The 990,045-nt window shown below is 38.0% G+C and overlaps 2 protein-coding genes and 1 non-coding gene across 6 annotated transcripts; all 3 read left to right on the top strand.

The window, feature by feature from the left end:
• The first annotated feature begins 79,081 nt into the window (after positions 1 to 79,081).
• On the top strand, positions 79,082 to 169,397 carry LOC150103679 (calcium channel flower-like). Its single transcript, XM_090396818.1, has 5 exons — positions 79,082 to 79,333; positions 107,641 to 107,713; positions 120,630 to 120,755; positions 160,726 to 160,833; positions 168,520 to 169,397. Exons 1-5 carry the CDS (start codon positions 79,228 to 79,230, stop codon positions 168,629 to 168,631), a joined length of 525 nt encoding a protein of 174 aa, XP_090252944.1. The 5' UTR covers positions 79,082 to 79,227; the 3' UTR covers positions 168,632 to 169,397.
• An 11,264-nt stretch (positions 169,398 to 180,661) lies between these two features.
• LOC150103677 (ras GTPase-activating protein raskol-like) lies at positions 180,662 to 950,974 on the top strand. Of its 4 annotated transcripts, none has more exons than XM_090396487.1 (26): positions 180,662 to 180,763; positions 200,764 to 200,835; positions 261,677 to 261,783; positions 271,644 to 271,741; positions 287,986 to 288,198; positions 311,411 to 311,503; positions 316,243 to 316,341; positions 351,016 to 351,101; positions 351,223 to 351,277; positions 393,239 to 393,353; positions 457,437 to 457,502; positions 510,050 to 510,146; positions 531,206 to 531,285; positions 571,043 to 571,105; positions 613,154 to 613,269; positions 639,174 to 639,322; positions 668,400 to 668,475; positions 692,379 to 692,469; positions 731,916 to 732,035; positions 791,656 to 791,888; positions 816,647 to 816,953; positions 836,477 to 836,702; positions 888,884 to 889,130; positions 930,714 to 930,816; positions 930,969 to 931,171; positions 949,781 to 950,974. In XM_090396487.1, the coding sequence occupies exons 1-26, from the start codon at positions 180,691 to 180,693 to the stop codon at positions 950,028 to 950,030; spliced, it is 3,438 nt and encodes a 1,145-aa protein (XP_090252613.1). In that variant the 5' UTR covers positions 180,662 to 180,690; the 3' UTR covers positions 950,031 to 950,974. The 4 variants fall into 4 exon arrangements, with proteins under 4 accessions (XP_090252613.1, XP_090252612.1, XP_090252615.1 ...); XM_090396486.1 differs by having other exon boundaries at positions 930,711 to 930,816; XM_090396489.1 differs by lacking the exons at positions 180,662 to 180,763; positions 200,764 to 200,835 and adding an exon at positions 213,389 to 213,485 and having other exon boundaries at positions 930,711 to 930,816.
• On the top strand, positions 627,607 to 627,712 carry LOC150103678 (U6 spliceosomal RNA). The gene has a single exon (XR_016548763.1). It is a non-coding gene; the product is annotated as a U6 spliceosomal RNA (small nuclear RNA).
• Positions 950,975 to 990,045: the final 39,071 nt, after the last annotated feature.

Genomic DNA, 990,045 nt, shown 5'->3' with positions numbered 1-990,045 from the left:
GTTAAACAAGCCTCCCCCCCCCCCGTTGTTTTCGCATTGGAACTAGGGCAAACAGCGAAAAGTCAGCTACTGGAACAAATCTGAAAACACACCCCAACTCAAAATCACCAGAGTTAAAGATCTCTACTATCAACATTAGAAGCCGGAATGGCAAAGAAATGGAGCTAGCTGAGGAAATGGATAAGTACCAGATCGACATAATAGGGGTGACTGAAACAAAAAAGACAAAAACTGGTGAGATCTTTCTGAGCAATAAATACAAAATGTTATATTCAGGAAATGACCATCAAGGAAAAGAAGAAGTAGCCATAGTATTCAACACTAAATACGAGGCTAATCTTCTTGAAAGGCAGTCGGATTCAATGAATGGGGAACAGGACAATGAAGATTTTTTGTGTCTATGGTCCCACAAAAGGTTTTTAGGTAGAAGTGGAGGAATATTTTGAAGCTTTAGAGAAAACAGCTGACACAAATGAAAAAGGAAAAGTTGGTCCTTGTTGGGGATGTAAATAGCAGAGTAGGAAATGATTGCATGACATACAAAAATATTTTGGGAAAATTGGGAGAAAAGCGCAAAGCTAATAATAATGGCAAATACCTGTTAGATGTCTGCCCAGGACATGGACTGGTTATTACTAACACCATGTTCCAACATAAAAATGTGCACAAATTCACATGGAGAGAAGAGGCTAGGAATAAGAAAAGTCTCATTGACTATGTTATTGTTGATAGTGATGTTTTCTCCCTGGTGCAGGACACCAGAGTGTACAGAGGATTTGAAATTGGAAGTGATCACTATTTAGTCTTGAGCAGGATAAAATTGAATTTCATATTGAAAAGAATAACATGTAAGAAAGTTTTAAAGCAAATAAAAGTTGAGCAGCTCTCAGATGTGAACTGTAGACTAAAATACAGAAATATTATTGAAAAGAAAATGAAAGAGTTTGAGAACAGGAATCAAACCTTGGAGATTCAGTGGCGATGTAGTGAGTTGTCTGCAAGGATAGAAAAAAAATCAGAACTATATGCTGGACACAGGGAAGTAATGAGGCAGTGAAGGAAAAGAAGAAAGCATATCAAAAATTCCTGTCAAATAAGTCAGCTTGTGCTCTTAGAGAATACAGAGACAAATGTAAGAAAGCTAAACACTGTGTAAAACAAAAGACTTTGGTAAGAACATAGAAAATAAATAGGTCGCAAGATATTCTGGAGGTTGTTGAAGAAGCTTAGGAATGGAGGAAAGAGTATTGTAAAAGGAGTTAGAGATGATAAAGGTGACATGAAAAAAGGAGAAAAGATATCCTTGAGGTATGGAGTAATTACTTCGAAAAATTACTAAATGAAACAAGTAATGATAGCACAGTGGTAAAAAACACTCAACAGGCATACCGTCAGGAATAGGTTAGTTTAGATGTCAGAATTGGAGATGTTAATGTCAGCTCTTTCCTTTATGCGGACGATGTTATATCCATACTCGAAGTAGAAAAATATGTTATATCCATACTTATAGCCATACTTGAAGTAGAAAAAGCCATCAAAAGCATGAAATGTGGAAAAGCAGCAGGAGCAGATGATATTCGACCAGAAATGGAAATGCTAAAGTATGGTGGTATAAAAGTCTTACAGTGGCTGCATTTCATAGTTCAGAAGGCCTGGACAGAGGGACCAATTCCACCAGATGATTGGAGTAGAGCTCTCATAGTATCCATATATATAAAAGGAAATAAAACTGAATGTGAGAATTACAGTGGTATTTCCCTACTAGTGGTATTTCCCTGCTGTGTAAGATTTACGCAAGTATACTTGAAAAATGGTTCAGAAAGAGTGTGAAAGGGAAGCTTTGTGAATAACAAGCTCTATTCAGGATAAATAGAGGCTGTCAGGATCAGATTTTCACTTTATGACAAATAGTTGAGAAATTATGGGAATATAACAAAGATTTAAGTTTTGAAGATTTGAAAAAGGCATATGACAAGATGCCAAGAGAGAATCTGTTCAAAACACTACGGTTGGATTGTGTTAATGGGGCATTAGAATTCATTCAGTTTCAATGGTTAAGTTTTCGTCGTGTCAACCACCACTCTTTGACCTGAATTCAGCCGCTTTTTTTTAGTAGATAGTGGAAACTATAGTTTGAGAGGAAAGAGTCACCCCACTCGCCTTCGAATATCTCTAATAGCACTGGGGGGGGGAGAAGGGGGATAAGAAGTAAGAGAGAGTAGAGGGAAAGAAGAGAAAAAGACCAGTCTCCAGATATGATACACCAGGTGTATATTGTACGAAGTAAGATTAGGTCTGGTTTAGGTATCTCGGGTTTGCCATGCACGTACTCACCAATGTCAGCCGCCGAGAATAATCCAAAGGACGGACCAGAATTAGATGGACAGACAAAATAAAAGAGGACCTGAAAACCAAATCGCAACAAGCGACAACAAACTGGACAGAATTCTTCGGACTCTAACGAGACAGACAGAAGTGGAAAGAGTTCATTCGGCCTCATCATCATCCACATAGGTGATGGAAGAAAGAAGAAGAAGAAGAAGAAGAATGGGACATTATATCAAGCAATACTTAGTCTTTATTTGAGTTGTAATCAACAGTTAGATTTGAAGGAGGTACAGAAAGATGGTCTGATGTTAAGTCAAGTGTGCGACAAGGATGTACATTATCCCCTCTGTTATTCATTATCTATATGGATCACATTATGAAGGAAAGTGGTATTAAACATGATATCAGAATTGGAGATGTTAATGTCAGCTCTTTCCTTTATGCGGATGATGTTATAATTCTAAATAAATCCGCTACAAGTCTGCAAGATTCTCTGACTAAATTGAATAGCTGTTGTAATAGATATGGTAGACAATGAAAATAGGTAGAATCATTGAAAATGTCAACTGCGTTGTGAACGGAGAACCTGTGGAACAAGTAAAACATTTCAGCTACTTAGGCACGATTTTTAGTGAAGATGGTAAATTAAATATGGAAATAGACAACAGAATGAACAAAGCTGGTATGGTAGGAGGTCAACTGAATAAATTCATATGGAATAAGAGAGAAATTAGTCGGAACACTAAATTAGCTGTATACAAGACAGTGTTCAAACCAGTTTTAACTCATGGATCTGAGAGCTGGGTCAGAAGTAGAACACTTGACCAAAGACTTGAGACTGCAGATATGAGAGTCCTGAGAAAGATTAGAGGCGTGAACAGATGGCATCAATGGCAATATCATATTAAAAATGAGGATATTAGGAAAGAACTTGACATTGTCAGCATCCAGGAATGCGTTAGCAGAGCTAATCTCAGGTGGTATGGTCACTTAAATAGAATGGGCGAGGAAAGATTAGCAAAACAAGTGTTCTTTGCCAGGTTGGCAGGAAAACAACCCAGAGGAAGACCAAGATATAGGTGGATTGATATGGTACAAAGTGCCTTAGACGATAGAAATATAAGATCTGATAATGTTGGAGTCTTGACAAGTAACAGACTGATTTGGAGGAAAATTGTAGATAGGAAGTTAGTAACGATGTAAGTTTTTCGTGTAGTACTATCATATCCTGTACACCCCTTGAGGGTACATGGCAGGCATTTGACGATGATATAAAATTTTTCCATTTCCATTATTGTTGAAATTTAAAAGATCTCTCCTCGCACATTAAATGAATCACTGGAAATGTGAAAAAATGTAAAATGTAAACGTTATTATTAATATTTGTGCATCTAACAAGTTTTATTCCACATTCTGTACTGAATATTAATAGTGAACAGAAGACGTGATAGCAATGCTTCAATTGTATATTTTGAAATATTCTGTGCATATGATGAGGATAATCAGCTTTGTCAAAAATTATTATTATTATTATTGGGCGTTCTTCATTTATAATTGCTCTTTTGGGTAAGAACATTATTTGGTAAAAGCAGCCTTTTTCCTCGATAATATTATTGTTGAGTAAAAGGTACGTACAACAAAGTACAGAAAGAGCGTTTTGTCTTCTTTTAGCTGAGTTCAGCTGGATGTCCATTTTCCACGGTGCAGGCAGACTGTGGTTAGAATACGCTCATGGCGAGAATGTTTGAGAAAGTCTTCGAGTAATAGACGATGTTCATTATCAGATGTAACTGTACTGCCACTGCTTATTAGAAAACTTTGATTTTCAAAGACGTTTAATGTCCGATTCTAGTGAGGTTTCGACATTACCTAACGTTTAGCCCACCTGCCCACACCACCGATGTACGAATGGTTGATACCCGTTCTTGGGTGACGTGATCGCCATGAAAGAAAACAAAAAGTGTGAAATCCTTATCCTCAACGTACAAAGATTCTTCCCTAGCACGTGATTCACGTTTCGTTACTTTCTTTGGAATAACTCGTGTAAGAAAATCCCTAAGGACGGACGAGGTTTATTTCAGGGTTTGGAAGCGTTCATTCGCTTACGCCGAATTCTCCTCCATTTTTGTGAGATCTCTGGAACAGCGCAGACTGCATTGGATGTCCTTCACGGACTGAACTAGAGTGTGATTTTTTCTGTCCCGCAACACAAGCGATCAGTTTACTAACCAAACAAGAAAGATAATGAACACTGATTAGGGTATCAATGCCGAATGTTTGTCCTTGGACTTTGAATCCCCTGCGTTCACGGAATTCTTATCACGTTCTGTTCGGTGTAAATTCCATCAGCAACACGTTATCGGCAACTATCTTCAAGTTTTATTAAAGTGCTTGCGTTGAAAAGGAGTAGGTGAGAAAAGTGTCCATCTTTGATAAAAATAAAAAAATACTTAATTACACTACGAGTGGATGATGGGCAGCTGTTGTTGTAGATTTAGTAGAAATGGAGATACGACATCCTGTGCTGAACAAATTTCTAAGCGTCCTTAAAAATATCTATAGAAAGCAAACAATGTGGAAACTGACCATCTTATGAGATAACGGTTGTAATGTGTGAGAGAGAGAGAGAGAAAGAGAGAGAGCAAGATCTTCCATGCACCACGTACATTAGGCGGATTTGAAATGTGTGCAGAGTAAGTGGATGGACAGATGCAATGTCTTGAGGGAAAGAGATGCCAAATTTTCTAAAAGCTGAGTGTGCTGTAGGTGATGTGATGATGAAACGAAAGACTAGAAGTAAGAATCAGTCCGAGAAGGGAGAGATCCAATGTCCACTGTTATCTTCTTTGCGGGAAAACTAAACTCTCAAGGCGACTACATTAATATTGCCCATTGCAGGACGGCGTGGAAGTCAATGTTTGGAGTCCCCATCGCGGATCATCTTGAAGCTTGGGGTGTTTAAGCACTGCGATGTGGGTCGGGATGAGCGAAGAGCACTTACCATAAACCCTGTTTTCTCACGAGGAAACAGGGTTTATGGTAAGTGAAGGACGAGCGTTTATTTTATAGATGTAATGAAGAAGACCAGTGAAACAACAGCGCCCTCGGGAACCTGCGTTGAGAGGAAAATTCGAAGAGAGATCGCCTTCCATCATCACATTCGGTGAACGCTCGCTTAGGTAGAAACGTTTTCGTGCGCTGGGGGAGTGGGGGGGCATTTTATTTCATTTGATTTTCGTTTCCATCAGAAAACCATAAATAAAATCACCCAACCGAGTTGATCCCCATTTTGCCGAAATGTATTAGCGCGATCCCCTCTTCACACACACGAGAGTTTCCTAATTCGATAACGATTTAAATTTCCCGAAATAATCCTGTACAAAGTAGAAATGCGGATCGAAGGTCCTCTCGCACGCGATCGAGTTGGCCAGCAGAGCGATCAGCGCACACGTCTCCATCCGGCAGGCTGCCGGTTCGAATCCCGCCGTAGGCACGGATGTTGGTGATTGTGTTTAGGTGGGAGATGAACTTCATCGCCCGCTGCGAGACCACCACCCCACTTATTGGAGACCTGAAGGGGCTCGAAAAAGTCTCTAGTTCCGGACTACGTAAAAAATAAATTAAAAAAAATAGAAGAAAAATCCTCCCGCGGTACCAACACGTGTAAGTTAACTGTTCTTAGCAGAAGGTTACGCTGAATTAAAAGAGGATCGCGGCGAAGAAACCTTCCCAACAGAGAGACCGAAAACAAGGGCAGAAGCCAAATATCCGCCGCGGGAGGAAGGTTTCGCATTGCCGCGAATGTCTGAAATCACTTCATCGGCATTTAAATCGAACGAATATTCACTTACTTCGTTTAAAAGTTCTCCGGTTTGACGCCAACGAATTTCGAGGTTGCTGCCAGCTGAACTGAAGAATTTCCACGGTGTCGGGAACTGGCAGCGTTTTCCTGCGAACACCTTCTCCTGATAAGCAGTCGGGAGAAGTGCAAAGGTCACTGTCGTAGGTGCGATAAGACGCTGCGCGCAAACTTGTACGAAAAACGCAACAGCCACTGCCGAAGACTGCTCTCACGAGCACTCACACCTTCTTTCCTTCCTATCTGCGGTGGTCGAATGTAGGGTGGGGAGGGGGGAGGGGGGGGGGAGTCAGCGCACTTTTAGAAATCTAACCGAGCATCGTGACTTTCAGTTTTTGGTGATGGTGGACGTTAAATCTGCAGGAGGAGAATATTCCCCCTCTTCCAATCCCCCCCCCCCACGGGCACATGCAGAGATCGCAACATTCAGGATCAATGTGAAAATCTCGATTGCAACTGGAAAAATGCGCGTGCAGGTTTACCCTGATTGCCCCTTTTCCGAATTCATTCTTTGCGATTGGAACCCGAATCGCAAAAAAAAACCCTTCGCAGTGGGTTTATCAAGCTGAAAGTTCGTCTCGTGTTGTGCATCCTCGCGCCGTTTAAAAATAGTTCTTACTCGTCCGTAAACGCTTTCGAGTATTTTTGGATCACTCTCCGGGCACAGTCAGTGATCGCAGAAACGTGTGTGTGTGTGTGTAGTATTCAAAAGTAGTTTTTGAAGATCTTTCCGATCTTCAAAAATTATCTGGAGCATCACGTGATTAGCGGCCACAGAAAGAAAGATCTGAAAATATCCCCTTGTGCCCGGATGGGTAAGTGAGTAAATGCTTCATCACACTTTTCGTCGTTGTTCCCTTAGGCTGTAAATAAATGCACGTCTCTGTTCTTCTTCGTATCATGATTTTAGACCAACTGGTCTGTTCCGGTCTCACGCCATCCCTTATTGTTGTTGCACATAAAATGTCTTCCCGATCAGGCTGCATTCTGAATCTCATAAAAATTACGAAAATTTTTCGTACGTGAAAAAAGCGAGCCACGCACTGATGCTGCATTTCAGCGTTGCTTGAACTTATGCCGAAGCAACTAACTCCACCTACCGGCCACTGAATTGGAAACTTTCCGGTTCTTTGCAAAATCAGTGCTTTCCGTAGTCACGCAACTGCCACTACCGATCCTCTTCGATTCCCTGAGCATAGTTCGGTGAGATTTGGATCGGGAACAGCCTTCATTAAATTCTTCAGTCAACTGCTGCACGCAGGAAGTTCTGTTTGTCTGTACAAGCCTTCTCAGACGAGAGCGATCTCGTTCCACAGTTACGTCTCTTAGATAAGCAGCGTAGGATTATTTTTCCACTGATTAAACACTCGGGATATCTCACTTTTGAGAAACCAGCAGCTTTGCTGTTTTCAAACCGTGGTTCTGTCCAGACGGGCACCCGCAAGAAGCCCTCTAGTACTTGCGACCACGTGACCTTATTCAGTGGTTGGCATGTGTAGATGAGGTTAATACTTCTTAACTGACCCTTCTTGGTTGCTTGCTTAGCTTGTCTTGCCAAATGAAACACTTTTTCACCTCGTACGAGACCGCCCAACTCAAATTAAAAAAAAAAAAACTTCATAAAATCTCTTTCTGGATTAAAACCCGTTCTTTGAACGTCAGTGCTGAGGAAGCAGCAGGCGGATTGCAATTCAGAAGCGGCTATTTCAATGGCATTGCTTAGCAATTACAGTGGTATTGCGGCATTTCCGATGGAATTTACATTTGACCTTTAAACCAACAATGTTAGCCAAGCAGCCTCTTCCGAATTAGTGATGCTGAGTATTTTTAAAGAAAACAATTAAGCAGAAATTTCTTCATAAGATGTCACTTATTTATCAAGATGCAACAGTCTTCGTGCTTTAGAAAATCACGTGCTTCGGAAACAATCTTTCGAGGCTTTTTTTTTTTTTTTTTTAGCTCAAAGTGACATTTTGATTTAAAGCGGACGATGAAATTCCGCCGATTTAATTTGAACGTAATTACCCTGCGCAGATTTCACTGTGAATTAAGCGGTCGTCGTAGTCTCTTTTAGAAAAATCACCGGAGGTTCAAAAATCATTATCATCATCATCATCTTCTTCTTGATGACGAGATGATTTTTGCATCTCAATGTGACTTGCATGTTTGTAGAACGCTTTCCAACACACATCACTTTTCTTGAACGAATTTGCCAAAAAACAACGTTAAATGACTCTGAACGAATGGCTGTGACTTGAGTATTCCATCTTGAAGCACAAAATACTCTTTCGTGCTTCAAGATGGAATACTCAAGTCACAGACATTCATTCGGAGTCATTTAACGTTGTTTTTTGGCAAATTCGTCCAAGAAAAGTGATAACGTACGTTGGTGGTACGGCACCCTATCTTCAGTCTACTTGCTGAATTTATGAATATTTCATTCAAGACATGAAAATTTCAAACATTCAGCGCTGAGGTGACACGCCGAGATCTTGTTTCTTGTCTTCCCCTTTGGCAGCAGAATGAAAAAGTTGAGCCCCCTCCCCCGGACTGTCCTGTGATGCATCAATCTTTCTTCAGACTTGTCGTCTGCGATTGCCTCTGTTTTCGTCATTTCCCGACATGCATGTTTAAGGGATGCATGGGATACGGTGATAGTGAAACGTGATTAAGTTTACATTATGAGTAACTTCTTATTGAGAATTTTCTTCCAAATTAGTCTGTTAACTGTCGAATATTGTTCTATATTTCGGTCTTCTAAGAAACTTCTAGCTGCATCAGTCCACTTGGATCTTCTTCTGTTTCCTGTCATCATGGAAAAGAACACTCGTTTTGCTAATCTTTCCCGGATGCTAACAATGCCAAGTTCTTTCCTAAAAGCCTCGTTTTTATATGATGCTGGCATATCTGTGGTCTCCAGTCTTGATTCAAGTGACTTTTATCTACCCAGCTTTCATATCCATGAGTTAAAATTGGTTTGAACACCATCTTGTATACTTTGACTAATTTCTCTCTTCTTCCATATAAATTTATTCAACTGATTTCGAACCATACCAGCTTTTCCAATCCTGTTGACGGTTTCCGTACTTAATTTATCAACTTCACTAAAATTGTGCCTAAATAGACGAAATGTGGCCTTTCTACGAGTAGTTCACCACTGAGATTGCGCTTCCGATGTAAGAAAGAAGTCGAATTCACTCTAGGAAAAGTTTTCAAGGGCTTTTCAGCTGAATGTGAGTTAGGTGATCTCATTTTGAGGTGAAAGATTCTCTCTCTCTCTTTCTGATCCCCTCTGGAAACTCGAATTTTTCATCCGACAAAACAAGCAAATCGGCCAGACGAAAGAACGAACTGAAAGACTGTCTTCATTTAGTTGATGTGGCTGCAGTTCCAAAGAGCCCAAAATCTTTCATGTTTCTGTTGTCTTCAGTGACTCGTCTGGATCCATTTGAGGCGTGTGAAATTCTAACCCAATCCAAGGTTTTTTGATGTGCACTGTTTTAACAATATTCGTTACAACAGGTATATTTTGGTCTATAATCTGCAGTTTAATTAAAACATTTTGAAGAGCTTTCCACTTGGCACCTTGTCGTATGCCTTTCCCAGATCTACAAAACTCAACTGCAGATCTTTGTTATACTTCCGTGATTTCTCAACTGTTTGTCTGAAAGTGAAAATCGGATCCTGATAACCTCTGTTTGGCCTGGCTCCAGCTTCATCTTCTTCAGTCTCCCTTTCATAATCCTCCTTAGCCTTTTCTCAAGTATGCTTGCAGAAATCTAACTGGGAACATTCAGTACGAAAATTCTTCTGTCATTCTCGTATTCATCGGTGTAGAAGTAACTGCGAACCCTTTAAAAAACGAGAAAAAAATGCACACGTGATCACAGCGGCGAGATATTGAATTAACTTCACTAAATTGTATATAAATATTTCGGTTTAACAGTCTTAAACCATCGTCACCGTAAATGTAATCAAACTAGAATTCGGAAATTCAAACAATGCAAATAAATGCTGAGATCCTTCTCCGGCATCAATGATGGATTACGCATGACCAAATTTTTGGAGATTGTTACCAGTAATTGAATTTGTCAGTTTTTTTTTCCCCGCAGTACACCCACCGACACCTGGCTTTCTCGCGAGGCATTTAAAGATCCACTTCTTCATGTTTATTTACTACATTTAATTAAATATTTTGCTGCTGTGTTCAGGTGTGTATTTTTTAAGATTCAATTCCCCCCCTTTTTTTATAGATGGATCCTTTGAGAGCGTCAGTAAAATCATCCGCAATCCAATCTTCTGAGTTAAGTAAAACTTCTGTATTCCCACACGCGAGCCTTTCCGTTTATCTGCTCCAGGCTGCAGCTACCTATTTCGGGTTTCTGAACGACCATCCTGTGCATCAATTCCATCGCGAATTGAATCCTCCCGATTGTATTCCACTTGACATTCTGTCGTTCATTTAACAATCCTTCAACCTGATGACTCATTAGAATTTCTTCATCTCCGGTCTTTAGACCGGAGATGAAGAAACCGGCACCTTTATCATCTCCGATTCATTTCGCGGAATTTCCTCTTAAAATAGAGCCGTTAACCTCAGTCGGGCTTCCAGAATATTTTGCAGCCCTCTTCATATTCACCTTCTACATTCTTTCTTCCTCTGACTTCTGTGTTTCTACTGCACGCAGTTTATTTTTCTTTTATTTTTCCTTTACGGAACACCGTAACTAACTGGTTATGAATTTTCAACGACCGTCCCTTCTCGCCAGCATTGCGTCTTCAAATTCTGTAGTCCTTCAAAGAATTCGGATTTTCTATCCTTCCAGCAGCTTCTCCACCTGCCCCCCACCCCCACCCCCTGGCGGAATCAACGTTTCCTTCTCGTTTTGCCACTGGTTCCCCGTTTATTTATTATTTTTTTTCCTTCATAAAGAATTGTAGATTTGTTTTCTTTCCAATGTTTATATTTGACGTATAATCGTGAAGGCAGATGTCGAAGAGTGCGTTTTCTCTTTCTCTCTCTCTGAAATAAATGAAACTGAAAGGGAAAATTCCATTTAAAAAAAAAGGGTAAAAACGCCTGCTGTTCCATTCCTTCATTATTCGGGGAACGTATTCGTGGCGTGGGGTGCGTTTCGCAGTTGTTAACACTGCATGAAAGTAAAGAAATGTCGAACGAAAGACAAAACATCAAGTCGTGTTTTCTCACTTTACGCGAGATGTGACCCAAGGAAAGTGTTGAACCTCAGAACACGCAGTTTGAACTTCCAGTCGGGAATTGCACTTTTCGGACTGCTGATCAAGGAAAGGAAGACGAAGAAGAACATCTTGGGTTTTTTTCAACCCACAGAGGTTGTGCATCAGACTTCCCCCTCCCCGAGCGTCTTCTGATGCTCGAGGAGGGGGAAGTCTGATGGGGAAGTCTGAATTCTGAGGGGAATTACCAGGAGGAAGTGTCAGCTTCCCTCTCTTTGTAATAAGCGGACAGAAAGCGAGATGAATTCCTGGTCTGCAGCAGATTATCAAGTGGGGTGAGGGCAGAACAAGTGGCCGTCAGCGGTGCCGAGGAGAGAAAACTTTTATTAGAGAGAGAACCGATGGATGCCCGTGAGCCGGAAATGCAAACTAGAGGGCTCCGATGCACGAGACACGCAATGAACCAAAAGCAGCATTGAGACCGAATTAAGAAACTCACTTACCCCTTTGTCGTCGGCGTTTATTTCTCGACGAACTTCGCTGCCTTTCGCCAGCTACTGTCTGACTTGCCGTACGGTTCCGTGTATTTCGTTATTACTGGCTTGGACATGCGCACTTGTTGCCACGTGATTAAAATGTCACAGTGTCGCGCTCTCCTTTTGTTGGCGACACTTCGAGGAAAGCGATCGTAGCGCATGAGGAGGGGAATGAATTGCACACATTTCAGGGTTCCGTCAATCGTCATGGCAACAGAAGAAGAAGTTAGTGCGTTTTCGAATGTTCGGTTCGTCTTTCGTCTTCTGTTGCCTCAGAAACCAGAAAACGTTTCTCAAGTTCCTCATCAGGGAGAAGTAGCGAGAGGAGGGAGAGTTTGGGGGGGGGGGGGAATCGTGGCTCTAAGGTCGCCTCAAGAAGCAACAGTGAGCTCCGTAATGGGGCTAATTTCCGTAAAGAATTCTTCGCGTTTCCATGGTGATGTCCGCACCGCTGGAGTTAAGACCTCATTGATCGGAAGCAGGAAGCGAGGCAGCAGCAGCAGCGATAAGAGCGAAGCCGGGTTATCTGCTCCGAGGATAAAGACGTCATTACGGCGATAAAAGGCGTTCCAGATTGAGTGATGCAACGAGTTACGCCGACCTTCGTCAAAGAATGAAAAATGGCTTCGAGATATCGGAATGGTAGCGAACATTCGCCTCACCCCACCCCCGCTGTTTCTCGGATGTGAAGGACGCTCGATCAGACCCGCGGTGTTCGAAGTGTGGTCACCGCAAACGCCTTTGGGAGGGGATGGGAACATTTGACGGCTTCGTTTTTTCATCAGCCCAGAACGCTTCTCGACTGTCCGCTAAACGTCGTCCGTTGCAATCTGTCATTCATTCCTGTCGGGTTTTAACCCTTTGACCTTGGTGCTTATTTCCACATTTTCCGACTGGACGTCGCAGGTGAGTCAACCCCTGGCGATCTTTTGACCTTCTCCGTATTAACTTCGGAAAGGAAGAAAAGCTCAACGAGGGATGTCAAGAAAATGAAGCTCTTTAAGCAGTCTCAACTAAAGCGAGCAGTGATTGTCTCGAGTAGATCCTTCTTAGTAGAGGCGGGTGGGGCGGACTAAGTGTCGTAAAAAATTCAGCTTTTGTTTGGTGGATCTTCGCTTTTCGTGATTCTGGAAAGCTTAGCAAAATCGCGTTTTTTATGTGCTTGCGAAACATTTGACGAAGACCCCACTGCGTGCGCAAAAAAGGCCTCGTTAATAACGAAAATCGATAATTACAACGGAGAACGTGGGAAGAAAGGGAGCCGTGTGAATATTGCGCGGAGCACAGGGAGGGGTGCTCACTTGTGTGCAAATTCGTGAAGTGAATGACGAGAAGAGCCTTTCTTTTTTCTTTTTTTTCCCTGTTTCTTAAAATCAAGAGGAGCAACCGTTGAGAAGTTGACAACCTTCGATCAAAAAAGATTCTTCAAATTGTCCAGTAGAGGGTGCGCGGTGAGTCATTAACGTAAATCAAACCCGGTCATAAACGATGCCTTCGTTTTTGCGATGACTGACGAATTTCGGGTTTCCTCCTAAAATAAAATTTATTTTCCGCATTTACTTCCTACAAAAAAAAATGAAGAACGTAATGAGGATATTGAAGACCATTTTGTAGCCTTTTTATGTTCTCGTAAACTGATTTTCGAAGCGATTCAAGTGTCCTTTTATTCGCCATAAAAGAGTTCTTCGATTCCTCATCGCGTTTTCCTTTCTCATCTCGTCGACGATTTTTAATTGGTTTTCGTTCCGAAACAAATGTGGGACGCACAGTTCAGCGCTGCTTTACGGCGTCCATGAAATATCAAGGTCGTTAATAGATTTAAAACACTTTAATGCCATGCCCCCCCCCTCCCTCAAAGAGACAAAAACCTTCGGAAATCCCCTCTATCCGAATGGGGATCTTCAGATTGGCCTCCGATGCAACCCCTCAGAACTGCTGTCAGGTCAGAAGTAGTCGGCAAAGCAAAGGCTCCGAAGAGAGGACGTTCTTACTGCAATACCGAGGCTACTCGTGCCGAAGTTGAGATGTCTACGCAGCAGTTTATAGCGTCGATGTTTCTAACTTCATTCAGCTTTTCGGCCAAATTAATTTCGAGTGTAACTCGCATATAACGTTTCTGTCCGTCCATTCCACGTTAGCTACTTCCATACTTGAACAGTTTTTCCCACTCGACTCGGTCAAATACCGAGTCGAAATCCACAGCTGTCCTTCCCTACCTCCATTCCCCTTTTTACGATTTCTCTTACATCAAGAATGGATCTCCTATCTTGAATTTCAGATGGTTTTGGCTCGGTTCTCTTCTCTTTCATTCCTTGTTCTATTTTCTATTATTTTGAGAAGAAAACGATAGCAGATTAGTTGCGCAATAATATTTATTTTCAAGCAGCTAAAAAGCATTAGATTTCTTTCCTATTGAAATTTCAATACGAAAAAAAAAATTTATCATGTCACGTGCTTCCTTTATGCGGTTCTTCCGACCAAATACTCTCTCAGATAGACGGGAGAAATTTCACAGGTGGCAGGAGTGGAAAGGAAAGGAAGCGGGTTCAAACTCGGAAGTCGAGAAATGTTATCTGAGGTGCGCTGATGGAGAACGACTTGAATGAAAAATGTGAACCATTCACTCGGTGCACCTCACGAGCGTATGCTGAATACTTAGAGAATCAAAACCATTTCAACCTACCGATCAACATTCTACGCCAATCGTATCGCATCTCTTATTTGATTACATCTTACATGTCTATCTCCCAATACAGCTCCCAATTATGACACTTCCCATAAATATTGGCTACTTTTTTTGTATAAAAATATTTTGTGCTCATCCTTCAGCTTTCATTTTATGCCACTACCCGTGACTTTAACCCTTTTTACAAATTTCTGAATGCTAACAATGTCAAATTCCCGCCTTTCTATCTTCATTCCTTTTATCTATTTCCCCTCGTGATTCTGCCAATGATGAAAAAAAAAAAAAAAACACTAGAAAAAGAAGCCGTGGTAAGAACGTGCTCTTGCATGGCTTTGTGGACATTATCTGTGCCCCCCCCCCTCAGGGTGAATGTCAAATTCCTGACATGCACCCTGAGGGGGAGTGTACAAGATATTATGATAGTACTACGTACTTGAAAAAGTTACTAACTTCCAATCAAACATTTTCCTCCAAATTAAGCTGCCATCTCTCAAGACTCCGACATTATCAGATCTTATATTTCTGTCTTTTAAGGCACTTTTTTCTGAATCAGTCCATTTAGATCTTGGTCTTCCTCTGGGTCTCTTTCCTGACATCCTGACAAAGATCGTGTTTTGCTGACTTTTCCTCTCCCATTCTGCTCAACCCGAGTTTAGTTCTGCTCAATAACACATTCCTGAATGCTACCAACGGCAACTTCTTTCCTAATATCTTCATTTTTAATATGATTCTACCATTAATGTCATCTCTTCAGGCTACTCATTTTTCCCCGGAACTCGCATATCTATCTACGGTCACTAATCTTTGATCACGTGCTTTATTTCTAATCCAACTTTCAGATCCATAACTTGAAACTGGTTTGAACACTCTTGTATACTGCTTGTTTCATGTTTTGACTAATTTCTCTCCCATTCCATATAAATTTATTCGGTTCACTTCCTCCCACACCGGCTTTGCTAATCCGGTTGTCTCTTTCCATCCTCATTTGTCATCTTCGCTAAAAATTGTGTCTAAGCAACTGACGTATGCTATTTATTCCATTCTGTAAAGGGAGGAAATGAGTATCTCTGTTCAGCTGATCATTCAGCGTATGCAGACCAGTATTATGGTAAATGATATTAAACTCCACGAAGGAATTAGAGATGCCAAGAAATTATATTCTTAGTTTAATTCTTTATCCAAGTGTAAGCAAACAATGTTTACGCTTGAAGTAACTTCACGACTGGGCTACGTGTGTGTATATAAATACACACACCTCCAAAACGGTGTATGTGCTTTGAGTTATGGAATACTAAGGCAATTGATGTGAAGTTAATAGCCTCTATACACAAGTAGCTCAGTCGTGAAGTTACTTCAAGCGTAACATTGTTTTGTAATGGGAAGGGCCACCGCCCACACCTGTTTTGATCTTTGTATAAATAGGATTTCTATAAAAAGTAGACAATCTTTTAGATCTCTCTCTCTTCGCTCAAATGAGTAATCAAAAGGATCTCATAACACGTGACACTCCGTTAATTTACTGTGATTCCGCGAGAGAGAACCTGCAGAAACCTCAGCTCCGTCGAATGACAAAAAAAAAAAAAAAAAAACCGCTAAGCCAAGCATCAACCTCGAGAAGCCGCCAGCCAGAACCACTCTTCTCCAAGGGCAAAGCATACTCTGGAATCTAATGGAATGCAGTGATCGAGACCATTTCAGCGGACCTCACATCCGTGGAAACCGCAACAGAGGGAGCCAGCCCTAGAAGAGGCAAGTTAAGAAGGAAATGCTAAGAGACTGTTAGATTACTTACAATCGAATAGTTTCGGTGAGATTGCTTTTGCCTTTTAATGGGTGGAACTGCAAGTTTATCTGGGGATAAGATTAATGAAATGTTATAAGAAATTACTTCACCCTGATGGAGTTGTGTATTATCCTCACCAAACCATCTTCTGCTTTGGCTTAGGAATTTCGCTCACTTTTTATATGGTGTCCCATCTTTAAGCCAAAATGGAGATAAAATGGTAGAAGTATTCGGTGTTCTGCATTTGTTACTCTTGGGCTTTTTTTTTTTTTTCACTCACTCAGTTTGGAAAATTCGGTTGCTATTATTGCTGAAGCAAGGAATGCGAGGCAAGCATACGAGGTCTATTAATTGCTGTTGTTCTTCTGGCGGTCTGAACTGTCTCGTGAATCAAAACACCCGAGTTTCTACGAGGAAACATTCTGCCGTTTCATAAGGGCCTCCGTAGATCAATTGGTATTGACGAGTCGCTCTTGTTGGAACGGCCTGGGTTCAAATTCATGTAAAAAAAGTGAGGCGTCATTTAACGGCGTAAGCAAGAGAGAAGACCAACACGAAGCCTGAGAGGAATGCGAAGTAGATTTTGAATTAATGTCCGATATTTACCTTCTCGTGGTTCACCCGTCACGTTATTAGGAATCCACATAGATTAGAAAATGAATTCGGATGGGATAGGAATTCACGTTTTAACCAACCTAATGGTGGTGTTCTTTGTTGGCTTAAGCCCAGACCAAACTCTACACCATAATGAAATCTCGTGTAGGCTGGGGCCGTCGTCCGGATATACGAGGCTATTTCTGTATTTACTAGCGAACCAGGAACATTGTAAAGTTAGAACATTAAAAAGCACCATGTCTACGTAATCTGTATTGAAGTTTTGAAGATCTGGAAAAGGCATGCGAAGAGAAAATCGGATCAAAACGCTACAATTATATGATGTGAATGGAGCAAAATATCGAGCAACGCTTTGTCTGAGTCAGCAATTAGAATTGAAGGAAATATATGAAGATAATTTGATGTAAAATCCGATGAAAATAGGACACCCTACATCCATATTAATATTAACTATTATTAATAAACTATATGGATCAGATTATGTAATAAAGTAGCTTTGATTTTGATATTTAAATTGAAAGATCAAGCACAGCTTGGTTCAACACCGTCTTGTACAAAGCCAGTTTAGTCTCTTAACTAATTTCTCTGTAATTCCATATACATTTATTCCTCTGACTTTCTGCTATACCAACTTTATAAATTCTGCTATTTCCATATTCATTTTGCCATCTTCACTAAAAATTCTGCCTAAATAGCCGAAATGTTCTGTAGGTTCACCATTCAGAATACAGTTTTCAATATTTCTTTTATATTGAAATATTGAATTTTATATTGATGTTTTCAACATTTCTGCCTATTTTCATTGTCTTTGTCTTTTTATTGCTGATTTTCATGCAGAATTTATGACACCAGTTATTCAAGTTAGTCAAGGAACCTTTAGACTTGTACTGGATTTATTCAGAAGTATAACATCATCCGCATAAAGCAAAGCGCTGAGATTAACATTGCCAATTTTGATACCAGGCTTTAAACCACTTTCCTTTATAATGTTATCTGACCTGAAACTGTAGAGATGAAGTAGACCCGATTTATCATCAAACCATCTACCTATATCTCCTTCAATTCTAACTGCCGACTTACAGCTTAAATGGAGACTAAGTACTGCTTGAGATAATGCCCCATCGACACCATAGAACTGTACTGCTTTGAACAACTTTCCCCTTGTCACCTTGTCATATGCCTTTTCCGATCAACAAAACTAAAATGGAAATCCTTGTTACATTCACAAGATTTCTCAACTATTTGTCTTAAAGTGAAAATCTGATCCTGACAACCCCTATTTGGCCTTAATTCAGCTCGTTTTTCATCAAGATTCCTTCCAAAATTTTTCTTAGATGTTTCTGAAGTATACTTGCAGAAATCTTGCAGAGAGAGAGAGAGAGAGAGAGAGAGAGAGAGAGAGAGCTCTACTCCAATCATCCGGAATTCGTCCCTCTGTCCAGGCCTTCTGAACTATGCAGTGCTGCCACCGTAAAACCTCCATATTTGAGCATTTCTCGTCGAAGCTGGCCTCGTTGACCGGGTGGTTAGCGTATCCGCTCTCCAGCCAAAAGGCTGCGGGTTCGAATCCCGCCGTGGCCATGGATGTTGGTGATTATCTGTGAAAATACTAGTGGTGGTGGGCGTAGATGTAGATGGCATTGCATTGGTATAGTTGCGGTTCGTTGTAGTTGGTGGATTAAGTGGTCGAGACAGAGAGTTGAAGAGTGGGTACCCTCCCTCGATGAATCTTTGGACCTCCTTGAGATGTCAAGTAATAACATTAACAAGCATATTGCTGTTTCAGATGCTTTTAGGCGCTTAAAAGTAGACGTATGCTTAAGTGTAAAAAGTAATCGCATTATCATAACTACCTTTAAAATGTACTCAAGTGAAATCTCGTGGTAATCTAAAAAAGTAGACGTATTATTAATCAAACTCGAGTGGAGAATTAGTCTTAAAATTCCTATCGCCCTGCTGATCCAGCTGCATCAGAAAAACAAAGACAGTAGCCACTGACGCCATATAATCATTTGACTCCTCGTGCTGCGACGACCGCCAACTTCATCTAAACAGTACCTGAATAACCAGCCAAGTCATGTCGGCCGTAAACTGTAAAAGTACGATAGACCAAAGCGACTTAGTGCAATGTTCTTTGGAATGGCGTGAATCTTATCATCCTGAATGTATATAAGTATTGCAGAGCTTAATTTTCGAAAAATATCTAAGAGTAATTAAAATCGAAATGCCATAGTTGTATCAATGCTTCTCCTCCCAAAAATGACATTCAAGCTACAAGTAGACTAAATAGAAGCAGCGATGGTTCAACTAAAGATTTAAATAAAGATGACTGGGGAAGCGGATTCAGACTGAAGGTTTACCTAAGGAACTTCAGGAATCAGATATTAGACGATTTAAATGCTATTAAAGTAGAAATTAAAGGCGATAACTCAGCGATAAGAAGGGAATTGAAAAAATTATCTAAAGCTGAAATAAACGATTTGAGTCATCGCTGGAGTGCAGCTTTGCACGCATCCAGGACTTAAAGAACCAAGCCGAATGCAATGAAAATCTAATCGAGGATTTGTGCACTAAAAACGCAGAACTAAAAATGCAAACAGAATACTGGAAGCTCAAATGAACGAACTGAAATGGGAAGTGAATGACCGGTGAATCTACTCCAAGTAGATTCACCGGTTTCTCCAGGTTGAAATAAACGGTTTACCAGAAGCTCGTAAATATGCATACCATAACTGAAAAACCGGTGAATCTACATGGAGTCAAAAGGAAAGCCATGGTGCACGCAGACAGAATACCCACCAGCAGAAAAACAGACAATCGCTATTCAATTAGTGAGCGAGAATATTAAAAGTAAATGGATGGCGGAGGCAAGAAAACTCAACACGGTTACAGCCCAATAGTTTGATGAACGGTTAAAGTCGGTGCCCGTCTATAGAAACGACCACGTGACCAAACCTAATAAGCAACTTTTGTATGAAGTAAAACGAAAGAAAGCAAGTGGTGCAGTTAAGCATGTATGGGAAAGAGACGGTAAATTGTTCATGAGAACACAAAAGCGACACGACTAAAAACGCCCGACGACCTCAACGCACACAGCCGAAGAAGGCAGTAAATCTAAATGCCACCTGTGAATCACTGAAACGATGCTGATCTTGGTGCGACTGTCAACTGTCTAATCTAACCTCTGAAAGAAAAGCCTTTGATATTACTTCAAATTCATCTAAGAATACCAACTTATACCATGTGAGGTCGTTAAGATAAAACTTTGGTAATTTTATGTGACTTTTCTCAGAAATCGAACCACATACTGTATAGATGTATAGTCAGTCTTAAGTGAAATGCGGATCAAACAACTTGAAATTAATCGTTATTCTTCTTTAATTACGACACGGATTATGACTGTCGTGATTAAAATCGTTCAGGCAGATTAATTCTATACGCTAGGAAAAATGTGTTTAATTTTCATAAATTTATGACACAGTAATGAATGTACTTATATTTGCTACATAGGTTGCGCAGGATAGCCCAGTTGATATATTTCTATCAGTGCTAAATAATGCCCTAAAATAACAGGTGTAATAACTCCATATTTAAGCCAAACCTAGTACATAAACAAACAAGACTAAAAGTACACAATGCATTAGTCCTACCAGTCCTATTGTACGGAAGTGAAATCTGGACAATAAAACAAAAAGACAAACTAAGTTTAATAACAGTTGAAATGAAGTTTATGAGAAAAACTGCAAAGCATACTCTATTTGATCACGAAAGAAACGAAGAAATTATGAAAGAATTAAACCAGGAATCAGTAATAGAAAATTTAAAAAATATGAACATAAATGGATGGAACACGTTCAAAGAATGAAAACAGAAAGATTACCAAAACAAGCCTTAAAGTACAAGCCATTATGGGGGGAAAAAAACAGGACGTCCTCTTAAACGATTCAACGATGACTTCTAAGGCCGAAATCCTTGATAGGCATGATGATGATGATGATGATGATAATGATAAGAATAATAGTAAAATTGCCATGAATACAAAACTGTATTCGTGGCAATTCTCGTACTGATAGCAGTTCGAGAGAAGCGAACAACTCAGTAAGTTGTATTAATCATATATTCTTAAGAAACAAAATGGCCTATGAGGTATCCTCTGCAATCTATTTTAGCAAACTTACAGATCATCATTCTATACTGTTGAATCTATCATCTAACAGTGTTGATATGAGATGTGCAGGTAGTAATGAAAAATTCGAAATTGGCACCAATTATAATAAATTTGAGAACTGCATAAAAATGATCAACTGCTTCTGATCTGGTAGATTATTTTGAGGAATTTTCAAAATGATTAAATATGCAGACAGCAAATCGCAATTATTATTATTGTTGTTGTAGCCTGAAAAGAGCTCTAAGGACATACTATGAACAAGAAACACGCACCCAAAATACCATACAAACTTAATGAAACACAATATATTCGCTCAGGCTTCCAGTTCAGCGACGCATCAAAACATTCAAGGTGTCATGTGTGTGTGTGTGTGTGTGTGTGTGTGTGTGTGTGTGTGTGTGTGTGTGTGTGTGTGTGTGTGTGTGTGTGTGTGTGTGTGTGTGTGTGTGTGTGCGTGCGTGCGTGCGTGCGTGCGTGCGTGTCTACTTGCGCCTGAGAATTTCTCAATCAACGGCTGCAGTGGAAATCAAGCCAATTAAACATAGATTTGATTTCATAGCTTCCCAGCACAGCAAATACACAAATAAATAATAACTAGTGTCATCCTCAGATAAGCTCACAAATAAGCTTCGAGGATGAAAGCCTGAAAAAAATACATCTCATCTCATCCAAGATAAAAAAAATAATAATAAATAAAAAATATAATAAAAAAATAATAATAAATGTATCACATGTAAACAAATGTATGTAATGTTGTAACATATGTAATGATAAGTATGCAATGTATGTATCATATGTTATAAATTATAATTATTATTGTTGAAAAAATTTATTATTATTATTATTAGAATATATGAATGTATCATATGTAAACAAATGTATGTAATGTTGTATCATACGTAATCAAACTATGTAATGTATGTATCATATGTAATAAATTATTATTATTATCATATTAATAATTTTTTTTAATTATTATTATTATCTGAGACCTCCAGGGACTCAAGGACCCATTGAAGGAGGTTATAAATCACCCATACCAGCTGTCATACCTTCCCTTAAATTCATTTACACTAGATGCACCACTCACTACCCCTAAGGGCAAATTATTCCACTCCCTCACTGCTCTGTGGGAGAAAAACCTTGCTCTTACCCCTTTCTTGACTTCAAATAAATTTAACTTCCATGGATGCCCCCGTGTTCTCTCCCCGCCTTCCATATAACGAAAAATCCATCAATAGGTACCCTATAACATCCGTTCGAAAGTTTATAGACCTCTAGCATATCACCCCTCTTTCTCCTGTTAACCAGTCTGCAGTCCACATACTCGCAATCTGTCCTCATAATCTAAATCCCATAATCCGGATATAATCTTTGTAACTCTTCTTTGCACCCTTTCCACAGCTTCTTTATCCTCTTGGAACCCGGAACACTAAATCTGCGCACAATAATCCAGGTGTGGTCTTATTAAAGCCTTATAAAGAGGCAAAATTACTTCCTTATTCTTACATGTCAAGGTTCGCTTCAACATCGTAATTATTATCTAAGTTGTATTTGAGACTTTTTCTTTCTGACCTTTGAACTTTAAATTCCTATTCCAGCAATGCGCCAAGATCGCTTGCCTCTTCAGTTTCTTGTCCCCTGAATAACCCCGCTAATATAATATGCCGATGGAGCTCTAATAAAGTCAAAGTGCATAACTAAATTTACACTCATTAACATTAAATTGATAGCCATTTTCGTTTACCCAAATTTCCAGTTTATTCAAATATCATTTTTTAATTGCTGAATATCAGTAGCATCCCTGATTGCCCTGCCTATCTTCGCGTCATCGGAAAACAATTGCACATCTGATGTCAGATCCTTCCTGATGTCATTAATGTATAGATTGAACAATAATGGCTCAAGGGCTGCACCCTGAGGTACACCACTGGTGACCTTAAATCTGGCAGATTCGCACCCACTGTATACCACTTTTTGATATCTGTCTGTCAACCATCCCCTGATCCAAGTCATAGATTATATTCCAATCCCATATTCTCCAGTTTATGCAACAGCCTTTCGTGTGGTATCCTATCAAATGCCTTAGAAAAATCCAACATTATCATAGTGTATCCATTCCTTTTATCCAACTCGGCCTTAACATTGTTTTAAAATATGAGCAAATTGCTAAAACATGGCCTTCCTTCAGTAAACCCATGCTGTTCCTTGTAGAGTATAGGATGTTTGTCTATCCATTTCTGTACGCGAGTTCTTACCAACAACAACAACGACTACGACACATCGGTTTTTGTACCAGCCTTGGACAATGGAACTATCATACATTCCTTCCATTCCTGTGGTATCATTCCTGAGCTGAGAGTCAAGTTATACAAACCTGAAAGGCGTAGCCAATTTGGCTGAATTCCTTTAGCAAACGGGCTGATATTCCATCTATTCTTATAGACAAATTATTATCCAGGTTATGCAACAGCTTTTCAACCTCATTTTCACAAACGTCTAACTCTTCATCCAATGTAGTAGTAACGCTGTGCACCATGTTACATACACCTGGTTGATCTTAGCAAAGTGACCACTCATTAACTGAACAATCTCATTAGCTTCCGACACTCGAGTACCATCTGCATTCAATAAAGTTATTCTTCAACATTCATTCTTTCTAAGTTTAAGGGAGATGGTAAACCCCGTATTATTGTACAGCCGGATACGAAACTCGGATCGAAATCCATCGAATCCTAGAGTTTCATGCCGAAAAAACTATCGGCGAGCCCAAGTGTAAGTAATCACTTGGGAAGTACAACACCAGGGCAACTCGGAGCAAAAGGTGGAGCAAGCTCCGTCACTGTCCTTAATATTCTCTCATAATGTAAAACGCAGCTCCTAGGAGATGTGGTTACAGGCAAATTCATCGAAAAACATGTTGAAAGTTTATTTTTCACTTGGTTAGAGTATAATAAAATTAGTTTAATCCTTTATCCAAGTGCGAGCAAACAAAGTTTGCGCCTGAAGTATCTTCAGGACTAGGGTAAGGTGATACAACACCAGGGCAACTCGTTGCAAAGGTGGAGAAAGCTACCAACACTCCTATCTCAGTATCTCCTATAATGCAAAACACATCTCCATGCGGATATGTCTAATGTTATGCATATGGGTAGTGGCCCTTCCCTTAATGCAATGGGTATTGGCCCTTCCCTTAATGCATAACATTAGACATATCCGCATGGAGATGTGTTTTGCATTATAGGAGATACTGAGATAGGATTGTTGGTAGCTTTCTCCACCTTTGCAACGAGTTGCCCTGGTGTTGTATCACCTTACCCTAGTCCTGAAGATACTTCAGGCGCAAACTTTGTTTGCTCGCACTTGGATAAAGGATTAAACTAATTTTATTATCATCGAAAAACAGTTAATCGAAAGACAATTCACCGAATGCAATTCATCGAACAGCAATTCATCGAAAAAGCAATTCGCCGAATAAACAATTCGCCGAACGACAATTTAACGAATGGCAATTCGTCGAAAAGGAAATTCATCGAATGACCAATTCCTCGAATGACAATTCATCGAACGACAATTCGTCGAAAATGCAATTCATCGAAAAAACAATTCACCGAAAATTTTTCGATGAATTCTTTCATAATTCATCGAAAAGTCATTTTTCTTGCAAACTATTGTTTAGAAAATGTTCAGTAACAATGCGGAACGTTACTCATGATACAGACAACATATGGAAGCGGTCATTGAAACGTAATAATTATTTTCTTGCATTTTAGAGCATTTAATGTAAGTGTACATCCTGCTTCATTGTACAGTTAGCGATTTATCTGTAGGGAAGACAGGAGTACCACATGCACTTATCTCCCGAATAACCTCGAAAACATGTAATTGCAGTTAATAAGGGGAGGAATAGGCTAAGAAATTCGTTCTACCAAATTTTGTCACAATAAGTCTAGTCGATTGAAATTAAAAATTTCATTAATTTCATCCAGCCAGAGCGAAATTGCTAATATCATTTAGGAACTTCTTTACAGAAATGTCATGATAAAAGTGATCCATTACGAACTAAAACTGAACCGTGCATTCAGCTTCTTGTACTGAAAACTTCTGCTAAGTCAGCGAGTTATTGTAATACATAATTTCGACATTTTTCTTTGTCGCCCCGAATATAGCTGAACTGAAAACTGGAATGGTTCGACATTTTTTTGTAAAAGTTTCAAATACGGAATCCAAATAAAATTTTTTCATTAATAAATGTAATAAATCAATAAATTTACTGAACGTAAGTTAGTAGGCCTAATACTGAGATGACTAGGCTTTTCCTCCTGGAAATAGGCAAATCGGACAAGAAAGACAATAAGAATCCATATTGTTCTGTAATTATTCCTTAGTAAAGCAGCATTGCTATACCAACAATCATTATATTGAGGAGGATGAGGGAAAATAGTATTAATCATTAATATTACTACTACTACTACTAATAATAATAAATTGATTCTTTGATGTAAATATTTTTCACAATATAATAATAAAATATACAGGAATTCAGAGTAAAAATATTGGAAAACTTGAAAAAATTCATTCCTGAAGATTTTTCAATCATGTTTCACTTATTTACTCCTGTTTCTGTTATTCCTCAACGACAGGAGTGCCACATGCACTTATCTCCCGAATAACCTCGAAAGCAAGTAATTGCAGTTAATAAGGGAAGGAATAGGCTAAGAATACTAATGAGTATATGTGTGGGTATATTTCTGGGTTTTGAGGAGGTGATCGGTGCAGTTTGTTAAAAAATAAAAATAAAAGGTTAAAATATTCTCTAGGAAAGGAAAATAATAAAATAAGGAATGATGAATAAAGAGTCTTAAAAAACAAACCTGTAAACCTTTTAGAAGCATACTCATCTAGTGTTATATTTAGATGAGCAGCGGTTGGAAGTCTTATTCGACTTTTGAAGGATGCCAGTGGTCGGCAGATCACAGTTAGAAAACACAGTGCTAAAGGAAATTGGAATTGGGTTGAGCTGTTTTGAATTAAGGAAGAAGCAACTGGCCTTAAATCACTGCGTGTTTTTCCTATTCGGTTCGCTTGTTTTTCGGCAAGAAAAAAACAAAGAAAAAATTTCAGAGAGGAAAAACCTTCCATCCTCGTATGAGACAGGCTAACTCACCTTCAGGTTAAACGCCCTGATAAAGGCGCTTGATATCCTTGATAAACGTAGGATGCTGACGTCCTTTTCAGCAGTTTCATTAAATGAGCTGTAGAATTTTTCTCTTCTCGGTTTCTGCAGTTTTGTAGAAAATAAGTTTAGGATGGAGGACTTTTTTTTATACATTCACGCCAAGTTTTTTTGTAGTCTTCCATTTTCCAGAGATGAGATGTTTCTTAAAGTTGATTTTTCTGTTTTGGAATTTTCGAGTTGGTTCGAAAAAATGGCTCAACAATGCGATCGTGCATGATCGCATTGTTGAGCCATTTTTTCCATGAGGAGACGACTACGAGAGTGGCATACCTAAATATGCTAGAGAAATTTGTGTTTCCCAGATTGAGAATGTGTAGGGCCTCATTTTCCAGCATGATGGAGCAACTCCACATTATGGCGACTGCGCGTATCCCACTGCTTGTGGCCACCGCGCAGTCCCGATTTGATTCCGATGGATTTCTTCTTTTGCGTATATTTATATTCGTGTATAAATAATTAAGTAAAAGAGTTATTTTCCCAAATGATTACTTTTTCCGATTTTTACATATGGCTATGTTCGTGACCGAACAATTCATCGCGAGGAAAAATCAGAAAAATTCATCTCGCGAACTATTGATTGCAGAAAAAATTCGCTGAAAATGTTATTCGCTAGAAAATTGAAATGATATTGCATTGATACCGATATGAAAAGTAAATGCAGTGAAGATAAATTTCGTAAAGGCGTAAACTTTTACTAACGCATAAACTGAACAAACTTATTTGCCATCGCAATACATAAATGTCTTTTTACTGTATTCAGTGTTAAACAAAGCCACCTGTTTTCTGGCTTCTGCATTATAGCATCTGTTGAAGTGAAAGTTTCTTTAATGGTACATGGACATTTTCATTGTAGTCTTCGGACAAAACAGAAGTAGTAAAAATTTATCAATTCCTGAGTAAAAATGAATACTTCTGTGTGTTATAAGAAGTTGATTTACAACAAAATATTAGCATTTTTGAGATATCTTCTATTATTGATAAGACATAAGAGCTGCTGACAGTAAAAAATAAATAAATAAAATAAAAAAAAACCTAATGTATTGAGATTAACAAATTGTTCAATGCTAGCAATGTTGAGTTCTTTCCTCATATCGTTGTTTTTAATATGATATTGCCATTGATGCCCTCTATTCACGCTCCTAATCTTTCTCTCTAATATCTGCGGTCTCTAGACTTTGATAGTGTTTTTTTTTCTTTCTAAACCAGCTTTCAGATCCATAATTTTTTAAAACTGGTTCGAACACTGTCTTGTATACAGCTAGTTTTAGTGTTTTGAATAATTTCTCTAATTCCATGAAACTTTGTTCTTTTTCCTTCCTACCATACCAGCTTTGCTAATTCTGTTGTCTATTTCCATATTTAAAATTTTAAATTTGCCAACTTTACTAAAAATTGTGCCTAAATAGCTGAAATATTATGCTTCTTCTGTAAGTTCTCCATTCAGGATGCAGTTCACATTTCGTCTTTTTATTGTTGATTTTCATACCAAATTTAATACAGCATTTATTCAGTTTATTTAGGGAAGCAGACTTATACTGGATTTATATGAGAGTATATATATATATATATATATATATTTTTTTTTTTTTTTTCTTGTAGGATGTACATTACGATAATATCCAGTGCGTAACCACCGTAGATATGTTGAAAATATAATATGAAGGATATCATATACAGAATGATTCAAAATTTATGCTTATTTAGAAGAATTTCTAATGCTTACGCCCCCCCCTCCTTATTTTCTCCTGCAATTCAATTACATAACCACTCTTAATTTCTACAGGTTTGAAAAAGTTTCCAGATAGTATTCAAAATCTATTACTCCATTTTACCATTTTGACAAAAGAAATAAGAGAATAATATTGTTGTACCGTGAAGATTCTAATTCTGTAATCTTTCTTTGCCATCTTAAATCAGCTGTTCTACTGTCTGCTGAAATTATTTGAAATTTTAGAAACACTATGCTATATTTTCAACGTGTAAAACTGCTTATATGCATACCACACAAAAGAAAGTTCAGTAGAAATTTCAGATTTTTGTTTCTTTTTCTTAAAATAATCTAAATATTTTTACTTCTACTTCTGATGCTGGTTGCTATTTCTGAAGTAATCTACGTCTTAGAAATACTACGTCTTAGAAATATTTGATAGTAATCCTCTTAGCTGGAGGAAAAGGGTAAAGGCTTAGATTACTCTGGGTGCTATTGAGAAAGAAAAGAGAGGACACTTAGCCAGAAGGGACACTAAAGTGCCTCAAGCTGTAGTGCGAATTAGATCAAGAATGTCGTGTTTTGTTTTCAATTGTTGATTAGTAGACATCCTAACATAGAAATAAATATAGACATTTCTTTCACAGGCTGATACAGTATTTATGCTAAAATAAGTTCTTAATTTGTAATGATCAGTTTCATTTTTATTATCGAAAAATTATAAATTATTTCTTTCAATTATCTTGAAAAAGAAGATTTGAATTGTTTTTGAAAGAAAAGGAACATATGCATAATCTTATTTTTGTGGGGCGGGGGGGGGTTATAGACTTATTCAATCTGCAGATATTTCAGAGAATTTATTTTATAAATCGTTCGCAAGACAACTGTTACAAACGTAAATCACTTGGGGAAACATGTCCATTCATTTTAGTGTAAATAGTAGCAAATGTTTAGCTACTTCAACAATGCCATGTATCTAAACTGGAAGAAAAAAATATTTATACAAGAGTAATAACATTTATACAAGAGTAATAACATCTGCTGATGTTCTAACATCAGCAGATATAAATCTGCTGATGTTAGAACTCTTACATAAATAATTTTTTTCTGACATATCTCTATTAGTTATAATGTAATCAATCTACAGATTTTTGTCCCTCTTTTATTCTACCATCTTATGGGCAGCGATTTCTTCTTTGTACTACAAGAAAAAAAAATCAGATAACACAAGAAAAATATGTAGTATTTTCTTTTTCATTGGGTGAATTTACAATGTCCTTTCTTTGTGTTTTGGAAGGAAAGTGTAAATGATTATTTTCTTACTATTTTTGCCATTATAACATCTGATACAATTAGTATATCTGAACTAGCAGAAAATATATACATATCAATTTAAATCATAACCGTTAATTTCATTTTGTAATGACCAATTATACAGGAAAACCAAGAAGATTACAATATAAAGAAAATAAAGAAAAAAAATTAGTGATATGATTAAAGAATTTCATTTTATTCTCTATAAAACAGAGTCGCTCAAGCAGGTCCTTCAGGAAATCTGTGAAGTATTCTTCGAAACATGATTTTGAACAAAAATATAACATAATCTTGAACCTCCGCAGCCTGTTTTTTTTTCAAAAATAATTCAAATATTTCAAATAATTATCGTGAATTAATTTTTTTCGAGAACAAAGAAAATGTTTTGTGGAGTAAGCGATTAGAAAAAATTAGCAAAAAAATAAAAATAAATAAAAATGAAATTAGTGTTCCAAGGTAAGGCGATATTTAAATGAAGAAACTATGCAAGAACCTTTATTTTGTCCAGGCATTAAAATTGCTTTGTACAATAAAAAGAGAAAATAAAAATAATTTCTATATTTTTAGTTTATCCAATATAACTAGGATTCAGTTACCCAGCATAGAACGAGGAACTGCATTCCTTGTTATAGACAACTGAGATGCAGCTATGAGCGTGAGATAATCCGATTAACTGTTCTCTTCAGCGGGAGGGTTTATCACACCTTCTAATGGACATGCTGGCCGAATTGCACTTCTTATAACTTCAACAGATAGCATTCATCGTATCCAGATTTATCTGGACGTCTATAGACGTCCTGCCCGGTTGAGGGGGGGGGGGGTAAACGAGGAGGAACTGGTACAATTAATAGATGACGTCGAACCAAATGGCGGGGAAAGTTCTGCCAAAGATTATGATTGTGATGAGTCCGTTAAAGAATTCAGTTTAAAGAAATTAGCAATAGGATTAGACTTGGCAAGAAAGTTATTTTATGGATAATGATCTCTCAATGGAGCTTTCCAGAAAATTTACGAGACAATTGGATATTTGTTTAGTTCCGTATTATGAACTTAATAAAAAATTGTAGCATAGTGGTAAGCAAGGTCTTATTACTGACTTCTTGAATTCATAACTAAACCAACCGAAGTATGCAATAAGAACTATTGCATATATAAATAAAGAACATCTATGAAGTATACATACAATTTATAATTTTTATAATTTTTTACTATGTATTTGTTGCATAGTTTATGTTTTCTTAACTTACATGAATTACCTGAATATGTCATTGTTTATATAATCTTAAAAAAAAGAAAAAAACGATTTGGGAACCTAAACCTACTTTTTCTATGTGATTTGAGTCTCGCATAACGCGATTTATATAACGCGGTATTTTTGTGGAACCTAACATCCGCGTTATACGAGAGTTACCTGTACTTCAATTTGTATCTTACCTTCCAAGTCAGCAGACTTCATTCCTGCCCAATGCGGAAGTGTTTAAACTATTTAAGAATATGCAAAAAAAAAAAAAAAAATGACCTCTACTGTAAGCCGAAATTGTTCTATTTTTTTTTTTTCATTTTTATGCAATTTACATAACTGTTTACTATTAATTTACAAGTATACATACACATATCATTTGTAGAGAATTAGCCAAGAACTAAAATTAGACAAGATTTTTGCATGTGCATCTTAAATATTTTTTATGTTATTTAAATATTTTAGTTATCATCTTTATGCTAAGACCAATATTGTAGATAAAAATTCCTATTACCAACAAATTTATCATTTTTGTCAACAAATTTATTTACCAAGTATTGAAACTAATTGATTTTCAGTAATAATAATAATCGTATGATGATACACGGTCGTGAGTCCCCTTTATGGGGAGGTACGGTACCATCTCATTTCCCCAAAAATTTTATCCGGGCTCCGGAACAGCTGACGAATCAGACCTATGGCTGGGTCAGTATTCCTGACTGTAATCCGTGTATGTTCACTGGACCGGTTTGCCTGCTTGCGGGATGAAAAACTCCAGATAAACTGGTGGAAAAAACCCTGCTGTTTGTTCACGCCCAAGACCGGCTAACTTGGCTATGGCAGATCCTTAAGCTCCTCACGTCATTGACGGGAATCGAACCTAGGACACTCCTTCCCCAGGAGTACGGTTGCGAAGCGCATAGCCACGAGGCTAACCGCGCGGACTGATTTTCAGTGATATTACACTGTAAATGGATCATATAGTTTATATGTATGTTATCTGATTTTGCTGAACTTTTTTTTTCCAAATAACTTTTCCATTTTCATTCAGTTTACCTGACTTATTTACACTTAGGCTGGTAGTGATGCATTTTCTCTTGCTTTTATAATATGTATAATGTAATAAACTTGCCCTACTTTTATATTCCCGTTATTTTCCATATGTAATTGCAATTACCAGCAACTTTCGTATACTGATAATAAATTAATCATATGAGAATTAGTAAGGAAATACAATTATTCAGTGACATATATTATATATATATTATATATATTATTATACGTATTATATTATACATTATGTTACATTTCAATTTTTGCAATAATGTGCATTTATTTTAGAATACTATTCAAAACATAACACTGCAAGTTTCTTAAGCATTATTACTCTACATTGTAAACTGAAGACAGTCGTTTTTGTTGTTTTCTATACTTCTTTTTATTACCTATTTTTCTGAAATCTAGTCTTCTAGTTTCCGATAATCTTTGTTAGTGCATCCTTATTTATTTATTCATTTTAATTTACTCATTTTAAACACTGCATTTGTATACCAATTCTCTTTCCTGTTTTGGATTATTGCATGTGGTCAGTAGAGGATTATTATCATTAGGGGAGATACTAAGGGAAAGTGATCAGAGCTTACTTCACCTTTACGACGAGTTGCCTCATACCTGAAAATACCTCAGGCGCAAACTTCACTTATCTGTCTGTATGCTTACTTGCGAAAAAGGATTAAAACCGAGTTTAGAAAATTGCTTGGTATCTTTAACATAGTATATACCCAAGTTAAAAAACTTTTCACATATATATTATTATATTATATTACATATAATTATACTATATTATATATATTATATTATAAGCTGTTGATTATCCGCCATGACAACTGGAAAGTGTAGTTCACAAGTTGAAAGTGTAGTTTTAATAATTTTACAAATTATTAAAAATCAAATCAAGCTATAAGATACAAACGGGCGTGAAATCCGTCGCATTAAATAAAACATTCAAGATTTCTGTTTGTGTTAATTATTTTGAGTTTTTGTCTGCAGCTTCGTGATGTGACTTTTTTTGGTTTCTTGTTTTGTTTGTGGTTGATCGCTCTCAAACTGCTATCTTAGGGTATATTCCTAAACAACTAAATGTTTTCGAGGATGCCATATGTGTAGTTTCTTCATTTGAATTTTATGGGTTTCACACTAATGACTTTCCATATGCAAATATCTGCGGCATAAATATGCTTCGGCCGAATGGACTAAGGCTTCGATGACTGTGTAATGTCTAAGTGAATATTAAATATGTTCTTCTGGCCTGCTTGCTTTTGATAGAATAAATAAATAAATAAATAAATAAATATATGGGCCACACTATGGAATCTGTGATGCTTGTAGCTTTCTAGTGAAAGCTCTAAGTGTATTCTACAAAAATTCTGAATTCTGAAGGAACTTCGACAATGGAAATAACTTCAACCCTAATACCCCATTAGGAGATGGAAATGAAATTAAATGTTAAATATATTAAATATTAAATATCTTTGTGATAACTTCAGCGTTCTCCTTACGATTTCTTTTAACTGCAGAGAATAGGATATGTAGTTGTATCTCATTAAAATCTCAATCTGAGCTAATTTCATAATTTTTGATTACATTTCTTTCTTAATTGTGGAAAGGCAGCATGCTCTAGGTTTCCCATTACTATTGACACTATGGAAAACTGTGATGCTTGTAGCTATCTAGTAAAAGTTCTAAGTGCGTTCTACAAAAATTCTTTAAATTCTTCGTTTACGATGCAACTTTATATTCAATGATGAAACTGTTGATTTCAGCCATTGATTTCAAAAATGTGATAATATAAGAACTTTTAAAAGATAAACCAGAAAGAAACACAAATAACAGTTTATGAATAATATATTATCTATTATCTACCTTTTCCGCAACATGAATAATTATTCACTTTTAAGTGAATAATTATTCATATATAAACAATTATTCATAAATAAACAATTAAGCTGACCGTCAATTATAATTGACGGTCAGCTTAACAGCACAATACAACTTATATCTGAGACTTCTCAACAAAACTAACGGCTCCCAAGGGGGCCGCGCCCACAGTTTGGGAAGCGCTGGACTAAAATACTCCACATCTGTCTCAAATAATCAAAACAACCCATAACGGTCTTTCCAAAGGTCGAAGTTCTCGAGGTAGCCAGTCAGCTAAAATACCTAGGAGTAACAAGAGATGGAAAATTGAGATTGAGGGATTAGGCCGATGAGCGCTGAAAACAATATATACAGGAGCTATACTACCATTGATAATTGACGGTCAGCTTAACAGCACCATGCGACTTATATCTGGAACCATTAAAACAACTCCTATTTATTGGCTTACAATGCTAAGCAACATAATACCACCAAATCTAAGAAGTGATGCTCTGTCACGAGAATATGACAAAGTACTCAGAAATACTGTATTGCCTATACATAATGACATATCAGAACTATAGCTTAACAGATTGAAATCAAGAAAGCCCCCCCCCTCTTCGTGAAGATAAACATCTGAGAATGATTAATTAAAATACTAAAAATTAATGGAAACGAGTGTGGAGCATAAATACTAATGCCCAACTCAAAATTTAGTTTGATAGTTGCTGCCTCAACATCCCGGCAGGGGCGCGCCAGTAGTGTCTGGCGCCTGTGTGCAAAACTTTAGTTGGCGCCCCTATCCTCCCCTCCAATAAAAAAATCACTTTAAAAAAACGTTTTTTTTAAAAAAATATTTCCTCCTCTTTGGCGCCTTTACTATCCTGGCGCCTGTGTGCGTCGCACACATTGCACATATGGCCGGCGTGCCCCTGTATCCCGGGTGTGGAATTGGAAAGACATGGATAACACTGAACAGGATTCGTACGCAATAGAAGATGTGCAAGCTTTCTGTACAAGTGGAGGAAAATTCCCTCACCGGAGTGTGACTGTGGACACCCGAACCAATCAATCCATCATATTTGCATTGAGTGCAGTCTTCGCGCATATACGGGTCAAAGGAGCGACTTCCTAGAGGCGACACCGCCTTCTATAGACTGGATCAGAGAACATGATCTTAACTTATAAGTGCTTTGTCCGTCAAACGTGTAACTGCCTGTTTTACTGTAATTATTTATCATTTACACTTTTTTTTTATTTTACTTTTTACATATCTGTACCCATTTTTGTAAATGTACTTTTATAACTTTATGTAGATTGCCATACGATAAACAATAAATAACCTCCTGGTAGGGTTACTGTTGGGAAGAAAACGAAAACACCACACACACACACTTAGTAATCTACAGTTTATTCGACATCTGAAACAACTATCGTTCAAAGATTTGAACCGTAGGTCAGATGTCCACAGAAACTGCACTTTCTCGCGATAGTTTAGGGCTCCTGTGCAGTCAGTCGAAATTATCAATTTATTGTTTTTTCCCTTAACATTAGATATCACTCTTTCTAGACATGTAGAATGATGCTAAGCTGCAAACATAACTTTAACTAGGCAAAATAGCTGAAAATATCACAACATTTTCTGCAAAAATGGTATGGCGCCGTAAATGAATTCATTTTTTATATTTAGAAAGACATCCCAACTAATGTAATTCTGATTTTTATGTGTGGTCTCTTTGAGTTTACTTAGGTAGGGCGATATCGATGTTTATTCTTCTTTCCGTCAATTTACTATTTCATAGCGAACCCTCTCTCTCGTTTCGTTTTGGTTGCCTAAGAAATATCGATGTTTATTTTAATTTTTTAAATTTAGTAAAAAAAAAAAAAAAGATTACAAGCATTTATACTTCCAGTCTATTTTTGACATCCGTGCATCATGGTACGTGAAGAAATTTCATAGTGAATGCTTTGCTTTCTCTATGTAAAAAAATGTGGCTAATATTCCTTTCTTAATTAAGTTCATGTATTTCAGTAATGTAAACTTGCGTACTACAGAACTATATATATATATATAACGTTTTTTAACTTGGGTATATTATGTATTCAAGATACCAAATAATTTTATATAAACTTGGTTTTAATCCTATTTCCCAAGTAAGCAAACGGACAAGAAAGTCAAGTTTGCGCCTGCAAGTAGTGCAAGTCCAAGACAACTCTTGGTAGTGCCAGTCGAGGCAACTCTTGGTAAAGGTGGATAAAGTTCTGATCACTTTTCTTAGTGTGTATAATACTAATAACTACTATATAATAACTAACTAACTATATATATATATATATATATATATATATATAATATATATATATATAATAATATATAACTAAATAATAACTAATAAAAAGTAATATACTAATAAAGTATACTAAGAAAAGTGATCAGAGCTTTATCCACCTTTACCACGAGTTGCCTCGACTGGCACTACCAAGAGTTGCCTTGGACTTGCACTACTTACAGGCGCAAACTTGACTTTCTTGTCTGTTTGCTTACTTGGGAAATAGGATTAAAACCAAGTTAATATAAAATTACTTGGTATCTTGAATATATATATATATATATATATATATATATATCTTCTTTCTTAGCATAAACTTTCATTTCCTGATAACATGATCAGGAAATGAAACTGTCTACCGGCAATTTATTCTTACAATTCATTTGTAAATATATAGGCTGTGTATTTTTTAATGCCTGGAAAAGAAACTTTTTTTTTCCTGGAATCATTCATTCATTATTTGGTGCCACAAGTAAACATGTGGAGAGCAATTAACTTTTCTTAACAATTAACTAGAATCTACACAACTCTTAGTGACTGATCTTCAGGGCCGTTCCGTGGGTTTGCGCCGCCTGAGTGCAAAATTTTTGTGCCCCCCCCTTTAAAAATTAAAAGATCCCGAAGTACAATAACACGTTTCGAATCATTTTATTATACTGCACATTAAGAGGAAATCTCTCTCTCTCTGTAAAAAATATAGTTTATGATCCTTTTTCATTAACGTATGAATTTTTATTAGCTAATGCTGCTATTTAGAATTTATGATCAGAGATGTTGAAGCCTAGATTAATATCATGGCTTTTAAGACGTCATTAAAAGAGTTTTTTTTTTAAGGGGAAGGGGCGGAAAAATATGCTACTGCACGTGGCGACAAAATTTCTAGGGTTGGCCCTGGGGCCAGTCCTGGTGAATATGGTGTTTGAGGTAGATATTGAAATCCCAAGTCGTATATTGTCTGTTGGATTTCATAAGCAGGTGCATTGTCCTGCAAAAGCAACACGCCTCTGCTTAGTTTCTCGAACCGATTTTCCTTCAGTACCTCCTTCAATTCCTTCAGAGCTGCTGTAACAGTTTCACCTTTCTTGAGGTAAGGTAAGGATTACACCATCCATATCCTAAAAGACAATGGCAAGAACTTTCCCTGCTGACTGTTTGGTTCGAAACTTCTTTGGCCATGGAGAACCTTTGATGAAATCCCTTTATGAAATGTTCTTTTAACATCTCAACTATACCCGCCTCAGTGGATATCATTCACTGCAACCAGTATGCCCCGCCAAAAAATCGCTTTCCGAACGAAGTAGGATAAATAGTAGTTATAAATAGTAGGATAATAAAAAGATATATACCTCTCAAAATAATCCAAAACAAACAAAAAAAAAAAAATTGCACACACATCTTCGCCCCCACACGCCTTATAATTCATTTTTCGGTGAACTGTATTTTCGATGAATTGTGATTTTTCGATCAATTGCGTTTCGATGAATTGTCTTTTCGATTAACTGCTCATCGGTGAATTGCTTTTTCGGGGAATTGTCTTTCGATGAATTGCTTTTTCGATTAATTGTTGTTCGATAAACTGATTTTCGATGAATTGTTTATTCGGTGAATTGCTTTTTCGATGAATTGTTGTTCGATGAATTGCCTTCGATGAATTGTCTTTCGGTAAACTGTTTTTCGATGAACTCTCCTGATACCAGGAGATGTATTACTGTTTTATATTATGAGAAGAGGTCACTACTCAGACCGGTTTCAACCCTTTTTGAGGTCTCATCAGTGAGTAGGTAGACCTGGAATATCAAGGTTTTAAGTGAACCAAACTTACAAACCTCTACTAACGAATTTCTAAAATGGTGTACTTATATATTGTTATTACTACCATAACAAGCCAAAAGGCTATTTTACAAGCCCAAGTGTAAGTAATTACTTACACTTGGGCTCGCCGATAGTTTTTTCGACATGAAACTCTAGGATTCGATGGATTTCGATCCGAGTTTCGTACCCGGCTGTACAATAATATAGGAATTTACCATCTCCCTTAAACTTAACTTATGTCGACGGTAAAATAGCCTTTTGACTTGTTATTCATTCTTTGTTTTGCTTGCGGCATAACGATAAAATTCTTTTCAATTGCTTTTAGCGTGTATGGCCAATTTCCTTTCATACTCTGATTTAGCTTTCCTCACATTACTCGTAATTTTTCAGGTCTGCGCTTTATATATTTCATACCACCTCTCACTCATATTCTCAAGATATTCTTGCCACATCATCTTTTCCTTTTGGATTTCTTGCTTAATAAGGATGCACATCCATTTCACTCCCAACCTATTTATTCTTCGGGCACTAGAGATACATTGAGATACCGCCTCATTCAAGCACTTTTTCAAAGATTCCCATCCATTGCTGACATTTTTTCCATTCAGTAACTGATACCATGGGACCAAAGATAGCATTCTTGTAGGTTGATCATAATTTCCAGCTTGTAGTTCAGCATGTAGCCTGTTTTAATCGGAGCAATACAATTGGATACTTCCCAAGAAACAATAGCATGATCACTGTAACGAATTGGTGGTAAAATAGCCATATTCTTGACAGAGATCCCTTTTGCCGCTATGAGCAAATCCAACACTCTTTCACCTCTAGTTCCTTCTTTCACATGCTGCTTGAGAAAGTTGTCTCGCAACAATTCAATAAAGTCCTCTTCTTTCTTATCATGAGATTTCTCTTCTACCCAATCAATGTTTGGAAAATTAAAGTTACCCATAATGATCATTCGTTTGGTACTCATAAATTAGCGATGCATTTCTTCCTCCCCTGCAACTGAGCCGCAGGTCTATAGCACACCCCACTATATATTTCATCCTGTTAACCTCCACTTCTCACCCAATAGACTCAAATTCACCACTACATGGGACATTGTTACCATCATTGTTTTCTTGTGTTTCTACCCTAACTGGATTTAAGTCATCTGATATCATTTGTACTACTCCCCTCCTCTCCTATCTCTTCTGTCATTCCTAAAAATAGTATACCCATTACACTTGACCCCACTTACCATATCTGATTCTGATAGCCAGGCGTCACTAATGAGAACAATCTTTGGCCACATCGTATTCAATAAAGCAACGAACTCAATCCCTTTGTTTCTAATGCTCCTGGAATTTGTATATAGACATAATAAATGACGACCTAGCCTATTCTTATAATTAGATATACAATCTATTTGGTCTTGTTCTAGAATTTTCTCTTCTCCCTCCCCAGACATACTTAAAAGGTCCGAACTGAAAGCATATTTTCCCCATACATAACCATGTCGAAGACATTCATATCTTTATCACGTCTGCATACCATATCTGAACTGTCACTCACATTTTCCCAATGCCCTCTTAATGATCTAGTTTCCCGGACCCCCTGCATTAGGTCTCATACCAAGAAGTAATTTCTACAGGCTTCTATCATCGCCCTCCTTCTTAACTCGGTACTATCATATCTAGGTAGTAATCCCACAATTTTCACTCTCTCACATTTCTTTCTCGCTTCTTCCAACAGACCTTTCATATCTTCTCTCAGACTATGTTTGTCACCACTTCAATTATTAGTACCTACCAGAACTACCATCTCGTTTACTTTTCTTTTTTGGTTTTCAATTACGTTTGTCATATTTTTAATTTTCGCTCCGGGAAACTAGAGGTGGTGATTCCCTTGGCAAGCGCAAATTTTAACACTGAGACACAATACCACATGACCTCTTTTTTCTTAGACTTTAATTGACATTACCTTGTTTTTATTAATATTTTGACAACCAAGTTCAATTCTTTCCTGCCTGTGCTTGCTTTTATCCTGTCTAAGTTTAGTCAAACGTTTTTCCACCTTTTACAATTCCCTGGCAGATTTTCTAATAATTTCTTTTAATAGAGATATTTCTAATATCAACTTATCCTCAGATAAATTATCATCATCACTGCAGCAGTACTTTTGTTCATCAGGAAAAACGCTCTCCTTATTAGCAAAAACAACTCGAGCTTTAGGCACTGCCCTCTTATGACGAGTTTTCAGCGCCATTCTTAAGAGTACTATAAACTAATAATCGTTCTGCAATTTATTATCGAATGCTACTGTAGAATAATTACACTAAAAACTGCAATAATATACTAAAAATACGCAATTAAATATAAGAAAACAAATCAACAAAAATCACAAATCTTTCAGGAACTCTCTGACAGCACACGCCTTTTCACCTGATAATCCAACAGTCGCAATATAAGAGTTACTGTAAAAAAGAATGTTTGCATGCACTGTATAACGGATGAACTGAAAATATGATAAGGACGAAAGAAAAACTGTATCATAAGCATAGGAAGAATCCCTACAATTTAATGTTTGAAAATGACTATAAAAGTTTTGTAAACACTTAAAGGAAGAAATAAAACTCGAAAAGAACATTATCCCTCAACGAAATTTCTTTTTTGTATGAATGATAAAAATAAAGAATGGGGTTGGTTAACAGGATAATTGGTAATACGAAGCGGAAAACGCGAATTGCCAGAGGACAATGACGTCACCGTTGTACATAACGAAATGAACAACTACTTTACAAACTGTGGTAGTTGTGACTTTCATTCCACAGAGAGGATAAAGTATATGCGAGTCATCTTCCGTGAATTAAGAATTCCATGTATATACAACAGACTAAAAGAAACACTTACTGATCGAAATCTTGACATCCCTGCGAAGACAAAACTATTTAATAGTGACATTCTTCCATCACTCGCATATGGATCAGAAACATGGAACATGACAAGAAATAACTTAGAATAACTCAGCGTTGAATAGAACGCAGGATTTGTAACATCAGCAAAATGGAACATGTTAGGAACATGGAACTAAGAAAGGGATCAGGCATAAAAGATGTGGTAACTGCAGTATATGAAAGCAAGATGAGATGGGAAGGTCACATAGCCAGACTCAGGGATAACAGATGGATATACAGAATACTCAACTTGCAACCAAGAATAAAGAGAAAACCGGGAAGAAGACCTACAAGATGGGAAGATCCACTAGTGAAATCTATGGGGATAACATGGAAGAGAGAGGCTCAAGATCGTCGGAGGCATCTTCGTGACCTGCACTCATGGAGAAATCCTGAGTGAAACACGGGTCCATCAAGGTAATGCATAGACAAGCAATAAATGAAGATGAGGTAAAGAGTTTAGTAATTGGATTAAAAAAGGGAAAAAATGGCATATGATCATATAAATTTCGAAAAACTAAATATTATCATTAAACATAAGTTAAAGTTCTTTACATATATTATTCATAAATATTTTGAAGACGGGAAATTTACAGAACACTTAAAGATTGCTTCAGTTATTCTGCTATTTAAAGGAGGGAACAGAAATGAAATCACAAATTACAGACCAGTATCTGTACTATCTCCACACTCAAATATTATTAAAATCCTAATTTAAAAAAAAAACGATTAAATAGCTACCTAAATTCCAAATCCTTTTACTCATCTAATCAATACTGGTTTAGATCCGGATACAATACAAAAAGCGCTAATAACTAAAGCACTTTTTTTGAATGTTAGTCAAGTGGGTTTTAATTTATTGTCCTACATGTTTCGACGATTTTTGCTATCGGCATCTTCAGGGATGCAATTGGTAAGCGACATGAAGGTAACAGACGAGGCTTTAACTGACAGTTCTAATTCATACAAAGTTAGTATTGTGCGAAACAATGCGCGTGTCTCGGGAACATGATTTATTTGTTACGAGACATGATGTAATTGGAGTGAAAGTTCATTTCTTTGGTGTTTGGTGATCTGATTAAAGTTTTCCAAATCTCCGGTAGGATTAGACCTTGATTCTTATTTAGGTTTCCTGTTGAACGGGCGACTATAGCAGCTTCTTGAAGGTTATGGAATGGTAGTTCTCTTCTATATAGGGCATATGACTCTTGTCCCGCTCAATAAGATGGTTGGCAGTGGCGACGTGGCAAGAAAGGCCTGAAATATCTTGTCTCTTGTTTCTGACATATCCTATGTGTTCTTTCTGTCTCGTTTCGAAGCTTCTAGACGTATGATCAACGTAACTAACACCACAGGAGCAAGGTATATTATATACTCCAGAGTACTTGTAGAATGGTTGAGGGTCTTTCAGTGATCTTAAAAATTTCCGAATAGTCCTTTCTTTTCGGGTTACACGGTGATCAGCACTCATATTTGTAGATTTAGGGACTCAAAAACACACGTGTTGAACAGATTATTTTATTAATTACAAATAAAATAAAACTTGCCGTTTCGACCTCTATATCGAGGTCATCATCGGAAGAATACAACTGTATACAGAACCAAGCTACATGCTCATGCTTTCTATGCCAGTAAACTAAATCTACGTAGTTAATAAATCTTTTTTCTAGCCTGACCTCACGTGATAGAAAAAAAATATATATATATATAGATAGATAGATAGATATATCTATCTATCTATCTATCTATCTATATATATATATATATATATAAAAATTATATATATATATATATATATATTATAAAATTAATACTGAGGTATTAATTTTTTTGTCGTTTCTTCGGGCCATGTGTGGACGGATTTGATTAATTCAGTTGTTTTCTTTTTGTTACGTTTTGTGGGGTTGTAGTTAACCTTTTGGTAGGAGTTATGGTCCGATATTAACTGGTTCATTTTTTCAATGTATGTCGTACAGTCAAACAGGACAGTGGAATTGCCTTTATCGGCTTTCGTTATTATAACATCCTGGTTACGTAACAAAAAGAAAACAACTGAATTAATCAAATCCGTCCACACATGGCCCGAAGAAACGACAAAAAAATTAATACCTCAGTATGCCCGTGCGTCCAGAATTTATGGCCTGCCAAAAATACACAAATCTGGCACACCACTTCGCCCGATCGTTGAAGGAATTGACAGCACAAATTATCACTTAGCAAAAAAATTAGCTGCCACACTCAAGGAATTGGTAGGTCAGTCCCCTTCCTACATAAAAAATACACAACATTTCATCAGTAAAATCAAAAACATTACACTCACCGACCAAGATTTATTAGTCAGCTCTGACATAACTTCCCTTTTCACCAATGTCCCAATCAATGACACGATCTTGCTCCTACAGAACATATTTCACGGCCCTTTTTGCCCACGTACTCCGCTCCGGATATTTCGTATAGCAAAACAATTTTTACCTTCAAAAAGAAGGTACAGCCATGGGCTCACCACTTTCTTCCCCAATAGCTAACTTTTATATGGAAGACTTTGAACAACGTGCTCTAGAGACAGCATGTCTAAAGCCCAAAATTTGGCTCAGATACGTCGACGATATTTTCGCCATTTGGCCCCACGGCCGCGAAGCTCTAAATACATTCCTTAGCCACCTAAACAAACAGCACAAACGTATCCAATTCACCATTGAAATGGAAAAAAACGACTCTCTTCCTTTCCTAGACACACTTTTCACACGTCTTCCCTCTGGCTGTCTCTCCTTCTCAGTTTACCGCAAACCTACACACACACAGGCCAATACATACACAAAAATTCTTACCACCACCCAACACAAAAATTAGGTGTCATAAGCACCCTTAAACACAGAGCCTTAACTATTTGTTCGAATGAACAGGCTCTAAACCAAGAATACAAAATCATAAACGAAACATTTATCAAAAATGGATACAATAAAAAAACTATTCACAAGATCCTCCATAAAGACACCAGTAAGAACAAAAAAGATTTCAAGAATGCCATTGCCATTCCTTATGTTAGAGGCATTTCTGAAAAAAAATAGACAGAACACTTCGCAAATACAACATTAAAACCACCTTTAAACCCCCAAATAAGCTAAGACACCTACTCAGTTCCTCTAAAGATCCTCTTCCCCACCTAGCCCACCCAGGGGTATACAAAATACACTGTACATGTAACATACCATACATAGGGGAAACAGGGTGAACTATCCCAATCAGACAAGACGAACACAAACGACAAATAAAATACCTCCACTTCGGTAAAACAGGCCTTTCTGACCATGCACTCCAAACATACCATAGAATTGACTGGGAAAATACCAAGTCCCTACACCGCACCAAAACCTGGTTTGAGAGAAAATTTAAAGAGTCTTGTGAAATGCTCAAACACAACCCAAATCTCAACAAAAATGATGGCCTCACCATTTCAAGAATGTGGAGGACCCATCTACAACCTGTATAACATCCTAAACTAGCATTAGAAAAATTTCCACTACAAGAAGACAACCTGGTGACCTGGTGAAGTGTTTAGAACATTCAATAGCAACTGAAAGAAATCATTTTGTAACTATCCAGAATATTAATACATGAGGACTCTAACAGTTTATTGTAGTTGCATTCATCTATTTATAATATATATATATATATTTTTTTTTCTTTTTTTCTTTTTTTTTTTTTCTTTTATTTATTCATTTGTTTTTCTTTTCTATCACTAGAGGTCAGGCTAGAAAAAAGATTTATTAACTACGTAGATTTAGTTTACTGGTATAGAAAGCATGAGCATGTAGCTTGGTTCTGTATACGGTTGTATTCTTCCGATGATGACCTCGATATAGAGGTCGAAACGTCAAGTTTTATTTTATTTTATTTGTAATTAATAAAATAGTCTGTTCAACACGTGTGTTTTTGAGTCCCTAAATCTAAAAATATGATTTCCGAATAGCGTTGATTGGCTTGAATGCTACTCTAATATTGTGTGGTTTTAGAATGATTGCTAATTTTTTGGAAATACTGCTGACAAATGGAATAGTTATAGTACTGATGTATTGGGTGTCATCACGTTGTCTTTATGGTATATCCGAAAAGAGGATATTATTGCAGAGTCTTTTAGGATAACCATTTAAGAATAGCTCTCTGGATATTGTAGTTAATTCTTTTTGTAAGTCATCTTGGTATGTGATGTACTGTATAGCTCTTTTCTTAAGCATATGGGTAATGCTAAGTTTCTGGGATATACGATGAGACCAGTTGAAATGGAGGTAACGTCCAGTATTCGTAGGTTCTCTATACATAGACAGGTTGATATACTGTTATTGGTTGCTTTTTTTTATTAGGAAGTCTAGAAATGGAAGTTTTTCATCTTTTTCAATTTCTAATGTGAATTTGATGGTATGGTGGAAACTATTGATTTGGTTGAGACAATCCATTAGTTCTTCTTTTGTATGATTCCAAATGATAAAGATGTCATCAACGTATCTGTACCAAGGTTTCGGTTTTGGAGTAATTTGGGATAAGATTTTATCCTCTAGGTCTTCCACGAATAAGTAAACTTGGTACAGAAATGTTGATGTATATGGCAGGCAGGCAGACCTGCCTGCCTGCCATATACAAACATATGCTTTAGGAATATCAATAGGACCTGTTAATTATTTTTCTAGGACCTGTTAATTAAATTAACAGGTCCTAGATTGATAGGACCTGTTAATTTTTAGAGAGCTGTAATAAGGGATTGATCGATTTCATCGTTTTCTTTTCTTTTTTTTTCTTTTCTTTTCTTTTTTTGGAATTAACTAAATATGAGTTGGTGTATATTTGTTGGATTTGAGTGGTGGAAACAGAGAGTTGTAGAGTAGATGCCCTCCCTTGATGAGTTTTTGGACTTCTTGGAGGTGTCACGTAACAACAACAACAACAACACAATAATAATAATAATAATAATAATAATAATAATAATAATAATAATAATAATAATAATAATACATATGAATTATTTGTATGTTTCTGAAATGAGCAGTGAATACGTCGGCTTTGGAGCAGATCAGTGAATGCAAAGTTTAGAATTTCAAGGGTTCAAATGGACTACAAACGTAAGAAGACGGTTTCTCGTTATATGATGTGATTGTAGTTCCTGTTCGATGTATGGAAAGGAGAAACATAGAAAGATATAAACCTCATTGCCCTTGGGAAAAGAACCAGAAGAGGATTCCCGTTGGCTTAGGAGGGAGAGAGGCAGGGAGTGTGTGTGTGTGTGTGTGAGAGAGAGAGGGAGGGAGGAAGAGACTATGTGAGATTTAAATTTGCTGATGATTTTTATGCTGTTAATAACTAGACCACAGATAGGAAAGCTATAATGTTTGTCCCGAACTACTTCAAATATGATGAATTTCTAAAAAAAAAAAATAATAATAATCAGCTAATGGCTTTTATTCTCTCTTTAGGGATTTGGCGAGGATGTATTAGCCCGATCTAACTATTGAAGACTGAGGGGGAAATTCAATTTTCACCAGTAGCCAGTCAGAGACAACTGGCCGAAGATTATCACTAATTACACGCGGCACCGGTGTAGAGATGCGGGTGAAGAGTGCCGCCATCTAGTGGTCCATAACCTTAACACTGTTTTACTGTCTGAAAACAGTTATCTAAGGTCGATTTTCTTAAGTTCAACGGGAAAGGGGGGGGGGAATGCCCTTGCCAGAGATCGACTATCTCGGAAACTGGTTGAATAAAGGCTTAGCAAAAGTTCCTCTAGATCACAACTAGAACACAACTTGCGACGCTCTTCCTTCAGGAGATCTAGGGCCATAGAAGAAACATGCCACTTCCACTGATCTATACAGTGCATTCTTGTGAATATTGAATTCGCTACCCGCACAATTATTGGCAAGAGGTCTTGAACAGGAGGGATTTTGAATAAAATGGAGAATAAAGGGATTCATTTCAGCAACATTTCCGAAGCTCAGCCGGATGAGGAGAGCGAAAACTAATTTTTCAATATAAAGAGAATATACTTTACCAAATTCATCCAGCCTGGCATAGTCGTAGAGCCAAAGAAGATGAGGCTGAGAATATTTAAGTGAAAAGCGTCCTATAAGAAAGATAAACTTGTTTCAGAAAATTAGGATACGTATAAAAGGGAAACTGTTCAAGAAAATATCAACAGTTAACGTTAAAAACAGTGGTGAGCGTTATCTACTCAGGTGGGTACTTGTGTTTAATCATTACTGTCATCATATATAATCTCTCTCTCTCTCTCTCTCTCTCTCCCTCTCTCTCTCTCTCTCTCTCTCTCTCTCTCTCTCTCTCTCTCTCTCTCTCTCTCTCTCTCTCTCTCTCTCTGCATAGTTCACTGCAGTGAAATAAAAAGAAACTTCAGGGAAAAGAAAAATAGACAAAGTTGTTTTGTTTCAATTTAGAGAATGACAGAAATAGCAAGCAAGTGAAAAGAAGCATAATGTTGAGGGAAGGACATTTCGGATAAAAGATCTAAAGAGGGAGTGCATTGAATTAATGAATGATTATTTTCTGAAGGTTTGTCATTAGGATGAAGGTAAATCAATGCCTGATGTGAAAAGCACTGATGTACGCTTTGAGGCAGACGAACAGGACGTACTTGAATATTGCAAAATTTTAATGTAAAGTCTGTTATGAGGGATTAGATGGGATGAGCGAATATGCACATTCATGCATATTCGTGCATCGACATCCCATATGAACTTGCAGGAATGTGCAAGGCAATTGGACTTTCCTTTGAACAGGATGTTCGAATAAGGTCTCAGCTCTGGTTGAGTTCCAAAAGAGTGCAAGGTGGGTAAGATAATGGCGATACATAAAGGTAAATCTAAAGAGAAGATCGAAAATCACAGGAGTAGCAGTTAAGGTTTCCGAAAAATTGATTGACGTCAGAATTCAAGAAAATGATATTTTATAGCGCACAGCATGGCTTTGATAAAGGCTTTGTTTCTTAGCAATTTCCTCTGTTTCTATAATTGATTGACGTTAGAGTGGGATAAAGGCAATGCCTAAGCTATGATGCTGGCTTTTGCGAAACACTTGACTGGATACCACATGGTAATCTCTTAAGTAAACTGGAGAGAATGGCGATAAATAGGAGGATGGCTGTCAAACAGATGTCAGAGTGGTGTATAAGATTAGGCAGGTTACTAGTGACGTTCCCCTGAGTAGTGTTCTTGGATTATTGCTACACGTATTAATGATATTGAATATAATTTAACAAATGGTATTCGGTTGCATGCAGATGCAGCCAAGTTCGGGAGGACAAAAGTTAATAAAAGAAATATGAATATGCCCTCCCCTTCATGAAATTAAGGGGATATTAAATCCCACATTATTTCAAAGCCGAATAAGAAACTCAAAGATCGAAATCAAAGAGTTTCATGCCGAATATAGTAAACTATAAAAGTATCGGCGATCACTAGCGTATGCTAAAGCATGTAGTACAAACTAGGGCAACTCGTGAAAAAGGTGGATAAAGGTCTGATCACTATTCTTAGGATTTCCCATAATATAAAACACATCTCCTAGGAGATGTATGATGTTATACATTATGGTGGAAGGTCACTACCCAGACCGGTTTCAACCCTCATTAGGGTCTCATCAGTGAGTAGGCAAACCAGATTAATACTGAGGGTATAGCGAAAAGAACATATACTTTGCTATACGACTTGTCAAAAAAAGGTGCACCCATTAAATTACTTAAATAAAGAGCCAACAGGCTTCACTTCGGCGATGTAACGTTATTTAAATGAAGGGGATATTAAATCCCAGATTTGGTTCCCTCTGACTTCTCTCTTTTCCCAAAACTAAAGCTCTTTCTCGCTGGTCAGCGTTTTTCTTCGAATCAAGAGGTGATTGCAGCTGTAGAGGGGTATTTTGCAGATCTTAAAAACCTTGCAGAGGGGTATTTTGGAGATCTTGAGAACCACTACAGGGACGGGATGCAGACATCAAGGAATGAATATAAGTTACCATTAACTTCTACGATTACGCAAGGTGCTCAAAGTGGTTGCCATTAGCGTCCAGACACTTATCATTAAGGGCCACCAGTGTAGCGTTTTCTACGATACACCACATCCTTTATAGCAGTGCTTCCCAAACTTATAGATGCCAAGGCCCCCTTTAGAAAAATTAAAATATTTTACGACCCCCCCATCGAAAAAAAGAATCATAATACAGACATATATTATTATAATATTTATTGTATTTATATTCAATACAATTTCTATTCAAGATTTTGGCTTGTAATCTTTTTTGTGTTGCTTATCAATACCTTTGAAATGAAAGTTATATCAATAAGCATATATTTTGAAAGTTTATTTTTCACTTGGTTAGAATATAATAAATTTAGTTTAATCCTTTATCCAAGTGTGAGCAAACAAAGTTTGCCCCTGAAAATTTCTTCAGGACTGAGGTAAGGTAGTGCAACACCGGGAGACTCCTTACAAAGGTGGACCAAGCTAACATCACTGCTATCTCAGTATCTCCTATAATGCAAAGCACATCTCCTTGCGGACATGTATACTGCTATGCATTAAGGGAAGAGCCACTACCCAGACCGGTTTCGCAACTCTTTTGGCAACTCCTATCGATAAAGATGACATTGCTTCTGCCTTGGTGTCTCCACTACTGGGCCTGGCTCCCACTGACGAGACCTCAATAAAGGTCGAAACCGGTCTGGCCCTTCCTTTAATGCATAACATTATACATATCCGCAAGGAGATGTGCTTTGCATTATGGGAGATACTGAGATAGGAGTGATGTTAGCTTGCTCCACCTTTGCTACGAGTTTCCCGGTGTTGTACTACCTTACCTCAGTCCTGAAGATATTTTCAGGTGCAAACTTTGTTTGCTCACACTTGGATAAAGGATTAAACTAAATTTATTAAAGCATATATTTACTAATATTCATTAATCGCCGAAATACGCAAGAAACAAAATTTGTTAACCAACACCAGTGTGCGAATTTTTCCACTAAAATATAAAAAAAAGAACCAAAAAATAATAATAAATAATAATTAAATACGTTTTTTTTAAGATTAAAAAAATCTACTGTGTCTTAAAACATTTTAAATTTGTTTGCATTATTTCACGGCCCCCAAGGGGACCGCGGCCCACAGTTTGGGAAGTGCTGCTTTAGAGTCCCCGATATGCAGAAGTTTAAGGGTGTTAAATCAGGAAAAGGTGGGGCACTCAAAATGGTCTTGCATTCCTCGAACGACATTCGTGCCTCTGCCATTTTGTTTGACTGTCCTACCGGTCACGTGTTGATGTTAGCATTCATGTGAGTAACGACATCTTTTGAAAGGACATCATACTACACATTGGTACCATAAATCGATCCATCTTTGAATAAAGTCCATAAATGATATCTGTTAAATTGTGTGTGCATTTTTGATGGTTCTGTATATATGTATACCTCAAAGGCACACTCTAGTAAATACGGACATGGTAAACAGTAGGAACCTGAAGCTGGACCATGCCTTACTTCATGTCATATACACCTGTTAATTATCTGTAGACTAGTCCTTACTCTTCTTTCCCTCAGTATTTCTTTTCATCTTGCTCCTCCCCTCCCCCCAATGCTATTAGAGTATTCGAGGGCTAGGCGTGATTCTTACCTATTTTCATATTTTTCCTACTTCATGGAGGAGTCTACCGCCTCCTTCAGGTACCTGCCTACCCCCAGTTAAAAATGGTGAAGCAAATCTGAACTGCATACCGCAGTTCACGCGGGTAACCAAGGGTGACACTGGATATTAGGCTCCCTGGACATCCAGTGACAAGTGGGCTACAGGAGTAAGATCCACAGAGCTCTAAAGTAATTACTAGGAAAAAGTGGCTCGTAGCTGAAAATTCACAAGCATGCATTGCTTCTACAGTTCAAACCCCTCAGTTAAGGGATTTCAGAAACGAATGTTCCAACTTTGGCTTGAACGACACCCAAATTCGGAAATTTCATTCGAAAAGCTGATGCAGCAACGCAGTTTCATTATCAAACGCAAGATATTTAGTGAACTTGAGCTGGAAGCACTGAAAGCTCAAGCTGTAAAAGGAGACTGTACTGACCCTGAAGTGACCAAGAATATGAATGGAGCAGAACCAGATTCCAACTTGCAAAATGATGAAAATGTTGAAAATATAGAAATAATTGAAGGGAATCTATCAGAGAAGGAACGAGAACTCATCACAGAAATTATCGAGCAAATGAACAGCAAACCTGGAACGAGTCAGGCTTCCAGTATTGAGACAAGTACCTCAACAGAAACTGAAGGAATCCTACAAGAGGCCAATAAAGCTTCAAGAGATATTCCTACTGGAACTATTGGATAAACGAATCAACTTATGTATTCAATTGCTTATGTAGTAACATTTGAATTAGGATATAAGATTAGTGAACCCAAAAGCAGTAAGGCTCAGTAACCAAAATGGAAGCATCGACTGGAGAAAAAATTCTTAAACTTAGAGCAGACGTGAGCAATTTGAGAAACCTTAAGGAAAAGAAGCTGAAAGAAACGAAAAATCCGAAATAACCTCATAAAGAGATATAATACTAGAACATAACCTATTGATGAAGTATTAGAGGAAGTGATGCAAAAAATAGTTGCAGTTGCAGCTAAAATAAGAAGATCCAGTGCACGTATTGAAAGTACAAGCAAAATTCGATGTTTCGCGCAAATCAGCACAGCAATCAGTACAAGAAAATTGATAGCTGCAGAAATGATAATTTTAAAGAAAATATAAATACTACTTAAATTTTGGCAAAAAGCATAATAATAAGGCAAAGTGGATTGAACAAATTACGAATGAATCTCAAGAATGAAAAAATGACCAACTAAAAATAACAACTGAAATGGTCTTCCAAAGCAAACGCTAAAAGGATTTGGTCAATCAACACCTGGGAAGGAAGAATTACATGGCTACTGGTTGAAATATCTGACATTCTTACAACTTGATAACCGATTTAACGATGTTTTCGAAGGACAAACAAAGAAGAATAGTTTACAGAAAGCAAAACGTTTTTAATCGTAAAGGATAAAGAAAAAGGTCCAAAGCCAGAAAACGTCCGACCAATAACTTGCCTGACATCAACTTTTAAACTACTCAAAAGCATACTAGCTGACAAAATATACAGCTATCTTAAAGCAAATTCTTTTTTTCCAATTAAGCAAAAAGGCAGCAAAAATTTGAGAGGCACAAAAGACCAATTGCTGATTGACGAAACGATTTTTGAAAAATTGCAAACATAGATAAACCAGCCTTCAAATGGCATAGATAGATTATAAAAAAAGCGTTTGATTCAGTGCCTCAGTTGGATTTTAAAATGCACTGAACTATTCGGTATTTAGCGAAAACGTACAAAATTCCTGCAAACCAGCATGAAAAATTGGAATAAACAATGTTGGTTATGAATAGAGAAGAAACTGGGGAGGTAAACATAAGCAGAGGTATTTTTCAAGGAGACTCATATCTCTTTTATTGTTTATCTTGTCACTGATCCCCTTAACTAGAATTTTAAATAAAACTGCTCAAAAAAGTGCAAAGTATCCCAACATACATGGAAGATCTGAAACTGTACGCAAAATCAGAGAATGAACTCGGATCGTTGCTTAATACTGTGCGCATATTCAGTCAAGATATATCAATGGATTTTGGCTCAGAGAAATGTGCAATTGCTGGAATAACAAGAGGAAAATTTGAAGATATATCACGAAATCGAGCTGCTCAATGGTGAAATAATCAAGGCAATAAAATTCGAAGTCAGCTACAAATATTTGGGAATTTTAGAAGTATCAGAAATTCTGCACAAAAGATCAAAGAAAAACTTTGAACAGAATACATAAGTCAGCTAAGAAAACTCCATAAATTAATGCTTAATGCTGCAAATTTGATAAAACTAATTAACAGCAAGGCATACCTGTTATTTTCTAAGATATTCAGCAGGCATTGTTGAATGGACCCAGTTGGAGATGGAGAATTTAGACCGAAAAATTCGATAATTAATGACAATGCACCATGCCTTCAATCCTCGCAGTGATATCGATAGGCTATATCTATCACGCAAAAAAGGAGGAGGCAGAGGATTATTACAAGTAAAGCAAGTTGTTGAAGAAGAAAAACGAAATCTGAATGATTATCTGCAGCAAACAACGGAAAAATTTCTAATTGAGGTAAGGAAAGAGGGTTTATTTAAACCCATGGAGACAAAATTGGAATACAAAACCAACCAAGTAAAAGTGAGAACTGAAAGATGGAAAAATAAGGCATTGCATGGAAAATACCTTCACAGTATGGAGGACAGCGCTGACAGCAACTTGACCTGGCAATGGTTGAGAAATGAAGCACTAAAGAAAGAAACAGAATCGGTAATTTTTGCAGCACAAGAGCAGGCCATTAAAACCAACGTTATGATGGCAAAAATACAAAAAATTCAAGAAGACAGTAAATGTAGATTGTGCAAAGAAAAGGAAGAAACGGTAGACCACATTATAAGTGGATGCAGCAAAATCGCACAAATTGAGTACCGTAAAAGACATGATAACGTAGCTGAGATAATCCACTGGCATTTATATAAAAAGTATGGGTTTGAAGTATCTAAAAACTATTGGAAGCATAAAGTTCACCAGAAAGTGATTGAGAATGAAAAAAAAAAAAAAAATATATATATATATATATACCGGGTGCCATAAAAGAACTTTCCCTCTTTGGAGGCATCTGTAGTTAAAACCAATAAACGGAATGAGACCAAATTTTAAATTGAGACTTTTGAAGGCATGGGGAGATGATTTCCGCGAAAAAAAGATTTAGTACCAAAAATCAAAAATCGCCGATAGAGGAAATTTTGGTGCTGCCGGAGCCGAAAACAAGCATTTAATTACATTAAAGGCAGATAATATGGAATAAGGCAAGGTAGGACACATATTGCAATACGTCAGTCATTCTAATAACTGCCTGAATGTTCCCAATCCCTTTCTAAATGGAATTAGTGGCGCTGCTGTCACGTATGCACAGTAAAATTTGCATAATCCTTTTTTACCTGCGTTTACTGCAAATATTTCACTGCTTTCGGCTCTGCCTGCCCAAAATTTACCCTATCGGCGACTTTTTGGTACTATTTTTTTCGAGGAATTCATCTCCCCATGCCTTCGAAAGACTCAATATAAAATGTGGTCTCATTCCGTGTATTAGTTTTAGCTACAGATAGCTCCAAAGAGAGAAAGTTAATTTATAGCCACCCTGTATATATATATACAGAAAGTTTTTTTCCTTAGATTTATTATACGTTAAAGATATCAAGAAATTATATGCCTGGTTTTAATCCTTTTTCCCAATGAAGCAAAACAATATTTTGCATACATAATATATTCACGTCTGAGCTACTTATATGTAGAGGCTAATGACTTCATATCACTTACTTTGGTATGTATCCCATAATGCAAAGCACACCCCTTTCTGGGGTGTATGATGCTATTCATAATGGGAGAGACCCCAACCGAGGCCGGTTACGACCTTTATTGAGATCTCATCAGTAGTCTCATGTCCGAAAGGGGTATATATATATATATATACACGAGCTGGGTTTTACTCCCAGAAACTCGGGGATTTCGTCCCATAAACTCAAAAGAAAATCGATCGTACAACCCACACTATTTCATACATTAAAAATTATTGTGTTAAGGTCAGGGACCACGAGATGGCAGTATTTGTTGAGCCATCACTTTTCTGCAGGCTGCTTAAATTAGTGATAGCCTTGAGCCAGCTATCTGTGATTGGCTACCAGTAGAGATTGAATTGCCCACTCGGTCTCCGAAAGTTGGAGAGGGATAAAACGACCTCGCCTATTCCCTATACGGGAATAAAATACGTTAGCTGATTTTTTTAGATTTTCGTTTCCCAGCTTCAAATGTGAGGTGGTTCATCGACTAATTATGATTGGATGGGGTTTATGAAGTGAAAGGGCAGGAGAGAAATACTTGAATGAAGATACTTATTTCGAAGAATTAGGAAGGTACTGCTGTGATTATGTTTTCTTCTAGAAAAAAACTCATCTCATAAAAGAGATCATCACTAGAAATCTGAGTATTATCTATATGAAGTGTCATATTTCTTAAGGGAAAGTTATTAATTTATTGGAGCAAGCGGGTGGATGAAAGCCTCGGAATTGTTGCAGTGATAGAGAAATTGGAATTGAGGAAGCGACTTCCCATTATATGAAATGGAAACCTTGAAAGAAAAATGGAAACTCATTTTTAAAGGTTAAATGATAAATCGTAAGGCACACCTTGATAAGAAGGCATAAGATAAGAAAAGTGACCACATCGTTTCCTACGCTAGATACGTTTAGCTAGGAAATCTGCCGTGAAGCGAGATATTTGTTGAGATTATACAGTTTGCATTGGTTAATTGTTTATGAAAGTGTTGCCTAGTGAAGACTAACTTTTTCCAGTTCTTTCAGTGTTACTTTTTTGTGAGTATTTTTCCTTTTTGTAGACTTTGTTACCATAGTAATCTACTTCGTTTTTCATGTTATAAAGGTGGTGAAGAATAGTGACGCATATTGTGAAGTGATAGATATTTTAACAGAAAAACTGTTCTTAAATACCGAATAGATAAAGATGGTTATGGATCACTTAAGCAGAAATTCCCGAAATACTCCAAACAATTTTCAAGAAGAGAGTGAGTCTGTCCTTACAACAGATCGTTCCACTTTATGCAGTTTATTGTTCCTAGTGAAATATCCTGGCTAACTACAAATTTGAATAGCTGTATGGTGTTGGCTAAGAGCATATATCCGGTAACAGTTTTGGTGCACATTTTCACTGTTAGAATCATATAAATCTTATTAAAAACCTTCTTCATTTTAGAATTAAATTGATCCACCAAAACAATGGCCAGCAGTATCATTTCGGGATTTTCTTCTCCAATGCGAAACTTTTGTCGGTTCATCTTATATCCGTTTGCTGCGAGTTCACTTTCTCTAAGTGCTTGTGCATTCGTCCTATGCACATTATCCATTCTAAAATAAAAAGTGATCCTATTTCTCGTAACAAGAATTCACAACTTCTCCAATTGTCAACTATTAAGCAGACAGTTTCTACATTTCGAAAATAGTTTAAAAATTATTAATAATTTCTTTCAGAGAAATGTGAAATCAAGGTTCAATCCAAAGAATCCAAATTCGATTTGTGAGCGGTACCTCTGAACGCGCTATGGGATTCTCCTTGAGACTTTCAATCCATTCAATGATATCCTTCAGCTATTGTCCTCTCTTGAAGCTTGCTGCTTTTCATTCATCAAATCTCAAGCTCCTGAAATACTTCGACCTTGCAGCTGGAATGCAAATCTCTGAACATCACGTGCTGATTAAACCTCATAAATTCGGATCGATCCAGCATGAAGTAGAAACTAGCCATACAATTCTTTGAAATAATACCAATTTGCTTAGTCAAATCATCGTTTCAATACAAATATGTCTTCAAAGAAAGCATGGCTTATGGAACCATTTGAATCTTAATCACAGTCTGGACTTCCTTTTCCAAAAGTTTAAGAAAGTGTAATTTAAAATTGCATAATATTCCTCATCATCATCATCATCAGAGCCTATAGGTTTAATGCCCGTTGATGTCAGTTTCAATAATGAAATACCATTTGTTGGAATAATCAAAAGAATTCCAAAAAACGAAGGAAAACTCACATTAAAAAACTTTATTGCGGTAGAATTTTCGACTAAGTGTCATAGGCATCGTCAGTACTGGATCACAGCACGGCAATTAAACAATAACAAACAATTATAAAAAAAGTCTCACTTGAGTAGCTAATGTTTTGCTAAGTAATCTAACGATTCTGTATTATTTTCGATCATCTAATGAATGCAAGAATTAACATAAAGTGGTTTGTATTGGCCGAAGGATTTTAATGATTGAAACTAAGTAAAAACACTAACAAGTTTCGCCAACTTAGCTGTCAGGCTTCGTCAGAATGTGTAAAAGAGATACAAAACAACTTTAGCTGTTCGTGAAGGAATCAACCGAATACAAATGTATTTTCCAACAAATACAGAAGAACGCGTACATCAAACGTATGGAGCGTGTATGATATCAACTGTTGTTATGCAGGAACGTTCTGTAATTAGCAGCGAAATTTAACTCTGGCATGCTTAGTGATCTTATGAAGGCCGGTCAGAGAGTATCTGATGTCCCTAGTCGGCCCGGCGCAAGGCAGGGACGAAATGGACGAATGCCGCAGGCGGAAAAGTAAAAGAGAGGAAAACTTAGTTTATGTTACAATTATACCGGAGGCACATAAAATTAAAAAAAAAAAAAAAATTAAATTGGATATATCATATATTTGAAAAATATTAAATTTATATATATATACATATTTATAAAGATAATTATATTTTATTCTAAATTACTGGTATATTAGCTCCAAATAATTATTTTTATTTTGATAATCCCTGGGACCAGTACCGTCGACAGGGTGTAGCATAGAGGCAGCCTGCCTCACAGTGCTGCTTAATAAGGGCACTCGTTCAGCCGTATTACAAAAATATAGAGTTTAGTTTACCAAATAAAAAAGGTGCCATTTCCCATTGACAGTTAAATATGTGCTGATTATATTTTATTAATAAAAAAATTATAGTCATACATACTAAATTTTTTTTAATTATTAGATACTTAAGGAAACAACCCATAAAGTATCATACGATGTGAATTTCATAAACTTTTATAGTTTATATATATATATTAAATTATATTATTGTATGAATTCTCCTACTCAAATTGCGAGTCACTATCGCCCCGACTTTCATGTTGGAGCGATAATCCGTTCCCTGCAGTAAACAATACGCCCTCCACAACAGCAACTATACTGCAGAAACACGAAAACCAATTAGTTTTATCAGGTCACTGAATAAGGTTCGCAGACATTTGCAGATTATGTAATACAGTCCTCAACAAATAGTGCAGTTAGAGACAACTGGGAATATAAACACTAACTAATGTATCACATCTCCCCTCCAACAGAAACTGCTATATAGCCTCAAGCAAAACCATATGTTGCACCAGCAACATATGGTTTTGCTTGACACTACTCCGTCATGAACGTGTTACAACTAAGAACTATATAGTGAATGTATTTCAGATATTATGGAAATCGGTTTAAGAGAATTAGCATTTCCATTCAATTGTCAGCTTGCCGTTTGTTAGGGTCGCGCGATCTTTTGTTAATATCGCACCAATCATATGCACCTCTTAATAGCTGCCCTTCCTCTACTCGCCTACAATCGCGCACATCTTTCACTTCTCATTAGTAATTTGTCAAGGATTGTTCATTACGTATCTCAAGTCTTACATTACTGGTAATTTTTGCTTGATATAATGGGAAAGAAGATGTCTCTATTTGGGTAGAAAACTTTGACATTGCACACAAGGAAATTGCTCTCGAGGAAGAGAAGAAGTGATGGAGAATAGAAGCTTCCTGGTATGTCATACTCAGTTTCAAATTTTTTTTCTGAAAACTTTAATTTCTGAAAATCCCCGCATATATCTCACATCACGATTTTTTAGCTTTAATTTTGGGAAAAAAAGTGCGAGTTATATTCGAGTAAATACGGTATTTTTTTTAGCTTTCAAATTCTTAAGTATGGATCATTGGTTAAAGACTGGATTTATAAAACGCACAAAAGAGAGCAGATATAGAAATAAGCAATTTCACTCCTCTCATTGATAAATTATTTATATTAAGTAAAAATGTATAGTATCTTTATAAATTTTGTTCTATTAAAAATAAATCATATTTTTTTGTTTAAATGTACATCTTCTTCTTATTATTATTGTGCTATCTTCTATCGAAGGTCAGCGACCATCTTGGCGAACAAACTGCGCTCTTGTGCTAATCTGAGCAGTTGTGCACTGCTCTTTCCTGTCCACGTCTTGATGTTGTCAAACCATGATATTCTTTTTCTTCCTCTAGTTCCTTTGCCACCCATTCTTCCTATCAAAATAGTTTGTAGAAGTTGGTATTTGCTGTTTCTCATGATGTGTCCAAGATATGATGTTTTTCGTTTCTTGATTATTTGTACAAGATGTTTAGCTTTGCCAATGGATTTTAAGACATCATCATTGGTAATTTTTTCTGTCCATGATATCTTTAGCATTCTTCTGTATAGCCACATCTCAAAGGCATCGATTTTCTTGATGGTTATCGCCTTCAATGTCCATGTTTCAACTCCATAGAGCAGAATAGACCACACGTAGCATTTCAGCATTCGGCATCTGACTTCCATGTTTAGGTCTTTATTGCAGAATAGTGTTCTCATTTTCATGAAGGACTGCCGTGCAACTTCAATCCTTGTCTTTATATCTATTTCTGGATCCCACCGTTCATTAAGCCAGCAACCAAGATATTTATATCTTGACACTTGATCAATATTTTTCCCATTGAGTGTCAGTTTCATTGATGAGGATGGATGTTTGCTGATGATCATGTATTTTGTCTTGTTGATGTTTATATTTATTCCCATTCTTTGGCTTTCTATGTATACTCTGTCAATGAGGTTTTGGAGATCCATAATATTATCTGCAATTAGCACGGTGTCATCTGCATATCGTAGGTCGTTAACAATCTTTCCATTTATTGTGATTCCGTCTGGCCATTCTTCCAATGCTTTTTTAAAGATTACCTCTGCATATATGTTGAACAGGAGTGGTGAGAGCACACATCCTTGTCTCACTCCTCTTTTGATGTTAATATCACTGGTGGTAATGTTGTCTAATTGAACGGTAGCTGACTGATTCCAATACAGATTTGTTATTAGTCTTATGTCTTGTTCGTCTAGCCTTATTTGTTGAAGGACTTCTATTAAGTTAGTGTGTCTGACTTTGTCGAATGCTTTTTCAAAATCTATGAAACACATAAAGACAGATTTCTGTTTTTTTATGCATTTTTGTATCAATATTTGGGTACAGAAAAGGGCCTCTCTAGTACCAAAACCATTCCGAAAGCCGAATTGTGTTTCACTTAGTGTTTCTTCACTTTTTCTATAAATGCGATTCTGAATTACTTTCAAAAATATTTTTAACGTATGGCTCATTAGACTAATAAGTCGGAAGTCACCACAGGAATTTGCATTGGGTTTCTTTGGGATAGTGATAAATGTAGATTTGAGCCAATCTGATGGAAATTCATCACTTTCATATATTTTATTAAATAGTTTTTCAAGAAGTTTGATGTTATCTGGTTCGATTAATTTTAAAAATTCTGTTTGCACACCATCTGGTCCACTGGCTTTTCCTGTTTTACTTGTTCGTATAGCATTCTCTATTTCGCATTTCATGATTGCTGGTCCTTGAATGTTATCTTTTATATTTATAGGCTTCTGTCTAGTATCATTGAAAAGTTCTGTTACGTATTTTATCCAGATCTGTGCTTTATTCTCTTCTTCTAAAACTATTTTTCCATTTTCGTCTCTTAGAGACACTATTTGCTTTTTCCTCAGTTTTCCAGAAATTTCGTTGATTTTCTTATACAGATTGAAATTATCATATTTCTTCTGAAGCAGTTCAATTTCAGTACATAAATTTTTCATCCAATTTTCCTTGGCTTCTTTTATTTTTTTCTTGATGATGTTATGCATTTCCGTATACCTGGCTAGGTCTTTGTTTTTGTACATTCTTCTTGTATCAATAAGAGAAAGAATCTCATCTGTCATCCAATCCTGTTGTTTTATATTATTCACATAACCTACTTCTTCAATACCTTTTGTTACGATGGCATTCTTTAAGCTATTCCAAAGTGATTCCACACTTTTATTTTCTTCTATGTTAATCTGTTGTTAATCGCAGGTTAAGCTGTGTCTTGGCACTTTTATTTATGTTCGGGTCTTTCAGTTTTTCTACATCAATTTTCTTTTTCTTCTTTTGTGATTTTTTAGTTGATTTTAATCTAAGATGTACTTCTGCAACTATGGGATTGTGGTCTGATGAGATATCTGCTCCAGGATAAGTCTTTGCACTCTTTATACTACTGTGGAATCTTTTATTTATCAGTATATAATCAATTTGATTTCTAACAATGTTATGTTGGTTATCTTGAGGCGATTTCCAAGTGTACAGTCTTCTGGATGGAAGTTTAAACCAGGTATTTGCTATTGTTAGATCTTCTTCCTGACAGAACTGGACTAGGCGATCTCCTCTGTCATTTCTGGTGCTTAAGCCATGTTTGCCAACAATTTCTCCATCACCCCCTCTTCCCACTTTTGCATTGAAGTCACCCATCACTATGTTTATATCGTGTTTCTTTGTTAGGTTTTTAATCTCTTTTATGTGTTCATAAAACTCTTCAACATCTTCTTCACTTTTGTCAGCTGGGGGTGCATAAGCTTGGATGATATTTATGTTAACGGGGTTTCCCTTAAGTTGTAACAGCATTATCCTTTCAGAAAATGGAATCCAATTTATTACTGATTTATTGATTTCTTCATCTACTATTACAGCTACACCATGTCGATGTTTGTTCTCATCATTCCCAGAGTAATACATTGTCGTATTATCTTGTTGACACTTTCCAGATCCTGTCCATCTTGTCTCGCAAATTCCCAAAATCCGGATGCCCAGCCTCTTCATTTCTCTTGTGGCATTTCTTAATTTGCCAGCTTCATACAGAGTTCTGACATTCCAAGTTGCAATTTTAAAAGTGGACACCATTTTGAGCCCGGAGATTCTTCGCACCCCTGTCCCATTTAAGGGACGCCGGGAACTTGGGGCCAATTGTAAGGGTTTGCTCGCCATGGTGGTTGTTCTGGAGATAAGGAAGAGCAGTAGTTTCTCCGTTTGCTTTCTGCTCCGCAGTATTACAGACGTACACAATATAATCATATTGCCATCTGCAAATCTCTGATCACAAGCTTTTCCGTCATCATTTGGCATCAACCTTGTGTCAGTACTGACAATGCTGCTTCCCAATGTCAGGGGAAGTGACCCCAGCAGGTGCTTATTTAATGGCGGCACTACTCGCCATGTCACCGAGTTGTCATTGGGCTTTGTGAGGTTTTAACTTGAAACAGAGTTGCCACTTCTGCTCCCCCACGCCCTGATAGCTCAGTCGCTGTTGGTCCACGTCTGCTTATTCGCCAGATTGCTCTGCTTATATCGCAGCTAGCCTCCATATCTGAAGGCTGTTCCCCGATCCGCCACCTGGGGACGCACCCTGTAGTAGTCAGCTCTGCTACGGGAAATGTACATCTAAATTCAAATAAAAAAGACATTTACAATGAAATATATATATATATGGTTCAAGAACTACCTCTGAAACAGAACATAGGTAACAAAAATAGGTACATGTCACAGTCGGAGTATACAAGTAAAACACGGTGTACCTCAAGGTGCCATATTATCACCCACTCTATTCAACATATACATTAACGATGTTCATAATATATCCATAAGAAGTCGAATATTTCAATACGCAGATGACACTGCACTACTAGCAATCCACACAGACATTAACACAGCTCTCTGCAAAGCACAACAAGACCTAAATGAAATCACAACATACTTCCACCAAAAAGCAATTCTAATCAACGGCACCAAAACACGGATGTTGATAATACATAACCCAAGAATCATACCCCCGCATCACTATCGATACATTGTCACACATACCGCTGCATTAACAACAAAAATACCTGCCAATATTCTGTAATCAAACCTGTAATACGCGCAAAATACCTCGGTCTCTATATAGATTCCCACCTTAAGTGGACAAAACATATAGAATACCTACACACCAAACTCCGGATCATCGCAGCAAAACTCATCCAAGTTAAAGACATTATTCCACCCAAAACCAAAAAAACTCCTATATCACGGTATCTGCGAATCCCTACTCAGATACAGAATAACAGTCTATACAAATACATCAAACAGCCACCTAACAAAAATAGAAACAGTACACAGGAAAATCGTGTCAACAGTGATCTGGACACCTTACACGCAACAACCAATATCCGACAAGCACATGGCGATACACAGAATTCTGAGCATTAAAAACCTGAAACACTACATGACATTAACAAGGAATTACTTCAACATCACCTATCGAAACGACAGAGACACATATCGTGTATAACACGACCCACAACAACTCTCTACATCCCCACACCCTTCAACAACTCATACGGTTCTTTTGTGAGATCATATCAGATACCTACGCAACTCAACAACCTACAAAGAAATTTAAAACACATAGACAACTACAAAACATTAAAAAACGAACTCTGGAAAATATACCAACAAAGTTAAGATACCATTAACACTAATATACACATCACAAATCACTAGCATCCAATGCCTACATCCCATACATTAACAGTAGCAACAACACAAATAGTGAAGGCTAAATCCCACTCTCTTCATAAAAGCTAACACAACCTCTGAAGTAGGTGAGATTAACTTGCCTCACTCATCTACAAGTAATCCATATAAACAAATGCAGAAATCTGTTTGTATAATCACTCTTTCTCAAACTTTGAAAAAAAATTATACAAAAAATTCTGTATAATATTCATTGTTAACATTAGAAGAACATGTGTTGCAAATAGATAATATAAAGGCAAAATAGTAATTGAAATTCAATGTAGAAAACGCAGCACGTAGTGCTGAATTCTGTAAAATTAAAAGGTGCAATGTCACACAAGATGTTTATTGTATGTACAAATATTTTAGTAATTAAAAAAATTATAAATTATATTCTAAAAAAAATTTAAACCTGGATTATAGTTTTACTACCTATTGTCAGTTTTCCTTCAAATGTTTGTCTGAAAGTAATTTCTGTTTAGTTTTAAAGAATGTTAATCTGTAAAATTTAATATATATAAAAGATTCTTCCAGAAATAATAAAGCAATGGTTTCATTATTAAAAAAAAATAAAAATAAAAAAATAAAATCGAAAAAATTGATAAGGTACTTGGTAATAATGAAAATTTAAGAAGGGTACACGGATATCTGAAGTTGCAGAAACAGTGATCTATCCAAATATTTAGTCTGAAACATAGGTGTATGTTACGCTATTCGTTTTCTTAATTCCGCTTCGAATTTGGATATACAAAACAGCGTTATATGCACTTACATTTTTTTTTCAGCGTCATTTCAATTGTGAATGTGAAACATATTGAGCGTATTGTGTATTCTGTGTTTAAGTGACTTTGGACAATTTTTGATTTCGTTTTTAATTGTGTACTTATTTTTGGATTTTTGATAGACAAATAAAATTTTAAAGATAATGGTTTATAAATTATAAACGTATTAATTAGAGGCGCATTTCGCTAAAATGCCAAAAATCGCTCTTTGGGCAGTATACTTTACGTCTTACATTGCCCTCAATAATTATCGTTTACCTTTAATTATCAAATTTTCAAATTATTGTACAAATTAATTATTTATAGTGAAAATCCATAGAAGGCAACTGTTTTAAATCGATTTTTTTTTAAATAAGATTTAATTGTTTTAAAACTCTTAAAAATAATAAATAAATTAACTCAAAATTAATAATTAATAGAAAAAGAATAATTTCTCAATACAAAATTTGTCATTTAGATCAGTAATTTAAAAGAGAAAAAGTTATCGGAGCTGCTTTTCTCAAAAGGAAAAGAGAAAAGGAAGAGCAAGTAAAGAAAGCAACAAGCGATATAAGGAGATTTGGGATTTGTGTGAGCAAGGGAGTGAGGAGCAGATTTTTTGCATGGAGAGTGGTGAGTGATTGGAATGCATTGCCCAAGAGTGTGGTAGTGCAGAGACAGTAAATATATTTAACGCGCGGTATGATAACCTATGTGTATAATAGTGGACCTCCCACGATGAGTCTTTGACTCCATGGAGGTTTTTATAATAATAATAATTATTATTATAAATCATTCACATATCCGCAAAATTTTCTTACGTGTTTTCTTAGCTAATAATATAATACACATTAATATAATACATTAATGTGTATTATATTATTAGCTTGCTGAATGAATTTTGTTACCTCGTATTTATGAAGGTAAGTTTGTAGTTAAATATGTGATTTATCTTGGTAATGATTTTTTAAATAAATCATTTCATTTTCTTTGTAGCCCTAGTTGTGTTGTTTTTAACTTCTTTTTTTTTTTTTTTTTAATTTTAGGAACTCTGCAATATATTTGAAATGGTGCCCGTTGACTACTATACGGAGTTTTACGTCAATATTAAACAAGGCAATTTTTCATTTTATTTTGCTAATTAATTTGTTTTATTAATGCAACCAAATCAGATAAAAATGATTGTATAAAGGGCCGAGACTTGGCAAATGACGATTCAATTCTAAATTTTTTACTTTATTTTGGGCCCATACTTTATGAAAAAAAAAAATAATTTTTTTTATGATTTCAGAAACAGACAAAAATGGCAGACCAGAGAAACAAAATGAAAACCTTTCTGGTCATCAATACAGAAAAAGACGAGCAGAACGAGAAGTTATTCGAGCTCAGCAAGAAAATCAATTGCGGAAATTTTTGAAATTATCAGAAACAAGAGTCAGTGATAGCGACGTTCCTGTGGAGGCCCCCACTGACAATGAGTCTGAAAATTCGAATTTGTGTTTAGATGATAATCAAGCTCTTGAGAAACATCCAATACTTCGATTTCAAATACAAATACCTTAACACTAAATTACGAGCTTTTTGACGATCCAGCTTTATGGCCAAACTTGTGCAATTCAATAATTGATATATTAGTAAAACGAGGTCCTCCTGCTGAATCAAAAGAGACTTTTTTTTTCCACGCGATGAACATAATAGAAGTTTTCATGTATCGCATTATAATAGGATTTTGAGTAACGCAGAAATCATTAAATGATCTTGGTTAATTTACTCAAGTTCAAAAAATGTAGTATTTTGTTTCTGCTGCAAATTATTTTCTAATATTCGAACTATGAACTTACTTTCGGAAGGAAATAACGATTGGAAACATAAGTCCCAAGTTCTTCAGCGCCACGAAAAATCTCAAGAACATTTTAATAATTTTGAAAAATGGATTGATTTGGAAAAGCGTTTAAAAAATGAAACTACAGTTGATCAACATCAACTAAAATTACTCAAAAAAGAACAAGAACACTGGATGAATGTTTTAAAACGCATAATATCGGTTACTAAATTTCTTGCAGAAGAAAGCATAGCGTTCAGAGGAAATTCAGATACAAATAAAAGTGGAAAATTTTTGAAACTGATTGAATTATTCGCCGAATTTGACAGCGTTTTAAAAAACATGTAGAAAACGCATAAAAACAATGAAATTCACGTTCATTGTTTAGGGAAATGTATACAAAACGAAATCATTAATATATTAAGCAATGAAATTTTTAAAAAAATTGTATCTAAAATAATGAATGCTAAGTATTTTTCATAATTGTTGATTGCACCACTGATATTTCGCGGCAGGAGCAAACGTCCTTAATTGTAAGATATGTTTCTATAAAAGAAAAAATTGAAGAAACCCAAGATATTATATAAATAGAGGAAAGATTTCTAGATTTTATTAAAATTAATAATGCAGCAGGAAGTGGTACGGCTGAAGTAATTTTAAAATTATTAGAAGAAAAAAACTTAAATATTCAAAATATCCGTGGCCAGGGATATGACAACGGGTCAAATATGAAGGGGAAGAATGCAGGGGCACAAGCACTTTAATTTTAAGTTACCAGTGTTTCTTTTTAACACTGGTAACTTAAAATTTGATAATGATACACTAAAAAAGCTTGTTTCGACTTAGAAATTGTTCTCTCTGATGGTGATCAAAAAGATATTTCAGCAATGGATTTATTAGAAGAATTAAAGATATTGTCTCGGAGGATATCAAATAATTATTCTCCCAAAGAAGTATTAAATTATATTTGTGCAAATAACTGCATAAGTCTTTTTCCTAATGTGAACACGTCACTACGAATTCTTTTAACAATCCCAACTAATTACAGTTGCAAGTACAGAGTGCAGTTTTTCTAAATTAAGACTCATTAAAAATTATTTGAGGTCCACAATGTCCCAAGAGAGATTATATGGCTTAACCACTTTATCTATTGAAAGTGGCATAGCCAAGACATTAGATCTAGAAGAAGTAAAGTCTTTTGCCGAAATTAAGTTTAGAAAGTTTTTTTTAAATAATTAAAATTGTTAATTTTTAATTTAGATTTTTTTATATTTGTTTCGTCATATTTAATGTGATTTATGTAATATTTATAAATTGTGCACTCATTATATTAATAAACACAAAAATAAAAAAAAAAATAAAAAATCAACTAACGCTTTTTATTCCCTAATAGGGAGTAGGCGAGGCCTTTATACCCTATCTAGCTTTTGGAGACTGAGTGGGCAGTTCAATCTCCACCGGCAGCCAATCAGAGAGAGCTGGCCCATGTCTATCACTAATTATAGCAGCCACCGATGAAGAGGGCTACCAAACAAGTGCTGCCATCTCTTGGACCTAACCCTAACAAGATATGTCACTGTCTGAAATAATGTGGGTACTACGGTCGATTTTCTTGTGTTTACGGGACGAAAAACACGAGTTTCTAGGAGGAAAAACCCGCTGGCCCGTGCCAGAGATCGACTAACTCGGGAACCGGTCGAAGATAAGCTTAGAAAAAGTTTCTCCAGTCGGAGACTAGACTAGAACCTAGGTCTAAATTCGAGCGGAAGTAAAAGTGCACAGTGGAAGTGGCGCTTGCGCAGAGGACGCAAGCGCCACTTCCACTGAGCTACACAGGTCAACACAAAAAAAATCTTAATATATTTTAATAAATATATTATAATAAAAATAATATTATTTATTCGTATTATTAATTTATTCACTATATATATATATATATATATATATATATATATATAGTGAATAAATATATATATATATATATATATATATATATATATATATATATATATATATATATATATATATATATATATATATATATATATATATATATATATATATATATATATATATATATTTTTTTTTTTTTTTTTACAATTTTCATATACACCTATACAATTTCGACCGAAGGGCGGAAAAAAAAATTTGTCCACACTCAAAAATTTGCTCGGGCCGTCGCTGTCCCTCGGCAAAGAAAATTTAGGCGCTCCTATGCATTGTCTCTCTCTATATATTTTGTCATACTCACAGAAGCACACGTACATCTACACATGTGGATATTTTTAAAAATAATATGATAATGAACATTAAAAAAATTTATTAATCAAAACTAATACATTTGTGTCCATATATGATTACTCCTAATATCTGGATAGGAAGAAAATTATTACATCTTAAATTTTTCCTCGAACTATATAGAAAAATCTGGCGCCCCGAAATGATAAAATCGGCCCAGGGGTATTTCAAATATCAGCTATAATTAAACCTTGATTTCTATTGAGGTTGCGTTTAGAACGGATGACTGTTATAGCTTATTTTATGTTTCGGAAGCGGAAATCTTCTTCTGAATAGACCATGGAGCTTTTGTAACGTGTTTACTCAGATTGTTGTTGAGAGGGATCGCAGAAATGTATCTTATGGATCAGTTTTTTTTTTTTTTTTTTGGAAAACCATTGTCTATCAGGATTTTTGATATATGGGATAATTCATCTTTGAGATATTATTTTTTTCTGTTGTGATGCGAGAAACTAGGCTAAAGACTCAATAAGATAGTTTTTTCTTTTAGGGTTACACGGTGATCAGAACTGATATTTGTAGATTTAGGGACTCAAAAACACACGTGTTGAACAGATTATTTTATTAATTACAAATAAAATAAAACTTGACGTTTCGACCCCTATATCGAGGTCATCATCGGAAGAATACAAATGTATACAGAACCAAGCTACATGCTCATGCTTTCTATACCAGTAAACTAAATCTACGTAGTTAATAAATCTTTTTTCTAGCCTGACCTCTAGTGATAGAAAAGAAAAACAAATGAATAAATAAAATAAAATAAAAAATAAAAAAAGAAAAATATATATATATATATATATATATTATAAATAGATAAATGCAACTACAATAAACTGTTAGAGTCCTCATGTATTAATATTTTGGATGGTTACAAAATGATTTCTTTCAGTTGCTATTGAATGTTCTAAACACTTCACCAGGTCACCAGGTTGTCTTCTTTTAGTGGGAATTTTTCTAATGCTAGTTTAGGATGTTATACAGGTTGTAGATGGGTCTTCCACACTCTTGAAATGGTGAGGCCATCATTTTTATTGAGATTTGGGTTGTGTTTGAGCATTTCACAAGACTTTTTAAATTTTCTCTCAAACCAGGTTTTGGTTAGGTGTAGAGACTTGGTATTTTCCCAGTCAATTCTATGGTATGTTTGGAGTGCATGGTCAGAAAGGCCTGTTTTACCGAAGTGGAGGTATTTAATGTGTCGTTTGTGTTCGTCTTGTCTGATTGGGATAGTTCGCCCTGTTTCCCCTATGTATGGTATGTTACATGTGCAGTGTATTTTGTATACCCCTGGGTGGGCTAGGTGTGGAAGAGGATCTTTAGAGGAACTGAGTAGGTGTCTTAGCTTATTTGGTGGTTTCAAGGTGGTTTTAATGTTGTATTTGCGAGGTGTTCTGTCTATTTTTTCAGAAATGCACTAACATAAGGAATGGCAATAGCATTCTTGAAATCTTTTTTGTTCTTACTGGTGTCTTTATGGAGGATCTTGTGAATAGTTTTTTATTGTATCAATTTTTGATAAATGTTTGGTTGATGATTTTGTATTCTTGGTTTAGAGCCTGTTCATTCGAACAGATAGTTAGGGCTCTGTGTTTATGGGTGCTTATGACACCTAATTTTTGTGTTGGGTGGTGGTAAGAATTTTTTTGTATGTATTGGCCTGTGTGTGTGTAGGTTTGCGGTAAACTGAGAAGGAGAGACAGCCAGAGGGAAGACATGTGACAAGTGTGTCTAGAAAAGGAAGAGAGTCGTTTTTTTTTCAATTTCAATGGTGAATTGGATACGTTTGTGTTGTTTGTTTAGGTGGCTAAGGAATGTATTTAGAGCTTCGCGGCCGTGGGACCAAATGGCGAAAATATCATCGACATATCTGAGCCAGATTTAGGGCTTTAGACATGCTGTCTCTAGAGCACGTTGCTCAAAGTCTTCCATATAAAAGTTAGCTATTGGGGGAGAAAGTGATGAGCCCATGTCTGTACCTTCTTTTTGAAGGTAAAAATTGTTTTGCCATACGAAATATCCGGAGCGGAGTACGTGGGCAAAAAGGGCAGTGATGTCATGTGGACATATGTTCTGTAGGAGAGAGATCGTGTCATTGATTGGGACATTGGTGAAAAGGGAAGTTATGTCAAAGCTGACTAATAAATCTTGGTCGGTGAGTGTAATGTTTTTGATTTTACTGATGAAATGTTGTGTATTTTTTATGCAGGAAGGGGACTGACCTACCAATTCCTTGAGTGTGGAGCATATCGAGAGAGGTTTACGATCCCTCCCCACCATTCTGGCTGATAAAATACGAATGGAAACATCATGTATACTAAATTCTAACAAAAAACTAAACACCAACATAAACAAAACCGAAAATCTATCCCTTAAATCCTTAAAAAATAACCAGGATATTATAATAACGAAAGCCAATAAAGGCAATTCCACCGTCCTGTTAAACCGTACGACATACATTGAAAAAATGAACCAGTTAATATCGGACCATAACTCCTACCAAAAGGTTAACTACAACCCCACAAAACGTAACAAAAAGAAAACAACTGAATTAATCAAATCCGTCCACACATGGCCCGAAGAAACGACAAAAAAATTAATACCTCAGTATGCCCGTGCGCCCAGAATTTATGGCCTGCCAAAAATACACAAATCTGGCACACCACTTCGCCCGATCGTTGAAGGAATTGACAGCACAAATTATCACTTAACAAAAAAATTAGCTGCCACACTCAAGGAATTCTTAGGTCAGTGAAGTAAAGTTTCACATGTTTCTTTATTATAATTAATATTATAATTATAACAATAATTATAATAAATTAGTCATTCTATGAGGAACCTACTTTTATTAAGGACTCTTGTCTTGTTCCAATGAACTTTATGTTTAGACTTGATAGCATGCTCTGCAAATTAAGAGTGTTCACGCTCAAGGTATTGAATATAAGACTGGTGTTCTTCTAGCCAAATAGAAGCAGATCTTCCTGTTTGTCGGAAATAAAATAACCCACAAGAGCAAGGAATCTGGTGGGCACCTGGATAATAGAAGCTAATTCTTAGGAGAAACGAGAAAGGCGAAGTTATAGATGAAATGTAGGAAAATACGTTGTTCATAGTGCTCCATCCCAGGCAAAAGGCTGAAACTATTAAAACATTGGTTCATCGAAGCACACTGCTTATGTTCTTAGATGATTTATTACAGAAAGAATTACAACATATTATTTCCACTTTTTTATCTAATGGTTATAAGAATTCTTTCATCAAAAGAGCTTTCAACAGTTTTGGTATCTCCACCTCTTCAAATACAGAACAATAACTCATATCTTAGTTTTGTTGCCTTTCACCCATTAGAAAAATCACTGCTTTTCTCATTTCTCCAAAGGATAAGCTACCACCTCTCAATTATCCAGGTGACTATGAGATTCTTGCTCTTGGAAGTTATCTTATTTCGGACAAACAGGAAATTCTGCATTCATTCTGCTAGAACAGTGATTCTTTACCTGGGAGGTAGCGCTCCCTAGGGACGCTGTCAAGGCTGAGGGGGGGGGAAGCGTTAGGCGGAGCTGAGAGGGACGAAAAGCTATACTACAAGTAATATAATAAAAGCAAAAAATTCCGTATTTCATCTGGAATCAGTATTTATATTGTAAGTTTGGCAACACTATTCAGAACATTGTATGTCTGGCAATACTGTTCAAATTTATCCGCTACTTATTTTTTAGAATTTTTACATTGACAGTTAATTAATTAGGCTACTTTTTGGTCGGAATTTTCTACATTGAGAATAATTCTTTTTAGTTATTTTTAGCAGAATCTACTACTTTTATAAGTTTTATCTGCTACTTTTCTTAACGCTATCTGACAACCCTAGTCTGCAGATGGAGTTATTCCGTCTATAAATATTGAGCAGTTACCAATGTGCTTCATATGTGAAAAACTTTCTCAAACGAAGGAACGAAGCCTTCAAGAATGATTGAGTATTTAAGAACAAAGTATCCAAATAAAGCAAAAATGGATGTTGAGTACTTTCCGAATTAAAGACTAATTTAAAAATCTTCCTGGACTTAAAGGGTTCGTTGCAGAGCAAAGTAACCAAGAAGAGATGGGACGTGCAAACTTTCAAAATTAATTGCCAAATGTGGAAAGCTACATACTATTAGCGAAACTCTCATCCTACCAGCAATAAATGAAGTTTTAGATACGATGATTGGCCCAGGTAAAAGTAATATGACGTTGTCAGTTCCTCTCAGCAATAGTTCAGTATCAAAAAGAATCGACCAAATGGCAAACGACGTTGAAAAAAATCTTTGTGATGATTTAAAAACCATAGAATTTTCTTTGCAACTTGATGAAACAACTTTACGTTACAACGCAACTTTGTTAATGGTGCGTTGTAACGTAAAGTTGGTTCCTATTTGCTAAACAACTGAATATTGACACAAAACGTTCTATAATTTTTAAGGTTGTTAAAGACTTTTTTAATGCTAAAAATATTCCTCTCACAAATATGATTGCGTGTGCAATTGATGGAACACCAGCTATGATTGGTCGTCACCGTGGATTTATAGCAATTTAAAGGAAACAGATCCAAATTTCTTTACTATTCACTGCATTCTTCATAGACAGCGCTCAGCTTCAAAACATCTTAGCGGTAGACAACCTAATACTTTGGATGATGTGAATAAAATAAAAGCCCAGTCATTGAATACCCGTATTTTTCGGGAAATTTGCCATGAAAATGAAGAGGAATCTGAGCGTCTTTTGCTTCACACTGAAGTTAGATGGCTCGCAAATGGAAACTGTTTGCGACGCGTTAATGATCTCTACGATATACTGTTTTGGAATTTCTTAATTCGCGTGATGAGAAAATTTGTAATGTTCTAAAAAAGGAAAAGGGTGATATCGCATATCTTTCCGACGTTTTCCCCAAATTAAATGAGGTTAACATCAAATTGCAGGGAAGCAACATGAATTTTATTAAAGCAAAGGGAATTATAAATGCTTTTATCCGTAAATTAACATTCTACAAGCAGATCATTGCAAGACGAAATTTTCACCAGTTCCCAAGTCTACAAATAATATGTGATGATTTAATATTAGATATAGATTTGGATTGTTATTATACCCATCTTCTTATACTGAAAGAAGACTTGATGATCACTTTCAAAGACTTTGGTGAGCATAAAATACCCGATTGGGTCATAAATCCATTTCTTTCTGATGCCACTTCTGTTCATCGAAATTTCTGTGAAGAATTTATTGACTTAAAAAATGATTTTGAAACTCGAGTACAGTGGTTCCCAACCTTTTTGTTTCCTAGAGCACATTTTAAAATACCGGTAGGGTGACGGGTACCATCTATTTTTTCAATTTTACTTGAAATTTTACTTTTATTTGATTCACTCATTTTAGGATTAAAAATCAAAATATTTTAAAAATTTAAGTACAAGACGCCGTTAAAGTTATGCGCATATAACTAGCAACAGATAATGTGAACAACTTCGAATGCGCGTCTACTTTACATTATATGGGTTTAATACTCGTCATGCGAGCCTGTGTAGCTCAGTGGATGTGGCGTTTGCACACCATCGCGCTAGGCCGCACGAAGGAAGTCTTGGTTTCGAGTCTAGTCGGCGACTAGAGGAAATTTTTCTAAGCCTTTTTTCGACCGGTTCCCGAGTTAGTCGATCTCTGGCATGGGCAAGCAGGTTTTTCCTCCCGGAAACTCGGGTTTTTCGTCTTGTAAGCTCAAGAAAATCGACCGTAGAACCCGCATTATTTCAGACATTAAATATATATTGTGTTAGGGACCACGAGATGGCGGCACATTTGAGCCGTCTCTCTTCACTGCGTACCGCTTAATTAGTGATAGCCTTGGGCCATCTGTCTCTGATTGGGTACCAGTGAAGATTGAACTGCCCATCTCCAAAAGTTAGATAGGGCTAAATGGCCTCGCCTACTCCCCGTATACGGGAATAAAATAGAACAACAGACTACAACAAACAACCAGGGACAGCCTAACTTAGCTCAGCTTACTCAGCTATACTCGCAAGTAGTTAAAAACAACGCTAAAAACAAAGACAGATCCGAAAACAATCCTTGCTATAAATTAATAGTCAAACCAATAGCTCAGCTAAACAGCGAAGAAACCAAAAATCTTATAAAAGAAAAAAATAGACCCAAGAAAAAAAAAGAATCGAAATCACAAAAATTAAAAGTATTAATAACGGAGGAGTGTTAATTGAATCAAAAGAAAAGACCGATATAGACTTGCTACATAACGAAATATCTAAGGAATGAAAAGACACATTAGTAGCAAATCCCAGTAAGAAACATCTTCCAAGGCTGATAATATATGATATTCCCAGTGAAATAGATACGGACGGCGCAATAGACTCAATCCGCATGCAGAACGAAGAACTCTTCATCAGCGACACAAAGATGACACAGAAATTTATCATGACAAATAAAAAAACGAACAAAAGAAACTTGATTATAGAAGTCGATCCAACGGTGAGAACCAAACTACTGAAAACCGGTTTCAAAATCCTATGGAGAATTTGCCATTGCGCAGACTACGTAAGCGTTCTGCGATGCTTTAACTGCAATAAATTTCAGCATCATACATGAGACTGCAGGTGGGAAAACCACCTGTCCATTCTGCTCTAAAGAACATAAGTTCAGCGAGTGCCCACGAAATAAGTCAGAGATGAATTGCATAAACTGCCAAAATCACAACAAGCATACCAAAAACAAAAATGACAGCAAACACATGGCATTAAGCAAAGACTGCCCGACATACACTACTGCAAACAGCTGAAAATTCAAAACATAGATTATGGAAAGCAATAATAAAGCTTGTAGAAACAGCACTACTTCCCTGGCATGTCTTCAAATAAATCTACACCGCTCTATCAAGGCTGTCAATAACTTCGCACAACTCGTAAATAGGAAAAATATAGGACTGGCATTAATACAAGAACCCTACAACATCAACAACAAAATGTACGGCTTTCCAAGTAACTTTAATTCGGTTTTATGGATTAACGAGAGCACAAACAATAGAGATAAAAAACTGGAAGAGTTCATAGTATCAAACTCCCTCCACATACTAAACGACGACAGTAACACTCCATCATTTGAAAATACCAGAGGAAGCAGCTTCATCGATCTCACACTGGCAAACAACGCTATTTTACTCCGGGTTTCTGAATGGGAGTGCGAAGAAGAGGAAAGCTGTTCTGATCATCGCATATTAAGTTTTAATACAAAAATATAAATGGAATAAACAGCACAAACCATCACATTAACATCAAGTATTTCACCAATAAAACCAATCTATAGATATTTGCAAAAGTATTAAAAACCAAATTTTCATGCCTGATCTCAGAACATTACTTTAATGCGAACAGTGAAAAACAGATCAGCTTAGACAAGAACCTAACCATCTGGGCATCAGCAAACCGATATAGACTTCCTTGCTTCTGCACTTTCATCAGGACTGAAAAAATCTAGTGATCAATCACTCAGAACAACCAAGAAGCTAAACATAGACGGAAAAAAATCAGTACCGTGGTGGAACGACGAACTAACAGTCCTAAGAAAACGTGTTAACGCACTCAGACGACTATACCAAAGAACATACAATAACCAAGATTTTAGAGAGAGCAGACGACAGAACTACTGTAAAGCCAAATACAGCTATCAGTCCAAAATTACAAATGCGAAAACAGAATCACGGAAAAAATTTGTACAGTTTCAACCGTATCGAATCCTTGGAATTGCATATATAAATTAGTAGCAAGCAAGAACAAGACAACACCTATACTATGACCTATCAAGAAAACAGACGGCACTTACACTAAAAACTTAGCAGAAAATGCAACTATTATGATGGAGAAGTTTATTCCCGATGACGATGAATCAACAGATGAAGAAATCCACAAAACGTACAGACAAAGAATGGAAACAGATATAGACTTTCCTGACGACTATTCATTTGCAACTAATGAAATTGAGTCAATCTTAAGATCGATGGACCCAAGAAAAACTCCTGGAGAAGACGGAATAAGCAGCGACATACTCCTAACAACGTTTCTCGAATTACCCGAATTCATAACAACAGTTTACAACAAATGCCTAAAAAAGAGGATGATTTCCTTCAATATGGAAACACTCAAAAATCATACCCATAATCAAAACGGGAAAAGAAACATCCGACGAAATTAACAAATACAGACCAATCAGCCTCATAAACGTTGCCAGTAAGGTACTAGAAAAACTTCTAATAAACCGAATAATGCACCACGTCTACTCAAGAAACTTATTAAGCAGCAATCAATACGCATTCAGACCTCAGTCTAGCAGTAGACGCAATTATGGAAGTGAAAGAGTTCGCAGAACACAGTTTACAGCAAAAAAAAAAAAAAAAGACGTACTACTAATCTCACTTGATGTACAAGGAGCCTTCGATGCTGCTTGGTGGCCAGCAATAATCAATCAATTAATAGATTTAAAATGCCCTAAAAACTTGCTCTACCTAACAAAAACTTATTTCTCAGACAGAAGAGCAGCTATGACACTAAAAACCACAACTGTAACGAAAAAAGTCAAACTAGGCTGTCTGCAAGGTTCTTGCTGTGGGTCAGGTTTCTGGAACATCCAGTACGACTCGCTTTTAAGACTTCCTGTCACTACTGAAACAAAAGTCTTCGCCTTCAAAAAAGTCTTCGAAGTCATAGCCTTCGCCGATGATAATGATTCGGGGACGCGACGGCTTACAGTTAGAAGTAACGGCCAACGAAGAACTCTTTAAAATTGCAGAGTGGGAACGCGAGAAGAACGTGACCTTCAATATCACCAAGTCTAAAGTGCTCCATATCTCACGAAAAAAATCAAAACAACCTGTAGCCGTCTTCCTAAACGGAGAAGTTCTTGAGGTAGCCAATGAGCTAAAATACCTGGGAGTAACGATAGAGAAAAATTCACCTTCAATAAGCACATTTCATAGGTTGCCGAAAAAAGCTTACAAATAGTAAACCTCCTAGCTAAGTCGGCAAGGATAAAGTGAGGATTAGGCCAACGAGCGCTGAAAACGATATATACCGATGCTATACTACCACTGATATCCTATGCTGCACCTACCTTGAAACATACACTAAAATCAAAGATAAACTGACAAAAACTAAAGAGAGTTCAACGCCTTATAGCCATACGCATAATTAAAGGATACAATATCTTTCGGGGCAGCTTGCGTTATTGCAGCGCTCTAACACCGATCTGCCTGAAAATACAAGAATTATCTCTTATATATGAAGTCACTTCCGGAAGATATATCGAAAGTTGCAAGATCGGTCCAAATTGCTGCGAACGTCCGCTTCACTACAGTAAGTGGCCTTACCCAGCAAAGAAAACAAATATTAAAGAGAAGGAAAGCTCTGAAAGTGACGAATTCCAAATATACACTGACGGAAGCAAAACCGAATGGAACGTCGGTTGTTCGTTCACTGCATACAACAGACGGTCCATTATACAAGAACACTGTTCTAGACTGCATTCTCTCTGTTCCAACAACCAAGCAGAACAACTAGCATAGTTCAGTCACTCACATATCTGCAAGAATTAGAACTCAACACCTCTCAGCAAAAGACAGCAACAATCTACAGCGATAGTAGAAGCACTATAGACGGCATAAAAAACCAGAACAACCATATTGCATTGATAGAACAGACAAGAAATCTGGTTCGAAATCTCACTCTAGAGGGATGGGAAATCAATTTCTGCTGGGTGAAAGCGCATACTGGAATAGCAGGAAACGAGACAGCGAATCAGTTGGCTAAAAAAGCAGCTAGAAACAAGTTACCAGAAATTCTCGAAAACTGCAATAAAAACACTTGCAGAAGACAAAAATCTAGACATGTGGGAAAGAATGGAAAACATAAAATAAAAAAAAAAAACGGATCAAGAACAAAAGAATTCTTTCCTAGCATCAGAAACAGACTACGGCTGAAAAAACACGCCATTTCTTCAGGTTTAACTACGCTACTAACGGGACACGGAAAACTAAGACACTACTTACGCAGATTCCATATCCTGGAATCACCATCGTGCATTTGCAGTCCACACCTTCAGCAGACTGTTGACCACATACTTTACGACTGTCAGCTATTGGACTCCATCCGGATGCCCCTAATGCAACACGTCATCACTTCCGGAGACAAGTGGCAAGTGTCAAGACATTGAAAAGTATTACATAGAATTTACTAAATTTGCTAATAAAATCAGTTTCTAGTCCCTGTGATCTAACATAAAAAAAAACAACACAAATATTGTTATTATGCGAATTATACTGTGTAGTGTTAATATATGTATATATAAAAATCTAAATGTAAATATGAAAATTGATACAAAAATATAAATAGAAATGTTAATCAGTATTATAAGCTACATGTAATATAAGCATTGTAATGCAATGGAGCATGTAGGAGTAAATTACCTTCTGGTAGGGTTACTATTGGGAGGAAAACGCAAACAAACACACACACACACACACACACACTTATATTTAAAGGTTCTTTCTGTTGAGCTATGTGATAGCTACACAGGCCTCTTATTATATTATATTATATTATATTATATTATATTATATTATATTATATTATATTATATTATATTATATTCACTTCTTTAATTCCTAAAGAGTGTTATAGTTTTAACCTTAAACACTATTAGAATTATAACGCTATTTACACACGCGAATGCATTAAAAAATATGAACAGTGTTACACCCATATATAATCATTTGCATTTGAATTTACTTGTTTTCTGAGCTTTATGTACTGGTGATGTTTTGTGATACAGAACACGAAATATCTGTTAACTAGTTTAGTTAACAGATATTTCGTTAACAGCATTTTATCCGAAAATTTCGTTGTTAATAATACTCAAGCTTTCCATAAATAAGAAGCTTGTTAACATTAGCAAGAATTCTTGAACTCTAACGAAAGACCAAAAAAAAAAAAAAAAACTAGAAGATTTCATACAAAAATTTCGAGTCACTCATGAACCATGAGATATGTCAAATTGGTATATATAATGATATAAAAAAAGTAACCTTAGAGGGCGCTTACATGATGATTGAAACCAGCTGTTAAAGGTAACGGGTTAAGATGATTTTGAATTGATAGTGTTGTTTTGTATAAATGAGTTATTTGTTTCGCCCGGAAAGTTAATATCTGATTACGCTTTTTTGAAGTGCCGGGAAAAACCTTAAAACAATATATACGTGATGAATCCAGCTCCCGCGGCGGGACAAACTTCACCGAGCCGGCCGGATGATTCGCCATGGTGGTTGAAGCAAGTAGTTCGTTTAGTTGCTACTGTCAGTTCATTAGGTAGGCTTTTGTCTTTGTGAGTATTGCTGTTTGTTACTGCACTTTGCACCTACTTACTGAGCGTTTCTTTATGTGTGTTTTCACTGTAGTGTAGCAGTTGTGTGAAAGAAAAAGGTTACTTTCGAGATTTTGACTTTGTAGGTTATTGATAACGGATGAAGAAAGGAAAATAGTTATTTCATTTTAATTTATGCGCATATTAAACATTGCGCTAGTAGTGTAGTAGTAGGAATGCCATTGTTTTTGGCTTATGTTGATACTAGAAGAATTCAAACCATTGTAGCGTATACGATGTTGAACTGTTGGCGTAAGGAGAATAGTTTAATTAAGAATTTCTCCACGCACGAAGCGTGATATGTTCCATGGAGTGGCCTTTTAAAACTATAAAGTTTTTATTGATCCATTGTGAATAACATTCTTTTTGTTTTCTAGTTATTTATATGTAGACCAAATAAATGGAGTCTGTGATTAGCATATTTACTCTCTAACCAACAAGGCTGCAGGTTCAAATCCAGCTCTGGGCAAAGATGTATTTGATTGTCCTTAGATGGGAGACGAATTTCATCACTCATTGTGAGACCACTATGCAGCTTATTGGAAGCCTGAAATGTCTTAAAAACTGAAACTTTTTTCGGTCTCTGGAGCAGTGTTTCTGAACAATGTAATAAAAAGAAAATGTTACATATGAGCTCAAGCTAACTTGATGTCAAGTTTAATTTTTTATTGGTAATGCTGAAATGAGTGATTTATGCTTTTGGTTTCATATCTGCCATATGAAACAAAGTTGTATATATGCCATAAGTTTATATGGCTGTTACTCTGACTTCTGAAATATTGAGTGGTTTGAGAAGATCACATATGGTGTGTGTGTAATTCCTTGGGCTAAATTTAACTACCATTTATTATTATTATTATTATTATACGGGCACCTCCATGGAGTCCGAAGATCCATTGCAGGAGACCCAATCTAACCACACAATCTATCATGCCTCTCCTTGAACCCATTAGCAGACAAAGAACTCACACTGACTCTGGCAACTCATTCACCATTCTCCAAGCAAAAAATTTAGTCTTCACATCTTTACTGACCAAACATTTATTCAACTTCCATGGGTGACCCCTTGTTCTGGTCCCTCTAGCAAAATGCTGAAACATTTCCCCTGTATGTATCCTGTAAAATCCTTAAATGTTTTTATCATATCCCCTCTTTTTCTCTTATGAACCAACTTCTGCTTTCAATCTATCCTCATAGGGAACATTTCACTCTCCTCTAAATCATCTCCACTGCTTCCTCATCCCCAAGGAAACCCAGGAGATCAGACTTGAGTACAGTAATCCAGATCTGGCCATATCAAGTCCTTATAAAGAGGAATTACATCTTCCTTATCTCTACTTGTTAATGTATTCTTCACTAGCCAAGTAATCTTATGGTCTAATTTAGTAACCTTAGCAATATGTCCTGTAAACTTTAACTCTGTCTACCACCCCCCTAAATCTCTAGCTTCATCTGTTTCCTGGAGTACAGTGCCATCGATGTGATACATGGCTTGTAATCTATTTTTCCCAAAATGCATAAGTTTACATTGCTCCACGTTAAATTGGCACCCATTAACTTTTGTTCATACTGACAGCCTGTTTAAATCTTCCTGCAACCTCTCCACATTGCCTTGATTAACTGTTACTTTGCCTAATTTTGCATCATCAGCAAACAACTGAATATTTCCTTTCAGGTTATTTCCTATATCATTTATGTACAAATTAAACAGCAGATTTGCAGACAAAAGTGTATGCATCCAAATCTGGAGAGAGAGAGAGAAAGAAATGATCATTCATGATCTTTATGGAGTCACTGAGCTCCTTGAAAGGTTTGCTTTAGACAACAGTCTAGCATATTACTCCTTATTTACTGTCTGCACCCTCACAGGCAATGCATTCCATGCTACTGCTGCTACTCTCTATGCAGTGTAGTTACTTTTCAGTTTTATTTATTACCCCCTTGTGTGACTTCTAGGGAATAATAAACATGTCCTCTTTTTTTTCTCTTCTCCATATATAACCATATGAAAAATCTCCCTGATGTCTGTCTGGTAAATATCTCTCAAGCTAAAATGTCTATTATATCACCTCATTGTCTTATATCCACCAGCTCTACAGATTGCATGCCCTCAAAAAATAAAATTAAAATAAATCATATTTTTTTGTTTACATGTACATCTAAATTCAAATAAAATAGACATTTTCAATGAAATATATTTTATTTATTTATTTATTTATTATTATTATTTTGAGAAGGGGTACGCAGATGTCTGAAGTTTGAGAAACACTGCTCTACTGAATGGGGTGCAGATTGAGCTTTGTTGCTTCATCTTTATCGTGTATTATATGTTCAACACTGGATTATGGGTCTCAATCAATGGTTTTTCAAGGCAGAATAACTTGTGATGGTTGGATCCCATCCATCATCAGGGTATACAGATAGCTACTGGTACCTTTTGCACATTGTCCACTGAGTCTTTATATTGAAGCAAATGAAACAGCTTTATCACTTAGACAGAAACAGTTTTCTCTTAATTATGTCCTAAAGATAGTCTCTTCCAGATCATCCTACATGGACTAGTTTCTTTTCTCTGTGTTGGGAAGTTCAGTATCACTCACATTGGAGTGTCATATGTCTTTTTTGTATGCATGTTGAAGAGACTATGCAAGGTGTTGGCATAAATGTTGACATTACCTATACCAAACATAACAGCATCTCTCCATGGCAAGTTTAGACTCCATCCTGCAACCTCTAATACTCCATCACCTTTTGGTTTGCAATTGTTTAATGCACACAGAGTAGACTAATCTGATCTCTTGCCCATGTATACTGATGATTCAAGATCAGAGATCTCTGTTGGCTGTGCTGCTGTTTCCTGACATTACTATCTCCAACTAGATCCTGCCTGATTGTTGTAATTATAGAGCACAGTTGCATGCCATTCAGCTTTCACTTGTGTATATAAAAGCAAACTACTGCCAAAAGTGTGTAACTTATAGACTAATTTAACTCTTTACAGGCTATTTCCTTTCTTATGTTTAATCCACATATCAACAAAAAAGTAGGTATAAACAACCTTGAAAAATTGCTTTAAAGGTTTTGATTATACCGAATTTTAATGATACTAAAAAATTATATCAAATGAAAACAAGAACTTCAAATCCTTCATCAGTTCTTCCAAAATGGATACTAAAAGGTACTAAAACTTCTATTTTCTGACGAACCATCCTGTGATAACACAAAGAAAGTACAAAGGTTACAAGGCTCCCAAAGCTTTCTATGCTCCCCTAAAGACAAAGTTCTATTTTATAAAAATCTGAGTGTACATGAGATTCTGTTCTCTTGAGGGAAAATATGTGTATGTTGGTCTGGGAGAAGTTTTGAAATCCGTGACAAAGAACATATGGGTGATGTTCAAAACAAATGAGAAGAAAAAAGCAGATTCGTAGCACATGTTCTCAAAGAACATCAGAGAGTAAATGGGCAACCCTTCTTTCTGTTGTAGTTAGAAGATTGGTTGCAGTAGCTGTTTCATCATTTTGCTTATTTGCAAAATGCTGAATTTTGTAAGGAGTTGAAAATGAAGTTAAAGGAACATGGTAGCAACTTTGATGGAAAAGAGAATATAAGAAATGATGATATAGAGGCTAGATGGAAAAAAGTAAAGTCTTTGAATGATATGATACAGTTGAACATCTTTTAGGCTATGCTAAAAGAAGAATGGTTATTGGTGGAAACCAGTTGATGAAGTGGGGGGGGGGGGAGGGAATTATATGCAAGAAATTTCCTTCAAGAAGAGAAGAGCTTATGGCAGTTCCTGACTTACATAAATCCAGACTCTCACAAATTATTGTGAAAGGACTAGAAAATGAATTATAAAAATTAATCCACCTATGTTGTTCAAATACCAGGTGGAATAATCGAATTAAACATTAAAAATTTTTTTCTTCTATTTTCTTATACTATTTATATTGTATTATATTACTTTACTTTAATAATTACCTATTGAAATACATTTTGCATTTCAATATTTACTGTAAGCACTTAAGCAATAAGATGTGATTTAACAGGCGAAGGATTTAAATTCAACTTATATAAAATTTGAGTTATGTAAAAGTTTGTGGAACGTAACTCTTAAGTTGGAGACTGTGTGTATAATATTTTAAATAAAAAGGAAAAAAGTGCTGGATAAGAAATGGCAGTGGTGTTTGAAGAACTGGCATAAGAGATTTTATGAATAAGCTGTACATATGTACATAAGAATGTCCATAAATGTAAAAATTCTGGTATCAACAGAATAACAACTGGAAAGGTGGAAGCAACACTTTTATTATATTAAATAATAGATGATAGAATGCAAACAGAAGATATAAAAAAAAATAGATAAATTGATACTAAACCACCATCTAATTGGAGATTTAAAAAAAAGACTATTAAAGAAATGAAAAATGGAAATGCTGGAGGACAAGAGTTCTAAAAATGGACATCACAACTACACTCGTATCCAAAACTTAAGGATTAACACTATTTCTGAAGATCACAAATTCAGATGAATAAGCTTGTGGCAATTTTAACTGAACAGTTTCGAGTAGAAAGCAGGTACGCATTCAAATTTCGAATTGTGCACAAAAGGTTCACATGGTGGCCTCAACTGAATAAAAGGCAAAGGGCTGCGCTAAGCAAATTGTGTTTGAAGGAAGCTCTTTTTGTGAATGAATAAAGTTGCAAACTTGGATATCTTGTAATGTCTCAAAGATATCTAAATGATTTCACTTGGAGAAGAATTATTGAAAAGCTTGAAGAAGAAGGCTGCAGAATTACTGATATTGCCAGAGTTTGGAATCTCTTATAGCATTGTATCCAGGCTCTGGGCAGTGTGTGAGACCAATGGAATGGAATAAGGTACGCTTTACAGATGTTTGTTAAGAGGTTGCCTTCACTCTACAACAGAGCATGAAGAGAGATTTTTGGCTCTAACAGCAAGAAGTAATTGATGTACCACTTGAGGTAAGCTTGCAAATCTGCTCTATTCAAGCACAATATGTGGATACCTCAACAAACTGTGGTAAGACATCTGCGACAAGTAGGCCTATACGCCAAAGGCCTGTAGTCTGCATTTCTCTATCCATTGCTTATTGTAGAGCACATTTTCAGTGGTGTTGTATTCATAATAATTGGATAAGACACCAATGGGTTAAGGTACTCTTTACAGATGAATTGTTTCAGCCTTTCCTCTGATTCTAGATGACACTTGATCTGGTGTGAAAGTGATACTACTTACCATCTCGAGAATGTTTGTGAAAGGGATAGATACAGTGGTGCTGGGGTCATGGTGTGGGAAGGTATTATACTTAATGGATGCACCGAGCTACAAGTGCTGGAAAAAGGGACTGACTGGTGAATGATATTGCAGGGAAGTTCACTGTAATGTTCAATTGTTCTGTGGTGCTGTAGGTGAAGAATTCATTTTTATGGATGACAATGCCACACCACATCATACACAAGCAGTGGAGATCTTCTGGAGACCAAGGATGTTAATCGAGTCGAGTAGCCAGCACACTTCCAAGATCTCAGCCCCATAAAACACATTTAGGACACAATAGGAAGATGCATTGCTGCTCGAAATTCCCTTCTAGAAAACAAACAAGGTCTTGTCCTTGCTTTGAAGGAGGAGTGTGCCAGTTTGCCTGAAGAATTCCTGAATCACTTAGTGCTAAGCATGGTACAACATTGTGAGAGCTGTATCATAGTTCAGGGTGGATATATTCCATAGTAAAATGTCTCTCTGTATAGTTTTCTATAAGCACTGTACATTGATTCCTTAACTATGTCCTTAAGAAATTTGTAACTTTTGCCAAAAAAGTATTGCAATTTAATTTGTACAAAATTTATAATGCGTTTTTTGTGTAATATAATTTATTAGTATGCATAATAAATTTAGTTTAATCCTTTATACAAGTGTAAGCAAACAAAGTTTGCACCTGAAGTATCTTCAGGACTGAGGCAACTCGTGGTAAAGGTGGACCAAGCTCTCCTCACTCCGTCTTAGTATCTCCCATAATGCAAAGCACATCTCCTTGCAGACATGTATAATACTATGCATTAAGGGAACGGCCACTACTTGACTGGTTTCGACCTTTATTGAGGTCTCGTTAGTGGGAAGCAGACCCAGGTGCAAACTTTGTTTGCTTACACTTGGATAAAGGATTAAACTAAATTTATTATAGTCTAACCAAATGGGAAAAAACTTCCAACATCCTTCTCTAAATCCAGAGTAATTTAATAATAAGGTGGTACACCTTTTGGCAACTCGTATAGGTAAATATGACTTCTAAATTACTTCTGTCTTAGTATCACCATCTCTGGGTTTGACTCCCACTGACGAGACCTCAATAAAGGTTGAAACTGGTCTGGGTAGTGGCCCTTCCCTTAATGCATAGCATTATACATGTCTGCAAGGAGATGTGCTTTGCATTATGGGAGATACTAAGACAAGGAGTGATGAGATGAGAGCTTGGTCCACCTTTACCACAAGTTGCCTTAGTCCTGAAGATACTTCAGTCACAATCTTTGTTTGCTTACACTCGGATAAAGGATTAAACTAAATTTATTATAGTCTAACCAAGTGGGTAAAAACTTCCAACATTATTAGTATGCAGGCAATAAATTTATGTCCATATTGACTATAGTCAATATGGACATAAACATTTTTTTTCATTGTCATCGTCTGAGCAATTTAGGTATAGGATTTTTTATGTCCTGTTCCTGCTCTGCAGATGAAGTTGATCTTTCCATCTTAATCTTGGATTGTTGCTTTATTTTTATTTGTTTCAGCAATACATTCCTGAAAAGTTCTTCTGTCTTTTCCTCTTTTCCATCTACTGCTGCATAAATTCTGAAAATATTGAATGTTTGATTCATAATTTTCATTCTGTGATTATTCTGTCTGATACCCAAGGATAATCTGAAATTTTGTTTTTCCATTTTTTATTAATCTAAATTGCAATCTCAGATGAAGCCATTTTGTCTTTTGGAACTCCGGAGAAGATCATTACATAATCTTCCAGAATTTGAGATATCCTTTTTTCTTTTTTGTCTCCATTATTGCTGCTATATCAATGTTTCTATTTTTTTTTTAGTTCTCTGTTTAGCTCATCAGTTTTGTGTGTGATTCCATGGACATTCCAAGTAGCTATTTTTAATTTTTCAAAGAGCAGTCCCTGTCCATTAGCCGGTTCAATTTCGATTAAATCCATCCTAAATTTCTTCTTCAGAGCTTTGTGAGTAAATGTAAATTTCTCCTGGATAGGGGAAATTTACAATTACGAAAGATAATTATAAATTACCTTTTGTAGGATAAGTTTGGTGGTGAGGCTACCACCTTAAGGCTTCTGAACCTGCCTTTTGGAAGGAGAAAGCAGACTCCCACTGCACGAGATGAAAAAAACATAGCATAATAGAAAAGATTCACTCCTAGCCTTCGACTACTCTAATAGCATTGGGGGGAAGAAGCAAGAGGAAACAACAAGAAAGAAAGAAGAGTAGGGACTGGTCTACAGATAATATATAGATGTATATTACATGAAGTAAGGCACTGTCCAGCATCAGGTACTGCGGGTTTTCCGCTCCCATACTCATTAAGGTGAGTCCTCGAGAAAATTTTTTTTCATATACAGGTAAAATGTAGTTTGTCCTTAGCTTTTGGACACCAGTGTATGACAGATATGCTCTTTTCCCTGTTCCATGATATTTGGAAAAAGAATTTTCTTAGTGATTGGAATACAGGGATAATAGTAAAAATACCAATGAAAAGGGATTTAGGAAATTGTAATAATTGATGGGTCATAAAACTATTAACTGTTTAGCAAAATTTGTTGCAAAATTATCCTTTCAAGAATATTTGATATTTTAGATGAGGGCATGAGAAGAGAACAGTCTGGTTTTAAACCAAATAGATCATGAATAGACCACATCAGCACCTTAATTATAATAATTTAACTGATGAATTTAACTCCTTTATATTTGCTGTTTGTCAACTATGAAAAGTCTTAATTCCATTGCTTCAGTTCCACTTCAAAATAAATAAATAAATATCATAGAAGATAACAGATCTCATAAGGAAGGTATAATAAATTCCAGTGCCAAGTGCTACATAATGGATATTTGTTGCAACCTTTTCATACTACATCTGGAGTATGACAAGAATGTTTGTTATCTCCCTTATCATTTATACTCTACTAGAACATGTTCTAGAACGGACAGAAATGGCACATTCTTCTTTTCTTCTTCAGCTATCTGAACCTCTAAGGTTCTTTGCTGCATGTATCAACTTCTTCCATTCCAGTCTTGAATTCCCATATCAGCAATGTCTCTTTTTGGATATTATTCTCCCAACATTGTGATTTACCTCTGGGTCACTTTCAATCAGGCTTCATCTTGAATGCTTGTTTAGCCATTCTCTCCTTGCCCATTTTTTCCACATGTCCAAACCATCTCGATCTTCATTCTCTAATCTCATCATTTAGAAGTGGAGATCTATAGAGTTCTTATTGGTCTTGGCCGTCTTTTCCATTCACCTGTTGTGTTTTCTCTTACAGGTCAATAGACTTTTCTAAGGATTTTATTTTCAAAGATCTGCAATGCTTTTGCATCTTAGTCTGTTATGCTCCAAGTTTCTGCTACACATAAAACAATAGGTCTAATGATTGTTTTGTATATTTCTGTTTTAACTCTGCTTGAGAGAATTTTGGAAGATAATGATATGTATTCTATTATATGGGAACGTGTATTCTAGCTTGTATTTGTGTAATAATTTTAGTATCTCCAGTAATCAATGTTCCAAGATAATTGAAGGAGGTGGCACCTCTCAAATTTCAGGTTATCATTGGTAAACGGATCATTTCTCCCTTTATTGTGATTTTTGCATATATTTAAATCAGTTTTATACTGATTGATTTTATAATCCCAGTTTCTCAGTAGCATTTTTCAGTTTTCTAAATGCTGTTCTTGAGTTATTTTTTGTGGAGAAAATGCTGAAGACATTTTCTCCAACAAGGCACATATCATTTGCATGTCCTAATATTAGAGAGTGTTATTATGAGAATGGTAGAAGAGGAGAGAATAGGAACAGTGGAAGAGAGGAAATAAGAGAGAGTTATGGGAATGATAGAACAGGATAGAATGGAAATAGTAGGAGAGAGGGAATGAGAAGAATGCAAGGGAGCACTGGAACCAGGGATAGAGTGATGTCAGGAAGGCAGGTAAGTAGGGGAACACAGAGAGAAACTGTTAGAGAAGAGAGAGTGAGGGATGCATGTGAGCAATCGAGGAACAGGGTGGTAAGAGGTGTAATGTATGGAGATTCAATGATCCGTGGTGTGCAAGATAGGATGCGTGAGGAGTCGGTGTTCTCCCCAGAAATTTTTACCAGCCAGGTGAAATTAAGCATTAGCCGGACGTACAAAAATTTTGAATGAGTTAAGAAAGACCCTTTTTCATAACAAATTAAAATAATAATTGTATTAGAAATTACTTCAAACAAGGATAATATTTTATATAGTAATTATAACAAATAAGACTAAGATTTTTCTCATTAAGTAATGAAAAACCTTGTAATGCTCACAGCTCAAAATTCTATACATTAATTCTTCTCTTCTTCTTAGAAACCCAGTTGTCAGCAGCTTTTTTGTAATTAAAATCTGTTGGATCTGGTCCCTCCAGTGAAATCAGCATTAGATTACTTAGTGTTCTGATTGATGTGATTCCTCATACAGGTTTTTATCCTTGTTTAATGCAGAGAAACCCTTTTCACATTCAGCTGTGCTCACAGGTATGGCCAGTCCAATAGCAGCTAGTTTTGCTAAATTTGGAAAAGACTCTTTGAGCTCAGATATTGTTGCTAATTTCAGCAGTATTTGTCTTGGATCTAGATTTTTGTATGACTGTCCATTAATCATTTTTGATGCAACTGCCCATTCTACATTATTATTATTATTATTATTATTTAGTTTAGTACTTTCATAGTTTAAAACTGCAGGACTTCCATTTCTAGAATAAAAATCAAAAAGAATCTCAGAAACCTCATGTCATGACTTTCTGCATTGAAAAGTCTTGAAAAGCAGGAAATGATTGGCATATCTGGAAATCTTGCTTCTAGGTGTTTAATAACTGTGCCTATGGATTTATCATATATTGTAGTCTTAAACATAATAACATTAGAATCTGAATAATCAATGTGAAGGTCTGACCATTCACCTGAAAAATGCTGATGAAGATTTTGAAAAGGACTCCCAGGAATGTCTTTCAATTCCATGATGGATAGTTTTCTAGCTTGCTTCTAAGACTGGCTCTATTTCAGTTAAGTCAACATCTTGCCTTTGCCATGATCTAGACAAGTTAGATAAATGCAGTAACACATCTGAAAGCATCATTAGTGAAGCTACAAAATTGTATGTTCTGATATATTTACTTAAACCTTCAGCTGTGATATCATTTCGTTCGGTGTCCTCTCTTTCCAATGCAGCTATAACACTCACCATGCATTCTCTTAGAGACTGTATTGCAGAATCATGAGATAGCCATCTAGTGTCACTAGCCATTTTAAGTTTAATCTGAGGAATGTTCAGTCTATTTTGGATTTGGGTTAAACCAGCCATCCTGATTGAGGAATTTTGGAAGAAGAAAAACAATTGCCTTAAGATATCATTAAACATGACTAAATAAGGCACTTCAGCTGCTTGGGCACTAGCAATAGCTTGAGTACTCTGGATGTCAGTAAAGCTGTGGGACTGGATGGTATTTCACCACGAGTTTTGAGAGAATGTGCTAAAGAACTAACAGCTCCTTTGACTTGGCTTTTCAATGAAAGTCTGGCTACAGGAAAGGTGCCCAGAGAAAAGAAGGAAGGTAAGATAGTGCCATTGCATAAGAGTGGTAGCAGACTGGAAGTGACAAACTATAGACCAGCTTGTGTTTCATCAGTAGTTGTTAAGATCTTGGAGAAATTAGTTAGGGACCATATACAGCAGATCAGGATATTGTTATCTTTGAGAGTCAACATGGATTTGTGAAGGGGTGCTCTTGTTTTAGTAATATGCTAGCCCTTTATAATAAAGTTACAAGAGCAGTAGATGAGGGAAAGGCATATACTGCCATTTTCTTGGTTTTAGTGAAGGCATTTGACAGGGTGCTACATAAGCTGATATTTAAGTTGCAGCACATGAGTTTGAATGTCAGTTTGGTCAACTGGATTCAGGATTGGCTGTCTGATAGGTATCAGAGAGTTGTATATGTTGGGGCAGTTTCAAGGAAGCAGAGGGTTACAAATGGGGTCCCACAGGGCTCAGCACTGGGACCTATATTGTTTAACCTTTATATCAATGACATTGTCAGTGGATTGCAGGTGTTTTGCAGATGATGTGAGGCTGGGAAGAGTTATTAGTAATAGTGCAGATGTGGTAGCCCTGCAAGAGGATTTGAATAAGCTAGACAGATGGTCAAATGAATGGGGGGGGGGTATCGGTTTAATGCAGCAAAATGTAAGGTCTTGAGGTTTAGGACACATCGATGGGATGCTGCATACTATTGGAGGAGCTATACTGGAGGAAGTATGGGAGACGAGATCTGGGGTTGATGATTTATAGAAACCTACAATTCAGGGGACATGTTGCAAAGATGGTGAAGGTAACACAGAGAATTGCTACAATAATGAGAAGGATGCTAACCTGCATAGATAAGAGTTATCATTCTGTTGTAATAAGACCCTAATCAGACTGCACTTAGATTATTGTTCTCAGATTTGGTTCCCAGGATTTGTAGGGGATAAATGAACTGTGGAAAGGGTACAAAGGTGGATAGCAAAGATTGTTTCAGGACTGTACAGTGTTAGTTATGAGCATTGGCTGAGGGAATGTGGATTGCAGAGTTTGGTGGATAGAAGGAGGAGGAGAGGTGATATGGTTGAGACTTTTAAACTGTTGAGAGGTGGTTACAGAGTTGACACTGGGGAGTTCTTTCACTTGGTTGAACAACAGGAAGGGGTGATGACAAGGGACCATCCCTGGAAGTTACGAAAGGAAACTGTGAGCCAGAGGGTGATGAATGGTTTCTTTGCATGGAGGTGGTTGAGCCGTGGAACATTGCCTGATGAGTGGTGAGAGCAAGAACAGTCAATGAGTTTAAGGAGTGGTATGATAGACTTTTTGTTTCCTAGGAGGGACTTCCCACGATAAGTCTTGATAGACTTTGTGTTTCGTAGGAAGAGCCTACGAAACCTTGATGCCATCTGTCATGCCCCTAATTATTCTCAGGACTCTCATATCTATGATCTCTAGTCTTTGGTCAAGTGTTTTATTTCTAACCCAGCTCTCAAATCCATAAGTTAAAATGAGTTTGAACACTGTCTTGTATTCAGCTAATTTAGTGTTTCGACTAATTTGTCTCTTATTCCATATGAATTTATTCATTTGACTTCGTACTGTAACATCTCTGTATTTTCGTTTCCTTATTAGAGTATGTATTTAAGTATGATCCCAATTGATCCAGTCTTCTCTATATCCTTCTACCTAAATTTTATATCTTTCTCCTTAATATATAACATGAGTTGACCCCCTAGGGATATTTCCTCTTCAGAAACTGGCAAATTTATATTTTAACTGTGCCAACCAGCTTCCTATAACAAGAATATAATTCGGGCTCAGGGAAATATTCCTAGGATTTTAGGCATGTACGTTAATCTAAATTCACACGCGAGTATATAGATCTCGGTTCTTTGCAATCGTGACCTAAGATCTAATCTCTATTATATAATTTTCTAAACTCTTTCCCACTATTTGGTTTGAATTTTTTATACGTGGTAGATTGACATCTCGAATTCAGACAAGACTCACTTTCAAGTAACAAAACATGTTTATTAATGACAGGTACATTAAATGTTGTATCAAGTTATCAAAACTTCTGAATTTCTAGCTAAGTTAATGTCTTATCCTTATCTATACAAACTGTTCAATAATAATCTGACTTTCTCACATAAACTGACATGCAAAATCATGTAATACAATGGATAATTTAAACAATGTTACACTCAAGTCAAGTTCCTTCATTCGCATTTATTTTAAATAAATATTTCTCAAATCATTTCTCTCTTAGTTAAGTTTACTCAATTATCAAAGGGTTTTCACTATTTCAATCATATACACGTTAGAGATTTATGATATACAATTCTTTGTCTAATAGAATTGGCTGTATTAATTACTCTATCCTATCAAAGTTCTCTAAAATGTCCTCAGTCTTGCTTTATCAAGACACAAATTCTATCTTCAGACAATCTCAAGATATAAAACAAAAGAATCTTTTACTTTACCAAGTCCCTCCGAAGGTCTATTAGCTGCCACGTGTTGCTCGGGTCATCCTTCGTCCTGTGACTGAGTTGTTCCGTTCTCTGCTACCAGACACAAATCAAGAAATAGCTGTTGCTACGAGCTTTCTCCGCTTGGTCGGGTGGGTCGTTCAGCATTTCGCACCATTCTGCATGAGCTGTTGATTCTCGTGCGGATCTCCACAGAATACCTCTCAGCGCAGGTCATGAATACGGCCGGCTGTCTTCGACATTGCACCGTCGGCTTGTCCTATCTCCAATCATTTGTCGAGAGTCCTCGACCTGCAAAATCCCCGAAGAAAACAGGGAAAAAGCCTTGAGCTTAGCACGTATTGCCTTAAATACTTTTTCTCAGCGCCCTCTTTTCTGTATTGTTTTTTGCACGATCCATAGCTTACATCGCCCTTAGGTTGATCCCCTTGCTTTCCCACCTTGCTATTAGGTGTTGTTTTCGAGGAAAAGCGCTTATGTCAGCCTTCCCCGTAAGCTACAGCTTTTGGCGTTATGACAGGTACTTGCGGCTTAGACGTGACTGTTGATCCTATTAGTCATTTCTTACCTAGCGACTTACAATTTTATGATAGTTTGATAATACATAAATTAAACCATTATTCCTTTACATGAAATGCTAATCTGACATTCTTGATTTTTAGCTTTCTGTTTTACAAAATTTAAATTCCAATATATTACACATTCTGATATAAACTTTCACATACAATAATTTAGGTGTTTCTCATCTTCTACTAGTAAGCAGGTATTATGCAAATTTCTTTGTTATTTTGTAAAGCTTACATGTTAGATCTTGAATGAATAACTTGTCAATAAGTTCTCCATTCAATTAACAGTACCATACCAGCTTTGATGATTCTGTTATCTATTTCCATATTTAATTTAGCATCTTCATTAGAAATCGTGCCTAAGTAGCTGAAATGTTTTACTTGTTCTATAGGTTCTCCATTCACAATGCACTTGATATCTTCAATGCTTCTGTCTATTTTCATTGTCTTTGTCTTGTTATTGCTGACCTTCATACCATATCTATTACAACAATTATTCAATTTAGTAAGAGAATCTTGCAGACTTGTAGTGGATTAATTTAGAAGTATAACATCATTCGTATAAAGCAAAGAGCTGAGATTAACATCTCCAATTTTGATATCAGGTGTAATGCCACTTTCTCTCATAATGTGATCTGTATAGATAATAACAGAGGGGATAATGTACATCCTTGCCTGACACCAGATTTCCATCTTCCTGTACTTCAATTTTAACTGCTGACTTACAACTCAAATAAAGACTAAGTATTGCTTGATATAATGCCCCATTGTCACCATACAACTTTAGTGTTTTCTCTCTTGGCACCTTGTCATATGCCTTTTTCAAATATACAAAACTTCAAAACTTAAATACAGATCTTTGTTATATTCCCATGATTTCTCAGCTATTTGTTGTAAAGTTAAAATCTGATCCTGACAGCCTCTATTTGGCCTGAATCCAGCTTGTTCTTCACTGAGCTTTATTTCCCTTTTTTATATATGAGTACTATGAGAGCTCTACTCCAATCTTCTGGAACTATCCAGTCCTTTTGAACTATGCAGTGCAACCACTGTAAGACTTCTCCATACTTGAGCATTTCTGGTCAAATATCATCTACTCCTGCTGCCTTTCCACATTTCAAGCATTTGATGGCTTTTTCTGCTTCAAGTATGGGCGTGTATTCCTGATTGCAAGCCTGTTGAGTATTTTTAACTACTGTGCTGTCACTGATTGTTTTGTTTAGCAAATTTTGAAGTAATTACTCCATACATCAAGGATATCTTTTTCTTCAGTTTTCATGCCACCTTTATCATCTCTAATTCCTTTTACAGCACTCTTTCCTTCATTTCTGAACTTTTTCAACAGCCTCCAGAATATTTTGCCACCTTCTTGATATTTATTATTATTAGACACCTCCAGGGAGTCCAAAGACTCATCGAGGGAGGGCACCTGTTCTACAGCTTTCTCTCTCTCCACCACCTGACTGTAACTACACGAACGCCATCTACCGCTGACTACTACCACTAGTGTTTCCACAGACAATCATAAACATCCATGCCACTCCGTGGGATTTGAACCCGCAGCCTTTTGACTGGAGAGCGGATACGCTAACCTATCGGCCAGCCAGGCTGGCAATTCACTACCCCACTGTATTTAATGAGTTTGGCATTTATTTTCTGTGTTCTTACCAAAGTCTTCCCATGACTTTCGTTTAGCTAGTTTTACATAGTGTTTAGCTTTCTTACTTTTGTCTGTTCTCTGAGAGTACAAGCTGACTTATTTGCCTGGAACGTTTGATATGCTTTCTTCTTTAACTTCCTGTGTCCACCATGGAGCTCTGATTTTTCTATCCTTGCAGACAACCTCACCACACTTGCTGAATCAATCAGTTTTCTTCAGGATTTGCCACTGAACCTTCAAGGTTTGGTTCCTGCTACCAAACTCTTTAATTTTTTCTGGAATAATGTTTGTTTGGTAAGATTCTTTTTAGTATAATATTAGATAAAATTTTGTTGACCTGACAGTAGTGATGTCCCTCTCCCTTTAATTTTCATATTCATTTTTGTTTCTCTTTTTATATATTGGAATGATTAGTGATTCTTTTCATTCTGTAAGTATCTCTTCTTTTTCCCATATTAAATTTACTAGCTTATGTATATGAGTGGTTAATTCACTACCTCTGTATTTGATGAGTTTGGCCATCATTCCATCAGTACCTGGTGTTTTGTTGTCCTTGAGCTGCTTTATACTTTTCCCTACATCAGCTGGTGAAGGTTTAAATATTTCTGGGTGACAAGTATGATAAATATTCTTTTTTAAAGACTCAGCAAGTTCATTACAATTTCCGAGAGTTTAAAATACTCTTTCCATTTGTTTGCTGTTTCATCTCTAGTGGGGATAGTATTTGTTCGTTGCTATTGGAGGTGACTGTTTGTTTTCATATGTGGGCTGTATTTTACTATGTGATATATTTTACTTTGAATTCCAATTGAATTTTCTGTTGCTACTTTCATGCTATCCTTAATGATTCCAAATGTTTTCAATATTTTCATTCTCTTCCAGTTGCATATTTTTCAATTTTTATTTGTATTCACACTCATGTTTTCTTCTTTCTTCTATTTTATCTTCTTTATTAATATTGTATCTCAGGTGATTTGCATATGCTGAAAAATATTTACTGTTTATTTTTACATTAAGAATAGCATCAGTTAGAAAATGGTCGCTATCACACTCAGTTCTTGTGAAGCTCTGGATATTCTGAATGCAATTCTTATGTCTTTTACTGATTTATGATAGTCTATTTGATTGAATGTGTGACCATCAGAAGATTTACATGTTTGTGTATATTCTTCTTCATAAACATAGTCCTTATTATTAAATTTCTTGATGTGTCGAAATGAATTAATATTTGTTTCGTCATAAAGGCTTTTTGGCTTCCAATATTTTTTTTTTTTTTTTTTTATATTCTTTTCCGACTTTTACATTAAAATCTCCTAATAAAATGATTATATCCTGCTGGGGAATTTTTCTATTATTATTGTTATTATTCCAGTTTTTCTTATAATTCATCTTTAATTTCTTCTTCTGCAGCTTCTATAGGTGTGGGTGCATTAATGAAAGTTATCTTGAGCCATTTTGCTTGAACTCTTAGATTACTTATTCTTTCATTAAAAGTTTTAAATTTGATCATTGAAACAGCACATACTGGAGGGATATCATGGAAAGTAAATAAAACTTTGGGTGATCTGGACTATGCTGAGATATATAATTACTTAGACATGCAGATATCTAAAATAAACTAACCACATTATAAGAATTGGTAAAGCTGGTTTGAAAATAAACAAAATGAAAGAAATGAGAATCGGTGTGTCCAGTGAAATGAATACTGAAATGAAAACTATGGTCAGCATTCATTATTAAAATTATGGAAACTACTACCATGTTATAGTAAAATTTCAGTTTAATACATAAACCAAAATAATCACTTGATGTTTCAACCCTCACATTAAGATCATCTGAAGTATATATATATATATATATATATATATATATATATATATATATATATATTCAAAGAAACAAGCTCCATTAAAAGTACTGGCCTGACCTCTGGTGGGAATAAATCTTACTACATCAAAGCTAGAGTTCTGTTATTATCTATTTTGTTAAAAATCATTAAGAGATATTAAGCTAGAGAGCACCATGCTCTCATATAATTACTTATAAGTACAAATAAATTAGAACGAAACAGTATGGATAATGGCCAATTGCTTAGTCCTAAAGCAAAGGTTTGCTGGAAAACTTAAAGGACTTGAGTGGGCTTAAATGTGTGCCATCCAAATTCTAGGGATTTTTGTGCAGCTATTGTTTAGATAATGATGGTTGATCAAAATTAGATGGGCTTCTTTAAATTTGTGTTCGTACCAAGTTTTTGTATGATGTAAAGAACAGCTTTTCCAATCAATTTGGTGTGGGGTGTTAAGAGATAAAAATTTGTTTAGAAACCAGCAATGTTTTAAATCAGACAAAAGCTATAAGCAGTCAACAGAACTAGCAAGTCAAGTCATTAAAAGCTAATCAGGATATAATTGTAACAAAATCGGACAAAGGTAATGCCATGGTTGTCTTAAACTGATCAACATACATTAAAATCAAATGAATCAGTTAGTCGCTGATAACAGCACTTATCAAATTGTGAAGTATAATTCACCTAACAAGATTAAGAAAGAAACTGAAATTCTTGGCCACCAGACACTGTCAATAACCTGTTACTCCATTATGCCCGCTCTTCCAGAATATGTAGTGTTCCTAAGGTACACAAACATAATGTTTCACTTTGGCTGATAGTAGAAGGGTATAGACAGCCCTAATTATCACTTAGCCAAGAATTAGAATCAACACTCGAGGAGTTGGTAAGCCGTTTTCCCCCTCCTATATAAAGCACACACAACACTTCATAAACAAAATTGAAAACATAATACTTGTCAAAGATGATTTATTAGTCAGTTTTGATGTTTCTGCCCTTTTCACAAATGTCCCAATCAGTAACAAGTCTTCTCCTACGGAACAAATTTATGCTTGATATTACAGCTCTTGCCCATGGAGCATGTTCCAGTTACTTCGTGTGGCAAAATTATTTTTACTTACAAAAAAGAAGATATGGCCACAGGCTCACCATTATCCCTTCCAATTGCTAACTTTTATATGGAAACTTTTGAGCAGTGCGCTCTAGATTCCTTTACTTTAAAACGTATAGTTTGGCTTAGATATGTTGACAATGTTTTTGTTTTCTGGCCACACTGCCGCCAAACTTTAAATACCTTCCTCAGCTACCTGAACAAACATGAGTGCACATATTTTACTAGTGAAATTGAAAATCAGAACTCGCTTCCTTTCCTGTATACATTGGTCACATGTCTGCTCTCAGGCAGTTTGTCCTTCACTATCTACTGCAATCATACACACTGTCCAATATATACATGCTAACTCTTATCACCACCTTCACAAAAAATTGGAGTCATTAACACCCTCAAAAACAGAGCTATAACAATTTGCTCTAATGAACAAGCTCTTAAACAAGACTTACATTATTTATGAATGTATTAGCAATATATTCATAAATAATGGCTATAGCAAAAAATACTATGAAAGTTCTTCATAAAACTTCATCAAAAAATGCATATAATATAATTACAGTAAAACCATAACTATCCCATACGTTAAAGAGTTATCAGATAAAATTCATAGACTTCTACACCATTGTAATCTTAATGCTACTTTTAAACCACCTATAAAATTAAAAACATATTCATCTCCTCTAAGGAGCCTCTCCCCCCATTGGCCTGCCTTGTAATATACAGCATTCATTGCACCCATAACTTACATTGTATTGGTCAAACTGGGCATACAATTCCTATCCATAAAAAAAACGACATTAAATTTAACAATTTTCATGAAGCAGGCGTGAAGCTTTAATTTTACAGGAGCATGAACTCTCAGATCATGCTTCTGTAAAATTAAAGTTTATATTTTATGTCTTCGCATCGTCTGCGGCATTTGTAAAATTTGTCTTTATTTTTACCTTAATTATTGTATAATTATATATACATATATACTACATAGAGTTGATGCTTTCTCCTTTACATTTCTTCTTCACTTATGCTGAATTTTTGTCCCCCCCCCTTTTCTGCCTTGCTTACTCCACACTTACTCCATACCTTCACACAGTTGTACATATCTGTAACACAAGAATATCAATATATATTACAGCTACTCATGGATCTTCCTTTACAAATAGTTCATTATTTTAACCGAAGGTTCCATTAGGACATCTCATACCGTTGTCTTGATTAGGATCCTTCTTGTTCTCACTTGTACGTCGCTGCAAATCATTTGTCTTTAATGGCATCTTGATACACGTAATGAGCGATATCTTTCCTTTTCTTTTCCTCTGTAGTCAACGACTGCTTGCTTTTCTTACGAATAAATTACTAGGGAGACTTGGACTTCACTTTCGAGACCTTTCCATTGTTTCCCAGCCACAGATGCTGGTGGTCATGAAGAAACACAGCAACTTCAGAACTTCTCGGGAATTCTGGGGGAATCCAGTGGTGATGAACCCCTGGAGAGCGAGTGAACTTAGTCTCCTACTCACCAGGTCTCTTAAACATCCTTTCTTCCTTGTCTTCTCCTCTAAATTTCACACCTATCTCCAGGCATGCTGACATCACTTTCACAACCTTTTTTTTGAGGTGTTTGTTCTCGATGTTTTTTTTCAACTTCTGCAAGTCTTTGTGACTTTTTCCCTGAGGGCAATTCTTTTGTTCTCTATTGGTCTGGGCAACTTGTCTGCTGACTCATTTCAAAGAATAATCCTTCTCCTTTGTTTTGAACAATGTAACAGATAACATTAAATCATGCATATTATATGTATGATTTAATTATTTTTCATTTATATCTTGCATCACTTTGCATTATAATTTATGTAATATTCTGATTTGAGACTCTTGTGAAATTGAGCTCGGTAAGTTATGGAATAAATTATCATGTGAGATTTTACAATCTTAACAACTACACTAAATTCTTTGGACAAGTGCATGTTCTTTACATCATACAAAAACCTGGTATGAATGCAAATATAAAGAAGCCTGTGAAATTTTGATCAGCTATCCTAATCTTAACAATAATGGTGGCATAAAATTCACAAGAATTTGGATAGCACACATTCAGCCCACTTAGGTTCAAGTTTTCCAGCAAACCCTTACTTTAGGATTATGTAATAATTTCAGCTCTTATTGGCAACCGTCCATTGTGCGGTTAGCCTAGTGGCTTTGCACTTCGCAACCATATGCCTGGAGAAGGAGTGTCCCAGGTTCGATTCCCGTTGAACACTTGAGGAACTTGAGGATCTTCCTCAGCCATAGCCAAGTTAGCCGGTCTTGGGTGCGGGCAGCAGGGTTTTTTCCACCAGGTTATCTGGCGTTTTTCATCCCGCAAGCAGGCAAACTGGCCCCGTGAACATACGCTGTTACAGTCAAAAATATATCCCCCCCCAGTGGCAGACTAGGCGACAGGTCAGTTGGGAGTGGTACTAACAAAAAATCGCATCTAAGTAACACGTGGACCCTGCATAGGAAGCAGGAATAACACATAGTGAAAGAAGATTGGCAACCATTTATATTCATACTTATGTGTGATTATGTGAGAGCATGTTGCTCTCTAGCTTAATATGTCTTAATGATTTTTAACCAAATAGATTCATCAAAGCTAGAGTTTTGTTATTATTAAGGTTTTTTTTTTCGCCAGATGTCAGGCCAGTACTTTTAACGGTTGGCCAAATCAATATAACTTTGGCATACCACGTAGATTATAATGTATGTTTCTTTGAATATATGTGTATACTTCAGATGATTACCTTAATTTGAAGGTCGAAATATCAAGTGATTATTTTGTTTATGTATTAAACTGAAATTTTGCTATAACATGGTAGTTGTTTCCATACTTTAATAATGAATGCTTAAAATTTTGCGTACCTCAGTAGTATTTTATCTGCAGACGGGAGCAGCTAGAAATGTTGATGTAAACATTCAAAAGGAAAGAAATGCATATATTAAATCAGTTCTTTTTATATGCATGTGAAACATGGTTGGTTTGAAAGGAAATATAAAGAAAGCTACAAAAGCTACAAACACTCAAATTGATTGTCTATGGAATATACCTTGAATTTGGTGGATGCATACTATTTCTAATGAAGATGTCTGTAAAAAGGACAAATCATCAAAAAGTCAGCTTGAAAATCAGAAAAAAAAAATGAGATGAACCTACATTTAAGAAAGATCACCAAGATATCTGTCATGCAGTCTTTGAGTGGAACCCACAGTGGAAGAAAAAACCTGGCCATCATAAACATACACGAAAATCTAATTTAATAGAAGTCTTGCTGAACTAAGACTAGTAGTGAGGATAAAGAACTGATGGAAATCATTTACAGACTCCCAATAGAATTAAAGAAAGTTATGGGTGGTTGTGCATATGACACCATTGGAATGCCAAATGACATGAGACTGAGAATGGTTGGGTAAAGAAAGAAAGGGAAAAAAAAATTCTTCATGCAAAGAGGTGAAGGGGTTATGAGGGAAGTGGTATTTAGATAAAATACCATTCTCCCTGCTCTTCCCTTATAACATAAGATAACAATAAAACTATTTTCATTCCATATATATGAAGTGCATCTAATTTTGAATACTAAAGTGATCAAGAATAATTTCCATGCCTCATTGAAATCTTGCATCCAACTACTGACCTTATTCTTCTAAAGATGGTCTCAACCTACTAACACATCCTGGAGTGTGCAAAATTCCCTGTGCCTCTCACTTGTCATACTATGAATAGACAAGCTCTTCTAACATCTGCTATAAAGACCATAAAAACTACATTCACTGTCATTATGGCCAGTAAGGAGGACCAACAGACCATGCTAGTTCTGATATCCCATCACATAGGATTAAACAGAAGACAACAGTACTACATACAAATGTCGTTAGCATCAGCTATGAAGCATTCCCTAACCCCTCAGTGAGTGTAGCTGCACAAATATGGGGAAAGTCATGTTAAGACTGCCTCCAACATCATGACTTCATTTTTTTTTTTTTTATATTCTAGCCTAGAGAGCAACATTGATAGAGCATTAGTTCTTTCCATAACTATCTGAGTTATTGTCCTATGTATACAGTGACAAGTATTTCTGTTCAACAAAGATACTGCTTTGAAACCCATCAACATAGTAGCAGCTTAAATTTTTGATTTTTTTTTGTTCTTTTGGGGTTCATATCATGATGAATATTATTATTCAGGCCTCCATGGAGTCAAAAGAATCATCGTGGGAGGTCCTTCCTAAGAACATAAAGTCTGTCAAGATTCATCGAGGGGAGGTCCTCCTTAAGAAACACAAAGTCTATCATACCACTCCTTAAACTCATTGACCGTTCTCGCTCTCACCACTCCATCAGGCAATGCATTCCACGGTTCAGCCACCCTCCATGCAAAGAAACCACTCCTAACCCTCTTGCTCACAGTAACCCTGGAAGTTTCCTTTCGTAACTTCCAGGGATGGCCTCTTGTCATCACTCCTTCCTGCTGTTCAACCAAGCATTTTCCCCCTATATAAATAGGGGGAAAATGTTACAGAAAAGCTGCAAGTGAAAGAGGACTTGCAAACATCTGCATTTAATACTTATTATGATGTTAAAGGTTGCATGATATGTAGTATGTGGTGTTTACATTTCTTAGTTTAGTTTAGTTTTACATTTACAATTACATTTTTTCTATCAACTGACATATGACAAGTTGCAAATTTATATAGTACATTAGTACTGTGGATATATTAAAGTTACTTAACCTGGAAAGTCTTCTCTTGAAATCAATGCAAAACTTGTTACTTTTCAAGTCACTTTACACCACTCTCTTCTTTGCAATGAGTAGGATGATGGCCTGAAGCTGAGTGATGAAAATCATGTTAACTATAGTCTGATATACAAATATTATTGAAAAAAAGGTAGCCTTAGAGATCCAGTACCATAAGCTGAAGAAAACATGAATTAACTTGATTATTCAACTTGATTTGCTGAATGCATACTCTCCATACAACAGACTGCAGATTCAAATCCTACCCTGAGCATGAATATTAGTGAATATCTTAGGTGGTGAACTTCATTGTGTCCAGGGCTTGTTGAAGAAGCAGAGTTATGTATTATCTATCCATTGTAAACCTCTAGTACTCGTGTTTTAGAGGTTTACAGGAAATCATGTGATGAAATTATCTGGAAAGATGGCAAACCAAGAACTCTGGACTCGAGATGTTAAAGAAGCAGTTTCAGAAAAAAATTGCACTAAGTTTCTGACAAGTAAATCAGCATGTATCCTAAGAGAGAATATAGGGAAAATGAAACAAAGCTCAGCTTATGCATCAAAGTAGTTAAGTCTGGGAAGAATATAGAAATATATCAGAAGGTAGTAAAATAATTTGTTGGCTACCAAGAAAGCTCACAAATGTGATTAAAAAAAAAGTCTTTACCTTTCAGTTTATGGTCAATAATTAAAGTTGCCTTAGAACTGAAGAATATAGGAAAGTGATGTAAATTCAGGTGTAAAACAAGAGTGGATGTTATCATCAGTTATTAATCTAAATAAACCACATTATGAAGGAAAGTGACATTAAACCTGATATCAGAATCTTAATAATAATGTAGGTGATGGTAGTAGAGGCTCTGTGTAGTAGTTGGTGTCCTCTCGCGATGAGTCTTCGGATTCCTTGGAGGTGTCATGAATAATAATAATAAACCCAGTCACACTTGCATTCTTATTTTAATTCTTTATCCAGGCATGAGCAAACAAAAGTTTACACATTGACTATGCTGCTTGTATATGGAGGCTGTTGACTTTGCATCAGATGGTCTTCTTCTTCATGTAGCTTCCTCAGTGAGAGGGTGCAGCACCATGTCCTTCCAGTTTTCTCTCTGTTGGTGACTTTCCTTTTTGTTTCTGCATAGCCATGTGATCCTGTCCATGATCTTATATCTTCAAGCCATGTCTTTCATTTTTTTCCTCTTGATCCTTTTCCCCATAATTTTTCCTTCTAAAACTGTTAGTATCCTCTGTCCTGCCAACCCCATCTTTCTCTGGATCATTTCCTGTAATAAAGATCTCTGTGTTCTCATTCTCTGTGGGACATCTGTATTTGTCACATGTTCTGTCCATGGGATTTTCAGAGCTCTCCTGTAGCAGCACATTTCAAAGGCCATTATCTGTTGCCTTACTCTCTTCTTGAATATCCAGGTGTCACTTCCATATGTGAAAATTGGCCACACTAATGTTCTTAATATTCTTTTCTTTGTCTCGATACTCACAGAACTTCTGAGCAGATGTTTATTTTTCCAGAATGCATCTTTAGCTATGGCTGTTCTTATTTTTATTTCTTTATCTTGCTTTCCATCTGCAGTAAAGTAGGTGCCTAAATATTTGTATTTTGTTGTATGTTCAATTTTCATGTTGTTTATGAATATTTCTGGCTCGGATTTGCTTTCTTTTGAGATTTTTTTTTTTTTTTTGCATTAATATCTAATCCAAATTTTTTACCTTCTTCAATTAGTAGCTGCAGTAATTTGATTAATTTGTTTCTGTTTTCTGCTATTAGAATGGTATCATCAGCATATCTAAGATTGTTGTATTTTATACCATTGATATTAATTCCTGGTTTTTGTTTTTCATTCTTTTTCATCACCATCTCACTATAGATATTAAATAGATTTGGTGAAAGGATACAACCTTGTCTAACTCCTCTTTTTATTTTCACTTCAGAAGTCTCAGAGTTAAACAGCTGCATTTTCTGTTTGGTGTAAATCATTTTTATAATCTTAGTACATGATCTTCTATGTCTAATTTATCTAATATATTGAACATTTTTTTATGTTTTACCCGGTCAAAAGCCTTCTGAAAGTCTATAAAGCATATGTAAATGTTCCTATTTCTTTTAAGTGATCTTTCTATTAGTATTTTTAGTTCCAGGATAGTATTAATGGTTCCCATTCCTCTTCTGAAGCCTTTCTGTTGTTCACTCAATTCACCGCTTATGGCTCTTTCAATTTGTTTGTTAACGATGGTTAAAATAATTTTAGATGCATGGGATATTAGGCTCACAGTTCTGTAATCCTCACAATTTTGTGCATTATGTTTCTTTGGAATTGATATACAGATAGATGTTTTGAAAACTTTAGGTAATTGTATTTTTTTATAGATGTCCCGAATCGAGTCCACTAAATAGTTGTTATTATTGCCAGTCAAAGCTTTCAGCAACACAGCCAGAATATTTTCACACCCAGGGGATTTATTATTAGGAAAATTCTTAATTACATGTTCTACCTCCTTTCTTGTAGGTAGAGTGGTATCTGTTGTTAAGTTTAACTTAAGTTGTCATGAATCATCTAACATGTTACCATTATTATCATCATCATCATAGAGATCTGATAAGTACTCCACCCATCTTCCATTTATCTTTTCATTATCAATGAGTATATTTTTATCTTTGTCCTTAATGTTATTAGACCGTGTACGTTTTTGTTTTTCCATTAAGTTCTTTCACTTTCAGGAATGCTTCTCTGGTTTTGTTCCTTAGTATCTTATAATGCACTACACAATCCCTATTTGGATGTTTATTACCATGCATTATGGGAGGAGTCACTACCCTGCATGGTTTGACATTTACATGCAAATACTCAGAACTAAATCAACGAGAGTAAAAGTTAATGGTCTGGATTGTGATTCTTATCATAATATTCACATACGGAAAAAAAAGGGGGAGGGGGATTTTGAGGTCATCAGCCTCTGCATGCAAGGAACATAATCATAAAGTATTTTGTTTGTATACACATTTTGAATAAAGGATTAAAACAGTAATATAATTTCTTGCAGGGTATTCCATATATAAGCAACCTTGTATATGGGAAAATGACATACAGTCATTCAGCTCTCAGTATCTCCACAGGCCAAACTCTCACTGAAGACCTCAAGATCAAAGCTGGTCCATCATTTGTAGAGTTCTGCATGGCTGAAGGGTTGTGCAGTGTGCATTATGGAATACTGAAGCAACTGATATAAAGTCAGTGGTCACCATAAAAATAGTGGCCTAGCCATGAAGATATTTATTGTGCAAATGGTTAACAGGAATATAATTTGTCAAGAATGATTTGCTTTGTGACCAAGTGTGAAAAAAAAAAATGTTTCAATATTAAACTCTGTTATTTTATTTAGATCTTATACCTTCAAAGGGTTATGTAATCTGCTTTAGAGACCAATGCCAAACTTGAAATTAACCTGCTTCAGATATCCCTCCCTCCTTCCCTCTTTATGAGCAGAGTGGTATGACAATGACTTCCAGGCAGTATCTGATTTTTCACTATCCATTGAAACATCAACTTATTCATTTCGAAGCCTGAAGTCATCTGATAGTTGCCATCTTTGGATTCTGGAGAATGGACTCCAGTGCCTGTTACCTCCCCCCCCCCCTTTTCTCACTTAATTGGTGATACCCATGGTTCTATTTAGCAGTCAGCCTGTGAAATTGTTTGAAATAGCACCTGGGCATAAACTTGATAGGAATGAATCAGGAAGCTTCATGACCAACTTGCAAATAATCATTCTGCCAGGTCTTCTCTAAGTGGGAGTCAGAGTGTGGTGGTGTGTAGGGGAAGCTGTTTAGGCCACACATGGAAAGGGAAGTCCCTCTGTGCAGGTGGCATGCTCAAAAGTCTCACCTCACATTGCATGCCTCACTCTTAACTGTTATTTCCTACCAACAAATAACTATTTTGGTTCTAATTACCTGTCACTAAACTTATTTTCTGCAGTTCAAATACTCAAACAGTGAGATCATCTACAGCTCACTAACTTCCCTTCTCTGATTCCATAATTCAAGATGGTAGGGATGCTGAAGTGTTTGTTAGCAGTGACCTCCATCTACCATTGGAATACCAGATAATCCTCCCATCGTACTAACACTCTTGACCTTTCCTTAACCAACTCTCCTTACAAATTACAATGTAGATTTCAGTTTTCTTGGTAACTTTTCCAGCCAATTCAGCTCCACCTTCCTTTGGTATGGGGTCTGTTTCCACAAATTGGACTCTGATGAGGCATTATCACCTTAAAAGCATATCTTTCCTAGTTGGAAGAAATGCCAAGTAGACCACCCCCTAGGTGATAGATGTCTTTCATTGGCTGGTGTAATACTACTGCACTGCTTCTTGAAGGTGTGAAGTTGCTATCATCCTGTTTCATCTCCAGAATAGGGTTTCTGTCGTTCCCTTTCTTCTCACATGCAGTGTAGGTGATGACCTTGTTAAGCATGCTCAATTATTGAACTGGAGAGCTGGTATCTGCTCCATTTGAGGATATATCAGTAAAACAGCATTCCACAAGCTAACTATTAGATAGGACATAGAAATGAATCTGTTGGAGGCTTCCTAGTCAGGAGAAGGGTATCATCTATGGGTGCTCCCCTTATGGGACTAATTTCTCATTTTTTTTGTGTGTATGTATTATTAAGTTTTAATATTTTATTCTTGAAGATATCTCTGTGATAGATGAAATATCAGAATGATTAAACCTGCTGTTTAATTATTTCTCTTTGTGCTGTATTCATTCCATTAAAGTTTTGTATGAGTGTAAACCAGCACCAGTGCTAACAGACCTGTATATTTGCAAAATTTTGATTTTGTTGTGTGCATGCTTTATATTATATATATACATATATTATTTCCATAAGTAACTGATGTATTTTCCTATTGATATATGCTTTTTTTCCAGTTGCTATCTGTTTGGGAGTATGGGCTTGTGTTACGCTTACTCCTGCCTGTTTGCTTGGTGGAATCATGCAAATGTAAGTAAGTTTTTTATTTTGTTTCTCCATCCCCTCCCCTGCCCCAACAGTTTTTTTCTTTTCTTTACACTGTTGAAATAAGCAATAGGACAGCACTTCATTTCAGAGAAACCTAAATCACAGTATACCACAATAGTGTGCGAGCTCTCCTGTGGTCTCCTGATCACATACAGAGTAGTTCGAAATTCCACGTACAAACTTTGAGGGGAGAACGGGAACATCAAAATCAACTATATTCATATAGGAAAGCATGACTGGAAATGCCACTGGAAGGTACTAACAGGGATACAAAGATACAGAAATAACACAAGGCAGTAAGTAGTGTAAAAAACTATTAGGCGTAACTGAACAGTTCCATAGTAGTCGGATACATAATATAGTTTCACATCAGATGCTCAAAGTTAAGACTATTAGCAGTGATGCATGCCTGACACCGATGACGCATTGATTGTTGTACATTTTCGAAAATACATGGAGTTCCTGGATATTAGCAGCACAGATGCCAATTCTTGCTACGAGATCCATGTCAGAGGCAACAGCCATTTCGTACACCATGGCTTTAAGGGTCTCCCCACAGAAAGAAATCAGTGCTCGATAAATCAGGGGAGGGGCCATGTCCACCATGCCCAATCCATCAACCCCAAAGGACCTGTCCAAATACTGGTGCACAGAAATGCCACAATGGGCTGGAGCCCCGTCGTGTTGGAACCACATCTGTCAACGCACAGTCATTGGAACACTGTTCAGTAAATCCGGCAGAACTCTTTCCAGAAAGGTCTGATACTTCTGGGATTCCATTTGGGGTGGTAACAGGTATGGGCTGACTAAACAGTCAGCGACGATACCTGCCCATACATTAGTCACGAAGTGTTGTTGTGCAGCATGTGATCGCACAGCGTGTGGGTTCTCATGGGCCCACACATGAGCATTGTGGTGATTTAAGACCTCGCAAGTAAATGAAGCTTCATCCGTGAACAAAACACAAGTTGGAAAATCCAGGTCTATGGCACTTTTCTGCAGAAACCACTGTGCGAATTCCACACGTCGAGAATAATCTTTGGCCATCAGTAACTGGACCCGTTGCAGATGAAATGGATGTAAGGACTCAGAGTGCAAAACCTGCAATACACTGGGTCGAGATACTCCTATAGCGGAGGCAATGGCACGTGTGCTTGTCTCTGGATTATCGTCCATTGCATGCAATACCTCCTCTTCCATGGCGGAATTTCGCATCGATCGTGGCCACCCACTATCATACCTGCGATCCCTGAATGATCCATAGTCACAAATTCTGATGCAAATGTGCAAACATTTGGTGATGCGGTAGACATATGTTTGGGTACCTTTCGTGATACATTCATGCAGCAGCTCATCCGTTACCCTCAGCTAACCCATAAACGAGGTGCATATCTGTCTTCTCAGTGTTCGTAAAATGACACATTCTTCGTACGACATCAAAAGCTTGAATAAGGAAGCCCCAGTTGCTCATCTGGAGTGCTGGCAAATAGCGCCACCTATCACTTTTGGGTGGTATTTCCGGTCATGCTTTCCTATGTGAATGTGGTTGATTTTGATGTTCTCTACCTCCCTTCAAAGTTTGTACGTGGAATTTTGAACCAACCTGTATATTCTACTTTCCAAGTATGTTTGACATCAGTTTGTAAGTATTTACTTTACTTCACTTCATGGAGTATTTACTTTACTTCATGGAAGTAAAGCAATCTTTACTTCCATGATGTTAATCTTCTAGGTCTTTCTGCCATTTCTTGCCTGATATAGCAGTTAGTATTTCCACTTGCTGAAAACAGTAATTTTTTGAATGATGCAGTCTTTATCCAGTATCGGTGATATGTCATTCTCTCATGACACCTCTTTCAAAGTATGCACGTTCTTCCTTTATTTTGTTATATACAGATGTGCATTTGCCTTAAGGATATATTTGCCTTTTATAGTAGCATAAGCACATGGAAACAGGAATTTTATTATTATTATTAGATCTCCAGGAAGTCTAGGACTCTCTGGAGATTTGGCTATCATACTTCTCTTAAGCTCATTCACACTAGATGTACTCACCACTTCAACAGGCAAACCGTTACAATCATTCAGAGTTCTGAGAATTGAGAGAAAAGTCCAGCTCGCCCCTTTCTTAATTGCATACAGAATTCCACAGATATCTCTTGTCTTCTCCACATCTTCCATATAACAAAAAAAATGTTATCAACTGATAACTATAATGCCCTCTCAAAAGTTCATAGACTTATACCATATCTTCTCCCTTCTTTCATCCATCAGTGTCTGCAGTCCACATACTCTGTTTATCATCATAACAGACATTCGAAAATCCCAGTATCATCTTTGTAACTCTTTGCAATCTTTCCACAGCTTCTTTATCTCATTTGTAACCCAGGAGACCAAACTGGCACAGTCCTTTAGGTGTGGTTGTATCAAGGCCTTGCAAGTAGGCAAAATGACTTCCATGTCCTTACAGGTCAATGTTTGTTTCAAGATTGCAATTATTCTCTAAGTTGTATTTGAAATTTTAGTTATGACTTGAACTTCAACTTTCTATCAACCATAACTCCAAGATTTCTAGCCTCGTCAGTTAGTCCAAGCATAATCCGACCAATATAATATGCTGTTGGATATCGTGTCACACCAAAGTGCATAACTTTATATTTAATAACATTGGATCAATAAGCATTATCCTTTGTCCACACTTACAGCCTATTCAAACCACCTGGTAAATGCTGTATATCAGTAACATCTTTGATTCCTCTGCCTGTCTTTGCATTATCTGCAAACAACCGAAGATCTCTTGTCAACCTCTTTCCAATATCAATAATGTATAGATTAAACAACAATTGTCCTAGCACTACTGAACTCTTGGGCACACCACTGGTCACCTTAAATCTGGCAGATATTCATCATCATCAAATTCCTGCCATGTACCCTGAAGGATATGATAGTACTACATGAAAAATTTACATCATTACCAACTTCCTATCTACAATTTTCCTCCAAATTAGTCTGTTACAGGGTGCTTAAGGGTCAAAGCTGTATAACTGGGAGGAGACCTCCACATAGCCTTTAAAGGAATGCGGAGAACCGACCAGGGCTTCTGACCTAATGTCCAATCCTCACCTTCTCGTGGTGCACCCTGTTGGGTATCTACTTTGATACTGAACGAACGAGGATGGGCTGGCAATTTGGGATTTAGCCGACCAAATTGTATTCTTATTGGTTAAATCAAAATAAAAAATGATGGTACAACATGACAAAATTTCATGCCGGCTGGGGCGTCGCCCGGTTAAACAAGGCCCCCGTTGTTTTCGCCAGGGAACCAGGGCGAACAGCGAAAAGTCAGCTACTGGAACAAATCTGAAAACAAACCCCAACTCAACATCACCAGAGTTAAAGATCGGTACTATCAACGTAAGAAGACTGAATGGCAAAGAAATGGAGCTAGCTGAGGAATTAGATAAGTACCAGATCGACATAATAGGGGTGACTGAAACAAAAAAGACCAAAACTGGTGAGATCTTTCTGAGCAATAAATACAAAATGTTATATTCAGGCAATGACAATCAAGGAAAAGAAGGAGTAGCCATAGTATTCAACACAAAATACGAGGCTAATCTTCTTGAATGGCAGTCAGTCTCAAGTAGAGTAATGTGGGCAAATATGAGAATGGGGAACTGGACAATGAGACTTATTTGTGCCTATGGTCCCACAGAAGGTTCTACTAAGGTAGAAGTGGAGGAATTTTTTGAGGCTTTAGAAAAAGCAACTGACACAATGAAAAAGGAAAAGTTGGTCCTTGTTGGGGATCTAAATAGTAGAGTAGGAAATGATTGTGAGACATACAAAAATATTTTGGGAAAATTTGGAGAAAAGAGCAAAGCTAATAATAATGGCAAATATCTGTTGGATTTCTGCTCAGGACATGGACTGGTTATTACTAACACCATGTTCCAACATAAAAATGTGCACAAATTCACATGGAGAGAAGAGGCTAGGAATAAGAAAAGTCTCATTGACTATGTTCTTGTTGATAGTGATGTTTTCTCCCTGGTGCAGGACACCAGAGTGTACAGAGGATTTGAAATTGGAAGTGATCACTATTTAGTCTTGAGCAGGATAAAACTGAATTTCATATTGAAAAGAATAACATGTAAGAAAGTCTTAAAGCGAATAAAAGTTGAGCAGCTCTCAGATGTGAACTGTAGACTAAAATACAGAAATATTATTGAAAAGAAAATGAAAGAGTTTGAGAACAGGAATCAAACCTTGGAGATTCAGTGGCAAACTCTGAAGGAAACATTGATTGATTCTGCCAGAGAGGCATGTGGTGAGTTTGTGTGCAAGGATAAAAAAATCAGAACTCCCTGGTGGACACAGGAAGTTAAAGAGGCAGTGAAGGAAAAGAAGAAAGCATATCAAAAGTTCCTGGCAAATAAGTCAGCTTTTACTCTTACAGAATACAGAGACAAGTGTAAGAAAGCTAAACAGTGTATAAAACTAGCAAAACAAAAGTCATGGGAGGACTTTGGCAAGAATATAGAAAATAAATATCAAGAAGGTGGCAAAATATTCTGGAGGTTGTTGAAGAAGCTTAGGAATGGAGGAAAGAGTGCTGTAAAAGGAATTAGAGATGATAAAGGTGAAATGAAAACAGGAGAAAAAGATATCCTTGAAGTATGGAGTAATTACTTTGAAAAACTGCTAAATGAAACAAGCAGTGATGACAGCAAAGTGATAAAAAACACTGACCAGGCATGCAGTCAGGAATACATATCCATACTTGAAGTAGAAAAAGCCATCAAAGGCTTGAAATGTGGAAAGGCAGCAGGAGTAGATGATATTTGACCAGAAATGCTGAAGTATGGTGGTATAAGAGTCTTACAGTGGCTACACTGCATAGTTCAGAAAGCCTGGACAGAGGGACGAATTCCCGATGATTGGAGTAGAGCTCTCATAGTACCCATATATAAAAAGGGAAATAAAACTGATTGTGAGAATTACAGAGGTATTTCCCTACTGAGTGTTCCTGGCAAGATCTATGCAAGTATACTTGAGAAACGGTTGAGAAGAATTGTGGAAGAAAAGCTTGGTGAAGAACAAGCTGGATTCAGGACAAATAGAGGCTGTCAGGATCAGATCTTCACTTTACGACAAATAGTCGAGAAAGCATGGGAATATAACAAAGATCTGTATTTAAGTTTTGTCGATTTGGAAAAGGCATATGACAAGGTGCCAAGAGTGAAGCTATTCAATACGCTGCAGTTATATGGTGTCAATGGGGCATTATATCAAGCAATACTTAGTCTTTATTTGAGTTGTGAGTCAGCAGTTAGAATTGAAGGAAGTACAGGAAGATGGTTTAATGTTAAATCTGGTGTGAGACAAGGATGTACATTATCCCCTCTGTTATTCATTATCTATATGGATCACATTATGAAGGAATGTGGTATTAAACCTGATATCAAAATTGGAGATGTTAATGTCAGCTCTTTGCTTTATGCGGATGATGTTATAATTCTAAATAAATCCGCTACAAGTCGCAAGATTCTCTGACTAAATTGAATAGCTGTTGTAATAGATATGGTATGAAGGTCAGCAATAAAAAGACAAAGACAATGAAAATAGGCAGAATCATTGAAAATGTCAACTGTGTTGTGAATGGAGAACCTGTGGAACAAGTAAAACATTTCAGCTACTTAGGCACAATTTTTACTGAAGATGGTAAACTAAATACAGAAATAGACAACAGAATCAGCAAAGCTGGTATCGTGGGAAGTCAATTGAATAAATTCATATGGAATAAGAAAGAAATTAGTCAGAACACTAAATTAGCTGTATACAAGACTGTGTTCAAACCAATTTTAACTTATGGATCTGAGAGCTGGGTCAGAAGTAAAACACTTGACCAAAGACTAGAGACTGCAGATATGAGAGTCCTGAGAAAGATTAGAGGCGTGAACAGATGGCATCAATGGCAATATCATATTAAAAATGAAGATATTAGGAAAGAACTTGACATTGTCAGCATCCAGGAATGCGTTAGCAGAGCTAATCTCAGATGGTATGGCCACTTAAATAGAATGGGAGAGGAAAGATTAGCAAAACAAGTGTTCTCTGCCAGGTTGGCAGGAAAACGACCCAGAGGAAGACCAAGATATAGGTGGATTGATACGGTACAAAGTGCCTTAGATGATAGAAATATAAGATCTGATAATGTTGGAGTCTTGACAAGTAACAGACTGATTTGGAGGAAAATTGTAGATAGGAAGTTAGTAATGATGTAATTTTTTCATGTAGTACTGTCATATCCTGTACACCCCTTGAGGGTACATGGCAGGAATTTGATGATAATGATGATGATTAGTCTGTTACTTGTCAAGACTCCAACATTATCAGATCTTATATTTCTATCGTCTAATGCACTTCGTACCGTATCAATCCACCTATATCTTGGTCTTCCTCTGGGTTGTTTTCCTGGCAGAGAATACTTGCTTTGCTAATCTTTCCTCGCCCATTCTGTTTAAGTGACCATATCACCTGAGATTAACTCTGATAACGCATTGCTAGATGCTGACAATGTCAAGTTCTTTCCTAATATCCTCATTTTTAATATGATATTGCCATTGATGCCATCTGTTCACACCTCTAATCTTTCTCAGGACTCTCATATCTGCAGTCTCTAGTCTTTGGTCAAGTGTTTTACTTCTGACCCAGCTCTCAGATCCATAAGTTAAAATTGGTTTGAACACCGTCTTGTATACAGCTAATTTAGTATTCTGACTAATTTCTCTCTTATTCCATATGAATTTATTCAGTTGACTTCCTACCATACCAGCTTTGTTGATTCTTTTGTCTATTTCCATATTTAATTTACCATCTTCACTAAAAATCGTAGCTAAGTAGCTGAAATGTTTTACTTGTTCCACAGGTTCTCCGTTCACAATGCGGTTGACATTTTCATTGATTCTGCTTATTTTCATTGTCTTTGTCTTGTTATTGCTGACCTTCATACCTTGTCTATTACAACAGTTATTCAATTTAGTCAGGGAATCTTGCAGACTTGTAGCGGATTTATTTAAAAGTATTATATCGTCTGCATAAAGCAAAGAACTGACATTAACACCGCCAATTTTGATATCATGTTTCATACTTTCAAAAGTGTAAAGTCATGCATTTTGGGATTAAAAGATTACTAGCTGTGTACTACATCGATGGAAAGGTACTCCAAGAGATTGATGAGACTAGAGACTTAGAGGTATTGGTAGATAGGGAGATGAAGTTCAGAGGACACATTGCTAAGGCGTCCAAGATTGCACATAGGATTACTTGGTTGTTGAGGAACACACTGGCATCCAGAGATAAAGAGGTTTTTATTCCCTTTTATAAAGCATTGATACTTTCACATTTGGATTACTGTGCTCAGGTCTGGTCACCTGGATTCCTTGGAGATGAGGAGGCTGTGGAGAGGGTTCAGAGAAGCGTGACCAAGTTGGTGAGTGATATAAAAAATGCTCCCTACATTGATAGATTGAGAGCTCGTGAATTGCAGAGATTGGTTGATAGGCGAAGAAAAGGGGATATGATAGAAACATTCAAATTACTGCAAGGTTTTTATAGGATTGATGCAGGGGAAATGTTTCAGCTGTGTGATAGTGATGGAAGAACAAGAGGTCATCTCTGGAAATTAAAGAAGAGTGTGGTTACCGGTGTCAGAACCCAGTTTTTTGCCTGGAGGGTGGTGAATGAGTGGAATTCATTGCCTGAATTAGTTGTGAGCTCTTCGTCTGTAAATAAATTCAAGAAGAGATATGACAGATATTGTTTTGCTAGTTTGGGTCTCCCGCGATGAGTCTACTGACTCCATGGAGATACCCGTAATAATAATAATACCACTTTCCTTCATAATGTGATCCATATAAATAATGAATAACAGAGGGGATAATGTACATCCTTGTCTGACATCAGATTTAACATTAAACCATCTTCCTGTACTTCCTTCAATTCTAACTACTGACTTACAACTCAAATAAAGACTAAGTATTCCTTGATATAATGTTCCATTGACACTATATAACTGTAGCATATTGAATAGTAGCTTCTCTCTTGGCACCTTGTCATATGCCTTTTCCAGATCAACAACACTTAAATATGGATCTTTGTTATGTTCCCATGCTTTCTCAACTATTTGTCGTAAAGTGAAGATCTGATCCTGACAGCCTAAAGCTTTTCTTCCACAATTCTTCTTAACCATTTCTCAAGTATACTTGCATAAATCTTGCCAGGAATACTCAGTATGGAAATACCTCTGTAATTCTCACATTCAGTTTTATTTTCCTTTTTATATATGGGTACTATGAGAGCTCTACTCCAATCATCAGGAATTCGTCCCTCTGTCCAGGCTTTCTGAACTATGCAGTGCAGCCACTGTAAGACTTTTATACCACAATACTTCAGCATTTCTGGTCGAATATCATCTACTCCTGCTGCCTTTCCACATTTCAAGCCTTTGATAGCTTTTTCTACTTCATGTATGGATATATATTCCTGACTGCATGCCTAGTCAGTGTTTTTTACCACTGTGCTGTTATCACTGCTTGTTTCATTTAGCAGGTTTTCAAAGTAATTACTCCATACTTCAAGGATATCTTTTTCTCCTGTTTTCTTGTCACCTTTATCATCTCTAACTCCTTTTACAGCACTCTTTACTCCATTTCTATGCTTCAACAACCTCCAGAATATCTTACCACCTTCTTGATATTTATTTTCTATGTTCTTGCCTATGTCCTTCCATGACTTTTGTTTAGCTAGTTTTACACAGTGTTTAGCTTTCTTACTTTTGTCTCTGTATTATCTCAGAGCACAATCTGACTTATTTGCCAGGAACTTTTGATATGCTTTCTTCTTTTCCTTCACTGCCTCTTAACTTCCAGTGTCCACCATGGGATTCTGATTTTTCTATCCTTGCAGACAACCTCGCCACATCCCTCTCTGGCTGAATCAATCAGTGTTTTCTTCAAGGCTTGCTACTGAATCTCCAAGGTTTGGTTGCTGTTCTCAAACTCTTTAATTTTTTCTTCAATAATCTTTGTGTATTTTAGTCTACAGTTCACATCTGAGAGCTGCTCAACTTTTATTCTCTTTAAAACTTTCTTACATGTTATTCTTTTCAATATGAAATTCAATTTTATCTTGCTCAAGACTAAATAGTGATCACTTCCAATTTCAAATCCTCTGTACACTCTAGTGTCCTGCACCAGGGAGAAAACATCACTATCAACAATAACATGGTCAATGATACTTTTCTTATTCCTAGCCTCTTTTCTCCATGTGAATTTGTGCACATTTTTATGTTGGAACATGGTGCTATTAATAACCAGTCCATGTCCTGAGCAGAAATCCAACAGATATTTGTCATTATTATGAGCTTTGCTCTTTTCTCCAAATTTTCACAAAATATTTTTATATGTCTGACAATCATTTCCTACTCTGCTATTTAGATCCCCAACAAGGACCAAACTTTCCTTTTTCATTGTGTCAGTTGCTTTCTCTAAAGCATCAAGAAATTCCTCCACTTCTACCTTAGTAGAACCTTCTGTAGGACCATAGGCACAAATAAGTCTCATTGTCCAGTTCCCCATTCTGATATTTCCCCACATCACTCTACTTGAGACTGCCTGCCATTCAAGAAGATTAGCCTCATATTTAGTGTTGAATACTATGGCTGCTATTTCTTTTCCTTGATAGTCATTGCCTGAATATAACATTTTATATTTATTGCACAGAAAGATCTCTCCAGTTTTTGTCTTTTTTGTTTCACTCACCCCTGTTATGTCAATCTGGTACTTATCTAATTCCTCAGCTAACTCAATTTCTTTGCTATTCAGGCTTCTTATGTTGATAGTACCAATCTTTAACTCTGATGACGTTGAGTTGGGGTGTGTTTTCAGATTTGTTCCAGTAGCTGACTTTTCGCTGTTTGCCCTGGTTCCCTGGTGAAAACAACTGTTGCCTTGTTTAACTGGGCAACGCCCATTTAAATTAAGAACATTTAAATAAAGACATTGTAAATAATGTCATGTTGTACCATCATTTTGTATTTTGGTTTAAGCCAATAAGGATATAGTTTGGTCTACTAAATCCCAAATTGCCAGCCCATCCTCGTTCGTTCAGTATCCACGTAGATGCCCAACAGGGTGCACCACAAGAAGGTGAGGATTGGACATTAAGTCAGAAGACCTGGTCGGTTCTCCACATTCCTTTAAAGGCTGTATGGAGGTCTCCTCTGAGTTATATAGCTTTGACCCTTTGCAGATATTCATCTCTCATATATAGTATGCCCACAGATTCGAGACCCTTCATCACTTCTGCGCATGTCAACAGAAGGAGAATCCATTCCCATAATAGGGTAATCAATCCCCGTATTGTGGGATGAGTTGTTTATTATTACATGTCGGAAAATTAACTTCTCTTTGTGATTGTAGTTTTTAAAGTGTTAACTATGTTGCTTGTATAACAGGGAAAATTTTACCTATAAAGCATGTGATTTCTTGTGTTGGCAACCAATTCGTATGTCCTTCATTTCTTTCTTCCCTTCACATGGATCGACTGTTCTTGGGAAGGCTCCAAGCGAGGCTCTCTGTAGTATGGGCATACTATAGCACTTTCTGGTACCTGTCCATCATCTGCCTACTTATCCAAGCAGACAGTTTATTCCAGTCCCATATTCTCTAGTTTATGCAACAACCTTTTATATGGTATCCTATCAAATGCCTTAGCAAAGTCCAACAGTATCATATTGTATCCATTCCCTTTATCCAAATCTGCCATAACATTATTATAAAATATGAGCAAATTGCTCCAAACATGGCTTCCCTTCAGTAAACCCATGCTATTCCTTGCTAAGTATATCTTGTTTGTCCACCCATTTCTGTATGCAATTTCTTACCAACTTCTTTAAAATCTTTACAATTACTCCAGATACTGATGGTTTGAGAGTTAGATGCATCACCTCCACCACCCTTGTGCAATGGGATTATCACATTCTTTCCATTCCTGTGGGATCTTTCCTGAGCTAGAACTCAAATTATATACATATGTGAAGGGCCTAATTAGTTTGGCTGAACATTTCTTTAGTAGACATGCTGATATCCTATTTTTCCAAATTTCTGAATTCATATTCAGGTTATGCAACAGCTCTAGAATCTCCTTCTCATGCATCTCTATCTCTTCATCCAATGTAGTACTGTGTACTATGTTACATACACCAGATTGGTAGATCTATAGTGAACACGCATTATTTGAACTACCTCATCTGGTTCTGATACTAGCATACCATCTACAGTCAGTAAAATAATTCTTCTTCTGCATTTTTTATTTCTTTCATTTGCAACATAATGATAAAATTCTTTTGGGTTGCCTTTAGCCTGTGCATTGTAACTTTTCTGGCCTAAGCTTTATATATTTCATAACTTCTTTCACTCTTATTCTCATAATATTCCTTCCACATTGTCTTCTTCATATGGATATCTTTTTTAATGAGATGCATATCCATTTCACTCCCATTCTGTTTGTTCTTCAAACTCTAGGGATACATTCAGATACAACATCATTTAAGGATGCTTTCGAAGCTTCCTATTCAGCAACTGATACTATGGAACCAAATAATTTCCATATTTGTGGTTCAACATATAACCTGGTTATATGTTGAACATTTATTGGAACATTTATATAGTTGATTACTTGCCAGGTCAGTATGGCATGATCACTGTCACCAGCTGGTGGCAAAATATTCACGTTTTTAATTGAGACACCTGACTTGATGATCAAATCTAACATTCTTTGTCCTTGAGTTGCTTCTTTCACATACTGCTTGAGAAAGTTGTTAGCAACTAAAATTCTTCTTTGTTCAAGTTACCCATAATGATTACTCATTAGTACTCATCAGGGTAATTTGGCAGTGCATTTCTTCATTGCCGTCAATTGAACTTCCAGGTCTGTAGCAACATCTCACCCTGGTATCCTTCACTTCACACCATATAGCATCATATACTCCATGCTACATGGGATGTTATTGCCATTATTGCTTTCATGTGTTTGTCTGAATTGGACTCAAGTCATCTGATATATCATTAGTAGTACCCTCTCCCCTCTCATATTTCTTCTGTCATTCCTGAAAAACTATCCTTTGCACTTCAATTAAGACATCCAACTCTGAAAGCCTAGTTTCACTAATGCCAACAATTTGAGGCCTCAATGTATTCAAAGCAACAAGTTCAACCACTTTTTCATTTGCTCATGGCATTTGTAGCAAATAACAAGTTATTTGCTATACACAAGTCACCTCCTTGCGTTTTCTTATATCTACAGTTTGCTTTGGCTCAGTTCAGCAATTTTCTCTTCCCCTCCTCACACACACTCAAAATGCTTAAACTCAAAGTGTTGTCCATCCACTCAGCAGATTCATAGCTATGCTGATTGACATTTGTATCACTTATGTCTACAAATCCCAGCTGCACTTATATACATAACCTCAACATTCCTCCCCAAATGATCTAGTTTCCCTGACTCTCTGCATTAGGTTTCGTTCCAATAAATAGATTCTCAATAAATAGGCACCTGATGCCATTATGAATAAATATGATTTACATATTTTCTTATAAAATGAGGTGTCCCAGTACTTATCTTGACTACTTCTCAGATCTCTTTTCCTTCCCATTTCAAAGCTATAAGTGCACCATACTTAATCTTCATTTCTGTTTACTCAGTTTAGTCTTAATTTCTCTGCATTGTATATTTAAAAATATCTTGTTGGATTATTACTGTTAATTAAGAATGGAAATAGTTATGCTTTTGAAAATAAATCTTTTTTTATTTTATTTTTTATAAAATTATATAGGCTAGTTGGTTTCTTGGTAGCCTTAGTTGAAGCCCCATGTTTTTGTGCATTTTTGGACTTTGCTCAAAAACCAAGTCTCTATTTTGATCGCAAACCCTATTGGCATAGAGCAATTTTATATGTAATGTAAGTAACTTCCTTTTTTGAAATTTTTGTTTTAACATATAGTATACTCTTGTTGCAGTCTGTGATCAGAGATTAAAATTTGTTGTAAGATTGAAAAAAAATTATTAAACCAAACTGCGCATTTCTTGTTTATCTTTTGCATTGATTGAAGATTACTATTTCATACCAAAATAGCTCATGGTAACAAATTACTGAATTGGTTAACATATTTTGCTGTTATCAGGTGTACTGTAACTGAACTTTATAGAATGTTCTGAACCTGCATCTTTCAGCAGTTTACAAATTATTATTATTATTATTATCTGAGACCTTTAGTGAGTAGAGTTTATATTCCAATCCCATATTCTCTAGTTTATGCAACAGTCTTTTGTGTGGTATCCTATAAAATCATTTAGCAAAATCTGATGTTATCATAGCGTATCCATTCCCTTTATCCAACTCAGCCGTAACATTGTTACAAAACATGAGGAAATTGCTGAAACATAGCCTTTCTTTAGTAAACCCATGCTGCTACTTGTAGAGTATAGCTTGTTTGTCTACCCATTTCTGTATGCAAGTTCTTGCCAACTGAAATCTTCACTACCACATCAGAGATACTGATAGGTCTTTAGTTAGACACATCAGTTTTTGCACTGCCCTTGTACAATGGAACTATAATACATTCCTTCCATTCCTGTGGTATAATTCCTGAGCTTTGATTCAAGTTACGCAAATGTATGAAAGACTTAGCCAATTGGTTGAGCATTATTTTAGCAAACATGTTGATATTCCATCTGTCCTTATTGACAAATTCTTATCCATGTTAGGCACGAACTCTTCAATCTCATTTTCATGCACCTCTAACCCTTCATCTAATGTAGCAGTAGCACTGATCACCATATTACATACACGTGGTTGATATGTCTTAACAAAATGAGCACTCATTAATTGAACAATCTCTTTAACTTCTGGCACTAGACTACTATCTGCATTTAGTAAAATTATTCTTCCACATTAATTCTTTCTTTTGCTTATGGCATAACGATAAAATTCTTTTGGATTGCCTTTTAGCCTGCATAGCTAATTTCTTTTCATACTCTGATTTAGCTTTTCTTACAATACTTATTACTTTTCTGGCCTGAGCTTCATATATTTCATACCCTCTCTCTCTTATTCTCAAGATATTCTTTCCACATCTGCTTCTTCTTGTGGATCTCTAGCTGAATAAGGCTGCACATCCATTTCGCTCCCAACCTACTTATTCTTCGAACGCTAAGGATACATTTAGATACTGCCTCAGTCAAGCACTTTTTCAAAGATTTCCATGCGTTGCTGACATTTTTTCCATTCAGTAACTGATACCATTTGACCAAAGATAGTATTCTTCTAAGTTGATGCTAATTTCCAGCTTTGTAATTCAGCATGTAGCTTGATTTAATCGGAGCAGAACATTATGAGCAACTGAGGAGTATAGTATACTGTGTTCAGTGCAATTGTATCATTTCATTTCAGACAATAATAAATTTAGTTTAATCCTTTATCCAAGTGTGAGCAAACAAAGTTTGCGCCTGAAAGTATCTTCAGGACTGGGTTAAGGTGGTACAACACCAGGGAAACTCGTTGCAAAGGTGGAGCAAGATACCAACACTCCTATCTCAGTATCTCCTATAATGCAAAACACATCTCCTTGCGGATATATCTAATGTTATGCATTAAGGGAAGGGCCACTACCCAGACTAGTTTCGACCTTTATTGAGGTCTCTTCAGTGGGAGCCAGGCCCAAGTGGAGATATCAGGCAGAAGCATTAGCAGGTCATCTCTACCTATAGGAATTGCCAATTGGTGTGCCACCCTTTTTTAATAATTTACTCTGGATTTAGAGAAAGATGTTGAAAGTTTATTTTTTACTTGGTTAGAGTATAATAAATTTAGTTTAATCCTTTATCCAAGTGTGTCCATACAAAGTTTGCACCTGAAAGTATCTTCAGGACTGTGGTATCCGCAAGGAGATGTGTTTTGCATTATAGGAGATACTGAGACAGGAGGTAGCTTGCTCCACCTTTGCAACGAGTTGCCCTGGTGTTGTACCACCTTACCCCAGTCCTGAAGATACTTTCAGGCGCAAACTTTGTTTGCTCACACTTGGATAAAGGATTAAACTAAATTTATTATACTCTAACCAAGTGAAAAATAAACTTTCAACATCTTTCTCTAAATCCAGAGTAAATTATTAAAAAAGGGTGGCACACCAATTGGCAATTCCTATAGGTAGAGATGACCTGCTAATGCTTCTGCCTGATATCTCCACTTGGGCCTGGCTCCCACTGAAGAGACCTCAATAAAGGTCGAAACTAGTCTGGGTAGTGGCCCTTCCCTTAATGCATAACATTAGACATATCCGCAAGGAGATGTGTTTTGCATTATAGGAGATACTGAGATAGGAGTGTTGGTAGCTTGCTCCACCTTTGCAACGAGTTGCCCTGGTGTTGTACCACCTTAACCCCGTCCTGAAGATACTTTCAGGCGCAAACTTTGTTTGCTCACACTTGGATAAAGGATTAAACTAAATTTATTATACTCTAACCAAGTAAAAAATAAACTTTCATCATTTCAGACAAATTATGGATACTACAACCGTGTTAGAAATAATTACTTTAATTTTCCAACGTTTCGACTTTCATATTAAGGTCATCATCTGGAGTATACACATACAGAGACAATGATTTGATCTACAGTTATTCTACTGGCCTGGCCTCTAGTGAAAAAAAATAAAAATAAAATAACTACATCAAAGCTGTATTCTATTTATATCATCATCAGAGGACAATTTCATATAGATACTTTATTACAGCAAAAATGGTGTCTTTATTTAACACGAGGGTTGTTATATTAGAGATAAGATCCTGGATTCTCTTAGATGGAAAAGTTATGTATAATATGTGCCTTCCATATTCTTGGGATTTTTAGACCATCATTATTGTTAAGATTAGGGTGGTTGATAAGAATTTCACAGGACTCCTTAAATTTATGTTTCATACTGCGTTTTGGTAATGTAGACAATGAGAGGATTACTGACAACTCTGCTAATCATATCTTTGAAACAAAGAAAGTAAAACTTATATCCAAATTTCATAGATTTAAAGATTGACAGTATTCAGATAGCCAATGGACATATTTGAATTTCTCTGCAGTGAATGAAAACGACCAACCAGAAGGAATTGATAATAGGAGCCACCAACTCCCTTCAGGGAACACTCATGTTATCAACCTTTCTTACCATGCCCTGGACAATGGTGCACTTTCACTATTTAGTAAAGGCTTAAACTTTGCTGTGGCACCCAGGATTATTAACAAATTAGATTTTATATACCATATTGAAAGAAGCTTGAGATTTCTCCCAACCACCATAGTGGATAAAATATGTTTGGAAACCTCGAACATTTTAAATTTAAATAATATATATAAGTAGTAACTAGCAATCTAATCAAATCTCAATGGCAGCTGTGAAATCATTAAAATCAAATCAGGATATCACAATCACTGGAACTGATAAAGGCAGTGTCACTGTTACTTTAAACTGAACAACATAATTGGAAAAAATGAATCAATTAGTCTCAGACAACAGCACCTATCAACTTGTTAACTATAAACCAACCAATCGGATAAAAAAGAAAATGGAGAAATTATTAAGTCAGTCACTTCTTGACCTGAGGATACAGTTAAAAACTACTTCTGTACTACTCTCATTTCCCGAGAATTTATGGTTTACCCAAGATTCACAAGTAGAACATGCCGTCCTGGCCAAATAGTTGAAGGTATAGACAGTCTCAGTTATCATCTAGCTGAGATGCATCTAGCATCAACACCTAATGAGTTGATAGGTCATTCTCCCCTCCATATTGAAAACGCATAATACTTTGTAAGCAAAATTAAAAAGTATTATATAGTGAAATCTATGGAGTATTCATAACTAAAAATTCACACATACTCCAGTTATTAAAATTTAATTACTGTGGCATACATGTGAATTTTTAGTTAAAATTAAAGACATCGCACTGAAAAAAAAAGTGATTTATTAGTCGATTTTGATGTCTCTGCCCTCTTCACAAATGTCCCAATCAATGACACAGTTATTCTTTCTTCTTTTACAGGACAACTTCCCACCCAATATCACAGCGCTCTTTGCACATGTACTACGTTCTGGCTATTTTTGTGGCAAAACACTTTCTATCTACAAAAAGAAGGCACAGCCATAAGCTTGCCATTATCCCCCCCACAATTGTTAACTTTTATATGGAAGCTTTTGAGCAACATGCTCTAGATTGGCTTAGATACATTGACGATGTTTTCTCTATCTGGTTTCATGGCCAACAGACATTAGACACTTTCCTCAGCCACCTAAACAGACAACACCAAACTCATACAATTCACAATTGAGATTGAAAGTCTGAACACACTTCCTTTTCTAGATACACTTGTCACACGTTTTACTTCTGGCAGTCTTTCCTTCACTGTTTACTGGAAGCCTACACATACTTCAATATATGCACACATAAACTCCTACCACCACCATCACCACCACCACCCAACACAAAAACCAGGTGTCATTAACATACTAAAAACAGGTATTTGAAGATTTGCTCCAGTGAACAAGCATTTAAAGATGAATTAAAAGTTATCAGCAATACCTTTGTGAAAAATTGCTACAGCCAAAATACTATCAACAAAATTCTTCACTAGACCTCACTTAAAAATAAACTAGATTACAATCAAACTGTAACCATTCCATATATTAAAGGGATATCAGACAAAATAAACAGAATACTACAGAATTACAACCTTAATGCCACCTTTAAATCTCCTGTAAAATTAAAGAAACTCAACTCATCCAAGGATCCATTTCCTCCCCTGGTCCACTGTGAAGTATACCATATTCATTGTACCTGCAATTTGCTCTATATAGGTAAAAGAGGACACATAACTCCTATCAGAAAAAAAGGAACATATATGGCACATTAAATTCAATAACTATGGTAAATCCGGCCTTTCTGATCATGCCCTGAATACTCTACATAGAATTCACTGGGAAGGTGCCTGTTGTTTACATCACACCAAAACGTGGTATGAACGTAAATTTAAGGAGGCCTGTGAAATTTTAAGGAGGTCTTATCAACCACCCTAATCTTAACAATAATAGTGGTCTAAAAATCCCAAGAATATGGAAGGCACATATTTTACTCACATAACCTTTCCATCTAAGATTTAATTATAAATTAACCATAAGTTAATTATAAATTATAAAATAAATTATATTTATTTAAATATAAATATAATTAGCCGGCCTGGTTGGCCAAGTGGTCTGCATATCTGCTCTCCAGCAAAAAAGGCTGCAGGTTCGAATCCTGCCATGGGCATGGATGTTTGCGATTGTGTAAATACTAGTGGTGGTGGTCGGCAGTAGCTGGCGTTGGTATAGATGATGAAGTTAGTTGCAGTTGGTGAATTGAGTGGTGGAGATAGAGTTGTAGAGTAGGTACCCTCCCTCAATGAGTCTTTGGACTCCCTGGACGTGTCATGTAATAATAATAAATAGGACTGTACATAATCCAGAATCTTAACTCTAATATAACAATTCTTGTGTTAAAATTGAGAAACCGCTTTTGCAATAATAAAACTATATGAAATTGTCCTCTGGGGATGTTATAAATAGAACATAGCTTTGATGTAGTAATTTTATTTTATTTATTTATTTTTTTAATTGGACGTTAGGCCAGTAGAATAACTGTTGATCAAATCATTGTCTCTTTGGCATACTGTTTGGGATGTAATATAGCTTGTGTGTGTGTGTGTGTGTGTGTGTGTTAATGATACCAAGCAATTTTATAAGCTAGGTTTTAATTCAGGTTTTAATGCAAGAAATGCTAAACACTGTGTAAAACTAGCTAAACAAAAGTCATGGGAGGACTTTGGCAAGAATATAGAAAATAAATATCAAGAAGGTGGCAAAATATTCTGGAAGTTGTTGAAGAAGCTTAGGAATGGAGGAAAGAGTGCTGGAAAAGGAGTTAGAGATGATAAAGGTGACATCAAAACGGAAGAAAAGGATATCCTTGAAGTATGGAGTAATTACTTTGAAAAACTGCTAAATGAAACAAGCAGTGATGACAGCACAGTGGTAAAAAACACTGAACAGACATGCAGTCAGGAATACATATCCATTCTTGAAGTAGAAAAAGCCATCAAAGGCTTAAAACGTGGAAAGGCAGCAGGAGTGGATGATATTCAACCAGAAATGCTCAAGTATGGTGGTATAAAAGTCTTACAGTGGCTGTGCTGCATAATTCAGAAAGCCTGGACAGAGGGACGAATTCCTGATGATTGGAGTAGAGCTCTCATAGTACCCATATATAAAAAGGGAAATAAAACTAAATGTGAGAATTACAGAGGTATTTCCCCACTAAGTGTTCCTGGCGAGATCTATGCAAGTATACTTGAGAAACGATTGAGAAGAATTGTGGAAGAAAAGTTTGGTGAAGAACAAGCTGGATTCAAGCCAAATAGAGGCTGTCAGGATCAGATCTTCACTTTACGACAAATAGTCGAGAAAGCATGGGAATATAACAAAGATCTGTATTTAAGTTTTGTCGATTTGGAAAAGGCATATGACAAGGTGCCAAGAGAGAAGCTATTCAGTACGCTAAAGTTATATGGTGTCAATGGGGCATTATATCAAGCAATACTTAGTCTTTATTTGAGTTGTAAGTCAGCAGTTAGAATTGAAGGAAGTACAGGAAGATGGTTTAATGTTAAATCTGGTGTCAGACAAGGATGTACATTATCTATATGGATCACATTATGAAGGAAAGTGGTATTGAACATGATATCAAAATTGGAGATGTTAATGTCAGCTCTTTGCTTTATGCGGATGATGTTATACTTTTAAATAAATCTGCTACAAGTCTGCAAGATTCTTTGACTAAATTGAATAACTGTTGTAATAGATATGGTATGATGGTCAGCAATAAAAAGACAAAGACGATGAAAATAGGCAGAATCATTGAAAATGTCAACTGTGTTGTGAATGGAGAACCTGTGGAACAAGTAAAACATTCAGCTACTTAGGCACGATTTTTAGTGAAGATGGTAAATTGAATATAGAAATAGACAACAGAATCAACAAAGCTGATATGGTGGGAAGTCAATTGAATAAATTCATATGGAATAAGAGAGAAATTAGTCGGAACACTAAATTAGTTGTATACAAGACAGTGTTCAAACCAGTTTTAACTTATGGATCTGAGAGTTGGGTCAGAAGTACGACACTTGACCAAAGACTAGAGACTGCAGATATGAGTGTCCTGAGAAAGATTAGAGGCGTGAACAGATGGCATCAATGGCAATATCATATTAAAAACGAGGATATTAGGAAAGAACTTGACATTGTCAGCATCCAGGAATGCATTAGCAGAGCGAATCTCAGGTGGTATGGTCACTTAAATAGAATGGGAGAGAAAAGATTAGCAAAAGAAGTGTTCTCTGCCAGGTTGGCAGGAAAACGACCCAGAGGTAGACCAAGATATAGGTGGATTGATACGGTACGAAGTGCCTTAGACGATAGAAATATAAGATCTGATAATGTTGGAGTCTTGACAAGTAACAGACTGATTTGGAGGAAAATTGTAGATAGGAAGTTAGTAATGATGTAATTTTTTCATGTAGTACTATCATATTCTGTACACCCCTTTAGGGTACATGGCATGAAATTGATGATGATGAGGTTTTAATCCTTTTTCCTAAGTAAGCAAATAGACTAGTCAAATTTGCACCTGAACATAGTTCAGGTCCGAGGCCACTCGTAGTAAAGGTGGATTAAGCTCTGATCACTTTCCTTAGTATTTCCCCTAATGCAAAGCACATCCCCTTGCAGAGATGTATAATACTATGCATGAAAGGCAAGGGCCACTACCCAGACTAATTTAGATCTTTATTGAGGTCTTGTCAGTGGGAGCCAGACCCAAAAATGCCAAGGTTGAAGTAATGTAGAGCTTATAAATTTTACTAAACAAGTTGCCACAAGGTTTTCTGACCTTATTAAATAAACCTGAACTATGTTCAGGCAAAAACTTGACTGACTTGTCTGTTTGCTTACTTGGGAAAAGGGATTAAAGCCTAGCTTATAAAATTGCTTGTTATCTTTAACATAGTATATACCCAAGGTAAAAAAACTTTCTACATCTTACTCTCATCCTGAGATTTTTATTTAATAAGGTCAAAGCACCTTGTGACAACTTGTTTAGGTAAAATTGATAAGCTCTGCATTATTTCAACCTTTGCATTTTTGGGTCTGACTCTCACTGATGAGACCTCAATAAAGGTCGAAACCGGTCTGGATAGTGGTGCTTTGCATTAGGGAAATACTAAGGAAAGTGATCAGAGCTTACTACACCTTTACTACGAGTTACCTCAGACCTGGACTGTGTTCAGGCGCAAACTTGACTGACTTGTCTGTTTGCTTAGTTGGGAAAAAGGATTAAAACCTAGCTTATAAAAAAAATTGCTTGGTATCTTTAACATAGTATATACCCAAGGTAAAACACTTTCTACACACATATATACATACACACCATACCAGCTTTGTTGATTCTTTTGTCTATTTCCATGTTTAACTTACCATCTTCACTAAAAATCATGCCTAAGTAGCTGAAATGTTTTACTTGTCCTATAAGTTCTCCATTCATAATGCAGTTGATATTGCCAATGTTTTTGCCAATTTTCATTGTGTTTGTCTTTTTAATGCTGACCTTCATACCATATCTATTGCAACAGTTATTCAATTTAGTCAGGGAATCTTGCAGATTTATAGAGGATTTATTAAGAAATATAACATCATCTGCATAAAGCAAAGAGCTGACATTAACATCTCCAATCCTGATATCATGTTTAAAACCACTTTCCTTCATAATGTGATCCATATAGATAATGAATAACAGAGGGGATCAAGTACATCACTGTCTCACACCAGATTTAACATTAAACCATCTTCCTGTACTTCCTTCAATTCTAACTGCTGACTTACAACTCAAATAAAGACTAAGCTTGATACAATGCCCCATTAACACCATATAACTGTAGCATTTTGAATAGCTTTTCTCTTGGCACCTTGTCATATGCTTTTTCCATATCTACGAAAATTAAATACAGACCTTTGTTATATTCCCATGATTTCTCAACTATTTGTCGTAAAGTGAAAAAATGATCCTGACAGCTTTTATTTGGCCTGAATCCAGCTTGTTCTTCACCAAGCGTCTCTTCCACAATCATTCTCAACTGTTTCTCAAGTATACTTGCATATATCTTACCAAGATATATGCAAGTAATGAAATATATCTATATGAAATATATCTGTATGAAATATATCATTAATGAAATATCTCTGTAATTCTCACATTCAGTTTTATTTCTCTTTTTATATATGGGTACTATGAGAGCTCTACTCCAATCATCTGGAATTCGTCCAGCTGTCCAAGCCTTCTGAACTATGCAGTGCAGCCACTGTAAGACTTTTCTACCTCCATACTCTACCTCCATACGCTAGGCTGCGCGCAGTGATACAAGATGCGCAGCGGCAATTAGAGCACCTGCAAAACTCTTTCCAGAGTGATTCGGCTAACGGAAATAAACAGCGTGGGCGAGTTTCCGAAATGAAGGAGAGAGTATTGTTTGGTGACTCGTTATTAAGAGGAGTAATAGATGGGAGTGTAACTAAATCGTACTTGCCGGGTGCGAAATTTAAGGATGTAAGTGAGAGCATTAGAGTGCAAAAACAGAGGGTGAAAGAAATAACAATTGTGGCTGGTACGAATGAATTGAAAGGTGATAAATTTTTTATGAGAGAGGACTTGAAAGTATTGTTAAAGGTAGCGAAAGAAAAGAGTGACAGAGTTAGAATGGTGAGTCTGTTACTGCGGTATGACAGAGAGGAGTTTAGAAGGAGGGCCATAATCGCAAATGATATTATGCGCAGGTTATGCGGACGGTGTGGTGTGGAATTTGTGGACGTATGGAATGAGTTTGATGGGCGAAAGGACTTATACAAGATGGATGGACTGCATTTGAATGGACTTGGTGTGCGGAGACTGGAAAAAGTGTTGCTGAATGAAGTGAAAATGGATGTGCAGAACCAGGGAAACTAGAACTACCAAGGAGGGGGGGAAGTGGATATCCAGACATCAGTGAGACAGTTGAGTGTAAAAATGTATATAATGTACCTGAGCCAGCAATAAGGACAAAAAATGGGAATGGGATATTTAGAATAACGCATCAAGATAGGGGTGGGACAAAGGGAACACTGCAATTCATGTATACTAATGCCAGGAGTATTAGGAACAAGAAGGAAGAATTTTTGGCCTTGATTGGCTCTTCCTGGCCACAGGTTATTGGCATTAGTGAAACATGGCTAACGGAAGATGATATAGTTAGTGGGATAGAATGTGTAGGTTATAGTATGTTTAGGAGGGACAGAGAGAATAAAATTGGGGGAGGGGTGTTATTGATGATAGCTGATGAACTGCAGCCAAGGAGAATTGAAGTATTGCAGGATAGTGAAAGGAGCTCATTTGAGGCTATTTGGTGTGAGATTGATACTGGCAGAATAAAATATACAGTTGGGTGCTGCTATAGACCAGGTGATGGAATAGATGGTGGAGATGCTATGCATAAACAAATTGATGAAATGAGTGGAAGGAGGGTAATTATTATGGGGGATTTCAACTATGGTAACATTGATTGGAAGGAGGAGAGGACACATGTGAGGAAGGAAATGGATTTTATTCAATTATTAAGGGATAACTATCTGAAACAGCATGTAATTGAAAATACTAGGGGTGTGAGAGTGCTTGACCTGGTAATAGTATCTGAGAATTTGACTGTAATGAATATGACCATGTTGCCACCTATTGGTGAGAGTGATCATAAGGTCTTGACCTGGGAGGTAGCTAAAGGTGTGAAATTTGTGATTAAGACAGGGTATATGTGGAATTACCGTGCTGGCAAGTATGACAAGCTTAGGAGATTGCTTGGATCAGTGCCATGGCATGTACAACTGCAAGGGCTGGACGTCGATAGAGCATGGGAAGTGATCAAAGAGCATTTACAAGAGGTTATGGCTGATTGTATACCTAAGGTCCGAATAGTGAAACAAAGAGGGGTTAAATGGATGAATAACACCATTAAGCTTGAGCTGCAAAAAAAGAAACAACTATGGAGGGAATTTAAAGAAAGGGGTGACCTGCAGGCACACGAACGGTATAAAGTACAGGCTAGAAGGGTAACGAGTGTGGTAAAAACAGCAAAAGCCGATTATGAAAGGAAACTAGCTATGCAAGCAAAAGAGAATCCCAAACAGTTCTTTCAATATGCTGCAAGCAAGAAAAAAACTGTACATGGCAAAATGATTTTAAGGAATGACGATGGTAAAGAGTTCACTGAACCAGTCGATATAGTGGAGTTACTGAGCGCGCACTTTGCAAAAGTATATCATCCAGGTGGTGACGTTGAAAAAATGAAGGAACCATTAGTTTATATGGGAATTGTGATGAATGAAGTGGAGGTGAATAGTCTATTACAGAACCTTAATGTGAATACATCTGTGGGATTGGATGGTATACCGGCACGGGTCTTGCATGAAGCGGCTAATGAATTATCAGTGCCCTTGACCATGTTGTTTAATCTGAGTCTCAGGTCTGGCTTAGTCCCGAAGGCGTGGAAAGAGGGGAAAATAGTTCCACTGCATAAAGGAGGATCCAAGACTATGGTTGCAAATTACCGACCGATCAGCATATCAGGAGTCGTTGTCAAGGTCTTGGAGAAAGTAGTCAAGGGAAAAATACAGAAATGGATTGATGAAAATGAGATACTGTACAGAGGACAGCATGGCTTTGTTAAGGGTAGATCATGCCTCAGTAACTTGCTCAAGTTTTATAACAGGGTAACGGCTGAACTGGATAAGGGAAATGGGTTTACAGTGATACTGCTGGACCTGGCAAAAGCATTTGACAGGATACCACATGGAATTCTAATCCGTAAACTACAACATATGGGAATGGATATAGGGTTGGTGAGATGGATAGCTGGGTGGTTGATGGAGAGATATCAAAGAGTAGTTTATTCAGGAGTAGAGTCCAAAAAACGGCCTGTGACTAGTGGTGTGCCACAGGGTTCTGTTCTTGGACCACTGCTGTTTAATCTGTTCATTAACGATATAGGGAATGGTCTAAGTGGGACAGTTCATTTGTTCGCTGATGATGCAAAGTTGGGTAGGGCGATAGTGAATGCAGAAGATGTCAAAGTCTTGCAAGATGACTTAGATAGATTGGAGTTATGGACTAAGGAGAATGGATGTCAATTTAATGTGACAAAATGTAAGGTTATGCATTTCGGAGTGAAAAGATTAGCAGCAGTATACCACATTGGTGGAACTGTACTCCAAGAGATTGATGAGGCCAGGGACTTGGGAGTGTTGGTGGATAGGGAGATGAAGTTTAGGGGGCACATTGCAAAAGTAGCTAAATCAGCTCATCAACTCACTTGGTTGTTGAAAAATACCTTGACGAGCAGAGAAAAACAAGTTATTGTACCTCTGTACCGAGCCCTGATAAGACCTCATCTCGACTACTGTGCCCAGATTTGGTCACCTCGGTTCCTTCTTGATGGGGAGGAGGTTGAGAGGATCCAGAGGCGAGTGACTAAGATGATAGCAGGTCTATGGAATGCACCATATGAGAACAGGTTGAAGATTTGTGGGTTGCAGAAACTAGTTGATAGGCGAAAAAGGGGAGATATGATTGAGACATTCAAATTGCTAAAAGGATTCTATAGGATTAATTCAGATGATATTTTTGAGATCAGGACTGGTGGTGGGAGAACTAGGGGACACCCATGGAAGCTGGGCAAGAGCGTGGTTAGCAGGGGTGTTAGAGCTGGGTTCTTTACTTTTAGAGTGGTAAATGAGTGGAATAAGCTGCCAGAGTCTGTTGTGGGTGCTATGACAGTGAGCGAGTTCAAGGCAAGGTATGATGGATACTGTGAGAATGTTGAACAGCTGTGTGAACATGATGTTTAGGGCCTCCCTCGATGAGTCTAAGGACTCCTGGAGTAGCCCGTGGTAATAATAATAATAATAATACTTCAGCATTTCTGGTCGAGTATGATCTACTCCCACTGGCTTTTCACATTTCAGGCTTTTGATGGTTTTTCTACTTCAAGTATGGATATGTATTCCTGACTGCATGCCTAGTCAGTGTTTTTTACCACTGTGCTGTTATCACTGCTTGTTTCATTTAGCAGGTTTTCAAAGTAATTACTCCATACTTCAAGGATATCTTTTTCTCCTGTTTTCATGTCACCTTTATCATCTCTAATTCCTTTTACAGCACTCTTTCCACCATTTCTGAGCTTCTTCAACAACCTCCAGAATATTTTGCCACCTTCTTGATATTTGTTTTCTATGTTCTTGACAAAGTCTTCATATGACTTTTGTTTAGCCAGTTTTACACAGTGTTTAGCTTTCTTACATTTGTCTCTGTATTCTCTAAAAGCTCAAGCTGACTTATTTGCCAGGAGCTTTTGATATGCTTTCTTCTTTTTCTTCACTGTCTCTTTAACTTCCTGTATCCACCATGGAGTTCTGGTTTTTCTATCCTTGCAGACTATCTCATCATATGCCTCTCTGGCTGAATCAATCAATATTTTCTTCAGGGCTTGCCATTGAATCTTCAAGGTTTGGTTCCTGTTCTGAAACTCTTTCATTTTTCCTTGAATAATATTTGTGTATTTTAGTCTACAGTTCACATCTGAGATCTGCTCACTTTTATTTTAAAACTTTCTTACACGTTCTTCTTTTCAATATGAAATTCAATTTTATCCTGCTCAAAAGTAAATGGTGATCACTTCCAAATGTTCTGTATACTCTGGTGTCCTGCACCAGTGAGAAAACATCACTGTCAACAATAACATAGTCAGTGAGACTTTTCTTACTCCTTGCCTCTTCTCTCCATGTGAATTTGTGCACATTTTTATGTTGGAACATAGTGTTAGTAATAACCAATCCATGTCCTGAGCAGAAATCCAACAGGTATTTGCCATTATCATTAGCTTTGCTCTTTTCTCCAAATTTTCCCAAAATATTTTTGTATGTCTCACAATCATTTCCTACTCTGCTATTTAGATCCCCAACAAGGACCAACTTTTTCTTTTTCATTGTGTCAGTTGCTTTCTCTAAAGCCTCAAAAAATTCCTCCACTTCTATCTTAGTAGAACCTTCTTACTCCTTTGCTATTAGCACAAATAAGTCTCATTGTTCAGTTCCCCATTGAACTTAAATATTTAACAACATAACTCTACTTGAGACTGCCTGCCATTCAAGAAGATTAGCCTTGTATTTAGTGTTGAATACTACGGCTACTCCTTCTTTTCCTTGATTGTCATTGCCTGAATATAACATTTTGTATTTATTGTTCAGAAAGATCTCACCAGTTTTTGCCTTTTTTTGTTTCAGTCACCCCTATTATGTCGATCTGGTACATCCAATTCCTCAGCTAGCTTCATTTCTTTGCCATTCGGGCTTCTTATGTTGAGTTGGAGTGGGTTTCAGGATTTGTCCCAGTAGCTGACTTTTCGCTGTTTGCCCTGGTTCCCTGGCTAAAACAATGGTGGGGCCTTGTGTAACCAGGCGCCGGCATGAAATTCTGTCATGTTGTACCATCATTTGAAATTTTGGTTTATGCCAATAAGAATACAATTTGGTCTGCTAAATCCCAAATTGCCAGTCCATCCTCGTCCATTCAGTATCTAGGTAGATACTTAACAGGGTGGACCACGAGAAGGTGAGGATTGAACATTAGGTCAGAAGACCTAATTGGTTCTCTGCATTCCTTTAAATCATATGTGAAGTCTCCTCTCAGTTATATTGCTTTGACCCTTAAGCATCCCCTAAAATAAGAATTGTGCTGTTAAAAATAGGACATCTGTGTTGAGTTGAAATGTTACTGAAAGAAGACTATCTATAAGAAAGAATGTTTTTCTCGTGTTACCATAAATAGAATTTAGTTTTGATGTAGTTTCTAAATAATTGATTAATTTGTATTTTTTTTTTTTCACTAGAGGTTATGCCAGTAGAATAACCAGTGATCAAATCACTGTTTCTCTAGCTTACTGTGTGTAATGTAACTCAGCTTGTTCTTGTATATTTGTATATACTCCAGATAATGATCTTAATATGAAGATTGAAATGTCAGGAAATGAAAAGAATTATTTATAACACGATTGTAAAGTCCATAATTTCTAAAATGAATGACTGGATGGATGATCTCCTTCATAGTCGACACATTTATTTATAGGGCATGATTTATTATCATGTACTTTATTACTATGTTGGCCACAAATGGCACAGCCATGACAGGCAGTGTGGGCATGCCCATATTTCTGAGATTTAAAGCATCTTAGTAGATGAGGGATGTAGAGACTAACAGGAGACAGTTGAGATATCAAGCCTAATGCTACTTCCGTCATAATGTGATCCATATAGAATAAAACTAGACATAAAATAACCAGTCTCACAGCTGATTTCACATCAAACCACTCTTTCATATACTTCTTTCAATTCTAACAGCTAACTAACAAGTCAAATACAGCCTACCTATTGCTTGTTACAATATTCTGTTTACACCAAATAATTGTGGCATTCTAAACAGCTTTTCTATTGGCATCCTGTTATATTTTCTACAAGATGTAAATAGACTCCTGTTTTATATTCCCATGATTTCTCAACTATTTGTCTTAAATGGCAAATCTGATTATCCTACATGGCATAAACTCAGTTTTGTTCTTTTCGAAGTTTCACTTCCACCATTTTTCTTAACCTTTTTAATCAAATATACTTGCATAAATTTTACCTTGAGAAGTCAGTAAGGAAATTCCTCTAATTCTTACATTTTCTTTTCATAGATAGGTAGTATGAGAACTCTACTACAACCATATGGAATTTGAACTTTTGACCAAGGCCTTCAGAACTATGCCTTCATATTTGATATTCAAGCAGCCTTTTTGCATTTCAGATTTTTGATGAATTTTTTCTACCACTGTTCTGTCTCTGCTTATTTCATTTAACAGTTTTTCACAGTAATTGCTTCAGATATCTAGAATATTTACCTTCAATTTTCATGTCATCTTTATCATCTGATTCCTTTTATACTACTCTTTCCTCCATTTCTAAGTTTTTGAATAGCCTCCAGAACATTTTGTCAGCCTCTTCTAAGACTATAGTACAAGTTGTAATTTAAATACAATACAATAGTGAATGCTCCAACAAGCTCCAACTCAACATCTAGAAGAAGAATAAACCCATCGGAAGAATTGAAGATAAGAACCATCAATATAAGGAAGGAGTATTAATGGAAAGGAAATCGAACTTGCAGAAGCTTATTCAAATCATTCTGAAAGTACTGCATATCAGCTGCATTCCTGATTACCTTACAGCAGTGTTTCTCAAAGTGCGAGTGTGGTGTGCATACCCCTCCCACGGGTACGTGAAAGGTCTTCAGGGGGTACGTGACAATTTTCGGCTATGCATCATTAACACATGGAATCATTATAAAGAAAAAAAGAATTATTTTCAACGTATATATTTCTCAATAAATTATATATTATGTATGCATTCTCCTACTCAATTTGCGAGTTACTATCACCACGATGTTCACATCCTGGCGATAGTAACTCGCTCCCTGCGTAAATAATATGCTCTCCCCAACAGCGTCACTATACTGAAGATGCAAGAAAAACAAATACAGTAGTTTTATTATATCACTGAATAAGGTACAAAGATTTTTGCAGTCTGTGTAATATATTTCCTCAACAGATAGTGCAATTAGAAACAACTGGGATAAAAACAGCACTAACTAATTGCAACACCCTTCCAACAGAAACTGCTGTATAGACTCGAGCAAAACCATATGTTGCCTGTGCAACATATGGTTTTGCTTGACAGCACCCTGTCGTGAATGTGTTAAAACTAAGAAATATATAGTGAATGTGTTTCAGATATTATGGAATTCAGTTGAAGAGACTTAGCATTACAATTCAACTGTTAGCTTGCCTTTGTGTTTGGTTCTCACGATCTTTTGTTAATACTGCACCAATCATATGCACTTCTTCATAGCTGCTCTATCTCTACTGGGTACCATTCCTGTCTGTTTTGTGCTCTGCTTTTACTTCTCATTAGTCATTTGTGAAGGATTGTTCATTACATATCTCAAGTCTTGTAAATTACTGGTAATTTTTGCTTGAAAGAAGATGAAGCTATTTGGGTAGATGACTTTGACGATGCACATAAGGAAACTGCTCTTGATGCTAAAAGTAGCGAATAGGAGCTTTGTGGCAAGTCACACCATTTTCAGTTTTTCTGAAAACTTTAGTGTCCGAAAATCCCTGCATATATCTTGCACGACGATTTTCTAGCTTTAATTTTTGGAAAAAAGTACAAGTTATATTCGAGTAAATACGGTAATTTTTTTAGCTTTCAAATTCTTGAGTATGGATCATTGGTTAAAGATTGGATTTATAAAATGCACAAAAGAGAGCAATACAGCAAATACAAGTAGTTGTATGCAACAAGAAAACATTGAGAGTGTATCTGGATCAAATGAAATTGATAAGGGTGTTTCGTCTGACATCTTAGAGAACCAACTAGGAAGAAGATGAAAAATCTTTGTAAGTGTGATACGAATTACTTGAAATGTGGATTTTGATGGACGGGAAATGAAGAGGAACCTATTCCAAATTTTGTTCTATTAAAAATAAATCATATTTTTTGTTTACATGAACATATAAATTCAAATACAGTGGAACTGTGGTTGTCAAACGCCTTTGTTCTCGAACAATTCGGTTCCTGAACAGGCAAACGGCAACCACATGCTCTGCGTGCTGAGCTGTAAGGTGGGAAAGTGTCAGTTACGCGACAGCTTTGTTCAGTGCAGACACCTGCTCGAATTTGCAGCGAGTTTTCTTGGTTTTTTTTCATAAATTATTATTAATTAACCCCACCATGGGGCTGCAGAAGAATATTGATAGCAGCAAAGTGAAAAGAAAAGTTGTTAGAACCATGATAGAGATAAAAAAAAAAGAAATCATATCCAAACATGAAAATGGCATTTGTGTCTTGAATCTTGCTATGCAGTTCAGTATGGCGAAATCAAAGATATGTACAATACTCAAAAATAAAGAGGTGATCAAGAGAGCTGATGTTGCAAGAGGAGTGAAAGTTTTTAATAAACAAAGATCGTAGAAGATTGAAGAAGTGGAAAAATTGTTGCTGATTTGGATAAATGAGAAACAGTTAGCTGGTGATAGTGTTTCTGAGGCTATAATTTGTGAAAAAGTGAGGCAATTACATGATGACCTGTTAAAGAAAAACCTGGTATGAGTGCTGATACTGATGTGTTCAAAGCTAGTAGAAGGTGGTTTGAGAAATTTAAGAGGAGAAGTGGCATAAATAGTGTGGTTAGGCATGAGGAGGCTGTGAGTTTTAACCGAGAAGCTGCCTGCTGAAAAATATGTGCAAGAATTTAGTGACTATGTAAAGGCTGAGGGTTTCTTATCCAACAAGTGTTCAACTGTGATGAAACCAGCCTATTTTGGAAAAAAATTGCCAAAGAGGACCTACATCACTCAGGAGGGAAAAAAAAAGCATTGCCAGGACACAAGCCAATGAAGGATAGGCTGACTCTTTTGCTATGTGGAAACGCAAGTGGGGACTTCAAAGTCAAGTCATTGCTTGTGTACCACTCTGAGAATCTGAGGGTTTTAAGAAAAATAACGTGAAGAAAATTAATTGCCTGTTATGTGGAGGGCTTGGGTAACTAGGCAATTGTTTATTGAGTGTATCCATGAAGTCTTTTTCCCCAAGTGTGAGAAAATACCTTCAAGAAAAAAAATTTGCCAATTAGATGCCTTCTTGTGATGGACAATGCTCCTGCTCACCCTCCAGGCTTGGAGAACAAGTTAGTGGAGTAGTCTGATTTTATCACAGTGAAGTTCCTCTCCCCTAACACAACTTCTCTAATTCAGCTGATGGACCAGCAGGTCATTTCGAACTTTAAGAAACTCTACACCAAAGCAATGTTTCAAAGGTGTTTTGAAGTGACCTCTGACATAGAATTAACACTCAGAGATTCTGGAAAAATCACTTCAACATCCTCCATTGCTTAAGTATCCTTGACAAAGCCTGGGTGCAAGTGACTTATAGGATGATGATCTTGGCCTGGAAGAAATTGTGGCCAGCCTGTGTAGCAGACAGAGACATTGAGGCTGAGCATGTTGCTCTTGTCGATGATATTGTATCTCTGGGCAAAAGTATGGGCTTGGAAGTTGACAATGCTGATGTGGAGGATCACAGGAATGAGCTCACTACGGAAGAACTGGAACACCTTCGAAGGAGCAGCGAAAGACAGAGGTGGAGGAAATGTCTTCAGACACAGAGGAAGGGATTGAGGATGTTCCTAGTTCTTTGATCAAAGAAATGTGTGCGAAATAGGGTGAGGTGCAAAGTTTTGTGGCTGGATATCACCCTCGCAAAGCTGTAGCAAACCGCATCATAAACCATTTGAATGACATGTCTCACTTCAAAAACATTTTAAAACGCAGGCAAAAACAAATGTCATTGGACAGGTGTTTAGTGAGATAGAGGCCCACTGTGTCTTGAGCAGAGTCGAGTGGTGCCAAGAGACAGAAAGGAGAAAGAGGAAAAAACCCCCCAGAAGGACAGTAACCTGATGTTTTTATGGAAGGGGACTTCCCTTACCTCCTTCCACTTATGCCATCAACTCTCCTCTGTATGCATAGTTAAAGTGAAGTTAAATTTTCATTTTATCTATTTATTGTGTTTATTCTTTTTATGCAAGATTTTATGCATTTTCATTATGTTTGTATACGGTCTTATGCATGAAGTACTGTTGTAAATGTTTAAATAAACAATCATCTGGGGTTTGGGAATGGATTAATCCATTTTACATTAATTCTTATGGAAAAATGGTTCCAGTGTTCGAACAGCCTTCGGGAACGAATTAAGTTCGACAACTGAGGTTCCACTGTAAAATAGACATTTACAATGATATATACTTTATTTATTATGATTATTTTGATAAGGGAGTACTTGGTAATAATGAAAATCTAAGAAAGGGTGCATGGATATCTGAAGTTTAGAGAAATACTGCCTTATAGAATGATTTGAATAAGCTTCTGCAAGTTCGATTCCTTTCCATTTCAAACAATTGTATGTCACCTGTCAAATCCTTTCCAATATCATTAATGTACAGATTGAATAACTCTAAATTTATTATCAATCGGGGTGGTTGATGAGAATCTCACTTAAATTTGCGTTCATACCATGTTTTGCTATGATGTAAACAACTGGTGCTTTTCCAGTCAATTCTCTGTAAAGTGTTCATGGCATGATCCAAAAGGCCAGCTTCACCATAGTTATTATATTTAATGTGTTGTTTATGTTCCTTTTGTCTGATAGGAATTGTGCTTCCTGTTTCCCCCTATATATGCTATATTACAGGTGCAATAAATACGGTGTACTCTAGGGTGGGCCAATAGATGGAGTTTGCCTTTGGATGAGTTGAGTAACCTTTTTAATTTTGCAGGAGGTTTAAAGGTGGCTTTGAGGTTGTATTTTTGTAGTATTCTGTTTATTTTATCTGATGTCCATTTAATGTAAGGAATGCTTATAGTTTTATTGTAGTCTGATTTATCTTTGTTTTTTATTGAGGTCTTGTAGAGAATTTTGTTAATAGTGTTTTGGCTGTAACCATTTTTTAAGAAAAGTATTACTAAAAAAAATGGTTACAGTCAAAACACTATTAACAAAATTCTATACAAGACTTTAATAAAAAAACAAAGATATACCAGACTGCAATTAAACTATAAGCATTCCTTACATTAAAGGGACATCAGATAAAATAAACAGAATACAGGTATCCCTTGCTTAGCATGGATTTGATTATCACGGCGAAATTAATTGTGGCAATCCCTTGATATACGCGGCAAGAGTTTTGATTAATGCGCCTTTAATCCTGAGGAGCTCGCTGCTGATCTGACAGATACAAGCAAAATATTTAATATAAATATTCTTGCACAATTTATTGTATAGCTTGGAGGTCATGAGTAGTTGTGCATTCACATGTTACTAGTGATATTTCACACCGTTTTTTGCTGTCAGTTTGGTTTAACACGTTATGTAAAGGTTTGTGATATTTGACAGTAAACTGTATCTGAGAGATACCGCGACCTCCAATGTCAGTACAGTATGGTTTAGTTTTTTTTTTTTTTTTTTATTCTTTGTTCAATAATTTTTAGATTGTAACTGAAAATAAATAAACCATCATGTATTACAATAGAGAGCCAAAGACTTATTTATCATACATCTCCTCTAGGAGATGTGCTTTACATTTATGGAAAATACTAAGGATAATGATCTGGAGCTTACTCCACCTTTACTATGAGTTGCCCATAAGGTTATTTATGCTTGCATCCGCCGAAACTTTTAGTTTCTATATATTCGGCACGAAATTTTAGTAGTTTCTCTATTCGACTTTGAAATAATGTTGGATTCAATATCCACTTAACTTGCACCATCATGTATTGTATTTGCAGTGTTTTTTTCTTTGTTTTATTGCTTGTTTGCCGAAGTATGGAGAGTCATTTTGCTTGTTATCGTAGAATTTATGCTGATAAGAAAAAAAAACTAAAACTGCTCAAACGACTCTTGATAACTTCTTTTGATAAAAAAATTGCAGTGAATAATGTAAGTACAAGCATTTATTAAACATTTACTTTGCATTCATTTTTTATCTTTCCTAAAAGAGTACCACATAAAATGAATTATTAATACAGTAATCGATCATGGACGAATTGTAATTTTTACCATTGATTATTAGATTTGATTAACGCGAGTTTGATATACACGGTATCACTGAGGGATTAATTAACCGCATTAATTGAGGGATACCTATACTACAAAAATACAACCTCAAAGCCACCTTTAAACCTCCTGCAAAATTAAAAAGCTTACTCAACTCATCCAAAGATCCACTCCCTCCGCTGGCTCACCCTGGAGTAAACCGTATTTATTTCACCTGTAATATACCATATATAGGGGAAACAGGATGCACGATTCCTATCAGACAAAAAGAACATAAATGACGCATTAAATATAATAACTATGGTGAAGCTGGTCTTTTGGATCATTCCCTGAACATTTTACATAGAATTGACTTGAAAAGCACCAGTTGTTTACATGACACCAAAACATGGTATGAATGCAAATTTAAGGAAGCCTGTGAGATTCTTATCAACCACCTCAATCTGAACAATAATGATTGTCTAAAAATCCCAAGCATATGGAAGGCACATGTTCAACCTTTCTCTCTAAGAGTTGACTATAAACAGGACTATAGGTAATCCAGAATCCTAAATCTAAAATAACAATTGTAATGTTAAAAATAGGACATCAGTGTTACTGAAAGAAGACTATCTATAAGAAAGAATGTTTTGCTTATGTTACCTTAAATAGAATTTAGTTTTGATGTAGTTTCTAAATAATTAATTTGTATTTTTTTTTTTTTTTCACTAGAGGTCATGCTAGTAGAATAACCGGTGATCAAATCATTGTTTCTCTAGCTTACTGTGTGTGTAATGTAACTCAGCTTGTCCTTGTATATTTGTATATATTCTAGACGATTGATCTTAATATGAAGATCAAAACATCGGGAAATTAAGAGTTACTTATAACATGGTTGTAAAGTCCATAATTTCTGAAATGAATGCTGATCACCATGCAGTACTAAAAGAAAAGAATCATCCATCAAGCGTATGCTGAGGGTGAAAGGAAGAAATACAGATGCTAAATTTCAGATGAAGATGCAAAGAGGAAGCTAGATACAACACCTGTTCTGAAATCCTCTTATATATATATATAGAAAATGGCAGTTAAGAAAAATCAAAAATAACAAATGTCTATTCAACCATCCAGTGATTTTAGCATACCTCAACTTTTATGGTCATGAGTGCTTCTCTGTGCAGTGCATTAGTCACCTGACCTATTATAGTCTCACTCCTAAAATCATCCCACTCAAGTGAGAAGCGACTGATGAAGAAAATTATGGCAAAGTTAGTAGTGGAGGAAAACCACCAGACACCCTCAAAGAAAAAATGTATACCTCTGCTGTATCAACTGAATATAAGCTGTACACAACTGATTCTGATGCATCAGATGAGGTATTAAACATTTTTTCAGGGAAAGAGATGGACATTGACTGTCCATACTTCCCAAAATCAGTTGACAAATACAAGCTAGATTAAGGTAAGTCTGCAACCTCTAAAAATTGAAGTCTATAAGACTAAAAGAATAAGTCAATTCTTGCAGTGGAATTTTTGTGTATTCTGCAATAATTATTGATGTTATCAAGGTTCTTATGCAGAAACAAACATGCATTTCTAGCCTCGACACATAATTAAAACCCACCGAGGATCCCAACTTAAGGTATTTCACTATTTGTTCATAAGTACAAAACTGAAGACAGACCTACTCGTGGAGAAATTGCTTTCCTAATTGGCTATTGAAAAATGTATTATCTTCAACAATTCAGTGTATCTGATTTGAGGTTATATTGTTGAACATATGCTTGACACTAATAATCCTGCTCTTTCTTTAATAATGGACCACAGATGTGAATGTTCTTTCACATGCTTGTCCACTCATATTCTGTAAATAGATCTTGCAGTTGCCATTCTTCCACTGCACATGTGGATGTCAAACGTATATGGAACCAATCAGTTGCCTTTAATTTGCACTATATCCTCACAGGAACCATGCTCTCCTACATAATGTCCATGTGGAAAATTAACCATGCCTAATTAGTATACTTTCCCCATCTTGCAAATTTAACTGATATAGTCAGCCAAACACTTATCAATGAGTGATGTCCACTCTGTCCAAAGTCATGATGCAACCCTGAGTGACAAGTAGCCATAATAATAATGGGGTACATTTCGAAGACACCCTGCCACATCAAATCTGCAAGTGTTTTAAAATGCATGGGCTAAAGCATGTTCTGTTAGTCAAAAATGATCATGAATTGAGTTTACATCTATGAATTTTGCAATCAGTGCAAAAGTTGTATGGGATAAAATCCAGAAAATTAAAGGATAAATGGGATATGGCATTTGCCTGCCTTGAACATAATCGATGTGCTGTTGTTCTACCCAAAACACTTCAGGAGAAAGCTTTGCTAGAATCTCAGGTACAGCTTCATATTCTCTTTAATTTTTGTTAATGAAAGAACAACAAGGGAGCAATTAAAACATTTCTATTTAGACTAATTTTAGTGAAGAAGACAAAGAGAGAAATAGACAACAAATAATCAAAGCTGGTATTGTGTAAGTCATCTGAATAAATTTGTGTGGAATGTGAGAGAAATAGGGCAGAAGACTAAATTAGTTGTATACAAGACTGTATTCAACTTAGTTTTAATGTACAGATCTGAGAGCTGGAGACCACAGATGTTGAAAGTTATGAGAAAAATTAGGAGAGTGAACAGATGATATTTATTGTGACACCTCCAGGGAGTCCAAAGACTCATCGAAAGAAGGCACCTACTCTACAACTGTCTCCACCACTCAATTCACCAATGCCATCTACCACCACCACCACTAGTATTTTCAAAGATGATTACAAACATCCATGCCCACGGCAGGATCCAAACCTGCAGCCTTTTGGCTGGAGAGTGGATATGCTAACCACTTGGCCAACCAGGCCAGCATGACATCAATGGTAAAATCATATTAAAAATTAAGATATTAGAAAGGAACTTGATATTCTTAGCATTCAGGAATATGTGAGCAGAGTTAATCTCAGGTAGTATAGTCTCTTAAATAGAATAAGAAAGGAAAGATTGGTGAAGCAGGTTATGATGTGGCTAAAAGTGCCTAAGAAGAGCAATGTATCAGATCTGGCAATATTAGCATCCTGACATACATTATAGGACTAATTTGGAGGAAAATTGTGCACCCTTGAGGGTACATATCAAGAATTTGATGATTCGCAAAGTTGATTTATTAGTCGGTTTTTGACGTAGAAAGCACTTCATCACAAATATCCAAATCAGTGGTGCTATTGTTCTTGTGAACACTTTGCACCTGATATTATTATCAAGGCATCTCCATGGAGTTTAGAGACTCATTATGGGAGACCCAAATCAACTGTCATACACACAAATCCTATCATACCTCTCCTTGAATCCATTCACCATCAAGGAATTCGCAACCAATTCTGGCAATCCATTGCACTCTCCACGAAAAAAATTCTGGTCTGCACATCCGTACTAACCACAACTTTCACGAATGGATCCCAGTTCTCTGACTATTTGTCATATATTGAAAATTTTCACTTGCGTCAATTTTATAAAACCCCTTTAATATCTTAAAAGTTTTTATCATGTTCCCTCTTTTCTGCCTGTCAACTAAACTTTGTAACACACATACCTTCAACCTATCATTGTAGGGAGTATTCTACAGACCTGTCACCATCTTGGTCACTTGTCTCTGAATCTTTTAGACCACCTCCTGGTCCCCCAAGTGACCAAATCTGTGCACAGTAGTCAAGATGTGATCGAATCGAATCATAGCCTTATAAAGAGGGATAATAACTTCCTTATCTTTTACTTGTTGGCATGTTTTTCAAGATCCCAGATATTCATTGAGCTATTTTACCAACTTTTAAATCTCTCCTCTGAACTTTAACTCTGTTCCACCATTATCCCCTAAGTCCCTGCCTCATCAATTTCCTGCAAACCAATACCAATCCCATCAATATGATACACCATATGTAACCTTTTCAACCCAAAGTGCATAACTTGACATTTTGCAACATTAAATTGGCAATCATTATCGTTTGCCCACAATATCAATTTAATTAAATCATCTTGCAGGATATCTACATCACCTTTTATCTATTGCTCTTCCCTATGTCATTGATATACAAATTAAAGAGTAGTGGCCTTAGTACCGAACCCTGAGGTATTCCACTAGTCACCATCATTCTCCTACACTCCACTCCACCATATACTACTCTCTGGTATCTGTCAGCCATTTCCCTATGCTACTAGCATCATATCCATTTCCATCATCTCCTTTTTTTGTAATAGTTCTCCATGTAGTATCCTGTCAAATGCCTCGGCAAAGTCAAGCAGTATCATGATGTAGCCATTACTTTGTCCAATTCTGCTGTCACATTATTGTAAAATGTGAATAAGTTACTAAGACAGGACTTACCTTTTACAAATGTCATGCAGCCCACTATAGAATATTGCATCTCTATCCACCCACTGTCGTATTTAACCCTTCACCAACTTTTGATGTGTGTGTGTGCGTGTGTGTCATTATCATCATCAAATTCCTGCCATGTACCCTCAAGGGGTGTACATGATATGACAGTACTACATGAAAAAATTACATCATTACTAACTTCCTATCTACAATTTTCCGCCAAATCAGTCTGTTACTTGTCAAGACTCCAACATTATCAGATCTTATATTTCTATCGTCTAAGGCACTTTGTACCGTATCAGTCCACCTATATCTTGGTCTTCCTCTGGGTCGTTTTCCTGCCAACCTGGCAGAGAACACTTGTTTTGCTAATCTTTCCTCTCCCATTCTATTTAAGTGACCATACCACCTGAGATTAGCTCTGCTAACGCATTCCTGGATGCTGACAATGTCAAGTTCTTTCCTAATATCTTCATTTTTAATATGATATTGCCATTGATGCCATCTGTTCACGCCTCTAATCTTTCTCAGGACTCTCATATCTGCAGTCTCTAGTCTTTGGTCAAGTGTCGTACTTCTGACCCAACTCTCAGATCCATAAGTTAAAACTGGTTTGAACACTGTCTTGTATACAGCTAATTTAGTGTTCCGACTAATTTCTTTCTTATTCCATGTGAATTTATTCAATTGACTTCCCACCATACCAGCTTTGCTAATTCTGTTGTCTATTTCTATATTTAATTTACCATCTTCAGTAAAAATCGTGCCTAAGTAGCTGAAATGTTTTACTTGTTCCACAGGTTCTCCATTCACAACACAGTTGACATTTTCAATGATTCTGCCTATTTTCATTGTCTTTGTCTTTTTATTGCTGACCTTCATACCATATCTATTACAACAGCTATTCAATTTAGTCAGAGAATCTTGCAGACTTGTAGCGGATTTATTTAGAAGTATAACATCATCCGCATAAAGCAAAGAGCTGACATTAACATCTCCAATTTTGATATCAGGTTTAATACCACATTCTTTCATAATGTGATCCATATAGATAATGAATAACAGAGGGGATAATGTACATACTTGTCTCACACCAGATTTAACATTAAACCATCTTCCTGTACTTCCTTCAATTCTAACTGCTGACTCACAACTCAAATAAAGACTAAGTATTGCTTGATATAATGCCCCATTGACACCATATAACTGCAGTGTATTGAATAGCTTCTCTCTTGGCACCTTGTCATATGCCTTTTTCAAATCGACAAAACTTAAATACAGATCTTTGTTATATTCCCATGCTTTCTCGACTATTTGTCGTAAAGTGAATATCTGATCCTGACAGCCTCTATTTGGCCTGAATCCAGCTTGTTCTTCACCAAGCTTTTCTTCCACAGTTCTTCTCAACTGTTTCTCAAGTATACTTGCATAGATCTTGCCAGGAACACTCAGTAGGGAAATACCTCTGTAATTCTCACATTCAGTTTTATTTCCCTTTTTATATATGGGTACTATGAGAGCTCTACTCCAATCATCGGGAATTCGTCCCTCTGTCCAGGCTTTCTGAACTATGCAGTGCAGCCACTGTAAGACTTTTATACCACCATACTTCAGCATTTCTGATCGAATATCATCAACTCCTGCTGCCTTTCCACATTTCAAGCCTTTGATGGCTTTTTCTACTTCAAGTATGGATATGTATTCCTGACTACATGCCTGGTAAGTGTTTTTTATCACTGTGCTGTCATCACTGCTTGTTTCATTTAGCAGTTTTTCAAAGTAATTACTCCATACTTCAAGGGTATCTTTTTCTCCTGTTTTCATGTCACCTTTATCATCTCTAACTCCTTTTACAGCACTCTTTCCTCCATTCCTAAGCTTCTTCAACTACCTCCAGAATATTTTGCCACCTTCTTGATTTTTATTTTCTATATTCTTGCCAAAGTCCTCCCATGACTTTTGTTTAGCTAGTTTTACACACTGTTTAGCTTTCTTACATTTGTCTCTGTATTCTGTAAGAGTAAAAGCTGACTTATTTGCCAGGAACTTTTGATATGCTTTCTTCTTTTCCTTCACTGCCTCTTTAACTTCCTGTGTCCACCAGGGAGTTCTGATTTTTTTATCCTTGCACACAACCTCACCACATGCCTCTCTGTCAGAATCAATCAATGTTTTCTTCAGAGTTAGCCACTGAATCTCCAAGGTTTGATTCCTGTTCTCAAACTCTTTCATTTTCTTTTCAATAATCTTTCTGTATTTTAGTCTACAGTTCACATCTGAGAGCTGTTCATCTTTTATTCGCTTTAAAACTTTCTTACATGTTATTCTTTTCAATATGAAATTCAATTTTATCCTGCTCAAGACTAAATAGTGATCACTTCCAATTTCATATCCTCTGTGCACTCTGGTGTCCTGCACCATGGAGAAAACATCACTATCAGCAATAACATAGTCAATGAGACTTTTCTTATTCCTAGTCTCTTCTCTCCATGTGAATTTGTGCACATTTTTATGTTGGAACATGGTGTTAGTAATAACCAGTCCATGTCTTGAGCAGAAATCCAACAGATATTTGCCATTATTATTAGCTTTGCTCTTTTCTCCAAATTTTCCCAAAATATTTTTGTATGTATCACAATCATTTCCTACTCTGCTATTTAGATCCCCAACAAGGACCAACTTTTCCTTTTTCATTGTGTCAGTTGCTTTTTCTAAAGCCTCAAAAAATTCCTCCACTTCTACCTTAGTAGAACCTTCTGTGGGACCATAGGCACAAATAAGTCTCATTGTCCAGTTCCCCATTCTCATTTGCCCACATTACTCTACTTGAGACTGACTGCCATTCAAGAAGATTAGCCTCGTATTTTGTGTTGAATACTATGGCTACTCCTTCTTTTCCTTGATTGTCATTGCCTGATTATAACATTTTGTATTTATTGCTCAGAAAGATCTCACCAGTTTTGGTCTTTTTTGTTTCAGTCACCCCTATTATGTCGATCTGGTACTTATCTAATTCCTTAGCTAGCTCCATTTCTTTGCCATTCAGGCTTCTTACGTTGATAGTGCTGATCTTTAACTCTGGTGATGTTGAGTTGGGGTTTGTTTTCAGATTTGTTCCAGTAGCTGACTTTTCGCTGTTTGCCTTGGTTCCCTGGCGAAAACAACGGGGGCCTTGTTTAACCGGGCGACACCCCAGCCGGCATGAAATTTTGTCATGTTGTACCATCATTTTTTATTTTGGTTTAACCAATAAGAATACAATTTGGTCGGCTAAATCCCAAATTGCCAGCCCATCCTTGTTCGTTCAGTATCAAAGTAGATACCCAACAGGGTGCACCACGAGAAGGTGAGTATTGGACATTAGGTCAGAAGCCCTGGTCGGTTCTCAGCATTCTTTTAAAGGCTATGTGGAGGTCTCCTCTCAGTTATACAGCTTTGACCCTTATGCACCCCTGTGTGTGTGTGCGTGCGTGTGTGTGCGCGCGCGTGTGTGTGTGTGTGTGTGTGTGTGTGTGTGTGTGTTTGTGAAATGAAACCGTATCTTACCATTTGTCATATTCTGGTGGAATACTAGGACTTCACATGAGAAAGAGAGAGGAATGAAATTTTTACTTACTTAGTTGAGTCATACGTTCAGACAGATGTTTATCAGACTTGGACAATTTGTATGTCTTTTAAATTTTTATAATTTTTTTTTTTTTTTTTTCCAAACACATTTGATTATAAATTTAATTCATATGCAGATAGTACATTGCTTAACTTAATTTTTGTACATTCATCTTATTTACTAATTTAATTTATTAATACCTTGTGTACTGTTATAACTGTTGCTATGGTGCAATATGACCTTTGCCGTCATTGTGCCAATGAACCATAATTTTTTTTTTAATATATATATATATTTTTTATGCAAATTGTCACGTTGTGGATAAACTGAAAGATCCTTCATAATTATGGTCAGTTGGGTGTAAGTGATCATACCTTGAATATATTGCACAAATGGGAAAAAAACAAAAGCTTCACTGCATCAAATACAAACATGAAATAATTTTTTTGGAATCAGCAGCAATAGACTTATAAAAGCAATGAAATCTTAAAGATAGCTCTGTGAAGTGCTTTCCAAGATTTGGAAACAATTCTTATGCCTTCTCTCAACAACCAAGGTTGCCTATCACCTCATAGAAGGGTGTCCCCTAGGACTTTAGTCTTTCGGTCTAACTGATATTTTCACTTATTGTTTGTGTGTTTTGTGTTTATTACAATTCTTATATTTATCCTGGATGTCTCTGTGACAGACAAAATATTGGGACTATTAAATCTATTTAATCCTTTGTGCTGTTTCCATTCCTTTAAATCTGAACGTGAGCTTAAATGAGTATTTAAGCACACATTTAATCACTTTTCCTTCCGTGCATCAAAAAAGCTTATTATTATTATTATTATTGTTCCGGACAACTCCAAGGAGTCGACAGACTCATCGAGGGAGACCCTAACATCATGTCAAGAACAACTATTCGATATATCTTGCTACACTTTCATAAGCAAAACTATACATGCATAATTTTTCTGATGAGAGTGTATATCCTCTATTTTCAGGACATTCAAACATTTAAAGACCTTTCAGAACACTAATCTCCTTGCCAGTTTTCAGTACAGTTTAGCAGCATTGTTTTATTCCAATTGCTTTTGTCTTTGGAACAGTCTTCTTCATACAGTTTATTCCATCATACAGAAGCCAAACTGGCCAGAACACATGCAATTTGCAGACATGTGCTGGTTTCATAGCTCTACTTACTTTTGTAAATCCAAATAACAACCAACTGTTTTAGATGTAACATGACTATTTTTCTATAGTTTTCATTTTTTGTATGTGAGATTGACACGAGGAAAAATAAGTTTATAAAAGCACTTATTGCTCCAACTGATGTGCATACATGTCTTCAACCTTTTTATAGTTATACTATATGAATTTCATACCTTATAACCTTCATTTGTGATATGTGTAATGTTTATGCAGAATAAAGGAAGGTAGGTTTTATTTCCTTCATTGATGAAGGTGAGTTACTTCCTAGAACCAGAATAGCTCACTGACTACCTCCTTTTGTTCTGACAGATATCAGAAGAATCTTGAATCCATTCAGATTAACAAATAACAAAATATTTAATTATTACTTCCTATATTTTGCCAAAGTTAAATGGCATCTTCAAGGATTAATACACTGGTATTAAACATGTGCACAGAGGTACATTTCAGTAACAAAGATGGAACAGGAGAGATGCAGGAGCCTAAAGTCCTATAGTTATGTCGCCTATTAGCTTTGGTTGGGTGTTCTTTGGCTGTTGGGCTTGCTGACTGCCAACAGATGGGCAGTTCAATATGACCATGTTCATTTAGGTTGGGATTGATAAGAGCTGCAGTAGATTCAAGGAAAAACCTCTCAAATTTAAATTTGTTTTGGTGGTGTAAGGTGGCTTTTTCCGATGGATTCTCTGTGCTCTGGGTAAATCCAAAGGTTGTAGCCGGTCTTTTTTTGGGGGGGACTGCTAAAATGTCCTAACCAAGATTCCATAGATAGACTGCTATCGTAAACTTCATTAGTTCAAACTACTCGTAATAAACTATTCCTCTACTTCCTATAAGTATACTATGAGAGTTGTATAGTTTGAACTTCACATTTAACTTATTCACTCTCATAGAAGGATTTATCTGTGCTACAAATAATTTGTAGCTTGTGTTGGCCACGTCACTTGCATCCCCACTTTAAAAGTATTGCATAACAAAAATAACATAATTATGAAAGCACAGATATTTCATGCTGCAAATTGGAAGGAACTTCACATGTGTATAGTTCTTCCAAAAATCCACAAAAACAATTGTTCTTTAAGACCCAAAGTGAATTGTATTTATTCTTATATATAGAATGGCAAAGATTTACTTTCATATCTATTAACTGCCCATACTGGACAATCCAGATCATTCATCAAGAATTCCACACATTTCTTTAAAAAAATTTTTCAATACAAGAGTCATTTATTTCAGAATTTAGTTGAACAGCAAAAATGTCATTGACAGTGAAACCAAATAAAGGTTTTTTTTGTTGCTCCCACCCATTAAAGGTTATTTGTAAACCTATAGTTAATTTTGTACCATTGGCAAGCTAAGACTCGTTTTTTTCTATTTTTTTGTAATTTTATATATGTTTTTGTATTTTTTTAAATTTATTTTTTATGTAGTACAGAAACTCTTCTGTAGAGAACAAACATGGAAATTTTTCAAGACACTTCAGGCCCTTATAAGCATGATGGTGGTGTCACACCAAGCAATGAAATTCATCTCCCATCCAAAATTATTTTATAAACCATCTGGAAGATGGTTTATAAAATGGTTTGGAAAAGGTGAAGATAAAATATACGACTGTTGTATTGCATTTTTTTTTTTTTTAATGTGTGGAATTCTTGATGAATGATATGGATTGCCTAGTATGGGCAGTCAATAGCTATGAAAGAAACTTTGCAGTTTAAATTAAAGATACCAAGAAATGATATACTTGGTTTAATCCTTTATCCAAGTGTAAGCAAACAAAGTTTGCATCTGAACTATTTTCAGGATGGGACAACTCGTATATAGAAGCTAATGATTTCACATCACTTGCCTTAGTATGCCATAATGCAAAGCATTATGGCAGTGATTCTTAACTGGCTTTCTGCAAAACAGTTATGGGATACAAGTGTTCTGCCTGTGAAAGATGTCACATGACGCTTTACTATGAAGCACGCAAATCTTGCTTCAAAAATTAAAGATAATTTCAAATTCTGTAAAATTAAATGCACTATAGCAGAGTCTTATTTTACCAGCATGCTGTGAAATAGTAAACATTATGTTTGGCGATGAAGCAAAAAAGGAAATTATGAAAATTCCTCATTCGGCGATACAATAGAAAATAAAAGTAAAGATATGTCAGATGATACTGAGAAAACAGTTACCAATAAACTTTCCAAACAACATTTTGCTTTACAAATTGATGAGCCCACTAACATTAGACGTAAAGCTCATATACTAGGATTCGTTTGTCTCTGGACTTTAATGAAACCCAAATAGTGAATCAATTTCTATGCTGCAGAGAACTTACCGAACATACAACAGGACAAGATATTTTTGACTCTATTACATCATATTTAGAAAATTTTAAAATTTCATGGGAGCTGTGTGTAGGAATTTGTACGGATGGTGCTCCATCAATGGTGGGCTCTATAAAAGAATTTGTTACCCTTTGAAAGAAAATAAAGCCAAATATTATATATATATATATATATACACACACACACACACACGCACACTGTTTTTTGTACAGAGAATCCCTAGTTTCAAAAACATTATTGGCAATATTAAAACCTGTATTAGACCAAGTTGTAAATATGGTAAATTACATCAAGTCAAGACCATTAAAAGCATGCCTTTTTAAAAAACGTTGCATATCTATGGAAGCCAAATACGAATCTTTGCTTTTGCACAATGAAATAAGATGGTTATCCAGGGGCAAAGTACTATTCCAAATTTTAGAACTTAAGAACGAATTATTGGCCTTTTTCAAAATGAAGGTTTAGATACTTTGTAAAATGTCTTCAAAATGATATTTGGTGTGCTAAAATGGCATATTTAGCTGATATTTTTAATTACTTAAATAGCGTTAATACAAGTAAGTATCCAAGGGAAAAATGAAAATATTTTGACATCCATTGACAAATTGTCAGCTTTTCAAAAAAATGTCTTTTTGGAAAAACTGCATATCAGAAAAAAAATACAGTAGATACGTTTCCTTCGATCCATAATAAAATGTAGAGGGAATTATTTTCATTATAATAGAACATTTAACAATATTGGAAGAAAAGATTTCAAGTTACTTTCCTTACTTAAATACACATAATTATGACTAGATATGAAATCTATTTGACACAGTTAATACATCGAGTTGTGAATTTTCGTTAGAAGAAGAACAACGATTAGTTACCTTGTCAACGGATCGTACTCTAAAAATGAAATTCTTTGAAATAACTCTTGAGGAATTTTGGATTTTTGTCCAAGCCGAATACCCAGCTCTCTCCACAAGAGCACTGAAAATTTTGTTATAGTTTTCAACATCATGTTTATGTGAGCTCAATTTCTTAATATTAACCAACATAAAAACTAAAAAGCATGAAAGACTTACTAATATAGACAAAAAGATGAGGGTAGCTATATCACATATTAGACCTTATATTGATGAAACCTGCAAAAGCCAACAAGCTCAAGTATCGTATTAAATTAAGTTCCATTTTTATAAAAGGCAAGTTCATGCATATTTTTGTTAGTTTTATGACCCTAATGCTTTTGGTGTTCCCCAAATTTTTCTTAGAATCAAAAGTGTTCCGTGACTTCGAAAAGGTTAAGAACCACTGCAATATGGGATACTAGCATATCCTTACAGGCATGTATAATGTTACGCATTATGGGAAGGATTACTACTCAGACCGGTTTTGACCTTTATTGAGGTCTCATCAGTCGGAGCCAGACCCAGAGGTGATACTAAGGTTGAAGTAATGCAGAATTAGTAGTGACCCTTCCCATAATGCATAGCATTATACATACCTGTAAGGATATGTGCTTTGCATTATGCGAGATACTAAGGCAAGTGATGAGAAGTCATTAGCTTCTATATACGAGTTGCCCCATTCTGAAAATACTTCAGGTGCAAACAAAGCTTACACTTGGATAAAGGATTAAACCAAGTATATAATTTTTTGCTATCTTTAATTTATAGTATAGCCAATTGAAAAAACTTCCAACAACTTTCTCTAACCCAGAATAATTTACTAATAAGGTGTGGCACCTTTTGGCAATTTGTATATGAAAATATGACTTCTGCATTACTTCAACCTTAGTATTCTCTAGATCCGGCTCTCACTGAAGAAACTCAATAAACTGGTCTGGGTAGTGGCCTTTCGCATAATGCACAGCATTATGAGATACTAAGGCAAGTGATGTGAAGTCATTAGCTTCTATATACGAGTTACCCCATCCTGAAAATACTTCAGGTGCAAACTTTGTATGCTTACACTTGGATAAAGGATTAAACCAAGTACATAATTTCTTGGTATCTTTAATTTATAGTATAACCAAGTGAAAAAACTTCCAATAAAAACTTTGCAGTTCTATATATGGTAGATTAAATAGTAAATACAATTCACATCGGGTCTTTCTTACTCTGTGGATTTTTGAACCATATAAACAAGGAGGCGTTCAATTTTTTGAACTATTTTTCTAGCATGTGGCAACCATTTTTAATTTGTATAACGGACTTTGTATTCCTGTTCTTTGAATTGCTTGCTGTTTCCACACGCTGACAATGACAGTGCAAAATAGCTACTTTTTCATTGTAGTTTATTACTGTGGTTATTGTGTTATTTTTGTTGCATCTCCACTTTGTAATTAATCAGTAGACAGTAAGCACAGGTCCAACTACTCAGATGATTTTTATCACGTAATGCAAGAATATCACTATCCTATTTATTGTAGAACTTAATTAGCTCAAAGTACCACGTTTCATGTCTGGAGCAGGAATCCCAGATTATCTAACTCTTACTATATCCATGTGTTATTGTAGTATAGGTGTTTGCCCTTTGTTTGTAGGATTGTTATGAAAAGAATATGTGGATATCTAACTTCTTAAGTGGTTGTCAAGATGGTTTTTAAGGTAGTAGACCATTTTATTGAAATACAGTTGGGTCTCCTTATTTGCAGTGCCATGTTTTCTCATTGGCAGTTGCTAAATTACATTTTCAGTTTCACAGTGAGTCATCCAAGTAGGATGGCTTGTGACCTTTATATGTTGTATGTCAGACTACTTCTGCTTAAAATATAATATTATTGTGCTCATGATTACCCCATGGGTTCTAAATGAAGTGCATCTAGTGACAGACAAAAGCCTAAAAGGGCTAAGAAAGTTAAGACTTTGAATGAAGAAGTGCAGATTCTAGATAAATGCCAAGAAGGGTTCACATACACAGCTGTAGGCTGCATGTTTGGTATCAGTGAAAGTACTGAAGAGTTCAATTCATAAGACAAAAAAACTGAAATCAGGGAGGCAGTGCATACTGGTGAAATTCTTACTGTTAAATATGTACACAATAAAGGAATATTGAAAATGGAGAACACACTGTTCATTTGAATCAAATACCAGCACAAAAAATTTGCCTGTGAACATTGGTATGATTTCAGCTAAGGTCTTCATTCTTCGAACAAATTTAAGCAACAAATCTCCTGTACCAGTAGCACCATGAAATGATTTTTATTGCCAGCTAAGGCTGGTTCCAGAAATTCAGGGGTGTTATTCACTCTGTAATGTAAAGATTATGGATCCATCTGCTTCAGCTAATCACAAATCTACTGTCTATTCTCTGCAACCTAAAGAAGCTCATAGAGGAGAAGGGATATAAACCTGAACAGACTTTCAGTGCTAATGAGATGGATTATACTGGAAGAAGGATGCCTCAGTGTACCTATATAGCTATCAAATGGCAGCACCCAGGATTCAAGGTGGCACAAGATTGGGCAACGCTGAGAGTTTGCAGCAGGCCATATGACAAAGCCAAGATTAATTTTCCATTCGCAGAACCCAATCCTGGACAGTGAAGAGCCTCTTTCTGAACTGGTTCAACCAGTGTTCATCCTCAAAGTCAAGCAATAACTGGAGGAAAAGGGCTCATTTAAAGTCCTCCATGTCCTAGATAGTATCCCAGGACACCAAGGCATGCACAGACTGCAAATTAAAATGTAGAGGTGGGCTTTCATCCCCCTAACACCATTTCCCTTATCCAGCTGCTCAACTGGGGAGATTAAAGCCTTTAAAGGCTAACTATACAGAGAGAGGTGTATGGGACCAAATTGTTGAGGTGATTGAATAACATTGAGATTGATGTCACTGCCAGTTTTGGAAGTCTTCGCCATAGCTAACAAAAGACATCGGGGACTAATCTGTAAAACTTCTTGGAAGAATTTATGGCTCGAGTTGTGCCTGATTTCAGATAAACTGTGAACCATTTCAGATGAAAATCGCAAAAAAAAAACATTGCATAAATAAAAGAGTTAGCCAGGGAATTAGGGACATAGGTTTCGAGGACGTAGAGAAGTTGGGTGTCAACAATTTGATGGACAGGCAACAATGCTAATAGATTATGAATTTGAGTTTGTTTGGTTCAACTCTCAGGATGATTATAAGATTTGGAAAACCTAGCACAGGCAATGCATGATGCTAAATGCTTTCGTCATCATATTCCCTCATCCATCCAACCTCAAATGGGTTCCCCCCCCCCCCCCCACCCTACTGAGGGAGCTTACAGCTAATTAATGCAACTGGGTCACCACTCCATGCTGCATCCCCTAAGGACAGTATTTCTGACTATAATCCATGTGTGTTCTGGGGGACAAAAACCTGAGTTTCCAAGAGAGAGAAATCCCCCCCCCCCACCTCCGTACGAGACTGACTAACTCATCTTTAGTCAAAAGAGACCAGATAAAGGTTAGACGCGAATCGAACCCGGGTCCTTCTGACCAAAGTGCTTTGTCTATACTGACTGAGCTAAGGAGAGCCTCAACAATCTTTTAACACCATGCACAACCATGTTCATCGGATTCAAACAAAAGCAGCAACTTCCCATCACAATATTCCTGAAAATGAAAACTTCTCCATCAAAACCTAAAACTCCTCATACTTCCAAACTTGAAGTCTCGACATTGGCTAACCCTGCTTCTTCTCTAGCCTTTTAGATTTCTACTACTGAGGAGTGCTGAATCCTGTGATGAATACTCTGGCACATGCTTTGTTTTTAATTATGTAATAAAATTTTGATACAGTATTTTGAAACCTAAGTCTAAAATGTTACTTATGTTAAAGATACCAAGCAATTTTAAACCTGGTTTTACTCCATTTCCCAAGTAAGCAAACAGACTAAAAGTCAAGTTTGCGCCTGCAATTGATGCAAGTCTAACTGATCCCACAGGTAGTGCAGGACCAGGGCAACTCGTGGCAAAGGTGGAACAAGCTCCGATCACTAATCTTAATATTTATCCTTAATGCCAAAACACATCTCCAAGAAGGGGATGTATGATGTTTTGTATTAAAGGCAAGGAGCCACTACCCAGACCGGTTTCGACCTTTATTGAGGTCTCGTCAGTGGGAGCTAGGCTTTGAAATACCAAGATTTAGTAATGCAGAGCTTGTAAGTATTACTTACAAGTATTACTTACAAGCTCTGCATTACTAAATCTTGGTATTTCAAAGCCTAGCTCCCACTGACGAGACCTCAATAAAGGTCGAAACCGGTCTGGGTAGTGGCTCCTTGCCTTTAATACAAAACATCATACATCCCCTTCTTGGAGATGTGTTTTGGCATTAAGGATAAATATTAAGATTAGTGATCGGAGCTTGTTCCACCTTTGCCACGAGTTGCCCTGGTCCTGCACTACCTGTGGGATCAGTTAGACTTGCATCAATTGCAGGCGCAAACTTGACTTTTAGTCTGTTTGCTTACTTGGGAAATGGAGTAAAACCAGGTTTAAAATTGCTTGGTATCTTTAACATATTTATACCCAAGGTAAAAATACTTTCTACATAAAATGTTACTTATTATTGTAAAACAATTTAAAAAAAACTTTTAAATAGATTTAAACATTTCCTGTTAATTGTAAATGGTTGCATAAGTGTTTTGGTATATGTAGAAAACATCTGGGACTCTTTGTGCATGAGTATGGATTTGCACAGAATTTCACATTTTTGTGGGAAGCACTGATGTAACCTCTGTAAATATTGAAATATAAAAAAATAAAAATAAATAAAAATATTTAATGTTTCAAATACCCTTTTCAATATTACAGATCTTTGATATTGCATTAGAGACATCAACTGTGTCAAGCAGCTGCATATCTGCCTTTTATTAGTACTTTTTTGATTGTCTTTTTACCCAACAGCTTTTCTTTCACTGATGTTTCTTTTTGGAGACCAGAACAGAAACTAGAATATATCAGTAGCTGTGCTTGAAACATTTTTGTATTTTACTTGTGAGCATTTGGTCATTATATAAAGTAATTAATGAAGAAACAATAGTAAATTCATTATTTTATACCTAGGAGACAGTCTTTTAATGAAATACCAAGGTGGCTCACATGTTAGATGGTTATTATGCAAGTTCTTCATCACCTTGAAATCTTTTTAAACTTTGAGACAGTTTTTGTTTGCTTGGTATAAAAGGATGGATATTTATTATTCTTTCTTTTAATAATTAAGTTAGTGTTTTTAGGCCAATTTCTTTAGTTATTGAAGTTATTAGTATATTTGTATTTTACATAATGATTAAGATTATGCAACTAGTTTGAGCTGAATTTATGTTTCAAATAATTGCAACGTCGATTACACTAAACTAAAAGTTACTTGCATTCAACACAATTCATGCTGTGATGTATTGTGTGTTTTGCATGCTAGTTATCACAAGACAATCATCGAACATGTTCATATCTAAAGAGTATACCTTAATTTAGCCATTCACTTCTAAAAGAATCTCATTTTGTTTTCCTGTGTAGCATATCAATCCTGCCAATTGCAGCCTGTCCTGAGCTCTCTACCTACCTGGGTTCTGGTCTTGTTTTTGTGTCTGGAGGTCTATATGGAGTTATGTCATTAGGAAAAAAGTAAGTATTCTGGTGACTATTATTGATCTTTGTCATTTTTAAATGTTAAAAAAATAAATTTCCTTTTTTTTTTGTTTTAATGAAATCCACAAAAATCGCTTAAAAAAATTATTCATCAAAAATATTTTATGAATAATATAAGCACGTAAACACAAGAAAGATTATCAAATTAAGGGGATGTTAAATCCCACATTGTTTTAAAACCGAATAAGAAACTCAAAGATTGGAATTAGAAAGTTTCATGCCAAATATAGTAAACTATAAAAGTATCAGCAGTTACTAGCATGAGCTAATGCAAGTAGTCCTATACGTAGTACAATCTCAGGCAACTCGTTGCAAAGGTGGGGAAAGTTCTTATCACTAATCTTGGTATTTTCCATAATGTAAAAACACATTTCCTAGGAAATGTATGCTGTTATTACATTATGGTGGGAGGTCACTACCCAGACCGATTTCAGCCTTTTTTGAGGCTTCATTAGTGAGTAGCTAGACCAAATAGATTCCCAAGGTGAAAAGAACTTATATACTCTGCTATACGAGTTGTCAAACAGGCAACCATTAAGTTACTTAAATATAAAGAGCCAATAGGCTTCATTTCGGCGATATAAACATTATTCAAATTAAGGGGATATTAAATCCCACATTGTTTTAAAACCGAATAAGTTTATATTGCCGAAATGAAGCCTATTGGCTCTTTATATTTAAGTAACTTAATGGTTGCCTGTTTGACAACTCATATAACAGAGTATATAAGTTCTTTTCACTATACCCTTTGGAATCTATTTGGTCTAGCTACTCACTAATGAAGCCTCAAAAAAGGCTGAAACCGGTCTGGGTAGTGACCTCCCACCATAATGTAATAACAGCATACATTTCCTAGGAAATGTGTTTTTACATTATGGAAAATACCAAGATTAACAATCAAAACTTTCCCCACCTTTGCAATGAGTTGCCTGAGATTGTACTATGTACTAAGACTACTTGCATTAGCTCACGCTAGTAACCGCCGATACTTTTATAGTTTACTATATTCGGCATGAAACTCTCTGATTCCAATCTTTGAGTTTCTTATTCGGTTTTTAAACAATGTGGGATTTAATATCCCCTTAATTTGAATAATGTTTATATTGCCGAAATGAAGCCTATTGGCTCTTTATGTTTAAGTAACAAGAAAGATATTTAATTAGCCAAATGTTTCAGTCTGAAAATTGCAGACCATCTTCAGTGGCACTACAAGAACAGTTTTAAAAAACACAAGGTGGAATACTAACAATAGATCATATAAAAATAGAACAAGCCACATGATGTTATATCACTAAGTATTAAAGGGAATATTATTAAGCAGAGACATGATTGAAATAAAGATATTAATTAATAATAATAAATAATATAAAATTAATATGAATTAATGAATTATCATGATTAGACTTTCCCAGATTTTTGATACAGATATACAGTCATTCCGATTCAGGTTAGCATGATGGAGTAATGCCTCTATGCTTTCTTTGAATAAACGTTCAAATTTATAGCGGGATCTATGTAAGAGGAGAGTTTTTGACCAAAGGATGTTGTGGTTAGTTACAATCCCGTGCTGAGCCAATCCAGATTTTTTCAGGTTTGTTGTGATGAATGGAGGATTGATGTTCTTGGATTCTTTTTTCAAGAAAGCGTCCAGTTTGTCCAGAATAGGAGAGATCACAGTTGCAGGGAATTTGATAAACTCCAGGAAGAGACATAGTTGAGTGTTTGTCTTTAGGAAAAGGAAAATGGGAAGATAATTTGTTAATAGGTGAATATGTAGCTGTTAACTCATATTTCTTCAGAATTCTTGAGACAGGTTCTGAAATCCCAGAGATGTTTGGAATTGAAACTCGACGTATTGAATCTTTGTTGTTTAGTGATGGATTATAAGAATCGAAGATGTTGTGTACTCTTTTCGGAAAAGCCATTGAGTTATATGTATGAATAGTAGAAAGTTCTTTTTGTAGAAAATTAGAAGTAGAACAATTAGTTTTAACTATTCTGATTAGACATTTTATGATTCCTGTTTTTTGACAAGGATGATGGGCTGATTCTTTAAGAATATAGCAAACTGTGAACGTTAGTTTCCTGTAAACTGTAGTTGTAAGAGTATTTGAAGGTGACCGGATGAGGAGAATGTCTAAAAATGATAACTGGTTGTTTTTTCCCATTTCCATAGTAAACTTTATACGGTGATGTAAGGAATTGATATTGTTTAAAAAAAAAGGTAAGGAGTCGTTGTTGTGAGGCCATATAGTAAAGATGTCATCTTACCCAATATATCTTACCTAAAAGGATGGTTGAAGGAAAATAGACGAGAAGAGGACTTTTATAGATGTTCTAAATAAAAGTTGGCTAAAGCAGGAGAGAGAGGACTTCCCATGGCCATTCCTTCTACTTGGCTGTAAAATTTGTTTTGACATAAGAAATATCCAGAGTGTATAATGAAATCGAATAGTTTTATGTCTTCTGGAAAGATGTCAGCCAGTAATTTTAAAGTGTCCTTGATAGGTACATTTGTATATAAAGATTCTATATCAAAGCTCACCATAAGATCTGTAGGTTGCAATGAGATATTTTTCAATTTTTCTAAGAAATCTGAGGAGTTTTTAAGAAAGGAACTAGAGTTGCCTATGTGAGATTTCAATAATTTAGCTAAATATTTGGCTATACGGTAAGTAGGAGAATCAATACAATCTGCTATTGGACGAAGAGGAAAGTCAATCTTATGTATTTTAGGAAGACCATAAAATCTAGGAGGGCTTGCAAAATGAGTTAAGTCTTTCAATTATGTCTCTATCTAAACTGATGACTTCATCTAGGAGAGAATTTAATTTCTTTAGTTGTCTATTGGTTGGATCATAATCAGTTTCTTGATATGTGAAGCTATCTAGAAGTAAAAGAGAAAGTTTTCTTCTGTAATTTGCAGAGTCCATAACTACTGTTGCTTTCCCCTTGTCAGCTTTTGTGATAATGAGGTGATTGTTTTTCTCAAGGACTGTAAAGATTTCATTTTGGACAAACTGGATGCTCTCTTGAAAAAAGAATCCAAAAACATCAATCCTCCAATCATGATGAATGGAGGTTTGTTGTTATAACAAACCTGAATAATCTGGATTGGCTCAACACAGGATTGAAACTAACCACAACATCCTTTGGTCAAAAACTCGCCTCTTACATAGATCCCACTATGAATTTGAATGTTTCTTCAAAGAAAGCGTAGAGGCATTACTCCATCGTCCTAACCTGAATCAGAATGACTGTATATCTGTATCAAAAATCTGAGGAAAGTCTAATCAGGATAACTCATTAATTCATATTAATTTTGTTATTTAATATTAATTAATATCTTTATTTCAATCATGCTCTGCTTAATAATATTCCCTTTAATACTTAGTGATATAACATCATGCTGCTTGTTCTATTTTAAAATGATCTATTGTTAGTATTCCACCTTGTATTTTTTAAAACTGTTCTTGTAGTGCCACTGAAGATGGTCTGCAATTTTCAGACCGAAATATTTGGCTAATTAAATATCTTTCTTGTGTTTACATGTTTATACAGGGTGTCCCAAAATTCACGCAAGAAGTAATTTTGATAGAAAACACAGGTTTTTAATTAAAAATTGTAATTTCTTATTGATTCATAAAGTATACAGTATAGGGTTATGCATGGAATAGCATATCGGGTATATGGCCTCCACAGCTTTGCTGGCACATACGCACTCTTTTGGCGAAATTTTCCATGACCGTTTTGTATAAATGTGGTTGAATTTCATTGATACAGTGCTCAATTTCCTCCTTCAAGGCGTGGGTGGTCGTGGGCTTGTTGGCATAAACCTTAGACTTCGAAAAACCCCAAAGAAAAAAGTCCAACGCCGTTAAGTCACGTGATCTGAGAGGCAAATTCGGATCACCAAAACGGGAAATTACACGACCAGGAAATGACTCATGCAGTAATTGAATTGTTTCTCGGGCTGTATGGCATGTGGCACCGTCTTGTTGAAACCACATGTCATCCACATTCATATCTTGCAATTTAGGCACAAAAAAGTGGATTATCGTGTCGCGATAGCCAGCACCATTAACTGTTATTGCCTTACAAGCCGCATTTTCGAAGAAGAATGGACCGATGATGCCTCCAGCCCAAAATCCGCACCAAACAGTCGCACGTTGTGGATGCATTTGTTTCTCAACAATCACTCGTGGATTTTCTGAACCCCAAATGCGACAATTTTGTCAATTAACGAAGCCATCAAGATGAAAATGAGCCTCATTGCTGAAGATGATTTTGTTCGAAAAATAAGCATCCACTTATTGTTCCATAATCCATTCAACGAGAACTCTCTTCGCTGTGTGGTCACTAGGCTTCAGTTCTTGAGTCAATTGAACTTTGTAAGCATAAAGATGCAAATCTTTCATGAGAATACGCTGTAGAGAGCTTCTTGAAATGTCCAATTCAAGACCACGGTGCCGAATTGATGTTCCTGGACTCTCAGCAACACTCTCACGAACTGATTCGATGTTTTCTGTTGAAGGACAGCCAGAGTGTATAAGATCACTAATTGATCCAGTTTCCTTGAATTTTTTAATTAATCTTTTCACAGTTGCTGAAGTTAAATCACTATTCTGACCATATTTTGTACGAAAATTGCAAACTGTAGCTGCCAAACCTTCATTATTTTTAAAATATTGCTCAACAATGAAAATGCATTGTTCTTTCGTGTAGCGCTCCATTTTTAATAACCCTGAACTGTCAGCTGTCACGCTGTCTTTTTTTTCTCATTGGCAACACTTTACCGCACAAATGGCGCTAAATTTAAATCTTGCGTGAATTTTGGGACACCCTTTATTATTCAATCTTTATGTCACAAGTATCCTTAAAATATCAAAAATATTTTGTTATTATTATTATTCAAGCCTCCATGGAATCAAGAGACTCATCACAGGAGGTCCTTCCTCGGAAATAGGAAACAAAGTCTATAATACCACTCATTGACCATTCTCACTCTCACCAGTAGTGCTAGTTACTTATACCCACAATTGGAAATAATTATTTTTATAGTACAAAAGAAGTTTTTTGATTTTCATTACAAGGATGTGAATGTCTCATAATTGTCAGCTGCTTATAATACTAAGTATTTAGTGTATGCATCTGTATATGATGTAGCTAATACTGATAAGCTGAGTTCAACAGTGAGCTAAAATTTCTGCTCCTTGTTGCAAGAAATTTCTCACAAGGAGCAGAAATTCATGCAAATTAAGATTCTCTCTCTCTCTGTTCATCATATCGAAAAATTTGTTAATCTTATAGAACCCCTTTATTAACTTAAATGTTTCTATCATGTCTCCCCCCATCCCATCATTTCTTTTCTGCCTGTGCTGCCTACATGCCTTCAGTCTACCCTTGGTAACCAGTATAACTCTGACCTTGTGTTACACACGTGGCATACTTCTTTCATTAGTTTTTTTTTTTTTTAATCTTAGTCTTTATCCTATCATTTATATTGTTCTGTATTATATTTGTAGTATTACTTGTGCTATATTTCTATTATTACTTGTATTGTGTTCATTACTGTATTATACTAATGCAGGTATTTTCATTTGTATTACTTCAGTGTAATAAATTTTCACCGATATCTGAAACTCAACATATTAGTAAATGGATATGACAGTATATCTATAGCCATGCTTATAATATGTTGTACTGCTACCTGCCTGACATCTCCATGTGTCTCTGTGGCATAGTTGTGATGATAATGTAACATTTGCACTTTAGGTAGAATAACAGTTTTCAAAACCAATCTAGGGTGTTAGGATTTATGCACTATTAAGAGTTGTGTAAGTGAGAAATAATGCGTGTACCTAGTTTTTTTTTTTTGGATGTAGAGGAGGCTCTGGATGTGATGTGCTTATACCAGAGAAGTCTAGAGGTGTCAGTCAGTTCAAGAAGAGACATCTCATATGTGAAGTTCTGGTATTATCAAATATGATGAAAAGTTGAGTGTGATCTTTCTTGCATGAAATAAGTCAATATTGTATTTTCGTGGCATTGGAGTTGACAAGTGTTCTCACTCCATTGAACTGATGATAAGGAGGTTCTGATTGTGAACATCGTGTAGCTGGCTTGAATACATTAGTACTGCAAAGTTTGTCAAATGAAAGAGGAATGGTGCATACTGTCATCTGCGTAACTATGAATTGAGGTTAATGATAAGTCTTTTATGAATAGGAGAGAGTATGGACAAAAGTACACAGTCCTGGGGTATTCTGGCATTGATGGAAAAATCTTAGCAAGAACTTGTCCCAGTAGTTAGAAGTTAGTAAGTCTGAGATGTTAGCAACCACTTGTCATTGGCTAGGATTTTGCAGATGGAATTTTGTTTTGAATATAGGGGATCATATTTCTGATTAAGAATGCTTTACCTGAAGTTTGGGAGGTTTTAATATATTAATATATATAAAGTAATTGATATTGTATATACAGTAAAACCCCATTTTTATGTTCCCGCAATTTACGTTTTCCTGACATTTACATCATTTTCCGTTGGTCCCGTCTTAAGGCCTATTCTTATGATATATTGTTTTCCTGCCATTAACAACTTGATATGGACGTTATTTCCCGTGATTTGCATTTTTTTCTTGGGTAGCAATACTGATTTTCGAATCTATTTCTGCGGAAATCTGCGCATTTTTGTTCTCAGATGGCATTGCTTTCGGCTGTAGTTTTGTTTCCGCCATCACGGTGACGTGCACGCTTGCAGTAGCGATACCATGATTTTTCACTCGCAGTACGAATTCATATTGCAGAATTTCTGCTACGTAATTTAGCATGTAAAAGTTGCTTTCAAGTTGCGGTGGTGGATTATCTATGTTAATAACATGTAGAAAAAAGACAGAAAATGTATTTCGGTAGGAGAAAAGATGGCAATTCTGCAACGTGTAGATTGGCATGCTGGAACACGTGTGCATTTAGCAAAAGATCTTGGACTCTCTGTGTCCACTTTGAACACGATAGTAAAAAACAGGTCAAACATTGAACTCAATGCAAAGTAATGTGGCACTATGTCAAAAAAAAAAAAAAAAAACAGAAAGCAAAAACAATCAACAATTAAAGATTTTTTTAAAATAGATAAATGTAAGTAATTGTAAATTCATTTATTTTCAGTTATTAAATTTTGTAATCGAGTATGTAGACTCACATACTAGCAGCAAGTCATCTTTTAGCCTTTTTTTAATGTTTTTTTACATTTCCTGCTATTTACGCTTTTTTCCATCAGTCCCCTGACAAGTGTAAAAAATGGGTTTTACTGTACCTACTAGTGTGGATATTAGTGTGTGTGTGTGTGTGTGTGGCAACCCCAAGCAACCTTGAATCATAATTTTATTGCAGCGTGGTTTTTCAATGTACGATGACTATACTTGTCACTTTTAGATATCAAGTATGGTGGACGGCATCTTTTTTTGTAGTATGGCAATTTTTCAATGTCTTCTTTTAAAAAAAAAAAAATATATATATATATATATTAAAACATCATAATTCTGTTCATGATTTTTAAAGATTTTGTATAATTATTGCATAGTAATGCAATAATTGTACAAAATATTTTTAGTACGATTTAATACATCTTTTTAATACGATTAACTTTTACAAATTTATTTTTAGAGCTCCAGCAGATGAAATGAAACTTAAAGCGAGAAGTACATCGAACTTACTACCTTCCCAAGAAGATCCTGTTGCACGTGTTCATCAGCAGCAACCTTCAGCCATGGTGTGAAGTGTAATTTGATTGAAACGCGTCTGTTTGGCAGCAGTGATTAGTAAAACTCTTGATGACAAGATAGTTTGGAAATGCTATTTACAGGAATGGAACTGGCTGAGAAATTTGTTTTTGATGTGAACTAAATATTAATTTATATTGAGATTCATAAGAATAGGCAGCTGCAGTTGAAAATATAATACACACTAAGGAATTAGTATTACTGATTCCTTTTCAACATGATTTTATCATTTATATCATTAGCTTAGCTCTTCCTGTAATTGTTGAACACCCCTATTAGCATTCATGTTTTTTGGGGTATATTGAAAATAATCCACATCTAATAGAAAACCCCTGTGTTATTTCTGTAAAGTTAGATATATATGTAAAGTTTAGAAGATATGGGATGAGCTGGCCACACTTTTATCCTTTAGAGATGTTCATAATTTACAGGAACTAAAGCAGTAAAAGAAATCCATGTAATAATATCTTTTTCTTTTCTTACCTGAGTGTTTTTTCATATAAAAATCAGCGCAAGTACTTGATGAATTAAGTGTGAAATTTATTTTTTTGTGTGTGTAAATAATCTAGCTGGCCTATGTCAGAGCTACTTCACAAACAACAATTTGATTTCATTCAGTGTTTGTTTACTTGGAATAAGAAAAGATTAATTTCATTGAATTTATCTACAAAAGATTTTTTTACTTAAGTAATCAAGTTTTAGTCTTTGTAACTTTTGGAAAGATTTATTTTCATATAAAATAAAATTATGATGTGTGTTGTCTGCTTCCTTGTATTCTTCAGTGTTATGTTAAGAGTTAAGGATTTTGCTTCAGAGATTTCAGATGAATGAGGAACATGTTGAAAGTGTCCATACATGTTCCTCATGGAGACTTGAACATTTATTTTTAAGTTTTAATCTATACTAGTTTTGTGTGCATTATAGCACACATTTTCAGGGGATTGAAATTAAAGAAGAAAAAAACTAATATTCATTGCAGAGTTAAAAACAAGCAAGTTAATGGCCACAGTAATGCAGAATATTTGAAATAGACTAACAATATTGTGTACATGCAATTTACATTGTACTGTGATGACTAGTGATGTGATACATAGTGTCCAAGATATCACTTATTTGCGAGAAGAATGACATAATCAAATTCCTAGTATCCTTAACGGGTGTACAGGATATGATAGTACTACATGAAAAATTTACATCATTATTAACTTCCTATCAACAATTTTCCTCCAAATCAGTCTGTTACCTGTCAAGAACCCCAATATTATCAGATCTTATATTTCTGTCTTCTAAGGCACATTTTACTGTATCAATCCACCTATATCTTGGTCTTCCTCTGGTTATTTTTCTCTGCCAACCTGGCAGAGAACACTTGTTTTGCTAATCTTTCCTCTGCCATTCTGTTTAAGTGTCCATACTACCTGAGATCAGCTCTGCTAATGCATTCTTGGATGCTGACAATATCAAGTTCTTTCTTAATATTCCCATTTCTCATATGATATTGCCATTGATGCCATCTGTTCAGGCCCCTAATATTTCTCAGGACTTATATCTTCAGTCTCTAGTCTTTGGTCAAGTGTTTTATTTCTATTCCAGCTCTCAGATCTATAAGTTAAAATTGGTTTAAACACTGTCTTGTACAGCTAATTTAGTGTTTTGGCTAATTTCTCTCTTATTCCATATAAATTTATTCAGTTGACTTCCTACCATACCAGCTTTGTTGATTCTGTTGTCTATTTCCATATTTAATTTACCATCTTCACTAAAAATCGTGCCTAAGTAGATGAAATGTTTTACTTGTTCTATAGGTTCTCCATTCACGATGCAGCTGATATTTTCAATGTTTCTGCATATTTTCATTGTCTTTTTAATGTTCCTTCATACAATATCTATTACAACAGTTATTAAATTTAGTCAGGGAATCTTGCAGACTTGTAGTGGATTTATTTAGAAGTATAACATCATCCGCATAAAGTAAAGAGCTGAGATTTACATCTCCAATTTTGATATCTTTAATACCACTTTTCTTCATAATGTGCAGAATGACATAACTCAAAAATGAAATGTTTTTAGTTATCTGCAGAAATTGAAAGGGAACCTTGATTTCTATTTATTGGAAGATCAGAGTTTCTGACAATTATTTTCCCATAGTAAATAGTAATTTTTAAGAGTATTGAGCAGTTATTTGAGCATCAGTCATTATTATATAGCCAAAAGAATTCAAGAACCATGTTTCAAATTTTACCAGAGAATTTACAATGCCTCATAAGTTCTCTGGTAAACCTTCGACATGCCAATTGCAATGCACACGTGATCTCCTTGGTACTGATGGTTCTTGATATGAGGGTTCTTGTCTTAAACTTCTGACAGCTGTCAGGCCAGTGAAACCGAATCCCTGCACTATTTAAAAGGAGACTGTATGGGCTGCCGGGCAGAGTCCATGTCTTAAATAGTGCAAACCAAGGCTTTCCAATGCTGAAGGTTTATTCTCATCTCGTGGTCCCTAATACGATGTATTATTATCTGAAATAGTGGGTGCTGCGGTTGATTTTCTTCAGTTTGTGTGGGGGCGAGTTTCCAGAAATAATGGGGATAAAATCAAAATGAAAGTGATAGCATGATGATACCAGAATAGGCCACTTGGCCTTAAATCCATGATATCATGATTTTTTACCAATTCCACTTACAAAAAGTTAACCTATTGTACAATTAGTTAGTGGGTAGTCTAAGAGTTTAGCTCAGCACCATACTCAAGAGGCTAAGCATAGCCTCATATTAGGCAACAAATTATTTACCTTTTGCAGATTTTCAGAAACATTTCTACTGCAGTGGGATTTGATCCCACAATCTGTTCGTTAGATAGCAAAAACTACCCACTTAGCCATTATGCAAGATAAATTGTAATAATTTTATGTAATCCTGATATAACATCCACATTTCACTTAATCTGCAAGATTAAGTGAAACATATCTAGTCCTAAAATAAGTAATCTACAATTCAACAGAACATTAGCTGTACTCATACAGAGATAGCAGCGAGTTTTCCTCCTGAGAAACAGATCAGCCAAAGAACATATACAGTTAACAAACCTAAACACTGTGGGATAGACTAGTGTGAAACAGCTCTTGTGATGAGTCTTGGAGCTCTTGTGCAGTGATGCTTTATAATAATAATCTGCATTCTCTTACTGGTAGTATATGGATGATGCTATCTGCTTGTTTTCCCAAACCCATTCTTCGAGTATACCTAGACAAAATATACACAACACATTGAAGTTACCATGACAGAAGTTATTTGAAAGCTTCCATTTCTTCTCACCACCTCATTGAACTTCTCTGTGTACAGGAAACACATCTTAAGTATGTTAACAAAACCACATTTTAAATTCCAGAGGCTTAGCATTAAAACTTTAGATCTTTTGCTCCTTTGGCATTCAACTGAAAAAGGAATGTATTATTTCATGTTTAATGGTCTACTGGATTTTTTTCTGTCAGGACATTCTAATGTGATTGAGGATTTTGCTGAAAATCAACTCGGCTGCAAAACATATTTGTAAAACTTAAGAATCGTATCTTGGTTTGTATACGTAATGCCTGTGGTCATGTTGAAAATTAACAATCCCAAGAATAAATGTATGTAAAACTAATAAATTCCTTCACTTACCCTTATTTCAGATTGATTTTATTATGCATAGAACAGAAGTTATGAAATTTTAAAGCTGCACAAGGAGTTTATAATGACACTGTATTCTTTCATACAGTTTGCTGGGATGTAACAGTAAACAAAATATGAACAGCATTAAATATGTTTAATTTATTTGCACCATGTGGGCTTGTGTTGATGCTTCAATAATGCTAGAGCACTAGAAGACATCTGTTTTCACAGCTGGCTTCTGAGTTATCTAATCTTTGATCCAAGCAAGCATGTTTTTTTGGGGAAACTGATTTTTAACCCTGGAATGAACTCCTACTCCTTCAGACAATGCTAGTTAGGGTGTAAGAACATAACATTATCTCTCAGATGTGAGAAATAATCAGCTGGGTGAAAGGAGAGAGAGTTTGAAAGATAGAAATCGAAGGTATGAAAGTAACTGATGGGGAAGGTTTGGTGACTAAGATAAGGGATGGGAGGTTCTTCAAAAGGGTCAGGAGAATAAGAAAATTATGTAAGGAACAATAGGGGGGTAATATTATATGGGGGATTCTATGATAAAAGGTGTAACATGTTAATGGGACAATCTTTTTTTTTCCATGGAAACAAAATTAGGGACATCAGTGTTGCTCTTAGTAAACAAGTTGATTGTGTTTGCAGATAAAAATGATCTGAAAGCAACAAAAATTTCAAGTGCGATAGGATATGAAAGTGTTATTTAAAGAAGCAGTAAAGTGAAAATTATCAGTGCAGTGCTGCATTTTGATTATTTGAATAGAAGAGCCATTATTGCAAATGAATCAATTCATAAACTGAGTAGGAGGAATGGTGCTCAATTTTGGTAGTGAAGATTTTAGAAAAGTTGGTTAGGGCTCACATTCAGAAATGGGTTGACAGAGAATTCCTACTTTGCAATGAACAGCATTGGTTTATTAAGGGAAAGTCATGTTTTAGCAACTTGCTCACATTGTATAATAATTTACCATTGAACTAGACGAGGAGAATGGATACACCATGATACTTTTGGATTTTGCTAAGACTTTTGACAGAACAGCATGGAATACTGTTATGAATTGGAGAATGTAGGATTGGATTGTGCACTGTTGGCATGGATAAGAGGATGGCTGACTGACAACAAAAAGTGGTATGTTGAGTGTGAATCTGCAAGAGATTTAAGATAACCAGTGTTGTGCTTCTAGGATGTCCTTGGTCCATTGTTATTCAATCTGTACATTAATGACATTGGGAAGGATTTGACAAGCAACATACAGTTATTTGCTGATGATGTGAAGATAGGTAGGGTAATCAGGGGTGCTGCTGATATACTGTATTTGCAAAATGATTTGAATAGGGCTGAAATTGTGGACATGGGAAAATGGATGTCAGTTCAATGTTAATAAATGTATAGTCATGCACTTTGGTGTGATTATATATCCAATGTCATATTATATTGGGATTATGCTTGAAGAAACTGATGAGGCTATGGATCTTGAAGCCTTATCAGTTTCTTCAAGCATAATCCCAATATAATACAACATTGGATATACAGGGTGTTCGGGATAAATTTGACAGTTTCGTAAGGAAAAAGAAAATCTTCTTTGTATCTATTAAATTTAATGAATTGACAAAAAAACATTACAGGCAGAGTTAATTACAATACTATCAACAAGATTTACTCAAAATAACCACCATTAGCATCGATCACAGCTTCAATTCTGCTTCGGAACCTCGAACAAGCTGATGCTACAGTCTCCCTGGGAAGGGCCGCAAAAACTGTTTTAATTTTATCCATTAACTGGGCTTTTGTATTACTGGAAGTGCGATTGGTGTCTTTTTCAACTGCGCCCCATACAAAATAATCCATGGGGTTAAGGTCTGGGGAGTTTGGAGGCCAAACATTTGGACTGGTGAAGTCGTAGAAATTTTCAGACAACCATTTTTGACTTTTCCCAGAGGTGTGGCAAGGGGCCGAATCCTGCTGCCATACATACGGCCTACCATTGGCTACCCTTGTTATCCAGGGCTTGACTACAGTTAGCAACTCCACGAACAAAGCCCGAATTCCAATGCCGGGGTTCTTCAACACCTGTTCCTGCAGATTTGCGAGGAATTCTGCTGTACGAACGCAATCAGATCGTCTGCTAGGGATCTTTCTTCTTGCTACATCCTCGTAGTCACCATTGCAAGTCTCTAGTTCATGCCTGATTGTTTTTACTGTATTCAGGGAGCATTGGGCAGCAGTCGTAATATCCTTATTTTGATGGCGGGCACGAATCATCATGATACAAGTTATTCTCTTCCATGATTCAGGTGGGTTCCAGCTATCCATCCTTTCTGACATCTTGTATATGAATGAAGAAGGGTCCAAACTTTTAAATGAAGAGAAGTGTGTGTTAATACATGTAACTTACGGAAAAATATAATTAATTATAAATATGTCAAATTTATCCCGAACACCCTGTATAATCACACCAAAGTGCATGACTATACATTTATTAACATTGGACTGACATCCATTTTCCCATGCTCACAATTTCAGCCCTATTCAAATCATTTTGCAAATACAGTATACCAGCAGTACCCCTAATTACCCTACTTATCTTTGCATCATCAGCAAATAACTGTATGTTGCTTGTCAAATGTTTCCTAATGTCATTAATGTACAGATTGAATAACAATGGACCAAGGACATCCTAGAAGCACAACACTGGTTACCTTAAATCTCTTGCAGATTCACACTCAACATACCACTTTTTGTTGTCAGTCAGCCATATGGCAATGCTGAAATGAACCTTGACATGCAAAGATAAGGAAGTCGTTTTGTCTCTTTACAAGTCCTTGATAAAACCACTTGGACTATTATGTGCAGGTCTGTCTGGTTTCTGCAGTGGAGAGTGCAAAGGAGTATCAAAAATGATATCAGGCTTTGGGAGTAGTGATTTATGAAGACAGAATTTGTCTGCAGTCACTAGAGAACAGGAGAAAGGGATGATGTGATTGAGACTTACAAACTTCTGAAAGGATTATATAGAACTTAAGTAGATGGAATTTTTCATTTTATTTTGTGAGGTTGGGGAAAAGATGTGAGGGCATCTATGGGAGTTGCCAAGAAGGGGGTTAAGGGTAGATTTTTTCCCTCAGTAGTGCGTGATTGGAATGGGTTGGCGTTGGATGTTTGGCCAAGTAGTGTGAATGAATTCAAGAACAGGTGTGATGTGATAGCTGGTGTGGATAGTATGACCTCCATCGATGAGTTCTTGACTCTGGAAGTGTAAATAATTTATTGATTTATGGAGTTAATTTGAGAAATGAAATTAATTATATTTCAGGGATGGCGTTCATCTAAAATTAGGAATGCAATGTTTGTAGGAATTGAGTCAAATGTGGCCTGATTTAATATAAAGAAATAGGAAAACATTTTGGGTTGGGAACAGGTGGCTGTGTGCAGAGCAGTGGCGACCTGTACATAAGCACTGTGACACTGCAGCACACCCAAGGAAAAAATGAAAAAATTAAATTTTGTTTGTGTTTATGTATAAATTTTTATGCCTCTGTAGCGCAATTGGAAGAACAACGGTACGTTGCGCCCTTCGATTGGAATAGGCCTAGGTTCGATTCTCGTCGCGATGGGAGTAATCTTTATCTGGGCGATTTCAATCGAAGGTGAGTTAGCCGATCTCATACGGAGGTAGCAGGGTTTTTTCTCCCAGAAACTGGAGTTTTTCATCCCACATACAAATCGGCCCTTCGGAACACACGCAATTTACAGACAAGATATACTAGTTGCGGTAGTGGTGGAGGTGGGCGGTTGATGGAGATGATTCGTAGTATAGGTTCGGTGTAGTGGTTGAGACATTTGTAGGTGTCCTTCCGCGATGAGTCTTCGTACTCCTTGGAGGTGTCAGGAATAATAATGCAGTATAACATGTTCAAGGTTACAGCTTATGTTTTGACATTGATGGAATAGTTAATAATTGAAATTGTTCGATTAACGCTTTAGATTAGAAACAAATGCACTGCGATCTTACACTGCTATTCGCTTGCTCTTGTCATTGCATGTTATGTCATTCCCAACTGAACGGCAGTGTATTTTTAGTATGCTTACGCGCCTTATTTCTGTGAAATATAACGGTGTGTGATGAACTATATTTTGTAAATCTTATTTTATTTTGTTAAAATAACATGTAATTATTTATTTATTATAGATACAAGGCTGAATTATGATGAGCGTCACTGTTGAAAATATGAAAAGAATTATATTTTTTCAATTACCGTTACAAGAACCAAATGCACTCTGATCTAACTCCAATATTCGTTTGCGCTTGTCATTGCTATTGATACGAAACTTTTATTATTGGTGTTTGTTCGTGGTGAGGATGAAATATTTTTAACAAAGCAATTTAAAAAAAAAAAAAAATCAGCTAATGCCTTTTTATTCCCATATACGGGGAGTAAGATAGGGAAAAGCAATTTTTAATATGTAAATTTATTTGTTAATAAATTCACTACTGATTAGGGAAAAAAAGTTTTTTTTTTTCCCCCTATATATATATATTTTTTTTTTTTTTTTTTTTTCCCCACTTAAAATATTCACCGGCCGCCACTGGTGCAGGGATCGCTGGGGAAGGTGGTTCTGATAGGAGCCGTCAGGTGTATGTATGTATACAAATACTAGAAGCATCCGAAATACGCATGCATTATATTTTATCTTTGATTACTACATTTTGGCCAGATGTTGGTATCAGTGAAACTTGGTTGATAAAGATTGTATAATTTCAGGGATAGTGCAAGGGCTGTTCTACTTTTAGAGATGGGAAAAAGAAAGAAAGAGGGGGTGTTGCAGAGGTGTAATCCTAAAAGAAATAGCGCCAGGGCCTCTACCTTAGAAACAAAAATCCAGAGCACGAAGTGCGGCATTATTATTATTATTATTATTATTATTGCGACGACCATATGCAGAGAGGTTGCCTTGTTTTCTGAAACGAAAATGACAAGAGCGGCAAGCTGCTGTTTTTTGACCGAAAGCTGGAAATGCATTATAAGTCTCATTATTATAATTTATTATGATGATTTTAAAAATTTTGATAGTTTTAAAAAAGTACCAGAGCGTCGCCCTGGTACTTTTTTAAAACTATCAAACTCAACACCCCTGAGGTGTTGTCAATGATACCTCAGGAGTTGCTGAGTTTGGGGTTTGACGGAAAGGCAGTGTATTTGAATCTAAAGAGGGCTATTTGTTGTAGGTTGGTGCTATAGGCCTGAGGGGGAGGTGCAAGATAGATTAGATGACATGCATGAGCAGATCAGTTCAATAATGAGTAAGGGCAAGGTAAAGACGTGGAACACCCTTTCGTTGGAATTGCAATAGTTTATGGTAATCGTGTGTTAGGCTTCTTATTAGCACTTATTGAGCTTTCTTATTTCTAATTTTATTGTGTCAATCGCTGAAGGCCTTTTGCTTTTAGCGATAGAAACAAAAGGTAACATAACTGGGGACTCACGATAATGCTAAAAGTAATAATTTCGTTTATTATTTAAAAGTGAATATAAAATAAAAACTGCATATAAAAAAATGCCTTTTTTTGCGAGATTTAAAAGCAGTGATGGTAAATATCCATATATCCATATAAATGTCGTGGTAACCCCGTAGATCGGCAAATAGTCACAGTCGTTCTTCGTACTGGCAAGTAGGTTTTTTGACACTGGAGAGGCTGCTTTGTAATCAAGTTTTCGGATTTTATAAGCTGTAACCCAGAGAAATCTACTATACAACTACACTCTCTTAAAACTGAGTGGAATGATAAACGCGAGTGACATCAGTGACTGCAGGAGATGATGAGAGTCTTACATAATTAGCTTCACCTATTCTGATAAACAATTTTCTTTCAAATTAATCTCTGTTTGAAATGTCTCCAACCCTTTCAAAGTCAACATTTCACCTTCTAAGGACTTCTAAATGCATTCGCCCACCTCGATTTTGTCTTCAAGTCTTTTTCGGGCCACCTTCAAACATCAGATTCGCCTTCATTTCTGACTGAGTGTTCTTAATTCAGCTCTCAGAACTACATTAAAAGCTTTCAGCACTATCTTGCATACTGCTCGTTTAATTTTAAGGGTAATGTCATCTCTCTCTCTCTGTTATTTCATCGGCGGCGATGCCGTTTGGTCGGATACCGCCGACGGAATAAGAGAAGAGCCTTTATAAAGGTATTTTCAGCTGAGTGAGAAATTTTTTTTTCCTGTCCAGGAGAGTTTTCTTCTCCCGCAAAACTCGACGGGAAGGACGCAGTGAGCAGCCATGAGACGTTCCTCTCATAGCCTTAGTTGCTTCGGTCATCATTCTGCACAGCTCAAAAGTCGTCCAACTTGTGACTCAGCAGCACTTAAAAGCGTTCCCTAAAAAGGTTTTCGGTAAAAATGATTCTCGATGGGATTAGGAATGCGTTGTGCCCGTAAAGGCATAACTTTCTGCCTGATCACTCTCGGTAATCAGGCGGAGAGTTTTTGACATTTCGCCTGCGAAAGAGAATTACATCAGGGGAGACGTACGGTTCTGAGATGTCGGTTAAATGTAAAATAGTCGATAAAACACCGAAGATCACAAACATCAGGAGAATTCTAAGAGAAATCAGGGGGATAGACAGATGGCGTCAAATATGCAGAATCGTGTGAAAAGGAAAATATTGGGAAAAAACCTCAGCAGAAAACTTAGAAATGAAGACTGGTAAATCAGGTGGTCTGGAAAAAACTCAGGAGAGGACAAGATCGAAGCGGATTGAGAAGAAGGTCCAAATGTTGATTTCGAAAGGGTTGGAGATATCTCACACAGATTAATTTGAAAGAAAATTGCTTCTCAGAAAGCTAAGAATATGCGAACCTAATTATGTAGGACTGTCATAATATCCTGCAGTCAGGGTCTCCTTATTCATTGGGCGAATTGGGCTATAGCCAGGGTCACCATTGATCCAAGGGCGCTTAAGAACCGAGTAGCTTTTTTCTGTTGTGTGTATTTTTATTAATACAAATTAACTACCTTTATTATATTATAAATGTTGTTGAATCCAATAAAAATGTGCAATGTCGATATATTTTAAAATACTTTTTTGCAATGAAAGTTATTTAATTAATTATACGTATTATTTAATTATTGTCCAATATAATGTGATTAAGGTGCCAAATTTTTTTAGCCCAGGGCGCTCAAACTTGTTAAGAAGGCCTTGCCTGTAGTCACTGAGGTCACGTATCGAGAACTGAGAACACTACAACTGGTCTTACTTTGGGGGAATAAAATGGCTTTCGAGAATGTGTTCGTGAAAGAAAAGAAAAATAAAACTGGCGCGCTTTCTTCGTCATATGTCAAGGGAAAGCTTCGCTGCTATTTTATCTCTTTTCCTGTTTTATATTCTTTCTCGCGTTATGTAAATTGATTTGTTTTTGAACTTATTTGAGGGCCATTCTTGTTTCAAAATCAAACTTCGTTTAACTGCTCGAACTGAGAAATTCCTTGGTTTCAATCGTCTAATCTCATGAGCAGTCCTCCCCGGGATTGTTTCCAGTGGAGCGCGAGTTGTCGGCCTTCTGAGGCTCAGCATCGGTCTTTTCGGGAAACTCGGAGTTTCCTGTTCCCCTATACACATTGACAAACATTTGATGAGTGGGTGGCCTTCCGTGATGATCTCTGGAGATGCTAAGTGATAATCACATTTGCAGCAGATGTCCGATATTACCGTAGTCGTATGGCGATCATCGAAAAAGCTTAAAAGTTTTTGAAGTCACATTTCGAATCCCAGCAAGAATCGTTTTTACCAAAAACGTTTTGGAGGAACGCTTGAATACGTTGAACTGAAAGCCTGAATTGAGGAACTCCACTCGAGAAGGTCCGCCAGCATTTGTTTCTGTTTTTCACGAGATGGCGCTACAAGCAGTTTCAATTTTAAGCTGAACTCGAAGAATAAAAAAGTCCCAAAATAGCTCGCGGATAAATCATGGGAGCACAAAAACATTCAGGCTGGCAGAAAGCGAATAACAGGAGAAAAGAAGATAATAAACACGAAAATAAAATAATTTCTTCACGTGGCGACCCCCTCATTAACGATGTGCTTATTTCGACGTGTTCCTGTGGAGATTTTTCCCATCATTCGGCTCGTGAGGATTGACTTCAAACAGCTTTGCTTATTAACAGCGGCCTCCTCATCCAAATACGAGGGGGGGGGAGGTAACTGAAGAATACGCGACGCGTGCCAGCAGAGCTGAAATATATCCGCCAGCGAACGCAAATAGTTCGCCGACCTCCATCCTTTCGCTGCTGAAATGACGACTGCCGCCGGAAGTGCAGTACGAACCTTCCTGTGTTACTTGGAATCGGGAGGAAGAAGCTCGCGAGCTGCTAAGTTTAAATGCTGCAGGAATGTGTCTGTGGTTGGAAATGGCTTGTCGGGACGTGTGGGCCTCCCTCGCTCGCAGAAGGACGTACGATGTCTGTAAGTCAACGTTTTCTTACTCATTTCTGTCCCCTTTGTCGATTCCTACTTACACAACCGAAAGCGAACCACAAGAAGGGCTTTCACTCCCCCACCCCAAGCACACCCACACCCAGCATTCTCATCTAATAGCAAAAGCCGATCGTAACTCGCTTCTCTATTTCGGGTCTTATAGTAGCGGACGTGTGTTATCAGAGTCGGCGTGGTTCTTTCACCTAGTATCCAGAAATTTTACGGAACTCTCCCCAACACGGAGTTATTCCTCGCTAGACTTCTCTTCAGATTCATTAACTTTCTCGGGAAATCTCAATCTTTCTCCAAAAGTCACGTTATTAAGGGTTAGGAAAGCTGAGCTTGATTCCTATGCCCTCTAACTATGCAGAGAAATGAGAAAGCGATTCATTTCTTTAAAAGCAGCTTAAAACTGTGAAGAAAATATTTAAAATTTAGTTTTTATATTCTTACTAGGGGGCTTCTTCCCCCCCGTGGCGCCTACAGCCCCCCCCCCCCCGAGTTCCGGACTGGTAGGCCAGTTCTCCTTGAATTCTGATGACTCGAATTTTCAAGACTCGACATTCAGGGTAGCCCTGAGTTTCAAAACGTTTCAAATAACTTGACAAAAAACGTGACACAAAAACGTTACAAAAAAGCTTATAATTTTATATTATAGAGTAGATTATGATTAATCAGACAGGCCACAGATCATCCACTCCAGATGTCAAACCTTCTCTTAAACTCATTCCCGCTAGATACACTCAGCTTCAGTGGATAAACCATCCCGCTTATCATCTGCCTGCGTTCCGTATAAGAATAATTAAAAAATGCATCAGTCGATATCCTATAACATCCTATCAGAATTTGAAGATCACATCACCTCTACTCTCTCTCTCTCTCTCTCCACTGTCGACCAGTATCAGCAGTCCACATACTCTCGATGTGGCCTCGCAATCTACATTCCAAAATCCCGATATCATCTGTGTAACTCTTCTATCCACAGCTTCTTTATCTTTTGAAACCCAGGAGATCAAATCTTACCACAGTAGTCCAGGTCTTATCAAAGCCTTAAGAGACAAAATGACCTCCTTACTCACACACGTCAATGTTCGTTTCAGCATCGCAATGCTGAAACGTACACTGACAGCATCCTCTGAGTTGCATTTGAAATTTTTGTATGAAGTCTTCATCTGAAGCTTCTCACCCACCATAATTCGAGTTATCGGATTCTCAAGCATATAATCCCACCCATATGATATGCCCTTAGAAATCTTATCACGCAAAAATGCTAACTTTCTATTTACATACGTTGACTGATAGCCATTATCATTTGCCCACACATGCAGTTTATTCAACTAATTCTGTAAATGTTGGATATCAGTAGCATCCCAGATTTCCTTGCATATCAGCAACATCTTCAGTAAATAACTGAAGATCTCCTGTAACTTCCTTCCGATCCTTGCAGCATACCACTGATTACCACAAATATCGCAGATTCACATTCCCATATACCAATTTCTAATCCTGTCCGTTACCCAAATCGAAACTTTCTATTCCGGTTGCATCTCCAGTTAATGCTTTCATGTTGCATCCTATCAAATGCCTTAGAAAAGTCCAACAGCGTATCCACTCCCTTGATCCAACTCGTCCGTAACGTTATCATGAAAAATAAGAAAATTGCTGAGACATGACTTCCCTTTAGTAAGCCCTTATAAAGTAGAGCCTGTACGTCAACCCGATTTCTGTATGCGAGCTCTTACCAAGTTCTCTAAAATCCTCACGACCACTAGTGAATGGTTACACCCATCAGTCTATCACGCATTCTCAGTTTATGGTGCTTCCTGAGTTGCGACTCATATTCATGTCCACAGGCTAGTTTGGCTGAACATTCCTTTAGAATGCGTGCTGATGTCCCATTTGCCCTTATTGCCGAATTCTTATCCACGTTATGCAGCCCTCCTTCTCATGTATCTCTTCATCCAGTGTAGTTTTTGTTCTTCGAACTCTACGGACACGTTTAGATGCTGCCTTATTTAGATACTTTTTCACAGTTTCGCACGCGCTGCTGATATCTCATTCCCGTTCATAACTGAAAGCACGCGACCGAACGTAATACTACCTTCGATTTTTAGAGTTTGTCATAATTTTCACCTCTCTGTAATTCAGTCCTTTCCCGAACTGGACATCGACACACTTGCAGTCAGTGTAGACTGATCACCTACTGGTGGAAAAAGAGTCCAATCCTCAACAACCCCTTTTTGACACGATGATGAAATCTAACACTCATTCACTTACAGTTACTTTGACGAAGTTGCTTGAGAAAACTGTCTCGCAACAGCCGGATTTCTTCTTCATCCTTATCGCGACTTTTCTCTGCTACCCAATCAATGTTCTAAAATTCAAGATCACTCCTCACTGGGGAAATCTGGCGATGCACTTCATCATCTCCAGCAACTGAATCGTCAGGTCTGTTGCAACATCCCATCACATATTTCATTCTGCAAACTAACTGCTACACGGGACATCATTGCTTTCACGAGGTTCTCTTCTAAATGGACGCAAATCATCCGATGCCATTAATAGCACCTTCCTTTCATATCTGTTCTGTCCTTCCTAAAAATACTGCACCCTTTACACTCGATCCTGGTCAGGACGCAACAGATTCAGAAAGTAATAAACTTTGTGTTTCCGATGCTCCAGGCATTTATGGACATAGCAAGTTACTCTTTGGGGGTGGGTTGTGTACTTCTGAAAAACGGAAAAGGGCCACCCTTTGACCAGATTTAAAACCATGGCCATTGACACTCATATCATTATTACATTTACATACCTCAGATGAACTTGGTTATAAATCTGGTCAAAGGGTGGCCCTTTTCTGCTTTTCAAAAGTACCCCCCCGCAAAGAGTAACTTGCTATGTCCAGTTTCGCTTACTTTCTGCATCAAATCTCGCACAATAAACAACTTCTCTAGCTTCCTGATGCCAAATCTATTCCATCGTCATCTTTTCTACCATCAGAGTCACTTCACACTAATTTCTTCTACACAGATTATTTGCTGTCGTGTGGGGGGAAGGACCACACGGAGCAAACTGTTTGCACTTTTCTTTCTCGCTTCATCCAGCTATCCTTTTACATCCACTCTCATACTGTGTTTATCTCCATTCAAATCATTTTCACACTTTAAGGGCAAAAACTGATTTTCACGAACATTTCTTCAACCGCCGTGCAAGTTGAAGCACTTCACATTGCAAAGAACACAAAACTGCCTAAACAGTGTTTCTGAGAAAGAAAGAAAGAATGAATGCCGTCTGGCGAGCGAATCAAATCTAATCAAAGGGGCTAATCAAAAAGAAAATGTAATCTTCTTTGATGTTTTGTTTTAAGTAGTGCAATTGCCAAAACACCCCACTTTGGTCTTACACTGCCGGTAAACGATTACGAAATATTTCTACCAAAGTCGATTTCTCGGCACGAATGTCAGTCGTTCCTTCTTGGCCCGCAACAATAATTTTTATTTTTTTAAATTTGAAATGAACTTTTACTTGCAGTTCAACTCCGTGCTGAAGTTCTACAAGCCTCGGTTTTCAAATATTTAAAACACTTTTAAAAGCACAACACGCACAATTAAAGCTACAAATAAGGACACTCAAAAATCAGTTTTCTTCTTTTATTATTTGTGGGAGGGAGGAGATCCAGGATCATAACAAAAAGATTCTGATGATTTTGTTGTAATGAGAAAAGGGAATATATGTCAGTGAATATTACTTTTCGACTTTTGTATTTTGCATGTTCAAAGGGAGGGTGATGGTGGTGGTGGGGGGGTGAATTTCCTTCATAATTAGTAATACACTTCTCTCGTTTCCTGCAGCGTGAGAGTGGACTATTTCCTCCTCGGAAAGATCAATGAAATGGAATGCGAATCACCACTAAACCCCGACAGACGGGAAGCATTATTGGAAAAATCTGCCATTTTGGTAAATAAGTTGCCACTGGAAGAACAACAGGACGTTGCAGCCTTTGATTGGAAAGGATTCGAGTTCGATTCCGGCGTAACGTGAGAAATCTTTACGTTTTTTTTTTAGTTGACGGTGAGTTAGCCGATGGCATACGAAGGCAGCAAAAATTTTTTTATTTTATTTTTTTTTTTTTTTATCTCGGAAGAAACTCGAGAATTTCATCTCGCATACAGGTAAATCGGTCAAGAGAGCATACGCAATTTACAGACGAAAAATACTATTTGTGGTGGGCAGTAGATGGCGTTGTGTGTTGTTGGTAGTAGTGTATAATTGGAGGATTAAGTACAGCATAAGGGGAGATGCCCTCTCACGACGAGTCCTTGGGTGTGTCACATAATAGCAGTAAGCGTTCCTTTTACAGTTTTACCATTTAAAGTGTTGGGTGTTGGGGGGGGGAATATGTTTCGAATCGTTAAAACAGTAATGTCAGTCAAGGCGCTATTTCGGCGGTTGAAGATTCCTGTTTCCTTGGTTCGGTTTTTCTTTTCTTACCATCTTAAAGTACGTAATGCTGCCAAAAAACAACTTCCGAATCTGTTGAACGACTCAAGCTGTAGAAGTGTCGACGGCATTTCTGCGCGCGCAGAATTTCAATATTTTCAAAATTGGTTCACCAATCGAATGTTTCGGCCTTCTCTGTCTTGGTGAATCCCACGTGTTGAACAGCAAAATGAAGGAGCGATTATTCAGCTTAGAACCGCGGGCGCAGCAGGTCGAGTTCAGACCCTGGTCTTTCTTGTAGCGAGGGACTCGCACCCACTCTTCAGAGGGGCCCTCAAGGAAGCAGCCTAAAATTACATTTCGTAATTTTCGAGAATTTAAAATTTTTAAACTAAAAGTGTTCGCTTCTGACTCCTGCACGAGACGTTTCATCTTTCGAAACATACGCACGAGCCAATGAAGCATCCACAAACGCCTTACAAAAGCAGACCGCACACTGGATTTCGTTGCCAGATGTGTTCAGATATGGTTTCACCATCTTACTTGTAATCTTAATGCGATTTAACGGGTCGTGGGTTGTTCTTCGAATCCCCAAATTTTAGGTGTTTCGACTGTTTTGTCGTAAATGACGTCATTCGTGTTGTACAACAGCGAATGTAAACAAAGCCACCGGGAATGACGTCATTGCCGGAGTCAATTAAGTTTCCAAGTTCTTTTGTTTGCGTCAACGGCCGGGACGGCAGCCCACAAGTAACAAAGAACGTGTTTTCACATCGTTACTGAATTTTCCTTACATCCCCGTTGCCAAGAGACTACGACAGTCCCCCGCTTTACGACTTCTCCCTTTACGCGACTGTGGTATGTTTTATGTCTTGACTGTGCAACGAAGCGATGAGAAAAGCATTCCTTCGGTCCGGTGGAGTTTTTGAATCTCCCTTGGAAAATACGATTGGAGTTGGTGTGGCGGAACGACTGAAGGTCGTTGAAGATCTAATTTCTTCCCAGAGCAAACAACTATTGAACAAAAATAAACGGAAGAACCTCCCGTCGTACATTTTCAAAGTGAACTTTCAGAGTAATTATAAGTTTAGTTTAATCCTTTATCCAAGTGTGAGCAAACAAAGTTTGCGCTGAAAGTATCTTCAGGATTGGGGTAAGGTGGTTCAACACCAGGGCACTCCTTGCAAAGGTGGAGCAAGCTGCCAACAATCCTATCTGAGTATCTCCTATGTAGTGGCCCTTCCCTTAGTGGCAACTCGTTGCAAAGGTGGAGCAAGCTACCAACACTCCTATCTCAGTATCTCCCATAATGCAAAACACATCTCCTTGCAGATATGTCTAATGTTATGCATTAAGGGAAGGGCCACTACCCAGACTAGTTTCGACCTTTATTGAGGTCTCGTGAGTGGGAGCCAGGCCTAGTAGTGGAGACACCACGGCAGAAGCAATGAGAGGTCATCCCAACCTATAGGAGTTGCCAAAGGGTGTACAACCTTATTATTAAATTACTCCGGATTCAGAGAAAGATGTTGAAAGTTTATTTTTCACTTGGTTAGAGTATAATAAATTTAGTTTAATCCTTTATCCAAGTGTGAGTAAACAAACTTGTTTGCTCACACTCGGATAAAGGATTAAACTAAACTTATAATAGTCTAACCAAGTGAAAAATACACTCTGAACTTTCAGAGTAAATTTTCAAATAAACTTTCACATCCAATTTCAGCGTCGCGCTCCCTCCGTCTGTCGTTATTGCTATAACAGGAGCTTTTTTTTTACAAAAAAAAAAACAAAAAAAAACCACAAAATTATTCCAAATTTTTAGCCCGCAATATTTGGTAAATCAATTGACGAACACTTTTTCAGGACATGCGAAGTAATCTAAGTTTAAAATTTTGGTTATCTAAATGAAACAGAACACTAAAATATTTTTTATTTTAGTGTCCTGTTTATTTTTATTAATAAACAGGACACTAATAATAATCCTTTAATTATTATTATTATTATCACACGGGTATCTTCGTGGGGTCAGAAGACTCGTCGGGGGAAATCCATTCACCCGCTGGCCTTAATCACACAACGCGTGTGAAATCTCGCCTTAAACTCGTTCATCGACGAACCCCTCACCACCACCTCTGGCAGCCCATTCAGCCCTCCAAGCAAAAAAAAAAAAAAACGTGTCCTTCCACCCTCGATAATCATATTCTTATACAATTTCCTGGGCGACCATCGTTGTCATGCACTGCAAAAATTCTTCGGTGTCAGTCTTCTAAAGCCGCTTTCATAACTTAAAAGCCTCCTCTTTTCGCTTATCAGCTAGCTTTTGAAACCTATTTTCATAGGGAGCATCCCATAGACCTACCAGAATCTCTGTCACTCGCCCCTGAATCCTCTCCACCACCCCACACAGATTACAGAAAAATCTCTAATCCACGTGGGGCATTTCTATTTGCCGCTGCAACACTCGATGTTTAGTTTCAGATGCAAGTGCGCCACTCCGTTTGTTTCTATCGTTCTCTACGATGTGTTCAGATTGGTGTGTCTCTCAGGAGGACCTGCCCTGTCTGGTCTATGCACCACAGGTACAGTTGAACTTGTACCTGTGGTGCATAGGGGTCCTCCTGAGAGAGACACCGTTTTTATTTTATTTTATTTATTTTTTAAGGTGGTGGGATGTTTTGGAATCTTGTTAAGGTGGTGGAAAACAACTTTTATATTTTTTGTCATCGCAGCATCCTTGATATCTTCTGTCCCCGACAGTATAAAGGAGAGAATTGCTGTTCCTCCGAAGTCTTCTTTTTCATGTTCATTCGACTGTCTTGGGGTGGACGCACAATTTTGTTGACAAGATCCTTCCATAAGATGGCGTTGAGGTAGTTAAGTGATTCATCTTCATTAGTGGAGATTTTGTAAGCTCTATCACGTGGGAACGCATAACGCGCATTTTTTGCGCCGGTGGTCACATCGGATGTGGCGTGAAAGCATCGTCCAGCGTTTGTTGTCTTCCTGCACCGAAAAATTTTCACGGAAAGTGTCGAGTGGTCAATCAGTTATTTCGGCATTCCACTTGATTTTCGTGTAGAAATACTGGCGAACGTATGCGGAGTGTCCACGAAACTGCTCTTAAAGGTGAATAAATTCAAAAAATTACCGACCAAACAAAAAATTTATCGTAACAACAGAAGTGTTAATTCTGTAATTTGTCGGCTGTGTCATTGTTATATCCTTACTTTCATATGATGTTATTTCGTAAGTCGTAGGTTCAATCTTATTATACATTAACTTACTGTCTCTAGAATCGATCCTTTTGCTATCTCAAAACTGTGTACAATCAAAGTCCTCTACTCTATTGTTATGTCGCTTCTTCTCCATATGATATCTTATTCTACCTCTATGATAACTCTCCTTCCAATCTATTGTCGTGCTCCTCAAATACTAATTCAGATTTATTTCCTCTTCGGATATTGGCAAAATTTATATTTCGCTGCGCCAGCCAATATCCTACAACAGAAGAGACTCTTCTTCAGGGAAATAATTCAAAATTTAAAAGGATACACACAGTTATTTTATCTCACGCTAGCGGCGTGCAGATTCAGTTAGCAGTCGTGCTCTGAATCTCGCTTAAGCAATAATATCTAATTCCTTCCCACCAAAAAGGTTCTATTTCATAAGTGGTTGTTTGAATTCGTAATCAGGCATAACTCAGGTATAAGGTACAAAACATGTTTATTGGAAAAACACAAAACATTTACAGTTATGTAAGCTTAAATACTCAATGGATCAAAATTCACTCTAAGTTAAGGGTTGGTTATACTAAATCACAATGAATCAGAGCAAGTTAAATCCTTCAATTCTGAAAGGACAAGATCAGGCTTAAGCAAAATACTACTACTATATAATTCCCTTCACAAGTTACTCACAGAATACTTATTGAACACTTTCATTAATACTCTATCAATGATTACCTTAATTCTAAATTTCATTTAAGCAAGTTTAGCCATTCACAAATCACTGCCTATTTAACAACTCTTCTTTGTTCCACAAGAGCTTAATTAATTCAGTCAAATTCTCACTAAAAGTTCTCTACTAGTATCCTTTAGTTACAACACACACAAATTTCTTGTTCTTCTAAACGAATTTTTAACATAGAACGAAAACTCTTACATTAGCAGATCCTTTCAGATTTCATGCCGCCATCTCGTGTAGGTCTAGATTACCTTACTGCCTATTCTTCGGCTGTCTTTGCGCCTGGCGATGTACTACGCTTTTTCTTCTAATCGTTTCCGACTGTTGCGTGCTGTCTACATCTCCACAGGAAACTTTCTCCAATGGGACATTTTGCTAAGGCTCGATTCCACATGGGCCGTCATATCGCGATCAGCTCCGCTTGAAAATCTTCAAGTATTCTCAAGAAAAGAACCTGCCGTCCGTCATTACCGTAGTCGGCCCACCGCTCTCTCACGAATCCTTCGGCCAACTCCCCCTAAAACTCAAATCCGACACTCCAAGATCAAACGGTCAAAAAGCACCGTAAAACGGCGTGCATTGTCATTTATTCGCTCTATTCGGGCACCCTCTATTCGTGTGGTTTTCACCCACGAACCCCATCGTTCATGTCCCTTGGGAGATCCTACACCTCGCTAACTTGTCGGTTACATTATTCTAGGTAGCGCTCTGACGTCTACGTAGCCTCCATCGCTACGCTCGACTCGTACCGATTATACGCGATTATTCCGGATTACTATTATAAACTTTTCTCAGAATTTCGCAAAGTACTAGACAGCTCACTTGGGAATTACAAATAACCTAGCAATAACTCTCACTATATCGCACACATGGACTATACATTATTACAAAACATAAAACAACACTTTATAATTATTAGCCGATGTGCAGATATCTCCTTAATAAGTAGCAGTTTGTCATGTTAAATCCTGAATGAAGAATTTGCTTGTAAAGCTCTGCATTCAGGATCTAACAGAAGTCAAAAGGAAGGCAGCTCTGTCATATCCCTGATTTTGGGGAAAGCCACAGCCGACAAATATACCCACCACAGACGTTATCGTTTCGAAGTGAGTCAAAAGGTTTAGTGGACGCAGTGATGAGCACTGACGCTCGCCACCGCCCGTCCTGGCTCAGGAGGAGTTGGTCATAGGTTAGCAAAATGCTAAGAACAATGGAAAGGAAGGTGGCTACAACCCACCTACAGCAACGGACAAATGCTACTAGCGTCCTCCGCTATAACAAATGTAGCTACAAATGACTCCACCAGGAGTTCTTCCGCCAGGGCTGATACTGCACTCGCTCTCTTGCGGTGGAGAAAAACATAAATCTCATTTTTAACGACAAAGGAATCCTCATTTCTGCAATGCAAAATACACCACTGGAGCGAAGTCCACAATTTGTATCGGAATACATTCCGTATTCCAATACGTATCAAAAGTAAAATTCTGAAACGACCCGCACGAAGATGCTACAAAATGAGACGCAGCTTTATGCAGCACAGGCAAAATCAGATTGCACACGTAAGTTTTCGGTGTTGAAATTTAATAATAAGATAAATTATATATTTAAGTATATATTTATATATTTAAGTATAAATATAAATAATATTAATTTTATAATATAAATAAGGAGTTTAATAAAAGTAAGTAATTAAAACCGACCAAGTTTCGTACGTCGTAAGACTTACATTATGAGGGGTGCCTAAACGTTTTACACAAGAAAAGCCGATTAACAATTAATTACAGAAATCGGATGTTTTTTGCTATCTTCGCAACTGTTAAATATAATTGACAAACATTTGCACGAGAATTTCGGGTTCCACGAGACCCTGTGCACGATTTGGATGATCAGCCAACGAACTTGGAGATTAAAGCATCGGTATTGCGAGATTAATCCAAACTCGTTCACCAAGTCCTGAAAACTCGCTAGATGGAGTTAAATATTGTTGGGGGAGGGAAGAAGAGGAAGATACAAAGTTTAAGAAACGAGCGAAAACGAAGTAAACAAACATTTAAAGTTTTATTTAAATGGCCAATGAGATCGCGCGATTTTGAAAAAAAAAAAAAAAGAGTAAGTTTTTGGCGCTTCCTTTTCACTGAACATCGCGCTGAACTGTTTGAAGTCGAAGGGAATGCCGAACAGGACTTTAAAAGATTTAGAAGAGAGCGAAGAAACTGGGCATGCAAATTCTGATGAACAGTGAGGATGGAATGTTTGTAGAAAATGGGCAGCTGTGTGATAAAGAGAAGAATAAATTGGAACAGATTGGTGAGACAGAGAGAGAGAGAGAGAGAATGATTAATCAGTACATGATAGCTCTCTCCTGCACCGATTCAACTATGTTTCTGACACCACCCCCGAAAGTGAGAACAACATTCAAAGGTCAAATGGATCTGCGCACAAGAAACAGTTCGGCAGAGAGAAAGAACTGCGTGGAGAAAACCAAACGATGTGATATTTGTAACATTCGTTCTTTAACGATACTTGAGTCATAATGATTAGAAATATATGCACGTTTACACACAAATATTATTTAATTTGCCAAATATTTCGGTCTGAATATTACAGACCATCTTCAGTGGCTACGTAGGAATAGTTTTAAAAAACAAAGTGGAATACGAACGATTGATCATTCGCACATAAGTTCACCATGGAGATTGAAAAAGACAACAAGTCATCCTTTTTAGACGTCCTCATCATCCGTTCACCTTCAGGTATTCTTACAACAACAGTTTACAGAAAACCCACTTTCACAGGTCGTTACATTCTCAAAGAATCTGCTCATCACCCTCCTCAAAAAAAAAAAAAAAAACAGGAGTCGCAAAATGTTTAATCCGACGAGCCAAAACTGACTGTTCAACTTCTCATTTATTACAGAAGGAACTTTCGACTATCAAACATCACACGAAACTAAATGGCTTCTCCGAAAAGAGTACGCAACATCTTTCCGATTCTTACAATCCAACACAGAACAGCAAAGATTCAATACGTCGAGTTCCAATTCCTTACATTTCCGGGATTTCAGAACCAATTTCAAGAATTCTGAAGAAATGTGATTTAACAGCCACTTATACACCTATTAACAAATTATCCACCCATTTCCCCTTCATCTAAAGATAAACACTCAACCTTGTCTCTAGCTGGTGTGTATCAAGTTCCTTGCAATTTTAATCTCTCCTACTTTGGACAAACTGGACGTTCCATAGAAAAAAGAATTCAAGAGCGTCAATCATCAATTCCACACAACAAACCCGAGAAATCCGGATTAGCTCAGCACGGAATAGAAACAAGCCACAATCCTTTGGTGCAAGGCTCTCCTCCTACACAGATGTCGCTATAAATTTGAACGTTTATTTAAAGAAAGTGTGGAGGCCTTACTTCAACTCCCTAACCTGAATCGTAATGACCGTATATCTATATCAAAAATTTGGGAAAGTTTAATTAGGATAACACGTTAATTTTTTTAAAATTTCCTATATTACTCTAATGTTATTTAAGATTATTACACGCATTTCTGAATTAATATCTTTAATGTAATCATGACTCTGATAAAAAATGTTTACTCTTTTAATACTTAGCGATCTGACATCACGCGGCTCGTTCTATGTGTGAATGATCAATTGTTCGTATTCCACTTTGATTTTAAAACTATTCCTACGTAGCCACCGAAGATAATCTGTAATATTCAGACCGAAATATTTGACAAATTAAATAATATTTTTGTGTAAACGTGCATATATTTCTAATGCTTGTTCATGTCTAGTGAGAGATTCTGGGTTAGAGAGTAACTCCAAGTAGAGAAATCTAATCACGTGCAGCGGGGTTCCTGAGTGTCCGCTACTTTTATGTTCCAGGGACTCGAGACATCGTTTTTCTGATGTTGAAAGTTTTTTCACTTGGTTTTACTATAAATTGAAGATGCCAAGAAATTATATTCTTGGTTTCATCCTTTATTCAAGTGAAAACAAACTAAGTTTGCTCGTGAGGTATTTTCACACGTCACTCATATATGCAAGCTGATGATTTCACATCACTTGTCTTAGTATCCCATAATGCAAAGCACATCTCCTTGTGGACATGTATAATGCTATGCATTATGGGAAGGGTTACTACCCAGTCCGGTTTCGACCTTTATTACTTCAATTTTGTACCACTTCAGGGTCTAGCTCCCACTGATGAGACCTCAACATAGATCGAAAGTGTTCTGGGTACTGTGGCTCTTCCCATAATGCAGAGCATTATATTTGTCCGTGAGAGTATTCGCATTGCATTTTGGGATGCTAAGGCAAGCGATGCGAAGTCTTCAACTAGCTCAGTTTGCTTACACTTGGAAAAACGACGAGACCAAGAATGGAATTTCTTTTGACGTCTTGAATTTTTTGTTTTTCTGAGTCTCGTGAAAATTATTTTTAAAATATATTTATTATTTACTGTGGACCGTGCAGTCCACGCAGTAGCCTTCGGTGCATTGTCTTGCTGAAAGAGGCAGTTCCGCAAAGGAGGAAGCATCGCATTACCCAGGCTGTTCAGCTACCTCTCGGGTTTAACGCTACCACAAGCAGAGGTCAACCGCGGAAAGCAGGGCCATACCGTACACCGCCACGTCCGAATTCATAGTTCAGGTTGCGCACTCTGGTAAGAGACGTTCGCCTGGCACCCGTTACAGCCACTCCCGTTCATCTGCTCGGTAGAGGGTGCAGCGCGATTCGTCGCTCCATAATACAGCTTACCAAGCTTCCACGTCCCCCGTTCTTTGCTTCGCTGAAGACGACGATGCGTGCGGGTAATGTGCGGCTTGCATGTTGGAAACCCGCGTTGTGAGCTTGGTTTGAATGTTTTTTTATGCGGATTCGTGTTTCAGTCGATGCTCGGAACTCCGCATTCAATGTGTCGAATGACACTTTCTACATATTATACTTCGTAGCACCTTACGGTCACGTTCAGTGAGTGACCACTGCGGGCAGCACTTGCAGTTAAATCCCTGCGCTTCCATCTCAGCATGGTTGCCCAATTTGGCAAAATTTGCCTGCCAAATGACATCCTACCACGACGCCTCTTTTAAACTCTGCCAGAGTTCCCTTCTCGCAGCTATTTCACCAGGACCCAGTGGCATTGACTTGGGAGCATCACATTCCTCCAGTTGATACCGACTACAAACATGTTACACGGCACGATCCACCTTGCCTATGGGAGTGTCCGTTGACTTCTTTCCAAGCAGTGTATGTTGGGCACTATTTTCATCTCTGTTGTTGCCCCTTTCCATCTCTCTCTCTCTCTCTGTCACACACACATAATGTTTCGAAATTCTTGTATTTTGTAAGTCCGCAATATTCTGAATGCAAATCAACGAACATTTTGCGGGTGTGCGAACTCATCCTAAATTAAAGCGTTCGAACGAAAAAGCGATTCTGAATATCTTTTATTTCCATTCTGGCCCACTCATCCAAAGGAAGAATAAAACGATAATCGATTTCGTTAATTCTTTAAATTTTGATTGCTCTTTCTTTCACATAAAAATTAGCGTTAAGACATCTGAATGATTCCTTGGTCACGCGCAACTCTGCTTTGCCGCTGATTCGCGTATAAAATTGTCAGCTCTTCAAACTGAGGTTCCAACTTCGGCGCCCAATCTAGATGCAATCTGACTGGATTTTTTTTTTTTTTTATTTTGTTTTCCTACCAGAAAAAAGTTTAAAATTGGCTGACCAACTTTTTTTTTTTTTTTGATACTTGGAGATTCGACATTTCCCCCACTCCTTGTTTCGAAATTGGATTCGAGCACTTCGCACGTGCTAAAAATGCGTCATCATTCCAATGGGGTTTTTTCTTACTCGCAGTCGGCTTGGTAGCATAATTGCAGCGAGCTGCTGCTTCCGCATTTTGAAATTTCTTCAAGTATTTCTAGAGTTCGGACCGATTCATTATAAAATTAATTTATTTAATTTTTTAATAATTAATTAACAGAAAATTATAAAATTAAATAAAGATTATGTAATCACCTATATATTTAACTTATCAACAAGTTCTCAAACGTGATCCAAATTTAAAAATAATAATTTTCCCATAGCACGGGAGCGATTTTTTCTTTTTTCGTTGAATTAACGAACCATCTGATAGCAGGGGTCATTCTGGAAACGATCCGATTCGAAGCGACTAAGTGTAACAAAAAAGGGAAAAAAAGTTTAAATTAAGGGGATATTAAATCCCACATTATTTCAAAGCCGAATAAGAAACTCAAAGATCTTATTCGGCTTTGAAACAACGTGGGATTTAATATCCCCTTAATTTAAATAATGTTACATCGCCGAAGTGAGGCCTTTGGCTCTTTAAGAAAAAAAAATGTTTTATGTGTGGCTTTCGTTGCGCGTGATTTATAGTCATATAATCGTATTGTATTATATTTAAGAAAAACATAAATCGATGTATAAAATACGAATAATATTACCTTTATTCCAGTCATTGAATGGTTTTATTAATTCGTAATAAAATTATAATCGTCGTCTGTGATCACTCGTTTTGCCAAAATTAAAAATTATAATAAAGGAGACGCTTTTTTCTATTTCGGATTTGGAAATTTAAATGTCTCGAGCTGTTTTTCCAGGGACTGAAACAAGAAAGATTCAAAAATTTCTTCCCAGTAATTCCCGAGACGGAAATCGTGGTCATCAGGGGATGCGAGGATCGCACGTGATCATCGCATTAGAAGAAAGACGTCAATGAAAATGTATCGAATACATCTCCAGGCGACGAGAGCGACCGTGAAGCGATCGCCTGCGTGGTGGACAACTACTCGAGGACTTTGTGAGGAAAGGAGATGTGTGGAAGGCTGGTGACTATGAAAGCTCGTGAGACAGCTTGGAACAGTGGCGGAAGGAGAAGTTGGGTGGAAAGCAGAGAGATGCTACTTGGGCACTACTCGAGACTTACGTAGCAGAAGAAAGCAAAGGTTTACGAACTAAAGAAGGGTGGAGTAAAATGAACGAACGAAGATATTGAGGGAGTAATCTCAAGGAGGTGAATTTCATCGTCCAATGCGAGAACGCCACCCAGCTTCTATTGACAAAAGTAAAAAGAAAATCCTTAGCCCCCGGTACTAAGGCATTGCAGGTTCGCCACTTCTCGTGGGTGGGAGAGACACAAAACAAATCTTGTAAACTTAGGCGGCACAAGATGGAAGGTCATAATCATTTGCACGAGAAGACCAAAAGCATTCTCAGCAAAGATGCAGAAGGAGCAAACATTAGCCAAGCACGCACATTTCTGCTCAAAGTGCATTTCCTGTAGAAAAATCCCGCGGAGGTCTTAAAGGATGTGGCCAGCAGAAGAAAGGATGGTCGTGGGAGGAGGATGACATCGATAGGTCAAAATGGTACAACGCCAACCACGCGGAAGGTAGACTGGAATATTAAATGAGGAATTAGTGTGGGCGTTTCATCGTTGTGACATTATATGGAGGGCGATGCGAAAGGAGGAGGGGCTAAAGGTGAGCAAGCAGGAAAAATTCAATAAACTTGAATGCCGGTAGAACGCAACTGTATTTGTTTGGGCGTTCTTTAAGGGGAAGTCCCGTAGAGTGAACCTTGGGATATCAGTTTAACAAGAGTTTCGCAACTTCTAATGGTGGTGTTCCACAAGCCTTTCTTTCACGCACCGTCTCTTCCTTGTGTTGACCTTTTCCAGTGGATTTCAAATTCGCAAGCAGTTTTGCTGACACACTTTTTGTCATTTAAGAAACTTAACTCTGCGTAGCTCACTCAAACTTCCAGAATATCTCGCAGCCTAAATTCTGATCTCCAAAGCAGTCTTTAGTTGCGTTCTGATAACCTTGTTAACGTAAATGCACTAGAAAAACTCAATCCTGATGTAGACTAGGTTTCTGTGGTTAAGCAGTTAAAATTTTCCAATTACTTATTTTTAACAAACTCCTTGTATTACAATATGCGGTCTTAATACCTAAAACTACCTACAAAACTGAATCCCGTTTTTCTTTCTCCCACCCAAATCCCTGAAGGAGAGGACATTTCTCTTCTCGGGACTATTCGAGCCTCAAAAATCTGGAGGCATTAAAAGATTGAACAAAAGATGCACGCTGAGCTCCTACATTCGCTTTTCAATGTTGTGCTCGTGCTGTGCACAAGAGAAACATTGTCTTCACTCCCCCCCCCGAGTAGCTATTAATTGTATGCAATTTGAAAATCCGTCCTCGTTTTACAAGTTGCTTCCAAAATATTCTTGTACAGAAGACAGTAATTGGATCACTTAATTCTCTCTCTCTCCAGTTCTCTCCACTGCAGAGACATTTATTGGCGCAGCATCACCTTAATTGCCCTCGCACCCCAAACCAAACACCTCAAATTTCTTGTTCAGATTAAAAGAAGTTTTTTTTTATTGCTTTTTAATTCGAAAAACAGACCTTTTCGTTGCTTGTTCCAATTTTTTTTATAAGGCGGCTGCGTCCCGAATTAAAACGATCACTGAAGGAGTGATTAAAATTAAATTAAGAATCCAATTAAATTGAATAATATTTAAACACGGTTAAAAAGAAGGGAGGCTGTAAATTCTTAAACATATCCAATGATCTCATAATTTATGCTATAGGGACGCCAAGTTCTTTCTTTCTTTCTTTCTTTCCTATGAAAACTAACCTCGTCCAAGTGACGCGAATGTTCAAGGTTTTTGTGTCCCCTCGAGCTCAGAAACGGCCTTGCAAAAATGTCACGTCTTGAGATGACCGTCTAAGCTAAATGGAGACAGAAATGCTCTTTTCTTTCCCTGCCCAAAGACAGTCCGAGTGACGAACCCTCTTCCGAGCTATCACCCCCCCCCCCTCATTTTTCCCTGCGTTGTTATTCGCTTCGTCGAGGACTTCGCTGAGATGCATTCGCTGTACAGTTTTTCGTAAGGCAAAAATTATTTTCCGGAGTCCGCTTCGGTCACTCCCTGAATGTCCCTTGACTTTCCTTCCTTGGTGGACGAGATCCCTGCGTGAGAAGGGTCGGGAAGACTGAATGCGTGTGTGCGTGCCTGAAAGAGCTGCGTGCAAAACCCGACCAGTAGCCATTGCGTGGAAGCGTTGGCAAAGAAACGTTCTCAAGAAAAACGCTCTCCGTTTTTCTTGAGAACATTTCTTCTCTTCCGAAACGGCAGATTTTCTTCGGCGAAACACAAACCGACGCCCGCGATTCTCTCCTGCTCTTTCATCTCCAAGGGGTGGCAGATCGTCTTTCAGAGATGAAGTATGAGGAGGCATACTTACTGCAGAAGTCATGGAAGAGAAAAAAGGAAAGAGAGAAAGCAAAAGATTTCTTTCGATCCCGGGGATGTGAAGGGAAGGCGGAGACTTCGACCTGGAAAGTCAGCGAAGGCAGCAAAGTGATCTCGCGCATTTCAATTAGAACACGATTTTCGACGTTCATGGCCAGAAGAGCAACGAATCGAGGGAGGGTCGAAATTTCGAAGTATCTTCAGTTACGGCTTCGACCAGAGGACTTCCTGGAATTAAATTGGCGTTCATCGTTTTCAAAGATGACCTGACCTGTTTTGAAAGGCAGTTCTCGGAACTTCGGTTTGGGAAGTCCGAAGAACCCTTTCTTCTTGTTCATGCGCTCGCAAACAAGCAAAGTAGCGCATGAACGCAACCGTGAAATTCGTATGCAGACGCAGGCTTGTTTCCGATCTTGGGAAGACGAAGACTGCTTCGTTTAGAGAGGGAGCACAAAGCAGTACGTTTCTCTTTGGAAGAGGAAGGAAAAATCATCGAGACTTTTGATGATATTTTTTCCAAAATATTCGCCATTCGATATAAATCTCGTTAAAAACGGCGCCATCGTCGTGATAATTTCTGTGTCTTCGAAAATATCGACGAAAGTTTTCATTGGGTGGCACGTTCTGCAAATCCGAGTTCCCGTGATTCCTACAATAAAAGAGACCTAAACAGAGGCGAATCCGTGCCAATCAATCGGGGTCCTCTGCGCATTTCGAATAATGTTTTCATCGGCTAAATGAATATTATAAGAGGACGATGAGAAAATCGAATTCGTTTTGTTTTTCTAATGCTTTGCACCGGCGCTGAATGAATTTGACCTAACGACCGGACAAAAGCTAACCTGACTTCGCAATTATGCCCAATTCTAAACACGACTTCTGGAGAACAGTATTGATGGGATTACCGCGCTAGCCGATCGAGGTTTGCGCAGCTGCAGTGCAAGAAGGTCAACAGGTTATGAGTTAGGGAAGGTCTCTCTCTCGCGGCTTCCATCGGGAAATTCGTTTCCTGCGTTCCACTGGATGTTCGTTTATTAAATTCCAAACATCTTTTGACAGACAAGGTGGGCGATGAGAGTAATGGAAACAGCGTTCACGAGACATTCACGCGTTCGATTAGTTTTTGAAACTTATGAACTTTCCACGTCAACGCAACGACCCCATTTTAAAGCAAAAGCGGAGAATTCTGCCGAAGTCTGCACGCTAAAGAAGCTTCCCGAATGACCCCGTCCCTGCTAGTACGTGCGAGTGACCCACTGAAACATCCCATCAACGCATGCTCGTGGAGTTCCTTTTTCTCAAATATTGCTAAAACAATCCGATCGGATGTGCTCATCTCGTCTCTGTAAGGGAGTTGCGAGCGGGGGAACCTCCGAATCTCTTTGCGGTGGAGATGTTTCCTGTTTGAGGATTCGCTGGAAATTACAAGAAAGAGCGAGTGATAAGAAGAAATTGAACCTTCTCGAGTTTCTCGTAAGCTTCGCGAAAATAATCTCCGTGCGAATGGGAATTCGTTGAAGTGTGACGTTTCGGGTTCAGAAGATGCGAGTTCCGGAGAAAAGCGAACACCGAAGAGGGTTGAAATGTCCAAAAATGACGCAGGTTGGAATTTCGCGAATCGACCCTGATTAGTCGAATTAAACGAGTGAGCGAACTCGTGGTTAAAAAAAAAAAGTCGTGGGAGGGAATAGCAGTTCGATTCTCCTACGAAATAGGGAACTTTTCTTAAGTCACTTCAGGCTTAAGAAAAGTTCCCTCTGGGGATCCTCTCCCGTCGAGGACAATGAAATTCGTTCACTTACAAACTCGGTGTCGCTCTCGGTACTTTACTTCGAACGCACAGCCTATTTGGTTGGAAATCGCAATCCCTCTCCAAGGTGCAGCAGGTGAGGGGTGTCTAAAGCACGAAAATTGTAAGCGATCCCCTATTTGTAGGTGGTTGAATGATTTCAAGTATTTGTTGAGAAAAGCGAAAAACAAACTGCAGCAATAAGAGTTACAAGATTTGCTCCTGGAGTGTCGGGAATTCCTCCACAGCTGCGGAGGAGTTCCTGACACCTGCTTCGCCGAGTGGGGAACTGGCCAGGGGGTCAATCCCATCTTGGGTGCAGCTGTTTGAACGTGTCAACGGATGCGGAGTGTTCTTTCCGTTGAGACGTGTTGATGCGAGAGGGCGCTGTCGAATTTCTTCGGGAAAGTTGGGTTTCATTTTAGCACGTGAGCGACAATGAGGACGGGAAGGTCGAGCGCACTAAACGTTTTCTTTTTATCTTTTCCTGCAGGGATCCAAGACAGCTCCGTGCGGAGACACACCATAGGAATGATGGAGGTTCCTGGAATTGGCGAGCAGATGGGTGAGTCATCTTAGATGTCTATTTGCATTTCGGTCTCGCGAATACCCTTAAAAGCATTCGCACGGCATTCCATAAATCAGAGCGCATGCCGGAATTCATGATTTGTTTAACACGATTATCTTATCCGTAACCATGTTAAATAAATTCGTATTTTATTCTACATTCGTGTTTCGTGCTGATCGTTTCGGTATTTGAAGTTTTCTTGCTGTCACCACCTTCAGCATATGCTAACCTAATTCTATTCGAAGCCTTCTGTAAGAGGCAGTGAAACACGCGAATATTGGATTTGTTATATTCTGCTGCTTTGCAAGACGATCTCCTCCTCCTGAACGAATCCCCGGATTTCATAATTATGAATCAGTCTAGCTAGAAGCGAGAAAGAAGGATGGAAACTGCCAGTCCGTTCCGAGATGTAAGAGCGCTGAGTTAAGATGGAAGACTTCGATAGAAAGGATTCAATGCTCTGTAGGAGAATTGGGCGCTTGAGTTTTGGATGCGCGAAGCGAATACGATGGCAGAAAGGACCCGCATAAGGGCTTGCGCACGAATGAACTTCGCATCAGGAGCCTGAAGAAATTTTGAACTGGGGCGAGACCTAAACGGGAGATTCAGGGAAACGGTTGGAATGTGCGGAAGTGCAAATCGTTGATGCAAATGCAATGAAAGGCTTATAAATCTGGTGATGGGGGAGGGCTCTCTGGCTGGGCCGAGAGATGCGAAAAAGAGAAGAAATAACTTTGTCTATGCACAAAAATCAGGAAGAAGAATCAGAAAGAAACAAATGGAACTCGAGTTTGATGCTTTGGTGAATTCCTTGTGGCCAAGTTGTCGCCGTTAGCAAATGACGTCTTTTAGTGTCCCGCACCCGATTCTAGTTTGACTCCAATGACGAGCAAACTAGAATTGAACGCGGTGGTACTACGAACGATCATTTGAGTCCGGTTAGGATAGAAACTCGTGAAAGCAAAGCAATGATGTCTCGCGTGGCAGTGAATTTAGAACTGTCTGGTGACGGATGAGAGGCTGGGGGGTGGTTAGACTTCGCGGTTCAGTTGCCGGGGATGAAGAAATTGCAAAACGATACTGCAAGAGAAATTACGAAGAGTCGCTCGAATTATCCAAACATGGATTGGACAGCGGAGAAAACTGGTGATGAGATTGAAGGAGAATTCATTGAGTTGTTGCAAGACAACTTTCTCAAGTGAAAGAAGGAAAAGAAGAAAGTCGGAGACAAAGAGATTTGATCTCAGCATCCGAAGGTGTTAACAATTTTGCCACCAGTTGGTGACAAGCAGTAATCGTACCGTGCAGACCTAGAAACCACCCTTAGCGTATGGATTAATGACCTTGGGAATGACCCCTAACAGAAGTTCAATTAAACTTCGATGCTACTGATGGGCGGCGCTTACAAAATAATTTGAATTCCACTGCGGGCGGGCGAATGAAAATGGTTGCCGATGAGGAAGGACGAGAGCTCATCCGTTTCGCTACGCACAATTCCGCTGATATAAAATGCTAAGTTTTCTATATTAACAAAATTATGCGAGCGAAACTGTAGTTAGGATGGATAAGAAGTTCAAAGGTCAAGATTGCAAAAGCGACTCGCAGGATAAATGCGATGCTTAAACGAGCATTGCCATGCAAGGATAAAGAAATCGTTTCGCATCTTTACAATCGCAGCTGGGCATGTGGATTTCGTGTTCTGGGTTACGAGGGGATGAAGAAGCCGTGCAGAGGGTGCGAATAAGAGTTGCAAGGAATGCGGATTTCGAGGATAGATCGAGAGAGTGAGTCAGCAGCATTCGCAATTCATTCACTATGACCACCCGAACTATTTCCCGACAATCAGACTGCGCGGTTGGCCTCGAATGAACTAATACTGGCGGCATTCTGGCACGGGGATTGTTCTCGTAGGGTCCTCTCATCTCGACTGAAAACACCTTCACCATAATTGATCTGAATCGCATCGAACATTTGCAGTAATAAAAGTGAAAGCAATATCCATCAGTTGAAGCCAATCCTTACTCGCTCGCGATCTCCTGAACGTTATTCTATCTAGCTAGTCCAGAACGCCTCACGACATACTTCGTCGTCCAGAGGAGCCAACGCCAAGACTGGTGAAAGGGAAATATTGGAGGCCGAACACGCTGCTGGATATGCGGCCATAATGTTTGGCTGACGAGTGTGCACGTGGACCGCATACGGCGATAAGAATGGGAAAGGAAAATTAATATCACAGACTCGTAAACTCCTCAGAGGAAGGTGGGCCGAGGAAAAGGAGGGCATCTGTGGAAGATTAAGATAGTAAGAGCTTTCTTTTATAGAGAGCAGTGAGTGCAACTGTCCAAGTGGCGAGTGCATCTGTTGTGCTGGGAATTACTTTAGGAGACATTGCAGCGGGTGACGTATGTATGGCCCCTCCTCGACGAGTTCTTTATTCCCATGAAGTCTCCGATAATAATAATAATAATAATAATAATAATAATAATTAAAAATAATAAGTTTTGAGCAGAAAGTGAATTAGTAAAGTTTATTTTTGAAAACATACATTCTATTTAAATAATTTCAGTTTGACATTTAATTCTGCAGATCAAAATGCTTGCCTTGATTTCGAATTTTGGTTTCATGCGGTGAAGAGCGAAATGAAGTTGTTGACTCCTTTCTTAATCCCGTCCATGATTCCACCTTTGATCGACCGGCAGTCGTCTTTACTCTTGGACCCGTCGTGAAGAGTTGTCTCATCTTTCGGGCAAGGAATGCACGAGTGCTTTCCGTATTCGTTTTGGAACTGTCCGATCGGACAGACGTGGCACTTCGTGCTGCCTGGACCGCTGAACGTGCCTGGCGAACAGGGGAAGCAGCGCTTCGTGTGCTCCTTTATCAGATGGAAGCCTTCGTTGCAGATGATGAAGTGTCGCGTGCTCAAAGAATCCATTTCGGGTCGGAAGGAGGGATCGCTCTGCTTCAAATCCATCATGTCTTGCCGTAGCTTATTTTCGGCTGTCTTGAGGTTGTTCAACATGTCTTCTTTCATGCATTCTTCGTCGCAAGTCTCGTCGTTGGCGTACTTCATGACCGCGTGGAACGATATTAAAAAATTGCATTTTCTGGCTTGGTTTTCTTCACGCACGCGGCCTCTCCAAACTCCCTTTCTTCTCCGTCGCCAGCGTCTTTTCCTTGCCACCACTTCTTCTTCTTCTTCTTCTTCTTCTGGTTTGAAGGAGCAGCGCTCCAGCTTTGGCTCTGCAGGTTCGCAGAAGTGTTCGCTACAGACGTTTTTAAGAATATGAGTGACCTTGCGAACGATCGCATTGGGGTAGGTGTTCGCAGCGTCGAAGGAAACGTGATTCACGAATTTGTGGCCAGCCAAATCGTACACGATTAACCTGTGTTCGAATACTTTTTCTGTGACTGCGTTGCTCTCGTCCTCGGCGAGCACTTCTGCCACGCATTTGTACAATCCGGAATCGGCAACGTGTACGTCGTTTATCTCGAGCTCTCCACTTTCCAGTTGATTGACGCGATTGTCTTCCAGCCGATTCTCTTCGGAAGAGCTCCACTTATGCCCGATGAAAACATCGAGCTGCTGTTCGCTAGCGGGGCCAGGAACGCATGGTATGATAACCGAAGATCCCATCAGCACTGCAAAATCGCCATCTTTACTGAATCCTAGCCCGGTAGCGCTCCTGAAGAGTATTCCGCATAGTAGAAGGCTTGCAATCCTACGAATATAGCGACTCATCGCACAAAATAAGAAAGAAGTTTTTACTGTCTCTTTTGTAGAAGGTGAGTTCCTTTTCCTAGTCCTTCGTTTTCATTTTCACGTATTTTAAACAACGCAGACAGCCAAGAGGCCTTGCAACAATGAAATCATGTGGAATGTAACGAATTCATTTCCGGTCATGGAATTATCAATCAAACAATCGAATGACAATAATAGCGAGTGACAATGACAATAATGATTTTTTTTTTCAAATGTCAAATAATAATAACAATAATAATAATTGGCGTTTGTTGCACGATTTTCATAGTAGTGGCGCACAATTAGTATATTTCTTGCATTAGTTTTTCTTACGATGTATTTATTTAAATTGTCGTGTTTTCACTCATTTCTTCATCGGCAGTAATTCAGCATTTTCTTATAATTTCCATCCAACTGGAAATTATAAAAAGGAGCAGCTGATTTCCTACTTTTCAAGTTAGAGACAACTCATTCTATTAAGTTATTATTTATCCCATCTGTTCTTTCTGGTTGTGGTATTTCTGACATTTTTCTTTCTTAGTTTTTCTTGTTTTTATTTCTTAGCCTAATCTGGTCAAAGAGCTTTCCCATCGTTCTTTCCACATGACTTGTGCATTCGCATTTTTCTCTTATTTGATTTTGGATCCACGTTCTTTTTTTTTCTTTAAATTTATGATCCGTTTATTCAGCGCCACCTTTTGTTTCGTTTGTTTTTTATTCCAACCCCGATTCTTTTACGATCTTCGCGATTGCTCTTTTTTGGTTTGCTTTTATTTCTTCCACTGAAATGCTCTCATTCTCCTGCCACTATCATTCATTCCCTTCATTTTATTTTTCTTTATTTTTTCTGCAGCGTCTACAAAAATCTTCATTTTCCGTTTACCTTCTGCAGTCTATGAGAAAAAAAAAATCCAATTTTCCTCAGCTTCTTAAATTTAAACCGGGAAATTTGGGGCGAACATTTCGCGCTGTTTCTTAAAGTGAAATGTTTTTTTGAAAATCTCGCAGTTCTCAAAATTGAATGTTTAAACAAAAACGTTGGCCAAAAGTTAATTGGGGGTGGGAGGTAAGTGGTCACAATTTTTGCGCTGAGACTTTTTCGAGCTACTAATTGAAGTCTCGTGCTCACAGCGAGAATTCTACGGGCCTTTCTTCAAGGCCCCCCCCCCCTTTTTTTTTTCTTCGGTTTATCTCATGGGCTGTGCTTTCTTGTCAGGGTATTTGTCGGAGTGACCGAAGTAAAATGAATTATAACACGCGGTTTACTATTATCTTATCCAAATCTTGTAACTTATATAAAAATCTAAGGCGTTTATTGCAAGAAAAAAGTGTTTTGCAAGCATCGCATGTGATTGGTTTTTCAGCCGTCAACAGATGTCCTTGAACCTGCTGATATTCGAGCACTTTGTCGTGGGAGTGGAATCAGCAGCAGAACCGTGAAAAGAATTAATAATTCGTCATCTTTCCCGAAATAGCGTTTTCTTCCTTAGTATATTCTAACTTAAACTCGATTACGAAGCTTAAAATTAATTCAGGCCGACTGTTCCAACCCCTTCGTAAATATATTTCAGTTTCTTAAGTATAAAGAGCTAATAAGCTTTTGATTTTCATACTCTTTTTTTAGTTTCATCGAATGCCGTTCTACGGACTTCTGTTTTGACTGCTGGTAACCTTTTTTTTTACTAAAACGCATTCACGTGTACTTGCTTAAAAGGCCACTTTCATCAATAAATATTTTTTTAATCGCACCATGAACTGGATTTGCTAAGTTTGCTTTTTTGTTTTTGTTTTTTTTGTTAATTTTCCATGCGATTATCAGTCAATTTAAACCCATTCACTGGTATTGGTGAACTGGGAGGATTTTCTTCCAAATAACCGCACTTGAAGCTATCAAAAGGATGCCGAGCCTCTTATTCGATCAAAGTTCACATCCATTTCATAAGCAATTCTGTGATTTGCTGAATATTCTGCGTTTTTCCCCCTCCACTAAAATTAATTGAAATGTCTGTTTTCGGTTAAAGCTTCTCTCACTTGCCGAAACATCGAAAAGTATTTCATTAATATTGAGTATTATTCAAGAACAAGTTTGACAGCTGTAGTACGTGGCCTCCCTCGATGAGTCCCTGACTCCATGGAGGTTTCTCTTAATAATAATAATAATAATAATAATAATAATAATAATAATAATAATAATAATAATAATAATAATAATAAGTGCAGGCGATCATAATCCAGATGACTTGCCAATCTACGTTCTGTACTATATTCTGTTGTTTATATTAATTCATCCATTGAGAAATCTCCGTGATATTTCTAGCTTGTTTTAGAAGTTCTAAGACACATACCGCTTTTTATTGTAACATCCCTGAATTTATATTCACGAAAGGGACCAAAATATTCAACAGAAATGTGGTCGGGATCGTTGTAGTGCAATCCTGTAAGTCCCACTTCCAACAGACGAATCTTAACTAATATTTTCTTAAGTTTACTAGCAAGACCATCTTCTGCACCTTTTTCCTAATGAAATTAAAAAGGAAAAAGAATGGTAATATTCCCCATTTTAATTAAGTTTATTCATTTTTATCCTTTATTCACTATTTAACCGATTGGTTTGAGTTGTAGGGAAATGCATTTCGAGGGTTTAAATCCATCGATATTCAGTGCTGTTCTTGATTTTATAATCCTGATTGTAATTTGGCTTTCTCTCAGATGAACATTCGCCTTAATATTTCCCCAATAACTCGAGAATTCAAAATGAACCTGAATAATATTATTTGAAAATGAACTGGAGCGAAACCGTCCCTCAATTTCGTAGCAGATTTTTGTGCATTTCTTGGGGGTGCGTGCAACCATCAGGAACAAACGGGTTGAGTTTGGTGAATACACTAAAATTGTTGGCATTAGTGAAATCTGTCTATCAGCAGTCAGCTGTAGAAGGGTACAGTAATCTTGGGAAAGATAAGAAAGGAGTTGGTGTATGATTGATGATGTCAAATGATCTGAGGCCAGTTAGCGTATAAATGCAAGAAAACAACGAGAGTAACAAAGTCTCGTGTAGCAGCGAGTTCGAGGCTATCTGGTGTGAAGTGGAGGGTGAAGCATGGGGTGGTGCCGCTGATCTAGCGGTTCAGCTTCTGCGGACAATGAATGCGTCTCCAAATTACGCCGGTGGTAAGTGAGTGATCATCACGGGCGACTTCGAACATTGACTGGGTAGCAGAGAAATCTCGTGTTAAAAATGGAAAAATTATTAAGCTGTTGCAAGACAACTTTCTCAAGCAGCGTGTAACAAAAGGACCGCAATTCAAAGAGTGCTAATCAGAAGGTATCTCAGTTCAGGATGGGACTGTTCTGCCCCCAGCTGGTGACAGCGATCATGCCATGCTCGCCTGGAAAGAAGCCAGTCACGTGGATATTCCAATCAGGACAGCTTACACGCTGAACCTGGAAATGGCGACCAACCCAGGAAGACGTGTCCGTTCTCAGAGTGTCAGTTACTAAATGGGAAAGATATCAGCAGCGCATGAGAAACTTTGAAAAGATGCTTAAATGAGTATCTAAAATAGTATCTAAAACGAGTCCACAGAGATGGAAGAATAGGATTGTAACGAAATGGATGTGCAACTTTAATAAACAACAAATCCAATAAAGCTCAGGCCAGAAAAGCAGCGAGTATTGTGTGGAAAGCTAAATCGGAATGTGAAAAAGCAATCCAAAATAAATTTGTCTTTATGCCGCGAGCAAAATAAACAATGAATGTGAAAGAATAACTTTAGTGAATGCAGACAGTACCCTCGTGGCATAAGCAAATGTTCTGATTGAAAGAATGCTTACTCCCTTTCTGTAAGATCAGTCAGCTTGAAATATGCGTTAATGCCCGCAATGCTATGGACATTGGATAAATAGATAGAAGAGGAGAATAATAAAGATGTTCTAGAACTGTTGCATAACCCGCATAAGAATTTGAAGATAGGCATAGAGAGGACATCAGCCTATATGCTAAAGGAATGCTCAGCCGAATTACCCTCGACTTGGGTGTGTAATTTGAGCTCAGGAATGATGCCACAGGAATGGAAAGAATGTGGGATAGTTCCGTTCTGTAATGGTGGAACAAAAACCGATGTGTCTAAATACTGACCTATCAGTATCTCTGATGTGGTATTGTTGTTGTTGGTAAGAACTCGCGTACAGAAATGGGAACACAATCATTCTATACTCTGCAGGGAACAGCATGGGTTTACTAAAGGAAGGTCATGTTTCAGCAATTTGCTCATATTTTATAACAATGTTAAGGCCGAGTTGGATAAAGGAAATGGATGCCTATGATATCCATAGTGTATCCATTGGACTTTTCTAAGGCATTTGATAGGATACCACAAGAAAGGCTGTTGCATAAACTGGAGAATATGGGATTGGAACATAATCTATTGACTTGGATCAGGGGATGGTTTACAGGCAGATTCAAAAAGTGGTATACAGTGGGTGCGAATCTGCCAGATTTAAGGTGACCAGCGGTTTATCCCAGGGATCAGTCTTAGGACCATTGCTGTTTAATCTGTACATTAATGATGTAGGAAAGCACTTCAACGGGAGAATGTTTGCTAAAGATAAAGAGATAGGCAGGGCAATCTGGGTTGCGACTGTTATGCATCATTTGCAGAATGACTCGAATAGGCTGCGAATGTGAATAAATAGCAGCCAGTTGGTCAATGCGTTAGTGTAAAGTGAAGCAATGCTGAGATTTCCAGTGGCGGGATTATGCTACGAAAAACATGGGGCCAGAGATCTCGGAGAGGATAGGAAATTGAATTTCAAAAGCCACGTAGCAAAGGTTGCAAGAAGAACTCGGAGGATTCTTGTGATGCTAAAATGAACATTGGACTGCAAGGCCTTGGGGGACAGCACGTAGACTACTATTTGGTCTCCTTAGTTCTGAGGGGATGAAAAAGCTGTGGACAGAGCGAAAAAAGAAAAAAGAGTTAGTGTGTTTGTGGAAGGTAGATCATGAGGACAGGTGGAAAGCACGTGGAATGCAGACACTGATATGATTCTATAAACTGCTGAATGGGTGTTATGGGACATCGGTTGATGAAAATTTTCTTTTTATGGAGAGTGCAAGACGGCATCCATGGAAGTTAATTTGCATGCGGTTAAGAAAGGAGGTCAGAGATTAATTTTTCTCCCGCAGAGCAATAAGTGAATCGAACAGTTTACTCGTTGAAGTTCACTTACGCATTCCCATGGTGAGTGCATCCACGGGAATGAGTTTAACAGAAGGTAAGAGGATGGGTGAAGTATGATGAGCCCTCCGCCGAAGAGCCCTTCACTCCCTGGAGGTTTCCGATAATAATAATAATAAGGTGTGCAAGGTCTGCTGCAAGTGAGACAGACTGTGGAAATTGGTTTAAGAAATTACATCGACAATAGCTCTGAACCAATGCTTCAAGCAATTACACAAGAGGGCCTTCTAAAAGCAACAGGAAACAAATCCAATTACAAAAAGGAACAACAAAATATTCGATATGTGCGATGGAAAAATAAACTCTTGAATGGCCAATTTCTTCGAGATACTGAGGACAAAACTGACGTGAACAAGACATGGCAATGGCTGCAATACGGATACATTAAAAAAGAAACAGACGGATTTATTCTAGCAGCTCAAGAACAGACATTACAAACTAATGCAGTCAAAGCAAAAATTTTCAACATCAATAATAACAGCAAATGCAGATTATGCGATCAGAAAGATGAGACTGTAGAACATCTATTCGGTGCCTGCATCAGAATAGCTCAAACTGACTCTAAATACCGGCATGATCAAGTGGCCAAAATAGTTCATTGGCATGTATGCAAAAAATATGGCTTTCCTACTTCTGATAACTGGTGGCAGCATAAGATGGAGACAGTACTGGGAAACGAAACAGCAAAAATTCTCTTGGACTTTAGAATACAAACTGATCGGTATTAGGAACACAATAGACCTGACATCACAATTATCGAACATCGACAGGTTTGGATTATTGATATCGCATTACCCAGTGACAACAACATCAACAACAAAGAACTGCAAAAAATTACTAAATATCGATATCTGGCAATCGAAGGTGGCCGACTGTGGCTTAAACACACCAAAGTCATTCCAGTAGTTATCGGTGCACTTGGTGCAACTTCAAAGAAGCTGTCCAACTATTTACAGCAATTAAAAATCAATGAAGTGACCCCACATGACCTACAAAAAACAGCATTACTTGGAACAGTCCATATTTTAGGACGTTACCTGACGGACTATTCTTACATTCTTGGGTAGAATCTGAATTGTTCTGAATCACCATTGAAGTTGTTTAAATAATGTTTGTTGTTCATATCTTGTTTTGACTATGTATAAATTATGTGAATAAAGTAATAAGAAGAATAGACTAACTAAGAGAATTGCAGAATTAGAAAGAATGTAATATTTCTGAATTTAAAATTACAAAAAAAAATAATAAATAAAAAATACGGGATGAAGTTATTGCAAGCTGAGGAGATTTTAAGGTATATTTAGTAATAAAATAAATATTTTAACAGAACGAAATATGAAAACCTTAACCAAACTTTAAGATAGACGGTTAACTGCTCACTTCTTTATTCATGCATAAAGGAAATCAAAGAAAGTATAAATAGTATGATAGAAAAGTCCACTTATAAATTTATTATTATTATTATTATTATTATTATTATTATAACGGTGCCTGCATGGAGTCAAAGACTCATCGCGGGAGACCCCGCACATTGACACACGAAGCATTGTTCACACAATACCTGTCATACTTCTCCTTAAATTCATTCACAGTTGAAGCATTCAGAACCACCTCTAGCAACGCATTCCACCCATCCACAACCCTCCAAGCCAAAAATCTAGTCCTAACACCCTTGTTAACCATACTCTTACACAATCTCCAGAAATGACCCCTCGTTCTCTCCCTTCCTGCACTGTACAGAAGAAAAGTCATCAGTATCAATCCTATAAAACCCTTTTAATAACGTAAATGCTTCTATCATGTCTCCTCTCTTAAGCCTATCAGCTTGTTTTTGAAGCCCACCGTCCTTCAATCTCTCTCTCCTCGTAGGGAACATCCCACACCTACAACAATCTTTCTTCTGGATCCTCTCCACCATTTCTTCATCACGAAGAAATCCAGGTGACCAGATCTGTGCCTAATAGTCCAGATGCGGTCTTATTAATGTCTTATAAAGTGGAACAATAACTTCCTTATCCCTGCTGGTTAGTGTGTTCTTCAACAACCGTGTAATTTGATGTGATGTTTGGAAATCTTCGCAATATGCCTTAAGATCTGAACTTAAGTTCTTCGTCCACAATAACTCCCAAGTCCCTTGCCTCGTCATCTTCTTGCAGTTCAGTTCCAATAACATAGTGCACGGCACGTGCACTATGTTATTGGAACTGAACTGAACTGAACCTTACACTTAGCCACGTTAAACTGGCAGCCAATTAGTTCAGCCCAAACCGTCAGCCAGCACATTCATCGAGTATCGCTCTTCCCAGTTTAGCATCACCTGCAAACATCAGGGCTCTTTACAACAGAGGGCCAAGTAAAGAGCCCCGATGTATACTACTAGTAATCTGCCGTCTCCTGGACTCAGCTCCTCCATAAACCACTCCTTGATATCTGTCCCCCTCTTATCCAAATCACCAGCTTTGGATCCATTCCCATTGGCTCCAATTTATGCAACAGCGTTTCACGTGGAATCCTGTGAAGTGTTAATCCTTTATTATAGAAAGGAAGTTACTGAGGCAAGACTTCACAAAACCAAATTAAAAATTAATTTTTAATTTTATTTATTTGGTTAATTACCTTACGATAATAATCTGACCGAAAAAGGATCGTCATGTTTATTAATAATTAATAATTAATTTACAAACGAACATCTCATTAATAAAACAATGGCTGACTATACTGAAATAACAGCAGAATCTTCTACCGAATGAACGTTTTTTATGTGCATTTTTTATCCGCCTCATAACATCATTCGATCCTTTTTATCGGTTGAAGTTTTTATTTGATGTTTTCGGTTTTTGAAAATTTCAAATTTGAATTTGTTCGACTGCACCGCAACCGATATTGTGAGTACTCGAGTACACAACTTCCCGATGCCACACCCATCGGTGAAAAGCGTTCGCTTATTTCGAGACCATCAGGCTCTCGCAATGGATGCGACGGAGAATTGCGAAAGCCTTCAGTGGGTTGGAAAACACGGTTCCAAGCGATGAAGATTTATATGGGAAGCACGTGGTTCACACACACACACACACACACACACACACAGAACGAGCGAGTGGTTCGTTGAGGCGCATTCAGCGGAGAAGGCAGACGTAGTTTTTCCCTTCGTTGCCGAACCAGCACAGGATGCAGGTGGGATTTCCTTCCGCGCCATTTTGCCGCGCAGACCGAAAGTGTCGCACCGACTGGAGCGTGTACGTGCGAACAGAGAGAGGGATTTCATCCGAAATAGGAAGCGCTGCACTCGTAGGAAAATACGCAATCTGCGCTCGTCCGTTGTTGTTTATTTGTGACGCGGCATGCTAGTAAACAGCTCGCGCGCTAACCAGGAAGCAGAAGTTTGTTCGATCGCAGTTTCTCGGAATGCGTCGAGTCACGTGGCTTGGCCTTCCCCCACCCCGCTGTCTCGGACATCCGTCTCGAACTTCAGCGGATGTTTCCCGAACTGATTTCCGCCCGCAGACTCGTGCCTCGCATCAGACGAGCGTTTTTCTCTACGATGGGAGAGTCGCCTTGGAAATGTCGAAATCTGAGTGACCTCCGAGCGGTCCGGTCCGTCCGGTGAAGAATGCCCTACTGTTGCTACAAGTGCGCTCGCCCCTCGAGCAGAGGACCGTCGCCAGACAGTAAGTAGCCAACCCGTTTTGCTCGTGTTCTTGAAAGTGCCGCCGCAGCATTGACGTCATCGCGTTCTCGTTTTAGTTCGAGAACGTGTTGCGGTCGCACCCTCCCTCCTAAACCTCAAAAGATTTTTGCCTCTCTCTCTCTCTCTGGCCTTAAACTCTTCGAATCGACGCAAAACATTCCCACCATCTGTCCATTTAAGTCGTTGTTGGCAGCGCGTGCAAAACAACCGAAAAAAAAAAAAAAAAAAAAGTTGCTCGTGAGAAGCGAGGCAAAGAATGCCGCGTAAGTGAACATCGGAAAGTGGGCCAGAGACCAACCTCTTAACGTCATTCTTCGTGCTTTGTCCCCCTCCCCCGACGGAGAAGGGGTTTAAAAGCCCACACGTGTCGGGTGGGTTTGCTTGCACGGTTAACAATCGGATCGATGGCAGCCTCTCGTGGTTCTCCGCCAACGCGCATTTCGGCATCGCTGACAGCGAGTGAGGCACATCGCATGGCGGGTGGGGAGGAAGCGCATCAGCGTTTGTCTCGCGTTAAGCGACATTTCAATGCTTTCATTCTGTCAGACTGCTAAAGACTTTTAGCCTGTGTGTGGAAGGGGGGGCTGCTCATCCCCCAAACACTACTTCGAGACAACTCGTTAATAGCGCTGAACCCATTAGGCGCATCTGTGCCGCGCTCGTTCCGTTTTCCGCTTGGGATTCGTTCCGTGACGCAGTCGATACGTAGCATGGTTTCAGTGTCATTGCGAACTTTGGACCGAGCCACTCCGATGCCAGGTTGGGGGGTCGATTGTCGGAGTCTTACAAGCGGCTAATCGCATGCTTCGCTCCCTCTTAGAACCGCACACGTGACTGCTTTTGAATCGCTTCCGAGTCACGAGAGAGAGTATTTTGCCTCCCAAAGGAAGGGAGCCTCACCTGAAGCGTCACCTGGTGCCGATAATGTGCAAGCGCGTGAATTGTAAGTGTGAGCAGCGGTTGGTTTGAGATATGTTGTGGAGATCACGGATTGTACGATCGCAGAAGACGCCTGTTTGCTTGAACGCCAGCGTTCGGTGCCGGCAAATCACTTTTTATTTTTATTTTATTTTTTGAATGATGGATTTTGGTTCGTGTTAAAGCCGGCTTGCAAGATGAGTGCGTGCCTCAACACGATGGGCGAGAGGAATCCAGCGGAAGATGCACGTCAACAAATGATGACTCCTCCAATCACTGGATGACCTCGCAAAGAAACGTCAGGTTATTTTCGTAAGTGTGCGGAACTTCTCCCCGATGCGGGCATCGAATGATGACCAAAGCAGATCGGCATCAGCGCGTGAAGTTGAAGTTCGGCAGAAACGGTGCAGACCGAGTCGATGTTCGACGGGCGAAAGTTTCTCGAAGCTGCCACGACAGCGCGCAACCCAATTCGCGTTGGCCAAGCCACCGGTCGGCAACAAAGAGAGATTCTTCGCCACTGCACGTGCGGTTTCTTCGCTTAAGAAGCGTCGCGTTTTTCTTTCGCTTGAAGGTCACGCAAATCCGGCGCTTCGCTTCAAACGCAGGAAGGTCCGACTCGTTTTGTTTTCTCCCTTTAGCGCGTCCTCAATGACAACCGAGGTTGAAAATTTTCGACAAAGATTTCAACTGAGTTGGTAGCCATCCGAAGGGAAGCATCCAAGCAATCCCTGACTCGAAATATTCACGGCGATGTTCATCGATCAGCTCCACGTTAGCGTCTTACAAACCGATAAATTCCTCGCAAGTCTTCACGCGATCTTCGTGTTTTTGAGTTTCCTCCTAAAATCTTTTCCTGATGACGTAGTTGGAGCGGGATTGAACAAACTAATAAACAAACAAAACGCCTTCTGGATTCGTTCTCTTACCTCGTGGACTTTGCGAAAGGCACGCACAAAAAGGGCCCTCCCTCACTCCTTCTGTCTCTCCCGATGCGTTCTTTGTTGTTAGAATGGAAATAATTTGAAGCCTTAAAAAACAGAGTTCCCCACTACCCTCGCGAATACCTCTCTCTGGTATGTGTGTGCGTGAGTGCGCGCGTGCGTGCGTTTGCGCTCAAAATAATAACAGTAATGCTGCTACGTCGTGTAATGAGGATCCAGGAGGCTTCAGCATAAATTCGTGTTTAGTAAATATCAACGGCACCGGTAGAGAACGCTGCAATCGTTGTCCTCCCAGCTTCGTAGAATAACTGAACATCGGAGACAGTGGTACGAAGTTACGGAAGTGCAAACTTTATAAGCAACAAGAACGAAAAATCAACAACAGACGACAATTGACTGAAGGATTGAAATTTGAGTCATCCAGATGCGCACAAACAAGCAGTGGAAACGAGGATAAGAGCAAGACTCGACGTTGGGGAGAGAGAGAGAGAGAGAGAGAGAGAGAAGCGAACTTACGGATATCCCATTGAAACATGCAGTAAGGCGAGTCCTGCCGACTCTGAAAGCCGCGAAGAATCCCGAGGATGAAAATCCAATCAACTGGAACTCTGCTTCCACGTTGCTTGCTATCAACAGGACGTCACACCCGAAGCTTTAAATGCAGATCATTCCTTTGAACCTTTTCTGTTATTGCTCACAAGTCAGTCAGATGGTAAACAAAATTCAGCGGTGAATATCTCACAAATTTTCTTCCATTTGAGATTGTTCTCGTGCAAAGCGCGATTGATGTTTAGGTCTTTCGGGTTGCGTGGCAGATTGGTGAACTCGCTGCGGCCCTGTACGAGTGAGTGCTTTGAGCCCCCTCTTGTGAAAAGGGGTCTGGCGATTCGCGTTATGCTTCTCAAGTGTTTTGATAAGCGGCAAAATAAAAATCATTTTAAAATAATAGTAGGTAGTACCCCGTGGAAACCATTCGTGCTATTTTTTTTTTTTTTTCTAATTCAGATAAGCGATTGCTGTTTGCATAAACTGGTGTACCTTTACTGGAGTATCCCTTCACAAATTCCTTGATAAGCGAGGCTTGTTTTTTTTTCTTTTCTTTCCAACCTTAGTGGCTTTTGATTGGAAGAATTTTACAGCAAAAGTGCGGACTTGGGTATGTTTGGTGTTCTGTTTATTTATTTTATTTCAGACGGCAGTCTATGCGAAGTATTCAGCACGAGATATGAGTGGCGGTTTGGGAACAACAATAAATGTTGTCAAAGCACCGATGCGACTGTGTTGCAGCATTTGCGATCTTTGTAGTATCCTGGCTGCTTTACAACTTCTAATTCCAAAATTAAATAAGCAAAACGCCCAGTTGGGAAAGTGGACAGCATCCCCGCTCTCCACCGCACAGACTGCTGGTTCGAATGCTCTGTTGAATATCTGTTTTTAGGTGGGGCGATGAATTTCACAAGTGGACCGTTGTCTCCCTTACTGGATGCCTGAAGGAGCGTGTAAAAGTTCCACGTGGGCTCATCACACTCCCAACTATGGAATAAAACGTATTTTTAAAATGATAACCTTAACCCATTCGCAGTAACCCTCCACGAGTGGCAGTCCCATAAAACATTGACGTGCGGTGCTATAATTGTGTGGGGTGTGATTCTGAGCTCTTTGTAAGTAGCACGACATTTTCATGAGGCTCGCGGAGTGTTTACACATCCATGTTTGCATTCTCTAATTGGTACAAAGATTTATTATAAACGATTCATTTCTTTATAGATATGCAAAATGAAGAACAGTGTTAACAATAGAATTAATGATGGTTTACTCCAATCTTTCGCAGGCAACATTGGCTTCGAATGCGGCTTTAGGTGCCATGAACGTAATAAATTAGATCGGAAATAACTTTTGTTAATTTTCATATAATTATTCATATATAATTTTCAGCGGACTTAGCAAACCACCTCTTAATTTTATAATAATAAAGTCACATTATACATAAAAAGTATATATAATACATATTACATATTACATATAATTAGTATTATGTATAAACTTTTATATATAATACTGGTATGTGTAGTAGTACTACTCGTGCAGGGCATACGATTCTTGGGCACTCGTGTTGTCGATGCAATGATGCGTGGGACTTGTTGCAGGTGGCAAAGGTTCTATAATAATATAAGCTCAGCAACTTGTGAAGGGCAACTAAGTCAAGGAACACGACTGAAAGAAAAAGCGAAGCAAACAAACAAAATATGTCAACGTTGTCCCAGAACAAGACGACTGTGCAAACCTATCACGAATCGATTGCAGCATCGAACGGGATACCCAAAGCACGTATGAATGGAACTCCCTGACAGTCCGGTCGTTGAGCAACGGCTGATAAACACCAACGATGATTTATTGTAATGAAGGCGATTATGGTATTCGGGGATGTTGAATTTATTTCTCGAATTGGGAAGACAGACGGCTCCTTAACACTACGAAGAATTTGAAGCTATCGAACATCCAATCGTAACGGTCGATGTAAATCTCCTGACAACCATCTTCACCATCAGAAATTTCCTCGCATCTACTCTTAACAGGTGCACAGGATCCAATGAGAATACGGATGATTAAGTTCGCATTATTACTTTCAAATCAGTCTGTTACTTTCGAGCACCCCAATATTGTCATATCGAACATTTTGTGCTCCTGAGCCACTTCTGAATGAATCGATGCACCCTCGGTCTTCCTCTGGGTCTCTTTCCTGCAAACCTGGCAGAGAACACTCGTTTTGCTAATCTTCCATCTCCCATTCTGTCTAAGCGACCAAACCACCTTAGAGAATCGCATTCTGTTGACACATTCTTTCTATTGAACGTAACCTTCCTTTTTAATATGCTTTTGTCATCTGTTCAGGTCTCTAATTTGGTATGGCGGCTGGCTCTCCACCATCCCAGTTTTGCTTATTCCGTTGTCTGTTTCAGATTTCTTCACCTTCACTAAAAACTGTGCCTAAATAACTGAAATATTTTAATTGTTCTCCATCGAGAATACGACCGACGTTTTATGTGCTCTGGCCTGTTTTCATAGCACATCTGGTCTTTTCATTGATGCTTTTCATGCCAAATTTGTTACAGCTGTTATTCAGTTGGCTACAGAATCCTGCAGTAAATGTGTTTAAGAGTACATGGTGTCTACATAAAGCAAACACTAAGTTTGCTTTATTTATAATAAAGCAAATCACTTTCTTTCATAATGCGATCCTTATAGATTATGAATAAGATTGGAGATAATAACCAAATTCCATATCAGTTCAGCTTTCCGTACTTTTCAGTAATTACTGCTGATTTACAACTCAGATATAGATTATGCGTTGCTCTGTATATTGCTGAAGTTACCCCACAAAGGTGTGGGTGGCGTTTTGAAATGGTTTTCTTTTGATATACTTTTCAACTCTTTAGGCAAAATTCTCAGCGAAGATAGCAAATTTAATATTGAAACAGATAATAGAATAAGTAAAGCTGGTGTAGTGGGAAGCCAGCTTAATAAAAGTATGTGGAATAAGAGAGAAATTAACCAAAACACCAAACTAGTAGTATACAAGCCAGTATTCAAACCCGTTTAACTTATGGATCTGAGAACTGGATTAGAAATGAAGCGCATCATCAAAGACTGGAGACTTCTGATATCAGAGTTCTGAAAAATGAAAATTAGCGGAGTGGTCAGATCTCATCACTGGCAGAATCGCGGATTAAAAAGGAAGAAATGAGGAACTTGTCATGTTTTTTTTTTTTTTTTTTTATCTACGAAATATTGAGGAGAGATCCACTAGACCCATCTGATCACTCGAATTACGAGGAAGAAACAATAAAGTTTGGGAAGCAGCTGTGGAATCCTCCAAAAAAGAAATTGGATTAAAGAGGATGAAACTCAGTGGAACAAAAAAAAAAAAAATCTACGAAGGTTAAATATGATCCTTGTGAAATTCCCATGATTTCTCTACAACTGTCTTACAGAGAAAATCTGATCCTGCAACGTCAGTTTTGGCCAAACCCAAGTTGTTCTTCTCCAAGCTTCCCTTTCACAAGTTTTCTTCGCCTTTTCTCAAGTATACTGGTATACTTACCAGGAACACTCAGTAGGGAAATCCCTCTGCAATTCTCACATTCAGTTTTATTTCCCTTTTTATATATGGGTACTATGAGAGCCCTACTCCAATCATCTGGAATTCGTCTCTCTGATCAGGCCTTTTGAACTATGCAGTGCAGCCACTGCAACACTTTTATACCACCATACTTCAGCATTTCTGGTCGAATATCATCTACTCCTGCTGCCTTTCCGCATTTCAAGTTTTTCTTGTTAGCGTTTCTATCTCCCACGTATTTGATGTGTGCTCCTCTTTGCATTCCTCTAAATGTTTACTACCTGAGTTCTGCAATTGCTTGTTATATTTAGCAATATTTGAAAGTAATTTCTCCATTCATCTAGAATATCTTCAATTTTTAAGTGAGATCTCTGACTCCTTTCGCATTACTGTTTCATCCATTTCGCAGCTTTTCCAATAGTCTCCAGAATATTTTGCCATCTTCCTGATCTTCATGAAACTTCATGGCTGACCACTAAAGTGTTATGTTACGACAACTGAAAAATATCATCGCAGAAAAAGTGCACAACATCAGAGAAAGGCAGCGACGACCGACAATGAAAAGCCCAAGACAAGCTTCAGTCCAAATATTGGACGTAGCACTCATTTAGCAACGGAAACAATTCCATCGAAAGCTGCAGAGATACGAATCACAGTCGCAGTTACTAAAGAATTCGGCTACATGATAATGATAATAATAAAAAATGAATGAACCAAAAGAGAGGTGACCCCAAATTGGAACTTGCGTTTAGAATCAAATTAAATTCAAACCTTTGGTGCAGATGTTAAGAATTTATTGAGTCTAAAACAAGGAAAACTTGTTGTGAAGTATCCCAAGAATCAACAAAGAATTGTTATTTCAAAGAAGTAATAATTATTGGTTTTAATTCTTCTGAAAGAAAAAGCAAAATAAGTTCATACAGACCACAGAAATTCTACGTTTCAAGACAAAGCAGCCTCAGTTTTACCGAATTATTGAGGAGAGATCCACTCGACCCATCTGATCACTCGAATTACGAGGAAGAAACAATAAAGTTTGGGAAGCAGCTGTGGAATCCTCCAAAAAGAAATTGGATTAAAGAGGATGAACGTCAGTGGAACAAAAGCGCCTTCTCATAACAACAAGAACGGTCCAAGACAGACAGAGAGAAAGAAAGAACGAATTGCACCGTTTTAGGTGTTCAAATCTCTGACCGGCAATCACGGCGGATTGACTCGATCTGCTTGAAGCAGGCTCATCTGAAAAAGAACACCTCAGCTGCCGAAGGGCTATTTCTGGATCGGAAACGCGCAGAACGAAAGAAGTGTTCCAGGTGCCCAATAACTTGGCTTTCAGCTACAGCTGTTCGCAGGACTTCGCGCAAGCTCAGTTCGTTATCCTGTTGAACAAAAATTATTATTACGAAATAACCTTTTTTAGAGTTATTTTGTTGTAGAGGAAGAAAGCAGCAAATTGCTCATCGATAAATTGATTTTCTAAACCGTTGAAAAACAAACGTGCGCATCCGGATTGATTGCAAGAAAGAATTTTACTGGTTGGAGTGTCGTCCAAAATGAAAATGTGTAGCGATTTTAGGAGCAAGTGGAAACATCAGAAACAACACACGGAAAACCCAAGTAATAGCTGAAGGAAAGAATTTCGCTGCAGGGAATTTCGAGAGAGCAATTTGTCATTGGGACTCGTTACCATCTCTGTTGTTCGTCCCAACACAAGTCCCGTGAAAGTCAGTTTTGAAGTGATCAAAGGAAGCAAACTTGTTGTACGAGGACGAAATAAAAAATAAACATATCCGCTAACGCATTTTCCCCTGTAGGGAGTAGTTGAAGCCGTTTAAGCCCTGAATTTTAGAGAATGGGGGGGGGAGTTCAATCTCCACTGGCAACCAATCAGAGGCTGATAGCTGAAGACTATCATTAATTATAAGCGGTATCCAGTAAAGAGACGCGGCTGACAAGTGTCGCCATCTCGCAGTCCGTAATCCTAACTCTGTATTTATTGTCTGAAATAGCGTGCGTTCTACGGTCGATTTTCTTGTGTTCACAGAATGAAAAACCCGAGATTCCAGGTGAAAGAACTTGCTTGCCCATGTCAGAGATCGATAACGCGGGAACTGATCTAGAAAGGGTTAGAAAAAGTTCCTCTGGTCGCAGACTAGAATCGAACTTAGGTCTTTCTTCGGGCGACTCAGCGCTATGGGTGTTAACACCACTTCCACTGAGCGACACAGACTCTGTACGGGAATGACCTTGAACTATGTGCGACTATCGTGTAGAAACATTGAGTCGCTGCTCACCACAGTCCAAATGTTTAGAGGAAACATTTCTGTGGGATTTGGATCTGATAAATATAAAAAAGTCTGCAGTTCGAGGTAAATCCGCCTCGTTCCAAGACGCACCAGAAAGAAAGCCGCTGGCGAATATCTGGAAATCGTCCCAAAACTCGAGTTTTGAGGGCGGATGTCAATGTGGACAGAAGTCAGTAAAGCAGTCTCGAGCAATCCCTGTAATCAGATACGCTGCAGGACTAATTAATGGAACAAGAACTGGTTTCGATGCACTTGACTGGAAAATCAACGACGAACCATTTTTCCTGCATCTACGAAGGGGCGCAGATCGATTGTGAAATCCGCCTAGCAAGAGCCTTTTACAAGACAAGCGGAAGAGGAAGAAAGGAGAGCGTTGCTGATTGCATCAAGGAAAGCGGTGAAATGACGCGAACTGCAGCTCGCAAATGTAGCGGGTGGAGCAGAGCGAGCAAGCGTACTGGGGGGGGGGGGGAGAATTGAAAAAAAAAACAGAAAGTTTGAAAAACGAAGCACTCCAGGGCCAAAGGAAGGCCATTGAATAAGCAGTTGCTTGACTTGGTAATGACTTCAGCAGAGGATTGTCAAAAAAAAAAAAAAGGAAATCTGATACATTAGAAAACTTGCAGAATAACGAAGTCCTTCAGTTTCAGTATTTTGTTTATTTCTGTCTTTCAGATCTTCTTTCTGTCTTTCTTGTAATGCGGAGTGCAATTTGTACAACGATTTGTGTACGAACGGACGAATATCAGGAACAACGAAAAGAATAAACGAATATCACAAAGTACACTGCTTGGAAAGAAGTCAGCAGACACCCCCACGGTCAAGGTGCATCGCGCCAAGTAAGGAATCACGTGTTTGTAGCCGGTATAAATCGGAGGGAGGTGAGGCTCCCGAGTCAGTGTAAACCTCTCGAAACGAGAGGCTCCGAGAAGGGAACTGACGTAGTTTGCAAGAAAGCTTATCTGTCCGGCAAATTGTTGACAAATCGGGCCATCCTAGGTCGACAGTCAGTGATATCACACTCACCGAACGTCACCCTACGGTGCTTCGAAGAATAATATCTACAAATCGCCATTGGTCGGCCGAGACGTTCAATGCGGAGTTCCAGTCATCGAATGGAACACGAATCTGCACGAAAACATCGAGAACCGAGATCGACAACTTCATCTAGCTACGGCTCTCCACTGTAGGACCGCAATGCGCCAGCCCCCCCCATTACCCAAAACAACATCCAGAAGTCGTCTTCACTGGTTCAAAGAGAGCGTACAGTGGGACGCTTGGAAAGCTGATGTTATGGAGCGAGAAATCACGCTACACCTCTGCCGAGCAGATGGACGGGCGTGGCGGATGCCCAGTGAACGTCGCTTACTAGATTGCCTAACCCCAAATATGAAATTCGGAGTTGGCGATGTGATGGTATCATCCTGCTTTTCTTGGTTTGTCCTTGGATGTGACGGCACAAACATTGAACTCCGAGAGATGTCTGAGCATTATGGACGATGCGATGCTTCTTGTTTTGAGGCGTTTCTACGAAGTTGATCTCTTTCACCGAGAAATGGTGTCATAAGGCTGCTGCAACCGCGTGGTTTGTGGGCACGAAGGTCGCCACACTTGACTGGCCTCCACGGAGCCATGACCTCAATCGTATTGAACATCTGCGAGATGATTTGGAGCATCGGGTGAGCTCGAGGTACTTCCGCCCCACAAGAGTCCAGGACCTGATTACGTGCCTGCAGGAAGAGTCGTCCAAAATTCCCATTGGTCGCTATCGTACCTTTGTGGAAAGTACGCCTCGTAGGATTGCTGCAGTCATCGCAGCAAAAGGAGGTCCTCCATCTTATTTAAGATGGGGGCCACTGAGGTGGGAGATCTTATTAAGGTGGGCGTCATGACTGTTTGTTCCTCAGGCTATGGTGTTCGTTCACTTTTTTCCCGAGCACTGTGGGTTTGTTTAGTCGAATGGAGGAGCAGTGCCTTAGATGTTTCCGTGGATGAGGGGGGGGGGGGCATGGTGAAGATTTTTTAGTTTCCACGAATGCACTACGAGATGTGATAAGAAAAAGTGGAGAATGTCTTTCTTTCTTTCCCCTTTCTAATCGAAGGCATTCGCTTTCTTTCCTGCTCCTCTCATTTTCGAAGTACGTCCCTCGAGGGTTGATTCGCGTTTTCGTGCAGCGTTTGTCGGTGTTTTGTTTCGGACTATGCTTGAAATCAATTTAATATTCAGTTCACAAGCTGAAAAGAAAAAGATTAAAGGAAGGAAGGAAGAAGGAAAGAAAGAATCTCCGCTGAACTCGTTTCTTGAATTGAACTAGTCCCCCCCCCCCCTTCTCTCTCTCTATTTTGGGGGCCGTTGCTTTTCGGCTGCGTTTTGTACATCACCGACTTCTGTGACTTCATTTATGAAACGAAATGAAAACGAAGGGTGAAACGCAAAGCGTGCGGCAAATGCGGACCTGAAAGTAGTGACGAACTGCTCGACTCGAAGAAACTTCCTCATTTCAAAATAGTAGAATTCTTCTTCTAGCGAAACCAATATTTTCGTGCGTGGTATGTTCACGTGATTATTGTGATTGCAGAACTGATTCGAATTGTGAAAATAGTAAAAACAAAAGAATGAAATAAAAGTAAAAAGACTTTTGTTTTCAGAGAGAATTCTTAAGCGTAGCAAGGTTAAAGAGAGCGTGCATTTTGATCGTATACAGTTCTTTGCACTTTAAAGAATCTTAGGCTCGGGTCGAACCATTTCCAGCACACAAAAGAAACGACGGCGCACTCAATCCATAAAGCGCATTACGACGAGCAGTAATACGTTGCAATGCACTTCGGTGACTTAAACCACACTGAGAGGCGAAATGCGATCCCGACTTTCCCCAAAGAGCACATCACCACGCGCACGAAGGCTCCAGAAATGCTTTCTGATCTGCTCCTTAAAAATCGAATCCTCGATACTTACTTAAAAAAACTCATTAAAGTTGAACTTCATCAACTTTGATGAGAGGTTTTCCACTCGACTAGCGAAGGCTGATGTTTAATGCAAAGGCGAAGGAAGGCTCAGTTTAATACCAAAGATATTGTTCATCGCAATGTTCATGGAATAAATAAATTCTCCAACGCATTTTATTCCGCCAAGGGGATAGGCAAAGGCTCTTTCAGCGGAAAACTTTTTGAAGATCGGTTGAAAAGCAATCACTGACCTGAGACTGTCAATGATTTTAAATGGTTTTCAGGGAGGAGAGTGCGACAGACATCTCTTGGCAATAACATTATACGTTATTATCTAAAATATGCGAATTCTACGGTGGGTTGTCTTGAGTTGTTCTAAAAACCCCACACTCACCTGCGCCAAAGATCGAATTACTCAGGAACTGGCTGAAAGAAAACCTCAAAAGGTTCCTCCAGTTTGGCAATTAGAGAAACTTTCTTGCCAGCTGAACCTGAGTCGGTCTGTCATCTGGCGGTATGGAATTCAAAAGTCACAGGAATTCAAATGAAATCTTTTTGTTTAAAGAAATCACGTATGTCAACCGATTTCCTTAATTCGTTCTGCATTAGCAAATGTTATCACTAAAACAGTTGGTTTGAGGCTTTTTTATGTGTGGGTTTACCGCACTGTCCACATTTTTTTTTTAAGTTAAGCGATATTACATCCCGTATTGTTTCATAGCCGAATAAGAAACTCAAAGAGTTTCATGCCGAATATAGTAAGTATATAAAGTTCGGCGAGTCCAAGCGTAAGCAAATACCTGGATAGTGTTACAACTGACCCTTCAGGGAGTGCAACACTGAGGCAACTCATGGTAAGGGTGGAGCAAGCTCCGATCACTATTCTTGATATTTACCCATAATGTGAACTTAGCTCCTAGGAGCTGTATTACTGTTCTACATTATGAGTGAGAGAAGGTCACTACCCAGACCGGTTTCAACCTTTATTGAGGTCTCATCAGTGAGTAGGTAGACCTAGTTAATATCAAGTTTGTAGCGAACAGAACTTACATATTACGGCGACCTAAACTTAAATAAGTTTAGGTCGCCGAATTGAAGCCTTTGGCTCTTCATATAATTAATAATTTATTAGGACACCTTGGCAATTCTCATAGTAGGGTATGGAAGTTCTGTTTGCTACAAACTTGGTATTTCTAGATCTACCTACTCACAGATGAGACCTCAATAAAGGTTGAAACCGGTCTGGGTAGTGACCTCTCGTAATGTAGAACAGTAATACAGCTCCTAGGAGCTGGGTTTCACATTATGGGGAAATATCAAGAATAGTGATCGGAGCTTGCTCTACCCTTGCTATGAGTTGCCTCAGTGTTGCACTACCAAATGGGTCAGGTGCTGCACTATCCATGTATTTGCTTACGCTTGGACTCGCCGAACTTTATATAGTTTCTATATTCGGCACGAAACTCTTTGAGTTTCTTATTCGGCTAAGAAACGATATGGGATGTAATATCCCTTTACATAAATAATTTCACGTCGCCGATATGGGATGTAATATCCCAAAGAAACGATATGGGATGTAATATCCCTTTACATAAATAATTTCACGTTTCAAGTGTTAATTATATGAAGAGCCTTTGGCTCTTCATATAATTAACACTTTCCACAGTTTATAATCTCAACTCTTACTTGCTTTCTTGAAGCTTACTCGGTCTCGAATTCGAGAATAAGCTCATTTCGAAGCAATTTTTTTAGTCGTCTCGATGACATCATCAAACACCCTTTTTGTTTCAGTTCAGATAATCGACTTCAAGTGCGGAAATGCTTCGACGTCCGATGTTCACATTTCACGACCGTCCACCAATATTTGCATCTCCGAATCTTTCCAAAAGGTTCAGCGTCGCCACCCAGAGACGAAGACCCCTCATTTTAAACTTACAGAAAAGAACCGCGAGTTCGAATCGTGCTCTCACCACTCTTCTGATTAGAGCCTGCGTAGCTCAGTCGGTATAGACGACGCCCTTTGTCGAAAATACCTGGGTTCGATTCCCGCCCATGACGTGGGGAACCTTCATCTGGTCTCTTTCAACCAAAGGTGAGTTAGTCGGTCTCATACGGAGGTAGGAGGGGTTTTTCACCCGGAAACTTCGTCCCCCAGAGCAGACAAACACGCGGATTACAGTCAGGAGTACTTAAGGCCCAGGCACAGGCCTGATTCGTGAGCTATGCCGGTCCCGAGCCCGGATAAAATGAGGGTGGGGGATTAAGATGGTGCCGTACATCTCCGTAAAAAGGGGACTCACGGCGTTGTATCATCATACGCTGAATAAATAAAATCTCCGGAAGAAAGTCCTCGAAAGTTTCTGCGGCCTCGAGCAGAACTCGACGCCTCCGAGCTGATCCTCGAAATCCTGAAAAAGAAAACGCACGCTCGAGAAGGAGGGCGTCGCTTTTCAAGAGCGCGAGTTCGAACGGCAAATGGAGTGGTGGATTCTGCCGTGCGTACGTCTAGCAGACGAGTTTTGTGCTGACTGCAACAGCATCACCTGGCGAGCGCTTCGGAAAACTTTCATCATCCTTTCCAGTATTAAGGGGTCTCCGCTGCTTTTCTGTCCTTACGGGTTTCGGCGAGAGACTGCAAAACGCGCATGACGGTCGCGACTTTCATGAAGAATTCCACGCGCACAAACGCGCTGTTAGGAAGGACGGGCTGTGCAGACTTGCAGGTCTCGTTGATCGAGCGGTGAGCATATCCGCTCTGCAACCTGCATGTTCGAATCCCGTCGTTGTTATGGACGGGCGCGATGAATTTCATCTCCCGGTGTGAAGATCCCGCCCTGCTCAATGAAGTGGCTTCAGCAGTGTAAAAAAAATAAAGAAAAAAGAAAAGAAAAAAAGATACATCGTAATCGCAAGCGAGATGACAGGCAACGAGTGGCGCCATCATGTGGCAGTCGAAGGAACAAACGAAAGAGAAGTTGGCGCTGATCGTTTGCTGAGAACGAATTCGACTCCAGCATGAAGTGGCCGCGCAGTTCGGTGCCTCATCTGCGACTTGCTTCCACCGCGCAGATCGACTGACACCACAATGTTTGATGCGAGGCAATAAAAAAAACTCCTGTTCCAGGAAGACTAACTTACTCACCTTCGAGCGAAAAAGTCTTGATGTACGACGATCCCTCACACCCCCACATGAGGGACTGCAGCTCGAGTCTTTTCGTCCGACTCTCCCTTCAGCATCATTTGCGGAAGGAGAAGCGCTTTCCCCTTCCTGAAACTCTCCAGCTTAACCCCGAAGGGTGCACTGGTCTCGATGTCCTACGATTGACTTTCTCAAGCAGCTCGCGCACGAATGGAACAAACAAACGCGGGGCAGTCCTCTCACGCCATCCCCTGTGACTTTCACTTCCTGTCTCCATCGCAGAGGGGCATCCGACGTGTTCGTCTCTTTGCGGGCACTCAGAACAGACGGGGTTTCCAAATTGCACTTTCGCACACGCTTGGGAACTGCTTCAGGTGGGAGGCTGGCAGCGGCATTGAAGGGATGCCAGCTGATAGGGCGATGCTAAAACGAAAACAAACAAACAAACAATTTCTTTTCGTTTGTGTCGTTATTGAAACTGCGCTCAGCAGTCGCTTGTTCTCTCCGAGGCTGTCGCTATAAAAGGCGGAATGTCGTTTCACCGCAACAACGTGGAGCGCGTGTCCTTCTTTCTCCGTCCGTCATCCGCTCGGATTGCTAATCTTCGAAATTTCATTCCGAGGGTGAATTCTTCCGAATTCCCGTTTGGAACTTGCGCACGTTCGTTCTCGTACTGGACTCGAATGCAAATTTTTACTCTTCTATCTAATCCCCCCCCCCTCCCTAAAATGGTGACGTAACGGCGAACGGTCATTGGGAACGCGGCGCGAAACTGTCGCCAGATGTCAGTGTCGGACGTGCTTTTGGAAATGTGCGAACTGACACGAAAAGCAACGGGCTGGATTTCGGACAGGAACGGAACTTCCCTTGCTTCGGGGAGAGGGGGCCTCGAGGGCCCTGAGCCAGTCGGACTCAGGTAAGTGCGATCTGTGGAAAGAGATTCGGTCGCGAGGGTCGCGTTTGCAGCGAGAAATTGTGCGCGGCTTCGTGTTGCTGACCGGCATTGTGGAAAGGTCGGAGAAGTTGGCACGGAGCCAAACGGGTGAGGGAGAAGAGAATGCAGCGAGCGCGGAGTTTCGCCTGCTTCCGAGCACACAGTGGCGAGGTCATTGGCATCCCCGGAATGGTAACGAAAGTCGCGAGAGAACATTAACGGGGGCGAGCAAACACAAATAGAAACAGCGAAGGTATTGACGGCTTCAACGGACGCTGCCGGTTTGTGACAAATGACGGAAGCAGATCTGAACAGCGATATCGCCCACAATGCCAACCCCACCCCTTCACCACCCTCCTTTCCAAACACGCTGCTTTTTTTAATTAATTAATTAATTAATTAACTTTATTTGGGTTCCGCACTCACTCGAGAATCTTTGCAAGGTTCCCCTCGCGTAACAAGCAGACCCCCCTTCCCCCGGGGTACAAGAAGTGGCTTGTTTTCCTGTTTCAGTAACGAAAGAGATTCGGAGCTGCGTATCTAAACGCACGTGCACACACACACACACACACACACACACACACACACACACACACACACACACACTTGGACAAAGGCGTTGAAAAAGCAGAAGAGCTTTTACTGATCCTACTTCTGTATGCACGTATACTGACACAGTTGCAACAACAACAACAACAATAATAATAATAATAATAATAATAATAATAATAAAGGAGAACTCTCCTTCCTTGCAATTCCAGTTAACTAAGACAACTGGAGGAAACAGACCCAATCCATTCCGACCAGCACCGATCTTTCATTGAGAAGGTCAAGAAAATATTAATCGTCACTTTGGTGTGTCCAACGGAAAAAAAAAAAAAAAAAAAAAACACGAATTTCCTGGCATCGCACTTAACAGCGACTTTCCATCGCGCGCAGCGATGGAAGCCTTGTTCCTGTTCACGCCATCGAAGAACAATCAATGTTTTGACGAGATTCCCACTCTCACTATACAAGAACCCAATCTTACTAAGAAAAGGTTCACGCTCTTTATGAAGGGCGAATTAGATGTCGCCGATATTTGAATATCTCTTGAATACACGTAATAACCACAGTAATTAGTTTTAATACGTAAATATTTCATCCCAAGTATCTTGGGACATCGTCAGTACAGTTAATTCAAACAATACTAGGAATAACACACAGTTAGGGCGCATGATTACAATGGAATCCCAATACGCGTGCAGCAGCGCGTTATAGAATTAAATTAAAATATATCTGGAGGGAGAAAAAAAATTACATTAAAATAAGATAACATACATAAAAATTATTTTACACAATTTCGTATGACAATTTCCCATACTTTAGGAACAGCAACCCTACTGTGAAGTAGGGCTTCGGCACTTTCTTTATATAAGCGTTCATGCTTATATAAAGATCTGTGTAAAAGTTTCGACTTGTCCCAATGGATCCTATGGTTTGGATTTTCAACTCAGTGTTGTGCGAGGTCAGATTTCTGCGGTTTGATAAGACGGATATGGTCTTGATGCTCCACAATGCGTTTATGAACAGATGTGCCTGTCTGTCCATAGTAAGACAATTTACAGGAGCATGGAACCTCGTACACGCCAGGTGCATCAGAGGTGAGAGTGTCCTTAGGACAAGGTAACAAGTTATAGATCGGGTTGATTGGTTTGTAGGTGGCAGAAGCAAGATTGTATTTCTTCATGATTTTTAAAAGACGTTCGGAGATGCCTTTGGCATAACGTATGGAAATCCAACGGGCTTGTCTAAGTTGATGTATGGGAAGTGACTGATGACTTTTTGAGTTGTTTCAAGATTGCATCCATTTAGTATGGCTGTATTTTTGATTATTTCCGATTCTTGGGTTAGAGATTCTTCAGAGGAGCAGAATCTGTGTGCTCTGGTTACTAACGATTTAATGATGCCAAATTATTGAGATGGATGAGGAGCAGAGGAATTGTGAACGTAGCGACCTGAAAATGTTGGCTTGCGATAGACAGACGTGGCGATGGAACCGTCTTCTTTTCTTTGGATGTGTAAATCCAGATAGGAGATACCCTGTGGAGATTTTTTTTCTAGCGTAAATTTGATGAGAGGATGAAGAAGGTTTATTTTGACAGCAAAGACGTCATCGACATATCGTAGCCATTTTTGGTTTGGGTTTAAAAGTGAAACGTTTTTCTTAAAGGTATTCTAGAAGCAGGTTGGCTAAGTTTGGTGATAAGGGAGACCCCCCACCTTGCTGTTCCTTCCTCTTGCTTGTAAATTTTTTCTTTCCAAGTGAAATAACCGCACGTAATAACAAATTTGAATAACTCAACAATATCAGACGGAAATTTTTGAGTTAACAAGTCTACCGTTTCCTTATGGGGAATGTTAGTGAAGTGGGAGACAATGTCGAAGCTGATTAGTATCAGTTTCCAACAGTTGAATGTCTTTTATTTTTGCCTGAAACTCTGTGGAATTTTTAATTGACGAGGCTGAGTGACCTATGTGAGGACGGAGAAGGTTAGATCGATAACTTGTGAGTCGGGCTGCTAATAGAATCCACGACGGGTCTGAGTGGAACGTTATTCTTGTGAAGCTTAGGAAAACCGTATATTCTAGGAGGCCTAGCATGGTGTGTCCCGAGTTTTTTTTTTATTTTTTTTATTGTTTCTTCATCCAAGGAAGTGGTTTCATCAAGTAACTTGTTCAGTTTCTTGAGCTGTCTTTTTGTAGGATCATAATCAAGTTGGACGTACGTATTTCGATCTCGGAGTAGTAAATTCATTTTTCGGTCATATGAATTGGTATCTAGAACCACAGTGGTATTTCCCTTGTCAGCTCTGGTGACGATTATGTTCCTATTACGTTTTAAGGAGGTAAAAAGAGCTTTCAATTCTGATGGTGGATATTCAAGTCCGGGGGTTTGGCATCATAGATTATTTTGGCTATTTCGAAACGAAGTCCGTTGGCTTCAATACTGGAAAGATGGCCGATGTTTCTTTCAATGTTGTGTATAAAATCTGAATAGGGAAAACATTTAGGTGAAATAGCAAACTTATGACCTCTTGCTAGAACGTTTAATTCATCTTCTGTTAGTGGACGGCTAGATAAGTTCACAACCCATTTTTCTGTCGGTAACTTATTAGTATTTTTCATCCCCGAATTTTTTGAGACATAATAATCACTTGTAGCAATTCTTGATTTGGAAGCAGAATTGTCAGATACGTTAAATCAAGAATTGCTACAAGTGATTATTATCGTTATTCTTTATTGGCGGTAACGGGCATTCTACATTTAACAAGAAGTAAAAACGACATCCATGTCAATATATTGTTTTGCATCCTCAACAAATTGAAATGTTCGCACATATTTTGTTAATTCTTCGGAAACTGAGAGAAACGTATTTCCGAATTGTACTTTTTTTTCGATGACACTTATAATGCCGTTTCTTTCTTTGGGGGTGGGGGAAGGAGACGAGAGCAGGGAGTGTATAATTTGCACTGGATGGAGAAAAGGCAGTGGCCAAAAAGAGAATCTCCTTCCTGCGATGGGGGGAGGGGGTTGCGGAAAAATTTTGAAGCATTAAATGGCAAGGGCTTCAAGTGTGTTGACTAGAAATTGCCAAGTCTCCAGATGTCAATCTTTATGTGTAAGCAAACGAGAAAAAATCAACTGTAAAAGAAACGCTCGAAGTAGTAATGGCCACCCCCACCGACGGAGAAAAAGAAGGGTTCCCAAATATGGCGGCAAACTTTTGAAAAAAAAATTCTTCGTATTTCAGGAGAAAGTTAAAAGTTCGCTTGTGAACCTTCAAAACGAGGCGATACTTCGAGATTCTTTTTGAGAAGAATTTCTCCCAGGAAAAGGTCTTGCAGAGAGCGGAAGGCGAAAGATTTCATCGCGATATGAAAGATGGAAAGGAGGAAGAGACGATGGAAACATTCCGGATTACAGTGGTGGAGGGGGGGGGCTTAACTGTAGGTTCTTGCAAAAGAAGGTTTATTTATTTATTATTATTATTATTATTATCATTATTGTTATTACGAGAGACCTGCAAGGAGTCAGGAACTCATCAGGGGAGGCCACATACCACACACACCAGCTATCGTATTTAGTCTTGAATTCATTCACACTGCTTGCACTCACAACATCCAATGGCAATCCATTCCAATCACGGACCACCCTCTGAGAGAAAAATCTAGCCCTTACCCCCTTCTTAGCGGCCTTCGTTCTCAGCTTCCAAGGATGCGTTCTCGTCTTTTCCCCACCCTCCATGAATTGAAAAATTCCACCAAATGAAATCCTATATGACCCTTTCAGCAGCTTGTAAGTCTCAATCACATCACCCCCCTCTCTCTCGTGTTTGCTCTGTAGTCTACAAATTCTCATTCTGTCTTCTTAATCAGTATTCCACAATCCTGATATAATTTTTAACACTTTCCTTTGTACTCTCTCTCTCTCTCTCTCTCTCTCTCTCTCTCTCCCCAATATATAAGAATCACAACGAAAAGAGGGAGACCAGACCTGAGCACAATAGTCCAAGTGAGGTCTTATCAAGGCCTTGTAAAGAGGCAAAATAACATGCTTATCTTTACATGTGAATGTTCGTTCAGCATTGCAATTGTCTGTTGAGTTGTATTTGCAATCTTTGTCACATGGCCCCTGAACTTCAACTTCCATCTATTAACACTCCAACATCCCTAGCCTCATCAGTTTCTTCTCGCGTAATCCCATCTATATAATACGACATCATCATCATCAAATTTCTGACATGTACCCTCAAGGGGTGTACAGGATATGATAGTACTACATTAAAAAAAATTACATCATTACTAACTTCCTATCTACAATTTTCCTCCAAATCAGTCTGTTACTTGTCGAGACTCCAATATTATCATTATCAGATCTTATATTTCTATCGTCTAAGGCACTTTATACCGTATCAATCCACCTATATCTTGGTCTTCCTCTGGGTCGTTTTGCTGCCAACCTTGCAGAGAACACTTGTTTTGCTAATCTTTCCTCGTCCATTCTGTTTAAGTGACCATACCACCTGAGATTAGCTCTGCTAACGCATTCCTCGATGCTGACAATGTCAAGTTCTTTCCTAATATCCTCGATTTTTAACATGATATTGCCATTGATGCCATCTGTTCATGCCCATAATCTTTCTCAGGACGCTCATCTGCAGTCTCTAGTCTTTGGTCAAGTGTTCTACTTCTGACCCAGCTCTCAGATCCATAAGTTAAAACTAGTTTGAACACTGTCTTGTATACAGCTAATTTAGTATTCTGACTAATATCTCTCTTATTCCATATGAATTTATTCAGTCGACTTCCTACCATACCAGCTTTTCTGATTCTGTTGTCTATTTCTATATTTAATTTACCATCTTCAGTAAAAATCGTGCCTAAGTAGCTGAAATGTTTTACTTGTTCCGCAGGTTCTCCATTCACAACAGAGTTGACATTTTCAATGATTCTGCCTATTTACATTGTCTTTGTCTTTTTATTGCTGACCTTCATACCATATCTATTACAACAGTTATTCAATTTAGTCAGGAAATCTTGCAGACTTGTAGAAGATTTATTTAGAAGTATAACATCATCTGCATAAAGCAAAGAGCTGACATTAACATCTCCAATTTTGATATCATGTTTAATACCACTTTCCTTCATAACGTGATCCATATAGATAATGAATAACAGAGAGGATAATGTACATCCATGTTTCACACCAGATTTAACATTAAACCATCTTCCTGAACTTCCTTCGATTCTAACTGCTGACTTACAACTCAAATAAAGACAAGGTATTGATTGATATAATGCCCCATTGACACCATACAACTGTAGCGTATTGAATAGCTTCTCTCTTGGCACCTTGTCATATGCCTTTTTTCAGATCGACAAAACTTAAATGTAGATCTTTGTTATATTCCCATGATTTCCCACTATTTGTCGCAAAGTGAAGATCTGATCCTGGCAGCCTCTATTTGACCTGAATCCAGCTTGTTCTTCACCAAGCTTTCCTTCCACAATTCTTCTCAACCGTTTCTCAAGTATTCTTGCATATATCTTGCCAGGAACACTCAGTAGGGAAATACCTCTGCAATTCTCACATTCAGTTTTATTTCCCTTTATATATATGGGTACTATGAGAGCTCTACTCCAATTATCGGGAATTCATCCCATTGTCCAGACCTTCTGAACTATGCAGTTCAGCCACTGTAAGGCTTTTATACCACTATACTTCAGCATTTCGAATATCATCTACTCCTCTTGCCTTTCCACATTTCAAGCGTTTGATGGCTTTTTCTACTTCAAGTATGGATATGCATGCATGCCTGAATGCCTGGTCAGTGTTTTTGTATCACTGACCAGCCATTTGCTATATGAAATTTGCTAAAATTTGCTAAATGAAACAAGCAGTGCTGTCAGCATTGCTTGTTTCATTTAGCAGTTTTTCAAAGTAATTACTCCATACTTCAAGGATATCTTTTTTACCCGTTTTCATATCACCTTTATCATCTCTAACTCCTTTTACAGCACTCTTTCCTCCATTCCAAAGCTTCTTCAACAACCTCCAGAATATCTTACTACCTTCTTGATATTTATTTTCTATATTCTTGCCAAAGTCCTCCCATGACTTTTGTTTAGCTAGTTTTACACAGTGTTTCGCTTTCTTACATTTGTCTCTGTATTCTCTAAGAGCACAAGCTGACTTATTTGCAAGGAACTTTTGATATGCTTTCTTCTTTTCCTTCACTGTCTCTTTAAATTCCTGTGTCCACCATGGAGTGCTAATTTTTCTATCCTTGCTGACAACCTAACCACATGGCTTTCTGGCAGAATCAATCAGGGTTTTCTTTAAGGCTTGCCACTGAATCTCCAAGGTTTATTTCCTGTTCTCAAACTCTTTCATTTTTTCTTCAATAATCTTTGCGCATTTTTGTCTACAGTTCACATCTGAGAGCTGCTCAACTTTTATTCGCTTTAAAACTTTCTTACATGTTATTCTTTTCAATATGAAATTTAATTTTATCCTGGTGAATACTAAATAGTGATCACTTCCAATTTCAAATTCTCTGTACACTCTAGGGTCCTGCACCAGGGAGAAAACATCACTATCAACAATAACATAGTCAATGACACTTTTCCTATTCCTTGCCTCTTCTCTCCATGTGAATTTGTGCACATTTTTATGTTGGAACATGGTGTTAGTAATAACCAGTCCATGTCCTGAGAAGAAATCTGACAGATATTTGCCATTATTATTAGCTTTGCTCTTTTCTCCAAATTTTCCCAAAATATTTTTGTATGTCTCACAATCATTTCCTACTCTGCTATTTAGATCCCCAACAAGGACCAACTTTTCCTTTTTCATTGTGTCAGTAGCTTTCTCTAGAGCCTCAAAAAATTCCTCCACTTCTACCTTAGTAGAACCTTCTGTTGGACCATAGGTACATTGTCCAGTTCCCCATTCTCATATTTGCCCACATTACTCTACTTGAGACTGACTGCCATTCAGGAAGATTAGCCTCGTATTTTGTGTTGAATACTATGGCTACTCCTTCTTTTCCTTGATTGTCATTGCCTGAATATAACATTTTGTATTTATTGCTCAGAAAGATCACACCAGTTTTGGTCTTTTTTGTTTCAATCACCCGTATTATGTCGATCTGGTACTTATCTAATTCCTCAGCTAGCTCCATTTCTTTGCCATTCAGGCTTCTTACGTTGATAGTACCGATCTTTAACTCTGGTGATGTTGAGTTGGTGTGTGTTTTCAGATTTGTTCTAGCTGACTTTTTCGCTGTTCGCCCTGGTTCCCTGGTAGATACCCAACAGGGTGCACCACGAGAAGGTGAGGATTGGACATTAGGTCAGAAGCCCTGGTCGGTTCTCCCCATTCCTTTTAAAGGCTATGTGGAGGTCTCCTCTCAGTTATACAGTTTTGACCCTTAATCAATAATAAGACATTGGATATCTAATCACGCCGAAGTGAATGACTTTACATTTACTGACATTGAACTGACACCCATTTTCCCATGTCCACAATTCCAGCCTGTTCAAATCATTCCGCAAAGACTGCATATCAGCAGCATTCCCGATTACCCTTTCCTCTTTGCATCATCAGCAAACAGCTGTATGTCGCTTGTCAAATCCTTCTCGATATCATTAGTGTACAGATGGAATAACAGTGGACCAAGCACTGATCCTTGTGTTACACCACTTGTTACTTTAAACCTTGCAGACTCAGATCCCCTGTAGACCACTTTCTGATATCTGTCACTCAGCCATCCTTTTATTTTCTTCGAAACAAAACAGCAATCCCGAATAAAACATTTCTTCTAAATAAGAAGGTCATTTTCTGGATATGATCTATTTGGATGCAGCGGCTTGAACGTCTCTTTTAATCATTTTATCCCAATTTCAGAAAATAATGTTGGCCATTCTACTAAAATAACTGCAGAAGATGTAAAAAAGCCTCTTATTCATTTCCCCCACAACTCCACCCACCCTCACTTGAGAAAAAGAAAAAAACTTTTTTTCACATCGGAGTATTAAACTACTGCGTAATAATTTTAAACGCCGATCCCATCAGACGTGTTTGTCGCGAGTCTCTGTTCAGACGAGGTTTGTCTGCAGCTCTGAAACGAGCTACGCCGAAGTTAAAAAAAAAAAAATGCCAAAACTAATTCACGAAAGACGCGCCACTTTTCGGATTTGTTTGGGGTGGAAGGTCTCCTGTTGCAGATGCCAGCACAGTGCAGAATGTCTTTGAGTAGTGTAGTCGTTAGGACCTCCCCCCCACCTTAATATTGAAAGATGCTTCTGAAGTGAATTGATTCAATTAATCCTTCCGGCGGGGGGGGGGGGGTATTGGGGTTTTGTCTTTGTTTTCGAATCATTTGCTTTTGTGTACTAAGGAAAGTATCTTGTTTGTTATTTACGTATTCGTTGTCGTTTTTTATGAATAATAGTACCCTATAGACGCATAAATATCTAAGGGGTAGTATGGTGTCTTTATTACACATTGCTATATCCTTATATTTGTTTCTAGTTAAGATTTTAATTACTTTATTCTGAGTGGAGACTAAAGGTTTCAGAGTAGTGCGATGGATTCCTCCCCAACTCGATATACCATGTTGTAGTGTGCTTTGAATCCAGGCAAAAAATAACATTTTTAGCATATTTAAATTAAGAATCTGTTTAGGTAGTCAAGTCTGTGTATAAGATACAATGGATAAGAGAATCAGACAGTTATGCAGGCGATTGAAAGAAGGATGGATAAATAACCAATGCGCCGAGATAGAAGTGTTACAAAATAGGAACAAAACCAGAGAAGCATTCCTGAAAGTGAAAGAACTTAATGGAAAAACAAAACTCACGCAGTCTAATAACATCAAGGACAAAGATGGAAACATAATCGTTGATAACAAAAAGAAAAATGAGATATGGATGGAATATTTATGAAGCCTCTATGATGATGACGAGAACATGGGCGACGATTTACGACACCTTAGGTCATGTGCAGCAACAGACAACACTCTACTGAAAGAAATCAGATACAACACATAATCAAGAATTTTCCTAATAATAAATCCCCTGGGTTTACGTGATAGCACTCCTGCAGAACTGCTGAAAGCTTTGGCTGGTTACAATAACGCCTACTCAGCTAACACCATCCAGTACATCTATAAAACATACCTGAATCTTTTAGAGCATGGCTCTGCATACCAATTCCAAAGAAAATAATGCCCAAAATTGCGAGGATTACAGAACTGTGAGCCTAATATCCCATGCATCTAAAATTATTTTAACCTTCGTTAACAAACAAATTGAAAGAGCGGTGAATTGAGTGAACAACAGAAAGGTTTCAGAAGAGAAATGGGAACCAATAATGCTATCCTGGAACTAAAAATACTAATAGAAAGATCACCTGAAAGAAATATGAAACATTTACATATACTTCATAGACTTTCAGAAGGCCTTTGACTGGGTAAAGCATAATAAAATGTTCAATATATTAGATAAATTTAAGATTATAAAAATGATTTACACCAAACAGAAAATGCAGCTGTTTAAGACTTCTGTAGTGAAAATAAAAAGAGGAGTTGGACAGGGTTGTATCCTTTCACCAAATCTGTTTAATATCTATGGTGTCCGCGCGGTCAGCCTAATGGCTTTGCACTTCGCAACCATATGCCTGGGGAAGGAGTGTCCTGGGTTCGATTCTCGTCGTCGACGTGAAGAGCTTAAGGATCTGCCATAGCCAAGTTAGCCGGTCTTGGGCATAGACACTACGTTTTTTTTTTCCGGTTTATCTGGAGTTTTTCATCCCGCAAGCAGGCAAACCGGCCTCGTGAACACACAGGGATATAGTCATAAATACTTAACCCGCTATGAGGGGGCTCAACTCGCCCCAATAGGGACGGGGGAGAAAAGGGAGGAAACTCCATACGAATAAATAAATATCTATAGTGAGAGCAGTGACGAAAAAGATTGAAAAACAAAAACCAGGAATTAGTATCAATGGTATAAAATACAACAATCTTAGATATGCTGATGATACCATTCTAATAGCAGAAAACAGAAACAAATTAACAAATTACTGCAGCTACTAATTGAAGAAGGTAAAGAATTTGGATTAGATATAAATGCAAAACAGACCAAATTTATGAAAATCTCAAAAGTAAACAGATCTGAGCCAGATATATCCATAAATAATATGAAAATTGAACATACAACAGAATACAAATATTTAGGCACCTACGTCACTGCAGATGGAAAGCAAGATAAAGATAAAGATAAAGAAATAAAAATCAGAACCGCCATAGCTAAAGATGCCTTCTGGAAAAATAAAGATTTGCTCAGAAGTTCTGTGAGTATCGAGACAAAGAAAAGAATGATAAAAACGTTAGTGTGGCCAATTTTCACGTATGGAAGTGAGACCTGGATATTCAAGAAGAGAGTAAGGCAAGAGATAATGGCCTTTGAAATGTGCTGCTATAGTAGAACTCTGAAAATCCCATGGACAGCAAATGCAGAGATACTACATAGAATGAAAAGCCAGACATCTTTAGTGCAGAAATGATGCAGAGAAAGATGAGACAGGCAGGACATGCATTGAGGGGATCAGCAGGACAGATGACGCTAAAAGCTTCAGGAGGAAAGATTATCGGAAGAGGAACAAAAGGTAAAAAAAAAAAGAAGGACATGGTTGGATGATCTAAGATCATGGACAGGATCACGTGACTATGCTGAAACAAAAAGAAGAGCTGCCAACAGAGAAGACTGGAAGGACTTTTTTGGTGCTGCACCCTCGCACTGAGGAAGCTACAAGAAGAAGGAAGTCTGTGTAATGTAATACAATCCTCACTTTATTTACGACATCGGCGATGTGCGGTTCCAGCTGTAATAACAAAGTTATTACATTGCCTTTTTATATTTACTCACAGTTGCAATTGGAATTTGTCTTGCAATTCCAATCATGTTAATTTTGCTTGTTGTATTTCGCAAGTTAAAATTTACATATTTAGTTTTGAGACATTCAGACTGAGTTTGTTTGACTGGAACCAATTTGTTACTTTCAAAAGATCAGCATTCGCGATGGTTTACATTTCTTCGGCTGCGTCTGTAGAGAAAATTAGTACTGTGTCATCTGCGAAAGTATTTATTTTACTGTTTAGTTTAAGATTGCAGACGTTATTTATATAAATATTAAATAAAATTGGTCCTAAGACGGGTCCATGTGGTACACCGTAGTCTACTGTTTTGGAGCTGCTATAGCTGTTGTTTATTTTTACAATTTGTGATCTGGCATTTAAGTAATTTTGGAACCAGTTTAGGGCAGTACCTCGTATTCCTATGACTTCTAATTTTTTTTATTAAAATTTCATGTGATACAGAGTCAAAAGCTTTGTGTATATCTAGAAATACTGCTAATTTTAGTTTATGTTCGTCAAGGGAGGTATGAACTGTGTTTGTGAAGTTCTGTAAAGCATGTTCTGTGCTAAACTTTTGCCTGAACCCAAATTGATTATTTGAAAAGAAGATGTTTTTGTCCAAAAATTTCACGAGTCTAATTTTTACCAATTTCTCTAATATTTTCGAAAAGACCGGTAGAAGGGAGATCGGTCTGTAATTTTTCAAGTTATTTTTGCTTCCCGTTTTGTAGATCAGTGCAACTACGGCCTTCTTAAAAAGCAAAACATCAAACACTGCCAGGTGGTGGCCATTCCGTCAGTTTGTGGCAGACGTTAGAAGCTCTAGTTTGTGCTTTGGAATCGTTCTTCAGATGAAATGGAGAGCCCTGTTCATGGTACCTCTGAAGAGAGCTACTGCAGCGGATGACGGTGTCTTGCCACAATGTTATGATGTTGATGGTTTGACCGCGCGTTCCTTGTTTTTGCATTCTGGCCAATTCTACGATGCCCCAGCACAAGCAACGCTGCTCGCTGCTGTTCGGGCTGTGGCTGTTTCACGGAACCGACCTGGTTGAGTGAGAAGATGGCGATGCACGAATCATTGCTACAAGGGCTTTGGCAGTGGTGAAGCTAGAAGGGAAAGGGGTGATCGGTGCGATGGGATTTAAAAACAAAAAGGATGCCACATTTTTTGAATTGCAGTACAACTTAATGCTATGAAATAACGGTAAAAGGTAAAGTAAACTACATATTGGGGGAGGGGGGAGAAAGAAATGTTAGGAAACCCTGCGGTAGTTTTTGCAGAGCACCTTGGAGCGTTTGCACGTCAGTTGAGGGCAACCCCCATCCCATTGGAATTCACCTCGGATACTCTCTTAGAGCAGTGTTTCCCAAACTTCTTCTGGATGCCAGGGCCCCCTTTAGAAAAATTAAAATATTTCACGGCCCCCCCTCGAAAAAAATTAACATAGACATATATTATTATAATATTTATTGTATTTATATTCAATACAAAACATACGCAGCGAATATTGCAAAAATCAAATGCAAATATTACATTTCTAGCATCTCACAGACACATTTGACATGGCACATGATCTCAAATTTTTATATATTAATAGATAGATATATTGCTATTGTACATTTGCAGTACAAGCACATGAAACGTAAAACGATTAGTAATAAAGAAAGAATTAAAAACATAAAAGAAGTTTAATAACAGTTTAATGTGATGGATGTGTTTCAATACTGCTACACAAAAAGTCAATATCAGGTGAAATATTTGAAACTGCAATTCTCAGATTTCTGCTTTGAAATGAAACTCATATGAATAACCATACATTTACTAATATTCATTAAGCGCCAAAATACGCAGGAAGCAAAATTTGTGAACCAATACCAATGTGGGATTTTTTCCATTAAAATATAAAAAATAACAAAAAAGAAATAATAAATAATAAAAATTAAATACTTTTAAGATAAAAAAAAATCTACTTAGTCTTAAAACAGTTTAAATTTCTTTTCATTATTTCACGGCCCCCCCCTCAACAAAACCTACGGCCCACAATTTGGGAAGCGCTGTCTTAGAGGAATGAGTCAGAATGAATACTTGTGCCCATTTATCACCCTTTCCGTCACTTATTGAACTTTTCTTGAACTCAATGAGTTGTAAAATAATAATAATAATAATAAACTGGGATTTTCTAATTATAAATGAAGCATAGTATAATGCACGCTGTGTGAAAAACACACGTGCCCATTTCTCTCAAAAATGGTGGCGCCATCTATTGACACTATTCTTTATCTAATTTATGTTAACTTGCAAACTCATTGCAGGTTTGTGAAGTTAACGAAGGTTAAGCAAGATACGTTTTCATAAATTACAAATAATGAATTGGCGGTTACGAAACGTAAATTTATTACAGAAACTGCTCCGTCAATCATGCTCTGTTTTCTGGACGCAGAATCATTTAAAGCGATTTTTGTTTTATCATCATTAGCGATGCTCATACTGCACTTACTAGTTCAAGACGATTAGAAATCACGAGAAAATGCATTCGGACCGATCTGTCTTAATTCGTAATTGGGAAGACAGGCGGGATCGGGAGGTAGCGAGGTGGCGGAAGCAGAAGATGCAATTGAGTTAATGAACGACCAAACGTCCATCTTTCTGATAAAGCGACCGATGCCCCAGGGATCGAGCCGAGGTGAATTGGAGGTGCTTACGACATCTTAACGGGAATACTTCCCAGCGGAATTTGAGGGAATGTCGGTCCTCGTATTCCGAGAATGTGCAAGGGAATCTGCTCTGATCAAGCTGCTGAATTTCAGAGTCTGCTCTGCGAGGGAGTGGGAAAAAGAACGAAATAGTTTTCGTGCTCGAAAGAGGCTCCAAGACAGAAGTAAATAAATTACTGAACGTTCAGTTTCTCTTGGGGGGGGGGGGTTAAGGAATAGGAGAAGTTCGTAAAAGGCACAATTTCAGGAACTGGTGGGTGAGAATATGATGCTTAGGGAAAGCGGGGGGCGTCTGTAGGAATGGGATGTCAGCATTAAGCTACTCGCTCTTTCGCTCAGCAGAGCGTTTGAAAAAGTAACTGCTATACGGCGATTCTGTACCGCCGCCGGTTATTGAGGAGGAATCCGAAAGGTTTCCATGCAGAACTCGAAAAGGGAGATTTAAAGTTGTTGGAAATACATCCTAGAATAAAATGGGATGGGATGGGATAGAATTCAAGAAAAAGGCGAGCGACCACTGATATAGCGCAGACCTGTTGATATTTAATTCGTGTTCGAATATGATTTAGGAAATGATCTGAGGGGACACGAAGGTCGTGCGTAGAGATGGTGAAATTGGTAGGACAATAGTCGATGAAGATAATGTACGGATCCTGCAGGATGGTTTGAATAATTTGTCAGTGTAGGCAGAAGACAGTGATTACCAGTTCGGTGTGGGAAACTCGTTTGCATGGTTATACCATAACCAGCAAAGTACTTTGCAAAGATGTATCATCCTGGTGTATGCAACGTAGGGCACAGTGTTAACGCTGCATTGGATGAAGAGTAGAGGTGGACGAGAAAGAGCTGTTGCATAAGAATTCGGCAATTGGGACAGATGAAATATCAGAATGGATGCTAAAGGTTAAACTTTTTTAACCGAACCAGTAGGCCCTGTACATGCTTATATATAATTTGTCTTAGCTCGGGAAAGATCCCACAAAAATAGGAAAAAGTAAGATAGACCCATTGCACAAAGACGGGTACTGCTACCTATCGCTATCTCTGGAGTGGTGGTGAAGATTAATTGAGAGAAGCTTGTCTGTCTACTCATTTTGGTAATACCAAAATGAGTAGACAGACAAGTAGACAGACAAGAAATTTTGGTATTACCAAAATGAGTAGACAGACAAAGGTCCGCGCGGTTAGCCTAGTGGCTGTGCGCTTCGCAACCATATGGCTGGGGAAGGAGTGTCTCAGGTTCGATTCCCGTCGTAGACGTGAGGAATTTGAGGATCTTCCTCAGGCATAGCCAAGTTAGCCGGTCTTGGGCGCAGGCAGTAGGGTTTTTTCCGCCAGTTTATCTGGCGTTTTTCATCCCGCAAGCAGGCAAACCGGCCCTTGAACACACGCCTCTACAGTCAAAAAATATATTCCCCCCCCCTCCCCAGCGGCATACCAGGCGACAGGTCGGTTGGGAGTAGTACTAACAAAGAAGTCGCATTTAAGTAACACGCGGACCCTGCAGAGGAAGCGGGAATAACGCGTAGGGAAAGAAGAAGAAAGAAGTAGACAGACAAGCTATACTCTGTAAGGAACAGCGTGGGTTTACTAAAGGAAGCTCATGTTTTAGTAACTTGCTCATGTTTTACAACAATGTTACGACCGAGTTGGATAAAGGGAATGGATATACTATGATAATGTTGGATTTTGCTAAGACAATTCAGAGGATATCACAGGAAAGGTTGTTGCATAAAGTGGAAGATATGGAATTGGACATCTACTATCAGCTCCTTCCCAATATGTTAACGTACAGACAGTTATCAAAGAGTGATATGGTGGATGTGAACCTGCCAATTTGAAGGTGACCGATGGCACACCTCACGGTTCAGTCCTTGGAATATTGTTGTTCAGTCTGTACGTTAATACACTGGGGAGGAGCTGTTCAAATGTTTGATGATGATGCAAATATAGGCAATGTAATCAGGGATGCCACTGATGTACAGCACACTTGCAGAATGGTTTGAATAGGTTGGAAAAGTGGGCATATGATAAGGGCTATCAATTTTCTAATAAGTGTTATAGGTGTGCATTTTGGTGTAATGAGATTTCCAGCGGCATATTATTTGGCGGGATTATGCTCGGAGAAACGAGGCTAGAGATATTGAACTTATCACAGGAATTTGAAGCTCGAAGGTCACATGCCAAAAATTGTAAATGAAACAGACGATGTTGAGACCAACAGCCAGATGTAAGGGGGCGATTTTGCTTCTTTATAAAGCTTTGATAAGACCCATCTGGACTAGTGTGCACACATTTTGTTTCCTGAATTCGTGCTGGAAAGAAGATTTACGAAGACTATATCCGGATTATGCGATTTAGATTATGAGGACAGATTAAGAATATGCGGAATGCAGAATCTCGTTAGCAAGAGAAAGGGCAGTGGTATTATTGAGGTCTTCGGAATGGGTGTTATAGGATATCGTCCGATGACATTTTTCGATGGTGTGGAGAGAACGCGGGGACATCCATGGAAGTTAAGTTTGTTCCTGGTTAAGAAACAGGTAAGCGCTAGGGTTTTTTTCACTCACAGAGTGGTGAGTGAGTGGAATAGTTTGCCGTTAGGGATCGCCAGTGCATCTGATGTGAATGAATTTAAGGGAAGGTTTGGCAGCTGGATTGAGTGATTTATAGGCTCCTTCGATGAGTCCTTGACTGCCCGGAGGTCTCAGATAATAATGATAATACAGTAATTTCTTGTCAAGCGCAATTTAGAGCTGACTCCTGCTCGTCTTCTTATTTCTTTTCATTCTGCAGTTTGCAAATTCCACCGCATTCTATCTATTCTTAACGAGTGACAAAAGCATCAAACTGCTGTTCTCTTGCATTGGTTCTCTCTTAAACGCATACAGAAAAGCATTACTTCTGCTTCTACACACTGGCAGAGCGTGGAAGTAAAGTCATCGTTTGTACGTTCTGTCGGTTTCGCAACTACTCACTTACGTCAATCATATTTCGATAAGCCGCACGAAAAAAAAAGAAAGCGGGGAAGAAATCACGAGGTTGCTCTTCGAAGGCATTCGATCAAGTTTCGGAAAAAGGCCTCTCGATTAAGTTTCAGTCCTCCGATTTCTGGGAGACATGCAAATAAACAGGTTAAAGATGGTGTCAGTTGTGTTCCTCACTCGTCTCCTTTCCGAAGGTTTTGTTAGCGTCCTTATTTGGCGAGATTTTTAGCATCCCCCACTTGATATGTGCATTTATTTTTCCCGTTGATTTTGCTAACACTAAATTATCTGTATACAAGACAGTGTTCAAACCAATTTTAACTTATGGATCTGAGAGCTGGGTCAGAAGTAAAACACTTGACCAAAGACTAGAGACCACAGATATGAGAGTCCTGAGAAAGATTAGAGGCGTGAACAGATGGCATCAATGGCAATATCATATTAAAAACGAGGATATTAGGAAAGAACTTGACATTGTCAGCATCCAGGAATGCGTTAGCAGAGCTAATCTCAGGTGGTATGGTCACTTAAACAGAATGGGCGAGGAAAGATTGGCAAAACAAGTGTTCTCTGCCAGGTTGGCAGCAAAACGACCCCGAGGATGATCAAGATATAGGTGGATTGATACGGTTACAAAGTGCCTTAGACGATAGAAATATAAGATCTGATAATGTTAGAGTCTTGACAAGTAACAGACTGATTTGGAGGAAAATTGTAGATAGGAAGTTAGTAATGATGTAATTTTTTCATGTAGTACTATCATATCCTGTACACCCCTTGAGGGTAAATGGCAGGAATTTGATGATGATGGTTGATTTTGCTTATATGATATACGCGCACATGCGAAAATGAGTATAATAATACCTTTTGTGTGTGTGTGTGTGTGTACGTGAGACAGTCCCGCGGTATAAATTTCCTTACAGAAAGTTAGCGACGTATAAATTTTCTGGCCTGGTGAGCGAGTGTCTTCGCTCAGCAGACTGTCAGTCCAAATCTCACTACGACATGGATGCTTAGAAAAGTCTGTGACTGGCAGATGATTCGAATCGGCCAGTGTGAGGACTGAAATGGCTTGAAAAATTACACGTTCAGTCTATCGAAAAGAATTTTTTGGATTAGCTAACGGTTAGACAACGCAGCGATGAGCGAAGCGCTAAACTCGGACCCAAAGCTCACTGTTACAGCTTAAACCTTGTAGCCTTTCATGGTGGGGATCCATACGCAACACAGATTCAACAGATTTAATTATAAAAGGTTTGACGTTATGTTTCTGTGCTTCCAAAGTCGAGCGATACTTTTCTAAGGTAAAAAAGTGCAAAATCTGGCCAGAACCGAACACCAAAGAAATTAAATTAATAATCTGGAGTGGCGCTGAAGACTGAAAACGTTAGTAAGAGCATACAAGGAAATGGGCTGACAATGAATTCATACCATGCATCCATACCAGAACAGCATAGCTTACTAACTAACACTTAGAAAGCGTGTTTTTGAACATCTTGATCACGTTTTTTTAGTGATATGATGGTTGAGTTGGATAAGAGGAATGGATGTACCATGCTACGTTTGGATTTTGCTAAAAAAACTTTTGAGAAGATTTTAGCATAGAGGACTGTTGCCTAACCTAGAGAATATGTATTGAAATGTAAACTATTATTGGATAACAGGAGGGCAGGCTTGAGAACTCAGAAGTGGTGTATTGTAGGTGAGCGTCTGAAAATTTTCAGGAGAACAGTGGTGTAACCAGGGTTCAGTCCTTGGTCCGTTGTTATTCTGTCTAACTTCCCAATGACAAAAATACATTTATATCACTGAGAAAGATTTCACAGCACGAATATAGATTTTTACTCATAATGCAAAGTGTGATGCAGATGATATGGTAGGTAATCAGGAAAGTGAGTAGCAAGCAGCACTCGCAGATTGGCATTAATAAGCTGGAATTGCAGGTACGTGAAAATAGTTGTCAGTTCGATGTTAGTAAATGAAAAGCTATGCACTTTGGTACGATGAGATAATCAACAGCGCATTATATTGGCGGAATTATGCTAGAAGAAACTGATCGGGCTAGGGATCTTGGAGTTCTAGTAATATAATTGTGAATACAATTGGGTGAATAATTGCAATGCTGAAACGAACTTTCATATGCAAGAATACGGAAATCATTTTGCCTCTTTACAAGGAGCTTTGATACGACCTCAAATACACTATTATGCGCAGGTCTGGTCTCCTGGTTCCAAGGTGATGCAGATACAATGGAGAGGGGGCGAAGGAGAGCATTAAAGATGGTTTCCGAACTGTGGAAAGTTGATTATGAGGAGAGACTGAGAATTTTGTGGGCTAGAAAGAGGCTCGATTTGATACAGATGTACAAACTTCTGTAAAAGTCACACATTAGGATTTCGTACAGGATTTCAGTAGACAGAATTTCTCATTTTCTGGACGGAGATGAGAAGACATCCATGGACGTTTAGAACGAATGCACTGAAGAAGGGATGAAAACGAGATTTTTCTCGTTCTCATCCCTTTGTGCGTGATTGGAGTGGATTGCTTTTGGTGCGTAAATGAATTCGAGAGAAGGTGTGATGTGGTGTAAATGATATGTAGCTTCCCTCGATGAGTCCCTGACTCCTCGAAGGGCTTTTGTAATAATAATAATAATAATAATAATAATAATAATAATAATAATAATAATAATAATAATAATAATAATAATCGAAAATGGAGTCCCGGAACTCAAACGCATTTCGGCGAGACAATGCTATCTCATACGATACTTAATTTTAAAAACAAACAAACAAGCAAGTTTTTGTTATTTAAAAGAAGCATTCATCGAAAAATTACCTCTAATTAGCTACAAAACGCGCAATATTTGTTTCGTATAAATGCGTGTTTTGTGTTTAAAGCATTCGCTAGTGCTCTTTTTCAGGCAACTCATTGCATCTATTTACCATGATAAAAATCTGTTCCTCACCCCCTTCCCCCCCACTCAACTTGGCACAATGGAGTGGAACATATCGAGACATTGAGTGTTTCTTAAAAATCCATTCCAAAGTCATCATCCCTTATTACCACTCGTAAACCATTCGAGGACTGTGGATGGAGTGGACACAAGCACAGTTCAAAAGAGAAAATAAATTGGTTTGAAGAGGGGGGGGGGTGAGTGGCATTTAAGATTAGACATCTAATCCACTTAACTCAACTAACCCCCCCCCCCTCCTCGAAATCGCATGAGCTGCCTTCTTTTCTTAGCTCCAATGTGTGTGTGTGTAATCACAGTTTAAATATCCGATCACAATCGGCCATCTTTTTGCATTCGTCTGGACATTTCAGATTCATCCTTCTCTTTATTCTTACGGCCGAAACCCCCATAAATATTTTGTTCAGTTTGCCCCCACCCCCACTTACAAGGCGGTCTCGCATTTCTTCCCTTTGCGATAACATAATTCTTCCGTTGTCACGGCAAGTCGTTATGACGTCCTCTCCGCGCTTTGGGGAAACGGAATGCCCTCGAATCGGCGAAGGAAAATCCCATAAAAGCGCAAAGGTCAAATCGATCAGAGCAACGATCGTTGTCTAATAATTTGCGACAGTCAGGATTCCAGAAGCAGATGGGAATCAGAAAACGATTCCTTTCGGAGAATGATAACTTCGATGGTGTCGGCTAATCTCAGAGCTGCGGAACTTTTTCATGAATTGCTGAGAATGCAAACAGAACAGAATATCGCAATTCTAGCAGATGTGTAAATGCATGTTTTGTGTTTAAAGCATTCGCTAGTGCTCTTTTTCAGGCAACTCATTGCATCTATTTACCATGATTAAAATCTGTTCCTCCCCCACTCAACTTGGCACAATGGAGTGGAACATCTCGAGACATTGAGTGTTTCTTTAAAATCCATTCAAAACTGTTATCAATATATATATATATATATAATTTGAAAATTTGAAATCTGAGAATTTGAAATTTGTTCGGTTAAACCACACAGAAACGTAAATATTCCAACATGGCCAAATGTCATGCACGTCGAGCGTCGGGGATTAAACAAGGGCGAGCTGTTTTCGAGAGAAAAAATAAATAAAGAAACAGGGAGAACAGTGGAAAAGACAACAAAAAGCCTCAAACGGAAACATAACTTGTGAGTCGTTACAGAAGAGAAAGAAACGTGAAAAGATGTTAGAGACGTGAAAAGCAGAGCAGAAACGAATCTCAGATGTATGGAATTGAGAACATTTGAAGAATAGAGCGAAGCTAATAACGGCTGTGAAAAGCTGTGGGATTTTCTCGAGGACATAGACTAGTCATTACTAAGACCATGTTCCAGCATGAAGTTCAGTAAAGTGGAGAAATTACACGAGATGTGGGAGCTTCGTTGGTTTGTTATTGTTAACATCTTCAGGCTGGTTAACGATGTGAGCACAGAACGCGTCAAACTGGAAGTGATCGTCATTTAGTTCGTGCAGGATAAAATACGACACTGAAAAGAAAATGTTTTAAAAACAAAGTTGAGCACTTTTCGAAGGACAAAATAACCAAATATTATTCGGGAAGAAAAGTGAGAGAGTTCGAACATTGGAAATCCACGGGAAGAATCGGACGAAAGCGTCGATGGTTAATTGACTGACCCTGAGTGAACCGAATGATCGATAAATCGATTAATATCACACACAACAACGAATCAGAAATTCACGATGGACTCAAGAAGGTAAAATGGAAGTCCCGAAAAAAAAAAAAAAAAAGATTTTAATGGCGAGTGAATCAGTGTGTTCTGAAAATACAGAAAATAATTTTGAAAATCTAAGCTATGGCAGGTTTCTGGCTCCATAAGTAGAAGAAATGCAATTATACGATGCAGTCTAGTAGTTAACTAGAAGAATATTTTCCAGTCCCCTTTTTTTTCAGTTGGCTCCCGAGTTGGTCGATGTTCTCGGAAAGAACAGTTTAAATCCAGAAACTCTGAAGAAAAAAAAAAAAATCGATCTTAGAGCTCTCGTTATTTCAGATCATTAGCATTTAAGGTTTAGAATCACGAGATTAACGGCATTTGTCTGCCATATTCTCGCCCCAGTGCATCCAAATTCATTAGTAGCCATGGATATTGCTGACAGGTAACAGTGAAAGAAGGTCACTCACTTCCAACAATTTTTGATAAAAGAGGTTCCGCCTACTTTCTTTGTAGAATAAAAAGGCGTTACATGATCTCTTTCAGCTTTATTTATTAAGTTGTGTATAAAAGCACACAGGGCATGGCAAGAATATAGAAGATAAATATCTTAAAGGGGGCCAAATCTTCTGGGGGCTGTTGAAAGAGCTAAGAAATGAGTAGAAAAGTAATGTAAAAAGAAGCAGGGATGACCGATGGGGGAGAAAATTCGAAGGTAATCTGCATGTCAGAAGTCATTTTTTAAAATGGGTTGCGCTCAGAAAAGATTGTAAACCTCTGTAGCCCAGTAGTGCCCTTGCCGTAGCCACGGCACTACTATACTCTAATAGTGCCGTAGCTATTTTTTAAAGTTCATTATATTTGCTATAATAATTCAAATAATCCCGAAACCTTTCTATATATGTGGAGCTTTTTAAGCTACTTCAGCATCACCCCACATGTTAAACCTCGATGATTTTCACCATCCTATGCGAAACTACCACTCCTCTTAAGGGATGATGGTTTCAAGACTCTTGTCTGGTTGACCAGGAAGGCCAACAAAATTACTTTGAAAAGTTATTAAATTTGGTAAAACTGATAACACAGAACCAGAAAATATCCAGGAGGAATAAAATCAGGAGCATCAATGATGAAGAAAAATCCCCCAATACCAGAAATATGGAGAGGCAGATAGAGTGTACGACATCGGACCAAAATGACTCAAATATGGAGGTACAAAAGCAGATGACAGCACTGCACAAGAACTCAGAAGGGCGATCGAATTCCAGTTGATTGCAGAAGAACTCTTGAAGTGCCTATCTATATAAAAAAAAAGGAAATAAACAAAATAAAAACTAAATAACAGGGTATCGTTGCATAAATCAGCCAAATAGTGGTTGTCAGGATCAGCTTTTCTCTTTAAGACAGACAGCTGAGAAATCGCGAGGATATGCCAAGGAACTGCGTTTGAGGTTTGCACATCTGGAGAAGGCACGTCCTTGAGAATTCCCATATAATTCTGAGATAAAATTATTTATTTTTACTTTCTCTACTAATTTTGGATGATTTTTTTATGCTTTCCTCCCGAAAAAAAGCATCTTTTTTGGTGGGGGAGGGATTTTATATATATATCAATAAATGACAAGCAACGTTTGCTGTATCCAAGATGGAATGGGGTCGGGGTAGAAAACTGGATTAACAACGAATGCACGATAACATATGTAATAGCTGTAATTATTACATGAAAACAGACTTGTGCATCATATCCAAGTGAACGTGTGTGTGTGTGGGGGGGGTGCGGTTCTTCAAGAGTCTTTAACTAAATAGGTGACCAAAGCTGGTGTAAGACGATGCTTTGGTTTTTATTGGCGCTGAGTAGGTGTGCGTAGCATTTCCGGAGTTTCCTGGAATTTTCTGACAAAGCAAAGCGATTGTCCGCACGCAGCATTTCTGTTTTCAATTTAGTTAAAGGTAAGCGGGTCGATTCCGAAAGATCCGCATCCCAGAATATGCGGAAACACAATTAGCCTGTCACACAACGAATAACGGCCATCCTGCCCTTTGTCACAAAGAAGAAACGCGACCGAAACTGCTTTGTCAGAAAATTCAAGGAAACGCCAGAAATGCTACGCACACCTACTCAGTGCCAACAAAAACCAAAGCATCGTCTTACACCGAATTTGGTGATCGTTCATCAGGAATCGCGCGCGCTCCAGTGCAAGGAAATTTTAAATTTTAAATACATTTTACTTATACGAATCCGATCGGAAACAAAAATAATGACATCTAAATTTTCAATAATAATAGCGATGAAAGTTTAATGAGACGATAAGAATTTAGCTAAGACCACGTGATTCGAACTATTTGGATTTAAACTTTTAATGCAAAGCGTTCGAACAACGCCGTTGGAATGCCATCGGACCTTCAATCAGAAGCGGCCCTAACGGAGGTAAATTAATAAGACAATCTGATTAAAAATTTCCTTTTGATTTTTTGGGTTCTTGAAAAAGGAATTACACTGCAGACCTTCATTTATTTGCGATAATACGAAGAAAAGGAAATAATAACAATAATCAAAATTTAAAAAAGAACGTTTCTGGTGCCCCTAAAACTTTTCGCGAACCCGTGAGATTCACGAAAAGTCATTTAATGCCATTTAATCCCCAAAGGGAGCAGGCAGAGTTCACTTTCGATGAGTAGGTGGTTGGGGTTAATCCGCTAATACGAAAAAAAGGGTAATAACTCACCATAACAGAACATAATTGATTCAGATTAATAAAGCGAAAGCAAAATGATAGACATCATAAATGCAATTCATTTGTTCAACTGATTTAGCAACACGTGGAATATTTTGAACTTTATTTGTTTCGTAATTACGAGTTGTTGTGCTCTTTCATTTCTGCTTGTCGAAATCACTTCAAAGTTCTGGGCTTAGTTGGGCACAGAAATATGGCAGACCTCGAAACATTAAACATTTAGTATTGTTGTTTATAATTACTAAACATCGTTTGTATTGGCAGCAGTCTGTCTTGCCCTTCCCCTAAATGCTTATGGCTGGGGAAGGAGTGTCCCAGGTTCGATTCCCGTCGACGACGTGAGCAGCTTAAGGATCTGCCATAGCCAAGTTAACCGGTCTTGGGCATGGACAGCAGGGCTTTTCCGCCAGTTTATCTGGGGTTTTTCATCCCGCAAAGCAGGCAAACCGGCCTCGTGAACACACGCGTTGACAGACAGACATGGGATACCACCTAGAACAGTGGGTCTCAAACTTTTTTCGACTACGGAACACTTCACAAATCCTGAAATTTTCACGGAACAACTTGGTTATTTTGTAGCGTATAAATTAATACTTAATTGGTAATTTAGCTGATTTTTTATTATTAATCAATAATTGATAATTAATTATTAATTAATAATTAAATAAACATCAATTAAACTATCATTAAATTAATTTGTGCCGACAAATTAATTTAAAAATGAAAAATTCCAGAACTTCTCGCGGAACACCGGTTAAGAACCACTGACCTAGAATGAGGAGCAACCTATTCCGCGGGATTATCGGTCACGGAAGCTTACGCGGTCAAATGTGTAGGCCTTCGCGAAAGAGCGTAACATACAATGTATGTTACTTCTCTTCGTAAGTGCAAGCAATTTTATGGAAGACGTATAAAAAGAAAGCGCACGTAGTTTAGGAAATAAGTTACAGCTGTAGTAGATCATTCTTAAATGACGTCGCATTTTAAGCAAGAATGGAATGCAAGATATATTCGGCAGAGGGGAGATCAGATCTATCTGGAGTGACGTCACATTATCTTAAAAGTCAACGCATCGTCTGAACGAACAAAAAACATTTTAAAGCAAAAATGGCGATCCTTAACACGCTTTAATTATCTTTACATTTCAATGTAAATGAACTAATAATAGAGTCCTCATTGATTTACGTAGCGATTTCCAATATGGCAGTGCGCCTGTGTTATCGCTAATTATATAGAGGCAGCTGAAACGAAAAAATTCTGAAAAATTCCACGTCAATGATGATCTCATACGTCGTGTAATTCTCGTGTGTGTATAATCATAATTGCTGCAGAATATACGCGCTGATATATTTGAATCAAATAACGTGCTTCAAGAGCAAATAAGCAAAAAAAAAAAAAAAAAAAAAAAAAAAAAAAAAAAAAAAAGAACGAATAAACTGTTGGGTTTCCTCTAAGACTAATTTCGAGTATGACGACGTTCGCTTCTCAGACGAATTTGTGCGAATCGTCAGTTTGGCTTCGTGCCAAGGTTTGAATATTTCTCTCGGATGAGGCAAAAGTGAATGTAGGTGACGGCAGTTTTTTATTTGATCGGTAGCCAAGTTCGGCCGAAGCATCGCCTATTGTTCGTTGTTTGTTCCCGAAATGTCAATAAAAGTACGGAAGGTAACTGAATTTGGTGCTTTTGTGAACGTCGTCGCGGGGATGTTGGTGCGGTCAGTTCCTTCATTGCTAGTGCGTGACAAGATTGAAGTTTAATCGCATCCGTCGTTACCTGCGTGTGTGTTTGTTGTGTTTGGATGCACTGCACCAGTTTATATGCAGTGCGTCGCCGAAGCTTTACGATGGAGCCTTGAGGGCGCATCTCCAGGAGTACGAGCGCGGATGGCCACAAAAATTTCGACGGAAGAAATTTCCTCGCACAAAAGGTGACGTTAGCATGTAAACAATGTAACGCTCAACATCGTTTTACGGCCGGAGGCCCATCGGACAATTATGTAAGTCGCCTGGAAGGGAAATACGCCTGCGAGAAGCGGTCTTCCTGTTCTTATTCTCGGCATGAAGCGACCAGGGAAGAGGAGGCGATTTTTTCTGTGCAGATGCTTCCTGTGCATCAGCGCTTTTGGTTTGTTTACTGAAAATGATGTTTTAGATTTTTAGAAATAAATTTTAAAGGGAAAAACGAATTCATTTCTCAGGCCTTTTCGTAAAACATTTCGCGTTGATTTCGAAGTAACGTGATAAACGAGGCTAGAATTAGTATTATACGAATAATGTCGTGCTACGCAAATTCTTTCGATCGCTTTAAAATCACGGAGCCTGTAAATGACCGCTCTTCGTGAGCGGAAGTATTTTGTCGGGTAACAACTTGTGCATATGTCGTAGGAATTAGCGCCGCCTTCCGATGACTGACGAGTTCTGATTGAAAATCTGGCTTACGAAGGAACCGCTATGCAAATGTCGTGTGACTTCCCCGAACATTGCGAACGTCAAGGATGGAAATACGAAGATTGGAAGGAATCAGTTAAGCTGAAGGAATTCGAAATCGGAAGGTGGCGCTTCGTGTTACGTCCCTAACAGCAGCTACCAAATCGATTGAAACAGAAGAAAATTAAAATCGGTCGTCCGTATGCTAATAAAACGCACGCGAAACAGCACATTTCAGGAAGCTGTGTGTGTGTGTGTGTCAATAATAATTTGGCTAATAGAAACTCGAAGGGATCGGCTGTGCGTTTTTCTTTGAAAATGAGTTCACGCTAAATCGCAGTCGATACCAAAAATCGAGCTTCACGTGACTCATTCAGTAACTTAAAAAAAAAAAAAAAAAAAAAAATTCAAGAGTGCGCAGTTCTATTCGAAAATTACTTTCTGCGTCATTCCACTAAAAATAGGACCGAAACGAGACTGACGTTAAAATTGTAATACTTACAAATAAGATAATCCCGTAACTTCTTTTCGTTCGCAAAAAGGGACGCAATTTCCGCCGTAAATAAGTCGGTAAAGCAAGTACTCTCTTTCTTCGAGTCCGACTGCATTCCCACGGCATTTCGGGTACTCCTAATCCAAACCGTCTTTTATTTGCATACACGCTTGCGTCGATTTTGATGAGTTACTGGATTGAAAACCAGAGTTTCTTCGTGAAGGAGAGAAAAGAAAGAAAAAAAAACCTGTTTACGCGAGAGATGGTTAATCTAGAAACGGCTGAAAAGAAGCAAGACAAGTTCCTCCAGTCACGGACTAGAATCGAACCAATAAAAGATGTTTCTTCCTCAGATTTGGCCTTTCACCTAAAGTTGTGCAGGCGTATTATTATGTTGTTGTTGATATTTGTCCATGGGAACCCTAAGCCAAGGAAGGATCTTAGCAAAGAGGATTAATACTGTGGGAGAACTAAAGAGATGCAGTTCAGAAATCGTGCTGTGCGGGAGGCCGTCGGGCATCAATCGGCAGGACGGTGATGTCACACCGGGCGATAATATTCATTTCTCACCTAAAGGCATTCGCATGGTTGGAAAACAGATTAGCTGTCCACTCGACGAACCAACCAACCAACTGGCACATATTCTACAAATGTTTTTTTTCCCTCTCCTGGTTCACCAAGCTATTTATATTTCAGCTAAATTGTTCTCTTCTCCAAATCGTTTCGCCGTCTTAAAGTAGCGCATCAGAATTTCTCTGATTATTTGGGAAGATCTTTTTTATTTGTAGTTCCCCTTAAATATCGCGGGTTCGTATTATTTTGCGGTTAAATCCTCCCCCCCCTATAAATGCAGATTTCAATCGCACCTCACCTTAAGCTTCCTAATTCGGTGCGGACAATTTCAGTGAGTCGTGTGACCCCCTGGAACTATTTGCAAATCTTAATTAAGGCATACACGTAAGTTACCGCACATCTCGTTCGTGGAGAAGAAAGAAGCAGAGAAGGTGCGTAGTTGGAGGATTAAGTACTACTACTTAATCCTCGCATCTTCTCCGCTGTAGGGAAGATGGCGAGATGTGGGTAGTAGAGTAGAGCGATGAGTCCTTCGAGGAGCACGTAATGACATTTCTAGCAACTGAATACACACTTTTATGCTTTCCAGCAGCAGTTAAAGATGTACGCCAACGTTTGAGATTCGCATTCCTTTCGACAACCCTTTTAAATTCATTCTATTGGAGAGGTCGGCAAATGCACGCACAGAACATGGGCCAGTGCACGGCATTACCGATCGCGTCGACGGATATTTTTGCAGCCAAACACAAGTCCAACTGTAGGCATTTTTATTTATTATTTTATTTAATGTCTAAAAATGTCAGTCTCCTGGCGTGCCGATCACCGAGTGATATCTCTCTGGTGCGGGTTTATCCTACACATTTGATGTGCGCTCTGCTTCCGGGTGCATTTCAAACGGTAGTAGAGTAGACAATCCATTTCCACTGTGTCAGCTTGAGAAATTAAGTTTTGCGAATGAGTGTGCAGAATGCTTTCAAAATTTAACAATAAAAAGTTTTCACCATTTTGGATCTTCTGAACTTCAGGTTCGTGTTGCTCCTATTACGTTCTGTAGAAGTGCACTTAGCTAGCTAAGTGTTTTATGGAGCACCCCTTACAGTAACATTCCGTGGTTGTCAAATACCTAACGAACGCGATTAAGGCATAAAGTGCAGACTAAGAAGAGTAGCGTTGCTGTATCTTGCAAGATTAAGAGAAGCCGCGTCGGGAATTCCAGGTTGTTAGATGACCGAATTGCTTGTTCTGTTCTGGTGTATGAAAAGTGCACTGACCATGAATATTGACGCGTATAGAAATGGAAATCACAAAAACAGTGTGAAATAGGAAAGGCAGAAAAGTAAAAGTATGGTGTAGAGTAAAGTAAAAGATAACAAAACCAACCTGATAAATTTAATCATGTAAATTCACAAAGGTAGAATAAAAGTCCAGAATGATATTTGCGAAATGGCGAATACTCCTCTAATGGGACGAGTGATATTTGATTTCACAAATAATGAGGTGTAATTGGGAAAGAAATGAAAGAGAAGACGTAGAGCGTGAGGGCCGAGGTAGATTTCGTCAAAAAGCAGGGCAAGCGTTTTCTGACCAGTCTACGAAGGTTGAACGCGAGATGTTGGGCATTCGCTAAAGGCAGAAAGAAATGGCAAGTTAAGGTCTTATCTTCCGATCCAGCAGTGGATGGAAGGAGGTTAAGAAGAAGAATGATCAAGCGTAATCTCTCTTTTCACGTATTAAAAGCTATCAGATCCTTCGGAGTAATAAGTAGAGCAGCGATGTGATGATCGACGAATCTCTTGGCAGGAATAAAATGGCAGACATCATCAAGGACCAAAATACACATCAAAATTAGCCACCGATCCACCTGCAAACCTCCTCGAACAGATGGACAGAACATTGTAGAAATTAAAATACCAGTAAAAAAATGGATCAATTTGTGATGAAAAAAAATTCCCCTAACACGTCTTGTTAACGTTAATATTTGGTCGATTCAAAACTCATAAAGCGGGTTGCCCAAAATGCACTTTGTAATCTCACATAAAAACGCTTCCTCGATCTAAAAATGCGTCACGTGATATTCTAACATCCTTCAGTGCAGCCTTTCCATTGACGTTGACGTCCCCAAAAGCTCGATAGCGTCTCCGCTCGCGACTTTTAAATGACCAGCTTCTAACCCGAACACCAAATTAACCCCTGCGACATTCTGTCTTTGCTAAACGTTTAATCTTATATTTCCGCTAAGTTCTTTAAAGTTGACATCTGTACCGAATGGGTTCGCTCTCCCGATCGTCTGTCAGCTGAATTATTTTTCGCTCATTCCGAGTCGAGTATATTCCTGCTTTCTTTCCCGTCTAATTTTATGGCCAATATTTTGATGCGTTGTGCCTTAAAAGGGGGAAAAAAAAATCAACTTTGCTTAATAAGTTTAGCAGCAGATTGCATTCTCAAATAGAATGTGAAGAATGCAATTCTGTTCATTTTCTCAATCTTTCACTGGCCACATCAAGCGACCAGGTCAGTAGAAAAACTAGCAGAGCAAAGTAGCTACATCATGGTTCCCACCATCACTTTTTAAAATAAAGGTGGCGACATTAACACAATTACAAACAAAGAAGAAAATCAAAACATAGAAACAAAAATCTCGACGAAGAAATTGGAAATCTAAAAGAGATATTTATTAGTCAGTCGTGTCTTAACAATTAATTGATTACGCCAATAACTTAGCAAAAATGCGCTCATCACGAAACAAAGAAATCCATCTTCTAAATGCATTAAAGTTTCTTTCGGTGCACAATATCTACAAAGCCTTAAAAGATGTGTTGTGAGCACGCAAACTATAAAATCGTATTTACCTAATCAGAAATGATCAAATCTTTCCCAAACCCCCAAAAACAAACAGATAAAGAAAATGCAATCACCACAACCTAATAAGATGCTTTCCTTTCCGACTTCATTGTGATGATGTTACATGAGATCGGTAATTAAATTGTTATTTACCCATCTTTACGACCCAACACTCCCCTCCCCTCCCAGTCTCCAGAAGTTAGAACCTCGTATAATTTAGGGGAAAAAAGGCGCTACTGGATAACTCTCGTTACACAGTTTCTTAGCCAGTGTCGAGGAAGGTTCTGCGCGTGCACCTTGTCTCCTACTTCCGTTCTCAGTGTCCAATTTGTGCCCGCACTTTTCTTCGATGTAGCTCTTACCCACGAAAGATTTTTTTCTGTAAACCTATAGTGCATTCGTACCGTGGGCGAGCTAAGGTTTTTTTTTTTTTTTTTTTTTCCTTCTCTCTCTTTTATTGACGTATTGTATTTTATATGGTCCCGGCTCTAGAGATCAAAGATGGACTTTTCCAAGCCGCTTCAGGCCTCCAGTAAGCAGGACGGTGGTCTCACACTGGGCGATGAAATTTCGCTGTCACCGAAAGCATCTGTGCTGTATTGTATTTATCGGTAAATAAGAAAGCAACCGACATCTTTTGCTGGTTCGACAGTGCACTACAAGAGTCGCTTGTATTTTCCACAATCTCAACATGACTGGAAAAGCTGCAGATCACGTTGCCGCTGAAGAATTCCACGATCTCTTCGGAGAAAAGATAGCAGAAGGAGGTGACATAACAAATCAGGTGTTTAACCTAGATGAAGCTGGCCCGTGTTGGAATCGTAGGTCCAGTCGCACCTGCATGTCCATCGAAGAGAAGACTGTTTAAAGCCACCAAAGACTGCTTTTGGAAGCCAATGCTTCCAGGGACTAAAAAACCCCGTCTCTCATGGCGTATCACTCAGAAAACCGCGGTTGCTGAACAAAGACAAGATTCTCTGTTGTTTGGGGAGAGAGAATAAAAACGGATAATAACGGTTTTCAGCGAATATTTTTCAGAAGAGTTGAACGATGTATTCATCTTGAGAATGCAGAACCACTTTAACAGTTGTTTGTTTTATACGTATTGAATATTTTATTTACTTTTTTAAAACAGGCTCATTTTTATTTAATTAATCTAGAAATATCGGAATCTCGCTCGTTTGGTAATGCAACCTCTAATATCCCATTATAAACCTTGCGTTTTCGATGCACGCGGCGATTCTCCAGAACACAGTTCCAGCGTATAATGAGAGAGAGAGAGAGAGATTTCTGTTCAGACTTTTATTCTCCCCTCATCAAATTATATAATTAGTAATTGTCTGTTTATCGGCACGTTCTTTTGCTTTTCTATCGTTCCTGTTTGTTACTGTTTATCTGATTTCCATTAATATGAGTCAATGCATACTACAGAAGAAGGAATTAGGCTACCCAGCGATCGAGAATTCCCGAAGTAGCCCTTTCCCTCTCGCAAAGTTTCTATTCTTAGCGCTTTAAATTTAGGTTATGCCGTAACGTTGTTCATCAGCTATAATATTATACAGTGATCAATAATCGCTAATCTATACTTGTTTGCTTTGTTCTACTTTATATATTATTCTATTATATATATATATATATATATATATATATATATATATATATGTGTGTGTGTGTGTGTGTGTGTGTGTGTGTGTGTATATGTATATGTATATATGTATATGTATATGTATGTATATGTATATATGTATATGTATATATATATATATATATATATATATATATATATATATATATATATATATATATATATATATATATTTAGTTATTTATTGCTTCGCTACTGAAAGCCATACACTGTGCTTTGAGAATGACACATCTTAATAATCATTAAATAAAAATAACAATTTAATAATAATAAAAAAAACATTTAAAAATAATTCTTCAGACCCTTATTCCGTTGTTATTTTTAAGAATCTTCGTACGATAAAGTGAGTTCAGAGGAAAGAAGGGGTTCTTCTCAAACACCGGATATCCTTCAAGGCAATATGACCGAAATCCCCTCATCTTCACGATTAATGGTAAGTTTTATTTATTATTATAAGAAGAGAGTTAACATTTTGTGTATCTAACAGCAAATGCAGTTAGGTTTAATTTTTCCACGAGGAAAACGATTTAATGTTTTATAATCGTCTTTTTATTATTAATGCGAATCTCCAAGGGATTCGAAAACCGATCTGAGAGACCTACACGCCGTGCGTTATTCTTAACTTCCCTGATAACCCAATTCATTCACCACAGTAGAAGCGAAGAAACCTCTCGCTTCCATGATAACCGCACGCTTACACAATTTCCAGGGCTGACCCCGTGTGTTCTCTCATACTGAAAAAAAATTCTTTAGCATGTATTCTCTAAAACTCTTTTAGTAACTTATGTTTTGCACTCTGTATTCCGCATGTGAGCTAAACTTTGTAATCCTCCACATAAGGATAATTTTACCGACATCTGTTAACCGTCTTGAATATTCCTTGGTGCCCACTCCATCAGTTCCACGTTCCCAGACGACCAAATCTATGCATAGTAGGCCACATGCGGATTCAAAGCCTATAAAAAAGGGGATAATAACTTCATTTCATACTGGATATTGTTTATAAGTATTAATTTAAGTTTATTCTCGTATAACTCTCACGAAGCTTTGCATGTTAGCTCTACGAAAGAAAGGAGATTATAGGACCATTCTAGTCACCAACCAAAGAAGTTTACTTCAGGCTTTTTTTCTCTTTTTTTCGGACATTGTCGTTCTTTTTCATTGGTTGTTCCTCTCGCCTGTGGCTTGTCTGTTTTCAGGGATAAAATACTCTGCTACTTTCGTGTGAGACCAACTAACCATGGAACATACATACAGCTAAGCACCAGTTATTGGAATCATTGCCTGAATCTACCATGCCATGGGAATGCTCTCCACTTCTGTGATGATAGAGATGAAAACCAGTTGTCTACTGATTTCCAAAAACTTAGGCTAACAGAGAACCCCATTTCCATTCATTCCGGAATTAATGAAAAGTGAAATTCAGCTTCCTCTCCCTTTACTTCCAGATCCCCACCATTATCAATTTCTTCAACTGCAGTCCTTGTCTAAGGATGGTGAATGACTTTTCCCTCAATCTCCAAAAGTTAGAAAAGTTTTAAACACTCGCTATAGGAAATAAAGCGCCAGCAATCATAGCAACACTTGTGTTCTAAGCAAAGATGCAGTATTTGTGTCAAAACAGAGGGGAAAAGATAGATAGAAAATATATCAAATAGAAAAAAAACCTTAGCCACATAAAGTATACGTTTATTAAGAAACCTTTAGTGAATACCATTGTAAGTAAAGTGACATTTTCTAAAAAATATTTCGGAATTTTGTTTATGTGTGATCCCCTGCATGGTTGGTGGCGATGGAAAAGATTGCCAAGTATGTCTGCCGTGCTGCATTCCAATAATGAAAAGAATTCAGAAAATTCTGAAAAATTCTGCAACGAAAAAGTTGAATTTTCTCAGTTCACAAAACAGGCAAAAGATGAGAACACACCAATCACAAGCTGCTTTGGCTGTAAATGAAGCTAAGCTATGACTTTCCCCATCCAACTTTTTTTGTCACTTTATTATAAAATATAAATATAGTACTAAAGCAAAACCTATCCTTAGCAATGCTAAGCTTCCCCCCCTATATAGGATCACATCTCCAGCCCCTAATTTCTGAACCGCACAGATATCCATGTGGATGAAATATATCCCTCCTCGTGTACTTCGTATCCGTCCATGGCAACTTTGTCGTGAATTCACGTCATAAACAGTCGGATGGTTAATACAGGTTCTGATGCCACCTCTGGAATACCATAACCAGCATCCCAAAAAAATGTTAACTGGTATCTAAATATCTGCGCTTCAGTCCTAGAGCGCGTGTTGTTTTATAGAACTATCGTTCATTCATTCATTCATTCCTTCCACCCATTTTTGCCTCGATTCTTTTTTTTTTTTGTTTTTAGATCACATTCTCTTGCACATAGTTTCTTCACCCAGTCTGACATCCCTATGTAATCTTATTGTTTATTAGAGAAAATATATAGATACATTAAATAGAAAATATATAAAATATAAAAAACAATCTTAGCCACATAAAGTACTAATGTAGCATATCTTTATTAAGAAAACCTTTAGTGGGTGGGACACACACACACACACAATCTGGACTTTTTAACAAAGCAAAGAGATCGGAAGAATTCCTGAATATTATCAGCATTCTGATTCTGCAGATCGTTTCTATTCGCTAACTCGAGGAATTTTTTCAAAGTCTGCGTTCAGCTAGTTTCGCAGTTAGTTGATAAGAGATATTAGGGATTTCTCTCCTGGAAACATAATCTCACATATTTCAGATAAAAATACGAGTTACAATCACATTTAAAAAGAAAAATTTTGTCACTTTCCTATCATCATCATTTTTTTCACTGAAGTTATTCTTCCTTCAGACACTTCCATTTTGCATATTCAGCAAATTTCTTTGTATATTCTAACTTTTTTTTAATTTTTTATACTAGCTGGCACTCACCTACCATATATACACTTTACGCAGTACTTAACTTCCTCTTTCAGCCCCCCCCATACAAAATTTTCCTTTCATGAAGCTGACGCTTTGTGATTGTTCTCGTATATTTAACTCTCACACGATTTATCCTCCCAACTTGGGATGCAGATCGATTCAGCTTCCTTCATATATCTTGACTGTTTCTCATGTCCTGCTGAACCCACCTGTTTCTCTTGCCGCATCAAGCTTCTTTTTCAAATTTAACACATATCTTCAATCTAGCCTCGGAATCTACATTCTATAATCTCGACATCATATTTGTAATTCTTCTTTGCATCCTTTTCGCAGTTTCTCTATCCCCTCCGACTCCAGGAGACAAAATCTGCGCATTCGTTTTCCTTACATTTCAGTGCTCTTTTAAACATCGCAGTTATCCTCTGAATTGCATTTGCGGTTTTTGCAATGTGACCTTTGAACTTCAAATTCCTATCCACCATAATTCCACGACCCATTGCCTCATCAGTTTCTTGTAACAATGTTGCTGTTGTTGTCGAGTCCGTTGAAGAGCTTCTAGATATGATCTTTAGAACTACTTTGGCAATCTGTTGAACTTTCATGGAGTAGAGCTTTTCTAAAGGGTTATTGTTAATTTTCTGTAGAGCAGCGGCAATTCCTGGACAAGAATAGATACGGGCAGGTGTTAGTTCGACTACTGGAGAGTTCTTGGAGCTTCAAGTACCGTCCAGCTGAATTTTCACGCCTTTAAAATGTTCCGACCACAATCACTTAGATCAGCGTTTCTCAACCTTTCTAAGCCCAAGGACCAGTAAAATGCCTAAAACAATTCTGCGGACCACTAAGTTACAGAGGCGTAGCTGGGGGAGGGGAGGGGGAGGGAGATCCGCCCCTGGCGGCAACTTTTTTTTTGGCATTTATGAAATCTTGCCTTACTGTCTAAAACAGCAACTGAGGGATGAAATAGACTTCGACAATGTGATCGACGATTTTGCAAACAGAAAAGCAAGAAACATAACATTTTAGAATGTTGAAATTAAAGTTTTACTTCAAAAATAAACATAGCGTTTTTAATTTATTTCCCTATACGTAGTTTTGACTTTTTGTAATATTTTTTAAAAAAAACCTACGTAGAGATTATAGAGATTACCAACATTTCGGAAAAACTATGCCATTTATAACACAATAAATCTAAAAGCATGTTTTGAAAGATATGGCAACATAATTAATTAAATTGGAAGTAAACGATTAACAGTGTATCATCATTGAACAAAGTCTTAATTTTTATTAAACAAATAATTAAGATGATATAATTATGTTACTACTTACTTTTAATGAGATGGTTGACCTTCTCGGCCCTTGCAGAGTTGCTGAATATCTGGCTCAATATTGGTCAACTTCAGTCGAAGATCGGCACACACACTAAGACGATTTCTGTATTTTGTTTTTATTTGAAGGAGTGAGGAAAATCCTTTCTCACAAAGATAGGTTGTAGAAAACTGCAGGACGATTTTCCATGCTTCTTCAGATAATTCCGGAAATTCACTTCTCACTGAAGACGAGATACAAAATCGAGCAAAAACAGGATCACGGAATTGCATTTTAAGCCCACTGTCACTTGAAAGCTCAATTAACTGTTTCTTTTTCTAAAATATTTTATGAAATAATTCGATAACGAAAGGTCGTTCTCGTTACTACAAGCCTGAAATGGATCGCGAGCCCACAGAAATTTTTTCTTATAAAAGTTATTCGGAAAATATCTTTCAAAATTCCGTTTCAGATTTTTTAGGTGGTCACAAACCCTTTCCACAAACTCAGAATGAGCAAAAATATTCTTTTCCACTAAAAAGGATTCCATTGTTGGAAAAGGTGCAAATTATCTGTCTTTTACATTACTAATGCACAACCCCACTTTTTTTCTCCTCTCGAATGCCTTTATTTTGTCGTAGGCATCAAGAACAGTTAAAGAATTTCCCTGAATTGAGAGATTTAGTTTATTTCATTTCGAAAAAATGTCTGAAAGATAGGATAGTGTTGATAACCATGCTTCGTCAACAAGGAATGATGCAAAATTAGAATAACGTTCACTTACAAACAATAAAACTCCGTGCCTTAATTGAAATAACCTTGTTAGTACCTTACTCCTAGAAAACCAGCGAATTTCAGAATTAAGCAAAAGTTGTGTATTCACTGCCCATTTCATCGCAGAGTACTGAAAATAATCTGTTATTTAACGGCCGAGCTTTAATAAAATTAACTAGCTTGACAGCGTTGTATAGCACAGTTTTAAATTCTGGTGGCATTCCTTTGGAGGCTAACGCTTCCCTATGTATGAAACAATGCACCCCAATACATATCCAGAGCTACTTCTTTGACCTTAGAAACAACCCCACTATGCCTGTAAGAGCACGAGCTCCATCCGAACAGAAGCCTATACATTTTTCCCACTGGATCCTTCTGTGTATTATGTAATTATTGAGAGTGTGAAATATTTCTTCTCCAGTTGTTCAGGATGACAAAGTTCTACAAAACACAATATCATCACGAATGTTGTTATCATGCGCATATCTTATGTAGCATATTAACTGCGCATCATATGTAACATCAGTAGTGTTGTCTATTTGTAACGCATAATAAGCGCTCTTCTTAACTCTTTCGATTAACTGAAATTCTACGTCACCTGCCATATCATTAATTCTGCGACCGACAGTGTCATTTGAAAGAAGAATCAAATCAACATCTTTTAGTAACTTGTTGCCAAACATAGTTTTTACCACATCTTTTATAGCTGGAAGTAGCAAAATTTCCTCGATAGAATGAGGTTTCCCTGTTTTCGTTATGCGCAAACTTAAGAGATAGAATGGTTCCAGTGCTTTGCTATTAATGGAACCCATGGCTGAAATTATATCTTTCCCATGACTTAATGTCGCTAGGCGTTGCTGAAAAAATTCAACTGGCTTATTTTTCACATCACAATGTTTAGTTTCTAAATGTCGTCGCAGTTTCGCAGGTTTAATGTACTCGTTCGACAATACTTCATAACACAAAACACTTTGAGGTTTCTGTTAACTTTCATCTCCACACCAAGTAAACCCAAATTCTAAATATGAACTGTTATATTTCCTACGGTATTTTTTTCCCCTTTGAACTGCTTGTTTCTTCTACTTTAATAGTGTCAGATTTACTGACCATTACAACACGTGTATTACAATTTGGGTTAGCATCACCTGTTTCATTTGCTCTTCTTTTCAAAGTGCTAGTTCTAAGCCACTTTTCCATTATTAAAAAAACGTTTCCGAAAAATATGTAAATACTGGGGTTAACTCACGACACACTTTGTTCAAGAATCACTTAGCACTTCTGAAGATATATTGAGCCTTGGTTGAAGGAAACCTTCAATAATAAAAATCGATACACAACAAGCAATTGGTTGAAATGTGGATAACACATGTTCACTTCAAATCTGACACAACAGCAAGGGAAGGCGGAAGCAATAAAACTATATTGCTTTTCACTTCACCCCTCTTTTATTATTCATCATTCTACAGCTACAAATTTAGCTGCAGAATGACGAATAATAAAAGAGGGGTGAAGTGAACAACAATATAGTTTTATTGCTTCCGCCTTTGAACATTCTGATGTTATTTGTTTGGTTTTTTTAAGATTCCATTTGATTTCAATAATTTTTACTTACTTATTCAATTTTAATTTGTTTTGTTTGGATAATTAAAAAAATATATTTATTTAATTAATTTAAGTCTGTGTTCTTCAACCTGTGTTCTGCAGAACCACAGGACCACCTGTGGTTCTGCAGAACACAGGTTGAGAAACCCCCGACTTAGATGATTGTGGTTATTTCTCTATTTTCATTAATTTCGCTGATTTGATTCTTCTTCTTGATAGTTTGTTTTACCAATCTTATTTTGGCGACAGAGTTAGCATCAGTTAGTGATAGTGGGTGTAATATTTGAGGCAAGTACCTTGCTTCTTTGACTAGTCTGTTTGCTCTCTCATTGCTTTCAATCTTTACACGGGCTGGTATCCATTGCAGTGTACAGTTCTTATTTTTCAAATTTAAAGTTGTTAGTAGTTCATGAATTTCCTGTGTGAGTTTTGTTTTTCCATTTTTTAATGCCTCAAGTGCAGATTTTGAGTCACTGTAGATGGTTATTCCTTCTGCAATGTTTATTACTGGATTAGCTGTATGGCTATTAATTCACAAATGAAGTTTGAAGCTATTTTGCCAGCTGGTTTTGATTTGCATTTCCTCGCCTCCAGGTAGAGTTAGAAATACCCCTGAACCTCCTTGGTTGAGTGCTTCTCAGATGATCCATCACTGTAGGCAATGACATGGTTTGGATTATTTAAGTGATGTATAGTGTCAAGTCCGTTTCTTTTATTTTCATGCTGTGAATCTTTTTTTGAAAACAAGGTTCTAGGAGATTTAAGTTTATCATTGTGTTTTTTGGTAGAATAGTGGAAAAGAATAGCTCTTTGCTTATTTCAATGGACAGGTACTCTAAGTTGATTTGTTTTCTAATTTCATGATCGTATTGTAAAGTAGATGATCTCTTTAGTCTAGATTTTCTTGTCCAGGCATCGAAAGTCCTGAGTGAGATGTGATCCTGTTGTTGGCTCCTGATTCTGCTAGTGAATTTAACTGTGGAGAGTTTTCTTCTGTCTTCTAGTATGTGAAGCCCATACTCTTGTTGAGCTTTTAAATTATTTGTGGATGAGACTGCACCTATGATAATTTTTGCTGCTCTTCATTGTACTCTGTCAAGTTTCTGTTTTGAGCTAGTAGAAGCTGGAGCCCAGATTGATGAGGCATATTCCATAGTGGGTCATATGAGTGCCATATATGTAGTTTTGAGTTCTTCGGTTTTGCACTCCACTTTGTCCCACAAAGCCTTTTGAGGATATTAAGCTTTTTAAGAGTCGTCTGTTGTAACGTAATCCTGCCAACATAATAATATAACATACATAATATAATAATACATAATAATATTAATCATATGATAGTATAAACTCTGCTTATGACTATCTTTACACTTACTGAAATTGAATTGATAACTGTTGTCATTTGTTGACTGACTGTTCCAAGTTAGTCAAATTATTCTGTAAGCAATCTATATCAGCAGAATCCCTGCTTGCTGATATCTGCATACCTTCGTATCATCATTGAACAATTGAGCAGTGCTATCAGATCCTTCCTAATATCATTAATGTATGGATTGAACAGCAATAGTTCAAGGACTTATCCCTGAATTACATCACTGGTTACTTTAAATCCAATAGATGCATTCCCATACTCCATTTTCTGATACTTGTCATCAGCTACTGACTTATCTAGGTAAATAGTGGATATTCCGGTTCCATATTATCCAGTATATGTAACAGCTCTTCATGTGGCATGCTATCAAATGCCTAAGCAAAGTCCAACAGTATTAATTGAGAAAAGAAGGGAATTCAACTCAGAAGCACAGCATTCACAGATTTTAAGAAAGCTTTTTGTATGACAGACATATGTGAACTCTTTGATATATTAAAAAACCAAGTGACTACAAATTTATTAAAACCACTTTAAAGCTGATACGAGAAAAGAGTAATAGGAATAAAAATAGGCAAAAACAGAACTAAACATTTAAAGTTACAGGGAGGAGCCTTAGTCAATAATGTCCCCTGTCTCTAATATTTATATGTAAATGAAATAATCAGAGAATGGAGGATAACCAACAAAGAAGGAAGCCAAGTGGAAAATAATGTTATTTTAGACACCTTCTTCTTTGCAAATGATTAATTGAGATTTGGAGTAAGTGAGGAAAATCTAGAAAAATTTGTTTTTTTCTCTTCAATCCATACATCAGTATTATTATTAAATTTCCAACAGATGGACAAAGAGAACAACAGAATGGACCCTAAGAACTGCTTATCGGAAACTATGTAGATCAGCGGTAGTTTGGATGATTACATAACACGATTTTATAAACATTTATAGTAGAGATGCCCGAGATTGGCCCAAATGGAAGAAGGAGAGACTTTCATCTAGCAGTACATTAAAGAAAGATGTTCATTATTATTACTATTATGAAATATAATACTACTATGTTATTATACTTAACACACAATTGTGTGGCATTAATTTTTATAAAAAATGAAATTATCTGGTTCCTGCCCACTGTTGAGCATAAAATGCTCACTGATGCTCAAAATGCCCTTGGACCAGGAAAGATCCATCTCTGTCACTGATATAGTCGGCAGTTTGAAGAGAGATATTTAGTTGTTTGTTAACATGATGGAAAGGGTAGAATTATTATTATTTTTTTTTTCCTTCAAATGAAGTAGGCAGGCAAAACACTCGTTTAGAAGTTTAGAACCAACCCAACCGATTTCCAAAACATAAGTTAGGGAATTGATTAACCATCAGTCTCTGATTGAGTGAGATTGGATGACTTGTAAGACCTCTAAGCCAGATTACTGATGTTTCCTAACACTGATATTGCTGTTTGAAGCCACGTGGATTCAGTGGTTGATATTCTTCAGTTGCGGAATTAAAAATCAGAGTTTGTGCCAAAACTTAAACTCGGGAAATGGCTGAAGAAATGCCTAGAAAAAGTTTTCTAGCTGCTGACTAAAATCAATTTAGAGACAGTGTGGGGGTTGCACTGGTTTCACAAGTGTACAGAGGTATTCAATTTAAAAACATTATTTTACAAAAATCCGATGTGATGTTTTTTGCACAGAATTTAAATAGAATGGTGTTGAGGAGTAGAGATCTCTTTTGCATAGTATCCTTATACCAGAAATTCTAGAATTCCCATTCTAATCCCCACTCTAGCATTCTTATGAAAGAATTATATGATCTGGGAGGTATCTATGTAGGAGATGGAGGTCTGAAAAGGAAATTTTTTCACAAATTTCATAACGACTTTTTTAGTCACTTCGAATTTTCCAATCATTGGCCTGTTGCATGCCTTTATTAAATAAATGCAGTAGGTCCATAATCAAGTTAGAACTAGAGTTGCACTAAAATTTACATCAGTCAAGTTTGTCCCTGATGATTGTTATTAGTAAGTCTGTGACGTGATGTTTTTTATTCTGTGATGCTTTTGATTGTAATATTTTTAATATATGAACGTATCATGCGAAACTTTGTAAAACCTTTCTCTTGAAAGGCTTTATAATACTACTGAAATACTAGTGAACTAGGTTTTACAACCTAGCTCACTTGCATTGTGCTGACTAACCCGATTGTGAAGTTTGCTTTTATGTGAAAAAAAAAAATCTTTTAGATGTCTTTCTAACATTTATGATTTCTTCAAGATAATGATCTCTGTTGTAAATTTTTTTCTTGCATAGAACTTCTTTGCTAAGCGTTCCTTTAAATCTAATGCTCTCAAGCGTACAAAAAGTTCAACGAAGCTAGAAAGGAAGCAATTTGCAAATGATTGTGACAGGTAAGATTGCATTTGTGCTACAAATTATTTTATTCCTTAATACACCTCTGTAGCAATGTAAGACTCATCAAAGGTGTTCCATTTCAATTACAGCAGACTTTCTTACTCTCATATAATGACTAGTTAATTTCTTCACTCTCCTATAGAGTCAAAGGAATTGCTGGCCATTATATCAAAAGATGTGCTACAGTGAATTAACTGTACAATAGCATTGTTGTTCTGGCGATTTGGCCATGACTTTTTCTGCTGTTTCTCATAGTAAGTGATTAGTTAGCCTAGTGGCTTTGCGCTTCGCAACCATATGCCTGGGGAAGGAGTGTCCTAGGTTTGATTCCCATCACCGACGTGAGGAGCTTAAGGATCTTCCTCAGCCATAGCCAAGTTAGCTGGTCTTGGGCGTGGACAGCAGGGTTTTTTCCCCCCAGTTTATCTGGGGTTTTTCATCCTGCAATCAGGCAAACCGGCCCTATGAACACACACACACACATGGATCTACACCCATAAATAGTTAACTCCCATGAGGGGGCTCAACTCATCACTATAGGGCAGGGGAGTAAAGGGAAAGAACTCCATATGAATAAATAAATAGTAAGTGATTTTACATCAACATTGTTTGCAATAAAAAGTCATATGTGTTCTTTAAATTCATCAATATATCTCCTTAATTAAATTAAATTAAGTTAATTAAATTAAGGTGATAAAAATCCCTTTGCTTCAAGTTGCCTTGGTGTTGTGCTACCCCTTAATTTAATTAACTTTGCCAGAAAAAAATAACTGTTTGGCTTTTTATCTTAGTTATAATATATGGGCACACCTTTCTGGCATTCGTATAGTGAAGGTATGTAAGTTCTTTTCACTTAAACTTTGATATCATTCAGGTCTACCTACTCACTGATGAGACCTCAAAAAAGGTTAAAACCGGTCTGGGTAGTGACCTCTCCTCATAATGTAAGGCAGTATTACATCTCCTAGGAGCTGTGTTTTATATTATGAGAAAATATCAAGGATATCTCCTAGAAGCTGTGTTTTACATTATGAGAAAATATCAAGGATAGTGAGGGAGCTTGCTCCACCTTTGCTTTGAGTTGCCTTGGTGTTTTACTACTAGGTGTTCACTTACGCTTGGATTCGCCAATAGTTCTTCGGCATGAAACTCTTGGATCATAGTTTTCGATCTCTGGCTGTCAAATAATAAGGGATTTTTATCCCCTTAATTTAATTAGCTTCACCAGAAAAAATATAGCCATTTGGCTTTTTATCTTAAGGTGTGAGAACTGGATTTTTTGTTTGGAGAGTGGTGAATGAATGGAATGCATTGCCTGACTCAGTTGTGAGTGCTGCTTCGTCTGTAAATGATTTCAAGAAGAGGTATGATAGATATTGTTTTGATAGTTTGGGTCTCCCGTGATGAATCTTCTGACTCCATGGAGATACCCATATAATAATAATAATCCTCTGCACCCTATCCTCTACTGAATGGGATTAAAGTTCCTTACCATGCATTTATCATGCACTTGTGTGCTCAAAACTTGATTATGGATCCCAGGTTTATAGTTCTGAAGGAAGAGCACACTCCAGTGGTTGGGCCCTATCCATCATCATGGTATCTGAATAGCTACTGGTGTCTTTTGTACATGACCCATTCAAAGTCTTTATGTCAAACGAACCTCCTTTATCACTCAGATGAAAAGATTTGTTGCTCGACTGTAGCCTAAAAATAAAGTCCCTTCCTGATCACCCTACATGGACCAGTCTCTTTTCCCTACATCATGAGACTCAATATCACACGTGTCAGACTGCCACTCGTCCTTAGGTATGTGCATCAAAGAAGTTATGGAAGCTATAGACATTTACATTAAGAACACTACCTGTACAAAACAAAACAGCATCCTCCCATGGCAGGCTTACACCCCATCTTGCACTTTCTCACTCAGTCAACTACAGAATTCTTATACACCCCATCTGTTTACCTTCAACTGTTTAATGTCCACAGAGTAGTTCACTCTGATTTCTAATATCATGATTAAAAATCACTGTGTTTCCTAATATCATGATTCCCAACCAAATCTCATCCGATTGCAGTAATTATACAGAAGAGTTACAAGTCATTCAGCTTTCACTTGTACACATGAAAGAAAACTTCTACCAAAAGTGCATAATTTATACACACTCATGGAGTGCTTTACAGGCTATCTCTTCTCTGGTGAATAATCCACACCAAGTGCTTGGTGAGGTGTAAAAACTATTATACAAAATACAGATCCTTCATATTGATGCTCAGTTTTGCTGGATTCCAGCCACATCGGAAATAAGGGAAATGACATTTGCAGATGCGGCTGCTAGATCAGCATATTCCTTCTCAGCATCTTGTTTGACCGTTCCATACATTGACTACACGCAAATAATAAAATCAAAGTTAAAAGCCCAATGGCAGTACTCCTGGCAGGAAGCACTAACAAACAAACTGCATGAGATTAAACCCGAAATTAGACATTGGCAGTCTAGACAACGTAGGAACAAGAGAGAAGTAATTCTAGCTATGCTCCGCGTGGCCACAGTAATCTGACCCACTCATATTTACTGAGGACTGATAGCAAACCTACGTTCCAGGAATGCAACACTCATCTTACCATTAATCATATTCTGGTGGAATGTTAATGCTTCACATAAGAAAGGAATAGCATCTTTTCTCATTGGGTCAAGTCCTATACACTCAGAGAAATTATTATTATTATTCAGACCTCCACGGAGTCAAGAGACTCATCGTGGGAGGTCCTTCTTAGGAAACACAAAATCTGTCTTACCACTCCTTGAACTCATCGACAGTTCTTGCTCTCACCACTCTCTCAGGTAATGCATTCCATGGTTCAACCACCCTCTACACAAAGAAACCACTCCTCACCCTCTTTCTCACAGCTTCCTTTTGAAACTTTCAGGGATGTGCCCCTTGTCATCGCTCCTTGCCTTGCTGTTCCATCCTGTAACTGCCTCTCAACAGTTTAAAAGTCTCGATTATATCACCTCTTCTTCTTCTATTCACCAAACAATGCAGTCCACATTCCCTCAGCCGATCCTCATAACTGATATTGTACAGTCCTGAAACCATCTTTGTTATCCCCCTCTGTACCCTTTCGACAGTTAATTTATAACTTCAAATCCTGGGGATAAAATTTGAGAACAATAGTCTAAGTGTGGTCTGATCAGGGTCTTATACAATGGAATGATAACTCTTTTATCACTGCAGGTCAGCGTCCTTCTCAGTATTGCAGCAATCCTCTGGGTTACCTTCACCACCTTTGCAATATGCTTCCTGAATTTCAGTTTTCTATCAATCATCACTCCAAGATCTCTTGTCTCCCCTACTTCATCCAGTACAGTACAGCTCTTCCAATCGAGTATGCAGCCTCCGATTGATGAATTGTGAAGACAACACAAAGGTTTCTGGGAATGATGCAGAGCACACTGAAGTGTAGAAGTAGGGAGATCACCGGGTTTTCAGAAGGATGAAGAGATGTTGGAAAGGGTCCAAAGGAGACTGACTAAGGTAGTTTCTGACTTCTGGAATGTCAAGTACGAGGAAATATTGAGAAGATGTAATTTGCAGAGTCTGGTGGACAGGAGGAAGAGGGGAGATATGATAGAGACCTACAAGTTGGTAAGGGGTTGTTATAGGATCAATGCTGGAGAAGTTTTACAGAGAATAGTGGGAGATGAGGTGAGAACCAGAGGTCATACCTGGAAACTGTATAAAGATGTTGAAAGTTTATTTTTCTCTTGGTTAGACTATAATGAATTTAGTTTAATCCTTTATCCAAGTGAGAGTCCTGAAGATAATTTCAGGTGCAAACTTTGTTTGCTCTCACTTGGATAAAGGATTAAACTAAATTCATTACGGTATAAAGAGTTTGTGAGTAGGGGAGTGAGAAGCAGGGTTTTTTTCATGCAGAGTTGTGAATGATTGGAATACCTTGCCTGAGAGTGCGGTGTCTGCAGAGAATTTGCTTGTGTTTAAAGCATGGTATAATGAGCTGTGTGTATGATAAAAGGAGCTCCTAGATGAGTCTTTGACTCCATGAGGTCTTGGGGTGGTAATAATAATAATAATAATGTTGCAAATTCTAAAAATTGCAGAGTATGCCTTTCCCTCATCAACTGCACTTGTCACTTTATTATAAAAGGCAATCATATTACTAAAGCAAGAGCTCCCCTTAACAAATCCATGTTGATTCTCACAGATAATATTACCCTAATCTGCCCAATGCTGTATATAGTCCCTCACTAATTTCTCCAAGACCTTAACACAATTATAGGCCAGTTTGTGTGTCATCACACAAACTGGCCTATAATTAGACACTTCCAGTCTGCTACTGCCCTTATGCAACTGCACTATCTTCCCTTCCGTTCCTTGGGTACCTTTCCCACAGCCCGTCTTTTAATGAAGAGCCAGGTCAACGGAGCTGTCAGTTCTTTAGCACATTCTCTCAAAACCCATGGTGAAATACCATTCAGTCTCTCAGATTTACTGTTTTGGAACACAATCTCCTCTTGTATCTCTAAACCCTGAAACTCTCTAAACTCTAAAACCTTCTTCTCCAGGATGAAATACTCCAATAAAGTGCTCATTGAACAACTCCACTATGTCCTCTGCATCGGTCACTCTATTCCCATTTTTATCTCACAATGTCATTCTTCCACAATCATTTCTCCTCCTACTGGCCACATAGCTAAAAAACTGCTTAGGATTTTCTTTGGAGTCTTAGTGCCAATCTCTTCTCATATTCCAGTTTTGCCTTCCTCACCATTCTAGTCACTCTCCTAGCCTGATGTTTTTATTGCATGTTTTTAAATCTCTACAAAAATTCATCCTGTACAAGCTTATTTGACTGTAAATTTATCTATAAGTAGATCCAACATTGCTCAATTTTGTACATACACCTAATCTTATTACTTATCTTCGACTATTTATGTACTACTGCTGCAACTTTGTTGTAATTTTACTCATATGAAGATATCACATTGTTCAATTAAATTTTCATTTGTATTTATTATTTAATAAATCACCTTAATGTAACCTCTAACCATGTGTACTACTGTGTCCTTAGATATGTAGCTTTATTTATATGTGAATTCTACTCTGCTTAACTTGATCTTTGTACATAAAATTTACATATATACTATACTATATGTATATGTTACTGCTCAAGTGCAGAAATCAGTTATTCTACAGATTATCTAGGTATTCTGCAGATTAACTAGGGTGATCCGTTAACGTGCAGAAAATTGTTTCATTTCTGAAATTACCTAGGTAATCTGCAAATTACCTAGATAATCTGCACATTACCTACTAGGCACTCGTTAAAGTGAAAATAAGATCTTTGCTGGAACAACAGCAATTAAAAAACTATAATACAAAGAATCAAACGGTTTAAAATATTATTACAATTAAGGAAATGAATTTGCAAAACATATGATAAAATTATGTTTACTTATTAGTGCAATCTAAAGATTGGTGACACTTTGAATTACATAGCAATTGGTTTTTGCGACAAGCTCACCTATTTGTGGTACATTTAGATTTACAGTCACATTTTCTGAAACCCTGCCCAATACCAAGGGATTGTTTTATTACTGTTTGACGTAAAGATATTTCTAAAGCAGGGACATCTTCTTTCGGCGACAAGACACTGGCGAAACCAAACTACTAAACCAAAGTGGAGGGAGAGGGGGGAAGGAGTAGGGAAAGGAAATGAGAGATACAAACTTTTGAACTTGAACGATACGGAATCCGTTAATGTGCACATTACTTAGGTAAAATGTGGAAAACTCTTGATTCCGCACGTTAATGGAGTAAATCAGTTAATCTGCAGATTAGCTAGGTAATGTGCACATTAACGGCTTTCGAGCTTTAGCGGTAACATATATACCATATATAATTGTACATATATTCATATAACCTCAACTACTTGTGTGCTGCTGTAGCCTCTTTCATTTAATCTTGTGCATATTATCTACTAATTGACCTTGGCTGTTGTAACTGCTGTGGCCTTTGCTGTAGCTTTGTTTATGCAGAAGCCACATTGTTTAACTTGACTTTTGTACATACACATTGATTTTATCCTTGATTACCTGTGAATGACTGTAACTTTTTTTTAACCTCGTGTATTATTGTAATCCTTGCTGTAATTTTATTTATGTGCAAATAATGTATTGTTTGACCTTATATAGTTTTTATACATATTTTCATTTATATTTTTATGTACTAATATATTTTTGATTTGTGTGCTGCTGTGACCTCTGACCTAATGTGCAACTGTTACTTTTGCTGTAATTTTATTTATATGAAGACGTTGTATAACTTAACTTTGTACATTTTGGTATATACCTTTATTTATTTTTTATTTACTAATGTATCTTTGACTATCTGTGTACAGCTGTAGCCTTTGCTGTCATTTTTGTCTATGTGTAAATACTCTTTTGCTTATAGAAAGTTCTTTAGGCCTTGAAGTAAGGCCTAAAGTTTCACTCATCACAATTACAAATGCTCAATGTGCCCTCCACCTGCTACACAGACAACATTAAGCTGATAGCTGAATTTGTCCCAAATGCATCTGAGAGTGTCTTCTGTCACAGAATTTACTGCAGCCATGATTCTGGTTCTGAGCTCATCCAAGTCAGCGGGTAATGGAGGAACATTAACATAGTCTTTTACACATCCCCATAAAAAGAAGTCACAAGGTGTGATGTTTGGAGATCTTGGAGGCCAAGAGTGTAGTGCCAAGTCGTGGGGGTCCCATGCGTCCAATCCAAAGCTGGGGCAATGTTTCATTGAGAAACCGACGAACTTGGAGGTTTCAATGTGGCGGTGCTCCGTCTTGCTGAACAATGATCCGATTTGTCCCGAAGAATGGCCCAATTTGAACAATTTTCAAATCGGGACATTCTTTTTGAAACACCCTGTATAATGCAATGCATAATGGAAAGGGTCCTACCCAGACTGGTTTTGACCTTTATTGAGATCTCATCAGTGGGAGACCCCAATAAGTGGGCGACCTACATTTGGGTAGTGACCCTTTCCATTATGCATTGCATTATGGTAATTCAAAATAACAACTGAAGCAGACATTTTTAGAATTTAGAACCACAATACCATGGTACAATGATTATATCCGGTCTGGCTATCACACAAAAGCACTATTATGCAAATCTACATGATATAATTAAGGGAAAAAAAAAGTTTTTGTAACGCTATTCAAATAATACTGTACTTCTTGTTGCAACACTATTGTGGCCTCTTTATCTAAGGAAAGTTTGCCTTTCCTATCCTGTCAAAAAATGCTATAACCTGCTCCTTCTATTCCTGTTACTATATCACCTTCCATCAACCATGTCTCACTGATCCCAACAATCCTTGGACAAGCTGAGGCTATCAGTGCAACTATTCATCTCCTTTATTCCAGATGTCAAACAACAGTGCATTGAATGTTTCGATATCTATCATTATTCTCTCCAGTGACTATCAAGTGATCTCCCTTCTCTCAAGTGACTATTCCCACAAGAGACCATCCCTGCTAACATCCACTCTGAGAAGTCTAGTTTCCTTGCACTAAAACTCTCTCTTGTTCAGAGAACAGCATTCTCTCCAGATGCCTACATCCTTCATTCCTTCATCATTGAAATGTAAGTTTACTCTGGCATATCTCACATATAGTTCTTTTCTGTACTCAAATGTACTCCAGGATTCCACATAATCCAAGCCTCTTTCAACACCTTCTGGCTATCATTCCATTCATCACTGATGCTATTCTCCTCAGCTCTGAATTATCATAACAGATATCATACAATACACTCACTATCTTCCTCTCTCAGCCTTCTGATGTACAAACTCAAGCATTAACTTCATGTCTCTCACCACCCAATTCAAACTGCTTCTCAAGTGATTCGTATCCACCATCACAATAATTTCATCCACTCTTTGCCTTGCTTATTGCTATAGTTGCACTGTCTCATTCCTCCAGGCTGACACTCCTCTGGCATTCTATCTTGCACTACACAGATCATTGACTCTCCATACATCATACCTCTCAATATCCTTCTTTGCTCAGCTGCACCCTCTCTCTAACTCTCTCTCTCTCTCTCTCTCTCCCCCCCCCCCCCTTTGTTCTTCCTTTACCTGCCATCCTGTCATCTCTCTATCCCTAGTTCATCCAATGTCTCACCTTCTTCTCATTCCCTTCCTTCTCCTCTTTTTCCTATTCTCTCCCCTTCTATCAGTCCCAAAACTCTCTCTCTTACTCCTGTTCTCATTTGCTTTGGATCTGTTCTTTCTAATGCATTTCTTATATGTTCCACATCTTCTTATTTCAGTTAATTATTATTATTATTACCCAAGACCCCATGGAGTCAAAGACTCATCTAGGAGGTCCTTTTATCATACACACAACTCATTATACCATGCTTTAAACACACTCACAGGCAAGGTATTCCAATCATGCACAACTCTGCATGAAAAAAACCTGCTTCTCACTCCCCTATTCACAAACTCTTTATACAGTTTCCAGGGATGACCTCTGGTTCTCCCCTGATCTCCCACTATTTTCTGTAGAACCTCTCCAACATTGATCCTATAACAACTCCTTAATAACTTGTAGGTCTCTATCATATCTCCCCTCTTCCTCCTGTCCACCAGACTCTGCAAGTTGCATCTTCTCAGTCTTTCCTCATACTCGACATTCCAGAGGTCAGAAATTAACTTAGTCATTCGCCTCTGGGCCCTTTCCAACATCTCTTCATCCTTCTGAAAACCAGGTGACCAAATCTGGGCCAATAGGGCCGGCCTGGTTGGCTGAGTGGTTAGCGTATCCGCTCTCCAGCCAAAAGGCTGTGTGTTCGAATCCTGCCATAGGCATGGATGTTGTGATTGTCTGTGAAAATACTAGTGGCAGTGGTCGGCGGTAGATGATGTTGGTGTAGATGATGAAGGTAGTTGTGGTTGGCGGAGTGGTGGAGACGGAGAGTTGTAGAGTAGGTGCCCTCCCTCGATGAGTCTTTGGTCTCCCTGGAGGTATTATGTAATAATAATAATAATAATAGTCCATGTGTGGCCTAATCAAAGCCTCATACAATGGAACAGTTTCCATTCCAATGCACCAATCTAATATCCAACCCCATCCACTCTAGTTTGACTATCACCTTATCATGTGGTAATCTATCAAAAGCCTTTGCGAAATCAAAGTATATTACTGTGTATCCTTCTCCTCTGTCCTTGGAAGCAGTCACCTTATTGTAATAATTAAGTAGATTACTAAAACATGACCTCTCTTTAGTAAATCCATGCTGTCCATGAAAGATAATACCATTGTTGTCAACCCAATTCTGGATCCTAGTTCTCACAAGCTTCTCTAACAACTTAATTGTTTTTAGAGAAGCTTGTATGGTGTTGGCCATACAAGGTGTTGAAGTTAATTTCTTAACTTCAACCTGACACACAGATAGGCCTATAGTTTGATGCTTGAGTTCGATCACCTCCTTTATGAAGTGGCACAATCTTGCCCTCCTTCCACTCCTTAGGAACTTGACCCAGTGCAAGACTCATATTAAAAAAATATGTCAAGGCTGGTGTCCACCTGGCACCAACTAATATCTCTCTCATTCTCCCCATACAACCTACTCTTGCTTGATATTTTCCTCCCAATCAACATCAACAACATCATCTTCCATAACTATCAGATCTTCTACTACACTCCCTAATTTTATATTCTTATTCACAGGCTGCTTGTCTTTCTTGGTTGGCATTCACTCGTTTCCAATGTAACACTACCAAAATCCATTATGTTGATTTCTATATCAGCAAGTTCTTCCCATTTTCTATATTTTATCCAAGTTCACATCTAACTGCCAGATCTGAACATGCTGCAAACACCACAAAATCCCATAGTATCCTGAGGAAAATGTAGATTGAACTTTCCATAAATTTAAACAAATCTCAAAAAAATAATGAAAACCTTTTTTTCACTGCCACCTCATAACATGTCTGACTATCTCTGATTAATCAAAAACTTGCTACTGATTTTGAACTTAAGCTGCCAAACTTCCAGCACCACAATTCAACTGAGAAAAAAGAAATTAAATCATCAGCTAAATCAAATATAAATGCAGACAAACAAAGGTGTTCTTTGATATGTTTGAAATTATACTGTCAACATTACAGGTCATGAAAAGATCAAGATAGCAAGCACAGGTTATGAAAAGCAGCATATCACTGTGATATTATCTATAACAGCCAATTACCAAAAGTTATCCCTATGCTTAATTTTAAACTAGGAAATGATCTCTTCAAATGAGATCTTTCCTAGAGATGAATGACAACTAAACCAGTGAAGACTGGATAAGTTCATCCAAAATAGATGTCCAGAATCTGTATGGTAACCCACCTAGTATGTTAGTTCTTGATTCATTTCATGCACATTTATCTGGGAAGTTAAAGATAAGCTTGCTGAAAAGTGTTGTAACTTGTTTACAATCACGACACCAATAAGATAAAGATAGCACTGCTTCACAACTTGCAGAATAGTGTCAACTGCTTGGAAGAAAATGCCAGAGACATCAATGAAGCAATCCTTTTTAACAAATGTTGCATTAGGTGGAAGAGAGAACGGATTCAAAGAAAGACCATGTCTTCCTCTGGATCCATTTCCTGCCATCTCAGCATCAAATATGAGCAAACTCGCCTCGCCACATTCTATTTAACTTGCCATATCATGTTAGATTAGCTTTGCTTGCACTTTCTTGAATATTAAGAATGTCAAGTTCTTTTCTAATATCTTCATTTTTAATATGATTCTGCCATTAATGCCACTATTCACTCCTCTAATTTTTCTCAGAAGTGGTTTCGAACAAGTGCTTTATTTCTAACCCAACTCTCAGATCCATAATTTAAAACTGGTTTGAACACTGTCTTGTATACTATGTCTTATATTACTCTTTATTATTCACTGACTACCCACCAGACTAGCTTTGCTTATTCTGTTGTCTATAAAATTTAACTTTAAATTTCTTAAATCTCTTAAACTTCTGGTTAAAATTTAACCAGATTTAACTTTTGGTATGCTTTCTTCTTTTCCAAAACTGCACCCATCAGAAGGTTGTTATTTTTTTATCCTTGCAGACAACTTCAAAACATCTCCTTAGATGAATCAATCAATATCTTCTTCCGAGTTGCCACTGAGACTCTAAGTTTTGGTTCTTATTTTCAAACTGTTCAAATTTTCTTCAATAATGTTTGTATAGCCGAGGCTACAGTTAGCCTGCACAAGCTGCTCAACTTTAATTCTTTTTAAAACTTTCTTACATATTGAACAATAAATTACACGATAACCACAGTAATTAACTTTAATGAAATGAATTACTGTGGTTATCATGTAATTTGTTTAAAATCATGCCACAGGTACCATTAAAGATTAGATTTCTTACATATTGGTTTTTTTCAACACATAATAAATTTAGTTTAATCCTTTATCCAAGTGTGAGCAAACAAAGTTTGCACCTGAAAGTATCTTCAGGACTGGGGTAGGGTGGTACAACACCAGGACACTCCTTGCAAAGGTGGAGCAAGCTACCAACACTCCTATCTCAGTATCTCCCATAATACAAAACACATCTCCTTGCAGATGTGTTTTGCATTATGTTATGCATTAAGGGAAGGGCCACAACCCAGACTAGTTTTGACCTATATTGAGGTCTCTTCAGTGGGAGCCAGGCCCAAGTGGAGATACCAGGCAGAAGCATTAGCAGGTCATCTCTACCTATGCCACCCTTTTTTAATAAATTACTCTGGATTTAGAGAAAGATGTTGAAAGTTTATTTTTCACTTGGTTAGAGTATAATAAATTTAGTTTAATCCTTTATCCAAGTGTGAGCAAACAAAGTTTGCGCCTGAAAGTATCTTCAGGACTGGGGTAAGGTGGTACAACATTATTTATTAAAAAAAGGGGGGACACACCATTTGGCAACTCCTAAAGGTAGAGATGACCTGCTAATGCTTCTGTCTGGTATCTCCACTTGGGCCTGGCTCCTACTGAAGAGACCTCAATATAGGTCGAGACTAGTCTGGGTTGTGGCCCTTCCCTTAATGCATAACATTAGACATATCTGCAAGGGGTTGTGTTTTGCATTATGGGAGATACTGAGATAGGAGTGTTGGTAGCTTGCTCCACCTTTGCAAGGAGTGTCCTGGTGTTGTACCACCTTACCCCAGTCCTGAAGATACTTTCAGGCGCAAACTTTGTTTGCTCACACTTGGATGAAGGATTAAACTAAATTTATTATACTCTAACCAAGTGAAAAATAAACTTTCAACATCTTTTTCAACACATATTAAATATGTGTGTGTGTATAATATGTATATATGATATATATACATATATATGATATATATGATATATATATAGAGAGAGACTGTGAAAGGGTGCATGGTGGCCACGGATTGGGAATGATGAACGAGGAAGGAGAGAGGGTTGTGGACTTTGCAGTAGCGTTTGATCTGACAATTGTGAACTTGTTTTTCTTCAAGAGGGAAGAACATTTGATAACATTTAGAAGTGGTAACAACAGCTCACAAATTGACTGCATTTTGACTAGAAGAAAACATCTTAAGGTTGTGACAAATTGTAAAGTAATTCCAACAGATCAAGTAGCACAGCAACACCGACTGCTGTGCGCAGACTTTAAAATAAGATCGAAGATAAGAACTTTTGGTTGCCATGGGATGAAGACAATTAAGTGGTTTCGCTTAAAAGAGGAGAGTGTGAGGAATCGTTTTAGGGAGAGAGTATTAGAGAGGATTTCGGATGGACTGGAAAGTGTACAAGATTGGTGGAAACATAATTCAAAAGTAATCCTGAGCTGTGCAATTGAGGTGCTTGGTGAGACATCTGGAAAGATTAGAGAGCATAAGGAGGGTTGGTGGTGGAATAATGATGTACAAGTGGCAGTGACAGCTAAGAGGAAGGCAAAGCAGAAGTGGGATGAGTCAAGAGTGGAAGAGGACAGAGAGGTGTACAAAGAGAGAAAGCAAGAAGCCAAGAGAGTTGTGGCACAGGCGAAGGCCATGGCATATCAAGATCTGTATGATCAATTAGAAACAAAGGAAGGACAGAGAAAAATTTACCAACTAGCGAAATGTAGAAATAAAGCAGCTAAGGACATCTTACATGTGAGGCAGATCAAAGATGCTGAAGGAAGAGTATTATGGAGGGATGTGGACATAAGAAACAGATGGAAAATATACTTTGAGGGACTTTTGAATGAGGAAAATGCAAGGACTCACAGAGGAGATGGGCAGCCTTCTGAGGGGTGCAGAACATCAGTAGAATGGAAGTGACGGAGGCCATGAAGAGGATGAGGAATGGAAAAGCGGTGGGCCCCGACAGAATTCCAGTGGAGGCATGGAAGGCACTGGGGTAAGAGGGAATTGACCTGCTGTGGGACCTGTTCATGAAAGTTTGCCAACAGGAAAATATACCCGAGGAATGGAGGGAGAGTACTCTTGTTCCCATCTACAAGGGTAAAGGGGATGCACAAGACTGTAAAAATTACAGAGGAATAAAGTTGATGTCCCACACAATGAAGATCCTAGAAAGGGTTCTTGATGGTAGATTGAGGGAGGAGGTGGAGATTGCAAAGGAACAATTTGGCTTCATGCCTGGTAGATCAACAACAGATGCTATCTTTGGGTTACGACAGATGATGGAAAAATATCGAGAGAAACAAAGGGAGCTACATCTGGTATTTATTGATCTGGAGAAAGCATACGATAGAGTGCCAAGGCAAGAAGTCTGGAGGTGTCTGAGGGAGAAGAAGGTGCCGGAGAAATATGTCAGGTTGGTGCAGAAAATGTACAGAAATGTGAAGACAAGTGTTCGGACCTGTTTGGGACAGACAGAAAGTTTTCAAGTAACAGTTGGCCTGCATCAAGGGTCAGCATTAAGTCCGTTTCTGTTTAATATTGTGATGGAGGTGGTAACAGAGGAGGTGAGAGAAGATGCACCTTGGACAATGTTGTATGCAGATGACATCTTGCTGTGTGTGTAGATTCAAGAGAAGAAGCAGAAACTAAACTGGAAAGATGGAGAAAAGTACTGGAAGAGAGAGGTATGAGACTGAGCAGAAGTAAGACAGAGTATATGTGTTGCGCAGTGGGCGGTGACCAGGAGACAGATCTGGAGCTGGAAGGAAATGTCATCAGGAAGGTGAGAGACTTTAGATACTTAGGTTCAACAGTGGAAGAAGATGGAGGAGCTGAGAAGGAAGTGGGATGCAGGATACAAGCGGGTTGGAGGAACTGGAGGGAGATGGCTGGAGTGTTATGCAATAAGAGGGTGCCGATCAATCTGAAAGGCAAAATCTATAGGACAGTAGTGAGGCCAGCTATGATATATGCTATTGAAACTGTGCCCCTGAGGAAAAATAACATCAGCAGGATGGAAGTAGCAGAGATGAGAATGCTTAGGTGGATGTGCAGTGTGACCAGAAAGGATCATCTCAGAAATGACTATGTCAGTGGAACAGTGAAAGTTACGAACTTAGCAGCGAAAATACAGGAGGCAGGGTTGAGATGGTTTGGTCATGTGATGAGGAGGGAGGACGAATATGTGGGAAGACGGGTCATGCAGATGGATGTGCAAGGAAGGCGGAAGCGTGGGCGGCCAAAGAAGAGATGGAGGGAGCTGGTAGAAGAGGACTTGAAGATGAAGAACTTGGATGTGGTGACAGCCCAAGACAGGAAGGTGTGGAGGAGACTCATAACAAACAGTGACCCCACTTAAGTGGGAGAAGCTGTAGAAGAAGAAAGAAGAAAAGATATATATACATATATATATATATATATATATATAATATCTATCTATCTATTTATCTATCTATGTATATGTATACACACACACACACACACACACACACACACACACACACACACACACACACACACACACACACACACACACACACACACTTATAGGTAGGCATATTTACAACTGAAGTATTACATGTGAACCCATAGACATATATGGGGGGGGGGATATCCAGGAAAAGGAAAATCACTAGTGGAGTGCTTCCTATTGATGAAGATTTGGATGGAAATATTCAGTTGTTTGCAGATGATGCAAAGTTGGGATGAACCATGAAGAGTAGAGAAGATGTATGGCGTTACAAGAAGACTTGAATAAATTGAGTGATTGGGCACAGGAATGGGGATGTTAGTGCAGTGTTGTAAAATGTAAGGTTTAAAACTTGGAAAACAAAGATGGGATGCATAATTTATGCTTGGTGAGGAACATCAGTTTTTGTAACATATGTTGTTGGAGGCGGAGGAAATAAGAGATCTGTGGGTGATAGTGGATAAAGATCTGAAATTTAGGGGACACATATCCAAAATTGTGAAGACAACACAAAGGCTTCTGGGAATGATGCGAGGACACTGACATGTAGAAGTAGGGAGATTCTTGTTCCATTGTATAAGGCTTTCATTAGGCCACACATGGACTATTGTGCCCAGATTTGGTCACCTGGTTTTTAGAAGGATGAAGAGATGTTGGAAAGGGTCCAAAGGTGACTGACTAAGGTAGTTTCTAACCTCTGGAATGTCGAGTATGAGGAAAGATTGAGAAGATGTAATTTGCAGAGTCTGGTGGACAGAAGGAAGAGGGGGAGATATGATAGAGACCTTAAAGTTAGCAGGGAGTTGTTATAGGATCAATGCTAGAAAGGTTCTACAGAAAATAGTGGGAGATTAAGGGAGAACCAGAGGTCATCCTTGAAAACTGGAATGTCGAGTATGAGGAAAGATTGAGAAGATGTAATTTGCAGAGTCTGGTGGACAGAAGGAAGAGGGGGAGATATGATAGAGACCTATAAGTTAGCAAGGAGTTGTTATAGGATCAATGCTAGAAAGGTTCTACAGAAAATAGTGGGAGATTAGGGGAGAACCAGAGGTCATCCCTGAAAACTGTATAAAGAGGGTGTGAGTAGGGGCAGGTTTTTTTTGTGCAGAGTTGTAAATGATTGGAATGCCTTGCCTGAGAGTGTGGTGTCTGCAAGGAGTTTAAGTGTGTTTAAGACGTGCTACGATGAGCTGTGTGTGTGATAAAAGGAGCTCCGAGATGAGTCTTTGACTCCATGAGGTCTTGGGGTAATAATAATAATAATAATAATAATAATATATGTACATACATACATTTTTCATATTTCAGTACTCTTCCAACACAAATACGAGCATCTCGTTCTCATGAATCACTTCTGCAATCAAGCACAAGCATCCTTTCTGGAGACCTTACCGGAGATGATGTTACTGAAATCTATAATGGTTCTCATTCATCTAATCATGGATATCACTTTTGTTTGATGTCTGATAACAACATGGCTGATTCAGATGCTACTGATAAAAATGCTACCTGTAGCCAAAGGTAAATATGTGATTTCCTTTTTTGATTTTAATCATAAAAAAGGCAGAGGTCAAAAAATTGACCTTTTTGGCAATATAAATTGAAAATTAAAATGGAGGATTTTTTTATATTACATATATATGTTACATTATATGTGAATGGATAGATATAGTTTGTATTTCTGAAAATTAGTATCCTGTTTTCATATAGAAAAAAATTATGAGTTGCCTAATAAACGCATGTAAATATATACTAATGTGATTTTAAAATACCATAAGTAGAAACTATATATTGTTTTTGAACAAATACATTTTACATAAATGTGCATAAATTTGCCATAGTTCTCAGAAATAAATACCTGTAATAAAACATTAAAACAAAACCTAATAACAACCTCCACAATTATGCATTTAGCCTCAGCTATCACCAATAAATTTATTTGTTAGTAATAGGTGAGATTACCGGTAATTGAAAAGCATATATTTTTTTTGACAGTGTTACAGAAATTGAAACTTATTATTATTATTATTATTATTATTGTTCCGGGAAACTCCAAGGAGTCGACAGACTCATCGAGGGAGGCCCTAACATCATGTCAAGAACAACTATTCAACATTCACACAGTATCTATCATACCTTGCCTTGAACTCATTCACGGTCGTAGCACCCACAACAGACTCTGGAAGCTTATTCCACTCATTTACCACTCTCCAAGTAAAGAACCTAGCTCTAACACCCTTGTCAACCACGCTCTTGCCCAGCTTCCTTGCATGGCCCCTAGTCCTCCCACCACCAGTCATATTTTCAAAAATATCTTCTGGATCAATCTTATAAAAACCCTTCAGTAATTTGAATGTCTCAATCATATCACTCCTCCTTCGCCTATCGTCCAATTTCTGCAACCCAAAAATCTTCAACCTATTCTCATAAGGTTCATTCCACAGACCTGCTATCATCGTGTCCTCGGCAAATACACCTTGCAACTTTTTAGAATTTTAATTTCATAATTAAATTAAATTATTATTTAATTACTAGTTTCATTGACCATTTTCATGTACTTCCTTAGATTAAAAAACAAATAGAGAAAAAAGTTATTCACAGAGAGATTTCTGAATTAATAACTGTTATTATTCAAATTAAACTTTAACTAAATGTTGAAAATTGTAATGAGATTTCAGATGTGTGGCTAACTGAAGCAATGTGCTGTATAACTTCACTCATAGCAAAATTTATTAATATGTAGGTTTGATTTCAGTAAACTAATAAGATGAAACTTATCTTGATTGCAACAATTTTACCAGGGATCTTCCTGCAACAATGCCTAGTGCATTCTGTTCCGTTATTAAGTTTGTGGTGGATAAGAGAGTGCAATAGGTTTGTTTTTAGTAAGGTAAATGAACAGGGTGATTGATACTTCAGATATGAGAAGTAATTACATGAAACAGTTAATAGGAATGACTGATTTAGTTGAACATAAGATAAATGTAAGAATGGATATTACTATTATTATGATTCAGGACTACATGGAATCACAAGACTCATTGTGGGAGCCACATCCTAGAGAACGCAAAAGTTATCACGCATTTCTAAGTAGTTCATCCTAAGGAGTTCCTTCGATATGTAGCCAGCAAAAGAAAGAATAATTATGGAAGGATGACATTGATTGGAGAAAATGGTATAAAGACAGCTGATGCAGAATGTGTGGTGGAGATGCTTAATGAGCAGTTCATAAAGATCTTTCAATCTTGTGAATATGACTTCATGGAGGAATTGAGAGCAGTTGATGATGGGGAGGAGAGACTGACTGTAGGTGAGCAAGAGGTGTATATGGAGTTGAGTAAACTAGATGTAAATAAGACTGTGGGACTTGATAATATATCACCGCGTATTCTGAAGGAAAGTGCCAGAGAGTTGACACCTGCCTTGACATATTTTTTTAATACGAGTCTTGCACTTCGTCAAGTTCCTAAGGAGTGGAAGGAGGGCAAGATTGTACCACTTCATAAAGGAGGCGATCGAACTCAAGCATCAAACTATAGGCCTATTTGTGTGTCGGGTGGTGTTGTGGTTAAGTTGTTGGAGAAGCTTGTGAGAACTAGGATCCAGAATTGGGTTATTAACAATGGTATTATCTTTGATGGACAGCATGGATTTGCTAAAGGGAGGTCATGTTTTAGTAATCTACTTACTTATTACAATAAAGTGACCGCTTCCTTGGACAGAGGAAAAGGATATACAGTAATATACTTGGATTTCCCAATGGCATTTGATAGAATAACTCATGATAAGTTGACAGTCAAACTAGAGCAGATGGGGTTGGATATTAGATTGGTGCATGGGATTGGAGACTGGCTATCTGATAGGTATCAACAAGTTGTGTATGGGGGAGCAATATCCAGGAAAAGGAAAGTCACTAGTGGAGTGCCTCAGGGGTCTGTTTTAGGTCCATTGCTGTTTAACTTGTATATTATTGATATAGGTGAAGATTTGGATGGAGATATTCAGTTGTTTGCAGATGATGCAAAGTTGGGACGAACCATGAAGTGTAGTGAAGATGTTGTGGCCTTGCAAGAAGACTTGAATAAATTGAGTGATTGGGCAAGCAAATGGGGATGTGAGTTCAATGTTGCAAAATGTAAAGTTTTAAAATTTTGAAAACAAAGATGGGATGCAGAATTTATGCTTGGTGAGAATATATTGTTGGAGGTAGAGGAAATAAGAGATCTGGGGGTGATAGTGGATAAGGATCTAAAATTTAGGGGACACATCGCCAAAATTGTGAAGACAACACAAAGGCTTCTGGGAATGATGCAGAGGATACTGACGTGTAGAAGTAGGGAGATTCTTGTTCCATTGTATAAGGCTTTGATTAGGCCACACATGGACTATTGTGCCCAGATTTGGTCACCGGGTTTTCAGAAGGATGAAGAGATGTTGGAAAGGGTCCAAAGGAGACTGACTAAGGTAGTTTCTGACCTCTGGAATGTCGAGTATGAGGAAAGATTGAGAAGATGTAATTTGCAGAGTCTGTTGGACAGGAGGAAGAGAGGAGATACGATAGAGACCAACAAGTTGGTAAGGGGTTGTTATAGGATTAATGCTGGAGAAGTTTTACAGAGAATAGTGGGAGATCAGGGGAGAACCAGAGGTCATCCCTGGAAACTGTATAAAGAGGATGTGTGTAGGGGAGTGAAAGGCAGGTTTTTTTTGTGCAGAGTTGTGAATGATTGGAATGCCTTGCCTGAGAATGTGGTGTCTGCAAAGAGTTTGAATGTGTTTAAAACATGGTATGATGAGCTGTGTGTGTGATAAAAGGACCTTCCAGATGAGTCTTTGACTCCATGAGGTTTTGGGGTGGTAATAATAATAATAATAATTCCTTGAAGTAGGTGGCAAGATATTCTGGAGACTGTTGATGATGCTCAGAAATTGAGGAAACAATACTGTAAAAGGAATTAGAGACAATAAAGGTGACATGAAGACTGGAGAAAAAGATATCCTTGATGTTTGGAGTAATTACTTCAAAAAATTGTTAATGAAATGATGAGTGACATCACAGTGCTAAAAAATACTGACCAGACATGCAATCAAGAATGCATATCCATACTTGAAGTAGAAAAAGCCATCAAAAGCCTGAAATGTTGAAAGGCAGCTGGAGTAGATGATATTCAAACAGAAATGTTCAAGTATAGAGGTATAAAAGTCTTACATTGGCTGCAGTGCATAGTTCAGAAGGCCTGGACAGAGGGATGAATTCCAGATGATTGGAGTAGAGCTCTCATAGTACCCATATATATAAAAAGGAAACTAAAAAAACTGAATGCGAGAATTACAGAGGTATTTCTCTGCTGAGTGTTCCTGGTAAGATTTATGCAAGTATACTTGAGACGAGGTTGAGAAGGATTGTGGAAGGGAAGCTTCGTGAACAAGCTGGATTCAGGACAAATAGAGGCTGTCAGGATTGGATTTTCACTTTACAACAAATAATTGAAAAATCGCCAGAATATTACACAGATCTGAATTTACGTTTTGTAGATCTGGAAAATTCATATGACAAAGTTCCAAGAGAGAGAGAGAGAAGCTGTTCAAAACACTGCTGTTGTAAGGTGCTAATGGGGCATAATATCAAGTAATACTTAGTGTTTATTTGAGTTGTAAGTCAGCTGTCAGAATTGAAGTACAGGAAATGGTTTAATGTTAAATCTGGTGTCAGACAAGGATGTACATTATCCTCTCTGTTATTCATTATCTATACTGATCACGTTATGAGAGAAAGTGGTATTAAACCTGATATCAGAATTGGATATGTGAATCTCAGCTCTTTGCGTTATGCCGATGATGTTATTCTTCTAAATGATTCACTTGATTCAAGGTGATTCACATGTAAGAGGTGTAATAGATGAGAGTTCGATAAAATCATACATGCCGGGTGCGAAAATTAAGGATGTAAGTGAGGCTATTAGAGTGCAAAAGTAGAGGATGAAAGAAGTGGTGGGTATGAATGATTTGTAAGGAGATAAATTTGCTATGAGAGAAGACTTGAAGAAATTACTAGAGGTAGTAAAAGAAAAGAGTGAGAGAGTTGAGATAGTGAGTCTGTTTCCACGGTATGACAGAGACGAGTTGAGAAGAAGAGCCATAATTGCAAATGACTTTATGCGAGGTTATGTATGAGGAGTGGCGTGGAGTTTATGGACGTGTGGAGTGAATTTGATGGGCGAAAGGACTTATATAATATGGATGGATTGCATCTGAATGGATTTGGTGTGCGGAGACTGGAACAAGTGTTGCTGAATGAAGTGAAAGTGGATGTGCAGAATCAGGGAAACTAGAGCTGTTAGGGGGGGGGGGAGTGTATATGCAGACATCAGTGAGGCAGTTGAGTGGAAGAATGTGAATAATATGCCTGAGCTAGTGCGAAGGACAAGAAATCAGAATGGGATAATTAGTATAGGTCATCAAGATAGGAGTGGGACTAACAGGCTTCTGCACTTCCTTCTTGTTCCCAATACACTAATGTATTGGGAACAAGAAGGAAGAATTTTTGGCCTTGGCTGGCTCTTCCTGGCCACAGGTTATTGGCATTAGTTAGACATGGCTGACAGAAGATGATATAACTAGTGGGATAGAATGTGAAGGGTATAGTGTGTTCAGGAGGGACAGAGAGAAAAAAAATGAGGGAAGGAGTGTTATTGATGATAACAACTGGTATTCTATGTCTGTAAATTGCAGTTGTTCTGAAGGGCCAATTTGTCTGTATGCGGGATGAAAAAACTTGAATTTCTGGGAATAAAAAACCTGCTACCTCCGTATGAGATCGGCTAACTCACCTTCGATTGAAAATCGTCCAGATAAAGATTCCTCCCATCATGACGAGAATCGAAGTTAGGCCTATTCCAATCGAAGGGCGCAATGTACTGTCATTCTTCCAATTGCGCTATGGAGGTGCTAAAGGTTAAACAATATAGGTCCCAGTACTGAGCCCTGTGGGACCCCACTTGTAACCTCCTGCCTCCTTGAAACTGCGTTGACCAACTTGACATCCAAACCGATGTGTTGCAACTTAAATATCAGCATATCATGTGGCATCCTGTCAAATGCCTTTGCTAAATCCAAGAAAATGGCAGTATATGGCTTTCCATCATCTACTGCTCTTGTAACTTTATTATAAAAGGCTAGCATATTACTAAAACAAGAGCGCCCCTTCACAAATCCATGTTGACTCTCACAGATAACATTACCATCATCTTCCCAATGCTGTATACAGTCCCTAACTAATTTCTACAAGATCTTACTAACTACTGATGGCACAGAAACTGGTCTATAATTAAACATTTCCAGTCTGCTACTACCCTTATGCAATGGCACTATCTTACCTTCCTTCCATTCCCTGGGCACCTTTCCCATAGCCAGACTTTCAATGAAAAGTCCCAGTCAAAGGAGCTGTCACTTCTTTAGCACATTCTCTCAAAACTCGTGGTGAAATACCATCCAGTCCCACAGTTTTACTGACATCCAGAATACTCAGTATTTGGAACAAGCTCTCCTCCTGCACCTCGAACCTGCTGTCTAGTATTGAAACCTATTTCTCCAGGATGAAATACTCCAATAAAGTGCTCATTGAACAACTCCACTATATCCTCTGCATCCGTCACTTTTTTCCCATTTTTATCCCACAATGTCATTCTTCCACAATCATTTCTCCTCTTACTGGCCATATAGCTAATAAATTCCCTATGATTTTCTTTGGATCTTAGGACCAATCTCTTCTTATATTACAGTTTTCCCTTCCTTACCATACTAGTCACTCTCATGGCCTATGTCTTATATATATTCTTCACACATCTGCTCTTCACCTGTCTCCTTATATCTCTTCCACAGCTCTTTTTCACATGCAATTCCTGTTTAATATTGTTTATCATCCACTTTACTCCAAATTGTGTCCTCTTCTTCACTCATGGTATACAACTTACCATTGCTGCTAACAAATATTCTTTCATAATTTCCCATGCACTAATGATATCCCGGCCTTCCAGTTCCTCCCTCCATGAAACTTCCCGAAGTTGACGTCTAAGACTATTATAATCACCTGCATTATAATTCCACATAAGTTCCCGTCTCTTTGATACTCCTGCATGTCTATTCATTTTCCAAGTCAAAACCACATGGTCACTCTCTCCAACTGGTGGGACAGATGTCATCTCAGTTATTATCAACTCTTCTGATGCTATAACCAAATCCATAACCCTTGAAGCTCTATTACATGGTGCCTAAGACATTTGTCCCTCAAGAATTCTAGAAATTCCATTCCCTTATTGCTACATGCATCTTCCTCTCCCTAATTTATACTGCTGTAGTGAATATCTCCCATAACAATCATTCTTCTTGCACACTTGCCAAGCTCAACTGTCTAAACATCTACTGGACCCCACTCTCTCTGCTCCTTGGTTTGTAACAACATCCCACTAAATATCCTGTCTTGCCCACCTCTACCTCACATCATATTCTTTCAAAATCATTAGTGGCATGCCTTCCAAAGTCTCCACTCTTAGAGGACATAAGTTGTCACTTATCAAAATCAGTACTGCACCACCACCACATTCTTATCCTGTTGAATAATTTCTGTACCCCACTACACACTACATGTATTCCTATTAGTATACTTCCTGACATCACTCTATCCCTGGTTCCAGTGCTCCTTCACATTCCTGTCATTCCCTCTCTCCTCTTCTATCATTCCCATAAATCTATCTCATTCCCTCTCTTCCACTGTTCCTGTTCTCTCCTCTTCTATCATTCCCATAAATCTATCTCATTCCCTCTCTTCCACTGTTCCTGTTCTCTCCTCTTCTATCATTCCCATATAGAACTATTTTTTTTACATAATTTGAAGCCTCTAAATAAGCTGGGTAGTAGTCTCATACCAGATAATGAAATTCATCTCTCAATTAAAGTCACAAACGCCATGCCTAGAGTGGAATTCAAACCTGCAACTTTTGGTTTGAGAGTAGGTACATTAACTACTCACCCAACCAGGGCAAAAAGAAGCTATATGTGCTAACAATCTTTAAAATCAAAATACTCAACAAATGCCATTGAACTTAGCAACCTTATTTTTATCTGATATTCTTTGCTTTAGCATAAAAACATAATCCATGTGAACACCTATACTTCACTTTTGTCAATACTCCCTCTCTTGCCTCTCCAGTCTATAACAATCTTGTTAGCCTTTGCTCCTATCACTGTACTTCAATATCCTTCCTAGATGTGACTAATCCCACTTTGTTTGTTATAATGCTACTTACACTATTTTCATTCATTCTGGTTACTCCCTTTCTCTCCACACTCTGAACACTCCTATATCACTGCTCATTCTTGTATTCTTTCTATTCTATACAGTGCCATAATCTTTCTCATCCTTGCATTCATCTTCCTAAAATTTTCTCTCATGTTTCTCTCTCTCTCTCTCTCTCTATCTCACACACACACACACACACACACACACACACACACACACACACACACACACACACACACACACACACACACACACACACACACACACACACACACACACACACACACACACACACAATCAGTGATGAAGGGGATGAATGATCAGTGAGGCATATCTAGGAAGGGGTGGATATACAGGGATGGGAAGCAAAGGTTAACAAGATCATCACAGACTGGTCAGGCAACACGAGGATGTCATGACAAAGTATGGGCCTTTACATAGATTGTTATGTTTGTATGTTAAAGAGCAATAATATCAGATATAAATGAGAATGCTAAGTAAATGACATTTGTTGAGTCCTTTGCATGAAGACTTAGCATATAGATAGCCTATGTGTGGTCAACATACCCACTCTCCAACCAAAAGGCTGCAGGTTCAGATCCCACTTGGGAATGAATGTTTGTGATTGTCTTCAATTGGGATATGAATTTCATTGTTTCACACATGCAAAATGGACTGAAAAGATAGAAGATGGTATACATGAAAGAAACAGAAATATACATGAAAGAAACAGAAATGAAATGAAAGCTACTGAGGGAGTGAAAGAATGCAAGAAAATAAAAGTGAAAGTTAGTGATAGGGGAGTGAAAGAAACTGAATAAGGAAATAAAAGTAAGGTGCAGCAGTATGAGAGGAAGCAAGATTGTGGTAATGACAGAGAATGAAATTATTGGAATGCAAGATTTTATGAAACAGTTATTGAAAATGAAATAAGGAATATGTGAAGTGATGTTAGACATCTAGTGGAAACTAATGAAAGTGTGCAAGAGAACAGAATGAAAGAAAAAAAGAGTAAAAGAGGTGACAAGTGATTCCAGGATAGCAGTATATGCAAATTCCATAGTTAGATGACTAGTTACCGAGAGTCCATAAGGTCTGCTATCCAGGAGGGAGAATGAGTAGGATAATTAAGGTGTTAGACATGAGGAAGAAATGAGCAAGAGAGTTAGTCGTGAATGTAGGGGCGAATGATCTAAGTGGACATAAGGAGGATATGCAGACAAATATCAGGAGACTGTTGAGAAGAGTAAAAGATAACAGATAACTAACCCAGCCAATGTGGAGGAGTCAAGAAAGGACACCATCAAAACCTTGCTGGTCCCAAGCCCAGAGAAATGGGGAGGGTTAGTGAGGGGTCAACCACCCCTCCTGTAAAAAAAGCCTCTGGTTACAAAACAAGTACCACAGAAGTCTCGGATGTCTTTGCGACAATGATTATTAATCGTTTTGGGACCTGGAATATACTTAGTTTGATGAAAGAAGGTGCTCTTTTTAATGTGACGAATGTCTTACTACAATATAAAATTGGATTTTGTGCTGTACAAGAAGCACGTTGGCCAGGCCATGGCTCGACCCGTAATCTGGGTACACGCTATTCTACAGTGGTGACGACAGAGGACAAAAAGTCCTCGGAACTGTGTTTTTAGTTAGTGATAACTTTTTGTGTAATATTTTAGATTTTAAACCAGTGAATAATCGGCTGTGCACTATTAGAGTTAAGGGACACTTTCAAAATGTGTCTATTGTGAACTATTATGCGCCTACAGAAGAGCGCTCAGAGGAAGCCAAAGATTGTTTCTACGAAGTGCTTGAGTGCACTTGTGTTAACCTACTGTCTTATGACTTCAAGCTAGTGGTGGGAGATTTCAATGCAAAGCTGAGGAGAGAGTGTGTGTGTGTGGTGCCCTTTCGTGGGAAGTGAGAGTCTACACGAGGAGTGCAACGATAATGGGACCTCAGCCACGGGATGCTTTGTAAAGAGCACTATGTTTGCACACAAAGACGTCCACAAGCAGACCTGGAGATTGCCGGATGGTAGAACAGCTAACCAAATAGACCATGTACTAGTGTATTGGCGTCACCACAGCTCCATCTCGGATGTGAGGAGTTTTAGAGGAGCAGACGGAGATAGCAACCACTATCTGGTAGCCTACAATTTCAGGCACAGAATTGCGGTCCAGAAGCCTTTGCGTCCTACCACACGACTTGTATGGGATCTGGACAAGTTGAAAACAGTGGAAGGCAGGTGGGCTTTCCAGTTAGAAAGCCCACCTTTTGATGTGGGACACCATCAAAAATATGGTTGCATCTGCTGCCTCGAGAACTGTGGGAAAGAGAAAGAGAAGAAGAAAGGCATGGTTTAATAGACAGTGTGAAGAAGCAGTAGTGAAACGAAGGGAAGCACTATTGAACTATTTATTGGACAGTAGGGAGAAGGCCACATATGAGAGGGTGAGAAGAGTGGCGAATATATGTTTATGTAGGGAAAAGCGGAAATATCTTAATGAGAAGGTGGCCAACATAGAAAGTAATAGGGTGGCGAATAATGGGCAAGAAATGTATCGGATGATAAAGTCATGCGAGGTGCCCAGACACAATCGGCAACCATAAGAGATGAGAGTGGAAATCTTCTAACAAACTCAAAAGATGCTCTCGCTCAGTGGCGTAGATATTTTGAGAACTTGCTGAACGTCAATACTGGAGAATCATACTCCTTATCAAACTGCTGAACCATATATTGAAGAGCCGATGTTTAGTGAGATTACTTGTGCTGTCTGCATGCTGAAAAATAATAAGGCTCCAGGAGAGTGGACTGCATTCCGGCGGAGCTTCTGAAGAATGCTGGGGATGTCCTGCTGAGCAGCTGCACCAGCTCACCTTGCTGCTATGCAGGAAAAACGTCTGCCGGACAAGTGGAAGGAGGCGCTGATCACCCCTGTATATAAGAAAGGAGATAGGTCTCAATGCACAACTATAAGGGCATCTCACTGCTGACGAATGGCTACAAGGTGCTGTCTAACATCATGCTAATGCACCGGGTTTTAGGAGGAACCATTCTACAATAGACCAACTCTTCACGCTGCGACAAGTTTTTGAAAAGTGCTGGGAATATAACCGGGAAGTCCATAATATTTTCATAGACTTTTCTAAAGCCTATGACTCAATTATATGCCCAAAAATGTGGCAGGTGTTAGAAGAGCTGGGAATTCCCCGAAAACTCTGAAAAATAGTGCAGGTGTGTGTAGCTGGTTCGAGACCAAGAGTGCAAGCAGAAGGTGACTTGTCGGACCTGTTTCAAGTACAGACTGGTGTAAAGCAAGGTGATGGGCTTTCTCCAATTCTGTTCAATCTAGTGCTGGAAAAAGTAATTAGAAACATACAGCAAATGGCGGGTGGAGTCGATATGGGGGTGCAGGTTAGGACTCTTGGCTACGCAGACGACCTGAATGTCATGTCTCACCAACGGGACGATGAACTGGTTACTGTTATTGAGGAAGCTGCAGAAGACGTAGCCCTGAAGATAAACACCGAGTAGACAAAGTACCTTTTCATCAGTTGGCATGCTGCTCAAGATCTAGAGGGAGCTGCTCAGTTTGAGAGGGTGACGGAATTCAGGTACCTGGAGTCTATTGTGACTGAAGACAACAAAGTCGAAGCTGATGTCCAGAGTCTCTGACTCCATGGAGGTCAGATGTTAATAATAATAATAATAAAATAATAAAACTTCCATCTTTAGTCTTTGCTAGAAAAAGGTTTCTGGATTATGTAAAATAAATAAATAAAAGTAAATAAAAATTATAAAAATCCATAGCCTTCCCATGTTGGAAGATACAAAAAATATGTTTGATCATATGTCATTATAGGATAAAATAGAAATAATTAGCAATATGCAGCATCTGGGGTTGATGATTGATAGAAACCTGAAATTCAGGTGATGCAAAGGTGGTGAAGGTAACACAGAGGATTGCTGTGATGAGAAGGATGCTGACCTGCAGAGATAAAAGAGTTATCATTCCATTGTATAAGACCCTGATCAGACCACACTTATTACTAGACAAATTTGAGAACTATTGTTCTCAAATTTGGATTTGAGAACAATAATCTGAGTCCTCAATATCCCAGGATTTGAAGGGAATAAATTAACTGTGGAAAGGGTACAGAGGCAAATAACAAAGATGGTTTCAGGACTGTACAATGTTAGTTATGAGGATCAGCTGAGGGAATGTGGACTGCAGAGTTTGGTAGATAGAAGAAGGAGAGGTGATATAATCGAGACTTTTAAACTGTTGAGAGGTGGTTACAGGGTTGACACTGGGGAGTTCATTTGCTTGGTTGAACAGCAGGAAGGAGTGATGACAAGGGGGCCATCCCTGGAAGTTACAAAAGGAAGCTGTGAGCAAGAGGGTGAGGAGTGGTTTCTTTGCATGCAGGGTTGAACCTTGGAATGCATTGCCTGATAGAGTTGTGAGAGCAAGAATGGTCAATGAGTTCAAGTAGTGGTATTATATACTTTGTGTTTCCTAGGAGGGACCTCTTGCGATGAGTCTTTTGACTCCATGGAGGCCTGAATAATATTAATAATAATCATCATCATCAAATTCCTGCCATGTACCCTCAAGCGGGTGTACAGGATATGATAGTACTACATGAAAAATTTACATCATTACTAACTTCCTATCTAGAATTTTCCTCCAAATCAGTATGTTACTTGTCAAGACCCCAACATTATCAGATCTCGTATTTCTATCGTCTAAGGCACATTGTACCGTATCAATCCATCTATATCTTGTTCTTCCTCTGGGTCGTTTTCCTGCCAACCTTGCAGAGAACACTTGTTTTGCTAATTTTTCCTCACCCATTCTGTTTAAGTGACCATACCACCTGAGAATAGCTCTGCTGATGCATTCCTGGATGCTGAAAGTAAATTAGCTGTATACACTCTCTTGTATACAGCTAATTTAGTATTTTGACTAATTTCTCTCTTATTCCATATGAATTTATTCAGTTGACTTCCTACCATACCAGCTTTGTTGATTCTGTTGTCTATTTCCATATGTAATTTACCATTTCAGCTATTTAGGCACTAAAAATAGTGCCTAAATAGCTGAAATGTTTTACTTGTTCCATTCTTGGTTTTACTTGGTTCTCCATTCACAATGCAGTTGACATTTTCAACGATTCTGCCTATTTTCATTGTCTTTGTCTTTTTATTGCTGACCTTCATACCATATCTATTACAACAGTTATTCAATTTAGTCAGGGAATTTTGCAGACTTGTAGCAGATTTATTTAGAAGTATAACATCGTCTGCATAAAGCAAAGAGCTGACATTAACATCTCAAATTTTGATATCAGGTATAATCCCACTTTCCTTCATAATTATCAGATCTTATATTTCATCCTCAGACGTCCTCTAACTGAAAGTGAAACCCTCATCCTGTCAAAAGGACATGATTTTTCTATTGTTCCTAATAAGATACCATATCTAGATTTCCTAGTTAACATTGAACGGAATCTCAATCATCTAACCAGTGATAAAGCTAATGCTCTTCACCTAGAAGTCGCTTATTCTCTACTTAAGGCCAAACTTCCTCCTTTCAACATATCTCCTTCTGAAATGAAATCTTTACAGTCCTTGAGAAAAAATAATCACCTCATTATCACCAAAGCTGACAAGGGAAAAGCAACAGTAGTTATGGACTCAGCAAATTACAGAAGAAAACTTTCTCTTTTGCTTTGAGATCGCTCCACATATCAAGAAATTAATTATAATCCAACCAACAGACAACTAAAGAAATTAAATTCTCTCTTAGATGAAGTCATCAGTTTAGATAAAGACACAACTGAAAGACTTAAAACTCATTTTGCAAGACCTCTTAGATTTTACGGTCTTGAAGTCATCAGTTTAGATAAAGACACAACTGAAAGAGTTAAAACTCATTTTGCAAGACCTCCTAGATTTTACGGTCTTCCAAAAATACATAAGATTGACTATCCTCTTCGTCCAATAGTAGATTGTATTGTTTCTCCTACTTACCGTATAGCCAAATATCTAGCTAAATTATTGAAATCTTACATTGGCAACTCTAATTCTTTTTTAAAAAATTCCTCAGATTTCTTAGAAAAATTAAAAAATGTCTCATTACAACCTACAGATCTTATGGTTAGCTTTGATATAGAATCTTTATATACCAATACCTCTCAAGGAAATTTTAAAATTACTTGCTGATATCTTTCCTGAAGACATTATAAAACCATTTGATTTCATAATGCAGATGATGTGAAGCTAGGAAGGATTATTAGTAATAGTGCAGATGTGGTAGCCCTGCAAAAGGATTTGAATAACCTAGATAGATGAGCAAATGAATGGGGATATCAGTTTAATGCAGCAAAGTGTAAGGTCTTGAGGTTTGGGAAACATCGATGGGATGCAGCATACTCTATGGGAGGAGTTATGCTGGAGGAAGTAGAGGAGACAAGAAATCTGGGGTTGATGGTTGATAGAAACCTGAAGTTTAGGGGACATATTGCAAAGGTGGTGAAGGTAACACAGAGGATTGCTGCAATTATGAGAAGGACACTGACCTGCAGAGATAAGAGGGTTATCATTCCATTGTATAAGTCTCTGATCAGACCACACTTGGACTATTGTTCTCAGATTTGGTCTTGAGGATTTGAAAGGGATAAATTAACTGTGGAAAGGATACAAAGACGGATGACAAAGATGGTTTCAGGACTGTACAAGGATAGTTATGAAGATCGGCTGAGAGAATGTGGACTGCAGAGTTTGGTGGATAGTAGAAGGAGAGGTGATATGATTGAGACTTTTAAACTGTTGAGAGGTGGTTACAGGGTTGACACAGGGGAGTTCTTTCGCTTGGTTGAACAGTGGGAAGGAGTGATGACAAGAGGCCATCCCTGGAAGTTACGAAAGGAAACTGTGAGCAAGAGGGTGAGGAGTATTTTCTTTGTGTGGAAAGTGATTGAACCATGGAATGCATTGCCTGATGGAGTGGTGAGAGCGAGAACGGTCAATGAGTTTAAGGAGTGGTATGATAGACTTTGTGTTTCTTAGGGGGGGATCTCCCCTCGATGAGTCTTGACAGACTTTATGTTCTTAAGAAGGACTTCCCATGATGAGTCTTTCGACTCCATGGAGGCCTGAAAATAATAATAATAGTAATAATAATAATAATAATAATACATTCTGGATATTTCGTATGTCAAAATAAATTTTATAGCCAAGTAAAAGAAACGGTTATGGGAAGTCCTCTTTCTCCTGCTTTTGCCAACTTTTATTTAGAACATTCAGTAAAAGTCCTCTTCTCATCTATTTTCCCTCAACCATCCTTTTGGGTAAGATATATAGATGACATCTTTACTATTTGGCCACACAGCAAAAACTCTTTACCTTCTTTTTTAAACAGTATGAATTCATTGCATCATCGTATGAAGTTTACTATATAAATAGAAGAAAACAACTAGTTATTTTTTGTAGACGTTCTCCTCATCTGGTCACCTTCAAATACTCTTACAACTACAGTATACAGGAAACCAACATTCACAGGTCGTTATATTCTTAAAGAATCAGCCCAGCATCCATGTCAAAAAACAGGAATTATAAAGTGCCTCATCAGAAGAGCCGAAACTAATTGTTCTACTTTTGATTATCTACAGAAAGAACTTTCTACTATCCAACAACACATGAAACTCAATGGCTTTTCTGAAAAAAGTACTCAACATCTTCTCAATTCTTATAATCCTCCACAAAACAACAAAGTTTCAATACGTCGAGAGCCTATTCCTTATATCTCTGGTATTTCAGAACCTATCGCAAGAATTTTAAAGAAATATGATTTAACAGCTACGTATCCACCTATTAACAAATTGTCTACTCATTTTCCTTCTCCTAAAGAAAAACGCTCAACTTTATCTCTTTCTGGAGTTTATCAAATTCCGTGCAACTGTGATCTCTCTTATTTTGGACAGACTGGACGTTCTATTGAAAACCAAGAATATCAATCATCCATTCTAAACAAGAAACCTGAAAAGTCTGGATTGGCTCAACACAGGACTGAAACTGACCACAGCAACTTTTGGTCCAGGACTCGCCTCTTGCATAGATCCCGTTATAGATTTGAACGTTTGTTCAAGGAAAGCATGGAGGCCTTGCTCCATCGTCCCAACCTTAATTGTAATGACTGTATATCTATATCAAAAATCTGGGAAAGTCTAATCAAGATTACTCATTAATTTTTTTTTTTTTCGATCATGTCTTTACTTCAAAATATTCCGTTTCATACTTAGTGATATAACATCATGCAGCATGTTCTATTTATAATGATACATTGTTAGTATTCCAGCTTGTATTTTTTAAAACTGTTCTTGTAATACCACTGAGGATGGTCTGCTATTTTCAGACCAAAATATTTGGTTAATTAAATATCTTTCTTGTGTTTACGTGCATATATCATTCATATAGATAATGAATAACAGAGGGGATAATGTGCATCCTTGTCTCACACCAGATTTAACATTAAACCATCTTCCTGTACTTCCTTAAATCCTCACTGCTGATTTACAATTCAAATAAAGACTAAGTATTACTTGATATAATGCCACATTGATACCATTTAACTGTAGCATATTGAATAGCTTCTCTCTTGGCACCTTGTCATATGCCTTTTCCAGATCGACAAAACTTAAATACATATCTTTGTTATATTCCCATGATTTCTTGACTATTTGTCGTAAAGCGAAGATCTGATCCTGACAGCCTCTATTTGACCTGAATCCAGCTTGTTCTTCACCAAGCTTTTCTTCCACAATTCTTCTCAACTGTTTCTCAAGTATTCAAGCCTTTGATGGCTTCAAGTATTATTATTATTATTATTATTACCTCCCAGATGAATCTTTGACTCCTATTGAGTCAAAGACTCATCTGAGAGGTCCTTTTATCACACACACAGCTCATCATACCGTGTATTAAACACATTAAAACTCTTTGCAGACACCACATTCTCAGGCAAGGCATTCCAATCATTCACAACTCTGCACGAAAAAAACCTGCCTTTCACTCCCCTACACACATCCTCTTTATTCAGTTTCCAGGGATGACCTCTGGTTCTCCCCTGATCTCCCACTATTCTCTCTAAAACTTCTCCAGCATTAATCCTATAACAACCCCTTACCAACTTGTTGGTGTCTATCGTATCTCCTCTCTTCCTCCTGTCCAACAGACTCTGCAAATTACATCTTCTCAATCTTTCCTCATACTCGACATTCCAGAGGTCAGAAACTACCTTAGCCAGTCTCCTTTGGACCCTTTCCAACATCTCTTCATCCTTCTGAAAACCCAGTGACCAAATCTGGGTACAATAGTCCATGTGTGGCCTAATCAAAGCCTTATACAATGGAACAAGAATCTCCCTACTTCTAAACGTCAGTGTCCTCTGCATCATTCCCAGAAGCCTTTGTGTTGTCTTCACAATTTTGGCGATGTGTCCCCTAAATTTTAGATCCTTATCCACTATCACCCCCAGATCTCTTATTTCCTCCACCTCCAACAATATATTCTCACCAAGCATAAATTCTGCATCCCATCTTTGTTTTCCAAATTTTAAAACCTTACATTTTGCAAAATTGAACTCACATCCCCATTTCCGTGCCCAATTACTCAATCTATTCAAGTCTTCCTGTAAGGTCACAACATCTTCACTACACTTCATGATTCGTCCCATGAAGTGTAGTGAATCATCTGCAAACAACTGAATATCTCCATGCTATATCTTCACCTATATCATTAATATACAAGTTAAACAGCAATGGACCTAAAACAGACCCCTGAGGCACTCCACTAGTGACTTTCCTTTTCCTGGATATTGCTCCCCCATACACAACTTGTTGATACTTATCAGATAGCCAGTCTCCAATCCAATGCACCAATCTAATATCCAACCCCGTCTGCCCTAGGTTTGACTGTCAACCTATCATGAGTTATTCTATCAAAAGCCTTTGGGAAATCCAAGTATATTACTGTGTATCCTTTTCCTCTGTACAAGGAAGCAGTCACTTTATTGTAATAAGTAAGTAGATTACTAAAACATGACCTCCCTTTAGCAAATCCATGCTGTCCATCAAAGATTATGCCATTGTTATCAACCCAACTCTGGATCCTAGTTCTCACAAGCTTCTCCAACAACTTAACCACAACACGTGACACACAGATAGGCCTATAGTTTGATGCTTGAGTTCGATCACCTCCTTTATGAAGTGGCACAATCTTGCCCTCCTTCCACTCCTTAGGAACTTAACTGAGTGCAAGACTCATATTAAAAAAATATGTCAAGGCAGATGTCAACTCCCTGGCACATTCTTTCAGAATACGTGACAATATATTATCAAGTCCCACAGCCTTATTAACATCTAGTTTACTCTATTCCCCATACACCTCTTGCTGACCTATAGTCAGTCTCTCCTCCCCATCATCAACTGCTCTCAGTCCCTCCATGAAGTCACATTCACAAGATTGAAAGATCTTTATGAACTTCTGATTAAGTTTCTTTACCACACATTCTGCATCAGCTGCCTTTATACCATTTTCTCCAATCAATGTCATCCTTCCATAATTATTCTTTCTTTTGCTGGCTACATATCGAAAGAACTTCTTAGGATTCTTTTTGGTTTCATTAACCAACTGCAGTTCATACCGCTCTTTAGCTACCCTCACCAACCAAGTCACCCTCCTTTCTTGGTGTTTGTAGACATCATGGAATTGGTTATTTCCACTTCTCTTATGCTGCCTCCACAATGCCCTTTTTCTCTGTATCGCATGCTTAATCTCTTTATTCATCCATCTCACACCCACCTTATTTTACCTTCTCACCCTTGGAAGATATTTAGACATTGCAGCTACTAAACAGTTTTTGAAAATCTCCCAAGCTGCATTGATCTCTTTTCCAGCTAACTCCTCATTCCACGCTACACCCGCAAGCTGTCTCCTGAGCTCTTCATAATCCCCTCCCCCCTGTAGTTCCACATATACCCTTTTCTCATGGAGGTCCTCACACTGCTGGCAACCACTCAGGTAATCACCTCATGATCACTCCCACCATCCTCTTACATCCTCTGATGAGATGACCAAATCCAAGACCTTCTATCCTTGCGTGCCCTCTGTTACATAGTGTTTGAGGTAGTTATCCCTCAAAAACTCAAGAAACTCATTTTCTTTACTTCCAGTTGCTATGTTGAAAGTTTATTTTCACTTGGTTAGACTATAATAAATTTAGTTTAATCCTTTATCCAAGGGTGAGCAAACAAAGTGTGCGCCTGAAAGTATCTTCAGGACTGGGGTAAGGTGGTACAACGACGGGAAACTCATTGCAAAGGTGGAGCAAGCTACAATCATTCCTATCTCGGTATCTCCCATAATGCAAAACACAACTCCTTGTGGATATATATAATGTTATACATTAAGGGAAGGGCCACTAACCAGACTAGTTTCGACCTTTATTGAGGTCTCTTCAGTGGGAGCCAGGCCCAGATGTGGAGATACCAGGTAGAAGCAATCTTTACTGGCAACTTTACCTATAGGAGTTTCCAAAATGTGTGCCACCTTTTTTATTAAATTACTCTTGATTTAGAGGAAGATGTTGAAAGTTTATTTTTCACGTGGTTAGACTATAATAAATTTAGTGTAATCCTTTATCCAAGTGTGAGGAAACAAAGTTTACGCCTGAAAGTATCTTCTGGGCCTGGCTCCCACTGAAGAGACCTCAATAAACATCGAAACTAATCTGGGTAGTGGCCCTTCCCTTAATGCATAACATTATACATATCCACAAGGAGATGTGTTTTGCATTATGGAAGATACTGAGATATGAGTGATGTAAGCTTGCTCCACCTTTGCAACGAATTGCCCAGTGTTGTACCACCTTATCTCAGTCCTGAACATACTTTCATGCACAAACTTTGTTTGCTCACATTTGGATAAAGGATTAATTAAATTTATTCCAGTTGCTATCTTATCATTCCAGTCTATATTGCCATAATTGAAATCACCCATAATGATCACCCTTTTCTTATTTACTTGGCTAATTTGATTGTACATTTCATTATCACCACCATTCACATTACCTGGTCTATAACAACATCCCACCAAGTATTTGATTCTATTCACCTCTATCTCACACCATACTGCCTCAAACCAATGGCGCTATTTCCCTCTTGCATCTCTACTTTATATGGGCATAACTCTTTCTCTATCATCAATAGCACTCCCCTCCCTTTTTAACCTTTCTGTCCTCACGAAACACATCATACAATTCCATTTCTATTCCTGTCAGGATGTCATCCTCTTCCAACCATGTCTCACTTATTCTGACAACCTTTGGTTGAACAGATGCAATTAGTGCAAGCATTTCATCTGCCTTGTTTCTTATACTTCTAGCATTTGTATACAAACACAACAGCTCATCTGGATCTACAGCTAGTTCCACTGATACCACTCACTCGATGTGATCTCTCCATGCTAAACTGGGGCCATTTCCCTTTCTGCTTCTTCATTTTAAAACCCTTTTCAATTCCAACTGTTTCCTCTTGATCCCTGCTCATCCCATTCCTTTCCTGCCTACACATGCTCACCTCCTCTTGGAGCATCCACCTTTCACATGCTTTGTACCCCTGTTCACCCTGAGCCTCCCTGTTTCCCTGCTCCTCTTGCACACCCATTCTCTCATTTTCAATACTCTTGCCACTCACTTCCCCATTCATAACCACCTCTTCAATCTCTCCTGTCTTACTCTCCCGCTCTTCCACATCACTTCCCACTCGATGTGATTCATTCTCTCTATTCACTTCTCTACCTTCCAGCAGCAGTCTCTCCAACCAACTCACACCATAACCACTCAAATGCAGTCCATTGCTCCCATACAGCTCACTTCGTCCCACACATTAACAAACTGTACTCCCGTCTCCCCACACATTTCAGCCAGCATATCATTCATAATCCTTGCTCTCCACCTGATTTCACCACAGTCATACCTAGGTAACACGCTTACTACCCTTCTTGTCACGCTATTCTCTTTTATCTTTCTGAGAAGCCTCCTGATATCCATTCTGACACACTCTTTGTCCTCTCTCAAATCATTTGTACCTATTAATACTATTAACTCTTTTGCTCGCTCCTGTCTCATATCCAATGCCTCAATCACTCTACTCATTTTAGTGCCTGGTAACATTCCTTGTGCATTCTAACCTCCAGCGCACCTTTAATAATGGAGTCTCCATACAATGCCACTCGCTCATCTTTCGTTAACTCTTTCATGCCATCATTATTTATTTTAATAGTTTTTACCCGAATTTTCTTAATTTCATTCTTCATCCATTTCATTTCTTGCCTCATCCAATCCAGTTCAACTTCCGAATCTCGCGACACATTCTCTCTATCATTCTATCTTTCTAACTTTCTAACTCTCAACTCCTTCTTCTCACTTTCACTCTCATTCATCCTTCTTTGTTTCTGTACTTTCAGTCCAACATGCATTGAACTTTCGCTATCATTCATTCTTTTTTCACTATCATCCATTCTTTCAATTTCTGCGTCACTCCATTTCTACTTTCATTCATTCTCTCAATTTCATTTCCTTCCACCACTTTCACCTCACTTTCGTCCCTTTTAACATCCGTTACAGTTTTCAAATCGCTCTTTTTCTTTTTTTCTGATTTTTTAACATTTTTTCGCCGCTCTTTCTCACCATCCATCTCTTTCAAACGTGCACTCATTTTCCCCACGACAATCTTGCAACTAGCACTTTCTGTTATCAATTTCATATTTGCATTCATCAATTCCTCATTCAGGTCACACTTCGCACACACACACACACACACACACGCACACCCTCCTTCCATCCGCACCAAATATCCACAAATAATTTATGTAATCGAAAGAATTAATATAACAGACCTCACATTTAGCGAAACAACTGAAATCTAAATTAAAGTCATGGAATGACAATGCTGCCGGCATTTTTTTCAGGTTACTAAGTCTAATAATAATGATTTTGTAATTAAGTTTTGGCAAAAAAAATCCCCCACACTAATAAAACCGGTAGCGCACAACGTTTACAGCCTCTCTTACTCAAACAATTACACATATATGTTTAATTATTCCTGGAAAACTTATCCCAATCAGGAGCTCTTCTTATACATTTCACTGTGCTTGAGCCTGCTGAGTGTTTTATACCTCTGAGCTACCATTGCTTGTTTCATTTAGCAATTTTTCAAAGTAATTACTCCATACTTCAAGGATATCCTTTTCTCCTGTTTTCGTGTTACCTTTATCATCTCTAATTCCTTTTGCAGCACTCTTTCCTCCATTTCTGAGCTTCATCAACACCTTCAGAATATTTTGCCACCTTCTTGATATTTATTTTCTATGTTCTTGCCAAAGTCCACAAATGACTTTTGTTTAGCTAGTTTTACACAGTGTTTAGCTTTCTTACATTTTTTTTCTGTATTCTCTAAGAGCACAAGCTGACTTATTTGACAGGAACTTTTGGTATGCGTTCTTCTTTTCCTTCACTGCCTCTTTAACTTCCTGTGACCACCAGGGAGTTCTGATTTTTTTATCCTTACAGATAACCTCACCACATGCCTCTCTGGCAGAATCAATCAATGTTTTCTTCAGAGTTTGCCACTGAATCTCCAAGGTTTGATTCCTGTTCTCAAACTCTTTCATTTTTTCTTCAATAATCTTTCTGTATTTTAGCCTACAGTTCACATCTGAGAGCTGCTCAACTTTTATTCGCTTTAAAACTTTCTTACATGTTATTCTTTTCAATATGAAATTCAATTTTATCCTGCTCAAGACTAAATAGTGATCACTTCCAATTTCAAATCCTCTGTACACTCTGCTGTCCTGCACCAGGGAGAAAACATCACTATCAACAACAACATAGTCAATGAGACTTTTTCTATTCCTTGCCTCTTCTCTTCATGTGAACTTGTGCACATTTTTATGTTTGATCATGGTGTTAGTAATAACCAGTCCATGTCCTGAGCAGAAATCCAACAGGTATTTGCCATTATTATTAGCTTTGCTCTTTTCTCCAAATTTTCCCAAAATATTTTTGTATGTTTGACAATCATTTCCTACTCTGCTATTTAGATCCTCAACAAGGACCAACTTTTCCTTTTTCATTCTGGCAGTAGTTTTCTTTAGAGCCCCAAAAATACCAAAATACAAAAATGATGGCCTGAATAATAATAATAATAATAATAATAATAATAATAATAATAATATTTCAGTTATACAACAGCTTTCTGGGTGATATTTTTTCAAATGATTTAATAAATATATATATATATATATATATATACTGTATACATAAGCATTTCTTGTACAGATATCCATATAATGTTTATTTCCTTATATAGAGTATATAAATCAAGCCAGCTCAATTTGAAACACACTGAGAAATCTCTTCTCATCTGGATACTTGAAGCAAAAGGTGTGGCTATGAAAAAGAGGCAAGTGACATAGCTAAAGCATTTTTTAATATAAATTTATTAAAAAATAAACTTTTACGTTTTTTAATTGCTCAATTTTAATCCTCAACACTAGAATGATATTGAAATATTTTTAATGTGAAAATGCAGTATTTTATTGTAACTTATTCTTTCTTACATGGTATACATATGACATTTTTTCCTTTTTCTGAATGTTCCAGTAATTCAAAATATGTAGACATCTTATTTTTTTACTAACTTAAAAGAACAAGATGTGGAATTACTGGGAAGGAGGCTATGATAAATTATAGAAACAGACTGGTGATAGTTTAATCAATTGAAGGGAAGAGAAATCAGCAGTGCCTAGGACATGGTTCAGAATCAATTATTACTTATGGCAATGCCAGAGTGTATTCCTAAGATTTGGAAGATAAACTAGGAGTGAAATGGACGAATGATTGTGCAAGAGCTGAGAAAAATGATACTATGGAGATGATATAAAGAACAGGGTACTCCATCCCCTCTTCAACATAAAGAATATAAGGTGCAGACTAGGATGGTGACAAGTGCAGTGAAGAAAGAGAAACTGCTATATCAAAGATTGGCTGAAGAAGTAAAGCAATTTCCCAGAGAATTCTACAGTTAAGTCGCTAGGTAGAAGAATATGTGAATGTGGAAAACTTACTTTACTTACTTTACTGGAGATGGAGCACAAATCGCACCACTTGCTGGAGATATGCTCAATGAGTGCTCCAGGAGTGATGATTAATAGAAAACTGAAATTCAGGGAACATATTTGCAATATGCTCCCTGAATTATAGTTTTCTATCAATCACCACTCCCAGATCACTTATCTTCCCTACTTCCTTCAGTATAGCTTCTCCAATCGAGTATTCATCCTCCCATCAATGGATCCCAAACTTCAAGACTACATTTTGCTGCATTAAACTGACCCCCATTCATTTGCCCATCTATCTAGTTTATTCAAATCCTCTTACAGGGTTGCCACATCTGCACTATTACTGATAACCCTTCCCAGCTTCACATCATCTGCAAACAACTGAATATCCCCTTACAATCCATTGACAATGTCATTGATATAAAGGTTGAACAATACAGGTCCCAGTACTGAGTCCTGTGGAACCCCACTTGTAACCGTCTGCTTCCTTGATACCGCTCTACCATACACAACTCTCTGATACGTATCAGACAGACAATCCTGAATCTGAATCCATTTGACTAACTTGATATTTAAACCCATGTGCTACAACTTAAATATAAGCTTATCATGTGGCACCCTGTCAAACACCATTGCAAAATCCAAAAAAAATTGCAGTATATGCCTTTCTCCTTCATCAACTGTTCTTTTCACTTTATTATAAAAGGCAATCATATTACTAAAGCATGAGCGCCCCTTAAGAAATCCATGTTGATTCTCACAGATAACATTACCCTCATCTGCCCAGTGCTGTATGTAGTCTCATTAACGTCTCCAAGACCTTAACAACTACTGATGACACACAAACTGGCCTATAATTAAACACTTCCAGTCTGCTACCACTCTTGTGCAGCGGCACTATCTTACCTTCTTTCCATTCATTGGGTACCTCTCCTGCAGCTAGACTTTTATTGAAGAGCCAGGTCAACTATGCTGTCAGTTCTTTAGTACATTCTCTCAAAACCCATGGTGAAATACCATCCAGTCCGACAGCTTTACTGACATCCAGAGTACTCAGTATTTGGAACACACTCTCCTCTTGCACCTCTAAACCCTAAACCTGCCCTATCCCTCTGGTATTAAAGCCTTCTCCAGGATGAAATACTCCAATAAAGTGCTCATTGAACAACTCCAGTATCTCCACTGCATCAGTCACTCTTTTTTTTTCAATTTTTATCCCACAATGTCATTCTTCCACAATCATTTCTCCTTCTACTGGTCACAAAGCTAAAAAATTCCCCAGGATTTTCTTTGGATCTTATTGCCAGTTTCTTCTCATATTCTAGTTTTGCCTTCCTCACCATATTGGTCACTCTCCTGGCCTTCCTCTTATATTCTTCATGTATCTTCCCTCCACCCCTCTCCTTATATCTCTTCCATAATCTCTTTTTCAACTGCAGTTCCTGTTTGATATTGTTTGTCATTCATTTTACACCAAACTGTGTCCACTTCTTCAATTGTGGAATATAGCTTACTATTGCTGCTAACAAATATTCCTTCACAATTTCCCATGCCCTAATGATATACTGGCCTTCCAATTCTGCCTTCCATGGAACTTCTCCTAGTCAATACTAAGACTATCATAATACACCTGCATGTCTATTTATCTTCCAAGTCAAAATCACATGGTCACTCTCTCTAACTGATGGAAGAGATGTCATCTCAGTTATTATCAACTCTTCTGATGCTATAACCCAAATCCAAAACTCTTGAACCTCTTGTTCCTTCTATTACATGTTGCCTAAGACATTTGTTCCTCAAGAATTCTAGAAATTCCATTCCCTTATTGCTACATGCATCTTCTTCTCCCCAATTTATACTGCTGTAGTTAAAATCTCCCATAACAATCATTATTCTTGCACTTGCCAAGCTGAACTATCTAAACATCTCCTGATCCCCACCCTCTGTGCTCCCTAGTTTGTAGCAACACCCCACTAAATATCCTGTCTTGGCCACTTCTACCTCACACCATATACTTTCACAACCATTAGTGTCACTGCCTTCCAAACCCACCACTCTTAGAGGACATAAGTAATCACTTATCATAATCAGTACTCAACCATGTTTTCCTTTCCTATCCTGGTGAAAAATGCTGTACCCTGCTACTTCAATTCCTGTTATTATACCATCCTCTGTCAACCACGTCTCAGAGATCCCAATAATCTTTGGACTGGCTGATGCTATCAGGGCCACCAATTCATCTCCTTTATTTTGGATACTCCTGGTATAAAGCATAAAGATGTCACTGCTTCTATATCTGTCATTATCCCCTCTTGACCCCACTGCACTCAGTATTACCTGATGTCATCCCCAATCCCTCAAACACCCAGTCCCACAAGAAGTCACCCCTGCCACCTGAGAATTCTAGTTTCCATGCATTGACACACTGACTTGTTCAGAAAACAGCAATCTCTCCAGAAGCCTTCGTCCTTCCTCATTCAAATGCAAGTGGGCTCTCACATAGAGATCCTTTCTGTCTTCAAATGCCCTTAAAGCATCCACATATTCCAATCCTCTCTTCTGACACATTCTGGTTGTTATGCTATTCAGTATTACTGCTCTTCTGCTCAGCTCATCACCATCATACCTGGGCAACACACACACACAATCTTTCCTCTCTGCATTTTCTTTTTCATAACCTCAAGCAAGAATCTCAGATCTCTTGCTGTCCAATTTAAATTGCCTCTCAAGTCAATTGTGCTCACCATCACAATCATTTCATCCATCCTTTCACCCCTCTTATTTGCCATAGGCACATTTTCTATCATCTCTCCAAGAAAACACACCTCTGGCATCCTATCTTGCACATCACAGATCATTGAGTCTCCATACATCAAACCTCTTACCACTATGTTCCTTGATTGCTCATCTGCATCCCTCACTCACCTCTCCCCTAAGCCTTTCTTTCTGTGTTCCCCTACTTACCTGCTCTCCTGGCATTACTCTGTCCCTGGTTCCAACACTCTCTCGCATTCTTTTCATTTCCTCTCTTTGACTGTTTCCATTCCCCCTCCTCTATAATTCGGATAACTCTCTCTCACTCCCTCTCTCCTACTGTTTCTATTCTCTCCTCTTCTATCATTCCTAAAACTCTCTCTCACTCCTACTCTGATTTGCCTTGCATTCATCTCTTCCATTCTCCTAATCTCATCTTTCATACATCTCCCAATCAAGACCATCTCCGAAAACTTCACAGTCTTTCATTTTGCTCATCATTCTCTTCTATCACACTGTTTGTTTCCCGACATTCATTTCCCATCCCTGACAACTAGGTTGGTTATCAAAATATATGTAATTCAATGAATTCCTTCCATTGCCTACATTTTGTGCATATAATATGCACTCCCCTTCTCTCACCCTCCATATATCCAATGAAGCTGCAATCACAAACTTGCAATTTGTGATTGCAGCTGCAGCCACCATTATTGTAGCTGCGGCCACCACTACTAAACTAAATGCTAAATATATATAAACATTATATAAATACTGTATTATATATATATATATATATATATATATATATATATATATATATATATATATATATATATATATATATATATATATATATATATAAATATAAATGGTATATTCAACTATACTAAATAGCGAAAACTTATCTTCTCTTCCACCACAAATTCTGCCGACTGTGACCTTGCCTTCTCAGTAATCCAAAAATAACACAATATATAACAACGAAACTCCAAAAGGAGAACTACTAAAGAACATTTGTATTACTGAGAAAAAAATGTAGCACAATTCACAAAAGAATTACTGAAAAGAAAAATCTGCTTAGCAATAAACTGAATGGTTTAAAAATGAATGTTTATTTTTTGTATCACAGACCACTTAGTACATCTTTAGTTGAATGAAGGGTTCATAAAGTTTTTTATATAAATTTGTTAAAGCATAGTGTCAGATAATGCCATGCCTTTTAATCCCAGTTTTGAGAGTGAAAAAATATAGTAATCTGATTTATACTGTATTTTATATTACTTTTATGCATTCCTGAATTTAAACAACTAATTTGGGATATTTCCAGATATTTTTGTGAGCTATATCTTGACAATACACTGTATGCTCGAACTTCATCTACTTATAAGCACGATATGTGCTTCTGGGGTGAACGTTTTGAACTTAAGTAAGTAATAAGTTAATTCACTTTTGATTGTTTATATTTGAGATAGAGTTTATCATTTTGAAATTATGTTCATTTTATAGAAGTGAAGCCATTTAGTTGAACATGGTACATATTGATTGGAAATAATAATTTCCCTATGAAAAATTTGTCTTTTACTGCCTCTCAAGAAATTATATTCATATTTAGTACTTTATCCAAGAGTCAGCAAACTAAATTTTCTAATATTAGAGACTAATAACTTCACATCAGTTGCCTTAGTATCTCATAATGCAAAGCAAAGACAGTTTGCACATGAATTATCTTCACAACTGGGACACTTGTATATATTACGTGAAGATACTTTATGCGCAAACTTTGTTTGATTATTATTATTATTACATGACACCTCCAGGGAGTCCAAAGACTCATTGAGGGAGGACACCTACCCTACATCTCTCTTTCTCCACCAACTACACCAATGCCATCTACCGCTCACCACCACCACTGATATTTCTACAGACGATCACAAACATCCATGCTCATGGTGAGATTCGAACCAGCAGCCTTTTGGCTGGGGAGTGGATATGCTAACTGGTCGGCCAACCAGGCCAGCAATTATTATTATTATTATTATTATTATTATTAATACACAACCCAAGAAACATGCGCCTCGCACCACTATCGATACACTGTCACACATGCCGCTGCATTAACAACAAAAATACCTGCAAATGTCCCGAAATCAAACCTGTGACACATGCAAAGTACCTTGGTCTCTATATAGATTGCCACCTTAAATGGACAAAATATATAGAATACCTACATACCAAACTCCGGATCATCACAGCAAAACTCTTCCAAGTAAAAGACATTATTCCATCCAACATAAAAAAACTCCTATATCATGGTATCTGTGAATCCCTACTCAGATACTGTATAACAGCCTATGCAAACACACTAAATAGCCACCTAACAAAATTAGAAACATTACATAGGAAAATTGTGTTAACAGTGATTTGGACACCTTACATGCAACCACCAATATCAGACCAGCACATGGCGCCACATAGAATCCCGAGCATTAAAGACCTGAAACACTACATGACATTAACAAGGAATAATGCGACCTATTTCCCTACATCCTTCAACAACTCATACGGTTCTTCTGTGAGATCACATCAGATACCAATGCAACTCAACAAACTACTAAGAAATTTAAAACACATAGATAACTACAGAACATTAAAAAACGAACTCTGGAAAATATACCAACAAATTTAATACACCATTAACACTAATATGCACATCACAAATCACCAGCATCCAATGCCTACAGCCCATGCATAAACAGTAACAACAACGTCCTCTAAGAGTGGAGAATTTGGAAGGAAGTGAGACAAATGATTTTGAGAGCGTATGGTGTGAGGTAGAGGTAGGCAAGACAGGATATTTAGTGGGGTGTTGCTACAGACCCAGGAGCACAGAGGATGGGGACCAGGAGATGTTTAGACAGCTAAGTTTGGCAAGTGCAAGAAGAATGATTGTTATGGGAGATTTTAACTTCAGTAGTATAAATTGGAGAGAGGAAGATGCATGTAGCAATAGGGGAATGGAATTTCTAGAATTCTTGAGGGACAAATGTCTTAGGCAACATGTAACAGAGGGAACAAGAGGTTCAAAAATTTTGGATTTGGTTATAGCATCAGAAGAGTTGATAATAACTGAGTTGACGTCTCTCCCACCAGTTGGAGAGAGTGACCATATGGTGTTGACTTGGAAAATGAATAGACATGCAGGAGTATCAAAGAGACGGGAACTTATGTGGAATTATAAGGCAGGTGATTATAATAGTCTTAGACATCAACTTCGGGAAGTTTCATGGAGGGAGGAATTGGAAGGCCGGGATATCACCAGTGCGTGGGAAATTGTGAAAGAATATTTGTTATCAGCATTGGTAAGTTGTTTACCACGAGTGAAGAAGAGGACGCAATTTGGAGTAAAGTGGATGACAAACAATATTAAACAGGAATTGCATGCGAAAAAGAGGCTATGGAAGAGATATAAGGAGATAGGTGAAGAGATGCATGAGGAATATAAGACACAGGCCAGAAGAGTGACTAGTGTGGTAAGGAAAGCGAAACTGGAATATGAGAGGAGATTGGCCCTAAGATCGAAAGAAAATCCTAGGGAATTTTTTAGCTATGTGGCCAGTAGGAGGAGAAATGACTGTGGAAGAATGATATTGTGGGATAAAAATGGGAATAGAGTGACTGATGCAGAGGACATAGTGGAATTGTTCAATGAACACTTTATTGGAGTATTTCATCCTAGAGGAGTCAGTTTTAATGCTAGAGGGATAGGACTGGTACGAGGTCTGGAGGTACAGGAGGAGAGTGTGTTTCAGATACTGAGTACTCTGGATGTCAGTAAAGCTGTGGGACTGGATGGTATTTCGCCACGAGTTTTGAGAGAATGTGCTAGGGAATTGACAGTACCTTTAACGTGGCTTTTCAATGAAAGTCTGGCTTTGGCAAAGGTGCCCAGGGAATGGAAGGAAGGTAAGATAGTGCCATTACATAAGGGTGGTAACAGACTGGAAGTGTCTAATTATAGGCCAGTCTGTGTGTCATCAGTAGTTGTTAAGATCTTGGAGAAAGTAGTGAGGGACCGTGTACATCATTGGGCAGATGAGGGTAATGTTATCTGTGAGAATCAACATGGATTTGTGAAAGGACGCTCTTGTTTTAGCAATATGGTAGCCTTTTATAATAAAGTTACAAGAACATTAGATGAGGGAAAGGCATATACTGCAATTTTCTTAGACTTGGCGAAGGCATTTGACAGGGTGCCACATGATAAGCTGATATTTAAGTTGCAGCACATGGGTCTGGATGTCAGATTGGTCAACTGGATTCAGGATTGGCTGTCTGATAGGTATCAGAGAGTTGTGTATGGTGGAGCAGTTTCCAGGAGGTAGAGGGTTACAAGTGGGGTCCCACAGGGCTCAGTACTAGGACCTATATTGTTTAACCTTTATATCAATGACATAGCCAGTGGATTGCAGGGGGATATTCAGTTGTTTGCAGATGATGCGAAGCTGGGAAGGATTATTAGTAATAGTGCAGATGTGGTAGCCCTGCAAGAGGATTTAAATAAGCTAGATAGATGGGCAAATGAATGGGGGTCTCAGTTTAATACAGCAAAATGTAAGGTCTTGAGGTTTGGGAAACATCGATGGGATACTGCATACTCTATGGGAGGAGTTATACTGGAGGAAGTAGGGGAGACAAGAGATCTGGGGTTGATGATTGATAGAAACCTGAAGTTTAGGGGACATATTGCAAAGGTGGTGAAGGTAACACAGAGGATTGCTGCTATTATGAGAAGGACACTGACCTGCAGAGATAAGAGGGTTATCATTCCATTGTATAAGTCTCTGATCAGACCACACTTGGACTATTGTTCTCAGATTTGGTCCCCAGGATTTGAAGGGGATAAATTAACTGCGGAAAGGATACAAAGACGGATGACAAAGATGGTTTCAGGACTGTACAAGGATAGTTATGAGGATTGGCTGAGAGAATGTGGACTGCAGAGTTTGGTGGATAGAAGAAGGAGAGGTGATATGATTGAGACTTTTAAACTGTTGAGAGGTGGTTACAGGGTTGACACTGGGGAGTTCTTTCGCTTGGTTGATCAGCGGGAAGGAGTGATGACAAGAGGCCATCCCTGGAAGTTACAAAAGGAAACTGTGAGCAGGAGGGTAAGGAGTGGTTTCTTTGTGTGGAGGGTGGTTGAGCCGTGGAATGCATTGTCTGATGGAGTGGTGGGAGCGAGAGAACGGTCAGTGAGTTTAAAGAGTGGTATGATGGACTTTGTGTTTCTCAGTGGGGGACCTCCCCTCAGTGAGTCTTGACAGACTTTGTCTTAGGAAGGACCTCCCTCGATGAGTCTTTTGACTCCTTGGAGGCCTGAATAATAATAATAATAATAATAATAATAATAAATCCCACTCTCTTCATAAAAGCTAACCCAAGTTTCGAAGTAGGTGGGATTAACTTGCCTCACCCATCTACGTGTAATCCTTACAATCAAATGTAGAAATGTAACAAAACAGTCAGTAAATTACATAACAATAAAGAAGATACTGAAGATACTGATTATTATGTGATGATAATCAGTATCTTCAGTGATAATAATCAGTATCTCCCTCGATAATATTACTATGTAACATGAAAAAAATAATGTAATAAATTATTCTTATTATTAAAAAATATATGTAAATAACGAGTTTACATTGTATGCTTGTGAGAAATAGGCAATATAATCTTTTAGTTGCACATATGTAAATACTGTTGTATAATCACTCTTTCTCAAACTTTGAAAAAAAATAGTAAATTACATTTAATATTATATAACTTGTGTAATTCTGAACTACATAATTGTAAATTATTACTGTGATTGTTATTTTAAAAGATAGCAAAAAATTATGTTATCATCATTATTATTGAAATTTCATTATATGTAGCACTTAGTGCTGAACCTTGTAAAATAATATATTTGAGAGATCAATAAAAAAAAATATTTTAATTTAAATGATTATTATTATTATTATTTTTAAATTATGATTATTATTATTATTATTATTATTATATTATATATATAACCCAAACCTAAACATGATAAAATTCTTGCACAAACTCAATTGCTGGCTTTCACGCCAAGAAATATGCTCAACTGAATACCTAATGATAATTGGCGACATAAACATAAATATTGCAAATGAAAACCAGAACAACACCTTACGATACCTAGACACACTATCAATGTATAATCTAATACCAACAATAACATCATGTACTAAAGAAGAAATATTCAGAAATACTATCACTGCCTCCTATCTAGATCATATAAATGTCCGAGCACCACCAAACAGTTACACTGCATCAGTCATAAAGTGCAAAGTAGCAGACCATTACTTTACTGCTCTAAACCTGCACACCAAGACAGTATCCATGCAATGTCCCACAGAAGAAAAGCGACAGAAAACAATAATAGACGAAGAAATAGTCAACCACGAAATAAGAAAAACAGACTGGGAAAACCTGGCATCAGATTCAGCAGATATCTTATAAAACATTAAACTCACATTGGAGAAAATATATAAGAAAGCTACAAAGAAAGTCAGAATTTGTTCAAAAACAACACAAAATCCTTGGATAATACAAAACTTAATCCTACAAATACACAGAAAGGACACTTTATAGAAAGAATTAAAGCGATATCCAAATAACATAAATAAAGCTTTAAAAACTGAATATAAGATAACAAGGAATTGCCTTACAACACAAATCAGAAATGCAAAAAGAAGCTACTACAGAGACAAACTAACCTCTGCACAGAACAACATGAAATAAACCTGGCATCTGATCAATGAGATACTAGATTGTGTTCCCAACACCACCACCACCAAAACCATAAAATACAGCAGCATGAAAGACGTAAAACCTATCCAACAACTAGCAAATGACTTTAACGAAGATCCAAGAACTGCACAGAAATATTCCCCCAATCACAAAATGTGACCCTCCACTTGGACCACAATCGAAACAGACATTATGGTTCCCAACCATAAAAGAAGCAGAACTTCTCTCTGCAGTACATCAAATCAAACCAAACAAAGGCCCAAGAATTTATGGTATAAGACCTAAAGATATAAAGCAACATGCAACTAGTTTAAGTGCTATCCTACTAAAATTAATAAATAAAATATTTAAAACAGGACAGATACCAAGTATGCTAAAGACCGCCATAATCACACCCATTAAAACATGGAAAAAGAAATTTAATCAGCAATTACAGACCCATAGCAACATTACCAATTATCAATCAAATTATGGAGTAGATCATACTGAAGAAACTCACAGCACACACAGAGACCTTTCATATTATCCCCAAAATACAATATGGTTTTGGGGATAATATCTCCAAACCAACATCTCTCTTGGAAGACTTTACAGATGTAATTAATACTGCCTTAGATAAAAACAAAATTGCCATGGTAGTCTTTATTGATCTAACTAAAGCATTCGATACACTCACACATCAAACCCTGTTAGAAAAGCTGAGGCATGTTGGAATAGATGGGCCTCTTCACAGATGGTTTACAAACTACCTTCAAAATAGAAAGCATATCACATGTATCGGGTCAAACTGAAGCAGAGAGCTACCAGTAATCTGTGGAGTACCACAGGGAGCTGTACTCTCCCCAACTCTATTCAACATTTACATGCACGATATTAATCAGCTGTCACTCAAAGGTAAGATATTCCAGTACGCAGATGATACAGCAATAATATCCATCCATAATAACGCAAGCATAGTCCAAACAAATATGCAACATGACATAAATCTGATCATAGACTGGCTCACGGAAAACTCCATACACCTAAACTCAGAAAAGACAAAATTAATGATATTTAGAAATCCACTGACTCAATCAGTTGATAACAAATATATAACCATCCAATATCCACTTTCCAACATAAAAAACACACAGAACAGCAAAACCACTACAATCATTAAGGTTGAAACAATATGATGCCTTGGAATTTACTTCGATGCAGATATGAACTGGAATAGCCACATAAACCATCTACACAACAAACTCCGAACAATAAGTGGCAAACTCTACAGGTTAAACAACATAGTTCCCATACTCCTAAAAACACTAATATACAAAGCACTATGCCAAAATATACTAAGGTACACTATAACAATGTATGGTTTCTGTGCATTGTACAAATTAAATAGATTAATGTCGCTGCAGTACAAAATGATAAAACTGATCTTTTGGGAGCAAAGAGACAATAACAACTTTATATACTGCAATGTCAGAACACAAAATACTGACAACAAAACATTTATGTCACTATGAAGCTTTGCTAATACATTATTTCGATGCCAACTACAGGACAGTCAGAAATACATACCATATAACAAGACCTCAGACAACTAATTATATCACATATTAAGACAATAATCACTACGGAAAGGCCACACGAAATATCGACATCCCAGACATGATAAACAAATTACCTTTTGAATACAGAAATCTTACAAACTACAATAGCCTGAAAAGAGCTCTAAGGACATATCATGAACAAGAAACACGCACCCAAAATACCATACAAACTTAATGAAACACAATATATATTCGTTCAGGCTTCCAGTTCAGCGATGCATCGATACATTCCAAGTTATTGTGTGTGTGTGTGTGTGTGTGTGTGTGTGTGTGTGTGTGTGTGTGTGTGTGTGTGTGTGTGTGTGTGTGTGTGTGTGTGTGTGTGTGTGTGTGCGTGCGCGCGTGCGCGTGTGCGAATTTCTCAATCATAGATTTCGTAGCTTCCCAACACAGCAAAAAAAACCAATAAATAATAACCAACTGGTGTCATCCTCAGATAAGCTTACGTATAAGCTTCTAGGATGAAAGCAGAGAAATTAGTTCTCATCCAAGATGTGTCATATGTAACAAAATGCATGTAATGTACTTATCACATGTAAACCAATGTATGTAATGTATGTATTATATGTAAACAAATGTAAGTAATGTAAGTATCATATGTAAACAAATGTAAGTAATGTATCATATGTAATCAAATGTATCTAATGTATGCAATAACTGTAACAAAAGTATGCAATGCAGAGTGATTATATCCATTGATATTGTATATATAGAGTATAAAATTGCAAAGAAACATCTGTAATAATCATCATTACAAATATTATAATGATATACATTGTAAACAGTTATTGTTATTATTATTATTTAAAAAAACTTTATGTACGAGAAAGTATTTGTTGTCCATAATTGTGTTCATATAATGTATGTAATTTATCTGAGAAATAATAAAATGTTAAAAAAATGTTAAAAAAATTATTATTATTATTATTTAATTTAAATGATTATTATTATTATTATTATTAAATAATCCCAAGCTTCGAAGTAGGTGGGATTAACTCGCCACACTCAACCACACGTAATCCTTATAACCAAAGAAGCAGATTATGTAATAAAACAGTTAGTGAAGTATACAACAATAAAGAAGGTACTGAAAATACTGATTATTATGTGATAATATCATTGATATAATACTTTTATGTAACATGAAAAAATAATATAATAAATTATTCTTATAATTAAAAAATTATATAAACGAAAAAAAAAATTATTATGCAAAAAATTCTGAATAACCTTCATTGTTAACATTAGAAGAACATGTATTGTAAATATATAATATAGAGGCAAAAAATACTATTAAAAATTTTAGTTGAAATCAATGTAGAAAATGCAGCACTTAGAGCTGAATTCTGTAAAATTATAAGTTGCAATGTCACTTAAGATGTCTATTGTATGTGTAAATATTTTAGCAATCAATAAATTACTATTACTATTAAAAAAAAAAATAACATTTGACCTCCATGGATTCGGAAACTCATCATGGGAGGTACGCACTATTGCATGCAATGTTGATCCAACCATGCTTTAAATTGATTCAATATGTCTTGATATATTGATTCAATATATCAAGGCCTTACACCTATAACACACTCAGGCAATGAATTCCACTCACCAACCACTCTCCATACAAAAAAGCTACTTCTCACTCCTCTGCTCACACCCTCCTTATACAGAAGCCATTGCTGGAAACTAACAAGAGGCAATACAGTGTATTGTCTCTTGTTCTGTCCCCCCCTCACTCTATGAAAAATCTCTTCCACGATAACAACCCCTTACTAGTTTAAAAAGTTAAGCAATTTGAGTGGTTAGTAGTTAGAAGGGGATCAATCATTCGCTGCTGTTGGCACACTCTCCCTCGGTGAGTCTTTAGACTCCATGGAGGTGTCGCATAATAATAATAATAATAATAATAATATGTCTCATCTCAATCATATTCCCCCTCTTCCTCCTATTCACAAGGCTCTGCAGTTTACATTGTCTCAATTTGTCCTTGTACTTCACATTCCAAAGACCACTGACCACCTTTGTTAATCTTCTCTGGACCCTTTCCAACATATCCTCATCACCATGAAAACCTGGCAACCAAATCTGTGCACAATAATTCATATGAATCCTGATCAAGGCCTTATACAATTGCATCAGCCTCTCTAATTCTGCATGTCAGGGTCCCCCCGCATCATTGCCATTATCCAGTGTGACGTCTTCACAGCTTGCACAATGTAACCCCTGAATTTCAGGTCCTTGTCCACCATCATACTTTGATGTCTCATCTCCTCTTCCATCATCCATCAGTGGTTTTAACAGGCACATAAAAACCCATACCCTTCCAAATGTCCTTGGACTTCCCAACTGTATACAAGGATAAGGCAGTTACCCCTATGCCTCTAAGTATTCTTGTCTGTAAATTGCAGACAATTTTGTGTTCCACTGGCTGATTTGTCTGTTTTGAGGGATGAAAACGTATGTTCTTTCTACCTTCATATGAGACTGGTTAACTCACCTTTAGTCAAAAGAGATCAGATAAAGGTTCCTCACGTGACTAACAGGAATCAAATCCAGGTCTTTCTGACCAAAGGGCTTTGTCTATACTGACTGAGCTACAGAGGCTCTCTCATCTCCTCTACTTCCTTTAAAGCTTCCCCACCAAGTGTATACTTTACATCACATTGTTGCTTACCAATCTCAAAACCTTACACTTTACAACATTGAACTGACATTTCTACTTACCTGTCCATTCATGCAATCTATTCAAGTCCTCTAGTAAGGCAATAACATCTGCTTGACTCTGCATTGCCTCTCCTGAGTTTTGCATCATCTACAAACAGCTGCATATCACTAGTTAAACCCATCCCAATATCATTAATGTACAAATTGAACAACAATGGCTCCAAAACTGACCCCTGTGGCACGCCAATAGTGACCTTTCTCTTTTGGGATACCGCACCCCCATATACAACTTTCTGATACCTACCTACCTAGGTATCATAACTTTCTGATACCTAGGTTACAGGGTTCACACTGGGGAGTTCTTTCACTTGGGTGAACAGCAGGAAGGAGTGATGACAAGAGGCCATCCCTGGAAGTTACGAAAGGAAACTGTGAGCAAGAGGGTGAGAAGTGGTTTCTTTGCATGGAGGGTGATTGAACCATGGAATGCATTGCCTGATGGAGTGGTGAGAGCAGGAACGGTCAATGAGTTTAAGGAGTGGTATGATAGGCTTTGTGTTTCTTAGGGAGGGGACCTCCCCTCGATGAGTCTTGATAGACTTTGTGTTTCTTAGGGGGGGGACCTCCCCTTCATGAGTCTTGATAGACTGTGTTTCTTATGAAGGACCTCCTACGATGAGTCTTTTGACTCCATGGATGCCTGAATAATAATAATAATAATAATCTGACAGCTAGTCACTGATCCAACTCAGAAATCTGTTATTTAATCCATCTGTTTCAATTTATTTTAGAGCTTGTCATGTGGCAGCATATTAAAAGCCTTTGCAAAATTTAAGTACACCACTATATATGCATATCCCCTATCCAGTGTATTCATCACCTTGTTATAGTACATAAGTAAGTTAGTGAAACATGATCTCCCCTTAAAAAATCCATGCTGATAATCACAGAGAATACTGTTGCCATCAACCCATTTCTCTATCCTACTTCCCGCCAATCTCTCCAGTACCTTCACCACAACTCCAGATATACAGACCAGCCTATAATTTGAAGCTACAGTCTTATCACCACCTTTGTGCAGTGGATCAATTTTAACCTCTTTCCACTTCCTTGGAATTACCCTCCTTCCACTCCCTTACACTTGGATAAAGGATTAAACCAAGAATTTAATTTCTTGGCATCTTTAATTTATAGTATAACCCAGCAAAAACTTTCAACATCTAGCTCTGATCCAGAGTAGTTTATTAATAAGGTGATACACATTTTTACTACTTGTATATAGGAAACATATGATATCTGCATTGCTACAACCTTGGTATTTCTTCTGGGTCTGGCTTCCACTGATATTTAATAATTTTTGTCTTTGAGTTTGCATGCTTCCTACGGAGTGGAGATGATGTGATCAGTGTCAGGTTTTTGCCATATTTGCCTATGTGGGTATGTTTCCATAAATTTCTAATGTCAATCCTGTCACTGAGTGGAGAGCTGAGTTTGCTGTCTTGGATGACTCAGGTCAGGTGTGATGAGATTTGTAGTGATTCTTTAAGGTCGTTCAGTGAGATTTAGAGTGAATTTAGATTTGATTTGGATAGAAGCCCTTCTCATAATGCATTAAGTTATACATGTCCAAAAAGGAGGTATGCTTTGCATTATGGTATTTGCTCTAAGGCAATTGATGTGAAGTTATTATCCTTTATTACAAGTAGCTCAGTTGTGAAGACGCTTCAAAGAAAAGTTTGTTTGCTTACACTTGTGATAAAGGATTAAACCAAGAATATAATTTCTTGGAATTTTAACTTATAGTATAACCAAATGAAAAAGCATTCAACATATAAGGCATTGGTCTGATCTGATGCAGAAACGCTAGAGCAGGTCCAAAGATGAATGAAAAAATAATATTTGGACTCTCTTGGTTATACAGAGCAATTGAATGAATGTGGATTCCAAAGTTTGGTGGATAGGAGGAAAATAGACAATATGATGGGATTCTTCAAGACTAATACAGAAGGAATTATAAAAAGAGTGGATGTAAAGATGGGAAGAACAAAGTCCATGCCTAGCAATTGTATAAAGATGTGATGAAGAAAGAGGTGAAGAGTAGATTTTTTATGTGGAGTGGGGATTTGTTGGTGAGTAGAATGCATCGCTAGAGTTTGTTATGACAGGCATGTTGCTGGGCTATTTTTATTGATGCATTGCCAAGACATGGTAAACAGATTGTGCCTTAGTAATTAATTTCTGGGTTATTAGGGACAGCTCATCAAAAAAAAAAAGATTCTTTATAACTTTTTTTCAGTAGTCTTGAAGGAATGGACTAAACACGATCTGAAGTTCTTTTCTTTTAATTTCATCATTTTGGTATATTAAAGCCCTGGTTTTTAAGGTTTTGAAGATTATTATTATTATTATTATTATTCAGGCCTCCATGGAGTCAAAAGACTCATCGTGGGAGGTCCTTCCTAAGAATATAAAGTCTGTCAAGACTCATCGAGGGGAGGTCCCCCCTAAGAAACACAAAGTCTAATTGATTTGGATAATCAATTAGACTTTGTGTTTACCACTCCTTAAACTCATTGACTGTTCCCGCTCTCGCCACTCCATCAGGCAATGCATTCCATGGCTCAACCACCCTCCATGCAAAGAAACCACTCCTCACCCTCTTGCTCACAGTTTCCTTTCGTAACCACCAGGGATGGCCTCTTGTCATCACTCCTTCCCGCTGTTCAACCAAGCGAAAGAACTCCCCAGTGTCAACCCTGTAACCACCTCTCAACAGTTTAAAAGTCTCAATCATATCACCTCTCCTTCTTCTATCCACCAAACTCTGCAGTCCACATTCCCTCAGTCGATCCTCATAACCAAAATTGTAAAGTCCTGAAACCATCTTTGTCATCCGCCTCTGTACCCTTTCCATAGTTAATTTATCCCCTTCAAATCCTGGGGACCAAATCTGAGAACAATAGTCTAAGTGTGGTCTCATCAGAGACTTATAATTAAAAAATTATAAGGCTCTTGCTCACATTGTAATTATCATTACAACGGAATGATAACCCTTTATCTCTGCAGGTTAGTGTCCTTCTCATAATTGCAGCAATCCTCTATGTTACCTTCACCACCTTTGCAATATGTCCCCTAAATTTCAGGTTTCTATCAATTATCGACCCCAGATCTCTTGTCTCCCCAACTTCCTCCAGTATAACTCCTCCCATAGAGTATGCAGCATCCCATCGATGTTTCCCAAACCTCAAGACCTTACATTTTGCTGTATTAAACTGACATCCCCATTCATTTGTCCATCTATCTAGCTTATTCAAATTCTCTTGCAGGGCTACCACATGTGCACTATTACTAATAATCCTTCCCAGCTTCACATCATCCACAAACAACTGAATATCCCCTTGCAATCCACTGGCAATGTCATTGATATAAATAGCTAATTTTTGTTCAGGGTGATGGAAAGAGCTTGCATGTGGATATTTGCCTATGTGGGTATGTTTCCATAAATTTCTAATGTTAATTCTCCAGAGATGTTTTTGTTGGCATGGACATCTAGGAATGATAATTTACTGCCCTTTACTATTTCTGATATGAATTTGATTTTCAAATGGAGTTTATTCATGAAATGTACAAAATATTCAACTTGTTTCTGTGTCTGTTTCCATGTTATTATTATTATTATTAAGAGAAACCTCCAGGGAGTCCGGAACTCATCAAGGGAGGCCATACTATCCACACCAGCTGTCATATCTGTTCTTGAATTATTATTATTATTATTATTATCTGAGATCTCCAGGGAGTGAAGGACTCATTGTGGGAGACTATAAATTACTCAAACCAGCTATCATACCTTCCCTTAAATTCATTCATACTAGATGCGTTCACTACCCCTAAGGGCAAATTATTCCACTCACTCACTGCTCTCTGGGAGAAAAACCTACCTCTTACTCCTTTCTTGACTGTGAAGAAACATAAATTCTATGGATGCCCCTGTGTTCTCTCCCCATTATATTATATATTGATTATATTATAACCAGAGTCTGCTGTCCACATACTTGCAGTCTGTCCTCCTAATCTAAATCTCATAATCCTGATATAATCTTTGTAACTCTTCTTTTCTCCCTTTCCACAGCTTTTGTATCCCCTTGGAACCTGGGAGACCAAATCTGTGAACAATAATTCAGGTGTGGTCTTATCAAAGCCTTATAAAGAGGCAAAATGACTTCTTTATCCTTACATGTCATGGTTGGCTTCAACATCGCAGTTATCTTCTGAGTTATATTTGCAACTTTGACTATATTATTGTTATTATTTTATTATTATTAAGTAACACCTCCATGGAGTCCAAAGACTCATATATGTGACCTTTGATCTTCAAATACCTATTCACCAATACACCAATATTCCTTGCATCTTCAGTTTCTTGTGGCATAACCCCACTAATATAATATGCCACTGGAACTCTAATAATGCCAAAGTGCATTACTAACATTAAACTGATAGCCAATTTCGTTTACCTAAATTTCCAGTCTATTCAAATCATTTTTTAATTGCTGAATATGAGTAGCATCGCTGATTGCACTACCTAACTTTGCATTATCAGCAAACAATTGTACATCTGACTTTAGATTCTGCTCGATGTCATTAATGTATAGATTGAACAATAATGGCCCAAGGACTGTACCCTGAGGTACACCACTGGTCACCATAAATCTGACAGATTCACACCCACTGCATACCACTTTTTGATATCTGTCTGTCAACTATCCCCTTATCCAAGTCAAGATTTTATATTCCAATCCCATATTCTCCAGTTTATGAATAGCCTTTTGTGTGGTATCCTTTCAAATGCCTTAGAAAAATCCAACATTATCATAGTGTATCCATTCCCTTTATCCAACTCAGCCATAACATTGTTATAAAATATGAGCAAATTGCTAAAACCTGACCTTCCTTTAATAAACCCATGCTGCTCCTTGCTGAGTATAGCTTGTTTGTCAACCCATTTCTGTATGCGAGTTCTTACCAATGTCTCTAAAATCTTCACTACCACACCAGAGATACTGATAGGTCGGTAGTTAGATACATCAGTTTTTGCACCACCCTTGTACAATGGAACTATCATACCTTACTTCCATTCTTCTAGGGTCATTCCTGAGCTTAGACTCAAGTTATACAAACATATGAAAGGTGTAGCCAATTCGGCTGAATTCCTTTAACAAATGGGCTGATATTCCATCTGTCCCTATAGGCAAATTATTATCCAGGTTATGCAACAGCTTTTCAACCTCATTTTCACGAACGTCTAACTCTTCATCCAATGTAGCAGTAACGCTGTGCACCATGTTACATACACCTGGTTGATCTTAGCAAAGTGACCACTCATTAACTGAACAGTCTCATTAGCTTCAGACACTAAAGTACCCTCTGCATTCAATAAAGTTATTCTTCCACATTCATTCTTTCTTGCAGCATGATGATAAATTTCTTTTGGATTGCCTTTAGCTTGCATGGCCAATTTCTTTTCATACTCTGATTTAGCTTTCCTCACAATACGCATTACTTTTCTGGTCTGAACTTTATATATTTCATAACCTTCTCACTCTTATTCTCACGATATTCTTTCCACATCATTTTCTTCTTGCGAATCTTCTGCTTAATAAGGTTGCACATCCATTTCACTACCTATTTATTCTTCAAACACTAGGGATTCGTTCAGATACCATCTCATTTAAAGCACTTTTTCAAAGATTTCCATGCATTGCTGACATTTTTCACATTCAGTAACTGATACCATGGGACCAAAGATAGTATTCTCCTAAGTTGATCATAGTTTCTAGCTTTGTAGTTCAGCATGTAACCTGTTCAGAGCATCAATACAATTAGATACTTCCCAAAAAAGTACAGTATGATTACTGTCACCAATTGTTGGTAAAATAGCCATATTCTTGACAGAGATCCCTTCTGACACTATGAGCAAATCCAACACTCTTTGACATCAAGTTCCTTCTTTTACATGCTGCTTGAGAAAGTTGTTCCACAACTTCTTCTTCTTCTTCTTCTACGCGTTATTCCCGCTTCCTATGCAGGGTCTGCGTGTTACTTTTAGATGCGACTTCTTGTTAGTACTACTCCCAACCGACCCGTCGCCTGGTCTGCTGCTGGGGGGGTATATTTTTGAATGCAGAGGCGTATGTTCACGGGGCTGGTTTGCCTGATTGTGGGATGAAAAACGCCAGATAAACTGGCAGAAAAAACCCTACTGACCACTCCCAAGACCGGCTAACTTGGCTATGCCTGAGGAAGATCCTCAAATTCCTCACATCTACAACGGGAATCGAACCTGGGACACTCCTTCCCCAGGCATATGGTTGCGAAGCGCAAAGCCACTAGGCTAACCGTGCAGTACAAAGTTGTTCCACAACAATTCCATAAATTCCTCTTCTTTCTTAACAGGAGATTTCTCTTGTACCCAATCAATTTTTGGAAAATTAAAGTCACCCATAATGATCATTTCTTTGATACCCATGAGACTAAATTGGTGATGCATTTCTTTGTCCCCTGCAACTGAGCCATGAGGTCTGTGGCAACACCCTACCATATATTTCATTCTGTTAACCTCTACTTCTCACCCGATAGACTCAAATTCACCACTACATGGGACATTGTTACCATCATCATTATTTGTCTTTCTACCATAACTGGATAAGTCCAGTTATGGTAGAAAGACATCTGACATGATTAGTACACTACTCCTCCTCTCCTATCTCTTCTGTCATTCCTAAAAATAGTATACTCATTATACTCAATCCCATTTACCATATCTGATTCTGATAACCAGGTTTCACTAATGCCAACAATCTTTTTATTATTATTACTTGACACCTCCAGGGAGTCCAATGACTCATTGAGGGAGGGCACCTACTCTACAACTGTCTTCACCACTCAGTACACCAACCACAACGAAACACCACCAATGCCATCTACCACTCACCACGACTACTAGTATTTTCATAGACAATCACAAATATCCATACCCATGGTGGGATTCGAACCAGCAGCCATTTGGCTGGAGAGCAGATTTGCTAACCACTCGACCAACCAGGCCAGCACATCATATTCAATAAAGCAATGAACTCAACCCCTTTGTTTCTAATGCTCCTGGCATTTGTGTATAGACATAATAAATTACCACCTAGCTTATTCTTATAATTAGATATGTAGTCTATTTGGTCTTGTTATAGAATTTTCTCTTTTCTCTTGCCAGACATACTTAAATGGTCCAAACCCAAAGCAAAATTTTCCACCCCTTTGCTACATACATAACCATGTTTGAAGACATTTGTATCTTTATCATGTTTGCATACCATAGTTGAACCTTCACACACATTTTTCCTATTCCTCCCTTGATGATTTAGTTTACTTGACTCTCTGCATTAGTTTTTATACCAAGAAATAATTTCTCCAGGCTTCTGATGCCAAATGAAATCAAGTGCAGGCCATCCTTCTTATACAAGTATTTTTTGCCATCAAACACTCCACACACATCTAAAAACTTACATCCATATCTTCTACATAGCGTACACATGAAATTATTTGCTATCATCACCCTCCTTCTTAACTTGGTACTGTCATATCTGGGTAGTAATCCAACAATTTTTACTCTCTCACATTTATTTCCTGCTTCTTCCAACAGACCTTTCATACTATATTTGTCAGTACTTAAGTTATTAGTACCTACCAGAACTACCATCTCTTTTACTTTTCTGTTTTGTTTTTCAATTATGTTTGTCATATTTTTAATTTTCATTCCCAGGGAAACTAGACGTGTTGACTCCCTTGCAAGTGCAAATTTTAAAATTGAGTCACCATATCTGTTTTCTCTTAGATTTTAACTGACTTACCTTGTTGTTATTATGTTTTGATTACCAAATTCAGTACTTTATTGCCTGTTCTTGTTCTGATCCTTTTTCTTCTCCTGTCTAAGTTTAGTCAAAATTTTTCTACCTTTCCCAATTCTCTGGTCGATTTTTTAATAATTTCTTTTAATCAAGATATTTCTAATGTCAACTTATCCTCAGATAAATTATCATCATCACTGAAGCAGGACAAACGCTGTCCTCAGTAGCAACAACTTGAGCTTTAGACACTGCCTTGTTATGACAAGTTTTTGGTGCCATTCACACTATTTGCACACACCACAACCATTGGCAGAGTCCATTCCAATCAAGGCACTTGTCTATTAGAGAACATTCTAATCCCCCCCCCCCCTTCTTGACTGTATGCATTCTCAACTAGTATGAATGTTCTTGCATCTTTTCCCTGTCCCTCCATAAAATGAAAAATTCCATCCACTGAAATCCTGTATGACTCTTTCTTTGTAAGTCTCAGTCATATCACCCCTCTTTCTTCTGTTTGCTATAGTCTGTAGTCTACAAATTCTCAGTCTGCTTTTATAATCAGTATTCCATATATATTGTGGAATATAGTCTCCTTCCCAGGTGAGTGGGTGCCCAGCATCTACCACCTGGGTATCAATAACCCATAATTTTTTTTTAAAGAAAGAAAAAGAAGTATGGGTTATTGCTGCCCAGGTAGTGGGTACTGGGCACCCACTCACCTCTAGCCATTTTAACAAGGTGCAAAATCTTGCAGACTTACATCCCCCATATACCATTTTTTAATATCTGTCATTCAACCATCCTCTTATCATGCCAATACTTTATAAACCACTCCCACATTCTCCAGTTTATGCAACAGTCTTTCTTGCTATAAGTTAAAGATCAAGAAATTGTAATCTTGGTTTAATCCTTGCTTCAAGTGTAAATAAACAAAGTTTGCACCTGAAATATTTTCAGGACAGGGCAACTCGTATATAGAGGCTAATGACTTCATATCACTTGCCTTAGTATCTTGTAATGCACAGCACATAACCTTACGGACATGTTCACACCTTCTACAAATTGTTAATCACTAACTCTATGATTGACAGCTACTGGACTCCATCTGGATGCCCCTAATACAATGCATTGTCATCACTTCAGGAGACAAGTGGCCAGTGTTAAAACAGAGATTTATCCAAAAGCATTACTCAAAATTATTTCATTTTGTCAATAGGATAAACTTCCAGTCATTGTAATTTAATATAAAACTACTCATAATGTTTGGATTATATAGTGTAAAATATGTAAATATAAAATTATAAATGTAAATATATACAGTATGTAAATATGAATGTTAAAATGCAAATATATGAAGTGATATCAAAAGGTTTCGAGACTAGGTTTGTAACACTCCAACAGATGGCAGCACAAGGCTGCACGCACAGTCACAGGGAGCACCTACCTTCATAAGTCAGTGTACCAAAAGACATTGTCCTGTGTATACATCGGGAGCTGTGCAACTGATGCTATTCTGACCACCTGCGTTACCACATCTGCGATTTCATCATGGACAGCAAGTTAGAACAAAGAGAAAATGTGAAATTCACGTTTGAAAAAACGTGAAATTCAAATATCATTACCGGTGACGAAACTTGGGTGTATGGTACGACCCTGAGATGAAGCAACAGTCTTCACAGTGCCCATCATCTCCACAACCGAAAAAGGCGAGGCAATCCGCAGCTCGACCAAGTGCATGCTCATTTTATGAAAAAGACATTATGCAAATGTCTTTTTCGACATTTGCAGCAGCATTGTGCATCGAGAATTCATCCTCAGAGGCCAGACTGTCAATAGCGAGTTCTACTGCCAGGTTTTAAGGCATCTGAGGGAGGACATTCGGTGAAAGCGAAAAGATCTGTGGTGCGTAAAAAACTGGATGCTCCACCATGACAATGCACCCTGTCACCGAGCTCTCCTCACATGCGAGTTTCTCACCAGAAACAACATGATCTCACTTCCATACCCACCCTACTCACCAGATTTGGCTCCTGCAGACTTTGCCCTCTTCCCGAAGATGAAGATCCAGCTCAAAGGTCACCGTTTTGACATCATTGCAGAGATCTATCATGAATTGCAGAAGGTGCTTGACATGCTCCGAAAAGAAGACTTCCAGGACACATTCCAGAAGTGGCAAGAACTCTGGGAGCCTGTTTTGATATGCAAGGGGACTATTTTGAAGGTGATAGTGTGTAAACATAGATAAATAAAGTAATTTCTCATAAACAGAGCTAGTCTCGAAACTTTTTGATACCATCTTGTATAGATGTAAAACTATAAATGTAAATATGAATATTGATACAAAAATATAAATAAAAATGCTAATCAGTTATTGAGAGCCTCCATAGCTCAGTCAATATAGATGAAACCCATTGTGCTGGAAAGACCTGGGTTCGATTCCCATCAGTTACATGAGGAACCTTTATCTGGTCTTTTTCAATGAAAATGTGAGTTAGCCAGTCTCATAGGTTTTTTTTTTTTTCACCTGGAAACTCAGGTTTATCGTCACCCAGAACAAGCAAACAGGCCCCATAAACATGAATATTGCCCTTAAGAGATGCAGCAGAGGAGTGATGAAATAGCTGCATTAATTTGTTGTAGGCCCCTCATTAGAGGACTCAACCCATCCTAGGAGATGGTTGGGAAGGATAGGAATCAGTTATTTAGAAGCTACGTGTAATATGTGCATTGTATGCAGCTGAGCATGTAGGAAATAAATTACCTCCTGGTAGGGTTACTATGAGGAGGAGAAAACAAAACACAAACATATTTTACTTTCCCTTCACAATCAAATATATTTTTCACAACCTGCAGCGAACAAAATTATGCATATTCAAATTGTCCATGTTTCTACAACTCTTACAAACAACCAAACATACACTTAAAATAGATCAATAATTATAATCAGTCAGAGGACTCATTGCAGGAGATCAATTATTCACCTGTTAGCCATTATTAACATAATAGCTATCATATTTCTCCTTAAATTCATTCACTGACAAAGCACTCACAACTACCTCTGGAAACCACCCTCCAAGTAAAAAATCTAGTCATCCTAACACTTTTTGCCCATACTGTATCTATTTAAGTCATTTCTGCAGGATCTCTACATTACTTTCATATGCCATTGCTTTTCCCAGTTTGGTACCATAAGCAAAAAACTGAATATTTCCTGTCATTGATTTGATGCGAAAGAACAGAGGACCAAGTACTAAGCCCTGTGGTACACCACAAGTTACTATTACTATTACTATTATTACGGGCAACTCCAGGGAGTCATTGGACTCATCGAGGGAGGCCCCAAATCATATTCATCACAACTATTTGACATTCATACAGTATCTATCATACCTCGCCTTAAACTCATTCACTGTCACAGCATCCACCACAGACTCAGGGAGCGCATTCCACTCATTCACTACTCTAAAAGTAAAGAACCCAGCTCTAACACCTTTACTAACCACACTTTTGCCCAGTTTCCATGGATGTCCCCTAGTCCTCCCACAACCAGCCCTGTTCTCAAAAATATCTTCTGAATTAATTTTATAGAAACCCTTCAGTAATTTGAATGTCTCAATCATATCTCCTCTCCTCCGCCTATCAACCAATTTTTGCAACCCACAAATCCTCAACCTGTTCTCATACGGTTCATTCCACAGACCTGCTATCATCTTGGTCACTCGCCTCTGGATCCTCTCCACCTCCTCCCCATCAAGAAGAAACCTAGGTGACCAAATCTGAGCACAGTAGTCTAGATGGGGTCTTATCAAGGCTCGATGCAGAGGAACAATAACCTGCTTGTCTCTGCTTGTCATCGTATTCTTCAGCAACCAAGTGATTTGATGAGCTGTTTTGGTCACTTTTGCAATGTGTCCCCTAAATTTCAATTCCTTATCTACCAACACTCCTAAATCTCGTGGCTCATCAATTTCCTGGAGCACGGTTCCACCAATGCAGTAAACTGCCGCCAATCTTTTCACCCCAAAATGCATAACCTTACATTTTGCCACATTAAACTGACATCCATTCTCCTTAGCCCAGACCTCCAATCTATCCAAATCATCCTGCAAAATTTTGACGTCATCTGCATTCACTATTGCCCTACCCAACTTCGCATCATCTGCGAACAAATGAACTGTTCCTCTCAGATCATTTCCTATATCATTTATGAACAAATTAAACAGCAGTGGTCCAAGAACAGATCCTTGTGGCACACCACTAGTCACAGGCCATCTTGTGGACTCTACTCCCGAGTAAACCACTCTCTGATATCTCTCCGTCAACCACCCTCCTATCCATCTCACCAACCCTATGTCCATTCCCATATGCTGCAATTTACTGATTAGAATTCCATGTGGAATCCTGTCAAAGGCCTTGGCAAGGTCCAGTAGAATCACCGTAAACCCATTACCCTTATCCAGTTCAGCCGTCACCGTGTTATAATATGTGAGCAAGTTACTGAGGCATGACCTACCCTTCACAAAACCATGCTGTCCCCGATACAGTATCCCATTTTCTTCTATCCAATCTTGTATTTTCCTCTTGACTATTTTCTCTAAGACCTTGACAATGATTCCTGATATGCTAATCAGTCGGTAATTTACTACAGCAGTCTTGGAACCACCTTTATGCAGTGGAACTATTTTCCCCTCTTTCCACCCGCTCGGGACTAACCCAGACCCGAGACTCAAATTAAACAAAATGGTCAAGGGTACTGACAATTCTTTAGCTGCTTCTCGTACAACACGAGCTGGTATACCATCCAATCCCACAGATGTATTGACATTGAGGTTATGCAATAGACTACTCACCTCCACTTCATTAACCACAATACCCGTATAATCTACTGGTTTATTCGTTTCTGCAATGTCACCACCTGGATGATATACTTTTGCAAAGTGCTCACTCAGTAACTCAACTATCTCAACTGATTCAGTTACCTCCCTACCATCGGCATTCTTTAAAATCAATCTGCCATGTACATTTTTCCTTTTACTTGCTACATATCTAAAAAACTGTTTAGGATTCTCTTTAGCCTGCATGGCCAATGTTCTTTCGTAATCCTTTTTTGCTTTTCTTACCATACTCGTCACCCTTCTGGCCTGTGCTTTATACCGTTCATGTGCCTGCCGGTCACCCTTCTCCTTAAATTCCCTCCATAGTTGTTTCTTTTTTTGCAACTCAAGCTTAATGGTGTTATTCATCCATTTAACCCCTACTTGATTTATTATTCGGACTCTAGGTATACAGTCAGCCATTGCTTCATGCAAGCACTTCTTAACTACCTCCCATGCACTATCAACTTCTAGTCCTTGCAGTTGTACATGCCATGGCACTGAACCAATCAAACTCCTAAGCTTGTCATACTTTGCAGCCCGATAATTCCACATGTACCCTGTCTTAATTGAAAATTCTACACCTTTAGCCACCTCCCAAGTTAAGACCCTATGATCACTCTCACCGATTGGTGGCAATGTGGTCATATTTGTTACAGCCAAATCCTCAGATGTAATTACTAGGTCAAGCACTCTCTGACCCCTAGTATTTTCCATTACATGCTGTCGCAGATAGTTATCCCTTAATAACCGCATAAAATCCAGTTCCTTCCTCCCGTGTGTCCTCTCCTCACTCCAATCAATGCGACCATAGTTGAAATCTCCCATAATAATCACCCTCCTTCCACCCATTTCTTCTATTTGCTTGTGCATACTGTCACCACCATCTTTTCCATCACCTGGTCTATAGCAGCACCCAATTGTATATTTAGTTCTGCTAGCCACAATCTCACACCAAATGGCCTCAAATGTGCTCTTTTCTGTATCCTGCAATTCAACTTCTATTCTCCTTGGCTGGAGCTCATCAGCTATCATCAACAATACTCCTCCCCCCATTTTATTCTCTCTGTCATTCCTGAACACACTATACCCATCACATTCAATCCCACTAGTTATATCATCTACAGTCAGCCATGTTTCAGTAATACCTATAACCTGTGGTCTGGAAGTGCCAACCATGGCCAAAAACTCTTCCTTCTTGTTCCTAATACTCCTAGTATTAGTGTACATGAATTTAAGACCCCCATTAGCCCCAACCCTACCTTGATGCCTTATATTAACTATCCCACTCAGATTTGTTGTCCTTATTTGCTCTGGCATATTATATTCATTCTTACATTCAACTGCCTCCATAAGGACTGTATCTCTACTCCCCCCCTAACAAATCTAGTTTCCCTGAGTTTGCACATCCACTACATTCAGCAACACTTTCTCAAGTCTTCTTACACCGTAACCATTCAAATGCAAGCCATCCATCTTGTATAGATCCTTTCGCCCATCAAACTCACTCCACACATCCACAAATTCCACACCACTCGTCATACATAACCCACGCATAAAGTCATTTGCAATTATAGCCCTCCTTTTAAACATTTCACTGTCATACCGTGGCAAAAGACTAATCATTCTAACTCTCTCACTCTTTTCTTTTGCTACCTCAAACAATTCATTCAGGTCTTCTATCATTTCCATTTTATCTCCTTTCAAATCATTCGTACCTGCCACAACAATCATTTCTTTCACCCTTTCCTTTTGCTCTCTAATAGACGCAGTTACGTCCTTTATGGTCGCACCAGGTTGGTACGATTTTGTCAAATCCTCTACTAACACACCTCGTACTAACGAGTCTCCATACAGCACTCTATCCTTCATTTTGTTCATGTTCACATTCATACGTCTATTTTTCCTGTCATACCTTTTATTATTGGTTGGTTCAGTCAGTCTACTTTTGTTCATGCACTCTAGCTGCTGTTTTGCTTTTTCTATCGCACTATTCAACAACGCGATCTCACTCAATGCATCTATCTCATCTTTTTTGTTCTCTGAGAAACCATTTATACTATCATTCACACTTTCTACATTCACACTCTCACAATTTTCATGTACAACCTTGCCGTTTCCTGTCATATCCCTGTTTCCTTCATTCTGAAGGTTGACAAAAATATCACACTCACGATCCGAAATACACTTCAATTCCGCATTAACCCTACATTTTCTACACACATTCAATCCTTTATTATCATCTGACCGCACTCCGCAAAGCGTTCATTTCACAGCTAGTACACTGACTCATTTCTTTTATGCTACCGTTCTTTGATAACGATGGCGAACCTTCATTACTGGCCGCCATTTTCCTTCGCACAGGTGCCATTATTATCTGTGACGTGTTTTGTCAAATTATACCCTAATCTTTAATAATTATTCAATTAATAAATAAGATGAAAAAAAGTACAAACATCAGAACATTTAAGTACTAAATATAATTAAATAAAATGAAATATAACTAAATACAGTAACTTAGCTTCGTTTTGTCTTCCACCGTTACGCGTTCGATTCCGACGGTACCAAAATATATTATATCGCGACAGCAACTAACTTCCAAAAAACAACCACTGAAGTACACTCGTATTCAGAGAAACAATTTAGCACTCAAAAACGTAGAAAAACGGGGGAAAAAGCGGACTATTCACCGATTAAAAATCACTTTCTTCTGCACAGCTCAAATTCACCGCCACGTGCCCAAGTTATTTGCCTTCCCCTGGACTCAACTCCTCCATAAACTACTCTTTGATATCTGTCCATCAGCCAATCTCTAAACCAAATCACCAATTTCATATCCATCCCCATTTACTTCAATTTATGCAACAGAGTTCAATACAGAATCCTGTCAAATTCCTTTGCAAAGTTCAACATCACTTCACTGAGTAGCTGTTTCCTTTATCTACTTCCATTCTTGCTTTATTATAAAAAAAGTAAGTAAATTATTAAGGCAAGACCTACCATTCACAAAACCATGTTGTACCTTATAAAATATCATATTCCTATCCATCCAGTCCTGAATTGTGTCTTTAATCCCTGTTCTTCCATCAGTCAGTGTCACATATACAATTGCAATATCTCCACCAAGATGGTAAGCCCCTGCAAAATGTTCGCTCAGTAATTCAACTAATTGGTTTGCTTCTGTTACCTAACCACCATCAGCACTTTTTAAAGTGCTGATGGTGCATGCACTTTATATGATGTGCACATCCCTCCATAGTTATTGCTCCTTTTACTTGGCACATAGTGAAAGAATTTTTCAGAATGTCTTTTGGCCTCATAGTTAATTTTCATAATTAGCTTTGTCCTTCCTTACCATATAGGTCGCCCTTCTTGCCAGTGTCTTGTACTGCTCATCTTTTCCTTTATATTCCCTTCACAACTTTTTCTTTTTCTGTAACTTCTGCTTAATAATGTTAATCATCCATCTAACTCCCACCTGATTCAAGGTAATCATTATGATAATGCTTTCTTAACACACCACTTGACTACCTCCCATGCATTACCACCACTCTCTCTCCCTCCTTCCCTCCTCCAGATTCATATACTATGGCACTGCTGATAGCTAATTCCTCAGCTTGTTATAATCACCCACTTTGTTATTCCACATATCATCATTATCATCATCAAATTCCTGATGTTTATCTCTCAATGAGTCTTTGGACTCCCTGGAGGTGTCAAGTAATAATAATAATAATAATAGTAATAATATACCCTCAGAGAGTGTACAGGATAATTATGATAGTACTACATGAAAAAGTTAAATCATGACTAATTTCTGATCAGAATTTTTTCTCCAAATTAATCTGTTATCTGTCAAGATTCCAATATTTTCAGATTTTATATTATTTCTGTCTATTAAAGTGCATTTTAGATGCATATAGATCCATTGATACTGTATTAATGCATCTACATCTTGGCATACTGCATCTAATCTTTCCTCTCCCTCTCTGTTTAATTGACCATACCACCTGAATTTAGTTCTACTAACACATTCCTGAATGATAACAATGGCAAGTTCTTTCCTAATATCATCGTTTTTAACGTGATACTGCCATTGATGCCATCTGTTCACTCTACTAATCTTTCTCAGAACTCTCATATCAGAGGTCTCCAGTCTTTGATCAAATCTTTTATTTCTAGCCCAGCTCTCATATGCATAAGGTAAAATTAGTTTGAACACTGTCTTCAATGCTGCTAATGTAGTGTTTTTGAGTAATTTCTTTCTTATTCCATATAAATTTATTCAACTGACTTACTTCCTACCATACCAGCTTGTTAATTCTGTTGTCTATTTCCATATTTAAATTAAAGATACTAGGAAATTATATTCTTGGTTTAATCCTTTATTATTACTATTACTATTATGTGACACCTCCAGGGAGTCCGAAAACTCATCGAGGGAAAGCATGTACTCCACGACTCTCCGTCTCCATTACCAAAACCACCAATGCCATCTACCGCTGACCACCACTAATATTTTCACAAACAATCACAAACATCCATGCCCACTGAGGGATTCGAACCCGCAGCCTTTTGGCTGGAGAGCGGGTACACTAACCACTTGGCCAACTAGCCTGCCGAGTGTAAGCAAACAAAGTTTGCTCCTGAAGTATTTTCAGGACTGAGGCAACTTGTATATAGAAGCTAATGACTTCACATCACTTGCCTTAGTATTCCATAATGCAAAGCACATATCCTTGCAGACATTTATAATGCTGTGCATTGTGGGAAGGGTCACTACCCAGATCAGATTTGACCTTTATTGAGGTCTCATCAGTGGGAGCCAGACCCAGATCTGGCATGTGATGTGAAGTCATTAGCTTCTATATACGAGTTGCCCCAGTCCTTAAAATACTTCAGGTGCAAATTTTGTTTCCTTACACTTGGATAAATGATTAAACTAAGTATATAAATTTTTGGTATCTTTAATCTATAAAATAACCAAATGGAAAAACTTCCAACAACCATCTCTAATCTAGAGTATTTAATAATAAGGTGTGACACCTTCTGGCTACTCGTATATGAAAATATGACTTATGCATTACTTCAACCATAGTATTGCCTCTGAGTCTGGCTCCCACTGATGAAACCCCTAAGAGTCGAAACTGGTTGGAAGCTTGGGTGATGGATGCAATGCTGTAGCCAATAAAGTTCTGAGGCTCGGATGTTGCTATTACCCAGGTAGAGGGGTAGTGGATGGCAATGCTGTAGCCCGTGAAGTTAACTGAGGCATGGCTGTTGCTGTCACCCCTCAGATGAAATATGAGCAGTTCTGCTCAGTGGTGGGGTGAGCCTACCACTGGGTTGGGTTGAGCCAAATGCTGAGAGTTCTCAGTGACAGGGTGAGCCTGTTACTGAGGGGAACAATGGCAAGTTTTGATCCTTCGGGTCGCTCATTGTTGGATGATCCGGAGGATTCAATGAGTTTTTGGAGAGGTAACCCTGCACTTAATACAGGGAAACTGGTCTGGGCAGTGACCCTTCCCATAATGCATAGCATTATACATGTCTGCAACGTGATGTGCTTTGTTATGGAATACTAAGGCAAGTGATGTGAACTCTCATTAGTTTCTATATACGAGTTGCTGCAGTTCTGAAAATACTTCAGGTGCAAACTTTCTTTGCTTACAATTGGATAAAGGATTAAACCAAGTATATAATTCCTTGGTATCTTTAATTTATAATATAACCAAATGGAAAACTTCCAACAACTATTTCCATATTTAATTTACCATCTTCACTAAACATTGGGATTAATACTTGAAATTTCACTTGTTCTATAAATTCACCGTTCAGGATGATGCAGTTTATGTTTTCAATGTTTCTGCCTATTTTATTATTATTATTATTATTATTATGATTGAAGTGTCCATGAGTCACAAGACTCATCATTGGAGGCTCATCCTATAAAGCACAAATTCTATCACACCACTCCTTGAAATCACTAACTATCCGTGCTCTCACTACTCTATCAGACAATGCATTCCACCGTTCAACCACCCTTCATTCAAAGCAACCACTCCTCACCCTCTTGCTCACAGTTTCCTTTTGTAACTTTCAGGGATGGTCCCTTGTCCTTGTTCTTTCCTGCTGTTCTACCAAACAAAAGCTCTTCCCCAGTGTCAACACTGTAACTACCTCTCAACAGATTAAAAGTATCAATCATATCACTTCTCCTTATTCTATCTACCAAACTCTGCATTCCACATTCCCTCAGCCTGTCTTCATAAATAACATTTGTACATATCTGATACCATCTTCGTTATCCTCCTCTGCACCCTTTCCACAGCTAATTTTTCCCATTCAATTCAATAGACCAAATTTGAGAATAATAGTCCAGGTGTGGGCTGATCAGGGCTTTTTACAATGGAATTTCATTGTATTTGTCATTGTGTGGGCTGATCAGGGCTTTTTTACAATGGAATTTTCATTGTATTTGTCATTTTATTGCTGATTTTCATACCAAATTTATTACAACAGTTATTCAATTTAGTCAGGAAATCTTGCATGCTTGTTCTGGATTGATTTAGAGGTATAACATCATCTGCATAAATTAAAGAGCTAAGATTAACATCACCAATTTTAATATCAGATTTAATGCTACTTTGCTTCATAATGTGTTCCATAATGGAATAGATAATGAATAACAGTGGAGATATGTGCACCCTTGTGACACACCTGATCTTAACTCAAATATCTTCCTGTACAACCATCAATTCTAATTGCTGACTTATAGCTTAAATAGAGACTATGTATTGCTTGACATAATATGCCGTTTACACCATATAACTGTAGCGTTTGGAAGAGCTTTCCTCTTGACATCTTGTTATATGACTTTTTTTTTTTTGATCAACAAAACTTAAATACAATTCCTTGTTATATTCCCAAGATTTCTCAACTATTTGCCTTAAAGTGAAAATCTGATCCTGACAACCTCTACTTGTTCTTCACCAAACTTCCCTTCCACAATTTTCTTAGCCTTTTCTCAAGTATATTTGCATAAATCTTACCAGGCACACTTATTCGGGAAATACCTCTGTAATTCTCGCATTCAGTTTTATTTCCCTTTTTATAGATGGGTACTATGAGAGCTCTGCTCCAATCATCTGGAATTTGACCCTCTGAACAGTCCTTCCAAATTATGCAATGCTGCCACTCTAAAACTTTTATACTTCAATATTTGAGCATTGCTGGTCAAATTTCATCTACTCCAGCTGTCTTTCCACATTTGAGGTTTTTGATGACTTTTTCTCCTTCAAGCATGGATTAGTATTCCTGACTGCATTCCTGTTGGGAGTTTTCTATCATCATGCTGACACTGCTTGTTTCATTTAGCAATTTTTCAAAGTAATTACTCCAGACATCTAAACAATGGCATTTATATGCTTTATACTAATGCCAGGCGTATCTGGAAATAAGGGAGAGGAATCGGTGGTGCAGATAGCATCCGCTTGCCCAAAAATTATTGGGATCACTGAGACGTGGTTGACAGAAAAGGATATAATAACAGGAATAGAAGTTGCTTGGTACAGTATTTTTTGGAAAGATAGGAAAGGAAAGTATGGTGATGGAGTACTGCTTATGATAAGTGATGACCTATGTCCTCTAAGAGTGGAGGCTTTGGAAGGCTGGGACACTAATGATTTTGAGAGCATATAGTGTGAGGTAGAGGTGGGCAAGACAGGATATTTAGTGGGGTGTTGTTACAGACCCAGGAGCACAGAGGATGGGGACCAGGAGATGTTTAGACAGTTAAGTTTGGCAAGTGCAAGAAGAAGAATGATTGTTATGGGAGATTTTAACTACAGTAGTATAAATTGGGGAGAGGAAGATGCATGTAGCAATAGGGGAATGGAATTTCTAGAATGCTTGAGGGACAATTGTCTTAGGCAACATGTAACAGAGGGAACAAGAGGTTCAAGAGTTTTGGATTTGGTTATAGCATCAGAAGAGTTGATAATAACTGAGATGACATCAATCCCACCAGTTATAGAGAGTGACCATATGGTTTTGACTTGGAAAATGAATAGACATGCAGGAGTATCAAAGAGATGGGAAATTATGTGGAATTATAAAGCAGGTGATTATAATAGTCTTAGCCGTCAACTTCAGGAAGTTTCATGGAGGGAGGAATTGGAAGGCCGGGATATCATTAGTGCGTGGGAAATTGTGAAAGAATATTTGTTAGCAGCAATAGTAAGTTGTATACCATGAGTGAAGAAGAGGACACAATTTGGAGTAAAGGGAATGACAAACAATATTAAACAGGAATTGCATGCGAAAAAGAGGCTATGGAAGAGATATAAGGAGACAGGTGAAGAGAAGATTCATGAAGAATATAGGACACAGGCCAGAAGAGTGACTAGTGTGGTAAGGAAAGCGAAACTGCAATATGAGGAGATTGGCCCTGAGATCCAAAGAAAATCCTAGGGAATTTTTTAGCTATGTGACCTGTAAGAGGAGAAATGACTGTGGAAGAATGATATTGTGGGATAAAAATGGGAATAGAGTGACTGATGCAGAGGATATAGTGGAATTGTTCAATGAACACTTTATTGGAGTATTTCATCCTGGAGGAATCAGTTTTAATGCTAGAAGGATAGGGCAGGTTCGAGGTTTAGAGGTACAGGAGGAGAGTGTGTTTCACTAACGGTTTGGGACTGGATGGTATTTCACCATGAGTTTTGAGAGAATATGCTAGGGAACAGACGGTGGCTTTAACCTGGCTTTTCAATGAAAGTCTGGCTGCGGGAAAGGTGCACAGGGAATGGAAGGAAGGTAAGATAGTGCCATTGCATAAGGGTGGTAACAGACTGGAAGTGTCTAATTATAGGCCAGTTTGTGTGTCATCAGTAGTTGTTAAGAACTTGGAGAAAGTAGTGAGGGACCGGATACAGCATTGGTCAGCTGAGGGTGATGTTATCCGTGAGAGTCAACATGGATTTGTGAAAGGACGCTCTTGTTTTAGCAATATGCTAGCCTTTTATAATAAAGTTACAAGAACATTAGATGAGGGAAAGGCATATACTGCAATTTTCTCAGACTTAGCGAAGGCATTTGACAGGGTGCCACATGATAAGCTGATATTTAAGTTGCAGCACATGGGTCTGGATGTCAGATTGGTCAACTGGATTCAGGATTGGCTGTCTGATAGGTATCAGAGAGTTGTGTATGGTGGAACAGTTTCAAGGAGGCAGAAGGTTACAAGTGGGGTCCCACAGGGCTCAGTACTAGGACTTATATTGTTTAACCTTTATATCAATGACATTGCCAGTGGATTGCAAGGGGATATTCAGTTATTTGTGGATGATGCGAAGCTGGGAAGGATTATTAGTAGTAATAGTGCAGATGTGGTAGCCCAGCAAGAGGATTTGAATAAGCTAGATATATGGGCAAATGAATGGGGATGTCAGTTTAACACAGCAAAATGTAAGGTCTTGAGGTTTGGGAAACATCGATGGGATGCTGCATACTCTATGGGAGGAGTTATACTGGAGGAAGTTGGGGAGACAAGAGATCTGGGGTTGATGATTGATAGAAACCTGAAATTTAGGGGACATATTGCAAAGGTGGTGAAGGTAACACAGAGGATCACTGCAATAATGAGAAGGATGCTGACCTGCAGAGATAAAAGAGTTATCATTCCATTGTATAAGATCCTGATCAGACCACACTATAGCTCTTCTATAAAGCAACTTTCTTCCAGTACTCAGCAACAGAAAAGTCATTAAATGTAATGTAAGTTTGTAATTTCACTTTATTAAATTAATTGTATAATATGAATTCATAGATTTTATATCAATGTCCTATTAAATAAATAGCCTAATATGATATGTGTAAGTCACCATCTATGATTATGTAGTTAAATTTATATAAATAGCCTAATATGATATGTATAAGTCACCATCAATGATTATGTAGTTAAATTTATAATGCATGTATGCAAGTGGCACATCAACAACGTCAATATTTAAAAAAAAAGATGTTTGACACACCTGGGTAAAAAGGTTTACCATCACTGTTCTAGTCGAATAGAGGCCGATCTTCCTGTTTTTGTGAAATAAGATAATCCACAAGAGCAAGGAATCTGGTAAACACCTGGATAATTAAGATGTGGAAGCTTGTCCTTAGGAGAAGTGAGAAAGGTGGAGATTTTTCTGAATGGTCGAAAGGCAACAAAAATATTCAGTGGTTTTAAAACTTTAGCTATACATTCACTAATGCCTTGTACATAAGGGATAGGAATGCGCATTGTAAAAATATTTGATTTTGCAATACACTCTGGTTATTCTTCCTTTAAAAATAAGTTGTATCAACAAATTGAAGGAACAGCAATGGGCAATCCTCTTTCTCCTGCTATCTCCAATTTCTTTATGGAACATTTTGAACAACGTATCTTTGACAACATTTCTCCCAGACCTACTCATTGGTTCAGATATGTCGATGATATTTTTGCTATATGGAATGGCTCGTCTGGTGAACTTCAACAGTTTCTCACTAAGTTAAATGCACTTCATCTAAGGATCCAGTTTACCCTACAAGTAGAATCAAATAAGCAGTTAGCTTTTTTAAATCTTCTAATTCTTCACCGACCAGATGGTAACCTACATTTCTCAGTCTATAGAAAGAAGACTCATACAGGCCATTATATCCATGCTGAATCTCATCACCGTCCCACTCAAAAGGCAGGAACTATTAAAACATTGGTTCATCAGGCCCACCCCTTTTGTTCTTCAGACGATCTATTACAGAAAGAACTGCAATATATTACTTCTTCCTTTCTATCTAATGGATATAAGAATTCCTTCATCAAAAGAGCTTTGAGTAGTATGTCTTCCTCTTCAAACACAGAAGAAGTAATGCGCATTCCTATCCTTTATGTACAAGGCATTAGTGAACGTATAGCAAAAGTTTTAAACCACTGAATATTTTTGTTGCCTTTCGATCGTTCAGAAAAATCTCCCTTTCTCATTTCTCCTAAGGACAAGCTTCCACATCTTAATTATCCAGGTGTTTACCCAGATTCCTTGCTCTTGTGGATTATCTTATTTTGGACAAACAGGAAGATCTGCTATTCAGCCAGAAGAACACCAGTCTTATATTCAATACCTTGAACCTGACCAGTCTGAACTTGCAGAACATGCCATCTTAACTCCACATAAGCATGCTGTCTTTTCCATTATCATCTGGTCATTCTGTTCATTTTCCAATATTTCATTCTTGCAGTCACTCATTCCACTTGTATCATCAACCCCACCATTCATATTTTCACGCATTTTGTCTTTCAACTCGCTGCTATCATTCTTTTTACTCTCCTCATACTGTCATTCACTCTCCAAACATAACAGGCCTGCTCTCCAGTTTCTTTCTCTTTCCATTAATCTCTTATTCGCAGTGCATGCATACATACATACATTTCGCGCATGCCGTAGCAAAGAAAATCATGCATTGAAATCACCCTTCATTTATTTTACATATCGGTGCCATAATGTATAACACAGTATACAATAAAACCAAACTAAAAGCTCGGAAAACTACACAATTAAGCACACAATCCTTGTAGTTAAACAAACAAGCACTTATGAACATATACTAATGCATAAATGATGATCTAATTATTGCTATGTACTTTTAAAAAGAACTTATATTTCAGCACCAAATGTTAGTTATGTCTAATTCTTTTCTAAAACAACTTATCTTCCACCTCTTCTGCAGAGCTTGATAAATAGTATTAGGAAAAGTGATAGGACGTAAGTTGGTGATAGTAACCTATCAGTTAGATACAGTGGAATTATTGCACACGACCCTGAATGGCAAGGGAATCAGAGGCCTCCCTCGAAACTGTGTAAAAGGTCATGTGAGCAGGGAAGTGAAAAGGGGATTTTATTTTTAGCATGGGAAATTGTTAATGAATGGAATGTATTGCTGGAGTGCGTGGTGAATCTCTTCATGGCAAGGTATGATAGTTATTGGGCTCTGTGAGTGTTTGTCTCCCCACAATGAGTTTTGGAGTCCATGGAGACTTGGAAGTAATACCAATAATGGCAACTTATACATCTAGTATTATCATAATATCCTCCACATCCTTTAAGGATAAATATCAGGAATATGATGGCAATGTTTAAAATTAATACTTTTTTGCATTAAATTTACAAATTCAACAGATATTTAATTGACTTTCATAATCTTACAGTAATTTGCCATCTTTATCTAATATAACTGTAAGCCTGTACAGAGAGCCAGATAAGAAAAAGAAGAGAGATAAGACCAGTCTTGTGGGTGAGTATGAATTCAGTTAATATATATATATATGTACTCTGTTGATTTGTATTTTACTAATGCACATCAACATTTATTATTACAACAGTAGTAATAACAAAATGTTTTTAATAATTTTTAGGTTCTGTAAATATACCAGTGTCAGTTGTAAATAGTCGTCATTTGGTGGAGAAATGGTGAGTATTTGAAAATATTATTATTATTATTATTATTATTATTATTACGGGTATCTCCATGGAGTCAGTAGACTCATCTTGGAAGACCCAAACTATCAAAACAATATCTATCATATCTCTTCTTGAATTCATTTACAGACGAAGAACTCACAACTGAGTCAGACAATGCATTCCACTCATTCACCACCCTCCAGGAGAAAAACCTTGTTCTCACACCCTTGTTAACCACACTTTTCCTTAATTTCACGGATGACCTCTTGTTCTTCCATCACTATCACACAGCTGAAACATTTCCCCTGCATCAATCTTATAAAAACTTTTTAGTAACTTAAATGTTTCTATCATATTCTCTCTTCTCCACCTATCAACCAACCTCTGCAATTCACAAGCTCTCAATCTATCAATGCAGGGAGCATTTTTTACATCATTCACCAACTTAGTCACTCTCCTCTGAACCCTCTCCACAACTGAGGTTATCAGTTGGGACCCAAATTACGTAGATAAATTATGCACCTACTTTGGAAGAACTCCCCCATCTATATGGACTCCTGAAAACCCATAAGGGAGGCTATCCAGTGTGACCTATTGTGAACTGCATTGATTCTCCTACCTATCGAATTGCAAAAGTCTTGTCACATTCCTTAAGTGCTCTCACTAGACATTCCAGATCCTACATAAAAAATTCAACAGATTTTCTTGAAAAAAATCAAGGATATAAAAATCAAAGAGTCTGAGTTGTTAGTCAGTTTCGACATTGTTTCTCTGTTTACCAATATTCCATTATCCGACACAGTCAAATTATTATATGAAGATTACCCTCCAGATATCGCAAATATTTTTGAATTTGTTATCTATTCAGGTTATTTCAGCTGGAAAAACAAGATCTACAAACAAGTTGAAGGTACTGGGTAGCCCTCTGTCTCCACCTTTGGCAAACTACTTTTTGGAACAATTCGAAGACACTATGTTTTCATCCATTCATCCTCAATCATCTCTTTGGTATCATTATGTCGATGATGTTTTTGCTATTGGTCACATACTGAAGATGAGCTTTCCACATTTCTACAACAGATAAATAGCCTTCGCCCACAAATTCAATTCACCATGGAAAAAGAAAATTCTGGTACTTTACCATTCTTGGACATCCTCCTTACTCAAACTTTTTCTGGTACCTTATCTACAAGCATCTTTCGAAAGCCCACATTTACTGGCAGATACATTCATAAAAAGTCTGCTCACCACACATCTCAAAAATTTGGCATTCTTAAATCTCTAATTAATAGAGCACATAAAGTTTACTCTTCTCCAGTAATCTTACAACAAGAACTTTCCATCATTAAAAAGTTAATGGAATCAAATAATTACAACCTCAATCAAATCCAACAGATAATTGAATCTTATGTTCCAATACCTAAGGTTTTTTCAACGATCCGCAGAGTTCCAATCCCTTACATTCCAGGAATCTCAGAACCTATAGGTAGAATTTTGAAAAAGTACCAATAAAATTTCCTCTTTATTGCCTTCTACAAAGGATAAACTATTATCTCTATCTTTGGTTGGCGTTTACCAAATACCATGTGAATGCGATGTTTCTTATTTTGGACAAACTGGCCGTTCTGTGGAAAAAAGAATTAAGGAACATCAATATTATATTGAATACAAGAAACCTCAGAAGTCTGGTCTAGCACAACACAGTATTAACACTACTTATAATATCCAGTGGGATAAAGCTATTCTCCTCCATAGATGCAGGTTCAAATATGAATGCCTTTTTAAAGAAAGTTGTAAAGCTATTTTACACCGACTGAATTTAAATCAAAATGATTGTCTCTCTCTCTCTCTCTCTCTCTCTCTCTCTCTCTCGAAGATTTGGGAGACTTTCATTTTATGTAATCAATAAAAAAACACTTATCTTAAAGATTAATTATTTATTAATTTCTTTCATTTCCTAGCACTCGGCAACAATTACATTTTAATAGGTGATCCACCAAATCTTCGTTACTTGTATTCCATTCCTATAACTGTTTGTGTGACACTGAAAATGTACTATTAGTTTTAGTATGAAATATCTGTACCTTTATTAATTAAAAATTATTACTGTGGTCTCATGTTCTTTTAATAATAGTCATATTCTTAACAGAGACTACCCTGTCTGAATCTATGAACAAATCCAACACTCTTTGGCCTTGAGTTCCTTCTTTCGCATGCTGTTTGAGAAGATTGTCTCACAACAATTCAATAAATTCCTCTTCATTCTTATCATGAGATTTCTATTCTACACAATCAATGTTTCGGTAATTAAAGTCATCCATAATGATCACTCATTTAGTACCCATAAGGCTAAATTGGCAATGCATTTCTCCATCTCCACAGCTCACCTTCCAGGTCTGTTGCAACACCCCACCATATATTTCATTCTGTTAGCCTTCACTTCACACCAGATAGAAACTCACCACTACATGGGACACTATTACCATCATCATTTTCTTGCATTTTTACCCTAACTGGTCTTAAGTCATCTGATATCATTAGTTGTCTCTCCACCCTCTCCTATCCCTTCTGTCATTCCTAAAAATAGTATAGCCATCTGATTCTGATAGCCAGGTTTCATTAATGCCAGCAATCTTAGGCCACATTGTATTCAATAAAGTAACAAACTCAACCCCTTGAGGTCCCTGGCATTTGTGTATAGACATAACAAATTACTACCTAGCTTATTCATATAATTATTTTATCATTATTATTATTCAGGCCTCCATGGAGTCAAAAGACTCATTGTGGGAGGTCCTTCCTAGGAAGCACAAAGTCTATCATACCACTCCTTAAAAACTCATTGACCGTTCTCGTTCTCACCACTCTATCAGTCTCAATCATATCACCTCTCCTTCTTCTGTCTACCAAATTCTGCAGTCCACATTTCCTCAGCTGATCCTCATAACTAACATTGCACAGTCCTGAAACCATTTTTGTTATCTGCCTCTGTATCCTTTCCACAGTTAATTTATCCCCTCCAAATCCTGGGTACCATTGAGAACAATATAATTATGGTCTGATCAGGGTCTTATACAATGGAACGATAATGCTTTTAACTCTGCAGGTCAGCGTCCTTCTCAGTATTGCAGCAATCCTCTGGGTTACCTTCACCATCTTTGCAATATGTTCCCTGAATTTCAGTTTTCTATCAATCATCATTCCCAAATCTCTTGTCTTTACTACTTCCTCCAGTACAGCTCCTCCAATCGAGTATGCAGCTTCCCATCGATGTTTTCCAAACTTCAAGATTTTACAATTTGCTGTATTAAACTGAAACTCCCATTTATTTGCCCATCTGTCTAGTTTATTCAAATCCTCTTGCAGGGCTGCCGCATCTGCACTGTTACTAATAATCCTTCCCAGCTTAACATCACCTGCAAACTGAATCTCCCCCTGCAATCCATTGATTAGATTAATTAGATATGCAATCTATTTGGCCCTGTTTTACAACTTTCTCTTTTTCTTTTTGAGACATACTCAAAAGGTCTGAACCCAAAGCATATTTTTCCACCTCTTTGCCAGATATGTAACCACGATCAAACCCATTAATATCTTTATCACATCTGCATACCATAGCAGAACTTTCAGACATCTTTTCCCATTCTGCCATTGATGATCTAGGTAATTTTTCCAGGCTTTTGATGTTATGTATTATTATTATTATTATTATTATTATTATTATTAATAATAAGATTAGAACTCATTTAAAAACTATATAATGGAGATCTCAAACATAGGCGAACATATCCAGTCAGACAACATAAACTTCAAGGTCCTTTGACGCTTTGAAGAAATAGTCAGACAACATTTCCACCAACACCAACTTCACTATCATACACACAAACATAAGAAGTATAAAAAAACACTGGCTTACATTGATAACACAGCTCATAAACATGATAAACATAGATGCGCTAATACTGACCAAAGTTGCACTAAACAACACAGAAATTTACGCATACAACATAAATAATTATCAAACCTACAACTTATGTAGACCAAACAAAAGAGGAGGTGGCATTGTGGCATTTATCAAAGAAAAATACAATGTGACAGAAAAACCAACTCACTTTGAACATGTGGATACACTAATTTTGGAACTCACAAATAGCCACAATAGTATCAAATACACAATAAACACAATATACAGACCCCCAGATAATAATCCACTCAGTTTTCTTCACGAGTTAGAAACATGGCTAAGCGGCATCGAACCACGTACAACACACAGGCTCATCCTAATAGGAGACATTAACATAAATACTCTTGACCACGCTTCTTCAACCACTAACACATACCTTGATATACTAAGTCAGTACAACATAAACCCTACCATTAACTCCCCAACAAGAGAAGAAATACTCAATAACTCACTAACACAATCATGCATTGATCATATCAACATGTGGGCTCCCATCCATACATATACATCATCAGTAATTAACGTAAAAATTGCCGATCACTACTTTGTCTCAACTTCATTCTATTACGTTTCCTACCCCCCCTCCCACCACCACAAAAGTCGACAAAACTCGATCATACTAAAGAGCATTGTCGATAACCAAGTAAAAAATACAGACTGGAATTCCTTACTTAAAATAAATGATCCTGTAACATTATATGAGAATTTACAACTAAAGTTCACAGAAATATACAAAAAAGCAACAAAACCTACGCAAACGAGGCGACAAACAATTCAATTCATGTATAACTTCATGGATAAATGAATTTATTTATTCATGGATAAATGATGACATACTAAATACTATTACTGTAAAAGAAAATCTATGGAAAAAATTAAAAAGTCACCCAGTAACACACATTTACAAACCTTATACAAAAACACAAGAAATCAACTAACAACAAAAATTCGTAGAGCAAAAAGACACTACTACTTCCAAAAATTCATGGAATACAAAGACAACATTAAGCAAACATGGGCTACACTCAACGAACTAGTAACCCGAAAAAAGAAAACTTCAGCACAAAATTTTATTGCAAAAAGCTTCGGTCAGGACACAAACCAAGAGGAACTAGCAGACCCATTCAACCATGCTTTCACAAACAACATCACACAACTCAAAAAAGACAAACTACCAATGATCAACAAAAAACTACTGACACAAAGTCAACAACAAACGATGTATTTTCCACCCATAACAAAACAGGAACTGAAAGAAGCAATCCTACAACTAAAACCAAAGACCACTCCAGGAATAGACAAAATAAGACTCACAGACCTTATAACACACTTTGAACAAATAAATCCAATACTTTTGAAACTCGTGAACATAATATTCGACACAGGCATTATTCCACAACAACTAAAAACTACAGTAATTACGCCAATATACAAACGCGGCAAAAGAAACGATACTCAGAACTACAGACCAATAGCTACACTACCAGTCATCTCAAAAATTCTGGAAAAAATAACACACACCAGACTACAGAACTATTTACAGAAGTACAACATCATCTCAGAAAACCAATATGGCTTTCAGAAAACAAAAAGCACCATTACTTTATTAAAAGTCATCGCCGACACAATAAACAAAGCTCTCGATACAAACAAGTATGCCGTCCTTATACTGCTGGACCTAACCAAAGCATTTGACACACTTGAACATGATATACTACTCACCAAACTATACTCAATAGGTATAAGAGGAACACTGCATACATGGTTCATTAACTACCTCTCAAACAGAACACAAGTAACAAAAATAGGTACATGTCACAGTCGGAATATACAAGTAAAACACGGTGTACCTCAAGGTGCCATATTATCACCCACTCTATTCAATATATACATTAACGATGTTCATAACATATCCATAAGAAGTCAAATATTTCAATACGCAGATGACACAGCACTACTAGCAATCCACACAGACATTAACACAGCTCTCTGCAAAGCACAACAAGACCTAAACGAAATCACAAAATACTTCCACCAAAACACAATTCTAATCAACGGCACCAAAACACAGATGTTGATAATACACAATCCAAGAATCATATGCCCTGCATCACTATTGATACATTGTCACACATACCGCTGCATTAACAACAAAAATACCTACCAATGTTCCGCAATCAAACCTGTAACACATGCAAAATACCTTGGTCTCTATATAGATTCCCACCTTAAATGGATAAAACATATAGAATACCTACACACCAAACTCCGGATCATCGCAGCAAAACTCTTCCAAGTTAAAGACATTATTGCACCCAACATAAAAAAACTCCTATATCACGGTATCTGCGAATCCCTACTCAGATACGGAATAACAGTCTATGCAAATACATCAAACAGCAACCTAACAAAATTAGAAACATTACACAGGAAAATCATGTCAACAGTGATCTGGACAATTCGAATATCTGACAAGCAATATCTGACAAGCACATGGCGATACACAGAATTAACAAGGAATTACTTCAACATCTCCTATCGAAACAACAGAGACATATATCGTATAACACGACCTACAACAACTCTCTACATCCCCACACCCTTCAACAACTCATACGGTTCTTTTGCGAGATCACATCAGATACCCACACAACTCAACAACCTACCAAGAAAGTTAAAACACGTAGATAACTACAGAACATTAAAAAACAAACTCTGGAAAATATACCAACAAAGTTAAGAAACCATTAACACTAATATACACATCACAAATCGCTAGCATCCAAAGCCTACATCCCATACATAAACAGTAGCAACAACACAAATAGTGAAGGCTAAATCCCACTCTCTTCATAAAAGCAAGCCCAAGCTTCGAAGTAGGTGGGATTAACTTGCCTCACTCATCTAACAAGTAATCCTTATAAGCAAATGCAGAAATTTGTATGTATAATCACTCTTTCTCAAAATTTAAAAAAATAAAATAAATAAATAAAAAATTATACAAAAAATTCTGTTTAATCTTCATTGTTAATATTAGAAGAACATGTGTTGTAAATATGTAATATATTAGAAGAACATGTGTTGTAAATATGTAATATAAAGGCAAAAAAGTATTATTAAAAATTTTAATTGAAATCCAATGTAGGAATTGCAGCACTTAGTGCTGAACTCTGTAAAATTATAAGGTGCAATGTCAAACAAGATGTTCATTGTATGTATAAATATTTTAGTAATAAAAAAAAAGATTATTAAAAAAAAAATTATTATTATTAATAGTCTATCATAAAGTCAAAAGACTTATCGTAGAAAGTTCACGCTCTCATTCTAAAAGATTATCAAGCAGTGTTTTAACCCATTCACAGTTTCTGTACTCACCACACTTTCAGACAATGCATTTTTCAGTAACTAACCCTCTCCATGGCAAAGAACCTACTTCTCACTTATTTGCTCAAATTCTCATTATAAAACTTTTAGGGATGGATTTTGTCCTATTGTCCCCTGTCATGCAAAGAATGTCCTCCACATTAATCTGATAACAGGTGACAAATAGTTTTTGATAAACTTCCACACATCAAGCTATTAACTAAATTGAAATGGACAGGATTGGATAACAGGCTCCTGAGTTGTATCAGTGATTGGCTATCAGATAGGTATCAGAAAGTTGTATATGGGATTGCAGTATCCTGAAAGAGGAAGGTCATTAGTGGTGTGCCACAGGAATCAGTTTTGGGACTACTGTTGGTCAGTTTGTTTATTAATGATATTGGGATGTTCTTTTGTTCTTACTTCCCTTTCCAATTTTATTCTCTTCCATGTCAACTTGATAACAACCCCTGACTAGCTGATATGTCACAATCATATGCTCCCCTCAATCTGTCCTTGTACTCCACATTCCAGAGACCACTGGCAACTTTTGTGAATCTTCTCTAGACCCTTTCCAACATATCCACATCTCCATGAAAACCCAGTGACCAGATCTGTGCACAATAATCCATATGAGGCCTGGTCAAGGCTTTATACAATGCCATCATAACCTCTTTATTTCTGCATGTCAAGGTTCAGGTTCTCTGCATCATTGCCATTATCCAATGTGATGTCTTCACAACCTGTGCAATATGGCCTCTGAATTTCAGGTCCTTTTCAAATACCACTCCCAGATCTCTCATTTCTTCTACCTCCTTTAAAGTTTTCCTCACCCAAGTTAATACTTTGCATCCCATCGTTGCTTACCAAATTTCAAAATCTTTCACTTTGCAACAATGAACTGACAGTTCCATTTACCAGCAGATTCATGCAATCTATTCAAGTCCACCTGCAAAGCCATAACATTTGCTTGACTCTGCATTTCTCTCCCCAATTCTGTATAATCTACAAACAGCTTCATATCATGCAGAATTGGGAAGAGCAATGCAGAGTCAAGCAGATTTTATCGCCTTAGAGGAGAACTCGAATAGATTACATGAATGAGCAGGTAAATGGAACTGTCAGTTCAATGTTACGAAGTGTAAGGTTTTGAATTTTTAATCAACAATGTGATGCAAAGTATACACTTGGTGGAGAAACTTTAAAGGTGATAGAGGAGATGAGAGAGCTGGGACTGGTGGTCGACAATTACTTGAAATTTAAGGATCACATTGCACAAGTTGTGAAGACATCACATTGGATAATGACAATGATGCAGATAACCTTGACATACAGAAATAAAGAGGTCGTGATGCCATAGTCCTTCTAGGATCATTGTCCTTGATCAGGCCTCATATGGATTATTGTGCACAGATTGGAATAGATTGTTGGGATGAAAAACCAAACTTGGGTTTATCATCCCAACAAATCAGCCTTCAGAATGCACTTAATTTACAGACAAAAATATTAGTGGTGGTAGTGGTGGGCAGTAGATGGCATTGGTGTAGATGACGATGGTAGTGGTGATTTGGTGTAGTTGGGAGGATTAAGTAGTGGAGACCAGAGTTGTTGAGCAGGTGCTCTCCCTCGATGAATCTTTGAACTCCTTGAAGGTGTCACAAAATAATAATAATAATATAACTTGTAAAAAAAGAAAATAATAAATGAAATATTTATGTGAGATTTTTACAGTGTGCCATGGCTGTCATTAATTCTGTTGAGCATTCCTTCAATACATCTGGTAATATATTGTCAAGTCCTGATGCCTTATTAATGCATCGTGTTTACTTTTATTCCTTATTATCTTGCTCACTTACCATTCAGTCCTTCCTTTACCATATCTCCATATTCCTATTATCTCCATACTCCTTTTCATGATGTTATCATTCACAAGAATGAAAAAGTCTGATAAACTGCTGACTGAATACTTCATCTATAAGCTCTGCATCAGTTACCAATTTGCCATTGTCATCAAACACTAGCATCATCCTCCAATAGTCATCAAACACTAGCATCATTCTCCAATAGAAATCACTAGGATTTTTCTTGGCCTTGACTTGTATTCTTCATTCAACTGATTATTACCAGTATTCATCTTTCATCTTGTGTTGCCTCCACAGTGCCTTCTTATTTCAGATTTCATAATTAATATCTTCATTCATCCATTTGTTCCTACCTTATTTACACATTTCACCTCTGGAAGAATGCACTCAGACATGGCTGATATTAAATAGCTCTGATTAGTGTCCAAGCAGCATCTGTGTCCTTTCCACTCAACTCCTCTTTCCATGCTATAGCTCTCAGTTGTCTCCTAAACTTTTCATAATCAGTGGTCCTGTAGTACATACATTCCCTCTTCTTAGAAGTTCTCATATGACTGACTACAACCAAAGCAATCACTTCATTGTTGGGGAGAGGATGGGGAGATTAGACACTCCATTTATAATTTCACATCCTCTGAAAATATGATGAGATCTAAAACTCTCAACCTTTCTGTGCCCTCTCTTACATCTTGTCTAAGATAGTTATTGCTTAAGAACCTCAAAAATTTATTCACCTTATTCCCTGTTGCAATCTGTTCATTCCAGTCAATATTGTCTTAATTAGAATCTCCTGTAATGATCACCCTTCTCTTGCTCACTAAACCTAGTTACCTATACATTTCTCTCCACCTTCCCTTTTTCATGACCCGTCGTAGCACCCAACTAAATATTTCATTGATTAGTTTTAATGGAACATGTGTACTAGACATATTTAAAAACTTTCACAGCTTACACATGTAACAAAATACTTATATAGAATTTTATTTAAAATCTCCAAGATATTTCATCCAATGTTATGTGGACATCATCAGGAAGACAGACTAACAACTATATTCATTCTTATGATTTATGTTTTGAATGTAGTTACTTGGTCTCTCTCCCTAATGATGATGTCCATGTTATGTGGATGAAATATATTGGTTTTTGAATAAAATTTTATATATTTTAAAATAAATATCCCATTATATCAGGCTCTACATAATACCATACCATTTCATAACCACTACTGACGCTATTTTCCTCTTGTATCTCAATGTTGTGCAGATATAATTCCCCTACTGCCATCAGCAGCACCCCCTTCCTATCCTCATAAAAATATCACATCCTTCTATTTGTATTCCTAATATCATTCTCATCCAACGTTTCGCTTATTACAACTGTTTTTGCATGAATAAACTCAATTAGCCCAACAATTTCATCTCCCTTTTTCTGAAATTCTTGGCATTAATAAATAAGCATAGGAATTCATTTTTTATTCTATATCTACTCCTACAATTCTTTTTTACCTTTTGTCACACACACACACACACACACACACACACACACACACACACACACACACACACACACACACACACACACACACACACACACACACACACACACACACACACACACACACACACACACACACACACACACACACACACACACACACACACACACACACACACACACACACACACAGGGGGTGTTTGTTTCAAATTAAAGTACCCCTATTCAGAGCAATCTGTAGAAAAAAACAACAGATGATATACCTTCAAACTGCTCAGAACTCTAACCAGATCATGGGGAAAAGATTTTGACCATAAAAAAAATTAGTTCAAAAAAAGACTGATAGGAGAAATATGGCATTGTGAGGAATAAAATATGGTGAATTTTTCATACCATGGGAACCATAAAGTGATATAAATGCAGAAGAGAGACTGACTCTACAATCATTCAACTTGCATGATGGATCTCACTTTGCTAGAACATGCCTTGCTTGTGAAGTGTTTCTATACAAATTGGGAAGATGCTACAACAGTACTTTGCAAGTACAGATGCCTAAAGACTTTGTGAAAAGGCCCAGTGGCACTAAATGCAGTGTGGTGCTTGGTTTGTCAAACTGAAGAGACAGGCAGTTTGACAGTTTTGCCTGGAAGAGGACGTAAATCTGAAATTCTGCAAATGATGAAGATGTTGTAAAACCGCAGTTGTTGAGCAGTCAAATGAGAATGCTGTAAGTTCAATAAGGTCTTTAGACATCTGTGCTTGCAAGGTTCTGCAGCAGCATCTTCCTTATTTGTATAGAAACACTTCACAACCAAAGCATGTTCAGGTAAAGGGAGATCCATCAATTCATGCAAGTTGAATGATTGTAGAGCCAGTCTCGCTCCTTCATTTTTATCCTCCTTACAGCTAGCATGGTATGCAAAATCCCTGCCTTTTCTCTCTCACAATTTTTGAACTAATTTTTTTTTTATTGTCAAAATCATTTCCCCATAATCTGGTTAGTTACTCACCAAGTTTAAGGGTGTTTTGTCTACTGGTTCTCTCTGCAGATTGCTCTGAATAGAGGATTTAATTTGAAACATCCTGAATATATATATATATATATATATATATACCAAATCTAAAATACTTTTCATACATCCCATTCTTATGCTGATCATCCATACATGCATTCGTTACTGGTTCCAGAATCAGCTTTCCCTAACCTCCCTGGTTCCTTCACCATTTCACCTTTCCTTCACCTCGTTCCTTCCCTGTCCAAATTGCATTCCTGTTATGACATTCTTGTCTCCCATATTCTCATCTCCATTCATAATCACTTCAGTCTTACCTGGTAACCTCTTCCACTCATTTATCTTCCTTCTCATATGTATCTATTAGCCCCTAGTGGCCTGTTACGCTTGTATTAGGCATGACTTATTAAAATTCGTAAGCACGGTACCTCTAGGATAAGGTGGTTATCCCTATGCCTCTGAGTGTGTCCTATGTCTGTAAATGCATGTGTTCATGGGGGCCAGTTTGCCTGTCCTGAGGGGCGAAAAATCCGAGTTTCCAGGTGAAGAAACTCCCATCTCTGTATGAGACTGGCTAACTCAACTTTAGTTGAAGGAGACCAGGTTCGAACTTGTTAGAAGAGAACTGAACCCAGTTCTTTCCAACCAAAGGGTTTCATCTATACCAACTGAGCTACAGAGGCTCATAACTCATTATAGTCATTTAAATTGTCCAGTTAAACTCATTCACATTACGTGCATTCATAATTCAACAGCCTAACTATTCCACTCATTGATTCATGCTGTATAAACTCATACTAGCTCAACTTAAATTGATGTCCCTTTGTTCTCTCCTCACATTCCAGATAATGAAAACTTCCATCAACTGATAACCTATAACTGATAACCCAGCTCAGGTGGACAGGGAGACATGGCATGGAGAGAGTGAATGTTGAAAGTGGCAGTGAATGTGTGTATGAAGATGGAGTATATTTCAATGTTGGTGGAGAAGTGGAGACTGAGCAGGTATATATGGTAAGCAGTGATAAAGGATTTGCAGGTGTAGTGGGGAAATCACAATCAACATATGGCTTGGATAGGACTGGCTAAAGATAAAAATGAACTGTCGTGTTTGTTTACAAATGCCAGAAGTATCAGAAATAAAGGGGATGAAATGGTTTCAGTTATTGAGTTTATTTACCCCCAAATCATTGGAATAAGCGAAACAGGGTTGAATGAAGATGATATTGTAACTGGAATAGAAATGGAAGGGTACAGTATTTTTTGTTAGGATAGAAAGGGCAGGAAGGGAGTGGGAGTGCTGCTGATGATAGCAGGGGAATTAAGTCCACATAAGGTACACATGAAAGGTGGAACTAGTGGCAGTGGTTATGAGGCAGTGGGGTATAACGTGGAGGCTGAGAGGAAGACATATTTAGTTGGATGTTGCTTGAGGCCTGGGAATGTGGAAGGTGGTGATGAAGAAATGTATAAATGACTTGGATTAGTGAACAAAGGAAGGGTAATTATTATGGGTGATTTTAATTATGGCAGTATAGATTGAAATGAAGAGATAGCATTTGAGAATAAGGAAAATGAATTTCTTGAGTTCTTGAGAGATAACTAGAAACGTAAAAGAAGGCATGTGAGGATCAAGAGTTCTAGATCTGATCATTTCATCAAAGGATGTAATTGTTAGAGGGGTTTCACATTTTCCTTCAGTTGGTGAAAGTGATCATGAAGTAATCACCTGTGTTGTGGCTAGTCATATGCAGGATTTTGTGAGGAAAGGATATATGTGGAATTATAAGGCTGGTGAAATAAATGCTGCATGGGAACTTACAAAGAAAATACATAACAGCATCAATGTACGAATGTATCCCAAAGGCAAAAGACTGAATAAGGTAGGTGTAAAATGGATGAATGTGGAGCTTAAGCATGAAATCTGGGAAAAGAAAGTACTTTGCAGGAAGTAAAAGCTGAATAATGGTAATCAGTCACATGAAGAATATAAAGAGCAAGCCAGGAGAGTGACTCATGTTAGTAAGAAAAACAAAAGTAGGGTATGAGCAGAAATTGGCAAATCAGGCTAAAAAAGACCCTGGAGAGTTTTTTGATATGTGGCAAGTAGGAGGAAGAATGATCATGGAAAGATGAAGTTAAGGGATGAAGGTGGTAGAATGATAACTGCTGCAGAAGAGATTGTTGAGGTATTCAGTGATCAATTTATAAGTATGTTTCATTCTGATTAGGGTGGAATCATGAGAACCTTAAGTGTAGAGGACATAGGAGAGGATAGCTTAATTGTGAGTGAGCAGGAGGTATTTGAGGAAATAAATAACCTTGATGTTAATAAGGTGATAGCATTTGATGACATATCACCAATCATCTTAAGGGAATGTTAGCATATCCGCTCTCCAGCCAAAAGGCTGCGGGTTCGAATCCTGCCATGGGCATGGGTGTTTGTGATTGTCTGTGAAAATACTAGTGGTGGTGGTCAGTGGTAGATGGCAGTGGTGTGGTTGCGGTCAGTTGGTGTACTGAGTGGTGGAGAGAGCTGTAGAGCAGAGGTGCCCTCTCTCGATGAGTCTTTGGATTCCCTGGAGGTGTCAAAATAATAATAATAATAATAATAATAATAACTGAGAACCATTATCATTCGCCCTATTCAAATCATCTATAATTGTCGATTGCCCTGCCTATTTTTGAATCATCACAAACATTGAACAACTGCTGCTATGTCCTTCCCAATATCATTAATGTATGGATTGAACAACAATGGTCCAAGGACTGATCCCTGGAGTATAACAAAATGCAAATTTGGCAGATTCATACCTCTATACCTCCACTTTCTGATACTTGCTTTCAGCCACCTGCTTTTCCAACCAACAGTTTATATTACAATCTGATATCCTCCAATTTATATAAAAGACTTTCATCTGGTATCCTATCAAATTCCTTAGCAAAGCTAAACAGTCTCATAGTGTATCAATTCCCTTTATCCAACCCAATCATAATGTTATTATAAAATTATTATAGTATCAAAGGGAGAGTGGAGTGAAAGAGTGTTGGAAATGTTTTGTATATGACTGCAAGAAACACAAGTCAAGGAAAGCAGGAGAATGACGTATTTAATATTATCGATGTAGGGTAAAATGGTGAAAATGTTGTGGAGAATGTGGAAGCAATGAATGATAGTTTGTAAAATATGAATGAGAATATCAAAGAAGGCTGAAGGTAATGTGGGGAGTTAAATAGCATGCTGAAGCAACTGGAGAAATGATTATAGTGTGGTACATCAGGAGGGAGAATGAAAGAAAAAGTGACTGGGAAAAGTATGAAAGTGCAAGAAACTGAGCATAGCAAGAAGGTACTTTATGGAGATTTGGTGATAAGAGGTGTAATGAAAAATTGACAAAAGCATGTTTGCAGAGGGAAGAAGTGAGGGAGTTTATTGTTTTGACTGGCACAAATAATTTGAAAGGTGAGAAATATGCAAGGAAAGAGAGAGAGAGAGAGAGAGAGAGAGAATGAAAGAAAAGAAAAGAAAAGACTGGAGGGTAGAAAAGGGACATGGCAAGATGGAAGTGGAATTTATAGTTTCTAAGAGATAATTATCTGAAACATCATCTCATAGAGGGTACTGGAGGTTTGAGAGTGATGGATCTTGTAATAGCATAAGAAGATGTATCTATAAACTCTCCTTCCAGTTTCAAAGAGTGACAATGCAGTCTTTTTCTGGGAGGCTGCCAAATATAAATATATGTAATTCTCTGTCAAGTAAGGGTTTATGTTGAAGTATAAAGCTGGTGATTACGACATACTTAAGAAGCATCTTGTAGCAGTGTCATGGCATGAGAAGCTACAAGGAAGGAATGTCAGTTGTGCAAGTAAGTAGTCCGGATTGTTTAAGATTGTTAATTTACCCATAGTCAGGTAGATAAATTAAGCAGGTGTTGAAATGGATGAGATGAAATAGAAAAGAAAGCATTGTGGAGAGAGTATGAAGAAAAAGGTGATTAGCATACTCATAGCAGTACAAAGTGAAGGCAAGAAGGGTAATTAGTATGATAAGAAAGACCAAGTCAGATTATGAGTGCATGGTAAGATATTAAAGATGGGAAGACATTAATATTAAAAAATATCAATATGAATACAGCAGTGGGTCTGAATGGCATGCTAGATGGTATGGTACATGATTGTGCAAGAGAACTGGCAGTGTCTCTGATGAAGTTCTTCAATCTAAGTCTGATCTGGTAAGGGTTCCGAGAAGTGGAAAGATCCATACATAAAGGGAGCTCCAAGACAGAGGTAGCAAATTACAGACCAATTAATGAGGTGGCCAGGAATACTATAGGCAGTGGGCGTATAGGAATATGATACTATATGGTGGCCAGCATGTCTGTGTAAAAGGTATGTCCTGCCATAATAATTTACTCACATTTTCTGCTAAAGTGACAGCAGAATTAGATAAGGGAAATGACTACACCATGATACTGCTAGACTTTTCAAAGGCATTTGACAGAATACTGCATGGAAAATTATTACAAAAGGTGGAGCAAATGAGAATGGATATAAAGTTGACAGCATGTTTAGGGGAATGGCTGACAGATACCAGAGTGTAGTAGTGTACCTCAGGATTCTGTGTGTGGGATTTTTACCTTCTTTCTCATGATTATAATCCTGTCAATGCACTATTAGTAAATCACTTCCTCCACTCTGAGTAATTTAATTCTTAATTTCAAAATAAAAAGAAAATACATTAAATTAAACTTATACAAAAGATTCATATCCCAGGATATCACGTAAATATCTGTACTCCAGGAAGTTGATGAAGCCAGAGATGATTATTATTATTATTATTATTATTATTAGGGCACTGTGTAGGCATATGAACAGTTGCATCGTGGTATCGCTGCTCCAGCTTTTTATAGTTTTACAGTGGTTATAACTCCTGTTTTTAATGTAAAAGTGTCATAAAGTAATTCGGCTTGTCATGCTGAAGACACTGATATATAATTTATCGAAATCGGCCAAGTGGAATCCAAATTTTGAGTGTGCTAAAATTTACCAGAGTTCACTGTGATCACTAACGAGCACAGAACAAAGGACGTCGCCATCTTTACAGTTGCTCAAGGGAAGAAAGGTGAGTCATGAAATGCAACACGTGTCTGAAGGATTTATCATCCGACAGAAGTCATATAACCAGCAGGAAATGCCCTAGGAATCTTCACTTTACATGTTCCGGCGTTTTAGAAACAACATGGCAACGCAAATCCAATGCCAAATGAAAGGAATGGAAGTGCATATATTGCAGAGAGAAAAAAGAAATGCTGTCACCCACGGTGCAAGTGATTACACCGGAGGCAGAATTGGACAATGAACTGAACAGACAAAAAAAAATACCGGTGAGTCTTATAGTTTGAATTCCTTAAATTTATTACTAGTAAAAGGTTTAGAGAATATAAAAGCCAGCTTACTAGATCTTGTCCAAGAACTCTTTGATAAACAGAATAAACAAATAACAAAAAAAATGAGCGAATATAAAGAGTTAGTTAAATATAATGAACAGTTGAAGAAGTCTTACAAACGGTATAAGACATTAAAATCAGCATTAACGTACTAACTGACAGTCAACACAAATTGATGAAAGACACATCCGAACTCTGTCAAGAACTTAATTCCCTAAAACTACAATACGAACTTTTAAATCAACAACAACAACATAAAGAAGACCTTGTCATAAATGGCCTTCCAGAAACTGCATCCACAGAAAATATCAGAGACGTAGTTTTAAAGTTAGGCCATGCAGTTGACATCCCCCTACAGCATAATGATATTCAGACCATAAATCGGATTCCCAGGAAGAAGACCCGCACCAGTCATAGTTTGTCTGACAAGCAAGTCCACAAGAGACAATCTCATAAAAGCCAGCAGACTGAAAAAACCAGTTGTCAAGGACTTAAAGGCATCACAAAACAACACGCCAATCTTTCTATCCAAGTATTTAACACCATTCAATCAGAATCTGTTGTACCAAACAAGAAAAGCAAAAACAGAAAAAAATTATAAATTTTTGTGGATCAAAGATGACAAGATATTTGTGAGAAAGTCACAAACAGCAAAGTCTATACAAATAAAAAGCTCAGAAGACATAGATAGGCTGCAAAAGTGAAATAAAAGACTCCAAATTAGTTCAAAAGAAGACCTCAACACAACAATAATCAACGTGAACCATCAGATAGATGAAATTACACCAGAATACATCAGCAATTGTACTTTTGACTCGCTTGATGCACGGAAACAACACACAGTGCAAGCAACAGGACTCTCAATCTTGCATATTAACATCAGAAGCATCCGGAAACATTGGTTATTGTTACAGGCTTATCTGAGGAATTACGCCGGTGTTATTGATATATTGGTCCTAACAGAAGTATCCATAACTAATGACGAAGCAACTGCTTTCCAAATTCCAGGCTTCCAACAACATAGATCATGCCACCAAACAAAAAAGAGGGGGTGGAATATTAATATTTATCGAACATAAATTAATAGCAAAAGAAACTGTCTATCAGTTTGAGCATGCTGAAACCCTTTGCATCGAAATCACTAAAACCACTAATAGACAGCATTCCATAATACTAAATGATAATCGGCGACATAAACATAAATATTTCAAACGAAAACCAGAACAACACTGTACAATACCTAGACATGCTATAAATGTATAACCTAATACCAACAATAACATCATGTACTAGAGAAGAAATATTCGGGAATACTATCACTGCTTCCTGCCTAAATCATATAAACATCCGAGCACCACCAAACAGTTACACTGAATCAGTCATAAAGTGCAAAGTAGCAGATCATTACTTCACGGCTCTAAACCAGCACACTAAGACAATATCCATGCAATGCCCCACAGATGAAAAGCAACACAAAACAATAATAGACGAAGAAATAGTCAACCACGAAATAAGAAAAACTGACTGGGAACACATTGCATCAGATTCAGTAGATATCTTATACGACAACATTAAACACACACTGGAGGAGATATATAAGAACGCTACAAAGAAAGTCAGAATTCGTTCAAGAACAACCCACAATCCTTGGATAACACAAAACTTAATCCTAGAAATACACAGAAAGGACGCTCTGTGAAAAGAATTAAAGCGATATCCAAATAACGCAGCTTTAAAAACTGAATATAAGATAACAAGGATTCGCCTTACAACACAAATAAGAAATACGAAAAGAAACTACTACAGAGACAAATTAACCTCTGCACAAAACAACATGAAACAAACCTGGCATCTGATCAACGAGATACTAGATTGTGTTCCCAACACGACCGCATCTGAAACCATAAAACAGCTTCATGAAAGGCGCAAAACCTATCCAACAATTAGCAAATGACTTTAACCAATACTTTGCAGACTCCATCCCAGACCTACACAGAAATATACCCCTAATCACAAAACGTGACCCTCCACTTGGACCACAATCAAAACAGACATTATGGTTCCCAACCATAAAAAAAGCAGAACTTCTCTTTTTAATATATCAAATCAAACCAAACAAAGACCCAGGAATTAATGGTATAAGACCTAAGGATCTCAAGCAACATGCAACTAGCTTAGGCCCTATCCTATTAAAATTAATAAATTATTTAAAACAGGACAGATATCAAGTATGCTAAAGACCGCCATAATCACATACATATACAAACATGGAAAAAGAAATTTAATCAGCAATTACAGACCCATAGCAACATTACCAATTATCAATCAAATTATGGAGTGGATCATAGTAAAGAAACTCACAGCATATACAGAGAACTTCCATATTATCCCCAAAACACAATACGGTTTTCAGAAAAATAAGGGAACAACATCTCTCTTGGAAGACTTTACAGATGTAATTAATACTGCCTTAGACAAAAACAAAATTGCCATGGTAGACTTTATTGATCTAACTAAAGCATTCAATACCATCACACATCAAACCTTGTTAGAAAAGCTGAGGCATGTTGGAATACATGCAATTTTCTTAGACTTAGCGAAGGCATTTGACAGGGTGCCACATGACAAGCTGATATTTAAGTTGCAGCACATGGGTCTGGATGTCAGATTGGTCAACTGGATTCAGGATTGGCTGTCTGATAGGTATCAGAGAGTTGTGTATGGTGGAGCAGTTTCAAGGAGGCAGAGGGTTACAGGTGGGGTCCCACGGGGCTCAGTACTAGGACCTGTATCGTTTAACATTTATATCAATGACATTTTTAGTGGATTGCAAGGGGATATTCAGTTGTTTGTGGATGATGCGAAGCTGGGAAGGATTATTAGTAATAGTGCAGATATGGTAGCCCTGCAAGAGGATTTGAATAAGCTAGATAGATGGGCAAATGAATGGGGGTCTCAGTTTAATGCAGCAAAATGTAAGGTCTTGAGGTTTGGGAAACATCGATGGGATACTGCATACTCTATGGGAGGAGTTATACTGGAGGAAGTAGGGGAGACAAGAGATCTGGGGTTGATGATTGATAGAAACCTGAAGTTTAGGGGACATATTGCAAAGGTGGTGAAGGTAACACAGAGGATTGCTGCAATTATGAGAAGGACACTGACCTGCAGAGATAAGAGGGTTATCATTCCGTTGTATAAGTCGCTGATCAGACCACACTTGGACTATTGTTCTCAGATTTGGTCCCCAGGATTTGAAGGGGATAAATTAACTGTGGAAAGGATACAAAGAGGAATGACAAAGATGGTTTCAGGACTGTGCAAGCATAGTTATGAGGATCAGCTGAGGGAATGTGAACTGCAGAGTTTGATGGATAGAAGAAGGAGAGGTGATATGATTGAGACTTTTAAACTGTTGAGAGGTGGTTACAGGGTTGACACTGGGGAGTTGTTTCGCTTGGTTGAACACAGGAAAGAGTCATGACAAGAGGCCATCCCTGGAAGTTACGAAAGGAAACTGTGAGCAAGAGGGTAAGGAGTGGTTTCTTTGTGTGGAGGGTGGTTGAATCGTGGAATGCATTGCCTGATAGAATGGTGGGACCGAGAATGGTGAATGAGTTTAAGGAGTGGTATGATAGGCTTTGTGTTTCTCAGGGGGGGGACCTCCCCTCGATGAGTCTTGACAGACTTTATGTTCTTAGGAAGGACCTCCCACGATGAGTCTTTTGATTCCATGGAGGCATGAATAATAATAATAATAATAATATATCACACGTATCGTGTCAAACTGAAGTAGATAGCTACCAGTGACCTGTGGAGTGCCATAGGGAGCTACACTCTCTCCAACTCTATTCAACATTTACACGCATGATATTAATCAGCTACCTCTCAAAGGTAAGATCTTCCAATATGCAGACGATACAGCTGTAATCTTCTTCTCTTCTTCTTCTTCTCTTCCATCTAAGATGGGTTGAGTGTTCCCTTGAGCTGGATCTTCCAGTCTTCTCTATTCCTTGCTGTTTGAAAAAGTTCCTTATATGTTCTGCATCCTGAGATGTTCTTTATTAATTTCAGCCAGATAATTCTTGGTCTTCCGGGTCTTTTTTTTTCAGTTGGAAAAGTATTGATTAGGACGTTAGGAGGTCTGTCTGCGTCCATGCGTCCAGTGTGTCCAAATCATTTCAGTTGTTGTTTTCTAATTTTTTCTATTATTGTCTTTTTATACAATAGTTCTTGTCTGACTGTGATGTTTGTTTTCTTTTATATCCAACTTGTTCTATTTATTTTTGATCTTGACCTTGACCTTGACCATGTTGTTTAATCTGAGTCTCAGGTCTGGTTTAGTCCCGAAGGCGTGGAAAGAGATGAAAATAGTTTCACTGCATAAAGGAGGATCCAAGACTATGGTGGCAAATTACCGACCGATCAGCATATCAGGAGTCATTGTCAAGGTCTTGGAGAAAGTAGTCAAGGGAAAAATACAGGAATGGATTGATGAAAATGAGATATTGTACAGGGGACAGCATGGCTTTGTGAAGGGTAGATCATGCCTCACTAACTTGCTCAATTTTTATAACAAGGTGACGGCAGAACTGGATAAGGGAAATGGGTATACAGTCACACTGCTGGACCTGGCAAAAACGTTTGACAGGATACCACATGGAATTTTAATCCGTAAACTACAACATATGGGAATGGATATAGGGTTGGTGAGATGGATTAGGTGGGTGGTTGATGGAGAGATATCAAAGAGTAGTTTATTCAGGAGTAGAGCCCAAAAGACGGCCTGTGACTAGTGGTGTGCCGCAGGGTTCTGTTCTTGGACCACTGCTGTTTAATCTCTTCATTAACGATATAGGGAAGGATCTAAGAGTAACAGTTCATTTGTTCGCTGATGATGCAAAGTTGGGTAGGGCGATAGTGAATGCAGAAGATGTCAAAGTCTTGCAGGATGACTTAGATAGATTGGAGTTCTGGGCTAAGGAGAATGGATGTCAATTTAATGTGACAAAATGTAAGGTTATGCATTTTGGGGTGAAAAGATTGGCAGCAGTATACCACATTGGTGGAACTGTACTCCAAGAGATTGATGAGGCCAGGGACTTGGGAGTGTTGGTGGATAGGGAGATGAAGTTTAGGGGGCATATTGCAAAAGTAGCTAAATCAACTCACTTGGTTGTTGAAAAATACCTCTGTACTGAGCCCTGATAAGACCTCATCTCGACTACTGTGCCCAGATTTGGTCACCTCGGTTCCTTCTTGATGGGAAGGAGGTGGAGATTATCCAGAGGCGAGTGACTAAGATGATAGCAGGTCTATGGAATGAACCATATGAGAATAGGTTGAAGATTTGTGGGTTGCCGAAACTAGTTGATAGGCAGAAAAGGGGAGATGTGATTGAGACATTCAAATTGAATTCATCTATAGGATGAATTCAGAGGATATTTTTGAGATCAGTACTGGTGGTGGGAGAACTAGGGGACACCTATGGAAGCTGGGCAAGAGTGTGGTTAGCAGGGGTGTTAGAGCTGGGTTCTTTACTTTTAGAGTGGTAAATGAGTGGAATAAGCTGCCAGAGCCTGTTGTGGGTGCTATGACAGTGAGCGAGTTCAAGGCAAGGTATGATGGATACTGTGAGAATATTGAATAGTTGTGTGGACATGATGTTTAGGGCCTCCCTCGATGAGTCTAAGGACTCCCTGGAGTAGCCCGAAATAATAATAATAATAATAATAATAATAATAATTTTTCTTAAGCATTTCATTTCAAATGCCAGAAGTTTTTTCTCCTCTCTTTTTTTAACTGTCCACGCTTCTGCTCCATAGATGCTGTTGGTATAATTATTGCTTCATATAATTTGATTTTGGCTTGCTTAGATATATCTTGTTTGTTTTCCAGATTTTCTGTAATTTTCCCATGGTGATCCATCCTATCGCTATTCCGTGTTTGATTGTTTTGAGTTCATCTATTGTTCTATTTATTTTTCTTAAGCAGTTTTTTATTTCTTAAGCATTTTTCTGTTCGTTTTGATCCAAGGTATATGAAGTTGTCTACTTGTTCTATTTGTTCTCCGTTTAGGGTGGTTGAAATGGTAATTCTGTTCCTCCCTATTTTCATCACTTTTGTCTTTTTTATATTTATTGTCATGTCATATGTTTTACAGGTTTCGTTTAGCTTGTTGATCAACTTTTGTAGTTCATTTGGGGTTCTTGCAAGAGGATGAGATCATCTGCATATTTGATATTATTTATGTTTAAACCATTGAAATTGATTCCAGGCTCATTGTCTATTGCCTTCTTTACACCTTCATCTAGATATATGTTGAATAGGCATGGGGTAATGGGCATCCTTGCATTACTCCTTTTTGGATATCTATGGGTTCATTTGTGAGTGTGTCCTTTTTAATTATTGCATTTGTCTTAGAGTAATATTTTATCAGAAACTGTATTATATATTTGTCTATTGCTTTTTCTAGTATAATTTTAAGAAGGATTTCTCTGTTGATGTTATCGAAAGCTTGTTTAAAGTTCACAAAACAACAATATAGTTCTTATTGGTCTTCCCAGCTGAGCTCTGCTAGTTGGTGCAATGTGAAAATTTGGTCTATTGTTGAATAGTTTCCTCGGAAACCAGCTTGTTCTATGCCTATCATTTTTTCATAGGCATTTTTTAATCTATTTTGTATAATTCTTATGAATATTTTATAGGTGTGAGGGAGTAAATTGATTGGTCTGTAATTTCTGTAGTCTCTTTTGTCTCCTTTCTTGTATATTGGGATTCCAGTCATCTGGGATCTCTCCTGTTTGTAGTATTTTATTGAGGGTTGTTAAATATTCTATTGATATGTTAAATATTCTATTGATATGACCACAGTTCAGTAGGGATAGTATCAATGCCTGGTGCTTTATTGTTTTTCATCTGTTTTATTGCGTATCTAACTTCTTCTTGTAAAATTTTTGGGTGATCATTATTTTCTTCTATTGTTGGCATTGTAGTTTTGTTTCCTTGGTGGAAGATAGTCTTAAAATGGTTTGACCAGAATTTTCTTATATATTCAATATTCCCGGTTTCAGTCATCTTGTTGTTTATGATTGTTACTGCTTTTGCTGAGAATTCCTTTGTAATTTCTCTTACAGTATCATGGAAGACTTTTAGGTTGTTTTGTTGGTATGCTTCTTGGCATTTCTTAGCTTTTTCTTCTAACCATTTTTCTTTGGCTTTTTTGTATAGGTTGTCAACTTTATTTTTTAGTGCTCTGTATTTTTCTCTATTCTCTTGATTGTTTTGTTGGTTTACAAGTATCTTTACCTCTCTTTTCTCTTCTATGGTAGCTGTGATTTCTTGGGTTATCCATTGTTTGTTTGTTTTGGGTTTGGAACCTAGAGTGTCTTTTGCAATTGATAACACTGTTTCTTTTCCTTCTTCCCAGTATTTTCCGCTGTTCTATAAGATGGATGGTTTTAATTTCAACCACATCTGTTCTAAAAATCGACTTCTGCTTGAGCTATCTTTTAGTTTTGATAAGTTGATGTTTTCTTATTTTCTAATATTGTTTTTCCTGTTGAATTTTATCTTCACTTTGGCAGTTAACATTTCGTGGTCAGTGTCAAAATCAAAACTTCTTAATGTTCGTACATTATTTACTAATCTTTTCCATTGTTTGTTTATGATAATATAGTCTATGCAGTTCTTTATACCATCTGGGGATGTCCATGTATATTTATTATTAGAGCGTTGATAGAACAATGTGTTTGTAATCATTAGATCGTTTGCTTTACAGAAGTGGAGTAATTGTTCTCCTCTGTTGTTAAGTTCTCCGTATCCAAATTTCCCCATCACTTTTTTTTGTCTGCTGTGAACTGTCCTGTTTTAGAATTAAAATCTCCCATCACTGTCAGGAGTTCTCTATTTTTGGGATTATCTATTTCCTGTTGTAGTTCTTCATAGAAACTTTCTATTTCTTCCTCTGAATGGTTACTATCTGGTGCATATATTTGGATTATTTTAATTGTTTGACCTTTTTCTTTTGCTTGAAGTTTGGCTGTGATTATTCTAGGATATACTGGGTTTATTTCAATTACTGAGTGTGTAAGTTTCTTTTCAATTAATTATGCAACTCCTTCTCTGTGTATGTTATCTTTTCTTCCTGAGAAGTACATTCTGGTAAATCCATGAATCCATCTCCGCACCAATGTATCTCTGATAAACCTAAAATACTCCATTTCAGTCTTTTTAAATTTTCCTGGACTAATTGCAATTTTCCAGGTCGGTATAGTGATCTTATGTTCAAGGTGGCTACATGTTTCACATCCTTGACTGACCACATTGCTGATTTCTCATGTACTCTATGTGGTCTTCGAGTAGGCGCGTCGGTTGTCCCGTACGCAGTAGCACTATTTCGGTTATTAGACTTTCTCCTGCTCATGAAAGTTACTGGCATAATAATGTAGCCAGCTTGCCATGCCTCTGCTACATCCTTTGGTCCACGGCTCTTTATTCTTTATTCAGAGCAACCTATTTGAGTTTCCCCCATCTGCCACCCGGGGGGGGGATGCGCTGATAGGAGTATGGTCTCCCGCAAGACAGCTATAATATCCATCCATAATAATGCAAGCATAGCCCAAACAAATATGCAACATGACATAAATCTGCTCATAGACTGGCTCACCAGAAACTCCATGCTCCTAAACTCAGATAAGACAAAATTAATGATATTCAGTTATCCACTTACTCGATCAGTTGATAACAAATATCTAACCATCCGACATCCACTCTCCAAGATAAAAAACACACAGAACAGTAAAACCACTACAATCACTCAGGTTGAAACAATACGATACCTTGGAATTGACTTCGATGCAGATATGAACTGGAATAGCCATATTAACCATCTACACAAGAAACTCCGAAAAATAACTGGCAAACTCTACAGGTTAAAAGGCATAGTTCCCACACGCCTAAAAACACTAATATACAAAGCACTATGCCAAAATATACTAAGATATGCTATAACAACATATGCTTCCTGTGCAGCCTACAAACTAAATAGAATAATGTTGTTACAGTACAAAATGATAAAACTGATATTTTGGGAACAAAGAGATAATAACAACTTTATATACACTGCAATGTCAAAACTCAAAATACTGACAGCAAAACACTTATGTCACTATGCAGCTTTGCTAAAACATTATTTTGATGCCAACTACAGGACAGTCAGAAATACATACCATATAACAAGACCTCAGACAACTAATTATATCACATATAAATACAATAATCACTTTGGAAAGGCCACATGAAACTTCTACATCCCAGATATAATCAACAAATTACCTTTTGAATAGAAATTTTACAAACTACAATAGCCTGAAACAAGCTCTAAGGACATACTGTGAACAAAAAAACATGCACCCAAAATATCATACAAACTTAATGAAACACAATATATTCGTTCAAGCTTCCATTTCAGCGACGCATCAAGACATCGTATGTGTGTATGTGTTTGTGCATGGAGTGTGTGAATTTCTCAATCAATGGCTGCAGTGGAAATCAATAGTTTAATATAATTTAATAGGTTTGATTTCGTAACTTCCCAACACAGCAAACAAACCAATAAATAATAACTAACCGGTGCCATCCTCAGATAAGCTTACAAATAAGCTTTGAGGATGAAAGCTGAGAAATTACATCTCATTCAAGATTTAAAAAAAAAAAAATCCAAGCCCATATATCACATTTCAGTGCTATAGTTACAGCGCTTAAATTTACTTTAAAAAAAAATCAAAATTGTAAATATATATATATATATAACTCATTGTTAAATGAATAAATGCTGTAATAATAATAATAATATTATTATTAATACATTATATAGGGGAAAAAAAGAAAAAAATCGAAAAAAAAATCTGTATGAATTTCATTGTTACAAAAAAAAATAGAATTAAACCTAATAAATAACTTTTATTATTAAAAGACCAGAAGATAAATGATAAAATATACAAAGAGCCAACAAGTTTCACTAGCCACTGTCTAGCATTTTCAAGGCTGAACTGGTGTGAAAACAAATGCATTGAGTTACATTTCAAACATACACTTTAGTAACTGTTAGGCCGTTACATTTGATTATTCTGTTGGAAGGCGTGCATGTGTTCGAAAGCTTCAGTCAGATTCTGGTACATGACCACGTGTTTTGTAGTTGTTTGCATATTGTAATTCTGTCGAACTGAGAGAGATGATGAGATTTTTCCATATGTCTTTAAGAACAATGCCCTGATTTCTATTTAAATTATTGCCTGTGCGTAATACCACAGCTGCTTCTTTTAAAGTTCTGTATCTGTAATCATTCTCGATGTAAGGCATAGAACTGTTTTTCCAATCTATAACGTGATTTGATGTTGAGAAATGATGTGCTAAACCAGATGTGATGATTCTATTATGATTGACATCCCCCACATGTTCCTTCTGTCTTATTTCAAAACTTCTAGAAGTCTGACCAATGTAAGAAAGGCCACACGTGCATGGGATTTCATATACTCCAGGACATTTGAAGAAAGGTACCTCATATTTAGGTGATCCTAAGATTTGTCTGATCATGGTAGTCGGTTTAAAAACCACTCTGAAATTAAAAATCACATTTTTTTTTTTTTAGCACAGCTCAAATCTAGCGCTGCATTCACTCGCGACTCTTGTGCCATGGAACAGTGAAGAAAACACATCTTGTCTTCATTCAATTCACTTCAATAACTTCACTTTCTATATGCAAGCAACAACAATACTGAAAACCTTATCAACAGTTTTATAACTTCAAGATAAGTTTGTCTTCTATATGAGATATAAAAGGCAAACTTGTTCCACTTTACACCATACTGCTTCTATTTGAAGCATTATGGTGTGAAGTAGAAGTGAACAGGATAAAATATTTAATAGGGCATTGCTATAGCCCTGGTAATGTGGAAGGCAGTGAGAAGGAAATGTTCAGACAAATTGTTCTGGCTAATTAGAAAAGGATGATCATCATCAATTATGGTAATATAAATTGATTTTATATTACCATAATTGGTAATATAAAATCAGTTTTATATTACCAATTAATATAAAATTGGTAATTTTATATTAATTGAAGAGGTGGTATCAGGAACCAAAGAGAATGAATTTCTAGAATTTTTAAGGGATAACTTCCTTAAGCAGTTCATAACAGAGGCCACATATGGATCAAGGGTCCTGGATTTGATTATCTCATCACAAGATACTGTTGGAAATGAAGTGTCACATCATCCTTCAGTTGGTGAAAGTAACCATGAAGTGATCACAAAGGTTTTTCAGTGGATTACTACATGACAAACTAGTAGTTAAATTACCAATTATATATTTAGTTTAATCCTTTATCTAAGTGTCAGCAAACAGAGTTTGCACCTGAAGTATTTTCAGGACTGGGGCAACTTGTGGCAAAGATGGTATAACTTCTCATAACTTGCCTCAGTATCCCATAATGGAAAGCACATCTCCGTGCCGACATGTATAATTATTATTATTATTATTATTATTCAGGCCTCCATGGAGTCAAAAGACTCATCATGGGAGGTCCTTCCTAAGAACATAAAATCTGTCAAGACTCATCGAGGGGAGGTCCCCCCCCCCCTAAGAAACACAAAGTCTATCATACCACTCCTTAAACTCATTGACGTTCTCGCTCTCACCACTCCATCAGGCAATGCATTCCATGGTTCAATCACCCTCCATGCAAAGAAACCACTCCTCACCCTCTTGCTCACAGTTTCCTTTCGTAACTTCCTAATAATGCTATGCATTAAGGGAAGGGTCACTACCCAGACCCATTTCAACCTTTATTGAGATCTCATCAGTGGGAGCCAGACCCACAGGTGGTGATACTAAGGTGGAAGAAATATAGAAGTCATATTTCCCTATACCAGTTGCCAAAAGTGTCACACCTTATTATTAAAATTCTCTGGATTAGAGATAAGGTGATGGAAGTTTTTTCACTTTTCTATGCTACCAATTATATGTTTGGTTTAATCCTTTATCCAAGTGTAAGCAAAGAAAGTTTGCGCCTGAAGTATTTTCAGGATTAGCACAACTCGTGACAAAAGTGGTATAACTTCTCATCACTTGCTTTAATATCCTGGCAACTGGTATTGGGAAATATGACTTCTCTATTACTTCCACCATCGTATTACCACCTCTGGGTCTGGCTCCCAATGATGAGACCTCAATAAAGGTCGAAACAGGTCTGGGTAGTGACCCTTCCCTTAATGCATAGCATTATACATGTCTACAAGGGGATGTGCTTTGCATTATTGGATACTGAGGCAAGTGATTAGAAGTTATTGCACCTTTGCCATGAGTTGCCCCTGTCCTGAAAATACTTCAGGCACAGACTTTGTTTGCTTACACTTGGATAAAGGATTAAACCAAATATATAATTTGTAGCATAGCCAAGTGAAAAAACTTCCATCATCTAGTAGTTAAATTGAAACAGATGGGATAGGATAGTAGATTATTGCATTGGAGATTGGCTGTCTGATAGGTGTCAGCAGGTTGTGCATAGGGGAGTGATATTCCACAAGAGTAAAGTCACTAGTGATATACCTGTTTTGTTGTTTAATTTGTTCTAAATGGCTATTGTTGTTTATTTTGTATCCAAATGATATGGGAAAGGGCTTAAATGATTAAGTACAGTTGTTTGCAGATGATGCAAAGTTGGGGGAGAATTATGAGATGTAGAGCAGATGTTGTAGCTTTGCAAGAGGACCTAAGTAGATTGTATGAATGTACAAGTATGTAGGGATGTCAGTTTAATGTTGCAAAGTGTAAGGTTTTAAAATTTAAGAAGTAAAGATAGGGTGCAGGGAATAGAATTGGTGGGGATATTTTTGAGGAGGTGGAGGAAGTGAAAGATTTGGGGGTTATGGTGGATAGGGATTTGAAATTTTGTGGAAATCTTGCTAAAATTGAGAGGACAACACACTGGATTATGGGAATGATGCAGAGAACACTGATGTCTAGAAATATGGATGTTGTGATTCCATTATACAAGACTTTGATTTAGCCACATATTTATTACTGTGCACAGATTGGTCACCAGGTTTTCAGAAGGATGATGAGATGTTGGAGAGGGTCTAGAGACAATTGATTAAGTTGGTTTCTGGTCTCTGGAATGTGCAATATGAGAACAGATTGAGAAAATGCAAATTACAGAACCTAGTGTATAGAAGAGAAGGAAGAGGGGAGACATGATTGAGATGTATAAGTTGGTAGGAGGTAATTACCAGATTAGTATGGATGAAATTTTTCATAAAATATCTGGAGACAGAGGGAGAATGAGAGGCCATCCCTGGAAGCTGGTGGGTGTGAGCAAGTATTCTCTATGCTTGTCAGCACAGGTTTGTTAAAAGGAGATCATAATTTGCTAACTTATGTATTATAACAGGATTATAATACCTTTTTCAAGGGACACGCATATATACAAGGTAGGTTCGAAAAGTTTCCAGCCTGACATACAAAATTCATGCCAATTTTAAAATGCCATGTGTAACAGATAGCATCATCTATGCAGAGCTTAGTGTACAGGTTTCAACTCTCTACCTACGTTAGTCAGTTGTAGGCACTCGTTTGAGGAAAAATTGTTAAAAATTGAGTACTGTGCTGTGATAAAGTTTTTCACCAAAGAAGTGCTATCAAACAGCAATTGATAGTGTTATAGGGGAGCTTCTCCTTCATATTCCATCATGAAGGAATGGGCTAAACAGTTTCTCCTAGGAAGAGAGAGAGAGAGCATTGAAGATGATCCTCGTGATTGTCCACCTGTGAGAGTGATAATTGAGGAAAACGTCTCTCTTGTTGAGGAGGAACTGCACAATGACAGATGGCTGAAGCTCAAAGATATCTCAGCAAGGTTGGGGCTTTTCTATGACAACTGTCTTTTGCATCATTCACGAGATGCTTCATATGATGAAGGTCACTGGAAGGTGTGTGCCCCAACTTCTCTCTTCAATTCAGAAGGAGCATCATGTGACCTGTTCCCACAAGTTTTTAGAGCTTTGCAACGAGAATCAGAGAGAGAGAGAAGTGCTGGAATAAATTGTCACTGGGGATAAAACCATGATCCTTTATTATAATTCTCTTTCCAAAAGGGAATCCATAGAGCGGTGCAAACCAGACGAAGCCCCACTGAGAAAAGCAAAGTTCACTCAGTCCACCAAGACGATCATGGCAGCAATCTTTTGGGATTGCCAGGGAATTCTCTTGGTTGACTTCAAGAAAATGAATATCACCGTAAATGCAGAATATTATGCTTCACTCCTGCACAAACTGGTCAACACCATAAAGGAGAAGAGACGAGGAATGATGAGTCATGGTGTTCACCTGCTCCAAGACACTTCCCCAGTCCATATGGCTATTGCTGTGAAGGCTGCAGTGAAGGACTGTTGCTTCCAGGAGATTGAACACCTGTCCTACATTCCAGATCTAGCACCCAGGGACTACTACCTCTTCTTGAAACTGATGAAAGACTTTCAAGGAAGAAAATTTGCAGATGATGCAGTTTCAGCCCATTTTACAGACGAAAGTACAGACTATTTTTTCAAGGGCATAGAAATGTTAATTCAAAGATGTGAAAAGTATGTTGAAGTAAAGGGAGATTATGTTGAAAAGTGACACAATTGTTTTTTTCTATCACCTCTGAAAGTTAGTCAGGCTGGAAACTTATGGAACACCACCCTCATACAGTGATATACTTATATTTTGCAAAAGTTGTAGATAGACTGCCACATGATAAACTGTTAAATTAACTAAAATGAATAGGATTGGTGAGTTTGATCAGTGACCGGATCAGCTAGGTATCAGACAGTGGTATATTGGGATGCATCCCTAAAGAGAAAAATCACTAGTGGTGTGCTGCAGGGATCTATATTGAGGTTATTGTTGTTCAGTTTGTATATTAGTGATATTGGGATGGGTTTAACTGGTGATATGTAACTGTTTGCAGATTATAAATGATTGGGGAGAGCAATGTAGAGTCAAGCAGATATTATGGTCTTACAGGACAACATGAATAAATTGTATGAATAGGCAGGTAATTAGAACTATCAGTTCACTGTTTCAAAGTGTAAGGCTTTGAAAAGTGGTAGGCAACAATGAAATGCAAAGTATATACTTGCTGGGGAAACTTTAAATGAGGTAGAGGAGATGAGAGATCTGGGAGTGGTGGTGGACAAGAACCTGAATTTCAGGTGCCAAATTGCACAATTTGTGATGTCATCACATCAAATAAGGGCAATAATGTGGAGTACTTGACATGCAGAAATAGTTATGATTCCATTGTATAATCCTTGATCAGGTCTCATATGGATTATTGCACACAGATTTGGTCACTGGGTTGTCTTCTTTCTTGGATTTTGTCTATTATTGTTATTTCTTGTTTTAGTCATTTCCTTACGTCTTCGTTTCTTAGTCGATCCAGCAGAGATACTCCAAGTAATCTTCTTAGCCAACCATTTCAGTAACTAATAATTTTTTCTCTTCAGCCTTTTTGAGATTCCAGCATTCACTTCCATAGGGAGTATTGGGAGGACCATTGTTTCATAGATTCTTACTTTCGTTACTTGTTTGATGTCTCTTGACTTCCATATTTTATTAAGTCGTCCAAAAGTTTGGGATGCTTGACTGATTCGTCTGTTTATATCTTTTATAATTTCACCATTGTACTCAATAACTTCTCCAAGGTAGGTGAAGTTTTCTACCTGCTCTAGATTCTTAGTATCAATTTCAATTTTCAGATTGGCGCTTCTTTTTCCTATTTGCATAATTTTTGTTTTGTCTATATTTATATTTAATCCAGATTTTATACACTCCTCATTTATTTTATCAGACATTTGCTGCAGATTTTCTTCTGTGCTTGCAAGTAATGTTGTCGCCCTGGTCTGAAACCGGCTTGTTCTTCTCCTAGTGCCAGTTCTATATATAGCTTAATTTCTTTTTGGAGTACTTTTGTAAAAACCTTACTTGGAATACTGAGGTGGTTAATGCCTCTGTAATTATTGCATTCTGTTTTATCTCCTTTTTTGTATATAGGAGTTATAGCTGATTTGGTCCAATCAGTAGGCACTGCTTCATTTTTGTAGATCCTTTCAAAATTCATACATCTTCTACGAGATAATTACTTGAAACAGCACGTAACTGAAGGGACACGTGGTGTGAGAGTGTTGGACCTGGTTATTGGTTCAGAGGTTATATGCATAAGTAAGGTATCCTCGTTACCTCCAGTTGGTGAAAGCGATCATGTGGTATTGACTTGGGAGGTTGCAAAATCTGTGGATTTTTCTATTAAGAAGGGGGTATGTACGGAACTACAGGTTAGGCGATTATAACAAGCTTCGGAGTGAGCTTGCAGCCATCCCATGGCAGAACATATTGCAAGGGAAAGATGTTAGCAGTGCTTGGGATAAAATCAGCGGGTATCTGAGGAAAGCAATATCAGATTGTGTCCCCATGGTTAGGAGGTCAAACAAGGCAGGCATTAGATGGATGAGCAGTAGTATCAAGCTTGAACTGCAAAAAAAGAAAATGTTATGGAGAATTTACAAGGAGAAAGGCAATCAGGACACCCATGAGCAGTACAAGGCTCAAGCTAGGAAGGTTACCAGCATAGTAAGAAAAGCTAAATCAGATTATGAGAAGACCTTAGCCAAAGAGATCAAGGGTAATCCCAAAGAGTTCTTCCGCTATGTGGCAAGTAAGAGGAAGAATGACTTCGGAAGGATAGCCTTAGTGGGTGCTGATGGTATTGAGGTGACAAAATCAGATGTAATAGTCGAGTTACTGAGTGATCACTTTTCAAAAGTCTATCACCCAAGTGAGGATATCTCTATACCTACAGCAATACCAAATGTGAGAATTGAAGCTAAAGAATCAGAGGTATTAAATATATTGCAAAACTTAAATGCAAACACTGCGGTAGGCTTAGATGGAATATCAGCTCGGGTGTTGCATGAATGTGCAAATGAATTGTCAACCCCTCTCACCTGGATATTTAACTTAAGTTTGAACTCTGGTATGGTCCCTAGGGAGTGGAAGTTAGGCAAAGTGGTTCCTTTGCATAAGGGTGGCTCTAAAACTGCGGTATTGAATTACAGACCAATCACCATCTCAGGAGTAGTGGTAAAAGTATTGGAAAAGTTGGTTAAAGACAAAATTCAAGAATGGGTGGATCAGGATATGATACTCTATAGAGGCCAACATGGTTTTGTTAAAGGTAGATCCTGCCTTAGCAATCTATTAACTATTCATAATAGAATAACATCTGAGTTGGATAAAGGAACTGGCTACACAGTGGTACTTCTGGATTTTGCTAAGGCTTTTGACAGGATACCCCATAGAACACTGTTACGCAAATTGGAGCAGATGGGAATGGATATTAAATTGGTGATATGGATAGGAGAATGGCTCAGGGAGAGATACCATAAGGTGGTGTATGGAGGAGCCGAGTCCAGAATGAGGCAGGTGACTAGTGGTGTGCCTCAGGGCTCTGTGCTTGGGCCAATGTTGTTTAATTTGTATATAAATGATATAGGAAACGGCTTAAAGGGAGATATTCAGTTGTTTGCTGATGATGCAAAGTTGTGTAGTGCAATAAAAAATAAAGCTGATGTTGAAAGTTTGCAGGAGGATTTAAATAAGCTGGTAAAATGGGCAAAAGAAAATGGATGTCAGTTCAATGTGGAAAAGTGTAAAGTCATGCATTTTGGGATTAAAAGATTACCAGCTGTGTACTACATCGATGGAAAGGTACTCCAAGAGATTGATGAGGCTAGGGACTTAGGGGTATTGGTAGATAGGGAGATGAAGTTCAGAGGACACATTGCTAAGGTGTCCAAGATTGCACATAGGATTACTTGGTTGTTGAGGAACACACTGACATCCAGAGATAAAGAGGTTATTATTCTCCTTTATAAAGCATTGATACTTCCACATTTGGATTACTGTGCTCAGGTCTGGTCACCTGGATTCCTTGGAGATGAGGAGGCTGTGGAGAGGGTTCAGAGAAGAGTGACCAAGTTGGTGAGTGATATAAAAAATGCTCCCTACATTGATAGATTGAGAGCTTGTGGATTGCAGAGATTGGTTGATAGGCGAAGAAGAGGGGATATGATAGAAACATTCAAATTACTAAAAGGTTTTTATAGGATTGATGCAGGGGAAATGTTTCAGCTGTGTGATAGTGATGGAAGAACAAGAGGTCATCTCTGGAAATTAAAGAAGAGTGTGGTTAACAAAGGTGTCAGAACAAGGTTGTTTGCCTGGAGGGTGGTGAATGAGTGGAATTCATTGCCTGACTTAGTTGTGAGCTCTTCGTCTGTAAATGAATTCAAGAAGAGATATGACAGATATTGTTTTGCTAGTTTGGGTCTCCCGCGATGAGTCTACTGACTCCATGGAGATACCCGTAATAATAATAATAATTCTAATAATAATAATAATGCAATGTCATCTGCAAATTTTAAATTTGTCACATTTTTCCCATATATTTTGATTCCGGAGTCTTCGTTGTTTAAGGCCTTATTGGTTGCCAGTTGGTTAAGGTGTCCTCCATTTGTACTGCACTTTCAGATTTCTCATATAGATTCTTTATTATTCTTATGGTTTTGTTGAGAATTCCAAATTCTTCCATAGTTTTCCAGTGTCTTTTCTATTAGCTGTCTTAAGGTGAATAGTTGATCAATTGTGCTTCGCCCTGGTCTGAAACCGGCTTGTTCTTCTCCTAGTGCCAGTTCTATATATAGCTTAATTTCTTTTTGGAGTACTTTTGTAAAAACCTTACTTGGAATACTGAGGTGGTTAATGCCTCTGTAATTATTGCATTCTGTTTTATCTCCTTTTTTGTATATAGGAGTTATAGCTGATTTGGTCCAATCAGTAGGCACTGCTTCATTTTTGTAGATCCTTTCAAAAGTGGTAAGCATATATTATTATTATTATTATTATTATTATTATTATTATTACGTGACACCCCCAGGGAGTCCAAGGACTCATCGTGGGAGGGCACACTACTCTATTTCGCTGAATACATATCATCCTCTCCACTATCACTTAATTCTCTAACTATGACACTACTATCATCAACACCATATATCGCCCATCATCACCAACAACAGTATTTTTTGTCTATAAATTGCGTGTGTTCTGAAGGCTCATTTGTCTGTATGCAGGATGAAAAACCCAAGTTTCTGGGAGAGAAAACCCGGAAAATATTGAAAGAATGTCAATTGCAAAGTCTCATGAATAGGAGGATGGGGAGGAATATGATTCAGACATATCAGTTAGTCAGGGGTTATCAGGTTAACATGGAAGAAATTTTTCATAGAATGGTAAAAGGAGGGGGGGGGGGTAGAACAAGAGGCAATCTTTAGAAATTGTATAGGAGTGTGCAAACAGAGGAGTGATGACATGTTCTCTTCATGGAGAGTGGTTGGCAAGTGGAATGCATTGCCTGAATGTGTTGTGAATGTGGACATATTGAATCAGTTTAAGGTACTTTTGAATGAGTTTTATGTGTGATTGTGTTCCTCCCACAATGAGTTTCTGACTCCATGGAGGTCAGATGTTAATAACAATAAATAATAATTATTAACAAGACCAATTTGATATCAGGCTTAATATCACTTTCCTTCACAATGAATAACATTAGTGAATGTTATTCATTGTGAATAACATTCACTAATGAATAACAGTAGAGATAATGTGCAGCCTTTTCACATACCTTGTTTAACATCATAGCATCTGCCTGTACCTCCTTCATTTCTAACTGTTTGACTTACAGCTGAAATACAGACTATATAGTGCTGATAAATGTCACATTTACACCATATAACCAGAGACGGCGCTAGGGTCTTTGCCGCCAGCATGCAATTTCTATCTAAGTGCCCCTGTAACAATCCGAGTGTACGTGTGTGTGTGTGGTTCTTTTACGATAATAAAAATTTTAATTATTTGAAATTTCTTAAATAAATTTTGACAGAACAGCCACACGTTGGTTCACTAAATGTAACAAACCGGCGGTGTTGACTAGGCAGGATAATCGTTAAAAACCCGTATATATTCAAAAAATTCTCAAAAGTTAAAGCAAATTTTGATAAAGCCACTTCACTTTAATCGTTGAATATAATGATACAGGGATTATAGCCTTCTCACCGACCCGAATCGCTAACAAAATTAAAATGAATTTTAATTAAAGTTAAAATTTATTTGAACTAAAGTTTAAAAAATTCTTGCATTTTACAAGTTATTAAGAATTTAGTAACTTGAAAAAAATGTTTAATAATTTTTATAAGTAGAACTATCTTTTAGGAAAATAAAAGAAACTCAAGATAGATGAGAAAATAAGAAAAGAATTCAGAAATAATTAGAACATTTAATATAAGTATTCAAAAATAAACATCTTTACAAAATAACAGAAAATAAATTAAATTACATAAATATACTTGAATTTTTTAAATTAAAATTTTAGGGTTTTTGATTTCATATTCACAAAATTAGAAATAATGGTCTTAATGTTTAATTCCGCACATATATCATTTTCAATAGCTATTAACGCCAAACTAACAAGCCTTTTTTTTGTGACGTACTTGTTCTTAAGTAGGTTTTAATCAATTTCAACTTGGAAAAGGAACGTTCACTGCTCCTACACTAACAGGTATGGTTAATAGTATTCTTAAAGCAATTGAAAAGTTAGGGAAAGATAAATTATTGGACACAATAAAATTAAGAATATCGGAAAGATTTTGAATATTTAAATTATCCTTCCGAAAAATATCCCGGAAAGCACATAACTCGTCATATATAATAGTTCTATTGCATTTACGTCTTTATTGTCGCCATCCTTCAAGAGAATTTCTAAATTGTCACAATTTTTTCGTAAATCTTCGTTATTAATTTGTAGTATTCTATACAATAAATTGAAATTATCATAATATGTTTTTAGTTGTTCAAAACGTTCTATTAACGAACACATTGCAACTTCTAGAAGTGTATAAAACACATTCACTCTAAATTTATCTTCTGGTGATAGTGGCGTTTCGTCGTAATGCTCGTAGTCAAATTGTCGTGTCTTCTTTTGTCGTCGAACTTCAGTACCAGTTTTAAATTCTTGTTCTCCATCAACCTCTTCACTCAGTTCTTTTGCCGTTTTTAGAACTTCTTTAAAATTTGTATCTGATCGATACTCTTGTAAGAATATTTTTAAGTTTCAATAGATTCTAAAGCAAGTGTAATGTTCATATTTTTGTTTTGAAGCATTTAATCACAGGGTTTATTCTGTTAAGTAAATCATGCCAAGTTATAAGAGAGCAAATAAATTTGTAGTCCTTTATTTTAGCACATAATGTTTGTGCTTCATGCTGTTTCTTTATTGATTGCCCAACGTTTGTAAGAGAATGAAAAGAAATTGTATATTTCTTGAATAATTGCAAAGAAACTAATTGTATCTGCATTCGCTTTGGCTGCATCATTAATGATTAAATTTAGAGTATGAGCAGCACATGGCACATAAAAAAAAGCTCGAGGATTTTTGTTCAAAAGCAAATTTTGGAGCCCATATTTTTTCCCTTTCATATTTGCCCCTCATACCCTTGACCTCGCATGTCTTCAGTGGGAATGTTCCATTTTTCCAGTTGTTCCATTATAGTTGCACATAAACCACGTCCTGTGGAATCTGATATATCTGCAAAACCTAAAAAGTTTTCCCTGATCTTGACAATTCCATTGTCACAGGAAACAAAGCGAATAATAATGGTCATTTGTTCTTTTATTTTTTTTATTTTTTATTTTTATTTTTTTTATTTTTAATTTTTTTTCTCACCAGAGGTCAGGCCAACAATTGTTGTAGTGGTTGGTCAGTGTCTTTAACAAACCAGTTTGATTGTAGTATAGCTTGTTTCCTGTGTATAGTTGTAGTGGTTGGTCAGTGTCTTTAACAAACCAGTTTGATTGTAGTATAGCTTGTTTCCTGTGTATAGTTGTATGCTCCAGAAGATGACCTTGACATAAAGGTCAAAAAGTCGAATGTAGATTTTAGTTATATTAAACTAAAGTTTTTATTCAAACACGGTAGTTGTCTCCATAATTTTCAAAAATGCATTCGGATCACCATGTAAGCCTAAAAGAAGTCATTTGTTCTGTTTTACTTGCATCAGGTGTGCAGTCTAAAATTATGGAATAATATTTAGATTTTTGAATTGATAATAACATTGTATCTCTGATTGTGTTACTTAAAGTTTCCAATATTTCATTTTGACTGTCTTTACTCAAATAGTGTACACTGTTGTTTCGTTGTAGGGCCCTTTCAACATGATTTTCCATAACGGGATCATACTTCGCAAACAGTTCGACTAATTTTAAAAAATTGCCATTATTCCTTTCATATAATTTATCAGATGATCTGCAAAAAGCTAAATTTTGGCTACCAAGTAATTTTATCATTTCAATCAAGCATTCTAAAATACTCGTCCAATGTTTCTTTTCCATTTCATACATGCTTTGAGTCTGGCAATCAATAGTAGTTTTGTTTTTTAAATTTTTATCAAGTTACTTCCATTTTAAGAAATTTTTCATGTGAGTTAAACTAGTCTCATGTCTATGCAAAGTTGTACTTACATTTCTCCAATCGTTATAACCTTCTACAAGACTACTTGATTCAGTTGCAAACTTGCGAAAAGTTTGCAACAAAAGCAAAAAACAGAATTTAAAGTTTCGGAATAAATGAGCCATGTTCTTATCACAAGCTCACCGTTTTCCATTTTTCTATTATAATACATGTCGCCAAATTTACAACCATATGTATCTCTGAGATACATTATATTTTTCTTTTGAACAGGCCCCATTTCAATTAAACCAACTCGTAATTTTTCATCAATATTTTCCCATTCACCTGGATCTTCTAAATTTACAGACTAACAACGTGTTGATTTCATGGTCAACTACAACTAAATTTTCTCTTAACTGTTTTTCACTTAAATCATGCGTCTTGTTATCTTGTTCAATAGTTGCAATAGTACTTTCATGCAAACTGGATGATGTGCGTGGTTCGTCAACTCTGATTTCTGATGTATCGAGTTGGTTACAATCTGCAGCAGAATATTTTAATAAATTTATTAAGAGCCCCAGTTTTTTTCTTAATATCTGCTTCTTTCGCAGCATGATACTTATGATTTTGTGCACCAGATAACTTTTGTTAAATTTTTGATTTCATTTCTATTTTATACTCACAAAAAATTATTACACAACACGACACAGAGACAAAATAATAGTCCACACTGTGCTACTGTCAGTAGTCTACTGAGATGAGTAACATATTACACAACACGACACAGAGACGAAATAATAGTCTGCACTGTGCTACTGTCAGTAGCCTGAGATGCGTACCATATGACTGGTTAACTAGCAACAAATGTTTTGTACGAAAATTCGTTTCTGCGCATAAAAACCATTCACCGTTTCACTTTAGATAGACTGCAACAGACATAACATTCTGCAGACATTCTCGCTGCAAAATTGTAAACAGCCAGCTGATCAAAGAGGTGGCAATATACAATTTTTTAAAATTTTTATTCGGTGTATCCAGACTTATTTATTTTAATATTGATCATTCTAAGAATTTTTTGTTTTTATTATAAAAATTTTTTTTCTTAAAAATGAACCATGCCCCGGTGGCAGCGCCCCCTTCTTAGCGGCGCCCACATGCTCTGCATGCTCGCTTCCACCAGCCCTGCATATAATTGTATTGTTTTGAAAACTGTATTGCTTTTCCTTTTGGAAAGCACTGTTCAAAGCACCTTGTCATGTGCCTTTTCCAGATCTACAAAACTTAAATATAGATCCATGTTATTTTCCCATGACTTTTCAACTATTTGTCTCAAAGTGAAAATCTGATCCAGTTTGTTCTTCACCAAGCTTCCTTTCCACAATTTTTCTTAACCATGTCTCAAGTTATATCATTAATAACTTAATAATAATATAATATTATTATGATGATGATATAATAATAATAACTTATATCGAAAGTTTATTTTTCAATTGGTTAGAGTATAATAAATTTAGTTTAATCCTTTATCCAAGTGTGAGCAAACAAAGTTTGCACCTGAAAGTATCTTCAGGACTGGGTTAAGGTGGTACAACACCAGGGCAACTCGTTGCAAAGGTGGAGCAAGCTACCAACACTCCTATCTCAGTATCTCCTATAATGCAAAACACATCTCCTTGCGGATATGTCTAATGTTATGCATTAAGGGAAGGGCCACTACCCAGACTAATTTCGACCTTTATTGAGGTCTCTTCAGTGGGAGCCAGGCCCAAGTGGAGATATCAGGCGGAAGCATTAGCAGGTCATCTCTACCTGTAGGAATTCCCAATTGGTGTGCCACCCTTTTTTTATATAATTTACTCTGGATTTAGAGAAAGATGTTGAAAGTTTATTTTTCACTTGGACATAACATTAGACATATCCACAAGAAGATGTGTTTTGCATTATAGGAGATACTGAGATAGGAGTGTTGGTAGCTTGCTCCACCTTTGCAACGAGTTGCCCTGGTGTTGTACCACCTTAACCCAGTCCTGAAGACACTTTCAGGCGCAAACTTTGTTTGCTCACACTTGGATAAAGGATTAAACTAAATTTATTATAATAACTTATATCATATAAATCATGTATTATATTATTTATATTATCCAATAAATTTTAAAGGATTTTGATATTCTCAGTTTGAATAATGTTTTTTTTTATTTATTTTTATTTATTTATTATTTTTTTAAAGGTATCCAGCTGTTATGGGAAAATCTAGTCCCAAAGAATGTCCTTCTTTAAGGATTAAGGCTCGTTTTCTTCAAATAGATATTCTTCCAGAAGAGGAATATTATAATTTTTTGCAGGTTAAGTACCTTTCAGTAATTCACTATGATTTCCTAATTAGTAATGCTGTAACATTATTGTTTTTGAATTGATATTATTGTTATCATGATTGTAATGTTAATTCACTTCTCTATAATGAAATTTATTCTATTTTGAATATTGGAAGTTGGCATAAGTTTTTTTGAATGTTACATAAATATATAATATAGCTAAGTTTTATTATTAATTATTAAATATTTATTATAACTTTAGCAGAAATTTTAGCCTTAATTGGTAGTGATTGCACTCCAGTCATCCCTCTCTCCAGTTCCTCCATCCAGCTTGTATCCTGCATCTCACTTACTTCTCAGCCTCTTTTTTGAATCTAAGTATCTTTTACTGTTGAATCTAAAGTCTCTAACCATCCTGATGACATTTCCTTCCAGCTCCAGATCTGTCTCCTGGCTACCATCCACTTTACAACACATGTACTCTGTCTTACTTGTGCTCAGTCTCATACCTCTCTCTTCCAATACTTTCCTCCATGTAGTTAGCTGCCATGTCATCTCTTGATTCTGCACACACAGCACGATTCATCCATATACAACATTGTCCAAGACGCGTCTTCTCTCACCTTCTCCATCACCAGTTCTATACTTATTATTATTATTATCATTATTGTGAGACACCTCCAGGGAGTCCAAGGACTTATCATAGGAGGGAAATCTACTCTACTTCACTAAATGCTTCTCATCCTCTCCACTATTACTACTACTTAATTCTCCTACTATGACATTACTACCATCAATGCCATCTATTTCCCTTCATCACCAACAACACTATTTTTTGTCTGTAAATTGCATGTGTTTTGAAGGCTGATTTGTCTGTATGCAGGATTAAAAACCCGAGTTTCTAGCAGAAAAAACCCTGCTACCTCCCAGCCCATATAAGGATTTCCTTCATCATGATGAGAATCGAACCCAGGTCTTTTCCAATCCAATGTTCCGGTGTTCTTCCACTTGTTCTTGTGCTATAGAGGTGCCTATTATTCCCTCCAGACTTTGCATGATCCTCGTTCAAGACTCACTAACACAGTTGACACTTCTTCTTTTTTTTTTTCTCCAGCTTCTCCCACTTAAGTAGGGTCGCTGTTTTTAGTGTGTCTCTTCCATATCCTCCTGTCTTGGACTGTAACCACATTCAAGTTCTTCATCCTCAAGTCCTCTTCCACCAGCTCCCTCCATCTCTTCTTTGGCTGCCTGTGCTTCTTCCTCCCTTGCACATCCATCTGCATGACCTTTCTTTCCACATACTCATCCTCGCTCTTCATCACATGAGCAAACCATCTCAACCCTGCCTCCTGTATCTTCACTCCTAAGTTCATAACTTTCACTGTTCTCCTTACATAGTCATTTCTCAGATGATCCTTTCTGGTCACACCACACATCCACCTAAGCATTCTCATCTCTGCTACCTCTATCCTGCTAATGTTATTTTTCCTCAGGGCCACAGTTTCCATAGTATACGTCATAGCTGTTCTCACCTACTCTACTTCACTAAATGCATCTCACCCTCTCCTGTAGATTTTGCCTTTTAGATTGATCAGCACCCTCTTATCACATAGCACTCCAGTCATCCCTCTCTCCAGTTCCTCCATCCAGCTTGTATCCTCTATCCCACTTACTTCTCAGCCTCTTTCACTGTTGAATCTAAGTATCTTTTACTGTTGAATCTAAAGTCCCTAACCTTCCTGATGACATTTCCTTCCAGCTCCAGATCTGTCTCCTCGCTGCCATCCTCTTTGCAACACATGTACTCTGTCTTACTTGTGCTCAGTCTCATACCTCTCTCTTCCAATACTTTCCTCCATGTTTCCAGTTTAGCTGCCACGTCATCTCTTGATTCTGCACACACAGCACGATTCATCCACATACAACATTGTCCAAGATGCGTCTTCTCTCACCTTCTCCATCACCACCTCCATCACAATATTAAACAGGAATGGACTTAATGCTGATCCTTGATGCAAGCCAACTGTCACTTGAAAATTTTCTCTCTCTTCCAGGCTGGTCCGAACTCTTGTCTTCACATTTCTGTACATCTCTTGCACCAACCTGACATATTTCTCATGGTACTTTCTTCTCCCTCAGACACCTCCAGACTTCTTGGTTTGGCACTCTATCGTACGCTTCCTCCAGATCAATGAACACCAGCTGTAGCTCCCTTTGTTTCTCTCGAAACTTTTCCATCATCGGCCATAACCCTAAGATAGCATCTGTAATCGATCGACCAGGCATGAAGCCAAATTGCTACTTTGCAATCTCCCTTCCTCAATCTCCATCAAGAACTCTTTGTAGAATTTTGATGGTGTGGGACATCAACTTTATTCCTCTGTAATTCTTACAGTCTTGTGCATACCTTTACCCTTGTAGATGGGGACAAGAGTACTTTCCCTCCGCTCTTCAGGTATATTTTCCTGTTGGCAAGCTTTTATGAACAGGTCCCAGAGCAGGTCAATTCCCTCTTCCCCCAGTGCCTTCCATGCCTCCACTGGGTTCCTGTCAGGGCCCACCGATTTTCCATTCTTCATCCTTTTTATGGCCTCCTTCACTTCCACTCTACTAATGTTCTGCATCATCCCCTCATAAGGCTCCCAATCTTTTCTGTGAATCCTTGCATTTTCCTCATTCAAAAGTCCTTCGAAGTATATTCTCCATCTGTTTCTTATATCCACATCCTTCCTTAATACTCATTCTCCAGAGTCTTTGATTTGCCTCACATGTAAGATGTCCTTGGATGCCTTATTTCTAGATTTTGCCAAATGATAAATTTTTCTTTGTCCTTCCTTTGTTTCTAATTGATCATAAAGATCTTGATATGCCATGGCCTTCTCCTGCACAACAACTTTCTTGGCCTCTCGCTTTCACTCTCTCTCTCTCTTTCCTCTTCCACTCTTGACTTGTCCCACTTCTGCTTTGCCTTCTTCTTTGTTGTCACTGCTTCTTGGACACTACCCATCTTATCTTCCATATCTCCAACCACCTACACTGAAATCTATAGTTACTCCATGCTCACCTTTCCTCTCTTGATCACGCTACTTGTGACTCTTTTCCATAGTACTGCTATCACAGTCATTAAAACCTGAGATACTGATATCAAAGTCACCCAGCTCCTTCCACTGTCTACATTTTATGCAAACATGCACTCCCCCATCTCTTGCCTGCCACATTTCTAAATGATAATTTGCAAAATGTAATCTTTAAATGGTGGTCAAATGAGGGACAACGAATCACTAAAAATGTACAGTGGCTGCCATAAAAATATTCTTAATATTGATAAAAATTTCTGACAAATATTGATTAAAAAAAATTGCACAATATACAGTGCAATATATTAGGAAAGTACTTTAAACTTAGAAAATTCCAAATGCAAACAAAAAAAAAAAAAAGTAAATACCAACAAACCAAACCAAACAAATATCTTAAATTGTACATTTTTTTACTCACTTATGGTAGCCACTGTACCTCCATTTACTGACTGATTGTCACCCACCATTTAAAATTCACATTTTGCAAATTATAGTACAGGATTTTTTAACATGCTGTGCCTCTGGCATATCTGCTTCCTTACATTTAGAAATGTGGCAGGCAAGAGATCGGAGGGGTGCATGTTTGAATGAAATGTAGATAGTGGAAGGAAGAGACAGGTAATTCTGATATTAGTATCTCAGGTTTAATGGCTGCGATAGTGGTCCTATGGAACAGAGTTATGAGTATGATCAAGGGGAAGGAATGCAAGCATAAGTTAGCTATAGACGTGACATTAGGTAGTGTGGGAGATATGAAATATCTGAAGGGAAGTCTTGACTATGTCAGTGAGTCTTGAGTGAGTGGGTCGAGTGAAGTCTAGAAGGAATAACAAGTATAACAATGCATCGATGTTTCTCTATATGTATGCTAGAAGTATTAGGAATAAAGGAAGTGAAGTGATGGAATTGATAGCCTCATCCTGTCCAAAGACTATTAGAATCAGTGCAATGGTTGACAGGTGATATCCTGAAATACAAGTATGCTATGTTGCCAAAAGTGTCCAGATACCCCCAATAGGTCTATGTTGCCTTGCCTGTATGACACAGATGCATATCTGCAATGCTATATAAGCAAAGGCACATAGACATTAGCAGTGTAGACATTCTTTGCCATCAGAATAAGTGGATGAAAAGAGTTGAGCCCATTCGAATGTGGTATGATAGTCAGAGCCCACAAGTTCAATCATTTGACCCAAGTGATTTTTGCCACATTGCACATCCCCTAGATTACTATTAGTGAGGTTATCATGATGTGAAAATAAAGATAGAATCACCAAACTCCTCTCCAGAAAGAAACTGACAAATCGGAACCTGTGAACTCTCAAGTGTGTTGTCACAGTAAATTGTCAGTCAGCCTTAGTGGCCATCACAAACAACTTCCACATGAGCTCTGGAAATCCCATTGACAGAACTATTCACCAGAGGTGTTTGCTCTTGGGTTTCATGGTCATGCTGTGGCTCATAAGCCCATCATTATACCTGCCAATGTCATTGTCTGGAATGGTACAAACAACACTATCATTGGACTGTGGATTAATGGAAGAGAGTTATGTGGAGCAATGAACTGCAGTACACAATGTGGCATTCTGATGGATGTGTCTGGTGAATGGTTGACATCATTCATCAGATGCCTGATGAATGATGTCAGCGTCCTTCTCATTATTGCAGCAATCCTCTGTGTTAACTGAAGGTAACACAGAGGATATGTTTGCAATGTGTCCTGTGAATTTCAGGTTTCTATCAATTATCAACCCTAGATCTCTTGTCTTCCCTACTTCCTCCAGTGTAGCTCCTCCAATAGAGTATTCAGCGTCATATCGATGTGTCCTAAACCTCAAGACCTTACATTTTGCTGCATTAAATCGATACCCCATTCATTTACCCATCTGTCTAACTTATTCAAATCCTCTTGCAGGGCTACCACATGTGCACTATTACTAATAACCCTTCCTAGCTTCACATCAACCACAAACAACTGAATATCCCCCTGAAATCCACTGACAATGTCATTGATATAAAGGTTAAACAATATAGGTCTCAGTACTGAGCCCTGTGGGACCCCACTTGTAACCTTCTGCCTCCTTGAAACTTCCCCACCATACACAACTCTCTGATATCTATTGGACAGCTAATCCTGAATCCAGTTGACCAGCCTGACATCAAAACCCATGTGCTGCAACTGAAATATCAGCTTATCATGTGGCACCCTGTCAAATGCCTACGCTAAATCCAAAAAAATGCAGTATATGCCTTTCCCTTATCAACTGCTCTTGTAACTTTATTATAAAAGGCAATCTCTGCAGATGCCTACGTCCTTCCTCATTCAAATGCAAGCGGTGTCTCTGGCATACAATTGCTCTCTTTCCTCAAATGCCCTCCAAGCATCCACATATTACAATCCTCTCTTCTGACACATTCTAGCTGTTATGTTATTCAATATTACTGCTCTTCTGCTCAGCTCATCACTATCATACCTTGGCAACATGCACACTATCTCTCCTCTCTGCGTCTTTTTTCGTACTACCTCAAGCAAGAATCTCATATCTCTCACTGCCTGCCCAGATTGCATTGTGAATGGTTGTTGTTTGGCAATTCAATTATTAGAGGTGTAGTAAACAAGAAGAAGATTCACAAGATTTGGTTTTGTGGAGGTAAAATGAATAGTAATTGAGGCAGTGGATTACCTCTCAAGTCATTCGTTCCTACCATCACAATAATCTCATCCACCCTTTCACCCCTCTTAATTGCCATAGCCACACTTTCTATCTTTCCTCCAGGCAAACACTTGTCACGCATCCTATCTTGCACACCACGAATCATTGAGTCCCCATATATTACACCTCTAACCACCCTGTTCCTCAATTGCTCACATGCATCCTCACTCTCCCCCTCTCTCTCTCTCTCTCTCTCTCTCTCTCTCTCTTCTAACACTTTATCTCTGTGTTCCCCTACTTACCTGCCTTCCTGATATCACTCTTTGAAACCTGAGTTGGTGAAGATGAGGAAGACGTAGAATGAAATGAAGAAAATTGTTGACATGTATGGAAGAGTGAAAAAAGAAGAAAACAAATGATGTCTGAATGAAAAATGGTAACGAAAAACCTGAGAGTGGTGTTGTTTAGCAGTTCAATTATTTGAGGTGTGGTAAACAAGAAGATGCACAAGATTTGGTTTTGTGAAGGTAAAATGAATAGTTATTGAGGCATGATATGAAGACTATGAGGCAAAGTGATCACCTGAGTCATAACTAGCCATATGCAGATTTCTGTGTTGTTGTTGTTGTCGAGTCGATTAAAGTCCCTACAATCACAACTAACTCTCTCGCTCGTTTCTTCCTCATGTCCAATGCCTTAATTATCGTACTCATTCTCCCATCCGGGTAGCAGACCATATGGACTCTGTCAATAATTAGCCCTCTAATTATGGAGTCTCCATATACTGCTATCGTGGAATCACTCGTCACTTCTTTTACTCTTTGTTCTTTCATTCTGATTTCTTGCATACTTTCATTAATTTCCACTAGATGCCTAACATCACTCAACATATTCTTCATTTCATTTTTCATTTCCAATATCTGTTTCATTAAATCTTGCATTCTGATAACTTCACTCTCTATCTCGCTACCTCTCATTCGGCCGCACTTTACTTCCTTTTCCTCATCCATACTTTCTTTCACCCCCTTATCACTAACTTTCACTTGTACATCTTTGCATTCTTTCTCTCCTTCAGTTTCTCCAACTTTCGGTTCGCTTCTGTTTTTTGCAACTTCTTCCGTAACTTTCGCTTCTACATCTTTGCATTTTTTTACTCCCTCAGTTTCTCTTACTTTCATTTCATTTTGGTTTTTCATAACTTTCACTTCTACGTTCCTGCATTCGTTCACTCCATCAGTCTCTCTATCTTTCATTTAATTTCTGTTTCTTTCATGTGCATGAACAGTATAAAGCTCAGGCCAGGATGGTAACAAGGGTGGTAAGAAAAGCAAAAGCAGATTATGAAAGGAAATTGGCCATGCAGGCTAAAGAGAATCCCAAACAGTTTTTTCAATATGTTGCAAGTAAAAGGAAAAATGCTCATGGTAGAATGATCTTAAAAAATGCTGAGGGTAGGGAGGTAACTGAATCAGTCGATGTTGTGGAATTACTGAGCGAGCACTTTGCAAGAGTATATCATCCAGGTGGTGGCTTTGCGGAAATGGAGGAACCAACAGCTTATACTGGAATTGTGATGAATGAGGTAGAGGTAACTAGTCTATTACAGAACCTCAATGTCAATACATCTGTGGGATTGGATGGTATACCAGCTCGTGTCGTACGTGAAGCGGCCAAAGAATTGTCAGTGCCCTTGACCATTATGTTTAATTTGAGCCTCAGGACTGGGTCAGTCCCAAGGGGGTGGAAAGAGGGGAAAATAGTTCCACTGCACAAAGGTGGTTCCAAGGCTGCTGTTGAAAATTACCGGCCAATCAGCATAACAGGAATCATTATCAAGGTCTTAGAGAAAATAGTCAAGAGGAAAATACAAGATTGGATAGAAGAAAATGGGATACTGTATCGGGGACAGCATGGTTTTGTGAAGGGTAGGTCATGCCTCAGTAACTTGCTCACGTATTATAACACAGTGACGGCTGAACTGGATAAGGGTAATGGGTTTACAGTGATTCTGCTGGACCTTGCTAAGGCCTTTGACAGGATACCACATGGAATTCTAATCAGTAAATTGCAGCATATGGGAATGGACATAGGGTTGGTGAGATGGATAGGAGGGTGGTTGACGGAGAGATATCAGAGAGTGGTTTACTCAGGAGTAGAGTCCACTAGACGGCCTGTGACTAGTGGTGTACCACAAGGATCTGTTCTTGGACCACTGCTGTTTAATTTGTTCATAAATGATATAGGAAAGGATCTGAGAGGAACAGTTCATTTGTTTGCGGATGATGCGAAGTTGGGTAGGGCAATAGTGAATGCAGATGACGTCAAAATTTTGCAGGATGATTTGGATAGATTGGAGGTCTGGGCTAGGGAGAATGGATGTCAATTTAATGTGGCAAAATGTAAGGTTATGCATTTTGGGGTGAAAAGATGGGAGGCAGTTTACTGCATTGGTGGAACCGTGCTCCAGGAAATTGATGAGGCACGAGATTTAGGAGTGTTGGTGGATAAGGAATTGAAATTTAGGGGACACATTGCAAAAGTGGCCAAATCAGCTCATCAAATCACTTGGTTGCTGAAGAATACGTTGACAAGCAGAGACAAGCAGGTTATTGTTCCTCTGTATCGAGCCTTGATAAGACCTCATCTCGACTACTGTGCTCAGATTTGGTCACCTAGGTTTCTTCTTGATGGGGAGGAGGTGGAGAGGATCCAGAGGCGAGTGACCAAGATGATAGCAGGTCTGTGGAATGAACCGTATGAGAACAGGTTGAGGATTTGTGGGTTGCAAAAATTGGTTGATAGGCGGAGGAGGGGAGATATGATTGAGACATTCAAATTACTGAAGGGTTTCTATAAAATTAATTCAGAAGATATTTTTGAGAACAGGGCTGGTTGTGGGAGGACTAGGGGACATCCATGGAAACTGGGCAAAAGTGTGGTTAGTAAAGGTGTTAGAGCTGGGTTCTTTACTTTTAGAGTAGTGAATGAGTGGAATGCGCTCCCTGAGTCTGTGGTGGATGCTGTGACAGTGAATGAGTTTAAGGCGAGGTATGATAGATACTATATGAATGTCGGATAGTTGTGATGAAAATGATTTGGGGCCTCCCTCGATGAGTCTAATGACTCCCTGGAGTTGACCGTAATAATAGTAATAATAATAATAATAATAATAATAATAATGTTCATTATATATCTTTTCAGTCAGTTTTGCATTCTGTGTGTCATGGTCCAACAGTATATCGCACTGATGACAAATCCATAATTTCTCTCATCTTTCGCTCATTCTTTCCCTCTCCACAAGGATATCTCTTACGTTCCACCATGCATACATATCACACTCAGGACATCGAATCAGTTTTGAAAAGTCTATGTCGCCCATGGTACTTGGCAGCATTCGCCTAATAGCACTAGTCGATGCCCGTGTGTGTGACCTCCTGACTGGCATTGTGTGATATTTAAAATGGCAATTTAGACTAATAATTCTGATAAAATTCACACCAAAAATCACTCAGACACACTTTGTTCTCAAAAATAAATAATGAAACCCTAAAATTTATGAAACACAGCCAATTATTATTCAAAACAGCACTTAGTTTCCCAGATCTCTTTCTGACACTACACAACTTACGGCCCACTAGTGGCCAAATGAAGAGAATTGTTGACATGTATGGAAGAGTGAAAAAAGAAGAAAACAAATGATGTCGGAATGAAAATTGGTAACAAAAAACCTGTGAGTGGTGTTTGGCAATTCAATTATTAGAGGTGTGGTAAATGAGAAGATGTACATGGTTTGGTTTTGTGGATGTAAAATGAATACTGATTGAGGCATTGGATATGAAGACTATGAGGCAAAGTGATCATGAAGTGATCATCTGAGTTGTAGCTAGCCATATGTAGATTTCTGTGTTGTTGTTATCGAGTCAATTGAAGAGCTTCTAGATATGACTGTGGATCTGTAGACCTGTTTTGGCAATCTGTTGAACTTTGATGGAGTAGAGCTTTTCTCTAGGGTTATTGTTAATTTTCTGTAGAGCAGCAGCAATTACTGGGCAAGAATAAATATGGACAGGTGTTAGTTCAACAACTCCTCGACAGATTTTGCATGTTTCATAGCTCTTACTACTATCTGGATGAATTTTCGTGCCTTTAAAATGTTCCATCCTTAGTCTGGTGATGATTGTGGTAATTTCTCTATTTTCATTAATTTCACTGATTTCATTCTTCTTCTTGATAGTTTGTTTTACCAATCTTGTTTTGGGGACAGAGTTACCATCAGTTAGTGATAGTGGGTATAATTTTTGAGGTAAGTATCTTACTTCTTTGGCTAGTCTCTCTGCTCTTTCATTGCCTTCAATATTTACATGGGCTGGTATCCATTGAAGTGTGCAGTTCTTATTTTTCAAATTTAAGGTTATTAGTAGTTCATGAATTTCCTGTGTGAGATTTGTTTTTCCATTTTTTAATGCCTCAAGTGCAGATTTTGAGTCGCTATAGATAGTTATTCCTTCTATAATGTTTATTATTGGATTTGAGAGATAGAATTTGAGAGCTGTTTGCATGGCTGTTAATTCACAAGTGAAGTTTGAAGCTATTTTGCCAGCTGTGGTTTTGATTTTTTCCTCGCCTCCAGGTAGAGTTAGAAAAACCCCTGAACCTCCTTGGTTGAGTGCTTTATAAGATTATCTATCAGTGTAGGCAATGACGTGGTTTGGATTATTTATGTGATGTATAGTGTCAAGTCCTTTTCTTTTATTTTCATGCTGTGAATCTTTTTTTTGAAAACAAGGTTCTAGGAGATTTAAGTTAATCATTGTGTTCTTTGGTAGAAAAGTGGAAAAGAATGGTTCTTTGCTTATTTCAATGGATAGATGCTCTAAGGATTTGTTTACTAATTTCGTGATCATATTGTAAAAGTAGATAATCTCTTTAGTCTAGATTTTCTTGTCCAGGCATCGAAAGTCCTGGGTGAGATGTGATCCTGTTGTTGGCTCCTGATTCTGTTAGTGAATTTAACTGTGGAGAGTTTTCTTCTGTCTTCTAGTATGTGAAGCCCATTCTTGTTGAGCTTTTAAATTATTTGTGAATGAGACTGCACCTATAATAATGTTTGCAGCTCTTGATTGTACTCTGTCATGTTTTTCTTTTGAGCTAGTAGAAGCTGGAGCCCAGATTGATGAAACATATTCCATAGTGGGTCGTATGAGTGCCGTAGATGTAGTTTTGAGCGTCTTCGGTTTTGCAACCCACTTTGTTCCACGAAGCCTTTTGATGATATTAAGCTTTTTAAGAGCTTTATTTCATATATTTGTAATATGAGTTGTAAATCTCAGTTCAGTATCTAGGGTTAGGCTTAAGTATTTTGAAGACTGTTTTTTTCTATTTTGGTATTATATATTTTGATTTGAGGATTGTAATTGTGTCTATTTTTTCTATCAGTGGAGAAGTTGCTCAGTTTTGTTTTTTCTAGGTTTATCTGTAGTTTAAGTTCCTTTGCCCATTTTTCTAAGCGTTTTATTGAATTATTTAGGACTTTTTCAGATTGTTGAGGATTACTGCTTGTGCACCAGATTGCTATATTATCTTCATAGCATGCTATTTTTGTATTATTTATTATGTGAAGATAGATATTGTTCATATAGATGAGAAATAGGAGTGGACTTAAAACAGAACCTTGTAGGACTCCAGCCCAAATTCAATGCATGTTGGAATAAATTCCATTAACTTTTACTTTCATTTCTCTTCCTTTCATGAAATCTGAAATCCAGATTAATGCATTTCCCCTTATTCCAGTATCGTATGCAATTTTTATTAATTTTTGTTCTCCAGACATGATCGTAGGTAGCTGTGAGACCCAAGAATATTGCTGTCATCTTCTTTGGTGGTTTTCTTGAAATCCATCTCTGACTGATTGGCAAAGATAATATAATTGATCCTCTGTACTGTGTTGAAACCTGTATGCAGTTTGGTAAAAGTTGATCTTGTTGTTTTATAAGAGCGAATTCATAAATCTGGTATGTATTATTCTTTCGTTTAGTTTACAGAGAGTACTAGTCAAAGTTATTGGTCTGTATCTTTTACAGTCACTAGGGTTTTTGTTTGGTTTTAGTAAGGGTATAATGACTGATGTTTTCCAGATTTTTAGTAGTTTACCTGCATTCCAGGAAGTGTTAAATATCTTCAGAAGGCAGTTTTTGGCTATTTTTCCCATGTTTTTGATCATATGTCCAAAGATGAGATCAATTTTGGGTGATTTGTCACGGTCAATTTGATAATTGCTGTTTCTAATTCTGTCATTGTGAGGTAATGAGTAAAGATGTGTTCAGAAGGATAGGTTCTGGATTGTATCAGCAGATGTTTTGCAATTTTCCTGCACTTTTTATCTTCTTTGTTTTATTGCAGCTTGCTTGCATAGGAGTAATGTTTGGCTAGTAAATTTGCCATGTATTAGCTTGTTGCTGCTGTATTGATTCCTGAGGAGACTGTGTTTTAAGAGTGATCAGTATCTAGAAGCGTTGCATTGTTTAATATTTTGATGATGTTCCAGTGTTGTGAGTCTTTTCTTGGATCTAATCTATTGCAGAATTCTTCCCACTTTTTTGCTTGCAGTTAGAAATTTCATCTTCTATGTTTTGAGTTAATTCTATTAACTTCTTTCTGTTGTCTTCTGTATTATTTTGTTTTAACTTTTCACTGATAATATCTCTTTCGGCGATCATAGCATTGATATTATGATCTTTTCAAAATGGAACCAATTGTTTTTCCTGAGTCCTCTTGGAATTGAATTTTTTGCAGCTGTCTGTATGTTGTTAGTTAGTTCTAGTAGTTGCTGATCAAGTTCATTACTAGTGGGTGTGCTACTGCAATATGTTTCTAATAGTTGTGTGTATTTAGGCCAATTTACTTTTCTGAAGTTCCAAGATCTCTTTGTCTGTGGTTTTTGGTCTAACTGCAAATTAATGGTTGTGATAATAGGTCAATAATCGCTGATGACATTCTTTAGTATTTTCCACTGGGTAAGATTCGCAATTTCATAATCTATTGCTGTGATGTCTAATGCTGATTCTGTGCTTGTTATTTTTGACAGATATGTATTTTGCTTGTTGTTTATGATCTCAAGGTTTTGATCATCAATTATGTCTCCTATTTATTATTATTATTATTATTATTATCCAGGCCTCCATGCAGTCAAAAGACTCATCGTGGGAGGTCGTTTTTAGGAAATACAAAGGCTATCATACCACTCCTCGAACCCATTAACCATCTCCACTCCAACCACTCTCTCAGGCAATGCATTCCCAGGTTCAACCACCCTCCACACAAGGAATCCACTCCTCACCCTCTTGCGCACAGCCTCCTTTTGTAACTTCCAGGAATGGACTCCTTGTCATCACTCCTTCCTGCCGCACCAAGTGAAAGAACTCTCCAATGTCTACCGTGTAACTGCCTCTCAACAGTTTAAAAGTCTTGATCATATCACCTCTCCTTCTTCTATCCACCAAACTCTGCAGTCCACATTCTCTCAGTCGATCCTCATAACTCATATTGTACAGTCCTGAAACCATCTTTGTTATCCACCTCTGTACCCTTTCCACAGTCGATTTATCCCCTTCAAATCTGAGAACAATAGTCTAAGTGTGGTCTGCTCAGGGCCTTATACAACGGAATGATAACTCTTTTATCTCTGCAGCGTCCTTCTCAGTATTGCAGCAATCCTCTCAGTTACCCTCACTGCCTTTGCAATATGCTCCCTGAATTTCAGTTTTCTATCAATCATCACCCCCAGATCTCTTGTCTCCCCTACCTCCTCCAGTACATCTCCTCCAATCAAGTACGCATCCCGATGGATCCCAAATCTCAAGACTTTACATTTTGCTGCATCTTTCCGATCTAGTTGTGCTCCTTTCTGATCTAGTTGTGGGGAACCCCAAGTTGGGCTTTTGGCATTTAGATCTCCTAGAAGGATCTTTGTATCTGATATTCTTTGACTTAGTTGTTGAAGTAGTTCTATATTTATATTTGTGTTTTCCGGGTGATATTGTTGTGTCCTGAATAATCAAAATATAAGTGGGACAAAACATTAAATTATTCAGGAACAACTATCTTTGATTGTAGGTAGAGAATGTGGTGTTTTGACAATGAATGCCATGTATATATATATATATATATATAACACTAAGATAGAAGTGAAGAAATAATTAATATGAAAAATATGTGAGACTTAACCTGTTTTGTAGGAAGTCTAATAGAGAAATTTATTTAAGGTATTAATTTATTTAAAGTATCCCATTTCATGTATTATAAGAAAGCAAAGTGTATAAGCTAAGGTCCAAGGGTCACACTTTAGCTGTCCAGAATAACGTATGGCTGGAACGTAAGTGAAGTTATACGAAAAGGAAGCTAGAACACTTTCTAGGAAAACACGGCACGTGCATGTGGAGGAGTGCACGAAGCGCAATAAACAACATGGTGAAGTGCGCGAATCTCTGAGATTGAAGCAGGCAATATAAACGGCAATCCCCCCCCCACACACACGTGGCTTTTTTGTTCCTGTTTCCTGACCTTGTGGACGTTGGCTCTCAGTCTCCGCACACCGGAGAAGATTCTAGGCTGGCCGTGGAACGTATGCGTCGTCTGCCTTAGCATGTGAGTTAGTGCTAGCTATTTCCTCAGACCAGTACAGCTATGCTATATCATGCAATGGTAATCCAGATGTGTGTTTGCGATACTAGTGAAAGTCCTGAGCGGCACATACCCTTTCCAATTCGGAAAATCTGGCCGTGCAGCTATCGTGTGTGAACCGGAGAATTGTAGGCCTTAGAGGAGCCTTGATGTCCAGGCAAGGCTGAAGAAAGAACTGAAAGTCATTCGAGGAATGGTAATGTAGATTGTCATATTCTGTTTTCTAGTTGAAGATTTATGTGCGAATCTTTAGGACATTTTGTGTAATGGACTTATTGTAAAGAACTTTAGGAACTATCCCAAATTTAGCACTGACCTGTCCCTGTTTGAGATATGTTTCCCTAGAAGGGATTTGTATAAGAAACGATTGTGATATATTGTGAAATATAACAAGTGACCACATGAATGATAAAGGATAAGCTACAAAAGCTAGAAGTTTGTTAAATTATACATATAAGTGGTCCAAGTAATTTGTTCATGTATTATAATGTTAATATTGAAATTGAGGTCTTGCTAGCATATAGTTAACCATGCATTTATATTTTCTCATGTATAATTTCTTAATTTAATAAATATATTTCATAGCATTTGCCTGAGTCCAGCTTGTTATATGAATTCAAATAGCTACTCATAAAATTACCATCGAACCTAGCGGGAGGGAACCACAAGTATAATTTGATATTTAGAGCCATGACTGCATGAAAAGATAAAGAGAATAGGAATTAGTTTATTTATTGTTGGAAGTTTAGTACTGTGTATCACCCTGAGAGAGTCACCTTGGATAAGAGTCTCGTCTATCCTCAGTATTGGCTGGTGCAGTTAAAATATAAATTTGTCAGTATTACCAGGTGAACTGTCTCAGAGGATATGATTAATGGCAGTGTCCCATACTTAGATAAAGCCCTAATCATTAAATAAATTACACGTGACTAAACTTAAGAGCGGCCTAAATTTAGCTTGTTTAAAGAAAAGGAAAATTGGTATGAGTGAGTAGGGTATACATAACTAACAAGAGTAGATAAAGATATAACGGTAATATAGTTAAAGAATATACAACACATATACAGGATAGGTACATAACAATATGCATTGACTATTGTAATAAACCGGTTTGGTAGAAATATCTTGACTGCTCGAGCCTCTGTGTTACTATTTATACTGCTGTTTGTAGTTGATACCATTTCTTTATTATTATTATTATTATTATTATTATTATTATTATTATTATTATTATTATTATTATTCAGGCCTCCATGGAGTCAAAAGACTCATCGTGGGAGGTCCTTCCTAAGAACATAAAGTCTGTCAAGACTCATCGAGGGGAGGTCTCCCCTAAGAAACACAAAGTCTATCATACCACTCCTTAAACTCATTGACCAATCTCGCCTCTCCGCTCTATCAGGCAATGCATTCCACGGCTCAACCATCCTCCATGCAAAGAAACCACTCCTCACCCTCTTGCTCACAGTTTCCTTTCTTAACTTCCAGGGATGGCCTCTTGTCATCACTCCTTCCCGCTGTTCATCCAAGTGAAAGAACTCCCCAGTGTCAACCCTGTAACCACCTCTCAACAGTTTAAAAGTCTCAATCATATCACCTCTCCTTCTTCTATCCGCCAAACTCTGCAGTCCACATTCCCTCAGCTGATTCTCATAACTATCCTTGTACAGTCCTGAAACCATCTTTGTCATCCGTCTTTGTATCCTTTCCACAGTTAATTTATCCCCTTCAAATCCTGGGGACCTAATCTGAGAACAATAATCCAAGTGTGGTCTGATCAGAGACTTATACAACGGAATGATAACCCTCTTATCTCTGCAGGTCAGTGTCCTTCTCATAACTGCAGCAATTCTCTGTGTTACCTTCACCACCTTTGCAATATTTCCCCTAAACTTCAGGTTTCTATCAACCATCAACCCCAGATCTCTTGTCTCCCCAACTTCCTCCAGTATAACTCCTCCCATAGAGTATGCAGCATCCCATCGATGTTTCCCAAACCTCAAGACCTTACATTTTGCTGCATTAAACTGAGCCCCCATTCATTTGCCCATCTATCTAGCTTATTTAAATCCTCTTGCAGGGCTATCACATCTGCACTATTACTAATAATCCTTCCCAGCTTCGCATCATCCGCAAACAACTGAATATCCCATTGCAATCCACTGGCAATGTCATTAATATAAAGGTTAAACAATATAGGTCCTAGTACTGAGCCCTGTGGGACCCCACTTGTAACCCTCTGTCTCCTTGAAACTGCTCCACCATACACAACTCTCTGATACCTATCAGACAGCCGATCCTGAATCCAGTTGACCAATCTGACATCCAGACCTATGTGTTGCAACTTAAATATCAGCTTATCATGTGGCACCATGTCAAATGCATTTGCTAAGTCTAAGAAAATTGCAGTATATGCCTTTCCCTCATCCAATGTTCTTGTAACTTTATTATAAAAGGCTAGCATATTGCTAAAACAAGAGCGCCCTTTCACAAATCCATGTTGACTCTCACAGATAACATTACCCTCATCTGCCCAATGCTGTATATGGTCCCTCATCACTTTCTCCAAGATCTTAACAACTACTGATGACACACAGACTGGTCTTTAATTAGACACTTCCAGTCTGTTACCACCCTTATGCAATGGCACTATCTTAACTTCCTTCCATTCCCTGGGCACCTTTGCCGAAGCCAGACTTTCATTGAAAAGCCAGGTTAAAGCCACTGTCAGTTACCCAGCACATTCTCTCAAAACTTGTGGTGAAATACCATCCAGTCCCAAAGCTTTATTGACATCCAGAGTTCTCAGTATCTGAAACACTCTCTCCTCCTGTACCTCTAAACCTTGAACCTTCCCTATCCCTCTAGCATTAAAACTGACTCCTCCAGGATGAAATACTCCAATAAAGTGGTCATTGAACAATTCCACTATGTCCTCTGCATCAGTCACTCTATTCCCATTTTTATCCCACAATATTATTTTTCCACAGTCATTTCTCCTCCTACTGGCCACATAGCTAAAAAATTCCCTAGGATTTTCTTTGGATCTTAGGGCCAATCTCCTCTCATATTCCAGTTTCGCTTTCCTTACCGCACTAGTCACTCTTCTGGCCTGTGTCTTATATTCTTCACGCATCCTCTCTTCACCTGTCTCCTTATATCTCTTCCATAGCCTCTTTTTCACATGCAATTCCTGTTTAATATTGTTTGTCATCCACTTTACTCCAAATTGTGTCCTCTCCTTCACTCATGGTATACAACTTACCATTGCTGCTAACAAATATTCTTTCACAATTTCCCATGCACTAACGATATCCCGGCATTTATTTAATGTATTTGGTCCATTGGAGTATAGTTAGACCTCTTCCAGAACGATCTGCTCTGTCTTTCCTTAATGTTGAATAGCCTTTGATTTGAAGCTTCAGATTCTGATTTAGTTTCGTTTCTTGTAAGAATGCAATGTTTGTATGAAATGTTCTTAAGTTCTTCCATCTTTTTTTGAGAGTCTTGTTTGTCTCTGCAAACAAGACTCTCAACAAGACTCTTTAACAAATGTTAAAGTATTTTTCAGAAGCCAAGTGATTTGATGAGCTGATTTAGCCACTTTTGCAATGTGCCCCCTAAACTTCAATTCCCTATCCACCAACACTCCCAAATCCCTGGCCTCATCAATCTCCTGGAGTGCAGTTCAACCAATGTGATATACTGCTGCTATTCTTTTCACCCAAAATGCATAACCTTACACTTTGCCACATTAAATTGACATGCATTTTTCCTAGCACAGACCTCCAAACTATCCAAATCATCCTGTAAAATTTTGACATCCTGTGCACTCACAATTGCTCTACCCAACTTTGCATCATCAGCAAACAGGTGAACACCTCCTCTCAGATCCTTTCCTATATCATTAATGAACAAATTGAAAAGTAGTGGTCCAAGAACAGAGCACTGTGGCACACCACTAGTCACAAGCTGTCTTTTAGACTCAACTCCTGAATAAACCACTCTCTGGTATCTCTCCATCGACCGCCCTCCTATTCATCTCACCAACCCTATATTCATCCCCATCTGCTCTAGTTTACTGATTAGGGTTCCATGTGGTATCTTGTCAAAGGCCTTGGCAAGGTCCAGTAGAATCACTGTAAACCCATTACCCTTATCCAGTTCAGCCGTCACTGTGTTATAAAACATGAGCAAGTTACTGAGGCATGATCTACCCTTCACAAAACCATGTTGTCCCCCATACAATATCCCATTTTCATCTATCCAATCCTGTATTCTTTTCTTGACTAATTTCTCTAAGACCTTGAAACGATTCCTGATATGCTAATTGGTCGGTAATTTACAACAGCAGTCTTGGAACCACCTTTATGCAGTAGAACTATTTTCCTCTCTTTCCACCCCCTCGGGACTAACCCAGACCCGAGACTCAAATTAAACAAAATGGTCAAAGGTACTGACAATTTTTTAGCCGTTTCTCGTACGAAACGAGCTGGTATACCATCCAATCCCACAGATGTATTGACATTGAGGTTATGCAATAGACTACTCACCTCCACTTCATTCACCACAATTCCCGTATAATCTACTGGTTCATTCATTTCTGCGATGTCACCACCTGGATGATATATTCTTTGCAAAGTGCTCACTCAGTAACTCAACTATATCAACTGATTCAGTTACCTCCCTACCATCGACATTCTTTAAAATCATTCTGTCATATACATTTTTCCTTTTACTTGCAACATATCGAAAAAACTGTTTAGGATTCTCTTTAGCCTGTGTGGCCAATGTTCTTTCGTAATCCTTTTTTGCTTTTCTTACCACACTCGTTACCCTTCTGGCCTGCACTTTATACCATTCATGTGCCTGCCGGTCGGTCGCCTTTCTCCTTAAATTCCCTCCATAGTTGTTTCTTTTTTTACAGCTCAAGCTTAATGGTGTTATTCATCCATTTAACTCCTACTTGATTTATTATTTGGACTCTAGGTATACAGTCAGTCATTGCTTCATGCAAACACTTCTTAACTGCCTCCCATGCACTATCAACTTCAAGTCCTTGCAGTTGTACATGCCATGGCACTGAACCAATCAAACTCCTAAGCTTGTCATACTTTCCATCCTGATAATTCCACATGTACCCTGTCTTAATTGTAAATTCCACACCTCTAGCCACCTCCCAAGTCAAGACCCTATGATCACTCTCACCAATTGGTGGCAATGTGGTCATATTTGTTACAGCCAAATCCTCAGATGTAATTACTAGGTCAAGCACCCTCTGACCTCTAGTATTTTCTATTACATGCTGTGGCAGATAGTTATCCCTTAATAACCGCATAAAATCCAATTCCTTCCTCCCATGTGTCCTCTCCTCACTCCAATCAATGCGACCATAGTTGAAATATCCCATAATAATTACCCTCCTTCCACTCATTTCTTCTATTTGCTTGTGCATACTGTCTTCACCATCTTTTCCATCACCTGGCCTATAGCAGCACCCAATTGTATAATTATAAATTCGTTTTTTCATTGTTAGGCTGAGAACGTTTTAGACCACCCTCCTATGAGGATGCAGTATCCCAAGAGAGGAAAGTCACTAGTAATGTGCCATTGGGACCATTTTTGTTCAGTTTTTGTATTAATGATATTGGGATGGGTTTAACTAGTGACATGCAGCTGTTTGCAGATGATGCAAAATTGGGGAGAACAATACAGAGACATGCAGATTTTATGGCCTTACATGAGAACTGAAATAGATTATATGAATAGTCAAATAAGTGGAACTTTCAGTTCAATGTTGAAAAGTTTAAGGTTGTGTAAAACTACAATCCCACTCCTTTGTCCAAGTCAAAAATCTATTTGAATCCTCCTGAAGGGAATTAACATCAGCAATGCTACTTATAATTCTTCCCAACTTTGCATCATTAGCAAACAACTGAAGATTCCCAGACAGTCCACATGATATATCATTTACAAACGATTTAAACAGCAGGCGCCCAAGAACAGAACCCTGAGGCATGCCAATGGTTAGCCTTCTGTTTTTGAGATGCTGCTCCATCGTACACAGTCTGCTAGTATCATTCAGAGAGCCAATTTCCAATCGATCTAACCAATATACTATCTGTTCCTATTCTCTGCAGCTTGTACACCAACTTATCATATGGTAATCTATCAAACGCTTTTGCAAAGTTGAAGAATATCACTGTATATGATTCAAGTATGAATCTACCCATTATAAATCCATGCTGACCATAATAAAGAATGCTATGTCCATTAATCCTTTCCTGTATTCTATTCCTAACTAATCTCACCAACACCTTGACCACATTATTATTATTATTATTATTATTAAACAAGACCTCATGGAGTCAAAGACTCATCTAGGAGGTCCTTTTATCTCACACACATCTCATCATACCGGGTCTTAAACACATTCAAACTCCTTGCAGACACCACACTCTCAGGCAAGGCATTCCAATCATTCACAACTCTGCACGAAAAAAACCTGCCTCTCACTCCCCTACTCCCACCTTCTTTATACAGTTTCCAGGGATGACCTCTGGTTCTCCCCTGATCTCCCACTATTCGCTGTAGAACTTCTCCACCATTGATCCTATAACAACCCCTTACCAACTTGTAGGTCTCTATCATATCTCCCCTCTTCCTTCTCTCCACTAGACTCTGCAAATTACATCTTTTCAATCTTTCCTCATACTCGACATTCCAGAGGTTAGAAACTACCTTAGTCAGTCGCCTTTGGACCCTTTCCAACATCTCTTCATCCTTCTGAAAACCAGGTGACCAAATCTGGGCACAATAGTCCATGTGTGGCCTAATCAAAGCCTTATACAATGGAACAAGAATCTCCCTACTTCTACACGTCAGTGTCCTCCTCATCATTCCCAGAAGTCTTCGTGTTGTCTTCACAATTTTGGCGATGTGTCCCCTAAATTTTAGATCCTTATCCACTATCACTCCGAGATCTCTTATTTCCTCTACTACCAACAATATATTCTCACCAAGCATAAATTCTGCATCCCATCTTTGTTTTCCAAATTTTAAAACCTTACATTTTGCAACATTGAACTCACATCCCCATTTGCTTGCCCAATCACTCAATTTATTCAAGTCTTCTTGCAAGGCCACAACATCTTCACTACTCTTTATGGTTCGTCCCAACTTTGCATCATCTGCAAACAACTGAATATCTCCATCCAAATCTTCGCCAATATCATTAATATACAAGTTAAATAGTAATGGCCCTAAAACAGATCCCTGAGGCACTCCACTAGTAACTTTCCTTTTCCTGGATATTGCACCCCCATACACAACTTGTTGATACCTATCAGATAGCCAGTCTCCAATCCAATGCACTAATCTAATATCCAACCCCATCTGCTCTAGTTTGCCTATCAACTTATCATGAGGTACTCTATCAAAAGCTTTTGCAAAATCCAAGTATATTACTGTGTATCCTTCTCCTCTGTCCAAGGAAGCAGTCACTTTATTGTAATAAGTAAGTAGATTACTAAAACACGACCTCCCTTTAGCAAATCCATGCTGTCCATCAAAGATTATACCATTGTTGTCAACCCAACTCTGGATCCTAGTTCTCACAAGCTTCTCCAACAACTTAACCACAACACCTGACACACAGATAGGCCTATAGTTTGATGCTTGAGTTCGATCACCTCCTTTATGAAGTGGCACAATCTTGCCCTCCTTCCACTCTTTAGGGACTTGACCAAGTGCAAGACTCGTATTAAAAAAGTATGTCAAGGCAGGTGTCAACTCTCTGGCACATTCCTTCAAAATACGCGGTGATATATTATCAAGTCCCACAGTCTTATTTACATCTAGTTTACTCAACTCCCCAAACACCTCTTGCTCACTTACAGTCAGTCTCTCCTCCCCATCATCAACTGCTCTTAATCTCTCCATGAAGTCACATTCACAAGATTGAAAGATCTTTATGAACTGCTCATTAAGTATCTCCACCACACATTCTGCAACAGCTGTCTTTATACCATTTCCTCCAATCAATGTCATCCTTCCATAATCATTCTTTCTTTTGCTGGCTACATATCGAAAGAACTCCCTAGGATTCTTTTTAGCTTCATTAGCTAACTGCTGTTCATACCTCTCTTTAGCTACTCTCACCAACCAAGTCACTCTCCTTGCCTGGTCTTTGTAGAACTCATGAAATTGGTTACTTCCACTTCTCTTATGCTGCCTCCACAATGCTCTTTTTCTCTGTATCGCATGCTTAATCTCTTTATTCATCCATCTCACACCTAACTTATTTAACCTTCTCACCCGTGGTATACATTTAGACATTGCATACACTAAATATTTTTTGAAAATCCCCCAAGCTGCATTGATCTCTTTTCCAGCTAACTCCTCATTCCATGCTACACCTGCAAGCTGTCTCCTGAGCTCTTCATAATCACCCCCCTTGTAGTTCCACATATACCCTTTTTTCACAGGGGTCCTTGCACTGCTGGCAACCACCCAAGTAATCACCTCATGGTCACTTTCACCAATTGGTGGATGATTTGATACCTCATTGATAATTACATCCTCCGATGAGATGACCAAATCCAAGACCCTTAATCCTCTTGTGCCCTCTGTTACATACTGTCTGAGGTAGTTATCCCTCAAAAACTCAAGAAACTCATTTTCTTTACTTCCAGTTGCTATCTCTTCATTCCAGTCTATATTGCCATAATTAAAATCACCCATAATGATCACCCTTTTCTTATTTGCTTGGCTTATTTGACTATACATTTCACTATCACCACCATCCACATTACCAGGTCTATAACAACATCCCACCAAGTATTTGATTCTATTCACCTCTATCTCACACCATACTGCCTCAAAACCACTGGCCCCATTTCCCTCTTGCATCTCTACCTTGTATGGACATAACTCTTTCTCTATCATCAATAGCACTCCCCCTCCCTTTTTACCCCTTCTATCCTCACGAAACACATCATACCTTTCCATCTCTATTCCTGTCAGGATGTCATCCTCATCTAACCATGTCTCACTTATTCCGACAATCTCTGGGTGCACAGACACAATTAGTGCAACCATTTCATCCGCCTTGTTTCTTATACTTCTAGCATTGGTATACAAACACAACAACTCATTTCTGGATCTACAGCTAGTTCCACTGATACCACTCACTCGATGTGATCTCTCCATGCTGGACTGGGGCCATTTCCCTTTCTGCTTCTTCATTTTAGAACCCTTTGCAATTCCATCTATTTCCTTTTGATCCCTGATCATCCCATTACTTTCCTGCCTACACATTCTCTCACCTCCTCTTGGAGCATCCACCTTTCTCACGCTGTATATCCCTGTCCACCCTGAGCCTCCCCGTTTCCCTGCTCCTCTTGCACACCCATTCTCTCATTTTCTATACTCATACCACTCACTTCCACATTCATTTCCACTCCTTCAATCTCTCCTGTCTTACTCTCCTGCTCTTCCAAATCACTCCCCTCTCGATCTGATTCATTCTCTCTATTCACTTCTCTACCTTCCAGCAGTAGTCTCTCCAAGCGACTCACACCATAACCACTCAAATGCAGTCCATCGCTTCCATACAGCTCACTTCGTCCCTCAAACTCATTCCACACATTAACAAACCGTACTCCCATCTCCTCACACATTTCAGCCAGAATATCATTCATAATCCTTGCTCTCCGCCTCATTTCACCACAATCATACCTAGGCAACACACTGACCACCCTTCCTGTCACACTATTCTCCTTTATCTTTCCAAGCAGTCTCCTGACATTCATTTTGACATGCTCTTTGTTCTCTCTCAAATCATTCGTACCAATTAATACAATTAACTCTTTTGCTCGTTTCCGCCTCATATTCAATGCCTCAATCACTCTACTCATTTTACCGCCTGGAAAACATACCTTGTGCATTTTATCCTCTAGCACACCTTTAATAATGGGGCGCTCTGCAGTTATACAGACTGTTCTCTAATTGGAGACTTTTGTTCCAGAACCATGCTTGTGGAGTGGTCCCATTTTGTCTTCTTTTCACTCCTTAAGAATCCTACGCACTGCAGGACTTTCTTTAAACCTCCCTAAATGAGTCTTTGAACTCCTTGCAGGTGTCACATATGATAATAATAATAATTCATATTATTATTATCATATTATTAATATCTAACCCAACCAACACCTGATACACCTCTGATTCTTTCACTTCCAATTCTCCTAATACTTGCCTCCCTTCTATATATTGCACCACATCAATTATACCAGTATGATATATTCTGATAAAATGCTCGTTCAGTAATTCCACTATATCCTTTGTAACTGTTATTCTACTGCCATGACCCTCCACCAGTGTCAACCTGCCATAATTATTCTTTCTTTTGCTTGCATAGCAGAATAATTCTCTCGAGTTAACCTTGGCCTGAACAGCCATTCTCCTCTCATACTGCATCTTTTCTTTCTTTACCATAGTCATCACTCTATACTCTTCATGGATCCACTCACCACAATTGTCTTGTGCCTCCTCCATAGCATTTTTTCCCCACACAGTTTGCTTGATTTCACTGTTCATCCATTTCACTCCTACTCTATTTACTGACTTAGCACTTGATATGCAATTATACATTGCTTATGTCAGATACTGCCTTGTGAGTTTCCATGTATTATCAACATCTTTTCTGCTTAGCTCACTTACCCAATGTTTCTAGCTGATTCTAACTGACTACAGAGCATCCTATAATCATCCACTTTATACTGCCACATATATCCATTTTTGGCAGTAACCTATTCTTGTTTCATCACTTCCCAAACAAGCACCTCATGATCAATCTCACCAACTGCAGCAGAGTCGCCCTCATTAACAACTACATCTTCTGATGTTATCACCAAATCCAAAACATTAAAGCCTCCAGTTGCTTCAATCACATGCTGCTTAAGATATTTATCTCTCAGAATTTCAACAAATTAATCAAGATCATGTTTTGAGTCCAGACCAATGTTTTCTAAGATTCCTATAAATTTATCATGTGAGACATGTCAAATGCCTTTTGAAAATCTATGAAGTAAACACAGACTTGTTTACATCCATGTTTTTGCTTCATGTTTAGAAGCAAAAACATGCTTCTAAACATGAAGGGTTTAGCATGTTTTTGCTTGTTCTTTTTTTTCCACTTAATTTATTTATTTCGTATCTAAACACAAGTAGTACAGTAGTAAGTAAGTGGTACAACACAGTGGTGTGTTGGTAAATTTTTAACAACCGGCTCGCTTTATGAAAAATTTAATTCTTCACAAAGTTCTGTTGTATCTTCAGATGTCCTTGTTTCTGCTTATTCAAATTTTGTCATTTTAATGTTTAAGAAGTTTTGTTCTATTTCATTTTTTTAATCTAACGGCTATCCGCTTTTTCGACTGCAAAACTCTAACCCTGATTAAAATTATTTTAATTATTAAAAAAAAAAGAAAAAATCGAAATAAAAACATATATTTAAGAAAATTTTCCTATATTACCTACAACTTACCTATTATCAAATGAAATTCTGAACAAAAAATTTGTAACACTAATATTACCACTCATAGTTGATCAAATGACCAGAGACTGTAGCCGTCGCAACGAATTTTTGTATTTATCGATAGTGCAACAATGTTGCATTTCCAAGAACTTAATGTTGCAAGTTCTTGGAAATTCGCCGAAAAATAAGACATTATTGTTTATTCAAATACCCAGTTCAGGAGTTTTGATAATGTGTTTGTGTTTTAATGAATACAGACATTGTTTAGTAAATAAAATCGTTTCCAAATTCCAGTTCGTAAATTGAGTTTGTGTTTTGTGAATTCAACTTTATGCATTTATTTTTGATAATAATAATAATAATAATAATATATGTAAGTGTTTATTATACAATTTCAAAATATTTACGAGAAAAAGTATATACCACCATTCATCATCTATCCTTTCATAAAGAATTTTAATAACTGGCTCGCCCAACTTGTAGATCCAGAAATGAGTTGTTGTGTTTGTATACCAATGCTAGAAGTATAAGAAACAAGGCGGATGAAATGGTTGCACTAATTGCGTCTGTGCACCCAGAGATTGTCGGAATAAGTGAGACATGGTTAGATGAGGATGACATCCTGACAGGAATAGAGATGGAAAGGTATGATGTGTTTCGTGAGGATAGAAGGGGTAAAAAGGGAGGGGGAGTGCTATTGATGATAGAGAAAGAGTTATGTCCATACAAGGTAGAGATGCAAGGGGGAAATGGGGCCAGTGGTTTTGAGGCAGTATGGTGTGAGATAGAGGTGAATAGAATCAAATACTTGGTGGGATGTTGTTATAGACCTGGTAATGTGGATGGTGGTGATAGTGAAATGTATAGTCAAATAAGCCAAGCAAATAAGAAAAGGGTGATCATTATGGGTGATTTTAATTATGGCAATATAGACTGGAATGAAGAGATAGCAACTGGAAGTAAAGAAAATGAGTTTCTTGAGTTTTTGAGGGATAACTACCTCAGACAGTATGTAACAGAGGGCACAAGAGGATTAAGGGTCTTGGATTTGGTCATCTCATCGGAGGATGTAATTATCAATGAGGTATCAAATCATCCACCAATTGGTGAAAGTGACCATGAGGTGATTACTTGGGTGGTTGCCAGCAGTGCAAGGACCCCTGTGAAAAAAGGGTATATGTGGAACTACAAGGGGGGTGATTATGAAGAGCTCAGGAGACAGCTTGCAGGTGTAGCATGGAATGAGGAGTTAGCTGGAAAAGAGATCAATGCAGCTTGGGGGATTTTCAAAAAATATTTAGTGTATGCAATGTCTAAATGTATACCACGGGTGAGAAGGTTAAATAAGTTAGGTGTGAGATGGATGAATAAAGAGATTAAGCATGCAATACAGAGAAAAAGGGCATTGTGGAGGCAGCATAAGAGAAGTGGAAGTAACCAATTTCATGAGTTCTACAAAGACCAGGCAAGGAGAGTGACTTGGTTGGTGAGAGTAGCTAAAGAGAGGTATGAACAGCAGTTAGCTAGTGAAGCTAAAAAGAATCCTAGGGAGTTCTTTCGATATGTAGCCAGCAAAAGAAAGAATGATTATGGAAGGATGACATTGATTGGAGGAAATGGTATAAAGACAGCTGTTGCAGAATGTGTGGTGGAGATACTTAATGAGCAGTTCATAAAGATCTTTCAATCTTGTGAATGTGACTTCATGGAGAGATTAAGAGCAGTTGATGATGGGGAGGAGAGACTGACTGTAAGTGAGCAAGAGGTGTTTGGGGAGTTGAGTAAACTAGATGTAAATAAGGCTGTGGGACTTGATAATATATCACCACGTATTCTGAAGGAATGTGCCAGAGAGTTGACACCTGCCTTGACATATTTTTTTAATACGAGTCTTGCACTTGGTCAAGTCCCTAAAGAGTGGAAGGAGGGCAAGATTGTGCCACTTCATAAAGGAGGTGATCGAACTCAAGCATCAAACTATAGGCCTATCTGTGTGTCGGGTGTTGTGGTTAAGTTGTTGGAGAAGCTTGTGAGAGCTAGAATCCAGAGTTGGGTTGACAACAATGGTATAATCTTTGATGGACAGCATGGATTTGCTAAAGGGAGGTCGTGTTTTAGTAATCTACTTACTTATTACAATAAAGTGACTGCTTCCTTGGACAGAGGAGAAGGATACACAGTAATATACTTGGATTTCGCAAAAGCTTTTGATAGAGTGCCTCATGATAAGTTGACAGTCAAACTAGAGCAAATGGGGTTGGATATTAGATTAGTGCATTGGATTGGAGACTGGCTATCTGATAGGTATCAACAAGTTGTGTATGGGGGTGCAATATCCAGGAAAAGGAAAGTCACTAGTGGAGTGCCTCAGGGATCTGTTTTAGGGCCATTACTATTTAACTTGTATATTAATGATATTGGCGAAGATTTGGATGGGATTATTCAGTTGTTTGCAGATGATGCAAAGTTGGGAAGAACCATAAAGAGTAGTGAAGATGTTGTGGCCTTGCAAGAAGACTTGAATAAATTGAGTGATTGGGCAAGCAAATGGGGGTGTGAGTTCAATGTTGCAAAATGTAAGGTTTTAAAATTTGGAAAACAAAGATGGGATGCAGAATTTATGCTTGGTAAGAATATATTGTTGGAAGTAGAGGAAATAAGAGATCTGGGAGTGATAGTGGATAAGGATCTAAAATTTAGGGGTCACATCGCCAAAATTGTGAAGACAACACAAAGACTTCTGGGAATGATGAGGAGGACACTGACGTGTAGAAGTAGGGAGATTCTTGTTCCATTGTATAAGGCTTTGATTAGGCCACACATGGACTATTGTGCCCAGATTTGGTCACCTGGTTTTCAGAAGGATGAGGAGATGTTGGAAAGGGTCCAAAGGCGACTGACTAAGGTAGTTTCTGACCTCTGGAATGTCGAGTATGAGGAAAGATTGAAAAGATGTAATTTGCAGAGACTAGTGGAGAGAAGGAAGAGGGGAGATATGATAGAGACCTACAAGTTGGTAAGGGGTTGCTATAGGATCAATGGTGGAGAAGTTCTACAGCGAATAGTGGGAGATCAGGGGAGAACCAGAGGTCATCCCTGGAAACTGTATAAAGAGGGTGTGAGTAGGGGAGTGAGAGGCAGGTTTTTTTCGTGCAGAGTTGTGAATGATTGGAATGCCTTGCCTGAGAGTGTGGTGTCTGCAAGGAGTTTGAATGTGTTTAAGACCCGGTATGATGAGATGTGTGTGAGATAAAAGGACCTCCTAGATGAGTCTTTGACTCCATGAGGTCTTGTTTAATAATAATAATAATAATAACTTAAAAATATTAACAACCGGCTCGCTAAATTTGAAAAATTTTAACAACCAGCTCGTGCAAGCCAGTTGTTAAAACAAGCTGGTCCCAACACACCACTGGTACAACATTATTTACAATAAATTAGGATGCATTACAAATGAGGACAGCTTAAATTTGGTAGGCAAATTATACAGGGAATAATAAGTAAAATATGATGCAAAAGAAACTATACATGAGTTATATACAATAAATATAGTCAGATGTTCCTCCAGTATCTTGTGCAATCAACTGCTCTTTCTGTGCAAGATATAAGGTCCCCTTTTGTGCAAGGTGGTTGAAGAAGGGGACAAGATAGAAGATGTTCCATGGACTGGGTTGTCCCACATTCACAATTATCTGGTCCAGTGAGATAGCCCTGTTTGATGAGGTTTTGTTTGAAGTGTCCTTCATTCGAAGTCTGTTGAGGCTTTTCCAAATATTCTAGTCGAAGTGAGCACCATGGACTTCTTTGTCCACATGGTGCTCACTCCACGTGGACAAAGATGGAAGATGTTTGACTGTTGGAATACCAGTAGTATTCTCAAGGTACAGTGTAAGTCATTGTTGAAGTCTTGTCTCTGGAAGGTTTTTAGGTGACTCAACTGTTTCTAGGAAGCTATGTTAGGATCTTAGTCTTTTGGGGCACTGTGTTCTGGTCAAATAGTGGGCAGCATTCATCATTCATTTGTCTGCTTCTTTTGTCAGCTGAGAATGTGGATCTTCGAATGGAAGGGGCGCAATACCAGCCAAAGTATACAGGTCTCTTAGTGGTGTTGGTTTCAGGCATCCTGTAATTTAGGGGAAGCTTTCATTCAGTGCTGGATCAAGTTTTTCAGCATGGCAGGATATGGAATATACTGGACAGGCATATTCAGCAGAAGAATACAAAGGACGAAGGCAAAGGATCTCAGTGTGCTAGGGTCTGCACCCCATTTGGAGGAGGTAAGCTTTCTTAGTATATTGTTTCTTGCATTCACTTTTGCCTTTGTTTTTTCTATGTGTGTTTTATATGAAAGAGGGTGATCGAGAGTCACACAGAGGTAGATTGGGTTCCAGGAATGTTCTATATTAGAGCCTTCCCAAGAAATCTGTAGCTTCCTATTGGCTTCCTTATTGTTAAGGTAGAAAAGGCCAGTCTGGGTTTTCAAGGGGCTTGGTTTTAATTGATTACTGCTATAATATGTGGTTAGCCTATTTAAGGCAAGTGATAGAGTAGTTTCAATGGACTTGAAATTTTTTGATTGAGTAGCTATGGCAAGGTCATCAGCATAGATAAAATTTCTAGTTCCTGGAAAGATGGGGAGATCATTGACGTAAATGTTGAAAAGTAATGGTGATAACACACTTTCTGGGGGAAGCCATTTTTGGGGGATGCCAGTGGCTTTTCTACCTCCCAGGTCCACAAAAAAGCATCTGTTTTCCAAGAGATTGGATTAGAAGGACAAGACGAGAGTCTCTAGTTATTCTGTATGTTTTATTTCTGAGTGTGAGATGGTTTATGGTATCATATGCTGCAGTTAGGTCTACAAAGACTGCTCCTGTGGCTAGTTTTTGCTCATAACCATTTTTTATATATTGAGTGAGGTTGAGAATTTGGGATGTACAGGATTTGCCTGGTCTATAACCAGCCTGCTCAGCAATAAGATGGGGTTCGATTACAGATTGTAGCCTATTCAAAATTAATTTCTGTTTGTAATTTTTTGCTTCGTTGGAGTTTTACCTGGTTTCAGAAAGGCCACAACTTTAGCATGCCTCCAGATAGTTGGTATCCTTAGGGTTCTGAGGCAAGTGTTGTATAGGTTTAATAACCACTCTTTAGTCCTGGATCTGAAGTGTTTAATTTGTTCATTACAGATATCATCAAGGCCTGCAGATTTTCTAAGTTTTAATAGGTTTATGGCAGTGTTGAGTTAGGATGGTGAAATCTGAGTTAATCATGTTTTGTTTCCCACTTGGGGTTCTAAGTCTCTTATTGAAAGGAGAAAGTATTTTACTAAAGTATTTTGGGTATAATAAATGATAAAGATACCAAGCTATTTTAAACCTGGTTTTACTCCATATCCAAGGTAAAATACTTTCTACATTTATATCTCCTCCTGAGATTTTTATTTAATAAGGTTAAAACACCTTATGGTAACTTGTTCTGGTAAAATACTTATAAGCTCTATATTACTAAAATCTTGGTATTTCTAGCCTGGCTCCCACTGATGAGACCTCAATAAAAGTCGAAACCGGTCTGGGTAGTGGCCCCTTGCCTTTAATACAAAGCATCATACATCTCCTACTGGAGATGTGCTTTGCATTAAGGGTAAATATTAAGATTAGTGATTGGAGCTTATCCCACTTTAACCATGAGTTGCCTTGGTCTTGCACTACATGCAGGGTCAGCTAGACTTGCAACACTTGCAGGCGCAAACTTGACATGTTTGTCTGTTTGCTTACTTGGGATATGGAGTAAAACCAGGTTTAAAATAGCTTGGTATCTTTATCATATCTTATTGAAAGTTTATTTTTCACTTGGTCAGACTATAATAAATTTAGTTAAATCCTTTATCCAAGTGTGTGCAAATGAGGTTTGCGCCTGAAAGTATCTTCAGGACTGGGGTAAAGTGGTACAACACCAGGTGGTGTTGTACCACTTTACCCCAGTCCTGAAGATACTTTCAGGCGCAAACTTCGTTTGCACACACTTGGATAAAGGATTTAACTAAATTTATTATAGTCTGACCAAGTGAAAAATAAACTTTCAACATCTTTCTCTAAATCCAGAGTAATTTAATAAAAAGGAGGCACACCGTTTGGCAGCTCCTATAGGAGGAGATGACCTTGCTAATGCTTCTGCCTTGGCCCCAGTCTAGCATGGAGAGATCACATCGAGTGAGTGGTATCAGTGGAACTAGCTGTAGATCCAGAAATGAGCTTTTGTGTTTGTATACCAATGCTAGAAGTATAAAAAACAAGGCAGATGAAATGGTTGCACTAATTGCGTCTGTTCACCCAAAGATTGTCTAAATAAGTGAGACATGGTCGGAAGAGGATGACATCCTGACAGGAATAGAGATGGATTGATGATAGAAAAAGAGTTATGTCCATACAAAGTAGAGATGCAAGATGGATATAGTGCCAGTGGTTTTGAGGCAGTATGGTGTGAGATAGAGGTGAATGGAATCAAATACTTGGTGGGATGTTGTTTAGACCAGGTAATGTGGATGGTGGTGATAGTGAAATGTATAGTCAAATCAGCCAAGCAAATAAGAAAAGAGTGATCATTATGGGTGATTTTAATTATGGCAATATAGACTGGAATGATGAGATAGCAACTGGAAGTAAAGAAAATGAGTTTCTTGAAATTTTGAGGGATAACTACCTCAGACAGTATTTAACAGAGGGCACACGAGGATTAAGGGTCTTGGATTTGGTCATCTCATCAGAGGATGTAATTATAAATGAGGTGTCAAATCATCCACCAATTGGTGAGATTGACCACGAGGTGATTACCTGGTGGTTGCCAGCAGTGCTAGAACCCCTGTGAGAAAAGGGTATATATGTGGAACTACAAGGGGGGTGATTATGAAGAACTCAGGAGACAGCTTGCAGGTGTAGCATGGAATGAGGAGTTAGCTGGAAAAGAGATCACTGCAGCTTGGGGAATTTTCAAAAACTATCTAGTAGATGCAATGTCTGAATGTATTCCAAGAGTGAGAAGGTTAAATAAGGTAGGTGTGAGATGGATGAATAAAGAGATTAAGCATGCGATACAGAGAAAAAGGGCATTGTGGAGGCAGCATAAGAGAAGTGGAAATAACCAATTTCATGACCAGGCAAGGAGGGTGACTTGGTGGGTGAGAGTAGCTAAAGAGAGGTATGAACAGCAGTTAGCTATTGAAGCCAAAAATAATCCTAGGGAGTTCTTTTGATGTGTAGCCAGCAAAAGAAAGAATGATTATGGAAGGATGACATTGATTTGAGAAAATGGTATAAAGACAGCTCTAGCAGAATGTGTGGTGGAGATACTTCATGAGCAGTTCATAAAGATCTTTCAATCTTGTGAATGTGACTTCATGGAGAGATTGAGAGCAGTTGTTGATGGGGAGGAGAGACTGAGTGTAAGTGAGCAAGAGGTGTTTGGGGAGTTGAGTAAACTAGATGTAAATAAGACTGTGGGACTTGATAATATATCACCGCGTATTCTGAAGGAAAGTGCCAGAGAGTTGACACCTGCCTTGACATATTTTTTTAATACGAGTCTTGCACTTCGTCAAGTTCCTAAGGAGTGGAAGGAGAGCAAGATTGTGCCACTTCATAAAGGAGGTGATCAAACTCAAGCATCAAACTATAGGCCTATCTGTGTGTCAGGTGTTGTGGTTAAGTTGTTGGAGAAGCTTGTGAGAACTAGGATCCAGAGTTGGGACAACAATGGTATAATCTTTGATGGACAGCATGGATTTGCTAAAGGGAGGTCATGTTTTAGTAATCTACTTACTTATTACAATAAAGTGACTGCTTCCTTGGACAGAGGAGAAGGATACACAGTAATATACTTGGATTTCGAAAAAGCTTTTGATAGAGTACCTCATGATAAGTTGACAGTCAAACTAGAGCAGAAGGGGTTGGATATTAGATTAATGCATTGGATCGGAGACTGTCTATCTGATAGGTATTAACAAGTTGTGCATGGGGGTGCGATATCCAGGAAAAGGAAAGTCACTAGTGGAGTGCCTCAGGGAGTCTGTTTTAGGTCCATTACTGTTTAACTTGTATATTAATGATATTGGCGAAGATTTGGATGGAGATATTCAGTTGTTTGCAGATGATGCAAAGTTGGGATGAACGATAAAGAGTAGTGAAGATGTTGTGGCTTTGCAAGAAGACTTGAATAAATTGATTGATTGGGCAATGAAATGGGGATGTGAGTTCAATGTTGCAAAATGTAAAGTTTTAAAATTTGGAAAACAAAGATGGGATGCAGAATTTATGCTTGGTGAGAATATATTGTTGGAGGTAGAGGAAATAAGAGATCTGGGGGTGATAGTGATAAGGATCTAAAATTTAGGGGACACATTGCCAAAATTGTGAAGACAACACAATGGCTTCTGGGAATGATGCGGTGGACACTGACATGTAGAAGTAGGGAGATTCTTGTTTCGTTGTATAAGGCTTTGATTAGGCCACACATGGACTATTGTGCCCAGATTTGGTCACCGGATTTTCAGAAGCATGAAGAGATGTTGGAAAGGGTCGTCCAAAGGAGACTGACTAAGGTAGTTTCTGACCTCTGGAATGTTGAGTATGAGGAAGGATTGAGAAGATGTAATTTGCAGAGTCTGGTGGAGAGGAGGAAGAGAGGAGATATGATAGAGACCTACAAGTTGGTAAGGGGTTGTTATAAGATCAATGGTGGAGAAGTTCTGCAGAGAATAGTGGGAGATCAGGTGAGAACCAGAGGTCATCCCTGGAAACTGTATAAAGAGAAGAGGGTGTGAGCAGCGGAGTGAGAGGCAGGTTTTTTTCGTGCAGAGTTGTGAATGATTGGAATGCTTTGCCTGAGAGTGTGGTGTCTGTAATGAGTTTGAGTGTGTTTGAGGCACGGTATGATGAGATGTGTGTGTGTGATAAAAGGACCTCCCAGATGAGTCTTTGACTCCATGAGGTCTTTGGGTAATAATAATAATAATAATAATAATAATGTCCACCTCACACATCTAGATGATACCATTAACTCTCCTTAATTTTTTAGCATTTCATTTGTAGCTAAATCTGGACTGGGTGCTTTATTTTTCTTTAATTTTTTTTAAAGTGCCTTTCTTACATTTTCAGTTAGAATTGGAAGGCCATATATTTCATTCTCATGATTAGTTTTAAGAACTTCCTTATTATCTGATTATAAGTCTTTAATATATTTCTTATAATGTTCCAAGATATATCCCTAGGATATTCAGTTAATAAAGATAATATAATGATCCTGCAGGATGATATAATTATTCTGAGAGTATGGACCAAAAAATGTTTATGAGTTTCTTGTGGTAAAGTGTAAGATTATGCATTTGAAGATGATTCTACATTGATATGCTACTAAATCTGTATACTACATTGATAGATTTGTACTCCAAGAAACTGATGAATGTAGAGATTTGGGGATGTTGGGGACAGGGAATTGAAGTTCAGAGGGCATATTGCAAACATTCATAAAATAGCTCATAGATTTATCTAGTAATCAAAGAACACACTGAATTTAATCAAAGAATACTCGTCATTATAGATATAATGACGTTATTATTCTTCTTCATTAGGCTTTCAATCACATGTGGAATTTTGTGAGAAAATACGAGCAAATATTTACTTTGGTTTCTTGGGAAAGAAGAAAGGATGGAACTGGTCCAGAAGTGAGTGACTAAGATATGGCAGGTCTATGGAATTCTCCTTATGAGAATTGATTGAATATTTTGGAATTACAGAAATTGTTTGATGGATGAAAAAGTGGAGGGGATATGATAGAGATGGAAATAGTTACTTAGTGGATTTCACAGGTTAAAACAAAGAATATTTTTCAGTACATGATTTGTTGGCGGGGGGGGGGGACTAGGGATCATCCCTGGAAGTTGTATTAGAGCGTGGTCATCAAGGGCATGAGGACTAGGCCTTTTGCTTTGAGAGTGGTGAATGAGCAGAATGAATTGCCAGCATCATTTAAGAGTTCCGTGTTGGTGAATGAGTTCAACATGAAGTATGACAGGTGTGCTGTGCAAATGGTGGTTAATGTTTAGTGAAATATTTATTTGATCTCTCACGGAGTCTGCAGACTCCATGAAAGAATGAAAGTAGAGAGAGAGAGAGAGAGGGAGAATTTCTGTGGAAATATATATATATATATAGAGAGAGAGAGAGAGAGAGACAGAGAGAGAGAGAGAGAGAGAGAGAGAGAGAGTGCCATATGGTAGTGATTATGAAAGCTGCATATTTGACACACTTAGTGCATGCATCAAGAAACAAGTAAATAAATAGGAATGGAATGGAATAAAAGGAATGAATGAAGAGTGATATTATTTATTTAATTTATTTTTATATCTGATCCCCACACAAAAGGCCACAAGACTTATAGCACATTAGTGCCATGTGTGGGCAACAGGAATAGAAAAAAGAAGGAATCTGTTCACATCTTGAACAGCTGAGAGTTGTAATCTTTGAGGAAGGCAGAGTGGAAGAGACTGTTCCGAAAGATAGAAGTAGATGGAATGAAAGAGGGGGAAGTGAAGTTGGTTCGGTGAGTTTCAAGATGGACTTTAAAAGGATGTTGGTTAGCAGTGGCTCTTGTTTTAATGATTTTGGAGGAGAATGGAGGAATAATAGTGGCAAATTCAGCAGATCACTGTCCATGAAAGTATCTGTAGAAGAAGCACAAGGCAGAAACTGAACGTCTGTGAAAGAGGGATCATTAATTAGCCAGATTGCCCTCTTCTAGACAGAATCAAGTAATCTTACAGAGGATTTTGGTGCACACCCCAAATAAGAGAGCAATATTCCATGGCTGGGCAGATTTGGGCTTTGTATAGAGTTAGCAGATGTGAAGTAGTCTCTCATGCAAAAAAGTACACCTCATTTTTTGTGGCTGCAGAAACTACAGCTGAAATGTGATTGTGTCAGAGGTGGAGATCATCAAAGAAGAGAAATCTGATCGTGTTTGGATATCTCAATATTACTGAAGATAAGGGGGGGGGATATGAGCTCTTTCTTTTGAGAGATCAGACAGGACTGAGGTTTAGTGGCGTTGAAGTTTACAAGGTTGCCCTTGCCCCACAGGGATATAATTAGGAGATCAGAGTTCAGGTCACTGGTCATGGTAGATCTTGAGGATTCTAATATGTGAGCACTACAAGGTTTGTCGAATGAAAAGGAGAGATGGAGTGTACTATCACCAGCAAAGATATGGATAGGATCAGAAGTGTGCAATAGCAGTTCATTTATATACAAGAGGAAGAGGATAGGTGAAAGAATAGAATATTGGGTTACACCTGCATTGGTGGGGAAATCTGAGGAGAGGAAACTGTCCACCAAGACATATAGTGAATAATCAGTGAGAAAGTTGGTGATCCAGTTTCAGAGTGTGGAAGGCAGACCATAAGATAGCAGTTTGTTAAATAGGGCCTTGTGCTGAACCCAGTCAAATGCCTCTGAAATGTCGAGGACAACCACATGAGTTTCTCCAAATTTTTCCATCGCTTGAGTCCAGAGGTGGGTGGTGGAAGCAAGAAAATCAGCTGTAGACTGCAAGTGGTGGAATCCATGCTGCTTGTCACTGATTAGTTGCTATCACTCTAGGTGGTTCAAGAGTTGGTTGTTGATGACCTTCTCCATAATTTTAGAGAGAACAGAAGATGAGAACATGATGGTAGTTCACTGGCTGCTTTTAACACCTTAACACAGGTCCACATCCAGCCACTCCTAAAGAAAGATGAGATGGATATGGACCTGTTTCCATTGTAGGGTAGATGCTAGTTGAATAGGATAGATTGAAGAGGAAGCGATGCAGGATAGATGTTAGTTATGGGGCAGAATTTTTTAATTCAATAGGGAGAATACCATCAGGACCAGATGCCTTGTTTGTGTTCAGGTTATTAAGGATTCTTTGGATTTCTTTTTGTCAGAAGACTATGGGTAACATGAAGGGAGCTGTTGTTGGTGGAGTGGTGGGAACTTTGCCCAAAGAACCTTAGACCAGCAATGTGACAGAGAAGAAGTTGTGATTCTTATTATTAATTATTATTATTATTAACAACTGACCTCCATAGAGTCAGAGAATCATCGTGGGAGGTACACACTATTGCACACAATGCTCATTCAGCTATGCCTTAAACTAACTCAATTTGTCTACATTCACAGCACACTCAGGCAATGCATTCCACTCACCAAACACTCTCCATGAAAAGAACTTACTCACTCATCACTCCTCTGCTCCCACTTTGCTTATACAGTTTCCAGCAATGTCTTCTTGTTCTACCCCCCCTTCCTATGAAAAATCTCTTCCATGTCAACCTGATTACACCCCCCCCCCGACTAGCTTATATGTCTCAATTATATCCTCACTCTTCCTCCTATTCACGAGGCTCTGCAATTTACATTCTCTCAATCTGTCTCAATTTGGAATGTAGAGTACAATTGTACTCTACATTCCAAACACCATTGACCACCTCTGTGAATCTTCTCTGGACCCTTTCCAACATATCTTCTTCATCATGAAAATACAGTGACCAAATCTATGCATAGAGGCCTGATCAAGCCTCATATGGATTATTATGCATAGACCTTCCTGTTATGCAGTGACCTTCCTCTTTTGGGATACTGCACTCCCGTATACAACTTTCTGATACCTATCTGACATCCAGTCACTGATCCAACTCAAAAGTCGGTGATCCAATTCCATCTGTTTCAGTTTAATTAACAGCTTGTCGTGTGTCAGTCTATCAAAAACTTTCGCAAAATCCAAATTAACCACTGTATATGCATTTCTCCTGTCTAAGGTAGTCACCTTGTTATAGTACATAACTAAGCATGATCTCCTTTTAACAAACCTATATCGATAACCACAGAGGATACTGATGTTATCAGCCCATTTCTGTATTCTACTTCTCATAAGTGCCTCCGTAGCGCAATTGGAAGAACAACGGTACGTTGCACCCTTCGATTAGAAAAGGCCTAAGTTCGATTCTTGTCATGATGGGAGGAATCTTTATATGGACTTTTTCAATTGAAGGTGAGTTAGCTGATCTCATATGGAGGTAGCAGGGTTTTTTCTCCTGGAAACTTGGGTTTTTCATCCCGCATACAGACAAATCGGCCCTTCAGAATACACGCAATTTACAGACAAAAAATACTAGCTGTGGTGGTGGTGGTGGTTGTGGGCAGTAGATGGCGTTGATGTGGGTGATTGTGTAGTAGTGAAGAAGGAGAGTTGTACAGTAGGTGTCCTCCCACTATGAGTCTTCGGACTCCTTGGAGGTGTCACGAATAATAATAATAATAATAATAATAATAATCATCTCACTAGTATGAAAATGAAAATGAAAATGAAAAAGATATAAACATAAAAATTGCAAAATATTTAAAAATAACAGGTGTAATTAACTCTATATTTAAACCAAACCTAGTTCAAAAACAAACCAGGCTAAAAGTATAGAATACATTAGCCCTACCAGTCTTAATGTATGGAATCGAAATCTGGACAATAAAACAAAAAGACAAACAAAGATTAACAACAGCAGAAATGAAGTTTATGAGAAAAACTGCAAAGTATTTCTCATAAACCCTATTTGATCACAAAAAAAACGAAGATATTATGAAAGAATTAAACTAAGAACCAGTAATAGAAAAAATTAAAAAATATAAACATAAATGGATGGATCATGTTCAAAGAATGAAAACAGAAAGATTACCAAAACAAGCCTTAAAGTACAAGCCATTAGGAAAAAGAAAACCAGGATGTCTTCTTAAACGATTCAACAATGACTTCTAAGGCCGGAACAGGCCATGCTAGGCCTAAATCCTTGATACGCATGATGATGATGAATGATGATCTCACTAGTATCTTCACCACAACTCCAGATATACAGATTGGCCTGTAATTTGTAGCCACAGCCTTATTACCGCCTTTATGCAGTGGAACAATTTTATCTTCTTTCCACTCCCTTGTAACCTGTGCTATTTTAAGCCTCTTATTAAACAGGCATGCTAATGCTATTGCCAATTCCCTTAAAAATTCCCTTAAGATGCATGGTGCTATGTCATCAAATCATATCACCTTATTGACATCAAGGTTATTTATTTCCTCAAATACCTCCTACTCACTCATAATTAAGCCATCCTCTCCTATATCCTTTACACTTAAGTTCCTCATGATTCCACCCTGATCACGATGAAGCACACTTATAAGTTGGTCCTTGAATACCTCAACAATGTCTTCTGCAGTAGTTACCATTCTGCTATTTTCCTCCATTAACATCATCTTACCATGATTAAGATAGCAGGCAATTTCTAGATATGTGAGAAGCAAAAGATGCAGGCCAGTGAAAGAGACAAGCATGATTGGGAATGAAAAATCACAATATAAGAAATCAGGTCAAAGGACAGCTAAGGGAATTCTGCTGTGTGGTAAGAAGAATGATTATAGGAGGGTGACACTGTTGGATGGTTGCAAAGTAATCACTGGAAGAAATGCAGCAGAAATATTGTTAAGCACCTTGTCATTTTTTTTTTTTTTGTACTGGTATGAATATGCATTTGATTCAGTTAAAACATCTGCAACACTAAAAGCACTTGAAACTCAGGGAACTGAGAAACCATATATTGAAACACTAAAACATATTTACAATAATGCAACTTCTGCAATTAAATTATATAAAAACAGTGAAAAATTTCTAATACAAAAAGGCACCCAACAAGGTGACACTGTATATCCCAAATTATTTACAACTGCACTAGAGGAAGTCTTTAGAAGCCTTGATTGGGAAACAAAAGGAATAAACATAAATGAAGAAAGGCTGCATCATCTGAAATTTGCAAATGATATTGTCCTAATAGTAGATAATCTTGAAGATCTGGAAGAAAGGATAAATCAGCTAAATGAAGCCTCCAAAGTAATTAGATTAAAAATAAATAGAGAAAAAAACAAAAATAATGATGAATAAATACATAAACCATAGAACTGTCAAAGTTGAAAACAATGAAATAGAACAAGTTACTTCATATGTATATTTGGGCCAATTGTTATCCTTTGAGGATTGCCAAAGAAAAGAGATTGAACGAAGAATTTACCTTGGATGGATAGCTTATGGGAAAATGAGAGACATTCAGAAGTGACATCCTTATGAGTGTAAAAAGGAAAGCTTTCAACCAGTGCACACTTCCTGTCCTAACATACGGAGGAGAAACATGGACTTTAACAGAAGCCCTAAACAAAAAGCTGAGAACAACACAACATCGCATGGAGAGAAGTATGCTAAAAATAATACCTGGATAAGATCTCAAACAGTGTCATGGATATTGTAAAATACATTAAACAGGCTAAGGGGAGATGGGCTGGCCATATTGCCAGATGCAGTGATGGGAGATGGACTAGAAAAACAACAGAGTGAAGACCAGTGGATGGAGCAAGACAGAAATGAAGACCAAGAGGAAGGTGGAGGCATGAACTGGAACAAATTGCAGGAGTGAGATGGATGGGAGAGGCAGAAAACCGAGTGGTCTGGAATATCATGAGAGAGACCTTCATTCCAGCAGTGGACAGAACCAAAAGGTTGAAGAAGAAGAAAAAGAAGAATGAATATGTCATACTTGGAAGGTAGGCAAATGCTACAGTGATAAGAAATAAATGAACAAGAGAGATATACAAGGTATGAGTAGGTCTAATGTTAAGTCTGAGGCTGGATGATATAGCAGAGTGTATTTTTAGTAAATGGGAAAAAGTAGTTGACTGTATCTTCCGTATTTTTTTTTCCATGACAGTTTTGCACTAGAAGTAGTAGAAGAATGAGGGCAAAATGAATATCCTCCGTTATATTTTTTTCCTGGCATTCTTTCACTCAGTTATTTTGCGCACTTGTATATTTTAATATTATTATTATTATTATTATTATTATTATTATTATTATTATTATTATTATTCAGGCCTCCATGGAGTCAAGAGACTCATAATGGGAGGTTCTTCCTAGAAAACACAAAGTCTATCATACCACTCCTTGAACTCGTTGACTGTTCTTGCTCTCACCACTCTATCAAGCAATGCATTCCATGGTTCAACTACCCTCCATGCAAAGAAACTACTCAGCACCCTCTTGCTCACAGCTTCCTTTCGTAACTTCCAGGGAGGGGGGCCCCCTTGTCATCACTCCTTTCCGCTGTTCAACCAAGTGAAAGAACTTCCCAGTGTCCACCCTGTAACTGCCTCTCAACAGTTTAAAAGTCTCGATCATATCACCTCCCCTTCTTCTATGCACCAAAGTCTGCAGTCCACATCCCCTCAGCCAATTCTCATAACTAACATTGTACAGTCCTGAAACCATCTTTTATCTGCCTTTGCATCCTCTCCACAGCTAATTTATCCCCGTTGATTCCTGGGGACCAAATTTGAGAACAATAGTCTAAGTGTGGTCTGATCAGGGTCTTATACAAGGGAATGATAACTCTTCTATCTCTGCAGGTCAGCTTCCTTCTCAGTATTGCAGAAATCCTCTAGATTACCTCACCACCTTTGCAATATGACCCATGAATTTCAGTTTTCTATCCCATATTTAACAATGTTTAACAAATATTTAACAATGTATAACTGAACAATTTTCTCTCTTGGTTTGGCTGAGTGGATTGTTGTATACAAGCTGGAATCTCTAGCTTGCAAGATGGGATTGAATCCTATTATGGCATGGATATTTGTGAATGGTGTGTTTGTATGTTTGTGAATGTCTTTCTGGTTTGTAAGGGTTTGGCTTTCTGCTATGAGTCTTCTGATTCCATGAGAGGGCCTACAAATAATACTAATCTAGGTGTAGATGATTTTCATCACCCACTGTAAGAAAATTACTCTGGTTAGTGTAAGATGGTGGCTTGAGGATTGTTTAAGGGACAAAATTAAATAACTAGAAGAGCTCCATTCAGCGGGAAGGAGTGATGACAAGAGGCCATCCCTGGAAGTTACGAAAGGAAACTGTGAGCAAGAGGGTGAGGAGTGGTTTCTTTGTGTGGAGGGTGGTTGAACCGTGGAATGCATTGCCTGATGGAATGGTGAGTGCGAGAACGGTCAATGAGTTTAAGGAGTGGTATGATAGACTTTGTGTTTCTTAGGGGGGGACCTCCCCTCGATGAGTCTTGACAGACTTTATGTTCTTAGGAAGGACCTCCCACAATGAGTCTTTTGACTCCATGGAGGCCTGAATAATAATAATAATAATAATAATAATAATAATAATAGTCTGTAAGGAATGCAGTGAATTGACCACGACTTTCTAATCCTCACTTTGTTGTGATGCATCCTATTATCCATATGAGTACTGAACAAAGGAGAAGGCACTGGCAATGTGGAACTTATGTATTTTCTATTTGTTAAAACAACAAACAGAAATAATGATTCAGCTCGCTGATGATACAGTCGCCTTTCCTTGATTTCATTTTCTTATTTATGACCAGAACTATTACATGGTAATAGTTTGTTAGAATTTAGTTTTGTAGAAAAAATTTTAGAACATTGAACTGAAATCTTACAACTCATATAATGATCATGCAGTTTTCAGATAGGAAGTAACTAGATAGGTTCAAACTTCATTGAAAAAATAGATGTGTGGAATTAGAGCATTAGCCTATGACAGATCATGGTAACAGATTGGTGACTTGCTATTCAAAGATAGTTGAAGAGAGAAATTACTGATGTCTGGAACTTTGTTCAGCTACTGATGGCAATGTCAAATTGTATTGCTCGGATTAGGAGTAAGCAGGTTGCTCTATAAATAACAGATCAGATATAGTTAGGAGTAAATAAATAGATATGTGTTCTTTCTCTTCAGGAGCTGTGGAGAAAGACCAGAGTACCCCTCAGCAGCATGAGGAATGAAGACATGGGCTAGGAATGTGATGACAGAAGCAGGTAAAAAACTGCCATATGAAAGGCAAGTGGCTGAAGTAGTAAAACACAATCCTAGAGAATTCTACATTTCTTTAGTTAACAGAAGAAAGGATGAATGGAAGACTAACTTGAGTAATTGCAGATGGCACACAAATCACATCTGCTGATATCATTATGGAAATGTTCAATAAGTATTTTGTCAATATGTTTCAAGTTGAAGGATTGAGGCAATGTTAAATGATAGTGGAAAACAAGAGGAAATGCTATGATTCAGGAAAGTGAAGTGTTTAAATTTTAAGTAAGCTTGATGTCAATAAGGCTGTGAGACAATGTGGGATGTTGCCATGTAAATCAAGGAACTGTGCAAGGGAACAAACCAAGTCAATTTGTTCAATTGACTTGGTTTGTTTAACAACAGTGTGGCAACAGGAACTATCCTAGAGGAATGAATGTTAAATAGAATAGAATATAGAATGTGGTAGTAACACAAGAGCTCATTCCTGGAAACTGTATATGGAGGGTGTGAGCAGAGGGTTCTTTGCAAGGAGAGTGGGTAGGTGAGTGAAATACATTGCCTGAGTATGTTGTGAATAAACAAACACAAAGTTGGATGAACTTTGTGTGTGTGATAGTGCTACCTCCCATGATGAGTCTCTGATGCCATGGAGTTCAGATGTTAATAATAATAATAATAATAATAATAATAATAATAATAATAATAATAATAATAATAATTATTATTATTATTATTAACAGAGACCTCCAGGGAGTCAGGGACTCATGGAGGGAGGCCACATACTACATGCACAAGCTATCATAGTTATTCTTGAATTCGTTAACACTGCTTGCACACACAGTATTGAGGAGAGATTGAGAAGTTGTAATTTGCAGAGTCTGGTGGACAGGAGGAAGAGGGGGAGATATGATAGACACCTATCATATCTCCTTATAAGTTGGTAAGGGGTTGTTATAGGATCAATGCTGGAGAAGTTTTACAGAGAATAGTGGGAGATCAGGGGAGAACCAGAAGTCATCCCTGTAAACTGTATAAAGAGGGTGTGAGTAGGGGAGTGAGAGGCAGGTTTTTTTCGTGCAGAATTTTGTGAATGATTGGAATGCCTTGACTGAGAATGTGGTGTCTGCAAAGAGTTTGAATGTGTTTAAAACACGGTATGATGAGCTGTGTGTGTGATAAAATGACCTCCCAGATGAGTCTTTGACTCCATGAGGTCTTGGGGTGGTAATAATAATAATAATAATAATATCCAATGGCAATCCATTCCAATCACGCACAACCCTATGAGAGAAAAATCTAGACCCCCCCCTTCTTAGTGCCATTCATTCTCAGCTTCCAAAGATGTTCTCGCATCCTTTCCCCACCTTTCATAAAACGAAAAATTGCATGACTGAAATGCTGTATGAACCTTTCATAAGTTTATAAGGCTCAATCACATCACCTCTCTTTCTCCTGTTTGCTAGTGTCTGCAGTCTACAAATTCTCAATCTTTCTTCATAACGAGTATTCTCAATCCTGATATTTTTAACACTCTCCTTTGCACTCTCTCCACTGTATCAGAATCACAACAGAAAACAGACCTGTGCACAATAGTCCAGTGAGATCTTATCAAGGCCATGTAAAGAGGCAAAATGACAACTTTATCTTTATATTGAAAGTTCGTTTCACATTGCAATTATCTTTTGAGTTCTATTTGCAATCTTTGCTACATGGTTCCTGATCTCCAACTTACTATCTACTACTACCACGCCAAGATCACTAGCCTGATCAGTTTCTTCTAGCATAATCCCATCAATATAATATGACACTGGATATCTAATCACACCAAAGTGCATGACTTTGCATTTACTGGCATTGAAATGACATCCATTTTCCCATGCCCACAATTCCAGTCTATTGAAATCATTCTGCAAGTATTGCATATCAGTAGCATTCCTGATTACCCTACCTATCTTTGTATCATCATCAAATACTAACTGCATGTCACCTGTCAAATAATAATAATAATAATAAAATGGATTATCCCTTATGCTACTGCATAAGGGATAATCCAAATTTTGTGTCAAATTATTGGACAGCTTGTGTAGAAAATGTAGTGATAAAGGTGATAGCTGTTACAGATGCAATACATGGATAATGTGGATTTGTTTAAGGGGGGGGTCTTGTTTTATTAATCTGGTTATACTTTATAAGTATCTCCCATGTCCAGTACCCTAGTCAGTCTATTATATTTTGCTCAAGTTTGCAAAGGCATTTGCAATCAGTGATTCATTAGGGACCAAAAGATTGGGAGTGCAATGTTTTTAAAGGGAAAGGTGACAAGCAGGGTATCACAAGGTTCTGAAACTGCTGTTATTTAATCTATATATCAGATATAGTTCTCTTGATTGAAGATATTCATTTGTTTGCTGATGATGCTGCATTGCAAAGAGCACTTTTAGGAAGCATTGATGTGATGTTACATGAGATTTGAATAAGGCTGGTACACAGTGCTGGATAGTCAGTTAGCCAAACTGCTCTTCTGAAGAGCATCAACAAATTTTAGGCAGGTTTGAAGTGCACCATACCAATGTGAGTGTAGTATTTCAAAGATGGCCTGATCTAGAATGTGTACAGAGTTTGTAAGTGGACAGATGGAAGTTAATTAATGTCACGAGCAAAAAAAAAAAAAAAAGGATTTCAGAGTTTTTTTTGGAAACAGAGAATGACATAGATGTAATATGTTTGGGCCAGTTGAGGCTAACAGTCAGTTCAAGATGAGAGACCATCTGGACTGTATAAGCTGTGCATTATCAAAGGAATGAAGAGAAGAACTAAGGTCTTTTTTTTGTTAGAAAAATTATAAAATTGTGTTTTAGAAGCATTGAAAGTGACCACATTGTTATCACCCTACTGATGAATGGTATAAAGATCAGTGTTTAGGACACTGCTTATAGATAATGGTTAAGCTTGAAATGATTGAAGACTGCAAGCTTTGTTGCATGAACAGGAGGAAAGATGAGTACTATAATCAGAAAACTGTGGATAAGGTTGGAGGTTGTGAGAGAAGGTCATAATGTATATCAGGAAGTGGATGGGTGAAACAACAGAGCCCTGAGGAATACCTGCATTAGATGAAAAATGTGAAGAGAGAAAAAACTCTCCATCATTATGTACAGTAAAAAACCTGAGAGAAAACTTGCAATCCAATTACACAGATGGATGGCAATTTGCTGAGAAGCTTTTGATGCCAAAGCCTATGAAATGCTCTGGAAATGTCTAGAGCAGCAGTATTATTGCAGCATGAATGCTGTGGATATTGAATGATGTAATCTGTATTGGTGGGTATTGATTAGTTGACAGTTCTCTAGGTGTTAAAGAAGTCAATTATTTATGATCTCCATTACTTTAATAGTAGACAGTGATCTCTCTCTCTCTCTCTCTCTCTCTCTCTCTCTTTTTTTGAATTATCTTTCTCTGTGCTGTAGGGTAAAATGCTGGCTCAGTATAACATAGCATAAACATGATAAAGGGCAGGTGTTAGTTCAGGAACACATCATTTGAGCTCAGTTGGTGATATATCATCAGGACCAGAAGGTTGGTCAAGATTATTCTAATGTCTGTCTGCCAGAAGGAGATAGGAGGCTTACAATGAAATGTTCCAGGTAAAGTTTAAAGCAATTTGCCTTGGTCATCTATGTAGAGTTGGATGAGAAGAATGATGCCAGGTCAGCTTTATGTTGTAATACTATCATCTGTGTGTGTGTGTGTGTGTGTGTGTGTGTGTGTGTGTGTGTGTGTGTGTGTGTGTGTGTGTGTTTGAGAGAGAGAGAGACGGAAAGGGGCAGGAACAGAGATGAAAAAAAATAGTGCCCAACATACACTGCTTGGAAAGAGGTCAATGGACATCTCCCATGGGTGCATCGTGCCATATGTTTGTATCCAGTATACAATTGGAAAAGAATATGCTCACAAGTTAGTGCAACTGTGTCCAGGCAAAATGGCTGCAGGAAGGGAACAGAACTGACAGAGTTTGAAATAGGCATTGTCATAGGATGCCATCTTGCAGGCCTATGGTAGGACTGCAATATGGAAGGCCCATATTACCTAAACCAACATGCAGCATGGTTTTCAGTGGTGCAAAGAGCATGCACAGTGAGACACGGAAACTTAGAAAGCTGTGTTATGGAGCAATGAATCACACTACATCCTCTAAGGAGCAGATGGACAGGTGTGGGTGTGATGGATGCCTGGTGAGAATATCTCCTACCAGAGTGTGTAACCCCAAGTATGAAATTCAGAGGTGGCAGTGTATGGTATGGTATGGTTCTGTTTTTTCCTGGTTTGTGTTTGGAACTCTGTTTGTGGTGCCATGAATATTGTACTCCAAGAAGATATCTGAACTTTTTGGACAATGCAATGCTTCCTACTTTGTGGTGTTTCTATGGAACCGACCATTGTCTCTTTCAGCAAGTCAATGGCCCGTGTCATATGGCTGTTACTGTAACTGCATTGTTTGTGGACATGAATGTCACCACACTTTACTGGCCTCAAAAAAAAAAAAAAAAAAAACCCTGATCTCAACCTACTAAACATCTGTGAGATGAACTGAAGCATCAGGTGAAGTCGAGGGACATGTGCCCCACAACAGTCCAGGCCCTCATTATTCAGGAAGAATGGTCCAAAATTCTCATTGATCGCTATCATATGCTTGTGGAAAGTATGTCTCATAGGACTGCTACAGTCATTACAACGAAAGTAAGTCCTCCACCTTATCAAGGTGCGTGCCATGGCTGTTTGTTCCTCATCCTATGGTGTCGATTGACTTCTTTCTTCTTTCTTTCCAAGCAGTGTATTTTTCAAGGGACCGGTAGGCACAGTTGCCATTCACTAGGAAGGAGAATGGGTTAAAAAAAGGTGCAGATTGTTGGGTGAGTGGAGAGGACTGTCAGATCTAGGAAGCATGTTTTCTACAATTATCCCTTTTAAATTATACTTACCCCTGTTAATGAGCGTTTTGCAACTGTTACAGGCATAAGTTAAGTGTCTGAAGTCACAATATGCCCTTTTCTTTCCTTGGGGTTTTTTTCTGGCACATTTCTTGCAAAACCATAGCTTGCATTGCAGGTATTTTGAACAGACTGAAAAACGAAGGCCCTCATTCCAACATGGATAATTTCTGTCACATGATCACAACAGTTTTTGGATCCGAGAAAAGGAATAGTAGTGTGACCATGGAAAGAAGGACTTTTTGAGATCATGCCCACTTGGCACAGTCTTAGTTGCAAATTATACCAAATTACGAATGGTTGTGGGGGAGGATGCTCTGCAAGAAATCATCATGAAATTCCTGATGACCCAACGGGTACATGAAAGGGTGTACAGATTATTATGATGGTGAAAAAGAGATAACAGATTAATTTAGAGAAAACTGTCAATAGGTAGTTAGTTACATCGTTACTAACTACCTATTGACAGTTTTCTCTAAATTAATCTGTTATCTCTCAAGACTCCAATATTATCAGATCTTATAGTTCTCTCTTCTAAGGCACTTTTTACTGTATCAGTCTACCTAGATTTTAGTCTTTCTCTGGATCCTGTTCCTACCATCTTAGCAAAGAATTGTTTTGCTAACCTTGCCTCTTCCATTCTGTTTAAGTTACCATACAACATGAGATTGGTTCTGTTAACACATTTCTGACAATGGCAAGTTCTTTCCTAATATCCTCAGTTTTAATACGATACTTCCATTGATTTCATCTGTTCACTCCCATAATCTTTCTCAGAGCTATCATCTGTTGTCTACAGTCTTTGATCAAGTGTTTTATTTCTAACCCAGCTCTCAGATCCATAAGTTAAAATTGGTTTGAACACTGTATCTTTTCCCATCTAACTTTATTTATTTGACTTCATAACATGCCAGCTTTGCTAATTTGGTTGTCTATTTTCATATTTAATTTCTCATCTACACTAAAAGTTATGCTTAAATAAATAAATTGTTTTAATGTTCTGTATGTTAAGAATGCATTGACATTTTCAGTGTTTCTACCTATTTTCATGTATTTTTATTATTGATTTTCATACCAAATTTATAACAGTAATTATAAGTTTCATCAAAGTTGTACTGATTTGTACAGACTAGTAATGGATTTCTTTAAAACTATAAATATAGAACTATTTGGAACAGGGAAACGGGGGGGGGGGGGAACTCGGGTGGACAGGGAGACATGGTATATATAGAGAGAGTGAATGTTTAAAAGTGGCAGTGAATGTGTGTATGAAGATGGAGTATATTGCATTATGGGTGGAGAAGTGGAGACTGAGCAGGTATATGTGGTAAGCAGTGATAAAGGTGATTTGGGAGGTAGTGGGGAAATCACAACCAACATATGGCTTGGATAAGACTGGCTATAGACCTAAAAATGAACTGTTGTGTTTGTTTACAAATGCCAGAATTATCAGAAATAAAGGGAATGAAATGGTCTCAGTGATTGAGTTTATTTGACCCCAAATCATTGGAATGAGAGAAACAGGGTTGAATGAAGATGATATTATAACGGGAATAGAAATGGAAGGGTACAGTATTTTTTGTGAAGATAGAGAGGAGAAGAAGGGAGGGGGGAGTGTTGATGATAACAGGGGAATTAAGTCCACATAAGGTAGATATGAAAGGGGGAAATAGTGGCAATGATTATGAAGCAGTGTGGCATAACGTGGAGCTTGAGAGAAAGACATATTTAGTTGGATGTTGCTATAGGTCTGGGAATGTGGAAGGTGGCAATGAAGAAATGTATAAATTTCCAGGCGGTAAAATGAGTAGAGTGATTGAGGCATTGAACATGAGGCGGGAACGAGCAAAAGAGTTAATTGTATTAATTGGAACAAATGATTTGAGAGAGAACAAAGAGCATGTTAAAATGAATGTCAGGAGACTGCTTGGAAAGATAAAGGAGAATAGTGTGACAGGAAGGGTGGTCAGTGTGTTGCCTAGGTATGATTGTGGTGAAATGAGGCGGAGAGCAAGGATTATGAATGATATTCTGGCTGAAATGTGTGAGGAGATGGGAGTACAGTTTGTTAATGTGTGGAATGAGTTTGAGGGACGAAGTGAGCTGTATGGGAGCGATGGACTGCATTTGAGTGGTTATGGTGTGAGTCGCTTGGAGAGACTGCTGCTGGAAGGTAGAGAAGTGAATAGAGAGAATGAATCAGATCAAGAGGGGAGTGATGTGGAAGAGTAGGAGAGTAAGACAGGAGAGATTGAAGGAGTGGAAATGAATGTGGAAGTGAGTGGTATGAGTATAGATAATGAGAGAATGGGTGTGCAAGAGAAGCAGGGAAACGGGGAGGCTCAGGGTGGACAGGGATACACAGCGTGAGAAAGGTGGATGCTCCAAGAGGAGGTGAGAGAATGTGTAGGCAGGAAAGTAATGGGATGATCAGGGATCAAAAGGAAACAGATGGAATTGCAAAGGGTTCTAAAATGAAGAAGCAGAAAGGGAAATGGCCCCAGTCCAGCATGGAGAGATCACATCGAGTGAGTGGTATCAGTGGAACTAGCTGTAGATCCAGAAATGAGTTGTTGTGTTTGTATACCAATGCTAGAAGTATAAGAAACAAGGCGGATGAAATGGTTGCACTAATTGCGTCTGTGCACCCAGAGATTGTCGGAATAAGTGAGACATGGTTAGATGAGGATGACATCCTGACAGGAATAGAGATGGAAAGGTATGATGTGTTTCGTGAGGATAGAAGGGGTAAAAAGGGAGGGGGAGTGCTATTGATGATAGAGAAAGAGTTATGTCCATACAAGGTAGAGATGCAAGGGGGAAATGGGGCCAGTGGTTTTGAGGCAGTATGGTGTGAGATAGAGGTGAATAGAATCAAATACTTGGTGGGATGTTGTTATAGACCTGGTAATGTGGATGGTGGTGATAGTGAAATGTATAGTCAAATAAGCCAAGCAAATAAGAAAAGGGTGATCATTATGGGTGATTTTAATTATGGCAATATAGACTGGAATGAAGAGATAGCAACTGGAAGTAAAGAAAATGAGTTTCTTGAGTTTTTGAGGGATAACTACCTCAGACAGTATGTAACAGAGGGCACAAGAGGATTAAGGGTCTTGGATTTGGTCATCTCATCGGAGGATGTAATTATCAATGAGGTATCAAATCATCCACCAATTGGTGAAAGTGACCATGAGGTGATTACTTGGGTGGTTGCCAGCAGTGCAAGGACCCCTGTGAAAAAAGGGTATATGTGGAACTACAAGGGGGGTGATTATGAAGAGCTCAGGAGACAGCTTGCAGGTGTAGCATGGAATGAGGAGTTAGCTGGAAAAGAGATCAATGCAGCTTGGGGGATTTTCAAAAAATATTTAGTGTATGCAATGTCTAAATGTATACCACGGGTGAGAAGGTTAAATAAGTTAGGTGTGAGATGGATGAATAAAGAGATTAAGCATGCAATACAGAGAAAAAGGGCATTGTGGAGGCAGCATAAGAGAAGTGGAAGTAACCAATTTCATGAGTTCTACAAAGACCAGGCAAGGAGAGTGACTTGGTTGGTGAGAGTAGCTAAAGAGAGGTATGAACAGCAGTTAGCTAATGAAGCTAAAAAGAATCCTAGGGAGTTCTTTCGATATGTAGCCAGCAAAAGAAAGAATGATTATGGAAGGATGACATTGATTGGAGGAAATGGTATAAAGACAGCTGTTGCAGAATGTGTGGTGGAGATACTTAATGAGCAGTTCATAAAGATCTTTCAATCTTGTGAATGTGACTTCATGGAGAGATTAAGAGCAGTTGATGATGGGGAGGAGAGACTGACTGTAAGTGAGCAAGAGGTGTTTGGGGAGTTGAGTAAACTAGATGTAAATAAGGCTGTGGGACTTGATAATATATCACCACGTATTCTGAAGGAATGTGCCAGAGAGTTGACACCTGCCTTGACATATTTTTTTAATACGAGTCTTGCACTTGGTCAAGTCCCTAAAGAGTGGAAGGAGGGCAAGATTGTGCCACTTCATAAAGGAGGTGATCGAACTCAAGCATCAAACTATAGGCCTATCTGTGTGTCGGGTGTTGTGGTTAAGTTGTTGGAGAAGCTTGTGAGAGCTAGAATCCAGAGTTGGGTTGACAACAATGGTATAATCTTTGATGGACAGCATGGATTTGCTAAAGGGAGGTCGTGTTTTAGTAATCTACTTACTTATTACAATAAAGTGACTGCTTCCTTGGACAGAGGAGAAGGATACACAGTAATATACTTGGATTTCGCAAAAGCTTTTGATAGAGTGCCTCATGATAAGTTGACAGTCAAACTAGAGCAGATGGGGTTGGATATTAGATTAGTGCATTGGATTGGAGACTGGCTATCTGATAGGTATCAACAAGTTGTGTATGGGGGTGCAATATCCAGGAAAAGGAAAGTCACTAGTGGAGTGCCTCAGGGATCTGTTTTAGGGCCATTACTATTTAACTTGTATATTAATGATATTGGCGAAGATTTGGATGGAGATATTCAGTTGTTTGCAGATGATGCGAAGTTGGGAAGAACCATAAAGAGTAGTGAAGATGTTGTGGCCTTGCAAGAAGACTTGAATAAATTGAGTGATTGGGCAAGCAAATGGGGGTGTGAGTTCAATGTTGCAAAATGTAAGGTTTTAAAATTTGGAAAACAAAGATGGGATGCAGAATTTATGCTTGGTAAGAATATATTGTTGGAAGTAGAGGAAATAAGAGATCTGGGAGTGATAGTGGATAAAGATCTAAAATTTAGGGGTCACATCGCCAAAATTGTGAAGACAACACAAAGACTTCTGGGAATGATGAGGAGGACACTGACGTGTAGAAGTAGGGAGATTCTTGTTCCATTGTATAAGGCTTTGATTAGGCCACACATGGACTATTGTGCCCAGATTTGGTCACCTGGTTTTCAGAAGGATGAGGAGATGTTGGAAAGGGTCCAAAGGCGACTGACTAAGGTAGTTTCTGACCTCTGGAATGTCGAGTATGAGGAAAGATTGAAAAGATGTAATTTGCAGAGACTAGTGGAGAGAAGGAAGAGGGGAGATATGATAGAGACCTACAAGTTGGTAAGGGGTTGCTATAGGATCAATGGTGGAGAAGTTCTACAGCGAATAGTGGGAGATCAGGGGAGAACCAGAGGTCATCCCTGGAAACTGTATAAAGAGGGTGTGAGTAGGGGAGTGAGAGGCAGGTTTTTTTCGTGCAGAGTTGTGAATGATTGGAATGCCTTGCCTGAGAGTGTGGTGTCTGCAAGGAGTTTGAATGTGTTTAAGACCCGGTATGATGAGATGTGTGTGAGATAAAAGGACCTCCTAGATGAGTCTTTGACTCCATGAGGTCTTGTTTAATAATAATAATAATAATAATAATAATAATAATAAACAACTTGGATTAGTGAACAAAGGAAGGGTAATTATTTTGGGTGATTTTAAATATGGCAGTATAGATTGGAATGAAGAGATAGCATTTGGTAATAAGGAAAGTGAATTTCTTGAGTTCTTGAGAGATAACTATCTCAGGCAGCACGTAAAGGAAGGCACTCGAGGATCAAGAGTTCTATCAAAAGTAATACATGAAGTAATCACCTGTGTTGTAGCTAGTCATATGCAGGCTTTTGCGAGGAAAGGATATACATGGAATTATAAAGTTGGTGATTATGACAAGCTTAGGAGACAACTTCGAGCTATAACATGGAATGGGGAGTTGAGCAGTAAGGAAATAAATGCTGCATGGGAACTTACAAAGAAATACATAAGAGCATCAATGTAAAAATGTATCCCAAAGGCCAAAAGGCTGAATAAGGTAGATGTAAAATGGATGAATGTGGAGCTTAAGCATTAAATCTGGAAAAAGAAAGCACTTTGGAGGAACTACAAGATGAATAATGGTAATCAGTCACATGAAGAATATAAAGAACAAGCTAGGAGAGTGATTCAGCTAGTAAGGCAAACAAAAGTAGAGTATGAGCAAATATTGGCAAATCAGTTTAAGAAAAACCCTAGAGAGTTTTTTAGATATGTTGCAAGTAGAAGGAAGAATGATCATGGAAAGATGAAGTTAAGGGATGAAAGTGGTAATATGGTAACTGCTGCAGAAGACATTGTTGAGGTATTCAGTGATCAATTTATAATGGTGTTTCATCCTGATCAGGGTCGAATCATGAGGAACTTAAGTGTAGAGGACATAGGAGTGGATAGCTTAATTATGAGTGAGCGAGTGGTATTTGAGGAAATAAATAACCTTGATTTTAATTATTGAAATATATAATTATTGATTTTAATAAGGCGATAAGATTTGATGACATATCATGATGCATCTTAAGGGAACTGGTGGTAGCATTGGCATGCCTGTTTAATAAGAGTTTTGCAACAGCACAGATTCCAAGGGAGTGGAAGGAGGGTAAAATTGTTTCACTACATAAAGGCAGTAATAAGGCTGTAGCTTCAAATTGTAGGCCGGTCTGTATATCTGGAGTTGTGGTGAAGGTCCTGGAGAAATTGGTGAGAAGTAGGATACAGAAATGGGTTGATAGGGTTGATAACAGTAGTATTCTTTCTGGATATCAGCATGGGTTTGTTAAGAGGAGATCATGTTTCACTAACTTACTTATGTACTATAACAAGGTGACAAATACCTTGGATAAGGGCGATGCATTTACAGTGATGTACTTGGATTTTGCAAAGGATTTTGATTGAATGCCACATGACAAGTTCTTAAATAAATTGAAACAGATGGGATTGGATAACAGACTTCTGTGTTGGATCAGTGACTGGCTGTCGGATAGGTATCAGAAAGTTGTATATGGGGGTGCAGTATCTCGAAAGAGAAAGGTCACTAGTGGTGTGCCACAGGGGTAAGTTTGGGGGCCATTGTTGTTCAATTTGTATGTTGATGATATTGGGTTGGGTTTAACTAGTGATATCTAGCTGTTTGCAGATCATTTAAAACTGGGTAGAACAATTGCGCCCTTCAATTGGAATAGGCCTAAGTTCGATTCTCGTCGTGACGGGAGGAATCTTTATCTGGATGATTTCAATCGAAGGTGAGTTAGCCAATCTCATACGGAGGTAGCAGGGTTTTTTATCCCTGAAACTCGGGTTTTTCATCTCGCATACAGACAAATCGGCCCTTCAGAACACACGAAATTTACTGACAAAAATACTAGTTGTAGTGGTTGTGGAGGTGGGCGGTAGATGGCGTTGATGAAGATTATTCATAGTAGAGGTTCGGTGTAGTGGTTGAGACAGTTGTAGGTGTCCTCCCGCGATGAGTCTTCAGACTCCTTGGAGGTATCAGGAATAATAATAATAATAATAATAATGCACAGTCAAGCTGATGTTAATGCCTTACAAGAGGACTTGAATAGATTGCATGAATGGGCAGGTAAGTGGAACTGTCAGTTCAATGTTGCCAAATGTAAGGTTTTAAGATTTGGTAAATAATGATGGGATGCAAAGTATACACATGGTGGGGAAACTTTAATAGAAGTAAAAGAGGAGATGAGAAATCTAGGAGTGATGGTGGACAAAGACCTGAAATTCAAGGGCCACATTGCACAAGTTGTGAAGACATCACATTGAATAATGCCAATGATGCAGAGAACCCTGACATACAGAAATAGAGAGGTTATGATTCCATTGTATATGGCCTTGATCAGGCCTTATATAATTCCATTGTATAAGGAATTGTATTGCCTCAGGATTATTGTACACAGCTTTGGTCACACAGATCGGGTTTTCATGGTGATGAAGATATGTTGGAAAGGGTACAGAGAAGATTCACAAAGTTAATCAGTGGTCTTTTAAATGTGGAGTACGAGGACAGACTGAGGGAATGTAAGTTGCAGAGCCTCGTATATAGGAGGAAGAGGGGGGGGGGATATGATTGAGACATATAAACTGGTGAGGGGTTGTTATCAGGTAGACATGGAAGAGATTTTTCATAGAATGGGAGAGGGGAATAGAACAAGTGTCCATTGCTGGAAACTGTATAAGGAGGGTGTGAGCAAAGGAGTGAGAAGCAGGTTCTTTGCATGGAGAGTGGTTGGTGAGTGGAATTGAGTGTGTTGTGGATGTGGACACATTGAATCAGTTTAAGATGCAGTTGGATGAACATTGTATGCAATAGTTAGTGCTTCCCACGATGAGTCTCTGACTCATGGAAGTCAAATAATAATAATAGTAATAATAATAATAATAACATTATCTGCATAAATTAAAAAATTGAGATTAATACATCCAAATTTGATATCAGGGGTGCTTAAGGGTCAAAGCTGTATAACTGAGAGGAGACCTCCACATAGCCTTTAAAGGAATGCGGAGAACCGACCAGGGCTTCTGACCTAATGTCCAATCCTCACCTTCTCGTGGTGCACCCTGTTGGGTATCTACTTTGATACTGAACGAACGAGGATGGGCTGGCAATTTGGGATTTAGCCGACCAAATTGTATTCTTATTGGTTAAACCAAAATAAAAAATGATGGTACAACATGACAAAATTTCATGCCGGCTGGGGCGTCGCCCGGTTAAACAAGGCCCCCGTTGTTTTCGTCAGGGAACCAGGGCGAACAGCGAAAAGTCAGCTACTGGAACAAATCTGAAAACAAACCCCAACTCAACATCACCAGAGTTAAAGATCGGTACTATCAACGTAAGAAGCCTGAATGGCAAAGAAATGGAGCTAGCTGAGGAATTAGATAAGTACCAGATCGACATAATAGGGGTGACTGAAACAAAAAAGACCAAAACTGGTGAGATCTTTCTGAGCAATAAATACAAAATGTTATATTCAGGCAATGACAATCAAGGAAAAGAAGGAGTAGCCATAGTATTCAACACAAAATACGAGGCTAATCTTCTTGAATGGCAGTCAGTCTCAAGTAGAGTAATGTGGGCAAATATGAGAATGGGGAACTGGACAATGAGACTTATTTGTGCCTATGGTCCCACAGAAGGTTCTACTAAGGTAGAAGTGGAGGAATTTTTTGAGGCTTTAGAAAAAGCAACTGACACAATGAAAAAGGAAAAGTTGATCCTTGTTGGGGATCTAAATAGTAGAGTAGGAAATGATTGTGAGACATACAAAAATATTTTGGGAAAATTTGGAGAAAAGAGCAAAGCTAATAATAATGGCAAATATCTGTTGAATTTCTGCTCAGGACATGGACTGGTTATTACTAACACCATGTTCCAACATAAAAATGTGCACAAATTCACATGGAGAGAAGAGGCTAGGAATAAGAAAAGTCTCATTGACTATGTTATTGTTGATAGTGATGTTTTCTCCCTGGTGCAGGACACCAGAGTGTACAGAGGATTTGAAATTGGAAGTGATCACTATTTAGTCTTGAGCAGGATAAAATTGAATTTCATATTGAAAAGAATAACATGTAAGAAAGTTTTAAAGGGAATAAAAGTTGAGCAGCTCTCAGATGTGAACTGTAGACTAAAATACAGAAATATTATTGAAAAGAAAATGAAAGAGTTTGAGAACAGGAATCAAACCTTGGAGATTCAGTGGCAAACTCTGAAGGAAACATTGATTGATTCTGCCAGAGAGGCATGTGGTGAGGTTGTGTGCAAGGATAGAAAAATCAGAACTCCCTGGTGGACACAGGAAGTTAAAGAGGCAGTGAAGGAAAAGAAGAAAGCATATCAAAAGTTCCTGGCAAATAAGTCAGCTTTTACTCTTACAGAATACAGAGACAAATGTAAGAAAGCTAAACAGTGTGTAAAACTAGCTAAACAAAAGTCATGGGAGGACTTTGGCAAGAATATAGAAAATAAATATCAAGAAGGTGGCAAAATATTCTGGAGGTTGTTGAAGAAGCTTAGGAATGGAGGAAAGAGTGCCGTAAAAGGAATTAGAGATGATAAAGGTGTAATGAAAACAGGAGAAAAAGATATCCTTGAAGTATGGAGTAATTACTTTGAAAAACTGCTAAATGAAACAAGCAGTGATGACAGCACAGTGATAAAAAACACTGACCAGGCATGCAGTGAGGAATACATATCCATACTTGAAGTAGAAAAAGCCATCAAAGGCTTGAAATGTGGAAAGGCAGCAGGAGTAGATTATATTCGACCAGAAATGCTGAAGTATGGTGGTATAAGAGTCTTACAGTGGCTGCACTGCATAGTTCAGAAAGCCTGGACAGAGGGACAAATTCCCGATGATTGGAGTAGAGCTCTCATAGTACCCATATATAAAAAGGGAAATAAAACTGAATGTGAGAATTACAGAGGTATTTCCCTACTGAGTGTTCCTGGCAAGATCTATGCAAGTATACTTGAGAAACGGTTGAGAAGAATTGTGGAAGAAAAGCTTGGTGAAGAACAAGCTGGATTCAGGCCAAATAGAGGCTGTCAGGATCAGATCTTCACTTTACGACAAATAGTCGAGAAAGCATGGGAATATAACAAAGATCTGTATTTAAGTTTTGTTGATTTGGAAAAGGCATATGACAAGGTGCCAAGAGAGAAGCTATTCAATACGCTGCAGTTATATGGTGTCAATGGGGCATTATATCAAGCAATACTTAGTCTTTATTTGAGTTGTGAGTCAGCAGTTAGAATTGAAGGAAGTACAGGAAGATGGTTTAATGTTAAATCTGGTGTGAGACAAGGATGTACATTATCCCCTCTGTTATTCATTATCTATATGGATCACATTATGAAGGAATGTGGTATTAAACCTGATATCAAAATTGGAGATGTTAATGTCAGCTCTTTGCTTTATGCGGATGATGTTATACTTCTAAATAAATCCGCTACAAGTCTGCAAGATTCTCTGACTAAATTGAATAGCTGTTGTAATAGATATGGTATGAAGGTCAGCAATAAAAAGACAAAGATAATGAAAATAGGCAGAATCATTGAAAATGTCAACTGTGTTGTGAATAGAGAACCTGTGGAACAAGTAAAACATTTCAGCTACTTAGGCACAATTTTTACTGAAGATGGTAAACTAAATATAGAAATAGACAACAGAATCAGCAAAGCTGGTATCGTAGGAAGTCAATTGAATAAATTCATATGGAATAAGAAAGAAATTAGTCGGAACACTAAATTAGCTGTATACAAGACAGTGTTCAAACCAGTTTTAACTTATGGATCTTAGAGCTGGGTCAGAAGTAAAACACTTGACCAAAGACTAGAGACCGCAGATATGAGAGTCCTGAGAAGGATTGGAGGCGTGAACAGATGGCATCAATGGCAATATCATATTAAAAATGAGGATATTAGGAAAGAACTTGACATTGTCAGCATCCAGGAATGCGTTAGCAGAGCTAATCTCAGATGGTATGGTCACTTAAATAGAATGGGAGAGGAAAGATTAGCAAAACAAGTGTTCTCTGCCAGGTTGGCAGGAAAACGACCCAGAGGAAGACCAAGATATAGGTGGATTGATACGGTACAAAGTGCCTTAGACGATAGAAATATAAGATCTGATAATGTTGGAGTCTTGACAAGTAACAGACTGATTTGGAGGAAAATTGTAGATAGGAAGTTAGTAATGATGTAATTTTTTCATATAGTACTGTCATATCCTGTACACCCCTTGAGGGTACATGGCAGGAATTTGATGATGATGATGATGATGATGAAATTTGATATCAGGTTTTGTATCACTTTCCTTTATAATGTGATCCATACAGATAATGAATAACAGCACAGATAATGTATCCCCTTAGTTCACACCTGATTTATTATTATTATTATTATTATTTAGGCCTCCAAGGAGTCAAAAGACTCATTGCAGGAGGTCCTTCTTAGGAAACACAAAGTCTATCAAGACTCATCGTGAGAGGTCCCTCGTAGGAAACACAAAGTCTATCATACCAACCTCTTAAACTCATTGACCCTTCTCGCTCTCACCACTCTATTAGGCAATTCATTCCACAGTTCAACCACCCTTCATGCAAAGAAACCACTCCTCACCCTCTTGCTCACAGTTTCCTTTCGTAACGTCTCGAGATGACCCCATGTCATCACTCCTTCCCGCTGTTCCACCAATCGAAAGAACTCCCCAATGTCAACCCTGTAACCACCTCTCAACAGTTTAAACAGTTTAAAAGTCTCAATCATGTCACCTCTCCTTCTTCTATCCATCAAATTCTGCAGTCCACATTCCCCAATATTGGGGAATGTGGACTGCATAACTAACATTGTACAGTCCTGAAACCATCTTTGGTATCCAGCTTTGTACCCTTTCCACAGTTCATTTATCCCCTTCAAATCCTAGGGACCAAATCTGAGAACAATAGGCTAAGTGTGGTCTGATCAGGGTCTTATACAACAAAATGATAACTCTTTTATCTCTGCAGGTCAGCATCCTTCTAATGATTGCAGCAATCCTCTATGTTACCTTCACCACCTTTGCAATATGTCCCCTGAATTTCAGGTTTCTATCAATCATTAACTCCAGGTCTCTTGCTTCTCCTACTTCCTCCAGTATAGCTCCTCCAATAGAGTATGCAGCATCCCATCAATGTGTCCCAAACCTGAAGACCTTATATTTAGCTGTTTCCAATTGTTTATTATCCAAATATTTTTCTGTACTTCCTTCAATTCTAGCTTCAATTCAACTCAAATATAGACTAAGTATTGCTTGATAGAATATCCCATTTAGACAGTAAACTGTAATATTTGGCCTGAATCCAGCTTGTTCTCCAAGCATCTCTTCTACAATTTTTATTAGCAGTTTCTCAAGAATACTTGCATAAATCTTATCAGCAACATTCAGGAGGGAAATTCCTCTGTAATTCTCATGTTTAGTTTTATTTCCCTTTTTATAGATTAACATATCCAGAGGGTCAGATTTCAGATAACTGGAGTACAACTCTCATAATACGTTTGTACTCCAATTATCTGAAATTTGACCCTCTGACCAGGCTTTCTGAATTATGCCATGTAGCCATTGTATACCTTTTATATCTGTATTGTGAGAATTGAGCATTTCTGGTCAAATATCATCTACTCCTGTTGCTTTCCACATTTCAGGTTTTTTTATTTATTTTTTCTACTTGAAATATTGATATTCCTGACTGCATTCATGTTAATTGTTTCCTATTACTGTGCTGCCACTGCTTGTTTCATTTAGCAATCTTTCAAAGTAATCACTCCAGATATTTGGGAAACATCGATGGGACACTGCATACTCTATGGGAGGAATTATACTGGAGGAAGTAGGGGAGACAAGAGATCTGGGATTGATGATTGATAGAAACTTGAAATTTAGTGGACATATTGCAAAGGTGGTGAAGGTAACACAGAGGATTGCTGCAGTAATGAGAAGGACACAGACCTGCAGAGATAAAACAGTTATCATTCCATTGTATAAGACCCTGATCAGACCACACTTGGACTATTGTTCTCAGATTTGGTCCACAGGAATCAACAGGGATAAATTAGCTGTGGAGAGGGTGCAAAGGCAGATAAAAGATGGTTTCAGGACTGTACAATGATAGTTATGAGGATCGGCTGAGGGAATGTGGACTGTAGAGTTTGGTGGATAGAAGAAGGAGAGGTGATATGATTGAGACTTTTAAACTGTTGAGAGGTGGTTACAGAGTTGACATTGGGGAGTTCTTTTGCTTGGTTGAACAGCAGGAAGGAGTGATGACAGGAGGCCATCCCTGGAAGTTACGAAAGGAAACTGTGAACAAGAGGGTTAGGAGTGGTTTCTTTGCATGGAGGGTGGTTGAACCATGGAATGCATTGCCTGATGGAGTGATGAGAGCGACAATGAGTTCAAGGAGTGGTATGATATACTTTGTGTTTCTTAGGAATGACCTCCCACGATGGGTCTTTTGACTCCATGGAGGCCTGAATAATAATAATAATAATAATAATAATAATAATAATAATAATAATAATAATAATAATAATAATAATGTCACTTTTGTCATCTGTGATTCCTTTTAGAGATGATAAAGCATGAAATTATGGTCTGTGGTCTGCATGAGGTTATAGTCTGAATTATAAAGCATGAGATTATGGTCTGTGGTCTGCATGAGGTTATAGTCTGAATTATAAAGCATGAGATTATGGTCTGTGGTCTGCATGAGGTTATAATCTGAATTATGGAGACAAGGAGTCACCTCAGCAGCGCATTTGAAAGAAGTGGTTAAGAAAAGATCCAGAGTTGTTGGGTGAATGAAGAGGATTGTTGAGTTTTGTGGTTGGTAAATGAATAGTTTGGTTTAGGTCTCTGCTTGCAGCAAATACCTCAGTTTCTCTTCCAGCTTGCTCGGTAGAATGGGATAAAGGGAACCAGTTGATGGAAACTGCTTATTTGAAGCCTGAAGTTTGAAAAGTCATGTTTGGTCTCTAGAGTATGGATTCTGGTTTCTGTGTGCCCCTTCCCCTTTTCTGTATGTCAGTGATACCCGTCAAGGGCATGCCAAACATACTTAGAGACCAAAAAAGTTTATAAATGGATTGAAAACAGAACTGAGGAGGTCTGCATATGGAAAAGAAGGACTAAACATTTCATATGTTCAGTCCTTGGCTCAAAGTCAGGAACTCAAATGGCTCAAAGTCAGGAACTCAAATGGCTCAAATTCAGGAGAGCTTATTGCAAAACATGAATTCTTCTTCTTTTTCCTCTGTGATGGATATCAGTTAAGTTGAGCCTCTTATTTCTAAGCTATCATCAAGCAACCAAGCAATCAGGAAAACAAAAAAGGATTCGGATTCTGGTGATTCAGTACCAAAGTATTTCATTCACAAACTGAATTTCTTAAAGAAGGAATTCAGTTCTAAAATTGATAAAAAGTTTTTTGAATTAATTAGAAGAAAACTTATTTGCTAATAACTGTGGGAAATTGGGCCAAAGTTCTAGAGTTTGCCATGATAATAAATCTCAAAGGTAATTAACCTTGATGGTAGTAGTTGAGTAAGTCAGAATACCATTAAATCATCTCTTAAGGTTATTAAAGTTTGTGGTTTCACATCTCTTGACTATCCAAGTGCTATGTAGAAACTCTTGACTGCATCAAATTCATGTGAATCTGAAGCTTTGAATTTAGTAAATAGTTCAATAGTCCATGCAAAGTACTTTTCTAGACTGCTTAACAATGATCACTACTTCAGAATACTAGGATGCCTATTGGTTATTAATATATTTTTGAGGACTTGTTATTATGCTATTACCATGTATTAATATTCACTATTTATACAGATGTCTTTTCATTTCTAGTATTTGAAAGCTAATTACAAAGTTCTGTGTGATATGTTGGAACCTGTCATTACTGTCAGAACAAAGGTAAGATTATACAGGATTATTTTGTTTTAATAATTCACATATTAACAATTTATGAAGTTAAAATATATGCTTTCTAAGTGGCAGTATTCTTTTACTTTTCTCTGGTAATCTAGAAAACGAATAATCCAGGCAATGTTTGATAAATCGAAAAGAGAAGTTTGCAGTTACCCATCATATGCAGACCTGCACACGTTTCTAAAAAAACAGACTTCCTTACTTTCTTACATGTTAATTGGTCATCTTCTACCAAGTGAAGTAAACATTTTGCAGAGCTTGCTGAACAGTCCTATTTTATGTCATCCTCTTAGACTGTTCCCACCCCTGCCTTCCTCTTGTTTACACATTTTTCACATTGTCTTGCATTTTATTTGTGATTATACAGCTTGCTTCCCAAGCTTTACATAATATTCAATCCATGTTCATCCCATTGAAGTGCCCAAACAACCTGAGTTAAGTCTCATCAGTTTTTTCTTACAAAAGATTTACGCCATGATTCTATCTGGACTACATTCCTTATTTCTTTTGTACTGTACTTTTAGTAATCTTTCTTAAGTAATGCATTTTAATACTCTGAATTTGTCTACAATATTGACTAGTCATTATCCATGTTTCACTATTATATGTCAAAGTAGGGATGTAAGTGGAGCAGTAGACAACCAGCTAATTTTATTTTCTCACTTATTTCCAGTTTACTCCTGAATATCCATTTAATTGTTGTTGTTGTTGTTGTTATGATCCATCAAGTCGTTTCCGGCTCCTGACGACTCCACGAACATACACTCTCCATTCCGATCTGTCCCTGACCATGTCTTTCAGAACCTCCAAGCGCACTCCAGTTACTTCTTTAACTCCATCCACCCATCTAATTCTTGGTCCTCCTCTTCTCCTGCTTCCATTAACTTTAGCAAGCATCATCATCTTCTCCAAACTGTCATTTGCTCGCATAATATGTCCGAAGTATGACAATTTTAGCTTGATCATCATAGCTTCAAGGGAGCAATCTGGCTTTATTCTATCACTGATTTATTGGTTTGGTGTGCTTTGCAGTCCATGGTATTCTTAGTAAGCGTCTCCAAACCCATAATTCAAATGCATCTATCTTCCTTCTTTCACTCTTTCTCAGGGTCCAACTTTCACATCCATACAGCACCACAGGAAATACCATTGCTTTCACGATTCTGATTTTTGTTGTGAGGCTAATATCCTTATCTTTAAAGATCTTGCTTAAATTTGTCACTGCTTTTTTTCTGAGTAATAATCTTCTTCTAACTTCTTCGGTACAATAACCATCTTTATCAATTCAGGATCCTGGGAACACAAAATTGTTAACTGCTTCCATTTTCTCCCCATCTACTTCAAAATCATTAAGTTCACATGTTGCCATAACTTTTTTCTTTTTGAGGTTAAGTTTAAGACCATATTTAGCACTTTCTTCTTTAACTTTCATAATAAGTTCCTTCAAATCTTCTTTGAATTCTGCTAGCAAGGTGGTATCATCTGCATACTTCAAAACTATTAATATTTTTTCCACCAATTTTAATTCCAACTGAAGACTCCTCCAGCCCTGCCATTCTTAAAATGTATTCGCTGTTCAAGTTAAACAGGTATGGAGATAAAATACACCCTTGTCGCACTCCTTTACCTATTGTGAAATACTCAGTTTCTCCAAGATCTGTTCGGACAGTAACTTTTTGTTCATAATAAAGATTCCTCAGAAGGATAATGAAATGCTCTGGGACTCCCATTGTTCTTAATACATTCCACAGTTTCACATGATCTACAGAGTCAAAAGCCTTGCTATAGTCAAGAAAACAAATGTAGACATTCTTGTGATATTCCTGTGCCCTTTTTATCCATCTCACATTGGCGATTTGAACTCTTGTTCCTCTGCCTTTTCGAAATCCTGCCTGTTCATCTGGCATTTTTCTCTTCATGAATGGTTCCAGTCTTTTCTGAATGATCTTAAGTAAGACTTTACTTGCATGAGAAATCAGTGCTATACAGGGTGTTCGGGATAAATTTGACAGTTTCGTAAGGAAAAAGAAAATCTTCTTTGTATCTATTAAATTTAATGAATTGACAAAAAAACATTACAGGCAGAGTTAATTACAATACTATCAACAAGATTTACTCAAAATAACCACCATTAGCATCGATCACAGCTTCAATTCTGCTTCGGAACCTCGAACAAGCTGATGCTACAGTCTCCCTGGGAAGGGCCGCAAAAACTGTTTTAATTTTATCCATTAACTGGGCTTTTGTATTACTGGAAGTGCGATTGGTGTCTTTTTCAACTGCGCCCCATACAAAATAATCCATGGGGTTAAGGTCTGGGGAGTTTGGAGGCCAAATATTTGGACTGGTGAAGTCGTAGAAATTTTCAGACAACCATTTTTGACTTTTCCCAGAGGTGTGGCAAGGGGCCGAATCCTGCTGCCATACATACGGCCTACCATTGGCTACCCTTGTTATCCAGGGCTTGACTACAGTTAGCAACTCCACGAACAAAGCCCGAATTCCAATGCCAGGGTTCTTCAACACCTGTTCCTGCAGATTTGCGAGGAATTCTGCTGTACGAACGCAATCAGATCGTCTGCTAGGGATCTTTCTTCTTGCTACATCCTCGTAGTCACCATTGCAAGTCTCTAGTTCATGCCTGATTGTTTTTACTGTATTCAGGGAGCATTGGGCAGCAGTCGTAATATCCTTATTTTGATGGCGGGCACGAATCATCATGATACAAGTTATTCTCTTCCATGATTCAGGTGGGTTCCAGCTATCCATCCTTTCTGACATCTTGTATATGAATGAAGAAGGGTCCAAACTTTTAAATGAAGAGAAGTGTGTGTTAATACATGTAACTTACGGAAAAATATAATTAATTATAAATATGTCAAATTTATCCCGAACACTCTGTAGTTCTGTAATTTTCGCACTCTCTTGCATCGCCTTTCTTCAATAAAGGTATATAAACTGATTTTTTCCATTCCCTAGGCCATGTAGTTGTGATCCAAATTCGCTGACATAGAGCTGTTAAAATTTTAACTGCCTCTTCTCCCAGGGCTTTAAGCAGCTCAATGGATATTCCATCTCCTCCTGGTGCTTTCTTACTGGATAGCTGTTGCAGTGCCCACCTCACTTCACTCTCCAGTGGTACTGACTCCTGTGTATAATTCTGCTCTTCAAATTTCTCAGTAGTTTTAGAGTCCTTTTTGTAAAGGTCTTCTGTATACTCTTTCCATCTTTCTTTGATGTCCGCAGCTTCTGTAAGATATCCTTTGTGTTTACTTTTCAATATTGTCACCTTGGCACCAAACTTTCCTGTTAGTTCTGATCTTTTTGAAAAGATCTCTTGTTTTTCCTTTCTTGTTTTGGTCTTCTGTTTGTTGGCATTCCTGGTTAAAGTATTTTTCCTTGTCTCTTCTGGCTTGTCGTTGAAACTCTGCATTCAAATGCCATACTTCCTGCAAATTTCCTGTGGCCTTCATTTTCCTCCTTTCCTGAGCAGTTTGGACTTCTTCTTCTTACAAACTGTTGGAATATTCTTCTTTGCTTCTGTTTTAATTATATCTTTAATCTCTTCCCATAGTTCATCTGGTTCTCTTTTACACAAATTGAGTGTGTGTTGAATCTGTTCTGTATGCTAATATTGTATTCAGCTGGTATGTTTCCAAGATCATATCTGATAGACATTTGTGTTTTCAGTTTCCATAGTTTTACATGTACCGTAGCCACTAATAACTGATGGTCTGTTCCACAGTCTGCACCTGGAAAAGTCTTGACAGACTGAATTGCACTTCTCCATCTTCTTTGTGCAAGTATATAGTCGATTTGATTTCTGTGTTGTCCATCAGGTGATATCCATGTGTACAATCTTCTTTTGTGCTGTTTAAAGCAGGTTAGCAACAAAGAAAGAATTCTCTGCACAAAACTCAACTAGTCTCTTCCATGCAGTGTTACGAATACCTAAACCAAAATGACCTGTTATTCCTTGTTCCTCAGTCTCTCCCACTTTTGCATTCCAATCTCCAATAAGCAGCCATAAATCTCGCTTTTGTGCTGCATCTATCACTTCTTGTAACTTGCCATAAAATTCTTCAATGTCTTCTTCTGATACCTCTGTAGTAGGTGCATAAACCTGAATGATGGTCATATTTATTGGATGTCCACTCACTCTGAGAGAAATGATTCTGTCAATCACTGGATTATAACCCAATACATACCTAACCATCTTTTTCCTGAGTAAGAAAGATACTCCATTTTTTCGAATTGTCTCATGTCCTGAGTAATACACCATATAGTCCCCTGACTGAAAATGGCCCATTCCTGTCCATCTAAGTTCACTTATTCTCAATATATCCAGCTTCTTGCGCTGCATTTTAATCTTTATTATTTCCAGCTTACCTGGGTTCATACTTCTAACATTCCATGTTCCAATCCTGTGGTTTTTTGTGAAATATATGTGAATTTTGTGAATCCATTTGATTCATAATATTAATTGTTCAGCTGTTGCTATTATTCTATTCAATTTTTCTTTCAAGCTTCTTTTCTGAGTTATCACTGTCCTCAAGTATTTAAAGTCTTGCACCAACTCAACAACTGGTAAGTTATTATTATAACAAACCTCCATGGATTCAACAGATTAGATTTCATTCATTAAATTAACATATCTATCATATTGAACTTCAAACTCATTTACGCTCCTAGCATTCACAACACATTCTTGCATGGAATTCCACTCACACACCATAATTCATCTGAAAAATCTACTCCTTTCCCCTCTCTCACTAAACTTCATACAACTTCCAGGGATGGCCCCATGTTTTTCCTCTTTCATCTTCCACTGTCCAGAAAATTCACCTCACTATTGTTGTCATATAACCTCCTTTTATACCTATCCATTAAATTTTGTAATGCACATTCCCTCAATCTATCTCCATAACTAACATGCCAGAGTCCTGATATTGCAGTGCATTCCACTCACGCACGACTGTTCACAAGAAAAATGTACTTCTTATTTCTCTCTTCATTACACTTCTTGTAACATCCAGGGTTGGCTTATTGTTCTGCTTCTCTCATCTTCCAACGTGTGTATAATCCTTTTATATTAATCCAGTAAATCCACCTCACGAACTCTGTCATATAACCACTTTTCTGCCTTTCTGCTAAACTTTGTAATTTACATTTCTTCCTCCTCTCTCCATAACCAACATTCCAGAATCCTGACTCAGTTACTGATCAATTAACTCCTTCCATAGTCTCCACTTCACAATGGAAACTGTTGAATAAATTTGAGCACAGTAGTCCATATATGATCTGATCAATGCTTTACATAGCACTATAAAGCACTGATGTAATATGCTTTATATTACAACTACATCCTTATACCTACTTGTTATTGTGATTCTTATCATAGCAGCAATGCACTATGTAGTGTTTGAAACACTTGAGTGTGTCCTCAGCACTTGAGGTCATTGTTGACCATTGCTGTCAGATCTTGAATCTCATCCACCTCCTGAAGTCTATTTAAATTTAAATTTAGAAGTCTGTTTAAAAGTCTCTTAAAATATTTCTGAAGGGAGTTAATACCTCACCATTCCTTATAATGCACCGGGTTTTGAGAGTTTCACCAAATAACAGAATATCTCCTATGGAAACACAAGCAATTATTATCATTATAATAATTATTATTATTATAAACATTCGATCTCGGAGTCAGAGAAATCATTGTGGGATATAAACACTATTGCATACATACTCATCCAACCATGCCTTAAAATGACTCAGTGTATCTGCATTCACAATACACTCAGGAAATGTATTCCATTCATCAGGAATTCACTCTTCATTCAAAGAGCCTTTCCTCGCTCCTCTACTCACACCCACGTTACACAGTTTCCATTGATGGCCTCTTATTGTACCCCTCCTCCCATTTTATGAAAAATCTCTTCCATGTCAACCTGATAACAACCCCTGACTAGTTTATATGTCTCAATCATATCCCCCTCCCCTCTTCCTCCTATTCCCAAGGCTTTGCAGCTTACATTCTTTCAGTCAGTCTTTGTACCACATTCCAAAGACCACTGAAAACCTTTGATAATCTTCTCTGAACCCTGTCCAGATTTTCCTTATCACTATGAAAATCTGGCAACCAGATGTGTGCACAATAATCCATATGAGGCCTGATCAAGGCCTTATACCATGGCATCATAACCTCTTTATTTCTGCATATCAGGGTCCTCTGCATTACCGTTATTCAATGTGATGTCTTCCCAACTGTGCAATGTGGCAACTGAATTTCACATCCTTGTTCACCACCATTCCCAGATCTCACATCTCCTCTACATCTATTAAAGTTTCCCCACTAAGTGTAAACTTTACATCGATTCATTGCTTACCAAATTCCAAAACCTTACACTGCAACATTGAACTGACAGCTCTTCTTACTTGCTCATTCATGCAATCTATTCAAGTCCTCCTGCAAGGCCATAACATCTACTTGACCTTGCATTGCTCTCCCCACCTGCAAACAGCTGCATATCACTAGCTAAAAACATCCCAATATCGTTAATATACAAACTGGAAAACTAATGGTCACAAATCTGACCCCTGAAGTACACCACTAGTGAACTTCCCATTACAGGATACCTCACTGCCATATACAGCTTTCTGATACCTATCTGACAGCCAGTCACTAATCCAACTCAAAAGTCTGTTATCCAATCCCATCTATTTCAATTTATTTAATAGTTTGTTGTGTGGAAGTCTATCAAAAGATTTTGAAAAAGCAAGTACACCACAGTATATGCATCGCCCCAGCCTAAGGTATTTGAAAACTTGTTATTATTATTATTATTATTATTATTATTATGGCAGGAAACAAAAATTGGTGAGGAGCAGTTTGGATTTATGCCAGGAAGAGGGACAACGGATGCAATATTTGCGCTAAGGCAGTTGATGGAGAAATATAGAGAGATGCAAGTGGATCTGCACATGGTGTTTATAGACCTGGAAAAGGCATACGACAGAGTGGCCAGCCAAGAGGTATGGAGGTGTATGAGGAAGAAGGGGGGTGTCGGAGAAGTACGTGAGGTTGGTGAAGGAGATGTATGAGGGAACAGAAACTCAGGTCAGGTCTAGTGGCGGCATGACAGAAGGGTTCCCTATTGTCGTAGGGCTACACCAAGGGTCAGCTCTGAGCCCCTACCTCTTTGATCTGGTCATGGATGTACTAGTGGAGGATGTCAAGAAGGAGGCACCATGGAGCATGCTGTTGCCGATGACATTGTTCTATGTGAATCATCCAAAGAGAAGCTTAAAAATAAATACCCTGGAAGAGTGGAGAAAGGCATTGGAGGAGAGCGGCATGAGAATTAACTGGGTGAAGACTGAATATATGTCAATGGGGAGTGACGAGAATATCGTCATACGACTCCAGGGTGAAAGGCTAATTTCAGGGAAGAAAATCAAGTACCTTGGGTCAGTTGTCAAGAGGAATGGTGACCTGGATGAAGAAATACAGCACCGAATAACATGCAGTTGGATGAAATGGAGGAAGATGAGTGGGGTCCTGTGTAACATGAGAGTGAGTTGTAAGAGGAAAGGAAAGCTCTATAAGATGGTGGTGAGGCCGGCGATGCTGCATGGTGCGGAGACGTGGCCTATAACCAAGGCACAGGAGAGGAAGATGGAGGTAGCGGAGATGCGGATGTTGAGATGGATGAGTGGTGTGACAAAGAAGGACAGGATAAGGAATGACTACATCAGAGGGACGGTTAAGGTGGGACCAATTGGCAAGAAGATACAAGAAAGTAGGAAGAAGTGGTTTGGACATGTTGAGAGGAAGGGTGAGGAGTATGTTGGTAAACTAGTGAAGTATATGGAGTTGGAGGGAAGGAGGAAAAGAGGCAGGCCCAAGCTCAGGTGGAGGGATAAGATGACAGAGGATCTTAGGGAGAAAGGATGGAGTCCAAAGGATGCTCTGGACCAGAGAACTTGAAAGAGGAAGGTTAAAGATTGGTGAACCGACCCTGTTTAACATGGGATAAGGCAGAGTGAAAGAAGTAGAAGAAGAAGAATTATTATTATTCAGGCCTCCATGGAGTCAAAAGACTCATTGTGGGAGGTCCTTCCTAAGAACATAAAGTCTGTCAAGACTCATCGAGGGGAGGTCCCCCCCCCCTAAGAAACACAAAGTCTATCATACCACTCCTTAAACTCATTGACCGTTCTCTCCCTCACCATTCTATCAGGCAATGCATTCCACGGCTCAACCACCCTCCATGCAAAGAAACCACTCCTCACCCTCTTGCTCACAGTTTCCTTTCGTAACTTCCAGGGATGGCCTCTTGGCATCACTCCTTCCCGCTGTTCAACCAAGTGAAAGAACTCCCCAGTGTCAACCCTGTAACCACCTCTCAACAGTTTAAAAGTTTCAATCATATCACCTCTCCTCCTTCTATCCACCAAACTCTGCAGTCCACATTCCCGCAGCCGATTCTCATAACTATCCTTCTACAATCCTGAGACCATCTTTGTCATCCGTCTTTGTATCTTTTCCACAGTTAATTTATCCCCTTCAAATCCTGGGGACCAAATCTGAGAACAATAATCCAAGTCTGGTCTGATCAGAGACTTATACAACGGAATGATAACCCTCTTCTCTCTGCAGGTTAGTGTCCTTCTCATAATTGCAGCAATCCTCTGTGTTACCTTCACAACCTTTGCAATAGTTCCCCTAAACTTCAGGTTTCTATCAATCATCAATCCCAGATCTCTTGTCTCCCCAACTTCCTCCAGTATAACTCCTCCTATAGAGTATGCAGCATCCCATCGATTTTTTCCAAACCTCAAGACCTTACATTTTGCTGCATTAAACTGACATCCCCATTCATTTGCCCATCTATCTAGCTTATTCAAATCCTCTTGCAGGGCTACCACATCTGCACCATTACTAATAATCCTTCCCAGCTTCGCATCATCCACAAACAACTGAATATCCCCTTGCAATCCACTGGCAATGTCATTGATATATGAAAGGTTAAACAATATAGGTCCTAGTGCTGAGCCCTGTGGGACCCCACTTGTAACCCTCTACCTCCTTGAAACTGCTCCACCATGTACAATTCTGTGATACCTATCAGACAGCCAATCCTGAATCCAGTTGACCAATCTGACATCCAGACCCATGTGCTGCAACTTAAATATCAGTTTGTCATGTGGCACCCTGTCAAATGGCTTCGCTAAGTCTAAGAAAATTGCAGAATATGCCTTTCCCTCATCTAATGTTCTTGTAACTTTATTATAAAAGGCTAGCATATTGCTAAAAAAAGAGCACCCTTTCACAAATCCATGTTGACTCTCACAGATAACATTACCCTCATCTTCCCAATGCTTTATACGGTCCCTCACTACTTTCTCCAAGATCTTAACAATTACTGATGACACTCAAACTGATCTATAATTAGACACTTACAGTCTGCTACTGCCTTTATGCAATGGCACTATCTTATCTTCCTTCCATTCCCTAGGCACCAATTATTATTATTATTATTATTATGTGACACCTCCATGGAGCCCAAAGACTCATCAAGGGAGGGCATCTACTCTATATCTCTCCGTCTCCACTAATGACAACAAACCACAACTATACCAACTCCTTCTACTGCCCACTACCACAACTAGTATTTTCATAGACATCCATGCCCATCGCAAGATTCGAACCTGCTGTGTTTTGGTTGGAGAACGGATACACAATCCACTCAGCCAACCAGGCCAGCTTGGTGATGAATGGTGATATGTCATCAAATCATATTGTCTTATTGACATGAAGGTTATTTATTTTATCAACTATCTCCTGCTCACTCACAATTAAGCCATCATCTCCTATTTTCTCTACATTTAAGTTCCTAATGATTCCATCCTGATCAGGATGAAACGCACTTATAAATTGATCTTTGAATACCTCAACAATGTCTTCTGTAGCAGTTACCATTCTATCATTTTCATCCATTAACATCATCTTACCATGATCATTCTTTGTTCTACTTGTCACATATCTAAAAACTCTCCAGGGTTTTTCTTCACCTGATTTGCCAATTTTTGCTCATACTGCACTTTTGTTTCCTTACTAACTGAGTCACTCTCCTGGCTTACTCTTTATAATCTTCATGTAACTGATTATTACCATTATTCATCTTGTACTGCCTCTGAATTGCCTTCTTTTTCCATATTTCATGCTTAAGCTCTTCATTCATCCATTTTACACCTACCTTATTCAGCCTTTGACCTTTGGAATACATTCACACATAGATACTGTTATGTATTTCTTTGTGAGTTCTCAAGCAGCATTTATTTCCTTACTACTCAACTCCTCATTTCATGCTATAGCTCCAAACTGTCATCTTAGTTTGTCATAATTATCATATATCCTTTCCTCACAGAAGTCTGCATAAGGCTAGCCACAACCGAGGTGATTACTTCATGATCACTACCACCAACTGGAGGAAAGTGTGAAACTTACAATTGCATTCTCTGATGATATGATCAGATAATAATAAATTTAGTTTAATCCTTTATCCGAGTCTAAACAAACAAAGTTTGCACCTAAAGTATCTTCAGGACTGAGACAACTCGTAGTTAAAAGTGTACTAAGCTCTCATCACTTGTCTTAGTATCTCCCATAATGCAAAGCACATCTCTTTGCGGACATGTATAATACTATGTATTAAGGGAAGGGCCACTACCCAGACTGGTTTTGACCTTTATTGAGGTCTTGTCAGTGGGAGCCAGAACCAGAGGTGGTGATACTAAGGTAGAAGTAATGGAGAAGTCATATTTACCTATATGAGTTGCCAAAAGGTGTCTCACCTTATTATTAAATTACTCTGGATAAGAGAAAGATGTTGGAAGTTTTTCTTTTTTTTTTTTTTTCTTCTTTACACTTGGATAAAGGATTATACTAAATTTATTACAGTCTAATCATGTGAAAAAAAAAATTCCAACATCTTTCTCTTATCCAGAGTAATTTAATAATAAGGTGAGACACCTTTTTTCAACTCGTATAGGTCAATATGACTTCTCCATTACTTCCAACTTAGTATCACCACCTCTAGGTCTGGATCTTACTGATGTGCTTTTTTGCAGAAGTGGTCCCTTTCCTTGAGGTAGGTGTGAGAGGCTCTGCTTAGGGTAGGTTTTTGTCTGTCTTTGAATGGGGCCACCGCTGAGATTATGGCTCTGTCTGGCGGTGGGGTGAGTCTGCCACTGAGTAGAGCCAATACTGAGAAGTACTTCTCGGTGACAGGGTGAGCCTGTCAACGCTGATTTGGATGGTCTTTCGGTTACTTGTAGGGAGTGGTCTGGATGACTGCCTAATTTTTAGAGAAGTCTTTACTTAAACAGCACCTTGATAAAGGTCGAAACCAGTCTGGCTAGTGGCTCTTCCCTTAATGCATAGCATTATACATATCCACAAGGAGATGTGCTTTGCATTATGGGAGATACTGAGACAAGTGAAGAGAGCTTGGTCCACCTTTACCATGAGTTGCCTCAGTCCTGAAGATACTTCAGGTGCAAACTTTGTTTGCTTACACTTGGATAAAGGATTAAACTAAATTTATTATAGTTTAACCAAGTGGAAAAAAAAACTTCCAACAATATGATCAGATCTAAAACTCTTGATCTTCATGTGCTCTCCCTTCAGTGGTGAGCTATAAGGGGCTCACGCGAGCCCTTCGTTAAATTTTTCTCAAATTTGCGAGCTCCTTGTTCTTCTTGTTTAATAATCTTGTAGAACTAGAAAATACCACCGTGGCATGAATACGTGCTACTATAATTGCCACTTATAAATTCATATGGATTTTCTGATAACTATATAAAAAAATCATTTCATTGCATTTTGTTTTGATGGAGTTAGTGTAATGTTAGGAAACAAAAGCGAGCCCTTTGTTAAATTTTTCTCAAATTTGCGAGCTCCTTGTTCTTCTTGTTTAATAATCTTGTAGAACTAGAAAATACCACCATGGAAAGTATACGTGCTACTATAATTGCCACTTTTAAATTCATATGGATTTTCTGATAACTATATAAAAAAATCATTTCATTGCATTTTGTTTTGATGGAGTTAGTGTAATATTAGGAAACAAATCAGGTATTGCAATCAAACTTCTACAAAAATTTCCCAATGTTGTCATTTGTCATTGCGCTCATCGTTTACACTTAGCATTAGACAATTCGATAAAATAATTAATGAAATAAATCATTTTCAAATATTTATGGATAAATTATATGCTTTTTTTCATCAATCACCAAAAAAATCAATTAGAATTAAATACGATTACAAAAGACCTTGGTATCGAAATTTTAAAGATCGGCCGTGTGTTTGGACCGCGATGGGCAGCTTGCAGTTTATGAATGCTCTTGCTTTGTGGAGAAATTACTCAGCTTTATGCAAGCATTTTGCATCGAATGATAAATATAAGGGCTTTTTAAACCGACTTCTCAATTTGGAATTTTTAAAAGATCTAGCACAGTGGTTCCCAACCCATGGGTCGTGACCCCATTTGGAGTTTTCTGTGGAGTCGCCGGACAGTGATGAGCTATGAAAAGTTCAAAAGGGAAAACAAAAAATCATGTCATTGTGTCCTGCACAGAAATTTGTTTGCGTAAACGTGTAACGATCTTTCGTTCGTTGGGTTAGCTTGTCGTGAGGTCCAGGTTCATACGCAGTTCATGAAGCTTGGTTGAGAAGAATTGCTTACCAAGCAGACACATTAGAACAGCAAAATAGGCTTAACCTGAAACTCCATGTAAAGGAAACAACTATTATCGAATTTCAAGATAATCTCAGGACATTTATATCCAAACTCCAGAACTGGCGAAGAAAAATAAATCTAGGAAACATTGCCATGTTTGAGAAACTGTGCAGCGTGGGACGAATCTGAAGGCTAAATAAATGGCAGTTTGAAAAAAGAGATTACTGGGCATCTTGATTCTCTTGAAAATGAACTCCAGCATTATTTCCCTGAGCTGACAGAAGAAGCTTCTGCCTGGTATGAAATCCGTTCTCTGCTTCCTTTGATGTCGCCAGCATTCCCGATGAAGTACAAGATGAATTCTTGGATCTGCGGAATGATTCCTCCTCACGCATCTATTTGATGAAAAACTGCTGACTCAATTCTGGTGTGCTATGTATTGATCATATCCAAATGTCACCATGCTTGCGTTTCAAGTTTTACTCCCCTTTGTTTCTACATATCTCTGTGAGAGTGGATTTTCAACGCTTCTTCAATTGAAAACCAAAACAAGAACCAGAAAAAGGTTGAGAATGACATGATGTTGGCATTAACGAAAGCTCAACCATGAATTTTTAAGCTTGTTAATGAGTTACAATTTCAATCATCGCATTAAATATGTCGTAAGTTAACATTATTTTGAATTATATTATACTGAAAAATCTATTTTCGATGTGTTTTCATTTACCCTATTAAAAAGCCTATTTTTGATGCCTCTATAAAATGGGGTTGTGACTCGAAAAAGGTTGGGAACCACTGATCTAGCATTAATGATTCATATCCTAGAGGAATTATCATATCTGTCAGATGCTTTCTACAAAGTCACAATATAAATATTATAAGGGCTAAGTTAGGCTTTTTTTTTTCTTGCTCGACGATGCGAGCCCTTTGTTAAAATTTCCATAGCTCACCACCCCCTTACATGCTCTCTGAGATAGTTATCTCTCAAGAACTCGTTATTTAGTATTTTTTGTGAGGAGAGAAAGGGCAAGAAGGGAGGGGGGGTATGCTAATGACAGCAGGGGAATTAAGTCCACATAAGGTAGACATGAAAGGGAAAATAGTGGTAATGCTTATGAGGGGGTGGAATGTGGTTGGGAAAGGAGGGAGAGGAAAACAAAATGTTGTTGTAGGCCTGGGAACGTGGAGGGGTGGTGATGAAGAAATGAATAAACAATTTGGATATCACTGAAGAAAGAAAGAGTAATTATTATACGTGATTTTAATTACGGCAGTATAGATTGAAATGAAGAGATAGCATTTGTGAATAAGGAAAATGAATTTCTCGAGTTCTTGAGAGAGAGAGATAACTATCTCAGGCAGCATGTAAAGGAGGGCACGCAAGGATCAACAGTTCAAGATCTAATCATTTCATCAGAGGATGTGATTGTGAGAGCAGTAAGGAAATAAATGCTGCATTGGAAATGACAAAGAAATACGTAACAACATCAATGTGTCAATGTATTCCAAAGTCCAAAAGGCTGAATAAGGTAAGTATAAAATGGATGAATGTGGACCTTAAGTATGAAATCTGGAAAAAGAAAATACTTTGGAGGAAGTATAAGATAAATAATAGTAATAATCAGTCATAAGAAGAGTATAAAGAACAAGCCAGGAGAGTGAATCCGTTAGTTAGGAAAACAATAGTAGATTACAAGCAGAAATTGGCAAATCAGGCAACAAAAAACCCTAGAGAGTATTTTAGATATTTGGCAAGTAAAAGGAAGAATGATCATTGTCAGATGAAGTATGGATGAAAATAGTAGAATGGTAACTGCTGCAGAAGACATTATTGAGGTGTTCAATGATCAATTTATAAGCATTTTTCATCCTGATCAGGGTGGAATTATGAGGAACTTAAGTGGACATAGCAGGGGATGGCTTAATTGTGAATGAGCAAGAGGTATTTGAGAAAATAAACAAACTTGATGTCCATAAGGCGATAGGATTTTAATGACATGTCACCACACATCTTAAGGGAATGTTCGAAGGAATTATTATTATTTTATTATTATTATTATTCAGGCCTCCATGGAGTCAAAAGACTCATTGTGGGAGGTCCTTCCTAAGAAACACAAAGTCTATCAAGACTCATCGAGGGGAGGTCCCCCCCCCTTAAGAAACACAAAGTCTATCATTCCACTCATTGACCATTCACGCTCTCACCACTCTATCAGGCAATGCATTCCATGGTTCAACGACCCTCCATGCAAAGAAACCACTCCTCACCCTCTTGCTCACAGTTTCCTTTCATAACTTCCAGGGATGGCCTCATGTCATCACTCCTTCCTGCTGTTCAACCAAGCGAAAGAACTCCCCAGTGTCAACCCTGTAACCACCTCTCAACAGTTTAAAAGTCTCAATCATATCACCTCTCCTCCTTCTATCCACCAAACTCTGCAGTCCACATTCCCGCAGCCGATTATCATAACTAACATTGCACAGTCCTGAAACCATCTTGGTTATCTGCCTTTGTACCCTTTCCACAGTTAATTTATCCTCTTCAAATCCAGGGGACCAAATCTGAGAACAATAGTCCAAGTGTGGTCTGATCAGGGTCTTATACAATGGCATGATAACCCTCTTATCTCTGCAGGTCAGTGTCCTTCTCATAATTGCAGCAATCCTCTGTGTTACCTTCACCAGCTTTGCAATATGTCTCCTAAATTTCAGGGTTCTATCAATCATCAACCCCAGATCTCTTATCTACCATACTTCTTCCGGTATAACTGGAATGTCGAGTATGAGGTAAGATTGAAAAGATGTAATTTGCAGAGTCTAGTGGAGAGAAGGAAGAGGGGAGATATGATAGAGACCTACAAGTTGGTAAGGGGTTGTTATAGGATCAATGGTGGAGAAGTTCTACAGCGAATAGTGGGAGATCAGGGGAGAACCAGAGGTCATCCCTGGAAACTGTATAAAGAGGGTGCGAGTAGGGGAGTGAGAGGCAGATTTTTTTCGTGCAGAGTTGTGAATAGTTGGAATGCCTTGCCTGAGAGTGTGGTGTCTGCAAGGAGTTTGAATGTGTTTAAGACCCGGTATGATGAGATGTGTGTGAGATAAAAGGACCTCCTAGATGAGTCTTTGACTCCATGAGGTCTTGTTTAATAATAATAATAATAATAACTCCTCCCATAGAGTATGCAGTGTCCCATCGATCTTTCCCAAACCTCAAGACCTTACATTTTGCTGCATTAAACTGATATCCCCATTCATTTGCCCATCTAACTATCTTATTCAAATCCTCTTGCAGGGCTGCCGCATCTGCACTGTTACTAATAATCCTTCCCAGCTTCGCATCATCTGCAAACAACTGAATATCCCCTTGCAATCCACTGGCAATGTCATTGATATAAAGGTTAAAAAATATAGGTCCCAGTACTGAGCCCTGTGGGACCCCATTTGTAACCTCTGCTTCCTTCAAACTGCCCCACCATAGACAACTCTCTGATACCTATCAGACAGCCAATCCTGAATCCAGTTGACCAATCTGACATCCAGACATATGTGATGCAACTTAAATATCAGCTTATCATGTGGCACCATGTCAAATGCCTTTGCTAAGTCTAGGAAAATGGCAGTATATGCCTTTCCCTCATCTAATGCTCTTGTAACTTTATCATAAAAGGCTAGCATATTGCTAAAACAAGAGCACCCCTTCACAAATCCATGTTGACTTTCACATTATAACATTACCCTCATCTGCCCAATGCTGTATACGGTCCTTCACTACTTTCTCCAAGATCTTACTAACTACTGATGACGCAGAAACTGGCCTATGTTACCACCTTTATGCAATGGCACTATCTTATCTTCCTTCCATTCCATGGACACCTTTCCTGCAGCCACACTTTCATTGAAAAGACAGGTCAAAGGCACTGTCAGTTCCCTAGCACATTCTCTCAAAACTCGTGGTGAAATACCATCCAGTCCCACAGCTTTACTGACATCCAGAGTACTCAGTATCTGAAACACACTCTCCTCCTGTACCTGTAAATCTTGAACCAGCCCTATACCTCTACCATTAAAACTGACTCCTCCAGGATGAAATACTCCAATAAAGTGTTCATTGAACAATTCCACCATGTCCGCTGCATCAATCACTCTATTCTCATTTTTATCCCACAATATCATTTTTCCACAGTAATTTCTCCTCCTACTGGCCACATATCTAAAAAATTCCCTAGGATTTTCTTTGGATCTTAGGACTGATCTCCTCTCATATTCCAGTGTCGTCTTCCTTACCATACTAGTCACTCTTCTGGCCTGTGTCTTATACTCTTCATGCATCTTCTCTTCTCCTATCTCCTTATATCTCTTCCACAGCTCTTTTTCACATGCAATTCCTGTTTAATATTGTTTTCATCCACTTTACTCCAAATTGTGTCCTCTTGTTCACTCATGGTATACAACTTATCATTGCTGCTAACAAATATTCTTTCATAATTTCCCACACACTAATGATATCCTGGCCTTCCAAGTCCTCCCTCCATGAAACTTCCTGAAGTTGATGTCTAAGACTATTATAATCATCTGCCTTATAATTCCACATATGTTCCTGTCTCTTTGATATGCCTGCATGTCTATTCATCTTCCAAGTCAAAACCACATGGTCACTCTCTCCAACTGGTGTGACAGATGTCATCTCAGTTATTATAAACTCTTCTGATGCTATGACCAAATCCATAACCCTTGAAGCTCTATTACATGTTGCCTAAGACATTTGTCCCTCAAGAATTCTAGAAATTCCATTCCCCTATTGCTACATGCATCTTCCTCTCCCTAATTTATACTACTGTAGTTAAAATCTCCCATAACAATCATTCTTCTTCTTGCACTTGCCAAACTTAACTGTCTAAACATCTCCTGGTCCCCATCCTCTGTGCTCCTGGGTCTGTAACAACACCCCACTAAATATCCTGTCTTGCCCACCTCTACCTCACACTATTTGCTCTCAAAATCATTAGTGTCACAGCCTTCCAAAGCCTCCACTCTTAGAGGACATAGGTCATCACTTATCATGAGCAGTACTCCATCACCACACTTTCCTTTCCTATCCTTCCAAAAAATACTGTACCCAGGGACTTCTATTCCTGTTATTATATACTCTTCTGTCTACCACTTCTCAGTGATCACAATAATTTTTGGCCAGGCTGATGCTATCTGCACCACCAATTCCTCTCCCTTATTCCGGATACTTCTGGCATTAGTATATAGCATATAAATGCCATTGTTTCTATAACCAGCATTATCCCCTCTAGACTCCACTGGGCTCAGTGTTACCTGATGTCATCCCCCTTCTCCCAAGTACCCATTTCCACAAGAGGCTACCCCTTTGGCCAACCAGGCTGGCAATTAGCCTTCAAGGATAGGTCAGCACAGCTAATCTAAGGTGGTATGGCCACTTAAATAGAATGGGTGACAAAGATTAGCAATAAGATGCAATTGTAAGCAGCACTGCCATGCCTGTTGCAATAAAAGACTTGCAACAGCACTGGTTCCAAGGAAGTTTAAGGAGGATAAAATTTTTCCAATGATAAGGCTGTAGCTTCAAATTATAGGCTAATCTGTATATCTGGAGTTGTGGTGAAAATACTTGAGAGATTGGTGAGAAGTAGGATACAGAAATGGGTTGATAACAGCAGTATTCTCTGTGATTATCAGCATGGATTGGTTATAGGAATATCATGTTTCACTAACTTACTTATGTACTATAACTAGGTGAGAAATACCTTGGATGGGGGAGATGCATGTACAATGATGTACTTAAATTTTGCAAAGGCTTTTAATAAACTGCCACAAGACAAACTCTTAAATAAATGGAAACAGATGGGATTGGATAATAGACTTCTGAATTGTATCAGTGGCTGGCTGTCTGATAGGTACCAGAAAGTTGTATATGGTGTGCAGTATCCCAAAACAGAAAGATCACTAGTGGTGTGCCGTAGGGGTCAGTTTTGGGGCCATTGTTGTTCAGTTTATATGATAATGATATTGGGATGGGTTTGATTAGTGATATGCAGCTGTTTGCAGATGATTCAAAGATGAGGAGAGCAATCCAGAGTCAAGCAGATGTTATGGCCTCACAAGAGGACATGAATAGATTACACTTACCTGATAGCTACAGGTAAGTGTAACTATCAGTTCATTGTGGGAAAGTGTAAAATTTTGAGATTTGGCAAGCAACAATGGGATGCAAACTTACACACTTGGGGGGGGGAGAAACTTTAACAGAGGTAGAGGAGATGAGAGATCTAGGAGTAATGGTGGACAAAGACCTAAAATTCAGGGTCCACATTCAGGGTCCACATTGCACATATTGTGAAGACGTTACATCAGATAATTCCAATGATGCAGATGACCTTCACATGCAGAAATAGAGAGGTTATGATACCGTTGTATAAGGTCTTGATCAGGGCTCTTATGGATTATTGTACACAGATTTGATTTTTTTCATGATGATGAGGATATGTTGGAAAGGGTCCAGTGAAGATTTGCAAAGGTGGTTAGTGGTCTTTGGAGTATGAGGACACATTGAGAGAATGTAAGTTTCAATGCATTGTGAATGGGTGGAAGAGGAGAGAATATGATTGAGACAATATAACCTAGTCAGGTGTTGTTAGTACGTCAACATGGAGGTGATTTTTCATAGAATGGGAGATGGGGTGTATTACCAGAGGTCATTGTTGGAAACTGTATAAGGAGGGTGTGAGTAGAGGAGTGACGAGTAGGTTCTTTACATGCAGAGTGGTTGGTGAATGAAATGCATTTCTGAGTGTATTGTGTTGTGGGTGTAGACACATTGAATCAATTTAAGACATGGTTGGATGAGCATTGTGTGCAATACTGTGTACCTCCCACGACGAGTCTCTGACTCCATGGAAGTCAAATGTTAATAATAATAAGAATAATTTCTATTCCCATTATGATGTCATCTTCATTCAACCATGTTTCACTTATTCCAATCATTTTGGGGCAAATAAACTCAATCACTGAAACCATTTATTTCCCTCATTTCTGATACTTCTGGCATTTGTAAACAAACAGCTGTTCGTTTTTAGGTTGATAACCAGTAGTATCCAAGCCACTGGTTGATTGTGATTTCCGTACCACACCTGTCCTCAAATATCATTAAGGACTAAATTAAGCAATTGGCCCTATGTACATCACTATTTACATTTCTTTTTTGGAAGAATGCCATGCCTCACACACACAGCAATTTGATATTGTTCAAAGAGCTACTCTTCAAAGTATCTAACTAATGTTATCCATCTTCACCTTCCCCACCTTGTAAGGGTGTTTCATCCTCATTAGGGTGAAATCATGAGCAACATATGTGTAGGGGACATAGGAGAGGATGGCTTAACCTGTGACTTAGCAGGTATTTGAAGAAATAAATAACCTAGATGTCAATAAGGCAATAGAATTTGATCATATATCACCACACATTTTAAGGAAATGTTCCTGGCAGTTGCATCGGCATTCCTTTTTAATAAGAGTCTAACAACAGCACAGGTTCCAAGGGAGTGGAAAGAAGATAAAATTGTTCCAATGTATAAAGGTGATGATAAGGCTGTAGCTACAAATTATAGTCCAATCTGTATATCTGAAGTTGTGGTGAAGGTACTAGAGAGATCGTTGAGCAGTAGGATACAGAAATGAGTTGATAACAGCAGTATTCTCTGTGGTTATCAGCATGGGTTTGGTAAAGGGAAATCATATTTTACTAACATACTTATGTACTATAACAAGGTGACGAATACCTTGGACAGGGAAGATGCATAAAAAGTAGTATATTTCAATTTTGCAAAGGCTTTTGATGGACTGCTACACAACAAGCTGTTAAATAAATTGAATTGGACTGGACTGGATAACAGACTTGAGTTGGAGCAGTGACTGGCTGTGAGATAGGTAACAGAAAGTTGTACATGGTATTGCAGTATCTCGAAAGAGGAAGGTCACTAGTGGTGTACTGCAGTGGTCAGTTCTGGGACCATTGTTGATCAATTTGCATATTAATGATATTGGGATAGGTTTGACTAGTGATGTGCAGCTGTTTGCAGATAATGCAAAATTGGGAAAAGCAATTCCAAGTCAAGCAGATGTTCAGGCCTTACAGGAAGACGTGAGCAGATTGCATGAATGGACAGGTAAGTGGAACTGTCAGTTGAATGTCACAAAGTGTAAGGTTTTGAAATTTGGTTAGCAGTGATGCAATGCAAACTATACACTTCGTGAGGAAACTTTAATGGATGTAGAGTAGATGACAGATATGGTAGTGGTGCTGGAAAGGACCTGAAATTCGGGATCACATTGCACAAATTGTGAAGACATGACAACAGATAATGGCAATGATGCAGAGGACACTGACCTGCAGAAACATAGAGGATCAAAATCTGTGGAGAGCGTCCAGAGAAAATTCACAAAAGTCAGTGGTCTTTGGAATGTGGAGTAAAAGGACAGATTGAGAGAATGTAAATTGCAAAGTCTTGCAATTGGGGGGGGGGATATGATTGAGACATATAAGCTAGTCGGGGGTTGTTATCAGGTTGAAATGGAAGAGATTTTTCATAGAATGGGAGAGGGGAATGTAACAAGAGGCCATCTCTGGAAATTGTGTAAGGGGGGGTTGTGAGCAGAGGAGTGAGGAGAAGGTTCTTTGCATGGAGGGTGGTATGCATTGTCCGAGTGTGTTGTGAATGTAGATACATTGAATCAGTTTATGGAACAGTTGGATGAGCATTGTGTGTGTACCTCTCACGATGAGTCCCTGACTCCATGGAGGTGAGATGTTTATAATAATAATAATAATACACCAAATTGTCATGTGGCAACTTATTGAATGCCTTTGAAAATTCCAAGAATATCACTAAATATGAACTTTCTTATCCAGCACATTGCTATATTATCATACAATACAAGCACGTTGCTATAGCAAGCCCAAGCCACCACAAACTCATGGTAACAATCAGAGACTATCATATATACATGAATTCAATTCTGAATTTCTTCATAACTAGCCTCTTCAATACCAGCTGAAGATATTCAGTGTGGTCTATAATTGACATTATTTGAAACCCATAGAAAAAGGTGTTGATAGTACACTAGACAATATGACAGATTGTCTTGATTGATCAGCTGGTGCATAATCCTGCTGTCATTTATGCTGTCTGGTGGCCACGTTATGCATGGAGTCTGGATGTTTCCTGTATAGGCAGTATGTCTATCTCTGTTCACTTTATATGCCATTGCTCTTTATACATATTATTATTATTATTTCCCAAGACCTCATAGAGTCAAAGACTCATCTGGGAGGTCCTTTTATCACACACACACATCTTATCATACCATGTCTTAAACACATTCAAACTGCTTGCAGACACCACACTCTCAGGCAAGGCATTCCAATCACTCACAACTCTGCAGGAAAAAACCTGCCTCTCACTCCCCTACTCACACCTTCTTTATACAGTTTCCAGGGATGACCTCTGGTTCTCCCCTGATCTCCCACTATTCTCTGTAGAATATCTCCACCATTGATCCTATAACAACCCCTTACCAACTTGCAAGTCTCTATCATATCTCCCCTCTTCCTTCTCTCCACCAGACTCTGCAAATTACATCTTCTCAATCTTTCCTCATACTCAACATTCCAGAGGTCAGAAACTACCTTAGTCAGTCGCCTTTGGACCCTTTCCAACATCTCTTCATCCTTCTGAAAACTGGGTGACCAAATCTGGGCACAATAGTCCATGTGTGGCCTAATCAAAGCCTTATACAATGGAATAAGAATCTCCCTATTTCTACACGTCAGTGTCCTCCACATCATTCCCAGAAGTCTTTGTGTTGTCTTCACATTTTTGGCAATGTGTCCCCTAAATTTTAGATCCTTATCCACTATCATCCCCCAGATCTCTTATTTCCTCTACCTGCAACAATATATTCTCACCAAGCATAAATTCTGCATCCCATCTTTGTTTTCCAAATTTTAAAACCTTACATTTTGCAACATTGAACTCATATCCCCGTTTCCTTGCCCAATCACTCAATTTATTCAAGTCTTCTTGCAAGGCCACAACATCTTCACTACTCTTTATGGTTTGTCCCAACTTTGCATCATCTGCAAACAACTGAATATCTCCATCCAAATCTTTGCTGATATCATTAATACACAAGTTAAATAGTAATGGCCCTAAAACAGACTCTTGAGGCACTCCACTAGTGACTTTCCTTATCCTGGATATCGCACCCCCATACTACATTTACCATGTAATACTGGCATGAATGTAAACCTAAATAAATATAATGTTACTGCAGTTATATAAGAAACCACCGTCAAAAAATTCCCCTCGAAAATTAAAAATCTCAAAAAATCTTACCAAAAAATATTTCTCCTGCATTCATGCTATAAACACTAACCTAAATGATGTGCATCATCATCTGCAGAGGTCCAAATCTTCATATTTTTGGCAGAATTTGTAATCTCTTCCACAGTAACTACAGTCTATCTTAACTGTCCAAGTTACATCCTGTATGATTCCTCCTGCTACAAAGGTGATACTTGTGCTTTTGTGCAATCCAATCTTCCTTGCCAGAGGATGCTTATTCTTACATCTCGCCTTTTGGACCTTCCCTGCACCATTATATCTTCATTATTTCATTCATCTGCTGTTTCTGCCTTTCCCCCAAATCTGAAACTCATTCTGACATCTTTAACTTTATATTCACAAATCTTGATTTCATACAGTCCAAATTCCCTAGCAGTGATATCATTTACCTTGTGACTTTAATGCCACTGTTCTAACTAGCTCCCTTTTTAAAATTCCACTGACCAAGATGGAAGAGAAGCAGAGGTATTTTGCTGTAAATAACAATTAAAAACAGTCATTCATCTCATAATTAAGGGGATACAAATCCCTTGTTGTTCAACTGCCAGTAAGCAAAACTCTAAGATCGAGAACTACGAATCTATGAGTTTCATATATATATATTTATATATATATATATATATATATATATATATATATATATATATATATATATATATATATATATATATATATATATATATATATATATATATATATATATATATCGAAAAACTATCAGCGAATCCAAGTGTAAATGACCACTTGGTAGTACAACACCAAGGCAACTCGAAGCAAAGGTGGAGCAAGCTCCCTCACTATCCTTGATATTTTCTCATAATGTAAAAATACAGCCCCTAGGGGATGTAATACTGTAATTACATTATGAGGAGAGGGCTTCAAGTTGCCTTCGTGTTGTACTACCAAGTGGTCATTTACACTTGGATTCGCTGATAGTTTCTCGGTATATATATATACGAGGGCTGTTCAATAAGTAATAAGACTAATTTTACTGTCGCGAAACCACTCATCACAGTATTAATTTCTGTGGAATAAAGAAATGTTTCTGTCTGTATTAACAAAAGTGGTTGATAGATGGCTTATACGGGCTGATGTGCCAGAGTGTCACGTGACTAAACGCAAGCTTGTTTTGGCGCGCCTACGAGGCGCGACCAGTCTTCGAAATGGAAGCGTCCTTGGAACAGCATTATGCGATTAAATTTTGTGTGCATTTGCAAAAATTGACATCGGACACTTTTAACATGATATGCAAAGCTTTCCACGATGAAGCAATGTTGAGGGCAAGTGTTTTTCGCCGGTATAAAACTTTTAAGGAAGGAAGGCAAAATGTGGAAGATCTTGAACGTGAGGGAATACCTTCAACGTCCATCACAGAGACAATGATCAACACGGCAGCGATTATCATCAAGGAGGATTGCAGAATTACAGTACGCCAGCTGCATGTTGTCCTGAATATTTCTGTGGGAAGTGTTCACTCAATCATGGCTGAACATTTGGGACTGAAACGTGTTTGCGCCTGATGGATTCCCAAACTCTTGACACCGGAGCAAATGTAGCATCGAATGGATGTGTGCACAGAATGGAAAGAAAGACTGGAACAAGAAGGCGACAACTTCTTAAAACACATCATTACAGCAGATGAAGCTTAGTTGTATCACTATGACCCTACAATGAAACAACAAAGCAGTGAATGGAAGCATCCGTCTTTGCCTATCCCCATGAAAGCAAAAACTGTAAAATCGGCTGGTAAAGTTATGACCATAATGTTTTTTGATTATGAAGGCATTGTTTACCAACACGCTGTAGAACCCGGGAATACGGTTCTACAGCGTGTTGTAAACGGCTCATACTATGCGGATGTTTTACGGACAATGGTACACCACATCAAAAGGAAGCATCCATTGCTGAAGAATGGCTTCTTATTGCACCACGATAATGCAAGGCCACATATTGCTGGTTGTGTAGTGAACAGTTTGCAGAAAAACAACATAGATATCCTACCACACCCTCCATACAGTCCTGATCTCGCACTGTGCGATTTCTGGCTGTTTCCTCAGTTCAAGAAACCGCTAAGAGGCCGCCATTTCAAAAGCAACAAAGCATGTGTAAAAGCTGCGGAGGCGGTTTTGAAAGAGCTCTCAAAAAATGGACTTTCACGTGTGTTTAAGAAGTGGATGCAACATTGGGACAAATGCATCGCATCTCATGGTAGTTACTTCGAAAAAGACCATGTAAATGATGACGATTAAAGGTAATCTGTTTTCTGTATAAATATAGTCTTATTACTTATTGAACAGCCTACGTATATATGAAACTCATAGATTTGTAGTTCTTGATCTTAGAGTTTTGCTTGCTGGCAGTTCAACAACAAGGGATTTGTATCCCCTTAATTATTATTAAGGATGCCAGAAAAATAGTCGTTTGGCTTTCAATTTATGTTATAATATACAAACACACCTTTATAGCATTTGTATAGTAAAGGTATGTAAGTTCTTTTCACTTAAACCTTGTTATCTTCCAGGTCTACCTACTCACTGATGAGACCTCAAAAAAGGTTGAAACCGGTCTGGGTAGTGACCTCTCCTCATAATGTAATTACAGTATTACATCCCCTATGGGCTGTGTTTTTACATTATGAGAAAATATCAAGGATAGTGAGGGAGCATGCTCCACCTTTACTACCAAGTGGTCATTTACACTTGGATTTGCCGATAGTTTTTCGGTATATATATATATATATATATATATATATATATATGAAACTCATAGATTCGTAGTTCTCGATCTTAGAGTTTTGTTTACTGGCAGTTGAACAACAAGGGATTTGTATACCCTTAATTATTATTAAGGATGCCAGAAAAATAGCCATTTGGTTTTCAATTTAAGTCATTCATCTCCTTACCAGAATCACTGACACTCCTCTCCACTTAACCCACACTCTGAATCTTTTCTTAACCAGTTGTTCTTCAATATATACTACTGAGGTGACTGCTCTTGGTAATTCAGATCATGGTCTCATCAAAGTTTCATCTCTTGTGGAACATTTACTGCCTCATGTAGTTTGGCACTACAACACAACCAAATGGGAAGATCTCTGTGACTTTTACTCCTTTCCATAGACTACTGTTTCCATTCTTCAGATTCAAGTAGTAGTTGTGCAATCTGTTGCAGAAATTATCCATGTTGGAATGTAAATTTTCATTCCTTACTCTATTCATAATTCCTTATATCCAAGCTATGGTTTTTCCAAAAAGTGTGCAGGGACAATCAAAAAATGAAAACAGCTTTATTGAAAGTGGCTTGAGACAAATTTTCAGCCTACAGTGAAGCCTATCGTACTTGGAAAGCCATCATTAAAAGGACTAAGTCTAACTTTAATAAGACTAAATGGAGAAAACTCACCACTTATGCTAATTGCAGCTATGCCTTCTGGTCCCTTGCAAAGACAATTTTTGTCCATCTGTACTTCCACCTCTCTCTCTCTCTCTCTCTCTTTCTTACCAAGATGGCAGCATTGCAACATTACATAAAAAGATAAGGCCAACATCCTGCCATCATTCTTCTCATCCATCTCCTATACAGATGACAAAGGCAACAAATCACTTACTTCTTTACCCGGAACATTGCATCACATGCTTTCTGTAACCTTTCACCAGAAAGATAGAAGAAGAAGAAGAAGAAGAAGAATCTTAAACAATGTGGATAGCTAAAAAGGCTTCTGGTCCTGATGGTATCCCATCTGTTGTGCACAACAGATGTGGTTCTTAACTAATACCCATTCTTTGTCATCTATACATTATTTTATACTCAGCTGACATCCACTCTACAGTGGTATACTATCAATTCAAAACAAAACAAAGTAATAATTGTCTACTCTCCAAATGTTGACCTATTGTTATTAACTCAGTGCTGTCCAAAGTAACAGAGAATGTCAACAGTCAAATTCATTGACATATGGAAGATTATCAACTAATCACTGACCACCGATATGGATTTTCCCAATCCAGATCAACAGCAGATCTCTGGACATGTGCCATGAAAAAGTTTGGAGAAGTTTATGCTGTTGCTCAACAATTCCAAGCATTTCATAAGGTCAAGCTTTGAGGGATTCTTATCAAATTACCATGTTACGGTCTATCTTCCTCCTTTTGTAATTGGATTGCCAGTTTTCTCTTAGATTGTTCTCTATATGTAATGGATGAAGGTGCTCTCTTTCTTCAGATTTTCCTGTTAATGCACATATCTGAGGGCTCTGTTATTTCACTTTGCTCTCTTCCTTATATATATCACCTGCTCTCATTGATCTCAAACTCTATTCATAAGTTTTTATGGCGAGGACACTCTTACTCATCCCCTACTCATATGACAAATGTTGCAGAACTCAGATATTTCAAGCTTCAAGATCATCTATGACACATGCCTTAAATACTGACCTAGTCTCCTGCAATGCTCCCAAACATAAATTTGCATGTTTTCTTGCAAAAATAAAGACCTTAATTTTTCTCCACTTACTTTTGGTAATGCTCAACTTAACAGTCAAGATCAAATCGCTCTCTCTCTTCTTGGATTGATATGCCTAGCCTTTTCTGGCATAAAAACATCACTGTTATAGCAACTTTATCTTCCAAAAAATTTAGTATTCTTTTTTGCTGATATAATTACTTCTCTTCTGTCCAGTTGCTTACTTTGTACAAATCTCAAATTTGCCAAACCTTGGAATATTGCTGTCACATTTGTGGTGGTGCATATTCTTTATGTAGTTTCAGAAGAGAGCAGCTTAGTTGAACTGATGACCCCCCCCCCTCTCACAAACACATCAGCAACTGCCTCATAAATGGTCAGTTTCTGCATTGTGCATTTTCTACAGATATTTCCATGGATACTGTTTAGCAGAACTAGCATCTATTCCCTCCACCTTCTCATTTCCTTTTTAAATTTAAATTGTTAACTTAACAAACGTGCTACTCCCAGTTGTCTTTTATTCCATTTACCTGAGTTCTGTGACCTTCTCCTCTTTAAGAAGAATCTCAACAGATTATTTTTCTCTTGATCCCAGCCCATACATGGCATTTATTGCTATAGGACTTGTGCTTGTTGTGTGGAAGAGTGATTTATAAAAAAGTCTGCTCTTCCTAGATATCTTGATTATATGCCAACCAGATAAATTCCTGATATATTCTGTGTACAGAAAACTTAAACACACACATGCTAATATCTCCATCAGTAGTAGCTAAAGTTAAAGCAATGACTGATTTAATTAATTAAGATCTGAAAAGACAGGCACATCTCCAAAAAGATGAAAATTAAGCTTGTAGAAACCTTAGTTGTCGTTTTTTTTTTATCTTTCTCTATGCTTCTGAGTCTTGAGGCATTCGAGCTCTGGCACTGGAGAAGATTGTTAAGGGTGTCTTGGACAGAAAAGCAAACAAACAAAAGTACCCTAGAAGAACTGAATATGAAGAACTGAATACTGATAAACATAATAGAAAAGAGAATACTGCAATATTTTAGACATGTAGAAGGGAAGGCAACTGCCTGGAAAAAATAATCATCCAGGTTGTTGGAAAAGAAAAAGAGGAAAACTCCCCAACAGGTGGATTGACCAAATATCAAGAATCACTGGACTTAAACTAGAACAAGCAATAAGAGAAGCACAGGGAGAAAGAAATGGCGAAACATCATCAGGAAGGTCACAAGTCCTCAGACATGAGGAGATCCAAGAGAGAGCATTTGGAAAGGAGAGAGAGAGAGAGGAAGAATGTGTGTGTGTGTGTGTGTGTGTGTGTGTGTGTGTGTGTGTGTGTGTGTGTGTGTGTGTGTGTGTGTGTGCGTGTGTGCGTGCGTGTGCGTGTGCGCGTGTGTGTGTGCATGCGTACATTGATATGACAATATTTTCTCTTTTTGATGTAGTGAGGACTATAGCCTTTGGCTAAGAAGGTATTATGTATGTGGTTAAGTTGTTGAAGGCATTAACATCAGAGCACATCAGTTTTGCTCAGTTAACTAAAGTTTTTTTATGTCAAACTGTTGGGAAATGGTCACTTTATACAGTAGTATGACTACTGCTGGTGGATATATTAGCCTGTGTATGATTTTTGCTAACTTCTCATATGTCCTGAAGAAATGGTTACCACCTTAGTTACCACCTCTAAATTTTCTGCTACACAGAAAATTAGCAACACTTATCCATCTCCTAAAGACCTGTTATGATTATTCAGTTTTATCTGGCATCTATCAAGCACACTGAAGCTGTAAGGCTGTTTTCCTGTTGCCAAATGAACTCTTGTTTCTGGAAGAAAGAATCTTTCCACCTTTATACGAGACTGACTCACTCACCTTCAGTTGAAAAGCACTAAAGGTTTTCTAGTCCTGGACAGGATTTGAACCAGGTCTTTTTAACTAAAGGGGAAATTAATGTTATGGCATACAGGAAGATTTGAATAGCCATGTGAGTGGTGAGTAGAGCTGCAGGTTTAATGCTGCAAAATTCGAGGCTTTAAACTTTGGAAAGGAAAGATGGGATGCAGAGCAGATAGTTCATGGGGAATATGCAGGTGATAAGAGATCAAGGGATGATAGTGGGCTAGAGTATCCCTCAATGTGTAGAGCCTACACATTGAAGGAATAATGCTAAAATTTTGAGGACATAAAAGTGGATTATAGTAGTGCATTTACACAGAAGTAAGGAGGTTGTATTTTTCTTGTATATTGTATTGATCAAGTGGCATATGGATTACTCTGTGACGATTCAGTCACCTGGTGTTCAAAGGGATATGTTACGAGGGATCCAGAGATAACTGATTATGGTGGTTTATGGTCTCTGGAATGTTGGGTATGAAGAAAGATTGAGAAAATGCAATTTGTAAAGCCTCATTGATAGGGATTAGGATGGATACGATTGATTGAAACATATAAGTTGGTAAGGCTGTTATTAGATCAATGCAGAGGCAGAATGCGATCAACGAGTATGTCATGAAGAGCACTGTAAGACCAAGAATCTGATCATATCAGAGGATATTTGCCAGGAGGAACAATAGAAAGGGTGGCTATGGCAATTAAGAGAAGTGAAAGGGTGGATGAGATGATTGTGATGGTAGGAACAAATGACTTGAGTGGTAATGTAAGTCGGGCAGCGAGAGATATGAGATTTTTGCTTGAGACTGTACGGAAGAAGACAGAGAGAGGAAAAATAGTGCGCGTGTTGCCTAGGTATGATAATGATGAGCTGAGCAGAAGAGCGGTGATATTGAATGGCATAATAGCGAGAATGTGTGACAAGAGAGGACTGGTATATGTGGATGCTTGGAGTGCGTTTGAGGAAAGAGAGGCGTTGTATGCGAGAGACCGTTTACATTTGAATGAGGAAGGACGTAGGCATCTGGAGAGATTGCTGTTCTGAACGAGTCAGTGTGTCCCAGGGAGGATGATAGCAGGGGTGGCCTCTTGTGGGAATGGATACTTGGGAGAAGGGAGACAATGTCAGGTAAGACTGAGCCCAGTGGAGTCTAGAAGGGATAATGCTGGGTATAGAAACAATGGCATTTATATGCTGTATACTAATGCCAGGAGTATCCGGAATAAGGGAGAGGAATTGGTGGCGCAGATAGCATCAGCTTGGCCAAAAATTATTGCGATCACTGAGACGTGGTTGACAGAAGGGGATATAAAAACAGAAATAGAAGTCACTGGGTATAGCATTTTTCGCCAGGATAGGAGGGGAAAGCGTGGTGGTGTGGTGCTGCTTATGATAAGTGATGACCTATGTCCTCTAAGAGTGGAGAATTTGGAAGGAAGTGAGACAAATGATTTTGAGAGCGTATGGTGTGAGGTAGAGGTAGGCAAGACAGGATATTTAGTGGGGTGTTGCTACAGACCCAAGAGCACAGAGGATGGGGACCAGGAGATGTTTAGACAGCTAAGTTTGGCAAGTGCAAGAAGAATGATTGTTATGGGAGATTTTAACTTCAGTAGTATAAATTGGAGAGAGGAAGATGCATGTAACAATAGGGGAATGGAATTTCTAGAATTCTTGAGGGACAAATGTCTTAGGCAACATGTAACAGAGGGAACAAGAGGTTCAAAAATTTTGGATTTGGTTATAGCATCAGAAGAGCTGATAATAACTGAGTTGACGTCTCTCCCACCAGTTGGAGAGAGTGACCATATGGTGTTGACTTGGAAAATGAATAGACATGCAGGAGTATCAAAGAGACGGGAACTTATGTGGAATTATAAGGCAGGTGATTATAATAGTCTTAGACGTCAACTTCGGGAAGTTTCATGGAGGGAGGAATTGGAAGGCCGGGATATCACCAGTGCGTGGGAAATTGTGAAAGAATATTTGTTATCAGCAATGGTAAGTTGTATACCACTAGTGAAGAAGAGGACGCAATTTGGAGTAAAGTGGATGACAAACAATATTAAACAGGAATTGCATGCGAAAAAGAGGCTATGGAAGAGATATAAGGAGACAGGTGAAGAGATGCATGAGGAATATAAGACACAGGCCAGAAGAGTGACTTGTGTGGTAAGGAAAGCGAAACTGGAATATGAGAGGAGATTGGCCCTAAGATCCAAAGAAAATCCTAGAGAATTTTTTAGCTATGTGGCCAGTAGGAGGAGAAATGACTGTGGAAGAATGATATTGTGGGATAAAAATGGGAATAGAGTGACTGATGCAGAGGACATAGTGGAATTGTTCAATGAACACTTTATTGAAGTATTTCATCCTAGAGGAGTCAGTTTTAATGCTAGAGGGATATGACTGGTACAAGGTCTGGAGGTACAGGAGGAGAGTGTGTTTCAGATACTGAGTACTCTGGATGTCAGTAAAGTTGTGGGACTGGATGGTATTTTGCCACGAGTTTTGAGAGAATGTGCTAGGGAATTGACAATACCTTTAACGTGGCTTTTCAATGAAAGTCTGGCTTTGGCAAAGGTGCCCAGGGAATGGAAGGAAGGTAAGATAGTGCCATTGCATAAGGGTGGTAACAGACTGCAAGTGTCTAATTATAGGCCAGTCTGTGTGTCATCAGTAGTTGTTAAGATCTTGGAGAAAGTAGTGAGGGACCGTGTACAGCATTGGGCAGATGAGGGTGATGTTATCTGTGAGAATCAACATGGATTTGTGAAAGGACGCTCTTGTTTTAGCAATATGCTAGCCTTTTATAATAAAGTTACAAGAACATTAGATGAGGGAAAGGCATATACTGCAATTTTCTTAGACTTGGCGAAGGCATTTGACAGGGTGCCACATGATAAGCTGATATTTAAGTTGCAGCACATGGGTCTGGATGTCAGATTGGTCAACTGGATTCAGGATTGGCTGTCTGATAGGTATCACAGAGTTGTGTAATGTGGAGCAGTTTCCAGGAGGCAGAGGGTTACAAGTGGGGTCCCACAGGGCTCAGTACTAGGACCTACATCGTTTAACCTTTATATCAATGACATAGCGAGTGGATTGCAGGGGGATATTCAGTTGTTTGCGGATGATGCGAAGCTGGGAAGGATTATTATTAATAGTGCAGATGTGGTAGCCCTGCAAGAGGATTTAAATAAGCTAGATAGATGGGCAAATGAATGGGGGTCTCAGTTTAATGCAGCAAAATGTAAGGTCTTGAGGTTTGGGAAACAGCGATGGGATGCTGCATACTCTATGGGAGGAGTTATACTGGAGGAAGTAGGGGAGATAAGAGATCTGGGGTTGATGATTGATTGAAACCTGAAGTTTAGGGGACATATTGCAAAGGTGGTGAAGGTAACACAGAGGATTGCTGCTATTATGAGAAGGACACTGACCTGCAGAGATAAGAGGGTTATCATTCCGTTGTATAAGTCTCTGGACCACACTTGGACTATTGTTCTCAGATTTGGTCCCCAGGATTTGAAGGGGATAAATTAACTGTGGAAAGGATACAAAGACGGATGACAAAGATGGTTTCAGGACTGTACAAGGATAGTTATGAGGATCGGCTGTGAGAATGTGGACTGCAGAGTTTTGTGGATAGAAGAAGGAGAGGTGATATGATTGAGACTTTTAAACTGTTGAGAGGTGGTTACAGGGTTGACACTGGGGAGTTCTTTCGCTTGGTTGATCAGCGGGAAGGAGTGATGACAAGAGGCCATCCCTGGAAGTTACGAAAGGAAACTGTGAGCAAGAGGGTAAGGAGTGGTTTCTTTGGGTGGAGGGTGGTTGAGCCGTGGAATGCATTGCCTGATAGAGCGGAGAGGCGAGATTGGTCAATGAGTTTAAGGAGTGGTATGATAGACTTTGTGTTTCTTAGGGGAGACCTCCCCTCGATGAGTCTTGACAGACTTTATGTTCTTAGGAAGGACCTCCCTCGATGAGTCTTTTGACTCCTTGGAGGCCTGAATAATAATAATAATAATAATATGATTATGAATTGGATGATGCATCTCCATCTGGTAGGTAAGAGTGACCATGAGATGATCATCTGGTGGATAGCAATGTGAAGATTTCTGTGAGGAAAGAATATCTATGGAACTACAAGGTTAGTGATTATCAAAAGCTTAGGAGACAGTTTGGAGCTATAGCATGGAATGAAGAGTTAAGGGAAAATAAGATAAATTCTTCTTCGGTGCTGATTAAGTGCTGTTTAACAGCTGCAGTGTGTGAACATAAATAAAGATTAATATACTTGAATAAGGTAGATGTAAAATGGATGAAAAGAATTAGCATATAATCTGGAAGGAAAAGGCACTGTTTAGGCTGCACAAGTAAAATACTGGTAGTAATCAGTTGCATGAAGAATACAAAGATCAAGCCAGGAAGTTGATTCCATTGACCAGTATGAGCAAAATTTAATTAATCAGCCAAGCAAAATCCTAGCAAGTTTTTTCAGTATGTAAATAGAAGAAAGAATGATTATGGTGATGGTGAACAAGCAAGAGGTTAATAAGACATGGAAACAATTATGGAATGTCATAAAGATTTAATGGCAGTCTTGGCATGCCTGTTTAATAAGACTATTGCAACAAGGAAATTCTCAAACAAATGAAAAGAAATAAAATTATTCTATTTCACAAAGGAGATGATTAGACCAAGGCTACAAATTAGAGACTAATCTATGTGTCTAGAGTTGTGATTAAGGTGTTGAAGAGGTTAAGGTTGATAATAGTAGGTTTGTTCAAGGGAAGTCACATTCCATCAATTTACTAATGTACTACAATAATGTGGCAAACACTTTGAACAAAGGAGATGCTTTTTTTTAATCACTCCTGCACATGAGAGACTGCAAGATCTATAGCAAATAAATGCCGTATATGTGAGCTGGGGTCAAGAGAAAAATAATCCGATGTAATTTTTCAAGAGCTGAAAGTTTTTTTTAATTTTTTATATTGAGCCCATACACGAGAGGTTGGTTTATAAACCTCCAGTACATTAGTACCATATATGGGTAGTGGATTGGGAAAAGAGGAACTTGTTTTCATTGGATTTAAAAGACTATATATTGGGAAACACAACAGGGGAGGAGAAGACTGTTCCACAATACTGCAGTTGCAGGGATGAAGGAGGAGGAAAAGAAACTTGTTCTGTGGGTTTCAAGGTGCACTGTGAAGGGATGTTGAGCAGCAGATGCACATGTTCCAATGAGCTTAGTACTAAGTGGGGGAATTATTGGTGCTATTTCAGATGAAAATTCCCATGGAAATACTTGTAGAATACACATAATGAGGAAACCAAATGTCTTTGCAAAAGTGGGAGGAGTGCGTTGGTAAGAGACGGGTCATTAATCAGTCTAATTGCTCTCCTCTGTATTGAGTCAAGCATTTTGAGGAAGATTTTAGGGGCCCCATCCCATATGTGGGAGTAGTATTCAATAGCTCAGCAGATTTGTGATTTGTATAATGTTACCAGCTGTTCAGGGGTGAAGTAATGTCTTGAGCGAAAGAGAAATCCTAGTTTTTTAGAAGATGAGGATGCAATGGTTGTGATGTGTTTATGTCAGGAGAAGTTTGATGTCAGGGTAATTCCAAGAAGAGAAATCTCAAACTGTCTGGAAATTTGGGCGTTGTCAAAAATAATACTGGGAGAAGATAGTTCTTTTTTTTTATGAGAGATAAAACAGAACTGGGTTTTATTAGCATTGAAATTGATGAGGTTATCTGAACCCCATTAGAGGATGGCTTGGAGATCAGAATTGAGGAAGGTGGTGGTTGATGTTCTGTAAGTTGAGGTGAGTTGTGTAGAGTAAGGTTTATCAAATGAAAAGGAGTAGTGCTATGTGCTGTCATCTGCAAAATTGTTTAGGGAATAAAATACTTCACAGGGAAGTCTGTTCCGTAAAGCTGAGCTATGTAGACAGAATAAAAGATGACTGATATGTACAGTGATATACTTCAATTTTTAAAAGGCCTCTGATAGATCACATACCAAGTTGTTACATAAATTGGAAGTAACAGATGAAGTTACATACTGGATTAGTGAGTCTGATAGGTGATTGGCTGTCAGATATGTATCATCAAGTTGTGCATGAGAGAGCAGTATTCCAAATGGAGAAAGTCACTACTGGTGTGTTGCAGGTGAGTGTTTTGGGTTCAGTTACTTATATATTAATGATATTGGGATGGATTCATTATAAAAAATTTATTGTGACTTCTAGATGGATTCATTATAGAAAAATTCTGGAGACTTCTATATTAAGAGTAATAACTTTAACTTCCTGGTGTTTCAATCTTCATATTAAGGTCATCTGGAGTATAGGCATATAAATTCATGTTATTACTCTTTTAATATGGCAGTAATCTCCATACTTTTTTCTAAGATGAATGGTGATCACCATGTAACATTAAAAAAAAAAGGACATTCACATTATTAAATTGGATATATTTGCAGCTGTTTGCAGATGATACAGAGTTGGGGAGAAGAATGAGGAGTAAAGTGTATATTATTTTACAGTAGGATCTGAATAGACTGAATAAGTGTTATTGGAACTGCTATTATAAAAGGCAATCTTAATATTGAAACAAGAGCAACTCTTAAGTGGTGGTGACATTGAAAAAATGAAGGAACCATTAGTTTTTACAGGAATTGTGATGAATGAAGTGGAGGTGAATAGCCTATTACAGAACCTTAATGTGAATACATCTGTGGGATTGGATGGTATACCGGCACGGGTCTTGCGTGAAGCGGCTAAAGAATTATCAGTGCCCTTGACCATGTTGTTTAATCTGAGTCTCAGGTCTGGTTTAGTCCTGAAGGTGTGGAAAGAGGGGAAAATGTTCCACTGCATAAAGGAGGATCCAAGACTACGGTTGCAAATTACCAACCGATCAGCATATCAGGAGTCATTGTCAAGGTCTTGGAGAAAGTAGTCAAGGGAAAAATACAGGAATGGATTGATGAAAATGAGATACTGTACAGGGGGGCAGCATGGCTTTGTGAAGGGTAGATCATGTCTCAGTAACTTGCTCAAGTTTTATAACACAGTGACGGCTGAACTGGATAAGGGTAATGGGTTTACAGTGATACTGCTGGACCAGGCTAAGGCATTTAACAGGATACCACATGGAATTCTAATCCGTAAACTACAACATATGGGAATGGATATAGGGTTGGTGAGATGGATAGGTGGGTGGTTGATAGAGAGATATCAGAGAGTAGTTTATTCAGAAGTAGAGTCCAAAAGATGGCCTGTGACTAGTGGTGTGCCACAGGGTTTTGTTCTTGGACCACTGCTGTTTAATTTGTTCATTAACGATATAGGGAAGGATCTAAGAGTAACAGTTCATTTGTTTGCTGATGATGCAAAGTTGGGTAGGGCAATAGTGAATGCAGAAGATGTCAAAATCTTGCAGGACAACTTGGATAAATTGGAGTTCTGGGCTAAGGAGAATGGATGTCAATTTAATGTGACAAAATGTAAGGTTATGCATTTTGGGGTAAAAATATTAGCAGTATGCCCCGTTGGTGGACCTGTACTCCAGGAGATTGATGAGGCCAGGGACTTGGGAGTGTTGGTGGATAGGGAGATGAAGTTTAGGGGGCACATTGCAAAAGTAGCTAAATCAACTCATCAACTCACTTGGTTGTTGAAAAATACCATGACGAGCAGAGACAAGCAAGTTATTGTACCTCTGTACCGAGCCTTGATAAGACCTCATCTCGACTACTGTGCCCAGATTTGATCACCTAGGCTTCTTCTTGATGGGGTGGAGGTGGAGAGGATCCAGAGGCGAGTGACTAAGATGATAGCAGGTCTATGGAATGTACCATATGAGAACAGGTTGAAGATTTGTGGGTTGCAGAAATTAGTTGATAGGCGGAAAAGGGGAGATATGATTGAGACTTTCAAATTGCTAAAGGGTTTCTATAGGATTAATTCAGAGGATATTTTTGAGATCAGGACTGGTGGTGGGAGAACTAGGGGACACCTATGAAGCTGGGCAAGAGTGTGGTTAGCAAGGGAGTTAGAGCTGGGTTCTTTACTTTTGGAGTGGTAAATGAGTGGAATAAGCAGCCAGAGTCTGTTGTGGGTGCTGTGACGGTGAGTGAGTTCAAGGCAAGGTATGATAGATACTGTGAGAATGTCGTATAGTTGTGTGGACATGATGTTTAGGGCTTCCCTTGATGCGTCTAAGGACTCCCTGGAGTCACCCCTAATAATAGTAATAGTAATTAAGAAATCCATGTTGATGCTCACAAATAACATTACTAAAATATAAATATAAATATAAATATTTATGGATTAAATAGTCATTACTGTGGTTAGTACGTGTGTTTTTAGTGATGAATTCACCACAGATTTTATTATATATATATATATAAAACATTACCCTCATCTGCCCAATTCTGTATATGGTCACCCACTAATTTCTTCAAGATCTTAAACTACTGATGAATTACAAACTAGTCTAGAGTCTGACACTTCCTGTCTGCTACAACCCTTATGTAATGGCACTATGATAGTTGGTATTCAGAAAATTCACCATAAACAGTTCATCAAAAGACAATTTACCAAAAGGCAATTTATCAAAAAAACTATTAATTGAAAAACAGTTCATCAAACAAGTTAATCAAAAAAAAAAAAACAATTAAACAAAAGGTAGTTCCTCAAAAAAGCAATTCTTTAACAGCAATTAATTGAAAACACAATTTATCGAAAGTCAGTTCATCAAAAAGCAAGAATTCATTGAAAAATTACAATTCGGTGAAACTACTGTGTTCGAATAAACAGTTAATCAAAAAATTAATTATAAGATGTGTGAAGTGAAATGTATTTATCAAAAAGAACTGCAGTTTTATTTGGATTAACATGTTATGTAATATAAGCATAGCATGATATTCCCTTTATATGTGATATGTAGACAAGCGTGGGAATTTTTTTTTTTTTTTTTCGTTTCAGTCAATATATGATTTTTGTGTATTTTATGTGTGAAAAAATTCAATCTGGAAAGACACAGTCTGGAAAAGATTGTGTAAAAAATCCTTTAAGAGTGGAAGGCAGTGATACTAATGGTTTTGAAGGCATATGGTATGAGGCAGATGTGGGCAAGACAGGGTATTTAATGGGGTGTTGCTACAAGCCAAGGAGCACAGAGGGGTGGGGAGCAGGAGATATTTAGGCAGTTGAGCTTGGCAAGTGCAAGAAGAATGATAGTTATTAGAGATTTTAACTACAGCAGTATAAGTTGGGAAGAGGAAAATGCATGTAGTAATATGAGAATGGAATTTCTAGAATTCTTGAGGGACAAATGTCTTAGGCAACATATAATAGAGGAAACAAGAGGTTCAAGAGTTTTGGATTTTGTCATAGATGACATCTCTTTCCCCAGTTGGAAAGAGTGACCATGTGGTTTTGACTTGGAAGATGAATAGACATACAGGGGTATCAAAGAAAAGGGAACATATATGGAATTATAAGGGGGGGTGATGTTGATAATAATCTTAGATATCAACTTTGGGCAGTTCCATGAAGGGCAGAATTGGAAGGCCAGCATATCATTAGTGCTTGGGAAATTGTGAAGGAATATTTGTTAGCAACAACAGTAAGCTGTATTCCACGAGTGAAGAAGAGGACACAATTTGGGGTAAAGTGGATAACAAACAATATCAAACAGGAACTTCAGGTGAAAAAGAGGTTATGGAAGAGATATAAGGAGAGGGGTGGAGAGCAGCTGTGTGAGGAATACAAGACTCAGGATAGGAGAGTGAGTAGTATGGTGAGGAAAGCAAAACTGGAATATGAGAAGAGATTGGCACTAAGATCCAAAGAAAATCCTAGGGAATGTTTTAATTATATGGCCAGTAGGTTGAGAAATGCTTGTAGAATAATAACATTGTGGGATAAAATTGGGAATAGAGTGACTGATGTGATGCAGAGGACATAGTGGAGTTGTTCAATGAACACTTTCAATGAACACCAGGATGAAATATCCCTTTATAGGGATATTTCATCCTGGAGAAGTAGGTTTTAATACTAGAGGGATAGGGCAGGTTTGAGGTTTAGAGTTAAAAGAGGAGAGTGTGTTCCAAATACTGAGTACTCTGAATGTCAGTATACGCCTGTGGGACTGGATGATATTTCACCACGGGTTTTGAGTGAATGGGCTAAAGAATTGACAGTTTTGGACCTGACTTTTCAATGAAAGTCTGGCTAAGGGAAAGGTATCAAAGGAATGGAAGGAAGATAAGATAGTGCCATTGGATAAGGGTGATAGCGACTGAAGTGTCTGTGTATAGGCCAGTTTGTGTTTTATCAGTAGCTGTTAAGATCCTGGAGAAATTAGTGAGGGGACCATATACAGTGTTGGGAATATGAGGGTAATGTTATTTGTGAGATTCAACATGGGGTTGACTCTCACAAATCGCAATCATATTACTAAAGCAAACTCTTGCTTTAGTAATATGATTGCTTTTTATAATAAATTGACAAGAGCAGTTAATGAGGGAAAGGCATATCCTGCCATTTTTTTTGGATTTTGCAAGGGCATTTGACAGGGTGGCATATGATAAGCTGATATTTAAGTTGCAGAACATAGATTTAGATGTCGGGTTAGTCAACTGGTTTCAGGATTGGCTCTCATAGCTATCAGAGAGTGGTGTATGGTGGGGCAATATAAAGTAAGCAGAAGGTTACAAGTGGGGTTCCACAGGGCTCAGTACTGGCACCTGTATTGTTTAACCTTTATATCAGTGACATTTGTCAATGGATTGCAAGGGGATTTCAGTTGTTTGCAGATGATGTGATGCTGGGAAGGGTTATTAATAATAGTGCAGATGCAGCAGCCCTGCAAGAGGATTTGAATAAACTAGACAGATGGGCTAATGAACGGGGGTTTCGGTTTAATGCAGCAAAATGTAAAGTCTTTGAGTTTGAGATACATCGATGGGAGACTGCATGACTGGAGAGTGAATAAACTAACCCACTCCAGCTGTACTAGAGGAAGTAGAGGAGACAAGAGATCTAGGGGTTATGATTGATAGAAAAGTGAAACTCAGTATTGCAGCAATCCTCTGGGATTGCTGCAATACTGAGAAGGATGCTGACCTGCAGAGATAAGAGGGTTATCATTCCGTTGTATAAGTCTCTGATCAGACTACACTTGGACTATTGTTCTCAGATTTGGTCCCCCAGGATTTGAAGGGGATAAATTAACTATGGAAAGGGTACAGAGCAGATAACAAGAATGGTTTCAGGACTGTACAATATTAGTTATGAGGATCGGCTGAGGGAATATGGACTGCAGAGTTTGGTGTATAGAAGAAGGAGAGGTGATATGATTGAGACTTTTTAAACTGTTGAGAAGTAGTTAAAGGGTTGACACTGGGGAGTTCTTTTGCTTGGTGGAACAGCAGGAAGAAGTGACGACAATGGGCCATCATTGGAGGTTACGAAAGGAAGTTGTGAGCAAGAGGGTGAGGAGTGTTTCTTTGTGTGGAGGGTGGTTGAACAGTGGAATGCATTGCCTGATAGAGTGGTGAGAGCAAGAACGGTCAATGAATTCAAGGAGTGGTATGACAGACTTTGCGTTTCCTAGGAAGGACCTTCCACGATGAGTCTCTTGACTACATGGAGACCTGAATAATTATAATAAAAATAATAATAATTATTATTATTTTTTTTATTATTCTCCTCCTCTCTCCTCAACCGGATTTTTGGTGAGGTAGCAATACTATTTTACTATGGAATAATTAGATAACAAGATGGTTTCCCCTATCCAGTAAGTCTTTTAAGACCATAGCTATGTGTGTTTGTTGGGACCAGTTTGTGGGCTGAAGAACCAGACTTTCTGGGAGTAAAACCCTGCCATCTCCATGTGAGACTTGATAACTCACTTTCAGTTAAAGAAGACTGATAAAAATTCTTTGTATCATGCATATAATATATTTGGTTTAATCCTTTATCCACGTGTATGCAAACAAAGGTGAGCCAACTCGTAGTAAAGGTGAACCAAGCTCTCATCACTCCTTGTCTCAGTATCTGCCATAATGCAAAACACATATCCTTGCAAACATGTATAATGCTATGCATTAAGGGAAGGGCCACTACCCAGACTGGTTTTGACCTTTATTGAGGTCTCATCAGTGAGAGCCAGACCCAGAAGTGGGGATACTAAGGCAGAAGCAATGGAGAGGTCATATTTACTTATACAAGTTGTCAAAAGGTGTATCACTTTATTATGAGATTACTCTGGATTTAGAGAAATATGTTGGAAGTTTATTTTCCACTTGGTTAGTCTATAATAAATTTAGTTTAATCCTTTATCCAAGTGCATGCAAACAAAGGTTTGCGCCTGAAGTATCTTCAGGACTGAGGCAACTCGTAGTAAAGGTGGACCAAGCTCTCATCACTCCTTGTCTCAGTATCTCCCATAATGTAAAGCACATCTCCTTGTGGACATGTATAATGCTATGCATTACAGCTTCTGCCTTAGTATCACCACTTCTGGGTCTGGCTCCCATTGACGAGAGCTCAATAAAGGTCGAAACCGATCTGGGTAGAGGCCCTTTCCTTAATGTATAGCATTACCACAAGGAGATGTGCTTTCCATTATGGGAGATACTGAGACAAGAAGTGATGAGAGCTTGGTCCACCTTTACTACGAGTTGCCTCACTCCTGAAGATACTTCAGGCGCAAATCTTTGTTTGCATACACTTGAATAAAGGATTAAACTAAATTTAATATAGTCTAACCAAGTGGAAAATAAACTTCCAACAGTATCATTTCCCTTCCAACAGGAGGGGAAAGCGTGGTGGTGGGTTACTGCTTATGATAAGTGATGACCTATGTCCTCTAAGAGTGGAGAATTTGGAAGGAAGTGAGACAAATGATTTTGAGAGCGTATGGTGTGAGGTAGAGGTAGGCAAGACAGGATATTTAGTGGGGTGTTGCTACAGACCCAGGAGCACAGAGGATGGGGACCAGGAGATGTTTAGACAGCTAAGTTTGGCAAGTGCAAGAAGAATGATTGTTATGGGAGATTTTAACTTCAGTAGTATAAATTGGAGAGAGGAAGATGCATGTAGCAATAGGGGAATGGAATTTCTAGAATTCTTGAGGGACAAATGTCTTAGGCAACATATAACAGAGGGAACAAGAGGTTCAAAAATTTTGGACTTGGTTATAGCATCAGAAGAGTTGATAATAACTGAGTTGACGTCTCTCCCACCAGTTGGAGAGAGTGACCATATTGTTTTGACTTGGAAAATGAATAGACATGCAGGAGTATCAAAGAGACGGGAACTTATGTGGAATTATAAGGCAGGTGATTATAATAGTCTTAGACGTCAACTTCGGGAAGTTTCATGGAGGGAGGAATTGGAAGGCCGGGATATCACCAGTGCGTGGGAAATTGTGAAAGAATATTTGTTATCAGCAATGGTAAGTTGTATACCACAAGTGAAGAAGAGGACGCAATTTGGAGTAAAGTGGATGACAAGCAATATTAAACAGGAATTGCATGCGAAAAAGAGGCTATGGAAGAGATATAAGGAGATAGGTGAAGAGGTGCATGAGGAATATAAGACACAGGCCAGAAGAGTGACTAGTGTGGTAAGGAAAGCGAAACTGGAATATGAGAGGAGATTGGCCCTAAGATCCAAAGAAAATCCTAGAGAATTTTTTAGCTATGTGGCCAGTAGGAGGAGAAATGACTGTGGAAGAATGATATTGTGGGATAAAAATGGGAATAGAGTGACTGATGCAGAGGACATAGTGGAATTGTTCAATGAACACTTTATTGGAGTATTTCATCCTAGAGGAGTCAGTTTTAATGCTAGAGGGTAGGACTGGTACGAGGTCTGGAGGTATAGGAGGAGAGTGTGTTTCAGATACTGAGCACTCTGGATGTCAGTAAAGCCGTGGGACTGGATGGTATTTCGCCACGAGTTTTGAGAGAATGTGCTAGGGAATTGACAGTACCTTTTGACGTGGCTTTTCAATGAAAGTCTGGCTTTGGCAAAGGTGCCCAGGGAATGGAAGGAAGGTAAGATAGTGCCATTGCATAAGGGTGGTAACAGACTGGAAGTGTCTAATTATAGGCCAGTCTGTGTGTCATCAGTATTTGTTAAGATCTTGGAGAAAGTAGTGAGGGACCGTGTACAGCATTGGGCAGATGAGGGTAATGTTATCTGTGTGAGAATCAACATGGATTTGTGAAAGGACGCTCTTGTTTTAGCAATATGCTAGCCTTTTATAATAAAGTTACAAGAACATTAGATGAGGGAAAGGCATATACTGCAATTTTCTTAGACTTGGCGAAGGCATTTGACAGGGTGGCACATGATAAGCTGATATTTAAGTTGCAGCACAGGTCTGGATGTCAGATTGGTCAACTGGATTCAGGATTGGCTGTCTGATAGATATCAGAGAGTTGTGTATGGTGGAGCAGTTTCCAGGAGGCAGAGGGTTACAAGTGGGGTCCCACAGGGCTCAGTACTAGGACCTATATTGTTTAACCTTTATATCAATGACATAGCCAGTGGATTGCAGGGGGATATTCAGTTGTTTGCAGATGATGCGAAGCTGGGAAGGATTATTAGTAATAGTGCAGATGTGGTAGCCCTGCAAGAGGATTTGAATAAGCTAGATAGATGGGCAAATGAATGGGGGTCTCAGTTTAATGCAGCAAAATGTAAGGTCTTGAGGTTTGGGAAACAGCGATGGGATGCTGCATACTCTATGGGAGGAGTTATACTGGAGGAAGTTGGGGAGACAAGAGATCTGGGGTTGATGATTGATAGAAACCTGAAGTTTAGGGGACATATTGCAAAGGTGGTGAAGGTAACACAGAGGATTGCTGCTATTATGAGAAGGACACTGACCTGCAGAGATAAGAGGGTTATCATTCCGTTGTATAAGTCTCTGATCAGACTACACTTGGACTATTGTTCTCAGATTTGGTCCCCCAGGATTTGAAGGGGATAAATTAACTGTGGAAAGGATACAAAGACGGATGACAAAGATGGTTTCAGGACTGTACAAGGATAGTTATGAGGATCGGCTGAGAGAATGTGGACTGCAGAGTTTGGTGGATAGAAGAAGGAGAGGTGATATAATTGAGACTTTTAAACTGTTGAGAGGTGGTTACAGGGTTGACACTGGGAAGTTCTTTCGCTTGGTTGATCAGTGGGAAGGAGTGATGACAAGAGGCCATCCCTGGAAGTTACGAAAGGAAACTGTGAGCAAGAGGGTAAGGAGTGGTTTCTTTGTGTGGAGTGTGGTTGAGCCGTGGAATGCATTGCCTGATGGAGTGGTGGGAGCGAGAACGGTTAGTGAGTTTAAAGAGTGGTATGATAGACTTTGTGTTTCTCAGGGGGTACCTCCCCTCAGTGAGTCTTGACAGACTTTGTCTTAGGAAGGACCTCCCTCGATGAGTCTTTTGACTTCTTGGAGGCCTGAATAATAATATTAATAATAATAATCATGCATAGGATTCGAACTCAGGTCTTTCTAATTAAAGGTTGTCATTTATACTTACTGAACTATTGCAGGCTCCATTATTATTAGTAGTAATAGTAGTATTAGTATGTGACATCTGCACGCACTCACACACAGGTTATATGGGATGAATTTTACTCTGATTTGGTATTTGAACTTTTTACAAAAATTTAGCAAAGCATTCCAGTTTTCCGTTCAACTACTGTATATTCAGGACTACAAAGGGACAACATGTTGACATTTTATATTGCAATAACTATCTGACTTAGTGGTATATACGCAAACACTGAAATTTGTAAAATTCTCAAGAAGCCTGTGTGGTTCAGTTTTAGTTCCAACAGGATCACTTGTCTTAGAAAATTTTCATAAAGAAGTTTTGAAATGATATTAATAATTCTGCTCTAGCTGGATGAAATTTAATGAAATTTTATAGTTAACATCTATATTAAAATTTGCGAGTTTTTATCTCAATCTGATCGTAGTTGTTGTGAAAAAATTTGATAGAATGAACGTTTTTGTCTAGAGATAAATCACTATCTACACAATGAAGTAGCAGGTATGCTTTACAGAATAATATTGTGAAAAACAACAAAATAATCATAACATCTCAATATGTTGTCTATATATTGGGTGACATTAGGTATTCATTCTGAACACTTTAAAACAATAGTTTTCAAGAAAATTCATCATTCAATGAATTATGATAGAATTCATCAAAAAATTACAGTGAATTGTTTTTTTTCAATCAAATTCATTTGCAATGAACTGTTGTGCAATAAACTGTCATTCAACAAATTGTTTATTCAATGAATTGTAATTTGATAAATTGCCATTTGTAAACTGTTTTTTGATGAATGGTTTTCAATGAATTTTCATGGAACCGTTGAAATTTGGTAGGCAAGACTGAGATGCAGATTCATATAGCTAAAACTGTAAAAACATCACAATGGATTATGACAGTATTAACACCATCATAGCATATTATCTGACCTCCATGTCACTGAAGGACATATCATGGGAGATCTATTCTCTCTCATGCAAAAAGATCATTCAACCATGTATTGAACCTGTATTGTCAGCGGCCAGATCAGTTCGAAAGCACCAGTTCTTGTCTGATCACTGAAGTTAAGCAAACCTGAGCGTAGTTAGTATTTGGGAGGGTGAAACTGGGAAACCTGGGTGCTGATGGCATTAATTATTTGTTGGCCTGGTTGGCCAAGTGGTTAGCATATCCACTCTCCAACCAAAAGGCCATGGGTTTGAATCCTGCCATGGGCATGGACGTATGTGATTGTCTGTGGAAATACTAGTGGTGGTGTTGGTGGGCAGTAGATAGCATTGGTGTAGTTGCAGTTAGTAGTTGGAGGATTGGGTGGTAGAGACAGAGAGTTGTGGAGTGGGTGCCCTCCCTCAGTTAGTCTTTGGACTCCGTGGAGGTGTCATGTAATAATAATAATAATAATAATAATAATAATAATAATAATAATAATAATAACCCATTCACAGTTTCTGCACTCTCCATACTCTCAGGCAATGTATTCTACTCACCAATCACTTTCCATGCAAAAAACCTTCTTCTCACTCACCTCCTCACACTCTCTGTTAATTGTATTCTCTCACTCTCACCTTGTATCTGACATTCCATAGATGTCATGATAACTTAGTAAAACTTCTCTGGACCTTCTCCAATACATTCTCATCACCCTGAAAAACCAGGCAACCAAATCTGTGCACATTAGTCCATATGTAGCCTGATCAAAGCCTCATACAAGGCTTAACCTCTTTGCTTTTGCATGTCAATGTCCTCCTTATTATTACCATAATCCTTTGGGATATTCTTACAATTTTAGCAATGTGATCCCTAAACTTCAAGTCTCTGTCCACCATCACTTACAGATCTATCATCTCCTCTACCATTTTCAAAAATTATCAAATTGCAAGACCTTGCACTTTGCAGAATTAAACTGATAGCTCCACTCAATTGTGCAATCACATAGTCTATTCAGATCCTGCAAGGCCGCAGTGCCTGCTCTACTTTTCATAGCCCTTCCCAACTTTGCATCATTGGTGAACAGCTTCACATCTCCAGTTAAGCTTGTCCCAATGTCATTAATGTACAAGTTAAACAAAAATTATCCCAAACAGATCTCTCTGGAACTCCACTAGTGATCTTTCTCTTTTGGGATGTCTGACAGCCAGTCAGCTGTCCAACTTACTAGTTTCTTTTCTCATCCCATCTGTTTAAATTTAGCTACTAGCTTGTCATATGGCAGTCTATCAAAGCAGTTTGAAAAATTCAAGTACATCACTATATACAGGGTGTTCGGGATAAATTTGACAGTTTCGTAAGGAAAAAGAAAATCTTCTTTGTATCTATTAAATTTAATGAATTGACAAAAAAACATTACAGGCAGAGTTAATTACAATACTATCAACAAGATTTACTCAAAATAACCACCATTAGCATCGATCACAGCTTCAATTCTGCTTCGGAACCTCGAACAAGCTGATGCTACAGTCTCCCTGGGAAGGGCCGCAAAAACTGTTTTAATTTTATCCATTAACTGGGCTTTTGTATTACTGGAAGTGCGATTGGTGTCTTTTTCAACTGCGCCCCATACAAAATAATCCATGGGGTTAAGGTCTGGGGAGTTTGGAGGCCAAACATTTGGACTGGTGAAGTCGTAGAAATTTTCAGACAACCATTTTTGACTTTTCCCAGAGGTGTGGCAAGGGGCCGAATCCTGCTGCCATACATACGGCCTACCATTGGCTACCCTTGTTATCCAGGGCTTGACTACAGTTAGCAACTCCACGAACAAAGCCCGAATTCCAATGCCAGGGTTCTTCAACACCTGTTCCTGCAGATTTGCGAGGAATTCTGCTGTACGAACGCAATCAGATCGTCTGCTAGGGATCTTTCTTCTTGCTACATCCTCGTAGTCACCATTGCAAGTCTCTAGTTCATGCCTGATTGTTTTTACTGTATTCAGGGAGCATTGGGCAGCAGTCGTAATATCCTTATTTTGATGGCGGGCACGAATCATCATGATACAAGTTATTCTCTTCCATGATTCAGGTGGGTTCCAGCTATCCATCCTTTCTGACATCTTGTATATGAATGAAGAAGGGTCCAAACTTTTAAATGAAGAGAAGTGTGTGTTAATACATGTAACTTACGGAAAAATATAATTAATTATAAATATGTCAAATTTATCCCGAACACCCTGTATATGTATGCATCTCCCTTATCAAATGAATTTGTCACCCTGTTGAAATACGCAAGCAGATTACTGAAACATAACTTCCTCCTCCCAAACAATTCCATGATGCATACTGATGCATACCCATTCCATGATAGATTGAGTGGTGGAGACAGAGAGTTGTAGAGTGGGTGTCCTCCCTCGATGAGTGTCTTAGCACCTCTGTAGCACAATTGGAAGAACAACGGTACATTGCACCCTTCAATTGGAAAGGCCTAAGTTTGATTCTTGTCATAATGAGAGGAATCTTTATATGGTTTTTTTCAATTGAAGGTGAGTTAGCTGATCTCATACTGAGGTAGTAGGGTTTTTCACCCTGGAAACTCTGGTTTTTCATCCTGCATATAAACAGATCGGCCTTCAGGACAAATGCAATTTATAGGCAAAAAATACTAGTGGTTGTGGTGGTGGTCAGTTGATGATGATGATGATGGTAGTGGTGTTTGGTATAGTTGGTGGATTAAGTGGCAGAGATGGAGAGTTGTTGAGTAGGTGCCATCCCTCAGTGAGTCTTTGGATTCTTTTGAGGCGTCACGAAATAATTAAAATAATTAGCTTGATTGGCTAACTTCTTCTCATACTGCACTTTTGCTGCCTTTACCAACCCAAGGTACCTTCCTGGTCTGCTCTTCATCAAACTGATCATCTTGTGTTGCCTCCACAGTGCCTTCTTCTTCATCTTCTTCCAGATTTCATTCTTAATCTCCTTGTTTATCCATTTTACTCCTGGCTTGTTTAGTATTTTCACCTTTGGGATACATTCATTCATTGCTGCTGCTATTGCTGTTAAACAGCTCTTGCTCAATGCTCATAGAGCATCTATATTCTTCTCACTCAACTCCTCTTTCCATGCTATAGCTCCCAGTTCTCTTAATCTTTCCATAATCACCAGCCTTGTAGTTCCACATATATCCCTTCTCTATAGAAGTTAACATATGACTGACTGCAACCCAGTTGATGACTTCTTGGTCACTCTCACCAACCAGAGAAGATTAGACACTCCATATACAATCACATCCTCTGGTGATATTACCAGATCTAAGACTCATATTCCTCATTTATCCACCATTACATACTACCCAAGATTGCTGTCTCTTAAGAACTTGAAGAATTCTTTCTTCTTATTCCCTGATGCTACCTCTTCATTCTAATCAATATTGACATATTTGAAATCATCTATAATGATCACCCTTTGCTTGCTCACTAAACCAAGTTTGCCTATACATTTCTTTGTCTCGCCTTCCACATTCCTTGGCCTGTAGCAATCTCCCCTAAATATCTCATTCTATGAACCTCCACTTCATACCATACTGCTTCAAAACCACTGCACATTTTTCTTCTTGTATCCCAACCTTGCATGGACATCATTCCCCTGCTATCATCAGCACTTCCCCTCTCTTCTTGTCTTTCCTATCTTCACGAAAAATATCATATCCCATTTCTATTCCTGTCAAGATGTCATTCTTATCCCACTGAGTTTCACTTATCCAACTATTTTCTGGCACATAAATTCAGTCAATGCAATAATTTCGTCTCTGTTATTTGTGATACTCTTGGCATTCGTAAATAAATGTAGAAATTCATATCTTGGAGAAGTCACAGATTGAGATCTGCGACGTCTCTTCACCTTCTACTGTCTACTCATCTTCTGTCCCACATAACTCACAGACCTATATAATTCTTTTCATATTTTCAACAGTGACACTCGTCATAATTCAGCCTTGTATCTATAATAAATAAATAATTATATGTTATTTTAACAAAATAAAATAAGATTTATAAAAAAAACATTTCACCACGAACATTTCGCCAATAATAAATGTTTCATATCTCACAGAAATAATGAACGCAGGCATAAAATACACTGCCCAAGCGGCAGTGTATCTTAATGATGTAACGTGCAATGACAGTATTATATCAAATACATGAAACCTCATAAGTCTGGTCTAGCATAACATAGCATTGACACTAAACAATACCCAGTGGGAGATAAAGCTTGTCTCCTCCACAGATGCAAGTTTAAATATGAACTCCTTTTCAAAGAAAGTTACGAAGCCCTTTTACATCGGCCGAATTTGAATCAAAATGACTGTCTCTCTCTCCCAAAAGTGTGGGAGATTCTTATCTTATGCAACCATCAGTGAAATAGTTTTTAAGAATTATTTAATAATAATTTATTAATATTAATTTTCTGGCATGGGCAACAATTTTCATTGGTAATCCACCGACTGTTCTGTACTTCGTATTCCATTCCTTTAGCTGTTTGTTCTACACTGATGATGTAATGTTACTTTCAGTACGAAATATTTGTACCTTTAATTCATTAAAGTTATTACTGTTGGTTTTATACGTGTTAAGTTATTAATTTTAATTATGCCACAGGTACCTCTAAAGATTAAATTACTATCAGGCCGACAGAGAACCAATAAATGAAAGGCCAGCTGATTCTTTTTCTCCTCTTATATAATAAACTAAATTCTAGGATGACATGTATTTATTTTTGAAACAGAGTATCAAATAAGATGGTGAACCATTCCATATTCCAAATATGTCATCAAAATATCTGTACTGTGCTGTAGGTTTAGGTGAAATCAGTAAGGAGACGATCTTCAGAATGCTCCATAAAGTAGTTGGCAAGTACATAGGAGCAAGAGGACTTGCTGTGCTTTTTTGCTTTTTAAATTATTTCTGTTAGTTGTAATTTAATTGTATTCTAATGTCATTGTACTGAAGATACCTTTTATACAAAGGCAAAATTTCACTTAATTAAAATTAATTTTCACATGCTTTCTTTTCCATCTCAAATTTTAAACAAACAGATTATGGAAATGATGAGTAGGAAATGATGAGTCATGCAGAAGCAAATAGGTCATGCTTCTCTTATGTAAGGTCTTGATCAGGTGTATGAGGGAAATGGTGGAAAGTTCTGATAAACATAGAACAAAATTGTTTTTTTCTTGTAAAATGTTTTTCATAAAATATTTTTTTCATATAAAAAATGTTTTTTTAAAAATGTTTCTTCTTTTCTTGTAGGATATATAAAAAGACATAAAATTAATTAATTTTTGTTCTAGGTGTTTATCAGAACTTTCCAGATCTCCCTCGTATATGGGCTACTGTGTGCTGATTTGGTGGTCTGGTTTTCAAGGTGGGGTGAGAATATATTAGAGTGAGTCCATGTCAGTCTTATGGAATATAGGATATTAGGACAGATTGAGAGAATGCAACTTGCAGTTTTAGGAACAGAAGAAGGAGAAGGGATATGATCGAGATATAAATTATTGAGGGGGTGGGAGTTGTTACCAGATTGTGGAGGAGATTTTTCATAGAGTAGACGGAGACAAGAGTAGATGAAGAGGCCATTCCACAGAAGCTGTATAAGAAGCATGTAAGCAATGGAGTGAGGAGCAGGTTCCTTACATGGAGAGTGGATGGTGAGTGGAATATATTGTTGAAAGTGTGGTGAGTGCAGAAACTGTGAATGGATTTAAGCACTGTCCAATGATCTTTTTTGCTGGGTAGTGTATATCTCCTCTGATGAATCTTTTGAGGTCTGATAATAAAAATAATCAGAAGACCATCTAGATGTTCTTATTAGTAAGAAAACAAACACTATAGCAGAATAATTATTTATGATTTGAAGCCTTATTTTGAAATAAATAGCATAATATATTTCTTTTGAAATCCTGTGATCTGTGACTATCATAAGGAGATCTATTTAAAGTAAAGTTTGAAATTTTGTTGTTTTATAATAAACTGCCATAGAGGCAATAGTATCATCAGGATAGATATCTTAGCCCATTCAAAGAAGATCATAGGATCTGAAATGAAATGTAGAAGATGATTATCACAGTAATTCGAAATTTCATAAAATCATCCAGGATAAGAAATTTTGGTTGCAGGTAATTGCATTAGATATTAGACATTCTTGTACTATGTCTTCTGGTTATGTCTTTCTTATCCAGACCTCTAAAAGACCGTGATGTTCAGCTTGGACTCTGGTGCTTCCATCAGAATTAAGCAAGTCATGTTGGAGGTTCTATGGAATATTATTAACACTCAGAATTAAGTGAGAATGCATCTTTTTATGACTTTTTTAATAATTTATATACTTATTTTATATATATATGAAGAATAGACTTTCCAGTCAAAACATTTAATATAGTTTTTAGATAATTCAAAAATAATTTATTTACTAGGAAGATATTGCTACTTCTTTGATTCATGTAATGCAAAAAGAAAATATGGCCAGATCATTCTTAGTTGACTTAATCATGGCAGATATCGATAAGACTGGTAAGTATGCCAATTTTCTTTATTGGTGATCAAAATTTTTTTTCAGTAGAAAATGATTTACTGCATATTCTGTTATTTCCTTGTTAATGCAAAGGGCATTAACAAGGAAACTAGTTTGGGTAATGATCCTCAGATGCAAGGCACACATCCACAACAGTACGATGAACAGGGGAGTCAGGCTTAGATTCTTTACATTGACAATAGTAGATGAGTGGAAAATATTGCTAGAGTGTATATGTGAATGCTATGAGTGTGATTAAATTTAAAAATTATGTTGCTCATTCAACTGAGTCTTTCCATGATGAGTATGTTAACTACATGCGAAGGTTTGTTAATAACATCAGGATCACAAACCATAGTGATTAGATGGAATACTAGAGATGGATAAAAACTTACAAGTTAGTTACAGGATTCATGCTTTGTTTCTCAAAGTGTTTCTCAAAGTGTGGTACGCGGACCCCGGGGGTCCGCAAAAGGTCTTCAGGGGGTTCGTGGCAATTTTCGGCTATGCATCATTAATGCATGGAATAAAATTTAAGTTTGAGATTGTAAAACGTTCGTATTGTATCACTGAATAAGGTACAGAGATATCTGCAAGCTGTGTAATATGTTTTTCAACAAACAGTGCAATTAGAAATAACTGGGTAAAAATGGCACTAACTAATGAATCGCATGACCCCTCCCACATAAAATGCTATATAGTAGACAATCAAAACCATATGGTGCACCGGCAACATATAGTTTTGTTTGAGTGAACGTGTTAAAACTAAGAAATATATAGTGAATGTGTTTCAGATATTGTGTAAAGAATTCGGTTGAAGAGAATTAGCATTTCAACTGAACTGTTGGCTTGCCTTTGTCAATTAGTAGCGCGATCTTTTGTTAATACCGCACGAATCATATGAATGTCTTCATAGCTGCTTTATCTCTACTGGCCTACCATTGCTGTCTGTTTCGAGTTCTGCTTTCACTAGTCATTTGTTGAAGGACTGTTCGTTAAATACGGTAATTTTTTTTTAGCTTTCAAATTCTTAAGTATGGATTACTGGTTAAAGACTGGATTTTTAAAATGTGCAAAAGAGAGGAACATAGTAGATACAAGTAGCTGTCAGCAACAAGAAAATGTTGATATTGTATCTGGATCAAGTGAAATTGATAAGTGTGTGTCGTCTGACATCTCTAAAGAACCAACTAGGAAGAAGATGAGAAAACTTCGTAAGCACGATATAAATTACTTGAAATGTGGATTTTCATGGATGGGAAATGAAGAGGAACCTATTCCATTATGTGTAATTTGCGGTGAAACTTTAAAAAATGAAAGCATGAAACCATGTAATTTAAATCGCCATTTTGAATCAAAACATAATGAATGCAAGGACAAACTTGTCAAATTTTTTCAAAATAAACTAAAAAATTTAAAAAAATCTCAAAAAGTGATGTCGATCGTGTCCGGAGGTGAAAACATGAAGGCTTTAGAAGCTTCATATCGTGTGTCGCTATTAATAGCAAAAAGTGGTGCAGCAGAAACAATTGGTGAAACTTTGGTCAAGCCTGCAGCAAAAATAATAGCGGAAATTATAATCGGAGATAATGCAAAAAGATCTTTTGATCGGATTTGCCTTTCGAATAGTACCGTTCATCGAAGAATCACTGAAATGGCTGAAAATATAAAACAAACGTTGTTATCCGATATACGTAAGAGTCGTTATTATGCGTTGCAGGTAGATGAATCCACCGACATTACAAATTTTGCAAATCTTCTAGTGTTCGTTAGGTACGAAAAAAATCAAAAAATTCATGCAGAACTTTTATATTGCCAACTCTTGCCAAAACATACAACCTGAGAAGAAATATTCAACAGTATAAATATCTTTATGCATCAAAACAAGCTTGATTGGAAAAGTTGCGTTGGCATAAGCACGGATGGAGCGAAATGCATGGTTGGATCTAAAAAAGGGCTTGTTTCAAGGATTCAACTGTTGCACCAAATGCAAAATCGACACAGTACTGCATACGCAGGGAGGCTTTGGCTACATATATGATGTCTATAGACCTAAGAAAAGTTCTTGATGAAGCTATAAAAATCATAAATTATATTAAAGGCCGTCCTCTAAACGCCAGACTTTTCTGTCAACTTTGCAAAGAAATGGAAAGCAACTACACACAACTTCTTTTCCATACCAATGTTCGTTGGCTTTCTCGTGGAAAAGTCCTTGCTCGTTTATTTGGACTTCGGAATGAACTACAAGTTTTTCTTGATGAAAAGTTTGAATTGAAAAAGCATTTACATAATTGGAAATGGCTCAGTCAATTAGCATACCTGGCAGATATATTTACTGTATTAAATAATCTTAATTTATCTTTACAAGGCAAGGAAATTTCTATATTTCATGTCCAAGATAAAGTGAATGCCATGTTGGCAAAAATGAAGTTATGGCAAAAGCAGGTTGGTAATGGAGAATTTGGCGCGTTTCCATCGCTTCATGAATTGCTCGCAAGTTCAAATGAACAAATTGACGATGATGCGAAAATTACTATCATGCCGCATTTAAAAAGCTTACAAATGAATCTAGAAAAGTATTTCCCTGAATTGGACATTAATATTGAATGGATAAGTTACCCTTTCAATAAAAAGAAATTTATGCCAAAGGGTCTATCATCAATAGAAGAACAGCTTTTAGAACTAGTTTCTGATGGTTTCCTAAAAAAAAAAAATACAGCGAGAATACGTTATCATCATTTTGGTTACAAATACAGAATGAATTTCCTGAATTAACAGATAAAGCTCTAAAGTTCATTTTTCTATTTCTAAGTTCATATCTGTGCGAAATTGGATTTTCGGCCCTTGTAGATATTAAGACGAAGAAGAGGAATCACATTATAGATGTCGAACCGCATCTGAGATTGAAATTAACAACTATAGAGCCAAATTTTGGTGAAATTTTATCTCACCATAAGCAATTTCATTGATGATAAATTATTTCAAGTAAGTAAAACTTTATGATATCTTTATAAAGTTTGTTCTATTAAAAATAAATCATATTTTTTGTTTACATGAACATATAAATCCAAATAAAATAGATATTTAATTTTTTAATAATTTAAATTAATTTATTTTTAATTAATCAATTCATTTTAATTAATTAATTAGAGGTACTTGGTAATATTGAAAATTTAAAAAGGGGTCTGCAGATATCTGAAGTTTGAGAAACACTGCTTTATAGGATACTGAAACAATTGATGTGAAATAAACAGTGTGAGGACCTCTGTAAGAAAAGGGTATATGTGGAACTACAGGTGACTTGGTTGGTATGAACAGCAGTTAGCTAATGAAGCCAAAAAGAATCTTAAGGAGTTCTTTCGATATGTACCCAGCAAAAGAAAGAATGATTATGAAAGGATGACATTGATTGGAGAAAATGGTATAAAGACATCTGTTGCAGAATGTGTGGTGGAGATACTTAATGAGCATAAAGGTCTTTCATAAAGGTCTTTTAATCTTGTGAATGTGACTTCATGGAGAGATTGAGAGCAGTTGATGATGGGGAAGAGAGAGAGACTGACTGTAAGTGAGCAAGAGATGTATGGGGAGTTGAGCAAACTAGATGTAAATAAGGCTGTGGGACCTAGATAATATATCACCACATATTCTGAAGGAATGTGTAAAGGAGTTTATGCTGGCCTTGACATATTTTTTAATACGAGTCTTGCAGTTCCTAAGGAGTGGAAGGAGGGCAAGATTGTGCCACTTCATAAAGGAGGTGATAGAACTCAAGCATCAAACTATAGGCCTATCTGTGTATCAGGTGTTGTAGTTAAGTTGTTGGAGATGCTTGCGAGAACTGGAATCCAGAATTGGGTTGACAACAGCGGTATTATCTTTGATGGACAGCATGGATTTGCTGAAGGGAGGTCATGTTTTAGCAACCTACTTACTGATTACATTAATGTGACTGCTTCCATGGACAGAGGAGAAGGATACACAGTAATATACTTAGATTTTGCAAAGGCTTTTGATAGATTACCGCATGATAAGTTGATAGTCAAACTGGAGTGGATGGGTTGGATATTAGATTGGTGCATTGGATTGGAGACTGGCTATCTGATAGGTATCAACAAGTTGTGTATGGGGGAGAGATATCCAGGAAAAGGAAAGTCACTGGTGGAGTGCCTCAGGGGTCTGTTTTAGGTCCATTACTGTTTAACTTGTATATTAATGATAAAGTGAAGATTTGGATGGAGATATTCAATTGTTTGCATATGATGCAAAGTTGGGACGAACCATGAAGTGTAGTGAAGATGTTGTAGCCTTACAGGAAGACTTGAATAGATTGAGTGATTGGGCACGGAAATGGGGATGTGAGTTCAATGTTGCAAAATGTAAGGTTTTAAAATTTCGAAAAACAAAAATTGGATACAGAATTTATGCTTGGTGAGGATATATTATTGGAGGTGGAGGAAATAAGAGATCTGGGGGTGATAGTGGATAAGGATCTGAAATTTAGGGGACATGTAGCCAAAATTGTGATGACAACACAAAGGCTTCTGGAAATGATGCAGAAGACACTGACTTGTAGAAGTAGGGAGATTCTTGTTCCATTGTATAAGGCTTTGATTAGGCCACACATGGACTATTGCCCAGATTTGGTCACCTGGTTTTCAGAAGGATGAAGAGATGTTGCAGAGGGTCCAGAGGCGACTGACTAAGTTAGTTTCTAACCTCTGGAATGTCGAGTATGCGGAAAGATTGAGAAGATGCAACTAGCAGAGTCTGGTGGACAGGAGGAGGTGGAGGGGGGGAAATATGATAGAGACCTACAAGTTATTAAGGGTTGTTATAGAATCAATGCTGGAGAGGGTCTAAGAAAATAGTGGGAGATCAGGGAAGAACCAGAGGTCATCCCTTGAAGCTTTATAAGGAGGGTGTGAGTAGAGGAGTGAGAAACAGGTTTTTTTTCATTCTGAGTTGTGAATGATTGGAATGCTTTGCCTGAAAGTGTGGTGTCTACAGGGAATTTGAATGTGTTTAAAGCATGGTATGATGAGCTGTGTGTTTTATAAAAGGACCTCCTAGATGGGTCTTTGACTCCATGGGGTCTTGGGTAATAGTAATAATAATATACAAGCAGCCTAATTATGAAGATATTCCATTGTCAGACTTTGTGTGTTTTTACTTAGATATAGGATTAAACAAGATTTAATTTCTTTGCCAGTATAATTTACTTACTAGCCAAATGGGAAAAAACTTTCTGAAATTAGCTTTGTTGCAATAACGAGAGTTAAACTGGTCATTAATTAAAATTTGTGAAATGTAATACTGGGCATTAAAAAATGAAAAGCTATGAATAAATATATTGTAAGATTATGCTAGAAGCCACTGATCAAACTGGAGATCTTAGAGTTTTAGCATATAGGACGTTGAAGTACAAAAGCTATATAGCAAAGATTGTGAATACAACATAGAGGATAACTGCAATGCTAAAATAAATATTGACATGTAAGGATAAGGAAGTAATTTTGTCTCTTTATAAGGGCTTTATATGACCTCACCTGGACTAGTGTGTGTGTGTGTATAGATCTGGTCTCTTGGCTTCTGTGGAAATGTAGATACAGTTGAGGGGGGGGGTGCAAAGGAAAGTGATAATTATCATATTGGGACTGTGGAATGTAGATTATAAGGACAGATTGAGAATTTCTCAACTACAGACTAACAAACAGCAGAAAGAGGAAGATGATATGATAGAGGCCTTCAAACTTATGAAAGGGTCATATAAAAATATCAATTGATGGAATGTTTAATTTTATGAAGGGTAGAGCAGAAGATGAGAGTAAATTCATGGGAGTTGAGAATGAATGAATGCAGTCATTCATTCATTCCTGATGGATCGGTTGCTAGTGATGAAGAAATGTATCGCCGAATAGACAAGATGAGTATGAAAAGAGTAATCATAATGGAAGACTTTAATTATCCAAATATTGATTATTAACAGTAGAATCTCATGAGAAGAATGAAAATGCCTTTATCAAAGAGTGTTAGATTTCATTATAGTGTCAGAGGGTGTTTCAGTTAAAGTCGTAACTATTCAGTGTCCGGTTGGTGAAAGTGATCATCTGGTGCTCACTTGGGAAGTGACTAAGTATATGAATGTTCCATTCAAAAAATGTCACATACTGAACTACAAAGCAGGAAATTATGACCAACAGAGAAATATACTGAGTTGAGTGGAATGGGTTTGGTTCATGGATGGGAAGAATACCGAGAGTGCATGGGAAGCATTTAAGCAATACTTAAATGGTGCAATATCAGAGTATGTCCTGAGAGTTTGAAGAATAAATAGGGTAATTATTATTGTTATTATTCTTATTCTTATTATTTTTCAGGCCTCCATGGAGTCAAAAGACTCATTGTGGGAGGTCCTTCCTAAGAACATAAAGTCTGTCAAGACTAATCGAGGGGAGGTCCCCCCCCCCCTAAGAAACACAAAGTCTATCACACCACTCCTTAAACTCATTGACCGTTCTCGCTCTCACCCCTCCAACAGGCAATGCATTCCACATTTCAACCACCCTCCATGCAAAGAAACCACTCCTCACCCTCTTGCTCACAGTTTCCTTTTGTAACTTCCAGGGATGGCCTCTTGTCATCACTCCTTCCCACTGTTCAACCAAGCGAAAGAACTCCCCAGTGTCAACCCTGTAACCACCCCTCAACAGTTTAAAAGTCTCAATCATATCACCAATCTTTCTTCTATCCACCAAACTCTGCAGTCCACATTCCCTCAGCAGATCCTCATAATTAACATTGTACAGTCCTGAAACCATCTTTGTCATCCAGCTTTGTATCCTTTCCACAGTTAATTTATCCCCTTCAAATCCTGTTAACCAAATCTGAGAACAATAGTCCAAGTGTGGTCTGATCAGAGACTTATACAACGGAATGATTATATAGTGAATGCAGATGACGTGAAAATTTTGCAGGATGATTTGGATAGATTGGAGGTCTGGGCTAAGGAGAATGGATGTCAGTTTAATGTGGCAAAATGTAAGGTTATGCACTTTGGGGTGAAAAGATTGGCGGCAGTTTACTGCATTGGTGGAACCGTGCTCCAGGAAATTGATGAGGCACGAGATTTAGGAGTGTTGGTAGATAAGGAATTGAAATTTAGGGGACACATTGCAAAAGTGACCAAAACAGCTCATCAAATCACTTGGTTGCTGAAGAATACGATGACAAGCAGAGACAAGCAGGTTATTGTTCCTCTGTATCGAGCCTTGATAAGACCCCATCTAGACTACTGTGCTCAGATTTGGTCACCTAGGTTTCTTCTTGATGGGGAGGAGGTGGAGAGGATCCAGAGGCGAGTGACCAAGATGATAGCAGGTCTGTGGAATGAACCGTATGAGAACAGGTTGAGGATTTGTGGGTTGCAAAAATTGGTTGATAGGCGGAGGAGGGGAGATATGATTGAGACATTCAAATTACTGAAGGGTTTCTATAAAATTAATTCAGAAGATATTTTTGAGAACAGGGCTGGTTTTGGGAGGACTAGGGGACATCCATGGAAACTGGGCAAAAGTGTAGTTAGCAAGGGTGTTAGAGCTAGGTTCTTTACTTTTAGAGTAGTGAATGAGTGGAACGCGCTCCCTGAGTCTGTGGTGGATGCTGTGACAGTGAATGAGTTTAAGGCAAGGTATGATAGATACTGTATGAATGTCAAATAGTTGTGATGAATATGATTTGGGGCCTCCCTTGATGAGTCCAATGACTCCCTGGAGTTGCCCGTAGTAATAATAATAATAATGATAACCCTCTTATCTCTACAGGTCAATGTCCTTCTCATAATTGCAGCAATCCTCTGTGTTACCTTCACGACCTTTGCAATATGTCCCCTAAACTTCAGGTTTCTATCAATCATCAACCCCAGATCTCTTGTCTCCCCTACTTCCTCTAGTATAACTCCTCCCATAGAGTATGCAGCATCCCATCGATGTTTCCCAAACCACAAGACCTTACATTTTGCTGCACTAAACTGAGACCCCCATTCATTTGTCCATCTATCTAGCTTATTTAAATCCTCTTGCAGGGCTACCACATCTGCACTATTACTAATAATCCTTCCCAGCTTCGCCTCATCTGCAAACAACTGAATATCCCCTTGCAATCCACTGGCAATGTCATTGATATAAAGGTTAAACAATATAGGTCCTAGTACTGAGCCCTGTGGGACCCCACTTATAACCCTCTGCCTCCTTGAAACTGCTCCACCATACACAACTCTCTGATACCTATCAGACAACCAATCCTGAACCCAGTTGACCAATCTGACATCCAGACCCATGTGCTGCAACTTAAATATCAGCTTGTCATGTGGCACCCTGTCAAATGCCTTCGCTAAGTCAAAGAAAATGGCAGTATATGCCTTTCCCTCATCTAATGTTCTTGTAACTTTATTATAAAAGGGTAGCATATTGCTAAAACAAGAGCGCCCTTCCAAGAATCCATGTTGACTCTCACAGATAACATTACCCTCATCTGCCCAATGCTGTATACGGCCTCCCTACTTTCTCCAAGATCTTAACAACTACTGATGAAACACAAACTGGTCTATAATTAGACACTTCCAGTCTGCTACCACCCTTATGCAATGGCACTATCTTACCTTCCTTCCATTCCCAGGGCACCTTTGCTGAAGCCAGACTCATTGAAAAGCCAGGTTAAAGGCACTGTCAGTTCCCTAGCACACTCTCTCTCAAAACTCATAGTGAAATATCATCCAGTCCCAAAGCTTTACTGACATCCAGAGTACTCAGTATCTGAAACAAACTCTCCTCCTGTACCTCTAAACCTTGAAAGAGCCTTATCCCTCTAGCATTAAAACGGACATCTCTAGGATGAAATACTCCAATAAAGTGTTCATTGAACAATTCCACTATGTCCTCTGCATCAGTCACTCTATTTCCATTTTTATCCCACAATATCAGTAGGAGAAGAAATGACTTCCACAGTCATTTCTCCTCCTACTGGCCACATAGCTGAAAAATTCCCTAGGATTTCTTTGGATCTTAGGGCCAATCTCCTCCCATATTCCAGTTTCGCTTTCCTTACCACACCAGTCACTCTTCTGGCCTGTGTCTTATATTCTTCATGCATCTTCTCTTCACCTGTCTCCTTATATCTCTTCCATAGCCTCTTTTTCGCATGCAATTCTTGTTCAATGTTGTGTGTCATCCACTTTACTCCAAATTGTGTGCTCTTCTTCACTCGTGGTATACAACTTACCATTGCTGCTAACAAATATTCTTTCACAATTTCGCACACACTATCCTGGCCTTCTAATTCCTTCTTCCATGAAATTTCCCGAAGTTGACGTCTAAGACTATTATAATGACCTGCTTTATATAATTCCACATAAGTTCCCGTCTCTTTGATACTCCTGCATGTCTATTCATTTTCCAAGTCAAAACAATATGGTCACTCTCTCCAACTGGTGGGAGAGATGTCAACTCAGTTATTATCAACTCTTCTGATGTTATAACCAAATCCAAAACTCTTGAACCTCTTGTTCCCTCTATTACATGTTGCCTAAGACATTTGTCCCTCAAGAATTCTAGAAATTCCATTCCCCTATTGCTACATGCATCTTCCTCTCTCCAATTTATACTACTGTAGTTAAAATCTCCCATAACAATCATTCTTCTTGCACTTGCCAAACTTAGCAGTCTAAACATCTCCTGGTCCCCATCCTCTGTGGCAACACCCCACTAAATATCCTGTCTTGCCTACCTCTACCTCACACCATACGCTCTCAAAATCATTTGTCTCACTTCCTTCCAAAGCCTCCATTCTTAGAGGACTTAGGTCATCACTTATGATAAGCAGTATCCCACCACCACACTTCCCCCTCCTATCCTGACAAAAAATGCTATAACCAGCGACTTCTATTCCTGTTATTACATCCCCTTCCTGTTATTACAAAGCCTGTGACAATGACAAAGAATGTTATTTCCTCTGCTAGGTACTACTGTAAGGTCTAATAATAATGAATTCATAATTAAGTAACTAAGGCCCCATATTTTGGGGCCTTACATTTTGCCGCATTAAATTGACATCCATTCTCCTTAGCCCAAACCTACAGTCTATCCAAATCATCCTGCAAAATTTTGACATCTTCTGCATTCACTATTGCCTTACCCAACTTTGCATCATCAGCGAACAAATGAACCGTTCCTCTTAGATCCTTCCCTATATCTTTAATGAACAAATTAAACACCAGTGGTCCAAGAACAGAACCCTGTGTCACACCGCTAGTCACAGGCCGTCTTTTGGACTCTACTCCTGAGTAAACTACTCTTTGATATCTCTCCATTAACCATCCTCCTATCCATCTCACCAACCCTATATTCATTCCCATATGTTGCAGTTTATGGATTAGAATTCCATGTGGTATCCTTTCAAAGGCCTTAGGCAGGTCCAGCAGTATCACTGTAAACCCATTATTATGCAGTGGAACTATTTTTCCCTCTTTCCACTCCTTCGGGACTAAACCAGACCCGAGACTCAGATTGAACAATATGGTCAAGGGCACTGACAATTCTTTAGCTGCTTCATGTACGACCCGTGCTGGTATACCATCCAATCTCAAAATAGTGAATAAAGCAGAAACCCAGCAATTGCAATGAAATAAGCAAACGTTTATAACATTTGGAGATCTCGGGAACCAATCCCAGTACCTTTTGCATGCTAAGCGAGCGCTCTACCATCTCAGCTACACCCCCAACACGTAGGAGAATACTGCAGAATCTCAATGTAAATACAGCTGTCGGATTAGATGGGATATCAGCTAGAGTTTTGTGAGAGTGTGCAAGAGAACTGACAATGCCTTTGACTAAGCTGTTTAAGTCTCAGCTCTGGTAGAGTTCCAAGGGAGTGGAAAGAGGGCTAAATTATTCCTTTGCATAAAGGAAGTTCTAAGACTACAGTAGCAAATTATAAACCAGTCAGTATCTCAGGGGTGGTGGTAAAAGCATTAGAAAAATTTGTAAAATAAAAAGAGAATTCAAGAATGAGCATAATAAAATTAGTTTAATCCTTTTTCCAAGTGTGAGCAAACAAAGTTTGCGCCTGAAAGTATCTTCAGGACTGGGGTAAGGTGGTACATCACCAGGGCAACTCGTTGCAAAGGTGGAGTAAGATACCAACACTCCTATCTCAGTATCTCCTATAATGCAAAACACATCTCCTTGCGGATATGTCTCATGTTATGCATTAAGGGAAGGGCCACTACCCAGACTAGTTTCGACCTTTATTGAGGTCTCTTCAGTGGGAGCCAGGCCGAAGTGGAGATACCAGGCAGAAGCATTAGCAGGTCATCTCTACCTATAGGAGTTGCCAAATGGTGTGCCACCCTTTTTTAATAAATTACTCTGGATTTAGAGAAAGATGTTGAAAGTTTATTTTTCACTTGGTTAGAGTATAATAAAATTAGTTTAATCCTTTTCCAAGTGTGAGCAAACAAAGTTTGCGCCTGAAAGTATCTTCAGGACTGGGGTAAGGTGGTACATCACCTTACATATAGGTAGAGATGACCTGCTAATGCTTCTGCCTGGTATCTCCACTTGGGCCTGGCACCCACTGAAGAGACCTCAATAAAGGTCGAAACTAGTCTGGGTAGTGGCCCTTCCCTTAATGCATAACATGAGACATATCCGTAAGGAGATGTGTTTTGCATTATAGGAGATACTGAGATAGGAGTGTTGGTAGCTTACTCCACCTTTGCAACGAGTTGCCCTGGTGATGTACCACCTTATCCCAGTCCTGAAGATACTTTCAGGCGCAAACTTTGTTTGCTCACACTTGGAAAAAGGATTAAACTAATTTTATTATACTCTAACCGAGTGAAAAATAAACTTTCAACAAGAATGAGCAGTTAAAAATATGATACTGTATGAGGGCCAACAATGCTTTGTCAAGGGTCAGTCATGCCTTAGTAATTTACTAACTTTTTATAATAGTGTAACAGCTGAGTTGGATAAAGATAATGGCTACACGATGATTTTGCTGGATTTTGCAAAGGCATCTGACAGAATGCCACATGAAACACTGTTACGCAAATTAGAACAAATGGGAATGTATATGACACCTGTTAAGTGAATTAGAGGTCAAAAAATGGTAAAATGGAGTCTGCTGGACAGATATCAAAAAATGGTAATATGGAGTGGCAGAATCAAAGCAAAATCAGGTGATTAGTGGTGTGCTGCAAGGTTCAGTGCTGGGACCATTGCTGTTTAATTTATACATAAATGATATAGGAAATAACATGAAAGGAAATATTCATTTGTTTTGCTGATGATTCGAAATTAGGTAGAGTAATAGTTAATGAAGCCAATGTGGAGAGCTTGCAGGATGATTTAAGTAGGCTGTCAGCATGGGCAAAAGTTAATGGGTGTCAGTTTAATGTCGAGAAATGTAATGTTATGCACTTTGTGATAAATAGATTACAAGCCATTTATCACATCGATGGCACTGTACTCCAGGAAATAGATGAAGCTAGAGATTTAGGGGTGGTGACAGACAGAGAGTTAAAGTTTAGAGGACATATTGTTAAGGTTGCTAAGATAGCCCGTAAGATCACTTAGCTAGTGAAGAACACATTAACAAGTAGAAATAAGGAAGTTGTAATTCTTCTTTATAAGGCCTTGATATGTCTACATCTGGATTACTGTGCTCAAGTCCGGTAACCTGGGTTTCTTGGGGACGTGGAAGTGGTGGAGAGGATTCAGAGACGAGTGATCAAGATGGTGAATGGCCTGTGGAATGTGCCCTATGAGGATAGATTGAAGGTGTGTGGAATGTTCCTCAATAAGGATAGATTGAAGGTGTGTGGAATGCAAAAGTTGGTTGATAGGAGAAAAAAGAGGAGATATGATAGAAACATTTAAGATAGATGCAGGGAAAATGTTTCAGCATTTGGCTAGAGGGACCAGAACAAGGGATCTTCCCTGGAAGTTGAATAAAGGTGTGGTCAGTAGGGTTGTGAGGACTAGATTTTTTGTTTTGAGAGTGGTGAATGAATTGAATGAGTTGCCAGAGTCAATTGTGAGTGCTTTTTCTGTTGATGGGTTCTAGGAGAGGTATGATAGATTGTGTGGATAGATTGGATCTCCCACGATGAGTGGGAGATCCAATCTATCCACATAATCTATCATATTGGAATCTATCACAATCTTCTGATTGGAAGCAATCAGAAGGAACACAACTTCCTGTTTCCGGTTGCCTACCAACCTACGAAATAGGAAAGCAAGGTACCAACTTATGAGTAATCAAAACTGAAAATTCAATTCGCGAACACAGTACTATCTATGAGAATATTTATAATACATTTTGCTGTCAATAAATCGCAAATGTTTAAAAACTTAAGAAAAAAGGTGCTGGTACTGCATATCGTTGTGTACCACCAGAAAAAAGGCACTGATAATAATAATAATAATAATAATAATAATAATAATTATTATTATTATTATTATTATTATTATTATTATTCAGGCCTCCATGGAATCAAAAGACTCATCGTGGGAGGTCCTTCCTAAGAACATAAAGTCTGTCAAGACTCATTGAGGGGAGGTTCCCCCTAAGAAACACAGAGTCTATCATACCACTCCTTAAACTCATTGACCGTTCTCGCCCTCACCACTCTATCAGGCAATGCATTCCATGGCTCAACCACCCTCCATACAAAGAAACCACTCCTCACCCTCTTGCTCACAGTTTCCTTTCGTATTATAATAATAATAATCCTTGCTCTCTGCCTCATCTCACCATTGTCACATCTGGGCAACACTCTTTCTACCTTTCCTATCACACTATTCTCTTTTATCCATCTCAACAACCTCCTGATATCCAATCTTTATTTGCAGTCAAGTCAAGTCATTTGTACCTATTACAACTGCCAACTCTTTTGCTCGCTTGCATCTCATATCTAATGCCTCAATCACTCTACTCATTCTACCTCTAGTAAAACATACTTTATGCATCCTCTCATCCAGCACACCTTTAATAATTGAATCACCATACAACTCCACTGACAAGTCTTTTGTTATCTCATTTGTGCTAACATTATTTGTTTTCATCATTTTCACTCTTCCATATATATCTCAAATTCTCTTAAGTTCATTCTGCATCCATTTCATCTCTTGCCTCATCTTACCCAACTCAAATTTCGAATCTTGCATCACGCTTTTGCTGTCATTCATTCTTTCGAATTTTTGAACCTTGCATCATACACGCTTGTTCACAGTCAACGCTGCTCACCACCTTATCTCCCACTGCACCTTGTTTTTCAACTTCTGCCACATTCACATCACTTTCATCTTTCTTAAGATAGCAATTTCTCTTTTTCAAAACTTTTTAACACTTCTTCTCTGCTCTTTTACACCGTCCATTTCTATCAGATGAGGGCTCATCTTCTCGCAGCACTCTCGCTACTGACACCTTCAGTCATCAACATATTAGCATCCATCAAGTCCTCATTCAGCTCACACTTTGCACACACCCTCCTTCCATCTGTCTTAAATATCCACAGTTTATCTATATAATCAAACATGTACATATAGCACACCTCACATTTCATGAAACAACTGAAATGAAAATTGAATTCCTGCATGGACAAAGCTGCCGGCATCTTGCCTTTGCCAGTTAGTATACTAAGCTCTAATTTCAAAGAATTCATAAATAAACCTATACAAAAAATCGCACACACCAATAACACTGCAAGTGCACAACTTTTTGTAGCAACCTTACTCATGAACACACACTTATATGCTATTATTTCAAAAAATTTATCTCAAATGGGAACCCTCTTTATTATTATTATTATTATTATTATTACGTGCGACTCCAAGGAGTCCATAGACTCACTGAGGGAGGCCCCAACATCATATCAAGAACAACTATTCAACATCCACACAGTATCTATCATACTTTACTTTGCCTTGAACTCATTCACTGTCATAGCACCCACAACAGACTCTGGCATCTTATTCCACTCATTCACCACTCTCCAAGTAAAAAACCTAGCTCTAACACCCTTGCTAACCACACTCTTGCCGAGCTTCCATGTATGGCCCCTAGTCCTCCCACCACCACTCCTATTCTCAAAAATATCTTCTGAATTAATCTTATAGAAACCCTTCAGTAATTTGAATGCCTCAATCATATCACCCCTTTTCTGCCTATCAACCAATTTCTGCAACCAACAAATCTTCAACCTGTTCTCATAAGGTTCATTCCATACTGAAATAGATGGGTCTTATTAAAGCTCGATACAGAGGAACAATACTGAAAAATTTTTCAGCAACCAAGTAATTTGATAAGCTGATTTAACCACTTTTGCGATGTGACCTCTAAACTTCAATTCCCTATCCACCAACACTCCCAAATCCCTGGCCTTGTCAATCTCCTGGAGTAAAGTTCCACCAATGTGATATACTGCTGCTAATCTTTTCACCCCAAAATGCATAACCTTACATTTTGCCACACATTTAACTAACATCCATTCTCCTTAGCCCAGACCTCCAATCTATCCAAATCATCCTGCAAAATATTGACATCCTGTGCACTCACTATTGCTCTACCCAACTTTGCATCATCAGCAAACAAATGAACAGTTCCTCTCAGATCCTTTCCTATATCATTAATGAACAAATTGAACAGTAGTGGTCCAAGAACAGAACCCTGCGGCACACCACTAGTCACAGGCCATCTTTTGGACTCTACTCCTGAATAAACCACTCTCTGATATCTCTCCATCAACCACCCTCCTATCCATCTTACCAACCCTATATCCATCCCCGTATACTGCAGTTTGCTGATTAGAATTCCATATAGGTATTCTGTCAAAATCCTAACAAGATCCAGTAGAATCACTGTAAATCCATTACCCTTATCCAGTTCAGCCATCACTGTGTTATAAAATGTGAGCAAGTTATTGAGGCATGATCTACTCTTCACAAAACCATGCTGTCCCCCATACAGTATCCCATTTTCATCTATCCAATCCTGTATTTTCCTCTTGACTATTTTCTCCAAGACCTTGACAACCATTCCTGATATGCTGATCGGTCAGTAATTTACAACAGCAGTCTTGGAACCTCCTATGCAGTGGAACTATTTTCCCCTCTTTCCACACCTTTGGGACTGACTCAGACCCGAGACTCAAATTAAACAAAATGGGCAAGGGCACTGACAATTGTTTAGCCGCTTCACGTATGACATGAGCTAGTAAACCATCCAATCCCACAGATGTATTGACATTGAGGTTTTGTAATGGACTATTCACTATCACTTCATTCACCACAATTCCCATATATGCTGTTGGTTCTTTCATTCCTGCAATGTCACCACCTTTATGATATACTCTTGCAAAGTGCTCGCTCAGTAATTCCACTATATCAACTGATTCGGTTACCTCCCTACCATCAGCATTCTTTAAAATCATTCTGCCATATATATTTTTTCTTTTACTTGCAATATATCAAAAAAAAACTGTTTGGGATTCTCTTTAGCCTTCATGGCTAATATTCTTTCATAATCCGCTTTTGCTTTTCTTACCACACTCATTACCCTTCTAGCCTGTGCTTTATACCGTTCATGTGCCTGCCGGTCACCTTTCTCCTTAAATTCCCTCCACAGTTGTTTCTTTTTTTGCAGCTCAAGCTTAATGCTGTTATTCATCCATTTAACCCCTACTTGATCAACTATCCGGACTCTAGGTATACAGTCACCCATTACCTCCTTCAAACACTCCTTTACCCCTACCCATGCACTATCAGCCTCCAGCCCTTGCAGTTTTACATGCCATGGCACTGAACCAATCAAACTCCTAAGCTTGTCATACTTACCAGCCCGATAATTCCACATGCACCCTGTCTTAATTGTAAATTCCACACCTTTAGCCACCTCTCAAGTCAAGACCCTATGATCACTCTCACCAATTGGTGGCAACGTGGTCATATTCGTTACAGCCAAATTCTCAGATGCAATTATTAGGTCAAGCACTCTCTTACCCCTGGTATTTTCCATTACGTGCTGTCGCAGATAGTTATCCCTTAATAATCGCATAAAATCCAATTCCTTCCTCCCATGTGTCCTTTCCTCCTTCCAATCAATGTTACCATAGTTGAAATCTCCCATAATAATCACCCTCCTTCCACTCATTTCTTCTATTTGATTATGCATACTATTTCCACCATCTATTCCATCACGTGGTCTACAGCAGCACCCAATTGTATATTTTGTTCTGCTATCCTCAATCTCACACCAAATAGCCTCAAATGTGTTCTTTTCTCTATCCTGCAGTTCAACTTCTATTCTCCGTGGCTGCAGTTCATCAGCTATCATCAATAACACTCCTCCCCACATTTTATTCTCCCTGTCACTCCTGAACACACTATACCCATCACATTCAATCCCACTAGCTATATAATCTACAGTCAGCCATGTTTCACTAATGCCAATAACCTGTGGCCTGGAAGTGCCAACTAAGGCCAAAAATTCTTCCTTCTTGTTCTTAATACTTCTGGATCCTTTCTTTTAAGCTTACACAGTGATCTGAATGCATTTTTGAAAATTATGGAGACAACTACCGTGTTTGAATAAAAACTTTAGTTTAATATAACTAAAATCTACATTCGACGTTTCGACCTTTATGTCAAGGTCATCTTCTGGAGCATAAAACTATACACAGGAAACAAGCTACACTACAATCAAACTGGTTTGTTAAAGATACTGACCAACCACTACAACAATTGTTGGCATGATCTCTAGTGAAATTAAAATAAATAAATAAAATAAAAAATTATACATAAACGCTAGAGTCCTATTATTAGTGTTATCTGTTGGTTGTAGAAATACATTGGGCGCAACACCAAGTATCTATTTATATAACTATACTAACATCATGATTATACTTGTACATTCCAGCCAGTTGGTATGGAATGGTTTCTAATACTAGCTGAAGATTGGCTAGAGTCCTGACTTATGCTGGATCTTATATATTAGGTAGGCTGAATGTGTGCCATCCAAATCCTTGGAATTTTCATGCCATCTTTGTTGTTGATATTTGGATTTTATCAAGATTTCGCAGGCTTCCTTAAATTTCCTTTCATACCAGGTTTTTGTGTGGTGTAAAGAGCAGGTGTTTTTCCAGTTGATTTGGTGTAAGGTGTTGAGCGCGTGGTCTGAGAGGCCTGCTTCACCATAATGGTTATATTTGATGTGTCTAATGTGTTCTTTCTTGCATATAGGGATTGTCCGTCCTGTTTCACCAATGTACAGTAAGTTACAGGTGCAGTGGATGCAATAGACTCCAGGTTGTGCTAATGGGAGGAGAGGATCCTTAGAGGAATTGAATATGGTTTTAAGTTTAGTGGCTGGTTTAAAGGTGGCATTGAGGTTATAATGTTGTAGGATTCTGTTGATTTTTTCTGATAATCCTTTAATGTATGGGATGGCTATGGTTTTACTGTAATCTAGATTCGTTTTTGTTGTTGTTTTATGGAGTATTTTATTAATAGCATTTTTGTTATTGCCATTATTATGAATGTGTCACTGATGATTTTTAGTTCTTGTTTCAGGGCTTGCTGGTTAGAGCAGATTGTTGTAGCTCTGTTTTTAAGGGTGTTAATGACTCCATATTTTTGTGATGGGTGGTGGTATGAATTAGCATGTATGTATTGGCCAGTGTGTGTTGATTTTCGGTAGACCGTGAAGGATAGACTGCCTGAAGGAAGACACGTGACTAGTGTGTCTAGAAACGGGAGTGAATTTTGATTTTCGATTTCGATGGTAAATTGTGTGCGTTCGTGTTGTTTGTTCAGGTGGCTAAGGAATGTGTTGAGCGTTTGTCGCCCGTGAGGCTGCTAAACGCTAAACACAAACACCCGCTCTTTACACCACACAAAAACCTGGTATGAAAGGAAATTTAAGGAAGCCTGCGAAATCTTGATAAACCACCCAAATATCAACAACAAAGATGGCATGAAAATTCCAAGAATTTGGATGGCACACATTCAGCCTACCTAATATATAAGATCCAGCATAAGTCAGGACTCTAGCCAATCTTCAGCTAGTATTAGAAACCATTCCACACCAACTGGCTGGAATGTACAAGTATAATCATGATGCTAATATAGTTATATAGATAGATACTTGGTGTTGCGCCCAATGTATTTCTACAACCAACAGATAATACTAATAATAGGACTCTAGCGTTGATGTATAATTTTTTATTTTATTTATTTATTTTTTATTTCACCAGAGGTCAGGCCAACAATTGTTGTAGCGGTTGGTCAGTATCTTTAACAAACCAGTTTGATTGTAGTGTAGCTTGTTTCCTGTGTATAGTTTTATGCTCCAGAAGATGACCTTGACATAAAGGTCGAAATGTCGAATGTAGATTTTAGTTATATTAAACTAAAGTTTTTATTCAAACACGGTAGTTGTCTCCATAATTTTCAAAAATGTAATACTTCTGGCATTAGTATACATGAATTGCAGAAGCCCGTTAGTCCGATCCCTATTTTGATGCCTTATACTAACTATCCTATTCTGATTTGTTGTCCTTCATACTAGCTTTGGCATATTGCACACATTCATACACTCAACTGTCTCCCTAAAGTCTGCATATCTACTCCCCCCCCCCCCCTTAATAACTCTAGTTTTGCTGATTCTGTACATCCACTTCCACTTTATTCAACAACACCTTTTCAAGTCTGCATACACCAAATCCATTCAAATGCAAACCATCCATCTTATATAAATCCTTTCACCCATTGAACTCACTCCACACATCCACGAATTCCACACCACTCCTCCTGCATAATCCGCGCATAACATCATTAGCAATTATGGCCCTCCTTCTATACTCTTCACTGTCATACTGTGGCAACAGACTCACCATCCTAACTCTCTCACTCTTCTCTTTTACTACCTCAAGTAATTCCTTCAAATCTTCTCTCATAGCCATTTTGTCTCCTTTCAAATCATTCGTTTCTGCTACTACCATCAATTCTTTCACCCTCTGCTTTTGCGCTCTAATAGACTTGCTTACATCCTTAATGTTCGCATCAGGTTGATACGATTTTGTCAAACTCTCATCTCTCACACCTCTTACTAAAGAATCTCCGTACAACACCCACTCTTTCATTTTGTTTACACTCACAATCATACTCTTATTTTTCTTATCATACTTTTACCATTTATCAGTTGGTGGCCTGGCTGGCCAAGTGGTTAGCATATCCACTTCCCAGCCAACAGGCTGTGGGTTCAAATCCCACGTAGGCATGGATGTTTGTTATGTCCTCTCCCAATATGGACTGGGTCACCATGGGAGCAGTAGACCCAAAACCTCCCACAATAGAAAAAATAGGCTAAATTTTTTTTTTTTTTTTTTTTATACTTGGTAAACATTTTTGCCAGTGCTCCAGCTGCCGATTCGCTCTATGTATCACTCCATGCAACCGTGCGATCTCACTCATTGCATCTGTCTCATCATTTTTATTATCTGTTAATTCATTCATTCGTTCTGTATTTTTACCTTCATTCTCACTTTCAACGCCACTCTCAGAGCTATCTAGTACTACCTCGCAAATATCACTATTCATGCCTCTCGTATCACTATTTTCTACATTCTGATATTCAACAACAATATCACTATCATGACCTGAAACACACTTTAGATCCTCACATTCCTTACACTTTCTGCACACATTCACTCCACTATCATTGTCTAACCAGACTCCAACCGCTCTCCTCAAAGCATACATTTCACAAACGGTACACCACTACTTCTCACATCACTCTCACACCACTACTTTATACACCACTACTTCTCAAGACACTTAATAAAAGAAAAGAAAAGAAGGAAAGGTGGGTAGCATGACTAAGTTTGTTTTGATATAATGCATGCTCTTCTCCATGTATGATATTAGAAGAAAAGATTAAGTACAAATTATATTTATAAAATCAAATTTGTGCATTGTGTTATTGACATGATTTCTTACAGATGATTCTCATTTGACATTCCGAGGTAATTCTTTGGCCACAAAGGCTACTGAAGCCTACATGAAGTTACTAGGAGAAAGGGTAAGTACTTAGCGAAAGCAGATATTTGTAATTTTTTTTTATTTTTTTATGCTAAAAATGTGAAAGCATTATTTGTTTCATGGATCTGATATTTTTTCACTCATTAGCTCAATTAGCCCATTATATCCACTCATTAGTTCAATATTTTTTTAAGAAAACCTTAGTCATGAGACACTAGAAACATATTTTGCATACTATAGGTGTATTAATCCTACAACATGCTTTAGAGATGAACATGGAATTTTTTGCAAGCAACCAATAAGCAAAGCAGCAATCTCACACAAGGTGATTAATTTCATCACTTGGTTGGTGATTACTCCTTTCATTGCTGTTGCCACAAACTTTCATGATCTTATGTAGGGTCTTGGGGTTTGGGAAACATCGATGGGATGCTGCATACTCTATGGGAGGAGTTATACTGGAGGAAGTAGGGGAGACAAGAGATCTGGGGTTGATGATTGATAGAAACCTGAAGTTTAGGGGACATATTGCAAAGGTGGTGAAGGTAACACAGAGGATTGCTATTATGAGAAGGACACTGACCTGCAGAGATAAGACGGTTACATTCCGTTGTATAAGTCTCTGATCAGACCACACTTGGACTATTGTTCTCAGATTTGGTCCCCAGGATTTGAAGGGGATAAATTAACTGTGGAAAGGATACAAAGACGGATGACAAAGATGGTTTCAGGACTGTACAAGGATAGTTATGAGGATCGGCTGAGAGAATGTGGACTGCAGAGTTTGGTGGATAGAAGAAGGAGAGGTGATATGATTGAGACTTTTAAACTGTTGAGAGGTGGTTACAGGGTTGACACTGGGGAGTTCTTTCACTTGGTTGAACAGTGGGAAGGAGTGATGACAAGAGGCCATCCCTGGAAGTTACGAAAGGAAACTGTGAGCAAGAGGGTAAGGAGTGGTTTCTTTGTGTGGAGGGTGGTTGAGTCGTGGAATGCATTGCCTGATGGAGGGGTGGGAGCGAGAACGGTCAGTGAGTTTAAAGAGTGGTATGATAGGCTTTGTGTTTCTCAGGGGGGGGGGCCTCCCCTCGATGAGTCTTGACAGACTTTATGTCTTAGGAAGGACCTCCCTCGATGAGTCTTTTGACTCCTTGGAGGCCTGAATAATAATAATAATAATAATTATAACATCGAACAGGTAGCTTGTTGGTTAAACAGCAGAGACGCCATCAATTTGGGCATCCATTCTATGTTTCCTTCGATTATCACAAATACTTCAATACTTGGACTACAGGAGTCTTCTACAGTTACCCAAACTTATGTTAAAGTGTGGTTAGCATGGGCGCGAGGGCTTGAGTTTTTGTGCTTGATTGCAACAAATGAGTGAAGTAAATTGAAGTGAAGTGAGGAGACGTGATGTGACATGAGGTGAGGTGAGGTGAATTATCATAGTCACTCCTCAGCACTTTGCCAGTAAATGAGCTTAAGATGGCATTGAATGAATAATGTTTAGTGTAGGCCTCATGCAATGAGCCACTAGGACTCCAAGGTTCAAAGATGTGATGTGATTAAGGAAAATGAAAAATCTCCTTGATTTTACAGCAAGTTGGAATCAACTTGCGGTAAAATAAAGCTGTACATATTCTGTTTACATCAGTATCTCCTCACAGCAATTAATCAAAAAATAATATTCTAGCTTTATTATCTCTTAAATGTAATAAGAATGTAATTATTATTATTATGGGAATCCAAAGACTCATTGAGGAAAGGCACCTACTCTACAACTCTCCGTCTCCACCACTCAATCCACCAACTACATCATCTACACCATCTACTGCCCAGTGCCACCACTAGTATTTTCACAGACAATCATAAACATCCATGCCCACAGTGGGATTCGAACCCACAGCCTTTTGGCTGGAGAGCAGATATGCTAACCACTCAGCCAACCAGACCGAGTAGCAGACGAGGTGCAGTGAAGATACAAAGCTGACAAATGGTATGCATTTGTGGTTCATGATAAAAATAACTACTTTAGAAAGCTTCTCCTTCATGACATACCACTTATAGATGAATTTCCAGAGATCCTGCTCGTTCACAAATCAACAAACTTAATAATCTTCTAGATGAAGTTCATTCTTGGAATGAAGAAACCATCAGAAAGTTAACAGTTCATCATGCTAGACCTCCCTGATGTTATGGTCTGCCCAAGATACACAAAGAAAATTTTCTGTTAAGACCTATTATAAATTTTATAAGTTGTCTGACCTATGAATGCTCAAAATATCTGTCAAACCTTCTCTCTTTATTTACAGGAAATTCTTCCTCTTTCATTTAATTTCAGATTTTAAGAATAAAATATCAGAATTATCTTTACAGCCCACAGATCTTTTAATCATTTTTGTTGTGGTTTCACTCTTCACAAACATCCGTCATCCTGATCAGTCGAAACTATGCAATTATTTTTTTCTGGATAGTGTGAAATTATTTGAATTTGTCATAAATTCAGCTTACTTTTGTTGTCAAAGCAAACTATATAAGCATAAAAGGAACTGAAATGGGGTCTCCTATTTCCTCTACTCTATCAAATTATTTTATGGGATGTTTTGAACAATGTATTCTAAATGTTTTTTCTCCTAATCCTAAGCCATCTGTTTGGTACAGATATGTTGATAATGTTTTTGCTGTATGAACTATTCTATGTCTGAACTTCATAAATTTCTTGTGAAAATTAATTCAGTAAACTCAAGAATTAAATTTATACTTGAAGTAGAAGATATGAATTGTTTCCTCTTTCTGGACATTCTTATTCTGTGTAATCTTAATTGCAGTCTACAGTTCTCAGTATACAGGAAACCAACTCATAATAGTAAATACAGGGTGATTCAAAAAGATGGACTCAATTTTGTAAGCTAACATAGAACTAATAACAAATATGATGTAAAGTATATTTAATTATACTCACAATAAAGTTTATAGATGTTCATGTACCCCCCCCCCCTCCAGCCACATGGATAACATCAAGACAGTAGCTGAATTCATCCCATACCCGAAAAAAGAAGAATAGATAAAAAGCTTGCGGTATGCCTGAGCTTTTACCCTTACACAGACAACCTGTTTGCTCAAATTAATAATTCCAATGACAAATGCTCTTCCTCGTTGGAGGATTAATGTTGAAACAATGATGAAACACATGCTGCACCCGCAGTCACTGACTCGGTTTTAGTGAGCTCACGAATGCAAAAACATTTTGTGCTGCATAGTAGCCATTTTGCTCACAACTGACATTGCTGCACGGCTGTGCACTAGGCAGGTGCTCTAGCAGTAGTATTTCAAACTTTAGGACTTCCTCTTGCAATTGTTATGTAGATCATTCACATACAATGTATAGTTCAGGAAATATAACTGTACAAAATTGAGTTCATCTTTTTGAATCACCCTGTATATTAATCTGAAATATAGTATGAATAAAACTAGTTCACTATTCATAAGCTATATTCTATTGATTCTTCTTTAAATAATGAACTGTCATTTAACAGAACTATTTTTATCTCTTACAATAAACTTGCCCAGAAATCAAAGTGTAAGCAAACTTTGTTGCTTTCACATCGATAAAGTAAACAAACGTGTGTATAGGCTTATGTGTTCGTCACACATGTTTAATTGGATTTAAACAGTATTGATGCGAACACAGCTCTTAAGTTAATAAATAGTTATTTTCTTATCAATCTGTGTTCGTATCAATACTGTTTAAATCCAATTCAACAAAGTAAACAAAGTATCTTCATGACTAGGCTACTTCTATGTAGAGAGTAATGACTTCACATTAATTGCCATGTTATCCTGTAATGCTTTGCATTACAGGATACCATGTTACATATAATGCTAACTTATATTACAGTATTACAGTATAACTTATATTCCTATATTATACTATAATGCTAAGCATTACAGGAAGGGTCTGGGGTCTGCTGAGTCTGTCTTCCACTGATGAGACCTCAATGAAGGACAAAATAGTCTGGGTAGTGGCCATTCCCATAATGCTTAGCATTATGCACACCATTATGCACACTATTATGCACACCAAAAAGTATGTCTGCTTTACATTATGGGACACTAAGGCAATTAATGTAAAGTCATTAGCTTCTATATACATGCTGTGAAGTTCACATTCATACTTTGAATGTGAGCTTCAAACATATAATGTTTTTATTATTATTATTATTATTATTATTATTATTATTATTATTATTATTATTGAGGTCTCCATGGAGTCAAGAGACTCATTGTGGGAGGTCCTTCCTAAGAAACACAATCTATCATACCACATTTTGAGCTCATTAACCGTCCGTGCTTTCACCATTCTATCAGGCAGTGCATTCTACGGTTCAACTACCCTCCATGCGAAGAAATCACTCCTCACCCTCTTGCTCACAGCTTCTTTTCGTAATTTCCAGGGATGGCCCCTTGCCATCGCTACTTCCTGCCATTCCACCAAGTGAAAAAACTCTCCAATTAAACCCTGTAACTACCTCTCAACAGTTTAAAAGTCTCAATCACATCACCTCTTCTTCTTCTATTCACCAAACTCTGAAGTCCATATTCCCTCAGCCGATCCTCATAACTAACATTGTACAGTCCTCAAACCATCTTTGTTATCTGCCTCTGTATCCTTTCCACAGTGGAAAGGATACAGGGGCAGATAACAGGTATCTATCAATCATTATTATTATTATTATTTTTATTATTCAGGCCTCCATGGAGTGAAAAGACTCATCGTGGGAGGTCCTTCCTAAGAACATAAAGTCTGTCAAGACTCATCGAGGGGAGGTTCCTCCCCATAAGAAACACAAAGTCTATCATACCACTCCTTAAACTCATTGACCGTCCTCGCTCCCACCACTCCATCAGGCAATGCATTCCACGGTTCAACCACCCTCCACACAAAGAAACCACTCCTTACCCTCTTGCTCACAGTTTCCTTTCGTAACTTCCAGGGAAGGCCTCTTGTCATCACTCCTTCCCACTGTTCAACCAAGCAAAAGAACTCCCCAGTGTCAACCCTGTAACCACCCCACAACAGTTTAAAAGTCTTTCCCTCAGCCTATCCTTGTACAGTCCTGAAACCATCTTTGTCATCCGTCTTTGTATCCTTTCCACAGTTAATTTATCCCCTTCAAATCCTGGGGACCAAATCTGAGAACAATAGTCCAAGTGTGGTCTGATCAGAGACTTATACAATGGAATGATAACCCTCTTATCTCTGCAGGTCAGTGTCTTTCTCATAATTGCAGCAATCCTCTGTGTTACCTTCACCACCTTTGCAATATGTCCCCTAAACTTCAGGTTTCTATCAATCATCAACCCCAGATCTCTTGTCTCCCCTACTTCCTCCAGTATAACTCCTCCCATAGAGTATGCAGCATCCCATCGATGTTTTCCAAACTTCAAGACCCTACATTTTGCTGCATTAAACGGAGACCCCCATTCATTTGCCCATCTATCTACCTTATTTAAATTCTCTTGCAGGGCTACCACATCTGCATTTTACTAATAATCCTTCCCATCTTCGCATCATCCGAAAACAACTGAATATCCCGCTGCAATCCACTGGCAATGTCATTGATATAAAGGTTAAACAATATAGGTCCTAGTACTGAGCCCTGTGGGACCCCACTTGTAACCCTCTGCCTCCTTCAAACTGCTCCACCATACACAAGTCTCTGATACCTATCAGACATCCAATCCTGAATCCAGTTGACCAATCTGACATCCAGACCCATGTGCTGCAACTTAAATATCAGCTTGTCATGTGGAACCCTGTCAAATGCCTTCGCTAAGTCTAAGAAAATTGAAGTATATGCCTTTCCCTCATCTAATGTTCTTGTAACTTTATTATAAAAGGCTAGTATATTGCTAAAACTAGAGCGCCCTTTCACAAATCCATGTTGACTCTCACAGATAACATCACCCCCATCTGCCCAATGCTGTATACGGTCCCTCACTACTTTCTCCAAGATCTTAACAACTACTTATGACACACAGACTGGCCTATAATTAGACACATCCGGTCTGTTACCACCTTTATGCAATGGCACTATCTTACCTTCCTTCCATTCCCTGGGCACCTTTGCCAAAGCTAGACTTTCATTGAAAAGCCAGGTTAAAGGCACTGTCAGGTCCCTAGCACATTCTCTCATAACTCGTGGTGAAATGGCATCCAGTCCCACAGCTTTACTGATATCCAGAGTACTCAGTATCTGAAACACACTCTCCTCCTGTACCTCTAAACCTCGAACCAGCCCTATCCCTCTAGCATTAAAACTGACTCCTCTAGGATGAAATACTCCAATAAAATGTTCATTGAACAATTCCACTATGTCCTCTGCATCAGTCACTCTATTCCCATTTTTATCCCACAATATCATTCTTCAACAGTCATTTCTCCTCCTACTGGCCACATAGCTAAAAAATTCCCTAGGATTTTCTTTGGATCTTAGGGCCAATCTCCTCTCATATTCCAGTTTCGCTTTCTTTACCACACCAGTTACTCTTCTGGCCTGTGTCTTATATTCTTCATGCATCTTCTCTTCACCTGTCTCCTTATATCTCTTCCATAGCTTCTTTTTCGCATGCAATTCCTGTTTAATATTGTTTGTCATCCACTTTACTCCAAATTGTGTGCTCTTCTTCACTTGTGGTATACAACTTACCATTGCTGCTAACAAATATTCTTTCACAATTTCCCAAGCACTAATAATATCCCGGCCTTCCAATTCCTCCCTCCATGAAACTTCCTGAAGTTGATATCTAAGACTATTATAATGACCTGCTTTATATAATTCCACATAAGTTCCCGTTTCTTTGATACTCCTGCATGTCTATTCATTTTCCAAGTCAAAATGATATGGTCACTCTCTCCAACTGGTGGGAGAGATGTTATCTGAGTTATTATCAATTCTTCTGATGCTATAACCAAATCCAAAACTCTTGTACCTCTTGTTCCCTCTGTTACTTGTTGCCTAAGACATTTGTCCCTGAAGAATTCTGGAAATTCCATTCCCCTATTGCTACATGCATCTTCCTCTTGCCAATTTATACTGCTGTAGTTATAATCTCCCATAACAATCATTCTTCTTGCACTTGCCAAACTTAACTGTCTAAACATCTCCTGGTCCCCATCCTCTGTGCTCCTGGGGCTGTAGCTACACCCCACTAAATATCCTGTCTTGCCTCTATCTCACACCATACGCTCTCAAAATCATTTGTCTCACTTCCTTCCAAAGCCTCCACTCTTAGAGGACATAGGTTGTCACTTATCATAAGCAGTACCCTACCACCACGCTTTGCCCTCCTCTGACGAAAAATGCTATACCCAGCGACTTCTATTCCTGTTGTTATATCCTCTTCTGTCAACCACGTCTCAGTGATCGCAATAATTTTTGGCCAGGCTGATGTTATCTGCGCCACCAATTCCTCTTCCTTATTCCGGATAATCCTGGCATTAGTATATGAATGCCATTGTTTCTATACCCAGCATTATCTCTTCTAGACTCCACTGGGCTCAGTGTTACCTGATGTCGTCTCCCTTCTCCCAAGTATCCATTCCCACAAGAGGCCACCCCTGCTATCATCCTCCCTGGGACACACTGAACTCGTTCAGAGCAACAATCTCTCCAGATGCCTACGTCCTTCCTCATTCAAATGTAAACGGTCTCTCGCATACAATTCCTCTCTTTTCTCAAACGCACTCCAAGCATCCACATATACCAATCCTCTCTTGTCATACATTCTCGCTATTATGCCATTCAATATCACCCCTCTTCTGCTCAGCTCATCATTATCATACCTAGGCAACACACACTATTTTTCCTCTCTCTGTCTTCTTCTGTACAGCCTCAAGAAAAAATCTCATATCTCTTGCTGCCCGACTTACATTACCACTCAAGTCATTCGTTCCTACCATCACAATCATCTCATCCACCCTTTCACCTCTCTTAATTGCCATAGCCACCCTTTCTATTGTTCCTCCTGGCAAACACTCGTCACGCATCCTATCTTGAACACCACAGATCATTGAGTCGCCATACATTATACCTCTTACCATTCCCTCTCTCCTATTGTTACCATTCTCTCCTCTTCTTTCATTCCCATAGGTCCCTCTCCTCTACTGCTATTCTCTCTTCTAGCATTCCCATACCTCTCTCTCCTACTGTTTCCATTCTCTCCTCTTCTGGCGCTCCCCATACATCTCTCTAATTCCCCTCTCTCCTACTGTTTCCATTTTCTCCACTTCTAGCACTTCCATATCCCTCTCTCATTCTGTCTCTCCTACTGTTTCCATCCTCTCGTCTTCTAGTATTCCCATACCTTTCTCTCATTCCAGATCTCTTGTCTCATCACCCCCAGATCTCTTGTCTCCCCTACTTTCTCCAGTATAGCCACTGTAATCGTGTATGCAACCTCCCATTGATGTATCCCAAACTACAAGACTACATTTTCCTGCATTAAATAGACCTTCATTCAATTGCCCATCTGTCTAGTTTATTCAAATCCTCTTGCAGGGCTACCACATCTGCACTATTACTAATAATCTTTCCCAGCTTCACAGTATCTGCAAACAACTGAATACCGCCCCCCCCCACATTCCACTGACAATGTCATTGATATAAAAGTTAAACAATACAGGTCCCAGTACTGAGCCCTGTGGGACCACTTGTAAACTTCTGCCTTATCGATATTGTCCACCATACACGACCACCTATCAGACAGCCAATCTTGAATCCAGTTGAATAACCCAACTTCTAAACCCATGTGCTGTAACTTAAATATCAGCTTATCATATGGCACCGTGTCAAATGGCTTTGCAAAATCATTTAAAATTCAGTATATGCCTTTTCCTCATCAACTGCTCATCACTTTATTATAAAAGGCAATCATATTACTAAAGGAAGAGTGCCCCTTAACAAATCCATATTGACTCTCATAATTAACATTACCATCATCTGCCCAAAGCTGTATATGGTCTCTCATTAATTTCTCCAAGATCTTAACAACAGATGTCTTTCCAGTCAATTCTACGTAGAGTATTCAGAAAATGATCAGAAAAGCCATCTTTACCATAGTTACTAAATTACCATAATTATCACCGTTTAATTGCTATGGTAAATCTAGATCCGAGATTACTTGAATAACAGGTGACTGGAAATTCATCTGTTATTTACATCATACCAAAACGAGGTATGAACATAAATTTAAGCAGGCCTGTGGAATTCTTTACCAACCACCCTAATCTTAACAATAATGGTGGTCTAAAAATCTGAAGAATATGAATGGCACTTATTCTACAGATATAATCGTTTGGTCTAAGAGTTAATTATAATTATGACTGTAAGTAATCTAGGATCTTAATTCCAATATAACAACACACGTGATAAATTATTGTTTAGGCCACTACCTTTTGCTGTATTAAAGCTATCTATATGAATTTGTTCCCTGATGATGTTATAAATAGAATATAGCTTTGATGCAGTTTTTTTTTTCCACTAAAGGTCAGGGCAGCAGAATAATGGTTGATCAAATCATTATCACTTTGACATATTTTTTGAAATATAATATAGCTTGTCTTTGTATATGTGTGTGTGTGTGTGTGTGTGTGTGTGTGTGTGTGTGTGTGTGTGTGTGTGTGTGTGTGTGTGTGTGTGTGTGTGTGTGTGTGTGTGTGTGTGTGTGTGTGTACTTCAGATGATGACCTTAATATGAAGAGTGAAACATCAGAAAATTAAAGTAATTATTCCTAACATAGTTGTAGTCTCCATAATTTTACTGAAATGATTACTGATCACTGTGTAACACTAGAGGAAATGATCAGAAACCTGTATTTTACAATCATAAAATATCAGCATCTTGAATAGGAAGGTACTTGTGAAGTGAATATAAAACTCAGGACTGACTTTAGGATAACTCAGTATGACCAGTGCCCCTTCTCCATAGTGCTTCGGAAATGGGTGATTTTCAGTTCGTGGATGCCAGTTATGTTGGCTGATGGAGAGAATGTTAAACACCTACATGTAGATTTTACTTTGGATAGTTTAGCAGACAGAGATGGTTTGTCTGATGGCCACAACTGTGTGTGTGTGTGTGTGTGTGTGTGTGTGTGTGTGTGTGTGTGTGTGTGTGTGTGTGTGTGTGTGTGTGTGTGTGTGTGTGTGTGTGTGTGTGTGTGTGTGTGTGTGTGTGTGTGTGTGTGTGTGTGTGTGTGTGTGTGTGTGTGTGTGTGTGTGAATGGCAATGGAAAGCAGAAAATGTTGAGAGAGAAAGATGGTGGATGTCAACAGTTCTTCTTGTCTGTCCATACTGTTGACATCTGCCTTAGTGAACATAAAAAAATACATCTGGCACTATCATTATGGCAAGTCGGGTCTAGCAGACCATGCCTTGGATACCACGTCACACAGGATCAATTGGAAGAAAACAAACATGCTACACAGAAGTCATTATAAGTCAGAGATATTGTTTTTTAGAATCAACAGAAGCTTTAAAACATACTCCAAACCTCAAAAAGTATAAATTGTCTGTATAAATTTAACAGAAATCTGGGAAATAGTCATTTTAAGACCCAATTAATATTTGTTTTCTCTCTTTTTCAACATAGATGGCACCTAATTGACCGTTACAATTTTTTTTCAACTAGTCTCACTTTTATACCAAATTGTTGTTGTTTCACAAACTGTTTTTGTGCTCTGAAGATGCTAGATATAATACCAGCAAAATATCAGCACATAAGCTAATAAATATCATTTTCTTATCATTCTTTGTTGTCATCAATACTGTGAAAATGAATAACATGTTCAGTTGTTTGCAGATGATGTGTGGCTTGGGAGGTTTGGCTTTTCAAGAGGGTTGGAATAAGATGGAATAGTGGGTAAAGGCATGGGGATAACAGTTTAATGCAACTAAATGTAAAGTTTGGTTTTAAAATCTGGGATTCACAGATGAGATGCTTCATACTCACTTGGTGGAGCTAGATTAGAAGATGTGGAGGAAGCAAGGGATCTTGTGGTGATTGTTAATTGAGAATTATAGTTCTGAGGATATATTTCAAAGGTTGTGAAGACATCTCAGAGAATTGCAGCAATGTTGAGAAGAACATTGACCGTGAGAGATAAAAGTGTGCTGGTCCCATTTTAAAAAGCTTTGATCAGATTAAGTCTGGATTTCTGTGCTCAGATCTGGCATTGAGATTTGAAGGGAGGAGGATGAAGTAACCTTGGAGAAGGTGCAGAGACGGATAACAAAAATGATGTCAGGACTGTACAACATTAATTATGAGGATAGCCTCAGGGCATACAGACTGCAGAGTTTGGTTAATATAAGGCTAAGGGGGGGGGATATGATCGAGACATTTAAGCTGTTGAAGAGTTATTATCATATTAACACAGAGGAGATTTTTCATATGGTAGAACAAAGGAAAGGAACAAGAGGCCATCCCTGGAATTTGCAAAAGGAGGTGGTGAGTGAAAGGGTGAGAAGTAATTTTTTTTTGCATGGAGAGTGATAGGAGCATTGAAGGCATTGCCTGAGAGGGTGGTGAACTTGCAGACTGTGGATGACTTTAAGTAGTGGTATGATAGGTGTTATGTTCACTAGTGTTGACCCCCCACAATGAGTCTTGTGACTCCATGGAGGCTGGGAAAATAATAATAATAATAATAATAATAATAATTTAACGTGATCATTTTTCCAGCACATTGCACATATTCTCAAGCATTTGTTTTTGAGTATAGTCTGTCTGCTCAGATAGCTGCTTCTAATATTCCATTTTTCTTATTGTACTTGACTCTTTTTTAAATTTTTTGCTTTATACTTTTCCTACTATCATTCACCATGTCCTTCAAATTCTCTCTCTCTCTATACTGCTGCTTAATTCTGTTCTTCAAGTGTTTTACACAAGGACTCTGTAGCTCAGACAGTCCAAATCCTGTCAACTGAATGCAAGTGTGCTAGTCTCATACAGAAGTGGCAGGTCATCCCGCAAAACAGGCTAACAGACTAGAAGGGTGCTCATTACTGATAGTCATAATACACTGTACTCATAGGCTTAACCATCCTTTCAGAGCATTAATTAGGTTTCAAAAGAAAAACATGGAAGAGAAAATGGAAATGTGGGATCTATTTCACATCTACCTTATTCACCTCCTTTTTTTATTTGCATAATCTGCCATCGCCATCTATAAATATTTCTATAATTCCTTTATAAACCGTCTTCTGTGTGCAATAATCCTCTGCTTTGTAGTTCTGCATATACCCTATTTTCTTTCATACATTGTCTATTCACATTCACGTAATCATTATATTTCTTCTAAATTGGGACAAGTTGGTACTATTTTTACATCCTTGATTGCTATGGTCAGTGTTACATCCATAACCTGCTGCCACAGGAGTCATTCTAATCTAAAAAATTGAACTATCAGCAAGTTCTTACTTGTTGATACTTCCCTCCTCTCAATATGTACTTAACATTCCCTTAATGATTACTTTTTTGTGTATAAAAAAATGGGTAGCATGTCAACACGTGTTATGACAGTGTTCAGGAGAACTGGCAGTGTCTCTGACGAAAGTGTTAAGTCTCAGCTCTGGCAAGGTTCCAAGGAAGCAAGAAAGCAAGCAAGATAGTTCTGTTACATAAAGGTAACTCTAAGAAAGAATTAGCAAATTATTATTATTATTACAAACCCCAAGACCTCATGGATTCAAAGACTCATCTGGGAGGTCCTTTTATCACACACACACACAGCTCATCGTACCGTGTTTTAAACACATTCAAACTCTTTGCAGACACCACATTCTCAGGCAAGGTATTCCAATCATTCACAACTCTGCACGAAAAAAACCTGCCTCTCACTCCCCTACTCATACCCTCTTTATACAATTTCCAGGGATGACCTCTGGTTCTCCCCTGATCTCCCACTATTCTCTGTAAAACTTCTCCAGCATTGATCCTATAATAACCCCTTAATAACTTGTAGGTCTCTATCATATCTCCTCCTCCTCCTCTTCCTCCTGTCCACCAGACTCTGCTAGTTGCATCTTCTCAATCTTTCCTCATACTCGACATTCTAGAGGTTAGAAACTAACTTAGTCAGTGGCCTCTGGACCCTCTGCAACATCTCTTCATCCTTCTGAAAACCCGGTGACAAAATCTGGGCACAATAGTCAATGTGTGGCCTAATCAAAGCCTTATATTACAGAACAAGAATCAGATATGTGAAGAGCCAAAGGCTTCAATTCGGCGACATATAACTTGTTTAAGTTAAGGGATATTACATCCCATATAGTTTCTTAGCCGAATGAGAAACTCAAAGAGCTTCATGCCGAATATAGTAGAAACTATATAAAGTTCGGCGATTCCAAGCGTAAGCAAATACCTGGATACTGCAGCACTGATCCCAAAGGGTAGTGCAAGCTGGGGCAACTCGTGGTAGAAGTGGAGCAAGCTCCGATAACTATTCTTGATATTTGCCCATAATGTGAACTTAGCTCCTAGGAACTGTATTTTTGTTCACATTATGAGAGAAGGTCACTATCCAGACCGGTTTCGACCTTTATTGAGGTCTCATCAGTGAGTAGCCAGACCTAGTTAATATCAAGTTTGTAGCAAACAGAACTTGTACCCCTTCTACGAGTATTGCCGTGAGGTGCTCTAATAAATTATTAGATATGTGAAGAGCCAAAGGCTTCAATTCGGCGACATATAACTTGTTTAAGTTAAGGGATATTACATCCCATATAGTTTCTTAGCCGAATGAGAAACTCAAAGAGTTTCATGCCGAATATAGTAGAAACTATATAAAGTTCGGCGATTCCAAGCGTAAGCAAATACCTGGATACTGCAGCACTGATCCCAAAGGGTAGTGCAAGCTGGGGCAACTCGTGGTAGAAGTGGAGCAAGCTCCGATCTTGATATTTCTTGATATTTGCCCATAATGTGAACTTAGCTCCAAGGAACTGTATTTTGCTTACGCTTGGAATCGCCGAACTTTATATAGTTTCTACTATATTCGGCATGAAACTCTTTGAGTTTCTCATTCGGCCAAAAAACTATATGGGATGTAATATCCCTTAACTTAAGTTATATGTCGCCGAATTGAAGCCTTTGGCTCTTCACATATCTAATAATTTATTAGAGCACCTCACGGCAATACTCGTAGAAGGGGTACAAGTTCTGTTCGCTACAAACTTGATATTAACTAGGTCTGGCTACTCACTGATGAGACCTCAATAAAGGTCGAAACCGGTCTGGGTAGTGACCTTCTCTCATAATGTGAACAAAAATACAGTTCCTAGGAGCTAAGTTCACATTATGGGCAAATATCAAGAATAGTGATCGGAGCTTGCTCCACTTCTACCACGAGTTGCCCCAGCTTGCACTACCCTTTGGGATCAGTGCTGCAGTATCCAGGTATTTGCTTACGCTTGGAATCGCCAAACTTTATATAGTTTCTACTATATTCGGCATGAAACTCTTTGAGTTTCTCATTCGGCTAAGAAACTATATGAGAACAAGAATCTCCCTACTTCTACAAGTCAGTGTCTTCTGCATCATTCCCTGAAGCCTTTGTGTTGTCTTCACAATTTTGGCTATGTGTCCCCTAAATTTTAGATCCTTATCCACTATCACCCCCAGATCTCTTATTTCCTCTACCTCCAACAATATATTCTCACCAAGCATAAATTCTGCACCCCATCTTTGTTTTCCAATTTTAAAACCTTACATTTTGCAACATTGAACTCACATCCCCATTTCCGTGCCCAATCACTCAATCTATTCAAGTCTTCCTGTAAGGCTACAACATCTTCACTACACTTCATGGTTTGTCCCACCTTTGAATCATCTGCAAACAACTAAATGTCTCCATCCAAATCTTCACCTATATCATTAATATACAAGTTAAACAGCAATGCACCTAAAACAGACCCCTGAGGCACTCCACTAGTGACTTTCCTTTTCCTGGATATCGCTCCCCCATACACAACTTGTTGATACCTATCAGACAGCCAGTCTCCAATCCAATGCACCAATCTAATATCCAATCCCATCTGCTCTACCTATCATGAGGTACTCTCTATCATGTGGTTTGACTGTCAACCTATCATGAGGTGCTCTATCAAAAGCTTTTGCGAAATCCAAGTATGTTACTGTGTATCCTTTTTCTCTGTCCAAGGAAGCAGTCACTTTATTGTAATAAGTAAGTAGATTACTAAAATGACAGGACAATTACTATCTCAGAAATGTTGATTAAAGTATTAGAAAAGTTGGCTAAAGGTAAAATCCAGCATAGAATAAAATCTTATTCATCCTCAGCATAGGGTGAATAAGAATATACTTTATGGTGGGTAGCATGACTTTGTAATTGGTATGTCCTGCCTTAGTAATTTACTCACATTTTAAAATAGAATGATAGAAGAATTATATAAGCGAAAAATGGCTACACCACGATACTGATGAACTTTGCAAAGGCATTTGACAGAATATCACAGGACATCTATGGAAGCTGGGCAAGAATGTGGTTACCAAGGATGTTAGAGCTGGGTTCTTTACTTTTAGAGTGGTAAAGGAGTGGAATAAGCTGCCAGAGTCTGTTGTGGGTGCTATGACAGTAAATGAGTTCAAGGCAAGGTATGATCGATACTGTGAGAATGCCGAATAGTTGTGTGGACATGATGTTTAGGGCCTCCCTCAATGAGTCTAAGGACTCCCTGGGGTCATTTGTAATAATAATAATAATAATAATAATAATAATTAATAAAACTATTGCATAAGTTGGAGTAAATAGGAATGGATATGAAGCTGGAGCATGCTTTTGGGGTGGATGACAAAACAACAGTAGAGGGTAATATATGGTGAAGTGGAATCTACCTTTGCCTATCTCTATTCTATGAAATATCTTCTCACATTAATAAAGCCTTATACAAGGTAACCATAACCTCTTTGCTTTTGCATGTCAATGTCCTCCTTATTATTGCCATAATCCTTTGGGACGTTCTTACAGTTTTAGCAATGTGACCCCTAAACTTCAAGTCTCTGTCTGCCATCACTCTCAGATCTCCCATTTCCTCCACCTCCTTCAAAACTAGTCTTTGCTGAGTGGTTAGTATACCCACTCTCCAACCAACAGGTTGTGAGTTCGAATCCTGCTGCAGACATGGATGTTTGCGAATGTTTTATCTTGCATACTGCTATAACCTTTGATATTGTGTAGTATGACATTTGCCGTCCTTGCACCATTAAAACCATAAATTACCATCATCACAATGATCATCACCTCCTTCAAAATTTCTCTGTTAAATTGCAACATTAAATTGATAGCTCCACTCATTTTCCCAACCACATAGTCTATTCAGATTCTCCTGCAAGGTCACAACGTCTGCTCTACTTCTCGTAGTCCTTCTCAACTTTGCATCATTGGCAAACAGTTGCACATTTCCAGTTAAGCTGGTCCCAATGATATCAATGTACATGTTAAACAAAAATAATCCCAAAATAGGTCTGTCTAGCACTTCGATAATGACCTTCCTCTTTTGGGATACCACTACTCCATATACCAGTGTTTCTCAACCTATGGTCCGAGGACCACAGGTGGTCCACAGGCAGACTTAAATTAACCAAATAAATCTATATATTTTAATTATCCAAACAAAACAAATTAAAATTGAATAAGTAAGTAAAAATTATTGAAATAAACTGGATACTTAAAAAAAAATAGTGGCAGAATTTTTTTCTTAAGCCACTATTTTAATTTCTAGTGGCAGATTGACGAGTAATAAAAAAGGGGTGAAGTGAACAACAATATGGTTTTATTGCTTCCACCTTCCCTTGCTGTTTTGTCAGATTTGAAGTGAACATGTGTTATCCACATGACCACATTTCAACCAATTGCTTGTTGTTTATTGATTTTTATTGTTGAAGGTTTTCCTCCTTCAACCAAGGCTCAATATATCTTCAGAAGTGCTAAGTAATACTTGGACAAAGTGTGTTGTGGGTTAACCCCAGTATTTATATATTTTTCGGAAATCGCACGACAGAAAGATAAAAGCAAGCTGACAATTGAGTTGAAATGCTAACTCCCTTCAACTGAATTCCATATGTGAAACTGCCATAACAACAATGACTATATATATAAATATATATATATAGATAGATAGATATGTATTCCTGAGCTTCTACTCGGTTGTTATGGTACATTTTAAAAAATAAATATTTAATGACTTTAAACCGAGATAAAATATTAAGCTTTAATGAAAATTATACAACTAGTTTCAGCCTTTTACAGCCTTCATCAGGTATCCACTAAAGGTAGGACACAATAATAAAAATTGAAGTTACAAAAAAACTGAGAATTACAGGCAAAAAATGCAATACATAAATGACACAGAAAATGTTGTATTTTTCAAGTTGTTCTATCTAATGCGCTATTGTTTGTTGCATGCGTGCTTACAAGTTCTCGTGAATGCCAGTATTGAATAACTGCAGCATGGCTATCTGGGATGTTGTAACTCAAATTGCTGTTCAAATGTTCAGGATTAAGGAGGATTTCCCTGGACTACACGATTTTCCTTTCAAACTCATCACTGCAGCGAAAAATGTTTTTGGATTTATCCCAGCAAACTGAGCGACTCTGTAGATCATCATGAGGACTGTTTGAGAAAAGAACATGACTGGATAGAGCAGATGCATGTGATCTTTTATAGGAGATGTCTCTCTTATGCTCCTCTATACGTAGTTCAATAGATTTGTTAGTCTGTCCAAAATAAGGAATATTACAATCGCACCATAACTTGTATACACCTGGGTATTTCAGGTTGTGATGAACAATTTCTCTGGCTTTGGATGGCTTATAATAGATGGTATATATCTATCAATCTATCTATCTATCTATCTATCTATATATATTTCTTAGTTTTAACACATTTACGAATTTTAACATGTTCGGTTGAATTTTATTGCTGTGAAGCGAACTCACTCACATCTAATTAATAACAATAGTTTTTAGTTAGATATTGTGTTTGCCAGTGCAAGTACAACATATGGTTTTGCTTAAGTCTATACAGCATAGTTTCTGTATGAGGGGACATGTGATTCATTAATTAGTGTCGTTTTTATCATAGTTGTCTCTAATTGCACCATTTGTTGAGAAATATATTACACAGACTGGTGGTACTTATTCACTGACATAATAAAAAGTAATAAAATAATAAAGTAATAAAAAGTAAAAAGTAATAAAAAATTTTCCTTGCCTCTGCAATATAGTGGCTATTGGGGAGGGTGTATTGTTTACCGTGGGAGCAAGTTACTATCTCTCCACTCTGAACGTGTTTCAGCTTTTTTTCATTTGCAAAGTATATGCGAAACTTTTTAATTTCTTTTTCAAAAAGTAAAATCATGGATGTGAGTTATATTCAAGTAAGTACAGTGTTTAAATTACGGATAAGTACATTGGTAGCTTCTTTAAACAGAAAAATAGCTCGGATGACAGTGATAATACAAAATGAGTTTGTAATGACAGTTTGTGTGTGATTTCTGAAGAGAAAGCGGTCTGCAACCAATCTACAGAAACACAGAATTCCCATCAGTTTCAATGTGATAATATTAATACGCTGAACGAAAGGAAAGATTTGTTGACTTGCTGGAGACACTCGACCGGATCGCATTCAAAGGTAAATACAATTGGTTATTTTGTAGGAAAATTTTTCTGTTTTGTGACTTTTTCTGCCTTTACGGTAATTATGCCTACATTATTGTGTTATTATTTAACAATTGTTTACAGTTTTTGAATGATGTGAAGTCAATATCAACAGTAGTCTGATTATGAACGTGTGATGAAAGGGATGGGGAGGTTTGGAGCTTCCCCGGATAGTATTCAAAAGGAAAATACAATTGGTTATTTTGTATAGGTCCCCGAAACTTATTAGTTTAGAATTTAACCACTGGGAAAGGGTTTGTGTCCACCTCAAAACTCTGCAACAGAATTTGGAAACATATTATCTGAATAACTTTTATAAGAAATTTCTGTGGGTTCACAATCAATTTCAGGCTTGCATTCATGAAAACGACCTTTCGTTATCGAAAAAAGAACAGCAGCTAATTGAGCTTTCAAGTGACAGTGGGCTTAAAATGCAATTTTGTTATCATGGTTTGGCTCGATTCTGGATCTCACCTTCAGTGAGAAGTGAATTTCCCAAATTATCTGAAGATGCATCGAAAATCATCATACAGTTTTCTACAACCTATCTTTGTGAGAAAGGATTTTCATTGCTGTTTCAAATAAAAACAAAATATAGAATTTGTCTTAGTTTGTGTGCCGATCTTCAACTGAAGTTGAACCAATATTGAGCCAGATATCCAGCAACTTTGCAAGACCGAGAAGCTCATCCATCTCATTAAAAGTAAATAGTAACATAATTATATCATCTTATTTATTTGTTTAATAAAAATTAAAATTTTGTTCAATGATGATACACTTTTAATCGTTTACTTCCAAGTTAATTATGTTTCCATATATATTCAAAACATGCTTTTAGATTTGTTATGTTATAAATGGCACGGTTTTTCCCAAATGTTGGTAATTCCCACATATGTTTTTAAAAAAATTACATAACTTAATGGTCCATAGAATTGTTTTAGGCATTTTACTGGTCCTTGGGCTTAGAAAGGGTGAGAAACGCTGCCATATGCAAACTGCTGATAATTGTCTGACAGTCAATCAGCTATGCAACTTACTAGTCTGTTATCTAATCCCATTTGTTTCAGTTTAGCAATGAGCTTGTCATGTAACAGTCTATCAAAAGCATTTGAAAATTCTAATTATACCACAGTATATGCATCTCTGTTATCAAGTGAATTTTTCAACTTGTTGGTAAATATATAAGCAGATTGCTGAAACATGACCTCTCCCTAACAAACTCATGATGACAATCACGAAGAATATTGCTATTATCAATCCACTTCTCAATCGTAGTCCTCTTCAATTTCTCTAATAAATTAACAACAACCCAGACAAAGATTGGCCTATAATTTGTTGCCTTAGTCCTATCCTTCCCCCCCCCCACCTCCTTGTTTGTGAAGTGGAACAATTTTTTCTCCCATCTTTCATTCCTTTGGGACTTGTTCTGTTGCAAGACTCATGTTAAAAACTTCTGCTAATTCCATAGAGCATTTCAACAAGTGATGTGGTGATATACTGTCTAATCCCATTGCCTTATTATTATTATTATTATTATTATTATTATTATTATTATTATTATTATTAAACAAGACCTCATGGAGTCAAAGACTCATCCAGGAGGTCCTTTTATCTCACACACATCTCATCATACCGTGTCTTAAACACATTCAAACTCCTTGCAGACACCACACTCTCAGGCAAGGCATTCCAATCACTCACAACTCTGCACGAAAAAAAACCTGCCTCTCACTCCCCTACTCACACCCTCTTTATACAGTTTCCAGGGATGACCTCTGGTTCTCCCCTAATCTCCCACTGTTCTCTGTAGAACTTCTCCACCACTGATCCTATAACAACCCCTTACCAACTTGTAGGTCTCTATCATATCTCCCCTCTTCCTTCTCTCCACTAGATTCTGCAAATTACATCTTTTCAATCTTTCCTCATACTCGACATTCCAGAGGTCAGAAACTATTAGTCAGTCACCTTTGGACCCTTTCCAACATCTCTTCATCCTTCTGAAAACCCGGTGACCAAATCTGGGCACAATAGTCCATGTGTGGCCTAATCAAAGCCTTATACAATGGAACAAGAATCTCCCTACTTCTACTCGTCAGTGTCCTCCGCATCATTCCCAGAAGTCTTTGTGTTGTCTTCACAATTTTGGCGATGTGTCCCCTAAATTTTAGATCCTTATCCACTATCACCCCCAGATCTCTTATTTCCTCTACTTCCAACAATATATTCTCACCAAGCATAAATTCTGCATCCCATCTTTGTTTTCCAAATTTTAAAACCTTACATTTTGCAACATTGAACTCACATCCCCGTTTGCTTGCCCAATCACTCAAATTAATCAAGTCTTCTTGCAAGGCCACAACATCTTCACTACGCTTTATGGTTCGTCCCAACTTTGCATCATCTGCAAACAGCTGAATATCTCCATCCAAATCTTCACCAATATCATTAATATACAAGTTAAATAGTAATGGCCCTAAAACAGACCCCTGAGGCACTCCACTAGTGACTTTCCTTTTCCTGGATATTGCACCCCCATACACAACTTGTTGATACCAGTCTCCAATCCAAATTAATATCATGTTTACTTAATTCCTCGTATACTTCCTGCTCATCACACCATCACTCCCTCCTCTGCCATACCCTCTACACTCCATCTTCTCCTGATGTTAAAAATCCTTCATCCTTCAATATTTCATCCTTCTAATGGAAGGATGAAATACAATAATAAACTGATCATAGAATAATTCAACTATAAATTCCACATTGGTTACCAGTCTGACAATGTCATCAACTACTTTCCATACTGTACTTTTTCTGCCTTATTGGGTTGGTAAGGCAGAATAAAACTGATCAGAATAAAACTGATTTTGTGCCTCGATTTATTACTATGGATGAGACTTGGATTCATCATTACACACCAGAATCCAGACAGCAGTCAAAACAGTGGACAAAAGCCGGTTGTCGGTTCCATCAGCAGGAAAGGTCATGGCATCGGTGTTTTGGGATGCTAAAGGCATTTTGTTTATTAATTATCTTGAAAAGGGTAAAACAATAAACGGGGAATATTATTCTGATCTTTTAACCAGACTAGATGAAAAAATTCATGAGAAAAGACCAGGTTTGCAGAAGAAGAAAAATCATCTTTCATCAGGACACTGCACCTGCCCACAAAGGTGTTTTGGCAATGGGAAAATTAAGGGATCTGGACTATGAATTGTTGGAACATTCACCCTATTCCCCAGATTTGACTCCCTGTGACTTCTATCTCTTCTCAAAACTAAAACTCTTCCTCGCTGGTCAGCGTTTTTCTTTGAATCAAGAGTTGATTGCAACTATAGAAGGATATTTTGCAGATCTTACTGAGAACCACTACAGGAATGGGATAATGGTGCTGGAGCATCACTGGAATAAATGTATTAGTCTTAAAGGAGATTATGTTGAAAAATAAAAATAATTTTGAAATTATAAATTCATTTTTTCATTGTTAGGCCAAGAACTTTTCAGACCACCCTCGTATATCCCTTTTTTATAGAAGTTAACATGCGATAGTTGGCGAGAGTGATGCATGGTCACTCTCACCAACTGGGGGGAGAAGATTATACACCCCATTTACAATCACTACCAGATCTGAGACTCTCAGTCCTCATTTGCCCACCATTACATACTGCCTAAGATTGCTGTCCCTTAAGAACTCAAGAAATTCATTCTTGTCTCCAGTTCTCTTTAACCTATAACACATAAGAAATATTTAATAAAATTAGTAACCTCAAAGGAATCATTGTAGGGAGCAGAAATATTAATAACCTAAAATATGCAGATGACCTGGTTCTTTTAGCTGAAAAAAAAATATGACCTCAAGATTTTTTATAGATGAAATTCTCAAGTACAGCAAACAGTATAGCCTCAATTTCACTTTAAAAAGATAAAAATCGTGATAATTTCAAGAGAAAAAGAAATACCAAAAAAAAGAAATATGTTTTTATACATATTTTATACATATATAAAAGGAAGTAAACTAGACCTTGGACACTTGATGACAGAGAATGGCAGGACAGAATATGAAATCAGAAGAAGGATTGAAATCGCAAGATCAACTTTCAATAATATAAAAATTCTACTGACATCTATAGAATTAAATCTGAAAACAAGACTAAGAATCTCCAAATATTACATTGTTCCACATTACTATATGGAGTAGAGACAGACATTTCCCAATCGGATTGTGAAAAAACTGGAAACTTTCAAAATGCTGTGAAGAATTATGAGGATATCATGGAAAGACAAATGAAGCGGTACTATAGATGGTAGAGAAAACAGAATCCTGATAAAAGAAATAAAAAAGAGAAAAGTCAGCTATTTCAGACATTTTCTTAGACACAATTGCCAACAAAGAACACTTCTTGAAGGAACTGTTGAGGGAAGTAGAATGAGAGGAAAACAGACTGCAGTGGATGACAAATATAGAAGATTGGACCTATCTCTAATATGAGGAATGCAGCAGAGAGGTGCAGAATAGGACATGGTGGAGACACATGGTAGTTGATCTCTTGGAGGAAGAGGATACCTGACAAGACAAGGAATTTGGGGATGATGGATGACAGAGAGCTGAACTTAAGAGGGCATAGGGTTTCACTTGGGTTTCTGGGTGATGAGGTGGTGGAGAAGATCAAGAGACAAGTGACGAACATGGTGACTGGTCTGTGGAATGCTCTTAATGAGTATAGATTGAAGGTGTGTGAGTTGTAAAGTTTAGTTCACAGGTGAAAAGAGGAGACATTATAGAAATGTATAAGTTGTTGAAAAAATTCTCATAAGTTTGTATTGAAAAATTTCTTTTGCTTCAATCATAAAATGATACAAAAGAAATTTTTCATTACATGGATGAGTAATGAGAGAACTAGGGGTCCCAGGAAATTGTGTAAGAGGGTGGTTGGTAGTGGTATGTAGGCTAGATTTTTTGGTTGGAGACTGATGAATGACTAGAATGAATTACCAGAGATAGTCATGCCTTGACAATGAATTAGTTTAAGGAAATGGATGATAGGTATTCTGAAAATAAGTCTTCTGACTCCATGGATTTTCTTCTTCTTATTATTATTACTAAATAATTTGTCTGAAGGATTCACAGTCACTTCCATCTTCATTTCCAGTCCAACGTCTACTAAATATTTTCAAGAAACATGTGGCGATGGATTTCAGCTGTGGTAAAAAAAGTGTATAGTGTGACTTCTGTCGTGAATTATTAGTAACACAAGTGTTCTTTAATAGTGCTGCTTTTGGGGTTTTGTTTTATACTGTGTTATTTTTAGGTTCCCGAGAACCCAAAAATAACACATTATAACAAAAAATAACACAAACGAGACGAGGTCGGAGTTGGACACATCTGCGGTGGAAGAGAAGATAAGTTTTCGTTATTTAGTGTAGTTAAATATAGTTTATACTTGTAGTATCGCATAAGTAAATTAGCTTACAGTAGAGTGTATAACAGTATTTAGCATTTAGTAGTAGTATTTAGTATTTAGCGTTTAGAGTTCCTCGGCACTAAGTGGATGATGGCAACAGCTGAGGCTCCAATTGCAAATGGCATGTTAGTAAGTCCTCTCCCATTTAAGGAACTCTATTTTGCATAACATAATAAAGGATTTTGTGGCATGCGGTGCTTGCGGAATGTATGCGTCCCAGCAGTTGGATATGTGGCGGATGAGAGAAGGAAGAGAGTGTGTATGCGCAAAATGTAGGCAATGGGAGAAACTCGATGAGTTGGATATTATGATAACCGACCTCGTTGTGTCAGAGATGGGAGAATCTCGAGAGACGGGTAGTGTGATAGGTGAGAAAGACGAGTGAAATATGAATGAAAAAATAAGAGTGGGGAGTGTGGAAGGCTTCAATGATTGTGAAGTTTATGGAGAGGGTCTTGCTTGGGAGGATAAATGTCAAGTAAGAGTGACTAACTTGCAGAGAGAAAGATACATGAGCTGAAAGAGGAGGTGGAATGTCTCGGGAATGAGATGAGAAGTATGAAAGATGAGATTAGATGAATCAGAGTAGGAGTGAGAGAGAGAGTTATGGAAATGATAGAAGAGTAGAAAATAGGAGCAGTAGAAGAGAGGGGAATGAGACAGAGATGTATGGAAATGACAGAAAAGGGGAGAATGGAAACAGTCAGAGAGAGGAAACGAGAAGAATGTGAGGGAGTGCTAGAAGCAGGGAAAGAGTGATGCCAGGACATCAAGTAAGTAGAGGAACACAGAGAGAAAGGGTTAGAGGAGAAAAAGTGAGGGATGCAGATGAGCAATCAAGGAACAGAGTGGTAAGAGCTGTAATGTATGGAAGCGCGATGATCCGTGGTGAACAAGATAGAATGCCAGAGTAGTGTTTGCCTGGAGGAATGATAGAAAGTGTGGCTATGGCAATTAAGTGGGGTGAAAAGGTGAATGAAATGATGGTCGGCATGAATGACTTGAGAGGTGTAAATCAGGTGTTGGGAGATCTGAGATTCTTGCTTGAGGTTGTGCAAAAGAAAATGCAGAGAGGAAAGATTATGTGTGTGTTGCCCAGGTATGATATAGTGATGAGGTGAGCAGAAGAGCAGTAATAATGAATAGCATGATAGCCAGAATCTGTCAGAAGAGAGGATGGGAATATGTGGATACTTGGAGGACATTTGAGGACAGAAGGGAGCTGTATGCGACAGACCACTTGCATTTGAATGAGGAAGGACGTAGACATCTAGAGAGATTGCTGTTTTCTGAACGAGTTGGTTTTTCAATGCAGGCAAACTAGAATTCCAAGGGCAGATGGTATCAGGGGTAGGCTCTTGTGGGAATGGGTGCTTGGAGGAAGGGGGATGACATCAGGTAACACTGAGTCCAGTGAGGTCTGCAGGGGAAAATGATAGGTATAGAAGCAGTGACAATTTTATGCTTTATACTAATGCCAGGAGTATCCAAAATAAAGGAGATGAATTGGTGTCGCTGGTAACATCAGCCTGGCCAAAGATTATTGGGATCAATGAGATGTGGTTGATAGAAGATAATATAATAACAGGAATTGAAGAAGCAGGGTACAGCATTTTTCGACAGGATAGGAAGGGAAAACGCGGTAGTGGAGTACTGCTTATGATAAGTGATGACTTATCATAAGCACTGCCCTCCAAAGCCTCCAGTGACACTGATGGTTTTGAAGCATATGGTGTGAGGTAGATGTGGCCAAGACAGGATATTTAGTGGAGTGTTGCTACAAACCAAGGAGCACAGAGAGTGGGGAGTAGGAGATGTTTAGGCAGTTGAGCTTGGCAAGTGCAACAAGAATGATTGTTATGGAAGATTTTAACTACAGCAGTATATGCTCAGAAGAGGAAACTGCATGTAGTAATAAAGGAATGGAATTTCTAGAATTCTTGAGGGACAAATGTCTTAGGCAACATGTAATAGAGGGAACAAGAGGTTCAAGAGTTTTGGATTTGGTCGTAGCATCATCATCCTCTTCTGATAATAACTTGGATCACATCTCTTCCCCAGTTGAAGAGAGTGACCATGTGGTTTTGACTTGGAAGATGAATAGACATGCAGGAGTATCAAAGAAAAGGGAACGTATGTGGAATTATAAGGCAGGTGATTATAACATTCTTAGATATCAATTTGGGGCAGTTCCATGGAGAGCAGAGTTGAAAGGACAGGATATTATTAGTGCTTGGGAAATTGTGAAAGAATATTTGTTTACAGCAATAGTATGCTCTATTCCATAAGTGAAGAAGAGGACACAATTTGGTGTAAAGTGGATGCAAACAATATTAAACAGGAACTGCAGGTGAAAAAAGAGATTAATGAAGAGATATAAGGAGAGGGATGGAGAGCAGATGCATGAAGAATATAAGACTCAGGCCAAGAGAGTGACTAGTATGGTAAGGAAGGCAAAACTGGAATATGAGAATAGAATGGTCCTCAGATCAAAAATTTCTAGGGAATTTTTAGCTATGTGGCCAGTAGGAGGAGAAATGCTTGTGGAAGAATGACATTGCAGGATAAAAATTGGAATAGAGTGACTGATGCAGAGGACATAGTGGAATTGTTCAATGAACACTTCATTGGAGTATTTCATCCTGGAGAAGAAGGTTTTAATACTAGAGGGATTGGGCAGGTTCAAGGTTTAGAGGTGCAAGAGGAGAGCGTGTTCCAAATACTGAGTACTCTAGATGTCAGTAAAGATGTGGGACTGAATGGTATTTCACCACTAGTTTTGAGAGAATGTGTTGGCTGTTCAATAAAATTCTAGTTGCAGGAAAGGTACTCAAGGAATGGAAGGAAGGTAAGATAGTGCCATTGATAAGGGCAGTAGCAGACTGGATGTGTCTAATTATAGGCCAGTTTGTGTGCCGTCAGTGGTTGTTAAGGTCTTGTAGAAATTGGAGGATGATATACAGCATTGGGCAGATGAGGGCAATGTTATCTGTGAGAATCAACATGCATTTCTTAAGAGACACTCTTGCTCTAGTAATATGATTGTCTTTTATAATAACATGACAAGAGCAGTTGATGAGGGAAAGGCATATTCTGCCATTTTTTGGATTTTGCAAAGCCGTTTGACAGGATATCACATGATAAATAAGCTGATATTTAAGTTGCACCACATGGATTTAAGTGTCGGGTTAGTCAAATGGATTCATGATTAGCTGTCTGATAGGTATTGAGAGGTGTGTATGGTGGGGCAATATCAAGGAAGCAGAAGGTTGCAAGTGGAGTTCCACATGCTGACCTGCAGAGATAAAAAAAAAGTTATCGTTCCATTGTATAAGACCCTGATCAGACCACACTAAGACTACTGTTTTCAAATTTGGCCCCCAGGATTTGATGGAGATAAATTAACTGTGGAAAGGGTACAGAGACAGATAACAGAGATGGTTTCAAGACTACAATGTTAGTTATGAGGATCGGCTGAGGGAATGTGGACTGCAGACTTTGGTGGATAGAAGAAGTTCAGGTGATATGATCGAGACTTTTAAACTGTTGAGAGTTAGGCACAGGGTGAACACTGGGGCGTTCTTTTGCTAGGTGGAACAGCAGGAAGAAGTGATGACAAGGGGCCATCCTTGGAAGTTGCAAAAGGAAGCTGTGAGCAAGAGGGTGAGAAGTGGTTTTTTTGCATGGTGGGTGGTTGAACCATGGAATGCATTCCCTGATAGTGGTGAGAGCAAGAGTAGTGATATCAAGTTCAAGGAGTGGTATGATAGACTTTGTGTTTCCTAGGAAGGACCTCCCACTATGAGTCTTTTGACTCCTTGGAGACCTGAATAATAATAATAATAATAATAATAATAATAATAATAAAATAATAATTATATGAATAGGTGGTAATTTGTTATGTCTATAAGCGAATGCCATTAGCATTAAGGGGTTGAGTTTGTTGCTTTATTGAATACAATGTGGCCTAAGATTGTTGCCATTAATGAAACCTGGCTATCAGAATCAGATGGCTATACTGTTTTTAGGAATGACAGAAGAGATAGGAGAGGAGACAACTAATGATATCAGATGACTTAAGACCAGTTAAGGTAAACATGCAAGAAAATGATGATGGTAACAGTGTCCCATGTAGTGGTGAGTTTGAGACTATGTGGTGTGAAGTGGAGGCTAACAGAATGAAATATATGGTGGGGTGTTGCAACAGACCTGGCAGATCAATTGCAGGGATGTAGAAATGCATTGCCAATTTAGCTTATGGGTACTAATTGAGTGATTATTATAGATGACTTTAATTATCCAAACATTGATTGGGTAGAATAGAAATCTGAAGGAGCCATCTCTGGAAGTTATAGAAGGAAGCTGTGAGCAAGAGGGTGAGAAGTGGTTGAACTGTGGAATACATTTTCCGATATAGTGGTGAGAGCAAGAACGGTCAGTGAGTTCAACTAGTGGTGTGATAGACTTTGTGTTTCCTAAGAAGGACCTACCACGATGAGTTTCTTGATTCCATGGAGGCCTGAACAATAATAATAATATTTTGAGTTGCTTTTCTATACTTCACACCATTTAGTTTTCTCCACAGTGTCACCACCTGTATCACCTATTTCGTTATCTTCAGTCTTACTGGACATAACTGTCTTCTGCTGTAATTATCAGTATAGCTCTTGTCTTTTTATAATTCCAACCATAATTCTTACGATATTACAAATCTCAGCATGAATTCTGTCATGGGATTGCATTGTTTGGCCTGGTGTGTTACAAGCAGTTGCAGAATGTTTCATTATATAATTCAAGGCTTTCAGACAGAGGTAGAAAATTACATAATCTGTATATCAAATAGTAAGTATTCTGGATGTGAATAAGGCAGTGAGACTGGATGGGATTTCTTCACTTATTTTAAGAACATATGCCAAGGAACTGACAGCTCTTAATCTAGCTGTTTGATGAAAGACCAGCTAAAAGAAAGGCAGCCTCAAGGAATGAAAGGAGGGTAAGATAGTGCCATTACATAAGGATGGTGGTACAATACAGATATCAAACTATAGATCAGTTGATATTTCTTTTGTAGTTATGAAAAGTTTGGAGAAATTAGTGAAAGATTATATACAAAATTTATCAGATGAGTGGACAGATGATTGTAATATATATGCCTTTTATAGTAAAGTAATTATTATCATTATTATTTATGGAATCTCGATCAATCTCTCTGGTTCTTCCCCTCTCACTTTCTACCCTTTTTATAATCCCCTCTGGATTAATCTGATAAAATGTTCTCACTAACTTAAATGTTTCTATCATATCACCTCTCTTCCTCCTATCCACCAAACTCTGCAATCCACATCTCTTCCACCTCTCTCCATAGCCAGCATTCCAAAATCCCGATAATGGGAATGGTTGATGAGGGAAAGGCATGTAGCCATTTTTTTGGGGGGGGGGGGAGATGTTGCAAAATTAATATGGCGCTATATTATAAGTCCATATTTATGTTGCAACATGTGTGGTTAGATATCAGGTTAGTGAAGTTGAATGGAAATTGGATGCCTGATGAATATCAGAAAGTTATATATGCAGGGGGAGCAGAGATGGTATTATTATTAGTAGTAGTATTATTACACCATCCATGGATTTGACAGACTCATTGTGGGAGGTTCATTCAACTAACAACATATTTATCATATAGATAAATATGTTGTTAGTTAGTCCTTAACACTCCTTGCATTAACATCACATTCTGGTAATATATTCCATTCAATTCTTCATGTAAAAAATCTACTCCTCACAGCCTTTTTCACCACACTTTTATATAACTTCCAGGAATGACCTCTGGTTCTTCCTCTCTCACTTTCTACCCTTTTTATAATCTCCTCTGGATTAATCTGATAAAATGTTCTCACTAACTTAAATGTTTCTATCATATCACCTCTCTTCCTCCTATCCACCAAACTCTGCAATCCACATCTCTTCCACCTCTCTCCATAACCAGCATTCCAAAATCCCGATATTGTTTTAGTCACTTGCCTCTGGACCCTCTCCAGTGTCTCCACATCACATTGAAAACCAGGTGACCAGATCTGAGCACAATAATCCAAGTGTGGTCTGACCAGTGCCTTTTACAGTGGCACAACCATTTCCTTATCATTGCATGCTAGAGTACTTCTTATCATAGCAGCCATACTATGTGCAACCTTTGCAACCCTAGCAATATGCCCTCTAAACTTCAGTCTATCAACCAACACTCCCAAATCTCTAATCTTATCCACTTTCTGTAGTATGGCACCATCAATAAAGTACATAGCCTTATATTTCTGCACTCCAAAATGCAAGACCTTGCACTTATTGAGATTAAAATTACAACCCAGTCTTTTGTCCAAGTAAAAAGTCCATTCAAATCTTTCTGGAGGGATTCAGTATCAGCAGTGCTACTTATAATTCCTCCCAACTTTGCATCAGCAGCAAATAACTGAAGATCCCCAGTCAGTCCACATGATATATTGTTTACAAAACAAAATAAACAGCAGGGGCCCATGAACAGAACCCTGGGGTATGCCCTTGGTCATCATTCTTTTTTGAGACACTGCTCCATCATACGCAACCTGCTGATATCGTTCAGAGAGCCAATCTCTGATCTATCTAACCAATATACTGTCTATTCCCATCCACTGCAGCTTGTGCGCCAACTTATCATGTGGTAATCTATCAAATGCTTTTGCAAAGTCTAAGAGTATATGGTTCTCCCTTATCTAACAATATCATAAAATGCAAGGAAATTGCTGAAACAGGACCTGCCCTTTACAAATTCATGCTGAACTTCATAAAGAATGCCATGTCCATACCTAATTCTGTATTCTATTCCTTAGCAATCTTTCCAAAACCTTGACCACAACTGCAGTTATACAGACTGGCCTATAGTTGGAGATCTCTGTCTTAGAACCATTCTTGTGGAATGGTACTATTTTGCCCTCTTCCCCTCCTTAGGAACCTTAGCCACTGCAAGACTTTCAATAAATAACCAGATCAAGGACATACCTAATTGTGGTGCACATTCCTTAAGTATACCTGGTGATAAGTCATCTATTCCTTATTCAGCCTTATTCACATCTAACCCAACCAACATTTGATACACATACACCTCTGTTTCTTTCACTTCCAATTCTCCTAATACTTGCCTCTCTTCTACATATTCTACTGGATCATTTATGCCAGCATGATATACGCTGATAAAGTGCTCATTCAATAATTCCACTATATCCTTTGCAGCTGTTAGCCTGCTGCCATGACTATCCACCAATGTTAGTCTGTCATAATTATTCTTCCTCTTGCTTGCTATGTAGCGGAAAAATTCCCTTGAATTAACCTTGGCCAACCAGCCAATCTCCTCTCATACTGCACCTTTCTTTCCTTACCATGCTCATCACCTTTCTAGCCTGCACCTTATACCCTTCATGGATCTGATGACCACTGAGGATCTGATCATCATATGAACATGGATTTGATCATCATGTTGAGGAAAAGGAAAATAACAGATAGGATTCGACCAGACCCAGTACCGGAACCATTGCACTTTAATCTTTATGTCAATCATATTGTCACTGAGTTGTACGGAGATATTCAGTTATTTGCATATAATCTGAAATTTGTAAAGGTTATTAGCAACAGTGCCGATGTGATGGCACTTCAGAAGGATTTGAATAAGCTGAACTGGTGTGCAAATGAATGGAACTACTAGTTTAAACCAATGAAATGTATGATATTGAAATTTGATATCTATCAATAGAAAATTGCATAAGGGAGCTGAAAAGTTTTGATAAACACCTAGAACAAAAATGATATTAAAGCAACTGATATAACAACAAGAAATAGCATATGTTAAAACCCTTTAACCACCATATTTCATCAAATTGTAATAATTTGTTCATTTTCTTTTATGATATATAAGAAGACATGTCAGAGGGTTTGAAGAAATTCGAAGACACAGAGAAGCAAGCTATCATCAAGTTTTTCATGCTGCAAGAAAAGTCCGGAGCTGAAATTCACTGAACTCTGTGTGAGACTTTAGGGCAGTGTTTCTCAACCAGTGGTCTGCGGACCACCTGTGGTCCGCAATGATGCGACAGGTGGTCCGCAGGCAGACTTAAATTAATTAAATAAATATATTATTTTAAATTTCCAAACAAAACAAAACAAATTAAAATTGAATAAGTAAAAATTATTGAAATCAAATGGAGTCTTAAATAAACCAACAAATAGTGTCAGAATGTTCAAAGTCGCTTCACCCCCCCTCTTTTATTATTCATCATTCTGCCACTAAATTTGTAGCTGCAGAATGACGAATAATAAAGAGGGGCGAAGTGAAAAGCAATATAGTTTTATTGCTTCCGCCTTCCCTTGCTGTTGTGTCAGATTTGAAGTGAACATGTGTTATCCACATTTCAACCAATTGCTTGTTGTGTATTGATTTTTATTATTGAAGGTTTCCTTCAACCAAGGCTCAGTATATCTTCAGAAGTGCTAAGTGATACTTGAACAAAGTGTGTCATGAGTTAACCCCAGTATTTATATATTTATATATTTTTCGGAAACATTTTTTTAATGATGGAAAAGTGGCTTAGAACTAGCACTTTGAAAAGAAGAGCAAATGAAACAGGTAATGCTAACCCAAATTGTAATACACGTGTTGTAATGGCCAGTAAATCTGATACTATTAAAGTAGAAGAAACAAGCAGTTCAAAGAAAAAATACAGTAGGAAATATAACACTTCATATTTGGAATTCGTGTTTACTTGGTGTAGAGATGAAAGTGGACAGAAATCTGAATGTGTTTTGTGTTATGAAGTATTGTCGAAGCGTGCATGAAACCTGTGAAACTGCGATAACATTTAGAAACTAAACATTGTGATGTGAAAAATAAGTTAATTGAATTTTTTCAGCGACACTTAGGGATATTAAGTCATGGGAAAGATGTAGTTTTGGCCATGGGTTCCATTAATAGCAAAGCACTGGAAGCATTCTATCTCTTAAATTTGTGCATAACGAAAACAGGGAAACCTCATTCTATCGGGGAAAATTTGCTACTTCCAGCTATAAAAGATGTGGTAAAAACTATGTTTGGCAACAAGTTACTAAAAGATGTTGATTTGATTCTTCTTTCAAATGACACTGTCAGTCACAGAATTAATGATATGGCAGGTGACATAGAATTTCAGTTAATTGAAAGAGTTAAGAAGAGCCCTTATTATGCGTTACAAATAGACAACACTACTGATGTTACATATGATGCGCAGTTAATATGCTATATAAGATATGCACATAACAACATTCATGATGATATAATGTTTTGTAGAACTTTGTCATCCTGAACAACTGGAGAAGAAATATTTCACACTCTCAATAATTACATAATACACAGAAGGATCCAGTGGGAAAAATGTATAGGCTTCTATTCAGATGGAGCTCGTGCTCTTACAGGCATAGTGGGGTTCTTTTTAAGGTCAAAGAAGTAGCTCTGGATATGAATTGGGTGCATTGTTTCATACATAGGGAAGCGTCAGCCTCCAAAGGAATGCCACCAGAATTTAAAACTGTGCTATACAACGCTGTCAAGCTAGTTAATTTTATTAAAGCTCGAACGTTAAATAACAGATTATTTTCAGTACTCTGCGATGAAATGGGCAGTGAATATACACAACTTTTGCTTCATTCTGAAATTCGCTTACTTTCCAGGGGCAAAGTACTAACGAGGTTATTTCAGTTAAGGCACAAAGTTTTATTGTTTATAAATGAATGTAATTCTGATTTTGCATCACTCCTTGTTGACGAAGCATGGTTATCAACACTATCCTATCTTTCAGACATTTTTTCGAAATGAAATAAACTAAATCTCTCAATTCAGGGAAATTCTTTAACTGTTCTTGATGCCTACGACAAAATAAAGGCATTCGAGAGGAGAAAAAAAGTGGGGTTGTGCATTAGTAATGTAAAAGACAGATAATTTGCACCTTTTCCAACAATGGAATCCTTTTTAGTGGAAAAGTATATTTTTGCTCATTCTGAGTTTGTGGAAAGGGTTTGTGACCACCTAAAAAATCTGAAATGGAATTTTGAAAGATATTTTCCGAATAACTTTTATAAGAAAAAATTTCTGTGGGCTCGCGATCCATTTCAGGCTTGTAGTAACGAGAACGACCTTTCGTTATCGAATTATTTCATAAAATATTTTAGAAAAAGAAACAGTTAATTGAGCTTTCAAGTGACAGTGGGCTTAAAATGCAATTCCGTGATCCTGTTTTTGCTCGATTTTGTATCTCGTCTTCAGTGAGAAGTGAATTTCCGGAATTATCTGAAGAAGCATGGAAAATCGTCCTGCAGTTTTCTACAACCTATCTTTGTGAGAAAGGATTTTCCTCACTCCTTCAAATAAAAACAAAATACAGAAATCGTCTTAGTGTGTGTGCCGATCTTCGACTGAAGTTGACCAATATTGAGCCATATATCCAGCAACTCTGCAAGGGCCGAGAAGGTCAACCATCTCATTAAAAGTAAGTAGTAACATAATTATATCATCTTAATTATTTGTTTAATAAAAATTAAAACTTTGTTCAATGATGATACACTGTTAATCATTTACTTCCAATTTAATTAATTATGTTGCCATATCTTTCAAAACATGCTTTTAGATTTATTATGTTATAAATGGCACAGTTTTTCCGAAATGTTGGTAATCCCTACATAGGTTTTTTAAAAAAAAATTACAAAAAGTTAAAACTATGTATAGGGAAATAAATTAAAAATGCTATGTTTATTTTTGAAGTAAAACTTTAATTTCAACGTTCTAAAATGTTATGTTTCTTGCTTTTCTGTTCACAAAATCGTCGATTACATTGTCGAAGTCTATTTCATCCCTCAGTTGCTGTTTTATAGACAGTAAGGCAAGATTTCATAAACGCCAAAAAAAAAAGGTGCCGCCAGGTGCGGACCCCCCCCCCCCCCAGCTAAGCCTCTGTAACTTAGTGGTCCGCAGAATTGTTTTAGGCATTTTACTGGTCCTTGGGCTTAGAAAGGTTGAGAAACACTGCTTTAGGGGACTGTGTCCCAGCTTATCCAAGAGTTGCCAGATGGGTGGCCAAGTTTAAAACTGGACATCCTGAGACAATAGATGACCTCAGGGCAGGAAGACCTTCCACAGTGATCACACCTGAAAACATTTATTTATGAATACCAGCCAAAAACATTGTAAAGACACTGGGAATATCTAGGGAATGAGTTGGAGTCATTATCTACCAACATCTGGATATGCAGAAGTACTCAGCAAAGTGGGTCCCCAAATGTTTGAATGCCAACCAAAAGAGGGAACACGTGCTGTTATCTCAAGGGATTTTGGGTCATTTTGAGAAATCAGGTGCAAATCTTTTGGCTCATATTGTGACTGTTGGTGGAACATGGCTTAATCACTATGACCAAGAGACCAAACAACAGTCAGTGGAATGGAGACACAAAGGTTCTGATGACCAAAGATGTTTTGGCATATCGATATTGTAATCCTTACCAAGTACCTCACAAAAAAAAAAAGGAAAAAGGTGAAACTGGTACAGCTGCAGTTTATTTAACAGCTCTGAAGGAGGTACTGAAGAAAAAATGCCTTGAATGTTTGTCTCACCCACCCTATTTGCCAGACTTGGCCTCATCTGACTATTTCCTATTCCCAAATTTAAAGAAACACTTGAAAGGAACAAAATTTACTACAGATGATGAAGCAGCTGATCTACAGTTGAGGACTGATTTGTGTAACAAGGGAAAGATTTTTTTCTCAGAGGATTGCAAATGATGCTGCAGCATTGTAACAAGCATATAACACTTTGTTGGATTCCGAATGAAGAGAAATTAAAATTATTAATACTCCCTTCAGAATCCAACATAATCCACCATATCAAAGGCTACATTTGTAGATATTATTTAATGTAAATCTTTTGTTATGAACTATTATTCATATAATTACCTTTGAGTTTTTTTATTTGATTAATTAATCTAGGATATGTATTAATAATGGAAAGGACTCTGTATAAAAATAACGTTCAGATTATTTTATTTATTCCTATATTAATAGTAGAAGAATTTGTATTCATCATATTTAATTATATATTATTTGAATTGAAAAATATCCTTTTATTTAATTTCTGTATGTAAAAGTATAATGTTATGTAATGCTTATGCTTATGTACTGCTCTAATTGTTGTCATGGAGACGGAGTTAAAAATAGAAGGCGTGAGCATGTAGCACGTGAGTTATGAACGTGAGATGGAATTGATATGAGCTGGATGGTGAAAACAAGTTTTTACGGGAAAAACGGAGTGAAAATATAAAAACAGAAAGCGAGAGAAAACAAGAGCAGTGGGTCAGCAGTTGGTCGGCAAAGTCAGCACTAGAACTAGGGACGGAGTACAATTGGCGCACTCAGCACAGTAACGGTACTGAGAACAGTACAATAGAGATGAGGAAATAATTTATTAGCAGCACGGAGTTAAGTAAGAGGCTGTAGTACAAAGAATTAAGTGCTGTAATCAGTTTACGAAGGATCGAAATGTAAGTGACAACTCAGAATATTGATATGGAATTCTGAACTTAATGTTGTATTCCAGAGCTTTCAAGGAAGATTAGTAGAAAGCTGATTCTATTGTAAAGTAGTATATGGGGAATAAGTGAATTTTCTAGTGCAAGTGTGTCTGCATTTGTGATGTGCTGAAGTTAAAGATTAAGTTAATTTAAAGAAGATTACTTTTGAAATGTGTAGCTCCAGTGTGATAATTAACTAAAGTTTTAAGTGTGCCTCAGTGAATAATATATGCAAAGATTTATTCTGGTAAGAACAGTTGTACTTTATAGCATTTTAGAGTGAAGTTATAAGAGTTATCTCCTGTTAAAGCCTAACATTAACTGTGGTGTTTATTCTGAATTTTGGCAAAGTTAGAAGATTAATAGTCCCCCCCCCCCCCCTTAAAGTGATAGCTATCTCTTGACTGAACTATGTGATTTCTATGTGACTCTTGACTAAGGGATAGATAAAGAATACTATTGTAAAAATATTTGCTGTGAATTTCAGTGGTCAAGAACTTTACAACTATCTTTGCCTATTAGGGAGAAATTAGATTTTGAAGCTCAGTGTTTAAAAAAGTTGAGTGAATGTTATGTGTAGTTGAACTGAGTTAATTTTGCATTATCTTGTATCCAAAGTATGCTTAAGTATATATTATATAATCTTGCATTAAATGTTTTGTTTTATTGATTTCAATTTGTTGTTAGCCTGAGTTTTTTCTACTGCACTGTTCATAAAATTATCGGACCTAGCGGGAACCTCAAATGTTAATGTAAAATTCGGCCTATATATAAACATTAGACTGCTAAAGTTAATTAATATTTGATTACACTATTTTGCATAGACTAATCTGAATATAGGGTGGCGCAGTATTATAGAAATTTCCCTATATTTGGATTAGTAATCAACACACAATATATTCACCTTAATAAGAACAACGTTAAAGCAAGATGGCAGATCAAAAGACAGGAAGGACGATCCAAGAACTTCATGGGGAATATGTAGAATATTGTGTAAGTTACATGGTTCTACCTCAATTACTTTATGGTGATTATCACACTTTTCAGAACACCCTCGTATTGGTGGATCTATACTAGAGGAAGTTGAGGCAAGAGATCTTAGCATGATGATTGATAGAAGTTTAGGGATCATATCCAGAAGGTGGTGAAGAGAATTTAGAGAACTGCTGCACAATATCTTTCAGTTATTCAAATTAACTATGTATGCAGATGGCTTACTTGGCAAAGAAAAATCTACAAACAAATTAATAACACTATGAGCTCCCTTCCTCTTTCTCATTTTTATATAGAGCATTTTGAGAATAAAGCACTTAGCACAGCTACTTTAAAACTTTTAGTCTTGCTGTACTATGCAGATGATGTATTTGCCATTTGATCCCATGGGAAAGACATTTTAGATTTCTTGGTAGCTCACCTAAACAGCTTAAAATTTGTTTCACATTAAAAAAAGAATCAAATAACTATCTTTTTGACACAAAAGTCACTCATTGTTCAGATCTTTCACCATGTTTTTTTTTATTCATAGAAAGTCAACACATACTAGAAGATATGTACATAATTAATCACATTATCTGGTTTAACAGTATGGAATCCTCAAAACACTAACTCATTGAGCTAGGACTGTTTGTTCCACTGAAGTAGTCCTTGCCCACAAACTCAACTATCATTACCATAATTTTTTTTTATTTTTTGGTCCAATGGTTACTGTCCTGCAAAACAGATAAAATACTACATGCCCTTTACCTCCTTGTTTCCCGAAAAATACAAGAGAAAAGCACCACTGTTCTTTATTCATATATGCAGTTGACATCCGGAAAGATAGCTCAAGTACTAATGTAACCTTCACACTGCACTTGAACCATGCATCAAATTACCAATGTTGATCCACTCTCCTAACAAAAAATTCTATCCTCTATCATATGAAGTGCTGGCTTATGATTGTAACTTTGCCTACTATGGACAGACAGGAAGATTCATTAACATCTGCCTGAGAAAACACAAGAAATACATTCACTACCATTATTATGGTAAGTTAGAACTGGCAGACCATGCATCCCTTCACACAGGATTAGATGGAAGAAACCATTTGCTGTATAGAATTTATTACAAGTAAAAGAAAGAGGGAGAGACTATTTTGGGAGACCCCACCCTCCTAACCTCAATAAGCGTGGCTGCATTAATTTGCCAAACACTGGAGATATAATTATCTTAAGATCAACCTCAACACAACAGCTATAATAATTTCTACCCTACAACATTAGAGAGTACCAAATTCGGGCTTCATTTATTTATTTATTTTTTCTGATTAAATTTTTTCACTTGCTCATTGTCTCATGTAAACTCTAAGAAGTGGTTGTGCTCTGAAGATGCTAGTTTGAAATTCAATGAAATATAAGCTAGTTAATAAATATCTTTTTATGAGTTATTCTTTTATTATGTGTTGGAACATAACAAATAAGACATGAATAACCTCCAATGCCTAATCCTGTCTATGAGAATAACAAAGTATGTTCTTTTCACTAATTTCTGTTTTGCTGTATTTAATTTTTTAAAGCTTTATTGAGGAATGCATAGTATAGAATAGAGTAAATTTCATATTTTTTATCCTATACATCAGTGGTCAAGTCCCCCACTGACATACAGGATCCATGATGGATGATGAACATCCATCTCTAACCTATACCATTATGTTTTTTATAATTCCTTCTGTATTAATCTGGTAAAATTCCTTAACCAACTTGAAGATCTCTATCATCTCATTGCTTTTCCTTCTATCCATGAAGCTTTACAATCCTCATTCCCTCAAATGCTGTGCATAAACAACACTCCAGAGTCCAAGTATCACTTTGGCCATTCATCTTTGGATCCTCTCTAGGGTTTTAACATAATATAATATAATAAGATATAATATAAATGTATAAATGCAAAATTTAATAAAGCTGTGAATATTTTATTTAAAAATTTCTTATTTATATTTCAGTACTTGCAAGACACACTTGGTGATGTCATCAGGAGCATTCTAACATCCACAGAAAACTGTGAGGTAAAGTTATACTAATGTATATTAAATTGCTATTATTAATATTATTAACATCAGATTTTCATGGAGTCAAAAGACTCATAATGGGAGGCAAACACTGTTACACAAAAGTCCATCAACCCATACTTTAAACACATTCAATATATCTGCATTCACCACAGTGTCAGGCAATACATTCCACTGACCAATCACTCTCCATGCAAAGAACCTACTTCTTATGCTCCTGTTCATGCCCTCCTTATACAGCTTCCAGATATGGCTCCTTGTTCTATTTAATCTAAATTTGAGGTTTTTAATCTAAATTCTTTCTCCTCAAATTTCTTCCACATTAACCATGTAACAATCTTTTACCAACTAAAGCATATCCTTTCTCTTTCCCCTATTCAAAAGGCTTTGAAAATTGCATTCCCTCAATCTGCCCTTATATTTCATGTCCCAAAAACCAGTTACAACCTTAGTTGGTCTTTCTGGATCCTTTCCAATACATCCTCATCACTATGAAAACCAGGTAACCAAATGTGTGCACAATAATCCATATTACTGATTTGGATTAGCAAAACCTTATACAATCCTACAGTCTGATGAAAGCCTTATACAATGCAACCAGCACCTCTTTATTTCTTCACCCTCTGTCCAACCTTGTCGAAAATAGAGGAAATTAGTGGCGCCACCTATATCTTTTTGTTGTAGAAACCTTCATTAGTGTTGTTTCAACTGTTTATGACATTTGTTTCATTAGAAGCCGAGTTATAGTGCCAAGAGTGACAGTGTGTTTTGACCAACGGTCAGAAAATGAGTTTCAAACAGAGAGCTGCTGTTGACTTTTGTGTTAAACTTAGTAAAAGTTTTACCAAAATGCATCAAATGCTTCAAAAAGCATACAGTGATGAATGCTTATCCCGTACTCAAGTTTATGAGTGGTTTAAGCTATTTCAAAGTGGTCGTAAGACACTTGAGGATGACGAAAGCCATCCAAAAACTGGACTGAGCAAAGTTAACATTCAAAAAGTGCGTGATTTTATCAAAGAAACCTGAAATCATCTGTGAGATTGATTGAAGATGAATTGAAGATTCCAAAATCAACTGTGCACAACATTTTGACTGAGAGTTTGGGCCTTCGTAAATTGAATTTGCAATTGTTCCCCACAAGTTGACCGATGACCGAAAAATGTATTGAACACTGCAAGGACCTCATTAAAATCACTCGTAAGGACTCAAACTTCCTTGAAACGATCTTTACTGGCGATGAAACGAAACTGCTTTGAGTATGAGCCTGAAACAGAGTGCTGAGTGGAGACCACCAGAAGAGGGGCATCCAAAAAAAAGTCGCTTGGAGAAGTCAAAAGTAAGGACAATGCTGATTTGTTTCTACGATTCCAAGGGCATTATCCACAAAGAATTCATTCCCCCTGGCCAAACGGTCAATGGTGAGTTTTATCTCAAAGTTTTGAAGCGATCGATAGTGAGAATTCGTCACATACAGCATGAATATTGTGATGCAGGCAGCTGGTTACTTTTGCACTATAATGCACTATCTCATCGTTCAAACATTGTGAGACAGTTTTTGAGCAAAAACCAAGTTTTTGTGTTGGATCACTCCCCATATTCACCTGATTTAGCACCCTGTGACTTCTTTCTCTTCCCCCGACTTCATTTGCCAATGAAAGGAATGTGATATGCCACAATTGAAAACGTTCAAGATGCAGTAACCATGACCCTCAACAGTATCCCAAAAACTGATATAAAAAACTCTTTTAATGAATTAATTGATCATGCCAAATGCTGTATTGAAGCTGAGGGAGAGTATATTGATTGAAATAAATGACTTGAATAATTATAATTGGCCTGGGTTTTATTTTCTATCAAAAGTTCAGTTTCTTTTTGGACAGAGGGTGTATAAGTTAAGGCCCTCTGCATCATTCCCATAATCTGATCTGATGTCTTCACAAATTGTGCAATGTGACCTCTGAATTTCAGATCCTTGTTCAGTACCACTCCACAGTACTCTTATCTCTTCAACTTCTTCCAAAATTTCCCTGCCAAGTGAATACTTTGCATCCCATTGTTGCCTACCAAATTTCAAAACCTTACACTTGGCAACATTGAATTGACAGTTCCATACTGTTGCCCCACTGATACAATCTATTCAAGTCCTCCTGTAAGGCCACAACATCTGATCCTCATCATTCTCACCAGTTTGCATCATCTGCAAACAGTTGTATATCACCAGTTAAAGATATTCCAATATCATTAATATACAAATTAAATAACAAAACTGCCCCCTGTGGTTCACACCACTAGTGTCCTTTTTTAAGATAGTGTTCCTCCCCCCCCCCCCTCCATACACAACTTACTGATACCCATCTCATAGCCAGTAACCTATCTAACTCACTAGTCTATCATTCAATCCCATTATATTATTATTATATTTTGGAACTTCCATGTCACAAGTGTTATTGTAGGAGGCCAATCATAGAGAACATGAAGTCTATCATAGCATTCCTTAATCCCTTTGTCATTCCAGAGTGTAACTATCTGCCATGCAAAAATGCCACTTCTTTTCCTCTAACTCACTACTTCTTTACAACTTCCAGGGATGGCTCACTTGTTCCTGTCCCTTGTTCTGCTTTATGAAAAATCCATTCAGTGTGAAAATACTATGAATGCTTCTACACAGTTTAAATTTATCATTTTTTCTTGTCATTGTATATCCCTGAAAGGTGCATGGGCTAGTATGATAATCCAACACCTGCTAGAGGATGAAGAGTTTAGTGTTCTGCAACATATGATGAGAGAAAAAAAAGATACATTTTGATATTGATTATTAGCAATTTATTGTAACTTTAGCATAAATTTTAGTCTGAGTTGGTGTGTTTACATTTGGATGTTTTTGAGTTTGAAGTACTTTTCTAATATACCGCTTTGTGTATTATTATACATTTTCTCTCTGTCAATTATGGTGGCTGCCATGTCTTTGCTTACTGATTTGTTGTTGCCTAGCCCACCACCTTTTAAAATTACACTTTTCAAAGTGTAATGCAAGATTTTGTACTATGCTTTGCTCACAGCATGCTATGCTTCCTATCATTTAAAAATATCAGTGCAATACAGGGGAATTGCATGTTTGCATAGAATTTAGACAATTGGATGATTTCGACATCAGTATCTCGGGTATCAAATGATGGTGATGGTGCTATGGAAATGATTGCTTGCTGGGAGAGAGTTATGAGTTGCATGATTGAGGGGGGGATAAAGACTTGCATCAGGCAGTAAAGAACTTGATATTAGGTCAAGTGACTAGAGATATAGAAGATCTGAAGGATGGTATCAACTGTGCCACTGAATCTCATGTGAGGGTAGGATACTTGGAGAGGGAGAGGAATTGAGAGACGAAGTGGAAGGTATAAAAATGAGCTGAATAATATGAAGGGAGAGATTAGAAGACTTGAAAAGCTTATTGATGCGAGACAAACAAAAATTGCGAGAGAAAGATATGAGAAGGAGAGAGAATAGATAAACCAAGGGAATGAGAGAAACTTGAGAGTACAGGAGTAAGGGAACGAGAGGCGAGAGGAAGGTATATGATAAGTGGAATTTCAAGGAGATAGAACATTGGAAGAGAGAGAGAGAGAGAGAGATTGAGGGATGCAAGTGAGCAAGGAATTAATGGCTATGTGAGGGGGGGGGTGATGTATTGAGATTTAAGGATTTGTGATATGCAGAATAGAATGTTAGAGCAGTGCTTTCCTGGAGAAATAATTGAGAGTGTGTCTATGGCAGTAAAGGTGAGGTGAGAATATGGATGGTATGGTAATGATAGTTAGTACAAAAGATATGAGAAGTAGTGTGAATTGGGTGGTGAGAAATTTGAGGTTATTATTAGGAACTATGCAGCAGAAGTGTAAGAGGGAAGGTAGTGAGTGTTTTACCTGGATATGATTAAAAAATGCAGAATTAAGAAGAGCAATGATAATGAATAGCCTGATAGTGAGAATATATTGAAAGAGGAATCTGAAATGTGTGAATACTTGGAGTGTATTTGGCAATAGAAGAGAGCTTAATGAAAGACATGGACTGCATTTGAAGATGGAAGGGCATAGGTATCTGAAGGGATTGTTGTTCTCAGGACAAGTGAGAGCATTAGGGCAGGGAAACTGAAGTTGCCAATGTGGATGGTAGCAGGACAGAGGTATGTATGATATGTTTCAGAGTCAAATGGAGTCTTTGTACAAAAGTCAGGAACACAGGATAAAGAAAGTATATGGGTGATATCAGTAGCCTCAACCTGTCCTAAGATTATTGGAATTAGTGAAATGTGGGTGACAACAGTTAATGTTGTGACAGGAATAGAAGTGAAAGGATGTAGCCTGTTTCTGCAGAATAGGAAGGGAAACAGGATAAGTGATGAGTTGATTCCTCTCAGAATGGAGAATCTGGAAGGAAATGGCATTAATAGTTTTGAACGTTTAGAGTGTGATATACATGTACGAAGGACTAGATATTTAGTGGGATGTTGCTATAAGCCAGGGAACACAGACAGTAATGAGCAGGAAATGTTTAGGCAAATCATTTTAGACAAATTATGGACTGTACAACTGTGCTAAAAATAACTATTTTAATTTCTGACATTTTGACCTTCATATTAAGGTCATCATCTGGAGTATATACATATATACAAAGACAAGCTGAATTACATTTCACACAGACAGTATGCTAAAGAAACAATGATTTCATCAACGGTTCTTCTACTGGCATGAATTCTAGTGAAAATAAAATAAAATAAAGAAAAATAAAAATAAAAATAAAATAAAATAAATTAATTAAAAAAAAACTACATCAAAGCTATATTCTATTTAAGATAACATCAGAGAAACATTCTTTCATATAGATAGTTTTATTGTAATAACAATGATGTCCTAATTTAACATGACAATTGTTATATTAGATTTAAGATTCTGGATTACGTATGGTTCTATTTATAGTTAACTCTTAGGGAGAAAGGTTAAGTGGGAAGAATATGTGCCTTTCATATTCTTGGGATTTTTAGACCATCATTATAGTTAAGATTAGGGTGGTTGATAAGAATCTCACAGGCTTCCTTAAATTTACGTTCATACCATGTTTTGGTGTGATGTAAACAACATGTGCTTTACCAGTCATTCTATGTAAAGTGTTCAGGGCGTGATCAGAAAGGCCAGCTTGACCATAGTTATTATATTTAATGTATTGTTTATATTCCTTTTGTCTGATAGTGTGCATCCTGTTTCCTCTATATAGGGTAGATTACAGGTGCAATAAATATGGATTTATTGGGCCAGCAGAGGGAGTGGGTCTTTGGATGAGTTGAGTAAGCTGTTTAATTTTGCAGGAGGTTTAAAGGCGGCTTTAAGGTTGTATTTCTGTAGTATTCTGTTTATTTTATCTGATGTTCCTTTAATGTATGAAATGGTTACAGTTTTATTGTAGTCTAGTTTATCTTTGTTTTTAAGTGAGATCTTGTAGAGAATTTTATTGATATTTGGCTGTAACCATTTATAGGAAAGTATTGCTGATAACTTTAAATCCATCTTTAAGAACTTGTTCATTGGAGCAATTCTTCATCTTCAAAGCCCTTTTTTTTAGAGCAGTGCTTCTCAAATTTCTGGATGCCAGAGCCGCCTTTGGAAAAAATAAAACATTTCATGGCCCCCTTGAAAAAAATCGTTATATAGTATTATATTATTATAATATTTATTGTATTTATATTCAATACAAAACTTAAACAGTGAATATTGTAAAAATCAAATGCAAATTTTGCATTTTTAGCATCTTACATACACATTTGACTTGGCACATTATCTCATATTTTTATATAGATAGATATATTGTATGACGGATGTGTTTCAATACTGCTACACAAAAAGTCAATATCAGGTGAAATATTTAAAACTGCAATAAATTTAGTTTAATCCTTTATCCACGTGTAAGCAAACAAAGTTTGCGCCTGAAAATATCTTCAGGACTGAGGTAAGGTGGTACAACACTAGGCAACTCACAGCAAAGGTGGACCATGCTCTCATCACTCCTTGTCTCAGTATCTTCCATAATGCAAAGCACATCTCCTTGCAGACATGTATACTGCTATGCTTAAAGGAAGGGTCACTACCCAGACTGGTTTTGAACTTTATTGAGGTCTTGTCAGTGGGAGCCAGGCCCAGAGTGGAGATACTAAGGCAGAAGGCAGAAGCAATAGGAGAGGTCATCCTTATCTATAGGAGTTGCCAAAAGGTGTGCCACCTTATTATTAAATTACTCTGGATTTAGAGAAAGATGTTTGAAAGTTTATTTTTCACTTGGTTAGACTATAATAAATTTAGTTTAATCCTTTATCCAAGTGTGAGCAAACAAAGTTTGTGCCTGAAAGTATCTTCAGGACTGAGGTAATGTAGTACAACACTGGGCAACTCGCAGCAAAGGTGGATCAAGCTCCCAACTCCTTGTCTCAGTATCTCCCATAATGCACAACACATCTCCTAGCGGACATGTATACTGCTATGCATTAAGGGAAGGACCACTACCCAGACCGGTTTCGACCTTTATTGAGGTCTCATCAGAGGATAAAGGATTAAACTAAATTTATTATAGTCTAACCAAGTGCAAAATAAACTTCCATAATTTTTCTTTAAATCCAGAGTAATTCAATAATAATGTGTTACACCTGTTGGCAACTCGTATAGGTAAATATGACCTCTCCTATTGCTTCTGCCTTAGTATCTCCAAGTTTGAGTCTGCCTCTCACTGACGAGACCTCAATAAAGGTCGAAACTGGTGCATTGGATTGGAGACTGGCTATCTGATAGGTATCAAGAAGTTGTGTATGGGGGAGCAATATCCAGGAAAAGGAAAGTCACTAGTGGAGTGCCTCAGGGTCTGTTTTAGGTCCGTTACCATTTAACTTGTATATTAATGATATAGTTGAAGATTTGATGTTAAAAGGGACGAAAGTGAGGGGAGAGTGGTGGAAAGAAACGAAATTGAGAGAATGAATGAAAGTAGAAATGGTGTGACGCAGAAATCGCAAGTGAAAAAAATCGAAAGAATAAATGATAGCGAAAAAAGAATGAATGATGGTGAAAGTTGGATGCATGTTGGACTGAAAGTACTGAAACCAAGAAAGATGAATGAGAGTAAAAGTGAGAAGAATGATAGCAAAAGTTGGATGCATGTTAGTCTGAAAGAACAGAAACAAAGAAAGATAAATGAGAGTGAAAGTGAAAAGAATGATAGTGAAAGTTGGACGTATGTTGGACCGAAAGTACGGAAACAAAGAAGGATGAATGAGAGAGAAAGTAAGAAGAGGGGGTTCGAGAGTTAGAAAGTTAGAGAGATTTAATGATAGAGCGAATCTGTCGCAAGATTCGGAAAGTGAATTGGATTGGATGAGGCAAGAAATGGATGCGGAATGAAATTAAGAGAATTCAGGTCAAAACTATTAAAATAAATCATGATGGCATGAAAGAGTTAACGAGAGATGAGCGAGTGGCGTTGTATGGCGACTCCATTATTAAAGGTGTGCTAGAGGATAAAATGCACAAGGTATGTTTTCCAGGCGGTAAAATGAGTAGAGTGATTGAGGCATTGGATATGAGGTGGGAGCGAGCAAAAGAGTTAATTGTATTAATTGGCACAAATGATTTGAGAGAGAACAAAGAGCATGTGAGAATGAATGTCAGGAGGCTGCTTGGAAAGATAAAAGAGAATAGTGTGACAGGAAGGGTAGTCAGAGTGTTGCCTAGGTATGATTGGGGTGAAATGAGGTGGAGAGCAAGGATTATAAATGATATTCTGGCTGAAATGTGTGAGGAGATGGGAGTACAGTTTGTTAATGTGTGGAATGAGTTTGAGGGACGAAGTGAGCTGTATGGGGAGCGATGGACTGCATTTGAGTGGTTATGGAGTGAGTCGCTTGGCAAGACTGCTGCTGGAAGGTAGAGAAGTGAATAGAGAGAATGAATCAGATCGAGAGGAGAGTGATGTGGAAAAGCAGGAGAGTAAGAAAGGAGAGATTGAATAAGTAGAAATGAATGGGGAAGTGAGTGGTATGAGTATAGAAAATGAGAGAATGGGTGTGCAAGAGGAGCAGGGAAACAGGGAAGCTCAGGGTGGACAGGGGTAACAGCGTGAGAAAGGTGGATGCTAAAAGAGGAGGTGAGTGAGAGCATGTGTAGGCAGGAAAGAAAAGGGATGACCAGGGATCAAGAGAAAACAGATGAAATTGAAAAAGGTTCTAAAATGAAGAAGCAGAAAGGGAAATGGCCACAGTCCAGCATGGAGAGATCACATCGAGTGAGTGGTATCAGTGGAACTAGCTGTAGATCTAGAAATGAGCTGTCGTGTTTGTATACCAATGCTAGAAGTATAAGAAACAAGGAAGATGAAATGGTTGCACTAATTGTGTCTGTTCACCCAAAGATTGTCCGAATAAGTGAGACATGGTTAGATGAGGACGACATCCTGACAGGAATAGAGAGGGAAGGGTATGATATGTTTCGTGAGGATAGAAGGGATAAAAAGGGAGGGGGAGTGCTATTGATGATAGAGAAAAAGTTATGTCCATACAAGGTAGATGTGCAAGAGAGAAATAGGGCCAGTGGTTTGAGGCAGTGTGGTGTGAGATAGAGGTGAATAGAATCAAATAGTTGGTGGGATGTTGTTATAGACCTGATAATGTGGATGGTGGTAATAGTGAAATGTATAGTCAAATAAGCCAAGCAAATAAGAAAAGGGTGATCATTATGGGTGATTTTAATTATGACAATATACACTGGAATGAAGAGATAGCAACTGGAAGTAAAGAAAATGAGTTTCTTGAGTTTTTAAGGGATAACTACCTCAGACAGTATGTGACAGAGGACACACGAGGATTAAGGGTCTTGAATTTGGTCATCTCATCAGAGGATGTAATTATAAATGAGGTGTCAAATCATCCACCAATTGGTGAAAGTGACCAAGAAGTGATTATCTGGGTGGTTGCCAACAGTGCAAGGTGAAAAGAAGGGTATATGTGGAACTACGAGGGGGGGGGTGATTATGAAGAGCTCAGGAGACAGCTTGCAGGTGTAGCATGGAATGAGGAGGTTGCTGGAAAAGAGATCAATGCAGCTTGGGGAATTTTCAAAAACTATCTAGTTGATGCAATGTCTAAATGTATTCCAAGGGTGAGAAGGTTAAATAAGGTAGGTGTGAGATGGATGAATAAAGAGATTAAGCATGCGATACAGAAAAAAGGGCATTGTGGAGGCAGCATAAGAGAAGTGGAAGTAACCAATTTCATGAGGTCTACAAACACCAGGCAAGGAGGGTGTCTTGGTTGGTGAGAGTAGCTAAAGAGAGGTATCAACAGCAGTTAGCTAATGAAGCCAAAAGGAATCCTAGGGAGTTCTTTCGATATGTAGTCAGCAAAAGAAAGAATGATTATAGAAGGATGACATTGATTGGAGGAAATGGTATAAAGACAGCTGTGGCAGAATGTGGGGTGGAGATACTTAATGAGCAGTTCATAAATATCTTTCAATCTTGTGAATGTGACTTCATGGTGAGATTGAGAGCAGTTGATGATGGGGAGGAGAGACTGACTGTGAGTGAGCAAGAGGTGTTTGGGGAGTTGAGTAAACTAGATGTAAATAAAGCTGTGGGACTTGATAATATATCACCGCGTATTCTGAAGGAATGTGCCAAAGAGTTGACACCAGCATTGACATATTTTTTAATACGAGAATTGCACTTGGTCAAGTTCCTAAAGAGTGGAAGGAGGGCAAGATTGTCCCACTTCATAAAGAAGGTGATCGAACTCAAGCATCAAACTATAGGCCTATCTCTGTGTCAGGTGTTGTGGTTAAGTTGTTGGAGAAGCTTGTGAGAACTAGGATCCAGAGTTGGGTTGACAACAATGGTATAATCTTTGATGGACAGCATGGATTTGCTAAAGGTAGGTCATGTTTTAGTAATCTGCTTACTTATTACAATAAAGTGACTGCTTCCTTAAACAGAGGTGAAGGATACACAGTAATATACTTGGATTTCGCAAAAGCTTTTGATAGAGTACCTCATGATAAGTTGACAGTCAAACTAGAGCAGAAGGGGTTGGATATTAGATTAATGCATTGGATCGGAGACTGTCTATCTGATAGGTATCAACAAGTTGTGAATGGGGGTGCGATATCCAGGAAAGTCACTAGTGGAGTGCCCCAGGAGTCTGTTTTAGCGCCATTACTATTTAACTTGTATATTAATGAAATTGGCGAAGATTTGGATGGAGGTTTTCGGTTATTTGCAGATGATTCAAAGATGGGACGAACTATAAAGAGTAGTGAAGATGTTGTGGCCTTGCAAGAAGACTTGAATAAATTGAGTGATTAGGCAAGCAAATGGGGATGTGAGTTCAATGTTGCAAAATGTAAGGTTTTAAAATTTGGAAAACAAAGATGGGATGCAGAATTTATGCTTGGTGAGAATATATTGTTGGAGGTAGAGGAAATAAGAGATCTGGGAGTGATAGTGGATAAGGATCTAAAATTTAGGAGACACATCGCCAAAATTGTGAAGACAACAGAAAGACTTCTGGGAATGATGCGGAGGACACTGACGAGTAGAAGTAGGGAGATTCTTGTTCCATTGTATAAGGCTTTGATTAGGCCACACATGGACTATTGTGCCCAGATTTGGTCACCAGGTTTTCAGAAGAATGAAGAAATGTTCCAAAGGTGACTAGTTTCTGACCTCTGGAATGTTGAGTATGAGGAAAGATTGAGAATATGTAATTTGCAGAGTCTGGTGGAGACAAGGAAGAGGGGAGATATGATAGAGACCTACAAGTTGGTAAGGGGTTGTTATAAGATCAATGGTGGAGAAGTTCTACATTGAATAGTGGGAGATCAGGGGAGAACCAGAGGTCATCTCTGGAAATTGCATAAAGAGGGTGTGAGTAGGGGAGTGAGAGGCAGGTTTTGTTCTTGCAAGGTTGTGAATGATTCAAATGCCTTGCTGAGAGTGTGGTGTCTGCAAGGAGTTTGAGTGTGTTTGAGACACGGTATGATGAGATGTGTGTGTGTTTGATAAAAGGACCTCCCAGATGAGTCTTTGACTCCATGAGGTCTTGGGAAATAATAATAATAATAAATAATAAATTTGGATGGAGATATTCAGTTGTCTGCAGATGGTGCAAAGTTGGGACGAACCATCAAGTGTAGTGAAGATGTTGTGGCCTTACAGGAAGACTTGAATAGATTGAGTGATTAGGCACAGAAATCGTGATGTGAGTTCAATGTTGCAAAATGTAAGGTTTTAAAATTTGGTAAACAAAGATGGGATGCAGAATTTATGCTTGGTGAGAATATATTGTTGGAGGTAGAGGAAATAAAAGATCTGGGGGTAATAGTGGATAAGGATCTAAAATTTAGTTGAGACAGCGCTAAAATTGTGAAGAGAACACAAAGGCTTCTGGGAATGATGCGGAGGACACTGACGTGTAAAAGTATGGAGATTCTTGTTCCGTTGTATAAGGCTTTGATTAGGCCACACATGGACTATTGTGCCCAGATTTGGTCACCGGGTTTTCAGAAAAATGGAGAGATGTTGGAATGGGTCCAAAGAAGACTGACTAAGGTAGTTTCTGACCTATGGAATGTCGAGTATGAGGAAAGATTGAGAAGATGTAATTTGCAGAGTCTGGTGGACAGGAGGAAGAGGGGGAGATATCATAGAGACCTACAAGTTGGTAAGGGATTGTTATATGATCAATGCTGGAAAAATTTTACAGAGAATAGTGGGAGATCAGGGGGAGAACCAGAGGTCATCCCTGGAAACTGTATAAAGAGAGTGTGAGTAGGAGAGTGGGAGGCAGATTTTTTTCGTGTAGAGTTGTGAATGATTGGAATGCCTTGCCTGAGAATGTGATGTCTGCAAAGAGTTTGATTGTGTTTAAAACACGGTATGATGACCTGTGTGTGTGTGTGATAAAAGGACCTCCCAGATGAGTCTTTGACTACATGAGGTCTTGGTAGTAATAATAATAATAATAATAATTTGTAAAGTAGAGTCCATAATTTGTCTAAAATAAATGCTGATCACCATGCAACACTAAAGGAAAGGACGTCTCGTCAGTGGGAGGCAGACTGAGTTGCCAAGGGTTGTACCATGTTATCTCAGTCCTGAAGATATTTTCAGGTGCAAACTTTGTTTGCTTACACTTGGATAAAGGATTAAACTAAATTTATTGTAGTCTAACCAAGTGCAAAATAAACTTCCAACATCTTTCTCTAAATCCAGAGTAATTTAATAATAAGGTGGTACACCAGTTGGCAAATCGTATAGGTAAATATGACTTCTCCATTGCTTCTGCCTTAGTATCACCACTCTTTGTCTGCCTCCCACTGGCGAGACCTCAATAAAGTTCGAAACCAGTCTGGGTAGTGGCCCTTCCCTTAATGCATAGCAGTATACATGTCCGCAAGGAGATGTGTTTTGCATTATGGGAGTACTAAGACAAGGAGTGATGAGAGTTTGGTCCACCTTTACTCCGAGTTGCCAAGTGATGTACAACCTTACCTCAGTCCTGAAGATATTTTCAGGTGCAAACTTTGTTTGCTTAAACTTGGATAAAGGGTTAAACTTAATTTATTGTAGTGCAGAAAAAAGTTTGATTGACAATAAAGCAGGTGGTAATTTATATGATGTTAAAAAACATAGTGAAATTAACAATAAAGTGGGCATTATTATGTTGAAAAAGAGAATGCAGTGAACAGTAAGGTGTGAGCAGGATTGATGCCAAATAAATGTATATGATATGATAAAATAGAAAGAGTGAATGAGAGAGAAAAAGGATGCAAGATTTGAAAGCTGAGTTTCACTCCACATTCACCTCAACAAATGAGATGAATGTGGAGTGAAATGAAGAGAATTGTAGATATGTATGGAAGAGTGAAGAAGACGAAAACAAATTATGTAGGCGTATCTGCTCTCCTCCCAAAAGGTTGCGGGTTTGAATCCCGCTGTGGGCATGGATATTTGTGATTGTCTGTGGAAATACTGGTGGTGGATGGTAGATGGCATTATTATTATTATTATTATTATTATTATTATTATTATTATTATTATTATTATTATTCAGACCTCCATGGAGTCAAAAGACTCATCGTGGGAGGTCCTTCCTAAGAACATAAAGTCTGTCAAGACTCATCGAGGGGAGGTTCTCCCTAAGAAACACAAAGTCTATCATACCACTCTTTAAACTCATTGACCGTTCTCGCCCTCACCACTCTATCAGGCAATGCATTCCACGGCTCAACCACCCTCCACACAAAGAAACCACTCCTCACACTCTTGCTCACAGTTTCCTTTCGTAACTTCCAGGGATGGCCTCTTGTCATCACTCCTTCCCGCTGTTCAACCAAGTGACAGAATACCCCAGTGTCAACCATGTAACCACCTCTCAACAGTGATATGATTGAGACTTCTAAATGTCTCAATCATATCACCTCTCCTTCTTCTATCTGCCAAACTCTGCAGTCCACATTCCCTCAGCCGATTCTCATAACTGTCCTTGTACAGTCCTGAGACCATCTTTGTCATCTGTCTTTGTATCTTTTCCACAGATAATTTATCCCCTTCAAATCCTGGGAACCAAATCTGAGAACAACAGTCCAAATGTGGTCTGATCAGAGACTTATACAACGGAATGATAACCCTCTTATCTCTGCAGGTCAGTGTCCTTCTCATAATTGCAGCAATCCTCTGTGTTACCTTCACCACCTTTGCAATATGTCCCCTAAACTTCAGGTTTCTATCAATCATCAATCACAGATCTCTTGTCTCCCCAACTTCCTCCAGTATAACTCCTCCCATAGAGTATGCAGCATCTCATCAATATTTCCCAAACCTCAATACCTTACATTTTGCTGCATTAAACTGAGAACCCCATTCATTTGCCTGTCTATCTAGCTTATTTAAATCCTCTTGCAGGGCTACCACATCTGCACTATTACTAATAATCCTTCCCAGCTTCGCATCATCCGCAAACAACTGAATATCCCCTTGCAGTTCACTGGCAATGTCATTGATATAAAGGTTAAACAATATAGGTCCTAGTACTGAGCCCTGTGGGACCCCACCATACACAACTCTCTGATACCTATCAGACAGCCAATCCTGAATCCAGTTGATCTGACATCCAGACCCATGTGTTGCAACTTAAATATCAGCTTATCATGTGGCACCATGTCAAATGGCTTTGCTAAGTCTAAGAAAATTGCAGTATATGCCTTTCCTTCATCTAATGTTCTTGTAACTTTATTATAAAAGGCTAGCATATTGCTAAAACAAGAGTGCCCTTTCACAAATCCATGTTGACTCTGACAGATAACATTACCCTCATCTGCCCAGTGCTGTATACGGTCCCTCACTAATTTCTCCAAGATCTTAACAACTACTGTTGAAAGTTTATTTTTCACTTGGTTAGAGTATAATAAAATTAGTTTAATCCTTTATCCAAGTGTGAGCAAACAAAGTTTGCACCTGAAAGTATCTTCAGAACTGGGGTAAGGTGGTACACAACACCAGGGCAACTCGTTGCAAAGGTGGAGCAAGATACCAACACTCCTATCTCAGTATCTCCTATAATGCAAAACACATCTCCTTGCGGATATGTCTAATGTTATGCATTATGTTATGTTTGCATCTAATGTTATGTTTGCTCACACTTGGATAAAGGATTAAATTAATTTTATTATACTCTAACCAAGTGAAAAATAAACTTTCAACATCTTTCTCTAAATCCAGAGTAATTTATTAAAAAAGGGTGGTACACCATTTGGCAACTCCTATAGGTAGAGATGACCTGCTAATGCTTCTGCCTGGTATCTCCACTTGGGCCTGGCTCCCACTGAAGAGACCTCAATAAAGGTCGAAACTAGTCTGGGTAGTGGCCCTTCCCTTAATGCATAACATTAGACATATCCGCAAGGAGATGTGTTTTGCATTATAGGAGATACTGAGATAGGATTGTTGGTAGCTTGCTCCACCTTTGCAACATGGTGCCCTGGTGTTGTACCACCTCACCCCAGTCCTGAAGATACTTTCAGGCGCAAACTTTGTTTGCTCACACTTGGATAAAGGATTAAACTAATTTTATTATACTTAACAACTACTGATGACACACAGACTGGTCTATAATTAGACACTTCCAGTCTGTTACCACCCTTATGCAATGGCACTATCTTACCTTCCTTCCATTCCCTGGGCACCTTTGGCATTGGTGTAGTTGCGGTCGATTGGTGGATTAAGTGGTAGAGACAGAGTTTTAGAGCAGGTGACCTCCATCAGTGAGTCTTTAGACTCCCTGGAGGCATCAAATAATAATAATAATAATAATAATAATTAATAATAATAATAATAATAATAATAATAATAAAATTAAGTATACTACTGTATATATGCATCTCCCTTGTTCTTGGATACTGGAGTTGTTTTATGATATCTTTTGTTCTTATATTTTGTTTGTATTGTATTTGTATTGTTTACTAATAGTAGTAGTGCAAAAAAGGTTCAGCTTGATAATGAAGTTTTGTGTTGGACTTTTTCAACTGAAGTGTTTTATTTCACTGTAAAAATTGTTTTATTTAAAATGCATGTAGAAAATATCAGTTCATATTTATGGACTGTGAGGAGGAAACAGAATATTGATAATATCATGGGATGTGTGAAAAGTGCAGTAATAGAAAGAAGCATTTAAAAGAGAGAGAGAGAGAGAGAGAGAGAGAGAGAGAGAGAGAGAGAGAGAGAGAGAGAGAGAGAGAATAGTGTAAATTAAAGAAAATGGATGGAAGTGTTAGAAATAAAAGCAGTAATGGAAGCACCAAGTTGAATGTTGATGATATGTAATGTGAAATGCATGTTATTCATGACTTGTCATAATAATGGCATTTTATATATTTCTTATGTTCTTCTAGGCAGATGTTAAGAGTTTTTCCTATCCATCTAAAATAGTCTGAGATACAGTAGGTAATGAGCAGTGGTGCATGTGTCTGTATGTGTATGTGTGTTGGGAGTGGGGAGCACTGTCAAGGCCACATTATGACAAGCTGGTCTTTGCATAGACATATCCAATCACCTATCTCTTCTATAAGTTAAAGATAGCAAGAAATTATATACTTGGTTTAATACCTTATCCAAGTGTAAGCAAACAGATTTGCACCTGAACTATTTTCAGGACTCGGGCAACTCCTCATTACACGTCTCTAATCTCTAACCACTAATTTAACCTAAATCAGACAAGGAGAGAAAAAATATCATATAGTGCTATATAGCCTTGGTTACAAAACCTCCATTAGAAAATGAACGGCTGCCCTCCCAAAAAAAATTCTTATACAAAATCATTATATATCACTTTTTTTTTACATTGACCAAGTTTATTATCCTCATCACATATACATAAACATTTACAAATATACAATTGAAGTATTAATAACACATTTTGTGTTCACTGCAAATATTCAGTCCAGAATGTTAAGTAAATTATCTGGCCTGGTTGGCTGAGTGGTTAGTGTATCTGCTCTCCAGCCAAACAGCTGTGGGTTTGAATCCCACCATGGGCATGGATGTTTGTGATTGTCTCTGAAACTATTAGTGGTGGTGGTCGGCAGTAGATGGCGTTGGTGTAGATGATGGTGGTAGTTGTGGTTGGTGAAGTGGTGGAGACGGAGTGTTGTAGAGTAGGTGCCCTCCCTCGATGAGTCTTTGGACTCCATGGATCTGTTATGTAATAATAATAATAATAATAATAATAAAATATCTATACATTTTAATAATAATAATAATAATAATGCATTTTCACAGCCATTTTCACGGTAGCTCAGCCGGTATAGACAAAGCCCTTTGGTCGGAATGACCTGGGTTCAATTTCCATCCATGAGGTGAGGAAAGTTTATCTGGTCTCTTTCGACTAAAGGTGAGTTAGCCAGTCTCATGTGGAGGTAGAGGGTTTTTTGTCCTTCAAAACAGGCAAACCAGCCCCGTGAACACATACAGATCTACAATCTACAATCATAAATACTTGCTCTTAGGAGATGTAGCAGAGGAGTGATGAGACGGCTGCATTAATTTGTCATCATTTGGGTGACTCTACCCATCCAAAGGGAAATGAGAAGGGAAGAATGCATTTTACATTTTTTTACATACATATTTGCAATGATTAATTTAATGTGCTAAGAGAGTTTTCTTTTTCATTTGAATGATACTGATTATGGAATAAATTTATATAAATATACATTATTTTATTTTATTTATTTTTATTTTTTATATTTATTTCACAATTCATATTTACAGTTTCTTTTATTGTTAACAGCAGGGAATGCTGAATGGACACCTTTCACTTTTTCATGTTGCTGTTTTTTTTTTTAAATCAATAATAATAATAATAATAATAATAATAATAATAATAATAATAATAATAATAATAATAATATGTTCATGCAGACTAAATATATTTATACAATTCACCTATTATATTTTCTGTTTAGAACAAATATTCATTAGAAAATACATTTTTAGATGAATATACATACTATCAGCAACAGAAGTAATAGAAGTAATAATATTAGTATTAAGTAAAGAACATGTAGCGATAAAATTAGGTGTTAATAAAATATTAAAGATAAGTTTAGTTCTATAGAGTGCTTATAATTATGGACTAAGATAAAAACTGTGTTATCATATGCACAGAATGAAGTATAACGTAACCAATAATGAGACTCGTTCTCATTAGTATAAATAATATCATTAAGGGTCAGATACAGGGATGATGTTCTTAGATGATGTCAGTTAAAGTAATGTGTTCTGGATGTCAATTGTGGTAGTGGGGATTATAATGTGGCATTAAAATCCTACCATTTTCTAAGCTAGCTGAAGCTTTTGTGAAGACAGTGGGATTATTGTATGTGTTATGGTGTATTGTGTGTGTGTGTGTGTGTGTGTGTGTGTGTGTGTGTGTGTGTGTGTGTGTGTGTGTGTGTGTGTGTGTGTGTGTGTGTGTGTGTGTGTGTGTGTGTGTGTGTGTGTGTGTGTGTGTGTGTCTAGAAAACTGATCCTATGTGTCTTTCAGTTGTATAGGTGTGTTGTGCTAATTGTGCAGTGGTGGCCCATACATAAGCACTGCGACACTGCAGCATCCCCAAGGAAAAAATGAAAAATTTAAATTTTGTTTGTGCTTATAAATAATAACAATGCTTACAACATTTTATAAATGCAATATAACATGCTAAAGGTTACAGCTTATGTTTCGACGGTGATTGAATAGTTAATAATTAGAATTGTTCGATTGATGCTTTAGATTATGAAACAAATACACTGCGATTTAACACAGCGTCGCAATTATCACATTCGACCAATCGCAACCAGACTCGCGAATATTTGTTTGCTCTTGTGATTGTACATTACAAGTCATTCTGACACTGCTTCATTATTTCTGTGAGATACAAAGCTTTTATTATTGGTGTGTGTTCATGGTGAGGATGAACTATTTTTTGCAAATCTTATTTTATTCTGTTAAAATAACATATAATTAAATTAAGGGGATAAAAGTCCCTTATTATTTTACAGCCAGTATGGCTGTAATTTTTTACAGCTATATTATATGTATTATTATATGTAAAATAATAAGGGATTTTTATCCCCTTAATTTAATTAACTTCACCAGAAAAAAATAGCCGTTTGGCTTTTCATCTTATAACATATAATTATCTATTTGTTATAGATACAAGGCTGAATTATGATGAATGTCACTGTTGAAAATATGAAAAGAATTATATTTTTTCAATTATCGTTACATGAAACAAATACACTACAATCTAACGCAGTGTCAGAATTATTGCTTTTGGCAAAATGCAGCCAGACTCACCGATATTCATTTGCGCTTGTGATTGCACGTTACAAGATCATTCCGACACTGCTTGGTTGGGCAGTGTATCGTATGCTTGCATTCGTAATTTCTGTGAGATACGAAACTTTTATTATTGGTGTTTGTTCGTGGTGAGGGTGAAATATTTTTAATAAAGCATTTTTTAATATGTAAATTAATTTATTAATAAATTGGTTACTGATTAAGAAAAAAAGAATTTATTCTTTTTTTTTTATTTTGTATATGCAGCACCCCCACTTAAAATTTTCACTGCCCGTCACTGTAATTGTGCTTCACAGTTAAACACAAACATTATGTACATCATCACCATGACTTGAAAATTTTGCTGACTTTACCAGTTAGGAAAAATATCTCACTAGTCTGATGTTAGCCTAATGTATCGCAGTGATGTGTTTAGTTATGGATCTAGTCAGTTTATAAGCTTTTGTTTAATGCTATGGCTAATTTTGACCTCATATTTTACCAGTATTGAAACAAATATGTTAACTACTTATAGTGTTTATCAGCATAAAAAAATTCATGCATTTTATAAATGATTCAAGACCATTTATTGTTATTTTATTATTTATTAATATATTTTCCACATACATTTTTACTTCTAATGCTTTTATGTTGTTATTCACTTTTATGGAAAAAAGCAAACAGTTTCTTCTCTGCCATTATAAAAAACTTGAAAACATTCAGTATCATAAAAATTTTTAGGTATGCACATACAACTACATTGGTGTATTTCTGAATTCTGATTAGATCTGAAATATTGTCAGATACACAGAGCCAGTGATGGCAGCAACTCTGAAACAATTTAAAAACATTTAGGTGAAAATCAATATAAAGAAATGTTTAGTGGAAATAAATGCTTATTTCTCAACTTTCAAAGTTTTAACATCCACTATTAATTATCAGATTTTGCATATTCCATCATAGGCAAGAAATAAACTAATTACCACTATTTGCTGCATATCAGTTTTAGGTTGCTGTGCCATGTCACAATTAAATAGTTACTTCTTGGTATGACTAAGTGTTCCTTGAAGATAAAATGATACATGCATAATCCTATCCTTTCATTGGTAGTTATCAATTTTAGGCATTTGTAATGACCTGCACTTCCCTGATAGATGCAATAAGTACAATAAGATAAATATACAAAAAGAAATTATATTCAACATAAAACATGAAACAGAGTTGGCATTAGGAAATAAAGTTGATTAAATGAAACTCTTTTCACATCTTTTTTTTTTACTCATCAGCTAAATATTCTCAGTCATCATAGATGAGCAGACGAGTACATTTTTCAAGTCCTGATCATCACTTAAAGACCTTTAGATCCAACCTCCTGTTTTGACTGATCTTGAAATATCAACTACAGCAATAGTTGTATATCTTCATCATCATCATCATCATCATCATCATCATCAAATTCCTGCCATGTACCCTCAAGGGGTGTACAGGATATGACAGTACTACATGAAAAAATTACATCATTACTAACTTCCCATCTACAATTTTCCTCCAAATCAGTCTGTTACTTGTCAAGACTCCAACATTTTCAGATCTTATATTTCTATCGTCTAAGACACTTTGTACCGTATCAATCCACCTATATCTTGGTCTTCCTCTGGGTCGTTTTCCTGCCAACCTGGCAGAGAACACTTGTTTTGCTAATCTTTCCTCTCCCATTCTATTTAAGTGACCATACCACCTGAGATTAGCTCTGCTAATGCATTCCTGGATGCTGACAATGTCAAGTTCTTTCCTAATATCCTCATTTTTAATATGATATTGCCATTGATGCCATCTGTTCACACCTCTAATCTTTCTCAGGACTCTCATATCTGCGGTCTCTAGTCTTTGGTCAAGTGTTTTACTTCTGACCCAGCTCTCAGATCCATAAGTTAAAACTGGTTTGAACACTGTCTTGTATACAGCTAATTTAGTGTTGCGACTAATTTCTCTCTTATTCCATATGAATTTATTCAATTCACTTCCAACCATACCAGCTTTGCTGATTCTGTTGTCTATTTCTATATTTAATTTACCATCTTCAGTAAAAATTGTGCCTAAGTAGCTGAAATGTTTTACTTGTTCCACAGGTTCTCCATTCACAACACAGTTGACATTTTCAACGATTCTACCTATTTTCATTGTCTTTGTCTTTTTATTGCTGACCTTCACACCATATCTATTACAACAGCTATTCAATTTAGTCAGAGAATCTTGCAGACTTGTAGCGGATTTATTTAGAAGTATAACATCATCCGCATAAAGCAAAGAGCTGACATTAACATCTCCAATTTTGATATCAGGTTTAATACCACTTTCCTTCATAATGTGATACATATAGATAATGAATAACAGAGGGGATAATGTACATCCTTGTCTCACACTAGATTTAACATTAAACCATCTTCCTGTACTTCCTTCAATTCTAACTGCTGACTTACAACTCAAATAAAGACTAAGTATTGCTTGATATAATGCCCCATTGACACCATATAACTGCAGCTTATTGAATAGCTTCTCTCTTGGCACCTTGTCATATGCCTTTTCCAAATCGACAAAACTTAAATACAGATCTTTGTTATATTCCCATGCTTTCTCGACTATTTGTCGTAAAGTGAAGATCTGATCCTGAGAGCCTCTATTTGGCCTGAATCCAGCTTGTTCTTCACCAAGCTTTTCTTCCACAATTCTTCTCAACCGTTTCTCAAGTATACTTGCATAGATCTTGCCAGGAACACTCAGTAGGGAAATACCTCTGTAATTCTCACATTCAGTTTTATTTCCCTTTTTATATATGAGTACTATGAGAGCTCTACTCCAATCATCGGGAATTCGTCCCTCTGTCCAGGCTTTCTGAACTATGTAGTGCAGCCACTGTAAGACTTTTATACCACCATACTTCAGCATTTCTGGTCGAATATCATCTACTCCTGCTGCCTTTCCACATTTCAAGCCTTTGATGGCTTTTTCTACTTCAAGTATGGATATGTATTCCTGACTGCATGCCTGGTCAGTGTTTTTTACCACTGTGCTGTCATCACTGCTTGTTTCATTTAGCAGTTTTTCAAAGTAATTACTCCATACTTCAAGGATATCTTTTTCTCCTGTTTTCATGTCACCTTTATCATCTCTAACTCCTTTTACAGCACTCTTTCCTCCATTCCTAAGTTTCTTCAACAACCTCCAGAATATTTGCCACCTTCTTGATATTTATTTTCTATATTCTTGCCAAAGTCCTCCCATGACTTTTGTTTAGCTAGTTTTACACACTGTTTAGCTTTCTTACATTTTTCTCTGTATTCTGTAAGAGTAAAAGCTGACTTATTTGCCAGGAACTTTTGATATGCTTTCTTCTTTTCCTTCACTGCCTCTTTAACTTCCTGTGTCCACCAGGGAGTTCTGATTTTTTCATCCTTGCACTCAACCTCACCACATGCCTCTCTGGCAGAATCAATCAATGTTTTCTTCAGAGTTTGCCACTGAATCTCCAAGGTTTGATTCCTGTTCTCAAACTCTTTCATTTTCTTTTCAATAATCTTTCTGTATTTTAGTCTACAGTTCACATCTGAGAGCTGCTCAACTTTTATTCACTTTAAAACTTTCTTACATGTTATTCTTTTCAATATGAAATTCAATTTTATCCTGCTCAAGACTAAATAGTGATCACTTCCAATTTCAAATCCTCTGTACACTCTGGTGTCCTGCACCAGGGAGAAATCATCACTATCAACAATAACATAGTCAATGAGACTTTTCTTATTCCTAGCCTCTTCTCTCCATGTGAATTTGTGCACATTTTTATGTTGGAACATGGTGTTAGTAATAACCAGTCCATGCCCTGAGCAGAAATCCAACAGATATTTGCCATTATTATTAGCTTTGCTCTTTTCTCCAAATTTTCCCAAAATATTTTTGTATGTCTCACAATCATTTCCTACTCTGCTATTTAGATCCCCAACAAGGACCAACATTTCCTTTTTCATTGTGTCAGTTGCTTTTTCTAAAGCGTCAAAAAATTCCTCTGCTTCTACCTTAGTAGAACCTTCTGTGGGACCATAGGCACAAATAAGTCTCATTGTCCAGTTCCTCATTCTCATATTTGCCCACATTACTTTACTTGAGAATGACTGCCATTCAAGAAGATTAGCCTCATATTTTGTGTTGCGTATTATGGCTACTCCTTCTTTTCCTGATTGTCATTGCCTGAATATAACATTTTGTATTTATTGCTCAGAAAGATCTCACCAGTTTTGGTCTTTTTTGTTTCAGTCACCCCTATTATGTCGATCTGGTACTTATCTAATTCCTCAGCTAGCTCCATTTCTTTGCCATTCAGGCTTCTTACGTTGATAGTACCGATCTTTAACTCTGGTGATGTTGAGTTGGGGTTTGTTTTCAGATTTGTTCCAGTAGCTGACTTTTTGCTGTTCGCCCTGGTTCCCTGGCGAAAACAATGGGAGCCTTGTTTAACCGGGCAACGCCCCAGCCGGCCTGAAATTTTGTCATGTTGTACCATCATTTTTTTATTTTGGTTTAACCAATAAGAATACAATTTGATCGGCTAAATCCCAAATTGCCAGCCCATCCTCGTTCATTCAGTATCAAAGTAGATACCCATCAGGGTGCACCACGAGAAGGTGAGGATTGGACATTAGGTCAGAAGCCCTGGTCGGTTCTCCGCATTCCTTTAAAGGCTATGTGGAGGTCTCCTCTCAGTTATACAGCTTTGACCCTTAAGCACCCCTATATCTTGACTATCCAAACTACAGTCTTTATAATTCCTTCTACCACAAGGATAGCACTTATGTTTTTATGCAAAGTAATTCCATGCTAGAGATTACTGAATCCAAAAAGGATCTTCTCCTAATGGCCTTCTGTAGCTTAAGGTTTTCTTATTCCAGATCACTTGACCTCTGAGTGGTTTGAAAAAAAAGTTCAAAGTTATGACTTTTTTTTTGGATATTATTATTAACATCTGACTTCTATGGAGCCAGAGACTCATCGAGAGAGGTACACACTATTGCACACAATGCTCATCCAACCGTACTTTAAACTGATTGTCAGTTTAAAGACGATCCTTCATGCAGAGGACCCTCTCCTCATTCCTTTGCTCACACCCTCATTATACAGTTTCCAGGGATGGCTTCTTGTTCTATCCCACTCTCCCATCCTATGAAAAATTTTTTCCATATCAACTTGATAACAACCCCTGACTAGCACATATATATATATATATCAATCACCCTCCCCCCTCTTCCTCCCATTCACAAAGCTCTGCAATTTACATTCTCTCAATCTGTCCTCGTACTCCACATTCCAAAGACACTGACCACTTTTGTGAATCTTCTCTTGAGTCTTTCAAACATATCCTCGTCACAATGAAAACTTGCCGACCAAATCTTTTCACAATAATCCATATGAGGCCTAATCAAGGCCTTATAAAATGCCATCATAACCTCTTTATTTCTGCACAAGGTCCTCTGCATTACTGCCGTTATTCAATGTGAAGTCTTCACGACTTGGCAACGTGGTCCCTGAATTTCAGGTCCTTGTCCACCACCACTCCATATATCTCATCTTCCCCTACTTCCTTTAGTTTCCCCACCAAGTGTATACTTGCATCCCATCATTGCTTACCAAATCTCAAAATCTCACACTTTGCAACATCGAACGGACATTCCACTCACCTGCCCATTCATGCAATCTATTCAAGTTCTCCTGTTCTGAATTCTGCATCATCTGGAAACAGCTGCATATCACTAGTTAAACCCATTCCAATATTATTAATATACAAGCTGAACAACAATGGTCCCAAAAGTGACCCCTGCAGTACACCACTAGTGACCATTCACTTTTGGGATACTGCATCCCCACATATACACTTTCTGATACCTATCTGAGAGCCAGTTACTGATCCCACTGAGAACTCTGTTATCCATTCCATTTATTTTGATTTATTTAACCATTTGTCATGTGACAATCTATCAAAAGCCTTTACAAAATCCACGTACACCATTGTATTGCATCTATCCTGTCCAAGGTATTTGTCTCTTTGTTATATTACATAAGTAAGTTAGTAAAACGTGATCTATGCTAATGACCATAGAGAACACTGCTATTATCAACCCATTTCTGTGTCCTATTTGTCAACAATCTCACTCTCTCTCGTGCCTTCACCACAGCTCCATATATACAGATTGGCCTATAATTTGAAGCCACAGTCTTATCACCATCTTTATGCAGTGGAACAGTTTTACCTTCTTTCTACTTCCTTGGAACCAGTACTGTTGTAAGACTCTTATTAAACAGGCATGCCAATTCCCTGGAACATTCCTTAAGATGTGTGGTGATATGTAATCAAATCCTATCGCCTTATTGACATCAAGGTTATTTGTTTCCTCTATTTGTTTCCTCACTACACTTAAGTTGCTCATGATTTCACCTGGTTGAGGATGACACAACCTTATAAATTGATCACTGAATAAACTGATCACTTTTGCAATGTCTTTTGCAACAGTTACCATTCTACCATTTTCATCCATTAACATCACCTTACCATGATCATTCTTCCTTCTACTTGCCACCTATCTAAAAATTCTAGTGTTTTTCTTTGCTTGATTTACCAATGTATGCTTATACTGCACTTTTGGTTTTCCTCACTTTCTGAGTTTTTATATTCTTCATGTAACTGATTATTACCATTATTTAATCTTTCTGCCTCCAAACACTGAGATGAAATATTGCTTCCAATATTTCACTCAGTTACAGAGACATCATCAGAGAGTACAAAATGACAACTGTGACAGCAAACAAAGATAACACAAAACTAAGTGAAACACATGGATGAAAGACTAGAGTCCTAACTAGTTGGTGTGCCTTCTATGGATACTTGTTAACTGCATAGGATGTAAACTGGGATCTCAAAGTATTAGTGCTTTCCATATTTTGGGAAGATTTATGCAACCATATTTATTCAAATTAGACTAATTTTTAAGAGCGGCAACAGCAGATTTAAAAACAGTCTTTTTCCAGTTAATTATGTGTGCTGTATCCAAAGCATGGTTTGCAAGTTTAGACTAACCATAGTCATGACTGCAGATGTATTTTTTATGTTCTTCCATTTGGATGATTCTAGTTGCCGAGTATGGGAACTTTTTTTGCTAGCCTGGTTGGCCTAGTGGTTAGCGTATCCGCTCTCCACCCAAAAGGCTGCAGGATCTTGGGCATGGGTGTTTGTGATTGTCTGTGAAAATCTAGTGATGGTGGTGGGTGGGAATGGCATTGGTGTAGATGATGATGGTAGTTGCAGAGAAGAGAGTTGTAGTGTAGGTTCCCCTCCCTCGATGAGTCTTTGGACTCCCTGGAGGTGTCATTAATAATAATAATAATAATAATAATGATAGCTGATCTTCCTGTCTGTCAACTTGCAGGAACAAGGAACTCTGTATACATCTGGAACTGAGAGGGGGTAGAGAGGGAGTTTGTTTTCTGTGCAGCAGAAAATGGTAGCTAGTTTTAAGTTGGGCTTGAAAGCGGTACAAAGATTGCATTTCTTTAAGAATCTGGATATTTTTTCTGATGTGCCTTGCACTTCATGGTTGGTGATAGCATTGCTAAAATCTTTCTCAAGAGAAGGTCATGGACTGGGGAAAAGATTGATTTTATATATATATATCGTGGGAACTGTAGCCATTTGATAGAAAAGTGTGGTGTATATGATTGAGCTCTGTTGAAAGAGAGGTCTGTTTGTGAATGTCTGAAAACCCACTTACACTGCCTGCATGAGTTGTTTTTTATATATTGAAAAGGACAGGCTACCATTATGTAGGAGGGTGACCAAGGTGACTAGAAAGGGGAGACTATTATTAATTTTCTTTTAATAGTAAATTGGATTTTAGGGTGAAGACTATTGAGGTGACAGAGAAAAGTGTCTAATGTGTCTGGGCCATGAGACCAAATAGAAAAAAACATCATCTACATATCTTAACCAGATAGCAGATTTGAGAGGGGACGAGGCAAGAGCCTTTTTTCAAAATCTTCCATAAAAAATTAGCAAGGGTACCTCTATTTGTTCATAAACATTGACCTCATAAATCACTGACCTCTTTTCCTTGGCTATCTTTTTTTGGTTATTTCTCTTCCAAGAGAAATAACCAAACAAACTTTATAAACAGAACAAGATTTGAACAAAATTTATAAACAGATAGAGGATACCTCTATGGGATCTCCTCTCTCACCTCTCATTGCCAATTTTTTATGGAAGATTTTGAAAATCAAGCTCTTGACTCATCCACTCTCAAACCTTCTATCTGGTTAGATATGTAAATAATGTTTTTTCTATTTGGTCTCATGGCCCAGATACATTAGGCACTTTTCTCTGTCACCTCAATATTTTTTTATTCTAGAATCCAGTTTACTATGGAAAAGGAAACTAATAATAGTCTGGCCTTTCTAGACACCTTGGTCATCCTCCTACCTAATGGTAACCTGTCCTTTTTAATATATAAAAAACCCACTCATGCAGGCAGTGTGAATGGATTTTCAAACATTCAAACATTCTGTTTGTGAATACAAACAGACCTCTCTTTCAACAGAACTCAATCATATACAGCACACTTTTCTATCTAATGGCTACAGTTCCCAAAATCAATTCTTCCCCAAATCCATGACCTTCTCTTCAGAAAGATTTTAGTAATGCTATCACCATCCCTTAAGTTCTGAAGCACATCAGAAAAAATATCCAGAATTTTAAAGAAATACAATCATTGTACCATTTTCAAGCCCAACTTAAAACTAGCTACCCTTATCTGCTCCACTAAAGACAAACTCCCTACCCTCTCAGTTCCAAGTTCCAGGTATATATAGAGACCCTTATTCCTGCAAGTTGGTTGACCATCGGCAGACAGAAAGATCAGCTACCATCTGGATGGAAGAACATAAAAAATTCATCTGCAGTCATGACTATGGTCAGTCTGGCCTTGCAAACCATGCTTTGTATACAGCTCACAGAATGTCCACAAGGTTAGCCTAGTAGCTATGTGCTCTGCAACCATATGCCTGGGGGGTTCAATTTCCGTCTCGATGATGTCAGGAGCTTAACGATCTTCCTCAGCCTTAGCCAGTCTTGGGTGTGGACAGCAGGGTTTTCCCCCCCAGTTTATCTAGAGTTTTTCATTCCGCAAGCAGGCAAACCTGCCCCGTGAACACACATGGATACAGTCAGGAATACTTAAGACAATCCCTCCAGCCATAGGTCTGAATTGTCAGCTATGGTGGTCCCGAGCCCAGATAAAAATAGGGGGGATTGAGTTGGTGCTGTACCTCCCCATCAAAGGGGCACACGGCCATTGAATCACCATACGAAATGAAATGAAAAAGCTCACAGAATCAATTGGAAAAGACCATCATACTCCATCATACATTAAACTTAAAAGAGAAAGACTGTTTTTTGAATTTGCTGCTGCTCTTAAAAATCAGCCTAATTTGAATAAATATGGTTGCATAAGACTTCCCAAAATATGGAAACACTAATACTTCGAGATCCCAGTGTACATCCTAACTCGCCAACAGGTGTCCATAGAGGGTACCATACCTAGTTAGGACTCTAGTCTTTTGTCCACATGTTTCAGTTAGTTTTGTGTGTTAGTCTCATTTTGTACTCCCTGACAATGTTTCTGTAACTGAGATGAAATACTGGAAGCATTAAATACTATTTTTAATTGTTTCCTAGTGCTGTTTCTCTCCATCAAACTTTTATCATGAACCTTTTAACCAATGGTAATGACTATCCATACCTATCCTGCTCACAGTACATGATCAAAAGTTTTAGCCAATTCCAAATAGATCACTGTATAAGCATCTCCCCTTCTCCCATCCAATACTATTCATCCTACTGCTAGCCTGGTTGTCCGAGTGGTTAGTGTATTTGCTCTCCAGACAAAAGGCTGTGGGTTCGAATCCTGCCACGGGCATGGATGTTTGCGATTGTCTGTGAAAGTACAGTAGGGTTGTCGGCAATAGATGACATTGGTGTAGATGATGAAGTTAGTTGCTTTTTGTTTTAGTTGGTGGATTGAGTGGTGGAGACAGCAGTCGTAGAGTAGAGTGTCCTTCCTTGATGAGTCTTTGGATTCCCATAATAATAATATTATTATGGTGTCACATAATAATAATATTATAAAATGTAATAACTAAGTTACTAAAGCATTAACAAACCCATACTGCTCTCTCAAAAGATTTCCATTCTCATCAATCAGAGTGTGCATTCTGTCTTTAACCTTCTATCTAACACCTTCATCACTACACTTTATATACACACAACCTGTAGTTTGACACTTCTGATTTGGATACTCCTTTATGCAGTGGCACTATTTTTTTCCCTTTCACTCTTCTGGGACTGTTTCTGTTGTCAGATCTCTGTTGATCAACCAACTCAACTGCCATCTCTCTTGCACATTCCTTAATATATGTGATGATATCCCACCCAATCCCACAGCCTTATTAATATGAAGGTTACTTATTAAGATATTCTTGATATTCTTGAATTGTCAGTTTTCTGACCATCTTCCTATTGCTATTCAACTCTGCTCTTAGTCCCCCCCCCCCCTACATGAAGTACACTAATGAAATACTCATAGAATATTTCCACCATATTTTCAGCAGATGAGACTCATGTTTTGTATCCAACAAATAATTTTCCATATTCACCCATTCTTCTACTAGGAACATATGACTATAGAATTCTCTAGAGTTTTGCATTACTGCTTCAGCCAATCTTTTGTCATGTGCTAATTGCTTTTTCCTTTCTACACTTGTCACCTTCCTAGCTTGCACTTCATACTCCTCATGCTGCTTCTGATGGGTACCCTATTCTTTATATTTCCTCCATAATATCCTCTTTCTCAGAAGTTCCTGCATAATTTCATGATTCATCCATTTCACTCCTACTTTATTTATCCTCTGAACCTTAGGAATACAATCTCACATATGTTAAGCACCTCCAGTTCATCTACCTCAATTCTTGCATCAGTCTCTGTCACATCAGTAACTGCTAAGTTTCCATTTGAAAGATACACCCTTTCAAGGTGATTGCTTAGTAGCACAACTATTTTTTTTTCTGTTTCTGTCATTTTCCCACCAGCAAGCATTGAGTAAAGTTTTCCTTCCAATATCATTCTTTCTCTTACTTGCTACATAGTGTAAAAGCTCTTGGGTTTACTCTCATAATCTGGTTTAATCTTCCGACCATACTACTTACTCTTCTTTCCTCTGCTTTGTATTGTTCATGAGCATGCTGATCACTTTTTTTTTTTGTTTACATTCCCTCCACAATGTTTTCTTTTTTTGCTGCTCCTGAATTATATCTCTACTCATCTTCTTAACCACTAATCAATTTATTCTCCCAACCCTGGGCAGGTAGATGATTCTGCCTCTCTCAAACAGTCTCTGACCACTTCCCATGCACTACTGACATTCTTTCCTGTGCCATGGCAATGCGTCAAACTGCCTCCAAAGTTTATCATAATCCCCAGCTTTGCAGTTACATATAAACCCTTTTTTTGAATGAGAATTCTACATGCTGAGTAATCTCCCAGTACTAGACTGCATGGCCATTTTCACTGATTAGAGGTAGATTTGTTCTGTAGGTATGGTTATCTTCTGAGGCTGTTACCAGATCCAACACTCAAATCCCTGGTCCTCTCCATCACATGCTGTTTCAGGTAATTATCCCTTCTGTATAAATTCCATTTCAGTCTTTCCATTTGCCTTTTCCTCATTCTAATTTTATCTCTATAGTTGAAGTCCCTCATGATAATTGCACAGCCTGCATTCATTATGCTAATCTTCTGCATGGCATCTCCAACTTCCTCTGGGTCCCCAGGGCTATAGCAGTAATGAAGACTATATTTTGTCCTGTTGGCCTCTGTATTACACCACATAACCTCCCCCCAGATCCAAAATCCTTAATTTCTATTTTTCATGGTTGAAGTTCTTTAATTCTCACTAGTAATACCTCTTCTCCTGTCCTATTCTCTCTCTCTCTGTTATTTTTGAAAATATAATATCCTTTATATTCTATCCCTGTAACTATATCACTTATTGTCAGCCAGTTCTTGCTGATGCCAATAACTTTTGCCAAGTCAGCCTGACCATGCCAAAATTCCTCTTCTTTATTTCTGATGCTTCTGGCATTCATGTACATGTATTTCAGCCTCCCTTGGACCCAGAGCCCTACATAACTAACAGATTTAGATTCAAATCCTTGGAAATTGCACTCAGCCATGAACGATCTTTCTGAACTCATACTTATTTGTACCGGGGGGGGGGGCTAGACATGTGAGTGATTGTATCCCCCCAAATACTTCTAGTTTCCTTGAATATGCACTTTCATCCTCTCACTGAACCACACTGTTTCCAAAACCATTCAAATGCATTCTATCAGGCATATACAAGTCTTTTCATTCATCGAATTTACTCCATATAACTACACACCATTCCTTCTGCACAATCTTCTCATTGACTCACTAGCAATTCTTTTTGGCAAACTCATCATTTTTACTTTCTAACCCTTCTTTTTTACTTCTCTCAGTAATTCTTTTGTTTTCTCTTTCATTGCATATTTCTAACCATTCAAATCATTTGTTCCTGACAAAATAATCAACTCTTTCACTTCTCAGTTTTGAAAGCTAACAGTTTCACTAACATTCTTGATCTTCACAACTGGGAAACATACTTTTGTCACTTTCTCATTGAGTACACCCATCATTGAATCTCCATATAATACCTTCCCCTTTCTCCTAGTATCTTGCACTTTTAACTTTTCCCATTCACAATCTTCTCTGTCCAGTACACTCACTTACCAATATATTATAACCAAATGTAATTTAGTTACTACACTTGGTGTTACATTTAATAGTGCTGTTGGAAGAATGATGGGACAATGTACCTTATGATTGGAAAAGTCCTGAGTTCAATTCTTGTCACGATGAGAAAATCTTTATATGATCTTTTTTTAGTTGAAGGTGAGTTAGCTGATCTCATTCAAATGTAGCCCCCCACCCCCTCCACGATGAAGAAAAGTTGATCTTGATGGGAGATTGGAGAGCAATTGTTGGATGAGAAAATCTTTATATGATCTTTTTTTAGTTGAAGGTGAGTTAGCTGATCTCATTCAAATGTAGCCCCCCCCCCCCTCCATGATGAAGAAAAGTTGATCTTGATGGGAGATTGGAATGCAATTGTTGGAGAGAGAGAGAAGAGGAGAAGATTATTGGTAAATTTGGACTTGGCAAATGGAATGGCAGAGGAGAAAGACTCATCGTCTGCAAAAGCCACAACCTAACCATAGCAAATAGACTATGTGAACAACCAAAAAAAGAAGATACACATGGATTGCACCATGCAACAAGGAATGATATCGATTAGACGATGTAATCATCCTAAAAAAATATCATAATCATGTGAAAATATGTAAAAGTTATCCTAGAGAAGATATGAATGCTGACCATATCCCAGTCATCATAACAAGCCATTTATGACTAAGGAAATCATGCATAAATAATCCATGCAAAAAATTATCCAACTGCTCGTAAAGACTTTAAAGAAGAAACAGACAAATTAATAAATTCCCAGAAGCCATATGGAAAAGAAATTAATGAAAAGTGGGAATCTCTAAAGAGAGAAATTAATAAAGCTACAGACAAACGTTTTGGAAAAGAAAGAAAAATACAATAAGCCATGAATCACTGGAAAAATATTAGAACTAATGACACAAAGAAGAAAGAAAAAACTAAGAAGAGTATAGAAAATATAGAAATATAGTGAACAGAGAAGCCAAGAGAGCAAAAGAAAAATGGACTGAACAAACACGTAAGGCAACTGGGCATACAACAGTATGCAAAAAGATTAAAGATAAATACATTGAGCACAATCAAGAAGGATGGAAAAGTGCTAATTGAAGATGATGAAATAATGCAAAGATGGGTGCAATACACTGAAGAACTTTATAGAGGAGAGAAATTAGATAAATTACTCCTAGAGGAAGAAAAGCAAGTAGAGTAAGACGAAAAAGAACTTCTCTTAAAGTCAGAATTTCATAAGGGTCTTAAAGAACTGAAAGAGTCTAAAGTACCAGGAGAGGTAGCAGGATTTTTTCTCCTGGAAACTCGGGGTTTTCATCCTGCATACAGATAAATTGGCCCTTCAGAACACATGCAATTTACAGACAAAATATACTTGCGATGGGGGTGGTTGTGGGCAGTAAATGGCTTTGATGTACGTAATTGGTAGTGGACGTTCTGTGTGGTGGTGGAGACGGAGAGTTGTACAGTGGGTGTCCTCCCGCAATGAGTCTTCGGACTCCTTGGAGGTGTCATGAATAATAATAAAACAAGCAAAAAAAAAAAAGCATTTAACAAGAAAAGAACACTATTGGCATCAAAGAGTGTGTCTTTGAGAAAAAATAAGCTTTATTAAAAGCTTTATCTGGAGTGGCCCTCCACGGATCACAGACATGGACTCTCCAAAACACAGACAAATCAAAACTTCTAGCATCTGAAATGTAGTACTGACATTGAATGCTGAAGATTGCACAGACAGATACTACTCAGATACAGATACTCAGCCTGGACTACAAATTTGATTGAGGGAACGTTGGATAGAGACCAAAATTCCAATATATAAGTGACATCAAAAATAAATGAAGTCATTAAACAGTCAAACTAACAGCACTAAACAGAGAACCACTATCAACAGCCCATGTTACCCATCCACCAATAGATTGAGAAGAGAGAAGAAGATACAGACAGATAACATGCACAGTTAAATGAACAAAAATGCTTTAGTATTTAGAAATTTACAGACATTAATGGGCAGTAAATTGCACAGCATAGACTAGTGATTATATAGCATTAGTGAGTCGTAGATGGCACTTACTAATGTGTGTTACTGAGTGTGCATGGTGATTATTTATTATTATTATTATTACCCCAAGACCTGATGGAGGCAAAGACTCATCTGGGAGGTCCTTTTATCACACACAGCTCATCATACTGTGCCTTGAACACATTCAAACTCCTTGCAGACACCACACTCTCAGCAAGGCATTCCAATCATTCACAACCCTGCACGAAAAAAACCTGCCTCTCACTCCCCTACTCACAACCTCTTTATACAGTTTCCAGGAATGAGCTCTGGTTCTTCCCCAATCTCTCACTATTTTATGTAGCACTTCTCCACCATTGATCCTATAACAACCCCTTAGCAACTTGTAGGTCTCTATCATATCTCCCCTCTTCCTCCTGTCCACCAGACTCTGCAAATTGCATCTTCTCAATCTTTGCTCATACTCGACATTCCAGAGGTCAGAAACTACCTTAGTCAGTCTTCTTTGGACCCTTTCCAACATCTCTTCATCCTTCTGAAAACCAGCTGACTGTTGACAATAGTCCATGTGTGGCCTAATCAAAGCTTATACAATGGAACAAGAATCTCCCTACTTCTGCACGTCGGTGTCCTCCGCATCATTCCCAGAAGCCTTTGTGTTGTCTTCACAATTTTGGCTATGTGTCCCCTAAATTTCAGATCCTTATCTACTATCATCCCCAGATCTCTTATTTCTTTCACCTCCAACAATATATCCTCACCAAGCATAAATTCTGCATCCCATCTCTGTTTTCCAAATTTTAAAACCTAACATTTTGCAACATTGAACTCACATTTCCGTGCCCAATCACTCAATTTATTCAAGTCTTTTTGCAAGGCCACAACATATCCACCACTCTTCATGATTCGTCCCAACTTTGTATCATCTGCAAACAACTGCATATCTCCATCCAAATCTTCACCTATATCGTTAATATACAAGTTAAACAGCAATGGTCCCAAAACAGACCCCTGAGGCACTCCACTAGTGACTTTCCTTTTCCTAGATATCGCTCCCCCACACACAACTTGTTGATACCTATCAGATAGCCAGTCTCCAATCTAATGCACTAATCTAATATCCAACTCTATATGCTGTAGTTTGACTATCAATTTATAATGAGGTACTCTATCAAAAGCCTTTGCAAAATCTAAGTATATTACTGTGTATCCTCTGTCCAAGGAAGCAGTCACTTTATTGTAATAAGTAAGTAGGCATTGGATATGAGGCGGGAGCGAGCAAAAGAGTTAATAGTATTAATTGGTACAAATGATTTGAGAGAGGACAAAGAGCATGTAAGAATGTATATCAGGAGGCTGCTTGGAAGGATAAAAGAGAATAGTGTCACAGGAAGGATATTCAATGTGTTGCCTAGGTAAGACTGTGGTGAAACGAGGCTGAGAGCAAGGATTATGAATAGTATGCTGGCTGAAATGTGTGAGGAGATGGGAGTACAGTTTGTTAATGTGTGGAATGAGTTTGAGGGACGAAGTGAGCTGTTTGGGAGCAATGCATTGCATTTGAGTGGTTATGGTGTGAGTCGCTTGGAGAGACTGCTGCTGGAAGGTAGAGAAGTGAATAGAGAGAATGAATCAGATCGAGAGGGGAGTGATGTGGAAGAGCAGGAGAGTAAGACAGGAGAGATTGCAGAAGTGGATATGAATGGGGAAGTCAGTGGTATGAGTATAGAAAATGAGAGAATGGGTGTGCAAGAGGAGCAGGGAAATGGGGAGGCTCAGGGTGGACAGGGGTACACAGCATGAGAAAGGGGAATGCTCCAAGAGAAGGTGAGAGCATGTCTAGGCAGGAAAGGAATGGGATAACCAGGGATCAAGAGGAAACAGTTGGAATTGAAAAGGGTTCTAAAATGAAGAAGCAGAAAGGGAAATGGCCCCAATCTAGCATGGAGAGATCACATCAGGTTAGTGGTATCAGTGGAACTAGCTGTAGATGAATTGATTGGTATACAAACAGAAAAGCCAGAAATGAGCTTTTCTGTTTGTATACCAATGCTATAAGAAACAAGGCAGATTAAATGGTTGCACAAATTGCGTCTGTTTACCCAAAGATTGTTGGAATAAGTGAGACATGGTTGGAAGAGGATGGCATCTTGAGAGGAATAGAGATGGAAGGCTATGATGTGTTTCAGGAAGATAGAAGGGGGGAAAAAGGGAGGGGGAGTGCTATTGATGAAAGAGAAAGAGTTATGTCCATACAAAGTAGAGATGCAAGATGGAAATAGTGCCAGTGGTTTTGAGGCAGTATGGTGTGAGATAGAGGTGAATAGAATGAAATACTTGGTGGGATGTTGTTATAGACCAGGTGATGTGGATGGTGGTGATAATGAAATGGATAATCAAATTAGTCAAGCAAATAAGAAAAGGGTGATCATTATGGGTGATTTTAATTATGACACTATAGACTGGAATGATGAGATAGCAACTATAAATAAAGAAAATGAGTTTCTTTAGAGTTTGAGGGATAACTACCTCAGACAGTATGTAACAGAGGGCATGCGAGGATTGAGGGTCTTGGATTTGGTCATCTCTTCAGAGGATGTAATTATAAATGAGGTGTCAAATCATCCACCAATTGGTGAGAGTGACCATGAGGTGATTACCTGGGTGGTTGCCATCAGTGCAAGGACCCCTGTGAGAAAACGTATATGTAGAACTACAAGGGGAGGTGATTATAAAGAGCTCAGGAGACAGCTTGCAGGTGTAGCATGGAATGAGGAGTTAGCTGGAAAAGAGATCAATGAAGCTTGGGGGATTTTCAAAACTATTTGTACATGCAATGTCTAAATGTATTCCAAGGGTGAGAAGGTTAAATAAGGTAGGTGTGAAATGGATGAATAAAGGAATTAAGCATCCGATACAGAGAAAAACGGCATTGTGGAGGCAGCATAAGAGAAGTGGAAATAACCAATTTCATGAGGTCTACAAAGACCAGGCTAGGAGGGTGACTTGGTTGGTGGGAGTAGCTAAAGAGAGGTATCAACAGCAGTTAGCTAATGAAGCCAAAAAGAATCCTAGGGAGTTCTTTCGATATGTAGCCAACAAAAGAAAGAATGATTATGAAGGATGAAATTTATTTGAGAAAATGGTATAAAACAGCTGTAGCAGAATGTGTGGTGGAGATACTTAATGAGCAGTTCATAAAGATCTTTCAATCTCGTGAATGTGACTTCATGGAGAGATTGAGAACAGTTGATGATGGGGAGGAGATACTGACTGTAAGTGAGCAAGAGGTGTTTGGGGAGTTAAGTAAACAAGATGTAAATAAGGCTGTGGGACTTGATAATATATCACCACATATTCTGAAGGAATGTGCCAGGAAGTTGACACCTGCCTTGACATATTTTTTTAATACAAGTCTTGCACTTGGTCAAGTTCCTAAGTAGTGTAAGGAGGGCAAGATTGTGCCTCTTCATAAAGGAGGTGATCGAAATCAAGCATCAAACTATAGGCCGATCTGTGTGTCAGGTGTTGTGGTTAAGTTGTTGGAGAAGCTTGTGAGAACTAGGATCCAGAGTTGGGACAACAATGGTATAATCTTTGATGGACAGCATGGATTTGCTAAAGGGAGGTCATGTTTTAGTAATCTACTTACTTATTACAATAAAGTGACTGCTTCCTTGGACAGAGGAGAAGAATACACAGTAATATACTTGGATTTCGCAAAGGCTTTTGATAATAATAAGTTGACAGTCAAACTAGAGCAGACGGGGTTGGATATTAGATTAGTGCATTGGATTGGAGACTGGCTATCTGATAGGTATCAACAATTTGTGTACGGGGGTGCGATATCCAGGAAAAGGAAAGTCACTAGTGGAGTGCCTCAGTGGTCTGTTTTAGGTAGATTGCTATTTAACTTGTATATTATTGATATAAGTGAAGATTTGGATGGAGGTATTCAGTTGTTTGCAGATGATGCAAAGTTGGGAAGAACCATGAAGTGTAGTGAAGATGTTGTGACCTTACAGGAAGACTTGAATAGATTGAGTGATTTGGCACAGAAATGAGGATGTGAGTTCAATGTTGCAAAATGTATGGTTTTAAAATTTGGAAAACAAAGATGGGATGCAGAATTTATGCTTGGTGAGAATATATTGTTGGAGGTAGAGGAATTAAGAGATCTGGTGGTGATAGTGGATAAGGATCTAAAATTTAGTGGACACATGGTCAAAATTGTGAAGACAACACAAAAGCTTCTGGGAATAATGCAGAGGACACTGACGTGTAGAAGTAGGAAGATTCTTGTTCCGTTGTATGAGGCTTTGATTAGGCCACACATGGACTATTGTGCCAAGAATTGTTCACCGGGTTTACAGAAAGATGAAGAGATGTTGGAAAGTATCCAAAGGCAACTGACTAAGGTAGTTTCTGACCTCTGGAATGTTGAGTATGAGGAAAGATTGAGAAGATGTAATTTGCAGAGTCTAGTGGAGAGCAGGAAGAAGGGAGATATGATAGAGACCTACAAGTTGGTAAGGGGTTGTTATAAGATCAATGGTGGAGAAGTTCTACAGAGAATAGTGGGAGATTAGGGGAGAACCGGAGGTCATCCCTGGAAACTGTATAAAGAGGGTGTGAGGAGGGGAGAGTAGGCAGGTTTTTTTCGTGCAGAGTTGTGAATGATTGGAATCTCTTACCTGAGAGAGTGTGGTGTCTGCAAGGAGTTTGAGTGTGTTTAAGACATGGTATGATGAGATGTGTGTGTGTGTGTGTGTGTGTGTGTGTGTGTGTGTGTGTGTGTGTGTGTGTGTGTGTGTGTGTGTGTGTGTGTGTGTGTGTGTGTGTGTGATCAAAGGACCTCTCAGATGAGTCTTTGACTCCATGAGGTCTTGGGGTAATAATAATAATAATAATAATAATAATAATTACTAAAACATGACCTCCCTTTAGCAAATCTATGCTATCCATAAGATTATACCATTGTTGTCAACCCAACTCTGGATCCTAGTTTTCACAAGCTTCTCCAACAACTTAACCACAACACCTGACACGCAAATAGGCCTATAGTTTGATGATTGAGTACGATCACCTCCTTTATGAAGTGGCACAATCTTGCCCTCCTTCCACACCTTAGGGACTCGACCAAGTGCAAGACTCGTATTAAAAAAATATGTCAAGACAGGTGTCAACTCCCTGGCATATTCCTTCTGAATACGTGCCGATATATTATCAAGTCCCACAGCCTTATTAACATCTATTTTACTCAACTCCCCATACCCCTCTTGCTTACTTACAGTCAGTATCTCCTCCCCCATCATCTACCGCTCTCAATCTCTCCATGAAGTCACATTCACAAGTTTGAAAGATCTTTATGAACTGCTCATTAAGTATCTCCACCACACATTCTGCATTAGCTGTCTTTATACCATTTTCTCCAATCAATGTCATCCTTCCATAATTATTCTTTATTTTGCTGGCTACATATCGAAAGAACTCCTTAGGATTCTTTTTGGCTTCATTAGCTAACTGCTGTTAGCCAATGAAGATAACCAATAACCAATTTATTTGAAATAATCAAATAAATTGGTTATTTCCACTTCTCTTATGCTGCCTCCACAATGCCCTTTTTCTCTGTATCGCATGCTGAATCTCTTTATTCATCCATCTTACACGTACCTTATATAAACTCTTGGAATACACTTAGATTTTTTATCTACTAGATAGTTTTTGAAAATTCCCCAAGCTGCATTGGTCTCTTTTCCAGCTAACTCTTCATTCCATGCTACACCCGCAAGCTGTCTCCTGAGCTCTTCATAATCACCCCCCCCCCCCCGCCTTGTAGTTCCACATATACCCTTTTCTCACAGAGGTCCTCACACTGCTGTCAACCACCCAGGTAATCACGTCATGGTAACTCTCACCAATTGGTGGATGATTTGACACCTCATTTATAATTACATCCTCTGATGGGATGACCAAATTCAAGATCATCGATCCTTGCGTGCCCTCTGTTACATATTGTCTGAGGTAGTTATTCCTCAAACTCTCAAGAAACTCATTTTCTTTACTTCCAGTTGCTATCTCATCATTCCAGTCTATATTGCCATAATTAAAATCGCCCATAAATCACCCTTTTCTTATTTGCTTGACTAATTTGATTATACATTTCATTATTGACACCATCAACATTACCTGGTCTATAACAACAGCCAACCAAGTATTTGATTCCATTCATCTCTGTCTCACATCATTGACATAGCCAGTGGATTGCAGGGGAATATTCAGTTGTTTGTGGATGATGCAAAGCTGGGAAGGATTATTAGTAATAGTGCAGATATGGTAGCCCTGCAAGAGGATTTAAATAAGCTAGATAGATGGGCAAATGAATGGGGGTCTCAGTTTAATGCAGCAAAATGTAAGGTCTTGAGGTTTGGGAAACATTGATGGGATGCTGCATACTCTATGGGAGGAGTTATACTGAAGAAAGTAGGGGGGACAAGAGATCTGGGGTTGATGATTGATAGAAACCTGAAGTTTAGGGGACATATTGCAAAGGTGGTGAAGGTATCACAGAGGATTGCTGCTATTATGAGAAGGACACTGACCTGCAGAGATAAGAGGGTTATCATTCTGTTGTATAAGTCTCTGATCGGACCACACTTGGACTATTGTTCTCAGATTTGGTCCCCAGGATTTGAAGGGAATAAATTAACTGTGGAAAGGATACAAAGACGGATGACAAAGATGGTTTCAGGACTGTACAAGGATAGTTATGAGGATCGGCTGAGAGAATGTGGACTGCAGAGTTTGGTGGATAGAAGAAGGAGAGGTGATATGATTGAGACTTTTAAACTGTTGAGAGGTGGTTACAGGGTTGACACTGGGGAGTTCTTTCGCTTGGTTGAACAGCGGGAAGGAGTGATGACAAGAGGCCATCCCTGGAAGTTACGAAAGGAAACTGTGAGCAAGAGTGTAAGGAGTGGTTTCTTTGTGTGGAGGGTGGTTGAGCTGTGGAATGCATTGCCTGATGGAGTGGTGGGAGTGAGAACGGTCAGTGAGTTTAAAGAGTGGTATGATATACTTTGTGTTTCTCAGGGGGGGGACCTCCCCTCGATGAGTCTTGACAGACTTTATGTCTTAGGAAGGACCTCCCTCGATGCGTCTTTTGACTCCTTGGAGGCCTGAATAATAATAATAATAATAATAATAATACTGCCTCAAAACCACTGGCAGTATTTCTATCTTGCATCTTTACTTTGTATGGACATAACTCTTTCTTTATGATCAATAGCACTCCCCCTCCCTTTTTACCCCTTCTATTCTCACGAAACACATCATACCCTTCCGTCTCTATTCCTGTCAAGATGTTGTCCTCTTCCAACCACGTCTCATTATTCCAACAATCTTGGGTGAATAGATGCAATTCATGCAGCTATTTTATCTGCCTTGTTTCTTATGCTTTTAGCATTTGTATACAAACAGAACAGCTCATTTCTGGATCTACAGCGGTTCCACTGATACCAGTCACTCGATGTGATCTCTCCATGCTCGACTGGGGCCATTTATCTTTTTGCTTATTCATTTTAAAACCCTTTTCAATTCCAACTGTTTCCTCTTGATCCCAGGTCATACCATTTCTTTCCTGTCTACACATGCTCTTGTCTCCTCTCGGAGCATCCAAATTTCTCACGCTGTGTACCCCTGTCCACTCTGAGCCTCTCCGTATTTAGTACATTAGTGAGTTATAAATGGCATAGCTAGTGTAGACAGTGAGTTGTGTAGTATAGAGTGCCCCCCCCCCTGAGACAAGTCTTTGGATTCTTAGGCATAATAATAATAATTATTATTATTATTTTAATATTATAATAATATAATAAATATAGTATAAAATAACAGCAACAACAGAAACTATTATTATTATTATTATTATTATTATTATTATTAAGCAGTCTGTATTGCAATTTGTGAAAAATAACCAAGTCATATTGGTAACTGTATTATTTATGCAACTGAAATGAGTGGTCTTCATAACAGAATTAGTATTCTTATAAATATGTGTATACTATTCAATATAAAGTTTTAAATTGATCATTATTACACTGATTATGCATACAAGATACATGCAAAGTAGACTTGTCATTGAGATTCTTACTTTGTATTCAAATAGATTTTAATTCCGCTTGATGTATAAAGTTTGAAATAATCTTACATTTTTTTGATAGGTTGATCCTATTAAAGTGGCTAGTAACAGTGCTCTGCAGAAACAACAGTCTAACCTAGTTAAATATGTAGAAAGAGTTTGGAGAGGTATAGTCAATTCCACATCACATTTTCCTAGGCAAGTACAAACAAATACATAAAAATATTTCTCCCCTCCCAGATACATGCAACTTTATACATGCAAATATTTAAATAAAAAGTAAATTGAAATCCAAAGGTATTTTTTTCTTAAATGTAGAATGTAAAATGGATAACATTTACAGTATTATTTTTCAATAGATTCATCTCTCCTTTCGAAACACTGGATAAATTAGTACATAAGTTTTAAGTTATGATTTTACTTTTTACTGATCACACACACAAAAGGTCACAAAATCTTATAACACACCAGTGTTATTAGGTTGTGGGCAACCTTATAACACTGGTGTGTTATAAGATGTGTGGGCAAGTGTTCACGTGTGGGCAAGTGTTCATGGAGTAAGACAGAAAGATTTTTTATCTATCAACAAGTTTCTTGAAAAACATAGGATTGTATTCATTGGGAAAAAAGCATGGAGAAAGGCTGTGTACAGATAGTGACCAGTGTCTGTTTGTGTTCTTACATAATTAGAAGAAATTCATGACTTATTTTTCACAGTATTAACAACACCACAAACACTTTTATCAACAAGGATGTTTTATTAATGCTTATATTTCGCTGATTTTCAACTCAGCATCATCAGAGCACAACACACATGTAAACGTGACAGTGAGTGAGTGAAACAATATAATTGCAAAAGACAAAAGATCTAAAGTCCTATTTTTGGCGCCCTCTAACGAAAAAAAAACAAAAAAACTCACAGTTATCCAGGAGTTTTTCTTAGGATAACCGTCTCCCAAATTTTTGGCAAATTAATGCAACCATATTTGTTAAGGTTGGGAGAATGCTCAAAGCCATTGCTGACTCAAAAAATAATCTTTCAGATCTATAACGACTCCTAAATAGCACATTCGTTTTGTGCTATTAATTTTACACATTCAAACTTCTGCACTATGATCTCTTACTGGGTATAAATTCCACACTTCTGTACATATATCGACCCTCAGACTCTCACAATTAAGTTACTTGATAATATCATACATAAAACATTACATATAAACAATAGACAATTCAGTAAATCTGACATGTAATTCTCTGGGACAATAGTACCTATTTCTACTTAATTCTCTCCCCTAAATATCTGTTAACATTTTAACTACTTCCTGAGCATATGACATTACTTTTCTTAAAACACTTAAACAGTTCAGAGCTCGGCCTCCTATCCAGCTGGAGCCTAGTATGTTCTCTTCTTAACAGTAGACACAAGTGTCCAAAATTGTAGACTGTTCTCGTGGCACAACACGTAAATAGCGTGTGTTCCTAACTTCTAGTTCTTTGCTCCATGGATACTCTAATCCTACATTAATATAAGAAAATCTTCGCTTACCATTCTTGCTTTGACTGGGTGTTCTGATCTGTTCACTATACCTCCTCTGATGGCAGGCTTTGTTCCTTTGTTCTACACGAACTGAAAGCACTCATGCACAGATCTGTACGCTGACGTGAATTTCATCAGCGGTTCTTTCTCCCGTAGCTTTTGACCGATGTAACATGCGTAGCAAGGGGAAATCCTTGCTACAGGTGGCGGCAAGCACTACATAGCTCTCCTAGGGGAAACTTGGTGTCGACTAACCTCGGAGGCGAGACACAAGCGGCCAGGGGCAAGAGACGAGAGAAAAGAGAGCGATTCGAAATCCCGCCAAAACTTTTATACATCGGAACAGCTCCCTCACTCAGCGGTGTCGTCACGCATATGGCGGCAGCCGATTGGACACCGTCGCTACGAACTGCCTTTACAAACCTTAAACTTGTACTAAGCTTATACACATTTATCTGTTAATATTACATAACTTTCTAATTTAATTCATACATAATTACTATCTTAATAAACTCATGGATTATCTTAACAATGTTTGGAATTTACACATTTGGTTGTTTACACTTTCTCAGGATATTATATGGTATACTTCCCATCCGGGGCACAAGCATGTCCTTATCCCTTGCTTTTGAGGTAACTTAACGTTGGGTGGGAAAAAGGGATGACTCGTCACTTTTTCCGACACAACAAGTAGTAATGAATGACATGATAGCAAATGCATTGAGAGAGAGAGAGGGGGGGGGTCCTGGATTATGTGGACATAGGAGCATCTGATGATAGAAGACAGCTGTATGCAAAAGATTGACTGTAGCTGAATATGAATAGAACATTGTGTTCTGTGCAAGTCATAGTGTTAGACAGTGAAGCAAGAGTTGCCATGGGAGGTGGGCTAGGAGGGATATGGATAGTTACTTGAAAGATGGGAGAATGTATGGTATATCACAGAGTCAAATGGAGTTAGTAATTACAGTGATAATGCACTGATGCTTCTCTATAAAAATGCCAGGAGTATCAGGAAAAAAAAAGAGAGAGAGAGAGAGAGAGAGAGAGAGAGAATATGACTTAGTAGCATTCATAGCTTAGACTGCTGGAATCATTAAATGTGATTTACAGAATAGGATGTGCTGACATAAAGTGAAGTAGAATGTTATAGCATATTTCGACAGGATAAGAAGGATAAATGTGGTAGTGAGTGTTACTTATGATGATTCTGCGACCTCTCAGATTGGAGAGTTTGGTGGAAAATGTTACTAATGATTTGGAGAGCATATGGTGTGAGGTGAAGGTGAAGAGAACAGAAAAGAAACCTAGGTGACCAAATGTATGCACAACAGTCAAGATGAGTATAGTCTTATAAAGAAGATAATAACTTCAACTTCTCAATGTGTTTTTCAACATCAAATTAATCCTCTGAGCTATTTTGAAAACTATTATTCAAATAAGGGGATATTAAATCCCACATTGTTTTAAAACCGAATAAGAAACTCAAAGATTGGAATCAGAGAGTTTCATGCCGAATATAGTGAACTATAAAGAATCTGCGAATTACTAGCGTGAGCTAATGCCAGTAGTCCTAGTACATAGTACAATCTCGGGCAACTCGTTGCAAAGGTGGGGGAAGTTCAGATTGCTATTCTTAGGTATTTTCCATAATGTAAAAACACATTTCCTAGGAAATGTATGCTGTTATTACATTATAGTGGGAGGTCACTACCCAGACCGGTTTCAGCCTTTTTTGAGGCTTCATCAGTGAGTAGCTAGACCAAAAGATACCAAAGGGTATAGCGAAAAGAACGTATATACTTTGCTATATGAGTTGTCAACCAGGTGCAACCATTAAGTTATTTAAACATAATAATTGAATAATGTTTATATCGCCGAAATGAAGCCTATTGGTTCTTTATGTTTAAATATTTTGAAAACTTTTGCATCATGGCCTCTGAACTTCAACTCTCTGTCCACCCTCACTCCCAAATCTCTTGCCTCAATTTCTTGCAATCCAGTACTAATAATGTAATCTTTACATTCCAAAGTGCATAACCTACTATTTTACCACATTAAACTGAAAACCATTATCCTGTGTCTCAATGGCAATTTATTTGAATCATTCTGTAGGATTCCTATGTCACCTTTATTAACTATTGCCCTTTTCAGTTTTTGTATCAAAAGCAAATGACTCTGAACCCCACCTCCCCTTAAAATCATCCCTTATATCATTATTATTAGTATTTTTATGTAACTTCCTCATAAAAGAATGTAGACTTTTAGTATCATGAATAGTCAAAATAATCCTGAAAGATCCTCCTCACATTATTAACTATGGCTCTAACCAGTTGTGCATCATCAGTAAACAACTGAATATTTCGTCTCAGATAAGCGAATGTGTGTATGGAGATGGAGTATATTATGATATGAGTGAGGAAGTTGAAAGTGAGCAGATATATGTGCTAAGTGGTAATAAAGGTAATTGGGCATGGGCAAGTGTGGTGTGGAAGACGATAGAAGAAATATCGTCTTCATTCAACTGGAATAAGTTGAATGAAGACGATATTCTAGCTGGAATAGAAATGAAGGATAGAGTAATTTTTGCAAGGATAGAAAGGACAAGAAGGGAAGTGAAGTGCTGCTGATGATAGCAAGAGAATTATATCCACATAAGGCAGACATGAAAGAGGGAAATGGTTATGAGGCAGTGTGGTGTAACATGGAAGTTGACAGGAAGACATATTTAGTTGGATGTTGCTTAGGCTAGTGTGAAGGTGAAGGGTCGTGATGAAGAAATATATAAAAAACTTAGATTAGTGAACAAAGAAAGGGTAATTATTATCATCATCACGAACCATGGGCACACTGCCCATTGGTGTCTGATGCCTCCTTCATTATTCCAGTGTCCCAGTTTCTGTAAACCCCCTTCCACACCAGTCCTTTATGTAATGTATCCATTCTTTGTATGGTCTATCTCTTCTGTTTACACCATCCATAATACCAAACACGAATGTCTTTATCTTCCAGTCCTCACTCATTTTGCAGATGTGTCCAAATAATTGTAGCTTCCATTGTATAATCTTCTGCATTAAATTCTCCTTGGTTGTATCTTCCAATAGAGCTCTTCATTTGCAATTGTCTGTACCCATCCTATTCTTAGAATTTTCCTGTAACAAGTTCTTTCAAATGCCAAAATTCTTTTTCTTGATTCTTTATTTATTACCCATGTTTCAGATCCACACAGTACATTGCTAAAGATGTATGTTTTCTAGTATTCTTAGTTTTGTTTGCAGGCTGATCACTTTACTTTTTCAGATGTTATCCATAGCCTTCAGATTTCTTCTTCTCTTTACAATCCTGATCTTTATTTCTTTTTTACCGTCCAAGTCATATGTCATTTTACTTCCCAAATATGTGAATTGTTCTACATTTTCTGTATCAATTCCATCCACTTGTATCTTTTGTTTCATGTTCTTCTTATCAAATACCATAGTCTTTGTCTTTTCCAAGTTCATAACAAGTTCAGATCTCTTCCCTTTCTCATTTAACAGTTTCAATGTTTTTTTGTAATTCTCTTTCTTCTTCAATAATAACAATGTCATCTGTGAATCTCAGATTTTTCATTCATATCCCGTGCACTGATATTCCTTTGCATCTTCCTTATTTTTTGTTCATTGCTCTTTCTAAATGTGCAATGAAAATGCTTGATGATATTGTGTCCCCCCTGTCTAGTACCTCTGCTTGTTCTAAACCAAAATCCTTACCTATTCTAACTGCTGTCATTACATTCTTATAAGCATCTTTTAATATGAATATTAGTTTTCTGTCAATTCCATAGGATTCTAGCACTGCTAATGTCACTTTCTGGTCGATGCTGTCAAAATCCTTCTGAAAATCAACAAAGCAAATATATATATGTTTTTCTTTTTTCTCCTGGCTTTCTCTGCTATTAACTAAATTGTCAAAATCTGTTGATCTGTACTTCTATCTTTCCTAAATCCAGCTTGCTCATCTGCAAGGTATGCTTCTAATTGTGTTCTCAGTCTTTCTGTCAATATCATCATCATCTTAGCAAGGTGACTTGTCAAAGCAATTGTTCTATAATTTTTACATTCTAGCTTATTTCCTTTCTTGTATAATGTCACTAATATCGATTTCACCCACTCCTCCAGCATTTTCCCTTCCTTCCATACCATATTACATAGTTGGTGTATTTCTGTAACCATACTTTCTTGCAAGAGGATTTGAATAAACTTGACAGATGGGCAAATGAATGGTACTATTTCTATTGATGCTGTCTCAGATCTTTGTGAAATAAATCAATATACTCATCTGTGATATCAGATGCGGGTGCATATATCTAGATTATTGATATATTAAATGGTTTTGCTTGAAATCTTGCTACCATGATTCGTTCATTGACTAGTTTGTAGCCTAACAGTGCCTTTCTAGCTTTCTTGTTAAGTAGAAACCAACTCCTGCTTCATGCTCGATGTCATGCCCTGACCATTTGACTTCACATCCATTTATCTCTCCTGATGATGACCATAGCATTTCCACCAGTCCTAGTATATTATTTTGATATCTCTTCAGTTCCTCACAAAGTAATTCTAGTTTTCTGGACATCCAAAGTGTCCGTACATTCCATGTCTGTACTGATAAGAGAGAATAGAAACAGTAGGAGAGAGGGAATGAGAGAGAGGTATGGGAATTCTAGAGGAGGAGAGAATAGGAGCAGTAGAGGAGAGGGAATGAGAGAGAGTTATGGGAATGATAGAGGAGGGGAAAATGGAAACAGTCAGAGAGGAAATGAGAAGAATGTGAGGGAGTGCTGGAACCAGAGATAGAGGGATGTGAGGATAGCAGGTAAGTAGGGAAACACAGAGAGAGAGAGATAGGGTTAGAGGAGAGAGAGATTGAGGGATGCAGGTGAGCAATCAAGGAACAGAGTGGTTAGAGATGTGATGTATGGAGACATGATGATCGCTGGTGTGCAAGATAGGATGCCAGAAGTGTGTTTGCAAGGAGAGATGATAGAAAATGTGGCTATGGCAATTAAGAGGGGTGAAAGGATGGATGAAATGATTGTGATGGTGGACATGAATGACTTGAGAGGCAGTGTAAATTGGGCGGCAAGAGATCTCAGATTCTTGCTTGAAGTTGTGCAAAAGAAAATGCAGAAAGGGAAGATTGTGTATGTGTTGTCCAGGTATGATAGTTACGAGCTGAGCTGAAGAGCAGCAATACTGAATTGCATAATAGCCAGAATGTGTGAGAAGAGAGGATTGGAATATGCGGATGCTTGGAGATCATTTGAGGACAGAAGGGAACTGTATGTTAGAGACTACTGCTTGCATTTGAATGAGAAAGGACGAAGGCATCTAGAAAGATTGCAGCTTTCTGAACGAGTCAGTGTGTCAATGCAGGGAAACTAGAATTCCCAGGGTGGATGGTAGCAGGGGTGGCCTCTTGTGGGAATGGGTGCTTGGGGAAAGGGGGCCTACATCAGGTAACATTGAGCCCAGGGTGGGGGTCAAAGGGGGGACAATGATAGGTATAGAAGCAGTGACATTTTTATGCTCTATACTATTGCCAGGAGTATCCGAAATAAAGGAGATGAATTGGTGGCGCTGATAGCATCAACCTGGCCAAAGATTATTGGGATCTCTGAAAAGTGGTTGACGGAGGATGATATAATAACCAGAATTGAAGTGGCAGGGTACAGCATTTTTTGGCAGGATAGGAAAGGAAAACGTGGTGGTGGAGTACTGCTTATGATAAGTAATGACTTATGTCCTCTAAGAGTGGAGGCTTTGGAAGTCTGTGACACAGATGGTTTTGAAAGCATATGGTGTGAGGTAGAAGTGGTCAAGACAGGATATTTAGTGGGGTGTTGCTATAAACCAGGGAGCACAGAGGGTGGTGACCAGGAGATGTTTAGGCAGTTGAGCTTGGCAAGTGCAAGAAGAATGATTGTTATGGGAGATTTTAACTATAGCAGTATAAGCTGGGAAGAGGAAAATGCAAGTAGTAAGAAGAGGATAGAATTTCTGGAATTCTTGAGGGACAAACGTCTTCAGCAGCATGTAATAGAGGGAACAAGAGGTTCAAGAGTTTTGAATTTGGTCATAGCATCAGAAGAGCTGATAACAAGTGAGATGACATCTCTCCCACCTGTTGGAGAGAGTGACCATGTGGTTTTGACTTGGAAGATGAACAGACATGCAGATGTATCAAAGAGACTAGAACATATGTGGAATTATAAGGCAGGTGATTATAATAGTCTTAGTCATCAACTCGGGGAAGTTTCATGGAGGGAGGAATTGGAAGGACAGCATATATCATTAGTGCTTGGAAAATTGTGAAGGAATATTTGTTAGCAGCAATGGTAAGCTGTATTCTACCAGTGAAGAAGAGGACACAATTTGGAGTAAAGTGGATGACAAACAATATTAAACAGGAACTGCATGCAAAAAAGAGGTTATGGATTTCACATGATGTGAAGCTGGGAAGGGTTATTACTAATAGTGCAGATGCAGCAGCCTTGCAAGAGGATTTGAATAAACTAGACAGATGGATGAATGAATTGGGGGTTTCGGTTTAATGCAGCAAAATGTAAAGTCTTGAAGTTTGAGATACATCAATGGGAGGCTGCATGACTGGAGAGTGGATAAGCTAACCTACTCCAGCTGTACTGGAGGAAGTAGAGGAGACAAGAGATCAGATAACAAAGATGGTTTCAGGACTGTACAATATGAGTTATGAGGATCGACTGAGGGAATGTGGACTGCAGAGTTTGGTGGATAGAAGAAGAAGCGATGATATGATATGATTGAGACTTTTAAACTGTTGAGAGGTGGTTACAGGGCTGACACTAGGGAGTTCATATGCTTGGTTGAACAGCAGGAAGGAGTGATGACAAGGGGCCATCCCTGGAAGTTAAGAAAGGAAACTGTGAGCAAGAGGGTGAGGAGTGGTTTCTTTGCATGGAGGGTGGTTGAACCTTGGAATGCATTGCCTGAGAGAGTGGTTGGAGCGGGAATGATCAATGGGGTCAAGGAGTGGTATAGACTTTGTGTTTCCTAGAAACGACCTCCGATGATGAATCTTTTGACTCCATGGAGGCCTAGATAATAATAATAATAATAATATTTCTGTCAATTTCAGTTTCTCTTTCCTTTCAGTATCCCAGTTTTTGATCCAATCCTAATCACTTGATTGGTATTGTGGACCTCATTCATCCAGGTGACGTCTGAGCCTCATTTTTTAACTGTTGATGGTGTAGGCATCAGATAACAATCGTGTATTTCCTTTATGGTCAGAGGATTGACACCCAACTGACCGAACCTTCTCCTTTATCCAGGCATGAGATTGGCATAAGACTCCTAAGAATCCCATAGTGGAATAATTATTATGGATGATTTTAATTATGGCAGTATAGAGTGGAATGAAGAAATAGCATTTGGGAATAAGGAAAATGAATTTCTTGAGTTCTTGAATAACTATCTCAGGCAGCATGTAAAGGAGAGCAACGAGGATTGAGAGATTTAGATCTGATGAGAGTGAGAGTGATCATGAAGTGATCACCTGGGTTGTAGCTAGCCATATGTGGACTTCTGTGAGGAAAGGATATATGTGGAATTATAAGGCTGGTGATTATGACAAGTTTAAGAGACAGCTTGGAGCTAACATGAAATGAAGGGTGGAGTGGTAAGGAAATAAATGCTCCTTGACTGATAAAGAAATACATAATAGCATCAATGTGTGAATGTATTCCTAAGACCAAAAGACTGAATAAGGTAGGTGTAAAATGGATGAATAAGGGTTAAGCATGAAATCTGAAAAAAGTAGATTTGAAGGCAGTACAAGATAAATAATAATAATAATAATTATTATTATTATTAGATACCTCCATGGAGTCCAAAGACTCATCGAGGGAGGAATGGTGGAATAATGGTAATAATTAGTTATACGTGAAGATTATAAAGAGTAAGCCAGGAGAGTGACTCAGTTAGCAGGGAAACAAAAATGCAGTATGAGCAAAAATTGACAAATCAGGCGAAGAAAAACTCTGGAGAGTTTCTAGATATGTGGCAAGCAGAAGGCAGAATGATCATGGTAAGATGATGTTAATGGATGAAAATGGTAGAATGGTAACTGCTGCAGAAGACGTTGTTGAGGTATTCAAAGATCAATTTATAAGTGTGTTTCATCCTGATCAGGGTGGAATCATGAGGAACTTAAGTGTAGAGGATATAGGAGAGGATAGCTTAATTGTGATTGAGCAGGAGGTATTTGAAGAAATAACTTGATGTCAATAAGTTGATAGGATTTGATGACATATCACTACATGCCTTAAGGGAATGTTCCAGGTAATTGGTAGTAACATTGGTATGCTTGTTTAATAAGAGTCTTACAACAGTGCAGGTTCCAAAGGAGTGGAAAGAAGGTAAAATTGTTCCACTGAATAATGATGGTGATAAGGCTTTGACTTCAAATTATAGGCCAATCTGTATATCTGGAGTCATAGTAAAGGTACTGGAGAGATCAGTGAGAAGTAGGATACAGAAATGGGTTGATAACAGCAGTATTCTCTGTTGTTATCAGCATGTGCTTGTTAAGGGGAGATCATGTTTTACTAACTTATTTATGAACTATAACAAGGTGAAAAATACCTTGGAGGGGAGATGCAGTTGTATACTTGACTTTTGCAAAAGCTTTTGATAGGCTCTCACACCACAAACTATTAAATAAATTGAAACAGATTTGATTGGAAAACAGACTGCTGAATTGGATTAGTGACTGGCTATTAGATACGTATCAGAAAGTTGTCCAGGGGATGCAGTATCCCGTAAGAGGATGGTCACTAGTGGTGTACTGCACTTGTCAGTTATGGGACCATTGTTGTTCAATTTGTATATTAATGATATTGGGATGAGTCTAACTAGTGATATGCAGCTATTTTAGACACCTCCAGGGAGTCCAAAGACTCATTGAGGGAGGAATAGTGGAATAATGGTAATAATAAGTTACGTGAAGATTATAAAGAGTAAGCCAGGAGAGTGACAATGCAAAGTCAAGCAATCTGCATAAATAGCAGTCTGCTCATGAAAATAGACTGCATGAATGGACAGGTAAGTGGGTTAAGTGATAAAGATCAGTTCATTATTGCAAAGTGTACAGGTTGTAAGTGATAAGGATCAGTTCATTATTGCAAAGTGTAAGGTTTTGAAATTTGGTAAGCAATGGTGAGATTATTATTATTATTATTATTAAACAAGACCTCATGGAGTCAAAGACTCATCTAGGAGGTCCTTTTATCTCACACACATCTCATCATACCGGGTCTTAAACACATTCAAACTCCTTGCAGACACCACACTCTCAGGCAAGGCATTCCAATCATTCACAACTCTGCACGAAAAAAACCTGCCTCTCACTCCCCTACTCACACCCTCTTTATACAGTTTCCAGGGATGACCTCTGGTTCTCCCCTGATCTCCCACTATTCGCTGTAGAACTTCTCCACCATTGATCCTATAGCAACCCCTTACCAACTTGTAGGTCTCTATCATATCTCCCCTCTTCCTTCTCTCCACTAGTCTCTGCAAATTACATCTTTTCAATCTTTCCTCATACTCGACATTCCAGAGGTCAGAAACTACCTTAGTCAGTCGCCTTTGGACCCTTTCCAACATCTCCTCATCCTTCTGAAAACCAGGTGACCAAATCTGGGCACAATAGTCCATGTGTGGCCTAATCAAAGCCTTATACAATGGAACAAGAATCTCCCTACTTCTACACGTCAGTGTCCTCCTCATCATTCCCAGAAGTCTTTGTGTTGTCTTCACAATTTTGGCGATGTGACCCCTAAATTTTAGATCCTTATCCACTATCACTCCCAGATCTCTTATTTCCTCTACTTCCAACAATATATTCTTACCAAGCATAAATTCTGCATCCCATCTTTATTTTCCAAATTTTAAAACCTTACATTTTGCAACATTGAACTCACACCCCCATTTGCTTGCCCAATCACTCAATTTATTCAAGTCTTCTTGCAAGGCCACAACATCTTCACTACTCTTTATGGTTCTTCCCAACTTTGCATCATCTGCAAACAACTGAATATCTCCATCCAAATCTTCGCCAATATCATTAATATACAAGTTAAATAGTAATGGCCCTAAAACAGATCCCTGAGGCACTCCACTAGTGACTTTCCTTTTCCTGGATATTGCACCCCCATACACAACTTGTTGATACCTATCAGATAGCCAGTCTCCAATCCAATGCACTAATCTAATATCCAACCCCATCTGCTCTAGTTTGACTGTCAACTTATCATGAGGCACTCTATCAAAAGCTTTTGCGAAATCCAAGTATATTACTGTGTATCCTTCTCCTCTGTCCAAGGAAGCAGTCACTTTATTGTAATAAGTAAGTAGATTACTAAAACACGACCTCCCTTTAGCAAATCCATGCTGTCCATCAAAGATTATACCATTGTTGTCAACCCAACTCTGGATTCTAGCTCTCACAAGCTTCTCCAACAACTTAACCACAACACCCGACACACAGATAGGCCTATAGTTTGATGCTTGAGTTCGATCACCTCCTTTATGAAGTGGCACAATCTTGCCCTCCTTCCACTCTTTAGGGACTTGACCAAGTGCAAGACTCGTATTAAAAAAATATGTCAAGGCAGGTGTCAACTCTCTGGCACATTCCTTCAGAATACGTGGTGATATATTATCAAGTCCCACAGCCTTATTTACATCTAGTTTACTCAACTCCCCAAACACCTCTTGCTCACTTACAGTCAGTCTCTCCTCCCCATCATCAACTGCTCTTAATCTCTCCATGAAGTCACATTCACAAGATTGAAAGATCTTTATGAACTGCTCATTAAGTATCTCCACCACACATTCTGCAACAGCTGTCTTTATACCATTTCCTCCAATCAATGTCATCCTTCCATAATCATTCTTTCTTTTGCTGGCTACATATCGAAAGAACTCCCTAGGATTCTTTTTAGCTTCATTAGCTAACTGCTGTTCATACCTCTCTTTAGCTACTCTCACCAACCAAGTCACTCTCCTTGCCTGGTCTTTGTAGAACTCATGAAATTGGTTACTTCCACTTCTCTTATGCTGCCTCCACAATGCCCTTTTTCTCTGTATTGCATGCTTAATCTCTTTATTCATCCATCTCACACCTAACTTATTTAACCTTCTCACCCGTGGTATACATTTAGACATTGCATCCACTAAATATTTTTTGAAAATCCCCCAAGCTGCATTGATCTCTTTTCCAGCTAACTCCTCATTCCATGCTACACCTGCAAGCTGTCTCCTGAGCTCTTCATAATCACCCCCCTTGTAGTTCCACATATACCCTTTTTTCACAGGGGTCCTTGCACTGCTGGCAACCACCCAAGTAATCCTGTGAGTGGTATCAGTGGAACTAGAGATGCAAAGTATACACTTGGTGTGAAACTTTAAAGCAGGTATAGGAAATGAGAGATCTGGGAATGGTTTTGGACAAGAACCTGAAATTCAAGGGCCACATTGCACAAGTTGTGAAGACATAACTTCAGATAATGGCAATGATGCAGAGGGCCTTGAAATGCAGAAATGAAGAGGTTATGATGCCATTGTATAAGGCCTTGATCAGGACTGATGTGGATTATTTTGTACAGATCTGGTTACCAGGTTTTCATGGTGAGCCAGATATGTTGGAAAAGGGTCCAGAGAAGATTCACAAAGGTTGTCAGTGATCTTTGTAATGTGGAGTATGAGGAGAGATTGAGACAATGTAAATTGCAAAGCCTTGTGAATAGGAGGAATAGGGAGGGGGGGGGGAATATGATTGAAACATATATGTTAGTCAGGGGTTGTTATAAGGTTGACATGGAAGAGATTTTTCATATAATGTGGGATGGGGTTAGAACAAGATGCCATTGCTGGAAACTGTATAAAGAGGGTCCAAGAACAGGAGTGTGGAGCAGGTTCTTTGCATGGAGAGTGGTTGCTGAGTGAAATGCATTGCCTGCTTGTATTGTGAATGTAGACACACTGAATTATTTTAAGACACAGTTGAATAATGCGTTTATATATATATATATATAGGTACTTTCAGGAGGTTGCTCACTAAATTACCCACTAAAATTTCTCAACTTTCTTCTAATTAATTATTCTAACAGATAAGCTTAGGTGTTGATGGTTATTCATGACTTATTTTTCACGGTATTAACAACACCACAAACACTTTTATCAACAAGGATGTTGATAATTTTACAATTGAATTTGTCATATCTTCTGTGGATTTGAATTACCTTTTGGAAAATTTCGTACCTGGCATTTTTAGGGGAAACCATTAGTGATATGTGAATAGGGACCACGACTGCATGCATACCCTGATCCCTACATTTTCGTTGAGTATTGGATATTGTAACAGAATTTAGTTGCCGGCTGGTGCAGCCTTAATCTATACAAACTTGTCGGCAACCAATGTCTGATAGGAAGAGATATAAAAAGTTTAATGTTAAAAGTAAAAGGAAGTAAAGTAAAGTAAGATAAATATAAATGAAAGAAAAACGGTGATATAACACTACTGCTTTTTTCCTAAATTCTGCATTATCATATCTGGGCAATAATCTCACTATATTCTTTTTCACAATTTCTGCTGCATAATCTCTAACATTAACCTCAAATCTCTTGCCACGTGATCCATGCTACCTCTCAGTCATTTGCACCCACCATCATCTCATTTAATTGCTATAGTCACACTCTGTATTTTTCTTCTTGGCAAGTACTCCTTTAAAAATCTATTTCACACACACACACACACACACCATGAATCAGTCAATCTTCATACATCAAACTTCTGAAAGGTTTGTCCATTCCGTGTCCCTTATTCCTCTCTTTCTTGTTTCTCTCTCTCTCCTTTTATTTATCATTTCCTCAAATCTCTCTATCTCTTTTCATCACTCACACTCTTTACTTCATGTTGTACTTGCTTCGGCAGTACAGATATAAAATTGGAACGATACAGAGAAGATTAGCATGGTCCCTGCACAAGGATGACACACAAAATCGTGAAGCGTTCCACATTTTTTCTTGAGGGAAAAATATATTAGGCAACATATAATAGAGGGAACAACAGGTTCAAGAGTTTTTGGATTTGGTCATAGCATCAGTAGCATCAGAAGAGTTGATAATGACTGAGATGACATCTCTCCCACATGGTCACCGGGAGAGAGAGTAAACACATGGTCACTCTCTCCCAGTTGGAAAGAGTGACCATTGTGGTTTTGACTTGGAAGATAAATAGACATGCAGGAGTATCAAAGAGCCAGGAATGTATGTGGAATTATAAGGCTTGTGATTATAATAGTCTTAGATATCAACTTGGGGAAGTTTCATGGAGGGAGGAATTGGAAGGCCGGGATATCATTAGTGATTGGGAAATTATGAAAGAATATTTGTTAGCAGCAATGGTAAGTTGTATACCATGAGTGAACAAGAGGACACAATTTGGTGTAAAGTGGATGACAAACGATATTAAACAGGAACTGCATGTGAAAAAGAGGCTGTGGAAGAGATATAAGGAGACAGGAGAAGAGAAGATGCATGAAGAGTATAAGACACAGGCCAGGAGAGTGAATAGTATGGTAAGGAAGGCGAAATTGGAATATGAGAGGAGATTGGCCCTAAGATCCAAAGAAAATCCTAGGGAATTTTTTAGCTATGTGGCCAGTAGGAGGAGAAATAACTGTTGAAGAATGATATTGTGGGATAAAAATTGGAATAGAGTGACTGATGCAGAGGACATAGTGAAGTTGTTCAATGAGCATTTTATTGGAGTATTTCATCCTGGAGATGAAGGTTTTAATACTAGAGGGATTGGGCAGGTTCAAGGTTTAGAGGTGCACCTCCTCTTGCACCTCTAAACCTTGAATCTGCCCAATCCCTCTAGTATTAAAACCTTCCAAATACTGAGTACTCTGGATGTCAGTAAAGCTGTGGGACGGGATCGTATATATCACCACGAGTTTTGAGAGAATGTGCTAAAGAACTGACAACTAGTTTGACCTGGCTTTTCAATAAAAGTATGGCTATGGGAAAGGTGCCCAGGGAATAGAAGGAAGGTAAGATAGTGCCATTGCATAAGGGCAGTAGCAGACTGGAAGTGTCTAATTATAGGCCAGTTTGTGTGTCATCAATAGTTGTTAAGATCTTGGAGAAATTAATGAGGAATCGTATACAGCATTGGGCAAATGAGGGTAATGATATCTTTGAGTGAACATGGATTTGTTAAGACGTGCTCTTGTTTTAGTAATATGCTAGCCTTTTATAATAAAGTTACAAGAGCAGTAGATGAGGGAAAGGCATATACTGCCATTTTCTTTGATTTAGCAAAGGCATTTGACAGGGTGTCACATGATAAGCTGATATTTAAGTTGAAGCACATGGGTTTGGATGTCAGGTTGGTCTACTGGATTCAGGATTCGCTGCCTGATAGGTATCAGAGAGTTGTGTATGGTGGAACAATATCAAGCAGTCAGAAGGTTACAAGTGGGGTCCCACAGGGTTCAGTATTGGGACCTATATTGTTTAACCTTTATAGCAATGACATTGTCAGTGGATTGCAGGGGGATATATTCAGTTGTTTGTGGATAATGTGAAACTGGGAAGGGTTATTAGTAATAGTGCAGATGTTGTAGCCCTGCAATAGGATTTGAATTAGCTAGACAGATGGGCAAATGAATGGGGGTCTCAGTTTAATGCACAAGATGTAAGGTCTTGAGGTTTGGGAAACATCAATGAGATGCTGCATTCTCTATGGGAGGAGTTATACTGGAGAAAGTAGGGGAGACAAGAGATCTGGGGTTTATGATTGATAGAAACCTGAAATTTAGGGGACATATTACAAAGGTGGTGTAATATACATTGCTGCAATAATAAGAAGGATTGCTGCAATAATAAGGACACTGACCTGCAGAGATAAAAGAGTTATCATTCTGTTGTATAAGACCCTTATCATACCACACTTAAACTATTTTTCTCAGATTTGGTCCCCAGGATGATTTGAAGGGGATAAATTAAAACTGTGGAAAGGGTACAGAGGGATAACAAAGATGTTTCAGGACTGTACAATGTTAGTTATGACGATCGACTGAGGGAATGTGGACTGCAGAGTTTGGTAGATGGAAGAAGGAGAAGTGATATGATTGAGACTTTTAAACTGTTGAGAGGTGGTTATAGGGTTGACACTGGTGAGTTCTGTCACTTGGTTGAACAGCGGGAAGGAGTGATGACAAGGGGCCATCACTGGAAGTTGCGAAAGGAAGCTGTGAGCAAGAGGGTGAGGAGTGGTTTCTTTGCATGGAGGGTGGTTGAACTGTGGAATGCATTGTCTGATAGAGTGGTGAGAGCTAGAACGGTCAATGAGTTTAAGGAATGGTATGATAGACTTTGTGTTTTCTAGGAGGGACCTCCCGCAATGAGGCTTGATAGATTTTGTGTTTCTTAGGAAGGATCTCCCATGATGAGTCTTTTGACTCCATGGAGGCTTGAATAATAATAATAATAATAATAATAATAATAATAATAATAATAATAATAATAATAATAATAATAATTAGTTTGGCTGTTGAATCTCCTAATCTCTTTCTTCATTCATGTTTCCACTCATTTTTCATATCTTCTTCTTCTTCTCTCAGTGCTCTCTCTGTCTCTCTCTCTCTCTCTCTCTGTCTTAGCACCCTACACTGACTCGACCTGATTCAAACAACACCAGCCTCCAAATTTGCTATATCACCCACCACACTTCCTAATATTATATTCATCTCCATGTCATGCACTCCTTCCCCATTCTAGATCATGCTACTTATCTCTCTCTCTCTCTCTCTCTCTCTCTCTCTCTGGCAGGACTCTCTTATTTCTGATGCACTGCTACTTATACCATGGATACTGATGTCTACATTTCTTGTAGACATGCACTCCCTCATTTCCTACCTATTACATTTTAAACTGCTGAGATGCATATCTGTTGCAAACATGGCTGCAAAATCTTGTAGGAATGATACAGAATAGTCCTGAAAGGATGAACAGTTGGGCAATAAGTGTCATTTAACAGATATATGGTAGCCACCACAGGTAGTGCAGCATACACACAGTTAAAATATATTAAAAAATACTTCAAACACTAAGTTTCAAAATATAAACTTTCCACACTCAGTAATGACCAGCCTAGGTAAGGCACACTCTAAAATTATAATAAATGCCCTAATCATTAATGAAGTTACAAAATGCCCTGGAAGTTACAAAAGGAAACTGTGAGGAGTGGTTTCTTTGCATGGAGGGTGGTTGAACCATGGAATGCATTACCTGATAGAGTTGTGAGAGCGAAAACGGTCAATGAGTTTAAGGAGTGGTATGATAGACTTTGTGTTTCCTAGGAAGGACCTCCTGCGATGAATCTTTTGACTCCATTGAGGCCTGAATAATAATAATAATTCCAGAACATTACTTTTTTCCTTTCACCATGAGATTAGATGGTATATTAGCCCATGTTTTATTAGAATATTCCAGGGCATTGGCACCTTCTCTTACTGAGCTGGTCAATTTCAATCTTAGTTCTGAAAAGGTGTTACAAGAGAAAGAAGGTAAAATAGTTTTATTGCATGATGGATGCTGCAAGAGAGAAAAAGCAAATTTGTATCTGAGGAGTAGTGGTTGAGGCATTCAAGAGGTAGGTAAAAGACAGAATTGAGTACTGCATGCCCAGACATATGATACTTTACATGGGGAAATGGTTTTGTGAAATGTATTTTTCTTTTTATAATAAAGAACAATTGATTCAGCTAAAGGGAAATGGCTACTTAGTAATACTGCTGGACTTTGCAGAGGCATTTGATGGGATTCTACATAGAGCTATGTTGCCTAAATTGGAGCAAAGGGAGATGGACATGAAGTTGATGATTTGTAGAAGAGGATTGATGATGGATAGATTTCAAAGAGTGGGTAAAGGAGAGCTGAGTCTAGCAGAAGGCAGGTGACTAGTTGAGTACTGCAGTGCTAAGTAATTAGACCTCTACTACTAAAGTTATCAGTATCAATGATATAGGACATATAAGAAAATGATATCAGATTTAAGGAGGAACATACGGTTTTTTGTTGATGATGCAAAAAATTGGGAAGAGACAGTCAATGAGTGGTTGACCACCCACACATTATGGGTAGTCAATCTCTCACAGACCACAATGTGAATCATGCTTACTCCTGAAAGCATTTGAACATTTGCTTTCAGTATTCACTCTGATAATACATTTCACACTGAGCATAATATCTTTTCACTTCATTTTACTTGCATAGTCCTAATACTACTTCCAGGGATGACCTCTCATTCTCCCATCAACTGTTATCCCATGCAGCATTTCCCTTATATTTGTCATGGTATTCTTCTTTCTCCCACTTACATGTTTCAACATCATCACCTCTTCTTCTATCTGCCCAGCTCTGTAGAAGTCATTCCCTTAATCTTGAATTCAGTATTATAGAATCCCAAGAAAGTCATGGTCACTTACCTTTCCACTTTTTCATTAATGCTTCCTTCTTGCGTGACCAGATCTGTGAATGCATTACAAAAGTTGTAAAGATTAGTGAGAAAATTGTTGCCATATTGAGAATGACACTGACAACTGAGAATTTGACTGTAAAAGACCATATCTGAATTTCTGTGCAGATATCTGGTGCAGAATGAGAGGCCATCCATGGAAGTTGAGAATGAATGAATAGTCAAGAAAGAGGGTGAGAGCTGTAATTTTTGCTCATAAATGTAATAGGAATGGTTTGCTTTTGGAGGTGATGAGTAGGCAGTCTGATTGAGTTCAAGAAGTATAACAACTGGTGTAGATCCTATGTGGCCTCCCTTGATGAATCTCCTGGAGGTCTCTGGTAATAATAGTAATATTAATAATAATATTCATTGTCATAATAATAATAATAGGTATTGTCAACCTAGTTAAATTTACCATCAATGCAGGCTGTTTTACATAGCATAATTAAATACTTAGCATAAATTACCAGCCTTAGATGATTATTTCATTGTGCATCTAGAAGAAGAAGAACTCTTTGACACTATTTTCCTTCAGCTTCATATATGGCTACATTTCGTTGATGCAATCTGGTCCCACCCTGAGTCAGAATTATTTTAGTTCCTAGAGAAAATAAAATCCTTCTACTCTCATATCAAGTTTACTATTGAATATGAATCCCATAATCAACTACCCTTTTTAGATGCCATAATAATTCGTAATCCTACAGTTCATGAATTTTCAGTTTATCAGAAGCCAACCTTTACTGGCAGATACATTTACTCATCCTTCCACCATCATTCATCACAAAAAAATGGGTATTATTCAAAAGTCTTGTACACAGATCTCATATAATCTGCTCTTCTGACCCTTTTGTTAAATAAACTGAATAAAATTAAAAGCAATTTGATATGTAATGGATACAACAAAACTACCATTCAAAAAATTATTGATAATTATCATCCTGCTAAGAGTCTGTATAGCTCAGTGGAAGTGGTGTTTGCACTCCTTGGCACTAACCCCCACCCTCACCCAAAGGAAGAGCATCCTGAGTTCAATTCTAGTTGCCAACTACAGGAACTTTTCGTAGGCCTTTTTTTGACTTGTTCCTGAGTTAATCAATCTCTGGCATGGGCAAGCAGGTTTTTCTCCCAGAAACTTGGGTTTTTTGTTCCATAAACTCAAGAAAATTGATTGTAGAACCCACAGTAATTCAGACATTAAACATATATTGTGTTAGTGTTAGAGACCATGAGATGGTGGCACCTTGTGAGCTGACTCTTCACTGCATGCCACTCCAAAAGGTAGAAAGGACTAAAAGAGCCTCGCCTATTCCCTATAAGGGAATAAACAGCATTAGGTGTTTCTTTTTTTAGCTGATCATCCTTCTACTAAACTACAATTTGATGTGAAAAGAATTTCAATTCCCTATCTTAAATGAACCTCTGAACAAACAGTAAGGATTCTTCATAAATTCAATCCATATGCTTCCTTAACATGATTTATGACTCATTATTTGATTCATCTTTTGAACGTAGTTAACGGTCTATAATGTTGGATGAAATATATTAGAGTTTTTGGATAAATTCTATATAATTTTTGTTAAATGTTTAACCTGTGAAACTTACTTTAATATGTCTAGTGCACATGTTCCATTAAAGCTAATAATTAATAATAATAGTAGTAATAACTATAGCAGTTCCCAAATAGAACACTCCCATACTGAACTGGCTGGCTCATGTTGACCAACTATTTTTGTAACCAGGCTGCTAACTGATTCTCCATTCTCATCCTGCTCAGTTTCGACAATAGTTTGATAAGTTATCTAAGTTATCACTTCTCCTGATACAAACTTGTTGATACCTATCAGACTGCAAATCTAATCCAGTGCACTAACCTATTTTCTAACCTTATCTTCCAATTTAATTACCAGCTTGCCATGTGGCAAGTCTATTAAAAACCTTTATAAAATCAAAATACAGGAATACCTCGATTATCACGGTTGCTGTTGCCATGAAAAATACCACAATAATCGAATCCACGATAATCGGGATAAATAATGCATGTAAAATGGGTGATCAATGCCAAGGATTTTTCAAATCTATTAATTAAATTTTATATATGAAGTAAAAAAGAAATGTGTTAAACGTGTTAAGTAAAAAATAAAGGTTCGTTTAGAAAAACAAGATTATTGTTTAATCTTTATTTATATATAAGGAGTACATACAGTACATACAACAATTATTCTTTCTTGGATAAAAATTGGTGTAGAGTTGTCTGATGGAATTTTTTCTTTCGTTTTTCTTCGTATAAAACTCGGTAGCAATGGATGAAATTTTCAATTTCCTGATGAACTTTCATTGATCACTCGAGATTAGGATCGCCGTTCAAGATTTTTTTCTTTAAAATTTTCAGCAATTCTAAACATTTCGTCCATTTCTTTGAGGGTAAATTCCTTCTGTGCCACATCAATTTGTTCGTCATTATCATTGATTTGAGCATTGTAAGCACATTCTCTCTCTCGAGGTTAATTAGGTCTTCATCTTCCAGCTCCTTATCATGTGACTGAAGCAGGTCCTGAATATCACCTTTTTCAATTTCTTTTAGTCCTAGATGAAGCCAAGCTTAGTTATGTCATTGATAACACGGGTTACTTCATTTTCAAATCCTTTAAAATCATTTACACAATGAGGAATAATCTTTTGCTACGCCACTCTCAGGTTGCTAGACTTTACTTTACTCCATGCTTCCTTGACATTCTCACTGCAATTTTTGATATTGATTGTCTTCCAGAATTCTGTCAAAGTCATAGCTTCATCTCCTGTAGTATTTTCTATTGCTTGTGAAAAAGTTCTTCGTAGGTGCCTTAAAGGATGCGATTACACCTTGATCCATTGGCTGGATGATGGAAGTGGTATTAGGTGGTAAATAAATAACGTTTACATTTTTGCACAAATCATTCAGTGCTGTTGGATGACTAGGTGCATTATCTAATATCAACAAGATTTTAAAATCAAGATTTAATGACTTGCAATACCTTTCAGCTTCAGGACAAAAACAGTTTTTAAACCAATCCTCAAAAATAATTTTTGTCATCCAAGCTTTTCTATTGAATCTCCAACGAACAGGGAGAAAAGTTTTATCTAAACTTCTAAGCAGGCGAGGATTTTGTGAATGATAAATAAAGAGAGGCTTCATCTTGTAATCTCCAGAAGCATTGCCACATAGTAAAAGTGTTACATGCTCCCTTGAAACCTTGTAGCCAGGCTGTGATTTTTAATTTTTTGCTAAAAATGTTTTAGTGGGCATTTTTTTCCAAAATAAGCCTGTTTCGTCAGCATGAAATATCTGATCATCGGTATAATTTCCTTCTTCAATGATCTGTTGCAATTCACCAGGAAACCTAGCTGCTGCTTTTTCATCGGCACTTGCAACTTCACATTGTACACGAACATATGAATACTCAATCGCTTTTTGAACGGAGCAAACTACCCTGAACTTGCAGAGAAAGTTTCTTCCACTGCTGATGCCAAATCATTTTCGCTTTCTAATTGTTTTCTTTTTAAAGTTTCAAACAAATTCAATGCTTTTGTTTTTATAGTCATTTGACTAAGAGGAATTCTCTTTTGGTTACAATCTTCTATCCACACTGACAATAGCGTTTACATTTCAATCATAAGATGGCTTCTGTTTCTCATAGTTTCGGACCCAGATGAGGTTGATGCACTTTGTCCTAGTTGCTTATAGTTTGCAGCGTGGTCTAAAATATGGCAAACAGTTGATTCATTTAGACCGTACTCTCTTGCAATTTTGGCTTTGGTTATGCCTGCTTCATACTTATTTATCATATGCAACTTATCTTCTAAGCTGATCACTCTACGTTTCTTCTTGATAGCTGCAGACTTGATATCATCCTTGTTTCTTTTAGCATTCATTGTAGGGGTAAATAAGAAGAGAAATAAATATCCACATGTACTTCAGGAAAAGGCAGACGGTTACTGGTGAGTGGTGAGCAGGCGTTGTCGGATAAAGACGAAGCGTTACAAGAGAGCGATACCTGGAGAGTGGCGACTCGAACTGGTTGTCATATGTAGTGGGCTACATCTCGTTGCCACGATAATTCGAATTTGGAGTGCAATAATTGGAATTTTGGTATCAAATTACAAACCGCGATAAATCGAGAATCGTGATAATCAAAACCACGATAATCGAGGTATTCCTGTATACCACTATGTGTGCATCTCCCTTGTCCAATGCATTTGTCAGCTTTTTATAATAAGTAAGTATATTGCTAAAACATGATCTGGACTATTCTTCATAGATCTGGTCTCCTGGTTTCCGAGGTGATGAAGATACAGTTGAGAGTATTAAAGATGACATTAGGATTGTGGAATGTAGATTATGAGGAGAGACTGAGAATTTGTGAAGTTCAGGTGCCAGACGACAGATGTGAAGATGGTGAATAGAAATTTGAAGTTTAGAGGACTTATTGCAAAGGTTCTGAAGACTACCCAGATGATGAGAAGGTATAATTGCAGTTCAGAAAGGGGTGAGAACTAGAGTTTCTCTCAGACAAAGGTGCCTGACAGAAATGGCTTGCTTTTGGATAACAATGAGTGCATATCGTGTGAATGAATTCAAGAGAAGGTATGACTTTGGGTGTGGGTGATATGTGGTCTACCTTCATAAATCCTTATGAAGGGATTTATGAAGGGAAGATGACAACTACCTCCTAATAATCCTAATAATCTTTGAAAAGGCTGAGGCTATCAATGCCACCAATTCATCTCTTTTGTTCCTAATACCCTGGCATTTGTATAAAGAAACATGTAACAATAATAATGGTAGTGATCTTCTTTTAGCAAACACATGCTATTTAGCAAATGGAATGCCTTGTCTTTTGCTGGTGCTCTGTCAAAAGAAATGGAGGAACCAATGAATTTTGTGAAGATGGTGAATAAAAATTTGAAGTTTAGAGGACTTATTGTAAAGGTTCTGATGACTACCCAGATGATTGCTGCAGTATTCAGAGACACCGAAGAACATTTTTGAGCTTTGAATACTTGCTTTCCTTTTAGTTCCACATATATCTCCTATTCTCTGATCTTCTGTTACCAACTGCCTCCCAGTCAGTATAACATGATAATTTTCACCAACTGATGATTGTGTCGATTCATTCATACCCATCATGACAATCATCTCATCCACCCTTTCACCTCACATAATTGACACAGTCACACCATTTAGCATTTTTCTAGGAAAGCACTCCTCTGTATACTCTACAAATCATTGAATTTCCATGCATCACACCTCTAACTTCTCCATTCCTTACCTGCATTCCTTCCTTCTCTTTCTCTTCATTCCCTCCCACTTATCTATCTTCCAGTCATCTCTCCATTCCTAGTTCGTGCACTATCTTACCTTCCTTTCATTCCCTCTGTTTTCCTGATTCTCCTATTCTCTCTCTCTCTCTCTCTCTCTCTCTCTCTCTCTCTATCATTCCCATGACTCTCTCACTTCAACTTTTGTTTGCTTCACATCAGCTGAACCTCCTAGTCTCCTAATCTCATATTTTACTCTTCTGAACTTGCTCATCTTATGTTTTACTTCTTCTGTCATTGCTAGTCTCTCTCTCTCTCTCTCTCTCTCTCTCCAAAGAGCCTACTCTCACTCACCATTCATCCATTATTATGGTATCTCTTCATAAGGATTTGATATACAATATAGATTACTGCACTCAGATTTAGTTGCCTGAGTTTTGCTGAGATGAGGAAGAGAGGATCCAGAATCAGGTAATATATCATCATAGTAGAATATCTGCTGTGAGGATGGATTTTGCAACCCACAAATAAAGGTTAATGAGCAGAATTTTAATAAGTACAGAAAAGAATGCTGCTGTGTTACTTAAGTAATTTATATTGGAGATGAGTGAACAAGGATCATTCTTGGAAATTTAGTAAGAGTATGTGTAGCAAGGGATGTGTTCTTGTACCCCGCACATCATGTAGCCATGTAGCAATGTGAGGAATAGAAATTTTTTTTGAAGGGGGATTGCCAGAAGCAGTTGTGAGTACATGGTCAGTGATTTTGTTTTTAAATAGAGGTATGATAGGTATCATGTGAGTTAATATAGACCACATATTATGTCTAAATATTTGTGCAGGTGCCTGAAAAATAATAAGTCTGTAAGGTATTGATGAACATAAAGCTCAGTGAAATTATACTATCCTTACAAAAATATTAGTGCATGTTTCCAAGTATAAAAAATATAATTATTTTTATTTTTTATGCTATAAAAATATTTTTATAGTATAAAAATTTAATTCTTTATATTTTTATAAAATAAACTTATTTAATATATTCAGTGGCTGTTAGGAACAGAAACATTCTATTTTTTTCTTTTCTTATTCATCTTTCTCTATTTGTTTAATACCATCTTTATATTCACTCTTTTCAATACAACATGTATGATAAGAGTTCACATAAAATTCTAATCCAAAAAGTTAATAGAAACTTAGAATGTTTCATAAAAGTGCCTCTGCAGCATAATTGGAAGAATGAAAGTATGTCATGCCCTTTAATTAGAAAAGGCCGAAGTTCGATTCTTGTTGTGATGGGAGGAATCTTTATATGGGTTTTTACAATTGAAGATGAGTTAGCCATCTCATATGGAGTTAGCAGGGTTTTTTCTCCTGGAACTTGGGTTTTTCATCCCACATACAGACAAATTGGCCTTTAGGAAACACACAGTTTACAGACAAAAAATACTAGTTGTGGTGGTGAGCAGTAGATGGCATTGGTGTAGATGATGGAGATGAAGAGTTGTAGAGTATGTGCCCTCCCTTAATGAGTCTTTGGACTCCTTGGGGGTGTCACAAAATAATAATAATAATAATAATATTAAATAATAATGATAATCCAGAAATCTCTCCATGGAGTTTCGTTACTTATTTTTTCTTCTTCTCTCTTTTCTTTCAGAGCACTTCAAGAGGTTTTTCATGATTGCCGAATTCGATTAGCAGCGTGTAACAAAGATGCACTTGGGGATAATCTGATCAGTGCCTCTATCTTTTTAAGGTTTTTATGTCCAGCAATTCTTTCACCAAGCCTTTTCAACATTACTCAAGGTAAATTTTCATTTCTATCAATTTTGTTGATCATTCCTCCTGAGTATGTGTAAGAATAGAACATTTTATATTATACTCAAATGAATTGAAACATGGGATAGCATATGAATTTATATTTGAAATAAAATAAAATAATTTCATCTCAGTGAGAGTCTGGCTGTGGGAAGAAGGAGGGTTAGATAGTGCCATTGTTGAATAAGGATGGTGGTAGAATGAAAGTGTAAAACTATAAACCAGTTTGTATTTCTTTTGTAGTTGTTAAGGTTTTGAAGGAATTAATGAGAGATCACATATAGCACTGGGCAGATGAAGGTAATGTTATCTGTGAGAGGCCAGCATGGATTTCTTAAGGAACGCGTTTGTTTTAGTAATCTGATTGCCTTTTATATAGTAACAAGAATGGTGGATGAGAGAAGGGCATATACTACCATTTTATGGGTTTTATTGACCAGCAGAAATGGAAGAGTAGTGGTTTCATTGTATAAAACCCTAATCAGACAACATCTGGATTATTGTGTTCATATTTGTGGTCACCAAATTTGATGGGGATAATTAACCTGGGATTCATGGAAAATTTCATTGCTGACACTTCATTATGGAAAAAATTCATCACCAGACAATTCATCGTGGAGATTGTGATTCACAAGGAAAATTCATTGCAAGAAAATTGAAATAATATTGTAATGATACACATATATGAAAAACTAATGCAAAACAAGAAATATTTTAGAAAATATAGTTTCTTTCTGTATTTCTGTATTATTTATTTAATTAGATTTCATTTCACATTTTTATAATATTTTTATTCTGTATAAAGTGAAATTAATATTTTGCATTTTACTAATTAGCAAATTGCTTAATTTTTGTTTATTTCTTAAAATGTTAATCTCTTTTTCTTCTTACTCAGAGATACTACAGACTCTGTAGATGGGATATTAATATTTTACAAAACTGTGATAGAGTAGTTAGGGAATAAGAGCACAAAATTTAAGAATTTTTCTTTACTTTTGTAACCTTTCACTATTTTTCTATGCACTTAAGACACTTAACCAGATGTGTTTATGCACATACAGTTTTACAGTATCCCAGAAAAATAATAATTTCCTTCGAAATCTCTTTACTATGTATCCAAAATACATGGGTCCTATAACTGAAAGCATCTCATCTTCTTAATTAGTTCTGTGGAAAAAATAAAATAAACTAGATGAGTGTTTTAAGTGCTTAAAAAATAGTGAAAGGTTGCAAAAATGAATAAACATTCTTAAATTTGGTACACCTTTTGCAAAATATTAAGTGATGTGTTCTCCATTTGGTCACATTGCCTAGATACGCTCCACAATTTCTTAACATATCTAAGCAATCAACCCCAGGATCCAGTTTACCTTAGAAAAGAAAAACAACAACAGTCTCCCATTCCTAGACACTCTGATTACATGCCAGCTTGATGGAACCCTGGCACTCTCCATTTACTGAAAACCTACACCTACAGGTACATACATTCACCAGTGGTCATACCCCCCCCCACACACACACACAACTCCCAACAATATGGGATCATAAAAATCTTATATAACAGGGCAAAATGAATCTGTTGTGATAACACTGCCTTAACTACTGAACTTGACCATATCCTCAACACTTCCTTACACAATGGCTACAATCCTCAAAAAAATCCAAAAAAAAATATTAAAGCCTCGTAACCATAACTCCCCATCTCTGCTACCCCACTTCAGAGCAGAGATTATTATTATTATTATTTAGGCCTCCAAGGAGTCAAAAGACTCGTCGAGGGAGGTCCTTCCTAAGACATAAAGTCTGTCAAGACTCATCGAGGGGAGGTCCCCCCCTGAGAAACACAAAGTCTATCATACCACTCTTTAAACTCACTGACCGTTCTCGCCTCCCACCACTCCATCAGGCAATGCATTCCATGGCTCAACCATCCTCCACACAAAGAAACCACTCCTTACCCCTCTTGCTCACAGTTTCCTTTCGTAACTTCCAGGGATGGCCTCTTGTCATCGCTCCTTCCTGCTGTTCAACCAAGCGAAACAACTCCCCAGTGTCAACCCTGTAACCACCTCTCAACAGTTTAAAACTCTCAATCATATCACCTCTCCTTCTTCTATCCACCAAACTCTGCAGTCCACATTCTCTCAGCCGATCCTCATAACTATCCTTGTACAGTCCTGAAACCATCTTTGTCATCCGTCTTCGTATCCTTTCCGTGGTTAATTTATCCCCTTCAAATCCAGGGGACCAAATCTGAGAACAATAGTCCAAGTGTGGTCTGATCAGAGACTTATACAACGGAATGATAACCCTCTTATCTCTGCAGGTCAGTGTCCTTCTCATAATAGCAGCAATCCTGTGTGTTACCTTCACCACCTTTGCAATATGTCCCCTAAACTTCAGGTTTCTATCAATCATCAACCCCAGATCTCTTGTCTCCCCTACTTCCTCCAGTATAACTCCTCCCATAGAGTATGCAGTATCCCATCGATGTTTCCCAAACCTCAAGACCTTACATTTTGCTGTATTAAACTGAGACCCCCATTCATTTGCCCATCTATCTAGCTTATTTAAATCCTCTTGCAGGGCTACCACATCTGCACTATTACTAATAATCCTTCCCAGCTTTGCATCATCCGCAAACAACTGAATATCCCGCTGCAATCCATTGGCTATGTCATTGATATAAAGGATAAACAATATAGGTCGTAGTACTGAGCCCTGTGGAACCCCACTTATAACCCTCTGCCTCTTGGAAACTGCTCCACCATACACAACTCTCTGATACCTATCAGACAGCCAATCCTGAATCCAGTTGACCAATCTGACATCCAGACCCATTTGCTGCAACTTAAATATCAGCTTATCATGTGGCACCCTGTCAAATGCCTTCGCCAAGTCTAAGAAAATTGCAGTATATGCCTTTCCCTCATCTAATGTTCTTGTAACTTTATTATAAAAGTCTAGCATATTGCTAAAACAAGAGCGTCCTTTCACAAATCCATGTTGATTCTCACAGATAACATTACCCTCATCTGCCCAATGCTGTATACGGTCCCTCACTACTTTCTCCAAGATCTTAACAACTACTGATGACACACAGACTGGCCTATAATTAGACACTTCCAGTCTGTTACCACCCTTATGCAATGGCACTATCTTACCTTCCTTCCATTCCCTGGGCACCTTTGCCAAAGCCAGACTTTCATTGAAAAGCCACGTTAAAGGCACTGTCAATTCCCTAGCACATTCTCTCAAAACTCGTGGTGAAATACCATCCAGTCCCACAGCTTTACTGACATCCAGAGTACTCAGTATCTGAAACACACTCTCCTCCTGTACCTCCAGACCTCGAACCAGTCCTATCCCTCTAGCATTAAAACTGACTCCTCTAGGATGAAATACTCCAATAAAGTGTTCATTGAACAATTCCACTATGTCCTCTGCATCAGTCACTCTATTCCCATTTTTATCCCACAATATCATTCTTCCATAGTCACATCTCCTCCTACTGGCCACATAGCTAAAAAATCCCTAGGATTTTCTTTGGATCTTAGGGCCAATCTCCTCTCATATTCCAGTTTCGCTTTCCTTACCACACTAGTCACTCTTCTGGCCTGTGTCTTATATTCCTCATGCGTCTTCTCTTCACCTGTCTCCTTATATCTCTTCCATAGCCTCTTTTTCGCATGCAATTCCTGTTTAATATTGTTTGTCATCCACTTTACTCCAAATTGCGTCCTCTTCTTCACTTAAGGTATACAACTTACCATTGCTGATAACAAATATTCTTTCACAATTTCCCACGCACTAGTGATATCCTGGCCTTCCAATTCCTCCCTCCATGAAACTTCCCGAAGTTGACGTCTATGTGTTGGATTAAGTGATATATGATGTAGTGATATTTTTAGACTTTGCAAATGCATTTATTAGATTACTAAATAAGTTGGTACAACCATTGGTATTAGTTAATAAACTTGTCAGATGTCTAGGAGGTTGGTTATATGAAAGATATTAGCATTTGTGTATTGTGGGAAAGACAACACTCCAAAAGTGGAAATAACAGTGGCCTCATACAGAGTTCTGCTCTTAGAACCATTATTGCTCATCTTGTTTGTTAATGATATGTTATGTTAATTATGTTACTTTTACCCCAAATTATGTTAATATGGGGTAATAGGTCCAATTGTTTTTCAATGATGCCAGTTGGAAGTGACTCATGAGAAATTATACTCACGTTGCATCCTTTCAGAAGATTTAAATGGAATTTTAGTTTTGCAGAAGAGTGGAGTCACTGTTTTAATGTTAATAAGTGCATGGTTATTATACTTTGAAGTGCAGAATTATAAAGTTATGTACTGTATTGGCAAACTGTACTCCACAAGTAGATTGATAGAGACCCGAAGTTCAAAGGATACATTTCAAGAATTACAAAGAATATTCAAGCACATTGCTGCCTTGATAAGGGGTACTTGCAAGCTGAGGTAAGGAAGTGATTGTACACAGATATATTGACCTAGTTTCTGTTATGATTAGAAATGCTTGATTAAAATCATAGATGAGTAACTAAGGTATTAATCATTATTATAGAATTTTGGTTAATAGGTAATTGTGCAAATGCAAATGCAAATAGTTGAGTTTAGATGATAAGTAGCAAAGAGATAATATAATAGAGATTTTTAATTTTGTGAGGGGGATTTTACATATGGTGGAGGGTAAGAATAAAGATGCCATCTTAGGAAGTTAAAACAATGTTATAGTAGTAATTGAGGAATAGATTTTTAACATGGAGAGTAGCTGGTGAATACAAGGAGGAAGAAGAAGAAGACCAAAAGAGGTGGAAAGATAATTATTATTATTTATTATTATTACCCATGAACCCATGGAGTCAAAGACTCATTTAGGATGTCCTTTTATCATACACACAGTTCATCATACCATGCTTTAAAAACACTCAAATTCTCTGCAGACACCACACTCTCAGGCAAGGCATTCCAATCATTCACAACTCTGCATGAAAAACCTGCATCTCACTCCTCTGCTCACATCCTCTTTATACAGTTTCCAGGGATGACTTCTGGTTCTCCCCTGATCCCCCCAATGTTTTTTGTAGAACCTCTCCAACATTGATCCTATAACAACCCTTTACTAACTTGTAGGTCTCTATCATATCTCCCCCTCTTCCTCTTATCCACTAGATTCTGTAAATTACATCTTCTCAATCTTTCTTCATATTCGACATTCCAGAGGTCAGAAACTACCTTAGTCAGTCTTCTTTGAACCCTTTCCAACATCTCTTCATCCTTCTGAAAACCCGGTGACCAAATCTGGGCACAATAGTCCATGTGTGGCCTAATCAAAGCCTTATACAACGGAACAAGAATCTCCCTACGTCTACACGTCAGTGTCCTCTGCATCATTCCCAGAAGTCTTTGTGTTGTTTTCACAATTTTGGCAATGTGTCCCCTAAATTTCAGATCTTTATCCACTATCACCCAAAGATCTCTTATTTCCTATGCCTTCGACAATATATCCCCACCAAGCATAAATTTTGCATCCTATGTTTGTTTCCCAAATTTTAAAATCTTATATTTTTTTCAGCAATGAACTCACATCCATATTCCAATGACCAATTACTCAATTTATTCAAGTATTCTTTTAAGGCCACAACATCTTGTCTACTCTTCATGGTTCATCCCAACTTTGCATCATCTGCAGACAACTGAATATCTCCATCCAAATCTTCGCCAATATCATTAATATACAAGTTAAACAGTAATGGCCCTAAAACAGACTCCCAAGGTACACCATTAGTGATTTTCTTTTTCAGGGATATTGCTTCCCATACACAACTTGCTGATACCCATCAGATAGCCAGTCTCCGATCTAATGCACTAATCTGATATTCAACCCCATCGCTTTGTTAAGAATATGGCTATTTTACCACCAGTTGGTGACAGTGATCGTGCTGTGCTTTTCTTGAGAAGTATCTAATTGTATTGATGCTCCAATTAGAACACGTTACATGCTGAACTACAAAGCTGGAAATTATGATCAACTTAGGAGAATGCTATCTTGGCTTGGAAATAAAATAAAATGAATAATTTATTATTATTATTATTATTATTATTATTATTATTATTATTAATATCTGACCTCCATGGAGTCAGAGACTCATCGTGGAAGGTACACACTGTTGGACTCAGTGCTCATTCTACCATGCCTAAAATTGATTCAATGTGTCTACATTCACAACACACTCAGACAATGCATTCCACTCACCAACAACTCTCCTTGCAAAGAACCTTTCCTCACACCCTCCTTATACAGTTTCCAGCAATGGCTCCTTGTTTTAATCGTCTCCCATTTTATGGAAAATCTCTTCCATGTCAACCTGATTAAAACCCCTGACTAACTTATATGTCTCAAGCATATCCCCCCCCTCTTCCCCATTTTCACAAGGCTCTGCAATTTTCATTCTCTCAATCTGTTCTTGTACTCCACATTTCAAACATCACTAACACCTTTTGAATCTTTTCTGGACCTTTTCTAATATTCTCATCAGTATGAAAACCTGACAACTAAACCTTTGACCAATAATCCATATGAGGGCTGATGAAGGCCTTATAAAATGCCATCTCAACCTCTTTATTTCTGTCTCAGGTTCTTTCCCATCATTGTCATTATCTGATGTGATGTCTTCAAAACTTGTTCAGTTTGGCCCCTGAAATTCAGGTCCTTGTCCACTATCACTCCTAGATCTCTCATCTCCTCTAATTCCTTTACAGTTTCCCCATGAAGTGTATACTTTGCCCATCGCTGCTAACCAAATTTCAAAATCTTAAACTTTGCAAAACTGAATTGATAGTTCCACTTAACTGCACATTCATACAATCTATTCAATTGTAAGGCCATAACATCTGCTTGTCTCTGCATTGCTCTCCCAAATTTTGAATTGTCTGCAAACAGTTGCATATTACTAGTTAAAGCCATCCCAATATCATAAATATCAACAACAACAAAGTCCCAAAACTGATCCCTATGGTACATGACTAGTGACCTTCCTCTTATGAGATACTGCACACCCATATACATCTTTCTGATACATATCTGACAACCGGTCACTAATCCAACTCAGACGTCTGTTATCTTATCCAATCCCATCTGTTTCAATTTATTTATTAGTTTGCCATATGGAAGCTTATTAAAAGTTTTTGCAAAATCCGAGTACACCACTGTATATGCATTTCCCCTGTCCAAGATGTTTGTCACCTTGTTATAGTCGTAAATAAGCTAGTAAACTTAACAAACCCATGCTGATAACCACAGAGAATACTTCTGTTATCAAACCATTTCTGTATTCTACTTCTCATCAATCTCTCTAGTACCTTCACCAAAACTCCAGATGTATAGATTGGCCTAAAATTTGTAACCGCAGCCTTATCACCACCTTTATGCCATGGAACAATTTTATCTTCTTTCCACTTCCTTGGAACCTGTATTGTTGTAAGACTCTTATTAAACAGGCATGCCAATGCTACTGCCAATTCCCTGAACATCTCTTTAAGATGAGTGGTGATATGTCATAGAAATCGTATTTCCTTATTGTCATCACGTTTATTTCCTCAAATAATTCCTGCTCAATCAGAATTAAGCCATCGACTTCTATGTCTTCTACACTTAAGTTTCTCATGATTCCACCTTGATAAAAATGAAATAAATTGATTACTGAATATCTCAACAATGTCTTTTGCAACAGCTACCAGTCTACTCTTTTCATCTATTAACGTCATCTTACCATAATCATTTTTCCTTCTACTTGCCACCATATATGTAAAAACTGTATTGGGTTTTTTGTTGTCTGATTTGCAAATTTCTGTTCATACTCTACTTTTGTTTTCCTTACTTACTGAGTCACTCTCCTGGCTTGTTCTTTATTCTCTTCATGTAACTGATTATTACCATTATTCATCTTGTACTGTTGTCAAAGTATCTTGTTCTTTTAGATTTCATGCTTAAACCTACTCATTCATCCATTTTACACCTACCTTATTCATTGTTTTGGCTTGCAGAATACATTCATACATAGATGCTGTTATGTATTTCTTTGTCAGTTCCCAAACTGTATCCATTTTCTTACCCCTCAACTCTTCATTCCATGCTATAGCTCCAAGCTGTCTCCTAAAGTTGTCATAATCGCCAGCCTTATACTTCCAAATATCTCATACGGAGATAGAAGGGTTTTTTCTCCCAGAAACTCAGGTTTTTCTTCCCACATACAGACAAATCAGCCCTTCAGCACACATGCAATTTGCAGACAAAAATACTAGTTGTGTTGGTGGTGGTGGACAGTAGATGGTGGTGATATGGATGATTGGTAGTAGAGGTTCGGCATATTGGTGGAGATGGAGAGTTGTACAGTAGGTGTCCTCCTGCGATGAGTCTTCGGACTCCTTGGAGGTGTCACGAATAATAATAATAATAAAATATATATCCTGTCTTCACAGAAGTCTACATATGGCTAGCTACAACCAGGCTATCACTTCATGATCACTGTCACCAACTGGAGGAAAGTGTGAAACCTCTCAATTACATCCACTGATGAAATGATCTAAAACTCATGATCCTCATGTGCCTTCCTTTCCATGCTGATTAAGATGGTTATCTCTCGAGACCTTGAGAAATTAATTTTCCTTATTCCCAAATGCTATCTCTTGATTCCAATCTATACTGCCATAATTAAAGTTGCCCACAATAATTACCTTTCTTTTGTTCACTAATCCAAGTTGTTTATGCAATTTTTCATCAACACCCTCCACATTCCCTAGTCTATAGCAACATTCAACTAAATATGTCTTCCTGTCAACCACCATCTCACAGCACACTACCTCATAACTATTGCCATTATTTTCCTCTTTCATGTCGACCTTATGTGGACATAATTTCCTTGCTATCATCAGCAGCACTCCACCTCCTCCCTTCTTGTCCTTTCTATCTTGTATAGCTCACAAATTAGAAAACTCCATAGGCTCCTTAAGAAGGTCACTTCTTGGCCTGTGGAGATTACCAACAGACTAAAACCCTATAACTCTAGACCCCCCCCCCCCCGCATATATGGGCTCCCAAAAATACACAAAGAAAATGTGCCATTACGTCCCATAGTGGATGGCATTGATTCCTCCACTTACAAACTAGCCAAGCATTTATCCAAAGCGCTCTCACACTATACTGGCAATACACCATCACACATAAAAAACTCAGCCCACTTCAAAGCCAGTATAGAAAACCTTACACTCCAACACAATGACATAATGGTCAGTTTTGATGTCTCCTCCCTATTCACGAATGTCCCTCTCAAAGAAACCTTAGAGCTAATCCAAGCTAAATTTCCTCCCGATATCTCAGCCCTATTTCAGTTTACAATGAACTCAGGCTATTTCGTTTGGCAGGAAAAATTCTACAAACAGATAGAGGGGACTGCCATGGGTTCACCACTTTCCCCACCCTTGGCCAACTTTTTCATGGAGATGTTTGAAGAGAAAGCCTTAAACTCAGCCCCACAAAAACCTACCATATGGCTTCGCTATGTTGATGATGTTTTCGCTATTTCGCCACATGGCCCGGATTCACTCCTCTCCTTCCTAACACACTTGAACAACCAACACCCTAGAATCAAATTCACCCTGGAAAAAGAGGAAAACACCTCCCCTTCCTAGACACACTAGTCACCCACCAACCCGATGGAACCTTGGTTTTCTCAGTTTATAGAAAACCCACCCATACAGGCAGATACATTCACCAACAATCCCCCCCCCCCTCACAACAATATGGAGTTATTAAAACATTATTCAACAGGGCAAAAATAATCTGTTCTAATGATCAAGCCCTAACCACTGAACTAAATCACATCCGTGACACTTTCTCAGCCAACGGCTACCAACTCCAAAAAAACCAAAAAATACTTAACCCAGTTATCCACAACCCACCACCCCCTCCCCTTCACAAAAAAGATTACTCTAAATCCATCACTATTCCCTACATCAGAGGCACCTCAGAAAAAATCAATAAAATCTTAAAAAAACATGACTTGACCACTTGTTACAGACCACATAGAAAACTGGCATTCCTTATCTGCTCCACCAAAGACCAACCACTTCCCCTAGACCTACCTGGTGTATACCAGGTCCCTTGCAGCTGTAAACTGTCCTACTTTGGCCAAACAGGCAGGACAGCAAATATCAGAATCTCAGAACACAAGGATTACATCCGATTTCACCAGTACAGCCACTCTGGGCTTGCAGACCACGCTCTGGATACTCGCCACAGAATAAGATGGAAGAAAGCCACAGTAATACACCGCAGCAAGTTCAAGTATGAAAGACTATTCATGGAATCAGCCTCGGCCCTTAGGAACATGCCAAACCTCAACAAATTTGGATGCATGAAACTGCCCCAAATTTGGGAAACTTTTATCAAAAGAACTTCAGCCCAAAGGCCAAGAACTACCAATATAGCCCGCCAGGGGGCACCATCAGGACTTTAGGAAAACGCTAGCGTCCTAGCCTCAGTCTCATTTGTTGTATTAGTACTTGTGTGCACGTGTCTTTTTAGTAATTCCCAAGAAGATGGCAACGTGACGTTCGCCGAAATATCGGAAAGTGTATATTAAAGTTTATTTAATCTATATTTCCAGTATACGCTGTCAATTCCTTAAATATTAGTTATTATGTGTTAGGATTAGTGCCCACAAAATAGCAGCACTTTCATCCATCTCTTCAGTGGATGCCATTAATGAGTGAAAGACTTGGGCCATTTATCACTAATTGGTTAATGGTGGAGACTGAACTGCTCCCTCAGTCTCCAATAGTTAGGTAGGGCTAAAATGGCTTTGCCTATAAGAGAATAAAATGTGTTAGCAGTTTAGATATAATTATTTATTAATTAGTTATGATGTATTTATAGCTTTATTATGAATAAGCAGGGCCGAATTTATCATTAGGCAAACCTAGGCAATCGCCTAGGGGTGCTAAGACTTCAGGGTGCCAGATTTTGCTACATCGTTCGGGGAAAAATTACAACCTTAGAAAAAAATTAGTAAAACCTTGATTAATAATAAAAAAACTGAAATAAGTCAAGCTGTCCTGGTGCTCGCTGATGATCCTACATTATATTTGCCTTTCTCTATTTCTTCCATTCCCCTGCTGTTTGTATACTTAACCTCAAGTGCAGAGATTTTTCCTCCTTCTGAGATCTTGGAGAAAGTAGTGAGGGACCATATACAACATTGGGCAGATGAGGGTAATATTATCTGTGAGAGTCAACATGGATTTGTGAATTGGCACTCTTGCTTTAGCAAGATATATAGCAAGGTAACACAGAGGATTGCTGCAATAATGAGAAGGACACTGACCTGCAGAAATAAAAGAGTTATCATTCTGTTGTATAAGACCCTGATCAGACCACACTTAGACTGTTGTTCTCAGATTTGGTCCCCAGTATTTGAAGGAGATAAATTAACTGTGGAAAGAGAACAAAGGCAGATAACAAAGATGGCTTCAGTACTGTACAATGTTAGTTATGAAGATTGGCTGAGGGAATGTGGACTGCAGAGTTTGGTGGATAGAAGAAAGAGAAGTAATATGATTGAGACTTTTAAACTGTTAAAAGGTGGTTACAAGGTTGACACTGGGGAGTTCTTTCGCTTAGTTGAACAGCGGGAAGGAGTGACGACAAGAGGCCATCCCTGGAAGTTATGAAAGGAAACTGTGAGCAAGAGGGTGAGGAGTGGTTTCTTTACATGGAGGGTGGTTGAACCATGGAATGAATTGCCTGATGGAGTGGTGAGAGCGAGAATGGTCAATGAGTTTAAGGAGTGGTAAAAGTAGACTTTGCGTTTCTTAGGGGGGGACCTCCCCTCAATGAGTCTTGATAGACTTTGTGTTTCTTAGGAAGGACTTCCCACAATGAGTCTTTTGACTCCATGGAGGCCTAGATAATAATAATAATAATCTGTCCCATGATGAGCGGGGAAGTTCCGGGGTATCGCTCAGACTAACAATCAGTGGTCGTGACTAACTGACTGTTCTCACTTCTTATCTTCATTCCCTATAGACTTCATTCTGTTGATTTTTAGATTAACCCTTTGACATATAAATTATTTTTAAAATCGGCTCTAAATTCATTTGAAATTGACGCGAACTTCGTAACGTCTGAGATACGTCAAAATCAATTTTGGTGCAATAAACAATAGCCTTGTCACAGACATCTTTGTATGTTAATGGGTTAAGCCCTGCTTTTTCAAGCTCTCTGAGGTCTGAGCAGTTGGTGATTATGTCATTCATTTTCTCACAGAATCATCCTGTTAATTCAGTTCAGTTTATTCTAAATCAGTATAAGAATGCCATGGGAATTTTCATAGAATTGCAGTGGCAGGAATTCTGATTGGTAGTATTCATGAAATGAGACCTCTGATTTGGTTTTTCTCTTCACTTCCTTTATTTAGGAAAGTCACTAGTGGAGTGCCTCAGGGATCTGTTTTAGGGCCATTACTATTTAATTTGTATATTAATGATATTGGCGAAGATTTGGATGGAGATATTCAGTTGTTTGCAGATGATGCAAAGTTGGGACGAACCATAAAGAGTAGTGAAGATGTTGTGGCCTTGCAAGAAGACTTGAATAAATTGAGTGATTGGGCAAGGAAATGGGGATGAGAGTTCAATGTTGCAAAATGTAAGGTTTTAAAATTTGGAAAACAAAGATGGGATGCAGAATTTATGCTTGGTGAGAATATACTGTTGGAAGTAGAGGAAATAAGAGATCTGGGAGTGATAGTGGATAAGGATCTAAAATTTAGGGGACACATCGCCAAAATTGTGAAGACAACACAAAGACTTCTGGGAATGATGAGGAGGACACTAACGTGTAGAAGTAGGGAGATTCTTGTTCCATTGTATAAGGCTTTGATTAGGCCACACATGGACTATTGTGCCCAGATTTGGTCACCTGGTTTTCAGAAGGATGAAGAGATGTTGGAAAGGGTCCAAAGGCGACTGACTAAGGTAGTTCTGACCTCTGGAATGTCGATTATGAGGAAAGATTGAAAAGATGTAATTTGCAGGGTCTAGTGGAGAGAAGGAAGAGGGGAGATATGATAGAGACCTACAAGTTGGTAAGGGGTTGTTATAGGATCAATGGTGGAGAAGTTCTACAGAGAATAGTGGGAGATCAGGGGAGAACCAGAGGTCATCCCTGGAAACTGTATAAAGAGGGGAGAGTAGGCAGGTTTTTTTCGTGCAGAGTTGTGAATGATTGGAATGCCTTGCCTGAGAGTGTGGTGTCTGCAAGGAGTTTGAATGTGTTTAAGACCCGGTAGGATGAGATGTGTGTGAGATAAAAGGACCTCCTAGATGAGTCTTTGACTCCATGAGGTCTTGTTTAATAATAATAATAATAATAATAATTTCTCATCATCCCCACTCCGGCATTCTTCTGCTGATTTCAGATTAGTTTGGTCAAGCTTTTTCATAGGTGTCAGTTGAGTCTGATGGCTAATAGTTTATATAATAAATGTACTTGTGTATCTAACATTTTTAGTGGCTGAAGAACATTTGTGGCCAAAATAGCCAATGTCTCCATAGAACAGTATTTCTGTAAGTAATACCTGTCTATTCATTTTGTATCATTTAAACATTACAAAAATCAGTAAAATTTCCGAGTTTAAAGCTCAGTGAAGACGATATTTATGAGAGCGGCATACAGTGTGCACGTGATGTTTGCGAAGCACTGCAAGAAATATCTCAAGATGATAGTTTATGTGGATTAAGTGGAAATACCATGAAATTAGAATTAAGTAGTGTTCTTAAAACTTTAAGGAAGTTCAAATTTATCGCATCCTTTGTAATGTGGTATAATATACTTTTTGAAATAAACTTTATTCTTCTTCTTCTTCTTCTTCTTCTTATTATTATTATTCAGGCCTCCATGAAGTCACAAGACTCATCGTGGGAGGTCCTTCCTAAGACACACAAAGTCTATCAAGACTCATCGAGGGGAGGTCCCCTCCTAGGAAACACAAAGTATATAATACCACTGCTTAAATTCATTGACCATTCTCACTCTCACCACTCTATCAGGCAATGCATTCCATGGTTTAACTACCCTCCATGCAAAGAAACCATTCCTCACCCTCTTGCTCAGAGTTTCCTTTCGTAACTTCCAGGGATGGCTTCTTGTCATCACTCCTTCCCGCTGTTCAACTAAGCAAAAGAATTCCCCAGTGTCAACCACCTCTCAACAGTTTAAAAGTCTCAATCATATTGCCACTCCTTCTTCTATCCACCAAACTCTGCAGTCCACATTCCCTCAGCCGATCCTCATAACTATCATTGTACAGTCCTGAAACCATCTATGTTATCTGCCTTTGTACCATTTCCACAGTTAATTTATCCCCTTCAAATCCTGGGGACTAAATCTGAGACCAATAGTCCTAATGTAGTTTGATCAGGGTCTTATGCAACGGAATGATAACTGTCTTATCTCTGCAGGTCAGCGTCCTTCTCATTATTGCAGCAATCCTCTGTGTTACATTCACCAACTTTGCAATATGTCCCCTAAATTTCAGGTTTCTATCCATCTTCAAACCCAGATCTCTTGTCTCCCCTACTTCATCTAGTATTACTCTTCCATAGAGTATGCAGTGTCCCATCGATGTTGCCAAACCCTTAAGACCTTGCATTTTGCTGTATCAAACTGATAACCCCAATCATCTGCCCATCTATCTAGCTTATTCAAATCCTCTTGCAAGGCTGCCGCATCTGCAATATTACTAATAATCCTTCCCAGCTTCGCATCATTTGCGAACAACAAACTAAATATCCCCTTGCAATCCACTGACAATGTCACTGATATAAAGGTTAGACAATATAGGTCCTAGTACTGAGCCCTGTGGGACCCCACCTGTAACCCTCTGCCTCCTTGAAACTGCTCCACCATACACAACTCTCTGATACCTATCGGACAGCCAATCCTGAATCCAGTTGAAAAATCTGACATCCAGACCCATGCGCTGTAACTTAAATATCTGGTTATCATGTGGCACCCTGTGAAATTCCTTCGCTAAGTCTAAGAATATAGTACTATATGCCATTCCCTCATCTAATGCTCTTGTAACTTTATCATAAAAGGCTAGCATATTGCTAAAACAGGAGCTCCCCTTCACAAATTCATGTTAACTCCCACAGATAACATTACCCTCATCTGCCAAATACCCTATATATGGTCCGTTGCTACTTTCTCCACGATCTTACAAACTACTGATGACACAGAATCTGGGCTATAATTAGACACTTACAGTCTGCTTCCACCCTTATGCAATGGCACTATCTTACCTTTCTTCTATTCCATGGGCAACTTTACCGCAGCCAGATTTTCATTGAAAAGACAGGTCAAAGGCACTGTCAGTTCCCTAGCACATTCTCTCAAAACTCATGGTGAAATACCATCCAATCCCACAGCTTTACTGACATCCAGAGTACTCAGTATTTGAAACACACTCTCCTCCTGTACCTCTAAACCTCAAACCTGCCCTGTCCCTCTAGCATTAAAACTGACTCTTACAAGATGAAATACTCCAATAAAGTGTTCATTGAACAATTCCACTATGTCATCTGCATCAGTCACTCTATTCCCATTGTTATCCCACAATATCATTCTTCCACAGTCATTTCTCCTCCTACTGGCCACATAGCTAAAAAATTCCCTAGAATTTTCTTTGGATCTTAGGGCCAATCTCCTCTCATATTCCACTTTCATTTTCCTTATCACACTAGTCACTCTTCTGGTCTGTGTCTTATATTCTTCATGCATCTACTCTTTACCTGTCTCCTTATATCTCTTCCATAGCCTCTTTTTCGTATGCAATTCCTGTTTAATATTGTTTGTCATCCACTTTACTCCAAATTGTGTCCTCTTGTTCACTCATGGTATACAACTTACCATTGCTGCTAACAAATATTCTTTCATAATTTCCCATGCACTAATAATATTCCGGCCTTCCAATTCTTTCCTCCATGAAACTTCTCCTAGTTGACATCTTAGACTATTATAATCACCTGCCTTATAATTCCACATACGTTCTCGTCTCTTTGATACTCCTGCATGTCTATTCATTTTCCAAGTCAAAATCACATAGTCACTCTCTCCAACTGGTGCGAGAGATGTCATCTCAGTTATTATCAACTCTTCTGATGCTATAACCAAATCCAAAACTCTTGAACCTCTTGTTCCCTCTGTTACATGTTGCCTAAGACATTTGTCCCTCAAGAATTCTAGAAATTCCATTCCCCCTATTGCTACATGCATCTTCCTCGCTCCAATTTATACTACTGTAGTTAAAATCTCCCATAACAGTCATTCTTCTTGCACTTGCCAAACTTAGCTGTCTCAACATCTCCTGGTCCCCATCCTCTGTGCTCCTGGGTCTGTAGCAACACCCCACTAAATATCCTGTATTGCCCACATCTACCTCATACCATATGCTTTCCAAATCATTAGTGCCACTGCCTTCCAAAGTCTCCACTCTTAGAGGACATAGGTCGTCACTTATCTAAAGCAGTACTCCACCACCATGCTTTCCTTTCCTATCCTGCTGATAAATGCTGTACCCAGCGACTTCTATTCCCATTATTATCCTCTTCTGTCAACCACGTCTCAATGATCCCAATAATTTTTGGCCAGGCTGTTGCTATCTGCATCACCAAATCCTCTCCCTTATTCCGGATACTCCTGGAATTAATATAAAGCATATACAGGGTGTTCGGGATAAATTTGACATATTTATAATTAATTATATTTTTCCGTAAGTTACATGTATTAACACACACTTCTCTTCATTTAAAAGTTTGGACCCTTCTTCATTCATATACAAGATGTCAGAAAGGATGGATAGCTGGAACCCACCTGAATCATGGAAGAGAATAACTTGTATCATGATGATTCCTGCCCGCCATCAAAATAAGGATATTACGACTGCTGCCCAATGCTCCCTGAATACAGTAAAAACAATCAGGCATGAACTAGAGACTTGCAATGGTGACTACGAGGATGTAGCAAGAAGAAAGATCCCTAGCAGACGATCTGATTGCGTTCGTACAGCAGAATTCCTCGCAAATCTGCAGGAACAGGTGTTGAAGAACCCTGGCATTGGAATTCGGGCTTTGTTCGTGGAGTTGCTAACTGTAGTCAAGCCCTGGATAACAAGGGTAGCCAATGGTAGGCCATATGTATGGCAGCAGGATTCGGCCCCTTGCCACACCTCTGGGAAAAGTCAAAAATGGTTGTCTGAAAATTTCTACGACTTCACCAGTCCAAATGTTTGGCCTCCAAACTCCCCAGACCTTAACCCCATGGATTATTTTGTATGGGGCGCAGTTGAAAAAGACACCAATCGCACTTCCAGTAATACAAAAGCCCAGTTAATGGATAAAATTAAAACAGTTTTTGCGGCCCTTCCCAGGGAGACTGTAGCATCAGCTTGTTCGAGGTTCCGAAGCAGAATTGAAGCTGTGATCGATGCTAATGGTGGTTATTTTGAGTAAATCTTGTTGATAGTATTGTAATTAACTCTGCCTGTAATGTTTTTTTGTCAATTCATTAAATTTAATAGATACAAAGAAGATTTTCTTTTTCCTTACGAAACTGTCAAATTTATCCCGAACACCCTGTAAATGCAATTGTTTCTATACCCAGCATTATCCCCTCTTGACTCCACTGATCTCAGTGTTAGCTGATGTCGTCCCCCTTCTCCCAAGTACCCATTGCCACAATAGGTCACCCCTGCTACCATCCTCCCTGGGACACACTGAGTTGTTCAGAACTGCAATCTCTCCAGATGCCTACATCCTTCCTCATTCAAATGTAAGCAGTCTCTCGCATACAATTTCTCTCTATCCTCAAATGCACTCCAAGCATTTACATATTCCAGTCCTCTCTTGCCACACATTCTCGCTATTATGTCATTCAATATTACTGCTCTTCTGCTCAGCTCTTCATTATCATACCTAGGCAATACACACACTATCTTTCCTCTCTGTGTCTTCTTTTGTACCACCTCCAGCAAGAATCTCATATCTCTCGCTGCCCTATTTACCCCACCACTCAAGTCATTTGTTCTCACCATCACAATCATCTCATCCACCCTTTCACCTCTCTTAACTGCCAAAGCCACACTTTCTATCGTTCCTCCTGGCAAACACTCCTCACGCATCCTATCTTGAACACCACGGATCATTGATTCCCCATACATTATACTCCTATTGTTTCCATTTTCTCCTCTTTTTTCATTCCCATACCTCTCTCTTCTACTGTTTCCAGAACTTGTATTCTGGAAACAGTAGGAGAAGTTGTTTACAAGTAAACAACTTCAGAATACAAGCCTTGATATAAATGATGCCATAAATTGTATTAATGACACAAAGAAGTTCTTAATGAAAATCCGAAATGAGGATGAATTTGAAAAGATGTTAACAGATGTGGAAAAAATAGCCGAGGTCTTAGGTGTAACACCTAATTTTTAACAAGAAACAGTTAGACTTTGAAAAAAAAAAGAAACAATTTGTGTATGAAGCAGAGGAGGAATTCATAACTGATTTTAAACAAAAATTTAAGGTAGATTTTTATTTTTCAATTATTGATACCACAATTGCATATGTTGATGAAAAATTGAAGCACATGTCTACAATTAACGAAAAGTTTGATTTTATTTTAAATATACAGGGTGTTCGGGATAAATTTGACATATTTATAATTAATTATATTTTTCCGTAAGTTACATGTATTAACACACACTTCTCTTCATTTAAAAGTTTGGACCCTTCTTCATTCATATACAAGATGTCAGAAAGGATGGATAGCTGGAACCCACCTGAATCATGGAAGAGAATAACTTGTATCATGATGATTCATGCCGGCCATCAAAATAAGGATATTACGACTGCTGCCCAATGCTCCCTGAATACAGTAAAAACAATCAGGCATGAACTAGAGACTTGCAATGGTGACTACGAGGATGTAGCAAGAAGAAAGATCCCTAGCAGGCGATCTGATTGCGTTCGTACAGCAGAATTCCTCGCAAATCTGCAGGAACAGGTGTTGAAGAACCCTGGCATTGGAATTCGGGCTTTGTTCGTGGAGTTGCTAACTGTAGTCAAGCCCTGGATAACAAGGGTAGCCAATGGTAGGCCGTATGTATGGCAGCAGGATTCGGCCCCTTGCCACACCTCTGGGAAAAGTCAAAAATGGTTGTCTGAAAATTTCTACGACTTCACCAGTCCAAATGTTTGGTTTCCAAACTCCCCAGACCTTAACCCCATGGATTATTTTGTATGGGGCGCAGTTGAAAAAGACACCAATCGCACTTCCAGTAATACAAAAGCCCAGTTAATGGATAAAATTAAAACAGTTTTTGCCGCCCTTCCCAGGGAGACTGTAGCATCAGCTTGTTCGAGGTTCCGAAGCAGGATTGAAGCTGTGATCGATGCTAATGGTGGTTATTTTGAGTAAATCTTGTTGATAGTATTGTAATTAACTCTGCCTGTAATGTTTTTTGTCAATTCATTAAATTTAATAGATACAAAGAAGATTTTCTTTTTCCTTACGAAACTGTCAAATTTATCCCGAACACCCTGTATATGAATTTCAAAAAATTACTTCAGCAGAACTGCTTAAAAAAATGTTTGATATGAAAATTATTTAATACATGATAATTCTAGAGATATTGACAGAACAGATTTATGTAGTGAGTTACATATAATAGCAAGGTGAATTCCAGAAAATACTTCCTCATTAGATGTCCTGTAAATCATACATATGCAAAAACAATGTAGAAAATAGTGTTCCAAATGTGTTTATTGCTCTGAGAAGTTTTTCGACATTGCCAGTATCGGGTAGCAAGTTCAGAAAAAAATAGTTTCTCGAAATTAAAACTTACAAAAACTTGCACTCGCTCTACGATGGCTCAAGAATCATTCATTAGTCTTGCAAAAATATTTATAGAGCATGAAGCATCTACAATCAATATAGAAATTAATTCAAAACTTTGCCAAAGCAAAAGCCTGAAAGATTAATTTTTCATAATTTTGTATTTAAGATGTAATAATTTTCTTGCTATACAGATATTAGGAGTAATCATATATGTATACAAATGTATTGGTTTTGATTAATAAATTTTTTTAATGTTCATAATGATATTATTTTTATAAATATCCACATGTATAGGTGTACGTGTGCTTGTGTGAGTATGACAAAATATATATAGAGAGACAATGTATAGGGGCGCCAAAATGTTCTTTGCCTAGGGGCATCAGAAACTTTCTGACCGACTCTGTGAATAATGAACAACACCCAAGCCTAAGTATACATATTCAGTTGCAAAAATATGGCACACAACTCTTACCTTGTTCTTCTAAACCTCATATGGTTTATTATTATTGTCTGAATTAGTGTGAATTCTACAGTGGATTGTTTTAAGATTAAAAATCCAAGTTTTCAGAAAGGAGGGGGAAAGGAAAGTCTGCTTGCTCCTAAAATCAAACTGTTAAAAAAGGAGCTGAAAAAGACTTTGAAAAGTTTATCTGATTAGCAACTGAAATCACACCTAAAACACTTTCTTTTGATAATCCAGTATTTTCAAATACATTTGTGACTAGGCCTTTTTTAATGATAGTTCAAGTAAAGACCTAAGCATGTCAGAAGTAATTTATTATTATTATTATTATTATTATTATTATTATTATTATTATTCAGGCCTCCAAGGAGTCAAAAGACTCATCGAGGGAGGTCCTTTCTAAGACATAAAGTCTGTCAAGACTCATCGAGGGGAAGTCCCCCCCTGAGAAACACAAAGTTTATCATACCACTCCTTAAACCCACTGACCGTTCTCGCTCCCACCACTCCATCAGGCAATGCATTCCACGGCTCAACCACCCTCCACACAAAGAAACCACTCCTTACCCTCCTGCTCACAGTTTCCTTTTGTAACTTCCAGGGATGGCCTCTTGTCATCACTCCTTCCTGCTGATCAACCAAGCGAAAGAACTCCCCAGTGTCAACCCTGTAACCACCTCTCAACAGTTTAAAAGTCTCAATCATATCACCTCTCCTTCTTCTATCCACCAAACTCTGCAGTCCACATTCTCTCAGCCAATCCTCATAACTATCCTTGTACAGTCCTGAAACCATCTTTGTCATCCGTCTTTGTATCCTTTCCACGGTTAATTTATCCCCTTCAAATCCTGGGGACCAAATCTGAGAACAATAGTCCAAGTGTGGTCTGATCAGAGACTTATACAACGGAATGATAACCCTCTTATCTCTGCAGGTCAGTGTCCTTCTCATAATAGCAGCAATCCTCTGTGTTACCTTCACCACCTTTGCAATATGTCCCCTAAACTTCAGGTTTCTATCAATCATCAACCCCAGATCTCTTGTCTCCCCTACTTCCTCCAGTATAATTCCTCCCATAGAGTATGCAGCATCCCATCGATGTTTCCCAAACCTCAAGACCTTACATTTTGCTGCATTAAACTGAGACCCCCATTCATTTGCCCATCTATCTAGCTTATTTAAATCCTCTTGCAGGGCTACCACATCTGCACTATTACTAATAATCCTTCCAAGCTTCGCATCATCCGCAAACAACTGAATATCCCCCTGCAATCCACTGGCTATGTCATTGATATAAAGGTTAAACAATATAGGTCCTAGTACTGAGCCCTGTGGGACCCCACTTGTAACCCTCTGCCTCCTGGAAACTGCTCCACCATACACAACTCTCTGATACCTATCAGACAGCCAATCCTGAATCCAGTTGACCAATCTGACATCCAGACCCATGTGCTGCAACTTAAATATCAGCTTATCATGTGGCACCCTGTCAAATGCCTTCGCCAAGTCTAAGAAAATTGCAGTATATGCCTTTCCCTCATCTAATGCTCTTGTAACTTTATTATAAAAGGCTAGCATATTGCTAAAACAAGAGCGTCCTTTCACAAATCCATGTTGATTCTCACAGATAACATTACCCTCATCTGCCCAATGCTGTACACGGTCCCTCACTACTTTCTCCAAGATCTTAACAACTACTGATGACACACAGACTGGCCTATAATTAGACACTTCCAGTCTGTTACCACCCTTATGCAATGGCACTATCTTACCTTCCTTCCATTCCCTGGGCACCTTTGCCAAAGCCAGACTTTCATTGAAAAGCCACGTTAAAGGTATTGTCAATTCCCTAGAACATTCTCTCAAAACTCGTGGCGAAATACCATCCAGTCCCACAGCTTTACTGACATCCAGAGTACTCAGTATCTGAAACACACTCTCCTCCTGTACCTCCAGACCTCGTACCAGTCCTATCCCTCTAGCATTAAAACTGACTCTTCTAGGATGAAATACTCCAATAAAGTGTTCATTGAACAATTCCACTATGTCCTCTGCATCAGTCACTCTATTCCCATTTTTATCCCACAATATCATTCTTCCACAGTCATTTCTCCTCCTACTGGCCACATAGCTAAAAAATTCCCTAGGATTTTCTTTGGATCTTAGGGCCAATCTCCTCTCATATTCCAGTTCGCTTTCCTTACCACACGAGTCACTCTTCTGGCCTGTGTCTTATATTCCTCATGCATCTCTTCACCTATCTCCTTATATCTCTTCCATAGCCTCTTTTTCGCATGCAATTCCTGTTTAATATTGTTTGTCATCCACTTTACTCCAAATTGCGCCCTCTTCTTCACTCGTGGTATACAACTTACCATTGCTGATAACAAATATTCTTTCACAATTTCCCACGCACTGGTGATATCCCGGCCTTCCAATTCCTCCCTCCATGAAACTTCCCGAAGTTGACGTCTAAGACTATTATAATCACCTGCCTTATAATTCCACATAAGTTCCCGTCTCTTTGATACTCCTGCATGTCTATTCATTTTCCAAGTCAAAACCATATGGTCACTCTCTCCAACTGGTGGGAGAGACGTCAACTCAGTTATTATCAACTCTTCTGATGCTATAACCAAATCCAAAATTTTTGAACCTCTTGTTCCCTCTGTTACATGTTGCCTAAGACATTTGTCCCTCAAGAATTCTAGAAATTCCATTCCCCTATTGTTACATGCATCTTCCTCTCTCCAATTTATACTACTGAAGTTAAAATCTCCCATAACAATCATTCTTCTTGCACTTGCCAAACTTAGCTGTCTAAACATCTCCTGGTCCCCATCCTCTGTGCTCCTGGGTCTGTAGCAACACCCCACTAAATATCCTGTCTTGCCTACCTCTACCTCACACCATACGCTCTCAAAATCATTTGTCTCACTACCTTCCAAATTCTCCACTCTTAGAGGACATAGGTCATCACTTATCATAAGCAGCACCCCACCACCACGCTTTCCCCTCCTATCCTGGCGAAAAATGCTATACCCAGTGACTTCTATTTCTGTTTTTATATCCCCTTCTGTCAACCACGTCTCAGTGATCGCAATAATTTTTGGCCAGGCTGATGCTATCTGCGCCACCAATTCCTCTCCCTTATTCCGGATACTCCTGGCATTAGTATACAGCATATAAATGCCATTGTTTCTATACCCAGCATTATCCCTTCTAGACTCCACTGGGCTCAGTCTTACCTGACATTGTCTCCCTTCTCCCAAGTATCCATTCCCACAAGAGGCCACCCCTGCTATCATCCTCCCTGGGACACACTGACTCGTTCAGAACAGCAATCTCTCCAGATGCCTACGTCCTTCCTCATTCAAATGCAAACGGTCTCTCGCAAACAACTCCTCTCTTTCCTCAAACGCACTCCAAGCATCCACATATACCAGTCCTCTCTTGTCACACATTCTCGCTATTATGCCATTCAATATCACCGCTCTTCTGCTCAGCTCATCATTATCATACCTAGGCAACACGCACACTATTTTTCCTCTCTCTGTCTTCTTCCGTACAGTCTCAAGCAAAAATCTCATATCTCTCGCTGCCCGACTTACATTACCACTCAAGTCATTCGTTCCTACCATCACAATCATCTCATCCACCCTTTCACTTCTCTTAATTGCCATAGCCACCCTTTCTATTGTTCCTCCTGGCAAACACTCCTCACGCATCCTATCCTGAACACCACGGATCATTGAGTCACCATACATTATACCTCTTACCATTCCATCGCTCCTATTGTTTCCATTCTCTCCTCTTCTTTCATTCCCATACCTCTCTCTTCTACTGTTTCCATTCTCTCCTCTTCTAGCACTCCCATACATCTCTCTCATTCCCTCTCTCCTACTGTTTCCATTTTCTCCACTTCTAGCACTTCCATATCCCTCTCTCATTCTGTCTCTCCTACTACTGTTTCCATCCGCTCGTCTTCTAGCATTCCCATACCTCTCTCTCATTCCATCTCTCCTACCGTTTCCATTCTCTCCTCTTCTAGCACTTCCATATCTCTCTCTCATTCCGTCTCTCCTACTGTTTTCATCCTCTCGTCTGCTAGCATTCCCATACCTCTCTCTCATTCCTTCTCTTCTACTGTTTCCAATCTCTCCTCTTCTAGCACCCCCATACCTCTCACTCATACTCCTTAAATTCTCTCTCTCTCCTACTCTGATTCGCCTTGCATTCATCTCTTCCATTCTCCTAATCTTATCTTTCATACTTCTGCTCTCATTCACTAGACATTCCACCTCCTCTTTCAACTCATCTATCTCCCGCTGCAGGTCAGTCACTCTTAATCTAAATTCACTCTCCCAAACAAAACCATCTCCTAAACTTCCACAGTCACTCACACCTTCCACACTATCAACCATTATTTTCTCATTCTCTCCTATCATACTACTCGTCTTCCTACATTCATTCTCCGTTCCTGGAGCAACAAAGTCGGATATCGATATATCTAATGTAGTTATTTCCTCCAACTGCCTGCATTTTGCGCACATACGCTCTCCACTCTCTTTAACAAACCACATATGTAATTCCTTAGAAGCATACATGCCGCAAGTACTGCATGCCACAAAGTCCCTTATGATATTGCTAATAATCGAGTTCTTAAATGGCGGAGGACTTGGCGTTACGTCACTTGCGACTGCTGCTGAATCCACCATCATTCCTTACTGCCGAGTAGCGTAATCCTTAATAATTATTCAATTAATAAATAAGAGGGGAAAAAAGTACAAACATCAGAACATTTAAGTACTAATATAATTAAATAAAATGAAATATAACTAAATACAAAGTAACTTAGCTTCGTTTTGTCTTCCACCGTTACGCGTTCGATTCTGACGGTACCAACATATATTATATCGCGACAGCAACTAACTTCCGAAAAACAACCACTGAAGTACACTCGTATTCAGAGAAACAATTCAGCACTCAAAAACGTATAAAAACGGGAAAAAAACGGACTATTCACCGATTAAAAATCACTTTCTTCTGCACAGCTCAAATTCACCGCCACGTGCTACGGCGACGCTAGCGCCACTGTTAAATACATTCCAGTTATAATATATGCTCTCCAGAAAGTGATGTATATGCTCTTTCCTGCATAATTAGGATAACTTTCTCATAGCCTGTTTCCTGATTTCATCCCTCCACCAGCTAAACAGTTTTCCTCCATGTCTTTTTAATCATATCTTCCACTCTGGTCCTTTCTCTTATCCATCTATTCCCTTTCTTATCTCTCCTTGTAATTTCCATTTTGCATTTCTACATGCTTGTCTGAATGGTCTCCAGCCTTTATATAATTATATATATATATATATATATCGTCATCATATGTTATGCTTTCGTGCAGGCCCACACATTTTACCACGTAAACTTCCATAACCAATAATTCCGTGGAATAGATTGGTTGCTCCTTATTCCCAATAGTATCCCATGTCTGTCGAAGCGTGTGTTCACAAGGCCAGTTTGCCTGCTTTGCTGGGGGAAAAACCCTGCTGTCCACGCGGCTATGGCTGAAAAAGATCCTTGAGCTCCTCACATCACCGATGGGAATCGAACCTAGGATACTCCTTCCCCAGGCATATGGTTGTGAAGTGCATAACCACTAGGCTAACTGCGCAGACATATAATATATATATATATATATATATATATATATAAATAATTGCCTCTGTAGCGCAATTGGAAGAATGACGATACATTGTGCTATTCAACTGGAAAAGGCCTGGACTTTTTCAATTGATGGTGAATTAGCCAATCTCATATGGATGTAGCAGGTTTTTTCCCCTACACACACACACACAGGCAAATTGTCCATCAGACATGCAATTTAAAGACAAAAAATACTGTTGGTGGTGGTGATGGGCAGTAGATGGTATTGATGGTAGTGTCATGTGTAGTTCGAGAATTAAGTAATAGAGGAGATGGTGAGATGTGTGTAGCAGAGTGAAATAGAGTGTCCTCTTGCAATGAGTCCTTGGAATCCATGAAGGAGTCACATAATAATAATAATAATATATTATTATTATGTGACCTGATGGACTACATTTAAATGGTTTTGGAATTAGATATTTGGATAAAGTATTGTTTAGTGAGAGTGTGGAAGTGCAAAATCAGGGAAACTAGAAATATTAATGGGATGCAATCAAGCACGTCTGGCCTAACCCCTGTAATAAATGAGCATGCGTAAAGAAATGATCATGCAATGCTGAATGTAATTTCATAGGTTTCCAGTTTTAATGGGTTGGTAATGACATTACACAAGGGTAAATGTGGGTACAAGTGGATGTTGAAATTCATGTACACAAATGCCAGAAGTATCAGAAATAAGTGGAAGGAGTTTTTAGCATTGGTCAGCTTGACTTGGCCAAAAATTATAGGCATTAGTGAGTCCTGGTTGACAGAAAATAATATAGTTACAGGGATGGATTGTAAAAGGTATTGTATTTTGAGGTAGGATAGAGGGAATAGGATAGGTGGTGGGGTGTTGCTGATGATAGCTGAAGAATTACAACCAACAAAATTAGAAGTTAAACTGGGGGAGCAGTGGTGTAGCTAGAGCTTTTGCTGCCTGGGGAGGTTCCTGAGTTTGCCACCCGTCTCAATACACACCAATAATATTACAAAATGTCAAAATGACACATAGGGAAATAAATTAAAACTCTATGTTTATTTTTGAAGTAAAACTTTAATTCCAACATTCTAAAATGTTATTTTTCTTGCTTTTCTGTTAGCAAAATCGTCGATGACATTGTCAAAGTCTATTTCATCACTCAGTTGCTGTTTCTATAGCAACTGAGTGATGAGTTTCTATAGACAGTATAGCAAGATTTCTCAAACTCAAAGTGCCGTCTGGGGCAGACTGCCCCCTTCAATACCCCCTAGCTATGCCATTATGGGGGGAGATGGTTCATTTGATGCTCATGTGAGATAGAGTCCAATCAGACAAAATATATTATTGGTTACTGCTAAAGACTAGTGGTCCACAGGAAGATGTAGATACCATGTATCGAAGATTAGTACAATGAGTACAGGCTGAACAATTATTATGGGATATTTTAACTATGGGGACATAGATTGGAGGGAGGAAAGGGGGAGTATAGCAAGATTGAAGTGGAAGTAGAATTTATACAGTTACTAAGGAATAATTACCTGAAACAACATGTTAGAGAGGTGTCCTGGGGTTTGAGAGTGTTGAATCTGGTAATTGTGTAAGGGTGTGGTTAGCAAGGGTGTTAGGACTAATTTTTTTGCTTCGAGAGTGGTGAATGGCCAAAATGGGCTTGCCTGGTTGTGAGTGCTTTGTCAATGAATGCGTTCAAGGAGAGGTATGATAGGTATTGTTGTGAATAATGGATCTTCTGCAATGAGTCTCCTGTCTCCATGGAGATAACGCTTTAATAATAATAAATGTATATTCAAAAACATCCATGCCAAAGGGATTCAAATGCATAACCTTCAAGTTGGAAACTGGACACACTGTTCACTTAGCCTTTATGGAGGCATAGAAGGCTGAATGAATACTGGCATCCATAGATGCTTATTAACAGTAATAGTATGATAATGGGAGACTTAAAATGGGATATGCATTATCATACCATTACTGTTAATAAGCATCTATGGATGCTTATTATGCAGTTATTTGCAAATGGTGTAGATGAAGCTGTGGAAGAGCTATCAGAAGTTAAGGAGACATATATGTCTCTACCAAAAGATTTTGAATAAATAGACTAACAATGGGCACTCATGTACCCATATGTCAGCTCGCTTTTGTGAGGTTTGGAAAAGACAACAGTAGGATGCAATGTACTCATATAGTGAGATATTGTGAAAGAGGTGAAGAAGATGTAAGATCTATGTGGTGTGTGTGTGTGATGGTAGACAAGGACCTGAGATTTTGAGATTCATTTCACAAGAATTGTTGATGCCAATGAGGCCTTGATCAGGCTACATTTGGACTAATGGTAGAGTTAATCATCTAGTTTTTGAAGAGATGAAGAGATTTTGCATAGAGTCCAAAGATGGTTGAATAAAATAGAGTCTTTGGAGAGAGTGCTGAGTATGACTGATTGAGGGATGTCATCTACAGAGCATGGTGGATAGAAGATAGAAGAATATGAATTGGTGAACTATTTGTACTAGATTAATGCAGAAGTGATATTTTTGATAGAGTGGAGAAAACATGACCAGAATAAGAACCATTCCTCAAAGGTGTGTAAAAAAGGAGGGAGAATGACAGTAATGAGTATTGTGAATGCTGAAACACTAAATGAGATTAAAGCATTTGATGAGTACTATGTTTAATGCATCGACCTCCAAAGATAAGCCTGCTGATTACAGACAAGTCTGGTAATTTTACATTTTCTATAAAGAAATTTCCAGAGATAATTTTGCAAGTGACATTTGATGTTAACCACCAAAAATAACTTCATATTCACAGCAGTCATCTTATTTTATCTATATTGCAAGCAGTTATTATAAATACTAATCAGTTATGTACTCTATGTCAATAATGCAATTAAGATAGTATAAATCTCATTACATATTTTATATCTGTTATTTTAGAATATCCTCAAGAAAGAGCAGCTCGTAACCTAACACTTATAGCAAAAAGCCTTCAGACACTTGCAAATTTTACCAGGTGAGACGAAAAAATAGGTAGCCAAATAGGATTTTTTTTTTTTCTAGGAATGTAAAAATTTTGTTAATTAAGAAACAAGAAATAAAGACACATACATTAAACTTCACTTTATGACACTCAATTTTATGAATTTTCTCTTATTTTTTTTTCTATTGTATAAATTTTATCTTATTTATGACCATGAAGAGCTGGGACAAAAAAAGTGTTTCTAAGAAGAAACATATTGTATTGACAATGATCTTTCTTTGAAAGTGTTGCTACTTTAGGATAAAAGTAATTTTGTATTAGCAGTAGTAGTAGTAGTACTACTACTACTACTGCTAATAATAATAATAATAATAATTATTATTATTATCCTAAGATCAGTGGCTTGTGGATTGAAATCGTGGGGGGGTGCAGCAACTTTAGAAATATACATACACACTGTAAGTGCGGTGTATACACATGTTTGGATAAAATATCAAAATTACGGTAAAAATGAAAAAAAAAAATTAAACATGAAAAAATATTGTTTATTATCGATAAAATTATACAACTTGGTATAATTCAAAATTACTTAAAAATAAAATATATTCTTCTTGTTTTGTTTCACGAAAAAATATTGTTTATTATCGATAAAATTATACAGTTTAGTTCAAATATAATTCAAAATTACTTAAAAATAAAATCCATTATCATAACCCCAGTAATGTTCTAAAATAAAAACTATAACAAATGTTATGTCTTTAATCGATGAGACGCTGCATACTCTCTATGGGAGGAGTTAAACTGCCGAAAGTAGGAGAGACAAGAGATCTGGGTTTGATGATTGATAGAAACCTGAAATGTAGGGGACATATTGCAAAGGTAGTGAAGATAATGCAGAGGATTGCTGCAATAATGAGAAGGACACTGACCTTCAGAGATAAAATGGTTATCATTCCGTTGTATAAGACTCTGATCAGATCACACTTAGACTATTGTTCTCAGATCTGGTCCTCAGGATTTGAAAGGGATAAATTAACTGTGGAAGGGTACAAAGGCGGATAACAAAGATGGTGTCGGGACTGTACAATGTTAGTTATGAGGATCGGCTTAGGAAGTGTGGACTGCAGAGTTTGGTGGAGAGAAGGAGGGGGTATTATGATTGAGACTTTTAAACTGTTGAGAGGTGGTTACAGGGTTGACACTATGGAATTCTTTCACTTGGTTGAACAGCGGGAAGGAGTCATGACAAGGGACCATATCTGGAAGTTATGAAAGGAAACTGTGAGAAAGAGGGTGAGGAGTGGTTTCTTTGCATGAAGGGGGGGTTGAACCATGGAATGCATTGCCTGATGGAGTGGTGAGAGCTAGAACGGTCAATGCATTTAAGGAGTGGTACGATAGACTTTGTGTTTCCTAGGAGGGACCTCCCTCGATGAGTCTTGATAGACTTGTGTTTCTTAGAAAGGACCTCCCACGAGAATCTTTTGACTCCGTGAGGCCTGAATAATAATAATAATAATTGTAACGTTGAAATATTTAAAGAGATGGAGTAAACCCGATAAGCACTACGAACACTCTACTACTGGTGCAAACTGCATATAAACAACAGTGGAACTTCATGATGGACAGTACTGCATTATGCTAATAGCTTGCATCTCACTATGACATGCATATGCTTGCACACGTAGCAAATACTAGCAATATGACACTGTGATGAACACAGTGCTGCTAGCGTCCTTCACCCTCTTAAGTGCTACAAGATGGATTTTTATTATATTTTATACAAAATAAGAGAATTGTACAGGATTGTTGATGATAAAATTAAATATTACAAGCAAATATAAATAATTTAATAAATATATTTATATATCGAGAAAAATGGGGGGTGCTGTAATTCTGCAGTGCCTATGCATGAGCCGCCCCTGCCTAAGACCCCCCATGGAGTCAAACATTCCTAGAAGGTCCATTTGCCATACACACAACTCATCGTACCTTGCCTTAAACACATTCAAATTCTCTGCAGACACCACTCTCTCAGGCAAGGCATTCCAATCATTCACAGCTCTGCATTCAAAACCCTACTTCTCACTCTTGCTCACACCCTCCTTCCCTCCTTATTACAGCTTCCAGGGATGACCTCTTGTCCCCCCCCCCCCCAATTTCCTACCATTTTATGAAAAACCTCTTCGACATTGATTCTATAACAACCCCCTTACCAACTTATACATCTCTATCATATATAAACCCTCTTCCTCCTATCCAGTACACTTTGTAAATTGCACCTTCTCAACCTTTCCTCATATTCAGCATTACAGAGATCAGAAACACCTTAGTCAGTTGCCTTTGGACCCTTTCCAACATCTCTTCATCCTTTTGCAAATCATGTCACCAAATCTGTGCACAGTTGTGGCCTAATCAAGGTCTTATACAATGGAACAAGAATCTCCTTACTTCTATAAGTCAGCATCCTCTGCATCATTTCCATAATTTTTTATGTTGTCATCCCAATTTTTGGCAACATGTCCTCTGAATTTTAGATATCCACTATCACCCCAAGATCTCTTATTTCCTCCACCTCCAATAATATATCTCCACATAGAGTAAATTCTGCTACCATCTTTGTTTTCCAAATTTCAAAAACCTTACATTTTCCCTACTCCTATGCCAATTCGCTCAATCTATTCTAGTCTTCCTGCAAGGCCAGAACATCTGCTCTACTCAAAATAGTTCGTCCCAACTTTGCATCATCTGCAAACAACTGAATATAAATCTCCCCCCAAATCATTAACATACAGGTTTAACAGCAATAGCTCTAAAATAGACCCCCTGAGTCACAACACTAGTGACTTTCCTCTTCAGGAATATTGCTCCACTATACACAACTTGCTAATAACTATCACATATCCAATTTCCAATCCAATGCATTTAGTGTGATATCCAACCCCATCCACTCTAGTTTGACTACTAACTCATTATGTGGTAATCTATCAAAAGCCTTTCCAAATCTAAGTATATATTACTGTGATTAATCTCCTTTGTCCAATGAAGCCATCACCTTATTGTAATAAGTAAGTAGATTACTAAAATATGACCTCCCTTTAACAAATCCATCATCATCATCATCACGAACCATGGACTTACTGCCCGTTGATGTCTGATGCCTGTTACACTATCTTCTTCCACCTTTCTTTGTCCAGTGCACAGTGTCGCAGTTTTTGTACGCCCATTCCACACCAGTCTTTTATATCATCTATCCATTCTCTGTATGGTCTACCTCTTCTGTTTAAACCATCCAAAATTCCAAACATAAATGTCTTTATCTTCCGGTCCCCACTCATTCTACAGATGTGTTCAAATAATTGCAGCTTCCATTTTATAATCTTCTGCATTAGATTCTGTTTTGGTTGTATCTTCTGATAGAGCTCTTCATTGGTGATTTTCTGTACCCATCCCATTCTTAGAATCTTCCTGTAACAAGTTCTTTCAAATGCCAAAATTCTTTCTCTTGATTCCTTATTCATTACCCAAGTTTCAGATCTGTACAGTACACCGCTGAAGATGCATGTTTCCAATACTCTTAGTTTTGTTTGCAGACTGATCACTTTACTTTTCCAGATGTTATCCATGGCCTTCAGATTTGTTCTTCCCTTTGCAATCCTGATCTTTATTTCTTTTTTACAGTCCAAGTCATAAGTCAGTTTACTTCCCAAATATGTGAATTATTCTACATTTTCAATATCAGTTCCATCCACTTGTATCTTTTGTTTCATGTTCTTCTCACCAAATACCATTGTCTTTGTTTTTTCAAAGTTCATAACAAGTCCAAATCTCTTCCCTTCCTCATTTAATAGTTTGTGTTTTTTGTAGTTCTCTTTCGTCTTCTTCAATAATAACAATGTCATCTGCAAATCTCAGATTGTAAATTCTCATTCCATGTACAGATATTCCTTTGGCATCTTCTTTCATTTTATCCATTGCTCATTCTAAATGTGCGATGAAAATGCTTGGTGATATTGCGTTTCCCTGTCTAGTACCTCTGCTTGTTTTAAACCATTTCCCCAAATCATCACCTATTCTAACTGCTGCAACTGCATTCTGATAAACATCTTTTAATATAGCTATTAGTTTTTTATCAATTCCATAGGATTCCAGAACTGCTAATGTCACTTTCTGGTCAATACTGTCAAGTGCTTTCTGAAAATCAACAAAGCAAGTATATATGTTTTTGTTTTTTCTCCTGGCTTTCTTTGCTATTAACCTCATTGTCAAAATCTGTTGAATTGTAGTTCTATCCTTCCTAAATCCTGCTTGCTCGTTTGCAAGGTATGCTTCCAATTGTTTCCAAATCCATGCTGTCCATCAAAAATTGTTGTCTACCCAATTCTCGATCCTGGTTCTCCCAAGCCTCTTCAACATTTTAACCACAACAACTGACACACAGATAGGAATGTAGGCCAGCCCGGTTGGCCGAGTGGTTAGCATATTCTCTCTAAAGCCAAAAGGCTGCAGGTTCAAATCCTGCCATGGGTATGGATGCTTGTGATTGTCTGTGAAAATGCTAGTGGCGGTTGTCAGCGGTAGATGGTGGTGGTGTTTGAAGGTAGTTGCAGTTGGTGGAGACGGAGAGGTGTAGAATAAGTGCCCTCCCTCAATGAGTCTTTGGACCCCCCTGGAGGTATTTTGTAATCATCATCATGCATATGGTCTATTCCACCCTTAGAAGTCATTGTTCAATCATTTGAGAGGACATCCTGGTTTTCTTTTTCCTAATTGCTTGTACTTTAAGGCTTGTTTTGGTAGTCTTTCTGTTTTCATTCTTTGAATATGTTCCATCCATTTATGTTTATATTTTTTAATTTTTTCTATTACTGGTTCTTAGTTTAATTCTTTCATAATTTCTTCATTTCTTTTGTGATCAAATAGGGTATATTTTGCAGTTTTTCTCACAAACTTCGTTTCTGCTGTTGTTAATCTTTGTTTGTCTTTTTGCTTTATTGTCCAGATTTCGCTTCCATACATTAAGACTGGTAGGACTAATGTATTGTATACTTTTAGTCTGGTTTGTTTTTAACTAGATTTGGTTTAAATATTGAGTTAATTACATGTGTCATTTTTAAATATTTTGATTTTTAACTTTATATCTTTTTCATTTTCATATGCATCCTAGGTAGTTAAATGAATTCACCTGTTCTAAGATCTTGTTATCTATTACTATTTTAGTTCTTGTTGGATCTTGTCCTTTAAAGGCCATAGTTTTTGATTTTTATGTTGATATTATCATACTATAATCTTTGGCTATCTCATTTAGATCTAAAATAGCTTTCTGTAAGTTATCTTCAGAATTTGTAATTGTTATTTGGTCGTTAGCAAAAGAAGAGTGTTTAAGGTTACTGTAGGAGAAAGTTTAATTCCTTGATGTAAATTTTTATTCCATTTTACTATTATTTCATTTAAGAAATATTAAAAAGAGTTGCTGAGAGGGGACATCCATGTCGGATCCCTTGGTTTATCTCTCGTATATGATAGCTCGTGATTTAATTTTATTTGTATTTGATTATTTTCATATATACTTGTGATAGCTTTTAGGATATTATTTGGTATTTGTCTTTCTTTTAATATGTTAAATAATTTGTTTCTTTTAACTTTGTCAAATGCTTTTTCAAAGTCAATAAATGCAATATGTGTTTCTATATTGTATTCTCTTCTTTTCTCTATTATTAATTTTAGGCAAAAGGCCGGGTCTATACATGATCGTCCTTTTCTAAAACCATTCTGTACTTCTAAAATAAAGTTTTCGGAATATTTCATTAGTTTGCTATTTAAGATTCTGCTATATATTTTGTAACAGGAATTTAGTATATTACCTTTTTTTTTAAAGATAGGAATCACAATTGCTTTTTTCCATTCTATTGGGGGGGGGGGGGGATACCAGTTGAATAAATTTTGTTTAAAAATAATAAGATTCTTTCTTTGAATCTTGTTCCTGCGTATTTATATAGTTCTGAACCTAGCTTATCTTCTCCAGGTGATTTTCCGTTTCTGGTTTCATTCAGGCTGATTTCTAATTCTTCTTTAGTAATTTCCTTTTCATTTTCATTAATTGTTTGCCAGTTGTCTTTTTTAAAATATTTGTCTGTCCACAATTCTGTGTAGTAATTTAGAAATTCTTCTAATTTCAATTCGGTGTTTAATTTTATGTTTTCTTTGGTATCTGCATTTAAGTGTTTCAAAATCTTATATACATTGGGTATTATTTTATATAAATTATGTTCTAAATTAGAAAGAAATTTGTTCCATCATTCTCTATGTCTTTTTCTGACTTCTCTTTTAGCTGGCTCTTATTCTTTTATATTCTGTTTCATCTTCTAATCTTTTACTGCTTAACCATTTGTGATAGGCTTCTTTTTTCTTTTTGATTATTTCTTTGATTGTATCATCCCAGATCTTCAGTTTTTTTCTTTTATTGAATTTTTTGGTCTTTTCTAAGCTTTCATTTTATGCTGCATTTAGTATCTTTTTTATATTAAGCCATTCTATTTCTATTTCTTCATTTTGTTTTATTCTATATAGATATTGTTTAATTCTTTGTTCATATAGCCATTGTACATTTGTGTCATTCAATAGTCTAGTTTTATAAAAAAATGTTTAAATTTTTCATTCTGTTCTTGTTACTTGTAGCCATTTAAGTGGTAATCTTAATTTTATTTTAACAAGAAAGTGGTCACTGCTTGTTTCATATCCTCTGTGAACTCTAACATCTAGTGAAAATTTTGATGTCTTTTCATTTAATATAAAGTAATCTAATATTGATTTCCATCCTCTTGCTGCCCAAGTATATTTATGTATGTCTTTATGTTTATAGAAGGAATTCATTATTTTAAGTTATTATAATGGAATGTCGAGTATGAGGATATTAGTATGAGGAAAGATTGAGAAGATGTAATTTGCAGAGTCTGGTGGACAGGAGGAAGAGGGGAGATATGATAGAGACCTACAAGTTGGTAAGGGGTTGTTATAGGATCAATGCTGGAGAAGTTTTACAGAGAATAGTGGGAGATCAGGGGAGAACAGAGGTCATCCCTGGAAACTGTATAAAGAGGGTGTGAGAGGCATGTTTATTTCGTGCTGAGTTGTGAATGATCGGAATGCCTTGCCTGAGAATGTGGTGTCTGCAAAGAGTTTGAATGTGTTTAAAACACGGTATGATGAGCTGCATGTGTGATAAAAGGGCCTCCCAGATGAGTCTTTGACTCCATGAGATCTTGGGGTGGTAATAATAATAATAATAATAATAATAATAATAATAAACTACAAAGTCAATCAGTTTTTTACCATTCCTGTTTAGAGTATGTTCTCCATGTATTCCTATATTATTATTAATTTTTGTGTTTCCAATTCTTGCATTTAAGTCTCCTGCTAAAATTACATAATCATTTTTATTTATTTTATTATATATGTTTTGTAGCTGATTATAAAAATCAATATTATCCTGTTCTCTTCCTTCTTCTGGGGCATATAAATCAATTATTGTTAAATAGCCTCTATCTATTTTTATTCTAGCTTCTATTATTCTTTCATTCCATAATTTATAATGTTTTAACTGTTTTGAAAGGGAGTCATGAATCCAAATCATGACTCCTGCTAATAATAATAATGATATTATTATTATTTGATGCTTGAGTTCTGCGACTTTGCTTATGAAGCAACATGATCTTACCTTCCTTCTACTCCTTTGGAACTTGACCAAGTACAAGACTCATATTAAAAAAAATATGTCAAGGCAGATGCCAACTCCCTGGCACATTGCTTCAAAATACATGATAAAATCCCACAGCTTTATTAACATCAAGTTTGCTCAATTACCCATATAGTTCTTGCTCATTTACAGTCAGTCTCTCCAACATTGACTGCTCTTATGCTCTCTATGATGTCACATTCACAAAAATGAAAAACCATTATGAATTGCTCATTAAATATCTCAACAATATCCTCTATAGCAATTGTTCTTATACCACTTTCTCCAGTCAATGTCATCATTCCATAATCATTCTTTTTTTTTTACTGGCTACAAATCAAAAGAACTCCCTTGGCTTCTTTTTGGCTTCATTAGGTAATTGCCACTCATATTTCACTTTTGCTACTCTTATCAACCAAATCACCCTCTTTGCCTGTTCTTTAATCCTCATCGAATTGATTATTAGCTCCTCCGTAGCACAATTGGAAGAACGATGGTACGTTGTGCCCTTCGATTGGAATTCGCCTAAGTTTGATTCTTGTCGTGACGGGAGGAATCTTTATATGGACTTTTACAATCGAAGGTGAGTTAGCCGATGTCATTCGGAGGTAGCAGGGTTTTTTCTCACAGAAACTCGGGTTTTTCATCCCACACACAGACAAATTGGCCCTTCAGAATACACGCAATTTCCAGACAAAAAATACTAGTTGTGGTGGTGGTGGGCGGTAGATGGTGCTGATGGAGATAATTGGTAGTAGAGGTTCGGTATAGTGATGGAGACAGTTGTATAGTGGGTTTATTTATTTATTCATATGGCATGAATATCAAAACATGCAGTACAATACACTGTCACTTTAATAACATAAAATTAAAAGTCAAAAGTCATTTTAAAAACCAATAAAATTAAAAGGGTACATCCATATTGGTCAGATAGTTCATAGCTTCGGGTGTAGCACTTAAAAAGTCTAATTTGTCTCCTGAATATGCTCTGAGATAAATTTTAAAAGGCATGTCCACACATACACTATGACCAGTTCGTATTCTATTAAGCTGAGTCCAGGATTTTTGTGGGAGGTGTGAGCAAGCATCAAAAGTAGGTGTCCTCCTGCAATGATTCTTCGGTCTCCTTGGAGGTGTCACGAATAATAATAATTATTACCACTCCTCTTATGTTGTTTCCATAATGCCTTTTTTCTTCTATATCACATACTTCACCTCTTCATTCATCCATTTCACACCTATCTTAATTAACCTTCTGACCCTTGGAATACATTTAGACATTCCTTCTACTAGATAGTTCTTGAATATCACACAGACAGCATTGATCTCCTTTCTAGCCAAGTCCTCATTTCTTGCTACAACTGCAAGCTGTCTCCTGAGCTCCTCTTAATCACCATCCTTGTAGTTCCACATATATATTTTCCTAACAGAGGTCCTCACACTACTGGCAACCATCCAGATAATCACTTCATGGTCACTCTCACCAACTGGAGGATGATTTGACACCACGTTTATAATTACATCCTCAACTGAGATGATCAAATCCAACACTTCAATACTTGTGTGTACTCTGTTACATACTGCCTGAGGTAATTGTCCCTCAAAAACTGAAGGAACTTGTTTCTTAACATCGAGTTGCTATCTCATCATCCTAGTCTATATTGACATGATTAAAATTACCCATAGTTATCATCCTTTTCTTATTTGCTTGGCTAATTGGATTATATATTTCATGGTCACTGCCATCCACATTACCGGATCTATATCAACATGTGACTAAGTATTTCATTCTGTTCATCTCACACCATACTGCCTCAAAACCATTGTCAGTATTTCCCTCTTGCACCTCTGCCTAGTATAGAAGAACTCTTTCTCTATAATGGGGTAACCTTATGGTTTTGACTTGGTAAATGAATAATGGGGTGTTGCTACAGACCAAGGAGCACAGAGGGTGAGGACCACAAGATGTTGAGACAGTTAAGCATGGCAAGTGCAAGAAGAATGATTGTTATGGGAGATTTTAACTACAGTAGTATAAATTGGGGAGAGGAATATGCATGTAGCAATAAAGGAATGGAATTTCTAGAATTCTTGAGGGACAAATGTCTTAGGCAACATGTGACAGGTAAAACAAGAGGTTCAAGATGTTGAAAATTTATTTTTCACTTGGTTAGACTATAATAAGTTTAGTTTAATCCTTTATCCAAGTGAGAACAAACAAAGTTTGCACCTGAAAATATCTTCAGGACTGAATATGGTGTTGTACTATCTTATCTGGGTAAGTAGTACAACACCAGGCAACTATTAGCAAAGGTGGAGCAAGCTACCAACACTCCTATCCCAGTATCTCCCATAATGCAAAACACATCTCCTTGTGGATATGTATGATGTTATGCATTAAGGGATTGGCCACTATCCAGACTAGTTTCGACCTTTATTGAGGTCTCTTCAGGGGGAGCCAGGCCCAGAGTTGGAGATACCAGGCAGAAGCAATAGCAAGGAATGTTGGTAGCTTGCTCTACCTTTGCTACTAGTTGCCTGGTGTTGTACTACTTACCCAGGTAAGATAGTACAACACCATATTCAGTCCTGAAGATATTTTCAGGCGCAAACTTTGTTTGCTCTCACTTGGATAAAGGATTAAACTAAATTTATTATTAAAGAGGTTCAAGAGTTTTGGATTTGGTTATGGCATCAGAAGAGTTAATAATAACTGAGATGACATCGCTCCCACCAGATGGAGAGAGTGACCATATGGTTTTGACTTGGAAAATGAATAGACATGCAGGAGTATCCAAGAGACAGGAACGTATGGAATTAGAGGGCAGGTGATTATAATAGTCTAAGATGTAAACTTGGGGAAGTTTCACGGCGGGAGGAATTGGAAGGCCGGGATATCATTAGTGCGTGGGAAATTATGAAAGAATATTTGTTAGCAGCAATGGTAAGATGTGTACCACAAGTGAAGAAGAGGACACAATTTGGAGTTAAGTGGATCACAAACAATATTAAACAGGAATTGCATGCGAAAAAGAGGCTATGGAAGAGATATAAGGAGACAGGCGAAGAGAAGATGCATAAAGAGTATAAGACACTGGCCAGAAGAGTGACCAGTATGTTAAGGAAGACGAAACTGGAATTATTATTATTATTATTATTATTGTTATTCAGGCCGCCATGGAGTCAAAAGACTCATCGTGGGAGGTCCCTCCCTAAGAAACACAAATTCTATCATACCACTCCTTAAACTCATTGACCATTCTCGCTCTCACCACTCCATCAGGCAATGCATTCCACGGTTCAACCACCCTCCATGCAAAGAAACCACTCCTCGCCCTCTTACTCACAGTTTCCTTTCGTAACTTCCAGGGATGGCCTCTTGTCATCACTCCTTGACACTGTTCAACCTAGCGAAAGAAGTGTCAACCCTATAACCACCTTTCAACAGTTTAAAAGTCTCAATCATATCACCTCTTCTTTCTCTATCCACGAAACTCTGCAGTCCACATTCCATTAGCCGATCCTCATAACTCTGCTTGTACAGTCCTGAAACCATTTTTCTCATCTGCCTTTCCACAGTTAATTTATCCCCTTCAAATCCTGGAGACCAAATCTGAGAACAATAGACCAAGTGTGGTCTGATCAGAGACTTATACAATGGAATGATAACCCTTTTATCTCTGTAGGTCAGTGTCCTCATAATAGCAGCAATCCTCTGTGTTACCTTCACCACCTTTGCAATATGTCCCCTAAACTTCAGGTTTCTATCAATCATCAACCCCAGATCTCTTGTCTCCCCTACTTCCTCCAGTATAACTCCTCCCATAGAGTATGCAGCATCCCATCGATGTTTCCCAAACCTCAAGTCCTTACATTTTGCTGCATTAAACTGAGACCCCCATTCATTTGCCCGTCTATCTAGCTTATTTAAATCCTCTTGCAGGGCTACCACATCTGCACTATTACTAATAATCCTTCCCAGCTTCGCATCATCTGCAAACAACTGAATATCCCCTTGCAATTCACTGGCACAGTCATTGATATAAAGGTTAAACAATCTAGGTCATAGTACTGAGCCCTGTGGGACCCCATCTGTAACCCTCTGCCTCCTTGAAACTGCTCCACCATACACAACTCTCTGATACCTATCATTCAGCCAATCCCGAATCCAGTTGACCAATCTGACATCCAGACCCATGTGCTGCAACTCAAATATCAGCTTATCATGTGGCACCCTGTCAAATGCCTTTGCTAAGTCTAAGAAAATTGCAGTATATGCCTTTCCCTCATCTAATGTTCTTGTAACTTTATCATAAAAGGCTAGCATATTGCTAACACAAGAACGCCCTTTCACAAATCCATGCTGACTCTCACAGATAACATTACCCTCATCTGCCCAATGCTGTATACGGCCGCTCACTACTTTCTCCAAGATCTTAACAACTACTGATGACACACAGAATGGCCTATAATTAGACACTTCCAGTCTGTTACCACTCTTATGCAATGGCACTATCTTACCTTCCTTCCATTCCCTGGGCACCTTTGCCTAAGCCAGACTTTCATTGAAAAGCCAGGTTATAAGCACTGTCAGTTCCCTAGCACATTCTCTCAAAACTCGTGGTGAAATACCATCCAGTCCCACATCTTTACAGACATCCAGAGTACTCAGTATCTGAAACACACTCTCCTCCTGTACCTCTAAACCTTGAACCAGCCCTATCCCTCCAGCATTAAAACTGACTACTCTAGGTTGAAATAGTCCAATAAAATGTTCATTGAACAATTCCACTATGTCCTCTGCATCAGTCACTCTATTCCCATTTTTATCCCACAATATCATTCTTCCACAGTCATTTCTCCTCCTACTGGCCACATAGCTAAAAAATTCCCTAGGATTTTCTTTTGGATCAATCTCCTCTCATATTCCAGTTTTGCTTTCCTTACCACACATGTCACTCTAATGGCCTGTGTCTTATATTCCTCATGCATCTTCTCCTCACCTGTCTCCTTATATCTCTTCCATAGCCTCTTTTTCGCATGAAATTCCTGTTTAATATTGTTTGTCATCCACTTTACTCCAAATTGTGTCCTCTTCTTCGCTCGTGGTATACAACTTACCATTGCTGCTAACAAATATTCTTTCACAATTTCCCATGCACTAATGATATCCCAGCCTTCCATTTCCTCCCTCCATTAAACTTCCCGAAGTTGACATCTAAGACTATTGTAATCACCTGAATTATAATTCCACATAAGTTCCCGTCTCTTTGATACTCCTGCATGTCTATTCATTTTCCAAGTCAAAACCATATGGTCACTCTCTCCGACTGGTGGGGGAGATGTCAACTCAGTTATTATCAACTCTTCTGATGCTATAATCAAATCCAAAACTATTGAAACTCTTGTTCCCTCTGTTACATGTTGCCTAAGACATTTGTTCCTCAGGAATTCTAGAAATTCCATTCCCCTATTGCTACATGCATCTTCCTCACTCCAATTTATACTACTGTAGTTAAAATCTCCCATAACAGTCATTCTTCTTGCACTTGCCAAACTTAGCTGTCTAAACATCTCCTGGTCCCCATCCTCTGTGCTCCTGGGTCTGTAGCAACAGCCAACTAAATATCCTGTCTTGCCTACCTCTACCTCACACCATACACTCTCAAAATCATTTGTCTCACTTCCTTCCAAAGCCTTCACTCTTAGAGAGGACATAGGTCGTCACTTATCATAAGCAGTACCTCACCACCACGCTTTCCCCTCCTATCCTTACAAAAAATGCTATACTCAGCGACTTCTAATCCTGTTGGTATATCCTTTTCTGTCAACCACATCTCAGTGATCGCAATAATTTTTGGCCAGGCTGATGCTATCTGCGAAACCAATTCCTCTCCCTTATTCCGGATAATCCTGGCATTAGTATAAAGCCTATAAATGCCATTGTTTCTATACCCAGCATTATCCCTTCTGGGGATAATGCTGGGTATAGAAACATATGACTCCACTGGGCTCAGTGTTATCTGACATCGTTTCCCTTCTTCCAAGTATCCATTCCCACAAGAGGCCACTCCTGCTATCATCCTCCCTGGGACACACTGACTCGTTCAGAACAGCAATCTCTCCAGATGCCTATGTCCTTCCTCATTCAAATGTAAACGGTCTCTCGCATACAATGCCTCTCTTTCCTCCAACGCACTTCAAGCATCCAGATATACCAGTCCTCTCTTGTCACACATTCTAGCTATTATGTCATTCAATATTACTGCTCTTCTGCTCAGCTCTTCATTATCATACCTAGGCAATACACACACCATCTTTCCTCTCTGTGTCTTCTTTTGTACCACCTCCAGCAAGAATCTCATATCTCTCGCTGCCCTATTTACAACACCACTCAAGTCATTTGTTCCCACCATCACCATCATCTCATCCACCCTTTCACCTCTCTTAACTTCCAAAGCCACACTTTCTATTCTTCCTTCTGTCAAATACTCCTCACGCATTCTATCTTGAACACTACGGATCATCGAGTCCCCATACATTATACCTCTTGATGAATTGGTGGCACTGATAGCATCAGCCTGGCCAAAGATTATTGGGATTACAGAGATGTGGTTGACAGAAGAGGATATAATAACAGGAATAGAAGTTGCTGGGTACAGCATTTTTTGGCAGGATAGGAATGGAAAGTGTGGTGGTGGAGTACTGCTTATGATAAGTGATGACCTATGTCCTCTAAGAGTGGAGGCTTTGAAAGGCTGTGACACTAATGATTTTGAAAGCATATGGTGTGAACTGGAGGTTTGCAAGACAGGATATTCAGTGGGGTGTTGCTGCAGACCAAGGAGCACAGATGGTGGGGACCAGAAGATGTTGAGACAGTTGAGCATGGCAAGTGCAAGAAAAACGATTGTTATGGGAGATTTTAACTACAGCAATATAGATTGGGGAAAGGAAGATGCATGTAGCTATATGGGAATGGAATTTATAGAATTCTTGAGGGACAAATGTCTTAGGCAACAAGTAACAGTGGGAACAAGAAGTTCAAGAGTTTTGGATTTGGTTATAGCATCAGAAGAGCTGATGATAACTGAGATGACATCTCTCCCCCCAGATGGAGAGAGTGACCATATGGTTTTGACTTGGAAAATGAATAGACATGCAGGAGTATCAAAGAGACGAGAACTTATGTGGAATTATAATGCAGGTGATTATAATAGTTTTAGACATCAACTTCAGGAAGTTTCATGGAGGGAGAAATTGGAAGGCCGGGATATCTTTAGTGTGTGGGAAATTGTGAAAGAATATTTGTTAGCAACAATGGCAAGTTGTATTTCACGAGTGAAGAAGAGGACACAATTTGGAGTAAAGTGGATGACAAACAATATTAAACAGGAGCTATATGCGAAAAAGAGGGACAGGTGAAGAGAAGATGCATGAAGAATATAAGACACAGGCCAGAAGAGTGACTAGCATGGTAAGGAAGGCTACATTGGAATATGACAAAAGATTGGCCCTTAGATCCAAGGAAAATCCTAGGGAATTTTTTTAGCTATATGGCCAGTAGGAGAAGAAATGATTGTGGAAGAATGACATTGTGGGATAAAAATGGGAATAGAGTGACTGATGCAGAGGACATAGTGGAATTGTTCAATGAACACTTCATTGGAGTATTTCATCCTGGAGGAGTCAATTTGAATATTAAAGGAATAGAGCAGGATCGAGGTTTAGAGGTGTAGGTGGAGAGTGTGTTCCACATACTGAGTATTCTGGATGTTAGTGAAGCTGTGGGACTGGATGGTATTTCACTACGAGTTTTGAGAGAATGTGCTAAGGAACTGACAGTGCCCTTAACCTGGCTTTTCAATGAAAGTATGGCTGCGGGAAAGGTGCCCATGGAATGGAAGGAAGGTTATGCCATTCAATAAGAGCGGTAGCAGACTGGAAGTGTCTAATTATAGACCAGTTTGTGTGTCATCAGTAGTTAGTACGATCTTGGAGAAAGTACTGAGGGACCATATACAGCATTGGGCAGATGAGGGTAATGTTATCTGTTAGAGTCAACATTGATTTGTGAAGGGGCGCTCTTGTTTTAGCAATTATGCTAGCCTTTTATTTTAAAGTTACAAGAGCATTAGATGAGGGAAAGGAATATACTGCCATTTTCCTAGACTTAGCAAAGGCATTTGGCAGGGTGCCACATATTAAGTTGATATTCAAGTTGCAGCACATGGGTCTGGATGTCACATTGGTCAACTGGATTCAGGATTGGCTGTCCGATATGTATCACAGTTTTGTACGTGGAGCAGTATCAAAGCGGCAGAAGGTTACAAGTGGGGTTCCACAGGGCTCAGTACTGTGACCTATATTGTTTAACCTTTATATCAATAACATTATCCGTGGACTACAAGGGGATATTTGGTTGTTTGCGGATGACGGGAAGCTGGGAAGGGTTATTATTAATAGTGTAGATGTGGTAGCCCTGCAAGAGGATTTGAATGAGCTAAATAGATGGGAAAATGAATGGAGGGTCAGTTTAATGCAGGAAAATGTAAGGGCTTGAGGTTTGGGACACATCGATGGGATGCTGCATACTCTATGAGAGGAGTTAAACTGGAGAAGTAGGAGAGACAAGAGATCTGGGTTTGATGATTGATATAAACCTGAAATTTAGGTTTAAATGTTGCAATAATAAGAAGGACACTGACCTGCAGAGATAAAATGGTTATCATTCCGTTGTATAAGACTCTGATCAGTCCACACTTAAACTATCACATTCAGATCTGGTCCCCAGGATTTGAATGTGATAAATTAACTGTGGAAAGGGTATAAAGGCTGATAATAAAGATGGTCGGGACTGTACAATGTTAGTTATGAGGATTGGCTGAGGAGTGTGGACTGCAGAGTTTGGTGGATAGAAGAAAGAGGGGTGATATGATTGAGACTTTTAAACTTTTGAGTAGTGGTTACAGGGTTGACAATGGGGAGTTCTTTCACTTTGTTGAACAGTGGGAAGGAGTCTTGACAAGGGGCCATCCCTGGAAGTTACGAAAGGAACCTGTGAGAAAGAGAGTGGTGAGTGGTTTCTTTGCATGGAGGGTGGTTGAACCATGGAATGCATTGCCTGATAGAGTAGTGAGAGCAAGAACGGCCAAAGAGTTTAAGGAGTGGTATGATAGACTTGTGTTTCTTAGAAAGGACCTCCCACGATGGGTCTTTTGACTTCATGGAGGCCTGAATAATAATAATAATAATAATAATAATAATAATAATAATAATAATAATAATAATATTATTATTATTATTATTATTATTATTATTATTATTATTATTATTATAGAAACAATATAAATACAAAGCACATATGTTTGATATATTTTATCCATGTGGCCATTTGGGTCATTAAAACATTGCAAAATCTCATGTACTTCCACTGCCTTACTATTATCTAGAGTATTCAGTATTCAGAATAAATTCTCTGCATCCACTTCTAATTCTTCACTTGTCCTTTATTCTGTAGAAGTACTGTAGGAGTATGGTGTGAGGGGAAGGTAGAAACAATGAAGTATTTAGCTGTTGAAAGTTTTTCCACTTGGTTATAAATTAAAGATACCAAGAAATTATATTTCTTGGTTATCTTTAATTTATAGTACAACCAAGTGGAAACATTTTCAACAACTAACTATCTCTAATCCAGAGTATTATAATAATAAGGTGTGACACCTTTTGGCAACTGATATATAAAAATATGACTTCTCATTACTTCAACCTTGGTATCACCTCTAGGTCTGGCTCCCACTGATGAGATCTCAATAAAAGTCGAAACCGGTCTGGGTAGTGACCCTTCCCATAATGCATAGCATTATACATGTCTGCAAGGAGATTTCTGCTTTGCATTATAGGATACTAAGACATTTGATGTGAAGTCATACCACCTTTACCACAAGTTGCTCCAGTCCTGAAAATACTTCAGGTGCAAACTTTGTTTGCTAATACTTCGATAAAGGATTAAAGTATATAATTTCTTGGTATGTTTAGTTTAATGAAGTATTTAACGGGATGTTGCTGTAAGCTTGGTAATGCAAATGGCAGTGAGAAGGAAATGCATATGCAAATTAGCCTGGCAAAGAAGAAAAGTATTATCATTATGGGTAATTTTAATTATGGTAATATAAATTAGAATGAAGATATGGCTGGGGATAAAGAAAATAAATTTCTTGAGAATTTGAGATACACCTACTTTATTTACAGATGGCACATGAGGATTAAACATCTTAGATTTGTTCATCTCACTTGAGAATGTTATTAGTGGCCTTGGGTAATAATAATAATAATTACTTATTACAATAAGGTGAGTGCTTCCTTGGACAGAGGAGAAGGATACACAGTAATATACGTAGATTTCGCAAAGGCTTTCGATAGATTACCGCATGATAAGTTGATAGTCAAACTAGAGAGGATGGGGTTGGATATTAGATTGGTGCATTGGATTGGAGACTGGCTATCTGCTAGGTATCAACAAGTTGTGTATGGGGGAAGTGATATCCAGGAAAAGGAAAGTCACTAGTGGTGTTCCTCAGGGGTCTGTTTTAGGACTATTACTGTTTAACTTGTATATTAATGATATTGGTGAAGATTTCGGTGGAGATATTCAGTTGTTTGCAAAGTTGATTCAGATGATGCAATGTTGGGAAAACCATGAAGAGTAGAGAAGATTTTGTGGCCTTAAAAGAAGACTTGAATAAAATGAGTGATTGGGCACAGAAATGGGGATGTGAATTCAATGTTAAAAAATGTAAGGTTTTAAAAATTGGAAAACAAAGATGGGATGCAGAATTTATGCTTGGTGAGAATATATTGTTGGAAGTAGAGGAAATAAGAGATCTTGGGTTGATAGTGGATAAGGATCTAAAATTTAGGGGACACATAGCCAAAATTGTGAAACCAACACAAAGGCTTCTGGGAATGATGGGGAGGACACTGACGTGTAGAAGTAGGGAGATTCTTGTTCCGTTGTATAAGGCTTTGATTAGGCCGCACATGGACTATTGTGCCCAGATTTGGTCACCAGGTTTTCAGAAGGATGAAGAAATGTTGGAAAGTATGAGGAAAGATTGAGAAGATGTAATTTGCAGAGTCTGGTGGACAGGAGGAAGAGAAGGGTGGATATGATAGAGACCTAGAAGTTAGAGGGGTTGTTATAGGATCAATGCTGGAAAGAACCTTTCCAGCATTGATCCTATAACAGAAAATAGTGGAAGATTAGGGGAGAACCTGAGGTCATCCCTGGAAACTGTATAAAGAGGGGAGTGAGTAGGGGAGTGAGAAGCAGGTTTCTTTCATGCAGAGTTGTGATTGATTGGAATGCCTCGCCTAAGAGTGTCTGCAGAGAATTTTTGACTACTCTTGAGAGACACTTTTGACATTATGATTAGAAATTATAAACATGTTACCACAAGAATATTTTAATATTTGCCAAATATTTCAGTCTGAAAATAACAGAGTATCTTCAGTGGCTACATAGGAATAGTTTTTACAATGTGGAATACCAACAATTGATCATTCAAAAGTAGAATGAGCCGCGTGATGTTACATTGCTAAGCATTAAAGAGAGGAAAAAATTTTTATCAGAGTGATGATTAAATTATAGTTATTAATTCACAATTTCATATAATAATCTTAATTTATAAATAACATTTGACTAATGTAGGAATTAAAAGTCTGAATTAAAAAAAAAAAAAAAGAATGTGTTATCCTGATCAAACTTTCCCATATTTTTGATAAGGATATACAGTCATTTCGATTCAAGTTAGGGCATTAAAGTAAGGCCTCAGCACTCTCTTTGAATAGGCATTCATATTTAGAGTGACATCTGTGTAGAAGGCGAGTCTTGGATCAGAGGATGGTGTGGCTTGTCTCTATCCTGTGCTGAGCCAATCCAGACTTATCGGATTTGTTGTGCAGAATGTGTAGTTGTTTCACAAATGATTGATGTTCTTGAATTCTTTTTTCTATAGAGTGTCCTGTTTGTCCAAAGTAGGATAGATTGCAGTTACAAGGAACTTGATACACTCCAGGCATAGTTGAGCATTTATCTTTAGAAGAGGGGAAATAGGTGGATATTTTGTTAATAGGTATATAAGTGGCTGCTGTTAAATCATATTTGTTCAGAATTCTTGAAATTGGTTCTGAAATCCCAGAAATATATGGAATTGGAACTCGATGTATTGATTCTTTGTTGTTCTGGATTGGACTATAGGAATCGAACAGAACTTGTGTATTTTTTTCAGAGAAGCCATTTAATTTCATGTGCTGTTTGATAGTTGAAAGTTCTTTCTGTAATTCATGAGGAGTTGAACAATTAGTTCTAGCTCGTTGGATTAAACATTTTATGATTCCTATTTTCCCCTCTTCTAAAGATAAACGTTCAACTATGTCTTTGCCTGGTGTGTATCAAGTTCCTTGTAACTGCAATCTGTCCTACTTTGTACAAAAAGGACACTCTATAGAAAAAATAATTCAAGAGCATCAATCATACATTCTGCACAACAAACCGATAAGTCTGGACTGGCTCAGCATGGGATAGAGACAAGCCACAACATCCTCTGGTCCAAGACTCGCCTTCTACACAGATGTCGCTATAAATTTGAATGCCTATTCAAAGAGAGTGCTGAGGCCTTACTTCAGTGCCCTAACTTCAATCGAAATGACTGTATATCCTTATCAAAAATATGGGAAAGTTTGATCAGGATAACGCATTCTTTTTTTTTTTTTTAATTGAGACTTTTAATTCCTAAATTAGTCTAATGTTATTTATAAATTAAGATTATTATATTATTATTATTATTATTATTACCCAAGACCTCATGGAGTCAAAGACTCATCTGGGAGGTCCTTTTATCACACACACAGCTCATCATACCGTGCTTTGAACACATTCAGACTCCCTGCAGACACCACATGCACAGGCAAGGCATTCCAATCATTTACAACTCTGCACGAAAAAAACCTGCCTCTCACTCCCCTACTCACACCTTCTTTATACAGTTTCCAGGGATGACCTCTGGTTCTCTCCCGATCTCCCACTATTTTCTGTAGACCTTTTTCAGCATTGATCCTATAACAACCCCTTACCAACTTGTAGATCTCTATCATATCCACCCTCCTCTTCCTCCTGTCCACCAGACTCTGCAAATTGCATCTTCTCAATCTTTGCTCATACTCGACATTCCAGAGGTCAGAAACTACCTTAGTCAGTCGCCTCTGGCCCCTTTCCAACATCTCTTCATCCTTCTGAAAACCAGGTGACCAAATCTGGACATAAATGTGTGGCCTAATCAAAGCCTTATACAATGGAACAAGAATCTCCCTACTTCTACACGTCAGTGTCCTCCCCATCATTCCCAGAAGCCTTTGTGTTGGTTTCACAATTTTGGCTATGTGTTCCCTAAATTTCAGATCCTTATCCACTATCACCTCCAGATCTCTTATTTCTTAACCTCCAACAATGTATCCTCACCAAGCATAAATTCTGCATCCCATCTTTGTTTTCCAAATTTTAAAACCTTATATTTTGCAACATTGAACTCACATCCCCATTTGCTTGCCCAATCACTCAATTTATTCAAGTATTCCTGCAAGGTCACAACATTCTCATTACTCTTCATGGTTCGTCCCAAATTTGCATAGTATAAAATTTGTGAATTAATAACTATAATTTAATCATCAATCTGATGGAAAATTTTTTCCTCTCTTTAATGCTTAGCAATGTAACATCAATCAGCTCGTTCTACTTTTCTATGAGAAAGAAAACCACACTTACTAACATCACTGTGTGCACTCTCTCTCTCTCTCTCTCTCTCTCTCTCTCTCTCTCTCTCTCTCTCTCTCCTTACAAACAGCACTGCTCCAAAAGTCCAATGATAATCCCATTCAGATACATCACATCTACCTGAAACAATTTCACTTCCCTTCAAATTTACTTCATAGAGTCAGAAGCTGCACATATACAGCATACTGTGTGAGCATGCAGAAACTGTGTGAGGCAGTCTGAAATTCTGCTTCACACAGCTCAATCCACATGCCATCCATTATCTATTCTTAACTCAGTATTATCATACTGGACAACATGTCAACCATTTTACCAGCTGTTCTTCTTTACTCAACATTGTCATAATCAGACAACATTTAACCACTCTTCCAACTAGATTGTTATTCTTCACCTCCTGCAATGACTTTTCAAATGACCTTTCAACTTTTTTTTTTACCTTCCAAGTCATTTGTGCCAACAATCCCACAAAATGTGATACCTGTTTTCATTTCTTCCATACAAAGTCATCTATTCAGTCATCTAATTTTTCAAGTAGAAATTGTGTTTTATTCACGCCTCTAATAATGAAATCCTCACTTTCTTCATCTTTGTAGTCTTACTTGCTTACTGGTCTTACTAGCCTTGAGAAGTGAAAATCTACATGTTGTGAGGTAGGAAAGGGATCTGGGGGTGACAATTGATAGAAACCTAAAATACAGGGAACATATTGCAAAGGTGGAGAAGGTAATCCAAAGGATTGCTGCAATACTGAGAAGGATGCTGACACTCAGAGATTAAAGAGTTGTCATTACATTGTAGAAAACCCTGATCAGACCAGACCACACCTTGACTATTGTGCTCAAATTTGGTCCCCACCTTTTGAAGGAGAATTGATCATGAAAAGAGTGCATAGGTGGAAAGCAAAGATGATATCAGGACTGTACAATATTAGTTAATAAGGATAGGCTGAGGGAATGCAGACTACAGAGTTTGGTAGATAGAAGAAAGAAAGGTGAGATGATTGAGACATTTAACCTGTTGAGAGGTAGTTACAGGGTTGACACTGGGGAGTTCTTTTGCTTTGTGGAACAGGTGGAAGGAGCAAAGACAAGGGGATTTATAACCTCCTGGAAGGATTGCTTCCTGGAAGTTATGAAAGGTAGTTGTGAGCAAGAGGGTAAGGAGTGGTTTCTTTGTGTAGAGAGTGGTTAACAGTGGAGTGCATTGCCTGATGAGTGGTTAGAGCACGAACAGTCAATGGGTTCAAGGATTGGTATGATAGACTTTGTTTTTTAGGGATGGGCCTCCTGCAATTAGTCTTGTGACTCATCGCAGGAGGCCAGAATCATAATAATCATAATAATAATTACTAATTTCCTCATTATTTGCTTCTTGATAGGTTCAGTTTCAGCTTTCATTTTTCTAAATTTCATTCTTCAATTTTAGAAACTATTGCCTGAGTACTTCCAATCTGCTTTCATTATCATTACTATGATTGCTAATTAACACCTACATTTTTTAGTTACTGTTGCTCATTCTATTTCCATTTTTTGAAATTCTTCAGTTGATCATTGCATTTTTAATGACATGCATGCATAAAATAATTTTCACAGTGCATCCACTCAGAAAATATCAACAGAAAACTATGTTTGGAATGAAACTTGTAATCTGGACATCAGCATTGACTTTTGCTGGTATCCAGGTGCTGTTTTTAAAATTTAGAACTGCCATCACATAAAGCATACAAAAACAACCCAAATTTACAAAAATAATCAAAAATGCAAAAAAAACTCCAAGTAAACTCCTGAATACAATATTTAAAAATAAATAAATAAATAAACAAATAAATGAAACAGTGGTGTTGCAGAAAAAACCCAAACAATATAGCATTTCAACACTATTTTCTCAGCACAATGCAAAACACCACAACACTTTATCACAGTAGTCTTATTTATATATGTTTGTAATCTTGTCTAGACACATGTGTAAAGTTTTTAAATAATGCATAAACCTATCAAGAGAGAGAGAGAGAGAGAGAGATCTGAAGATGTCAAAAACTGTGCAACATTGAACCATGCCATCAGATGATAATTAGTGTAAGTGAAGTAAGTATAGAATTTAAATAACTTATTTGTTTAGTGAAGGAATAATCAAAAAATCTTATTGATGACTCTCTTCTATCCCTGATTTCCAAAACAAAAGGTTTTCTTTTTATGTGATTCCCTCCCATGAAAGGTTATAAACTTATAGTATATTTGTACCATGGGTGTTAGCTAGATCAAATTTTCTTGTTTCAATTGTGGCTAAATTGGAATTTATATGCAATTAATTTATATGCAATTTAACTATATTGTGCATGCATCTTTTTGATATCTATGTGATATTTTATAGGTTTGGTGGAAAAGAAAATTTTATGGATTTTATGAATGAATTCTTAGAGAGAGAATGGAGCACAATGAAAACCTTCTTAAGCATAATATCTGTGAGTATCTTTAATTTGTTCGCTACTGTAGTTAAGGAATAAATATACAGTGCTTACAGAAAGCTGTGTGGAGAAACATTTCAGCATAAAAGATGTCCTCCCTGAACTGAGATGCACCAAGCGATTCAGTAGTTCTTGAGGCAAACTGACCCACATAATACATAGCACTATACATGTCCACAAGGATATGTGCTTTGCATTATGGGATACTAAGGCAAATGATGTGAAGTCATTAGCTTCCATATACAAGTTTCCCCAGTCCTGAAAATACTTCAGATGTAAACTGTGTTTGCTTACAGTTGAATAAAGGATTACTACTATTATTATTATTATTATTATTATTCAGGCCTATAAGGAGTCAAAAGACTCATCGAGGGGAGGCCCCCCCTGAGAAACACAAAGTCTATCATACCACTCTTTAAACTCATTGACCGTTCTCGCTCCCACCACTCCATCAGGCAATGCATTCCACGGCTCAACCACCCTCCACACAAAGAAACCACTCCTTACCCTCTTGCTCACAGATTCCTTTCGTAACTTCCAGGGATGGCCTCTTGTCATCACTCCTTCCCGCTGTTCAACCAAGCGAAAGAACTCCCCAGTGTAAACCCTGTAACCACCTCTCAACAGTTTAAAAGTCTCAATCATATCACCTCTCCTTCTTCTATCCACCAAACTCTGCAGTCCACATTCTCTCAGCTGATCCTCATAACTATCCTTGTACAGTCCTGAAACCATCTTTGTCATCCGTCTTTGTATCCTTTCCACAGTTAATTTATCTCCTTCAAATCCTGGAGACCAAATCTGAGAACAATAGTCCAAGTGTGGTCTGATCATAGACTTATACAACAGAATGATAACCCTCTTATCTCTGCAGGTCAGTGTCCTTCTCATGATAGCAGCAATCCTGTGTGTTACCTTCACCACCTTTGCAATATGTCCTCTAAACTTCAGGTTTCTATCAATCATCAACCCCAGATCTCTTGTCTCCCCTACTTCCTCCAGTATAACTCCTCCCATAGACTATGAAGCATCCCATCGATATTTCCCAAATCTCAAGACCTTACATTTTGCTGCATTAAACTGACACCACCATGTATTTGCCCATCTATCTAGCTTATTTAAATCCTCTTGCAGGGCTACCACATCTGCACTATTACTAATAATCCTTCCCAGCTTCGCATCATCTGAAAAACAACTGAATATCCCCCTGCAATCCACTAGCTATGTCATTGATATAAAGGTTAAACAATATAGGTCCTAGTACTGAGCCCTGTGGGACCCCACTTGTAACCCTCTGCCTCTTGGAAACTGCTCCACCATACACAACTCTCTGATACCTATCAGACAGCCAATCCTGAATCTAGTTGACCAATCTGACATCCAGACCCATGTGCTACAACTTAAATATCAGCTTATCATGTGGCACCCTGTCAAATGCCTTCGCCAAGTCTAAGAAAATTGCAGTATATTCCTTTCCCTCATCTAATGTTCTTGTAACTTTATTATAAAAGGCTAGCATATTGCTAAAACAAGAATGTCCTTTCACAAATCCATGTTGATTCTCACAGATAACATTACCCTCATCTGCCCAATGCTGTATACGGTCCCTCACTACTTTCTCCAAGATCTTAATAACTACTGATGACACACAGACTGGCCTATAATTAAACACTTCCAGTCTGTTACCACCCTTATGCAATGGCACTATCTTACCTTCCTTCCATTCCCTGGGCACCTTTGCCAAAGCCAGACTTTCATTGAAAAGCCACATTAAAGGCACTGTCAATTCCCTAGCACATTTTCTCAAAACTCGTGGTGAAATACTATCCAGTCCCACAGCTTCACTGACATCCGGAGTACTCAGTATCTGAAACACACTCTCCTCCTGTACCTCCAGACCTCGAACCAGTCCTATCCCTCTAGCATTAAAACTGACTCCTCTAGGATGAAATACTCCAATAAAGTGTTCATTGAACAATTCCACTATTCTCTGCATCAGTCACTCTATTCCCATTTTTATCCCACAATATCATTCTTCCACAGTCATTTCTCCTCCTACTGGCCACATAGCTAAAAATTTCCCTAGGATTTTCTTTGGATCTTAGGGCCAATCTCATCTCATATTCCAGTTTCGCTATCCTTACCACACTAGTCACTCTTCTGGCCTGTGTCTTATATTCTTCATGCATCTCTTCACCTGTCTCCTTATATCTCTTCCATAGCCTCTTTTTCGCATGCAATTCCTGTTTAATATTGTTTGTCATCCAATTTGAGCACGCAATTACTCCAAATTGCGTCCTCTTCTTCACTCGTGGTATACAACTTACCATTGCTGATAACAAATATTCTTTCACAATTTCCCACGCACTAGTGATATCCCGGCCTTCCAATTCCTCCCTCCATGAAACTTCCCGAAGTTGACGTCTAAGACTATTATAATCACCTGCCTTATAATTCCACATAAGTTCCCGTCTCTCTGATACTCCTGCATGTCTATTCATTTTCCAAGTCAACACCATATGGTCACTCTCTCCAACTGGTGGGAGAGACGTCAACTCAGTTATTATCAACTCTTCTGATGCTATAACCAAATCCAAAACTTTTGAACCTCTTGTTCCCTCTGTTACATGTTGCCTAAGATTAAACCAAGTATATAATTTTTGGTATCTTTAATTTATAGTATAAACAAGTGGAAAAACTTCCAACACCTATTTTTACTTGTTAGTAGATTTTCAATATCCAAGTAATACTCTGAGCTATTTTGCAATATGCTCTGAATTTAACGATTTGTCCGGTATTATCCTCATGTTCATAGCCTCATCAGTTTCCTGCAATTCAGCACCAACAATGTATCACATTATTTAATCTATATGTGGTGGCCTTGTTGGCCAAGTGGTTATCATACATACTCCCCAACTAACAGGTCATGGTTTCAAATCCCATTTTGGGCATGTGGGAATGTCATGGATGTTTGTGATTGTCTTACCATGTATACTGCTATAATCACTGTCCTTGTGTCATTAAAACCATAATCAACATCATGTACACAGTAAACCTTTTAAACCCAAACTCCATAAGCTTACATTCTGTAACATTAAATTAGCAATCATTATCCTTTGTTCACAATGCTAATTTATTTAAATCATCCTATAGGATATCTATATCACTTTTATCACTATTGGCCTTCCCAGTTTTGCATCATCAGCAAACAGTTGAATATCCCTCCTTAAATCTTTCCCTATATCATTGATATACAAATTAAAGAGTAGTGGCTCTAGTTCAGAACTCCGAGGTACTCCATTAGTCACCTTTATTCTCCTAGATTCCCTTCCACCTTATACTACTCTCTCGTATGTGTGTCTATCAGCCAGCCCTCTATCCATTCCCATTCGCTCCAATTTTTGTAACAGACTTCCATGTGGTATTCTGTCAAACCCCTTTGCAAAGTCTACCAGTAGCATTGCGTAGTGATTTCCTTTATCCAATTCCATTGTCACTTTAATTTATTACAAAATGTGAGTAAATTACTAAGACAGAACCTACCCTTTACAAAGTCATGCTGTCCACTGTACAATCATATCCCTACCCACCCACTCATGTTGGTTTTACCTTTAACCAACTTTTCCAATACTTTAACAACCACTTCTGAGATATTGCCAGCCTGGCTGGTCGAGTGGTTAGCGTATCTGCTCTCCAGCCCAAAGGCTGTGGGTTCAAATCCCGCCATGGGCATGGATGTTTGTGATTGTCTGCAAAAATACTAGGGTGGTGGTGGGTAGTAGATGGCATTGGTGTAGATGATGTAGTTTGCTGTAGTTGGTGAATTGAGGGGTGGAGACAGAGAGATGTAGAGTAGGTGCCCTTCCTTGAAGAATCATTGGACTCCTTGGAGTGTCATGTAATAATAATAATAATAATTATTATTATTATTATTATTATCATTATTATTAACCTTTAGTTTGTAGTTTGTAGTTTGGATTAGCCTGTCTGCTTGGAGCTACCTGTATATAATGAAACTATCTTACCATCTTTTTATTTCCTTCGAAACTTGTCAGAGCTGAGACAGATTGAAAACTTTCACCAGAATAATGTCAGATTTCTTGACATGCCATCCAGTCCCACTGCTTATTTACTTTGATATTTTTCAATATGCTGAACATCTACTGTTCATCTCCCTCAATTTTGACGTGCATCTCTGTCAGATCAGCAACTGCAAAATCTCCAATGCACAACATGGGGTTGAAAACACTAACCGCAGGATCCAATAGGAAAACATCAAGCTGCTACACAGATCCATATATATTATTATATTATAATTATTTTCCTGATCCTCATGGAATCACGAGACTCATCACAGGAGGTCAACACTAGTGAACATGAAGTCTATCATACCACTCCTTAAAATCATCCACAGTCTGCATGTTCACCATCCTCGTAGGCAGTGTACACTATGCTTTTACCACTCTCCATGCAAAAAACTTACTTCTTACTCTTTTACTTACTGCCTCCTTTTGAAAGGAGGCAGTAAGTAAAATCTCCTCAGTAAAATAACATCTCCTCAGTGTTAATATCCCTTCAACAGCTTAAATGTCTCGATCATATCCAACTTCCCTGCCCCACCCCCTTCTATTCACCAAACTCTGCAGTCCACATACCCTCAATCTACCTTCATAATCAACATTGTACAGTCCTGACATCATTTTTGTTATCCATTTTGTTTAGTTTCATGCCGAATATAGTAGAAACTCCTCAGTAAATCTCCTCAGTGTTAATATCCCTTCAACAGCTTAAATGTCTCGATCATATCCAACTTCCCCGCCCCACCCCCTTCTATTCACCAAACTCTGCAGTTTGGTGAATAGTGAAACTCCTTGAGTTTCTTATTCGGCTAAGAAACTATATGGGATGTAATATCCCTTAACTTAAACAAGTTATATGTCGCCGAATTGAAGCCTTTGGCTCTTCACATATCTAATAATTTATTAGAGCACCTCACAGCAATACTCGAAGAAGGGGTACAAGTTCTGTTCGCTACAAACTTGATATTAACTAGGTCTGGCTACTCACTGATGAGACCTCAATAAAGGTCGAAACCGGTCTGGGTAGTGACCTTCTCTCATAATGTGAACAAAAATACAGTTCCTAGGAGCTAAGTTCACATTATGGGCAAATATCAAGAATAGTGATCGGAGCTTGCTCCACTTCTACCACGAGTTGCCCCAGCTTGCACTACCCTTTGGGATCAGTGCTGCAGTATCCAGGTATTTGCTTATGCTTAGAATCGCCGAACTTTATATAGTTTCTACTATATTCGGCATGAAACTCCTTGAGTTTCTTATTCGGCTAAGAAACTATATGGGATGTAATATCCCTTAACTTAAACAAGTTATATGTTGCCGAATTGAAGCCTCTTCACATATCTAATAATCCATCACACTTTTATCTCTTGTGGTCAGTGTTTTCTCCTCAACATTATCACAGTTCTCATAGTTCTCTTCACAACCTTTGCAATATTCCCCCAGAACTTTAAATCTCTAGCCACAATCACCCCAAGATCATTTGCTTCCTTCACTTGTTCCAGTATAATTCCACTAAGTATGAAGCATCCCTTCTGTGGATCCCAAATTTTAAAACTTTACATTTAGTTCCATTAAACTGATATCACCATGTCTTTGCCTACCCTTCCAGCTTATTCAAATACTCTTGAAGAGCCAAAATATCTGCACTATTATTAATAATCCTCCGAAGCTTCACATCAACTGCAAATAATTGAACCTCTTCCTGTAGTCCTATGATAATACCATTGGCATAAAGATTAAACAGTAATAGTCTCAGGACTGAACCCTGTGAAACATCACATTTTAACCTTCCTACTCCCCTGATACTGCTCCCTCAGAGAGCCAATCACAGATCCAGTCCACTAACTCGATATCAAACTTATATGACGCAACTTAAAAATCAACTTGCCATGTGGCACCCTGTCAAATGCTTTGGAAAAATCCAAAGAAATAGCAGTGAATGCCTTACCTTCATGCACTGCTCTTGTTACTCTATGGTAAAAGGTAACCAGATTACTAAACAAGAGTGCCCTTTAACAAATCCATGCTGGCCTGCATAAATAGTATTGCCCTCATCTACCTGATTCTGTATATGAGTTCTTACCAATTTTTCCAAAATCCTAACAACTACAGAAGAAATGCAAACAGGCCTATAGTCTGATACCTCCATTCTACCACCATCTTTATACAATGGTACTACCTTGCCCTCTTTCTGCTCTCTAGGAACCTGTCCCATTTCAAGACTTTCATTAAACAGCCAAGTTAACAGTACAGTACATTCCATAGCACATTCCCTTAAAACACGTGAAATTCCATCCAGTGCTCCGCCCTCCCCATGACATATAACATATTCAGTATTCGGAATACATCATCATCCTCATCATGAATATATCAAGGATTTATGCCTAGCATGGCCCGTTCCGGCCTTACAAGTTCGTTGAATCATTTAAGAGGACGTCCTGGTTTTCTTTTTCCTAATGGCTTGTACTTTAAGGCTTGTTTTGGTAATCTTTCTGTTTTCATTCTTTGAACGTGTTCTATCCATTTATGTTTATATTTTTTAATTTTTTCTATTACTGGTTCTTGGTTTAATACATTCATAATTTCTTCATTTCTTTTGTGATCAAATAGGGTATACTTTGCAGTTTTTCTCATAAACTTCATTTCTGCAGTTGTTAATCTTTGTTTGTCTTTTTGTTTTATTGTCCAGATTTCGCTTCCATACATTAAGACTGGTAGGGCTAATGTATTGTATACTTTTAGTCTGGTTTGTTTTTGAACTAGGTTTGGTTTAAATATAGGGTTTATTACACCTGTTATTATTATTATTATTATTCAGACCTCCATGGAGTCAAAAGACTCATCGTGGGAGGTCCTTCTGAAGAACATAAAGTCTGTCAAGACTCATCGAGGGGAGATCCACCCCCCTAAGAAACACAAAGTCTATCATACCACTCCTTAAACTCATTGACCGTTCTCGCTCTCACCGCTCCATCAGGCAATGCATTCCACGGTTCAACCACCCTCCATGCAAAGAAACCACTCCTCACCCTCTTGCTCACAGTTTCCTTTCGTAACTTCCAGGGATGGCCTCTTGTCATCACTCCTTCCCGCTGTTCAACCAAGCGAAAGAACTCCCCAGTGTCAACCCTGTAACCACCTCTCAACAGTTTAAAACTCTCAATCATATCACCTCTCCTTCTTCTATCCACCAAACTCTGCAGTCCACATTCCCTCAGCCGATCCTCGTAACTATCCTTGTACAGTCCTGAAACCATCTTTGTCATCCGTCTTTGTATCCTTTCCACAGTTAATTTATCTCCTTCAAATCCTGGAGACCAAATCTGAGAACAATAGTCCAAGTGTGGTCTGATCAGAGACTTATACAACGGAATGATAACCCTCTTATCTCTGCAGGTCAGTGTCCTTCTCATAATTGCAGTAATCCTCTGTGTTACCTTCACCACCTTTGCAATATGTCCCCTAAGCTTCAGGTTTCTATCAACCATCAATCCCAGATCTCTTGTCTCCTCTACTTCCTCAAGCATAACTCTTCCCATAGAGTATGCTGCATCCCATCGATGTTTCCCAAACCTCAAGACCTTACATTTTGCTGCATTAAACTGAGACCTCCATTCATTTGCCCATCTATCTAGCTTATTCAAATCCTCTTGCAGGGCTACCACATCTGCACTATTACTAATAATCCTTCCCAGCTTCGCATCATCCGCAAACAACTGAATATCCCCCTGCAATCCACTGGCTATGTCATTGATATAAAGGTTAAACAATATAGGTCCTAGTACTGAGCCCTGTGGGACCCCACTTGTAACCCTCTGCCTCTTGGAAACTGCTCCACCATACACAACTCTCTGATACCTATCAGAGAGCCAATCCTGAATCCAGTTGACCAATCTGACATCCAGACCCATGTGCTACAACTTAAATATCATCTTATCATGTGGCACCCTGTCAAATGCCTTTGCTAAGTCTAAGAAAATTGCAGTATATGCCTTTCCCTCATCTAATGTTCTTGTAACTTTATTATAGAAGGCTAGCATATTGCTAAAACAAGAGTGCCCTTTCACAAATCCATGTTGACTCTCACAGATAACATTACCCTCATGTGCCCAATGTTGTATACGGTCCCTCACTACTTTCTCCAGGATCTTAACAACTACTGATGACACACAGATTGGCCTATAATTAGACACTTCCAGTCTGTTACCACCATTATGCAATGGCACTATCTTACCTTCCTTCCATTCCCTGGGCACCGTTGCCGAAGCCAGACTTTCATTGAAAAGCCAGGTTATAGGCACTGACAGTTCCCTGGAACATTCTCTCAAAACTCGTGGTGAAATACCATGCAGTCCCAAAGCTTTACTGACATCCAGAGTACTCAGTATCTGAAACACACTCTCCTCCTGTACCTCTAAATATTTTTTATTTTTAAATATTTTGCAATTTTTATGTTTATATCTTTTTCATTTTCATATGTGATCATACATCCCAGGTAGTTAAATGAATTCACCTGTTCTAAGATCTTGTTATCTATTAATATTTTAGTTCTTGCTGGATCTTGTCCATTAAAGGCCATAGTTATTGATTTTTCTGTTGATATTATCATACCATAATCTTTGGCTATCTCATTTAGATCTAAAACGGCTTTCTGTAAGTTATCTTCAGAATTTGTAATTATTATTTGGTCGTCGGCAAAAAGGAGGGTGTTTATGTTCACTGTAGGAGAAAGTCTAATTCCTTGATGTATATTTTTATTCCATTTTATTATTATTTCATGTAAGTAAATGTTAAAAAGAGTTGCTGAGAGGGGACATCCCTGTTGGACCCCTTAGTTTATCTCCCTCATATATATGATAGCTCATGATTTAATCTTATTTGTATTTGATTATTTTCATATATACTTGTGATAGCTTTTAGGATATTATTTGGTATTTGTCTTTCTTTTAATATGTTAAATAATATGTTTCTTTTAACTTTGTCAAATGCTTTTTCAAAGTCAATAAATGCAATATGTGTTTCTATATTGTATTCTCTTCTTTTCTCTATTATTAATTTTAGGCAAAAGGCCTGGTGTATACATGATCGTCCTTTTCTAAATCCATTCTGTACTTCTAAAATAAAATTTTCAGAATATTTCATTAGTTTGCTATTTAAGATTCTGCTATATATTTTGTAACAGTATTCGGAATACATTCTCTTCATTCACTTCTAACACTTCACCACTCATTATCCTTCTAAGAATAAAGCTTGTAGTACCAGGATGGAATACTCTAATAAAGTGAACATTAAATAGCTTAACAATGTCATCTGCTTTGGTCACCCGATTCCCATCTCCATCCTGCAAGATAATTCATCCACTATCATTTTTTCCCCTACTCTCTACAGAGTGAAAAAACTTTTGGATTGTACTGCCAGTTTCCTCTCATTTTCTCCAGTCACTTTCCTCACCTGAGCTTTATATTTAACATGCAACTGTTCTTCAGCTCTTTCTTTCTTTATATCCATCCATCTATCCATCTGTGGCTTCAACAGGAACTTCTGCAGTTCCCTTTTTATTCCTTTTGTTGTCCATTTTGCTTCAAATTGCTTAATCTTCTTCACTCAAGGTATACAATCTGCCATTGCTGTGAACAATCTTTTCATAAGTATCTCCCATGTACTAATGACCCCTCCTCCTTTAAATTCTTTCATCCACTGCACTGCTACAACCTGGTTTCTAAGTTTATGATAGTCATCTGCCTTATAATTCCTCATAACTTCCTTCTGTTTTGATACCTTCCCATGCTTATTCATCCTTCAAATAATTACTACAAGGTCACTCTCACCGATGGGGGCAAGTATGTCATCTCAATCACAATCGGATCCTCTAATTCTATGACCAAATCCAGAACTATCGATTCTCATGTTCCATCCACCACATGCTGCTTAATAGTGTTGTCTCTCAAGAAATCCAAATATTCAATTCCCTTATTACTGTGTGATCACTCACCTTGTGCTTGCCAAACCGATTTGCCTAAACATTTCCTATTCATTAAAATCTATATTCCCTGGTCTGTAGCAACATCCCACTAAATATCTTGTCCTATAAACATCCATCTCACACCAAAAACTCTCAAAGCCATTAGTGTTCTTTTTATTGAGATTCTCCACCCTGAGAGCACACAATTCATCTCTTATCAAGAGTAACACTCCACCACTACGTTTACCTTCCCTATCCTGTTGAAATGTACTATACCCCTTGATTTTTATCCCTGTTAGAACATCCTCCTTAGTTGACCAAATTTCACTGACACCAACAACCTTTGGAAAGACTGATCCAATCAATGCCACGAATTCATCCCTTTATTCCCAATTCCCCTAGTTTGTATACAGAAAAACCAGTGTATTGCCAGCCTTCTTATAGCCATTATTGCTCCCCTCATACTCCATCTGGCTCTGCAATATAGTGTACATACACCTCATTTCTCAAGCCACTATCCTCACATAAGGCCATCATTGCAACATTCCTGTGCAATTCTAGTTTCCCTGTCCCAACACACTAACTTTCCCAGAAAGCAATGGTCTCTCCAAATGCCTGCACCTGTCTGCATTCAAATGCAATCTGTCTCATGCATACAGTTCCCTTTTTTTGTCAAACATACTCCATGCATCTACATATTCCAGACCCCTTTTCCCACATATTCTTGCTGTTATCTCATTTGCCATCACTGCTCTTCTCCTACACTCTGCATTATCATACTGGGTTGACAAGCACACTGTATTTCCAGGGAGACATTTCTACTGCACTATGTCTAACATCAACTTCAAATCTCCTGCTACACAATTCACGCTACCCTCAGGTCATTTGTCCCAACCATTACTATCATCTCCTCCATATTTTCACCACTTTTCACACCCATGGCCACACTCTCTATTGTTCCACCAGGTAAGCACTCCTCTGGCACTCTACTCTGCACATCCCAAATCATCGAATCTACATACACATGAAACTCTGAATAGATTCATTCATCATTTTCTCACTGGCATCCCTGACTCTTACTGATTGCAATCTCTCTCTCTCTCTCTCTCTCACTCTCCCTCCTCCCTTTCATCTCTCTCTCTATCCCTTGCTTCCACACTATTTTATCTTTCTGCAATTTCCTCTCTTTCACCGTCTCTCCCATTCTCTCACCTTCCTCTCTCCCTTACGCTCTGATGCTGTTCTCTTATGCTTACTCTCATTCCTCTCACACTAATTAACCTCTCTATTTTCCCAAGATCTTTATTCACCATCCTCAACTCAGTCTTCATTCCTTCCATCTCCTTTCTCATCAGTTCTGTTTCTCTCTCCACACATTCTGCTTTCAATCGCCATTCACAAGCACACACAATCATAACCATCAGACAAACCATCTTTGTCCACTAAACTACCCAATGCTAAATCTGTACGTAGGTCTTTACCATTCTCTAAATCTCCAACACCCTACTGGCATCCACAAATTGAAAATCACCCATTTTCAAAGCACTACTCAATTGCCACTAAATCCTGAAATTGAGACACTTATATCTCTCAGTGCCTCCCACTACCTGCATTTCATGCACATATACACTTACTCATCTTATGCCTGCCACATTCCTAAACAACAGAACATGTACATTCTGCAATAGCAAGCTACAAAATCTTCAACTAGGTTATGGATAATGTAATCTTTAAATGGGGAGGGCTGTTGCATTCATCATATTGCATTCATGCAGGCAAGTAAGTTACAGTTCAAATACAGTTCAAATTGTAACTTACTTGCCTTTTATATTGCAGTGACAACTGAGTTGTATAAAGGTAATGGGTACATGGTGATACTGCTAGAATTTGCAAAGGCTTTTGACAGGATACCACATGGAATTCTGATAAGATGGTGTTTTAGGCTGAAGATTAGGGATGTCATTTTAATGTTGCTAAGTGTGAAATGTAGTTTGGTCAGAGAAGATGGACTGAGTTTGCCATATTGAAGGAGCTTTGCTTAAGGAGATGGAAGAGAAAGGGATATAACAATCATGGTGGATAGCGATGGACGTTCAGGGAACACACTGAAAAAGCTGTAAGTGTTACCCTGCTATAATTTGAAGATCTCTCACAAGTAAAGATAAGGAGGAGATGATTCCACTGTATAAGTCACTAATTGGGCCTCATTGAGTTTTCTGTGCATAGAGTCACCTGACTATATTGCAATAAGGAAACATTGGAGAGAGTGCAGAGGTGAGTAACTAAGATTGTCTGAAGACTTGAATATTGAGTATGAGGACAGATTGAGAGAATGTGGTCTTCAGCGCTTGGGAAATAGGAAGAAGGGTGATATGATTAAGATGGATAAGTTGGTGAGAAGAGGAGCCTATCAAATAATAGATACAGGGACTTATTGAATAGAATAATGAGGAATGAAAGAATGAGAGGTCATCCCAGGAAACTGTGCAAGAGTCATGCAAGTAAGGAAGTGACAAGGATATATATATATATATATATATATATATATATATATATATATATATATATATATATATATATATATATATATATATTTTTTTTTTTTTTTTTTGCTTGACAGGTAGTTAATGAGTGGAATGCATTGCCAGAGTGGGTAGTCAGTGCTCCATCATCGAATGTATTGAAGGCAAGGTGTGATAGTTATTGTGGTTTGTGAGTGTGCAGCCTTTCACAGAGTCCAAATACTCCATGGAGGGTTGGAAGTATTACAAATAAATTATAGCAAAGAGGGATTATTATTATTATTATTATTATTATTATTATTATTATTATTATTATTATTACGGGTATCTCCATGGAGTCAGTAGACTCATCGCGGGAGACCCAAACTAGCAAAACAATATCTGTCATATCTCTTCTTGAATTCATACAGACGAAGAGCTCACAACTAAGTCAGGCAATGAATTCCACTCATTCACCACCCTCCAGGCAAAAAACCTTGTTCTGACACCTTTGTTAACCACACTCTTCTTTAATTTCCAGAGATGACCTCTTGTTCTTCCATCACTATCACACAGCTGAAACATTTCCCCTGCATCAGTCCTATAAAAACCTTTTAGTAATTTGAATGTTTCTATCATATCCCCTCTTCTTCGCCTATCAACCAATCTCTGCAATCCACAAGCTCTCAATCTATCAATGTAGGGAGCATTTTTTATATCACTCACCAACTTGGTCACTCTTCTCTGAACCCTCTCCACAGCCTCCTCATCTCCAAGGAATCCAGGTGACCAGACCTGAGCACAGTAATCCAAATGTGGAAGTATCAATGCTTTATAAAGGGGAATAATAACCTCTTTATCTCTGGATGTCAGTGTGTTCCTCAACAACCAAGTAATCCTATGTGCAATCTTGGACACCTTAGCAATGTGTCCTCTGAACTTCATTTCCCTATCTACCAATACCCCTAAGTCCCTAGCCTCATCAATCTCTTGGAGTACTGTTCCATCAATGTAGTACACAGCTGGTAATCTTTTAATCCCAAAATGCATGACTTTACACTTTTCCACATTGAACTGACATCCATTTTCCTTTGCCCATTTTACCAGCTTATTTAAATCCTCCTGCAAACTTTCAACATCAGCTTGATTTTTTATTGCACTACACAACTTTGCATCATCAGCAAACAACTGAATATCTCCCTTCAAGCCGTTTCCTATATCATTTATATACAAATTAAACAACATTGGCCCAAGCACAGAGCCCTGAGGCACACCACTGGTCACCTGCCTCATTCTGGACTCGGCTCCTCCATACACCACCTTATGGTATCTCTCCCTGAGCCATTCTCCTATCCATATCACCAATTTAATATCCATTCCCATCTGCTCCAATTTGCGTAACAGTGTTCTATGGGGTATCCTGTCAAAAGCCTTAGCAAAATCCAGAAGTACCACTGTGTAGCCAGTTCCTTTGTCCAACTCAGATGTTATTCTATTATGAATAGTTAATAGATTGCTAAGGCAGGATCTACCTTTAACAAAACCATGTTGGCCTCTATAGAGTATCATATCCTGATCCACCCATTCTTGAATTTTGTCTTTAACCAACTTTTCCAATACATTTACCACTACTCCTGAGATGGTGATTGGTCTGTAATTCAATACTGCAGTTTTAGAGCCACCCTTATGCAAAGGAACCACTTTGCCTAACTTCCACTCCCTAGGGACCATACCAGAGTTCAAACTTAAGTTAAATATCCAGGTGAGAGGGGTTGACAATTCATTTGCACATTCACGCAACACCCGAGCTGATATTCCATCTAAGCCTACCGCAGTGTTTGCATTTAAGTTTTGCAATATATTTAATACCTCTGATTCTTTAGCTTCAATTCTCACATTAGGTATTGCTGTAGGTATAGAGATATCCTCACTTGGGTGACAGACTTTTGAAAAGTGATCACTCAGTAACTCGACTATTACATCTGATTTTGTCACCTCAATACCATCAGCACCCACTAAGGTTATCCTTCCTCTTACTTGCCACATAGCGGAAGAACTCTTTGGGATTACCCTTGATCTCTTTGGCTAAGGTCTTCTCATAATCTGATTTAGCTTTTCTTACTATGCTGGTAACCTTCCTAGCTTGAGCCTTGTACTGCTCATGGGTGTCCTGATCGCCTTTCTCCTTGTAAATTCTCCATAACATTTTCTTTTTTTGCAGTTCAAGCTTGATACTACTGCTCATCCATCTAATGCCTGCCTTGTTTGACCTCCTAACCATGGGGACACAATCTGATATTGCTTTCCTCAGATACCCGCTGATTTTATCCCAAGCACTGCTAACATCTTTCCCTTGCAATATGTTCTGCCATGGGATGGCTGCAAGCTCACTCCGAAGCTTGTTATAATTGCCTAACCTGTAGTTCCGTACATACCCCTTCTTAATAGAAAAATCCACAGATTTTGCAACCTCCCAAGTCAATACCACATGATCACTTTCACCAACTGGAGGTAACGAGGACACCTTACTTATGCATATAACCTCTGAACCAATAACCAGGTCCAACACTCTCACACCACGTGTCCCTTCAGTTACGTGCTGTTTCAAGTAATTATCTCGTAGAAGATGTATGAATTCCATTTCCTTTTTGCTACGTGATATTTCCTCCTTCCAATTGATATCACCGTAATTAAAATCCCCCATAATAATCACCAAGCCTTCACTCATTGCACTAAGTTGCTGATGCATGAATTCAATATCTCCCCCCGTACTCCCTGGCCTATAGCAGCATCCAACTGTATATTTGGTTGCGTTGGTCACTATTTCGCACCAGACTGCCTCAAATGAACTCTCATTCACATGTCTATCATCATGATATACTACTTTCTTTGGCTGCAACACATCAGCTATCATCAACAGTACTCTTCCTCCTGTTCTATCTTCTCTATCCTCCCTGAAAATACTGTACCCATCACATACGCGGGATGTATATGAAGTTGGTGATGTGAATAGGAGAGTGGTTAATGGAGAGATATCAGTCAGCAGTTTATTCAGGAGTAGCATCCTGTAGAAGGCCAGTGACTAGTAGCATGTTGAAAGTCTCTGTACTTGGGTCATTACTATTTAATTTATACATTAATGATATAGCAAATGATTCAGTCGTTTGTCAATGATGCAAAATTAGGTAGATTAATATTCAATAAAGATAATGTTAAAATTTTGCAGGACAAGTTAAATAGCCTGACAGTATATTTGAAGGAGAATGAATGTCAGTTTAATGTGGCAAAGTGTGAGCTAACGAATTTTGGGATGAAAAAATTACCAGCTGTGTACCAATCATATTGATGGAACTGTACTCCAGGATATTGATGAATCCAGGGATTTGTGGGTATTGTTGAATAGGGAGTTGAAGTTTAGCATGAGAAACTGCATGGTAGAGGAATCAACAGTACATGGGAATTACTGAAAGGTTTTTACAACATTGATACAGAAGAAATTTTTAAAAACAGGTCCAGTGATTGGAAAACTAGGTGCCACCCTTGGAAACAGAGCAAGAGTGTGAGGAATAGATATTTTTTACTTGGAGAGGGTGAATGAGTGTAATAAGTTGCCAAAGTCGGTTGTAGATGACATGACTGTAAATTGAGTTGAATGCAAAGTATGATAGCTATCATAGCTATCATGATAGTGGATAATGTTTGCCATTAAATCAAAATTTTTAAATTAATGATGGAAGTCACTTACATAAAATTATTTATTTGTAGAATTTGTATAACTGAAAATTCTGCAAATAAATAATTTGTAGAATTTTCAGTTATGTTTCATAGCCATTTTCAGTATAGGAAGATAACTACAAAAAAAAGAGAGAACAACAATTTAATTGAAAGCATGTGATATTATATTATTATTTTGATTATTATTATTACCCCAAGACCTCATGGAGTCAAAGACTCATCTGGGAGGTCCTTTTATCACACACACACACACACACACACACACACACACACACACACACACACACACACACACACACACACACACACACACACACACACACACACACACACACACACACACACACACACACACACACACACACACGCGCACACACACACACACACACACACACACACACACACGCGCGCGCGCGCGCACACACACACACACACACACATCATCATCATCATCATCATCATACCGTGTCTTAAACACACTCAAACTCCTTGCAGACACCACACTCTCAAGCAAGGCATTCCAATCATTTACAACTCTGCATGAAAAAAACCTGCCTCTCACTCCCCTACTCACACCCTCTTTATACAGTTTCCAGGGATGACCTCTGGTTATCCCCCCAATCTCCCACTATTTTCTGTAGAACTTCTCCAGCATTGATCCTATAACAACCCTTGTAGGTCTCTATCATATCTCCCCTCTTCCTCCTGTCCACCAGACTCTGCAAATTACATCTTCTCAATCTTTCCTCATACTCAACATTCCAGAGGTTAGAAACTACCTTAGTCAGTCGCCTTTGGACCCTTTCCAACATCTCTTCATCCTTCTGAAAGCCAGGTGACCAAATCAAGAATGATTACAGTTTATGAAACCTGCCCTTAGAGAGCGCTCCACCTAGATAGGACTTTAGTGTCACCCATGTGGTTGGAATTATTATTGTTTGTTATTTGTATATATGTTACATTAGTTTTTTTGTAATCCTTGAAGATGTCTCATTGACTGAGACGAGATATAGGAAGAATTAAATTTTGTTTTAATCCTTTCTGAGTGCTGTATACAATCCATTAAGCCTCCAACATAAAAATGGTGAGTATTAGGATAACTTCCCAAAAATGAGAAGTTTAAGGCAATCACTTTTGTTAAGATTGGGATTGTGAATGTGTTCTTCACAGCTTTCTTTGTATAGTCTTTCCAAAAGAAAATAACTTTTGTGTAGCACTTTGATATTGTTCCTCTGAATTCTATATTTTGTAAATAAGGCATGGCTTGCTAAACCAGATTTATTGGACTTCTTAAGTGAAATATATTTACGATGTTCTTCAAGATGAATTTGTGCAGAATGACCAGTCTGTCCATAATAGCGCAAGCAACAAGAGCAGGGGATTCTGTAAATTCCAGGATAAGAAAGAGAAGGATATTTGTGTTTTGGAGAGAGAGAAGCAAGGAAGGTAATTTATGAACTGGACAGAAGGAGACTTGTAGATCAATCTGACGAAGGAATCTTGCTATTCTTTCAAAGTCCTTTAACATACAGAAGACAAATTCTGGAAACTTCTTGAGTAGAGTTAAGATGAAGGCCATAATTATTGATTATTTTGTTGATAGTTTCAATATTATAACCATTAGAATTAAAGATAGCCGTGATAATTGACAGTTCCTTGTTCAAAAGGGAATCGGTTAAACATATTTTATGAGCTCTTTTGACTAGATTTGGCCACACCATATTTCTGACAAGGGTGATGATATGAGTTAGAATCAACATATTTGGCAGTATGAGTTGGTTTTCTATATACTTAGAACTGTAGGCTGCCATTTGGCTGATGTAGAATGAGAACATCCAGAAAAGGAAGATGGTTATCTTCTACTTCTAGGGTAAATTTGCTTCTTTGGTTTACTGTAAGGTGACCAGATGTCCCTTTTTTAATGGGATTGTCCCCTTTTTTAGACTCTGGTCCTGTTATCCCAATAAAACCTTAATGGGATACTAATTGTCCCTTTTTATTAATTTTAGTCCTATTTTGTCCCTTTTTTTGAATTCGTGGCATGACTTCATTCTTGTATGTTCAAATATGGAAAGGGTAATTTCTTTGTTGGCAACATGTGATAGCTTGAGATCGAAAACATGCATTTTATGATGATTATCAATTGTTATGAACACTCTCTCTATGATAGGATGAAAATGCTGCAACTAGTGGCAGCACTGTTGCATCCAGGCAGTAACTAGGTTACTTTGTCTACCATATAATTGTTTTGTGCTTCTTATGCCGGTCTGTTGGTTAATTGTGAAAATTAAAGCGAGTATATATGCTGGCCTGGTTGGCCAAGTGGTCAGCGTATCTGCTCTCCATCCAAAAGGCTGTGGGTTCAAATCCCGCTATGGGCATGGATTTTTGTGATTGTCTGTGAAAATGTAGTGATGATGGCATTGGTGGAGATGATGATGGTAGTTGTGGTTCATTGTAGTTGGTGGATTGAGTTCGTGGAGACACAGAGCTGTAGAGTAGGTGCCCTTCCTCGATGAGTCTTTGGACTCCCTGGAGGTATGACGTAATAATAATATATTGTGAGTGGTGATATTTCATTCAGATTTTATCATGCCAAAAAGGAAGTGTAGTTTTACTCTAGATTTAAAAGAAGAATATCCTGTCTTGAAAGATGACAAAACAACAAACAAGTTGCAGTGTACTGTGTGTTGTTTGGTTTTTTTCAATTGAACATGGAGGCCATTCTGATATAAAACAGCATTTGACAAAGCAAAAACATAAATTGGTAGTCACTGCTCACAGTTCAAGTCAAGATGTCACATAATTTTTCACGAAACATTCAAAAGCAAAATCAACTGATGAAAGTAAATGCTTTACAGCTCAAGAAGGTTTGTTTGCATTTCATGCAGCAAAACATAACCTTTCTTTGAGGTCAATGGACTGAACTTCTGCAATAGTGAGAAATTTATTTCAAAAGAAATTTACATGTGGCCGAACAAAGTGCCAGTCAATTTTAGTGAATGTCCTGGCACCTTACGTAGTGTGAGAAATAGCAATTGAATTGAAACAAGCCAAATACGTGTCAGTATGGTAGACACATCAAACCACAGAGATTTGAAATTGACACCTGTCCTTGTTAGGTACTTCATCCCGAATAAAGGTATTCAGGTTCACATTTTTCAGAACATAACAGGAGAAACAGCAGAATTGCTTGCAAATTATATATTGGATTTTTTGCAGAAACAGAAGCAGACTGAGAAAATTATTGCATTTTCTGCAGATAACTGTAACACCAACTTCAGCGGATACAGACAAGGTGGTTCCAACAATGTCTTTTCAAGACTCAACAAAGGGTTTAAAAATGAACATTCATGCTATTGGCTGTACTCCCCATGTTGTTCATAATGGTGTACACACAAGTGGTGATATTTTGCCTATTGATATCAAAACAATTGTAAATAAAATATTTTAGTATTTCCACATTTACACCGTGAGAGTAGAGGAATTGAAGAATTTCTGCGCATTTACAGAAATTGAATACAAGCATGTTCTAGGTAGCGTACAAACAAGTTGGTTATCATTACTACCAGATGAGGCAGTATGGCGTGAGATAGAGGTGAATGGAATCAAATACTTGGTGGGATGTTGTTATAGACCAGGTAATGTGGATGGTGGTGATAATAAAATGTACAATCAAATTAGCCAAGTAAATAAGAAAAGGGTAATCATTATGGGTGATTTTAATTATGGCAATATAGACTGGAATGATGAGATTGCAACTGGAAGTAAAGAAAATGAGTTTCTTGAGTTTTTGAGGGATAACTACCTCAGACAGTATGTAACAGAGGGCACACAAGGATCGAGGTCCTTGGTGATCTCATCAGAGGATGTAATTATAAATGAGGTGTCAAATCATCCACCAATTGATGAGAGTGACCATGAGGTGATTACCTGGGTGATTGCCAGCAGTGTGAGGACCTCTGTGAGAAAAGGGCACATGTGGAACTACAAGGGGGGTAATTATGAAGAGCTCAGGAGACAGCTTGCGGGTGTAGCATGGAATGAGGAGGTAGCTGGAAAAGAGATCAATGCAGCTTGGGGAATTTTCAAAACTGTTTAGTAGATGCAATGTCTAAATGTATTCCAAGGGTGAGAAGGTTAAATAAGGTGGGTGTGCGATGGATGAATAAAGAGATTAAGCATACGATACAGAGAAAAAGGGCATTGTGGAGGCAGCATAAGAGAAGTGGAAATAACCAATTCCATGAGGTCTACAAAGACCAAGCCAAGTAAAGCCAAGGAGGGTGATATAAGTGACTTGGTTAGTGAGGGCAGCTAAAGAGAGGTATGAACAGCAGGAAAGCCATCCAGTCTTACACTGTTGGAGATTTGATGTGGAAGGTGGCGGATTCCGCGCTCGATCTGGTCGCCAACAGTGTAAGACTGGATGTAGCCTGTGTCCTTTCCAAAGCAAGACCACCAAAAACCAACATATCAAACAAGGAATATAAAGCTCTATAGGAAATGAAGAATAATAAAGAATTAGTTATCACCAAAGCGGATAAGGGAAATGCAACTGTAGTACTTAACCAAAAGGACTACACAGGTAAGCTGAATGCTCTTCTATTAGATCGGGCCACTTACCTCCCTATCAATTACAATCCCACCAACTCTCAAATTAGAAAACTTCACAGGCTCCTTAAGAGAGTCACTTCTTGGCCAGTAGAAGTTACCAACAGATTAAAGCCGTTTAACTCTATACCCCCCCCCCCCCCGTATTTACGGACTCCCAAAAATGCACAAAGAAAATGTGTCATTACGTCCCATAGTGGATGACATTGATTCCCCCACATACAAATTAGCTAAACATTTGGCCAAAGAGCTCACACACTATACTGGCAACACACCATCACACATAAAAAACTCAGCCCATTTCAAAGCCAGCATAGAAAACCTTACACTCCAACATACTGACATAATGGTCAGCTCTGATGTGTCCTCTTTATTTACAAATGTCCCACTCAAGGAAACTTTAGAGCTAATCCAAGCTAAATTTTCTCCCGATATCTCAGCCTTATTTCAGTTCACAATGAACTCAGGCTATTTCGTTTGGCAGGGAAAATTCTACAAACAAATAGAGGGGACAGCCATGGGTTCACCACTCTCCCCACCCTTGGCCAATTTCTTTATGGAGACCTTTGAAGAAAAAGCCTTAGCCTCTGCCCCACAAAAACCAACCATATGGCTTCGCTACGTTGATGATGTGTTCGCTATTTGGCCACATGGCTCTGAAACACTTCTCTCCTTCTTAATACGCTTAAACAACCAATACCCCAGAATCAAATTCACTCTGGAAAAAGAGGAAAACAACAGCCTCCCTTTCCTAGACACACTAGTCACTCGCCAGCCTAATGGATCCTTGGTTTTCTCAGTTTACAGAAAACCCACCCATACAGGCAGATACATTCACCAACAACCCCCCCCCCTCACAACAATATGGAGTAGTGAAAACACTATACAACAGGGCTAAACTAATCTGTTCAAACGACTTGGCCCTAAACACTGAACTAAATCACATCCTCAACACTTTCTCAGCCAATGGCTACCCCCCCCAAAAAAATCCAAAAAATATTAGAACCTACAAACCACATATCCCCCCTCCCCCCCCACAACAACGATTACTCTAAATCCATCACCATTCCCTACATCCGCGGCACCTCGGAAAAGATTACCAAAATCTTAAAAAAACATGACCTGACCACCTGTTACAAACCTTACAGAAAATTGGCATCCCTTATCTGCTCCACTAAAGACCAACCACTTCCCCTAGACCTACCTGGTGTTTACCAGGTCCCTTGCAGTTGTAAACTGTCTTACTTTGGTCAAACAGGCAGGACAGCGAATATCAGAATTTCGAAACACAAGGACTACATCCGTTTTCACAAATACAGTCATTCTGGGCTTGCAGACCATGTTCTGGATACATGCCACAGAATACGGTGGAAGAAAGCTACAGTGATACACCGTAGCAAATACAAATTTGAAAGACTCTTTATGGAATCAGCCTCAGCCCTAAGAAATTCTCCAAACCTCAACATATTTGGTTGTATGCGACTGCCCCAAATTTGGGAGGCCTACATCTGCAGACCTTCAGCCCAACGGCCAAGAACACCTACTTAGCCCGGTAGAGGGCACCATCAGGACTGTTAGGAGAACAATAGCTTCATCTCTTCATTCCCAGTTTCTGTGTTGTAGTGCCTACGTGCACGTAACTTTTTTGTAAGTTCCTTTAGAAAATGGCAACGTGACATTGCCGAAATATCGGAAAATATTTATTAAAGTTTAATTTAATTTATATCCTTAACTACGTTGTTCTATTCCTTAAGTGTTTTAATAATGCATAACCAACGTATAAGCCTGTCTACGAGAATTGCTTTGGCAGTATATATACTAAAATTGGAACAATTCAAAGAAGATTAACATGCACAATCCTGCTTACTGTACAATGATATCAAGAATGAAATGGCAAAAAATGAAGAGAAAGACCAGGAAATAATAAGAGAGATAGTATGGTGAAGTTCACCACAGAACAAAACTGCAAGATATTATTATTATTATTATTATTATTATTATTATTATTATTATTACCACCCCAAGACCTCATAGAGTCAAAGACTCATCTGGGAGGTCATTTTATCACGCATGCAGCTCATCATACCGTGTTTTAAACACATTCAAACTCTTTGCAGACACCAGATTCTCAGGCAAGGCATTCCAATCATTCACAACTCTGCACGAAAAAAAACCTGCCTCTCACTCCCCTACTCACACCCTCTTTATACAGTTTCCAGGGATGACCTCTGGTTCTCCCCTGATCTCCCACTATTCTCTGTAAAACGTCTCCAGCATTGATCCTATAACAACCCCTTACCAATCCCTTACCAACTCTATCATATCTCCCCTCTTCCTCCTGTCCACCAGACTCTGCAAATTACAACTTCTCAATCTTTCCTCATACTCGACATTCCAGAGGTCAGAAACTACCTTAGTCAGTCTCCTTTGGACCCTTTCCAAATCTGGGCACGATATATGGTACAGAAGCAAAAGAAAGAGTTATAAGGGACAAGAAAATGAAAATGCAAGAAGAGAGAAAGCAGAGTATGAAAGAACAAATGAGGGAAGAATATGGATTGAATTTTATATGGTGATTCTATGATAAGAGAAGTACTTGAAGAGAGAGAGAGAGAGAGAGAGAGAGAGAGAGAGATGAAATTGTTCCCTGGAGTCAAGATTAAGGATGTTCCTGATGTGATAAGGATGCACAGAGGGAAAGTGAAAAAGATGATTATTTTAGCTGGAACTAATGATTTTGCAGGCAACAAGTGTAGTATGGGAGAAAATATGAAAGAGTTGCTGATATAAGTGAATAAGAAGAGTGAGAAAGTAAGTTTGTTGCCATGGCATGATATAGGCAAGCAGAGATTATGACCTGTGATTAGGATTGCATCAGTACATAGTTGAACAGAAAGAATGGTGTAGAGTTTGTGGATGTGTCGAGTGAGCTACCCTGATATAGGGTAGATAGTTTGCATTAAATGGATTTAGAGTTAGTTGTCTTGAGAAAATATTGCTCATTGAGAGTTCAGAATTGCAAGGTCAAGGGAACTAAATGTTAATGTTAGTAAGATAACTTAATTTAATTAACTTAATGTTAGTAAGATAATCAGCATAATGTATAAGGGAGGTTGGGGGATGAAGGGGGTATTGCAGTTGAAACCAAAAAGAGTAGAAGTACACCAGGAGGGCAGAAATTATATTATTATTATTAATGACAGCTCCAGGGAGTCCAAATACTCATCAAGGGAAGGCACCTACTCCACAACTCACGTCTCCACCACTCAATCCATCAATGCCAACAAACCGCAACTACAATCATCATCATCTACACCAATGGCAACACAACAACAGAGCATGAAAAATCACAGCAAGTGAATCAAGATTTTCCAGAAAAAATTCTCTATGCTTATATGAGGAACAATCAAATACATTGATAATTAGCTCGACTGGTTGGTCTAGTGATTAATATGCTCTCCAACTAACAGGCTACATGTTCAAATCTAGCCACGGATGTCTGTGATGAATTTTAGTCAGGAGATAAATTTCATTGCATAGTATGACACAGTTTTCCTGCTGCTTACCGGAGACCTGAAGTAGCTTAGAAATTCTGTTTGATCTCCAGAATAGAGTTTCTAGGCCATGTAAAAAATAAATACAAATATATATATATATATTAAAAACACATAGTTTCGGCTTTTTACAGCCTTCATCAGGTATCTTTTTAGGAAGAGTAAACAATAATAAAAACTGAAGATTCTAAAAAACTGAGAAGCACAGATTAATTGCAGTACATAATTGAAATAAAAAACGTTGTATTAACATTCAAGTTGTTCTATTTTATGTGCCATTGTTTGTTGTATGCGTGGTAGCAGACGCTCAAGAACGCCCGTACTGAATAACAGCAGTATGGCTATCAGGGATGTTATAGCTTAAATTGTTGTTTAAATATTCAGGATTAAGGACGATCTCCCTGGATTCCACTATCTTTCTTTCAAATTCATCGTGGCAGTGGAAAATATTTTCAGATCTATCCCAGGAAATTGAGTGACCTTGAAAATAAGGAACATTACAGTCACACCAGAGTTTATATACGCCAGGATATTTCAGATTGTGATGCTTAGGCTTAGGATGACTTATAAGAGATCGGAATTTTGGAAGTTTATGAATAACGTCCTGATGTTGTACTGCTTAAGGACTTTAGCCAATTTTTGAGAGACCAAACTGATGTATCATTCTCATTGATACATCAGTTTGGTGATGTATCAATGAGAATGATACATCAGTTTGGTCTCTCAAAAAGATGTATCATTCTCATTGATGGATATATCTTTTATATGTGATATAAAGTTTATGGTGTTGTTGATGAACAATGAAGACTTATTAGAGAAAGACTTGAGGTATTTTGCAAGATGTTTTGATAGCTTATAGGTTGGAGAGTCAATACGTCCACAATTGGGCGAAGAGGAATGTTTTCTTTATGTATCTTCAGGACTCCATAAATACGTGGTATAAATGGATGTAGGGAGTATAGAGAAAGATGTACATTGCAAGGAAGTTCACTTGTATTCTGTAGTAAATTGTTAGTATGGTTTTGTAGGTCACATGTTGGATCTTCCTGTACTATTGAATATGTGTCATTTTCAAGTAGTTGAAGCATCTTCCTATGGTATTCTTTTGATATGTAGTTATGGAGTTCTTTCGATATGTAACCAGCAAAAGAAAGAATGATTATGAAGGATGACACTGATTGAAGAAAATGGTATAAAGACAGCTGTTACAGAATATGTGGTGGAGATACTTAATGAGCAGTTCATAAAGGTCTTTTAATCTTGTGAATGTGACTTCATGGAGAGCTTGAGAGCAGGTGATGATGGGGAGGAGAGACTGACTGTAAATGAGCAAGAGGTGTATGGGGAGTTGAGCAAACTAGATGTAAAAAAGGCTGTGGGACTTGATAATATATTACCACGTATTCTGAAGGAATGTGCCAGGAAGTTGACATCTACCTTGACATATTTTTTTAATATGAGTCTTGCACTTGGTCAAGTTCCTAAGGAGTTAAAGGAGGGCAAGTTTGTGCAGCTTCATAAGGGAGGTGATAGAACTCAAGCATCAAACTATAGGCCTATCTGTGTGTCAGGCGTAGCTAAGTTGTTGGAGAAGCTTGTGAAAACTAGGATCCAGAATTGGGTTGACAACAATGGTATTATCTTTGATGGATAGCATAGATTTGCTTAAGGGAGGTCATGTTTTAGTAATCTACTTACTTATTATAATAAGGTGACTGCTTCCTTTGACAGAGGAGAAGGATACACAGTAATATACTTAGATTTTGCAAAGACTGACTTTTGATAGATTACCACATGATAAGTTGATAGTCAAACTGGAGTGGATGGGATTGGATATTAGATTGGTACATTGGATTGAAGACTGGTTATCTGATAGGTATCAACAAGTTGTGTATGGGGAAGTGATATCCAGGAAAAGGAAAGTTACTAGTGGTGTGCATCAGGGGTTTGTTTTAGGGCCATTGCTGTTTAACTTGTATATTAATGATATTGGTGAAGATTTGGATAGAGATATTCAGTTGTTTGCTGATGATGCGAAGTTGGGATGAACCATGAAATGTAGAGAAGATGTTGTGGCCTTACAAGAAGACTTGAATAAATTGAGTGATTGGGCACGGGAATGGAGATGCGAGTTCAATGTTGCAAAATGTAAGGTTTTAAAATTTGGGAAACAAAGATGGGGTGTAGAATTTATGCTTGGTGGGGGATATATTGTCAGAGGTGGAGGAAATAAGAGATCTTGGGGTGATAGTGGATAAGGATCTGAAATTTAGGGGACATATTGCCAAAATTGTGAAGACAACACAAAGACTTCTGGGAATGATGCGGAGGACACTGACGTGTAGAACTAGGGAGATTCTTGTTCCATTGCGTAAGGCTTTGATTAGGCCACACATGGACTTCTGTGCCCAGATTTGGTCACCTGGTTTTCAGAAGGATGAAGAGATTTTGGAAAGGGTCCAGAGGTGACTGACTAAGGTAGTTTCTAACCTTTGGAATGTCGAATATGAGGAAAGGTTGAGAAGATGCAATTTATACAGTTTAGTGGATAGGAAGCAGATGGGTGATATGATAGAGACCTACAAGTTAGAAAGGAGTTGTTATAGGATCAGTGTTGGAGAGGTTCTACAGAAAACAGTGGGAGATCAGGGGAGAACCAGAGGTCATCCCTGGAAACTGTATAAAGAAGGTGTGAGTTGGGGAGTGAGAAGCAGGTTTTTTTCATGCAGACACCACTCTCTCAGGCATGGAATGCCTTGAATGAGAGAGTGGTGTCTGCAGAGAATTTGAGTGTTTTTAAAGCATGGTATGATGAACTGTGGGTATGATAAAAGGACCTCCTAAATGAGTCTTTGACTTCATGGGTAATAATAATAATAAATAATAATAATTATCTTTCCGCCTCTTTTGGTCTTCTTCTTCCTCCTTGTATTTTCCTCATCATGATACTTCGTCCGTCATATTTTTCTTTACATCTCATTACGTTTCATACTATCTTAATAGTGCTTCTTGTATTTTGTTTATAATTGCAGTCACCTTTACAGTACTTCTGATGTGTTCATTCCTCACCTGGTCTTTCCTTGTTACTCCACAGAGCCATTGAAGCATCCTCATTTCTATAGTACTAATGTTGCTTTCATTGTTACTGTTCTGTATATTTTTCTTTTCAGTTTCACTGGAACGTTTCTATCACAAAAAATTCCTGACATTTCTTTCCAATTCTTTCATCCTGTCCTGAATTCTGTTATTGACTTTCCTTTCCTTTCCACTTCACCTTTACTATCCACTACCACAACCCAGATATTTGAATTTATCTACTTTCTTGATGACCTCTCTACCCTTCAGCACCACATCTTCCTCAGTGTCGATATTTTGATCACAAGATATTACGTTTTTCTTGTTAACTCTCAGTCCACTTTCTTCTAATTAGCAGCTTTGGTTCCACTTCCTCTCTTGTTTCTGCACACACCACAATATCATCTGCATATAGCATACTCCAAGGTGCTCTCTCTCTGACTTGCTCTGTCAAAGTATCTATTATTACATTAAAGAGAAACGGATTGAGTGCTGATCCCTGATGTAAATCAACTGTTACCTCAAAACTCTCTGTTATTCCCCAAAATCTCCGAATTGTTGCTCCTTGCACGTTTCTGTACATTTCCTGTATCAATCTAACACATTTCCTGTATCAATCTAACATACTTTCTTTTCTCTTAAACTCCTCCATATCTCTTTTCTAGGTACTGTGTCATATGCCTTCTCTAGAAGGCATATGACACAGTACTTATTGATGATCAAAAAATGCATGGAAGGACAACAGGCACTACATGTCATTTTTATAGATCTAGAGATCTATAAAAACGACATGTAGTGCCTGTTGTCCTTCCATACATTTTTCGATCATCTGGCTCAGAATAAGTACTACATCCATAGTTCCTCTTTGCAGCATAAAACCCAATTGCTGTTTTGCAATATTTACTTCCTCTCTCCACTCTCCATCTATGATTCTTTCTAATAACTTCATCGTATGAGAAATAAGTTGAATTCCTCTATAATTACTACAGCTTTGTATATCTCCCTTTCCTTTATATATAAGTACCCCCACACTCTGTCTCCATTCCTCAGGAATTACTTCTCGCCTATACATCTCCTTCAACAGATTCCATATTAATTCAATGCCTTCATCTCCTAACACTTTCCAGACCTCCACTAGTATTTCATCTGGTCCAACAGCCTTTCCACACTTCATTTTGGCCATCGCTCTAGTCATTTGGTAGTCCCACTTTCACACTCAGACAGCCTCCCATTTTTCTCATTCATCAATTTCTCAAAATATTCTTTCCACCTAATCTGAATAGCTTCTAATTTTCTTATTATAATTCCATTTGCTCCCTTAATCTGCTTCACTTTGGAGATATCTTTCATTGCTTTACTCTGATATTTAGCCAACCTGTAAATCTTCTCCTTCCATCATTTCTAATTCATCATACAAATTTTAAATGCTTTTGCTTACACCACTGCTTTTCTTGCTTCTTTCTTCTTCTCTCTGTATAGTTCACGATCTTCATCCCTCTGAGAGGCATCCAAACTTTCTTTGCTGCTTTCTTCCTTTGTATCGCTGCTTGCACATTTTCTTCCCACCACCACCACCACCAAGTTTTCTTGTTTTTTCTTATCTTTTCTGATGTTTCTAACAGTATTTCCTTGCCACATTTTCTGATTGCATCTGCACTGGACATTACTGAGATCTCTTTTTATCTCCGTAAGTACAATCTCTTTAAATCTATTCTTCACTACTTCCTTCTTCAGTTTAAGGCACTTTATACTGTGCACTCCTTGTGTTTTCCTGTTATTTTTAATCTTTTGAGATGCAAGTCCATGCAAAGTAGTTGATGCTTTGAAGTGACATGGTCTCCAGGAATTATACCTCAGTTTCTCATTTCCTTGAAATATGTTCTTCTGGACATCAAATAGTCAATTTGAGTTATTATGCCTCTACTCTTGTATGTGATCAGATGTTCTGCCCTCTTGCTGAAGAAAGTATTCACTAGAACCATTTCAAATGCAAGTGCAAAATCTATTATTCTTAACCCTTCCTGATTCACTTCATACATCCCATGACCTCCATGTATTCTCTCACACTGTTCATTTTTCATAATTAATCATTACATAATATAAAACTGAACTACACCAATTTCAGTTATCACACAACTAAATTCAGTCAAAAACTCTCAATATTGCACACAATAGATATAAAACAAGTTAACTTATCTTTCTACAGCCCTTAGACTTCTATCCTGTAAAAAAAGGTACTGTCTTCTAATTATAATGAGATGTAATCTCTCTTCTCTTCTCTTGTTGAAAAGTCAATCATGGATTATCATCTGATAATCAGGTAAACAAGCATGTGAAAGTTTCAAGAAGAAAGGGAGCAATATGGAATTGCAAGCTATGTGATTACAACAAACATACAACCAAGATGTATGCCATAGGTGGAAGAACTTGGGGAGGGGAGAAAGAAACCCTGGAAGTCAGTTACGGAATTATTTAACAAGATCATTCACAAGCTTTATTCCTAAATATTCCAAATAGGTTTTTGAGTGAAACAAGAACTTATGAATAAAGATGAGGTTATGGTTGTGGTATAAATAGGGAAGTGAAGAGTAAGTTGTGAGGAGTATAATACAAGTTAGGAAAGTGATAAGTAAAGGAAATACGAGAAGAGGACAGCACTGCAAGCCAAAGAAAATCCTGGAGAGTTATTTTGTGCTTTTTCCAGGAGGAGAATGAATGACCATGGAAGAATAACTGTATTGGATGGAGAATGCAGTTGTGCACTTTATGCAGATGAAACTGTTTAGTGAACTGGCTCAGGGCAGAAATGCAGCAAGCAAAAATGTTTCCACGTCATGCTGTATTAAGATTGCACCTGTGAATAGGTGTTGTGTGATAGCCAGCTCGATAAAACCAGACCTAGTTTTTGCCTGTGACTAGTGGTGTGCCACAGGGCTCTGTTCTCGGGCTTCTGCTATTTAATTTATACATTAATGATATAGGAAAGGATCTGAGAGGAACTAAAATGACAGTCCTAGCATACTCTCTGCACATGTTTCTGTCTTGGGATCTCGTTAACAAAGTGGAGAACAAAGAAACAGTCCACTTTCTAATATCTATCCAGGTGATTCTAGGTCATCCCTGATGTCTTTTACCAGAAGTCAAGCCTTCTGGTGCTAATTTAGGTAAGCTATCTGATCTGGCTATGTGGCACAACCACAGAGCTGTTGCTGATGTATTTTAGTGATAATATTTTCTCGTGTTCTAGCAATAGAGCAGATTTTCCTTCTAACCTCGTTATTTGTTATGTATGCCATTTTCTGTACTACTTTATCTCGAAAGCTAACAATCTTTTCTCATTTTCCTTTAGCAATGTCCAACTCTCACATCTGTATAGTAAGACAGGGTTAACAAGAGTATCAATGAGGTAGTGTCTTGTAATAGCTGTATTTTACTGTCCTTTCAAAGTGGGTGTTTCTCTGAAGGGCAACAGTTGCTTTAATAATGCAGGCTTTAATGTCATATTTAGACCAGCCATCTCTATGTTGTATGCTTCCCAAGTAGGTGAATCTTTCTACTTCTTCCAATTTTTCATCATTAACTGAAATTTTCGTAGGGTTATTGCCTGAAAACATCATATTTGATTTGTGAATACTGATCTTTAACTCATAATTACTGTCTTAGAAACAGTTGTTAATTCTTGTAACTGGTGTTCATGCTCTGCTCTTAGGTCAGTTTCATCAGTGCTGTAGTTGCTACTGATTTCTGTTAACATTTCTGAGGAACGGTAAAGTTTTAATTAGGCGTACTATTTTATTATATATTCCATATTGGTTCAGTATTCTCCACAATACCTCTTTCCATACTGAATCAAATGCCTTCTGTATATTTATAAAATTGTGACATAGTATTTTATTATGTTCCATATATTTTTCTTCAATGAGATGTATTGTAAATAAATTATTCATGTTTTGTAAATAAATATCTCTTTTTACAGAATTCTACTTGGTTCTCTGTAAGTACACTTTCTATTTTCCTCTCAATCCTAGACAGTAAGACGTTTAGGAAAATTTTGCTTGGATGACTAATTAAACTGAGTTCTACAACTATGATTTTAGATGGAACTGTACTCCAGGAAATCAATGAAGCCAGGAATTTGGGGAAGTTAGTGGATAGGGGGTTAAAGTTTAGAGGGCATATTACAAAAGTGGCTAAAGCAGCTCATTGGTTACTTGGTTACTGAAGAATACCCTGATGAGCAGAGACAAGCAGATTATTATTACACTTTTTATAGAGGCTTGTAAGACTCTATTTTGACTACTGTGTGCAGATTTGGTCACCTGGGTTTCTTGGGGGTGAGGAGGAGGTGAAGAGGATCCAAAAGTGAGTGGCCAAGATGGTAGCAGGTCTATGGAATGAACTTTATGAGGAGGGGGGAGGAATTGAAGCTTTGTTGGTTGTAGAGATTGGTTGATAGCTAGAAAAGGAGTGATATGATTGAGACATATAAATATCTGAAGGGTTTTTACAAGATTAATACAGAGGAAATTTTTCAGAACAGGTCTGGTGGTGGAAAAATTAGGAGCCATTCTTGGAAACTGAGTAAGAGTATACTTAGCGGGGGGGGTCAGGACTAGATTTTTTTTGCTTGGTGGTGAATGAGTGGAAGCTGTTTTGGGTGCTGTGAATGTGAATGAATTCAAAGCAAAGTATGATAGATACTGTGCAAAGTTGGATAATGCTTGACATGATGTTTAGGACCTCCCTTGATGAGTCTAAGGTTGAAGATTTATTACTATTATTACTATTACTATTATTACGGGCAACTCCAGGGAGTCACTAGACTCATCGAGGGAGGCCCCAAATCATATTCATTACAACTATTTGACATTCATACAGTATCTATCATACCTCGCCTTAAACTCATTCACTGTCACAGCATCCACCACAGACTCAGGGAGCGCATTCCACTCATTCACTACTCTAAAAGTAAAGAACCCAGCTCTAACACCTTTACTAACCACACTTTTGCCCAGTTTCCATGGATGTCCCCTAGTCCTCCCACAACCAGCCCTGTTATCAAAAATATCTTCTGAATTAATTTTATAGAAACCCTTCAGTAATTTGAATGTCTCAATCATATCTCCCCTCCTCCGCCTATCAACCAATTTTTGCAACCCACAAATCCTCAACCTGTTCTCATACGGTTCATTCCACAGACCTGCTATCATCTTGGTCACTCGCCTCTGGATCCTCTCCACCTCCTCCCCATCAAGAAGAAACCTAGGTGACCAAATCTGAGCACAGTAGTCTAGATGGGGTCTTATCAAGGCTCGATAGAGAGGAACAATAACCTGCTTGTCTCTACTTGTCAACGTATTCTTCAGCAACCAAGTGATTTGATGAGCTGTTTTGGTCACTTTTGCAATGTGTCCCCTAAATTTCAATTCCTTATCTACCAACACTCCTAAATCTCGTGCCTCATCAATTTCCTGGAGCAGGGTTCCACCAATGCAGTAAACTGCCGCCAATCTTTTCACCCCAAAATGCATAACCTTACATTTTGCCACATTAAACTGACATCCATTCTCCTTAGCCCAGACCTCCAATCTATCCAAGTCATCGTGCAAAATTTTGACGTCATCTTCATTCACTATTGCTCTACCCAACTTCGCATCATCCGCAAACAAATGAACTGTTCCTCTCAGATCATTTCCTATATCATTTATGAACAAATTAAACAGCAGTGGTCCAAGAACAGATCCTTGTGGCACACCACTAGTCACAGGCCGTCTTGTGGACTCTACTCCCGAGTAAACCACTCTCTGATATCTCTCCGTCAACCACCCTCCTATCCATCTCACCAACCCTATGTCCATTCCCATATGCTGCAATTTACTGATTAGAATTCCATGTGGAATCCTGTCAAAGGCCTTGGCAAGGTCCAGTAGAATCACCGTAAACCCATTACCCTTATCCAGTTCAGCCGTCACTGTGTTATAATACGTGAGCAAGTTACTGAGGCATGACCTACCCTTCACAAAACCATGCTGTCCCCGATACAGTATCCCATTTTCTTCTATCCAATCTTGTATTTTTCTCTTGACTATTTTCTCTAAGACCTTGACAATGATTCCTGATATGCTAATCGGTCGGTAATTTACAACAGCAGTCTTGGAACCACCTTTATGCAGTGGAACTATTTTCCCCTCTTTCCACCCACTCGGGACTAACCACATTCAGTTACCTCCCTACCCGAGACTCAAATTAAACAAAATGGTCAAGGGTACTGACAATTCTTTAGCTGCTTCTCGTACAACACGAGCTGGTATACCATCCAATCCCACAGATGTATTGACATTGAGGTTATGCAATAGACTACTCACTTCCACTTCATTAACCACAATTCCCGTATAATCTACTGGTTTATTCGTTTCTGCAATGTCACCACCTGGATGATATACTTTTGCAAAGTGCTCACTCAGTAACTCCACTATCTCAACTGATTCAGTTACCTCCCTACCATCGGCATTCTTTAAAATCAATCTGCCATGTACATTTTTCCTTTTACTTGCTACATATCTAAAAAACTGTTTAGGATTCTCTTTAGCCTGCATGGCCAATGTTCTTTCGTAATCCTTTTTTGCTTTTCTTACCACACTCGTCACCCTTCTGGCCTGCGCTTTATACCGTTCATGTGCCTGCCGGTCACCCTTCTCCTTAAATTCCCTCCATAGTTGTTTCTTTTTTTGCAACTCAAGCTTAATGGTGTTATTCATCCATTTAACCCCTACTTGATTTATTATTCGGACTCTAGGTATACAGTCAGCCATTGCTTCATGCAAGCACTTCTTAACTACCTCCCATGCACTATCAACTTCTAGTCCTTGCAGTTGTACATGCCATGGCACTGAACCAATCAAACTCCTAAGCTTGTCATACTTTCCCGCCCGATAATTCCACATGTACCCTGTCTTAATTGAAAATTCTACACCTTTAGCCACCTCCCAAGTTAAGACCCTATGATCACTCTCACCGATTGGTGGCAATGTGGTCATATTTGTTACAGCCAAATCCTCAGATGTAATTACTAGGTCAAGCACTCTCTGACCCCTAGTATTTTCCATTACATGCTGTCGCAGATAGTTATCCCTTAATAACCGCATAAAATCCAGTTCCTTCCTCCCGTGTGTCCTCTCCTCACTCCAATCAATGCGACCATAGTTGAAATCTCCCATAATAATCACCCTCCTTCCACCCATTTCTTCTATTTGCTTGTGCATACTGTCACCACCATCTTTTCCATCACCTGGTCTATAGCAGCACCCAATATATTTAGTTCTGCTAGCCACAATCTCACACCAAATGGCCTCAAATGTGCTCTTTTCTGTATCCTGCAATTCAACTTCTATTCTCCTTGGCTGGAGCTCATCAGCTATCATCAACAATACTCCTCCCCCATTTTATTCTCTCTGTCATTCCTGAACACACTATACCCATCACATTCAATCCCACTAGTTATATCATCTAGAGTCAGCCATGTTTCACTAATACCTGTAACCTGTGGTCTGGAAGTGCCAACCATGGCCAAAAACTCTTCCTTCTTGTTCCTAATACTCCTGGTATTAGTGTACATGAATTTAAGACCCCCATTAGCCCCAACCCTACCTTGATGCCTTATATTAACTATCCCACTCTGATTTGTTGTCCTTATTTGCTCTGGCATATTATATTCATTCTTACATTCAACTGCCTCCATAAGGACTGTATCTCTACTCCCCCCCCTAACAAATCTAGTTTCCCTGAATTTGCACATCCACTACATTCAGCAACACTTTCTCAAGTCTTCTTACACCGTAACCATTCAAATGCAAGCCATCCATCTTATATAGATCCTTTCGCCCATCAAACTCACTCCACACATCCACAAATTCCACACCACTCGTCATACATAACCCACGCATAAAGTCATTCGCAATTATAGCCCTCCTTTTAAACATTTCACTGTCATACCGTGGCAAAAGACTAATCATTCTAACTCTCTCACTCTTTTCTTTTGCTACTTCAAACAATTCATTCAGGTCTTCTATCATTTCCATTTTATCTCCTTTCAAATCATTTGTACCTGCCACAACAATCATTTCTTTCACCCTTTCGTTTTGCTCTCTAATAGACTCAGTTACATCCTTTATGGTCGCACCAGGTTGGTACGATTTTGTCAAATCCTCTACTAACACACCTCGTACTAACGAGTCTCCATACAAGATTTATTCCATGGAGTAGCCCATAATGATAATTATAATAACTTAATGATCACTTTATCAGGATATTTCATTCTGGTGCAACAGGTTTTATTCCTAGACTGATGTGACAGGTTAGGTAATTGCAAGTGAATAGATCATTTGGTATATTAAGTACTCTAGTGCCAAAAAGGCAGTGAGACTGAATGAGATTTCACTAGATGTTTGAGGGGAATGTGTTGTGGGTTTAAATCCCACCATTGGCATGGATGTTTATGATTGTCTGTGAAAATACTAGTGGGGGTGGTAGGCAGTAGTGGTGCTGCGGTGTAGATGATGATGGAGACGGAGAAATGTAGAGTAGGTTCCCTCCCTCAACGAGTCCTTGGACTCCCTGGAGGTGTCGTGTAATAATAATAATAATAATAATTGAAACCCTAGTGAGTGGAAAGCAAATAATAGGATGCACTGTACATCAACTTGATGCTCTTAATCCCAAAACTATAAGTGCAGCTAACACAGAGGCTACATTAGTAGCCTGGATGTAGTCTCAGTATATAGAACCATCCACATGTCTGCCAGCCTATTTGACTGAGTAGTTACTGTATCTACGCCCAAAACCAGTAGGCTGTAGGCTCAAATCCTGCTGTAGGTGCAGTTGTGTGTAATGGTCTTTAGATGGGATATGAACTTCATCCCTGGGGTGAGAACCACCACTCTGCTTACTGGAGGCCTGAAGAGGCTTGAAAGTTCTGTTTGGTCTCTAGAGCAATGTTTCTGAATTATGTAAAAAAAAAAATAAAAGACAAAAGAAATCACAAAATCAAACAATAAAATAGAAAAAATCCACATCCTGCAAATGGTACTAATGTACTATAGCTTTAGAACTTTTCATGGCTGGGAATCACATAAAAATAAATAAAAAATTAAAAAAAAACTCAGAAGTTCTGGAATTTCTTATGGACAGATTTTCTAAAGGTACTAAACAACTCTGATTGTGTTAGTATTTTTTAAGTCAAAAGAAAACATCTGTGCACAGAAGAAAGGTTTGCACATGAAATAGGTAGATTGATAAACATTAGGAGAGGAGATGTCTTTTAGCTTCCTAAGTTCCAAAAGAAGATAAGCATTTCATTCTGTCCAAAAATTATTGCCAATGATTAGATCTCTAAAAGCCTTACAAACACCTTACACATACAAATTTGTTATTTGTACATATTTTTATATTATAAAAGTCATATGATTATAATTATAAATACCATATATGTCGGCATATAAGACAACTCTCAAATACTACAGAAAATCCCTTGAAATCATGGTCGTCTTATACGGCAAGTATAAAAAAAGGTAAGTTTAATTTCTTGGATGAACATTTAGGTAGTTACAATACATCGTTATATAAGAAAATAGGCAGTGTTTACAAACAAATAAGATTAATTTTTTGTTACATAAATTTATTTAAAATATTACATAGATGTAAGTCTTAAAAAAAAATAATAATTATTAACCTCAATTTTCATGTTAATTTTCTTCATCATCTGTTGAAAATAGTTCTTCAGATTCATTGTTTAAATAATCGTCATATGGATCCCAGTTCGAATCCGGTGAATTAATTTCGTTTTTCATCGTCATCAGTGTCCCACAACAGATCATCTTCCGTATCATCCATAAGATTAGAGATACCACACTTTTTAAATGATTTTATTACAGTCTCTACTTTTACATTATTCCATGCTTTGATCACAAAATTGCACAAAATATCAAGTGATGCAGCATGCATAGATCCACCATTTGTAAATGATTTTTCACCAGTCAACATCCAATTATTCCACTCTTCTCGTATGTGATCTTTAAATGAGTTGTTCAAGCAGGCGCCTAGTGGTTGCAATATAGAAGTTAAACCACCTGGTATAACAGCAATTTTTTGTGTTATTTTTTTCTAGAAGACTTTTAGTATTCTCAGTTAAATGATTATGAAACATATCCCATACTAATAAACTGTGTTTCTTCATTATACTGACTGGTTGCATGTTCCACACATTATGTATCTATAATTTCGCACCATTTTCGTCCATCCATACTTTTTTGTGAAAATGTACAAAAACACCTGAAGGAAATTTTATCTTAGGTTTAGTTTTAGGTTGAAGATGATCATTAGTTTTAACTTGGTTCCATCAGCCATACATGACAATACAACCGTAAACCTTGTTTTTTCATGACCTGTACTTCGAACTAGCACACTCATACCTTTAGACTCCACTGTTTTATTGCTTATCATATCAAAGCTCATAGGAGTTTCATCCATATTTCCAGTATTTGACGATTGAAATTTATTTTCTTGTCTCAACTGAATAATAAATTTATTGAAACTGGTAAGTTTTTGGTCAAGATCTGCTGGTAGTTTTTGAGCAATTTTCGTTTTTTATCATATTACCAGATTTTGGCTGTTCATAAAACGATTGCACCATCCTGAAGTAGCTTGAAATTCTATACTTTCATCCAGATTTAATCTTGACCATTTTAGTTTATATGCTCTAATCATATTTCTTGTAACAAGATAACCATTCTGCTTTTGTTCGAATACCCATTCTGCAATGTGATTTTCCAATTGCGGCCATCGGGTGGTCCCCGTTCACATCGCAGTTTTTCTTTGGCAATTTTTTTAAAATATCTTCTTTCTTCCTCCATTCTCTTACCATCTTTTTGGTTATATCAAACTTTCTTGCAGCAGCACAATTATTAGTTTGCTTTGCATTTCAATTACCCTTATTTTAAATCGAGCTTTATACTTTCTTCGTTTTGTTTCTGGTTCCATGATTTTAAATGATAACAATTTTAATAATCCTAAAATTAAACAAAAAATGTAAAATTAATAATTAATTAAAATTGGGGCTAATCACTTTTAATTAGGGTAATTTGCATAAATACTTAATCTATGCTATGCAAAAAAATAACAGATATGCATAGATATAAAAATAACAGATATAACAACAATACCTAATGTGCATTAATACAAGAAAGAAGAATTGGGGGGGATCATCTTATACAACCGACATAAGCTTAAAACCTAAAAATAGCCTAAAATTTAGGCCTTGTCATATACACTGGTCGTCCTATACTCTGACATATATAGTAATTATAAAAGTCATATGAGTCAAAAGCTGAGTCCTGGAAATAAGACAGAAATGTCGTCTGTCTTATTTTCTACTTATTTCACAAGCTATTTTTCATAAGGCATCATCTGCTATCAATCTGTAAGACATTGATGCCTTAGATCTGATTTGATTATATTCTATACTTGGTTGTATCACAAAAACAGAACGGAATATACGACAAAAGATAAGCATGCATGCATGCATGTATTAGAAAATCCACCTGATTCCACAATATATATCAATTTTTCAATGAATTATTCCATATTACTTTTTATTTTGGTAACAAATAAGTCGTCTACTGCTAATAGGTAGAATTTAATTTGGAGGAGCATGTTAACAGAATAAAAGTATTGCAATTCATCTGTGAAATGTTTACTTTGTGATTAAAGGATTACTGAAGCTTAAAAAGCTTCTTTGTGTGTGTGTGTGTGTGTGTGTGTGTGTGTGTGTGTGTGTGTGTGTGTGTGTGTGTGTGTGTGTGTGTGTGTGTGTGTGTGTGTGTGTGTGTGTGTGTGTGTGTGTTTATTTACATACATATATTTCCAACAGGATGCTGTTGTTACTCACCATCCATCCCAGTGTGATTTTGATGGTCATATTGATACAGGAAGAGAGCTAGCAATACTACATGGACTCCTTGAAGAATGCATCTCTCGAATTACAGACAAGGTTAGTGTGCTTAATAATATAGGTATCTGTTATCTATAAAGTTATTGATATATTACTGACTCTAGAAATTAAAAAATTATAATAAATTAGAAGATACATATTTGGATTCACTTAAGGGATAAATCAAATATTATTATTATTATTATTATTACCACCTAAATATTATTAGAACAATCGGTGTATATTTTTGTGAAACAAAGGAATTATATAACTTACCAGATATTTTCATTAGGAAAACAAATAATTATTGGAGTATGATGAAAATTTTTCCACTTGGTTATACTATAAATTAAAGATGCCAAGAAATTATATTCTTGATTTCATCCTTTATCGAAGTGTAAGCAAACAAAGTTTGTATGTGAAGTCACTTCATGACTGGGCTACTTGTATATAGAGGCTAATGACTTAATAATACAATGCACATATTCTAGGATATGCATAATGCTATGCATTAAGGAAGGACCACTACCCACACCGGTTTCGACCTTTATTCAGATGAAAAAGTAAAATGGTGCTCATCATAGGCCTAAAGTAATTAGTATAGGGGATGCAAGAGAGCCTGATAGTATTAGGAGACAGAAAAGGCAGATAGATAGTATGGGAGATAGAGAAAGGCATCTGCTCTTTCATATCATCGTATTGCCAAAGGCTATCAGTTTTTCTTTTTCACCAATCTTGTATAGATGAACAAAAGACCAATTGAAACTAAAGTGTAAGGATCCTTTCTTTTGTGGCCTGAAGATACAATCAAAAAACTGTTCCCTCATTACGCGCTCCCCTAGAATTTATGGGCTACCAAAAATTCATAAAGAAAACACCCCACTAAGACCTATCATTGAAAGAATTGATAGCCCGATGTATCACTTAGCCAAAAAATTAGCGGCAACACTCAAGGAGTTGGTAGGTCATTCCCCCTCCTATATCAAAAACACACAACACTTCATAAACATCATCAAAGACATTACATTAGAAAAAGATGATTTATTAGTCAGTTTTGACATCTCTGCCCTCTTTACGAATGTCCCAATCAATGACACAATCTTTCTCCTACAAAACAAATTCCCTCCAGATATCACGGCGCTTTTTGCGCATGTATTACGGTCGGGTTATTTTGTATGGCAAAACGCCTTCTACTTACAAAAAGAAGGCACAGCCATGGGCTCGCCATTATCCCCCCCCACCCTATTGCTAACTTTTACATGGAACATTTTGAGCAACTTGCCCTAGATTCCTCCCCTCTAAAACCCAAAGTCTGGCTTAGATACGTTGACGATGTTTTCGTGATTTGGTCCCATGGCCACCAAACATTAGACACATTCCTTAGCCACCTAAACAAACAACACAAACGCATACAGTTCACAATTGTAATTGAAAAACACAGCACACTTCTGTTTCTAGATACACTTGTCACACATCTTCCCTCGGGCAATCTTTCCTTCACTGTTTACTGAAAACCGACACATACGGGACAATATATACACATAAACTCCTACCACCACCCAACACAAAAACTAGGTGTCATCAACACGCTAAAAAACAGAGCTCAGACGATTTGTTCCAGTGAACAGGCACTGAAAGACGAGTTTAAAATTATCAGTAATAACCTACAAAAAACGGATACAGCCAAAATACTATAAACAAAATTCTCTACAAAACTACAATAAAAAACAAAGACAAACCAGACTACAGTAAAACTATAACCATTCCCTACATTAAAGGAATATCAAACAAAATAAACAGAGTACTACAAAAGTACAACCTCACACCTTTAAACCTCCTGCAAAATTAAAAAACTTACTCAACTCATCCAAAGACCCACTCCCTCCACTAGCTCACCCTGGAGTATACCGGATTTATTGTACTTGCAACATACCATATATAGGAGAAACAGGACGCACTATTCCTACTAGACAAAAATAACATAAACGACACATTAAATATAATAATTATGGTGAAGCTGGCCTTTCTGATCATGCCCTGAATACCTTACACAGAATTGACTGGAAAACCACCAGCTGTCTACATCACACTAGAACATGGTACGAACGGAAATTCAAGGAAGCCTGCGAGATTATCAGCAACCACCCCAATCTGAACAACAATGATGGTTTAAAAATCCCAAACATATGGAAGGCATATATTCGACCTTCCTCATCAAGAACAACTATTAACAGGACTGTAGAAAATCCAGTATTGTAAATCAAAAATAGGAATTGTAATACTAAAAATAGGACACCAATTGTTTCTGAAAGAAAACCATCCAAAAGAATGTTTACTCCTGTCATTGTAAAAATAGAATTTAGCTTGATGTAAAAAAATTTTATTTTATTTTATTTTTAATTTTATTTTTAATTTCATTTTTTATTTATTTTTTTTTATTTATTTATTTATTTATTTTTTTTATTCACGAGAGGTCATGCCAGTAGAATAACATGTGATCAAATCATTGTTTCTCTAGCTCACAGTTAATGATGTAACTCAGCTTGTTCTGTATACTTATGTACGCTCCAGATGATGATCTTGATGTGAAGATCAAAACGTCGGGATAATAAAAAAGTTTTTTAACATGGTTGTAAATTCCATAAAATTTTTAAAATGAAAGTAAAGTGTAAGGATGACTGATACCTAGGTGGTCAGCCTTATCTGAGTTAACTGCCTTGAATTGGCCTTCTCTGCCTGGGATTGCTCTCCAGTCATCACTGCAATTGACTATAAGACCACATTAAACGAAGAGGATGGAACCATTTAAAAAACCTCTCATAGCAAAAATAGACAAAAATTTATCTCCTCCTCATATGAATATTGTGTAATGTGGGTAGTCTACACCACTTAGCCACAAATTTAATATCTCCTAGAATGCTTCGATCTAAATACAAAAATCATCTGATTGAACAATAAAATTTCCAATATACAGTATTATAAAGCAGTTGTATGTCGTATTGCTGGTTTTCAAATCCATGTTTCTTTCTAACCTTCCTTAAATTGTATTTTAATTGATTAATTATAAAAATCGAAATTCTCTTTCCATTGCTGACAGGTGGTAAGTACTGCAAAAAATAACCTGTTCTGTTGTAAGTAATCTGTTCCAAATATGCAGAGCAAGAGGGCAGCTGTATAATGCATGTTCTCCTGTTTCCAATTTGTAAAAGATGTCACAGATTGGTTCTAGGATGTTAAAGTACCTCCATTTGATGGTATTGACTGGAAGGTGATCATGTGCAAATCTCCAAGCAAGATCTCTCCTATTAGGGTATCCTTAGAACTTCAATAAGTTATGAAACAAAGTGTTGTTGTCATTACCCAACTGCAGAAGTCTCCAACAAAAGAGATTAAAGATTTCCTTATACCAAATTTTACTATTTTTTAATGGAAAGAATGTCAATGCCAGAATGTTGTAGCAATCATAGAGTTAACACGTTCACTGACAACTACGAGTACTCGTAGTTGGTAAACCAGCTACGAGTATACTCGTATGATGCTTACTGCTGGTAACGAGATTACTGTACTGACCTTGAAGAAGTGAAAATGCTTGGCTTGTGGAGCTAGCATCAAAACTGTGTATTCTCATAGATGGTATATGCTCTGCACAAGCCAACTATGAGTATACTCGTATGACACTTACCGCCGGCAACGAGATTACCATACTGACCTTGAAGAAGTGAAATTGCTCGGTGTACAGGAACAGACTATGCCGAAGTAGCGTGGCAGTGAACGTATTAAGCATAAAATGTTATAGTATTCAATAATCTCAACTTTTGGGTCTTTATAATATAATCATTTATTTCAACTAGGGAAAAGATGAAAACGCAGGTAGTACTGGAGAAGGACTGAACATGTGTGACTGGTATACAATACTTTATGGATTATTGAAATTATATTGATTAAAGAGCAGAATTTTAAGACTGGAAGCCCAAATCTTCTGTGCTTCTTTGATAGTTGAAGAAATTCCTTTTTAATTTCTTGGTATTGGCTGGACCAAAAAAAAATTATTATTATTATTATTATTATTATTATTATTATTAACATAATAACCTCCATGGAGTTGGATACTCATCATGGGAGGTACACACTATGGCACACAATGTTCATCCAACTGTTCCTTAAACTGATTCAATATGTCTACACCCACAACATACTCAGGCAATGCATCCCACTCACCAAACACTCTCCATGCAAAGAACCTACTCCTTGTTCCTCTGCTCACACCCTCCTTATACAGTTTCTAGTGATGGCTTCTTATTCTACCCCCTCCCATTCTATGAAAAAAACTCTTCCATATCAACCTGATAACAATCCCTGACTATCTTATATGTCTCAATCATATCCCCCCCCCCTTCTTCCTCCTATTCACGAAGCTTTGCAACTTACATTCTCTCAATCTGTCCTCGTACTCCACATTCCAAAGATCACTGACCACCTTTGTGAATTTCTCTGGACCCTTTCCAACATATCCTTGTGACCAGGAAAATCTGACAAACCAAATTTGATCTGTGCACAATAATCCATATGAGGCATGGTCAAGGCCTTAGACAATGACATCATAACCTCTTTTTTCAAGGATACCCTAGCAGGAGAGATCTTGCTTGGAGATTTGCATATGGTCACCTTGCAGTAAATATCATCAAATAGAGGTACTTTAATATCTCAGAGTTGCAATCTATGACATCTTTTACCAATTGGAAACAGGAGAACATGCATTATACAGCTTCCCTCTGAGTGGGATGCATTGCCTGAGTGTTTGTGGGTGTAGACACATTGAATCAGTTTAAAGCATGGTGATGAGCATTGTGTGCAATAGTGTGCACCTCCCACGATGAGTCTCAGACTCCATGGAGGTCCAGTGTTAATAATAATAATAATAATAATAATATAAAATAATTATCTCAAGTAGCTTAAAGGAGGGCAAGCGAGGATCTAGAGTTTTAGATCTGATAATTTCATCAGAGGATGTAATTGTGAGTGGGGTTTTGCACTTTCCTCCTGGTGGTGACAGTGATCATTAAGTGATCTCCAGGGTTGTGGCTAGCCACATTATCACAAGGTTAGGAGAGAGCTTCTAACTGTAGCATGGAATGAGGAGTTGAGTGGTATGAAAATAGACGGTATTTCTTGGGAACTGACAAAGAAATACATAATAGCATCAATGTGTGAATGTACTCCAAAGGCCAAAATGCTGAATAAGACAGGTGTAAAATGGGTGGATGAAGGGCTTAAGCATGAAATCTGGAAGAAGGTACTTTGAAGGCAGTACAAGATGAATAATGGTAATAATTAGTTACATGAAGAGTATAAAGAACAAGCCAGGAGAGTGACTCAGTTAGTAAGGTAAACAAAAGTGGAATATGATCAGGAATTGGCAAATCAGGCAAAGAAAAACCCTACAGAGTTTTTTTAGATATGTGGCAAGTAGAAGGAAGAATGATCATGGTAAGATGATGTTAATGAATAAAAATGGGTAGATTGGTAACTGCTGCAGAAGATGGTGATGTATTCAATGATCATTTTATAAGCAGATTTCATCCTAATCAGAGTGGAATAATGAGCAACTTAAGTGTAGAGGACATGATGGCTTAATTGTGAGTGAGCAGGAGGTATTTGAGGAAATAAATAACCTTTAGATAGGGTTTCATGACATATCACCACGTGTCTTGTTTAGAGGGAATGTTTCAGGGAATTGGCAGTAGCACTGGCATGCATGTTTATTAACATGTTCGCTGCCACCCTCCCTGGGCATAGTTTGTTACTGCACACTAAGCACTTTCACTTCTTCAAGGTCAGTATAAGTAATCTCGTAGCTGGCGGTAGTCAACATACGAGTATATTTGTAGTTGGTGTGAAGCTCATATACCAACTACGAGTGTACTCGTAGTTGGCAGCGAACATGTTAAGACTTTTAACAGCATTGACTCCAAGGGAGCGGAAAGAATGTAAAATTGTTCCACTGCATAAAGGAGGTGATAAAGCTGTTGCTACAAATTATAGGCCAATTTGTATATCTGGAGTTGTGGTGAAGGTACTAGTGAAATTAGGGAGAAGTATGATACAAAAATGAGTTGAAAATGCAGTATTCCCTGTGGTTATCAGCATAGGGGTGTTAAAGGGAGATCATGTTTTTAGAACTTACTTATGTACTATAACATGGTAACAAATACCTTGGACAGGGAAGATGCATATACAGTGGTGTATGTTAATAATATTGAGTTTAACTAGTAATATGCAACTGTTTGCAGATGATGCAAAATTGGGGACAGGGATGCAGAGTAAAGAGGATGTTATGGCCTTAAAGGAGGAGACTTGAATAGGTTGTTTGAATGGGGCATGTAACTGTGGAACTGTCAGTTCAATGTTGGAAAATGATGGGATGTAAAGTATACATTTGGTGGGGAAATTTTAAAGGAAGTAGTGGAGATGAGAGATCTTCCTTATAAATGGCACACACTTAAGATTCTTAAACTTGGCTATGCACAATACACATGCAACTTTTCAATTCTACTTATATTTCTACTTCACTTATCATAGAATCTCCATAAACTATAATGGTGCTTCCTGCTGTAAGCTCTGGAATTATCAGTTTTGTTTGAATTCCCACCACCAGCAAATAACTCCACTATAATCTCCTGTTTTTCACCAATTTCATTCTCCAGATTCCAACTACTAAAATTATAAACGCTACTTGTTTTAGAAATATTTGCAGAACTTCTTCTTTGAGTGCCATCTCCTATCGGAGGTCAGCGACTACCTTGGCAAATTTTGAGCGATCCTCAGCCACTCTGAATACAGTCCCTCAGAGCTCATGCCAGTCCACTGTCTGATGTCTGTCAAGGAAGACAAAGATTTTCTTCATCTTCCTTGTCCTCTTCATCCATTTATCTTCCCTTTAATAATCAATTGAAGTATCTTATATTTTTCATTATGAAATACGTGACTACAATATGCAGTTTTCCTTCTTTTTATGGTATCTAAAAGTTCATGTGATTTTCCCATTTGTTCCAGTACTTCCTGATTGGATGTTTTTGCTGTTCATGGGATTTTTAACATTCATCTGTATAACCACATCTCAAAGGCTTCAAGTTTTTTTTATTGAGGTTGTCTTCAAGGTACAAGTTTCTGCACCATACAGCAGTACAGACCATACATAGCATTTAACCATGCGTAATCTAAATTTAAAGCTGTAAATTTAAATTGCGGTTACACAGTGTTGATTTCATCAGGAGAAAATTTTTTCTTGCCATTTCAATTCTAACTTTTATTTCCATTTCTGGATGGCATTCTTCATTTAACTAGCATCTGAGATATTTAAACTTTGTCACTCTTTCTATATGTTTCCCATTTAAAGAAAGTGCTGAATTAAGAATTGGTTTCTTGCTTATGACCGTGAATTTAGTTTTGGTGATATTTATTTTTAATCCCATGTTTTCTTGTTCACTAGTTCCAAAAGATTTTGAAGATCCTGAATATTGTCAGCCAGCAGAGCTGTGTCATCAGCATATTGGATGTTACTGATGATTTCACAATTTATATTAATCCCTTCCTCTCTTCCTTTTAAGATTTTTTGAAATAGGGCATCTGAGTATATGTTAAAAAGAAAAGGTGACAGCACACATCCTTACCTTACTCTTCGTTTGATGTTAACGGAGTCTGTAATAATGTCATCAACTTGAACAGATGCCTTTTGGTTCCAATATAAGTTTTCAATGATCCTGATATCTTTACAATCTAATCCAATTCTTTTATAGTTCAATCATTTTAGTATGTTGAACTTTGTCAAATCCTTTTTCGAAGTCGATGAAGCAAATGAATTCTTCCCTGTTTTTGTCACTACATTTTTGGAATAAGATTTGGGAACAGAAAAAAGTATCTCTAGTTCCGAAAAGGTTTCTAAAGCCAAATTGGCTATCACTGATGGTGTCTTCACATTTTCTGTATATTCTTTTTTGAATTACTTTCAGAAACATTTTGAGAACATGACTCATTAGGCTGATCATTCTATAGTCATTACAAGTTTTTGCATTTGTTTTTTAGGTAGCATGAAGGTTGACTGTAACCAGTCTTGAGGGATTATGTCTGTATTGTAAATCATATTAAATAGCTTTACTAATATAGTAATGTTGTCACCTTCTAATAACTTTAGTATTTCTGCTGGTATTCTATCAAGGCCTAAGGCTTTACCATTTTTAGCTGAGTTCATTGCACATTCTAACTCTGATCTTAGAATACATAGACCTTCCATCTGTTGTATTTTCTGGGTTCTGTCTGTTATCAGTAAAGAGTTCTTCAATATATTTCCCATTCTTGTATTTTGTCATCCTTTTTGGATATTATTTCTCCCTTTTTTTTCGAAGGATACACAGTTGTTTTTTCTTAAATATACCTGAGGTCTCTTTCAGCTTTTTGTGTAGGTTAAAACTGTCATGCTTTTCGTAGAATTTCCATTTCTTTACATTTTTCATTCATCCAGCTTTCTTTTGCTTCTTTGATCTTGCCTTTAATAATTTTCTGAACCTCTTTATATTTTGTTGGACTATGATTTTTATATGATCTGCAATGATCCTAGAGAGAGAGAATTTCATCAGTTATCCATCTTTCTTTTTTACTACTCTGTGAGGACATAAGGTATTGGTACATTTCTCTATGAAGGCAGATTTCAATTTGTTCCATGATTCATCAACCCTCATGACATCATCATTCTTGATAAGTGCTATCTCTTGATTCAGATCTTGACTCGATTTGTTTCTTATCTCTGGTTTTTTTAACTTTCCTAGATCAAACATATTTTGTTGATGTTTATTAATTATAGCTTTCAGTCTAAGTTTTAACTCTGTCACCAGTCGATTATGATCAGAAGCAATATCTGCACTAAGACAGGTTTTTGTACTCTTTATGGAACTTCGAAATTGTAATTGATTCCCGAACTTATATTCTAAAACCCTGGAGATGTTAACCCCTGTAAGTGGTTTTTGTTCTGTTTTTAAATGTTTACTACACATATCCTGGTTCCATTTTCTTCAACTAACAATTTCTCTTCTTTGTAATAGCACTTCTATTTGTGTAAATTGATGTAAATTGGTAAATTGGTATCTGTTAACTAATCCTATACCCAGCTTACCTTCCATACTTTCTTTCTTCTTAAAGTTTACAGCATATAACATTGTCAGATATTATCTGACTTCTGCTTAAAATATCAGATATTTGGATTATTTTTCTTATTATTATGCCTGCACACTGCACGTGGGAGACCCAAACTATCAACACAATATCTATCATACCTCTCCTTGAAACTGTTAATGGACAAAGCATTAATATCTGACTTAGACAATGCATTCCATTCATTCACCACTCCCCAGTGAAAAATCTAGTCCTTGCATCCCCCCCCTTGCTAACCACACTCTTACCCAACTTCCAAGGATGACCTCTTATTCTACTCCTTCTAGCCAAGTGCTGAATCATTTCCCTAAATCAATCATATAAAAGTTCTTAGGTAATGTAAATGTTTCTATCATATCTCCCCTTTTTCACCTATCCATGTTAACTTTTTCAATCAACCAACTTCCACAAACCCTCATTTCGTCCACATAAGAAGCATTCCACACACTATCTTGGTCACTTGCCTCTGGATCCTCTCTGCTATTTGCTCATTCCCAAGAAACTCAAGTGACCAGATCTCAGCACAGTAATCCAGATAAGGCTGTATCAAGGCTTTATAAAGAGGATGATATCTCCCTTATCTGTGCTTGTTACTTTGGTCTTAACTAAGTGATCCTGTGAACACCCAAAGCTACTTTAGTTCTCCTTATATACCCTACACAACATATCTTTTTTTTTTTTTTTTTTTTGAGCTCTTGATTAATGATATTACTCATCCATCTAACTCCTACCCAATTTACCCTCCTGATCTTGTATACAGTGTGATATTGCTTCCTCCAGATATTCCTTCCCTTGAAGATCTTTATGCCATGGTACTGCTTCAAGCTGCCTCCTAAGTGTATCATAATCACCTGCCTTCTGGCTCCACATATACCCCTTGTTAACTGGAATATCTACGTGTTTTGCATGTTCCTTTTTCCTTTTTTTTGCAATTTTCTTTTTTCCTTCTCAATACCTACTTTCTAGTTCACATATTCAATTGGACTTCTCATGTGACAATTATCACACTAATTGGCTGGTCTGGTTGGCTGAGTAGCTAGCATACCTGCTCTACAACAAACAGATCATGGATTTGAATCTTGTCATGGGGATGGATGTTTGTGATGGTCTTTAGGTGGTAATTTCATTGCCCAGTACACTCACATCAAAGCATTTTAGGTGCAACCCATTATGCCTGTATAATTTCATTCTTCTCACGAATCTAATTCCATACATCCACAAACTGCACTTCCTTCTCCTCACACAGCTCCACAAGCATACCATTCATGATTTTGGCTCTCCGTCGCAACTCATCATTGTCATACCTCGGTAACACATTGACAACCTTTCCAACTACACTGTTATCTTTCACTCTTCTCAATAATCTCCTTATATTTGTCCTCACATCCTTCATATGTTTACTTAGATCATTTGCCCCCACAATCACGACTAATTCTCTTGCTCATTTCTTCCTCATGTCTAACACCTTAATTATCCTACTCATTCTCCCATCTGGATAGTAGACCTTATTGCCACTCAGTAACTAGTCCTCTAATTATGGAGTCTCCATATACTGCTATCCTGGAATCATTCGTCACCTCTTTTACTCTTTTTTTCTTTCATTCTGTTCTCATGCACACTTTCATTAGTTTCTACTAGACATCTAGCATCTCTCCACATATTCCTCATTTAATTTTTCATTTTCATTAACTGTTTGATTAAATCTTGCATTCCACCAGTTTCACTTTCTATCACTTCCTCAATCTCGGTACCTCTCGTTCTGCTGCATCTTACTTCTATTTACTTAGTCATACTTTCTTTTGCTCCCTTATCAGTAATTTTGGCTTCTACATCTTTGCATTCTTTCACTCCCTCAGCTTCTCTAGCTTTTGTTTCATTATCTCTCAAGAATTTGAGTAATTCATTTTCCTTATTCCCTATTGCTACTCTTCATTCCAATCAATACCGCCATAATTAAAATCACCCATAATAATTACTGTTCTTTGTTCAGTAATCCAAGTTGTTTATACATTTCTTCACCACCACCCTCCTCATTCCCTGGCCTATAGCAACATCCAACTAAATATGTCTTCCTGTCAACTACCACCTCACACCACACCACACTACCTCATAACCATTGCCATTATTTCCCTCTTTCATATCAGCCTTATGTGGACATAATTCCCCTGCTATTGTCAGCAGTACTCCTCCCTCCTTTCTTGTCCTTTCTATCCTCACAAAAAATACTGTATTCTTCCATTTCTATTATTAGGATATCATCTTCACCCATGTTTCACTTATTCCAATGATTTTGGGATGAATATACTCAATCAGTAAAACCATTTTTTCCTCTTTCTTATTTTGATACTTGTGGTATTTGTAACCAAACACAGCAGTTCATTTTTAAGTCAATAACCAGTCCTATCCAAGCCATGTATTGGTTGTGATTTCCCCCACCACACCTGCCCAGTCACTTTTATTACTGCTTACTACATATATCCGTTCAGTTCTCAACTTCCCCACCTACATAGCAATATACAGGGTGTCCCAAAATTCACGCAAGAAGTAATTTTGATAGAAAACACAGGTTTTTAATTAAAAATTGTAATTTCTTATTGATTCATAAAGTATACAGTATAGGGTTATGCATGAAATAGCATATCGGGTAAACGGTCTCCACGGCTTTGCTGGCACATATGCACTCTTTTGTCGAAATTTTCCATGACCGTTTTGCATAAATGTGGCTGAATTTCATTGATACAGCACTCAATTTCCTCCTTTAAGGCGTGGGTGGTCGTGGGCTTGTTGGCATAAGCCTTAGACTTCAAAAAACCCCAAAGAAAAAGTTCCAACGGCGTTAAGTCACATGATCTGGGCGGACAATTTTGATCACCAAAATGGGAAATTACACAACCAGGAAATGACTCATGCAGTAATTGAATTATTTCTCAGGCTGTATGGCATGTGGCACCGTCTTGTTGAAACCACATGTCGTCCACATCCATATCTCACAATTTAGGCACCAAAAACTAGATTATCATGTCGCGATAGCGAGCACAATTAACTGTTATTGCCTTACCAGCTGCATTTTCTAAGAAGAATGGACCAATGATGCCTCCAGCCCAAAATCTGCACCAAATAGTGACACATTGTGGATGCATTTGTTTCTCAACAATCACTCGTGGATTTTCTAAACCCCAAATGCGAAAATTTTGTCGATTAATGAAGGCATCAAGATGAAAATGAGCCTCATCGCTGAAGATGATTTTGTTCGAAAAATAAGCATCCACTTGTTGTTGTTCCATAATCCATTCAACGAACTCTCTTCGCTGTGAGTGGTCAGTAGGCTTCAGTTCTTGAGTCAATTGAACTTTGTAAGCATAAAGATGCAAATCTATCGTGAGAATACGCTGTAGAGAGCTTCTCGAAATGCCCAATTCAAGACCACTGTGCTGAATTGATGTTCCTGGACTCTCAGCAACACTCTCTTGAACCGCTTCGATGTTTTCTGTTGAACGACTTGTTGAAGGACGGCCAGAGTGTATAAGATCACTAATTGATCCAGTTTCCTTGAATTTTTTAATTAATCTTTTCACAGTGAATGAAGCTAAATCACTATTCTGACCATATTTTGTACGAAAATTATGAACTGTAGCTGCCAAACCTTCATTATTTTTAAAATATTGCTCAACAATGAAAATGCGTTGTTCTTTCATTAGCGCTCAATTTTTAATAACCCTGAGCTGTCAGCTGTCACGGTGTCTTTTTTTTCTCATTGGCAACACTTTATTATTATTATTATCATTATTATTATTATTCAGGCCTCCATGGAATAAAAAGACTCATCGAGGGGAAGTCCCCCTAAGAAACACAAAGTCTATCATACCACTCCTTAAACTCATTGACCGTTCTCGCTCTCACCACTCCATCAGGCAATGCATTCCACGGTTCAACCACCCTCCACGCAAAGAAACCGCTCCTCACCCTCTTGCTCACAGTTTCCTTTCGTAACTTCCAGGGATGGCTTCTTGTCATCACTCCTTCCCGCTGTTCAACGAAGCGAAAGAACTCCCCAGTTCTAACTAACCTTGTAACCACCTCTCAACAGTTTAAAAGTCTCAACCATATCACCTCTCCTTCTTCTATCCACCAAACTCTGCAGTCCACATTCACTCAACCGATCCTCATAACTAACATTGTACAGTCCTGAAACCATCTTTGTCATCTGCCTTTGTATCCTTTCCACAGTTAATTTATCCCCTTCAAATCCTGGGGACCAAATCTGAGAACAATAGTCCAAGTGTGGTCTGATCACAGACTTATACAATGGAATATATACAACGGAATGATAACCCTCTTATCTCTGCTGGTCAGTGTCCTTCTCATAATTGCAGCAATCCTCTGTGTTACCTTCACCACCTTTGCAATATGTCCCCTAAACTTCAGGTTTCTATCAATCATCAACCCCAGATCTCTTGTCTCCCCTACTTCCTCCAGTATAACTCCTCCCATCCCATCGATGTTTCCCAAACATCAAGACCTTACATTTTGCTGCATTAAACTGAGATCCCATTCATTTGCCCATCTATCTAGCTTATTTAAATCTTCTTGCAGGGCTACCACATCTGCACTATTACTAATAATCCTTCCCAGCTTTGCATCATCTGCAAACAACTGAATATCCCCTTGCAATCCACTGGCAATGTCATTGATATAAAGGTTAAACAATATAGGTCCTAGTACTGAGCCATGTGGGACCCCACTTGTAACCCTCTGCCTCCTCGAAACTGCTCCACCATACACAACTCTCTGATACCTATCAGAGAGCGAATCCTGAATCCAGTTGACCAATCTGACATCCAGACTGATGTGCTGCAACTTAAATATCAGCTTGTCATGTGGCACCCTGTCAAATGCCTTTGCTAATTCTAAGAAAATGGCAGTATATGCCTTTCCCTCATCTAATGTTCTTGTAACTTTATTATAAAAGGCTTGCATATTGCTAATACAAGAGTGCCCTTTCACAAATCCATGCTGACTCTCACAGATAACATTACCCTCATCTGCCCAATGCTGTATACTCTCTACTTCTCTCCTCACTACTTTCTCCAAGATCTTAACAACTACTGATGACACACAAACTTGTCTATAATTAGACACTTCTAGTCTGCTACCGCCCTTATGCAATGGCACTATCTTACCTTCCTTCCATTCCCTGGGCACCTTTGTTGAAGCCAGGCTTTCATTGAAAAGCCAGCTTAAAGGCACTGTCAGTTCCCTAGCACATTCTCTCAAAACTCAGGGTGAAATACCATCCAGTCCCAAAGCTTTATTGACATCCAGAGTACTCAATATCTGAAACATACTCTCCTCCTGTACCTCTAAACCTCGAACCAGCCCTATCCCTGTAGCATTAAAACTGACATCTCTAGGATGAAATACTCCAATAAAGTGTTCATTGAATAATTCCACTATGTCCTCTGCATCATTCACTCTATTCCCATTTTTATCCCACAATATTATTTTCCACAGTCATTTCTCCTCCTACTGGCCACATAGCTAAAAAATTCCCTAGGATTTTCTTTGGATGTTAGGGCCAATCTCCTCTCATATTCCAGTTTCGCTTTCCTTACCACACTAGTCACTCTTCTGGCCTGTGCCTTATATTCTTCATGCATCTTCTCTTCACCTGTCTCCTTATATCTCTTCCATAGCCTCTTTACCACACAAATGGCGCTAAATTTAACACGTTCGCTGCCAACTACGAGTATACTCGTAGTAGGTGAACCTGCTTCACAAGCCAGCTACGAGTATACTCGTAGGACGCTTACCGCCGGGAACGAGATTATTGTAGTGACCTTGAAGAAGCCAAAATGCTTGGCTTGTGGGGCTAGCATCAAAACTGTGTATTCTCATAGACCGTATATGCTCCGTACAAGCCAACTACGAGTATACTCGTAGGACGTTTACCTCCGGTAACGAGATTATCGTACTGACCTTGAAGAAGGAAAACTGCTCGGCGTAGGGGAACAGACCATGCCAAAGTAGCGTGGCAGCGAACGTGTTAAATCTTGCGTGAATTTTGGGATACCCTATACTTCATCTTCATACACACATTCGATGCTACATTCGACATCTGCTCTCTCTATGCTTATCTCCCTGTCCAGAAGGGTCCCCATTCCCATTCTTTCTTCATCTCTCATGCTACTATTGTTTCCACTACCAAGCACTTCTGCCTCTTTGTTACCACTCTCCTGATCTCTTGCTTTCTTCTCACACTGCATTTCCATCTGGCAATATTTTCTCAAGTGTGCTCACTCCAAAGCCATTCAAATGAAATAATTCCATTCTTTCCTCAAAAACATGCCATACATCCCCAAAACTGCACTGCCTTTTCCTCATACAGCTCTGCTAACATACCATTCATGATTTCTGCTCTCCATCTCAGTTTATCATTATTGTACCTCGGCAACACACTAAAAACCTTTCCTACTACACTGTTATATTTCACTCTTCTCAATAACCTCCTAATATTCACCCTTACAGGCTCCTTATGTCCACTTAGATGATTTGTTCTAAAAACCACCACTAATTCTCTTACTTGTTTCTTTCTGATGTCCAATGCCTGAATTATCTTACTCATTCTCCATCCTGGATAGGAGACCTTAGGAAGTCTCTCATTAACTGATCCTCTAAGTATGGAGGATCTTTTACCTTTTTTTTTTCTTTCATTCTATTCTTTTCACACTTTCATTAGTGTTTCCACTAAATGTCCAATATCACTCTGCATATTCCTCATTTCATTTTTCAATTTCAATAACTGTTTCATCAAATCTGGCACTTCAGTAATTTCACTCTCTGTGGTGCCTGTAGTGTTGCTAACTCTCATTCTGCTGCACCTTACTTACTTCCGTTTCCTCATTCATACTTTCTTTTGTTCTTTTGTCACTAACTTTTGCTTCTACATTCTTGCATTCTCTCACTCCCTGAGTTTTCTCTAGTTTCCGTTTCATTTCCATTTTTTTCATTTATGCCATCTTTTGTTATTTTTTTTGTCTGTTTTGCATTCATGAACTTGTGGTGTAATAATATACCACACTTCTTACAAATACACACTTTCTCCCGTTCATTCTTTCCACAGTACATCTCTTACATCCATGCGTACATATTATGAGAATGTGTAAGGGAATCAATAACAGTTCCTGAAAAAGCTGTTTAATTTGTCTCAGTTCTAGTAAGGTGTCAAGGGAACAAAAATGGATAAAACAGTTCTGGTGCACAGAAGAAGCTCCAAGATGAAGGTAGCAAATTATAGACAATCTGTCTGAGGTATGGCAGTTAAGGTATTGGAGAAGTTGATCAAAATCAGAATTTAGAAATGACTGGAATATAATACTCTATGGAAGACAGAATGGATATATGAAGAGTAAATCTTGCCTTTAATTTGCTTACTTTTTTTATAATAAAGCTGGTTGAAAGAAGTTGCTACACGATTTACAGTATATCTGTAGCAACCCTCTACCTGCTGAATTATACTATAAGTACCACTTGAGTACATGGCTTGTTTCTCTTTTGAAATCCATTGTTGTTATTCTATCTTTTTGAGTAATCAATTACACAAACAATGATCTGTAAGTTTCAGATCAAGTATTTGGTTATATATGTTATTAATAAACTTTCTTTTTCTTTATGTTCATATACTGTGTTTTTCCACATCCCAGGTGTGTCTAAAAATGTGTTAACTGAGAAGGCTGCTTGCATCAATGCCCTAACAAAAGAAACTTCTTGGTAAAGGAGTCAGCAAAGCATTGGAAATAGCCAAAGAATATTTCAGGTTTCAAGGATGTCCACGTCTACCACACTGCCACCACCAAAAAAAAATCTCCCATCTCCTCCACCTCCTTCAAAATTTCCCCACCAATTTTAGAATTTCCAACTTATCCTTAGCTAAAAATTTCAAAATCTTACCATCTGCAATATTAAACTGATAGTTATATGTATTTACTTGCCAAATCATGCAATCTGTTCAGAGTTCTCCTGTAATGCCACATCTGCTGCACTCCTCATATTTTTCCCCAACTTTACATCATCTGCCAGCAATGGCATTGTCAGTGAAATTTGTACCAATATTCACCTAGAAGATTAACAATAATTATCTGAATACAGAAATTCTGTCATGTTGACAGAATTTCTGTCAACAGGCTCAATCCCCTTTTATACTCCTATAGAGCACCTTCCTTTTCAGCCCCTTTTTGCACACGATCCTTACTAATTTCACCCTTTGGCTTATCCTTCGTTTCTACGACGTTGATATACTCGGATTCATGGAATACATGGTTACGTGATTTTCCGAATAAGCTATACCCGCCAGCATTATGCTGTACACGTGTAGCTTTAGGCCTTCCAGGAATTAATGCTTAACTGCTTTATGATGACTCACAATAGATTTTACATAGCTTAAGCAAGGCTTAAATTTAATTCACATTATCCCTCTTTTTTAAGACATACAAAAATGAAATCTCAAATTAATCAATTGCTTAAATATAGAATACAAATTTTTACATAAAGTGAGGAAGTTTCACTTTTAATTACAACTGATGTGCAGGTATTTCTCTATGTTTGCAATTTTTATATGTTAGACCCTAAATGAGTGATTTCTTTCCAAGTTTCTTTCATTTAGGATCTAACAATGGAAATAAAGAAATGCAGAATGAAACTTGTCTGTGTCTATGGTCCCACAGTCATGAAATGTTCTTCTAGAGAAGAAGTGGAGGAATTTTTCAAGTAATTAGAAAATGTACTTGACACAAAGAAACAGGAACAGTTGGTCCTTGGAGATTTTCACAGCAGAGCAGGAAATGAATATAGACATACAGAAATGTTTTGGTAACATTTGGAGAAAATAGCAAAGCTAATAATAATGTAAGAACCTGGTGGATTTCTGTTCAGGACCTGAACTTGTTATTAATAATAGCATGTTCCAGCATATGAGGAGGCACAATTATAAAAGGATGTTTCATTTAGTTTATGACCTAAAGCACAAGTTGAGCCAAAATTGAATATCATCATTGAATGACAATAGAGTGGATAAAGAAAATTTGGAAGGGCCCCTCTCACCAGGAAAATTTCAATTTGGAACCTCCTCCACTTAGGCATGAAGTTGAAAAAGCAGTTAAGCAGCTTAATAGCAATAAGGCCCCAGGTGCAGATGGAATCCTAGCAGAGTTAATTAAGGCCACAGGGGATGGAGGGATAGGTGTGTTTCATAGATTGATTACAAGGATATGGGAGACAGGATCATGGCCTAGGGACTGGAAGAAGTCTGTTTTCATACTACAACATAAGAAGCTAGATATGAAGGATTGTAAGAACTATAGAACTTACTTTAATATCTCATATAAGCAAGATTTTATTGAAGAGCATTCTAAGTAGGATTGAGGTCGAAGTTGAGTTAGAGATGCCTGAGGAACAAGCAGGTTTTAGGAAAGGTAAGGGTATCAGAAATCAGATCCTTTGCCTTAGACAGATCATAGAAAAGTATAAAGAATTTAGACTCCCCATGATAATATGTTTCTTAGACTACTCTAAAGATTTTGATTGTGTTCAGCATGTGAAACTGTGGGAAGTAGTGAAAAGAATGGGTTGTCCTCGACACACACACACACTACAGGTTGATAGCTAACTTGCACAGAAGCAAGAAGACATGGTAAGAACAGGTGTTGGATTAACTGATTGGCTTCATGTTGAAAAGGGAGTTAGACAAGAATGTTTACTTTCTCCTCACTTGTTTAGTATCTATGCTGAGGACATCATGCATGAAGCATTGGATGAGCTCAAGATAGGAATTACAATAGGTGGTAGATTGATCAGTAATCTGAGGTATGCTGATGATAAATACTCCTCTGGAATGACAAGGAAGAACTAGGACAAATTCTTGACAAACTAAATGAGATCATTAATAACAGAGGACTTCAGCTCAATCCTAGCAAGAAAAATATTATGGTTCTCAAAGGAAATACAGACAGGGAAGCTCCTGAGAAACAAGTAAACAAGTGTACCTTAATGGAAAAAGAATCGAGGAAGTCAGCAAGTTCAAGTACCTGAGTTCCATTATTAATGTGAAGAGTTGCTGTTCAGAAGACGTCAGAAGAAGATCAGGAATAATAACTAAAACAACAACTTGTATAAAATTTGCAAGGATAAATCTCTCTCCACAGGAATAAAGTTGTGAATTTTGGATGCCGTTGTTTTTTCAACAGCAACTTAAGGATGTGAGATTTGGAACCTATAGGAGCCAGATAAGAAAAGGAGAGCTGCTTTTGAGATGTGGTGTTACAGAAGGCTGTTGAGGATATTATATACTGAAAGGTGTACAAATGAATGGGTGTTAGAAAAGATCAGTAAAACTTTATGGCTCCTTAAGGATATTGACAGAAGAAAGTTAAAATACTTTGGACACATTCAAAGAATGGAAGTGGGACTGCTCAGAACAGTAATAGAAGGTAAAGTTCCTGGAGCAGACCATCAGCGAGATGGATGGATGGCATGTGTGGAGTGACTGATCTTCAGAGAGTTGAAGTCTCCACAGAAAAGCATACAACAGGACCACATGGCAAGGACTGGTGTGGCACATCACTGAGCATCGTTGTGACCATATGGCATCTGTGGATGTCCAATGAACAGATGAAGATGATGATGATATTTCAGCATAAACATGCACAAATTGACGTGGAGAGAAGATAAAAAATAAGAAAAGTCTCATGACTTTGTTATTGTTGATGGCAATATCTTTATGCTGGTTCAGGATACAAAGGTATACAGGTGATTTGAAATAGGAAGTGATCACCATTTAGTTTTTAGCAGGATAAAGCAAAATATTATACTGAAGGAGTGGTATGACAGACTTTGTGTTTCTTCGTGGGGGACCTCCCCTCGATGAGTCTTGACAGACTTTATGTTCTTAGGAAGGACCTCCCACAATTAGTCTTTCGACTCCATGGAGGCCTGAATAATAATAATAATAATAATAATAATAATAATAATAATAATAAAAAGAAAAACTACATAAGAGTTTTAAAAGTAATTAATGTAAAGATGTTTTCAGAGGCAAAATGTAAATGCAGATATACAAATATTATTCCAGAAAAGATGAAAGAGTATGTAAAACAACAACCTAACCTTAGAGATTCATTGGCAAACTGAAGAAAACATTGAATAATTCATCAAGGGAAGCCAGTGTTGAAGCTGGTCTGCAAGGATAGAAAAATAAAAACACTGTGATGGTCTCAGGAAGTTTAATAGGACCGTCATCATCATCATCATCATCATTATTATTATTATGTGACACCTCCAAGGAGTCCAAAGACTCATCGAGGGAGGGCACCCACTCCACAAACTCTCCATCTCCACCACTGAAATCCACCAACTACAGTGAATTGCAACTACCCCATCATCTACACCAGGGGTCGGCAACCAGTGGCCCGTGGGCCACATGCAGCCCAAACATGCATTTTTGGCAGCCCATAAAAGGTTGACCATACATACATGGCATGTGGCCCATATGTTCCATTATTTAAATAATACATTTTATAATATGAATAATAAATTAAAAATAATTTTATACTTATACTTGATATTGCCGTGCAACTTGGTGCTAGTCAACCTTGTGAGTCATTATGAGTGGGGATAACAAAGGTGACTTCATCTGACGGCAACCGAGATTTTAGCACACATTAAAGAATGCATTTTCGTTAGAAAATTCCCAAAAATTTTATCGATGCTTGCCAAAAAAACAGAGCGACACACGTATTGTAATGCATAATCTATATTGCTTTGTTTCAACGTGATAATAATTTTTCATTGAGTTTCATTTTCATGCTTGTTTCATATCTCATACTTTAAATATTTCTGTGTTTTTTAAGACTGATATAATAAAAATTGATAACTCAGATATTTTTTTCACTTGCTATTTTCGCTTAATTAAACACTTGCGGCCCGATTATTAAAAATAAAAGTTGAATGTGGCCCACGAGTCTGAAAAGGTTGCTGACTGCTGAACTACACCAATGCCATCTACTGACCACCACCACCACTAGTATTTTCACAGAATCACAAACATCGATGCCCACGGAGGGATTCAAACCTACAGCCTTTTGGCTGGAGACTGGATATACTAACCACTCAGCCAACCAGGCCAGAATAAATAATTTTTGCCATGTTCATCAATGAAGTTGGATAACATCTGAATATAATACAAATGAGCTTTACATATAAAATTGAATTTAAATATAAAGTATTAAATTACAATCATCCTATCAGCATCAAAATTAAATTTCAATAAGAATGATCAATACTAAACTTCATCAAACTCTATTCAGTGATTTCAGAGGTTAAAGGTGCAATGTCGCAGTCACATACAACTGCGTTGTTCCTTTCATCTCTGAACGTCACTGTGTTGTTAATCATGTTCACTGATAAATATCTATATATTTCACATGATATTATGTATGTCATGTCAAATATAACCCAAAATGCAGCCAGTATTGAAGTGGATATTACAGTTCAAAATTGGGTTGTTTTACTGCAAAATGCAGTAAAACAACCCAATCATTAACCAGGATTCTATGTTAATATTTAATGAATTAGTATAAAAGCATTAGTATAAAACTCACTAGAAAGAACATGGTCATTTTACAACACATAAGGAAAATAAAGTGTTTATCTCTGGTCCAGATCATAACAATGAAAAAGGAGTTGCCATCATTGTTAATAAAAACATAAGTAAAGCAGTAAAAGGATACAACCCAGTCGGTGACAGAATCATAACAGTAAGATTAAACACAACCCAATTCTAACAACGCTGATACAAGTTTATGCACCCACATCAAATGCAGAAGATGAAGTAAGTGAGGAATTCTACAAAGACCTAAATGAAACTATGGATACAATACCAAGAAAGGACATTCGAATAGTTCTAGTTGACTTCAATGCTAAGGTAGGATTCAATGCACATGATGATCACTTATATGGAATCATTGGAAAATACGGACTGGGAATTAGAAACGAACAAGGCGAAAAACTATCGGAGTTCTGCATTGAAAGGGAATTAGCAATCACCAGTACTATGTACAAACAGAACAAGAGGAGACTATACACATAGGTAGCACCCTGGGAATCGATGTAAGAATCAAATTGACTACATTTTGATTGAAAGAAGATGGAAGATACTAATCAATAACACCAAAACATTGCCGGGTGCAGATTGTGAATCAGACCATCAATTATTAATCTCTCATTTAAAGATCCATATGAAAGCAAACAAGAATAACAGCAACAAAAGATATGACTTTTCACAAATGGACAACAAATTTACAATGGACATTGAATCAGATCTCAAGAAACAAAAAAGCACACCTCAGGAAGAACAAAGCATTGAATCATATTGGACACACCTAAAACAAACCATTCCAAAATCTGCAGCCAAAAAACATCCCAATAAAAAACGAAGAATGATAGTCCATGGATTACAAAAGAAATCCTAGAACTAATTGAAAAAAGAAAACAAATTAAAATAACAGATTGGCAAAATCCAAATTACCTGAACCCGAATAAAGCTATTAAGAAATCTTGTCAAAAGATAAAAATAGCTATATCCAAAACATCTGTAAAGAAATAGAAAGACACTCCAACTCTAATGAAACAACAGATTTATTCAAGAAGGTTAAGGATATAACCAAAAAATTCAAACCAAAACTTAATATAATTGCAGAGGAAAACGGCAAGATCTTAAATGACACTAATAACATAGCCAGAAGATGGAAGGAGTATTGCGGCGAGCTTTACAAGGACCCAGCGATTCAACAAGAAGATGAAGGAGCTATGGAAAAAATTTTGAAGTTTTGTTCAACTTCAAAAATGAAGTTGAACAAGCAATCAAAAAATTAAGGAAAAACAAAGTCCCAGGTCCTGATTCAATACCAGCTGAAATGTTGAAAAACCTTGGAGAGAGAGAATGCAGTCAACTGGATACATGATTTATGCAACAAAATCTGGAAGATTTTGTTGCATAAATGAAACATGTCCAAATGACTGGACCAATTCCACCATTATCCCAATCTACAAAAAAGCAATCACAACAACTGTATAATTGACAACAATGGTATAATCTTTGATGGACAGCATGGATTTGCTAAAGGGAGGTCGTGTTTTAGTAATCTACTTACTTATTACAATAAAGTGACTGCTTCCTTGGACAGAGGAGAAGGATACACAGTAATATACTTCGATTTCGCAAAAGCTTTTGATAGAGTACCTCATGATAAGTTGACAGTCAAACTAGAGCAGATGGGATTGGATATTAGATTAGTGCATTGGATTGGAGACTGGCTATCTGATAGGTATCAACAAGTTGTGTATGAGGGTGCAATATCCAGGAAAAGGAAAGTCACTAGTGGAGTGCCTCAGGGATCTGTTTTAGGGCCATTACTATTTAACTTGTATATTAATGATATTGGCGAAGATTTGGATCATCCCTGGAGGTCATCCCTGGAAACTGTATAAAGAGGGTATGAGTAGGGGAGTGAGAGGCAGGTTTTTTTCGTGCAGAGTTGTGAGTGATTGGAATGCCTTGCCTGAGAGTGTGGTGTCTGCAAGGAGTTTGAATGTGTTTAAGACGCGGTATGATGAGATGTTTGTGAGATAAAAGGACCTCCTAGATGAGTCTTTGACTCCATGAGGTCTTGTTTAATAATAATAATAATAATAATAATAATAATAATAACTGTGAAAACTACTGCACCATTGCCCTTATCTCACATACCAGCAAGATTTTACTACACATTATTAAGGAGAGATTACAAAGTTTTATAGACCATCTGATCTCAGAAGAACAAGCAGAATTCAGAAAAGGTCGAGGGACTAGAGATCATATATCTAACATATGACAAATAATTGAAAAAACAAGGGAATTCAACTTAAGCCTTTATCTATGCTTTATTGATTACTCCAAGGCCTTTGACTGCATGAGGTGGAATATCTTATGGGATATCATGCATGAATCAGGAATACCAAACCATCTAATAACTCTCATAAAGAACTTATATCAAGGAAATCAAGCAACGGTAAGAATTGAAAACTCACTGTCCCCTGCATTCCAATTTGAAAAAGGATCAAGACAAGGATGCATACTCTCACTATTACTATTCAAACTTTACAGCAAAACTATAATGAAAAGATCTCTAGAAAAGTGGAATGGAGGCATTAAATTAGATGGCTGAACAATCACTAACCTACAATATGCAGATGACACAGTGATAATAGCAACAAGCGAACAGGAATTAAAATCCATCCTGAATCAATTAGAATGGGAATGCCTAAGCCACAGTTTATGAATAAATCAAGATAAAACCCAAATAATGATTTTAATAATGCAAAAGAGATAGATATAGAAGGAATTGAAATTGTCGACCATTTCAACTACCTTGGAGTGATAATAACAATAAAAAGATGGATGTGAAAAAGAGATAAGAAGAAGAATAGCACTAGCTAAGAAAACAATGGCTGATTTAACCAAGATCTGGAAAGACAAGCACATCTCTAAAAAAGACGAAAATTAAGCTTGTAGAAACCTTAGGTTTTTTGATCTTTCTCTATCTTTGATCTTGGACTATGACAAAAGATGACAAAAGAAGAATTGAGGCATTCGAGCTCTGGTGCTGGAGAAGAGAAGAGTGTTAAGAGTGTCTTGGACAGAAAAGCGAACAAACAAAAGTATCCTAGAAGAAATGAATATCCACGCAAGACTGATAATTAAAAAGAAAATACTGCAATATTTTGGACACATATGTAGAAGGGAAGGCAACTGCCTAAAAAAATCAATCATCCAGGGTAAACCATGTGGGAAAAGAAAAATAGCCCCCCCCCAACAGGTGGATTGACCAAATATCAAGAATCGCTGGACTTAAACTAGAACAAGCAATAAGAGAAGCGCAAGCGAGAAAGAAATGGCGAAGCATCATCAGGAAAGTCACGAGTCCTCAGACAACATGAGGAGATCCGAGAGAGAGTATAAAAGCAATAACTCTTCTTTTAATAAAGGTAATAAATCTAAATCTTTGTTCATGACTAGAGCTACCCTATATATTTATCACTAAAAACCAATTGTAACAATTATAAATTAATGATACCAAGAAATTATATACTTGGTTTAACCGTTATCCAAGTGTAAGCAAACAAAGTTTGCACCTGAAGTATCTTTCAGGACTGGGGAAAATTGGAACAAAAGTGGTATGACTTCACATCACTTGCCTTAGTATCCCATAATGCAAAGCACATCTCCTTGCAGACATATATAATGCTATGCATTATGGGAAATAGTTGTGCTCTCAAGATACTGGTTTGAAATTTAAAGAATGCAAGCAGTTAATAAGTACTGTATCTTTATTATATTTTGTTCTGGTAAAGTCTAATATCATAAAAAAGCAGAAATGACCCCCCCCCAAAAAAAAAAAAACTTTCAGGATTGAGTAAAATTGCAAATGTGAAGACTCACTGATTCTGTATTGTCCATCTGCAGAACTATATAAAGAGAACAACAACGGTAACACAGTTAACAAATCCATTGATTTATGTCATTTCTACTCTCTGTATGGACTAGAACATACAAAAGGTAATCAATGGAAACTGCCATTTGTTTACTTATAATTTGTTCTTATTTGTCTCTGTCACTACAGTAGTTGATGACAAAGTTCAGAAGCTAATAAGATATCAAGTCACACTAATAAAGCAAGTTTTAATGATAGGCAGAAAAGAGGGGACATAAGAGAAAATTCTAAGTTATTAACGGGATTCTATAAGATTGACACAAAAGAAAATTTTCAATACACGATGAATAGAGAGAAAACTAAGGGATCATCCCTGGAAGTTAGAGTGTGGTGTGTTGACTCATAGACTCATCTAGGATCTCCCTTTTGTCTCTCTCTCTCTCTCTCACACGCACACACACACACACTCTCTCTCTCTCTCTCTCTCTCTCTCTCTCTCTCTCTCTCTCTCTCATCATACTGTGCCTTAAACACATTCAAATTATCTGCAGACACCACACTCTCAGGCAATGCATTCTAATCATTCACAATGCTCCATTGCAAAAAACCTGCTTTTCACTCCCTTGTCCACACCTTCCTTATACAACTTCTAATGATGACCTCTTGTTCTCTCCCAATTTTCCACCATTTTATGAAAAACCTCAACAACATTAATCCTGTAATAACCCCTTACAAATTTGTACATCTCTATCATATCACTCCTCTTCCTCCTATCCACTAATAGAATTCTTCACCGTTAGAATCTTAATGCCACTTTTAAACCATCTATAAAATTGAAAAGCATATTCAACTCCTCCAAGGATCCTCTTCCACCCTGGGTCTATAAAAATTAAAAAACATATTTAACTCCTCCATGGATTCTACATCCCCTCTCCAAGGCTCACCCTGGGGGATACTGGATCCATTGTACCTGTAATTTACCTTATACTGGTGAAATTGGATGCACAATTCTAATCCATAAAAAAGAACACAAACAACATATTAAATTTAACAATTTTAGTAAAGCAGGCCACCCAAATCATGCTCTTAACACCTTCACCCCCCCCTCCCCCAAATTGATTGGAAAGGTACCTGTTCTTTACATTATACAAAAACTTGATATGAACATAAATTCAAGAAAGCCTGTGAAATTATTATCAACTATCCTAATCTAAACTAAAATTGGTAGAGCCTGCTACTAATGGCTCACACAAAAAGTTATATCACATTATACAAAAACTTAATATGAACATAAATTCAAGAAAGCCTGTCAAATTATTATCAACTATCCTAATCTAAACTAAAATTGGTAGAGCCTACTACTAATGGCTCACAAAAAGTTAAGCAAGTTTGAATGTGATTAGTAGTTGGAAGGGATCAATCATTCGATGCTGTTGGCACACTCTCCCTCAATGAGTCTTTGGACTCCCTGGAATTGTCACATGATAATAATAATAATAATAAGTAAACAATGATGCATAAAAATTCCCAGAATTTGGATTGCACACATTCAGCTAATGTAAGTTTTTGCAAGTTCTCAAGCAAACCCTTACTTTAGGACTCTCAGCAATAATTTTAACTCTCATTGGCCACCATCTATACTGTTTTGTTCTAATTATCTCTGAGTAATTATGTGAGAACACATTCCTCTCTAGCTTAATATATCTCTTAAGGATTTATAACGAAATAACAGAACTCTAGCTTTGATATAGTAAGATTTTTTTTTCACTAGAAGTCAGGCCAGTAGTGTTAATGGTTGACCAAATTAGTCTGACTTTATCATACTATATAGATCATAATGTAGCTTCTTTCTTTGTATATGTGTATATATATTCCAGATGATAACCTTGATTAGAAGATCAAAATGCCAGGTAAGTTTGGTAGAGCCTCTGCTACTAATGGCTCAGTTAAGAAAGTTTGAGCATGGTTATTAGTTGGAAGGGGACCAATCATTCGCTGCTGTTGGCACACTTTCCCTCGATGAGTCTTTGGACTCCCTGGAGGTGTCAAATAATAATAATAATAATAATAATAATAATAATTATTATTATTATGTAAATAGGACTCATTGTGAGAGGGCACTCTACTTCACTACACATCTCACTGTCTTCCCTACTACTAATTCTTCAGCTACTCACAATGACACTATTACCATCAATGCCATTGACAACATCAGTAATTTTGTCTGTAAAATTGCATGTTCTCAGGGCCGATTTATCTGTATGCTGGATGAAAACCAGATTTTCCAGGAAAAAACCTTTCCAGGAAGTTTCTGGGGAAACTTCCTCTAGGTCCATCACTTCGATAGTATTTTATTTATTTTATATGATACAAATTTTTATCCGGGCTCGGGTCTAGCATAGCTGATGAATCAGGCCTATGGCTGGATCATAAGCATTCCTGACTATAATTCATGTGTGTTCACTGGGCCGGTTTGCCTGTTTTGGAGGATGAAAAACCAGAGTTTCCAGGTGAAAAAACCCCCTACTCCATATGAGACTGGCTAACTCACCTTTCATTGAAACAGACCAGATAAAGGTTCCTCACATCATGGGTGGGAATAGAACCTATGTCTTTCTGACCAAAGGGCTTTGTCTATACTGACTGAGCTATGGAGGCTCACAAAGCTACAAGAGAAAAAACCTTGCTATGTCCATATGAGATTAGCGAACTACCCTTCAATTGAAAAAGCCCATATAAAGATTCCTCTCATTGTATCCTTTATAAGAAATAACCCCATTTAAAGCAAGCTTAAAAAATATCCCTAAAAATTCTGACTATCAATTTTTTTCTTATTATATTATTATTATTATCAGAGCTCCAGAAATACAACTTAAATCCACTAGGCACACACAAATAATTTACTCACTCAAGGTATCAGTCTACTTTAAACTGAAGTTTTACTATAACACAGTACTTGTTTCCATAATTTTTTTAATAATGGTATTAAAACCATCTGATATCAGATGGTTTTAATAGTGTTACCAGACGATGCCAGGTAACACTGAGCCCAGTGGCATCTAGAAGGGATAATGCTGGGAATAGAAACATTGGCATTTATATGCTTTATACTAATGCCAGGATTATCCGGTATAAGGAAGAGGAATTGGTGGCACAGATAGCATCAGCCTGGCCAAAAATTATTGCGATCACTGAGACGTGGTTGACAGAAGGGGATATAACAACAGGAATAGAAGTCGTTGGGTACAGCATTTTTCATCAGGATAGGAGGGGAAAGCGTGGTGGTGGGGTACTACTTATGATAAGTGATGACCTATGTCCTCTAAGAGTGGAGGCTTTGGAAGGAAGTGAGACAAATGATTTTGAGAGTGTATGGTGTGAGGTAGAGGTAGGCAAGATGGGATATTTAGTGGGGTGTTGCTACATACCCAGGAGCACGGAGGATGGGGACCAGGAGATTTTTAGACAGCTAAGTTTGGCAAGTGCAAGAAGAATGATTGTTATGGGAGATTTTAACTACAGTAATATAAATTGGCGAGAGGAAGATGCATGTAGCAATAGGGGAATGGAATTTCTAGAATTCTTGAGGGACAAATGTCTTAGGCAACATGTAAGAGAGGGAACAAGAGGTTCAAGAGTTTTGGATTTGGTTATAGCATCAGAAGAGTTGATAATAACTGAGATGACATCTCTCCCACCAGATGGAGAGAGTGACCATATGGTTTTGACTTGGAAAATGAATAGACATGCAGGAGTATCAAAGAGACGAGAACGTATGTGGAATTATAATGCAGGTGATTATAATAGTTTTAGACATCAACTTCAGGAAGTTTCATGGAGGGAGGAATTGGAAGGCCGGGATATCTTTAGTGTGTGGGAAATTGTGAAAGAATATTTGTTAGCAACAATGGCAAGTTGCATACCACGAGTGAAGGAGAGGACACAATTTGGAGTAAAGTGGATGACAAACATTATTAAACAGGAATTGCACGTGAAAAAGAGGCTATGGAAGAGATATGAGGAGACAGGTTAAGAGAGGATGCATGAAGAATATAAGACACAGGCCAGAAGAGTGACTAGTGTGGTAAGGAAAGCGAAACTGGAATATGAGAGAGATTGGCCCTAATATCCAAAGAAAATCCTAGGGAATTTTTTAGCTATGTGGCCAGTAGAAAGAGAAATGACTGTGGAAGAATAATATTGTGGGATAAAAATGGGAATAGAGTGACTGATGCAGAGGACATAGTGGAATTGTTCAATGACCACTTTATTGGGGTATTTCATCCTGGAGGAGTCAGTTTTAATGCTAGAATGATAGGGCATGTTCAAGGTTTAGAGGTACAGGAGGAGAGTGTGTTTCAGATACTGAGAACTCTGGATGTCAATAAAGCTTTAGGACTGGATGGTATTTCACCACGAGTTTTGAGAGAATGTGTTGGGGAACTGACAGTGCCTTTAACCTGGCTTTTCAATGAAAGTCTGGCTTCGGCAAAGGTGCCCAGGGAATGGAAGGAAGGTAAGATAATGCCATTGCATAAGGGTGGTAACAGACTGGAAGTGTCTAATTATAGACCAGTCTGTGTGTCAACAGTAGTTGTTAGGATCTTGGAGAAAGTAGTGAGGGACCGTATACAGCATTGGGCAGATGAGGGTAATGTTATCTGTGCGAGTCAACATGGATTTGTGAAAGGGCGCTCTTGTTTTAGCAATATGCTAGCCTTTTATAATAAAGATACAAGAACATTGGATGAGGGAAAGGCATATACTGCAATTTTCTCAGACTTAGCGAAGGCATTTGACAGAGTGCCACATGATAAGCTGATATTTAAGTTGCAACACATGGGTCTGGATATCAGATTGGTCAACTGGATTCAGGATTGGCTGTCTGATAGGTATCAGAGAGTTGTGTATGGTGAGGCAGTTTCAAGGAGACAGAGGGTTACAAGTGGGGTCCCACAGGGCTCAGTACTAGGACCTATATTGTTTAACCTTTATATCAATGACATTGCCAGTGGATTGCAAGGGGATATTCAGTTGTTTGCAGATGATGTGAAGCTGGGAAGGATTATTAGTAATAGTGCAGATGTGGAAGCCCTGCAAGAGGATTTGAATAAGCTAGATAGATGGGCAAATGAATGGGGATCTCAGTTTAATGCAGCAAAATGTAAGTTCTTGAGGTTTGGGGAACATCGATGGGATGCTGCATCCTCTATGGGAGGAGTTATACTGGAGGAAGTTTGGGAGACAAGAGATCTGGGGTTGATGACTGATTGAAAACTGAAGTTTAGGGGATATATTGCGAAGGTGGGGAAGGTAACACAGAGTATTGCTGCAATTATGAGAAGGACACTGACCTGCAGAGATAAGAGGATTATCATTCCATTGTATAAGTCTCTGATCAGACCACACTTGGATTATTGTTCTCAGATTTGGTCCCCAGGATTCGAAGGGGATAAATTAACTGTGGAAAGGATACAAAGATGGATGACAAAGATAGTTTAAGGACTGTACAAGGATAGTTATGAGAATCGGCTGAAGCAATGTGGACTGCAGAGTTTGGTGGATAGAAGAAGGAGAGGTGATATGATTTAGACTTTTAAACTGTTGAGAGGTGGTTACAGGATTGACACTACGGAGTTCTTTCACTTGGTTGACTAACGGGAAGGAGTGATGACAAGAGGCCATCCGTGGAAGTTACGAAAGGAAACCGTGAGCAAGAGGGTGAGGAGTGGTTTCTTTGCATGGAGGGTGGTTGAGCCGTGGAATGCATTGCCTGATAGAGTGGTGAGGGTGAGAACGGTCAATGAGTTTAAGAGTGGTATGATAGACTTTGTGTTTCTTAGGGGGGACCTCCCCTCGATGAGTCTTGACAGACCATTCTTAGGAAGGACCTCCCACGATGAGTCTTTTGACTCCATGGAGGCCTGAATAATAATAATAATAATAATAATAATAATAATAATAAACTCTCAGAGCTCTCCTTCTCTGGGAAACTTGGATGGGCTGTTGATGATTCAGTGTAGGAAAGTGATTATTTTATGAATGAGACTGAATTGCAAATATATATCACCTACATAGCAAACCCAGAAAATGTGTTCAGAACAAATGATTGAAACCAAAGTAATTTCTACATGGTTTTAATTAATAAGCCAGGAATGATGACAGAGGATTCTTAATGGCTATACCCTCAATTTTTTTATAATATAATTTTTCCAGCTAAAATACCTTGAAAATATGTTTCCTGTATAATGCATTCAAATAGCTTCAGAACATCCTAAGAGAAATCATCAAGCAAAAGACAATGTCATTCAAGGGGGATGAATGAAGAGAAAAACAATGTTAAAGTTGTGTAAAATATCAGTTTTTATGGAAAATGTTCTTACTTTTGCAAGTAAATGTGTAGAATTCTTGATAAATGATACAGATTAACCTATATGTGCACATAATAGATGGAAAAGGAACTTAACCATTCTGTATTGCATTCAATACAGTTCATGAATCTCACAGGACTGCCATCTTTATGTATTTTCAGATGGTTTTATAAATGCCCAAGTTTTTGCCTTAATAATTTGCACACTCTTTTAATAAAGTGACACTTGAGTCGAATAAAAGAAATAGCTACACAATTATATGTTTTGGATGCCACATGCATCCTGTTATATAAATCTGAGCAGATATGGATGGAACCTGGTAAAAGAGATAAGAAGATAGCTGATGGGCAGATATCAGAGTAGTATATGGGAGAAATGAATTCAAGAGAAGGTAGGTACTACTGTATGCTCATGGCTCTATACTTCAGCTGCCAGTGTTTAATTTATACATCAATGATTTAGGTTATGCTCACTGGAATTGAATGTGATGGGTACAGTATTTTCAGGGAGGATAGAGAAGATAGAACAGGGGGAGGAGTACTGTTGATGATAGCTGATGTGTTGCAGCCAAAGAAAGTAGTATATCAAGATGATAGACGTGAATGAGAGTTCGTTTGAGGCAGCCTGGTGCAAAATAGTGACTAATGCAACCAAATATACAGTTGGATGCTGCTATAGGCCAGGGAGTACAGGGGGAGATACTGAATTCATGCATCAGCAAATTAGTGCAATGAGTGCAGGCTTAGTGATTATTATGGGGCATTTTAATTACGGTGATATCAATTGGAAGGAGGAAATATCATGTAGCAAAATGCAGTTCATACATCTTCTAAGAGATAATTACTTGAAACAGCACATAACTGAAGGGACACATGGTGTGAGAGTGTTGGACCTGGTTATTGGTTCAGAGGTTATATGCATAAGTAAGGTGTCCTCGTTACCTTCAATTGGTGAAAGCGATCATGTGGTATTGACTTGGGAGGTTGCAAAATCTGTGGATTTTTCTATTAAGAAGGGGTATATACGGAACTACAGGTTAGGCAATTATAACAAGCTTTGGAGTGAACTTGCAGCCATCCCATGGCAGAACATATTGCAGGGGAAAGATGTTAGCAGTGCATGGGATAAAATCAGCGGGTATCTGAGGAAAGCAATATCAGATTGTTTCCCCATGGTCAGGAGGTCAAACAAGGCAGGTGTTAGATGGATGAGCAGTAGTATCAAGCTTGATCTGCAAAAAAAAAGAAAATGTTATGGAGAATTTACAAGGAGAAAGGCGATCAGTACACCCATGAGCTTTACAAGGCTCAAGCTAGGAAGATTACCAGCATAGTAAGAAAAGCTAAATCAGATTATGAGAAGACCTTAGCCAAAGAGATCAAGGGTAATCCCAAAGAGTTCTTCTGCTATGTAGCAAGTAAGAAGAAGAATGACTTCGGAAGGATAACTTTAGTGGGTGCTGATGGTATTGAGGTGAGAAAATCAGATGTAATAGTCGAGTTACTGAGTGATCACTTTTCAAAAGTCTATCACCCAAGTGAGGATATCTCTATACCTGTAGCAATAACTAATGTGAGAATTGAAGCTAAAGAATCAGAGGTATTTAATATATTGCAAAATTTAAATGCAAACACTGCTGTAGGCTTAGATGGAATATCAGCTCGGGTGTTGCGTGAATGTGCAAATGAATTGTCAACCCCTCTTACTTGGATATTTAATTTAAGTTTGAACTCTGGTATGGTCCCTAGGGAGTGGAAGTTAGGCAAAGTGGTTCCTTTGCATAAGGGTGGCTCTAAAACTGCGGTAGTTAATTACAGACCAATCACCATCTCAAAAGTAGTGGTAAAAGTATTGGAAAAGTTGATTAAAGACAAAATTCAAGAATGGGTGGATTAGGATATGATACTCTATAGAGGCCTACATGATTTTGTTAAAGGTAGATCCTGCCTTAGCAATCTATTAACTTTTCATAACAGAATGACATCTGAGTTGGACAAAGGAACTGGCTACACAGTGGTACTTCTGGATTTTGCTAAGGCTTTTGACAGGATACCCCATAGAACACTGTTACGCAAATTGGAGCAGATGGGTATGGATACTAAATTGGTGATATGGATAGGAGAATGGCTCAGGGAGAGATACCGTAAGGTGGTGTATGGAGGAGCCAACTCCAGAATGAGACAGGTGACCAGTGGTGTGCCTCAGGGCTCTGTGCTTGGGCCATTGTTGTTTAATTTGTATATAAATGATATAAGAAATGGCTTAAAGGGAGATATTTAGTTGTTTGCTGATGATGCAAAGTTGGGTAGCACAATAAAAAATCAAGCTGATGTTGAAAGTTTGCAGGATGATTTAAATAAGCTGGTAAAATGGACAAAAGATAATGATAATGGATGTCAGTTCAATGTGGAAAAGTGTAAAGTCGTGCATTTTGGGATTAAAAGATTACCAGCTGTGTACTACATTGATGGAAAGGTACTACTCCAAGAGATTGATGAGGCTAGGGACTTGGGGTGTTGGTAGATAGGGATAAGAACTTCAAAGGACACATTGCTAAGGTGTCCAAGATTGCAATCCACAAGCTCTCAATCTATCAATGTAGGGAGCATTTTTTACATCACTCACCAAATTGGTCACTCTTCTCTGAACCTTCTCCACAGCCTCCTCATCTCCAAGGAATCCAGGTGACCAGACCTGAGCACAATAATCCAAATGTGGAAGTGTCAACACTTTATAAAGGGGACTAATAACCTCTTTATCTCTGGATGTCAGTGTGCTCTGCAGAGATTGGTTGATAGGCGAAGAAGAGGGGATATGATAGAAAATTTTTTTCTATCATATCCCCTCTGGAAGAACAAGAGGTCATCCCTGGAAATTAAAGAAGAGTGTGGTTAACAAAGGTGTCAGAACAAGGTTTTTTGCCTGGAGGGTGGTGAATGAGTGGAATTCATTGCCTGACTTAGTTGTGAGCTCTTCGTCTGTAATTAATTCAAGAAGAGATACGACAGATATTGTTTTGCTAGTTTGGGTCTTCCGCGATGAGTCTACTGACTCCATGGAGATACCCCTAATAATAATAATAATAATAATAATAATGATGATTTAAGGGAAATATGCTATTGTTTGCAGATGATGCAAATAGTTGAGCCATAGTCAACGAAGATGATATAGAAATACTGCAGGATGATTTAAATTAAACTGGCACTATGAACAAAGGATAACAGCTACTAGTTTAATGTGGGAAATTGTAATGTCGTTCCCTTTGGGATGAACAGATCACAATGTATATTACATTGATGAAAGAATTGAATTGCAGGAGATTGATAAGGCCAGTGATTTTAGAGATCATTGTAGAAAAGGAGTTGAAGATTAGATAATGCATTGCAAACTGGCCATAATAGCTCATCAGATTATTTGGATTTTGAACAGCACACTAACAAGCAGGGTTAGAGAGATTTGCATTAGGCATTAGTATGGACTCAGCTGGACTTCCATGCAGTTCTGGATGCATGCCAGCGAGATGGAAAAGTGGCCGAGGATCCACAGGCAAGTGACCAAAATTATAATAATAAGTCTATGGAATATTTCTTTATTTATTTATCATGGGTATAGAGTAGGTTTAATTAAAATTAAAAACAACCTTAGCAAACAGAACAGAATATAAGATATAAGAGTAAGCCATTACACAAAGTCAGTCATCATTTGTATCATATTTTTATATCCAAATTCATCAGCCACTCAACTACCTTTGTTAATATGTTGAGTAGGTTCGATGGGCTGCCAGGAAAGCCTCATAAGTTGCATTCATACATAATGTGAATCATTGTTTGAATTGATGCTTCACAGTCGCAAGGCAGAGTTGAACTGATGCCTCAGGAGTGCAAGCACGATGCACAACTCCCTTGTCCAGTTCAAAGATGGTTAAGCATTTTCTAGGCACGATGAGAGAGATCAAAGGCAGATGGTCTATAATTGGATCCTTTATAACTTCTTTGTGGAACAGTGTTGACATATTGTCCTATTCTTTTTTCCAAGCATTGAAAATATTAAATCCCTCATTGATCAGCTGTTCTACAATTTTTAAGGATGGATCTGAGTTTATCACGTCCTGCTGCTTCCAAATCAATGTAGATTGTCAGTTGGGTATTGTTCATGATTTTTGTGTATTCTCTTTGAAGGAATTCCTTCCTGAATAGGTGTGATGGCTCAAGATTGCGTAAAATTCGGAGCCAGAATAGTTGGTTCAGTTTGATTGTTCCTGTCACAATTCTCATACTGGTGTTGAGTTCGGTATTGCTCTTTGAGGTATGCATGTATGCTATACAGGCACAAAATATTCATCAGGGACATAGACCAAGCTGATAGTTGCAGACCAGATCACCTCAGCTGGGGCTCCCCATGATGTGCTGGGAAGCTTCAGGATGATTTTGATGTTGCTGTGGGATGCCAATTCAGCAGCAAGTGTTGTGAGATGCTGATGGACCATTTGGGTTTTGTCCAGTGTAATCCCCAGATGTTCAGGATTTGGGTTGTACTTTAATGTTTGACCATACCTGGTATTTAAATGTTTCCTGTGAGGATAGATTGACGGTCTGTTGGTTATAAAGGCTAGTTAATAGACAGATAAGTTGTGTAAGGAGTTTTATAGGATTGACACAGAAGACTATTATTATCATTATTATTATGAATCAGGCCTCCATGGAGTCAGAAGACTTATTGTGGGAGGCCCTTTCTAGAATACACAAAGTCTATCATACCACTCCGTAAACTCAGTGAACCATTCGTTCTCCCACCACTCTATCAGGCAATGCATTCCATGGTTCAACCACCCTCCATGCAAAGAAACTGCTCTTCATGTTCTTGATCACAGCTTCCTTTCGTAGCTTCTAGGGATGTCCCCTTATCCTTACTCCCTCCCTCTGTTCCACCAAAAAAACAAAAACAAAAAAACTCCCCAGTGTCAACCATGTAACTACCTCTCAACAGTTTAAACGTCTCAATCATATCACTTCTCCTTCTTTTATCGACCAAACTTTGCAGTTCACATTCCCTCAACCGATCCTCATAACTAACACTGTACAGTCCTGAAACCCCTCTTTTTTATCTGCTTCTGTACCCTTTCCATACTTAATTTATCCATTTCAAATCCTGGGGACCATTGAGAACAATAGTCCAAGAATGACCTGATCAGGTCTTTATACAATGGAATAACAAACTCTTTTATCTCTGCAGGTCAGTGTCCTTCTCAGTATTGCAGCAATCCTCTGGGTTACCTTCACCACCTTTGCAATATGTTCACTGAATTTCAGGTTTCTATCAATCATCACCCCCAGATCTCTTGTCTCCCCTACTTCCTCCAGTACAGCTCTTCCAACAGAGTATGCAGCTTGTCATCAATGTATACCAAACTTCAAGACTTTACATTTTGCCTCATTAAACTGAAAGCCTCATTCATTTGCCCATCTGTCCTGTTTATTCAAATCTTCCTGCAGAGACCACATCAGCACTATTACTAATAATCCTTCCTAGCTTCACATCAACTGCAAACAATTGAATATCCTCCAGCAATCCACTGACAATGTTATTGATATAAAGGTTAAACAATACAGGTCCCAGTACTGAGCCCTGTGGAACCCCACTTGTAACCTTCTGCCTCCTTGATACTATTTTCAATTCATGGCAGGAAGGGAGATAAAAAGATGTTTCCCTGGAACTCGTGTAAGAATATGGTCAGCTTGGGTCAGAGGATTAGATTTTTTTGCTTGGGAAGTAGTGAATGAGTTGTCATATCCAGTTCTGCATGCTTGTCAATGAATGAGTTTAGTGACAAGTATAATAGGCATTGGTAAATAATAGTTTGTGCTTCCTATGATTAGTCTTTGACTCCATGAGAGCTCAGAAAAAACAAGGATGATAATAATAATAATAATACCCTTCCATTCTGCCCTCTAGTAGTCTTGCTCTGCTATTTCACAGCTTATTTTCTGACTTTGTATATAAAAATTATGGATCTCGTTATTATTATTATTATTATTATTATTATTATAATTATTCAGACCTCCATGGTGTCAGAATACTCACCGCAGGAGGTCCTCCCTAAGAAACACAAAGTCTATCAAGACATATCGTGGGAAGTCCCTTCTAGGAAACACAATGTCTATCATACCACACCCTAAACTCATTGACCTTCTCACTCTCACCACTCTATCAGACAATGCATTCAATGGTTCAACCACCCTCCATACAAAGAAACCACTCCTCGCCCTCTTGCTCACAGTTTCCTTCATAACTGCTGGGATAATGCTGGGTATAGAAACAATGGCATTTATATGCTTTATACTAATGCCAGGAGTATCCAGAATAAGGGAGAGGAATTGGTGGCGCAGATAGCATCAGCCTAGCCAAAAATTATTGGGATCACTGAGACGTGGTTGCAGAAGGGGATATAACAACAGGAATAGAAGTCGCTAGGTATAGCATTTTTTGTCAGGATAGGAGAGGAAAACGTGGTGGTGGGGTACTGCTTATGATAAGTGATGACCTATGTCCTCTAAGAGTGGAGGCTTTGGAAGGAAGTGAGACAAATGATTTTGAGAGCGTATGGTGTGAGATAGAGGTAGGCAAGACAGGATATTTAGTGGAGTGTTGCTACAGACCAAGGAGCACAGAGTACGGGGACCACGAGATGATTAGACAGCTAAGTTTAGCAAGTGCAAGAAGAATGATTGTTATGAAAGATTTTAACTACAGTAGTATAAATTGGAGAGTGGAAGATGCATGTAGCAATAGGGGAATGGAATTTCTAGAATTCTTGAGGTACAAATGTCTTAGGCAACATGTAACAGAAGGAACAAGAGGTTCAAGAGATTTGGATTTGGTTATAGCATCAGAAGAGTTGATAATAACTGAGTTGACATCTCTCCCACCAGTTGGAGAGAGTGACATTTTATGATTTTGACTTGGAAAATGAATAGACATGCAGGAGTATCAAAGAGACGGGAACTTATGTGGAATTATAAGGCAGGTGATTATAATAGTCTTAGACGTCAACTTCGGAAAGTTTCATGGAGGGAGGAATTGGTAGGCTGGGATATCATTAGTGCATGGGAAATTGTGAAAGAATATTTGTTAGCAGCAATGGTAAGTTGTATACCACGAGTGAAGAAGAGGACACAATTTGGAGTAAAGTGGATGACAAACAATATTAAACAGGAATTGCATGCAAAAAAGAGGCTATGGAAGAGATATAAGGAGACAGGTGAAGAGAAGATGCATGAATAATATAAGACACAGGCCAGAAGAGTTACTAGTGTGGTAAAAAAATGAAACTGGAATATGAGAGTAGATTGGCCCTGGGATCCAAAGAAAATCCTAGGGAATTTTTTAGCTATGTGGCCAGTAGGAGGAGAAATGACTGTGGAAGATAAAAATGGGAATAGAGTGACTGATGCAGAGTACATAGTGGAAATGTTCAATGAACACTTTATTGGAGTATTTCATCCTGGAGGAGTCAATTTGAATACTAGAGGGATAGGGCAGGTTTGAGGTTTAGAGGTAGAGGAGGAGAGTGTGTTTCAGATACTGAGTACTCTGATGTCTGTAAAGCTTTGGGAGTGGATGGTATTTCACCACGAGTTTTGAGAGAATGTGCTAGGGAACTGACAGTACCTTTAACCTGGCTTTTCAATGAAAGTCTGGCTTTGGCAAAGGTGCCCAGGGAATGGAAAAAAGATAAGATAGTGCCATTGCATAAGGGTGCTAACGACTGGAAGTGTCTAATTATAGGTCAGTTTGTGTGTCATCAATAGTTGTTAAGATCTTGGAGAACATAGTGAGGGACAGTATAGAACATTGGGCAGATGAGGGTAATGTTATCTGTGAGAGTCAACATGGATTTGTGAAAGGGCACTCTTCTTTTAGCAATATGCTAGCCTTTTATAATAAAGTTACAAGAACATTAGATGAGGGAAAGGCATATACTGCAATTTTCTTAGACTTAGTGAAGGCATTTGACAGGGTGCCACATGATAAGCTGTTATTTAAGTTGCAGTGCATGGATCTGGATGTCAGATTTTTTAACTGGATTCAGGATTGGCTGTCCGATAGGTATCAGAGAGTTGTGTATAGTGGAGCAGTTTTAAGGAGGCAGAGGGTTACAAGTGAGGTCCCACAGGACTCAGTATATCAATGACATTGCCAGTGGATTGCAAGGGGATATTCAGTTTTTTGCGGATGATGCGAAGCTGGGAAGGATTATTAGTAATAGTGCAGATGTGGTAGATCTGCAAGAGGATTTAAATAAGCTAGATAGATGGGAAAATGAATGGGGATCTCAGTTTAACGCAGCAAAATGTAAGGTCTTGATGTTTCGGAAACATCGATGGGATGCTGCATACTCTATGGGAGGAGTTATACTGGAGGAAGTAGGGGAGACAAGAGATCTGGGGTTGATGATTGATAGAAACCTGAAGTTTTAGGGGACATATTGCAAAAGTGGTGAAGGTAACACAGAGGATTGCTGCAATTATGAGAAGGACGCTGACCTGCAGAGATAAGAGGGTTATCATTCTGTTGTATAAGTCTCTGATCAGACCACACTTGGACTATTGTTCTCAGATTTGGTGGAAGGGATATAAAGACGGACAACAAAGATGGTTTCAGGACTATACAAGGATAGTTATGAGGATCGGCTGAGGGAATGTGGGCTGCAGAGTTTGGGTGGATAGAAGAAGGAGAGGTGATATCATTGAGACTTTTAAACTGTTGAGAGGTGGTTACAGGGTTGACACTGGGCAGTTCTTTTGCTTGTTTGAACAGCGGGAAGGAGTGATGACAAGAGGCCATTCCTGGAAGTTACAAAAGGAAACTGAGCAAGAGGGTGAGGAGTGGTTTCTTTGCGTGGTGGGTGGTTGAACCGTGGAATGCATTGCCTGATGGAGTGGTGGGAGTAAGAACGATCAATGAGTTTAAAGAGTGGTAATGATAGACTTTGTGTTTCTTAGGGGGGGACCTCCCCTCGATGAGTCTTGACAGACTTTATGTTCTTAGGAAGGATCTCCCACGATGAGTCTTTTGACTCCATGGAGGCCTGAATAATAATAATAATAATAACTTCCAGGGATGACTCCTTGTCACACCCCTTCCTGCTGTTCAACCAAGCAAAAGAAATCCCAAGTGTCAACCCTGTAACCACCTCTCAACCGTTTAAAAGTCTCAATCATATCACCTCTCCTTCTTCTGTCTACCAAACTCTGCAGTCTACATTCCCTCAGCAAATCCTCATAACTAACATTGTACAGTCTGGAAACCATCTTTTTTATCTGCCTTTGTACCTTTTCCACAGTTAATTTATTGCCCTACAAATCTTGGGGACCAAATCTGAGAACAGTAGTCTAAGTGTGGTCTGATCAGAGTCTTATACAATGGAATGGTAACTCTTTTATCTCTGCAGGTCAGTGTTCTTCTCATTATTGCAGCAATACTCTGTGTTACCTTCACCACCTTTGCTATATGTCCCGTAAATTTCAAGTTTCTATCAATCATCAATCCCACATCTCTTGTCTCCCCTACTTCCTCCAGTATAGCTCGTCCAATGGAGTATCCATCCTCCCATCGATGGATCTCAAACTTCAGGACTTTACATTTTGCTGTATTAAACCGACAGCCCCATTCATTTGCCCCTCTGTTCTAGCTTATTCAAATCCTCTTGCAGGACTACTACATCTGCACTATTACTAATAACCCTTCCCAGCTTTGCATTATCAGCAAACAACTGAATATCCCCCTGCAATCCACTGACAATGACATTGTCAATGGATTGCAGGATATAAAGGTTGAACAATACAAGTCGCAGAACTGAGGCCTGTATGACACCACTTATATACCTCTGCCTCCTTGAAACTACCACACCTGACACAATGCTCTGATACCTATCAGACAGCCAATCCGGAATCCAGTTGACCAAACCTGACATCCAGACCCATGCACAGCAACTTAAGTATCAGCTTATCATGTCACACCCTGTGAAATTCCTTCGCTAAGGCCACAAAAATGGCAGTATATGCTTTTCCCTCATCTACTGCTGTTGTAACTAGATTATAAATGGCTAGCATATTACTAAAGAGTGCCCCTTCAGAAATCCATGTTGATTCTCACAGATAACATTACCCTCATCTGCTGAATGCTGTATATGGTCCATCACTAGTTTCTCCAAGATCTTAACAACTACTGATTACACACAAACTGGCCTTTAATTAGACACTTCCAGTCTGCTACAGCCCTAATGCAATGGCACTATATTACTTTCCTTTCACTGGGCATCTTTCCCGCAGCCAGACTTTCATTGAAAAGCCAGGTCAAAAGAGCTCTGTTCCCTAGCACATGCTCTCAAAACTCTTGGTGAAATACCTTCCAGTCCCAGAGCTTTACTGACATCCAGAGTACTCAGTATTTGGAACACACTCTCCTCCTGCACTTCTAAACCTCGAACCTGTGCTATCCCTCTAGTATTAAAATTTACTCCTCCAGGATCAAATACTCCAATAAAGTGTTCATTGAACAATTCCACTATGTCCTCTGCATCAGTCACTCTATTCCCATTTTTATCCCACAAACATTTCTCCTCCTACTGGCCACATAGCTAAAAAATTCCCTAGGATTTTCTTTGGATCTTAGGGCCAATCTCCTCTCATATTCCAGTGTCGCTTTCCTTACCACACCAGTCACTCTCCTGGCCTGTGTCTTATATTCTTCATGCATCTTCTCTTCACCTGTCTCCTTATATCTCTTCTGTAGCCTCTTTGCACGTGCAGTTCCTGTTTAATATTTTTTGTCATCCACTTTACACCAAATTGTGTCCTCTTCTTCACTCGTGGAATACGGCTTACTATCGCTGCTAACAAATATTCTTTCAGAATTTCGCAAGCACTAATGATATCTTGTCTTTCCAATTCCTCCCTCCATGAAACTGCCCCAAGTTGATGTCTAAGACTATTATAATCACCTGCCTTATAATTCCACATATTTTCCCTTTTCTTTGATACTCCTGCAAGTCTATTCATCCTCCAAGTTAAAACCACATCGTCACTCTCTCCAACTGGTGGGAGAGATGTCATCTCAGTTATTATCAACTTTTCTGATGCTAAGACCAAATCCAAAACTCTTGAACCTCTTGTTCCCTCTGTTACATGTTGCCTAAGACATTTGTCCTTCAAGAATTCTGGAAATTCCATTTCCCTATTGCTACATGCATCTTTTTTTCTCCAATTTATACTGCTGTAGTTAAAATCTCCCATAACAATCATTCTTCTTGCACTTGCCAAGCTCAGCTGCCTGAGCATCTCCTGCTTCCCACCCTCTGTACTCCTTGGCTTGTAGCAACACTCCACTAAATATCCTGTGTTGCCTACCTCTACTTCACACCATATGCTTTCAAAACCATTAGTGTCACCACCTTCCAAAGCCCTCCACTCTTACAGGACATAAGTTGTCAGTTATCATAAGCAGTACTCCACCACCACACTTTCCCCTCCTATCCTGCCGAAAAATGCTATACCCTGCTACTTCTATTCCTGTTATTATAACCTCTTCTGTGAATCACGTCTCAGTGATCTCAATAATCTTTGGCCAGGCTGATGCTATCAGCGCCACCTTTCCTTTATTCTGGATACTCCTGGCATTAGTATAAAACGTAAAAATGCCATTGTTTCTATATTTTACATTATCCCCTCTAGACTCCACTGGGCTCACGTTACCTGATGTTATCTCCTTCTCCCAAGTACCCATTCCCACCAGAGGTCACCCCTGCTACCATCCACCCTGGAACACACTGACTCGTTCAGATCAGCAATCTCTCGAGATGGCTACATCCTTCCTCATTGAAATGCAAGTGGTCTCTTGCAAACATTTCCTCTCTGGCCTCAAATGACCACCAAGCATCCACATATTCCAATCCTCTCTTCTGACACATTCTAGTATTATGTTATTCAGTATTACTGCTCTTATACTCAGCTTATCACAATCATACCTAGGCAACATGCACGCTATCTTTCCTCTCTGTGTCTTCCTTCGTACAACCTCAAGCAAGAATCTCATATCTCTTGCTGCCCAATTTACATTATCTCTCAAGTCATTTGTTCCTACCATCACAATCAAAGAAATTATAATTATGAACTTGAAATCATATGTACTTACTTCAGTATTATATGTACTAAAATAGGAATGATACTGAGAAGATTAGCCTGGTGTTATATCGTTACTTCTATATTTTTTTGGCCCTCTCTTATCCCTTGTGTGTGTGTGTATATATATATATATATATATATATATATATATCTTTGTTTCTTCCGCGCAGTTAGCCTAGTGGCTATGCACCTCGCAAGCCTAGTGGCTATGCACCTCCTGGGGAAGGAGTGTCCTAGGTTCGATTCCCGTCGGTGACGTGAGGAGCTGAAGGATCTTCCTCAGCCATGGCCAAGTTAGCCAGTCTTGGGCGTGGACAGCAGGGGTTTTTCCCCAGTTTATTCTGGTGTTTTTCATCTCGCAAAGCAGGCAAACTGGCCTTGAGAACTTAACACTACAGGCCATAGGATATACCGGGGCATAGGGCTGACCACCGTATCCTGTAAACGGATTGAGGTCCGACGATCAATGGACCCTCGGCACCACAAGGTAAAAGAGGGTATAAAGAAGATGAGAAGAAGAAGATGAGATATCTTTGTTTCTACTTTTCTCTTTATAATTCTTTCTTATTCCTGTCTTTTCACAATATATCATCTACTTTAAACTTCATCTAATTTTTCTTAACTTAAACTTATCTCAGGCCGAATCTCTGACAAGGGTGAAACTGTTGGTTTGTAAGACAAAGTAAATGGTAATGGCGGATGCTTATTCCTTTGTCTCAGCACAGGTTCTAATTCCCTATTCAGACTCAGAGAAATTTATTTTTTTCCGCTGCGCCACCCTGAATCCTAGATTTTACTGAGCTTGTATCACCAAGGAATTAGAACACAGTCAGCATTAAATCTTATCAACTATATTTCTCATATCTGCAGTCATGACGTATTACTATGTATCCTCCCGCTTAGGTTCGCCAACTTTTATGAGCAAGTGCAGTAGGTACAAATCTCAGGCAAGACAACATTTATACTTTAAACAAAACATTTAATTCAAGCAAAGACATGTAATACACTTTATGACACTAAATTAAACAAGCAATAAAAGGTAGATAAAGAAATAGCATTCTTGCTTACAATTACTTTATTTTTTCCATGGATTACAATCTGAGGAACTTATTTATGACATTTAAACATTTACTCTTGTTATGCTTCTCTAATCAATTCATTCCATCCACATTATATTCAAATTCTATTCACATTATATCTAACAAGTTATATTCACATTATATTCAGACTTAATTAAATATCCTTACAATCTCTCACAAGACTATTTTATACAATGACTTTCTGTATCTCGTTCATTTAGGAATTATTTCCTAAATACTGGCTGCTGCATAAATTTTATGTCCATTATTCTCTTCCTTTCACAATTTAACAATTAGCTGTCTCAAGAGTCTCTCGTAGCACTTACAATTAATCTTCCCAATCACTTCCACTAGTTAGAAGATATAAAAAATGTACTTTACCAATTGCTGGCATGTTACTCTGGCCTCTTCACTAATCTCATCAAATATTCACCTTCGACATCTAGTTCACTTCCCACATTTTCAGGATATTCTCTACGGATTCCTTCTGTACTTTATATCGGGATATCTCTGCAATCTTCTGCAATTATCCTCTGCTGGGCTGGTTGCCGACTGGTAGGCTTCCGAGTCATTCTTTCGGAACCTCATCGAACAAAGGAACACCACGTGGAGGCTCCACACCAGCCAGACCTGTGGGGACACAGGAACACTCGAACAGCAGCAAGAAAAAAGCCTTGTCTTCAGCGTTACATGCACTTTTAAACTCTGCGCCACTCCTTTCTGCTTCGTCACCTTCATCTCTTCTCCCCTTTTCAACTCTGTTGAAAAGGAGAGAAGAGAGAATAGGATGGGGAGGGCGGGTGAGGAGTAGGGAAAAGGAAATGTGGGCCTCAGCTCATATCTCACATCTTGCTAGCTCCACGCTACCAGATGATAACTTTTCACCCCAGCCCACTGCCTGGCTCACAAGATCGAAAAGACCACGAAGGTAGCCAGTGCCCAGGTGACCCGCCCTTTCAGGGCAGCCCGTCTCGAGTAGGCCTGTGCTGACTGGGTTTTTCCTCCAAACTACCCGCCTGTGGGAGACCAGGGAACAAAACAGACCTCAGGAGGATGCAGAGACCAAGGAAATGACTCGGAGTGGAGCTGCTGCTGCTGCAGATGGAGATCTTAAAGCAGCAGCAGACAGAACTTGATGGTGTTCTCTGATATTGCACAGGATTGGAGGTGAACACCACTTGATCTTAAATGTGGTGTCACCCAGAGCCTCTCTTACGAGATGTAAAAACCTCCTTAAGGAACCATAGAACATGTAGAGAACGATCGGAGAGAGAGATTCAACACATTGGGAGGATTGGTAGGATTAGAATATTTCTTCTTACCTTCCAGATGTGGTATTTGAGCTCATTAATAATAAATACCACTAACTTCTGCTTGTTGTTGCCTGGGGCAGCGAGCTGCAGGAAGATGACTTGCTCCTGGAGTAGGAGGGGGATGCGGAGCACGATGCTTAGCCTCCTCCAGATGAAGATGGAAATGGGACACTGGTAGAAAGCGTGCTCCACGGTGTCCAGGCTCCCACAGAAGTCACAAAGGGGGTTCCGGGTGGTGTGGAACCGCTAGATGTTGGTGTTGACTGGAAGGTGTTCGTACGCAATCCTCCATGCAAGGTCCTTTCTCGACGGGTAGCCTCGATGTTTGGAGAGGTGGCCGAAGAGGATCTCGTTGTTGTTGATCCCCCAGATCCGGAACATCAGTACGAAGGATATTGAAAAATGGTCGTACCATGTATAAGTGTTCCGGATCACGGCGATGTTCACACCCGATGAGAGGAGTTGTTGCATTAGTTGGCACAGTCTGCTGTAGTCTTCTGTAACAATGTCTGTCTTGGGACCCTGGTGTACTGGGATTCCAAAAAGGAGAAGCTTGTGACCCAAGAAATACTGCACAGGATAGCTGCAGGGATGTGTAGTCTGCAGTATCCTGTTTAGATGGAAGGCAGTATTGCTTAGGTATCTGATGTTAAAGGAGGGGAAGCCAAAGCCCCCCTGCTTCTCCAGAAGTTGAAGGATCTTAATATCAATTTCCTGGTGTAGACTGCCCCAGAAGAACTTTAGGGGCTTCCTGTAAAGCCAGATTTCCTGATCCTCGCTAATGTTGGTAATGTTCAAGATGTGCTGAAGCACAGGGCATATGATGGTCTTCACGACAGAGGTCCTGGAGGAGAGTGACAGCTGTCCATTTTTCCAGTCCTTGAGATTCTCTACAGTTTTGTTGTCGAGATGTTCTATGTTGAGCACGGCTGTTCTTCAAACGGAACCCCCAAGATGGTGAGGGGGTCAGCAGTAGGGACGAGACCTCCAGGAATGTTGTGTAGGTTCCAGACTCCATACAACTTGATCTTAGTTTTGTTGGGGTTGACTGTTAGCCCCGACACATTAAACTTCTCTAAGATGTTGAAGAAGTTTAGTACGGAGTCACTGTCCCTAAAAGTGCCCACCACGTCATCTGCGTAGGCAATTACCTTGGAATCATCCATGGTGAGAGGAAGTGGAATTCCTCTAAGCGCATGGGAGTTGTTGAGAGCCCGCAGGAACGGTTCAAGGGCTAGAGCAAAGAGCAGTGGACTAAGGGGACACCCTTGTTTGACCCTTTTCTGGATGGTGATGGGGTCAGATAGGTGTCCGTTCATGAGGAGATGAGTAGAGTTGTTATTGTAGTCTCCTCTGATGATGTTGAGGAGTCCACTGCTGACCCCGACTTTCTCCAAGGTGATAAAGAGAAAAGAATGCCGGAAGCTGTCAAATGCCCAGTTGAGATCGATAGTCAACAATGCCATAGAATAGTTCTTGATGTTAACCAGACGTAGCACTTCTCTGATGAAGATGAGATTGAACTCCATCGATCAACCAGGAACACCACACACGTGTGTACTTTTGATAACGTACCTCTTCCCGATCTTCAGTCTGTTGTTGAGAACATGGGCGAGGATCTTATAGTCCGTGTTCGACAGACTGATGGGACGCCAGTTCTTGATGATGAAAGGGTCCCTGTTAGTCTTCGGAATGAAGACAGTATGGCATTCCAGAAATTTCTGTGGCATGTTTCTGGTGGTAAGGAAGGTGGAAGGTGTTAAAGATTGCTACGAGAATGGGGAGGATGTGGTCCCAGGCCTCTCGATAGAGTTCCATGCCTAATCCGTCTGCTCCAGGCGATTCCTTTGTATGGCATTGCTTGAAGGCTGATGCTATTTTGGCTGCTGTAAAAGGTGCATCTAACCCTGCTTGGATGTGTGCAGGGAAGAAGTCAATGTTCCAACACGAGTAATCCTGGCAGGCACTGTTGTCTTGGTAGAGTTGACTGTAGCACCCCCAGAAGGCATTCATGGTGTTACGTCTAGTGGTGTGATTACACCCGCCTTCACTGATGGTAGTAATGGTTCGTTCCTGCCAGAAGTTGACGTAATGCCTGTTGTAAAAAGCGGCCAATTGCCTGTCTTCCGAGCGGAGGTGGAGACGGATCTTAATGTTCTTTTCTTCCACCTGTTTTTGTTTCTCTGATTTGATGGCGAGATTAATATCACGGATGGCATTGTGACATGGAAAGCCTTGGCGTTGGCTGGCCACGAACCAACTCTTCTCCTTGTAGAGATCCCGGAGCCGAGCTCTTCTGAGGAAGGCATGTTTCCTGGCCCCATTTTTTCATGTTTTCTTGGATGTTATTCTAGAGTCGTGCCCAGGTGTCCCATTCCCAGCCAGCAGTGCACCAGGTGGAGCACAGTTCGATAAGCTTAGCCGAGAACAGGGACGGGAAGTCTGGTGGTAATTTCCAGACCAACATCTACAGCTTCTAAGGGATGATATCTGAGTATGACTAATTTATGGTCTGAGATGGAATAATTAATTGGAACGTGCCTTATTGTCTCGGCTATGGAGACAAGGGATGGTGACAAATAGAGGTGATCGATTCATGTGCCGATGCCTCGACCTGTCCAAGTATAATCCTGACAGTAGGGGTTGTGAGTCCTCCAGATGTCTGTCAATTGGAGATTCCTAAGGTGGATTTCCAATTCCCTGTAGCCAGCTACCTGTGTTTGGAATCCCCCTTCTTTGTCGTAGGTCGGGTCCACCACACAGTTGAAGTCCCGCATCAGGTTGACACGATGGGCGCCATATAGATAGTTATGCAATGACTGGAAGAATGCAGGCCTAGATGGTCGGTCTGCCGCGGCATAGATGTTAATGTACCTGGTGGTACAGCCCTGGCACCTCCAGTCGATGGCAAGGACTCTCCCTTCTGTATCCCTCTGGATGTTATGGAAGGCTCCGAGGAGGGGGGGGCTAGTATAAGTACCCCAACCCCAGCCCTGTTCTGTTGCCAAAGCTCCAAAATGATTGTACGGGGTACTTATGGCTCAGTTCCTGCATATCTTTGAAATGAAAGAAATGTGTTTCTTGCAGGAACAAGAGCTAGCATGAGATTACACACCTCCTGTTGTTTCGATAGTGAGCAGAGCCCTCTGATGTTTAGGGAGGCAACAGAGAAGGGGGGTGGTGACGTTACGATGTTTTAAGTAATTTAAACCCAGCCTAAGTCTTTAATACGTTATTTCCTTACGTACTTGGTGAGGTCTTCAATCTGTAGGGAGGAGGTGGAATATCCCGCATCCTGCAGACCGGCTTCCAGCCTTGTACGCGAGCTCGAGAGAATCTCGATCTCATGCTGGGTGTTAATAATTCTGAAGCTGATGATCTTGTTGTCCTTTACTTCACAGTCATACAAGTTGAACTGAGAGCGGTAAGTTTTTGTATTTTTTAGTTCACAATGTGTTTGTGGTGAGAGGAGGTTTCCACCTCCATCTCGGACTCTGATATTGTTGAGTCCAGACCTCCCTTGGGGCGACTTCGTTGATGTTTTTCTCCAACTTTGGATAAGCGGCCTCTTTTCTTTTCTTAGGGAGGTCTTTGGGGGGTGGAAGATGTTGTTCCCTCTCTCTGGTGTTCAACTCTTCTGCAGGGGGGGGGGATGCGGGCTACTACAGGGGGAGTTGTGAAGTGTCCACAGATGACACTTCCTCTGATGTTGTTGAGGGGGGGGGATAGCTGGTGTTGTGCTATCCATAGCATCGTCTGTACCCTCGGCTGTGTGTTGTTCTACTTCCAACGGTGGTAATGGAATGTCAGAAATTGCTGAGGGAGGACTGATTCCTCAACCGATGTTGTTGCTGGGGGGAAACAGTCTCTTCTGCTGATGTTGTTGCAGTGGGACGCTTTTTGTTTTCCCTAGGACAGTTTGTGAAAATGTCTTCTCCCCGATGGTGTTGGGGAGTACCGGAAATCAACTGGCATCTTTTACAGGTTGCGGAGATAGTGCCTCAATGGGTGCCCTCTCTGCAAAAGTGCACAGAGAGCAAGATGTTACAGTATGTTTGATGCTTGCGCACTTATGGCAGGGGTGTGGGCACTGGTTGGAGATGTGCCCTACGCCTATGCAGTTGAAGCACTTGGCTTGGGGGCAGTCACTCCCCAGATGTTCAATTGAGCCACATCACAGACACCATTGTCTTTGTACTCTGGGATATTGAACCAAGACATGCGACGTACCAATGTGAAGAGGTTTGATACAGGCTGTCGCCTGTCCATGGTGAATATGACTTCCACGGAGAACCAGGCAGGGTCTTCCTGGGAAACGCTCTTCTTGATGTTGCTCACTTTCCCCTACTTGTTGAATGTTTGAATTAGCACGTCGTCTCCAGCTTCGATGTATTCTATGGGGAAGCAGCTGATCTTAATTTGGCACACTTGGGACCCAACCATGATAGGGGGGTCACCTGCTTTCCCCTGGACTTGAAAGCCCTCTACCAGTTTGTCCCTCATTGTCACGTTCTTTAAGACAAACAGAAATCTACCCCCTGAGGTGAAGGAGAAGATATTCTGTGCTTCTACAGTCTCCTGTAGAAGCACAGAATATCCTGGACTCTGCACTCATAAGGTCAGGGTCCTAGGGAGGGGGAACGAGGATCACTTTACTCATCTTAGTCTCTGCGTCTGTAAAAAAAAAAGAAAAAAAAATTAGAGTCCGTAGACTCTAACAATTATCCCGTAGTGCATAAAACGCACTACCAGCAGTTAAAGTTTAGTAAATAAATAACAAAGTTAGTATAAATGTTAGTCAAAAGAAAACACAATAAATCCAACAGAAGTAGCTATATCAAAAATTCCTGGAAGCCAGCGAGGGTGAAAGTAAAGGAGGATCTCATCATTGGCCTACTGAAAAAGAGCGAGGTCAGAGTGCCCCAGTAGAGTAGAGAAAGAAGGAAGAGGAAGTGACAGTGAGGTTGAGGTGGGGAAGTGAGTGGGATGGGAGAGTTGAAAAGGAGAGGAGAGGGAATGGAATGGGGAGGGCAGGTGGGGAGTAGGGAAAAGAAAATATAGGCCTCAGGTCATATCTCACATCTTGCTAGCTCCACGCTATCAGATGATAACTTTTCACCCCAGGCTCACAAGATCGAAAAGACCACGGAGGTAGCCAGTGCCCAGGTGACCCGCCCTTTCAGGGCAGCCCGTCTCGAGTAGGCCTGCGCTGACTGGGTTTTTCCTCCAAACTACCCGCCTGTGGGAGACCAGGGAACAAAACAGACCTCAGGAGGATGCAGAGACCAAGGAAAGGACTCGGAGTGGAGCTGCTGCTGCTGCAGATGGAGATCTTAAAGCAGCAGCAGACAGAACTTGATGGTGTTCTCTGATATTGCACAGGATTGGAGGTGAACACCACTTGATCTTAAATGTGGTGTCACCCAGAGCCTCTCTTACGAGATGTAAAAACCTCCTTAAGGAACCATAGAACATGTAGAGAACGATCGGAGAGAGATTCAACACATTGGGAGGATTGGTAGGATTAGAATATTTCTTCTTACCTTCCAGATGTGGTATTTGAGTTCATTAATAATAAATACCACTAACTTCTGCTTGTTGTTGTCTGGGGCAGCGAACTGCAGGAAGATGACTTGCTCCTGGAGTAGGAGGGGGATGCGGAGCTCGATGCTTAGCCTCCTCCAGATGAAGATGGAAATGGGACACTGGTAGAAGGTGTGCTCCACGGTGTCCAGGCTCCTGCAGAAGTCACAAAGGGGGTTCCGAGTGGTGTGGAACCACCAGATGTTGGTGTTGACTGGAAGGTGTTCGTACACAATCCTCCATGCCAAGTCCTTTCTCGACGGGTAGCCTCGATGTTTGGAGAGGTGGCCGAAGAGGATCTCATTGTTGTTGATCCCCAGATCCGGAACATCAGTACGAAGGATATTGAAGAAATGGTCGTACCATGTATAAGTGTTCTGGATCATGGCGATGTTCACATCTGATGAGAGGAGTTGTTGCATTAGCTGGCACAGTCTGTTGTAGTCTTCTGGAACAATGTCTGCCTTGAGACCCTGGTGGACTGGGATCCCAAAAAGGGGAAGCTTGTGACCCACGAAATACCGCACAGGATAGCTACAGGGATGTGTAGTCTGCAGTACCCTATTTAGATGGAAAGCAGTATTGATTAGGTATGTGATGTTAAAGGAGGGGGGAGGCAAAAGCCCCCTGGCTTCTCTGGAAGTTGAAGGATCTGAATGCCAACTTCCTGGCATAGACTGCACTTCAGAGACTTCCTGTCGAGCCAGATTTCCTGATCCTTGCTGATGCTGGTAATGTTCAGGATGTGCTGAAGTGCATGGTATATGATGGTCTTGATGACAAAGGCCCTGGAGGAGAGTGACAGCTGCCCATTTTTCCAGTCCTTGAGTTTCTCGATGGTGATATTGTTGAGATGTCCTATGTTGAGCACAGGCTGTTCTTTAAACAAGACCCCTAAGATGGTGAGGGAGTCAGCAGTAGGGACGAGACCTGTGGGGATGTTGTGCAGGTCCCAGACTCCATATCAGATGTTAGTCGGGGCTAACATCTTACCCAGACTTGGTTTTGTCGGAGTTAGATGTTAGCTCTGATACTTTGAACTTGTCAAGGATGTTGTAAAAGTTCAGTATGGAGTCGGTGTCCCTAAGAGTGCCCACCACATCATCCTCGTAGGCGATTACCTTGGAATCATCCGTGGTGAGAGGAAATAGGATTCCTCTAACCACATAGCAGTTGTTGACAGCCCGTAGGAACAGTTCAAGGGCTAGAGCAAAGAGAAGCAGACTAAGGGGACACCCTTGTTTGACCCCTTTCTGGATGGTAATGGAGATGGATAGGTGTCCGTTAATGAGGAAGCAAGCAGAGCTGTTGTTGTAGCCTCCTCTGATGATGTCGAGGAGTCCACTGCTGACCCCGACTTTCTCCAAGATGTTGAAGAGAAAGGAATGCTGGACGCTTTCGAACGCTCGGTTGAGTCAACAATGCCATAGAGTAGTTCTTGATGTTAACCAGATGTAGCACTTCTCTGATGAGGATGAGATTGAACTCCATCGATTGACTAGAAACACCATACACTTGTGTACTTTTGATAACGTACCTCTTCCCGATCTTCAGTCTGTTGTTGAGAACATGGGCGAGGATCTTATAATCCATGTTCAACAGACTGATGGGGCACCAGTTCTTGATGATGGACGGTCCCTGTTGGTCTTCGGAATGAAGATAGTATGGCATTCCATAAATTCCCGTGGCATGTTTCCGGTGGTAAGGAAGATGTTTAATATTGCCACGATAATGGGGAGGATGTGGTCCCAGGCCTCTCGATAGAATCCCGTGCTTAATCCGTCTGGCCCAGTTACTTTCTTTGTACGGCACTTTTTGAAGGCTGATGTTATTTCGGCTGCTGTAAAAGGTGCATCCAACCCTGCTTGGATGTGCGCATGGAAGGAGTCAATGTTCCAACAGGAGTAATCCTGGGCACTGTTGTCTGGATAGAGTTGACTGTAGTACCCCCAGAAGGCGTTCATGATGTTAGGTGTTGTGGTGTGGTCACACCCGCCTTCACTGATGGTAGTAATGGTTCGTTCCTGCCAGAAGTTGACGTAATGCCTGTTGTAAAAAGCGGCCAATTGCCTGTCTTCTGAGCCGAGGTGGAGACGGATCTTGATGTTCTTTTCTTCCACCTGCTTTTGTTTCTCCAATTCAATGTCGAGATTAATGTCACGGATGGCATTGTGACATGGAAAGCCTTGGTATTGGCTAGCCACAAACCAGCTCCTCTCCTTGTCAGGGTCCCAGAGCCGAGCTCTTCTGAGGAAGGCACGTTCCTGGCCCCATTTTTTCATGTTTTCTTTGATGTTATTCTTGAGTCATGCCCAGGCATCCCAGTCCCAGTCAGCAGTGCTCCAGGTGGAGCACAGTTGATTAAGCTTGGCCGAGAACAGGGACGGAAAGTCTGGTGTTAACTTCCTGGGGCCCGGACCAACATCAACAGCTTCTAAAGGATGGTTCCTGAGCACGACTAATTTATGGTCCGAGATGGAATAGTTGACTGGAACATGCCTTATTGTCTCGGCTCTGGAGACAAGGGATGGTGATAAATAGAAGCGGTTGATCCGTGTGCCGCTGCCTCGGCCTGTCCAAGTATAATCCCGATAGTAGGGGTTGTGAGCCCTCCAGATATCTGTCAATTGGAGGTTCCCATGGTGGATTTCCAATTCCCTGTAGCCAGTTGTACCTGTGTTTGGAATACCCCCTACTTTATCATAGGCCAGGTCCGCCACACAGTTGAAGTCCTCCATCAGGATGACATGATGGGCACCATATAGGTAATTGTGTAGCGACTGGAAGAATGCAGGCCTAGATGGTCGGTCTGCCGGGGCATAGACGTTAATGAACCTGGTGGTACAGCCCCGGTACTTCCAGTCGATGGCAAGGACTCTCCCTTCTGTATCCCTCTGGATGTTATGGAGGGCTCCGAGGAGGGGGGGGGGGGCTAGCATAAGTACCTGAACCCCGGCACTGTTTCTGTTGCCGAAGGTTTAAAATAATTGTATGGGGTACTTATGGCTCAGTTCCTGCATATCTTTGAAATGAAAGAAAACATTTTTTGAAATGAAAGAAAACATTTGCACTTTATGTCAACAGTTTGACATAAAGTACAAATTAGATTTAAAACTCAATTTGCTTGAACCTTGCTTGTTATTCTCCAAGTTTCCCTTCACACTTTTTTTCTTTGCCTTTTCTCAAGTATGCTTACAGAAATTTTCCCAGACACACTCAGCAAGGAAATGCCTCTCTAATTCTGATTTTTGCTGATTGAGTTTATTTGCTCAAAAATTGTACATATAAGTGAAACATCATTGAAAAAGAATGATATCCTGAGGAAAATAAAAATGGAAGTATGGAAGTGTTCGTGAGCACAAGAAAGGAAGGGGTGCTGCTGATGATAATAAGAGAATTATGTCTGCAAAAAGTGACATGCAAGAAGGAAATAGTGGGAATAGTTTTGATGTGGTATGGTGCAAGACGGGGATTGACAGAAAGGGATATTTATTGTATGTAGTGCTAGACCAAAGAAAGTGGATACTGATGCAGTGGATAAGCAACTTTTGTTAGTGAACAAGGGAAGGGTGATCATTATGGGTGATTTTAATTCTGGTAAAACAGATTTAAATGAAAATTAAAGTGAAGGAAATTGAATTTCTTGAGTTTTCTATCTTAGAGAGTATGTAAGGGAGAACACACAAGAATTATTTCATCAGAAGATATAAGTGGAGTGTCATAATTCCCTCTAGGCGTTTTGATTGATCATGCAATGATGACCACTTGGATTGTCATGAGCCATACAAAGACTTCTGTGAAATAAGGATGTATGTGGTATGACAAGACAGGTGATTATGAGAAGCTTAGGAGTTAGCTTGGAGTTAAAGCAAAGAGTGAAGATAAAATCTGGAAGGAGATAAATTATTATTACCCTAATACCCACGGAGTCAATGACTCATCTAGGAGTTTCCTACTCGAGACCTTTCAAAAGTGAAGAGAAATGTTGGTAAATGGTGAGAGTAATGACAAGTCTATGTCCTGAACAGAAATTAATAAACTATTTATCTCTTTTCTCCAAATTTTATTAAAAATGTCTGTACGTCTAGAAATCATTATTATTATTATTATTATTACGGATATCTCCATGGAATCAGTAGACTCATTGCGGGAGACATAAACTAGCAAAACAATATCTGTCATATCTCTTCTTGAATTCATTTACAGACGAAGAACTCACAACTAAGTTAGGCAATGAATTCCACTCATTCGCCACCCTCCAGGCAAAAAACCTTGTTCTGACACCCTTGTTAACCATACTCTTCTTTAATTTCCAGAGATGACCTGTTGTTCTTCCATCACTATCACACAGCTGAAACATTTCTCCTGCATCAATCCTATAAAAACCTTTCAGTAATTTAAACGTTTCTATCATATCCCCTCTTCTCCGCCTATCAACCAACCTCTGCAATCCACAAGCTCTCAATCTATCAATGTAGGGAGCATTTTTTACATCACTCACCAACTTGGTTACTCTTCTCTGAACCCTCTCCACAGCCTCCTCATCTGCAAGGCATCCAGGTGACCAGACCTGAGCACAGTAATCTGAATGTGGAAGTATCAACACTTTATAAAGGGGAATAATAACCTCTTTATCTCTGGATGTCAGTGTGTTCCTCAATAACCAAGTAATCCTATGTGCAATCTTGGACACCTTAGCAGTGTGTCCTCCTCTGAACTTCATCTCCCTACCAACACCCCTAAGTCCCTAGCCTCATCAATCTCTTGGAGTACTGTTCCATCAATGTAGTACACAGCTGGTAATCTTTTAATCCCAAAATACATGACTTTATACTTTTCCACATGGAACTGATATCCATTATCTTTTGTCCATTCTACCAGCTTATTTAAATCATCCTGCATACTTTCAACATCAGCTTGATTTTTTATTGTGCTACCCAACTTTGCATCATCATTTCCTGCTCTACTGGTTAGATCTCAAGCAAGGACCAACCCCTTCTTTTCTTTGTGTCAACTGCCTTCTCTAATGACTGAAAAAATTCCTCCATTTCCTCTTTAGTAGAACCTTCTTTGAGACCAAAGGCACAAATGTCTCATTCTCCATTCTGATATATGCCCATATCACTCTACTTAATATTGCCTGTCATCAACCTCATTTTTGGTGTCGAATGCTATATCTATCCCTTCTTTTTCCTGATCATTATTGCCTGAATATATCACTTGTTTTGTCTTTGTTTCTGTAACACCAATTGTTCTGATCTGATTCCACTCTTTTCTGTTGATACTTCTTATGTCGATAGTACCAATCTTGGACTCAGCTTGTACTCAGTTGAAGTTAGTTCAAGTAGTTGACTTTTTTACTGTTTGTGCTGCGTGTTAACTCCACCCAGCATGAAATTCTATCATCTTGTACCATCATTTTTGAGACAGTTGTAGGCATCCTCCCGTGATGAGTCTTCGGACTCCTTGGAGGTGTCAGGAATAATAATAATAATAATAATTTTATTTTGGTTTTTTCAAATTAAGAATACAATATTAGGTTGGCTAAATCCCATATATTGTCAGTTAAGTCTTGTTTATTTGGTATCCAGGTGAATAACTACTAACAGGATGCATTACAAGAAGATGAGGATTGGACATTAGGCCAGAAGCCCTAGTCTCTGTTTTCTATATTCATTAAAAGGCTATGTGGAGTTCCCAGTTATTCAGCTTTGAGCTTCCTGTTTATAACTATAAATGACTTAATGCTTCCTCTAATTTTTTTTTTTTTTGGGAAGTTCCTTTTTGTGATAAGAACCATAACCATGCTCAATATGGTTTTGATTTTGATATACATATAATATGTTGAAGGAGTCCAAGGAATCGTCGAGGGAGGGCACCTACTCTACAACTCTCCATTTCCACTACTCTCTTTTGGCTGGAGAGTGGATATGCTAACCACTTGGTCAACCAGGTCGGCCAAATTTAAAAAAAATCATATGTGTGTATATATATATATATATATATATATATATATATATATATATCTACACGAGAGGGGGGGGGGGCTGGAAGGTTCTGATAAAACACCTAGTACAAAAACGATATTAAAGCAACTGATATAACAACAAGAAAGAACATACGAGGATATAAGAATGTAAGAACATAAGTTACCTTCATAACTCTGCTACTAGTATGTTCTTCTTTATGGTTATATCAGTCACTTTAAATATCAGTTTTGTTCTAGGTGTTTATCAGAACTTTCCAACCCCCTGTGTGTGTGTGTGTTTGTGTGTGTGTGTGTGTGTGTGTGTGTGTGTGTGTGTGTGTGTGTGTGTGTGTGTGTGTGTGTGTGTGTGTGTGTGTGTGTGTGTGTGTGTGTGTGTGTGTGTGTGTGTGTGTGTGTGTGTGTGTGTTGTGTGTGAGAGAGAGAGAGTGAGTGATATAGCTGATTTACTTGGTTGAGAGACATTTTTTTGAAATAGATTAAATGACTATAAACCGAGAGATAAAAAATATAAACACCATTTTAATTTAAGTAAACTGCACAACTAGTTTCATCTTCTTAGAAGACTTGTTTGGGTTAAAGAATTAATATGTTAACTCTTTAACATATGTTAATATGTTAATTCTTTAATGCATAGATTTTTTTTCTCTCACAATGTTTGTTGGTAGTAGTTCCCTCATGTTATGCACCCAAAGAAGTCTTCTAAGAAGATGAAACTAGTATGCAGTTTACTTAAATTAAAATAGTGTTTCTGTTTTTTATCTCTTGATTTATAGTCATTTAATCTATTAAAAAAAAAAAAAATATATATATATATATATATCATTCCGTTGTACAAGACCCTGATCAAACCGCACTTAGACTATTGTTCTTAGATTTGGTCCCCAGTTGAAGGGGGATAAATTAACTGTGGAAAGGGCATATAACAAAGATAGTGTCAGGACTTTACAATGTTAGTTATGAGGATTGGCTGAGGGAGTTTGGACTGCAGAGTTTGGTGATATGATTGGGACAACTGTTGAGAGGTGGTTACAGGGTTGACACTGGGGAGTTCTTTCTCTTGGTTGAACAGCAGACCATCATGACAAGGGACCATCCCTGGAAGTTACGAAAGGAAACTGTGAGAAAGAAGGTGAGGAGTGGTTTCTTTGCATGGAGGGTGGTTGAACCATGGAATGCATTGCCTGATAGAGTGGTGAGAGCGGGAACAGTCAATGCGTTTAAGGAGTGGTATGATAGACTTTGTGTTTCCTAGGAGGGACTTCCCTCGATGAGTCTTGATAGACTTGTGTTTCTTAGAAAGGACCTCCCACGATGAGTCTTTGACCCCATGGAGGCCTGAATAATAATAATAAATAATAATAATAATATAATAATAATAATAATAATAATAATAATAATGATGATGATGAAAATTTATGAAAGATATTTACCTCCCTTAGCACTCATGTGATCAAGTGGAGAAACTACAGCATGTTTTGAATGGAATATCTAATATTCTTTCTGAGTCATCATCCTTATCCTGCCAATCAAATTGTAAATCCATCTCTCAAGACAATCACTATGGACATTTTGTGAATGTAAATAATGTGAACTCAGATATTTGTGGTCAAGAAGAAACTAAGCGAAGTATATGCCAAACTTCATCTTACTCCATGCTATCTTTGTCACCAAGGTAAGGCATGGATATTTTTTAATTTAAAATTTTTTAATAATTTGGAGGATATACAATGTTGCAAATTATTAATGGATCGGGGCTGAGATTATTGAGTTTACAACAGTAACAATCTTCTCCTGTTACAGTGAACTTTAGATTGAATATCGTGTAATTTTTTTATATACTATTTTTTTATTTAGATACTGCAATTCTGAACACACTCAAAATTGGTTTTGTGTGTATTTAGTGCAATTGCAAGTAGTTTCTTAATTTTTTTAACTTTGTTTGTTAAAACAGATTATCCTTATATGGTAAGTGATTAGTATTAGTATTACTTCCAAGCCTCCAAGAAGTCCGAACACTCATTACCGAAGGTTGAACACTCATAGACCAAAATAACTATCATACCTTGCCTTGAATATATTCAATTGTGGAGCATTCACTACTCACTCTGGCAATTCATTCCACTCATTAACCACCCACTGAGCAAAAAATCTCCTTTTCACTTCCTTATTCATGAGACTTTTCTACTTTTTCTTAGAATGACCTTTTATTCTCACATCAAATGTTATCATGTGCAATAATTCCGTATATCTGTTTCATAGGCTTACCAATATAATTGAGATATGTCATGATATAATTGAGATGTATAACTTGCCTCCTCCTATTTGCCAAACTCTGAAGACCACATTCCCTCAATCTAACCTCATACTCAATATTCATGAGCATTGAGACAGTCTTAGTTATTTGTCTCTGTACTCTCTCCAATATTTCATTACTGCCATTATAGCCAGGTGATTAAATATAAATCCAAATGAGGCTCATTTAGGGCATTATGCAGTGAAATCATATCCTCCTTATCTGACTTATGAGAGTTCTTTGCATTATGGTAGCAATTTTCTTACAGCTTTTCCAATGTGTCTTGATGTAACAAAGTTACTTAAGCATGACCTCCCCCCCCCGTTAACAAATCCATGCTGCTCTCAAAAGATTTTTATTCTCATCAATCCAGGTTTGTATTCTGTTATTCTGTCCCTAACCAGCCTCTCTAAGACCTTCAGAGCTACACGATATACACACTGGCGTATTGTTTGACACCATTGACTTGGATTCTCCATTATATATTGTCACTAATTTTCCCTCTTTCTGCTCTTTTTTTTTATTGTTCCTGTTGCCAGACTTCTGTTGAACAACCAACTCAAAGGTACTGCCAGCTTTCTTGCACATTTCTGTACTATACATATTAATATCCAGTCCAGTCCCACAGCATTATTAATATCAATTACTTAACATTGTAAACACTTCCCATTCTTGAACCATCACTCTTCTGTCCTCTTCCCATTGCTATTCAGCACCATTCTTAATCCCTATATGAAATACACTAACAGAATACTCATTGAAACTTTCCGCTATATCTTCAACAGATGTGATGACTCATGTTCCATCTTCAGCAAATAAAGTAAATCTTTCATATTCATCCTTTCTTCTACTAGCAACATAACTGTAGAATTCTCTAGGGGTTTCATTTTCTGCTTCAATCTCTTTTCATATACCAATTTTTCTTTCCTTAATACTTGTCACCTTCCCAGTTTGCACCTTATACTCTTGGTGCTGCTGAGGAGTATCTCCTCCATAATATCTTCTTTCTTAGAAGCACCTGCATAATTTCATGACTCTTCCATTTTATTCCTATTCTATTCATCTGCCAAATTTGTAATTTGGCAGATGAATAGAAATTCATCTTAATTAGAAATTACAAATGACTTAGGAATACAATCTGACATTGCTATTAGTAATTGATTCCAGACTAAATCCCAGGCAACACTAATTTCTCCCCTTCAACTAACTAAGCCACTGCAAATCGTTAATCTGTTTCCTTAATATATCATAATTTTCTGCACTGAATTCCACACATTCCTCTGTTCTATGAAGCTTAATAACACACACACACACACGCACGCACGCATGCACACACGCACACGCACGCACACACACACACACACACACACACACACAAAATTCTCCATTACATGGTAGATTGATTCCAGAAAAAAACCGTATAAAAAAGAATACAGTGCATATGAAAAAATAGAAGAATGGTTCCAGATGTGAAAACCCAATATGAACAATAAGTGATTTTCAAACAAAACATGTGAAAATCATTGAATAAAACTCTATATAAATTTAATGGAATTTTTTTTATTTTAAATACTTATTTAAAGTATATACACATGCATCTTTCTTAAAGAAACTATTGCATCACTAAATACTCAATAAAACAGAAATTCGAAAAGGCCCAAATGCACCTGCGCATATGGTTATTAGTTAACAGCTGGTTCACAGGTAATGTGTTAAAATCCACACCTTTCATTGCCCACGGTCTTAGGGATCGATTAATGAGTAATGGTTTAAATATACGATCTCCTTAATCATTGCTGCAAAATAATAGAGTCACATGATCCTAAGCTGCTTTAAAGCCACCAACACCTTTTTGTGATTTCACTATATAAGTTCTACTTCTCATTTTTTTCAAAAATGGTCGGTCTCATCTGCATTCCAAACTTGATCAGGAGTGTAGCCACCATTTTCAATAATTTTGGACAGTTTTATAAGAAATTCCCTAGCTGCTGGTTCATCTGCAGATGCGGCTTCTTCTTTTATTTTTACATTACAAAACGTGTATCTTTTGAGAAATTTTGTAAGCCAACCTGTGCTTGCAGAAAAAACACAATTGTTATTTGATATTGTTGGCTCCTTTTCCTGAATCTGTTTGAACAACTGTAATGCTTTCTGTTTGATGGCATTTCCATCTAGAGGTATTCCTTTTTGTGAGCAATCTTCCACTTCACTAGAGCCTTTTGCATCTTGACTTTTATAGTCAAGATGTAAAATAATCGAAAATAATAAAAAATAATATCTCTCATATACGATGATGACTTTGCACGTAATTTTGTTCCATAAAAACAGATTTTCTAATGGCCTCTTCATTTTTCTTAATCATTCTCATTGTAGCTTTGTTTGATCCAAAATATTTCCTTAAGGATATTGAACCTCCTCCAGCTGTTAAATGATCTAAAATTTGGATCTTAGTTTCTAAAGAATTAGCTTTTCTTCTTATGTCTAACTGAATTATCTGACATCGTGATTAATGGGATAATGTTACGAAAATATCCGAAAGTAATCAATAATTAATTTTACTAATTTGATATTACGTGCTGATAATAATAATAATTATTATTATTATTCCTAACACCTCCAAGGAGTCTGAAGACTCATCGCGGGAGGACACCTACAACTATTTCAAATACAACTGTCTCAACCTCTACTATGAGTTATCTCAATCAACGCCATCTACCGCCCACCTCCACCACCACAACTAGTATTTTTTGTCTGTAAATTGTGTGTGTTCGGATGGGCCGATTTTTCTGTATGTGGGATGAAAAACCTGAGTTTCCGGGAGGAAAAACCCTGCTACCTCCATATGAGATCGGCTAACTCACCTTCGATTGAAAATCGTCCAGATAAAGATTCCTCCCGTCGCAATGAGAATCGAACTTAGGTCTATTCCAATCGAAGGGCGCAATCTACCGTCATTCTTCCAATTACGCTACGGAGGCATTAATAACTGAGATGACATCTCTACCCCCCCAGTTGGAGAGAGTCACCATGTGGTTTTGACTTGGAAGATGAATAGACATGCAGAAGTATCAAAGAAAGGGAACATATGTGGAATTATAAGGCTAGTGATTATAATAGTCTTAGATATCAACTTGGAGCAGTTCCATGGAGGGCGGAATTGGAAGGCCAGGATATCATTAGTGCTTGGGAAATTGTGAAGGAATATTTGTTAGCAGCAATAGTAAGCTGTATTCCACAAGTGAAGAAGAGAACACAATTTGGTGTAAAGTGGATGACAAACAATATCAAACAGGAACTGCAGGTAAAAAAGAGGTTACTGAAGAGATATAAGGAGAGGAGCGGAGAGCAGATGCATGAAGAAGTTGGAGGTTTTTTCACTTGGTTAGACTATAAATTATACATTTAGTTTAATCCTTTATCCAAGTGTAAGCAAACGAAGTTTGCACCTGAAGTATCTTCAGGACTGGGGTAACTTGTGGAAAAAGTGGTCTAAGTTCTCATCACTTTCCTTAGTATCAAATAATGCAAAGCAATTCTCTTGCAGACATGTATAATGCTATGCATTATGGGAAGGGTCACTACTCAGACTAGTTTCGACCTTTATTGAGGTCCCTTCAGTGGGAGCCAGACCCAGAGGTGATACCAAGGTTGAAGCAATGCAGAACTCATATTTCCATATGCCAGTTGCCAAAAGGTGTCACACCTTATTATTAAATTACTCTGGTTAGAGAAAGATGTTGGAGGTTTTTTTCACTTGGTTAGACTATAAATTATATATTTAGTTTAATCCTTTATCCAAATGTAAGCAAAGATACTGAAGATACTCAGGCACAAACAAAGTTTGTGCCTGAGTATCTTCAAGACTAGGGCAACTCATGGCAAAGGTGGAATAAGTTCTCATCACTTTCCTTAGTATCTCATAATGCAAAGCACATCTCCTTGAGGACATGTATATTATGGGATACTAAGGAAAGTGATGAGAACTTAGACCACCTTTGCCATGAGTTGCCCCAGGCCTGAAGATACTTCAGGTGCAAACTTTGTTTGCTTAAACTTGGATAAAGGATCGAGCTAAATATATAATTTATGCATGAAGAATATAAGACTCGGGCCAGGAGAGTGAGTAGTATGGTGAGGAAGGCAAAACTGGAATATGAGAAGAGATTGGTACTAAGATCCAAAGAAAATCCTATGGAATTTTTTAGCTATGTGGCCAGTAGGAGGAGAAATGATTGTGGAAGAATGATATTGCAGGATAAAAATGGGAATAGAGTGACTGTTACAGAGGACATAGTAGAGTTGTTCAATGAGCACTTTATTGGAGTATTTCATCCTGGAGAAGAAGGTTTTAATAGTAAGGGATAGGGCATGTTCAGGGTTTAGAGGTGCAAGAGGAGAGTGTGTATTCCAAATACTGAGTACTCTGGATATCAGTAAACCTGTGTGACTGGATGGTATTTCACCATGAGTTTTGAGAGAATGTGCTATAGAACTGACAGCTCTGTTGACCTGGCTGCAGGAAAGGTACCCAAGGAATGGAAGGAAGGTAAGATAGTGTCGCTACACAAGAGTGGTAGCAGACTGGAAGTTTCTAATCATAGGCCAGTTTGTGTGTCATCAGTAGTTGTTAAGGTCTTGGAGAAATTAGTGTGGGACCATATACAGCATTGGGCAGATGAGGGTAATGTTATTTGTGAGAATCAACATGGATTTGTTAAGGGGCACTCTTGCTTTAGTAATAAGATTGCCTTTTATAATAAAGTGATAAGAGCAGTTGATGAGGGAAAGGCATATACTACCATTTTTTTGGAATTTGCAAAGGCGTTTGACAGGGTGCCACATGATAAGCTGATATTTAAGTTGCAGCACATGGGTTTAAAAGTCGGGTTAGTCAGATGGATTCAGGATTGGCTGTCTGATAGGTATCAGAGAGTTGTGTATGGTGGGGCAATATCAAGGAAGCAGAAGGTTACAAGTGGGGTTCCACAGGGCTCAGTACTGGCACCTGTATTGTTTAACCTTTATATCAGTGACATTTCTCAATGAATTGCAAGGGGATATTCAGTCGTTTGCAGATGATGTGAAGCTGGGAAGGGTTATTAGTAATAGTGCAGATGTGGCAGCTCTGTAAGAGGATTTGAATAAATTAGACAGATGGGCAATGAATGGTGGGGCGGTTTTATGCAGCAAAATGTAAAGTCTTAAAGTATGGGATACATCAATGGGAGGCTGCATACCTGATTGGAGGAGCTGTACTGGAGGAAGTAGTTAAGGTCTTGGTTTCAAATCTCAAATTTGGTCCCCAGGATTTGAAGAGGATAAATTAACTGTGGAAAGAGTGCAGAGGCAGATAACAAAGATGGTTTCAGGACTGTGCAATGTTAATTGGTGAATAGAAGAAATAGAGGTGATATGATCGAGTGGTATGATATACTTTGCGTTTCCTAGGAAGCACCTCCCACGAAGTCTCTTAACTCTATGGAGGCCTGAATAATAATAATAATGTACAAAATTTAAGTACATATGTACCATTCTAGAAAATGATAATTATAATGGAAATACCCATTTTAACAGAACTGAATTCAAACAGAAATTTTTAAAATAAACGGCATTTGAACCACGTTAAATATAACATGTAAAAATAGAATTGCTTTTGTTTTCTAAACAGTATTATTTTGAAATCATGCAAAAAGAGAAGAATACCCAGTCACACATCAATGACCACACACAATTAAGGGAAGCTCAGCATGCAAAAAAATGGAATATCCTGACAGTCCCTTAATACAACAAACATGCTTCTAACCCTTTGGTTGGAAGCTGCATGTATAACCTCACACCCGATGAAATCACCATCTTGAAGACGGGGTTAAACTTCGCAGTATCCCTAAAATATGTACCTTACAAAGATATTATTATCAAAATCCAAGCAAAACTGGAAACTCACCCAAATAAAGAAATAATATTCCAGAAAATAAAAACATCATAAACAGCAAAATATTAGTAAAACCCAATATTACTCCTAACCTACACAAAACCCTGATTCTAATATTTTAATATCATATAAGATTTTAATATCATTAAAAAAAAGAACCCAAATATAATGATCACAAAAGCAGACAAAGTTGATACAGTAGTCATCATAAACCAAACAGATTACCATAACAAAATAACAGCCATTTTAAACGACCAAAACACATACCAAAATATTCAAAATGACCTCATAAAACAACCAACAACACCCTACACACTCTAAAATATCAGAACAAGATAGACAAAATCACAATGTAAAACACAACACCCAGCACCACATGTACCCCTTGTATGTTCAGCTAAATCAAAACCCACAAAGATGGTTACTCAACATGGTCAACAGTCTTACAAAAACACCACCACATCACCCTTATCGAAATTCGTATCCAAACTACTCAAACCATTACAATGTCAAAATCTATGATAAAAAACACAGATGACCTTTTCCAAAAAATAAAAAACCTAACTTTATCCCAGGAAGACATCCTCATTTCACTTGACACAACTTCATTATATACCAACGTGGCCATCCCCAGAACACTAAATGTTGTACACACACTACTCACAGAAGACCACACACTACATTCGTGAACAAAATTAACATCCAGTGATACTATAAATTTAATCAAATTAATAATCTCTGCAAACTTCTTCAACCTTAAACAACAACATGTACATCTATATTTTTGGACTCCCTATGGGACAAAAGATCTGCTGACATTTAGCTGAATTGTTCCTAGCACACATAGAATCACTCCTATTCAACCCCCCCCCCCCCAGCATCACCTTTTATGACCGATATGTGGATGATATTCTATGCATCGGAGAACCAAAACACATCACCATCGTACAAGTATCCCTTAACGATTACAGCAACAGACTAAAATTCACCATAGAAACCGAAAAGGACGAATCCGTCAATTTTCTAAATCTTGCATTAGTCAGAAAAAACAACAAAATAGCCACAAAAATATTCCACAAACCCACACATATCGGAAACTACCTCCATTTAGATTCTTACCATCCTTATTCGATTAAAAAATCAGTCATCCTAACACAATTCATAAATGATTACAAGATTTCAATTAACCGTAATTATCTCGACACAGAAATAAAGAAGTTAACACAAATTTTTCAAAATTGGAATTAGCCAATGCAAATAATAAATTACGTCTACAAAACAGCAAAAACCAGGCAAAACAACCCAACAATCAAAACAAACTTCCCAACACACACACAAAAAAAAAATTATCAAATTGCCATACATCCAGAACACATACAAAGACTACAAATACATTTTCAAACACACTGACTACAAGCTGGTGTTCGCTACAAATCAAAAATTGGTAACACTTCTAAAACCTACAAAATCTCATACACAAAGAAATATTAGAACACCACAACATTGCTAACAAATTTCCTTGCCAAAAAGACTGTGATGTCACCTACACAGGTTCTACTACTATCAGGTCTTTATGGGCAAAAGTACATGACTGTAACATCCCTATTCCAGAACATTTAAACAATAAAAAATGCAACAACAAAAAGAAAAAGAGGCTACAAAGTACAGGAAAAACTGAAATGGCAATCCACACCCTTGAACAGAAACATACCTCGCAAATCGACTTAATGTAGAAAGTTTTTTAACTTGGCTATATTATGTATTCAAGATACCAAGTAATTTTATATAAATTTGGTTTTTAATCCTATTTCCCAAGTAAGCAAACAGACAAGAAAGTCAAGTTTGCGCCTGCAAGTCCAAGGCAACTCGTTGTAAAGGTGGATAAAGCTCTGATCGCTTTCCTTAGTATTTGGCAAAACTAAGGAAAGTGATCAGATAAAATACATAATGAGCTCTGCATTAGATCTGCGAAACTACGATCGAGAACTACGATCTGAACGTTTCATGCCGACGAACTGTCGGCGAATCCGAGCGTAAATGACCACTTGGTAGTGCCACACCATGGCAACTCGTTGCAAAGGTGGAGCAAGATCCCTCACTATTCTTGATATTTTCTCATAATGTAAAAACACACAGCTCTTAGGAGATGTAGTACTGTTTTACATTATGAGGAGAGGTCACCCCATTTTTATGGGTAGTGACCATTGCCTTTAATGTTTAGCATCATACATCTCTGCAAGGGGATGTGCTTTATTTAGGGAAAAATACTAAGGAAAGTGATCAGAACTTTATCCACCTTTACCACGAGTTGCCTTGGACTTGCACTACTTGCAGGTGCAAACTTGACTTTCTTGTCTGTTTGCACTTACTTGGGAAATAGGATTAAAAACCAGGTTTATATAAAATTACTTGGTATCTTGAAAATCGACATAATATTAGACATACAAGACAACAAAACAATGCTTAGAATATTGGAAATGATAGCCATAAAATGTGCCGAAAACTCAATAAATGTGCACCAACCCTGTATAATCTCCAAGAGTTGGAATCTCCATAACATAAAAATTAGGTCATGACTCTGACCAATGGAAGGCAACACAAGCACACCAAAGACAGACACACCTAGCCAACATGACATAGCCTCCAGTACCCCCATGAGTTCCGAAGATGACACACTGTCGAAATGGTTCACAACCCGTTACTCTCCCCTCCTGATTTTTTACCATCAATCCTTCCTCTTCCCCAAAAAAGTAATTTCTATCTTCTGATCCTTCTCTTATACCCCCCCCTCCCAAATGCTGTCTATCCACCCATAATAATAATAATGATATTATTATTATTATTTTACATTTAAAAAAACCCTGGTTTTTTTCAAATTTCCTCACATTACTTTACCCCCACTTTCTCCAAACCCCCTTCCTCTAACAGCTTAACAGTAGATGAATGCATATCGCCATGATAAGGAGACAGAAAGCAACATCCAAAAAAGGTATGTCTGAATTTTCCTCCTATATTATTCTTCATATATTAGTTTTATAACACTTCAGTAATGCCCTAAGATTTGAGTAAAGAGCCAATGACATTGCAAAAAAAAGGGGCACTTCTAAATGAAAGTAGGCTATATTAGTCATTAAAATAATAGAAATGTTAATGTTGTATTCCTGTGTATTTGGGAGGGAGGGGTAATGGGACTATGTAGTATTTTATCTATTTTGTAGGAATTGTAGCTGTAGGGCCAAGAATGTATTGCACAGGTATATGAGTTCTGTGAACAGAGCTGTATCGTTAGAGCAAATGGCTCTGGCTTTGGCTCTCCATGTAAGTGTTTTTAAAATGCCATACTGTTGGGCTCAGGGGGGGCTCCCGTCTTGAGAGTACATGGTTAGTGGCCACAGGGTCCCGAGCTGAGCTTGACATTGCTTCTACTTACTTGTGTCAGGTTCCTTCTATATTCTTTCCTATATAGCCTCACTTGGCTGACTCTTGCTTACTTCAACCCCAAGGGTATTAGAGTACTCGAGACCCAAGGGTGTCTCTCCTTTTCCCAACTTCTACTTTAGCTAGTAGAGGGCAGCAGCTCTACTAGTACTTGCTGGGACACTGCAGTGGAGAAGGCAATGGGAAACCACTCCACTAATATCCCTAGAAACATTTTAGCAATGGATAGAACTTATAAGGGGGCAGCTACCAGCCCAGCAAACCAAGGTGGCATCTCTTGGCACAGAGAGGAAAAGAAGGTGCACATTGGAATGGATACAATATCGGGAAATAAGGACGTTTCAAGGGCTGATGTTCCTCCCGATCAAACCTCTAAAAGCGACTTAAAACAAGCTATAAACAAACTGAAAATGAAAGATCATCAGAGAATCAAATTTACAACATGGAATGTGAGAACAATGAACAGATGTGGAAAATTAGAAAATCTCAAACAAGAAATGGACAAAGGAAAAATTGATATCATAGGGCTCTGTGAAGTCAGATGGGAAGGAATAGGTGATTCTTATAGTGATGAAGTAAGCGTAATTTACTCAGGTGAAAATAAAAAGGAAAAAGGCATTGCACTTGTTTTTAATAAAAGAACAGCAAAGAACATCATCAGCATATGTCTGAATGACAGGATTCTGGTGGTAAAATTGAAGGCTGAACCGGTGGACATAACAATAATGCAGGTATATATGCCAACAAGTGACCATTCAGATGAGGAAATAGAGGAAATGTATGAACAATTACAAGAACTAATTAAGGAAGTAAAAAGAAATGACCATATGATTATAATGGGAGGCTGGAATGGAGTTGTGGGAGAAGAAGAGGATGGGAGTGTAGCAGGAAGATATGGACTAGGTAATAGAAATGAGAGAGGGAAAAGGTTAGTGGAATTCTTTAAAGAAAATAAGCTAATAATTATGAATACTTGGTTATATTATAGTAAAGCAAAGATACAAGAATAGGGTAAAAAATGCATGCACGTATCCTGGAGCTGATATTTACTCTGACCACAACCTACTATTCATAGAAATAAATGTGAAACTAAAGAAAATGAAAGAAGCTATGAAAAGGAAAAAAATGGAACAATTTAGAGAAATTAAAAAAAGACTGGAGAAAGAATTAGAGGAAACAAGTTTGTCAAATTGAAGATCCAGAAAAGAAATGGGAACAAGTTGAAGATAAAATAAAGAAGATTGCAGAAGAAGAAATTGGATATGTAACAGCTAAAAGAATAAAAAAAATGGAAAAATAAAGACACCCCAGAAGGGAAAATATAATATAGAATCTTGAATGACAAATTGAGAAGGGAAGCAAAAAAAAAGTAGAGAAGATTGGCTTAAAAAAATAATGTGAAGAAATAGAAAATTATGAGAGAGTGGGAAGGTATGATCTTTTATACAAAAAAGCAAGACGCATAAATCAAAAGAGAAATGCAATTCGAGTTAGAGGCATAGAAAATAAAAAAGGGGAAATCATAACTGAAAAAGATAAAATCCTAATGAGATGGAAATAATACATTGAAGATCTATATGACAAGGAAAATAGACCAAATGAGTTGCCATTAGAAGATATAAAGAAGGTAAATGAAGGTGATCGAAGCCCAGAGATTTTGAAGACAGAAGTAGAAATGGACATTAAAGAACTAAAATGTGGAAAGGCAGAAGGAATAGATGAAATACCTGCAGAATTCCTGAAACAACTTCAGGAGAAAGGAACTGAAGATATAACCAAAATAATAAATTTAATTTATAACAAAGAAGAATTACCAAAAGATTTTATGACCTTAATATTTATACTTATACCAAACAAAAGTAATACAGTGAACTGCAAGGATTTTTATTATTATTATTTTTATTTAGGCCTCCAAGGAGTCAAAAGACTCATCGCGGGAGATCCTTCCTAGGAAACACAGACTATCAAGACTAATTATGGGAGATCCATCTTAGGAAACAAAAAGTCTATCATACCACTCCTTGAACTCATTCACCGTTCTTGCTCTCACTACTCTATCAGGCAATGCATTCCACGGTTCAACCACCCTCCATGCAAAGAAACCACTCCTCACCCTCTTGCTCACAGTTTCCTTTCATAACTTCCACAGATGGCCCCTTGTCATCACTCCTTCCTGCTGTTCAACCAAGGGAAAGAACTCCCCAGTGTCAACCCTATAACCACCTCTCAACAGTTTAAGAGTCTCAATCATATCAGTCCGGAACATGGGAGAGTCAGGCACCGAAGGTGCCAGGTGGGCGTAGCTTCTCTAGTACACCATTAGTGTTCATTGAACAATTCCACTATGTCCTTTGCATAGCCATTTCTACTTCTGTCTTCTGTCTGGAAGTCACTCTATTCCCATTTTTATCCTACAATGTCATTCTTCCACAATCATTTCTCCTCCTACTAGCCACATAGTTAAAAAATTCCCTAGGATTTTGTTTGGATCTTAGGGCCAATCTCTTCTCATATTCCCATTTCGCCTTCCTTACCATACTAGTCACTCAACTGGCCTGTGTCTTATATTCTTCATGAATCTGGTTTTCGCCTGTCTTCTTATAGCCTTCCATAGCCTCTTTTTCACATACAGTTCCTGTTTAATATTGTTAGTCATCCACTTTACACCAAATTGTGTCCTCTTCTTCATTTGTGGAATACAGTTTACTATTGCTACTAACAAATATTCCTTCACAATTTCCCAAGCACTAATGATATCTGGGCCTTTGTGGAACACAATATCATATGTGGAACATATGATATTCCACATATGTTCCAGTCTCGTTGATACTCCTGCATGTCTATTCATCTTCCAAATCAAAACCACACGGTCACTCTCTCCAACTGGTGGGAGAGATGTCATCTCGTTATTATCAACTCTTTTGATGCTATGACCAAATCCAAAACTCTTGAACCTCTTGTTCCCTCTATTACATGTTGCCTAAGACACTTGTCCCTCAAGAATTCTAGAAATTCCATTCCCCTATTGCTACATGCATCTTCCTCTCCCCAATTTATACTACTGTAGTTAAAATCTTCCATAATAATCATTCTTCTTGCACTTGTCAAGCTCAACACTGTCTAAACATCTCCTGGTCCCCAACCTCTGTCCTCGTTGGTTTGTAGCAACACCAAACCAAATAACCCATCATCCATCTCTACTTCACACCATATGCTTTCAAAACCATTTGTGTCACTGCCTTCCAAAGCCTCCACTCTTAGAGGACATAAGTTGTCACTTATCATAAGCATTACTCCACCACCACCACACTTTCCCTTCCTATCCTGCTGAAAAATGCTGTACCCTGCTACTTCTATTTCTGTTATTATATCCTCTTCTGTCAACCATATGTCAGTGATCCCAATAATCTTTGGCCAGGCTGATGCTATCAGTGCCACGAATTCCACTCCTTTATTCCAGATACTCCTGGCATTAGCATATAGCATAAAAATGCCACTGTTTCTATATCCAGCATTATCCCCTCTAGACTCCACTGAGCTCAGCATTACCTGATGTCGTCCCCTTATCCCAAGTACCCATTACCAGAAGAGGCCACCCCCCCCCCCTGCTACCATCCACCTTGGGTGTTCTAGTTTCCCTGCGTTGACACATCGACTCGGTCAGAACAGCAATCTCTCCAGATGCCTATATCCTTCCTCATTCAAATGCAAGCAGTCTCTAGCATACAATTCCTCTCTGACCTCAAACACCCTCCAAGCATCCACATATTCCAATCCTCTCTTCTGATACATTCTAGGTATTATGTTATTCAATATATCTGTTCTTCTGCTCAGCTCGTCACTATCATATTTAGACAACATGCACACTATCTTTCCTCTCTGCATCTTCTTTCATACAACCTCAAGCAAGAATCTCATATCTCTCGTTGCCCAATTTACTTTACCTCTCAAGTCATTTGTTGCTACCATCACAATCATCTCATCACCCCCTCTTTCATCCTTCTTAATTGCCATAGTCACACTTTCTATCATTCCTCCAGGCAAACACTCCTCACGCATCCTATCTTGCATACCACGAATCATTGAGGTCCCATACATCACACCTCTTACCACCCTGTTCCTCGATTGCTCCCATGCATCCCTCACTCTCTCTCCTCTAACACTTTCTCTCTGTGTTCCCCTACTTTTAGAGAGATTATTTTAGAACATTTTTTTAGAATTATTTTAGAACAATAAGCCTCATTTCCCATACATCAAAAATACTTATGAGAATTCTAACATGGAGAATTGCATCTAAGGTGGAAGAATTTCTTGGAGAAGATCAGTTTGGTTTCAGGAAGGGCAGGGGAACAAGAGGTGCAATTGGACTGTTAAGAATAATAAGTGAAAGAAGTCTGGAAGTGAATAAAGAAGTTATTATCTGTTATATAGATTTTGAAAAAGGTTTTGACATTATAAAATGGGATAAGATGGTGGAAGTAATGGAAAAGATTGGTATAGATTGGAGAGACAAAATCAGTATGCCTTGCTGTACATTTAAAGGTTTTATATATGAACTCATGAAAACAAGTACACCCATTATACCATAAGGTGGTGTATGGAGGAGCCGAGTCCAGAATGAGGCAGGTGACCAGTGGTGTGCCTCAGGGCTCTGTGCTTGGGCCAATGTTGTTTAATTTGTATATAAATGATATAGGAAACGGCTTAAAGGGAGATATTCAGTTGTTTGCTGATGATGCAAAGTTGTGTAGTGCAATAAAAAATCAAGCTGATGTTGAAAGTTTGCAGGAGGATTTAAATAAGCTGGTAAAATGGGCAAAAGAAAATGGATGTCAGTTCAATGTGGAAAAGTGTAAAGTCATGCATTTTGGGATTAAAAGATTACCAGCTGTGTACTACATCGATGGAAAGGTACTCCAAGAGATTGATGAGGCTAGGGACTTAGGGGTATTGGTAGATAGGGAGATGAAGTTCAGAGGACACATTGCTAAGGTGTCCAAGATTGCACATAGGATTACTTGGTTGTTGAGGAACACACTGACATCCAGAGATAAAGAGGTTATTATTCCCCTTTATAAAGCATTGATACTTCCACATTTGGATTACTGTGCTCAGGTCTGGTCACCTGGATTCCTTGGAGATGAGGAAGCTGTGGAGAGGGTTCAGAGAAGAGTGACCAAGTTGGTGAGTGATATAAAAAATGCTCCCTACATTGATAGATTGAGAGCTTGTGGATTGCAGAGATTGGTTGATAGGCAAAGAAGAGGGGATATGATAGAAACATTCAAATTACTAAAAGGTTTTTATAGGATTGATGCAGGGGAAATGTTTCAGCTGTGTGAAAGTGATGGAAGAACAAGAGGTCATCTCTGGAAATTAAAGAAGAGTGTGGTTAACAAAGGTGTCAGAACAAGGTTTTTTGCCTGGAGGGTGGTGAATGAGTGGAATTCATTGCCTGACTTAGTTGTGAGCTCTTCGTCTGTAAATGAATTCAAGAAGAGATATGACAGATATTGTTTTGCTAGTTTGGGTCTCCCGCGATGAGTCTACTGACTCCATGGAGATACCCGTAATAATAAAATAAAAAAAAATTACAAACACACAACTTCTACAGCAACGTTTGCGCACATAAACATATAAAATGTACAATTAATTAACCCAAACTAACTTATCTGAAACTAGAGCATTCTTGCACAAGCTTATCAGTTAACAGCCTTCTACTGGCCTTCCTTAAAGACAGTTGGGTATATAATAATACATTTTGTGTCTGTTGTCCATTTCCTTGTCTATTTTAATATCTTTGCCTCAAACCCAAAGTGACCATCTTTTAAAATAGATATGTCTCTTTGTGATTTCATTCAATGCTGAATCTTTTATATGTATTCTTTGAACAACGCCATGTTCTTGTGGTAAAACAGTCAAGAAAATATTTGCATGTAGTACAGATGTCAGTATATAGAGGAGTTTGGAGATATTATTATTATTATTATTACCCAAGACCCCATGGAGTCGAAGACTCATCTAGGAGGTCCTTTTATCAAACACACAGCTCATCATACCATGCTTAAACACACTCAAATTCTCTGCAGACACCACACTCTCAGGCAGTGAATTCCAATCATTCACAACTCTGCATAAAAAAAAACATGCTTCTCACACCCTCTTTTATACAGTTTCCAGGGATGACCTCTGGTTCTCCCCTGATCTCTTACTATTTTCTGTAGAACCTCTCCAGCATTGATCCTACAACAGCCCTTTAATAGCATCTAGGTCTCTATCATATCTCCCCTCTTCATCTGTTCATCAGAATCTGCAAGTTGCATCTTCTCAATCTTTCCTCATACTCGATATTCCAGAGGTCAGAAACTACCTCAGTCAGTTGCCTCAGGAGACCATTTCCAACATCTCTTCATCCTTCTGAAAACCAGGTAACCAAATTTGGGCACAATAGTCAATGTGTGGCCTAATCAAAGCCTTATACAATGGAACAAGAATCTCCCTGCTTCTACATGTCAGTGTCCTCCGCATCATTCCCAGAAGCCGTTGTGTTGTCTTCACAATTTTGGCTATGTATCCCCTAAATTTCAGATATGTATCCATTATCATCTCTTATTTCATCCATCTCTGAGAATATATCTTCACCAAGCATACATTCTGCATCCCATTTTTGTTTTCCAAATTTTAAAACCTTACATTTTGCAAGATTGACCTCACATCCTCATTCCCATGCTCAATCATTCAATTTATTCAAGTCTTCTTGTAAGGCCACAACATTTTCATGGTTCGTCCCAACTTTGCATCATCTGCAAACAACTGAATATCTCCATCCAAATCTTCACCAATACCATTAATATACAAGTTAAACAGCAATAGACCTAAAACAGACCCCTGAGGCACACCACTGGATATCGCTCCCCCATACACAACTTGTTGATACCTATCAGATAGCCAGTGTCCAATCAAATGCACCAATCTAATATCCAACCTCATCTGCTCCAGTTTGACTGTCAACCTATTATGAGGTACTCTATCAAAAGCCTTTGCAAAATCCAAGTATATTACTGTGTATCCTTTTCCTCTGTGCAAGGAAGCAGTCACTTTATTGTAATAAGTAAGTAGATTACTAAAACATGACCTCCCTTTAGTAAATCAATGCTGTCCATGAAAGATAATACCACTGTTGTCAACCTGAATTCTGAATCCTAGTTCTCACAAGCTTCTCCAACAACTTAACCACAACACCTGACACAGAGATAGGCCTATAGTTTGATGCTTGAGTTTGATCACCTCCTTTATGAAGTGGCACAATCTTGCTTCCTTCCACTCCTTAGGAACTTGACCGAGTACAAGACTCGTATTAAAAAAATATGTCAAGGCAGGTGTCAACTCCTTGGTACATTTCTTCAGAATATGTGGTGATATATTATCAAGTTTCACAACCTTATTAACATCTAGTTTACTCAACTCCCCATACACCTCTTGCTCACTTACAGTTAGTCTCTCCTCCCTATCATCAACTGCTCTCAATCTCTCCACAAAGTCACATTCACAAGATTGAAAGACCTTTATGAACCGATCATTAAGTATCTTCACCACACATTCTGCAACAGCTTTCTTTATACCATTTTATCCTATCAATGTCATCCTTCCATAATCATTCTTTCTTTTGCTGGCTACATATCGAAAGAACTCCTTAGGATCTTTTTGGCTTCATTAGCTAACTGCTGTTCATACCTCTCTTTAGCTACCCTCACCAACCAAGTCACCCTCCTTGCTTGGTCTTTGTAGACCTCATGGAATTGGTTATTTCCACTTCTCTAATGCTGCCTCCACAATGCCCTTTTTCTCTGTATCGCATGCTTAATCTCTTTATTCATCCATCTCACACCTACCTTATTTAACCTTCTCACCCTTGGAATACATTTATACTTTGCATCTACTAAACAGTTTTGAAAATTCCCCAAGCTGCATTGATCTCTTTTCCAGCTACCTCCTCATTCTTTGTTATATCCCTTGATATGTTGGTTTTTGGTGGTCTTGCTTTGGAAAGGACACAGGCTACATCCAGTCTTACACTGTTGGCGACCAGATCGAGCGCGGAATCCGCCACCTTCCACATCAAATCTCCAACAGTGTAAGACTGGATGGCTTTCCTGCTGTTCATACCTCTCTTTAGCTGCCCTCACTAACCAAGTCACTTATATCACCCTCCTTGGCTTTACTTGGCTTGGTCTTTGTAGACCTCATGGAATTGGTTATTTCCACTTCTCTTATGCTGCCTCCACAATGCCCTTTTTCTCTGTATCGTATGCTTAATCTCTTTATTCATCCATCGCACACCCACCTTATTTAACCTTCTCACCCTTGGAATACATTTAGACATTGCATCTACTAAACAGTTTTGAAAATTCCCCAAGCTGCATTGATCTCTTTTCCAGCTACCTCCTCATTCCATGCTACACCCACAAGCTGTCTCCTGAGCTCTTCATAATTACCCCCCTTGTAGTTCCACATGTGCCCTTTTCTCACAGAGGTCCTCACACTACTGGCAATCACCCAGGTAATCACCTCATGGTCACTCTCATCAATTGGTGGATGATTTGACACCTCATTTATAATTACATCCTCTGATGAGATGACCAAGGACCTCAATCCTTGTGTGCCCTCTGTTACATACTGTCTGAGGTAGTTATCCCTCAAAAACTCAAGAAACTCATTTTCTTTACTTCCAGTTGCTATCTCATCATTCCAGTCTATATTGCCATAATTAAATAATTAAAATCACCCATAATGATCATATACCCTTTTCTTATTTACTTGGCTAATTTGATTGTACATTTTATTATTAACACCACCATCCACATTACCTGGTCTATAACAACATCCCACCAAGTATTTGATTCCATTCACCTCTATCTCACGCCATACTGCCTCATCTGGCAGTAATGATAACCAACTTGTTTGTTTTGATTACTTCATGATCACTTTCACCAACTAGAGGAAAGTGTGAAATCCCTCTCACAATTACATCCTCTGATGAAATGATCAGATCTAGAACTCTCGATCCTGTATTCTTCAATCTTTCAAGTAACCATCCCTATAAGAGACCATTCTTGCTACCATCTGCCCAGAGGAGGTGATTGTGGATGAATTATCAGCTATCAACTTTGTCTACAGTAGGAGAATGCAACTGAATGGTATACTTTGTGATCACATTAAAGCTAATATCCAAATTGAGATATTAAACTCAACTTCTAACCTTAAGCAGATAATGTATATTTATATCCTAAATAAATTCCTTTTTCAGGACTCTAACTAAATTTCACAGCTGCTAAAAGAAATTTCATATGAAAAGCAATAAAATAAAAAATAATTTCCAGTTTTTAAATATGGAAATAATAATTGAATAAATGAACATTTCCTGCTCACCACCCTCTGTGTTCCTTATAGCAACATCACACTATATATCTTGACCTATCCTTATCCACTTTACACCATACGCTTTCAAAACTATTATTTCCTCATTCTTCCAAATTCTCTACTCTGAGAGGACACAACTCATCAAAAGTAACACTCCACCACCTCATTTGCCCTTTTATGATGTCAACATATACTGTTCTCTTCTACTTCTATTCCTGCCATGACATCATTTTCTTTCAACCATGTTTCATTGATTCTAATAATCTTTGGACAAGCTGAGGCTATCGCTGCCACTAATACAATTCCTTTATTCCTGACTCCTGGCATTTGTATCAAAAAACACGAATGTATTATCATAATTGCTATACCTATTATTATTATTATTCTCTCCAGACTCCATTTGACTCTGCATTCTCGAGACCCCACAAGAAGCCATCTCTGCTATTATTCAACCTGGCAAGCATTCCTCTAACATTCTATTCTAAACACCACAAATCATTGAATCTTAATACATCACTTCCCTCATAGATCTATTCATTCCTTGCCCACCAGCGTTTCCCACTCTCTCTCTCCTCCAACACACTCCTTGTTTTCTCACTTATAATAAATTTCTCTCATATCTCTATCCCTTACTTTTGTATTCTTTTGACATTCTCTCATTCCATGGTTTGCCCATCCTCTTCTACTTTCATTCCCATTACTTTTTCTCACATTTCTTGTTTATCTTTCCCTTCACACAGATCAACTCATTTTTATACCTTCCACTTCCTCTCTCAGTACCACTGTTTTCTTTACCAAACATTCTACGCTCACTCAAGATTCACTGACACAGTTGACGCCATCCTTCAGATCTTCCATATCTCTAGTCACAGTATGAAATATTATATCCATCACCACCTTATGCTCACTTTTCTCCTCCTTGCTATTCGCAATTCTCTTTCAGCAAATTCTCATTTTTGTAGAATTGCTAATGAAATCACACAGCTATTCCCATTTTCTAAGTTTCTTGCATCTACGCACTCCCCATCTCTTACTTCACATTTTTAAATTACAGAAAATTTACATGCTGCAAGCACAGCATGATAATCTTGCATAATACTTTGCAAAATATATTCTTTAAATAGTGACAGGCTGGGTGAAAACGAATCAGAAATGGAAGTATATGGTGATCACCTCAATTGATAGAAGGAAATTACAGTATTATTGTTAACACCAGACATCCATGGAGTCAAAAGATTGATTGCAGGAGGTACACACTGTTACACACAAAACCCATTAAACCATGCTTTCAACTCATTCAATGTGTCTGTGTTAATCACAATATCAGGCAATGCTTTCCACTTACCAACCATTCTCCATGCAAAGAACCTGCTTCTTATCCTCCCCCCTGCTCACACCCTTCTTTTACGGCATCCAGTGATGTCTCCTTATTTTATCTCTTCTCCCATTCTATGAAAAATTTCTTCTACATTAAACTGGTAACAACCCTTTATCAACTTAAATGTCTCAATCATGTCCCCCTCTCTTCCTCCTATTCACAAGACTTTGCGAACTACATTCCCTCAATCTGTCATCATATTTCATATCCCAAAGACCAGTAGTTACAACCTTAGCTAGTCTTCTCTGGACCTTTTCCAATATATCTTCATCATCATGAAAACCAGGGGAAAAAATCTGCACAGTAATCCACACAAGATCTAAGAAAGGCCTTATACTAAACAACCAGAACCTCTGCATGTTAAGTTCTTCTGCACCATTGCCATAATCTGATGTGATGACGTGACAACTTGTGCAATGTGCCTTTGAACTTCAGATTCTTGTCCACCACCACCACTCCAAGTTCTCTTGTCTCCTCATCTTCCTCCAAAATTTCTCTGTTAAGTGTATACTTTGCATCCCATTGTTACCTACCAAATTTCAGAACCTTACTCTTTGCAACACCGAACTGAAAGTTCCATATTGTTGCTTACTCATACAATCTATTCAAGTCTTCCTGTAAGGCCATAACATCTGCTTGATTCCTCATCACTCTCCCCAGTTTTGCATCTACCCAGACTAGTTTTGACCTTTATTGAGGTCTCATCAGTGGGAGGCAGACCCAGAAGTGATACCAAGGTTGAAGTAATGCAGAAGTCATATTTCCATATGCAAATAACCAAATGGTATCACACCTTATTACTAAAATATTCTGGATTAGAGATTTGTTTATTTACACTTGGATAAAGGATTAAACCAAGAATATAATTTCTTGGCATCTTTAATTTATAGTATAACCAACTTAAAAACCTTTCAATATCTGTCTCTAATCCAAAGTATTTTTAACAATTAACTCAACCTAAAATTTACTCTAAAGTTTTAATAATCATTAATGCTTAATAGCAAAACTTTTTTTCTTTCACTTCACATTGCAGAACACCAAACTCTTTACACTCTTAGTCCATTCTAATTTTGATGTACTTTGTCATTATTTCTCATATAGTCATTTATTGGTTTGTTACCTATTCTTACATTTAAGGTCAAATATCATCTGCTCCAGCTGCCTTTCCACATTTCAAATGTTTGACAATGTTTTCTACCTCAATATTGATGTACAATTTCAATGTACCCTTTTTTTGGGCTTCTCTTGAAAATTTTCTACTAGGTTCTGTCACTGCTTGCTTTATTTAATAGTCTTTTAAAGTAATTACTCCAGATATCTAGGATGTCCTTATCTTCAGTTTTCATGTTACCTTTATAATTATTATTATTATTATTCATGACACCTCCAAGGAGTCCGAAGACTCATCGCGGGAGAACACCTATTGTACTACTCTCCATCTCCACCACTACACCGAACCTCTACTACCAATCATCTACATCAGCGGCATCTACTTCCCACCACAGCTAGTATTTTTTGTCTGTAAATTGGTGCGTTCTGAAGGGCCGATTTGTCTGTATGCGGGATGAAAAACTCAAGTTTCCGGGAGAAAAAATCCTGCTACCTTCATATGAGATCGGCTAACTCACCTTCGATTGAAAAAGTCCATATAAAGATTCCTCCTGTCATGATAAGAATTGAATTTAGGCCTTTTCCAATCGAAGGGCACAACGTACCATCGTTCTTCCAATTGCGCTACGGAGGTGCTTTATCATCTTTGATTCCTTTAAAATCACTCTTGCCTCCATTTCTAAGCTTTTTCAATAGCCTCCAAAATATTTTCCACTTTCCCGATAATTACCTTCTATATTCTTACTAAAGTTTTCGTTGACTTTTGTTTATCTACTTTCGCACATAGCTTAGTTCACTTACATTTTTCTCTGTATTCTTTTAGGGCATCTGCTGACTTATTTGCTAATAACTTTTGTTATGCTTTCTTCTTTCCCAGGACTGCTTCTTTAACTTCTTTTTGAACACAAAAAGTTCAAGAAGTTAATGATGTTCTAAAATAAGAATCTTTACCATGTCTCCCTGACTGAATCAATCAACGTTTTCTTCGGAGTTTGCCACTGAAACTCCAAGGTTTGGTTCTTGTTTTCAAACTGTTTCATTCTTTCTTCAATATTTGTATAGTTGAGTCTACAGTTTACCTGCAAAAGCTGCTCAACATTAATTTTTTAAAAACTTTTTGCTAAACTATTTCTTTGCTATACTATTACTTTTCAATGTGATATTCAGTTTTTTCCTACTTAAAACTAAGTGATGGTCACTTCTAAGTTCATATCCTCTGTACATTCCTGTATACTGATAGAACTATCACCAATAACATAATCAATGAGGCTTTTCGTATTTCTTGTGTCTTCTCTCCATGCGAAGTTGTACACACCTTTATGTGCACTAATAGTGTCCTATCCTCTCCTGATTTATGTTCACACATAGACCTACACATTTTAATGTGTAGGCATTTGGAAATGAAATCCTACAGAATAGGTTAGTTACTCCTTATTCCTGGAGATGTCTTATTTTTGTAGAACTGTGCGTTCACAGGCCAGTTTTGCCTGTTCTGGGGGACAAAAAGTTTCCAATAAGTTTCCAGGTGAAAAAAACCCTACCTCTGGGGTTACCATATTCTAAAATGCCAAAATGCTGACACTCCATCACCTGACCACTGTTAGATGTGTTAGATGTTTGTGTCCAGAACGGACACAAACATCTAACACAAAAATAAACATGTTCAAAGTTTATTTTTCACTTGGTTAGAATATAATAAATTTAGTTTAATCCTTTATACAAGTGTGTGTGTGCTGTAGTTATAACACCTGAAAGTATCTTCAGGACTGGGGTAAGGTGGCATTATGGGAGATACTGAGAGAGGAGTGATGTTATCTTGCTCCACCTTTGCAACGATTTGCCCAGTGTTGTACCACCTTACCCCAATCCTGAAGATACTTTCAGGCACAAACTTTGTTTGCTCACACTTGGATAAAGGATTAAACTACATTTATTATATTCTAACCAAGTGAAAAATAAACTATGAACATCTTTCTCTAAATCCAGAGTAATTTATTAAAAAGGTGGCACACCATTTGGCAACTCCTATAGGTAGAGATGACCTTGCTAATGCTTCTGGCTGGTATCTCCACTTGGGCCTGGCTCCCACTGAAGAGACCTCAATAAAGGCCAAAACTAGTCTGGGTAGTGGCCCTTCCCTTAATGCATAACATTAGACATATCCGCAAGGAGATGTGTTTTGCATTATGGGAGATACTGAGATAGGAGTATCAGTAGCTTGCTCCACCTTTTGCAACGAGTTGCCTGGTGTTGTACCACCTTACCCCAGTCCTGAAGATACTTTCAGGTGCAAACTTTGTTTGCTCACACTTGGATAAAGGATTAAACTAATTTTATTATATTACAAAAATAAACACATATATTTGAAATCTTTACCTTTGTAAGCTTTTCATTAATTAGATGTGATGGGTATGCTTATTAGAACACAAAAAATATGAGATTTTAAGTATCATCATAAGTCTTATGAAACAAGAGTAGGCCTACATGAAATCTTACGAATAAATGGTTACTAACAGTAAACTTATTCACTGAAGCATGTTTAAATAATATTTAGTGTGGGCTACTTGCAGTGAGTCTTAGATTTCATGAAGGTGGCCATTTAATAATAATATTCTTCAAAATTGATTACTATAGTTTATAAAGAAAAAAAAAAACTTGCATTTAAAACCATTATTAAGTGATTTTAAATGAATTTTTTTTTTGTTATGAAAAAGTTTATTTATAAAGTAAATTATATTATAAAGTCTATTAAAGCAAAGTTTATTTTTAAAGTAATGTCTTTATTTTTAAGTAAAATGAAAATAATATCTTCATATTCGAACACAAATTTGTCAATAAAATTTTTGCTGCTTATTGTAGTTCCTTTGATGGGGAGAGAAGACTGTCTACCAGACGAGCTACAACAGATTATTCATTGCTGTTCAATTCCTTACCAGATCATTCCCCAAGTGCTAGCGAATTTAATAACAATAAAAAAGGACAAGAAAACAACTCTTGTTTTCAAGATTCAAACTGTGTGCATCCAAAAAGGGAATCTATAAGTTGGACAAGGTGCAGAAACAATGAAACAGAAAAAGGAAGATCCAGTGCACCACCTACATTCCCTGTTCTATTCAAGCAAGATGATGAACAGCAAGGTGAAGTGAGTCGATTTTCAGGATTCTCAGTAAGTATTCTAAGATTGTCTGTATTCTTAAAATATTTCAAGTATGGTAGGCTACACAAAATTTGACTTCTTAATAGTTGATCTTCAGTTCTTCTAAAAGGCAACAAGCAAAAAACAGTTCGCTGTTTTTTGCTTGTTGCCTTTTTTTTTTTTTTTTACTTTCATGTTTCTCATCCTAGCAGCTATACTTTCAAAAGTCAATAAACACAAGGCCTTACAGAACTCGATGTAATGCACTTTGATAACTCATCCCATGATGAGTCCTATGACTCCAATGGAGGTTAGATGTTAATAATAATAATAATCCACTGTGTAGAAATTAAGATGACAAACACCTATGTTGGAGAAATTACTTTAATTAAAACTAAGATAAAATAACCTCAACATTTTCACCTCTATTTGAAAGGTCATCATCAGTGATACATAAATATACACTGAAAAAGCTACATTTATAATACAGTTTAAAGCTAGTGCATAACAGCTCTGTTAATCATTGACCTGAGCTCTGGTGTGGGAAAAAAAGAGCAAAGTAAAAATATATATATATGAGGAGCTTAAGTATGAAAACTGGAAGAAGACGGTAGTTTGGAAGCAGTATACAGGATGAATAATGGTAATAATCAGTTACATAAAGATTATGATTACGTCAAAAAGTCCTATGATGGACTTAGATCTCTGAACTTTACAAAGAGTCAAATGGCCAAAAAGTCTGATATAGGTAATGTAAGGCAGCCGTTGTCAGAGGTTAAACATCTTGAAATGTTGGTTTCAAGTGACAGTGACAGTGTTATAGATGACTTAGTATCATTAAAGGATAAGGAGTCAGACTTGCCAAATGAGTATGGTCATCTAAATCAACTTTCAAGCAGCCTTGATCTGGTTGCCGAAGGCCAACTATCAGGTGAATTTGTACATACCAGTGTCTTGTCCCTTTCAGTTTCTGATTCTTCAGCTAATTCTCACCTACCAATCAAAATCTTGGGAAATGATGACAACAATCCTTTCATCAATTCAGATGAATGTGTGCATACCAGTGTATTGTCCCATTCAATTTCTGATGCTACAGTTAATTCTCACCTGCCTATCAAATGGGTAGTGATGACATCAATCCTTTATTTTCTAGTTTTGATATGTCATTTGAGTCAACCATTTCTTCTGTGATTGCTAGGGATGTCAATCCAGATGACTTAACATCTTTATTAGCTTGTATATCTGTGGTATCATCTCTTGAATCTGATGTCAAGGTAGCAATGAAAGATAATGCAGTCCATTTCACATCTTCTAATGTATCAACTGTTTTGCCTGTATTAATTGACTCGTATAAACACCGAAGTTTTAGTGTAATATGTGATGATACATCTGGTTTGTCTAATGTCCCAAGTTTAAGTGATCATCAAGACTTCACAGTCAGGTGCCATCAGTCTCTGGAAACATTCCTTTTTTATACAGCCATATCCCAATGCCACTGATAGAAGCATGTGGAGTAGACTGTGTTGTGCAAGTTCTCCTGAGACAAAGGAACTTACATTTTTAAATGATTGTAATATATTTTATAATTTTGATCTGACCAAATTGTATAGTTTATCTTTCAGCATTCCAATATGTTCTAATGTTTTTTATGGAATAGAAAGTATGGGGGGGGGGATTAAGAATGACAGATTATTTAGTAACAGATTAAGTGAGTGTGTGCATGGAATAGTGCAGAAATACATACATAGAGATTGCTGAGCAATATACAAAAGAATGCGGGAGAAGATCAGGGAAAAAAACAAGCATCAGTGGGGGTAAAGGTTGCCAAGTCAAAAAGGAGCAGAAAAGATATTGTGTTGTATTGGGATTCTATAATTAAGGGTGTGAAGGATGGTAGAGTAATTAGTGTGTGTTATCCAGAGTCAAAGATTAAGGATTAACTGAGGCTGTGAAATTGCAGAAAGATAGAGGGAGTGAAATTATTGCAGTTATAGGTATGAATGATCTAGGTAGCGAAAGATTTTCTGTGAGACAGGCTTTGAAAGATTTAATGATAACAATGAATGCAAAGAGTGGAAAGACCATGAGTGTGCTCCAAGATTTGATAGTGATGATTTAAACAGAAGAGCAATTATAGTAAATGGAATGATGTCAAGATTATGTAAAAGCTTCTGCAAAGAAATGAAACTGAATATTCATTTTATGAATGTTTGGGATGAGTTTGATAAAAGGAAGGAGTATTTTAAGAGAGATGGTTTGCACTTAAATGGATTGGGCACTTGGCATTTAGAACATTTATTGATAAAGGATAGAGTAAATTATCAAAAACAGGGAAATGGGATTTGCTAGGGAGGCAGGTGATAGAGTCAGCTGTAAATAGTATTAAGGTCATTAATTGCTGTGAATTTGGGATTAATTGTTCGCAGAAAATTAACAGTATAGAGAGTGGGCTAATAAATAGAGTGGATAAAAATCAGCATGGGACTATTGTGAATACTAAAATTAGTAGAATGAATATCAGTTCTAAAGCTGGTATAAGAAGTAAAGGGGATCGGCAGGTTTTGTACACTAATTCAAGAAGCATACAAAATAAGAGGGAGGAATTTTTGGCATTAGCAGGGAAATCACAACTAGCATATGGCTTGGATAAGCCTGGCTATATATCTAAAAATGAACTGTTGTGTTTGTTTACAAATGCCAGAAGTATCAGAAATAAAGGGAATGAAATGGTTTCAGTGATTGAGTTTATTTGCCCCCAAATCATTGGAATAGGTAAAACATGGTTGAATGAAGATGATATTGTAACGGGAATAGAAATAGAAGGGTACATTATTTTTTGTGAGGATAGAAAGGGCAGGAAGGGAAGGGGGAGTGCTGCTGATGATAGCTGGGGAATTAAGTCCACATAAGGTGGACATGAAAGATGGAAATTGTGGCAATGGTTTTGAGACAGTGTGATGTAATGTGAAGGTTGAGAGGAAGACATATTTAGTTGGATGTTGCTATAGGCCTGGGAATGTGGAAAGTGGTGACGAAGAAATGTATAAACAACTTGGATTAGTGAACAAAGGAAGGGTAATTATTATGGGTGATTTTAACTATGGTGGTATAGACTGTGGAATGAAGAGATAGCATTTGGGAACAAGGAAAGTGAATTTCTCGAGTTCTTGAGAGATAATTATCTCAGGCAGCATGTAAAGAAAGGCACGCGATGATCAAGAGTTCTAGATCTGATCATTTCATCAGAGGATGTAATTGCTAGAGGGATTTCACATTTTCCTCCAGCTGGTAAAAGTGATCATGAAATAATCACTTGTGTTGTGGCTAGTCATATGCAGGCTTTTGCGAGGAAAGGATGATATATGTGGAATTATAAGACTGGTGATTATGACAAGCTCAGGAGACAACTTCGAGCTATAAGATGGAATGAGGAGTTGAGCGGTAAGGAAATAAATGTTGCATGGAAACTTACAAAGAAATACATAATAGCATCAATGTATGAATGTATCCCAAAGGCCAAAAGGCTGAATAATGTTGGTGTAAAATGGATGAATGTGGAGCTTAAGCATGAAATCTGGAAAAAGAAAGTCCTTTGGAGGAAGTACAAGATGAATAATGGTAATCAGTCACATGAAGAATATAAAGAGCAAGCCAGGAGAGTGACTCAGTTAGTAAGGAAAACAAAAGTAGAGTATGAGCAGAAATTGGCAAATCAGGCTAAGAAAAACCGCAGAGAGTTTTTTAGATATGTGGCAAGTGGAACGAAGAATGATCATGGAAAGATAAAGTTAAGGAATGAAAGGGATAGAATGGTAACTGCAGAAGACATTGTTGAGGTATTCAGTGATCAATTTATAATTGTGTTTCATCCTGATCAGGGTGGAATCATGAGGAACTTAAGTGTAGAGGTCATAGGAGAGGATTGCTTAATTGTGAGTGAGCAGGAGATATTTGAGGAAATAAATAACCTTGAAGTTAATAAGGCAATAGGATTTGATGAAATATCACCACGCATCTTAAGAGAATGTTCCAGGGAACTGGCAGTAGCATTGGCATGCCTGTTTAACAAGAGTTTTGCAACAGCACAGGTTCCAAGGGAGTGGAAGGAGGGTAAAATTGTTCCACTGCATAAAGGTGGTGATAAGGCTGTAGCTTCAAATTATAGACCGATCTGTATATCTGGAGTTGTGGTGATGGTCCTGAAGAGATTGGTGAGAAGTGGGATACAGAAATGGGTTGATAACAGCAGTATTCTCTGTGGTTATCAGCATCGGTTTGCTAAGGGGAGATCATGTTTCACTAACTTACTTATGCACTATAACAAGGTGATAAATACCTTGGACAGAGGATATGCATATACGGTGTCATACTTGGATTTTGCAAAGGCTTTTGATAGACTACCACATGACACGCTCTTAATTAAATTGAAAGAGATGGGATTAGATAACAGACTTCTGTGTTGGATCAGTGACTGGCTGTCAGATAGGTATCAGAAAGTTGTATATGGGGGTGCAGTATCTCGAAAGAGAAAAGTCACCAGTGGTGGTCCAGTTTTGGGGCCATTGTTGTTCAATTTGTATTTTAATGATATTGGGTTGGGTTTAACTAGTGATAGCCAGCTGTTTGCAGATGATGCAAACTGTAGAGAGCAATGCACAATCAGGCCAATGTTAATGCCTTACAAGAGAACTTGAATAGATTGCATGAATGGGCAGGTAAGTGAAACTGTCAGTTCAATGATGTCAAGTGTAATGTTTTGAGATTTGGTAAGCAAAGATGGGATGTCAAGTATACACTTGGTGGGGAAATTTTAACAGAAGTAGAGGAGATGACAGATCTTGGTGTGATGGTGGAGAAGGACCTGAAATTCAGGGGCCACATTGCACAAGTTGTGAAGACATCACATTGAATAATGGCAATGATGTGGAGAACCCTGACATGCAGAAATAGATAGGTTATGATTCCATTATATAAGGCCTTGATCAGGCATCATATGGATTATTGTGGAACAGATTTGGTCGCCAGATTTTCATGGTGATGAGGATATGTTGGAAAGGGTACAGAGAAGATTCACAAAGGTAGTCAGTGGTCTTCGGAATGTGGAGCACGAGAACAGATTGAGGGAATGTAAGTTGCGGAGCCTCGTTAATAGGAGGAAGAGAGAGGGGGGGGGGATATGATTGAGACATATAAACTGGTCAGGGGTTGTTATCAGCTAGATATGGAAGAGATTTTTCATAGAATTGGAGAGGAAAGTAGAACAAGAGGTCCTTGCTGGAAACTGTATAAGGAGAGTGTGAGCAAAGGAGTGAAAAGCGGGTTCTTTGCATGGAGAGTGGTTGGTGAGTGGAATGCATTGCCTGATTGTTGTTGTGAATGTGGACATATTAAATCAGTTTAAGAAGAGGTTGGATAAGCATTGTATGCAATAGTGAGTACCTCCCACGATGAGTCTATGACTCCATGGAGGTCAGGTGTTGATAATAATAATAATTATAAAGAACCGTACTAACAGACTCGCCAGGAGAGTGAGTCGGTAAGTACGGAAAACAAAAGTGCAGTATGAGCAGAAATTGGCAAATCAGGAAAAGAAAAACCTTAGAGAGTTTTTTAGATATGTGGCAAGGAAGAAAGAGTGATCATGGTAACATGATGTTAATGGTTGAAAATAGTAGAATGGTAATTGCTGCATTAGACATTATTGAGGTATACAGTGATCAATTTATAAGGGTGTTTCATCCTGATTAGGGTGGAATCATGAGGAAATTATGTATAGAGGACATAGGAGAGGATGGCTTAATTGTGAGTGAGTAGGAGATATTTGAGGAAATAAATAACCATAATGTCAATAAGGCAATAGGATTTGATGACATTTAATCACGTGTCTTAAAGGAATTGGTAACATTGGCATGCCTGTTTAATAAGAGTCTTACAACAGCACAGATTCCAAGGGAGTGGAAAGAAAGTAAAATTTTTCCACTGCATAAAGGATGGCGATAGCACTGTAGCTTCAAATTATAGGCCAATTCATATATCTAGAGTTGTGGTGAAGGTACTAGACAGATTGGTGAGAAGTTGGATACAGAAATTGAATGATAACAGCAGTATTCTATGTGGTTATCAACAGATGACCTTGCCATTGCTTCTGCCTGGTATCTCTCTTCTGGGCCTAGCTCCCACTGAAGAGACCTCAATAAAGGTCGAAACTAGTCTGGGTGGTGGCCCTTCCCTTAATGCATAACATTATACATATCCGCAAGGAGATGTGTTTTGCATTATGGGAGATACTGAGATAAGAGTGATGTTAGATTGGTCCACCTTTGCTATGAGTTGCCTGGTGTTGTACTATCTTACCCCAGTCCTGAAAATATTTTCAGGCGGAAACTTTGTTTGCTCACACTTGGATAAAGGATTAAACTAAAATTATTATATATGTTTTACTAACTTTCTTGTGTACTGTAACAAGGCTACAAATACCTTGAACAGGGGAGATACTTCGATTTTGCAAAAGTTTTTGATAGACTGCCTATATACACAGGATACACAAGCTGTTAAATAAATTAAAACTGATGAGATTTGATAAAAGACTTCTGAGTTGGATCAGTGACTGGTATCAAAAACTTGTATATGGGAGTGCAGTATCCCGAATGATGAAATTCACTAGTGGTGTGCTGCAGGGGTGTGCATTGTGACAATTGTTGTTCAGTTTGTATATTAATGATATTGGGATGGGTTTAACTGGTGATATGCAGCTGTTTGCAGATGATGAAAAATTGTGGAGAGCAATGAAGAGTCAAGCAGATGTTATGGCCTTACAGAAGAACTTCAATAGATTGCATGAATGGGGCTAATTGTCACTTTGATGTTGCAAAGCATAAGGTTTTGAAATTTGGTAAGCAACTATGGGATGCAAAGTATACTGGTGAGAAAACTTTAAAGGAGGTAGAGGAAATGAGAGATCTGGGAGTGATAGTGGACAAGGATGAAATTCATGGGCCACAATGCACAAGTTGTGAAGATCAGATAATGACAATGATGCCCAGGACCCTGACATGCAGAAATAAAGAGGTTATGAAGCCATGGTATAAGGCCTTGATCAGGAGTCTCACATGAAGTGTTGTGCACAGATTTGGTTTCTGGGTTTGCATTGTTATGAGGATATGTTAAAAAGTGTCCAGAGAAGTTTCCCGAAAGTGGTCAATCATCTTTGGAATATGGAATATGAGGATTGAGAGAATGTGAATTGCAAAGTCTCATGAATACGAGAAGGAGGGATGGGAATATGATCTAGACATATCAATTAGTCAGGGGTTGTTATTGGGTTGACATGCAAGAGATTTTTCATAGAATGGGAGAGAGGGGTTAGAACAAGAGTCCATCCCTGGAAATTATTTAAAGAGGATGTGAGCAGAGCAGTGAGCAACAGGGTGTAGAGTCATTGGTGAATGGAATGCATTGTCTGTATTAACTTATACTTTTATCATATTCCCTCTTTTCCACCTATCAACCAATTTTGCCCATTCACTCAATATATTGAGTGAATGGGCACATGAATGGGGATGCAAGTTCAATATCGCAATATGTAAGGTTTTAAAATTTGGGAACCAAAGATGGGATATAGAATTTACGCTTTATGGGGATAATATATTGTTGGAGGTAAAGTAAATAAGAGATCTTGGGGTTATAGTGGATAAGAATCTCAAATTTATGGGACACATTGCCAAATGAAGACAAAACAAAGAATTCTGGGAATGATGTGCAAGACATTGACTTGTAGAAGTAAGGAGATTCTTTTTCCATTTTATAAGGCTCTTATTAGGCCACACATGGACTACTGTGCACAGATTTGGTCACCTCGTTTTCAAAAGGATGAAGAAATGTTGGAAAGGATCGAAGGCAAACAGACTAGGGTAGTTTCTGATTTCTGGAATGTTGATTATGAAGAAAGATTGAGAAGATGCAATTTACAGTCTAGCTGATAAGAGGAAGAGGGGTGATATGCTAGAGGCCTATAAGTTAGTAAGGGGGATCGTTGTAGGATTAATGTTGGAGAGGTTTTATAGAAAACAGTCAGAGATCATGGGAGAACCTGGAACTGTATAAGGAGGGTGTGAGCAGGGGAGTGAGAAACAGGTTTTTTTCATGCAGAGTTTTGAATGATTGGAATGCCTTTCCTGAGAGTGTGGTGTCTGCAGAGAATTTCAATGTTTAAGGTGCAGTATGATGAGCTGTGTGTATGACATAAGGACCTTCTAGATGTTTTTGGCTCCATGGGGGTCTTGGGATAATAATAATAATAATAATAACAATAATAATAATAACGATAATAATAATAATAATAATAATAATAATAATAATAAATTTAAGTACACATGTGACAATGTATGCTATAAATTGCAGGTGAATACTCCTTTATAACTATTAGAATTCAGAAAAATAAATTTCTAAAAAATAATAAATCATCAGAAACAGGAATGAGGAGTATTGCTCTAGATGACTTCCCAAAATTGGGAAAGTTTAAATAAGTCATTTTTGTTAAGAATCTTGTCTATGGATATGGGCTTCACATATTTCTTTATATAATCTTTCAAGTAAAAAAATAACTTCTGTGTAAAGCTTTAGTTTATCCTAATGAACTCTGTGCCTAGTAGATAAAGCATGGCTGGATAAACTGCACTTATCAGAATCATGAAGCAGGATATAACTTTGGTGTTCTTCTAGATCATCAGTTCCCAACCGGGGGTACGCATACATCTGTAGACATATAGTGTAGTAACTTTCCTTTCCAAACTCATTATCTCATTTCCACTATTTTACATTAAGATAGGCACTGAACAAAAGTGTCAGTATTTAAAAACAGCTACTTTAAAAACAAGGGGTACAATTTATAGAAATGGGTTTAAAAGGAATACACAAGTGAAAAAAGGTTGGGAACCGCTGTTCTAGATGAATCTGAACAGAATGACTAGTCTTCCCATAATAACAAAAGCTGCATCAGCACAGAATTTTATAAACTCTGAGATGATTAAGTGGATGATATTGGCTTTTCATTGAAAGTCTAGTAACAGAAAGGGTACCCAAGGAGTGGAAGGAGGGTAAGATAGTGCCATTGCATAACGGTGGTAGCAGACTGTAAGTGTCAAATTAGAGACCAGTTTGTGTTTCATCAGTAGTTGTTAAGATCTTGGAGAAATTAATGAGGGACCATATACAGTGTTGGACAGATGAAGGTAATGTTATCTGTGAGAGTCAACATGGATTTGTTAATGGGTGTTCTTGCTTTAATAATATGATTGTCTTTTATAATAAAATGACAATAATGGTTGATGAGGGAAAGACATTCTGAAATTTTTTTTAGGATTTTATAAAGGCATTTGACAGGGTACCACATGATAAGCTGATATTTAAGTTGCATCACACACGACTAGATGTCAGGTTAGTTAACTGGATATACCTGTCAGATAGCCAAGTATCAGAGAGTTATGTATGGGGGAGCAGTATCAAGGAGGCAGAAGGTAATATATTGAGTGAATGGGCACATGATTGGGGATGAAAGTTCAATATTGCAATATGTAAGGTTTAACAAGTGGGGTCCCACAGAGCTCAGTACTGGGACCTTTATTATTTAATCTTTATATCAATGACATTGTCAGTACTACATAATTGGTACTGTGTGGTACTAATTATGTAGTTAGCGGGCATCCCATGATGAGTCTTCAGATTCAATGCTAATGCTCACATAATAATAGTTGGAGATGATAATGTGTGTCATCTGTAGAAGAATATAATTTAGAAACACATATTGCATTTATTGACTTTGATAAAGCATTTGACAAAGTTAAAAGAAACATATTATTTAACATATTAAAAGAAAGACAAATACCAAATAATATCCTAAAAGCTGTCACAAGTATATATGAAAATAATCAAATACAAATAAGATTAAATCATGAGCTATCATATACAAGAGAGATAAACCAAGGGGTCCGACAGGGATGTCCCCTCTCAACAACTCTTTTTAATATCTACTTAAATGAAATAATAATAAAATGGAGTAAAAATTTACATCAAGGAATTAAAGTTTCACCTACAGTTAACTTAAACACTCTCCTCTTTGCAGATGACCAAATAATAATTACAAATTCTGAAGATAACTTACAGAAAGCTATTTTAAATCTAAATGAGATATCCAAAGATTATGGTATGATAATATCAATGGAAAAATAAAAAACTATGGCCTTTAAAGGACAAGATCCAGCAAGAACTAAAATAGTATTAGATAACAAGATCTTAGAACAGGTGAATTCATTTAACTACCTAGGATGTATGATCACTTATGAAAATGAAAAAGATATAAACGTAAAAATTGCAAATTACAAAGATTAACAACAGCAGAAATGAAGTTTATGAGAAAAACTGCAAAGTATACCCTATTTGATCACAAAAGAAATGAAGATATTATGAAAGAATTAAACCAAGAACCAGTAATTGAAAAAATTAAAAAATATAAACATAGATGGATGGAACACGTTCAAAGAATGAAAACAGAAAGATTACCAAAACAAGCCTTAAAGTACAAGCCATTAGGAAAAAGAAAACCAGGACGTCCTCTTAAATGATTCAACAATGACTTCTAAGGCGAACAGGCCATACTAGGCCTAAATCCTTGATATGTATGATGATGATGATGATGATCTGTAGAAGATGGCTGGTAGAATCAATGGAGAAAGAAATTTTATTTTTTTTTAATATTTTCAAAACCTATCATTTCACTAAAAATTTATTTATTAGTGATACTGAGACTGAAGGTATGATAACTATCATGTTGTTAGTAGGTTTTATAGTAAATTTTGTGTAATACAGTTACAGTTAACAAAGTTGAAATGGCAGTAGAACTACAACAATCAGACATGCATTGAAAAATCAGATGTGGTGAGCAGTGTAGATTTTTCAAAATGTTTTTTTGTTGGGAGTGTAAATGCATGGGGAAATATGGAAGATGTGTCTATTGAGAAATTGAAAGAGAAGTGACATGCCTTGGGTGTGAAGAAAGTATGATTTTTAATGGACTCTGGTGATTTAAATGAAAGTCGAGAACAAGAAGTGAATATTAGACAAAAGGTGGAAGGCAATGTTGGACAGAAGACTGAGAATGTTATCAGCTAGAAGGATAATTGTGAGAATATGAATATAGGAATGTGACTGTGAATACAAAAGTGACTTAAAATTCAAAAGCAGACCTGATTGTGAGAGTGGATGTGCATCATCCACATATAGATAATTCAGCCTTCAGAACACACACAATTTACAAACAAAAAATACCGTTGTTGGTGATGATGGGTGATTGATGATATCGATGGTTGTAGTGTCATAGAAGTGGAGAGGATGAGATGTATTTAGCAAAGTAGAGTGCCCTCCCACGATGAGCCCTTGGACTCCCTGTAGTTCTCACGTAATAATAATAATAATAATATGCAAAATGAGATTAGATGTTTGGTGGATACAAACAGAATAGTGCAAAAAAAGTAAAACAAAAGAGAGAGTGTGGAGAAAAAAGAAGTGACAAATGACTCAAGAGTAGTGCTATGTGGAGATTCTGTTATAAAATGCATGGTGGATGACAGGATGAACAAGGTCTGTTTTCCAGGAGGAAGAATGAAGAGGGTGATTAATGCTTTGGATAGGAAAAGTAAGTGTGCAAGGGGGGGTTGTGGTAGGAATGGATGACTTTTGAGCATAAGGAGAATGTAGGATGGATGAATATCAAGAGATTATGGATGAGTGTGAAAGAAAAGAGTGTAGTAGGAAGAGTAAATGGTGAGTTGCCCAGGTACGACAATGAGTTGAGATGGTGAGCAAAAATCATGAATGGTATGCTAGCAGAGCTGTGGGAAGAAAAAAGGGTCCAGCGCAACGCAAGCTCAACTTTGCCTGCAAATGAACTCAACGAGCTAATCACATCAATGGTAAACGACTTGATGGAGGCCAAAAACAAAAAAATTCAATGCCGTCATTTTGAACTTTCCACTGGAAAACAGAAAATCATTAAAAGAGGACATCAACAAACTAGCTGAAGAATGCAACATCGATTCTAAGAATATCATCGGGAGCCATCATTTCGGGCCTATAAATAAAAGAAAGGAAGGAATGAACTTTCCACTCCTAGTAAAAGTGACTTGCGACACGCCGACAAACATCAAAACTAATAACAGTGATCGACAACAAGTTCAAAGACACTTGTCCCTAATTGCACATACGTGCTCGACCAGATTTATCATTTGCACAAACGGAACAAAGATGCCAGCTTCAAAAAAAAATGTCAAAATGATGACAACAGTTGGATCATTGACTACAGACAAGTTAAACTGGTGCAAAAGCCAAGTGATGCCACTAGCAGCCACCATGGAGACCAGTATGCAGGCACTGCATAGGAAATGTGCAAGACCCTTGCAGTCAAACATATGACTCAGAAAACACTACTTATCCACTTCACCAAGATCCATGGCCTAAACTCCAACCTTAATAGTGTCCACTATCACCTTCAGCCTACTAAAACCCACCTACTGTTTCTGGCAGAAACTCAAGTCCCCCCTCCCCCAACACCATTTATCTCAACCTTCGAAACTACTCACTCTTTGACACCTTTTATTCCAAGGGTGGTGTCTGCACATACATCTGCTCTGACATACCTTGCCAGAGAGCACCCAACCTAGAATCACCCAACTTTGACCTTCTTTGGTTGAAAATATCCCTTCCCCACTCAGTCAAATTCATTTGCTATCTCTATCACTCCCCCAACACAACCAACCACTCTGAGCTCTTTAATTTCCTCTCCTTAAAAATTGATTTTCTCTAATCTCACCTTTCCAACAGTGAAATCATCCTCCTAGGAGATTTGAATGTCCACAACACTAGCTGGCTTTCCTCCTCCAGTTGTACAGATCTTGCAGGGAGATGCTGAACCATTTGGCATTACTAACGATCTCACACAACTTGTCAAATGCCAACCAGAATACCAGATAACCTAAACCACTCTCCAAACACCCTAGATCTCTTCTTCACCAATGACCCCTCCAAATACATTTACACCACATTTCCATTCTTCTGGCTTCACACTTTGCTTCCATAACTGACGATGGTAAATGTCCCCCAACCATTCCAGGCACCCAAACATACAATACCCCTATATCCTTTTTGCCAGGATGAGATCAGAACAATACTGTCCAAATTAGACAAAAAAGTCTCCTGGCCCTGATGGCATTCCCCCAAATACACAGTGAAAGTAGTGAGCCCCCTGGGTAATTCATCTCAATCTAGTGCTTATCTCCTTCCCCATGCAACAACACTTACACAGACACTCCCATATAAGAGTAGTTTGGCATTATAGCAGTGCCAAGCAGGACAGCCTCTGCAACTTCTATGCCACCACATTTCCATGGTTGGACTATTGCTTCCAGCCTTCCAACCCAAACATATGCACCGAACTTATTACCAAAGTAATCATCACCGGCATGGAAACATACATTCCACACACAGTACTCTGAACTGCCATTCCCTAACTAAACCTTGGTTCTCCAAAAGATGTGCCAAGGCTGTACAGATGAAACACCAGACATACCATAACTGGCTGAAATCAAGAGCCTCATCCTCCTTTAGAGCTTATATCAAAGCCCAAAATAGATGCAAAGAAACAATCAGTGCTTCCAAAACAGAGTTCAAAAGAGCAAAAAGCAGGAAACTAGCAGCCTGTCCAAATGTCAGCCAAGCCTTTTGGTCCCACACCAAAGAAATTGGTCGTAACTTCTGCCCAACACTATTCCCACCCTTATCATACCCAGATGGTTCTATTGCATCATCACCCACAGAAAAAGCCAATCTTCTGGCTTCACACTTTGCTTCCAATGCTTGCATAACTGACGATGGTAAATGTCCCCCAACCATTCCAGGTACCCAACATAAAATGCTCCCTATATCCTTTTGCCATGATGAGATCAGAAAAATACTGTCCAAATTAGACACAAAAAAAAGTCTCCTGGCCCTGATGGCATTCCCCCAAATGTCCTGAAAGTTTGCACACCAGAACTGACTCCTATCCTATGTCACCTATATATGCTTTCTTACTCCACTGGAATCTATCCCACAAACTGGAAATTGGTCTATATCTCAAGAAGGGTGACAAGTCACAGCTGTCCAACTACCATCCCTATCTCGCTTACCTCAGTCCTGTCAAACATAATGAAAAAAATCATCAATTTCCAACTCCTACACTACCTTGAAGACACCCACCTAATAAATGACTGCCAATATGGATTCCATCGCTGCCAATCAATAGGAGATCTGCTCACATATGTTACCCATCTCTGGACAAATACTATGGAGAAGCTTGGCAAATCTCAAGTGGTTGCACTTGATATCTCCAACGCCTTTGACTGGGTCTGGCAAAAAGGCTTACTAAGCAAACTACCATCATATCATTTGGTCTGACACAGGATTTCTGTAGTTGGATTGCCAGCTTTCTGTCTGGATGCACACTGTGTGTGAAGATGGATGGCTCCCTATCTTCTCACCATTCAATTAATTCCTGGGGTTCCACAAGGTTCTGCCCTCTCACCAACCCTCTTCCTGCTTTATATATCAATGATCTACTTCAGTTGACCTCCAACCCAATACAAAGTTTTGCAGATGACAGCACACTACACTCCTCACTTTCATTTGATAAACCTTACCCTACATAACTCACGTCAACCTACAGAACATCAACCACCACCACCCTCAATTCCGGGGTTTTGGATAACCTCATCAATTTCAATGTTAATAAAACCCAGTTCTGTCCTATTTCCTATAAAAAAGAAACATTTTTTTTCCAGTATCCTTTTTGATGATACCTAAATTTCCAGACAGTTTGAGATCTCTTTACTTGGAATTATCCTCACATCAAACTTCTCCTGGCATAAACACGTCACAACCATTGCATCCTCAGCTTCAAAAAAACTAGGATTTCTCTTTCGCTCAAGACGCTCTTTTGTTCATCCCTGAACAGCTGTTAACATTATACAAATCACAAATTCACCCAACGGATTTGTGTAAAATCAAAATACTTAAATAAATAAATTCCGTGTGATGATACAGCGTTCCCCCCTTTTACGGGAGTTCACGGTACCATCTAGTCCCCCCAAATTTTATCCGGGCTCCGGAACCGGCATAGGCTGACGAATCAGACTTATGGCTGGGTCAGTATTCCTGACTGTAATCCGTGTGTGTCTTCAGGCCAGTTTGCTTGCTTGCGGGATGAAAAAATACCATATAAACTGGCAGAAAAAATCCTGCTGTCCATGCCCAAGACCGGCTAACTTGGCTATGGCTGAGGAAGATCCTTGAGCTCCTCATGTCATTGATGGGAATCGAATGTAGGATACTCCTTCCCCAGGCATATGGTTGCGAAGCACAAAGCCGCTAGGCTAACCGTGCGGGCATCAAAATACTTGACTCAATACAAAGGAGAGCAATTAGACTTATTAATGACCCATCTCTTACCAACTCTCCCCACCCCCCCACTTTCACACTGACATTTGGTTTCTGCAGTATGTATATTCTACAAATATTTCCATGGGAAATGCTCATCTGAAATAACATCAATAATTCCTCCATTCAGTACTAAGCTCGTTGGAACACGTGCAGCTGCTGCTCAACATCTCTCCACAGTACACCTAAAAACAAACAGAACAAGTTTCTTTTCCTCCTCCTTCATCCCTGCAACTGCTGCACTGTGGAACAGTCTCCCACCTACTGTGTTTCCCAAGGAATACAATTTACAGTCATTTAAATCAAATGTAAACAAGTTCCTCCTTTCCCAACCCACTACCTATACACAGTACTAATGTACTATAGGTTGACCAACCAACCTCTTGTAAACGGATACAACATTAAAAAAATAAAAATAAATAAAAATGAAAAAAAAAAGGTTTGTTGATGTGTAGAATGCATTTGAGGGGTAAATGGAACTGCTCAAAAGAGATGGCTTACATTTAAATGGATTTGGTGTGAATCAACTGAGCTGTTGCTAGAAGGAAGATAAAGAGTGATGTGAACAAGGTGTCACCAGAAGTCAGAAGTAATGTAAATGAGCAGGAGAGTAGATCATGTGAGAATAAAGTGTTTGGGACTGTAGATGAGAATAGTGTGAGAAATGAGAATGTGAGAGCAGGAATGAGATTAAGCAGGGAAACAGGAAGGTCAGAGGACATAGCATACAGAGAGTGAATTCTGGAAGCAGCAAGGAATGCATGTATGCTGATCAGCATAAGAATGGTATAACCTGGGATGCATAGGACTGGGAAGATATATGGTACAAAGATGAACAAGCAGGAGAAGGTGTGGAGAAGTCACAGGTGAATGGCATGGTTAGGACTGGCTCTAGACCAAGAAATGAATTACTGTGCTTATTTATGAATGCCAGGAATATCAGAAATAAGGGCAGTGAAATTGTTCCATTGATTGAGTTTATTTTTCCAAAAATAGTAAGTGAAACATGGTTGATGAGAATAATATCCTGATGGAAGTAGAAATTAAGAAGGATATTATATATATATATATATTTTTTTTTTTTTTCAGAATTCATTTTTACTCGGTTGGAATATTATGAAAAACCTTTAATGACTAATACCAAGAGATAAAAAGATGACAAGATATATTTAAAAAGATACTACTAGTTTACTAGTTTCGTTGAATAGATCAACATCCTCAGGTATCACAATCAAGAAAATATATAAAAAAATTACAGAGACTTAAAATTGTAATAACAGAACAAGTATAAAAAGACAGTAGCATGTTTGAAAAACAAATGCGAGTATGAGTTCCAAACAAACGTATACTACGTGCTATCGCGAGTGCGCCAGTACTGAACAGTAGCAACATGTGCATCAGAGAGATTGTAACTCAAGCTGTTGTTGATATGAGAGGAATCTAGAGAAATTTCCCTGGATTCAACAATCTTTCTTTCGAGTTCATCAAACTTAAAAAAACAGATTTAATGGCCAGTTTTGATATTGTTTCTCTCTTTACAAATGTACCTGCTCAAGAAGTCCTCAATCTTCTCAAGAACAAATTATCAAAAAAACTCTTTGCTCTTCTCTCCCATTGCATAAAGTCAGGATACTTCAAATATGATAATAAGATCTACTTACAAAACTTACAAAACTGTCTGGCTATGGGAAGCCCACTCTCTCCGATTCTCGCGGATATATTTCTCAATGATTTTGAAGAAAAAGCTATTAACTCCTTTCTCTTTAAACCAAAAGTGTGGTACCGCTATATTGATGATATTTTCCTCATCTGGGAAGACGGTGTCAATAACCTCTATTTATTTTTAGACCACCTAAACAAGTGCCATGAAAAAATCTCTTTCACCTTCGAACTGGAATCAGATGACTGCCTTCCCCTTTTTAGACCTCAAACTTACCAGATGTGCTGAGAGCATTAAATTCTCAATTTTTAGAAAGCCTACTCATACTGATATATACCTTCATGCTTCCTCCCATCTCTATTCCCCACAAAAATGTGGTATTATTTCCACCTTAGCTCACCGAGCCAAATCATTACTTACAGAAGAAACAGAAATTGAAAATGAACTCCTTTTTCTTAAAAAAACTTTCATTAACAATGGTTTCTCTCCAAAGAAAATTGACAAATTTCTTTCCCCCAGGCACTCAACTACTTCTGAAGATCCCTCTTCCCCCAGAGCCGTCATCTCCTTGCCTTACATCAGCTCTCTCTTACCAAAACTGGCCAAGATTCTCAAGAAATTTAACTTCAAAACTTGCTTCACTACGCTTCCAAAACTTCATTCATTACTTAGCAAACATAAACAGAAACATCTTCCTACTCAGTTTCCAGGAGTGTACAAGATTTTGTGTGATTGTGGAAAGCCATACTATGGGCAGACTGCCAAATCCATCCTTCTACGTTTAGATGAACACCATAGAGATATCTCCTATAACAGGACTAGAGCTAGTGCTCTCTCTAGCCATGTTCTCTTTTCAGCTAACTCAGACGAAGGCCGCCAACACATTGTAAACTGGACTCAAACTTCTGACATCCATGTGTGCTATGATGAACTCGAAAGAAAGATTGTTGAATCCAGGGAAATTTCTCTAGATTCCTCTCATATCAACAACAGCTTGAGTTACAATCTCTCTCTGATGCACACATTGCTTCTGTTTCAGTACTGGCGCACTCGCGATAGCGCGTAGTATACGTTTGTTTGGAACTCGTTCTGTTATTACAATTTTAAGTCTCTGTAATTTTTTTATATATTTCTTTGATTGTGATACCTGAGGATGTTGATCTATTCAACGAAACTAGTAAACTAGTATCTTTTTAAATATATCTTGTCATCTTTTTATATATATATATATATATATATATATATATATATATATTTGTGCATATGTGTGTGAATAGGAAGGGCAAGAAGGAAGTGATAGCGCTGTTGATAATAGTGGAGAAATTGTGTCCACACAAGTTGAGATCACCATCATCAATTGTTCTTGATGTACTACAGGATACAGGTCTTTCCAAGATTTTTCTACTTGGTCTTGTCCTGAAGTGCTCGTTGCCATACTACTCCAATGCACTTCTTAATTTATCCCTCCACCAGCTAAATGGTCTTTTACAGTCTTTTGGGGTCCAGTTCATTACCTCTGTAGTCCAACGTTCATCATTTCTTCTAGAAATGTGAACTGCCTATTGCCATTTTATGGTTTTCATATAGGTAATGATGTCTTTCACTCTGGTTATACCTGTTATCCATGTAATTTGCTTCTTATTTTTTCTTGTAATTCCTATCATACATATTATTATTATTATTATTATTAATACAGATGTCTCTTTGGGGTCAGAAGACTCATTGCAGGAGACCCTACATTGACATACTAACTATTATTCACACAATACCTATCATACTTCTCCTTAAACTCATCTACAGACGAAGCACTTACAATTATCTCTGGCAGTGTATTCCACACATTTTAACCTTTCAAGCAAAATATCTAGTCCTAACGCCCTTGTTAACCATACCATTACACAATTAATTTCCAGGGATGACTCCCTTGTTCTCTCCCTCCCTGCACTGTACAGAAAAAAGTCATCAGTATGAATCCTATAAAACCCTTTTAATAACTTATATGCTTCTATCATATCTCCTCTCTTATGCCTATCAGCTAGTTTTTGGAGCTCAGAGACCTTAAATGTATCCTCATAGAAAACATTCCACAGACTTGCAACAATCTTTGTCACTCGCCTCTGGATCCTCTCCACCACGTCTTCATCACCAAGGAATCCAGATGACCAATAGTCCATGCTTCTCTGAGTAGTCCTTAATTTTTGGATTTTCTGGGTAAGGCACCCAGAGAGCACCCTACCCTTATGTCTTCAGACATATGGGTAGGGTGCTCTTAAAGATATTATGGTTTTTACCAGGTGTACTCCATGTGAGTTTCACATGGAGTACATAAAATTTAGTTACATTATTTTCATATGTCTTTTTCATGTTTCAGGAATCTACTGCTGAGTCTATTGAGTACTATTCCTTCCTTCGCTCATCCAATTCTTTGGTGAGGTCTGAGTGTTCTGAGACACCATCCCATCAGCCTCTTGCCTTCAGCAATCCTATGTACCATTTCCAAGCAGCTCAGAATTTCTTCTGCTCAAAGACATCATCGTCTAGTTCGGTAATCAGTGAGAGCAATGAAAACATGTCCACCATTGGCCACCGTTGCATTGGTAAGAAGGAAACAAAACATACCATGCAATAATAAGGAATCAATTCTGAATAAATAATATGCATAAAATAAATAAAAATGAACTCATGTATATCATAGAAATATTAGGAAGATAATTTCCATTTTAGCTTAAGTTGAAGTGTTCATATCAAAAATTTTAATTAATACATTGCATCGAAGAATGGTTTTAATTTTTTTTTTTTATGTGGCTCTAATCTACAAAGCATTGTAAATTTAGGTGGACATTAGTACTGTAGGTGAGCAAAATATGTTTATATATATATATATATATATATATATTGTATTTTTATGTATTTCTTATATAATGAAGACTGCTCTAGAGACCAATCATAAGACTTTTTTTAAAGCCATGTAAAGCCTCCAATAAATAAGACACTAGTCTCAACACTGGGCAGTGCTAATTTCAACTTCCACTTATTGGAACTGAACAGGCTAGACTTCTTTCGAAATGTGCTGAGGCACTTTATTAGTGTTTCTTCCAGGGTAAAGCAGGCTTTATTCCTAGAATAAAGCCTGCTTTACCCAGGTGAAGATAAGGAAAGGTGAATGATTAAAAGGGAATGAAGAGGATGTATTTCAAGTATATGTACTAAGCACTCTATATGTAGTAAAGCAAGGAGACCAGATGGGATTTTGCCATGTATTTTAAAAGAAATGTACTAAGGAACTGATTATACTGTTAACTATGCCATTTAATAAAAGTCTTACAATTGGGCAAATTCATGATGAGGAGTGTAATAAGAGAAGAAATGGAAAAATTGGGAAGAACTCATATACAGAATTTGGCAGATGATGGTAATATTATTTATTTAGGCCAGCATGGACTTTTAAGGGATGGTCTTGTTTTAGTGAACTGGTTGCTTTTTTGTTATTATTATTTTGATGTTAAAACTACAGAGTCTAAGGACTCATTGTGGGAGGAACTCCACACAACTCACTGTCTCCACTACTTAATCTTTCATCTACACATGACACTATTTACCATCTACTGCCCACTAATAGCATTTTTTTTGTCTGATAATGGTGTGAATTCTTTGCTTGTATGTGAGATGATTGTAGATAGAAATTTTAAGTTCAGAACACATATTGTAAAGGTTGTGAAAATTGCTGCCAATATTGAGGAGAACATTGACCACATGAGATAAAAGTGTAGTGGTTTCATTGTGTAAAGCTTTGATCAGCCCACTTCTGGATGTCTATGCTCAGATCTGATCACCTGGATTTGCAGTGTATATGCCAGCCTGGTTGGCCAAGTGGTTAGCGTATCCGATCTCCAGCCAAAAGGCTGTAGGTTTGAAGCCTGCTGTGAGCATGGATGTTTTTGATTGTCTGTGAACATAACAGTGGTGGCAGTGGGCAGTAGATAGCGTTGGTGTAGATGATGTTGTGGTTTGCTGTAACTGGTGGATTGAATGGTGGAGACGGAGAGTTGTAGAGTAGGTGCCCTCCCTCAATGAGTCTTTGGACTCCTTGGAGGTGTCATGTAATAATAATGTATTCTTGGGCAGTGTGCAGAGGCAGATAAGAAACATTATATCAAGACTGTACACTGTTGATTATTAAAGTATGCAAACTATGTTGAAAAGTATTTACTGGATTGACGCTGAGGAGATTTTTCATAGGGTAGAAACAAGCTAAGGAACAAGAAAGTCTCTTATCCTTGGAAGTTGCAAAGGGAAGTAGCAAGTAAGAAGGTAAGAAGTTAGTGTATTGCATGGAGAGCGGTAGAGGCATGGAATGTATTGCCTGAGAGGGTGGTGAGAGTGCAAAAAATTGATGAGTTTAAAGAATGGTATGAGAGCCACTGTGTTGTCTAAGGTGGACCTCCGACAATGTGTCTTATGACTCCATAGGGTGCATGGAATCTTATTTATTTACTTTGTGTGCAAACTACAGAAAATGTAAGAGTGTACATATAAATGATTAAAAAGTATACATTAAAAGACAAAAATGCCATTTGCATAAAACATTATGCAAAAACATCAAATGTCAAATTTCACTCATCCAGTGACTATTATTATCATCATCATCATCATCATCAAATTCCTGCCATGTACCCTCAAGGGGTGTACAGGATATGATAGTACTACATGAAAAAAATTACATCATTACTAACTTCCTATCTACAATTTTCCTCCAAATCGGTCTGTTACTTGTCAAGACTTAAACATTGTCAGATATTATATTTCTATCGTCTAAGACACATTGTACCGTATCAATCCACCTATATTTTGGTCTTCCTCTGGGTCGTTTTCCTGCCAACCTGGCAGAGAACACTTGTTTTGCTAATCTTTCTTTGCCCATTCTGTTTAGGTGACCATACCACCTGAGATTAGCTCTGCTAATGCATTCCTGGATGTTGACAATGTTAAGTTCTTTCCTAATATCCTCGTTTTTAATATGATATTGCCATTGATGCCATCTGTTCACGCCTATAATCTTTCTCAGGACTCTCGTATCTGCGGTCTCTAGTCTTTGGTCGAGTGTTTTACTTCTGACCCACCTCTCAGATCCATAAGTTAAAACTGGTTTGAACACTGTCTTGTACACAGCTAATTTAGTGTTCCTACTAATTTCTCTCTTATTCCATATGAATTTATTCAATTGACTTCCTACCATACCAGCTTTGCTGATTCTGTTGTCTATTTCTATATTTAATTTACCATCTTCAGTAAAAATCGTGCCTAAGTAACTGAAATGTTTCACTTGTTCCACAGGTTCTCCATTCACAACACAGTTGACATTTTCAATCATTCTGCCTATTTTCATTGTATTTGTCTTTTTATTGCTGACCTTCATACCATATCTATTACAACAACTATTCAATTTAGTCAGAGAATCTTGCAGACTTGTAGCGGATTTATTTAGAAGTATAACATCATCTGCATAAAGCAAAGAGCTGACATTAACATCTCCAATTTTGATATCATTTTTAATACCACTTTCCTTCATAACGTGATCCATATAGATAATGAATAACAGAGGGGATAATGTACATCCTTGTCTCACGCCAGATTTAACATTAAACCATCTTCCTGTACTTCCTTCAATTCTAACTGCTGACTTACAACTCAAATAAAGACTAAGTATTGCTTGATATAATGCGCCACTGACACCATATAACTGTAGCGTATTGAATAGCTTCTCTCTTGGCACCTTGTCATATGCCTTTTCCAAATCGACAAATCTTAAATACAGATCTCTATTATATTCCCATGCTTTCTCGACTATTTGTCGTAAAGTGAAGATCTGTTCCTGACAGCCTCTATTGGGCCTGAATCCAGCTTGTTCTTCACCAAGCTTTTCTTCCACAATTCTTCTCAACCGTTTCTCAAGTATACTTGCATAGATCTTGCCAGGAACACTCAGTAGGGAAATACCTCTGTAATTCTCACATTCAGTTTTATTTCCCTTTTTATATATGGGTACTATGAGAGCTCTACTTCAATCATCGGGAATTTGTCCCTCTGTCCAGGCTTTCTGAACTATGCAGTGCAGCCACTGTAAGACTCTTATACCACCATACTTCAGCATTTCTGGTCGAATATTATCTACTCCTGCTGCCTTTCCACATTTCAAGCCTTTGATGGCTTTTTCTACTTCAAGTATGGATATGTATTCCTGACTGCATGCCTGGTCAGTGTTTTTTACCACTGTGCTGTCATCACTGCTTGTTTCATTTAGCAGTTTTTCAAAGTAATTACTCCATACTTCAAGGATATATTTTTCTCCCGTTTTCATGTCACCTTTATTATTATTTATTATTATTCCTGATACCTCCAAGGAGTCCGAAGACTCATCGCGGGAGGACATCCTCAACTGTCTCTACACCTTACCTCTACTATGAATCAACGCCATCTACCGCCCACCTCCAACACCACCACAACTAGTAATTTTTGTCTGTGAATTGCGTGTGTTCTGAAGGGCCGATTTGTATGTATGCGGGATGAAAAACCCGAGTTTCCGGGAGAAAAAACCCTGCTACCTCCGTATGATCATCTTATCATCTCTAACTCCTTTTACAGCACTCTTTCCTCCATTCCTAAGTTTCTTCAACAACCTCCAGAATATTTTGCCACCTTCTTGGTATTTATTTTCTATATTCTTGCCAAAGTCTTCCCATGATTTTTGTTTAGCTAGTTTTACACAGTGTTTAGCATTCTTGCATTTGTCTCGGTATTCTCTAAGAACACAAGCTGACTTATTTGACAGGAACTTTTGATATGCTTTCTTCTTTTCCTTCACTGCCTCTTTAACTTCCTGTGTCCACCAGGGAGTTGTGATTTTTTTATCCTTGCAGACAACCTCACCACATGCCTCTCTGGCAGAATCAATCAATGTTTCCTTCAGAGTTTGCCACTGAATCTCCAAGGTTTATTCCTGTTCTCAAACTCTTTCATTTTTTCTTCAATAATCTTTGTGTATTTTAGTCTGCAGTTCACATCTGAGAGCTGCTCAACTTTTATTCGCTTTAAAACTTTCTTACATGTTATTCTTTTCAATATGAAATTCAATTTTATCCTGCTCAAGACTAAATAGTGATCGCTTCTAATTTCAAATCCTCTGTACACTCTGGTGTCCTGCACCAGGGAGAAAACATCACTATCAACAATAACATAGTCAATGAGACTTTTCTTATTCCTTGCCTCTTCTCTACATGTGAATTTGTGCACATTTTTATGTTGGAACATGGTGTTAGTAATAACTAGTCCATGTGCTGAGCAGAAATCCAACAGGTATTTGCCATTATTATTAGCTTTATAGCTTTGCTCTTTTCTCCAAATTTTCCCAAAATATTTTTGTATGTCTCAGAATCATTTCCTACTCTGCTATTCAGTTCACCAACAAGGACCAACTTTTCCTTTTTCATTGTGTCAGTTGCTTTTTCTAAAGCATCAAAAAATTCCTCCACTTCTACCTTAGTAGAACCTTCTGTGGGAGCATAGGCACAAATAAGTCTGATTGTCCAGTTCCCCATTCTCATATTTGCCCACATTACTCTACTTGAGACTGACTGCCATTCAAGAAGATTAGCCTCGTATTTTGTGTTGAATACTACTCCTTCTTTTCCTTGTTTGTCATTTCCTGAATATAACATTTTGTATTTATTGCTCAGAAAGATCTCACCAGTTTTGGTCTTTTTTGTTTCAGTCACCCCTATTATGTCGATCTGGTACTTATCTAATTCCTCAGCTAGCTCCATTTCTTTGTCATTCAGGCTTCTTATGTTGATAGTACCGATCTTTAACTCTGGTGATGTTGAGTTGGGGTTTGTTTTCAGATTTGTTCTAGTAGCTGACTTTTTGCTGTTCGCCCTGGTTCCCTGGCAAACACAACGGGGGCCTTGTTCAACCGGGCGACGCCTCAGCCGGCATGAAATTTTGTCATGTCGTACCATCATTTTTTTTTTATTTTGGTTTAACCAATAAGAATACAATTTGGTCGGCTAACTCCCAAATTGCCAGCCCATCCTCGTTCGTTCAGTATCCAAGTAGATACCCAACAGTGACTAATATACTTTCATTGACTTCTTTTTTTTCATTTCATTGACTCAGGTACATATATTATTAATGTATTAAGCAGCATTGCAGAAGATGATCCATGGTTTGTGTTTCACTACATGAGCAGCTGTCATTATCTCTGTAGCCCCCATCTGGCCATATTTTGCTTTGATCTGCCCATTCTGGAATGAAGTCTACTCAATATCTTCCATCTCTGCTAGTCTAGATGTAAGCCAAAGGGAAGAGATTCATTTAAGTTCAGAGCCACTGGAGATTGTTCTTGCCACATTGTTGACCTTTGTAGTTTTTATGGAATCAACCAATGGTTCCAATGAGTGAATAAAACTTTTCCTTGATCTTAGCCTCTTATGTACTGCAACATGTCCATACAAAGTATGTCGTTCATCATTTGGTTGTTGTTTCTGCTCATATTTACTCTGTGTAGTCCTTCTGATGTGAGGAGGTGCAATACCAAACAGTGAGTGTAGATGGTCAATTTCTATAGGCTTAAGGCAGCCAGCAATATGCTGATATGTTTCATTAAGAACCTTGTCAATAATTTTGACATGTGATGATCTTTCCCAAACAGGGGTTGCATACTCGCTGTTGAAAAGCAAAGTGCCAGTGCAGAGGTGCACAGTACTTGTGAACTTGCACCCCCAATGAGATTATGTTAATCAGCACAGAATATTATTACATGTTTGAGTTTTAGCTACTGACTTCTCTATACTTACTTACTTACTGTCCCCTTCAGTTGGAGACGGGTTGAGTCTTCTATGTTTCCACAATGTCTTCTATGTCTCCATGAGCCTCGGATTTTTGCATAGCTGGTGAGCTGTCTATATGTTTGTAATCTGGAGTTGACCTTTATTGATATTATCCATTTAGTTCTTGGTCTTGTTTTTTTCCAGGGGCGAATGCTGGTCTTGAAATTCACGCTTGCTCTTATTATCATTCAAGGAGCGAGAGGTGTGATTGAAGTCTGATTAGCAGAATAATGAATTACTGACCATTTATTTAGAAATTTATGTACATTTAATCATACAAATACAACATTTATTTTACAAATGATATTCTATCCTTTTCAATTTAGCTACTTGAATACAAATTCTACCCTACGGTTCTTTTTTATGAACTGGTCAATAACATCGTCATAAAAAGCTGGTTGTAACTTAATTTTCCTAAGCAACATGCACACTTGTAAAGGCTGGCTGAAGCTCACTGGATAGAGCTACATTGACAGCGCATGGCCTATGTTTAAGCAACAGAGTGAGATGACGTGAAATGACTATGTACGTGCGTGAAATCACAGTGCTGCTGTGAGGACCTGGAAGCTCCTACAACTGAGCAAGCCAAGGTAGCTTTGACTAGAGAAACAAGCATTGGCCTTTGATACACAACGCAAAGTTCAATTATTGCCATGCAAGCTTAAGAGGCCTCCTGTCTACAAAAATAAAAGCCTAAATGGAATGCTTATAAATGCATGCATTTATTAACAAATAAATATTACTTCTTTCTCAATTAATGAGTTTGTGCAGCAAGCATAGCAAGCATGGAGAATTTGCACCTGCTTTTTTCGTTTTTCTTTTAATCTTGCATACAGAGCAAGGTTGGGTAGCCTTTTTGATGACATTCTCTCGACATGTTTGTACCATTGAAGTTGTCGTCTTTTGATCTTTTCTATTAATGAGTGTATATTTTAGGTCTTGTCCTACAGTTTCATTTGTTTTCTTTTCTGTCCATTTTGGACAGAAAATAAATTTTATTTATTTATTTTATTTTATTTATTTATTTTATTTTATTTTTGAGACATTTCATCTCGAAAGCCTCCAGTTTTTGTATCTCTATCTTCTTGAGTTTCCACGTTTCTGAAGCATATACAGTAACATGGTGGGTATTATAATTGCATTATATAATTTTATTTTTAGAGGTTTGGAGATGTTATCATTTTTCCAGATTTTTCCTAGCTTATTTAATGATGATCATGCAGTCAATATTCTATGTTTAATAGTGGTCATGGTATCTAAGTGTTCTGTTATTACTGTTCCTAAATAGTTTTACCTGTTCAATTGTTGATCCATTCAAGGAGAAGTTTACTTTTTCTTTGTTTTTCCCAATTATCAAGATTTTTGTTTTGTCTGTATTTATGATCATGCTGTATTTTAAAACCATATTGTTTAGTTTGGTTATTAGGTTCACCATTTTTCTTTTGTGTCCACTATCATTACAATGTCTTGTCTATATGTCACTTATAATTTAATGTCCTATCTAGCGTAACACCTAGGTAAGTTGGATTTGGATAATTGACCAATTTCACACCATTCCATTCTATATTCAACTACCTCCTCACCACCCTATTATCAAGATGGAAAAGACACATTTGGGTTTTACTACGATATGGTTTCAGTTGGTTTTCCTTAAACTGTAAGGATTTCAAGTTCTTGTGTGAGCTGCTTCTCAATGTTATCAAAGGATTTTGCTTGATAAGCTATTGCCTGGTCATCTGCATATAAAAAGTTTCTTGACTGTGGGTTCATAGGTTGGTCGTTAGTATATATATTGAAGAAGAAGGGAGATAGCCCACTTCCCTGAGGTAGATCATTTTTCTAGATATGTCATCTGCTCTTTTTTCCTTGAAAATCAACAAAGAATCTCCTACTGAACAGCAGTGACCTAAATATCTCCACTAACCAACAGCTGTTTGTCATGCTTAAATTTTGATAAGCTTTCTAAGATTTAGTGTGTCATATGCTGCTGCTGTCAGATCTATAAATACAGCTCCTGTTGCTAATCCCCCTTTCAAAGCCATCCTCGGTAAACTGTGTTAAGTTTAATACATGTCCAGTGCATAATCTTCCTGGTCTAAATCCTGCCTGTTCTTTTATCAGCACTATTTCTATTTCTGGACGTAGTCTATTCAAGATTAACATCTCATACAGCTTTAGCATTGTGCATAGGAGAGCTAGGCCTGTATCTCTTTGGATCCTCAGCAGGTTTAGGATAGGTATTACTTGCATTTGCCTCCATATGCTGAGTATTTTAGCAAATTTCTAACTAAAGTTGAAAAATTCTAACAACCACTCTGCACTTTTATCAGCACTTTCTCTATTTCTGGACTTAGTCTGTTCAAGATTAACCTCTCATACAGCTTCAGCATTGTGCATAGGAGAGCTATAGGCCTGTAACTCTTTAGATCCTCAGCAGGTTTACCCAGTTTCATGATGGTTATTACTTTTGTTTGCCTCCATATGCTGGGTATTTTAGCAAATTTCTAACAAAAGGTAAAAGATTCTAACAACCAGTCTGTTGCCTTTTCTCCCAGATTCCTTAGTATCTTGTTTCTGATATCATCTATACTGGTAGCTTTTCCTGGTTTTAAGGCTTTTAATGCATTTTCTAGGCACTCTTTAGTAAATGGTACTTTGAAGAGATTATTTCTGAATCCCTAATTTTTTTAATGCAATCTTTAGGTATTTTTCCTTTGGTTTACCATTTAGAGATAGCTGAGTTGCAATTTGGTTTGCATTTATATTAACTTCGGTTGCTGCTGTTGTGGGGATCACCAGATAATTTTTTGAGTAAAAGCAAGGCTTTCATGCTACTATGTTTCATATCTAAGCTTTTCATTTTTATTATTATTATTATTATTATTATTATTACCACGGGCTACTCCAGGAGTCCTTAGACTCATCAAGGGAGGCCCTAAACATCATGTTCATACAGCTGTTCAACATTCTCACAGTATCTATCATACCTTGCCTTGAACTCGCTCACTGTCATAGCACCCACAACAGACTCTGGCAGCTTATTCCACTCATTTACCACTCTAAAAGTAAAGAACCCAGCTCTAACACCCCTGCTAACCACGCTCTTGCCCAGCTTCCATGGGTGTCCCCTAGTTCTCCCACCACCAGTCCTGATCTCAAAAATATCATCTGAATTAATCCTATAGAATCCTTTTAGCAATTTGAATGTCTCAATCATATCTCCCCTTTTTCGCCTATCAACTAGTTTCTGCAACCCACAAATCTTCAACCTGTTCTCATATGGTTCATTCCATAGACCTGCTATCATCTTAGTCACTCGCCTCTGGATCCTCTCAACCTCCTCCCCATCAAGAAGGAACCGAGGTGACCAAATCTGGGCACAGTAGTCGAGATGAGGTCTTATCAGGGCTCGGTACAGAGGTACAATAACTTGTTTTTCTCTGCTCGTCAAGGTATTTTTCAACAACCGAGTGAGTTGATGAGCTGATTTAGCTACTTTCGCAATGTGCCCCCTAAACTTCATCTCCCTATCCACCAACACTCCCAAGTCCCTGGCCTCATCAATCTCTTGGAGTACAGTTCCACCATTGTGGTATACTGCTGCTAATCTTTTCACTCCGAAATGCATAACCTTACATTTTGTCACATTAAATTGACATCCATTCTCCTTAGTCCAGAACTCCAATCTATCTAAGTCATCTTGCAAGACTTTGACATCTTCTGCATTCACTATCGCCCTACCCAACTTTGCATCATCAGCGAACAAATGAACTGTCCCACTTAGACCATTCCCTATATCGTTAATGAACAGATTAAACAGCAGTGGTCCAAGAACAGAACCCTGTGGCACACCACTAGTCACAGGCCGTTTTTTGGACCCTACTCCTGAATAAACTACTCTTTGATATCTCTCCATCAACCACCCAGCTATCCATCTCACCAACCCTATATCCATTCCCATATGTTGTAGTTTACGGATTAGAATTCCATGTGGTATCCTGTCAAACGCCTTTGCCAGGTCCAGCAGTATCACTGTAAACCCATTTCCCTTATCCAGTTCAGCCGTCACCTTGTTATAAAACTTGAGCAAGTTACTGAGGCATGATCTACCCTTCACAAAGCCATGCTGTCCTCTGTACAGTATCTCATTTTCATCAATCCATTCCTGTATTTTTCCCTTGACTACTTTCTCCAAGACCTTGACAACGACTCCTGATATGCTGATCGGTCGGTAATTTGCAACCATAGTCTTGGATCCTCCTTTATGCAGTGGAACTATTTTCCCCTCTTTCCACGCCTTCGGGACTAAGCTAGACCTGAGACTCAGATTAAACAACATGGTCAAGGGCACTGATAATTCATTAGCCGCTTCATGCAAGACCCGTGCCGGTATACCATCCAATCCCACAGATGTATTCACATTAAGGTTCTGTAATAGACTATTCACCTCCACTTCATTCATCACAATTCCCATATAAACTAATGGTTCCTTCATTTTTTCAACGTCACCACCTGGATGATATACTTTTGCAAAGTGCGCGCTCAGTAACTCCACTATATCGACTGGTTCAGTGAACTCTTTACCATCGTCATTCCTTAAAATCATTTTGCCATGTACAGTTTTTTTCTTGCTTGCAGCATATTGAAAGAACTGTTTGGGATTCTCTTTTGCTTGCATAGCTAGTTTCCTTTCATAATCGGCTTTTGCTGTTTTTACCACACTCATTACCCTTCTAGCCTGTTCTTTATACCGTTCGTGTGCCTGCAGGTCACCCCTTTCTTTAAATTCCCTCCATAGTTGTTTCTTTTTTTGCAGCTCAAGCTTAATGGTGTTATTCATCCATTTAACCCCTCCTTGTTTCACTATTCGGACCTTAGGTATACAATCAGCCATAACCTCCTGTAAATGCTCTTTGATCACTTCCCATGCTCTATCGACGTCCAGCGCTTGCAGTTGTACATGCCATGGCACTGATCCAAGCAATCTCCTAAGCTTGTCATACTTGCCAGCACGGTAATTCCACATATACCCTGTCTTAATCACAAATTTCACACCCTTAGCCACCTCCCAGGTCAAGACCTTATGATCACTCTCACCAATAGGTGGCAACATGGTCATATTCATTACAGTCAAATTCTCAGATACTATTACCAGGTCAAGCACTCTCACACCCCTAGTATTTTCAATTACATGCTGTTTCAGATAGTTATCCCTTAATAATTGAATAAAATCCATTTCCTTCCTCACATGTGTCCTCTCCTCCTTCCAATCAATGTTACCATAGTTGAAATCCCCCATAATAATTACCCTCCTTCCACTCATTTCATCAATTTGTTTATGCATACCATCTCCACCATCTATTCCATCACCTGGTCTATAGCAGCACCCAACTGTATATTTTATTCTGCCAGTATCAATCTCACACCAAATAGCCTCAAATGAGCTCCTTTCACTATCCTGCAATACTTCAATTCTCCTTGGCTGCAGTTCATCAGCTATCATCAATAATACCCCTTCCCCAATTTTATTCTCTCTGTCCCTCCTAAACATACTATAACCTACACATTCTATCCCACTAACTATATCATCTTCCGTCAGCCATGTTTCACTAATGCCAATAACCTGTGGCCAGGAAGAGCCAATCAAGGCCAAAAATTCTTCCTTCTTGTTCCTAATACTCCTGGCATTAGTATACATGAATTGCAGTGTTCCCTTTGTCCCACCCCTATCTTGATGCGTTATTCTAAATATCCCATTCCCATTTTTTGTCCTTATTGCTGGCTCAGGTACATTATATACATTTTTACACTCAACTGTCTCACTGATGTCTGGATATCCACTTCCCCCCCTCCTTGGTAGTTCTAGTTTCCCTGGTTCTGCACATCCATTTTCACTTCATTCAGCAACACTTTTTCCAGTCTCCGCACACCAAGTCCATTCAAATGCAGTCCATCCATCTTGTATAAGTCCTTTTGCCCATCAAACTCATTCCACACGTCCACAAATTCCACACCACACCGTCCGCATAACCTGCGCATAATATCATTTGCGATTATGGCCCTCCTTCTAAACTCCTCTCTGTCATACCGCGGTAACAGACTCACCATTCTAACTCTGTCACTCTTTTCTTTCGCTACCTTTAACAATACTTTCAAGTCCTCTCTCATAAAACATTTATCACCTTTCAATTCATTCGTACCAGCCACAATTGTTATTTCTTTCACCCTCTGTTTTTGCACTCTAATGCTCTCACTTACATCCTTAAATTTCGCACCCAGTAAGTACGATTTAGTTACACTCCCATCTATTACTCCTCTTAATAACGAGTCACCATACAATACTCTCTCCTTCATTTCGGAAACTCGCCCACGCTGTTTATTTCCGTTAGCCGAATCACTCTGGAAAGAGTTTTGCAGGTGCTCTAATTGCCGCTGTGCATCTTGTATCACTGTGCGCAGCCTAGCGATCTCACTTCCTACAAATAATTCCTCATTTTTTTTATCATTCAAACCATTTTCTCTTTCTGTATAATTGCTCTCACTCTTTCTTAGATCACCGCTCACATTGCCATCTTGTACACCGCAATTCCCTATCAAGCCACTATTTTCACTCGCATTCTGGCTTTCTTCAACCATAACTGTCTCACAACCTGACACATACTTCGACTCCTCACTTTGCATACACTTTCTACACATTCTCCCACCACTATCACTTTCAACCCATACTCCAGACTCATTCGGGAATGCATACATTCCACACACATCACATTGGACAAATTCTCTCACATTATAGTTTTTGAACAATGGCGTCGTATTTTTGGACGCCATTATCTTACGTCGCATTGGCGCCGTATTCAAATATATGAAACGTATCGTTAAAGACTAAATTAATTTACGGAATTTACACCAAAATCACACAGATACAACAAGCTACCAAATTTAGACAATATTACGTTATGATTTTTAACATTTATTCTAATTTCCATTCAAAATTGTACTTAGCTTTCGGGAGCTCCCTGAAAATACGACCGTTCCCCTGGCCCTCTCTTTTCTCTGCCCATTGTCAACTTCTTTTTTCAGATAGTGCAGTTATATGTGCCTCTCCTGTGTCAACTGTTTCTGATGAAAATGGATCTTTATCATAAGTCGCAATATTTTTCATATATTTCCACATTCTGTTCTGTAAAACCTGGGATATAATATGTTCTACAACTTCTTGGGATGTGTCTGGTAGCAGACCGTCTTTGATGAATGTTCCATAATTTTCTGGAACTGGGTGAAATGTTGGACAAGTTTATGTCTAATTCTCTTGAGAACTGTTTCCAGTTAGCTTTTTTTTTTAAATTAAAGCATCTTCTAAGTAAGATCTCCTTAAGTCGGACTGGTGGGAAAACTTGCAGCATTATTGGTCTATGTTGTGAACTTGGGATTGGTACAAGTACCTGTTTAGTGCACAGATTAGCTATTCTATTACTAACAAATCCAGTGTCTGGTTATATCCTCTTTTCCATCTTCCACTGTTAAATGATGATATCTGTTTAAGATCATGTATAAGACTCATTTGATTACTTTCAGCCCACTGTTCAACTAACTCTCCATCCTGATTTGTTTCACTATAGCCCCACTGTGTGCTATGACTATTAAAGTTGCCTATAATAATAGCAGATTTCCTTTGTGTCAAATACTGGGCATTTCAAAAGCAAAGGTTATACTAGGTGGTTTATATACTGAGAAAAAATTGATGTTACCCAGATCTATTCCAAGGATTTCTATGTTATTTTGGTTTGTGGTTAGGCATCCTGTAACCTGGAGCTCCTGCCAAGTGAAAACAGCACTTACATATTTTTCATGGGATATTTCTTTTATGAGCTTCATTTCAGAAATTTTAGGTCTGGCTTGTTGAAGTCTTTTGTGTGTCTCCTGTAGACATAAAATATCACATTTTTGTTCTTTACACATTTTTGCAATAGGATCTTCTTTTATAGAAGACAGACCCTCTATATTGTGTGAGATGATTGTCAGGATCGGTTCCCATAAGGGCCATTGAGTTTTAGTCATTGTGTCTCTGATAAAGAGGATGCTAGTAGCTATAAAACTGTAGAAAACTATACTATACTATACTATACTGTAGATTGCTGGCAGCTGCTTGTAAACAAGCCAACAGGGAGCACAATGTGAATGCTTCCGCTATGATGCCCTATAGAGTCTTATGACCTTCATAGAAACATAGAAATCCTCCATGGAAATTACTTCTGATCAGAAAAAATTTCCCCCTGGAAGATTATCTGCCAAATCTGACATTCCACATTCCATCCATCCATAGTTTCATTGGACTCCATCCATCTCATTTAGGATCCACTACTTCTCTTTTTCTAGGAACTTTATTTTCTATTACTATTTTGAGAATCCTTCTTTCATTCTTTTGATGTGTCCAAAGTATTTCAGCTCTTTTTCTATTAATACTCTAAAGGAGTGTTAAAGTTTTATCTATCCTTTTAACCACCCATCCGTTTGTCCATCTTTCAGTATATGAGATCCTCAAGTCTCCCATAACACCATGTCTCAAAAGTAGCTATCCTTTTCCTGTCGGACTTCTTTAGGTTCCAAGTTTCACATCCATAAGTCTACTGAGGGAAAAAAAAAAGCTGCATCTAGATTCCTCAGTTTTTTCCCCCCATAGAGATAAATCATCCATCCTTCCAGATTTTAGGTAAGTCCCTGCTGTTGTTTTAGCCATTCTTAATCTTCTTCTGAACAGCAATTCTTCACATTCATGATGGATCCCATGTGCTCGAATTTTCTGACTTCCTCAATTATTTTTTGGTTAAGAAACACTTGTTTCCCTTTGAGAACTATAATCTTTATCTTGCTAGGGTTGAGTTTAAGTCCTCTGTTCTTGCTAATCTCATCAACTCTGCCAAGGATTTGTTCTAGTTCTTGCAAAGGAATACTGTATCATCAATGTACCTCAGACTGCTGACCCATCTGCTATCTATCCCAAATCCTGTCTTAAGCTCATCAAATTTTACACATATGATTAGTATAGGTATTAAACAGGAGAGGAGAGGAGAAAGTAGGCATCCTTGCCTAACTCCACCATCTACCTGAAACCAATCACTAATTCTAATACCTTTTTCTTACTATGGATTCTTGCTCATTATAAAAGTTAGCTATTGGCCTGGTCATGCATTGAGAAAAACCCACTGTATTCATTACCTCCCACAATTTAACATGCTGAACACATTAAAAGCTTTGGAGTAGTCTGAATAGATTATGAAACACATTACCAAAGGGACTGTGACCTATTTATACTTCTCAATGATCTGTCTAAGGCACTAGATCTGATTTCTAGTATCCTTGCCTTTCCTGAAACCCACTTGTTTCTCAAGAACCTCTACCTCAACTTTAGCCTCAATCCTTTTAGAATGATTTTTAATAAAATCTTGCTTCCAACATATATTAAACTAGTTCTTTGCATTATCTGCAAACAGCTGCTTATCTCCAAGTAAGCCTGTCCAATATCAGTAACACGCATAAGTTAAACAATAATGGCCCAAAACATATCTAGAGCATTCTGACAGTGACCTTCCTCTTTTGGGATATCACTCCCCTTACCCCATACACAGCCCACTGATACCTATCTGACTGCCTTATATTCTCATCTTTTTGAATTGCTTGTTTTCTCTCTCTGTTTTGTCACTAATGATGTACTATTCATTTCAGTATGAAATATTTTCATACTGAAATTTTTCTATTTTCTACATCTTTTACTATTTTCAACATCTTTTTTCTTTTTATTTTCTAGAATATCTGATTGAGTGGAGCATAAAGGATTACTTACCACACTGCCATTTTGTGGTATCTACCTAAGCTAACTTGCCTTTCCTTCATGGTTACACGATCAGAATTCATTATAAAAATTATGGAAACAATTAACGTGTTAGAATAAAACTTCATTTTAATATAAACCTAATTTGCCTGTTTTCTCTCTGGTTGTTCATTGTATATTATGGTGCATGTTTTCCCTTCTTCCTCCACAGTAATGACTTTCAATCATTATCTTCAAATCCATAGTTATGCTAATGACAATAAACTCAATTCCTCTTTTGCTATTCAACAAAGTTTGCAGTGAAAAATGATTTTGGGCTCTAAGATCCTCCATAAGCAATGTCTTAAACACTGACCTTTCCCTTCTCCAATGGAATGAGGATAATCTGTTGAAATTCAACTTTATTAAAACACCATCCTGTTTTATATGTTGAATTTTTTCTTGACAATTATTCATAAGACTATTACACTTTTTTATAAAATCTTTATCAAGTAGCTTTATTTTTATCCTCCTACATGTTTTGCCAATCTGTTTCTATTGGCATCCTCAGGGAATACAAATCAGTAAGCACAAAATGAAGGTTACAGACTAGGTTATAACCGATGGTTCTAAATCATACAAAAAATTGGTATTGTGCGTGACAATGTGCGTGTCTCGTTAACGTGATTTATTCGTGATGACTCATGACGTAATTGTTATGAAAGTTCATTTCTTTGATATTTAATGATCTGATAAAAGTTTTCCAAATTTCTGGTAAAATTAGACCTTGATTCTTGTTTAGGTTTTCAGTTTTATGGACGACTGTAGCTGCTTCTTTAAAGGTTCTTGAATGGTAGTTATCTTCTATGTATGGCATAAGGCTCTTATCCCACTCAATGTGATGGTTAGTAGAGGCAAAGTGGCATGAAAGGCCTGAAATGTCTTGTCTGTTATTTCTGACATATCCTATGTGTTCTTTCTTTCTCGTTTCGAAGCTTCTAGATGTCTGACCTACGTAACTACTGTCAGAGTGGCATTCAAACCAATCAATACTATTCAGAAATTTTTAAGATCACCAAAAGATCCTCACCAATTCTACAAATACTCTGGAGTATATAATATTCCTTGCTCATGTGGTATTAGTTATGTAGGTCAAACATCTAGAAGCTTCGAAACGAGAAAGAAAGAACACATAGGATATGTCAGAAATAACAGACAAGACATTTCAGGCCTTTCATGCCACTTTGCCTCTACTAACCATCATATTGAGTGGGATAAGAGCCTTATTTCATACATAGAAGATAACTACCATTCAAGAACCTTTAAAGAAGCAGCTACAGTCGTCCGTAAAACTGAAAACCTAAACAAGAATCAAGGTCTAATTTTACCAGAAATTTGGAAAACTTTTATCAGATCATTAAATATCAAAGAAATGGACTTTCATAACAATTACGTCATGAGTCATCACGAATAAATCACGTTAACGAGACACGCACATTGTCACGCACAATACCAATTTTTGTATGATTTAGAACCATCGGTTATAACCTAGTCTGTAACCTTCATTTTGCGTACTGATTTGTATTCCCTGAGGATGCTAATAGAAACAGATTGGCGAAACATGTAGGAGGATAAAAATAAAGCTACTTGATAAAGATTTTATAAAAAAGTGTAATAGTCTTACCATCCTGTTTTATTTCTCATAAGTAAGATGTACCACTATCCCCGTAATTTTGATAATATTCCAATTGCCTGTTTGGTCAGAATTTTTTTTATTCAACTGATCTACATTTCTAGTCATTCATAGGACAAAAATCTCTTCATAAATTTAATTACCTGTGCAACTTCTAACACTACGTATAGATCTAAAATCTACTCATCTTTAGAATACTGTTATAACATTAGGAGTGTTGTAACAAAAACTTTCCAAAGAATGCTTGATGCTGTCCAGAACAGAGCAGTCTATTTAACAGATAACCATTCTCTCACAGATTATGAGAAAGTTACTGCTCTGTTCCTATTTTCTTTTCTATAGTAATTTTCAAGGGTGCTGCACAAATGAACTGACTTCCACCATTTTTTTATTATTATTATTATTACCCCAAGTAGTCCAAAGACTCATCGAGGGAGGGCACCTACCCTACAGCTCCGTCTCCACCACTCAATCCACCAAATACCATCATCATCATCTACACCAAAGCCATCTACTTCCCACCACCACCACCACCAGTATTTTCACAGACAATCACAAACATCCATGCCTATGGTGGGAATCGAACCCACAGACTTTTTGGCCAGAGAGCAGATACGCTAACCACTCAGCCAACCAGACTGGCATCATTAAATCAACCCTAGGAATCTGTTTGTGTTTCTTAAAACACAAACAGATTCCTAGGTTTGATTTAATAATAAAAGGATTAATAGATGGCAAATTAAATATGGAAATAGGCAACAGAATTAGTAAAGAGCTGGTATGGTAGGAAGTCAACTGAATAAATTTATATGGAATAGGAAAGAAATTAGTTGAAACACTAAATTAGCTGTACACAAGACAGTGTTCAAACCAATTTTCACTTACTCATCTGAGAGTTGAGTTAGAAATAAAGCACTTGATCAAAGACTGGAGACCTCTGATATGAAAGTTCTGAGAAAGATTAGTGGAATCAACAGATGGCAGTATCACATTAAAAATGCAGATATTAGGAAAGAACTTAACATTGTTAGCATTCAGGAATGTGTCAATAGAGCTAATCTCTGGTGGTATGGTCACTTAAATAGAATGGAGAGGGAAGATTAGCAAAACAAGTATTCTTTGCCAGGTTGGCAGAAAAATACCCAGAGGAAGACCAAGATGTAGATGGATTGATACAGTAAAAAGTACCTTAAAAGACAGAAATATAAGATCTGATAACATTGGAGTCTTGACATATACAGGAATACCTTGATTATCGCGGTTATTGTTGCCACGAAAAATACCGCAATAATCGAATCCGCGATAATCGGGATAAATAATGCATGTAAAATGGGTGATCAATGCCAAGGATTTTTCAAATCTATTAATTAAATTTTATATATCAAGTAAAAAAGAAATGTGTTAAACGTGTTAAGTAAAAAATGAAGGTTCATTGAGGAAAACAAGATTATTCTTTAATCTTTATTTATATATAAGAAGTACATACAATTATTCTTTCTTGGATAAAAATTGGTATTGAGTTGTCTGATGGAATTTTTTCTTTCGTTTTTCTTCGTATAAAACTCGATAGTAACAGATGGAATTTTCAATTTCCTGACCAACTTTCAGTGATCGCTCGAGATTGGGATCGCCGTCCAAGATTTTTTTCTTTAAAATTTTCAGCAATTCTAAACATTTCATCCATTTCTTTGAGGGTAAATTCCTTCGGTGCCAAGTCAATTTGTTTGTCATTATCATCGATTTGAGCATTGTAAGCATGTTCTTTCTCGAGGTTAATTAGGTCTTCATCATCCAGCTCCTTATCATGTGACTGAAGCAGGTCCTGAACATTACCTTTTTCAATTTCTTTTAGTCCTAGATCGAAGCCCTAGAATTTGCAGCGTGGTCTAAAATATGGCGAACAGAAGAGAGTACGGTCTAAATAAATTTAGACCGTACTCTCTTGCAATTTTGGCTTTGGTTATGCCTGCTTCACACTTATTTATCATATGCAACTTATCTTCTAAGCTGATCACTCTACGTTTCTTCTTGATAGATGTAGACTTAAAATCATCCTTGTTTCTTTTAGCATTCATTGTAGGGGTAAATAAGAAGAGAAATAAATATCCACATGTACTTCAGGCAAAGGCAGACAGTTACTGGTGAGCGGTGAGCAGGCGTTGTCGGATAAAAACGAAGCGTTACAAGAGAGCGATACCTGGAGAGTGGCGACTCGAACTGGTTGCATACGTAGTGGGCTACATCTTGCAGCCGCGATAATTCGAATTTGGAGTGCAACATTTGGAATTTTGGTATCAAATTATAAACCTCGATAAAGCGAGAATCACGATAATCGAGGTATTCCTGTAATAGATTAATTTGTAGGAAAATTGTTGATTGGAAATTAGTAATGGTGTAACTTTTTCATGTAGTTATATCGTAATGTGTAGTTCTATCATAAGTGGGATGTTGCTACAGACCAAGGAGCACAGAGGGTGGGGACCACGAGATGTTGAGCCAGTTGAGCATGGCAAGTGCAAGAAGAATGATTGTTATGGGAGATTTTAACTACAGCAGTATAAATTGGGGAGAGGAACATGCATGTAGCAATAAGGGAATGGAATTTCTAGAATTCTTGAGGGACAAATGTCTTAGGCAACATGTGACAGAGGGAAAAAGAGGTTTAAGAGTTTTGGATTTGGTTATAGCATCAGAAGAGTTGATAATAACTGAGATGACATCTCTCCCACCAGTTGGCTTTATGGTTTTGACTTGAAAAATGAATAGACATGCAGGAGTATCAAAGAGACGGGAATGTATGTGGAATTATAAGGCAGGTGATTATAATAGTCTTAGACGTCAACTTGGGGAAGTTTCATGGAGGGAGGAATTGGAAGGCCGGGATATCATTAGTGCATGGGAAATTATGAAAGAATATTTGTTAGCAGCAATGGTAAGTTGTATACCATGAGTGAAGAAGAGGACACAATTTGGAGTAAAGTGGATGACAAACAATATTAAACAGGAACTGCATGCAAAAAAGAGGCTATGGAAGAGATATAAGCAGACAGGTGAAGAGAAGATGCATGAAGAATATAAGACACAGGCCAGGAGAGAGAGTGTTTAGTATGGTAAGGAAGGTGAAACTGGAATATGAGAAAAGATTGGCCCTTAGATCCAAAGAAAATCCTAGGGAATTTTTTAGCTATGTAGCCAGTAGGAGGAGCAATGAATGTGGAAGAATGACATTGTGGGATAAAAATGGGAATAGAGTGACTAATGCAGAGGACATAGTGGAATTGTTCAATGAACACTTTATTGGAGAATTTCATCCTGGAGGAGTCAGTTTTAATGCTAGAGGGATAGAGCAGGTTCGAGGTTTAGAGGTGCAGGAGGAGAGTGTGTTCCAAATACTGAGTGCTCTGGATGTGAATGAAGCTTTGGGACTGGATGGTATTTCACCACGAGTTTTGAGAGAATGTGCTAGGGAACTGACAGTGCCTTTAACCTGGCTTTTCAATGAAAGTCTGGCTTCGGCAAAGGTGCCCAGGGAATGGAAGGAAGGTAAGATAGGGGCGGTAGCAGACTGGAAGTGTCTAATTATAGGCCAGTTTGTGTCATCAGTAGTTAGTAAGATCTTGGAGAAAGTAGTGAGGGACCGTATACAGCATTTGGCAGATGAGGGTAATGTTATCTGCGAGAGTCAACATGGATTTGTGAAGGGGCGCTCTTGTTTTAGCAATATGCTAGCCTTTTATAATAAAGTTACAAGAGTATTAGATGAGGAAAAGGCATATACTGCCATTTTCTTAGACTTAGCAAAGGCATTTGACAGGGTGGCACATGATAAGCTGATATTCAAGTTGCAGCACATGGGTCTGGATGTCAGAGTGGTCAACTAGATTCAGGATTGGCTGTCCGAAGGAGCCATGACAAGAGGCCATCCCTCAAAGTTATGAAAGGAAACTGTGAGAAAGAGGATGAGGAGTGGTTGAACCATGGAATGCAGTGCCTGACAGAGTGGTGAGAGCGAGAATGGTCAATGTGTTTAAGGAGTGGTATGATAGACTTTGTGTTTCCTACGAGAGACCTCCCATTGAGGGAGGTCTCTCCTAGGAAACACAAAGACTTGATAGACTTGTGTTTCTTAGAAAGGACCTCCCATAATGAGTCTTTTGACTCCATGGAGTCCTGAATAATAATAATAATTATAATTATACTGTACATCCCACCCTTAGGGTACATATTAGAAATTTGATTATGATGATGAAGGGATAACAAAAGTGTTACGTTTTCTAAGAAAACAGGGTTAACAGAATCCTTACAGAAACAGAATTGGTGGGTGCAGTATATTCAAGGATAGGTAGGATAGAGATGCTAGGGAATATTGCTGAAAATTGCAGAGTTAATACAACCAGAGTAGGGATTGGGAATAGTAGGAGTAATTTAAGTAATACAAGCAATGTGTTTAAGGCCTTTTTAGATATGAGAGTTAATGGAGTGCTACATACCGAGTTCATCTGAAAATGACTACTTACTTCATAAAATGATAACTTTATGGATAAAAGAAATCTATCAGTTTTGACCTTGGAAAGATATAAGGTGTGACAGATTCCTGGGATTTATTTATATTTATATTATTTATAATTAACTGCTTTTGAGATGTGGTGTTACAGAAGGCTGTTGAGGATATATCATATACTGAAAGGTGTACAAATGAATGGGTGTTAGAAAAGATCAGTAGAACTTTAAGGCTCCTTAAGGATATTAACAGAAGAAAGCTAAAATATTTTGGATACATAGAAAGGAGGGAAGGGGGACTTCTCAGAACAGTAATAGAAGGTAATGCTCCTGGAAAAAGAGGCAGGGGTAGACCATCAATGAGATGGATGGATGGCATGTGTGGAGTGACTGATCTTCAGAGAGTTGAGGCCACCAGAAAAGCAAACAACAGGACTACATGGAGAGGCCTGGTGTGGCACATCACCGAGTATCGGAGTGACCATATGTCATCTGTAGATGCCCAGTGAATTGATAGTAGTATAATAATACTGAAAAGATAGTAGTATAATTATCCCATACATGGGAGGTAGATTTGGTGTGTATGGTTAGCCTAGTGGCTGTGCGCTTCACAACCGTATACCTGGAGAAGGAGTGTCTTAGGTTTGATTCCCATTGGTGACTTGAGGAGCTGAAGGATCTTCCTCAGCCATAGCTAAGTTAGCCGGTCTTTGGCGTGGACTTTCTTCTTTTCAGGGTTTTTTTCCCCAGTTTATCCTGGGGGTTTTCATCCTGCAAAGCAGGCAAACTGGCCTTGAGAACTCAACACTACAGACATAGGATATACCGGGGCGTAGGGCTGATCACCTTATCCTGGGAACCGTTTGAGGTCCGATGATTAATAAACCCTCAACACCCAAGGTAAAAGAGGGTAAAAGGAAGATGATGGGATGATGGGAGGTAGAAGAACCTATAGACTTATAGCACATCAGCACCATATATGGGCTGCAGGAGAATATTCAGAAAGAAGAAATCAATCTATTGACATTTTTCTTGAAGAATTGGAGTTTTTAATTATTATTATTATTATTATTATTATTATTATTATTAAACAAGACCTCATGGAGTCAAAGACTCATCTAGGAGGTCCTTTTATCTTACACACACATCTCATCATACCGTGTCTTAAACACATTCAAACTACTTGCAGACACCACGCTCTCAGGCAAGGCATTCCAATCTCTCACAACTCTGCACGAAAAAAACCTGCCTCTCACTCCCTTACTCACACCCTCCTTATACAGTTTCCAGGGATGACCTCTGGTTCTCCCCTGATCTCCCACTATTCTCTGTAGAACTTCTCCACCATTGATCCTATAACAACCCCTTACCAACTTGTAGGTCTCTATCATATCTCCCCTCTTCCTTCTCTCCACGAGACTCTGCAAATTACATCTTTTCAATCTTTCCTCATACTCAACATTCCAGAGGTCAGAAACTACCTTAGTCAGTCGCCTTTGGACCCTTTCCAACATCTCTTCATCTTTCTGAAAACCCGGTGACCAAATCTGGGCACAATAGTCCAAGTGTGGCCTAATCAAAGCCTTATACATTGGAACAAGTATCTCACTACTTCTACATGTCAGTGTCCTCCGCATCATTCCCAGAAGTCTTTGTGTTGTCTTCACAATTTTGGCGATGTGTCCCCCTAAATTTTAGATCCTTATCCACTATCACCCCCAGATCTCTTATTTCCTCTACTTCCAACAATATATTCTCACCAAGCATAAATTCTGCATCCCATCTTTGTTTTCCAAATTTTAAAACTTTACATTTTGCAACATTGAACTCACATCCCCATTTGCTTACCCAATCACTCAATTTATTCAAGTCTTCTTGCAAGGCCACAACATCTTCACTACTCTTTATGGTTCGTCCCAACTTTGCATCATCTGCAAACAACTGAATATCTCCATCCAAATCTTCACCAATATCATTAATATATAAGTTAAATAGTAATGGCCCTATAACAGACCCCTGAGGCACTCCACTAGTGACTTTCCTTTTCCTGGATACTGCACCCCCATACACAACTTGTTGATACCTATCAGATAGCCAGTCTCCAATCCAATGCACTAATCTAATATCCAACCCCATCTGCTCTAGTTTGACTGTCAACTTATCATGAGGTACTCTATCAAAAGCCTTTGCGAAATCCAAGTATATTACTGTGTATCCTTCTCCTCTGTCCAAGGAAGCAGTCACTTTATTGTAATAAGTAAGTAGATTACTAAAACATGACCTCCCTTTAGTAAATCAATGCTGTCCATGAAAGATAATACCACTGTTGTCAACCTGAATTCTGAATCCTAGTTCTCACAAGCTTCTCCAACAACTTAACCACAACACCTGACACAGAGATAGGCCTATAGTTTGATGCTTGAGTTCGATCACCTCCTTTATGAAGTGGCACAATCTTGCCCTCCTTCCACTCTTTAGGAACTTGACCAAGTGCAAGACTCGTATTAAAAAAATATGTCAAGGCAGGTGTCAACTCTCTGGCACACTCCTTCAGAATACGTGGTGATATATTATCAAGTCCCACAGCCTTATTTACATCTAGTTTACTCAACTCCCCAAACACCTCTTGCTCACTTACAGTCAGTCTCTCCTCCCCATCATCAACTGCTCTTAATCTCTCCATGAAGTCACATTCACAAGATTGAAAGATCTTTATGAATTGCTCATTAAGTATCTCCACAACACATTCTGCAACAGCTGTCTTTATACCATTTCCTCCAATCAATGTCATCCTTCCATAATCATTCTTTCTTTTGCTGGCTACATATCGAAAGAACTCCCTAGGATTCTTTTTGGCTTCATTAGCTAACTGCTGTTCATACCTCTCTTTAGCTACTCTCACCAACCAAGTCACCCTCCTTGCCTGGTCTTTGTAGACCTCATGAAATTGGTTACTTCCACTTCTCTTATGCTGTCTCCACAATGCCTTTTTTTTCTGTATTGCATGCTTAATCTCTTTATTCATCCATCTCACACCTACCTTATTTAACCTTCTCACCCGTGGTATACATTTAGACATTGCATCTACTAAATAGTTTTTGAAAATCCCCCAAGCTGCATTGATCTCTTTTCCAGCTAACTCCTCATTCCATGCTACATCTGCAAGCTGTCTCCTGAGCTCTTCATAATCACCCCCCCTTGTAGTTCCACATATACCCTTTTTTCACAGGGGTCCTTGCACTGCTGGCAACCACCCAGGTAATCACCTCATGGTCACTTTCACCAATTTGTGGATGATTTGACACCTCATTTATAATTACATCCTCCGATGAGATGACCAAATCCAAGACCCTTAATCCTCGTGTGCCCTCTGTTACATGCTGTCTGAGGTAGTTATCCCTCAAAAACTCAAGAAACTCATTTTCTTTACTTCCAGTCGCTATCTCTTCAATCCAGTCTATATTGCCATAATTAAAATCACCCATAATGATCACCCTTTTCTTATTTGCTTGGCTTATTTGACTATACATTTCACTATCACCACCATCCACATTACCAGGTCTATAACAACATCCCACCAAGTATTTGATTCTATTCACCTCTATCTCACACCATACTGCCTCAAAACCACTGGCCCTATTTCCCTCTTGCATCTCTACCTTGTATGGACATAACTCTTTCTCTATCATCAATAGCACTCCCCCTCCCTTTTTATCCCTTCTATCCTCACGAAACACATCATACCTTTCCCTCTCTATTCCTGTCAGGATGTCATCCTCATCTAACCATGTCTCACTTATTCCAACAATCTCTGGGTACACAGACACAATTAGTGCAACCATTTCATCCGCCTTGTTTCTTATGCTTCTAGCATTGGTATACAAACACAACAACTCATTTCTGGATCTACAGCTAGTTCCACTGATACCATTCACTCGATGTGCTCTCTCCATGCTGGACTGGGGCCATTTCTCTTTCTGCTTCTTCATTTTAGAACCCTTTGCAACAACATCTGTTTCCTCTTGATCCCTGGTCATCCCATTACTTTCCTGCCTACACATGCTCTCACCTCCTCTTGGAGCATCCACCTTTCTCACGCTGTGTATCCCTGTCCACCCTGGGCCTCCCCGTTTCCCTGCTCCTCTTGCACACCCATTCTCTTACTTTCTATACTCATACCACTCACCTCTCCATTCATTTCCACTTCTTCAATCTCTCCTATCTTACTCTCCTGCTCTTCCACATCACTCCCCTCTCGATCTGATTCATTTTCTCTATTCACTTCTCTACCTTCCAGCAGCAGTCTCTCCAAGCGACTCACACCATAACCACTCAAATGCAGTCCATCGCTCCCATACAGCTCACTTCGTCCCTCAAACTCATTCCACACATTAACAAACTGTACACCCATCTCCTCACACATTTCAGCCAGAATACCATTCATAATCCTTGCTCTCCGCCTCATTTCACCACAATCATACCTAGGCAACACACTGACCACCCTTCCTGTCACACTATTCTCTTTTATCTTTCCAAGCAGTCTCTTGACATTCATTTTGACATGCTCTTTGTTCTCTCTCAAATCATTTGTACCAATTAATACAATGAACTCTTTTGCTCGCTCCCGCCTCATATCCAATGCCTCAATCACTCTACTTATTTTACCACCTGGAAAACATACCTTGTGCATTTTGTCCTCTAGCACACCTTTAATAATGGAGTCGCCATACAACGCCACTCGCTCATCTTTCGTTAACTCTTTCATGCCATCATGATTTATTTTAATAGTTTTGACCTGAATTCTCTTAATTTCATTCCGCATTCATTTCATTTCTTGCCTCATCCAATCTAATTCACTTTCCGAACCTCGCGACACATTCTCTTTATCATTAAATCTTTCTAACTTTCTAACTCTCGACCCCCTCTTCTCACATTCCCTCTCATTCATCCTTCTTTGTTTCCGTACTTTCGGTCCAACATACGTCCAACTTTCACTATCATTCTTCTCACTTTCACTCTCATTTATCTTTCTTTGTTTCCGTACTTTTGGACTAACATGCGTCCAACTTTCGCTATCATTCTTCTCACTTTTACTGTCATTCATCTTTCTTTGTTTCAGCACTTTCGGTCCAACATGCGTCGAACTTTCGCCATCATTTATTCTTTCGATTTTTTTTACTTGCGATTTCTGCATTATGCAAGTTCTACTTTCATTCGTTCTCTCAATTTCGTTTCTTTCCACCTCACTTTCGTCCCTTTTAACATCCGTTACGGTTGTCAAATCGCTCTTTTTCTTTTTTCCTGATTTTTTAACATTTTTTCGCTTCTCTTGCTCACCATCCATTTCTTTCAAACGTGCAATCGCGACACAATCAGTACTAGCACTTTCTGTCATCAATTTCATATTCGCATTCATTAGTTCTTCGTTCAGGTCACACTTCGCACACACCCTTCTTCCATCCGCACTAAACATCCACAAATCATTTATGTAATCAAAGGAATACATATAACAGACCTCACACTTAACGAAACGACTGAAATCTACATTCAAATCATGGAATGACAATGCCGCCGCCACTTTTTTTTTTTTTTTTCTCTCTGCCGGTTACTAGGTCTAATAATAACGATTTCGTAATTTAGTTTAGACAAGAAAAAAAAACCCACACTAATAATACCGGTAGATTACAACGTTTACAGCCACTCTTACTCAAACAATTACGCATATATACTTAATTATTCCTAGTAAAAACTTATCTGAATCAGGAGCTCTTCAAAACACGTCCGCAGTACTTGGCCCACTAGCGCCCCCCCCCCCCTTTGGGAGACACCTCATGAGGAAGGTTAAAGAAGACAGAGATAGATGAAATAAATGAAGAAGAGGAATGCACATTTAAAAACAGTATTTGGTTACCTATACATTAGTGGTTACAATCAACTTAGACATAACCCTGTTGTGCAGTCATACACTTAGTTAGTTGATACTGCCATTTTTCAAACCATTTCTGGAACCTTGCTTTCGGAATGCTTTTTATTACTGCCACATATGATGTTTGGTTTTAGAAATATCAGAAAATCTGTATCCATTTAAGACATTCTTCAGTTTTGAGAACTTTCAAAAGTCTCAAGGGCCAAGTGTAGTGAATATGGAGGATGGAATCTAATTTTGTGATTGATGTTTTCAGCCAGAAACTCTAGGCAGCTATTGTATCATGTGCAGGGATTTGTTTCGTGAAGGATGATCCAATTGTACAGTGAAAGTTCAGTCTCATCTTTAAAAAAAATTCATGTAATTTTGCCATCACTTCTAATTAATAATATTGGTTTACTAATCTATAAAGGTACCTGTGGCATGACTATAAACAATAAATTACATGATAACCACAGTAATTAACTTTAATGAACTGAAAGTACAGATATTTCATACTGAAAATAACAATATGTTATTTTCAGTATGTAGAAACAACAATTCAAAGGAATGGGAATACAAAGTACATACAGCAGTCGTTGGTTTACCAATTAAAAACTCTTGTTGTGTGCTAGAAATTAATATTATTAAATTATTATTAAAAACTATTTTTGATGGTTACATAAGATAAGAATCTCCATAACTTTTGGGAGAGAGAGACAATCATTCCGATTCAGATTTGGCTGATGTAAAAGGGTTTTGCAACGTTCGTTGAAAAGTAGAATAAATTTAGTTAAATCCTATATCCAAGTGTAAGCAAACAAAGTTTGCACTGCAGTATCTTCAGGACTGAGGCAACTCGTGGTAAAGGTGGACCAAGCTCTCATCACTCTTTGTCTTAGTATCTCCCATAATGCAAAGCACATCTCCTTGCAGACATGTATAATTCTATGCATTAAGGGAAGGGCCACTACCCAGACTGGTTTTGACCTTTATTAAGGTCTCGTCAGTGGGACCATTGCTTCCACCTTGGTATCACCACCTCTGGGTCTGGCTCCCTTTGATGAGACCTCAATAAAGTCGAAACTGGTCTGGGTAGCGGTCCTTCCCTTAATGCATAGCATTATACATGTCTGCAAGGAGATGTGCTTTGCATTATGGGAGATACTAAGACAAGGAGTGATGAGAGCATGGTCCATCTTCACCATGGTTGCCTCAGTCCTGAAGATACTTCAGGTGCAAACTTTGTTTGCTTACACTTGGATAAAGGATTAAACTAAATTTATTATAGTCTAACCACATTGAAAAAAACTTCCAACATCTTTCTCTAAATCCAGAGTAATTTACTAATAAGGTGAGACACCTTTTGGCAACTCTAGTCATATAAGTAAATATGACTTCTCCATTGCTTCCACCTTGGTATCACACCTTCCAAACTTCCGATTTCTTTGAAAAGGTGTTATGGAGAAGATGAGCTTCATCCCACTGGATACTGTGTTTAGTATCACCACCTCTGGGTCTGGCTCCCACTAACGAGACCTCACTAAAGGTCGAAACTGGTCTGGGTAGTGGCCCTTCCCTTAATGCATAGCATTATACATGTCTGCAAGGAGATGTGCTTTGCATTATGGGAGATACTAAGACAAGGATGATGAGATCTTGGTCCACCTTTACAACAAGTTGCCTCAGTCCTGAGGCAACTTGTGGTAAAGTATCTTCTGGCACAAACTTTGTTTGCTTACATTTGGATAAAGATTAAACTAAATTTATTATAGTCTAACCAAGTGGAAAAAACTTCCAATTTCTTTGAAAAGAGGTTCATATTTAAACCTGCTTCTATGGAGAAGATGAGCTTCATCTCACTGGATACCATGTTTAGTGTCAATACTATGTTGTGCCAGACCAGACTTTAGAGGTTTCGTGTATCTGGTATAATATTGATGTTCATTAATTGTTTTTTCCACAGAATGGCCTGTTTGCCCAAAGCATGTTAGATTACGTTCACAAGTTATCTGGTAAATGCCAGCTAATGATAGAGGTGAGAGTTTGTCTTTAGCACACAACACTTTTTGGTTATTGTGTAATTTATTGTTTAATATTGGTTCACTGTTTGTCTTTGTTTAATGAATTTGAAGTTAACTAAGCCCTTACAATTGAAAAAATTGTAAGGGCTTAGTTAAGATGTAGGTTATTTATTTTATTTTATTTTTTTCTCATGCATGCTTTGCTGTTTTGTTTCACGTCATATTGAATGCACCAAGTTTTATCACCAGTAACACCCCTATCAAAAACAGTCAAATGTGAAGAAAGATCAGAACAAATATCAAGCTGCCACTGCTTTTGAACCCCACTCAAAATTTGCACAAATTTTTCTCATTCCTTCCCAATTGCCTATTAAAATATTTCTCACTCTTTATCTGTCTAAACTTAATTCTTCTTCCATCAGTCATACTTATTATCTGTTGGACTAAACTAATTATCACACTATTTTCATATTTTCACATGTCCTATCTGTTTGTGGTTGCCCAGTTGTCACTCCTCACATATTCTTGATCCTCTTTAATCTCCTTATACCATTCAACTACACTGGATATTTTCATGTCTAGATTTTGTTCAACTTTTGCATGACTTTACAGAGAACTTTATGTTAATGTACTGTTCTAAATTTTCTTCACTCATTTTTTTTCCAAAGAAAACAACAGATATGTACATGCAACCAATCACAGCTTATCTACTACTGGCTATATTGTTTTGATATTACTCAAGGGAATAGCACAGACATGTCTAAATATGTACAATTACATGGTTCTGCTTGACTCACCATATGCATGATAATATAATACCACCTGATTAACTGGATAACTCCCACCTGATTAATCCTAAGGAGAGTTAATCAGGTAGGATTTAGATGGATGAGTAATATCATTAAGCATGAGCTGCAGAAGAAGAAAATGCTGGGAGGGTATATAAAGAGAAAGGTGACCAGCAAACTCACGAAGAGCACAAGTCTCAGGCATGAAAGGTGACTGGCATGGCAATAAAGGCAATCAGATTTTGAGAAGAATTTAGCCAAAGGAAATCCAAAAGAGTTCTTTCGTTATGTGGCAAGTAAGGGGAAGAAAGATTATGAAAGATTAATCTTAATGAGTGATTGTGGTCACGAAGTTAACAGAAGCAGATAAAATAGTTGAGTTACTGAATAACCACTTTGCAAGGGTATATCATCCTAGTGAAGTTACTGCTTTAACATATGTGACAGACACTAATGTGAGAATGTGAAAAACACTAACGTGAGAACAGAGGTGGATGAATTGGAGGTTCTTAGGATATTGCAGAATCTGAATGTAAATACAGCTGTGAGATTAGATGGGATATCAGCTGGAATTTGCATGAATGTGCAAGGGAACTGACAATGCTTTTGACTAGGTTCTTTCATTTAAATCTCAGCTCTGGTAGAATTCCGGGAGTAGAAAGAGGACAAAATAATTCCTTTGCATAAGGGAGGTTCTAAGACTGCAGTAGCAAATTATAGACCAATCAGTATTTCATACATAGTGGTAAAAGTACTGAAAAAATAGTCAAAAAGAGAATTCAAGAATGGGTAGATAAAATATAATACTGTGTGAGGGACATGGCTTTGTGAAGGGTCGGTCATGCCTTAGTAATCAACTGTCTTTTTTTATAATAGAGTAACAGCAGAATTGGATAAAGGAAATGGCTATGATGGATTTTGCAAAGGCATTTCACAGAATACTACATGGAACTCTGTTATACAAATTAGAACAAATGGGGATGGATATGACATTGGTTAAGTGGATTAGAGAGTGTCTGCTGGACAAATATCAAAAAATGGTATATGGAGGGGCAGAATCAAGGCAAAAACAGGTGATTAGTGGTGTGCTGCAAGGTTCAGTGCTGGGACCATTGTTGTTTAATTTGTACATAAATGATATAGGAAATAGCCTGAAAGAAAAATATTCAGTTGTTTGATGATGATGATGTGAAATTAGGTAGAGTAGTTAATCAAAGCGATGTGGAGAGCTTGCAGGATGATTTAAATAGGCCTTCAGTATGGGCAAAAGATAATGGGAATCAGTTTAATGTAGAGAAATGTAAAGTTCTGAATTTTGGGATAAACAGATTACGTCATGTATCACATTGATGGTACCGTACTACAGGAAATAGATGAAGTTGGAGATTTAGGGCTGGTGGTAGACAGAGAGTTAAGGTTTACAGGACATATTACTAAGGTTGCTAAGGTAGCTCGTATGATTACTTGTCTACTGAAGAAAACATTGACAAGTAGAGATAAGGAAGATGTTATTCCTCTTTATAAGGCCTTGATATGTCCACATAATCCACATCTGGATTACTATGCTCAACTCTGGTCTCATGGGTTTCTTGGGGATGAGGAAGCAGTGGAGATGATTCAGAGGTGAGTGACCATCTTGGTCACTCATGGTCTGTGAATGTTCCCTATGAAAATAGATTGAAGGTATGTGGATTGCAGAAGTTGGTTGAAAGAAGAAAAAGAGGGGATATGATAGAGGATGTAGAGGAAATGTTTCAGCAATTTATTAGAGGGACCAGAACAAAGGGTCATCCCTGGAAGTTGAATAAATGTGTGGTTAATAGGCATGCGAGGACTAGATTTTTTGCTTGGAGAGTTGTGAATGAGTAGAATGGATTGCCAGAGTCAATTGTGAGTACGTTGTCGGTTAATGGGCTCAAGGAGAGGTATGATAGATTGTGAGGATAAATTGAATCTCCTGTGATGCACCTCCAAACTCCATGGAGGTGCCTGTATAATAATAATAATAATATGAAGCCATTTTGGAATTTTTTTTCACACTTCACTAACTCCATAAAGAGCATTTATAGAGTTAGTGAGGGATAACTATCTGTACTTCACAAATGTATTTGACAGGATGCTACACAGAATAAATGCATGGAGGAGTAGAGAAGGCCTGCTGCTAGCAATGTGCTGCAGCATTCCATATGTACTTGCATCACTGCTCTTTAAATTGTACATTAATAAAACAGACAGTAGTCAGGGTAAATATTCAGCTCTTTTGCTGTTGATAATGCAAACCTGTGAAGAGCAATATTTAATAAAGATGTGTAGATCTTCTGTAATGATTTAAATATTCATGATATCACTGATTGTTATTTATAGTATTTTGACTTGATTTATGACTATGAGTGTGTTTGTTTTGTCAGTTTTATTACCTGGCACTGATGTGAACAAAACTAATGGTGGCCAAAACATCTTTATTCAGACAGTTTAATATGAAGGATTTCATGCAATATTATATGTGTAGAGTTACCAAGGTTTTAATGGCTTATGATGTGAAAGCAAGAGGCAAGAGATTAGGGTGTGACAGAAAGTTTCATGAGTAAGTACAAGAAATGCACACGATGTGTTGAAGTAAAAGAATGAAGTGATGAATGTTAATGATGAAAAGCATGAAAGTGACAAGTAGAGAATGTAGTTGAAGAGTGAATGATAGTGAAAGAAATATGAATATGAAATGGATGGCACAGCAAGGCGGACAATGAATCAAAAATGTGAGTGAGAAGAAAATGAAAGAACAAGAAACTGTAAGTAAGATCAAAGATCAGTTATGTTGGTGAAGCTCTTAGAGTGTGCAATGGGGAAAAGCAAAAGAGTTACTTGTTATGGCAAGCATGAATGATTTTAATGAGAAATAGGTAATGACTGAAGATATGATAGTGTTTTTGGAAGTAGTAAAAAAGGAAAGCAAGAGTGTAGAGGTTATTATTATTATTAACATCTGACCTCCATGGAGTCGGAGAATCATCGTGGGAGGTACACACTATTGCCCACAATGCTCATCTAACCATGCTTTAAATCGATTCAATGTCTCTACAACCACAATACATTCAGGCAATGCATTCCACTGACCAACGACTCTCCATGCAAAGAACCTACTCTTCATTTCCAGTAATGGCCACTTGCTCTACCATTCTCCCTCCCATTCTTTGAAAAATCTCTTCCATGTCGATGCAATAACAGCCCCGGACTATCTTATATGTCTCAATCACATCCCCCTTCTTTCTCTTATTCACGAAGCTCTGCAACTTACATTCTCTCAATCTGTTCTCATACTCCACATTCAAAGACCACTGACCAACTTTATGAATCTTCTCTGGACCCTTTCCAACATATCCTCATCACAATGAAAACCTGGCAACCAAATCTGTGCATAATAAACCATATGAGGCCTGATCAAGGCCTTAAACAATGGCATCATAGCCTCTCTATTTTTGCATGTCACAGTCCTCCAGATCAATACCATTATCCGATGTGACATCACAACTTGTGCAATGCGCAGCCTCTTACTTTCAGGTACTTGTCCACCAGCACTCCTAGATCTCTCATCTGCTCTACTTCCTTTCAAGTTTCCCCACCAAGTGGATAATTTGCATCCCATCATTGCTTACCAAATCTCAAATTCAACCGACAGTTCCACATCATGCCCATTCACACAATTTATTCAAGTACTCTTGTAAGGCCATAAAACATCCACTTGACTCTGCATTGCTCTCCCCCATCTTTGCATTATCTGTAAACAGCTGCATGTCACTAGATAAACACATCCCAATATCATTAATATTCAAATTGAATAACAATGCTCCCAAAACTGATCCCTGCAGTATATTACTAGTGACCTTCCTTTTATGGGATACCAGACCTCCATATACAACTTTCTGATACTTATCCAACAGCCAGTCACTGATCCAACTCAGAAGTCTGTTATCCAATCCCATCTCTTTCAATTTATCTACCAGCTTGTTGTGTGGCAGTATATCAAAAGCAGAATCAAATTACACCACAGTATATGCATCTCCCCTGTCAGAGGTATTTGTCACCTTATTATAGTACAAAAATAAGTTAGTGAAACATGATTTCCCCCTAACAAACCCATGGTGATAACCACAGAGAATACTGCTGTTATCAACCCATTTCTGTCCTACTTCTCACCAATCTGTCTAGTACCTTCACCATAACTCTAGATATACAGATTGGCCTATAATTTGAATCTACAGTCTTATCTCCACCTTTATGCGGTGGAACAATTTTACCCTCCTTCCACTTCCTTGGAACCTGTGCTGTTTCAAGACTTTTATTAAACATGCATGCCAATGCTACTGCCAATTTCCTGGAACATTCCCTTAAAATGTGTGGTGATATGTCATCAAATCCTATTGCCGTATTGACATCAAGGTTATTTATTTCCTCAAATACCTCCTGCTCACTCACAATTAAGTCATCCCCTCCTATGTCCTCTATACTTAATTTCTTCATATTCCACCCTGATCAGGATGAAAGATGCATATAAATTGATCACTGAATACCTCAACAATGTCTTCTGCAGCAGTTACCATTCTACCACTTTCATCCTACCATAATCATTCTTCCTTCTACTTTCCACATATCTAAATAAACTCTGTAGGGTTTTTCTTTGCCTGATTTGCAATTTCTGCTTAATCTACTTTTGTAGACTGAATCACTCTCCTGGCTTGTTCTTTATACTCTTTGTGTGACTAATTATTACCATTATTCATCTTGTACTTCCTCAAAAGTACTTTCTTTTTCCAGATTTTATGCTTAAGCTCCACATTAATCCATTTTACACCTTATTCAGCATTTTGGCCTTTGGAATACGTTCACACGTTGATGCTGTTATGTATTTCTTCGTAAGTTCCCATGCAGAATTTATTTCTTTATTGCTCAAGTCCTCATTCAATGTTACAGCTTCAAGCTGGCTCCTAAGTTTGTCATAATCATTATAATGCCTTATATACGTGACTTATAATTCCACAATATACTCTTTCCTCACAAAAGTTTGCATATGACTTTGGAAGGAAGTGAGACAAATGATTTTGAAGCAAATGGTGTGAGGTAGAGGTAGGCAAGACAGGATATTTAGTGGGGTGTTGCTACAGACCCAGGAGCACAGAGGATGGGGACCAGGAGATGTTTAGACAGCTAAGTTTGGCAAGTGAAAGAAGAATGATTGTTATGGGAGATTTTAACTACAGTAGCATAAATTGGAGAGAGAAAGATGCATGTAGCAATAGGGGAATGGAATTTCTAGAATTCTTGAGGAACAAATGTCTTAGGAAACATGTAACAGAGGGAAAAAGAGGTTCAAGAGTTTTGGATTTGGTTATAGCATCAGAAGAGTTGATAATAACTGAGTTGACATCTCTCCCACCAGTTGGAGAAAGTGACTATATGGTTTTGACTTGGAAAATGAAAGACGTGTAGGAGTATCAAAGAGACGGGAACTTATGTGGAATTATAATGCAGGTGATTATAATAGTCTTAGATGTCAACTTCGGGAAGTTTCATGGAGGGAGGAATTGGAAGGCCGGGATATCATTAGTGCGTGGGAAATTGTGAAAGAATATTTGTTATCAGCAATGGTAAGTTGTATACCACGAGTGAAGAAGAGGACACAATTTGGAGTAAAGTGAATGACAAACAATATTAAACAGGAACTGCATGCGAAAAAGAGGCTATGGAAGAGATATAAGGAGACAGGTGAAGAGAAGATGCATGAAGAATATAAGACACAGGCCAGAAGAGTGACTAGTGTGGTAAGGAAAGCGAAACTGGAATATGAGAGGAGATTGGCCCTAAGATCCAACGAAAATCCTAAGGAATTGTTTAGCTATGTGGCCAGTAAGAGGAGAAATGACTGTGGAAGAATGATATTGTGGGATAAAAATGGGAATAGAGTGACTGATGCAGAGGACATAGTGGAATTGTTCAATGAACACTTTATTGGAGAATTTCATCCCAGAGATGTCAGTTTTAATGCTAGAGGGATAGGGCTGGTTCGAGATTTAGAGGTACAGGAGGAGAATGTGTTTCAGATACTGAGTACTCTGGATGTCAGTAAAGCTTTGGGACTGGATGGTATTTCACCACGAGTTTTGAGAGAATGTGCTAGGGAACTGACAGTGCCTTTAACCTGGCTTTTCAATGAAAGTCTGGCTTCAGCAAAGGTGCCCAGGGAATGGAAGGAAGGTAAGATAGTGCCAATGCATAAGGGCGGTAGCAGACTGGAAGTGTATAATTATAAACCAGTTTGTGTGTCATCAGTAGTTGTTAAGATCTTGGAGAAAGTAGTGAGGGACCGTATACAGCATTGGGCAGATGAGGGTAATGTTATCTGTGAGAGTCAACATGGATTTGTAAAAGGGCCCCTCTTGTTTTAGCAATATGCTAGCCTTTTATAATAAAGTTACAAGAACATTAGATGAGGGAAAGGCATATACTGCAATTTTCTTAGACTTAGCAAAGGCATTTGACAGGGTGCCACATGATAAGCTGATATTTAAGTTGCAGCACAATTTAAGTGGATCTGGATGTCAGATTTGTCAACTGGATTCAGGATTGGCTGTCTGATAGGTATCAGAGAGTTGTGTATTTTGGAGCAGTTTCAAGGAGGCAGAGGGTTACAAGTGGGGTCCCACAGGGCTCAGTGCTAGGACCTATAATGTTTAACCTTTATATCAATGACATTGCCAGTGGATTGCAAGGGGATATTGGGTTGTGTGCGGATGATGCGAAGCTGGGAAAGATTATTAGTACTAGTGCAGATGTGGTAGCCCTGCAAGAGGATTTGAATAAGCTAGATAGATGGGCAAATGAATGGGGTTGTCAGTTTAATGCAGCAAAATGTAAGGTCTTGAGGTTTGGGAAATATCGATGGGATGCTGCATACTCTATGGGAGGAGTTATACTGGAGGAAGTAGGGGAGACAAGAGATCTGGGATTTGATGATTGATAGAAACCTGAAGTTTAGGGGACATATTCCAAAGGTGGTGAAGGTAACACAGAGGATTGCTGCAATTATGAGAAGGACACTGACCTGCAGAGATAAGAGGGTTATCATTCCGTTGTATAAGTCTCTGATCAGACCACACTGTGGAAAGGATAGAAAGACGGATGACAAAGATGGTTTCAGGACTGTACAATGTTAGTTATGAGGATCGGCTGAGGGAATGTGGACTGCAGAGTTTGGTGGATAGAAGAAGGAGAGGTGATATGATTGAGACTTTTAAACTGTTGAGAGGTTGTTACAGGGTTGACACTGGGGAGTTCTTTCGCTTGGTTGAACAGTGGGAAGGAGTGATGACAAGAGGCCATCCCTGGAAGTTACGAAAGGAAACTGTGAGCAGAAGGGTGAGGAGTGGTTTCTTTGTGTGGAAGGTGGGTGAACCATGGAATGCATTGCCTGATGGAGTGGTGGGAATGAGAACTGTCAATGAGTTTAAGGAGTGGTATGATAAACTTTGTGTTTCTTGGGGGGAGGGGCGGACCTCCCTTCGATGATTCTTGACAGACTTTATGTTCTTAGGAAGGAATTCCCATGATGAGTCTTTTGACTCCATGGAGGCCTGAATAATAATAATAATAATGACTAGTCACAACACAGGTGATTATTTCATGATCCCTTTCACTAACTGGAGGAAAGTGTGAAACCTCTCTCACAATTACATCCTCTGATGAAATGATCATATCTAGAACTCTTGATCCTCGCATGTCTTGCTTATGTGCTGTCTGACATAGTTATCTCTCAAAAAATTCATTTTCCTTATTCCCAAATGCTATCTCTTCATTCTAATCTATACTGCCATAATTAAAATAACCCATAATAATTACCCTTTCTTTGTTCACTAATCCAAGTTATTTATATATTCATCACCACCCTCCATTCCCAAGCCTATAGCAACATGCAATTAAATATGTCTTCCTCTCAACCTCCACGTTACACCACACTGTCTCATAACCATTGCCACTATTTTCTCCTCTCATGTCTACCTTACGTGGACTTAATTCCCCTTCTGTTATCAGCAGCAGTACCTCTCCCTTCTTTCCCATTCTATCCTCACAAAAAATTCTGTATCCTTCCATTTCTATTCCTGTTATGATATCATCTTCATTTAACCATGTTTCACTTATTCCAATGATTTTGAGGCAAATAAACTCAATCGCTGAAACGATTTCGTCCCTCTTATTTTTGATACTTCTGGCATTTGTAAACAATCACAGCACTTGATTTTTAGGTCTATAGCCAGTCCTATCTAAGCCATGTGTTGGTTGTGATTTCCCCACCACTATCACCACTTATCACATATATCTCCTCACTCAATCTCAACTTCCCCACCCTCATTGCAATATACTCCATCTTCATACACATATTCACTATCACGTTCTGCATCCACTGTCCCTATGCCGTGTCTCCCTGTCCACCCAAGCCCCCCCCCCCCATTTCCCTGTTTCTCTTGCATTCCTATTCTCTCTTCATCTCTTACACTACTAGTGTTTACACTACCAAGCATCTCCATCTCTTCAGTACCACTCTCCTGATTTTTCCCTTCATCTCTTTCTTCTGATCTCTTGCATGCATCACACACACTCTACTTCCAAAGACTGTACTTCCATCTAGCAACACTTTCTCCAGTATACTCATTCCAAAGCCATTTAAACGCAATCCATCACACTTGTATAATTTCATTATTCCCTCAAACATGTTCTATACATCCATAAACTGCACTCCCTTCTCCTCACACAGCTCTGCTAGCATACCATTCATGATTTTGGTTCTCCCACAACTCATCATCATTATATCTCAGCAACACAGTGACAACCTTTTCTACTACACTGTTATTATTAAATTACTCTGGATTTAGAGAAAGATGTTGAAAGTTTATTTTTCACTTGGTTAGACTATAATAAATTTAGTTTAATCCTTTATCCAAGTGTGAGCAAGCAAAGTTTGTGCCTGAAAGTATCTTCAGGACTGGGGTAAGGTGGTACAACACTGGGAAAATCGTTGCAAAGGTGGAGCAAGCTAACATCACTCCTCTCTCAGTATCTCCCATAATGCCACCTTACCCCAATCCTGAAGATACTTTCAGGTGCAAACTTTGTTTGCTCACACTTGGATAAAGGATAAACTAAATTTATTATTGTAGGAAAAAGAAATGGTCAAAAGAACTAAGTATATAAATAAAATAACCTTTTTTTTATTTTTTTAATGCTGTATAGGAGCACAAATCATTTCTACCTGCTGTCAGATTAACAAGTTTTCCAATCTCTCCAAACACTGAATCCATATGAATGCAAGTTGATCTCTTTTAATTAACCAGATTCATGAACCAAAAATCAGTTCTTTTTTTATTAATCAACATATTACTATTATTTCTGCTGAGATGTTGGCAGTTTTGTTGCTTGAAATCTGCACAAAGAATTTAATATATCATGCTGACCGACCATTAAAAGATGATGAAATTTCAGTGCTAAATATTTACTTGGCTCCAAACACAATTCTTGTTATGGATTTCATGTTTAATATTGATAAAGACTTCTGTAATACATTCACAACACACTCGGACAATGCATTCCACTAACCTACCACTCTCCATACAAAGAACCTTCTTCTGCTCATACCCTCCTTATACAGTTAATTTAAATCAGATTTTATTTAAATTTGTACCCTCTTGAGCCATTTTAAGTTATTGAACCATTGAAATGAAATTCTGGCTCTACTTTAAGGCATATCAACAACACAGTTAGAAAGGAGAGCTGATAAACAATGGCCTGTAGTTATCCAGGATAAAAACAATTATTTCAAGAAGCTTATCAGTTTACATTATGATTGTTTGTTGCATGATCTTCTACATATCATTGCATCTCCAGACACCCTACACAATCACAAATAAATAAAATAAATGATAGCATTCTGGATGAAGTACAATCTTGAGACAAAGAAATTATTATTATTATTATTACGTGACACCTCCAGGGAGTCCAAGGACTCATCGTGGGAGGACACACTATTCTACTTCGCTAAATACATCTCATCCTCTCCACTACTACTTAATTCCCCAACTATGACACTAATATCATCAATGCCACATATGGCCCATCATCACCAACAACAGTATTTTTTGTCTGTAAATTGCGTGTGTTGTTCTGAAGGCAGAATTTTCTGTATGTAGGATGAAAAACCCAAGTTTCTGGGAGAAAAAACTTTATCAAGTTTATCATGCCAAGTTCATCACTCTACCAACTTGATGGTTTTCCAAAGTTTCTTAAAGAAAATATTCCTTTGAATGTTGTAAATTCTATTCGTTATTTTGGATGAGGACAGACCAAATTCATGCAATGAGTTTGGTAGACAGAAGATGAAGAAGGAGGTGGGGGGGGGGTATGATTGAGACATTTAAGCATCTGAAACATATTTACTGGATTGACACAGGTGTTTCATATGGCAAAAAGTAGGGAAGGAATAAGAATAAGGGCCATTTCTTGGAAGTCGCAAAAAGTAGTAGTATGGAAGAGGATAAGAAATTAGATTTTTTTCATAATGCATTGCCTAAGATAAGAGTAAGACCCATTATGAGTCATGATCACAGTGAGAATCGGAATACTAATAATAATTTTTATTATTAGTACTCCTCAAAACTAAATACTGGTGACTTCTTATTTGAAATCTTCTGGACCTAGCATTAAGATATCTCTGTTACCAAAGTTAGACTTTTCTTATGTCATGTGTCTTCTATGTAAATTTGTACTCATCTTTGCTGGAACATGGTATTAGCAACATCCTATCCTGAATAGAATTGTGTCAGATACTTACCATTATTATTAACTTTGCTCATTTCTCCAAATTTTCCAAACATATTTGGTGTAAAATTCTGTAAATTTTTGTCTATATTATTAAATCTTATTACAATTTTGTCATTTGCACCTTTGTAAAAACTAAGATATATTATATTATCCTTTTCAAACCCTTCTTAACTTTAACTTATAACTCCTTAACTTTAATCTTAACAGTCGTATTCTGAGTATATAATCCGTTGCTTGATTTGATCTCTAAAATTTTAATCCTCTCACTCAACTTAATTCTCTCTTGTCTCAAGGCCATAAATATTATTGTTCTCATGTGCAAAACCTTCAGAAAATGCATCTGGCTGGAGTCAATCTCTTTGAACAACTGGTGTTTTTCTAATTTGAATTTTGGAAAATTTATTTGATTTCTAGCTGTGCCACGGAAATTTGTGGATAGGAGATGAATATCCCTCCTAAGAAAAACACTCAGTTAAATCACAGAACTTTCCTTTCTCACTTATGACCAAATCCAGCAACATAAAAACTTCTATTCTGCAGTCGTGTCAAATTCAAGGACACAGATTCGAAATTAATAAGCAGTGCATTGGTAACAGGAATCAGGCATATTATTTAAACAAAAAACAATTCATTCTTTATCAAAGAAATGTACAAAAGGTTAATACTAAGGATTCGAGTAAATCAGGTTCTATGCTTCGATGACAATTCTCAATACAAATTACAATTACTACTTTCATGAAGACAATTCTTGTAAGACCACGTGTCTATAATATTTCCTTTGTTAATACCTTGTCACACTTAAAGCAATCTCACTTAAACAACTGCAGGCTTAGCTAATATCAACAATATTAAACAAACGATATTTAACCTTAAAATTAGCTATGCTTTCTCTCACATATAATTTAACAAGACATTCAAAGGTTAGCATAAAGTCTAAAGTCCTCAAGTATCATAACAAACAAACTTTCTGCAAGTCACCATCACAATTCTGTCTATAGCTAAAACAATAGAATGATCTTACTTTAAAACAGTTGTCTGGTCCTCTCTGATTGATCCTTGGACTCACTTCCTTTTATTACCTTCCGACTTTAAGCAACAAACACTGGTACCTTCTCTGGGATTTTTGAAATCTCCTCTTACTATTTGTGAGTGTCAGAAACTTGGTGGCATGGAACTCTGGTATTTACTTTCTTCTAGGAATAACTTAAATTAGTAGTTTCGCACTTCTGGGACTTAATGGCTGGAACGCAGATCTCGTTGGCGATTGCGTATCATCTTCTACGATGATTAGCAAAACTCCGTCACCGTAATGTACATCGTATCCGGGTAACTGCTCAACCCTCGCTGACCTCCTCGCCTTCTTGATCCCATAACTCTCGTCGGAACTCCATGTGACCTCGTGACTTCTTGCTGACCAAAGAACCACTAAAAAGCCTCTCTCCTCGTAGCAACCCCTGTTATATCTGGCTCTGCTGACCTTGGGTTCTGCTACGTATTAATCTCCTGGGTATTATGTGGTTCTGCGCCTGCCACCTTTTTCGGTCGTTGCATTCAGGCGGGAAACCCCCCGTACATAGTTGACCTTCGTGATTGCAGTTGCCCTAGGTTATAAGTTAATACGATAATCTGTCTGGAAAATCCTTGTCTGGAAGTTTCTTTAGACACAAATTAATTCATCTTTGACCTTCTTTGTTCTTTTACAAAAACTTTGGGTGGTGACATCACTTAATAATTCACAAATATATTATTTCCATATTATTAAACATAACAAATTTTGTTAATTAATTACAAGTGTATTTTGAATGGAATTTTGTTTAACAGTAAAATTGGTATAAAGGTATTTTTGCATAAAATTCCTTCTATACACGATTTTACGCTGGTGTTTACTTCCTACTCCACTGTGTTACTCTTACTCCTACTCCAAAAAGCACAGCTGCTTTCTCTAATTTCTTCGCTTCTTCCTTAGTCAAACCTCTAGTGACCATAGACACAAATCATTCTCATTATCCAATTTTCTATTTTTATGTTTGTTCACATTACTCTGCTTGAAATGGCTTACCATTCAAGATTAAGAATATGCTTTAGTGCTGAATTCTTTCTTTCCTTCTTGCTCTTTCTAGAGTATTTGAAGCCAATGGGTAAATCTTTTCTCTTTTACCATACATTTATCTCATGCAGCAGGAAGCTGCCTACTCTCCCACGATTCAGCCTTGCTTTGCAGGCTGAATCCAAAAATTCCTTAGATGATTGACCAAATTCTTTAATTTTTGTCAACTCCATTTTTTAAGGGGAATCCCCTCCCACTCGTTCAAAATGGGCATGTTATATTACTTCAAATGTGATATCTACTTCTCTGACTAATAATGGAATTAACTCATCAATCAATCAACTCATCAAGGATCTCATTGGGAGATCCTCGATTCTTAATAATGTTTATCCAAGGATGACCATGATAAGCAATTGAGTATTTATATTTATAATGTGATAACTTGGAAAGGAAAAGAAATAGGAAGAGATGTGTATGGCAGGAAAAATAAAGTGGGATATACTTGGCATTTCTGAAATTAAAAAAGAAGAAAAATTTATTGAAGCAAGAAAATATGCTGAGTGAGTACTCATTGTGGGAGCAACCTCTGACATACACAGCCCATCAAACATAATGCCTTAAATGGTCCCAATGTTTCTTCACAACACACACACACACACACACACACACACACACACACACACACACACACACACACACACACACACACACACACACACACACACACACACAATGCATTCCACTCACCACTCTCTATGCAGAAAACCTGCTTCTCAGTCCCATTGTTAGGTTTTAATGGAATGAATGCAGCATAGAAGAAAAATAAGATACAAGTTTATTGAATCCTATATTTCACCTTTGTCACAGAGACATTGTCACGGATACAATCTCAAAATTATAAAAGCACACACAAAAACAATAAGCGGGGGGAAAACATTTAGACTAAAAACCTAAGTTCTATGAGGGTGGCTCATAGGACTGGATGGCCTTAACTGTTGGGTGGGAGGCCTAAAAATTAAGGTTAAGCTAGTTTAAGAAATCTGCAGCTGATCCTAAGAAAATTCTTTTAAGTTTATATTTGTTGCAGTGATGCATAACAGTTTTTTTTTTTTTAAATTATTATTTGATTCTGTGCAAGGTCTCCAAAGCATGGTTAGCTAGATGACCAGATCTATTTCTTGTGTCTTCTAAGTAGATGTCGACAGATCTCCCAGGTTGACCATAATAACATAGTTTGCAAAAACAAAGAACAAATTACATTATTATGGTCAAATTGGGAGATCTGCCAACATTCACCTCGGACACACAAGAAATACATCTGCTGCCATAACTATAGTCAGTCTCGTCTAGCTGACCGTGCTTTGGAGACCTTGCACAGAATCAAATGAAAAAAATAAAATAAAATAAAAAAACTACTGTGCTTCACTGCAAGAAATATAAACTTGAGAGACTTTTTCTTAGAATTAGCTGAAGATTTGTTAAAGCAGCCTAATCTTTATACATAGGGTAGTGGGAAACCTTAGGCCTCCTGCCTAAAAGCTTAGGCTAGCCAGTAGCATCCATAGAGGATGGATGCCCTCTCATAGGACTTCAGGCTTTTAGTCTAATTTTTTTTTCCATTTATTGTTTTGAATATTTTCTGTGTGCTTTTACAATTTTGAGATGGTAATTCTGTAATGTCTCTGTGACATACAAAATATAGGATCCAATAAACTTGTATTTTATTGTTCCGCTGTGTTCATTCCATGGAACCTAATAATGAGTTTAAACCAGAAGTTAAGCTTAATACTGGACTACTTCTCAGCCCCCTGCTCACACACTCCTTATACAGATTCTAGGGCTGACCTCTTGTTCTCCCTTCATCTCCCCCTCATTCTAATTTGGTAATAACCTCCTCTCCCACTTCCTCCTGTCTGCTAGTCTCTGCATATTGCATTTTCTCAACTTTTCTTTATATTCAACATTCCAGAAACCAGAAACCACTTTAGTAAATTGTCTCTGGACCATTTCCAATAACTCTTTATCCTTTTGAAAACCAGGGCACTAAACTGTGCACTGTAATTCATATGTGGTCTTATACAATAGAACTATAATCTCCTTACACATCATTATTCTCTGCATTATTGCCAGAAGCAAATTGTGCTATCTTCACAGTTTTAGGTGTCACCTACATTTTGGGTATCCACTGTCAACCCAATTTCTTATTTACTCCAAGATATCCCCACCAGTTGTATATTTTTGCAACCCATCTTTGTTTCCCATATTTTAAAACCTTATGCTTTGTTACATTGCACTGTTAACCTCACTACTTTCTCATTCACTTTTTTCATTAATTTATAAGATAAATGAAACAAATGAATACAGTTCACTAATTTTATTTCACATGCGGATTTTGCCTTCTTCACTATGCTAGTCACCGTTCTTGCTTGTTTCCTTTCGTAACTTCCAGGGATGGCCTCTTGTCATCACTCCTTCCCGCTGTTCAACCAAGCGAAAGAACACCCCAGTGTCAACTCTGTAACCACCTCTCAACAGTTTAAAAGTCTCAATCATATCACCTCTCCTTCTTCTATCCGCCAAACTTTGCAGTCCACATTCCCTCGGCCGATCCTCATAACCAAAATTGTACAGTCCTAAAACCATCTTTGTCATCCGTCTTTTTACCCTTTCCACGGTTAATTTATCCCCTTCAAATCCTGGGGACCAAATCTGAGAACAATAGTCTAAGTGTGGTATGATCAGAGACTTATACAACGGAATGATAACCCTTTTATCTGTACAGGTCAGTGTCCTATTCATAATTGCAGCAATCCTCTGTGTTACCTTCACCACCTTTGCAATATGTCCCTTAAATTTTAGTTTTCTATCAATCATCAATCCCAGATCTCTTGTCTCCTCTACTTCCTCCAGGCGATTATGCAACGTCCCATCGATGTGTCCCAAACCTCAAGACCTTACATTTTGCTGCATTAAACTGATATCCACATTCGTTTGCCCATCTATCTAGCTTATTCAAATCCTCTTGCAGGGCTCACACATCTGCACTATTACTAATAACCCTTCCCAGCTTTGCATCATCTGCAAACAACTGAATATCCCCTTACAATCCACTGGCAATGTCATTGATATAAAGGTTAAACAATATAGGTCCTAGTGCTGAGCCCTGTGGGACCCCACTCGTAACCCTCTGCCTCTTTGAAACTGTTCCACCATACACAACTCTCTGATACCTATCAGACAGCCAATCCTGAATCCAGTTGACCAATCGGAAATCCAGACCCAAGTGCTGCAACTTAAATATCAGCTTATCATGTGGCACCCTGTCAAATGCTTTAGCTAAGTCTGAGAAAATTGCAGTATATGCCTTTTCCTCATCTAATGTTCATGTAACTTTATTATAAAAGGCTAGCATATTGCTAAAACAAGAGTGCAATTTCACAAATCCATGTTGACTTCACAGATAACATTACCCTCATCTGCCCAATGCTGTATACAGTCCCTCAGTACTTTCTCCAAGATCTTAACAATTACTGATGACACATAAACTGGCCTATAATTAGACACCTCCAGTCTGTTATCACCCTTATGCAATGGCACAATCTTACCTTCCTTCCATTCCCTGGGCACCTTTCCCACATCCAGACTTTCATTGAAAAGCCAGGTTAAAGGCACTGTCAGTTCCCTAGCACATTCTCTCAAAACTCGTGGTGAAATACCATCCAGTCCCGAAGCTTTACTGACATCCAGAGTACTCAGTATCTGAAACACACTCTCCTCCTGTACCTCTAAACCTCAAACCTGTCCCCTCTAGTATTAAAACTGACTCCTCCAGAATGAAATATTCCAATAAAGTGTTCATTGAACAATTCCACTATGTCCTCTGCATCAGTCACTCTATTCCCATTTTTATCCCACAATATCATTCTTCCACAGTCATTTCTCATCCTACTGGCCACATAGCTAAAAAATTCCCTAAGATTTTCTTTGGATCTTAGGGCCAATCTCCTCTCATATTCCAGTTTTGCCTTCCTTACCACACTAGTCACTCTTCTGGCCTGTGTCTTATATTCTTCATGCATCCTCTCTTCACCTGTCTCCTTATATCTCTTCCATAGCCTCTTTTTCGCATACAGTTCCTGTTTAATATTGTTTGTCATCCACTTTACTCCAAATTGTGTCCTCTTCTTCACTCATGGTATGCAACTTACCATTGCTGCTAACAAATATTCTTTCACAATTTCCCATGTACTAATGATATCACGGCCTTCCAATTCCTCCCTCCATGAAACTTCTCCTAGTTGACTTCTAAGACTATTATAATCACCTGCTTTATAATTCCACATAAGTTCCCATCTCTTTGATACTCCTGCATGTCTTTCATTTTCCAAGTCAAAACCATATGGTCACTCTCTCCAACTGGTGGGAGAGATGTCATCTCAGTTATTATCAACTCTTCTGATGCTATAACCAAATCCGAAACTCTTGAACTTCTTGTTCCCTCTGTTAGACGTTGCCTAAGACATTTGTCCCTCAAAAATTCTAGAAATTCCATTCCCCTATTGCTACATGCATCTTTCTCTCTCCAATTTATACTACTGTAGTTAAAATCTCCCATAACAATCATTCTTCTTGCACTTGCCAAACTTAACTGTCTAAACAACTGCTGGTCCCCATCCTCTGTGCTCCTGGGTCTGTAGCAACACCCGACTAAATATCCTGTCTTGCCTACCTCTACCTCACACCACATGCTCTCAAAATCATTTGTCTCACTTCCTTCCAAAGCCTCCACTCTTAGAGGATATAGGTCATCACTTATCATAAGCTGTACCCCACCACCATGCTTTCCCCTCCTATCCTGCCGAAAAATGCTGTTCCCCGTGACTTCTATTCCTGTTATTATATCCTCCTCTGTCAACCACGTCTCAGTGATCCCAATAATGTTTGGCCAGGCTGATGCTATCTGCACCACCAATTCCTCTCCCTTATTCCGGATACTCCTGGCTTTAGTATAAAGCATATAAATGACATTGTTTCTATACCCAGCATTATCTCCTCTAGACTCCACTGGGCTCAGTGTTACCTGATGTAGTCTCCCTTCTCCCAAATATCCATTCCCACAAGAGGCCACCCATGCTATCATCCTCCCTGGGACACACTGACTCATTCAGAACAGCAACCTCTCCAGATGCTTACGTCCTTCCTCATTCAAATGTAAACGGTCTCTCGCATACAATTCCTCTCTTTCCTCAAACGCACTCCAAGCATCCACATATACCAGTCCTCTCTTGTCACATATTCTTGCTATTATGCCATTCAATATCACTGCTCTTCTGCTCAGCTCATCATTATCATACCTAGGCAACACGCACACTATTTTTCCTCTCTCTGTCTTCTTCCGTACAGTCTCAAGCAAAAATCTCATATCTCTCGCTGCCCGACTTACATTACCACTCAACTCATTCGTTCCTACCATCACAATCATCTAATCCACCCTTTCACTTCTCTTAATTGCCATAGCCACCCTTTCTATTGTTCCTCCTGGCAAACACTTCATTCCCTCCCTCCTACTGTTTGCATTCTCTCCTCTTCTTTCATTCCCATTGGTCTCTCTCATTCCCTGTCCTCTACTGCTATTCTCTCTTCTAGCATTCCATACCTCTCTCTCCTACTGTTTCCATTCTCTGCTCTTCTAGCATTTCCATACATCTCTCTCATTCCCTCTCACCTACTGTTTCCATTTTCTCCACTTCCATATCCCTCTCTCATTTCGTGTCTCCTCTTCTAACACCCCCATACCACTCACTTATTCCCTTTCTTCTACTGTTTCCTTTCTCTCTTCTTCTAACATTCCCAAAATTCTCTCTCTCCCCTACTCTGATTCACCTTGCATTTATCTCTTCCATTCTCCTAATCTTTTCTTTCATACTTCTGCTCTCATTCACAAGACATTCAACCTCCTCTTTCAGCTCATCTATCTCCCTCTGCAGGTCAGTCGCTCTTAATCTAAATTCACTCTCCCAAACAAAACCATCTCCTAAACTTTCACAGTCACTCACGCCTTCCACACTATCAACTATTATTTTCTTATTCATATAGAGGGTGTTCGGGATAAATTTGACATATTTATAATTAATTATATTTTTCCGTAAGTTACATGTATTAACACACACTTCTCTTCATTTAAAAGTTTGGACCCTTCTTCATTCATATACAAGATGTCAGAAAGGATGGATAGCTGGAACCCACCTGAATCATGGAAGAGAATAACTTGTATCATGATGATTCGTGCCCGCCATCAAAATAAGGATATTACGACTGCTGCCCAATGCTCCCTGAATACAGTAAAAACAATCAGGCATGAACTAGAGACTTGCAATGGTGACTACGAGGATGTAGCAAGAAGAAAGATCTCTAGCAGACGATCTGATTGCGTTCGTACAGCAGAATTCCTCGCAAATCTGCAGGAACAGGTGTTGAAGAACCCTGGCATTGGAATTCGGGCTTTGTTCGTGGAGTTGCTAACTGTAGTCAAGCCCTGGATAACAAGGGTAGCCAATGGTAGGCCGTATGTATGGCAGCAGGATTCGGCCCCTTGCCACACCTCTGGGAAAAGTCAAAAATGGTTGTCTGAAAATTTCTACGACTTCACCAGTCCAAATGTTTGGCCTCCAAACTCCCCAGACCTTAACCCCATGGATTATTTTGTATGGGGCGCAGTTGAAAAAGACACCAATCGCACTTCCAGTAATACAAAAGCCCAGTTAATGGATAAAATTAAAACAGTTTTTGCGGCCCTTCCCAGGGAGACTGTAGCATCAGCTTGTTCGAGGTTCCGAAGCAGAATTGAAGCTGTGATCGATGCTAATGGTGGTTATTTTGAGTAAATCTTGTTGATAGTATTGTAATTAACTCTGCCTGTAATGTTTTTTTGTCAATTCATTAAATTTAATAGATACAAAGAAGATTTTCTTTTTCCTTACGAAACTGTCAAATTTATCCCGAACACCCTGTATATATATATATTTTTCATTCTGTCCTATCACACTACTTGTCTTCCTACATTCATTCCCCGTTCCTGGAGCAACAAGGTCGGATATTGATATTTTTAATGCACTTATTTCCTCCCACTGCCTGCATTTTGCACACATACGCTCTCCGCTCTCTTTCATAAGCCACATATCCAATTCCCGAGATGCATGCATGTCGCAAGTACTGCATACCACAAAGTCCCTTATGATATTGCTTATAATAGAGTTCTTAAATGGTGGAGGACTTGGTGATACAGCACTTGCGACTGCAACTGAATCCGCCATCATTCCTTACTGCCGAGTAGCATAATCGTTAATTATTCAATTAATAAATTCCGTTAAATAAATAAGAAAAAAAGTACAAACAATTACAAGCAAAACAATACATTTAAGTACACTAAATATAATTAAATAAAATGAAATATAACTAAATACAGTAATGAAAACTTAGCTTCATTTTGTCTTCCACCGTTATGCATTCGATTCCGACGGTAACGAAAATATATTATATCGCGACAGCAACTAACTTCCAAAAAACAACCACTGAAGTACACTCGTATTCAGAGAAACAATTTAGCACTGAAAAACGTTGAAAACGGGGAAAAAAATGCACTATTGACTGATTAAAAATCACTTTCTTCTGCACAGCTCAAATTCACCGCCACGTGCTACGGCGACGCTAGCGGTTCAAGGACATTTAGGGACACTTTTGTGTCCCTAAATCTATAAATATGAATGCTGATCACCATGTAACCTTAAAAGAAAGAATGCTCTCATTAAGGTAATTTGGAGATGGCAATTGATATCTTCTTTTGCTCCCTCTGGCCTGTAGTAGCAATCAGCTGCATATTTCATTGTATTGGCTTTTATCTTGCACCATATAGCTTAAAATATACTACAGCTCTAACTCTTCTTGAATTTCTACTTTTGTGGTTGCACTTTTTCTGTTGTCATTAGCAAAACTCCTATTGCAGTCGTATTTCCTCTGTCCTTCTGGAAATACAAGATCGTTTACATCCTATTCCTATTATCTTTATCCAATTTATCTCCTATTCCTTTATCTGTTTACTAAGAAAAAGAACAACTCTTTCCATTTTTATTTATATGCTACTATCTAAATTTATTATAACTCTAGATGTATTTGAAAATTATGCAGGAATGATTATTGTTAATTATAGTCATGGTCTGTCTAGTGAAATTTGAAATATTTCTGATTTGAAAATCTTATTCTTGGTAGGATCATATGATGACCAAGCAACATTACCTTCGAGTCAAAATGTACCTTGTAGTTTATCGGCTGAACACAACTCAACTGAATCAGTTAGGATATCTCATGAAATTAGTATAAAATCTTCTCCAAGAAGAAATTCTAGTTACTGTGATGCTGCTGGCTTATGGAGATCTGAGGACTGTCCATGCTGGCCATCTGTAGGACATCACATACAGAGGTCTTCGACTGACTCACTTATCAACAAGCAGTATCGGTAAATATATTATTATAAATCTGAATATGGAATATCTTTTTGATAAGGTGGTCCTAAACATGAAATATCACTTAACCAATAGTATACTAGTACCATGATTAAGTGAACGCTTTGAAAAAAAGAAAACACTTGTTAACAATTAATCTGCATATTCATGGATTGTAATTTATACGAAATACATACAAAAGAGGCTATTTCAAAAAGCAACAGTTTATGCAGAGAAATAAAGAGAAAGAATTTTTATTTGAAATATTATTAGATTAATAATAACCTCTATGGATTCAACTTATTAAAGGAGATCTAAACTCATTCTGTAATATACCATATCGTACCATACAGAAACCCATTTACAACACACTCCCATAATGCTTTCTACTCTCCATGATCTACGACCAGCTTCCTTCTTTACCATTTTCTTTCAAAATCTTCATATGGTTTCTCATATGCATAATCTCTTCTGTATTAATTCTGTAAAATCCGTTTATGAATTTAAATGTCTCACTTGTATCACTCACCACATTTCCACCTGTTTACTTAATACTTTACATTTCATTTCCTCAGATCCTCTAAAAAAACCAACGTTGAAATCTTAATACTGCTGATTTAAAACATCTTGGAGCTGTTTTTTCCTTACTTTTTTTTGCCTGAGTTTTATTTTCCAGAAAAAGCTTTAAACTTCACATAGAATGTAATATTCTTTTAATATGGGTTTGCAGTATAATTATAATTATTATTATTATGATTCATGCCTCCATGGAGTCACAAGACTCATCAGGGGAGGCCCACCCTAGAAAATACAAAGTCTATCATCTTCTTCTTCTTCAACCTTCTGGTTCTGTCCACTGCTGGATGAAGGTCTCCCCCATGATTTTCCAGATTACTCGGTTTTCTGCTTCTCCCATCCATCTCACCCTTGCAATTTGTTTCAGTTCATCTCTCCACCTTCTTCTCGGTCTTCCTCTTTGTCTTGCTCCATCTATTGTTCTCCACTCTGTTGTTTTTCTAGTCCATCTCCCATTACTGCATCTGGCAATATGGTCAGCCTATCTCCACTTAGCCTGTTTAAGGTATTTTACAATATCCATGACACCTGTTTGATATCTTATCCAGGTATTTGTCTTCCTATCTCTTAATGTTATTTTTGGCATACTTCTTTCCATGCGATGTTGTGTTGTTCTCAGCTTTTTGTTTAGTGCTTCTGTTAAAGTCCATGTTTCTCCTCCATATGTTAGGACAGGAAGTATGCACTGGCTGAAAGCTTTCTTTTTTTAGACTCATAGGGATGATGTCACTTCTGAATATGTCTCTCATTTTCCCATAAGCCATCCATCCAAGGTAAATTCTTCGTTCAATCCCTTTTCTTTGGCACTCCTCAAAGGATAACAATTGGCCCAAATATACATATGAAGTAACTTGTTCTATTTCATGGTTTTCAACTTTGATAGTTCTATGGTTTATGTATTTATTCATCATTATTTTTTGTTTTTACTCTATTTATTTTTAATCCAATTTCTCTGGAGGCTTCATTTAGCTGATTTAGCCTTTCTTTCAGATCTTCAAGATTATCTGCTATCAAGGCAATATCATCTGCAAATTTCAGATGATGCAGCCTTTCTCCATTTATGTTTATTCCATTTGTTTCCCAATCAAGGCTTCTAAAGACGTCCTCCAGTCTATCATACCACTTCTTAAACTCATTGATCATGCTTACCTTTTGTAACTTTCATGGATGGTCCCTTTCCTCACTCCTTCACCTGTTCTACCAAATGAAAGAACTCCCCAGTGTCAACCCTGTAACTACCCCTCAATTATATCATTAACATTCTAAGTTCCTGATATCATCTTTGTTATCTGCCTCTGCATCCTTTCCACGGTTAATTTATCCCCTCCAAATCCTGGGGACCAAATTTGAGAAATAGTTCAAGTGTGGTCTGGACAGAGCTTTATACGAGGGAATCACAACTTTCTGCTGTTCAGCGATCAGCAATCTTCTGAGTTACCTTTACTATCTCTGCAATATGTTCTCTGAATTTCAGGTTTCTATCAAACATCATCCTCAGATCCCTTGCCTCCCCCACTTCTTTCAGTTCAGTTCAGTTCAGTTCCTAAAACAGAGCATGCATCCCATCGATGTATTCCAAACTTCAAGACTTTAATTTACCTGAATTAAACTGCCACCCCTCATTCATTTGCCCATCTGTCCAGTTTATTCAAATCCTCTTGCAGGGCTACCACATCTGCACTATTAGCCTTCCGGCCTTCAAATTTTTTTTCTGCAAACAAGTGAATATCTCCCTGCAATCCATTGATAATGTCATCAATATAAAGGTTAAACAATAAAGGTCCCAATACTGAGCCCTGTGGGACCCCACTTATAACCTTCTGCCTTCTTGATGCTGCTTCCTTGTACACAACTCTGATACCAATGAGATAGCCAATCCTGAATCCAGTTCACTAACCTGACATCTAAACTCATGTGCTGCAACTTAAATAGCAGCTTATTATTATGTGGTGCCCTGTCAAATGCCTTTTTAAAATTAAAAAAAAGAAAAAATGAGAATATGCTTTTCCCTCATCAACCTCTCTTGTCACTTGATTACAAAAGGAATCGTATTACTAAAACAAGAGTACCTCTTAACAATTATACTCATTACATTACCTTCATCTACCAACAATGTAAATGACCCCTCACTACTACCCCCCCCCAAATCTTAACTACTCATGAAATACAAACTGGTTTATAGTTTTGACACTTCCAGTCTGCTACCACCCTTATGCAATAGCACTATCTCACCCTCTATTCACTCTTTGGGCACATTTCCCATGACCAGACTTTAACTATAATAAATTTAATTTAATCCTTTATCTAAGTGCGTGCAAACAAAGTTTGCACCTGAAAGTATCTTCAGGACTGGGGTAAAGTGGTACAACACCGGGCAACTCCTTGCAAAGGTGGAGCAAGATACCAACACCCCTGTCTCAGTATCTCCCATAATGCAAAACACATCTCCTTGTGGATATGTATAATGTTATGCATTAAGGGAAGGGCCACTACCCAGACTAGTTTTGACCTTTATTGAGGTCTCTTCAGTGGGAGCCAGGCCCAAGTGGAGATACCAGGCAGAAGCATTAGCAAGGTCATCTCCTCCTATAGGAGCTACCAAACGGCTTTGTAAGGAGTTGCCTGGTGTTGTACCACTTTACCCCAGTCCTGAAGATACTTTCAGGCACAAACTTTGTTTACACACACTTGGATAAAGGATTAAACTAAATTTATTATAGTCTGACTAAGTGAAAAATAAACTTTCAACATCTTTCTCCAAGTGTGTGCAGACAAAAACAGTGTGCCACCTTTTTAATAAAAAGGTGGCACACCGTTTGGAAGCTCCTATAGGAGGAGATGACCTTGCTAATGCTTCTGCCTGGTATCTCCACTTGGGCCTGGATCCCACTGAAGAGACTTCAATAAAGGTTGAAACTAGTCTGGGTAGTGGCCCTTCCCTTAATGCATAACATTATACATATCTGCAAGGAGATGTGTTTTGCATTATGGGAGATGCTGAGGCAGGAGTGTTGGTAGCTTGCTCCACCTTTGCAAGGAGTTGCGTGGTGTTGTACCACTTTACCCCAGTCCTGAAGATACTTTCAGGCGCAAACTTTGTTTGCACACACTTGGATAAAGGATTAAACTAAATTTATTATAGTCTGACCAAGTGAAAAATAAACTTTCAACAGACTTTCACTGAAAAGCCAGGTCAACAGAGCTGTGAGATCTTTAGCACATTCTCACAAAATCCCATCCAATATCATTGCTTTATTTATATCCGGAGTACTCAGTATTTGAAACACACCCTCCTCTTGCACTTCTACACCTCGAACGTTCCCCACTTCTCTAGTATTAAAACCTACTTTTCCAGGATGAAATACCTCATGAAATGTTCATTGAGCAACTCCACTATGTCCTTTGCATTAATCACTCTGTTCCCATTTTTATCCAACAATGTCATTTCTCCTCCTACTGGCCATATAGCAAAAAAATTCCTTAGGATTTTCTTTGGATCTCAGGACCAATCACTTTCCATATTCCAGTTTTGCCTTCCTTCCCATACTAGTCACTCTCCTGGCCCAAGCCTTATATTCTTCATGCATCTACTCTCCACTTCTCTCTATCTATCTCTTACATAATCTCTTCTTTACCTGCAGTTCCCATTTTATATTGTTTGTCATCCACATTACACTAAATTTGTCCTCTTCTTCACTCGTGGAATACAGCTTAACGTTTCTGCTAATAAATATTCCTTCACAATTTCCCAAGCATTAATGATATCCCAGCCTTCCGATTCCTCCCTCCATGGAACTGCCCCAAGTTGATATCTAAGACTATTATAATCACCCATCTTATAATTCCACATATGTTCCCTTTTCTTTGATATTCCTGTATGTCTATTCATCTTCCAAGTTAAAACCACATGGTCACTCTCTCCAACTGGGAGGAGAGATGTTATCTCAGTTATTATCAGCTCTTCTGATGCTATGACCAAATCCAAACCTCTTGTTCCCTCTACTACATGTTGCCCAAGACATTTGTCCCTCAAGAATTCTATTCTTGAGATTCCATTCCCTTATTGCTACATGCATCTTCCTCTCTCCAGTTTATACTACTGTAGTTAAAATCTCCCATAACAATCATTCTTCTTGCACTTGCCAAACTCAACTGTCTAAACATTTCCTGGTCCCCACCCTCTGTGGTCCTGAGTCTGTAGCAACACCCCACTAAATATCCTGTCTTGCCCACCTCTACCTCACACCATATGCTTTCAAAATCATTAGTGCCACTGCCTTCCAAAGTCTCCACTCTTAGAGGACATAGGTCGTCACTTATCATAAGTAGTAATCCACCACCACACTTTCCCTTCCTATCCTGCAGAAAAATGCTGTACCCAGCGACTTGTATTCCCGTTATTATCCTCTTCTGTCAACCACATCTCAATGATCCCAATAATCTGGAGTGGGTGGGATTCCAAATCATCATCATCATTATGCGTATCAAGGATTTAGGTCTAGCATGGCCTGTTCCGGCCATAGAAGTCATCGTTGAATTGTTTAAGAGGACATCCTGGTTTTCTTTTTCGTAACGGCTTGTAATTTAAGGCTTGTTTTGGTAATCTTTCGGTTTCATTCTTTGGACATGTTCCATTCATTTATGTTTATATTTTTTAATTTTTTCTATTACTGGTTCTTGGTTCAATTCTTTCATTATTTCTTCGTTTCTTTGTGGGATTCCAAATACTAATAGTAATAGTGTGTGAACAGCACTGTTAAGACTACAATATAGCAAGGAGACTGGTCATTTTCTGCAGTGACGTAATGAGGGTATGAAGTGCCTGTGGCAAGTGTCTAACTTGTGCCCCCCCAAATCCAAAAATGACAAAAATGTTATACGTTTTGCGCCCCAAACCTAGTTGTGCCTGTGGCGGGAGCCTCTTTCGCCATGCCCTCGTTACGGCACTGATTTTCTGTATAGGTATCATGTCCAAGAGCATCTGATCTCACTACATGTCTCTGCTCTTTCCTTTCATCTAACTCTGAATCAAAAATGAAATGTCAGACATTGATAGTGACACTATGACACCATGCTTGCAGGGAAAAAATGTGCTTCACACAGTTTCGTTCATGCAGGACAGGGCACCACCTTATATTGCATCTCCTGTGAAGTAGTTTCTCATCAGCACATTTGGTGAAGAAAAAGTCATCAGTCATAATTGCAACTCCACATGGCCTGCTCGGTCCCTGGACTTGACAAAGTCCTAAGTGTACCTGAACAGCACACCTTCCTTTGTAGATTTAGCAACTTTGCAGCAAAGATGCCATTTGCTGCAAAATCGCTTGCATCCATCCAGATATGCTTCATGCTTGTAAATGAAAATTTACACAAGCGTGGAGCTTTCTGCGAGCAATTACACTTGAAGAATGCAACTGCTTGTTGCATTCTTCAAGTATAATTCTTCAATGCTATTCTGTCATCTCTGCTTTCATCCTCTACCAGTGAAAATTTGAACTAAATTTTTTCTCCCTGCCAACCCCTCCCCCCTCCTTGTGATTCACTATCATGTAAGCCACATTCCAATATACCAATTTTTCTGATTTTTATGAATTATTGAAATATTTCAAGACTTATGGGACACCTTCTATCTGGAGTTGTACTGAAGGTGTTAGAGAGATTGGTGAGAAGTAGGCTACAGAAATGGGTTGATAATAGCAGTATTCTCTGTGGCTTTCAGCATGGATTTTTTAAAGGGAGATCATGTTTTACTTACGCACTATAAGAAGGTGACAAATGTCTTGGACAAGGGAGGTGCATATACAGTAGTATACTTAGATTTTGCAAAAGCTTTCAGACAAGCTGTTAAATAAATTGAAATGGAATGGGATTGGATAACAGACTTCTGAGTTGGAATGGTAACTGGCTGGCAGATAGGAATCAAAAGATTGTTGAATTTATTACTATTATTATTACTATTATTACGGGCAACTCCAGGGAGTCATTAGACTCATCGAGGGAGGCCCCAAATCATATTCATCACAACTATTTGACATTCATACAGTATCTATCATACCTCGCCTTAAACTCATTCACTGTCACAGCATCCACCACAGACTCAGGGAGCGCATTCCACTCATTCACTACTCTAAAAGTAAAGAACCCAGCTCTAACACCTTTACTAACCACACTTTTGCCCAGTTTCCATGGATGTCCCCTAGTCCTCCCACAACCAGCCCTGTTCTCAAAAATATCTTCTGAATTAATTTTATAGAAACCCTTCAGTAATTTGAATGTCTCAATCATATCTCCCCTTCTCCGCCTATCAACCAATTTTTGCAACCCACAAATCCTCAACCTGTTCTCATACGGTTCATTCCACAGACCTGCTATCATCTTGGTCACTCGCCTCTGGATCCTCTCCACCTCCTCCCCATCAAGAAGAAACCTAGGTGACCAAATCTGAGCACAGTAGTCTAGATGGGGTCTTATCAAGGCTCGATACAGAGGAACAATAACCTGCTTGTCTCTGCTTGTCAACGTATTCTTCAGCAACCAAGTGATTTGATGAGCTGTTTTGGTCACTTTTGCAATGTGTCCCCTAAATTTCAATTCCTTATCTACCAACACTCCTAAATCTCGTGCCTCATCAATTTCCTGGAGCACGGTTCCACCAATGCAGTAAACTGCCACCAATCTTTTCACCCCAAAATGCATAACCTTACATTTTGCCACATTAAACTGACATCCATTCTCCTTAGCCCAGACCTCCAATCTATCCAAATCATCCTGCAAAATTTTGACGTCATCTGCATTCACTATTGCCCTACCCAACTTCGCATCATCCGCAAACAAATGAACTGTTCCTCTCAGATCATTTCCTATATCATTTATGAACAAATTAAACAGCAATGGTCCAAGAACAGATCCTTGTGGCACACCACTAGTCACAGGCCGTCTTGTGGACTCTACTCCCGAGTAAACCACTCTCTGATATCTCTCCGTCAACCACCCTCCTATCCATCTCACCAACCCTATGTCCATTCCCATATGCTGCAATTTACTGATTAGAATTCCATGTGGAATCCTGTCAAAGGCCTTGGCAAGGTCCAGTAGAATCACCGTAAACCCATTACATTAATTTGTATATTAATGATATTGAGATGGGTTTAAATGGTGATATGGAGATGTTTTCACATGATATTAAAGAAAGCAATGCAGAAGTTATGGCCTTAGAAGGACTTGATTAGATTGTATGAATGGGCAGATAAGTGGAACTATCTGTTCAATGTTGCAAAGTGTAATGTTTTGAAATTTGGTAGGCAATGATGGGATGCAAAGGATACACTTGGTGGGGAAACTTTAAAGGAAGTAGAGGAGATGAGAGATCTGAGTGGACAAGGAGATGAAATTCAGGGGCCACATTGCACAAGTCATGCAGTCTTCACATCAGATAATGGAAATAAAGAGGAAAACCCTGACATAAAGAAATAAGAGCATTATAATTGCATTATATCATTATTGCATGATAGCATTGTATAAGGCTTTGATAAGGCTTCATATAGATTATTGTGCACCGATTTGGTCATCTGTGATGACGATATGGTAGAAAGGGTCCAGAGAAGATTCACAAAGGCGGTCAGATGTCTTTGTAATGTGGAGTTTGTGGACAGATTGAGAGAATGTAAATTGCAAAGCCTTGTGAATGGGAGGAGGTGGGGGGGGGGATATGATTGAGATATATATAACTTAGTCAGGGGATTGTTATCAGGTTAACATGGAAGAGTATTTTCATAAAATGGTGGCTTGGTGGCGCTAGTGTCCTTGGTAAATGTGGCGGTCGAGTTTAGCTAGTCTAGAAAACGTGTTTTTAAAGTTAAATATAGTGTGGCTTTTTGTCACAAATTGTGCTGCAATTGTGCATCGGTTAGAAACAAGTGTCCTTCAGTGGTATTATTGTTTAGAACTGTGTTGTATATATTGTGTTTTCACTGCCGTTTGTTTCACTATATCAACATGTAAAGATGGCGTCCAACAAGAAACGTACGTCAGCGGCGTGCAGGACTTCTACTACTACACGAAAGGCTGGCTCAGCGTTAGATTTTTCGCAATGGATGCGTTGCGGAAACTGCTACATGTATGCACCGAAAAATGTGAAGGATCTGTGGTCGGTCTGGCATAATGAGAAGAACGAAAATGTCGACGTATGTGAGAAGTGTCAGGATAGGCTGGAGCGTTTAGGAATGGAAGCTGACATCGGGACCGTAGCGGAAGAACTTCGGCGGGAGTTTATGAAAATGAAAAATGACCTTCATCTTCTTCATGAGGAAGTGGAAGTGATCGGTAAGGAGATACTGGAAGTTAAAGCTGAGTTTAATGTGTTAAACAGAGAAATTAGGACTATAGAGATTACTTTAGCTGAAGTAACTAGAACAAGATTACATATGGGTGAGTCTTTGGTGAATGATTCAGTAATAAATAGTATGGGAGTGATTGGGAGTCAACATAATAAAACCACAAGTGGCCTAGAAGAAATGAGATGTAGTGAGAGTGGGGGGGTAAGTAATAGAGAGTTGAGTAATGAAGCTGGGAGAGTCATGCTGAATAGTGTAGAGAATGAGTCCATGAGTGTGGACTTGAATGAAGTTAAGAGTGGTAAAATATATGGTGATTCTATGATTAAGGGTATGGAGAGTGGTATGCATGAGGAGTGCTTGGCTGATGGGACAATAGAAAGAGTGGCTTTAGCAATAAAGAGAGGGCATGAAGCAGACAAGATGATAGTTATGGTGGGTACGAATGACCTGAGAGGTAGTATAAATCGGGTAGGCAAAGATTTAAGAACATTATTAGATATTGTGAAGAGGAAAAGTGTCAATGGGAGAATAGTGTGTGTGCTGCCTCGTTTTGACAATTACGAGTTAAGTAGACGAGCAATGATAATAAATGATATGATTGCAAGAATGTGCAGAAAAAGAGGTCTGGAGTTTGTTGATGTTTGGAGTGTGTTTGAAGGAAAAAGGCAGTTATATGCTAGAGATGGACTGCATCTTAACATGGAAGGACATAAGCGATTGAAGAAGTTATTGTTTTCTGAACAGGTTGAAGTTATTGGGCAGGGAAACTAATATTGAAAAGGTTGAGTGTAAGAGAGAGAAACTTTAGCACTGATTGTGTATTTATTGATCCTTATAGGCAGAATAAATTGCAGAAGAGAGGGGATAAAAATTGGCATAGGACTACGGTAGTTAGTGACTTATATATCAGTTCTAAAGCCGGTACAAGATCTAGAGGGAATCTGCAATTTTTATATACCAATGCTAGAAGCATTCGAAATAAGAGAGAAGAATTTTTGGCATTAGTCAGTGAAATCTCACCAAAAGTTGTAGGCATTAGTGAAACTTGGTTGTCAGCAGAAGATGTGGTCACTGGAATTGAATGTGATGGGTACAGTATTTTCAGGGAGGATAGAGAAGATAGAACAGGAGGAGGAGTACTGTTGATGATAGCTGATGTGTTGCAGCCAAAGAAAGTAGTATATCATGATGATAGACATGTGAATGAGAGTTCATTTGAGGCAGTCTGGTGCGAAATAGTGACCAACGCAACCAAATATACAGTTGGATGCTGCTATAAGCCAGGGAGTACGGGGGGATATATTGAATTCATGCATCAGCAACTTAGTGCAATGAGTGAAGGCTTAGTGATTATTATGGGGGATTTTAATTATGGTGATATCAATTGGAAGGAGGAAATATCACGTAGCAAAAAGGAAATGGAGTTCATACATCTTCTACGAGATAATTACTTGAAACAGCACGTAACTGAAGGGACACGTGGTGTGAGAGTGTTGGACCTGGTTATTGGTTCAGAGGTTATATGCATAAGTAAGGTGTCCTCGTTACCTCCAGTTGGTGAAAGTGATCATGTGGTATTGACTTGGGAGGTTGCAAAATCTGTGGATTTTTCTATTAAGAAGGGGTATGTACGGAACTACAGGTTAGGCAATTATAACAAGCTTCAGAGTGAGCTTGCAGCCATCCCATGGCAGAACATATTGCAAGGGAAAGATGTTAGCAGTGCTTGGGATAAAATCAGTGGGTATCTGAGGAAAGCAATATCAGATTGTGTCCCCATGGTCAGGAGGTCAAACAAGGCAGGCATTAGATGGATGAGCAGTAGTATCAAGCTTGAACTGCAAAAAAAGAAAATGTTATGGAGAATTTACAAGGAGAAAGGTGATCAGGACAACCATGAGCAGTACAAGGCTCAAGCTAGGAAGGTTACCAGCATAGTAAGAAAAGCTAAATCAGATTATGAGAAGACCTTAGCCAAAGAGATCAAGGGTAATCCCAAAGAGATCTTCCGCTATGTGGCAAGTAAGAGGAAGAATGACTTCGGAAGGATAACCTTAGTGGGTGCTGATGGTATTGAGGTGACAAAATCAGATGTAATAGTCGAGTTACTGAGTGATCACTTTTCAAAAGTCTATCACCCAAGTGAGGATATCTCTATACCTATAGCAATACCTAATGTGAGAATTGAAGCTAAAGAATCAGAGGTATTAAATATGTTGCAAAACTTAAATGCAAATGCTGCGGTAGGCTTAGATGGAATATCAGCTCGGGTGTTGCGTGAATGTGCAAATGAATTGTCAACCCCTCTTACCTGGATATTTAATTTAAGTTTGAACTCTGGTATGGTCCCTAGGGAGTGGAAGTTAGGCAAAGTGGTTCCTTTGCATAAGGGTGGCTCTAAAACAGCGGTATTGAATTACAGACCAATCACCATCTCAGGATAATGGTAAAAGTATTGGAAAAGTTGATTAAAGACAAAATTCAAGAATGGGTGGATCAGGATATGATACTCTATAGAGGCCAACATGGTTTTGTTAAAGGTAGATCCTGCCTTAGCAATCTATTAACTATTCATAATAGAATAACATCTGAGTTGGACAAAGGAACTGGCTACACAGTGGTACTTCTGGATTTTGCTAAGGCTTTTGACAGGATACCCCATAGAACACTGTTACGCAAATTGGAGCAGATGGGAATGGATATTAAATTGGTGATATGGATAGGAGAATGGCTCAGGGAGAGATACCATAAGGTGGTGTATGGAGGAGCCGAGTCCAGAATGAGGCAGGTGACCAGTGGTGTGCCTCAGGGCTCTGTGCTTGGGCCAATGTTGTTTAATTTGTATATAAATGATATAGGAAACGGCTTAAAGGGAGATATTCAGTTGTTTGCTGATGATGCAAAGTTGTGTAGTGCAATAAAAAATCAAGCTGATGTTGAAAGTTTGCAGGAGGATTTAAATAAGCTGGTAAAATGGGCAAAGGAAAATGGATGTCAGTTCAATGTGGAAAAGTGTAAAGTCATGCATTTTGGGATTAAAAGATTACCAGCTGTGTACTACATCGATGGAAAGGTACTCCAAGAGATTGATGAGGCTAGGGACTTAGGGGTATTGGTAGATAGGGAGATGAAGTTCAGAGGACACATTGCTAAGGTGTCCAAGATTGCACATAGGATTACTTGGTTGTTGAGGAACACACTGACATCCAGAGATAAAGAGGTTATTATTCCCCTTTATAAAGCATTGATACTTCCACATTTGGATTACTGTGCTCAGGTCTGGTCACCTGGATTCCTTGGAGATGAGGAGGCTGTGGAGAGGGTTCAGAGAAGAGTGACCAAGTTGGTGAGTGATATAAAAAATGCTCCCTACATTGATAGATTGAGAGCTTGTGGATTGCAGAGATTGGTTGATAGGCGAAGAAGAGGGGATATGATAGAAACATTCAAATTACTAAAAGGTTTTTATAGGATTGATGCAGGGGAAATGTTTCAGCTGTGTGAAAGTGATGGAAGAACAAGAGGTCATCTCTGGAAATTAAAGAAGAGTGTGGTTAACAAAGGTGTCAGAACAAGGTTTTTTGCCTGGAGGGTGGTGAATGAGTGGAATTCATTGCCTGACTTAGTTGTGAGCTCTTCGTCTGTAAATGAATTCAAGAAGAGATATGACAGATATTGTTTTGCTAGTTTGGATCTCCCGCGATGAGTCTACTGTGAGCTCTTCGTCTGTAAATGAATTCAAGAAGAGATATGACAGATATTGTTTTGCTAGTTTGGGTCTCCCGCGATGAGTCTACTGACTCCATGGAGATACCCTTAATAATAATAATAATAAAATGGGAGAGAAGTAGATCAAGAGGCTATCCCTGGAAACTGTATAAGGAGGGCATGAGCAGAGGAGTGAGGAGGAGGTTCATTTCTTAGATAGTGGCTGGTGAGTGGAATGCACTGTCTGAGTGAGTTGTGAATGCAGACACATTGAATCAGTTTAAGGCAGCTAGATGAATTATTTTATGTGATGGTGTGTGTGTTATTCCGATGATGAGTCTCTGACTCCACGGAGGTCAGATGTTAATAATAATAATAATATGCCTGCTGTGGTTTTTTTTTTGCAAAAAAGACATCCTAAGATTATTAAGCAAGTTAGATACTAAAAGAACTTTGTTGTCAATAACATCTCTCCAGTTGCACTCAAATGATGTGCTACAGAGCTGATGAGTGTGTTTTCTATATCAACCTGTACAATCTTTTATCCTCCTCTGGCTCTTAATCCAATATATGGAAGCAAAGATACATCCAACCTATTCCAAAAATGGAGATAAAAGTTTGTTGTCAAAATACTGACTAATTATCATCATCTTAATCCTCTCCAAAATACTGGAAAAAGTCATCAGCAAACCTCTCCAATATCTAGAAGCCTGCCCGTTAATCAAGCAGTATAGATTTTGCCAATGTAAACCTCTTTGTCTACTTCACCAATGAAGATATGTTATGTCATCAAAAGATCCAGAAAAACATGCTGTTACTTTCAACATTTCTAGAGCTTCTAATCATGTCTAGCATCAAGGCCTGTTCAGTAAATTTTTCATACTTCATTCTACTTGCTACTCTCTGTAATTGGGTTTCCAGCCCCCCCTGTCATATCACCACAGTTTTGCAGATAATAGTACACTTCATTCATTCTACTCAGTTGACAAACCTAGTGCTCAGACATCCCAGACTACAAGCTCATCTGCATCCAATACCATAAACTTCGATCACCATACCATCCATCAATGTGGCAAGGATAACCTCCACCTTCAATGCCACCAAAATGTAATCTTGCTTTTTCTCTCACAAAAGAGGTCTCAATACACCTATCCTTCTAGTAATACATTAATCAGCAGATAAGATTAGATCTCTCTCTCTCTCTCTCTCTGGTTGTCATTTACCCTCAGCTTCTCTTAAACACATCATATGAATAACTTCCTCTAAAAAATCAGGCATTCTTTTATACTCAAAGTGCTTTTTCACCCATTCAGTAACTAACACCATACAAATTTAAAATTCAGCCATTCTTGGACTATGTTTTTGTTTTATATTTTCATTTTATGTTTTATCTCTGAACTTTTTGCTGGGTGTCAAAACAAGATGTAACACATTGCTTTTTAAGTACAACCTAAACACACTTAACCTGCTTCTCTCCTTTCTCATTTATTCCATCTACCTCTGAAACAGCCTTCTTCATGAAGTCTTTCCCAACAACTTCAATGTAAAACTTCAGGAAAATTTTAGTAAATGTCGTCGTCGTCTTCTTCTCCCCCCCCCCCCCTCAACCATTACTTGTTCTCAACACATGTGCTGTAGGTTCTTCTACCTCTCATGTTTGTGATTAGTAGAAAAAAAAAGCATACTTTCTGTAGAAGAAATGGAATGCTCTGTTGAAGTATTGAGACTTTTCAGCATTTTATTCTCAAGTTAATCTTTTAAACATCAGCTATATCGATAAATTGAGGTAATGTAATTTTCCTGTTCACAGTGGTGATGTGATATATAAATAGGACTGTGATGCATATTGGATGAATATTTATATTCATCCAATATGCATCACAGGATTATATATGCATCACAGGATATTGGATGAATATTTATATTCATCCAATATGCATCACAGGATATTGGATGAATATTTATATTCATCCAATATGCATCACAGTCCTATTTATATATCACATCACCACTGTGAACAGGAAAATTACATTACCTCAATTTATCGATATAGCTGATGTTTAGAAGATTAACTTGAGAATAAAATGCTGAAAAGTCTCCTTTATCATTTTATTTATCTGTTTTTTTCATCATCATCATCACCCTCAAGGGGTGTACAGGATATGATAGTACTACATGAAAAATTTACATAATTACTAACTTCCTATCTACAATTTTCCTCCAAATCAGTCTGTTACTTGTCAAGACTCCAACATTATCAGATCTTATATTTCTATCTTCTAAGGCACTTTGTACCATATCAATCCACCTATATCTTGGTCTTCCTCTGGGTCATTTTCCTGCCAACCTGGCAGAGAAGATTTGTTTTGCTAATCTTTCCTCGCCCATTCTGTTTAAGTGACCATACCACCTGAGATTAGCTCTGCTAACGCATTCCTGGATGCTGACAATGCCAAGTTCTTTCCTAATATCCTCGTTTTTATCTGTTTTATATATATCTTTAAAATTTATGAATCATATATATTTATTTTTATTTATTCATTTTTTATGTGATGCATCTAACATGTAAAGAAAGTGGGATTGGGAGGAGGTGGGAGATTGACTGTGGTTTAGCAGGAGCTACTTCACTAACATTATTTTTGAATATATCATATGAGTGCTGTTGTTGTTGCTGTTTGGCATGGATGCAGTTTCAGAGAGGAATTGACATTCTCAGCAATTAGTATCTCATGTATCATCAAGATATTGAAAAGATTGGCTAAGAGTTGAATCCAGAGGTGAGTGGTAGCACCTTAATCCTCTATAGAGGACAGCATGGTTCTATTAAAGGTAAGCCTTACTTTAGCAATTTGCTCATATTTTATAATAAATTTACAGCAGAGTTGGATAAGGAAAATGGATAGATCATGACACTTCTGGAGTTTGCCAAATATTTTGGCAGAAAGCAGTGTATAAAAGCGTTGAATCTTAGAGAAGGGAGTGTGAACAGTGGTGTATATCATAGGGGTCTGTACTCTGGCCATTTTTGTTTAATGTGTTTATTAATGATAAGGTATTTTCAGAGAGGACAGAGAGAATAGGATAGAGAGAAGGATTTTGCTAAGAACAGCAGAAGAATTGATCTCGAAAATAGTAGATCTATAGGAAGATAGGAAGATAAGAATGCTAATTTGTCTATCATGCCAAGGAATGGCATGATAGACAAATTAGCACAATAACTGCAGGACCAATAGTTATTTTGGGGAACTTCAGGTATGGGAAAATAGATTGGAAGGAGAAACATTAACTGCAAAGGAAGGTAATTGAATTTATCTTTGTAACTATTTATTTAGCCATTTCTGTAGCTATCTATTAACTTCAGGCAGCATGTAAAGGAAGGGACTCAGAGTTCAAGAATGGTGGATATGACAATAGCATTAAAGAACTTTGTAGTAACGATGGAAGTGATATTGCTTCCAGTCGGAGAGAACAATCATAAAGTCAGGACTCAGGATAATGACAAACTGAGGGGCCATCTTTGAGCATTAACATGGCATAAGAATATGGAGCAGAAAGATGTTAAGAGTGCACGGAAAATAGTCAAGGAGTGTTTGAAGAATGCTGTATTAGACTGTATACAAAGAGTCAGGAGGATAAACTAGATAGGAGTTGGATGAATAGCATCATTAAAATAGAGTTGCAGATAAAGAAAAAATTGTGAAGGATATGTAAAAAGAAAGGTGATCAGCAAGATCATGCTACAAAGCACAAGCAAGAAGGAATCATCCTCTCACAAAAGAAATTGTGAGAGAAAGTTAGCTGAACAATCCAAAGAAAATTCACTCAAGGTCTTTGGCTATGTGGCAAGAAGGAAGAACAGCTGTAGAAGGATAAATTGAACAAGTGCTGATGGCAGGAATATAACAGAAGCAAACTATAATAGTTGAGTTACATTACTGAGTAGACATTTTGGAAAGGTGTACTATCCAGGTGGAGATAGTGCAGTATCAGATGTGACACTGCCTGATGTGAGAATAGAGATAAAATAAATTGGAGGTGCTTAGGATATTGCAGAATTTTAATGCAAATACAGCCATGAATTTCATGGGATATTAGATCATGCATTATGAGAAGTTGGTAAAAGGCAGAATTCAGAAATAGAGGGACAATCGGCAGGTATATGATACTCTACAGAGGGCAGCATGGTTTAGTTAAAGGTAGGTCCTGCCTAAGTAATTTGCTCATTTTTTTTTAATAAAGTGACACTTGAGTCTGATTAAGGAAATGGCTGATTGAGTCTGATTATACCACTGGACTTGATGAAGTCATTCATCAGGTTACCACATAGAACTCTGTTGCATAAATTGGAGCAAATGGAGTTGGATATGAATTGCTGATATGGATAAGATGGTGGCTAATGGATAGACATCGAAGAATAGTATATACAGGAATTGATTCTGGGAGAAGACAGGTGACTGGGGGATATTACAGATCTTTGTATTTAGGCCGCTGCTGTTTAATTTGTACAGCAGTTATATAGTAAATTATATTTAAATAGAAATTATCCAGTTGTTTGTTGATGATGCAAGGCTGAGATGAGTGATAGCCAGTGAAGATCCCCCCCCCCATTTTGTGTATCATTAATGTACAAATTAAATAGCATGAACCACATTACAGCACAAAGCTAATCACACACCTTTTCCTGGATGTTGTTTCTTCTCAAACTGCTCTCTGATGATTATCCATCAGATATAGATTAAGATTAAGAGAGATCTTAATTAACATTAAGATTAAGAGAGACCTCCAGGGAGTCAGGAACTTATCAAGGGAGGCCATATTATTCACTCCAGCTGTCATACATGTTCTTGAATTCATTCATGATACTTGCACACACAGCATCTAATGGCAATCCATTCCAATCATGCACTTCTTTATGAGAAAATGTAGCCCTCCCCTTCTTGACAGCATTCATTCCCAAGGATGCCCCTGTGTCCTTTCTCCACCCTCCATAAAGTGAAAAATTCCATCTACTGAAATTCTCTATAACCCTTTTCGATCGTAACTCTCAATAATATCACCCTTTTTCTCCTGTTTGTTAGTGTCTGCAGCCTACAAATCTCAATCTATCTTCATAATCAGTATTCCACAATCCTGATATCATTTTTGACACTTTCCTTTGCACTCTCTCCACTGTATCAGAATCACAATAGAAACCAGGAGACAAGAGCTGTGTGCAATAGTCCAAGTGAGGTTTTATCAAGACCTTGTTGAGAGGCAAAATGGCTTCCTTATCTTTATGTGTCAAGGTTCATTTTAGCATTGCAATTATTCTCTAAGTTGTATTTACAATTTTTGCTATATGACCACTGAACTTCAACTTCCTGTCTACTAAAATTCCAAGATCCCTAACCTGATCAGTTTCTTCTAGCATAATCCCACCAATATAACATGCCATTGGATATCTGATCACACCAAAGTGTATGACCTTATATTTATTAACATTGAAATGACAGCCATTTTCACATGACCACAATCCCAGCCTATTCAAATCATTCTGCAAGTGCTGCATATCAGCAGCACTCTTGATTACCCTACCTATCTTTGAATCATTAGCAAATAGCTATATGTCTCATGTCAAATCCTTCCCAATGTCATTAGTGTACAGATTGATTAACAATGGACCAAGGACTGATCCTCAAGGCACGCCACTAGTTACCTTGAATCTTGCAGATTCAAATTCCCAATACACAACTTTTTGATATCTGTCTGTCAGTCAGCCATCCTCTTATCCATGCTAATAGTTTATACCCCAATCCCATATTCTCCAATTTATGCAATAGTCTTCCATGCTGTATTCTGTCAAAAGCCTTAACAAAATCCAAATGAATCAAGGTGTATTATCTATTCCCCCTTGTTCTAAGTCAGTGATAGCATTATTATAGAATGTGAGCAAGTTACTAAAACATGACCTTCCCTTAGTAAAACCATGCTGTATGTTGTGAAGTAGAGATTCTCTCTCAACCCATTTCTGAATGAATCAACGTTTCCAAAATCTTCAACACCATTCCTGAGATACTGATTGGGTGATAAGACATCAAGCTATATAAGTTTATAACTCCAATTTATATAAGTTCCATGCAATATCCTGCCAGATGCCTTTGCAAAAAAAATAGTGCTGCAATGTGCTGGCCTGGTTGGCCGAGTGGTTAGCGTATCCGCTCTCCAGCCAAAAGGCTGCAGGTTCGAATCCTGCTGTGAGCATGGATGTTTGTGATTTTCTGTGAAAATACTAGTGGTGGTGGTGGTGGGCATTAGATGGCGTTAGTGTAGATGATGAGGTTCGCTGTAGTTGGTGGATGATGTGATGGAGATGGATGTAGAGTAGGTGCTCTCCCTCGATGGGTCTTTGGACTCCCTGGAGGTGCCATATAATAATGTCATCATACAGCTATTCCATTTATCCAAATCAGCTGTCAGTTTATTATAAAATGTTATTAAACAAGAAGTTGGTTAAAGACAATGCTGTCTTTAACCAACTTCTTGGACACCTTGATCACTATCCCTAAGATGCTGACTGGTCTATAATTGCTACCTCTGTTAATGATCCTCCTTTATGTAATGAATTAATCCGATATTTTTTTATTATCATCAAATAAACAATCTGGTCAAAGGCAGTGGCATTTCAATAGCAAATTCTCATAAACTTTTAATATCCCATATTCACATAAAGATTGTGCAATATCCCATGCACCTCTGCCTTATCTATATCTATGTCCACATAAGTCCTTGCCACTTCTGTTACTGTAATAACTCCACCTTGGATGGCATGGAATTACTAAGTGATCATATTTGCAAAATGATCACTTAGTAATTCCACTATTTTGTTTATTATTTTTATTACCCCACACACATATCTCATCATACCGTGTCTTAAACACACTCAAACTCCTTGCAGACACCACCCTCTCAGGCAAGGCATTCCAATCATTCACAACTCTGCACGAAAAAAACCTGCCTCTCACTCCGCTACTCACACCCTCTTCTCTTTATACAGTTTCCAGGGATGACCTCTGGTTCTCCCCTGATCTCCCACTATTCTCTGTAGAACTTCTCCACCATTGATCTTATAACAACCCCTTATCAAGTTGTAGGTCTCTATCATATCTCCCCTCTTCGTTCTGTCCACCAGACTCTGCAAATTACATCTTCTCAATCTTTCCTCATACACGACATTCCAGAGGTCAGAAACTACCTTAGTCAGTGGCCAATTTGCTTCAATCACTTTCCTATCATCATTGATCAGAATTATTCTACCAGAATCAATCTTCCTTTTACTTGCCACATACTAAAAGAACACTATTAGATTATCTTTGACTCAATCAGATAATTTCTTCTCCTGCTCTGATTTTGCCTTCTTACCATTCTAGTCACTTTTCTGGCCTATGTTTTTTTTTTTTTTAATGCTCTTGAGCTTGCTGATCATTTTCTCTTTAAATTCTCTTCACAAACTTTTCTTTTCTTGCAGGTCCTGCTTAATGATGCTACTTATCCATATATTTCCCAGTTCATTTACCCTCCTGATTTTAGTTATAATGCCACTACTACTTTCTTCAAGCGTAACTTGATGATTATTAATTTTATGGCTATTTTGCCTATTTTTTTAGGTGTACTCCTTTTATGATGTCACTGGCTTTTTTACTCAATTTTTAGGGCATTACTTGATGTTTTAAAGATATATAGACATATGAAGAATATAAGGAAGGAATAATTTTGGACATACTTTTATAGGATGTTCCTGGTTGTCATCTTATTGAGTGACATCTGGCATATCACAGGGGAGTTCTTTTACTTGGTTGAACAGCGGGAAGGAGTAATGACAAGGGGCCATTCCTGGAAGATACGAAAGGAAACTGTGAGAAAGCGGGTGAGGAGTGGTTTCTTTGCATGGAGGGTGGTTGAACCATGGAATGCATTGCCTGATAGTGGTGAGGGCGAGAATGGTCAGTGCGTTTAAGGAGTGGTATGATAGACTTTGTGTTCCCTAGGAGGGACCTCCCTCAATGAGTCTTGATAGACTTGTGTTTCTTAGAAAGGACCTCCCACGATGAGTCTTTTGGCTCCATGGAGGCTTGAATAATAATAATAAAATGGCAAAATTACTGAAGTATGACTGAAAGGAAGGAAGAGATTGAAATGTGGAGATAGAGAGAGAGATGTGAGAGAATTGCAGGCAAGACAAAAGGTATGAGAAATTTAAAAGCCGGGTTTTAAGGGTGGGTGGTGATTTCTTTGGGAAGAAGGTGAAAGATGGAAATTTTTTGGAAGAAAGGAGAAGGATAGAATATGATGGAACAAGATTAGAGGTTTCATCGTATTCTGTCCTTCTCCTTTTCCCAAAAAATTAAATTTCACAGTAGCTTGTGTCTTACCCACAATTCTCCCACATCACTCTATCTCCACATTTCAATCCCCTCCCTTCCTTTCAGTTCATACTTCAGTAATATCGCCATATGCTGCTCAATAAGATGACAAGCAGGAACATCCTACAAACATATGTCCAAAATTATTCCTTCCTTATATAATATATATCTTCATATATCTATATCTTTAAAGTATCAGTAATGCCATAAAAATTGAGTAAAAAGCCAATGACATCATAAAGGGATACTCCTAAACAAAAATAGGCAAAATAGCCATAAACATTAATATTTATTTACAGGAGTAACATGGGAAATTTTCCTGAAATAATATCTATAACTTGATGATTTCTCATGCACTACTAACATCTCTCTTCCCCTTTAATATCTTATGTCATGGCACTGCTCCAATTTGTCTGCTGAGTTTTCTTAATTAATACCTCTGTAATTTCACATATATCCATTCTTAACTGAAAATTCCACCCATTTTGTCATTCTAACCAGTTAGTTGCAATGCAGCCACTATTACAGACAAATCCACTTGTGCACTCACTTAGATACAACACTCTCAAACCACTGGTTGCATAAATTTCATTTCCTTCCATCCATGTGTCCTTTCCTTCTTCTAGACTATGTCTGCAAACTTCAAATGCCCCATAATAGTTACTAACCCTTTGCTCGTTTAGCTTAATTGCCAGTGCATATCATCCTTGTTTATCTTCTAGCCTATATATTTTATATATTATATAAAATAATAATATATTATAGATATATATTCTGATTATATATTTTGTTCTGTTGGCCTCTGCCCTACACCAGATGGTCTCAAATGCTACCTGCTGCTTCACTGATCTTCTGCTAAACTTCTACTTGTTTGGCTGCACTTCCTTTGATAAGAGAGGTGAAAGGGTGGATGAGATGATTGTGATGGTAGGAACAAATGACTTGAGTGGTAATGTAAGTCGGGCAGCGAGAGATATGAGATTTTTGCTTGAGATTGTACGGAAGAAGACAGAGAGAGGAAAAATAGTATGCGTGTTGCCTAGGTATAATAATGATGAGCTGAGCAGAAGAGCGGTGATATTGAATGGCATAATAGCGAGAATATGTGACAAGAGAGGACTGGTATATGTGGATGCTTGGAGTGCATTTGAGGAAAGAGAGGAATTGTATGCGAGAGACTGTTTACATTTGAATGAGGAAGGACGTAAGCATCTGGTGAGATTGCTGTTCTGAACGAGTCAGTGTGTCCCAGGGAGGATGATAGCAGGGGTGGCCTCTTGTGGGAATGGATACTTGGAAGAAGGGAGATGATGTCAGGTAACACTGAGCCTAGTGGAGTCTAGAAGGGATAATGCTGGGTATAGAAACAATGGCATTTATATGCTTTATAATAATGCCAGGAGTATCCGGAATAAGGTAGAGGAATTGGTGGTGCAGATAGCATCAGCCTGGCCAAAATTATTGCGATCACTGAAACGTGGTTGACAGAAGGGGATATAACAACAGGAATTGAAACCGCTAGGTATAGCATTTTTCATCAGGACAGGAGGGGAAAGTGTGGTGGTGGGGTACTGCTTATGATAAGTGATGACTTATGTCGTCTAAGAGTGGAGGCTTTGGAAGGAAGTGAGACAAATGATTTTGAGAGCGTATGGTGTGAGGTAGAGGTAGGCAAGACAGGATATTTAGTGGGGTGTTGCTACAGGCCCAGGAGCACAGAGGATGGGGACCAGGAGATGTTTAGACAGCTAAGTTTGGCAAGTGCAAGAAGAATGATTGTTATGGAAGATTTTAACTACAGTAGTATAAATTGGAGAGAGGAAGATGCATGTAGCAATAGGGGAATGGAATTTCTAGAATTCTTGAGGGACAAATGTCTTAGGCAACATGTAACAGAGGGGACAAGCGGTTCAAGAGTTTTGGATTTGGTTATAGCATCAGAAGAGTTGATAATAACTGAGATGACATCTCTCCCACCAGTTGGAGAGAGTGACCATATGGTTTTGACTTGGAAAATGAATAGACATGCAGGAGTATCAAAGAGACGGGAACTTATGTGGAATTATAATGCAGGTGATTATAATAGTCTTAGACGTCAACTTCGGGAAGTTTCATGGAGGGAGGAATTGGTAGGCCGGGATATCATTAGTGCATGGGAAATTGTGAAAGAATATTTGTTAGCAGCAATGGTAAGTTGTATACCATGAGTGAAGAAGAGGACACAATTTGGAGTAAAGTGGATGACAAACAATATTAAACAGGAATTGCATGTGAAAAAGAGACTATGGAAGAGATATAAGGAGGCAGGTGAAGAGAAGATGCATGAAGAATATAAGACACAGGCCAGAAGAGTGACTGGTGCGGTAAGGAAAGCAAAACTGGAATATGAGAGGAGATTGGCCCTAAGATCCAAAGAAAATCCTAGGGAATTTTTTAGCTATGTGGTCAGTATGAGAAGAAATGACTGTGGAAGAATGATATTGTGGGATAAAAATGGGAACAGAGTGACTGATGCAGAGGACAAAGTGGAATTGTTCAATGAACACTTTATTGGAGTATTTCATCCTAGAGGGGTCAGTTTTAATGCTAGAGGGATAGGGCTGGTTCGAAGTTTAGAGGTGCAGAAGGAGAGTGTGTTCCAAATACTGAGTACTCTGGATGTCAGTAAAGCTGTGGAACTGGATGGCATTTCACCACGAGTTTTGAGAGAATGTGCTAGGGAACTGACAGTGCCTTTAACGTGGCTTTTCAATGAAAGTCTGGCTTCGGCAAAGGTGCCCAGGGAATGGAAGGAAGATAAGATAGTGCCATTGCATAAGGGTGGTAACAGACTGGAAGTGTCTAATTATAGGCCAGTCTGTGTGTCATCAGCAGTTGTTAAGATCTTGGAGAAAGTAGTGAGGGACCGTATACAGCATTGGGCAGATGAGGGTAATGTTATCTGTGAGAGTCAACATGGATTTGTGAAAGGGCGCTCTTGTTTTAGCAATATGCTAGCCTTTTATAATAAAGTTACAAGAACATTAGATGAGGGAAAGGCATATACTGCAATTTTCTTAGACTTAGCGAAGGCATTTGACAGGGTGCCACATGATAAGCTGATATTTAAGTTGCAGCACATGGGTCTGGATGTCAGAGTGGTCAACTGAATTCAGGATTGGCTGTCTGATAGGTATCAGAGAGTTGTGTATAGTGGAGCAGTTTCAAGGAGGCTGAGGGTTACAAGTGGGGTCCCACAGGACTCAGTACTAGGACCTATATTGTTTAACCTTCATATCAATGACATTGCCAGTGGACTGCAAGGAGATATTCAGTTGTTTGCAGATGATACGAAGCTGGGAAGGATTATTAGTAATAGTGCAGATGTGGTAGCCCTGCAAGAGGATTTAAATAAGCTAGATAGATGGGCAATTGAATGGAGATATCAGTTTAATGCAGCAAAATGTAAGGTCTTGAGGTTTGGGAAACATCGATGGGATACTGCATACTCTATGGGAGGAGTTATACTGGAGGAAGTAGGGGAGACAAGAGATCTGGAGTTGATGATTGATAGAAACCTGAAGTTTAGGGGATATATTGCAAAGGTGGTGAAGGTAACACAGAGGATTGCTGCAATTATGAGAAGGACACTGACCTGCAGAGATAAGAGGGTTATCATTCCGTTGTATAAGTCTTTGATCAGACCACACTTGGACTATTGTTCTCAGATTTGGTCCCCAGGATTTGAAGGGGATAAATTAACTGTGGAAAGGATACAAAGAAGGATGACAAAGATGGTTTCAGGACTGTACAAGCATAGTTATGAGGATCGGCTGAGGGAATGCAGAGTTTGGTGGATAGAAGAAGGAGAGGTGATATGATTGAGACTTTTAAACTGTTGAGAGGTGGTTACAGGGTTGACACTGGGGAATTCTTTCGCTTGGTTGAACAGCGGGAAGGAGTGATGACAAGAGGCCATCCCTGGAAGTTATGAAAGGAAACTGTGAGCAAGAGGGTAAGGAGTGGTTTCTTTGCATGGAGGGTGGTTGAACCATGGAATGCATTGCCTGATGGAGTGGTGGGAGCGAGAACAGTCAATGAGTTTAAAGAGTGGTATGATAGACTTTGTGTTTCTTAGGTGGGACCTCCCCTCGATGAGTCTTGACAGACTTTATGTTTTTAGGAAGGACCTCCCACGAAGAGTCTTTTGACTCCCTGGAGGCCTGAATAATAATAATAATTATCAGTGATACCTCCTCATCTTGTTGTTTCCATTCTTCCTGAAAATACTATATCCTCACATCCTACAACTGTATCCCAATAACTGTGTCATTTTCTGTTAGCCATTTCTCATTGGTGCCAATAACTTTTGGCCAAGAAGAACTAACCATGGCCAAAAACTCCTTCCTCTTGTTTCCTACCCTACTGGTGGCATTAATGTACATAAAGCTCATCAACTCATAATTACTCTCATCCTTTGAATTGGCTATCCCATTCTGATCTGTCAACCTGAGGAACAGTATTCAGCTTTTTTTTTCATACTTACACTCACTTGTATGATTGGTGCCTGCACATAACTGTATCCTCCTCCTATATACCTCTAGTTTCCAAGATTTTGCACTTCCAATCTTAAATTCTGCAGCATTTTTTCAGACTCCTATCATCAATTCCATTCAAGTGCATTAGCCTTACATAAGTCCTTTTGTCCATTGAACATACTCCCTACATTCACAAACTATATATCAACATCATCCAGCACAACATGTACATTTCCTTTGTATCATGGTCCTTTCTTAGCTTGCCTCTGTCATACTGGGCTAACTTTTTTACTCTACTACTCTTCTCTTTTGCTACTTCCAGTAATGGAAATAACAAAAGAAATCAAGCAGTGTCAGCACAGTGTTAGAAAAAAACTCAACAGCCATTTAGTGGATAGAAGAAGTGGGGGGGGGGGAGAATGTGATGAAGAATGTGTCTCCACATTTTTTAATAATGGAATAGTGGCTTAGAACTAAGACTTTGAAAAGAAGAGCAAATGAAATAGGTGATGCTAACTCTAAATGTGATACATGTGTTGTAATGTCGAGTAAATATGACACTACTGAAGTAGAAGAAACAAGCAGAGAGTGTTAGAAGCATGGAATTCATTACCTGACAGTGGATGAGTTTAAGGAGTGGTATGATACACTTTGTTGACCTCCCACAATCAGTTTTATGACTCCATTGAAGTCACAAAAATAACAATAATTTGTATTTAAGTTTCATGGATCTGGAAAAGGCACATGAAAGGTGCCAAGAAGAAATCTCTTCAAAATACTACAGTTATGTGGAGTAAATGTCACATTATATCGAATAACACATAGTCTCTATCAGAGCTGTAAGCCATCTGTTAGAATTGAAGGAGTTAAGGAAGATGGTTTGATGTTAAATCAGGTGTGTGACAAGGGTGGTGCACCTTGTCTCCAGTGTTATTTATCTACATCAGTGTTTCTCAACCTGTGGTCCATGACGATGGGACAGGTGGTCGGCAGGCAGACTTAAATTAATTAAATAAATATTTTTTTTTTAATTATCCAAAACAAATTAAAATTGAATAAGTAAGTAAAAATTATTCAAATCAAATGGAGACTTTTAAAAAAACAACAAATAGCATCAGAATGTTCAAAGGTGGAAGCAATAAAACTATACTGTTGTTCACTTCACCCCTCTTTTATTACCCGTAATTCTGGCACTACGATAATTTGTAGCGGCAGAATGACGAATAATAAGAGTGGTGAGGTGAACAACAATATAGTTTTATTGCTTCCGCCTTCCCTTGCTGTTTTGTCAGATTTGAAGTGAACATGTGTTATCCACATTTCAACCAAGGCTCAGTATACCTTCAGAAATGCTAAATGATACCTGGACAAAGTGTGTCGTGAGTTAACCCCAGTATTTATATATTTTTCAGAAACGTTTTTTAATAATGGAAAAGTGGCTTAGAACTAAGACTTTGAAAAGAAGAGCAAATAAAATAGGTGATGCTAACCCTAATTGTGATACACGTGTTGTAACGGTGAGTAAATATACTATTGAAGTAGAAGAAACAAGCAGTTCAAAGAAAAAATACAGTATGAAATATAAGTTCATATTTGGAATTCGAGTTTACTTGGTGTGGAGATGAAAGTGAACAGAAACCTCAATGTGTTTTGTGTTATGAGTGTAGTGGAACGAGTGCATGAAACCTGCGAAACTCCGACATTTAGAAACTAAACATTGTGATGTGAAAAATAAGCAAATTGAAAAAAAAAAAAAAAGAAGCTAATTTCAGCGACGCTTAGCGACATTAAATCATGGGGAAAGATATAGTTTCGGCTATGGGTTCGATTAATAGCAAGGCACTGGAAGCATCTATCTCTTAAGTTTATGCATTTGTATGGGCTTGTTTGGATGGGGCTTGCGCCCTTACAGGCAGGCATAGTTGGGGATTGTTTCTATGCTCAAGGAAGTGGCTCCAGATATGAATCGGGTATATTGTTTCATACATAGGGAAAGGTTGACCTCCAAAGGAATGCCACCAGAATTTAAAACTGTACTATACAATGCTGTAAAGCTAGTTAATTTTATTAAGGCTTGACTGCTAAATAACAGGTTATTTTCAGTATTCTGTGATGAAATGGACAGTGAATATATACAACTTTTGCTCCATTCTGAAATTCGCTTTATTTCCAGGGGCAAAGTACTAACAAGCTTTTTCAATTAAGGCACAAAGTTTTATTGTTTGTAAATGAACATAATTCTAATTTTTGCATCACTCCTTGTCGATGAAGCATGGTTATCAACACTATCCTATCTTTCAGACATTTTTTTTTAAATTAAATGAACTAAATCTCTCCCTTTAGGGAAATTCTTTAACTTATCGATGCCTACGACAAAATATAGGCATTCGAGAGAAAAAAAATGTTATGCATTAGTTATGTAAAACACAGATAATTTGCACCTTTTCCAACATTGGAATCCTTTTTAGTGGAAAATGATCTTTTTGTTGATTCTGACTTTCTGGAAATGGTTTTTGACCACCTCAAAACTCTGAAACAGAATTTTGAAACATATTTTCCGAATAATTTTTATAAGAAATTTCTGTGGGTTCGAGATCTATTTCAGGCTTATAGCCACAAGAACAAACTTTTTATTGAAAAATGAACAGTTAGAGCTTACAAGTGACAGTGGGCTTAAAATGCAATTCCGTGATCTTGGTTTGGCTCGATTCTGGATCTTACCTTCAGTGAGAAATGAATTTCCCAAATTATCTGAAGAAGCATTGAAAATCGTCATGCAGTTTCTACAACAACCTGCCTTTGTGAAAAAGAATTTTCGTCTCTCCTTCACATAAAAACAAAATACAGAAATCGTCTTAGTGTGTGTGTGCGTCCAGTTTAGCGAAGTTCCGTATCTCATATGGTGTCTTGCGGGAATATGTGGCTGAGCACACCGAATCTGTCACATGCAGACAACAACATCCGTCATGGATTGTACGGATATGGATTGTACAGAAACACACATCACAACCTAACGAATACAAGCAGCACACAGGACAGATATAAATAAAACCACCACACGATTAATGAATCTTCCAGATTTACGATGACCACTATTGTGCCTCTGGATAAAACTGGACGGATATAATTAAAAACACCATCATAACATGATTAGTACAAATCACATGCGTACGGTATATACGGCATATGGTCGCTGCCAGGAAAATGCGCCTGACCACGTGGATGGCACTTTGTGACTGACATTGTGGGTTGGACTGTTTATAGATATCGGGAATAATCTCACATAACAGGATGTTTTTTTGCTAGTCATGGAAAATTTCTCAAGGAAATAAGACAATTCGTATGGGCCAGAAGTGTGTGTGTGTGTGTGGATGGATAGATGGGGGGCACTAATGGCTTTGGGATGTTCTGAGTGAAATTTTTGGGCATATGCAGGGGATGTCATCCATGATGGAATCCATGGATGTCAAGTTTGTATTCAGTATTATGATGAATGGAGTAAGATAAGAACACATTTCCTCCCCGTCTCACAATGCACTTAGCGAATGGAACAGTTTACATGTCGCAGGTCGAATCAGAGAATGCGTGAAGATAAAAGTTGTTGTAGCTTCATGAGTATGGTCAGATAAATGGGGATAACATAAAATATAAAAGTTTCTGTGGGTAGATGAATGGGGATTAAAGATAAACGTCGTTGTGGGCAGATGAATGAAGGTATCAGCAGGATGGCGCTGACATTCCCCATGGTACCAACAGCGGTAAAAGTGTTGTGGGGGTGAGCTTAATGAGTGTGGGCAGATGAATGGGGATAACATATAAAATATAAAAGTTGCTGTAGGCAGATGAATGGGGTTATCAGCGGGACGGCACTGATATTCCCATTCATTAGCCAACAGCAAATAGAATAAAAATTAAAACTTTGTTCAGTGATGATACACTTTCAGTCATTTACTTCCAAATTAATTATGTTTCCATATGTATTTGTAAATGCTTATGTATATGTAAATGTTGTATGACAATATGTAAATATAATACATATATATTGTAAATGTATATGTAAATGTATATGCAAATATTGGTAATCCCCACATACATTAAAAAAACTTGCATAACTTAGTGGTCCTTGGAATTGTTTAGGGCATTTTACTGGTCCTTTGGCTTAGAAAGGTTGAGAAACGCTGATCTACATGTATCACATTATAAAGGAAAGTGCTCTTTATTATTATTATTGCATTAGCCTTACATAAGTCTTTTTGTCCATTGAACATACTCTGCACATCCACAAACTATATATCAACATCATCCTTATGTGTCATCCTCCTGCACAACATGTACATTTCATTTGTATCATGGTCCTTTCTTAGCTTAAATCTTAAAACCCTTAACACTCCTTGCATTAACAACACATTATCGTAATGTATTCCTTCACTGATAATTCTTGATGTAAAAAATCAACTCATCATACCCCTCTTCACCACACTCTTACATAATTTCCAGGGATGACCTTTGTATTTTTGCTTCTTGACTTCTACTCTTTTTATAATCTCATTTGTATTAATCCTATAAAATCCTCTTGCTAACTTAAATGTCTCTATCCTATTACCTCTTTTCTTCCTATCCACCAAATTCCGCAAGCCACATTTTTTCAAACTCTCTCCATACCCATCATTCCAAAGTCCTGATATTGTCTTAGTCACTAATTTCTAGACACTCTCCAATGTCTCCACATCACATTGAAAACCAAGCGACCAGATTTGAGCACAATAGTTCAAGTGTGGTCTGACCAGTTCTTTATACAGTGGCACAAGCACTTCCTTAGGCCTTACATATTAGAGTACTTCTTATCATAGCAGCACTACAATGTGCAGACTTTGCAACACTAGCAATTTGCCAACTAAACTTCAATCTACTGTCAACCATCACTCCCAATCTCTAATCTCATCCACTTCCTGCAGTATGGCACCATCAATATAGTGCACAGCCTTATATTTTTGCACTCCAAAATGCAACACCTTGCACCTATTGATATTATAACTACAATTACTCTAAATTACTACAATAACTCTAAAAGTAAAGAACCCGGCTCTAACACCACTGCTAACCACACTCTTGCCCAGCTTCCATAGGTGTCCCCTAGTTCTCCCACCACCAGTCCTGATCTCAAAAATATCCTCTGAATTAATCTTATAGAATCCTTTTAGCAATTTGAATGTCTCAATCATATCTCCCCTTTACCGCCTATCAACCAGTTTCTGCAACCCACAAATCTTCAACCTGTTCTCACATGGTTCATTCCCTAGACCTGCTATCATCTTAGTCACTCGCCTCTGGATCCTCTTCACCTCCTCCCCATCAAGAAGGAACCGAGGTGACCAAATCTGGGCACAGTAGCCAAGATGAGGTCTTATTAAGGCTCGGTACAGAGGTACAATAACTTGCTTATCTCTGCTCGTTAAGGTATTTTTCAACAACCAAGTGAGTTGACGAGCTGATTTAGCTACTTTCGTAATGTGCCCCCTAAACTTCATCTGCCTATCCACCAACACTCCCAAGTCCCTGGCCTCATCAATCTCTTGGAGTACAGTTCCACCCATGTGGTATACTGCTGCTAATCTTTTCACCCCAAAATGCATAACCTTACATTTTGTCACATTAAATTGACATCCATTCTCCTTAGCCCAGAACTCCAATCTATCTAAGTCATCCTGCAAGACTTTGACATCTTCTGCATTCACTATCGTCCTCCCCAACTTTGCATCATCAAAAAAACCCTACTGTTCACACCCAAGATTGGCTAACTTGGGCTATGGCTGAGGAAGATCCTTCAGCTCCTCATGTCAGCAACGAGAATCGAACCTAGGACACTCCTTCCCCAGGGATATGGTTGCAAAGTGCACAGCCACTAGGCTAACCGCACGGATCTTACATGATATATTTTACAAACAAGCAGAAGGGCCCAAGAACAGAACCCTAAGGCATGTCACTGGTTATCCTCCTTTTTTGAGACAACCTGTTGGTATCATTCAGAGAGCTAATCTGCAATTCATCTAACAAATATACTATCTATTCCCATCCTCTGCAGCTTGTTCACCAACTTATCATGTGGTAATCTATCAAATGCTTTTGCAAAGTCCAAGAATATCACTGTGTACGATTCTCCCTTATCTAACACACCTGCAAGTACATTGCTATCCTTTACAAATCTATGCTGACCATCATAAAGAATGCTATGTCCACCAATCCAATCCTGTATTCTATTCCTAATCAATCTCTCCAATGCCTTGACCACAACCACAGTTATACAGACTGGTTTATAACTGGAGACTTCTGTCCTAGAATCATGCTTGTAGAGTGATACCATTTTGTCTTTTTTTTCCACTCCACTGCAAAACTTTCATTCAATAACCAGGTAATGGCATAGCCAACTATGGTGCACATTCCTTAAGAATACAAGGTGATATGTCATCCATTCCTACAGCCCTTATTAACATCTAACCCAACCAACACCTGATACATCTTAGATTCTTTCATTTCCAATTCTCCTAATATCTGCCTCCCTTCTATATGCACCCCATCATTTACACCAGTATGATATATGCTGATAAAGTTCCCTTGAGTTAACCTTGGCCTGACCATCCAATCTCCACTCATACTGCACCTTTCTTTCTTTACCATGCTCATCATCTTCCTAGCCTGCACTTTATTCTCTTCATGGATCTGATCACCACCAACTGTCTTGTACATCTTCCATAGCATTTTTTTCCAACACAGCTTGCTTGATTTCACTGTTCCTCCATTTCACTCCTACTCTATTCACTCGCTTAACCCTTGGTATGCAGTTATACATCACTTGTGTCAGATACTGCCTTGTGAATTTCCTTGCAGTGTTAATATCTTTTCAAATCAGCTCATCTACCCAACATACTGACTATATTGGATTATAGAGCTTCCTATAATCACCAGCTTTATACTTCCACATATATCCATTTTTAGTAGTAATCTTTTTTTTTGTTCCATCACTTCCCAAACAAGTACCTCATTAACAACTACATCTTGTGAAGTTATCACCAAATCTAAAACATTGAAGCCTCTAGTTGTTTCGGTCACATGCTGCTTAAGATATTTATCTCTCAGAAATTCAACAACCTCATTCTCCTTGTTCTCATACACTGTCTCCTCCTTCCATTCTGCATTTCCATATTTAAAGTCTCCCATCAGATCACTTTTTTACATGCACAACTAATTTGCCACAATCAGTATTCTCTGCATTCCCTGGCCTATAACAGCATCCTATCAGATATACTAACCTGTTTATTTCAACTTCACACCAAACAGATTCAAAATGTGTGCATACACTATCAACTTCTACATTTTGCAGACATAATTCCTTTGCAATTATTAACAGCACTTCCACTCCTCTTTTCACATTTCTATCCTTCCAGAAAATTATATATCCTTCCATTTCTATTCCCAACATCACATCCTCCTACTCAGACAACCAAGTTTCACTTATTCCAATTATTATTATTATTATTATATCACACCTCCAGAGAGTCCAAAGACTCATTAAGGGAGGGCATCTACTCTATAACTCTTCATGTTACTACTCCATCAACCTTCATCACCTAACACCAACGCCATCTACCACCGACTATCACCACTAATACTTTCACAAACAATCATAAACATCTGTGCCCACTGCGGGATTCGAACCTGCAGCCTTTTGGCTGGAGAGCGGATACTCTAACCACTCAGTCAACCAGGCTGGGTGGTTAGAGTATCCGCTCAATGCAACAAACTCATCTGTCTTGTTTCGAATACTCCTTACATTTGTGTACAAACATAACAATCTCTGTGTCCTTGAGTCCATTCTACCAGCTCCTAAACACCCAGCTAAAAAGATGTTCTTAGGGTGTTTTACACATGATGGTCCAGGATCACTTGTGCCTGTTGAGGGTATGATGAAAAGTGACTGATACATAAAAATATTGGAATAAAGAGTGATCCCACAGATCCAGAAAGACAAAGAGCTCATCTTCCAACTGGATCCTGCTCCATGCTAAACTTCAAAAAAAGTGAAAGAGTTCCTCAAAAATCACAACATCCAATTGCTTCAGTGGCCAGATGACTCTCCTGACATTAACCTAACAGACAATTTGTGAGCCATACTTTGAAAATTAAATTGTAATACAAAGGAAAACTTAATACAATCCATTATAAAAGTATGGTTTCGAGATGCAGAAATAAGAAAAATGTGTTTCATGGACTCTACCAACAAACATGTTGGTAGAGTCCATGCCTAAGTGAATTAAGGAACTTATTAGGAACATAGGAGAAAATATAAATTATTAGGTAAAGTTGGAGTGTAATTTTTATACTTATTTTCTTGTGAAATTAAAATTTTTCAAAGCCTAATACAGAAACTATAAAAGTTTTGTGCAAAATTTGACCAGAGAGCTAATGGGAATACACTTGCCACCATACTACGAGTTGCCCTAGCCGAACCTAATAGTTGACATGAACGCTATGAGCATCCATATATTTGCCTCCCATTGGTCAATTTTGATAAGGTTTCACTGGCCTGACAGCTGTTTCAAACTCCTTAGTTTTCATCAGAGACCAGGCAGAAACCTAAGAGAGCAAAAACTCTCAGTAGTAAAGAAGTCAAAGTGTCGGAGAGGTGTATTTTCCATAAGCAACTTTTAGTTGGTGCATAAAGTATTTTACTAAAATAAAGAGCCCAAAAGGCTTCACTTCGGCAATGCAAAATTATATAAATTAAGTGGATATTAAATCCAACATTATTTCAAAGCCAAATACAGAAACTATAAAAGTTTCGTGCGAAATCTGACCAGAGAGCTACTGGGAATACACTCGCCGCCATACTACGAGTTGCCATACTGCGAGTGTGAATGCTTGGATTAATATGTTTGCTACTGTATTTTATTTAAATTTTCTAATAGAAGAGACTCAGGAACAAATTGTGCCAGCTCAATGTGCAAGGCTTTTGATAATACGTATGTTTTGTGAAGGATGATGGGGTGAAGATTCATGGATATATCTGCCTGTAAAGGATGGATTCCTGTAAACAGAAAATTCAATACTGTCACTAGAGTTAAAATGTATTAAAGTATCCAAAATGGGAATATTGTTATTAGATTCAAGTTCAAGAGTGAACTTGATGCAAGTATATAAGTAGTTAATTTTATCCAGAAACTGAAGTAGTTCTGTTTTAGAGTGAGACCAGAAATCTAAATTATATTTAGTTTTCTCTTCTATATGTGAAGTGTATTCAAAAAATATAGTAAATTTGGAGATGACAACAGAATTAGTAAAGCTGGTATAGTAGGAAGTCAGCTGAATAAATTTATATGAAATAAGAAAGAAATTAGCTGTATACAAGACAGTGTTCAAACCAGCTTTAACTTATGGATCTGAAAGTTGGGTTAGAAATAACACACTTGATCCAAGACTGGAGACTACAGATATGATAATTCTGAGAAAGATTAGGGAAGGAACAGATGGCATCAATGGTAGTATAATATTATGATAGAGATATGATAGAAACCTACAAGTTGGTAAGGGGTTGTTATAAGATCAATGGTGGAGAAGTTCTACAGAGAATAGTGGGAGATCAGGGGAGAACCAGGGGTCATCCCTGGAAACTGTATAAAGAGGGTGTGAGTAGGGGAGTGAGAGGCAGGTTTTTTCCTGCAGAGTTGTGAATGATTGGAATGCCTTGCCTGAGAGTGTGGTGTCTGCAAGGAGTTTGAGTGTGTTTAAGGCTCGGTATGATGAGATGTGTGTGTGTGTGTGTGTGTGTGTGTGTGTGTGTGTGTGTGTGTGTGTGTGTGTGTGTGTGTGTGTGTGTGTGTGTGTGTGATAAAAGGACCTCCCAGATGAGTCATTTACTCCATGAGGTCTTTGGGTGGTAATAATAATAATAATATTAAAAATGAGGATATTAGGAAAGAACTTGCCATTTTTTGCATTCAGAATGTGTATTAGCAGAGCTAATCTCAGATGGTATGGTCACTTAAACAGAAAGGGTAAGGAAAGATTAGCAAAACAAGTGTTTGATGCAAAGATGGCAGGAAAGAGACCCAGAGGAAAACGAAGATGTAGGTGGATTGATACATGACAAGATCACAAGAAACATAACATGACAAGAAATATAAGCTCTGATAATGATGGTGTCTTTGAGAGATTATTATTATTATTATTATTATTACGGGTATCTCCATGGAGTCAGTAGACTCATCGCGGGAGACCCAAACTAGCAAAACAATATCTGTCATATCTCTTCTTGAATTCATTTACAGACGAAGAGCTCACAACTAAGTCAGGCAATGAATTCCACTCATTCACCACCCTCCAGGCAAAAAACCTTGTTCTGACACCTTTGTTAACCACACTCTTCTTTAATTTCCAGAGATGACCTCTTGTTCTTCCATCACTATCACACAGCTGAAACATTTCCCCTGCATCAGTCCTATAAAAACCTTTTAGTAATTTGAATGTTTCTATCATATCCCCTCTTCTTCGCCTATCAACCAATCTCTGCAATCCACAAGCTCTCAATCTATCAATGTAGGGAGCATTTTTTATATCACTCACCAACTTGGTCACTCTTCTCTGAACCCTCTCCACAGCCTCCTCATCTCCAAGGAATCCAGGTGACCAGACCTGAGCACAGTAATCCAAATGTGGAAGTATCAATGCTTTATAAAGGGGAATAATAACCTCTTTATCTCTGGATGTCAGTGTGTTCCTCAACAACCAAGTAATCCTATGTGCAATCTTGGACACCTTAGCAATGTGTCCTCTGAACTTCATCTCCCTATCTACCAATAACCCTAAGTCCCTAGCCTCATCAATCTCTTGGAGTACCTTTCCATCGATGTAGTACACAGCTGGTAATCTTTTAATCCCAAAATGCATGACTTTACACTTTTCCACATTGAACTGACATCCATTTTCTTTTGCCCATTTTACCAGCTTATTTAAATCCTCCTGCAAACTTTCAACATCAGCTTGATTTTTTATTGCACTACACAACTTTGCATCATCAGCAAACAACTGAATATCTCCCTTTAAGCCGTTTCCTATATCATTTATATACAAATTAAACAACATTGGCCCAAGCACAGAGCCCTGAGGCACACCACTGGTCACCTGCCTCATTCTGGACTCGGCTCCTCCATACACCACCTTATGGTATCTCTCCCTGAGCCATTCTCCTATCCATATCACCAATTTAATATCCATTCCCATCTGCTCCAATTTGCGTAACAGTGTTCTATGGGGTATCCTGTCAAAAGCCTTAGCAAAATCCAGAAGTACCACTGTGTAGCCAGTTCCTTTAAGGAGATAAGAGATTAATTTGGAGGAAAGTCGTTGATCAGAAGTTAGTAATGGTGTAACTTATGTAGTACTATGATAATATTCTATACACCTCCTGAGGATCCATATCAGGACTTTGATGATGATTCTCATTCTTAGCGTCAACTTGTGATTGTCATATTCTGGCAATGCACTGACAATCTTTCCTAACACACTGTTATCTTGAACACTCACACTCCTCAATACCCCCCCCCCCCGATATCCATCCTCACATTCTCGTTATGTCCAACCAAGTCATTTATTCCTGCAACCACTACTAACTCTGTTGCTTGATTACTTATCATAACCAAAGCATCAGTTCCAAAGTAGCATCTTGCTCATTCTCCTTCCTGGAAAACAGACTTTGTGCACTCTCATTAATCATACCTCTAGTAATGGAATCTCAATACATTGCTATTCTTGAGTCATTCATCACCTCTTTTTTTCTCTACTTTCCTTCTTTCTATTATTTTGCACTCTTTAATTCCAATGAAATAAGAAAATGTACCAAACATCTGATATCACTGTGCATATTCTTCATTTCATTTCCAATTCTGAACAACTCATTCTTCAAGTCTTGCATTCTCGCAGTTTCAATCTCTGTCACTCCTGCAGTATCATTCTGCTGTTTCTTTCTTTTGCTTTCCATCTTTTGCATGCTTCAACTTCCTCCTTCCTGCTTTCGTTTACTTCCATAATATCACTTACTTTCATTTTTGTGTTCTTTCATCTCCACAGTCTTGCTCACTATTGTTCCATTGTTCAGACAATCTTTTATTCGCTCACATTTGCATTACCTTTCATTCCTTCAGTTAGTTTTGCATTCGCTGATAAATTTTAACAACAAATTATCACATTTTCTACAAACCTGTACCTTCTTTCGCCTCTTGTTCAGTCGCTCTAAAAACACATTTTTCGCATTTCACCGTGCACATATGTACTAATGCCATCGAACCTCAAAAGATCTATCTCATTAATAATATATGATCTTCCAGCTGCATGGCATACAGATCTCATTCATACCACAGTTTTGTTTTATTCAAGACTAGTTTCAAAATTCAATAAATAAAAGTCAAACAAACCCACAAATTCCCACGATCACACACACTCAAAACCAAACTATGTTCTATTAAAATGCAATCAGCATTACCATTTACTACATAGACAACCCTTATGTTTTCAGGAGTTCTCTACTAAGGACCTTGATAATATCTGACAAAGTGAACTTGACAAATTATTATTATTATTATTATTATTACCCCAAGACCTCATGGAGTCAAAGACTCATCTGGGAGGTCCTTTTATCACACACATCTTCACTCACATTTGCATTACCTTTCATTCCTTCAGTTAGTTTTGCATTCACTGATAAATTTTAACAACAAATTATCGCATTTTCTACAAACTCGTACCTTCTTTCGCCTCTTGTTCAGTCTTAAACACACCAAGCCTTAAACACACTCAAACGCCTTGCAGACACCACACTCTCAGGCAAGGCATTCCAATCATTCACAACTCTGCACGAAAAAAACCTGCCTCTCACTTCCCTACTCACACCCTCTTTATACAGTTTCCAGGGACGACCTCTGGTTCTCTCCTGATCTCCCACTACTCTCTGTAGAACTTCTCCACCATTGATCCTATAACAACCCCTTACCAACTTGTAGGTCTATATCATACCCCAGATTCTGCAAATTACATCTTCTCAATTTTTCCTCATACTCGACATTCCAGATGTCAGGAACTACCTTAGTCAGTCGCCTTTGGATCCTTTCCAACATCTCTTCATCCTTCTGAAAACCCAGTGACCAAATCTGGGCACAATAGCCCATGTTTGGCCTAATCAAAGCCTTATACAACGGAACAAGAATCTCCCTACTTCTACATGTCAGTGTCCTCCACATCATTCCCAGAAGCCTTTGTGTTATTATTATTATTATTATTTGACACTTTCAGGGAGTCCAAAGACTCATCGAGGGAGAGTGTGCCAACAGCATCGAACGAGCCTTTGTGTTGTCTTCACAATTTTGGGGATGTGTCCCCTAAATTTTAGATCCTTATCCACTATCACCCCCAGATCTCTTATTTTCTCTACCTCCAACAATATATTCTCACCAAGCATAAATTCTGCATCCCATCTTTGTTTTCCAAATTTTAAAACCTTACATTTTGCAACATTAAACTCATATCCCCATTTCCATGCCCAATCACTCAATTTATTCAAGTCTTCTTGTAAGGCCACAACTACTTAGATAACTAAATACTTAGATAACTTATTAGTAGAACAACTAAAGCAATCAACCCAGGCCTTAATGGAATAACAGGTTTATGTGCATGAAAGCATTTGTAGTGCAATGGAATTAACATATATTATATCCTTCTATATTCCACTATATCCTTTTGTCTAATTAAACTTACAAAGACTTTCACAAACAATGACAGTGACAAAAGCAAAAACCTCTCTCTCTCTCTCTCTCTCTCTCTTGGGGTGCCACTTTTATATAATGGACTATCTTAACCTCTTTCAACTTCTTTGGGACCCTGCCAGTGCTGAGAATTAACAAATTAGACCAAATTTGGGCAGAGATACTGCCAGTTCTGTTGTAATTATAATACACTAGCTGATATCCTATGGCCTTATTCATACTGGGATTTCATAATATTCTAGATGCCTCCAATTCACCTGTCTGTTTTCACATCAGTTTTCCTGTCATATCAGTTCCTACAATATACAGTACCTCCATGTGGATGATACACAACTAGTGATCACTCAGCGATTCAACCATTTCTTCTGCCTTTGTCAACTCCTCACCATCAGCATTTATTAAGACTATTCTTCCATAATCATTATTCCTTTAAGTCACTTGTTCTTTTTCATTCTGGGATTCACACTGAGAAATCTGAAATGATTCATACTTATTTATACAGGAAAATCTAAAATGATTCATATACTGAAAAAATCTAATAAAAGTTCTTTGAGATTTCCTTTGTACTACTAGGCTTATCTTCTGTCATAGTACCTCTATAGCACTGTAGGACATAAACACTTCAGTTCAAAACAGCCTGTGTTGAGTTATCTTCATGATGCAATCTCTGTATAGGGTTTATCAATCAAAGGTGAGTTAGTTGGCCTCATATAGATGTAGCTGGCCAGAGAACATGTATGTTAAGGAAAGAAACAAAAATAATGTAGTGTACAGATGATAGTGTCAGCAGATTTGGATCATATGATGTGGTGTTGTGTAGCATGGCCTCCTCTAATGAGGAGGCCATGCTACACAACATGAAGGCATCAATGATAATCTGCTTTTGCTTTGCCTTCCTTACCATGCTAGGTATCCTTTTTATCTATGCTTTGTACTACTTCTGAGGTTGCTGATGATTATATGTCCTCCATATTATGTTCTTATTTTGCAATCGCTACTTAATGATGATACTCATAGATTTTACTCCTGTCTTATTTATCTTTTTAAATCTTGGTATGCCAAGACTGATTCTGTTCCCTCAAACATACCTTGACTATTTTCTGTGCTTTAATTCCTTTCCCTTCCCTTGTAGTTTCTTGTGCTATAGCACAAGAAACTACATAGATCCTTACTAACTTAAGATCCTTACATAGAACCACATAGATCCTTACTAACTTAAAATTTCAATGCTTAGGCTACTTCTCCCAGGTGAAGACAACATGATCACTCTCTGCCCCAGCCAGAAGTCAAGTTATGGTTATGGACTTTGTCTACAGAGTTACATTTAGTTTTTTTCTTTGCCATTGTGGTTGAGTTACAATTTATATCATACTTCCTGAAGATATCTCTTCTGTGATGGAGACAAAATATTGTAAGAATTAAACATTGTTTTTAATCCTTTCTCAGTGCTGTTTTTATTCTATTAAGCCTCTGGCATGACCTTTGTGCACCATCTGGCCTATTGTAATAACTGATGTCCCCCCCCCATATAATTGACCATTTAAAAAAATCCTCTGACTTTTCCCTAATAATTCTGGAATTAGTATATTATTATTATTATTACATCACATCTCCAGGGAGTCCAAAGATTCATCGAGGGAGGGTATCAACTCTACGTCTCACTGCTCCACCAACCTCATCATCTAACACCAACGGCATCTACCGCCGACTACCACCACTAGTACTCTCACAGACAATAACAAACATCCATGCCCACAGCCTTTTTGGCTGGAGAGCAGATACGCTAACCACTCGGCCAACCAGGCCGGCAGTATACATGAACAGCAATATCCTCTTGGGCCCACAAGAACTTTATTTGTCTATTCTATATGCTGTTCATTTTGTTAGTTTGAATACATTTATTATAAACTCATCTCCAACACTTAACACTATATAATATTTATTTTTTAATTTTCTGTTAAAACAGATTTTCAGAATACTTACAAAAAGTCTCTATTGTTCTTCCCACCCCCCAGTATGCAACAGTCAGTCCACTTTACCTCACAAGGCAACCTTATCTGTTTTAAGATAAACTTAGTGAGTACAAGTCAGAATGAACTCCTTAATATGTGCAATAATAAAATATTTCATTGAAATTACTTGAATATATTGTACCATCAGAAATGGTCTGTGCTTATTTCAAATCCTATTGTTGTTAGTTACTTCTTGCAAAAGAATATAAATAATAATAATAATAATTTATTTTTCTAGTAGATCCAGTGAGAGAGAATGGAAGAGTAATGATTCTTCTCACACAGCACATTCTGATCCTTCTAGTTGCATGCCTGTGTTTATTCCACAGAAAACAGTAGAGGAGGTGGGTCTTGTGTGACAGTAATTACATATGCCTGCGCATGATAATGCATGCATTTCTACCTGTTACATATATATGTTACATGTCAGTGACCCAAGTTCCATATTTGTACGGTTAGTGTTGTTTGGCTTGTGACAGAATCTTTGTTTGTATAGTGTGAGGAACAACTAAAAGAACTAAGGCAAGTGACTCACCAGCTGCAGACCCAGCTGCAAGAAACAGAGAAAAGGCTACTTCAGCAGGAAATTGCTAAAGAACAAGTATTGAAAGAATGGCAGCTTCATTTGGAAAAAGAGGAACAAAAGTTATTCAAGCATCAGGAGGAAAAAGAAGCACAGATGAAGTCTATTGTAACTAGGTATATACATACTTATAAGAATGAATAATAAATAAAATAATATTAACTTTGTTCAACATTATTATGTATGATTCTTTCTTTTAAGGTTACACGCTTATCAGCACTCATATTTGTAAATTTAGGGACACAAAAACACAGGTGTTGAACAGATTATTTTATTAATTACTAATAAAATAAAACTTGACGTTTCGACCCCTGTATCGAGGTCATCATCAGAAGAATACAAGTGTATAAGGAACCAAACTACATGCTCATGCCCTGTATACCGGTAAACTAAATCTACAAATCTACGTAGTTAATTAATCGTTTTCCCTAGCCTAACCTTTAGTGATAAAAAAAATAAATAAATAAATAAAAAATAAAATAAAATAAATAAAATAAATAAATAAAAATAATTAGAAAATAATAATAAAAAAATTAATAAATAAATAAATACAACTACAACAAACTGCTAATGTCCTCATGTATTAATATTCTTCTGAATAGTTCTGATTGTTATAAAATGATTTCTTTCAGTTGTTGTTGAGGTGATATGAGATAATATGAGTTCTTCCAGGTTGTCTTCTTGTAGTGGGATTTTTCTATGGATAGTTTAGGTTGTTATACAGGTTGTAGATGGGTCCTCCACATTCTTGAAATGGTTAGGCCATCATTTTTGTTGAGATTTGGGTTGTGTTTGAGCATTTCACATGACTCTTTAAATTTCCTCTCAAACCAGGTTTTGGTGCGGTGTAGGGACTTGGTATTTTTCCAATTAATTCTGTGATATGTTTGGAGTGCGTGGTCAGAAAGGCCGGTTTTTTCCAAAATGGAGGTATTTAATGTGTCATTTGTGTTCGTCTTGTCTGATTGGGATAGTTTGCCCTGTTTCCCCTATGTATGGTATGTTATATGTGCATTGTATTTTGTATACCCCTGGGTGGGCTGGGTGTGGAAGAGGATCTTTAGATGAACTGAGTAGGTGTCCTAATTTATTTGGGGGTTTAAAGGTGGTTTTAATGTTGTATTTGCATAGTGTTCTGTCTATTTTTTCAGACATGCCTCTAACATAAGGAATGGCAATAGCATTCTTGAAATCTTTTTTGTTCTTACTGGTATATTTATGGAGGATCTTGTGAATAGTTTTTTTTACTGCATCCATTTTTGATAAATGTTTGGTTGATGATCTTGTATTCCTGGTTTAGAGCCTGTTCATTAGAACAAATAGTTAGGGCTCTGTGTTTAAGGGCGCTTATGACACCTAGTTTTTGTGTTGGGTGGTGGTAAGAATTTTTGTGTATGTATTGGCCTTTGTGTGTAGGTTTGCGGTAAACTGAGAAGGAGAGACAGCCAGAGGGAAAACGTGTGACAAGTGTGTCTAGGAAAGGAAGAGAGTTGTTTTTTTCCATTTCAATGGTGAATTGGATACGTTTGTGTTGTTTGTTTAGGTGGCTAAGGAATGTATTTAGAGCTTCGTGGCCATGGGGCCAAATGGCGAAAATATTGTCTATGTATCTGAGCTAAATTTTGGGCTTTAGATATGCTGTCTCTAGAGCATGTTGCTCAAAGTCTTCCATATAAAAGTTAGCTTGGGGGGGGGGGGGGGGGAAGTGGTGAGCCCATGGCTGTATCTTCTTTATGAAGGTAAAAATTGTTTTGCCACACGAAATATCCGGAGCGGAGTACGTGGGCAAAGAAGGTCTGATGTCGTGTGGAAATATGTTCCACACGACAATAGTGGCATGTGGAAATAGGAGCAAGATAGTGTCATTGATTGAGACATTGGTGAAAAGGGAAGTTATGCCAAAGCTTACTAATAAATCTTGGTCTTTGAGTGTAATGTTTTTAATTTTATTAATGAAATGTTGTGTATTTTTTATGTAGGAAGGGGACTGACATACCAGTTCCTTGAGTGTGGCAGCTAATTTTTTGGCTAAGTGATAATTTGGGCTTTTTTTTTGACAATTTCTGAAAAAATAGACAGAACACTATGCAAATATAACATTAAAACCACCTTTAAATCCCCAAATAAGTTAAGACACCTACTCAGTTCTTCTAAAGATCCTCTTCCACACCTAGCCCACCCAGGGGTATACAAAATACAATGCACATGTAACATACCATACATAGGGGAAACAGGATGAACTATCCCAATCAGACAAGATGAACACAAACGGCACATTAAATACCTCCATTTTGGAAAAACCGGACTTTCTGACCACGCACTCCAAACATATCACAGAATTGATTGGAAAAATACCAAGTCCTACACTGCACCAAAACCTGGTTTGAGAGGAAATTTAAAGAGTCATGTGAAATGCTCAAACACAACCCAAATCTCAACAAAAATGATGGCCTAACCATTTCAAGAATGTGGAGGACCCATCTACAACCTGTATAACAATCAGAACTATCCAGAAGAATATTAATACATGAGGACATTAGCAGTTTATTGTAGTTGTATTTATTTATTTATTATTATTATTATTTTTTTTTTTTTATCACTAGAGGTTAGGCTAGGGAAAAGGATAATTAACTACATAGATTTAGTTTACCGGTATACAGGGCATGAGCATGTAGCTTGGTTCCTTATACGCTTGTATTCTTCCGATGATGACCTCGATACAGGGGTCGAAACGTCAAGTTTTATTTTATTAGTAATTAATAAAATAATCTGTTCAATACCTGTGTTTTTGTGTCCCTAAATTTATAAATATGAGAACATTATTATGTAATTTATTTAGAGCAAGCAATAATTTTTTTGCCAGCCTGCCTGCAAGTAACCTGGCACTCTCTGACCACCAACAGACTTTGGGTCCATCCCATTCCAGGCATGAATTTGTGAATGTCATTAGGTAGCAGATAAATTGCATTACCTAGTGTGAGTCTGCCACCATATTTAATTAGAGATCTTGAGTGGCTTACAGTTAAGTTAACAGAGCAGGTTTCCATATTATTGAACCCTTAGCCCATCTCCATTGTTAACTTGTTATGAGTGAAACATAATATATATACTGACTGGTCTGATGAGATGGTTAATATTCAAAGTTATAGTGTTGGACTTTTTTCACTGCCTCAACTGCCAGTGAATTGTTTCAACTAAACCAAACCACTGTATGTAAATTGTATTGATGATATGTATGATGTTTGGCCTTCTTAGCAGCTGAATTAGAAGAATGATCTCTATCTATGAGGATATGCAGAAAAGTTGTGATAATCACTATGAAGGAAGTGAGGTAGAACCATATAACTTACACTTATTCTACATTTTCCCCATGAAGTGTTATACACTTGTTACAATTCTGCTGCATCATTTGCAACCCTCTGAGAAAAAAGTCCTTCCCTTGTTGCACAAATCAGTCATCAGCTGCAGATATGATTTCATCATCTGGTAAATTTTGTTTTGTCAAAAATAGCTTAGCTTGTTCTTTCTTACCTTATCATTCCAAGCTATTATTATTATTATTATTTTTAAACTTCATGAAGAATGTAAAAGTATTATGTAGCTAGAGATGGTTTGTATTTGAGAGAAAGAGTAAATCTGTAAAGTTAGGTAGATTGCTGTTGAGAGAAGAATCTGTGTTCTTGCACAGGGAAACAATACAGTGGGCTGTGAGTATGCACGTGTTAGGCATGAGATGAACAATGGTGGTACAATTGTTGGAAATTCAGGGATGCTCACATGTTTTGTGGAAAGATAAAGTGAGAAATTTCAGGGAGGAAAGGCACACTGAATGAAGGTGTTATGCTTATACACCAGTGCAAGAAGTATAAGTATTAGGAATTAAGGCATAGAGTTTGCAGTACTGATAAAATTAGTCAGTCCATAAATAATTAGTGTGAGACATAGTTGACAGATGATGGTATACTACTACTACTAATAGAAATAGAACATGATGGATATAACCACAAATAAACTTATGATGATTCTTACAAACAAGGACAGTGACGCTATGACAAAAAAGAATCTCTCTCAACTAATTCCAATAAAAAAATGCATAACACAAAACAACCAATCACTACTTACAAACCATGCCAGAATCTCCTAATTAAAAACTCACTTTCACATCCACTTCACTAACATCCATTAACACCAACATAAATGATAGTTACCATAACTTTCAGTCATCCAGACCAGACCTCTCTTACTCTTAACAAAAATCCACCTCCAATGTCCAAATTGCACACTTCACAATTCCTTGTGTCACAAAGCTGGTACTCATGCCAGAGATTGACTAATTTAGAATCCTCTGCTTTTGACCTCATCTGGCTCAAGGTTTTCTTGCCCCATCTAGAATTATTCATCTGCTGCATTTATCATTCTCCAAACTCCGATAACTACTCAGACCGCTTTACATTCCTCTCTGTGAAACTCGACCACTTGCAATCCATAACGTAGTGAGATCATCTTCCTAGGCAACCTCAACCATAATTCCAACTGGCTCCCTGTTTTCCAACACCATTGACCAAGCTGGACAGAGGCAGAAATCTTTGCCATAAGCAATGACCTAACTCAAATCATTCTACTTACATGAATCGCTGATAACTCTCTTCACTCATCCAATACTCTGATTCTCTTTTTAACCAGTTCATTCTCCAAATACTGTTGTAGAGGTCACTTCTCCTATTGGCAACGCAGTCTACAATCTTGTAAAAGTCTCTTCTCTCACAGTACATCCATCCTAAAGCCACTCCTGACCTTGGATTTGGATCCTCTGGCACTTCAAAGATGCCAAATGGGATAACCACCTCTGAAACTTGAGTAGAAGTTTAGGAAGTCTACCCCCCCCCTTCCATGGTCTGACTATTGCTTGAGTTCATCCAACCCTAACACTTGCTCTGAATGAATAACAGAAATTAATCATACTGACAGGAAGGCATTCATTTCCCCCATTTTACTTGGAATCCTCATCTGTTTTCCAAGCCCTGGTTCAACAGAAAATATATCAGAGCAGTTGAAGAAAAAAAATTCTGCTTGCTGCAGGTGGTTTGTATCAAGAATTCCAGCTTCATACCTTGCCTATACCAAAGAACACAATAAATACAAAGCAGTCATCAGCAGATCTATATCTGAAACAGAAAGCCTACAACAGAAAACTTGTCTCCCATCCAAATGGAAGCTGCACTTTCTGGTCTCTTGCTAAGACCATTGGATGCAACTTCTGTTCACCTGAAATAAAGTTGGAGGTTTAATGGTTTTTTACAACACTCAGAAAGGATTAAAAAGAATTTAATACTTCCTATATTTCGTCCTAGTCACTAGGACATCTACAGGGATTACAAAAATAACTAATGTAACATAACTAATGTAACATCAATGAAAGTCTGGCTTTGGCTAAGGTGCCCAGGGAATGGAAGGAAGGTAAGATAGTGCCATTGCATAAGGGTGGTAACAGACTGGAAGTGTCTAATTATAGGCCAGTCTGTGTGTCATCAGTAGTTGTTAAGATCTTGGAGAAAGTAGTGAGGGACCGTATACAGCATTGGGCAGATGAGGGTAATGTTATCTGTGAGAATCAACATGGATTTGTGAAAGGACGCTCTTGTTTTAGCAATATGCTAGCCTTTTATAATAAAGTAGGAGATTTTAATGTCCACAACATCAACTGGCTTTCTTCCTCTAGTTGTACAGATCTTGCAGACAGAGATGCTGAAACATTTGCCATAACTAATGACCTTACACAACTTGTTCAGATGCCAACCAGAATATCAGATAACCCAAACTACTCCCTAGACACCCTAAATCTCTTCATCACCAATGATCCTTCCAAATACACAGTGAATGTAGTGGGCCCCAATCTAGTGCTCATCTCCTCTCCTATGCAAGAATGCTTACACAGCCACTCCTTCAAGAGTAGTTTGGCATTATAACAGTGCCAACTGGGACAGCCTCCATGACTTCTATGCCTCATTCCCATGGTTGGACTATTGCTTCTGGCCTTCCAAGCCAAACATATGCACCGAACTTATCACCAAAGTAATCCTCACATGGAACATACATCCCCCACACTACTCTGAACTGCCATTCCCTAACTAAGCCCTGGTTCTCTAAAAAGATGTGATAAAGGCCATACAAATGAAAAACCAAGCACACCACAACTGGTTCAAATCAAGAACTCTATCCTCCTTTACAGCTTATACTCAAGCTCGAAATAGATGCAAAAAAAAACAATCAATGCTTCCAAAACAGAATTCGAAAGCGCAAAAAAAGCAAAAAACTTGCAGCCTGTCCAAACAGTAGCTGAGCCTTTTGGTCTCTCACCAAATCAATTGGTCGTAACTTCTGCCCAATACTATCACCCCTATCATACCCAGATGGCTTCACTGGATCATCACCCAAAGAAAAAGCCAATCTTCTAGCTTTACACTTTGCATCCAATGCATGCATAAACTGACAATGGTAAATGCCCTTCAACAATTCCAGATGTCCAACATACAATGTCCCCTATATCCGTTTGCCAGAAAGAGATCAGAAAAATAGATGCAAAAAAAAGTCTCCCAGCCCTGATAGCATTCCTCCAGTTGTCCTGAAAATTTGTGCACTAGAACTGACCCTATCCTATGTCGCCTGTATATCTCTTATTCCACTGCCATCTATTCCACATCCTGGAAACTGGCCTATATTCAACCCATTTCCAAGAAGGGTAACAAGTCACTTCCATCCAACTACTGCCCTAGCTCACTCACCTCAGTTCTGTCCAAAGTAATGGGAAAAATCATCAATTCCCAACTCCTACATTATCCTGAAGGTACCCACCTAATAAATGACTGCCAGTATGGATTCCATTGCTCCCAATCAACAGGAGATCTGCTCACATGTTACCCATCTCTGGACAAAAGCCATGGAGAAGTTTCGTGAATCTCAAGTGGTTGCGCTTGATATCTCCAAAGCTTTTGACTAGGTCTGGCACAAAGGCTTACTAAGCAAACTACCATCGTTTGGTCTGTCCCATGACTTCTGTAATTGAATTGCCAGCTTTCTGTCAGGACGCACACTATGTGTGGTGGAGGATGGTTCCTTATCTTCTTACCACTCAACTAATGCTGGGGTACCACAAGGTTCTGTCCTCTCACCAATCCATCTTCTTGCTATATATCAATGATCTACTTCATTTGACCTCCAACTCAATGGAGTTGTGTTGGATTTTTGCAGATGACAGCATATTGCACTCCTCCGTTTCATTTGAAAAACCTTACTCTACACAACTTACCTCAAACTACAGAACATCAACCACCACCGCCCTCAATTCCGATCTCCAAGCCATCCACCAGTGGGGTTTCAGATAACTTAGTAAATTTCAATGCTAATAAAACCCAGTACTGTCTTATTTCTCATTAAAAAGAACCATTTTCTCCCTGTATTAATTTTGACAACACCCAAATTTCCAGATAATTTCAGATTTCTCTTCTTGGAATTACCCTGATATCAAGCCTCTGCTGGCAGAAACACATTGCAACCATCCTCAGCTTCTAAATAACTAGGATTTCTCTTTCGCTCAAGATGTTACTTCACTCCTGAACAGCTGGTAACTTTATACAAATTGCAAATCTGCCCAATATTGAATACTGCTCTTGCATGTGGGATGGGGCCCCTAAAAGCTCCCTCAAAATGCTTGACTCAATACAGAGGAGAGCAATTAGAATTATTAATGACCGATCTCTTACCATCTCATCCCCCCCCCCACACACACATGCTTTCACACAGACGTTTGGTTTCCGCACTATGTCTATTCTACAAATATTTCCATGGGAAATGTTTATCTTAAATAGCATCAATAATTCCCTCACTTAGTACTAAGCTCATTGGAACATGTGCAGCTGCTGCTAAAAATCCCTTCACAGTGCACCTTGAAACCATAGAACAGGTTTCTTTTCCTCCTCTTTCATCCTTGCAACTTCTGTATTGTGGAACAGTCTTCCCTTGTGTTTCCCAAGGAATAGAATATTCTTTCTCTTTCTCTCCCATAGTCCTAAATGGACCGTTGGGTCACTCATGGCTGGGAGGTGATATTCTTTGTTAGCCTCCTCCAATCATCTTGGTCTCTTGTTCTTGATGTCAGTTGAGAAAGGGAGGAATTTGTCCATTTTTTGATGTTATCAGTCCATTTTAATCGAGGTCGGCCCCTAACCCTTGATCCCGGAACGATTCTTTCTAGTGCTTGCTTTGGAATGCCATTAGCCCTCTCCATGTGGGCTAATGGCATTCATCTGTCCATTTCATCTGTCTTCTTCTGATGACTGTCAGAATATTTTCCCTTTTTCTCCCGTCTATTGAATCAATCAGTTTTCGGACATTTTCATTGGTTTCGTGAGCGGTATAGGGAATAGAATATACAGTCTTTTAAATCACATATAAACAAGTTCCTCCTTTCCCAACCCACTACACACATATACAGTTCAAATATACTATAGGTTAATCAACCAACCTCTTGCGTATGGGCTCAACATAAAAAAAATAATGATTTCAACGAAAAAAAAACATCCGAAAATTACTAAATAACTTGGACACAAAAAAATCTCCTGGTCATCGCTTCATGTTTTCAAACATTGTTGCTCTAGAGTTAACACCTATTTTGTATTGTCTCTACAATCTATTATACATATCTCTCATCTCATCTTCCTTTTACCCTCTTTTACCTTGCGGTGTCAAGGGTTTATTAATCATCGGACCTCAAACCGTTCATAGGATAAGGTGGTCAGCCCTACATCCCAGTGTATCCTATGTCCTGTAGTGTTGAGTTCTCAAGGCCAGTTTGCCTGCTTTGCGGGATGAAAAACGCCAGGATAAACTGGGGAAAACACCCTACTGTCCACACCCAAGACCGGCTAACTTGGCTATGGCTGAGGAAGATCCTTCAGCTCCTCACGTCACCGATGGAAATCAAACCTAGGACACTCCTTCTCCATGTTGTGAAGCGCACAGCCAAAAATGTGTGGAAGAAATCTCATATCCAGTCTATTCCAAAAAAAGGGAGATAAGTCCACCATCAAACTACCCAAATGCCATCACCTCAGTGCTCTCCAAAACAATGGAGAAAGTTATTAATAGCCAACTTCACTACCTAGAGGCCCACCAATTAATGCACGACCACCGGTATGGATTCTGCCATTCAAAAATCTCCTGCTGACATCTTAGCTTACATCACCCACCATTGGACATGTGCATTGGAAAGGTTTTTAGAAACCATGCTGTCCCTTTTGACATTTCCAGAACTATTCATCATGTCTGGTATCAAAGCCTCCTAAACAAACTACTATCCTTTGGGCTACCTGCCACTTTCTGTAATTGGGTTGCCAGCTTCCTTTCTGGTCATTCACTGCATGTCATGGTTGATGACTTTTTCTCTTCATGCTTCACCACCGATTCAGGAGCGCCTCAGGGTTCTGTTCTATCACCTATCCTCTTTTTCATTTACATAACTGACCTATTCTCAATCAACACTAGTCCTGTTCAAAGCTTTGCAGATGATAGTACTCCTTTCATCCTACTCATTTGACAAACCATGGAGTGTGTAGATATCCTAAGCTTCAAGATCATCTACGAACAGTGCCTTAAACATTGACCTATGTAATACCCTTCAGTGGGGCAAGGCCAATCTGGTCACATTCAGTGCTACCAAAACTCAAGTCTTGCCTCTTCTCTCACAAAAGAAATCTCAACTCACCTTTCCTTACCATCTGTAATACACAAATCATTAGACAAGATCCAATCTTTCCCTCTCTCTGCGTGGACTAATATTCACTTCTGGTCTCTCCTCAAGCAGCATCAGTAGCTTCCTCAGCATACAAAAACTAGGCATTCTCTTTCACTTAATGTGTTATTTTACACCCAACAAATTCTATGTACATATCTCAAATCTCGCTGAGCTTAGAATACCGCTTACATGTTTGGGGTGGAGCACTTAAAACTTAGGTGCTCCATCCCAAACAACAAAAAAAAATAAAAAAAGTCTTGATGCTGTCCACAGGAGAGCTATTTGGCTCATAGATAATCACTATTACAGATTTACTTCAGCCATTATCTCACAGATGCAGCGGTTCAGCTCTGTGCTAGTCTACAATTACTTCAATGGTTGTTACTTCACTGAAGTGGCAACCATCCTTTCTTCACTCTCTGTTGCACCTGTTAATATAAGAGCAGCAGCCACCTAGCATCTCTGTACTGTGCAATTGCAAACACACCAAACCTACTTTTCTTCTTTCTCTTTTATTCCACCTGTGTATGTCCTCTGGAACAGCTTACCACAAGAGGTATTTCCAAACAACCACAACCTACAACTCTTCAAAGAAAAAAAATATCAGTAAACTTCTGGCTCCTCAAACCTACACCCCTAGACATGATACTGATGCGCTTATAGGTCCTTCAACCTCTAGTGTATAGGATCAATAAGCATTTTTTGGGATGTCAAAGTATAAAAGAGGAACTGCAGTGGCAGGCATTGCTGAATTCAAGAAAGCAATGATAATGGCTTTTAGGTCATTTGGTGTGAGGTTGGAGGCAAGGGAGAATATTTTAGATATTTAGTAGGGTGGTCATGCTATAACCAAAGAAATGTGGAGAGAAAGCTCATTCTAAAATGTTCAAAATCAATCCACTCAGTTGTGAAGTTTTCATTGGAAGCAGGAAAGAACATGTGCGAATGAGAATTACTTCCTTGAACTGGTAAGAAATAACTACCTTAACACAACATGTGAAAGAGACAACACATTGAGACTTCATATTTATGAATTTAGGGACACAAAACACACGTGTTGAAAAGATTATTTTACTGATTAATAATAAGATAATAACTTAAAAATAAAAATAAAAACATTGAGACAGTTACAGTTGATAATGTCTCATATAGTGATAACAGACGAATGGTGACACCTGTTGGTGAGAGTGAAAAAATATGTGGTATTACAAGCAGCAGACTATTGCAAACCAAGCAAACAGATTATGATTTTTTTTTTCCTTTTGTGGCATAATCAGTTATTATTATTATTATTATTATTCAGGCCTCCAACGAGTCAAAAGATTCATCGAGGGAGGTCCATCCTAAGACATAAAGTCTGTCAAGACTCATCGAGGGGAGGTCCCCCCCCCCCTGAGAAACACAAAGTCTATCATACCACTCTTTAAACTCACTGACCGTTCTCGCTCCAACCACTCCATCAGGCAATGCATTCCACGGCTCAACCACCCTCCACACAAAGAAACCACTCCTTACCCTCTTGCTCACAGTTTCCTTTCGTAACTTCCAGGGATGGCTTCTTGTCATCACTCCTTCCCACTGTTCAACCAAGCGAAAGAACTCCCCCGTGTCAACCCTGTAACCACCTCTCAACAGTTTAAAAGTCTCAATCATATCACCTCTCCTTCTATCCACTAAACTCTGCAGTCCACATTCTCTCAGCCGATCCTCATAACTATCCTTGTACAGTCCTGAAACCATCTTTGTCATCCGTCTTTGTATCCTTTCCACAGTTAATTTATCCCCTTCAAATACTGGGGACCAAATCTGAGAACAATAGTCCAAGTGTGTTTCTGATCAGAGACTTATACAACGGAATGATAACTGTTTTATCTCTACAGGTCACTGTCCTTCTCATAATAGCAGCAATCCTCTGTGTTACCTTCACCACCTTTGCAATATGTCCCCTAAACTTCAGGTTTCTATCAATCATCAACCCCAGATCTCTTGTCCCCCCCTATTTCCTCCAGTATAACTCCTCCCATAGAGTATGCAGCATCCCATCGATGTTTCCCAAACCTCAAGACCTTATATTTTGCTGCATTAAACTGACACCCCCATTCATCTGCCCATCTATCTAGCTTATTTAAATCCTCTTGCAGGGCTACCACATCTGCACTATTACTAATAATCCTTATCAGCTTCGCATCATCCGCAAACAACTGAATATCCCCCTGCAATCCACTGGCTATGTCATTGATATAAAGGTTAAACAATATAGGTCCTAGTACTGAGCCCTGTGGGACCCCACTTGTAACCCTCTGCCTCCTGGAAACTGCTCCACCATACACAACTCTCTGATACCTATCAGACAGCCAATCCTGAATCCAGTTGACCAATCGGACATCCAGACCCATGTGCTGCAACTTAAATATCAGCTTATCATGTGGCACCCTGTCAAATGCCTTCGCCAAGTCTAAGAAAATTGCAGTATATGCCTTTCCCTCATCTAATGTTCTTGTAACTTTATTATAAAAGGCTAGCATATTGCTAAAACAAGAGCATCCTTTCACAAATCCATGTTGATTCTCACAGATAACATTACCCTCATCTGCTCAATGCTGTATATGGTCCCTCACTACTCTCCAAGATCATAACAACTACTGATGACACACAGACTGGCCTATAATTAGACACTTCCAGTCTGTTATCACCCTTATGCAATGGCACTATCTTACCTTCCTTCCATTCCCTGGGCACCTTTGCCAAAGCCAGACTTTCATTGAAAAGCCACGTTAAAGGCACTGTCAATTCCCTAGCACATTCTCTCAAAACTCGTGGTGAAATACCATCCAGTCCCACAGCTTTACTGACATCCAGCGTACTCAGTATCTGAAACACACTCTCCTCCTGTACCGCCAGACTTCGAAACAGTCCTATCCCTCTAGCATTAAAACTGACTCCTCTAGGATGAAATACTCCAATAAAGTGTTCATTGAACAATTCCACTATGTCCTCTGCATCAGTCACTCTATTCCCATTTTTATCCCACAATATCATTCTTCCACAGTCATTTCTCCTCCTACTGGCCACACAGCTAAAAAATTCCCTAGGATTTTCTTTGGATCTTAGGGAATTTTCTTAGGGAATTTTCTTAGGGAATCATATTCCAGTTTCGCTTTCCTTACCACACTAGTCACTCTTCTGGCCTGTGTCTTATATTCCTCATGCATCTCTTCACCTGTCTCCTTATATCTCTTCCATAGCCTCTTTTTCGCATGCAATTCCTGTTTAATATTGTTTGTCATCCACTTTACTCCAAACTGCGTCCTCTTCTTCACTCATGGTATACAACTTACCATTGCTGATAACAAATATTCTTTCACAATTTCCCACGCACTAGTGATATCCCGGCCTTCCAATTCCTCCCTCCATGAAACTTCCCGAAGTTGACGTCTAAGACTATTATAATCACCTGCCTTATAATTCCACATAGGTTCCCGTCTCTTTGATACTCCTGCATGTCTATTCATTTTCCAAGTCAACACCATATTGTCACTCTCTCCAACTGGTGGGAGAGACATCAACTCAGTTATTATCAACTGTTCTGATGCTATAACCAAATCCAAAACTTTTGAACCTCTTGTTCCCTCTGTTACATGTTGCCTAAGACATTTGTCCCTCAAGAATTCTAGAAATTCCATTCCCCTATTGGTACATGCATCTTCCTCTCTCTAATTTATACTACTAAAGTTAAAATCTCCCATAACAATCATTCTTCTTTCACTTGCCAAACTTAGCTGTCTAAACATCTCCTGGTCCCCATCCTCTGTGCTCCTGGGTCTGTAGCAACACCCCACTAAATATCCTGTCTTGCCTACCTCTACCTCACACCATACGCTCTCAAAATCATTTGTCTCACTTCCTTCCAAATTCTCCACTCTTAGAGGACATAGGTCATCACTTATCATAAGCAGTACCCCACCACCACGCTTTCCCCTCCTATCCTGACGAAAAATGCTATACCCAGCGACTTCTATTCCTGTTGTTATATCCCCTTCTGTCGTTCAGTTGAAGGAGAGGTTGTGGTTGTTTGGAATTATGACTGAAGAAGCTTAGGTTATGGGCCTGGTGTAGTATGCCTATGCGTTCTTCTTCTTCTTGAGATTTGTCTATTTTGCATGATGATAGAAACCTGAAATTTCGGGAATATATTGCAAAGGTGGTGAAGGTAACAGAGGATTGCTGCAATAATGAGAAGGATGCTGACCTGCAGAGATAAAACAGTTATCATTCCGTTGTATAAGACCCTGATCAGACCACACTTGGACTATTGTTCTCAGATTTGCTCCCCAGGATTTGAAGGGGATAAATTAACTGTGGAAAGGATACAAAGACGGATGACAAAGATGGTTTCAGGACTGTACAAGGATAGTTATGAGGATCGGCTGAGAGAATGTGGACTGCAGAGTTTGGTGGATAGAAGAAGAAGAGGTGATATGATTGAGACTTTTAAACTGTTGAGAGGTGGTTACAGGGTTGACACTGGAGAGTTCTTTTGCTTGGTTGAACAGCGAGAAGGAGTCATGACAAGGGGCCATATCTGGAAGTTACCAAAGGAAACTGTGAGACAGAGGGTGAGGAGTGGTTTCTTTGCATGGAGGGTGGTTGAACCACGGAATGCATTGCCTGATGGAGTGGTGAGAGCTAGAACGGTCAATGCATTTAAGGAGTGGTATGATAGACTTTGTGTTTCCTTGGAAGGACCTCGCTGAATCTTGATAGACTTGTGTTTCTTAGAAAGGACCTCCCACGATGAGTCTTTTGACTCCATGGAGGCCTGAATAATAATAATAATAATAATACATGAAACTTTATTCAAGATGAGTTACTGATAGTAATGACAGATTGATTTCCTAGAGTTAGAAAGATAAATAGAGTGGATGTAAATTAGATGAACCATGGAACAGTGCAAGAGCTATAGAGAAAGATGTTAGGAAGATGATGTAAAGAACAGGGTATCCTTTAGCAACATCAAGAGTATATAGCACAGGCTGGAATGGTGATGAGAGCAGTGTGGAAGAAGAAACTTTTATTATTATTATTATTATTATTATTACGTGACACCTCCAGGGAGTCCAAAGACTCATTGAGGGAAGGCATCTACTCTACAGCTCTCTTGTCTCCACCAACTACAACAACGCCATCTACCACCCACCACTAGCATTTCCACAGACAATTGCAAACATCCATGCCCACGGCAGGATTCCAACCTGCAGCCTTTTGGCTGGAGAGCTGATACGCTAGCCACTCGGCCAACCAGGCAGACAAACTTGCATATGAAAAGTAGAAGAAAGGGTGAATATGGAAACCTCATTGTAATGGCTGGAGATGATACTCAGTTCACTTCCATTATACTCAGATTGAAAATCTTTAATGAGTATTTTGTTGGTGTATTTCAAGTTGTGGGGAAGAAGTAGTGTCAAGTGCCAGCAGCAGGAAAGAGAGAATAGCAGCACTTCAAGACACTGAAATGTTTGAAAGTTTAAATATGCTTGGTGTTAACAGAGCTGTGGAGGTCAATGGGATATCATATCATATATTAAAGGAATGTGCAAAACAGCTGAAGTGCCTTTACTTGGTTGCTAATCCAAAGTCTAGCAAATAGAACAGTTCCAGAAGTGAAAGAAATGTGAAAAAAAAGAAAAAAGTTCCACTGCATGATGAAGAAACCAAGTTAGTGGCATCAAATTACAGGCCACTTTTTGTATCAAGTGACCTGCAAAAGAGGCTGGTTCAAGATAGAATGCAAATTTGTGTTGATGAGAATAGATATCTTTCAGAAGAACAACATAGATGTGCTAAAGGGGATGTCTTCTTTCAGTAACCTGTGTACATTTTATTAAAAGGTGATGTGTATAGTGGATTGGATAAATATTTATATGGTGATTTTTCTTCATTTTGCAAAGACATTTAATAGAATAGCACTTGAGAAACTCTTCTTGAAATTAACTAGATTGGAGATGGATAATTAGCTGGTAACGGGGATGGGGGTTGACAGGTGGAAGCGAGTTGCATATGGAATCCAATGTATGTCTCGAAAGAAAATGGTGAAAAGTGCAGGCACCACAGAGTTCTCTTCTCGGACCACTCTTGTTTACTTTGTATATCAATGTTAAAATTCAAGATTTGAGATGGACAATTCAATTGTTTGCTGAATGCTAAACTTGGAAGAGGAATTTAAGGAAGTACTGTGGTGTTGTTACAAGTGGATTTCAAAAAGTTGGTGCTTTAGGCAGATGAATGGATATTTCAATTCACCACTACTGAGTGTCAAGTCACACATTTCAATCAATGTTGGATGGAACCAGAATTGGGGTAACTTCACTCCAGGAAAATAGAAAAAGGAAGGGATATCTGAGAATGTTAGTGAATAGGAAGTAGGAAATTCATTGTAAAAGTTGTGAAGGTTACTTTGAAAATTGCTGCTGTAATTATTATTATCATTAGTAATATTAACATCAGACCTCCATGGAGTCAAAGACTTATCGCTGGAGGTGCATTACTTCAACCTTGGTATCACTTCTGGTTCTGGCTTCCACTGATGAGACCTCAATAAAGGTTGCAACCGGTCTGGGTAGTGACCCTTTCCATAATGCATAATATTATACATGTCCATTCCCTTGATGCATAGCAGTGTGCATGTCTGCAGGTGGATGTGCTTTGCAATGTGGGAGGTGCTGGGATGGGGAGTGGTGGGAGCTTGGTCTGCCTTTGCTCGGAGTTGCCTGGTGTTGCATCACCTTGCTTCAGTCCTAAAGATGTTTTCGGGCGCGGGCTTTGTTTGCTTGCATTTGGGTGGGGGATTGAACTAAATTTGTTGTAGTCTAACCAAGTGCAAAGTGGGCTTCCAGCGTCTTTCTCTGGATCCAGAGTGGTTCAATGGTGGGGTTTTACACCTGTTGGCTGCTCGTATAGGTGGGTGTGACCTCTCCTATTGCTTCTGCCTTGGTGTCTCCATGTTTGGGTCTGACGGGACCTCAATGGGGGTTGGGGCCGGTCTGGGTGGTGGCCCTTCCCTTGATGCATGGCAGTATACGTCTGCAGGGGGGGAGGTGCATTGTGGGAAGTGCTGGGGCGGGGAGTGGTGGGAGCTTTGTCTGCCTTTGCTCGGAGTTGCACCACCTTACTTCAGTCCTGAAGATATTTTCAGGTGCAAACTTTGTTTGCTTATACTTGGATAAAGGATTAAACTAAATTTATTATAGTCTAACCAAGTGCAAAAAATAAAATAAATAAATAAATAAATAAACTTCCAAAACCATGGAATGCATTGTCTGATGGAGTGGTGAGAACAAGAACAGTCAATGCATTTAAGGAGTGGCATGATAGACTTTGTGTTTCCTAGGAGGAACCTCCCTCGATGAGTCTTGACAGACTTGTGTTTCTTAGAAAGGACCTCCTGTGATGAATCTTTTGACTCCATGGAGGCCTGAATAATAATAATAATAATAAGAAGAAGATATGTGCTTTGCATTACTGGATACTAAGGCAAGTGATGTGAAGTCATTAGCTATATGCCCAATTATTATGAAGTTATTTCATGTGCAAATTCTGTTTGCTTACACTTGGATAAAGAATTAAACCAAGAATATAATTTCTTGGTGTCTTTAATTTAAGGTATTAAAGTTGGTAAAAGGAAGAATTCAGGAATGGGTGAACAAAAATTTGATACTGTACGTGGGGGAGGGGGCATAGTCTTTTCAAGGGTAGATCTTTGCCTAATTTGATCACTTTTTATTGAGTTCGATAAAGGAAATAGCTACACAGATATTGCTGAACTTTGAAGAAACATTTAACAGGATACTACATGGAATTTTTTAACATGAATTTGAGCAAATGGGAATGAATATAAAGCTAGTGAATTGATAAGAGAGAGCCTGATGGATAGACATCAGTGAGTGATATATAGGGAAAATGAATTCAGAAGAAAGCAGGAGATGATATAGAGATCCTGCAAGAGAATTGAAATAGACTGGCAGTATAGTCAGAAGATAATAGCAAATGTATGGTCACACTTTAGAATGAAGAGTTCACAAGCTATATACTACACTGATAGAACTGGACTGCAAGAGACTGACAAGACCAGAGGGGGGGGGGGATTGTGATGGAGAGGGAATTGAGGTTTAGGAGCATATTTAGATGTGGTCAAAATAGCTCATGATTGCTTGGATATTCAAAAACACTGACAAACAGGAATAGGAATGTTACATGGCTACATCTTGACTACAGTGCACAGATTGAGTTTCCTAGATTCCTTGGATATGAGGAAGTTGTAGAGAATCTAGAGGCGAGTGGCCAAAATTTGGACAAATATATGGAATGCTTCCTGTGATGACAGATTGGAAGTCTGCAGGTTAAGGTTAATTGATAGGTAGAAAAGATCGGATAAAATAGCAATATGTAATTTAATAAATGGTTCTATAGGATTGGCATAGAAGGCTTTTTTCAATACATGGCAATGGGAGAAAACAAAGGTGTCACCTCTGGAAATTGTGTATGAGTATAGTTAGCAAGGGCTGGGGGAAATATATTTTTTGCTTCGAGGATGGGATGGGTTCCCACAGGTGGTTATGTGTACATCGTCAGTGGATGAATTCAAAGAGAAATATTACAGGTGTTGTGTGAATAATGGTTTGTATGGGCTCCTCACAATGAGTCTTTAACTTCCCACAAAGGTGCCTAAGAAAATAATAATTATTATTATTATGTAACTGTTTCCATTAAAGACACTATGTTAAAATAAAGAGTGGAATTTTCTCAGAACATATATCACAAAAAATTCAGTGAATATTTGAAATAAGTTTTTTTTTTTTTTTTTAATCTGTCAAAATACATTTTGTACAAAGAACTTCTATTCTGAATTTTTTTATTTATTTATTTACTTTTTTTTCAGGTTAATTAGTGTGGAAGAGGAACTGTGGAAAGAACAGCAAGAGATGCATAACGTGATTGTTTCAAAACAGCGAGTTATTGAAGCACAAGAAAAGAAAATACAATCTCTAGATGCAACAAATAACCATCTTCTTATAATGCTGACAGAAATTCGAGAAAGATATCAGATGCAGCATAGAAATGGTTATGTTTCTCCAGTAAAATCAGGTGCTATACATCAGGCATCAGTGACAAAAAGTAATTCTTGTTGAATTCAATACTTAATAAAGTAGAATGAAAATCTGGGTTAAAAGAACCAAGAATATAGAACACCTCTACTACCATTTCTTTTTGAATTTTCGGACAACTGCTGAGATCAGTGGGATAGGATAGTTAGCAGAATGGTGACCGTGTATTATGTCAAAAGAACTTTTCGATGAGATCGCTATGACTGTGTGTTTATTAAGCAAGTATGTCATTGGTAATGATCAAAAAAACAGTTTTAGATATTGCTAATAATAATGAAGTGATTATGTACAGCAGGCCAATCAAACAAACCGAACTCTTACATGTTTCTCATATAAACTTTTCCTTTTGTAAAGGACAATGATAAATTGCCATACATGGTTTGCCTTGAGCTTTTAAGAAAGTTATCACTATGTGAGGAATATAAAAGTATGAGATTAGGTCTCATTGTTGTAACATACAGGTTCAAAAACTGTATCTGAAATGCAAAATAATAGAAGATCATTTCATTCTTAAAAGATAGTTATCAATGCCATCATGTCTGTTAGTAAAGAAGATATGCAAATTTTGGAGCATACCTAATGAAAATCCACAGATACTGCTTTATGGATACTCGCTGTAACATACCGGTTAAGCGTGGTATCCTGATATGTAAATGCAATGAAGAATCATGAACTTCTTTCCTATATTAACACTATAATTTCTGACAATAATGACAATATGCAAATATTCCATTTTTGGGGAACATCTAATGAAAGTGCAGAGTACTTCTCTGCAGATACATTCATTAATTAGTAAAGTATAAAGTGATAGTGATTTATTATACCTTCATACAGTTGTACAATTTGTGGCCTTATTTCTTTCCACTATTTTTAAAAATGAAGAATGCTCACAATTTCCTTTTTCAAAGAATTATAGGGCTCTTGATTTGTCTTATAAAAATTAATGAATAAAAATAAAGCCAAAACAATGTGAGAATATTATTTTTTTTTAAAACAAACCAGCTTAATGAACTATAGTTTCATACAATATTCATGAAAGTACTACTAAATGCCGTAGTATAAACTGCTTCATAATTCTTAACTGCATGCTATTGAACAGTAGTGTATTAATCCTATATGAGAAAATGAAACACTAATTTTTAAAGACAAAGTTATTTAAAATTTTGAACCCGATCTCATAATTTTATTGCACAAACATTTAAAAGCATAGAAAAATGAAAGAAGGCATAAATAGCAAAGGAGCATTTCAAGTTTAACTTGCTTTGATTATTATTACTATTATTATTATAACAAACTGCCATGGAGCCAACAGATTTATCATGGAAGGTCTCACATAATTCAGTATGATAGATATGCAGTTCACTCAGTGAGCAGTATATCTATCACACTGAACCTTAAACTAATTTACACTAACCTAATGCATTCTGTCACCCACCACTCTTAATGGCAGGTGACAAAATGCATTACTGTTATTGCTCCCCTCTTTACATTTTTACACAGCTTACAGAGATGGCTTCTCATTCTCCTCCTCTTACCTTCTGCTTTGTGCATAATGTCTCCATATTAATCTGGCAAAATCCCCCTCCCAACTTAAATGTATCGCTATCATATTGCTTCTTTATGGCGTCTATGAATCACAGAAGTTTACATTTCTAGAACTTTTCCACACAACCAAAATTCCAAAATCTTGATAGTGCATTAGTTGCTCATCTCTGGACCATCTTCAGTGTTTCCACATCACAGTGCAAATTGGATAACCAAATTTGAACATTAGTCCATGGGTAATCTGATTCTGCCTTATAAAGTGGCCCAACCATCTCCATATCACTGCTTGTCAATGTACTCATCGTTGTAGCAAATTGCTGCTGTGATAAGGATAGGCACTAATATGCTCCTTAATATAATGCAGTGCTATGACAATGCCCAAACCATAAAAAACAGCCCAAGATTCTTCACAGTTGGCACAATGCATTCATTGGTAACATTCTCCTGGCATCCCCCAAACCCTCATCTGCCAGACTGCAAGATGGTGAAGTGTGACTCATTAAGCCACAGAATGCATTTTCACTGTTCCAGAGTCCAATGACAGCAAGCTTTACATCACTTCACCCAATGATTGGCATTGTCCTTGCTAAGGTTAGGTTTGTATGTGGCTGCATGGCTATAGAAAAAAATCTTGTTCTTCAGCTCCCATGTTTTTGTTCCTCGGCATTTCCATTGCACAATAAAATCACTTATAGTTGATTGGAGCAGCAGGTAGAAATTTTCTGAGTTGTTGCAAAATTGGCATCCTATGATAGTGCCATGTCAAATGTCACTGAGCTCTTCTGCACATTCCATTTTACTGTTAATGCTTTTGCAAGGCCTATTATGCCTGTATGAGCCATGGTTATGATGTATATAGCCATATCCACTACTACGAAGGGGTATTCATGTATTTTTGAACAAATAATGTATTTAATGTGCAAATTTTTTTTTGCTTACACTTGGATAAATGATTAAACAAGAATATAATTTCTTAAGCATAATTTACTATGTAACCAAGTGAAAAAACTTTCTACAGCTATCTCTAAAGTACTCCATATTTTCCCCCAACCACATCTCTCCTCCTGAAAGATGCACACTTAAGATAATCATATGGATTTCAGCATGTCAGGCCTGAATTTTAGGCTTCTGTCCTGCTTTTCTCAAAAAAAGCTGGTAGGAAATCAAACTACCCCCCCTTTTGAGCTCACTCACTCGGTCATAATGGCATGATTACCAACATGCCTATGCATATTAGGAATGCACATGCATGGCTATAGTGATATGAATAAACACCACTTGCATGGCGAGTAATATATTAATGCTTGCTGATGATGAATGTTGATTTTTTTTTTTTTTTCTCCTTGTCATGAATAAATTGTGGATGGCATAAAAAACAGAACTATTAGTGTCAACTTTGAAAGCAATGCTTGTTATCAATAATTTCCATTTTTAATGCTTATAATATCATACATTTTTAAAGGAACATGCAGATTTATTGAAGAACTGACAAGTGCAATAATAAGCACTGTTAATTTTTACAATTATTTATGTATTATATAATTAACTACAAGTAGTTTATATCAAACAGGAATGATTAACCAGGTTCCAACAGCCGACATTTCTATACATTTAAAATGGAATTGATAGTTTAATCATGGAAATCGTTAGGCTCATCATGTCAGTCTATACATTGTTGTTAAAATCTGCATGTAATTGCTGGCATAAGAAAGGTTACAAATACACAATACACCCTTTGTCCAAATAGAAACCGAACTTTTCGAAAATAAAAGAAACTAGTGGTGCCACCTGTTGTATCTTTGTGTTGTTCAAAGCAGCAACCTTCGTTAGCGTTGTGTCAACTGTTTATGACATTTGTTTCATTAGAAGCCGAGTTATAATGCCAAGAGTGACAGTGTGTTTTGACGGACGGTCGTAAAATGAGTTTCAAACAGAGAGCTGCGATTGACTTTTGTGTAAACTTGGTAAACGTTTTACCTAAACGCATCAAATGCTTCAAAAAGCATACGGTGATGAATGCGTATCCCGTACTCAAGTTTACGAGTGGTTTAAGCGATTTCAAAGTGGTCGTGAGACGCTTGAGGACGACGAAAAGCCGGGCCATCCAAAAACCGGACTGAGCGAAGTTAACATCCAAAAAGTGCGTGATTTCATCAAAGAAAACCCGAAATCGTCCGTGAGATTGATTGAAGATGAATTCGGGATTCCAAAATCGACTATGCACAACATTTTAACCGAGAGTTTGGGCCTTCGTAAATTGAATTCGCGATTTTTCCCCACAAGTTCACCGACGACAAAAAAATGTATCGAATTGAGCACTGCAAGGATCTCATTAAAACCACTCATACGGACTTAAACTTCCTTGAAACGATCGTTACTGGTGACGAAACGTGGAGTTTTGAGTATGAGCAAACAAACCGCCAGAGTGCTGAGTGGAGACCACCAGAAGAGGGGCATCAGAAAAAAAGTCGCTTGGAGAAGTCAAAAGTAAAGCTGGTTTGTTTCTACGATTCCAAGGGCATTATCCACAAAGAATTCGTTCCCCCTGGCCAAACGATACGATCAATGGCGAGTTTTATCTCAAAGTTTTGAAGCAATTGTTAGCGAAAATTCGTCGCATACGGCATAAATATCGTGATGCAGGCAGCTGGTCACTTTTGCACGATAATGCACCATCTCATCTTTCGAACATTGTGAGACAGTTTTTGAGCAAAAAAACTAAGTTTGTGTGTTGGATAACTCGCCGTATTAACCTGAGTTAGCACCCTGTGACTTCTTTCTCGTCCCCCGACTACATTTGCCGATGAAAGGAAAGCGATTCGACACCATTGAAAACGTTCAAGCTGCAGTAACCACGACCCTCAACAGTATCCCAAAAACCGATATAAAAAAACTCATTTAACGAATTAATTGACGGTGCTAAACGCTGTATCAAAGCTGAAGGAGAGTACATTGATTGAAATAAATGATTTGAATAATTATAATCGGCCTGTGTTTTATTTTCTATCAAAAGATCGGTTTCTTTTTGGACAGAGGATGTATTACATATACTAATTAATGATTTTAGATGTCTTCAAGTTAAAATTCATAGAGAATTTTAGCAATAACATACAGAGTTTACTCAATAGTGTATAGAACATGATGTGCCTAATGATACATGTGAGTAAACTATCAGTCCAGTATTTTTTCAATTTATAGAAATGACAGCCATTTTTGAAATGTTTGAGTTCTTTTGTTTGTGTTAGATATCATCCTGAAAATGCTGTCAGCCATAAACACAGCCAGACATGTCAGAGTAACATTCGGTTTTAATGAATAAAAAGTCTCCAAGTCAAACCTGGTTGATCACTCTTAGTTTGTATAAACTACTCAGTTAGTCCCATAAAAAGAGTATCGTATTGATGGGGAGATAAAAAAAAAAGTAGGTACATTCTTTAGAAAAGCTAAAATGCAAGAATATCTATCTTTCCAACAGATAACTTAATTTTTTGAAAAATTGCAGATAATTCTATAATTCCTGATTTTCTAAAAATTGAAGAAAATGAGCATTCTGAAAAAGCACCGAGGATATACAGAAATACAAGTTTTTTCTCTGCTGCATGACAAAATTCAAAAAACCAGATCAAACCTGTTCTCTATTGATCAAAAAGCATATTGCCTAAATAATGGTCTGACAAATTCTATATTATTATTTTCATTATTATTATATGACACCTCTAAAAGTCCAAGAAGAGCATTGGAGAGACATTTGAGAGCACACTACTGCACCACACAACTCACTGTCTCCCAGCTCCCCCCCCCCCCCACACACACACTAAATCTGCTCAATCCTTCGACTACACTACTATCAGCACACGATGTCATCTACTGTCCACCACCATCACCAATATCCCTGAATATATGGAATGTTGTAAATTGTATACATTCGTAGAGAGTCTCAAAAATTAAAAAAAAAAAAAAGATTGTATACATAGATTGTCCAAGAAATTCAAGCATTAATACGACCAAGTTCACAAAAATAACAATACTCTTACTACTACTAATACACTTCTATTAAATTTTCCTTACTACACATAGACTATTGTTCTCAAATTTAGTCCCCAGGATTTAAAGGGGATAAATTAACTGTGGAAAGGCTACAGAGGCAGATAACAAATATGGTTTCAGGACTGTACAAGGATAGTTATGAGGATCGGTTGAGGGAATGTGGACTGCAGAGTTTGGTGGATAGAAGAAGGAGAGGTGATATGATTGAGACTTTTAAACTGTTGAGAGGTGGTTACAGGGTTGACAATGGGGAGTTCTTTCGCTTGGTTGAACACCAGGAAGGAGTGATGACAAGGTGCCATCCCTGGAAGTTACAAATGGAAGCTGTGAGCAAGAGGGTGAGCAGTGGTTTCTTTGCATGGATGGTGGTTGAACCATGGAATGCATTCCTAATAGAGTGGTGAGAGCAAGAACAGTCAATGAGTTGAAGGAATGGTATGATAGACTTTGTGTTTCCCAGGCAGAACCTCCCACGATGAGGTTTTTGACTCCATGGAGTCCTGAATAATAATAATAATAATAATCCTACTGAAAGAGACTTCAGCTCTAAGCAAAGAGTAAAGACTTGGTTATGCTATTACTCCAAGACACATTCCAAAAGTTGATATAATGGCCAGTGTTGAAAATACCATTAAGATTGGGTCAAATGATGAAGCATTAGCCACAAGATTACTTAGGGTTCCCTTATTATTATTATTATTATTATTATTATTATTATTATTATTATTATTATTATTATTCAGGCCTCCATGGAGTCAGAAGACTCATCGCGGGAGGTCTTTCCTAAGAAACACAAAGTCTTTCAAGACTCATCATGGGAGGTCCCTTCTAGGAAACACAAAGTCTGTCATACCACTTCATAAACTCATTGACCGTTCTCGCTCTCACCACTCTATCAGGCAATGAATTCTATGGTTCAACCACCCTCTGTGCAAAGAAACCACTCCTCACCATCTTTCTCACAGTTTCTTTTCATAACTTCCAGGGATTGCTCCTTGTCATGACTCCTTCCCGCTGTTCAACTAAGTGAAAGAACTCCCCAGTCTCAACCCTGTAACCACCTCTCAACAGTTTAAAAGTCTCAATCAGATCACCTCTCCTTATTCTATCCACCAAACTCTGCAGTCCACATTCCCTCAGCCGATCCTCATAACTAACATTGTACAGTCCTGAAACCATCTTTGTTATCCGCCTTTGAATCCTTTCCACAGTTAATTTATCCCATTCAAATCCTGGGAACCAGATCTGAGAACAATAGTAAGTGTGGTCTGATCAGGGTCTTATACAACGGAATGATAACTGTTTTATCTCTGCAGGTCAGCGTCCTCATTATTGCAGCCATCCCCTGCTTTAGCTTCACCACCTTTGCAATATGTCCCCTAAATTTCAGTTTTCTATCAATCATCAATCCGAGATCTCTTGTCTCCCCTACTTCCTCCACGAGAGTATGCAGCGTCCGGTCGATGTATCCCAAACCTCAAGACCATACATTTTTCTGCATTAAACCGAACCACCATTTATTTGCCCATCTGTCTAGCTTATTCAATTCCTCTTGCAGGACTATCACATCTGCACTATTACAAATAACCCTTCCCTGCTTCGCATCATCCATAAACAACTGAATATTCCTCTGCAATCCACTAACAATGTCATTAATATAAAGGTTAAACAATATAGGTCCCAGTACTGAGCCCTGTGTGACCCCACTTGTAACCCTCTGCTCCTTGAAACTGCTCCACCATACACAACTCTCTGATACCTATCAGACAGCCAATTCTGAATCCAGTTGAAAAATCTCACATCCAGACCCATGTGCTGCAACAACTTAAATATCAGGTTATCGTGTGGCACACACTCAAATTCCTTCGCTAAGTCTAAGAAAATGGCATTATATGCCTTTTCCTCATCTAATGCTCTTGTAACTTTATCATAAAAGGCTAGCATATTGCTTAAAAAAGAGCGCCCCTTCACAAATCGATTTTGACTCTCACAGAAAACATTACCCTCACTTGTCCAATCATGTATGCAGTCCCTAACTAATTTCTCCAAGTTCTTAACAACTACTGATGACACACAAACTGACCTATAATGAGACTCTGTCAATCTGCTACCACCCTTATGCAATGGCACTATCTTACCTTCCTTCCATTCCCTGGGAACCTTTCTGATAGCCAGACTTTCAATGAAAAGCCTCGGTCAAAGCAGCTGTCAGTTCTTTATCAGATACTCTCAAAACTCGTGGTGAAACACCATCCAGTCCCAGAGCTTTACTGACATCCAGAGCACTCAATATTTGGAACACACTCTCCTCCTGCACCTCTAAACCTCGAACCTGCCCTATCCCTCTAGTATTAAAATTTAATCCTCCAGGATGAAATACTCCAATAAAGTGTTCATTGAACAATTCTACTATGTCCTCTGCATCAGTCACTCTATTCCCATTTTTATCCCACAATATCATTCTTCCAAAGTCATTTCTCCTCCTACTGGCCACATAGCTAAAAAATTCCCTAGGATTTTCTTTGGTTCTTAGGGCCAATCTCTTCTCATATTTCAGGTTCGCCTTCCTTACCATACTAGTCACACTTCTAGCCTGTCTCTTATATTCTTCATGTATCTTCTCTTCACCTGTGTTATTATATCTCTTCCATAGCCTCTTTTTCGCATGTAGCTCCACTTTAATATTGTTTGTCATCCACTTTACTCCAAATAGTGTCCTCTTCTTCACTCGTGGTATACAACTTATCATTGCTGCTAACAAATATTATTTCACAATTTCCCACGTACTAATGATATCCCGGCCTTCCAATTCCTCCCTCCATGAAACTTCCCGAATTTTACGTCTATTATAACCACCTTTTATAAAAGACTATTATAATCACCTGCATTATAATTCCACATTCGTTCTTGTCTCTTTGATACTCCTGCATGTCTATTCATTTTCCAAATCAAAACCATATGGTCACTCTCGCCAACTGGTGGGAGAGATAGCTCAGTGGATGTGGCGTTTGCACACCATCGCGCTAGGCCGCACGAAGGAAGTCTTGGTTTCGAGTCTAGTCGGCGACTAGAGGAAATTTTTCTAAGCCTTTTTTCGACCGGTTCCCGAGTTAGTCGATCTCTGGCACGGGCAAGCAGGTTTTTCCTCCCGGAAACTCGGGTTTTTCGTCCTGTAAACTCAAGAAAATCGACCGTAGAACCCACATTATTTCAGACATTAAATATATTGTGTTAGGGTTAGAGACCACGAGATGGCGGCACATTTGAGCCGTCTCTCTTCACTGCGTACCGCTTAATTAGTGATAGCCTTGGGCCATCTGTCTCTGATTGGTACCAGTGGAGATTGAACTGCCCACTCAGTCTCCAAAAGTTAGATAGCGCTAAATGGCCTCGCCTACTCCCGTATATACGGGAATAAAAAGGCGTTAGCTGTTTTTTATTATCAACTCTTCTGATGCTATAACCAAATCCATAACTCTTGAACCTCTTGTTCCCTCTGTTACCTCAGACATTTGTCCCTCAAGAATTCTAGAAATTCCATTCCCTTATTGCATCTTCCTCTCCCCAATTTATTCTGCTGTAGTTAACATCTCCCATAACAATCATTGTTCTTCTTGCACTTGCCAAACTCAACTGTCTTAACATCTCCTGGTCCCCACCCTCTGTGCTCCTTGGTCAGTAGGAAAAAACCACTAAATATCCTGCCTTGCCTACTTCTACCTCACACTATATGCATTCAAAATTAGTGTCACTGCCTTCCAAAGCCTCCACTCTGAGAGGACATAAAGAGGACATTATTAAAAATTTTTTGCCAAAAATAACATCACAGCATTAGAAAAGAATGATTTAAGAAGTTTACATGACAATGATGAAATCATCATCCTTGAAGCAAACAACGGAAATTCAACATTCATTTTAAATAATGCAGATAATGACAACAAGATGGCACGTATGGCGTCAGACTCTTCGACTTATTCAGAAATGTGCCATAATCCTACTGGGTTGTCACACAAAAACCAATGGCGTGATCCCTAATACATTTGAATTCACAGAAGATCTTAAAAAACAATTTAAGATTGTTTTTTAAGATCGTTAAAAAACGTTAAATTTTTCAAAACGTTACTTAGAAACATTTTAGTTGTATCTGTGCATTCTCTAAAAAGAATGAATCATAAATATTAATTCTCACATTCAAAACACAATTTTTTGTACTCCTAAACGTGCTCAAAATAAATCTGTGTTTTTCAGTATACTTTTCCAAATCTAGACATTATATGTGCTTCATCTATACCTAATAAATCAAGAAGTTCACATTCAAATGAAGCGCATTTAACCTTGTCATTATTATTATTATTATTATTATTATTATTATTATTATTATTATTATTATTATTACGGACAACTCCAAGGAGTCCTTAGACTCATCGAGGGAGGCCCTAGCATCATGTCAAGAACAGCTATTCGATATTCACACAGTATCGATCATACCTCGCCATCAACTCGTTCACTCTCATAGTACCCACAATAGACTCTGGCAGCTTATTCCACTCATTCACCACTCTCCAAGTAAAAAAAATAGCTCTAACATCCTTGCTAACCACACTCTTGCTCAATTTCCATGTTTGTCCCCTAGTCCTCCCATTTTTTTTTATATATTTCTGTTTTTTTTTACATGTAACACGACTTAATGAGAACACTGTGTGCGTTCATGTGCGGCAACAAGTTCATCAAAGTCGATTTTCAATGATGATGACGACATTTGTAGCAAACCGTGAAGGTGGTCATCAGTCAGTCGGCTTCTTGGTGACGATTTAACCGCCCTCATAGTTGAGAAAGTGCATTCAAATATGGATGTGCTTCCAAACATAGATCAATTCTCAAGCTGAAATCACTCAATGCAGGATATTATCCCCTTGGTGGCAGTTTCCAAACGTCAATGCCTATCTCGACCCTTGACTGGAAAAAGGGGCTAGTTTGAAGGTCACACAACTCCAATTGAATAGCGTCGCGTTGCTCTGAAATGTCGCATTTCATTGGTTGTTAAATCATGTCAGTTGTGGCCGCATGTCACTGAAGTCAGAAAATCGCTTACTGAATTGCTGCAAAAGTTGGTCTAACAGACAATACTTGCAAACACACAAGGCACTGTGGTTTGTTGTCGTTATTGTTTATAAAAAAGAAATTCATTTTCCCATTTCTCCTGAAATGACCTGTTTTCTTCACAGATCTTACGTTTCTTACTCATAGTACACAAAAGCTGAAGTAACTGACCAAGGGACACAAACTGTCACAATAACACTGTTAACTGTGAAACTGAATCTCTGAAATTGATCACTGTAACCAGAGCAGAGAAAGTGACTTTCAATGATGCGTTACTCTGGAGCGCATAGAAATCTACGACTCCCACTACTACAATTCGCACAGAGAAGGAGTAGATTTTATAAATTGAGTAATCTTTTAAAAGCAATTTTGATTCCGTGTTGAGAATATAAATTGTTTCCGTCATCAGAAATCTCATATCGCTTTTTCCCTCTTTTACCTTGCGCTGTCGAAGGTTCATTGATCATCGGACCTCAACCGATCTCAGGATAAGTTGGTCAGCCCTATGCCCCAGTGTATTCTATGTCCGTAGTAGTGTTGAGTTCTCAAGGCCGGTTTGCCTGTTTTGCGGGATGAAAAATCCCAGATAAACTGGAGAGAAAACCGTACTGTCCACGCCCAAGACGGGCTAACTTTACTATGGCTGAGAAAGATCCTTAAGTTCCTCACGACAGCGACAGGAATCGAACCCAGGACACTCCTTCCCCAGGCATATGGTTGCGAGGCGCATAGCTATTCGGCTATCCGCGCCGACTAGAAACAATGCCATCGGAAATAATGAATATAACTAGTATATCGTTCAGAAAATCCGCGGTTGAAACTAATAGCTAAATTGATAATACATATAATTTAATATAGTTTTTATCCTGCTGCGGGCCGCATAACATCACACTACGGGCAGCATGCGGCCCTCGGGCCTGCTGTTGGCCACCTATGATCTGAGAGGTCCCTTTATCATACACACAGATCATCGTACCTTGCCTTAAACACATTCAAATCCTCTCCCACTCTCAAGCAAAGCATTCTAATCATCCACAACTCTTCATGTAAAACACCTACTTCTCACTCCCTTATTCACATTCTCCTTATACACCTTCCAGGGAATGTGTATAAGGAGGGTGTTGCAAAATCGTTTTCCCAACTTGAACATCTCTATCATATCACTCCTTTTCCTTTTTATTAAAAAGTTTCACTAGACTGTAAATTGCATTTTCCCAACATTTCCTGATATTCAACTTCCCAGAGATCAGAAACTACCTTAGTCAATCACATCTGGATCCTTTCCAACATCTCTTCATCCTTTTTAAAAACCACGTGACCAAATCTGTGCGCGTATGTGGCCTAATCAATGTCTTATTTTTGCCTTATACAATGGAAAGAATCTCATTATTTCTAGAAATCAGTGTTTTCCACACCATTCTCAGAAAACATTGTGTTATCCTCAAAATTTTGGCAATGTAGCCTCTAAATTTTAGATCTTTATGCATCATCATCTCAAGATCAATTATTGACTCCACCTCCAACAATATATCCACACCAACCATAAATTCTACATTCCATCTTTGTTTTCTAAATTTTAAAACTTTACATTTTGCAACACTGAACTGGCATCAGCATCCCCACTCCCATACCCATTCAATCAATCTATTCAAGTCTTCTTGTAAGACCAGAACATTCTCTACTCTCATAGTTCGTCACAACTTTGCATCATCTGCAAATAACTGAATATCTCCATTCAAATCTTCCCCAGTATCATCAAAATACATCTTAAACAGCAATAGCCCTAGAACAGATCCCTGAGCAACACCACTAGTGATGTTTCTCTTTTGGGATAAACCTATCAGATAGCCAATCACCAATCTAATGCACTAGTCTGATATCCAATCCCATTCACTTTAGTTTAACTATCAGCTTATGATGCAGTACTCTATCAAGAGCCTAAGCAAAATCTAAGTATACTACTGGGTATCCATCTCCTTTGTCCAATGAAGCTGTCACTTTATTGTTATAAGTAAGTAATGTGGCATTGCAAATTGGATGGCGAGATGTGTTGCCCAGGTATGATAATGATGAGCTGAGTAGAAGAGCATTAATAATGAATGTGTCAGAAGGGAGGCTTGGAATATGTGGATGCATTTAAGGACAGAAGGGAACTGTATGCTAGAGACTGATTTCATTTAAAAGAGGAAGGATGTAGGCAACTGGAGAGATTGCCATTCTCTGAACTAGTCGGTGTGTCAATGCAGGGAATCTAGAATTACCAGGGAGCATGATAGCAGGAGTGGCCTCTTGTGGGAATAGGTGTTTGGGAGAAGGGGAAATACATCGGGTAATGCTGAATCCAGTGCAGTGGGGTCTAGAGGGGATAATGATAGGTTGTTTCTATACCTATGACATTTTCATGCTTTATGATAATGCCTTGAGTATCTGGAATAAAGGAGACAAACTGGTGATGCTGATAGCATCAGCCTGTGCAAAGATTATTGGGATCTCTGATACCTGGTTGACAGATTATGATGATATAATGACAGGAATAGAAGTTGCAGGGGACAGCATTTTTCAACAGGATAGGAATGGAAAACGCAGTGGTGGAGTGCTGTGTATGATAAGTGATGATTTATGTCCTCTCAGAGTGGAGGCTTTGCAGGACAGTGACACTAATGGTTTTGAAAACATATTATGTGAATTAGAGGTGGGCAAGACAAGATATTTAGTGGGATGATGCTACAAGCCAAGGGTGCACAGAGAAGTCAGGAGCAGGATATGTATACGCAGTTGAACATCGCAAGTTCAAAAAGAATGATTGTTATGGGAGATTATAACAACAGCAGTATAAATTGAAAAGAGGAAAATGCATGCAGTAATAAGGGCATGGAATTTCTAGAATTCTTGAGAAACAAATGCCTTACGCAACATGTAATAGAAGGAACACCAGGTTCAAGAGTTTCGGATTTGGTCATAGCATCAGAAGAGCTGATTAAGAGCTGGTCAGAGAGAGTGGCCATATGGTTTTGAATTGGAAGATGAATAGACATGCAGGAGTATCAAAGAAATGGGAATATATGTGGAATTATAAGGCTCGTGATTATAATAGTCTTAGATATCAACTTGGGGCAGTTCCATGAAGGGAGGAATTGGAAGGGTTAGATATCATTAGTGCTTGGGAACTTGTGAAGAAATATTTGTTAGCAGCAATAGTAAGCTGCATTCCACCAGTGAAGAAGAGGACATAATTTGGAGTAAAGTGGATGACAAACAATATCAAACAAGAACTACATGTGAAAAAGAGGCTGTGGAAGAGATATAAAGAGAGGGTAGAGAGCAGATGCATGAGGAATATGAGACTCAAGACAAAGTGCGACTAGTATGGTAAGGAAGGTAGAACTGGAATATGCGCAGAGATTGGCTCTACCATCCAAAGAAAAACCTAGGGAATATTTTAGCTATGTAGCCAGTAGGAAGAGAAATGGTTGGAAGAATGACATTGTGGGATAAAATGGGAATAGAGTGACTGATGCAGAGGACAGAGTGGAGTTGGTGAATGAACACTTTATTGGAGTATCTCATACTGGAGAAGTAAGTGTTAATTATAGAGGGAGTGGGCAATTTTTCAACAGCTTCCTTCCTCTATATACAAATAGCTCAGCCATGAAATCATTTCATGTGCAAATTGTGTTTACTTATACTTGAATAAACAATTAAACCAAGAATATAATTTATTTTCATCTTTAATTTATAGTACAACCAACTTGAAAAATGTTCAAGATCTATCTCTAATCCAAAGTATTTTAGTAATAAGGCGTGACGCCTTTTGGCTACCTGTATATGGAAATATTACTTCTGCATTACATCAATCTTGGTATCATTTCTGGGTCTTGCTCCCAGTCATGCATTTTTGCTTGACTAGGAGCTAGACCCAGAAATGATACCAAGAAATTAGCCAGACCCAGAAATTAGCCACTCATGTCTAAATGTGGCTACCAGAAGTGGTTGCCGCATTTAGACATGAGTGGCTCTGCTTGGGGGGGGGGGGAGTTTTTGCCTGTCTCTGGGTTACCACTGAGGTTATGGTTTTGCTTGGTGGTGGGGTGAGTCTACCATTGGGCCGACCATCGCTACATTTTTATGCAGATATGAACCGCCTGATTCAACTGTCATTTCAATTGTGCGCCCACACTTCATAGAACCGATGTTGGCAATGTGCCAAGAATAGTCAATTCATGCTGAAGGGAAGAAAGAAATAAAGGATGTACGAATTGGTCACCAACATGCGAAATCACGTGCTTTATACGTCAAATTTCCAACTGTTGTACAAGCAAAATAGTTACCACTTTAAGAACTTGAATTTTCATAAAAGAAAAGCGCATACACACTCATCCCACGAAACGCATTGATTACCTAATTTCGAAATGGATTCTCCTTCTTTCATGCGCAAAAGTGTCGAAGGGTTTCGCATCTGTTGGCGTAACCGTGGAAAGGTAAATATTCTGCAAATACCACATGCCACATAATATTGTAGTATGCAATGTAAAATGTAGTTCTGGAATAGCGATGCGCTGGGGGACAACTTATTGCTAGACAGCCACGTTGGCTACCATTATCGTAACACAAAACAAAGACGATGACAAGATGTACTAAAAATATACTTTAGGTAAAAAAAAACCCAAACGTAAAGTATCCAGACCAATTGCGATCTAACAGACGAAGCCGCCTATAAATTTAGAACAATTACTGTAATAATTTATATCGAAACATATTTTTTTAAAGAAAAAGCATGTGTCGCTTAGTGTTAGTGGCATATGTCATCCATGGAGCTAGAACACCCACAGAAAGGGAATCATAGTTCATTTCTAGTCGCCGACTTCAGGAAATTTTACAAAGCCTTTTCTTGACTGGTTCCCAACTCAGTTGATCGCTGCCTTGGACAAGTGGGTTTTTTCTCCCAGAAACTCGGGTTTAACGTTCCATAAACTCAAGAAAATCAATAGCACAACCCATGCTGTTTTCAGACAGTAAACGTACTGTTAGGGTTAGCGACCACAAGATGGCAGAACTTGTCAGCTAGCTGTATTCACCAGATGCCAGGTATAATTAGTGATAGTCTTTGGTCATCTATCTCTGATTGGCTACTGGTGGAGATTTAACTTCCTCCTAACTTTCCAAAAGTTAGATAGAGCTAAAACGGTCCTACCTACTCTTTAAAGGGGGAAGTAAAAGGCATTAACTGTTTTTTTTATAAGATCTTTTTTCACTGACACCACGTTAACTGTTTGGCTCCATTCCAGTCTCAATCAGAGCTCAAGATCTTTGTCAAGAAATATTCATTTTTTTTTTACTTTTACATTCATGGTGGAATTTTCATTGGAGCATTTTGGGTTAATTTAACTGCAGTAGCACTACCTTTATTTAGGTTAACTTTCATGTTAGTATGGCAAAGAATTTTTGTGCCATGGGTGGGCTAAGGGTTTTTTCCATTTTTATCAATTTTCATATTTTTTTATATTTTTAATTTTTTTTTTACATAATAAGCCTGCTCTAGAGACAAAACATGGAACTCTTTATTAAGCCTCCAATAAACAGGGAAGTGGTCTCACATGAGGCAATGACATTCATCTTTCACCCAAAGACAATCACAAAGATCCATGCCCACAGCGAGATTCGAACCCGCAGCCTGTTGGTTGAAGAATGGGTACACTAAACACTCAGCCGACCTAGTTGGCTGAGTGTTTAGCGTTAGACTTAAAAATGTTGCTCAGAGAGCATCCAGACATCTTTCCATAATTTGGCTCCACAGTACTCCTCACATACCAGCAAACAGTAATCTTCGAGTTTGACCTGGCAGTGAGATTATGCATCAGCTAATCAAGAAGCTATGAAAATTAAAACTGAACCGCCTAGCTCAGTTCTGTACACTGTGTATCAACCAGCCTGCAAAATTGCTTTGGTGAAATATCTTAGAAGATGAGATAAGTATTGGATCTCTTCAATATGTTTAGCATGCCCTTCAAGGCCATCACTTTTTCTGCAGTGTTGAAAGATATGGGTCGGTGTGCAGAATGTAGAACCCCCATACTCTGTTAAGTAATGATGGCAAGAACCACTTTAGGCACCAAATAACAAGATAGTGGTATTTCATCAGTTGATAAAAATGATTAATTAAATAAACTTAATATGGATTTTATTAACGTACTTTTTATTAACAGAATTTTCACCATAGTGTCAAGCGCTGCTTCAGTATAACTTTCAGATTAACACGTTCATTGCCAATCACGCGATATCGCGCGATGCGAGTTCTCACAAAACGGCTGATCACGCCGTGGACGTCGCTAACTAAATAAAAAAATAAAAATAATTTGGCCACACGAAATTCCAATTTTCAGCTTGGCAATGAAAGTGTTAAACAGCTAAGGAATAAGCTGGAACAAAGAAAATGCGTGAACTACACGTACATGAAATAGGGTCATATGTTCTAAAGACATTCAAGTTTTAATAAAATAACTTTGATTAGCAAGAGTTCATTAAAAAAAAAGTTCATTATTTCCGGAACTTGTAGAGAAGTAGTATTTCCCATAAAAAGATTATTTTAGTCCGTCCCTTCTGTTTAGCAAAGTTTCAAAACTTTGTTTATAAGAGCGTTGCATAAGATAAGGATAATTTTTTTTGAGAAATTAATCTTCTTTCAAAGGATTCGGTGTTTGGTAGAGAAAGCATATTCTGCCATTCCCGACTGGTCATGCTCGTGAAATTAGATGTAGTGATATATTCATCACAACGCACCGTCGTTGATCTATTTTTGGTTAAATAGCCCACACCAGCAAGGAATTTGATAGACTACAGGGTGGGTCAATGGCGGAAGATTATCGTTTACCAGATTTAAGTAGATCGGCATATTTCACAGGTGGTACCTTTAATATAAGAACTGGTAACACGACAGAGAATCTCCACATCGTCACTACGATACATGAAAACTATAACCATCCATTGGGAGAGAGAGAGAGAGAGAGAGAGAGAGCAGTGTTCCAGGAGAGAAGACAGAGTTAGCTTGATGTACCAGTTTTTAATGGCGCCAGATTTTTGACAAGTACGAAGGTGTGAAAGAGTATGAATGTAAAGGTCGGTATGGGTTTTCCTTCTAAACACTGGAAAATTAAGGCTACCGTCTGGCTGATGAAGTATAAGAAGATTTAAAAAGGCAATTGATTGTCCTCTTCTACCTCAAGAGTGAACTGGATACAGTGCTATAAACTCTTGATCTTATTGACGAACTTTTAGATCTTTAAAGGAACCATGCCAAATCAAAAGGACATCATCTACGTATCTACCATAATGATGATTTCGGAACTGTACAGAGATTTACAGTTCCCAAACTATACAAACTCAGGGTACATAGATGTAGCCTTAATTTGTTGGTAAAGCTTATTCTAGCATGTAAAGTAACCAAAGAAAATGACAACGTCAGTATTCTTGGTACTTCTGCACAGTCACGTATGCCCATGAAGAGGGATCGCAGTTAATGTTTATTCCCGTTCATATCAGAATACTCTCAATACCATAATTGTAAGTGTTCCTTTGTCTGATGTTGAAGGAAATAGCACTGAATTTCTGGTTTGTTCTTTCCACATCAAACAATGTATGTAATCCACATGAAGGATGAAACAGGACATTCAGAGAGCAGAACTCTAACAGATTTTTCAGAAATCTAAGTCACTTATTCATGGATCAGTTTGACAAGCCCTGTGGTGGGATATGATTCATGGAATGATGGAAATTTCAGTTAGTTTCTGGAGAAAGTGTTCTGAGTTTTTAAGGAGTCCGTGTATTTGATATGATTCTTTAGTAGATTAAAAAGATGTTGGTAAACTAATACCATCCACAATCGGTCTAAGAGGAATGCATGTCTTTTGTATCTTAGCTTCATATATTAGGCATTCCTCTTAGGATGGTTGTAGATGGTATCAGTTTGCTATCTTTTATCCAAGCATCTTTTTAATCTACCGAAGAACCGTGTCAGATACACGAGCTCCTTAATATACTCTGAACCCTTTCTCCAGAAATTATCTGAAATTTCCATAGTGCAATCGGACATTGTAGCTAGACCAGTTGTGGAGCATTTGTTCACCAGTATTCCTGTAGATGAATTATTGCCTATTTTTTCCCCTCCTGATATCATACGAGCTAAGTAAACATAGTTTCCATTCTAATCACTTCGGCTGGAGTGGACACATTTTCAAGAAGCTTTTTAGTGTGCCGATTTATATTTCGAAAAGTTTGAAAAACGTTTTCTCACCTCAACAAACCATAAACCTTCACTCTGGTGGAGATATGTGGATGACATATTCATCATCTAGAAATATAGTGTTCCTGATTTACGCGATTTCCTTTTGTATATCAACTGATTCTCCAAAAAATAAAATTTACTTTGGAACTAGAAAGTGAGGGAAACTAACCTAACTAGATGTTTCAATTACCAAAAATGCTGAAAAAGTTTTTTTCACTGGAGTATATCAAAAGCCTCCTCATATATGTTGTTACCCGCACTCATCTTGTTTGCGCCATGGGTCACAAAAGCTAGGTATTATACATACGCCTAAAAAGGGCGGTCTTTATCGCAAGAGATGAAGAAAAAGCTTAACAAACTACAAACTCTATTCACAATGAATATTCGTAGAAACTCTTGTACTAATTGCCATTCTGTAACCCTAGTCCACAGTAAAATCGTGATATTCACCACAGGACTCTCTCACTTTGGTGCACTTTCTATCACGATCGGTAGTATCCTTAAAGTCAGGCTGCTTTCAAGCTTACCTTGACTGTACTAAGTTTATTCGTTCTCGTAAAGACCGCAATTCCTCCTACACATATCCTACGAATCTATAGTATTCCATGCTTTTGTGGTCATTCTTACATGAGCCATACATCAAGCAGTTTTGAAAAAAGAGAGAGAGAGAGAGACAATAACACATTAAAGACCTCAACAACAAGAAAATACAGAACTCGGGCACAGATTTTCTTTTCCCCCACATGCCCATCACAATATTGAATAGAATAACACCTCCATTCCTTATATAAAAGGTAACTTTACTGCTCACAAAAAAAAATCATATACTGTGGTAACCTTTTCATAAGGTTACCACAGTATATGATTACCACAGTATATTAAATCCAACATTTAATAGGAATCAAGGATTAATCCTATGTCATATTTGGAAATCTCTTACCAGATCTTTCCACCGTCAGAACTTCAACTTTTCAGCACAGTGCTGAAAAATAGCTAAATAGAGTAATCCTAAACTTGTTTTCGATGTTTGTAAAGGTTCTTTCATTGTTTGTTTTAGCAAAGTTCGTGTTTGCCTATATTGCATTTTTTTACCCAGAAGGAGCTACAAGTTTTCGTAGTATCAATTCAAAGATAATGAAACCTACGAAACTAGTAGGTTTCATTTTCTTTGTAGTTAATTACGGTCAAATAAAATCCACTTTATTTTTAATTATGTCTATTGTTCGAAAGTCTCACTATCCACTGAGAAACTCTATTGTTATGAGAGCAGCCAAGGATCCTCCAGTCCGTGATTATGGGGCTAGTGGGCCTAAAAGGTTTTACTAAAATAAAGCGCCAAAAGGCTTCATTTCGGCGATGCAAAATTATATAAATTAAGTGGATATTAAATCCAACATCATTTCAAAGCCGAATACAGAAACGTGTGAAAATTGATCAGAGAGTTTGCGGGAATACACCGCCACCATACTACGAGTTGCCCTAGCTGAACTTTACAGGAAGTGATGAACGCTCCTAGATTCGATTCTCGTCGTCGACGTGAGGAGCTTTCTCAGTCATAGCCAAGTTAGTCGATCTTGGGCGTGGACAGCAGGGTTTTTCACCCCAGTTTATCTGGGCTCTTTCATCCCGCAAGCAGGCAAGCCGGCCACGTGAACACACACGGATTACAGTTATGAATATTGTCCTTAGGGGACAGTAGAGGAGTGGAGAACTGGCTGCATTAATACGCCAGTAACCCCTCATTAGGAGGGGACTCAAGCCGTCCTCAGACGGCCAGGATAGGATCATTTTATTTTTCTTAAATGGAAGCGTGTCTTTACTTCTGCTGTTGGACCTGGAGTGCATCGTTCTTCTAAACATCCTGTTGAGGTGAATGCTGCAATCTGTACTGAGCGCATTAAAGCGTACTGGAGTTTAAAGGAGGAGCCCATTCTTGCTGCCCATGAAATTCGTTTGATGGCGGCAGGCGTTACGAACTTAAATGAGACTTTGTGCTGCCTCATCGTACTTTTCATGCCATGAAATTAGAAGTCATTGAACAAACAGTTTGTTAATGAGCTTACAGAACTTTCTAGGAATGGCGAGATGGGTAATATCTCTGTACCTCCCACCCAGCTTTCCGTTCCTACTCAGTACTAAATTCGATTTTCAACAACGAGATTTAGCAATTTTCAAGTTAGCGTTAACTTTAGACCATCAATCTCTAGCACAATATAACCACAGAACTCTTAAAGAAATTATTCATGCTCTTCTTAATAGGCATGATATCACCAGCAAACTTCAGCATTATCTTCAAAATGTATTTTCCGAGCAGCAGCATTGGCCTCGACAACTAAGACATCACCAACCTCGAAGTCCGCCTTCACGTAGGAAGTAGGCTTATGCAGAAATACAAGCCTTATATGATAGGCAGAATCATGGAACATGTGGAATGACTATACTTGATGGGTATCTCTACCTTCCCCCGAAGAACAGCACAAACATTTTGTGGAATTTTGGAGTACTGTCTTCTCCACTCCACCACCGCATTTACCTGATAAAGAGCAGTCTTGTGTGCTTGGGTCTTTCCCTGAATCAGCCATTTATTCTCCCGTATCTCATGAACAAATTGTATCAGCTTTATCCCCTAGTAAGTCTGCTTCTGGCCTTGATAACTTTCCAGTGTCACAAATTTATTTAGGAAAGTGCCCATTCAGATCCTTCAAGTTCTGAACATTTTCCTATCATCTAACGTTATTCCACTTTATTTACGATACTTAACTATATTTATCCCAAAGAAAGACGCCACTATTAGAGCGGAGGATTACAAGCCTATTAGTTTCGCCTGTTCTTCGACTTCATGATAAAGTGTTAGTGAAGAGACTGAAAAAGCATATCCAACATCAAGTTCGGCAGAGAGCCTTTGTCCCTTCGGATGGCTGTGCTGAGAACATCTATATTCTTTCCGCCCTCCTTTCTGATTTCCGTCGACGTCTTAAACCTTCGTTTATGGCTTCCTTGGACATTCAGAAAGCCTTTGATAGTGTTTCTGTTCCTGCCATTTTAAGAACACTATCTATTGCAGGCTGTCCAGATTGTTTTCTTTCGATTGTTTTAGAGTTATACTCTAATAATTCTCTAACTATTAATATAGGGGCCTGTGCAACTTCTATTCCTGTAGTTTAGGTGTTCGGCAAGGCGACCCTCGATCCCCCTATTTTCTTCAACGGCATCATTGATAAGTTTCTTCGTTCTCTACCTAACCATTTTGGTTAGGTAGGGAACGAAGATCTCTTGATGCTTCTTTTAATGCTATGGCCTTTGCAGACGACTTTATTCTCACATTCTCCACTAAGGAAGGCTTGCAAAAACTCTCTGACTGGGCAGTCGACTTCTTTCATGTTGGAGGTTTTACCATAAATGTGGAGAAGTCTGCTCATTAGTACTTGTCCCTTTGTTGCATGACAAGAAGCTTAAGGTCGAAAATCTTGAGTTTTCCTGCATGATAGGCCATTGTCTTACTGTCCTGGAGGAAAAAAGATAACTTGGTATCTTCCATACAACAAAAGGAGAGTCTTCTATTCCCTTCTCTTTAGAAAGTGCCTCATCGTTAAGAAAAGCTCCTCTCAAAACCCAGCAAAGGCTTTTCCTCCTGTCAAATTATTTACTCCCTAGGTACTACCATAAGTTGATACTCGGGAGTACCTGTGTTAGTACTGTCCCGCAAGGTAGGGCTATTCGCTCTGCCGTTTGTTCATGGCTTAAGTTTCCTTTAGATACTCCTGTTGCCTATTTTCATGCCAAGGTGAAGCAGACTTAGTATCCCTTCCCTCTGCTGGCTTATCCCATCTCTGCTATAATAGAATTAAGAACTTAGAAATATCCAGTTCTCAAATTTTCCGAGATTTCATTGTCCTGTTATCCAGGAAGACTTTCGGCATACCACAGGGTGGACCAAGTATCAAGGTTGCCACTACAGTGAAACCCTTTCTCATATTGCCCAATGTTGTTTTCGAACGCACGGTATTTGGGTGAAGTGGCATGATGCCGTGGTCTCCATATTAAATAACCGGTTGAAAAACGAAGGTTGAGAGACTGCAGTAAAACCGCACTATAGCTGATATTAGAAAGCCCGATTTAATTGCGAAGAAGGATGAAAGAGTTTGGGTGATTGATGCACAGATAGTGGGTGGTGGACGCCCACTTGTCAGTCACAGGAACAAGGTTTCATATATTATGAGCAGAATATAGATCTTGCTCCACAGATTGAAGAGGACTTTGGAGTAGCTCCCCATTTCACTAGTGTTATCATCTCCCTTCATGGTGTATGGTGCAATGAGAGTTACAAAGACGCCCTTTATAAGCATTACTTTGGCAGACATTAAGATTTTGTCATTTAGAGCTTTGCACGGCACACTGGTGGCTTGGCGTCATCACCAACAAATGACTTCTAGAAAAGGTTACATGGTGTTCTAGAATACTTCGTACCAGTGTGCTGGATCTTGATGTATTTCGACTTTGGCTTTTCTGGCCTACTGGGGCAAGGTCTTTTCTCTGTTATTTAGACGATAGTATGTAACACTGCATTTCAGTGGGAAAATTTTTTAAATAAAATAAAGTTTATGGGACGAAAAACCACTTCTAAAGATTATTGTAAACCATCCAAGGATTGGCCAAGTCATGAAAAAAATAGACACAATATCAGGTGACTTTATTTAGGCAGACAAACAGGTATTTAAATTTTCACCAACACCATATGATGTAATAAAATTCAGGGGAGAATTCTCCATGCTTGCTATGCTAGCTGCTCAAGCTCATTAATTGAGAAAGAAGTGATATTTCTAGAATACTTCATACCAGCATGTGCTGGATCTTGATGTATTTCGGTTTTGGCTTTTCTGGCCTACTGGGGCAAGGTCTTTTCTCTTTTATTTGTTAATAAATGCATGCATTTGTAAGCATTACATTTAGGCTTTTATTTTTGTAGACAGAAGACGTTTTAAGCTTGCACGGCAATAATTGAGCTTTGTGTTGTGTATCGAAGGCCGATGCTTGCTCTTCTAGTCAAAGCTACTTTGGCTTGCTCAGTTGTAGGAGCTTCCAGTTCCTCGCTATAGCACTGATTTCATGTGCTCGCATAGCCATTTCCGCTCCCTTCACGTCGCCTTAAACACTGGCCATACACAGCCAAAGTAGCTCTAGCCAGTGAGCTTCAGCCAGCCTTTATTTACAAGTGTGCGTGTTGCTTGGGAAAATTAGGTTACAACCAACTTTTTATGACGATATTATTGACCAGTTCATAAAGAACCGTAGGGTAGAATTTGTATTCAAGTAGCTAAACTGAAAAAGATAGAATATCATTTGTAAAATAAATGTTGTATTTGTATGATTAAATGTACATAAATTTCAAAATAAATGGTCAGTAATTCATTATTCCGCTAATCAGACTTCAATCACACCTCTCACTCCCTGAATGATAACAAGAGCAAGCGTGAATTTCAAGACCAGCATTCGCCCCAGATAAAATTGTTGACAAGCTATGCACTGATGAATGAGTGAGCCAGACTTAATTTTAAAAGTATATGCTCTCTAGTCTGAATTATTAAATTTAATGAACGTTTTATGGATTAAAAATTTAAAGTTTCAAAATTTGACCAGAAATGGACTTATATTTTATCAACAAAAGCAAAATTTTTCGGTCTGAGTAGAAATAATTATTGAGTTTCAGAAATACTAGATTCCTGAAATCAGCAGATTCCAGTCTACAGTGTTCAGCAGCTTTACTGTACGCAACGAACTAAACAGTGTTGTTATGTGATATCCCTTCCTTCCCCTTTAGCCAATGATAATGAAAACTTATAAACCAAAGCTACGAACAGAGTACAACTCTCAAACCTATATGGTTGAGACGAGGTTCTCGCTGTTCGTCCTTAGAACTTTTAACCACATGGCATAACTTTTTTTTTTTTTTTTTTTTCGCATTTAAAATACCAGAATGCAACAAACAGGAGCAGGTAAACTTTTTCTGACATGAGCCACGTATTAAATATTTTACGCTTCGTGGGCGAAGAGGTAAATCTAGGACATCGTATAATTACATGACAGAAATAAAACTAACAATTTTTATTTACAAAACACAGAACGTAAATTCAGTATTGAGACCGTTTCTAAACCTAAAACAAGTTTATTAAAATAAACAATATAACCCAAGTTTCGTAAGTCATCGGACTTACACCATCAGGGGAACAATATTTGTATAAAAAGATCAGGAAAAAAATTACACACGGTAGTGATTATCGGAACTTCAAAACTAGTACATACAAGCATTAGTTACTATGTAAGGGTTGGAACAATGCTAGTCGCTTTCTGCAGCATAAGGCGTGTGATACCCCCAGTTCCGTGATTGTTAGCTTGCTTCTCGTTACATTAAAGTGGCTTCCCCCCACCCCCCCTCCTTACCAATGTATAAGATTTAGAGTTCTTACATCCACCAGTCTTCGCATCGAAAAAAAAAAAAAACGTACAAAATTCATTACTCTTGTGCATTTGCTAATGTGGGTCAGACAAGGAATTTTTTGGAGAGATACGCGTCTGAACATGTAAATAAAAACCGGTTTAAAAAAAAAGAGAGAGAGAGAAACACAAAAGTACAAATCAAGATTTGTAACAAAAGCGTTTAATTCCTCACGAAGTTTGGTCTGCATTAATAAAAAATCTAACAACCTCGGAACTGGGATATGACATGACTTTCGCCCCAGAACTTGTCTGCAACAACCAGGTCCGTCGAGAAACGGGATAAGATTCTCCAGGCCCGTATTTTCTAATTTTTGGGGCCCGCTAAGAACTTTTTCCCCCAGGCTCGGAGTTGGCTCTCGACGCTACTGGCAACAGCTAGCATTATTCTAACGCGTACATAATTAATATGTACGCGGTGCTTTACTGGTCACTTTGTTCGTATGTACTAGTTTAGAAGTTTAACATCTGCCGTGTGTGATTTTTTGTTCCTAGGCTTTTTATACAAGTCTTGTACCTGATGATGTAAGTCCGACGAGTTCCGAAACTTGTCAGGTTGTGGTGTTTTATTTTAATAAGTTTCGGACTCTATGGATACTTCAACAGCCATTTCAATTCTGTCACGAAATTCATTTATATATGAAAACATCCTTAGTTTGCGGAGGGAATTCTACTCAAGATCGTGATTTGTTGATCCCTGCAATAATATAGGTGTAAATTTGTGGAACTGCCACAATTTACAACACGTTTTCAGGCAGTGGCCACATCCCTGTAAAACTGGAAGGACGATGGGACGTCTCTTTCAACTGATTACTTGGTTCAAATCTCGTCGTGCTGAGAAGTAGAATTTTTAAGCGAAGGTTTCATATGAAGTGGCAGGAACTTGTCTCCCAGAAACTTGTTTTTTTTTTTTTTTTTTTGCCCCATATGCTGTGTAGGGAATGGATTGTGAATCTCAGTGTCGTGTAACATAGCACACAACCTACTACAATGAGTCACCAGAATCCATGGAAGTGTCATGTAATAATGATAAACATATAAAAGACTACCTCTGCAAAAGAGAGCCAAATATTATTATTTCACGTTCTAAATTATATACAGCAATCCCTCGATTAATGTGTTCCTTAAAACAGGCGCATTAATCGAAAACGCACTAATTGATTATAATAACCTATGGGAAAATGTATAATTCGTTCCTCAAATTTCTTCTTTTACCCTTAATATTTTATATATATATATATATATATATAAAAAAAATAGGGTATATCTCAGGGCCTAGTTAAACGAAAACCATGAAGCTCAAAGATAATAAAACACAGAATATACATTTATTTATAAAGGAGTCTGTGTAGCTCAGTGGATGTGGCGTTTGCCAACCACGGCGCTTGGCCGCACGAAGCAAGACTTGGTTTCGAGTCTAGTCGGCGACTAGAGGAAATTTTTCTAAGCCTTTTTTCGACCGGTTCCCGAGTTTAGTCGATCTCTGGCACGGGCAAGCAGGTTTTTCCTCCAGGAAACTCGGGTTTTTCGTTCTGTAAACTCAAGAAAATCGACCGTAGAACCCGCATTATTTCAGACATTAAATATATTGTGTTAGGGACCACGAGATGGCGGCACATCTGAGTACCGCTTAATTAGTGATAGCCTTGGGCCATCTATCTCTGATTGGTACCAGTGGAGATTGAACTGCCCACTCAGTCTCCAAAAGCTAGATAGGGCTAAATGGCCTCGCCTACTCCCCGTATACGGGGATAAAAAGGCGTTAGCTGATTTTTTTTTTTTTTTGATATACATTTATTATATTATATACTACTACTTAACAAAATATTGAGCTAACCTAATTTGGCGAGCATTCTGTTTCTTTTTTCACACAACTGACGCTATGGCACCATTGCTTCTTCTACTCTTCTGCAAATTTTACTGCTCCTCTCTTCATCAAGTTCAGCCTCTAAGAACTGCTGCTTAAAAACTTCGACTGAACGAAAAATATTTTTAAATTGTTTCTGTGAAATCTCTTTGGGCTTTTCAGAGATTAATTTTTTTTTCACATTCTTCAGAATCTTCCCGATGTGCATCTAAATTTAGAAGATTGGAATCACTAAATTTCTCAGAATGAGATTTAATTAAATTAAATTCATTTGAAAAGCCTCTAAAGTCATTTGCACAATGTGGAAGAATGTGCTTCCAAACAGCTCGCATATTGCTAGCAGTTAATTTCATTCAACTTTGGGACTTTATAACCAAGCTGAGATTTCTCAGATTTGACCAGAAAAGTCTTAGAAGGCATTCACTTCCAAAAAAGGACGGTTTCATCGATATTAAATATTTGTTGGCCACAATACCCCTTCTTCCACAATTTTCTTCAAAATCTCTGGATAATTTGCTGCCACCTCCTTATCTGCACTTACAGCTTTGCCTGTGATTATGTAGGTGGTAGGATATTTCTCTTTTTGAAACGCTCAAACCACCCAGCACTAGCGCGGAATTCTTTTTCTTTTCCATCATTGATGGAAACGAAAAAGAGATTTAATGTATAGTTGCAAAGAGACTTAATGCTTCTAATTTAATAAGGTCAGTGCTTAGTGGGATCCACGTTTGGTTACAATCTTCGATCCATGTAGAAAGAAGTCTCCCTAATTCAAACATTATAATACTTGGATTTTGAGTGGTCTGCATGCATGATGAACTTGAAGCAGCCTTACCTTTCTTTTTGTATTCAGCAGCTTTGCTTAAAATTGCTCTTATAGTTGATTCACCCATTTTTGTTCTTGTCCTATCTTTGCTCTGGACTCGCCTTGTTCATTTTCCTTTATTATTTCAAGTTTTTCTTTCAATGAGATTACTTTTCAAATCATTTTCACATGCCTGTGTAGCTCAGTGGAAGTACGCACTTAAAGCTTTCAGTCTGCCCATAAACTCCAAATTAAAAACCTTCTACTACAAAGTACACCACGCTTGTTTGCCCACAAAAAGATGGTACACAGCGAAAGGGATCCCGCTTCAAGGCCTCGCCACATGTCAGTTTTTCCCCCAACCAGAAACACTTTATCACTTAATGATGTATTGCACCCACACCTCCCGAATATGGAACACCATTCAAACACTCATAAAACACAAAGAACCCATAACAGAACACATATTATTCTGGTTAAACGAAGATACCATTAACACAACTAAAGCAATCATCATCATAACAACCATGTACTCGATATGGACATACAGATGCGACAAAATTTACAGAAGGGAAACAGGACTAGACATACTCAGGAAAATGAACAACATATTAAAAGACATAATCACAGATACCATAAGCAGAAACAAAATAACCAAACACCAAAGCGGGAAATGGGTCTCATCTCAGAATTCAAAGAACAACTGCAGATCATAGAAATAAAAGACCCACCATAAATACAAAACTTCTTGTAGAACGTGAAGAAATAAAATAAATATACATAAGCAAAAGAAACACACATAATATACCTTCTCATTAAGCTGTATAACCACTTGTATATTAATTGCTTTAAACTATCATTGGTTGTAGCTTTGCGTATAATAATGGTCAATTATGGAGGTTGTAGTTGTTTTATGTTTCAAAAATGTCAATGACAATCTATATAATGGAAGAGCTTGACCACATTTTAATGCTGTACGATATGTAAAGTAATTATATGTATTTGTTTAAATATATATGTAAATAGCACTTAAAGTTCTACGATAAGTTCATAATGTATGAACCAAACCTTTACATTTTAAAAACAAGCATTACACAGGTTTATTAGAGATAACTGGTAATCAGTTTACGGAATTAACAACGCATATAAAGTATATTAATTAAAGGTAACTTTAATGAATAACTTCTATATTTCGGTAATGTCACATTGCCATCTTCGGGAACATAAAGATATGGTATGTGCACTCAGGAACTAACACAAAGAAAATGAGGAAGAAAGCAAGAAACTAATATTGTTCCTAAAGTCCTAATGGTGCCCTCTTGCGGGCTAATTTGGTAGTCTTGGCAGTTGGGCTGAAGTTCTCATAATGAAAGTCTCCCAAATTTGGGACAGTTTCATGCACCCAAATTTGTTGAGGTTAGGAACGTTTTTTAGAGCTGCTGAAGATTCTTTGAATAATCTTTCATATTTAAACTTGCTGCGATGGATTATTTTTGTTTTCTTCCTTCCTTTATGTTCCCGAAGATGGCAATGTGACATTGCCGAAATATAGAAGTTATTCATTAAAGTTACCTTTAATTAATATACTTTATATGCGTTGTTAATTCTGTAAACTAATTATCAGTTATGTCTAACCAACGTATAAGTCTTACTACTAGGTTTATTAGAGAAGAAATTATTTAAGAAGTGTTTCCTAACACAATAAAAAAAAAATATAGCACAAACCCAAGAAGGAAGACGTAATATACTACCAGCAAACAGTTAAATGTAACTACATATAGAAACAAATAGGATTTATGAAATAGTAATCAAAATGTTAATATGAGTGCTAAAGATAAAATGACAACAATAATTCAGATAGAATGATAGAACGTATGACACAGTAAATTAGAAAAAAAAATCAAAAGCTCAGATGAAGCATAAGGACTATAGGAAACAGAAAGCACTGAGCAGATTATCATGCAAAAAAAGACTGTATAAACACAGATAATATACACAATGTGAAACCATAAAGAAATGTCAAAGAAAAATGCCAATTAGAATGAGGATACTATTGTACAGCACGTATATAATTGTAAATATATGTAAAATAGGATGTATGAAATAGTAATTTAAATGTTAATATAAGTGCTTAAGATAGAATGATATCAATGCATGACACACTGAAGGAAAAAAATGCTCAGATGAAGTATAAGGACTTTAGGAAACGCAAAGCACTGAGCAGATTATCATGTAAAAAAAGATTGTATGAACACAGATAATGGACACAATGTGAAAAAGAAACCATAAAGAAATGTCAAAGAAAAAATACCAATTATAAGGAGCATACTATGTACAAAATGTATATAATTGTAAATAGATGTATATATATTTATTCCTATTCAGATTGTACATAGATGCTTTGTTGTTAATAAATATATGTAGCTCAGTGGAAGTGGTGCTTGCATCCTCTGCGCTTGGTCGCTCAAAGTTACTCAAGTCCAAGTCTAGTTGCCGAGTGGAGGAACTTTTTCTAAGCCTTTCATCGACTGGTTCCCGAGTTAGTCGATCTTTGGCACGGGCAAGCAGATTTTTCCTCCCGGCAACTCGGGTTTTTCATCCCTGTAAACTCCAAAAAATTGACCGTAGTACCCACATTATTTCAGACAGTAAAATATCTTGTTAGGGTCAGGTACCAAGAGATGGCAGCATGTGTTTGCAGGCCTCTTCATCGGTGGCTCCAATAAGTAGTGATAGACATGGGCCAGCTATCTCTGATTGGCTACCGGTGGTGATTGAATTGCCCACTCAGTTTCCAAAAAGCTAGATAGGGTATAAAGGCCTTGCCTGCTCCCTATAAGGGAATTAAAGGCTTCAGCTGATTTTTTTTTTTTTTTTTTTCACACTTCCACTTTTTTGCTCACTAATTCTTTTACTCATGATTAAAGGTTGGGAAAATACATTAAAATAAAAAAAGTCAGGAAAACAATTACAAAGAAGGCATTACACAGCAAAATGTTATGTAATTAGCAGACAACAGAACTTTTGGCAGTAAATTTGGAACATAGTGTACATGGAAATAGGGTAGTATGCCATTAAAAAATGTATAGATAGAAAATTTTAAAAATCTGTAATCTTTATTTTTAAGATGTATATAGGAGCACTAATCGAGGGATTGCTGTATACATAAATGATAATTTTAGATGACTGGCAATATTGTATTCCTCTCAGATAACAGATCTAGAATTGTTGAGAGTAAGTCAGTAATAATGCAAATTTCCATGCAGCACAGGAATTTGCTGTTTACATTAAAAAAATAAATTGAATTATATTCACGATTGCTTGATGTGAGTTGTCATGTCACTAAAGTATTTTTTTAACCACATGCACTGCCCTTCACAACCAGCGTCTAATACCACTGGACTACACCTAGTATTCTGCTGTTGGTCATAAATTCCTGTTGTGGCTTGGTATGTAATTATTTCTGAATTGCTGTCATCAGCTTTAGGCAGAACAGTCACATCCTGTGCCGAAACTCTCTCTGACATTATAATCAGGTCAAACATTCTATGACCTCAAGTGCGTTCACATGTTGCTTGAGTAATTGTCTTGCAAACAACTTAATACATTTGGCTTCATTCTTCTCATGAGATTTCACTGCTACTCAATCAGTGGTCGGATAATTAGACACCCATGATTATTTCTTTAGTACTGATTAGTCATTTGACGATGCATTTAATCATTACCAGCATGATCCACCATGTTACTAACATCACACAATATATTTGTTCTTGTTGGACTCCATCTCACACCAGATAGCACCAAATTCACTGCTATATGGAAGACTGTCACCAATATTGTAACGGATAGGTTTCTACCTAATTTTCACTTTTCACATTAGGTCTCATACCAATAAATTTCCCTAGACTCCTGGCTGAAACACATTCAAGTGAAGGTTGTCATTATATAAATCCATTCTTCTCTCATTCCTCACTTCACACATCCAAAAACTAGCAACTTTTCCTCATGTCATTTGCCATCATAGCCCTTCTCAATTCATGACCAACAATTTTGACTTTCTCCTGTCACACTGACACTCGCTTTTTCCAGCAATCCTTCAATATCCTCTGGAACATTAAGGGTGTTAATTGAACAATATGTAACCCTTCCCAGCCAAGTCATCTTCACCTCCCGGTAGTTATGGCCTGATTCCATATGCTCCTGCAAGGTAAGTATTGCCACCTTAAAAGCACACCTTTCTTACTTGGATGAAATGCTACCTAGACCTCTAAGTGTTAGATGTCTTTCATCACCCAGTAAAACACCATTCTTGCTTATTGTAGACGTGAAGTGGCTTTTGTCATGCCTCAATCTTTACAGGTTTCCAGTTTGTTCCCCCTTCCCTTTCTTTCGTACATACAGTAAGAGTGAAGGTCTCCCTACACCACAATTATTTATCCAGAAAGCTTGCACATCCCCTATTTGAGGATACAGCAATGAAGCTATTCCTGCAGGCTGGCCACCAGTTAGTACAAGAGACCAAACCTATTGGTCCCTCTTTGGGAGGCTTGTCGAACAACTAGTGCATAATCCTGCTGCTTACTTTGACAGATTGTGCCTGGTAGGAATCAGAGTATAACAGTTTGCAGGAGATGCTGTTCAAGGCCACACACTTGGATTGGAGTCCGAGCACTCCCTGTATGGGAGTGATGATTCATAAGTTCTTCACCTCTAATGCATGTACCCCGCTCTTGAAACTTTCGACTATGATTGATAACATAAAAAAAATTCTAGATTCACTGCAGTTAAAAAAAAAAAAATCTCCCACCAAAAAATCAAACAATATTTTGGGAAGGATATGAAATTCATTGCCTAGTGCAAGACCACCTCCCTCCTTACTGGAGACCTGCAGTGGCTTGAAATAGTTCCATGTTTGATCTCTAGAGCAAGGTTCCTGGATTATGTAAAGAATAAAAAAATACAAAAAAAAAAAAAAAAGATAAAATATAATGAATAAAAATAAGGAAAAAAAAATCCTTATCCCTACTCAATGTACTATACATTTACAGAAAACCTTTCATGGGTGGGAGCCAAATAAAAAAAAATAATAATAAAATATATCCAAAAATTCAACAAAATATAAGAACTACAGGCAATATAAAAACCTCTTCAGATTAACTTCACCAATATCAATGATGTACACCACCAACTACAGATACCCAAGCCTGATATGCTATTCATAACCAAAACAGCTGACTTGTGCTACATACCTCAACTTTCCTCATCACATCATCTATGATGAGTTCCACAAGAAGGGGACTTGTACATTTGTCACATGATATCCTATGCCAAAGGCTATTGGACTTGGAATTCCCTCTATATGACCTGCTTTGGCTCAAGATTTCCTTGACTCACAATGTTGCCTTCATTTGCTGCTTCTATTATTCTAATTCTGAGGACTTCACCCACTTATTTCACTATTTATCTCTTAAAATCAATCGCATACAATCCAATCACCCTAATAGTGAGATAATCATCCTTGGTGATTTCAAAGTCCACAATTTACACTGGCTTCTCTAACTTTACAGACCATTCTGGAAATAAAGAAGCTGAACTCTTTGCAATCAATAATGACAACACAAATCGTTCACCAACCCATCAGAATTGGAGATAATTGTTATCATTTTCCCAACATCCTGGCCCTTTTCATAACAAGCTCTCCTTGTTACAAATACATGCTGAGAGGCAAACTAACCTAAATGCTAGCTTGCATCTTAGCAAGATTGCCCATAAGCTTATCCAGATTGTCCTTTTCTCCTCATCCTCACATCCCTACAACAGAGCCAACTGTCTTGTTTCCAGAGTACTTCTACTCTGATCTAATAACAGAAATTATTCTCTCTGGGATGAATGCCTTCATTCTCCACTCTAATCAAATCCATGACCCTTATCCAGAAACCCAGTTCTCTAACAATTGTGCCAAAGCAGTCCAAACCAAAAATTCAGAACTCAAGTCAAACTCCAACTATTCACTCAGCATGTAATAACTGCATAAAAGTGGAGCCTTCTGGTACCCCACCAAGAAGAGTGGGAGCAACTTCTATCTTCCATATTTCCCTCTTTGTCATCCTAAAAATAAAGCTCATCAGATTTTTCTTCCAACTTTTGTATAGACAATCAAGGAAGATTTCCTCCAACTAGTCTGCAGTCCACGGTATGCCTAATCTGAAATTTTTCCAGAACTCAAAATTACTCAGTATCCTTTATACCAGTAGTTTCCAACCTTTTTTGGATCGTGCCCCACCTGAATGCCTCAAAGATTTTGATGCCCCATCTAGCATAATAGTCAACCAAGTACTGAAAAAGCATAACATAAAAAGGTAGTTCAAATAAAAAAGGAACATAGGTAAAACTGCTTTTGACTTTCTTCAATGAATATAAATTTTATATTACACTTTGTATATTCTAAAACATAAATCGAACTCAACTCGGGAAAATAAAATCCAAGTTATTATTACATCACACCTCCAGGGAGTCCAAAGACTCATTGAGGGAGAGCATCTACTGTACAACTCCTCGTCTCGCTACTCCACCAACCTTCATCATCTAACACCAATGCCATCTACCGCCGACTGCCACCACTAGTGCTTTCACAGACAATCACAAACAAGTTAATGCGATACTTGAGCTTGATGTCTGCTGCAGAGAGTTTCTGAGGTACTAATTTAGTCAATTGCAATCTCAAATCCCCACGGTTTGTGATATCCAGACGATTTCTTTTTTTAAGTAACATTCAACTAAATATGACAATGGGAAGGGCAACAGTAATTTTCATGCAAAACTAGTTGAATTTGGGTATTTCGTTTCTGTCTCGTCACAAAGCCATGCCATTCTTCCTTTTATGTTGAATAAGTTCTAATAGACTCATCATTTTGCATTTGTAAGAGCTCTTCTTGATACTGAATGGCCACAACAGTTAGGTCCACTAGCACTGGCTGAGTTATCCGAGATGAAAAATAAATTTCTTTTAAATAAGAATACCTGTCATTTCAATCACAGGCCATTTTGCTCAGGTGATCAACAATAACAAGTACAGCAGCATCATGAGTTACCTCACATTTATTTAGCCAATAAAATTGGTCAAATTTTTTGTCTGAAACATTCTTTTGACATAATTGCAGAAATGCAATGAAGCCAAATATCTTAGCCTTTGTATCAACAAGGGTCTTATTTGCTCCTTGCAGTTGTTTATTTAACATATTCAGCTTTTCAAATATATCTGTCAAATAACTCACAAATGCTTGACCATTAACTGTTTGTAAGATTTCAGGTTTGTCATTCAAAAACTCACTGAAATATCAAATAGTTCCATGAATCTTCTCAGGCAATTCCCCTGTGACAGCTACCTCACCTCGTTGTGAAGCAGAAGTCTTACATAATCAGCAGTTTTATCCTCACAAAATGTTTGAAGAGACATTTGGCATTAGCTTTGATAGGGTTGATACATTTTACAACTGAATTCAATATCTCATTTAGAACAGGTGAAATTTTTTTGGAAATTAAATTTTCTCTGTGAATAACACAATGCACAAGCAACATTTCTGGATTGTCATCATTCATTAATTTTAAACAGCCACGTTTTTTGCCAATCGTAACAGGAGAACCATCTGTAGCAAGATGTAATATTTTTCACTGATATTTGAGCTTCATCTAAATAATTTTTGAGTTTATTGTGAATTTATCCAAGTTTAATGCTTCACAGAACAACATTTCAGTAAATTCACCATTGTCAATACATCTTGCATAGGCCATCAATACAACCTCACTGTCTCTAACAGTTGATTCATCCATCTGTATTAAGAATTTCCTTCATCTCAACTTTTCAATAAGTTGTGTTTCCACATCTTTAGCCATATCATCTATTCTTTTGCTAACAGTGTTATCGCTCAGTAGCATTTCTTTGACATCCTTATCCAGAACTGTTTTGAGAAAAGTTGATATTGTTGGCTTAATTAAATCTTCCTCTATAGTATCATTTTTTCCTGATTTAACTATGAGCAGAGAAATTTCATGACTAGCTTGAAGAGTACGATTTTGGGTAGCAGTTCGTACAGAGAACAATGAATCTATTGTTGATCTTTTCTCAAACTTCTCCTTTAGAGACTTAAATTGGTTCAAATCATAGTTTACATAAGCACTATGTTTCGCCTTCAAGTGTGCTTAGAGATGGCTGTTTTTCATTGATTCATTGGTCAAATAGTGTTCGCACAATAGACAGAATGGTAACCGTTCATCCTGAGGAACAGGTATGCTGAACTTCATATACTCATCTGAATACTGAAGAACTTTTTTCTTGCTTACATTACTCATTTTATGTGTCGGATTAGCAACTGAAAGGGGAAAAAATAGGTTTATAAAGTACACTGTACGCATGTGTGGATTATCTTCTCCCGTAGTCCTAAACGAACTGTTGGGTCATTCATGGCTGGTAGGTGATACCCTTTGTTAGCCTCCTCCAGTTGTCTCGGTCTCATGTTCTTGATGTCAGTTGAGAAAGAGAGGAATTTGTCCATTTTTTGATGTTATCAGTCCATTTTAATTGAGATCAGCCCCTAACCCTTGATCCTGGAATGACTCCTTCTAATGCTTACTTTGAAATGCCATTAGCTCTCTCCACATGCCTGAACCATTTCATCTGTCTTCTTCTGATGACTGTCAGAATATTTTCCCTTTTTCTCCCATCTGTTGAATCAATCAGTTTTCGGACATTTTCAATGGTTTCGTGAGTGGTATAAGGGAATTCTCAAAAGTCTTCTGTAAGTTTTCATTTCGAAAGACAGGAGTCTCCTCTCATCTTCCTTCAATAAATTCCAGGCCTCACAACCATACAAGAGGACAGAATTCACCAGGTGTCAATTAGTCTTAGTCTGGTTGTGATTGCTATTCTGTTATCTCCCCACAATGGTTTTAACTTCTGTAGGGCCACGGTTGCCTTAGCAATTCAGTATTTAATGTCGGTTTTTGAACGACCATCTTGACTCAACATGCTTCCTAGATAAGTGAACTTCTTTGCATTCTCAATTTGCTGTGGATTATACAAGGAAATTAATAGTGCATAACATGTATTTATACTACTACTACAAACATATATAATAAATAAAAAGTTAAAATAATAAAAATTAAATTTTAAAAGTCTACCGTCACAAGCAGAGAAAAAGAAACAACGAAATATGAGAGATTATGTTTATGTTTTCAGCTGTCAAAAGAACCTAATACAATTGTGGCAAAGTGTTCATTTTATTTAAATCGATAGTAGTGCAACTTTTGGGTAACCAGCAAACGTACGTGTAAAAATGTTACATAAAAAACATTGACAATACATAAAAAAAAAAATAAACTTGCCTTGTTGTTTCTACAACAAAAACTGCACAAAGTTAAATTGGCACTGTTTGCTTTTCAGAAGTGACAGGTGCTACGATCTAACCTTAACACACTTATGCCACCAAGTATTTGTGTTACTACTGTACTAGTGTTGGCAGCTTTTTTTTTTCCTAAGAAAGTCAGGGTTGCAACATCGATAATTCATCAGTGACAATAGTGATTTCTTGATTACATCGGTAATGAAGTGACGAATACAACATCATTTTCTAATTTCCCCCAAAAATATTCAAACTGCCCCACATTGGGAAATACTGCTTTAAACTAACAAGTCTTCTGGTCTTAGTGGTACTCCTCCCAGATGTGTTGAAAGCTTGCACTCCAGATTCAATCAATGATTTCTTGCATCTATCTTGTCCCCTCCCCCAAGTGTCAACCATCAAACTATTGCTCTGACCCCCCAAAAATAATGGAAAAAGTCATCAACAGTCAACTGTTACACTACTTCAAAAATGACTAATATGGATTCTACATTCTTGTTTCACAGCAGATTTCCTAGCCAACCTACCCACTTTTGGATGCAGGTTATGGAAACATTTGGGAAAGCTCAAGTGGTCACTCTTGATATTTCCAAGGCATCTAAGTCTGGTATTGTAGCTTTCTTACCAAGCTACTGTTTTATGGTATTCCTCTTGTAGATTATAGTGGATGGTTTTCTTTTATCAGATTTCTCAATCAATGTTGGTGTACTTCAGAGTTCTGTGCTTCACCTGCCCTCTTCCTCTAATACATCAGTGATCTACTGTCTCTGATATGCAACCCTATCATTCATAATTGCTGATGACAGTGATCTCATTTTCAAAACCTTGTAGTGCTCAAGTAATTAATACTTCAAGATCTTCTCAAATGGGTGAGGATAACCTGGTAAATTTCAATGCCACTAAAACACAACCCTGTCTCATCTCCAGAAAGAAAAGCCATGGCGCATTCTCCCTCACTTTTGACAATATTCTACTTGCCAATCAGGATCAGTTTCCTCTTCTTGGGTTATGTTTCACATCTAATCTATCCTGGCATAAGCATATCAGGTCCATAATCTCTGCAGCCTAAAAATATTTAGTATTCTCTTTCATTCATTTCAAAGTACTTCTCTCCTACTAGACTCCTGACACTTTATAAAGCTCAAATCTGCCTGACATTAAAATATTGTTACATTTTGGGTGGTGCTCTAAAGCCTTTCCATGGAATTCAGAAACAAGTGTCCATAGACACACTTTTGCAGCATGATGCTATAATGCTACAGACATAATAGTGATCGTAAGTAATTCATGGTGCTGTTCCACTGAACTGGCACCTACCATCCCTCCACTCTAATCATGCATGAACATGAGCAGCTGTGGGTCAATACACAAACAGTTCAACTTGAAACTCATTAAACCAATTTTTCATCCTTTACTTTCAAGTCCCTACAGTTTTTTCTCTCTCTCTCTGTGCAAGTCTTCTTCATGCTCTCCTTAATGAAAACAATCTTCATGTTTTCAAGAAACACATCAATAAATTCCTTCTTCTTTTTACCTACATGCTGAAATGCAGCACTGTCATGTCATATGTCTGGGATTCTCATATGTGTGTGTGGGGGCTGATAAAATAAAAAGATTTCTCTTATAATGATTGTATTTATCGTCTGTTAAATATTTGTACCTAAGTGAATTACTATCTCTTTCTTTTCTGTTTTTAATTGCATTCTTTAAATTTGATTTTCACCTCTGGAAAACACATAATCATGCAGTGATCAAGAGCTCATTTTATAATGAAATTACTACACACTAATGTAAGTTTTTTTTTTTTTTTTGATATACAGAACTTTACTTACCATATTACTGTTAATAAATTTTTACCTGCTTCAGTGCTTTGAAGAAAGGATTGATCAACATAAGGAGTATTAAAGGAAAGCAAATTTCCAGAAGAACTTGAGAATGCCACAGACATAATTGGGATTATTGAGACAAAAGACAGAAACAGGTGAGATCTTACTAAATAATAAGCATAGTATGTCATATTCGAGTAATAACAGTCAGAAAAAAGAGGCAGTAGTCATAGCATTCAATTTCAAACATGGAGATAAACTTCTTTACCTGAAGACAATTTCAAGTAGAATTATTATGTGGGCAAACTTAAAAATAAGGAAATGGACAATGAAACTTATCTGCACCTAATGTCCCACAGATTTTCCAAAGGAAGATGAGGAATTTTTCAAGTCATTCCAGAAGATAGCTAACATAAAGAAAACAGAAAAAGTGATTGTTGTTGCTGTCTAAACAGCAGAATACAAAACGAACCCCACCAGTCATATGGAAAAGTTTTGAAAAAAGGGCAATGCTTATAATAATGGTAAGTATCTGTTGGATTTCTGCTCAGGATATGGACTAGTCACCATGATCCAACATAAAGATGTGGAGAGAAGACACAAGAAATAAGAAAAGCCTCAAACTATATCATTGTTGGAAGTGATATCTTAATGCTGGTTCAGGATATAAGAGTGCACAGA

The sequence above is a fragment of the Typopeltis vanoorti genome, chromosome 8 (assembly GCF_054136105.1).
Source record: "Typopeltis vanoorti isolate ZY-2024b chromosome 8, IOZ_Tvanoo_1.0, whole genome shotgun sequence".
NCBI classification, from domain to species: domain Eukaryota; kingdom Metazoa; phylum Arthropoda; class Arachnida; order Uropygi; family Thelyphonidae; genus Typopeltis; species Typopeltis vanoorti.
Note: the sequence above shows the minus strand (reverse complement) of the source record. Positions and strands in the feature narration are given on the sequence as shown.

Bases quoted from the DNA above. Each gene is read 5' to 3' on its own strand.
- LOC150103679 (XM_090396818.1), top strand. From the start codon at position 79,228: ATGAATCCAGCTCCCGCGGCGGGACAAACTTCACCGAGCCGGCCGGAT. The intron at 79,334-107,640 runs GTAGGCTTTTGT...CTTTTTTTCCAG, and splicing joins TGCTACTGTCAGTTCATTAG to TTGCTATCTGTTTGGGAGTA. The intron at 160,834-168,519 runs GTAAGTATTCTG...ATTTATTTTTAG, and splicing joins GTTATGTCATTAGGAAAAAA to AGCTCCAGCAGATGAAATGA.
- LOC150103677 (XM_090396486.1), top strand. From the start codon at position 180,691: ATGTGTCTGTGGTTGGAAATGGCTTGTCGGGACGTGTGGGCCTCCCTC. The intron at 200,836-261,676 runs GTGAGTCATCTT...GTTATTTTTAAG, and splicing joins TGGAATTGGCGAGCAGATGG to AATCTTCGTACGATAAAGTG. The intron at 271,742-287,985 runs GTAAGATTGCAT...TTCATATTTCAG, and splicing joins TTTGCAAATGATTGTGACAG to TACTCTTCCAACACAAATAC.